The sequence below is a fragment of the Lissotriton helveticus genome, chromosome 8 (assembly GCF_964261635.1).
Source record: "Lissotriton helveticus chromosome 8, aLisHel1.1, whole genome shotgun sequence".
In the NCBI taxonomy this organism is placed as follows: Eukaryota; Metazoa; Chordata; class Amphibia; order Caudata; family Salamandridae; genus Lissotriton; species Lissotriton helveticus.
Genome location: NC_136069.1, coordinates 405,681,820 through 406,835,252, shown reverse-complemented (window position 1 = coordinate 406,835,252; position 1,153,433 = coordinate 405,681,820). Strand labels below are relative to the sequence as shown.

At 44.4% G+C, this 1,153,433-nt stretch overlaps 1 protein-coding gene across 1 annotated transcript; it reads right to left on the bottom strand.

Moving 5' to 3' along the window:
- Positions 1-320,178: 320,178 nt before the first annotated feature.
- FREM2 (FRAS1 related extracellular matrix 2) lies at positions 320,179-955,648 on the bottom strand. Its single transcript, XM_078657234.1, has 24 exons — positions 950,474-955,648; positions 929,061-929,150; positions 691,433-691,579; positions 664,126-664,356; positions 655,497-655,622; positions 652,087-652,338; positions 508,814-508,963; positions 507,563-507,772; positions 501,803-502,000; positions 500,964-501,128; positions 500,693-500,875; positions 488,157-488,287; positions 485,995-486,153; positions 451,026-451,329; positions 436,294-436,425; positions 433,838-434,169; positions 390,677-390,869; positions 379,623-379,727; positions 361,537-361,664; positions 339,923-340,057; positions 337,457-337,583; positions 334,087-334,274; positions 328,906-329,052; positions 320,179-323,857 (listed from the first exon to the last, which is right to left on the bottom strand). The coding sequence occupies exons 1-24, from the start codon at positions 955,503-955,505 to the stop codon at positions 323,348-323,350; spliced, it is 9,375 nt and encodes a 3,124-aa protein (XP_078513360.1). The 5' UTR covers positions 955,506-955,648; the 3' UTR covers positions 320,179-323,347.
- Positions 955,649-1,153,433: the final 197,785 nt, after the last annotated feature.

Here is a 1,153,433-nt window from a genome sequence, read left to right as displayed (position 1 = left end):
CTAGAAATACATCACGGTGTAAATTCTCAGGAGACTGCTCATTTTACTAAGGCGAGACGTCTCCTTTTATATCCAATATTCACATTATAAATGTACACCCACTGCACAAAATTCTAACCAATAAGATACATTTTCAAACAAAGTATCACATAGCAAAAACTCAATTTACAGTATCCCAACCCAAAAATTAATTATTAGGAATGTCCCAAATTCAATCTCTACAAGCCGGACAAACCTATAATTGAAAGCATAACCCATGTAATGAAGAAACATAAAAAAAGAAACAGTAACAGATGCTGAACAAGATAAAGCATGTGCAAGGAAACTAAAAAGTTAACAATGTCCTGAACATTGATTGGCAATCTCAGATAAAGATCGATCAGGGAAATTGGCTTTGCGAGGTCAGTTTCAGGTGAAGAGGTCAGTTTCTTACAGTTCATTTCAGAGTCAAAAAGAAACCTAGTTAATGTATACATGAACTAAGAAGGCCCGGCCACTTCGTTCGCCAGGTTACCTTTACAGGCCTACGTGAGGGCAACACATAATGGTGGCACAGAACAAAATGGAGTCAGACTCGAGAATTACAGAACCTCAGGCGGGTGGTTCTTTGGCGTTCTCACGGCAGTGCCTATGAAACCGGCACTGCAATGGGAACGTCAAGGCAGTACCTGCACAGCATGGACTGGTGCAGCCCATCCCATGCAGGCACTTTGGGGCATGCACACCGGAGGGGGGGGGCAGCATGTGCCCCCATGGATGCACTCCGTAGCCCAGAGACAACAGGGGACGCAATAGGGCCCCATTTGTTTCCTCTCTGCCCAGTTTTCATGAAGTAGGAACCACTATCAAATCCGTGGTAGAGAGGAAACTTGTAATGTGCTTGGTGGGCTGCAGCGGTCTCACCAAGCATATTGTGGCCTCAAGACTGCCGCAGCACCACCAGGGATCTCTGATCCCTGGTGGTTGCGTTGGTACAATGGCGGTCCGACCACCCTAGTTGTAATAGGGTAGTAGAAAGACTGCCACCTCCTTGCCCCCAAGAGTCTGGCGGTCCGTGGACTGCTAGACTCGTAATCAGGCCCAAAGTAGTTAGTGTCAGGCACTACTGTGAGGTCTTTGTAAAAACAAAATAATTTTTCCTTTTAGGCCATTTGTTTGTATTAGTTTGGGCCTGGCAGCTCCCTCAGCAATAATGTTTTAGAAAAGTCATGGCAAAGCAAACTAAGCATTGAAAAAGCTAAAAGACTGGCAGCCAACTCCAGATCTGTAGACTTGACCAAAGTTTATTTATTTGTGTTTTGTTTGTTTTGTTCACACCACACATGCAGATCATTTGATTAAAAAAAGTTAATGACATTTATACACACTTTTTAAGCAACAACCCCAGTTCCAGTTCTGGATTCCCGACATTAAAGACTTGTCACAGTGGGGGCCAAGATGGTGGAATTTGAACAGCTGCATGACACTTACATCAAAGCCCTGATGTGTAAAGTAAAGTAGGACTCCCCCGATGATCCGACTAAACCAGATCTGATACATAAAGCTGAGGAGATTCCTATCCCCATCTTTGGGAGCCTAACTAACCTTTCTTTGTCCACTGCGGCGGTGCCTGCTGGGTGGAAACTTGCTCAAGTCATCCAGCTTTAATAAAAATCTATTCTCGACCCTCCCTGCCTGATAGTGATCGACCCATTTCTCTCCTCCCCTTGCTGTGGAAAGTGGCAGAGAAACATGTGAACAGTCTCCTGGTGGACTTCTTAGAAAAGCATCAGCTACTGGACCCTTTGCAGAAGGCTTTAGACCCGCCCACAGCACCGAATCTGCCCTCTTAAAGTGACATAGGCCCTTCGATAAAATATCGATGAAGGAGTGTCAGCAGCTCTTATTCTGGTAGATTTAGGCGCTGCCTTTTATAGGGTGTCCCATGAGGCAGTGACTTAGGGAGGGTTGCCCGGGGTGCAAAGTTCTATGCGGCATTCTTAGTGGCATTTTTGGAGGATATGCAATGTGTTACCTCTGATTCCCCTTTGTGATAGTTTTACGTGATCTCAATCAGTTTTGTCTTCCTTGAACAGCTTGAAATTCCGCACCCGCTTCACAATCGGCTTCCAAGGTTCGGACCAATCCTGGCATGTGCCATCCTCTCGGAAACAGGAGAAGTGCCTCTTGGGTTTCAGCACTGGCATCAGCAGGGGCACAAGACCCACCCGCCCACCTCTTCAGTGTGTTGCTTGCACTACCCAGAGCCTCATCTCTGTTTCCTAAATAGCACTTCATGGGCCTGAATAGGATCATCAATAGAGCTCCAAAGAAAGGTGGTAATCTTGTAGCCAACCCATCCCAACCCCGATGGATTGTTTTCATATGTATTTCTATTTTTATTTTTTGCCCCGAAAGCACAACAGCATTCTGAAAAAATGAATTTATTTATTTTACATTATTAATATTAATGTAGTCTGTGGAAATGTGAAATACACAAAATTCAGTACATGTGTTAAGTACCGTATTAGCAATGAAGAAGGGAAGGAGAGGGCAAGGCTGCCCAAGATAGCTTCTGCCCAATTACATAAACAAAAAAACCCCAGGTTTAATTGTCACATCTGCTCGACAGTTTGTTAGGGGGGTGGATGGGCTTCCTGTGTTTACAGGAAGTGCGTTGATGGTGGTAATATACCACCCTATTGAGGTGAGGAATCCTAGAATATTAGAAATCTCTCTCGCTATGGACCCTTTATTGGAATTTATTGTGGTGGGCTCCTTGGAGGGATATTAAAAACAAAGCGATGGGATAAGTGGGATAGTTCTTGCTCCGCTCTTTCTTAGGTCGACATGTTTCAGCCTCTCTGGGGCTCCTCAGAGGTCCAAGACTTTCTGCAGGACCATGATCCCTATTGGTTTAGACAACTCTCATTCTTCTGTGTATACACAAACACAAGAAGGCCAACTGCACGTAAATGTCATTGCAGATGTTTTGTTTCTGGAATAAAGTTCCTCTAAAATATAAGCAGGACAATAAATACTGACATGAATAACAGGCTATGCGTGTAGAGTAGATGTCTGAACTCTATTGCATCTGAAGACCTCTGTATTAGGAGTACTATAGCAATTAACAAACTATAACATACAATAAAATGAGTGATGTTTCCCACTGCAAACCGTGGACCCTAACTCTGTACAGCTTCTCATGAACCCCCCTAGACATGGGGTATATTCGGGTAGATTTTCTTAGCCCCAAAGAGTGATTGCTTATCGCTGCCCCCTTCAAGGAGAAAAGGAATACAGACAGGTGTCTCATTCTTCTCTATGACGAGTTAGACTCATCCAGACTTAATGTTGAGGGTCAGACAAGTCTGTCATCGGTACTCTTATCTACAGGGGATATTTGTAGTTTTGTGGACCATTGATCTGACCTCTGAAAGCAGAAGACACACACAGTGAGGGGTACTTATAATAATTAGGCATTTATTATGTACAAACTGCAAACAATCTCTGTGTGTAAAAATGATGAGAATCGTATATCAACATTCATACTAGTAATTGTTCTAAACCCTCCCTAACTTTATACCTATATTATCCTCAGTCTGCCAATTATGGAATAGTTTTAATGATTAGCTCCTTTTCTCGCTTTGTTATGCCAATCCATATATTATCCCTGAATACCTCAATGAATGCCCTATCTCAGCACTCTGGTATTCTCACCAAATCAATCAATCAATCAATCAGTGTATTTGTAAAGTGCACTACTTACCCGTGAGGGTCTCAAGGCGCTGAGGGGAGTGGGTGCTGCTACTGCACGAAAAGCCAGGTTTTGAGGAGCTTCTTGAAAGTGAGCAGGTCCTGGGTCTGCCGCAGGTGGGTGGGGAGGGTGTTCCAGGTCTTAGCGGCAAGGAAGGAGAAGGATCTGCCGCCGGAGGTAGTTCGTTGGATGCGAGGGAAAGTGGCAAGGGCGAGGCTGGCGAAGCCGAGCTGGCGGGCGGGGGTATAGAAGTTGAGTCTGTTGTTCAGGTAGGCTGGTCCGGTGTTGTGGAGTGCTTTGTGTGCGTGGGTGAAGAGCTTGAAGGTGATCCTCTTGTTGACAGGGAGCCAGTGCAGGTCTCTTAAGTGGGAGGTAATGTGGCTGCATCGAGGGATGTTGAGGATCAGGCGGGCGGAGGCGTTCTGGATGCTTTGCAGCCGTTGTAGGTGTTTGGCCGGGATTCCTGCGTAGAGTGCGTTGCCGTAGTCCAGTCTGCTGCTGACGAGAGCTTGGGTCACCGTTCTTCTTGTTTCGGTCGGGATCCAATTAATAGATCCTGCGAAGCATGCGGAGGGTGTTGTAGCATGAGGAGGAGACGGCCTTGACCTGCTTTGACATGGAGAGGGAGGAGTCGAGGATGAATCCTAAATTGCGTGCATGGTCGGTGGGTGTTGGTGCTGTTCCCAGTGTGGTCGGCCACCAGGAGTCGTCCCAGGCAGAGGGAGTGGGGCCGAGAATGAGGACTCCCATCTTGTCCGAGTTCAGTTTCAGGTGGTTGCTCCTCATCCACTCGGCGACGGCCTTCAATCCCTCGTGGAGGTTGGTTTTGGTGGGGTGCGGGTCCTTGGTGAGGGAGAGGATAAACTAGGTGTCGTCGGCGTAGGAGATGATGTTCAGGTCCTGCTGGCGTGCCACTTGTGTGTGGGGGGCCATGTAGATGTTAAACAGTGTCGGGATGAGCCCTGTGGAACGCCGCAGATGAGGTCAGTGGCTTTGGATCGGAAGGGTGGGAGGCAGACTCTCTGGGTTCTGCCGGAGAGGAAGGACGTGGTCCAGTCCAGGGCCTTCTCCTGGATTCCGGCTACTTGGAGGCGTGTTCTCAGTGTGCGGTGGCAGACCGTGTCGAAGGCGACTGACAGGTCCAGGAGGATGAGGGCTGACGTTTCGCCGTTGTGTAGTTGGCGCCGGATGTCGTATATGGCGGAGTTGAGGGCTGTCTCGGTGCTGTGGTTTCGTCTGAATCCGTTCTGGGATGGGTCTAGGACGTTGTTGTCCTCGAGGTGTCGGGTCAGCTGTGTGTTGGCGATTTTCTCAATGACCTTCGCCGGGAAAGGGATCAGGGAGATGGGCCGGAAGTTCTTGAGGTCCTTGGGGTCCGCCTTGGGCTTCTTGAGGAGGGTGTTGATTTTGGCGTGCTTCCAGTCTTCCAGGAAGTATGCTGTGTCAAAGGAGATGTTGATGACCTTCCGTAGTTTGGGTGCGATGGTTGTGTCTGCTTTGTTGAAAACATGGTGCGGGCACGGGTCTGACAGGGATCCTGAGTAGATGGAGTTCATGACCTTGCGTGTCTCGTCGTCGTTGACGTGGGACCAGGAGGTCAGCTGGTTGGTGCAGGTGGCGTTCGGGGTGGAAAAGGATATTGGTCTTTCCTACATTAAACTTGAGCCATCTGGACCTCATCTTGTTTTAAGGCTTTTTAATTTTTGAATAGTTTGGCAGTCTGCATGGGTCCCTAGATCCTTCTTTTAACTTAAGGGAGATGTTGATATCATCTGAGCACGTGTGCTGGCGTATGTGGTGGGCTTCCAGAAAGCAGCCTAACAGTAAAACCAGTATGAGGGCTACTTTTTATTTTGACTATGTAACTGATGTTAACAAAAAATCAGAGTGCAAAGGTGTTTCCTAACTGTATTCTCATCAGCACTGAAAGATGAATGGTTGTTATGACAAATGAATAGTGTGCTTTAGCAAGTAGTGTTTTGTATTTCAAAAGGCTCAGCATCACACATATCGATAAAGGCATGGATGATGTGACAACCAGTTTTAAAGAGAGCAGCAGGAATTGTAAATTCCCCTCCCTCGCACATCCAATAGAATGGCACACCACTCTGAAATGCTTACAAAATCATGGGGATTCTTGAAACATTAATAGAGATTAGATGTAGTGTGTTAGACCCAATAGCCTTTGGGTGCTCTTCTCCCCAACCTTCTGCCCTCTTCCTCCACTTCTCTGGCCTTGTTTTTGCAGGTATTAGGACTCTGCTCACTTTCCCACAGCTCACCAGTACCAAAGTGCTTGCATTCTCTCCCCTAATCTCAGTAATATTGGTTCATCCCAAATTGGCATATTTAATTTACCTTTAGGTGGAAAAGTGGAATGACATTCCACAAAGCAAGTCTCGGCTACTACTGTTATATTTTTTTGCTGGATGTAGAACTACAACTAGCTATTACTGTCCTATTTTGTTACGGGATGAATGTTTACAACCATTGGATGAGTTTCTTAAGAACAAAAAGGGACGATAAGGTGGATCAGTCCATGTGAGTCCCTAAAAACGAGCCCTTAGGCATTGACATACAAGAAAATCCACATAGTAAATTCATACAAGACAGCCCTGCCCTGCCTTAGTTGCCGTTTATAATGGAATTGGAATTGTCCACTAAGTAGTCATTCCATATTCCGGCTACATGTATATTTATTTATTAATTAAGGAGTTTTATATATCGCTAGCCTGACCCGAGGGTATCGGAGCACTTCACAACAGTTTTTGAGCAAGATTCATGCAATAAGCAGTATTCTACATATAAGTTTGGCCATCCTCGTGTGCTGAGCAGCATTGAGGTAGTACGTGTGTCCTGAGATAACCTCATAGAGTGCACGTTGTCTTGGGGTTGATTCAATAAAGCAGGATTCTACATAATAGGTTTCGAAATCCAAGTGTGCTGAGCAGCACTGAGGTAGTCTGTGAGTCCTGAGATAACCTCATAGAGTGCACTTTGTCTTGGGGTTGAACCAATTAAGGGGGGAGGAGCAATTGGGGGTCAAAAACAGGGAGGAGGAAAGTCTTAGAGCTACATTGTCAGTAAGAGATGAATAACATTTTGATGGCGGCTCTCTATTTGGGAGGGAGTGGTTGAGGATAAGGACTTTAAGTTGTTTTTTTAATTTTTTGAATGACGGGTTAGTCCTGGTACCGACTGGAATGGCGTTCCAGATTATGGGTTCATTTCCAGCGAAGGACCGTGCAGCAGTTTTTTGTTTGCGTGTTTTCATGGGGATGAGTAGTAGGGTACTGGAGCTCCTGAGGTTCCTTGCCTGACCAGCCCTCATGAGTTTGGCAGCCAAATACTCAGGTTTTCCTGTGTGCAGGGCTTTATGTGTGAGGCAGGCAGTTCTGTATCTGGCACGCAGTTTGATTGGGAGCCATTTTAGTTCTCTGTGTGCTGGTGAGATGTGATCGTATTTCCTGATTCCAGTGACAATTCTAGCTGCTGCGTTGAGAGTAGTTTTGAGAGGAGCTAGGTGTGATTTTGTTGTACCAGTGAGGGTGGCATTCCCAAAGTCGAGTCTGGATAGCACCAGTGATTGGGTGGCTTGTTTTAGGTCATTGGTTGGCATGAATGGTTTTATTTTGTTAATTAACTTCAGGTTGATGAAGACACTCTTTGCGGAGTTCTTGATGTGATTGGCCATGTCGAGTTTTGAGTCTAGGGTAATTCCTAATGATTTAACAGAGTGGGTCAGAGTGTGATTGCCATTAAGAGCATCCAAAGCTTTTAGCCATTCTGGAATTTGAAGGTTCTCCTCTTTGTTGGAGATGAGGAGTATTTTGGTTTTGTCTTGGTTGAGTTTTAAGTAGTTAAGTGACAGCCAATGATGGATTTCTTTTAGAGTGACATTTAGTCTGTGATTGTCATCAATGGAGGAGGTTTCAAGATAGATTTGGGTGTCATCTGTATAGAGGTGGAAAGGGATGTTAGCCTTTTTGAGTAGGGGGGTAAGGGATTCCATGTATATGTTGAACAGTTGAGGTGAGATCACTGAACCTTGGGGGACGCCTCTGTTGACAGGGTGTAGGTCGGAGGTAATGTTTTATTATTTTTATCCTTTGTGAGCGGCTGCGTTAGAAGGAGGAGAACCAGCGTGGGACCAAACTCCTGGAGCAGAAGGTTTCACCTGGTGTTAAATTTAGAGCTGGTTTAGCCTAAAGAGTGGAGGTGGTGCTCTCAATGAGATCAACAGGGGGAGAAAAGTGTGAAGTTTTTTTCCCTGGAAGGTAAAGACACTCTCGAATAAGAACTTTATTGATAATCAATCAAGTATGGTATCCAATTAGCGGAACAAAAATAGGGTCTGGTTCAGAAATCATTCAAACATATAATTTTCAACAGATGTGCAAGGAAAACATTTCAAAGCAAAATGAGATAGAAATGTGACTCTTTCCTCTAGACTTACCTAAAACCAATAGGAGGAAGCTGATAATATGATAGAGCTGCTCTAACACTTGAAGTAGAGGCTTACATCCAAATGGCAAAGGGCAAGGCCACTGAACCTGACATATACACAACAAACTTCATCACATATCATCCCCCATCATTATTTATCTTATTTTAAAGTATTTTCTTATAATTTTGGATGAAAGCTCCATTCCAGAAAGTTAGACACCGGCAGCTATTTCACTTATCCTCAGAAACCTAGCAAAATGTTCTCATTTCCAGTCAACAAGTACCCTTAATATAGATTGTAGGGAGCAGATTTAAACAAGGAAGTGCAGCAGCATGGCAACGCAGGCCCTTTGGCTGCGCCATGCTGTGGCACCTTCAAAGCACAGGTATGCGACATATTTACAATAATATGTTGCATTCCTGTGCTCTCCCCTGTGCTGGCACACAAACTGCTGTCATGCCCTGGCACAGGCACCCTTGCACCATGGTGCACGGATGCCTGCGTTATAGGGAGTTTGTTTTCGTGCAGGAAGGGGCACCTTCCTGCACAAAAACAATCACTACCGGTATTTTCCTCTTTCAATGCGTACTGTAGAATGCAGCATGCATTGAAAGAGGAAAAAACCAGGAGAAATGAAAACATTTCTTCTCACTACGCCACCCCTAGGGTGGCGTAGCATTCAGATGCATTTCCAGATTTACGATTCCTCGTAAATCTGGAAATGTGTCTTGTTCCATGGGTGTTGTGTGGGAACACCCACAGCAACACCCATGGAACGCCCCTTTCCCGCAAAGTGCTGTGTGTAAAGGTGCCATATTTACAAGGAGAGGAAAAGCCAAGGCAGCGTTTCCTGTCCTTGTAAATATGGAGGGGTAACATGCGCAAAAAGTGACGTAGTGGTGGCGTAGGGGGCTTGTAAATGTGCCCGCAGTGTTTGCAAAAATTTTGGTGGATAGTTTGAAAAGTGTTCTTTCTGACCTAGTAAAAGGAACTGTCGCAGGGATTCTGCTCCTACACAGAACTGTGCATAGAGACCTAGAACCTCAGTGAATTAGGGTGTACCAAAAGTCACCTCAGTATCCAAAATCCCCTACCAGACTAGCAATCAGTGTCTCATTGGTTCTTCCATACCCCCAATGATTAGACAACCCAGAACATGGCCTTAGAACACCTCAGGTAACGTGGAACACACAAACACTCTTTCGTTATACTAACATACCAATCCAAAACGAGGAGTAAATGAAGACACGTGCAAGTTTGAAATTTTATTTCTAATGCCGTGTTCTCAGGCGCAGTATCTTAGCTAATACAAGCAAACATATTATAAGCAACAAGGTTATCAGCATAGTTACTTGTCCATAAAATACAAAGGGAGAAAGCATGTTAAAATGCTAAAGGGAAGAAGGCTAAATGGCACCTCAGTCTTACCCTCCCCTGCTAGTATATTATATTATATCTAAAGAAGGTCTCTTTGGGTTTTAGAAGGGCAGCCCCATACCTCTGATCTTAGTGGAAAGGGATCACATCATCTTCCACCAGCTCTCTACATGCAAATATTCATCAAGTGTGTGTGCATGCTCTGCGCAGTGCATTATTAAACGCGCCAAAAGCCAGAGTTGGCCGCAGCTGCATATGTGTTATGTCTAGAACGTGCACTGATCAGACCTCACAACAACCACTGTGTTGAAATAACCTTTGAAGGCCTCGGCACTCACTGTTCAGACATAGCTTACCATGCAAAGCTGATACAATAGGAAAACATATTATTCTCGTGTGAAGCAAAATATTCTACTAGGCTCAAAGTATTAATAACAATATGTGCCGTGTGCAGAAGCAGCAAAAAGGAAAAATGGCGTTTCAACTTCTAATAAGCTCATGCTAACTTAACACAGTGTGAAGGCAAAGCCTATCTACATGACACCCTCCCTTGATCCCAGCACGGATAAAATAAGATAAGATAAGGGGCACATTTTTGGAATGCAGAGTTCGAGAACGACAATCAGCTCAAATTTGCACAAGGTAAAAAAAAAATTAAAAAAATTGTCTTTAAAAATCCACATAGACAAAGGTGAATGCGGATCCAATAAATGGAGTCATTGGCCTTAGCAAAGTCAATAGGCCTGGGGCAGAGAATTCTTTTTATAGAGGCTAGAAAAAAATAAAAAACGTTCGATGTCCAATAAATGACCTCGCTTATGGGAGAGAGAGAGACGATGACATATCTCATCCTAACAATGAATATGCAAAATATGCAGCAACAGCCTCCAACAGGAAGTCACTGTTCTCATCCGAAAATAATTCAGCCATCCAATTTAACAATGGGAAAGAACATACATGCTCTTCAATTACCGGAGCCTCTAGCACCATCAGAGGACAACTCGGTGGGTTCTCAATGAAGCTGTGTGCCAAGAAATCTTGCGCCGCTGCGAACACATTCCAACGACCCAGTTTTCCATGCATCGCTGCAAAGGCCATAATCCCTCCGTCAGAACAAAGCAATTCATGAGCAACTAAAGGGCTCATAAGCTGCTTATTATCCACATCGGGAGACACTGTATTGCAGAGACACAAATCCAGGGCCCAGTCAAAATCGCAACTCAGGCAATGAAAGATAGGCTGGACACATGTAAAATAGGAAAATCGTAACAATAATCCAAAAACTGTGTTGGAACCGGGACTGCCGGCCCACTCAGGGTAACAGGGCACTAGCTGGAAGGCTAAATCTAGAAGGCATACGTGACGTGCTTGCATTTCGCACTCTACAACACCCCAGCGCAAACCCACCAAAAATGACACCACACCATCTTTTGAATAGAATATAGAGTAAACTTTATCTCTTTATATTGTGAATTTCAAATGAGAGTTTCATTACACAGTTAATTAGGTCCAGGACTAAAAGGTTAAGTACAACCAATGTTCAATACATAATGTCCTCTATGGCAGTCAAAGTATCAATATTTAAAACACATTCAGTTTGCTCTGCAACAGGTATTATTCTTTAAATGTTTCAGGGTGAGTTGGAATTTTTTGTCCGAATATTACTCTTGTGTTCAATTATACGTGTCTTGATTTTACGCTCTGTCATTAACTTGGCGACATATAACTTTGGCCAGTACAGCTCTTTCCCAGTAGGGAAGGCAGTCAGTCAGGGCCAGTCCTAAGACCCCAATTTACTTCAGGGGCATGGACCAAAGCTCCTGATTCCACGTTTTCAACCCCACCAGCACGCCACCCTCAAGGCTCCTAGGGTTGGGGCCAAGTCACTCTCACCACTTTTTTGGGAAGTCCAGTCCTTCTGGTCAAATGATCACACCAGAACTTGGCTCTAGCAACTCTCACCAACTCTCACCAACTGGGCCAGATCAGCAGGAAGGGAGGCAGCAACCACCACCAACTAGCAGCCCCTGAGTGCAATCAAAGCAGCTTAAGTCACAATCCCCCTCCTCTGTAGTCTGCACTCCAGCCAGCTCCTGTCAAGACAAAATGGCCTCCCATTGTCCTACCTTATATAGCCTGGGCCCTGGTCACTAGAGGCTACTGGAAGGTTCTAGAATCCCCTATTGCTATCCTATGAACCAGAGCTCTGAGGTAATTCCTTCCAGGCGTCCATCTTAGGAACCCTATCTACCCACCATTTTAGAAAGGCGCACCTGTACCTCAGCACTGATTAGCAGTGGTGGGGCAACTGGAGACCTAAGGCCACACAAAAAGGACTGGTGGACAAAAATAATTAGAGGCAGAAAGGGACCAAAAACAAAAATAAGGCGAGACCACCCAAAAAGCTGACAGGTTTAACACGCGTCCCCCCTAGCTGAAAGTGGGGAGAGCTACCCAATCCCTTGGGAGTTCTCGTCACTAAGGCGAAAAAACCACGAGAGACCTTCAGCGTTGGCATGGTCCACTTCAGGTTGGTGTTCCACCCTAAAGTCCATTCCCTGTAAGGAGATGGACCACCTTAGCAACTTGGGATTCTCACCCCTCATTTGCATGAGCCACCGGAGTGGTCTGTCTGAACAAGGAAGTGCGAACCAAACAGGTATGGCCGCAACTTCTTCAGGGCCCAGACCACCGCAAAAGCTTCCTGCTCTATTTCACTCCACCACTGTTGCCGGGGAAGTAGTCTCCTGGAAAGGAAAACCACAGGTTGGTCTAGACCTTCTTCATTGAGCTGCGATAACACTGCCCCAATACCATGCTCAGATGCGTCTGTTTGGACGATGAATTCATTGGAAAAGTCCGGGGCCCTGAGCACTGGAGCTGTGCACATAGCTTTCTTCAAGGAGTCAAAGGCTTGTTGGCACGCATCGGTCCAAATAACTTTTCGAGGGTCTTTCTTAGATGTAAGCTCAGTCAAGGGAGCCACAATGGCCCATATCCCTTGACAAAGCGGCAGTAGTAGCCGGTGAGGCCCAGAAAAGCTCAGACCTCAGTCTGTGTCTTGGGGGGTTCCCAGGCCATGATGGTTTCAATCTTGACCTGGAGGGGCTGCACCTTCCCCCGAACCACCGACCCCTGCCCGATCTGGCATTTTCTGGCCTTGATCGTCAGGCCGGCCTGCTGCAGGGCCTGAAGTACTTTCCGGAGGTGACACAGGTGGTCCTCCCAGCTGCTGCTGAAGACAGCAATGTCATCAAGATAGGCAACAGCAAAGGCCTCCATACTGGGAGGACCTGATTCACCAACCGCTGAAAAGTAGCAGGGGCGTTCTTGAGGCCAAAGGGCATCATTCGGAACTGGTAGTGTCCCTCAGGGGTAGAGAAGGCAGACCTCTCCTTCGCTCCATCTGTCAGGGAAATCTGCCAGTACCCTCATGTGAGGTCGAAGGTATTCAAATATCGGGCAGCTCCCAGCCGGTCAATGAGCTCATCTGCCCTTGGGATGGGATGAGCGTCAGTGTTAGTCAGCCCTCTGTAATCCACACAGAACCTGAATACCGGTGTTGTGCCCGGTGGGGCAGCTTTTGGTACCAGTACTGGTGTCAAAATGGAAATCAGGTGCTCACATGTCCCCTTTTTGTGTATGTTGTCCCACTAGGATAGAGTCCATTACGCATATCCTATTTGAATGTCCCGACTATGCGAAGCCCAGGAGTTTTTGGCTTAAACCCATCTGCCGCAATATGGGCACACGTAGTTATTTAGTAGCCCTGCGTATTTTAATGACGGACACTTCCCCCCCTATTGTTTGTGGTATTGCCAAATTTTTAAAACAGTTTTGGTTGATTCGATGCAAGAGATTGTCAATAGCAGTTTAATCCCTTTTTAGCTAATTTATGCTGGCATTATATGTCCTTTTATCTTTTTAAATGTGCATTTAATATTGCTTTTTAAATAATGTCTTTTTTAGTTTTGCAAATGGCTGTATTCTGTGTACGCTTACAAGATATCTTGCATATCGAATAAAAGCTCAATCAATCATGGTACCAGTACCACCGGACTGGACCAGGGGCTGTCAGAAGGTTCAATCACTCCCAGCTCCAGCATCTTGGTGATCTCACTGTGGATGCTGGCCATCACCTTATCGGACAGCCGGTAGGACTTGGACTTCTGTCAGGGCTCGGGTGGCTTGCGGTCTAAGGCCCGCCCCACTCAGCAATCGGGGGTACTTGTGTGGCAAAATGCATCAGTCATCCTTGGGAGGGCGTTGGTGGCTGATTTGCTTTAAACCTGCTTGTGCATCTGTCTTACACCTGTGTTAGACTATCTGTGTAGTTTGCCTTTCCTTAAAACGCTGCCTAATGTTGTTCCGCCTAATGCGTGAGGTTTGGCACTTGGAAAGCGTCCGCCTAATGCGTGAGCTTTCGTTGACTGGTCGCATGCGTGAGCGGCGTAGTCACGTTAACCTACGCGACCGCGCCCTGTCTCCTGTGCTCACTATTCCAGACGTTTCCAGGGAGAAGCTGTGGGTTCCTCTTGCTCCGCATCTTGTTTTTTGCAGATCCTGCTTTTTGGATGACGAATTCACCGGAGGCTTTCAGTGAACGACCCAGGGGGCGTGGCAGTTTCCAGCTTCCTCCGTTTTCAGGATTCCTGACGAGAAGAGTCATTTTGAGTGTCTAGAGGGGACGTTTTGACCTTCAGTGAAGTAGAGTAGGTCGTACTCTACAGGTAGGGGATAAGAAATCTGTGTTCATGGCGCAAATTATCTAAAGGTTTAATTTCCTGATTTAGAAAGTGTCAATTAAGCTGCTAATTAATATTAGATTATTTAAATGCACAGAAAGTCTGAATCTCTTCATGTTTTATTTTGAACTGTGAAATTCATCTCATTGCTGGCAATGGTTGTTTAATGTTTTATGAGGAGCGCAATGCTAATAAAAGGCGCGTAAATACTATATCAATCACAGAATATTTTGGCGCAATTCATTATTGGGATTTTGGCGAAAAGGCCAAAAGATGATTTTTTCTGGAGCTTATGTAAAGACAACATTGTGATATTTTTTGAGGTTGCTCTTCAAACTTTGGTAAAGGAGTCAATTTACTAAAGTGTGGTGCTATTTCTTTGAAGGAAGAATCAGTCGCTATTCACAACAAATGAGAATAAACAACATAGTGAATAGGAATGTGGTTAATGAATGAAAATTACAAGAAGTCTATTGGAATCTTAGAGAGTTATGTTTAGAGGCTTGTGTTCCAGAAAATTCCCAGTTTGGGTTTAAAGGTCATTAGACAAACTTTGGTTCTGAAGTATTTGTTACTAACTTTTCCTTTTCAGATCTCCTTCCCTGCTGTTCCCTTCCTAATTCCCTTTCCCCCCCGCTTGATCACTCCAAGATTCTGTGTAATAATTACATTCGGAATTGGAGGTATCGAGAGGTGGGTCCCTATTACTTCACGACAGACCCTGAGGAAGACTTCGCCTGACAGAATAGTGAGCCCACAAATTATTTTTCCTCCCGGTCTGTACGTGAAGTCATAATGACTACCATCAATGACTTAATGTCAGCAATCATGCGTATGCAAGCAGACTTAAAAGAAACCATGAATGCAACTGCTTTGTTAGCAGCTAAGGTAGACAATATCCAATTACAGGGTACTCCTCTTCCTGATGACGTTCAGGAAACTGGTGCTAGTAGGGCAACTACGAACATAGCTGTTACTGTGCCCCCCCAGATTCCTTTAGCAGCTCCTGAACGTTTTTCTGGGGACTCCTCCAAGGTGCAAATCTTTTTGACCCAGATTGAATTACATTTTGCTTGTAGACCAGCTGCGTTTCCAACCCCTCAGTCTAAAATTGCGTTTTTAATTTCTTATTTGACCGGAGATGCCGCAAACTGGGCAGTTCCTTTGGTCAGACAAGATGACACCTTGTTATATAACTGGAAACGCTTTGTGGAAGAATTTGAAAAGGTTTTCGATCGACGTACTGTAACTTTACCAGCAGATCGAGAACTGCTTCAGTTAAAACAAGGAAACAGGGACCTTGTTTCTTATTTGTCACACTTCAACAGATTGAACGCCGAAACTTCTTGGCCAGAGGAAAAAAGAGCAGCTCTTTTTTATCAAGGTTTAAAAGATGATCTAAAAGATGTTTTGGCGCAAATAGACCCTCAACCAACGGTTTGTTCTGAATTGATTAATCTAACTCTGCGTTTAGATCACAGACTCTCTGAACGAAGATCAGATAAAAAAAGAATAGACAAACCTAATTGGAGATCTGAAACTAAATCTAGACCTCAATTCGCAAACTCTGAAGCTAGTTCTGAGCCAATGGAAATTGGGACTTTAAGACAACCTTTGTCAAAAGAAGAAAAAGACAATCGACGCAAAAATGGACAATGCCTTTATTGTGGTCGAAAAGGTCATTTCGTGAAGGACTGTTTGACTAAGCCTAAAGGAAGATTTCCTAACCCTAGTAAGTCAGCAGCTTTGGAAAAAACTGATCAAAAGTCGGAAAACTAGCTTGCCCAAGATGTTTGAAGGGAGATCTCTTGGGATCCATTGCCTTCCCTTCTGTGAACTCATGTGTCTCTAACTACAAAGCACATTTTAGATTAGCAGTGCAAATCAGGTTAATTCGTGAAACTTGTCAAATGGAAGTTTTAGTTGATTCTGGAGCTACAGGTAATTTTGTAGATATAGAAACTGCCCAACGCCTAGGAATCATCTGTGAACAAAAAGAGACTCCAGAAATTGTTCAAGCAGTGGATGGAAAAATATTAGCTGGAGGTCCAGTAACCATGCAAACTTCCAAAGTCGTTATGTTCTGTGAAGATGCTAAGCAACAATTACATAAGGAAGAGCTTCAGTTTGACGTTATCCAAGCACCTCAATATGGTTTTATTCTTGGAATGCCTTGGCTTTGTTTACATAATCCATTTATTGATTGGCGGAAGAGAGAACTGGTTTTCCTATCTGATTTTTGCCATTCTTCTTGTCTAAACACCTCAAAACCAACTCTAAGTCAATTGGCCACAGCAGAAGAAAAAGAGACACTTTTACCTAAAATGTACAAGGAATACGCAGAGGTTTTCAGTGAAGTAAAGGCAGCCCTCCTTCCTCCTCATCGTTGTTATGACTGTCAAATTGATCTCGTACCAGGTTCCAGTGTCCCAAATTGTCGCATCTATGCCTTGTCAGAAAAAGAGAATCAGCATTTAAGACAGTATCTTGATCAATACTTAGAGAATGGCTTCATCCGCCCTTCCAAGTCCCCGGCAGCATCTCCGTTGTTCTTCATTCCAAAGGCAAATGGGGAATTAAGAACCTGCATCGACTATAGGGCATTGAATAAAATCACTGTCAAAAATAAATATCCATTACCACTCATCCCTGTTCTGTTGGACCAAGTTAAAAAGGCCGAAATTTACACTAAATTGGACCTTAGAGGGGCCTACCATTTGGTTCGTATTAGACAAGGAGATGAATGGAAGACTGCTTTCAAGACTCGATACGGATTATTTGAATACTTGGTAATGCCATTTGGTCTGTGCAATGCCCCAGCAGCTTTCCAGTTTTTCTTGAATGATGCCTTAAAAGAATTTTTGGATCTTTTTGTTATCGTCTATATAGACGATATTTTGATCTATTCCGATTCTGAAGCTGAACATGAAGGACATGTCAAAAAGGTTTTGAGCACTCTTCAGTCTCACAACTTGTATTGTAAACTGTCTAAATGTGATTTTCATGTTAGAGAAGTTGAATTTTTGGGAGTTCTCCTTACACCAACTGGAATGAAAATGACTGATAGAAAGATTAAAGCAGTTGCTGAATGGCCTACTCCAACATCAGTTCGAGACATACAATGCTTCTTGGGCTTTGCGAATTTTTATCGTCGCTTCATTGATCACTTCTCTGCTGTGGTAGCCCCCATCACACGTTTGTTGAGGAAGAAGGTGAAATTTGAATGGACCTCAGAAGCTGAAAATGCGTTCCAGAAGTTAAAAAAAGCCTTTACTGAAGCACCCGTTCTCATGCATCCCAATGTAGAAGAACCTTTCATCGTTGAGGCTGATGCTTCTGATGTAGCCATTGCAGCCATTCTCTCTCAAAGGCATCACACTACTGGTCAAATGCATCCAGTTGCTTACATGTCTCGAAAATTAAATCCAGCAGAGCAAAATTACGTTATAGCTGAAAAAGAACTACTTGCCATACTTGAAGCCTTTAAAGAATGGAGACATTACATAATGGGAGCAAAATTTACTGTGACAGTTTATACTGATCATAGAAATTTACAGTTCATGAGTTCAGCTAGGATGTTAACCCCGCGACAACTCAGATGGATGATGTTCTTTGCCGAGTATGATTTCATAGTAACTTTTCGTCCAGGTCAAGACAATAAGAAAGCTGATGCCTTGTCCAGAAAAGACTCTTCTTTGCATCGCTTTGAAGGAACACCACAATCTATAATAGATCCTGGCAAGGTAATCAGTGTACTCTCAGCAGATCAATTCCTGGAGAATATTCATGAAAGTTTTCCTCCTTCTCAGTGGAAACTATGGTTGAACCCCAAAGGTGATCAAACTATCAAAGAAGGAATACCTTTCCATGGAAAACAAGTATATCTGCCCTCTTTGAAATTACAAGAAACTGTGTTCAACTGGTTACATTCACATCCTATGGCTGGACATCCAGGCCCCAGAAAGACTGTGGAGAAGATACAAAAGATGTTTTGGTGGCCAACGCTGCAAAAAGATGTAATTAAAATGGCTAATGATTGTGAAGTCTGCGCAAGATTTAAATCTGATCACACGAAACCAAAAGGTTTTTTGCAGGTTCTACCAACACCAACTGAACCATGGAAACATATTTCATTGGATTTCATTACTGATTTGCCACCAATCAATCAGCATACAGTGATTCTAGTAGTTGTGGACAGTTTAACTAAATACGCACATTTCATTGCTTGTAAACAATTACCTTCTGCTGGACAATTAGCACAGCTATTTTTGCAACATGTGGTGCGCTTGCATGGCTTGCCTTCAGTCTTACTTTCAGACCGTGGTTCTCAGTTCTCTTCCAAGTTCTGGCAACAATGGTGTAAAAATCTACAGATTGCTTCCAATATGTCCACCAGTTATCATCCTCAAACTGATGGGCAGACTGAAAGATTGAACCAAACTTTGAAGCAATACTTGAGATGTTATGTTACGGACTTTAAGAGATCTTGGTTAGATTTACTTTGGATTGCTGAATTTGCATACAATACTTCGCCTCATTCGTCGACTGGATCCTCTCCGTTTGAGGCTCTTTACGGTTATGTACCTAACACCATTCCGTTGACTCTACCCAATGATGTGAGTGGTGTGCCGGCAGTTAGAGACTCTGTACAGCTTATGCAGACGATTCATCGCCAGGTTCAAGATCGCTTATTACAAAGCAAAAGAAAGTATAAGGAACAGTATGATAAAAGACATCGTTCAAGTCCTCAGTATGCCCCTGGAGACAAGGTTTGGCTGTCCACAAAGAACTTGAACTTTAAACACAAAAGTATGTTCCAACCTAAGTTCATTGGTCCTTATCCAGTCCTACGTCAGGTGAATCCTGTGACATTCAAATTGTTGTTGCCCAGGTCCCTGCGTATCCATCCGGTGTTTCATACTTCCCTTCTAAAGCTTGCTAATCAAAACCTGGCTCCCCGACCAGCACCGATTTTAGTTCATGGCAATTGGGAATATGAGGTGCAGAGCATTTTGGATTCTAAACGTCGGGGCTCCAAGTTGTGGTATCTTGTCTCCTGGAAGGGGTACGGTGCTGAGAATGATTCCTTGAAGCCGGCTGACAACATTCATGCCCCTCGCTTGTTGCGCCATTTCCACCTCCTTCACCCTCTGAAGCCGTGCCCTAGACCGCTCTTGGGAGGGGGGAATACTGTCAGGGCTCGGGTGGCTTGCGGTCTAGGGCCCGCCCCACTCAGCAATCGGGGGTACTTGTGTGGCAAAATGCATCAGTCATCCTTGGGAGGGCGTTGGTGGCTGATTTGCTTTAAACCTGCTTGTGCATCTGTCTTACACCTGTGTTAGACTATCTGTGTAGTTTGCCTTTCCTTAAAACGCTGCCTAATGTTGTTCCGCCTAATGCGTGAGGTTTGGCACTTGGAAAGCGTCCGCCTAATGCGTGAGCTTTCGTTGACTGGTCGCATGCATGAGCGGCGTAGTCACGTTAACCTACGCGACCGCGCCCTGTCTCCTGTGCTCACTATTCCAGACGTTTCCAGGGAGAAGCTGTGGGTTCCTCTTGCTCCGCATCTTGTTTTTTGCAGATCCTGCTTTTTGGATGACGAATTCACCGGAGGCTTTCAGTGAACGACCCAGGGGGCGTGGCAGTTTCCAGCTTCCTCCGTTTTCAGGATTCCTGACGAGAAGAGTCATTTTGAGTGTCTAGAGGGGACGTTTTGACCTTCAGTGAAGTAGAGTAGGTCGTACTCTACAGGTAGGGGATAAGAAATCTGTGTTCATGGCGCAAATTATCTAAAGGTTTAATTTCCTGATTTAGAAAGTGTCAATTAAGCTGCTAATTAATATTAGATTATTTAAATGCACAGAAAGTCTGAATCTCTTCATGTTTTATTTTGAACTGTGAAATTCATCTCATTGCTGGCAATGGTTGTTTAATGTTTTATGAGGAGCGCAATGCTAATAAAAGGCGCGTAAATACTATATCAATCACAGAATATTTTGGCGCAATTCATTATTGGGATTTTGGCGAAAAGGCCAAAAGATGATTTTTTCTGGAGCTTATGTAAAGACAACATTGTGATATTTTTTGAGGTTGCTCTTCAAACTTTGGTAAAGGAGTCAATTTACTAAAGTGTGGTGCTATTTCTTTGAAGGAAGAATCAGTCGCTATTCACAACAAATGAGAATAAACAACATAGTGAATAGGAATGTGGTTAATGAATGAAAATTACAAGAAGTCTATTGGAATCTTAGAGAGTTATGTTTAGAGGCTTGTGTTCCAGAAAATTCCCAGTTTGGGTTTAAAGGTCATTAGACAAACTTTGGTTCTGAAGTATTTGTTACTAACTTTTCCTTTTCAGATCTCCTTCCCTGCTGTTCCCTTCCTAATTCCCTTTTCCCCCCCGCTTGATCACTCCAAGATTCTGTGTAATAATTACATTCGGAATTGGAGGTATCGAGAGGTGGGTCCTTATTACTTCACGACAGACCCTGAGGAAGCCTTCGCCTGACAACTTCACAGGTGGGCTGTCCCCTGTGTCCACATCGTGGGTACACAGGTGGGTCCTTCCCGGAACAAGGGAGAACAGTGAGGAGTACTGCTCCAAAATTTGGCGGCAGTCGCTTTGCTGCTCGGGAGTCAGAGATGGTGAGAGGACCACTCCTTCCACTGAACCGTCCTTCTCCCGAGACGTGAATAGGTCAGGGAGGGGCTCGCTTTCCTCCTCCTCTGCCCCATCAGTCACCATCATCAAGGTGACCTCGGACCTCTCATGGTGGGGCTTGAGGTGGTTGACATGGAGCACCCGATGGGGCTGCTGGGGGGTCTTAAGGTCCACCAAATAAGTGACCTTGCCCTTCTTTTCAACCACTTCAAAGGGGCCTGTCCAGCGATCCTGGAGGGCGCTAAGCTCTCCAGGCTCCATGACCCACACCTTCTGGCCAGGCTCCAACTCCACAGGGTGAGCATTGTGGTCGTACCACTCTTTCATGACTGCCTGGCTGGCTTCAAGGTTGTCGGAAGCTTGCTTCCACAACTTGCCATTTGGCTACGGAAAGCCAGCATATAACTCACCACATACTGGGGAAGCCTCCTGGGAGTCTTTTCCCATCCATCCTTCACCAGGCTGAGAGTTCCTCTAACAGGGTGCCCATACAGAAGCTCAAAGGGGCTGAAGCCCACTCCCTTCTGTGGCACTACCCTGTATGAGAACAACAAACAGGGCAGGAGGATGTCCCATTTCCTCCGCAGGCTCTCAGGCAGACTCCTGATAATGCCCTTCAAGGTTTTATTAAACCTTTCCACTAGACCATTGGTCTGGGGGTGGTAAGAAGTGGAGAACCTGTAAGTAACTCCACATTCCTTCCACATAGCCTGCATGTAGGCTGACATGAAGTTGGCCCCTCGTCGGACACAACTTCCTTGGGGAAACCCACTCGGGTAAAATCCCCATCAGGGCCTGGGCCACCGCAGGTGCAGTAATGGTCCTCAGAGGAATAGCCTCTGGGTACCGGGTGGCATGATCTACCGGTACTAGGAAAAACCTGTGACCGGATGAGGTGGGTGGATCTAATGGCCCCACAATTTCGATGCCCACCCTTTCAAAGGGGGTGCTAACGACAGGCAGTGGTTCCAGGGGAGCCTTCAGCTTAACCCCTGTTTTTCCACTGGCTTGACAGGACACACACGTCCTACAAAAAGTGCCGGACGCAACCCTCATCTGAGGCCAATAGAAATGTGGAACAAGCCAGGCAAAGGTCTTGTCTTGGCCCACGTGTCCTGCCAAAGGAATCTCATGAGCCAACTCTAAAAGGAAGGCTCGGTAGCGCTGGGGAACTACCAAGGCTCGGGATGACCCATGCACCGGAGCCTTGGGCTCACTGTAGAGGAAACCATCCTCCCAGTAGATGTGAAAGTTCCCTGAAATATTACCTGCTGCCTGGGCTTCGGCCTGTCGCCTTAGACCCTCAAGGGTAGGGCACTCCTTCTGCCCTTGACAAAACTCCTCTCTCATAGGTCCTCCCTCTACTTGCCACTCCGCAGGGATAGGTAAGTCCTCCAGGGAGTCAACATCCCCCTCCGTGGACTCTGGAACTACCACCTCAGGTGCCCCATCCATCTCACGGGGTGTGGACGCCGAGGCAGGTTTTCCCCGACCCCGGATGTTACCCCTGTTGGCAGCTGGCTGTGCCTTGGTTCCAGGCTCCAGCCCTTGCGAACTCCCCCTCCGGACAGTCGCGGACCGCATGCTTGCACAGGTCCAATCAGGTGATCCCAGCATCTTCGTATGTGTCTGGAACTCTACCTCTTTCCAAGCATTGTGCTCAAGGTCATTTCCCAACAGACAGTCGACCGGCACAGCAGGGCTCACTGCAACTCGTAGAAGGCCTGTGACCCTCCCCACTCAAAGGGAACCTCAGCCACGGGATGGTGGCTCACCCTGCCGTCAGCCATCACAGCGGGGTGGAGTACATTGGGAATCACCTGCTCTGGAGACACCAGCTGTTTTCTCACCATGGTCATGCTGGCACCTGTGTCCCTCAGAGCCTCCCCCTTTTGGCCATTGATGGTGACCCATTGCCTATACTTGATGGTATTTGGAGGCACATGGACCTTAGGAACCATCTCGCTGTCTTCCAGGGACACTAAGGTCAACCCTGCCCACTCACCCCCCTTGTCTAGAGGCAGCTCCTCCCCGATCCCTACACTCGCTACCCCAGGGGTTTTTCCTCCAGTGGAAGAGTGCGCTCTCTTTGGACACTTAGATATGTATGCAGTGGTCAGAGTCTATTGATTATAACACAGAATATATCACCGAAACCTATGCATTAACGAGATATTTCAGATTGCTTCTGTGCAGTACAAAAAACATTTATTCAAACATTTTAGTGATCAGTGTACTTAGTATCTTTCGAAAAAAATAAGAATAAAAGTATAAAATATGTAAAAGACCAATTACTTCATTAGGTCAGGTACATGCTCAAGGACATGAAATCTCAGTGAAATCGATATCAAAACTTTCTTGTAGATTCATATACATTGTCTACATAGTAACATTTCAACGCGCTCAGAGTGACAAGAAAAAGAGACAGTTAAGTGGGATGGGTGTGATTGGGTAAAGGTGAGGACTGGGTAAAGGATGTTGTGACCATACTACAATCACAGTGGTATCCAATGCAACCTTCACTGACTAATTTCGTTCATTAGTTCCAAATAGCTCTTTAACATAGGCTCGTTGTTAATCCATAGGTTGCTTCCTATATTAAGAGAGTAAGTGCAATCCGGTCTACGTTTCGACCCCTGGATTAAGGGTTGATTGAAGCCTCATGCTGGGGTCTTCTTCAGGACTTGAGAAGTGCAGGAGCGCTTATTGTTGGGCCGTCCAGTGGCCTTTAAGGTTGGACCATCATAGGTTCCTCTATGTTTGAAAGTAACTGGGCCATCTAGGCCTTTCCAATCAGTCGATATATTGTTTTCATGCCCGCTTTGTGGCTTCTCCAGATGCGTTAATTAATCTTGCAGTCCATGTGTTTACATCAGAAACGCCTCAGAGCGGGTACATTCCGCGGCCGCTGAGGAATGTACCCGCTCTGAGGCGTTTCTGATGTAAACACATGGACTGCAAGATTAATTAACGCATCTGGAGAAGCCACAAAGCGGGCATGAAAACAATATATCGACTGATTGGAAAGCCCTGGATGGCCCAGTTACTTTCAAACTTAGAGGAACCTATGATGGTCCAACCTTAAAGGCCACTGGACGGCCCAACAATAAGCGCTCCTGCACTTCTCAAGTCCTGAAGAAGACCCCAGCATGAGGCTTCAATCAACCCTTAATCCAGGGGTCGAAACGTAGACCGGATTGCACTTACTCTCTTAATATAGGAAGCAACCTATGGATTAAGAACGAGCCTATGTTAAAGAGCTATTTGGAACTAATGAACGAAATTAGTCAGTGAAGGTTGCATTGGATACCACTGTGATTGTAGTATGGTCACAACATCCTTTACCCAGTCCTCACCTTTACCCAATCACACCCATCCCACTTAACTGTCTCTTTTTCTTGTCACTCTGAGCGCGTTGAAATGTTACTATGTAGACAATGTATATGAATCTACAAGAAAGTTTTGATATCGATTTCACTGAGATTTCATGTCCTTGAGCATGTACCTGACCTAATGAAGTAATTGGTCTTTTACATATTTTATACTTTTATTCTTATTTTTTTCGAAAGATACTAAATACACTGATCACTAAAATGTTTGAATAAATGTTTTTTGTACTGCACAGAAGCAATCTGAAATATCTCATTAATGCGTAGGTTTCGATGATATATTCTGTGTTATAATCAATAGACTCTGACCACTGCATACATATCTATCTTAACTGACCCAGGTCAGAGAGTTCTTAGGGTATACCCCGTTGTAAACTCACTACTCTTTGGACACTTGGCATCTCCCTTATAGTGTCCAACCTCGCCGCACTCATAGCATCGGACAATCCTGGGCTACTTATTACGGTCAGGATAGGTGGGTTTCTGGTGGCCAGATTCGACTGGGGAACCTGACTCTTTCCCTTGAGAACTATTTTGGGGGCCTTTGGAGAACTCCTTTTTTTTATCTCCCCCCCTTTCTTCTGGGAAGACCCCTGTCCAGCTCTTTGGAAGTCCCCCCCGATCCCTTAGTAGACACTCTAGTACTAGCCCAGGTGTCGGCCTCCTCCGCAAGATTCCTAGGGTTAGTCAGCTTGCTGTCCACCAGGTGTTGGCGCAGCTTCGGAAAACATTTCTCGAGGAGGTGCTCCTTTAGAAACAGATCATACAACCCTTCATAATCAGTAACCTCATTGCCCTGCACCCAGCCCTCTAATGCCTTTCTAGCGTAGTCCAAAAAATCAACCCAGTTTTGTGTGGGAAGCTTGTGGCTATTCCGGAACTTCTGCCTGTATTTTTCTGGGGTCAGCCCAAACTTCCTGACCAAGGCAACCTTCATAGTGGGGTAATTGGTCTGCTCCTCCTTTTCTAAAGCTAGAAGGGCATCCCTCCCCACGGGAGGCATGTGCTTATACAGGCCACCCCCCCCAGTGACTTTCAGGAACTCCATGGGCTCGCAATGAAACCTCGTAGGCAGCCAACCATTTTCCAATGTCGTCACCTACACCAAAACTAGCGACTACGTCTTTGGGCAAGTAAAGTCTAGGCTCCCTGGTAACTTCTTTAGGTACGCTGCCACCAATGGGATTACTGGAGGTCCCTATCTGAAGGGCTTTTAGTTCCAGTTCCCTTAAAGTTAGCTCGTGGAGAAACCTCCTTTCCTCCCGCTCCTTTTCCAATCGGGCTAGCTCCAATTTTAGTTGTCTCTTCTCCCTCCTGTCTGCTAATTCTGCTGAGAACAGGCTCCTTCCAGACACACTAATGCCCGCCCTCGAAGGTGTCCCAGGACCTGGTAACAGATTCCCCTCTTCGGTTTGGTACAGCATGTCTAATTCTGTGATGGTGTCAGGCTCCACTCCTTCCTCATCCCTTCCCCATCTGGGTGAGCTGCTACCCATGCTCTCAAGCTGGTTTGAAGTTCCGCTTTCTTCGTACCACGCCTAAAGAACACCCCTTTCTCCAGACAAAATTCCTTAAGCTGTGTCACTGAGTAAGTCTCTAACTCAGCCAGCTCGAACTCCATTTTGCGGGCCCTCAGACATTTGTTTGGGTTACTCGACAGAGAGGCTGTGTTGGACTTGGCCCTTTTCCCTGAAATTTTTTGCTCCCCTATTTCAAGATGTCCCCCCATCGTAACGAAGTTGTATAGGCCCTGTGAGGTTGAGATGCCATGTGTAATGTTAAAATCAATGCTAAGGTGCAGGTGCTCTCTACTTCCATAATGGCTGCCACTGGCCCCTGCTACTGCAGCGTGGTCTTTTTAGTCGCACTCTAGTTGCCAGGAGCTGGCTGGAACCCCTAAACATTGTAGCCATACCAGCCTGCCTTGGCTGCCCATAGTTAGAGTAGGGAAGCTCCTGGAACATTCTAGAATAGGGGCGAAGCCTGTTTTTGCCACCTTAGAGGGTTGTCACCTGACCTGGGCATATATCAAGAAAGGAGGGAAAGTTTTTAGTCAGTTGGGGCATCACTGACCTGGGGGACCCTACGCAGGAGACTTAGGCGGTAGGGCCTAGTCAGAAACCTATACCACTGGGGGTGACAGGGTTTAGGCGCTGCCCACCAAGCTGTGTAAGGAACACTGAACTAGCCCACTAACCTGGCCCGGCGGGAGGGGAACCCAGGGACCACCTGCAGTGACCTGCTGAGGAATCTTGTCAGCAGCCTTCAACTCAACCCCCCCCTCAATAAACCAAGAATCTGTTATCTGCCAAGGGCGCAGGAATCATCAAGCGCCAAGAAGAAACCTAACTGCCACAGGACTACTGGGGATCAACCAGGTACCGGGCTGTATCCACACTGCGCTCCCCTGATCAACCTGTGCCCCCCCTGTATGGCCTTGACCTGTTTCTGACTGAACTCTGCTGCTCCTCAGCGCTCCCCTGCTGTGCCCTGAGAAGCGCTGTGAGCCTAAAGACTGTTGCCGCCTGAAGCGCTGTAGCTTCCCCCCAAGCGCTACCCCTACCAAGCACTGTGGCCCCACGAACTGCGGTGCCCTTATAAGCGCTATCTTTCACCCCCAGGCGCTGGACTGCTCACCGCGCCTGAAGCGCTGTGTGGTCGAGGCTGTTGGCGCCGTAGCGCCGCTTGTCCCCACGTGGCTGCCCCCTGTGAAGCGCTGTGAAGGAGAGGAGCGCTGGCCAAATAACTCAGCGCCGCAGCCCTCGCAGTGCTGACGCGGCCCCGCCGCGCACCTGAGGCCGTCTGATACCGCCGCGGGCCCGGCGCGGACCAGGAGGGCCGTTCTGCTGTTGCCGACATCCTTGCGGCGGCCCCAAGCGCGAGGAGAGGGCCGCCGCAGTGCTGCAGTGGGCCGCGCTAGGCCCCGTGAAGCAGACATCAGCCCCACGTGACGGGGGGCACCGGCCGCATCACCGGCCCCGCCCCCGTCCAGCGCTGCACAGCCATTGGCTGCCGTTGCCGTGCACTCAGGAGCTGCTCTGCCATTGGGCGCCGAGGCCAAGTCCATCCGGTGCCGCATCCTGATTGGTTCCCGGGCCGTGGAGGCTGCAGAAGGCCCGGGCACAGCCTTTCGTCATCGGGGAGGGCTCCGAGAGAGTCCGAGGCGCCCCCTCCTGCCAGTGCAGGCCCCGGCAGGGCCTGGAATCGACCGGAGGGGCCAAAAGTGAACCCCAGAGTCAGCGCAAGCCCCCACCTGTCGGCGCCATCCAAGAGAGGGCCCTGACCGGCCGCCACACACTCCGGAGGGCTCGGGGGAAAGTAAGAGCCCTCCCCCCTTGCCAGAGAATTGCCGCAAGGGGCCGAGCAGACCCGAAGCAAGAGGTAAACCTCCGGGGAGGCGGGCGGAAGACCGTAGGAGGCCCAAGTTCGCACCTCACCTGGGGACGGCTGTAGTTGGGCCCCGTTGGCCCCAATTGGCCCATTCAAGTACTGAAACTGGGCCAGAGCCCCGAAAGACACCTCCGGGGCCTGAGTTTAATAGAGTTGAATATCAGGTAACGCTAAGCCCTGATGAATGATACTCATTGTTAATGGAGGCAATGTATCTTTGCTCAATGAAAGGCTTATTGCTGAGAAATGAACTGTTTCTTCCTGTCTAATGACCAGTTTATTCCTGCTAAGGAGCTTAATGAAATGTTCACCCTTGCTCGATGAGAAGTCGATTGATTTGCCTACCGAGCAGGTTACCTACCTGATGAAATGTTTGCCTTGTTGAATGAAATATTGCCTTTACCCTAAAAGAATAGGACTGCTCCTGGTTCTTTGATGAAATATTTTACCTATGCCTAACGGGATTAATGAAATGTTTACTCTGGCCTGATGAAATGTGTACTCTTGCTTCATGACATGCTCATCCTTGCCTGATGAGCTGGTTGTTAATGCCTAATGAAATATTTAGTGCTGAGTAATGGAATGGTTTTGAATTCCTGCTAAATTAGTTATTTCCCAATGAAATGTCCTTCTTGATTTAGGAGACGTTTACCCTGGCATGAGGAAATGTTTATTTCTGCACAGAGTGATTACTGAAGGGTTTACTTCAGATTACAGAGTTGTTTTACCCCAGCCTCATGAAATGTTTTGCTCCTGTTTAATAACATGCTGATTCCTGACACGATGAAATGTTTATTGCTAAGTAATTAAATGCTAATCCCTTAATGAAATATTTATTGCGACATGCTCTGTTGATTATTAAGTTGCTCCTTTTGCGCCCTCTGATGAAATTAATTAATGCGTGATTGATACTGTGATTATTGATCTGCTCTAAATAATTTACCAGCTGTGATTTTGATACTTAGATAAAATCTATTGATTTGAATCAAAGCTTACTGGTGTGGTCTCAGTCTTTGCGTGCATTTATTGTCTCAGTGGATGTGTGTACTGTGTGGTCACTTAACACCTAAGCTTTCGGGTGCCTACCTGCTCGAGCAAAGCTACCCCCGGGGAACTGGTGACCCCAGTTCCTACAGGCGTCAAATAGGAGCTACTTACAACCACCACAGGAAAGGATTTTGGAAAAAACAAAAATGCCAATTAAAGAGACTAATTTTTGGAGACAATATTGCCAGACAGAAAAACAATTAGGTGTAAGGTGTGTGGTGCACACTGAGCTGCTGTAGGGTGTACGCAAGCACAAATCCTAATCCCACCACTGAGCTTCAATATGTTGGAACCGGGACTGCCGGCCCAATCAGGGTAGCAGGGCACTAGCTGGAAGGCTAAATCTAGATGGCATACGTGATGTGCTTGCATTTCACACTCTACAACACCCTAGCGCAAACCCACCAAAAATTACACCACACCATCTTTTGAATAGAATATAGAGTAAACCTTATCTCTTTATATTGTGAATTTCAAATGAGAGTTTCATTACACAGTTAATTAGGTCCAGGACTAAAAGGTTAAGTGCAACCAATGGTCAATACATAATGTCCTCTATGGCAGTCAAAGTATCAATATTTAAAACACATTCAGTTTGCTCTGCAACAGGTATTATTCTTTAAATGGTTCACTTGTAACTGGTTGTCATCCAGCCGATCAAATAAGTGCATTGACTATTATGAAAACAGATATGAGCAATTCTCTAGAAGAAGCATAAAAATAGAACACATTCTGTTTCAGCAGGGCTCTTTCCCTTATTCTGAATGAAACTGGGAAAGATATTTGGATTTAAGGTACCAATTGCTGAATTAAAGTACACAGACACGTTATAGTTCCTGTGCACGAGATCTGCTTCAGAAGGATCTATTTCCAGGGGAGGTTAAGGTCCGGACTCTATTCCGCCTTCTCAGATTAGTCACAGTTGGCAGATTATACTTTTCCGGGGCCTAATTCCTGTCTCTCCCCTGTTCCTTTGAGGATCCTCCCTGAACAAGTTCTCCCTCTTCTTCCCCACCCTCCGCCGTGGGGTTCCCGATGACCTTGGCGCCCGACCGGCTCCTTCCTTGGTTCCACTGAAGAATGAAGCAGTAGCCTGGTCCTCCTCCCTACTCCCTGCTCGGGACTTGACTCTTTGCCCGAGACATGGTTGGGACGGTTTCCGGATCAGGCGGTAAACTCCTCGGAGGTCTCGCGTCTGGCAGGCCTCCCTCCTCACTCTCTCCTGCTCTTCCAGGAAGCCAGTCGCAGGGTAGCCGGCTCCTGACTAACGCGCCTGCTTCCGCCTTCCTGAAAGACTCTGACTCGTTGAGGAGAGGCTGCGCGCAGGGCGGGAGTCCGATTGCCAAGCGACCCCGCCCAGCATCTCTCCCCAAGCTGGCGCTGCTCCTCTTTCCCTCACGCTTCTTGCGCTCGGCCGCGCTACCTCAGCGGCACAGGGTTACAGAAGGGCAAAGAGATTGGGCTCCCCCTAATACAGCCAGACATCAACTTGGCGACATATAACTTTGGCCAGTACAGCTCTTTCCCAGTAGGGCAGGCAGTCAGTCAGGGCCAGTCCTAAGACCCCAATTTACTTCAGGGGTATGGACCAAAGCTCCTGATTCCACGTTTTCAACCCCACCAGCAGCGCCACCCTCAAGGCTGCTAGGGCTGGGGCCAAGTCACTCTCAACACTTGTTTGGGAAGTCCAGTCCTTCTGGTCAAATGATCACACCAGAACTTGGCTCTAGCAACTGTCACCAACTGTCACCAACTGGGCCAGATCAGCAGGAAGGGAGGCAGCAACCACCACCAACTAGCAGCCCCTGAGAGCAATCAACGCAGCTTAAGTCACAATCCCCCTCTTCTGTAGTCTGCACTCCAGCCAGCTCCTGTCAAGACAAAATGGCCACCCATTGTCCTCCCTTATATAGCCTGGGCCCTGGTCACTAGAGGCTACTGGAAGGTTCTAGAACCCCCTAATGCTATCCTATGGACCAGAGCCCTGAGGTAATTCCTGCCAGGCGTCCATCTTAGGAACCCTATCTATCCACCATTTTAGAAAGGCGCACCTGTACCTCAGCACTGATTAGCAGTTGTGGGGCACCCGAAGACCTAAGGCCACACAAAAAGGACTGGTGGACAAAAATAATGAGAGGCAGAAAGGGACCAAAAACAAAAATAAGGGGAGACCACCCAAAAAGCTGACATGTCTAACAAGCTGCACTTAGGGTTGAAAGAGGCAGCGCTCCATAGTACTCAAGCATTCGGTTGTGAAACAGCGCCAGTTGTGATCGCTCGTCTCGAAACACAGGACGTGCATCCATTTTTAAATAAACAAAACAGTAAAATAACGCCTGCAGCTAGAGCCAGCAGTAAGGGAAATCCACCAAATAGGCTGGAAAAAATCAAATGAAAGAAAGCAGGAAAGACACCGAATATAGTTTGAAAGGAAGTCACAAGGCCACTGCTTATAACTTTAAAAAAGTGGGCCAGCCCCGTTGTGGAGGATGCATTAGAATTAATTCACCGAAATGCAAAGGCAAGTCAGTATTTAATAAAGCATGCACCTCTGTGCGGGTGTTAGCCACGTGAAGGACGAATGTCTCACGAGCAGATGTGAGGGCAACTTCTTTCTGTGACAATAGAGCTCTTATGCGACTCATCTTGTTGAACTCTGCTTTCAAGGTTGGAATCGTGGGCCAGATGGAAGCATCAAGCTTCCCATGCGGGGGTGGATACATTACTTTCTTACAGCAAACCACACGTTCACTGACGGTAACTACATAAACAATTCCCTTTAGTAGCCCACAGCAATCTTCATTGTTTGGAATGTGAATATGGGTACGATTACAGGCACAGGTGTACCTTTCAAAATACAGGCTAAATTCGTCTCATTCTGGTTACAAGAGCCTTGCAATTGGATATGTCTGCACATCAATGAGTGATCTGGTGTTTCAGTGCAATCTTCATCATTCAAATAAACTTCCTTACCCTCCCTAAGGCATCTATAGGTAAATGGAAGCGACCAAGCTTCATGGTGATAAGCACTTCCAAGAGGTTCATATCTACCAATTGCAAAGTACTTCATACACCCTTCGAACTTGAACAGAGTGAACGGGAGAGTTATTAACCCGTGGATAAGCCATGTTGCTGAATTGGCCTCCGCCACAGAAAACGGTAATGGTTCTAACCTTTCAATGTGTAACATAGAAAAGGATGCATCTTTCATTGACAGTAAACGCTGCTTATCATTAAAATTAAATGGGGCAAACAATGATGACGTGTTCATGCAATGCCATTGCACTTTGCCAGCTTTTAAGGTTTGTAAAGTCCATGCAAACTTCATAATGGAACGCAGTTGATTTTGACCATGGTACAAAACAGACACTTCATCCTGTACAATATCAACAACAGATGATACAATATTGTCTAACGTGTCTAACGTGTAAATGCGAGAAGAAAGCGTGTTAATGCTGTTATCCACAACTGCTAGCACTTTCTCTAAATTAGCCTGATCTATAGCTCTAATGCGGGTAGCCGCCTCAATCTGGGACGTTTTCCAGACTTAGTTGTAAATAGCACATATCCATCTTTTAGATCTGTCGTTAGCCGGGCCCTTTATAAAATCATAATCATTCAGATCAACATCGTCAGTCTGTTTAGATAAATGTAGTTTAACCGACGTCAAAGTGGAATGTTTGAATAGGTAGTAAGAGAATGGCCACTTTCAAAACGGGATCCACCCGTACCTGTGTAAAGCCTTGAGCCAAACCCAGAAAACGATGCTGGCAAGAATCAGCACTTCTGTGAAAGAGCAACCAACCCTTAGGATCCAAACTGGATATGTTAAAGGAAGAATTTAGCAACAGAGTTTGTAACTCTCTGATCGAAAATTTAGTGGCATTATTCCAACCAGAATATTCTTCTAAGTCATAAAAAGAAGGAGCATTTCATTTTTTAGCAGTAGGCAATCCAAAGCAATTCTTATGTGAAATTGTAGAATTCAAGAACAACATATGGTTCGGGATGAGGCATACATGGTGCAAAGCCTCAGTGCCTTGCACTTGCCAGCTTTTAGAACCCCAAACTGAGTTAAGGTCAATTATATCATTCCACAACTCGTAGCCACCTACAGCTTACTGGTCTAGAAAGGACTTCAAATACAATAATTTAGTATTGGTAAGTCTAACTTTGGATGTGGACTTTTCGGTCATTTTAAAATAAAATGCATTGGGATTTGACTGGTTGAAATCAGTAAAATAAGAAACCTTTTAAAAAAGGAAGCAGAACTGCCTTGTATAGGAGCTGGACAATGCTCCCATTGTGTATAATTTACAGTGTTCCTCCTGGTATTAGTTTTATGCAGGTAATGATTGCCAAAATGTTGGTAACAATATAAATCACCGTAATTAGCAGATTCTAAATACAAATCTTCAGCATCAAAGGCAGTATAATATTTCAAATCAGAAAACAACGCTTCTACGGCCTGAATATCCCAATCATCAGAACGTATATTTTGTTTAATTACATCCCCCATAGAAACTCTAAGCACATTAGGGGCATTTATAACCTCAGTGGACCCATGAATTTGAAAACGAACAGCATCCCATACAATCCCATCTAAAACAGGCTAAGCAGTGATGTTAACAAAAGCCAAGTCTCTCTTCAATCTGTGTGATGAGGAATGGGGAGCCAATGTTCCATTGATATGTCGAATGCATGTTCTCTCTTCGACATAGTGTCCATTGACAAGCCGAAAAAATTTCACCACAAAGCCAAATGACATGTAAAGGTAAACTGAAAAAAGCACCAACCAAATGTAGGTCCAAGGGGGAATCAAGCATTTTTTTAAAACAATTTAGCCAAAACAGAGACCTTTGAAGGTTTCTTCGATGTTTGTGAATCAGTGTCAAATGAAAATCAGGATTCTGTAGCCAAGCGAGTTTGCAAGTCAGGCATCGATAAGTCAGTTGGGTAAGTGTAGTCAGTTTCATCAAGTTGAGTACCAGGCAGTGTACTCAATAAAGGACTAGAAATTGCAGGCATCTCGAGGGCAACATCAGGCACTGGATCAGAAGCCGGGGCCAAAACAGAATTTCTCAAAATCGAAGGACATGATACTGCCAGTGTCATACTAAGAAGAATCGGCTACTCTGTGTATCTTGACATTGTTAATGAAGATATACCTGTTTTCCTTACGACCTGGAAGGGGGTGGTAAAATGACTGTTCTTGTGCCCTTCACTCCAAGCACTGGAACTGGAGCTCGATAAGAGGGACCAAATTCTTTCTTGTTTTCGATCTTCTCCCGAACCAGTTCTCCAACTTGGGGTAGCCAGCCAACTACCGGGATCTGCAACGCATCATCCGAGGTGGAGGGCAAGTGTTCCTTTGCAAAACTGTCTCTCGTCTCTTGTAGATTCTGTAAAACATTGCAATGTTCATCTACGCCAAAGGAGGCAGCAACAGCCGCCTGGTCTAGACCGTCAAGGTCCGGTACAAACATCTTGATACCAAAGAGCATTTCGTATGGTGTCCGCCCCACAGAGACCTTCTAGGGAGATTATTTAGAGCACGCTGCACGCTATTGAGGTGGGCCAGCCAGTTCCTGCCAGTGCCTATAACTCTAGCTGTCAAAGACTGCTTTAAATCTCGGTTCATTCGTTCCACAACACTATTACCCTCAGGTCTGTATGGAGACAAAAACTTGACTTGGACCCCCAACGAAGTCATGGCATCCTTATACGCCTTAGAGGCGAAAGCTGGATCCTCATCCGAATGGAAGGTACCACAGGCAAAAATCCCTACAAAGACACGCAAGTCTCTTATGACAGTTCGTGAATCATCGCTGCGGTGTGGCCACACCCACACAAAGCGTGTGCATGAATCAACTGCTACTAAGATACTTATACGCAGTATCAGAAGAAAAAGGACCGCAGTGATCTAACTAAACACAACCAAGTGGTTTATAAGAAATGTACAACTGTGTCTGGGGTGGACGCGCAGCAGTTGAAGGCTTAATCTGCTGGCAAATGTCACATTGAAGGACATATTCACACGTCTGTTTGTACAGTCCCCGCCAGCAGAAACGTTGTTGTAACTGAGATACAGTAGCCGAAACGCCCGCATGCGCAGATGCAACACCTTCATGGGCTGCAGTAATCAGCGCTGGCCTGCGGTCCGCGTTGGGAATCAATCTTTCACCAACGTCAGGCATTTTTACATAAGGAACTTTATCAAGACTTAAGTGGTATGAATATTTCGAAGGGAATCCCTTAGGATATTTACTTCCCTTCTCAGTCGCAGCAATAGCTGCCAAGATATCATCATCAATCTTACTTTTGGAACGTGTAACTGCTGCAACCAAATATGTCGCTACTGCTGATTTTGCGGCCTCATCGGCCAAAGAATTGCCAACAGCGTGGACTCCTACGCGCTGATGATCGAGATTATGAATTACAAACACGAGTGGCAACTGCTCTTTAAGCTCAGCCACTCTGACCCAGATCATTTTATATTTTATTGTGCTACCTTTGGAATCACGAAAATCATTCTGAATACAAAAGAACAGGTTTTCATTGTACGACAGGACACAGTAGTAAGAATCACTCACAATAAGAGTCGTCACACTAGGATCAGCGAACTCCAATGCAAGCATCAGAGCACGAAGCTCTGCCAATTGTGCGGTGCAGTCCCCTAAAGTCTGCTTGTGCACGACCCTGGACTTGAACTCATCGTTCACCATGACACCTACCACAATGGAGCAAGCTGAAACGTATGCGTGCTTAGACCCATGCGCAACTTGCGCTGAACCATCAGTGTATTTGATGCAATGGAAATCCTCCAAAGGCCGCATAGTCCAAGGCGCAGGATGAACAAATTCATACTGCAAAAATTCTTGCGACTGTAGGGAGGCATCAAAAATAAATGTGACATCCGGAGATGTCAATGATGCTGCCCATTGTATCCACCGTGGGTGCAAAGCTTTAGAATTTGGTACACTGGCTTTTGTCACTGCTTCTAATGCAGGATACGGGATAACAACCAACATGCATTTTCCTTGCGACAGTGCACGTTCCTTAAGAATTGCCAACTGCACTGCTGTCAAAACCTTTTCCACAGTGGAAAACTGCGTTTCTGCCGAAGTGTGCAACTGTGACTTGTAAGCAATAGGTACTGTGTCTCCTTCGTTAAAAGTAAGGTAAGTGAAACCCACCACCCCAGGGATGATTCTTATCACCAGGTTGGTGTGGTTATCACGAGTCAGTAAGAATTTAGATTCTAGAAGATCATCCTGCAAAGATTGCAAAATAGCAGAATGTTCCGGCAGCCAGCAAGATTTGGTAACAGTAGGTTGTATCAAAGCATACAAATGCTTGATAAGCTGGGCATATTCAGGAATATATGTACGCCCGAAATTGAAAAATCCCAGCAAGGACTGTAATTTTTTCAGAGTTGTTGGAGCGCGCAGTTGTGCGCATTTCTCCAAGAAGTGAGGAGCCAATCCTCGACCTTCATTGTTGAGCTCATAGCCCAGGAACAACACTGTGTACTCTGCAATGTGAGATTTTGCAAAGTTGAATTTGTAACCAAAGTTACAAATTATGCGGTCAACGCCACACAGATGCGCCCAAAGCTCGTCGTCTGTGAGATATATGTCATCCACATACGAACATGCATCCGTGTCCACTCTCCCTAAGAGAGAGACAATGCGGGCAGCAAACACGCCCGGACTATTCTTATAGCCCATAGGTAAACGTTTGTATTGGCGTTGTTTGCCACCACTTGTAAAACTGGTCCATTGGGAACTAAGACCATCGAAATTGTGGGCAAAAAAACCATTGGAAATGTCAAGCGTGGTTTTAAAACGTTTACGCACAAGACCAACCAATAAAGCAGAGCCGTGGGTATTCTGTACTGCACAGGTACGACAATGCGAGTTCAAATGCCGGTAATCCAATACCAAATGGAACGAGCCGTCTGGCTTGGTCACAGTAAAAAGAGGGTTATTCATCAGTGACACACAAGTTTCAATTACACCTTGATATTCCAATTGTTCAAGGATTTCCGCAACGGAAGCCTTAGCTTCACGTCGGATGGGATATTGAGGCTGAGGCATAGACTGTAAGGGAATCTCGTGGTGTGGGGAAAATGTATCCCAACCACAGTGAGAACGGTTCAAAGCCGGCGCAAGGGCTTTAGCCCACTCTTCTGCAAAATTCAGCGCATGCTCCTTTGAGACAGTGTGCGTGAAACTAGGGAGGATCACCTCCCCCCCTCTCAGGGCTGCGAGGACAAAAGGTGGGGGCCAATCAGCCTCCGCTAACTAAATGTCATAGGTAGTCGTAAGATTTTCCCAAAATACCCCTTTTATGGTACGTTGTATGTCACCTTCAATTAAAAGGACAATGTTATAAAGTCTATCAGGGGGAGCTACTCTGGTATCAGCTTTCTCCACAACAAAATACTGGTCAGTCGCTGTCACCTTCCGTAGTGGACGCAGGGCCTCTCGCACTATGGTAATCTCCGCCACGCTGTCCAGCAAGGTCTGAGCCCATGTCAGATTCCGAAGCTGCGTTCTCACTATCTGTGGCATATCTCGCTGTTAAAGCGGCAACTTTCTTTTTCTGAAACTGGGGTCTTTTCGGTGTTGAATCGTCCTGCTTGCCTTTAACGTCTTTCGGGCGGGGCTGGCGCGTCCCTGCTGGCCACCCCGACCTCTGCCGCCTCCTCCACCACTGGTCGATTAGGCCGATGAGTCCTGAAAAGAACGAGGAGAGCATTGTTCAGAAACCTGAAAATGATCAGGAGATTTTATCGTCGCGCGATCGCGCAAGTCATAAACATGTTCTGTAGGTGCATGCACTGGAGATGCAGGATGTGACCCCTGTTTCTGTTGCTGTTGTTTACCCTGTTTTTGTTTTTTCTGCCAATTTTGCTTCTTAGCCTTGGGCTGGTCGTCTGTTTCCGACTTCTGTCCTTGGGGTTGCTTTTTCTCTTTTGTTGAGAAAGGCTTGACACCCAAACTGTTACGGTCCACGGTTTTATAAGCCGCCGTAATAATGCTTGGTAACTGGCGGGATTTATCGCATCGGGCACCGCTTGCAAAGCATTAGACACCTGAAAGCTTACCACATCTCCCTTGACATTCACAAGTACGAGATCGGAAACTACGTCAAAACTGCCGCAGAGCCGCATACCCAATTCAACCGCTGTCTCAGATCCATGCTCATCTGAACAAGCTTAATGACCGAAGGAAGAACGGTTATTGACGGAGTGCAGAAGCACCTCGTGAACACCGCCGCTAAAAACTTACCCCAAGATTCACAGTCCCCTGCCTCTGGTATCAAGTCTTTAGGCAAACTAATTGTCAGAATCCCGTGTTTCTCAACAGGAGTCGTGTTAGGAAATACTGCTCCCAGCTGGTCAAATTTCTCGGCAAGCCAGAAAGGCATATCATCCTTATCCTGGAGGTGCTTCCCCATCACTGCATTAACCCTAACAGGACTAAGCTTCATACAGCTCGGTCCGGCTGGAAGCGCCGCAGCACCTGGGGCCCCACCCGGGAGATTGCGGGTAATGTATTGCACTAACAACCGAATTACACTAATTGCGACTGTATGTAACAGCCGTAAATCTGCAAGGGGAACCGCTCCATGTCTTGGATGCAATATAAATCCAGCCAAAACAGGCCAGGTAGCGCCTTGAATGGACAAATTACCTAACTTTGAGCCTAACAAAGTGTGGCGTAGGGCGCCATTAAACCAAACTCGATGCTGCCAAGCATTAATCTGAACCTCCTGTGTCCTATATGGAACATATTCCTGAGGCACGGCAGCAGCAGTATAAGTGTCGAACACATTAGTATTTGCGTTCACAGCTGGGAAGGTCACCCACTAATAGAACATTTCGTATTGGTAAGCTACTTCCACACTCACAACCATAATAACTGCCATGCCCTCCAACCCGACGTTATAAGCCTGCAAATGATTGCGAACCGCAATTCGACTATGCTGCGGTATGTCAACGTCAGCCATGGTGACACAGTAAGAAAGAGGTACAAAAGAACTACGTAGCACAACTGGGTAGTAATTCAAAAGGAAACCGTTTGAAAAGATTCAAGCTTGAAAAGACCTATGTAACTATAGGTAGGTTTGTCCGACACCACTGTCGTCCGGAAACAATAGGAAGGGGGTTAAGGACTGATATAAGCACTACTCAAGTGTCATGTAATAAGACCACCAACGGTTGGGCGCCATGTCGCAGGGATTCTGCTCCTACACAGAACTGTGCATAGAGACCTAGAACCTCAGTGAATTAGGGTGTACCAAAACTCACCTCAGTATCAAAAAATCCCATACCAGACTAGCAATCAGTGTCTCATTGGTTCTTCCATACCCCCAATGATAAGACAACCCAGAACATGGACTTAAAGCACCTCAGGTAACGTGGAACACATGAACACTCTTTCGTTATACTAACATACCAATCCAAAACGAGGAGCAAATGAAGACACGTGCAAGTTTGAAATGTTTATTTCTAATGCCGTGTTCTCAGGCGCAGTATCTTAGCTAATACAAGCAAACATATTATAAGCAACAAGGTTATCAGCATAGTTACTAGTCCATAAAATACAAAGGGAGAAAGCATGTTAAAATGCTAAAGGGAAGAAGGCTAAATGACACCTCAGTCTTACCCTCCCTTGCTAGTATATTATATTATATCTAAAGAAGGTCTCTTTGGGTTTTAGAAGGGCGGCCCCATACCTCTGATCTTAGTGGAAAGGGATCACATCTTCTTCCACCAGCTCTCTGCATGCGAATATTCATAAAGTGTGTGTGCATGCTCTGCGCAGTGCATTATTAAACGCGCCAAAAGTCAGAGTTGGCCGCCGCTGCATATGTGTTATGTCTAGAACGTGCGCTGATCAGACCTCACAACAACCACTGTGTTGAAATAACCTTGAAGGTCTCGGCACTCACTGTTCAGACATCGCTTACCAAGCAAAGCTGATACAATAGGAAAACCTATTATTCTTGTGTGAAGCAAAATATTCTACTAGGCTCAAAGCATTAAAAACAATATGTGCCATGTGCAGAAGCAGCAAAAAGGAAAAATGCCATTTAAACTTCTAATAAGCTCATGCTAACTTAACACAGTGTGAAGGCAAAGCCTATCTACATGACAGAACCCCAATGATTTTGCATCTGGGAAAGATTTAGCCACCTTAACTCATAACATTATTGGAGCTTTTTATGTCAGCTATACAGACAAATAGCCTTTGTCATTGATGGTCATCAATGCTTCCAAAGAATTTGATCATATACTATGGTATTATTTACAGCACGGGCTAAAATACTTTGGGTTATGAGCAAATGTAATTCATACATGCAACAATTATATACCCTTCCTCACCTAGAATAATTATTAATGGGGCTCCCACAGGAAATCTATGTATACAATCATGTACAGCCAGAGCTGTTTCATTTCCCCTGCACTTTTTTTCTGTGCTTTGAATCTTTCTCTCATAGGTAGTCAGGAGGTAAAGATCACCTGTCCAGTTTCAGTGACTAGGGCCGGTAAATCATTTATGAAATGAAATGAAATTCATTGAAATGGCGACTTATAGAGTGCGAACAATCACCCAAGGGTGTCAAGGCGCTTGCTCAATGAGATAGGATTTCAGGTAAGGAGTTCGGAGGGACCTTAAAGACTAAATAACCAAGGGGCATATTATCAAGTAAGGGCGTTACATTATCGCCGCTTTTATCGGCAGGAAACTGCAGATAAAGCGGCGATAATAGGCTTGATAATATGCTCTATGAATTTCAATCGAAGCCCATGTTAGATGTCTTCACATCTAACATGGGCTTCGATTGGAATTCATAGAGCATATTATCAAGCCCATTATCGCCGCTTTATCGGCAGTTTCCTGCCGATAAAAGCGGCGATAATGTAACGCCCTTACTTGATAATATGCCCCTAAGTCTTTAACGCATTCCTGAAAGCGAACAGATTTTTGTCCCGTTTCAGTTGTATTGGGAGAGAGTTCCACAACCTAGTTGCGCCCAATAAAAAACTTCTTCCCCCCCAGGAGCCTTTTTTCACCCTGGGAACAACAAGATCATTTGTAGAGGATGAGCGAAGATTGCGTACTGGAACGTAGGGTATCAAATTCCGTTTTTAAAATCCTGGTCCTATGTCCTGTGTGGTCTTGAAGACAATACATAGAGCCTTGAACTATATACATCTTTTTATTGGCAGCCAGTGTAAGTCCTTGAGTGCCATTGACACAGATTTGTGTCTTGGGATGTTCAACAGGAGCCTGGCTGCTGCATTCTGCACAACCTGTAATTTAGCCAGGCATTTTTTTTTGGAGATGGATAAAGAACCCATTGCAGTAGTCGGCCCTTGAGAGGATAAGTGCTGAAACCACTAATTTACAGTGCTCAACTGGGATGAATGGGAGGATTTTTCGTAGAATTTTTAACGTATAGAAAGAGAGGGAGGTAACCTGATTGACGTGGTATTCAAATGAAAGTTTGGAATCAAAAGTGACTCCTAGGTTCTTAACCATGGACACTGGCGTTGGTAGTGGCCCCCATTCCAGGAGCCAGAGATGAGGTGACCAAAAGTTAATGAGAGCACCAAAAAGTAAGACCTCTGTCTTGCTGAAGTTAAGTTTTAAAGCAGTTAGTAGCCATCCATTCCCCAACCTGACGAAGGCAGGAATGGAACTGTTTCACAGTGTCAGTGGGGGATCCTGACACTGAGACGATAATCTGCGTATCGTCTGCATAGGAAACAACAGAAAAACGTAAGGACCTGATCAGTTTTGCCAATGGTGTAACATGAATATTAAAAAGAGTGAGGCTCAGGGAAGATCCCTGTGGTACCCCGCATGGTAATGTAAAATTGGGTGATCTAAGGTTATCGAAAGCCACAAATTGTTCCCTATCCAACTAGAATGATTCGAGTAAGGCAAGTGCATTCCCTTTGACGCCGATTCCCTTTAGGACTTCCAGGAGTTTCTGATGGGTCACCGTGTCAAACGCCGCCAAGACGTCAAGCAGCACAAGTGCTACACTGCCCCCTGAGTCGACGGTTTGCCTAATCATTTCTGAAGTTGTGATCAAGGCCAATTTGGTACTATGATGTTTTCCAAATTCAAATTGAGTGTCATCAATGAAATCATTCCTTTCAATGTATTTTGATAGAATATTATTCATGGCTTTCTCTGCTATTTTTCCTGGTAGCGGAAGTCTGGAGACCGGGCGATAGTTCTTAGGATCAGTATCATCAAGATTTGTTTTTTTAAAAGAGGGAACACGGAAGCCAGCTTCCAGCTGGTAGGGAATGTGCCAGATGAAAATATTTGATTAAAAATGGGCATCAAGTAAGACGGAAAAATCTCCGGTAAAAGATGAAAAATGTTTGGAGGGCATAGGTCCAGTGGAGAACTTGATTTGGTGGACTTTAGCAGGTTTATTGTTGCTTCTATTGTCAGTGGCAGAAAAGTAGATAATTCAGGAGTATCGCTACATAATTAAAATTATTAGATCATCACTTTAAATTCAGGGTCAAGTTAACGAGCTCTCTTGACCCATGCATTTATTCATAATTATTATTAAGATGATCTGAGAACTCAATGGAGTAGGAAACCCATGGAGGGCCACCACAAATGTGGAAATTGCATAGCCTGTGCACAAACAATAGAGAGCAAGATTTTCCAAAGACCAAATCAAATGGAAACCCACCAGCTTCTTGAATTGTCGAACCAAAAACGTTGCCTATGCAACCATTTACCCATGTAAAAAAATATATATTGGTAAAACTAATCAATAAATAAGACAAACTAGTACATCACAATTTCGGTATCGGAACACAAACTGTCAAAGCCCCCCTAGTCAATCATTTCATCACTAAAGTACATACAGAAAAAGATTTTCAATGGACGGTATTAATTATGATTCTACCAAATTCAAGAGGTGGAGACCTAGAAGTTAATCTCATGAGCAAAGAAGCTTATCTTATTATGAGATTTAATACAGTAACTACTGGTCTCAATGAAACGTCTGATCTAGGTAGATTGTAAACAGACTGAGGTATAATGGACCATGTAGTATTAGCATTGTTAAACCTAAAAGGATATACCACATAATGTGTAAAACTAGAGTTGAGTAGTCAGCAATAAGAGAAATTGAGCGATTATACATCTATTGTGTACCAATTTAAGAACAACGTTTAAAGTATAAACAGTTCATTATAAAAACAGGACTATAAAATTAATATTTCTATGAGCAGAAAGTGTTAATTCGTCGGTGGATGAAAACCCAAAAAATAGTTTTAAGTACAACAATACAAACAAAGCGCTACATTAAGCAGCATGCAAAGTAGTGCTCAACTATTTAGGTCTGAACACTAACATCCTTATTATTAGTGATCGAACAAGCCAAAAGCCGAGGAAGCAGCAGCCGGTGAGACACATGACTTGAACAAATCAAGTGAATGGAGTACATTTGAAAATGCTCAAACTGTGTATAATGCTGCCGGAACAATTAGGAGATAGCATTACCCGTGGCTTTAAGTGGGCCGGGTCCCGCTGGTGCTCAGCACCGAAGTTCTAAAAAGCAGGTTCTGAGTTGGGTCCCTATCGAGCTATCCATTTTTGCCGTCACTCTCAGGGTGAACAAAATAATCGTACTACTCTTCACTGCTTTTGAGGTAACTTCAAAGAGAATCTTTATAGTTCTTTCACAGGCTCATCATTTCCGAACTGAAGCATTTTCAATATTCTATATAAGGAAGCCATAATTGTTGCTTAATTATCTTATGCAGCTAACAGCCACTGACAAAGCCAATAGTCCTGACTTGTAGGTATAATGCTACTTGCTGTATTAGATATCTGGGTACAGTGACTGAAACAGCAAAGTACCAGTCTGGTGGCGCACAGTGCCAAGCACAGGTTTTTAGCTTAGGTGTTTTAAGCCACACCCTTAATTGTATCAGCCACGCCGCTTTGATAGACCCTATACTTTTTTTCATCCCACTTAAAGCCCTGGCATTATCATTTACTAAAAGAACTAGAATTTGAGCATTGGCATAAGCCTAGAAGTCTTGGACGCTGTACTCAAAGACCAAAAGAGACAAAGCTGTTGGAGTCAGCGTCTAACACGGCTTTACTAACACAACAGGCTGAAAGATAAAATGTTACACCAATAAGGCGGACATACTGGTCCACTCTGAGACGAATAACAGCACAAGTGTAGGAGGTCATTAGTTGATAACATCTAAACTCCCTTTTACAGAAGATGTATTACTACAGAAGCTAGAGGCAATCTGGAAAATTTGGAAGAAGGAGCTCTTAGAAGCTCAATACAAACATTGAACCCAAAGAAGAATGAGGTAACTAGAAAAATCAAAGTGCTAGTAGGGATAATAATCAGAACAGAATCAAACTAATGTCCTAAAAGGAATTTCACAGAACCCAACCAGCCAGGGTCCTGAGGAGAACCCAAAGGCAAGAAGGAGTTTCAAACGATTGGGGGAGTGTTAAAGTTCAATCAAGACCTTTATAGCAGACCATCCTAACAAATTTGAAGTCCTACTTTTATAGAGTACTTTTTCAACCCCCTAAGAGACATTTTAAGCAAGAGGTTCATCTTTGGAGTACTAATAATGATTATACTCTCTGCTTAACGTACATTATCAGACTGGTTTTCAAGTGAAAAGCCTTTTGAGAGCAATTTCGAGTTTTTTTTATGTACAACAGTATACTGTCCTCTGATGTTGTGTTTATTTATGTTTTTTTCATGTAATAATGCACCTGAAAATTGAAATGTGTTCTGGAAGATTTGTGTATGTGTATATGAAATATTTGCATAACATGCAAATATTTACTTGACCCTGATATCAAAGTGATGATCTAATAATTTCAGCTTGGGTAATCTGTTTATAAACATTTGAAGGTGTCTTAACCTGTCTGTTTAAAAAGGGCCCAACCCCTTACTACGTGAACTTTCTAAAAGTGGCACTTTCAAAATAGTAATTTAAAATCCGACTTTACTATTAATTTGGTTTTAAATTCCTTTTAGAACGACTCCTAGGATAATTTTTCTAGCTAGTAAGAAACTGCAGTTGTGCATTTTAAGGAGGTATATTGTAACTAGGTCCTTTTCTATGGGAGAGAGCCAGCCTACTGCAGTAAAACATGACTTTGTAGGTTTTTCACTTCCAGGACATGTAAAACCTTAAACATACATTCCCTGCTGTTAAATATCACGCACCCTGACACATGGGCCTTTAAGAGCTACCTTAGAAGTAATTTACAAATACTAAAAAAAGAAGGTTAAGGCCTGTCAAAAGGTTAATGTTGCCAGGTTGAAACGGCAAGCCGGCAGAGATGTTGTACAATGTTTTTTAACCTGCTGGCACAATGGGTGGAGCAGCCCACTTGTAGCCTTTAATTTACACACCCTGAATACCTGTGATGCCATATACTATGGACTTAAGAATTAAAGGTGGAAAACATGTGAATACACATTTTGTCTTGTTTGAAAGGGAGAGCACAAGTACTTTACCACTGGTTAACAGGAATAACTTCACAGTCCTATGGTCAACTAAAAAACAGGTTCAGCTAAAGAAGGCAAAAAGCTGGGTTGAATCCTGCAGAAAGGGCAAATTTCCAACACTGGTGCACAGCAGCGTTCCACTAATATGATTACTGATTGACCATTTCTTGAGTGGTACAGAAACAGTTTTCACACTGGTTCGTGGCTGCAATTTTTGTTTCAAATATGCATTTTACTCGTCAAAATATAAATTATACCGTTACTAGTATTCTGGGGAAAGAGAAGGAAATATTACTATTATTAATTTAAAACATCCAAATACTTTATGACACATTCTTTCCAAAGGGCACTCAAAATAAATAAAGATGTACACACCTCGTCAAACAATCAGATTTGTATCTTCTTAGTGCCACGATCCCTTTGTGTGAAAGCCATGCTCTGCATAGCATCGCATTTAACACCCTCAAATCTGAGGATAAGTAAATTAAAAAGAATGTCAACAGCCATGTGCCGTGGTGGGAAAGCCATACCACTGTAACATACTATGGGGCATATTTACAGTGAAAGTGTCAGAGCTGCTCCGTATTCACAAGAATGTGGTACAGCCCTGCGTTTCCCCCTGCAGAGCATGTCATTAAACCTAGAAGGCTCGTGACACACTCCGCCACTTCCAAAATGCAGGTGACATCAGAAGTTGCACAGGCAAGGGGCACGCAGCAGTGAACCACAAGGCCAGTGGCCAGTCCAAGGTGCAGAGTATGTCCACGAGAAGGTGCACAGGCAAGGGGGCAGGACAAAGTGCAGAGTATGTCCATGAGAAGCTGCACATGCAAGGGGCACACAGCAGTGAACGACAAGGCCAGTGGGCAGGACAAAGTGCAGAATGAGACCATGAGAAGCTGCACAGGCAAGGGGCACACAGCAGTGAATGACAAGGCCAGTGGGCAGAACAAAGTGCAGAGGATGTCCATGAGAAGCTGCACAGGCAATGGGCACACAGCAGTGAACAACAAGGCCAGTGAGCAGGACAAAGTGCAGAGTGAGACCATGAGAAGCTGCACAGGCAAGGGGCACACAGCAGTGAACGACAAGGCCAGTGGCCAGTCCAAGGTGCAGAGTATGTCCATGAGAAGCTGCACAGGCAAAGGTAAAACAGCAAGGCCAGTGGGCAGGACAAAGTGCAGAGTATGTTCATGAGAAGCTGCACAGGCAAGGGGCACACAGTGGTGAACGACAAGGCCAGTGGCCAGTCCAAGGTGCACAGTATGTCCATGAGAAGCTGCACAAGCCATGGGAAAACAGCAAGGCCAGTGGGCAGGACAAAGTGCAGAGTGAGACCATGAGAAGCTGCACAGAGAATGTGTGCGACTGTACCCTGCCACGGTCAGCAACATAGTCAGGGGGGTAACAATGGGCAGTACAGGCATTGCTGTGGGAGAGACAGGTATGTGAGGGTGACTACCACTCAGACTTGGCTGTCAGTAGGACTGGGAGATGGCTGGGTTTCAGGGACAGTTGGATCTCTTGACCAGGGAGAGAGAGGCCCAGCTGAGGTAGAGGCATCAGTGGCTTTGGAAACCAGAGGGCTGCTTGGACCAGGTTGTGTAGTGGCACGTGGAGATGGAGTCATGCTAACGTGAGACACAGTGGGAGTGGGAGATTGTGGAGGGGTGCCTTTCCACTTCTTGGGGATTTTAAATGGCTTCCCTGTCTTGGGTTTAGTGGGAGGTGTTGTGGACACAACAGTCACACTCACCACCAAAGCTGCATCAGGTGCATACACTGGCCCTCCCTCTGGGGACGTGCTGGATCCAGCGGAACACTGCCCTTGCCTTTGCCCCTCCATCCCCTGTTTCCCAGGTGTACCCCCTACAGTGCCCTCCTTTCCCTGCTTCACTGGGCTTAGAATGGGAGTTGAGGTAGTGAGTGAATCTGCCTTTGAGCCCTTCTTATGTGTACCATTGTCAGGCACCACCTTCTCGGTGGGCATGGAAACACTCTGCTTGTCTTTCTGAGATGCTTTTGGGACAGGAAAGTCCTTGGCTGGGGATGCCTCTGAGTCATGTGAGCCTGCAGCCTGCTTCTTGGCTTTATGTCCCCTGGTGTCGCCTGATGGGCTTTTGCCTTTGCGCTCTGGGGTGGCTTTAGTTTTCTGTGGGGATGGTGTCTGTGCCCTGGACCGATTGGGCTGCTGCCGCTGCTGTGTGCTACATGTGCTGTATCGTGACCTTGAGGTCTGAAGAACGTGGTCACTATCATTACACGTGGCCACTGGCATGGGGGTGGACAAAGGGACTGGAGCTGGGCTACAAGATTGTGCCAGCTGAAGGGCTGCCGTCACAGTGGAGGACAAAGACTGGACAGTCCAGTGCAGCCCACCCATGTCTGAATGTATGTCCTCCATGAAAGCAACCACCTGTGCCAATTCTTTCTCGTTGTCTATGAATGCATTGAGGAGAGCTGTCTGGCATACACACAGCTGGTGTAAAAGGTCCACAGTCTCAGCACTGTTGACAGCAGGGGGGACAGGGGCAGGGGCAGCGGTGCCTGGTGTGAAGGACATACTTTCCCTCTTACTGGGGCGAACACGGGCAGCACCAGAGTAAGTGACTGGGAGGGTGGGCACTGTTCGCTGTGTGGTGGAAGTCCTCGTTCCCTGTGCCCGCCAACATGGATGCATCACGGGTGGCATCAGATGATGTTGTACTTTGCCTCTCTGGCTGCGATTCCTCCAGCAGACTCCTGTCCCCCTCAGCGGCGCTTGCCACATCTGTGTCCCAGGGCTCCTGTGCAGCTGTTGTGCTTCTTTCCCCACCACTGGTGTTCGTCCCATGTCCCTCTGTGACCTTGGGAGATGCTGCATGAGAGAGAGATGTAGGGTCAGTGCAGTGGCAGCAACATTATAAACAGATGCAAGCAAAGCATCACATAAGATGACTAAATCTACATGTTGCACACCACCCTGTACAATGACATTGTGCTAACTCACTTTATTGACTCAAACAGTGCATGTAAACAAGAAAATCAGGCATAAGTGAGCCCAGTGATGACCACACAGCACAACACCCTGCTGGTGGCTCCATTCAACCAGACACACAAATAGCTCAGAGCACGCTTAGGGCCATGATGAGGGCAAGGATGAAGCCTACAACATGTTGCCACTGTCAGATCTCGATGGAGCAGGAGGGTACACACTGATACAGATTACAACATGACAATCCACAATCGACATGAGCCAATGCCATCCACCATGTTGTCCTTTGGGGCACAACCACTGTTGCCCATTGGCGTCAGATGTCTACGCCTCACAAATCTGAGGTCAGGCAATGCACCCAATGATGAATGCACACTCAGAACAGGCACACTGCCGTTCACTTCCATGGGATTTCCTATAGACTACCCAAATGCAGACAATACCTGAAACCCACAACTCAGAATGCAAGGGAAATGCCCAGTACTCAAATTAAATTAGGAAGTACAGGTGTGGCAAATGCATGACACTTACACTCAGCACAGAGGCCACTCATAAGGCACTGCATTACACTACCGACATCACATAGGCCAGCGCTGGCACAGGCTGTGTACACATACAGCATCTCACAGCCAAAGTCCCCCTTCCCAGAATACACACCACTAGCTTGCTGCTGAGGCTCCTTCAAACATGCATCCAGCTCAGGCTGTGTCACGGCCGAAATGGGGTCCATCAGTGGTGTCATGCTGCGCCGTGCCAACTTGCCAGTGCGAGGGAGGAGCCCAGTGTCATCTCCACCACATTCTTTGCCAGCCGGGAGATGTCATCCCACCTCTTGTGGCAGTGGGTGTGCCATTGGTTTGAGACACCCAGCGCCCACACCTTGGTCACAATGGCCCTCCACACGGCCTTACGCTGGTGCACTTTGAGCTGCAGCATGTTAGACAAGAGTGGGAAAACATGAGCGACACAGTGTTATGTAACAAAATCACTCAGGACATTAGCATGATAATGACTCATTCCAAATCCACAGATCTGTTTATCTGAGACAAAAATGCATCTCACATTCTACATCTGCATGGGACAATCACACGTAAATGCATGCGGGTGTGAGGGGGGACACAGTTCCTGCACATCTCATACAAATGCAGGATGCCAAACTCTGTAAGTTCAGTGATGTGTCCTTGTCATTTTGGGCGGTGACTGTGCAGGCCATGTGGCTCACACTGAGATGTACAACAGGGACCCACACAGCCATTCACACAAGCAATCACTGGCCAGACTCCTGCATTACCAACTTGCAGCATCACTGTATGGCTGACAAGGCAACACATGTCCCTCAAATCTTGACATGCAGGCAGGGAAACGTGTGAAATAGGGTACACCCCCTTCCCCCTAGAGAAAGCATGTTAGGCAGTGCATGACACAACCCCACACCCTCAGGCACATACTGATCAGACCAACTAAATGTGTGCTCCCCCTACACTCTCACCCCGCCCTGTTGAAGAATTACCACAACATTACCGTGACATTAGGGGCACCATAAAGCCTTGGGTACTGTGTGAGCACCTCGTCCCCCAGGACCTCCAGCTCCTCGTTGGTGAAGGGGTGGCACGGATCTTCTCAGTCCTTGACATCACTGTGGACATGAGACAGCAGCGGCGGCAGCAGCAGGTGAGGGGTCTCAGGCAGCAGTCCCCGGAGGCAGCAGCAGGTGAGGGGTCTCAAGCAGCAGTCCCTAGAGGCAGCACATTAAGCAGCATGCAAATTAGTGCTCAACTATTTAGGTCTGAACACTAACATCCTTATTATCAGTGATCGGACACGTCGAAAGCCGAGGAAGCAGCAGCCGTTGAGACACAAGACTTGAACAAATCAAATGAAAAGAGTACGTTTGAAAATGTTCAAACTGTTTATAATGCTGCTGGAACAATTAGGAGATAGCATTACCCTGGGCTTTAAGTGGGCCGGGTCCTGCCGGTGCTCAGCACCGCAGTTCTGAAAAGCAGGTTCTGAGATGGGTCCCTATCAAGCTGTTCATTTTTGCCCTCACCCTCAGGGTGAAAAAAGATAATCGTACTACTCTACACTGCTTTTGAGGTAACTTCAAAGAGGATCTTTATAGTTCTTTCACAGGTTCATCATTTCCGAACTGAAGCATTTTCAATATTCTATACAAGGAAGCCATAATTGTTGCTTAATTATCTTATGCAGCTAACAACCACTGACAAAGCCAATAGTCCTGACTTGTAGGTATAATGCAAATTGCTGTATTAGATATCTGGATACAATGACTTAAACAGCAGAGTACCAGTCCGGTGGCGCACAATGCCAAGCACAGGTTTTTAGCTTAGGTGTTTTAAGTCACACTCTTAATTGTATAGGCCACACCCCTTTGATAGACCCCCCTACTTTTTTCATCCCACTTAAAGCCCTGGCATTACCATTTACTAAAAGAACTAGAATTCGAGTTGGCATAAGCCTAGCAGTCTGGGAACGCTGTACTAAAGATCAAAAGAGCCAAAACTGTTTAAGTCAGCGTCTACACTCACGGTAGTGATAGGCATATACATAGCATCAAATGGCATGGCATGGCATGCTCCGCCACCAAAATTCCGGCCACTATATTTGATGTATGGCACCCATATCGCAGAAGCAACTGTTGTGTCTCCAAGCAGCTGGATGATTATCTCCATGGCATCTGTTGTAGTTCATATGTGTCTTTGGGCAGCGCTACTTTCATACTGCCTGCCATTGTTCAACTCAACAGCTGAATAAAGGTTGTCTACAGTCCCTGCTGATCACACACCTTATCCACTTTTTGTGTGCCACATTGACAATCTGTCTGCTTCTTGAGAGAATTGGGTAGTGGTGTAATGGTGGCTTGTTACATGGCTATACTGTGGAAAAACAGCCAATTTCGTTTTTTTTTGTGTTTGAAAGCTTTATTAAGAATAAAGGGTGCATAACAATAATGTGACATCAGTATCAAAAACAGATGCAAGTGCAGGAGAGAAATATATGGAAAGATCTACAGACTACTGATGACAACACAAGGACTTAAAGCATTTTCTAATTTTTAGCGGAATGCAGGGGGGAGGAAAAACAGGGGGGGGGAATAGTAACCATGCTGGTATAAAGCATGCTTATATAAACTATAACAGCATATTAAAAACAGGTGCATATCAACATGAAAGAATACACAATAACTCAGAGTCTTTTTGACCTCAAGATAGCTCTCGCATTCCAACACATTGCCTCTAATTGGAAATCCATCACCAACGTCTCCATTCGTTGTTGGTGGAATTTACTATGTAATTCCCATAGACTTGATGTTGCCTTTGCATCCTCTTGTAAAACAGCCAATTTCTAACGAATACCCGGGCTGCTTGGCGCAAGACGCCTCTAATTCACTTCAATAATAGTTACCAAAATAAAGAGGCAGGCGTTGGTAAACTGGAAGGCAAGAACAAGTTTATTTCTCCAGCTGTATTAGATATCTGGATACTATGACTGAAACAACAAAGTACCTGTCAGGTGGCGCACAATGCCAAGCACAGGTTTTTAGCTAATTTGTTTTAAGCCACATGTTTAATTGTATAGGCCACGCCCCTTTGATAGACCCCCTACTTTTTTCATCCCACTTAAAGCCCTGGCATTACCCTTTACTAAAAAAACTAGAATTCGAGCATTGGCATAAGCCTAGAAGTCTTGGACGCTGTACTCAAAGACCAAAAGAGACAAAGCTGTTGAAGTCAGCGTCTAACACGGCTTTATTAACACAGCAGGCTGAAAGATAAAATGTTACACCAATAAGGCGGACATACTGGTCCACACTGAGACGAATAACAGCACAACTGTAGGAGGTCATTAGTTGATAATATCTAAACTCCCTTTTACAGAAGATGAAGTACTACAGAAGCTAGAGGCAATTTAGGAAATTTGAAAGAAGGCTCTCTTAGAAGCTCAATACAAACATTGAATCCAAAGAAGAATGAGGTACCTAGAAAAATCAAAGTGCTAGTAGGGATAATAATAAGAACAGAATCACACTAATGTCCTAAAAGGAGTTTCACAGAACCCAACCAGCCAGGGTCCTGAGGAGAACACAAAGGCAAGAAGGACTTTCAAACGATTAGGGGAGTGTTAAAGTTCAATCAAGACCTTTATAGCAGGCGATCCTAACAAATTGGAAGTCCTACTTTTATAGAGTATTTTTTCAACCCCCTTGAGACATTTTAAGCAAGAGGTTAATCTTTGGAATAATAATAATGATTATACTCTCTGCTTAACGTACATTATCAGACTGGTTTTCAAGTGAAAAGCCTTTTGAGAGCACTTTCGAGTTTTTTTTATGTACAATAGTATACTGTCCTGTGTTGTTGTGTTTATTTATGTTATTTTCACGTAATAATGCACCTGAAAATTGAAATGTGTTCTGGGAGATTTGTGTATGTGTATATGAAATATTTGCATAACATGGAAATATTTACTTGACTCTGATTTCAAAGTGATAATCTAATAATTTCAGCTTGGGTAATCTGTTTATAAACATTTAAAGGTGTCTTAACCTGTCTGTTTAAAAAGGGCCCAACCCCTTACTACGTGAACTTTCTAAAAGTGGCACTTTCAAAATAGTAATTTAAAATCAGACTTTACAATTAATTTGGTTTTAAATTCCTTTTAGAACGACTCCTAGGATACTTTTTCTAGCTAGTAAGAAACTGCAGTTGTGCATTTTAAGGAGGTATAATGTAACTAGGTCCTTTTCTATGGGAGAGCCAGCCTACTGGAGTAAAACATGACTTTGTAGGTTTTTCACTTCCAGGACATGTAAAACCTTAAACATATATGCCCTGCTGTTAAATATCATGCACCCTGACACATGGGCCTTTAAGAGCTACCTTAGAAGTAATTGACAAATACTAAAAAAGAAGGTTTAGGCCTGTCAAAAGGTTAATGTTGCCAGGTTGAAATGGCATTTTAAAACTGCACACACAGGGTACAGGGGCAAGCCTGCAGAGATGTTGTACAATGTTTTTTATCCTGCTGGCACAATGGGTGGAGCAGCCCACTTGTAGCCTTTAATTTACACACCCTGAATACCTGTGATGCCATATACTATGGACTTAAGAATTAAAGGTGGAAAACATGTGAATACACATTTTATCCTGTTTGAAAGGGAGAGCACAAGTACTTTACCACTGGTTAACAGGAATAACTTCACAGTCCTATGGTCAACAAAAAAACAGGTTCAGCTAAAGAAGGCAAAAATCTGGGTTGAACCTGCAGAAAGGGCAAATTTCCAACACTGGTGCACAGCAGCGTTCCACTAACAAGATTACTGATTGACCATTTCTTGAGTGGTACAGAAACAGTTTTCACACTGGTTCGTAGCTGCAATTTTTGTTTCAAATATGCATTTTACTCGTCAAAATATAAATAATACCGTTACTAGTATTCTTGGGATAGCGTAAGAAATATTACTATTATTAATTTAAAACATATCCAAATACTTTGACACATTCTTTCCAAAGGGCACTCAAAATAAAGAAAGATGTACACTCTTCGTCAAACAATCAGAGTTGTGTCTTCTTAGTGCCAAGACCCCTTTGTGTGAAAGCCATGCTCTGCATAGCATCGCATTTAACACCCTCAAATCTGAGGATAAGTCAATTAAAAAGAATGTCAACAGCCATGTGCCGTGGTGGGAAAGCCATACCTCTGTAACATACTATAGGGCATATTTACAATGAAAGTGTCAGAGCTGCTCCGTATTCACAAGAATGTGGTACAGCCCTGCGTTTCCCCCTGCAGAACATGTAATTAAACCTAGAAGGCTCATGACACACTCCGCCACTTCCAAAATGCAGGTGACATCAGAAGCTGCACAGGCAAGGGGCACGTAGCAGTGAACCACAAGGCCAGTGAGCGGGCCAAAGCGCAGAGTGAGACCATGAGAAGCTGCACAGGCAAGGGGCACACAGAAGTGAATGACAAGGCCAGTGGCCAGTCCAAGGTGCAGTGTATGTCCATGAGAAGCTGCACAGGCAAGGGGAGAACAGCAAGGCCCGTGGGCAGGACACAGTGCAGAGTATGTCCATGAGAAGCTGCACAGGCAAGGGGCACACATCAGTGAACGACAAGGCCAGTGGGCAGGACAAAGTACAGAATGAGACCATGAGAAGCTGCACAGGCAAGGGGCACACAGCAGTGAACGACAAGGCCAGTGGGCAGGACAAAGTGCAGAGTATGTCCATGAGAAGCTGCACAGGCAATGGGCACACAGCAGTGAACAACAAGGCCGGTGAGCAGGACAAAGTGCAGAGTGAGACCATGAGAAGCTGCACAGGCAAGGGGCACACAGCAGTGAATGACAAGGCCACTGGCCAGTCCAAGGTGCAGAGTATGTCCATGAGAAACTGCACAGGCAAGGGGAAAACAGCAAGGCCAGAGGGAAGGACAAGGTGAAGAGTATGTCCATGAGAAGCTGCACAGGCAATGGGCACGCAGCAGTGAATAACAAGGCCAGTGAGCAGGACAAAGTGCAGAGGGAGACCATGAGAAGCTGCACAGGCAAGGGGCACACAGCAGTAAATGACAAGGCCACTGGCCAGTCCAAGGTGCAGAGTATGTCCATGAGAAGCTCCACAGGCAAGGGGCACACAGTAGTGAACAACAAGGCCAGTGGCCAGTCCAAGGTGCACAGTATGTCCATGGAAAGCTGCACAGGCCACTGGAAAACAGCAAGGCCAGTGGGCAGGACAAAGTGCAGAGTGAGACCATGAGAACCTGCACAGGGAATATGTGCGACTGTACCCTGCCATGGTCAGTGTTGGACTTGGCCCTTCTGGCAGGTTCACCCCTAAACTTTTTGCTTATGAATGTGAATTGGTGGTAGTGATTTTTGGTTTCTGTGCACTTTACCACTGTGTCCCTGGGTAAAGTGCATGCGTGTAGTGAAGTTGGCCTGCCCTCCCATAGGAATGCTTGGGGAATGTATGTGTCCATGTTAGTTCCTGATGCGTGGGGAGTGCAAGCTCGAGTTTGGTATGTGCGGACTCGTGTGATTAAATGCTGCGCGATGATGTGTTCGGCGTGAATGTATCTAGTGTGGAAGTGCCACTTCTAGAAGTTGGTGTACCTGTGCAGTGAAGGTGCTGGCTTGTGATTGGCTGGAGCTGTCTGGTGTACCAGGCTCCAGGAGTCAGGATGGGTCTGCCCCAGTGGTGAATGGGAGATCTGCATGTGTGATGGCTGGGGAGGAGTGCACCTGGGACCTGAATAGGGCTGGGCTTTCCCCACAAAATGCTGGCTCCGCCCCCTGTGGTGCGACTGATGACCCTAGCCTGACTAGTGAATAGGAAGGGTGGCTGAGCACATCACAGTGCTCCAAAACCAGCTGCGACTGGTTCTTCCCCCACCCTGCACACAGACAAAGGATTTACCTGTATAAAAAGGGTCTGTGTCCCCAGAAAAGTTGTTCTCTGTTCCTGATCCTGACTCGAGGGGGGCCTGCTGCTACTGGGCGCCAGGAGGACCACCACTAGGACTGCCTTCCTGCCTGGAGGGCCCAGTGAGCTGGCCCCTGAGCCCAGCCTTGCCCCCCATGCTATTTCCTTCCTAAAGGACTTTTTGCTTTGCTATACTTCCCCTGGACTTGGGAGGGGGACCCTAGCACTTGGCAGGGCTTTAATTGTCCCTGCAGCCCCGAGTTGCCTTTCCCTGCCTCGAGGGATTCCCTGGCATGGGGATCCCCTTTGTGCTTATTTACGAAGCAGGTGCTCACCCTGCGTGTGGCCCCGCAAATTGGCCGTATCTCGGCACGGGTGCCACCCCGTTTCTTTGCCGCCCCTTTGTTTGCTGACTTCACAAGAACAGGTGCCCACCCTGTTTTATTTATTTAATTGATGGGAGCCCACCCTGTATTGAGGAGAACGAACTACCGCCGCCACAAAGGGAAAGTAAGGAGGGCCGCCGCTCTGCCTGCGATGACCCGGAAGAGCAGGCGCTACAAACAGGAAGCGAACGGGAGCCCACCCCACGCTCCTGTGACCCGGAAGTGCTGGGGAGCAACAGGAAGTGGACGTGAGCCCACCCCGCACTCCTGTGCTCCGAGGAAGATTGTGGCGTCATCTCCCGGGGCTCCCCTAGCAAGATTAGAGCCCCCGCAGCCCCAGAGAAGAGCCACCCCAGGAAGCAGCGCCGGACGAAGAGCGAAGACCGCAGCAGCAGGAGTCCTGGTGAGTGGGGCACCGTTTGATCCCCCAGCCCGACTGCGAGTGAAGAAGACTGGCAGCAGGAGCCCCGGTGAATGGGGCTCTGGTTTGATAGTACGGGGGGGCATTTGTTTACTGAGAGCCTGCGAGGTTCCCCTGAGGCCCCAGTTGCGTCTGTCGAGCCCACGAGATGCTCAGGTGGCATTTGCGAGTTCGAGTCCCCCAGAGAGGGACTCCAACATTTTGAGGGGCATTCCTGAGGGTAGGTAGAAAAGGGTGTGGTGAAAAGATCTGGGTTTGATCCATCACCGTTCTTTAGCCCACTCTGCCACCCCAGTTCAGACATGGCTATATGCAAATCAGTCTGACCCTGTGCCCCATGGGAACAGTCCAGCCCGAACTGCCAAGCCATGCCTTCCCTGGACCGGAAACAAGCTTCCGAGGACCGGTTTCTGGCATTACAGCCGTCTTCAGCCCGGCTTGCTTGAATCCAGTGGCAAAGTGAGCAAGGGACTCACGTCTGAGCATACCCTACCACACTTATGGCGGCCAAAAGCGGTACAAAAGGGGGTGGTAATGGACGGAGCATCTGAACCAATCAAACACTCACACCCAGTCAAAAGATCTGGGTTTAATCCATCACCGTTCTTTAGCCCACTCTGCCACCCCAGTTCAGACATGGCTATATGCAAATCAGTCTGACCCTGTGCCTCATGGGAACAGTCCAGCCCGAACTGCCAAGCCATGCCTTCCCTGGACCGCAAACAAGCTTCCGAGGACCGGTTTCTGGAATTACAGCCGTCTTCAGCCCGGCTTGCTTGAATCCAGTGGCAAAGTGAGCAAGGGACTCACGTCTGAGCATACCTTGCCACACTTATGGCGGCCAAAGCGGTACAAAAGGGGGTCCCATTTCTAACAGTCAGCAACATAGTCAGGGGGGTAACAATGGGCAGTACAGGCATCGCTGTGGGAGAGACAGGTATGTGAGGGTGACTACCACTCAGACTTGGCTGTCAGTTAGACTGGGAGCTGGCTGTGCTTCGGGTACAGTTGGATCACTTGACCGGGGAGAGAGAGGCCCAGCTGAGGTAGAGGCATCAGTGGCTTGGGAAACCGGAGGGCTGCTTGGACCAGGTTGTGTAGTGGCACCTGGAGGTGGAGTCATGCTGACGTGAGACACAGTGTGAGTGGGAGATTGTGGAGGGGTGCCTTTCCACTTCTTGGGGATTAAAAATGGCTTCCCTGTCTTGGGTTTAGTAGGAGGTGTTATGGACACAACAGTCACACTCACCACCGGCGCTGCATCAGGTGCATACGCTGGCCCTCCCTCTGGGGACGTGCTGGATCCAGCGGAACACTTCACCTGCCCTTGCCTTTGCCCCTCCATCCCCTGTTTCCCAGGTGTTCCCCCTACAGTGCCATCCTTTCCCTGCTTCACTGGGCTTAGAATGGGAGTTGAAGTAGTGAGTGAATCTGCCTTTGAGCCCTTCTTATGTGTACCATTGTCAGGCACCACCTTCTCAGTGGGCATGGAACCACTCTGCTTGTCTTTCTGAGATGCTTTTGGGACAGGAAAGTCCTTGGCTGGGGATGCCTCTGAGTCATGTGAGCCTGCAGCCTGCTTCTTGGCTTTATGTCCCCTGGTGTCGCCTGATGGGCTTTTGCCTTTGCGCTCTGGGGTGGCTTTAGTTTTCTGTGGAGATGGTGTCTGTGCCCTGGACCGATTGGGCTGCTGCCGCTGCTGTGTGCTACGTGTGCTGTATCGTGACCTTGAGGTCTGCGGAACATGGTCACTGTTGTTAAACGTGGCCACTGGCATGGGGGTGGACAAAGGGACTGGAGCTGGTCTACGAGAATGTGCCAGTTGAAGGGCTGCCGTCACAGTGGAGGACAAACACTTGACAGTCCAGTGCAGCCCACCCATGTCTGAATGTATGTCCTCCATGAAAGCAACCACCTGTGCCAATTTTTTCTCGTTGTCTATGAATGCATTGAGAAGAGCTGTCTGGTCTACACACAGCTGGTGTAAAAGGTCCCCAGTCTCAGCACTGATGGCAGCAGGGGGGACAGGGGCAGGGGCAGCGGTGCCTGGGGTGAAGGACACTCTTTCCCTCTTACTGGGGCAAACACGTGCAGCACCAGAGGAAGTGGCTGGGAGGGTGGGCACTGTTCGCTGTGTGGTGGAAGATGATGCAGAGTCCCCGTTCCCTGTGCCCGCCAACATGGATGCGTCACGGGTGGCATCAGATGATGTTGTACTTTGCCTCTCTGGCTGCGATTCCTCTAGCAGACTCTTGTCCCCCTCAGCGGTGCTTGCCACATCTGTGTCCCAGGGCTCCTGTGCAGCTGTTGTGCTTCTTTCCTCACCACTGGTGTTCGTCCCATGTCCCTCCGTGACCACAGGAGATGCTGCATGAGAGAGAGATGTAGGGTCAGTGCAGTGGCAGCAACATTACAAACATATGCAAGCAAAGCATCACATAAGATGACTAAATCTACATGTTGCACACCACCCTGTACAATGACATTGTGCTAACTCACTTTATTGACTCAAACAGTGCGTGTAAACAAGAAAATCAGGCATAAGTGAGCCCAGTGATGACCACACAGGACAACATTCTGTTGGTGGCTCCATTCAACCAGACACACAAATAGCTCAGAGCACGCTTAGGGCCATGATGAGGGCAAGGATGAAGCCTACAACATGTTGCCACTGTCAGATCTAGATGGAGCAGGAGGGTACAACACCGATACAGATTACAACATGACAATCCACAATGGACATGAGCCAATGCCATCCACCATGTTGTCCTTTGGGGCACAACCCCTGTTGCCCATTGGCGTCAGATGTCTACGCCTCACAAATCTGAGGTCAGGCAATGCATGCATTGATGAATGCACACTCAGAACAGGCACAGTGCCGCTCACTTCCATGGTATTTCCTATAGACTACGCGAATGCAGACGATACCTGAAACCCACAACTCAGAATGCAAGGGAAATGCCCAGTACTCATATTACATTAGGAAGTACAGGTGTGGCAAATGCATGACATCTACACCCAGCACAGAGGCCACTCATAAGGCACTGCATTACACTACTAACATTACATAGGCCAGCGCTGGCACAGGCTGTGTACACATGCAGCAACTCACAGCCAAAGTCCCCCTTCCCAGAATACACACCCCTAGCTTGCTGCTGATGCTCCTTCAAACGTGCATCCAGCTCAGGCTGTGTCACGGCCGAAATGCGGTCCATCAGTGGTGTCATGCTGTGCCGTGCCAACTTGCCAGTGCGAGGGAGCAGCCCCAGTGTCATCTCCGCCGCATTCTATGCCAGCCGGGAGATGTCATCCCACCTCTTGTGGCAGTGGGTGTGCCATCGGTTTGAGACACCCAGGGCCCACACCTTGGTCACAATGGCCCTCCACACGGCCTTACGCGGGTGCACTTTGAGCTGCAGCATGTTAGACAAGAGTGGGAAAACATCAGCGACACAGTGTTATTTAACAAAATCACTCAGGACATTAGCACGATAAAGACTCATCCCAAATCCACAGATCTGTTTATCTGAGACAAAAATGCATCTCACATTCTACATCTGCATGGGACAAGCACACGTAAATGCATGCGGGTGTGAGGGGGGACACAGTTCCTGCACATCTCATACAAATGCAGGATGCCAAACTCTGTAAGTTCAGTGATGTGTCCTTGTCATTTTGGGCGGTGACTGTGCAGGCCATGTGGGCTCACACTGAGATGGACAACAGGGACCCACACAGCTATTCACACAAGCAATCACTGTCCAGACTCCTGCATTACCAACTTGCAGCGTCACTGTATGACTGACATTGAGGGACACATGTCCCTCAAATCTTGACGTGCAGGCAGGGAAATGTGTGGAATAGGGTATACCCCCTTCCCCCTAGAGAAAGTATGTTAGGCAGTGCATTCTATTCTATTATATTCTATACGGAATTTGTTAAGCGCACGGTCACCCAGGGGTCTCATGGCACTGAAGAGAGCAGATAGTAGATGGTAAGTGAAGGGGCAGATGGTGTATTGCTCTAACCGTACGCTTGTTTAAATAGCCAGGTCTTCAGGGCTCGTCTGAACTCTGTCAGCTTGGTACAGCTCCGGATGGACAAGGGCAAGGAGTTCCAGGTCTTTGGGGCGAGATATGCAAAGCTGGATCCGCCGAGTCGTTTCTTTTTAAAAGTCGGCACAGTGAGAAGGGACAAATGGGTAGAGCGAAGCTCGCGGGCAGGTTCATATTTGTTAATGAGTTGGTTGATGAACCTGGGGCTCTTTCCGTGGAGAGCCTTGAAGGTTATGCAGCCAGTCTTAAAAGTGATCCGATGGGTGATGGGGAGCCAATGGAGGGAGGCCAACAAAGGTTTGGCTGACTTCCTGCGATTGCTCTTGAATATTAATCTGGCTGCTTGATTTTGAGCAATCTGCAGGCGTTTAGCGATGGTGAGGGGAAGGCCCAGGTAGGTGGAGTTGGAAAAATCTAACCGCGAGAGAACCAATGCGAGCACCACCTGGATGAGAGCAGAGTGGGTCAGCAGATGAGCGATTTTTTTAATCTTTCTTAACTGAAAGAAGCAGGAGGAGATCACAGTTCCGACCTGGGTCTTCAGTGATAGATCGGCGCTAAGAGTGACCCCAAGACTTTTGGCTGACTGGGAGGGGGATGGAGGTGTACCCAGCGGGGATGGCCAAAAGTGGGGCCCCCAACTGAGTGCACTGTTGCTGGGGAGTACTAACTCAGTCTTTCCTGGGTTCAATTTAAGGTGGTGCCGATCCATCCAGCTCTGGATGTGTAGCATGGTCTTTTGAAATTCCTCGACAGAGTCCGGGGAGTTGAGGGGGAATACCAGCTGCAAATCGTCTGCGTAGTTGAATATAATGACCTTTCTATCTTTCAGGGAGTGCAGTAGGGGTTTGAGATAAAGATTAAAAAGGAGGGGGGACAATGAGGAGCCCTGTGGGACACCGCAAGTGGTAGGGAGTGTGGGGGCTGTGAAATTCTCCAGCTTTACAGCCTGGGATCTGTCCGTCAGGAATGACTTAATCCAAGAGAGAGCCGCGCCGCTGAGGCCGGCTTGTTCGACACGGTGTAATAGTATGGTGTGGTCCACCGTGTCGAACGCGGCCGATAGATCAAGCAGCACGAGGGCCTGATGGATTCTGCTATCGGCATTGGTCCTTAGGGTGTTCTGCACGGCGAGGATCACCGCCTCGGTGGAGTGTGCCTGGCGGAATCCCGCTTGGTTGGGTTCCAAGTAATCAGATGTTTCGATAAAATTGGATAAGCAGCTGTTTACGTGAGTTTCCAGTAGCTTAGCACCATAAGGGAGAAGGGAGATGGGGCGGTAGTTAGAGAGGTTGGAGGGATCGGCATGGCATTTTTGAAGGAATTGGGTACTATTCCTCGTGATAGGGACGTGTTCAGAATAGGGAGTATACCCTGGGGGAGTGCAGCATAGACTTCTTTTAGAATGTGCGGGGGGCAGGGATCGTTAGGTGAACCCGATTTTACTCGGTTCATTAGCTCCAGTAATTTGGGTGGTTGGATGGGGGGGATATCCTGAAGAGTGTTAGGGTTTCTACAGATATCCGAGTCGTCTGTTGCAGCATGGTTGGTTTGGATGCTGTTTTTTATGGTGTCAATTTTCTCCTTGAAGAAGTCGTTAAGCAGGTTACACATTGCCTGTGAGGCAGGTTGAGAGGGAGAGGTTCTGGCGTCATTGCATAGGTCGTTGACGACTCTGAAGATTTCTCGAGATTTGTTTTTAGCGTTAGAAATATTATCAGAAAAGAAGGAGGCTTTGGCAGATAGGATAGAATCATTGTAATTTTTGCGGGCTGTCTTGTATAGTGCTCTGTCTGTGGCGTGGTAGCCGTGTCTCCACTTCCTCTCCAGTTGACGGAGTTCTAATTTCTGCTTTTTTAGGTCGGCAGAAAACCATTTGTGGGCGTCCATACGACGGGCGCGGGAGAACTTGGTAAGGGGAGCATGTTCATTGCATGCAGCGGAGAGCCATTCGGTATGTGCCTTGTCCATCAGATTGATGTCTGGGCCCTGGGTAGAGATGGAGTTGGTCAGGGTGGAGAGGAAATCTTGGAGATTTAGGGATCTCCATTTCCTGACTAACCCTCCCTGGGGTGCTTGGTTGTTAAGGAGACCCTGAATGGTGACAGAGAATTGCAGTAGGTGGTGGTCAGACCATATGCATGTTGAGGCCGTAGGACAAGAGGTAGAAATATTGCGAGACCAGATGTGGTCTAAGATATGTCCTTTTTCATGGGTGGGGATCAAGACATGTTGGTGGAGGTTTAAATTGGAGAGGAGTTCGAAAAGTTCTGTGGCGTGAGGCCCAGCTTCCGGGTTGTTGTACCAATAATTGAAATCTCCTATGACCATGACCTTGTCATAGTCAACGACTAGACCTGCTATTTGCTCAGACAGGGAAGCCGGGAAGGAGGGCATAGATGTAGGTGGCCGGTATATCAATGCTAGCACCATGGTGCCAGTCTCAGTATCGGATTTGATGACTAGGTTATCCGTATCTGGTAGGTCTAGGGGAGGTAAGATGGTAAACCTGAGGTCTTTATGAATGATAGCGGCAACACCTCCTCCGACTTTTCCTGATTTTCTATTTGCAGACAGGATGTAATAATCTGATGGTATGGCCGAGAGTATATCTGGCAGAGAGTCAGTAGTGAGCCATGTCTCAGTGACAAAAAGTATGTCAGGGCTGTCCGTTTTCAGGAGCAGGAATATATCTAGTTGGTGTTTGACCAGGGATCTGGTGTTAAGATAGAGACAGCGGAGGGTCCGGGAATTAGGTTTAGGGGGGGCTTACTGTTTTTAGGGTTTGAAGAAGAAATAGGGGCCGATTCCTGTAAGTGATAGTGAGAGAGGATGTTGCTTGCCTTGAGGCGGGCAAGAGTGGATGGGTCGAGGGATTGAAGAGCGGGGTTGTGGAGAGAGTGCAACTCTAGGGGGGAGTACCTAATAAATTCTTCATTATGCCTGGTCCCTGGGCCCGTCCAGGCGCGGACGGGCGCAGACGGGCTTGCCTTAGGCGCGCCTTCGGCGCGCAAACGGCGCTCCCGCTGCGCTCGTCCGCTGCGCTTCCTGCCAAGGCACATGATGAGGCAAATGGAGGGGGCGTGGCCTCAAGGGGACGTGGCTAGCGAGCACGCCTGCGATGGCGGCCGCTGGGTGAGAGCAAACAAACAATTACCGCAGCAGCGCTCAATCGGCTGCGAGGTAGGAGGGCGGTGAGAAGAAATAGGTAAGCATGACACAACCCACACCCATAGGCACATACTGCATCAGACCAACTAAATGTGTGCCCCCCCCTACACTCTCACCCCCCCTGTTGAAGGCTTACCACGACATTACCATGACATTAGGGGCACCATAAAGCCTTGGGTACTGTGTGAGCACCTCGTCCACCAGGAACTCCAGCTCCTCGTTGGTGAAGGGGTGGCATGGATCTTCTCAGTCCTTGACATCACTGTGGACATGAGACAGTAGCGGCGGAAGCAGCAGGTGAGGGGTCTCAGGCAGCAGTCCCCTCAGGCAGCAGCAGGTGAGGGGTCTCAGGCAGCAGTCCCTAGAGGCAGCACAATAAGCAGCATGCAAATTAGTGTTCAACTATTTAGGTCTGAACACTAACATCCTTATTATCAGTGATCGGACACGTCGAAAGCCGAGGAAGCAGCAGCCGGTGAGACACAAGACTTGAACAAATCAAATGAAAAGAGTACGTTTGAAAATGTTCATAATGCTGCTGGAACAATTAGGAGATAGCATTACCCAGGGCTTTAAGTGGGCTGAGTCATGCAGGTGCTCAGCACCGCAGTTCTAAAAAGCAGGTTCTGAGATGGGTCCCTATCAAGCTGTCCATTTTTGCCCTCATCCTCAGGGTGAAAAAGGATAATCGTACTACTCTACACTGCTTTTGAGGTAACTTCAAAGAGGATCTTTATAGTTCTTTCACAGGTTCATCATTTCCGAACTGAAGCATTTTCAATATTCTATACAAGGAAGCAATAATTGTTGCTTAATTATCTTATGCAGCTAACAACCACTGACAAAGCCAATAGTCCTGACTTGTAGGTATAATGCAAATTGCTGTATTAGATATCTGGATACAATGACTTAAACAGCAGAGTACCAGTCCGGTGGCGCACAATGCCAAGCACATGTTTTAGCTTAGGTGTTTTAAGCCACACTCTTAATTGTATAGGCCACGCCCCTTTGATAGACCCCCCTACTTTTTTCATCCCACTTAAAGCCCTGGCATTACCATTTACTAAAAGAACTAGAATTCGAGCGTTGGCATAAGCCTAGCAGTCCGGGACGCTGTACTAAAGATCAAAAGAGCCAAAATTGTTTAAGTCAGCGTCTACACTCACTGTAGTGATAGGCATATACATAGCATCAAATGGCATGGCATGGCATGCTCCACCACCAAAATCCCGGCCAGTATATTCGATGTATGGCACCCATATCGCAGAAGCAACTGTTGTGTCTCCAAGCAGCTGGATGATTATCTCCATGGCATCTGTTGTAGTTCATATTTGTCTTTGGGCAGTGCTACTTTCATACTGCCTGCCATTGTTCAACTCAACAGCTGAATAAAGGTTGTCTACAGTCCCTGCTGATCACGCACCTTATCCACTTTTTGTGTGCCACATTGACAATCTGTCTGTTTGTCAAGAGAATTGGAAAGTGGTGTAATGGTGGCTTGTTACATGGCTTTACATACTCTGCAAATGCTTTGCATTATCTGTTACTGTCAAACTTTGACTTGTAATTAGCAGCAGATATGGCCTGTCTACTGATGACAGTGGATATTAGCACATGCTTGTGAATATGTACATGAATGTCTCTGAACCTGTGTGGATTTGAAGTGGCACAGAATCCAAAAACAGTACTACTGAACTAGCCACATTGTGTTGTTAATGTGTCCCCTGTCATGATTGCACAAGAAGATGTGGCAGGTACAGCAGCCATGTGGAAGCCAGCAGTGTCTCTGCTTCCCACATGTCCTGTATCATACACTCTCAGGGCTGGGTACACAAGAGCTTGAAATGTAACTATTAGCATTCACAGAGACCGTTTCCGTATTGGTTCTACTCACTGTGCAAATAAAGAAGATGTGTATGCCTATTTTGTCTCAAGGTTGCACAACATCTTACTTGAGCTGTATGCTTTAAGTGATGCCAGTCAATGTTAGCGCTGTATCACAACAAACAGAGGATAGAGGGTCAAAGGGAAACAAAGTTTAAAGACCACTTCCTTCCTGGTTCACATCCCCAGCTAAACACTATGATCAACACAAAGAACACAGGGGGTCTGAGAGCCAATTAATCTGGCATGGCTGTCATTAACTCCAATAAATCAGTGGGTGCCCAAGTCACTGTTGAACAGCTTCGAGCAGGGAACACATAAGTATATGGCAACCCGTGAACGCCAAATGAACAAACTCAAATACCTCCAAAACTGGTCGACAAGATCCAGACCACCAAATAGTGGTTTGCCATCAAACGGACTTGGTGATCAGTCATATCATCTGGCCGCCCAACTTGTGAATTGGCAAGTCCCTTGATCATCGAGACCAAATGCCACACAGTCAATTAATGGTGCTGGATCTGGTCCACAGGTATCTATGAACCACCTTCTGATAGCTAATCTTTGATGGCTGTGATACGAACGAACACACAGTGCAACAAAAACAAATGTGGTGAGTAAAAATAGGATGATGTGTCCTAAAAAATACTACTTTAATAAATGTCAGGGCACATCCCCTAATTAAAAACCAGAACAGTGCAAACGACAGTATGACCAAATATCTGTCGGGAAATGGGCCAACATGTTTCTGCCTTAATATACTATATATTTGTTGGGTAAATTTTGACTGAAGGGTGAATAGGTGCTCTTATTATTCACCCTCACTTACTTTGGTTTCAATGGATACGTTCAATATGCGCATTATTATTAGGCAAGTATATGTTGCAATACCCTCACTTACTTTGTGTTTCAATAAATACGTTTAATATGCGCATTATTAATAAGGCAGGTATATGTTGTAATACTCGCATTTACCACTTGCCGTTGTGATTCTTATTATTTATATTTTTATTTTTATAAATTTTGGTTGTCGTTTCATTGCCACATACACTCTGTGACTGATTATCGCATGAGCGTTGTTATTTGACTGTGTTTTCAATTGTACATATCATGTTCCTTTCGCTCACCAAAGTAATGTTTTTGTGAGTTCATTTCCGAATATTGGTTGGAAATGCGATCCTCTTCCTATTAATATGAACAGCGGTTCATCTAACTGCTGATTTCCTTTCCTTTCCTCTCTCCTTTACTTTAGTTAACTTTTCTTCAATTGGTATGTTCGGCTTGGTGTCTGTGGACAGACCTTGTTCGTTGTAGGATTTAAGAATTGGGACCTTGAGTGTCCGTAGCAGGAACTTAGTCCGTTTTCTATTATTGTGAACCATTACGGAGGTTCACGTTCTAGCTTTTTTGCTTACCGCCAGGATTGTATAAGTTGGACTTCCGGGGCACGTTGGGGCTACTTCCGGGTCGGGGACGCCTGCTACAACGAGGGTGATTGTACCCAGGTAATCACGCCAGCCCTTCCAACTTTTCAAGCGTTATATGTAAACTAGCTGACTTAAAATTCCTTCGCGCAGTTGGATATTGATACCTAATTTTACTCCCATATTTCTTGTCTTATAGAAACTGGAAACCACACGTACCCATGTGGTATTCCGTCACGAATGTGATCTGAGAATATATATTTTGGACCCATATACTATTGTTCTTTGGATAGCACTAAGGTGCATTACCTGAGCGTCCCCTATATAAAGGGCATTTGGATACTTACGGGTAAGAGACTGTCGTCGTGAGTGAAGGTGTGACTGATTTTACTGTTTGGGTCATTTATAATTGATCTGAATAGTTGTACAGATTGGGCTGTGGGGGTTAGATTTATCGTTTGCATGGATACTTGGTTGCGTTAAATGTTTGGACTTCGAATATATTGTGGGACTAATTATTTGACTCTTTGAAAATTTGAAGTGGAAATGCTTATATTGCATTTTGAGTTTTGGTGAGATTCGGTGTTTGATGAAATCGTTTACCGTGCCATTAGGTTCTATCTGTGGCTACATCCTTAAATGTGGATTACGTAATTATATCTTGACAGCATCGTTTTGTCGTCATCGCGATAATATTGGTTACCCTGCCGGGTTGGAATTATCACCGGACTTGGGGTGAGCTACTTTTACTATATATGAACATCCGCTATGAGAGTTACGTATTGCTTTCCTGACAATTTTTACCAACCAAAATTTGCGCTTTCCTTTCTCTTTCTCCTTTACTTATCTTTACCTAAACAGCCCTTAAAAGATAAAGATTCAGCCATTGAGGTATCGTTGTTAATACTCTTGTATTATGCATCACACTGATGGGAGTGGCATGCGGTTGTCTGATATCACGCCTTCATGTACAATGAGAGAATTATATAGCCTTTGGTGTTCTTAATTCGTACATTTTCGGAACGCACTCTGACATGTTTTCTAATTATATGATGAATTCTGCTGACAGATTTGGACGTAAAACATTACGATTACTAGTATGCCTTTTTTATATTTTTTGTGTGAATTTTTTCACGGGTGTCTGTCCACTTTAAAAATATTTACAATAATTTATACTTGTTTTAAGTAATTGACATACAAGTTTATTCTTTTTTACATTAAGAGCTTCAATGTTTTTAACCGCGACCGTAGTAGCTGATTGCTACTCTTTCTGTTTGTATTAACCAGATACAACCACTTTCTTTTGGGTTCCTTATGACGGGTGTTATGCTTTGGAATGTGGAGAATGTACACATTCAATTTTGGTCTTTGTGACATTTTATTGTTGTTACATACTCACTATAGGCCATTCATTTTTTGTATTTTTCCAGCCCTGAAGAGTTATAGTGTCTATGATTGTATTGACCTATAACGAAACACGTGTCGGCTGGCTGTCAATTTCTATTGGTGTGAACATCTAATAAAAGAAGTGACACATCAAAATTTAAAGAATCGACGTTGGATCATTGTTTTTTCGTAAATTACATATATGAGTACTGTACTTGTTGAAACTTAAATCTGTGTGCGCGGGACTTTGTTGTATGTTTCTGCCTACCAGGCAATCAATCACTCGGCTTTCATCAGGCCTCTGCTCTCAAACTGTTACTACTGCTATTAATAATATAACCAAATTAAATAGTGCTCAAACAGAATATGAAAAATGTGAATAATATAGGTTGGAAACGATACAACCTGTACCAACCGTAACACACTAATCCTCCATGTCAATGGATATAAGTGGAAATCTGTGAAAAAATGTGTACATATTAATGACATTTTCACCAATTCACAAACACATGTGCTCCCATAATACCTTCAATTCGTAATTGTATAATTTTTCTCACCCAATATGACAGGGGACTGGACCTCACCTCACCTGGACCGTGCTCAGGTATACGAGGCCCCGCTCTATGGATCAAAAAATGCAGACAGACAAAGGGGACATTATATATCTACTACCTGAGCAGATTCCAATAATATCTTTACATCCTTTCTGTCGATTCATTCATCCTCATCCAATCCTAGATACAGTGACGGAACACCCTCTCAGTCTCTAGGTTCCCCAAATGGACCTGCATCCAAAAATGCCTGTCCTTCATCAAAATAACACACTCTTCATACTGTACTTAAAATGGTTTCTGTAACTATGAAAATTACTCTCTCGTTTTTTTTGCTCCTCAGATCATGTACTGGAGCCCAAATCAGCATTGCAGGCTCATAACCATTGCCAGACTTAAGCAGCCATTCGTCAATACTCTCAGTAGTTTGACCGCATGATCTGGGTGCTGCTCTTGTTGCCAATCCCTTGCTTAACTCTTCATTTAGGCTCAGAGAGGCAGTTACAACCTGCTCCCTACTATCATGAAGTGTCGAGAGACCCATATCTTACCTCTCCGTCGGTACCTCCAACACACACTCCTGAGGCTTGGGGGAGCCACCGAACCGAGAGGTTTAGGCGTATTTATCCCATGCCTCTGCTGGGAACTACTTTCCTTCGCATGCAAACTCTCTATGTGATTCCGTCCATAGCCAAAGTGATAGTTACCTCGTTATGCTCTTGTGAAAATGAAGTCCTAGATTTGTGGACTCCGTTGTAATCCGCATCTCAAAATGGGAAAATGTTAAGCGCTATACCCAGAACACACAAAACGCGGAACTACAATATGACGTCATGCCGCCTTCACTTGTGGTTCCGCAATAGAACGGTGTATGATTCTCGATAATCGTGTCATCAGGGGTGATAGCTGCTCTCCTAATTGTATCTCATCATTATTTCTAAATCGGAACTATTGAAAGTGCAGACTTTCCTGCAATTGATGTGTATATATAGAGGGTGTTATATGCCAAACTAAAACTACAAAGTGACGTCATCCTGTCTACTCTAGTAGTTTCATACTTGACCAGTGCATGTTTCTCGCTAAACGTGTCAAATGCGGGAGGCAGACCTTTACCAGGCCTTTGCTTGCTAAGTGTGTTCGAAATCCTGCATATCTAAGGGATATTTTAAGATTATTTAGTAGTCACAGAATTCATAGGGCTCAAGAACTACCAGATGACATCATGTAGATGGTCACTGTAGTTCTTAAGCCGACATTATGTGCCTCGACATTCTTCCGCTTCAAATGCCTATGATACTACCAGCAAAAGCTCAGAACTGATATATCAATTGTGTTATTAAGTGTCTAAAGTGGAGGTTGCACGTAAGTGGGTCAAATAACATATAGCGCTCCACTGTGGAATATAGTTGTGCAGTATGTATGCCGAACTTTAACCCCACCTGTATCATTACTGGGGATAACTGGTGTTGGCAAGTCCGTATGTACATCCATAGCTCCCTTACTATAGGCTAGTTTAAACCCAATCAAGACAATATGTCTCCTTCTGCCTGCAAAAGGACAATAAGTGGGTGCAATCAACCGCCAGCCAAGGGGGCGGTGAAGGTGTTGAACATGATGTCAAGCCTCCTCCTGACGTAGTGTCAAAACTGCTCAGCAATGAACCTTACAATGAGGTCCATGTTATTTATCTGTGAGTTTGTACCGCTATAGAATCGACTCCCGAAGGAGTATCTCTGCGCCTGACGCAACATGAGAGGTAAGAATGAAAGAGCTAAAATCTAGAGGGAGCACTGAGCCTGGAACAAAAAGGTTTTTAGCCGTTTCCTAAAGGTCAGATGGTCCGTACATTGCCTAAGAGAATCGGGGAGTTTATTCCAAAGGCCAGGGCCGAGAAAGGACAAGGCTTTTCCACCCTGTCTTGCCTTTTTAACAATTGAGACTTGAAGAAAAGACTGGTTGCTAGAGCGGAGGGTACGTGCTGGGTTATAGGGAATTAACTTTTCCGCCAGATACGATGGGCCCAGGCCATGTATACCCTTGTGGACCACACAGCAGGTCTTGAATTTGATCCGTTGGCGAATCGGCAACCAGTGTAGTTTTTCTAGCAAGGGGCGTGATGGAGATCTAGGTGGGGCATTCAGGACCAGCCTTGCAGCAGTATTTTGCACCACCTGAAGCCTACTAAGTAAACCATCGTTTGCTGATACCAACAGCCCGTTGCAATAGTCCAAACGACTGAGCACCAAGGCCTGGACCAACGTTTTCCTAGTTGTATCTGGAAGTAAAGGAAACACTTTGTGAAGTAGTCCAATTATATGAAAGCAGGACCCAACTGTCTGGTTGACATGGTCCTTTAAAGATAAATCTTGATCCAGCCGCACGCCCAGGTTCTTTACCACCTGTTTAGGGCTAGGGATGGGGCCTAGATCCGGGGGCCACCAGTCTGGAGTCCACAACATTGTGGCTTCCCCAAAAAGCATAACCTCCGTTTTCCCCACATTGCACTGTAGGAAATTCAGGGCCATCCACTGAGAGTCCCAATGTATCTGTGTGAAGCTTGTAAATCCATTTTTGTTCTTTCAAGAACAAATATCTACAGACGTTGCTCATCTGTGAAGGTATGAACGGCTTCTCTAAGACGGTCCACTGAAAGTCCGCTTCTCCGTGTTGCTTCTCTAAAAAGTGTCTAGTCAGGCTTGTCATAGATTTTTTACAGCGAAAGGAACTCTTATGTTCTAACATGCGTGTTCGAACCTTCCGAGTGGTCATGCCCACATATCTGATTGAGCATGGGCATGTTAGCAAATAGATCAAATTGTCGCTATTGCAATTCGTGAAATGAGTCTGTGACCAGGGCCTGTCTGTGCCTATGTCAATCTGGATGGAATGTTTTGTCTGGGGACAGACTGAGCAACTCCAACATGGGTGGTGACCAACAGCTGGTGGTAAATTCCACAGAGTTAGATGAGGGCGTAACCAAGTCCAACACAGAAGGGGCGGGAAAGGGGAATCCCCCTTTCGGAATTAAAACCCTCACACACCCAGCAAGCTAGGTGTCATGCTTCATCATTTGGGTTCTGCTCCTCGTCAGACTGGCGCTGCAATGTCTGACGGGCTCCCATAAAGCGGCTCTTTACTGGAGATCTTCTGTTCCTGCCAGTTGGTGCATGTGGGTATGAGGGTTTTAGGAAAAGTGTAGACGTATATGAAAGTGGGAATTTAAAAAAAGTTAGTAAATCCACGGCGGTTTTTAATGGTGTGGTTCACTACTTTACTAAAAACAGTGAGTAGATTAAACATGCTAGTGCTAGGATCCAGCAGTGTTTAATCTACCTGGCAGGAACAGAAGATCTCCAGTAAAGAGCCCCTTTAAGGGAGCCCGTCAGACATTGCAGCGCCAGTCTGATGAGGAGCAGAACCCAAATGATGTAGCATGACACCTAGCTTGCTGGGTGTGTGAGGGTTTTAGTTCCGAAAGGGGGATTCCCCTTTCCCGCCCTTTCTCTGTTGGGCTTGGTTACGCCCTCATCTAACTCCCCAGGGAACAGCGTAATTCTTTTGTTATTATAGTTCTAGGGCCTCTCTACGCTGGACCCCATTAAATATCGCCCATTCGAATCCCCTTGATTGTTGACAAATTCCACAGAGTACCTAATGCTCTTCTAGGTGTCTCTTTGGGACGAGTATGCACGAGGCGGTCACAAATACTGTTTGCTCTTCTGAAAGCAAACAGGGGCAAAGTGATCTTATCATTACTGTGGTTAAGAATCCGCCAATGCTTCCGGACTATTTTCTGGATGTTTTTACTTCTGGTGTTAAAAGTACTCTCGAAAGTCAGTCTGTCTGTAGGACTTTTTTGAACCTGGGGTTCTAAAAGCGCTCCCGGTTGTTGTTATTCGCTCGCTTCCGAGACTGCTTGATTAGTGACCGAGGGTAGTGTCTCTCGAGCAGTTGTGTGGTCAGATTGTTAGCAAGGGTCTTAAAATCCTCAGCGTTTGAGCAATTCCTCCGTACACGGAGGAACTGTCCGTAAGGTAAATTATCCCTTAGGGACTTGGGGTGGTGGCTTTCATATAAAAGCAAGGAGTTTCTAGCCATGGGTTTTCTATATAGTTCACTCTGCAAGCCTGCAGGTGTAACATATACATAAAGATCCAGAAATGCCAATCTTTCTTTATGGGCCTCAACCGTGAATTTCAAAAATTGATTCCTGCTGTTTAACCAGAGGTGAAATTCTCTCTTGGACTCTGGACTCCCTCTCCACACCTCCAACACATCATCGATATAGCGCTTCCACCATCTTATCGACGCGTGAAATGGGTTGGTGGATGTGAGCACATGCTGTTGTTCAAATTGATGCACATACAGGTTTGCTAGGTTCGGTGCAAAAACGCTGCCCATGCTCGTCCCAGAGGTCTGTAGATAGATGGTATCTTCGAAACGGAAGAAATTATCCTTCATGGTCAGCCTAGCCAGAGCCATGATAAAAGGTACCGGTGTTATGGTGTCCCGGATGTTGTCCCCCAGGATGGATGTAACCACTTCAAGAGTTTCATCCTGGGGGATTGAAGTATACAGGGATTCTATGTCGAAAGAGACCAATAGGTCTCTTTCTGGGTCAAATTCAATTTCAGGCAGAACTCTCAGCACATCCTTCGTGTCCTGGAGGTAAGTGGGCATCTTCTGCACGATGGGCCTTAGGAAGAAGTCTACACAAGTGGAAAGGGGTTCTAAGACCGATCATAGGCCAGAGATAATGGGTCTACAGGGAGGCGGTCTCTGTGGCTTGTGCACTTTTGGAAGGATGTAAAAGTATGGCATAACTGGATGCTCAATTGTCAAAAACAATGTCTCGTTATGAGTAATCCAACCTTCCGCTGATGCCTCCTCTACTAGATACCTGATCCGTTTAATTAAATCTTCAGTAGGATCTTGCTGTAGGGGCAAATACGCGTGTCTATCACTCAATTGACGAAGGCACTCCGATCTGTAATCAATGGTGTTTAAAATAACAATAGAATCACCTTTATCGGCAGGCTTTATTGTTATGGACTGATCTTCAGATAAAGCTTTCAGTGCCTTCTGCTCGACCCCAGATAGATTCTTGAAAGATCTCTGTTGTGTGTTCAATAGTTTAGAAACATCATCTCCTACAGCTTTCTCAAAAGCTAGGACCTGCGTGGGAACAGTATGTACCGGGGGTTGGAATTTAGATGTAACTTTTAAACCTGTGTTTTCTTCCAACATAATGTCTTGGTCAAAGTTTCTATCCTTGAAAAAGTAGTGAAGCCTCAGTTTCCTGAAAAATTGGCTTAATTCACATTGAAGCGTGAATGGGTCTCCATTGTTAGTTATGACAAACCCAAGCCCTTAGTTTAAAACTTGTTCTTCAATCTGGCCTAATACCTACGTGCAGCCTCCACTTTAGACACTTAATAACGCAATTGATATATCAGTTCTGAGCTTTTGTTGGTAGTATCATAGGCATTTGAAGCGGAAGAATGTCGAGGCACATAATGTCGGCTTAAGAACTACAGTGACCATCTACATGATGTCATCTGGTAGTTCTTGAGCCCTATGAAATCCGTGACTACTAAATAATCTTAAAATATCCCTTTGATACGCAGGATTTCTAACACACTTAGCAAGCAAAGGCCTGGCAAAGGTCTGCCTCCCGCATTTGATACGTTTAGCGAGAAACATGCACTGGTCAAGTATGAAACTACCAGAGTAGACAGGATGACGTCACTTTGTAGTTTTAGTTTGGCATATAACACCCGCTATATATACACATCAACTGCAGGAAAGTCTGCACTCTCAATAGTTCCGATTTAGAAATAATGATGAGATACAATGAGGAGAGCAGCTATCACCCCTGATGACACGATTAGCGAGAATCATACACCGTTCTATTGTGGAACTACAAGTGAAGACGGCATGACGTCATATTGTAGTTCCGCGTTTTGTGTATTCCGGGTATAGCGCTTAACATTTTCCCATTCTGAGATGCGGATTACAACGGAGTCCACAAATCTAGGACTTCGTTTTCACAAGAGCATAACAAGGTAACTATCACTTTGGCTATGGAAGGAATCGCATAGAGAGTTTGCATGCGAAGGAAAGTAGTTCCCTGCAGAGACACGGGATAAATACGCCTAAACCTCTCGGTTCGGTGCCTCCCCCAAGCCTCAGGAGTGTGTTTGGAGGTACCGACGGAGAGGTAAGATATGGGTCTCTCGACACTTAATGATAGTAGGGAGCAGGTTGTAACTATCTCTCTGAGCCTAAATGAAGAGTTAAGCAAGGGATTGGCAACAAGAGCAGCACTCAGATCATGCGGTCAAACTACTGAGAGTATTGACGAATGGCTGCATAAGTCTGACAATGGTTATGTGCCTGCAATACTGATTTGGGCTCCAGTACATGATATGAGGAGCAAAGATAAAGTAGAGAGTAATTGTCATAGTTACAGAAACCAAAGTACAGTATGAAGTGTGTAATTTTGATGAAGGACAAGCATTTTTGGATGCAGGTCCATTTGGGGCACCTAGAGACTGAGAGGGTGTTCCGTCACTGTATCTAGGATTGGATGAGGATGACTGAATCGACAGAAAGGATCTAAATATATTATTGGAATCTGCTCAGGTAGTAGATATATAATGCCCCCTTTGTCTGTCTGCATCTTTTTGATCCATAGAGCGGGGCCTCGTATACCTGAGCACGGTCCAGGTGAGGTGAGGTCCAGTCCCCTGTCATACTGGGTGAGAAAAATTATACAATTACGGATTGAAGGTATTATGGGAGCACCTGTGTTTTGAAATTGGTAAACATTTCATTAACCCCTTCGACGCTGATGACGAGCTGGGCTCGTCATGAGGTAGCCTCCTGCTACGCTGATGACGAGCCCAGCTCGTCACGTAAAGTGCGCTTTGAAAAATCTCAGCGTACGAGCGGAATTCCGCCCGCACGCATGCGGTTAATATATACACATTTTTTCGTAGATTTCCACTTATATCCATTGACATGGAGGATTAGTGTGTTACGGTTGGTACAGGTTGTATCGTTTCCAACCTATAATATTTACATTTTTCATATTCTGTTTGAGAAATATTTAATTTGGTTATATTATTAATTGCAGTAGCAACAGTTTGAGAGCAGAGGCCCTGATGAAAGCCGAGGGATTGATTGCCTGGTAGGCAGAAACATGTTGGCCCATTTCCCGACAGATATTTGGCCATACTGCCGTTTGCACTGTTCTGGTTTTTAATTAGGGGATGCGCCCTGACATTATTGCAGCGTCACTGTATGACTGACATTGAGGGACACATGTCCCTCAAATCTTGACGTGCAGGCAGGGAAATGTGTGGAATAGGGTATACTCCCTTCCCCCTAGAGAAAGTATGTTAGGCAGTGCATGACACAACCCACACCCTTAGGCACATACTGCATCAGACCAACTAAATGTGTGCCCCCCCTACACTCTCACCCCCCCTGTTGAAGGCTTACCACGACATTACCATGACATTAGGGGCACCATAAAGCCTTGGGTACTGTGTGAGCACCTCGTCCACCAGGAACTCCAGCTCCTCGTTGGTGAAGGGGTGGCATGGATCTTCTCAGTCCTTGACATCACTGTGGACATGAGACAGTAGCGGCGGAAGCAGCAGGTGAGGGGTCTCAGGCAGCAGTCCCCTCAGGCAGCAGCAGGTGAGGGGTCTCAGGCAGCAGTCCCTAGAGGCAGCACAATAAGCAGCATGCAAATTAGTGTTCAACTATTTAGGTCTGAACACTAACATCCTTATTATCAGTGATCGGACACGTCGAAAGCCGAGGAAGCAGCAGCCGGTGAGACACAAGACTTGAACAAATCAAATGAAAAGAGTACGTTTGAAAATGTTCAAACTGTGTATAATGCTGCTGGAACAATTAGGAGATAGCATTACCCAGGGCTTTAAGTGGGCTGAGTCATGCAGGTGCTCAGCACCGCAGTTCTAAAAAGCAGGTTCTGAGATGGGTCCCTATCAAGCTGTCCATTTTTGCCCTCACCCTCAGGGTGAAAAAGGATAATCGTACTACTCTACACTGCTTTTGAGGTAACTTCAAAGAGGATCTTTATAGTTCTTTCACAGGTTCATCATTTCCGAACTGAAGCATTTTCAATATTCTATACAAGGAAGCAATAATTGTTGCTTAATTATCTTATGCAGCTAACAACCACTGACAAAGCCAATAGTCCTGACTTGTAGGTATAATGCAAATTGCTGTATTAGATATCTGGATACAATGACTTAAACAGCAGAGTACCAGTCCGGTGGCGCACAATGCCAAGCACATGTTTTAGCTTAGGTGTTTTAAGCCACACTCTTAATTGTATAGGCCACGCCCCTTTGATAGACCCCCCTACTTTTTTCATCCCACTTAAAGCCCTGGCATTACCATTTACTAAAAGAACTAGAATTCGAGCGTTGGCATAAGCCTAGCAGTCCGGGACGCTGTACTAAAGATCAAAAGAGCCAAAATTGTTTAAGTCAGCGTCTACACTCACGGTAGTGATAGGCATATACATAGCATCAAATGGCATGGCATGGCATGCTCCACCACCAAAATCCCGGCCAGTATATTCGATGTATGGCACCCATATCGCAGAAGCAACTGTTGTGTCTCCAAGCAGCTGGATGATTATCTCCATGGCATCTGTTGTACTTCATATTTGTCTTTGGGCAGCGCTACTTTCATACTGCCTGCCATTGTTCAACTCAACAGCTGAATAAAGGTTGTCTACAGTCCCTGCTGATCACGCACCTTATCCACTTTTTGTGTGCCACATTGACAATCTGTCTGTTTGTCAAGAGAATTGGAAAGTGGTGTAATGGTGGCTTGTTACATGGCTTTACATACTCTGCAAATGCTTTGCATTATCTGTTACTGTCAAACTTTGACTTGTAATTAGCAGCAGATATGGCCTGTCTACTGATGACAGTGGATATTAGCACATGCTTGTGAATATGTACATGAATGTCTCTGAACCTGTGTGGATTTGAAGTGGCACAGAATCCAAAAACAGTACTACTGAACTAGCCACATTGTGTTGTTAATGTGTCCCCTGTCATGATTGCACAAGAAGATGTGGCAGGTACAGCAGCCACGTGGAAGCCAGCAGTGTCTCTGCTTCCCACATGTCCTGTATCATACACTCTCAGGGCTGGGTACACAAGAGCTTGAAATGTAACTATTAGCATTCACAGAGACCGTTTCCGTATTGGTTCTACTCACTGTGCAAATAAAGAAGATGTGTACGCCTATTTTGTCTCAAGGTTGCACAACATCTTACTTGAGCTGTATGCTTTAAGTGATGCCAGTCAATGTTAGCGCTGTATCACAACAAACAGAGGATAGAGGGTCAAAGGGAAACAAAGTTTAAAGACCACTTCCTTCCTGGTTCACATCCCCAGCTAAACACTATGATCAACACAAAGAACACAGGGGGTCTGAGAGCCAATTAATCTGGCATGGCTGTCATTAACTCCAATAAATCAGTGGGTGCCCAAGTCACTGTTGAACAGCTTCGAGCAGGGAACACATAAGTATATGGCAACCCGTGAACGCCAAATGAACAAACTCAAATACCTCCAAAACTGGTCGACAAGATCCAGACCACCAAATAGTGGTTTGCCATCAAACGGACTTGGTGATCAGTCATATCATCTGGCCGTCCAACTTGTGAATTGGCAAGTCCCTTGATCATCGAGACCAAATGCCACACAGTCAATTAATGGTGCTGGATCTGGTCCACAGGTATCTATGAACCACCTTCTGATAGCTAATCTTTGATGGCTGTGATACGAACGAACACACAGTGCAACAAAAACAAATGTGGTGAGTAAAAATAGGATGATGTGTCCTAAAAAATACTACTTTAATAAATGTCAGGGCACATCCCCTAATTAAAAACCAGAACAGTGCAAACGACAGTATGACCAAATATCTGTCGGGAAATGGGCCAACATGTTTCTGCCTACCAGGCAATCAATCACTCGGCTTTCATCAGGCCTCTGCTCTCAAACTGTTACTACTGCTATTAATAATATAACCAAATTAAATAGTGCTCAAACAGAATATGAAAAATGTGAATAATATAGGTTGGAAACGATACAACCTGTACCAACCGTAACACACTAATCCTCCATGTCAATGGATATAAGTGGAAATCTGTGAAAAAATGTGTACATATTAATGACATTTTCACCAATTCACAAACACATGTGCTCCCATAATACCTTCAATTCGTAATTGTATAATTTTTCTCACCCAATATGACAGGGGACTGGACCTCACCTCACCTGGACCGTGCTCAGGTATACGAGGCCCCGCTCTATGGATCAAAAAATGCAGACAGACAAAGGGGACATTATATATCTACTACCTGAGCAGATTCCAATAATATCTTTACATCCTTTCTGTCGAATCAGTCATCCTCATCCAATCCTATATACAGTGACGGAACACCCTCTCAGTCTCTAGGTGCCCCAAATGGACCTGCATCCAAAAATGCCTGTCCTTCATCAAAATAACACACACTTCATACTGTACTTAAAATGGTTTCTGTAACTATGAAAATTACTCTCTCGTTTTTTTTGCTCCTCAGATCATGTACTGGAGCCCAAATCAGCATTGCAGGCTCATAACCATTGCCAGACTTAAGCAGCCATTCGTCAATACTCTCAGTAGTTTGACCGCATGATCTGGGTGCTGCTCTTGTTGCCAATCCCTTGCTTAACTCTTCATTTAGGCTCAGAGAGGCAGTTACAACCTGCTCCCTACTATCAAGAAGTGTCGAGAGACCCATATCTTACCTCTCCGTCGGTACCTCCAAACACACTCCTGAGGCTTGGGGGAGCCACCGAACCGAGAGGTTTAGGCGTATTTATCCCGTGCCTCTGCTGGGAACTACTTTCCTTCGCATGCAAACTCTCTATGTGATTCCTTCCATAGCCAAAGTGATAGTTACCTCGTTATGCTCTTGTGAAAATGAAGTCCTAGATTTGTGGACTCCGTTGTAATCCGCATCTCAAAATGGGAAAATGTTAAGCGCTATACCCAGAACACACAAAACGCGAAACTACAATATGACGTCATGCCGCCTTCACTTGTGGTTCCGCAATAGAACGGTGTATGATTCTCGATAATCGTGTCATCAGGGGTGATAGCTGCTCTCCTAATTGTATCTCATCATTATTTCTAAATCGGAACTATTGAAAGTGCAGACTTTCCTGCAATTGATGTGTATATATAGAGGGTGTTATATGCCAAACTAAAACTACAAAGTGACGTCATCCTGTCTACTCTAGTAGTTTCATACTTGACCAGTGCATGTTTCTCGCTAAACGTGTCAAATGCGGGAGGCAGACCTTTACCAGGCCTTTGCTTGCTAAGTGTGTTCGAAATCCTGCGTATCTAAGGGATATTTTAAGATTATTTAGTAGTCACAGATTTCATAGGGCTCAAGAACTACCAGATGACATCATGTAGATGGTCACTGTAGTTCTTAAGCCGACATTATGTGCCTCGACATTCTTCCGCTTCAAATGCCTATGATACTACCAGCAAAAGCTCAGAACTGATATATCAATTGTGTTATTAAGTGTCTAAAGTGGAGGTTGCATGTAAGTGAGTCAAATAACATATAGCGCTCCACTGTGGAATATAGTTGTGCAGTATGTATGCCGAACTTTAACCCCACCTGTATCATTACTGGGGATAACTGGTGTTGGCAAGTCCGTATGTACATCCATAGCTCCCTTACTATAGGCTAGTTTAAACCCAATCAAGACAATATGTCTCCTTCTGCCTGCAAAAGGACAATAAGTGGGTGCAATCAACCGCCAGCCAAGGGGGCGGTGAAGGTGTTGAACATGATGTCAAGCCTCCTCCTGACGTAGTGTCAAAACTGCTCAGCAATGAACCTTACAATGAGGTCCATGTTATTTATCTGTGAGTTTGTACCGCTATAGAATCGACTCCCGAAGGAGTATCTCTGCGCCTGACGCAACATGAGAGGTAAGAATGAAAGAGCTAAAATCTAGAGGGAGCACTGAGCCTGGAACAAAAAGGTTTTTAGCCGTTTCCTAAAGGTCAGATGGTCCGTACATTGCCTAAGAGAATCGGGGAGTTTATTCCAAAGGCCAGGTCCGAGAAAGGACAAGGCTTTTCCACCCTGTCTTGCCTTTTTAACAATTGAGACTTGAAGAAAAGACTGGTTGCTAGAGCGGAGGGTACGTGCTGGGTTATAGGGAATTAACTTTTCCGCCAGATACGATGGGCCCAGGCCATGTATACCCTTGTGGACCACACAGCAGGTCTTGAATTTGATCCGTTGGCGAATCGGCAACCAGTGTAGTTTTTCTAGCAAGGGGCGTGATGGAGATCTAGGTGGGGCATTCAGGACCAGCCTTGCAGCAGTATTTTGCACCACCTGAAGCCTACTAAGTAAACCATCGTTTGCTGATACCAACAGCCCGTTGCAATAGTCCAAACGACTGAGCACCAAGGCCTGGACCAACGTTTTCCTAGTTGTATCTGGAAGTAAAGGAAACACTTTGTGAAGTAGTCCAATTATATGAAAGCAGGACCCAACTGTCTGGTTGACATGGTCCTTTAAAGATAAATCTTGATCCAGCCGCACGCCCAGGTTCTTTACCACCTGTTTAGGGCTAGGGACGGGGCCTAGATCCGGGGGCCACCAGTCTGGAGTCCACAACATTGTGGCTTCCCCAAAAAGCATAACCTCCGTTTTCCCCACATTGCACTGTAGGAAATTCAGTGCCATCCACTGAGAGTCCCAATGTATCTGTGTGAAGCTTGTAAATCCATTTTTGTTCTTTCAAGAACAAATATCTACAGACGTTGCTCATCTGTGAAGGTATGAACGGCTTCTCTAAGACGGTCCACTGAAAGTCCGCTTCTCCGTGTTGCTTCTCTAAAAAGTGTCTAGTCAGGCTTGTCATAGATTTTTTACAGCGAAAGGAACTCTTATGTTCTAACATGCGTGTTCGAACCTTCCGAGTGGTCATGCCCACATATCTGATTGAGCATGGGCATGTTAGCAAATAGATCAAATTGTCGCTATTGCAATTCGTGAAATGAGTCTGTGACCAGGGCCTGTCTGTGCCTATGTCAATCTGGATGGAATGTTTTGTCTGGGGACAGACTGAGCAACTCCAACATGGGTGGTGACCAACAGCTGGTGGTAAATTCCACAGAGTTAGATGAGGGCGTAACCAAGTCCAACACAGAAGGGGCGGGAAAGGGGAATCCCCCTTTCGGAATTAAAACCCTCACACACCCAGCAAGCTAGGTGTCATGCTTCATCATTTGGGTTCTGCTCCTCGTCAGACTGGCGCTGCAATGTCTGACGGGCTCCCATAAAGCGGCTCTTTACTGGAGATCTTCTGTTCCTGCCAGTTGGTGCATGTGGGTATGAGGGTTTTAGGAAAAGTGTAGACGTATATGAAAGTGGGAATTTAAAAAAAGTTAGTAAATCCACGGCGGTTTTTAATGGTGTGGTTCACTACTTTACTAAAAACAGTGAGTAGATTAAACATGCTAGTGCTAGGATCCAGCAGTGTTTAATCTACCTGGCAGGAACAGAAGATCTCCAGTAAAGAGCCCCTTTAAGGGAGCCCGTCAGACATTGCAGCGCCAGTCTGATGAGGAGCAGAACCCAAATGATGTAGCATGACACCTAGCTTGCTGGGTGTGTGAGGGTTTTAGTTCCGAAAGGGGGATTCCCCTTTCCCGCCCTTTCTCTGTTGGGCTTGGTTACGCCCTCATCTAACTCCCCAGGGAACAGCGTAATTCTTTTGTTATTATAGTTCTAGGGCCTCTACGCTGGACCCCATTAAATATCGCCCATTCGAATCCCCTTGATTGTTGACAAATTCCACAGAGTACCTAATGCTCTTCTAGGTGTCTCTTTGGGATGAGTATGCATGAGGCGGTCACAAATACTGTTTGCTCTTCTGAAAGCAAACAGGGGCAAAGTGATCTTATCATTACTGTGGTTAAGAATCCGCCAATGCTTCCGGACTATTTTCTGGATGTTTTTACTTCTGGTGCTAAAAGTACTCTCGAAAGTCAGTCTGTCTGTAGGACTTTTTTGAACCTGGGGTTCTAAAAGCGCTCCCGGTTGTTGTTATTCGCTCGCTTCCGAGACTGCTTGATTAGTGACCGAGGGTAGTGTCTCTCGAGCAGTTGTGTGGTCAGATTGTTAGCAAGGGTCTTAAAATCCTCAGCGTTTGAGCAATTCCTCCGTACACGGAGGAACTGTCCGTAAGGTAAATTATCCCTTAGGGACTTGGGGTGGTGGCTTTCATATAAAAGCAAGGAGTTTCTAGCCATGGGTTTTCTATATAGTTCACTCTGCAAGCCTGCAGGTGTAACATATACATAAAGATCCAGAAATGCCAATCTTTCTTTATGGGCCTCAACCGTGAATTTCAAAAATTGATTCCTGCTGTTTAACCAGAGGTGAAATTCTCTCTTGGACTCTGGACTCCCTCTCCACACCTCCAACACATCATCGATATAGCGCTTCCACCATCTTATCGACGCGTGAAATGGGTTGGTGGATGTGAGCACATGCTGTTGTTCAAATTGATGCACATACAGGTTTGCTAGGCTCGGCGCAAAAACGCTGCCCATGCTCGTCCCAGAGGTCTGTAGATAGATGGTATCTTCGAAACTGAAGAAATTATCCTTCATGGTCAGCCTAGCCAGAGCCATGATAAAAGGTACCGGTGTTATGGTGTCCCGAATGTTGTCCCCCAGGATGGATGTAACCACTTCAAGAGTTTCATCCTGGGGGATTGAAGTATACAGGGATTCTATGTCGAAAGAGACCAATAGGTGTCTTTCTGGGTCAAATTCAATTTCAGGCAGAACTCTCAGCACATCCTTCGTGTCCTGGAGGTAAGTGGGCATCTTCTGCATGATGGGCCTTAGGAAGAAGTCTACACAAGTGGAAAGGGGTTCTAAGACCGATCATAGGCCAGAGATAATGGGTCTACAGGGAGGCGGTCTCTGTGGCTTGTGCACTTTTGGAAGGATGTAAAAGTATGGCATAACTGGATGCTCAATTGTCAAAAACAATGTCTCGTTATGAGTAATCCAACCTTCCGCTGATGCCTCCTCTACTAGATACCTGATCCGTTTAATTAAATCTTCAGTAGGATCTTGCTGTAGGGGCAAATACGCGTGTCTATCACTCAATTGACGAAGGCACTCCGATCTGTAATCAATGGTGTTTAAAATAACAATAGAATCACCTTTATCGGCAGGCTTTATTGTTATGGACTGATCTTCAGATAAAGCTTTCAGTGCCTTCTGCTCGACCCCAGATAGATTCTTGAAAGATCTCTGTTGTGTGTTCAATAGTTTAGAAACATCATCTCCTACAGCTTTCTCAAAAGCTAGGACCTGCGTGGGAACAGTATGTACCGGGGGTTGGAATTTAGATGTAACTTTTAAACCTGTGTTTTCTTCCAACATAATGTCTTGGTCAAAGTTTCTATCCTTGAAAAAGTAGTGAAGCCTCAGTTTCCTGAAAAATTGGCTTAATTCACATTGAAGCGTGAATGGGTCTCCATTGTTAGTTATGACAAACCCAAGCCCTTAGTTTAAAACTTGTTCTTCAATCTGGCCTAATACCTACGTGCAGCCTCCACTTTAGACACTTAATAACGCAATTGATATATCAGTTCTGAGCTTTTGTTGGTAGTATCATAGGCATTTGAAGCGGAAGAATGTCGAGGCACATAATGTCGGCTTAAGAACTACAGTGACCATCTACATGATGTCATCTGGTAGTTCTTGAGCCCTATGAAATCCGTGACTACTAAATAATCTTAAAATATCCCTTTGATACGCAGGATTTCTAACACACTTAGCAAGCAAAGGCCTGGCAAAGGTCTGCCTCCCGCATTTGATACGTTTAGCGAGAAACATGCACTGGTCAAGTATGAAACTACCAGAGTAGACAGGATGACGTCACTTTGTAGTTTTAGTTTGGCATATAACACCCGCTATATATACACATCAACTGCAGGAAAGTCTGCACTCTCAATAGTTCCGATTTAGAAATAATGATGAGATACAATGAGGAGAGCAGCTATCACCCCTGATGATACGATTAGCGAGAATCATACACCGTTCCATTGTGGAACTACAAGTGAAGACGGCATGATGTCATATTGTAGTTCCGCGTTTTGTGTATTCCGGGTATAGCGCTTAACATTTTCCCATTTTGAGATGCGGATTACAACGGAGTCCACAAATCTAGGACTTCGATTTCACAAGAGCATAACAAGGTAATTATCACTTTGGCTATGGAAGGAATCACATAGAGAGTTTGCATGCGAAGGAAAGTAGTTCCCTGCAGAGACACGGGATAAATACGCCTAAACCTCTCGGTTCGGTGCCTCCCCCAAGCCTCAGGAGTGTGTTTGGAGGTACCGACGGAGAGGTAAGATATGGGTCTCTCGACACTTAATGATAGTAGGGAGCAGGTTGTAACTATCTCTCTGAGCCTAAATGAAGAGTTAAGCAAGGGATTGGCAACAAGAGCAGCACCCAGATCATGCGGTCAAACTACTGAGAGTATTGACGAATGGCTGCATAAGTCTGACAATGGTTATGTGCCTGCAATACTGATTTGGGCTCCAGTACATGATATGAGGAGCAAAGATAAAGTAGAGAGTAATTGTCATAGTTACAGAAACCATTTTAAGTACAGTATGAAGTGTGTAATTTTGATGAAGGACAAGCATTTTTGGATGCAGGTCCATTTGGGGCACCTAGAGACTGAGAGGGTGTTCCGTCACTGTATCTAGGATTGGATGAGGATGACTGAATCGACAGAAAGGATCTAAATATATTCTTGGAATCTGCTCAGGTAGTAGATATATAATGCCCCCTTTGTCTGTCTGCATCTTTTTGATCCATAGAGCGGGGCCTCGTATACCTGAGCACGGTCCAGGTGAGGTGAGGTCCAGTCCCCTGTCATACTGGGTGAGAAAAATTATACAATTACGGATTGAAGGTATTATGGGAGCACATGTGTTTGGAAATTGGTAAACATTTCATTAACCCCTTCGACGCTGATGACGAGCTGGGCTCGTCATGAGGTAGCCTCCTGCTACGCTGATGACGAGCCCAGCTCGTCACGTAAAGTGCGCTTTGTAAAATCTCAGCGTACGAGCGGAATTCCGCCCGCACGCATGCGGTTAATATATACACATTTTTTCGTAGATTTCCACTTATATCCATTGACATGGAGGATTAGTGTGTTACGGTTGGTACAGGTTGTATCGTTTCCAACCTATAATATTTACATTTTTCATATTCTGTTTGAGAAATATTTAATTTGGTTATATTATTAATTGCAGTAGCAACAGTTTGAGAGCAGAGGCCCTGATGAAAGCCGAGGGATTGATTGCCTGGTAGGCAGAAACATGTTGGCCCATTTCCCAACAGATATTTGGCCATACTGCCGTTTGCACTGTTCTGGTTTTTAATTAGGGGATGCGCCCTGACATTTATTAAAGTAGTAGTTTTTAGGACACATCATCCTATTTTTGTTGCACTGTATGTTCATTGTTATCACTGCCATCAAAGATTATCTATCAGAAGGTGGTTCATAGATACCTGTGGACCAGATCCAGCACCATTAATTGACTGTGTGGCATTTGGTCTCGATGATCAAGGGACTTGCCAATTCACAAGTTGGTCGGCCAGATGATATGACTGATCACCTAGTCCGTTTGATGGCAATCCACTATTTGGTGGTCTGGATCTTGTCGACCAGTTTTGGATGTATTTGAGTTTGTTCATTTGGCGTTCACGGGTTGCCATACACTTATGTGTTCCCTGTTCGAGGCTGTTCAACGGTGATATGGGCACCCACTGACTAACTGGAGTTAATGACAGCCATGCCAGATCAATGTTAGCGCAGTGACAGGAAAAATATAGGATTTTGGGCACATCTAATTGTGTGTTGCAATGACGTGTCCCCTTTCATCTCACCTAGGAGGAGACCTAATGCGTATCGTCCTTTCACCCTGCTGGCTGACATGGAGGATAATGACCTAATACACTGATTCTGTCTGGACAGAACAAACCTACAAGACCTATGTGCAATGTTGGAGCCACACCTGCGCCCTCGCCGGACATATCCAACAGCACTCACAGCAACGTCGAAGGTGATGGTGTTCCTGCATTTCTTGGCTACTGGGTCATTCCAGAACATGGTGGGCAATGCAGGGGGTATGTCTCAACCAACCTTTAGCAGGGTGCTATGGGATGTCCTGTAGGCTATGATGCAATACAAGGACCAATACATTTCCCCAGGAGGCAGAAATTGGCGAATGTAAAGAGGGATTTTTATGCACTTGGACACATCCCTAATGTTGTTGGTGCAATAGACTGCACACATGTTGGCCTGGTTTAACCACTAGCACGGGAGCACATATACAGGAATCTGAAACATTTCCATTCCATCAGTGTGCAGGTGGTGTGCCAGGCCGATATGATCAGCTCACTCGTCTGTGCCGAGTTTCCAGGATCAGCCCATGATTCCTACATCATGTGCAACAGCATTGTGCCCCAGCTGATGGCCAATCTCCTTCCGGAGCGTGCATGGATTGTGGGTGAGTACACAGAGTCAAGTTGTGAGCTGTATGTGTGCTATACTGTCCTCGGCCACAGTTAAGACACTCAATCTGTATGTGTATTTCACACTTAGGTGACTCTGAATATCCCAACTGCCCTTGGTTGCAGAGCCCACTACACAATCCCAGGACACCAGCTGAAGTCTGCTACAACAATGCCCATGAGAGGACACGTCGGGCGGTGGAGTGAACATTTGGACTCCTGAAAACGCGTTTTCGCTGCCTGGACAAGACCGGAGAGTACTCACCCAAAAAGGTGTGTCAGATAGTAGTAGCATGCTGCATGCTACACAACCTGGCCTTGCGTTAAGAAATCCCCTTGATCCTGGATGATGATGACCAGCCGCAGCCCCCGCCTGCAAACCCACAAATGTCGAGTGACGATGATAGTGGAAAGGAGGAAGGTGTCGACCTGCGTCAGAAGCTCATCAACAACTACTTCACTTCAAGGTGAGTGAAAATGTACAACGGGTCAAATGTGTTGGGAACAGGGTAGTTTGGCACAGCTACTTGATGTCTATGTCGGTACTGTTGCTCATTGTAATGTGTGCAGATTGGAGTAACTTGATGACAAGTGTTGTGCGATGGTTGATAGGCCACCACCTGAGTAATGACTAATGTTCTGTTGTGTTTTCCTAGGTCCCTTCAGCCTCTACTTGCCTGCAGTGAATCCCTGCTCCTGGGACATTGTAATCATGGGTAACATTGCACATACTGTGATAAACATGGAGCAGACACAACTATATTGGTGCGTGACTAGTGTTTATTTGTTGAACTGCCATCCTGCCGTCACTAGCTGGCCCAGGAGGTCCACGATTTGGCCCATGCGGTCCATAAGTTGGCCCATGCAGTTGTCTTTGGACCTCAGCATCTGTTGTTGTTCACGGGCACCTTGCTGAGCCTGGCCCATTTGTCCCTGGGCCCGTTCATAGGCCCCAAATACTCTGGTGATGTTTGTCAGGGCTTGGGTCCGAGTGTCCTGTTGGCTTTGAGTCCCACTTGGCCTCCCACCTGGCCTACTGTCATGGACCTGTTGCCTCACCACTGTAAGCATCCGCCTACTCTCCCTGACCTCCGCAGTTGTTGGGGTGGGCTGGTTATCTTCTTGGGCAGGGCGAGTGTTGCAGGCAGCAGTGGTAGTGGAGGTGGTGGTGATGATGGTGGTGGCAGTGGCACAGGTCGTTCCAGCAGGGGTCAGCATTGATGTTGTTGCTGAGGAGGGGGCAGCGGGGGCCTGGGACAGATTGTGCCCTGGCACACCAGATGAGCCGGCTTGGGCCTCCTCATCCTCAGTATCCTGGTAGTCTGCATCGGAGTGTCCATGTTCCGTGGGAGGAGACTTTCTCTGCAGGTTGAGGTTGTCGTCCTCTTCAGTCAGTTGTTGGTCACTTGTGGGACAGAGGGTAGATGGTCATTGACTTACACCCCTCTATCTTGCTGTGTTTGATGTCTCTTATTTGCATGTTATGCTACACACAGTTAAGTATTTCACACATTGTATGTCTGCACAGTGATGTGCGTCATGACATGATGTTACATTCATTATTTTCCATGGAGTGACATGTAATTGGATACCATGCCCCACATGACAATGTGGGGCATGGTATACCAACTGCGATACCAAGGGCGATACCAACTGCGCCTTCTTTGGGGGATTCGTCGCTTCTTCCCGGAGCATGACCTTAAAACCCTGGTCCAATCGCTGGTCCTCTCCAGATTGGACTACTGCAATTCTCTTCTGACTGGCCTCCCCAAATCCCACCTGTCCCCCCTTAAGTCTGTTCTCCATTCAGCAGCTCGTTTCATTTATGGGGCCAAAAGAAGCGACCACATCACTCCCATGTTATCCACCCTCCGCTGGCTTCCCATCGAGGCTAGAGCTATCTACAAGACTGCCTGCATCACCCACAAACCCTTGCACTCCTTCTCTCCGCGCTACCTGGCGAATAAACTGAAACTCTCTGGAGGCTCTAGACCATCAATAAATGCGGAAAATCTACTGCTTGAACCTCCCACTTTCAAGAAGGAAAGATCGATGGCCCAATCCTTTTCAGGCAGCGCAGTGAGAATCTGGAACTTCCGCCTCAGCTCCGGACCACCACCTCCTCCCAGGCCTTCAAAACTGACCTCAAAGTTCCCCTCCTTCAAAGACACTTCCAAATGTAATCCATGCCCTCTCTATTATCTGAAGGAAGCCCTTCCATTATAGAAAAATCTACTTTACATGACTATGGAAGTGTCTTCCCAGTGTGTTCTTGTGGTTTGAGAGTCTGCCATTTATTGCAGTATTATCCTTCTTCCTGTGTTTGGTACTCGTGTGTAACATGCACCCGTCACTTTCTCTTGTAACACACTGTTTTCTACCTCTTACATTTGTTTGTTTTCGATACCTGCACAAGTGCCACCAGTGCCTATGTTACAGAAAAGGGGGTGGTGATGAACAGAGTGTCTGAATTAAGCAGACCACTCTTACCCAGTCCAAAGATCAGGGCTTGATCCATCACCGTTATTTATCTCACTGCCCCATCCCAGCTCAGAACCTGGCTATATGCAAATTAGTCTGTCCCTGGCCCAGTGCATCATGGGAACAGGGCAGACCAAACTACCAAGCCAATTCTTCACCAGAAAGGAGACAAGCTACCGGGGACCGGTTTCTGGCATTTCAGCCTCTTCGGCCCGGCTTGCTTGAATCCTGATGGAGCAGTGAGAAAGGGACTCATGTCTGAGTATACCCTGCCACACCTATAGTGGCCAAAAACGATACAGAAAAGGGGGTGGTGATGAACAGAGTGTCTGAATTAAGCAGACCACTCTTACCCAGTCCAAAGATCAGGGCTTGATCCATCACCGTTATTTATCTCACTGCCCCATCCCAGCTCAGAACCTGGCTATATGCAAATTAGTCTGTCCCTGGCCCAGTGCATCATGGGAACAGGGCAGACCAAACTACCAAGCCAATTCTTCACCAGAAAGGAGACAAGCTACCGGGGACCGGTTTCTGGCATTTCAGCCTCTTCGGCCCGGCTTGCTTGAATCCTGATGGAGCAGTGAGAAAGGGACTCATGTCTGAGTATACCCTGCCACACCTATAGTGGCCAAAAACGATACAGAAAAGGGGGTGGTGATGAACAGAGTGTCTGAATTAAGCAGACCACTCTTACCCAGTCCAAAGATCAGGGCTTGATCCATCACCGTTATTTATCTCACTGCCCCATCCCAGCTCAGAACCTGGCTATATGCAAATTAGTCTGTCCCTGGCCCAGTGCATCATGGGAACAGGGCAGACCAAACTACCAAGCCAATTCTTCACCAGAAAGGAGACAAGCTACCGGGGACCGGTTTCTGGCATTTCAGCCTCTTCGGCCCGGCTTGCTTGAATCCTGATGGAGCAGTGAGAAAGGGACTCATGTCTGAGTATACCCTGCCACACCTATAGTGGCCAAAAACGATACAGAAAAGGGGGTGGTGATGAACAGAGTGTCTGAATTAAGCAGACCACTCTTACCCAGTCCAAAGATCAGGGCTTGATCCATCACCGTTATTTATCTCACTGCCCCATCCCAGCTCAGAACCTGGCTATATGCAAATTAGTCTGTCCCTGGCCCAGTGCATCATGGGAACAGGGCAGACCAAACTACCAAGCCAATTCTTCACCAGAAAGGAGACAAGCTACCGGGGACCGGTTTCTGGCATTTCAGCCTCTTCGGCCCGGCTTGCTTGAATCCTGATGGAGCAGTGAGAAAGGGACTCATGTCTGAGTATACCCTGCCACACCTATAGTGGCCAAAAACGATACAGAAAAGGGGGTGGTGATGAACAGAGTGTCTGAATTAAGCAGACCACTCTTACCCAGTCCAAAGATCAGGGCTTGATCCATCACCGTTATTTATCTCACTGCCCCATCCCAGCTCAGAACCTGGCTATATGCAAATTAGTCTGTCCCTGGCCCAGTGCATCATGGGAACAGGGCAGACCAAACTACCAAGCCAATTCTTCACCAGAAAGGAGACAAGCTACCGGGGACCGGTTTCTGGCATTTCAGCCTCTTCGGCCCGGCTTGCTTGAATCCTGATGGAGCAGTGAGAAAGGGACTCATGTCTGAGTATACCCTGCCACACCTATAGTGGCCAAAAACGATACAGAAAAGGGGGTGGTGATGAACAGAGTGTCTGAATTAAGCAGACCACTCTTACCCAGTCCAAAGATCAGGGCTTGATCCATCACCGTTATTTATCTCACTGCCCCATCCCAGCTCAGAACCTGGCTATATGCAAATTAGTCTGTCCCTGGCCCAGTGCATCATGGGAACAGGGCAGACCAAACTACCAAGCCAATTCTTCACCAGAAAGGAGACAAGCTACCGGGGACCGGTTTCTGGCATTTCAGCCTCTTCGGCCCGGCTTGCTTGAATCCTGATGGAGCAGTGAGAAAGGGACTCATGTCTGAGTATACCCTGCCACACCTATAGTGGCCAAAAACGATACAGAAAAGGGGGTGGTGATGAACAGAGTGTCTGAATTAAGCAGACCACTCTTACCCAGTCCAAAGATCAGGGCGTGAGTCCCTTGCTCATTGCACCATCAGGATTCAAGCAAGCCGGGCCGAAGACGCCTGAAATGGCAGAAACCGGTCCCCGGAAGCTTGTTTCCTTCCCAGTGTAAGAATTGGCTTTTGTAGTCTGGTCTGCCCTGTTCCCATGATGCACTGGGCCAGGGACAGACTAATTTGCATACAGCCAGGTTCTGAAACTGGGATGGTGCAATGAGCTAAAAAACGGTGTTGGATCTAGCCCTGATCTCTTGACTGGGTGAGAGTACTCTGCTTAATTCAGAGACTCTGTCCATCACCACCCCTTGTTGTAAATAATTTTGTCCACCCTAAGCGTGGAAGGGTATACTCAGATGTGAGTCCCTTGCTCATTGCACCATCAGGATTCAAGCAAGCCGGGCCGAAGACGCCTGAAATGGCAGAAACCGGTCCCCGGAAGCTTGTTTCCTTCCCAGTGTAAGAATTGGCTTTTGTAGTCTGGTCTGCCCTGTTCCCATGATGCACTGGGCCAGGGACAGACTAATTTGCATACAGCCAGGTTCTGAAACTGGGATGGTGCAATGAGCTAAAAAACGGTGTTGGATCTAGCCCTGATCTCTTGACTGGGTGAGAGTACTCTGCTTAATTCAGAGACTCTGTCCATCACCACCCCTTGTTGTAAATAATTTTGTCCACCCTAAGCGTGGAAGGGTATACTCAGATGTGAGTCCCTTGCTCATTGCACCATCAGGATTCAAGCAAGCCGGGCCGAAGACGCCTGAAATGGCAGAAACCGGTCCCCGGAAGCTTGTTTCCTTCCCAGTGTAAGAATTGGCTTTTGTAGTCTGGTCTGCCCTGTTCCCATGATGCACTGGGCCAGGGACAGACTAATTTGCATACAGCCAGGTTCTGAAACTGGGATGGTGCAATGAGCTAAAAAACGGTGTTGGATCTAGCCCTGATCTCTTGACTGGGTGAGAGTACTCTGCTTAATTCAGAGACTCTGTCCATCACCACCCCTTGTTGTAAATAATTTTGTCCACCCTAAGCGTGGAAGGGTATACTCAGATGTGAGTCCCTTGCTCATTGCACCATCAGGATTCAAGCAAGCCGGGCCGAAGACGCCTGAAATGGCAGAAACCGGTCCCCGGAAGCTTGTTTCCTTCCCAGTGTAAGAATTGGCTTTTGTAGTCTGGTCTGCCCTGTTCCCATGATGCACTGGGCCAGGGACAGACTAATTTGCATACAGCCAGGTTCTGAAACTGGGATGGTGCAATGAGCTAAAAAACGGTGTTGGATCTAGCCCTGATCTCTTGACTGGGTGAGAGTACTCTGCTTAATTCAGAGACTCTGTCCATCACCACCCCTTGTTGTAAATAATTTTGTCCACCCTAAGCGTGGAAGGGTATACTCAGATGTGAGTCCCTTGCTCATTGCACCATCAGGATTCAAGCAAGCCGGGCCGAAGACGCCTGAAATGGCAGAAACCGGTCCCCGGAAGCTTGTTTCCTTCCCAGTGTAAGAATTGGCTTTTGTAGTCTGGTCTGCCCTGTTCCCATGATGCACTGGGCCAGGGACAGACTAATTTGCATACAGCCAGGTTCTGAAACTGGGATGGTGCAATGAGCTAAAAAACGGTGTTGGATCTAGCCCTGATCTCTTGACTGGGTGAGAGTACTCTGCTTAATTCAGAGACTCTGTCCATCACCACCCCTTGTTGTAAATAATTTTGTCCACCCTAAGCGTGGAAGGGTATACTCAGATGTGAGTCCCTTGCTCATTGCACCATCAGGATTCAAGCAAGCCGGGCCGAAGACGCCTGAAATGGCAGAAACCGGTCCCCGGAAGCTTGTTTCCTTCCCAGTGTAAGAATTGGCTTTTGTAGTCTGGTCTGCCCTGTTCCCATGATGCACTGGGCCAGGGACAGACTAATTTGCATACAGCCAGGTTCTGAAACTGGGATGGTGCAATGAGCTAAAAAACGGTGTTGGATCTAGCCCTGATCTCTTGACTGGGTGAGAGTACTCTGCTTAATTCAGAGACTCTGTCCATCACCACCCCTTGTTGTAAATAATTTTGTCCACCCTAAGCGTGGAAGGGTATACTCAGATGTGAGTCCCTTGCTCATTGCACCATCAGGATTCAAGCAAGCCGGGCCGAAGACGCCTGAAATGGCAGAAACCGGTCCCCGGAAGCTTGTTTCCTTCCCAGTGTAAGAATTGGCTTTTGTAGTCTGGTCTGCCCTGTTCCCATGATGCACTGGGCCAGGGACAGACTAATTTGCATACAGCCAGGTTCTGAAACTGGGATGGTGCAATGAGCTAAAAAACGGTGTTGGATCTAGCCCTGATCTCTTGACTGGGTGAGAGTACTCTGCTTAATTCAGAGACTCTGTCCATCACCACCCCTTGTTGTAAATAATTTTGTCCACCCTAAGCGTGGAAGGGTATACTCAGATGTGAGTCCCTTGCTCATTGCACCATCAGGATTCAAGCAAGCCGGGCCGAAGACGCCTGAAATGGCAGAAACCGGTCCCCGGAAGCTTGTTTCCTTCCCAGTGTAAGAATTGGCTTTTGTAGTCTGGTCTGCCCTGTTCCCATGATGCACTGGGCCAGGGACAGACTAATTTGCATACAGCCAGGTTCTGAAACTGGGATGGTGCAATGAGCTAAAAAACGGTGTTGGATCTAGCCCTGATCTCTTGACTGGGTGAGAGTACTCTGCTTAATTCAGAGACTCTGTCCATCACCACCCCTTGTTGTAAATAATTTTGTCCACCCTAAGCGTGGAAGGGTATACTCAGATGTGAGTCCCTTGCTCATTGCACCATCAGGATTCAAGCAAGCCGGGCCGAAGACGCCTGAAATGGCAGAAACCGGTCCCCGGAAGCTTGTTTCCTTCCCAGTGTAAGAATTGGCTTTTGTAGTCTGGTCTGCCCTGTTCCCATGATGCACTGGGCCAGGGACAGACTAATTTGCATACAGCCAGGTTCTGAAACTGGGATGGTGCAATGAGCTAAAAAACGGTGTTGGATCTAGCCCTGATCTCTTGACTGGGTGAGAGTACTCTGCTTAATTCAGAGACTCTGTCCATCACCACCCCTTGTTGTAAATAACCAGTGCCTATGTAACATTTGTTTTTGTGCTTGAGTGTCCTGCATATATTGCAGTATTATACCTCGATGTTTACTTTGTACGCTTTTGTAACCTGCACACGTCACTTTTTCCTCCTGTAATGCACCGTTTGCTACCTCTTGTATTTTGTTGGCTCACGATTGTCACTTTTGTAATGCACCGTTTGCTACCTCTTGTATTTTGTTGGCTCATGATTGTCATTTTTGCTTCATTTAATGTAACGTTTGCTTTTGTATTTTGCTCACTTGTAATGTTCTCATGTATCAGTTCTGTTCCTATTGTGAAGCGCTCTGACACCTTCGGGTAAAGTCCGCGCTATATAAAAACACATAAATAAATAAATAAATAAATAAACATGTAGGATTTCTTATTACGATGCACGGTTGTCATCTGAAAACTGGCGTAAATACCACTTGATGTGAAGCATCTTTGCAGATTACTCTGGCTGGCAGCCATTACATGTGTACATGAACTAGCCATTGTCATATCATGCATACCTTTGTCATGTCCTGCGCTTGGATTTCTTTGTACAACAGACCATGCTTGTTTAGTTTTCTTATGGTCCTTCATGCTCAGCACCCATGGAAGTTACAGATGACATTTGGGGCAGTGCATGTATGGTCCCTGATTTGCTTACCCATGAGTTTTGTGGGGGGTCCCAGTTCTGTTTCTGTCACAGTTACGTACGCTTTGCTGTCTGCATACTGTCAATAGATACTTATTATGGTTCTATTTTGGTGTGAAGTGAGGCCTTGTGTTGTCATATGGCTCAATGCTTTGTTGAGGGATGGTTGGATGCATGCACTAGCTGCTTACCTGTCCACTTGTCATTTTTGGGAGACTTTCTGACACATGCTAAGGGGGGGATGGAGTGCTCCATTCTGGTGAGGGGGGGCAGGGCAGGGGTGGCAGGTGGGAGTTGTGGGGCAGGCCTCCCTACCCCAAATAGCCCTCCCTGTGAATATGGCTACCCACCTGTTAGGTGAGGGTGAAGCAGATAATGGCTAACACATGCTTCTGGGTGGGGTGTAGTGCTCAATCCTGCTGGGTGGGGTACAGGGGGCCTGGTGGGAGTTGTGAAGCAGGCCTCCCTACCCCAAACATCCCTCCATGTGAAGATGGCTACCTACCTGTTAGGTGAGGGTGAAGCAGACAATGGCTAACACTTGCTTCTGGGTGGGGTGGAGTGCCCCATCCTGCTCAGGGTTGAGACGTGGCCTTCCTACCCCAAACAGCCCTCCCTGTGAAGATGGCTACCTACCTGTTAGGTGAGGGTGCAGCAGACAATGGCTAACACATGCTTCTGGGTGGGGTGGAGTGCTCCATCCTGCTCAGGGTTGGGACAGTGGGTAGCTGGTGAGAGCTGTAGTGCTGGGTCCCAAGACACATTCCCCCCTCTCTGTGAAGATGGCTACCTACCTGTTGGGTGAGGGTGCAGGAGACAATGGCTTACAAATGCTTCTGGGTGGGGTGTGGTGTTCCATCCTGCTGAGTTGTGGGATTGGGGACCTGGTGTGAGTTGTGGAGCAGGCCTTCCCACCCCAAATAGCACTCCCTGTCAGGATGGCTAGCTACCTGTTAGGTGAGGGTACAGCAGACAATGGCTTACACATGCTTCTGGGTGGGGTGTGGTGTTCCATCCTGCTGGGGGGGGGCAGGGGCCAGGTGGGAATGGTGGAGCAGGCCTTCCTACCCAAACTGCCCTCCCTGTGAAGATGGCTACCTACCTGTTAGGTGAGGGTGAAGCAGACAATGGCTAACACATGCTTCTGGGTGGGGTGGATTGCTCCATCTTGGTCAGGGGTGGGACAGGGGTGGCTGGTGGGAGTTGCAGTGCTGTGCCCCAAGACACATTCCCCTTCCCTGTGAAGATGGCTACCTACCTGTTAGGTGAGGGTGAAGCAGACAATGGCTAACACATGCTTCTGGTGGGGTGGATTGCTCCATCCTGCTCAAGGGTGGGACAGGGGTGGCTGGTGGGAGTTGTAATGCTTGTTGGCTGGACACATACAACACAGTTGATGCTGGGTACCTTTGTGGTGAATCAGGTTGAGTGGAGGTTACATCTGTGAGACCTGTGTTGGGTGTTGGGTATTGTGGTGCTGAATAATTGACTTGGGTTAGGAGGTGTAGGTTTGTAGTTGTGCAAGACAGTACATAGCAGTGTGATGGTATACATTTGATAGTAATTACCAGCCTCCACTCCCCTGGCTATTCCTTCAAGTCTCTCGGGATGCAGTATGGCAAGCACCTTCTCCTCCCACGCAGAGTATGTTTTTTGTGGAATGGGAGGGCTTCCGCCAATCCCCTCAGCCAGCTCACGGTTCTTGGCCCTCTTCTTCTTGACAACACTCTTCAGGTCATGCCACCGCTTCTCTATTTCCTGCTTGTTTGCGGGGGTGATACCTACTGCATTGACCTTGTTCAGTATTCTCACCCACATTTGGGTTCTGGCGGCTAATGGTGTCTGTTGGACCATGTTACCAAAGAGTTGTGGTTCAACTCTGATTATCTCATCTACCATGACTGTCAACTCTGTTTCTGTGAATTTTGTCACTTTCTGTGGTGCCATGGTGTGTGCTGTGCTGATGATTTAGGGTGCAGTTGTGAGGGTTTTGTGGGTGGTGTAGGTGGTGTGATGTGTGCAGGTTTGCATCTCCTTTGTGCTCTGGTGTTGGGCCATTCAGTTGTGTAGTTTTGCAAAGGATTGTTGTTAGAGAAGGAGCTGGTTTTATGCTCAGCTATATGGGTGTGGCAAGCTAGTGTATTGCTGTCAGGTGTGTTGTGTGGGTTGTCCAGTGATTTGTTGGTTTTAATTCACCATGGGGGTGTGTCATTGTGCTATTTTAGGTTTATTTGGGGGCAGGGCTAGTTTCCTGGGTGCATTTAGTGGCCTTATTGTGTGTTTTGGTAATTGGGTGCCATTTTTTTCACAGAACCTCCGCAGCGATGGCTATGCTGCGGCCCTTCCGCCGGATATCTCATTCATTATTATTCGCGACAGCAGAGGTTGGATGCAGCGGAACGTACCGCTGTGGAATCGGGGATATCATAATGTCACAGGCGATTACTCCGCGTGCCTGGCGGCGGTTTGTTGATTTTTCACTGCGGATCTGACCGTCGCGGTCGGATTTTTACCAGCTCCACTAGGTAAGGGGCAGATTTTCGATGCCTCCAACCACCGCAGTCGGAATATTTTGGAAGTTCATCATAATTTCACCGGTGTTTTTCCCGCTGGTCCGGCGGGCGGTCTTTTCCTGCTACTATGGCGGTCGGGATGGTTTTCTGACCGCCACATTAATCGGCTCCAAAGTTTGTCCTGGTCAAGCATTTTATCTTCTGACTTTAGTCCTTTAATTCCCAATCCACCAAACAACTACAATTCTAAAGCCCATCAGGACCTCAGGGGAGGAGCATTTCCCAAACTGTGGATCAGGAACTACCGATGTTTGGTTGGTTGGGAAAGTCTGAGCAATAAATAAAGATGCCTTTAAATTCTGTGTTTGTCATGTCACATTTGCTGATGCTTCAGACGCAGAGATCAAATGTCAGGCTATATCTTCTGACAAATTGCTGCTTATTCTTTCAACATGGAATTGGTGTTTACTTTCCTTTCTCTGACTGCAAAGTGAGAGGAACTTTTAAAGTGAATTATGTGACAATCTTTCGGGAACAAAGGAAAGTGTGTTTTTTTTTCACCACTCAAAAAAATGTAAAATCATGTAAATTGACAGTATACATTCAGCTGTTAGGAAGAGGAAAAATTAAGCAATTTTTATTTTTAATTCTGCAGTGTGCTGGAAACAGAGATTTTAATAGGATCAAAACAAATAAAGGCACAGTACTTGGTGATGCACACCTGATAAATATTCACAGAAACCCGATTTCCACACATTGTCATTTGTGCGCTATATAATTTTATCAGTAAACAATATGTCTATGCAAACTTAGAGGCCATTGCAATGGAAAAATATGCTATCTGTAAATGACAATGCGGTACCACACAATGCTCTAGGTATATTTAAAAATCGCCCGTCTCATGTCCATTAAAGGTAGGTGGGTCTCGAAAGTTTGTTCTAAAAAGTGGGTCATGGTTATAAATAGTTTTGGAACCACTGACTTAGAGGCTCACAACAAGGCAGGTGGAGTCAAGCCCAGGTCGAGTTGCTACTGATCAGCTGGGCAGTTGCAGGCAAGGCCTCTTGGAGCTGTTGTATCCCTGTAGATTAAACAGGAGTTCCGCCTTATGACTCTAGGAGTCCACTTCCTTATCGTGGGTACAAGAGGAAGGGCAGGTTCCAGTCTTCTAGGCTCTTCTCAGGTCCCAGGCAGCAGATTTAGTCCACTGGTCCAGGAGTGTCTTGAAGTGGGTGCCAGGTGCTGCTGCCACATGTATTACTAAAAGACACACAATTGATGGACGGAATACTGAACAAATCAAAACATTCACCCCCCGTCAAGAGATCTGGGTTACAGCCATCATTCTTTTGCTCACCATGCCACCCCAGTTTAGACCTGGCCATATGCAAATCAGTCTTGACCCTGTGCCTCATGGGAACAGTCCAGCCCGAAATGCCAAGCCAGGTCCTCCCTGGACCGGAAACAAGCATCCTAAGACCGGTTTCGGGGTTTCACCCCTCTTCAGCCTGGATAGCTTGATTCCAGTGGCACAGTGAGCCCAGGATCCATGTCTGGGCATACCTCGCACACTTAGGTCGAGAAAGCAAAAGACACACAAGTGATGGACGGAATGCAGAACAAATCAAAACATTCACCCAAAGTCAAGAGATCTGGGTTAAATCCATCATTCTTTTCCTCGAGAAAGCAAAAGACACGCAATTGATGGACGGAATGCAAAACAAATCAAAACATTCACCCCAGTCAAGAGATCTGGGTTAAATCCATCATTCTTTCGAGAAAGCAAAAGACACACAATTGATGGACGGAATGTAGAACAAAGGAGAAAGCAAAAGACATACAATTGATGGACGGAATGCAGAACAACTGGAATGGCATGGTGAGCAAAAAAACGATAGATTTAGACCCAGATCTCTTTACTGGGGTGAATGTATGACATTGTTCTGCATTGTGTCCATCAACTGTTGTTTTTGCATTTGTCACTCGAGTGGGACGGGTATGCTCAGACTTGAGTCCCCTGCTCTCCATGTCACTGGAATCAAGCTATCCTGGCTGATGAGGGCAGAAAGCCCGAAACCGGTCCTAGGATGCTTGTTTCCAGTCCAGGGAAGACCTGGCTTGGCAGTTCGGGTCTGACAGTTCCCATGGGGCACAGGGTCAAGACTGATTTGCATATGACTGGGTTCCGAATGATGGATTTAGGCCCACATCTCTGTACTGGGGTGAATAAGTAAGTAAGTAAGTTTATTGTGTGTGGTTAATTAAAACTTTTACAATTTTGATACAGAAAAATATTCGAACTGGCATGAATAAAAGTACATCGACATTCTATGAGGTCCATTTTCTTTAAAAAGCAATTTTACATTGTCTGAGTTCTGAGCCATTTGTTGCACTTCAGGCCTTTGGTTTTGTGCCGTTGGTCACCGTTTTTTCAGTTTTCAGTATTAGGAGGCTCGCTTTCTGAAGGAATCTGGTGGCCCTGCAAGCTGTCTGCAGCTGTTGACTGTTCAATGCTAACATGACTGCAGGCCGACATGTTCTGATTTGAAATGAACGAAATATATGAAATAGATAGTAACGTCTTATGTTAGTCAGGGATGGGCAAATGCACAATATGTGAGTCAAAGTTTCTTCTGTTCGGCCACAGAGTCTGCAGAGTGATGTCGGCCATGTTTGCTTCCATGCAGGGATCTGGTCTTTTGAAATGTAAGTTCCCAGCCGTATTCGTAGAAGCATTTGTTGGATGGATGCTGTTATGTGGTTGACTAAGTATGGTTGCGGGGCACATCTCTCGTACGTGGCCAGTACCATCCAGCCATGTTTTTTCTTAGCTAGTGCGGCTTTATCTACAATCCAGGATTTTTGTTTTGCCGCAACGTTGGCTGCTTTTTTAAAGGCCGCAAAGGTATAATTGGAGTTCCATGCCTTGCATGTTGAGATTTGTCAATGCTTCTTCAAGTACTGTTTTCCATGCATTTTTTGCTTTTGTTTGATTATTTATTTCGGTCCAACAGAGACCTATCAACGTGTCCTCTTGTGCTGCTCTTAATTTCCAGCACATTTTTAGTGTGGCAGCTTGTCTGACTAGGTGCTGATTTAATAACCCAAATTCAAGGCGTACTTGCGCTTGTGGTGCAAACTTCGGAATCTGAAAGATGTATTTAAACAGCTTTGACTCTTGTAGGTTCAGGAAGTTTGCGTCTTTGCCTCTGAATAAATCAGAACCATACGTAAGGGATGGTAGAAACTTTGCCGCGATCACCTTCAACAGGTATAAATTGGATGGACATTTCAATGTTGTTTTTAATAAGTTTAGAGCAAACCGTAGTTTGTTGGACTGAGCTTTTCTATGCTGTAGGTGGTCTTTTAATGTCCACCTTGAGTCGACCACTACTCCCAGGTACTTATAAGAGAGGCTTTGCTCTATGATGTTACCTGCAATGTGCCATTTGAATGTTTGCCACCCTGGCCGTGATGCAAAACAGACAACCTTCATTTTTTTGTAATTAAATAGCAACCCATGCACACTGATGTATTCGTGCAACCTTGTGATGGAACGTTGTAGACCCAAAGGGGTCTGGCTGCAAAGTACGATATCGTCTGCGTACTGCATACTCCTTATTTTGTGATGATCTAACTTTGGGGGGTCACTTTGTATCTCTGAAATACTCTTGTCGAGGTCCGTGGTGTAGATGTTGAAGAGGGTAGGGGCCAATACGCATCCCTGCTTGAGGCCGATGTGGGTGGGGATTTTTGCTGTTGTTCTGTCACCATTGCCTAATTTTATCTTGACCCAGGTGGATGTGTATAGATTTATGATGGCCCGTAACAACTTCGATGGTATACCCCAATTATCCATCTTTTGCCATAGGATCTCCCATGGTACTGTGTCGAACGCTGCTTTTAGATCTACGAAACAGGTGTACAGTTTTGTTGACTTATTCTTTGCTCTGTCGACAAGAAGGTTTAACGCAAGCAGATTCCATGACGTGTTAGTTCCAGGCCTGAACCCCATCTGGATGATTGGAAGAATCTTATTCGAGCTGACCCAGTCTTCCAGTGCTCAGGAGGTTTGATGCGTATGTTTTGGCCTCTACATCAATGAGAGCGACCAGCCTATAGTTCGCTGGGTCTGTTCGAGCACCTGCTTTGTAAATTCGGTTCAAAATACTCCCTCTCCATGATGGAGGTATGCTTCCTGTTTGAAAGGCGTTGTTATACAATGGGGTAAGATATTCAGCCCAGTACAATTGATCATGTTTGAAGAGCCCGTTTGGCAAGCCGTTTGGGCCTGCCGCACCATTTGTCCTCAATTTTTTTAAGACCATTTGTACTTGGAGTGGCGTGATCCCGTTTTCACCACAGTTTTGATCCGCTTCTTGCTTTTCGATTTGCTAGTAGGTAGGATGATCTAATTTCCTTGCTTGAGAGTTGTTCATTTGGGTTTGCTCTAAATACTGGATCCAATCTTCCTGTAATATGTTTGCATTGAGGACATGGGCTGCTCCGTTTGCTACTTTATTGATTCCTGCCCAAAATGTCCTGTTGTTGTTGGACTTGCAGGATTCTAATTGTTATTGCCAAATTTCTGTATGGTATTTTGTCTTTTCTGACCAAACGTCTTTTTTGTATTTTTGCCTTAGGTTATGGATTTGTCGCTTGGTGTCTTCGCCCTTTATCATGTCTTTACCTTGCAGCTTACTGATTTCCTAGTTAAAAATCCTTTTTTTGCACACTATTGAGCCCAGGTGCACCTGGTGTACTTTGCTTGATTTTCTTTTGTGGATATAAGTTTGATGACCAAATCTGTCAGTTAGGCTTGTAATCATCGTTTCCCAATTGCCCTGGTATGTTGATGGACTTTTCCCATTGACTTCTGCCTGCTCTTTTTTCACATGTGTCATGATTTCTTCGACCTTCTTTCCATTCCATACTAGTCGCTTGAGATTGTAGGGACTCGGGGTGTCAATCAAGTCTTTGCTTGCTGGTGCCCTTGTGTGTTGAAAGCTGAGCTCAATTGATTGCAGACTATGATCGCTCTCCAATTTGTGGATTATTCTGTAGGTAACGATTGTTTGGAAAATCTCTAGGTCCATTATGGTGTAATCTAGAACTGCTTGAGCCTGTTTGACGATTCTGGTCGTGGATGCTGGCTGATCTTGCGTGAAGCGGCCATTCAGAGTGATCATTCCGATTTCGGCAAACATTAGGACACACTGCTGACCGTGCTTATCCTTTTTCCAGTGGTTTGCTATCGTTGGAGGAATGGTTTTCCCATTCAGTTTATTTAGTTGGATGTTTTGTGCATGGTCCCTTTGTAGTAGGAACATGTTCAGGTCACCGGACACAACCAGTCCTGTTGTGGGTAAGTGGATTGCATAGATTTGACGAGTGCTTTCAGGGTCAAGATTTTCTCTAATTTCTTCTTGGATTCCGGGTGTATGTAGACGTTGCTGATAACCAATAACCAAGACTCTTGGGCACCCTGCGGTCCTGCACTGGGGTCAGGCGGTAGATTGATTTTGATGCACTGGATCCATGTTTGTTCCGTGTCAATTTAACATAAGACCATGGAATGCTGGTGTTCAAATAGATCGATAGGCTTCCAGCTGCCCTGCCTGATAAGCCTCTTTTGATGGCTTGTTGTTGGATTTCTTTGAAGCCATTTATATGATCGGATGTTGTTGACCAGGTCTCTTGGAGTAATATAATGTCAAATTGTTTTAGAAATGCTAATAATTCTGCATCATTTGTTTTGCCCCCCAGTCTGTTATGTTCCATGAGCATACTTTCAAGTTCGGTTTCCATGCTTCATCCGTCATATAGTCCGCGGGGCTTGGTGTTGAGGGTAGGACTTACCGGGTCTGGCTGGATCCTCCTGACGAACCTTGGTGAATAATACGTAGGTTGGTCCATCCTCCCTTGATACTATCCGAGCGGCCAACTGCCCCCCGCAGTATTCCACTGTCGGGCTGTGATCTTGCCTCTGCCAACATTGATAACGGGCCCGGGTATCTTTCAATTTCTACTGGTCTTATTTCAATTCCCCATTTCGTGAACTCTTCTCTTTGTTGCCAAAATTCTATGGCTTTCATGGGATCCTTCCATGTTGCCACTGTCATCTCTCTCCCATTTGCGTTTGGGATTGGTTTAAATTCAATGCTCATACAAAGCTCCCTCAGTTGAGAGAGCACCTCTGTGCACAACTAAAGAGACCAATGGGTCTGGTTCAATTAAACATTGAAGGTATAATGAAGGTGATCCAATAAGGAGTTTTCATCAGCTATCACACTTTATTCATGTTCCAAGCGATAAAAATCAGGTAAAGTATCCAAAAGTAAATTTCCATCAAAAGATCAGTCTGTTCCAAACAGAAAATTACACATCCCGATGCATTTCGGGCAACGCCCTTCTTCAGGGGATTACTCTACAAAAAAACAATCCAAAGGAAGCACTTCAATCTAGTGTACAGTTAAAACATACTCAATAGTCTGCAACATTATCAACGTGTCATGCAAAAACGAAAAAAGTAAAGTTCACGTGAAAAGGAAAGGTTCAAATCAGCGTGTGCTCCCCGTGTATCAAAAAAGTACAAAAATACCGTAGCAAGCAGTTATGACTAAAGTATGAAAAGGTGCAATGAGGCAGATAGTAAAAAACCTTCGAGAAACCCGCTAAGACGAAAACCGGAAAGGTGAAAATAGCGTGTTCAAACAAACATCTATGACATAGTGAAAGTTCGTGCACCAAACCCAGAATAGTTAAAATGACCGTGCTACAAGCAAAATCTCAACGGAGGTACTTACAGCGTGCTGGCAAGAAGCGAGCTACGCGGAGAACCACAAGGTTAGTGTTCGATCAGAGGGGCCGACGTGACAAGACGCTAAGAGCTCAAACAAACCGCAACATAAACAAAGGACTATGCGAAGAGTGCGACTCTATGAAAAGAAGTGCAAAGGTGGTGGCCATATTAGAAGAGCCAAATAAACAAAAAACACATAGAAATTTATAGAAATTTATAAGCTCAGACCTAGTGAATAAGCGAGAGGGATAAGGGGAAAAAAAAGGGAATGCCATTGAGAGGACTGACAAACGTGCTAGATCTGAACTTCTCAAACCTAAACCCAAAAAAACTACAGACCGCATGGTCGTGGTCTCTAAACACTCGAAGTTGTCTAACCAGTTTCAACATATCATCCTGAAACATTGGCCTATACTCACTATGGAACCTGATTTTAATGGCCTATTTAATCAACCTCCAATGTTTGCTTTCACCAGAGGCCGTAATGTCAAAGAGTTACTGAGCAAACCTACTCTGATCACCACTCCACTTGTGCACAATGGTCTAAGACCTTGCTATAACTGCAGCAACTGTGGGAACTGTATCCCTGGTAACAAAACCACTCACCCTATGAAAGGACACGTTATCAAATTAAGAGTGAATGCGACATGCAACAGCAGCAACGTCATTTACATGCTGAAGTGCCCTTGCGGCAAATGTTATATTGGGCATACAGAGAGAAAGATTCGTGCCCGCATCCTTGAACATAAAAGCAATATTCGCACGTGCAATCAGAAGTCAAGTGTGGCCACCCATTTCATGGAACACAGACACAGTATGGCGCAACTGAAATTTCAAATACTTGAACAAGTCAAAGTGACTGGGAACAATAAGAACACCCTCTTGAAAAGAGAGAACTTTTGGATCCGACTTATGTCCACCATGGTACTGCATGGTCTCAACGATCGTATGGAATTTTTGTGTTATCTGTAACTTATATGAATGGTTTGCATTTCATTTTTGATTCTGGCACACATTCCCTTTTTTTTCCCCTTATCCCTCTCGCTTATTCACTAGGTCTGAGCTTATAAATTTCTATAAATTTCTATGTGTTTTTGTTTATTTGGCTCTTCTAATATGGCCACCACCTTTGCACTTCTTTTCATAGAGTCGCACTCTTGGCATAGTCCTTTGTTTATGTTGCGGTTTGTTTGAGCTCTTAGCGTCTTGTCACGTCGGCCCCTCTGATCGAACACTAACCTTGTGGTTCTCCGCGTAGCTCGCTTCTTGCCAGCACGCTGTAAGTACCTCCGTTGAGATTTTGCTTGTAGCACGGTCATTTTAACTATTCTGGGTTTGGTGCACGAACTTTCACTATGTCATAGATGTTTGTTTGAACACGCTATTTTCACCTTTCCGGTTTTCGTCTAAGCGGGTTTCTCGAAGATTTTTTACTATCTGCCTCATTGCACCTTTTCATACTTTAGTCATAACTGCTTGCTATGGTATTTTTGTACTTTTTTGATACACGGGGAGCACACGCTGATTTGAACCTTTCCTTTTCACGTGAACTTTCCTTTTTTCGTTTTTGCATGACACGTTGATAATGTTGCAGACTATTGAGTATGTTTTAACTGTACAACAGATTGAAGTGCTTCCTTTGGATTGTTTTTTTGTAGAGTAATCCCCTGAAGAAGGGCGTTGCCCGAAATGCATCGGGATGTGTAATTTTCTGTTTGGAACAGACTGATCTTTTGATGGAAATTTACTTTTGGATACTTTACCTGATTTTTATCGCTTGGAACATTAATAAAATGTGATAGCTGATGAAAACTCCTTATTGGATCACCTTCATTATACCTTCAATGTTTAATTGAACCAGACCCATTGGTCTCTTTAGTTGTGCACAGAGGTGCTCTCTCAACTGAGGGAGCTTTGTATGAGTACTTTGGCTTCCACACTGTTAGCGCAGACAGTGTTTCCTCTCGCTGCACACTCACCTTTCTACAGTCACTACTAGGATTACCCTCAGCTGTGTGAGCTCCCCTCTAACTCTTAAATTCAATGCTTTCAATATGATTTGTGTTCAAATGTCTCAGAGTTTCAATCGAATTAGTAAGTTTTAAAATGGCGCTCCGATTGAGAATATCGTGCTTCCCCCTGGAACTGCAGTGCGGAATTATTTTGTGTGTTAATGCGCCTGCTGGGTAAGTTGAATCTATCTCTTCTTTTGAATCCACATGCCTAATTTGAATATTGTTTGGGGAATTATTGACTAGGTTGCCCTGATTTGAGGTATTGGGCTGTGCTGCTGGCTCAATGCCGAAATCGGGCTAGTGGAGTCTTGGACACTCTGGGCCTTGTGTGGAGACTCTTTGCTGCTGCTCATTGGCCAAGGGAATTTCTTTTTGTGCCTTTACCATTTTTGAAAAGTAGTGCAAAATGCTTTTTTGTTCTGCTTGAGTCTTCTGCGCAGGTAAACAAACCGCAGGTTGCATTTTTATGTTATCTTGTATTGGTTTGTGGTCTCTTTGGCTACTAGGATGTTCTATTGATGTGACTGTCTGGGGCGGAGTTGGTAGTAGGGGGTCCTGCCAAATTTCTCCTTGCTCTTCCTGGTCCTTTTTGCTTGACTCTTTACCCCTCAGTCCTTTCAATGTTGTTACTAAGGTCGAGTTTGTTTTTTGGTTGCTGGCCATTGAAGGCTCTTGGTCCTGGTTCCTATTAGGCAGTGCTGTTACTTTTTTGCCTTGATGCTTGTTTTGTCTGGCTTTCCTCAATCTCTTGCGTTCTCGTTTTGTTAAAGGGTTAGTTTGTTTTTGTTGCCCGTTGGTTAGTGGCCCAGGATCTTCTCTCCATTGATTGACTGGATCGTCAGTACCTTTGTGTTCGGATGGTGTGTTTTCAGAGATTGCTATCTGGGCGTTTAGTATAAAGTTTGTTGGGCTGCCTTCCGTTAGGTCCACGATTGTGTCCTCACTGGTCGATATATCACAGCTAGTTGTGCATGTCAAATGTTCAAGTACATTTTCTATACTGGGGTTTTCAATGATTTTATGATGCTCATTTGTTTTGTTTTTTACTTCTGACAAAACGTCTGTTAAAATGGTCGGTAGAACTTTGAGTTGGTTCATTGTTTCAGAGCACTGGCATTCGTGGTACATTGTGTGCGGGTCTTTCTGTACCCGTTCGATGAGGGAATTTAGCTCTAGTATCTTTCTGTCTATGCCCACCACATAGGATGCCAGAATTTGCAGAAGATCAATCTGTAACTCTAGTTTTTCAGAGTGTTGTAGTAGTGCTGAAGAAATAGTTTCCATGATGCTGATAAATGGCGGCCACAATGGAGCCTGTGCTGGTAGAAAATGGTCTGTTTGATTGCTGCCGGCTTTGTGACTAGACCAGACTTTGTCCCCTAGTTTATTCTGAACGGAATCTTGTGGGTCTCCACCCTGACCTATGCCTGGAGTGGATGTTTGTTTATCCCTTTTTTCCTGGGACTCTGGGCCTTTTGGTGGTGTTACTTTAATTGGTGAGAAAGTAGTATGATGGAGGAGAAATTGCCCTGACGGGCCGTTTGGTGGTTTTCCATTTGCCTCATGGCAAATTGTTGAACTGCTTACGCTTAAGCGATCGGGTGCTTCCTGTGTTTCCAAACCTGAAGGAGATTTTGGTGTTTTATCATCCTTTGGTGGATCCTCTGTGCTTGATGGGCACTCCTGTGCCCTCGAACTTTCCAGGTTTCTGTGAACATTGGCTTTCGTCTGTTCACCTTGTTGCTGTTCTGCGAACTCTTTGTCTGTTATACCCTTGTCCAACATGTCCGTGATGTCCATTCTTAGGGCTAATGGGCGGTCGGCCCCAGAGTCGGGCACCACGGTACCAAAGTATGAGCCCAGACTTGATGAGCGACGCTTCTCTGGCGCATTTGATGTTTTTGCCTCTGGTGCCTCCGAGGTTTCTGAGCACAACTCTTTTTGGGCATTAAAGTTGTTTGCTGCTTCCCTTGTATTTATTTGCGCTTTCACTATTAAATTGTTGGTCGTTGTTTTGGGAGTTTTCCAGGGACTTTGACTGATCTCTAGCGAAGTGTTGCTCTGAGGCTGCAAAGCTTTCGATAGCGAGCCCACTGACTGGGACATTCTTTTGTTGCTAATGGCAGTCTTGGATTTCTGTACTTGCAGCGCCGAGGGCGCCGATGATGTGGATAAAATTAGAAAGTCTGTGATCTTAGAGTTTTTAAGTCCTGGAAATGTCTGTCTTAACGGTGGGGGCGCTGACATTTATGTGTTGCACCTCTGCTAGGTCTTCGTCGGAGGGATCGTTTACTCCTTCACTCACATTTCTGCAGTGTTGTTTTTTTCTTTTTTTTGGTTTGTTTGTGGGGTCTGTTCTGTCTTTCCCTGATCTCATAGTGGGGGAGGGAGTGCGGATGTTTGGTGGGCCTGCACCCCTTCCCTTTTCTCCTTTCCGCCTCGCAGCCCCCCGCACACCACCCTTGCGTTGGCTGTGGCGTGAGGGTCTCAGTTGAAAGTTGTAGGTTTTGTGGAGCCCAATGGGCTTGAAGGGTGTGCTTGCCCCTGATGTCGAAGTGTGGCTTTGATCCCCCATGCTCCGTGCTGCTTCACACACAATGCGCCTGGGGGAAAAGAGAGGGGAAGGCGAGCGGGCTGCGGGCGCAAGAAGCGGGGGAGCAGATGCGGATACAGGAGGGGGGAGCAGGAGAACCACACCAACCTGCTCAGCCTCGACCCGATCTGAACACCTCCGCTCAACCCCAGCTCCTCCAAGCGCCTGCGCTCAGCTCGCCGCTCCGCTCCGGCTCCTGCTGCACGGATCGCTGACTGCTGACTGCTGACAGGGCTCCTCCTCCTCCACTATCTACTGGGGTGAATGTATGACATTTTTCTGCATTCTGTCTATCAACTGTTGTTTTTGCATTTGCCACATGTATTACTGGCATGAGCTAGTGGGTGAGAATGACCCCTGAGGATGCCCCAAGCAATGGGAGAAAGGTTCCCAAGGGTGACCCTACCCACTTTGGACCTTTTTGAGATGGCCAAAGTCTTCAGCCACACTAAACGTGGACTATGAGGGCTGGAGGTATGTGTGGAGTATACGATGATAATTCAAGAGCTCTCCCACATCTATCACTAAAATCCAGTTCTAGATAGTCCCTACACCTCCAACAAACTCAGAGGAAGAATTCTGGTAAAATCAAAGCTTAGCTTTTGACAACCAGACTGTGGATACACATAAAGGGGCCAATTACAATGTCGGTCGGAATGCCTCCAACCGCTAGTCGGAAGCTTTCCGACTGCGGTCAGACGCTTTCCAACGGACACGGTCGGTTTGCCGTCCTACCGACTGATTAGGATGTCGGCAGTTGGAACGTAAATCGGCCGGTCATTCTGACTCGGTTACGACCGGCTCTCAGAGTCTTCTGGCTGGATGGAACCACACTGTAATCCCCTATGGGCTGCGTTTCCAAAGTTGGGACTATGATGTTGGTTTCCAACAACCTTTCCATGCTGGGCTTTTCAACACGGAAAGTCTGTTGGAAAGTGACTTTGGGGGTCCCTAGCAGGGCCCCCTTGCCTCCGCTGTCTATGGTTAGTGGTAGAAGGGGTACCTAGGTTACCCCCTTATAAAACCCTGCATTCTGTAGCAGGCACCATGGGGTGCCTACCACAGGGTGCCGGGTTTTATTTACACATAAACCCATTTCTCTGTAGGAGCCTGTATTATGGCTGGCTTATGTCTGTGACACAAGCTCCCATACAGAACATGGGAATCCGACTGAACAGTGTTCGGTTGCATTGTAATCAGGTGGTCAGAACTGCCGACACCAGGTCGGTCAGTCCAGAGTCCAAGACAGTGTGCTACACAAGCTGCCATACAGAACATGGGAATCCGACTGAACAGTGTTTGGTTGAATCTTAATCAGGGGGTCAGAACTGCCGACCCCAGGTTGGTCGGCCCCGAGTCCGTGACGATGTCGGTGGGAGGCATTTTCTGTTCCTCCTTTGAAGTGAAGCCCGAATGTTATATGTAACGTTCCGGCAGACCTGTCAAGCAGGGTGTGGTATTGAAGCATAATTTGACATTCTAATGTCAAAGGGGATGCCCACAGTCTCTAAACCAGTTCTGGAGCAGCTCTGCCTCCCACTGGGGTTGGTGCCTGGCTGACTAGTAGGAAAAAAGAGTGACAGGCCCAGGTGCGAGATACATCTGCTTGTGACAGGGGAGGCCACTTTGGAGTGCACCAAGGATCTGGGCACATCCCCGAAGCCATACCGGCAAGGGGAGGACAACACCTCCATACACACATGGCCCTTTGTCCATGTCCAGGGAGCAGTTCACAACTAACCACAGGGGGCCATCAAGTTGCCTGGTAAAAACCGAATGCTTACAGAAAGGCCTCCAGAAGCCTTGGGCAGGTAAAAAGTAACTTTTCCAAATTGCCTTTCCTGTAATAGTGGGACAAAATTCAACATTACCATTACATTGGATTTTGTTTAACTATTAAAAAGAGTCATTGAAATATTTTGCTAGCTGTTACCAATTTGAAATTAGAATTATAAGGTGTTATAATGTAATCCAGCATTTCTCTATGGAAGCAGCCAGCCTCACTACAGTAAAAACAGATTTTATACTTTTTCACTGCAAGAACGTGCAGAATATTAAACTTCTATACATCCTGCTTTGAAATAGCTGGCATCCTGCCCAATGGAGAAAAGGGCCCAAATTAAGGGTGGATTATTAACATTTACAAGGAAGGTGTGGGCCTGTCAAAGGGGTTTATTATGAAAGTAAGTTGAATTGTCAGGCTAAAACTGCACAGCCAGGCTACAGTAGTAGCCATGGAGACATGCTTTACTCCATCACTATAGTGGTTGACACAATTAGTGCCACAACCCACAGCCAGCAACAATAGGGTTCAGCACAAAAGGCTAATAAATCAGGGTGACCCTGAAGAGAGGGCGAATTGCCAACAACCACTCCTGACCTCCTTCCTGCACATTTGCCTCACCCCGGTAACATGCAACTTGGATGCTTGCTCATTGGTTTCATCAATGCTCAGCGCCAGTCGAGGCTGGCTAGAAGGCTACGTAGGTAGGAGTGAGTTGCCAATCTCCCACCTGGCATACAACAATGCTGCTGAACATCTGGCGGTTCTAGGCTACATGCAAAAACTAAAGACACACTTTAACCCCTTAGAGCAGAGGTCTTCAATCTATGGGGCGCGACCCCCAGGGGGCTCTGGAGTCCTGGAAAGGGGGTTGTGCATTCCCCAGCTTCAGCTGTCACTGCAATCCAAAAGGTTTGCTTTCCATTTGGAAAAAGACAGCTGTCCTGGGACAGCTAATTTAGATTGTTATCAGCTGCTTGTCTGAATAAAATGTAAATCAGTTAATCTGCAAGTGTAAAGGATGAGCAGTTATGTATTTAATTGATCAAATAACTCTAAGGTTTGTGATGACACAAAAAAAACAAATCTTTGAGTGGAAGTGCAAAGGGTGAACAATTGGGCTGGAAAGTGCTTTCTTTTAATTTTAAAAGCATTTGCACAGCCCTTTGTACCTCTAAAGAAGTGTTGAATGGACCGTTATGTAAAAGGAAATATGCATTACATATGCACTGGTATTAATAAAATCTACATTTTGGAAGCATCATTATATCACAAAACTATTTGCAATTTTTGCAGCATTCTATCTTACACTGTGTGTAATGTACGTATAAAATAATGACTTGTATATTTACAGTGCTTTCTGTCACAGGCTGGGTCCTCGTTGCACTAAAAATACACATCACTATTATCCACTGCACCAATCCAACTGGACAAGGCTGGGCTGGGTCAGGTCTCTTGGTCACACTCCACAAGGTTAGGGATACCGGAATCCGTAAAGTTGTTCCACCTAAAGGTAAGGAAATAGGGAAGCGCAAAATCGCCATGCCCTCCGTAAAGGGGCGTCCATTAACAAACTTATTATTATTATTTATCGATTTATTAAGCGCAGTTGCTGCCCAGGGGCGTCCAAGCGCTGAGTTTAGACAAAGACGTGACGGAGCACAGGAGGAACTAAAGGGACTTCACGAATAGTATTGTTTTAAGTTTCCTGCGGAATGAGAGCAGGTCGGGTGTGGATCGAAGAGCAAGGGGGAGGGCATTCCAAAGCTTGCCGGCGTTCAGCGAGAACATCCTGCCCCCGGACCTGGCTCTCTTTACTCTGGGTACCACTGCCAGAAAAGCACCAGTAGACCGGAGGTTCCTATTAGGGTGGTAAGGGGTGACAAGGCTGCTGTTGATTGCTGATCCGGTCTTCCAGAAGGCCCGATGTGTGATGCACAGAGCCTTAAATGCCACTCTCTGTCTCACAGGCAGCCAATGTAGGCTTTTCAGTCCCTGTCTAACGGACTGAGACCGTGGAATTTGGAGTATGGTACGTGCTGCGCAGTTTTGTACCACCTGCAGCTTTCGGAGAGTCATCTCAGGCGCCCCCAGGTATAGGGCGTTATTTGAGTCCAAGCGGGACTGGATGAGGCCTTGTACCGCCACCTTCTTGGCATCCAGAGGTAAAAGTGGGAGGACCTTCCTCAGCGTTCTTAGTATGCCAAAACAGGTGGCAGACAGCTTGGTGGCTTGAGTGGAGAAGGAGAGTTTGTGGTCTAACCAAACTCCCAAGCTCTTAACACTGTCCTTGGGGGTGGGAGGTGCCCCTAGACCAGCGGGCCACAAGGAGGAAAAGGATAGTGGTGAGGCTGGACCTAGGAGCATAAGTTCAGTTTTTCCTCCGTTCAGTTTGAGGGAGGAGTTGGTCATCCACTCCCTCACGCTCTCCAAGCAGTTCAGCAGGCCGGCCGAGGCTTGGCCACCGTTCTCTTGGGCCAATGAAACCACTAGCTGGGTATCGTCGGCGTACGACACAATTTTAATGCCGTACGGTTCTACTACCCCAGCCAGCGGTTTCATGTATGCGTTGAACAGTACAGGGCTCAACGATGAGCCCTGCGGAACTCCAGAGCTAAGAGGCTTGATGGTAGATGTTGTGTTGCCATCAAAGATCTGAAAAGATCTATCAGCCAGGAAGGAACTGAACCACCTTAGTGCATTTCCCGAGACTCCGATGTTCTGGAGACGGTTCAGCAGAGTGGCATGGCTGACCGTATCGAAGGCAGCACTTAGATCAAGGAGGATCACTGCCACTGATCCTCCCTGATCCAGTATCCTTCGAGACTCTTCGGTAACTGCTAGTAAGGCGGTTTCAGTACCATGGCCCGGTCTGAAGCCTGTCTGGGAAGTGTGCAGTAGGGAGTGATTCTCCAAAAACTGGACCAAGAGGGCATTTATATGTTTCTCCAACACCTTGCCAGTCCACGGGAGCAATGAAATGGGGTGATAGTTGGAGTAATCGTCAGGATCCAAATTAGGTTTTTTTAAGAGTGCCCGTACAGAAGCTTGCTTCCAGGCAGTGGGGACTGTGCAAGTGGACAAAGATGAATTTAGCAGTTCTAGGACTACAGGGAGGATGGCTTCCCCTGCCTGCATCAGGATTTCTGGGGGGGCTGGGTCGCGAGGGGAGCCCGACTTAACCTGGCGAGCCACTTTATTTAAAGTGACAAGGTCCAGGAGAGGGAAGTGATCAAGAGTCGGCTCGGTGGTAGACTGGCTTGAGCAGGGGGGACTTTCCGAGTTGGGTGAGTCGGGCACCTCATGATTCGGAGCCATGGCTGGAAAGGTGGAATATATGTTTAACACCTTGTCGTGAAAAAAATCCGGCAATTCATTGCATTGCTCTTTGGTCTTAATTAAAGGGGGAGCAGTGCCGACATTAGTGCATTGCTTTATTATGTTAAAGATTTCTTTAGGCTTTGATCTGGCTTCCAAAATTTTGTCGGAATAGTAGGTTGCCTGGGCTGCCTTGACCCCTTCTTTATAGCTTCTGATCGCCTCTCTATAGGAGGCCTTTTTTTCCGGAAGGAAGTCTAAGCGCCAGGCTCTCTCTCGTTGCCTACATCGGCGCTTTAACTCTCTTAGCGAGTCAGAGAACCAGGGGGCTGATATCTGCGCTCGCTTAGAGGAGGATCTACGAAGAGGCAAGAGTGAGTCTAAAGAATTTGTAATCCAGCTGACATAATTTCCATATGCCAGATTGGGATCTGAGCAGGATGGCGGGCAGGTAGCGTCTAGCTCACGCCTCCAGAGGTCAACGGGGAGTTTTTTCCAGTTTCTTCTCATTAAGGTTTGGGGGGATAGTTGGGGGATTTTATGGGTGGACCAAGTAAACGGGACCAGATAATGGTCTGACCATGGAAGGGGGATGGGTTGGGCCGTCATTAGATCCACACTATTGCTAAAAATAGGATCGAGGAGATTCCCTTTTTTGTGGGTTGGGGCTGTGACCAGCTGGGCCAGTTGAAGGGCTCCAAGGTCGTCTATTAACTCCTTGGCAGAGTGGTCGGACGGGGAATTAAAATGCAGGTTGAGATCTCCCAATACTGTATAATTAGCCGTCGATAGGGATCTTTTTGCTACGATCTCTGGTAGTGCTCTAAGGAATAGTTTTGCAGAGTCAGGGGGGCGATAGATCAGGGTACCTGAGAAGGAGTGATTGGCGTTGAACTCAATACAGAATTCCAGACTCTCACAGCCAGGAATAGTGTCTGCTGTGGTGCGGCAGTGGTACTGGTCCTTTATAATGATAGCCAGCCCCCCCCCTCTCCCTTCTGGTCTATCGAGTCTAAGAATGTGATAGCCAGCCGGTAAGGCTATAACAATATCTGGCTCAGATTGGGCCGTAAGCCATGTCTCTGTTAAGAAGAGCGCATCTGGTTTGCGCTCCTCAAGCAGTATGGCAATTTGTGTGCAGTGCTTGGGCAGTGATCGGCAATTAAGTGCATACATATAATATTTCGGAACCGCGGCCAAAGGGTTATTCCGAAAGGGATGTTTGCAGTCTGGGCAGCTGAGAGGAAGTTCTGTAGGGACATATATGTGCGTGCACTGGGCAGCGACGTTTCTTCCTATGCTGTGTAGGGCTGCCGAGCTATATGGCCTGCCCTGGGGGGTCGATGAACCAAGGTTTATGGCCCCTGGTCCCGTCCGGTCGCGGACGGGCGCAGACGGGCTTGCCTTTGGCGTGCCTTCGGCGCACCGCCGGCGCGCCCGCTGCGCCTCCGGAAACAGCACATTCTCAAATATCCGAAAAGGGGGGTGTGGCCTAACTCGGTGGGCGGAGCCCGGGAGGTCGCGGCGGTTGCCTGCTGCCTGCTTCAGCGCCTCACTCGGCTGAGCAGCGAGACAGAGCAACCAGGTGAGCAAAGTGCAATTAGTTTTAAAAACACAGGTACAAATCACGCAATACAGTTTTTAAAATCAACTTTTCAAGGAGGTTCCTCGCTCTCGGCTTTCCGCCTCAAGAGCTCTATCTAAGCAGCGCTGACACCGGGGCGCGCCTAGATATACTAAAGGGGGCGTGGCCTAACTCGGTGGGCGGAGCCCGGGAGGTCGCGGCGGTTGCCTGCTGCCTGCTTCAGCGCCTCACTCGGCTGAGCAGCGAGACAGAGCAACCAGGTGAGCAAAGTGCAATTAGTTTAAAAACACAGGTACAAATCACGCAATACAGTTTTTAAAATCAACTTTTCAAGGAGGTTCCTCGCTCTCGGCTTTCCGCCTCAAGAGCTCTATCTAAGCAGCGCTGACACCGGGGCGCGCCTAGATATACTAAAGGGGGCGTGGCCTAACTCGGTGGGCGGAGCCCGGGAGGTCGCGGCGGTTGCCTGCTGCCTGCTTCAGCGCCTCACTCGGCTGAGCAGCGAGACAGAGCAACCAGGTGAGCAAAGTGCAATTAGTTTTAAAAACACAGGTACAAATCACGCAATACAGTTTTTAAAATCAACTTTTCAAGGAGGTTCCTCCCTCTCGGCTTTCCGCCTCAAGAGCTCTATCTAAGCAGCGCTGACACCGGGACGCGCCTAGATATACTAAAGGGGGCGTGGCCTAACTCGGTGGGCGGAGCCCGGGAGGTCGCGGCAGTTGCCTGCTGCCTGCTTCAGCGCCTCACTCGGCTGAGCAGCGAGACAGAGCAACCAGGTGAGCAAAGTGCAATTAGTTTTAAAAACACAGGTACAAATCACGCAATACAGTTTTTAAAATCAACTTTTCAAGGAGGTTCCTCGCTCTCGGCTTTCCGCCTCAAGAGCTCTATCTCAATCACAAATTTCATGACCGCTGCAATGGGGGGGCGTTAACAAGCAAAATAGAGTCTGTGGAGGAGAGGCTGGGGGCTACACAAAGAGCACACAAGGTGGCCCACTTCCTGAGTTACATGTCTAGCTGGAGTGTGTGCCAGAGCGCAATGTTATTGGTGATGGCCTAGTGGATATTGATCAAGCCGTGGGGGCTTCAATATCCAATGACTCCGATACGGGCAGGACTGTAGTGAATGCCAGCACCACACAACAGGGGGGTTTTTTAGACACATGATGCCCCTTTCCATCAATAAAACTCAAGGCATGTGGTAAGGGTAAAAAAGAAGCATTGCCACCGGCAAAGCGAAAGAAAGTCTTGGCGTCCCTTACTAGGAAAGTAACAAAGGCTTCAGTCTTAGATACCGCCCTGGGCACCAAAAACACCGTGCCTACAGGGGATTTTGTGCCACTCACACAGCTCACCAGCACATTGGAGGTCACCATCAAGTCACTCCTTGAACCTCTTCTGGGAGTGCTGAACAGCACTGATATGTCTTTAAAAATTATTGTTATCGTTTTCCCCTCATGAAGCCTTTTTTGCTATTATGCAGAACTGACTCAATACTATTTCAGAATTTGGATTTGCGTGAGATAAATATATGTTGACGTCTGATTGGCCGGTTTACATCATGTGCCAATTGAGCTTGGAATAGCGGTCCATACACCTTTAAATTCAGCAGGCGGTCTATCACATGACTCGCCTACAGCATGTATTTATAACCCTGTCAAACCTCGGCTTGTTGATACATCTCTTTCAACGGACGAGAGACGCCAGCAGCCATCTTCTGCATGAGCTCCTCCAGTTTTACAAGCCGTCAATATCTCGGTGAGTTATTATCTACCCAAATGGATGTCTACGGACATCACGCTCGCGTTTATTATTTTTAATTAATGACAGGAATATCCGAGTAGATTGATACTTTTATCTGTCCTTTATGATTTTCAGACTCACATCCTCTGAGTCTCCGCAACCCGAATCTGTATTGGCAGCACGGAACTACTTTTTCCGATAGCGGCATTTGACGGGGTTTACACCTTATTTTTAATTTTGAATATTTGAATACATTTGTCGGGGACTCAAACGAGTTTGTAGGTGAGCATTCATTTTTGCTTCGCTTGTCGATGCATGTAACCACACGAGAATTCTATTAAATATAGTGAAAGTAGGTTAGAATGTATCACTCTGCGTTGCCTTTCCATAGATACAATTTGTGCGGCACATTTATCCGCTTGTTTCCAGAAAACTTCCAGGACATTATTTGCCATTTCTACACCTGGAGCAATTACAAAATAGAAGAGGACGACCCGCTTTTAGCGAGGTGAGCAGAGTATATAATTTGTGATTATATCATGATTCTTGACCTTCAGTCATTACCAGTATGTGTCATGATACATCTTCGTTCCTTATGTAGGCCGCCCTATGGTTGATTTTAAGACTAATTATATCTATCACGAAGAAGTCTTCAAATTGTATCCTTCTTCATCGTGAGACTGTCTACGAGATTTTTTGGAAAACCTTCTTTTAAGTAAGCTTTTTATCACTAGTCCTTCTGTATGGTTGTATTGCATTATTAAGCAGATCCTTACATTGAGTACATCATAACCTCTCCTTTGTTTATCTTAGATAGTTCGTGAACATTATTGGTTCTAAGTTGGACTAGGTTTCCCCTTTACCTTCATGGGAATCACTTCACCATGAACTCATTAGCATACTAATGCTCAGATATATATATTTTTTGAATTTCTGTTGGTGTTTTATATATTCATTATGTAATAAGTATCCAAGTCAGTTAGGGACAATGTTATGCTGATGGGGCTATGTAACTGAGATTATGAAATGTAAGATAGTATGAATTTTTTATTGTGTTATTGAGTGTGTACTTTTTAGATTGTAGTTTGATTATTCCTTTTTTGTCCATTCTGTATTTCAGAAAATTGTGTGGCTCCTGAAGAAGGCGTACTTTATACGCCGAAACGCGCGTCGAGATTATATTAATTGCCACTTTTTGTCATAATATTGTTTTTCAATTCCATTTCTTTTACTGTTCTTCATTAAGAGCAACAGTTGTTTTTATTTGTGTATTTAATCTTGTATGTACTGTGTTTCAATTTGATGTATGATCTTTATAAGATTTTTTATTACACTGTCTCATTAAAAAGATATTGATTTTTTATTAGTGAGTGACCTTAGTGGTTTGCCCTGCATACTTGTTCCATTTACTGCTGTTTTGATTGCCTAGGATTTGATACTCATAAATTGTTTTCCCCTGTCCAAGGAATTGTAATATTTTCCATCCAGGGGGTCCTTGTTTTTTCACATACAGGGGATTTTGTGCCACTCACACAGCTCACCAGCACATTGGAGGTCACCATCAAGTCACTCCTTGAACCTCTTCTGGGAGTGCTGAACAGCACTGATATGTCTTTAAAAATATTAATTGGTGCCAGTGTTTCTAAGCTAACACCGGGCTCTGGTACTGTTTTCAATCCTACCACCAATTTAATTCAGGACATATCCAAAGCAATGCCTTCCACCTTGGCACCCGCCGTCAAAGACTGTTCTATTAATACCCCCCAGATTGTATTGCAACGAGCGCTGCCGCAATCAGTTGAAGCTCAAACACTGGGAGACAGTTGGACAGGCACAAATTCCAGGCGTAGGGAAATTGGAGGGCTTAATCCCGTAGATAGACAATATAATGCATGTTCAGGAGGCAACCAAAAGGATTTATAAACGAATACTCCATCTCCCACCTGATGCTACCCCATATGTCATCATTCTTAAAAATGTTCCACCCCTGCCAACTAACAAGGAAGAGGACTGGAAGCAGCTTAAGAACAAAACTGTTCACTGGTTAGCAAAATCTGCAGACTGGACATGCAGCGGCTCATGGATAGGCTCCTCTGGAGTAACATCGCGAGGGGCACCATTGAGGCAGTACCACTGGGGTACTTCTACAAGCCGTTAACAAATAGAGGCCCCGGGTTGAACCCATAGTTATTAACACGCCATCTGCTATCATCATTCCAACTTTTAATCGCTTCTCTCCCCTAGATCATGTGGATTGACTGCATTCTTCGGTTTTAAGTTTTCATGGAGCTAAGCCAAATTCAACCTTATAAATTGTTTAATACCCAGGGGCTCGGGATGGATAATTTGCCATCCCCTCAAATGATCGTGATAGATAGCGTTAATTTCCCTGATCCTGCAGGGATTTCTTCAGCATCTTTCAATGATAACCTGCAAGGAGAGTTGATTCACACTCATGCATGTGGTTTGGACAATCTTATTTTTCCAGCTATGTCTATCCCAGCTAGCTTTTTTTCTCATGCACCACCAAATAGTATTTCATCATCTTCCAATGTTATGTCGCATGGAGAACTGGAATTCCCGGTGGCTCCATTTGATATGGTGCCCAAAGACAGCAATGTTCCTCTCTTGTCATCTATAGTGGAGGGGTCCATTTGTCACAACAACACGACCTCTTATGGAAGGCTTTTTTGGAATATTGCAGGCTTGTCGGGTGAATTAGAAAGTAAAGAGTGGGTCGCCTTCTTTGAAAATTATAGCATAATATGCTTACAGGAAACATGGCTGTGAGCCGTTGTACACATAAATGCCTTTCTTTCTATTCGTACCCCAGCCAATGTCTCTCTAGGTGGTCATGCTAAGGGAGGTTTATTGACTCTGGTTTCAACTACTCTTAATGGTAGATTAGGAAAGATTAGGACTGACTAATCGCATTTTCAGATCACTAATATCTCCCTCAGGAAAAATTTGACATTGGTTGTTGTCAATATTTATAAAAATAATTTTAATGTTACAAATATAAGTATCGCCCAGGAATTGAATAATGCATTGTCAAGCCATATTGAAGAGATAAATATAGATTTTGTAGTGCTTTGGGGAGGTGATTTCAATTGTAAATTGTGTCTCTTTTTTAGGAAACAGGCTGCATGCCATCTAGTCGCTGGGGTCTCAGACGGTAGCTGTCTCTTTAATCGTAACCCCATGTGGGAATATTTTTATTTCACTTTTGTCAAAATGTTCTCTTTTCCTTACTGTGGATCTCGAAAATACTGTAGGTATTGATTTAGTAACATTTACTTGGAGATGTCAAGACACTTTAATTGATTTTATTGCCCTCTCAGAGTATTTTAAACCTCACTCCTTAACTTTTAGTATTAACCTTTTCCATGCTCATGACGAGCTGAGCTCGTCATGAGGCACGGTGCTCATAACGAGCTCAGCTCGTCATGAGCCGTGGAACGCTCAGGTGCGGGGAGAATTCCCCTGCTGTGCTGAGCGTTCCACGGGAGCCGGTGCACCTGTGACGAGCTCAGCTCGTCATGAGCACAGGAGCGCCGTGCCTCATGACGAGCTGAGCTCGTCATTAGCATGCGGGCGCTGTGCGCGACCCCCTCCCCCTCAGCACAGCTGGGGTATTACCCCCGCAGTGAAGGGGTTAATAAAACTTGTCACAGTGATCACTACCCTTTATCCTCACAGTTTACGACCCAATCTTATGATCAAGAGGCACCTGTCAGATAAGGCCCTTTAACCCATTAATGTCAAGAATAAGGGGATACTACGGAAGTGGTCTACTATAAACCCAGATCTGGTTTTACGTCAAATTATAACAACTAATTTGCCCCAAGTCCTAGACTTCCTGAAAGATAACACAAACCCTTTAGTCATGGTAACTTCCTTTGAGGCAATAATAAAGACTATAAATACCCCGAAATACATCCGAGGTGCAGCAGTCACGTCTTGAATATGAGCAGGCATTAGAGAAACTCAAGCTAGAAATTACACATGAGGCTTGGGAACAACTACATGTAGCCTGCCAGAGTACAGACACCAAACTTTTCTGGCAAACTGTAAACCAAGATTATTTCAATGGCACCAATTGTGGGAAAATTGATGTGGCAATTATGCCTGATACCTGTGTCGAACATTTCTCAGCTCTTTATAAAATTGGTAGTGATCCTGATTTTAGTATTAATATTAAATATGAGGCTTCAACCCTGGCACGCCCAACATTAGATGAGGTGGACAGGGCTTTAACACAGACTGTGAGGGACTAGGCCTCCGGCCCTGACGGTATCCCTGCGGATCTGTTTGTGGCTAATACTCCATTGTGGCTCCCGCTGCTAACAAACATCTTTAGCTGCTATGTGGCTCAGGGACCCCCTGATTCCTGGAGATCCGTGATAATAGTAACTATTTTAAAAAAAAGGGGCTAAGGTGGTTCCCAAATGTTACTGGTCAGTATCCCTAATTTACTGCACCTGTAAGATCATGGGCAAAGTAATTTTAGAAAAGTTGGAGGCTTGGGTAACGGAAAACGGAAAGTTTTCGGATATCAAATACGGCTTCAGGAGAGGCCTGTGCACGGTAGAACAGTGCCTCAATCTGCACCTAGTCATTGGCAAATACACCTTAGCCAAGCCTGGTTCCCTTCACTTTTTTTTATTTTTATTTTATTTTTTCATTCTGACCAGCAGATACAAAGCATACATGTTCATATCACATTGTCACATTGTCCCGTTGACACTCTAGAACAGCATTGTAATATGCATATAAACCGACATTGCGAACATTGTACAGGGATATACAGACACTTATCGAAGAGCATTCGCCCTTTCCTCCCACCGACTCGTGTAGCCAAATGTTAATAACTGCCGCAGGAATAAATAATCAGGTATTTTCATTGGAGGTCCCGCAGCAGCTGGATGGCCGGATAGCAGCCAGCCACTACGTGGTAGCTTGTGTGCTTTGTAAGTATAGCGTCAATGGCTCCAAGAAGTCTCTGGGTCTGAAAGCCAGCAGTATCTCCTCCGCGTAGGCCTCCAATGTTTTTCTGCAGTATGTCATATCTATGCTCCAGTCTTTGAATCTGGGCGGCCTCTTGCTGCCCCATCTAATCGCTATTCTACATTTCGCCAGTAGCAGCGCCACTGCCAGGAACTTTCTTCGTCTAGCGTGTTTAAGCTTTTTAAGTCCCAGGTGGCACGTCTGAGGCGTGTTTGGGATATGTTCAGCTAGCATGGTTTGAAACCCATCCGTTACAGCGCGCCAGTGGGCTTGTAGGTCCCGTTAAGACCAAGCCATGTGCAAAAAGTCCGTGCCAGCTGAGCCACAGCGAAGGCAGGAATCAGTGTCTCTAAGTCCCAAACGGTGTAGTTTTGCGGGCGTGTAGTAGGCCTGGTGGAGGAACTTAAAGTGCATTAAGCGTAAATTACAGTTTGACGTTAGGAGCGTGAGCTGCGTACAGCTATATTGCCATTCTTGTTCATCAATTGGTGTGCCTAGCAGCCTTTCCCATCTATCTTTCGGTGCCGTGATCTCCCCTGTCCGTGTTGTGTGGGAACGCCTGGCCCCGAGTTCGGAAGCCCATTTCCTCTAATAATGCCTGCATTTTGGGTTCTTGCGTCACTGTGAGCTTAGGGTGTTGTGCTGTTGGTAGGGCTCGTGCGTATATCGGCAATTTATCCGCTCTTCGCGCCAGTGCATGCCACGCTCTCGCGGTGTTCCTTGCCGTGTGTATTGTGTCTTTTGGGGCATAAAGTATGGGCTCGGCCAGTAACGCCATCAGCGATCCTGGGGAGACACTGTCCCTTTCTACTGCGATGTGTGGTATGTAAGCATGGGGCTGTGTCCAATAGTGTGCGTGTTGAGATTGTGCGCAAATATAATATAGTTGCAGGTCAGGGGCCTCAAATCCGCCCAGGTGATATGGTTGTGTAACGACCCTCCAACTCACTATGGCGTGCCGTCCGGCCAATGTCAACCTCTGGAGCACTGAACGCAATTTATCAAAGAATGCGTTCGACAGCCAAATGGGAACGTTCCAGAACAGACATAGGAATCTAGGTAGGATAATCATCTTCTGAAGGGCTATTCTATCTGCCATGGAAAGGGGCATTTTAATCCACCTGTCCACTTGCTCCTCTAATCTAGTCAGTGCCATTCCATATTTTTCCCTAATGACTATTTCTGGGTCTCTGTGAATCCATATCCCCAGGTACTTGACTGGGTCAGTGCACTATTTTAAGGGATAGTCTAACTCCGATTTCGTAGTGGTGACGGTAAGCGGAATCACCACGGACTTGTCCCAGTTTATACTGAGGCCGGCGTATTGTTCATACTGGACATACTCTCTAATGAGCGGGTTCAGCTTCCTGTTCGGGTGTGTGGTGTAAAGGACCATGTCATCAGCATACAATGAGATACTAATCGGTCGCAGAGTGAATTGCAACGCAGTGTCAGAGTGCTTCTTACGAATCTTGAAGGCCAGCGGCTCAAGTATTAAAGCAAAGAGCATGGGTGACAGTGGGCACCCCTGCCGCGTGCCTCTAGTGATTGGTATAGGAGCTGAAGTCAGACCATTAATACGTATTCGTGCCTTCGGTGTCGTGTACAAAAGGGAAATACACTCCTGAAACGGTTCAGAGAACCCCATTTTGCGCAGTGTCACGAACATGAAGCTCCATTCCACGGAGTCAAATGCCTTAGCGGCGTCCAAGAGGGCCGCTGCCGCTGGCAGCTCCGGGTCCAGTTGGTGATAAAGGGAAAAAATCGTATGGAGATTTTGAGCCGTGGATCGCATTGGCATGAAGCCTGCCTGATCCGGCAATATCAGGTTGCAAAGGAGTGGGTGTATTCTATTCGTTACTATTTTTGCCAGGATCTTCGCGTCTATATTAATTAAGGACAGGGGTCTATAGGATTCACATTTCAAGTGGTCTTTGCACGGTTTCGGAAGCGATACAAGTAGCGCTTCCATAAGAGTGTCTGGTAACGTGCCCTCACCGTACGCATCTTCGAGCATTTCTGCAAAGTGGGGGACCAGTATGTCCCGGTATTCTTTATAAAACTCACCCGAAGTCCGTCCCGGCTAGGGGCCTTGTTATTGGGCAGTGATTTGAAAGCCTCAATTATTTCATCTTTGGAGATTGAGAGACAGAAATATTTTCTATATGTATCGAACAGCCAGGCTAGCCCGATATCATCTAGGTATTGTCAAATATACGAGGTGGGGGGTGTTGCTTGCGCCGTGTATAACTGAGCATAAAAGTCAGTGAAGCAGGTCAATATAGACGGCGTGTCATATACATGTGTATTCTGCACAGTTTTTAATTCTGCGATGTGTGTCATGGTGTGTGAAGGCTTAATTTTGAATGATAGAGTCCTTCCAGGCCTACCTCCCTCACCATAATTTCACGCCACGTACTTGCATGAGAGGTATTTTACTTCGTCCGCAGCAAATTCATTGTATCTATCAACATGTTGTCGTATCTCGGCTAGGATAGAGTCTGCTGGTCCCTCCTTGAACCTTCGCTCCAATACCTCTGTCACTTTCGATTTTCCCCAATTGGTTCTGGATGTCCCTCAAAATCCCCACATGGGTGCTAATGCAGTAGCCTCGTATGGTCACCTTGAATGCTTCCCACAGAGTTTTCGCGCTCTGAACAGAGCCCGTGTTGTGCTTGAAGAAGCTCACTATGGCCTGTCTTAGCCCCTCTCTGAACACCTGATCCTGTAGTGCGGTGTGTTTCAGTCTCCAGGTGAACTGTTTTGGTGTATGCGTTGGTAAATCTAGTTTGAGCACGACTGGTGCGTGATGTGACATTGTCTTAGGCATGTACGCCACCTCTGTAGTCCAAGTGCAAGCGTCTTGAGTTACTAACCAGTAGTCAAGTCTAGACCATGTGAGGTGTGTGGACGAGAAACATGTTCCCTCCAGTTTATCCGGATTCCTCTGCCTCCACACATCCAGCATATTCCATTCAAACATCCCTTCCCGCAGCACCCTTGCCGAGCGTTTGCCGTATCTGTCCAGGCCTGTCGCCCGATCTAATGCTGGGTCTAGACAAGTGTTAAAGTCCCCTCCCCAGATTATGGTGCCTGGTTGCATCTCCCTCAAAGTCGACCAGAGTTTAGTGTAAAAATCAGGGTCATCTATGTTCGGGCCATATACATTCACTATGGTCAATACAGAGCCCCTGTAGTCACCCTGTAGTATAACAAAGCACCCCTGGTCGTCTCGAAGTAACTTGAGGTGAGTGAAGGGGACAGTGTGTTTTATCCATATGAGAACCCCCCTGGCATAGGACGAATAGGAGGATGCCAGCCTAAACGAGGCCCACCGTTTTCCGATATATTGTTCCCGAGTGTCGGTGAGGTGCGTTTTCTGCAGGCAGGCTACGTCTATTTTGTGTCTGTCTAATTATGCTATCAACCTGCGTATTTTCTGTGGGTTATGCAGGCCCCGTATGTTCCACGTGAGGAGGTTCAGATGCCTGCAATCTTTATAGGGGCCACCCATCGTACGCAGTCCAGTATAGTGTCAACCCCCCATGCATTCGTCGTCAGAGTATATCAATCAGAGATGTGTCAGCCTGTAATCTGCCAGTGAGAGTTTTTGATATTCCCCCCCACCCCCGCCCACTCCACTGCCCCAAAACCAGTGAAGACATCCCTCAAAACGTTCCTCATCTTGTCCCACATTCAACTTAACAGGAAAGAACAAGAAAATACAGAAATAAAAAAACTGTGCGATTCACGTGCGGGGGTCAGAGCTGCCTACCCATTTCCTGTAACCAACGTTACATGAGTCTAAGCCCTCTACATCACAATATTAACTCCCCCTCCCCCATTGTTCCCGAACATTTTAGCAAAAGCCACAGGGCAACAGCATAGAACAACAGAGCAGTGCCAACATCAGTCCCACTATTTTTGTATGCAGCAGTCCAAGCACAGGAAAGATATATTAAATAGTCACTTATCTGGATACATTGGCCGCTGCAGTCCTATAGCGCCGGTGCTAGTGTCCAGTTTCTGCGGGCCCTTGTGGCGCGCCGTCAGCCCTCCACTTTCCCCCAGCCCCCATGCAACACAAATACAAACTATTCCACATCGGACAGTGTGGGGGGATCCCCATGTATGCTTCTTGGTGATCTTCTCCTCACGCTTTGCTTCTCCTTTTGCTTCACGAATGTCTGCACCTCCTCTGCATCGTTAAATATTCTCCATTTACCCTCAGTTGTGATTTTGAGCCGTGCAGGGTAAAACATTGCGTAGGGTATTTGGAGCTCCCGCAGTTTTTTCTTTGCGTCCAGGAACTTCTTCCGTGCCTCTTGCACCACTGAGGTGAAGTCCGGATATATGGAAATGCTCATCCCCTCATGAGTGAGCGTACCTAGTTCTCTGGCTTTCCGTAGCGCCGCATCCCGGTCTCTATAATTGAGTATTTTAGCTATAATGGGCCGCGGCCTAGAACCAGTTGGCCGTTTTGGCGCCAATGTCCTATGCGCCCTTTATACGATGAAAACTTCTGAGAAGGTGTCCCGGCCTAGCATGGTGACGAGTAGGTTCTCTACATAGCGTTCCATTGGGCCTGTGTTGGTTGTCTCGGAAACACCCATCAGGTGTATGTTACTCCTCCTGGACCTGGCCTCCAAATCCTCTGTCTTAGATGCCATCATCAGCAGTTATTTCTCCATCCTTGTTTGCTTCGTTTCCACTTGTGTCTGGGAGTCTTTGGCCTCGGAGATCCGTCGCTCAGCCATGTCTAGGCGCTCCGCATGTTTATCTAGGCGTTCGGTCATTCAATCCACTCTACATGTTAAGGAGTCTATCTTCCCATCAATGTTCGTGAGTGAAGTCTGTATGGTATGAAATATGGTCTGTATGGCCTCATTCGTGACCACTCCTGTGTCCGATGTCTGTAGCGTGGGCGGGGCTGCGCTTCGTTGCCGGCATCTTCCTGTTTTTTGGCCTGGTCAAAGGTTATTTTTGGCTGGTTGCGGTCCGGTTTCCCCATGGCACCGTTTTCGCGGTCTACGATGAAGCAGCGCGGGCGTTCACTTTGGTGTAGAGATCCCGAAGAGGAAAGGCGTGCCCGCCGGGGCCAAGTCAGGGGTCAGACCAGGGCGTCAACTCCAGCATGAGGGTAGTACAATGATATAGCGATAGAGCAGTGCCGCTCAGTCCCTGTCTCCACGCCGGTATACACTTGTGCGTGCCACTCCCTCCCAGTGTGTGTTAACAGCGCTCTGCGCACCGCGCCAGGAACCCCGCCAAACCCTCTGCAGCCGCGTGTGAAGTCAGCTCGGTTCCGTTGCGGTGCCTGAGAATAACAAGTGTTGCATTGCAAGCGTGGTTCCCCTCTCGGTGGTCCTGTAGCGCCACGGGATGGCAGCGCCGCAGCCGCCACAACCTCCCTGTTCTCTTCAGCAGTGGCAGCTAGGCAGATGGCGTCAGTGTAGGCGGCCGCCGGTGCCCTCCGGCCTTCCACCCCTCAATTGTGTGGCCTCCCTGTCATGCGCTTCCTGGTTAATGTGTCTGGCGCGCACGGGGGCCGCAATCGCCGCGCTGGTTCCGGGGGAGCAAGTCCAGCCCCGATGTGGCTCTCTCCGGGGTACGCTGCAGAGACGGGGGAGGAAGGAGGACGGGAGGGAGTGCCGCGTCCTGCCGCCCCAGCTCCCAGAGCCGTCCCTCCAACTGCGGGCCTACCTCACCGTCGTCGGATCGAGTCTCTTGTGGCCCCGGTTCGGTCTCGCTCACCGGGGCCACCCTCCGGGCAGGACATCAACCCCCCGAAACTCGCGATCTCCTCCACGACCTCCGGTCACTCCGCTCAGGTTTCCGGGCCCAGCAGGCGAGGCACACCACTCAGCGCGGCCGCCGTGCACAGCCCGCACCCCGGGTCTCTGCTCTCGCGAGGACGGTGCTCCAGTCACGCGGCAGCACCAGTAGGCCTCCCAACCCAGGGGCCCAGATCCAGGGTTCTGCGGCTCCGATCTGCAGGATTTGGCCAGTCTGCAGTGTTTCTGGGTCACCCGCGGCTCACAGCTCGTAATTCTGCGGGGTCGGGTAGGAGGAAAGGATAGTTTTTGAAAGGATAACCGGGGCTCGGGCGAGGAGCTTGCTCAAGCGGCGGCCATCTCGCTTCGCGGCTAGCTCCGCCCCCCTGGTTCCCTTCACTTAGGGTTCATGGACTTGACATCTGATTTTGACTGGGTGCAGAGAGGGAGGCTCTGGGAGACCCAGGACACTGTGACCAGAGAAGGCCCCTAAGGGTTGCAGCACTTACTGTGCCACCCTTAGAGGCCCTGTACCCTGACACACACACACGCTGCAGGCTGAGTGTCTTGGTGCAGAACAAAACAGAGAGTCGACATGGCACACATCCCTGTGTGCCATGCCCACAACCTCACTACCATGGCATATCTCAGTCACCCCTCTAGCTGGGTGCACTATGCCAGTGGTGTGGGTACAGGTGCATGAGCCATATAGCCCCACAGTACCCAGGTCCATTCCTGGGCACTGTAAGTGCAGTGCTGCCATTAAGAGTATTTGGTGCTGGGAGGTTGTCATTATGAACTCCACAGCACCATAATGGCTACACTGAAGACTGAGAAGTTTGGTATCAAACTTCTCAGCACATTAAACCCACACTGATGCCAGTGTGGGATTTAATGTAAAATGCACGACAGAGGGCAAATTAGAGTTGCCCCCTGAAACTAACCCCCAACCCGTGTCCTGACAGAGAGACTGCCTAGGCTGCCACCCAGCAAACAGGTTGCTGGCCCCCAGGGTAGAAAGCCATCCGCTCTCGTGGGCCTGCAACAATGTACATTCTGGGGAGAGGTGCTAAGCCTCCTCCCCCAGGATGGACAGGGGAAGCTTCAAAGGCATGCTGCCTTTGTGAGCTTCTCCAGGCTACTTGCTGTACTCAGCAACTAGTCCCCACTGGTTCTGACCCCCACTCTGGCGGGAAGACAGGCGGGAAGACCAAAGTGAGGAAAGGGGGTGTGCCAGCCTCTAACAACCCCACCCCTCAGGTGGGGGAGGCGAGGTGAAGCACAACTCCGGGCTCTCGCCATCTTGAGGATGGGGAGCCCTACCCAATCAGAGAAAGGCTCCTGCCCCCCTCCCACTGGAGAGTGGCAGGATAGGGGGTGTACTCACTCCAGGGAAGGGTCTAACAAGAGGACCACACCAACGGACTTGGCCCCAGCCCTATAGGCCTGTCGACCCTCGAACCTGCTCCTGCTAAATCCTGGCGTCTCTTGTGATCAGCAACCTCGAAAACCCCGGAGGACCTGACTGCTTTGTTCATCCAAAGACTGGGACTCCCACGAGCAGTGGTTCTGCTCAAACAGCAACAACCCCTGGTGCCAGCCAGGAAACGCGAATCCAGCACACTCTGCACCTGCCAAGCCTGGCCTGTGCCTGAGTGAACAAAAACAACGAGTATGTCCCCCAGCTGTGACCAAGAATCCAGCACCCAAGGACCCTCCTCGACGCTCCTGACGCCGCCTGCAGCCTCACAACCAGGGACCACTCTAACCGCGACCAGCAGAGGGTAAGATTTCCCGACACCAAAAGACACCCCTGCACCTGGCGCCTTGCGGCCCCCTGTGCCCAACTCTTGGGTGCCTACCTAACCTACAGCTTCCCAATTTACCTCTCGAAGTGGTGGTCGCACTTGAAGAATCTCGGTCCCCGAGCCTGCTTTGTTCATCTTGCAGCTTTCCCATTGAAATACATTGGGAGCCCAAGGGTCCAAAAGCACCCTACACCCAGCCGCCCGAGTGCCACTGGAAGTGCTGCATCTATTCTATTCTACTACCCCACTTGCCCTCTGTAAGTGACCAGGAGCTCCGCTCCCACAGCTGTGTGGCCTGCCTGCTAGCAGCCACCAACCAAAGGCCACCTGCCCGCAAGAGGCTAACATCGGGTCTACTCTCTCTGCACCCAGCTGCCCCTGTGCCGCTGAGGGTGTAACAAATGTACCTTCCTGACCCTGGAAGACCCCTGAGTCTAACCCCAGAACCTTAACTCTGCCAGTTGAGTACTTACCCGAAAACCGATAATTAGCATTTTCTCCATAGGGTAACATTGGCTGGTTTCACTTGGAAATTCTTGTGTCGAGTTTTGAAACTTTGAAAGATTCCTTAAAAATCCTCCGATCAACGAAAACGAAATTACTAACCTGTTACCAGGAGATATCCCAGTGCTGGATCTTTGTGCCCAGCACTGACCCTAAAAAGTAATTACAACTGTGATTTTCCGATAACCTGATTTTTCTCCATAGGATAACATTGCCTGGTTTTTGCCAGAAATTCTTCAAAGTGTCGATTTTTGAAACATACAAATATTCCTTAAAAATCGCCTGTGTAACAAAAACGATTTCTTTCAACTGTTTACAGGAGATGCACCAGGGCTGAATCTAGGATCCAGCCCTGAGTAAGAAAAACATACACAAAGTAATTGAAATTGCATTTACTTAAAATTCCCATTGAGCTCAATGTTATTATTGTGTTAAGATTGTGTTGCATATTGCAACAACTGTATCTATTGCATTGAAAAGTCTATTGCTAATTGAAAGTATTCAACTGTAGCACCTCATTCTGAGAAAGTATTTTTATAGCTACTTGTGGTTCTAAAATAAAACATAAATATATATCTTTATAAAAGCAATTGGCCTAGAGTTCATGTTCTTGAGTGTGTGAGACCATTTGCTGACTGAGTGTATACAACAAATGCTTTACACTGTCCTCTGATACTGCCTTAATGCACGACCAAGCTACCACTTTAGAGAGTAAGGTTATATCTAACTTTAACCTCTGCCAAACCTCTGGGGACTGTGGACTCTGTGCACACTGTACCTTACTTTGGTGCAGTATATACAGAGCCACTTTCTCACAGCAAGGATCAGGGGTTTTAATCAATGTCTGGAGGCCATTTTTAGATGTACTAAAAGACTGGGCCCCCGTCCCATCAAAGCAACCATTGAAATTTATAAAGCAAGTGCGTGTGCGATAACTCTGTATGGTGCTGTAGTCTGGGGTTCATGTAATGTTGTAGGCCTACAGAGGGCCGAGAACACGTTTTTAAACAAGTACTGCAGCCACTATTTGCCACGGGGAACTCAGCGTGATCCCTCTGTCCTTTCGTATACAAGTAGCCCCTTTGTTATTGTGGCACACTATTTATGTAAAAGAAGAAGCAGTCCTGAACCGTCATTCCAGACTGTTTAAAATTGCAGTGGGTGAACAAAATCCCATGGATCTCTTACGTTAAAGCTCAGCTGGAAAAATTGGGATTGTCGGATTGTTTCGACAACCCCGGAAATATGCCAAAATATTAAGAGCAAAGCTGAAAAGAGAATTTTTAGCTTACTCCTATTTGACAAGAGACACCCGGGAATTGGACAAAAAAAGAGTTGTTGAGTACTCACTTCGAGTTTGTTCCCCTGGCACCGAGCTTTATCTTTCCTTTTATTTTAGTCATGCTAAATTGTATTATCTTATCGGGTTCAGGTTTGGCATCTCCCGTTTTTTGGTTTCATATCCTCGAAATGTATATACTGAAGCCAAACTGGATTTATGCACTTGTGATTCAGAATCGGCCCAGAGTACACTGTGTTTTATGTTTTTTTGTAAACTTTATATTAACCAAAGATGTGCTTTTTTAAAACCACTTTTAAAATTCCTAAATATAAGAAAATGTTGGGCTGCTTTGCACTATTTCCAGCTTTTAAAAGATGAATACATTTGCCTAATAGTTTATAAATATATTTCTTCTGCAGATCGGCGTCGGAATATCGTTGGATAATGGTTTCCATGTATTATATTCTAATTTGTGTAAAAGACTCAAGATTCCTTAGTATGGTTGGATTCCCACAGTGATTATTGACGATATCTGAAACTGCTCCCGACATGTAACATGTTTATAGATCTTCCTCTATTTGTGGAATTTCCATTTGATGTTTGTATTTTTTTTAAATTTTGATCGTGTTTTTAAGTAGAAATGTGTTTTCTTTGTATGATGCACTCTTTTATGGCAGGTATACAGCCGAATAAAGATTTCATGACTGACTGACTAATTCTGTGGCTCTCTTGTTACACACAGACCTCTGCAGTACATTAACTAATATAAGTTTCATAATGTACTGCAGTGCATTTCCCACTGAGTAACAACTTTTTTATTTATTTTTCATTTACGCTGCCCATTGATTTATATGTAAATAGCTGATGGTGAAAGACCTAAAAAAAAACTGCAGAATATTTTGGTGCTTATTTATGAGAGGCTTACATTCCCCGAGCATCAACTTTTTGACGGTCCGGGGGAGAAGCGTCTCAACCATACTTATGAGGCGGTGCAAAGTCACCCTGCATGTTTTTGCATGGCCTCATAGATATGGAGTAAGACATAGCAGCGCCTATGTTGCCTGTTCCATGGGTTTGCGTGGGGTTCCCACGCAACACCCATGGATTTTGATGCTACCCCATATTTAGAAGATCACGTAAATCTGGGGGCAGCTCCTTCCCCGCACCCGGAGAAACCCGATACCTACGATACCCTGTTCCTCGTCGTACCAAGTGCTAAAAACACTGCTGCCACCAGATACGGCTTTACCCGCCGCGCACGCAGCATTGGATTACTTCGGACACCTTGGTTTATACACCCAACACGCACCTTGGAGTGCGTTTTTTTTTGCTGTAACAAAACTCGACCAGGACTGGGTTGGAATTATCACCGGTCCCCCGAACCCTCCCTTCATGACCCATCAACAGCCCTGAAGAGTCACGGGTTATCACCCTTCTTGACGAAACACGTGTCGGCTGGTCTCATGTTCCAACCATATGTATTCCAATAAAACGACACAATAAGAACACATTTGTACGACTCCATCCTTGCTACGAGTTTGTGATCAATCATATCACACATACTCTGTTGTGTGCATTGGACTTTGCTTACAAAGCTCCAAAAACTGACGCCTCCTCAGTGGAGGCATAACGAGGAGAAATGTGTTCTTTTCTCCTTGTTTTTCCTCTTTCCATGTGCACTGCATTCTGCAGCTCACATAGAAAGAGGAAAACGTCTCTCTGGATTTTTTTGTGAAGAAAGGTGTCCTTCCTGTACAGAAATAACCCTGCGTACGTTGGTGCTAGGCAGCGATTTGTGCGCCAATGCAAGGGAAAAGGATAAGAATGCACTGTATTTCATAAATATGGTGCATTGCTGCCATTTCACATTGGCATGGGCAGCACCACAAGAAGACTTGCGGCATTGCCCTACGCCAATTCCTTATAAATGAGGCCCTTGGTTTTTAGCCACACCTTTAACTACATCCCCACGCACACTTACTTTTGGTTTGCTAAACACTGCTTAATATTATTTGCACAACATAAAAAATATTTGCTGTGAGAATTGGGGGCTTTTATGGTTGTCGATGAGGAGTACCAGGTTTTAGACATTTTTGCCAGAAGGGAGTCCTTACGTCTAAAAAAGTTTGACAAGGGGGTCTCAGCATCAAAAAATTTGAAGACCTCTGCCTAGAGTATATTGCAAGGATTAGTTTGGCACTTGTTACTTGTTACCTGTTTTTTCGGAGGATTAAGATGCCAGGCCCTTCACAGCCTCTCTCACAATGATTCAGAAAAGAGGGTGGTGATGAATTAAGCAGACCACTCTTACCCAGTCCAAAGATCAGGGCTTGATCCATCACCGTTATTTATCTCACTGCCCCATCCCAGCTCAGAACCTGGCTATATGCAAATTAGTCTGTCCCTGGCCCAGTGCATCATGGGAACAGGGCAGACCAAACTACCAAGCCAATTCTTCACCAGAAAGGAGACAAGCTACCGGGGACCGGTTTCTGGCATTTCAGCCTCTTCGGCCCGGCTTGCTTGAATCCTGATGGAGCAGTGAGAAAGGGACTCATGTCTGAGTATACCCTGCCACACCTATAGTGGCCAAAAACGATTCAGAAAAGAGGGTGGTGATGAACAGAGTGTCTGAATTAAGCAGACCACTCTTACCCAGTCCAAAGATCAGGGCTTGATCCATCACCGTTATTTATCTCACTGCCCCATCCCAGCTCAGAACCTGGCTATATGCAAATTAGTCTGTCCCTGGCCCAGTGCATCATGGGAACAGGGCAGACGAAACTACCAAGCCAATTCTTCACCAGAAAGGAGACAAGCTACCGGGGACCGGTTTCTGGCATTTCAGCCTCTTCGGCCCGGCTTGCTTGAATCCTGATGGAGCAGTGAGAAAGGGACTCATGTCTGAGTATACCCTGCCACACCTATAGTGGCCAAAAACGATTCAGAAAAGAGGGTGGTGATGAACAGAGTGTCTGAATTAAGCAGACCACTCTTACCCAGTCCAAAGATCAGGGCTTGATCCATCACCGTTATTTATCTCACTGCCCCATCCCAGCTCAGAACCTGGCTATATGCAAATTAGTCTGTCCCTGGCCCAGTGCATCATGGGAACAGGGCAGACCAAACTACCAAGCCAATTCTTCACCAGAAAGGAGACAAGCTACCGGGGACCGGTTTCTGGCATTTCAGCCTCTTCGGCCCGGCTTGCTTGAATCCTGATGGAGCAGTGAGAAAGGGACTCATGTCTGAGTATACCCTGCCACACCTATAGTGGCCAAAAACGATTCAGAAAAGAGGGTGGTGATGAACAGAGTGTCTGAATTAAGCAGACCACTCTTACCCAGTCCAAAGATCAGGGCTTGATCCATCACCGTTATTTATCTCACTGTCCCATCCCAGCTCAGAACCTGGCTATATGCAAATTAGTCTGTCCCTGGCCCAGTGCATCATGGGAACAGGGCAGACCAAACTACCAAGCCAATTCTTCACCAGAAAGGAGACAAGCTACCGGGGACCGGTTTCTGGCATTTCAGCCTCTTCGGCCCGGCTTGCTTGAATCCTGATGGAGCAGTGAGAAAGGGACTCATGTCTGAGTATACCCTGCCACACCTATAGTGGCCAAAAACGATTCAGAAAAGAGGGTGGTGATGAACAGAGTGTCTGAATTAAGCAGACCACTCTTACCCAGTCCAAAGATCAGGGCTTGATCCATCACCGTTATTTATCTCACTGCCCCATCCCAGCTCAGAACCTGGCTATATGCAAATGAGTCTGTCCCTGGCCCAGTGCATCATGGGAACAGGGCAGACCAAACTACCAAGCCAATTCTTCACCAGAAAGGAGACAAGCTACCGGGGACCGGTTTCTGGCATTTCAGCCTCTTCGGCCCGGCTTGCTTGAATCCTGATGGAGCAGTGAGAAAGGGACTCATGTCTGAGTATACCCTGCCACACCTATAGTGGCCAAAAACGATTCAGAAAAGAGGGTGGTGATGAACAGAGTGTCTGAATTAAGCAGACCACTCTTACCCAGTCCAAAGATCAGGGCTTGATCCATCACCGTTATTTATCTCACTGCCCCATCCCAGCTCAGAACCTGGCTATATGCAAATTAGTCTGTCCCTGGCCCAGTGCATCATGGGAACAGGGCAGACCAAACTACCAAGCCAATTCTTCACCAGAAAGGAGACAAGCTACCGGGGACCGGTTTCTGGCATTTCAGCCTCTTCGGCCCGGCTTGCTTGAATCCTGATGGAGCAGTGAGAAAGGGACTCATGTCTGAGTATACCCTGCCACACCTATAGTGGCCAAAAACGATTCAGAAAAGAGGGTGGTGATGAACAGAGTGTCTGAATTAAGCAGACCACTCTTACCCAGTCCAAAGATCAGGGCTTGATCCATCACCGTTATTTATCTCACTGCCCCATCCCAGCTCAGAACCTGGCTATATGCAAATTAGTCTGTCCCTGGCCCAGTGCATCATGGGAACAGGGCAGACCAAACTACCAAGCCAATTCTTCACCAGAAAGGAGACAAGCTACCGGGGACCGGTTTCTGGCATTTCAGCCTCTTCGGCCCGGCTTGCTTGAATCCTGATGGAGCAGTGAGAAAGGGACTCATGTCTGAGTATACCCTGCCACACCTATAGTGGCCAAAAACGATTCAGAAAAGAGGGTGGTGATGAACAGAGTGTCTGAATTAAGCAGACCACTCTTACCCAGTCCAAAGTTCAGGGCTTGATCCATCACCGTTATTTATCTCACTGCCCCATCCCAGCTCAGAACCTGGCTATATGCAAATTAGTCTGTCCCTGGCCCAGTGCATCATGGGAACAGGGCAGACCAAAATACCAAGCCAATTCTTCACCAGAAAGGAGACAAGCTACCGGGGACCGGTTTCTGGCATTTCAGCCTCTTCGGCCCGGCTTGCTTGAATCCTGATGGAGCAGTGAGAAAGGGACTCATGTCTGAGTATACCCTGCCACACCTATAGTGGCCAAAAACGATTCAGAAAAGAGCGTGGTGATGAACAGAGTGTCTGAATTAAGCAGACCACTCTTACCCAGTCCAAAGATCAGGGCTTGATCCATCACCGTTATTTATCTCACTGCCCCATCCCAGCTCAGAACCTGGCTATATGCAAATTAGTCTGTCCCTGGCCCAGTGCATCATGGGAACAGGGCAGACCAAACTACCAAGCCAATTCTTCACCAGAAAGGAGACAAGCTACCAGGGACCGGTTTCTGGCATTTCAGCCTCTTCGGCCCGGCTTGCTTGAATCCTGATGGAGCAGTGAGAAAGGGACTCATGTCTGAGTATACCCTGCCACACCTATAGTGGCCAAAAACGATTCAGAAAAGAGGGTGGTGATGAACAGAGTGTCTGAATTAAGCAGACCACTCTTACCCAGTCCAAAGATCAGGGCTTGATCCATCACCGTTATTTATCTCACTGCCCCATCCCAGCTCAGAACCTGGCTATATGCAAATTAGTCTGTCCCTGGCCCAGTGCATCATGGGAACAGGGCAGACCAAACTACCAAGCCAATTCTTCACCAGAAAGGAGACAAGCTACCTGGGACCGGTTTCTGGCATTTCAGCCTTTTCAGCCCGGCTTGCTTGAATCCTGATGGAGCAGTGAGAAAGGGACTCATGTCTGAGTATACCCTGCCACACCTATAGTGGCCAAAAACGATTCAGAAAAGAGGGTGGTGATGAACAGAGTGTCTGAATTAAGCAGACCACTCTTACCCAGTCCAAAGATCAGGGCTTGATCCATCACCGTTATTTATCTCACTGCCCCATCCCAGCTCAGAACCTGGCTATATGCAAATGAGTCTGTCCCTGGCCCAGTGCATCATGGGAACAGGGCAGACCAAACTACCAAGCCAATTCTTCACCAGAAAGGAGACAAGCTACCGGGGACCGGTTTCTGGCATTTCAGCCTCTTCGGCCCGGCTTGCTTGAATCCTGATGGAGCAGTGAGAAAGGGACTCATGTCTGAGTATACCCTGCCACACCTATAGTGGCCAAAAACGATTCAGAAAAGAGGGTGGTGATGAACAGAGTGTCTGAATTAAGCAGACCACTCTTACCCAGTCCAAAGATCAGGGCTTGATCCATCACCGTTATTTATCTCACTGCCCCATCCCAGCTCAGAACCTGGCTATATGCAAATTAGTCTGTCCCTGGCCCAGTGCATCATGGGAACAGGGCAGACCAAACTACCAAGCCAATTCTTCACCAGAAAGGAGACAAGCTACCGGGGACCGGTTTCTGGCATTTCAGCCTCTTCGGCCCGGCTTGCTTGAATCCTGATGGAGCAGTGAGAAAGGGACTCATGTCTGAGTATACCCTGCCACACCTATAGTGGCCAAAAACGATTCAGAAAAGAGGGTGGTGATGAACAGAGTGTCTGAATTAAGCAGACCACTCTTACCCAGTCCAAAGATCAGGGCTTGATCCATCACCGTTATTTATCTCACTGCCCCATCCCAGCTCAGAACCTGGCTATATGCAAATTAGTCTGTCCCTGGCCCAGTGCATCATGGGAACAGGGCAGACCAAACTACCAAGCCAATTCTTCACCAGAAAGGAGACAAGCTACCGGGGACCGGTTTCTGGCATTTCAGCCTCTTCGGCCCGGCTTGCTTGAATCCTGATGGAGCAGTGAGAAAGGGACTCATGTCTGAGTATACCCTGCCACACCTATAGTGGCCAAAAACGATTCAGAAAAGAGGGTGGTGATGAACAGAGTGTCTGAATTAAGCAGACCACTCTTACCCAGTCCAAAGATCAGGGCTTGATCCATCACCGTTATTTATCTCACTGCCCCATCCCAGCTCAGAACCTGGCTATATGCAAATTAGTCTGTCCCTGGCCCAGTGCATCATGGGAACAGGGCAGACCAAAATACCAAGCCAATTCTTCACCAGAAAGGAGACAAGCTACCGGGGACCGGTTTCTGGCATTTCAGCCTCTTCGGCCCGGCTTGCTTGAATCCTGATGGAGCAGTGAGAAAGGGACTCATGTCTGAGTATACCCTGCCACACCTATAGTGGCCAAAAACGATTCAGAAAAGAGGGTGGTGATGAACAGAGTGTCTGAATTAAGCAGACCACTCTTACCCAGTCCAAAGATCAGGGCTTGATCCATCACCGTTATTTATCTCACTGCCCCATCCCAGCTCAGAACCTGGCTATATGCAAATTAGTCTGTCCCTGGCCCAGTGCATCATGGGAACAGGGCAGACCAAACTACCAAGCCAATTCTTCACCAGAAAGGAGACAAGCTACCGGGGACCGGTTTCTGGCATTTCAGCCTCTTCGGCCCGGCTTGCTTGAATCCTGATGGAGCAGTGAGAAAGGGACTCATGTCTGAGTATACCCTGCCACACCTATAGTGGCCAAAAACGATTCAGAAAAGAGGGTGGTGATGAACAGAGTGTCTGAATTAAGCAGACCACTCTTACCCAGTCCAAAGATCAGGGCTTGATCCATCACCGTTATTTATCTCACTGCCCCATCCCAGCTCAGAACCTGGCTATATGCAAATTAGTCTGTCCCTGGCCCAGTGCATCATGGGAACAGGGCAGACCAAACTACCAAGCCAATTCTTCACCAGAAAGGAGACAAGCTACCGGGGACCGGTTTCTGGCATTTCAGCCTCTTCGGCCCGGCTTGCTTGAATCCTGATGGAGCAGTGAGAAAGGGACTCATGTCTGAGTATACCCTGCCACACCTATAGTGGCCAAAAATGATTCAGAAAAGAGGGTGGTGATGAACAGAGTGTCTGAATTAAGCAGACCACTCTTACCCAGTCCAAAGATCAGGGCTTGATCCATCACCGTTATTTATCTCACTGCCCCATCCCAGCTCAGAACCTGGCTATATGCAAATTAGTCTGTCCCTGGCCCAGTGCATCATGGGAACAGGGCAGACCAAACTACCAAGCCAATTCTTCACCAGAAAGGAGACAAGCTACCGGGGACCGGTTTCTGGCATTTCAGCCTCTTCGGCCCGGCTTGCTTGAATCCTGATGGAGCAGTGAGAAAGGGAAAAGGATAAGAATGCACTGTATTTCATAAATATGGTGCATTGCTGCCATTTCACATTGGCATGGGCAGCACCACAAGAAGACTTGCGGCATTGCCCTACGCCAATTCCTTATAAATGAGGCCCTTGGTTTTTAGCCACACCTTTAACTACACCCCCACGCACACTTACCTTTGGTTTGCTAAACACTGTTTAATATTATTTGCACAACATAAAAAATATTTGCTGTGAGAATTGGGGGCTTTTATGGTTGTCGATGAGGAGTACCAGGTTTTAGACATTTTTGCCAGAAGGGAGTCCTTACGTCTAAAAAAGTTTGACAAGGGGGTCTCAGCATCAAAAAATTTGAAGACCTCTGCCTAGAGTATATTGCAAGGATTAGTTTGGCACTTGTTACTTGTTACCTGTTTTTTCGGAGGATTAAGATGCCAGGCCCTTCACAGCCTCTCTCACAATGGCAGCCGTGACAAACTAGAGCCAGAACGAGGTGTGTCTCCTTCCCAATTCCGGCTGCTTTTATGGACACAGCAAAGCAGGGGCTGGGAAGAAAAAGTGTGACTCTGAGTGACCAGAAATAACTTCTCCAGTCCTGGGCTTTTCTGGGATCTCTTGTTTTATTTCTGTGTGTTCGTCCAGTTCAACGGGAATAAATCCCAGAATGCACTGCTTTGTTAAACGACAGTGCATGATTTGAAACAGACGGTCACGGGCATGGAATCATTTAACAAGTTCTGGCACAGTCCTACCACCAGAGCCCTGTAAACCATTTAAGGAATGATTGCTAAAGGATTTTCCCATTCTCCACCAAAGTATCGGTCGATGCACTCCTTCCTTCATTTAACCGTTCACTCCCTCGCTCCTTTACCAGCCATCCATCCTACACATATCGGGCCCTTTATTGAGGCATGGAGTCACTCGGTGCACGTGTGTCCATGATCCATCTATACAAGCATGCATTCATTCATCCATCAGTGCACTCAATCATTCATCCAAACATTTACTTTTTCACGCATTTACCACTCACTTGCTAATCATGTTGTCAGGGAAGGAGAAAGACTTGTTTCCCAAAGACATTCTCATAACATCAGTGCTCGTTTTTCTCTCACTTTCACTGAAATCATAAATAGTGAAATTACTGGAATATCACCAATCGCCTCAAGTGCAATGAGGCTTTCCGCACAGACCTTACCGCTGCTGCTAGCTAGGTACCAGGGGTCTGAGGCTGCATTCCTAGGAGGTGAGGGAGTTTGTATTCATGAGTGAAGCTCGAGGACTTCCGGGTCTGATGATAATGTCACGCCTCGGGTTGGGGACCGGGAGATGTCACAGCGAAGGGGGGTGAGAGGCTAGAAGGGAAGTCCTGCCTGGAGGCTGTGGACTGAGGGGGGTTTCGGGAGGCCCATCCTCGGGGAGGGGCAGGAATCAATGTATTAATCTGCGGGGACGGGCAGTGGGACGGAAAGTGCTTCTACTTGTCAATGAGTGGAATGGCTTTTTTAATTCCGTTACATTTCTGTACAACGGATTTAAAACAGTAGAAAGTGTAAAATTTAAGTATTCTTCGAGCAATTCATAAAATTGAACTAGGTAATTTCTCCGCAGTGTATAACAGCTGTTGACTTGTAACACAAGAAGGAGTGGATTAATGGACAGTACTCGAGGGGAGGAGCAGGGCAGACAGGAAGATGTTATTGTTGTTGCAGTTTTATATAACGCAAAATCGACCCGAAGGTATCAGAGCGCTTTACTTGTGCACCAGTTACATTACAGAGGAATACATTCGTTATTAGGCACAGGGAGATTTGTCCAAAATCACAGGACGTTTGAGCCTCCTGCCAGACCCGAGCTTCAAAGTCGGCCGCTCTAGCCGTTAAACCACACCCTCTCCCATATTGGAGACGGTGATGTGGCCCTGTAAAATAATTTAATTTGTACAATGAAGGAGCGCTGTTTGAGCAAGTGATGAGAATGCGGCCTATGATAAAAAGTTTCATTTATTTTAAATGAAGACTTAGAAAAACCTGCATTTTATATTGATTTGAAAGGCGTGTGCCTTCCCAGCGGCACGAGAAGCAGAATCCTGTGAATTGAACGCTGATGATGTAACATCACTGTGATGTCACCAGGCCCAGGGCAAATGCAGGGGGGAGGCCGTCCTCGCAGTAGAGAGGAAAGGAGAGGCCACTGTTGAGGAAGGGTGTCGGATAGGAGAGGTTCTTCTTTCAGGTTCATCACAGGAGCTTTTAGTCATGAAATAGTTGGATTTTCTTAACAAATTCCGCAATACCCGTGCCTTGCCTGCTCCCCCGTTAATCTTAAAAGACATGGTATCACCCACACAGCAGTGATGTATGATGACACGTCGAAAAGCCTCCACTGTGACGTGTCCTTGGTATGAGAGGCTGGTAACCAGGCAGCTGCAGCATTGCACTCAGGGACACCGGAGGGAGAGGACCGCTGCTGGCGGCTGGAGCTCGGGGCAGGGAGAGGCCGAAGCTGCAGGGGCTGAGCAGGCTCCGAAAAGGAAAGGGGCAGAGAGAGGGATGGGGCGGAATAAGGAGACAAGGTAAGTGAATAAACCAAACTGAAAGCTGAACTTGAAATCAAACTGAAAACTAACTTGAAACTGACTTGAAATTCTAATACCCTTTCCCCTGAAAACCAAACTGAACTTGAAACTGACTTGAAACTGACTTGAAATTCTAATACCCTTTCCCCTGAAAACCAAACTGAACTTGAAACTAACTTGAAACTGACTTGAAATGTACTTGAAATTCTAATACCCTTTCCCCTGAAAAACAAACTGAACTTGAAACTGACTTGAAATTCCAATTCCCTTTCCCCTTTTCATCTTCTCTTTTTCCGTCCATTTCATTTCTTTTAATTTTATTTTCTTCTTTACTCTTTTCCTTTCTTTCATTTCTATTACCATGCTTCCCCCACACCACCTCCCCTCTCTCTTTCTCTCCTCTCCTCTCCTCTCCCCTTCTCTTCCTTTCTGCTCTTCCTTTCCCTCCCGGCCTTCCTTTCCCTCCTGTCCTTCCTTGCCCTCTTTCCCTTCCTTTCCCTCCTGCTCTGCCTTTCCCTCCAGCTCTGCCCTCCTGTCCTACCCTGTCCTCCTGACCACTCGCCTGCCCCCTACCCTGACCTCCTGCCCTGTCTCCCTGACCTGTCCTCCTGCCTTGCCCTTCTGCCCTGCCACCTCTCCTGCTCTCCTGTCCTGCCTTGCCCACTGCCCTCCTGCCTTGCCCTCTGCCCTCTTGTCCTCCCACCCTGTCTTTCTTCCCTACCTTACTACACTGCCCTCCTGCCCAGCTCTCTTGCCCTCCTGCCCTGCCCACCTGCCCTCCTGCCCTGATCTGCCTTGCCATCCTGCCATACTCTGCCCCTATGTTCTGCCCTCTTGCCCAGACCATTCTTTCCCTGCCTCTTCCACTGCCTTCCCTGTCTCCTCCTATACACCTTCTCTTCCCTGTCTCCTCCTATACCATTTCCCTTTCCTCCTCTTACCTATCTCCTACGAAGCCCATTCATTTCCCTGTCTCCCCCTATAACCCTTTCCTTGCCTTCCCTTCCCCGTCTCCTCCTATACATCTTCCCTTCCCTTCCCTTTCTCCTCCTATACCTCTTCCCTGTCTCCTTGTATACCCCTTCTCTTCCCTGTCTTTTTATACTCCCCTTCCCTTCCATTCCTTTCCCTTTCTCCTTCTATGCCCCTTCCTTTCTCTGACTCTTCCTATACCCCTTTCCTGCCTTCTCCTATACCCCTTCCCTGCCTCCTCCTATACCCCTTCCATTCCTTGTCTCCTCCTATACCCCTTCCCTGTCTCCTTCTATACCCCTTCCCTACCCTTTCGTCTCCTCCTATACCAATGCCCTTTCTCCTACTATACCCCTTCTCTTCCCGGTCTCGTCTTGTACCCCTTCCCTTTCCTGTCACCTCCTATACCCCTTCCCTTCCCCCTTTCCCTTCCCCCTTCTCTTCCCCTTTCCTTTACCTTTCCTTCCCTTCCCCTCCTCTTCCCTTTCTCCTCCCCTTCTCTTCTCCCCTTCCTTTCCCAATCTCCCTTTCCTTTGCCCTTTCCCATTTCCTTTGCCCTTTTCCTCATTTTCCCTTTTCATTTTCCCCTTCCGTGCCCCTCCTTTCTCTTCTCTGTCTCTGGCTATACCCTTCCATCCACCACTTCCCCTCCCTTTCCTTCTTCCTTTCTTTTCCCTTCCCTTACCTGTCTTCTCCTATATCCCTTCCCTGTCTCCACCTATGCACTTTCCCTTCACTTCCCTGTCTCCTCCTATACCCCTCTCTTCCCTTCTCTTTTCCCTATTCCCATTCCCTTCTTCCTCCTATACACGCCCCTTCCTGTCTTCTATACCCATTCCCCGCCTCCTCCTTTACCCCTCCTCATTCCCTTCCCTGTCTCCTCCTTTCCCCCTTCCTTTCTCAGTCTCCTCCTATACCCCTTCCCTGTCTCCTCCTATACCGCTTCCCTTTTACCTCCTATACCCTGTCCCTTACTGTCTCCTATACCCCGTCCCTGCCTCCTATACCCCACTCCACCCCCTTCCCTCCCATTCCATTCCCTGCCCCACCTCTATCCTCTCCCTTCCCTGTTGCCTCCTATGACCCTTCCCTGTCTGCTCCTATACCCCTTTCCTTCCCTACCCTGTCTCCTTCTATACCCCTTCCCTGTCTCCTCCTATACCAATTCCTTTTCCTCCTCTTTCCTATCTCCTACGAAACCCATTCATTTCCCTGTCTCCTCCTATAACCCTTTCCTTGCCTTCCATTCCCTGTCTCCTCCTATACCTTTTCCCTTCCCTTTCCTGTCTCCTCCTATACCTCTTCCCTGTCTACTTGTATACCCCTTCTCTTCCCTGTCTTTTCCTACGCCCCTTCCCTTCCATTCCTTTCCCTGTCTCTTTCTATGCCCCTTCCCTTCTCTGACTCTTCCTATACCCCTTTCCTGCCTCCTCCTATACCCCTTCCATTCCTTGTCTCCTCCTATACCCCTTCCCTGTCTCCTACTATACCCCTTCTCTTCCCGGTCTCGTCTTGTACCCCTTCCCTTTCCTGTCACCTCCTATACCCCTTTCCTTCCCCCTTTCCCTTCCCCCTTCTCTTCTCTTTCCCCTTTCCTTTACCTTTCCTTCCCTTCCCCTCCTCTTCCCTTTCTCCTCCCCTGCTCTTCTCCCCTTCATTTCCCAATCTCCCTTTCCTTTGCCCTTTCCCCGTTCATTTCCCCTTTTTATTTTACCCTTCTCAGCCCTTCCTTTCTCTTCTCTGTCTCTGGCTATACCCTTCCATCCACCACTTTCCCTCACTTTCCTTCTTCCTTTCTTTCCCTACCTGTCTTCTCCTTTATCCCTTCCCTGTTTCCACCTATGCACTTTCCCTTCACTTCCCTGTCTCCTCCTATACCCCTCTCTTCCCTTCTCTTTTCCCTATTCCCATTCCCTTTTCCTCCTATACACACCCCTTCCTGTCTTCTATACCCATTCCCTGCCGCCTCCTTTACCCCTCTCCATTCCCTTCCCTGTCTCCTCCTTTTCCCCTTCCTTTCCCAGTCTCCTCCTATACCCCTTCCCTGTCTTCTCCAATACCGCTTCCCTTTTTCCTCCTATACCCTGTCCCTTACTGTCTCCTATACCCCTTTCCTGCCTCCTCCTATACCCCACCCTTTCCCTCCCATTCCCTTCCCCACCTCTATCCTCTCCCTTCCCTGTTGCCTCCTATGCCCCATCCCTGTCTGCTCCTATACCCCTTCCCTTCCCTTCCCTACCCTGTCTCCTTCTATACCCCTTCCCTGTCTCCTCCTATACCCTTTGCCGTCCCTGTCTCCTTTTATACCCTTCCCTGTCTCCTCCTATATCTCTTCCCCTTCTGTCTCCTCCAATACCCCTTCCCTGTCTCTTACATTACCCCTCCCCTGACCCCTCCTAAACCCCTTCACTGTATTCCGTCCCCCTTCCCTTCCATCCCCTTCTGTTCCCTTTCCCTCCCCTTTCCTTCCCCTTTTCTGCTTTCTCCTATACCCATTCCCTGTCTCCTTGTATACACCTTCCCTTCCTTTCCCTGTCTCCTCCTGTACCCATTTCACGTCCTGCCCCGTCTATAACCCTTCCCTTCCCTGTCTTCTCCTATACCTCTTCCCTGTCTCCTCCTGTACCCTTTATCTTCCCTACACTTTCCTGTCTCCGCCTATACATCTCCTCTTCCCTTCCCTGTCTTCTCCTATACCCATGCCCTCTCATTTCCTGTGTCATATCCCTCTTCCCTTTCCCTCACTGCCTACTACTATACCCTTTCCTGTCTTTACCTGACTCCTCCTAAACCCATTCTCTTTCCCGTTTCCTCCTATACCCATTACCGTCCCTGTGTCCTCCTATACCCCTTCCCTGTGTTCTCTAATACCCCTTCCCTTCCATGTATCCTCCTATACCTCTGCCTTCCCTGCCTCGTCCTCTACCCCTCCCCTTCATTGCCTCCTCCTATATCACTCCCCTGTCTCCTCTTATACCCTTCCCTGTCTCATACATCTTCCCTCCCCTGTCTCCTCCTATACCCTTTCTCTCCCCTGTTCTTCCTCCTTTCCATTACCTTTCCTTCATCCCTTCCCCGCCACTCCCCCTACCCTTTGCCCTCCCCTTCCCTTCCCCTTCCTGCCCCTTCTCCCTTCTTCCTTCCTTCTTCTTTCCTCTTTCCTTGCCCTTTCCCCTTTTCATATTCCCGTTCTCTTCATTTGCCTCCCCTGCCCTTCCTTTCCATTTCCTTGTCTCAGCCTATACTCTACAACCCCCACTTACCCTCCTTTCCTTCTTCCCTTCTCTTCTCTTCCCTGTCTCCTCCTATTACCCTTCCATCCCATGTCTCCTCCTATACTCCTTCCCTGTCTATCTAAACCTGTTCCATTCCCTGTCTCTTCCTATACTCCTCTTCTGTTCCCTTTTCCCATACCCCTTCTCATTTTCTCCTGTACCCTGTCCCTTCCCTCTCTCCCATACCTTCACTGCCTCCCCCTATACCCCATCCACCCCTCACCTTCCCTTCCATCCTGTATCCCTTCCCTTCCCTGTCTCCTCCTATACCCATTCCCTTTCTCCTATACCCATTCCCTTCTCTGTCTTCTATACCCCTTCCCTTCCATTACTCTCCCTGTCTCCTCCTACACCCTTCCCTACCTCTTACTATACACCATATCTTCCCTTTCTCCTCCTATATCCCTTCCATGCCTCCTCCTATACCCTTCCATGCCTCCCCTATACCCCTTCTCTCCTCCTATAACCCTTCCCTTCCCTGTCTCTTCCTCCTATACCCCTTCCCTTCTCAGTCCCCTTTTATACCCCTTGCCTTCCGTCTCCTCCTTTATCCCTTCTCTCCCTTTCTGTCTGCTCCTATTCCCCTTCCCAGTCTCTTACTTTACCCCTCCCATTCCCTTCTTCCCTCCCTTCCCTCCTTCCCATCCATTCCCTTTCCCCTCCTCATTCCTTCCCCCGTTTCTTTCCTTTCCCCTTCTTTCGCCCTTACCCCTTTCCTTTGCCCTTTTATTTTTCCCCTTCCTCTTCCATTGCCTTCCCTGTCTCCTCCTATACCGCTTCTCTTCCCAGTCTACTCTAAAACACCTTCCCTTCCATGTCTCCTCCTATACCCCTGCCGTCCCTGTCTACTCCTCTGCCCCTTCCCTTCCTGGTCTCCTCCTATATTCCTTCCCTTCCCCGTCTCCTCCTATACCCCTTCCTTTCCCCGTTCCCTTTTCCCTTTTCCCTTCTCTTCTTCCTTTCCCCTTCCTTTCCCTTTCCTTTCCCCTTCTGCCTCTATTTTGCTCCTTCCCTGTTCCTTTTCCTTTTCCCTTTTCCTCTTTCTTTTCCCCTTTTAATTTTCACCTTCCCTGCCCTTCCTTTCTCTTCCCTGTGTCCGCCTATACCCTTCCAACCCACACTTTCCCTCCATTTCCTTCTTCCTTTATTTTCCCTTCCATGTCTCCTCCCATTACCCTTCCCTATCTCCTCCTATACCCCTTCCCTGTCTCCTCCTTTACACTTTTCCATCACTTTCCCTTCACTGCTCTGTCTCCTCCTATACCCCCTCTTCTCTTCCCTTCCCCCACACCATTTCCCTGACCCTGTCTCCTATACCCCTTCCCTGCCTCCTGCTATACCCTCCCCATTCCCTTCCTGGTCTCCTTCCTTTGCCCTTCCCAGTCTTCTCCTATACCCCTTCCCTGTCTTCTCCTATACCCTTCCCTTTCTCCTCATATACCGTGTCCCTTCTGTTTCCTATACACCTTCCCTGCCTCCTCCTATACCCCTCTCCTCCCATTCGCTTTCCTGTCTCCTCCTTTATCCCGTCCAGTCTCCTTGTATACCCCCTCTTTGCTGTGTTTTCCTATGCCCCTTCCCTTCCATTCCTTTCCCTGTCTCCTTCTATACCCCTTGTCTTCTCTGACTCCTCCTATACCCCTTTCCTGCCTCCTCCCATACCCCTTTCCTGCCTCCTCCTATACCCCTTTCCTGCCTCCTCCTATACCCCTTCCATTCCTTGTCTCTTCCTATACCCATTCCCTACCCTTCCGTCTACTCCTATACCGCTCCCCTTTCTCCTCCTATACCTTTTCTCTTCCCGGTCTCGTCTTGTACCCCTTCCCTTTCCTGACACCGCCTATACCCCTTTCCTTCCCTTTCCCTCCTCTGCCCTTTCTCCTCCCATTCTCTTCTCCACTTCCTTTCCCCATCTCCCTTTCCTTTGCCCTTTCCCCGTTTCTTTGCCCTTTTCCTCTTTTCATTTTCCTCTTCCCTACCCTTCCTTTATCTTCTCCCTTCCATCTACCACTTTCCCTCCCTTTCCTTCTTCCTTTCTTTTCCCTTCCCTTCCTTGTCTCCTCCTATAACCCTTCCCTCTCTCCACCTATGCACTTTCCCTTCACTTCCCTGTCTCCTCCTATACCCCTCTCTTCCCTTTCCCTTTTCCCCATACCCGTTCCCTTTTTCCTCCTATACACATCCCTTCCTGTCTTCTATACCCTTCCCTGCCTCCTCCTATACCCCTCCCCATTCCATTCCCGGTCTCCTCCCTTTCCTTCTTCCTTTCTTTTCCCTTCATTGTCTCCTCCTATTACCCATCCCTTCCTCCTCCTATACCCCTTCCATGTCTCCTCCTATACATGTTTTCTTCACTTCTCTGTCTCCTCTTATACCCCTTTCTTCCCTTCCCTTTTCTCCCATACTTGTTCCCCATTTTCCTCCTATACCCATCGCTTCCTGTCTCCTACACCCCTTCCATGTCTCCTCCTATACATGTTTTCTTCACTTCTCTGTCTCCTCTTATACCCCTTTCTTCCCTTCCCTTTTCTCCCATACTTGTTCCCCATTTTCCTCCTATACCCATCGCTTCCTGTCTCCTACACCCCTTCCCTGCCTCCTACTATACACCTCCCCATTTACTTCCCTGTCTCCTCCTTTCCCTACTCTTCCCAGTCTCCTCCTATATCCCTTCCCTGCCTCCTCCTATACCCCTCCCTGTCTCCTTTATCCCTCTCCTTCCCAGTCTCCTATACCATTTCTCTTCTGTCTTTTCCTATACCCCTACCCTTCCATACCTTTCTGTCTCCTATACCCCTTCCCTTCTCTGACTCTTCCTATACCTTCCGCTGTCTCCTCCTATACCCCTTCCCCGCCTCCTCCTCCTATTATACCCCTTCCCTTCCCTGTCTACTCCTATAGCCCTTCCCTCCCCTACTGTCAGCTCCTACACCCTTTCTGTCTCCTACTTTTCCCCTCCCCTCCCCTTCTTGCCTCCCCTTCTCTTCTCCCTTCCCTTCCCTTCCCTCTGCCCTTCCATTCCACTTCCATTCCCATTCTCCTCCCATTTCCTTCCCCTTTTCTTTCCCACCCCCTCTCCTTTCATTTTCCCCTTCCAATTTCATTTCCCCTTCATTTTTCCTTTGCCCTATCCCCTTCCCTTTGCCCTTTTTCTTTTCCCTTCCCCTTCCCCTTCATCTTCCATTCCCTTTCCTGCCCTTCCTGGCCCTTCCCTGTCTCCGCATTTACCCTTCCACCACCCACTTTCTGTCACTTTTCTCCTTCCCTTCACCTCCTTTCCTTTCCTTTCCTTTCCTTTCCTTTCCTTTCCTTTCCTTTCCCTGTCCTATCCCCTTCCAATCCTCCCATCCTCCGTGTCTTTCATGCCTTTCCCTTACCCATGCCTTCTTCCCTTTCTGAACCCTTTCCCAACCCTTTACTCTCCTTTTCTTCCCCTTTCCTATGCTTCCATTTCTCTTTCTTTCCCCTTCTCCTTTCACTGCCCCTTCCCTTTTTATCCTTTTCCCCCTTCCCTCCCCTCCCCTCCTATTTTCTTTCCATTCCTTCCCTTCACTTCTCTTTCCATTCCTTTCCATTCTTTCCCTATGTCTCCTCGTATACCTTTCCCTTCCATCTTCTTACCTATCTTCTGTAGGATACCCTTCTAACTCCACCCATTCCCTTCAACTGTCCTGTGCCCTTCCCTGTCTCTCCTCGCCCCTTTTCTCCATCCCCTCTCCCTTCCTCTTCTTCCTTTTCGCCTTCCCTCCCTCCCTACCTCCCTTCCTTCCTCTCATCTCCCCTCACCTCACCTCACCTCACACACCCTGAACTCTAAAATTACCCTTTGCGTCACAAAACCCATACCACACTGAACCTTAAAATTACCCTTGGCATGCCACAACCCATACCCACCATGAACCCTAAAATTACCCTGGGACCCCAAAACCAATACATACCCTAGAGCCTAAAATTACCCATGGCACCCCCAAAACCCATACTAATGCTGAACCTTCAAATTACCTTTAGCATCCTAAAACCCATACCCAACCTGAACCCTAAAATTAACATTGGCACCCCAAACCCCATAACCGCACTGAACCCTAAAATTACCCTTGCCACCCCAAAATCCATACCCACCCTGAACCCTAAAATTACCCTTGGCACCTCAAAACCCATAACTAAATTTACCCTTACACCCCAAAATCCATACCCACCCTGAACACTAAATTTACCCTTGTCTCTCCAAAACCCATACCCACTCTGAACCCTAAAATTACCCTTGGCACCCCAAAACCCAAAACCACTCTGAACCCTAAAATTACAATTTGCACCCCAAATCACATACATTTTTGTGGTGGACCTAATCTAAAAAATGACCACTGGCACCCCAAAACCTATACCCACCCGCAACCCTAAAATTACCTGTGGCACCCCAAAAGCCCTACCCAACCTGAACCCCAAAATGACTCGGCACCCCAAAACACAAACCACCATATACCCCAAAATTTCCGTTGGCACCCAAAACCCATACCCAGGATGAGCCCTAAAATTATCCTTAGCACTCCAAAACTCATAACCCCAAGAACCCTAAAATATTTCCTTTAGCACCCCAAAACCCACACCCACCTGACCCTTAAAATTACCCTTGGCACCCCAAAACCCATACCCACTCTGAACCATAAAACTCCCAGGTGCCCCAAATACCACACACACCCTGAACCCTAAAATTACCCTTGGCACCCCAAAACCCATACCCACCCTGGACCCTATAATTACCCTAGGCACCCCAAATCCCATACCCACCCGGAACTCTAAAATTACCCTTGGCACCCCAAAACCCATACTGAACCCTAAAATTACCCGTGGCACCCCAAAACCTATACTCAGTCAGAACCCTAAAATTTCCCATGTCACGGCAAAACCCGTACCCAACCTGAACCCCAAAATTATCCTTGGCACCCCAAAACCTAAATCACCATATACCCCCGAATTACCTTTGGCACCCTAAAACCCATACCCACCCTGAACCCTAAAATTACCTTTGGCACCCCAAAACCCATACCCACTCTGAGCCCTAAATTACCATTGGCACCCTAAAACCAATAATCACTCTGAACCCTAAAATTACACTTTGCACCCCAAAACACATACATTTTTGGGGTGGACCTGAACCCAAAAAATGACCACTGGCACCCCAAAACCCATATCCACCCTGAACCCTAAAATTACCTGTGGCGCCCCCAAACCCCTAACCACCCTGAACCCCCAAAATTACCCTGGGCACTCCAATACACAATCCACAATATACCCCAAAATTACCGTTGGCACCCCAAAACCCATAACCAGGATGAGCCCTAAAATTACCCTTAGCACTCCAAAACTCACACCCTCAGAACCCTGCATTTTTTCCTTTAGCACCCCAAAACCCACACCCACTGACCCCTAAAATTACCCTTGCCACTCCAAAACCTATACCCACCCTGAACCTTACAACTACCCTAGGTGCCCCAAATACCACACCCACCCTGAACCCTAAAATTACCCGTGGCACCCCAAAACCCATACCCACCCTGAACCCTAAAATTACCATAGGCACCCCAAATCCCATACCTACCCTGAAACCTGAAATTACCCTTGGCACCCCAAAAGCCATACCCACACTGAACCCTAAAATTACCCTAGGCACCCCAAATCCCATACCCACCCTAAATCCAAAAATTACCCTAGGTGCCCCAAAACCCATACCCACCCTGAACCCTAAAATTACCCATGGCACCCCAAACCTCATTCCTAGTCTGAACCCTAAAATGACCCGTGGCACGGCAAAACCCCTACCCAACGTGAACCCCAAAATTATCCTTGGTGCCCCAAAACCCAAACCAGCACATACCCCAAAATTACCGTTGGCACCATAAAACCCATACCTACCCTGAACCCTAAAATTACCCTTGGCACCTCAAAGCCGATACCCACTCTGAGCCCTAAAATTGCCATTGGCACCCCAAAACCCATAACCACTCCGAACTCTAAAATTACACTGTGCACCCCAAAACGCATACATTTTTGGGGTGGACCAGAACCCCAAAAAGGACCACTGGCACCCCAAAACCCATATCCACCCTGAACCCTAAAATTACCTGTGGCACCCTAAAACCCCTACCCACCCTAAACCCTAAAATTACCTGTGGCACCCCAAAACCCATGCCCAGCCTGAACCCTAAAATTACCCGTGGCACCCCAAAACCCCTACCCAACCTGAACCTCAAAATTAACCTTGGCACCCCAAAACCCAAACCACCATATACCCCAAAATTACCCTTGGCACCTCAAAACCCAAACCACCATATACCCCAAAATTACCCTTGGCACCTTAAAACACATGAACCAGGATGTACCCTAAAATTACCCTTAGCACCCCAAAACCCACACCCACCCAGAACCCAAAAAAAGACCTCTGGCACCCCAAAACCCATACCCACCTGATCGCTAAATTTACCCTTGACACCCAAAAACCCCTACCCCCTGAACCCCAAAATGACCCTTGGCACCCCAAAACATAAACCACCATGTACCCCAAAATTACCGTTGGCACTCCAAAACCATACCCCGGGTGAGCCCTTAAATTTCCCTTAGCACCCCAAAACTCATACCCCCAGAACCCTAAAATTTGCCTTTAGCACCCTAAAACCCACACCCGCCCTGACCCCTAAAATTACCCTTGGCACCCCAAAACCGATACCCATCCTGAACCCAAAAATTAACCTTGGTGCCCCAAAACTCATACCCACCCTGAACCCTAAAATTACCCTAGGCACCCCAAAATCCATACCCAGCCTGAACCCTACATTTACCTGTGGCACCCCAAAACCCCTACCCACCCTGAACTCCAAAATTAACCTTTGCACCCCCCAAAACCCATACCCTCCTTGTACCCTAAAATTACCCGTGGCACCCTAAAACCCATACCCACCTTGAACCCTAAAATTACCCTAGGCACCCCAAATCCCACACCCACACTGAACCCAAAAATTACCCTTGGCACTCTAAAACCCATACCCATCCTGAACCATAAAATTTCCCTTGGCACCCCGAAACCCAACCTACCCTGAACCCTAAAATTACCTGTGGCACCCCAAAACCCCTACACACCTTGAACCCAAAAATTACCCCAGGAACCCCAAAACACAAATCAACATATAGCCCAAAATTACCATTGGCGCCCCAAAACCCATGCCCAGGAGGAACCCTAAAATTACCCTTAGCACCCCAAAACCCAGGAACCCTAAAATTAGCCTTGGTACCCCAAACCCACCCCCACCCTGAACCCTAAAATTACCCTTGGCACCTCACACCCCATACCTATCCTGGTCCCTAAAATTACCTGTGGCACCCCAAAACCCCTACCCACCCTGAACCCCAAAATTACCATTGGCACCCCAAAACCCATACCCAGGATGAACGCTAAAATTACCCTTAGCACCCCAAAACCCATACCCAAGAACCCCAAAGTCAGACTTGGCACCCCAAACCCACCCTGAACCCTAAAATTACCCATGGCACCCCTAAACCCATATCCTCCCTGAACCCTAAAATTACCTGTGGCACCCTAACACCCATACCCACCCTGAACCCTAAAATTACCCTTAGCACCACAAAACCCATACCCACTCTGAGCCCTAAAATTACCTTTGGTACCCCAAACACCCATAACCACTCTGAACCCTAAAGTTACACTTTGCACCCCAAAACTCATAAATAAAATCAACCTTAGCACCCTAAAACCCATGCCCTCCCTGAACCCTAAAAGTACCCTAGGCACCCCAATCCCATACCCACACTGAACCCAAAAATTACCCTTGGCACCCCAAAACCAATACGCACCCTGAACCCCAAAATTACCCTTGGCACCCCAAAACCCAAACCACCATATACCCCAAAATTACCCTTGGCACCTCAAAACCATACCCATCTTGAACCCTAAAATTGCCTGTGGCACCCCAAAACCCCTACCCACCCTGAACCCTAAAACTACCCGTGGCACCCCAAAACCCTACCCACCCTGACCCCCAAAATTACCCTTGGCACCCAAAAATCCAAACCACCATATACCCCAAAATTACCGTTGGCACCCCAAAACCCATGATGAACCCTAAAATTAACCTTAGCACCCCAAAACCACCCAGAACCCTAATATTGGCCTTGGCGCCCCAATCTCACACCCACCCTGAACCCTAAAATTACCCTTGGCACCCCAAACCCCATACCTATCATGGTCCCTAAAATTACCCATGGCACCCCAAAACCCATACCCTGCCTGAACCCTAAAATTACCTGTGGCACCCTAAAACCCATACCCTCCCCGAACCCTAAAATTACCCTTAGCACCCCAAAACCAATACCCATCGGGGTGCCAAGGGTAATTTTAGGGTTCAGGATGGGTATGGGTTTTGGGATGACAGGGGCAATGTTAGGGTTCAGGTTATTTGGGTTTTGGGGTGCCTGGGGTAATTGTAGGGTTCAGGGTGGGTATGGGTTCTTTTGTTGCCAGGGGTAATTTTAGGGTTCAGGTTGGGTATGGGCTTTGGTGTGCTAGGTTTAAATTTAGGGTTCAGGGTGGGTTTGGGTATTGGGGTGCCAAGAGTAGTTTTAGGATTCAGGGTGGGTATGGGTTTTGGGGTGCCAGGGGTATTTTTAGGGTTCAGGGTGGGTGTGGGTTTTGTGGTGCCAGCTGTAATTTTAGGGTTCAGGCTGTGTTTGGCTTTTGCAGTGTTAGGATTAATTTTGGGGTTCATGGTGGGTATGAGTTTTGGGGTGTCATGGGTCATTTTAGGGTTCAGGGAGGGTTTGGGTTTTGGGGTGTAAGGGGTCATTTTAGGGGTCGGGTTGGGATTGAGTTTTAGGGCGTCAGAGTTAATTTTAGTGTTTAGTGTGGGTTTGGGTTTTCAGGTGCCAAGAATACTTTTAGCGTTTAGGGGGGTATGGGTCCGGGTGTAGTTAGGGTAATTTGAGAAATTTAGGGGCTATGGGTATTGTGGTTTTAAGGGTAATTTAAGGGTTTTTGGGGTTATATATATATATACATATATATATATATATATATATATATATATATATATAGGGACTGGTATCCCGTGTTTCCCTCATCTTCACTCCACCATTTAGCCAGGGGACACACAAAGGCAGCACTCCACAAAGTGAGACCACGCCAGGTTGTAGCTCCTCGGAAATCTTTATTTACCTTTTTTATATTGTTTTCTCCAGTATCAAGTGCAATCAGTGCATCAGAGAAAAGACGGTTAAGGTAAGTAAATGTATTAGAGAGGTGGAGCATCACTAAAAAGAAATGCATATAATTAGTCAGCTGACCAGGTGTATGGTGTGTGAACAAGAGCACTCGTTGCTCGAAACGCGTCGCCTGAGAGGTCAATAAATCTACCTTGCTGACCGCCTTGGGTCCGTGTCTTCATTTCGCCGTGGTTCAGAAGTGGTGAAGGTTCGTGGTATATATATATACTGTGATCAAGCCTCCCTGGAGGCGAAACGCATCATGGCGGCAGCGCTGGCTTTTATGGAATAAAGACACCGTTCACCAGCACCTTTTGGGTCGGCTCTTTGTTGCTGAGTATTTGAACTGTTTGCTGTTTGCTGTTCTATGCGACAAGATTCATCATATATATATATATATATACAAAATATATAATAGCTCACAAACACCAGCGTGGTGCATTCGCAGGCGGGTGCTTCAAATGCGGGGGTGCTCCCGCATACCAACTGCTGCTCAACTCTCTTCTCACAATGACTTCCGTCAGGAAAGAAAAGCACTCGCGGGGGCCGTTTCTGTCGGTTTATGTTTGTAATGTGTGAGTTTTGCTGTCAATAAACCGACAGAAACGGCTTGGCGAGTGCTTTTCTTTTCTGGCGGAAGTCATTGTGAGAGGAGAGTTGAGCGGCAATATGTATATATATATATATGTATATATATATACGTATATATATATATATATATAGAGAGAGAGAGAGATATACATATACACACATTTACATACCTTAACCCCTTTTACCAAGAATATGCCATTACCACACATGCATTTGGGTTGTAATGGCATGCGTGGAGAACAGGCATATGCGTGGTAAAAGTTTGTGTTGTAATACTTGCGTTGTAACGCCATGCGTTGAAATGGCGTGAGATGCATCTTCATATATTCGGGAGGAGAGGCAAAGACGGAAAGTGGAGAGAAGGGAAAGGAAGATAATGGAATGGAGGGAAGGGAAGGAAAGGGTATGGAGAGGGAAAGGAAATTAAAAAAGGAAAGAAAATGAGGTATAAAGAGATAGGGAAGAGGAGGAAAGGGTAGAGAAAAAACGGCTAGGGAAGAGGTAGGGAAAGGGGAGGGTAATTGAGGGAAGGCTAGAGGACAGGAGAGACAGATGAGGAAAGGAATGGAAGCTAGGGGAAGGGAACGGAAGGGGATAGAAGAGACAGAAAAGGAAAGAAGTCAGGGAACAACAATGAAGCAACAGGAAGAAGGGAAAGGAAGGGGATAGGGAAGCCAAGGAGGGAAGCAAGGGGAGGAAAATACAGGGAAGGGATAGAGTAGAAAGAGAATGGAAGGGCAGGGAAGAAAAATGAGGGATGGTGAGGAGAGACGAGAGAAGAGGAGGGATGAAAGGGAAAGTAAACAGGAGAAGACAGGAGACATAGGTAAGGAAAGTGGGAAGGCAAGAAAGTGAGGGGAAGGAAAGAAGGGGAGGGGATGGCAGAGGAAAGAGGGATAGGGAAGGAAGAGATAGGAAAGGGAATGATATGGAAGGGGAGATGGAAATGGATGGATGTAAGAGGGAAGGCAATGAAAGGGAGGGACAAGAGGAAGGGGAGGGGGTGGAGAAGAGAGAGAAAAAAAGGGAAGGAAAAGGAAGGGCATTGAATGAAAATGGAAAGGGAAGCAAATGGAAGAGGTGCCAAGCGGAAGGGGATGGAAGTGGAGGAGAGAGGAATGAAGGGGAAGAAAGTTAGTGGAGATACAAAGTAGAGAAGTATGGGGAAGGAAATTTGAAGGGAAAAGAAGGAAATTTGAAGGGAAATGGGGAAGGAAAAGGGAACGGAAGGGGAAAGAAGAAATTAGGAAAGGAATGAAGAGAAAGAAAGGGAGGAAGTGAATGGGAGATGAAAGGAGAGCTAGGGAAGTGAAGAGGAGATAGGCAAGGGAAGTGATGGGAAATAGGAAAGGGATATAGAAGAAAAGGAATGAAAGAGAAGGAAGGTGCCTGGAGGGAAGAGGAAAGGAGAGAAGGGGTGGGGACAGGACAGGGAATGAGAGAAAAATGAAAAGTAGAGAAGAAGAGATATAGAGAAGGAGGTGAAAAGAAATGAGAATGGAAGGGGAGAGGAGAGACTATAAGAGATAGGGAATTAATGGGAAAAGCGAGTTAAAGAAGTGAATGAAGAAAAGGGGAAAGGAAAGGAAAGGATGGGAAGAATTGAGATAGGGAAGGAACTTAATGGGATGGGAGAGAAGAAATTGGGTATGGATAGGAAGAGGGGGAGAAAGAGAAGGAAGGGGGGTTGGGAAGGGAGGAAGGAGTACAGGGCTAAAGGGAGTTAGAGATAGGAAGTAAGGGATGGGTACAGAATGGAATGGAAGAGAAATGGAAATGGAAAGGGAAGCAAAGGGAAGAGAATCATAGGGGAGGACAAAAGAGATAGGATAGGAAGGAATTTGCGTGCAGAGGAGAGATAGAGAACGAAGGGTGAGGGAATTGGAAGGGAAACAAAGGGAATGGAAAAGGGAATGGGATAGAAGACACAGGAAAGGAAGGAAGGGGAGATGAGAGATAGGGAAGTTATGGCTAGGGATGGGGATGATAGATAGGCATGGTAAGGAAGGAGAGGGGAAATATAGAAGGGATACGAGGGAGATGGAAGGGAAGGACAGAAGAGATGGGATAGGAAGGAAACAAAGGATACTGGAGAGCAGGAGAGGCAAAGGGAGAGGATGGGGAGGGGATGATGGGAGGGAAGAAAAGGGGAGGGAAGGGTAGAGGAGATAGACGTGAGGAAAATGAAATGGGAAGGGAGTATTAGGGAAGGGATCAGAGAGGATATAAGACATAAGGAAGGGAAGAGTAGGATGGGGTGAGTTAGGGAGTTAGGGAAGGCAATAAGGGAAGAGGAGAGAGACAAGGAAAATGGTATGGGAAGGAGGAAGGGTAAGAGAAGAAAGGGAGGTGGAGAAGAGAGATAGTGAAGGAAGGGAAGTGAAAGGAAAAGAAGAGGATATGCGAGTGGAGATGGGGAAGGGAAGAGGAAGAACAGAGAAGAAGAGATAGGCAAGGGAAGGGCGAGAAGAGATAGGGAAGGGATATGAGGATAGGAGAGAGAAGGGAAAGCAAAGACAGGGAAGATAGGGAAGGGACACGGAGGAAATAAAAGGGAAGGGAGGGGAATGAAAGGAAGGGGAAATGATAAAAGAGATGGGATCAGAAGTAAGGGAGGGAAGAGCACTGGTTTGATGGGGAGGTGAGGTCGGGTAAGGGAAGTTTAAGGGAAATACACTGAAGAGAGGGAATGGGTGGGGAAAGAAAGGAAGGGGAAGAGGATAGAAGAGAAAGATAAAGGGAAGCACAACATAATGGAGGGAAGTTGAGTAATAGGGAAGGAAGGACCTAAAGAGGAGGAGATGGAGTGTGAGTGGAGAGATACAAGGTAAAGGGTAGTGGGGAGGGAAATGAAAAGATTGGAGGGGAGAGGAGAGGAGAATGGAAGCAAGATAGGCAAGAGAAGTAAAGGGGAGAGGAGCAATATTGAAAGAAGAGAGTGAGGGGGGGAAGAAGGGGGCATGGTAGAGGAAGGAAGGAAGAGTTAGGAAAAGGAATGAAATGGAAGGGGAGATGGAAATGGCTGGAACTAAAAGGGAAGGGAAAGAGAGGGAATAGAAGAAATATGAATGGAATGGAGGGGAGGAGAGGAAAGTGGGGAGGAAAGGAAAGGCTATGGAAAGGTAGAAGGGATGGTAATTTAAGGTGAGGAGGAGGGATTGGAGAGGGAAGGGGAAGAGAGGGGGACTGGAAAGAATAGAGAGATATGTTAATAAGGAAGAGGAGATTGGAGGGGAGGCGATGACAGGAGAGGGAAGTGGTGTGGTGTGAAGGGTAGAGAAGAGAAGAGATATACAAGGATAGGAAAAGGAAGTGAATGGAAGGAAAGGAGGGTAGATTATGGAACAGAGGAGGAGAGGCAAGGGAGAGGAGGTAAGAAGAGAGGACATGGAACAGAATTTGAATTTCTAAGCCCCTGAAGCTCCTCTGCCCCGAGCTCAGCCGCCAGCAGCGGTCCTCTCCGTCCGGCGTCCCGGAGTGCAATGCTGCAGCTGCCTGGTTACCAGCCTCTTATACCGAGGACACGTCACAATGGAGGCTTTTCAGCGCGTCATCGTACATCACTGCTGCGTGGGTGATGCCATGTGTTTCAGTTTAACAGGGGGAGCAGGCAAGGCACGGGACTTATGCAATTTAGAGAGAAAATTAAACTAATTAGTCACAAAATGACCCTGTGATGAACTTTAAAGAAGATCCCATCCTACCCGACACCCTTCCTCAACAGGGGTCTCTCCTTTTCTCTCCGCTGCGGTGGAGGCCTCCCCTCTGCATTTACCCTGCGCCTCGTGACATCACATAGGAGGGCCTGTTTCATCACAAGCGTTCCATTCACAGGATTCTGCTTCTGGTGCCGCTGGGAAGGCGCGGGCCTTTCAAGTGTATATCAAATGTTGTCTTTTTAGTCTTCATTTAAAACAAACTAAATGTTCATATACATCTTATTCTCACAGCTTGCTTGCACGGTGCCCCCTACATTGTACAAGATAAATGCGTTTTACTGGGACACATCCGCATCTCTGACTGTCCAGTTTCTCCCTTCGAGTATTGTCCAGTGAACCGCGTCACCCCTCTTAAGACATTTTTGTCTTGGTAAATGCAAACGTAATTGTTCTCATACGGTGAATATTGTAGTGCACAGAAGGGGCCTTTCTTTCAGTCTCGCGGGCGCCCCATATCCATCTCTAAATAATACTTATGTTTCACATGTTTGGCGGGCATGTCCTGGGTAAAACCTAAGTACAATGAATACCTTCCTAAGCCCTGCACAATCAGGGTCCTTTGATTTGGCGTTACGTGTTTGAATAAACCATTTGCTGTAAATACAGGATATCAGAAATACTTCCAAGCTGTCTGGCCATGCGACCCCAAGAGTGTAACTACACGTGACAATGCAATGTGAATTGTAGCAGAAAAACAGGGGTAAGCTACCACGACTAAAAAAGAAAAAGCAAAGCGAACCAAACAAGAGGAGTGGGTTGTCCTAATATATAATTTGATTCCGCAGGAGGAGTGGGTTGTCCTAATATGTAATATGATTCCCCATCGAAGACTCAGTGAACCAACTTCCAAGAAAAGGGAAACATGAGAAAAATGCACTATATTGATCAACACTAAAATTGAACATTTGCAGAAAAGGCTGCTTATGCAAAGACTCATCCGCTGTGCCACGGCACCACCTAGAGGAGGAACAACAATGCTACATTGTCAGAATAACACAAATGATGGTGCGCAGCTTCACCGCTGCGTTGCCCAGCAGCAGCGGCCAGGTGCAGGCACGTGCACAGCAGCGAGGTCGTCGGGGGGCAGTCAGGCGAGTTAAAATCAGGTAACTGTGTGGGGATGCCTTTATCCTCACCTGGCTGATCCCGCGACTGCCCAGGCGCCCCCCTGCCCACCCCCACCAGTCAATCACCTATCACGGGAATCCCGCCCGCGAAAATTCAAAACTGCGGCACTGTTGTATCCTGCGAGACACGTTCTAGGGTCTCGACAGACACAGTTAGTAGCCACTCCCCTATGGGAGTGGGCACTCTTGCACCCCCACATGCATTCCTCACAGGCGTCACGAGTGACGTGAGCCTGTCAACAAAAGGGCCCAGGTGGGCAGTTTTCTAACCACAGCCATTGTGTCTGCGTCAGTGCTTTAAATGGGAAAAAATAAGTGCAGGTACTCATTAAATTGAGCTAGGGGCGTGGCTAGTGGGCGGGGTTAGAGGCGGAGTTAGACATGAGTATTCATGTTGTCCTTGCATTTCCCTACATAGTGGTCTCAAACTTTCAATTGTGCAGATTAACAACTAAAACCCTGAATGAGCCAAGCCATCAACAGTACTTTTAGCACTTTCAGGCTAATAATGTGCTCTAGGACGTGAGAGCCTGGCACTTACACCTGTTGCAGGACAGAACAAATCATGTGAGAAATGTTTCAATGCAAACAAAATGTGTTAACTTGTTATACAAAATGAAGGTGAACTACCAAATGTTCATCTTTTCTTGTTTTGTAATATTTGCAGCTTCTTAATATCATAATGTTTTTAATGTTCCTACTTGCTTGCATCTGGTGCAATCCTTATATATACAAGAGTGCACACACACAAACAAGCATTCCACACATTTCTTTTCAAATACCTCCTGATTCTGGGGCATATTACCAACAACTAGCGATAATTTTTGTCTCTAACTTGTTTAGAGACAAAAATTATCGCCGCACATCGGCGATTTTTATCGCAGATAAACCTTGCTATTAGCAAGGTTTATCGCAAATGCGATAAAAAACGGCCGCAATGCATGAATATCGCTGAAAAGTCAGCGATATTCATGCATTATCGAGCAAATGCTCTTAGCCATGTTATCCACCTCCCATTGGATAACATGGTGAAGAACTGCTCAGGGCAGGTGTTAGCTTTTGGAGATATTCGCGCTTAGCGCGAATATCTCCAAAAGTTGGTACTAGGAGATAGTGATGTTAGCGACTGTTTCCAGTCGCTAACATCTTGGCACGCCCACTTTGCATGTCATTAGTGATAAATATCACTGACATGCAAAGCGGGGCCCAAGATGGTCGTTATCTCCTATTAGCTGTCACTAACTGGTGTTAGCGACAGCTTGGTAATAGGGAGATAATTTTATCTCCGCTTTCTTGGCTTTTAAAGCCAAAAAAGCGGAGATAAACCCCCTTGATAATATGCCCCCAGATCCCTCCCGCACTCACCTCTCTCCAGTTTGTAGCTAATTCTGTCCCATTCTCAGTACCCCAATTGTATCCTATCACTCTCTCTCTCATCACTCTTTCTATGTCTAATCTGCCCTCTTCGCGCCTCTCAAACTCTTTCCATAACCTTCTGGATGTCTTCCATATCTCTGTCTGCGCTTACTCCTTCTGCCTCTCTCTCTTTGCCTACTTTAAACTCTCTGCTCCTCCCCCCTCACTCTTTACCTTCATTCACCCCCATTTCCCCTCCTCTCCCCTAGGCAGAAGGCCCCACGCCCGCAGATCCTGCAGTGGCAGACAATGAGCACTGCAGCGTCCCGAGCATGTGCAGAGTCCAGCAGGGTAGAGGGCATTGGAAGAACAATACTGGCCTCTGATGGGAAGGTCAGTTGACCTCCCCCACCTCACCTGGGCCCCAGGAGCCTGCTTAAGCTATCTTCACCACCTCATCCCCACCCATCATGGACTTAATGTCCCAGCGGGGGCTGCGAATGACAGTCAGACTTCGGTGGGAGGCCAAGGTGTGAAAATGGCCCTTTGTGCCTGTGTGTCTCCACGAAGCCAGCATCGATGCCTGGCAGGGGGGTGATGAGGACAAGGAGAGGCTCCATCTGGGTAGGAAGGGAGCAGAGACCCTCTTGCCTCTGCGTAGGCCTCCAATAGGCCGTTCAGGCCCCATCAGGCAGCTAGCCACAGCCGAATAACACATACGGCAACATCCAACATGCTGCCAAACAAACAGACACAGCTGGCCCTCGGGCACCAGTCAAGTGCCCACCTCATTAATCCGACCATGAGTACCGGTACTCTCCTTGACAGTGGAGAAGTGCCGGTACTCGGATCGGTAAATTTAGGAAGTGCTGGTACTCAGTGCCCGTGAGTACCGGCCCATTTCAAGCACTGGTCTGCGTCCATCACTTAGCAACATTTGGGCTTAGAGCCCACAATACAACAGGCATCACAGTTGGCGTCGCCTGGCACCGGTCTGAACCGGCCCGAACCTGTCTTGGGGGCTCACCATCAGTTGGTGTCGCCCCCTGGGCCAGTCCCTCCTCAGGAGACCTGCAGTTCAAACCCTGTGCAATGCTGGCCACTGCGTCCAATCGTCCTTGTGTGTCTGTAGATGTGGTTTCTGTCAACAATTGAAAACTGTTCTGGTCTCCTCCGTTTATAATATTTCCATCACCACTGGAACGCAGGAAACGTAGGGGTCATGTGTGTTGTGGCTCCCTTGCACCTCTAGCAGCCTGGCACTGTATTGCGATGTATGACTGGGCCATGAAAAGTACATTTTCTTTTTTTAAATTATTGTTAAGTCTGATTATCCAAGGCCTTTTGATTTTATGAAATGTATATTTTAATTATAGGGTCTTTTAGTCAGCCCTTCTCGCCCATTGGTCTCTTCTTGTTATGTCTTTCATATAGTCTTCTGTCCACTAGAGCATACAACTTGAGGCACACTTTATCATTGGCTAAGTTATCTGAGACTGACAGTATTCTGCTCTTTCACAGGGACCACATGCACAGACAAAGCGTCTGATTTTGAGTTTGGCAGCACAGGAGCGGGACCGCCCGCCGCTACACTGCCAACCCTGTGTGCACCGCCCACCTTATTGTGACTTTTTAGTCACTGGCGGACGGTTCTTTGGCGTTCTCACGACAGTGCCTACGAAACAAGCACTGCAATGGGAACGTCAAGGCAGTACCTGCACAGCATGGACTGGTGCAGCCCATGCCATGCAGGCACTTTGGGGCATGCACACTGGAGGGGGGGGCAGCATGTGCCCCCATGGATGCACTCCGTAGCCCAGAGACTACAGGGGACACAATAGGGCCCCATTTGTTTCCTCTCTGCCCAGTTTTCATGAAGTAGGAACCACTATCAAACCGTGGAAGAGAGGAAACCTGTAATGTGCTTGGTGGGCTGCAGCGGTCTCACCAAGCATATTGTGGCCTTAAGACTGCCGCAGCACCCCCAAGGATCTCTGATCCCTGGTGGTTGCGGTGGTACAATGGCGGTCCGACCACCCTAGTTGTAATAGGGTAGTAGAAAGACTGCCACCTCCTTGCCCCCAAGAGTCTGGCGGTCCGTGGACTGCTAGACTCGTAATCAGGCCCAAAGTAGTTAGTGTCAGGCACTACTGTGAGGTCTTTGTAAAAACAAAATAATTTTTCCTTTTAGGCCATTTGTTTGTATTAGTTTGGGCCTGGCAGCTCCCTCAGCAATAATGTTTTAGAAAAGTCATGGCAAAGGAAACTAAGCATTGAAAAAGCTAAAAGACTGGCAGCCAACCCCAGATCTGTAGACTTGACCAAAGTTTATTTATTTGTGTGTTGTTTGTTTTGTTCACACCACACATGCAGATCATTTGATTAAAAAAAGTTAATGACATTTATACACACTTTTTAAGCAACAACCCCAGTTCCAGTTCTGGATTCCCGACATCAAAGACTTGTCACAGTGGGGGGCAAGATGGTGGCATTTGAACAGTGCATGGCACTTACTTTAAAGCCCTGATGTGTAAAGTAAAGTAGGGCTCCCCCGATGAACCGATTAAACCAGATCTGATACATGAAGCTGAGGAGATTCCTATCCCCATCTTTGCAAGCCTAACTAACCTTTCTTTGTCCACTACGGCGGTGCCTGATGGGTGGAAACCCTCCCTGCCTGATAGTGATCGACCCATTTCTCTCCTTCCCTTGCTGTGGAAAGCGGCAGAGAAACGTGAGCAGTCTCCTGGTGGATTTCTTATAAAAGCATCAGCTGCTGGACCCATAGCAGAAGGCTTTAGACCTGTCCATAGCACCAAATCTGCCCTCTTAAAGTGACAGAGGCCCTTCGATAAAATATCGACGATAGAGGGTCCGCAGCTCTTATTCTGGTAGATTTAGGCGCTGCCTTTTATAGGGTGTCCCATGAGGCAGTGACTTAGCGAGGGCTGCCTGGGGTGCAAAATTCTATGCGGCATTCTTAGTGGCATTTTTGGAGGATATGCATTGCAAAGGTGTTACCTCTGGTTCCCCTTTGTGATAGTTTTACATGATCTCAATCAGTTTTGTCTTCCTTGTACAGCTTGAAATTCCGCACCCGCTTCACAATCGGCTTCCAATGTTCGGACCAGTCCTGGCATGTGCCATCCTCTCGAAAACAGGAGAAGTGCCTCTTGGGTTTCAGCACTGGCATCAGCAGGGGCACAAGACCCACCGGCCCACCTCTTCAGTGTGTTGCTTGTGCCACTCAGAGCCTCATCTCTGTTTCCTAAATAGCCCTTCATGGGCCTGAATAGGATCATCGATAGGCAGTGCTTTAAATGGAAAAAAATAAGTGCAGGTACTCACCAAAAGGAGCAGTGGGTGGAGTTAAGGGCGGGGCTAAGGTGGGACAAGTGGCGGAGCTAGCTTATTGACTTTGCCAAGGTTGTATGCACAAAATCTGCATGCATTGTTAGAATGTCGGATCCATCTGTCCATTAGTTATCTTACTAATAATTATATATATGGCACTTACTTATAAGTGTTTATTACTACCCAAAGTAGGCTTTTTTAGCATCCTTAAAATAAGAAAAGATTGAGGAAATAACAGCGAGGTTCTAAATATATGCCTTCTTGTTTGCAGGCAGGTCCTTGCTGCAGGGTCATAACTCACTAAGCTATTTTACCAGGATTTTTACTTTTGACCTGCAGGTAACACAAGGCTCTCTGCAACAAAAACTGTAATGTTTTGATTTGTTCTGCAATTTCGTCCATCAATTTTGTGCGTATTTTGCTCAGTTTGTACAGCACACACTATTGGTGGTAGTTATTTGTCAAGATAACCATAAAGGAAATGGGACGTATGCTGTGAAGAAAGGCGCAGCAAGATACTGTAAGGTGACCAGTAGAAGCCCCATAGTTTCTTTTGTGAGTTCGGATGCGTTTGGTATGTGTTTAATTGTATGTGTGCATGTTGTATGTGTGTGTCTACCGATGGAATGTGTGTGCTGTGCGTCCGTGCTTGTGGTTTTCGCAAGTGTTTGCATGTGCGTGCTTGGGCATGAATCTTTGGTGCATGTACATCTGTGCAGTATGTACTCATCCGTGTCTGTGCATTATGGTGTGGAGTGTGTGTTTTATTTGGGCAACAGTGAAATCAAGCATTTCATGAACATTTGTTTAAAAAAAAAATGTTAGTAAAATTTGAGGGTATCGAACAGCCAGAGTTCGGTGCCTTCCTCCAGCTTGTTTTCTCAACCACGTACACAACCACTTGGCACTTATCCATTAAAAAGAAACACGTTTCAAAACAAGATAGAGCTTTACGAAATATAGACCAAGTTGTATTGGCAGCCAAAGTGCTTAATAAGTGCTGAAGAACGGTGCCCCCCCCACCATACACCCAGGGCAGGCCAGTAAGTGAGGCCTGTAGTCGTAAGGGGTCCGAGGCCGACAGGGGCAGGCCAGCTGGTGCCTGTCCCCAGGTGCGCTTAATGGGGCACCGTTAGTTAACACTCAGTGGACATCACTCTCACAGCCATAAACCCACTTTTAAATCTGTTCTGTTCAGTGCGTCCCGCCGCCACCCATTAGATTTTGCAGCCCCCTCTCGGCACCACTGTGAAAGAACAATGGATCCGATAAGCACTCTGCAGACCCCCTCCCTCCCCGCTTTGAAGACTTCCAAACTTTCAAAGGTGACAAGCACTCCCGTTATTAATTCCCTGCAGTGCTTGTTAAAGGAGCTGCAGAGGTAGTGGAGCTGATAAAGGAAGCGCTGACTGGGCTGAAATCAGGTCCCATGAGTACCGGTACTCTCTTACTTCTAGGAAAAGTGCCGGTACTCATGGGGAGAAAAGGAAAAAGTGCCGGTACTCCGTACCGGTGAGTACCGGCCCATTTAAAGCACTGTCGATAGAGCTCCAAAGAAAGGTGGTAATCTTGTAGCCAACCCCGATGGATTGTTTTCATATGTATTTCTATTTTTATTTTTTGCCCCGAAAGCACAACAGCATTCTGAAAAAATGAATTTATTTCACATTATTAATATTAATGCAGTCTGTGGAAATGTGAAATACACAAAATTCAGTACGTGTTAAGTACCGTATTAGCAACGAAGAAGGGAAAGAGAGGGCAAGGCTGCCCAAGATAGCTTCAGCCCAATTACATAAACAAAAAAAACCTAGGTTTAATTGTCAAATCTGCTCAACAGTTTGTTAGGGGGATGGATGGGCTTCCTGTGTTTACAGGAAGTGCGTTGATGGTGGTAATATACCACCCTATCGAGGTGAGGGAGCCTAGAATTTTAGAAATCTCTCTCGCTATGGACTCTTTATTGGAATGTATTGTGGTGGGCTCCTTGGAGGGATATTAAAAACAAAGCGATGGGATAAGTGGGATAGTTCTTGCTCCGCTCTTTCTTAGGTCGACATGTTTTAGCCTCTCTGGGGCTTGTAGTGTTGTAGGCCAGTAAGGACAGACACTATGCTGGTTACTTATGAGCTTTATCTGCTTCTTCTCTGGTCCCTGTCCCTACACTATCTGCCCTCATCCTGTCCCTGCTCCTCCTCTTCCTCCCTCGGCCCCCCTAGCTCCACCCACCCAACTACTAGACCATCACCATATAACATCTCCCCCTTTCTTAACAAAATACAAACGATGTGTGAACTCATATTTCTTCAATGAGTCTCTTTGGTCGCTGGATGTTTCGGCGCGGCCTTGCGTCCATTTCTCCAGTGTTCACCTCAGTCTGGGGTACACCCAGTTGACCCAGACCCTCCGAAGCACCCTGTTCCGGAGCTTCAAGACTGAGTGACGCAGTTGGGTCCAGTAAAGATCCTGTTGTGTCTCTGGGGCACTTCTTAAAGTGGGACACATTTCTCGTAATTCGCCGTTGGTCCGACTCCGCAGTCAGCATGGTGCCCTTTTGTTGGGTGACGAGCAAGGGTTCATCACGGAAACGACAGTCGGTTTTCTTCTGTTGGTCTTGTTTGACCAATACGTAATCCCCTTCATGCAAGGAGGGTGATCTCGCTCTTCTCTTGGCATCGGCGTATGACTTCATCTTGTCTTTATTGTGCTTGTCCGTTTCTATCATTTCTAGGTGGTTGTGAGCGGGTGACACAGCTCGCAGGGCTCCATCCCAGGTCGGGATGCGGTTTCTCATGGGGCGACCCAACATCAGCGTGGCGGGACACTTCCCGGTGGTTGAATGGGGAGTCATCCTGTAGGCTCTGAGAACCTCTGTAAGAGCCATCTGTAGGTCCTTCCTTTCGGCAGTGCCCTGCTGGAATGTCTTTTTGATCGTGGCCATGAAACGTTCGACGGTGCCATTTGCCTGTGGCCAGAGAGGTGTAACTTTCCTGTGATGGAAGTCCAGGTGCTTTGCGAACGCGCCAAACTCATGCCCATTGAAGGGAGGTCCATTGTCTGTTTTCACCTCTCTGGGGACACCCCAGGTTGCGAATAGTTCATCCAGCACCTTGAGGGTACTGGAGGCACCTGTGGAAGGCACGAACTGTGCGAAGGGAAAGCGAGAATACTCGTCGATTATGGCTATCACGTACTTGCCGGAAGGTAGTGGTCCGTAGAAATCCACAGCAATTTCTTGCCACACTCCATCTGGTAAGGTGGTCATCTGTAGTGGGGCCGGGGGGTCGCCTTTGCTTGTCAGCTGACACGGGTGGCAGTCTTTCAGGGTGGACTCTACCATTTGGTCGAGGAGGGGAAACCACACGCGTTCCCTGAGTGCTCGCTTTGTCGACACAACTCCCCTGTGGCCTTCATGAGCAAGGTCGATAACGCCCTGCCGTAGTCGACCAGGGATCACAATCCGCTGTCCTCGCAGTATTATTCCATCTGTGGTATCCGACAGCTCCTCGTGAACGTGCCGGAACGCTTGCAGCTCTTGCTTGGTGGCCAGATCATTGTCTTCGTCATGAGGATCATGCCTCCACCTGTTGGTTTGGATCTTGCGGAGTACCTTCTGCAAGACGGCGTCCTGCGCAGTGATGTCTCTGATGGCAGACACGATTGAGTGCAATGTCGTGCTCACGGGTGTCGGAGCCATACACAAGGATGTCATCGCTGTAATTGAGCGTGTTGGGGATGTGTTGGATGATTTGCCGAATGGCTTCTTGAAAAATCTCGGCGGCCGATGATACACCGAAGCTCAACCTCTTATACCGGAAGAGTCCCAGATGGGTGGCGAAGGTTGTGATGGAGCTAGAGTGGACATCCAGCTCCAGCTGGTGATAGCCCTTGTTTAAGTCCAGCTTTAAAAACACCTTTGCTCCGTTTAAAGCAGAGACCATGTCACATAGAAGGGGCCCTGGATGGCGCTCACGTTCTATCGCAGTGTTGGGTACTCGCATGTCAACGCATAGTCTTACTTTGCTGGTGGTGCCCTTCTTTGGTACGATGACCACTGGCGACACCCACGGGGTCGGGCCATCCGTGCGTTCAATGATGTCAGCCGACAGAAGGTCATTGATTTCGTCCTCGACGGCTTTTTGAAGGTGGAAGGGTACACGCCGAGGGTGCTGAGCGACGGGCCTGATCCGGTCGTTGATATGCAGATGTATCTGGCATCCCTTCAACTTCCCCAGCCCCAGGAAAAGGCGAGGAAACCGGTTGACGATGTCCTGGTCATCACAGACTTTGAAGAGGATTTCAACGAGACGGAGACGTTCTGATGTCGGCAGGCTGAGCAGGCAGTCAGCTTCGGGGCCCTTGATGACATGAATGACTGCCTCTATGGTGACATTGTCATGTTCGAGCGTTATCGGGAATTTGCCCAGACAATGAAGCGGCTTCTTGGACATCCAAGTGAAAACTCGGACGGGCGCATACGTAAGCGGGGGCTTGGGCCGCATCCTCTCATATTCAGTGACGGGGATGTAGTTCAGCGAGGCTCCGCTGTCCATCACAAATCTAGTGTCATGATTCCCTACTTTTATGTGCAAACGAGGATACTTCTTGAGTTGGTCCGGGTCTGCGATCATGTTCGCATAGTGGATTGTGCGTTCAGAGTCTTTAGATGATGACCTGGAGTCCCGGGACGGGGATCGGCGCTCCCATCGAGATCTGCGCGACTCTCTGCTGGAGTGTGACGAGCTGGAGGACCCTGTGTTCCTTTCATGGACGGCTCTTATATGGTGTTTTCTGGTGTCCGAACGAGATGATCTCCCGGTTCCACTTCGCCTCTCCTTGTGGTAGTCTCCGCACATTGCTTCGAAGTGGTTTGTCCGACCACATTTTCTACATCTCTGGCCCATGGCTGGGCAGGCGTCCACATGAGGATAATCATATCCACACCTGTAGCATCTCTTCGCTCTCTCTGGTCTTCTTTCACTCCGACCGGGTTCTCGCCTTCTGTGCTCTGAGTGTCTCGAACGAGACGACGGTCGTGTGTTCCATTGCTTGTCTCTCGAGTTTCTTCGACCGCCGCCGTGGTCTTGAACGCGCTGTGCCTGCTCGTGACTCACCTTGCGCCCAGACTCAATGGTGGTGGCATGCTCTTCGGCCTGATCATAGACACGAGTCATTTCTTCAATGTCATCTAGCTCGTGAGGCTTTCTTAATAACCGCCTCCTGAGCGATTCTGAGTGGCATCCATCTATGATCTGTGATTTGATGGCGGCGTCTGTTGAAAAGTTGTCAAACTCACAGTGTCTCGATAGTCGCCGCAGGCGGGTGATGAACACACTCATTGTCTCGTCTTTCCCTTGACGTGCCTGATGAAACGCGTGACGCTCATAGTCCACGTTTCTTTTATGGAGAAATTTCTTGTTCAGCGCTTCACGTACTTTGTCATATGTCCCTGTATCTGCAGGTGGGAGATCTTTGATTATTTTGCTTATTTCTCGCCCCGCCAGATTGCGGAGTGCGATTAATTTTTCCTTATCAACAGTCACTTTGGACCCCTCAATGTAATCTTAAAAGTCATCGAGCCACTCTTGCCACTTGGGGCCCATGCTCCCCCCTGTCGTTAGGGTGACTGGCTCCGGAGCCCTCAAATGCGACCCTCCTGCGATGATAGGCTTGACTTCGTCTCGTTGCGGCGATGTCGCCATCTTGGCACCGCAGAATCCTGCCTATTTGGCCTCTGGGTAACTCGGTACTGCTTGTTTTCAGGCGCCTGCGCAGTTTGGTTCTGAACGTCCCTTGTCACCGTTCGTTTGGCTTGGCTTGTGCTTGTTTGTTTGCGTCTCGCACTCCCTGCGCTTTCCTGTGGCTTATTATTGCTTGTTAATCTGCTGTTTGTCACTCTGCCTGACCTTAAGATGGCCACCCCACAATGACTATGGGGTCTGTCCCCGCAGCTGCCTGACTCCAAGATGGCCGCCGTCACTGGCTGCACACGAGGTTTTCTTCTCGGCCCATTCAGCTCCAGTCAGCTCATTGGGGACTCACCGGCCGCCGACTTCATGGGGATCAGCCCTCTTCTTTCTGTGCACACTCAGGGCCTCGGCTGCTGGGCTCAGGTGAGGTCGGGCGGGCTCCCGCCTCGCTTCCCGCAATTTCGCGCGCTCGGTCGGCGCTGCTGGGCCAACTCTCACGCATCCGGCGTGAGGCGCGATTTCGGCGCGAACAGATTCCTTGCTCCACAAGCGTGTCGGCGCTTGCTTCTTCGGCCCCTCTCGACTCCCGCTCAGTGGCCAGACTGTGGGTAGGGTCACCTGCTGCTGGCCTCTCACTTTAGGCGGCAGCTCTAACTTCGGCGGCAGCGTTTCTCTTCCTGGTCGCTACTCGGGACAGGGCACCTCGTCAGGGTTCCGCTGACGGTGGGGAATGTCGCATCCCACCCTCGTCGCCAGTTGTAGTGTCGTAGGCCAGTAAGGACAGACACTATGTTGGTTACTTATGAGCTTTATTATCTGCTTCTTCTCTGGTCCCTGTCCCTACACTATCTGCCCTCATCCTGTCCCTGCTCCTCCTCTTCCTCCCTCGGCCCCCCTAGCTCCACCCACCCAACTACTAGACCGTCACCATATAACAGGGCTCCTCAGAGGTCCAAGACTTTCTGCAGGACCGTGATCCCTATTTGTTTAGACAACTCTCATTCTTCCGTGTATACACAAACACAATAAGGCCAACTGCACGTAAATGTCATTGTAAATGTTTTGTTTCTGGTATAAAGTTTCTCTAAAATATAAGCAGGACAAGAAATTCTGACATGAATAACAAGCTATGCGTGTAGAGGAGTTGTATGAACTCTATTGCATATGAAGACCTCTGAATTAGGAGTACAATAGCAATTAATGAACTATAACATACAATAAAATGAGAGATGTTGCCCACTGCAAACCGTGGAACCTAACTCTGTACAGCTTCTCATGAACCCCCCTAGACGTGGGGTATATTCGGGTAGATTTTCTTAGCCCCAAACAGTTTTTGCTTATCGCTGCCCCCTTCAGGGAGAAAGGGAATACAGGCAGGTGTCTCATTCTTCTCTATTACGAGTTAGACTCACCCAGAGTTAGTGTTGAGGGTCAGACAAATCTGTCATCGGTACTCTTATCTACAGGGGATATTTGTAGTTTTGTGGACCGTTCATCTGACCTCTGAAAGCAGTAGACACACACAGTGAGTGGTACTTATAATAATTAGGCATTTATTATGTACAAACTGCACACAAACTCTGTGTGTAAAAATGATGAGAATCATATATCAACATCCATACTAGTAATTGTTCTAAACCCTCCCTAACTTTATACCTATATTATCTTCAGTCTCCAAATTATGGAATAGTTTTAATGATTAACTCCTTTTCTCGCTTTGTTATGCCAATCCATGTATTATCCCTGAATACCTCAATGAATGCCCTATCTCAGCACTCTGGTATTCTCACCAAATCAATCAATCAATCAATCAATCAATCAGTGGATTTGTAAAGTGCACTACTTACCCGTGAGGGTCTCAAGGCGCTGAGGGGAGGGGGTGCTGCTACTGCTCGAAAAGCCAGGTTTTGAGGAGCTTCCTGAAAGTGAGCAGGTCCTGGGTCTGCCGCAGGTGGGTGGGGAGGGTGTTCCAGGTCTTAGTGGCGAGGAAGGAGAAGGATCTGCCACCGGAGGTAGTTTGTTGGATGCGCGGGACGGCGACGAGGGCGAGGCTGGCGAAGCGGAGCTGGGGGGCGGGGTTGTAGAAGTTGAGTCTGTGGTTCAGGTAGGCTGGTCCGGTGTTGTGGAGTGCTTTGTGTGCGTGGGTGAGGAGCTTGAAGGTGATCCTCTTGTTGATGGGAAGCCAGTGAAGGTCTCTTAGGTGGGAGGTGATGCGGCTGCGTCGAGGGGTGTTGAGGATCAGGCGGGCAGAGGCGTTCTGGAGGCGTTGCAGCCGTTGTAGGTGTTTGGCCAGGATTCCTGCGTAGAGTGCGTTGCCGTAGTCCAGTCTGCTGCTGACGAGAGCTTGGGTCACCGTTCTTCTTGTTTCGGTCGGGATCCATTTGTAGATCCTGCGAAGCATGCGGAGGGTGTTGTAGCAGGAGGAGGAGACGGCGTTGACCTGCTTTGACATGGAGAGGGAGGAGTCGAGGATGAATCCTAGATTGCGTGCACGGTCGGTGGGTGTTGGTGCTGTTCCCAGTGTGGTTGGCCACCAGGAGTCGTCCCAGGCAGAGGGGGTGGGGCCGAGATTGAGGACTTCCATCTTGTCCGAGTTCAGTTTCAGGCGGCTGCTCCTCATCCACTCGGCGACGGCCTTCAATTCCTCGTGGAGTTTGGTTTTGGCGGTGTGCGGGTCCTTGGTGAGTGAGAGGATGAGCTGGGTGTCGTCGGCGTAGGAGATGATGTTCTGGTCGTGCTGGCGTGCCACTTGTGCGAGGGGGCCATGTAGACGTTGAACAGTGTCGGGCTGAGGGCTGAGCCCTGTGGAACGCCGCAGATGAGGTCAGTGGCTTCGGATCGGAAAGGTGGGAGGTGGACTCTCTGGGTTCTACCGGAGAGGAAGGACGTGGTCCAGTCCAGGGCCCTCTCCTGGATTCTGGCTTCCTTGAAAGCGTGTTCTCAGTGTGCGGTGGCAGACCGTGTTGAAGGCGGCTGTCAGGTCCAGGAGGATGAGGGCTGAGGTATCGCCATTGTCTAGTTGGCGCCGGATGTCGTCTCTGGCAGAGATGAGGGCTATCTCGGTGCTGTGGTTTCATCTGAATCCGGACTGGGATGGGTCTAGGATGTTGTTGTCCTCGAGGTGGCGGGCCAGCTGTGTGTTGGCGATTTTCTCGATGACCTTCACCGGGAAAGGGAGCAGGGAGATGGGCCGGAAGTTCTTGAGGTCCTTGGGGTCCACCTTGGGCTTCTTGAGGAGGGCGTTGATTTCGGCGTGCTTCCAGTCTTCTGGGAATGTTGCTGTGTCGAAGAAGATGTTGATGACCTTCCGTAGTTGGGGTGCGATGGTTGTGTCTGCTTTGTTGAAAACATGGTGCGGGCACGGGTCTGACGGGGATCATGAGTGATTGGAGTTCAAGACCTTGCGTGTCTCGTCGTCGTTGACGTGGGATCAGGAGGTCAGCTGGTTGCTGCAGGTGGCGTTCGGGGTGGAAAACGATATTGGTCTTTCCTACATTAAACTTGAGCCATCTGGACTTCATCTTGTTTTAAGGATTTTTCATTTTTGAATAGTTTAGCAGTCTGCATGGGTCCCTAGATCCTTCTTTTAACTTAAGGGAGATGTTGATATCATCTGAGCACGTGTGCTGGCACATGTGGTGGGTTTCCAGAAAGCAGCCTAACAGTAAAACCAGGATGAGGGCTACTTTTGATTTTGACTATGTAACTGATGTTAACAAAAAATCAGAGTGCAAAGGGTGTTTCCTAACTGTATTCTCATCTGAAAGATGAATGGTTGTGACAAATGAATAGTGTGCTTTAGCAAGTAGTGTTTTGTATTTCAAAAGGCTCAGCATCACACATATCGATAAAGGCATGGATGATGGGACAACCAGTTTTAAAGAGAGCAGCAGGAATTGTAAATTCCCCTACCTCGCACATCCAATAGAATGGCACAGCACTCTGAAATGCTCACAAAATCATGGGGATTCTTGAAAAATTAATAGACATTAGATGTAGTGTGTTAGACCCGATAACCTTTGGATGCCCTTCTCACCAACCTTCTGCCCTCTTCCTCCACTTCTCTGGCCTTGTTTTTGCAGGTATTAGGACTCTGCTCACTTTCTCACAGCTCACCAGTGCTTAAGTGCTTGCATTCTCTCCCCTAATCTCAGTAATATTGGTTCATCCCTGTTGGAGCTGGGGTCACCAGTTCCCCGAGGGTAGCATGGCACGAGCGGGTAGGCATCCGAAAGCTTATGTGTAAAGCACAGCTTTTCAAACTTTTCATGTTGGTGACACACCTTTTTGTGAATTTTTTTCTGGGACACGGTAACGCGAGCGAGCACAGCGAGCTAGCCCGAACCACCCACAGCCCACACACACACACAACCCACACACCCCCACCCCCCACACACACAACACCCCCCACACACACACACACCCACACACACATGCAACCCCACACACAACCCCAGACAACCCCACACCAAACCCCACACCCCCACACACCCCACACCCCCACAACCCCACACACACACAACCCCACATACACACAACCCCACCCCCCCCACACACCCCACCCCCACACCCACAGACACACACACACCCACACACACATGCAACCCCACACACATGCAAAACCACACACACAACCCCACACACAACCCCACACACACAACCCCACACCCCCACACCCCCCCACACCCCCACAACCCCACACACACCCCCACACCCATCCCCAGATAATGTACATATGCCCAGGACTCACATGCCCACCCTTGGTTTCTAAGGTGAGCACCTCTACCCTGTCTGTAGCCCTAGAGTTCACGGGACTACCCTCGGCCCCAGGGCAACTGTCCTTCTGTACCCTGTCTGCCTCTGTCCATAGGTTACCAACTCTGACCACATGTTCTGTCACCATGGCAGTCTTTCCTTCCCTGCCTCACAACCCTTTCCTGCCTGGGTCCCAAGGATTGCCCTCCTTACCTGTCTAGTTCCCAGACTTGATGTGCTACGAAGATAGAGGCAGGGCACAATGTGTCGCTACCCTGTTCCTATCCTCGTGGTCGTTACCCCTGGATTTGATCCCCATGTCAATCCATCCTACCCTGCCTCAGCCCCAAAGGCATGTTTGCTTAGTCTTCTTCGGGCCCCAGCACCACCTTATCCTAAGCTGCCTTGACCATTGGGGAGAGTGAGCGACTAGGTGCATGAGCCCCCACCCTCCATCCGTAGGGCACGTACTCTTAGCATGTGTCCCAATGTGCTTGCCTCCTGCCTCGGTCTCCGGGGCACCTACTCACCCCCTCTTACTGAACCTTATTCTAAAGGGCAACCATTTCCACACAGTCATGGCATCGGCGCATCTACGGATATATATTGCACATATAAAACATTACTACATTGGAAAATGTGTTTATCTCATAAACTGTACAGAGAGAACTGAGAATTCCCTAGAAATCACACCAGGCCCAAATATTTTAGCATGGTAACCTTAACTAACAAATGAGCCAGCAGGAATGTTGTAGCTCACCATTAATGTACTGGGGGAAACAATGCCATTTGGTAATGAAGGCAAAATTGTGCTTTTTAGAGACCCTTTGCAAGGTAAATGTGCCTCCACAATACAGTGTCGGGAAGGATGCTTCCGAATGGGACATATAGGCCATTACTGGGAAAAGCCTGGACAAATGCTTAATCCGAAAGCACTACACTTGTAGAAGCAAGGCCATTCTATCGTGGGCTTCAATTATGCGCATATACACAAGAGAAGTATTGTCCACCTTTACGCACAAGGAGGAGAAATGACAACCCTCTTGGGAGCGAGAGAGCAGTAACTCTGTCCCTTGTGACCCGGAAATATGAGTTATAACGCCCTTCGTGACACACAAACAAGAAAACCCTTTAATTCTGACTCTTGCTCCCAAGTTTGCTACATCTGTTGCCAGGGCTTGCTCCATTATTGTGCCTTGTATCATCAATAACTGTATCTATCGGTTGGAAATGTGGGCAAGCTGGTCTACAAAAAAGTAGATTGCAAGTAAAAAAAAAGAAGACACATTTAAAAAAATATACACTACAAAGTAAGTGTGTGGCAAGAAAAAAACCTCCATAACCCATATGTGTAACTTGCCCTCTACCCCAAACACTGCCCTTAAGCTAATTTGAGCCGCAGTTAGAACAGTTGTGTATCCTCTCATAAAACAGATAAAAAGTGATAGGCTGGACTCTGTGAATTTTTCAAATGTCGATCTTTGTATGGATGAACGGTAGGTATTCCCGTAATCCTCATTACATTGCAGTCTCGATGGTGAGCCTTTATTAGTGCTTGTTTGTGCGCAGTAGGGCTGTCCTGCCGGACCGGCCTTCAGAAACAAGCACCAACACTAGTAGTTTGGCCTGCAAGCGCTTACTGGCCAAAGCCTCGACTGGCTGAAGCCTGGTGAACAATGCCCGGTGGTTAATGCCCCTGCAGGTGAGAATCCATCAATGGCTGAAGTTCGGCAGTTAATATCAATGCAGGGGAGAACTTCCCCCATTTAGGGGATGATTTGGATGTGCATTGCGCTCGAGTGATAACGTTACAGGATTATTACATTTACGTCACGGCTGGGGGCCCTTGTCTGGGACAATTTTTGCTAAGAAGTCTTTGTTTGCTGAGTTGTAAAGCAGCGAAGTGTGTGGGTGGGTGGTAGGATAGGTGGCCTCGGTTAGGCTGACTGGAGCTCCTGACCACGAGGCTCCACTCCTACTCCGCCTGCACGATGTAAACACTGAGCGAGGCTGGAGTCACATTCCCCGATATCGGCCGCTCCTGACGTCATCGCATCGCATCGCACGACACACCTACGCATGGGGCGCGACACAGTAACGTGTCGCGCCACACAGTTTGGAAAGCTGTGGTGTAAAGTGACCATACAGCACACACAACCAATGAGACAGTAAAATGGGCACACAATGACTGACGCCACTCCAGTGAACTTGTATAAAAAGCAAGTAACTTTTATAAAGAGCAGGATCAGGGTAATCAAGAATTCACAGTATTATTAGCTTATTAGTTTTTCTTCAAAATTCATATGTTTCAACACTTGGCAATGAAGACTAGATAAATAAATATGCAATATACGATACATATTAAATATTAGATAATATTAAGTAATAGATAACCACAGGCCTGACCTCAGCCTTGCTTCTTATCAGCACCTGTAAGGAATACGTCACAAAGGCAACCAAATGACATTGCATCTTATTAGTTCTGTAAGCATATTACCCATTTCTCACCAAACAAGGGTGAGCGTTCCACAGCAATAAACATGTAAATAAATAACTGTAGGCTTCCAGTAAATACGGCACTAAATGGGAGAAAATATTTCATTAAGAATAAACATCCCCTTATGCAGGATTAGCCATCTTAAGAATCACTCCCAGCAAGAGTGAGCATTTCCTAGATTGAGGCTACCCATTTCATTAGGCATCCAATAACAAGGCACCCAGCAAGGGTGAGCATAACATTAGGCAAGTAACCTCTTTAGAGATCAGGCAACATTTCATTATACTAGAATAAACAGTTCCTTTAGCCAGAATGAGCAGGCATTACTCTCATGAAGAGGGATTCAACATTTCAGTAACCAGAGTAAGCCTATATATAACCTTGTGCCTCAGGACCAGCAAAGCGATGGCCCGTTTCAGCATTCCTTGGAGCCCTGCCAAGGGCAGATTTATAATCACAGTAGCCATGACTCATTAAACCTTTCATCCAGGGAGCATAAACATTTAATTAGGTACGGGTAAACCTTTCCTTACTCAGGAATAAACATTTCAGGAATCAACCATAGGCAGGCCTGTCCTTTTAGAATTCAGGCTGCATTTCAGTAGGGCAGCAGTAAAACCATTTGGGGTAAAGGAACAGGCTACATTTCATTACCTAGCTGTAGGCGTTTCATTAGGTCAGGATCTTAGGCTGGGGTAACCTCTTCTGTGAAGCAGGAGTAAAACATTTCATTAAATATGCGTCAACATTTCATCCGGTAACACTGGCTCAGTTCACTAGACAAGAACTACCACCTTTTCAGGTAATCTAACATTCCTTCCGGGCAGAATAACCATTTGAGGAATCACTGCCAGTAAGAGAAAGCATTTCATTACATAAAAAATAACAGTACATTACAAATCTGGCAGGAGTCAACATCCCCTTATGTAAATAGAAACATTACTTTCAGTCATAATGACCCATTCCCCAGGCAAGAGTAATCTGGATATTGATCAGGGCATAGGAGTAGCCTGTGAGGAGCTAATCTCTAATCAGGGGCTACTTTTATGATCAAATTGACTCTAAAGGCTCGGTCCTTGTTCTCGCCCAGTTCAGGGGCCTTCTTTAACTAGATTAGGGCCAACGGGGCCCACAACAGTCTTGTCCCCAGGGGAGGGGCCTTCTCCGGCCTTCCACCCTCCTCCCCGGGGTTACCTCAATCTTTGGCCCATCTCGGGCCCTTGCGGATGCTCGTGCTCCTTCTCGAGCTCTCTGGTGTAAGGGAGCCGGTGAGGGCCATCTCTGGGCTGGCGCCGGCAGGAGGGGGGGCTCGGACTCTCTCGGATCCCTCCCCGATGAAGAAAGGCAGTTCCAGAGGGCGCGGCAAAAGCAGCCAAAGCTGCACGACTATGGACGGGGGCGCGGCCGATGACGCGATACGGCGTCCCCGTCACGTGATGCGGGTAGTGGTGGCTTCAATGCCTACGCGGCCCTCCGATGCGATGCGGCGGCCCTCTCCTGGCTCTAAGGGCCGCCGGGGCAATGCAGGCAGTGGTGGGGCCCAGACCGACCCGCGCCGGGCAGCGGCCGGGTTGGTGGGCCTCAGCGGGGTTTCCGGTCGGCAGAATTGCAGGCCACAGCATTAGCGGTGCCACAGGAGACCCGGCTGCTGAGGTGGAACAGGTATGCAGCTCTTCCTTTGAACTCACGCTTCCAGGGCAGAGGAGCGCATGAGGTAATGACAGCGCCTAGGGGCTCACAGGGGAATACAAGCGGCACAGCAGTCTCGGCAATAGCGCTCTGCAGGCACAGCGCTTCTCAAGGCAGCAACCTACTCCAGCACCTCAGCGCTCCTCACAGGGACAGCAGGAGAGCGCGGGATAAGCAGGGCAGACAGCACAATCAGCGCAGGGATCCAGCGTTTAGTAGAGATAGCGCCTGGGCATTCAACAGGTTACAGGCTACAGCGCTTGGGCAGCTTCTTTAATAGCGCTTCAGGTCCTCCACGCCAGGGTACAATGCAGAGCAGCACTCGGCCATTCCAGCGCTTGGGTAGTTTCAGCAATAGCGCTTCACATGTAGTTTATTTCAGTGGGAGGCAGTTCACAGTTCAAACAGGACAGGCCACATGACAGTGGCAGATCAGCAAAGGGGACCCAGGTAGCGTCAGGGAGCGCAGGGGGGGGGTGTCTCAGCGCAAATACCTGGTTGATCCCTTGATAGTCCTGTGAGAAGAAACGTTTCTTCTTGGCACTTCAGGTTTCTTGCGCCCTTGTAAATACCAGTTTCTTGGTTCCTTAAAAGGGGGGTTAAATGGATGGCTGGTATCAAATCTCCTCAGCCGGTCACCTCAGATGGACTCTGGGTTCCCCTCCCGCCGGGCTAGATCAGGGGGTAAGTTCAGGATTCCTCAACACTTGGAAGGCAACACCTAAGCCCTGTCACTCCCAGTATCATAGGTCCCTGCCTAGGCCCCACTGCCTAAAACTCCTGCGTAGGTTCTCCCCCAGGTCAGTGTTCCCTCAGTCTGACAGGAAAGTTTCCCTCCCTTTCCTTATATAGTGGCAGTTGACAGTTGGCAGTGGCAGTTGGTGTCACCTCACCTGTTCCAGAAGGTTCCAGGAGGTTCTAGGAGGTTCCACCATTCTGGCTATGGGCAGGCTGGCAGGCTAGTGTTGATACATTGTTTGGAGGGTGCCAGCCAGCTCCTGGCTACTAGAATGCACCTGAAAGGACCACACTGCAGTAGCAGGGGTCAGGGGCAGCCATGTTAGGGGAAGAGGGCACCTGCACCTTAACATTAGTTTAACATTGCGCAGGGCATCTCCACTACACAAGGCCTATACACTTTTGTTACAATAGGGGGCACCCTAAATTAAAGGAATAAAAAGCGAAACATTTCTGGGAAAAGGGCCAAGTCCCACAATCCCAAATTGGCATATTTAATTTACCTTTAGGTCCCTAGTAAAGTGGAAAAGTGACATCACATTCCACAAAGCAAGTCTCGGCTACTACTTTTATATTTTTCTGCTGGATGAAGAACTACAAATAGCTATTACTGTCCTATTTTGTTAAGGGATGAATGTTTACAACCATTGGATGAGTCTCTTAAGAACGAAAAGGGACGATAAGGTGGATCAGTCCATGTGAGTCCCTAAAAACAAGCCTTTAGGCATTGACATACAAGAAAATCCACATAGTAAATTCATACAAGACAGCCCTGCCCTGCCTTAGTTGCCGTTTATAATGGAATTGGAATTGTCCACTAAGTAGTCATTCCATATTCCGGCTAAATATTTATTTATTTATTAATTAAGGAGTTTTATATATCGCTAGCCTGACCCGAGGGTATCGGAGCACTTCACACCAGTTTTTGAGCAAGATTCATGCAATAAGCAGTATTCTACATATAAGTTTGGCCATCCTTGTGTGCTGAGCAGCATTGAGGTAGTACGTGTGTCCTGCGATAACCTCATAGAGTGCATGTTGTCTTGGGGTTGATTCAATAAAGCAGGATTCTACATAATAGGTTTGGAAATCCAAGTGTGCTGAGCAGCATTGAGGTAGTCCGTGAGTCCTGAGATAACCTCATAGAGTGCACGTTGACTTGGGGTTGAACCAATAAAGGGGGGGAGGAGCAATTAGGGGGTCAAATAACAGGGAGGAGGAAAGTCTTAGAGTTGCATTGTCAGTAAGAGATGAATAGCTTTTTGATGGTGGCTATCCATTCGGATGGGAGCGGTTGAGGATAAGGACTTTAAGTTGTTTTGTGAATTTTTTGAAGGACGGTTTAGTCCTAATACCGACTGGAATGGCGTTCCAGATTATGGGTGCATTTACGGCGAAGGACCGTGCAGCAGTTTTTTGTTTGCGTGTTTTCATGGGGATGAGTAGTAGGGTACTGGAGCTCCCGAGGTTCCTTGCCTGACCGGCCCTCATGAGTTTGGCAGACACATACTCAGGTTTTCCTGTGTGCAGGGCTTTATGTGTGAGGCAGGCAGTTCTGTATCTGGCACGCAGTTCGATTGGGAGCCATTTTAGTTCTCTGAGTGCTGGTGAGATGTGATCGTATTTCCTGATTCCAGTGACAATTCTAGCTGCTGCGTTGAGAGTAGTTTTGAGGGGGGCTAGGTGTGATTTTGTTGTACCAGTGAGGGATGCATTCCCAAAGTCGAGTCTGGATAGCACGAGTGATTGGGTGGCTTGTTTGAGGTCATTGGTTGGGATGAATGGTTTTATTTTGTTAAGTATCTTCTGGTTGATGAAGACACTCTTTGCGGAGTTCTTGATGTGATTGGCCATGTCAAGTTTTGAGTCTAGGGTAATTCCTAATGATTTAACAGAGTGGGTCAGAGTGTGATTGCCGTTAAGAGCATCCAAAGCTTTTAGCCATTCTGAAATTTGAGGGTTCTCCTCTTTGTTGGAGATGAGGAGTATTTCGGTTTTGTCTTGGTTGAGTTTTAAGTGGTTAAGCGACAGCCAATGTTGGATTTCTTTTAGAGTGACATTTAGTCTGTGAATGTCATCAGTGGAGGAGGTTTCAAGATAGATTTGGATGTCATCTATATAGAGGTGGAAAGGGATGTTAGCCTTTTTGAGTAGGGGGTAAGGGATTCCATGTATATGTTGAACAGTTGAGGTGAGAGCACTGAACCTTGGGGGACGCCCCTGTTGACAGGCTGTAGGTCGGAGGTAACATTTTTTTATTTTTATCCTTTGTGAGCGGCTGCGTAAGAAGGAAGAGAACCAGCGTAGGACCAAACTCCTGGAGCATAAGGTTGCACCTGGTGTTAAATTTAGAGCTGGTTTAGCCTAAAGAGTGGAGGTGGTGCTCTCAATGAGATGAACAGGGGGAGAAAAGTGGGAAGATTTTTCCCTGGAAGGTAAAGGCACTCTAGAATAAGAACTTTATTGATAATCAATCAAGTATGGTATCCAATTAGTGGAACATAAATAGAGTCCGGTTCAGAAATCATTCAAACATATTATTTTCAACAGATGTACAAGGAAAACATTTCAAAGCAAGATCAGATAGAAATGTGACGCTTTTCTCTAGACTTACCTAAAACCAATAGGAGGAAGCTGATATTATGATAGAGCTACTCTAGCACTTGAAGTAGAGGCTTGCATCCAAATGGCAAAGGGCAAGGCCACTGAACCTGACATATACCCAACGAACTTCATCACATATCATCCCCCCTCATCATTTATCTTATTTTAAAATATTTTCATATAATTTCCGATGAAAGTTCCATTCCAGAAAGTTGGACAGAGGCAGCTATTTCACTTATCCTCAGAAACCTCGCAAAATGTTCTCATTTTCAGTCAACAACTACCCTTAATATAGATTTTAGAGAGCAGATTTAAACAAGGAAGTGCAGCAGCACGGCAACGCAAGCCCTTTGGCTGCGCCATGCTGCGGCACCTCCAAAGCACCGGTATGCGACATATTTACAATAATATGTTGCATTCCTGTGCTCTCCCCTGCGCTGGCACACAAACTGCTGCCATGCCCTGGCACAGGCCCCCTTGCACCATGGTGCAAGGATGCCTGCGTTATAGGGAGTTTGTTTTCGTGCAGGAAGGGGCACCTTTCTGCACAAAAACAATCACTACAGGCATTTTCCTCTTTCAATGCGTACTGTAGAATGCAGCATGCATTGAAAGAGGAAAAAACATTTCTCCTCACTACGCCACCCCTAGGGTGGCGTAGCATTCGGACGCATTTCCAGATTTACGATTCCTCGTAAATCTGGAAATGTGTCTTGTTCCATGGGTGTTGCGTGGGAACCCTTACAGCAACACCCATGGAACGCCTCTTCCCCGCAAAGTGCTGTGTGTAAAGGCGCCATATTTACAAGGACAGGAAAAGCCAGGGCGGCTTTTCCTGTCCTTGTAAATATGGAGTGGTAACATGCGAAAAAGTGACGTACTGGTGGTGCAGGGGGCTTGTAAATCTGCCCCGCGGTGTTTGCAAAAATGTTGGTGGATAATTTGAAAAGTGTTCTTTCTGACCTAGTTAAAGGAACCCCAATGGTTTTGCATCTGGGAAAGATTTAGCCACCTTAACTCATAACATGATTGGCGCTTTTCATGTCAGCTATACAGACAAATTGCCTTTGTCATTGATGGTCATCAATGCTTCCAAAGAATTTGATCATATACTATGGTGTTATTTACAGCAAGGGCTAAAATACTTTGGGTTATGAGCAAATGTAATTCATACATGCAACAATTATATACCCTTCCTCAGCTAGAATAATTATTAATGGGGCTCCAACAGGAAATCTATGTATACAAGGATGTACAGCCAGAGCTGGTTCATTTCCCCTGCACTTTTTCTCTGTGCATTGAATATTTCTCTCATAGGTAGTCAGGAGGTAAAGATTACCTGTCCAGTTTCAGTGACTAGGGCCGGTAAATCATTTTTTAACTGAAATGATATTAATTGAAATGGCGACATATAGAGCGCGAACAATCAAGAGCGTGAACAATCACCCGAGGGTGTCAAGGCGCTTGCTCAATGAGACAGGATTTCAGCTAAGGAGTTCGGAGGGACCTTAAAGACTAAATAACCAAGGGGCATATTATGAAGAAAGGGCGTTACATTATCGCCGCTTTTATCGGCAGGAAACTGCCGATAAAGCGGCGATAATGGGCTTGATAATATGCTCTATGAATTCCAACCGAAGCCCATGTTAGATGTCTTCACATCTAACATGGGCTTCGATTGGAATTCATAAAGCATATTATCAAGCCCATTATCGCCGCTTTATCGGCAGTTTCCTGCCGATAAAAGCGGCGATAATGGAACGCCCTTTCTTGATAATATGCCCCCAAGTCTTTAACGCCTTCCTGAAAGCTAACAGATTTTTGTCCCGTTTCAGTTGTATTTGGAGAGAGTTCCACAACCTAGTTGCGCCCAATAAAAAACTTCTTCCCCCCGGGAGCATTTTTTCACCCTGGGAACAACAAGATCATTTGCAGAGGATGAGCGAAGATTGCGTACTGGAACGTAGGGTATCAAATTCTGTTTTAAAAATCCTGGTCCTATGTCCTGTGTGGTCTTGAAGACAATACATAGAGCCTTGAACTATATACGTCTTTTTATTGGCAGCCAGTGTAAATCCTTGAGTGCCATTGACACAGATTTGTGTCTTGGGATGTTCAACAGGAGCCTGGCTGCTGCATTCTGCACAACCTGTAATTTAGCTAGGCATTTTTTTGGGAGGTTTATAAAGAACCCATTGCAGTAGTCGGCCCTTGAGAGGACAAGTGCTGAAACCACTAATTTACAGAGCTCAACTGGGATGAATGGGAGGATTTTTTGTAGAATTTTTAACGTACAGAAAGAGAGGGAGGTAACCTGATTGGCGTGGTATTCAAATGAAAGTTTGGAATCAACAGTAACTCCCAGGTTCTTAACCTTGGTCACTGGCGTTGGTAGTGGCCCCCATTCCAGGAGCCAGAGATCAGGTGACCAAAAGTTAGTGTGAGCACCAAAAAGTAAGACCTCTGTCTTGCTGAAGTTAAGTTTTAACAATTAGTAGCCATCCATTCCCCAACCTGACGGAGGCAGGAATGGAACTGTTTCACAGTGTCAGTGGGGGATCCTTGGTTTGGAAAGGTCTATAGCCAGTGACTTTACTACATAAACCTTACTAGATAAATACAACTCTAATTAATAGCCCACTGTACAAAGACTTTTCACCAATTATGTAGATAGATTTTTCAGTTTTATTATTAGATACAGTTTGATATATTTCTTGAGTATTCAATATTTTTGTAACATTATTATCAAAATTTCATAAAAACATATAACAAACACACGATGAGCATAAGACAAGAAAGACGATGGAGGCAAAGCGGTAGAATAACACACTACGCGCGTTTCGGCTTGGCAGCCTTCATCAGGTGTCCCGTCTTTTGCAATATGTAGCCCAAGATGTGAGGAGAACTGGCATAAAAACATATAATTCGTCAGAGACTTTTATCCCAAAAATCGATGTTTATGATATATATGGTGAGTCACAAGATAAGGATATAGGAAGACAACGCCCTTAAATGAAAGATGCAGGTGGATAGGAAAAGCTCGTAGGATATTTATGATGCCTCATGATGGAAAAGGCACAACGTATATAGAAAGAAGGCCTAGTGTATGGGCAGCAGATCTGAATCGAGAATTTCTTTGTCGGCCCGGGGCCGGAGGGTTGCTCACATTTGCGGTTTATCTGATGCTTATTTAGATCCGGTGGGATATGGCCCTCGTGGCGTTGGGTGCTCTGTAAGAACCGGCGTGTAGCGTCTGTCAGTGGGGGATCCTGACACTGAGATGATAATCTGCGTATCGTCTGCATAGGAAATAGCAGAAAAACCTAAGGACCTGATCAGCTTTGCCAATGGTGTAACATAAATATTAAAAAGAGTGAGGCTCAGGGAAGATACCTGTGGTACCCCGCATGATAATGTAAAATTGGGTGATCTAAGGTTATCGAAAGCCACAAATTGTTCCCTATCCAACTAGAATGATTCGAGTAAGACAAGTGCATTCCCTTTGACGCCGATTCCCTTTAGGACTTCCAGGAGTTTCTGATGGGTCACCGTGTCAAACGCCGCCAAGAGGTCAAGCAGCACAAGTGCTGCACTGCCCCTCGAGTCAACGGTTTGCCTAATCATTTCTTAAGCTGTGATCAAGGCCAATTCGATACTATGATGTTTTCGAAACCCAAATTGAGTGTCATCAATGAAATCTTTCCTTTCAATGTATTCTGATAGAATATTATTCATGGCTTTCTCTGCCATTTTAGCTGGTAGCGGAAGTCTGGAGACCGGGCGATAGTTCTTAGGATCAGTATCATCAAGATTTGTTTTTTTGAATAGGGGGAGCACGGAAGCCAGCTTCCAGCTGGTGGGGAATGTGCCAGATGAAAACATTTGATTAAAAATGGGCATCAAGTAAGACGGAAAAATCTCAGGTAAAAGATGAAAAATGTTTGGAGGGCATAGGTCCAGTGGAGAACCTGATTTGGTGGACTTTAGCACGTTTATTGTTGCTTCGATTGTCAGTGGCGGAAAAGTAGATAATTCAGGAGTATCGCTACAGTCAGTGCAGGTGCCTTGCGGAATACGGGCAGTCCCACGTCTGGCTGAAGCCACTGAAAAGGTAGCTATTTCTTGAACCGTAAGTTGAGCGAAACTGTCGTAAACCTCCTTAACTTTATCTTGGAAAAACGTAGCCACCCTGTCGCAGAATGCCTGGGTTTTGGGTGAATCAGCAGTCTCAGTGCACTTGGCTAATCGTTTTACTGTCAAGAAAAGTTCCTTTGACAAATTTTTTGCTGTCAGTATTGCCGTAGTGAAATGATTTGTTTTTTCTTTACTGATGAGTTTTTTATACTCAAGTAAGGCTGTTTTATAGTTAGATTTATTCTCAGGATTGGGTGATAGTCTCCACCTCCTTTCCAGACGACGACATTTTTGTTTTTGTGTCCTAAGCTGTTCAGTATACCAAGGTTCAGTAAGTTTGGGCCTGTGGTTAGAGATGCATTTATCTGGTAGACTATGGTCTATTCATTTTCTCAGCAAGTCCTTAAATGCAGCCACGGCTTCATTTGGATCTTCTAAGGGTAGTGGGGCATTTTAGGCTAAGGTAGATTGAAACGCACCCACATCCAATTTATTCCAAGGTCGAACCATTTTCCGCAGCCTGTTTATTAAATTCTTTGTCAGGGGATTTTGTACCAGAAATGAAAACATAACAACTTTATGGTCCGACCAGACAATTGGCATTGGTGGAAGGCATTCTACATGGTTATTATTAGAAAATATTCAGACACCAGTTGAGTAAGGCCCATACTGTTTGCGATGTCTATAAAATGTACAGCATCGCTATCCAATGGATCCTCCAAGTGGACGTTAAAATCACCCAAGAGCGTGAAGTCTGGTGACTGGGATATGGTATCCAGAGAAGTACCAATATCCTTCAAAAAGTTGGCCCGAGGGCCTAGTGGCTGGTAGCATAGCACGCCATTGAAAGTGTAATGATTGCCTATCATTACATATGCAGATGATCTTCTTATCTACACCTAAGACCAAGACCAATTATTCCCTGTACTTCAACAATAAATTGAGATATTCAGCCAGAATTCAGACTATAAAGTAAATAGAACAAAAAAGGACTTTACACTTGTCACTAATTACCTGTCAAGTGGAATAGAATCCCTTTAACTATCAGAGGAAGGGTCAATTACATAAAAATGTCATATTTTCCTAAGATTCCTTAATAATTGCTTTTAAGGTCTGACCCTAGCCAAGACCTTTTAATTTTACTACAATTATATGGATAATGTACTTATTTAAATGAGCTTTTAGCAAACTCTCTGCACCCATTGGTCTTTTGCTGGGTAAGTCACATTTTGCTTCCACCCACTACAGCATACAGCATGGGGCAAGGTATCAGACTACTTCAGCCACTGGCTACCTTCAGTTTGAGTGAGTGCATTTTGCTCTTTGACAAGAAGCACATCCCCCCAGTGCCAATGTTTTTATTTTTACTTTAATATTACTTTAGGCTTGCCTTTGTCTGTAGAGCACGATGTGATAGTAGGGCGCTTTCTCCTAGATGTGAGCAAAGGCCACATTCCACCTTGATCTGTCCCTGTCTCATGCTAATGCTGTTCTAAATTCCTTTTGTAATGGCCTTTATTTATCTAACTAATGATATTTCAGTGCATACCAGATTGTGTCCATTTGAAACTCTTCTTTATAAATGTATCACGTTTTTAGTGTACATGCAATTAAGATCATTTATAACTGCACTCTTAATTATCTATCTATCTATCTATCTATCTATCTATCTATCTATCTATCTATCTATCTATCTATCTATCTATCTATCTATCTATCTATCTATCTATTTATCTATCTCTGCAAGCCTATCTCTCTATCTGTCTTTGCAAACTTCTCTATCGATGTTCGGCCGCACCTTTCAGCTTTGCCCCACTGGAGTAATTCGAGCTTCAAAAAAGTAACTACGTCTAATAGTAGAAATCTTCACTGGGTGAAGGCACCAAAAGTATCTGGCCAGAAAGGCACCTTCCATAGGAAAACATTTTTTATTTCTCCCACTCCAAACTTTCTCGCCAAAAGTCAGAGGCTTCACCAGGACCTGGTCCGATGCCCATTAGGCCTTGTGGAGCCCTTCTTTGCCACAGAGTACTGCCTTTCCTTGCTGAAGATTTTTGACTTCCATTTCAGAGAATAGTCAGAAGGTAAAACTTCCACTTGGGATGAACCTGGTTTCTGTATCTGACTCATGCTGCCTCACTGTCTGCCTTAAATTGTACCAAGGTTTTAGTCAAGTGCCAACAGATGGCCGCGGATGGCACATGATATTTGTTGCTGCTATTTTCTTTAAAGATTTAAAACATTTGTATCTACAATTCCTCCTATTAGATTTTTGCCATTTTGATGTCATTCTGTTTAGTATATTGTTCTCTATCGTCATAAATTCAAGTGGGATTTTAATGTGTTATGTTGAAGACTTTTTAACTGTTTGGTACTTCACAATGCTTCCCATAATTTCTTAAGCCATAGCTACCAGAGGTTGAGCTCAGGTTTAAATTACTGGAACCTTTAGTGGAACTATTATTACCTGTGGTGGACTACCATCCACCCTACCTAATAATTCGCTTTCTCATTAGTACATAAAGAATTTTAAATGCTGGATTGTAATGGTCAGGATGAGGTGCATTTGTTTCATTTTGTTTTGAAGTTAGATGATTGTAGATCCCTTGAGGCATAGGAAGGACAGAGGGTTTTGAAATTGATACTGTCTTTAACTGATAGTTAATGGAGGCTTCTTCATCTAGGGCGAGGTGTATTTTTGAGTCCATCGATGAGGCATATACTGGCATTCTGGGCTTTATGAAGCCAGTTCGTTTGGTAGGAAGGCAGGGCCAACATAGAGGGAATTGCAGTGTTCTAGTCAACAAAGAAGCCTATTTCAACAGCAAGGTGAGGTTTGGGTATGAGAAGTTTGAGCTGGTTAAGGCTGACTTGACCACAATTACAATTTGGGAATTGAGGCTGCCATGAGCATCCCAGTGGGTGCCCATGTTTCTGGCACTGGTTTTTAATGGGAACAGTCTCCACGAAGAATGCTAGCCATGGCGCAGGGATTCTAATTTCTTCAAAAGGTGGTGAGTCTGTAGACCAGAATTTCAATCTTGGAACCATTAAGCTTAAGGCTGTATTGTCTCATCCATTTTGAAATGCCTTTGAGGCCATGGGAGACACTGTTGAGCTGTTTTACATCTCCTGTCACCCTCAGACAGAGTTGAGTGTCATCAGCAAAGGAGTTGAACTAGAGACTGAAAAAGTAGATAATGTCCTTAAGGGGCTTAACATAGATTTTGAAGTGGAGGGGTGACAATGGAGAGACCGGCGAGAATCAGCAAGGTAAAGGACCAAATGGGAAAGTGAACTCTTGGAGGATTGTATGACTTAACAACTACTGCCTAAACCACGACTTCTGGAACAACGAAGGCTAAACCACGACTATTACTTAACCACTACATTTTAAACCACTACTCCCTAAACCACGAAAAAATAAGATTTAATTACACTTTTTCAATTTATGCCATTTTTTTCCTAAAATACTAGTTAATATCTGTTTACAAAAATGAGCACACTGATCACATTCTGTTTGTGATTCGAAAGCATTTACAATTGTTAAAATCAAAGCAACACTGCCATCTCCTGACATAAACTGGTAAATTAAATATAAACAAATTTCTTCAACAACCTTAGCTGTATTTGAAACTTAACTATTACGAATGTATTCATCACGTTATATTTCTAACTATATATATTTTTTTAATCGTTTTTGTGGGGGGAGTCCCCTCTCACCCCCCATCTACCCATTTATACATTTTCCTAGCATGCGTATTTGTGGGGGGGAAACCCTCCACCCTCCTGATCTACCCTCAATCACCTTGTAAAAGTATGCGTCTTATTTCTTGTCAAGTTATATCCTGTGTGCGTTAGAATATGGCACTGGCAATACATTTACTCTGCTTTATGTATCTCTGATCTGATAGGCAAGATGCAAATCTTTGGTTCAAAGAAGCACAAAAAGGCCTGATGGTTAAGTAGCATGTTATAATTCCATGAATCAAAAAAGAAGAAAAAGGTACTCCGTGAGTGGTAACACAACTGGTTAGGTAGGCGGAGAGTCTAAGATGGCGAGAAGTGATGGCGAGAAGTGATGTGCAACTCCGGTGTTCGAAAAGTCGTGGTTCCATCCTTCGTTGTTCCGTCGTTCGTGGATGTTACCTTCGTGGTTCAGCCTTCTTCGTTGTTCACTCTTCGTTGTCCCGGTAAGTCGTTGTTCATACACAGTGGTTAAGGATGTTTTCCCTCTTGGAGTCTCACTGCTTGAGAATGATCCTTGAGGAATTATTTAAACCTGAATAGAAAGTGGTACAAAAGGGGGTGGTGATGGACGGAGCATCTGAACCAATCAAACACTCACACCCAGTCAATAGATCTCGGTTTAATCCATCACCGTTCTTTAGCCCACTCTGTCACCCCAGTTCAGACATGGCCATATGCAAATCAGTCTGACCCTGTGCCTCATGGGAACAGTCCAGCCCGAACTGCCAAGCCATGCCTTCCCTGGACCGGAAACAAGCCTCCTAGGACCGGCTTCATGAGGCACAGGGTCAGACTGATTTGCATATGGCCATGTCTGAACTGGGGTGGCAGAGTGGGCTAAAGAACGGTGATGGATTAAACCCAGATATTTTGACTGGGTGTGAGTGTTTGATTGGTTCAGATGCTCCGTCCATCACCACCCCCTTTTGTACCGCTGAATAGAAAGTGGTCAGCTACCTTGCCTTCTTCTTGGAGATGATTCAGAAAGATGTTGTGATCCATCATATTAAAGGAAGCAGAATATTCAAGATGGACCAGTATTTATAGATAGATCCCTCACCAGCCAAAAATACACTATCATCCCAAACATTCAGGAGGCTAGTTTCAGTGCCATGTTTGAGGTGGAAGCCTGCTTGAAAGGGGTCTACTATGGAGTTAGATTCAAGGTGGGTTAGGAGCTGAGAAGTGACTACTTTTTCAAATATGTTGGATGTCCAGAGTAGACCAAAAACACAACAGTATTTGTTAGAGTCCTCAGGGGAAAAGGAGGGCTTTTTCAGGAGGGGCCTCATCAAGGATTCGTTGAGTTTGGGGGAAAGGGACTTGCTCTAGGTTGGGGACTTTTACTAATGAAAACTGAAGACTTTCAATGTGGGAGCAAGTGAGGTAGCGTGGTAGCAACAGCCTCAGCTGGATAAGGGTCATCTGAGTTGTTACTCCATCTTAGAGTTTTGAGGTAGGAGATACTGTAGTCACCGTTAGAGTCCCAAAAGTGGAAGGGCTGGTGATTCCAGGCTTTTGCTGCCAGTGAAGGTGGATCGAGGGGGGGGTGGGAAGGCTTCCCTTCCTGCACAAAAACATTCATCACTGCAACACAGGCACCTGTGTAACATGACGCAAGGGTGTCTATGTGGGTGCATGACTGCTGTTTGTGCACCTGTGCAGGGGAAAAGGACAGGGATGTGCCTTAACTTGTAGATATGGTGCATTCCTGCCCTTCTAGTTTGATGCACAGCAGCACAGCAGGAAGGCTTGCTGTGGGGCATGCCTCACAATATAGTAAATGAGGCCCTCAGTACATTATTGTTGAAAGAGGAACTTAAGGTGCTACTAAGCTCCTGGGTGGTGGGTGCTTTGGCTGTTGTGTATTTTGGTTTTAACTACTTTGAACAGTGCTCGGGGACAACTGATGGCGTCCTGAACATGCTTAAAACAGTGGCCCTATTTAGATTGCCAAATAGCTATATGGTCAATTGTCCTGGAGTTATTTCAGGGCAGTGCAGTAGTGCTGGAATAGAGATATGCGCCACGAAGATTCTAATGTGTACCATCTTTTTTTAGAAGTTCTCAGAGAGTCCAGAAGTTGGGCCTAGGTTATGTGCAGCCTTTTAGAAGGGGGCGCAAAGATTTAAACTGTAAATGATGTAGCTCAGTACAGAAAGTGAGATTTTCTTATAGTGTTGCTTGGAATTGATCAGATTTTAATTTTTCCTTTGAGCGGAAGCAGGAAAGAGATGTTTGCGAGTTATTGTGTGGGGCTGGAGAAGTTGTCATGTGAATGCAATGGTGAAGGGCTCGGACCAGATAATGGGTGTGCTGAGAATCGAGGTCTATCGAACACGGAGAGTAAGGGTGTCTATTCAATGACCTTAGGTGTGAGGGCACGATGGTTGCAATTTTATGTATCAATGAGTTCTTTAGAGGAGGCATTAGATTTTAATCCCCAGACATCAAGACGAGGTTGGATGTGAGGAAGTGGTTAATCAGACGTGAAACTAAGTCTTCGAAGAAATTGAGCGCTCGGACAGGAGGTTGTTTCATTTGTGAATTAATTGAAGAATATTCTTAAGGATTCAAAGGAGTTAGGAGTTAATGAATGGGAAAGTTAGTGTAGTGACATCATGTTCTCTCGTGTATTCTAGTTAAGTCTTCTTTTTCGTGGGGACTGTTGAAGTGCAGAGCGATGTAGTTGTGATCCAGGTGCTTGAAAATAGGCTGAGAGGGTTTGGTGAGCAAGTTTAAGTGAAGACGAGGAAGTCAGGAGCATTATCTAACAAGCATTGGCATAGCCAATAGGTCTCGCCTTGGGGACCTTATAGGTGTTTAGTTATCCAGCACAATATCCTTGGTGCAACAACATCAACTGTTGCATAGCTAAACACTTATAAGGTCCCAAAGGCTTGACCTATTGGCTATGACAATGCTTGTTACTTAGTCCAGCCTGTCCTTCAGTTTGTAAGTGGAGAGTGCGTGAGCTCTCTGTTTCCAGGGGAAATGCATATGTGTGCCTTCTTCCCACAGGCCTTATCAGCAAATGAATGCTGAGTGCAAGCCCTCCTCCGCAGAGGATTTATCAGGCGACACTGGGCTTGGGTCAACAGTGCTCGCTCAGCTTTGCAAATCCGCGGTGAAGTGTCGTCTTCAAGGGACGAGCAGCTGGGGGGAAACGGGCAGATGTCGGATTTTATTGTAGCCAATGAAAGGGCGAGATTTTGATCGATACCTTATATCTATTGATCCAAACCTCGATCTGGTCGACTGAACCTTTATTGCCTGTCTTGGAAGGAAACAGTACACCTATCTGCAAGTTAGTTCACCCAATAAAGGACTCTACTCTTAAAGATCACGGACAACTTCTAGGTTTCAAAAGTTTATTGTAAAGATATAATGAGCTGCAAATACAAGCATCTCAGAATGAGATTCACGAGATACACAGGTCCAATTACATACATGTGCTCTCGAAAAGCCCTCAGACGAGCAACAGAAATCACTAACACAAGTTCTAAAAATAGCAAAGCTATCAGCATAGACGCATATCTCTCCTTCATTTAGGTTGGAGGAAAACAAACACAGGTTAGGCGTCCCTACCCTGTTCTAGATGGTATCCCTACTTAACCAAATCCCAACCTAACAAAGGTGTCAGCAATGAATGACCCCCAAGGGAAGTCACCCACTCTAAGTCTCTTGGTGAAAACCTAAAGTTCTCCAGTCATGACCCCTCACTGCCTACCCATCCGCTCTCTAAAGGGTCCTCAGGTCTCTGCTCTAACTCCACCCAGGGGTGCTGTCCCTAATACAAAATAGTCAACAACATTTGAGACGCCCCTTGCGAAACGCCTCTCACGTGGTGCAACTTCAGGCTTTTTCCATGATGCTTTGTATTGGGCCTCAGACGTTAGAGTTGACCTTGCTTCTCAGTCTCTTCTCCGGCCCGCTGATACCCCTTAAACATTCCAGAACCCTCCTCCATGTCTGGGCCGTCTACTGAACAGACCTCTATTCATTCACTTATAATTGGATCCCCCCTTTCCTGTTGCAGACAGATATCTGCCGCCAAGAACCCAACTCTCATAGACTTCTAAAAAGGCTTGCAACATTTCTCAGCCCAGACATGTACGTGTAAATCAATGCTAAAACATTTCAGGCCTACAATATTTCACATTATGATTATAGCATTCAATTTCTTCATTTAATTAAAGCATGTTAAAACTCTTATTCTATTATTTAGAAAACATTACTCTAAATCATGGCCCATTAATGCAATGACCAAAAACGTTAAACAATCTGTGTCGTGAAAAGAAACACCTTCCCTTTTAGCTCCAGCTCTGGCCCTGAGGCCTACCACGTTCTGCGTTTTACCACAGACCATCTTATATGTTAACAGCTACACGACATAGATTCAAAATAATCACGTCTAATAAAATCATATAATGTCACACATTTCTGTATTAATTCCACTTCTACTTAAATCTCTATATTAGCTATACATTTAGAATATAATTTCAAATACTATTAGCACTCATGGCATTTCTCTTCATGAATTCTGCTCTCTATAGGTAAATGTGATGTACTCATATATTTATATCAGTTTGCGCTCTCTCAGTTCCCCCCTTTGATGACCTCTCGGGGTCATCACTAACATTTAAACTGCAGTTATTGCTGGCATTCTCTGCGCTTCCAGAGCTCTCAGGCTCCTGTACTGATTATCTTGTATGGCAGCCAATCTTTGCAACTGTTCTCTTTGGGCCCTTTCTGACCTTCTTGCTCTGTACCATTTGAATACCCTCACCAATCCCCACAATATTATCCCACAGATCAATATTATGATGATAGGCTTTAGGATATACCAAATAAAGCTTTTGCCTAAGGTGGAAAACCACCCTCCAACTGTACTCATTCCATGGCCCACCTTTTCCCAGACATTTTCTCTACTCAAGTCTTCGATCTCTTTGTGTATATTAGTTATGTTCTTAACAACTTTCTCAAGGGGTTTTGAAAGGTCTGGAATGTAAGTGCAACATTCCTGAACCTTCAAAGCCTTACAGACTCCGCCCTCTTTTGCTAATAAGACATCTAATGCAAGCCGATTTTGAAGAACCATAGCCCTTATCGATTGCATCTCTCCTTCTACCAGCATTAAGGACTGAGCAGTGCTGGCAGACAACCTGTCGACAACTGTTGCCAGTCGTCTAATTTTAACATCATTAAGGATTATTCCCAAAAGAGGGAACATAGCTCCAAAGACATCTCCAACCATTTCGGCATCACCTACATCTCTCCTTCCCCTCGATGATGTCTGGCCCTCAATGATCAATAAGTCTTGTGCATGATATATTTTGGGGAAGACAATTGCCAAGTAACATGATCCATACCAGTTGTCAGGTAGTCTCACGTAAGCATTTCTTCCACATACAAAATACACATTTGGAATCACTTGCATTCCCTTCAGGAAATCCTTAGTGTAGTACTCTAAATTAAAAGCATGTTCACAGTCAACTTCACCCACGTATACATTTTCATAATACGTTTTGGCTCGGTGAAGACATAACTTTCCTTTCTGCGCTTTATCTAAAGCTATTGGACCACTACTACCCTTTCTCTTATGTGACTTCTCTTCCTCGGTCCAATCTAATTTCCCTTGTCCTGATTTTTTCAAAATCTTTTGTCTCCTGTAACGATCATCCACCTGCCCTATGAACTTTTTCTCGACTTCTGACACCTTGCATGTCAGATTATTTCTACGGGCATGTGAAGTATCTAAGGTAATCCAAGGAATGAAGAATTTGGCCAATCTGTCTTCACTCTTCCAGTAATCCCATTTATTCATCTGCTTATAATTCGGGACTTCTGGCAACACAGAATCATAATTGGAGAAATAGTATTCAAAACTATCTCTCTCATAAAATATACTAAGCAATAAGCTACATGTAATGCCATATGTCAGAGGGAGGTGATGATATCGAATTCCTTCATCTACAGACGCAGGCAACTGCATGCAGACGTAGCAATCCTTAACCTCCATGGCATCCACGTATTCATACAAAAGTTTAGCATAAGCATTTGACCTAAAGTCTCCTTGGGACTCGTCTACATGTAACCTGCGGGCTTCTGCAGCCAATAACGCTTTCTCTTGAGTGTTTTCCCTTTTCTCACCTGCAACAGTGGGTGTAAGTGTTACTACAGAATTCGCATCAGTTACCTTTACCTCTTCCTCATGTCCCTTTACATAAGAAATTGTTACCACTAAAGCTATTAATATTATCACTCCTACTATTAGTGTACCTATTATACATTTAGCTCTGCGGTTCGGGGTGCCGGCCTCCATTTCGTCAGACAATCTAGCTTTTCCCTTTCTCTTTGCAAAAAAAAGTTCTTTTCCTCTCGTTCCTTTACAGTCTCTTTCAATCCTTTTTTATCTTTAGAATCCACACAGCTGGAGGCTGACAGCCTTTTTCGCAAAAAGTCCTTTCACAGTTCAAAAAGACAACCCTAGTCCTTCTCCATCCACTCAAGGGGTTCCCTAAAATTCTCTGCTTCCTGGGCGCTAGGTAATCTTCTTTTCTTCTGCTTGCTTTATTTACAAAGTCCTTTAACAATCGACTATTAGATTTGTGGTTGCAGCTTCAATAGCATAGTTCAATATTTCCATGCGAAGAGTATGCTCTTCATGTGCTGTTATCGTGGTACCAAAGTCGGGGAATTTCAATTCTGTAAGAAACATGTGTTTTAACTTGCTGAGGCGGGGAGGTCTGGGGAGCACGAATGTTAGTGACCCTTCTTGTTCGACACCGGGTACCAACAGTTGTATTTCCACGGTGATAATGGGCTCAGAACTGGACACCACCACCGCTCGGATCCTCCCTGTCTCCGGTTTCACAGACATTTGTCGCCAGATATGTCCACTCAGGTGTGGAGTATCTTCTGTTAGGCACACGCACTCTTCTTGACCTTCTTCGGTCTGGTGCTTCAGCGCCCTGAGCACCTTCTTCTGGGTCTGAGTCTTCTGATATCGGAGGAAGGGTTGCTTCTGGAGTTGACCTCAGGCTAGAACTTCTTCTTTGCGGCCAATTTGCTTCTCCACGTGCCCTTCTACTCCTTCTCCTTCTGGTCTGTTCTCGCTCTCTTTCAGACCTGTCAGGGTCAGACTCGTACTCCCAGCTGTCTTCTCCTTCTGTAGCGTCTTCTGTTTCGCTGTTGTACTGACCGTCCTCAGCTTGGTCAGACTCGTTCCCTGCTTCCACTGGCACCTCTACAGCTTGGCTAGCCCCCTCTATGGCTTCTTGGTCCTCAGCTGGACGTCCATCCGAGAGAGGAGCTGTTTCCAGAGGTGCTGGAACCCTTTTCGTATGCGACGCGTGTATCCAGTTGGGCAGGCCTCCCACCTTTACAGCTGTACTTGTGATCAGGATGACCTGGTAGGGCCCACGCCAACGAATATCCAAGCAGCTTCTTCTCACATGTTTCTTCACCAGGACCCAGTCCCCAGGATACAGGTCATGGCAAGGGCCCTGGCACGCTGGAACCTCTGCAGCCTGCACCTGAAGGGACACAGAACGCATGGCGTCAGACAGCCCCTTACAATAGTCCAGGATCATATCATCTGTGATATTTAACAGTGCAGTAGCTGGAATAGATGGCAGTCTCATTGCTCTCCCCATTAACACCTCATGTGGTGACAACCCTGTTCTTCTGTCTGGGGTACTACGAAGGCTCATGAGTACCAATGGCAGGGCATCAGGCCAACTCAGGGTCGTTGAGGAGCAAACTTTCGCTATTCTGGACTTGATCGTGCCATTAATTTGTTCCACAATTCCTGAGGCTTCTGGTCGGTAACTGCAATGGAGCTTTTGGTCTATATTCAGTGCAACACAAATCATCTTCACAAGCTCGCTGTTAAAATGTGTTCCCCTATCTGATTCCAAAAAGGCCGGCACCCCGAACCGAGGGATAAGTTCTCTAAGCAGTAACTTAGCCACTGTGAGGGTGTCGCACCTACGTGTAGGGTATGCCTCAACCCATCTGGAGAACACACAAACAACCACCAGGACATAGCGGAGGCGGTTGCATCTTGGCATTTCAATGAAATCTATCTGCATTCTGTTGAATGGACCTCCAGACCTTCCTATGTGACTTAGTGCAACTGGTGTTCTTTTCCCTACATTCAGCTGCTGGCAGGTCACACAACGCTGGCACACTGCTTCTGCTGCTATTCTAAACTTAGGATTGTACCAAGTCTGTCTAAACACTCTCAGCATAGCATCTCTCCCTAAGTGTACTGGACCATGTATGAGTCTAGCCATTGGACTCACCATCTCATTGGGCAACACTGCTCTGCCGTCTGCTGAGACCCAAAAATGAGTCTCACCCATTACACATCCTGCCTTTTCCCATGTTTCTTTCTCAGAATCAGGAGCATTTTCTTGCATGGTTGACAATTCATCCCAAGTATCAACAGTTTCCAGTATCATGGCTAATTCAGTTCTTACATTTATTCCACCCACATCCACCTCTGTGAAAGAGTAACCTTGTTCTGCGCAATACCGCGCAACTTCATCAGCATATCTATTGCCTTTTGAAACAAAGTCCTCATTTTTGGTATGTGCGATGCACTTTACAACTGCGATACTTGCTGGACATTGCAATGCTTCTAACAACAGGCGCACAAACTCTCCATTGCGAATGGGAGAGCCTGAAGAAGTCATGAACCCTCTTTGAGACCATAACTGCCCGTAATCATGAACTACCCCAAACCCGTATTGGCTGTCGGTGTAGATGGTGACTCGAATTTGATTGCCTGCTAAGCAAGCACGTGTTAGGGCAATAATCTCGGCTACCTGAGCGGAGTGTACTCCTTCCAGGCACCCAGCTTCCACAACTCCTTCAATTGTACAAACAGCATAAGCTGCTCTCAACTGCCCAACTTCGTCTCTTACACATGAGCCATCGACAAAGAAAACTTCATCTGGGTCCGTCAGTGGCTCATCTACGATGTCGGGTCTGGGTTTGGTGCATAGTTCAGTCACATCGAGACAGTCATGGTCTGTATATTCATCATCATCATCAATATCATTTGGAAGTGGCATTAAGGTAGCAGGGTTCAAAACAGAGCATCTCTTGAGGGTCACGTTCTCTGCAGCAAGAATAACTTGCTCATAGCGCGTGAGCCTGCTATTGGTCAGATGCTGTGTTTTGGTCCTGGTCATCAACAGTTCAACAGAATGTGGCACGCACACCTCTAACGGGTGCCCCATAACAATATTTTCACATCTCTCAATGCTGACACCCGTTGCAGCAACGGATTTGAGACATCCGGGCAACGCTGCGGCTACTGGGTCTAAAGTAGCCGAGAAATAAGCAACTGGTCTACGGGCATTCCCATGGATTTGGACCAACACAGACAACGCACAACCTTCTCTCTCACAACAGTAAAGAAAGAATTGTTTATTGTAATCAGGCATTCCCAATGCCGGAGCACGACACAGGTCCTCTCTCAGCTGTAAGAATGCCATCAAACAGTCTTTGTCCCATGGTACCGGATCACTCACCTCCTTGTGCGTCAGTTTTTGCAAAGGTTTTGCTTTCAGTGAAAAGTTCACGATCCACTGTCGGCAATAACCCACCATCCCTAGGAACATCCTGACCTCTCTCTGGGTCTGAGGCGCATTCATTTTCATGATCGCCTCTATCCTATCTGGTGACACTTTTCGTTTGCCTTTCTCAATTCTGTGTCCCAAGTACTGCACTTCTGTCAGGCAGTACTGCAATTTTCCCGGGGACACCTTGTGCCCATTGGCAGCTAGGTGATTTAACAAAGCAATGGAATCCTCCCTGCAAGCTTCTTCTGTTTCTGACGCCACAAGGAGGTCGTCTATGTACTGGACCAGAACTGACTTCTGGGGCAGCACTAGACTTTCAAGATTTTTCTTCAGAAGCTGGTTAAAGATCGATGGACTCTCTGTATACCCCTGAGGGATACGACACCATGTTAGGACGCGATTTTCCAGCTTAAATGCGAAAAGAAAATGGCTATCTTCGTCCAAAGGGATCGAAAAGAAAGCCTGACAAAGATCTATCACAGTGAACCACTCAGCTTGGAATGGAATCTGAAACAGTATCACTGATGGATTCGGTACCACTGGACAACATGAAACGACTATGTTATTAATCTTTCGAAGGTCCTGCACTATCCGGAATTTCCCATTTGGTTTCTGCAGACCCATAATCGGGGAGTTACATGGACTACCCACGATTTCTTTCAGTATTCCCTGTTTAATCATGGACTCGATCACGGGTTTTATGCCTGCAATCGTTTCTGGAGTCAATTTATACTGGGGTGTTCTTGGGAACTCAGCATGCGGTTTCACTACAATTTTCACTGGGTCCACCCCTTTGACCAATCCAATCTCTTCCCCAGTGAAATCCCATACCTCTGATGCCACTGTCTCTCTCAAATCCCAGGGAAGCTCGTCTACTGTCAAAGTAGGGTACAGCTCCACACATATTCTTGAGTTTGCAACTTTGAAATCTGCATCATCATCATTAGTCAATACCTCCACTCCCTGGGGTGTACAATATATAGTACAATTCAATTTGCACAACAGGTCTCTTCCTAGCAGACACACAGGGCTTGAATCGCAAACCACAAATTGGTGCTCATCGCTGTACTTCCCTATTTTCACCTGTACCGGTTCTGTCAATTGGCTGGTTATTCTCCTGTTTGCGACCCCTACCACCTGTATGGTCTCTCCAGACATGGGCAGGTCTGGAACTGCAGCTGATCTGATCGTGGATCTAGTGGCTCCTGTGTCCACCAGAAATGTCGTAGGGCACCCTGCTACTTCTGCTTCCACATAGGGTCCCCTCTGATCTACCTCTAAGGCTGCCCCAAGGGTGCAGTCTTCTCTTTCCACTCTCTGTCCGGTTAATGGGTCCACATAATAGCATTCTTCACCTTCCACAAACAGGGGCATTTGTCTATAGGTCTTACCCATACTCCCTACTCGAGGAGGTTGCGGGAACTGGGCTCGGGGAGGAGCCCCCCCCCCTTTGAGCACCTTTCCTTGGTATGGCGTCGCCCCTCTCATAGGTGCGCTCTGGACCTCTTCCTCCTCTATCTCTTGCTCTCCGATCTCTACATTGTAAGGGCACTCGCGTTTCCAATGCCCCAACTCGTTGCACTGGTGGCACCTAGTCGTTTTCTTCAAGGTAGCTATGTCTACTCTGGGTCTAAAGGTAGTACTCTCCTCATTACCCTTGTTCTGACTGTACTGCTTCTTACCTCCTGTACCTGTCCCTTGCTGCTGTTGTTGCGGTCCCCCCTTTCCTGCTGTCTGCAATTGTACCACCATCAGCTTCTCTTTTAGTTTCTTAGCCTTGGAGTCTACCTCATCACAGCAGTACCTGGCATATCTCAGTATTTCATCTAGGGGTCTACTTTGCCAACAAATCGAGTGTTGCTGAATCATTAAACTAATATCCGGTCTCAGTCCCAGGACGAACTTGGACACGAATTGCCCTATGTCCTTTGGATCCATTACATCCAAGCCGCTATACTGTTTAAACGCCTTCAGCAATCTCTCGTAATATTCGTGAACTGTCTCTTTGGGTTCCTGTCTCGTTCTGTCTATTCTGACCCAATCTATGTCTTGCATTGGCACTTTTTCTTTCAGCCAAGTCATCACTCTCTCGAATTTTGCCATCACGATCTCGGACGGCCCATTAGTCCTAGCATCTCTCTCTGGCTCCGTTGTGGGCCACTCAGCGCTAACCTTGCATGCTGTCCACAGATCTCCTGGTACTACAATGTCAAACAGCGTGTTCAGATCTATCCATAGGACTTTTGAGATCTTTACAAACCTCTCGACTTGCTTGTACCACTCCACGGGGCTCTCTCGTAACTTGGGGAAAGATGTGGTAAAAGCAGCTAAATCTCCCCTACTCCAAGGGACATGTACATAGCTCCCATTGGCAACTTCACGCAAAGGGTAAGCTTCTATTCCCTGCTGTCCTGGTGTTATACCAATCATGCTTCTTCTGCCGGTCCCTTTCTTGGACCACCTCTCTTCCCATTTATCTAGTGCCCTCCATGTCCTTATTCCAGTAATCAGTTCCCTTATGTGTGTTTTCAGCCCAATCGTTCTCCTCTCATCTAGATCTCGATCTGAGTAATGTAGCCTGTGGTTACCCTGTAATGCTTTGGTTCTTGACAAGTCCACCATATATTTGCCTGCTAGTTCGACTAACTTCTCATGGACTGCTCTCGCCTTTCGTGTGATGTCCTTTGCCATATACAGTATTTCATCCTGTTCATACATTTCCATTCTTTCCAAAGGCAGGGTACCATCTACCATGTCATCCAGATCTGACCTTAAGCTGGAGACATCAAGTCTCTTGGCTTTTATCTCAGCTCGCAATATGTCTTTTGAAGGGGGCTCACTGGTCTCCCTCCCATCCCAACTTCGAGCTCTGCGTTTGGGCTCGGGAGAGTTAATGGGTGGTCTCCCTCGCTCCCATCTCTCCAGGTCCCATGCTCGGCCATCCAATCTTGGAAGGTGATGGAACACGGGCCTTTTATCCCTACTCTCTCTCTGCCCACTCTCTTCTTCTTCTCTCCTCTCACCGCACATCTCTCTGTTATTTTCCCTCTGGTCGGTACACTCCCTTTGCCTCGTATCGCTCAGTATCCGATACGATCCTTCCTGGTTCCCCATATTCCCTGGGCTGCGCTCATTTCTGTCATCACAGGGACTATGGAGCGACCTCTCACAACTCCCATTCTGTTCTCTGGTGCCAGGCACACAGTGTGGACACTTAAAGCTGTTCCTGTACTCTTGCGCTCTCCTCTCCCCTTCACTGAGTATTGGGCACGCCACCCCTCCATTCCCGGGGCCCCCGTTTTCCAGGTCTGTTCTACCTCCATTCCGGGCCCAATGGGTGACTCCCCTACTCCCTCTACAGTCCCACTCCGGGCTACTCTCCCCAGCCCCGCAGTGAGTCCGTGCTCTGCTGTCCTGACTTTCCCTCTCTGCTTCTGCAGCATTGATGCACTTTTGAGCCTTCACTGCCTCATCCCACTGCTTCATGTACTCATTTAGCTCTTGAAAGGATTTTCGTCCAGATCCCCTCAGATCCATTGGCCATCTAGGGCCCCCAGGATCTCCTCCTGGGTCCCCTGCCGTGTGCATCGGGGTGCTCCACTCTCTGGGTATCGGCATCTGACTTGGGGAATTAGTGGTATCGTTCCTCCTTGCCTGCTCTGCTCTTTCTCTGTCTTTCCGTTTCCGTTCTTCCCCTTTTGCTCTCTCTTGGTCATATATCGATATTATAGGACCTATGGTAACAGGTACCTGTAGTGCATCTGGTAATGGGTAGGATGTGGCGCTTTCCGTTTCCGGCGCTCTTTGTACCACAAACCTACCGACTACCTGTTGCACCTGACTAGGCTGGAGCAACTCTTTCTTTGGCTCAGGATCCCACTCTGAACTGGGAAGCGGTCTATGCTCTCCTGCATTGCCCCCCTTTTCTCCTTCAGTATTCTCGACCTCTCCCCCTGCTCTATTATATGGGGGTGGCCTGTCTGTCAGTAATCTGTTTATCAGGCTGTCCTCTGTTTCGCTCTCATCATCTTCTTCTAGGGGGCTTTTATTTACTGGCGCCTCTAACACTGGGTACAGTTTATTTATTTCCAAATTATGCACTCTCCATCTTTTAGCATCCGCATCCCACCTGGCATCCTGTACTGCCCTTACCGAGCGTTTCACCCTTTCTTGTCGTCTGTTCATATTCCTTTCATGCGCTGCCCTAAGCCATGCTTCAAGGGCTTCAAACTGGGTTGGTCTAGGCAAGGGTCTCTTTGAGGTCATGACTGATTTCAATCGATGTAACACCTCTAATCTGAACGTCCCGTACTTCGGGAACGTCAGTTCCTCGTTTCCTTCAGTAATCTTACTCCACTCTGATATCCAAAGGATCGTATGCAACCCAACATTTACTGCCATATAACGAGCTGGCGTACCCTCCGGCGGGGCTTCTTCCCCTTCATACGATCCTCGCCTCTCTTTCTTAAACAGCGCTTTCAACCATTTAAAACACTTCATAATTATGCGCACAAAATCCAGCCTCGCTACTCTGTTTACTTCCTGATGACAATCCACCAATCCTGTCGCGGCTTTGCTAGCTTGGCCTATCACAGCGCGGTCTTTCTCCTGTTGGCCAATCACGTCGCGACCCTGTATGACGTGTTCGCTAGCTGGCCTATCACAGCGCGGTCTTTCTCCGGTCAGCCAATCACTGCGCGACACCACCTGACGTCTCTTTTCTCCGCTTCGCAGCAGCACCCCTCCTTTCTCAACTCGTCTCCCGGTTATGCATGCGTCCCATTCATACACTGAAAAATGACTACTTCCGACCAAGCGGTCACTTCTCTCGACTGTACGTCCACAGTCTATCTGTAATTGTCAACACAACTGACGAGATGTCTATCGTCTCTCTGATAGGTTACTTACACACACAGTAACTTCCGACCAGCGTCCGTTACTCACGCACTCACTCTTACGTTCCCCCTATCTCGGTCTCTCGGGTGATCAATGGTACCTCATGACCCCCTTCACTCTAGTTGACAATTACTCTGGGTGTCCGATACACCCGAACCACTTAAGCTCTCTTTGAACTTAAGATTTCCACCGGTTGCGCGCGCTCACAACCTGTTCCACAGTCACTCTACAAACATTCAACTCCGCCAGACATTACAACATAGATACAATACAGAAACACCGCAATCTAACACGCATAACCCTTTATACTCACTCTCCTCCGATACTGCTGCTTTTTCTGTCTCACGTCATCCGGATCTTCATCTGCGGGCTGTTCTTCCGATCATCGATTTCTAGGGGCCTTGGGGTAAGCTAACCTGGCCTAGGTCACCGTCCTCAAGAAGGCAACCATCCTCTATAGCTACCAACTGAAAGGGCGAGATTTTGATCGATACCTTATATCTATTGATCCAAACCTCGATCTGGTCGACTGAACCTTTATTGCCTGTCTTGGAAGGAAACAGTACACCTATCTGCAAGTTAGTTCACCCAATAAAGGACTCTACTCTTAAAGATCACGGACAACTTCTAGGTTTCAAAAGTTTATTGTAAAGATATAATGAGCTGCAAATACAAGCATCTCAGAATGAGATTCACGAGATACACAGGTCCAATTACATACATGTGCTCTCGAAAAGCCCTCAGACGAGCAACAGAAATCACTAACACAAGTTCTAAAAATAGCAAAGCTATCAGCATAGACGCATATCTCTCCTTCATTTAGGTTGGAGGAAAACAAACACAGGTTAGGCGTCCCTACCCTGTTCTAGATGGTATCCCTACTTAACCAAATCCCAACCTAACAAAGGTGTCAGCAATGAATGACCCCCAAGGGAAGTCACCCACTCTAAGTCTCTTGGTGAAAACCTAAAGTTCTCCAGTCATGACCCCTCACTGCCTACCCATCCGCTCTCTAAAGGGTCCTCAGGTCTCTGCTCTAACTCCACCCAGGGGTGCTGTCCCTAATACAAAATAGTCAACAACATTTGAGACGCCCCTTGCGAAACGCCTCTCACGTGGTGCAACTTCAGGCTTTTTCCATGATGCTTTGTATTGGGCCTCAGACGTTAGAGTTGACCTTGCTTCTCAGTCTCTTCTCCGGCCCGCTGATACCCCTTAAACATTCCAGAACCCTCCTCCATGTCTGGGCCGTCTACTGAACAGACCTCTATTCATTCACTTATAATTGGATCCCCCCTTTCCTGTTGCAGACAGATATCTGCCGCCAAGAACCCAACTCTCATAGACTTCTAAAAAGGCTTGCAACATTTCTCAGCCCAGACATGTACGTGTAAATCAATGCTAAAACATTTCAGGCCTACAATATTTCACATTATGATTATAGCATTCAATTTCTTCATTTAATTAAAGCATGTTAAAACTCTTATTCTATTATTTAGAAAACATTACTCTAAATCATGGCCCATTAATGCAATGACCAAAAACGTTAAACAATCTGTGTCGTGAAAAGAAACACCTTCCCTTTTAGCTCCAGCTCTGGCCCTGAGGCCTACCACGTTCTGCGTTTTACCACAGACCATCTTATATGTTAACAGCTACACGACATAGATTCAAAATAATCACGTCTAATAAAATCATATAATGTCACACATTTCTGTATTAATTCCACTTCTACTTAAATCTCTATATTAGCTATACATTTAGAATATAATTTCAAATACTATTAGCACTCATGGCATTTCTCTTCATGAATTCTGCTCTCTATAGGTAAATGTGATGTACTCATATATTTATATCAGTTTGCGCTCTCTCACCAACATTCCCAGCTTTTAGTGTGTTTTAAGCGCTCACGATTTTGTAAATAGAAATAAGTGAGGCACGTGCACTGTCATTTGCCAATGATCACACCATTCATTTATTCATTGGGAGTAGCTTTGGTTAGAACTCTGGTCATCAACTACGTTGCAAGACATCACAGTCGGTTAACCACCTGCTGCTGAGATCTGTATGTGACCTCGAATGGAAGAGATGCAGTTTAGTGCCTAAATTGTTGAAGCCACTAAACTTGGGTTTTAATGATGGCCATGCGCAAGACAATTTTTTTTATTTTTTCTCACATCATCCTGTCTTTTACTATAATCTTTATCATGTTTGGCAGAACTGAGAAAGTAAGCCAACAGGCTTGCTTGATTAAGCACCGAGGAAAAAACAGAACCTCACTGTTGAGTCAGGAAGCACCAAATAACGATTGTTTAGAACTTTGCGTTAAAATAATTTATTCTGTCAGTCACTTATCTGCAAATGACGTATGCGACCCTTGCAGGGCTAACTTCGCCTTTTATCCCCCAAGCTAGACAAGATGAGTACAGTTGTTAAGGTAACTCTTGTTAATTACAGTGTTTGGAAGAGACAAGTCTTTGGCAGTGTTATTAACATTTTTGTTATGCTTGCCAGTAAGTCTGCACTGCGAGAGCACTGCTATAACCCGTGGTAACTGAGGGAGGGGGGCAGGACCGGATGTAATATAAGGATCCTTTGTAAAGATGCACAGAAAGCGGCTATCGACTTGGCTCATTGAGAAATTAATCCTGACAAATGTCTCTATTTGTTGTGTATGGAGTACTTGTTTCGGGGGACGCTACCGAACCTCTTTTGGTTTTACCCTGCTCATGAGGTTCTGTTTGGCCCTGTGGCACTGCAGACACTCCCCAACTTTCTGAGGGGTTTGGTTGACGATTATAGACAGGGGCAGGGGCTGGAGCTTGACAAGGAAGGGCGATGGTGAGACAGGCAGGGGAGCAAGAGTGGAAATGGAAATGGAAATGGAAACAGATAGCCTCTGTGCGCTGCTGCTCGCTTCTACAAGGTGGATGCCACGACAAGCACGAGTGTTTGAAAAGTGCAGACAGAATCCAAAAGGTCATCTCCTAGAGCAGCGCTGCGTGCTGCGCTAGGCTCGACCTAAAAAGGGGTAATTATGCACATGCTTAGCTGTGGGCCTAACGTTGATAAGGCAAACGTTGATGTTCGAGGTGTTACATTGTGGAGAGAACCTTACAAGGTGTGGGGTGCATTAATGTAGCCAGAATAGGAATTAGAATTGACTGTGGCCAGTCGTTGCAGGGGATTTGAAGATTGTGCCAATTGTTCTGGTAAGTATTTGTTAAAACAAAGAATCTTACACACAAATGTGCACAGGGTACACATACCAAGAAGCATACAAGAAAACACACACATGAGGTATCCATTGCTGCACAGAGGTATGCGCACGAGTACCACAAATGTACATAAAACACAGATGAAGAAAACACATGCATGTGCTTACAGAGAGACAGGTATATATTTGCACACATACAAAAATAAACTTATGTAGACAGGCACACAGTTCAAACATGCATACATGCACAGTTACCTCTACGCATATTAGAAAACAAATACACTGAAACCCACGTGTATACACACGGATGCCTATTAAGGGCACACATAAGGTACACAGATACAGTGATGCGCACAGAGGAACACAAGAATACCCACATACAGATATACATAGGTGTACACATACTTAACTGTATGTTGATATGTATATACAATCAACAAAAAACAGGTCCTTGTGTATCGAAAGAAAGGGCTAACTGCTATTACCTGGATCAAGTGTCATTATCTTAAACCAGTATTTGCTCAAAAGACCACTGATCGTCTAATATCTCAAATCATGCGCTTAAAACAGAAATATATTTATCATAAACTTTAACAGACCTAATGTATTATACACAACATCTATTCAAGAAAGCAGATTAAAAACATATTTATTTGATTTACAAAATAAAAATTGTATATAAACAATCATTGTTTTCAGTTGAAATCATATTAACATATTGACATTCCTCCCATAATGGGTTACAATCTTATCAAAACTATTAAAAAATCTAAAAAGTTGCGCAGCGTTTCGGTGTTCTCTTTAATGGTTCCACCTTCTTCGGGACTAAAATAGTTTTGCCAAGTCTAGATTTAAAAAAAATCATATAAGTTTTTCTAACGAATAAGGTGCATATGACCTTTTTTTAAATCTAGACTTGGCGAAACTATTTTAGTCCTGAAGAAGGTGGAACCATTAAAGAGATATATGTTAATATGATTTTGACTGATAACAATGATTGTTTATATACAAGTTCTATTTTGTAAATCAAATAAATATGTTTTTAATCTACTTTCTGGCGCAACATGGTGCATTTTTTACGCCACTGGTGCGTCACAAAAAGTGACGCACCGGTGGCGCATAAATGAGCCCCAATGTGCTTGTCCCCTGCTCTACAGCAAGGATCGAAAGTGATGTTTAGGCTGCACTGGCCAATGAAGAGGGCCGATAAGAAAAGTGACATAGAAGCACACAAATGTTAAGACACAGGTGGGCTCCAAGCCCTTTGTGTATACAACAGTGTCTCGCAAGCGAGACACATGAGCTAGCGCATGCTCTAGCAAGCTGGACCCTAAAACAGCTGTGGTTGAAATAAGCTCCCCACCCTAAAAGTGAGGCATCTGTGGTAAGGCCTGCCTAGCAACATGTTGTTGTTGTTCCACCACAGAAGAGCTTGCGGTGTTCTGGCCTTCACCAACACTAGAAAATCCCAGTGACCCTCCACTTGTGATCATTGCCTCAAGGGGCACCCTGGCTGCGTGCACTTGGGTAGTCTAGCAGGTGGCTCTTCTGTGATACATGAAGCCGTCATCCCCAATAATCTCAATACTGTTCTGAAAGTAAGAGGACATCATGTTTGAAATAGAGATAGCAACTTTTGGAATGCCATCACCCTCTCTTAGTTGGGCTACGCCTTCCCTGTGATAACATTTAAGAAGAGTTGGATCTGCTGGTATATTTCCTGGAATTGATGGTGAACCCTAGACTGTGGAGCACGGACAACGCTGTTTGAATGTGTGCTAGGCATTGCTCGCTGCTGCTGCTTTTGATCAATCAGTTGTCTAGGTATGGAAAGACGTGTACGTTGTTCTGGTGCAGGTGCACCACCACCACCACTAAACAATTTGTGAAAATCCGTGGAGTCCTTGTGACTCACAAGGGCAGACCTTTGAACTGATAGGGCTGTCCACATGCCAAGACCTGTTATAACTGGTGGTGCAATGTATGTATGGGGTTGTGGAAGAAGGTATCTTTTAAATCAATCATCACCATGAAGTTCCCCTGTCAGAGCAATGGGAGATGTCCTGCAGGGCTTTCATATGGAAATGCTCTGAAAGGATGTAGTGATTTAGTATCCAGGAGATGAAACTCAGGTGTAGGAACCCGTTGTTTGGATTATGAAGTAGAGGGAGTACCCTCCTTGGCCAAGATGGCATCAGCTTAAAGGCACCTTTGGCTAGGAGTGCCAGCACTCAGAGATGGATGCAGCTTAGAACGTGGCACCAAAGAGGAATGTTTTGTGGTATTGAACTTTAAGCAGTACCCCTGCTGTACAAAGAGCACTTAATTGTTCGAGGTACCTCTATTTCACTGGGGGAGGAAAAACCTCAGCCTGGCAGGTGTTGTGTTGTTGGGGGAAATTGAGTCAGAGTCACTGTTTTGCAACAGAGGCACCCTGGTTGGAGCCACCTTCCCCTTTACCTTGTCCATTTTCTATATAACCACCTCAGCCAAATCGTTTGGAGGGTACAGTGTCCTGAAAGGATTTCTGTTGGTGTTAGAAGACTTGCATCTGGGCAGATAAATATGTTTTGGCATGCCCTTTTGCTGGTGCCTATGAAAAGTAGAGCTGGGTGTGGAGGTCACATCTTTTTCTGGTCTTTTTTTTCTTAACAACTGGTTGACCTGTGGGCTGAAAAGAGGTTCTCCATCAAAGGACACAATTAGTAGGTGTTGCTGCATTTCTGGCCGGAAGTTCGAAATACAGAGCCAAGCTGCAAGAATGTGCATCTCCTGTTCACGTTTGATATCACTTTGCCCTTGAGCACTGGTTCTGGTCCCTATTTAGGTAGGCATCAGGGAAGGGTTTATGGAGCTCTTCCATTTACTCTCAGTGGTGACGATTGTACCGGGCGAGCAAGTCACATGTTTTACAGCTGTATCAATTCTTCTGCTCTCCTTGTCTGGTGTTGAGGCATCTCCATTTGCTTGTGCTATGTCACAGTTCCTTGCTGTGTGGACTAGAGGATGTCAGGTGGTAGTGAAGTAAAGGAAATTACCCGATTAGGATCAGCCGGGTCACCTACTGCCACCTCATAGCCATCTAAATACCTGAAGAGTCGGTCAGACAGTAGTGTATACAAACTTTAATTTATTAGTAAAGTATTCTCCAGTCGCATCCAATATGACTAGCACCCTGGGATTGCTGTCGAGGGGACTGGCTCCCCAACACTAGTAACACGTAATAATCCTTCCAACATCCCCCCAACCGCGCTCCCATTGGAAAGTTACTAGTTTGAGCCGTGCATGAACAAAGAAGGCACAGAAGGATGGGCTGCCACCGTCTAGATGGGTACACACTATCACTATCTCAAGGTTGCCTTGCGGGGGCGAGGCTCCTCCTAACGTGGGAGCAGGGCTACGAACAAAGGGGCATATTACCAACCAATAGAGATAATTTTTGTCTCTAAGGGGCATATTACCAACCAATAGAGATAATTTTTGTCTCTAACTTGTTTAGAGACAAATATTATCGCCGCAAATCGGCGATTTTTATCGCAGATAAACCTTGCTATTAGCAAGGTTTATCGCAAATGCGATAAAAAACGGCCGCAATGCATGAATATCGCTGAAAAGTCAGCGATATTCATGCATTATCGAGCAAATGCTCTTAGCCATGTTATCCACCTCCCATTGGATAACATGGCTAAGAACTGCTCTGGGCAGGTGTTAGCTTTTGGAGATATTCGCGCTTAGCGCGAATATCTCCAAAAGTTGGTAATAGGAGATAGCGATGTTAGCGACTGTTTCCAGTCGCTAACATCTTGGCACGCCCACTTTGCATGTCATTAGTGATAAATATCACTGACATGCAAAGCGGGGCCCAAGATGGTCGCTATCTCCTATTAGCTGTCGCTAACTTGTAGTGTAGTTCCTATTATCCCAATAGGCTCTGCGCATTGGAATAATACCTTCAATAGTAAAGGCCTAGACCAGACGTTAACTAGGTCTACTACTGACGATATTAGACTTAAAGTTTTGGGTTTGCCAGCTAGCTCAGAGTTCACTAGAAACTTTCTCGAATGTTCAGGAAGGAATTAACTTCCCTGATTAGACAAGAAGGGATTTAGTTTCTGACAACCATAGAACATGACAACTTTGCTCTCCCCTAATCAAGAGTGTATCTCGAGAGTCGTGTGAACAAAAGGCAATTTATTTTACTCAGTCAGTACGTGCATTCTTAGTCTCATCAGAATGTAGAGAAAAGGAAGAGACGGGCGTGTTCAATAAAAAGGTGTTATTTATTGATCAGTCTCTTTTCTCATACAAGAGAAATGGATCGATATTATTGCAATACTTATAGTTAAGTAAAGTGCATACATTAAAAGCAGAAGTATAAAATAATACTGTAAAAACATTGATATGGTTTCTAAGCCATAAGATGTTTTAAAATGAATAAAATATATTATATACACATATACATTTGACTAAACGTACTCAACTGGTGTTTCTAAATACGCCTACCCCGTGTACCTGACCTAAGCCTAATACGTGGGCGGGAATAGAAAGTTACAGTTTAAGTTAAGTTTGTTTTTGCCAAGTGAATAACTAAAGAATTCTCTGCAAGGGGTTATTCAGTTCTGTACCTGGAATTAAGGATGAATGAGGGATGGTATCTCTCTCTCTGGTCTCGATATTCCAGGCTGCCTGCGAGGGCTACCCGGAAGCGCCGGTGCTGGATCTCTCGGCAGGAGAAAGCAGCGCGTCTCGTTCTCAGCGCGTCAGGAAGGCGGGGCTGTGCCAGCGGGGTCTGCTCTGCTCTGGGCTTCGGCAAGTATGGCTGCTCCGTCTCGTCACCACCGCGTGTGTTTGCATAGGGCAATATCGGTAATATTTATACCTTTAAGGTGCCGAGATTGACGTAAGGATGGACATAGATACGTCAATAAGGATGTCATACGACTTAATCGTTAGCACATTCTTTTGCTGAAGTTCTCGGTGAAATCAAAACAATGGCCGCAGGGTTTTGCCCAGGTTGTCATAGGTTTGATTTGTTATGAGAACTCCGTATGCCTTATCAGGGGCTGGAGGAATATCGCTTGTCTAATTAGATCGCAAGCGTTATGACCTAATCAGATAACACGTTCCTGTGCCGTAGTGTGACTGCGTCAGATAACGGTATCTGCATCATGGGGGTTTTCTGCCTCATGGGCTGACTGCTAGTTAACTTGTTGGTTTGTTTAACCAGAATAGGGTCAGGAATAGGGGGATCGATTCAGAACCTATAGGAATACATCACACCCACTCCACGCTAACTATGGACATATTTACTAATCTATGCATAGTAAAACATACTATAGAGTATAGTGTATACCTTACCACCCCAAAATACATAATACATAAATGCATTTTGAAATTTTTCAAATATACGGAAGAAATTGCAATCATTTGTATTGTATGCACTCAAGCTGTAGAATAATGCCAAAGTAATCACGCATTTGTATACATTATTGCTATTTGGTATATGAGAATCTACACATGAAATGGCTCTTAATACAGAAAAAAAAGATCGAGACCATTCCATCACACAATAAAATATTTATGAACATACCAGCGGGCAGCTAATGTCTATAAGCTATCTAAAATTTAGAAACCTTAGTTCTCTAAGAATAGTTCTTACTTTAAGCAGAAGATAGTGTCCCGAAAAATATGCAAAAATATTTTGGGGCTGCTGAAAAATTGCTGTCCGTGAACTGGAGGTAAAATTGTTCATGTGACTTTATTTTTAAAGTTGAAGGCCGAATTCAGGGAACGCCGTGTGCGAGCTTGCTCAAAAGTCTCTATTTCTGCTCTGGTGAGAACATCATATCATTTAGGCTTTCGAAAAAGCTGTCAACAGCTTCCTGGGAAAGTTCCACTAACTCGGAAAAAGGTGTAACCATGCATTCGTGCGCATGATTGTCTCCATTGACATTCTGATTCGCATTGCTGACAGAAGGTCGTACCTGTTCGATGCTGCTTTCATCTTGAACTTCACTACCCCTTAATCGTAGTGGTGAAGCTTCCACGAATGCCGTCATCAGGATTGGTAGCCTTTGAGGGCAGCACAAAGCGTGAACCTTGATCGGGCTCAACAATGTTTCTGCATCCATTGGCGCATCCGATTGTAGCGTCAGACAGGTGTCTAACACGCATTCTTCTCCGCATAGCAGACACCTTAATACAGGTAAAACACATCTTTGCCACATTGGTCGAAATGATAGAAACCAAGTCATGTTCAGGTCTCTAAGCCGGGAGAGTCCCAGGATTTTTGATATCCGGTCCCGGTATCCAATGGCTAGGATTGTTTCTTCCCTTGTCGCAAGAGTTTGGTCTGTGACATGGGTTGCCATAACGAAAAATAAGGACCAAGAATAGGATTCCTGCAATTAGTCCCAAGATCAGGGGAAGTCCGCCAAAAATCGAATGGACGAAATCTGGAAAAATACCCAGTATGGCTTTGAATGGTGTTAATGCCATCGAAAATACTGTCTTAAATACCTTTGAGACCCCATTGGTATCAGAAATATTTAAGATTTCATTCAGGATTTCTGCGAAATGTAAGGGGGAATTAGTCGATAACAATGAATGTATCTCTGCAGTCGTCCTTGCGACTTGTAGATCATACGTTTCTTTTGATGACGTGAGCCTTGTAGGCATCTGAAGAAGCACTGTTTTCATTCTGCTTAAAGTATCTATTCGAATAGAAGTAATTTTCAAGTTGGGCCATGCCCTTGCCTCCCTGTCTGGAAAGGAGCTGGGGGACAATAAGCGTCCACAGCACTTGACCTTCGCAGTCGTAGTTACGAGATAAGGAGTCCCGGGCATAAGACTACAACATCTGCGATCTACAATTAGAATGTAACTCCCATTATAGAGTCTTTGAAAGAATGGTTCAATCTCTGTTGCAGGTGCGCCTTGCTGGTGACATGAAAGGTTGTATGAATTCCCTTCACAGGCTCCATGCAAACTAATTCCGTTACACAGAAGCGTGCCGCTTAGTGACATTGCACAATTATTGCCACTAAGAAACACTTTCTGTCCTTTATTACTGACACATGCATGTGAATAGGGCAGGTTCCATGTTGTTTTAATGTACCCCTTTCCCAATTTCTCGTACATGCCAGCCTGTATATATTTTTGGCAGTATTGAAACCTGAAGGTTGAGATTGGAATATTTATTATCCCATGTATTATCCATTCACTGACAGGTCGTTCTGACATTGTCACTGGTAATTTTTTGAGTTTTTCAATGCTCAAGATTGTATAATCAGCACCCTTTTGTGCCATACTGATTTGTCTATCAGTAAGGTTAAAGATTTGGAATAGTGACGTTGTGTTGATTAAACGCCAAGGCACATAGCCTGAACGTAGATTTTGTAACGTCCAGCCAAGCTGTACAATAGAACGCAATTGAGACTGACCGTGTTGTAATAACAGTAAGTCTTGCGATAATATGTCGATTGCTGAAGACACAATGCTGTCCAAAGAAAAAATTCTGGAGGACAGTCATTAACCCATTGTCCACTACAGAAAGTGATTTTTCCAAATTAATACGGTCAATTTCCCGTATTCTCTCTGCTGTTTCAATTTGAGTAACCTTCCAGGCCTCATTGTATAATGCATATACAGAGGCTGCTATGAAACGTTTCTGACGCTGTTTGCGTGGTCCCAAAATGAAATCACGCAAGTCAGCACCATTAGTAAGTAAAGTTAGGTGTTGCTTAATTTCTGTCAGTGTGGAAGTTTGTAGCCACTGAAGGCATAATTTGCCCACACTGTAGGTGGTTATTATCCCTGGGTGATGTCTTTGGGGATATCTAGGGTCTGGCCTGGTCATTTTGAACCCCTGTGTTTTGTTCAGGAATCTGTCTTGACAGTTATTAGTATCTGTGGGCCAGATCAACCACTGTTTCCAATCAGGATGTGTTCTGTTTAGGTTTAATACATAATTTACGTCTATCTCTTCATCTATAGAGCTATTGCTGTACATTGTTGGTTTTGGAATAGACGGTTTATTTAAGTCTTTGATTTTGGCTAGGCCAAGACAGGTAGTTTGTTGAACAGTGTCATTTAAAAATATCATTTGTTCTGGGATCATGCAGGCTCTAAACAAAGATTCTATACCCTGTACTTGCCATTCTTTTGTACCCCAAACACTTTTCAATTCCACATTTTTGTCCCAATAATCAAAACCAAAAGTATTCATTTGTTCAAAAAATGAGTCCGAATATATCAATTTTGTGTTTGTTATCATGGTCTTAGTTCCTGTCTTGTTTGACAATTTGAAATAAAATGCTTCAGCATTACTTATGTTAAAACCTGAAAAGTATGAATATTTGTCATAGAAGGTTCTTGAGCTTCCTTTTGGAGGGGTTGCACAATGTTCCCATTGATTATAATTTAAAACATTTCTAGGTTGTGCAGATCTATGTAGAAAATGGTTACCATAGTGGTTATAACAGTACATACTATCATAATTTGTAGAACCCTGCAAATAATCATGTTTGGTAAATTTAGCAGACATTACTAAGTCAGACATCATATTATTAATGCTTTCGAAGTCCCAATCATCAGCAAATGAGCTTGGTTTTGCAAAGTCACTCAATGAGATCTTAATTTGGTGTGGATATTTCAGGATTTCGACCGGACCATAAATTTCATAGTCAGTGTTGTCCCAGGCTACCCCACCCGGTATCGGATTGGCTGTGAAGTTGACCGAAGAAAGTTCTCTTTTCTCGACGTGTGACGATGTGTGTGGTTTGAGGATCAAGTTGATTTTCTGACTTGCTGTGTCCATTTTAGCATATTTTCCCTCAATGAAGCGTCCCAAAGTAAGTACCATGATGAGCCAAAGTATGAGGATAAATGCACCAAAACCCACCCAAAATTCGATCCATGGAGAAATCAGATATGTTTCTTTCAGTTGTTTCAAAAGTTCTTTAGCTTTATCTTTAAAGGTTTTTGATGATGTCTGTGTCTTTGATTCACTGAAGCCTTCAGAGGAATCATCGAAGTTTATGAAGTAGCCGGATGCAGTTCTGTCAATATTTTTATTAATTGTTTTAGCTGTGTTAACAGGTTAGCTGCAGACATCCCGTCGATGTCTGGATGTGGTGTGTATCCGGCTAGGACCGGCCACTTTGCTCCTGGTCTACCTAAAGGACCGAGCCTGGTGATGTGATTATTATGTTTTAGGGCGCCATCAAATAAGAGCAAATGCTCTTGAAATTTGAGTGGTACTTCCACCTCCTCGAAAGGAGTGTACGTTTCAGGAGGTTCCTCTATTTTGTAATAGTGGAAGTACTTTGTTACAGGATTTGCTGCTGGAAAATTTATCCATGAATAGTATACCTCTGTCTGCCGATATTCGTGTGCCTCAATTACGAATATGACTGTACCACCTCTAGGTGTCAGTCCATTTTCTATAAGTTTTATGGTTATAGATTTCCTTTTAATGACCGGGATGAGTATTATATCCGGGTCAGCTTCCTGTATGGTAGCATCAGCTGCTGCGAGTTCAGTTGCTAATCTAACTGCCTCTCTTTCTTCATCACTGTCTATCATTTTACCGACAGGATGGTTATTTTGTTTGTTTGCAGATCAGGTTTCTTATGGAAACAAAGATTAGATGCACAATATTTTGGAACAGTGTATCCTTCAACGTTGACTATACCAAGAACCATACATAGGAGTTCCCTCCTGCGAGGTCTGGCGGATATGACCTTTTACCCACTCCAGACGTCTTTGGAGTATTATGGGAGAAAGGGGTCTGAGTGAGAAAGCACGACTGAGTTACTTTAAATGTCTTACGTTAGTTTTATCGCCCTTTCCAAACACGTTGGGCGCCATGTAGTGTAGTTCCTATTATCCCAATAGGCTCTGCGCATTGGAATACTACCTTCAATAGTAAAGGCCTAGACCAGACGTTAACTAGGTCTACTACTGACGATATTAGACTTAAAGTTTTGGGTTTGCCAGCTAGCTCAGAGTTCACTAGAAACTTTCTCGAATGTTCAGGAAGGAATTAACTTCCCTGATTAGACAAGAAGGGATTTAGTTTCTGACAACCATAGAACATGACAACTTTGCTCTCCCCTAATCAAGAGTGTATCTCGAGAGTCGTGTGAACAAAAGGCAATTTATTTTACTCAGTCAGTACGTGCATTCTTAGTCTCATCAGAATGTAGAGAAAAGGAAGAGACGGGCGTGTTCAATAAAAAGGTGTTATTTATTGATCAGTCTCTTTTCTCATACAAGAGAAATGGATCGATATTATTGCAATACTTATAGTTAAGTAAAGTGCATACATTAAAAGCAGAAGTATAAAATAATACTGTAAAAACATTGATATGGTTTCTAAGCCATAAGATGTTTTAAAATGAATAAAATATATTATATACACATATACATTTGACTAAACGTACTCAACTGGTGTTTCTAAATACGCCTACCCCGTGTACCTGACCTAAGCCTAATACGTGGGCGGGAATAGAAAGTTACAGTTTAAGTTAAGTTTGTTTTTGCCAAGTGAATAACTAAAGAATTCTCTGCGAGGGGTTATTCAGTTCTGTACCTGGAATTAAGGATGAATGAGGGATGGTATCTCTCTCTCTGGTCTCGATATTCCAGGCTGCCTGCGAGGGCTACCCGGAAGCGCCGGTGCTGGATCTCTCGGCAGGAGAAAGCAGCGCGTCTCGTTCTCAGCGCGTCAGGAAGGCGGGGCTGTGCCAGCGGGGTCTGCTCTGCTCTGGGCTTCGGCAAGTATGGCTGCTCCGTCTCGTCACCACCGCGTGTGTTTGCATAGGGCAATATCGGTAATATTTATACCTTTAAGGTGCCGAGATTGACGTAAGGATGGACATAGATACGTCAATAAGGATGTCATACGACTTGCTCGTTAGCACATTCTTTTGCTGAAGTTCTCGGTGAAATCAAAACAATGGCCGCAGGGTTTTGCCCAGGTTGTCATAGGTTTGATTTGTTATGAGAACTCCGTATGCCTTATCAGGGGCTGGAGGAATATCGCTTGTCTAATTAGATCGCAAGCGTTATGACCTAATCAGATAACACGTTCCTGTGCCGTAGTGTGACTGCGTCAGATAACGGTATCTGCATCATGGGGGTTTTCTGCCTCATGGGCTGACTGCTAGTTAACTTGTTGGTTTGTTTAACCAGAATAGGGTCAGGAATAGGGGGATCGATTCAGAACCTATAGGAATACATCACAAACTGGTGTTAGCGACAGCTTGGTCATAGGGAGATCATTTTATCTCCGCTTTCTTGGCTTTTAAAGCCAAAAAAGCGGAGATAAACCCCCTTGATAATATGCCCCTAACTTGTTTAGAGACAAACATTATCGCCGCAAATCGGCGATTTTTATCGCATATAAACCTTGCTATTAGCAAGGTTTATCGCAAATGCGATAAAAAACGGCCGCAATGCATGAATATCGCTGAAAAGTCAGCGATATTCATGCATTATCGAGCAAATGCTCTTAGCTATGTTATCCACCTCCCATTGGATAACATGGCTAAGAACTGCTCCTGGGCAAGTGTTAGCTTTTGGAGATATTCGCGCTTAGCGCGAATATCTCCAAAAGTTGGTAATAGGAGATAGCAATGTTAGCGACTGTTTTCAGTCGCTAACATCTTGGCACGCCCACTTTGCATGTCATTAGTGATAAATATCACTGACATGCAAAGCGGGGCCCAAGATGGTCACTATCTCCTATTAGCTGTCGCTAACTGGTGTTAGCGACAGCTTGGTAATAGGGAGATAATTTTATCTCCGCTTTCTTGACTTTTAAAGCCAAAAAAGCGGAGATAAAGCCCCTTGATAATATGCCCCAAAGATAGGCATGCAAGGGCAGAATGGCCTATTTATTAGTAAGTTGGAATCCAACCTTGAACATGATAGAAAAAATAGCTGTATACAGTCTTCTGCTGAAGCAAGCAATACAGATAATTGGAGCTTAATCCAGTCACAGTATAACATGGCCTACGAACTACAAAATGGAGCCTCAAACGCTAACTTAAGCCTGCATTATAAAAAAAACTCAGTGGAGTACATTATGTGTGATGGATGCTACTAACATAGCCTTATAAATGCTAACCTAACATAGCGTACAACAGGCCTATGAGAGTAAATTAATTTTTAAATTCCAACAGACCCTCCTTTTAGCATATATTTATTTATTTAAACTGTTTTATATAGCGCTGGCTAGACCCGAAGGTATCAGAGCGCTTTACATAAGGTCAACAATGTTACAGCACTGAAAACAATTGCATGGTACATCAAATATATGTGACACCATAAAGGGAGAGAAGGACAGACAAGAGGGGAGGGAAAGGGGACAGGACTGGGGAAGGAGGAATGAGAGTCGGGGGAAGTCCGCCCAGAAATTGAGTGGGTAGGTGATGGCAAGAGGATGTAATCGACAGCCAGTCTACCCTATAGCACGCAAAGTAGCTCCAGTTGTCATCTGCCAGAGGATTAGACAAAGAGGATATAAGAAGAAAGCAAAATTGCAGAAATACAAAGAGGAGGGGGTGAGTGTGAGACAGGGAGATGGAGAGAAACTGTGCCCAAAGTCCGGCTGGGTAGGTGATGGACCGGGATGAATCAAGTCTAATCTCCTCTTTAGCTGAACAGAGCAGCTCCACCGGGCGTCGTACATGGTGCTCGGACTCTGCAGTCGAGATAGAGCTAATGTGCACTCAGGGGCTCAGGGATAGTCAGCTTAGGGCGTGGGGAGTGCCATGGTCCCAGAGAATTACAGACGTCGTCATGAGCTCAGGCGTAGTCCTGGAAGGGGTTATGCAAGGAAGAAGATCAGGAGGGGAAAAAAAAGAATGTCACCACTGGTGGCCATGTTTGGGTCAGGCATCCTGGGACCCTTTTCCAAACCATGAGAGTGTGATAGAACTTTGCGAGGAAGGAAGTGCCAGTCACTCTTAGGTCTTAAAAAATATACAAGACTTCCCAGGCGCTCAGGAGTAGAGCCGTCTCTGTAAGCACTCTGGCACGCATCTCCAAGACGGGAAGCAGCGCGGTAGGAGCCGCCATATAGCTTTGCGCTGGGGAAGCGGGCGGGGGGGACCAATAACCTCAATCCTAGGCAACAAGTATCTCCAGGGTCCAGGATATCTCTCCGGCATGTCCGCTGTGGCCGCCGAATACCTTCCGCACGCAGCTATTGGACCACACAAGCGGAAGGAGGCTTACCACATGCCAGGATCGAACTGGGTGCCGGTCCGATGTACAGGACTGCGCATACGGTGCAATGGAAAAAATTCCATTGCGGGCGCCCATCAGAGAAGTGGGTAGGCAGGATCCCAGGATTCAGCTCACCGATGTCACCGCACCAGTTCGAAAACATTAAAAGCCAGTTTGTTCTATCCCAGGCGCCATCTTCAGGCGAGATCATAAGGCAAGACTTTAGACAAAATACCGGCGATGCAGGCTCTAGATGGGACGGCGGTCACAACGATAGACGCTCCCCAACTTCCGATGACAGGGGATGGTTCCATCAGCTGGTTTGGTGGAGTTTAAGCGCCGCGCAAGGTTGTAGAGCACGAGGCTTCTACGGAGCAAAAGCTCAGAGCAGCCATGTTGGATTTGGCTCCATTCTGGTCTCCATATAAGGCTACGTTTATTAGTGCTATCGGGTAAGGATCATTACAATTCTAATCAGGAAAGAATAATCACAGTTTGCAATTTATCATTTAATAACACAACTAAATAATCACATATTTTGCAAGACATGCTCAATATTCAAAAATGCCCTCATCTATATTCATCATATCGTGTACATCTTGCATCATCATAGCAGTGTCTTTAGCATCAGGTCCTGCTATCTTAGGTGTAGGTGTTAGCTTACTAACACAGTAGGTGCAACAGACTGGAAGACAGTTAATACACAGACCGCACATAAAAAGGACCCCTGCGATGGCCACTAGGAAAATAAGTATTTTCCAACCCCAAGTTGTCATCAGATTCCAGAACCACCCTGATAAGGACCAGGTCCCATTCTCTTGGTGAATATCAGAAGCAAGTCTGTGCAACCTCTGTATGGCTTCATAAACATTCAGGCGTGATTCGGTATGTACACACAACTACTACTGGTGATGATGCGACAAGCTCCTTCCCTATCAGCAAGGATGACGTCTAACACCATCCGGGTTTGAAGAGTAACAAGTCTGGTAGCCTGATGCTCAGCTGGGATGTTGGTCAGTATTCCTGCTGTGGTATTAATAACCCCTTCCACTACCCTGGTGAGGCAGCGAATAATAAGACTAATGTACATGGGGCCCCAGAAGGGCAAAATACCCTTCGTGGCATCAGTAAATTGTTGCAGGGTAGTGTCTGTTAGATCTATATCCTTAGCATTAAAGACCCGTTTCACTCGAGGCAAGTATGTACTCCTATGTTGCAGCCTATGATCTTTGTGATAGCCAGATGGTGGAATATATACGGGTGGTAAAAGGAAGTAGACGTAACATATACCAGACCATCCCCTAGGGAGCCATATGTAAATCTGAGATCAACAAACAAAATACACATTATGAGGTGGGAGTAAAGGCAGACTACTAGTTGTAGTCAAGCGATATGTGTAGTTGCAGTCACTTTTTCCTACTTGAACATTTTCAAAACCTTGAACACAAAAACTGGCAGTCGTGTTAACCACTGGCACAGGCATTGCTTTGTCTTGAGTAATATTACGTGAATGGAAAGATTTGAAGTACTCAGTGATGTTAAATCCCTGAAAAGCCATCATCTCATTCTGGAGCCATGTGGCATTTTTCTTACTTTCATAAACATTCATGCAAGTATCTGGATGTAAAGCATCCGGTTTCCCTCCTTCTCCCGGAGTAAACCCTTGATGTTCTACTATATATTCTAACACAGTTTCGTAGTCAGACTGAGTTACATTCATGGCATCAGCATGGTAATGAATATACACCATTAAAAGTAGCTGGAACCATGACTCGCAGCTACCCAGATATGACATGGGTAATGACACCAACAGATAATTTTTATGCATAACAGAAGGGACTAACCCGCACACCCAGTAGTCAGCAATATTGGACGTCTGATGTACTTGATGGAGCATTTGAAGGAAGTCATTATCCACATACATCTGTCTGTGTCTCTCCTTATGTGGGGCGAAGGTAGCAAATATATGCTCAGGAAGAACAGGAGTGGTTCCCATCAAAGTGTGTACAGGATACTTTTCTTCTAAGAACCACCCCACCCCAAATACTGTCATCAGTGTTACAAAGGCAAACATCACTGCCACTATCCTACTTTTAGTGGACCAGCTAGACCAACTGTGGATGTAATGGAGGGGCCGCTAAGGGCTGCTCTTCTTCCATTAAAGGACGACCAAATGGATACATTTTTCTAGATTATGAGTAATTTGAAACCGCCAGAGGAAAACTGTATATTGAAGCCAACAAAGGTATAACAAGCCAAAGAGGGGCACAAGTCACCCAGTGTCCTTCAGAGCCTCGCTGGCAGACACCTATTGTTCATCGTCGGCAGGGGTGGAGAGCACTCTTCGGTGGAGCTGCGCGATCACAGCCCTTGCTGGAAAAAAATCCTCTTTGTTCAGGATGGGGCGTGGAGAAGCATGGCTCAATTATTAGAGCGGCAGACCCTGATGCAGAGGTCTGGCCCGGGACCAGGGTTCAATTCCCGCCTCGGCGTCTCTTGGACACAATTTCCCCGGACCTGATAATTCTCGCCTTGGTGCCTAGTCTAATCATGGGTCCCACTCTGTGACTCTGGGCAATAGCTTGCTTAATCTCCACAACGGCCCCAGCAGTGCTTGGATGCCTGGCTTCACCTTAGGGGTGCCCAGGAGTGGACATTTCACGGGAAAGCCAGGAAGGGTTCCACAGCGGTATGAATACAGCGCTACAAGACCTCAGGGTAGAAGGCGCTATATAAATACAAAATAAATACAAACACATTTTACACATGGGGCACTTTCCATCCTGGGAAAAGACCCTCAACTGATCCTGTCCAGTGTCCAGGGCAGTGCACCACTCTTCCTTACCCTGCTCTGTCGCTGGCACCTTAGACAGGGTACCTGCACCCCTTTCTTTATCCATGAAGTCCATCCCTATTCTTTCGACTTTCCCTATGTTGCACTGTCCTTCCGTTGGGGATGCAAATTGTATCTAGCAATTGCGGGCACAGTGTCATCACAAAAAAAAGATCTGAAAACAGGAGCAGAAGGGGACTGAGACTCAATTGTTGGCGAGTTAGATGGGTATCGCTCTTGGGAAGCCCTGATTTCTGGAGGTATTGCTTCCTGCAAAACAGCGTTGCTCTCCTCCGTCTGCGCCCAACTCACCCTGGCATCAGAGAAGGGAATGAAGTGAAGGACTGTGATGGTGGGCGGTCGGCTGGCTGGAAAAGCAGGCAAGGAGGCCGGATATAACGTGCAATTGTGAGGTTTATTGATCTCCCAAACTCAGCGATATTCATGCATTATCGAGCAAATGCTCTTAGCCATGTTATCCACCTCCCATTGGATAACATGGCTAAGAACTGCTCCTGGGCAAGTGTTAGCTGTTGGAGATATTCGCGCTTAGCGCGAATATCTCCAAAAGTTGGTAATAGGAGATAGCAATGTTAGCGACTGTTTTCAGTCGCTAACATCTTGGCACGCCCACTTTGCATGTCATTAGTGATAAATATCACTGACATGCAAAGCGGGGCCCAAGATGGTCACTATCTCCTATTAGCTGTCGCTAACTGGTGTTAGCGACAGCTTGGTAATAGGGAGATAATTTTATCTCCGCTTTCTTGACTTTTAAAGCCAAAAAAGCGGAGATAAAGCCCCTTGATAATATGCCCCAAAGATAGGCATGCAAGGGCAGAATGGCCTATTTATTAGTAAGTTGGAATCCAACCTTGAACATGATAGAAAAAATAGCTGTATACAGTCTTCTGCTGAAGCAAGCAATACAGATAATTGGAGCTTAATCCAGTCACAGTATAACATGGCCTACGAACTACAAAATGGAGCCTCAAACGCTAACTTAAGCCTGCATTATAAAAAAAACTCAGTGGAGTACATTATGTGTGATGGATGCTACTAACATAGCCTTATAAATGCTAACCTAACATAGCGTACAACAGGCCTATGAGAGTAAATTAATTTTTAAATTCCAACAGACCCTCCTTTTAGCATATATTTATTTATTTAAACTGTTTTATATAGCGCTGGCTAGACCCGAAGGTATCAGAGCGCTTTACATAAGGTCAACAATGTTACAGCACTGAAAACAATTGCATGGTACATCAAATATATGTGACACCATAAAGGGAGAGAAGGACAGACAAGAGGGGAGGGAAAGGGGACAGGACTGGGGAAGGAGGAATGAGAGTCGGGGGAAGTCCGCCCAGAAATTGAGTGGGTAGGTGATGGCAAGAGGATGTAATCGACAGCCAGTCTACCCTATAGCACGCAAAGTAGCTCCAGTTGTCATCTGCCAGAGGATTAGACAAAGAGGATATAAGAAGAAAGCAAAATTGCAGAAATACAAAGAGGAGGGGGTGAGTGTGAGACAGGGAGATGGAGAGAAACTGTGCCCAAAGTCCGGCTGGGTAGGTGATGGACCGGGATGAATCAAGTCTAATCTCCTCTTTAGCTGAACAGAGCAGCTCCACCGGGCGTCGTACATGGTGCTCGGACTCTGCAGTCGAGATAGAGCTAATGTGCACTCAGGGGCTCAGGGATAGTCAGCTTAGGGCGTGGGGAGTGCCATGGTCCCAGAGAATTACAGACGTCGTCATGAGCTCAGGCGTAGTCCTGGAAGGGGTTATGCAAGGAAGAAGATCAGGAGGGGAAAAAAAAGAATGTCACCACTGGTGGCCATGTTTGGGTCAGGCATCCTGGGACCCTTTTCCAAACCATGAGAGTGTGATAGAACTTTGCGAGGAAGGAAGTGCCAGTCACTCTTAGGTCTTAAAAAAGATACAAGACTTCCCAGGCGCTCAGGAGTAGAGCCGTCTCTGTAAGCACTCTGGCACGCATCTCCAAGACGGGAAGCAGCGCGGTAGGAGCCGCCATATAGCTTTGCGCTGGGGAAGCGGGCGGGGGGGACCAATAACCTCAATCCTAGGCAACAAGTATCTCCAGGGTCCAGGATATCTCTCCGGCATGTCCGCTGTGGCCGCCGAATACCTTCCGCACGCAGCTATTGGACCACACAAGCGGAAGGAGGCTTACCACATGCCAGGATCGAACTGGGTGCCGGTCCGATGTACAGGACTGCGCATACGGTGCAATGGAAAAAATTCCATTGCGGGCGCCCATCAGAGAAGTGGGTAGGCAGGATCCCAGGATTCAGCTCACCGATGTCACCGCACCAGTTCGAAAACATTAAAAGCCAGTTTGTTCTATCCCAGGCGCCATCTTCAGGCGAGATCATAAGGCAAGACTTTAGACAAAATACCGGCGATGCAGGCTCTAGATGGGACGGCGGTCACAACGATAGACGCTCCCCAACTTCCGATGACAGGGGATGGTTCCATCAGCTGGTTTGGTGGAGTTTAAGCGCCGCGCAAGGTTGTAGAGCACGAGGCTTCTACGGAGCAAAAGCTCAGAGCAGCCATGTTGGATTTGGCTCCATTCTGGTCTCCATATAAGGCTACGTTTATTAGTGCTATCGGGTAAGGATCATTACAATTCTAATCAGGAAAGAATAATCACAGTTTGCAATTTATCATTTAATAACACAACTAAATAATCACATATTTTGCAAGACATGCTCAATATTCAAAAATGCCCTCATCTATATTCATCATATCGTGTACATCTTGCATCATCATAGCAGTGTCTTTAGCATCAGGTCCTGCTATCTTAGGTGTAGGTGTTAGCTTACTAACACAGTAGGTGCAACAGACTGGAAGACAGTTAATACACAGACCGCACATAAAAAGGACCCCTGCGATGGCCACTAGGAAAATAAGTATTTTCCAACCCCAAGTTGTCATCAGATTCCAGAACCACCCTGATAAGGACCAGGTCCCATTCTCTTGGTGAATATCCGAAGCAAGTCTGTGCAACCTCTGTATGGCTTCATAAACATTCAGGCGTGATTCGGTATGTACACACAACTACTACTGGTGATGATGCGACAAGCTCCTTCCCTATCAGCAAGGATGACGTCTAACACCATCCGGGTTTGAAGAGTAACAAGTCTGGTAGCCTGATGCTCAGCTGGGATGTTGGTCAGTATTCCTGCTGTGGTATTAATAACCCCTTCCACTACCCTGGTGAGGCAGCGAATAATAAGACTAATGTACATGGGGCCCCAGAAGGGCAAAATACCCTTCGTGGCATCAGTAAATTGTTGCAGGGTAGTGTCTGTTAGATCTATATCCTTAGAATTAAAGACCCGTTTCACTCGAGGCAAGTATGTACTCCTATGTTGCAGCCTAAGATCTTTGTGATAGCCAGATGGTGGAATATATACGGGTGGTAAAAGGAAGTAGACGTAACATATACCAGACCATCCCCTAGGGAGCCATATGTAAATCTGAGATCAACAAACAAAATACACATTATGAGGTGGGAGTAAAGGCAGACTACTAGTTGTAGTCAAGCGATATGTGTAGTTGCAGTCACTTTTTCCTACTTGAACATTTTCAAAACCTTGAACACAAAAACTGGCAGTCGTGTTAACCACTGGCACAGGCATTGCTTTGTCTTGAGTAATATTACGTGAATGGAAAGATTTGAAGTACTCAGTGATGTTAAATCCCTGAAAAGCCATCATCTCATTCTGGAGCCATGTGGCATTTTTCTTACTTTCATAAACATTCATGCAAGTATCTGGATGTAAAGCATCCGGTTTCCCTCCTTCTCCCGGAGTAAACCCTTGATGTTCTACTATATATTCTAACACAGTTTCGTAGTCAGACTGAGTTACATTCATGGCATCAGCATGGTAATGAATATACACCATTAAAAGTAGCTGGAACCATGACTCGCAGCTACCCAGATATGACATGGGTAATGACACCAACAGATAATTTTTATGCATAACAGAAGGGACTAACCCGCACACCCAGTAGTCAGCAATATTGGACGTCTGATGTACTTGATGGAGCATTTGAAGGAAGTCATTATCCACATACATCTGTCTGTGTCTCTCCTTATGTGGGGCGAAGGTAGCAAATATATGCTCAGGAAGAACAGGAGTGGTTCCCATCAAAGTGTGTACAGGATACTTTTCTTCTAAGAACCACCCCACCCCAAATACTGTCATCAGTGTTACAAAGGCAAACATCACTGCCACTATCCTACTTTTAGTGGACCAGCTAGACCAACTGTGGATGTAATGGAGGGGCCGCTAAGGGCTGCTCTTCTTCCATTAAAGGACGACCAAATGGATACATTTTTCTAGATTATGAGTAATTTGAAACCGCCAGAGGAAAACTGTATATTGAAGCCAACAAAGGTATAACAAGCCAAAGAGGGGCACAAGTCACCCAGCGTCCTTCAGAGCCTCGCTGGCAGACACCTATTGTTCATCGTCGGCAGTGCTGGAGAGCATCTTCGGTGGAGCTGCGCGATCACAGCCCTTGCTGGAAAAAAATCCTCTTTGTTCAGGATGGGGCGTGGAGAAGCATGGCTCAATTATTAGAGCGGCAGACCCTGATGCAGAGGTCTGGCCCGGGACCAGGGTTCAATTCCCGCCTCGGCGTCTCTTGGACACAATTTCCCCGGACCTGATAATTCTCGCCTTGGTGCCTAGTCTAATCATGGGTCCCACTCTGTGACTCTGGGCAATAGCTTGCTTAATCTCCACAACGGCCCCAGCAGTGCTTGGATGCCTGGCTTCACCTTAGGGGTGCCCAGGAGTGGACATTTCACGGGAAAGCCAGGAAGGGTTCCACAGCGGTATGAATACAGCGCTACAAGACCTCAGGGTAGAAGGCGCTATATAAATACAAAATAAATACAAACACATTTTACACATGGGGCACTTTCCCTCCTGGGAAAAGACCCTCAACTGATCCTGTCCAGTGTCCAGGGCAGTGCACCACTCTTCCTTACCCTGCTCTGTCGCTGGCACCTTAGACAGGGTACCTGCACCCCTTTCTTTATCCATGAAGTCCATCCCTATTCTTTCGACTTTCCCTATGTTGCACTGTCCTTCCGTTGGGGATGCAAATTGTATCTAGCAATTGCGGGCACAGTGTCATCACAAAAAAAAGATCTGAAAACAGGAGCAGAAGGGGACTGAGACTCAATTGTTGGCGAGTTAGATGGGTATCGCTCTTGGGAAGCCCTGATTTCTGGAGGTATTGCTTCCTGCAAAACAGCGTTGCTCTCCTCCGTCTGCGCCCAACTCACCCTGGCATCAGAGAAGGGAATGAAGTGAAGGACTGTGATGGTGGGCGGTCGGCTGGCTGGAAAAGCAGGCAAGGAGGCCGGATATAACGTGCAATTGTGAGGTTTATTGATATGCTGAGAGTCCTATGCAACAGAGTCCAAAGGGGTGTGAGGGGAGGTTCCGAAGGGGAATTCGAGTTCTGAGAAGAAGGGGTGGTTCTTGGGATGTAGGTCCGGGTCTTCGTGTAGAGCCGGGTCTTCGGATGTAGAGCCGGGTCTTCGGGTGTAGATCCGGGTCTGACTGAAGGAGTCCACCGGAGGGCAATGAGAGAAAAAACAGGAAAGGAGCCGTTAGTCCCACTGGATCGGACTCTAGGTGCCTCCACCAACACCGGGTCGTGAGGAGTGGTAATAGATATTGTGAGGAAGGAAGGGTATGGGGTTTCAGGAACCGGATACAAAGGGTAAGGGCTGTGTATGAGACGTTTTGGAGGGGGGGGGGTTGGTTAGTTCTATCTATATACAAGGTGCTTTACAGGTATATACAGTGACCTGACAGGGTTAGCGTGCCTAAGTCGTGCTACAATTAGAGGAAAACAGTACTCTATGCTATTTACAGGCACCTAATGTGCAACAGAGAAGCGAGGGGTTACTCACGGGCTCCGCCGCAACTCTCCGGGTGAGTTGCGGCCGCTCTTCAGCTTCCTCCCGGGGGACTCCACCAGTCCTCGCACCACTCGTCTTCTTCTCCACCGTATTCTCCACTCGATTCCTCCTCTCCGGTCACAAGCTCCAGCCACGATCTTCCGACCTCTTCAGTCTCTCTGCTTCCGCCTTTTCTTTCTCCGGCCGGCGTCGGGGAGGCTGGACTTCCGGGGTCAGATGGATGCACTTCCGGTTCCTGGTTGTTCCGGATTGGTTCCTGCAATACAGAGAGGGGAGGGGTTCTGGGAGTCAGGGACGCCGTTGCTGTCGGATCCGCTGCACAAGGTGAGAGCGTTAACGGGGGCAGCTCTGATTGTGTACGGGACAGGGTCCCGGGGGTCGTCTCCCGAGGGGCCATTTCACATCCCCTTTCCCTAGCTGTCTTTCTTGTACCGGTAAAGGTTCTGGGGTACCGGGAGAGAAAGTCTGCGTTGCCCTGACGTGTCCCTTTTCGATGCAAGGTCTTAAAATGGTATGGCTGTAAGGACAGGAACCAGCGAAGGACACGATCGTTTCGTCCTTTGTTTCGAGCCATCCACTGTAAGGGGGCATGGTCCGTATATAAGATGAATTCACGGCCTTCCAAATAATAGCGTAGACTTTCAATGGCCCACTTAATGGCAAGAGCCTCCTTCTCCACCACGGCATAATTCCTCTCTCGTGGGAATAGTTTCCGGCTGAGGTAGAGTATTGGCTTTTCCTCTCCCTGTCTGTCCTTTTGGGATAATACTGCTCCCAGGCCCTGGTCGGAAGCGTCCGTTTGGAGGAGAAACGGTTGGGTATAGTCCGGGCTCACCAATAACGGCCCGGACGTCAGGGCGTTCTTTAAGTCCGTGAAGGCCTGTTGCAGTGGGGGAGTGGGATCTCTGAGGGCGGCCTCCGTTTTGGTGGTCTTCTTGAGGAGATCAGTGAGGGGGGCTGCTCTTTGGGAAAAGTTGGGTACGAACCGTCTATAGAAACCCAAGAATCCCAAAAAGGCTCTGAGATCTTTCCGGGTCCGGGGAAAGGGAATAGACTGAATTGCGTCGATCTTGTTCCTCTGGGGTCTTATCAGGCCTTCGCCTAAGAGATAGCCTAGATATTTCACCGTTTGTGCGGCCAGGGTGGTCTTGGCGGGATTAATGGTGAATCCGAGAGACCCTAGAGAGGTGACAACTTTCTGTAGGTGTTCCAGGTGTTGGGGCCAGCTGTTACTGTAGATGATAATGTCGTCCAAGTAGGCGCCCGCGTATTGGGAATGTGGCGTCAGGACGTGATTCATGGCTCGCTGAAATGTGGCGGGTGCCCCGTGCAATCCAAAGGGCAAACCGAGCAACTGGAACAACCCATCAGGGGTGGCGAAGGCGTTTTTTTTTTTTCGATCTGCTGGTCGGAGGGGTATTTGCCAATACCCTTTACAGAGGTCTAATGTGGAGATGTATTTCGCCTTCCCGATTCTCTCCACCATTTCGTCGACGCGGGGTAGCGGGTAGGTATCAAAGGAGGAGATTTTGTTGACCTCACGGAAATCGATACAAAATCTGACCGACCCGTCAGGCTTCGGTACCAAGACGATAGGTGAGTTCCAGTCGCTCACTGACAGTTCAATGATTCCCATTTTCAGCATCTGTTCCGTTTCCTTCCGTATCACCTCCCTACGGGCTTCGGGTACTCGGTAGGGTCGCTGTCGAACGGTCTTCCCTGGTTCGGTCTGAATGACGTGTTCAGTGACAGTGGTCCTTCCCGGTGAAGAGGAGAACACCTGTCGTAGAGGGTATAGAACGTTCTGGATTTCTTGTCTTTGGGTACTGGTCAGATCTGTATCGAGGCAGGGTTCAAAGGAGAGAGAGAGAGAAGAGGCAGAACCGGACATGACAGGACGGGGCCCTTCCCACTTTTTGAGCAGGTTTATGTGATAAATCTGTGTCGTACCCCGAGTGGGATCCAACTCTAGTTCGTACGTGACTGGGGTCACCTGCCGCAGGATGGTGTACGGCCCCTGCCATTGACCCAATAGCTTCTGGTCCGAAGATGGCATCATCAGGAGAACTGGATCGCCTACAACGAACTCCCGGTGTTTCGTGCCCTTGTCGTATTGTCCTTTCTGGACGAGTTGTGCGCTCTCCAGGTTTTGTCGCACAATATCACGTATTACCGACAAGTGGGTTTTCATGTTCTCGACGTATTCGGGAAGGGGACGGGTTCGGTCTGGTTCCGCTTCCCAGGCCTCTTGAGCCATGTCCAACAAGGTGCGTGGTGGGCGTCCGTACAAGAGCTCAAAAGGGGAATATCCTGTGCTACTTTGAGGTTTGCATCGGATGGCGAACAAGGCAAGCGGTAACATCTCCTCCCACCTTCGAGCTTCAAGTCCCAACAACTTTTTCAATGTCTGCTTAAGGGTGGCGTTGTACCTCTCGACTAGGCCGTCAGTTTGGGGTAGGTAAGCCGAGGTTCGGATTTGTTTAACGCCCAGCTGGGCGCAGACCTGTTTCATTAGTGCAGAGACGAATGGGGTGCCCTGGTCTGTCAGGATTTCTCGGGAAAACCCTACTCTGGAAAATACAGAGAGGAGTGCTTTAGCGATGTTCTGTGTAGTGGGTTGACGCAGGGGCAGGGCTTCGGGGAAGCGCGTGGCGTAGTCCACAATCACTAGTGCATAACGGCAGCCGCTTTTAGACGGTAGCAGGGGTCCGATTATGTCCATCCCTACGCGGCTGAATGGGACGTCTATCACAGGGAGAGGGCGTAGTGGTACTCTGGGGGGTCGGTATCTACTGTTTTTCTGACAGACGGGACACTCTCGACAGTACCTCTTGATGCGCTGGTAGACACCAGGCCAGGTTAACTTCTCCAGAACTGATTGGCTGGTCTTCTCATCACCGAAATGGCCCCCCAGGAGGTGACTATAGGCCAGGTAGAGAACCTTATCCTGGAAGGGTCCGGGGACCAGGAGTTGGGGAAGTTGTTGGGCCCCTCCCTTACGGTACAATACCCTTTGCGCTTAAAAAAATATGGACCTACTTTAAGGGGGTCCTCGTTCTCCAGGGCTCTGCCCCACGCCTCCTGCAGCTGGGGGTCCTCCTGTTGGGCCGCCCTGAATTCCCTGTCCGTCTGCCAGGGGTGTTCTTCGGTTGTGGTGAGGTGGACCTCGGTGTAGTCCCTCTTTTCCTTCCTTTTCTGGGACCGGGATTTGTGCACCTTGGTTTCCGGAACGGGGGGGACTGTCCGTGTGGATACGGTGCTTCTCCCCACCACCTGGAAAGGGAATCGGTGGGGTCTTGGAGGAGCCGGGGTAAACCTGAATAATCTCTTCCGAGTATAGCTAGTTCGGGAAGAGCGGGAATAAGACCCACTTGGAGAGTGGAACCGGGATCCTTAGGGTGTTGTACATGTACCCGGGTGGTGGGATAACTCTTGGTGTCCCCGTGCACGCACTGTATGGCAACCATGCCTGAAGGGGGTTCCATTGCAGAGGTCATGTCTTGTGGCCTGAGTACGCTCTGACGGCACCCAGTGTCAGCTAGGGCGAGGACCTTCTGCCCATTGATGGTCACTGGACATCGGAACGGGGGTGGTGCTGGGTCTGGTGGAGCACATATGTAGTTATGCACTAAGCCAACTTCCATGGGTTCGTCCTTCTGAGGACAATGACGAGCAATATGGCCAAATCCCCCGCAACTGTAACACTGGGGCCCCGGATTGGTTGGCCTAACCAGGAGCGGGGTGGGTACAAAGGGGGGCATGTCATGGCGTCGTGGTAACAAGGGCCGCTGTGGGCGAGTGCCTGTAGGGACGTGGGGTTTACACGGATGTTCATCTTTGTGTCGCTGTGGTTCCTGGGCTCGGCTGTAGGCACTCGCGATTTCGACGGCGGTCTCTAGGGTGAGTCGGGCGTGCTGTCTTACCCACCGCTGGGTCCCAGGGTGTAGGGAGGCCAGGAATTGCTCGAGGTAAAGCTTCTCGAGGATATCCTCCTTAGTCGAGGTCTCAGGTCTAAGCCATCGGTTGGTTAGGTCCTTAACACGGAAAGACAGGGCTCTAGGCGTTTCCTGGGGTCCTTCCCTGATCTGCCGTAGGTTGACCCTATATCGTTCGTCATCGATGCCGAGACGTTCCAGGATACACTTCTTGATATCCGGGTAGGGTGTGTTGCCCTGTATGTTTGCCTGTTGGTACGCCACCTGGAGATCGCCCGTCAACAAGGGTCCCAGATAGTGACCCCAGCGATCGTTCGGCCAGGCTGCGGCCTGGGCCAACCTCTCGAAATTCGTAAAAAAGTAATCCGGGTCTTCCCCCGGTACATACTTCTGCAGAACGACTGAGGGGAGGGAGGTCATCGGTCTTTGTTGACCCAGGACGTCGGTGAGTTTACCCATTGCTTGCTCATGAGAATCCCCTTGCCCTTTTAGGACGTCATGTAGTTGGCCACGGTCATCCTCAGCGGTCTTCAGGAATCGCTCCATAAGTTTCCCCAGTTGTTCTTGGGACTCGGCCATCTTCTTCACAGCAGCCTCCATGCTTCCAGGCGATCCCACTTCTGACACCAAATGTGATGGTGGGCGGTCGGCTGGCTGGAAAAGCAGGCAAGGAGGCCGGATATAACGTGCAATTGTGAGGTTTATTGATATGCTGAGAGTCCTGTGCAACAGAGTCCAAAGGGGTGTGAGGGGAGGTTCCGAAGGGGAATTCGAGTTCTGAGAAGAAGGGGTGGTTCTTGGGATGTAGGTCCGGGTCTTCGTGTAGAGCCGGGTCTTCGGATGTAGAGCCGGGTCTTCGGGTGTAGATCCGGGTCTGGCTGAAGGAGTCAAAGGCTAGAAGGGTTTCCAGAAATTTCAGAAAATGGCGCTCTGCCTGGAGTATACGCTGGACAGTATGTGGAAATGAGTTCTTGAGTGTGGCGCGTAAAGAGCGAACGGATTAACCCAAAAACCGTTCTAAGACAATCAGAGATTACCCAAACTGTAACACAGCAATGCTCTCGCAGCCACAAAAACAGTGTAAAATTATTTGAAAAACGACAATTAGTAGCAATACAAATGAAAGAAAGCAGCAGATCTTTCTGTTCAGGTTCTTTTTCAATGATGTTTTAATTGGATCCAAGCTCAGCCGACACGTGTTTCATCGTGTTAAAGTGGAGTCAACACGACTCTTCAGGGCTGATGAAAGTAAATAAAACATATGTATAGTACATTTCAGTAGGTCACAATTTGTACATGGATTCATGACATGTATGTGCATGAAAGTGATAGTGACGGATTGTTACGTGCCTTCGTGGTCGTTTTCGTGATAAATAAACCATGCACAACCACAAGCTCATCCTGGTAACGGTGGTGAATTGTGAATAGTGTCAAAATTATATTTAGCCAGATGGCGTTTCCGTATGTTATTGGATAGAGTACATAAACTCTTATAAGGTCGCATCAATTGATATCTCATGCTCAGTAGAAATCCGCGTTTGTGGGGTTTCAGGGTGTATAAGTGTTCAAACGCTCTAAGCAATAGGCATGCCAGTGAATATCTCATGCTGTGAATAGGTGATATGTATCTAAAGAAAATGGCAGTTAATGCATACCTAGTGGATAGCTTCCGGCATCCACGGTTAGATGCGTGATATTCAGCGCGGTAGATGGCGTGTCTACGTTTAGATTGAAGAAAAATGTACACATGAATATGTATACATATTACACGGGAGAAAAAATAATAAGTGCGGGCAATTCGTGCTTTTCGCAGGGTGCACAAATGTGGAGATTGCAAAGGCTCACCCTGATAAGATATTGGCGAGTCTGCCAATATAACTAATCGATCAAAAACCTGGTTCCGGGTTCAGGAGTATGTATGACACAGGTAATTATGAAGTAAGCACACAAATTGTTGCACGTCTGCATTCGACGATGACTGCATGAAAAAGAAAGAAAAAGAAAGAAAAACGGGCTGTTTTTCAACTAGGGCACAAACACCTTACCAGATCATGGGAGAGTAAGCAAAATATACAAAGTGTAAGAGAAGAACCGCATGGTACATACCTATGCACGAGTGCGTGAATAGCTGTACCGGGAGGGGACCCGACTGTTGGAGTTGCGAGTTCTAATTGTAGGTATAGGATTCTTCACGGGTAGCTTTAGGCTGAGTATTAGAAAAATAACATAAAAGGACTTTAGCTTAGGGTCGTCTTCGTATACAGAAACCTTAAGAATCAAAGGGAAACGCAGGTATGCAGAGTGTTGCATCTTTATCTGACAGTCGGTGTCCCTCCTCCGTTGGTTCCCGGTCGCCGTGTTCCAAGAACGGACACGTGACCGGAAGTCGGAGGGCTTGAAATAGTCTTCGCAAATCATTGCCTAGACTGCAATGATCATATCTCGTGTTCCAACGAGACCGCCATCTTGGGTGTGTTAATGACGGTAGTCTAGAGCCTCAAAGCCAGCAAAAAGGGCGCACAGATTAATGTAATAACCGAAAAAAGTTTGTAGAAGTGGGGGTATACTGGATTTATCATTCCGGGCAAAAGATGTAAAATAATAGTAGAAGCGCAAACCAGAAACTATAGTGGTTTACCTTTAATTACGCAACAATGCTAGCGTGAAGATCATACCGATGATCCCGTGTGTCATAGAAGACTAAGTGAGAGTAAGTGGCAAAAGGCACTAGTAACCAAGTATATTTAATTGAGTTGTGTCACCGTTCTCAGATACTCATCACTCATAAATCGGTCAAATTTAAGAAAGGAAATTGAACTCAGTGTTTAAGTCCATACAAGGATCTCAAACACGAGAGCTTGCCCTTTATAATCCATAAGCGCTTAACGTGAATGAGTCATTACATGAAGTGATAAAAAATAACTGTAAAAAGATAGAAAAAAAGGGGAACAATATTTATAACCCAAAAGGTGGTCGTGACAAAATGGTGACCTATGGCTTGAGCACCCTTGAATGACAGACACACAATCCATGCTGTGACTCGTGACATTAAAATTCATGGGTAAAATCACGTCATTATGTCTGTCAGGTAGTCAGGTATAAATATAAGGGTTGATGAGGCTTCAGTTAGGAATTACTTCATAGATGCCAAAATTACAAACATTCACAACGTAATTATAGAACACAAGAAAAGAGAAAACAGCAGTTAAAACCAAAGTAAGTTCATGTGGACATATTTACAATGAAATCGTTCATGCAGTGCCCATTGAGTCAGACGATTCCATCTCCTTACTACTGTTAAGTTTTCATATAACAAAGGTTGTCAATCACAGGCAACAATCTGTACATACAGTGGGACGGTTAGTTCCCTAGGAAGAACTGAAGCTCCGGGTCATAGTTAAGCCCGTGTTCCACGCATTGCAAACGCATGATCCACGTGGCCTCCCTACGCCTCAAAGTCAGTTCTCTGTTCCCACCCCTAATATTTGGGGGGATGACGTCAATCCCAAAGAAACGCACCTTTACTTCATCCTCCAATGGTTGGCAAGCTGCCACATGCAGCGCAACCGGGTATTTGGGATCCCTTTTCTGGATAGCCCGTATGTGTTCCGCTAGCCTCTCCTTAAGGGGTCTGATAGTGCTGCCCACGTATATCAAGCCACACTGGCATTCAATAATATATACAACGTACCTGGTTATGCATGTTATATTGTGTCTGATTGAATATGTAAAACCATCATGGCCTTTGAATGTCTTGGTACCATGTTTACACCACACACATAACGAGCAGAAACCACATTTGTAAAAACCCAGACTACGTGTAGTGAGCCAGTTTGTGGCCAGAGTGTTGTGTGGAACGGTAGGGCTGAGTTTGTTCTTCAGTGTACACCCTTTCTTGTACGTAATGGCTGGTCTGTCTGGTAGCCATTCTCTTAATGTCGTGTCTTCCATTAACATTTTCCAATGTCTATTCAAACTCCTGGAGATTGTTTGATGTAATGCATTAAACTCAGTAATGAGTCTAATTTTTTGGGGAGAGGAATCATTATTGGTACGTTTCTTTAAACAATCTGGTCTCGAGGCACGGCGAACCCTTGTCTCTGCAGAATTCAGAGTCCGGAGGGGATAGCCTCTATTTAAAAATCTGTTTTTCATGTTGGTTAGACAATCGTCAAATTCTCTAGGCTCGCTACAATTGCGTTTGGCTCTTAAGTACTCACCATAAGGTATGGCCTGTATCTGGTGTGTAGGATGGGAGCTGCAGGCATGGAGAATTGAGTTACAGGAAGTGGGTTTCCTATAGAGTCTGCTGTGGAGTTTACTGTCTTTAATGTAAAATTCCAAATCTAAGAATTCCATCTTTTCTTTGCTGAATTGCATAGTGAACTGTATACCCCAAGTGTTTCCATTGAGATAACTAAAGAAAGAGTTCAAAGAGTCTATTGTACCAGACCAAAGAAGAAAGCAATCATCAATGTAGCGTCCCCAAAATAAAATGGAGTCGATATGTTCAGCACCTTTAGGGCCCCAAATGAGATCAGATTCAAGGGCCCCCATGAATAAATTTGCAAAGGAGGGAGAAAATTTCGAACCCATAGCTACCCCCTTTGTCTGTCTAAACCATTTGCGGTCAAAGATAAAGTCGTTATTGTCAAGAATGATTTCCATCATCCGTAGTAACATCTTCGTGTGAGCCCACAGCGAAGCTGGACGGTTGGAGAGAATTCTCTCAATTGCCTGCATCCCTAGTTCAGGATTGATGCTGGTGTACAAAGACACCACATCCATTGTAACTATTATAGTTTCAGGTTGCCAGTCTATATCCGACATCATTTCTAAGATATGTTTCGAGTCCTGGATATAGGATGGTAAGTTTTTCACTAACGGACCTATAAAAAGGTCCACGTATTCCGCTAGTCTCTCTGTGGGACCCCCAATGCCTGAGACAATAGGTCTACCAGGCGGGAACGCTAAGTTTTTGTGTATTTTCGGAAGGGTATATAGCCAAGGATAGGTTGGTCTAAAGACTTTCAGATACAAGTATTCGTCATCGTCCAAGAGGCCAGATTGTTTCCATTCAAGCAACAGTTGATTGATTAGAATAGTCAGAGGACCCATAGGGTTCTGAGAAAGTGGTTCATAGCAAGAGGTGTCACTCAGTTGCGTATAAATCTCCTTATTGTAATCCGCCAGATTCATCACAACAACATTGCCCCCCTTATCCGCCTCCCTAATAATAATGTCCGAATTGTCACTAAGGATAGAGAGTGCAAGACGTTCGCCTTTTGTTAAGTTATCCTTATATTTGAATTTGTCGTTTAAGCTCTTCATATTCAGTTTATCAATGTCTTCCAAAACACGTTTATGAAAATTGTCTATGACATTACCCCCAGATAGAGTAGGGGTCCACCTGGATTTATTTTTTAGACCACTGGTCTGACCGTAGTCTGTTTCGATATCTAGTTCTTCTAAAAGCCTCTCCATGTCATATGGACTATCTTCTCTGTCTGTTAATGAAAGAAGCAGATGGGTTGCTTGAATATCTTTAATAGTCAACATTTCTTTGTCACATACAGTAGGAGAAGGTCTAGAATCACCAGTAGCCTTAGATTTACAAGAAAAATACTTTTTCAATTTCAATTTTCGTATGAACTTGAAAATGTCAATTTTGCTCTGACAGACATCCCCAGTACTATATGGGTTAAAGTTTAAACCTTTACCAAGTAAAGAGATCATGTCAGGTGTCAAAGGAAAGGATGAAAGGTTGATTACTTGAACAGTGTCATCAGGGTCAACTAGTTCCTCTGTGTGCCTGATCTGAGTTTTTTTCGATATTCCTCGTTTGAGGCTGCGCCTACCCCTGTGGGTTTTGGGTCTGCGGCGCCCCTGGTGAGTGTTGACCTGTTGCCCTTCCTGATGCGTTCCATCTCTAAAAAAAAGGGCATATTAATGAGATCGGGGTTCTCTGTTCTTTCATTCTCTGATTCTACCAATCCTACAGAATTAAGTGAAGACGTGCTCGAAGTTACTGAGCTGGCTGCAGTGGATCTACCCATTTGGGAGCCTTGTCTGGGTTTAGGAATCAGTGAATCATATTTTTGATCATAAGTATACACCCTCCCATTCTTGTAGTCAGACTCGTCCCTTTTAATTTGTCGAGCCTTCCTGGTTTTGATGTCTGCCTGATGTCTCAGAAGAATTTCATCCAAAGTGGTGTAATTCTTCACAGTAGATTCTGGTTTGTTAAGATCTTGAATTTCTTGTTCCAAGGTGGATATCTCTAATAATAGTTTAGCAGACTTTCGTTCTGCACTCTCTATTAATATGTCCATAAGGTTCATGGAATTTTGGTTGAGAGACTCTTCCCACTTGACCATGAGGTCAATGTCTAGATTGTCATAGGTGGGAAAGGTCTGAGAACGTAAACCTCTGGGAATTTGTTTGATACGTTTGTAGTACTTCAGGGTGGTTCCATCCCACCACCGTGAGTTCTCCTGCTTTTTTAGCCTCTCAAGTTTGAGAAACTTGTCCCTGAGACCTTCCACAGGTGCAGGACCTGTAGTGGCAGATGCCTGGTGTGTGGGCATTCCTTTAGCAAGGTTATCGAAAAGGTCCGCTGCTACCTTGTCCCTATCCATAATGGGGAAAGAGAGAGTTGAACTAATATATAAAGGAAACGTGGAGGCAACCAATCTGAAAACAATATAGACAAAGGCTAGAAGGGTTTCCAGAAATTTCAGAAAATGGCGCTCTGCCTGGAGTATACGCTGGACAGTATGTGGAAATGAGTTCTTGAGTGTGGCGCGTAAAGAGCGAACGGATTAACCCAAAAACCGTTCTAAGACAATCAGAGATTACCCAAACTGTAACACAGCAATGCTCTCGCAGCCACAAAAACAGTGTAAAATTATTTGAAAAACGACAATTAGTAGCAATACAAATGAAAGAAAGCAGCAGATCTTTCTGTTCAGGTTCTTTTTCAATGATGTCTTAATTGGATCCAAGCTCAGCCGACACGTGTTTCATCGTGTTAAAGTGGAGTCAACACGACTCTTCAGGGCTGATGAAAGTAAATAAAACATATGTATAGTACAGGACTCATTCACGTTAAGCGCTTATGGATTATAAAGGGCAAGCTCTCGTGTTTGAGATCCTTGTATGGACTTAAACACTGAGTTCAATTTCCTTTCTTAAATTTGACCGATTTATGAGTGATGAGTATCTGAGAACGGTGACACGACTCAATTAAATATACTTGGTTACTAGTGCCTTTTGCCACTTACTCTCACTTAGTCTTCTATGACACACGGGATCATCGGTATGATCTTCACGCTAGCATTGTTGCGTAATTAAAGGTAAACCACTATAGTTTCTGGTTTGCGCTTCTACTATTATTTTACATCTTTTGCCCGGAATGATAAATCCAGTATACCCCCACTTCTACAAACTTTTTTCGGTTATTACATTAATCTGTGCGCCCTTTTTGCTGGCTTTGAGGCTCTAGACTACCGTCATTAACACACCCAAGATGGCGGTCTCGTTGGAACACGAGATATGATCATTGCAGTCTAGGCAATGATTTGCGAAGACTATTTCAAGCCCTCCGACTTCCGGTCACGTGTCCGTTCTTGGAACACGGCGACCGGGAACCAACGGAGGAGGGACACCGACTGTCAGGTAAAGATGCAACACTCTGCATACCTGCGTTTCCCTTTGATTCTTAAGGTTTCTGTATACGAAGACGACCCTAAGCTAAAGTCCTTTTATGTTATTTTTCTAATACTCAGCCTAAAGCTACCCGTGAAGAATCCTATACCTACAATTAGAACTCGCAACTCCAACAGTCGGGTCCCCTCCCGGTACAGCTATTCACGCACTCGTGCATAGGTATGTACCATGCGGTTCTTCTCTTACACTTTGTATATTTTGCTTACTCTCCCATGATCTGGTAAGGTGTTTGTGCCCTAGTTGAAAAACAGCCCGTTTTTCTTTCTTTTTCTTTCTTTTTCATGCAGTCATCGTCGAATGCAGACGTGCAACAATTTGTGTGCTTACTTCATAATTACCTGTGTCATACATACTCCTGAACCCGGAACCAGGTTTTTGATCGATTAGTTATATTGGCAGACTCGCCAATATCTTATCAGGGTGAGCCTTTGCAATCTCCACATTTGTGCACCCTGCGAAAAGCACGAATTGCCCGCACTTATTATTTTTTCTCCCGTGTAATATGTATACATATTCATGTGTACATTTTTCTTCAATCTAAACGTAGACACGCCATCTACCGCGCTGAATATCACGCATCTAACCGTGGATGCCGGAAGCTATCCACTAGGTATGCATTAACTGCCATTTTCTTTAGATACATATCACCTATTCACAGCATGAGATATTCACTGGCATGCCTATTGCTTAGAGCGTTTGAACACTTATACACCCTGAAACCCCACAAACGCGGATTTCTACTGAGCATGAGATATCAATTGATGCGACCTTATAAGAGTTTATGTACTCTATCCAATAACATACGGAAACGCCATCTGGCTAAATATAATTTTGACACTATTCACAATTCACCACCGTTACCAGGATGAGCTTGTGGTTGTGCATGGTTTATTTATCACGAAAACGACCACGAAGGCACGTAACAATCCGTCACTATCACTTTCATGCACATACATGTCATGAATCCATGTACAAATTGTGACCTACTGAAATGTACTATACATATGTTTTATTTACTTTCATCAGCCCTGAAGAGTCGTGTTGACTCCACTTTAACACGATGAAACACGTATCGGCTGAGCTTGGATCCAATTAAAACATCATTGAAAAAGAACCTGAACAGAAAGATCTGCTGCTTTCTTTCATTTGTATTGCTACTAATTGTCGTTTTTCAAATAATTTTACACTGTTTTTGTGGCTGCGAGAGCATTGCTGTGTTACTGGCTGAAGGAGTCCACCGGAGGGCAATGAGAGAAAAAACAGGAAAGGAGCCGTTAGTCCCACTGGATCGGACTCTAGGTGCCTCCACCAACACCGGGTCATGAGGAGTGGTAATAGATATTGTGAGGAAGGAAGGGTATGGGGTTTCAGGATACGGATACAAAGGGTAAGGGGCTGTGTATGAGACGTTTTGGAGGGGGGGGTTTGGTTAGTTCTATCTATATACAAGGTGCTTTACAGGTATATACAGTGACCTGACAGGGTTAGCGTGCCTAAGTCGTGCTACAATTAGAGGAAAACAGTACTCTATGCTATTTACAGGCACCTAATGTGCAACAGAGAAGCGAGGGGTTACTCACGGGCTCCGCCGCAACTCTCCGGGTGAGATGCGGCCGCTCTTCAGCTTCCTCCTGGGGGACTCCACCAGTCCTCGCACCACTCGTCTTCTTCTCCACCGTATTCTCCGCTCGATTCCTCCTCTCCGGTCACAAGCTCCTGCCACGATCTTCCGACCTCTTCAGTCTCTCTGCTTCCGCCTTTTCTTTCTCCGGCCGGCGTCGGGGAGGCTGGACTTCCGGGGTCAGATGGATGCACTTCCGGTTCCTGGTCGTTCCGGATTGGTTCCTGCAATACAGAGAGGGGAGGGGTTCTGGGAGTCAGGGACGCCGTTGCTGTCGGATCCGCTGCACAGGTGAGAGCGTTAACGGGGGCAGCTCTGATGGTGTACGGGACAGGGTCCCGGGGGTCGTCTCCCGAGGGGCCATTTCACAAGGACCCTTTTGGTCTCGTGGTCTCCAATGCCCTCAAGTACCCACTTGTCATAGGGAAGCGGGAGAGGGATCCTGCAGCAGTGAGTGGCGTGTACCCAGTGCTTCCGGCCTTCCACCTTGACTGCGGTCCGGGTAGCGAGGAGGACCTGGAGGAGTCCTTTCCAGCGTGACTCCAAACAACTCTTCCTCTGGAAGTTTCGTTTTAGCACATAATCACCAGGCTGTAGCTGATGCCCGGGCCCCTCGGGTACTGGTTGTAGTGTCTCCTGAATCTGTTGGTGAATAGAACGCAAATCTTTAGTCAATTCATAGAGGTAATCCAGAAGCAAGGGGTATTCTATTTCAGAAAAACATTGGGGGCGGGGAATGCCCCATACATTTGCAAGGCGGCCAAAAAACATCTCGAATGGGGACAGCCCTGTTCTAGAATGCGCTGTCACCCTGGTGGATAACAAAGCCAAGGGTAGTGCATCTGCAATCCTGTGCTTTTCCTTTATATATAATAACCTCAGTTTGAGAGTACTGTTGTACTTCTCAACCAAACCTGCTCACTGAGGGAGGCATTTCTGCGTGGAACTTCTGTTTAATGTGTAGACCATCGCACACCAGTTGGATAACCTTTGAATTGAAGTGACTTCCGTTGTCACTCCAGATCAAATGTGGCAAACCAAACAGCGGGAACAACTCTTTCAAGAGTGCTTTCGCCGTTGCCATGGCTGTATTCTCTTGAGTGGGGTAGGCTTTGATCCATTTACTAACGCACAAATCACCACCAATACATATTTCAAATTGTTCACTCGTTCCATTTCCATGAAGACTATTTGGAGAACCTCGATAGGGAAGGAAGGCGGTGCAAATTTGCCAGTGGGTGGGGGGAGTGCCCTTTCCAGGATTGTGTTTCATACAGATCATACAGTATTTTACAAGATGAGCGGCTACCTTACTTTTTAAATTGATTTTATTTTAAAGGTTTTATATAGCGCTGGCTAAGCCCGGAGGTATCAGAGCGCTTTACATGAGTATCAGATCATAGTTACAAAGGGTACACAGTTATTAGTTACTTGTAAGGCAGAGATAAACAATAAGCACAAATACATAAGGGGAAAAGCAGGCAGGGGGAAAGATACAGGAGAGGGGGAAGGAGCTGGGGAAGTAGACAGGTAATGAAGGTGGGAAAGAGGAGGGGAGGGTGAAGGACACCGCATGGAAAGAGGAGGGGAAGGGTGACGGGGACACAAACCGGTAGATGAGTCAAAGCAACGTCCAAAGTCCAGTAAGCTGTGATCCCAGGGGAAATGGTATCACTTCCCTATCTCAGTTGCCGGAGGCTGCCTTTACGCAGGGGACTCTCTCAGAGGGGTCTCTGAGACTCCAAGGCCTACATACTGGATCCTTCCCCAAAAAGGGAAGATGGAGTGCTTTGGCAAGGGGTGCCATACCATACCTACATATCCCCTATGCGCTAATGTGGGCCTGGCCATATGCCATAGTGACCAAAGAAAGTATATATGCATTAGGCAACATCCATCTTTGTTTCCCAGATGGATCAGTCCAACACCCATCCTCATCTAGACGCCCTGTACTCTTCTGCCATTTTGCCAATTCTTCCATTGTCTCCTCACTCTGTATCTCCTTGACATTTTCTGGTGTGTTCTCAAACATCCCGTTCTCAAGCACCCACCTAGCTGGGCCTGCCACAAACATCTCTTTCATCTTGGATCTGGCTGTCTCCTTAGCTGTCTGATCTGCAACTGAATTTCCCCTCCCAACATCATCAGTAATCGTCTTGTGGGCACTGCATTTCACTATTCCTAACTTTTTTGGAAGTGTCAGAGCTGACAAAAGTCTATATATCAGTTGGCAATTCTGTATTCGTAAACTATGTGAGGCCAGAAACCCTCTCTCCGCCCAGAGGCACCCAAAGTTATGGGAGACCCCAAAGGCGTGCTGGCTGTCAGTATAATTATTGACAGCCAGTCCTTCACTTAACTCACAAGCCTGAAGAAGGGCAATAAGTTCTGCAGCCTGGTCCAACTGATACGGAACACCTGATGTTTCAACAACAGTACGCAGCGTTGTTATTGCATATGCTGTAGTAGTGGTGTCATCCGGTAACTTAAAACAAGACATATAGGGCCAGATGTAGGTAATTCTATTTTACCGACTCATAAATACCGAATTTTACCGATTCGGTATTTATGAATCAGTAAAATAGAAGGAGGGAGATTTAGGTAAATTCGGTAATTGAATTACCGAATCTGTAAAAATTGGTATTTACCGAAATGGTAAATACCGATTCGGTAATGCCCATTGATTCCTATGGGCCTTGAAGCCCATAGGAATCAATGGGCAATACCGAATCGGTATTTACCGATTCGGTAAATACCGAATCCTGCAATGGTGCAGGGGGTGTCACTTTGACACCCTCTAGCACCCCCAAATACAGGCATGTGTGCCATGTGGCACACAGACATGCCCTAAGGGCATGTCTGTCTGTCACATGGCATAGGTGTGCATCCACACATGTGCATGCACACCTGGATTCGGTATTTTACCACCCAATTGGATTGGGTGGTAAAATACCGAATCTGTAAGGCCCTTGGGACTCAGAAGAGTCCCACCTACATCTTGAAGTTACCGAATCGGTAAAAATACCGAATCGGTATTTTACCGATTCGGTAAATTTACCGAATCGGTAAAATAGGGCCCCTACGTGCCAATTCCTAAATACCGGTCATCTGGCCCATAGTTCCCCTAGTGGATCAGATAGGGGAATATCAGTCATGTGCGTCTGTATCTTCATTCACCAAAGGGAGGGGTAGTAACGTGGCCGGATTCAGAGTGGCACATCTCGTGATGGTAATGTGCAGTGCAAACAACGTTAATTCATAGCCAGTCAGACAAACACTAGTAAGGTGCTGTGTCTTTGTTTTGCCTTTGTTTTGTTTAAAAGTGTATCCACAGTATGAGTTACCATAACTGTGAGGTCAATTTCAATAACGAGACCTGCCGATTGTCCGATAGAGACGGACATGGCCACAGCAGCTCTTAGACAGCTTGGGAGGGCTCTGGCAACGTTATCCAGGATAGCAGAAAAATAAGCACAAGGCCTTTGCTTCCAAGCAAAGGCCTGTGTTAAAACAGAGAGCATGCAACCAGCCGTCTCGTGTACATGGGGTATGAATGGCTTCTGTTAATCAGTGTACCAAGCACAGGAGCAGAGCAAAGCGCAACCTTTAATTGCTCAAAAGCTTGCTGGCATGCAGGTGTCCAAGGCAGGGGTTCATGGACATCTTTAGTGGTTAGCTGGAGCAGTGGCTTTGTTAGTAGGGAATAATTAGGGATCCAGTGACGGCAATATGAAGTAATGATGATAACGTTTATAACTAGGATAAGAAAAAGAACCCCTTTTCTAAGAAGTATAGATTCTGGGAGATATGGGAATATCATCATATGGGTTAACAAGATCGAACAACAAGATCTCTATTTTTTTATTACATGTACTCCTTATTTTTGTTACCAAGTCCAATGATTAAGTGCGAGCAACTTAAAATAGATGAAGGCTAAAAAGTGTAGCCATAATGGCTAGCTCAACTTCCTCCGTAAAATAACCTTCCCTTAAAGTAAATGGAAGTAAGGGGTTCCTTTCTTTTTGATTCTCCTCAGGTGTCTCTACCAGGATCCACCTGTGATGGCAGTGAAGGTTAAAGGAAAAGGGACCCTGAGATCTCCTAAAAAAAAAAACAAAAGCAAAAAAAAAAAATGGTGATAAATGCACGCACATTACGTTGGGTTTTAGGGACGGGCATATTATTTATAGCAGCAATGCACTCAGGCGTTAGACTGCGACCCTTCTTCGACAGTAGGTGAACTAAATAAGGGGATACGGTAGGATGGTCAATTTGACCACACCAGTAGTTTGACAGTCTTTGAGGATTCTAGGTCTGTCTTCTTCACTTTATAGGAAAACATTAGCGTGTTTCCATGCAGTAGCAACAGCTTATCTATATGGCCCTGAAGAATGCCGGTGTAGTTACACCAGTTGGCAGAAACATGTTGGCCGCTTTTACAACATAGCTAAGCAAACAGTGATTTTTTTCACACTGTTCTACACCTGTTTTTAACCTGACGTCCTGGTGAATATCAATAAAGAATTTTTTTTGCCTGGAACGCCATTTTAAACATCACTTATTCACCTTTTTGTTTGCACTGCACACGACCAGTACCATGTAGTGGCATGGACACTTTCATCGTTTGAACCGGAATTGTGGGTTGTATGGCCAATTCATCTGGGCCTTGACGCACTACCCTGGTTCTAGTTGTCCTATATGACGAGGCTCCGCCAAGTGGGTGGTCGGATAGGATATCGACTACACAGCTAGTGTCATGTGACCACTTGGATTGGTCTTGTGCAATCCAACAGTGTGGCATTTCAATAGGGACTTTACAGACTCAGCCTCTTGTCTCAGAGACCCTCCAATTTTTCGTGTTAGTTCTTGAACTAAATAAGGGACCTCAAGTCGACAATATTGAAAGTTGGACAGGGACACTTTATGTCTGTGCCGTGTCAAATGTAATAATAATTTAACTGTTGCATCTTTGCAGCCGTCCTTAGTGTCAGAGGCCACTAAGAGGTTGTCGATGTACTGCAATAACACATTGCCAGAAGGGAGTGCCAAAAAGTCCAATTGCCCTTTCAGGGCTTGACTATAGATACTAGGACTTTCAGTATAGCCCTGAGGAGCGCGACAGAATCGAAAGCTCCTGCCAGTTATGGCGAATCCAAACAGATATCTACTATCTGGATGGATTGGAATGCTAAAGAAAGCATTCTTCAAATCAATCATGGAGAAGAATTTCGCTGAGGGAGGGATCATTGTTAACAATGTGGTGATGTCAGGAACCACAGGGTATTGAGGAACTACAACCTTGTTTATGGCGCGCAAATCAGTCACAAAATGATAAACATCAGGGTGAGCGTCAGAGGTGTCCAAGGGTGCCTTCTTAAGAATGGGAAGAATAGGGCTATTACACACATTCGCCACCATTTCCACAACCACACCTGTCCTGATCAGGTCTTTTATTATTTGCAATAGGGTATTCTCCCCAGCTTGCGGTATCTTATACTGAGGAATACGCAGAAGTACAGCATTTTCTTTTACCTTAATAGAGATCGGTAGGATCTATAACAACTCCACATCCATATCTCCTGTAGCCCACAAAGTATGCGGCACATCCTTGAACTCAGCAGGGAGGGGGGCATCTTTTGTAAAACATTGTTTTGTACAAATCACCTTCGGGCCAATGGTCATGTAAACGCCCTCCGGTGAACAGGATATGGTGGCATGTAGCCTTTTCAACAAATCCAATTCCATCAAATTCTCCCCACAATTCTTTGTCAATAAAAATGGCGATTCAACCGTGAAAGGGACAATAGTCAAGGCAAGAGGCTTAGAAATGGGCCTCACAACAGACACACCTGAGAAACCTACCAAAACATTGTTTAGGCCAGACAGAGCTGCCATTGGGACCAGCGAATGAGAAACAGAGCTATTCATAGCACTCGTGTCAATCAGAAATGTCTCTAGCCGTGCAATGTAAGTCCGTGGTGACATGAGGTCCACGCTGATCTTCAAGCACCGAAACTGGTCCCTCGCCCTGTCCCTTGCTATCCTACCTGTGAGACATTCCCATCACCTCGTCCATATCATATTCATCTTGATAATACTATCCTCTCTGAATATCGTCGAAATAATTCTGACTCTGACGACCATACAATGATATGATGAATCCTCTGTCTGCACCTGTTCACGGCTGCCTCCATCACGACCACGTCCCCTAAAACCCCAACCTCCTGGGGCCGCAACTCTGTGTAACAGCTCCGGGCACTCACTTTGCCAATGCCCCTCCTTTTTACAATACGCACATTGATTCGGTCGAGGTGCACCTGCGGTGCTGTTTCTATTAGTCCAGGGCAACTGCTGGGCCGAACCAGAGCCCCTTCCTATACCATTCCCCCTTGTCACCTGCTGCATTACCACCTTCGTCTTTAAATCCTTATTCTTTTTCTCCATTTTCTCCTTCTCCTCATTTTCTCTATGCTCATAATACTGTGCCATACTCAATATCACTGATGGGGAGCAGATAGTCCAAATACTTACTGAATCCTACAACCGAGTCGCAATCTCGGGAAGCAGGTTCGTAACAAATCTGTTGACAAACAAACGGACACCACCCTCCACCGACAGATCTTGGCCGCTAATGTCCAAGAACACACCTTCAAACCTGGTGAAGAAATCAGACACACTTTCGTCCTTCTTCTTACGACATGCTGCTAACTTGTCCCAATCTACTCGTCTAGGTGGGATAAGGGAATGCATATAAGTGCTAATACGACTCGGTAAAGCTAATATTTCTGCCCTCAGCTTCTCACCAGGCTTTCGTTCCTTATCCCACGCATTTATCTCGTTCCATGTCACTCTTAACTCCACTCCATGGTTCTGCTTATGCACCTACCTCCATATATCCACTGGTACCAACAATCTGAAAAACATCTTAATATCAGATAATGTAATTACCATGGAGGAAGCCGCCTCCGTCAACTCCTTACAGAACGCAGTTGGATTTTTTCTAGGGGCTGGCAACTGACTTTTAAGGGATAGTTCCTCACTCCTCTTCCAAGGAGTGTAGACCCACTGTTCCTGGAAAAGGGCCTCGACTCGTTGCTGAATAACAAACTTTGATGCATTACTCTGCTCCAGGAATTTCTGGATGAAAAATGGGATGTACCTCCCTCATGGGGAACTGCGCAATCATCGTTGGAGTCTTCTGATGCAATCTACTTTGGTAGCCAACCAGTGTTGCAATATTACTAAAACTGTAATTGGGGGCCAAGTCAGTAGCATACACACGATCCCGGATATCATATATGACCTGTGGTGCAACACCATTGAAACACTGTTTCCACAATCCCATGAGTGTAGACGACATATGCTTAAGAGCGTGCTGCTGCACATACAGCTTGTAATCTTTCATCACACTCCACACGTCTTCCACGCTGTAAATCGGATTCCGGGCCCACTGCACAGCCTAATCAGCCATCACTCTTTTCTCCTCATTTCCCACATGAGATCTCATAAACACCCTCCCCATTTGTTCTCTCGCTGCAGCCCAATTCCCTTCATCCAATCCACGCCCAGGCTTCTCGGCACTCAGCAGTAACGGAGAGGAAACATTTGAGGGGGACAGAGCAGATGAATAAACAGGTACCAACGTTAGCAACGGCTGCGAAGAAGGGGTGAGAGAAGAGGAGACAACATGTATAGATCCATCAGACATAACAGGGAAACTGGCGGCCCCCTCACCTGCAGCATGCAGAGACAGAGAGGAAGCAGGCTGGGCCAAGGCCGGAGTGGCCGAGCCAGAGACAGAAGGACCAGCAATACCAGGAGGAGAGGCTGGAGACTGAGAAGTCGGAACAACTGGATATACCCTTTGCAGGGCATAGGGAGTTGGCGTCAGGTATCTAATGGCTCTTCCACAAAAACGTCAATTTCCTCCTGATCAACATAGCATTTATCACTCTGTAATCAAAACTTCCTATCTGCACACTCTATACCCTTCTCTATTTTCTCTCTGTCATAAGCTACTACTTTTGGAGTCACTATCTGCATCTTTCCCTTCCGAGCCTCCTTCTCCGCTCTTATAAGTTGCTGCTTCGCTCCCTTCTGCCATACCTGGTGAGAGTCAAACATCAACTGCCTACTTCTTTTGGCAAGCAATTCATACTGCAGGAAACCCTATTTTTGTTCATCAAATGTGCATGTAAGTGGCCACTGCAAGTCAGCATTGTCCCTTGTATACTTATGCCAGAGCGTGCTAAACATAATAGGGCCAATACCGTGCTTGACATATATATTAAAATTCGGGGTACCTTATGGAGGCGCAGGCTGCCTCTTTTCCAATCAGGCCTCAGTAGAACCACACCTGCATCAAAAACACCCTAATTTCCTCAAACAAGGCATCTTAATATAAGACACATTCACTGTCCGCACCGGACAAATAAAGTACCAGACAACAAGAACCAAGACAGTCCAAAAACCGTACCAGGCAGTCCGCAGACTGCACCAGACAGTCTGGACACTACACCAAGAAGTCAGTCCGGAGACTGTACCAGACAAGAAGTTAGGCTCTAGCTCCAGGCCTTTTCAAGAGTAAACCAAATTCAGCAGGTGGCCTGGCAGAGCGTTCGCAAGCACCCTGTATCTTAAGGGACCTCAGACCCACCAAGTTCAAACAAGCTAGGACTCAAGATGGCGCCATATTTATCAAAAGACAAAACAAACTCACTTGGTGCAGACAGGTCAAGCAAAATTGGTCTCCACTGCCGACTCTTCAGACCAACTCAAATCCAAAGGTTTTGCCTTTTCAGGACCCCAGCCGGGCGACCACTAGACGAGGCACCACCTGGTCAGACAGACGGAGCAGCTGTGAGAATTAGTCTCAATTGTGTGGGAATCCCCGGTCTGCCCGTCAGACTAAGTATCACCCCATCCACTCACCTGATGCAGGGCGAGATGGGTACGCCCGATGGAGACACTGTTTGGGCGCCAACTTAAGGAAATGACCCGATTAGGGTCACCCGGATCACCTTTGACCACATCATAGCCTTCCAAACAAGTGAAGAGTTGGTCAGACAGTAGAGAATACAAACAATCATTTATTAGTAAAGTACACTGCAGTGGAGTCCAATATGACCAGCACCCAGGGATAGTTGTCGAGGGGACTTACTCACCAACACTCTGTAACACGCACTAATCCTTCCAACATCCCCCCAACCACTCCCCCAGTGGAAAGTTACTGGCTTGAGCAGTGCATGAACAAAGAAGGCACATAAGTGTGGGCTACCACCTGATAGATGGGTACGCACTATCACTATCTCAAGGTTGCCTTGCCGGGGCTCGGCTACTCCTAACTTGGGAGCAGGGCTACGAACAAAGATAGGCATGCAGGGGCAGAATGGCCTATTCATTAGTAAGTTGGAATCCAACCTTGAACACAATAGAAAAAATAGCTCAATGCAGTCTTCTGCTGAAGCAAGCAAAGACATAATTCGAGCTTAATCCAGTCACAGTATAACATGGCCTACGAACTATAAAAAAGGATCCGCAAACACTAGCTTAAGCCTGTATTATAAGGAAATCTCAGTGGGGTACATTCTGTATGGCGGCGGCTACTAACATAGCCTTATAAATGCTAACCTAACATAATGCAAAACAGGCCTATGAGAGTAAATGAATTTATAAATTTCAACAGTAGTTTGCCTCTTATGCACACTGGATCATCAGGGAATGGCTTGAACTTTTTCTCCATTTGTAGAGTAGCTACTCTCGCTTTTACTGGTTCTTTAAATCTTTCAGTGGCGAATTTTAGCATACTTTAAACATAGGAAAAAACTTGCACTGATTACCTCTTAATGCTGGTCTCAATGCCCTACTCCCTCTGGAGCGATGACCTGCATTGGCTTGCTGATGCTTTCAGTGTTGGCCTAGCTGGGATTAACCCTTTTGCTTCTAACAAGGGGTGGCCCTAGATGTGGTTCTGGTTTTCATGCCTGAGGGCTTAGGAACCAGAGGCTCTGCTTCCTTGTACTGTGACTTCCAGGCTTCAGAGAACAACACCTCTGTGTTCCGTTTTCCTTATGTGGCTTGAATGCCCCATAGGCCTGCTTCCTCCCCCCCCAGTGCTGTAGGTGCCTCCTGTCAAAGGATGTTGGAGGTTTAGAGTGACGGCTGGTTCAGCATTTTCAGATGTGTCCAGCATCTCTCCCTTTGGTACTGAAGAGCTGCCTTGCAGAAGAAAGCCTTGCACATGTTGCAGGTAGCCTCATCATGCTTGGGACATAAGCAGAGGGTTCATATCTGAACACAGGTACTTGGTGTTGCACCTAGGGCTTTACTGGAAAGGTATCCGTTCCATAACACCTCGACAGCCATAACACCTCGACAGCCATTCTCTTTAATATGACCTAAAGTATTTTCAATGTCCTGTCAATGTAGGTCGATGGTGAGTGTCTCTAGTCGTGGTCAGGTCAAAGTAAGGTAGTTCAGTGCTTGCTTGTCAATTAAAGGTCCTAGCAGCTGGGGCCGGAAAAGAGGCTGGCCTTGAAGTATCCAGTGAAAGATTCAACAGACTTTGAAAAAGACATGGAATGTCCAAACCTGATGGCTGAGGTGGAGTCTTTCAGCTGGTGCATCGTGAAGTCGCAATAGGTTTTGGGACTCAATAACTGTTTTGAAGAAAACAATAGATGACTGGAGTATCCAGCACTCGCTTGACTGCTAAGATCAGTCATGCTCTACTCTCCCGCCACCACTGTATCAGTGGATGAACATCTGTAGATGGTTGTTAAACGATTGCAAATGTGCACCTGCCAGGATTCCGTCTTTGAAAAGCTTTTCTCAAGCTTTAAGAAAATGAATTGCTGCCACCATGCATGTGTAGGCATGCATGGTGGCTATCTTGGAATAATTATTCTTAAAGCAAAAACAAACACTGCAAAAAAGGCTACCAATATTCAAATGATTTATCTTTTGTTTTAGAAGAAGAATAACAAGAGTACTGTTTTGAAAGCTAATAGAGCTACATTGCAGTGTCACAAGCAAGGTCTATTGGCTTTGCTAATGGGTTCTCTATTTGAATATCCCTTCATGTGCCCCCTCCTTGCCCTTTCTTTTCTCTCCCATAGTTTATAGTAGATAATAATCATTTTCTATCTACTCCCACGTGAAGGGCCCGATTACGATGTCGTCCGGAAAACAGTCAAATGAATCAGTTTGGGAATGCTTTCCAAATGACTCAAGTTTAGGGAGTCAGGGAGTCCAACGACCGATTACGGTGTGTCCGAAGACCATTCGGTCGGACTCCCATTGACTTCAATGGGAGCCAGTGTTCCAAACGAGAACACAGGCTTCAATTGAGAAAAGGGGTGGTTGGGGCAAACATTGCACCCTGTGGCAGGCACCCCATGGTGCCTGGCACACTGTGCATGCAGGAAAGGGGGGCCATGGGTACCCCCCCACCCCCAGGCCCGATTCAGAGGGCCCCAGGTGAAGGGGGGGCATGCTACGGCCCTAAAAGACAGATTCTGGCAGCCCATCCATGTTGGAACAACCGACTCAGAAAGGCTGTCCAAATCCAACATCCTAATCGCTCATCTGGAAACATGGCCCTTAGACCTGTACGAGTCAGTTACGAATGAAACCGTTAATCCGAATGCTGTTCTGAACCGAGTCGGACAGTTTGGACGCCTTGGCGACATCATGCTCGGTCGTCCGGAAATGTCTTCAAGTCGTGGGAAACAAGGCTTTCAAAATCAGATTTGACCGAATCGGATGCCGTTCAGAGCCATTCCGGATGACATCGTAATCGACCCCTAAGTCTGGAGTCATTTTAGGCACTCTGAGCAGAGAACTACGCACAAGAGATAATCTACAGGTGTTCCTTTCTGAATTGTATTTTTGTGCAACTTAGTAATACTGCAGGACTCTTGCACCAATTTGTAAATGTCTCTGAGAACTGTTTCCTCTATATCTAGATGCCAACACCATTCCGGCATAGCCCAGCAATGGAGAGGGTTATGCATTATGTATGACACCACCAACAACTCTTCCAAACCCATTCATGAAATTACCCATAAACAAAATCTGAGAGGCTGGCTTGGTATATGAGTGTAAAGGGGGCAACCCATATATACTACCTGACGTGGGCCAATAAGTACAGAACAATAAGGTATGGTCACGGTAGCAAGCTTCTATTTGTGAACAGTAAATAGTAGTAGCAAAATACAAAACTACTTTGTTGTGGCATAAATCCAATTTTCTCACTTAGAGGAGGAATAAAGCACCTAATGCGATTGTATTCAAAGCATTAACAAATAAATGCAACACCGTTGCTCATTATGGTTTTTGTGCAGTATATTACAGTGCTCTTGGTGAAAATGGGAAAGGGATTGGTGTTTAGTGGTAACGTGTGGGTGGGGGACAGGGAAATGGTATTCGTGACATATATACATCAACATTGCATGGTATCAGCTATTCCAGCCTTACATAGGTCAAGTGTTCCCAACAATACACATAACTTTAATGGACAAGTAATTATTTATAGACAATGTCGCCGGAGCTTGTGTTGTATTAGTGTTGTCGACGTTTCGACCCCTATGGGCATGGCTGAATGTTATCCTTGCGGTGGGGTCTTCATCAGGACTGGGCTGAGAAGAGCACTTAGATAAAAACAACGGGGCAACCTCCGCCGTTCGAATGGAAAGTGTGGGCTTGAAGAAGCTCTCATCCAGTCTAGCGTGAAAAAATGCAGCAGTGTCAGCTTGCAAATGTAGGGAACAATCCCGTTGTTTCTGGCTTTCCTGGCGATCGCTCTGGCGATGCCAGGACACTGCTGCATTTTTCCACACTAAGCTGGATGAGAGCTTCTTCTGAAAAGCTGATACCATGCAATGTTGATGTATATATGTCACGAATACTTTTTCCCTGTCCCCCACCCAAACGTTACCATTAAACACCCATCCCTTTCCCTTTTTTCCCATTTGCACCAGGAGCACTGTAATATACTGCACAAAAAACATAATGAGCAATGGTGTTGCCTTTAGTTGTTAATGCTTTGAATACAATCGTATTAGGTGCTTTATTTCTCCTTTAAGTAAATAAATTGGATTTATGCCACAACAAAGTTATTTTGTGTTTTGCTACTACTATTTACTGTTCACAAAAAGAAGCTTGCTACCGCGACCATACCTTTTTGCACTGGGCTTGGTATATGATGCACACTTATGTACGTGGGCACCCTGCACCGATCCAGACAACCCTTATGGTGATTTTAGTGGTCTTCGACAACCTTAGAATGCTCTCTAAGTAGTAGCTGTGGACAGCAGCCTTCAGACTCAGTCCAGAAGGAGTGTAACACAGCTTGTTTTACCAGAACCTAATCTTATTGGTATAGATTAAGAGAAAAAGAACCACACAGTGTATTTATAAAATATGTATTTATTATAAGACACTCATTAACAGATACAGATATCTCCTAGCTGGAGATATACACAATGCACACATTACTTTTCAATAGAAACAGGTAAGTAGTACGAAATACACAGTGGTCATCAGGGGCAGACCAAAGCATATACTAAAATAGTGGTATGCAAACCATGATTCAAGTCAAGACAATACCCAGAGCATGTAGAAGTGCTGGGGATCTAGGAGCCCCATGGAGGTTGTGTTTAGTGTGGAAACACAACAGCGTTCTCCGTACAAATAAATAGGTAAGTCACGGTTGCAGTTTTAAAGAAGGACCCTTCCCAGTGGACCCTGAAGAAACCCTGTGGAAGACAAGAGGTAGGAGAGCCAACCCAACCCCAGATATCCTACGAACCAGGATACCTACATCAGGGAAGCCGGGTGCATAGGTGTGAAGTGGCGTCTGAAACTCTCATCAAACTCAACGCGAGACTTTAGGAAGATGCTGCTGCTGGACAAGGTGAAAGTGTCCGGTGGAATCCAAAGGTGGATTCAAGATGCAGAGTGCCAGCAAGCAGAGAGGACAAAGTCTAGGCCTCTCAGGAGTGACCTGGGGGCACGGAAGACGAGTGCCCACCAATGTCGGGTGCTGCAGGAGAGTTGATGGTGACCTTCAAGCTGCAGTTGTGAGGACCAGGCGATGCTGTGGAAGACCAGGAGCTGTTCATGAGCTGTCCCACATCGTATGTCAATAGTTGTAGGGGTTGGTGTCCGTCTGGAGCACCAACAAGCCTTGGCAACTGCAAGCAACACGGAAAGCAAAGAAGGTGTAGTGTCAGGACCAACAAGGCCTGGAGACTCACCACAAGTAGGGGAGTCATGGCAGGCCCGAGCAATCAGGGGAACCTACAGAAATCAACAGGACCCACAGGCCGGAAGCACTGGAGTCACAAGAGGACCTTGAGGAGCTCACCAAAGATGCAGGCCCACGGTGCAAGTGATGTAGTGAAGACAAAGATCTTGGTCACAAGAGATGCTTGAGGTGGGGGCTACTTGGAGCCCGAAGATCTTGATGGAAATAAGCCAACAAGCCTTTGCAACGGCAAGTGGAAGTGGTGCACAGGGTTTCGGTTCCTGTGGCTCCAACAAGGGATTCTGGCCTCAAACTTGGTGAGAGGACAGGGCAGTCCTTACGGGATGTGAAGAACCACCACCTGTGTTCCTGACCTTTTCCGAGTCTGTGGAAGACCAGGATCAGCAGACCAGTCAGCTTAATTGCGGTGCCGGCTAATGCAGGGAAATGACTCCTTCACTTCAATGGAGAATCCTTCAGGTGTCTTGGATGCCCACAGGCCTTGGAAAAGTTCCTCTAGGGAGCACAGGCATCAGACGAGCAGGCCGACGAGATCAGGAGCAGCAGGAGTCTTCCCGGTTGCAGCCTTGATGCCCAGAGCGAAGTCCAGAGTGCCCAGACGTTCGAAGTGGAAGTGGTGTCTCAAAATAAATCTTGTCCCACAACAAATCCAGGGACCCACCCTCCGGTAAGCCTTTAAGTACACTATATAAAGGTTTAGGGCGACTAATGGTTCCCTCCCAGGGGAGGGGTTGGACAGTGGGGAGGATACTCACATGACCTTTATCCAGTTTCACGCCAGAGCTGGAACCAACGGCTACCTGAGCTGGTTTGAACTGGGCTATGCAAGGAGGGTACAAAATGTGCAATTTAAGCTGACTGAATGGCGTAGCCAGGCGGCACTACGCGCGCTCCGCAGACGGTGCGTAGCCGGCCGCCACCCGCCTCCCTCCCGCCCTCCCTAAATATTTAAATAAAAGCATTAAAAGGTTTTAAAAACACTTACCTGTCCGCCGCGTCCCCGGGGCTCCCTCTCCCATCCCTGGATTCGCGCCGCCGCAATTTCGGATACTAAAGCGCATGCGCGGGCACATGCGCATGCGCATTTCTCATGAGAAATGTGCATGCGCGGGCACACGCGCATGCGTATTAGTATCCGAAATGGCGGCGGCGCAAATCCAGGGACGGGAGAGGGAGCCCCGGGGACGCGGCGGACAGTTAAGTGTTTTTAAAACCTTTTAATGCTTTTATTTAAATATTTAGTGGGCGGGAGGGAGGCGGGCGGTGCGTAGTGGGGCTACGCGGAGTGCGCGGGTGGGCGTAGTTTTGCACCCACTTCGCGTAGCTCCGCGGAGCCCCACTCCGCACACTACGCCCAGGGTTAGTCTCAATTACAGTCTGGGAGAATGGACTCCGAAGGCTGTAGGGGTGTCCTGCTCATGCTGAGGCACCCTCACACTCAGAACCAAGCACCCTGTCTTCAGGATTGAAAGGCCTGCTTTAGGGGTGACTTATAGGTTTTAAGGGCAGTGACCTTAGATATAGGGAACCTATGTCTTTCGTAAGTGTTGTTAGCACCAGCTTACACAGGCAGCAATGACTGGCCTGTAGTTACAGCTTGAGTGGTCCCAAGTGGGTGACATGATGCATGCTTTAGCCCATGGGGGACTCCTGGTGTACCTATGCCCTGGGTACATTAATGCCCTATACTAGGGACTAATGAGGGTACACTAGTGTCTAATCTGGGATGTACCCAAGTACTTACCATATCAATTTAGGGTAGAAAGCAGAGAGACTGGGGTCCTGATTAGTGGGATCCCAGTCAGACTAGTCAAAAACAGCATAGCAGCAGGAAAAAGTGGGGGTAACACTAAAAGCAGGTCCTACTTTCCTACACAAAATGCTTACAAAATCTCTTGATTTATTAGATCATCACCTGATAGTCAGTCTATTAATTCATCACAGATATGCAAAAACACACTTAACATTATGTATCAAACAGAAAAGTTCATGATTACAAAGCCAAAACCAAAAACTATAAACCCCCAAACTATATCAACTTAATCAGAACACCAGTAAAGTCCCTTGTTAAAAACAAGATCCTGTTGAGTACCCACAATCAAAGCATCAGGGAGTAAATGTTTTAACTCCTTGCATGGCCAACAATGGATGTATGCTCTTGTTTGGTAGTCTTATCTTTACATTTCTACTGTGTGAAATGCATAGTTGGTTTTGGTTTATATAGCACACTCAGCAGTTATTATTTATTTTTCCTTTTTTTAGAATATAATCTTGAGTCCCCTCGTTTACAAGTTATCCTTTCCTGACTCCCTTGGGTTCCCGCCAGGTGCAGTACATCCTTTGAAGATGGAGCAGATTTGCAATCTGGCTAAGTGAGTGGTTGGCATTGATTAATTGGCTGTCGAACCATGATAATTATACTCTTTTTACTAGCTTGTTCATGGGTAAGCCATTCAATGGGCACTTACTTGAACTTTACAAGCTGGATGTAAGATGCCATGTAATATTTTGTTATCTATTTAGTCTGGATTAGTGGTTTATTTTCATTTTATCTTTGACATAGGTCACTGCCGTTTCACGTTGTTATGATTCGTAATGTACCCCAATATAGATTTGGGTAGTCTCCTAACCTTTCACTTACATTTACCGTGCCATTGTACTACATAACAGGTTTGTGCTGACCTTTTACCTAGTTAGGTACTGCATAAATGCTGTGTGGTTTTCCCCGAAACCTAGCCACATTTATTATGCATGAGGATTCTCAGTATCACAGCTGGACTACTATCCCCTGCAACTTCCACATAACAACTATGTATAAGGGTCATCCCTTTCATCCTCCTCGTCCAAGATGGCACAGCAGGGTAGAACGCCTGAGGGTACCTTTTGGGTAAATAAGAACCATATCTTTGATGGGGCAGGCAGAGGAGAAAGACTTCCATGCTGACACACTGACGTGAGACGCTGAGGTTCCTTCACACAGACATTCTAACACGCAGTGGTCTGACATCCCTACCAAGGCGGCCATCTCGATACCAAGACAGGGTCCTTCATTCTCTCACACCAGATAATGGAGTTGGTTATATCCTAGGGGTGCTCTTGGCTATACACCTACTGCTGTGCCTGTGCTCAGGCCTGGTCGCCCCCACGCTCCTCTGCTACTTGCCCTGCTGACGCTTCCTGTTCCTGAATCCTGAGCCGCCCGTCCGCACCAGTTTCTTCCCGCCGCTGCCTCCCTGCGGCCCAGCCCCCACCAGCCCATTCGCTGCCCCGCTCCCGCCAACCAGCTGATCCACCCACCCGGCTCCCTACTTAAGGGGACCGCATCCACGTGTTGGGAGCGACTGCTGTGCCTGTGCTCAGGCCTGGTCTCCCCCACGCTTTTCTGCTGCTTGCCCTGCTGACGCTTCCTGTTCCTGAGTCCTGATCGGGCGACCCAGCCGCCGCTGAGCTGCTCGCCCGCACCAGCTTCTTCCCGCCGCTGCTTCCCTGCGGCCCCGCCCCCCGCCAGCCCATTCACCGCCCCGCTCCCGCCAACCAGCTGATCCACCCACCCGGCTACCTACTTAAGGGGACCGCATCCACGTGTTGGGGGCGACTGCTGTGCCTGTGCTCAGGCCTGGTTGCCCCCACGCTCCTCTGCTGCTTGCCCTGCTGACGCTTCCTGTTCCTGAATCCTGATTGGGTGACCCAGCCGCCACTGAGCCGCCCGCCCACACCAGCTTCTTCCCGCCGCTGCCTCCCTGCGACCCGCCCCCCGCTAGCCCATTTGCCGCCCCGCTCCCGCCAACCAGCTGATCCACCCACCCGGCTCCCTACTTATGATGCCCTCGCGTACGCGCAGCGTTGACGCGCAGAGGGCGCGCCAATTGTGCGCCGAAGGCACGCCAAAGGCAAGCCCGTCTGCGCCCGTCCGTGCCTGGACCGCGCCCAGTTCCAGGACCCCTGGACCCCGACGATGCCAGCCCACACGACGGACCTACGACGCCGCCACCCTCATCGCACTCAAACCCGACCGAACAAGAGCCTGCCACCGAGCCACCCTGAGACGCACCCACGGACCCTTCACCTGTCAAGCCTGCAAGTTCACCTGCCTCCGGACCTGCACCACAGCCACCAAGCCGAGCACCAGCAACAACCACCTCAAGTGCATCCTACTCAACACCCGCTCCATCCACCGACACGCCATCGAACTTTGGAACCTGCTCGACACAACCTCACCAGACGTCGCCTTCCTCACAGAAACCTGGACGAACGCCTCCTCAGCTCAGCGCCCGACATCACCATGGCCATCTCAGACGGATACAAGATCATCCGGAGAGACCGCGTCAACCAGACTGGGGGAGGCATCGCCATCGTACACAAGAACACCATCCGCATCACGACCGACTCCAACGACACCCTCGCCACTGCCGAGTATCTCCACTTCCAGATACACACCGACCCAAAGACGAACCTCAGAGGCACCCTCGTCTACAGACCCCCCGGACCACGCACACAATTCAGCGAAGACATCACAGACTTCATCAGCCCGCACGCCCTCCGCTCCACCGACTACATCCTCCTAGGGGACCTCAACTTCCACCTGGAGAACAACAAGGACCGCAACACCGCCGCCCTGCTGGACAACCTCGCCATCCTCGGACTCAAGCAACTGGTCAACACTCCCACCCACTACGCCGGCCACACGCTTGATCCCGTCTTCTCATCCAGCAAGCACATCATCTTCAGCCACTCCACCGGACTTCACTGGACCGACCACAGCTGCGTCCACTTCAGCTTCAGAAGAACCACGACCCACCGCCACCCGCAACAGATTCCTCACAGGAGCTGGAGCAAGATCACCGCCGAGCAGCTCACCACCTCCCTCAGCCAGAACCCACCCGCCAGCACAACGAACCCCAACGAAGCAGCCCGCAACCTCACACAGTGGCTAACCGCCTGCGCCGACGACCTCGCTCCACTAAAGAACCCTCCCAGCAGACCAAGAAGCAAGAAAGCCTCCTGGTTCACCGACGAACTCAAGGACTCCAAGAAGAACTGCCGCACCCTCGAGAAAGACTGGCTCCTCGACCAGACACACAGACAACATGACCGCCCTCAAACAAGCCACCCGCAAGCACCACCAGCTTATCCTCACCACCAAGAAGAAATCACTGAAGGAACGACTGGACAACAATGCCCACGACAGCAAGGAACTCTTCAGCATCGTCAAGGAGTTCTCCAACCCTAGTACCGGCAACAACGACATCACTCCTTCACAAGATCTCTGCGACTCTCTCGCCTCGTTCTTCCACCGTAAGATCGCCGACATCCACAACGGCTTTGACGCACCATCCACGCACCCAACCGTCGAACCAGCGCCCCCCACCACCACCCTCCGCACCTGGACCACGGTGACCACCGAAGACACAGCCCGCACGATGAACACCATCCACTCCGGATCTCCAACCGACCCCTGCCCCCACCACGTCTTCAACAAGGCCGACTCCATCCTCGCACCCCAACTCCGGGACGTCATCAACACCTGCTTCGACACCGCAACCTTCCCGGAGAGCTGGAAGCATGCCGAGCTCAACGCCCTACTGAAGAAACCAACAGCGGACCCCACGACCTCAAGAACTTCCGCCCCATCTCGCTCCTCCCCTTTCCTGCCAAGGTCATCGAGAAGACCGTCAACAGACAGCTTGCAGCCTTCCTCGAGACGTACGGATCCCTCGACCCCTCGCAGTCCGGTTTCCGAGCCAACCACAGCACCGAGACCGCACTCATCGCAGCCACCGACGACATCAGAACCCTGCTCGACAACGGGGAAACAGCGGCCCTCATCCTCCTGGAGCTCTCCGCAGCGTTCGACACGGTCTGCCACCGCACTCTAGTCCAACGCCTCAACAACATCGGGATCCAAAAGAAGGCACTGGAGTGGATCATCTCGTTCCTGGCCGGAAGAACACAGAGAGTCCACCTCCCACCGTTCCGATCCGAGGCCACAGAAGTCATCTGCGGCGTACCGCAGGGATCATCACTCAGCCCCACCCTCTTCAACGTCTACATGAGACCTCTTGCAACCATCGCACGCCAGCACAACCTCAACATCATCTCCTACGCAGATGACACCCAGCTAATCCTCTCCCTCACCAGAGACCCCGCCACCGCCAGAACAAGCCTGCCCGAAGGGATGAAAGACGTCACCGAGTGGATGAAGAACAGCCGCCTGAAACTGAACTTAGACAAGACGGAAGTCCTCATCCTGGTACCATCGCCCACCGCCTGGGACGACTCCTGGTGGCCCCCTGCCCTGGGCACCGCACCCAAGCCAACCGACCACGCACGCAACCTGGGCTTCATCCTGGACTCTTCCCTCTCGATGACCAGACAAGTCAACGCCGTCTCCTCATCGTGCTTCAACACCCTGCGTATGCTCCGAAAGATCTTCCGATGGATCCCGACCAAAACCAGGAAGACGGTCACCCAGGCACTCGTCACCAGCCGACTGGACTACGGGAATACCCTCTACGTGGGAACCACAGCCAAACTACAGAAAAGACTCCAGCGCATACAGGACCTCTTCACGCTACTGGAGTCGCGTAAACCTGATCTTTTATTTATCACCGAGACTTGGCTCACTGACAGCTCCCTTCCCTCTCTTCTGGCAATCCTCCCTCCATCTTATTACGCTCTCCGAGTCGATCGCTCCCCCGGCAAGCCAGGCGGAGGAGTCGCATTGATTGCCCGTAAAGAAATCATTTTTCAACCCTTAACCGTTTCTCCCTTGGGATCCTCAGATTGCTTGGTGGCTCGCTCACTCTCCCTCACTCCCCCTCTTACATGTGTCCTCATTTATCGACCCCCATCCTCCCCGCACTCATTTCTTCCCAACTTTCTAGATCTGGTGGCTACCTTGACGGTCAATCACTCGTCAATTATGGTCCTTGGTGACTTTAATTTTTGGCCCTCCGATCCCGCGGAATGCACAGCATCCAAGGAGTTTTCTGAGTCACTCCTTTCTCTTAATTTTATTTCTGCCGTTCATGCCCCTACCCACAACTTGGGTCACACTCTCGACCAAATTTGGCATCGAGACTGCCCGGTCACCTCACTTTCCATTTCCCCCTGCCTCTGGTCTGACCACTTTCTCATCTGTTTCTCTTTATCCCTTCGTTCAGTCCCTAAGCCCCCTCCTGTTAAAAACATCTGGGCACGATCATGGAACCGAGTTGAGGTGGCCGCTTTGTCGACCATACTTTCCGCATCTAGCCCGGATCTCTCAGGACTGTCATCTCTTGGACAAGCGGAATCCATTGAGGGCTGGCTGCAGGCCGGCTGCGACGCAGTCGCTCCTCTAAAGCGCATTGCGACTAAGCGTCCTAAAGATGCCAACCGATGGTTTTCAGAGGAGCTGAAGACTCAAAAACTTAATCTTCGCCGAGCGGAGCGCCTCTGGCGACGGGACTACTGTCCTATTTCTAGAAATCTTTACACCAATCTCTTGGCCCTTTATAAAAAATCTATTCTGGAGACTAAGAAGGCTTATTTCTCCACTAAAATCCAGCTCGCTGAGAACCGTCCAAAAGAAATTTTCGATATCGTCCAAGATTTAGCCTATTCTGATAGGGCGTCACTTAAACCCTCTCCTTCCCAATCCCTTTGTGATTCCCTTAATTTTTTTTTCCTCGATAAAATCAGTAAGATCAAAGCAAATATTCCACTTCCATCCTGCTCCTTCACCAACCCCCCTCTTCCTCCGGCTGCAGCACGTTTAGACTCCTTTCCTCTTCTCACGGTTGACTCCTTTTTGTCTCTTCTTCCTTTGGTCAAGTCTGGTTCCCCATTGGACCCTTGCCCCACCTATATCCTGAAACAGATTTATTGTTCCTGTCCCTCACCACCTCTTATGTTTTTGAACAGTTCACTTTCCCAGGGTATCGTCACCCCTTCTCTCAAAGCGGCGGTAATTGTAACTCTTTTAAAAAAAACAGGTGCTGACCCCTCCGTTTTAGTCAACTACCGCCCCATCTCACTCTTGCCCTTCCTAGCTAAGGTACTGGAACGCCACGTAGTTAGTACATTGAGTACCTTTGTGGAAGGGAACAGTGTCTTGGCCTCCAGGCAGGCCGGCCTTCGCCCTGCGCACTCGACAGAATCGGTTGCCATATCCGTCCTGGACAATCTCCGAGAGGGCATGGACACTAATCAGCCCCAGGCCCTGGTCCTTCTCGATCTTTCCGCCGCTTTCGACACGGTGGACCATGCCATCTTACTTTCACGTGTCGAGGCGGCGGGGATCGGGGGGTCTGCCCTGGTCTGGTTGTCCTCTTTCCTGAGCGGCCGCACCCAAGCAGTTCGCTTGGGCGATTATTCAGATGACTCCCGGCCGGTGCAGTGTGGGGTCCCCCAAGGTTCTTCACTGTCACCTCTGCTATTTAATTTATACATTGCCCCTCTAATTTTTGCTTTACAACAACTGGAAGTCTCTGTCTACAATTATGCAGACGATCTCCAGCTTATGTTCTCACTTTCTCCCTCTTCGGTGTCTATATCTAACTTTCACTCTGTTATGACCTTCATTCAGGACTGGATGAACCACAACCACCTGAAACTCAATCCCGATAAAACGGAATTGGTGTTGACGGGTGGTTGCTCAAGTCCTTGGTCCTCACTTTTCTGGCCCCCTTCTTTAGGTCCCCCACCCATTCCTGTTTCCTCGGTTAAAACTCTTGGCTTTAAATTTAATGACCAACTTTCCCTTCACTCTCAAGTCAGTGCGGTTGTTTCCTCAGCTTTTTTTTCCCTACGGACTATTCGTAAAGTCTCCCGGTTTTTCACCCCATCCGCCCATAACCTTATACTTCTGGCTATGGTGACGTCCCGCTTGGACTACAGCAATGCCCTTTATTACGGCATGCCGGCGTACCTCGTGCGGCGTCTCCAGTTGGTCCAGAACCAGGCAGCTCGTCTCGTGTTTAACCTACCCAAGTCACACCACGTCACCCCCCTCCTCATATCCCTACACTGGCTCCCTGTCCAGCAACGTGCCCTCTTTAAGCTAGGCTGCATCATTTTTAATGTTCGGTCTGGTTCTGCCCCTGCCTTTATCAGCTCTGCTATCCATGATTATACCCCGACCAGAGAACTGCGCTCGTCCACCCAACTGCTTCTCACCGTTCCCCGTTTTAAACGGAAAAAATGGGGAGGATCCAAGTTTTCAACTGTAGCTCCTGCCTTCTGGAATTCCCTCCCACTTTCCTTGAGATCTTGTCCCCATTATTCCCTTTTCCGTAAAGCTCTTAAAACTTTTCTTTTCTCCCAGGCATTTCCCTCTTAAACCCTTCGCACCTGGCTTCCAGTTCTTTTTCGTTTACTTGGGTTTGTAGTACTACAAAAAGCGCCATGAAACCGCTTGGTGTACGCGCGCTCTAGAAATACCTGTAAACTCAAACTCAAACTCCGCCCGACTCATCCTGGACTTCCCCCGACGCAGCCACATCTCCGGCCACCTGAGGGACCTGCACTGGCTCCCCGTCAGCAAAAGGAGCACGTTCAGGCTCCTTACCCACGCACACAAGTCCCTCCACGACCTGGGCCCCAGGTACCTCAATGACCGCCTGACCTTCTACACGCCCACCCGCCAGCTACGTTCTACAAGCCTCGCCCTCGCCGCCGTACCACGCATCCGAAGAGCCACCGCCGGAGGAAGATCCTTCTCCTACCTGGCGGCCAAGACATGGAACTCCCTCCCCATCCACCTCCGGCTGACACAGGACCATCTCGCCTTCAGGAAGCAACTCAAGACCTTGCTGTTCGAGCAGTAGCGAACCCCTCCCCAAAGCGCCTTGAGACCCTTCCGGGTGAGTAGCGCGCTACACAAATGGATTGATTGATTGATTGATTGATTACATGATAGGTACATTTAAGTACATCTAGTTAGGGTTAGCATCATAGGAGTATGCATTATTACTGTCATGCATTTACATGCCTGCATTTACTCATTGTTTTAGCACCATGGTAGAAATCTACCATCCTTTTACTCTGTTGGTGCTGATAATCATTTAAATCTGTTTCTGTTTTATGGCTGTTGCAGCACACATATGTTTTACTAGAATGACTGGTTCAATAACATGCTATTGAAAACGTCCCCACCGTTTATTCTGTGTATCTCTCTGAGACAAATTGAGCATGAGCGGCTGAGCGAAAAGTACTGTACTGTTTCCACAATCGCTGAGTGGTCAGGGTTGTCATGTTTGATAGTTGCCAGAAACTATTCTCTCCTTGGTTTGAGGGGTTCATAGTCGCACTGTGAGCTAGCTGCTATACAGGCGAACATATCTGGTGGGGGTGTCTGGAATCAGTCAGCACACTGATCCCACAGTTTATATTGTATAAACGTGCAGATCCTATATAGATTGATATGAACTACACAACAACGTTAGGCACGTTCTTTGGGTACATTTTATGCTGGAACAGGTTATTAATCTTTTTCCAGGGAACCAGTATGTCTTACATGTGTTTAAGCAGTAGGAGCGAACAAGTAGTTGTCAATACAATGATGTTCCATCATGGATAATTCTAGGAATATGTATGTAGGAAGGTTTAAAATACACAGGACCTCATCTATGAGGTTTTACCATAGGGCAGCACCGCAGGCCTTCCTTCTGCGCACTCCTACGGCAAAAGAAAAGGGCAGGAATACACTGTATCTATCAGAAACGGTGCATTCCTGTCCTTTTGACTTGCCCCGGCACACAGAAGTCCTGGTCCTCGAACCCTCCCCCACTGCCTGGGACAACACCTGGTGGCCCTCTGCCCTCGGAAACCCACCCACCCCTACGGACCACACCCAAAACCTCAGCATCATTCTCAAGACTCCTCTCTCACATGACTCGCCAGATCAACAACGTCGCCTCCACCTACTTCAACTCCCTTTGCATTCTCCGCAAGACCTTCAAGTGGATCCCCCCTCAAGCCAGGACGAGCAACACCCACACGCTCATAACTAGCAGACTAGACTACGGAAACGCCCTCTACGCTGGAATCAACAAATCCCTTCTATGCAAACTCCAGACCATCCACAGCACCATGGCCAGACTCGTCCTTGGCACCCCACAACGTAAGCACATCACCCAACACCTGTGAGACCTCCACTGGCTCCCCGTCGAGAAGAGAGTAACCTTCAAGCTACTCACCCACACCTATAAATCCCTCCAGAACATCGGACCCAAATACATCAACAAAAAAGTCTCTTTCCACGTACCTAGAAAAAAACCTCTGCTCCGCTGACCTCGTTCTAGCAGGAACCCCGCACATCCACAGAACCAGAGCAGATGGAAGAGCCTTCTTCAACGTCGCAGCCAAGGCCTGGAACAAGCTCCCAGTCAACATCAGATGCTCCCCCACTCTGCAAACCTTCAGGAAGAACCTCTAGACATGTCTTTTCAGCTGACCCGGAGCTCTACCCCCCCCCCCCAGCGTCTTGAGTCCCTTACGGGAGAGTAGCGGGCTTTAAAATTTGCTGATTGATTGACGATGGCCTGTCGTGCGCCAATGCAGGCACCTTTGCACCATGGTGCAAGGGTGCCTACATTGCAGTGATGATTATATTTGTGCAGGAAGGAAAACCTTCCTGCACAAAAACAATCACAAGGGGCTTTTTCCTTTGTCTATGTATGCTGCAGAAATTCAGCAGTTATAGTTAGCTGAACTAAATATAACTCGTGCCCCCGCAATGCACTGCTTATGACCTCACATATTACATCACTCATGACTTTTAACAATTGCTTTATTATACATGTATTTTTGCTTTTTCATGCTATTTTTGATTAAATTCATGGATTAAAGACTCATTTCTAGATTGTTTGTTGAATGCTTGGTCCTGAGAAAGGTGGAAGAAACATATCTCAGCTATTTTCTCTGCCTCCTGTTGTTGGACACACAAGGAGTTAAGACAATTTCCTCCTTGCTGCTTGGGTGTGGGTACTCAAGAGGGGCATTGCTTTTTTACCAACAGACTTTACTGGTGCTCAGTTTAAGCTAATGGATTTGTGGGGGTTTGTTGTTTATGCTTTTGACTTTGTAACCATGTGGTTTCTCGAGAAATGTTCTGTTTGATACATTATTGATTTGTGTCTTGTTTTTGATTCTTTCATTGTCCATGCCTTGATACATTAATATATTGTCTACGTGATTATGACCAAATGAATCAACACATTTTGTAAGCATTATGTTTATAGGTCATTTTATGAATGGGCTTGGAAGAGTTGTTGGTAGTGACAAACATTTTGAGTGGGTATTCTTATGCCATACAATTCCCACACCCTTTCGGTTTGTGATTTAGAGGGTTATGCATTAAACAGCAGTCATGATAAATTACTCAGTAAAAATTAATTTTAGAAACTGGTGTAGGAATCTGGGTTTCCGTTGCACCCTGATATCAATACAGCAGAAAACAACCTCTCTCTCTGGCTGCAAGCAGCCAGCGATGTGCATGCCCCATATAAGACAATTAAACTTGCTCGTCGGGCTGATGCCCAAAATGGTTCTCCCTAGACCTGAAGGGAAAAAAACTAGCCCTTCGTCAGCTTGAGCGACTTTGGCGCCGTAACTACGCCTCTGACGCTAAAAACCGATATATTAGTGCCAGGAAGGAATACATGAAATCTATCCTAGCGGCAAAAACCGCCTACTTCTCTGCTCGTATCCCCAACTCAACCAATAAATCCAAAGACATCTTTTCCATTCTCAACGAATTGACCAACCTGGACAATGCCCGTCCCAGTCTCCCTCCGACCCAGGCTCTCTGCGACTCACTGAACATCTTTTTTACAGAGAAAATTGCCACCATCAAATCCAGTACTCCTCAAAGCTCAAGTCCCTCTCTTCCAGATTTAGGTCCCAAAGCCACCGGCTCACTAAGTAAATTCACTTCTATCACCCCAGAACTTTTTCAGGAACTATTGATAAGAGTGAAATCAGGTGCCCCTTCTGACAGATGCCCTCCTTACATTTTAAAAGATTGCTTATCAGTAATCCTGGCACCCGCTTGTACTCTTTTGAATAGCTCACTGGCCAGTGGACAAGTCCCACTCGCAATCAAAGAAGCAACAGTAATACCCCTCCTGAAGAAACCGGGCGCAGACCCCACCTGTAATGCAAATTACCGACCAATTTCCCTCCTCCCCTTCTTAGCGAAGGTGCTGGAGGCGCATGTTGCCAACTGCCTGTCTAATTTTATAGAGACATCAAACTGCCTAGACACCTATCAAGCGGGCTTCCGCCCAGCCCATTCAACGGAAGCAGTGGTAGTGGCTGCCATGGATACCCTCAGGGACTGTGCAGACAATCGCATTCCGCAGGCTTTAGTGCTCCTGGATCTGTCAGCCGCATTTGACACGGTCGATCACACCATCTTGATCGACCGTGTCGCCCAGGCTGGCATCCGGGGCACGGCAGCCTGTTGGTTGAAGTCCTTCTTAGCGAACCGCTCTCAGGCAGTTCGCCTGGGTAACTTAGTGGGCACTAAGCAAGCCATCACTTGCGGCGTACCTCAGGGCTCGTCCCTATCACCACACCTGTTCAACCTTTACATCTCCCCCCTAATCGAGGCTCTTAGAAAGAAACAGGTTATGGTGCTGAATTATGCGGACGATCTACAGCTCCTATTTACAATCGATAACTCAGAAACGTCCATCACATTTTTCCAGTCAACAATGAGGTTCATCCAAGCCTGGATGAACCAGAATCATCTGAAACTGAACCCAGGGAAAACTGAGCTGGTCCTGACTGGGGACAGTGTTAAGTACTGGGGCCCACACTACTGGCCAACAGATATGGGCCAAGCCCCGACCCCCTCACCATCGGCAAGGACACTTGGCATCACCTTAAACAGCGACCTCTCACTCAAAACGCAAGTAGGTCAGGTGGTCTCCAAGTGCCTTTTCCAATTGAGGAAAATCCGGAAGGTTTGTCGCCTTCTGACTCGCGAAGCCCTGACACAGGTGGTGATCGCTACTGTGATCTCCCACTTAGATTACGCCAATTCGATTTACCTAGGTCTCCCTCAGTTCCTCCTGAAACGACTTCAGATGGTGCAGAATCATGCAGCAAGACTAATTCTAAGCCAGCCTAGATGGCACCCAGCAGCCCCTCTTCTAAAAACACTTCACTGGCTCCCGGTGGCCCAGCGATGCACCTTCAAAGTCAGCTGCATGATGTTTAAAGCAATCTATGGCAAAAGTCCCAAATTCATTTCAAATCTGATTGTAAAATATGCCCCGTCCCGAAGCCTACGTTCAGCACATCACTGTCTCCTACAAACACCCTCATTCAAACGCAAGCGCACCGTCGGTTGCAGATTTGGCACCATGGCACCTCGCTTATGGAATGCCCTTCCTCTTGAGATCAGGCTATGTCCTGACCTCATGTCATTCAGGAAACTCTTAAAGACCTGGCTTTACCAACAAGCATACCACTAATTCCATAAACTTTCAACTCTGACCCCACTCTCTCTCTACAGCGCCAGGAAACCAACCGGTGTTAGTGCGCTATACAAATCATTGTTAACATAACATAACATAACAGTAGGTATACAACAAAAAAGGGAAGTCGAGGGGCTGATATTTACCGGGGTCCAGTTTATAAGCCCCTGAACTAGTCAGAACAAAAAGGATACACTGTTCCCCCTAGTTTGGAGAGACGGAAGAACCAAGAACTGTAGAGAGAGGGGGGGAAGCCCCCTTTCGGAACTAAAACCCTCACATACCCAGCAAGCTAGGTGTCATGCTTCATCATCTTGGTTCTGCTCCTCGTCAGACTGGCGCTGCAAAGTCTGACGGGCACCCGCGAAGGGGCTCTTTGTCGGAGATCTTTTATTCCTGCCAGTTGGTGCATGTGGGTGTGAGGGTTTTAGGTGATGTGTAGGCGTGAGAAGATAGTGCAGTAGTGCGGATTAAAAAAGGTTAGGAGGTCCACAGGGATTTTTATTAGTGTGGCTAGCTACCTTATTAAAAACAGAGCAGGGAGGCACACACACAGGTACTAGGATGCGGTGACGTGTGCTCTACCTAGCGGTCAACATGTTTCATGCTAAAACTAGCAATTCATCAGGACTTATATAGAGACTGTCCTACATGTATCGGGGAAGGACAAGTATTACCTTCCACAAGTGACTGGTAGCAGGCCAATTGGTCCTACCACGGTTAGTGGAACCCTGCTGATGTAGCAGAATGGCGTCACCGGACTTCTCCCGAGCGTGGGCACCACTGTGGTTGGTACCTGTCCGCTGGACGGACTTCTCGGGTAGACCTACCCGCACGCTGGCAAAGTGGAGAGGAAGCCGCTAGGTAGAGCACACGTCACCGGATCCTAGGACCTGTGTGTGTGCCTCCCTGCTCTGTTTTTAATAAGGTAGCTAGCCACACTAATAACAATCCCTCACGCCTACACATCACCTAAACCCTCACACCCACATGCACCAACGCATTGTCGCATTTGTAACGTGACCCCCAGCCTCTCCTTTTATCAGGAGCAGGCCACCTACCTGCCTCCCCTCCTTTTCGGTGGGAAGACAGGTGGGAAAAATTAGAACAGCCCAGAAGGTGTGCCCACCTCTGCCAACCCCACCCCTCAGGTGGGGGAGGCGAGGTGAAGCCCACTCTTCAGTGCCCGCCATCTTGCAGATGGCAGGCACACTCCAATCAGGATTAGGAATTGTGCTCACTCCCCCATGTGGGGTGAGCACACCAAAGGTGTAGTCACCCTAAGGTCAGTAGCCATTGGCTACTGACCTCAAGACCCCTAAAACACCCCCTAAATACAGTATTTAGGGGACAGCCGTGAACCAAGAAGACGGATTACCGCAACCTATGAAGAAGAAGGATGAAAGAAGACGCCCCGAATAGTAGACTGCAGAGAAGAACTGACTTGGCTCCAGTCCTACCAGCCCGCATACTGCTTCCAGAGATCCTGCACCAAACGTCGCCTTGCCCTGCAGCCAATAAACTCCAGAACCCCTGACTGCCTTCAACAAAGACTGTATCTCCTGTGAACCGCAGCTCTGTTTAAAAGAAATAGCCAAGAAAGACTCCGAGCCTGCTGAGGACAAAGAAACCCAACACCTGGAACCACCACTGCATCCGATGCCTACTGCCCGAGTCTGAGTGGCCCACCGGTACCAGCAAAGTCCCCCAGTGCTCCAGAGTCTTAGCCTACCGTGGGCAGACCCCTCCAGGACTCCCCGACGTCACTGGCAGCTGCTGCACGGAGACCCCCCAACCGGTAGTGGCCCAGTAAGGTGAAATCCGACGTCAAAAGACACCCCTGCATCCAGCTGCCCTGCGCCCTGGAGAAGAGAACCCGAGGTGCACCTATGTCCCTGGGCCCTCCAACTTACCTGCCCCACTGTTGGTTCCTCCCGGAAGTGTTCCTAGACCAGGCCTGAATCCAAAATCCAAAACCGGCAACTCCCATTGAAAACAACAGGGCACCCAATGCCAATTCAGCACTCTGCACACAGCCGCCCCTGTGCCGCTGTGGCTGCACCTTGTGTGCTGACTTGGATCCCCCTTTGCCTTGAGCTAAACCCCAGAAGCTTTGCTCCCACAAACTTATGGCCTGCTCGTGAGAAGCCACCATACAGAGGACCCCTATCCCTCATTGGATAATATTGGGCCTCAGCACTCTGCACCCATCCACCCTAGAGCAGCTGAGGGTATTTTGAGAGTGCATAGAAAATCATTGACTGCTTTTCTGTGAAAAATCTTTTACATGTGGAGTTGGTTTGTATGAAAACCCTAAGAAACTGCAAATGTGTAAAAATGGAATTACTTACCTTTTGTCTAGGAAATGTTCCAGTGTGATATCTAGGCATATCACACTGATTAGCAAAAGCAACTTAAAAAGTAATCCATGAAGTAACGAACACTGTAATCTACAAAGTAACTGAAAAGTAGTTTTGACTATTGACTTACCTGTAAATCAACCAATTGCATTGAACCTGCATTCAACTGTAATTTACTGCATAAATATTGCAAAGTATTATTATACTTATTTATACCAGGCCTGGCTTGGTTCTTTAAAATACAATATAGCTAAAATAATGTTTTTATACAAACAAAATTGGTCTGAATTCAGTCTTTGACTGCATGGCATTATTCCTTGCCTGAGTGTGTACAATAAATGCTCAACACTGCCCTCTGATAAAACCTTACGGCTCGCCCACACTACCGCAAATAGAGAGTAAGGTATTATCTACTTTTACCTCTGCCTACGTTTGGGGTTCCACTGGACTCTGTTTACAATATACCTTACTTTGGTATAGTATACACAGAGTAAGCTTCCTATAACTGGTCCTAACCAAACAAAAAACTATTCTTATGTAATGAAATAAAAAAGCTCTCTTACTTACAAAACCTTTTTCTTTTGTAAAGCACTGTGTCACCCAATGGGCCTTGTTCATGATATAAAATTAACACATGCATAATAATGAATACATTAATTAAAATATGGATAGTTTATATCTTATCTTTTTTATAAACCATAAACTTTAATTAAGAAAAACAGGCAATCAATACCGTGCTTGAACTTAAGAAAATAAAATTATAACTACTAAGATTATACATCTCGCTGCTTTACTGCTGATCTTTATCATAACACAGCTAAATCTAAAAAGAATTGGAACACTGAATTTTGAGACTGCTAGGTACATGACTTAAAAATGTTTCCAGAAGCAAAACTGAATATTCCTTCAGAATCAGTGAAGGTCCTAACCTACAAAGCAAACTCTTCAGGATTGCAAATTATTTTCATAACCATATTGTCTTTAATGACCTTATTAATCAATCACAAGTTTCATAGAAGAAATCTATAAGGCGATTGTAGAAGTAGCTTCTCACCTAAAAACTGATCCAAAGCCCACACCTCCTCCGCTTGTTATTATGTCACAGATGGCATCTCTTATCTGACCAGGCCACAAAACCACAGAATGTTCAACATGCTCCTCAAGGGAAGAGGATGCTTTTTAAAAAGCTAATATTTCTTTATTTTAAAGTGTATTGTTGTGCCTTGCTACATTGCACCTTTTTAGAAGTCAGCCACTGGATGCTAACTCTCACACTGATATACCTGAGGTAGCACTGTTCCAATTAGAACATTAGAAGCCGCTAACTGCATTTATAATAACACCCCCTATGGACAAAAGCCAATTGCTTTCGATCTAAAACCACTATTACAGAATAGACAGCAGTGGAAAAGATGCAAGCAGACAAGTACCTCCCTTTTGATGTGGTCAGTACAAGAAAGGCAATATTACACAGTGCTACCTATGCTGCAATAAGGTGTAAATAAGTAATCTGAAAAAGCAATGACTTCTACAACACGTCACTAATACCTGGAGCACACAAACATTTTAAATGAAAAGCAGTAATTTGTAATTTAAGGAAAGAACGAAAACATATGTATTCTTAAAATTGGTAAGATGCAGGGGGTGTGGCCGAGCTGTGCAGCAAGATGGCCGCTTGCTGAAGTGGCTCTGCCGATCTGGTGCATAATCTGTCAATTATCCGAATGATCATCACCCATCCACACATTTCATCGGCAGGAATGGACTGTGTTGGACCCGGCCTCGTGGCGTGGTCCTACCCCTCCCGCGTGGCGGGCCCCGGATGACATCGGCCCTCCACAGAGCCCCGGGCGGCCCCTTCCGCCGGATCCTGCACGCACCAACCCTACCGGTCCGGTTACCACCACGGGCCACCACACCGGCCTGGCTCCACCATGGGCCCATCACGTCCTGAGCACGGGGCCTCGCCCGACTCCATCTTGGGACCACCACGTCACGAACACGTGGCCTCGTCCCCAGCCCAGGCCCCAGCGAAGCCCCGACATCAAGGCGCCAAGACCTACCCAGGTGGTCGAGTGGCCACTCGACAGATCCCGGAGGAAGGGGAGTTTCGATGGGCCTCCAACCGTCCCCAGACGCCTGGTATCGATCACCCCCGGCATCCCTGGATGCTGGCTCCACCCCCCTGCTGGGTGCCTGGACACCATCTTCCCGGCCCCTCTGGCCCCCCCAGGCGCGAGGGTCCGGACATCAAAGGACTCCAGTCCTATATCTGGGCCAGCCCCGGAGTAGGACGTTAGTTGTATCCTGGACTGGAAGCCCTGCTGACGCTGTCACGGCCGACACCAGAAGAACTCCGTGCCTGTAACCTGAAGAGACCCTGAGAGCCTGCTGGCGCTGCCGCGGCTGAACCATCTTGAGAGCCTGCTGGCGCTGCCGCGACTGAACCATCTTGAGAGCCTGCTGGCGCTGCCGCGGCTAAACCATCTTGAGAGCCTGCTGGCGCTGCCGCGGCTGAACCATCTTGAGAGCCTGCTGGCGCTGCCGCGGCTAAACCATCTTGAGAGCCTGCTGGCGCTGCCGCGGCTGAACCATCTTGAGAGCCTGCTGGCGCTGCCGCGGCTGACCCATCTGGAGGGCCTGCTGGCGCTGCCGCGGCCTCCTCGCTGTTAAGACCACCTGTCGAGTCCTGCTGGCGCTGTTGCGGCTCGACCTCTCGGAACCGCCGGCTCGAGGATTGAGAGCTGGGCGCAGGGTATCCCTTCCTGCATCCATACCGAGACTGTCCCGCTACCCTGTCCCTTTTACGAGACACTACAGATCCCTCGATCTGCCTGTATATACCGCTGAGACCCAGCAACCTTTATTCTTGATAAAGCTGATAGAGGGGCCTTTTTATCGACCTTGGTAGGATGAAGGTCCGATGTGAGCCCTACTTGACAAAATCTGAAAATATGCTAAAATGACCAATTTTCACCATATAAAATCAGCAAATGAAATCCCATGGATCCCCTGAATCCCGGGGTTGTAGGCCCAAGCCAAAGGCCCAAAGCCACCGGCTTATGTTAACAGAATCCACTGAGCCTAAATAGTTTTAAACGTGCATTTCTGATGTGCTGAACACAGCGAGGCAATTGAGCAAACCTGAAGGTTACAGTAGCCTTTCACAAGCCCCATTGCAAGACACCCCACACACACACGTACACAGACTCAGCCATTACAAGTTGGCACATCTTGGAATTTTGCAGAAATGTTGTTCTGAAAGATAGCTTGCATGAAATGAATGTCACAGCACCTGTTGTAAGTTCCGCTCTAACACATATATTTTTAGAAATGTACAAGATGTTCGCTTTTTGAGAACACTGTGTCCTCTTTTAGAGAGCAGAGTGTTCTTTGGGGGTGAGCTTCCGGTGTCCTAGAACAAATGGGGCCAAATGACCTGCATCAGAAAGTGCGTCAGAAAAGGCGTCAGCACAGTGTTGGTTCTGCATTTTTCAGGTATATGAGATTCAGCCCGTCAAAATGAAGGCGGGGTTCTGCTAATGCAACTTCTTGCATGCAGGCTCTCCGGCTAGCCGATTGTCTGACTTGGGGTGTCAATTCCTCTCTCTCTCAGGTGGTAGGCACCCTAAGCCAGATAATACTTTTGTCTTTTAAGTGTCTGTCCTTGCTCTGTACTTTCCATTCACACCCAATCCCTTGCATTTTAGGTTCACTTAGGCTATTAGGTCCTGCTGGGATAGTCTCCATAGGCTAAGGGGCTTCTGGGCACTAGACTTTATAGAGTGTCCTGCTTACCCCAACTAATTTCAATTGTGCCCTTTTTGAAAGATCCCAGTCCTTTTGAACCTTGAATCTCTTTGGAATGTCAAACATGCATGGGTAATTCTCCTCAGTAAGGCACATTTCTAGGCGTTATGTTTTCATAGAATGTATCATAGAATGTATCCTGTGCCTTTTTAATAATGCTGGCCCCTCACATTAAACTATTCAATCTGCAGGAATCATTCTCTTCATGAAGGCTGGTTTCAAGTTCTCTATATGTTCATAGAATGTATTCTGTGTCCTTCTTAAATTCTAGCTCTAACTGATTTAAATGTGATTTCAATGGATCATTCCAGCTTGCCTCACAGCACTTTAAAGGCAAGGTCTATTTAGCATATACTCCTGGCAGAGTGAAGCCAGATTGTCTTAAAGAATATTCACTAGAAATGTGTTTTATCGAAATACATGTGTTTTGTGCAATAAAATGTCACCCAACTGTAATCTTTGTTGCTTGTTCCTTATTCCTCAGTGAAGTAATGCGTCGGTGACATGTGCCCACGGCTCAAAACCACAGGGCAGGGTGGTTTATGGTTTGTAACTCGTGACCACACCCCTGAGGGCTTCAATTCACCCTTCATCAGCTGGCGCCCAAACGTCCATCATACCACGTACGTCTGCAGTGGGTTTGGCGCACACCACAGACATGTTCCTGAGAGCACCGCCGCCGCTCCTTGGGGCAGAGGCCACGGGTAAGACCTGGGGTTTTGTACTTCCTTGGATTTCCTGGGTCTCTGCTGCCTGGGGGTGCGACTGACTCTTTTGTGGACTGTCTCTGGCTGTCACCTGTCCCTGCGGCGCTATCTCTGGTCATGATTTGAACCCAAAATGTCTGTCCCTTTGTGTGGTCACGATTTGTCACTTTCTTGTCAGAGGCCAGTATCAACTTTTATGCTGCTTATTGGTTCATAACAGTTGTGCCTTCGAGGTTTGGGGTTTTCCTTTTTTGCTCTCTTGTTTACCCTGCCGGTTCCGGTCCGGAGGGGATGGTTATAGCGTCAGTGGTTCTAGGTTTTTGATCCCTCTCCAGTTACAGTCTGTGTGCAGGGTGTCCGCCGGAGCCTCTGTGTCCGGGGTCGGAGTTAGAGTCTCCCCTAGTTCTCCATTTTCGCATTATGGTTTGACGTACGATTGCATTTTGTTCTTTGCCATATTCTAGGTTGATAACACATTACTACTTTGCACATTGTATTGTATTGTATCTTTCTATTTTCTTGTGTGGTCACAGTTTTTTGCCTTCCTGTCAGATACAGCGGCTGTGTGCGGTCCCCTTGTGGCTAGCTCTGGGTAGGACTCAGAACTCCCCCCCACCCCCGCGGCATTGCCTATGGTCACGATTCACGAACCCTCTATGTATCTCAGTGGTCCCGTTTTGAACGCTTCCTTGTCAGGTGTCCTGCTCGAGTGCTATTTAAAGCTCAACGTGTGTGGCTTGTGGCTTATCGCCTCCCTGCTGGTTCGAGCACGGAGGGAGCGAGTTGCGGTGTAATTTCCTGTGGTATCAACTAACCCCCCTAGCTTCATGATCCCTCTCGGCAGTTTGAGTCTGCGAGATTGGGTGTATTCCGGCAGGTCCGGAATCGGGTTCGAGTCCCAGCCTCCTCTTTTGTGGGGAGGTTCGCGCTTCCCTACCCCAGTTCGAGTCTAGGGGTACTGGGTGTTTCCTGGGTGTGTCCAGGTGTTCGGCTTTGGGGTGTGGTTGACACGTGATTGTGTCGTGTTCGGCTTTGGGGTGTGGTTGACTCGTGATTGTGTTGTCTTGGACACATGCTTTTCCTTTGATGCTGCTTGCCACCACCTACTGTGGTTTTCTTGCGAAGTGCCCTCACTTCATCTATGCTCCTGCTCTACATCTGCTTAAGCACATTATTGCTCCTAAGTGCTGGCTCTCCACTGTACTGTTCCTAAGTGAGGTGGGTCCTGAGAGGTACTTTTTGACCCCACGTTCGAGTCTTGGGAAGTATATATTTATTCACCTGTACAAAATATTTGTATTAGTATTGTATTTTACTCTTGCTACACTGGTTTCCCACTCGCTTCGTGAGCTCTGTGCGTTATTTATTATTATTATTATTTTGTTCCCATTAAGGTTTTCACCTTGTGGTCTCCGTCTCTGGCCTGTGTTTTCTTTCACGGGCATTCTTCTTGTCTGTATTTCCTCTCTGCGAGGATTGGGTGTCATTATTTTAGCTTTTGTTAGACTGCTCATTCTCTCTCACTGTTTGCACCATCTCCGCAGTGTTGTTTGTCTGTCATTCGCCGAGCGACTGATAGCCAAGAAGGGGTGGGCACGTATTTAATTAGTCCACCGAACCCCTTGACATCCTCGTCACATCCTCTATATTCGTGATGGCCAACACCACCACACATATTATAAATTGCTCTATGCATCTGGTGCATGACGTTCCTGTGGCAATACATAATACCGCTTTTAACACAATAAAAACACTTGATAGCAAGCGGCGAATGCGCCTAGCTAAGGCTTGGAACATTCTAGGGTTCCTGTTCACTCCCAATACCCAGGTGACCGTCTCCACTATTTCCATGATTGACGTATTTGCCTGCACACATGCATTTTTCTGCAACGGGCCTAGCCCATCTCAGTCCACTCATTCTATAACTCATTCAAATTATCAGGGTCCATCACACGGCTCAAATTCCATTGTCATCTCTGATGAAGAAGACGCAGAATAATAAGATTCTACGCAGTCTGTTGTAGGTCCACTCATTCGGCACTACCAAAACAAAGAGCCCCATGCAAAAGATTCAGGCAGTGTTTGAGAAAGGAACACTAGATCGATTCCCCAACTTTCCCAACATCTAGGGTAAAGATACATAAGCAGGGCACACCCGAGCAATAAAATAGCATCTCTCTTCACAGGCTCACAGTGATCAACATAGACACTAGTGTCCCTATGAATAGGATACTGAGTTCTACTATATATAAGAATACATACTGCCTTTCACATATACTTTATCTTAAAAATTGAAAGTTGGGAAAGACTGCTAATTCTGTCAAGCTTTTGAACAGGATACTCACTTCAGTCTAAAATTTGCCAGTTTTAGCGGGCAATGCCACCCTGGTTGCTGCACAGGATCAGGAATTACAAGACAGTGTATACCCCTGTGTCATTAAGGGTATAGGAGAGGGACATATACCAGATCTCAATTGCAGCCACTAATTACAAAACAGTGTATACCCCTGTGTCATTAAGGGTATAGGAGAGGGACATATACCAGATCTCAATTGCTGCCACTAAGAAAGAATAGCCCAGGCAGAATGTGGTTCACACCGGAAAGATACATTTGAAAGAATATCTTGCATTTATACATTTAACAGGGGGGGGGTTTAACATGGAATGCTAGGTAGGTAATAAACAGCAGCTAAAGCTTCAATGCCCCCAACGCCAAAGAAATAATATGAGGAATAAGCCTCCCAATGCTGCATGATTTATTTACTCAAAAATAAGCTTTACATATATTGGCAAATTCGAAAATTGTTTCTTCAAAAATAACATTACGTGTTCAGAAAATATCTATATTTTCTATCAAATATATGTTTTTCAATTTTGATATACATACATTAAGTCAACAGAGAACAAATTAGGTTTTCATTTTGTAAAGTGTGCTACATAATAGTGAGCTACCAGTAGCTCAAGAGCTACTGGTTGGAGAAGCTTGTTGCAATTGCTGAGCAGTGGTGGTTGACATGAGCATGTAGTGAGCATTTAAATGGATTACTACACTCGACACCCCTATCTCTATCTTTTGTGTTGTCACACTTTGTAGTTTTTTCTCTCGCAAATACCAGTTATAATTTACAGTACCCGTTTCAGTGGTTCCTGTGGTTTCAAGAGTGTGCCTTTCAACTCCGTTACTTTGTGGCGTTACACTTCTGTGGTGTACTCCTGTATATTTAGACTCCCTCAGCAGCTCAAGGATTGTATGGGGTCCAGGGGTTTAATTCCTGGTCAAATGATTTGATGTGCCTATACTCAGTGTGATTTCCTTAGTGTAATTTCCTTGTATAATAACTGCCTTACACTCCGGTTTCGTTTTCATTTTTTTTCATTTCATAACAATGTCATTTCATCTTCATTGTGCTGTCCTATATATGGACATCATTTAGGGTTTTTTTATTCCTCATGCTTTCAAAATTAATCGATGTCCTTTAGGCACCTGGCCTCTCCCAAATTCATTTCTCACCCCTCCTTCCATTGTCGGAAGGACGGCAAGGCAAGACTTACTGCCTTTGTCAGCTTGCAATTTGCGCGCACAATAAGAGGAAGTGCTCTGTGCTCTGTGTCAACAATTTCCTGCCACAGTGGTTCACTTCGCCGCATGGCACTTCACCCAACACGATATTAAACACCGGTCTTCCACAGTCTCTCTCTCCTTCACATCTGCTGAACAACACACCCCTCTTTCTCTCTCCTTCACTACTAACAGTTCTCTCTCTCTCCAGCTCGTCCCCCAGATGCCCCCTCTACTCTGTGCTGTGCAGCAGCACACGTCATACTTCCCTTTTTCTCCCGGGGAAGGGTATTACTTTTTTTTTGCCTCCATCTAAAAATACGTTTTCCATTGTTTTTGCTTTCTGTCTGTTTATGTGTGTGCTTCATGGTTATCTACAAACTGACTACATGTGCCTTGCCCTTCGCCCACTTCCAGTAAATTCTTTTGCCTCTCATTTTGCGCCTGCAAACTGATTGCCAAAAGAGGAGGGGTGAGCACTGTATTCCATCCTGGCACTTGACTCCCTTTTGCTACCCCCCCCCACACCGGTCATGCTCCACCTCTCCTTATCTCCGTAATGTCCAGCACCCCCCCCCACATATCCTTCATTGCACTATTCAGTTCTCTCACGGTTACCTGAATTAATTCACAATACCGCTACCAATGTATTGGTACAGCGGCCCAGCATGAGCGTCTACTTAATGACCAAGATGCTGAATATGTCTGCTGAATATGTCAAAATACTCCGTAGGTCAGACGAGGAAAGAGCGAAGAAAAATGAGCAGGCCCAAGGTACATTTAAATGTTATGTTAATAACATGCCCTGGATACCCCCACTGGCTGTAGGGGGAGGAAGTATTTTGCAGGCATTAATTGACCACATCACACAGCAACGTTTTTTATGTTTTCTGGTTGCTATTACACCCTATTACACCCTATTACACCCTAATAGTACTTACTAGTATAGTCTAGGTTCTTCAAAGTTGCAGGAAATATTGTGTACCTATAATGGAAGGTGAGTGTACTAAAATGCTTTCAAGCAGTACATAAGCCAGGGACTACAATAATGGGTGTGCATTGACAAAGCCAAGAGGGTAACAAATAATTTTGAGACCTACTGAATTTGCCAATGCTTGTTTATTTTTATGTTGCAAAGAATGGTACCTACCTTATGTTGGGTTGGGTGAAATATTTTTTGCATTCTGTTTTGTGAACATTTTATTTTGAAAGAAAAGAATTATCGGTCTTGCGTTGAAGCTTCTGCAAATATTTGCATCTAATTGGGGAACATCCTGTGAGCAATATGCATAGCGTCACATTGCTAAATATTGAAAATAAGTGTACACATTTTTATACCCTAACAAGTATCAAAATTGCAGTCTGGGCTTCAAAGATTTACCTAGAGCGCTCACCCTAATAATAAAGTCTTTGCATTAGTGAACAAAAAGAATACAATGTAACACAGGGATGCCAATATAATGTTTAGGCTGTTTTCTTCATTTGAAGCGCCCTTCTTACGTCAGCTGGCAAACATACAGCATGCATCAGTAATAGCACATTTAGTGAAAGGTCTGTTGCTATTAAAAAGAGTTTCAATTGTAGAATGTGCTGCACACACCTCCTCCAAGGAATATATATCACGAGGTAAAGAATGTATTGATGGAGATGTAAAAAAAAAAAAAAAAAAAAGGGAATACCTTCAGTAACTGGTTGTATGTACACAATGGTTCAAATTGCTTCTTCTCCACATGATATCACGATATGAAGATAGGAGATAATGAGATGTACTATTTCCCTAAAGTCTTTTTCATTGTCTATGGCTTATAGGATGCGATCAGATTGTTACTGTGTTTTTCTAAAATGCTGGTACTTAGGTTAAATGCACATGAAATGGACTGCTTCATCTCACCTTGGTGCCAGGACTCATCATAGCCCCCTATTTGAGACTGCAAGTACGTGTTGGTACAACTATCCAAACACTGCAATGTATAAACTTTTTTCCAAAATGCCTCCTGAAGGAGTTCATTCCACACTTTTAAGTGCCTATGCTTTTGTGTTCTGACAATTGACCACCGTTCATCTCACATGTCATTGAAGGGGTGTGCAAGGGGCAAGGAGCTACACAGACTGGATTGATGCACTTCCACTTGCTCTGTTGTCCATGAGTGGCACTACAACGACTAACATTGTTAAGTTCTGAAAGGCCTTCCTGAAGAAGGGACACCAGAAGCCTGGCCAGACAAAGGGGGGCAAGCTCAACTTGCATCAAGAGTGTCATCTAAGGTACGCCACAGGTACAATGTGCACTCCAGCAGACCAGCAACAACAAGATGGATTAGAGGAGAGGCAGATCCCTGCTTGCTGCAGGCCAGGCTTCCTCCAGGAAAGCACAACTCAACGGAGGCAGCTCCCTGCTAAACGAGAGCAGGCCAGGCCTCTTGATACTATCATCCAAGGACTCCTACGTTCTTTTCCAGTGCTAGTGACTGACTTTCTTGATCCATGGTTCTCCTACAAAGAAAGCAGTGACTCCGCCCCATGAGAAGTACCAAGTGGGGATGGTATGCCAAGATCATCCTGATGGGTTGCATGTGCTACACAGCAGAGAAAGGAAGAGTGTAAGCAGACCCCAACGATACATCACCTAAAGACGTCTGGAACTCCGAATGCCCCAACGCCTCCATCTGCAAGTTGTAACGAGATATCTTTCCCTTCTTCATCACCCTACTTTTTTCATATTTGAAAGTGCCTAGGTAATAGAAGTGCTTGCAAACCTCTCAAATTACCTGAAGACAGGCACCAACGGTTACTTTTTCTGTTTACAGAAATGATCACTGAAGATCTGTTTAATTTTTCAGCCTAAGTTTTGAAAAGACTTAAAGTACAGCAGAAAATAAGACATTCTTCCAACTAATCACACCAACCACACGTACCAACGATTGGAACAATGCCTCAAGACTTTCAGAACAAAGAATAAAAATGATAATGAGTGCTACTAGCAGTATTGAACACTATTTACTGCCATTATAATGACTATAAATGTATTGTGATCACAGTGCTGATTAAATGAGACAGAGATATTGTACTAAAATTGAATAGATAGCCATTGATAAAGATGGGACAAGGGGACAGCTGACAGGACAGGATGTTATGTTTGCACACACTGGCCTACCGTCACAGACAAGAGCATGTGTCATACTGGTCTCTAAACATGTGAGCTGTGTCCTAATGAGCATTATGCCTTGTGAACGCCTGCTTAAATGAACACGATGCAGAGTATGCAAAAATACCACTATAAGTGTTATGTTAGTGACATGCCCAGGATGCGGCCACTGGCTGAAGGGTCACAGAGATACTCAGTTGAAAATAAATGATCATTGAATGAATGATTGAATGATCAAGAGGAGGGAGATGATAGAGGGGCCTTTTTATCGACCTTGGTAGGATGAAGGTCCGATGTGAGCCCTACTTGACAAAATCTGAAAATATGCTAAAATGACCAATTTTCACCATATAAAATCAGCAAATGAAATCCCATGGATCCCCTGAATCCCGGGGTTGTAGGCCCAAGCCAAAGGCCCAAAGCCACCGGCTTATGTTAACAGAATCCACTGAGCCTAAATAGTTTTAAACGTGCATTTCTGATGTGCTGAACACAGCGAGGCAATTGAGCAAACCTGAAGGTTACAGTAGCCTTTCACAAGCCCCATTGCAAGACACCCCACACACACACGTACACAGACTCAGCCATTACAAGTTGGCACATCTTGGAATTTTGCAGAAATGTTGTTCTGAAAGATAGCTTGCATGAAATGAATGTCACAGCACCTGTTGTAAGTTCCGCTCTAACACATATATTTTTAGAAATGTACAAGATGTTCGCTTTTTGAGAACACTGTGTCCTCTTTTAGAGAGCAGAGTGTTCTTTGGGGGTGAGCTTCCGGTGTCCTAGAACAAATGGGGCCAAATGACCTGCATCAGAAAGTGCGTCAGAAAAGGCGTCAGCACAGTGTTGGTTCTGCATTTTTCAGGTATATGAGATTCAGCCCGTCAAAATGAAGGCGGGGTTCTGCTAATGCAACTTCTTGCATGCAGGCTCTCCGGCTAGCCAATTGTCTGACTTGGGGTGTCAATTCCTCTCTCTCTCAGGTGGTGGGCACCCTAAGCCAGATAATACTTTTGTCTTTTAAGTGTCTGTCCTTGCTCTGTACTTTCCATTCACACCCAATCCCTTGCATTTTAGGTTCACTTAGGCTATTAGGTCCTGCTGGGATAGTCTCCATAGGCTAAGGGGCTTCTGGGCACTAGACTTTATAGAGTGTCCTGCTTACCCCAACTAATTTCAATTGTGCCCTTTTTGAAAGATCCCAGTCCTTTTGAACCTTGAATCTCTTTGGAATGTCAAACATGCATGGGTAATTCTCTTCAGAAAGGCACATTTCTAGGCGCTATGTTTTCATAGAATGTATCATAGAATGTATCCTGTGCCTTTTTAATAATGCTGGCCCCTCACATTAAACTATTCAATCTGCAGGAATTATTCTCTTCATGAAGGCTGGTTTCAAGTTCTCTATATGTTCATAGAATGTATTCTGGGTCCTTCTTAAATTCTAGCTCTAACTGATTTAAATGTGATTTCAATGGATCATTCCAGCTTGCTTCGCAGCACTTTAGAGGCAAGTTCTATTTAGCATATACTCCTGGCAGAGTGAAGCCAGATTGTCTTAAAGAATATTCACTAGAAATGCGTTTTATCGAAATACATGTGTTTTGTGCAATAAAATGTCACCCAACTGTAATCTTTGTTGCTTGTTCCTTATTCCTCAGTGAAGTATTGCGTCGGTGACATGTGCCCACGGCTCGAAACCACAGGGCAGGGTGGTTTATGGTTTGTAACTCGTGACCACACCCCTGAGGGCTTCAATTCACCCTTCATCAAAGCCTAAGAACTTAACCTCTTGTGTGGTGTCCGTTTGTAGTGTTGTGGTTACCCTGCTGTACGATCCTAGGAGAGGACCCTCACCCAGGAGGCCTCTCGATAACGCTCGGCTACTTCTCGACGGAGGGGTGGACCTAGGGGTGGTCAGTCAGACATCTTCTGCCCCCCCGGGGTCGCCTTTCTAACATTGGTGGCAGGCGACGGGATCCGAGCCGACGCAGATCATACAGAGAGTAATCCACTCACTACCGAGAAAAACACACCGCGACCATGACTACTCAGGAAACCAGACTGACGGCGGAATTCCAGAAAGAAAAGATGGAAGATTACAGCCACAAGGAATTAAAACAAGTCTGCAAGGACCTAGGCATCGCTACCACGGGCCTCAACACCAAAGAGGACTTTAAATCAGCTCTGCAAGCCTGGGCGGACGCCGATAACGCGCCACCCCAGAATGAAGACAACCCGGGCCCGAACGGACGCCCGAAGACCGACGCGACCCCAGCGGGGGAAAGACCCGCAAACCGAGACACGGGCCCCCCCCACGGAGACGCCCGAGAACGAGAGAGGAACCGGCTCCACGAGTTGGAGCTCGCCAGACTCCGACAAGAAGGAGAGATACAGCTGGCAGAAAGGAAATTAGCCCTCGAGCAACTACGGCTGGAAGGAGACCTAGAGGAAAGGCGAAGACAACGAGACCTCGAAGAAAAGAAACTCGTGCTCGAGCATGAGCGCAGCCTCAAAGAACTGGAAATCAAGGCCAAAACAAATGAAACCGGTACCGCCGGGGGCAAGCCCTCACCCCCGCCGGTGGACACGAAGGTGCACATACCCAAGGAGGTTGTCAAAGAATACTATAAGAACGACGACATCCAACAGTGGTTCAAAGCCTACGAGGTCGCCATGACCGCCCATCGAGTGCCCCTCAAAGATTGGGGCGCCGGATTATGGGGAAAGTTCATCAACGAGGGGAGAGACGCCCTGCTAGAGCTCCCCGACGCCGAGATGACCTCGTACGAGCACATGAAAACCGCTCTCCTCACTCGCTACGGACTCACCCCCGAAATGTACCGGCAGCGATTCCGAGACTGTAAGAAAATCCCCGGTACCACTTGTACGTGAACTTTTATAGCAGAGCCTTCGAAGGGTGGATCAGAGGCTGCCAGGTCACCACCTACCAGCAGTTGGTCGACCGCATCCTATGGGAGCATCTTTCCAATAACTGCTTCATCGAACTCCGGCAGCACCTCCTCGACAGCAAATTGACAGAGCCACGAAAACTCGCTGTCGAGGCGGATAGATGGGTGAGCACCCGAGTTCCCCGGAGTCCGATGGGAGACTACGGCCGGGGATCCCCGGGGAACCACCGACCACGAGGCGGCAGAGGAAGCCAGAGCAGGGGCCGAGACACCCCCACGGGGTCATCCCCTACCTCCCCGTCGCCATCCCTGGGTTGGAGGGGGGCCCCCCAGCAAGACCCGGGCCCCACCCGAATGTTACGTGCCACAGATGCCAGCGACAGGGCCATTATGCGAACGACCCTCTCTGCCCGATGAACCAGCGACCCGGCACCACCGGTCCCCCGAGCCGCTAGATCGCGGCCGCCGCCCTGAGTACAGAGGGGGGCGAAGAAGAAGGCGACGACACCGAGCAGGCCGAGTGGGAGCCCGCCGCCATGATCTTAGCATGCCTGGGTGATCGAGACATGATCCCCCGACACCCGATCCCCGGTTTCACCCAGAAATACCGTCAATGGGTCACCATCAATGGACGCCGGGCCGAAGCCCTCTGGGACACTGGAGCCAGCGTGACGGCGGTCCGCTGCCACTTGGTGACCTCCGAACAAATTCTTCCCAACGTCTTGTGCCAGTACGGTCGGCGGACAACTCTGAGAGCTTGTGCCAGATGGCCCGCATCCCCTTCGAGTGGGGAGGGGTGTCGGGCATGCTGAAAGTGACTGTCCGAGACGATTCCCCCGTGGACTGCCTCCTCGGGAACGACCTGGAAAGTTCCCTCTGGGCCGGCGTAGAACGGAGGGAGCATCTGGGGATGCCAAGCCTTCCCGAGTGGGTCTGTGCGACCACCCGCTCCATGTCCGCCCGAGCATCCACCCCAACGGAGGAAGACCCGATCGAGGAGCCGGAGTGGCCCGCACCTCCACCGCCCGCCGTCCCCGAGGACGCCGACCCTGAACCTGGCCCCCAGGGGCCCAGCCATGAAGAAATCACCGAGCTCGGCCACCTTCCAGAACTAGCTCAGTGGCGCCAAGAAGGTGGCCCCACCCGCGAACAATTCCGACAAGAACAGAGCACCTGTCCCTCCCTCGAGGGAATTCGACGACAAGCCGCCACTCAAGCCGCCGGAGACCCGGCGGGGTCCCACTGGGTCTATTGGGACAACGACCTTCTCTACAGCGAGCAGATCGCCGAACTAGGGGCCAGCCGGGTGCTGGTCGTTCCCCTCCGATTTAGAGACTTCCTCTTGAACTTAGCATATGATGTGCCCCTCGCCGGGCACCTGGGGCAGGACAAAACTTACAGCCGCCTGGTGACTCATTTCTACTGGCCGAAAATGCGCAACGATGCGCATAATCACTGCAGAACCTGCCCGACCTGTCAAGCCAGCGGAAAGAGCGGGGGGAAAGTCAAAGCCCCGCTCCAGCCTTTTCCCGTGGTCACCACCCCCTTCGAGCGAGTGGGGATAGACATCGTGGGGCCCCTGGACCCCCGCACCTCTCAAGGGCACCGCTTCATCCTAGTTCTGGTAGACCATGCCACCCGCTACCCGGAAGCCATCCCCCTCCGAACCATCACCGCCCCAGTAGTAGGTCGAGCCCTAATGGGGATCTTCTCCAGAGTCGGCTTCCCCCGAGAAGTCGTGAGTGATCGGGGCACAAACTTTATCTCCAAGTATATGCGATCCCTGTGGCAACAGTGCGGGGTCACATATAAGTTCACCACCCCGTATCACCCCCAAGGGAATGGACTTGTGGAGCGGTTTAACCGAACACTGAAGGGAATGATCAAGGGCCTAGAGGAGCCACTACGACGCAAATGGGATGTTCTGCTGCCTTGCCTCCTGTTTGCATATCGCTAAGTACCCCAGAAGTCCCTGGGGTTCAGCCCCTTCGAACTATTGTATGGGCACCCGGTCCGAGGCCCCCTCAGCCTGGTCAAAGAAGGCTGGGAGACGGCTGTCCGAGGTGCTCCACCAGATGTCTACCAGTACCTCCTGACCCTCCGCAACCAAACTCGGAAGTTCCGGGAACTGGCCGAAGCCAACCTGGAGGCTAGTCAGGAGGAGATGAAACGCTGGTATGACCGGAACGCCTCGTCCATCGAATTCGAGCCGGGCCAGCAGGTCTGGGTCATGTCCCCGGTTGAGCCTTGCGCCCTCCAGGACCAATGGACGGGGCCCTTCAAGGTGGTGGAGCGCAAGAGCCCCGTCACTTACTTGGTGGACATGGAGTCCCCCAGGAACCCCCTCCGGGTTCTACACGCTAACCGACTCAAGCCGCACTTTGCCCGCACTGAACTAAGTCTGCTGTTAGCGACCGATGACGGAGCTGAAGACGACTCCGAACCTTTGCCAGATCTCATGAGCACCACTGAGAAGGACGGCTCCATCGAAGGGTTCATGCTCTCCTCCACCCTGACCCCCGAACAGCACCATGACTGCCGGCAGCTGCTGGGGCAGTTTGCAGATCTGTTTTCCCTCACCCCTGGAGTCACCCGGTGGTGTGTCCACGATGTAGACACCGGAGACAGCCCGCCTGTAAGACACCGAGCTTTCCGAGTGCCCGACCGAGTGCGGGCCTGCATCCAGTCCGAGGTGGCCAAGATGCTAGCGCTGGGGGTAGTCGAACCCTCCGACAGTCCGTGGGCCAGCCCAGTTGTCCTGGTCCCTAAAGCCACCGTACCCGGCACACCCCCGGAGCTCCGGTTCTGTGTTGACTACCGGGGGCTGAATGCCGTCACCAGGACCGACGCCCATCCCATCCCCCGGGCGGATGAACTGATCGATCGCCTGGGGGCTGCGAAGTATCTCAGCACCTTCGATCTCACGGCCGGGTATTGGCAGATCGGCCTCACACCTGGAGCGCAAGAACGATCAGCCTTCTCGACCCCTGATGGCCACTACCATTTCAAGGTGATGCCCTTCGGCATGAAAAACGCCCCGGCCACCTTCCAGAGACTCGTGAATAGAGTGCTGGCCGGGCTGGAAGAGTTCAGCGCCGCCTACCTAGACGACATTGCGGTATACAGCCTCCACTGGGAGGCGCACCTGACCCACCTCCGGGAGGTCCTGACAGCCCTCCGTCGGTCCGGACTGACAATAAAGGCCAGCAAGTGCCAGATAGGGCAAGGGTCCGTGACGTATCTGGGACACCAAGTAGGGAGTGGCCAGGTGGCTCCCCTCCAACCGAAGATTGACGCTATCCAGGCCTGGGAGCCCCCGGCCACCCAGACCGCCGTCCGAGCCTTCCTGGGGCTCACTGTATACTATCGGCGCTTCATCAAAAACTATGGGAGCATTGTGGGGCCCCTCACAGAGCTGACCTCAAAGAGACTACCCCAAAGGGTCCACTGGACCCCCGAGTGCCAGGTAGCATTCGACACCCTAAAGACCGCTATGTGCACCGCCCCTGTGCTCCAAGCCCCCGACTACAGCCGGGAGTTTGTGGTCCAAACCGACGCCTCGGAGCACGGCATTGGGGCTGTCCTCTCCCAAGTGAACCCTGAAGGGGATGACCTCCCCGTTGCCTTCATCAGCCGGCGGCTACTGGCCAGAGAACAGCGATGGAGCACTATCGAGAGGGAAGCCTTCGCCGTCGTGTGGGCCCTAAAGAAGCTCCGGCCCTACCTCTTCGGCACACACTTCCGGGTCCAGACCGACCACCGGCCCCTACGGTGGTTGATGCAGATGCGGGGAGAAAACCCGAAACTGTTGCGATGGTCGATCTCCCTCCAAGGGATGGACTTCACTGTGGAGCATCGCCCCGGCAACGACCACGCCAACGCTGACGGCCTCTCCAGATTCTTCCGCCTCGGCGAGGAGAATCCCCAAGAAGATGGGTGACTCTCCCCTGCCTTCAGCTGGGGGGGACGCGTGTTGGACCCGGCCTCGTGGCGTGGTCCTACCCCTCCCACGTGGCGGGCCCCGGACGACATCGGCCCTCCACAGAGCCCCGGGTGGCCCCTTCCGCCCGATCCTGCACGCACCAACCCTACCGGTCCGGTTACCACCACGAGCCACCACACCGGCCTGGCTCCACCATGGGCCCATTACGTCCTGAGCACGAGGCCTCGCCCGACTCCATCTTGGGACCACCACGTCACAAACACGTGGCCTCGGCCCCAGCCCAGGCCCCAGCGAAGCCCCGACATCAAGGCGCCAAGACCTACCCAGGTGGTCGAGTGGCCACTCGACAGATCCCGGAGGAAGGGGAGTTTCGATGGGCCTCCAACCGTCCCCAGACGCCTGGTATCGATCACCCCCGGCATCCCTGGATGCTGGCTCCACCCCCCTGCTGGGTGCCTGAACACCATCTTCCCGGCCCCTCTGGCCCCCCCAGGCGCGAGGGTCCGGACATCAAAGGACTCCAGTCCTATATCTGGGCCAGCCCCGGAGTAGGACGTTAGTTGTATCCTGGACTGGAAGCCCTGCTGACGCTGTCACGGCCGACACCAGAAGAACTCCGTGCCTGTAACCTGAAGAGACCCTGAGAGCCTGCTGGCGCTGCCGCGGCTGAACCATCTTGAGAGCCTGCTGGCGCTGCCGCGGCTGAACCATCTTGAGAGCCTGCTGGCGCTGCCGCGGCTAAACCATCTTGAGAACCTGCTGGCGCTGCCGCGGCTGAACCATCTTGAGAGCCTGCTGGCGCTGCTGCGGCTAAACCATCTTGAGAGCCTGCTGGCGCTGCCGCGGCTGAACCATCTTGAGAGCCTGCTGGCGCTGCCGCGGCTGACCCATCTGGAGGGCCTGCTGGCGCTGCCGCAGCCTCCTCGCTGTTAAGACCACCTGTCGAGTCCTGCTGGCGCTGCCGCGGCTCGACCTCTCGGAACCCCCGGCTCGAGGATTGAGAGCTGGGCGCAGGGTATCCCTTCCTGCATCCATACCGAGACTGTCCCGCTACCCTGCCCCTTTTACGAGACACTACAGATCCCTCGATCTGCCTGTATATACCGCTGAGACCCAGCAACCTTTATTCTTGATAAAGCCTAAGAACTTAACCTCTTGTGTGGTGTCCGTTTGTAGTGTTGTGGTTACCCTGCTGTACGATCCTAGGAGAGGACCCTCACCCAGGAGGCCTCTCAATAACGCTCGGCTACTTCTCGACGGAGGGGTGGACCTAGGGGTGGTCAGTCAGACATCTTTTGCCCCCCCCCGGGGTCGCCTTTCTAACAGACTGCCAGACTGAAGCGGAGCTGTTTGATACCCGAGGCACCTCTGAGGTAAGCAGTACGACGCGTGAAGCAGCCTCGTGGTCCTGAGGTCTAGAATGTGGAGAGAATGCGTGGACAACAGATGCGGCTGGGCGAGTTCAGGGGGCTGCTGCCGGGGGATCGCTGCGGCTGATGTGCACCGAGCCTATCGCGGTGTAACAAACCGGCTGCGGCCTCCAAACAACAACATGCCTGCTGGAGCGGGGCTGTGCGGGAATCGCGGGAGAAGCGATCAACTGTACCTCGGACAGAGTCGGATGGGAACGCAGGCGGGTGGAATCCCCGTAAACACCGGTGAGGGGTAGTTGAGCTGGCCGGGAACACAGGGGGCAACAGCGCGCCATCCGAAGACCCCGCTGCTGTCCCCCCCTGGAGCGGAGGTGCGTTGCTGACGTGTACGGCCTGGGGCTATACCACGCACCGCGTAAGCACTTTGGGAATTTTGGCGGATGCCGGCGGAGACCCCCCTGAGGCCGAAGGATCTCAACGCATGGGGGCACGGACCTTACTCACAGCAGGACCTAACACTGTGGACTCGCACACAGGTCCAAAGTCCCACTGACCTGGGTGGGGGAAAAGTGCTTCTCAGCGCCTAGCTGGCTGCAGCGCCCGACTGACTGAGCATTAAGGTGGCCGTGTGGGGAACACTCCTTGCCTTGCATACAGCACCGTGGCAGATACGCTGACTGCATTGCAGTTGCGTCGGGCCCATCGCACGAAAGCAGCGCCCCGAGCGGTACACCGAGGCGACGCCATTGCTCGGTTGGAAGACCCGGCAAGACCCGGCACGCCACACGCTGAAACTGAGTGGAGAGAACCTGTAGTAACACCGCAGCAGTCAATCTGGACTCTCCTCGCTAATAGTAGGGCCACACATGTTGATTTCAGCGAGGCGACACAGGTGATAATAGAGGTCAGACTGCGCGACCCAAATACAAAAGAGTACCCCGCTGTTACAATCTAAGTGCCTAACGCAACATTACAGACAAGGCTCCCGGACGGCAGTCCTCCATCCCGCCCCATACAGCTCACATTTCAAATACGGACCAGGAGTTTGCACTGCCGGTGCTAATAGCAGATCCTTAAGAATTTAATAGCGGTGGTGCCTTGGGCTGCAGTATGGGATACGGAGGTTCAAACAGATCATGCGGTGACATCAGAAAAGGTGACCTGCGGTTACCAAGCCATCCTGACGTGGGCTTTCTGCCTTGCCCCATACCACCTGCAAACCAGACACAGGACCCTATACCACCACACAACTTCCAAGAAATCACAATGGGCAAACCCGACAACAAACAGGCCAAGCTCACAAATCGAGAAGCCTGCTACATGGTTACACCGATCACGGTGGTGCCGGAGACGCAACTCGAACCAGACCAGGAGGAAGACATAAAAACGTTGCTGAGGGAGGTCAAGGCCAGCCTACGCAATATAGACTCAAAACTGGACTCCATAGCACTACGTATGGAACACCTCTCCCAAAGGGTAGACAAGCGCGAATCACACATTGACACACTGGAAACACCGTCAGGTGGAGATGCACGAAAGGTGCTGGAAGTAATCAAAGCGCGCAATGAGGACCTTGAAGCATGATCAAGAAGGAACAATGTACGCATCACAGGCATTCCGGAATCGACAAATATAGCCAATATGGAACAATACATAGAACAATTACTAAGAGAACTGTTTGGTTCAGGACTGTCCGAAATGTTCCTTATGGAAAGAGCACATCGCAATCTGCGACCCAGGCCCCCTCAGCTGAGACCTATACTGGCCTGCCTCTTAGACTACAGAGACAGAGACACTGTGCTCTGGCTTGCCCGTGAAAAAGGGGAAATCCAACATCAAGGAAACAATATCGCCTTCTATCCTGATTTTACACAGGCTGTCCAGGCTGCCCGCCGCAAATTCATCCCCACCAAAAAGCTATTCCAATAAGCACCCAGCCACTCTGTCGTCACCCAGACAGGGCAATAAGCCGGTGACTCCTTGCCCCCCTGGGATGATTCCCGCCAGCCCTGCATGTTTAGGGCTTCAGTTCACTATGGGACGCAAAGGGTATACACAACCTGATTGGGGGGGGGGAGGTGTTGTTTTAATTGTTGTATGTTTGCTGCAGTGCATATCAGGTCCAAAACTATCACACTGTTTCAGCTGCCATTTTTTGAACTGCCTTCAATGTAGGCGCACACTCCGCCACTTGGCGTCTATTATCTCATGAACATAGGGATTCACAGTGATTAAACAGGCAATCCTACCTCAAATCCTAGCGTTCACTGCTGTGATACTCCCCTCAGAGTCAGACTGTAATGTCTAAATTGACTTGTATTACCTGGAACATCAGAGGCCTAAACGACCACTGAAAAACACGACTGGTACAGTCCTACTTAGCGAGACACATGGAGGACATCTGCCTACTGCAGGAGACCCACTTGAAACACACGAATGCACTAGACTAAAAACTACCAGATGGGGTGAAGTACACGCATCCTGCTACTCTAACTATTCCAGGGGGGGTGGCTATATTGATCCGCAAGGGCACTCCCTGGCAGACGATCAAAGTAATTAGTGATCCAGATGGTAGGTATCTTCTGCTCATGGGGACACTATTCCACAGAACAGTGTTAATCGCAAACACATATGGCCCAAATATCAATGACCCCACCTTCTACCAACAAATATGGTACCAAATACAATCACTTGGAGATGCAGCGATTATGTGTGGGGGGGACTTCAACACAGTATTACTGCTCAAACAGGGAATGCTCATCACGCTCACACCACCCACAGGCCGCATCGATCTTAAAGGGGTTGATGGCCAATTACGGCCTAATAGACACCTGGCAAGTGTTTCATCCTGAAATCAGGGAAGGTAAGTGCATTACACAACACCATAAAGCCTGGTCAAGACTAGACTTTTGGCTCACCACACATGACCTCCACTCATGGGTAATGGACACGGACATCATGCTCGCACCCTTTCGGATCATTCGCCAGTAGCACTGACAGTGCCCAAACCCTACGTACAGCCCTTCATGTTGCGATTCCCACCAAGTGCGCTGCTAGATGCAGCATTCAGGGAGGAGCTACGCACGAAGATCAAGGACTATTTCGATCACAACAAAGGCACCGTCGACTCCGTCGGGTGCTGTGGGAGGCATTCAAAGTGGTCATCCATGGACATGGCATAGCAGGTCAATCAGGCATACTTAGAGATGTAAAAAAACACTGTGCCTCTGCACTCCAAAAGTACTTGTTTTAGTCCTGGCAAGTAGGATAAAGCAATACTCAAAATAATTTCTCAAATCTGCTCACGACCATAAATCAATCTTGATGAATCATACAATAAATTTCTTGGATCTATGCTGATCTTTGCTGTATCACGATACAGTTTTTTAACAGACTTAGATCACTTATGATCGAGCTGGTGTGGGCGGGCAAACAACTCAGAATCTCCTGGGAAGTACTCACACTCCTGCAATCGCAGGGGGCATGGCGGCACCGGACTTTGCTCTATATGTGCTAAGTGCACAGGCACAATACCGGCACTTCTGGGCACACCCCACCCCATTCCAGCCACATGTTGCTGTAGAAATCAATAGGGTTGCACCCCTCCCGTTGTCTACAGCACTGTTCCACACATAGAAAAGTCCCTGTGATGAAATTGATACCATACAAGCTCTAAGATGGGCGTGGGAGGGCCTCCGCAGAATGGCTCAGTTGCCAATTTTATATGCACCGTCCATGCCACCCCCCAACAACCCACTTCTCCCCCCACTCCTGGAAACTACCACACACCAATGCCTGTCCACGCATAACATATCGCCGGGGAGCCGACCTCTTTCCAGCAGACAACTTCCTCACAATGCAACAAATGTGCGATCCTGCCCCTCCCTCGGCACTGGACATGTTAACCTACTACAAGATAAGAGCCTCATGTAAAAAACACCTCACAGCATTTCCTTCACCCCCACCAACACTGCAAGCGCTTGAAAATGTATTACCAGTAGTTTTGGTCCGGAAATAAGTCTCTCGCATATACAGAGGCATTCAGAACACACATCCAATCATAGTCCCGAATTCTCGCCAAGTGTGGAAGGAAGACTTAGGAATGGGTCTCACGGACAAGCAGTGGGAACTCCGTTGTAGACAAATGGAAAGCAGGGGCGTAACACAGGCCCCTGCAGCCCCCGCGGTGTGGGGGGGCCCTCACCCTCCAGAGGGTACTGTCAGCACCGCACTTCTGCTGGGGATCTCTAGATTGAGTCCGGAGGGGGCCCCTTCACGTACCCTGCAGGGGGGCCCCCTCAAGATTTGTTACGCCACTGATGGAAAGACTGACGCCAAGTTACCGCATTCCGTTAATTCATTTAAAATACATTCATCGCCTCTATCGCACACCTATACAGCTACACTGGATGGGCCTCCGTGGGGATGATAGATGTTGGAGATGCGGGGCCTCTAAGGCCACCTTCCTCCAATTTGCATGGCATTGCAGATTAATAGCGAATTACTGGATGCAGATATTCACTCAAATAAATTCAATTACAGGTCTGAATCTCCCACAAGAGCCCGGGATAGCGCTATTGGGTATTATTGATATGATGCAGCCGAAACTCTGCCAGTAATACTCTTCTTAATGGCAAAAAGACGGGTGGCCATACACTGGGGGCGGCTGCACCTCCCACGACAAAGGCATGGGCAGCGAGTGTGACATACTGTCAGACACAACTTGCAATATATTGGGAAATGTTACCATCATGATTGCACTCTAGAGACACCCTAGAGACATATGCGAAAAAATCAGCACGCATCATCTCCTCCATTGAGGATAAGGACTCATTAGCAAAAAGAGGGCACGGTTGGATCACGCTTGATGACTATGGAAGAATGCAACCGCAAGCATATTTCAACATTGGAATGAATCTAAAAACGAAAGAAAAGTTTTTAAAATTACTCCTTGGCGTAATTCTGGCAATCCAACATTGCCACCGTGGGTAAGACAAAACTTCTCGCAGCAGTGCCGTCTGTGTAAAGCTGACAAGGAAAACATCGTCCATGTGATGTACAGATGTATGGACAGTTACAGTTTCTTCTGCGCATGTGCAGAGTAGCAAAGCCTAAATATAGTCTGTCTATAAGCAGAGTGCAAGAGTAAACAACAGCAAGGTAGGACAGAGCACATGGCGAGCACATGGCAGACAAGATGGCTGCCGAATACAAGATGGCTTCAGCTAAATGCTAACCCCGATCGCTGCCAATTTACAACAGACAAACCTTTTAGCATTAGCTGAAGACATTCATTCATTTGGGGTAATCTAGGTTCACATCTTGTACATCTATTTACATCATTTCAGTGACTTCTTTATTTAGCATACTTTGGGCTCTAATTTCTGCAACATTTCGTTTGGCAGGAGTACAAGCAGTAATGCAGACGGAGCAAAGCATTGGACCACATTGTATACATACACAACATGTAAATAGTATCACTAGTATTACACATAGGATGGTCAATAGCTTCCAGCCCCAAGTGGCAAAGAGTGTCCAGAACCAACTTGCAAAAGTCCAGGTGCTAGTCTCTGGGTGAATTTCAGCAGTAATCATATGCAGTTTAGAAATTTCATCAAACAATGAAGGTGAGTGGTCAGGAATGTAGACGCAGCAACTACTACCAATGATGCGACATGCACCACCTTGATGAGACAGAATTACATCTAAAACCATACGATTTTGGAGTGCTACAATCCTCGCAACTTGCAGCTCTTCTGTAATGTCCCAAGTGCCATAGCTGTCTAATTGGTAACAGCTTCTACAACACGAGTCAATCGTCTTATCTTTCTGCTGTTTAATTCAGCACCCACAAAGAAAGACAAGCCCAAAGTGAAATCAACGTATTTTTTGCAAAGTGGTGTCAGTCTGGTCCACTTCATCAGTACTTATTGTCCTCCTATATCTGTCCTTAGAGATATCATTGAATAGTTTATAGTCCCTGTGATATGATACAGGTACCAGAAACACAGGAGGCAATAGAAAGGACACATAGCATACTCCAGACCATCCAACAGGTAGTTGGTAATATCTCTTGTTACCACAGACAAAGAAGGTATTATGTGAGAATATGAAACTGCTGTTATTGACACCTTCAATAGTCAAAACCACACTCACTTCTCCCCACTGGAATTCTCCCAACACTACTTATACACAAGTCTGCTTTAGCTCTGGTAACAGAAATCACACATGGTCCATTGTTCTTAATAGTTCTCATATTTGGAAAAACATATGGCGTAGACATACTCTCAGGTCGATACTCCTCCCATTCCCATTTAGTCCCTTCAGCTCGCGGATTACCATCTTCATCTGGATAACACACTTTATTGAGATGATAATTAATCCGTCCTACTGCCGCCTTTCCAGAAGCAATTAAAAGCGCAAACCAAGCTTGGCAAGAACCATTATGTGAGAAAGGAAGAGGAATAAAAGGCATTACTCCTTTCTTCTGATGAGCAGGTATTATCCCACATACCCAACAGTTGGTAGTATTTGTGGCATTGTGAGTGTGATGTAACATCTGAATAAACGTATTTTTCAGGTAGGATTGTCGATGATTTTGGTCATGATATGGAAGCGTAAAGTAATGATGCTCAACTGGTACTGGAGTAGTGGCGATCAGAAGCTGTTGAGCAGGAGCCACTTCCTCAAAAAACCAGGTTTTCACTGCTACAGCCACCATAGCAACAACAAATCCTACAGCACAAATGGTCTTTTTATTACAGATCTTAGAAACAGTTGATCTCCCTACAGACATGATCATTTTGAATCAATCGTTGGAGCTATAATGTCCCGGACAGCCGTTGGTTTCCTCACCGAGGGTCAAGACGGGTGTCACTATGTAGGACTGCCCCCCCCCCTCTTGCCACATCAGCACTCCGTTTCACAAACCCAGGACGGTAGCTCAACCAGTCTTTTTCAAAAATGCAGGTTCTTTCCTTGGTCTCAGCTGGTACCGTGATACTCCAGCGATCGTGTGGTCCGGGAAGACCTCCTCAGATTTGTCAGGTGAGATAGCTTGGCCTTTCTCGGTTTCCAGATTCTCTTGATGGTCAGTCAGCACAGCAGATTCCACCACGGTAGGCAACACTCGCTTGCAGTGAGTGCTATGGATCCAGTTCTTTCTGTTTGTCACTCGAACCGCTGTCCTCACGGCTAAGAGCACCTGTTCCGGTCCTCGTCACCTGGGCTCCAAGCTGTTCGACCTCTCAAAGACCTTGACTATTACGTGGTCACCGGGTCGGAGTTCATGGGCCTCACCTGTGGACCTGTCAGGAAGAGCTTCTCGAACCTGTTGATAAATAGAAATTAAACTGTCAGTCAACTGTGATAAGTAGTCACTCATCAGAACACATGGTACATCATGTATGGGGCGTGGCTTAGGAACTCCCCAAATGTTCATCGGTCTCCCAAATACCTCCTCATTTGGTGTAAGGCCAGATCGTGCATGTGGCACTGATCTAATGGACAATAATGCCAAGGGCAACTCAGCAGGCCCTGCTGATTGTGGGTGGAAGACTGCATGGAACTTCTATTTGATCCCTAATCCTTTCAGGACATACTCAACAACTTGACCAATAAAATGAGGTCCGTTGTCACTCCACAAAAGTTTGCAAACACCAAATCTGGGGGAAAATTCCTTTAAAAGCACCTTTGCTGTGGTGAGAGCCGTATTATCCTTAGTAGGGTATGCCTCTATCCATTTACTGAAGGCACATACCACCACTAGAACATACTTCAAGTTATTGCAACGTTCAAGTTGGATATAATCCATTGGCAAAACTTCAAAAGGTGCGGTTGGTGTAGCAAACCCTCCTGTAGGAGTCTGTGTCCCTTTTCCAGGATTGTCCTGCCAACAGATCAAACAGGACTGTCTTTTTAGCTGTGCTGGCAATTTCTGGATGCTCCCAAACTTGTGTAAGCAATTTCTTCACTGCTGAAGCTCCAACATGTGCCAGCCCATGTGCCATCTGAACCATAGGCTGTAAATAGGCTATAGGCAGTTTCCACTTACTCTTTTCTTTATTACACCAACAGCCCTCATCATCCAACATTCCCTCTTTAGACCATTGCTCAAGTTCTTCCACAGAAGCAGACCTCTGTATGTCTAGTACTTCTTGTACATGCCAACGTTCAGCTTGAGACTTCACTACATACATGGATGTAGTGGTTCGTTGCATCACAGTCTCACGAGCTATGCGATCTGCAAAGCCATTGCATTGTCCTGTCTTGTCAGTTACTTTCTTGTGTCCACTACACTTAACAATAGCTATTTTCTTCGGATATGTCAGTGCAGTCAGAAGATTATGCACTAGTTCTCCATGCATTATCTGCATCCCAGGGATGTAAGAAAGCCTCTTTCCTTCCAAAGTAGGCCAAAATCATGGGCCACTCAAAAAGCATGGTGGCTATCTGTATAGATGTTCACATGCAAGTCAGTGCTAAGTTCACACGCTCGTGTCAAAGCTATTAGGTCAGCTGCTTGAGCTGACTTTTGTGGTATGCAAGCTGTCTCCACTACTGTCTGAAGTGTCGTAATTGCATATGCAGCCGAAATCGTGCCATCTGGTGACTTCAAACAGGACCCATCAACCCACAGTTCCCCATCTACATCTGAAAAGGGCGTATCTTGCAAATCGACGCAACCCTTTGTCTGTTCCTCAGTAAGGATTATACAATCATGAGACTCCTGTGACTGAGGCTTAATCGCTGGATATGGCAACAAAGTAGCTGGGTTCAGAGTTGCACATCTCTTTAGGGTAATGTGAGAGGCCAACAGTGTCAATTCATAACCTGTCAAACGAGCGCTAGTCCAGTGTTTCATCTTAGTCTGGTTCAAAAGGGGGTACAAGCACCAACAATTTATGTGACAAAACTATCCCTTCACTCTGACGTATGGACACAGCTGCTGCAGCAACTTAACGGAAACACCCAGGCAATGCACGAGCAACAGGATCAAGAACAGCTGAAAAATATGCACAGGAAATCTGCTTGTCACCATGTGTCTGTACTAAAACTGACAATGCACACCTATCTTTCTCGTGTACATAGAGTGTAAAAGCCTTAGTGTAATCCGGAGTGCCTAATACTGGTGTAGAACAAAGGGCTTGTTGCAATCATTGGAAAGCATTCTGGCATTCAGTCGTCCATGGAAGGGGCATTGGAGTATCTTTACTCAGAAGAGCCGACAGGGGTTTAACAATATGTGAAAAGCCCAATATCCATTACCTACAGAAGGAAGTAAGACCAATGAACGTGCATACATATTTCTGAGTACGGGGTACTGGTGTGTCTAAAATAGCTTGAATGCGATCTGGTGTGAGGGCACGTCCCTTCTTAGACAGAAGGTGACCTAAATAAGTCACCTTCGGTCTACAACACTGCAATTTCTTCCGTGAAACTTTGTGATGGTGTGATGCAAGAAATGAAAGCAAAGACAGTGTACCCTCTTCACTGTTCAGGCGTATCAGCTGCTAACAAGACGTCATCGACATATTGTATGAGAGCCACTCCTGTGGGCAGAGGGAAAGAATTAAGTTGTCTTTTCAATGCTTGGTTGTAAATACTAGGACTCTCCGTATACTCCTGGGGAACTCTACAGAATCTGTATGATCGATTATTCAAAGTGAAACCGAACAAATATCGGCTGTAAGGATGAATAGGAATTTGAAAAGAAAGCGTTCTTTAAATCAACTACAGAAAAGGTGGTTTCTGTTGGAGGGAGCATAGTAAGGAGTGTCGTAATATCAGAAACCACCGGGTATTGTGGTACTACAATCTTGTTAACCTCTCGTAAATCAATAATGAACCTGTAAATCTTAGTATCAGTATCTTTCTTCAAGATAGGCAGAACAGGACTATTGCAAATGTTGTAAGAGACTTCTTCCACAACTCCCACTTCAATCAGATCATGCACAATGCGTACAAGTGCTTCTTCACCTTCTCGAGAAATGTTATATTGAGGCAATCGTGGCAATAAAGCACCCTCCTTGACACTAATATGCACTGGTGGAATAACCATTTGCCCTAAATCAGTGTTTGAAATGGCCCACAAAGTACAAGGTAGTGAAGCCAGTGCAATATCCTCTCTAATAAAACAGGTTTTCACAATACCTGGATAGTTATAATTTAAAATAACGCGCACACCTTCTGGGGAACAACGTATTGTAGCCCTAAAATACTTAAGCATATCAAGATCCACAATATTGTCTGGTGTGTTTGGAGAAAGCAAAAATGGACATGGATCAGTACATTTATCAACATGGAATACAAGTGGATGTGACAGTGGGCTAAGGGAAGGTGTCCCATCGAAACCTATCGATGTAATAGTTAAGCCAGACAGGAGAGCCCTTGGAACCAATTGTTTAGACAAGGCTCTATGAGTAGCTCCAGTATGAACCAGAAACCGATCAGTAGAACCCAAAACATGTGCGTGAACATAGGGATTCTTCTGATCTACTGGTACTTCAACTGATTCCTTACCCCATCCTAGGCAGTCCTATGCATAAGCGGAGCCCTGCAAATCTGTATTCAAATAGTCAGATATGGGATATTGATTATGCCTATCAAACGTATTTGAAGGAGTCTGAGGACGTCCACCTGCCTCAAATCTAACACGATCATCCATACCTCCCCTACGTCCTGGGATCCCTGGGCAGTCTCTCATTTGTCCCCGACCACACTGATACTATAAAGGACGCCGATGAGGACACTCATAAGCCCAATGCCCAGTCTCCCTGCAATAAGCGCACAGATCAGCAGACAAAGTAACTCAGGAAAAAGGGGGTACACCAGGGCGGTACACTGCACGGCCGCCTCGACCACTATTATCATAAGAGGGACCATAAACCTGGGCCATCATAACCTTTATTTTCAGCTCCTTATTTTTCTTATCCTCATAACCCATAGCTTCTAATTCCTGCCATTCATAATAATGAGGCATAGTTAAAAGTGAGACAGGGGAAGACGTAGTCCATGAACTTTCGCTGACCTTTAGGCGACAAGCTATTCCTGGCAACATATTCGCGACAAATTTGTTGACAAATAGATGCCTGGCCGTGTCATCTGTCAACGACTGGCCACTAAAGTTGTGGAATGCCTCCTCAAAACGTGTAAAGAAATCGGAGACCGATTGATCTGCCTTTTGCTTACAGGATGCTAAAACAGTCCAATCTATCTTTTTAGGAGGAATGAGGGTTTTCAATTTAACTACGATGGCCATTGGAAGATCTAAAATCTCTTGGTGTGGCTTCTGCGCAGGTTCCCTTTCTGCATCAATCCTTTCTAGCTCCTTCCAAACATCCCGAAAAGTTGAACAGTCATTGACTCTACGAATAGTTCTCCACATATCAGGGGTAAAATAAGCCCAAAAAACATGTCAATATCAGCTAAGGTCATAATACAAGAACAAATAGCTCCTTCAACTTCCTCATAAAAAGCAGCTGGGTTTTTGCGTGGATCGGGCAGAGCAGCTTCAAGAACCACAACATCTGCTCGACTCCATGGGGTGTAAACCCAGTTATAAATAAAATAACCCTTCGCATCAGTAGAATCTTTCTCATCACTTTGTCCCCGCACCCTTAGGAGCAACATACAAAGGAGCGGCTTCCTGCATGGGCTTCATATGAGTCACATCACTCTTATCTGTCGATGAGACGTTAGACTGTAGGACAGTTTGTGCAGCTGCCGCAGCTGCCGCCACTGCCTTCTTCTGCTCACACAAACGGGAGTGTATCGGCTCGCAACTTAACCAGACATCTGATCAAGTTCGCCACCTGAGAAACAGTAAAAAGACCATCAAGTAATTGTTAAAATCATTTGAAATATCATCAGGCTCTAAGTCTGCGTAATGTTTTCTAAATCGCTCAATTACTTCCATAGTAAAAGTTTCTACAAAATATAGCTGTTCCCTGTCCTGCAATTGTTGTACCTTAGCTACAAGACCTGGAGCAGAAGTATCATCACGGGCGGCTTTTTACGAGCAAAGGATTTAAGAGCAGCTGAACGCTCAGTAGTCAGCATAGAGCGAGTATTTCGCATAGGATCTGAATCCGACTTATCTGTTTCTGTAAAAGGAGCATCATCATCCGAATCTACTTCAGGGATAGAAGGAAAGGAATACGGAGGCGGGGAGCAATGTACGAAAATTGAATCAGCCTGTGCCTTTTTTAGGAGAGGATAAAGGGGGCGCCTAACAGAGTATTGGCCATTTACCTGTAAATGACGCTCCCTATCCTCTCTGTTTTTAATTTCCTGCATTTGTTTATTTTTAAGTTCCAATGCTTTTGCATGAATACTTTTACGTCATCCTTTTTCTACCCAAGCTTGTGCCCTTCTCACTCTTTCACGCGCTTCTTTCTCTCACATTCGTACACAATCAAACATGTCTTGTCTACTTTTACGTTTAAACATACATTGTGCCACATTCTGTATCTTTTTAAGATCAAATGACCCATGTAAAGCCATCGTAACTTAGGATCCTTACTAGTATATTTATTCCATAATGTGCTGTACATTATGGAAGAAATGCCTTTTTTAATGTACATGTCTCTATTAGGCGTTCCCTCGGAGGGAGCCAACTGATTCTTTTCAATATTAACTCCAGCATTAGCACAGCAGCAACACATCCTTCGAAGTATGCTTAAAACAGGCATGTCCAAGAGTATTTTAAAATATACAATACTATATAGCAGTGGCACCTAACACAAAATGTACCGTTACAGATAGTTCACATATGAGAAAAAAAATCTCCACATTACCTGCCTATATAAATTGCAATTTATATATACATATATATATCCCTAAAATCACGTTTTTGGCCAAGTTTTATCTATCACGTTGTAGCCCTGGTAATTAGTATTATATCACGTTATATTATTTTATCTCACAATTTAGCACTTTGTATCTCACGTTTTTAGCACTGTATAAAATGTTATCTCACGTTTTAGCACTGCATAGAACTGTATCTCACAATTTATCTCACTATCTCACGATTTAGCACCTTTTTATCTCACGATTTACCTCTTTATATAGCACGTTTTCATCTCATTTTATTTCACGTTTTCGCAGCCGGCACGTTTCCCTTACTTATCTCACGAATGACCTTACCAGGCGTAGAGCTCCAGATTCAAACTGCCAAGTTCTGAATCGACCAAATGATCTCTGCACAGCGAACACCAGAAGAGATCTCAGTTGAGGACCGGCACCACCGGAGGTTCAGATCAGGAAGAGAGGAAAAAACGCCGTGGTTGCCAAGACGCGGGTCTCCTCGGGCAGTGATCGTCCGAAGCGTGATTCCAACCCTCTGTTTCGACCACTCCTTCGGGCATCCGAGTCGGCGATCAACCCCGCTTAGTTGGGTGCCAATTTGTAGAAGTATGCCTCAGCCAGGCTACCAGTGCTAGGGGTTTGCCCTTCTCTGCACACAAGTCCTCAGACCAATAGATAGAAGTTGGCACAGAAGCTGAAATATCAAGAAAATAGTTTATTAAACCTCATGAGGTGGAACTACAATAAACACAACACCCTTCGGTAGTGTATGAAGTTGCACACTGAGTAGAAGGACCATGGGTCTTTTATACCCACACAGGGGCTCAAAAGAAGGCGGTAAAAGCTCACAGAGGATAGTTCACATACATAAATGGTCATACAGAAATGCACAGTCAACAGTAATGAGGAGCTAGCAGTTGCTGATTCTGGCAGAAACAACCTGACAGTTACAGACTAAGGACAGATGTATGGACAGTTACAGTTTCTTCTGCGCATGTGCAGAGTAGCAAAGCCTAAATATAGTCTGTCTATAAGCAGAGTGCAAGAGTAAACGACAGCAAGGTAGGATAGAGCACATGGTGAGCACATGGCAGACAAGATGGCTGACGAATACAAGATGGCTTCAGCTAAATGCTAACCTTCATCGCTGCCAATTTACAACATAGCTATTACAGGCAAAATATACACAGGCATACCATTGATAATGTCCTGATGATGATCTTATATCTTTAATAAGGATCGAAACGCCGTCGACTTGTTGTGCGCCATATACACTTCTTTATTTAATACTCGTTTTGTGTAATGGTGTCTCCACTATAGTTTGTTTGTCATATCATACATATATTTTGTTTACAGAGCATTGCCTCACGCCCTGAGTTGTTACCAGGAGCGTTGGGTAGTCTTCTCAATTGCATATGGGTAAGGGTTTTGATACATTGACTCTCCACATAATATGTGTTCAATATTTCATTGATTGACGATGTTCTTATAAAGAAAGACAGTGCACGTGCATGAATTTCCGAGTCTATCTTGCTCTTTTTTTTCTCTCTTTGAACAGGTGTTTGCCAAATATCCCTGTAGTGCCCACCAAAAGTATTACACAGGTATAAGTTGGTTGTTTCGTTCCAATTGTATTGGCAATTTTTTGTGTGTCAGTTTTTACTCACTTAGGGCCATATGTATCATACTTCCGTTTTGCGAATTTCAAATAGCGAATTTTAAGGAATCGCTATTTGGAATTCGCAAATCGGTATGTTTGTACAAAATCGCTATTTAATAGCGATTCCTTACCATTCCTAATTTGCGATTAGCTAATTGCTAATCGCAAATTACCCATTCATTTCTATGGGCCAGGAGGCCCATAGGAATGATGATGCAATTTGCGATTAGCAATTTGCTAATCGCAAATTAGGAATTTTTCCAAGGGTGCAGGGGTGTCTCAAGAAGACCCTGCTGCACCCCTGAAAAAGACATTTGGGGGCATATGGCGCACATACATGCCCTAAGGGCATGTATGGGTGTCATATGGCACCTTTTGTTTTTTGGAAAAAAGCTTTTTGAAAAGAATTCGCAAATTACCAGCAACTAGAAGTTGGTGGTAATTTGCGAATCCTTAATGGCATTTTTTGAATATTTTCTGTTTGATACATTGCATTTAAGGAATCGCAAAATTTGCGATTCCTTAAGTGCAATCGCAAAATAAGGAATAGCAAATTTTGCTATTCCTTATTTTGCATCAAACATGTTTGATACATACCATTTGTCTAATTAGCATTCGCAAAGGCAGAAATTCGCAGAATTTCGGCCTTTGCGAATGCTAATTAGCTTGATACATATGGCCCTTATATTTTGCAGTAGTAGTAACAACCAGGTCATGAGGAAGGCCATGATCAATTTATGATCAAGATTGGCTGAAACATGTAGGCCCTCATATTTCTTTGACCAGAGCGCTTGCACATTTTTTCAGACTGCGCTTACACTGCTTTTAATCCTTGACACCACGGGAAACCGAATAAATGTATTTTCTCCTGGTAGTCAATTTTAATCACTCACTTTACACACTGCATTACACACTTTCACCACACTGTTCCATGCTCCATCGATCTCAGGAGATCTAGCCACTGGAGCATACTAAAACATCGGCAAGCTTCTTCTAAACACGTGCTAGGAGTCATAGCTCCTTGGCGGCACTGGGTTGCAGCCAAGAGGAGATCCCAAATGAAGAAGCATGCCTCCTCGGTGGGTGATGGGATTTCGTCCTCTTAAATAAATAGGACTCCCCTAATTTGCATTTTTCTGTTGGATTGCCTGTGTTACTGTCTGTACTCTTCTAAGAGACCCACGGATTCTGTGTTGTTGGTATATACGGAATGGGAATTGATCCGCGTAGATCTTTAAACTTCCCTTAGACCGTTATCCTATCTGGTTTTGTATTGTTCTTGAGCAGCTTTGTTTGTGGGTCTTTTTAGACAGCACACAGCACCGATGTTATGTGTTAAAACGCTCTAGTTTCTCTCTTCTTTCTTCATTTTGGGTTTATTTTGAGATTCCACTATAGCAGAATTCATAGGTCTGGCATTTGATGAGGACATAGCTCGAACTATTTTAACTACAACCCGAGCATTATCGACTTAACTCCCACAGTGGGGGCTAGTGTCGGAGAAGATTGGTCAAAACTCTTGGTCCTTAAAAAATCATATACCTGCACAAGTATTCATGGCGCGATAATGACGGAGAACATCTGCGGCAATTGCGCGCCTACGGGTCTAATTGTCACGAACACCCCTAGACTCTTCTTGCAAGACAACTGTTTCTCAAAAATTGGTCATTGATAGCATGACGCTGTATGTCCGATAGGCTGATTTTAATCATTAGTTCAGCAAAGCACATCACTGATGCCATACTCATTGAGACTCAAGTGCTATAGGGGCAAATAAAATCTACACTATCCAATGTGGCTTTCAAGAAGAATCTTGAAGAAACAAACAAGTCAAATAAGGAATTTAAAGACAGTATCCTTCTAACCAAGATTGAAAAGTTTAAGAAGGACCTTGCCCGAATCTCTTTAGAAAAGGTGTATCCATATACCCATGAGAGCTATGTACCACCAGAGTTTAACAAAAGAGGCAAAAGATACGGATCTAACTATTCATCCTCAGGGTCAAAGAGCTGGTCCAGTGACTCAGACTCTACAGAACAACCTGCACAACGTAGCAGAGGCAGGGGAGGTAACAACAGGAGACAGTGGAGAGGTCACCATCAGGCCCAATGGTGGCCACCAGCACCTTGGCAGTATCCAAATGTACCTTTTCATCCACAGATGTTGCACTTCCACCCACCACCACAGTTTTTTCAAAATCAGCCTTTTTTAGGGCAGGGTCGGGGACGCTCCCAAGGGAGAAGAAGGGGACAACAAGCACAAGTACATTGGGGCCCACCAACATCACAGCGGAGCCTATGCAGCACGAAGAAAGGTCCACTGGTGGCAGGACCGAGCAGCGACCAGTGGTCAATTCGAGTAAACACACTCTGATGGAAATTGAAGAAACAGTCCTTAATAGAGGACTAGGGTTCATACCGACAAACTACGGTGATCCATTTTTGATTCAGTGCGAATTGGCCCGGTTCATCAGGAAAATAAGACTACATTTTTTCATCAAGGACAAACCGGGAGATGACACCATGATTGGTGACGAAGATTTGGACAGCGGTCTAAGATCTAAATCAACCTTTAACCCTCCTAGCCATGAAGTACCAGACCAAGTACTGACTTTTGAGAAAGCTGTGACTCATGAAGTTTCTAAATTGAGTACAACGTCAACGAACCATTACCACAATCTATCCACCATAGAAAAACGAGCACTTGACTCCCTCGCTAAGGATTCCTCCCTTACTATCAAGTAGGGGTGGACGGAATTTGCATAATCGCGTTACGCAAATCTCCGCAAAACGGTAAAAAATCTCTGCGAACACACAGAAATTCCGCGAACACGTGGAATTGCTTTTACGCGATGCTTTTTTCTGTTTGCGATCGCTGTTTGCGTGCTCGGGGGGAAATATCTCGCGAACACGCATTTTGAGAACGCGAACAAGCAAAAAATTTCACGAAGTAGCGGAACGCAGAATTTTGGGCAATTTCGCATTCTCCGCAGAACGCAAAATTATGCAAATTCCACAAATTCCACGAGCGGAACGGAATTTGCCACCCAGGCCTACTATCAAGCCCGCCGACAAGGGCGGTGATATTGTCATCATGGACACCTCTGACTATCGGGCTGAATGCCTGAGGCAACTCATGGACGAGCTGTCCTATCGACTTATAAATACAGACCCGACAGCGAGGCTCATGAAAGAGATCGGTGATCTGGTGGAGGACGCTAGAACAGAGGGCTGGGTCACAGTCCAGGAGGGCAGCTTTCTCGTAACGACTCATCCGGTAATGCCATACTTTTATGTGTTACCCAAGGTACACAAGCTCCAGCGTCCCCCACCGGGGAAACCCATCATTTCGGTACTGGGCTCGCTCCTGGAACCCTTAACCACGTTTGTGGACCATTTTTTAAGACCTCTGGTGAAAGTGATGCCCACTTATCTTAAAGACATGAAGGATGTTTTATAACTGCTCCCTGGGATTGATTTTAATATTGAGACGAATTTCCTCGTCAGCTTTGATGTGGAATCCCTCTACACGTGTATCCCCCAGGGAGAGACACTGAATGCTGTCAGGTCACTCTTGGACCAAAGTTCCCGTGCAATGAGCACACCTGTTCCCTTCATTATGGAATGTGAAGGCTGGCGATGACTGAAAAAAATGTCAGATTCAAAGACCAAATCTACCTTCAAAGATCGGGTACTTTGATGGGCAGCGTTTTCGCCCCCAGCCTGGCAAATTTGTTTGTACACTTATTCGAGCAACATTGTTATACACACTGAGAACAATCCATTCCGGGACACATTATTGATTGGAGAAGCTCTATAGACGATATTCTTGTCATACGGAGAGGACATGCGGACACGCTAACAGAATTCCACATGTGACTGAACACACAGAACAACTTTCTAAACTTCACTATGGATTCCAGTAAAACTAGTCTGCCTTTCCTTGACTTACGCATTTTTCAATCTGCAAGGGATCTTGAAAGCAAGTTAAATAAAAACAGGTGTGCCTCGCCTCCACAGATGCAAACCGGCATTAGTAAAATGACTATGAAATAACGTTTTCCGTTGCTCTGAGCATGTGTATTTAATTTAGAAGTAATATTCCTTCTTGTTTTTAAAATTGATTGATTGATTGCCGGTTTGCATCTGTGGAGGCGAGGCACACCTGCTTTATAATTACGTGAATTAAAAGTCTATAACGACTATCCTGTTTGTAACCAATATCCATTGAGGCTGTACAACACACTCGCACCACTCTAATACATTATTAAGTTCTCTCCTCATACAAGAAGTTGTGCCTAAAGAATATAAGGTGTATCCATTCATTAGCTTTCAAAAATTGAAAAATTGGGTTGTCTTGAAGAAGGCGCTGGTCGCCGAAACGCGCGTCTACAACATATTTTACACTTAATTTCAGAAATGACATTATGCTTTTATGAAACTATGATGGTTGTGTTTTATTTATAATCTTTTGTATTTTATTCCATTATCTTTTTGTATTTTTAATTTTATATATGTTATGTGTAATTCTGTATATGCTTTGTTAATTTAATAAATTTAATGAATGTAATTGTTGATTCTCAATCATTTCAAATTACAATAAACTGTTATCTGTACGGAAGTAGGTTGTTGCGTCCCATTACCATATTGTGGTTTATTCTTGTTTGTTACCGCCTGGGTTGATACCTTCATATTGCTATTTCCCTGACCTAGGGGTTTCTCCATTTATAAATACAGGGAACCCTTGTTTTTTACAAGTGCGTATCATGTATGTATCACAGTTCCTCTTCGTGTGCGACAATAGAATAGGGTTTTATGTGCACTGCACTACATTACCCATGTGTCTTAGCGGGGGTGTGGCGTCTTTTGACTACATGACGAACACGCGGTAGGCGCGTACAGGCATTGACGCGGCTCATTCTATATAAGAAGAAGGAAGATTAATGTTTTGTGCATTATTTATGTTTGAATTTGTGGAAACGCATTACATACCTATGTTACCTTAAAAGTGATAGGTGTGCTAATGAGTGTTATTCATTCTATATACTGCTCGGCCTTTTTGGCACGCAGAACTACATTACCCATATTCCCTAGCGGTTGTTGGTAGTTTTTGAAGATATGTCGAGAACGCCTGTGCGAGCACCGTACTGGTGCAGCTTTATTTACATGCCGCATGACGCATTCTCGAGCACGACTTTAACAGCCAGCCACAGGTGTTCAGCTTTAATGATTATCAGAATACCCTATATAACCCCGCGCACACCACCGTCGACTACTGCTCATGACAACCAGATTCAGGTCGGAGGTAGCGACGGAGAGGTAAGTGTAGCGGGTTTGGTGGGAGCTGTTTTCTCCTGCTTTCGGATTCTGGGCTATGCAATACTAATCGGAGCCTGATTGCTACTCTTAACAGGGTATTGGTTCTAAGTACTCTATGGTGATTCTGGGCCATGTAATACCAATCAGAGCCCGGTTGCAACTCTTAACATAGTATTGGTATCAAGTACTCTATGGGTTTAAGACTCTATGGCGTTTACATGTTATGAGAGACACATATACCAGTAGAGAACAACGGTTACCTGTTCTCTTTAGAAACAACTTGCGCTTCTCTAAAACCCACTTCATTGGTTTAATAATTTTTCCTTGGTATGAGCTTGGCACTACACTATCCTGGCGAGTATACCCATAGCTTTTCAGGTGCTGAGTAGGTTTGCCATTTATCATACTCCACGCCTGGGTGGTGATCTTGATAAACCCTCTTGATGCTATTTAGCACTACTGGTGGTTCCATGGGGGTTCACCATTTTTAATCCTTAGTATTATTTCCATTTTCTATTTTGTTTACAGAGCGTTGCCTCATGCCCTGAGTCGTTACCAGGAGCGGTGGGTAGTCCTACCGATTGCATACGGGTAAGGGCTTTGATACATTGACTCCCCACATAATATGTGTTGAATATTTGATTGATTGAAGATGTTCTTATAAATACAGATTAATTTCTGAGTCTATTTTTCTCTTTTATTTTCTCTCTTTCAACAGGTGTTCACCAAATATCCCTGTAGTGCCTACCAAAAGTATTACACAGATATAAGTTGGTTGTATCGTTCCAATTGTATTGGCAATTTTTTGTGTGTCAGTTTTTACTCACTTATATTTGCAGTAGTAGTAACAACCAGGTCCTGAGGAAGGCCAGGATCAATTTATGATCAAGATTGGCTGAAACATGTAGACCCTCTTATTGCTTTGACCAGCGCGCTCACACATTTTTTCAGACCGCGCTTACACTGCTTTTAATCTTGACACCACGGGATATCTAATAAATGTATTTTCTCCTGGTAGTCAATTTTAGTCACTCACTATACACACTGCATAACGCACTTTCACCACACTGTTCCATGCTCCTTCGATCTTAGGAGATCTAGCCACCGGATCATGCTAAAACATCCGCGAGCTCCTCCTAAACACGTTCTGGGATTCGTAGCTCCTTGGCGGCACTAAGTTGCATCCAAGAGGAGATCCCAAATGATGAAGCATGCCACCTCGGTGGGTGATGGGATTCCGTCCTCTTAAATAGGACTCCCCTAATTTACATTTTTCTGTTGGATTGCCTGTGTTACTGTCTGTACTCTTCTAAGAGACCCGCGGATTCTGTGTTGTTGGTATATCAAAATGTGCCCCATACAAATAATTTACTCTGCCTGAGCCTATCTGTTTTCATGTTGTACGTCCTTCCCACTCAGTTGGATACAGGCTTGTGTCCCACTTTAATTGCTTATTTCTTTATTTAGTATATATTTAAGCAACTGCATATTAAAAACCCCTGTCCTGCTGGACAGCTGTAAAATATAGTACTGATTGGGTCTATATTTATTGTTTACTCACATTAACCCTTGTCTAGGGACCAGGTCTTTACAAGTAATTTATTACCCAAGGTCCCTGACCAATTCTATTTGGGTTTCCCTTGTCTTTTATAATATGTCCCCAGACCCAGAGCAGGTCAGGTGGCAGTATAGTTTTCCATCCACTGCACTCAGCTCTGGGTGGACGGAGTTATGGCAAAAATGCACTGAGCCATGAGAGAGCTTTTTGCTTGCCTAGGTGAGCGTGTCTGACGCCATCAGCAGTGAGCACCACAGGAAACTCCTCAGACCAGACAGGAGGTAGTACAATTAACATTCAAGAAAAGCGTGTAAACAAAAACATCTGAAGGCACCTATAATATTTAAAAAAACAAAACATGCAGTACTTTAAAAAATAGAAGGCCACATTCCCAGTTTCATTCAATCTTCATGAGCCTCTCTCTAATGCTTGTGATATTTCTACAACTTCCATTCACTGACACACACAGAGGGCATCAGAGTTCCAGTCAAAGCACCAAACGTACCAGTGTCAGTAGTAGGGCACTGTTTACCTGATGCTCCACGAGCCTGCGCACTGCACTTATTCTCTTAAAGCTAAATACTATTTAGTTAGCCTTAGGCACATTAGTCTAGTTTAGACAGTAGAAATGTGTGATATAAAATGCGTTGGGGTTTTTCCAATAGTTGTAATAGTTCTTATAAGTTTTATACACAAGGTTTGTGTGCTGATAATACATAATATATAACTAATCATTATAAACACCAATTGCTGTGTGTCTTACTACTTATAGAGATCAGGGTAAAGGTGTCTGCAAGTACAAATACCCCCTGTAAAAAAGAGTATTTCTGACAGATGAGCCTTACCTATTAGAATGTAAGGAATTGATGAGCAAATACCCCTTAGGTTTATGGAAATCTATCTGGGTGTCCCAGCTATTTAAGGGTACTCACAACACTATCCAAAAGTAAGCTTTCCTGTATCCTTTATTCAGTCTCACTATAGGCTGTCAAGAAACAAAATTAGATGCAATACTCCAGAGTGGCAATCTTTGCTCAAGATTGGATGTGTTTTGTATCAGTTGCACATGCCTTGCATCTATTTCTTGCTTTCCCCTCTTACTGTGTTTCACCTGCCCACTGGAGCTTTCTGGTTAGTCCGTAGATTTGCTATTTGGTTTGGTCTGAACACAGGACTGCAAACAGAGCCGCATAAACAAAAAAAAAACAGTTTTCTGCTTTTAAGTGCAACATACTGTCCCCTAGTAAAACTGCAACAGAAATGTGGAAGATACTAGTGTTGTTCGGTGGTTTCACCTCTTTTCTTATACAATCTGTTGCTCTTTTCTCATATCGTATCATTTTACTCTAGCTTAGAATACTGTTATGTTAACGTTAAGCAATTTAGTTTGTCTGCAACCAGGATCAGACTGGGACAGAAAATAGGCCTGGGCATCAAAATAGAAGTGGCTTGAACAGGGACCCATGTCTGGGCATACTTGTGCCGCCACTTAGGGAGGTCCTGGCCTGGCAGTTTGGGCTGGACTGTTCCAATCAGAGCATGGTCAAGTCGGATGTGCACATTGCTGGGTCTAAACTGAGTTGGTATGGTGTGCAAAATAACAATGGATTGGGATTCTCTCCTATTGATCACGAGTGGCTGGGATTGATTCAAGCATTCCAACCATCACTTTTTTGTATACTATATTGGATTCCAACTACTAGGGACTAAGAACATGAGCTAGGATGCCACATCAGTTGAAAGATCTGACTCAAGACTATTCTTATTATCAGGTTATGCTTTACCTTGCACTATGGGCCTGCACTGCCTGATTAAAGAGGCCCGTTGCAATGGTTAGTGCTGGTCAGAAGTTCAGACACATTTTCATACTTAATATATGAATTTGCCTCTTGCAATGTGAAGTGTTGTTTTCTATTTCTGGTTCATGAAGGGGACAAAGCCACAACTTATGTGGCACATAATTATGATAAAAGGTATCAAGTTAAAGGTATATAAATAATTTTTCTTCGCTAGACAGAACACAAGCATATGTGCATACCAAAGCACTGATTAAGTGTCATTTTTAGTTTTACTTGGAAAAATATAGTGAGATAGATGCTTATCTAAAAAAAAAATCTATTTTGTGGATAACAGTTGGTGGGAATAGCAGGATGGAAATATAGAAATCAAATGGAGACTTATTGAAAAGCTTTTCAAACAAATGATAAAATACATTAATTTGCTTACAATGTATTTAGTAATGGTACACCATAAAACAAGATCTGTGCATTTTGTGATTGGAGAATATAAAACTTTAAAAAAAGAACGCTCTGACACCAGAGTGAAAAAGTGACATTTATTGCAGACCAGATTGCACTTTGAGGTCCATGTTGCAAATTACAGTACTGGCTTTCCTTAAATTGGACAGTTTTAAAGAAAAGGTGATACTTTAATGGCATGTCATAATATTAGCAATAAGAAGAAAGTTGTTCAACATTCTAAATGAAGAGTATTCATGATGGTGTAGGACAGGATCTCAGTGAAGAACTCCTTGCAATAATATGTTGTGATATTCACACAGAATGTGTAGATGGATCAGCAAGAGATGACTACATTAACTGATGTTGAAGGTGCAGATATGTGAAACTTTCTGACCTACACATGCTTATTTCGAAATTATGTAGAGCTTTGTTAAATGAATTACTATCGATTTGTTGTATGTTATCATTTTTAAGGAACTGCTTCATTTCCGCAGTCATGCGTATATTTTATTTTGTCATTCCCACTTCAAAGGCTCTCCTTCCACAATAGTCTGTGTTTTACATCATATCCAGAAGGATACAATTATAAAATAATATCAAAGAGTTTTAATAAGTAAACAGTTTCAAAATAATCTACATGTTTTCATGGCATATATAAATATTACTGTTTTCTGCATCTGAATTGTAAATGAAATGTTGTTGCATGTCAAACAGACAAGTCTCCGCTAGTACTACAATGCAGTAAAAAAATAAATCAACACAAAACAGATTCACCGCAGTATGTGCGTGTGAGAGACAGAGAGAGTATCTCAGCACCAGGTTAATTTAAGCAGCTACATCGTACACCTGATCTCAACACAGCCATATAACAATTGATGTACATTTGCTTATACAGTTCTAGTAGCTTTGTATACAGCAACCCACCTATGTTGTTGGTTTGTGGCATCAATGTATCACAATACCGACTATGAACTAAGTTGTCCATATTTTGAAAGAAAATATTAATGGTGTATGAATTCCCACAAAAAGTGTACTTCCTGAGTAAAAATAAAAAACTAAAATGATAAAGATTTCGTACCACAAACATGTAATAATGTTCAAAACGAACTGATGCTCTTTTGCGCCTGAAGCTGCAGAAAAGAGTGTCATGTAACAAGGTGGATTGCTGTGTAGCATCAGGTACTCTTCACCTGTCGTCAGCAGCCACAAACACTGAATGTGTTTTAAGAAAGAGAGATAAATGACCCATATTATATTTAAGGCAGAGCTTGCACAATACAGAAATATAGTAATTGTACATGCATACTTTAATGTTTTGATGCTAAACCCATTCTTATTAGGTTAATGGGCAATTAAGAAGACTATAACCTATGTCATATAAATATCGCTGCCAGGTTGGTCAAAAAGCAATATTGAAAGTGGTATATGTGTAAACATGTATTTCCTTAGAGGGGGCTGATCTGTACCATGTACCACCATTGAATATTGACATTCAAGGGAGTGGTTGCAGGGCATTTGTGCCCTTTCATAATATGTTATATTATGTTATATGTACTTCAAATTGTACTTGAAGAGGAAACTGAAAAATACAACTATTTTTCAACCTTAATTCAAGATCAAGAAAATGAATATATCTTTCAAAAAACCTTTTTTGTTTTCAATTTACAAATGGTATCCCTATGCAATATGAAGTAAATACATTCTCCTTGACAGATAATGCACAAGAATGTTTTTCTTATGTTACAATATGAAACGATTTCAGAGAATGAAATCACATTTACACTTTGCCATTATGAGCGTCCCTCATATCGTAAATATTTAAGGGTCAGGAGTATGTACAAAACATAGTAACAATTAACTGGCCTCCTACCCTTTGCATATTTATAAATATGTGTTATGACTTGCTAAAACTGAGTTTTGTCTAAGATTTGGATATAAAGATCATGTTTTACTTTTTGGTTTCATTACATTATTATATGGTTTTGGCCAGGTGGTAAAAAAAATCCTTATGGGATTCTTAGCGGGATGGAAAGTTCATTTTGCACAAGTGCTAGTGGTTGATCATTACCACAAATGCTTGCATGCATATTTTTTAGAGTGCTGCACCACAGAAGAACAGACAGCTATGAACACCTGAATAAAGCGTACAGTAAAAACTGAATATGAACAAAAAACACCTTCTTTCAGGAAAATAGTTATGCGTATTTGAGTTATACTGTGCAACAGAAATTTACCTCAGCTAAACAATGCTAATATTCTAGTTCTCCTACTCTTAAGTAAAGAATATACAGTAGCAGAAGAGTGTGTTTCTCAAGAGGCACAATGATTATACATTAAATAAATGCTTGTTCCCATCAATTTGATATTTTCAGTATATTGTTAACACATGTAATTCAATTGCAAGTTAAGAAAGAAAATACTCAATATTGAAAACTCTAACACAGCTATTGCTTAGTTCTTATAGAACCTTGTCAATGTTGAAATCTTATTACCTTTTATAGAGATTATATGTTGTAACATCTCTGGTATTTTTATCCATACTGTGCACACTAAAAAAATAACTTACTGCACAGTCTTACAAAAGATACTTTTAAACCAATGACAAGCATTCAAGGAAAGTGCCTTATCACTCCATTGAGCATTCTTTGAGTTCACAAACAATCTTTGGTTTAATAAGAACTTATATTAGCAGAGCAAAGAGAATTGAGGAAGTAACAGTGTGAAAGACAGGAAACACAAACTTGCTGTTTGATAGTAACATTGCATTGTCTAGTCAAATTTATTTTCGTTGGCAAGTTTTCTTCCAAATCAATGCAAACGTTCTCACAGACTAATGCCTTCAGATGAAAATGTAAAAAAATGTAATTCATCAATGGAATCATGGCATCTCCAAAGTTGGCACTTCAGTATATGTAATATATATTATCTTTCCTTTAGGAAAAAAAGGTCTTCAGCACCATTAGATATCTTTTTTTTTTTAAACAGTGGAAAATATTTCCCATTGATGGTGTTCTCTCATTAGCTCCTAATGTGTAGTGCATTGCATAAGTCCGACACAATTGTTTTCTGTGCAAATTAGAATAGTTGGTTTGGATTCTATCTATTCCGTACAACTTCAAATCGAAGAGTTCAAGTACAACTGGAGCCACACACCCTGTACTTTTGTCAAAACAGCACACCATTGCTAAATACAGTATTTGAAAAGGTTTGAGGCACTAACAGAGGTGGGTCCATGCCACTGAATGTTGGCTCACACTTCAGAGCTGTCATTGTTATAACCAGGTGGTGGCATCATGGGCTCGCTGCTGCCTGAACCAGTCTGTACTTCTGTCTTCTTCGACTGCTGTTTACGCCTTACCAACAAAATAATAATTGCTACTAAACAGATTGCCAGTAGCATTGCAGAAACTCCTCCAACAACTGAGACAATATTGACCTCTGTATCCCTGTTATTCACTTCCCTAGGTGTGATCCCATCAAGAATAACCTCTCTTTGAGGAATCTGTTTTTTGTTTGTTCGGTCAAGGGCAATGTGTTGGATATTAGTTCCCCTGCTGTTTTCAACACCAATCTCTGCTGCAAGAGGTGGAGCTTCTCTAACAGATCTCTTCTGGTGATTCTTCAGTAACGTTTTATGGTGAACTCCTTGAAAGATCGAATGATGTTCTTCTATGCTTCTTTTACCAATACCTCTGTTTGCATTTTCCTTTGATCTAACAGTATAGATTGTGTGGATGTACCATTCTCGACCTAAGGAAACCTAGGAACAAAAGATATTAGTTATTATAAACGTGCAGCTTGGAATACATTTAAATACCCATTTAAAATTGAAACAAATGTAAAAAAACAAGAACGTTTTACCCGTGACATAACCACATAGGGGCTTTACATATCTTTTGAATCTCAAACCAAGTTCTCATCCTCAGGATATCAGTAAAGAGGGGATAGGTGTTGTTTACTGTCACACACGCTGAATCAGAGTCTTTCCAACTGTCAAAATGCTTAGTACATCTGTCTCTAAATTGGCAATTTTACAGACTTTCCAATCCCAATCAGTATAATCCTTCATATTACAGTTGGTTGTAAAATAACAATGCTGTGAAATAATAATTTTCTACAAAGATTTAAAAGGCTGACATGCCGATTTTAAACAAAACAGTAAGCGTGCACAATATACCAAGTCAACTTGCACCACACATTCCTACCTTTACATATTGCCACAGTGAATAATCCTTGCAGTCAAAGATGTAAGTCAGCATTGGCTGTATTAGAAACTAACTGAATAGTAAAGTTGGTCTTTGCATCCTAGGCATAAACCCTCTGTTCTTCTGAATACATTTCTTCAGAATTATTTACTTTATGTTCTTTATTTCTAAAGCACATAGTCACTGATTGTCCTACTGGCAATGGCTAAGTTTTTGTATTCTTTTGCAACTGTCTGTAGTGTATTTTCCTAGTAAAAGAGCAAAGTGAGGCAATTCTAGATATGGGCAACTTGCACTGCAAATGACATGCCACATTTGCAAACATTAGAAGTCTACTAGAATGTTGTAAATTAAATGGAATTCACAGCTTGGCAATGCGAGTGATCACAGATTATCCAACTTCTAAAAGGGCTCTAGGGAGTACATTGCATACTTTAAAAGGGTATGGATATCGATCAGTAAAGAGCTAGGTAAGAAGCAAAGGTAAAGGAGAAATTAGGGCCTCACTATGTGCTTTGGCCAACTATTTGATGGTGAGCCTCTTTCAGAGTGATTATGATTTTTTTGATACACTCTCAGCGCAGTCTCTTGAGAGCATACATTAGGTTGTTACTATACAAATATTGCTGTAGATACCCAAAAACAACTCCCTCCTTAAGTTAAGTTAAATCAGATAAATTAGATCCCAAGCTGTAATTGTTTCAATGCTTTCAATAATGTGATAAGTCATCTTTTGATGGGTTCTGGTACCGTCTCTGCATTCAATGATACATTAATCAAGGAGGTTACAAGAGGGTCTGTACTAGGTTTTATTTTTAAGGTTTTATGTGAGCTGCTGTTTTCTGGTAACCGAGCGCGCTGCCTAGTTTTGATTAAAACAGTGGCTTGTGTAACAGAAACGGGGTTGAAGTCCAATAATCCAACATTCCTGGATTTCCGCACCCACTCCTGAACTATTGTTGCCACCAGTATAGATTGGAAGTGGATATCACTGTGAAAGAAACTAAACATATGTACAAGAATATCAGAGGTAAAATCAGCTGGTCCACACCAGAGAGACTTACAGCTGAATGTTTATGAACTATTTAAATAGGTCTTTTATTTCTTTACTCTTTCTCATTTTCTACAGAGTAGAGTAAAGTAAAAAGATGAACCTTTATAACTATAAATTCTCCCCTCGCTTAATCTGAAAAGGATAATGTAATAATCCAAAACTACAAACCAATTTCACAAAAATATTTTGGAAAATGGCAGATATTCGACCCTTCTATTACACTGTATCCTTCACACAAATAAATGTTCTTTTAACATAATCTGACGAAAAAATACAAAACAGTTTGGAGTGCGAACCATGTTCTAAACACTTTACTCAATCACAGCACTATAACACTGGTAGGTTTGGTTGTCAGTACACATTTCATAAGCTCAAATGAATTTGAAGTTGTCCCTTGTGAACCCATATATTTATAATTTTTTCCTGACAATGTTCTTAAAGGGTTATTATACTCTTCAGTTAAATGCACTTCAGGAAAATATTGGTTCTGGCTTCGGTATTACTCATATTCTACCAGAAGAGGAGTTTCATTACAAGGCACCTCTATAAACGGTGATCAGTTACCCCAGTTTGGCTATGTGGGTGACGTTCTAAATCAAGTGAACACAACTGCCTCTTCACCTGTTGAATAAGAAACAAATCTGGCACATACAGGCACATTTGAGGAAACCAGCTGTAATAGGTCCATGTAGATAAGGTGTAGAATAAAGAAGAATGCTTTATTGATACAGTTCTTAGTTGTAGGTAAGTATCCAACATAGAGCAGTACAGAACCAAATGTGGAATAGGTCTTCAGTACAGAGTCACAGAGCCCCACCAGGAGCAGCCTCCTTGCTGCTCAGTGCATCCTCTCAACTGACACTCCACACACAGGCATTCCAGCATTCTATTACCTCACCAACATTCCACAGTACATCCACACTGGCTGAGCAGCAAGGCAGAGAAGCAGGAAAGGTGCATTACACTAACGACCAGAATACTACACAGGCCTTCGAGTGAGGTCTAAAGATTGGATTGAAGGTAAACCCTACTGAGATCTGAAATTCATCATCCGGTTGATGACAATAAACAAACATATGCTGCATTTCTGTAAACCTCCTCTTGAAGTCAGACTTCTGAGTATTCATTCTGATGAGGTTTGTGTAGACTCTGTGACCCGTTAGTCCTAAAAAAGGTTGAGAATCTATAATCTGCACTCACGTGCTACAACCCTGCATGGGTACATATTAACAAACTTTAGGAACACACTAAGGGCCTCATTTATAATATTTTGACGCATAGAAGAGCAGAAAGCCTTCTACCTGTGCTGCCGTGCATCAATATTAAGGGCAGGAATGCGCTGTATCTACAAGATATAGTGCATTCCTGTCCTTTTCCCCTGCACAGGTGCACAAACAGCAGCCGGGGGCGCCAGCGCAGACACCCTTGCATCATTTTTTAAGCGTGCCTGCGCTGAAGGGATGGTTGTTTATGAGCAGGAAGGTGTTCCTTCCTGCACAAAACTATCATTAAAGTCACTTTCCTCTTTCTAAAAAGAGGAAAAATGAGGAGAAATTATAAAGTATTTTTCCTCATTGCGCCTCCTTACACCTCCCTTGGGGAGGCGTAGGATTCAAACGCAATCCCAGGTTTAAAAAATGTTGTAAATCTGCGAATGTGTCAAGTTCCTTGGATGTTGCGGGGGAACACCCGCAGCAACTTCCATGGAACACTCCTTTCAGGCAGAGTTATTCGTAAAAGAGAAACATATTTACAAGACCATGAAAAGTCACACAGGGTGACTTTACATCACCTTGTAAGACACGTCAATAAAAGTGACGCAGCGGCAGCGCAATGGGCTTGTAAATAAGCCCCAGAATTTTGCATAAGTGCACATGGAAACCTGTGACAATCGAATGTTTACTCACACAAAAAATCTTCATTTATGTGTAATTATATTACAAGTGCAAATCATACTCTTTCGAATTCAAAACGTGGCCTAGCTAAAATGTTATTTATGTGCACAAACATTATTGTGAATTGGATCCAGTAAAAATAATCCTTGTGCCATACATGTACATTTGGTGTATGCATAAAGCTTTCTATTATTGTTTTTTATGGAATTTCGAGTAAACTATCCAAGCTCGAAGATGGGAGAGACTAAAGTCAGCCAGTGGTGGCGAGGGTACTGGTCACCTTACGATTACCCAAGGGCACAATCAGCCACCTATTCATCAGGTGGGTACTTTGTCAGAGAGATCTAGTGGAAATGAAAGAACATGGCAGAGGCAGGGTAGGTGGAGTTACTGCTGCCATGTGCTAGTGACCTCCCCTGTCCCATCTCTGAATGAGTGGGGCATCATTTACTTGCTGGGAGGAGGCAGATTACTCTTTACTTTCAAGTAAAAAATCAGGTGTCATGTCTCATACCAATCCCATTGTCCATTCACATACTGGCCTGCCTCATTTAATTTCCATGCTTACACTGTATAGCAGCAGCAACATGGGAATAACGCTCTACGACTTGGTATCATAATACGTTGGCATGAGATGAGGGCGGCAGATATCTAGTCTCCCAGGGTAAGCCCTTGGTTTTACCTTGCTGGCACACAGGCCCGTTCACAAATCATGACATCTGGACACAAATGGGTTATAACTTCAAGTTCGAAAATGGCTATTTTGACCATTCCACTGCTAATTGCTTACCCATACTAATTTTAGCAATACTTTAGTGTCTGAATTCTGCATTTTAACACTTTCGATACTGGGGGGCTTATTTACAAGCCCCTTGCGTCGCCTTGCCCCATCATTGCGTCACTTTTTTTTACACAGTGGCAACACACAAGTACACTCTACCCACTCTCTCCACTTGTATGCGTGACATACAGGACCAATGTAATAGAGCGCAAGGTGAGTTTTCCACCTTTTCACGCTCAATAATGGTCCCCATACAGTAGACGGTGCGTCACTCAAAACTAACGCATCGCCTCTTTATTTTGGCGCATTGCTAGAGTTGCGTCATTTTTCACGCCAACTACAGCAATGCAACAAAAACCCTACACCATTGTGTAATACGGCGCATCCATGGTGGCGCAAGGGTTTCTTCCACAGGTGCAAAAAAACTGATGCATCTCTGCTTTAATACAGCAATGCGTCAGTTTCTTGTAAATGAGGCATGTCCAAAGACCTGAACACGTTTTTTCAGTGATTCATCTCCAAAAAATGAAGTTGACATTCACAACCTCATTCCCTGCAGGAAATGTAATTTAATAACAAGTAAGGCACAGGAATCAAATATGCTTTAACATCTGCATTCTTGTTGTGGTGTTGTAAGTGTGGACCCTGTATCCTGCAGCCAGTATAAATGCATCTACAGATGTTTTCCCATATCAACTTATCATACTGTGATGCTTCTTCATATGTTTCAAAGCTCTGATAAATTTATAGTTGGATGCAAGCATCCATCTGCTTCAGTTTTCAATAGGTCTAATATTTTCTATCACCTCTGTATGCATCAGGTTGGGAAGCCAGTCCTTCTGCTCTTAGGATTGTCTCGGTGCTTCTGCTCACCTGAAACAGAGGAGTGGAGTCCACTTTAAAACCATCAGATCCAGGCTGTCTAACTAGAGGCAATCCGTCAGGTTCATCCACTGCCAGTTTTGCATTGAACGGAACAGCTCCAAAGGTGGTGGCCTGTGTCTCCGGTTGTGCTTTGTCCTAGATAACAAAGGTGATTGAGACAAGTTGATTTGTAAACTCTTGTCTGTAATAAATGATTACATTGCCTGTTGATAGAAAGACACAAGTGAATGGGCTCTTTGAGGTTCAGGGTGAGGTACAAAGAAGAAAATGGAAAAAAACATTTGAAATGAACAATACACATAGAAACACCAGAACTGTAATTGTGCATATGGAATTTCAAGACAGCTTCAAGAACAATAAAGCGTTACGAAACAAGCACTGGCAAAACCTAGCTCTTGCCTTTTGGCTGTGCTAATGCAGACCTACTTACTTTAGCAATGGATTTTTCTGATTCTATTCAGCATCAGAAAAAACCCAAATAATAATAACAAAAACAAGCATTGGTAAATTCAATAGGTTTGGCTAGTTGAGAAGTTCTATTTCTAACTTGTTTTTGAACTCTGTTTGTGATTATTGTGATTCAGTTAATGAATAATTGATCATGAAAATGAGTAAGTGGGCAGAGAGGGGAGGGAGAAGCAGCAGAACAGGTAGAGGGTGAGATAGCAAGAAAACATGTGCACTCCTCTTGGTTACCGTAATAAACAATTTCTTTCCTGAATGTAGCATTGGAAGTATATAAGTCATCCGTAGGTATGGTAAAGAAGCTAGGCTCCCGGTAGTAAAGTAGTTTATTCAACTGAGGAACATGAGTAATTATTTGGTGGTAATATGGGCCACCCTACCTTTGTGAGGCAGTGTGTTCATTCACCTGCAAGCCAATAACAGTCAGCCACTGATAGGGTTAGTTAATTTCACATCCTCATAACCCTATTTTGCATTACACAATCGGTGCAAGTTGCCAGTACCTCACAGGAGGATTATCAGAGTTGTTGGTGAGTGATCTGTTGTATGCATTTAGCTCATATACACATGAATTCCTCCCACAAAACTCATTCCAGAGGAATAAATTACCAGCTATAAGCGACTCCATCTGTTTCTCGTGAAGTGCCATTTTATTTTTAGAACGGAGGCCTAAATTCTTCTGCCATAGTCTGTGTACACATCTAGGGGCCACATTACAGAACACAGCATACTCTTATTGTTTGCGCAGGGCGCTTCATTCAAAAGGTGCGCCTTGCGCAGACAAGGAGAGTCCTCTGTATTATATTTAGGGCTCCCGGTTTTATGGATATTATTTTTTGGACATTTCCATCAGTATTTATCCATATTTATTTTTTGCTACTTTTGTCTGTATTTATCCATTTTTATTTTGGGTTTTTTGAAAAAATAAAGCTGAAATTAGTATATTTCCACATTTATTTAATCGATAAGTATGTACTCATGTTTGAATGCCTGCCAGGTTTCAATGCTGCAAACAACCGCTGAAGATATATCAATGCACTTATATGTAAATATGCAAACTTCAGTATCAACCTTGTGTATATTTATCTACCGCTGTTAAAGCCTCTTTACTTAAATCACTTTCTCTTTTTAACCATGTTACCTATCAATCCACACAGCTATGGGCCTGGCAGTCATGGCAGACAGTATTTAGAATTACTCAAAAAGCTAATTTCCATTTTTATCTGCATTTAAAAATAAATACAGACACGAAAATAAATGTTTTCTGTCTGTATTAATCTGTAAAAATCAGTAAAAATGGAAAACAGGGAGCCTTAATTATATTGAATGCGCTGCCCCCAGGGCTGCCGCAAAGTTGTGCTGCCCTGTCGCAGAGCATTCACGTGAAATATGGAGTGGCTTTGAAGCGGCCACTCCATGTTTCACGGTGCAGGCAGCAACACGTCTGCACTTTTAAGGGAAATTAGAGATCCTCTTGCAAGCGGGTGCAATGAGTGACTGCACTAGCCTGCAAGGGGATGTTTGGGGGTCCATAGGACCCCCTTTCCTCCCTTCACAGAGTTGCTATCATGGGACGCACTGACAGTGCACCACCTGTCACTGAGAACTTATGTGCCTCTGTGCCCGCATCTATAATACGGAGCGGACACAGAGGCAAAGGGTTTCCCTCATTTGTATGGGGCCACACCCCCATGCAAATAAGGGAATAACATCTGGTGATAGTGCTGGCCATCGCCAGCACGATCTGTATTATAGAAAGGGCCGTACAAGCATCTGCGGCCTTTTCTGTAATACTAAAATACCCCGGGGGTTCGCAAAGCGGGCGTACGTGCCCTTTGTACCCCCGGGGCACTTTCCATATTAAAGCCCCATGTCAATGAATTACGCATTCACCCCTCTTACATCCATACTAGCAGTAGCGTAGGAAGGGGGTGCGGTGGGTGTGGGCCGCCCCGTGTGTCATCACTGAAGGGATGACAAAAAGGCAAAAATATGTGTTTTTTAAGCACATATTTTTGCCATTTTGTCAAGCCGGGGGTTACAAGTGTCATCACTGAGGGGGGTTAAAAAATGGCAAAAATATGTGTTTTAAACACATATTTTTGCCATTTTGTCAAGCCGGGGTGAGAAGAAATTTTCCGCACCAGGGACACACCTGACCTTGCTATGCCACTACATACTAGTATAATGGGTTAGGACTCGTCTCTCCAGAACTACCCCCCAACTGTATGCCGATTTTACTAAACATGCACAAGAGATTGACTACTGGTGATCTGTGGTAGTTAACTCTGTCACTAGTAACAAAGCCCTAAATAAAAATGTACCACCTCGCCAAGCGCCTCTACCCATTTCTGTGCTATGGATACGGCACAGGAATCAAAATAGGATAACGACTACACCTCTGCAGCCATTGTCCATACACATTCTTTGCCCAAACAGATTACAGGTGATCCATCCATTGGGAAACTCCATTCCCGGAGACCATGGGAAGATAGTTCAAGTGGTCAATTAAACCATAATATGCAGGTTCTATTGTTTTAGGACACGCAGAAAACCGCTGGGAGGAGCACTATGGTTGGATCTGCCCATTTTACAAGACTCTTAGTTACACTTGACATCTGAACTAGCCAACCATAAGAGAGGGTCATTTATAGGAAGATAGGACACATCTTGAACTGTAAGTAAGTGCAACATGAGTACTGGGTCTTCCCTACACCAAATGACCCATGAGATAGGATGCCATATTGCTGAAAAAAAGACAATAGGTCTATTTAGGGAAAGGCTATTATCTGTGCCTGAAGAGGTTGAATCGTGCACCAATCATCTTTGGAATTTTCTGGTTAAAATACAAGATGTGTTCAAAGACATTGTACTAGATTCTGGAGAACACAAGACGTCCTGTCTTTCCTGAATCTGGTCTGTCCCTCACTAGACCTTTGTTGCAGCACTGGAACTGTAGGAGACCAAAGAACACCAGGGGGTTCCCGTCGGAGATGCAGAACTTGCCTGCTCCAACTAGGATGCAAGTTCACTTGTGGTCAAGCAGCTGGACATCCAGGGTATAGGTTCCTACTTGTGGATCCTTCTCAGCAGAAATGGTTTTAGGATGTCACTTTACATTCCTCAATGCCAGGTGACTCTGTCACTACTTAGCCGGCTAGTGTCCAAGACCTCAGCGGTCGGGTCAACTCTTGTCTCATGTGGTCTAGCTACAGTCTGGAAGTAGCCTCTGCTTCTCCCCAACAATAGAGACCAGACTTGACCCCACCGCTGGGATCATACAGACACCATGTTACACAACTCCTACACAGACAGCTATAAGTACAGCCTCTCAGCAATCCTGTAACTTCAGACCAATAGATGACGAACCCTCTTTGGACTCAACAAGAGCAGCTATATTTATTGTACAAAGCCCTTGAAAAGACCCAGGCTTGCATGACATGACGGGGCAAAACATGTGTTGGCGTTTTCTCTTTCTGGTGAATGCCTCTCCTATGATGCAAAGAATGAAGAAATAAAGACATATCAGCTCTAGCATCTATTTTGAACTTATTTGATGAAAGTAACTAACGTGCCTGAATTTACTTTTGTGCTTATGGAATGGAATTACATAAAAATGATTTCCTTAATACTGCTGTAAATATCTTCACTCTTTAATACAATACTCTACTGGAAGAATTGCCTCAGTGTGTGGTTCTACTTTGCCTACTGTTTCAGCGCTGACTACTAACCCACATATGGGGTCATATTATATAAAGTGCTCGGGGGCACAACAGGCATTTGCGCCTGCTTTGTGCCCCTCTGGGACACTTTGGTATTACAGAAGGGGCCGCAGACACTTGTCTCTTCTGTAATACCAATAGCACTGGCGCACATAAAGCACCAGCACGGTCTTCAAGGGGGCATTCTCTCATTTGCATGGGGTTGTGCCCCATGCAATGAGGGAATCCCTTTGCCTCTGCACCCGCAACGTATTACCGACATGGGCGCAGAGGCAAAGAAGCCCTCAGGAGGTGCACTGTCAATGAGCCTCCTGAAAGCAATGAGCCTCCTGAGAGCAGCTCTCTGCAGGGGTTAAATGAGGTCCTATGGACCCCCCAGACATCCCCTCACTGACTGCACCTGCCTTCAAGTGAATCTCTATTGCCCTTTAAAAGTGCAGGCCGGTTGCCGCCTGCACAGTGAAACATAGAGCAGCTTTAAAGCAGCCACTCTGTATTCCGCGTGAATACACTGCCCCCCGGACAGCACGAGTTTGTGGCTGCCCTAGGGGCAGCGAGTTCCCCATAACGTGGCGCATTTTCCATCATTGCACCAGAGCACCTTTTTAAAGGTGCACCCGGAGCATTCAAGGAAAATGCATGCCATGTGCAATGCGGCCCATGAAATCAGACGGCTATATGCGTGCACCCCTTTGCTAGGTTAGTGCTATACAAGTAACACTGTTCATATATTATCTACAAACTGTAATCCTTGGTGGATCAGATTTCACAAACCTCCATATGACATATGGAGCAAATTTACATAAATATGGGTGACTGCGTAGTCAGAGTGGAGATTCAAGCTCGGTGTGAGCACCGTGTTGTGACACGTCTTGTAGAGGGCAGAGGGATCCTGCTTGGGGATACCAATCCTGCATTAGGAGTGTCTAAGATTTAGTGTGATCATGTGATGTACTCACTCATTCCAGTGTTTAAAACCTACCAGAATCTTAAACTGGTACAAAAGAGACGGGGAATCAGCCAGGCAGCCATATTCAGCATCGACGGGGTTGTATTTGGGTACATAGCCATCAGATCCCGTGCACAGAAAAACTTTCTCAATAGTGCAATGAAACGAGTCACCCAGGTTCTGCACTGGATCCACCATCACACGTCCAAATATTGGTTCACCTGAAACACAGACATATTTCATGAGAGGCTTCTACATATTACATTTGTAAATATGACTGACATAAAAACAAGGAGCCTCTTCAGTATTGAAGTAGACCAATACATTCTGGTGTGGACCCCTTTTCTATTAAATCTAGCAGTGATCTTTGATGTGACTGGGATTAGTATACACAAATAGAATGACAAAGTTTCTGCGTGTGTGAACCTACATACGAAAAAACTGATGAGAGCCCAAAAATTCCCATATAGCTATAAGATCAAGGACCTCATTTACAATGTTTTAACGCATGATAGTGCAGCAAGTCTTCCTGATGCTCTGCCGTGCGTTAAAAGAAAAGAGCTGGAATACGCCATACTTACAAGATACAACGCATTCCTCTCCTTCCCTACACTGGAGCACAATGGGCTGCCAAGCACCAACGCAGGCCCCCTTGCGCCAATGTGCGTTGTAGGAGTGATTGTGCACCTTCCTGCACAAAAACAATCACAAGAGGTATTTTCCTCTTGCTATGTGTGCTGGAAATTCAGCACACATAGAAAAGGGAAAAACGAGGAGAAATAAAGGTATTTTTCCTTGTTGCGCCTCCATTACGACTCCCATGGGGAGGAGTAGGAATCTGACGCATTCCCAGGTCTACAAATCCTTGTAAATCTGGGAATGGGTCAGGTTCCATGGATGTTGCGCGGGAGGACCCATAGCAACACCCATGGAAAACCCCTTTCACGCAGAGTTATGCATGTAAGGAGGCTATCATTACAAGGCCATGAAAAGCCACATAGGGTTGCTTTACAAGGCCTTGTAAATATGGGCAGGCATACTGCGCCGCCGGTGCTTCAAAAAAAGTGACACACCGGCAGCACAATACACCCCCAAGTGGAATTTCTTTCCGCTGACTGTTAAAATGGGATTTGTGGTTGGCTAAGGTTTGCGCCAAAGCCAGGAAGAAACCACACCTCTAATGATGCCCAAAACGTTGGAGGGCCCGCTGCTTGACGGGGTCGCTCTGACTGTGGGCCCCGCACTGGCACTGACCCCAAGAGCCCCAGACGCCAGAATGGCCCGCAACCAAGGCACTATCAAAAGGGAAGCCCTTACTCACCAGGCTTCTTCTCTTCTCCAGGCGGCTCCTGACGGCGCTACCTCACACGGGAGCCGAGAGATCCGCACAGTACTTCACCCGGTCCACCTCAGACGGCAACAGTGCTTCTCTCTGCGCGGCTGTAGGGGGCGGGGCTCTCTCGCTCCTGGGAGCCTCGCGGGGACCCGCTAAACCGCTCTTCCTCCGGGAACAACTCCTCACTGCCGCAGGGCTCTCTCCACTCATGGGAGCCCTGCCGAGCCGCCATAGTCCTCCTCTCCCCACACGGGAGAGCAACGCGGCACGGCTTCCTCGGGACTTCCCTCAGGTCTCCCGAGGCCACGCGCATGTCTCAACGAGAGTGCCTGACTTCCGGGTTCGCATTTGCAGCGGCCTGGCAATGTTTGGAAAGCGGCTCGGGCTGCAGTGGTGAGACGTGGGGTGGGCACCTGCTGTGATTTAAATAACAAATATGGGCAAAAATCGCGGGGTGGGCACCCGCGCAATAAAGTATAAAAATTAGCGGGGTAGACTCCCGCGAGACAACGCTCAATGCGGGGTGGGCACCCGCAGCCTCAACATCGGTAGGGAGGGGGATCCCCACGTCGGGATTCCCTCCCACAAGCTGCAGCCCAGCGCTGCCATGGTGAGTAGATGCGCTCCTTCCTCCTGGGGGAGAGATGAAAATAAAGCGCTTCCAGAGTGTAAAAAAAAAAGGCTTCGGAAGTCTTGGAGCAAAGAAATGGAGCCACCAGCTCCTAAGTCAATGGAAAGTCGTCCAGGCATCCAGGGGCTGAGCAGGGCCCAGGGAGGCAAGCCTTCCCTTGGGCCCCAGCAGCAGCACGCCCCTAGTTGTTTCAAGTCAAGAACAAGAAAATTTTACATGGGGTCACAGCCCCTTTTTATACACACATTTCCTTTGTTTAAAAGGGTGCAGGCAATGGGAGAAGCAGCTACAGCTGGTTCAGGGGAACTCCTGAGCACTTTGCTTTGCTCAGCCCCTCTCTCCCTTTCACTGGCCAGGCTAGGGACCTCAGATGCACCACAGGGGGTGGAGCCAGCATTTTGGAGGGAATGCACAGCCCTATGCAGGTCCCAGGTGCAACTCCTCCCTCCCATCTACATGCAGATCTCTCCATTCACCACTGGGCAGACCCATCCTGGCTCCTGGAGCCAAGCACACCAGCCAGCTTCTGTCAATCACAAGCCAGACAGTCAATTCACATTCACTGCACACAGAAATGCCAACTTCTAAAAGTGGCACTTCTCCACTAGACACAATAAATCTGCGCACACCGGCGCGCAGAATTTAATCTCACGAGTTTGCACATACCAAACTCGCCCCTGCACACCCCACCCATCAGAAACTACCATGGACACACATATCCCCATGCATTCCTATGGGAGGGCAGGCCACTCTCACCACACATACAGAGAGCGCACGCACTTTACACTGGACCACAGTGAAAAAGTGCGCAGAGGCCTAAAATCACCAACACCAGGTTACAGAAACAGGCAAGGAAAATGCAAAAAGTTTCGGGGTGAACCTGCCGAAAGGGCCAAGTCCAACACTGACTGTATCTGCTCCAGAAAAACCTGTTTGATGTAGTGACTCTACAACTAAGATCAGGAAAGGGTCTTTCTGCTTTTCAGAAGAGTCACAAATCATTTGCAATTCCAGGATGGGGACCTACGAAGAAATCGCTTCTGAATGCCTACACACCTAAGAGTACACTGCCGTACGCTGCAGTGTGCAGGAAACCCCTAGTTATTCCCCTAGAATGCAGTTGAATCAATTACAACTAGAGGAAATATTCTGAATATTTTGGAATTGTAAAGATGCATTTTTATTCAGTTCAAGGTTGGGATTATTCAAGGTACAAAGATGCAAAATTATTTATTAATGGAGTTCTGGACAACAGGCAATGTTAGGCATTCTGGAAATAGCTCCCACTCCACAGCTGTCTCCATCCAAATTGAGTGTGTCCCATTCTACTGCATGCTTCCATATAACAAGTGTCTATCGAAATTCCACCACAAACGCAAATGTATGTTGTATTAATGCAGCACGGCCGACTTGAATATGTGTAAAAATAATCTCACCTTCTGAAAATGATATGTCACTTTCTTGTCCAAACCCCATGGATCCATCCGACAACCACAGCGCCTTCTTCGACAGCAGGAACAGTTGAGTATTCAAGCTGAACTCTGCAGCCACTGGGTCACTCACCTGCAAGAAGCATTTTAGATGTACTCATGGAGTGATAAAAACAGTAAGAGCAAGACTGCAATATGATGCAAAGCAGTAACAGTACCTTCTTATAGCAAACCTCCCCTATTGGCTCAATCACACAGCAGCAGCTCCTCCGCTAAGGTGGAGGAGTGTTGCCCCACTGCTATGTGAGCAGTTCAGAAAAAAAAGAAAATGTTAATAACGCAATGTTGTTATCACTTTATTTTTCTGTACAGTCTCAGTTCTAGGGGTGGGACTGGGCTGTCTAGAGCAGGGGAGGAGTGGTGGGCACTCTCTTAAGTGCACATGACAGTTAGTTTGACCGACAGTCTTGGGCCGGCCAAACAGTCATGCGCACTTAGCGTGTTCTCCACCCGGCTGTGTTGCACAGCCTGGGTGGAGAACATGCACAGGCTCCCAGTCCCTGTCTGAGGGCCAAACCACAACGCTCAGACCAATCATGATGCTGCTGACATGCTGGTGACAGTAGTGTCGTGATTGGCTTGTGGAGTCTGGGAGCCTGTGTGCTTTCTGCTTCTGGAGTCAGTCAACCGAAGAGGACCGAGAGGCAACTGTCGGCCTGCAGTTAAGTGATTTTTAAAAAGTTGTTTTTTATCCCCGCCATGCCACCCCTGTTAAGTAGCAGGTACCACTGCAATCACAGTGTGAAGCATTCCTCTGAGTACACCCTCCTTCACTGCGCTGCTCTGCAGGGTGTACAAGGATGACAAATATGTACTTACACATCTGGACACAGCATGTGCCACCTTGCACTCCACTGCCCTTGTAAGTGCTCTCCAAACCCTCTACCGATATGAGTCTGGTATATCGCTGCACACCCCAAGGACCATGCAGGAAGGCATTGTCTCACTCAGAAGCACCTGAGGCTTGTATACAATGCAGGACCATTCCAGACTCCTGTTCCCTCAGCTTTGCCTTCTGATGCCCACAGAATGGCGCCAACATAGGTGTCCCCTTACCTGGGGCTAATTGGTTAAGGCATGCAATGACCTACAGAGAATTCTTACAAAGATACTGACACTCCAGCATCGATACATGGTCATAACATCAACATGTGTTTTTACTTTTCAAAGCCTTTAGGACTACCACCTTGAATTGTGGTTTGTCTAAGAACTGTTTCACCAAATGGGAGGTTTGTTTTGTTTTGCAAACACGTTGTTTAGCAAACTAAACACAAAGTACACTTAATAGAGAAAGGTTGTATGTTACAAAGGTAGAAATAAATAAAATGATAGAATACATGTTAAATACATATTATAACTACCTGAGTTGTCTAATGCTCTGTTAGTAAAAGGTCAAAGAGGACATAAACCTTTCTCTAAGAATATTCCTACCACTTTCCGATTTTAGATGTTTTGGTGGCCACTCACGAAAGCATTTAAGAGTAAAGGAGGTTGAACTACAGCAGAACTACTTCACGTAGATATACATGTGTTTTGCGAATTGGCCCTAGTTTCGGATTACCAAATAGGCCCCACTCCTTTTAGGGGCCACACGACAGCGGGTCAAAATATTGATTTGATCTTGAAAGAAATTACAATCAAGCTTTCTTAAATTGTTTCCAAAAGATAGAAAAAAATGAAGCAACTCAAAGAAATAAAAACTTTACATTAAAGACTCTAGAGAGAACATACTGTATTAATGTAATGTACCAATTGAATTAAAGTTTTGATGGTTTATTACAATTTTTAAAAATATAGTTTTGTTTAATAACATTAATAATTGTTAATGTTTAGTTTTAAATTTGGTTTATTAAAATTGTGGCATGGTAAAATTAAAAACATATTAGGAGATAATTTGCGAGAGGGGTCCCACAATTTTGACTGCCTAGGGGACTCCACGGGGTTTAATCCGGCACTGTTTGGCCCCAGGGAGTCCAAAAGGAATAAATGTTTCACAACTCACCAATAAGAGAAACAAGAGCCACTTTCGAGATTTTGTGGAATAAAGGGGCATTATATCAAGGCAGGAGATAAAATTATCACCGCTTTATCGGCAGAAAACTGCTGATAAAGCGGCGATAATGGGCTTGATAATATGCTCTATGGAATTCCAATCAAAGCCCATATTAGATGTGAAGACAACTAACATGGGCTTCGATTGGAATACCATAGAGCATATTATCAAGCCCATTATCGCCGCTTTATCTGCAGTTTTTTGCCGATAAAGCGGCGATAATTTTATCTCCTGTCTTGATAATATGCCCCAAAGTCCGATATCCCCGAATAACGCTGTATTTTTGTGAGCACGGCATCACTTGGTCAGTCCTGAAAGGTAAACAGACAATGACAATTCTTTAGTTGCGACTGATGTACCTGCTGAAAGCGAATATCAAGGTCGAAAGTGATTGGTTCTCTGGGATTGCAGACCACGGGCAGGCTGTACTCTTGATAAGGTGCGGTGGAGCAGGGTATCAACTTCACGGTGTATGTCCCAGAATAATCCCTCACCTGGAAAAAAAAGAGAAAACATATTTACCTCACTGAAACGCTAACATTTAGCAGTCAGACTGGTAGGAAGAAGTCCAATGGCATGGCGAAAAACAATTGTAATTTAAAAATCTTTTGCCACCCATAACGAACTTGTCACTCACAGGGAAAATAACTCTTTTTTTATTACATTTCCTCAATGTGTACTGTATACTAAAAAACATAAATGCTTGAGGGAATAGCCGCAGACACAAGAGACGCAGACATTTACATCACGTGTAAGTCAAATGAAATTCTGCTCATAGCCCTTACATTCAAGCACTACTACCTATTTCCTGGAATGTGTCATCCCTGGGAAAAAGTAGGAAACCTGCGAATGCCATTTGATAATTACATCTACCTCAACTTCTAAATCATTATTGATCCTATATCAGCCTTTTATCACACATGCCTTCTTTGAGGTGTTCACCATCCCTCAAAGTATCTCGGAAAATCGCCCATCAGTGCTGTGCTCATGTCCGGCCTGAACTACTGCAACAGAAAATCACCCGCCCTAGTTATGCACCTGCCCTGCCGGGACTCAGCAACAGCAAATCACCCATCAGTGCTGTAGTCATTCACGTCCTGCATGGTCTACTGCAACAGAAAATCACCCATCATGTCCTGCCTAAATTACTACAACAGAAAATCACCCACCCTAGTTGTGCGCATGTCCTGCCTGGACTCAGCAACAGCAAATCACCCATCAGTGCTGTGCTCTTGTCCTGCCTAAATTACTGCAACAGAAAATAGAGGTAGAGGCGGACAGCGTTCCCCAGTAACACCGAGACAGTTGCCTTCTATGGAACCATGACGATGCCCCATGGGTGGAAACCAAAACTCTTTGTACTTACTGTGAAGCCTGAGTACCCTTGGCCATGGCCCGGTAGAGCTGTAGTATGCAGCTATAGAGGAGTCTGGCTCTCGTTCACCCCCTCAGCCGTCACCTACCCAGCCGGACATCGGACATTGTTTATCACGGTTCTTCACGGTTTGATAAGTCTTTCTCTTTGACTGCTTTGTTCCCCCTGAAGTACTTACCCCCATCCTGTCTACCTGACTCTATCTGCATTCCTCTCCCCTGTTTACCTTTCCCACTACCCTCCATTCACCATAAGACGGGTGTCTTGGCTATGCTACGGGCTAATAACTTAAATTATTGTGTAATCTCATGTTTTTCTCCTAAGCCTATACTTGTAATTGCAACTGTAACTGCTGTCATTTTGATATCCTGTCACCCGCTGATCCTCATGTAAAGAGCTCTGATGCCTCCAGGTCTAGCCAGCGCTATCTAAAACTCTGCAAATAAATAAATAAATATTAAATATGAAAATCACCCATCCTTCTGGCGCTCATGTCCTGCCTAAACTACTGCAACAGAAAATCACCCATCTTTGTTGTGCTCATGTCCAGCCTGGACTAGTGGAACAGAAAGTCACACATCCTAGGTGTGCTCATATCCTACCTGAACTACTGCAACAGAAAATCACCTGCTGTACTCAATGCCTGCCTAGACTACTGTAACAGAAAATCATCCATGAACTATGGCAACAGAAAATCATCCATCCTTGCTGTGCTCATGTCATGCCCAGACTACTGCAACAGAAAATCACTCTTTTTTCTGTGCTCATGTCCCGCCTAGACTACTGCAACAATATATATATATATAGTCAAAGGGGAAGGCATGCAAAAATGATTGAATATACACAAATACAGTTCACTGTAAGTGAATACAAAAGGTGTGCGAATGTGTCCGTCTTGATTTCTTTTAAAACCTTTTTTATGTCTAGATCACACCATCTACAATTTGATCACTTCCTGACTGTTTTACACAACCCACCATAATATGCAGACTAGAACTGAACCAGATATAAGCACAGACGTTATCCATCCCGGTTCACCAACCCCACCAACCCCTCCTCCCTCTGTTAATATAGAGAAGGAGGCTACAGTTGAACCGCAGTTTGCAGACCTCTCATTCTGGCATTAGATGGAGAATCTTGTGGGAGTAAGAGTGGAATTAAATATCTGCAGCAAAAGGGCACAGAAAACCCAGATGTGTATAAGTATGTGTGGATGTGTAAAACATAATAGTTTATGACACAGGGGCATTTAACTGCATCGTACATTACCTTTTCCAACTGCAAAAGTCCAGAACAGCTACAAGAGAAAAGCCTTACTCCAATGTCGGAATTCTCATTTTTTCCCAACACTCTTTAAATGGCATGTGCTCTACAGCTTGTCCCACAGATATTGACCCTTCTAAATGATTTTCCCAGGAACCCTTCTACCGTTCTCTTTAATATATGCCTCTACATTTCCTCTCCTCTCTGCATCATTAGTCTCTTTAAGTTTCCTGACTTTAACTGTCTTTCATCTTTGCCTGTCTCATCTAATTTTCACTTTTTCATTGTCTCTTTTCACGCTCTCTCCCCTACTAGTAAGAAGACTGCCTGCTTTTGCTTAGGTTGAGAACATCTAAGACAGAGGTCTTCAAACATTTTGAGACCCCCTTGTCAACTTTTTTGGGCATAAGGACCTTCTTATGACAAAAATTTCTAGAACCTGGTACTCCTCATCATCGACAACCATAAAGTCCCCAATTCCGACAACAAATAATTTTTACGGTTGGGAAATAATATATATATATTTTTTTATTTGCATATATATTAAACAGTGTTTAGCAAACCAAAGGTCAGTGAGCATGGTGGTGTAGTCAAAGGTGTAGCTAAAGCCAAAGGGCCTTGTTTATGAGGAATTGGCATAGGGCAGTACCGCAAGTCTGCTGGCGGCACTGCCAATGTGAAAGTGCAGGAATGCACCATATTTATGAAATACGGTGCATTATTCTCCATTTCCCTTGCGTTGGCGCACAAATCGCTGCCTCGCACCAACACAGGCAGGGTTGTTTTTTTAAAAGTCAAAAAGCTTTTATTTGTTTCGGTACTCAACTGAGGGCCACAAATATTATATAAAACAATTTACAAAAGAAAATTCATTACAAATTAATATAATGTTTAAAAGGATTTTAAAAATGTATAGAAGTTATAACATACAAGTTCATTTGGTGGCTGTTTACACACCAATAATAGTTCCTTTACTGTTGAAATTCTACATTTGCGGTATATGGGCTCTAGATATCTTGACCGTGCTGTTACTACATTAGAGCTAGGGCATGCAAATAGGAGGTGCTCGATGTTCTGGTCACCCCCTTGACAAAGGGTACATAATGGGGATCCACCGGGTGACCATCTTGATGTAAAGGTTAACACTGGTAGGATTCCTAATCGCAGCATTGTAATTGCCCTCCTTGCACCATGTGTGAGGGAAAACCCTATGTATGGCTGTGCATGCTTGTACTCCAATGATTCAACGAAGAGTTTATAAGTAGATAATTTGTTACAATGTGCGAAGTCAAGTTCAAAACTCAGTTTAGGGGTAAAACATTTAAAAAAATGTTTCAATTGCGAGGCTGACCAGGTGAGCAAAATATCCGTACTGATTTTGGCAATTTGGAATACCACAGTCATATTCCTGAAGAATGTTTGCTTTGAAGCATCTAATTCAAAAGTCTCGATTTTAAGCAGGGAACGTAGTGTTTCTTCTTTTGCGTGAAGGAGATTATAGGCCCACCTGATAACATTAGCAACAGCTATAGCATAGGAACTTGTAAGTGAGAATTCTAGTCTTAGAGCTTGGACCGGTGTGGATTCTGAGACCTTCAAGATTTTTTTCAGGATTTTCCCTTCTTTTTGGTCCATATAAGCCCACTGTTTTATAGGGATGTGCTCCATAGCGTAAGATAAAACAGGGGGGATTTTTACTCTGTATATTTTTAGCAGTGAAGAGAAATGCCTGTTCCCTGTAGCAGAGTAGAGTCTGGAGAGGGCCCCGGCATGTAGTTCCGATTTCCTTTTTAAGTTATTTATCTGCTTTGTATTTTTTAGATTCTTTGAGAAGATCCTACCGAGATAGGTGTATTCATCAACCTCTTCTACTTTTTCTCCGCCTAGCCTCCAACAATACTTAGCACTTTGTTTCCTGCCAGAGAAGGAAACAACTTTTGTTTTCGTTAAATTTGGAATTAGGAAATTGTCCTTTGAATATTTATGTAAAATATCTAGGAGCTTTTGTAAACCAAAGGGCGTAAGGTCCAACATCACAATGTCGTCAGCGTAAAGCAGGGCGTGTATACTTTGTGCAGCGATCTTTGGAGGCAGACTTGAACCTTGTTGTAGATGATATGGCAGGTCACTGAGGTATAATGAGAATAGTATCGGAGCTAAAAGGCACCCTTGTTTGAGTCCATTAGCCGTTTTAATTGTTTCAGTCAAACCTTTTTCACACCCCATTTGCACTTGACACCATGTGTTGGTATGGAGATTAATTATAATCTGCAGCAGTTATTCCGGTATTCCTAGTCTCCTTAGTTTGTTCCATAAAGTTGGTCTGTCGACACGATCAAAAGCGGTAGAATAGTCTATGAATGCTGCGTATACAGACTGAGATTTCCGTACTATATATTTGTCAAGAATGGTCTGGAGAATTGAAATATTGTCAATGACAGAATGATTAGGTCTAAAACCTGCTTGAAACTTGGGTATTAAACCCAGCGAGAAAGCCCAGTCTTTTAGTCGATCCAATACCTCTGCTGCAAAGATTTTCCCTGTAGCATCCATCAGTGCTATTTGGCGATAGTTGCCGGCTATGTTTTTGTTCCCCTTTTTATAAATAGGGATAATGATGCTCCCTTGCCATGACTTTGGTATTTTCCTAGTTTTAAAGATGTAATTAAAGAGGGGTGATAGCATCTGACTCCACTCCTTGAGGTCTGCTTGCAGGACCTTGATGGGTATTTGGTCAGGGCCTGAGGCACCAGTGCTTTTTGCTTTTCGAATATGCATTGCTATAGAGAATGCTGAGGTGTTTATAATCGGGGAATTATTCTTTTCCATGGTCTTTTCCGCGTCCTTTTCATCAGGATTGGTTGGGTTTGCCTTATATAGATCACTTAAGTAAATTACCCAGTCATAAGGAGGGACCGGAATTGCTTGAAGTTTCTTTTTTGTTCCAGTTATTTTAGCAATTAGGGACCAATATTCTCTCTGATTATATTTTTTAGCGGCTATTTGGATATCAACCCAATTACCGTCTTGCAACGTTCTTTTGTAGCTGTGCTTCTCTCTTCTTAATTGGTTTTTTAATTTATTAATTTCTGCCTGAGTTGATGGAGAAAAATTCAAGTATTGAGCTTGTATGAATTTATTGAGTATTTTAGCAGTAGGTGTATTCCAGTTTTTATTTTTGTTGTTCTTCTTATTATTTACTGATGAGACCTGTTGTAACTTATCTAGAAGAGCACATTTAAGTTTGTTAACTATGTATTCAAAATTTGTTATTGGATCATCTGAATATGTTTTTGTTAGAAGTTGAGTATGTGTAATCAGAGCGGATATATTGTCCAAGGTTGATGAATTCCAAAAAATCCGCCTCTGATCAGCTTTTACCAGGATTGTGCTATTATAGAATATGATCTGGCTTGTAGAGGAATGGTTGGCCATCCAATGAGTGGATAGATGTAAAAGTGCGTGATCACTCTCATCGATGAAGTTGGAATGCAAATACGTAACTGTCTCCAATAATTCCATACCACAGATTATGTAGTCGATAATTGAGAAGGTTCCATTTCCTCGTCTAGTATACGATGCCGGTGTATCTCCTTCTACATTGCCATTCAAGATTGTCCCATTTAGATTTGGAAGTAATGATAATAGCAATTTACCTCTTTTATCTGAGTTTATTCCTTTGGGAAATTTTGGAATGGATATTTCCAGTGATTCTTCTTTATATAGGTTTACCCACTTTCTAATTTCACAGTTAGAGATTTTTCCATTAAGATCGCCCATGATTATATATGACAGATATAATCGGTCTTCTATTATCTGAGAGATTGTTTCCATAATATCCGCAAATAGGGCGTCTTGGTTAGTGCCAGGTGGGGCATATACATTAAAGAGCAGGATTGCCTTTGGTGGGGCTGTGATGTGTGTTTTAATGATACCTTAATGCATTGAAGATTATCGGAATTAGTCTCGACGATCTTTTGAGCCCATAAGTATTCCTCCCTGAGTAGGATTGCCAGTCCACCCTTTGCATGGCCCCGATTAGTTGCTTTTGCAGGAATATCATAAACATAGTAGCCTTTATGGAAGAAAGATTTTGTTGCCCAGGTTTCCTGTAGAATCAAGATGTCAGGTTGATTTATGGTAGCTTCAATCATTTTATTCTTTGTTTTTCCAGCCATATTCCACGAGGTAATCTTCAAGCCATTGTTAAACAGTAAGTTGTTGGCATTTAATAATTTTGTTACTGTTTAGTGTCTCCGAGACCCAAGCCCAAGACTTTATAGTTTTTTTGACCTCCTTTACTTCTAAGTCTTTGCACCAGACTACCCTTTCACCATTGTTCACATGGATTTTCAGGGTATCCTTCCCTGAATGAATCGATCTTAAATCTTCTGATACAAGAGTATTTTTGTAATGATTTTTGGATTGCATACTAAAGTTTGGCCCAAAAGGACCATTGGACTTTTTATTAGATTTATTTGCCTCCGGTTCAGATATTTCTATTACGTCATAGCCGCATTTATGAAGTATCTCCTTTTCACTAAGAATAATCCCAGGAAGAACTGATGACCAAAAGGATACCATCGCTATTTTGCTATTTTCTTTTTTGGGGAAGATCACCAGGTCTATTTCTTTGCTGGTCAAAGATTGTAGAGGCAGTATTTGTTGGAGAAGATTGATTATCCTTCCTCGATTGAGTGGCACGTTATCGATGGGAAAAAGTTCTTCAAATTGTAAAAATTTGGACGGTTTCGCTTCCCCATGTAAGGATATCTTATCATCATCTTCTCCTATTCCTTTATTTCTATGCCCTATTTCTGAAAATAATATGGACGGAAGATATTCATCAGCTCTTGGATTCAATGATTGTGCTTTCTGTGTGATTTTTCTGTCACTGGTTGCCTCTTTTTTGATGATATTAAGGATTGTAATTTCATCTTGTCTCTCACAAATTTTTCGAGGTGTGATAGGTTTTTGAAATTTGAGCTTACGAGTTTTCTTTTTATTAATTCTTCTTATCGGCTTTCTTCTCCTTTTTTTCCTTCCTTCTTCCTGGATTTCTGTTATTTTAGAGATTATTTCTCCTTGATCAGGTATGTGTTTAGTGCCGTTTTCCTGATCACCCTTGTCACAATCAGTTTTGTGCGAATCCGTTTTTTTGGTAGGTTTCGAAAAAATAGAGTACTGTTTGGCAACTTTTGGGGGTTCTTCTCTGAAGAGTTTCTTTAGGGAGTATATGGTGGAATCCTTATGGATTTCCAGATTTTCCTTTATTTGTTTTCCTATTTTTTCTATTTCTGATGTTTGAGTACTAAAGTCACGTTTTGTTTGTATCTGTATACTTTTGTTGATTTTAATTGAGTTATTCTTTTGCAATTGCGTCGTATCAGATGTTTGTTGTTTTTTCATTGCTTCGGCGGATTCTTTTTTCTTTTTCTCCTCTACTAAAAACGTTAGTATACCAATTTGTACATCTAAAGTTTGATCCGAATTTTCCAGAATATGTCCTAGAAAAGAAAGGACCGATTCCAAGATTTCCTGTAGAGAAAAAAGAGCCTTTGACATTGGTGTTACGGAATTTGTGGTATTTATATTTTTAGGAAAGAAAGGGTCCAGAGAGGAATCAAGTACTAGATCTTGTTCTAATGTTTCTTTCGAAGAACTGTTGGGTAACTTGTCTGGGTTTGACTGTGCTTCTGAATTATTTTCCACTAACTTCAAGTTGATTCCATGAGGATCATCAATACGAACTGGGCTCCCTGACCGTTTTATTGGAGTTGAGGATGTTAAGTGAATCGCATCATGGTCCAGGGATTGTAACTCCTGTGATGAGCAGATTATCTTTTGATTAAGTTCAAGATCAAGCTCACTTAGATTTTGGGTAGGTTGTTGGTTCAAAGAATAAAGCATTTTTTCCTCCATATTTTCAAAAGGATCCAGATTTTTTCCTATTTCCGGAATATGGGTAGATAATTCCCTTTTTGATGATAAGGCAGAAAAGTAATTACTAATTGCCGGGGTCCTAGTTATCCGGCCATGTTTTACTGCTTTGTCAGAGGATTTCCTGACTGCTTCCTCAGTGCCCATTCGCTTCATAAATATTGTACGAGATCTTAATTTTTTGAATCCCATTAGACTTTCCTGGAATAGGCCTGATAGTTGTAAATAATAGTGCTTTCTCCAGTGAATTATATGTGATTGTTATTAAAACTTCAGCACAAATCACTGTCTCCCTTTGTCTCAGTATCTTTGTTGTTACACTTACCACACTGGCAATCGGATGTATTACTTATCACAAAATTGCCCAGTACATGAAAAATGTGGATATGGATGTTAATAGGGTGGCCCGTCCCGTCCTTGTACGTCCCCGGACGGCCACAGACGGCCCGCCCTTTGCCCGGGCTTCGCCCGGCGTCCCGCTCGCGTCCCGCGAGACGGTCCTTAAACTGTATTTATACTTGTGAGGGCGGCCGGGGGCGGGGCAGGCAGGGGGCGCTGACCGGATGTCGTCAGGTCTCGCAGGGACTCCTGGAACAGTGAGTCCCTGCAGCGCTACACCCCTGCAGCTTCTCAGCGCCGCGGCAGCAGGGCAGATGATCTTTTCCAGACAGGTGGGGGCAAAACAGCACGCAGCGGCTCCCGCGCAGCGGCTCCCGCACAGCGGGAGCGGCAAGTTGTGGTGTAGTCGCCGACAAAGGCTCCAGCAGAGCGAGCAGGTAGGAAGAAAGTTTGTATTCAGGCTCCAAGCGTTTCTGTACAGGAAGGGGCAACTTTCTTAACAAAAACAATCCAGAGAGACGTTTTCCTCTTTCTATGTGAGCTGCAGAATGCAGCGCACGTGGAAAGAGGAAAAACAAGCAGAAAAGAAAACAGTTCTCCTTGTCAAGCCTCCACTGGGAAGGAGTCCGTTTTTGGAGCATCCCCACGTTTGTGTGATTTTGTAAACTTGGGCAGCATCAAAATCAATGGGTGTTGCGTGGGAACCCCACTCAAAGCCCATGGAACACCTCCTTGACGCAAGAAGGCAACACAGTGGATTGTGCTGCTATGTCTTACTCCATATCTATGAGGCCATACAAAGCCATGCAGGGTGACTTTGTACCACATCATAGGTTTGGTTGAGACGCTTGCGCCACATGAGCGTCAAAAGAAGTGATGCTCTGGCGATGCAAGCATCTCATAAATAATCACCAAAATATTCTTTAGGTTTTTTAGGTTTTTCATCATCAGCTATCTACATATAAAACAATGGGCAGCGTAAATGAAAAATAAATAAATAAGTTGTTACTCAGTGGGAAATGCACTGCAGTACATTATGAAACTTCTATTAGTTAATGCACTGCAGAGGTCTGTGTGTAACCAGAGAGAGAGAGACAGAATTAAATCTTGATTGGTGCAGTGGATAATAGTGATGTGTATTTTTAGTGCAACGAGGTCCCAGCCTGTGACAGAAAGCTCTGTAAATATGCAAGTCATTATTTTACATTTGTATTGCACACAGTGTAAGATAGAATGCTGCAAAATGTGCAAATAGATTTACTATAAAATGGTGCTTCCAAAATGTTGATTTTAGTAATACTAGAGTGTATGTAATGCAATTTTTTTTTTTACATAACGGTCCCTTCAACACCTTTTTAGGGGTCCTAAGGGCTATGAAAATGCAATTAAGATGATAAGCAAGCACTGCCCAGCTCAATTGTTACCTCTTTGTACTTCCACTCAAAGATTTGTTTTTTTGTCATCCCAAACCTTGGAGTTATTTGAACAATTAACGCCAGAACTGCTGGTCCTTTGCACTTTCAGATTAACTGATTTATATTTCATTCATGCAAGCAGCTGATAACCATCTAAATTAGCTCTCCCGGGATGGCTGTCTTTTTCCAAAAGGAAAGCAAACCTTTAAAATTGCAGTGACAAGTGAAGCTGGGGAATGCGCGACCCCCTTTCCAGGAATCCAGGGCTCCCCTGGGGATTGTGTCCCACAGATTGAAGACTTCGGATCTAAAACGATACATTCAATGAAAGTATTCCGAAAATAACAGCTTTTTAGGAGTTGCTCCATTATTATTTGTTTCCTTCTGCGAAGAAAGAACACTTTTCATGTATTTCTTTCTTATGGCTGTAGGTGGCACTGTTTGACAGGAAATTGTTGTGCTCTCGAAAAAGCTTCACAAGGCAAATTACGTGCAGTAAGAATATTATTAATTCTAGTTAGGTAAATAATTAGAGCCTCTATGATCCACAAATGTAACTTCGTATCTTTAGATCTACTCAAGTGTAGACCTACTCCTATGCCAAGGCGTAATGCTCCACTTGTTTGCTATTCACCATTTCCGAATGGAGATTTCCACTTAGATGTAGACTAAGGGTAACACATTCCTCAAGTGAGAGGATTTAGTCTCCTACAGCTGTATTTATGGGTGTAAAGTTACCTTAGTAATTTCTATCTTTTATGGAGCTCTCCGCCACCGGAGAGGAGATCACTATATAGAGAAATGTATTAAAGTTTATTATTAAAACAAAAAAAATCATAAACTAATTTAAACCCAAAATGCTAAATAATTTTTACCTAGGTCTACTTTAAGAAATATGTACACCACACCATATCATAAAACTAACTTTGTATGAAGTTGTCAATCAATGTAAATATACAAATTATTTTGAAATATTTTTTAAATACATTACATTAAAAAATCACCACTATCACTAATGTTTTTATTTGTATTTTCTTAGTACATTGTTTCAAGTTATGTTTTAAATGATTTCTAGGGATTTTTATACTTTTTTAAACTAAGTTAAAAATGTAATGTAATTAATATTAAATTTAAATGCATTATTAAAGTAATATTAAAATTAGCTGTATGTACTATTACAATTTTAATAAGAAAATGTATCATTATTATAATTAACTTTAAAATTCTACATATATGTGTGTGTATATGTAAATATAATATATAAATATAATTAAATGAAATATATAATTAATTAAGAATGTTAATATATGTACATTCATAATTCATTGAATATGTATTTGTGTTAGTGTTTTTGCCTCCCTCCACTGTTTTCTATGAGAAGCCTGTTTTTTCACTATTAGGGCTTAGTTGAATTAGAAGTGTATTTTGAGAACATCAATTGTCTTGCTCTAATTTGGGTGTGAGCTTTGTATTAGCATGTTGGTCCCAAGGCCCCTACTTACATTTATTTAACCACCCTGCCACTGAGACATAATGATTTCCCTGTTTCATAACCACCCTCGCTTGTTCCCTCCCACATTTACTACTAAGATGTATACCTAAGTGTGTGGAGGTCTCTGCCACCCGGGCACAGCTCTCTGCACAAAAAAGACTGGAGAAGCAGAGGTGGAGTTCCCTGGCTGTGGGTTTGTGAGTTGCATTTTGTAGTGCCTTAAGCGGCACTATTGTACTACCTCACATACTCTAAAATGCCATTTGTGATTCGGGCCCTTTAATTAAAAGTGCTGAATAGAACTCTTGGGCTAAAGAAAAAAGTGTATTAACTTTCTAATGCATCAGGGTAACGAAACTCGAGGAGGTCACCCTGCAAAGTACATGGAGCCCCCCCCTCTTGGTCCACCACCCACTACTTTGGTCCCAGACTCAGTCAGTGTTCTCTGCTGAGGGCCCCCTGGAGCTCGCCCCCTCTCCCCCCCCCCTTGCACCGCTGCGGGGCTAATGTTACGCCACTGTGTCCTAATGCCTTGCAATGCAAATAAACCAGGGTGCATGACTTGAATACCCCTGTACCTTCATGGATCATTTCTTTTCAAAACATACTTGATGTTCACTGTTTATCAGAGGATAATTTGAAAACGCGGGGTCAGATTTCAACAACTACATCTTTTCTATGTTTAGGTGGAGCAGTTCTGATCAGCGATATTCAGTTGTGATTTTAATTGAACTGAAATGTGAACTGGTGCTACAGCTTAAAACCGCAAAAAAGAAGATAATTCTAGGATGACAAATAACTTGACGGGTCAGACCGGCAGAGAAACTTCTCTGTTTTCAATACTTTTTTACAATGGAGTCAATCTTTTGACAGCCAAGTTAATAGAGGAGTCACATACCTTGCAACAAAGAAAGAAAGGGAGGACCCTCTTTTTAGGTCTGGCTCATAAGAGTCGAGGCACTGCCAAGATGCCACGAGATCAAGAGTGCAAAAGTGCATACTACAATATTTTTGCAGTTTCTGCTAAAGAAACTGCGGTTCAGACTGACTGGAAGCCTAAAATATGATTCAAATTGTGGCGGCTCCTGTGGCATTTAAGTGGTGAGGCAACACAGGGGAGGGAATCGTTATATGACACTTCAGGGTTGGAAAATAAACAGAGGACACAAGTCAGCAATATGTAAGGTTGGGGGTATTACCAACCCCTGGGGGACAGTACGGCAGTACGGCCACTCTAACCATTGAGGAGTGTGGCTCAATGGTTAGAGCGGCAGACCCTGAAGCAGAGTTCTGGCCAGGGACCAGGGTTCAATTCCCGCCTCGGCGGGTCTTGGGCTCAATTTCCTCGGACCTGACAATTCTCGCCTCGGTGCCTATTCTAATCACAGGCCCCACGCTGCAACTCTGGGCAATAGCTTGCTTAACCTCCACACCGGCCCCAACAGCGCTAGGATGCCTAGCTTCACCCTGGGGGTGCCCAGGAGTGGACACTTCACAGGGAAAGCCAGGAAGGGTTCCACAGCGGTATGAGTAATAGCGCCAGGAAACCGCTTGGTGGCAGTGCGCTCTACAAATACCTTGACATTTACATTTACATTTACATACTGTTCATGGTGTCCCTGAGGTATGCCTAAGTGGTTAGACATAACAGACATCAGAGAAAAGTGAGGCGCCTAGACAACAAATATCGTGCAGTCCAACAAAAAATAAAAGTCCACGTGGTGAGACCCATCTAACAATTCTGACAAAAACACTGGTCCAATTCCTCGTGAGTGTCATTTTTTGCTGCAAAAATGACTTTCTCTTTCCTGTGAGGGGGGGAAACATCCTCAATTTGTGTCTGAGACCAACAGGTTGACCACGTGTTCCTGTGGCTGTTAAACAGCAGGCAACGCGCAGCTTTGTGGAAGATTGTGCTACTGGCTTCAGATGTACAGTCAGCTACCATTCTGGAGTTTTGCTCAGCTCATTTTGCCTTACTTGCTTTCTTGCCCAATTTTTCTGTTTGCCAAGTTAATTTGCTGCGTTACTTGCCCACTTACTGTTATTTGTTTTTCTGCCATCGTATTGCGCTGGTTTCAGGAGCTTCTTGGTTCTTTCCTGCCTACTTGCTCTCCCGCCCCCCCTCCCAGGACCTACTTGAAGAGGCTGCAGAACGGCCATGCCCAGCAGCAGTGCCACATGCGCACAGCAGGCACTCCAAAGGCGCACCCATCCGTGTCTGGAACGCACCCAGTAGCAGGAACCCCCGCCATCTGGCCACCCACGAATACTCCTTCACTGAACTCTGAACCCTGGACCCCAGATGCCGCAACAACAGCTGCTGCCTCGCATCTTCTCATTCAACGGTGGGACCCTTCACCTGCTTCCACTGTCGCTCCATTTACAACTCAGGACCTCCAGCCCTCATGGAAACCATCAGCACACCCACACCATCAACCACGACTAGCCCCGAACTACTCCACTGCCTCCTGCTCATCACCCGATCACTCTGCAAACACACTACAAAAATCTGGGACACCATCACCACCCTCACCCTGATGTTCTCTTAATCACAGAGACCTGGCTCAACTGTGCTTCCACCCTTTACATTGCCACCGCGACTCCCAGTGGCTACAAGATGAGACACCGGGACCACACCAACTAACACGGAGGTAGCATCACCATCATCCACAAAGAAACTTACTGTTGCAACAGCACCGAAGACGACACTAAACTGAACATGGAACACATCATCTTCTAACACCAAACTTGGGGCAGAATGACCATCAGAGGCACCCTCGCCTATAGACTGCCAGGAACATGCCCCGGCTTCTGCAATGCCATTCCCAAATTAATCAACCCACTTGCCATCGACTCCAAGCACTACATCTAGCTTGGGGACTTAAGCTTCCACCTTGATGACCTTGAAGACACAAACATTGCCAATGTCCTGGAAAGTATGAGCAACATCGACCTCACCCAACTGGTCACCAATTCCATATACTGCGCGAGACACACACTTGAACAGATCTTCACTGCCAGTGACAGAGTCAAGCACAGTCACGTCACCAAACATACCTGGGCCTACCACACCATCATCCACTTCACCATCACTGGATCCCCATGCAAAAGCACCACACCTCCCAGTTCCTCCCACAGCAGCTGGAAGAAAGTGACCGAGATCCAATGGATGAACAACCCCAACACCACCCAACCCGACTCCGCAACCAACCTGGAATAGGCTGCCAAGACCTTCTCTGCTGGGATGACCAACTGCACCAACAAAGTCGCTCTCATCAAAGTTAAGACCAGTAGACCCACCAAAAAAGCAAGCTGGTATACGCCAAAACTCAGGACTATGAAGCGCAACTGCAAACATCTAGAAAGACAATGGCGTACAAGCAAAGACTCCACAGACCGCGCCACCTTCAAGTCAACCCTCAACATAAACCTTCAACTCCTGAAAGATATAAAAAGAGATGCCCTGGTGGACCGCATCAAAGCCAGCTCTTACCACAGCAAGGAACTCTTTTTAACACTGTCAGAGAGTTCTCCTGCCCGTCAGCTACTGAGAACACGATCACCCCTTCCCAGGAACTCTGCAACAGCCAGGTGGGTTACTTCCACAACAAGATACTCACCATCTTCAGAAACTTCAAACCTCAACACACCATCCTCAACAGCCTCCTCACTCCAACGGACACCACACACAACCACCCACTCACCGCATGGAAACAGCTCCACAGCCATCATGAACTCCATCCACTCTGGATCACCCATGGACCGCGGCCCCCAATACCTCTTCAACCTCGGGTGCAAGGAAATCAGCGGGAACTCATCTCTATTCTCAATGCGCCTATCACCACAGCTACCGTTCCCGATCAACGGAAACGCGCAGAAGTATGACTCCTCCTCAAGAAACCCTCTGTAAACCCCAGCAAACTCAAGGACTACCGCCCCATCTCTTTGCTCCCATTACCCAACAAAGTCCTCAAGAAGGCCATCAACCACCACCTCACCGAACACCTGGAGAGCAACAACATGCTGAACACCTCCCAAACCGGCTTCCATACCAACCACAGCACCGAGACCACCAAGATTGGTGTCATCTGTGACATCAGAACCCTCCTCAACTGGGGAGAGACAGTGGCTCTGATCCTAATAGATCTCTCAGCAATATTCAACACTGTATCCCAGCACACCCTTATCAAGAGACTCTGCCACACCAGGATACAGGAAGATGCCTCAAACGGATCATATTCATCCGTACACAATAAGATGAATCCAGAGAATCCGATTACCTCCCTTCACTTTGGAATCCATGAGCATCATCTGAGGCGTCCCTCAAGTCTCATCCCTCAGCCCCACCCTTTCAACACATACATGATGCCCCTGCCCAACATCGTCAGAACCCACAGACTCAACATCATATCCTATGGCAACGACACCCAGCTCAGCCTCTCGCTCTCAGAAGACCCCTCCAACTCTAGGACCAACTTTCACAACAGCATGGGTGATTGTGTTTGAGTGATTGATTGATTAGAATTAGTAATGTAAGTAGTGCATCACTTTAAAAGGGTTCTGTTCCAATTCCCTCTCTTGGTGGGGTGGATTCTTATCTGACGTACTTGCATCGGCAATGAGAGAGGATCATGAGCCTTTGTTTACTTTATTGTACTTTTGTGGCTTCCTAATAAAAATGAGTTAAAATGAAAAGATTATACATTGTTTGAATTACATTTATTTTTGGCCGATTTCCCTTACAGAGGCCTCAAATTTAAATTTTTCAGTAGATCATATTTTTTAATTGTTTTATATAAAAATCTAGCACAACAAAGCAATTAATATGAAGGTGGATTCTGTTAGCTGGGCCACCATTAACCCAAACATTAGGATTTAATGGAAGCTGTTTTTCTGTGTAAAGTGCAGAGCCCTCAATTAAGGACCCTGTTCAACTATGTACGTTTCTAAAGCCAATACCTTATATGAAATCTAGAGTAACAGCTGATATAAAGCGGAGTAATTCTACCACTTACCGTGTGTTTGGTCCTTTCTGCCAATACAGACCTGCCATTAACAGTGAATAGTTTTTTTTTTTTATTTTGCCTATAAATAGCGACTGGAAATATTATCCTGGTGTCAACCCAGGTCTGTGAACCAGTCAAATGATTCAGCTTACAGGGTGATCCACTTTTATGCTAAGTTCTAGAGCTTTACATGTGACATGGTGAGTCCAAAATGACTTTAATAAGACTTCCACCAAGAACACATCCCACTACCAAAGAACCCCAATCCTCAGCTATAAAACATCGAGCTAGTACAGCACCTACGTTGGGCGCTGCTCTGCCAATGAGCCTTAGTCCTGCTTCCAGGCTGCAGTGCATCCAATCACTGTATTAGTAAATTAATTTCAGTGATATATCAGCTGCATTATCTATTCATGTCTCAGTGAGACTGCCTAATGCATTGCTCCATATGCATTAGGAATTCAACTAAATGTTTCACAGCAAAGTGTATGCTTAAGCCTTCATTTAGAGAATGTTGGGAAGTGCAAAATTGTTTTCTGCACTTTTAATACCAACTTTGGTTTTAGAGAAAAGTGGTGTTATTGGATCCTTGTTCGGAAAATGTACTCCATCAGCAAAAAGCTGGTACGAATTCAGGGCTTTTAAATATGGGGAAAACGGGGAAACACTGTGTCTGCATGCCATTCCGCTATTTAATTCACCGTCATCATAATATAAGAATTATAACAATTATTAGTTGTAGTAACCAAGAATCATGGTATTACTACACATTGTCTGTCCTCTAAATCAGAGGCAGTGTAAGTATTCAGAAGTGTTACTTAAATGCTCACTATTGACAGAAACTCGTTTATCATCACCCAACAGCTTTTCAGGGGGCTGTTCTGACCATTACTAAAAGTCCTAGAACAGTGGCGGCTCTTCCGCTATGGCGGAGGAGCATCCCCTACTGCTTCACAGCAGTGCCAACTATGGAAACATAAAATGAGAATAACTTAGTTATTATCATTTTATGGTTTGTGTCTGTCTGCATTGCGGATGGGCGTGTGGGTGGTGCTGCTCTACTCTGGGAGCAGGGGAGGAGTGGTTTGCCATCTTGTAAGTGCGCAGTGACTGGTTGGTCGGCCCTCTCAGGCCTCCCAAAACAGTCATGCGCACTTCCCTGTTCTCAATGCAGGCTGCAATACAGCCTGCATGGAGAACGTGCCCATCCCTCCAGCCCATGGCTAAGCGCTGTGTCACAACACTCAGACCATTCACAACGCATCCGGCCTCAAGGTAAGTTAAAAAAAAAAAATTTCAACCCCCGTGCGATCCCCCCCTCACGCCTTACCCCCCCCTCACCCCTCCCCCGTTGCCCCATCTTACACCTGCACCTCCTCCAGCGAGCCATGCCGGGCACCCCTGGGTTAGCATAGAAATAATTCTGCTTAGTAAAATCTTCAGACTTGGCCTGTGAGTTTTTGGCAGTGCTTGATTTTTTTAAACAATAAGTGCCAGGGCCCTGACCAGGAAGCCACTGCTGCTTGCACAACCCATTTCCCCATCATTGACGCCAATGACAGTACCAAACCAACTACTAACCGTCTCTCTTGCCTGCAAGAGCGACAGTTAAGATTATTCCAGGTCCCCAAAGCTAAATGAATGGCTTAGGATGCAGGTATTAGTAATTTTGTATATATGCTGTAGTCATAAACAACCAATGTGCTGATCCTCTCTAAATGAGATGACTGCCATAAGTGCGGTGTTGACAGTTCAGTGCCGGTACCGAGCACCAGAAACCACTGGCTCAAATTAAGCATTGTTTTTTGTGGTTGAATGACGAAAGGTGGAAGATTCAGGGAAGAAAACCAGTGTGAGCTGGCGATTAATTACCCAGAATATAAGGTTCAAGATTGGTTTCCGCCATAGGTAAGAATGTGAGGTGACAGCCACTCAGAGCTGTCACACAAGATGCACTGTTAGGGGCTTGGCTCCACACTAGGGAAGACCCTGCACTTCAGTTAGCAAAATATGAGAAGATAATTAACGGCTCATTGCATAAACAGGATACCAAGGTCTAATCATGACATTTGATGCCACAAATTAAAACAAGCACTGGCAAAGCTATAAGGGGTGGCCTTGAAAAGCCTGTGATACTTCTTTCTTTTTCTTTATTGCAAACATGTGCATTAGACAATGAGGGGCTAATTTACAAGCCCCTTGCGCTGCAGGTATGGCACATTTTTTCATGTTAAAGGTGGTGCTTTGGCAGCGTAAGGTGCTTGTAAATAAGCCCCTAAAAGTGTAAAAGTAATACAGCAATTAAAATTACAAATGGGTAACAGTGACAAGCAAACTTTTGCAAAAAGAGTAGGAAAAAAATTACCCATGACAAAATTGATTCGAGCAGAAATTGACCTAAAAGCCCTGGTACTTCAGTGGACAACTTTCTAGACAGTTCTGCACATAAGCAATAGCAAACTCCTGTCACTAAGAGAGAAGAAAGCCAATAGCTTAAATGGGCTGGCCGACTGCCTCACAGAATTGGCTGTGGTAGGCTGTAGCAAAATGGGAATGTAACTAGAACCGACCAATGGCTGAAGAGGGCTGATCAAAAGTCTATCTAATTATCTATTTTTGGTATGATTTTTTGGGAGGCTGGGGACTTCATACTGGTGTTGAACGGGTTTCTTTGGACACAAAATATTTGTGTGTGCAATTAATAAAGGTTTAAGACTTAGTGTGTCTGGTATTGATGCTTATTTCCCACGTGTAAAGCACAGATTTAAATCCTGGGGGATCCACTCAGCTTTCCATCCTTGCAAGGTTGATAAACATTTCTGAGTTAGGGAGGCATTCAAATATGTTTTGCCATGGGCTCAGTCAAAGCTTGTCACAGAACTGCAGCCACTTACGACCCCCCGCAACATCAGCTCGTGAACAAAAATTGGGTCTGTGGCTCAGTGGACTAACACATCCACTCCAGGGATACGTTGGACCCCATGGTCACAGGTTAAAATTCTAGCGGGTCCACTCAGCCTTTCACCCTTCTGAAGTCAATAGAATAAGTATCACTGATTGGGTAACAATAAACATATGTTATTTCAGAGCCAAGAAATCCGAGACATGGGTGAACCTGCGCTTGACAAATGCATGTTACGGTAAAAGGGATGACAGCTAGATTTAAAATGCATTTCTAAGATATCAAAGACACCCAGGAACTCCATAGAGCATGTTTGAAAGATGTATAAAGCTTTAATATGAACAATATTGCATGTTTTCTCTATTGGACCCAGTGCTTAACTTGAGCCAGTGGTTGCACTCGTTTTTGGGGAATGACACTTATTTCACCTCATCAGAACTATTTGAGAACAAGAGAGTGAAAACGACACAAAGGGAAAAGGAGGAGGACGAGGAAGGAGGAAAAACCATTACAAATGGAGAAAGCGGGAAACTGCAGGAGTCAGTAAAGGGTAGGGAGTGTCTAGTAATGGATTTAAGATCCCGATGTGCACTGAAGACAGCACCTGTCGCAGGCTTTTGAGGTGAGTTTAGGGTTCGGCACTCAGTGTACAAACTAGGCACTGTGTGCCTGCTACAGTATGGCTGACATTGCAGAGCACAGTTAACATAAGGTGTTGCTCAGCAAAATACTAGGCATTGTGTCACCTATGGAATGATGAAGGCCCGAGTTTACTAGGAGATCTCAAACCTGGTTACACACACCATTGCATCACGCACACGAACCCACTGAACCACCTAAATAGCTTGTAACACAAATGCTTTCTTATATAGTTCTGCACTTTTGTGACATTCGAATGCCAGAGGCAATGGTTATTACAAAGAAACAGCTTTTGCCTTTATTACCTGAGCGCCAAGAGACCTAATGGTGTATGTGCGCTTTATAAACTCCTTATAACATGTTTGTTCACATATCACGTCATGCTACCGTTTTTAAAATATATATTTGATGAAAACCTGATCTTTTAACAATAACAAGAATAAAAAACCTGCAAACGTTGCAGCTTTGTAAAAAAAAACAATAGTCAGGAAGCATCGGTTTCACGGACCATTTCCCGGTATGTGTAAACATAGGATGTGAACAAGTAGCCGAGGTTGACACTCAGGAGGCCGCTTAGAGGCCCTCTTCAGAGCGCCATTTTAACACCTTTCATAGGCTGAATACTCGAGACCACGGACACCTGTCCGCCTCCATTACAGTCCACATGCTCCCGACTATCACATAACTTCAACATCTGGTTTTTCGGACTGTACAGGGAAACAGCCTTGCTGCGGGCGCTCGGAGTTGAAAGGTCAACTCGTCACGCACGCGACAGCTGAGCCTGTTAACACAACACTGGCGCGCGCGGAAGCGGAGCAGCCACGGAGAGGATCAAAGCGGATAATACGAGTGAGACATATTTTTCGGGCAAGGGCACTCCGTGTTGGAAAATATCAGTATGCCACTGCCTGCAGGCCACCTTAGAACCCGATTTGAACAAAATATAAATCTAGCACCGTTGTTTCACATCTACATTTGAAGAAACTGTACCATTATTAAAATGATCATAAAATTTCAAGAGTGCCTCCGGAAAACCGAGATAGTCACATGTTAATGGTGAACAAAGGCATGAGTGACAATGTTTAGTAAAATTGTACACCTTTCCATGCACTCCAACTCATTCTGAGGATGGCTGTGGCCTATTTCCACTCTGGACAGGGATTTACACCTGCCCTTGACAGGTTTACACCTCTGAAAATATCCAACATGTGATCGATGTTCTAGAAAGGTCTGTAAATGAACAAAAACGTATGCGTTTGTGGGTGTTTACCAAATTTTCATGGCATTCATTCCCTTTAACATGCAGGATCCACCAATGGGACCAGATTTTCCCGCCACTTAATATTACACAATATGTGAGTAAATCAATTCATGAATATACATTCAGATTCTGTGAATTTCAAAAGTGGGTCTTCATTGTAAATGATGCTTATTCTGCCCTTACGCCCTTGGTGTTTGGCTGTATGTATGGTAATTGACAAGTGGCAGACCCTCCTTTTTTCCCACTGATACATTGAACTTGCATACATACACGAATTCACTTTTTGAGAATTCAGGACCACCGCTCATATAAGAAAACACTGAGGTCTCTTAGTTTACCGCAAAGTCGGAAACAAAGCTCCACTGCTGTATGGGCTGGTTGTAGGTCGGTTCACTGCGCACCAGGCTGAGGGTAAAGGTGAGCCCAGGATGGTCAACACACATGATCATCGAACTCAGGGAGGTGGCTGAAAAACAGAACATACACTCATTCATTTCATTTACTTCGGTCTTCCTAGGCTGGGAATATCAATCCTAAACACATGTCCAACAAGGAACCTGAATAGTTTGGCAAGAGACTTTCTGAATATTGCTTTTAATGCAAAAAGTTGATCAGGTATATGGGTATTCTTTTAAGTATTAGACAGAAAAAATAAACAACAAATCTCATAATGCATAAACATATTTATGACATACTGGTGAACATGCGTGTGGCCTTAAACCAACACAACTGATTTGGAACAGTGTACTAATATACACAGATTGACACATTTATTACTGCGGTGCAAAAATGTTACTAACAAAGCAGAACATAACTGAGGTGAGAAAATAATGATGTACACCTTTAGTTGAGGGAGGAGGAAAGGAGCATCATGACCCACCCAAGGCTTCTCATCTCATGAATCATGGCCAACCCCCACACAGAAATGAAAATAAATAGCATATTACACCTTGCTCACCTGCACATATGCTATGTATTTTCAGTTGCAGAGATAATGTAACTGTAGGAAGGTGGCTACCTGACTATGGTTACCCCAGATTTTTTGCCTGTGTTTAGCTGGTTTTTTGACTTAGTTGACCTGGTTCCCTGGTAATCAGGGCCCCAGGCCATCTGCTCTCTCTGTAAAATGGATTCCATGTACCCTAGGTACATACCACAATTGGAAATGGACTCCTTGTCAGCCCCTGTATAATGCACTATAGGTGCCCAGGGCATAGGGGCCACCAAGGCCTACCAGGGGCTGCAGCATATCTTTTGCCACCCCTGGCTGGTTCTTAAATTGACACAACTGGCTGATCACTCAGCTGGGGTAAGGTGGTGTAATCACCCCTTGCTTAGATATGGTATACCTATATCTAAACCTATATCTGGACACATGTAAACCTGTGAGCCACTCCTATGGAAGGCCTCATCAATCCTGGAGGCAGGGTGCGTGGTTTTATGTGAGATGGAGCTCTAGCATGAGCTGAGCCTGTCTGCAGCTGGCGGGAACAACTCCCTAAGCTGTTTCAGGATAATGCCATACCATATACTCTTAAGTGCCTTATAATCCTCGCGGTTAAATAGCAACTTTGGTTTGGCTTTATCAAAACATGTCGTGTAAGGTGTCATACGATTTGGAATACCATCCCCTCGCCAGTTCTGGCGACGGGGATGCCATTCCACCCCTCTAGAGGGGTAAGACATGTTCCTTTACTAAATGCGGTTAATTTCTCCAAAGACCTTAAGATCCACAAAATGGATGCCTCTGCCACAGACAAATGTCTGGACCCCTGCAGTTGACCGAAACTCAGCAGATGGGGCCTGGACAAAGGGTTTCCTGTCACAGGAGGGTGTCACCACCCTCCAGACAGGAGATAGTGGATTGTAGCAGGGAGGTTTGAAAGAAACCAGACACTGCCTGGGGCGCACAAGGCTGCCCCTTGCATAATCCGGCCAAACCGGTTCTGGGGCACTCCAGCCCTCGTGCCAGGGCGGCCTGGATCAAAGGAAGGGGGTGTATCCACCCACTTCCTGGGTCCCACCCATAGGAGGGGACCTAGCAGGTAATCACGCCCCCCAGATTGGAATAAGAGTGGGAGCAGTGCCAATGCACATCAGATTTCCTGGAAGAAACATTAGAAACGAAACTCTGGACCCTTGGACCTCCATCTCAACGTGGAAGCCCGAAGAATCTCCCTTGTGGTCAAGGAGTGACCACCCTGCAGCAGCAGGCACCATCCAGCCCTCGACGTCTACTTAGTTGCAGTTCCCGCCGGAACTCGAGCGACTGAGATCGACGAGATCAAGCTTGCCTGCCTTCCAACAGCCCGATCCACAGTCCCTGCAGAGCTGAGACCCGTGGAGGCGACCGGAAGCGTGGGGCACGCCATCTTGAATTGACCACGAGACGCTGACCGTGCAGCCCACGAGTGACCCTCGAAGCTGTGCACCGGGGTTTGAGAAGCCCCCACCCTGAGCTGCTCCTGAGCCGAAGTTCAACCCTCCACACTCGACGAGTGCTGCGTGGGGCCCTTTGGCTCTATTTGGCTCAACGCGTTGGCCCGGTCACTTGCCAGCTGGCTAGTGGTCCCTGTGCCGACGAACTACCTAAGAAGACTCGTGAATCTGGTTGCTCCAGATCCACACCAGCTCCCCTGAAAAGGAGCCCCGACTCTGACCTTCCTGGTCCGAGTGAGAAGCAATCTTCCGATCCCGCGTGGATTGCTCTTGCCAAGGCTTGTTTGCTCCAAACTTGAAGCCGACTGCACCGACGGTGAGAGCCTGCGTGGGACAGATCGTGACCTGCTCCTGGACGTCGCAGATGCCCCAGAGCCCACGTGACAGCGGAGAGAAGCTCCTCGACGACCACCTGATTGCGCCCGACATTGCCTGGTTCCGTCCTGGTTCCACCCTGGTCACTGCTGAGTGACCCAGACTCTGTCCCCTCTGCTTTCAGGTACTCTACAACTTGAGTCCACCCTTGGACTCCACCGGACACTTCATCTTCAACCTGCCTGCAGCCCTTTCAGCTCCAAGCACCAAGAGCCGGCGTGTCAAAACCCGACGCCACTTCGACCCTGTGCACCCACTTCCTGTGGGTGAGGTAACTTTGCTCCGCCGGTGTTCCCACACTGGTGCACACCTCTAGGGTCTGTGTGTTAAGTTTTGTTCCTCTAGGTTCAGCGGAAGTGTCCTTAAACTTTAACTCTATGACTTTTACGCACCATTGGTTAACATTGGTGCATGCGTGCGCTTTCCGCACATCTCCCGAATCCCGAGGGCCATTCCCGACTTCAGCATTGCTTGTCCTGACTGCTCCCAGCGAGTCCCTAGGCCCTAGGCTTAAACACTGTTCGAGTGGCCTCTCTTATACCACTTGTTTAGTATATGGTTTGAGTGGCCACCCGCCCTCATCCATAATTGTGCAACTTGTATGTTTAAACAGTGCTTTTGATTTAACGCTTGTGCCCCTTTATTCATAAAGAATACTGGGGATTGTTTTTAGTAATAAACACATATATTTTTATAATATATACTTGTGTGGTGTCCTTTCATTTGGTATTACAGGATTGTATGTGGTAAAACAGCTCGCTTAACACGACCTCTTAAGTTAAGCCTTTAGGCTGCTTAGTCCATGCTACCCCTAGGATAGCTTGTCTAATAAGGTTGACTTACAACCAGACACCATAAGGGATTGTTTGGTCAGGTAGTAGGTGGTTCCAGAATTGGAAACATCCCCTACCAGGCCAACTTCTCACAGTAACAAATAAGACGCTATTTTGGAAAAGTTTAACCACCAGTTTTTACACAATACAATCCAATCTTTACACAATACAATCAAACAGCCGCGGGCCGTGGAGGGAGTTACGGTGGGGCAGGGAGGCGGGGAGGGGGAGGGGCGGGGTGGAGGGTGCGAAAAACAGGCATATGGATCATTGCAGGTAAGTACACAATTTAATTAATAAAACGAAATTCGTAGCGAGCACCGCATTGCTTTTTGCCATGCAGTGCGCGCTACGAATTTCGTTTTATTAATTAAATTGTGTACTTACCTGCAATGATCCATATGCCTGTTTTTCGCACCCTACACCCCGCCCCTCCCCCTCCCCGCCTCCCTGCCCCACCGTAACTCCCTCCACGGCCCGCGGCTGCAATCAAATATTTACTTGAAAGAATGATCAAAATACCATAACAGATTATAGCCATATAAGATATCTTCCATATGAACAAATAGGCCACGTGTAAGATTTTTTTTTTTTTTACTACACCATTGTTGTTCTGAATTGGGGTGAATAGCTTGACCTTCAAGGAAACACTGAGCATTAGAAGGAAGGCCATGGTGAGCTACATTTCCACATTTAACTGGAGTTGCCCACCTCTATAATTGCACCCGCAGAATGGGAGGATAATAGCCTGTTTTATCCTGTGAGTTGAAATTACATATCACCACCTTTCAAATACCTTCACTCAGCGTCTACCAATAAGAATTCAGAAAATGTGCGGCCTCCTAGTGCAAAGTAAATTCCGTGATAGACGAGAGACTCAACAATGATGTTTAAAATGTTGCCTTCGAATTGGAAATGTAAAATATGCCATTTGCAGGAAATAAGTATGAAAGATGTAAGCAAAAAAAGTTATGTGATTAATGGCTTCTAACAATGGCAAAAGAGATTTTCCAGATCATCTCCACCTGTGTTTAAACACCCCCACCCCCCCAAAAAAAACCTTCACCTGCCTTCCCATTGTAGAGGTAGATTCTACCCTTGGACAATACCATTTTTGAGGAGCATATCAACAGAGCAACGTGCTGAGTGACTACGCTGCCACAATACATTCAGGTACTTACTTATAATAAGCCCCTTGCGCAGCTGGTGTGTAACTTTTTGTTACACTCCGGTGATGCGGGAGCCTGCTCAATATTTACCAAGCAGCACTAAGCAACTTTTTTTGGTTTAATGCTGCCTTGTAGATATCATTCCCTTTAACGCAGTTTTCTGTGTTAAATCGGCATGCACTGGGTGTTGCTGGGGTCATTCCCAGCAACATCCATTTTTTTTGGCAGTGCCCCATATTTACAAGAAATCGTAACTCTGAGGCAGCGCCAAACAATTACGCTGATCCAACGAGGAAAAATATCTTTATTTCTCCTCGTTTTTCCTTCTTATATGTGTGCTTCATTCTGCAGCACACATAGAGGAAAATGCCTTTTGTGATTGTTTTTGTACAGGAAGGTTTCTCTTCCCGCACAAAAACAATCATCCCCGCAAAGCAGGCACCCTTGCAAAGGGGTCTGCATTGGCGCACAGCAGCCCATTGAACACTAGCGTAGAGGAAAAGGACAGGAATACGCCGCATCTGATAGATACAGAGCTTTCCTGCCATTTTCTTTTGCCGTAGGGCAGTGCAGCAGGAAGGCCTGTGGTGCTCTCCTACAACAAAAACTCATAAATGAGGCCCTCAAGGTTTTGAATTACACTGAAGTAAACAAGCCTTAGACCGCTAAATTAACCAAGAGGCAATACAGTCATATTGTAACTCCACCTGCACCTTGATACTGTGGTAAGTAATACAGAGGATTCAGGGAAATATAACTGTGCTTTTAGGTTTTTTTTTATATTTCTTTTTATTGATAAATAAACATGAACAAACAAGGCAATAAAATCAGTACTAATAGAGAAGCGTTCAGTGAGGAAGGAAATGCATTTCAGTTTGGCACAAATCATCAATGCAGGAGGGGGGGAGTAGGGGGAAAATTGAAAGTCTTAAAACATTAAAGCTGAAACATCGTTAGGAATGTCGGGTCAGGGGGAAGACGGAACATCCGGAGCATCTGTGAAGGGAGGTGTACATATATCACCCAGGTAGGAGTTCCATTGGCCCCAGATTTTACCCCACTTTTTGGGTCTGCCGCGTGCCACATATACCGTCTTCTCTCTAAACATACACCAGTCCATATTCTCCTTCCATGCCAGGATGGTGGGCGGTCTCTGAGAGCCCCACAACTATGCGATATCTCTCTTGGCGACCATATTCCCAAGGGTCCCCCACTGGGTCTGCGCCACATCATAATCAGTCGGCTCCCAAACATTCAACAAACAACGCCTTGCTTCAGGCAACAGCGCAGCACCCGTGACCTCCTCCATCACAGCATGCACTCGATTCCAGAACCGTACCACCTCCGGACACTCCCAAAGTATGTGGAGGAAAGTACCGGTTAAACCGCATCCACGCTTACACAACCCATCCACAGAATATCCCATACGAATCAGGCGAGGGCCAGTCACATAAATCCGGTGCAGGATCTTAAGCTGTACGAGTCGGAGACGAGCCGGAATCGCGACCTCCTTCGGCGAGGATATCGCCGACTGCCAGTCCTCGTCGTCCAACTCCAAACCATCATTAGTCCAAACCTCTCTAAGTCAGACCAACAAATCAACCCGATCATTAATCAATTTCTTATAGATCAATGAGATAGTGCTGTCGGGAACGTATCCGCCAAGTACCCGATCTTCAAGTGGGGATGCTTCCGGGATAACGGTACCTTGAGGAAAAACCGAATTCAGCGAGTGGCGAATCTGCGCATAACGGAAGAGTTCCTTATCACTTAACTCATATTCTACTTTCAACTCCTCAAAGGTCTTAACCGTGTCTTTGGCCCAAACATCACTCACCCTGCAGATACCAATCACGTCCCACCTCTCGAAACCTTTCGTCTTCCACAGGCTGCCCAGTCTCTCAGATGCATAGAGCGGAGTCGCTCGAGTCAGTCGACCCCTCCATCCCATTGCAGCATTAGCACATTGCCACACTCGCACCGCTATCTTAGTGGGTCCCGAAAGCTTCTTTCCAGCAGATTTGGTATAAAGCGCCCTGTTATAATCACCGCCCGGCAACACCCACTTATCCATTTCAAATGCAGGATTCGACGCAGGACCGTACATTCCATGATTGATTGCCCCCAGCTGGGAAGCCCAATAGTATCGCCTTATATCCGGAAGTGCAATACCACCATCGTACCAGGGAAGCATCAGCTTAGCGAGGGCGATGTGTGAACGCCCGCCCCATATCAATTGTCTCTGCAAACTTTCCACCTCTCGAAAGTAGCTCGCCGTAATAACATCAAGTGTATTCTGCAGCGTGTATAAAAACCGCGGCAATGACATCATTTTAAAAAGAGCTGCACGCCCGAGGGGGGACAGTGGCAGTTGCGCCAGGCCACAACATCGGATTTTAAGCATTGGAGCGGGGGAAGCAGGTTACGATCATAACGGACTACGGGGTCCAAGGCGATAAAGACCCCCAGATATTTAAATCCCGTCTGCACCACTTGTATGGGACAACCGCGCGGCAAAGAAGGAGAGTCACCCGAGAGTACATAAACACAAGACTTGGACCAGTTAATCACAAGGCCGGAGTTTCTCCCGAATGAGTTCAACACATTAATTAATACGATCAGCGACTTTCGAGGTGACATAAGATACAACAAGATATCGTCTGCATAGAGTGATACTCGGTCCTCAAAATCCGGGGTCCACCGAATACCCCTCATCGATGGCTCCCACCGCAGCCAAGCAGCCAGGGGCTCTAATGCGAGGGCAAAAAGAAGCGGGGACAGTGGACACCCTTGCCGCATGCCCCTTCCAAGGGTAAACGACTTAGAAACCCGACCATTCACCACAATCTAAGCCAATGGTTCCCCGTACAAAAGTTTCACCCAGCCGATGAAACCAGGACCAAAACCGAACTTTGCAAGAGCGGCCCAGAGATACGGCCACTCCAACGTATCAAAGGCCATCGTAGCATCCAAGGAAGCCAAGATGGCCGGTTCACGTAATGACGCCGCTCTCGCAAGAATGCCATATAAGCGCCGCAAGTTCAATGCTGTATTACGGTGTGGAATGAAACCGGATTGATCTGGATGGATCAGGTCGCTGATTACCTTTATCAAACGATTTGCTAGCAATTTCGCAAGGATCTTGGGCTCCGCATTTAGAAGTGAAATAGGCCTATACGAAGCGCAGTGATCCCGCGGCTTCCCCTCCTTATGAATCACCACAATGGTCGCAAGTCGCTGATCACGAGGGAGGGAGCTGACGTCTCGCGACTCCAGAAACATAGAATGAAGATTCGGCGTCATTTTGTCAGGGCGTAGCTTGTAAAGCTCGATGGGGAGACCATTAGGGCCCATAGCCTTTCCCGAACGTACGGAGCGGATAGCAGTTGCCACCTCTTCGACGGAAAGTGCCGTGTCCATCAGTTCCCTGTCTAGATCCGACAGGCAGGGCAATGTAATGTCTCGTAACAGCAGATGTGAGTCTTCCTCTGGTCTGTCGGATACAGGGGAATACACTTTTTGAAAATATTCCACAAAACACTCCACAATCTCGGCAGGATCAGTCACTCTCACTCCATCCACTCTCTCAACCACAGGGACCACACGACTCGCCCTCTCCTTTCTATCCAGCCAAGCAATCAATTTCCCCGCCTTATCTCCCACATCATATAGACGTCCTTGCTGCTCTCTACTCATAACTTTAGCGGCATTCGTCACCAACGCCCTATAGTCAAGTTGTTTGAGACTGAGGAGATGAATCTTGTCATGAGTGATACCCAGTTCCAAATCCCCTTCCAACTCAACTATTTCGGTCTCAAGGCAGACTCCAGCCTCGTTTTTACTTTTCTTGGCGCCAGCAATTAACGACAGCGCCTGGCCACGGATAACCGTCTTGAAAGTCTCCCACAGCAAAACAGAAGAAGACACAGACCCCACATTCTCGGCAAAATAATGATCCAGTGATCTAATCAACTCCGCCCAAGTTTTGGGGTTATGGAGATACCAAGGTTTAATCAGGGCCACTCGGCCCTCGGCTCCCAGCCTCGTATCTATCATAAGCTACAGTGGGGAGTGATCCAAAATACCACAAGCAAGATGTCTGACCTTCCTGACCGAAGAGGCCCGCGCCGCCGGCATCAGGACATAATCAAGTCTAGAGAAACTGCCGTGAGCACCAGAGTGGAAGGTGTATTGCGACTGTCCCAGATGCAGGAGTCTCCAACAATCTACCAGTCCCAGCATGTCCAAGAAGCCACCCAACCAGGACTGTGATCTCATGAGATCTCTGGGGGGGTAACGGTCATCCCTACCGGAGACAACAGAATTGAAATCACCACCCACTACCAGGATGCCTTCCGGAAGCCCCAGAATTACTCTCCCTAAATCAGCGAAGGCCGTAGTCTGCAGGCCAGGAGGAACGTAAACAGAAAGCAAAGAGACAGTCTTCCCCTCCCATCTACCAGTGATAGCAGCGTAGCGCCCCCTGTCATCAAGGATGACATCGTCGACCTCCAGGGGGAGGGAACCCCTGACTAGGATACCCACCCCCCTAGAACCAGTGGTGAATCCAGAGTGTGCCAGAAGACGATAACCACACCAATTCATAGCGTGGCATGTATTTCCGATCAGATGTGTCTCTTGCAGTAACACTACATCAGGGGGGAGGCGTCTCAGTAGCTGCAGCACTATACCACGTTTTATCCTATCCCCCAAACCGTTAACATTCCAGCACAGTAACTTCAACCCCCTACCCCCCATCCCAGGAAATAACTGCAGAATCCACCCCACAGTGAGTGCAACACCCAGGTCCAGAAGTTAAACAATGCGTTGCCTTGAAACAAAATGAAACACACACAAATTCCCCCCCCACTCCCCAACAAATACCCAAAACACTCCCCACCACCCTACACCCCTGCGTTAGACTCGAAAGCCACCCCAACTTGCAGTGTGCCTGTCGCCCTAACATTAAACTAATCTACAAAAAGAACCCAGGAGGAGGAAAGAGTCTCACCCCCCCCCCGCCACCTCTGGGTATCCCACCACTAATAGTGCCAGTATAAACGTCATCGAACCACAGCTGCCAGTTGTACACAATGTCCAGGAATCCGAAACCGCTGCTCGCTCCTGTTCCAACGGGCCGCCTTCAGCTCCTTCGGAATGTTCAGGGCGACCACGCTGCATGGGCAACGTATCGAGCCAGTCACTCACAGTCTCAGGGCGGTCAAAGAAAAACGTCCGATCTTCGTATTCTACACGCAGCCGGGATGGAAAAAGCGACTGTCCCAGATGCAGGAGTCACCAACAATCTACCAGTCCCAGCATGTCCAAGAAGCCACCCAACCAGGACTGTGATCTCATGAGATCTCTGGGGGGGTAACGGTCATCCCTACCGGAGACAACAGAATTGAAATCACCACCCACTACCAGGATGCCTTCCGGAAGCCCCAGAATTACTCTCCCTAAATCAGCGAAGGTCGTAGTCTGCAGGCCAGGAGGAACGTAAGCAGAAAGCAAAGAGACAGTCTTCCCCTCCCATCTACCAGTGATAGCAGCGTAGCGCCCCCTGTCGTCAAGGATGACATCGTCGACCTCCAGGGGGGGGGAACCCCTGACTAGGATACCCACCCCCCTAGAACCAGTGGTGAATCCAGAGTGTGCCAGAAGACGATAACCCCACCGATTCATAGCGTGGCATGTATTTCCGATCAGATGTGTCTCTTGCAGTAACACTACATCAGGGGGGAGGCGTCTCAGTAGCTGCAGCACTATACCACGTTTTATCCTATCCCCCAAACCGTTAACATTCCAGCACAGTAACTTCAACCCCCTACCCCCCATCCCAGGAAATAACTGCAGAATCCACCCCACAGCGAGTACAACACCCAGGTCCAGAAGTTAAACAATGCGTTGTCTTGAAACAAAATGAAACACACACAAATTCCCCCCCCCCCACTCCCCAACAAATACCCAAAACACTCCCCACCACCCTACACCCCTGCGTTAGACTCGAAAGCCACCCCAACCCTGCAGTGTGCCTGTCGCCCTAATATTAAAGTAATCTACAAAAAGAACCCCGGAGAAGGAAAGAGTCTCACCCCCCCGCCACCTCTGTGTATCCCACAACTAATAGTGCCAGTATAAACGTCATCGAACCACAGCTGCCAGTTGTACACAATGTCCAGGAATCCGAAACCGCTGCTCGCTCCTGTTCCAACCGGCCGCCTTCAGCTCCTTCGGAATGTTCAGGGCGACCACGCTGCAAGGGCAACGTATCGAGCCAGTCACTCACAGTCTCAGGGCGGTCAAAGAAAAACGTCCGATCTTCGAATTCTACACGCAGCAGGGATGGAAAAAGCATCGCATATTTCATGCCCATGTCTCTCAATCGTCGCTTCACCCCCTGAAACCCCATCCTTTGCTTCTGAACGAACTGGGTGAAATCTGGGTAGAAGCTCACTGTGGTGTTTTCGAACTTCGTAGGGCCACCCACCCGCGATGCCTGCAGGATAGCGCCTCTATCTCTAATCTTGAAAATTCTGGCGATGATGGGACGCGGGGTGGCGTCCAGCTAAGGCTTCCCGCCCGGCACTCTGTGTGCGCGTTCCACTGCAAAAAAGCTGCTCAGGCCTTTGGGGGCAAGATGATTTAGGATGAGGTCCTCAACAAGGAGATCCACGGCTGGGTTTTCCGGTTTTTCAGGGACCCCAATAATACGGACGTTGTTGCGTCTGGCCCGACTTTCAAAATCCTCCAGCCGGCGAGTGAAGAGATCATTGGAGGACCGTAGATTGTGAACCTCCGTCTGTAAATCGGACACATCGGTCGTAAGGCTGGAGGTCTTCAAATCCAAGGATTTGACTTTTTCATTAGTCTTTGATAAATCTGCCCTGATCAGGTTGACATCGATTGCCACAGTGTCAAGCTTTAGGGCCAGAGCCTCATATTGTTGGTCGATAGAGGTCTTCATACTAGCAATGGTGCCCATGACATCATGCAGGGTCAAGTCATCCACTGCTGATGAGTCGTCTCCCGCATCTCCCAGGGACCTACTCGTACCACCGGGGGACCCCTTAGGATGAGTATATTGATCCATGACATTCGATTGAATAGCACCCCCTCGGTGAATGGTCTTGGTCTTCCGTTTCTCGCTTTCGGGTTTGCCAGCCATATTTGGTGTTGCGCCCCTGAGGGGCCTTCGAGACCTGGTGAAAATGACTCCTCTCGATTCACCCACCGGGATCAACAAAAAACATGTGTCAGCCTGATGTCACACGACCAGAAACACTCGATGGCAATCAAACAGTGGAGTTGCGGGGCAGATTACATCCCGGGTTGCCAGAGTGGTCTCGAGATAGAAGAAGGCCGAGAGCCGAAAACGAAACCGAAAGTTAACTCCGGGGTAGTGAGCAGGGCCCGGTAGGCCGCTGTTGTTCAATTACTACCTGGGCATCACATTGACTCGAGCCCCGGGCAGTGCCATGGAGCAGGCCACAAAAGTTCGAAGTGCCATAGTTACGGTTCCTGGAGTCCAAATCGATTTCTGAAAGCAGCTATTATATCAGCTGGGTTGTGTCTTCAATAACCCATCGTCATAATCAGGATAATGTTCAGGATAGATGCTTGTAGGTGGCGAAGGTCCCGGGAGCCCTGTGCTCACGCGGCCATCTCGGTTGCGCAAGAAGCTCCTCCCCGTGCTTTTAGTTTTTTGATAAGGCTTGAAATTACTTAAACGCACTATAGGGACCAAGGCCCATACCATGAAGGTGATCATAAAAATTGTGTTTGTCTGGGTTTGCTAATACTGAGAGGAGACACACAGACACACACACTCTCTATCTTTCTCTCTCTCTCTCTCTCTCTCTCTCTCTCTCTCTCTCTCTCTCGGATGGTGTTCTACATGCTGCACAGAAGCACTGCAACATGTTGTCAGGTGGGCGGAGCCTAATGAGGGTCTATCAAGCTACATTATACTAGACGTTCCCAAGCCTCAAGAGATATGGAATCCACATCACCCACTTCCTGCCATGCTTATACTTTTGATTATAGCGTTAAAGCGAAATTTTGCTGTTGGTACCATGTACAATTTGTTTTCCACTCAAATATATTACACTGTGTTGGACAGTTCAAAACTGTAATGTTATGGGGTTAACACAGCAACACGAAAAATGCTTCTAGCTCTGTGATAAAACTGGGAGTGTGGCCCAGCACCCTGCAAAATGTGTGCAAGAGAGAAAAGATCTGCACATTTGCATGAAATGTTATATTGCCATGAGTATTTCAACATTAGCCATATCAGTTGGAGAACCCTACCAAGTGTAGCATCTTTCCCAGTCCTGGAATATGCAAACAGATTATGCCACACATGGGGGATGTAGTTGAGTATATCTTTATTCTCCAGTGCTCATTTACACACTGCACATCACGTCATACTTCCCAGAACCACAACCTAACACCTCCGGGCACATATCAAGTATTTCCTGTTCAGAGTCCACCCAGAACCACCAGGGTCCTAGTACGCAAAGCATCAATAAGATAAACTTAGAAAAAGTCTCTGAGGCAGTCCAAGATTGCCAAGCAGCGGATGAAGCAGCATATACCCTAGATAGAACTCTTGGGGTGGCTACAAGGTTTGGCAAACAATGGGACCTGGGATAGCAAAAGAGAGGAGTACAGAGTGAGGTGAAACAGGGTGCCTTGCTTAAAAATCAGTAACTGAGCTCCCATTGAGCCCAAATAACATATGTGTACGTTTCTCTCTTTTTTCTGCACACTGCTAATTGGGGGTTGAAGTCTACTTTATTCCTGAGGCCCTCAAGAGGCAAGGGGACCTCATCACCCCACCAGCAGTGCGCCAAGAGGCGCATTTGCAGTGTGGTGGAAAAAGAGGCGAGGCCTCCAACCACCTCGTTCTCAGCAATCCAGCTTTGTGGGGCTTACTGGAGGTAACAGGTGGGTAGTTTGCCCAAAGGACCCTCACCAACAAAAGGCACTTCCTCCTCCATCCAAGAACGCGGCAGAAGGCGCATTTGCAGAGGAGTGAAGAAAGGGTGTGGGCCTCGTCGAATTGTCACTTTTACATTTTTTTTTCATTATAGGAAGGGGGGCTGTGTGCCCCCCCTTTCGTTTACCTTTTTAGGACCCGGGGATCCCAGCCCCCATTTTTTGGGGAGTAATAAAATGGGACGGAGGCCACACGGCCCCTCTCCTGAGGCTGATTTCTTACCCATGGACCGCATCCCCCAGGGCTGGCCCTTTGGTATTTTTTGTTTTTGAAATAGGAGGGGAGCTGTGTGGCCCCCCTCCCCAAGCCGAATTTCAGCCCCGGGGACCCCATCCCCCGGGGCCCAACCTTTAAAGAAAAAATATATATTTTTAAGGGGTGGGGGTCATGTGGCCCCCCTTTCCTGGGCCAGGTTTTTTATGGAGGGGGACATGCGGACCCCTCCTGAGGCTGATATAGCTCTGGGACCCCATCCCTCCGTGCATGGCCATATCCTGCAATTAATGAATGTAGCCCCGGGGAGGTAGCAGTCCCCAGGGCTGCTGGGGGCCCCGTGGCCCCCCACATTTAACAAAATTATCCCCAGGGAGGTGGCAGCGCCCGGGGCTGCGTGGGGTGCAGGTGCCCCCTTTGCCTTTCTTTAAAAAATAAAGCCCCAGGGAGGTGGTGGTCCTCGGGGTTGTGGGGGGCCTGCATGGCCCCTGCAATTAATGAACATAGCCCCAGGGAGGTAGCGGTCCCCGGGGTGCTGGGGGCCACATGGCCCCCACATATAACAAAATTAGCCCCAGGGAGGTGGCGGTCCCCGGTGCTGCGTAGGGGACAGGAGCCCCCCTCACACCTTTCTTTAAAAAATAAAGCACCAGGGAGGTGGTGGTCCCCGGGGCCATGGGCCCCCACATGTATTTTGATCATTGCCCTAGGGACCTAGCCCACACAGGGGCCTAATTAAACGAATCGCTAGAGCCTGCTCTCCATTTTGTTTTCTTTTTCGGACGGATTCGCTGACCCAATGAGTATCCCGCTGAAATAAAAGCATTTTTTGGCCCTAGGGGTCACTGTGGGACTTCCTGAGCAGGCCTAGGGCGTCAGAGGGTTTCTACCCTGGCGCCTTTTATTGATTTTTTACGTTTTTACCCATTTTTCTTGTGCCTTGGTTCAACCGAGTCACAAGATGGCTGCCAACACTGCCTGGTTTGAAGTGTTGGCAGCCACTCAGATCTCAGGCATGAGATCGGAAGGGTTTGCGGATCCTCCGTGGCCATATTTGTATATCTGAAAATGTTTACATTTTTCAGGAACTACTGAACGGATTTAAACCATTTAACAAAAAGAGTGCACTCTGGAACAAGAGCTACCTTTCTGCCAACTTTGGTGCAATTCCTTTCAGCAGTTCGGGCTGTACTGCGTCAACAGTTTCCTATAGAAATGAACATGGAGAAAAAACATTTTGGGACTCACCCTTTCTCTCAGCCCCAGCTTGACGGACCACCCCGAAGTTTTCAAGACAGCAGCTAAAATGAGTGGGTCATTAGTTTTGAAAAATTTGCGAAGATTCATGAAACGGTGCCAAAGATATTTGCAAAAGAAAAAACGCTTTTTGAAAAAAGGTCCTAACTATAACTACCTACTGGTGACTGCCAGTTGAAAAAAATATATTTATACATACGTACATATAGGCAGACCCCCCAGGATATAGCGGCATGGATGGCAAATTTAGCGGCACAAAAAAGGAAATTTAGCGGCACAAATATGGAAATATAGCGGCAATTTTGCGGCATTTTATTTGGCCATTTTTCCTACAACAAACACAGATATCTTCGTTTTTTTAGTTATTTAACAACATGAAGCTATGTATGTATACTAATGTAAGCATTCCTCCATAGAAACACTTGATTATAGTTAGGGACAGCGAAAATGACATCACATGCTCCTTGACCTTGATACCATCTCAGAAAGGGGCACTGAATGACCTTAGTGATAGGCCACAATTGATTTTTTGAAACCTCGAGGCTGCAGCGTCTTAATAAACAGGTGTCTATAACAAATACAGATAACCAGCTACCGAATCGAACAAAAGCCAAAGGTATACGGACTTTTAAATCACCAACAGCCAGGCTGATAAAATCACAGTAGTTGCAAGCAGCAACATAGGTGCATGGTAGTGTATTGTAATTGGATAAATATAGCGCTTACTACCTCAACGAGGCGTCGAAGCGTCTAGGCAGCAATTATCACCTCTTGTAATGTCTAATTGATGGCCTAGTCTTGCATGATAAGAATCCAGCACATTTGCATGGCAGGAAATGCACAGAGGTGCTTGCCACACTTCGGGCGGTGACCTCATGTCTACGGTGCAGCCAGAGGTATGTTTCTTATGATAGGCCAGCACCCTGGCTTCGTGCAGAGTGGTACATATGTGTTAATGTGAGCAGTTTAGGGAAAGTGTTAGCCTCCCGGTGTTATATGCAGTCATGCGAAAGGCTGATTTACAGCCGCTTCTTGGGGCAGTCCGCGGTCCTCGGCTCCCGGTGGGCTCTCTGGTGAGCCATGCTGATTTAATGCCATGCTTCACAGTACCACCTGCTGGGTCCCATTTCAGCTGTCATTAAGAAGTCCAGGGCTTCATTAAAGTACGGGCAATTACCAGGGGGGAGGCTTGCATCTCCGACGGAAAAGAAGCGTTTTTCAATTTAAGTCACTTCTTATAGATGCTCAGTTAAGGCCACGACGTATGCGCCGTGACAGAAAATTTCAGCATCAAGGATTAGGCGCGGAATGGAAAGAAGAAGGTTAATGCGGAAGGTCAACATATGCCCGAGTCAGCCGCAGCTTTTGTAAAAAGCCGCGATTTCTACAAAAGTGCCGATTTCGCGGGCACTTTTGTAAAAATCGCGGCATTTTTACAAAAGTGCCGATTTCGTGGCAAATCGCGATATCCTGGAGGGTCTGTATAGGGGCGTCTTTCCTACAGAGGCTTTCGTGGTTTGTCAGCAAGTATTTATCTACAGAAAATAGGAGCAAGGACATACAATATGGCTCAGTAGGGGAATTTCAAAATGACCTCATCCTTTGTCTAACCATTTTACATAGCCAAATTCTTCCCTCTACTAGAGAAACTGGGATGACCAGTGTTGACCTGTGGGGCAAATACAGTTGTTTTCTACTATACCCTGCCCCTAGTGCGGGTGACAAACTAAGCAATGGGCTGCCAAGACTACCTGTCTGGGATCACCTAGGCATTACGCCAGCCTCCTACTGCTCTTTAAGTGACCACACACCTACCCTCAGAGGTAGCCGCCCGAAGTAGTAAACATTACATTCCTTTGTACTTCTGGCATCGTGAATGCCATGCTGTCATCCGTGTCCAGGAAACTCCATTCCAGTTGAGTAGTACGAAACAAAGTTAGCCCAACTAAACATGTTCCAGACTCTGGATAGACCCAATGGTCACCGGTACAACTCTTGAGTTACTCTTAAGTAAATGCCAGCAATGAGGGGAACCATATAAAAGCAGCGACCTTTGGTGTGATTATGCCTAAGGGTGCTAGAACCGCACCAGTCATTTTGAAGATTTTTTAGCAAAGAACAAGTCTACAGAACAGAACATTTTCCAACCCAATATACACTGGGCCAACATTTTGACCTAGCCAATCAGATGCTCACAACCTGCATACGGACAGCAAAGTCCAGCACAGGCCGGTTGACAAGCCTCCCTGAAGTTACGAAGGGATATAAACTGTTACTCCAATTACCACGATAGTGGTTAAAACAAATAACACAGACTCTTGTTCAATTGTTGGTTTAAATATTTTGTGAACGCCAAGAGCATTGAAAGTCAGAACAAGTTCTGTAACCCCCAGATACGCACAATGACCATGGTCGAATAACATACCTATAGGTCAAATACCATTCCTATTGCAAATGTATTGTAATTGGCACATTTAAATTCACTTGCCCCGTTATTACGCACTTTCCCCATTACCTGCATAAAATATGGTAGTGGGTCAACTATCATACAAAAAAAGCTACTGCGCTTGTGACGGGAGATGGACAAATATTACAACCGGAACGGCAGAGAGATGCTGAGATGATAAAATGTAAAAAATGTATGTAAGTGTTTCTTCTTAGACTCATGTAGTTCTGTCTTGGCTCGCAATCAAATATTGTTTATAGTGGGTGTGCTATTAGAAATATTACATGGTTCTAAATGAATCTACACAGTGATCAATAAATATTTTGTATGTCAATAAAGCCATTTTGTGACCTTCTACTTTTTTCCAATCTATGAATAACTTGCTCCGCTTTGATATGGAAATAACCTGCTCATTTTCTGTGTAAAACCTTTTGAATTTTTCTGTACGGACCACGGTTGTACAATTAATTTGAATCTGTCCCAGCAAAAAGGTACAGTCCTAAAGAAATGTCTGGGGACTTCTACAGTCTTGATTATTTTTTTTCTCTTTAAGATTGCATTCATGCAAATGTTAATAGTAATCCTGCATATAAAAGATCTCTCAATTATATCACTCAGTCAATTTTACAAGGAGAAAACGAAATACAATATTGAGACAATAGAGCTATTACTAAATTAGATTCTACTTTACCTGGATGGGACATCACAAATAGACCATGGAACCGAGACTCTGTCTTAAAATTGACAACTAGGCGACCTTCATCACTTATACGCATGCTTGTCGGATAGAGGGAGCCTATGAGCAGAAGGCAAGACACTCAATTAATCAATATAATACATTGAAATATTAGCATCAAGTGGAAGGAACAATTATCAAGTACAATTACACAAAATAAAATGTTACTGTACGTTAAATGCATCCAATTTAGTGCCACAAAATGATTGGCGTTGTAAAATAATACAACAATTAAATACTGCCATCAACCTGCAACTGTGAACAATTAAAAGAGGAGACAACTATAAGCACAACAATATAAACAAACAAATAAAAGCTAAGAGACAGCAGTGATAACACATCAATGGGCAAACACAAGGTCAGCACCCTTGAAAATGAGGTACATTGTGGTTGAGAGAAAGACCACTACTATACAAAGGACACAAATGTCATGGATGGAATGCATGAATTGATCAACACCACTTTCATCTGCTCACTGTGCCTTGATGGAAAACGACCATCTATATGCAAATCAGTCTTTGCCAGCACCCTAAAGGGGGCAATCCAGCCAGAGGGATCTTCTTTGAATGAGAAGACAAACAAACCGTAGACCAGAGTCATCCTTCTGGGGGTTCATCAGTTTGGTGCATTTTAGTCCTCATGACCCAGAGAGCAGTTAGACTATGCATGGGGGGAGGACATGAGGACACGTAATTGTTTTTATTATCCAAGTAAATACATATAGGGAAGAACAAACTGAATAAGTATCCTTGTCAGAGTCTAGCGGTGAATTAGTGTGTAAAATACAAAATCACGGGGCATATTATCAAGCAGGGCGATAGGCAATTATCGCTGCTTTAGTGGCTGTTTTCGGCCGCTAAGCGGCGATAATTCTATCGCCCTATTAGCAAGCTGTCGCTAACTGATGTTAGCGACAGCTTTTAGGCGATACCGAGCGGTTTGGGGCCCGCTTTGCATGTCAGCGATGTTTATCGCTAATGACATGCAAAGTGGGCGTACCCAACCAGTTAGCGACTGAAAGCAGTCGCTAACGTCGCTATCGCCTATTAGCAAGGCAGGCGTAGCGATGGAAATATTTGCGCTAAGCGCAAATATCTCCAAATACTAACACCTGCCCAGACCAGTTCTTAACCATGTTATCCAATGGGAGGTGGATAACATGGCTAAGAGCATTTCGTCGCTAATGCGTGAATAACGCTGTATTCTCAGCGATATTCACGCATTTCGCCGTTATCGCAGAATATTTTAGCACAATGGAGAAAAACATTGCTAATAGCATGTTTTTTCCGCTAACATATCCAGCGATAGGCAGCGATAAAAAAAATGCGCTAAGCTAATTTTGCGATAAATATCGCTATTCCTTGGTAATATGCCCCCACATTCTTTTTATGCTCACATACATACACACAACTACAAACCGGCACCTGGAAACCAGCAGACTGATATCATGAGCATTGCATTTTCAGATGCTTTCAATCACTTCGTAAAATGCATAAAAATTGCCAAATCCTAAAACTGACACAGATAATCCCAATCACGTGGACATATAATTGAAAAACAAGACGTGAAGTCTCTTGTATTCGGAAAAAAATGGTCATTGTACATATATCGCTCCCATTTCCTGAAGATGTTGCTATAAAAACAGGGCACACTTTATTTTTGTCCTGGTTTACGGTCTACCACGCCATACAAAAATGTACTCGGATCTGTTATCTTTAAAAAGCTATTTCCTTTCCTGAAAAGTAGATGTCTTTGCTATTCTTTGATCAGACACAGTGGAGAGGCCTCTTCAAACTATCAACTGGAGCCGGTGTCAGGAAGGAATGCAGGTGGAATCTGCACATCCTGCGGCCACCTCCTCTCTTAGCTTTCAATCCATCACTTCGGAGCGACCACCGCCATGATGGATCCACTGGGCGGAGTCAGGGAAAACATGGACGAGCATGGGCTTGTAAGTGACACAAGGCTTACTTAAAAGTTTGGCGGGTGGGACACATCTCAAAATGGGGGCGTATCTCCCGTCTGCCACATTACCAAGTGCCACAGGCTGTGATGCAATTGGAAAGCAGTGGATGGAACCTTCACCATGTTTGTGATGGAGTAATCTGTAAACCAAAGTTTAAATAAGGCCCACAGTTTCTGAAAAGCGAATTGTAAATTTGGCACCTGAAAATCAGCAACACACATGCCGAAACCAAAATGTGAAATTCATATCCAAAGGATAAATGTTGGCCCTTGTTTAGAAGACGCAATGCAGGGAGTTACTACAATGCAGAAAAAGACGGAAAAGGGTGTTTTGTTAAAGCTGGCTTCCAAAGAGTAGTGTGTGGGATTTCATTCCCACATAGTGTTTCCAGAAAAAAATAAACGAGGCAATGAACGTGACATGAGTATTCCTGCAAACACAACAATGATGGACAGAATGTGGATCAATGTCACACATTCACCCCAGTCAAAAGATCTGGGCCCAAATCCATCGTTTTTCCACTCCACACCACCCTGGGTTAGACAATGGCGATATGCAAATCAGCGCTGACCCTGTTGCCCCATGGGAACAGTCCAGTCCGAACTACAAAAGCCATGTCCTTCCCAGAACGGAAACAAGCATCCGAGGACCGGCCCGGTTTCGAGGTAACACCTCTCATAAGCCCGGCTAGCTTGATTCCAGTGGTGTGGAGTGTCTGGGACTCACGTCTGAGCATCCCCAGTACACTTATAGCGGTAACTGCAAACACAACAATGATGGACAGAATGTGGATCAATGTCACACATTTACCCCAGTCAAAAGATCTGGGCCCAAATCCATCGTTTTTCCACTCCACACCACCCTGGGTTAGACAATGGCGATATGCAAATCAGCGCTGACCCTGTTGCCCCATGGGAACAGTCCAGTCCGAACTACAAAAGCCATGTCCTTCCCAGAACGGAAACAAGCATCCGAGGACCGGCCCGGTTTCGAGGTAACACCTCTCATCAGCCCGGCTAGCTTGATTCCAGTGGTGTGGAGTGTCTGGGACTCACGTCTGAGCATCCCCAGTACACTTATAGCGGTAACTGCAAACACAACAATGATGGACAGAATGTGGATCAATGTCACACATTTACCCCAGTCAAAAGATCTGGGCCCAAATTCATCGTTTTTCCACTCCACACCACCTTGGGTTAGACAATGGCGATATGCAAATCAGCGCTGACCCTGTTGCCCCATGGGAACAGTCCAGTCCGAACTACAAAAGCCATGTCCTTCCTAGAACGGAAACAAGCATCCGAGGACCGGCCCGGTTTCGAGGTAACACCTCTCATCAGCCCGGCTAGCTTGATTCCAGTGGTGTGGAGTGTCTGGGACTCACGTCTGAGCATCCCCAGTACACTTAGAGCGGTAACTGCAAACACAACCATGATGGACAGAATGTGGATCAATGTCACACATTCACCCCAGTCAAAAGATCTGGGCCCAAATCCATCGTTTTTCCACTCCACACCACCCTGGGTTAGACAATGGCGATATGCAAATCAGCGCTGACCCTGTTGCCCCATGGGAACAGTCCAGTCCGAACTACAAAAGCCAAGTCCTTCCCAGAACGGAAAAAAGCATCCGAGGACCGGCCCGGTTTCGAGGTAACACCTCTCATCAGCCCGGCTAGCTTGATTCCAGTGGTGTGGAGTGTCTGGGACTCACGTCTGAGCATCCCCAGTACACTTAGAGCGGTAACTGCAAACACAACAATGATGGACAGAATGTGGATCAATGTCACACATTCACCCCAGTCAAAAGATCTGGGCCCAAATCCATCGTTTTTCCACTCCACACCACCCTGGGTAAGACAATGGCGATATGCAAATCAGCGCTGACCCTGTTGCCCCATGGGAACAGTCCAGTCCGAACTACAAAAGCCATGTCCTTCCCAGAACGGAAACAAGCATCCGAGGACCGGCCCGGTTTCGAGGTAACACCTCTCATCAGCCCGGCTAGCTTGATTCCAGTGGTGTGGAGTGTCTGGGACTCACGTCTGAGCATCCCCAGTACACTTAGAGCGGTAACTGCAAACACAACAATGATGGACAGAATGTGGATCAATGTCACACATTCACCCCAGTCAAAAGATCTGGGCCCAAATCCATCGTTTTTCCACTCCACACCACCCTGGGTTAGACAATGGCGATATGCAAATCAGCGCTGACCCTGTTGCCCCATGGGAACAGTCCAGTCCGAACTACAAAAGCCATGTCCTTCCCAGAACGTTCTGGGAAGGACATGGCTTTTGTAGTTCGGACTGGACTGTTCCCATGGGGCACAGGGTCAGCGCTGATTTGCATATCGCCATTGTCTAACCCAGGGTGGTGTGGAGTGGAAAAACGATGGATTTGGGCCCACATCTTTGGACTGGGGTGAATGTGTGACATTGATCCACATTCTGTCCATCACTGTTGTGTTTGCAATTACCGCTCTATGAGTATTCCTGAACACTATATTAATGCTTCGTATGCTATGGCCCCATCGTTCATTTGGAGGGCTATGTAAAGTGCGTATTCAGGCTAGAAAAAAAGACGCACATTTCCGCATCAGGGCAGAGTTAAGCTTTGCTTTAAGAGCTGCAGAACACTGTACAAGACTTCAGATGATGGGTGTGTCCACATCAGCCGATATTTCAGGTTAATTTCATGTCACCACAACTTTAAAAATGGATCGTGGATTGTCTGACTAAGGTCACAGAGGCATTCCTATTGTCTATAGTTTTGCCCCATATTTTTTGCTGAATGGGCTTCTGGAGTTTAGGCCTCTGCTGTGGCCAGCGGTCCAGGCCGTTGCATATTTGTGCTCAGTTACAACTGTATTAGACTCTGCCTTCAGTGCAGCCCATGTTAACATGAAGCTGGCTTCCCACTTTGACAGGTTAATTGGATATTACAGAAAGTGCCAAATGTTAATAAGGATCCCATTGTAATCTAGATTTAGTAGTGGAGTTTACCTTCTCCCCTCACTTATGTGGTTTGCATTGTACTTCTGGGGTAGTGGGAGTTGGGACAGTGGTTAATTTGTAAACATATAAGTGCCGGGGCTCTCGCCAGGAGGAAGCTTGCACCAGCCCATTTCTCATGGGGGGAGTATGTGGCGTAATGGCCAGAGCTGCCGACTTTGCAGCATGGGTTTGAGTCTCTGTTCGGCTCAACATCCTTTTTCTGGGCAAATTACTTAATCTCCTCATGCATAAATGTCCTTAATGGGTGCTCATGAAAAAAACCGGCGCTGATCACCGAAAACCTCCAGCTCAAATTAAGCAATTACCAAAGGCAAGAAAGTTGCTTTCACTCAGAATGCACATTGTCAATCAATCAATCAGAGCATTTGTAGAGCGCACTACTCACCCGTGAGGGTCACAAGGCGCTGTGGGGGGAGGGGTGCTGTTACTGCTCGAATAGCCAGGTCTTGAGTAGCCTCCTGAAGGTTAGTAAGTCCTGGGTCTGCCAGTCAGTGTGCACCTTGATGCTGTCCTGCTCACCGATGTAAAAATCAGAACACCCCCTTTTGTTCCCTCTGCCGAACTGCCATTGAGGAGCAACGCACAAAGAGAATAACTCCATTCTCATTATTTCCCGTATTGTAGGGTCGCCAGCTTCACTCTACCGTTTCAGATCATAAATTCAGAATATTTAGTGCTAGAAACGCTGCGTTTTCTTCAATTCATTTTATTGTCTGCACACTTTAGGCTTGTTGCTCGTTTAAAAAGCTATTTCCTTTACAAAGAATATGCCTTTGGCTGAACAATCGTTGTTACTGACTTTTTTTTATAACTGTGGCTTATTGACTGTTGACAACTGGGGCATACTAGTGCTTAGGGCTGTTGAATGTATCTTACTGTGACTGTAAATAAGTGAACCACGTCGAAACTCAATTTCTTTTCTACCCTCAGACCTACACAGCCGCCTGCCTCTCTGTAACAATAATAAGAGGCACCACATAATCGCACTTATAACAATAATAACATGAGATAGAGCTAGTAAGGATGTTAATAATAAACACAAGTACACTGATAATGACAGTCTAGTTTAACAAGCACTGCGTCACATTTTGAGTCTCTTCTTAGCACTTCTGAGACACCCTCTTGTTTTCTGGCGCTACATGGCTACTCACTGTGGTGAAGTTCACAACGCCGCATTTGTCATTACGGTACTGGCAGTGGAGCAGCATGTCCTCCATGTTGTGGCCGGTGCTCTGGAAGAAGTCTCACGAGCTGAAGGACTTGTTGCGGAATGATTTGGGGGAGTTGTCGGCAATGCCTAGGGCCTTCAAGTAGTCACCGTAGCTCTCCTCATCCTCTAAGCCCAGGAGCTGGTCAGCCCACAGCACGTCTATTATGGTGATGGCTGACTTGCGGAACCAGTTGTAGTTGCAGATGGTGATGGCGGGAAAGGTCGTCATGGTGCTCTCTTTCTCGTTCAAGGTGGTGACGTGGTGGAACTCAGAGTAGCATTACGGCTTTTGTTACTTTTAAGGAGCAAGTAAATCCAATATATATCAATTCTACCTGCATTAATTTATATATATTCACTTCTGCTGGACGTTATATGATCTTGTAACACGTTTATAGGCAATCCTGCACACTTCCAGCATGCCGTGCCCCAGCTTAGCCAAAAGGCCGCCCTCGGCCATTCTTCAACGGAAATTAAACAATGTTCCATGAAAGGCATACGCAATCTGCTGACTTGACATCACTAATGTGATGATGACGCTCTTTCCGTATTTGTGGACCAGAGTGGGACTTCCTTTGAGGACATACCAGGCAGCAGACATAAGACGAGAGCAGAAATTAATTTTAATAAATACCGGCCGGAGGAGAAAAATCATATAGACCCGGTCCGGTGAAATAAGTGCCAGTGCCGGTACATATAAGCACTGAGTGGGCACAATTTACGTACAATTTTATGGCAAGGCACAGAGGCCAATATTATGCATACCTCTTTATTGCCATCAACACAGCATGGTTAACAATGACAAAGTTGGTGGCATCACCTAATAACTCATGCAGAAGGAAACAAGACTTGAAGAGAACAGAAATACTTTTTTTTCTGATGGTAGGAACTAAAACATATTTACCTACTGGAGGAAATACAGAATAGCTACAATTTCAGCCCGAAACCTAGCTGTAAGGGCTTGCTCTAAAAATGGAGGGAAATAGCTTCCTGAACAAACAATGAGGAATATTTGGTTGCCTTTTGATGTGCACAAACTGTACTTACTACCTGCTGGCGCACAAGGCTCCTGGAAACACACATGCATGAAAGATAAAAGAGCCTGAAATTAGGGGGAACCCTGTCGGACACTTCATGATTAATTGGTGGATTGCTGAAAATGCACCTTTACTAGTTGTGGTAAGTCGGGTTTCAATAAGATGAAGTGACTTGAACCATTTGAGGAAAAAGCACCATAAGTGCACACTGACGAGGACTTAGTGGACCAAGGTGCTCCTGATTGGTCTCAGATAGCACCTGTTTTGCTCTGAGACTTTTTTACTCCATTATTTCTGGTGATAAAGACATTAAGTCAGAGGTATTCAATTCAGAGCTCACATCATATACATATGCCATGAAGTCTTGTTTCTAACTCCAGTAACTCAAGAAAAATGATGAGATCAAGAGAAGGCGGCTCTCACATCCGGCATCAATGCGCTGAGCACCAGCCATTGGAGGGGCCTCAAACCAACACTGAGCTTTTTGCACCATATGCTCAGAGATCACATACTGCTCTAGTACAGATATATCCAGAGTCTTGTAGGCCACCTCAAATATACCTTCCACATTGGTGGTCCTGTTGGAAGAATTATTGTCTCCCCAAAAAGATTTTAAGCTCAAACGTAAAAACTGTGAACAGGCAAAACATAATCTTGAGTCCCACTATGTCCATTATCGGGATGACATAGCGTGGTCCCTTGGTAGCAGCAGAACTTCATTAAAACACAAAGGAGAGGTGTAGAGGCCACAGGGCTGCCTGCGAAATTGGTGGAGGCTACTGCCTCAAGGCAGATGTCCATCCATCACATTTAGAGATCAGGCCTGCCTGGTGGATACTCTGATAAAAAGTTGCTCCGTAGCACTGGTGCGATCACTCTTTGTCACCGATCTATGGTAAGTGGGCGTGTGTTTCTTAGCACACTCAGCCCTTTATTTTGCATCTCAGAAACAGACCTGGTGCGCATTGGGCCACTGTTTGTTTGTTTTCCTTGTCTGGATCAGCCATGCTTGCACCTTCGTCTGATTGAATGGGGAAACAAACTTGCATGACAGTCTGCAGCCCCAAAGGTATTTGTTTTACATATATCTTACTCCAAGGTTCACTTGGAGCAAAGAAGGCTCCTATTACTGTCGGACTAATTGGAAGACGTTGAAAAATGACTTGAGTAGAACACGCTGAAGCACAATTCAGGTGCACCGGAAGAAATGATTGTGATGCAGAAAATTCACTGAGGTTCCAAACTTATGAAATATTTCCAATTTGTGTTGGAATGTTATGAAAATCACTGATTTTTAAATTACCCAAAACTATTAATTATTTGTGATTCATGGGAGTAGAACAAGAGACAGCTTATCTACTTTACTACTTTGTACTAGGCTGTGCACATTTCTGTAAGTCGAGATGCCATTCTGTTTAGAACACACATTGCTTCATATGAAAACTTTCTACTTTGATTGGTAAAGAAAGTTCATCTATTGCAAAGCATTCATTATTTAATTCTTGGAGTTTATGCACTTACATCAGTGAGGTTCTTTCATGCAATTCACACTAAGATGGTCAGGATGCATTTCAAAATTGCTTGCATGACACATGAAGCCCTACACCATAGTACCCCTTCCTGCCAGTCCCAGAAACTGACTCGTTCAAGTGGAAATAGTATCTCCAAAAGTACAAGCAACTTACTTCTTAAGCAACGAAAATATAAGAAAAAGAAAACCTACAACCGATCCTTTTCTGAAATGGCCCCAAACATTTGGAACTCTCTCCCTACTGAGATCGGATGCAACCCATCCACATCCCTCTTCAGGAAAGAAGCAAACACCTTTCGCTCCAACAAATTCCTCTCTCACCGAGGACCTGACCATGGCCCGCTCTCTGTTTAGACCCCGCCCTCCATCTGTCCGCTGCCTCCTGCCACTCCGTAATTTGCCTGAGTCCTGGACTTACGTTACACTGCACTCCTCGTGTAATCTATACAAAACTACCTCTAGAAAACTGTGCCGTGACTCTCCCCATCCTTACATCTCCCTTCCTCAACTACCTCAGAACTTTTATGTTCTTTATCATTCGTATTTTTCTTTGACTTACTGTCGATATCTACTTTCACTCACATTTTGTGTAACTCTGGTTCTGGCTACTTCTTGCTTACATAACTCACTCCTTTCTTACAGTTGCATTTATTTATTTTTTGCTCTCTATGTACCTAAAGTTTCTGCCACTGTGCCTACTCTGTAAAGTGCTAGTTTTATGATCTTAAGTGCTATGTTGCCATGCGTGTTCACTACCTTGGTGAAAAACTGTGTACCTACTCTCCATACCCTTGCTACTCCCTATTATATCTACCTCAGAACTTTACATCCTCCCATTTCTCTGTCTATCGGATTCTTCTTATATATAATGTTGATATATATATATATTTGTAATACTTTATATATAACCCGGGCACTTGCTGCTACTTAGCCTACATATCCCATTGTATGCCAATTTCCCTTTCTACCACTACTATGTATTTTTTATCTATTCTCGATGCTCATGTTATTGTTGTTGTGCTTACTCGGTAAAGCGCTCTGATACCTTCAGGTCTAGATCGCCCAATATAAAACTCACAAATAAATAAATAAAGCACTTGTACTTTGTCCAACTCCATTACAGATCTATTTGCCTCGACATGCAACAAGCAAAGACTTCAAGGCCTCAAAGACTAGGGAAGGGCAAGTGGTGCCAACTGCAGACATTAAACGTGGCTCATCCTGAGGCCTTCTGTTCGGACACTCGTGTTGCCTCTTTGATCTTTTAACCAAAGACCGCATTTGCAGTCAGTGCTTTTAGTACCAAAGGGTGAATCAGGTTTAGTATTTGTGACCTTGGGCAACGCCTAAGTAAAATGGGAGGTGGAAAAAGTCTTGCTGTTAAATGAGAGAAGTAAAGGACCTACTCCTCAAAGCAAACCACCACACCACTCTTCTGGGGAGTCCTCTAACCTTAACCCATGCATGTTACCTCTAGCCCATCTGATCAAGGAAATGGGGTACCCTGGCAGATGTTTGCTGATGGGCTCCAGTTCCTGATTCACCTAAGCAAAAAGAGCCTTTCTTTCTGACTTTTGGCAATCAAACACTGCATGTAAACAATGCGTAAACTGTGATACAACCGAGATCTTAGCTGCAGAAAAAAAGCCCCTAATATCTCACTGGGTGCTTAATTGCCTACCAAATAAAGTCAACCACGCACCCTTGTCAAAGTGGCACAAAAAGCCGGGTGTCCCTTTAATTCTCAGCTGTCTTTTATCCTACAAATACACTCCATAGTGAAATCTGCTATTTTCAGTGTATATGCGTGATCAAAAATCTAACAGTCAAACATCACACGCTACTCATACAGGCCCCGTGGTGTTTAAACTACAATACTGTTTGGCAGCATTTCGAAAACTTTCCAAAAAATGATTGAAAATAGCCCCATCCACATTATCTGTAGTCTAAGGAAAAATGAAACAGCAATCGACTAAAGATCCCACCTGGTCTGGCAGACCAGAAAGTACCTGGCTCAACAAAGAACCATTTGATCTGGAGAGCAATCAATGGGCAATGACAACCTCAACCAGCCAGTTAATAATTTATATATAACTTTGTTTTTGACAATGAAAGAGGACTTTCGCTGCTTAAGGGACGTGTTCTTAAAGGTGTTTAAAATATAAAAATAAGCAATGATAAAATAACATACTAAATAAAAATGACATATAAAAGCATACAAAACAAACTCTTAATTCCAATAGACTAACCATGCATCTCTGCCTCTGGAGGGCTGCCGATCCCATCCTTCCACAAGATGGCAGTGTCGTACACAAAAGTCAACCGAAGCTCCGACTGCAGGTCAAAGTGCTGCCAGCCTCCCACACCGACCGGGGAGTGGAAAACGTACGATACGTACAAGGGCACCCGCAGGGTCACGTAGGATTGCACAAGGTTTAGGACCTACAAACAGTAAAGGAATGTCTTGAATCGGTGGAACAGAAGCATAAACAGTGCCCGTGTCAGAAATGCTGCCTCAGCAACTGCCCAGAAAGAACAGCGCTTCTCGAAGATTATCTGCAGGAGTGAGCATGCCCCTTGCAGCAAGTATGCGAGAGATAAAACACTGACTGCAGTAGCATGCAAAGGAATGACTCACAGGTGAATTCAAGTTTAATATAGATATAATTTCACGAGACAAGTGTCTGTATTTATCATCCTTTTATCACAGAACATGTTTACTATGGACGTGTTTGCTATGCCTGTTGTGCCACCCAGTCAAATATTCTTTATTCTGTTTATGCAAACATAAAAGTTGTATACAAAAGCATTTATTAAAATCAAACAGGAATAAGAAAGACATTACATATTTAAAACCAGTAGGTACTGGCCATATAAAACAATCTAAAAAAATCATTATTGACCTTCAAGACGGACAAAGATAATCATAGCAGTGCAGGATTACAGATCCCAATCAATTGTACAGGATGTAAATTCATGTAAATTGTGTTAAAACTACATAGTATAGCAAATGAGGGCTCAACAAAGCAGTCCATATATGCAGAGCAAATCACATTAAAAATGATTAAAAATTACAAAGAAAGTGACAATGTGCGGCCTGAGATTGCAATCTCAGTAACATCCTCACAAAAGGTTGTGTTGCCCAAACTGTGCATCTTACATAGGACCTTTGTTACGCAAGCTTTATATAGCTATTATCATGATATACTTTAAAAATAATTTCCCTTCTAGATTCCTTCATCGCACTGCAGTGGAGATGAATTTACATATCATCAGACTTATATATTCTGTTTTGAGAAGCTGGAGATCATACAAAGCCGGCCTGCATTTTATGATATTCAAAACCCTTTATAAGGAAATAATGAATTCTTTCCGTGGTTCAGAGTATTACTGACAGAAAAAAAGAAAATGCAGCATATTCTGAGGTGAGTTAGAGTGACATGGACGTGGGTCAAGGAGGGAGTGGCAATATACTTTGCTGGGATAGCAGACCAAAGATGAGCAATGCTGAACCTAAATCTAGTTAGCTAATACCTTTTAGAATGTTGTGTATTGTGCCTGCTAAGCTGATGCTACCGTGACTTTAACATTTTGCTACCAAAGCATATTTCCCTTGTGCATGCATATATTCACTTAATGACTTAGTCAAAACAGAGCTATAGTTATGCCCCTTTATGTGCCCTGGGACCATTTCTCTGACCAAAATAGGCTCCAGCATCTGTATCACTTTCCCCAGAGTACAGCAAAAGAATGTACACAGAGATGTCAGCGATTATGGCAGTGATGAGGTGATGCATGCTGTAACCTGCAACAACACTGGCCATCAGCTGTGTGTTGTGGGAGCTGGCCGCCCACGCTCAGTTGGGCGCAGCTGGTGTTGGCCACCCACAAGTGGGTTGGCCGCAGAAAACTCTTGAATGTGGTATTTGGTCAAAAAATCACTCAAAAACCAAAGGTTTAACGGAAGTTATGGTTATATTTGGCTATAACACATCAATTATGGTTTATAAAACCCTTAGAAATTGACTTTAAAGTGCAGTTACAGTGCAGTCATGTTTACAAATTAAAACAGAAAATCACAGAAATGTGCAAGTTACACTTGAGAGGACAATCTAACTCACACAACAGTCAGGCAAACCATAACTCACACACCAAATGCAATGCTTAAGACATCTCAAAATGTATATCATCAACTAATAACATCAAACAGCAAAATCTTCAAACCGATACTCAAAAAAGTAAAATCAATAACTAATACCACATTCATAGTAGTCTGTTTCACAGGATAAGGGTAATTTAAAATGTAATCTCATCAGTAAGATTATTTACAATATTTGGAATTGTATCTGTCGTAATAAAGGTGAGGTCATGAGCATTGCATTTGGTGTGTGAGTTTTGGTGTGCATTGCTGCTATGCAAGTTTGGAGTGTGGTACAAACCATAAAGTGCGAATTTCAGTGGGCTTTCCATTTTGATTTGTAGTCATAACTGCACTTCAACAGTGGTTTTTAAGTGCCTATATACATATATGCACATATTACCTACTGGCAGGCACCAGTGGTTATTTATAGTTAGGACCTAGCTCCCATAGGAAAAGCATTTTTTGACTTGCCTATATTTTTGGTGCCGTTTGACGATTCTTCAAAAAACTTTCCCAAAAAGGTATCAAGTTGGGTCTTGATGTGCATGAAAAGTTTAGGGGTGACCCTCCAAGCGGGGACCAAGAAAAAGGGGGGGGGGTCAGATACAGTGTGTTCCCCATGGTAATTCCCATAGAGATTTTAGACACAACTACAGCTTAAACCACTTAATGGAATTATACGAAATTTGGCAGAAAGGTAGCTGTTGGTTCAGAAAGCGACCTTTTTCTGAATTGGTGTAAATCCGTTCAGTAGTTTTTAAGGGAAAATTTTTTTTGAATATATAGGGACGTGGAGGCTCTGTGACTCCTTCGATCCGCGCACCAACAGCAATGTTATGATTGGCTGGTCACAAACGGAGTAGAAAGTTGTGGCCGCCATGTTAGACATCGGGTTACGGTCCCCTACAGTAAAAAAAAAAAAGAACAAATGTGGTAGAAGGGGGCAGGGTAGAGGTACCCTGACCCCCTGGGGTCATTTTAGGGATCTGTGAGCCGTATGGGCTAGTAAATACCCTTGAACATTTTTTCTACAATGTGCATGGAGTGGTGACGCTCAGCACTGCCCCTTGTGTAACTTTCCGACAGGGTCGTGAATACTGAAAAAAAATATTTACAACAAAAAACATTAACAACACTCAATTAGATCCTCATGGTCTCACTGACAGACCCAGTCAGAAACATATACACCCACTGACAGACCCACGCCGACAATCACACACCCACTCACAGACCCACTCAAACACTCACTCACAGACCCACGCTGACACTTAAGCACCAACTCACAGGCCCACTCATAGACTCTCATACCCACTCACAGACCCACAGACACGTATGCACCCAAATCATAGATCCAGTTACACAGTGAAGCACCAATTATCAGACCCACTGAGAGACTAATGCTCCCACTCACTGACCCACACAGACACTCATGAACCAACTCACAGACCCACTCAGACATTCATGCACCCATTTATAGCTCCACTCAGACACTCATGCACTTTCTCACACAGTCACTCAGGCACTCATGCACACACTCCCAGACCCACTCAAACACTCATACACCCACTAACAGACCCACTCAGTCTCTCATGCAATCATGTAAGACCTGCTCAGACATTTACACTCCCACTGAGAGGCACACAGAGAGACTGACACATCCACTCACAGATGCACTGAGAGACTCACACATCCACTCACAGTCCCATGCAGGCATTCACACACCCATTCACAGACCTACTCAGACTCATGCATCCACTCTCAGACCCACTCAGACTCATTCACCTGCTCACAGACCCACTCAGACACTCATATGCTCACTCACAGACCGACAGAGAAACTCACACACCCACTGAGAGACCCACTCATGCACCCACTCATGCATCCACTCACAGACCCTCTCAGACACCGACACACCCACTCACAGACCCACCGAGAGAGACACACACTCACTCACAGTTCCACTCAGACTATCACACAACTACTCACAGACAAAACTAACAGACTCATGTATCCACTCACAGACCCACACAAACAGTCATGCACTCACTCAATAGATACAGTTACACACTGACCCACCCACTCTCAGACCCACACAGAGACTCATGCACCCACTCACAGCCCCACTCAGTCTTACACACACACTCACGCACTCATGCAGGTACTCGCACGGCCACTCATGTACCCACTCACAGACCCACTTAGACACTCACAGACCCCCTCAGATACTCACACACCCACTCACAAATCCACTCAGAGACTCATGCACCCACTAGCATACTCACTCAGAAACTGACACACCCATTCACAGACCCACTCAAACACTAATGCACCCAGAGAGCCAAATGTTAAATGTGCTGTTTTGCATTAGGTTACAGGGACATTAAAGTTAGAAAATAAATTTTTTTAATTCACTGAAACAACACAGGTTAGGCAATAGAATTTAAAAAAAACGAAGAAATTCACTGAAAAAAATCAAAGGTTACAAGGCGTAAGTTATAGTTAGCTGAGGTAACTAACTGCTGAATTTCACTGCTTTTGTACAAGTGAAATCAGATTAAACTCCGATTTCACTTGTACAAAACCAGTGAAGTTCAGCACTTACAGTTACCTCAGCTAACTATAACTTACACCGCCGCAATGCACCGCTTATGACCTCACATATGTCATCACTCATAACATGGTCAGTGACATCCCTGATGACATCTCAAATGATATCACTGATTACATCATCCAGTGATTGTGCGTGTTTTCCAAAAGTGTATGAGTGTTAAACATGTGTACTAAGGTACAACAAAAGTTTAGTATACTTTGTGTACTACTGAGTGATACTATTTCTAACATATATTATGTAAGTGGCTCTGTGACTATGTGTATCTGTGTGTGAGTGGGTGTGTGAGTGACTGTTTGGATGTGTGAGTGGTTTATGGGTGAATAAGTGGGTGTGTGAGTAGCTGTATGGGTTAATAAGTGGGCGTGTGAGTAACAAACACTAAATTGCTCTTCCCCCGCAATCACACTCATCAATTTATGATGTTTGTAAAAACACTCCTAGTGCAGCAGTCAACAATAATTACAGGGCATTGTAGGTCTTAACTTTACCAAAAGGCTGTTATATCCCGTATTTTTTTTTTGCCTGAATAGAGCTAGGTCATCCATGAACAGTGAAACATTAACAAGGAGTCAACTCATGTCATCTGGGGATTTTATAGTAAATGGAAGTATCTTTCAATAATTTAGGACATTTTGAATTCCAGTCTCTTAACCTTGAAGGGTCATGTTGCCAACTAATCCTTGCTTTGATCATACTGGATGTTGAGACTTGGAAAAGCTCGCTGGAAAAGTGACATTTAAATACATTATTCTCATTTAAATTTACGTATTATGCAGCAGTTGTTGGATTATGGGGCAAATCCAGTAAATCTTAAATTCGGTGGATATCAAAGTGCCCACAACATTTCTGCACCTGGTTAAGGGTGATGTTACAATGGTTTAAAATGAGCTTCAGATATGAAGTAATTTCTTTTTAAAGCATTCTTTAACTGATATCTCTCTAATCCAGGGCTGTAAATGAAATATACAATATGTGATTATTGCCATTAGAAATCTACTGAATTCTGGCATGGTTTCTGGATTTACAAGAGAAGGTGTACATTTAGAAATGAATCACAAAAAGTATTGGGCAACTGTAATCTGAATAATTGTTACTTTTTATTTTTTTCAACTGGATTTGATATTTGGTATCAAATACTCCCTTACATTTCCGAAAACAACGAACTGTACCAAAGTAGCCATTAACGTCCCTGGACACCAGTCAGTCAAAAAAGGGAACACCTTCCCATGGACCCTCTGCTATTTAGGCGTGTATCTAGATTCTTGATATTGCATGCAAACATAGGTACCAGTTTTAACATCTGATTAAGTACAGGCTTGCAAAAAACGACACACTACTAAGCAACTTCACAAAACACAGTCGGCACTGTATGGATGTGGAAAGAGTTTTTATTCAAACACATCTGACTTTTTGTTCTAACTGGATTACAATGGATTATAATAATAAGGATTATCTCTGCCGAATAAAGCATTAATATTGAAAATCTAACTAGTGTTTGAGTTTTATTTTACAGTCAAAATCTGTTTCTTCATTGAATACAGTAGAAAATGGGCTCTACATTTTATGAGATGTATAGTTTATGTATAAGTAAGGGATAGTGCAATTTGGAGTGGCTATGACGGATCACTGAAATAATATTGAGGGACAGAATATCGACCATCAAAAATATCGTTGACAAAATATCGACAGTCAAAATATCGAGTTTCTATCTACAAACAGGTAAGTACAAAAATATCGAGTTAAAAATATCGTTTACAAAAATATAGTTGTAAAAAATATCGTATTTACTAAAAACAGTGTTAAATTAAATTAATATTAATAATTAATTACTAAAATATACTTAAAATTACTTAAATTAACTTATAATAATTAAATAATTAATGAAAGGTAAATAAATATTTTTTTATTTCATATTTATTAAAACATATATATATAGTAACAAAATATAATAAAATAATACCCAAAAACTGAAAACTGACCCTGAACCCTAAAAATACCCCTTTACCCAAAAACCCAAAACTGACCCTGAACCCTAAAAATACCCCTTTACCCAAAAACTGAAAACTGACCCTAAACCCTAAAAATACCCCTTTACCCAAAAACTGAAAACTGACCCTGAACCCTAAAAATACCCCTTTACCCAAAAACTGAAAACTGACCCTGAACCCTAAAAATACCCCTTTACCCAAAAACCCAAAACTGACCCTGAACCCTAAAAATACCCCTTTACCCAAAAACCCAAAACTGACCCTGAACCCTAAAAATAAAAACACATTTTTTTACTATCTATATTATATACTTACATATTTTCACTTTCTATATTATTTACAGTCGATATTACTTCACTTACCTTAAAAACGATATTTTGGCTGTCTATATTCTGTCCTGTCGATATTTTGTCCAAACGATATTTTTGACTCGATATTCTGTCCAAACGATATTTTGGAGTCGATATTATGTCTGTGCACCGGCTATGACCTATGCAACACGTTTTAACGAAAATGTATTCCAAACCCTTCTGCTGTGTCAGCAACTAAGCTTTGACCTTTAAGGATGTCTCAGTTTTGTAGTTCTGGCTGGGAAGGAAAGCCAAGTGTGCCTCAAAAAACCTTTCTGTGGTAGTTTTATTTGGCATGCACAGTGAATCTCTCACAGTGCATTCTTTTGGTCTTCAAGAAGACAGGTCTCTTCACTTTTCAACTTTCAACATGTTTGATATGAGGTTAGCGAACACTACATCTCCTGATATATATAATAATTAAATACTTCTAACGCCTTTGACATTAAGACTGCTGTAGTACCAAATCAAAGCCAAAGCTCATTAAAGATGTGAAGCGAGCCAAGCCTTTCAAGACATATTCAAATGTTGTCCTTCGAAATTTGCCTGCACTGATCCCCTGGAGAATTGATTCGTCATATGTGGTGGGCTGATACTGATCAGAGAGGACGTTGGAGACAATGTCTGACTTTCTTGTTTTAATTTGATTTGCAAGTGTAATGTCTTGTGGAACTGTATGATCTGTACTCTTTAGAATCATTCTTATAGAATATAATGAAGTCTTCTTTAATTCACATTACAGCGCGCTTCCTTCTTGTCCAAGGCGGCACCTTTGGAACGAGTTTAGTTAATGGTTGTGTTTTGTGAAGATGCTGCTGGCATTGCTCACTCAGCCTGTGCTGGCTGCCTTCTGCCTTTGAAAAGTGCAAATAATGCCCGTGGACTCATGTTTTATCTTGTTTTGACAAAGGCTGCATTTTAGTTTTACTTCCAAGCACTCATAGTTATACATGCAGTATCCTAGTTTTCTTTTGCAGGATCTGTAGATTTTGAGCAGAGAATTCCTCATTTATAACCTACTGGCACCTCATAATGTAGAGTCGGAGTTCGTTACCTGTGTTTTGTAATAAGTCGAATTTTCCTGTAGTCCCCTGTGCTTTGTATTCGCTCCCTCATTCAGTTTTAACTTGGGCTCCCTGTAGTGTTTGACTTTTCTTTCTTATGATAGTTGTGTTCTCTCCTGTCCATTTAGGTTGCTTACTTGCTTCGGACCATCTTTGTATTTACATATTATGTCTCATTGTAGCACCTGAGTCAGTTACCTCTGCAGGTAATCGTCCCATCTCCTGTGTGAAGCTTTATTTTCAGCAGATCTAGTCCTAATGTGTCTATGTAGAAAAGTAGATTTTTAAAGTAATCTGGACACGCACTGTGGCACAGCTGCCACAAAGTCAGAGCAATTCAGATAGCATTACGTAGCCAAAATCTCAAGCTTCCGCTTGGTAGCTAAGCATAAGCAGAAAAGCCTTCTTCAGTGAACCTTGCATGTGTTACAAGAACAGCAACACTAAAGTAAAGTAAAGTCCACATTTGTAAAGCGCACAATCACCCGTAAGGGTCTCTAGGCGCTGGGGGCCGTCGGGAAGATTAAGCGAGCTATTGCCCAGAGTCACATGGTGCTGGGCTAACCTCCCGCTGGAGCCGGCTGCAGTTATGACATAATTAATTGAAACTTTCTCAACAAATTTTGTTAAAATTATACACATTATTGATGGCATTTTACATAGTAAAATGTAAGCACAAATGAGTCTATGGTTAGAAAAAACAATGAATGTTCTACAGTAATGGAGGCTTGTGGGTAACAGTGCATTCATTTTTGGCAGGGAAAAAATCAATGGCCCTCATGCTTTAAAAGAGAATAGTATTGGGAGGAATTGGTGTTTAAAAACACAGTTTCACTCACTCACAGCAAAAGCCTTTGTTTAAGCAGCTGATGAATAAATGCCCAGATCTTCTGACTGGTTCTTCAGATACCAGTCATTGTTTCAGGTTGCAGGGTTCTCTTTTGGGTCGACACCAGAATGCCTTGATGCAACTGATCGCTTGGTTTCCTCTACTAGAGCACCAACTCTCTAAGCTGCATGTTATATTCCACTACCAGGGTAAAGAGGGTTGGTTTTAAATGGGCTATCTTGAACTGATTGGTTATGTTATGTTATGTTATGTTATTTTTATAAAGCGCAAATCACCACTGGTCTCTAAGCGCTTTCCAGAAAAGGCACAGATCACTAGCGTCACCGGGCCTAAGGCAGCGGGGCGGCACTACGCCGATACTAATGTTTCTCTGAACAGGTGGGTCTTTAAAAACTTTCTGAAGGAGAGCAGAGCCGATTCCTTTCGCAGATGCTCCGGCAGATCATTCCAGATCTGTGGAAAGAGGACTGAGAAAGCTCTGCCCCCTTTGGTTTTAAGATTATACCTTGGAGAGGCCAGTCTAACGGCCTCGGAAGAGCGTAAGGCTCTACCGGGCACATACTTTTGCACTCGATCTTTTATATATTTAGGTGCAGTCCCATAGATAGCCTTATGGGCTATACAAAGACTTTTAAATTGTACACGCTGTTCAACAGGCAGACAGTGCAGTTTGTGTAGTAATGGAGTGGCTCTCATTCTCTGGGGGAGCCTAAAAATGAGCCTAGCCGCATCATTTTGCACAACTTGCAGTCTCCTAAGGAGCCCCTGGGAGGTGCCCAAATAGAGGGCATTACCGTAATCCAGTCGAGAGATGACAGTGGCAGAGACAATGGCTTGTAATGCAGAAGAAGAGAGGAGAAGCACAAGTTTCCGCAGCTGCCTGAGTAAGCTCGTGTAGATGCCCACAACCGAAGAAACCTGGCCAGCCATAGATAGATCCGAGTCGTTTTTCATTCCCAGGCTTTTGACAACTGGCCCCGGAGTTGGGACCACTCCCAACTCTGGGGGGCCAAAAGAGATCACACCAAGGGCTATTTTGAGTTGGAATAATAAGCACCTCGGTTTTATCCGGGCTGACTTTCAAGGAATTGGCTGCCTTCCAGTTAACAGTAAACCTAAGAAGGTTTTTTACTGATCCTTACCCCTGGCCAGAGTTGTCAAGCCGGACCAGGAGTTGGGTGTCGTCGGCGTAGTTAAAAACCTGGCAATCTCTGCGGGTTAAGGCCTCCATCAAGGGCTGCAAATAGATATTGAAGAGGAGTGGTGACAATGCGGAACCCTGGGGAACTCCACAAATCATTGAGCCCAGGGTCGACACCTGGTCACCCACTTGCACTCTCTAAGTACGATCGGTCAGGAAAGATCTTAGCCATTGAAGTGCTTGCCTTTTGATGTCCAGATTCGACAGACGGTTCAGCAGAATTTTATGGCTGACCGTGTCGAATGCTGCTGACAGATCTAATAGAATCAGGGCCCTTGGCTGTTTGTTATCAGCCCTAACTCTAAGCTCATCCAAAACGGACACCATCACCAACTCGGTGCTATGGTGTGCTCTGAGCCTGCCTGTCTAGTATGGAGCAGTTGGTAATCGTCCAGGTGTTTTACAAGTGTTTTCAGGACGTGTTCTTCCAAAATTTTTGCCAGGAAGGGGAGCTGTGAGATGGGCCTATAGTTTTTTAGATCTGTCACATCCACCCCAGGTTTTTTCAGTAGGGGAGTAACCCTTGCTTACTTGAGAATAGTTGGTAGGTATCCCAGGTCTAAGGACTCAGTAAGTAGCCCCAGAACCTGCCTTTCCAATCCCGGCAGAGCCATTTGGAAAATCCATGGGGGCAGGGATCCATTCGAGAGCCTGATTTAATCTGGTTTGCTACAGCAGCCAGAGTAGCAGATTCAAGATGTGGAAAGCTAAACGGTATACAGTTAAAATATCGAGTACAAAATATAGAATTACCTTAATATCGAGTTAAAAATATAGAATGGACAGAATATCGAATGGACAGAATATAGACAACAAAAATATCGAATGAAATGGACAAAATATCGAATGGACAGAATATAGACAACAAAAATATCGAATTTGAGGTAAGTAAGTTAATATCGATTTACATAAATATAGAAAGTCAAAATATCGAAGTATTTAATATAGATGTAAAATATATCGATTTTTTTATAATATCGAATTTTTTTAAAGTGTTTATCATGTTAGTATATGTGTGAAAAGTGTATATTTATTTTATAATTTATTTTAAGTCATGAATTTTATGGTATTTAATTTTTGCGTAATTTAATTCTGTAGCGGGTTGTGGGTTTATAGGGGAATAGGGTGGGAAGTAATTTAATTATAATTGATTAAATGTTTTAATTTATTTATTGGCATTTATCTTGAATTAATTGTTAATTAATGTTTAATTGGTAATTAATTAATGTATAATTGGTAATTAATTTTTATTAATTGATTAATTGATAATTATGTTAATTTTATTAATTTATTTTCTGTAACGGGTTGTGGGTTTATAGGGGAATAGGGTGGGAAGTAATTTGATTATAATTGATTAAATATTTTAATTTATTTATTGGTATTTATCTTGAATTAATTGTTAATTAGTTTTTAATTAGTTTTTAATTGGGGATTAATTAAATTATAATTGGTAATTAATTTTTATTAATTGATTAATTGATAATTATGTTAATTTTATTAATTTATTTACTGTAGCGGGTGGTGGTTTTATAGGGGAATAGGGTGGGAAGTAATTTAATTGTTATTAATTAAATTTATAAATATATTTATTGGTATTTATTTTTAATTAATTGTTAATTATTTTTCATTTGCTAATTAATTAATTGTAAATTGGTAATTAATTTGTATTAATAGGTAATGATTATTAGTAAATAACTTTTATTTGTATTTTTATTTGATTAAATATTACATTATATTAATATTGTACTTATTTTTAATTAATTTTTAATTGGTATTAATATTTAATTTTTTAAAATTAATATATGAAGTATTTACTTTCCCTACTGTTGCACTCACTGGAGTGGGAATAGTAATTTTTACCCCTGCGCTATCCTACGCTTTCTCTACTGTTGCACTCTCTGGATTGGGAATAGTAATTTTTTCCCCTAAGCTATCCAACGCTTTCCCTACTGTTGCACTCTCTGGAGTGGGGATAGTAATTTTTACCCCTACGCTATCCAACGCTTTCACTACTGTTGCACTCACTGGAGTGGGAATAGTAATTTTTACCCCTACGCTATCCAACGCTTTCCCTACTGTTGCACTTTCTGGAGTGGGAATAGTAATTTTTACCCCCACGCTATCCAACGCTTTCCCTACTGTTGCACTCACTGGAGTGGGAATAGTAACTTTTTACCCTCCCACTATCCAATGCTTTCCCTACTGTTGCACTCTCTGGAGTGGGAATAGTAATTTTTACCCCTAAGCTATCCAACGCTTTCCCTACTGTTGCACTCTCTGGAGTGGAAATAGTAATTTTTACCCTTACGCTATCTAACGCTTTCCCTACTGTTGCCCTCTCTGGAGTGGGAATAGTAATTTGTACCCCTACGCTATCCAACGCTTTCTCTACTGTTGCACTCACTGGAGTGATAATAGTCAATTTTACTCTTTCCGCTATCCTACGGTTAAAATATTTTATATTTTTTATTAATATTACATTCATATATATATATATATATATATATATATATATGTATTAATATATCAATTTGTATGTTTTTTAACTTACATTAATTATTTATTAATTTTAATGTTATTTAAGTATTTTAAGTATGTTTAAGTTAATTATATTTATTATTTCATTAATTTTTAATTACTTTAAAGCACTAAAAAAATCGATATTTTGACAATCTATATTTTTTACAACAATATTTTTGATTCAATATATTTGTACTTACCTGTTTGGAGATAGGAAGTCGATAATTTTGTATTCTATTTTTTTTACACGATATTTAGGTAGTTCTATATTTGTGTCATCGATATTGTTTCAGTGATCCAAGCTAAACAGCTGGCCGCTAAGGCAAGAGGGACTAATCTGAGCCAGAGGGCTGAGGTCAGTAGGGGTACTGGTGATTTCCGAAACGATGTACAAGACTTTCTGAAGAAAGAAGTCCTGGAATCTATCGTAGTTCGGCAGAGCGATTTTCGGCATATTTTCCTTTTTTTTACTTAGTTCCTTCAAAATGGCAAAGATCTCTTTTTGTTTATTTCCTGCCAAAGCAATCCTTTCTTCGTAAAATACTGCTATCCTAGCTAGGATAGCTGATTTATACGTAACAAAAAGGGCTTTATAGGTTTTTAATTCTGCAGTCTCATAGTTAAGTCTCCACCGCCTCTCAGCTTGGCGGAGGTGTTGCTTTTTCACCCTTAGTGTATCATCAAACCATGGAGCCCCTTTCCCTTTATCTCTAACCCTTTCTTTCCGTTCAGGTGCCAATAAATCAATGGCCTGCTGTAACTGGGTGAAAAGTTCTGCACTTTTGTGGTCCACATTGACATCATTCCCCACAGGAGAAAGGATTGAATGAAGTGCCGTTACCGAGTCTGCGTCCACATTTTTCCACATTCTGACCTTCCTCCACAGAGGTGGAGGCCGCAGGAGTGGACTGTCGCTAGGGGCCCTACAGCTTACCAAGGAGTGGTCTGACCATGTACAGGGGCTGATGTCAGTTATCTGTGCCCGCGGTTGTGAGGACCAGATAAGGTCTAACGTGTGACCTTTAATATTGGTCGGGTTATTTATCAGTTGCTGCAGATCCATGGAGGTCATATTCATTTCAAATAGGGCCTCTGCAGGTTCTCTATGCGTCTTATCCAGTGATAGTTAAAATCCCCCACTACTAAGAGGTGTTTATATCTGGAACACAGATCAGTTATAAGCTCCAGAAAGCCTTCATTAAAATTAAGGGTGGATCTAGGTGGTCGATACACTACCATCAATAAAAGGCAGTAGGATTTCAAGGCAATTTTTATCCCCAAAACATCCGCACTATCACAGTTTTCCGCCAAGATTTTGGTGTCAAGAAGGCTCTTTTAAAACAGGACCGCTACTCCCCCGCCCCTGGAGTCCCCTGGCCTGTTGTTCCATTCCGCGTCAAACTCCATTGGCAAGGCTGCCACAATATCTGGGGTAGATGTCTCGCCCAGCCAGGTTACTGTAAGTGCCAGAATATCGAAGTTTCCCTCTTGTAGTAGGGTGAACACTTCGAGATGGTGTTTCTGCAAGGAGCGAGTATTGAGCACCCCCACCTTCAGCCCACTGACTGTAGACACTCGGGTCTGACCCTGCGTCCACCGCGCCCTCTCCGTCTCCGTGTTATTAGCCCTCAGTATGGAGTCAGCATGCAACCTTGCTTACCTGTGATCTATTGATTTGCTTGCTGGTGGACACAGTTTCCATGGAATCTCAAGACTTATCTCAAAAAGGAGGTTACACTTTCCCTTGTAGGTCAGAAAGAGTCCTTGCCTAGCCGACAGAGAAGCCTTACATATAGAGAGACACATGGCAAAGCAGGAGTCTCAGGTATTCAATCTTTCACTAGGCAAAGGACATTTTTCAATCAGGTAGCCTTGTTGTCTCTTTTCCTGACTCAATCACATCACTGAACTGAGTGTGTTTGCAGCAGTTTTTAGAAGAAGAATCCAACTCTGATTACAACAAATCAAATTAGATTTTCCACACACGCTTCTCCTTTCTGGGTTGATAAGTGGGACAGCAGTCATGCTATTACCAATGTGCTGTTGTGTTTGTCTTTTTTGTCTCAGTCGTAAGATGTATCTGTCCACATTGTCTGGTATATATCTGATTACTGCTTAGTAGTTTAGGATTGAATCTGGGAGCGACTTTGTTTGTTGATAATGTGTTGTCATTCATAGCATATGGTATAACGTTTATTGTGGACTGATGTAAGGAATGGACATCCAGGATTTTTTAATAATGCAGTAATATATTGTGAAATTAACTGATCAGCAAATAAAATAGATTCCTCAGGAAAGTAATTGCTATTGGCTTAGTATAGTTCTATCTTCCACAGGGGTACCTGGGCATCTCTCTTGTACATAAAGTTCAATTGCAGTATTTCAAAATAGGAGAACTCAGTTCTCTGTCTCTCTCTCTCAGTCATAGCTACTCCCAAACCCAACCCATAGAAAAATCCAGCATGATCAAAGCATAATCCTACGCCTTCTATTCATATCTGCTTTGCCCACAGGGAGATGGGGGCCTTATTGACATGTAGCTATTGTACAACTGGGGTTTCTGGTTGGCTAGGGTACGCACCTAAGCCAGGCAGAACCCACCACTCTAGACAGGGTAAGTAAATTACACACCACAGATCATCTTTGCTCACCCCCTCTTAACTTGGCTCAGAGCAGTCAGGCTTATCATCAGAGGCAATGTCTAAAGCGTTTGCGCAACACACTCATACCAGTAACACAATGAATGCACCTCAAAAGAGACTCCACACAGGATTATGTAAAAATAGATCATACATTGTACATAAAAGATAGAACAAAGTGACATGACTCATAAATACTATGAATACTATGCAAATCCTGAATCAGTTAGCCGTATCCTGACAATTAAAGATTCATGCATTAGAACATTAGGGCATGAAATGCAACAGATTGTAGCAAAACACACAAGAGTCACCAGAAAACCATAAATACTTGGCAGGTAATGCAGAGTTTAGGGTAAACCTCTCAACATTCGGTTGTCCCATAGACCCAGCGCATCTGCGCTCCTATAACACGTTTACGGTCATTAAGCCCCCAATGCATATTACAGGCACACCTGCAAACCTACCACATTGATTAGGGTCATCTCTGCTGAGATATGGTGAAATGCTCCTCAGGTTCAATATCGTGTTGTGCGGGTATTCAAAAGGGAGTTGAGTGTGGCGCAAAGAGGAGGCCTCTTCCTGACCCACCTGGCAACTGGGTGTCCCTCAAAAATGCCTGTGGGGATGTGGTGCAGTTTCAAGGCTTCCCTCAGCCCCACTCATCCTTAGTGTCTTCTTGGGGGTAGGGAATGCTCCGTAAGCCGCAGGACACTACTGTGAGCCGTGTGGCAAATGTTGTCTGGCTTCGGGAAAGTTGCCCGTGACATCGGAAGACCAAGTTTCCCCACGCCGGTCCAGTCTGCCCCAATACCTCCTGAAGCAACCAGAGAACGATGTACATCAGCCACCCAAACCCAGGAAGGCAGCGATCTCGCTGTAAGTTAGTATCACCTTCCAGAGCGCAGCTTCGACTGGTGACAGCTCAAGCAGGGGATTCCTAGTTACCATGGCGACACTGGGATCTCCACCTGACAGCTTTCCTCGGTGCTGTGGCATAGGCCCCCACATGGGGTAGTGATCATGATCTGTGTAGGGCTTTACTTGGAAGTCACATGGCCATTGCTAGAACGTCACCAAGCTCTATCTGGAGGTTAGCAAAGGGCAACTTCACTCTTCCCTTAATGCAAGAGGCAGCAGGCCCACCCAGCTGAGCACGGGGTTACTAGCAGTCACTGCTGAGGACACAAATTCCCTTCCTTGCAGAATGTCCTCAGAATAAGGGGAAACCAGCCATGTGCCGGAGAAGTGAAGAACAAAGTGCTCACCACACGCTAGCTTTGAGCAAGACTGCCACAAGTAAACCGCTCAACACACGCTAGGCATAAAGTGCTCGCCATTCGCTAGTTTGTGGGATAAGAAAACAAAAGAATAAAGCGCTCAACATGTGCTATAATTGCAGAGATCAGAGGCAGCAACCAACGCTTACCTTATGCTGGGCCCCTGGGACAACACTTAGTGGGAGACAGGCAGACAGCAAGGGGCAAGTAGACCAGCACAGCAAAGTCAGCAATTCCACTGCCGATCGCACCTGGTAGCACTGGAGTGTCCTTGCAGAATAGTGTTAGGGAGGAGCAGCTGGAAGCAGGGCAACAACAGAAAAGCAATCCAGGGAGTCCTTTTGGCCACCCAACCAATAGCAGGTAGAAGGGCAACAGCAGCAGTTCAGATGAGTCCTGTGTGCAGAAGTCCTTCTGACAGGGTTCTGACAGAGGTTCAGACCCTGTTCCAAAGGTGTTCTAACAACATGGGGTCAGAGCCCCTGTACTTGACTTCAAAATGTCTTTGATCTAGGGGGCACTTCAAAAGAAGCCTTAGAAGTGCACAACACCCCCTTTCAACCCCAGCCCTGGCTCCAGACATTAGTAGGGAATAAATCACTCCTTTGTGTGAAAGCAGGATACAGCCTATACAAATGTAAGTGCGCCCGCCTCCCTCTCTCCCAGCCTGGGAAGACTATCAGTGTGTAGTTGTAACCCTGTTACACCCAGCCCTTCCTGTGTGAAGGCTGTCTGGAAGGTATGCATAAAGTGTAGCTGTCAACCAGGCCCAGTTGTGAACTGGAGTCAGGCTGCAAAGCACACAGAGGTAAAAGCAAAGACAACAAAGGGGCATTTCTAAAATAGTAATGTAAAATTCAACGACACCAGTAAACCGGGTGCATCCCTACTATTCCTAACTTACCAAACATGGTAATGCTACTCCTTTCAGATCAGGAATTACCACTTAAAAACATAGTTGAGAATTCCCAATGCTAGACTGTGAGAGGAGTAAGCCTCACAATAGTGAGAAACAAAATAGGGTGATTGTCACTACCAGGACATGTCACACAATAAAGGCACATGTCCTACCTTTTAGTTGTACAGCACCTTGCCCATAGGGCTACCTAGTGGTGACCTATATAGTGAATGGGGAGTTTAAGGCTTGGCAAGTCATTTTAAATGCCAAGTCTATGTGGCAGTAAACTGAGCATGCAGGCCCGGCAGTGACAGGCCTGAGACAGGTTTCAAAGGCTCCTTCTGTGGGTGGCATAATCAGTGCTGCAGGCTCACTAGTAGCATTTAATTTACGCCCCCTGGGTATATGGTTTGCCACTTTACAAGGGACTTACCGGTAAATTAAATATGCCAGACAGGTGTAAGCCAACCATACAAAGTTTAAAGGAGAGAGCACATGCACTTTAGCACTGATTAGCAGTGCCCGGAGTCCTAAAGCCAACAAAAAGGTCAGAAAAACAGGAGGACGAAGGCAAAAGTTTTGGGGATAGCCCTGCAAAAAGGGCCAGGTCCAACAGCTATCTTAAATGAAAGGAACTGAAGGGCATGAAGTCCTTTGTCGGGAGAACTGTGATCAGTGGCAGAAGGTCTCCTCTAATAGTAGGGGAGTAGGCATGGATAACTATAAGAGAGCAGCCAGTGACTTAGTTGTACGAGACGGGTTAAAGCCACTGGCAAGGACTGGTTAATTAAAAGGAAGTAAAATTACAGCCTTTTAAAAGTCAGACTTGCAGCATGTAAAATAAAATTTAAGTTGACTAATGATTTTTACTTTTGAAATGAGCTATACCCCAATAGAATGTTTTTATATCTATTGTCCAACTGGCATATGTGAACAATTAGTTTTAGCAAAATTACATAGGGTTAAAAGCTTACAGTTTGGTAGCATCATCTTACTTGTAACACAGCACTTAAATATGTCTCTAAAACAAAGACTGTAGCTAAAATCAAATGCTGCTTCTTCCAAATGAAAACCATAACAATAATGTTTCTTTTTCTCTCTTTCTCATGTAAGGTAGTGTTAGACTTGCCCCCTTAGGGTGGTCTTCTCCCAACTTTTTGCCTGCACTTTTTGCTGTGTCGTCTTGTTGGCCTTAGGACTCTGAGACCTTTACCACTGCTAACCAGTGCTAAAGTGCACGTGCTTCTCCCCTAAAACATGGTGACATTGGTGTATACCTGATTGTCATATTTAGCTTACCTCTCAGTCACTTGTAAAGTGTTGTACCATCTACGCAGGGCATTCAATCTAAATGCTACTAGTGGGCCTGAAGCATAGGTTGTGCCACCCACGAAAGTAGCCTTTCAAACCTGCCTCAGGCCTGCCATTGCAGATCCTGTGTGTGCAGTTTACTGCCACTTCTACTTGGCATTTAAAACCACTTGCCAAATCTTAAACTCCCCTTTTAATATATATATATAGGTCACCCCTAAGGTAGGCCCTAGGTAGCCCTATGGGCAGAGTGCTGTGTAACTAAAAGGTAGGAAGTACTTTTAAGATTCACATGCCCTGGTAGTGACATGCAGATAATTTGTTTTTCACTACTGTGAGGCAAACTCCTCTTATAGGCTAGCATTGGAAGTTCCTTAAAACATGTTTAAGCTGTAATTTCTGATTAGAAAGGAGTAGCTACATCATCAAATAGGACTGATTACCACCACAGATAGCTTGGCAGACAGGGCTGGGATGAAAGGGGGCCTGTGAACTTCAAGGAGCTGCTTTGAAGTCACCCCCACTTCAAAGTCACTCTTGGCTAATATTACTGGGGTTTTGACCATACCAAATCAGTACACAAATTGATCTGTGAAGTAGTCTGCCAAGAGTAAGGACTGTTGTGCTACACGGATTACCACTCTGCTTGACTGACTGTTCTGAGGACCTGTTTCACAGCTGTGCTGAGCTGCTCCTGCTGCCTGCTGATCTCTGTCCTGCTGAGAACAAGGACTGAACCCATCTCACTTGAACCCAGAGTGATTTGAAGGGCTTGCCTCCTGTTTTCTGAAATCTCAGGATCATCAAATACGTCCTACAATTCTGCTGGTAGTGCTAAACTCTGCCATCTGTGAGTCATACCCTTGCCTGAGGTACCTCTACAGTCCTGGGCTTTAGAAGTGGGTTCTTGTAGCTTTTCCTACATCAGCTGTGACTTTGTGCCAATTGGAACTGACACATTGCCTACAACGCTGAAGTAGCCCCACTTGACAACAGTGATTCTACAGTCGGCCAGCTCGACAACTTCAGACCGCACGGCTTGATGATGACGCAGTGCCTGCATCGTACAGGGGTTCCTTGGCGAAGCTTCCATCAACTGTGTAAATCTATGCCAATGCTCGCCTCCATCAATGGGATGGATGCGTCACCTCCTCAATTCCTCACCTCGAATCCTCGACATTGACACTTTGCTCCATCCAAAGTACTTTGATACTGGGACCTGTCTGAGGCCTAAAGCCGGCCTGCTCTCCATTGAGGTTGACCTGAACTTTGGATTCACCCAGGTCTAGCATAACCGCTCACAACCTTTTTCAAGATAGATTTGAGCTGTTTCGTCACTGTATTTGATATATCTAATGCTAGATCTTGAATATAATTAAAATCACCCAAGAATCAAACGGCCATCGGCCCCCATTGCAATCTTATGCATCTGAGATGGTGCATCAACCTCATCGCTAACGGGCTCATAATAATTAACCAAATTCGAAGGAAGCCCATTAGCTGAGACTTTTAACCATAGCCACCTACCTCAGGGATCTCAAATCACTTCCTGAACAACCCAGTCTATGCCCCATCCTATGTAAATTGCTCCACCCTTTACCGCTGCTTGAGCGGAGGCAAAAATGCCTGATAATATTTTTTGGGAACAAAAATCTTCAGAGTATCACTCTTGAGGTGAGTCTCTTGTAAAAAGATCACCTCAGGTGAAAAAGACGTGAGCCATCTCATTAAACTACCATATTTGCATTTATTTATAATGCCATTGGCAGTACAAGATAGAATCCTAACCTTCTGTATCATTGAAAAAATGGATAATCATGCCCTCTCTACTGAGCCTATTGGGATCGATCATTGCCTCACATCCTGCTTTAATCCTACTCTCTTTCACTGTAAGTAAGACCTCAACACCTTGCATCCCACCATTAAAGAATTTTACCATGCTACCCATAGTCTTCATATTCCTCAAGAAGGCTCCTTCCTGCCTGCGGCAGCTCCTCCGCAATGGCAGAGGAGTGTCGCCCCATGGCTCAGAGCCGGCAACAGAAAAAGAAAATTATATTTTATTATCATTTTGTTTTTCAGGCACTTGCTCAGCCATGCGTATGTAGGGAGAGGGGGAGGCTGGGCCAAGGGCGGGAGGAGGGATGAAGTGCTATGTACACTAAGAGTGCATGTCGGTTTGGCTGGCCGTCTTAAACCGGCCAAACAGACATGCACATTTAGGTTTCCCCACCTGACTGTATTCTACAGCAGGGTGGAGAAACATTACAAGCTCCCTGTGCCTGAGTGTAGAATCAAACCCGCCTCCTCAGGCCAATCCCGGAGCTGCTCTCATAGTATGTAAGCAGCATCTGGATTGGATGGGGAGTCTGTCCCAGGGACTGTCAGGAGCAGCAGGAGGACTGAGGAGCACTGAAGCGCGCGGACATTGGTAGGATCAGGTACATTAAAACCATTTTTTTATGAATTCAACCCTAACTCCGACTCCACTGCTGTTGCCCTGCCACCCCCCTCTCCACTGCATATTTTCAGCAACAGTGACTGCTTCCCGCCCATTTTATTTCTGCAGTTTTTTTCCAGAATATGCTCCCTCCCCTTCTTGACGCCAACCCTTACATAGCCCTGTGTGCTTCCCTACCCAGTGGGGGGGATTTGCCCATCCTACCCCCACCCACACATATTAAAGAGTGCCTTGGTATGTCAATTAGAGTCTACCTTCCGACAGTGACCACTGCCACCCACTGACCTTGCAGTGAATTCCCTTGAAAATTCACAAACTTTTAGATGGATTAACAGCCTTCAATAGGCTTGAATCACCCCCACCCACATACATATGGGAAGCGAAATACACAGAATGGATCTATTAGTACCTCCACCTGAATCAAAATCACACAAAAGTATATACACACACACATATGTTTGGATTACTAACACTATGTGATTAACACCAAAGTGATAACTAGGAGCCTGGTGGATACCCCATCCCAGCAGCAAGTTCATTAAGGATTTCACAAAATTTCCAGTAAGCTCAGACCACTTATCGCTGTGCAACTGGTGAAAAAGTTAATTTTTCCTGCTTCACCATCTTCAATATCTGAAACTGTCCTTTGACTAGCTGCACCAGGGCAGCTTGTACACCTTGGGCCTGATTATGATGTCGGTGGGTCCGACATCGACACTATGTCGGTGTAGGGCACATCGACATCTCACACAGCGGTCCGTCTGCTGTATTATGATGTGTTGGACGGAGGTACCCCCGCGGTGCTTTCGACTGGCTCAAGGAGCTCGTTGGTGCTTCAGAAGCCGTCCATAATCCACAATGACGGCCTTCGGGATAATAATGGCACTTTCAGACAGCAGTTCCATGACGGACTTTCTGACATGGAACTGCTGTTGGAAAGTGTCTTTGGGGGCCCCTTGTAGGGCCCCCATCCCTCCGCGATCTCCGTTCTGGGGCCTGGGGGCACTGAACATCCCTGCACATTGTGGCAGGCACCACATGGTGCCTGCCACACGGTGGAGGGATGTTTCAAGCATCCATTTGCAAATGGAGGCTTGTGCTGTGTGCCTCAAGGAGCTCGTCGGTGCTTCAGAAGCCGTCCATAATCCACAATGACGGCTGTCGGGATTATGATGGCACTTTTAGACAGCAGTTCGATGTCGGCCTTTCTGACATGGAACTGCTGTTGGAAAGTGTCTTTGGGTGCCCCTTGTAGGGCCCCCATCCCTCCGCGGCCTCCGTTCTGGGGCCTGGGGGCACTCAACATCCCTACACCTTGTGGCAGGCACCACATGGTGCCTGCCACATGGTGAAGGGATGTTTCCAATCCTCTATTTGCAAATGGAAGCTTGTGCTGCGTGCCTTTTCCACTCGCCACATAAGCTTCCATTGAAAAATGGAGGCTTGTGAGAGCCGACCTAAGGTTGGGCAGTTCCTTTTCCGCATCGGTGTATGAAACAAGGCCCATTGTTTCTTAAAAAGTTCCAACATGGATTTAAACTCTCAGCGATGCTGTGCTGAAGCCACAGACATATCAGTGAAGATATTAAATAGGAACTTATCTGGGATCTAGAGTACCTTTTTAGAACTGACTCTTTCATATGAAAATCTCCGAAATTAACCAAAAATGTATGGGGATATCAATCAATCAATCAATCATTATGTTTGTAAAGCGCGCTATATACCCGTGAAGGTCTCAAGGCGCTGGGTGGGGGGGGGGAAGGAGGGGCTGCTACTGATCGAAGAGCCAGGTCTTGAGAAGTTTTCTGAAGGCCAGTAGGTCCTTGGTCTGTCGTAGGTCGGTGGGGAGAGTGTTCCAGGTCTTGGCGGCGAGGTAGGAGAAGGATCTGCTGCCGCCGGTGGTTTTCCGGATGCGTGGAACTGTGTCGAGGGCGAGGTTGGCAGAGCCGAGGCTGCGGGTGGAAAGATGGCACCGGATGAACTCACATAACTGAGACCAATTCCGACTTAGGCGAGCTTTCAGGATTGATGTAGCTTTGAATCAAATCAGAGATTCATTTTATAGGATTTTGGCCAGACTACGGTCTTTCTGGAATACCTCTAAAATGGAGATTCAAGCATCTGGACCCATTTTCAAACTCTTTGAGCTTCAGCTGCATTTCTGAAATGTCCTGCTGAAGTTTAACTTGCTGTGATTCAGAGCTTTTCTGAGAGTCTTCAAGCTCTAAGATGTATGTTGCTCAGCTTGTGACAGTCTTGTGATCAATTGAAGCAGATTCTCATTAATTTTTCCCACCTGTGAATGGACTTCCCTGTGAGCCTTTTCTTGTGCCCTCTTCCTCTTCCTGATTTCTATGAGAACTACTTGGAACATTTCCCCAAGTTGAATCATGCCCCAAGTTGAATCATGCTAATGATTTTTCTGGGACTCTTTACCACCGGCAAAGATTACCTCTTCAACCTGTTCTGGGGCTCAAAAACCTGGGCCGACTGTAGTTCTTGAGTAGTGATAAGGGCAGGGAGAATCAAATTCTGCATTCTCTCCTCAGCTACCATAATCTTGCACTGCTCTGCCGAAGATTTTGCACCTTTTAGGCCAATTAAAGGATATAGAGGTTTGTCACTGCAACTTGAAACATGCAGGAGCCAGATTACACCCAGATGACTCATCCTGGTGTGACCAAAAATTGATTTCTACATGAGACTCCATCCCCTAAACTGGTGCAGCACTAAGTGGAAAAGAGGGCTGATTGACAATAAACGGGGTGGCAGGACATCCAGGTTGAGTCTTGGTTGGATCTCCGTTAATACTAATGCTTTTTATGGTGGAAATCATGGTATGTGATGAATCCAGAGAATGCCCCTCTGAAGCACTTAAATTGATCACCCCATTGCAATTCCCTTTTTCTTGCTGAGCATCATCCTTTTGCCTGCTCCCTGGTTTCATATTTTTAGAGCCATTTAAACCAGGTTGGTAATGGCGAAGCTTAGCAAGTTTTGCTGTTTTTGATGCCTTGACAGGGGTACGAGTTATTCTCGCTATCTCCCAGACTGTGTGCCCCTTCATCACGAATGGAGCAGGGGGGGGTGATAGTCTATCCAATTGCTCACTCCTTACCAGCCAAAAGAGGATTTTAGTTTTTTTATTTCTCTCCTTTGCGACACGGGGGTATCAGTGTTCTGCACAGTTGAACTGTTTGAGGACCTGCTTGTGCTCCTGCTGCCCCCTTAGACAGGTTTTTAACTGTAATCACACTATACAGCACCAGTTGAATCCCCCAGGGGTTTCTTGCAGTGTACTGCTAGTAGCCAATACATAGAGACCAGGAAGTAACAAAGCGCACCTGCACATATGAGGGCCGCTTCCGCCAACACCCAGCCCCTACCGCTCCTGGGGAGCACCTAATGTGTTCCTCCAAGATTACTGGACCCTGCACTCAACTTTGCATTGGCGGCTTGTATTGCAGCACCTCTCTCACCTCAGCGCTGCACCGCGCCTCTCTTATCACATCTTTTTCAAATACGCGAGGTCTTGGATGCAGCAGAAGCGATGACAGAAGCCTCTTCCAGGCAGCATAGCAGGTTAGGGGATGATTCAGTCCACTGCCGCTATAGATATCTACGTTGAGGGCCCGCAACTTCAATTGAGCAGCACAGAGCTCAGAAAAGCACGAAATGCCACTGCATCCAGAAGCGAGGTGGATGTCTCCAGAAGTGGCTCTCTAGGCATGGAGCATGATGGGATCTCACACGCCCTTCTCCAGAACCTTCTCCCTAGTGCACCTCTCAGTAGTAGTGATGATGGAGAGTGACAGGCTTCTAAGGAAGGTAGTGTGGAGGTGTGTAAGCTCAGCACTCAACAACTACCCAGCAGCGCAATGACTGATTGGCCAACCCAGTGCTTTACTTTGGTAACAAAAAGTAATTTAATACATATGTAACCCTTAATACTTCACAGAACAGGCCACAGGTACAATTACTTTGCTGGTGCTTTGGCTACTGTGCCTTGGGTACTGGTTAACCCCCCCCCCCCCCCCTCCTGTGCATCACTCCTTTGTGTAATTAGACAGGTTTCTCACTCTCTAGGTCAGGTATTATTACTCAAGTGAATATTACACTCTTGAATAGTTTACGCACCCGTTTCTCAAACAGTCCCTGCGTTACAATTCTCATCACATGAGTTTTTTAAGACCTTCACAGTTGGCTCACAGGGACCTTCAGCAAGCATCTTTCTCACTTCCACTTCCGGAAGGAGATGTGCTGGTTGGAGGTTATTCCCACATTCAGGCAGCCAGCAGCAGGTAGTAGCTGAGGCAGCTACATGAATCTTTGCATGAGTCTGAACCTCTGGTGATGACACAGGCCTCCAGTTGTTGATAAACATATGGCATCTGAAGTCATACTTGCACAGTCCTCCTTGGGACACACCCTTCGTGTAGCCTTATTCTCGTCACAAAAGGATAATCTCCAGCCTAAAGTACACACATTAGAACAATAAAAAGATGTGAACTCTCTATGAACAGCCACACTGAGCAGTGAACAGGGCCAAAACACTGGTCCCACCTGAGGGGATACCTTTCACCTTAACGACAGAGACTGCAGTCCCACCCTTCACCCCGCCATCTACCAAATGGCAGGGCTATAGTAAGACTAATCAACAACTCCTCTGAACAAAAGGCCTAAATATTTTTTCTAAAGCAAACATGTCTCCTCTGTCCCCACTTTAGTGTCTATGTCTCCTCACCCCAGCTTCAGGAATGTCAGTAAAACACTTACGGGCCGATTACGATCTTGTTAGAAAAGCCCTTCAGATGCCTCGGATCTGGAGAGCTTTCCAAACAAATCGCACTCTTGGAATCCGAGTGACCTATTCCGATGCATCTGTAAACTGACGAACTTGGTTCGCTCGGAGTCCCATGGAACTCTATAGGAGCCTGTGCACCGAATGCGTTCACAGGCTCCCATTGCAAAAAGGGATGGGTGGGGAAAAGCATGCATTCTGTGGCAGGCACGACATGGTGCTCACCACACTGTGCATGCATGGAAAGGGGGGCCCATGGGTACCCCAACGGGACCGATTCACAGCGTCCCGGGTGAAGGAGGGCCTGCTACAGCCCCCCTTAGTCCGATTTTCTCAGCAAAACCTAATCAGTAAGGCTGTCAGAATCGGGCGTCGTACTCACTCGTTCGGAAGCTGGCCCCATTGCGTGCCACGATTTGGCCCTGAACGACTTGGATTGACAGGATTGGGTTCTGAACCGATTCTGTCGACGCAGACGACATATTCGCATCGTACTTGGTCGTTCGGGACGGGGACGATTCGGTCAGGAAGATAGGCCCCGAATCGGATTTGCTTCTTCCGAATCCTGTTTGGCGCCCTTCCTAACGAGATCATAATCAGGCCCTTAGTGTATCTCGGAAAACCACCTTACCTCCATCTTTTGTACTGGAGCAGGACAGGGGCTTCCAAAACTGAACCCACAGGCCTCCATTTCTCTAGCTGACTTGTGCACATAAATCATGTGCAACACATGCCACACCACACACAAACATACACACAGACACGCACAACATACACTTGGGATGTTAGCGCTAGAATTGGGTATACCGCACAGATGAAGGACTTTTCACTATTGGGCCAGTAATCTTACACTCCAGTGACACAGGTATAAAAGGTCTTATCTCAACTGTAAGTTCAGAAAACACTGTATGCTGCCACCACTGCTCTACAAGCTAAACCTATGTCAGGGACATCACAGTCAACTTTTTTGTACATGAGGGCATGCTTAGTATGCAACTCCAGGTCACAGGACAGGCCCAAGCCTCTGTACAAATACTAGATTAGAGTGAGGCCAGGCCAAAAACTGACAAAACTCAGGTTGCCAGATACTTACAGTTGGATGCTTAGGGTATGGGAACATGACTCTATACCAAGCGGGGGACATTCCCATTCCGATAGATACCTATCTCAGATCAGACTACTCAGAACCTTACTTCACCATTAGAAAATTCCAGCCGTCAGATCGGAAAAACCAACGTGAAAGTCCAAATGCATTCTAGTTGTTCATTCTGGCTTTGTGCTCCACTGTGAATCTAGATCTTGCAATGCGATAGACCATCCTAGCAACCTGGGATTTTCACCCTTCACTCCCATCAAGTGAATGGTTTGTGATCAGTCTGGACCACCATGAGAATGACATCTTTCACTGTAGTCTCAAATTTGTAAATTGGCATTACACAAGCAGCTTGCACTATCTGTACAAACATTACTGCTGGCTTACGGAAAAGTCAAACATAAAAATGTACATGTACGATGATTCCCATGTTGTAATCCGTGAACATGCAGTACAGCCTGCTAGGCAGGCCAGTATTGCTCAAAAGTCAAAACTACTAGTTGTCCAAAGTCCAAAAATCTAAATGTTTCAGTGGAATTTTGATAAAAAGATTGATTTAATTAAAGTCTTTAAGTATTTACTATAATTTGTGTTGGGCTACACAATGTGCTAGACAGGGACATCTTAAGGATTTTGGGGGCTCTGGGCCAAACGCATTCTGGGGGCCCTGTGGGGAACAGCTTTAAATTTATGATCCAATTTAAGCTCTCTTGTGCCCTCCTTGGCCAGGTCACTGACAGTGCACTGGCACACTCCTCCAAATTCTAAATGTGTTTACAGACAGTGATGGGTGTTTTCAATATTGTAACACAGCAGTAGCTCACTAATAATACTTACTGCAAATAATCTCTGTGACACCCTCCTGTTTCTCATATGTGAGGTCTTGTTTTGATCTAAAAGAACATTTTTATGAGTGTTGTATGAAACATAAACACAACATTTCTCTTCAAAATATCTGTAATAAACTCTTACACTTCACCCACATTAAAATAGATGGAAGGGAAATGGTATTTTAAAGAATCTGTTTAAGAATTATTCAAGGTCACCAGGGCAAGACTCTGTGCAGAACAGAGCTGGCTCTATCAGCCCCCACACCCCCAAAGGCTAGGGCCCTGGGCCAGAGCTCACTTTGCCCATGCCTTAAAATGTCTCTGGTGCTGGAGACATAACTGTGCTTGCTGTACTCTCCCTCCCTCAAGGCCTTCATTCCAAGGGGCCTTTTTCTTCCAACAGAGATGGTAACTGGTAAGAAGCACTACCAGACACATTGAAAGAGACAATCATTTTCATGCAAAGGCAACTTTATGCTAAACTCTCAGTTATAGTACAAAAAAACTGAAAAAATACCTTTTCTGGTACACTTTACGGGAAACAACCATTACAACGCAGTCATACAACGCACTACCTTTTCAATGCAGCTGTTACAACACAGCTGCATTTACATCGTATGTCATTACAACACATGCCATTACAACGTGTGTCACTACAACGCATGCCATTACAACGCATACCATTACAAAGCATGCCATTACAATGCATTATAAGGTAAGTAATGGAGATTTTTTAGTTTTAGGGAGGGTATGGGTTTTGAGGTGCATGGGAATAGTACTTTTAACCCCTACACTATCCAACACTTTACCTACTGTTGCACTCACCGGAGTAGGATAGTAATTTGTACCCTTAAACTATCCAACACTTATCCTACTGCTGCACTCACCGGAGTAGGATAGTAATTTTTACCCTTACACTATCCAACACTTATCCTACTGTTGCACTCACTGGAGTGGGAATAGTAATTTTTACCCCTACACTATCCAACACTTACCCCACTGTTACCCTAAAGGTATTATGCGTTTTAATGGTATGCGTTGTAATGGTATGCGTTGTAATGGTATGCTTTGTAATGGTAGTTTTCAAAAATGTGTTGTAATGGCATGCGTTATAAAATCATGCAATGTAATGGAAGCTGCGATGTAAAAACCGCATTGTAAAGGCATGCGTTGTAATTGTTTGTGTTGTAACGTCATATATTCTCACTTTACCCTAGCTACTCATTACCATCGAACACAGTGGGATGGATTCAGAGTTTGAGTGGAGGAACTACCAGCCTGCATTTAGCAGAAGATGGCCCTCCACCAAGCTGATGTTACAGTATTCACTCTATTTACACATTTGTGCCTCTGTTGTGTAGCTGCAGAATTTAGGACGATATTCTTTCTGCCAAAGGCTTAAAATTTACTGGTGCATTTTCAGCTGAAAATGCTGCAAAATGTCTAATTTTCTAAAGTTAAGAGGAGGAGTTCCAGAGAAAGCAAATGGATGCACTGGTAGCAATTTTTGACAACAAATTCACAAGCTTTGGCCAAGGTGAAAGTCATTTTAAGAAGAAACCAATATGCTTTCAATGAAACTGTACAGTGCAGTGAATATGACATCACTTAACCTTTTCAGCGAAATTCATTTAAAAATGATATATTTTCTTCGGGTGCCGCTATACTCAGAGCTATGATGCAGCAGGCTAGACAGGGGCGCATTCAACGTATCATTCCATAAGCCCGTGAGTACATTTTGGAATAAAAGGGCATCTTTATGAGTGGCACAGTTTGTTGATGAGGATTCGGTCTCATGTGGAGTGGGATTACGGGCCAAGGGGTGTCCTACCTTATTATATGGCAGGGAACTGCCTAGTTCAGACAGAGGAGATGTTCTGATCATGTGCAAAGTCTATTATGATATGTTACATTTATTTATAGAGCACCCGAACACCATCTTTCCTGGTGCTGGATAGTGTGAGCTGTCAGCGCATAGAAAGAGAGAGCAGCCTAGCCAAACATTAGGGCATGCAGCTTACAAAGAGGTGACCTGACCATAAGTCTTTTTATTTTTTGTTTAAAGTGCTTTATTAAAATATAAACACGAGAAATTGCAACCACATAAGTAAGTAAACTCAACATACAAACATGTCATAAGAGAGCAATTTCCATATTTTGGAAGAAAGAGAAAAAGGAGGCGAGAAAAAAACAAAAGGAAAAGAAATGCAGAAAATGCAATTATAACTATTATACAAAATAGGACAGATCTCAGAAGAAATCATAAAGGCAATGTTGCAATGAGGCAGAAATCACATTTTATGAGTTTTCGTACTTTTTATAAGGGGAGGAATGGAGAGAAAGAAGAAAAAAGAGGGTGGGGGGTGGGGGGGCTGGAGATTAACCTTAAATCTTAAAGCAACGCTTAAAGAAAATGCGTATTTTCGTGTCACAGGAGTTCAGGTAGAGTGCCCGAGTTTGGCTCAGAAGATCGTGACTCTGCAACCACCAATGAGTCTAAGCACACACTTTAGCAATCTCTGGGTACGGCCCGGGCCCTGAGCATAAAGCACGTTTTCAAATGGAGTTAAGGGGTACTGCTGTCGGGATGAGGGGGCAGTGTTAGTTAGGCCTTTGCATTTCAGCGCTATTTGCAGAGAGTTAAGAGAGAGGCCAGCTGCCCGTGTGTGTAATGAAACATGAAGTGCAACCCGTGAAAACAGCAGACAGCCTGGCCAATGTCCAACCTGAGCTGGCTTTGTTGCTATGGAAATTCAAGGCAGGTGCAGGGCGCTCAATACATTCTGCGCCCAGAAAAAGTCAACTTAAAGTTATTAGATTCTGTTTAACATTCGTTCAGGTCACTTATTTCAGGATTAGGGCATGTTACTTGAAATAAAATATACAACTCGTTAGATCAGCGAAAGGGCAAGAGACATAGTGGAGGCGCAGAGCTGAGGCCCACGCTCACACATGGCTCATAAGTAATGCATTTGTATATCTATAAATAAAATCTGTTTCGTTTATTGCATTGTAATTTCATTTCTATAGCGTATACTACCCCTGACGAAGCGTTGAAGCGATTTTTCGGCGAGTAGCAGGCTACTCGGACCCATAACGGATTAGTGGTGAATTAGTATAGTGAAATATTGAATTAATTTAAGTGGTGAATATGTTAGTCTGGTATTTGGATTGAGAAGAATAGTGGAGGGCTACAATAAAGAAAAGGTATGAATTTATATACCGTTTGCTACGCCTTAGCACTTTTATCCAAAGCAATGATGTCGTAAGCCTTACGCTGAATGAACTGACATCAATGCGGGAGTTGTTGGCTCTTGGAAGTATTTATTCATTACTTGTTTGTTTTGGGGTGGTATTGTATTGACAGAGTGCCACAACCCAGCAAGAGTCTGGATATTGACTTGATGGTCGGAGTTAGACTACAATCCGTGCTGGGGGTCAGTCAGATATTCTTCAGCTGTTTCTCTCATTAAGTAAGATTTCGAATGGAGTCTGTCTGGTACAGGTCTATCTTCAGACCTTTTCTCAAACATACCTACTTTGGCCCCGCCCTGCCTCTCACATGCAGAGCGTGCATAGCCTTGGGTGCCGGGTTTCCACTGATCTAATTCCAAGTTTTATCCTTGCCAATGATCCTGAGGTGATTAAGTTGGCTGTTGATGAGTTGATGAAGTGTAATCTGGTTGCTGCAAGCTTTTCAAGGTATCCTGGTCCTTGTGTTCTTTTGACTTACATGAGTTTAAACTGGGTCTCGTGTCAGATGGCGACAAAATAGCGCATCAAAGGCTGGTTTGATTTTTTTCACATTTGAAAATTTAGGTACAATCTGGGTACTTTATTTTAATTTGATTTTAAATTTGTAAAGCGCAGCAATTACTAAAAGGCGTCAAGGCACTATAGTTCGCCATCCGGAAACACCAGCTCATAGTCCAAAAGGAGATATTAAAAAGGAGAATACCATGTCGTATGAGCCTTCCCGAAGGGCAGGAGATGGGGAATGGCTCTTATGTTTAGTGGAAGGGTGTTCCAGAGTCTGCTAGCGGGCGTAGAAAATGCTCTGCCGCCCCATTTTTTCTTTTAGTTCTTGGTACCGTGAGCTGTTGTTGAAGCGAAGAACGAAAGGGTCTAGCTGGGAGATACCGGCGAAGCATAGTTTTTAATCTTGCAGGTTATGGGAGGTGAAGGGCCTTAAGGACCATGCAGAGAGATTTAAATCTAATCTGTTTATTAATTGTGAGCCAATGTAGGGACTCCAGTCCCTTTGCAGCAGACGCCCCTTGGGTATGCCCAGGACCAGTCTTGCCAATGCATTCTGCATAACCTGGAGTCTGTACTGCGTGTTCCTATTTAAGTCCAGATACAGTGAGTTACAATAGTAGGGTCTGGACATTACAAGGGCAAGGGCAATTTGTTGAATGAATGGAAGATTTTCTTGAGCATCCTAATAATCCATGTGCAGGTTGTTGTGGTACTATTTATTTGGGCATTGAAATTATTTTCTGTGTCCATCAATATTCCAAGACTCTTGGACTTTTCCCCCTGGATAGGGCATGTTCCCAAGGAGTGTGGCCAGCAATTGCTGTTCCAGCTTAATGTCCCTATTTAGCAATAGGGAGAGGGAGATGGTATCTAATGCTGATGATAGGTCCAGGATTATCAGCGCTACCCATTGTCCCTCATCAACTCGACGCCTAATACAGTCCGTGGCTGAAATTAGAGCAGAGTCTGTCCCATAGTGTTTCCTGAAACCAAACTGGGAGTCATCAAACCAGTGTTGCATTTCCGCTATATGCATCAAGTGGGTATTAAGGTGTATTTCCAAGATCTTTGCTGGGATAGGAAGCAGAGAGATTGGGCGGTAGTTCTTACAATCCGTACTATCTAGATTCTTTTTAGGTCGAGCCTAGAGCAGCGCATGCGCTTCTCTAGGAAAACGACCTCTTGGAATGGCTCTGGCCTTTTCACACGCACGTGGCCTTTTCACACGCTCGTGCGTGTGAATAGGCCTACGGCTTGCGGTTACGAGCAGCGGCGCGTAGAGTGCCATCTGTTTTTTGCCAGATTCCACACGAGCGCGCGCGCACCACTCGCGGGATGCTTTAGGATTTCTTCTGTAGTTGATGCATTTCTTCTATGTTTTCGACTCACTGTCACCTGAGGTTTGAGCATAAAAGCCATTCCTTCAGACCTCCTTTCCTTTGTGGGGCAAGGAGGATGGCCCATTTCAATCACAGGTCTTACATTAAAGAATCTCAACACTGAAACCTCTTGTGCCAAGTCGGGCAATACAGAAAGCCAGGCAGATGCTGCTCTCCTGTGGAGAAGGAGGAGCACGGCAAACAGAAAGCCAGGCCATCACCACCCAGAGAAGGGGGCAGAGAACCTCTTCGGTCCTGCGGTTTTAAAGCCGACTTCTTCATTTTGGTATTTGTAGGTGCCATTCTCCTATAGCAATAAGCAGACACACGCATGAGTACGAGTAAAGAGAGCATGCACCCAGAGGGCACACTGCGTTTCCGATAACCTGTTCCAAGTTTTCGGAATGCTTATTAAAGGTTAAACTATAGATAGTAAACCCCAGTGCCCACTACCGAGACCTCTACAATGCCATACCAGTGGAAGTTGCACGCTATACAAATGGCAGATATCGCAACAGTAACCTGCATCTCACAGTTTGTAATCAAAGCAAGAAAGCTCAAACGGCTATGGTACATACTGCAGACTTTAGTGAGTAGCTGCAGAACTCAAGTTTAAATCATAGAGAGATTGTTCATCCTGGCAGGGAGTGGCGACAGTGTATCAGCGGAGTCCTATAGTAAAACAGATAACTTATTGCACTTAAAATTTAAATTTTAAAGACAGATGTACGAAGCACCATTGTACTCACAATGTACACCAGCCACAAAAACCCCCCAAAAATTTTAGTCGTAGTTGTGTCATGCGTCTCTTTGACTGTAATCAATCGACCCAGTGCCAATGTCAACCTCAGTCTTCACTCCCCTCACTCAAAATTCACCATGTAAATCCAATTTCCAAATGATCTCAATTCCCCATCGAAAAATGGACGATGACGTTTATGTGTTGTACCAAGGGTGTCGCTGCCACCAGATTGAGAATTAGGTACACAAGGGACCCATTTGAGTTACACGCTATCAACCCCAGAAAGAGCACCTCATTACAGGGCGTGCTTTTCCACTGGGAGCACGCGTCCCTGCCATCAGTAGCAGCAGAAAGTTACATAATTAAAAAGCTGGTTACGCAATAACTTCTGCTCTCTAACCAACGAGTGATTAAGGAGGTCGGCACAGCTGTGCTCGGGCAGGTGTTTGCTATGGGCAAGCTTTGCAATACTGAGGAAATTGAAGTACAGTTTTGTACTAAACACCCCTCATGACTAGCAGCGGATAGATACCCACGCTAGGCAGGTATGATTTGGTCACAAATAGTAATTAGAAATTAACCCACTTTTATGAAATATACAGCGTCACCTAAACGCGCCAGTAACATAGGTCAGAACACAGTAATCTGTGCAATTATACAACATAGGCACTTTTTAAAAACTTTTGCACATCGAGACCCAAGGATAGAATCTATCCTTATAATATAAGGCACTCCTTAAGGATACATAAGATAAACAGTACGAATAAGATGCTCTTTTCAAACAACCATCTATCACGTAACATTTTTTTTTTAAATCAGTACCCTACCTGTATAATAGATTTAGGCGGAATGTATTAACTAACTACATCTACCCAGAGTCCTACACTCAAGGCACAAGTCCTATAAAACAAGCATTGGCATAGCCAATAGGTCTCACTTTTGGGACCTTATAAGTATTTAGTTATAGCAGCACAATATCCTTGGTGCTCCAACATCAACTGTAGCATGGCTGAACACTTATAACGTCCCAAAGGTGAGACCTATTGGCTATGCCAATGCTTGTTTTAAAAAGAGGCCGGATGATAGCTTGTTTCCAGGTATGTGGATAGGACCCAGATAGGATCGCATTGTTCATTACTTTACAGAGTGGATTTGCTATAGTATTTGCTACCATGTGAAGGACTGCTGGAGGGCAGGCCTCTAGGTGTTTTCAGAAGGTATTGCTAAGCCAGCTCGAGCGAGAGTAAGAGGAACACCGAGAGACCTTTAGTCTCTTAGTTTAAATCTGACAGCGGGCCTTTAGATGTGAGCAAGGGCCGACTGGTAGCGATTGGCTGTGCAGGTGTAGTAGTAGTTAGACCAAACTCTAAATGTCCATGATCTTGGAATGGAAGAAAGTTGCTAGTTGGTCACAAAAGACATGGGAGATCTCTGGCTCCGTATTGTGACGTGAGGCCGAGAGCAATTGCACTAGCCTGTAGAGTTCTTTGGAGGAGGGGGCATTTTCGAATTTGTGAGTGCAATACTTGAATTGTTATTCCATTAGTGCAAGCTTATATTCTTTAATATCCCTTTTATATGCCATTCTTTCCTGTTATTCTAGGGATTTTCTCCATGCTTGTTCTTGATGACAACATGCTTATTTAACCGCATGCGCGCTGCGGCGATTTTCGCGCTACGCGGCTTTTTTCAAAAAGCCGCGTTACATGACGAGCTCAGCTCGTCATCAGCGCCGAAGGGGTTAAGCATCCTGAGTCCATCATTATACCAAGGTACTGAAGGGAAGCGTCTTTTATGAACGATTGTCTTCAGAGGAGCAAGTTTATTGGCTGCAGTCTCCAGCCAATAAGCGAAGGCCTCCGCCCCGCTATCAGTATCATCTTGGATTACACAGGGTATGCTGATTAACGTTCTGGCTAGAGTCTCGGATGAAACTCCTTTCCAGTTTCTGGATTTAGCCACATGGTGAGGAATTCTGTTATTTGTTGTTGTTGGGAGAGGGCAAACTCAAAGGCAACTGCGCTGTGATGTGACCAACAAATAGGGATGATTTTTTGATAAACTACTCTGGTATCATTAGTAAAAATTCCATCCAAAGTGTGACCTGCTTATGTGTGGGGCTAATATTAATTGTGACATTCCAAAATTAGCAAGGGTTTCTAGAAGGGTGCTTGTGTCTTGGTTGTTCGCCTCTTCTAAGTGAAAATTAAAATCAACCAGGATGGTCAGCCATCTCACTGCTAAAAAAGGGTCTAGCAGGTGTTTAAGTTCCATTAGGAGCGGAGTTCTGGGGCCTCCAGCCAACCAAACAAACAAGTGGCTGAGGTAATGAGTTTGAAATGTAGGACTTCACAGGTGTGTAGGTTGAAATCTGACTCTATCAGACATTTGAAATGATATTTAAAAATAACAGCCAGGCCTCCGCCCATACGTCCCACCCTGTCTACCCTCTGGATAGAGTAATTAGCCGGGATTGCATCTGCTAAGTCCGGCCCAGATGCATTGTTAGCCCAGGTTTCAGTAATGAGGACCCAATCAGGTTCCAGGTTTGCTAAAAGAATAGCAAACTCTAACTTGTGTTTGATGAGGAATCTTGGCATCCTGTCATTGAGATGGCATCACTAGAGATTATGCTAACTTTACTCAGTGGTCGGTACTGAGAAACGTGAAGGCTGATATGATACCCATGTCCCTTGTGCACAGCATTTAATTGTAGAATAAAAGACTACTCTGAATTGGATATAACTCCCAAGTTTGAACTTCCTGTATGGTTCTTTGTGGAAAAACCAGGACTGGAGGTCCATTCAAAAAGGACAGTGCTGGATTCCACGGCGCCCACCCCTCAGTTTTTACTCCATTCAGGCAAAGCACATTAACTTTCTTTCAACAAGTGATACATTAAATTTAAGAGTGGAGAGAAACAAGTGACTGATCTGACAACAACAGTGGTGAAAGTCAGTGGTGGCCCAAACATAAAACAAAGCTAGAGGTACACAGGCCTATGGGGAACTCAGGAGAACTCCTGAAATACTTGTGTCCCTGAGAATTGCCTCATCCCAGAACTTCGCTCCTCCTAATTACAGTACCTTTAACGTTTTCACAAACTCCACCTTCATCCAAACCAGCATTTTTTTGTGTACTCCTTGCTGAGTTAGTCAAAGGCCATACTGCCTATATTAATTAATGCATGATGGTTTAAATACCTACTTCTTTATTTTGTTTGCTTTTACTGATGAACATTCAAACTTCCTACTTTCCCTGGTAATTAAAGAATGATGGTACAAAAAGGAACTTCCTTATTTTCATTTTATTGGTGACCATTCTGAGTTGTTACTGCCGCCATCCTGGAGTGAGGGTGATTCTCCTGCCGCCCACTGTTTCTGGTAATGTCAAGCAAACACTGGTGTTCACAAAATAAAAACTGAAGCAGCCCTGACATTCTGGAAAATGCCCAGCATGTCAAGAAAATTTAAAATGTGTCCACTAGGGGCGAGATGAATATTAACTGGTAGCAACAAACTGGTTGCAATTTGCAACAAGTATTGTTGCAACAGATAAATAATTTTCTGAAGCAACATATGAACTAATAGGTTGAGTCGTAAAATTCCAATTCGGGATGAGTGAACATGAGACCTCCCTCATGAATATTACTGAGATAGGTCACAAACTGCAACTCACTCAGACTGGAGGCCCTCTCAGGGACGGTGGCATCCTTGGATCAGCAGGCCATGTCTCTGATCTCCTTTCAATAAAAGATTTTCTTTTTTAATGACACTAATTTTTATTAAAGGAACCAGTCACTGTGTTTCAAGAAAAAGCGTCCTGTTTTACAAAAGCTTGCTTGAGAGTTGGAAGTGGTCTTCTGCGCCACTGCCTACTCCCCAACATATGTTTTCTTAACGTTCACAAAGGGGAACGGTTCCAAAGGACCTCTTCAATTCGCATCTCCCACACATCGGCCCCCCTCCTCCAAGGGCTCCCTCTAGTGTGCACCATGAGGACCACGTGTATTTATTCTCCATTCTTACTGGGGTCCACGGTCACATATCTGAGCACCTCTTTGGAGTCCCAATACTATGAGTTACTGTCTTCAGATCTTGTTTGTCTCTTGCCCGTGTATTAAACGAGTGCAACAACATTTTTGCTGAGTCCACAAAATCATAAGACACCTTCTCATCAGTTCTAATGTCTCTCATTCTTATCTCTTCCACCAGGGCCAATTCCTTCATGTCCATTTCCCGGGACTTCTTAGTGGCTTTCTACTAGATCTCAAACAGATTGCTATGCACACTTAGCCAACAGTAGTCTTAGTGTTGCAAATGTTAGTTGCATTTTCCTGTTTTAGGTTTTGGTAGGATGCTCAGTACACATCCCAACCAGTACCTCTAATTTTATATCAGTTACAGTGTGCAAGGGCTGCACAACCTCTCCAATAATCTGTTATTGCTTGATATGCCCACATTATATTTATAAAAATGGGGTCTGGGTCTAGGCCTTTAGGGCAGTTTGGTGATCTGGTTATGTACCTTTTGTGTATGCTTAGCAGTGTCAAATATTTGGTGTGTAGTAAATTAAAATTTGCTAGTTGAAATATGGCATTAATCATCCCCCCATTGGAAAGGTTTGTGCACTGGGCTCAGTGCTGATTTACTGTCAAAGTCGTAAAAAGTCTAGATACACCACAATATATAACACATTAGAACGCAAATTAAAAAAAAATATTTTTGATTTTATGATTCTTTTTGTTGGTTTTTGTGGGTAGAAAAAGATACATATGTATTCAAAAAAAATTCTCTCTTATTTATACACAATTAGTTTCAAAGCTTAAATAAGTATTCATTTCAACAATTTAAATACATTGGTCAAAACCACATCTATGTATTGGTTCAAGACTATCCTAAAGGGAATATATGTTCATATTTGGTACAACTATACTAACTCATATACAATCGATTATTCAAACAATACATTGCGTTCATCATAATCCGGATAGTTGTTACACAATTCACCATAAAAAATGTAAAGCTATATATGCCATCACTGGTAATGATTTGTAGAATACCACCTAGGTGGTTTTCTACAAATCATTACCAGTTAGTATAGTTGTACCAAATATGCACATCTATTCCCTTTAGGATAGTCTTGAACCAATACATCGATGTGGTTTTGACCAATGTATTTAAACATGTGAAACATGAGAGCCCTACATTGCCGCTAGGAGTTTCGCAGCTATGGGCCCCTAAATTGGTGCATCTGTGGGTTGGGCGCCAGGCGAGTGCGTCCATCAATTGCATTGGCTGGAGTTGGTTTCACCGCCTTGTCTTTTCATATTGTCAATGACACGGTTTTTCCAGTTCCTATCTGCGTAGATTTGTCTCATCCGTTCACATGTGGACCTCCATCAGTCAACGCTGTCTCATCTCATTGTGCGGTGATGCTTCCTATTCACCACAATTTTCAAGGGCACACAAGAGAATCGGACAGTTGAGATCTGCCGCCCTCAGCCAGAAACTGCAGTCACTATCTCCAGGGCCTCGTACAAGCCCTCCACTCCCACTCCTGTATTCTAATTGTCCAGGCAACAGGCACCCTCCTGGCTCTGAGGGTCCCGACAGGCCAGGTTTGTGGTCTATGCATAGTCCGCACAGCAGACATAGGTACAGCAGAGTATACTCAGAAATCAACAGTGCAGGCTGTACAGTAGGAGTGACCCCGAGACATCCACTGTCTCCTTGCTGCAGGTACTGTCAGGTCCCCCATGTCACCCTAATCATAATGATGCTGCATACCCATTAAGTCGGTTTAGCCCAGTCCACCAGGCCAGCACCGTCGTAGTAGTACAGCATATGCCTCCTATGCGGGCTCAGGGAGAGCAAGGGCATTGTTTCTTGGCGTTATGCCTCACGCTCACTTTCAGCGCAGCCTTTCATAAATCACAGGCGCAGGATATGCCCCAGTCTCTAACGCCCACTGCTAGGCGATGACTGTGCTCCCAGGCGTAGACTGCTCAGTCTCCTCAACAGCATCGGCCATCACAGTGCCTCAGGCCACCCAGAGGCAATGTTCTGCCCCGCGGTCCAAGTCACAGGCAACTCACCAGCGCAGGCCCAGTTGGAGTCCAAGCTCCACTCACCAAATGCCGATGGCTCCCGTGATTGGGCCCTCAGGGGAGTCGGCCTATGTGGTGCACTGTTGCCATGTGCGGCAAACCGGCTGAACTCTCTGCTGTGAACCCCTGCCGTTCCAAGCGATCAGGGCTTCTTGCTGCTGGCATCCTCCCAAGGCAGGACCGTGCCGAGGCCTCCGCACCTATGCTAGTGAACAGGGTTTCCCTGGGCAGTCAGCCCGCAGCCACACGTAGTCTCCGAGGAGCACCCCCAGGGCCCTCAGCAATTCACCAGCAACCGGGTGCGGCCAGTAATGGGTAAGTGTCATTGATGTGTAAATCACTGGAGGGTCACTCTTCCTAATAAAGAATGCCAGCCCAATCAGCAGCTTGAGGTATAGGTAAAGAGGTGCCTATCTACGTGAGAGGGTAAAGGTTGGATACAGAAGGGAAATTCCTCCTATTTGGAGAGTTGCCCTCACACACTGTTGCGTGTGTCATGCTTCGTCTTTGGGTGTTTGCTCCTCGTGGGGTGGCGCTGCAGTCCCCCACGGGCCCCACGAGAGGGCTCTTTGGTGGAGATCTTTTCGGAGGAACGCCACAGTGGTGAGTGTGGTTGTGTGGGGATTGGTGCAAGTGGGTTAAAAATACTGTGCCGGTACCTGCCAATGTATTTATTCTTGGGTCCGTACGGTATAGTTAATAACAGGTGAAAAGGAACAGTAAACCCTGCTGTCATTGAGGAGGGTGTGTCCCTTTTTTGTAATTTCCGTGTGAAATAGAGGTGATAAGTGGTGAATTAGGCTGAGGCCAGATAGCAATGCGTAATCACAGGAGGTCAATGTAACCTCTTGAGCCACTGCCACCGCCGCGGAGACCACCCTGAACAATACTTGGGGTTGGATTCACATACTGAGGTAGTCGATACCGATAGAGTGCAGAGCCTCCCTGACCACATACCTGAATCAGGGTAATATTACAGGATGTACTGTGTGCTTCTTTCCCAAACCCCTGTACCATCACTATTTTTTCAAGACAAAAAAAAACACCCACAGTCCTGACGAAATGCCTAAGAATCCACTAGGGACCACACAGGCGTGAAACAGGTCGACCTGATTAGACCTAAGGAACATTTTGTTTATAAGTGAGTCTTAGCCATTTATCATTGGGTTACCTTTTTTTTTGATACCTCATATTCTACCTCAGCATCAAGCACTGAAACTTTAAGATGTGTACAATTTGCAAAGATAGACATTGAGTAAGAATCAGGAGCATGAGGTGACTGCACATCGGGTACCAGATGCGGAAAGGCACCTTTTCCTGCCTAAACATTTGTTTTCAAATTTTCACTCTTGAGTGAGAGCTCTCCTGATTCTGTTCTGTCTACCTGAAGATATCAAAGCGTTTTCAGGCTCAAACACAGCCTTGACAGGCCTAACTAACTTCTAATCCATACTGAAGGTTAACATTTGGTCCTTTGGTAGCCATTTTATTGGGTGGCCACAATGGCAATTATTGGAAATGCTTGAACCTAATTATTACCTTCTAACTCTTACTTTTAATTTTTATGATTTCCAGGTAAAACCTATGCTTATACTTTATCTTCTCTTAACTGCATTGTTGTTTGAAATATTGTTGCCCTGCACTCACAACTTTTCAAATCTCTGAAGGAGTTGTGCTTGGCATATCCATCAAACCATGGGCCAGGACACATTAAGGGAAGAACTTGGTTGCCTCTGTGGAATTAACCTGATCGGTGTATCGTGGGAGATTAAAAATAACATATATAAACGACACCCTTCTGCTCAAACGACCCTGTGGATGTCTTGTAGAAGCTATTGTATAAACCCTGCAAAATGGACTGCCAGCGATCTCCATCAGTAGATTCACAGCGTTAAAATTATCGCCGTTTTATCGGCAGGAAACTGCCGCTAAATCGACGATAATGGGCATGATAATATGCCCTTGTGAATTCCCATTGAAGCCCATGTTCTGGTGTGAAAATCGGCTTCTATGGGAATTCACAAGGGCATATTATTAAGCCCATTATCACCGCTTTAGCGGCAGTTTCCTGCACCTAAAGCGGCGATAATTTTTATGCGGTTCTTGATAATATGCCCCAGGTTATCATGTGCACAAGCTGAGCGACTACTGAAACTGTCACTCTTTCTGCCTAGCCGTCCAAGGTACAACAGCACAATGAAGGAAGTGTGTGAGGTAAGGTACAATAGCACACGTGTGTGTGTGTTCCAGGCCAGCATTTACCACACACAGTGCAATTTGCCCTGTAGAAAATACATCATCTCGTGCTGCTGCAGACATGCCACACAACAATTCACAAAAAGTAATGGTTTCCCTTTTTAGCAGGTATGCCTTTAAACACCAAGGATAGTGGAAAAACAACTTATTTTTACTGCACTGAAACCAATCCAAACCAAATGTAAGTCTGTGGGTATAGTGTCAATGCTTTACAAAAACGCCTCAACAAAATGAGGGTGAAGCAAAAACTTATTTTACTGCACTGAAACCAATCTAAACCAAGCTGTAAGTCTGTGGGTATAGTGTCAATGCTTTAAAAAAACCCGCCTCAACAACATGAATGGTGAAGCAAAAACGTCTTTCCTCAATCAAAAATGTGAATGTTAATGCCATACTCTCCAGACTGATGTTCTATAGATTGATTACCTTTCTAGAAAAGACATGGTCGAGTTTGTACGCGTGAATGATTAAAGGGAAGGCTTTATTCCGGCTGCACTTTGAATCGGAGGTGGGTTTCCTACTTGCACACGTGCCAAGATGTACTCGTGTTTGGAATATGCTTTGAACCTATTTAACATTCCCCCAGACATTTTACATAGATAAGTTGCCAAAGAGAGTAAATTATCTGATAATGCTGCTCCAGTCTTTTAGCTAATTCTTCCTCCAGCTTCAAGGTATTAACTTCAAAGCGTAGGTTATCAGAGTGGAGTTTCAAAGGTTTTCGTTGGTATTTGTCAATGAAAATTTGTTTACATGACCAAATTCAGTTTTTCAATTTCCCAACTCCAATGCCTGAGAGCCCATCACAAAATAAAAGCATGATCGTACTCTATGTATGAAGTCAATTAAACTTTCAACCAATATTGTGTAATGCTGGGAAGTGGCTATTACGCAATGCATGGTGCTATAAAAAAATTCTAAAGAAAGATCAAAAGAAAGAATAAAGAAGTATTAACATACATTGACCTATATACTACTATAATGTATATAATGGGCCTAAAGGGAGGACTGCAATAACAACAATACCGTACATCCAGCTATAAAAAAGTCCTCGGTGGAAATTTGCAATTATAAACTTAAGGAGTGAATGAAAACATAGTAAAAACAAAATTTCTTGTACATGTTACCTGTCCATCTGTGCCAATGGTGCCTCCACAGTCCGTGAGCAGCTCTGACATGTCATAGTAGCTGGTGAACTCCCAGAGGCAGGCTTCTAGGTTCAGATTGCGATAGAAACGCAGAGTACTTGCTCCCCGAAGCGCCGTGCTGTACTGGTAGGGGGAGGTCTCCCCAATCACATCGGGGTTCTTGGTTGCATCGGACAAGAAACCATGACGGGTTTTCACTTCATTGTAATCCAACAAGTTGGAACACTTGTGGTTTCCAACCCTTGTCCCATCAGAGCTCAGGGTGAGCTCAAAGTTGGACAGTTCCCTCGTGGACACAACTGGCATCATGCCTGTACGAAAAACATACAGCACATTATTCTTGCTGATCTGGAAACCCCAGAATAGCCACTTATTTAACAACTGACATTTTAATTAATATGGTTTACATACAATGAGGGCAATTCACACAAATAGTTGTACACCTGCCCTCCATAATTATTCCTACAAATGGTGCAGATCTACTAATTTTGGGAATTCACCAACATTTCCAGTAATATTCCTGGGGCCATATTATAGAAGTGCCCCAAGGTCGCAACGGGCATTTGAGCTCGCTTTGTGTACCCCCATGGCACTTTGGTATTACAGAGGGGGGTGCAGACGCTTGTGCATCCTCTTCTGTAATACTGAAAGCACTGGCACACATACAGTGTCAGCGCTTTCTCAAGGGGACATTACCCCATTTGAATGGGGCGTGGCCCCATGCAAATTAGGGAATACCTTTGCCTCTGCACCCGCACCGTATTATAGACGGGAAACATCCTTTACCACACAACCATTACAACGCGGTATGGTTACACCGTGGTTTTGACAACCCAAGTCGTTACATCGACTTGCTCTGGAGGGCGCTCTAGACTAAGGAATAGTGTGAATTACTATTCCAACACCTTCCCTACTGTACGTAGACTGGAGTTTGACTAGAAATTCACACTATTCCTAAGTCCAGCGCCCTCCAACGCAAGTCGATGTAACGACTTGCGTTGTTAAGACCGCGATGTAACATACCGCGTTGTGATGGTACGCGTTGTATCATCATACATTCATTATAGACATGGGCGCAGAGGCAAAGAATCTCTCAGGAGGTCCACTGACAGCGCACCACCTAAAATGTGATGCACTGTCAGTGTGCCCCCTGATTGCGGTCCTCTGGAAGGGGGAAAGGGGGTTCCATGGACCCCCCAGACATCCCCCTGCAGACAGATGCAGTCACTCGCTGCCCCCACCTTCAAGGGGATCTCTAATCCCATTTAAAAATGCAGGTAGGTGGCCAACTGCACTGTGGAAAAACGGAGCAGCTTCAAAGAAGCTGCTCCGTCTTCACACATGAATGTCCTCCCCCCAGGGCAGTGTAAGTTTTTGGCTGCCCTGGGGGCAGCGCATTCATTGTAATAGGGTGCACTTTCCCTGTTTGCACCCTTTACGTAATAGGGTCCCTGGGCCCATATTATGCAATTGGTGCAATTTTATTGTTTGTGCTGGGCAAGCCTTTTAAAAGGTGCACCCAAGGCAAACAATGCAAATGTGCTGCATTATGGTGAATGCGCTGCCCCCCTGGCCAGTCGGGAACTCGTATTCCTGTGAAAAACCGAGCGGCTGCTTTGAAGCCGCTCCACGTTTTCACAGTGCAGGTGGCAACCCGCCTGCACTTTGAAGGGGAAATAAAGATCTCCTTGCAGGTGATGAAGTGAGTGACTGCACCCGCCTTCAAGGGGACGGGTGAGTGGTCCATGGGACCCACTTACCCCCCTCCATAGAACTGCCATCAGGGGGCGCACTGACAGTGTGCCACCTTTTAGTTGGCGCCTTGTTAGTGGGCCTCCTGAGAGCTTCTTTGCCTCTGAGCCTGTGTCTGTAATATGGCACGAGCGCAAAGGCAAAACGATACCCTCATTTGTATGGGGCCACGCGCCCATGCAAATGATGGAACACCCTCTGAAGACAGCGCTGGCGATTTAAGTGCACCAGCGTTATCGGTTTTACAGGAAGGGACGCACAAGCATCTGCATCCCCTTCTGTAATACCAATGTGCCCCAGGGGCACACAACGCGGGTGCAAACAAGCAAAACATGGTTTCTAGTGGAGAAAAGCCTTCCTCTACACCTCCTCCAAAATTGGAGGTTTCCATCGCATTCCGAAGTATGACCACATTCACATTATTTGATCAAATATCAATTAATTTGTTTTCACCACCCTTGTGAACCACCTGCCTGTCAAAAATCCAGAACTTCGTGTATACTTCAGAAGTCCAAAAGCACCATTGCAGAGGGCCACTTGGACCACAAGATCCCTGCGTACTGTACCTGTTGCGCTACTGAAAGCTACGACGCTGCCCGTACCAGTTTGTCTTGCTTTTGCAAAACTCACATAGTGCGTTTGTCAAGCTCTACTTCTAAGCCCTCGGGGAGATCTGGACTCACCATCAATGTGTGGCAGGGTGACGGTCAGCTTGATGAGGTTAGGGTAGTCGGGATCTTCTGGACCAGTGTAGCGCAACTTGGCAGAGAAGGGTTCAGCGCCAACAACACCTGGTACCCTTGGTTGGCAAAGACCTAATGAAAAATAACAATAGCTCATTGTTAAGTTCTGGAAAAGAAGTGTAGTATTTTCAAAACAATTCTGGTGATCCAAATTGGTGTGCTTTGGAAAAAAGTTATTACAAAAAGAAAGTATTATCAAAAGCATTAGGTAACTTAAACTGGCGTCTAATCAGGTTCATCATAAATCTAAAGTTATAATGTAAAATGCGTTACCCGTTTTGCCCAGGAATGTTCATTTGGACTTCAGTTCTCATTTTTAATTAGATTACTTGACAGTAGACTAGAAATGTGAATTTCAAGTATCTGAAGAATGTAATACCGGGTTGCCCATCATGTATACACTATCTCTGGCATGCACATACTTGATTCTGACGTTTTCCAACTTAGAAACACATGGTCTGCGCCAAAAAATCAAGGGTCCAGATCATGTTGTGGGAAATCGCTTGCCTTACTCATGTTGTGGGAAATCGCTTGACTTACTTTTCACTAACTCAGAAACCCTGACCTGTCAACCACCTCTTCCTCTGGTCTGGACTGATCATTCTTTTGTTAATTTCCCGATTACCAAGACTGAGGAGTCCAGAAAATAAACTATAGTAAATGAAAAGTTGGTCTAGACAATGGGAGAGAGTCCCCCCCTGACTCCTATGCTAAAGAGTTTGTGTTCTCAATGACCACTATGGACTTGGGAGCCGACTCAGCACTAGCGGAGTATCATGCAGCCTTAAATACCATCCTTGATAGCATTACCCCTCTCAAACTTGGTGTACAACCGTCCTATGTGAAGAGAAGGTTTTCGTAAAAAACTACAGAGATATTTGCGCACAACGCATAATTCAACTGATAAACAGGCTCACAGATCTGCTCTTGCTAGTTATCATCAAATATTAAAGTTGCCCGGAAAACATATATTACCAACCAAATTGACCAGGTCGACAACTCGTCAAAGCACGTAATAATTTTATTAATCCTCGCACATGCTCCCACGACATTAAGGCTTTGAAAGAACTTAGCTACTCTTGCAAATTCTTTCGAAGACAAAATCAGTACAGTATTTCGCAACTTGCCTGATCCTTCCAGTAAGACAAATGTAGAGCCAATCACTAACCCCCCCATTCCCCTCTCCCCCAAGACTGCACATAGGTTGGGAGAGTTAATGGCTTTCTCGTCTGAAAGCATTCAAAGGGCGATGGAATTAGCCTAATCAGACTCCCCAATCGACATCTGTCTCCCTAGGATTGCAGCCATCACTTTCCAAACAGATTACTCTTGCAATATTTTCTGTTTTAACCTATCAGTTAACAGAGAAGAAAATCCCCTTGTCTTGTAAAGGTGCTCAAGTAATGCCCATTCAAAAGAAGGCCAATAAGGCGCCCAAGAATCTTACAAACTATCAGCCCAGCTCTCTGCTACCACTACTTGGCAAAGTGTTGGAGGGATAGATAAACACACAACTCACGGAGTACCTCGAACAACAAAATCCTGGCCCCATCTCAATCGGGGTTCAGGTCATCAGACAGTAAAGAGACAGCCTTGGTGGCGGTCACGGACCGCATAAGACTCTCTGGATGCCGATACTCCATCTATGCTAGTGCTGCCGGATTTACCCGCAGCTTTCGATAAGGTGTCCCACAACAGGCTGCTCCAAAGGCTATCAGAGATCGGTATCCATGGTAAAGCCTCGAAATGGCTCACTGATTTCTTAACTAATAGAACTCAAACCATCTCTCTGGACATCAATAGATCATGTACCATGTTAAGTGACAAGGAGGTTCCACAGGGCTCATGTTTGAACCCCACTCTGTTCAACATTTACGTGGTCTCCCTGGTTAAAGTTAGTCATCCCCTTTGACGAAGATCTGGCCAACGTAAAATAATGGTTCTTACCTGGGATGACTGCGATCGCTACCTGGATGAGCAATAACTGCCTTCAGTTGTATGCAGAAAAAACTGAAATCATGCTGTTCAGGTAAGCCCAACAACTCTTGTCTTCGGACTGGTGGCCTTCAGAACTAGGTTCTGCCCCTAGACCCAAATGGGTTGTGAAGAACTTGGGCATTTGTTTGGACCAAGCCTTGCCCATGAAAGAGCAGGTGCTGCCACTACAGCTTTCCCACCATAAGATCTTTACACTGGCTGCCTGTCAAGAAAATAACTATTTTTAAAATATGTTGTCTTACCCACAAGGCATTCTTGGGCAAAGGGCCCAGCTACCTAATTTCGAAGCTAAAGCTTTACTGTCCGGCTAGGCACCTTAGATCAGGTGTCAAAGCTTAGCTCACTGTCCTGCTTATCAGAAAGTCCCGAACGGAAGGTTGGTCTTTTTCCTATTTAGCCCCACTGTATTGGAACTCGTTACCTTACCACATGCGCACATGCTCTGACCACCTGAAATTCAGGAAACTGCTCAAGACAGAATTGTTTGATTGGTGCTTCCTTTGCCTGCAATCTTTCTGTGCGCCAAGATACCCCTCCTAGGGAGATTCCATGCTATGTATGTTAAATTAACATGAGCTAACATCCCTCTTTGCTATAAAATGATAGGTCATGTAGCAGCAGAATAATCATAATCTAACATATCTGGATGATACAAAGGTGGAAGATTTTTTAGACTGAATGCCAGAAAAGTATTATGTTTCAATACAATAAACTAAGTATTCTAGGTTTTCCTGTTCAGTTTTAAAACCTGTCCTGGGGGGGTTAAGGACGAGCCCTCTTTTATACCAATAATATATCGTAAGGCATAGTATTGCAATCTAATTATTTAGACAATAATATATCATAAGGCATAGTATTGTAATCTAATTATTTTTAATTGCCCATCATAATTCTACTGATGTGTTTTAATAGCAATTGCAGCACGTCTGAAAAATGTCCCCCAAAGGTAAGTTTGGGTTATCTTTAAGCCAGAATACAGCATTGAGGTGGAATTCCATCTTTTTTATTTTTACCTTGCTTTCACTAAGTGGGTGAGATAAAATACTTGGGGCCCGATGTAGGTAATCCCAGATTATCGATTCTTAAATACCGAATCATAACGATTCGGTATTTAAGAACAGGCAAATGGGATGTAGGTAATTTTACTGAAAAAATTACCGAATCGGTAAGTTTCGGTAATTACCGAATCGGTAAATACCGATTCGGTAATTGCCATTCATTCCTATGGGCCTAGAGGCCCATAGGAATGAATGCCAATTACCGAATCGGTATTTACCGATTCGGTAAAAGGGGGAAACATTGAAGGGTGGCAGGGTGTCACTTTGACACCCTGTTGCACCCCTCGATTATGTATGGGTGCACATGTTGCAGACATACATGCCCTAAGGGCATGTATTTCTACAACATGGCACTGTTCGAAAAGCAAAAAAAAATATTTTTCCAAGGTTTTCATTATTTACCACCAACTGGTGGTAAATAACGAATCCTAAATGGGGAAAAGCACTCATTTGAGTGCTCCCTACATAGCAAAATCGGTAATTTACCGATTCAGTATTTTAAGGAATCGGTAATTTACCGATTCCTTAAAATACCGAATCAGTAAAATGCCCACCTACATCTCATTTTCCAAATACCGGTCGGTAACGGCCGAAATGACCGAATTTCGGCCGTTACCGACCGCTATTTGCCTACCTACATCTGGCCCTTAGTGACTAGAAAGCCAACTGACATTTAACATTTTCTACTCAGATCAGTAATTCAAATCATAACTGGGATAAATGCATGCACAGGATTGAGACAAAAAGGTTTCATATACACACCCTTCTGTCACACGTGGATGCGTTACCGCCTGCTCAACTGTGCATAGTGTATAATTGTGGAGAGGGTAATGCCTTCTTGGAAGAATTATTTGCTTTTCTTTTTTTTTTTACAACCACATGGAAAACATTTTTCCAGGCAAACAAACCACTTCAGTTACAACACCACTGATTTTGGTAGTGTTTCCTTCCACTTCCAATGCTGGGAAATACAGTACTGATGCCCTTGACAGAGTACATTTCTATTTTTATGGGAAAATGGAGCTTCAGAGACATTTTGAAATATTCACAATTGTTACATTTGAGGGTGTTTAGACACTCCCAGGGCTCTGTAAGGACCACACCCCACCACTTATCATAGTTACTCACAGACCCACTTATGAATAAGAAACTAAATTATTTTCCCAATCATGCACTAATTGGCAGATGAAAGAATGATATTGTTAGTTTGAACATCAGTGTGTACCAGGTGGTACAGTCACTAAACAAGAAAGGAGCAAGTACAAATGTCTGACATCCCTAGACTAAGATCAAAATGATATTCTATGCAATTATAGGTATCAACTTCAGGATGGCTCTAGATCGGGCCCTAGACAGGTCTTCGATAACATGGCAAAAGCCAGATATTTCACAGTTGTTATGGACTGGAACATACAACCTTAATCTTATAGAGTTGCAGTGGCTACACACCCGGGAAAAAGAGACTATACATTTTACTCAAATGCTCATAGATCCCATTTCATGGATCTGTAATTTCCTGATCCTACTGTCCTTGGTGGCTCTGAGAGATGTTGGTTACAGGCACACCTATCCTCTGATGATCACACCGTGGCAAAGCTGCAATTAGGATTAACCAGACAAGGGACTGTGGAAAATTCATGAAATTTCATTTCTTGACCTCCTTCTTAATGGTAATTTACACAAGGCCCTTGAGAACTATATAGCTGAAAAAATAACAGCAGGGATGCCTTAGGCTATAATCTGGACACAACTGAGGGAGTCTTGAGTGGGGAACATATTGACCATATGATACGACCAATTTCATGAAATTGGAGAATCACCTAAAGACAGACCTAAAGACAGAGGTATCCAAATTGTAATTGAAACATAAAAACATTTCCACTAGAAGGGCGTATAGCAACTTAGATAAGGCCAGGGGTGGCCTTGAGGCTCTCCACCATAATGAAGCAGCATGTAGGCTAGTAAATATGGGAAACATCCATAACAACGCGGGCATTACCCCGTACTGCTATTACAAAGCTGCTATTACAACACAAGTCATTACAACGACTTGCGCTGGAGGGCGCTGTAGGATAGGGAATAGTTTAATTTTCTATCCAACACCTTCCCTACTGTCAACGTGGGCTGGAGTTGGAATAGAAAATTAAACTATTCCACCATCCAGCGCCCCCCAACGCAAGTCGTTGTAACGACTTGCGTTGTAAAAACTGCGTTGTAATGGCATGCGGGGTAAAAGCCCGCGCTGTAATGCCGTACAACCGTAAATATAAATACTGAACAAAATAGTATGAAAAAGGGGAAGAAGCAGATTATTGGCCTATAAAATCGAAATGGACAGAACTCGTAATTATACGCGAACCATAAGAGAGGCTGATGAGGTAAAAACATACCTCCGATAAGACAGTTCTGCGTGCCTTGAATCAATACTATTCTAATCTCTATTCTAAACAAACCTTGTGATTAATCTCTCTAAAAACCATACCATGAGGCTTTATCTTCCAGAGATTCTGCCGGATCTTTAAGAAGGGCTTGAAGACCCTAATAGTAAGGACGAGGTTTGAGAAGCTATAAAGAACCTTCTGAAAACTGAGGCTCTAGAACCAGAGGGTTTCATTCTGTGACATCTTGGGTCAACACCTGGCAAAAGTCTTTAACTCCTTCTTGGTGACACCCAGTATAATGGAATCCACACTGACTCTGATCCCAAAGCCAGGGAAAGATCCCCATCTGTATAGCTTAGACTGATAGCTTTATTAAATTGTGATGTCAAGATCTTCAACAAGATCCACTTGAACAGGCTTATAGATTTATGGTTTCGCCTTACAAAGCAGAAATCATTAAAAGAAGCAAACAGGGGACAACAATATGTTACCTTATAATGACACTCAACAGCTTTTTCTCTCACATGATGCAGAAAAGGCATTTGATACAGTAGTTTGGGAATTTACTTTTACTGTTCTAGAGAAATGGGGCTTGGGAGTGAGAATGGCCTGTCTCATACAGGTCAATTTCAAAAGTCCCATAACCAAGATAAAAGTCAGATCACAAAGGGCAAAGCCAATAATCCTATCCAGTGGAATGAGACTGGACTGCCACGATGAGACGGGACTGCCACGTGTCCTCTTTGGTTTTTATTCTACCTACGGAACACTTTTTAGGTAAATTCACCCAGGTATCAAGGCTCTGAACATGTGAATTGGGTAGGCAGACAAAATATCGATATTTTAATATCGCCCTACAATAATATCGATGTTTTAATATCGAAGGGACAGAATTTCGAAGGTAGGTAATATCGAATTTTTTAATATCGAACGGACAGAATTTCGAAGGTAAGTAATATCGATTTTTTTAATATCGATATAAGTAATATTGATGTTACTAATATCGATGTTAGTAATATCGATGTTACTAATATCGATTGTTATATGATTTTATGTATATTATTATGTATTTAATATGCATTTTTTAATGTAATTTAAGTAAATTTTGTATTTTAGTATCGTTGTGGGTTTATAGGGGAATAGGGTGGGAAGTAATTTAATTATACTAAATTAATTATTCATTTTTAGTAATTATAAATTAATTTGAATTAATTGGTAATTAATTTTAATTAATTGATAATTATGTCCTGTAGTGGGTAATGGGTTTATAGGGGAATAGGGTGGGAAGTAATTTAAATGTAATTAAGTAATAATTTATTTTCATTAATTGTTTTTGCTAATTGTATTATTGTTAATTATTAATTGGTAATTAATTTTTATTAATTGGTAATTCATTTTAATTAATTGATTAATTGATAATTATGTTAAGTGTATCATTTCATTTTTTATTTATTTTTGCTGAGTTTTATATAGCGCGAACTAGACCCGAACCGAATCAGTTATCAGAGCGCTTTACATAGCACCAGTTACATTACATGAGGACACACATTCTTTTTTTTTTTTTTTAGGCACGGGGAGATTAAGTAATTTGCCCAGAATCACAGGAGGTTTTTTTGGCGTCGTTACCGAGACTCGAACCCAGATCCCCAGCTCCGAGGTCGAGCGCCCTAGCTGTTAGGCCAAATCTTTGTTGTGCGTTTATAGGGGAATAGTGTGTACAGTAATTGATATGTAATTAAGTAGTTATTACATTTATAGTTGGGTATTGATAACTAATTTATTGGATATTAATTATTAATTGGTAATTAATAAAACGTATAATTTTTGGGTTATGAAAATTAATTTATTGTTGTCTAATCATTAATTGATAATTAAATATTACTAAATAATATTTATTGATATTTTTAATTTATATATTAATAAGTAATTATTAGTTGGCAATTAACGTTTGATAATTAATATTTTTGGTTTAACAAATGATTTAATTGTTCGATATTAGTTAATTGATCATTACTTTTTAATAATTAATATGCTTTTGTTATAAGAAATATTTTATTGTTCAATGTTTATTTTATTTTTTAAACAGTTTTTATTGAACAGTTTGCAGAGCATTTCAATGACAACAGACTTTGCTTATCTTGTAAACACAGTATTACCAGAATCACACCTAGTCTCAGATAGTGTCTAGAAAACAACACTCAATCAGTGTGTTTCTGGTGTTCCCTTTTCTTGCCTGTAATGAGGGAGATTGCACTACCGCCAAGTACTGTCTTATAGGCCTCCCATACAGTTGTCTGTGAGGGAACTGAGTACTGATTGTCTGCGAAATAATTCTTTGTGACCTGAATTAGTGATATGCGCAGTCTACGGTCCTGGAGGTATCCCGGCCTGGTGCATATGTAATAAGGACCGGTGAGTGGTCCGATATGCCTCTAGGCAGATGTCGAATGTCTGTTATGCCCTGTATTCCTGTGGCTAACATGAATATGTAGTCAATTCTGGATAGGCTATTGTGGACCCCAGAGTGAAATGTAAATTGCCTATCTAGGGGGTGGCTAGTCCTCCATGCATCTATTAGTCCTAGTGCCTCCATAAAGTCTTGTAGCCTATAGGACGTCCCACTAGCGTCTCTTGGGGGTTGTCTATCTATTGTTGCGTCCATAACAGCATTGAAGTCACCTCCAATGATTAGTTCTCCATGAAGGAGTGCAAGCAGGAAGTGCCCCAAGTCTACAAAAGCAGTTTGGTGCAGTGTTGGCGGGATATATACCAACACTATATTGTAGAATCTACCGTCCCATTGACCTGTGATTGCCGCGAATCGTCCCTGGTCATCGTGATAGGTGTTGGTAACTATGAGGGGAAAGCGTTTATTTACGAGGACCCCAACTCCCCTAGACCCTGACGTAAATTCCGAATGTACCACAATCTGAAATCCCCACCTGTTTAGGTGTGCCTCCTGAAACGATGCCACCGCCAGATTCTTTCGCCTCAGGTACTGTAGCATCAGTCCCCGCTTAATTTTGTCTCCCAACCCATGTACATTCCAGGAAACTACTGAGAGCTGAGACGTCTGTCCCCGGGCGGTGTGAGCATGTGTATCTGTGTCTCTGTCACCCTGGCTCTTGTCTTGCCTTCTGGTCGAAAGTGGACCAACTGAACTGGACTCTTCTGTTGCTGCTTGTCATGCGTAGCTCTGCCGTCAACTGTGCTGTAACATCACAAAAGGGGATACTATCCCAACTAGAAGCCCCCCTGCAAACTGATCCCATCCCTCCACCCCCTTCCCTGCTTCCCTGCCCAGTGGATTCAAAACTACCCGCCACCTCAACTCAGCAGAGTGCTTCAGTCCCATAACAGTGTACTTGCGTGAAGGGGGGAGGGGGGAGAGTCGGTCCCCGCCTTATCACTGCCCCTGACAGCTGTCCTTTTGTTGTTGTAGTCTGTAGAGGTGCTGTGCGCATTTCATTGTGGATCCTCCTCTAGGGTCGCGTCCTTCCATCTTTGGACATGTCATCCACCACACTCAACCCAAAGAGCTTGGTAGAGCAGAGCCCTCCCAATGTTACATCATCATATTTGAGGGTCCTCCCCGTCCCCACCGTAGTGCAAGGAGTGGGGTTAGTGTCTCTATATGGTAACGTTGCTTCAGTCACTCCTCGCAGTTCAGGATAGTTCTGTCCCCACACTCACTCTACGTCGCTTCTGTTCCACGGCTCTTCGTGTAGAGCTGTCGCTGTTTCCTCCGTTTCGTCTGCTGCCCCCTGCGTGGAACGCCTCCACCGGCGCGCTTTCTGTCTTTGGCTCCCCTTCGCCTGTCTCCAGCCTTCCAGCCAGTCCTGCGCCTCTCCGGGTGTTGCAAAGAACCAGGTCTTTCCCTCTGCCTCGACTCTGAGCTTGGCGGGATAAAGCATTGCGCATTTAAGTTCTCTGTTCCGGAGCTCTCTCTTAACCTCCGTGAAAGTTTGCCGTTGGGCAGAGACGGCCACTATGTAATCCGTGTATAGGGTCACCTCACTATTGTCCACATGGAGAGGTGGGGTCAGTCCTGGCTGCTTGTAGGATCGCATCCCTGTCTCCGAAGTTAAATATTCTTGCAAGGATTGGCCGAGGGGGGCTCCCGGCTTGCGCCACCCACCCGGAACTCTATGTGCCCTTTCCACCATGAAGAATTTAGAGAGTCCACGAAGGCATAGCTGTGTCTGTACTAGCTCTTCTAAAAACAGATCTAAGGCTGGACCCCTGACACTTTCCGGAATGCCAACAAGGCGCATGTTATTGCGCCGAGAGTGCCCTTCTTGATCATCAAAATTCTCTGTTAGCTGTTTGTGCACGAGTTCCACCTGGTGTACTTGTCTCTGCAGCGTTGCAGTGTCTGCCGATAGGGCCTTAGTTGTGGTCTCGACTTCCGTCACTCTTGATCCCATCTTAGAAAAACCCACCCTGAGTAGCTTTACTTCAGTGGAAATTGAGCCAATGGATGACTGCATTTGCAGCAGGGTAGTCATTACATCCTTGAGGGTAACCTCCTTAGGTGTGTCCTGCTGCTGGTTTTTTGCGGCTCCGTCCGTCATGATGGGTCCCCCTTGCTGATCCTTCATGACAGTATATTTCTCAAAGCGGTGACTTTGGACTGCCTTTGATCCTCTGGTACTCATGACTCTGTTGGGCGCTGTGCGTGCCTATTGCGGGCCAGGCGGCTGGTACCCAGTGTCCGCCTCAACCAATCTGTGGCAGTTCAATAGTCAGGCGCCCAGGCTGACCAGTGCTCTTCTCGTTAGTTTTGTGCCCAAAGCTCAATATAACATGTCACTGGCTGTGGCCCTCGTCCTTCACACAGGGTCTGGGGTCTCTGTTTAGCAATCCCGCCGTATGACCGGAGCCACCGCACCGGTGCTCACACCACCCTGCGTATCACTGTTTATTGTCTCTACTGATTGTGGACCACCAGGGCCTCGCTGTATGGGAGCCTGCGCCTCTCTCGCCGGTGCCCCTGAGGTCTCCGTTCTGCCTCTAGTTTGCGTGGGACACCGGGGAGCCCCAGTCCAGAGCGCTTCACCAACCTCTCTCATGTACCAGGAGACCGTGCTGTTTTGGCATCAGAAGGGGCCCGCAGTGTTTCCCGATCTGCCTCCGTTGCTCCAGCCGGTTTCCTTTTGGGTTCCACCCTATGTCTGCATTACTGCGTCGTCCGAGTCGGGCCGATTCCCCAACCCGGCAGCCGATTCCCCAACCCGGCAGCGCTTACGATGGCGTGCCACCTGCGTCACCACTACGTGCGGCTGCGGCGTTTACTGTGGCTCCCAGCTTCTTCTTCGGGGCTGGGCCTGATCCCCGTCCCCCGAGCTAGCGCGATTTCGACGGGGTGTCTCACCGTAGCAGTTCTTTTATCGGATGTCGGAGGTTTTGCGGTTCAGCTCTCAGACTTCAGGATTTGTGCCAGGATATTGGAACTGTGCTGGCGGGCTCCTGAGCTCCTCTAAGCCGCGGCCATTTCCTTCAGTCGTTGTTCAATGTTTATTAATTGGAAATTAATAATTATTAATTATTATTAATTGGTATTTATTATTAATTTAATGTTACTTAATTATTCATTGGTAATTATGTTTTTAATAATTATTTATTGGTATTTGGAAATAGTTTAGATTTATTTTAATTTTTTAATATTTTAAAATATTAATTTATTTATAAGTATGTTATTTTTAACTGCTACGCTATCCAACATGTTCCCTACTGTTGCACTCTTTGGAGTTGGAATAGTAATTTTTACCCCTACGATATCCAACACATTTCCTACTGCTGCACTCTCTGGAGTTGGAATAGTAATTTTTACCCCTACGCTATCCAACGCTTTCCCTACTGTTGCACTCTCTGGAGTGGGAATCGTAATTTTTACCCCTACGCTATCCAACACTTTCCCTACTGGTGCACTCTTTGGAGTGGGAATAGTAAGATTTACCCCTACGCTATCCAACTCTTTCCCTACTGTTGCACTCGCTGGAGTTGGAATAGTAATGTTTACCCCTACGCTATCCAATACTTTCCCAACTGTTGCAATCTTTGGAGTGGGAATAGTAATTCTTACCCCTACGTTATCCAACACTTTCCCTACTGTTGCACTTGTTGGAGTGGGAATAGTAATTTTTACCCCTTCGCTATCCAACCCTTTCCCTACTGTTGCACTCTCTGGAGTTGGAATAGTAATGTTTACCCCTACGCTATCCAACACTTTCCCTACTGTTGCACTCTTTGGAGTGGGAATAGTAATTTTTACCCCTACGCTATCCAACACTTTCCCTACTGTTTCACTCTCTGGAGTTGGAATAGTAATTTTTACCCTTACGCTACCCAACACTTTCCGTACTTTTGCACTCTTTGGAGTGGGAATAGTAATTTTTACCCCTACGCTATCCAACATTTTACTTACTGTTGTTTTTTTGGGAGTTGTAATAGTATTTTATTCCCTCTGTTATTTAATATTTTTTGTATTGTTGTAGGTAATGTAGTATATAATTAATTAAAAAAATATTAAAAGTAAATTACATTTTTCTAGTTTGTTTTACATAATTATTTAATTTTTATTTATGTTAATATTTTATGTGTATAGCTGAATTTGTAATTTATAATATTTTTAATTATTTATAACCTATTAAAATAATTATTAAAACCGAAGATTAAATAAGTATATATATAATATGTTATGGGTCAGATTCCGATCTTGGTTAGAAATCCCTCTGACAGGGCTGGATCCGGGATGTTTTCCGACCGATCCGGACTCATGCACTCCGACCAAGCGAGTACGATGCGGCCGTATGCTGTCGGACTCGTTTTGGTCGGACTCCCATAGAAGTCAATGGGAGCCGATCGTACGATGCACACATGAGCTACCATTGACTGAATGGGTACGTTGCGGACAAGTGCGCCCCCTACAGTGGGTACTCGGTGCCATCCACACCGTACCTGCCTATGTTGGGGAGACCCATGGGTCTCCCCCTGTGTCTGAGTCGTAAGGCTGCGGGTAACAGGGGGTCCAATGCGAATCCCAAAAGCCCATCTCCGGGAGCAATTGCGAGCCGGAAGCTCCAACTCGATCCGGCTGTCCGAATCGAGCATCGTACTGGCTCGGTCGGAATTCGCCTCCATTGCACGCCACGGTTAGCTTACGGCCGAGACGTACAGAACGGTTCAGACTCGGAAACGATTCAGACGGAGATTTTGCGCATGTTCGCATCGTACTCAGACGTCTGGACCCATGTACATACCAGACGGAAATTCAGCCTCCGAACCCGATTCGGTGCCCTTCCGACCGAGATCGGAATCGGCCCCTATATGTATATGTTTATTATTTTTTTTATTATGTATATTAATTTTAAATATTATAAAATAGTTTTAAATATGTTTGTTACATTTTTAAGTATTATTTAATTTATTTAACATATTTTTTTTATAAAAAAAGATATTTTTTTAAATGATATTTTTGATATCAATATTTTTTCCCGATATTTTTGTACTTACCTTGTTGTAGATAGGATGTCGATATTGTTGACATCGATATTATTGCTCCGATATTTTTGTACCTCAATTTTTTGTCTCTCGATATTTTGTCACACATTCGTGAATTGACTACATAAAAATGACTCTATTTGTGGATGATAGTTTGTGTTTTTTGTACAACATCATTGGTTCTGGCTCTAGTAGCAAAACTCCAGACATTCAAAGAGGTGTAGGGATTTAAGGTTAGCCATCAGAGATCCAGTGGAATGGGAGTGACCATCAAAAACGAAAACAGCCAAGAGATCTTGCAACAACATGGGTTTGACTTGTCCCAATCAGGCATAGAGTATTTAGCAGAGATTCTCCATGTGTTTCCAAGACACAGTATATCAACATACCATCATTGTTGGATATCCTGTTCCAAGATCCCTCTAAATGAGGCATATTAGAGAGCTTGCGGATCGCAAGGATTAATTTCATCAATAAGAATTTTATGCTTACATTGCTCCATGTGACTTCAGTTCTCCCTCTCAAATTCCTAACCCCAATGTTAAAGAGTATACAGAAAAAGCAATTGCCTTTTATCTGGAATACAGAAACACAAGAGTGGCCAGATAAATGACCTTTCAGTCTCCCCATGAGAGACATTTAGATGTCACTGAAATCGGAAGATATATTTTATTCACAAAATTGGCTCCAGACAGGTCTTGGGTAACACCAGCCTGATTCAGGTCCTGGTGAAAACTGGAGCAAGAACTGTGTAAGGCACACCTGCTTGACCTCCTATGAAAGCCACCTAAAATACATAAACTGGGAACCCTTATAACAGTCCACTCAGATCACTATTCACCAATGGAATAAAGCAGTGAGGACTTGCCAAGTTGTCAGTTTCCCATCCCTTCTAATACCGATAGTAAACAATGCAGACTTCCTCCATCTGATGACAAATTCAAATTATGCCTGAGAGACTTGTACAGACTAACACAAATTTTTCACTGGGCTCGCCAAGACACTGAACAACACTTGGCAAACAGAGACACAGCATTCATAGAAGATTTATTTAATTAAGTTACCAAATTGCAAACTGTATACCACTTGTACCATTGTGAGAGCTAGATCAACCTAAACAAACTTTGACTTACAGTAAACAATGGCCACTATATCTTCAAGTTGACATGCCAGAAAGTTCTTGTATCCTTATCTTGGTGAGGGCAACTGTCTATCTGTACAAACTTTACAGACAATGTGTGCAAGCTGATATTAAGCTGGTACCTGACACTGGAGCAATACATTTTTCGCTATGGTCAATTTAACTGCCAGCAATAAGTGTCAACTAGTTAGTTGAGGAGAACCATGTGTACAAACCTCATTTGTCTACATACATCAGTAGAATTATAAGCGGATCAGGGGGTAAATGCATGCCAGTGATATCATTAATAAGGGGCATAACCTCTTTCCAGAAGCCTTTAATGTATTCACATGTCCACAACATATAGAGATAAGAGCGGTTCCCACAACATTACCTGTGTCAGACATCAGTACCACCAAACATTGCTTTCAACCAGGCTGAATTGGGACTGTGCTCTGTTTCTTGTGTGCTGTAACTTTCTATTACTATTCATGTATTGATGATGCCTAATTTCAACATCTAATTTTAACAAACATTATAGCACCATGTGTATCACAACTGCCTTCATTTTCTTGTTTCATGAAAAAAAAAATAATAAAGGACCTTCTTTACCTTGATCAGTGCTCACAATTACGATAGGGCTCATCAACTCCAGGCCTTGATTTCCATTGGAATTCACAGCCCGTGCTGCACACTGCACTCGAGAGCCAGCGTGGAAGTAGATGGAATCCAGCGTGATCATCTTGGATGACGTGAAGAATGTGTTGAAGTCCACCTCTCTCATGGGAGTGGTCACCCCATCGGGGCCTGTGGGAGCACTGACCAGCCAGCGATATCTTGTAAGTGTATCGTTAATATTTTCACTAGCACATATGGAGCCAGTCTTGTCATAATCCAGATATTTTGGGTTGCAAGCCTGCAGAAAATTAACCATCAATATATTAGAAAGCCTTAAGCATATGTGATGTGCTACAACATGGACACCGAAAAGCAAATAAGAAAACACCAATGACTTTATTTCTTAGGCATAATATAAAGGAATAAGTGGTCACAAAATGTAACATTTTATTACTTACATTTTTTACAAGGTTTTTCTTCTGCAATAAAAGATGTGGCACTCAACCACTCACAAATCAACTATTTTACATTGGTTTGGATACAAGGTCTGTAAGCTCAGTGTTATGTTATGTTATGTTAATTGCCATTTATATAGCGCCAAATCACCAATGGTCTCTAAGCGCTTGTGAAAGGAACATAACCTAGAAACCAGGGATACGCATCCCGATGCTCGGTGGGTCTGAGCGTAGCTTGTCCAAACGCCTGTGTAAACAAAGTGGTCTTTAGTTTCCTCCTTTTTTATACAGAGAAATCTCTTCTGCATATTTAGTGATGCATGCTAAGATTGATGTTTTCATGGAAGATGTTCAATAGAAGGAGGAAATAGTACCTTAAATCAAACTAAAAGTGACAGCTGTCCCACTCCCCAAAATGATGTCACCTCCGTGGCTGGGACTACAGACCACTGGGGACCTCCTCCAGATGTGAAGCCGCATCCGAGTCACATGACTGTGTGGGTCATCAGACCTGTGGGGTGGTCTCATGGGGTGTGACATCATCTTAGACACGTGACCTATGGGGTGGTCATGTGGGGGCGATATCTTCTTAGTCACGTGAGCTGTGGGGTGGTCAAGTGACTAAGGTGATGTCAAACCCCACGTGACCTGTGTGGTGGTCGCATGGGGTGTGACAATACCTTAGGCTGCCTGGTCACGTGGCCCCAAGGGGTTTTAGCAACCACATGCTGAAATGCAACCCTTACAATGTACAACGCCATAAGAGTGCACCCCATGTGGTTTTATATCAGCCCTATATGAGCAAGTGTGGCATAATGCACCTGTAGGAAGAAAATCCCCCCTTGAGGCATACTGCAACATACAACACTATTAGTGCCCTTTCATGGTACACCTCAGCAGTCTTCCTTACAATTCTCATGAGCAGGGGGTGCAACAAGCTGGCCATGTTCTGCTTGCAGTACACCCTGTTAGTATGCATGGTTTTGGTAGGTGAGATTTGTTTACAAATGACAACAAACTGTGCCTGATACTTGTGATATAAATACACACTTGGGTGCTTCAACTTGTTTGGTTTTGAGATACAGAAAGAGTGAGGGAGAGACAGTGAGAGAGAGAAAGAGAGACAGAGAGACAGAGATGCCTAGAGAAAGACAGAGAGAGAGAGAGAGAGAGAGGCAGAGGGAGAGAGACAGGGAGGGAGTGAGTGATAAAGAGAGAGGCAGAGGTCTAGGGAGAGGGAAAGAGAAAGAGAGGAAGAGAGAGAGATAGAAGGAGAGAGAAAGAGAGGAGGAGAGAGAGAGGGAGAGAAGCAGAGGCAGAGTGAGAGTGAGAGAAAACGAGGGAACGAGAAAAAGAATGAGGGAGAAGCAGAAAAGGAAGAGGGAGAGAGATATAGAGGGAGGGAGAGCGAGAGAGAGACAGTGAAAGACAGTTTAACTGAGCAAAGCTACCGTCACAATCTGCAGAGACAAGCTGGGGACTCAGAACTCAGCTCTCCTCCCGTCTTTCCCCAAGCCCACAGGGCCTCGTTATGTATGCAGCAAGTTTCAGTGTATTGGAATCCCCTACTGTTAAAAAAGCAAGAATAAATTAGGAGGCATGGTCCCCCTGTCCTTTTGTTGAAAAAAGAGCTCATAATTAAGACCTTGTAGTTATAACACCCCCCTGGGAGATCCCTGTCTATCCTGTTTGCAGCTGTAAAACACATTTTTGTAGAAATTGACCCGTGGATTCTCCTGACATGATGGCAAAGTTTGGCCCTGGCTATCACAGCTATGCAGACTGTGAAGGGCCTCAATGACACAGACACCCAATATCTTTTTCTGGAGATACAAAACTTTGATATAGTATATCTTTATGACATCTTCAAAGGTAATCTGTATTGACCTGATAAGTTTGTATGTAAGCAGAACAAGCTAGTTTGCAAAGCTACTATACCCTTGAACTAACTGGTTAAGTTGAAGGTCTCTGTTTGTTATAGTCAAAAATGTATGTTAATAAATTTGTATTTGTTTTACATTTGTATGTGACTGAAAGCAAAAAGCAAAAACGTTATCGACTGATCATGAACATTGTAGAATAGACAGCTGTTTTTAAAATGGTGGTTTGCTGTATTTTTAACAATGAGCTGGGTATCGTGGAGCAGCAGTAAACGTACTCTAAGCATGGGTGTTGTTTGTTTAAATTGATTCTAGGGCCTTTGGCCATGAGGGCTGAGAAAGATCGGATGTGACTGTTGTCTGACTATTTCGATGTTACAAGGTCTTCTGTTCGAAGATTAGCTTGTTGTTACCAGTGTCAGTGTGCTTTAAACATGGTTTAGAGGCCAGGGATTCTGTACAGTGTACAATGTGAAAAAGGTGGTGCATAAAAGTCCCTGGAATGCTGTTTTTGCATGCTGGAAATGTCTTGTGTAATACATTGCTTATCACTTTGAAATGCTGGTTTCAAAACAATGGTTCTGCCGTGCTCCATTTTCAAACAATAGGTCCTTACAGATACAGAGTATCAGACAGAAAGCTTGGTTAGTAGGATTAGCGCACATGGCGAGGCGTAAGGATGCTTCTTAAGAGAGGGGACTATGCAGGGTTCTATTATGTCAGAGGCTGATGAGGCCTGTTATGTTTACTAGTGTAAATTGAATATGTTGTTGAATCCTAACATTGTTTTGTATGCTGTGATTTTAAACATACATGGCAAATTGAATATGCGGTGAAGTTCATGTTGGTCATGCTCTCACGATTTTGCCGACCTGAAACATATGTTATTTGTCTGCCCGAATGTCTTTCACTTTTGGCAACAGGTTTGGTCTCAAATTATTACCATCTTCAAAACCAAAATTCCTTTATCCTTTATTAATATTTTCTTAGGTAGCTTGTCTCCTGACTGGCAGAGTACTCATTCACAATTCCAAATCATTGATTTATTATTAGCTGTGGCTTTTCAGCAGATAACAGAGAATTGGAAAGACACCTCCAAACGATCATATCTTGCCTGGTGGTATGCTATCTGCCACAATCATAGATTAGTCACAACTCTTGTCTATCCAATTTCACTTGCCACAAAACGATTACACCTATGGGCTTCTGTCACACATTTCTTAGATAATAGTGCGAAAAAATCCTTCACTCCCCAGATTTCATTCCAAGAAGTTGCTAAGCCTCCTTGACTTCCTTTATTTTGTACTAGAACTGTTTCATATTCCATTTTAATACTATGTACATGATATCATTTTGAGACACCATTACGCTTTCCTTTTGTTTGATTATATATATATATATTTTTTTTGTATCATTGCTGTTTAATCTGAACCAGACTCTTTCCGCCTTTCGACTTATTTATTCTCCAATATGTTTTTCTTTTTTATTCTAATGTAACTATATGTTGCTGTTACCTTCCACTTGTCTATTCATTTAATTACCACTCCTTTAATTGATTATATGTACGAAGTGATGTTCATTAACTGATTTATTTCAATAAACTTACTTTTTTAACTTAAAAAGAATATGCTGTGTAATCCTGATATTATTTTCAATGGTGTGCTGTTAAACAAGGCATACTGATTATGTTGTGGAATCCTGATATTATGTTGTGGAATCCTGATATTGTTTTGTGTGCTGTTATGAGGTTAGGGGACTGAGGATTCTAGGGGTCTAACCAGGCAGGAGCCTGGGAGCTTGACCGTACAGTTCTAGGTTAAAATTCCAGCAGGGCCTAGAACACCTTCATTCTTTCAAGCACTATAACAGTAAGCTTCTGATATGTTGCTTTTTTGAAAGGTGTTTAAGAAATGAAAGGTGGCACTGCATGTGTATTATTATGTATGAATGAATTAAGAGCAACCATTAAAGAGGGGTGATTGTTTTCTCTTTGTTTTGAATTTATGTCTGATAACATGCTTTGTTTATGTGATAACGTTATAGTGAACAAAACGGTTCTTAGCTCATTTCGAAATCAACACAAAAATGTTGTATAGAAACACAATGGAAAACTATACACGTTTATAAAATTTCCAAACCCAGCCGGGAAAGGATTTTATTTTATAAAGAAACAATGTTCAAATTCAGTAATCAATTCGTAATCACAAGTCACAAGCCTGTGTCGTACATGAAAAGAGGGAAACAGAAAGATAGCATAAGGGTGAAAGGGGTGTCTATCAGGCAAAGAGCGAGAGCAAAGACAGGGTACTGTATTCAAGTAAAGAATCAATCACAGTATCTCCTGGAGTGGAACATAAACAATCTTATTGGTCAATGTTCATAACCATAAACCCACTCATGGGTGTCGACGTTTCGATCCCTATTGCTCGAAAAGATACATGGGATCATCATCAGGACTTTTATAATGAACAAAACATGCCTGATTGTAAAAGAAGCCTGTTCAGGAGAAATGAAAAAGAAAGGATATTTTTTTAAAAAAAGAAAAGATATTTTTTTAAAAAAACAGAGTAGTTTGCAGACACATGCCACAGATGTTTCGAAATCGCAGTGTAAGGCCAAGTGCATGGTGAATGTGACTTCTTGAAACAATAATGAAACTTACAACATTCACAAGTTCCTCGGAATCGCAGTGATGTGCGTAAAATGGCGTGATCGTGTACTCTTGGAGTAGGGATTGTGACTAAGAATTGTCATTGATAGAACAGTGGTGCGGAGTGAAGTCAAGGATGGCCTAAGTTGCGAGTGTGGTGAGCCGTGTGATCACCTCAGAAACAGCCTGCTTATTGACAACAATCAAAATGGGAGGGTCCACGTATGTTTATGTGATAGTCACAAAGAAGGACCATAGAATATGTACTGAAGCACACAATTTTTTTCCGGATAGTAAAAAGACAGAAGCAGCCAACACGTTTTTCATCCGTTGGACTTTTTCAAGGCTAAATAACTCGTCAAAAAGCACGAAGAGCAGTCTTGGGTGAATAGTCCGTATTACATGAAGCTGTAACCCCTAGGGCATCCGCGTCATATATAGAGGGACTTTAAAGACATCAACCAGTACTTTGGGGTGATTAAATGCCAAGTCTATCCTCCCAGGAGTCTTTATTTCCCTTTTCTGCTTCACAGAGTTAAGGGTAAAAAACGTATATACAGACAAGCATGTGCAAACACTTTGATGAAGAAAGGGCCATAATGGATACCTGGTGTAGGTGTACAACCTTTACAACGCAACTTTTACAACGCACTACCATTACAAGGAAACTTTTACAACGCAACATCCATTACAACGCATGCATTTACAACGCAGTCATTACAACGCATGACACTACAACGCACACCACTACAACGCATGCCATTACAACGCAGTCATTACAACGCATACCATTACAACGCTTAGCATTACAACACATAGTACCCTTACACTATCCAACACTTACCCTACTGTTGCACCCCCTGGAGTTAGAATAGTAATTTTTACCCCTACACTATCCAACACTTACCCTACTGTTGCACCCCCTGGAGTTAGAATAGTAATTTTAACCCCTACACTATCCAACACTTACCTTACATGCAATGCAATGTAATGCGTTGTAATGGTATGCGTTGTAAATGTAGTATGCGTTGTAGTGGAATGCGTTGTAAAGGTAGTTTCAAAGAATTCGTTGTAAAGGCATGCGTTGTAATGGTGTGCGATGTAATGGATGTTGCGGTGTAAAAAATGCGTTGTAAAGGTAGGCGTTGTAAAAGTATGCGTTGTAACGTCATACATCCCCTGGTGTAGCATTGAGATGCAAGCTGCTCTGGAGAAATGCTACAGACTTGGTAAAATACATGAAATATGGAACTTTGAACATACTACAACCAAGTTATTTTCTGAGTATCTTCATTTATTTCTCATAGATAAGCAAGATGCATCTGGCTGTCCAGACCAGTGTATTAACGAGGCCACAGAGCAGTAATACATCAACGATTACTATTCTCACAAGGGTATACAATTAAGACCAGAACTCTTTAAAGTCAATACAAACGGCAGTTAGTTAAACTTTGACTCAATTCTCTATGGAGAAAATTCACCCAATGAACAAACTCACCAAATGCTACGATCATCACAGATCTTCGTGAACTCTATAAATATCTTTTTGGCACGTGTTATGAGATGTCCAGTTGCTAGTTTATTGACGAAGACACTGAATATTTGTGCTTGAAGTACACAAAAGAGTACCCCCTCTCCCTGCATATTTTCGCTTCCTTTTAGCACTGGTGGTATGCCTGTATAGAAGCCCAACTCCTTCTTGGGGTTGTTTGTTAAATTGCTCTGCCACCGCTGACGTCAAAGGCTCTACCAGATCCTGGGCAATGTTTGCAGCAGCTGCTTTAACATGGGGGTTTGCAATTTCATAACCTCTTTTCAACAGAGGTACAGCTCTTCTAAACAAACTATAAAAAAACTTTCCAGCCCTGCGCTGTACATACCGGGCGGGGAACCTTGAAAGAATTGGGGTAAGCCATATCCGTCCTGACGTTGGTAATAGCCAGCCTACAGAGAGGGGTCGCCGTATGTTTTCATGACACCATGATGACTTCTTTAATATTCGCTGTCAAGTTGCAGCCTTAAATGAAGCTTGACAAACACTTTCCCGTATTTAAAGGCAATCGATTCAGACTGGTCGTCGAATATCATAATGGAGATAGTGTCAACGTGTTTTTTAGAAAACACCATGTAGTCAGGCTTGATATATTCAATATATAACAGCATATTGTTTTCACCTGTCACCTGTACTCACCTTAGCAAGGGAGAATAACTATCTCCAACCCTCAGCAGTGCTATAATATCGGCATACATGAAAAGGGTATAGAACCCACTGTTAATATCAGGACATGTAGCGTCTGGCTCCACCGTGCTTTCTATGTGTTGTACAGTCTCTAAAACCCTGCTTAACTTACCAGGGCAAATAAACTCTGTATCAGGTCTGGGCACTCTAATAAACACTTGCCTTCTGACATTATCTCTATATAACTGAATATCTGAATAAGCATCAATGCTGGCTAGAGATTTGTTCATGGCCTTGACCACTGCGGCGCTGGTGGAGTAGTATCCAGGAGCAAACCTTGCCTGGAGATACACAACATTCTGGTCACACTTTATAGAAAACTTGGTCTCTGCCCTTTTAAAGATATTTCATTTTTGAGGGAATTGGATTTCAGTTAGGGCAGCCTCTCAATCCCCTTTTAAGTCCACTGGTTTGGACAGTTTCACTGTAAAATTAAACATTTGATAGTCAGGGAACATGTCCTTCCATGCGTTGGAAGGTAAGGTGATATAAAGTCGGTCTCCATATTTTTGATGGGAAACAACCTTTACAACGCAACTTTTACAACGCACTACCATTACAACAAATTTTTTACAACGCAAAAACCATTACAACGCATGTATTTACAACGCATGTTTTTACAACGCAGGTACCTTTACAACGCATACCATTACAACGTAAGTATTGGTAAGTATATAATTATAATTAAAATGTTATATATTTGGGTTTTTTTTAGGAGTATTTTTATAATTATATTTAAAATGTTATATTTGGGTAAAGGGGTATTTTAAGGGTTCAGAGTCAGTTTTCAGTTTTTGGGTAAAGGGGTATTTTTAGGGTTCAGGGTCAGTTTTCAGTTTTTGGGTAAAGGGGTATTTTTAGGGCTCAGGGTCAGTTTTCAGTTTTTGGGTAAAGGGGTATTTTTAGGGTTCAGGGTCAGTTTTCAGTTTTTGGGTAAAGGGGTATTTTTAGGGTTCAGGATCAGTTTTCAGTTTTTGGGTAAAGGGGTATTTTTAGGGTTCAGGGTCAGTTTTCAGTTTTTGGGTAAAGGGTTATTTTTAGGGTTCAGGGTCAGTTTTCAGTTTTTGGGTAAAGGGTTATTTTTAGGGTTCAGGGTCAGTTTTCAGTTTTTGGGTAAAGGGGTATTTTTAGGGTTCAGGGTCAGTTTTCAGTTTTTGGTTAAAGGGGTATTTTTAGGGGTACAGGGGTATTTTTAGGGTTCAGGGTCAGTTTTGGGTTTTTGGGGTACAGGGGTATTTTTAGGGTTAAGGGTCAGTTTTGGGTTTTTGGGGTACAGGGGTATTTTTATAGTTCAGGGTCAATTTTGGGTTTTTGGGGTACAGGGATACAGGGTAAAAATAAAATAAAATTAAAATAAATTTAAAATAAATAATTAAATAAAATAAATTTAAATTAAATCAATTAAATGAAATAAAATTAAATTAAATGAAATTAAATTAAAATAAATGAAATAATATTAAATTTAATTAATTTAAATTAAAAAAATTAATATATATTAAATTAAATAATATATTTAATTATTATAATTTAATATAATTAATTTAAATTAAATTAAATTAAATTAAATTACATTAAATTAAATAAATAATATTAATATTAAATAATTAAAAAAATAATAATATATACTAAATTAAATTAAATAATATATTTAATTAATATAATTTAATATAATTAATTTAAATTAAATTAATTAAAAAAAAAATTAAATGACATTAAATTAAAATAAATAATATTAATTTTAATTAAATTAAAATAAAAAAATTAATATATACTTAGCAATACTTACGATGTAATGGTATGCGTTGTAAAGGTACCTGCGTTGTAAAAACATGCGTTGTAAAAACATACGTTGTAATGGTTTTTGCGTTGTAAAAAATCCGTTGTAATGGTATGCGTTGTAAAAGTATGAGTTGTAACGTCATACATCCATTTTTGATTTGCCTTCTTGGGCAGAGACCTCTATAATCACAGGGCATTTGGAGAGCTAACCTGCACCAAACAGTTACATTCCTTGGGCCACCCCCTCCAATTGACTAACGCTTGCTTCTTAGCCCCTCTACCTTTCCATCTCAAAACTTTTTAAACCCTGTATACCCTCACGGACCAGTCGGCACCTTTTGTAACTCTTCGTTGTAAAAGCTGCCCGTAACCTCTTTGTCGTCGTAATCATTTAAGCAGTAAATATATATACATTCTTTAAGCTCTGCTCGCGCCACTATAAACATTTTATTGCTAAAAGTCAGTTGGTAGCCTTTTGTAAAGACCACTTTCAACCCTAACATGAGCACCTTCTTTTAGAAGAGGTTTCTTTACTTTGACTGCGAGCCAACTGCCATTCACAGTTCTCCACACAGCTAAATAATTTTGTGGCATTACTGCTATTGGCGCTGTTCTGATGGTACTGTGGTAGCTGGCATTATAAACATCTACAAATGTCTGTAATATGTCCACATAACCGTATGTGTAGTGAGCTGTAAAATATCTCCACATCTTAGATTTTAGAATTCTGTTCAAACGTTCTATCATCATGGCTATGACCTCCGTGTGCATTATAAAATGATGAATCAAGTGTTGTTTTCATAAGTTCTGAAATGGTTTGTTAAAAAATTATTTTCCCGCATCTGTCTGCATTTTTTTGAGGGGTTCAGCCTTTGCTGAATATGGCTTTAAAGGCTGCTGTGACGCTAGTTTCCGTCTTTTCTCATATCGCTTCTGAAAAGGCGTACTTGGACAATACATCTATGACCGTAAATACAGAATGCGCTCAGTTATTGTTTCTGGATAGAACTTGAAGACGGAAGATGTCTGCCTGTCATTGATCATCTATTCGTGCATTAACAATGGTCAGCTTCCTCTTGACACACTTCCTAGTGGGCTTATGGAGCGAATATGCCTCTTCCCCAGACAGACACTCCTTCACTTGCTCTCTATTTACCAGCTCTTTTTCAACTCATGCCTTTCTAAACAAAGGTTCTGCACTTCCAAAATTTCCGACTCCGCTAATATCGTAATAAATTTTCCTTAACACATCATAAGCCATGTTATTAGCCCCTGTAGCCCGTGAAATGAAAGACACTCATTTTGCGACAGGTCATTTTATTAAAAAAGAAAGAACATGCTGAGCACCAATACACATGCATAATTTATAGCGTATTGATACAAGTGTTGAAGCTGTTGTTGCAGAGAATGAGTTTATTCACTGTCTATATATATATATATATATATATATATATATATATATATATATATACGGTATATATATATATATATTCACTGAAAAAACATAGGTTATAGACCATATATAGTTAGGAATTAGCATTTACAAAACCTTATTTTACTCACACAAAACCATTGAAATTCCATATATAGTTAGTTGCACTAACTATATATCGCGCACCCGCAATCCACTGCTGATGATGTCACATATTACATCATTCATGACATGGTCAGTGACATCACTGATGACATCACTGATGACAACATCCAGTGATTATGTGTTTCTGTAAAGTTTAAATATGTTTTACATATTGAAGAATGAGTGGATGTATAAGTGTCTGAATGAAGGTTTTAGTAGGTGCGTGATTGACTGTATGAGTGAGTGATTAAATGCGTCTTACTGAATGCATGGGTTAGTGACTAAACTGTCTGAAAGTGTGCATCAGTATGTCTGTTGTTGTGCAAGCTGCTGCATGTGTTGATCAGTAGCTATATAAGTAGCTATATGGGTTATTGATTGGTTGCACAAGTATTTGTATGGGAGACTGAGTGTGTGTATGGCTGGCTGGGAGGTGTGTGACTCTGTGCAGATCAATGTATACTTGTATCAGTGATTCTATAAGAGAGTAAGTATGTGTTAGTATATGTTTCAAAAATGTAAGGTGTTCTGTGTTTAACTGTATAGATGAGAAAATGGAAGTGTGATTGATTCTTTTCAGGACTGACTAGGTGTGTGAGTAACTCCATGGATGAGTGGCAGAGTGTGAGTGTCTGTATAGGTGTATGAGTGCATATGATAGTGTTGTAAAGATGAGTCATTGTATGTATGAATGATTGTATGAGTGAATGTGTGTGTAGACATAGGAATCAGTGAGTGCGTATGTAGTAACTAGTATTGGTGTGTCAATGGTTTCAAAAATTATACTCTCTATTTAACACTGGGTGTAACGGAGGTTATATTAGAGTGTGAGGAGATGCATTGTATTATCACATGAATGATATCATCAGTGATGTGATCATTGATGTCAAGTGAGATGTCATCAGTGATGTCATCAGTGATGTCATTTGAGATGTCATCAGTGATGTCACTGACCATGTCATGAATGATGTAATATGTGACATCATCAGCAGTGGATTGCGGGTGCGCGATATATAGTTAGTGCAACTGACTATATATGGAATTTCAATGGTTTTGTGTGAGTAAAATAAGGTTTTGTAAATGCTAATTCCTAACTATATATGGTCTATAACCTATGGTTTTTTCAGTGAATTTTCAAGGTTTTGTAAATGCTAATTCCTAACTATATATGGTCTATAACCTATGGTTTTTTCAGTGAATTTCATTGGTTTTTTAACAGCTAATATCTGTAGCTGTAAAATGTATTCTTCTTTAAATCCAAAAATATATTTTATATGTTTATGAATAAATTTTTTTTAAAATATTTTTTTTTCTTCGTTCCCGCTTCGCGAACCGGGAAGCTTCCCGTTAGCTGACCTTGATGCCGCGAAATAGACCGCGAGCCGGTAAACGTTTCTTTACCGCAACTGCCGCGTTAGAAAACAACATCGTGACGCCTCCCGTCCGCATGACGTTTCACGTTGTCGCGTGATACGTCATATGACGTGCTACGTTAGCGAACTGGTACGCGAAGCGAGTCGCAAAGCGCAGGTTTCTGGAAGCAAACCGGGAGGCCCTGCAAAGCGCTTAAAGTAAACACAGCAGGTCATGTGACTTGGTAATAACACTTTTCATTGGTTCATTTCACTTTTGGTTTCCTAATGATGTAAGACTAGGTCATATAATCTAAAATGAACACTTTTCATTGGTTGAGAACTCTTGTTTTTCCCAAATGATGAAAATCCCTCCTTCTTTCCTCACTCTGACTTTCATCATTGTGAGAGAAAGACCCTTTGTGATCACTGAGCAATGGCTTCTTTAGTAGCTTCAGCTGGTGCTTCCCCACCACCTCCACCACATCCAAGGAAGAGTGGACCACCTGCTCAAGTTATAATTCAACAAGAAGAGGAAGAAGAGGAACAGGACGACGAGCACGAAGAGAGGCAGTTTTTGCCTGAGGAGCCCAGGACGTCTCACCGGAAAGAAAACTTCATTTGGCAATTTTTTAAAATTCCCAAAGGTGAGAAAAAAGTAAATGCAAGATACGTAACTTGCCTTATATGTCAAGATAGACTGTCCAGAGGAACCGAGAAAAAATACAGTTTCGGAAACTACACAATGCATCGCCATATGACTAGGTGGCATCCTAACAACTACAGTGCTGCACAGTTTCGGAACGACCTAGATAATCTCCCTATTATGGCCAGAAGATCTGTTGTACCGGAAGTAACGGGACCAGAGGGCAGGGAGATGGTGCCAAATATACAAATGAGATTTGGTGAAGTAAAACACACCTGCGTATTTTGCGATGGATTCATTTGCTACGGAGAAAGAAGCATCACTCTGATCAACAGAGCTATTGACTATCATATGCAAGTTTGTACGAAACGCCCAAAATAATAAATACTTTTTTTTTGTTTTGTTGCTCCTGTTGAGCCCTTTACAATGAATCGTTTTCATTGCCCCCTCCAAGAAAAACCCAAAAAAATATAAAACTGTTCAGAAAAATTCAAAAAAAGTAAAAAAATGTTCCGAAAAATAATAAAAAAAATATAAAACAACAAAAACAATTAAAAAAAAAGTTCTTTTCAGAACTACCTCCCTGTTATTAAAAAATTGGTACAATATTTGGAACTGTGCCAACCTCTATTTCTCTTAGTTCGCTTCCCAGTTCGCTCGCCGGTACGCGAACCGGAAGCGAACCAAAAACAGTAAGTATAAGGGAAGGAAACAGACACTTATGTTAAAAGAAAGACAGCTATAGGGGAGTAAACTAGAGATACTATTACCCGTAATCCACTGCTGATGATGTCACATATTACATCATTCATGACATGCTCAGTGACATCATCAGCAGAGGATTGCGGGTTTTTTGGCAACGTGCCTTATCCACGGTTTAATAACGCTGCCTTTTGCTTTATATAAGTTTTCAAATTGTATGAAATATATACCAATAGGTCGTTATGAACCTTTAGGTAGTGCTTTTCTTCATGAGGTCTGGTCGCTTCCATACACATACAGATGTTTCAAAGATGATCAAGAAGTTTATCTGAATGGAGAGGAATGCACTGAGACGCCAGATCATTCACTAATGTGTAGGCACATACAGTTACACGGTTCATGCAACAAACACCGACCAAATATGGCTTGCGTGTTGCAAGGCACGCCAGTTCCTGCTATCATCCCCACGTTCAAGTTGTTGGAAAATGGTAGTTATTTGATGCTCAATAATGAAAATTGTTCTGGGTTAATTAAAAGTATTCCTTTTATCGTAACAGTAAGTGAACGGGTTATTTGCTGCAGAAATGTTCTATTTCCTCCCACACATGAACATAGGGAGTTTTCAATCTCGCCACAAATACCAACCTTGGGAGCAGATTTCAACGGCATGGCAAGAATAAGAGCTCTTTTGTCTCAGAGAGAGGTGGCCTTGAGTTCGGCCCGTGAAACTTTCGTGCTTCACATAGCGAACACCCGTACAGAGGTGCAGACCCTTTTCAATTCAGATTTGCCTTTCCATTTCAGCAAGATGGTTCGGACTATCTTTAACGCATCCTCCACAAAGGCCCTGGCGCACTTTTTTAAAGTTGTTACCAGTGGTCTCGTGACTTCATTTGAGAAAATCTTTGGAGTCATCCCTGCTTTCTTTCATTCTATTTTCTCCACTCTGCTTCGTGGATTGCCATTTTTACTTGCATTACCAGCGGACGCTCTTGTGCTTTTTTACATTTTTAAATATGGATGTCCCTCCTATGCAACCTCCCGCCCTGCAGCTGCTGACACTGTTCCGCAATCGCATGCTAGAATATTATGGCACAATGCCGTTGGCGATATTAAGCACGGCATATGGATTATCTTTTCGATTCTCCTACTTCACCTGTGTCCAGCCTGTATTTCACTGCCTGACCTGTGATTTCGATTGGGCCATTGATTTGTGTCTCTGCGGACCGGTTTCTCCTGACGTCGACTTTAATCAGCTGATGACTCCTATCATTACTCACGAGTTGGTTTGTCCTGGCGAAAGGATTATGGCTGTGGCATTGATGCATGGACTAATTGGTACCTGGAATTTACTGGCGGCAACACAGTCTTTCTTGGAACAGAGCTTTCTTGAAAACCCACCGAGCTGTCCTCTGATGGTGATAGAGGATCCGGTGCTGGGAGAGCACGTATGTTCTTTTCCACTTTTAAATTGGATGGCTGAACTGTTTTCGGATGAAGACGGTGACTTCCTATTGGAGGCTGTTGCAGCTTATTTTGCATACACAGTTATGTCATAGACCTTTTTCATGTTTGATATGCTGAGTACTAGCATTTCATTGACAATTCATTGACTTATTTGTCAAGTTTTTATTATTTACCTTGCCTATTGGCTTAAGACTCGATAAAGTACTTGGCTGTTTTATTTTTCTTTAGCATTAAATTTTCCTAGTTTTTAATGCTTTACCTTGCGGACCGTCCACATATAAACTTGCAATCTGCTCTCATGAGATGGCACTTCTATTATCTTATTCAGTTCGTTTCCGGATCATGGGGAGGTGTCATCTAGGTCCTGGATATCTTTACACCGTGTTAAGTTAGCATGGGCTCATTACCGGTTTAAACGCCATTTTTCCTTTTTTGCAACTTCTGCACACGACACTTAGTTGTTGCTTTAGCTTTCAACCTAGTAGTTCAACGTGGTTTACATGAGAATAATATGTTATTGCTCTACTATCTGCTTTGCTTGTTAAACTATATCTGTACAGCGAGTGCTAAAGTTTCAAGAACAACACGATACAGAATTGTTATGAGGTCTGATCTCCACGACTTCATACTCATAACATAAGTGCAACTTCTGCCAATTCTGGGCATGAGGCGGGTTTTATATAGCTTTGCCGAACACACATACACAACACTTGATGCGGTTCACATGAAGAGAGAGCTGGTGTATGCTGATGTGATTCCTTCAAATCTAAGACACTAAAGTATGGGCACGCCCTAAATCAACACAAAGAGACCTTCTTAGCAAATAATATAATATGTGTATTAGGGACGGTGAGATATAAGCAGCCGCGGGCCGTGGAGGGAGTTACGGTGAGGCAGGGAGGCGGGGAGGGGGAGAAGCAGGGTGGAGTCCTCTCCACCCTGCCCCTCCCCCTCCCCGCCTCCCTGCCCCACCGTAACTCCCTCCACGGCCCGCGGCTGCTTATAAGTGTTGCTAACTCTTATTCATTTACAGCATGTTAACATACTGTCACCATTCGCTTTTTATGTACTAGTAACTATGCTGGTAATTTTGCTACTGATAATATGTGTACTTGTATTATCTAAGATACTACGCCTGAGAAGACGGCATTAGTAAATAAACATTTCAAATACACATGTGTTCTTCTTAACTCCATGTTCTGGTTTCTAAGAAATATATAACGACCGACTGTTCATGAGTTCCACGTATCCTGAGGTACTATAAGTTCATATTCTGGATTGTCTAAACATTGAGAGTTTGTTATATCCAATGTGACACTGTACCTAGCTTGCTAAGGGGTTTTTGATTACTAAGGTGAGTTTTGGGACACCCTAATTCGCCGAGGTTCCAATCCTCTGTCCACAGTTCTGTGTGAGAACAGAAACCCTGCGACAGGGGCACCCCCGACCCTTGCTGGAGCTTCATCACACTTGCGATACAACTCCAGCAATGCGCCACCTTTACGGCACAGATACATCACGCATCTGTGCTGTTTTTGCCCCATGATGCGCCGCATTGTAAATGCAGCACACCATAGGTGACGGAACAGCGGCACAGAATGACTAACACATCCCTGGTGATGCGCCAGTCATCATAAATCTATCCCTATGCTTCTTATCTTGTTAGAGATGAACCGCCATATGTATCATCAAAGTTTTTTGCATTTCCTAAATAGCGAACTTTAAGGAATAAATAGCGATTCTTTACCATTCCTAGTTTGCGATGAGCTATTTGCTAATTACAAATTACCCATTCATTTCCTTCATTTCCATAGGGCGGTTGGACTCACTTTTAGCTCGAACGGCTGAATGGATTTGCACGAAACTTGGTAAAATATTAGGGACTGGTAGCCCGATGTGCCTTTGCTATGTCTCAAGATATATGCTCCAGTGGTTTTTACAACAAAATTAACTTTGAAAAATATATATTGGGCTACATTGGCCTATATATATGTTGGAGCCCAAATGTAGCCCAATGTAGCCCAATGAAGCCCAATGAAGCCCAATGTAGCCCAATGTAGCCCAAAGATGGCCGCCAGAGACGAAAAAAAACAAATGTAGCCCAAATATCAGCCAGATGTAGCCCAACTATAGCCCAGTGACAGAATGACCAATCAGCTTCGCAAACCTCCGTTACGCGAAGCGGAGCGCTGTTACAGATATATATCTTTTTTTTAACGTTAATTTCTCAAAATCCACTGAAGCACATATATTGAGACCTAGCAAAGGCACATCGGGCTACCAGTCCCTACAATTTTGCCAAGTTTCGTGCAAATCCATTCAGCCGTTCGATTATTATTATTATTATTTTTTTTGCCCCGCGGGGCCCTTTTAAAACCTCCACATCAAACCTAGGGGGTCAGCGAGGATCTACTATTCCCCCTTATGGTCATTTGCCCCTTCGCTTTGGCCTCCTCTTGTCTCTCGATCCTACCGAGAGACAAGATGGCGGCCGCTACGGACTGTTTGGAATGTTGACAGACGCCGGAGAACCAATCAGCTTCGCTTCACAAAGCTCCGTTGCGCGAAAAGTACGCGTCCTGGAGCGCTGCCCGGTCCGCTGTTACAGATATATATCTTTTTTAAACGTTAATTTCTCAAAATCCACTGTAGCACATATATTGAGACCTACAAAAGGCACATCGGGCTACCAGTCCCTACAATTTTGCCAAGTTTCGTGCAAATCCATTCAGCCGTTCGGGCTAAAAGTGAGGCCAACCGCCCTATGGAAAACTCAATGTTAAAAACACGTTTTGGGACCCCCCTTTTTTCTCAGCCCCCCCTTGACGAACCCCCCCCAAATTTTCAAGGGCTGCTCAGAAACAAAATGTGCCATTTTCCTGAAAATTTCAGCCAATTCCGTCCACAAACGCCAAAATTATTAGACATAGAATTTTCAAAAAACCCATAGAGAAAAAATCCTAACTATATATACCTACTGGCGACCGCCAGTAGGTAATATATATATATATATATATATATATATATATACATGTATATATATATATATATATATAAATCTACGGTGTATATATATATATATATATATATATATATATATATTCCACGCACAAAGTGATCCAGCAGAAACTGAGAGCGCTCAACAGCGTGTGCTACGCTCAGGGGTCGGATCCAGACCCAAATCTCATTATTTTCGGACAAAAGGAGCGGCACATCCAGGATATTTTCCAAGCTTTTTTATTAGAGCTTCACCCCACCAACGCGTTTCAGCCTCAACAGGCTTTGCTCACGGTCAGTTAGTCCTTCAACTCTTTTTCTATTTATACTAGCCCATTTTAGCCATTAGGAGGCATTATGGGATACGTAGTTTTTACTCAGTTTCAGAAAGTTATTTACAAAAAGAAAGACTGGTGTATTACACAATTTTAGTTTTTGGTTGTCAAGTGCTTCATATTCAGTTCATATGGGCAATTATAGTTCTCAAAGTTCATAAGGGATTAGTTCCCGAATCAGTTTTCAAAGTTCATCGGGTATAGTACCCTGTTGTTTTTGAAAAGACTAAGCTGGTCTTTAGTAACAGTCACTCCAAATGTATGTGAAGGTCTTCCCCAAAGTTCATACCTCTTGGCATTTTAGTACGAAAGCGGATGATTAGGCGGGACTCCATTTGTCTCAGTTTACGAACTGTGTCACCACCTCTTTCCGTTTTCGTCAGCATTTTGAGTCCGTAAAATCTCATGGTTTTCCAATCACCGTTTTGGCAAGTATTGACATGTTTTGCTGTAGCATAGAGCATATTTTTGTTTTTAACCGCTCTAATATGTTCCAAGATTCTTTTTTTCAACATGCAGGTCGTGCTGCCTATATATTTGCTCCCACATTTGCATTCGATCACATATACAACATTTTTGGAAGTGCATGTGATCTGTTGGTCAATCTGCATCATCTTGCCGTTGGGTTCTTCAATAGATTTCTTACTCATGCCAATTTTACAAGCCTTGCAGCTGGAGCAAGGTTTGAATCCTTTTCGTTGATTTGTCAACCAGTCAGTTTGTGTCTTGACTTGAAAGTAGCTGTTTACCAAGCAATCTTGAAGAGATTTGTTTTTTTTGTAGGTTATTTGCGGTTGTTTTCCTACTAGCTGTCCTATGTCCGGGTCCCCGGATATGAGATGCCAGTACTTCTTCATTTTGTTGGCGATCATTCCACTTTCCTTATTGTATGTGGTTATGAATCTCGGCGGGTCTTTTTCCACTGCTTTTTTTGGTTTTTCCACCAGTAGTTCTGTTCTTGTTTTTTGGTCAACCTTCTTTTTACAGTTCTTTAGGACTCGATCATGATATCCTCGTGATTTGAATCTCATCTTGCTTTCATTTATTTTTGTTTCTGCATCATCAGGTTTGGAGCAATTTCTTTTGAGTCTAATATATTCTCCATATGGGATGCTTTTCATCAATGCTTGTGGGTGAAAGCTTGTGCCATGTAGCAGGCTGTTGGTGGCTGTCTTCTTGCGGAACAAAGTGGACTCTAGTTTACCATCTGAGATATAAATTTCAGTATCAAAAAACGCAATTCTTTTGGTGCTTGTGGTGCACGTGAATTGTAGGCCTACTGTGTTTTGATTTAATCTGGAAAAATAGTTACGGAAATCAGAGTCCGATCCGTGCCAGATTATGAACAGGTCGTCTATGTACCGGACCCACAATATGATCCGATTCAGTTCCAGTTGATTATTTGTGTTCCAAGCAATTGTTTTCTCCCACCATCCCATGGTGATATTGGCATAGTTGGGAGAAAATGAAATGCCCATGGCAGTTCCACACTCTTGTTTGTATAGCTCTTGATTAAATAAGAAAACATTATTTGATAAGCAGATGTTAATCATTTTTAAGAGCATATTTGTGTGTTCCAAGGTTGAAATGCTTCGCTGTTTCAAGAAATACTGGCATGCTTCAATGCCTACATCATGTCTAATTGAGGTATAAAGAGAAACAACATCTATTGTCGCTGATAGATATTGTTTGTTCCATGTTATGTCCTGAATTATTCGGAGGAACTGTCCAGTATCCTTGATGTAGGAAGGCATGCTTTGGGCAATTGGAGCCAGAAAAGTATCCACATATCTCGATAGATTTTCATAGATGGAGCTGCAAGAAGAAACAATTGGTCTGCCTGGAGGGTCTATTAATGTCTTATGTATTTTCGGCAGAAAATATATGCAGGGCATTGTTGGAAAGTCTATGTTTAAAAAATTCTTCTCTTCATCATTTAATAATCCTTTTTGATGCCATTCATTCAAATGCTCCTTTAGTTCTTTTAACATTCTAGCACTAGGGTTATTAGAGAGTTTAGAATAATTTTGCTGTTGATTTAATTGTCTCATGGCTTCTCTCTTGTAGTCGTTGGTATCCATTATTACAATGTTGCCCCCTTTGTCAGCGGGTTTGATTGTAATTTTATCATTGTCCATGAGTGACTTGAGTGCTTTCCTTTCCTCAGTTGTTAGGTTTTCCCTGCTGTTGTTTCTTGTTTTCTGTAATTTATCCAGCTCCTCGTTGACAGCGTCCGAAAATAGATCAATTTTGTTTCCAGGTGACAGAATGGGATAGAATCGGGACTTCCTTCTTAATCCCGTATCAGGTCTTTCGTTTGTTCTTATATCCATTTGCTCCAACATTTGAGTATCCGAGAGGTCTTGATTTTCTTGATCAAACATCCTTACAAAGGTTTCTCTAATATCAGGTAATTGTTCTATTGTGGTTGGTGTTGATATTTCCTCATTGATATCGCCTGGGTTTATCATTCTGCCCTGAATCTCACTTTGACTACACGCAGACCAAAATCGACCTCTATAAATTTGTCCGAAATTTAAAACTGGCTAAAATACATGTCAATAAATCTCCCACTCAAATTGGTGAAAACCCAGGCGATATCAATGAGGAAATATCAACACCAATCACAATAGAACAATTACCTGATATTAGAGAAACCTTTGTAAGGATGTTTGATCAAGAAAATCAAGACCTCTCGGATACTCAAATGTTGGAGCAAATGGATATAAGAACAAACGAAAGACCTGATACGGGATTAAGAAGGAAGTCCCGATTCTATCCCATTCTGTCACCTGGAAACAAAATTGATCTATTTTCGGATGCTGTCAACGAGGAGCTGGATAAATTACAGAAAACAAGAAACAACAGCAGGGAAAACCTAACAACTGAGGAAAGGAAAGCACTCAAGTCACTCATGGACAATGATAAAATTACAATCAAACCCGCTGACAAAGGGGGCAACATTGTAATAATAGACCCCAACGACTACAAGAGAGAAGCCATGAGACAATTAAATCAACAGCAAAATTATTCTAAACTCTCTAATAACCCTAGTGCTAGAATGTTAAAAGAACTAAAGGAGCATTTGAATGAATGGCATCAAAAAGGATTATTAAATGATGAAGAGAAGAATTTTTTAAACATAGACTTTCCAACAATGCCCTGCATATATTTTCTGCCGAAAATACATAAGACATTAATAGACCCTCCAGGCAGACCAATTGTTTCTTCTTGCAGCTCCATCTATGAAAATCTATCGAGATATGTGGATACTTTTCTGGCTCCAATTGCCCAAAGCATGCCTTCCTACATCAAGGATACTGGACAGTTCCTCCGAATAATTCAGGACATAACATGGAACGAACAATATCTATTAGCGACAATAGATGTTGTTTCTCTTTATACCTCAATTAGACATGATGTAGGCATTGAAGCATGCCAGTATTTCTTGAAACAGCGAAGCATTTCAACCTTGGAACACACAAATATGCTCTTAAAAATTATTAACATCTGCTTATCAAATAATGTTTTCTTATTTAATCAAGAGCTATACAAACAAGAGTGTGGAACTGCCATGGGCATTTCATTTTCTCCCAACTATGCCAATATCACCATGGGATGGTGGGAGAAAACAATTGCTTGGAACACAAATAATCAACTGGAACTGAATCGGATCATATTGTGGGTCCGGTACATAGACGACCTGTTCATAATCTGGCACGGATCGGACTCTGATTTCCGTAACTATTTTTCCAGATTAAATCAAAACACAGTAGGCCTACAATTCACGTGCACCACAAGCACCAAAAGAATTGCGTTTTTTGATACTGAAATTTATATCTCAGATGGTAAACTAGAGTCCACTTTGTTCCGCAAGAAGACAGCCACCAACAGCCTGCTACATGGCACAAGCTTTCACCCACAAGCATTGATGAAAAGCATCCCATATGGAGAATATATTAGACTCAAAAGAAATTGCTCCAAACCTGATGATGCAGAAACAAAAATAAATGAAAGCAAGATGAGATTCAAATCACTAGGATATCATGATCGAGTCCTAAAGAACTGTAAAAAGAAGGTTGACCAAAAAACAAGAACAGAACTACTGGTGGAAAAACCAAAAAAAGCAGTGGAAAAAGACCCGCCGAGATTCATAACCACATACAATAAGGAAAGTGGAATGATCGCCAACAAAATGAAGAAGTACTGGCATCTCATATCCGGGGACCCGGACATAGGACAGCTAGTAGGAAAACAACCGCAAATAACCTACAAAAAAAACAAATCTCTTCAAGATTGCTTGGTAAACAGCTACTTTCAAGTCAAGACACAAACTGACTGGTTGACAAATCAACGAAAAGGATTCAAACCTTGCTCCAGCTGCAAGGCTTGTAAAATTGGCATGAGTAAGAAATCTATTGAAGAACCCAACGGCAAGAAGATGCAGATTGACCAACAGATCACATGCACTTCCAAAAATGTTGTATATGTGATCGAATGCAAATGTGGGAGCAAATATATAGGCAGCACGACCTGCATGTTGAAAAAAAGAATCTTGGAACATATTAGAGCGGTTAAAAACAAAAATATGCTCTATGCTACAGCAAAACATGTCAATACTTGCCAAAACGGTGATTGGAAAACCATGAGATTTTACGGACTCAAAATGCTGACGAAAACGGAAAGAGGTGGTGACACAGTTCGTAAACTGAGACAAATGGAGTCCCGCCTAATCATCCGCTTTCGTACTAAAATGCCAAGAGGTATGAACTTTGGGGAAGACCTTCACATACATTTGGAGTGACTGTTACTAAAGACCAGCTTAGTCTTTTCAAAAACAACAGGGTACTATACCCGATGAACTTTGAAAACTGATCTGGGAACTAATCCCTTATGAACTTTGAGAACTATAATTGCCCATATGAACTGAATATGAAGCACTTGACAACCAAAAACTAAAATTGTGTAATACACCAGTCTTTCTTTTTGTAAATAACTTTCTGAAACTGAGTAAAAACTATGTATCCCATAATGCCTCCTAATGGCTAAAATGGGCTAGTATAAATAGAAAAAGAGTTGAAGGACTAACTGACCGTGAGCAAAGCCTGTTGAGGCTGAAACGCGTTGGTGGGGTGAAGCTCTAATAAAAAAGCTTGGAAAATATCCTGGATGTGCCGCTCCTTTTGTCCGAAAATATATATATATATATATATATTCCAAACCAAAAAGTCAATCACGTACGCTCTCAGGAAGAATGCAGGCAACCAACAATCTTGATATCCAGTTTTAATCCACATGTAAAACTGGATATCAAGATTGTTAGTTGCCTGCATTCTTCCTGAGAGCGTACGTGATTGACTTTTTGGATTGGAATATTAAGTACGGAACGAGTGTTCCAGTAGGAGTTACTTGCAAGTATATATATATATATATATATATATATATATATATATATATATATATATATATATATATATATATATTACAGACGTCACTCAGCTGAAAAGCGAAACATCGCAGTCACAAGTTATCATATTTTTACAGTTACAAAGTCAACTGCTCTAAATTGGACTTCTCTGTCGCCCCTCATATAACTTTCTATACATACAACGCTAGCGGTATTGAAAAGATCATTCAATTACTCGTCATACAGTACACAATGAGGTTCCGTGTTTTTCGGGACCGGACTCCATTTTGTTTGAGTTGTTCATAACGCCATTTTGTGTTGCCCTCTCACGTAGGCCATGGAGGTAACCGAACGAACAAAGTTGCATGGGCCTCATTGTTCATGTATGCATTAAGCAGGCCCTTTTCTGACTTGTGAGTGAACTGCAGGACGCTGACCTCTTCACCTGAAACTGACCCTTCACGAAGCCAATTTCTCTGGCTGATCGTTGTCTGAGATTGCCAATCAATGTTCAGGACCTCGTTAACCTTTAGTTTCCTTGCACACATCTTATCCTAATCAACATCTGAATTGTTTCTTTCCTTACGACTTTTCATTACATGAGTAGTGCTTTCAATTATGGGTTTGTCCGGCTTGTGGAAATTGAATTTGGGACAGTCCTAATAATTAACTTTTGGGTTGGGTTACTGTAAATTGGGTTTTTGTTAATGTGATACTCAGTTAGAAAATGTGTCCTATTGGTCAGAATTTTGCGCAGTGGGTGTACATTTATAATGGGAATATTGTGTATAAAAGGTGATGTCTTGCTCTATGAAAATTGAACAGTTTCTTGAGTTGTACACCGCGTTGTATTGCTGGGATTACTGTTACTAGCTGCAGCTAATAAATTTGATCTCTGACGCCACCTAGAAATATTCCGTGTCTCTGTTTGCCAAGACAGGAGAACCCGAAGATTTTGAGCGTGTCCCTGGCGCCGCTGGGTTCTAAAACCCGGTTCTTCAGTTGGCGCCCAACGTGGGGCGACTTCAGCGGTACCGGTCCAAGCCTGAGGATCGTGAGGAGCCACGTGAGGAAATTCTGGAGGAAGGCCGCCACTTCATTGACCCCTGCATGTCGACGTGGACCGAAGGTCTTTTCTGCGAGGCTTCCCGCTTTCCAGCGGCTACGAAGGACTGCTGCCCTGACTGTCGCCCTGTCTTGGACCCTTGATTGATACTTTGTAAAGCGAGACAATAGACTGTCTTCTGGTGGCGTGACAGATATTTCGTTAAGTATAAGTGGGTCGCTCCCACGACTTTGTTTTGGTTCTTGGTTTTGATTCGGTTCTTGCAAAAATCGAAGCCGAGGGGCTCGTATATTTACGAGTGTATCGATAGTTGATAACCCCTTGAAGTTTGAAGCTAGATTAGTGAGCTATAAGGTGCCTGGTCTAAGCAAAATTAGGAAATGGTTTAGTTGTGGTTGCAACAGGGATTCCCGATTGGAGGATTTGTGTCCGATACCTCCGGTTGGAACTCCGACTTATGAGCTCTATTCAAAACACGGAGTGGGTCCTATTACTTATAATGAGGTGTGGGTCCGCTATACTAAAAAAGATGGTGTCTTACGATGGCCCCAACATGGTAGTTTTGAAGTAAATATTTTAGATAATCTGGAAATTGCGCTATTTAAGAAGAAAGCCCGGCCGGCAATGTTTGACTCTTTCTGCCTCTGGCGAAAGGAAGCCAAACAGCGAGAAATTAAGCAAGCAAAAAGAGATAGGAAAGATAAGAATATGTCAATACTACAAGCTGCTAGGCAGTTTAAAGCAGAAGAGGAAGATCGACTGAGTGAAGTTTCAGATAGACAGCGTTGCATGGCCATAGATAAATGTTATCCGGCCTTGCCGTCTTCTCCTCCGAAAGTGATGGAAGACCTTGAATAAGATCCTTTGATGTCTCATTTACTGAGATTGCCACCTCCTTATGCGCAGGGTGCCACTGCGCCTCCATTACCCTCGGTTGTTCCACCCTTTGTTGTTCAACCTCCTGCTGTTGTTCAGTCACCCGGTGCTCCACAGATGGTTTTGCCTCCTACTGCGCAACCCACTCTAGGGTCGCAAGCTTTGCTACCAGCTTTGCCTCAAACTCCTTTGCCTTCTGCTTCTGCATCTCAGACTCCTACTGCTCTTGTTCCTACTTTGTCTCAAGATTTTAACTTTCCTGTTTTTACGCCTACTTCTTCTCCTTCTGCTCGAAAACGAATGACTGAAACTGTTGTCAATTTGTTGTCTCCATTGTTTGGGCCACTGAGTATGACCCCTGTTTTGGAACGTAAGCAGAGTCGTAGTCAGCTTCCTAGTTCCGAAGAGCGAGCAGTGTTGGGTTTATTGGCTCGTAGATGGATTTTAAATGCTTCCAGGTATAATTTGCCAGCAGTTATGGATGTTTTCTTTCAGTGGGAGCCGCCTAAGCAAAGGTATGTTTTTAATGTAATGTGTGCTTTTCTGCGGCAGGAATGGGAAGATAATGAGTTGGGTCCGATTCCGCAGGAAGTGCTTGATGTTCAGTCAGAGTTTGCTAAAGGGACGATAGTGGAATCTAATGTTACTGATGCTGTAGAGACGATACTTGCCTTCAGAACAAGACTATCGTCTCAGACATTGTACGAACCTGATCCTTCTGTTAGGAGGAAAGTGAAGCAGTATCCTATGAGAGAAGTTCCCCCTGTATGGAGAGAGGCAGTTGCTGCTAATGTTAATCAGGGTATTCAGGCTGTAGAAGCCCATTTTCAGCGAGTATGGGTACATGTTCCATGGAAGAGAGCAGAGGTCTTGGCTCTTAAGCAGACCTTACCTGACCCTCGTAAGAATCCTGCTGGTTATTAAAAGGAGTTGTCCCAGACAGTTGAAGCGTGTATTATGAATTTAGCTGACATAGACATGTTGATGGGTAATGTAGTTCCTCAACCTTTGTGGGCGAAGATTCGTCATGAGAATCATGCGGCAGAATTAGGTGATACATGGGCTAATATTGTTGCCGCAGATGGTAGACAGGTTGGAGGTGCTAAACCTGAGCCTTTAGTTTCAGAATTACCTGGTAGAATTATTAATCTAATGAAAACTATGATGCCTGCTTTGCGAGTGAATTGGGATAAGTTAGCAGCATGCAAGCAAAAGAAAGATGAGAGCATGTCTGATTTCTTCACTAGGTTTGAAGAAACGTTTATCGATCATAGTGGTCAAGACATGAGTACGGAAGGTGGTCAAAGGTTGTTTGTGGACAAATTTGTCTTTAATTTGCTCCCCGAGCTTTCTAATAAGTTAAAAGACTCTGAGAGTTCATGGGCTGTTTCTTCGTCGGCCCAGATATTGGCTACTGCCCAATATTATGAGAATAGGGATAAAGATGAGAAGGATAAGGTAGAGAAGAAGACTAAAGAATTAAAGACGAAAGTTCTTTTGCAGCAAGCTTAACCACCTCGTCAGAATCAGTCTCAATTCCAGCAACCTCCACAGTTTCAGAGATTGCTACAGAAGCCTGAGCCTTATGCTCAGCGATTCTTTCCTGGTCCTAATGAGTGTGCTTATTGCAGAGAGGAAGGTCATTTCAAGAATAATTGCCCAGCTTTGTTACAGCGTGCGAATGGTGTATCTGGTCAGAGAGGTCGTGGTGGTTTCCAGCAAGCTCCTAGAGGTAGGGGACGTGGTGTGTTACCCCAGAATGAGCGTTCCTCTTCACCTTCAGAATTCTGCAAATTATTTTGACAGACAGAATGTTCAGAGTGGTCAGTCTGCACAGTGCTATGTTGATGATTATTATGTCGGGAGTGAGAGTGCTAGTTATAATGATAGCTAGGACAGCCATGGGCAAAGAGAGGGAGTAGTGTCAGTTCCAGTGGATCAGAGTGGACCTTATGTTGAAGTGACTACATCAGGTGTGACAGAACCTTTTCTTTTGGATACTGGTGCGACAAAGAGTTCTATTATGCACTCTAAACTTCCTGGCGCACCTTTGTCTGGCTTGACCAATGTTTCTGTAGGATTTTCAGGCACTCCAGTTTGTAACCCGGTTTCTAATCCTTTGCCCCTTTCTATTGGCCCTTGTGAATTGGAAGCTCCTCTTATTTTGACGACTGGTTGTAATGAGAATCTGTTGGGATTGGACTTGCTGAAAAGATTGTATGCGACATTACATTGTTCTCCTTCGGGAGTACACCTTACCTTAGGTAAGAGAGTGATCTCTCCAATGTATTTGTCTAAAGATTGTCTTCCACTGGAATTGCGTTCTCTTCCTGATACACTTTGGGCTACAGGTCCGAATGATGTTGGTCTTTTGCAGATTCCGCCCTATGTTGTCACTCTCAAATCGAATGCTAGGCTACCTCGTATCCCACAGTATAAGATATCTAGCGATACCATGATTTGGTTGAGTAGAGTGTAGTTGAAGAAATGAGAGGTAATGTGTGCAACAGTCCTGTTTTGCCTGTCCTTAAGTGTACTGATGCTTCTAAGCCACCTGTGTATCGGTTTGTGATTGATCTTCAAGAGGTAAACAAGATTGTGGAGCCACAGTTTCCTGTTGTCCCGGATATCACTGCTTTGTTGACTCTGATTCCTGCTTCGGCAGCTTGGTTTTCTGTGATCGACCTAAAGAATGCTTTCTTTAGTATTCCAATTGCTGAAGAGAGTAGAGATATTTTTGGCTTCTCTTTAGGAGGACGAAGCTTCCGGTTTAAGAGAGCTCCCCAAGGTTATTGTGAAAGTCCCTCAATCTATAGTCAGGCATTGAAAACTCAGCTTGATAGTTTTGTGTTGCCTACTGGTGCTACTCTTATCCAGTACGTTGATGATTTGTTGGTTGCTGCTGATGACGAAGAGATTTGTAAAAAGGCTACTCTTTCTTTGTTACGACATTTGTCTGACCTTCATCATAAAGTGTCACCTTCAAAGTTGCAGTATTGCCGACAAGAAGTAACCTACTTAGGTCATCTCTTGTCGAAGGAGGGATGAAGGTTGACCCCAGAACGAATTCAAGTGATTGCGCAAATGACTGTACCATCCACACAGAGAGAGGTGAGTGCTTTCTTAGGTGTCACCTCGTATTGTAGACAATGGATCCCTAATTTCTCCCTGCTAGCGAAGCCTCTGTTGGCGCTGACTCTTAAAGATACTCCGTATCCTCTTCCTTGGTCTGATGAGTGTCAGAAAAGTTTTTCTGAATTACGCAATGCATTGTGTTCGGCTCCGGTATTGGGTACTCCGGACTATAGCAAGCCTTTTACGTTGTATGTGCACGAGAAAGAAGGATGTGCATTGTCAGTTTTGACACAGAGATTTGGAGACAAGCAACGTCCATGTGCGTATTTTTCAGCGACGTTAGATCCAGTAGCTAAAGCGTTGCCGAGTTGTTTGAGAGCTACAGCGGCAGCGGCTGTTTCTATCCGACAGTCTGCTGGTTTGGTATTGGATAATACGTTGATTGTGATGGTCCCACATGCAGTGGATACTTTATTGAACAGAACTAAGACACAGCACCTTACTAGTGCACGTCTGTCAGGTTACGAGTTGACTCTTTTAGCTAGCCATGTTCACATCAAAAGATGTAATGTGTTGAATCCAGCTACATTGTTGCCGATTTCTGTAGAGTCGGATGCTCAAGAACAGCATGATTGCTTCCTTCGGACAGAGGAAGAAACGAAGGCTAGGATCGATCTTAAAGATACTCCTCTTGAGAATGTTGATGGTACTTTATGGGTAGATGGTTCGTGTTTCAAGCTTCTGAATGGTGAAACGACTGCAGCATAAGCCGTCACAACTTTACATACAGTTGTTGAGACAGCACGCATAGCACAGAATTCAGCTCAAGCAGGCGAGCTAATTGCATTGACACGACCGTGTGTATTGTCAGAAGGGAAGCGAGTGAATGTATATACTGATAGTCAGTATGCGTTTGGTGTTGCCCATAGTTTTGGACGTTTGTGGAGAGAGAGAGGATTCCTTACTTCCCATGGCACAAAGATTCAGCATGGGCAGTTAGTGAATGAACTGTTGGAATCTCTTACTCTCCCAAAGCAGATTGCAATTGTGAAGTGTAGTGCGCATAAGAAAGTTGTGGACGATGAAGGGCGAGGGAATGCGTTTGCGGATGAAGTTGCGAAGGAAACGGCGAGAGACATGATGAGCCGTATGTATGTGGCAGGTCCTGCAAGATGGGTTGTGGAAAGAGGAATGTGTGAAGACACAATAGAAAGTGTGAAGATGATTCAGGCTGAAGCTACGGAAAAAGAAGTGAGTACGTGGAGAGAAACTACGGGTATGTTGGATTCGACAGGTTGTTGGGTTGAGTTGTCAGAACACCAGCGATGGTTGTTGCCTGATGCGTATGTGCTCCCAGTGGTTACTATGGCTCATGGAATGGCTCATATCAGTGCAAAAGGGATATGTAAGTTGTTGGCTCCAGTATGGCAGAATGCTGGAATTCCAAAATGTGCTGAGAACGTGGTGAAGCATTGCATGATTTGTTTGAAGTATAATCCTGGCAAGGGAACTCCAACTCCAGCTGGTCATTTTGCTCCTCCGACGTATCCGTTTGAAGTGATACAGTTAGATTACATACACATGGAGAGATGCAACAATTTGAAGTATGTCCTTGTGGTTGTTTGCGCCTTTTCCAGATGGATAGAGGCCTACCCCCTAAAGGATAATACTGCCTTGTCTACAGCCAAGGTTTTGATCAAAGAGTATTTCCCTAGGTATGGTTTGCCGAGAATTGTATGGTCGGACAATGGGAGTGAATTTGTGGGTCAAGTCATGAAGAAAGTGTGTGCTGGAATAGGGATAAGTCAAAAGTTCCATGCTGCGAATCACCCCCAGTCAGCTGGACTTGTTGAATGTTATAACGGCACACTAAAGCTGAAACTAGCTAAGATTCAAGCGAGCACTGGTCTTACATGGCCAGATGCCTTGTCGTTGGCTCTTTTGTCAACAAGGACGACTGTGCATTTTCGTGTGGGACTTAGCCCATACGAAATAGTGTTTGGTCGTCCAGCGAATGTTTGGAGTGTGCCTCGCCCCAAGAAATATAGTGACCTTGAGTACCCTATGTTGGTGGATTACTTACATGACTTGACTGCCAAATTACGTGTTCTCCACCAACAGGTCTATGACAGTTTACCGACAGCTACTACAGATCCAGGCCACGTGATCCAGCATGGCGACTCAGTACTCATCAAGAACTTTCAGCGAGCAAAAAATTTGGAGCCGAGATGGACTGGTCCCTATTTGGTTTTGTTAGTAACTCGGACTGCTGTTAGAGTAGCTGGGAAAAAGAATTGGGTGCATGCCACCCTTACTAAGAACGTTCCTTTGCCCTTACCGTATGACAAGTGGGTGAGGGATGGAATATCTGACTCGGAATGCGAAAGGGTTCCCAGATTCGTGCCTTTTAGTGATGCACATTTGACATGGACTCAGTCAGAACGCGAGGATGAAGATGTTCTGCAAGCTGCTGTGCCTCCGTCCTTGAGAATAGACACGACGAATCCGGAACTCCTCTTTAAGGATCAGACTGTGCTTGGCAAAGAACGCTACAATTTGAGATCGAAAAAGGCTTTTGAAACGGACTAATAAAGTTGAATTTTTTTTATGTAGTGAAATACACCTTGTCAGATCAAGAGACTTTTTTTTACTTTTTCCCTTTTTCGAGTCACCATCCGGACTCAGCTGCAGGGTCGCGGTACAGCCTTAAGGGGTGAGCCGCGTATTGACACAAGGTCTGCAGTGCAGGGTCGTTAGTGCGATCTTGGCGCACACTTAAGTGAAAAAGGTAACAGCCGTGAGCAGCACGCTAGAGGATGGAGTCTTTTGAGTCCGACAAAGGTGTTAAAAGAGTTGATTTCAGAGTGCAAATGTGTACATTGATCCGTAACAAATGTTTTTTGATAATGTGTTTTCTAATGCTTCTGAATATTACGATAGCTTGTGTTGGTTGGGTTTTCTATGTCACACAACAGACGTTTGCATCTACCTCCCAACCTACTCTTTCTTTTCCTACTGTTTCCCCACATGAGTTTCATACGTTGCCTGAACATGAACAGACACGAAGATTAGAATTTGTGAACAATTCGTTTATACAGATGTTACATCAGCATCAGCTAGTTGTAAATACCACGAATTGTTGGATTTGTGGTCTTATGCCACACACGACTGATAAGGGAATGCCATATTTGGTTTTGCCTTTTTCGCCTAATGGGTCAGTATGGGCACTCCAATCAATGTTTATCTATGCGAATGAAGCATCTCCTGTACGTTCTGTCAAAGATAGTGCGAACAATAATGCCTTGATACAGGGAATAGTAGATATGGTCAGAGATATTGATGCATATAATGCTATCCCTAAAGATGAGGTACGAGCATATATTGGTTGGAACAAGACTGAATATAGTATTAGTCTGACAGAGAAGGAGAGACGAAAAAGGTCTCCTCCTATTTGGATTGTACCCCACCGAGGTCATTTTTGTCTGCAAGGTAATGGTCAGAATCCGAGAGCTCAGCTTGGTAAGAGTGTGTGTGTTCACACCTATGTCTATACGTCCCATAAATCTCCACCGTTCGTGCCAGCTAAAGGCACGTATTTTCTTTGTCACGACAGAGCATACACATGGTTGCCTTCTGACTATTCAGGCACATGTTATGTGGCATTTTTGCTTCCCCCTACATACACAGCTGCTTTCAACTACCATAAGACAAGATATGGTAGAGGTGTTATCGGTGTGAAAGACACTGCTGCACAAGAAGTTGGAGACTTCTTTAAGGGTTTCTTGCCCTTTTGGGGTTCTATGGCTAATAGTAGGACTATTCGTCAGCTTGCGAGAGTGGTCGAGGCCACTATCAATGAGACTGCAGGTGCTCTTAGCAATATTACAGCTGAGCTTCAAGCGGATGGCCTTATGACATTACAGAACCGCTTTGCTTTAGATATTGTACTCGCAGATAGAGGTGAAGTATGTAAATTGATCGGGTCTAGTTGCTGCGTTTTCATACCAGATAATGTCCCGAAAGTGTACCAAGCCATCTTGAGGTTACATACGTCCGCTGAGCCTATACATGTAGACGAAGGGAACTGGTCGTTGATAGGATGGTTTTGGGAACTGCTGTCCAAATGGGGATGAAAGATTCTAACGTTCCTTGGTATGGCTTTAGCGATCCTTTTCTCGTGTTGCTTATGCATCCAGTGTGGTCCTGCCATTTGTGGCCTTTGTGCTACGATCTGTGTGAGAAGACCTGTCCTGAAAGAAGTGTAGGATAATAAGATGATGTTACAGCAACACCTTGATGACCTGATGAGAATAGATATAGACCTGGATTCAGATTGACGTGAGTTTAGGTCATTGCCTACGTAATGGCAAAAGGAGGGTCTGAGGATCCGTGGTTTTCGGGACCGGACTCCATTTTGTTTGCGTTGTTCATAACGCCATTTTGTGTTGCCCTCACGTAGGCCGTGGAGGTAACCGAACGAACAAAGTTGCATGGGCCTCATTGTTCATGTATGCATTAAACAGGCCCTTTTCTGACTTGTGAGTGAACTGCAGGACGCTGACCTCTTCACCTGAAACTGACCCTTCACAAAGCCAATTTCTCTGGCTGATTGTTGTCTGAGATTGCCAATCAATGTTCAGGACCTCGTTAACCTTTAGTTTCCTTGCACATATCTTAGCCTAATCAACATCTGAATTGTTTCTTACCTTACGACTTTTCATTACATGAGTAGTGCTTTCAATTATGGGTTTGTCCGGCTTGTGGAAATTGAATTTGGGACAGTCCTAATAATTAACTTTTGGGTTGGGTTACTGTAAATTGGGTTTTTGTTAATGTGATACTCAGTTTGAAAATGTGTCCTATTGGTCAGAATTTTGCGCAGTGGGTGTGCATTTATAATGAGAATATTGTGTATAAAAGGTGATGTCTTGCTCTATGAAAATTGAACAGTTTCTTGAGTTGTACACAGTGTTGTATTGCTGGGATTACTGTTACTAGCTGCAGCTAATAAATTTGATCTCTGACGCCACCTAGAAGTATTCCGTGTCTCTGTTTGCCAAGACAGGAGAACCCGAAGACTTTGGGCGTGTCCCTGGCGCCGCTGGGTTCTAAAACCCGGTTCTTCAACAGCCTTTATTACAGAATTAATCTTTGGTCAGAAAATCAAAGGCACTTTTCAAGCTGAACGTCTGCAGTAGTATTCATATGGTACATTCCAATATTCATACGCCACAGGTAACCATGCTCTGACACACCAGCCGGGTACACACCTAGGACGATCGCATTTCGGTGCCTATGGTGGATTACAGACCTTCAAAGAGCACAGAATTCCTGGATGTATTTTAGCTGTTCTTTCTTTATGCAACATGCATATCAATTCCGCAATGCTTATTTATCCAGGCCTTATACAAGTGTCTTTGAATAAAGTATTTAATACAAAATAATGCATAATATTGGTTTATATACAAATGCATTCTGTGATACAAGCACAATATGGTCAGGAAACGCTTAAAGAGAGTTCAGAAGATTAGCGAGGTCAGCAGAAAGAGATGACAAATTACCCATATGGTGAGGCATACAGCACAGAACAAGAATATATAGAGAGCCAGACCTGGGCGCAGGTGGAGAATATGGAAGAAGAGCCGATGGAGTCCTGAGCTGAGAAGTAGGGACAGCATACCTTTTCACATTACAAACTTCCTTTACTTTGACTGGTAGAATAAAAGACTTAAGCCTTGAAAAAGTTGCTTGGATGAAACACATGTTTGTGTATCTTTTTTAAGAAATCTTTTCTTTGCACGAATACGTTTCTCAATGTTTTGCCAGCTATTTATCTTCTGCAGGTACTCTTCAATCAGTACAAAACCTTCTTATTGCATTGTCAAATACGACTTGCAAAGCTATTAACAGCATACGGCTGCAACATTACAATATTGGTCCTGTTCATTTACTTCTTCAAGTGCAATCACAGTTGGATTTTCCGAGGACACTGTGAGATTTTTTGCATTGTCTTTTTCATATTGGGACTGGAATTAGATACCCAAACCACAAATACAGTGTGAATGGTCAATCAACTTTTACGGTGGGCTTTGGATCATCTTGATATTACATTGGGTGAGGTGTCTGACCACTCTGTTGTGTATCCATTGGGTGGTAAGGGTGCGGTCTAATGTAGCACCTATTTTTGTACATTTTTACTTTGCATAATAATGTGCTTTGTGAGTACTGCCATACTATTAATCGGATGTGCGGTTAGCGCAATCCACTGCTACCAAGTGTGAAACTGAGTCCTTTTGAATTTCATTGATACTATAGACGTGAAACAAGAACACAAGCTCTGATCTAGAGTACATTTAAAAACATAGTTTTCTAGTAGTATTTTTTTAACAAATCAGCATTACAAGAAAATAAAAACAGATAGATTTTTGAGTTTATATTGTACATAAAATTCCTATACTCACTGTGATACAAGCAACCGGATAACCAGCAACGGGCCCTGGGTTTTCTTTTAGTTTTGATGTATCATCATATATCAAGAGGGAGGCCACCTGTGGGACTGAAGGGAAGGTGACGTCTGCCATGCTGTTCATCTCCTCTATATACACAATGGCTTTGCTCATCTGAAAGGCAGATAAAGAAAAATCACATTATTACAAAATTAAATCAAAGACTTTATAAATCAAACGTTTACAGTGAAAAAACAGTGTGCATTAATCTTAACGATAAAACAAACAAACACTAATAAAGTCAATAGGTCTCTTTTTTTTAAAGCATTTCCGAGGGCATTATATCTGGCTTGTAACTGAAAATACAATTCAGCTCATTCAGCTTTGGCAATCCTTTTTCAGAGTGCATAGTAATCCCCACTAATTACATTTTTTCATACTGCGCTTCTACCAAAGGCACAATGTGGCCAATTCACAGAACTAATCTGAGATAAAATCCTAAACTTACTAATTTTAGTATTCACAGAAGGCATTTAGTAGTAGTAAAGTTACTAATTGCCTTTTGTGAATACCGAAAGTCGTAAAGTTAGGATTTTGTTTCAGTTTAGTAGTAGTAAAGTCAGGAGTCCTAACTTTACTACTACTAAATGCCTTCTGTGAATACCAAAAGCAGTAAGTTTAGGATTTTATCTCAGATTCGTTCTGTGAATCTGCCCCAATATTAGTAACGAGAAAAAACACAAAAACCATCAGTCAAATGTGGCAATTGCAAAAACCCAGAAGCCAAAAAAAGTTGCACTTGGCACTTTCCAGAAGCAAGACTCAGTAGCATAGGCCCTTACTAGAGGTACCTCAAGTCAGACACAGGTCCCTGCTGTAAGCAGGAGCTGCAGAACCTAACATCGTTATTAGACATCCCACAAGCATTCGCCACTGCCCCCTTATTTTAAGGATACCAGAGAATTATGTACAATGCAGATCTCCTTTATGGCTCCTTTGTTTAAAGTGAAAAGAAAAAATGGCCCACAAAAACTGAACTGGACTTTTGTTTTCAGCCAGATCACTGAAAGGATATGGCTTAAACAGATACATGTGCATGTTTATTAGGCAAGCTTAAAACGTTTTGCTTGTTCTCAATGTCCTAAATAAATATGCATATACTGGGTTATGACAGTGATAGTCATAATCAAGACTCTGATTACATATTTCGAAAGAGGTCTGTCAAATAGCGCTAGGCATTATCAGACACTTCTAGCTAGAATAACTTTGTTTGTGCCAAGACCAAATATTGGGGCACAGAGAAAGTAATGCAGAAATGGAAAGAGGGGGCAATGTAGGTGAGTGAAAGAGACAGAAAAGTCAGGAAAGAGAAAGTGAAAACAACGACTGCAAATGAAGGGAAGGTGACAGGGTGATATGGAAAGGAAAAATCAAAGCATAGAAAACAGGGAGGGAGAAGAAGTGAGGATAGGGAAAAAAAAGAAGCACACAGAGAATGAAAGAGGCAGGGATGACGGGACATTGAGCAGCCACAGCCCGTGCAGATAAAGGTGGTAGGGCCGGGTGGGGGGGGCCAATTCGACAAAAGACGAATGATGGAATGAGGGAAAATTATAATTTGATTTTCCCTCGTGGTTGTTTGTCGACGTCCCCCCACCCGGGCTCCCCGCTCTTACCTGCATGGGCCGCGGCTGACATTGAGGGAGTAAGACAAAGTGTGTAAGACTTCATGAAGACCCCACATCACCAAACTCTAGACCATTCAAGCATTGGCAAACCATGAAAAACCCGTCAAGCAATAGCTGAAGGAGACTGAGCAAAAGCCCACTGTTTCCACAATACGTCTCAATATACTTTTTGAAGTGTCCATGACTTGAGGTCTCTGTAGCTTGAAAGAAATAACGTGCCAATAAGGCGAGGCAAGTGTAGAAGTCCTTTCATGGAGCACAATGGCATCCATTTTTTTTAACCACCATCATATATATATATATATATATATATATATATATATATATATATATATATATATATATATATATATATATATATATATATATATATATATATATATATATATATATATATATATATATATATATATTTTATTTTATTTTTCTTAAAAAATTAAGTGACCCAAGTGTTTTATTACAAAAGCCCATGTTTTAGCTCAAGGTTACCTGAATCTCAGCTACCATGTTCTCATCGGGCTTTAAATGAACAGTGAACGCTTCTCTCATTTCTATCGCTCCATCGTAGAGAACTTCGATTTCGATGATGTGTTGAGTCTCACCCTCCTTAAACTCTATTTCTGTAAATGGAACACGACTTTATTTAAGAGCATTAGCATGGTCCATGCATTGGATTAGAGATTCGAACCAACCATTCAGTAATATACAGCAAAAGCTACTAAACAATTCAGGATTCCATAAATACGTGGCTATTTATCTACAATACAGAAGCATTGAGGGCTAGAGCAGGGGATTTATTCTGTCATTACATACCATATCCAGCACCACATGCTTACATGATTCCACAGAAATTACATTGTGTGTATTTACCATCCTTCCCATGGGGGAGTACCATATTCTATACACATATACATGTAGACTATAAGTGCTCAGAATCTGCCTCTGAATGGCCTGCCTGTGCAGCTTTATGATTTTCTTATTTCTGTATTCATTGACACAGCCATTTGGCCGGCTTGTATTTTGGGTCCTCACTAACAATTAAAAAAGCTTTCAGCAGTAAAAAGAAAAGAAACAAATGACTACTTTCTGTTTTTAGTGCATTCATGAGGTAAGGGATTTAATATGTAATGATTAAGTGATCTATTGGAAAGTAAAATAGTGTCTCATGCATTGAACTACAAGCACTCCATAGGAGGCAGAATAATACAATAATAAGTCAACTGTGTGAGGTGAGGGAGAAATACTACTCTGGCTGGATCCAAAATCCACTCTGTGTTTATTTTAAAGAAACTGCACTGTTAAATCAGATTAAAAAAACAGTCATGGTAAAGCTGAAAGGGTGCATTTACTTAAAATCTTTATAGATCTCACGTAAGGGGTTGAAAATATCAAATATTACTTCCAAACTGTATGTGGTTAACAAACGTTTTACATTATGGGAATTTGGACTTATTCATGTGATTTGTGAGAAGAAAAAACATGGCTACTATTTTCTTAATAAATTAATACAGTTTGATGTTTTTCAGCAACAACTTCCCTATCAGCTCACCTCATGCCACGGGTATCAAATGTTGGCCGATAATGGCCTAATCCAAATCTGATTTTCCGATGCACCACCAGTTATGTAGATATTTCCCATACAGGTGCTTTGCATATAAATGTATGCCGCATGGGGACCGTACAATTTGCAATGGATCAACCCCTTCAGGATAAGTGATGGACAGCCCTGCCATTTTGCTAACTGGTCCCTAAGAAACAACATCATTGGCACACCTGACATTGTAAAACAGTTCCATCTAAGCCTGAAACTTGAGTTAAACTCCATGGAAGGTGAATAGGATATAGGCTGCCTGATCTGATTTGGTTCAAGAATACACTGCGTTCAGGGTTTTTGTCACCCATTTGTGCAAAATAATAATATATCTTAATTTTGTAACCATAATGCAGTTTACTGGAAAATGTGATCTATTTTATTTTCACTTTGCAAAGGCACATATGTTATAAATACCAATGTGTATGCTGTTTCTAAGGTTGGTTTCTCAAGATTCGAACCATTTCGTTTACTTATGATTTTAGGATTAAACGCAACCAAGACAACTAAAAAAACTGATTTCATCAAATATGAAGGAACCTGCAAATTTCATAAGAATAACTAGAATAGGTTATAATTTATTTATGTATTTAATGAAAGCACTGAATAAAATTAAAGAATAACAATCTGTAAAAACAATAAAAGCAATAGATAAGGTCATAAGCAGAGTTGAGAGAAGATGTCTCAAAATGAGTCTAGCCTATATTCGCCAAAAGCGTAAGTTATCAAAACTTGGAATATAAAATATGTTAACCAGTAAAAACAAGGGAAGAAGCTACGCATCAATTAGAAAAATGTATACTATAGCTCCGATTGTTCAAAACAGTGATTGATCCCAATTCCAGCATTCCCTAAGTCTGGATAGTAAATTTCATCCAGAACTGAGCTCGGGCATTATTTATTCATACATTTTCTTCTTATGAACCAGGTTTCTAGCAGGAAACTAGGCACCGGGAGCACTATCATTGGGAGGGTGTCGTTTTGCAGATTCGCAAAGTTTCCAGAAAGTGTCTGGTCCCCATTTTTAAGCAGAGTGGTTTGATCCATTTAACTCACAGGGGTTTAAATGCTGGATAGAACATGCTCTGCGTTTTCACAGGGTATGCACCTGTTACAACGCATTCGTTACTCCGCACTACCATTACAACGCGACTTTTATAACGCATACCATTACAACGCATTGCGCTGGGGGGCGCTATAGGATAGGGAATGGTATAATTTACTATCCAACACCTTCCCTAGGGTCCACGGGGACTGGAGTTAGAATAGTAAATTATACTTACCACTATCCAGCACCCCAAAGCGCTATGCGTTGTAATGGTATGCGTTGTAATGGTCGCGTTGTAATGGTAGGTAGTTGTAACGGTATGCGGAGTAACGTCATACATCCTTTTCACAGCCTACATTGCACACAGGACATATACCATTACTTGCCGTAGGGTTAGGACAGATGCTCGTCATAGAGGTTAACGGAAGGATGCCAATCCTTAGCTGAATGTAAAGCTTCTTTTTAGGTAGAGTTTTCAAAAAATCAAGAAATTCCTCAAAATGGTACTCCGTTGTACAGTTCAGAAAGGATTTAGTTAAGCTCCTAAGAGAAGAATCACCTACACTTGTCTTCTGGACAGTTTGCCAGAAGGTATTTTCCACTGGCAGAAATGCACTTGAGGTGATTGCACTAGAGTCAGACTAGAACACATCCAGACCTAGTTTACTTAACAAACTCTATATATATTTTAAACAAGAGATATTCAATGCCTGGGGTCTGCTGATTATGTGGCTTAAGGCTGCTCTGTAATGGGCCAGTTATTCAGCTGACCAGAGCCTGAGCCAGTAAAAGATGGATTTCAGTCTAGCACTATTGTTTATCTTGCACAGATTTAGGTCGAAGCGCAAGGCGATTAAGGGGGAGCTCTGCAGTAGCCTTAGCAAGGATTATACAAAGGAGTTCTCACGGGGGAGTAGATCTTCAGCTTCACTATGGTACCACAGTTCAGCGCCATACAGCGCCGCGCTAACTGCCTGTGCTCTGTAGACCTGCAAGGCGGGAGAGACTGGGACACTTTTAAAGCCACCAACAAACTTAATATTAGCACTGGATTTATGTTAAAAAAGCAGATCTTGCTTTTAGCGACTTGTTCTCACAATCTATCGTTCATGACAATTTAATGCCTAGATAGACAAACTCTTCAACTCTTTCTAAAGGTTTAGAGTCCACAGTGATCACACACCTGTTCGCCCTCTTGACATTAAAAGTCATACATTTGGTCTTTCAAGCACTAATTTCGTGCTCATTTAATTTGCAGAACTGGTTGAATTTATCAACCAGGGTCTGTAGGCCTCTTGGTGTATTAGAGATCAGAAAAGTATCGTCGGCGAAAAGTGGACTGGAATTTTCTTCCCTGCCAAGGTGGGTGAGTCACTTTCTGACTCGAGTAGAAATTCTATGCACCCATTAATAAAAACAAAACAATGTGGGAGCTAGTACACACCCCTGTTGCATTTCTCTGCTTATTTCTATCTTCCCGTAAGTTCACCTCCATAATTATCTGTATGTAGGCATATAATGATGGATAGATAACAGATTAGGAAGGATATCCATAGCAGATTACACTTGCCACAAGTTATTCCTTGACACCAGGTCAAGCATGGTACGTAATGCTATAAATGCAACGTAAACGCTACCCTTACCCTTACCCAGCAGCATTGTTTTTACAAGGTCAGCTGAAACAGAAAGACCTGGTTAACAGTGCTTACGTTTTGTTGGAAACCGGCCTTGCGTTCAGTTAAAATTGAATTTTCAGTCATTCAGGCCTCAAGTTTGACCACAATTTGTTTATGAAAGATCTACTGCAAGTTGTCTATTAGGCTGATCGGGCAGTAGTTGGGTAGGTCAAACTGGGGACCTACCCAACTACTGAGGACTATCTCAGAACCCTTCCACGCCTCTGGGATCGGACCTCTCTGGAGGATTGCATTACTTAAGATGTTAATGTATGGTAACCACAAATCAGGGTTAGAATAACAAAGCTCAGCTGGTATTTTTCAAGGCCGGGAACCTTTCTTACGTTCTGGGAATTCTGAGCTGCTTAAGTGTTGGCTAATGAAAAAGACAGCGGCTGTTCAGTGCAATTTAGAGGATTATAATGAGAATTTATTTGTGAATTTTATATAGTGCTGCGCATCGCCTCAGTTACTTCAGAGCGCTCTACAGTTTGGACAACAAGCTCAGGAATCTTATGCAGCAGTATACCAATGGAATGGGGCACAATCCTCTCTTGAAACAAATCTGAGGTCTAGTGAAACAACAATCTAAGCAAAAGCAGATCTAGACACTGTCGTTCTGTACAGCAGGTAACGAAAAAACTAAGAGGTTATTCGAGGTCATTTAGCAGCTTTATTAAGTAATTACAAAGTGCAACTTCAACTTGTACCAGAGTAATTGTTTTTTTTAATCACTATTGTACTAAACCATAAAATCATCACAGCATAAAACATTTGGGGCCAGATGTACAAAGTCTTTTTATGGTAGCAAACACTGCGATTCAGAGTTTGTGATCGCAAAATTGCTGTTTCTAATGTACCAGTCCCATTTTAGATGCCTTTAAAGTTTTACCAACTTCTACAATGGAATTGTGCCCGCATATCTATTTGGTATTTGGGAAGAGCGGGTTGTAGGCGTCCCTGCCCAATCTCAAATTGGTATGAGCTAGACCAATGTTTTACAACTGAAATCCAGTTGCAAGCTATTGAAAAAATTAATACTGGGTTGGTAAACTATTTGCAAAAGGGAAGCTTCCCTGAGAGTTCTGATTATAGTATATCTGTCAAGAGGGCCCACAAATAAATTACCTGTGTTTGAAGCCCCAGTCTCTTCGTGAACTCATGAGACGAGGCTAGGAGGCCCACAAGACACCTTAAGAATCTTTTTAATTGTTTGTAGTGAAATTACATTCCCATTGCCCCACACACCTACATCATTGGATGATCTGGCCTTTAATTCCACATTATTTATTTTGATCATATGGTGCAGGGAGGGCTTGAGTGCCAAATCTAGCAGCAAAAGTCAAGACTAAAACCCTGTGTCTGGGTGAAACAAACATTTCTGAACCAAGCTCTGCAATCATTCCACTGGGTATCGTAGATCACTCATGAATATGTAAATGAGGTGGCACTCTTTAGTGGAGGATCTTATTCACTTCACCTACTAATACTATATTGGATGTCAGCCAGAATTTTTTTGCCATTGGCTCAATATTGCAATCTACACCTTAGCATTCTGCTTTTAGGTTCGACAGAAAGAGGACAGAAGAAATAATGAAGTAGGAAACTTTGCTACTTTTTATTCATATATTCAACTGGAAGAGAGCATGCCTCCAATTGTACTAGGTACCAAAATCAGGCTGGTTCACGTTGCCAAGTTGAACAAGATTTAAAAAGGAAATCAGAATCAATCGCTTATTCAGAGTTTGGTTGATGGGATACTCTTTCAAAACCTGGCTGATACCCTGTCTGCCTTAATATAGGCTATAATGCATAGGCTTTAGCTCTTGTTATGTGGCAAACAGACATCGAGCTTGTTTCCAGCAGAGCATCCCGTCTAACAGAATCTAAAAAAGTCCTCTGCCGTTTGATATTTGTTCCATCTTGTATCTTGTTGGTAGAGTTATTATGGTTTTAGTATGAAACATTTTGTCACTGACCCTTTAGATATATAGTGCTAAAGCTGTATTCCCTCTGAAAGGACTGTTTTCATAAGTGGGCATTTTACTCAGAATATATTATCGAGAGATCAGTATTTGTCACCACGTTCCATTCAATATTTTAAAAAAAATTGTGGAGTGGCTTTTCAGAAAGAATAGAAATAATTCACAAATATATTATTTCAGAAAGACCCACTCTGCGTTTATGGGCCATCCTTCCTTGCTTATCTGTCCTCATTGTGATGATAACTACTGAAACATCCTTTTATGATGTCGTTCACAAGGCCATGCAGTTAGGCCGATGTTTCAAGATATGGAGGGAGCAACCAACTGTAGGAATACTGAAAGGGGCGGTGAGGAAGCAGCGTACTGGACCTCACCCGGCATTTCTTTATGAGACAGAACGGCAGCTATGAGCATGCACTTCGCTGGAGCGAGCCACTTGATGATCTGCACGCCACAATGGTCTGATTCTGAGGCAGAATCTCACACTGCTGATGATTCCATGAGTTGCCGTTTGGCAACCCGCCCATGGGGTAAAATTGGGACTCTGCACTGGGCGCATTTAATTTAGGTCTCAATCACAGGAAGTATGGGAAGTTGAAAGCCTATAGCATCAGTAGTCCAAGCCTTGAAGTCTAGTAGTCAATCTACACACACATAGATATAAAGTATGGAAGCCCCTGGGAAACTCCTTTTGCCAACGCGAACCCCATACCACTTGATCCAAATGTTTATCTGTGGGAAATCATATAGAATGCATACCAGATGCATCAGGGTATGCAAATAAAGTGGGGAATTGAGGGTGTCACCTGAGTTGCACTGGACCATCACTGCAGTGGCAGCTACCAATATTAAAATACAAATATGGTGGGAGAGATGTCCCCAAACTCACAAGTACTGCTTCCGCCAATGCAGCACTTCTATCCCTGATTGTGTCCGCGAGCATGAAAGGGAAGGACTTCCTTCCTGCTTGTGGAATGCAAATCCAACCAATCCTGGAGCTGCTCTTTTGCTGAGAGCAGCTCCAGGATTGGTGAGAGCAGGGTACCCAGCGCTCATTTTGAGACTGGAGGCCTGTGCCAGCAATCTCCTGGCTTGCGTCTATAGTGCGCATGTCGGTCTAGCCGCAGCAAGAGAGCAGGCCAACCCGACAAGTGCACTGCAGAGGCAGCTGTAATCCTTCAATGCAGGATTTAGCCCCACCTCCTGCGCTCACATTTGCACAAGCCTTTTTAAAATAAAATGGCATGGTAATAAAATGGCACTGCCATGCCATTTTATTGATTTCTGTGTGCCTACTGTTCTATAGCAGGCGGGGCGATGCTCCTCGGCTCTTCAGGAGGAGCCACCCTGCATCACCGGCTCCCTATTATTCGATTGCATTCCATGTTACTTTTTGATCCTCCAAAGCCTACTCCTTTTCTTTTGAAGAAGGCCACAATGCCTAAAGATCAAAATGTCCCTTTTTTCAACGGGCCATGAATCATTCTTCGTGCAGTGTGACAATACCCACTGCAGAGTTGTAGTGCTGCATAATGCTGCATGCAGTGCTGGAAGGTGCTTCTGTAGCATCTGCCCAATCTTAGAGGGGTTTCCCACTACCTACTTCCACCCTCCTAGCTCACGCTGTTCCATGCCAGAATCTGTAGCCGTGAAGCCATCTGGTGACACGAATCCCCAAGCACATTTACTAACAAATTCTAAAGAGAGGGAAGGAAAATAGTAGTATACTCCTGTTAATTATCAGAGGTGAGCTTGGTTGAGTCCTGGCAAGAAACACTGCAAGCAATCTTGCATCTTGCCTTTTCTGACTCAAACAAGGTACCTTCTTCCAGTACCAATCGTCTTGCTAGAATTCATGTTGGGGGCCCCAGAGAATTGGGGGCCAGATGTGCTACTACACTGGTCCAAAAAACATATTCACAATTTACAACCAGTGTGAAATTTTGCAAACAAACCAATGTAGCAATAGGCCCTTTTTTCTCAAACAACAGAAGAGTCATTGCTGAAATGAGCTTGTTCTCCATCATGAGAGGAATTGTCGACATGACTTAGCACTCTCCAGCATTGCCCCCTATTTTATATAGCACTGTCTAGCATTACCGTCTCATTCCTTTTAGCAAATTGTAACTTTTGTTTATAGTGGCTGGGGCACAGCTCCTCAGATTGATCAACTCTTTGCTGTCTACTGCTGGTTTCCTTTGGCCGATATTATCCAAATGCAATATATACACCAAATGATTTTACCAGTTTTTGCCTAATTAAAGCCCAACATGCTTTGATGGTTGCTTTTCCTGTTTTGTGCGCATGCAGCCATTGCTACTCTGCATTCTGACAGGTAGAGATATGTTCCACGATCACATAGGAGCCTGGCTTTTCTGATTTGTTGAGTATATGCACTATTCTAAATTTTATGTTTTTTTTGTCATGTGAAAACTGTCTCTGATTGTTGGACAAGGAGGAAGAAATAGGCCAGTTTGGCTAGTACAGAAAGATTCCGCTTTCAGTTAACGTTGGCACGAGTGCTTCCCTGTATCCCTCAATTCCTTCAAGAGATGTGTTACTTAAGCCACAACTTAAACATATCGTCTTTCTAGGAGAAGTTGTAAGGCAAACAACAGTTTTTTTAACGTCCCATACTTTTAGTTCAAAATTAAGAAGTCCTCTGAGCTAATGTCTGTGTCAATTTAAGGTTGCTTTGGAGATGTTTTTACTTCTTTGAACCGTGAATGTCTGGGTTAAAGAAGATCAAGAAAATGGCAAATGGAGAAAACTTACCACAAACAATGGCATCGGTTGGGAAGGGATCACACTCTAGATCTTGGGATGCACAATGTTAGAGTTCTTGAGAGGTTTTTTTTCTAACAACAATATAAGTATATTTATCTCACAGCTGGATGTGAATTTTCTATCTTTAACAACAATTGACAATATTTTTGTTAATCATATTTAGAACACAATTTTTCTGTCAACCAATATTTTGGTTACATTATTTTGTTGCAATACCACATATATCAATATGATCTGACTACTTGGACAATATGTATCTGCTCTGTAACTATTTCATAGATCATCAAGTAAGACTTCACAGGGGAGATTTGCATATTTGGAGAACACCTCTGGTTCCCCCAGATACCTTAAAATAATTTGCACGGGAAAAATAATATTACTGTATGATAATGACTCTGCTTCATGAAGCCATACCTTCAGCACATGGGGCTTAGTAATGGAAGTAATGCTGTTCGTAGGGTGGGAAGCACTTTTTACCTGCCGGCCAGTAAGTTCCTGAAAAGAGTAATTGTATAAAGTAATCCTTTTTCACAAGTGATAAAGACGCTGTTTATATTGTTCAATACCCGACTGTTGCATTTCAGTTGAATTACCTGGTTTAAATGGACCATTGGCCAGAGGTGGTGTTCGGTATAGTGCAGGGCTACAATGTGAGGATAGAATGGGTTAAGCATTTAAGGGCTACTTTTTTTCTACTTTACTTTCATGCCCGCTTGGAGACTGCTCCTATTTACCAGTGCAATTTTAGGGTATTTTTAACAAATGAATGTTCTCTCAATGTATACATAAGATGCTATGACTTAGGCAACAGCAGAAAAGAAACACAAGGACAAAGTAATAGTGTCTGAAAAGTAATGTATGGAAAAAAAAGTGTGCAGAAACTGCAACCAGTGCACACTTCAAGCCAACTCCACACTAAACAATCCTTCTCCAAACTGAGTTTCTCAGCAAATCTTAGATGCCAAATCATAATGATAACTGATAAAACTAGAGGTCAAAGATAGCACCATACTTTCCAAAGAAGAGATATGAGGCGCAAGATGTAAGAGAGGGAGGTGAGATGGCTGGAAAGTCCTTTGATCCGATATACTAAAGAAGTTACACACATTCCAGAAGGCATCCTGCCAGTTCCAGTCAGGGAGGGCATTTTCTGGCCAGGCAACAAAGTGAGGGTGCCATGCCAAGTGAGCCTCAATTCTATCACTTGTTAACGATGAAAGCACCAAAAATATTCCAGAATATCCCAGCAAATGATTTGGCACTTTCTGTACAATCTGGCATTCTTTGAGGTGTGACAAGTAGAAAATACAGAGTTGTTCCAGTGGAAGAACAGAGCCCTAATACAGAAACTTAGCACTATCGAAAAATAGCAGGTCATAAGTTTGTGTAATGTGGGATTGTACAAACAGATGTTTGAGGGTCAAAATGAAATCATGCACAAGCACTGCATGTGTTGCATGTGCTTTCAAGCCTGTTTAGTCCACCGTAGCCTAGTATAAAAAAACTCGTTTTTTTTACTAGGGCAAACAAGAATTTAAACTCACACCTAAGAAGTGCATCAGAAAAATCTGTTGCACCATTTTCTGAAACTTAAGTGGCAAAACTAGTAAACATTTCATTGCTCAGCAAGTTGTGTTATTTTAAATGCGTAAAAGCCTTTTCAACGAAAAAAAATCGAATCTGTTAATATTTCTTTAACTAGAAGAAAGCCTTTCTTTGATCATTGTGTAACAAAAACTGAATAAACTGACTTTGCCCCGGAGTTGTCATCTTTTTCATTTAAAAACAGAAAGCATTGTCCATGACTTATCATGTAAACCCAGAAAATATAGCGTGAAAGCAGTTTGTGCCAGGCAAACATTATCCTTTATTTTGAAAACACAGGTGCCAAGTTTCTGTAACATGGCCCGAGAGATTAGTCTGGCTCGAAGGACATCTCTGGCTCTTTGGGAAATAAAAAGAAACTTCTTTTAGAAGAGCCATAAGATTCCACTAACGGCTGTTCGCACCAGTGCTGCTCGGTCCTGGAAATGACCAGCTCAGGATTGCACAACTCAAGAGAGTATCCCAGATTTACTGTCGAGAGGTTATTCAGTGCTGGCGTCACAGTACGATGTCTCACGGTGCGCTTGGTCCTCTACACATGCATATGTCAAGCTCGTGTTTACTCATGCAGGGATGGGTATGTTCCGCCAGGCACCACACGACTAGAAATATCCGTGATACCACGAGGACCTTCTTAACTAATCCATACTCACCACTCTCCATATACTGTAAAAGTGTAGCCTTGTTTAGAAAGTGGACCGCAAGTTAATGGTGAATCTCAAAGGACAAATCCATACCAAGTGTGTTCACTATAGCATATTTCACTTCACTCTGTTATTGATAGCTGACTTTGCATGCATGTGTCTGTTGGTATTTGAAGAACACAAACCTAGTTACATAAGAAGATGAGTTCTCATGAACACAATGACATTCCCTCTTCCTGAGTCATCCATGTTGGAATGGAGTGGTCATTCACAGTACAGCATCTCCTAGAACTGACAGCAGTGCCCTGATGAAGGGCTGCCCCAGAAATAGACTGAAAGACATTCATGAAAATCATGATTTAAAGGAATAAAATTATTGGAAAATTATGAAATAAAGAATTTCATGTATGAGAAGAGTTGAAAACCTGAATTTGTTTACAGCTTTCAAAGAGCAGTGTACAAATAAGTATATTACGCCCTTTGGTGTACGAAAAGTTGTGCAAAAGGAGATACACCCTCCAGTAAAGGTGTACATGCTGACTGCCTAGCCTACAAGGCCATACATTAAAACAACCGCTAATATTTGGTGGACTTGCTCTCCACTTCTAGCCGCCCGAGATCCCTAAGGATCAGGGGTGTCTTTCTTTTGAAGAGTATCCAAATTCAGAACCTCCCCTTCACGGAAGCAACCTTTCTCTGAGGGATCCCCACAGCCAGAAACAGACAAGCCTCAGAAGTAAGGAAACTAACTAAAAAAAGCACATGCATGAAATATCACCATACTCCTCTCTCTACACAATATCTACATCTCTGAATCTAAATGAACCAGGTGCTCAAGGGTATCTCTACTACAAAGTTACAGCCACTGCTCACAGACTTGTTTTTTAATTTACAGACTTGTCAAACTTTTTAATCCGGTTCCCCACCTCTTATTTAATCGCCTCTTCTGTTTTTGTCTATTTTTCTTCTAAAGTTCCCTAACATTCCCACTCCAGATGACTATACATTATCAAACAAAAATAAGAAAACCTTTAATGGGTGAATTTTCTACCTTGGAATATACCTGTGACCCATGTTAAGACTACCAGCCTTACCCCTGGAAATGTACGACTATGTATACATTTCTAGGGTTTATTCTTAAAAAACAAAGGTTTCGAGAATAAGAAGAAAAATGTAAAACAGAGACTGAAGGAGACTTGTTCTAGCTCTCTTAATTTTATAGGTTTTTTGCAACATTTTTTAAACACGAATTCAAGCTGTTGCTGTAAAGCTTATGGCATCAACTTGCACCAGCAAAAAACCTTGTATTAAATGGCTTAGTTAACAAACAGGAAAGAGAGGAAGACTAAATACTAGTGTGTGTGAACCATCAGAGTGTGTTCACTTACACACAAAGTAATTGTCAACATCATAAAGAACAGTCACTCATTCTTAAGGAAAATTTAAGACATGTCCTGAGCATATTCTCCTTGTACGGTACAGTATTTTCTTACAACACAGGAAAGAGCTAAAGGAGAAGTAGCCACATACATTATACGATTCAAGTAGTATGGTTAGTAGAAGAGAATGATAATTTGACTGCTGTTATCGGTACAGATTTAGGCTGTGTGTGTCCTTGCCCACAACAAGAACACTGGAAAAGAAGGGAATGCAACATCAGAAAGTAAGCATCAACTGCTTTGCTCATACCTTCTGACACAGGGTTATAGTCTTCTCCGGAGGTGGCTGAGCCGTCCTTTGTGTGCACCCTCACGATAGAAACCTTCGAAGTGTCACCAAGGCGAAGAACAGGAATTTTTACAATCACAATTTGTCCAGGTTCCTTGGGTTCACTGACACTAAACTTGGTGTCTCCAAACTTGATGATGGCTCCTGTTAATTCGGAGAAAATGGTTTGAGATATGTGCTGCAGTGTCACTCTGAAGACAGTCATATAGTAAAACATTGATTAGGGTCTTACTGTCGGAGTCATCTTTGATTTTGATCAGAGTTTCGTTTTGTTCACCAATAGAAGCTCCAAAAGGTGAGTCACTTTTTGGAGTACCAAGAACCAGGCGCAGCTCTTCTTCTTCCTCGTGAATAGTATCATCGACCAAAACAAGGATGCAGGGCTTCTCCCTCTCACCTAAAACAATCACACAAAAGTATGAGTACTAGATATTAGATCTAATGTATTGATTTATTGACGTATTTACAGAGTGGGGACACTGGAATCTAAGCATTGTAAAGAATTACAGAGAACAACATGTACGGCCACAGCAGAGAAGTTGAGTGAAGAAGTACACAGAAGGATGTGGAGGAAATTAATTTATCCAGCAATCAGATGTGAAGGTGATGATGTATTTTAGGATAGGTCCTGAAAAGCTTACATCAAGATACCAAATGTGTTGGACATTAATATGTTTCATCATCTCCACAGAGACTAAATGATCGTTCCACAATTAATTGTGCTGTTTGCAAGAGTAATTTTGGTTGCATTTCCACATTAGACTACTACCTGCAAGAGGTAACTGAGTACTCACAACATATGTTGTGGTACGTGTTTACATAGTTCTGCAGATTAGCCTACCCAGACTTGTCTGCTAACCTGGTCCTATCCGGAAATTCGATTTTGCAGGTATTCTACCAAATGTGAATTTGCTAATGTCACTGAATGGATTTAGCAGTTTACCCAAATTATTATTTCTAGGCCCCCAACTTGAACTTGAATGCAAAAAAACCTTTTTGAAGGCTCCATTATAAGTAGACTCTTAGGCTCTGTCAAGGAATATCACTCACAGAAAAGACATCACTAATTACCTGGAAGAAACGTGATGATGGCACTGTCGGTGTTCGGACGTTCTTCAAAGTCCATCATTACCTGTGCAGAGCCTTGCCTCGAGTAGCACCGCACTGTAGATTTGTAGTTGATATCCCCAGTCCGGTACACTACCGCTGTAATCTGTCCATCTTTTTCATTACCTATGTAAACTGGTTCTTTGAACTGTACCTTAGGCACTGCAATGGGAAACACAAGTGTTACAGACACGTCTACTATATTGAGTCCAAACACCATAAATAATCCCAAACTGACCCCTTTAAAACTTGAATAATACTTGGATAATGCATAAAAATAGGTTTTTCCATCCAGAATTAAATGAAGATTCAATCTGTACTACACAAGCTCTAGGAACATTCTCTTTTAATCTGTACAAACTTCAGCTGCTCCAGTACTGTTAACTTGCTGACAAAAAAATATACTTCTAATGCATTATCACTTTTTTATCCATACGTGAACTTCCGCTTCCTCACCTGTCGACCTGTTAACTGACAGAGCCAGTGTCACAAGACATGCCCTGTGGTAGAGGAGGACAACGTCCTCACGGAGGCCGCTCCCCGCAGCTCAACCACAGGGCACCAGACACTGGAAGGAGGGTAGAATCTGACTGCCATTTCAACTGAGTGCCACAAAATGGCAGCCGAAAGGAAGTGAGCTAATATTACAGCTAATGCTGATAACACCCCACTTTAGTTAAAACCCCAGACGATGGCAGTAATCTAGAAATACAATTTATTAAAAATGTGGTTCCCAGATACTGCAAGCAAGTAAGGATGTCATGTTTTGGTTCTTAACACTGTGCAAGAAAGGACATCTTTTCAAACATCGTTTTCAATTACACTACTTCCCAGAGCTGGGCTACTTTGAAATACCTGCCAATATGACAGTAAGAAGCCAAATCACATGGAGTGGACTTTGGGAAGGGCAAAGCTGACAGGATCCCTACCTTCACTGCTATCAATTGTAGCTCAGTGAAAAGCAAGGGCTGCCACGGCCTTTCCATATAGTGAGACACTCCTCAAAGTTTTAGCAGCTACAGGGTCTTTATAATAGCAACAGATTCCTCGCCTTAAGGGTACTTAGGAGGTTGGCATTGGCTCCTTAGGAAATGAATGTGTATTCGTCTGTAGCACATACTTCACACATTCAACTGAATTGCCTCTGAGTACTTCTTAAATGTCTGCAGTGTAGAGAGCTAAGGCCCAGAGAGATAATCAGAATCACTCAGTGAATTGATCTTCTGGTTCGGAAATATGCAACTTTGCTTTCAGCACTTTTATAACAAAAATACTCTCCATGGATTATTAATGGCAAAGAACATCAACATACAAGTCCCTATTTCATATAGGGCATACTTGTCCTGTTTGCAACATGGTGCACCTTTAAGCACGTGTGCCAGGTGCAAACAGGGAAATTGCGCCCTATAATGTAGAATGCACTGCCCTGAGGGCAGCCGCAAACTTGCACTGCCCCAGGTGAGGGGGAGGGAGGAACACACATTGAAGAGAACTACGGAGCAGCTGTTGAAAAGCTCTGCTCTGTGACTCTATGTGCAGGCAGCAACCCGCCTTCACTTTTGAGAGTGCATACAGAAGTTGTTGCAATTATGGATTTTTACAATTACTAAGAGAGTTATTATCTTTTAAATGTGTTTAATCTTTTAACTTAAGATGTGACTTTTAATTTGTATTATATTTGAGATTTCTAATAGTTTTTATTAATCAAATACAACAAACATTTTCCAAGTTGAGATCCTAGCTGGAAGGTGGGATGAAAAAGACCTGAAGTGGAGGCACCTTAGCTACATATTGGGTTGTGCAAATACATGTTATACTTTCAGTTAGTGAATTGCTTTTCCAGTGGCACACTTTTAAAGTTAGGCGGACAAGAAGCCTATGAATAAAAACTAAATTCAAGTAATCATATACATTCACAATCAATCATATGTGCGATTAAAGGTTTGTCAAACACATGTAAAATACTTCAATTACATGTGGCTAATCATGCAGACAGTATAATAAGAACATTTATGATGCAGCTACAAAGCTCTATGCCACTTCTGAGATGTACAACATATCAATAAGGAATATTTATTGTACACAACTGCAACATCAGATTTTCCACAATATTTTCATACAACTGAAATCAACCAATCAATCAAGGATTTATAAAGTGCGGCATATCACTGGTGAGTATGTCAAAGCACTGTTTGCTAGCTGATTTGTGGTGATCTGTTCATTGGAACAGCTAGGTGTTAAGTTCGTTCCTGAATTGCCGGAGCAATGGGGCGGTCCTGAGGTGCAAGGGAAGGTCATTCCAGGCTTTGGCTGCCAGGTGTGAGAAGGATCGTCCACACTGTTGCCCTGGCGGATCTGGGGTGTTTGCGAGGATGAGGGAGGCAGATCTTAGGGGCCTAGTTAGTTGGTGAAATTCATGCATATGTTGATGTGTGCTGGTCCTTCGTTGTGCTGGCCTTTGTATGTGTGGGTCAGCATCTTGAAATCTCTTCTAGATCGGGAGCCAGTGTAGCTTCTTGAGCGCGGAGAGGTGTAACGCAGCTGCCAGATCGCCTGACTCCAGAGCGCAGGGCTCATGGTTTGATCCCTGTCACTGACAGCAGCTCAGCATCATGTGACTCTGGGCAATAGCTCACTTATCTCTCTAAAAGCCCCCAGCACCTTAAGACCCTTTGCAAAAACCAGATTATTATAGGCGAGGTGTAATGTGGTCCTATCTGGGGAAGTCGATGATGAGTCTTGCCGCTGAGATTTGTATTGTCTGCAGTCTCTTCAGAAGGTGTGTGGTGACTCCTATGAAGAATGTGTTCCCATAGGCCAGCCTGCTGGTCCTTCTGGTGTTAATTGGGAGCCACCGGAAGATCTTGAGGAGCATGCGTAGGGTGTGGAAGCAGGCGGATGAGACTCTGTTTACCTGTTTCTTCATAGATTGTTTGCTGTCCAAGATGATGCCAAGCCTGAGGGCGTGATTAGTCAGGGCGGGGATGGCCAAGCTCACCAGGCGTCCATAAAGCATACCATGGCGAGATGTTGTTACCAAAGATGAGGACTTCTGACTTGTCCGTATTGAGCTTGAGACAGTGTCCTGCCTCCAGCCGGCAAAATTCGCTATATATCTGTGGAAGCTGGTTCTGGTGGTGGAGTGGTCTTCTGACAGCAAGAGGATGAGCTGGGTGTCGTCGGCGTAGGAGATGATGTTGGGTCCGTGTGATCTGATGGTGTGGGCCAGGGGGTCATGTTTGTGTTGAAGAGGGTGGGGCTGAGTGATTATTCTTAGGGGATGCCGCAGATGATCTTCTTGGGTTCTGAGGTGAACTGTGGGAGACAGATTCTCTGGGTTCTTCCGGTGAGGTTTGAGTTGGTCCATTTAAGGGCGTTTCCCTGGATTCCGAAGTTGTGGAGTCTGTTGACGAAGATGTGATGGAAGACAGTGTCAAAGGGAGCTGACAGGTCCTGGAGGATGAGGGCTGCTGTTTCACCGCAGTCCAGGAGGGCCCGGATATCGTTGGTGGTTGTGATCAGGGCTGTCTCGGTGCTAAGGTTGGCTCTGAATCTGGATTGAGATGGGTCCAGGAGGTTGTTGTGCTACAGGTGTTTATTGAGTTGCTGGTTGATTGCCTTCTTGAGAATCTTCTGTGGAAATGGGAGCAGTGAGATGGGCCGGTAGTTCTTCAGTTCTGTGTTTTTGGCAATGGTTTCTTCAGGAGTGGCCGTACTTCAGCATGTTTCTAGTCTTCCAGGAAGGAGTCCGAGGTAATGGAGATGTTCAGGACTTTCTCGAACTCGTTGCCAATCGTTTTTCTCTTGAGTTTGAAGATTTAGATGGATCAAGGGTCATTGGGTGCCCCATGAGTGCACTGAACTCATGTTGGAGATTGTGGCTTGAGTTGTGAGAGGATCCCAGTGGGTGAGCAGGTGTTTGGGATTTGTGTTTGTGGGTGTGAGCATGGTGATGCTGTTGGTGGCAAGGGACTGGGGTTTGAGGTTTTCGTAGATGGCTGATATCTTGTCATGAAAGTGGTCCACCAAGGTGTCACAGTCCTTGGGAGGGGGGCAATTTTGATCTCAATGGTTGCAGAGCTGGAGAATGCCTACACTATGAACCATAACTCCTTACTGCGGTTTGTGCTGGCTTCTATGTTGTCTGCTAGGATGTTCTTCTTTGTTTCTTTCAGGAGGCTGTGGCACTGGTTGAGTTCTTTCTTGAAGGTGGCATGGTCACTTCTCTCTTTGCTGGTGCGCCACTTCCTTTCTAGTTGCCATCAGTTGCATTTGGCGGATTTCAGTTCAGAACCAGCTGGATCTTGTAGCAGTTCCTTTGGATTTGGCTGGCTTGACAGAGGAGATTGTGTTAGCGCATTCTGTGATCCACTTAGAGAAGTTCTTTGCAGCCTGTTCTGGGTTGGATGTTGAGTCTGGGAGGTGGGAGTTGAGAGTGTTGTTCCACTTGTCTTCTGATATATTTTTCCGATTTCTGAGTGCTGAGCTGAGGGGCAAGGCGCCAGTGTTGGTAGGTCCTGAGATGGTGAAGTGGGCGCTGTAGTGGTCAGTTCAGGTGAGCTGTGGGATGTGGTTGTACTTGACTGTGTCACTGGATGCGAAAATCTGAATGAGTGTGTCCTGCGATGTGTGTAGGGTCGGTGACAAATTGCTTGAGGCCGATGTTGCTAATACTTTCCAGGAGGTCAGTTGTGTTGGTGTCGCTGGGCTTGTCGAGGTAGATTTTGAGAACCCCTACGAAGATGTAGTGTTCGGAATAGATGGCAATTGGGGCAATGAGGTCAGGGATAGCATTGCAGAAGCTAGGGCGTGGTCCTGGTGGTCTGTATGCGAGGGTGCCTCTGATGAGGCTTTTTCCATAGAACCTTCGTGTTTGTTAGTTCCCTCCCAGTGTGTTGTCTTGTAGTCTTCGGGGGTGGCGGTGGCGATGGCGATGGGGGTAGGTTTAGCCAGGTCTCTGTGAGGAAAATGATGTCCGTGGTGAGGGATGAGATTGTGTCCCAGATCTGTTTGCAAAGCGATCATGCATGAGTAAAATGCACAGGAGCTGTGCTGTGGCGGTCTCGGGTTGTGGTGGTGGACATAGATGCGTTTGCGGTGCATCTGGCATTGTTGGTTGCTTCGGTGTTGCAGGTGAAGAGGCAGTGCTAACGAGAACAGGAGAATGGTCCTCCGATGGTGTGTGGTGTGGGTCAGCGGCAGTTGTCATTGCGCCCAAAATGCAGGGCTCGGAGGTGTAGCTGTGCAGGGTGGAGAACCAGTATTCCTGGCGCTGGGTGCGGTCCAGGCACTGACAGATGCAGATAAGCTTTCCTTTGACGCACCAATGATGCAACCGTGCTGCGGCCTCCATTAAGAAGGTCCTGGGTGGTGGCGGGGCTTAATGGAGTGGGGAAGCAGGAAGACAGAACGTGTAAAACAGCAGCAAAAACGAGCGGTTAGGGGAGCAGTGGCAGGAAAAACAGCAGGCAATAATAATAATACAATGACAGGCTATGAGCTACATTAATGAGGAATAAGCAAAACAATAAGCAGTACAGAGATAAAGGATAAAGATAAAGGTTACAATAATAACTAACAACAGCTGTATAGAGATAAAGGTGGATAAAGAGTGTTAACAACAGTCGCACTGAGGCAGCTGTGAGAGTAAGTAGTTAAGGTGAAACTGACACAGTGGAAAAAAGAAAAGAAACATTACTGCTGATCGGCAGAACAATTACTTACAGTCAGACACAGAGTCGTTGATGTAAACAGTGGCTTTGCTTGGCTCTCCGAGTACAGCATTCATGGGCATGCGCAAAATCAATTCAAATTTCTCAACTCCCTCCAAGACTGGCTGTCCCAGGTCATCCAGGATGATTACTCGGAAGGTCTGCATGTTCACACCAGGGGCGAAATCCAGATTACGACTAATGCCAACATAATCCACACCAGCTAGAAGGAAAAGGAAACAGTACATAAGTGGACTCAGTTATTTCAAGCCACTCCTGCAGACAAGTCCACATAAAGTATACAGCCAGTAAAGTTTCAAGTGAAATTCATTTTCCATGCAGATTCACACACTACAGTAGAGGTTGGAACAGTTTTGGGGTGTATTCTTCCTCATTAGGTAACATTTCTTCCGATTACCAACTATTACAGGAAGATACATCATTGTGTTCAACTGGCTGTTGTTTAGTTTATCACCTCACACTGCTTATCCATGTCCAATCAATGTACGGCAACATTAAGATACAGGAGAGACAGCCCTCCCAGTCGCTTCTAATGGGTTCCTGGAGGAATTAGTTTGTTCAAGGAACGTTTATCTACGGAAGCTGTAAAGAGGCTAGTGGACTATGGTTTTTCATTCACTATCCAATGGCTTTCTCTCAGCCTCCAGCTATGTAAAGCTATTAGCCATGACATTCTAGTAAGCTTTGCCAAGACAGCATACTTTTATATTAACAAACTACAGCATTTAAACTTTTTCTTCTGAATTTAAAGGAGAGGATGGATATACCTGTGATTTATTAGTAACACATTTTATCACTTTTTTTTAAATTAAAAAAAAAAGTTAAATGTGCATGCAGACATTTTGCATTAGCTATGTGCAGGAAGAAACTAGGCAAGTGATTATTCAAATGAACACTAATACATCAATTGATTTGCATTACGAGACAGAATTACATGTAAAGACAAAGTTACCTTTGGTGATGCTATTTCTAGGCAATACTGCTGCCTGTCATTTGTTTTTATATCATATTAGAAGTGCATCGTCCATTGGATCTATTGACAATCAACAAATGATGTCATAAAATACATTTTGAATTTAACTCATGAGAAATTGTTCGAAAATGCAATGCAAGGCAGTAAAATACTAATAGTTAAAAGTAGCCTTCTTTAAATAGCTGTCCGTTTCTTGCTACATTTAAAGGTGAGTCTGCTTCATTTGTAAGTGATCGATCGCTGGTGACGTGATAGGAAGGGGACGCTCACCCTCTGCAGACACCGGCTCTGTTTTTCGTGACCGAACGGTCACAGTTGCAGTCTTTGAAAGGTCGGTTCCTGTTCGCCAGACACGCACTTCCACAAAGCCAGCGTTCTCCTCTACGTAGTACTCGAGGTCTCCAAAATAGAAGGCGGGTTCTGGAAAAGGCACAGTGAACACATTTTAAATAATTTCCTCCCAAGAAATTCGACGCTTAACCCCTTCTCTTAACGGCCCCAAATGTGTTGTGATATCACAAAGCAAAACATACATCAGCCAAAAGGGGACGGTCCACCCAATTTGTTTTTGAGGGTACCAAATGGGTCACTTTACAAAATCACAGCATTATCCTGTCATTTTATTATTTAAACGGAATCCTCTCTGCCACTTTTTCTACCTTTAGGTAGTTAGCACAGCGCAACCACCACCTTTCTCTCCTGTGCAGTTCTCCCACACGTTTCAAGTGGAAGAGAGTCGTGCTATTTTATTTTGTTACTTTATGTGTGTGTTTTGCTACTGCAGGACGAGTGCTCCGAATATAGTAACAAAGTAACATGCGCCTCTCACATTCGAATGTGTCAGAAGATAGAAACAAGAGAAGGTATTCCGTCTGCCAAGTGACAACTTTCAGCAGTAACAGTTGGAAACAAGATTTGCCAATCACAATAGGTCGCGCTTATGAGTGAAACTTCTTCAGTATCGACTGAGTTAAGGCACTTACTAAACCATCATCATACGCGCGACCTGTCAATCAATCTGGCATCATCCATCCATCCTTCCACCAACTGACTCATTCTTTCATTCCCCCACTTACCCATCTACAGTAAAACACAAATTTAAAAAGCATAAACAATAGAAATAAAAAGAATAACATCGGAAAAAGGAAACCATGCCACCACATAAACAATGCGGGCACATCCTTGCAATGAAAAATTAAATTAAATTCAGCAGCGAGCAGACATCTTGCAATGGTACTGTGCATAGCGTATTGTTGTTTTCAAGTTTCAACATGGCTGCCACGTTTAGAAGCAATGTATAAGCAACTGTGGAGTAGTAATACCTTGATACAGTATGTATAATACCAATCCAACATGATCACTCTGTGACCACTACCCATCACACTAGCCAGCCACTGTGTAAAAGTAATGTGCATAGGGTGTCATTATTGTACAGATTGCAGATGGCTGACAATGCTTTTAAATATGGAGGCCACTTTCTAAGTGTAAAGCAATGAGGCACTATGGGCAATGCATCTCAAGATGGCTGCCCGGTTTAAAATCAGTGTCCAAAGCTAAAGTGGCAAACAAGCAACCCAACAGTACCGTCTCGTGAGCTCCAGGATAGTACTTCAAAAATAAAAGTGATGGAGAGGGAAAGAAATTAAATGTGACTTATATAAGGAAAAAAGAAAAACTGAAGGACTAGCGCACCATCCCTGCCACAGAAGAGTACCAAGACCCTTGCCTACAAAGGTAAATCTGTTAGATTCCACGTAACAAAATTCCTGCCTACATGCTTTATAAAAGTGTAATAATAATCCAACCTTACAGGACTATTTGTTTTAACATATATATTTTTTTATACTAAGCAGATGAGGCCTACTGCCTTTGTCAGAACTTTCATAATAAACACAACATCAGACATAGCATTTCACAATGAACCATTCAGCCCTACAGTCTTCAAAATTGGCTTGCGTCCATGCCTGCCTGCAATCCATGCCTGCTTTGCAGAGCATAAATTTACCTACAAGCCAATCATCAAATTATAAATATGTACAAAATAGCAGTTAGGAAACAAAAAAACAACCCCTCTAATGGAGAAATAATAATGATTCTATCAGTGCACATCTTCTAACTCCTGGTTTTCTCAGAGGGGGTAGAAAACACCAAAATAATTGCCTACTAAGGTAAACTGCGAGATTCCAAGTAACAACATAACTATCTATACCAGGCTTCTCCAATGAGTAGTATGTCAGCTACCGGTAGATCTCCAACTACCTGTAAGTAGCTCTTCAGTGTATAGCCCAGCCTCCTAAATTAGAAGCTTTTGCTTAGTTCATTAATGTATTTGCAACAAAATTGAAAAGCGTGTTTTCGAGATAAAAAATGTGTGTATTATCAGCACCCATAGGCTATTTGGAGAAAAATATTGAATTTCAACAATGTAAGTTTAAAGCTGTGTGATAAATCACACTGTGTTGGAGAGACGTATATCTAATAATATTATTTTGATTCCATGCGCATTGCAGCTATTTATTTTATGTATACCCTTTTGGAGGATTTCTTTTCTACATTGACAAAGCCTTTTTTACACAACTGCTTGCAACCATGCCTGATTAACATGAGTGATCACTGCTCGTATCCAATAAGGTAATCTTGTCGGTATTTGACCAGGATATCAACTAAAAAATATCGTAAAATATCAAGGACCAGAATATTGTCAAAGCGGGTGTATATAAAGACAGATGTACTAGTCTTAACTACCCATATACATACATTGAAAAAAAAAAATATATATATATATATATATATATATATTAGAGGTACATATAATTGGAGCTAAGAATAGCAAATCCAGGCCTCGAAAAATCACAAAAATATTACTAGACCTACAGGTCTAGTGTCTTGAATAGTCTACTCGACTTAACTGTACTGTAGTTGACCCGTAATCTGGTCTCAAATTATGTGATACTAGCAAATAATTTATTTTACATAGCTGCCTTTTTCTTCATTATCACATATGTGAGCACCTTCAAATATTAAAGTCCAGCATTTCTGCTGTGCTAATATTCTATTTTGTTTGATTTAATAGACTAAACTTTAGCTCCATGTATAATGAGAATCTAGCCCACATATAAGGTACACCTAACACCTCACCTGCCTCTTAGTTCACTAATAGCTTCAGTGCAGGAGCAGGAATGCTGCCCAGTTCATGTTTAAATACTCACTTTTAATAAATGTATGACTAAAGCATGATTTAGAAATGCATTGTCATTTACAAACAGCATATTTTCCAGTGAAATGGCCTCAAACATTCCCACTAACAAGCAGTTTTACTAATAGAACTACATAAAATATAAACAATAGTCTGTGGAAATTGGTTTTCAGCAACAAAAATTATTATTTGCATATCACCGAGTAGAGTTCTGCTCTCTTTCTTCCTATTAGAAACTTTTGACATCACACAGAATTACTAAAAACAAGTGCTTTCATAACTAAGAAAATATATTTTAAACTGTTTGTACAGTTTAATTTCAAGCTATTTAAATTTTGTGTTAGAAAAAAACCTGACACCCTACAACCTTTCATTTCACACTCTTTGTACAGCACAATTGTCAAACAGTTCACTTTACAAAATCCTCTAACTTTGCTGCTTATTTTGTCTTGGAGGTTTTGTTTACTTTTCTTTCTCTGAATGCAAATTGTATGACATGAGCTGGCGCTTGACCATTGCCTCTGAACACAGAGCAACTGTGACAAGATTAAGACAGCTTATTTATTGGTCACTCATGTTTGGCGAGAGCATAACACCTGTTCTTTATTAGCTCATCAGAACGGCCAGTAGGCCCTGAAAATAGCTCGTCCTTATAAAATCTGACTCTAGGTGAGTACATTTTTCGAGGCCTGAAATCTATCCTTCCCTATATGAACATACCTTCTCGAAATTTTGGTCCTTGATGTTTTCTACTATACTATCTAGGACACACAATACTTTTGAACTCGAAATTCTGTTATTCAACCAATCGCGTTTGACATGGTCACTATGAAAACACTGGTAATATTAGTAGCTAAGGATAATTTTCAATGTCTTTAAGGAGCTGTTATTACAGAAATGGTTGGAATACCTTGTTATATAGGGTTTATCATAATGTAATAACAATCCACCCTTCAATGTCTATTACATTTGTCATATGCTTTTTACAAAAAATATGTCAGGTTTAGCCTTTGCTACAACAAAGACAGATCAGGTCAGCGGCATCTGAATGCCAACGAAGCAAGAAGGCTTATTGCCGTTTCCTCTGGCAAAACACTATATTAATCCTTTTCAGAGAGACCAGCAAATTGACTGGGGATCCTGCCTGTATCAATAAACTATCTGCCTTGGAGAAGAAAGGAAACTTTGGAGGTCTTGCGGACAAGCACCAGAGGACATCATTCATTTTCTGTGTCTTTGCATAGCCACTTTGAATGATCGTCAGCAAATCCTACGCAAAGACTTCATGAAGAGAGGGATAATATCATGCAGGGAGGAAGTTGTTGCGTGTTTTAACCACATGGACTTAAGACTGAACTGTGCTCTGGTAAAATTTCTCAGGATAGTGGAGAAAGGGTACTGGCTGCAGAGCCCAACGAGACAGATGAGGACCAGCGAGTAGGGTGTGGCTCAGCTATTGGGGCGCTACTGGATAATTAAAGGGGAGACACGCAAAGGCAATACAAAGCTGAGACACATTTACACTTTCATATTGCAATCTTGTTAGCTAGGAGATAGACAGAGCATATTATACGGAAACAAAAACTCCTCTTGCGGATTGTCACTAATACACCTTACATCAACCTCCTCCGCACATTATGCCCCCTCCACAGGTAGAGAGAGCTAGTAATTTTTTCCTAGTACTTTGAAGATCTAATTTGTGTAGTCCTGGTAGCCACCTCTGCCACTTGACCCCCTCTCTGTACTCAAGCTTTAGGCAATTGGCAAGGATGTCATGTTATAATAACTGGTGGTTTACTCAGCTCTTGTGTAGAGGTTTCGGTTACTTTGCTTTACAATAATTGAACTTTTATCTTTAGACATACCCACTTTTCATCAATGAATGTTTTAACTTAATAATGAGTAAATAATAGATTATAGACGTTTTACCGCTGTATTTGATGAATTTTATTGTGCTAAGGGTCACTTATATTGCAAGGGCTTTAATTAACTATGCAAATAAATTACGTTTTGAATTTGAGAGAGCCTAACAAGGATTACCATACAAAAAATCCTCTACTCTGAGGGATTGTCAGATGAAGGAACCAAACCTGTTGCCTACTGCAGTAATCTGTGTATTTTCATGTTACAAAATAGTGGTCTACTGTCTTTCCCTATCCACCCTCAAATGGCTTTTTGTCTTATATTTTTCACAATAAACAAGAACCTTGCATAGTACAATAACCTGTGCATCTCGCACAATAACTTTCCTGGCTTTAATGCACTGTAATACAAATCTATCTTTGAATGCGTACTGGTTTTAACATATGATTTTGACAATAAATAATTCAGACCTATTGTCATGATAACTTTTCATAATAAACCAAGCAGATCTATGTTATCTGACATAACCTTTCTCTATTAACCAATGTGGTCTACAGACTTCATAATTGGCTTGTCACCATAACCAACTCAGACCTACTGGATCGAGAAAAGCTTTTCCACAATGCAACCATCATGTATGCAGCCAACAAAATGCACAAATGAATAAAATCACGGTTGCCAAACAGATATGACCTCATCTGAGAGGGGTTAATATGCAATGTCAAATTGCAAATTGTCTACCCCCTTGATTTGTTAGAGGGAGTAATCAACACCAAAATACTTCTCTACTATACCGATTGCATGTAGCAAAATACCTGTCTAGTCTTTATTGGCGTTAGTATATGCTCTTCACAATTCATAATTCAGGTCTGCTGCCTGTCTACAGATCAAACCTATAGTATCTTTTGCAAATGAACCATTAAAGCTTATGGTATTACATACTATTCTAATCTATAAGACTCCATGTAACAAAATAAATCTCTACAGACTTTAACACAGTACAATAAGGTAGAAAATTGGGTTACTTGTTGAGGGGGTGAAATCCTACTCAAGCAGCAACCACAATTCTTGTCAGGGTGAAGCCCACACAAACCTCAAATAAGCCTGTGCTCAACCCTCTGGTAGATTGGGACAAAAGCAGTCAGGTATAACTTAGAGGCAATGTGTAAAGTATATATTCAGCACGCCAAACAGTAATAAAGTTAAGACATAACACAAGATAAATCCAACAACAATTTAGAAAAATAGAGTACAATTTAAATAAAGTATTTGACATAAAAAATACAAAAATACAACTAGTATAAATAAATTTATGCAATTTTAAAGGTTTAGTTAAAATCAAGCGCTAAGAAGCAAAATGCCTCAATCTGGTCGCAGTAGACGGGGTCCAAATCAAAAATTCAGGGAGTCTGCAATGGAGCATTATCCGGACAAAGGGCTAGGTTCAGCCTGCTTACAAAGTACCTTGTGGCCAGGGCGTCAAGATGCAAAGTCTTTGCTTGGAGATGCACGGGCAGCATTGAGAAGCCCACGATGCAAGGTCTGTCATTGAGATGCACCATGCAGCGACAGAGTCAATGTCCATCAAAGGGAACTGCGATGTGAGCTCCTGCGTCGTCATCGAGGAAGCTGGTGAGGTTTGAGGAGACATGTGATGTGATGCATCAGCTCAGGGACGAGATGCATCGCACTGGACCGATGTCAGAGTTGAAGAAGCCACTGGTGCTTCCGAGGACTTGCGCTGGGATGTATCAGTGTCAAGGATGAACTTGGTCACGCGGGGCCAAAGTCAACAGAGGGTTGCATCAAGATGCATGGATATGCATCACCAAAGAAGCCTGTTATGTCCCTGAGGATTGAACAAGGGGCCAGCCAACTGACTCCTGGAGTTCTGGGTCCACACAGGCAGGATGGATTCAGCAGGGCAGCTCACTGCAGAAGAGTTCCGGTGCACAACAGCAGGCCTTCGGTAGCAAATCAGCCTTGTTCAGCATTAGTATTTACAACAAGGGGTGGTGATGGACAGAGTCTCTGAATTAAGCAGAGTACTCTCACCCAGTCAAGAGATCAGGGCTAGATCCAACACCGTTTTTTAGCTCATTGCACCATCCCAGTTTCAGAACCTGGCTGTATGCAAATTAGTCTGTCCCTGGCCCAGTGCATCATGGGAACAGGGCAGACCAGACTACAAAAGCCAATTCTTACACTGGGAAGGAAACAAGCTTCCGGGGACCGGTTTCTGCCATTTCAGGCGTCTTCGGCCCGGCTTGCTTGAATCCTGATGGTGCAATGAGCAAGGGACTCACATCTGAGTATACCCTTCCACGCTTAGGGTGGACAAAATTATTTACAACAAGGGGTGGTGATGGACAGAGTCTCTGAATTAAGCAGAGTACTCTCACCCAGTCAAGAGATCAGGGCTAGATCCAACACCGTTTTTTAGCTCATTGCACCATCCCAGTTTCAGAACCTGGCTGTATGCAAATTAGTCTGTCCCTGGCCCAGTGCATCATGGGAACAGGGCAGACCAGACTACAAAAGCCAATTCTTACACTGGGAAGGAAACAAGCTTCCGGGGACCGGTTTCTGCCATTTCAGGCGTCTTCGGCCCGGCTTGCTTGAATCCTGATGGTGCAATGAGCAAGGGACTCACATCTGAGTATACCCTTCCACGCTTAGGGTGGACAAAATTATTTACAACAAGGGGTGGTGATGGACAGAGTCTCTGAATTAAGCAGAGTACTCTCACCCAGTCAAGAGATCAGGGCTAGATCCAACACCGTTTTTTAGCTCATTGCACCATCCCAGTTTCAGAACCTGGCTGTATGCAAATTAGTCTGTCCCTGCCCCAGTGCATCATGGGAACAGGGCAGACCAGACTACAAAAGCCAATTCTTACACTGGGAAGGAAACAAGCTTCCGGGGACCGGTTTCTGCCATTTCAGGCGTCTTCGGCCCGGCTTGCTTGAATCCTGATGGTGCAATGAGCAAGGGACTCACATCTGAGTATACCCTTCCACGCTTAGGGTGGACAAAATTATTTACAACAAGGGGTGGTGATGGACAGAGTCTCTGAATTAAGCAGAGTACTCTCACCCAGTCAAGAGATCAGGGCTAGATCCAACACCGTTTTTTAGCTCATTGCACCATCCCAGTTTCAGAACCTGGCTGTATGCAAATTAGTCTGTCCCTGCCCCAGTGCATCATGGGAACAGGGCAGACCAGACTACAAAAGCCAATTCTTACACTGGGAAGGAAACAAGCTTCCGGGGACCGGTTTCTGCCATTTCAGGCGTCTTCGGCCCGGCTTGCTTGAATCCTGATGGTGCAATGAGCAAGGGACTCACATCTGAGTATACCCTTCCACGCTTAGGGTGGACAAAATTATTTACAACAAGGGGTGGTGATGGACAGAGTCTCTGAATTAAGCAGAGTACTCTCACCCAGTCAAGAGATCAGGGCTAGATCCAACACCGTTTTTTAGCTCATTGCACCATCCCAGTTTCAGAACCTGGAAGCTTGTTTCCTTCCCAGTGTAAGAATTGGCTTTTGTAGTTTGGTTTGCCCTGTTCCCATCATGCACTGGGACAGGAGCAGACTAATTTGCATACAGCCAGGTTCTGAAACTGGGATGGTGCAATGAGCTAAAAAACGGTGTTGGATCTAGCCCTGATCTTTTGACTGGGTGAGAGTATTCTGCTTAATTCAGAGACTCTGTCCCTCACCACCCCTTGTTGTAAATATTTTTGTCCACCCTAAGCGTGGAAGGGTATACTCAGACATGAGTCCCTTGCTCATTGCACCATCAGGATTCAAGCAAGCCGGGCCGAAGACGGCTGTAATGCCAGAAACCGGTCCCCGGAAGCTTGTTTCCTTCCCAGTGTAAGAATTGGCTTTTGTAGTTTGGTTTGCCCTGTTCCCATAATGCACTGGGACAGGAACAGACTAATTTGCATACAGCCAGGTTCTGAAACTGGGATGGTGCAATGAGCTAAAAAACGGTGTTGGATCTAGCCCTGATCTTTTGACTGGGTGAGAGTATTCTGCTTAATTCAGAGACTCTGTCCCTCACCACCCCTTGTTGTAAATATTTTTGTCCACCCTAAGCGTGGAAGGGTATACTCAGACATGAGTCCCTTGCTCATTGCACCATCAGGATTCAAGCAAGCCGGGCCGAAGACGGCTGTAATGCCAGAAACCGGTCCCCGGAAGCTTGTTTCCTTCCCAGTGTAAGAATTGGCTTTTGTAGTTTGGTTTGCCCTGTTCCCATCATGCACTGGGACAGGAACAAACTAATTTGCATACAGCCAGGTTCTGAAACTGGGATGGTGCAATGAGCTAAAAAACGGTGTTGGATCTAGCCCTGATCCTTTGACTGGGTGAGAGTATTCTGCTTAATTCAGAGACTCTGTCCCTCACCACCCCTTGTTGTAAATATTTTTGTCCACCCTAAGCGTGGAAGGGTATACTCAGACATGAGTCCCTTGCTCATTGCACCATCAGGATTCAAGCAAGCCGGGCCGAAGACGGCTGTAATGCCAGAAACCGGTCCCCGGAAGCTTGTTTCCTTCCCAGTGTAAGAATTGGCTTTTGTAGTTTGGTTTGCCCTGTTCCCATCATGCACTGGGACAGGAACAGACTAATTTGCATACAGCCAGGTTCTGAAACTGGGATGGTGCAATGAGCTAAAAAACGGTGTTGGATCTAGCCCTGATCTTTTGACTGGGTGAGAGTATTCTGCTTAATTCAGAGACTCTGTCCCTCACCACCCCTTGTTGTAAATATTTTTGTCCACCCTAAGCGTGGAAGGGTATACTCAGACATGAGTCCCTTGCTCATTGCACCATCAGGATTCAAGCAAGCCGGGCCGAAGACGGCTGTAATGCCAGAAACCGGTCCCCGGAAGCTTGTTTCCTTCCCAGTGTAAGAATTGGCTTTTGTAGTTTGGTTTGCCCTGTTCCCATCATGCACTGGGACAGGAACAGACTAATTTGCATACAGCCAGGTTCTGAAACTGGGATGGTGCAATGAGCTAAAAAACGGTGTTGGATCTAGCCCTGATCTTTTGACTGGGTGAGAGTATTCTGCTTAATTCAGAGACTCTGTCCCTCACCATCCCTTGTTGTAAATATTTTTGTCCACCCTAAGCGTGGAAGGGTATACTCAGACATGAGTCCCTTGCTCATTGCACCATCAGGATTCAAGCAAGCCGGGCCGAAGACGGCTGTAATGCCAGAAACCGGTCCCCGGAAGCTTGTTTCCTTCCCAGTGTAAGAATTGGCTTTTGTAGTTTGGTTTGCCCTGTTCCCATCATGCACTGGGACAGGAACAGACTAATTTGCATACAGCCAGGTTCTGAAACTGGGATGGTGCAATGAGCTAAAAAACGGTGTTGGATCTAGCCCTGATCTTTTGACTGGGTGAGAGTATTCTGCTTAATTCAGAGACTCTGTCCCTCACCACCCCTTGTTGTAAATATTTTTGTCGACCCTAAGCGTGGAAGGGTATACTCAGACATGAGTCCCTTGCTCATTGCACCATCAGGATTCAAGCAAGCCGGGCCGAAGACGGCTGTAATGCCAGAAACCGGTCCCCGGAAGCTTGTTTCCTTCCCAGTGTAAGAATTGGCTTTTGTAGTTTGGTTTGCCCTGTTCCCATCATGCACTGGGACAGGAACAGACTAATTTGCATACAGCCAGGTTCTGAAACTGGGATGGTGCAATGAGCTAAAAAACGGTGTTGGATCTAGCCCTGATCTTTTGACTGGGTGAGAGTATTCTGCTTAATTCAGAGACTCTGTCCCTCACCACCCCTTGTTGTAAATATTTTTGTCCACCCTAAGCGTGGAAGGGTATACTCAGACATGAGTCCCTTGCTCATTGCACCATCAGGATTCAAGCAAGCCGGGCCGAAGACGGCTGTAATGCCAGAAACCGGTCCCCGGAAGCTTGTTTCCTTCCCAGTGTAAGAATTGGCTTTTGTAGTTTGGTTTGCCCTGTTCCCATCATGCACTGGGACAGGAACAGACTAATTTGCATACAGCCAGGTTCTGAAACTGGGATGGTGCAATGAGCTAAAAAACGGTGTTGGATCTAGCCCTGATCTTTTGACTGGGTGAGAGTATTCTGCTTAATTCAGAGACTCTGTCCCTCACCACCCCTTGTTGTAAATATTTTTGTCCACCCTAAGCGTGGAAGGGTATACTCAGACATGAGTCCCTTGCTCATTGCACCATCAGGATTCAAGCAAGCCGGGCCGAAGACGGCTGTAATGCCAGAAACCGGTCCCCGGAAGCTTGTTTCCTTCCCAGTGTAAGAATTGGCTTTTGTAGTTTGGTTTGCCCTGTTCCCATCATGCACTGGGACAGGAACAGACTAATTTGCATACAGCCAGGTTCTGAAACTGGGATGGTGCAATGAGCTAAAAAACGGTGTTGGATCTAGCCCTGATCTTTTGACTGGGTGAGAGTATTCTGCTTAATTCAGAGACTCTGTCCCTCACCACCCCTTGTTGTAAATATTTTTGTCCACCCTAAGCGTGGAAGGGTATACTCAGACATGAGTCCCTTGCTCATTGCACCATCAGGATTCAAGCAAGCCGGGCCGAAGACGGCTGTAATGCCAGAAACCGGTCCCCGGAAGCTTGTTTCCTTCCCAGTGTAAGAATTGGCTTTTGTAGTTTGGTTTGCCCTGTTCCCATCATGCACTGGGACAGGAACAGACTAATTTGCATACAGCCAGGTTCTGAAACTGGGATGGTGCAATGAGCTAAAAAACGGTGTTGGATCTAGCCCTGATCTTTTGACTGGGTGAGAGTATTCTGCTTAATTCAGAGACTCTGTCCCTCACCACCCCTTGTTGTAAATATTTTTGTCCACCCTAAGCGTGGAAGGGTATACTCAGACATGAGTCCCTTGCTCATTGCACCATCAGGATTCAAGCAAGCCGGGCCGAAGACGGCTGTAATGCCAGAAACCGGTCCCCGGAAGCTTGTTTCCTTCCCAGTGTAAGAATTGGCTTTTGTAGTTTGGTTTGCCCTGTTCCCATCATGCACTGGGACAGGAACAGACTAATTTGCATACAGCCAGGTTCTGAAACTGGGATGGTGCAATGAGCTAAAAAACGGTGTTGGATCTAGCCCTGATCTTTTGACTGGGTGAGAGTATTCTGCTTAATTCAGAGACTCTGTCCCTCACCACCCCTTGTTGTAAATATTTTTGTCCACCCTAAGCGTGGAAGGGTATACTCAGACATGAGTCCCTTGCTCATTGCACCATCAGGATTCAAGCAAGCCGGGCCGAAGACGGCTGTAATGCCAGAAACCGGTCCCCGGAAGCTTGTTTCCTTCCCAGTGTAAGAATTGGCTTTTGTAGTTTGGTTTGCCCTGTTCCCATCATGCACTGGGACAGGAACAGACTAATTTGCATACAGCCAGGTTCTGAAACTGGGATGGTGCAATGAGCTAAAAAACGGTGTTGGATCTAGCCCTGATCTTTTGACTGGGTGAGAGTATTCTGCTTAATTCAGAGACTCTGTCCCTCACCACCCCTTGTTGTAAATATTTTTGTCCACCCTAAGCGTGGAAGGGTATACTCAGACATGAGTCCCTTGCTCATTGCACCATCAGGATTCAAGCAAGCCGGGCCGAAGACGGCTGTAATGCCAGAAACCGGTCCCCGGAAGCTTGTTTCCTTCCCAGTGTAAGAATTGGCTTTTGTAGTTTGGTTTGCCCTGTTCCCATCATGCACTGGGACAGGAACAGACTAATTTGCATACAGCCAGGTTCTGAAACTGGGATGGTGCAATGAGCTAAAAAACGGTGTTGGATCTAGCCCTGATCTTTTGACTGGGTGAGAGTATTCTGCTTAATTCAGAGACTCTGTCCCTCACCAGCCCTTGTTGTAAATATTTTTGTCCACCCTAAGCGTGGAAGGGTATACTCAGACATGAGTCCCTTGCTCATTGCACCATCAGGATTCAAGCAAGCCGGGCCGAAGACGGCTGTAATGCCAGAAACCGGTCCCCGGAAGCTTGTTTCCTTCCCAGTGTAAGAATTGGCTTTTGTAGTTTGGTTTGCCCTGTTCCCATCATGCACTGGGACAGGAACAGACTAATTTGCATACAGCCAGGTTCTGAAACTGGGATGGTGCAATGAGCTAAAAAACGGTGTTGGATCTAGCCCTGATCTTTTGACTGGGTGAGAGTATTCTGCTTAATTCAGAGACTCTGTCCCTCACCACCCCTTGTTGTAAATATTTTTGTCCACCCTAAGCGTGGAAGGGTATACTCAGACATGAGTCCCTTGCTCATTGCACCATCAGGATTCAAGCAAGCCGGGCCGAAGACGGCTGTAATGCCAGAAACCGGTCCCCGGAAGCTTGTTTCCTTCCCAGTGTAAGAATTGGCTTTTGTAGTTTGGTTTGCCCTGTTCCCATCATGCACTGGGACAGGAACAGACTAATTTGCATACAGCCAGGTTCTGAAACTGGGATGGTGCAATGAGCTAAAAAACGGTGTTGGATCTAGCCCTGATCTTTTGACTGGGTGAGAGTATTCTGCTTAATTCAGAGACTCTGTCCCTCACCACCCCTTGTTGTAAATATTTTTGTCCACCCTAAGCGTGGAAGGGTATACTCAGACATGAGTCCCTTGCTCATTGCACCATCAGGATTCAAGCAAGCCGGGCCGAAGACGGCTGTAATGCCAGAAACCGGTCCCCGGAAGCTTGTTTCCTTCCCAGTGTAAGAATTGGCTTTTGTAGTTTGGTTTGCCCTGTTCCCATCATGCACTGGGACAGGAACAGACTAATTTGCATACAGCCAGGTTCTGAAACTGGGATGGTGCAATGAGCTAAAAAACGGTGTTGGATCTAGCCCTGATCTTTTGACTGGGTGAGAGTATTCTGCTTAATTCAGAGACTCTGTCCCTCACCACCCCTTGTTGTAAATATTTTTGTCCACCCTAAGCGTGGAAGGGTATACTCAGACATGAGTCCCTTGCTCATTGCACCATCAGGATTCAAGCAAGCCGGGCCGAAGACGGCTGTAATGCCAGAAACCGGTCCCCGGAAGCTTGTTTCCTTCCCAGTGTAAGAATTGGCTTTTGTAGTTTGGTTTGCCCTGTTCCCATCATGCACTGGGACAGGAACAGACTAATTTGCATACAGCCAGGTTCTGAAACTGGGATGGTGCAATGAGCTAAAAAACGGTGTTGGATCTAGCCCTGATCTTTTGACTGGGTGAGAGTATTCTGCTTAATTCAGAGACTCTGTCCCTCACCACCCCTTGTTGTAAATATTTTTGTCCACCCTAAGCGTGGAAGGGTATACTCAGACATGAGTCCCTTGCTCATTGCACCATCAGGATTCAAGCAAGCCGGGCCGAAGACGGCTGTAATGCCAGAAACCGGTCCCCGGAAGCTTGTTTCCTTCCCAGTGTAAGAATTGGCCTTTGTAGTTTGGTTTGCCCTGTTCCCATCATGCACTGGGACAGGAACAGACTAATTTGCATACAGCCAGGTTCTGAAACTGGGATGGTGCAATGAGCTAAAAAACGGTGTTGGATCTAGCCCTGATCTTTTAACTGGGTGAGAGTATTCTGCTTAATTCAGAGACTCTGTCCCTCACCACCCCTTGTTGTAAATATTTTTGTTCAGCATTAGGGCTGCCAGATAAACTTTACAGCTGGGCAGTCCTTCTTCCTAGCAATTTACACAGGTTCAAACGTGATCTGAAGTGTTGGGTTTGAGAGTCCACTACTTATAGCTCGTGCCCACTTTGAAGTGGGAGAAGCTTCTAGAGTCCTCCTGCTAAAGAAGTTCCTGGAATTACCTTTATCCCTGCTCTGGCCCCAGGTTGTCTGGGGGCACAAAAGACTAGTGTGAAACCCTTTGCGAGTGTGCTCAGTGGCAAAGTCAGCAAGGGACCCACGTCTGGGCATACCCTGCCAATTTAGGGTGAACAAAGAAAATACAAGAATATGATGGACGGAGCACTGAAACTTTTCAGACACTCACCCCCAGTCACAGATCTGGAATGACTCTATCATCGTTTTTTAGCTCACTTCGTCACCCAGTTCAGACACAGCTATATGCAAATCAGTCTTGACCCTGTGCCTCATGGGAACAGTCCAGCCTGAACTGCCAAGCTATGTCTTCCCTGGACCAGAAACAAGCATACTGGGACCGGTTTCGGGCTAACAGCCCTCATCAGCCAGACTAGCTTGAATCCAGTGGCAAAGTGATCAAGGGGCCCACGTCTGGGCATACCCTGCCAACTTAGGGTGAACAAAGCAAACACAAGGAGATGATGGATGGAGCGCTGAAACTTTTCAGACACTCACCCCAGTCACAGATCTGGGTTGAATCCATCATCGGTCTTTAGCTCACTAATACACAAAGACCAACTGCCAGCTATACGGAGTAATGTGACCCAGGATACAGGCTACAGGCACCAAATGATTGGGCCAAGAAAATGAAAACTTTCTAAAAGTGGCAGTTTCAGAATTGTGACTTAAAATATGACTTCACTATTAAAGAGGGTTTTAATTTACAATTGTTCCAGAGGCCAACCTTGACATTCCTACCAGCCAATTTAAAGATATCCCTTAATAAATGTAATAAGGTAACCCAATTTTATCCTATGGGAGAGGCAGGCCTTGTATTAGTGAAAATGAATTTAAGATTTGTTTACTGGAAGGACATTTCCAACTTTTTTAATGCACTGCACCCTGCCTTTTGAAATCTTTAAGGCCTACCGTGGAGTGACTTACATGTATAAAAAAAAGTAGATTTAGACCTGGCAAAAGGTTTATTTTACCAAGTTGAAATGGCAGTTTACAACTGCGCACACAGGCTGCAATGACAGACCAGAGGCATGTTTAAAAGGGCTACTTAAGCAGGTGGCATAATCAGTGCTGCAGGCCCACTTGTAGGATTTAATTTCCAGGCTCTGGGTATAGGTAGTACCACTTTACAAAAGACTTACAAATAATTTAAATGGGCCATTAGAGGAAAGCCATTTGCCATTTGCAGAGGAGATTGCACAAGCACTTTAGCATTGGTTAGTAGTGGAAAAGTGCGCAGAGACCTAAGCCAACAGAACAGGTTCAGAAAACAGGAGGGGGAAGGCAAACGATTTGGGGGATAACCCTGGAGAGAAGGCCAAGTCCAGCAAATAACAATCCACACATAAATGCCTATTGTCTTTAACATATGCTTTACACAATAAATATGTCAGGCCTGATATTTTTGTGTTAGCTTATCACAATAAACAGAGCAGGATTATGTTGTCTGTCATAACTTTTTCCAGTGAACCAATCACACCTATAGGCTTTTGCAGTAGCGTTACTCAGGCCTACTGTATTGTACTTCCAACTTCCCACATGATAGTTATTGAGAATACTATCATAAACTTGCATATATGTATAAAAATAGAATTGACAAAACAAAATAAAACTTCACATAAGAAGGTCTAACAAGAACTGCCAAAGTGCATATCTACAGTAATATGTGAGTTTCCATCTAGCACAGTACCTGTCTTTAATTCAAAGTAATATCAATTCATCCTTAAATGCCTCATAGCTTTAACATATGATTTTAAAATGAATGTCACGCCTATTCCCTTTGTCATAACTCTTTATAATAAAAAGATCATTCATTTGTCATCATAACCAAGGTGTTTTTCTATTTTTTAATAGCACTTTATTAGTGACCATGACAAATTCCATTGCATACATTGAGTACATCAGAGACAGTCTTTTCTCTTTTCTTTCCATACATTATTATACCGGTGATATATACAAAGTGTATTTTGTGGGTTCTATATTATAAATTAGTTCTGGGACCTTAACTCTATTCTCATTAATATCAACATAGCAGCGTATTATCAACGTGAGTCACCTCAAATTTTTAACAGTGCCTGAATATAAGTGTCAGAACTGAACATAACCTTTCTCGTTCCCTCCCTCCCTCCACCCCTCCCCCCTGACCCCCGGTCAAAGGCTTCCTAGGAGGACATAAGAATTAAAATAATTCACTACAGACAGATTGCCCCAAGGACGGATGTGGTCCAGGGCATCATAACCAAGTTAGTTCTACTGAAATGAACATGAGTTTTCTTTGTGACAAAAGTACGATAAAAGCACTGGTCGGCCCAATCAAATGCTGTAGTGAAAGCTATCAACATGTGGGTGGAGACAAAGCCCCTCCCTTTCTGCTTCTAAGAGGTCCTATTAGTTGACAACAAAGGCTGGCAAATTAGGCGCTTCCAAGCTAGACCTTGACAGCGACAGAAGTCTACAGAAGTAAACAAATATTTAATGGCTGGATGAATGAAAAGGGGGGGCCCTCGGCCCCCCCGCACGCATGGCGGCGCGGCGGTGCCCAGGGGGGGCGCGACCCACCGCCGATTGGCTGGCGGCCTCCCTGACCCGGATCCTGGGAAGTGGGTCCGGGTCAGGGGGGGCGGGCTAGAGGAGGGGCCACCTGGCCCCTCGGGAATAAAGAGATAGGGAGCGCCCAGGAGACCCCCTTGTCCCTGGACGCTCCCTCGCCGAAACGGTGTGCCCCGCGCTCGGGGCTTCTTTGTTTTTTAATCTACTGTACCCTTTTTCTTCCAGTTTCGACCCGCGGGAGCCACCAGGAGTGTTGTGGAGTGCGTTTTCCCGCTGTTAATTCCGGACTGCAACAAGGGTACGGAAGATTTTTTTTTTGCGAGCACAGGGAGGACGTCGCGAAGGAATTCCGTGCGACGGGGGGGAGCCGGTCACAGGTCACGGGAGACAGTGTGCGGAGCTGTGCGAGGTATTGGGGCGGGGGGCGGGCGGCACGTCGGGAGACCTGGTCGACGAGGGACCTGCTTCCCGTGTTGGCTGCTCGGGAGCCGATCCCCAGAAATAAATCAGTAGCATCAGGCCATCTCTTTCTTTCCCGCTGCCCGGCCCGCATTGAATTAATTGCTTGTGTGCTCCGTACGTAACCGGCAGGCCGAGCTCCCGCCTTCCGCGCACCTCACATTTTCTTTGCCCGCTCTGGTTAACTGCTGGTTCTGCCCCATACGGAGCCCCCGTCTTCCCCGCTCCTCAGATTTCAGCAGATTGGAACGTCGCTGGCTAGTATTTTGGCGGGATCACAGCTAGGCACGTTAATTTTATTAAACGAAACGAGGCAGGGCCAGCTAGGGCTGCGAGCGGAGGGGAGACCAAAGGGACGATTATATAAATATTGTTTTGGTCGGGTTAAGTGCAGAATCGACCGCTGAAGCTGTGGGTTGGGACCCTGGATAAGCTGTGTGTTTTCTACATAAACAATGTGTTTCTAAGGGATATGTACTGATGATGTAACACGAGCTGAAGTTGGGCTGAAAGGGGATTGCTATTTATGACTGCTAACAAAGGGCGCAGTTGTGGTTAAGAAGTGAGTTCACTGTTGTGTCAGAATTATTCTGACTTGGAGGGGGTGATAATTTACTGTTGCGGATCAAACGAATTTGAGTGGTGCACATCACCGGAAAGGGGAACAGGGGGGGTTCAAGCCTTCATTGTATCCATATTGCGTTTCTTAAATCTCCACCTGTTTTTAGCACACGGTGTTAATACATTTCTCTGTTTCAGGCATATAACGGCACTACAGGTCCAATTCTCTCACAGGGAGGCCGTAAGGTGTTGTGGCTGATCCTGGTGTGGAATTTTCAGCGCGAGGGCTTGGTGTGGGACGTGATCGCAGACGGATATCGCCGGCGAGTTCCCAGGATTGGTCGGTAAGAGGGGTACGGGGGGTGGCATTCATCGCTCCTGGTGGCCGCCGGGTGGGTCTACATTAGGTTTACTCACCCCCTTACATAAGCGGACAAGCCGCTAGTGTTGCGGTCACCGTTGCATGGTGTTGAAAGCCCCCTGGTGACCCTCCATCAAAAAGGTACACAGAGTTGGCCTGTGGTGATATTAAGAGAGTAGGCTGCGGTTGTTTGGAGTAGCATCATGCCAGGTCCACGGGGTGGAAAAAAGGGGTCCAACATGGAGGCTATGATGCGGGCCATGATGCGTGACATGAAAGAAATGAAACAGCAGCTAGGGAAAGTAGATGAGCTGGAAGCACGGTTGAATGAGAGGCATGGTGACGCCCCGGGCCCATCGGGTAGGCCTATCCGCAAGAGGGTGGCACCAGTGCCAAGGGGGGATTTTGTCACCCCACACGGGAACGGTAGGTCCAAGAGACCCAGGGACGCTGCCCCCATCCCGGGGCCAGTAGAACCGGTACCTGCCGCGCCGCCGCCGGCGGTCCCACTCCCGCATACACCTATGCTGACACCCCTCGCCCCCGTGGTGCCGGTGCCGACAGGTCAACCAGTAGACGCTGGGCCTGTTCCCCCACCGGTGCCCACAATCCCGGGCACAGGCTTGCCACACCCGGCACCCGCCTTGCCAGCCGCGCCAGTACCACAGGGCATAACCCCAGTGGTACCGGTGGTCCCGGGAGGTAACTTAGATCCAACGCCACCCGAACTGTTAGCCCAGATAACGGCCTTGATGCCATGGCTCCAAAAAGGGGGAGCTTTCCCGAATTCTGCAGACCATGCGGCAGAGGCGGCGAGGTTTGTGGAAAAAATCAGATCGGCAGCGGTCGCCGACAGTGTTGCATTGCCAATATCTTCTCCCCTTGCAGGTCCAAGTGTTCCCCAGCCGGACGGAGTTAAAGGGCAGCCGCCCCCGGTGCCCGCACCTGGTAAGGAAGTGGCATTGCCGCTCTTGGGGGACGGAGTTTTACCTTCCAGGAGCGAGAATTTGGCTCAGCATGTGTCATTAGCTGTGAAAGAGATGATTTGGGCGGATAAATACGTGTACATTTATTCTTTGTTGTTAGATAATAGGGAAATGGAGCAGGCAAAATCACTAAAAGAGTGGATGCTCCCAAGTGAATGGAGGGCGCAGTGTACTAGATTTAGGGTTGAAGAAACTCTTAACAACTGGATGAAGGCATGGGCTGTATTCACTGCTATTAAAGCTGAGCGTCCTCCAGACTTACAGGCAGCATTGGCCTGCTACTCGAGCAGGATTGTGGGGTGGAGTGAACAGTATTCTGGGGAGGCATGGAAGGGGTATGATGTCAATTTCAGGAAGGCATTGGAATTCAATAGAACATTGCCTTGGGACACGGTAGATTCCATGGCTTGGCACAAACAGTTCTCTGATACTGCACCTCCCCCTCAGTTCGGTCCGGTCAAGGTGTTCTCTAGACCTCAGCAGCCCTTTCGGCCCCCCCAAACGAGTGAGGTACCTGGGAAGTTTAGGGCAAGTGGGCCGGAGAAAAAAGGGGTGTGCTGGGATTTTAATAGGCGCACCTGCACAAGGGCCGCGTGTAAGTTTAGACATGCGTGTTCCTCCTGTGGGCACCCCTCTCATCCAGAAACTGCCTGTAGGTCCAAGCAGGGGAACTCGGGTCAGAGGGGTAGGGGAAAACCACTATAAGTTAGACAAGGTACGCCCCCCACCCCAGTAGATGTGGTGGCAATGATTCCATGGTTGAATAGATATCCGGACCACACTTCGGCCACCCTACTCCAGGAAGGTTTTTCTGAAGGCTTTAGGATCCCGGCCGCGGGATACACTGGCAGCGCACATTGTAGAAATCAACTGTCAGTCAAGCACAATCCGGCTGTGGTGGCCGCTAAAATTGACAAGGAGCTATCGTTAGGCAGGAGAGCGGGCCCTTTTACTGAAGTGCCAATACCCAATTTCGTGTGTTCCCCATTAGGAGTTGTCCCCAAAAAAGAGAAAGGGCAATTCAGATTGATCCATAACTTGTCAGCACCAAAGGGGACGTCACTGAATGATGCCATCGACGAGGGTATCTGTAGTGTTAAGTACGCCTCTTTTGATCAGGCTGTCCACTTATTACAGACCACGGGACCCGGGGCGCTGATGGCGAAATCAGACATAGAATCAGCCTTTCGCCTCCTCCCGGTCCACCCAGCCGATCAGCATCTATTAGGCTTCACCTTTGGGGATATGTTCTACATGGACAAATGCATGCCCATGGGTTGTTCGATATCTTGCGCTTACTTCGAAATGTTTAGCTCTTTTCTTGAATGGGCCATGAGACAAGTGACGGGCCATCAGCGGGTCATGCATTATTTAGATGACTTCCTCTTCCTCGGTACAGCGGGATCTCAGGAGTGTGCACTGGCATTGCAGGAATTTTGCGTGCTCATGCGGGCTTTTGGGGTCCCGCTTGCGCCCGGGAAGACGGTTGGCCCGACCACCTGCTTAGAATTCCTGGGCATTGAGATTGACTCACTAGAAGGATGTTTTAGATTACCTAGGGACAAAGTGGACAAATTCAAGACAGCGCTGCATTTATGCCTCCGCAAGGAGAAGGTCACTCTGCAGCAACTACAGGAGGTGGTAGGGCAATTGAATTTTGCACTGAGAATCATCCCCATGGCTCGCCCTTTCTCTCGCTCCATCGCTCACGCGATGAAGGGGCTGAGGGAAAAGCACCACCGCACTCGCTTATCGTCTGAAATTCGCCAGGATATGCTTATTTGGATGGCATTCCTGGAGGATTTTAACGGTAGGGTGGTCTGGCCCGGCCCGCTCACAACATCAGCGGAGTTGGGCCTATGGACTGATGCGGCTGGTAGTGTGGGCTTTGGCGCCATCCTAGGGAACAGGTGGGTCGCTCAACAGTGGCCAGAAGAATGGAAGACATGGGGTCTGACCAGCAACATTGGCTTCCTTGAACTCTTCCCAATATTGGTGGCACTGATGGTCTGGCCCGAACACCTATGTAACCAATCAGTGGTGTTTTGGTCAGATAACATGACGGTGGTAGAATGTATCAACCAGCAGGGGGCGCGGTGTCCTTTCATACTTCGTCTGATCAAAGAAATTGTTCTGCGGTGCCTTAAACTGAATGCTAATTTTAGGGCCAAACATGTCCCTGGTGTTCTAAACAATGCAGCTGACTCCCTCTCTCGCTTCAAAATGCAGGTTTTCAGGGAGCATCTTCCCACAGCAGACCCCTCGCCAGCACACTTCCCAGCAGTACTTTGGCAGATTGGTGCCCCAGATTACAGGACCTCGTGGTCGCTAGCCTAGCCCCCAGGACCAAGACGGCTTACGAAGGGGCGTTTCTGTCTTATTGTTCTTTTTTGGGGCAACAATGGGAAGCGCTCTGGGCGGAGGAGGATGGCTTTGCAGCCTATTTAGAATGGATGCATAAGGAGGGGCGCTCGGTGGCAGCTGCGAACAGACATAGGGCAGCGGTGTCATTCTTCGCTCAAGCTAGGGGCTTCCGGGATCCCACTAATACCTTTATGATACTTAAGGCTTTAAGGGGATGGCGCCGTATTCAGGGACATCAGAAGGATAAGAGAAAGCCCATTGGATTGGCCCGGCTGACAGCCTTACTGGGCACGCTGGAGACTGTTTGTAGCTCGGAGTGGGAGGTGCTTCTTTTTAGGGCGGCATTCTCTTTGGCATTCTATGGGGCGCTGAGAATTAGCGAACTTGTGGCAGGTTCTAAGTCAGACCTACTGGGCGGCTTGCAAAAGGCTAGTGTGACGATAAGGGAGGACACCATGTGGGTGATTATCCAGAAGTCAAAGACCGACCAGGAGGCTAGGGGTCACACCATAGTTCTGCAACGGGCCCCCGCCAACCCTTGCTGCCCGGTGAGGCACGTGGAATTATTCCACGGACTGTTGGTAGGCTCAGCGGGCAGGGCATTGCTCTGTCACGCCGACGGGAGCCCCTTGACCAGGTATCAATTCAGGAAAGTATTAGAGATGGGGGTTAGGAAAGCAGGTCTTGACCCTAAAGAGTTTGGCTCTCATTCCTTCAGGATTGGGGCAGCAACTGAGGCGGTGGCGGGGGGCCTCCCAGTGGAAAGAGTGAAGACAATTGGGAGATGGTCTTCAGAATGCTATAAACGTTATGTTTGGATTGACATGCTATGATTACATGTCACTCACGCTTGGTTTCTTTCCGCTCTCTTACAGTTTCTCAGACCTGTTACGCAGGGGAGGAATTTGTCGTCGGGCACCGGCAACATACATCGGCACGGAGCGGCGACCAGGAAACAATGAAGAACAGTGTTTGGATTGTGGGTCATTCATATGTGAAGCGAGCAGAATGTGTCTTTATGTCAGGTGACAAGAGGAAAAGGGCGGCACAACTAGGGTTGGACATCACGTTCTTTGGCAGAGGGGGGTTGTGTCTGCACGAGTTTAGGGGATTCTTCCGAGGGCTTTTAGCACGCCAGCAATCTCCACCGTCAGTGGTGATACTTCACCTCGGGGAGAATGATTTGGCAACACTGGGTAGGCGCATTCTGATTGAGGAGATTATCTCAACGGCGGGTTGGTTGGCCAGGACCTGCCCCGGTTGCACACTAGTATGGTCACAACTCATACCCCGACTACAGTGGCGGGGGGGACATTCGGTCAGGGCGTTGAATCATTCGGTAAAGAGGATCAACACACGGTTGGATAGGTTATTTCGAGCCCCCCTGTTGCAGTCTATACCTCATGGGTGCATCTGGGGCGACAAGTATTACTTAAAGGACGGAGTTCATTTAACAGAGGAGGGTAATGTCTTGTGGTCTGACAATATCTGGGCCTGGCTAGAGGGTTTTGAAAGTAGGAGGGTTTCCATAGGTAGGGGCTAGAGGGGGGAGGCCAGATCGTCGGTTAACAATGCTGGCCTGTGGCGGTAAGGTCATTATCGGTGAGCACATATTTGAGGTCTGAGGGGGCGGGCATCATCCTATGGAGGTTCCCGCCCAGGGGGAGGGGCCTGCGGGCCACTCCCAGAACTCCAGGGGCAAGGTAATAGGCAAAGGAGCGCGGGTAGGAGTAGTTCACGCTTTCCTTAGGCTGGTAGCCACCCCGCGCGCGTGGACTCATGACGCCACCGGCGCAGAGTAAGGGCCCTCCTTTAGTGGGTAAATGGAGTTCAGGGCGTAGACCGGGCAATTCCCGGGGTAACACTGCGCATGCGCACATCCAGAGGGGAGGCGCAGCTTGTAGGACCTGACACCGGTAGTGACCCTGCCATATGGCCAGAAATGTACAAAAATTCTAGATGAGGATGTTTAGTCTAAGTTAGGAAACAACATGTATTAGAGTTTTGTTAAAGTCAGGCTCTCAAACTTGTTGCTAAGAATTATGTACCTAAATGTCCTGCTGAATTTTTGTATAAATTGTTGATTATGCAATTAAAAACCTTTTTTAATTTCATACTTTAATAAATACGGCCGGGCGACTAGCGCCCGCCTTCCAAAAAGTAAAGACGTCTCGTGTCCACGTTCCTGGGTATTGGGTGCCGGATTGGGGGGGGAGGCGGCAGCTAGTCGCTGACCATGTGAAAAGGGGGGGCCCTCGGCCCCCCCGCACGCATGGCGGCGCGGCGACCGTCGCCCCCACTCTCTCCGTTGTCGCCATTCGGCGGTGGGGGCGTGCCCTGGGGGGGCGCGACCCACCGCCGATTGGCTGGCGGCCTCCCTGACCCGGATCCTGGGAAGTGGGTCCGGGTCAGGGGGGGCGGGCTAGAGGAGGGGCCACCTGGCCCCTCGGGAATAAAGAGATAGGGAGCGCCCAGGAGACCCCCTTGTCCCTGGACGCTCCCTCGCCGAAACGGTGTGCCCCGCGCTCGGGGCTTCTTTGTTTTCCCACCCACCATCCCTTGGAACAAAAAGTTGTGTAGCAGTTCTTATGTCTGGTTGAATAGTAAGTTTTGAAGGTACGGTCCACGGGTCTCACAGGGTACTAGAGATGGAACTGTTGGTATATTTTGTTGATGCTTTTGTCTAGGAATTTTTTCCCCTTTTAGCAAGTCATGTGTGAAGTGAATTGTATTTGATGCTAAGTGTCTTTAGGCCTTTTTTCCCTTTTGTAGCTATACGTTGATACTGTTATTTATTAGCCAGTGTAGCTGTCCTTTAGAATTTTTCCCATAGGTCGTCGTATTTATTAGGTATGGGGCATGCGGTAAGGTCATTATCGGTGAGCACATATTTGAGGTCTGAGGGGGCGGGCATCATCCTATGGAGGTTCCCGCCCAGGGGGAGGGGCCTGCGGGCCACTCCCAGAACTCCAGGGGCAAGGTAATAGGCAAAGGAGCGCGGGTAGGAGTAGTTCACGCTTTCCTTAGGCTGGTAGCCACCCTGCGCGCGTGGACTCATGACGCCACCGGCGCAGAGTAAGGGCCCTCCTTTAGTGGGTAAATGGAGTTTAGGGCGTAGACCGGGCAATTCCCGGGGTAACACTGCGCATGCGCACATCCAGAGGGGAGGCGCAGCTTGTAGGACCTGACACCGGTAGTGACCCTGCCATATGGCCAGAAATGTACAAAAATTCTAGATGAGGATGTTTAGTCTAAGTTAGGAAACAACATGTATTAGAGTTTTGTTAAAGTCAGGCTCTCAAACTTGTTGCTAAGAATTATGTACCTAAATGTCCTGCTGAATTTTTGTATAAATTGTTGATTATGCAATTAAAAACCTTTTTTAATTTCATACTTTAATAAATACGGCCGGGCGACTAGCGCCCGCCTTCCAAAAAGTAAAGACGTCTCGTGTCCACGTTCCTGGGTATTGGGTGCCGGATTGGGGGGGGAGGCGGCAGCTAGTCGCTGACCATGTCGGATTTTGCATTGTGGACCATTCAATGCCAAAAACGCATTGGGTGGAACATCCACTTTAATATGTATCTGAAGAGTAAACAACAGCTGAACATGTAGGTAAACATATTTCATCATGAAGTAGAGGGAATGTGCCAAGGTCAGAAAATGATTTTGTCGATTGCACTTGCACAGTGCAAAATACGGAAGAGTACAGAGGAGCCCGAAACTATTTCATCTCGAATAAACATTCCTGCCATTTTTGACTTGCTGGCTGTGCTATAATGGTTAAACGTTAAGCTTTTTCTGAAACCAAATGCTCTACTTGAGGAACCAATGGTTCACTTTCAAACACCGAGCAACCAGTTTCAACGGGTGTCCCTGGATCACGTTTCCCACAGAAAGCCTTTCTCCCAAAAGCACTAGTAACTGATCATGAACGCAACATACTGGCTATAAAGAAGGTAATACTAGCTGTTTGATTTCCTGCTAGAGCAGCAGCTAGATGCATGTTAGTGCTACATTTCTGGGTTTGTAAACTTCCAAACTGGTATAATGTCAGTATTTTTCGTTGCTACTTGCACACAGTTTCCTTTAAATCATAGTATAACATTGGGCCGATTTTCTGGTATCTCAGCAATTGATTTGCAAAACAGAAGGCTTGTGACTTCAAGGACCCAGTTCGAAATGTACAAAAGGTACACTGCAAGTCACAAGTGTGATTGCGACTTGAAATGTAAACATTGTGATTCCTTATGCACCAGCAGGAAAAGAGCATGAAATGAGTGCCCTCGCGTCTCCTGGGCATTTGCAATGAGATGTATCAATGGTTTGTGATCGCAACTATGGTCGCAAACAATTGATTGAAGACCAGCATACTGACATTTTGGTGCTCTCCTTTTGCAAAGTGGAAGCTGTCCATGAAGGTCATCTTTTGCTTTGTGAATGTGAGCTGTGGGCATTAAGTGTAGCGCGCAGTGGTCCAGAGGTTAGAAGCATGCACCCTTCATTACCCTTCTCATTATGCTAGTTTTTTTTAAGAAGGATTATTACATCCATCGCAGTGCAAAAACAATCTCATGTGACAAACCAGTCCCTGTGCAAACAAACACTGTGACTGCTTTGCATGTGGAGAATAGAACATGGTGGCCATTTTCTGCTAAATTAAAGTTCAGCATGTACATGCACTATAGAATGTTATAAAACTACCTGGGGATAGAAGTAAAGCAGGCATCCGTGCTTTTCTTTCTCTTTAGCAGATATATAGAAAGGAGGCGGTATGGATTGGGAGTCCCAGATTTCAAAATGTATCATTGGGCGGCAGTTTTTCAATATATGGTGGAGTTAATTGGTGGAGTATCAGCGCAAGTGGGTGGGGGCAACTCGGTATATGCAGTACTGTTAGGGGTGGATGATATAAAAGACTTGTTTTTAAAGTACACTGAGTTTAGCTATTATAAAAGAACGAAACTTAAAACCCTAATCGCGGCATACAAGATATGGGCTGCATTTAAAAAGAAATATGGATTAGGAAGATGCAGCGCATACACGCGATTATCAGATAATAAAACGCTACCTCTGGAGATATTTGCGGACTCAGTATTCAGAGAATGGATACAGAAGGGCATTGTAAGAATCAAGGATTTGATGGGGGAACATGGTATATACCAATTTGCGGAATTACAACAGAAATACGGGGTGGAGACAAGAAATTTCTATAAATATTTGCAAGTGAGGAGCTTCCTTGCTACAAAAAAGGGTGGCCCAGCTGGATTTAGTGAGAATGTGGTAATGGAGTATGTGGAGAAGCAGGGGGGCTGTACGATTAAAAGAATCTACTTTGAATTGATAGAAAGTAGAGAGGATGACTTAATGAAACAAGGAGACAAATGGCTAGAGAGAATGGGGTTAGGGCAGGAGCTCTTTCAGACATCACTGGAATTAGGTAGAAACACCCTATGCTGTGCAGCCTTGCAGGCGCAGCACTATAAAACCATCTTCTCACTCTACTACACACCAGCAAAAATTGCGCAATGGGGAGGCACGTCTGGAATTACATGCCCGCACTGTAATAGTTTGGAAGCTGGGATGGTGCACATGTTCGCAGCCTGCCCACCCCGCTACCACTACACAAAGAAATAGAAAAGTTTTTGGAGAACGCTATGGGTATCATTACAGAATTGACACCAGCAATGCGGCTGATCCTGGGAGTGGATGGGCACTGTGTAGCTGATAAATTTTTGTTCGTAGCTATGGCGGTGTTGAGACTTTGTGTGACATCAGCCTGGAAATATCCGGCACCACCCACCTTTCATCAATGGCTGGCAAGGCTACTTTATATATATAATTTGGAGAGGGAGATATATGCAAGGAAAGGTAAAAGAGGGAGAAAGCTAGGTTTATAAATATGGGAATCTATGGAAATCTGGAAGAAGGTATGAAGGAGGGCAATAGGGTATGGGTCTATTAGCAGCCTTCTCGTTCCCTTACCGTTATCTAATAGGAAAATCTCATGTATTTAATTTTTCTTTTTTGTATTTTATTCTTTTTTTTTCTTGAAATCTCCCACTTTTGTGAACCTGGCAACTTTGCTGCTATTATTATTATTATTATTATTTTCTTTTTTTAAGTTTGTTTCTTCTTTTTCCTGTCTTCACTAAGCTTTTTCAATAGAAATACTGAAGTTTGTATATGTAAAACAATAATTGTGATATGTTACTTGTAAAATGTCATGCAGTCAGGGGGGAGGTGGGGAAATGTGGGGTAAATATCTAATAAAAATATTTTTTTTAAAAAGAAAAAAGAAAGGAGGCGGTATGATAATATGTGAAATGAAGAGCCGCTTCATCGCACGTGTCCGTAGACCTAGTTTACACCGTACATTTTATAATCGTGTCCCAATTACTTACAGTTCACTTTAAATGTTTGATGTTCTTAACCCAGCAAGAAGCCAGTCTACATGAAAATAAACTGAAAATATCATCTCTTAATAATACGCCGGGGTCCTCAATCCCTGTGTTAAAAGCCTGTCTCTAATTTCGTTATTACAGGTGAAAAAAATAAGTAAAGCACTCAACTGTATACCTTATTGCAGTTCAGTTCTGATGTCATTATGCCAATTTCCAGAGCCAGCAGCCAGGGTGAAAGGTAGGTCATGCAACATAATACAACTGCAGTGTACAAAAACAAAAACATTACCTTCTGCCCTGTTTTCCTAGATGAACAATGATAAACAGTAAGTCGATATGTCTCTTTTGCATTCTTTCTGTAATTATAGTCAGGACATCTCTGTGCATGTTTCTACACATACTCAGCTGCAGCGTTTTTTAAAAATTTGATGTATTAAATTGAATATAATACCTTTATGCAACAAGTATCTACATGCAGTTTTGTGTGTTTAATTTTTCACTAGAGATTATTCTTTTATTCTTCATGTTTCCAAACAACCTGTCTCTTTAATTTGAAAGGGAACCCTACCAAGGATTTAAGAGGTTTGTGGGAAGTGTGATGGTTTGACCATCTATTATAAATAATAAAGTACCCCCATTGCCGTACAAGATGAGGATTTTTTAGGTCATCTTGAGAGTTCCACGACCTAATAAAAGAACTAAGGGCCTGATTACTAGACCGCCACTGACATGCTGTTGGTGGTGGTCTCAATGCCATCGAAACCAAAAGTTACCACCTGCCATGTTAGGATGGCGGGCGGATGTGTGGCAGTCGTAAACACACTCAAGCTCCTTGAGCCCACCTTTGCGCGGAGGTGCTCGTAGTCCCTACAATGGTGGCGTGCCTACCAGGCACGGACGTAGGGATTACGATGTCCCTTTCCACCTGCCTGTTCATGACGGTTAACCTGCCATGAACAGGCAGCAGGAAAGGGACTTTGGGGGCCTATAGCAGGCCCCCCTTATCCCCTGACCCCCAGACACGGGACGAGGGGGCACCTATGGTGCCCCCCTATATATATTAACAACAGAAAAACACGGGTCTCTAACTAAATGAGTATACGCAGACAAGTAAATAGTGCAAACCAACAGGCTAGAACAAGAGAAGAAAGTCCTCATTAAGAGGACGGATTCCCATCACCCACCGAGGTGGCATGCTTCATCATTTGGGATCTCTGCTTGGCTGCAACCTGGTGCAGCCAAGGAGCTACAACTCCTTGCTATGGTAAAGGAGGTGCTCACTGATGGTTTAATGTAGTCCTATGGTGAGATCTCATAAATTTGATGGAATATGAAGCAATGAAGTTGAAATATGTGATGCAGTGTATATGATGTGAGAAATCTAAAATTGGCTTCCAGGAGACAAACAAATTTATTAAGTATCTTGTGGTGTCAATGGTTAAAAAGTAGTATAAACGCGATCTGAACAGATGTGTGATTGCGTGGATGAAGTATTGCTAAGGGTATGGTTCAGCCACTGGTGATCATAAATTGATCATGTCTTTCTTCAGGACCATAAAGTTTACTACTGCAAATTCACGTGAGTGCTAATGTCACACAATAACAAGAAAAAGCAATTATTAAGTACGATACAACCTACGTATACCTGTGTAGTGCATATAGTAAGAACTGCAGGGATCCGTGGAGGACACCCGTATTAAATTGGGTGACCGCCAACCGCTCCTGGTAACAACACAGGGCGTGGGACAATGCTCTCGCCGCCGCTACCTCGGGCTCGTACCTGGATGTTACGAGCGGCCCCCTATATATCCTTGCACCATGGGGCAGGCACTGCATGGAGCCTGCCACATGGTGCAGGGATATGTAAATTGCCCCTTTTTTGCATTGTGTCGGGTGCTGCAGCAAGCAGCACCCACCACAATGCAAAACATAGGCAATGCGACTGCCTCGGTGGTGGTCACATTGTAATTCGTACTGTGGGACTGCCGCCTTGTAGGTGTGTAGTCCCAAAAACAAAACGATGGCGGACGGACTGAAGTCCGTCCACCATCGTAATCAGCCCCTTAGATTTTGGCCTCGTTCCTCTATATGGCCTGGGAACTACTTGGTGACTAGCAAGAGCCTTATACATTACAGTAGATGTACTTTATCCCGAGTATACTTCTCTGTTAAGCCTGGCCCAAATCACAAGTGGTTCCCTGGATCCAGGATCCCACGGCGGTGTCGCAGTAGTCAGGAGCAGTAATATGCTGGCAGTGTTGTTGCGACACAGCCAAGAGTATTATGAGTTGCCTATCCACCACTCATTTCATGGAAGGGAGCCCGCCACAAAAACAGTGGTAGAGAGGCAAATAAGGGTGCCCCAACAAAGCCCCCTGATGCTACTGGGCCTGGGGGTTCATACAGGGGGAATTTCCCCCTTGTTACTGATCGGTATGGCATGCATAATACTGTGCATGCCCCACAGAGCAGGAACGTGCAGTTGGCAGGGCCGGACTGGGATCACAAACCAGCCCTGGCAATTATGTATGACCGACCCCGGGGTGGGGGGGGTTGGCCAGGGGGGTGCTGGTGGGAACACTGCTGCTATGCTTTAGTTACAAGGGGCCGATGATTTCAAGAAATGCATTTTCCATTAACAGAAATAAAGATATTTTTAAAACGTCTACTTTCTCAATACTATGCATACAGGTGCAGGCACAAGAAAGGTTAGATAATCCAATTGTTAAAGAGTGGTGACGGAAGGAAAGGTTTTTCAAAAAGATAAAAGAACACAAAATATATTTAGAGGCACCTGTACACATTTGTATAAATGCACTAAACGTAAGAGAGTGCAAGACTGGCCGGTCAGATGTAAACATATGTTTGCTAATTCATCTTAGATATTTGGGAAACATTGATACTGGGCATACAGGAAAAATTCAGAAGTCTCTACTTAGAACAGTCTTTGACTCATAAATCCAAGCATTAAGGGTGAAATCAGAAAGTGTGCTGTACTTTCTTGGAGTATAATTAAAACAAGCATTGGCAAAGCACACACGTTTCGCCTATGTGAGATCTACTACCTTTGTCAATGTTTTTTTTAGACATGTTTCGCAGAAATGCAGGCTGCTGTGCAACATGGCTTAAAGTAATGCTGTCAGATTTGACCCCGCCATATCGCTTTTTTTCTTTACAGCCCATGCTGAAGTGCAACTTGTCAAAAACAGTGCAGGAGGAAGAAACACAATGAAGATGTGGGGGAGGAGGGCGGGAACAGAAACAATGTACTGTGGGAGCAGGGTGTGGGTGAGAAGCAGCACAGGAAGCTGATGGGGAGGACTAGACATGCAGCTAGCATCTTGAGGCTGTGCTGGTAGGTAGAAAGAAGAGCGGTGCTGCTTTCGCATCTCTCCAGTTTGTAATTTGGACAGGATTGGTAAAACCCTCTTAAAAGTTGGAAGTACTTTTCCAAAAGTGAGCTTTTGTACATTGTAATACTATGGGGGGGATGCAACATGAGATAGGTGCAGAAAAAACAATGCCCACCCTTCGCTTACAGTGCGGTAACAGAGATACCATAATCCTCCACTTACCAAATATGGTCTGCACCGACCATTCAATCTCGGGCTGGACTGTTCCCATGAGGCACAGGGTCAGACTGATTTGCATATAGCCATGTCTGACCTGGGGTGGCAGAGTGGGCTAAAGAACGGTGATGGATTAAACCCAGATCTTTTGACTGGGTGTGAGTGTTTGATTGATTCAGATGCTCCGTCCATCACCACCCCCTTTTGTACCGCTTTTGGCCGCCATAATTGTGGCAGGGTCTGCTCAGACGTGAGTCACTTGCTCACTTTGGCACTGGATTCAAGCAAGTCGGGCTGAAGACGGCTGGAATGCCAGAAACCGGTCCTCGGAAGCTTGTTTCCGGTCCAGGGAAGACATGGCTTGGCAGTTCGGGCTGGACTGTTCCCATGAGGCACAGGGTCAGACTGATTTGCATATAGCCATATCTGAACTGGGGTGGCAGAGTGGGCTAAAGAACAGTGATGGATTAAACCCAGATCTTTTGACTGGGTGTGAGTGTTTGATTGATTCAGATGCTCCGTCCATCACCACCCCCTTTTGTACCGCTTTTGGCCGCGACATAAGTGTGGCAGGGTGTGCTCAGACGTGAGTCCCTTGCTCACTTTGCCACTGGATTCAAGCAAGCCGGGCTGAAGACGGCTGGAATGCCAGAAACCAGTCCTTGGAAGCTTGTTTCCGGTCCCGGAAAGACATAGCTTGGCAGTTCGGGCTGGACTGTTCCCATGAGGCACAGGGTCAGACTGATTTGCATATAGCCATGTCTGAACTGGGGTGGCAGAGTGGGCTAAAGAACGGTGATGGATTAAACCCAGATCTTTTGACTGGGTGTGAGTGTTTGATTGATTCAGATGCTCCGTCCATCAACACCCCCTTTTGTACCGCTTTAGGCCGCCATAAGTGTGGCAGGGTATGCTCAGACGTGAGTCCCTTGCTCACTTTGCCATTGGATTCAAGCAAGCCGGGCTGAAGACGGCTGGAATGCCAGAAACTGGTCCTCGGAAGCTTGTTTCCGGTCCAGGGAAGAAATGGCTTGGCAGTTCGGGCTGTACTGTTCCCATGAGGCACAGGGTCAGACTGATTTGCATATAGCCATGTCTGAACTGGGGTGGCAGAGTGGGCTAAAGAACGGTGATGGATTAAACCCAGATCTTTTGACTGGGTGTGAGTGTTTGATTGATTCAGATGCTCCGTCCATCACCACCCCCTTTTGTACCGCTTTTGGCCACCATAATTGTGGCAGGGTATGCTCAGACATGAGTCCCTTGCTCACTTTGCCACTGGATTCAAGCAAGCCGGGCTGAAGACGGCTGGAATGCCAGAAACCGGTCCTCGGAAGCTTGTTTCCGGTCCAGGGAAGACATGGCTTGGCAGTTCGGGCTGGACTGTTCCCATGAGGCACAGGGTCAGACTGATTTGCATATAGCCATATCTGAACTGGGGTGGCAGAGTGGGCTAAAGAACAGTGATGGATTAAACCCAGATCTTTTGACTGGGTGTGAGTGTTTGATTGATTCAGATGCTCCGTCCATCACCACCCCCTTTTGTACCGCTTTTGGCCGCGACATAAGTGTGGCAGGGTGTGCTCAGACGTGAGTCCCTTGCTCACTTTGCCACTGGATTCAAGCAAGCCGGGCTGAAGACGGCTGGAATGCCAGAAACCGGTCCTCGGAAGCTTGTTTCCGGTCCAGGGAAGACATGGCTTGGCAGTTCGGGCTGGACTGTTTCCATGAGGCACAGTGTCAGACTGATTTGCATATAGCCATGTCTGAACTGGGGTGGCAGAGTGGGCTAAAGAACGGTGATGGATTAAACCCAGATCTTTTGACTGGGTGTGAGTGTTTGATTGATTCAGATGGTCCGTCCATCACCACCCCCTTTTGTACCGCTTTTGGCCGCCATAAGTGTGGCAGGGTATGCTCAGACGTGAGTCCCTTGCTCACTATGCCACTGGATTCAAGCAAGCCGGGCTGAAGACGGCTGGAATGCCAGAAACCAGTCCTTGGAAGCTTGTTTCCGGTCCCGGAAAGACATAGCTTGGCAGTTCGGGCTGGACTGTTCCCATGAGGCACAGGGTCAGACTGATTTGCATATAGCCATGTCTGAACTGGGGTGGCAGAGTGGGCTAAAGAACGGTGATGGATTAAACCCAGATCTTTTGACTGGGTGTGAGTGTTTGATTGATTCAGATGCTCCGTCCATCAACACCCCCTTTTGTACCGCTTTAGGCCGCCATAAGTGTGGCAGGGTATGCTCAGACGTGAGTCCCTTGCTCACTTTGCCATTGGATTCAAGCAAGCCGGGCTGAAGATGGCTGGAATGCCAGAAACTGGTCCTCGGAAGCTTGTTTCCGGTCCAGGGAAGAAATGGCTTGGCAGTTCGGGCTGTACTGTTCCCATGAGGCACAGGGTCAGACTGATTTGCATATAGCCATGTCTGAACTGGGGTGGCAGAGTGGGCTAAAGAACGGTGATGGATTAAACCCAGATCTTTTGACTGGGTGTGAGTGTTTGATTGATTCAGATGCTCCGTCCATCACCACCCCCTTTTGTACCGCTTTTGGCCACCATAATTGTGGCAGGGTATGCTCAGACATGAGTCCCTTGCTCACTTTGCCACTGGATTCAAGCAAGCCGGGCTGAAGACGGCTGGAATGCCAGAAACCGGTCCTCGGAAGCTTGTTTCCGGTCCAGGGAAGACATGGCTTGGCAGTTCGGGCTGGACTGTTCCCTTGAGGCACAGGGTCAGACTGATTTGCATATAGTCATGTCTGAACTGGGGTGGCAGAGTGGGCTAAAGAACGGTGATGGATTAAACCCAGATCTTTTGACTGGGTGTGAGTGTTTGATTGATTCAGATCCTCCGTCCATCACCACTCCCTTTTGTACCGCCGACCATTGAAGCAGCATGCTTCACAACATACGCAACTCCTCCGCTCATCAAATGTTATCCACAACCCAATATATCAAGAAGACACAACACACTGAAAAGTACGCATGTCATGTACAACAAACCCCAAACCGATAAGCATCATATCCCATGCAAGCACACAATCACACGCCAAAAGATAATACACAACCCTGACTGTATGTAAGGCAGACCTCAACCATCTAACTTTGAAAGCATTGCAGAAATACCCTTCATGCACACAACTTCAGCCCATAACCATCACACTCCTCACACTTCAACCTATAAACCATTTCCCTACTTTCCTATCTTGTCACAAACTATAAAGTAGACTATACTTAGGACTGCGTGGCCCCCACTCGCACACAGCAGACCATATTTCACAATAGGCTCAGTCTCTGTCCAATGGATAAGTTCGGTTCTGTGTTACCCTCCCATAACCAAAACGACCCACAGGTATACATGGTTATACCTAGGACATAAAATGTGAAAGGCAAATAGTGTGGTCAATGGCAAATTTAACACTACATTCATGCTTCAAGAATATGATACCAAACTAATCCGAAGTTTAACTGTCCTCCTGATAAAATTGAATCTAATGTGCCACAGCTAACTTGCTCATACTACTTTCAGTAAATAGACATGGACATATGTGCCACGTGTGTTACCTACTGTTAAACATGTAGCCTTCTCTCTATGTTTTATTGCCTCATTGAAGAGGCTATTTATGGGACGCTATTCCAACACTACAAGCCACGTTTTTTTATAAACTTTACAAAACATTTAAATGTTTTAGGATTCTGTATTTGTTTGAATGTTGATTCCCTCTGTTCAGTATTCCTTAAGACAAAGAGCTAATATATATGACACACTAAAGGAAAACCCAAGGGCGAATTCCATGCCTTGATAGCACACTCAAGGTGCTAATGTGAGGTTAAGTAGATCCTAAGGAAGCCTTGTAGAACGAGAGTTATATCCAGTAAAACACAAACGCAGAAAACATTTCTGTGACCCAAACATAAGGCATGCTGCTCCAATACAACGCGGAGACATTGTAATATCAGGGCCAACCTCCAACTTCACCCAACCTAAGCTCTTCTTTAGTTAATGGTTTGATATTTTTCTTCTTCTGTTTCATTTTGTTTCGCACAAAGATTTATTTGTGTTGGTTGTAGCAACAGTTACTTTTCCTTGGTCTGTCTTTTGACCTCTTTTTGCCCACCTACCGAGTAAAAGAGGAAACTACTCGTTATGGGATTTAGTAAGAGGAAAGGTTCTGAATGTCATGATTTGCCAGATTAGGGTCTTTTGTTCAGTAATGGCTCTGATCTCTGTGCTCACCTGTGAGAAACAGAGGTGATAAACTCTGCCAGGAAGGGTACAGATAGGGAAGGTAACCTGCTTATCCTATAATTAGGAGTCTGAAATGGGAGCAACCTAGAGATGCACAGCATTGGGGGAGGGGTGTAAAGTCCTGCAAAAAGTATACGATGAGCACATTCACAATATTAACACAGCAGGGCGGTGCTATTGGATAGTTCAACCAGGATGCAGATTTTCTAATGTATACATGCATATATAAAGCAATCTTATATAATATTTCACCATAACTGAGGAAGCAAAAACATGTCTTTCCAAGCTCAAAGCCAGAGAACACAATTTTCACCCAGTGAGTCACTTTACCAGCTGGTTCGTTATTGAATTGACAGTTTAAAATAAATAATTATCATTCTCAGCCACTACATTATCCCAAAACGGGCTTATCAATTCGTAATGTATATAAAAACTACATGTAAATATGATTCAAATACTAATGAACATCATCAGTAGAAAGCCAGAAATCACATGCAACAAGTCTATGTTCACCCTTCCCGAAATCCACCATGTTTCAAACAATATAATCCAAAGCCAAACTGTATTTTTGGAAATATTCCAGAAGCTTGTGCCATAATCTAACTGCAGCACTGCATGGGGTTTATCACCTAAAGTGAGCATTACAAGCGCAACTTCAAAAAAGCATTTTTGGCACAGTTTTGGCCTGACTGATGCCTTAAATAGTGGAAGACCTGGAGCAGCGCTATTTTAGCAACTTATACAGTGCTAAGTGGTTGCTTGTCAGGGGAACTTCAAAAACATGTGCTGCTTTTGGCTTGAATTGTAACAGCATTTGCTGAAATGTCTAAATTAAACACCAGAATAGACAGTGGCACCTACAAAGCAACATAACAACACAATTATAACAAAACATAGAACAACACAACAAATCAATCACAATGAATGGAACACAACCACAGTACAACACAACATCACATTGAAATAACGAAGCACACAGAAGCATAAAAAAATCAGAATACATTGATCAGGACAACCAAAATGCCACACAAGAAGTGTTTGTCACATGTTACCATCACTAGGATACTGTTTTCGTTATATGGTGGTAAAAGGTGTTTGCACCATCTACTGCGGTAACCTACCACCAAAGACATGAAATAGCGTCAGTCAAAAACCTTTCGTGATCTGGCAACTGTCTCTATTAATTCACATTGCAGCCTTGATACAAAGAGACGCTGTCCAAATCAGTGCACCTCCCTCGTGATACTACTATCGACAGGCTGAGCGGCTATGATCAGAGTGATAGGGGTTCATCACGTAATATTTCAGTAGACAGAACAAACAACACATAGAACAACAAACCGCTACTAGCCCGAATGTGCCTATTAGCCATCCAACACACTGGATGCTTTTAATGCATAGTAGCTATTGGTCCAGTCCCTTTGGGCACTAGTTTCAATAGACACATCAAGTGAAGTCATTTTGCGTCACAGGGCATGACTCCGGCTTCACCTGCAGTTTTGGTGCTTGAATATCATTGTAATTAAACACAGAAACTGGACAAAGGTTCTTCAAGGTACCCTTGTAGACCGCGTTCTATTGCACTGTAGCGTATTTCGTACTATATAAGACTCATTCTCAAGTTCAAAGACATACCCCTTCAAGAAGTGCAGGACACCTCATGAATCAACAAACACAAAAAAACACAATCAAGAGGTACAATCTCAAAATTGAAGAAAAAAAGCCAATTATAAAATGAGTGAAGCATGAACCACTTTTGAGGGTATAGCTGTTTATTATGTGGCACCGCTGGTGTCTATGGGAATTCAACACACCAGTCAGAAATTCTTCCAATAATTTTTATACTTGTGTGTCTTATGAAAGGGTCAGGAGCGACATTGTTCTACACAGGAAAATCACATTTCTTTTCCGTCATTAGTGTTCAAGGAAAGCTAACTCCAATTAGCCATACAAATCCTCATCATTGTGTGTGGCTCCCAAATTTGCACTTCAAGGCGAAAACTACTGTTGTGACTGTCAAGAATAATTGGCTTTTTGACACTAAGATGAGCTTTCTAGGCACATATGCAGACACAGAGATGGCAAAAATAATATGGTAAATAATTAGCCGTGCCACCTGGATTTATTTTATTCATTCCAGGTCAGGAATGAAGTACTTAAAGAAGCATTCTTAGTGTCTACTCATCCCAAGAGTTCACTCAGAGCTAAATCCTTGCTTATGTTGTTCAGCTAATTTCCTGTAAACTCATTTAATGGTTCTGCCAGGAAATAAAAAGCTGTGCTAAGGACAGAAAGGCATTGTGTTTCCTGGGTCAAGCCAAGCGCTCAGTACAATGACTGTGACCTCAGAGGATCTTTTAATCCATCAGTAATCTGTGTGGATACAGGCAACCATAAAATAATGATTTCTTTACAAGGAACGGAGAAAGAGAAACCTTTTCAGTCAGTTCAAACAGATTAATAAGAAAGATGCAGAGGCTGGATTCACATACAGTAAGTCTAATTAGTGGACTAGACAGCTAATTTTACCGAACCGACCGTGAAAAAGGAGGAACATTTGTCTTTTGTTTCCATATGCCCTTCTAATTTTTGGGAGGTAAAACTGAGGCTTAAAACCCTAACATTTTATTTAGGACAAAGGGCCTTATTTAGAGTCTGGTGGCTGGGATACTCCGAGAAAGCGTGAAGGATATCCTGTCTGCCTTATGACAAGTGCCATAGTTTATAATGCACTTGTAAAACAGTGGACAGGACATCTACCACATTTCTGAAGAAGCATCTTGTCCCCCATACTTTAAATGAGATCCTATGTTCCACATAAGCATACTTTCATAGTCTACATAGAATTGATTAGTACAATGTGGTCTAAAAAATAACATTTCTCATTATAAATTGATATGCTTTCAAATATTGTGAACATTGAATACAGTAATCACTGTGGGGTTTATTTGCAAAAAAACCCATAGAAGTCTGGTTGGAGATTTAAATCTTCACCTAAATGTACTTTTATGGTAAACCTGGTCAGCGTATTAAGCGCCATACACCTCCCCAGTTACAGGCATACCAAGGAGAATTATTGTTATTTCTCCTTGTTTGTTCCTTTTTTCATGTGTGTTGCAGCACACACAGAAAGAAGAAAACACCTCTTGAGATTGTTTTTGTGCAGGAAAGTGCCCCTTTTTGTGGAGGAAAGTGCCCAAAATCAATCCTGTCGGCAACCGAGGCACCCTTGCACCCTGGTGCAAGGGTGCCTACGTTGGCGCTAGGCAGCAAATTGTGCACCAATGCACGGGGAAAGGGCTGGAATGCACTGGGTTTCAAAAATACAGTGCATTCCTGCAATGTCACATTAGTGTAGATCAGCACAGCAAGAAGTCCTGCGGTGATGCCCTACGCCAAATCCTCATAAAGGAAAGCTCTAGTGTTTTGAAAGCTGTTTTATCACCTTTATCTATTTAAGGTGGTGCAGATATACTTTCAGTGGTCTCTTGTTATGACAAAATAATGCTTCACTTATGAAGAGGCAACGGATGTCTCTTCAGGGTTGGCATTACCTCCGACGGTTTGCACTGAAATGCATCCACCAGGCTCATTTGTGATGGTTAATAACTGGATACTGAAAGATTGGTAATTACTTTCTAATAAACAATATAAGCAATATTTGCTATTTGAGGCCTAACAATCAATGGATTAACTGCAGTCACATCTAAACACAATGGAGCCTGCTCCCTTGAGAGTTAATCACTGCAGCGCTCGTGATATCTGATATTTGCGCTAAAAGTCCTTTACAAACTGACAAAAGGCTTGGACTGGAGTTAGCGCGTCATTTTCATCGCAATCTGTGTTGCTCTTCGTCTCCTACAATCAACCAATTAAGATTTGTTCAATTGCAAAAATTCCAGAGCAAATTTCATAATCATATAAACTGCTGACAGAGAAGACATACTATCCGCCTGCTGCCCAGTTTATTGTTGAATCATGAGTGTTGTCAATTGTTCGGACTGTACGCCATGGGAATACAAAAAGGCAACAGGCCAGGAGCTATGCCCTATCCAATTCCAATTATTATTCAGATAACATAATCCGATACAACTGTAGAGTTCCTGGCACACACATTTCCACTATTTAGTATTTAAATAAAACTATGCTCTGTCAATTATTAAATGGGGATCTGCACATTTGGCATAGGATATTAAGGAAAGAAGACAAGGCATTCTACTGGGAAATTTTTTTAGTCTCTTGTGAGATGGATACTTCCTGAAATAGTTCTAATTTAACAGGTTTGCGTTTGGATGATTTCCACTCTCCCACTCATATCTCCAGCCTCCTTCGATGGCCCTTTAAAAATCTGAACTTTCAGCACACTAACATCAGACCATGTGTCAGGACCTCCCTCAGGCCGCTCAGCTCTTCCCTGAAGTCTTATTACAATGAGACATCTCTCCAACCAACCCCTAGGGTCGAACTGCAAGGGCTCAAGAATGTGAAGAGTGCTTCAATGCTACACTAGCGGGTGGGTGTGGCCTATTGGCTAGAACGGTTGACCTCGAAGCAGGGGAACTGGGTTTGAGTCACTGAAGGGAAGTTCAACTTCCTGTGATTCTGGGCAAATCACTTAATCTCTAACAACAAAGAGGGACTCAAGGGCTTGATAACGGGGTCCAGTATACGTGCCCACATAATGCTCAACAAAAAAGGATATGCTGTGCCACCAATCGGACAACGTGATAAAGGGTAAGAAGGAGGGAAGTCCTCCTTCTCGGAACTACAGTCCTCACACACCCAGCAAGCTAGGTGTATGCTTCATCATATGGACTTGCTCCTCGTCAGGTCTGCGCTAGAATACCCGACGGGCACCCATAAAGGGGCACTTTGGCGGAGATCTTTTGTACCTGCCATTTGGTGCGTGTGTGTGAGGGCCCTAAAGAATAGTGTAGATGTGGTGCAGGTGAGTGAAGTTAAAAAAGGTTGGATAGTCTACATAAACTCTTTATTCGGCTGATAATCCACCTTCTTAAAAACAAACTGAGTGACTGCTCTCTGGCTCTATGGTCCAGGGGAGCTTAGTTATGTTATGTTATGTTATGTTAACCGGATTTATTACGCGCACAGATGCCCCAGCAAAGGGGCGTCCTGGCGCGAGAACACAACCAAAAACCGGACAGAGACCAAGAACACAACACAGCAAACATAACTAGGGGACCAGGGGAAAGAGGAAGGTTTTTACTGCCTTCCTAAAAGCAGAAAGCCCCTCGATGGCACGGATATGCACAGGCAAAGAGTTCCACAACTTGGCGGCAAGAACTTGGAAGGAACGTCCGCCTGTCCTGGATCTCTTAAAACGAGGAACGATAGCAAGATGAAGAGCAGAGGACCTCAGAGTACGAGCTGGCACATAGGGAGAGATTAGATACTGAAGGATCGGAGGGGAAGAAAGTTTAAGAATTTTGAAAGTTAGGATCAAAGATTTAAACTTTATTCTCTGTGCCACCGGGAGCCAATGAAGATTGTAGATGGTTTTCCTGGCTGAACAGAATTTGGGCAGGCCAACCAGAGCCCTGGCGGCGGCGTTCTGAATGCGTTGGAGGCGAGAAAGCTCAGCCTGGTTGACTCCAAGAAAAAGAGAGCTAACATAATCCAGTTTGGACAGGATCATGGCTTGCACGATAAGCTGACGAGTGGGAGCGTCAAAAAATTTGAAGGTGGACCGAAGCTGACGCAAAATCCCAAAGCAGGAAGCAGCGGTCTTTTTTGTATGAGTGGTGAAACTCAAATGGGAGTCAAACCACACCCCAAGATTCTTTACTTCAGTAACAGGGATAGGAATGGGTCCGAGCTCTTGAGGCCACCAGTTATCATCCCACAGATGAATTTGCTTTCCCACAATGAGCACCTCGGTTTTTTTTGCGTTCAATTGTAGGAAATTGTCATTCATCCAGTGTGCCACAGAGATAAGTCCCTCACGGAACTTGGCTGCCTCGAGATCGGAGGCCCCACTAATCGCAACCGCCAGCTGAGTGTCGTCTGCGTAGGACACGATGGAAAGGTTCCCACGCATGGCGACATCAGCTAGCGGCTGGACATAAAGATTGAATAGGGTGGGGCTTAGAGCCGATCCCTGTTGTACTCCCTGGGCAATCGCATGTGGTTTAGATTCGAAGGGGGGAATGCTGACCCTGAAGGAGCGATCAGATAAAAAAGATCTGAACCAATCAAGGGCCACCTTATCTACCCCAGCCTCAACCAGACGTTGGAGTAAAATGTCATGGGAGACAGTGTCAAAGGCGGCACTTAGATCGAGAAGCACAAGTGCCGCCGTATGACCCGAATCAACCAACATGTGAAGGTGTTCAGCCATGTATAGGAGCGCAGTCTCAGTACTGTGACCGGGCCTGAAGCCATTCTGCGTAGGATCTAAAATATTCGCAGAATGAAGATGGTTTGCAAGAGTGGCATTTACGTGAGCCTCAGTCAGTTTGGCAGCCCACGGGAGGAGAGAAATGGGACGATAGCTTTCAGCTTTACCAGGATCTAAGGTAGATTTCTTCAAAATAGGAATTACCTGCGCCTGCTTCCAGGCGCTAGGTACGGAACCCGAGGATAGAGACAAATTGATAAGCTCACAAAGCGGGGGAAGACAGAGAGAGGAGGATTCCCTAAATTGTGAGGGCCGCAAAGGGTCTTTGGGCGAGCCTGATTTCACTCTAATAGCAAGCTTATCAACTTCTTCCATAGAAAGCTCTGGGAAATAGGATAGTGCCATGGAGGTTTTAACCGTAGCCGTACTATACTGCCGAGAGCCAGTAGAACTGGGAAAAGTGCGATAAATCCCTTCCACTTTATTGATGAAAAAGGTGGCCAGATCCTCGCAATGAGAGGGGGAACTGATCGCCGTATTGGAAGTTCTACAGGTGGCAAGGTCTTTCAGTGCTTTAAAAATAAGTTTGCTAGGATTGCTACTCGCACTGAACTCACGAGAAAAATACGAAGCCCGGGCCCTACAAATGGCTCTATGGTAATTTTTGGTGGTAGTGCGGTACACAGCTTTACTGACCGGGTCATAGGACTTACGCCACAGTCTTTCGGCTTGTTTGCAGGATTTTTTTAGTAGCCGAAGAGCGTCATCATACCATGGACTGGAGTGATTGCGCTGTTGTTTGGTCAGAGTAAAGGGAATAAGTTTATCCAGCGCATTGGTAAGCCAGCTACAATAAGAATTGTAGCCGGACTCCACATCTGTAAAAGGGGCCAAAGGGACCTCGCCTAACAACTGGTGAAAATCTTGGAGTTTTAACTTTTTCCATGAGTTACCACTTAGTTCATTCCTAGCATGTGGTCAACATATTTAATGCATCGTGGTCAATACTGATCCATTGCATTTCATCAGGACCTTGTGATACAATACTATCTACACGTGGTGGTGGTGGGGAATAAGGCTCCTACCTACCACATTCCTTGGAAGCGAGCGTGAAGCCCCGCCAATCCTAGTGGTTATCTAAGAGATTCTTAAATGGCATGGAGGTCATTTAAACGTTTTTATTCTGCCTTCTTCACCTGGTTTTCCACAGCAGTAAGGGATAATAAAAACTACCCATTCGACCACCAACTCTAAATTGGACGGGCAGTCTATAGGCCAAACCTCTGATGGCTTATACTCCATCTGGCTGTCAGAATGTAGCGAGAGAGAGACAGTAGGCTCCGTCTTTAACATATTTAAAGGGCCTGAGTGAAAATCCGAATGGTGGACCTTCAGTTTGGCAGAGAGCAAAGGAGTACCCTTTCTGTCAAACTTTAAGAAGATACGTGGTGAAAATGTCATCGTACTACTTCAGTATAAAAACTAGTAAGCAGGGCATACCACAGTGTTCTTCTCTGAACCTTACATTATTCAGTATCTATACGGTTCCTCTGGCACACATGAATCAATCCGCTGGCTTTACAAAAATGATCCATGTGGAAGATATACCATTGATCATCTTGTTATTCTGGCTTTCCGCAGCTGCCTTATAGATAAGAGAAAAGGCCCTTCAGAGATCCTTATCCTGTGAGGCTTTGAGGATGACTGATCCAAAACCTGGAGGCCTGAAATTTTTTTTCCTCATCCTGCTTCTGTCTCTTCTGTTAAAGATACATGAGTTATGAAGGACATCACTTTTTTCTCACACCTCAAGTGGTTACAATCACATCTTACTCTAACAAAGTTTTTTTCACTTCTCTGTTGTCAAAATTGCTTTCCATACAACCGTTCTGTTATGCAATATTACTGCAATAGCTCTGCAAAAAGACCTACTACTTTACTTACATGTGGTACAGACTTTGGCAGAACACACAACACTAGCTCTTCAGTGACACGCTCACATTATGCTTTTTTGTCTGAGCTACCCTGGCTGCCTAATGGTAAAAGAATATTTTTTAAAAAGTTTGACCCATCAGGCATTTCATCAGCTTGAGCCGCTGTATATCCAAGCTAAATTCCAAACCAATATATCACAGATCTCTTTGGTCATCTAGAACAGCTAGGCTTTTGATCACTCCTTATAAGAGGGAAAGATCCAGTGGGCGTTCACTTTTGGGTCAGGCTGCCAAAGAATGGAATGCACTTTCTTATCAGATAAAACTCGACACAAATCTTCTGGCTTTTAGGAAATCTCGCAAGACTGCTCTTCTCAGTACCAGTGATTTAATTCTAATGTTGGCATGCTATCCTTGAATGCAGTCTTTTAGCATCATGATGATCTTTGGCCAACAGTTGTACTGGCTAAAATATAAAAACACAACAACGTAACACAACAGTCAGCTCCATCACCTGTGGTATTCTGCAGGGTTCAACACTATAAACAATGATGTTCAGCACCAGGATTACAAACATCTCTGATACAGAATAACACATGAATGCTAGTGAAACTCAGCTATGTCTTAAAGCTTGATGATAATTCTGGGAACTCACTCAAAGTTTCACATTATTTTACTGAATAGGGACAGAACCAAAATCATGCTACTGGGAATGGCCTCATCAACCTTTCTTCCTTTCTCTGCCCGGAATCTCAGTCCTCTCCCCTTCGACCAGTGATAAAAGTCCACAGTTTATGCATAAAGTTCATCAGAGATTTTTTTCTTTACATGCCAAATAAATTCTGTCTCGAAATCAGCTTTTCAATACTTCATCTGCTCAGGGATGTGCTATGATTCCTATACCTTACACAGGGCTTTAAGTGGGATGAAAAAACTGGAGGGCCTCTTAATGGGGGTGTGGCCAATGTAATTAAGGGCGTGGCTTAAAACACTTAAATTAACAAATCTGTGCCTAGCATAGTGTGCCGCCTGACTTGTATTTTGCTGTTTCTGTCATTGCATATGATACAACAAGTAACATCATACCTACAACAAGCCAGGGCTATTGGCTTTGTCAATGGTTGTTAGTTGCATTAGATAAATAAACAGCAACTATGACTTGTTGTTTATAATATTGAAAAAGCTTCCATTTAGAGCCCTGGTGACCCAGGACAATGTTGCTGCTCCCTAGTTTCAAAAAGAGAAGGGATCATCAGAGAGAAAATGACTCTCTTTAAAGGATTTCCCTTCTCCTAGAATGCTCACCTGGCATGACGTCAAGTCATAAGGTCTCCGCTAGTGAGAAGTGAGCAGTGCACATCGATGTGCCTGCTGTCACTGTAGTCCGGAAAAAAATGGACCGCCTGTGCCAAGGCATAAAACAGAGCCCAAAAGAGACCAGTTTCGAGGCCCCCTTAAAAAAACAGCCGGTGCTCAGACCCGGTGAGACCCGGCCCACTTAAAGCCCTGACCTTACACATGAAAATGCCATCCACTTCAGCGTGGTGAAAACCCCTATTATCTATTGCAACAGCATATACATAGACTTCCATAACAAATGAATCTCCAAAGTCTAAAGGGTTCGAAATCACTCTGGCTGTCTTTAGTTCGATCTGAATTGCTTCAACCATATCTCACATGTTCTCTCCTCCCAGCATTGGCTCCCTCAGAAGGAAAGCCCCAAATTCAATTCATATACCTTGTCCACAAAGCTCTCTATGGACACCAGCCAGTCTAGTTGTTCATATCTTACTTTCCATCTAGAAAACTAACGTCTGCTACTAACAACTTATTTCCATTCGGTCACACCGCTCTAAAACTTTTTAGTTGGGACCCTTCAAGTGTAACTCCCCTTGACTTCATTCAGCTTCTTCAGATTCAAGAAATAGATAAAAACTAACGTATTCAAATAGTGATGTGGTTATGCTTCCCTGTGTCTGCCTCCTCAATTCTCCGCCTTGACCTGCAGGTTAAATCCCTTAAAAACAAATGTATGCCAACTTCCTGAATCAACTCCATGACTACTGTATTTCTAAGGCTGTATCATAATTTACCAATGTACATGTTTATTGGATCTTCTTGATATCTGTATATGATCTTCGAGGTTACCTTGTTGTTGCTTAGTAAAAGTTACTTAACTTAGGTGACGATGTATCTGTGAGAGATATAGGTTAGTTATAGTTTCTTTAGATTAGAATTACCCCCCCTGCATCTGACTGGATCCGGAGAACTGTTTCTTAGCAGTACCCCCGCGCCCATCGTTGGCATTGCGGTCACCAGGATGACGTTGTGGTGCCTACTTAGGCATTGCCCCTGAGCGCTGACGTCAGTTCTGACACAACTTTCCATGCCAGAAGCGTAGAGCCATGAAAGACACTGACCACTGGTCTGCCACAACTAGAGCCCTGTAAGGGAGTCCCTATACCTAGAAATCAGTTCACAGGGCAGGGAGGATGGGCGGGGCGGTAAGGAATCTAAAACTAACCTATGTCTCTCACAGATACATCATTACCAAAGGTAAGTAACTTTTACATCTAAAAGAGACAGTTAGTTATAGATTCCTTACCTTAGAATAGATATCCCAGCAATACCAAGTTCATACCAGAAAGAGGACATAAAGGGCAAAATAGTCACCTTGGATGACTTGACTGTTCAGGCAGTAATGTCTGGTGAACGTGTGCATAGATACTCATGTTGCCACCTGGCAGATGCCAATGAGTGGGACTCAGTGTGAAAATGCAGGAGCTGCTGCAGTAGCCCTAGTGGAATGAGCACACAGCCCCACTGGAGGCTCCTTTTTCGCTAAAGCGCAACAATTTTTATAGAAAGGACAACCTATTGGGAGATGGTATGCTTTTGGACAGCCCGGCCTTTCTTGGCACCCACATAGCCACCGAAGAGTTGATTGTCCACCAGGAAATCTTTAGTGCAGTTGAGATAGAAGGACAGCACACGCTTTGGGTCCAGGCGGTGAAGTCTCTCCTCCTCCTTGGAAGGCTGTGGAAGTGGGAAAAAGGTGGTCAGAGTAATAGTTTGTCCTATGTGAAAAGGTGTAACTATTTTAGGAAGGAACGAGGGTCTCATCCTAAGCACCACTTTGTCCGGATGCACAGAGAAGAAAGGGGGCTTAGAAGAAAGAGCATGAAGCTCACTCACTCTGCGAGCAGAGGTGATGGCAACAAGGAAGGCAGTTTACAGAGTGAGGAGCCTGAGAGGACAGTCATGAAAAGGCTAGAAAGGAGCGCACATAAGGTAAGTCAAGAAAAGATTCAAGTCCCGCTGGGGCATTATGAACAAAGATGGGAGAAAAAGATGAATAATGCCCTTAAAGAATTATTTACAATAGGGGACTTGAATTACGAGGGCTGATCTGGTAGCTGAAGGAAAGCAGAAATGGCAGCTAGATAGCCTTTGAGAGTGCCTAGGGCAGAGCGCTGCTGAGCCAAAGAATGAATGAACAAGAGAACCTCAGAAATAGGAGCAGAGAGGGGATAGACAGCCTTTGCTGTGCACCATGCCACAAACGTGTTCCATTGACAGGCGTATACCGTCTTAGAGGAGGGAATCCTGGCTGCCAAGATGACATTACAGACTATGGGCGGAAGGTCAAAAGTTTTCAACTGTTGCCGCTCAATCTCCACACAAGGAGATTGAGGCTGAACAGGTTTGGGTGAAGAACCGTCCCTTGCTGCTACGACAGAAGATCCTCCCGAAGGGGCAGTCTGATCGGGGAATTGATGGCCATGCTCAGGAGCTCGGGGTACCAGACTCTTCGTGCCCAGTCAGGAGCCACAAGAATGACTTGGGCCCGGTTGTGCTTGATCTTCAGCACTCAGGGCAGAAGTGGTACAGACTGAAAGGCGTACAAGAGGCCGCAGTTCCACTCGAGATGAAAAGCTTCGCTGAGCGAAAGCCGCCTTGGAAATTCCAATGCGCAAAACTGCTGACATTGAGTGTTCTCTTCGGTGGTGACCAGATCTAACCAAGGCTCTCCCCACCGCTAAAAGAGACCTTGCACCACCTCAGAGTGAAGACGTCTTTGGTGATCCACCAGGTACCGACAGCTGAGTTTGTCCACCGTGGTTTTCAGAGAACCTGCCAGGTGCTGAACCACCAGGGTCATGCCCTGATGTTCCAGCTGTGTCTAGAGGCGAAGAGCCTCTTGACATAGGGTCCACGACTCCACCCTGCCCTGTCTGTTGCAGTACCACATGGCGGTGGGGTTGTCTGTGAACACCTGCACTACTTGAGGGAGGGTAGGAATGCCTTCAGTGCCAGGCGGATAGCCCAAAGCTCCAACAGGTTGATATGGAGCCCGGACTGATGGCTGCCCCATCCCAGAAGTGATGCATCAGTTACCACCGTTAGCTCTGGTTGGGCAAGGGAGAGGGATCTGCCGCTGACCCAATCCTGGTTCGTAAACCACCACTGCAGTTTTTGTGCAGTTCCTTCCGAGATCTGGACGTAGTAAGAAAGATTCCCCTGATGCTGCGCCCACTGGAACTTCAGGTCCCACTGCCAAGCCAGCATATGCCACCTGGCATGATCCACCAGCAGGATGGAGGCAGCCATGAGGCCAAAAACCGGGATAGAGGCTGAAACATCGGTATCATAGCCCGAATATCCCGGATTCGCTGTTCTAGAGGATAGGTCCGAAACTGCACTGTGTCCAGAACAGCTACGAAGAAAGGGAGCATCTGAGAGGTAGTCAAGTGTGACTTAGGCACGTTTATAGAGAACCCAAGAGAGTGCAGGAGGTCCGCCGTGGAGGTGGGAGATGACAGCCTGGGGCGAGCCCACCTTCAACAGCCAGTCGTCGAGATAGAGGAAGACTGGAATCCCTGATCTGTGCAGATGAGCTGCGACCACCGTCATCACCTTTGTGAACACCCGAGGGGCACTGGTAAGGACAAAGGGGAGAACGGTAAACTGAAAAGGCTTGTGTCCTACCATGAACCGTAGGTAACGCCTGTGGGCTGGCAGAACGGGAATATGAAAACAGGCGTACTGCAAATCCAGAGCCACCATCCAGTCTCCAGGGTTGAGGGCAGACAGGACCTGAGCCAACATGAGCATTTTGAACTTCTCCTTCCGGAAGAAGCAGGTGAGAGCCCGGAGGTCTAAGATAGGACGCAGGCCTCTGTCCTTCTTGCGCACCAGAAAGCATCGTGAGTAGAAACCACGACCTTCTTCTGGCATTGGTATCCTTTCTATTGCTTCTTTGGCAAAAGAGACTTCCTGGAGGAGAAGTGCCAAATAATCCTCCGAGATGCGGTTGAGCGACGGTGGCAGGGAGGGAGGGGTAGTCTCGAAGGGGAGGGAGTAGCCCCTTTAGACTATTAACAAAACCCACCTGTCTGATGTAATGGACTGCCATCCACTGGCCATTGATGGGCCTGAAACACCAGACTAGAAAGGTTTGGAGGCTGCTGCAGGGGGGGAAAGGGTGGACTGACCTGTCCGCTGGCTCCCAGAAATGCAAGAGCGCTGGGTCACACATCCGCAGCCACGCAGAGGCAGGGGAGCTTGCATGAGCCAGTGGCTAGACTGGGCCAGACGTGGTGGGGTGCCCTTTCCATAGCCCCAAAAGGGCCAAAAGGCAGACTGCGGTGTACGGGAAGACTCAGCGAGGCCCAAGGATCTTGCCGTAGCACGAGAATGCTTGAAGCACTCCAGTGCTGAGTCTGCCTTGTCATCAAAAAGGCGAAGGCCATTGAAGAGCATGCCCAGTAAGGTTGCTTGGACATCCCCCAAAAAGCCAGATGTTCTCAACCAGGCATAGCGCCGAAGAGCAACTGACGTGGCAATCGTTCTGCCCAGTGAGTTGGTGGTATCCAGTCCATATCGAATTGTGAATTTTGTTGCATCTCTCCCATCTGCCACCGTATGGGAGAGAATGGCCCAGGGCCTCCTCTGGGCACTGAGGCAGCACTTGCGCAACCATATCCCAGACTGTATGGAGTATCGACCCAAGAGGCACGCGGTATTCACGGACCGCAGTGCCAAGCTGGAGGAAGAGAACTTACATTTCCCAAGATGATCCGGCTTCTTGGATTCCTTGTCTGGGGGAGCAGAAGGGAGTGCACCCTTAGAGGAAGAGGCTTGGACCACCAAGCTCTTGTGGGGAAGGGTATTGGGTGAGGAAAACTGGGTTGCCCGATGCCGGGCAGTGGCGGCGGGCAATCGTTTCTTCCACAGAAGCCCCTATGCTGGGCTTGGACCAGGTGCCCAGAAAGACATAAGTGAGGGCTTTGTTGAATGGCAAGGGGGGCTCAGAGGAGGTTGCCACAGGCTGAAGCACTTCTGTCAGGAGGTTAGTCCAGACCTCCACTGAAGGAAGCTCAAGGCCCAAGACTGCCCTCCGCACCACTACAGTGTAGGATGCTCCATCCTCTGTAACCACGTTAAGGGGAAAAACCATGCCACAGTCTGGGGAAGCGTCCAAACCACTGGCGTCACCCAGCTCCTCTCTCCAGTCTGGCTCTTCAAGCTGGTCTGCTGGTCAAATGACCCCTCCCAGTCCTCATCACCACCTTCTGGGAGATAGGGAACCCCAGGGTTGAACATAGGGACAAAAGTACCCTCTGGCGTCGGATCCGACGTCAGCCGACGTTTGGTCCCACTCCGTGTTCATCTTGAGGATGACATCAGCTGACCGATGGGGAGAAGGTGAAGAGCGATGGTGCTTTTTTGCCTTCTTCATGTGCTTCGACTTATCCGAAGACTTTGAGGACTTAGAGTGCGCAGGGGTGTGGGGGCTCCGCGACCGGTCTCTAGACCTTCCCCTCGAACGAGACAGGGAGCGATGCCGAGCCAACCGCCGGGCCTTCAATAGCTTTTGGGACCGCTCCCGCAAAGACTTAGGATTCATGGCCCGGCAGTCGGAGCACGATTTAGGGTCGTGGTCGAGCGCCAGACACCATAGGCACACGAGGTGTGTGTCTGTCACCGACATCAGCCTGTGACAGGCCAAGCAAGGCTTGAAGCTGATTCGACGATGGGACATCCCGCGCACACCAAGAGTCGAAGACTCGAAAAAGAGGTCGACAAAATGTCGAAAAAATTTAGTAAAAAAGTGACAAAGGGGTAGCTCTCTCTGGATATGCGCTAGGCTGGCACGGAAAAAGAAAGAACTCATGTCAGTGCACAGGGGCAGTGTCTAAGTAGGCATTGCGGCATCATCCTGGCGACCACGATGACGGACGCATAGTCAACCGATGCCACCTACCGACGTGCAGGGTCTGACACCTGGGGGTAATTCTAAGGTAAGGAATCTATAGCTAACTGTCTCTTTCAGATCTTACTTTCACATGAACTACCACAACTATTGGTAAATAAGAAATGTAATATGTTTCAACTAAAGACAAAACCAAACAACCCTATACAACTGTTTGATGAAAATCCCAGAACACTAAAACAATCCTACTTAGATTAGGAAAACACTATGATGCCACGTATTGGTAACTGGTACTATACAAATACAAAATCACAACAAAGACAACAAGCATTGGCATAGCCAATAGGTCTCACCTTTGGGACCTTATAAGAGTTTAACCATGCAGCACTTGATGGTGTTGCACCAAGGATATTGTGCAGGATAACTAAACACTTATAAGGTCCCAAAGGCGAGACCTATTGGCTATGCCAATGCTTGTTTTATCTGAAAAGAGCAGCACAGTATTCCTAATTACAGCAAAAACACCACAGACCTAACTTGCTGCATAAGTACAAAAATGTGTATGTGTCTGTGGAGTAGTGAGCCTCCACTTACCCAGCTTAAGTGGCGAAGTCTGGACCTGTGTGCCAGGGGCAGGAAAATGGGGTACCACTAAAACATTAACTAGTTGTTGATAGGTGTCTTCTGTCTGCAGCTCTGCAGACAAAAAGCTCACACATAACACTGTTAGGAAATACCATGACAGAGGTGTGGAAGGTGGCTTAAATGTACAGGGAAGGAAACAAATATTAAAATTAAAGAAAATGATGACATACAGACAACAGGGGAAAATACAGAGGGGTGAACACATTTTAAAAAAAAAAGTGAGAAAGAAAGATAAGCAAAAAGAAAGGGTAAAGCAAAATAAGGGTAGATAAGAGCAAAAATGAAGATTTGGAGGGTACAAGAGAATGATAAAATAAGGAAGAAAAAGTAAAATGTAGCATAAAAGGGTGAATGGATAGGGTGAAAAGCTGGATAGATGGGTAAGTGAATATATATGGATGGGTGGATACTTGGAAGGATGAATATAGATATTTGAATGCATGGAATGTTGGATGGGTGGATGGAAAGGTGATGGGATGGCCTGATGAATGGATGACTAGATATAAAGGTGAAAGGGCGGATGGATAGATAGATGTATTGACACAGTGAAAGGCTGAAGGGAAGTCTTTCAATAAGGGTAGGTTTGCTTGCTTCACGTGCTCAGTGCACTTAGAGGTTTCGCTCAAGTGGGGTGTATTTTAATTTTCTAGCTACTTCCCTATGTGTGTGCGATGTGATTAAAACCAGGATAGCCACAGGTGAACAGCTGAGGGCTGCATAAAAATGAACGGTTCTTTAAGTTTGGGTGGAGAAGCGTGGCTCAGTGGTTAGAGGCGGCAGACCCGGAAGCTGAGATTGGCTGTGGACCAGGGTTCGATTCCCCGCCTTGGCGGGTCTCGGGCTCAAAAATTCCACGGACTTGATAATTCTCGCTCCGGTGCCTACTCAACTCACGGGGTCACACTCTGCGACTCTGGGCAAAAGCTTGCTTAATCTCCACTACGGCCCCTCGCGGCGGGATGCCTGGCTTTCACCTTGTGGATACCCTGCCGGGGTATCTCACAGGGGAATACCAGGACGGGTTCCCTAAGCAAGCGCCTTGATACCTTCGGGTGATACGTGCGCTATATAAGTCGCAATACATACATACATACATACATTATGGCATATATTGACGACAGCCACCAAATGTTTAAATTAAAAAAACCTCAGTCTCATAGAAAGATGGAGCATAAAGCGCTGGTGCTTACAAGGAACATGATTAAAGTCTATACAGGCCAGATTTGTGTGTACTGCTTATGATTAGGTAAATACGTAACAATTTTGAAAAAAACAATGCATACATTTTATATGAGACAAAGTAGCAATGCTTTCATAGTGATCAAGCAGAAGCCAGATTGTGTGATTCCAGAAAAAGGGTAACATTTCCGGAGCAGGCTGTAAACATATTACCGCAGCAACTGCTGAATGTGAACAAGCTGTGACATCAGCACACTGTGCAACAACATTGTTGTTAGTCAGCTGCCATGTGCAATGTTCATAAACATGACAGCCCGTCCTCCTGTAGAATGTGCGCCATGACAGCTTTTTCAGAACTTAGTAAAACTGTACTGCGTGGTTCCCAGACAAGGTGTTGTGATACAATCTGTTAGCCAATTTCAAGCATTCTATGAAAAATGCTGATAGTAGAACAGTGTGAGTCTCCTCCAGAAGGGGTTGGAGTCAATAAGTGGATGCCTGCAGTTTCATGAGTCACTGGATGTGCACACCAGGGTCAGTAGTTACACGTTGATGCACAAATTATCAAATGTGGCCTCCATTACTACTCACACGGATATGTGAAGGGCATAACCCCATGCTTTATTAATGCTTTGTGATGTTTGGTAACAACCTTTCATCCACTGCGTATGCCAGATAAAGTCTGCATCGAGAGGTTGAACTGTTACTAGCCTGTGCTATGAAACGGGGGAAAAACATTTTTTAAAAGAGGCGTATTCTGTGCCTTTCACCCCACTAATTTAGACATCCATTAAGTTAGGCCGATTTTATAATTGTTCTATTAGGTCTGCTTTGGAAAGTGAAAGCACGCATGAATGAACCTACGCGATGTGGTCAAAGGAAGACAGATAAATATAAAGCAAGCCTGGGAGTGGTGCGTGAGTGCCTGCGCGCACAGTCTGCTCATTTGTAAGCACTGCACTCATGCTTGTGGCGTGCCGCTGCTCGCTCCCGCAAGGTGGATGCCGCCACAAGCACAAGTGTGTGCTTGAAAATGAGCAGAGCAGCGGCTAAAGGCCATCCTATGCAGCGCATGCGCGCTGCGTAGGCGTGACCTAAAAATGGCCACACAAGGAAGGGCTAGGAGCCAAAGTGTTTCCCATGTTGTGGCAGTTGTGTGAATTGTGGTGGCACTAAGCTGTGGTGTCTGAGGACTCATTTGACAGAGGAGGCCATACAGGTTGGACCAGGAATGTTTGGCCCTCAAATTATCACTGATTTCTAAATATTCAGCTTCCCAGAAAGAAGGACTAATATGGAAATATACAATTGACTATTCATGCTTTTCTCTCACTGCCAGTACTGTATTCGCAGGAGACCTTTTCATGTTCTTGAGAAGGTGCCAAGTCTGAAAATATCAATACTCAGTTACGTGACCAAACGTTTGCTTTACCTCCATACCCACTGATAAGCCCATACAGCTCCTCTTTCAAGTACTATCTCTAGACATGGCAGGTTCTACATAATTATTCTGAGATAAAAATTCTGTCCATTCATGTTTTCTCTTTGGCGATGCAATCTCCTTGAAACTGTACACTGCCCAACACATGGCTGAAAAGCAAGCTCACCTTCTGTGTGGGAAAGTCAGGCTCAGTCACAACTGCAACATGTTTACATTGTACCTACGTGGAACGGTGCCATATCACTCAATGTACACCAGTGCGGGTTTTTGAAAACAGCTACAATACCACCAACCTTGTTAGTGCTTTGAACATTTTATCATGTATCCGTACTTCACAGCGTACTCTGCTCAACAATGAGGGCTAACCTCTGAGAAGACATGCTAACTTTATTTTGAATACCACCTCCTGTATCCAGCCTGAAACCTGGAGAGCTACTGTGTCAGTGGGGTATGAAGATTACAGATATAATCACATACCATTAATGAAAGAAATGGCTTGGTATATCTCACGTCTCCAATAACAAAACAGGCAGCACCTCACAATCGCATTTCATGCATGTACGATAAACTTGTGCTAAACAACGTCCACAACGTGGATGTATATGGGATTATGAAATGACTACTGTTTGCACGGTGGCCCCAGTCATAACCATTGGACGTAACGGAAACAATTGATGTTTTACTATCTGTTGCTCATTGTACAACACAGAGCGTATGGTATACATAATTGGAGCAGTATTGCAAGATCTTTGCACAGATGCAAAGGCTGGGAAGACAACTACATAAAAACATTATATGATTTTAAACACAGGGGTCCACACCTAAACTAAACTAAACAACCACTGGCAAAGCCAAAAGGTCTCTGCTCTGAAATCAATTGGGTTTGCCAATTCTTCTTTTCTCAAAGTCCAAGTCACTGGGCTTGGCTTTGGCTATGCTAGGCTATAACGTGTGTATATTTGAATGTGTATAAAGTGTTTAAATAGTTATAAGTAAAATAAATTGCTACTATATATGAGAGGGTGTCTCAGATACAAGTTCCTATAGTAAAATTATACACAGTTACAGCCAAATTTGGCAGAAAGCTAGATGTTTACCCAGAAAGTATGTTTTTTGTCATTTGGTGTAGATTTGATTGGTAGTTTGTGAGGCTTCATGCTAATCCACTTGTACAGGTGAGATGGGGGCAGGACAGGGCTTTGCCCGACCCCATCCATAATGATTGGGGGGTCAGGCAGGGGAGTGTGCTGGAGCCTACTCTCTTTACATTATATATAAATGGTGTAATTCACGTTTTGGATAGAGATGGGTGTGATTCACCGAAGACAGGAAGGCGGAGGGTTCCCACACTTCTTTTTGCAGACAACACTTTGTTAATCTCTAAGTCGCTGCAAAGCTGGCAACAACTACTGAATTCTTTTCAACTGTTTAGTGTGGAGCGGGTTTGTAGCTTAACAGCTCCAAGACCAAATGTATGATTTTCACCAGACAGACGTCAACTTTTTCTAAGAGGAGGATGCTAGTAGGTGATACAACTCTAGATGTAGTGTCCAGCTTTGAGTATTTCAGTATTAAATTGACCAAGAATCTATGCTGGTCACAGCAGGTGGAAAAAGCTCATTTATCTTAGATCCAAACACACTGCGTATATATGGTGAATCTACTGAAAAACATAATCGAGAAGGGTTGCTCCGGCACTGGAAATATATAATGTGAAGGCCCTAGAGGCGCTACTATATGGTGCTGAACTGTGGGGCTTTTGAAACACAGAGTGCCCTTCCATAGGGGAGCAAAGGTTTTGAAGAACCCTACTAAATTTCCCTGCAAATACACAGTTGATCCCCCTATATCTAGACATGGCCCGAAAGAAAACTGGCCACAAGATTGAATGCAGAATGTTGACCTACTGGTATAGGCTAAGGATATTGTTATAGGCTATGGACAACACCTACCTTCAATTCCTATCAGGAGGGAATTAAAGATCTTTTGATCCCACATCGCAGCCATAAAATACAATGGCTTTGTGCCATTAAGGTCCTACTCCACAGATTGAAATTGGACAATTATTGGATTTCACCAGAGAACGTGTTCAATTGGAAAGGTCAGCATAAAGGGACTATTTTGGGAAAGTGTGGCATTTGATCAAGTTAAACAGTGCAAGGGCTACTTATCTGTGTCTTTCACTGATCAGAAGCCAATAGCCTTTTACGAAAGTACTACTGTTGAAATTGTCCCACCATTAGCAAGGAAACTCTATCTTCAATTTAGGTATGGCACTGTACCTATGAAATGATTTACTTGTAGATTGCAACAGGAAAATGAGTCACACAATGATTTGTGTGCAGGCTGTGAAGAATGTTCTGAATCACATATCCATGCTCTGTCTTTTTGCCCCTTTTATAAGCACATACGTGCAAAATAGATTGTTCCCCTGTGAAAAAATCTGGGTTGGAGGGAGCTTCGGGAAATGTTCGGTATATTGCAGTATGATACTCGACAGATTGTAGTTTTTGCCTGGCTATGTTTTCATAGACATTTTGGATTAAGCGTGCTAAATTCCTACAGTCTGCTACTGACCTTGAAAAATAATTGTTTGAAGTTTGTGAGGTTTAGTGGTAGGACATTTGTATGCTGTAGATTGGATCTGTGATTTTCATTATTTTATACTTTTAGATAGTGGTTCGTGCCATGAATTTCTGTGTTTTTATACTGTGTTTTTTATTGATATATTTTCTTTATTGATATTTATATTTGCACTTCTATGCATTAGTGTATTGTGATTGTCTTGTTTGTCTATACTTTTATGATCCACAGAGATCAAAATAAAGTTATTTGGTATGGATTGGTAGTTTTGAGAAATTAAGATTACAAATGTATGTATATTTACATGCCTCAGAGGATCTGTGGTCCCAGCAGATCAAAAAAGTAGATCTAATTGGCATCTACAACATCAACAATGTTGCAGCAGCCATTTGAAAACTTGAAGACTCAGTCCTAGTGCCCTGAAAGAAGTATTATAAAAACATATAGGGGGCAGGGTAGGTATGCCCTGAACCATTAAGGTTGATGGAGTGCCCCAGAGAGACCCCCAGGGACCAAAAGTGCATTTTAAACCAGATCCTCAGTAACACTTTTAAAAGAACAGGTCTGACCCATTTTAAATAAAAGGCATCCGCAGTGGGCTAGGGCCCCTTTGTGGAGAGAGGACGTTGTTTTGTTGATATTTTGCGAGGGGGTTGTTTGATCCTCTTTCTTGGGTTTTTTGAAGGCCCCAGGACCCCATCCCCTGAGGCTGATATCTTTTTAATGGGGCAGGAGGGCATGAGGCCTCCCCTCCCTGAGCCTTTGGAAGGCCTCGGACCCCCATCCCTGATGGTGATATCTTTTTAATGGGGAAGGAAGGCATGAAATTAAAATTAACCAGTTATAGTTATCTTAAGTAACTAGAATTCGTGCCCTAAAATAACCTTAACTTGAACTCTTGCCATGCACTTCTTGTACCCTCATATATTACATCACATGACATGTTCAGTGACTGCATTGATAACAACCCTAATGACATCTGAAAGACTTCAATTATAACAGCATTGTGCATGGACAAAGCACAAAATATAATTACTTTAGGGTAAGAGTTCTAGTTACTTGAGTTAACTATAAATGGTGAATTTAGGTGATTTTGTTGGTGTAACATAGGTAGTTTTATCATATTTATTTTTAGCTGACATTTTCACCTAACTAAAACGTCCCTTACACACACTGCAGTGTGAAGCGTACCAAAGAAAGTATATTTTCTTTAACAAATGTGCACATCTTCATATATTAAGTAAGCCCTGTTGCTACATGCGTTTGAGCTACTTTATACAGTCACTGCAGAATCGTTTGCCTTTACTATGGTTGACTGGGACACTGCAGTCCTTAGTAAGACTTGCTCTTACTGAAAGCATGGCCTTAATAACTAAATTTACAACCTCTTGTAATGTCTTATTAAAGAGCTATGTTGTACAAGGTGGGGAAAAATCAATTAGAAGTCATTACTTCCAGAAGAGGAAAAAAAGGTACAAACCATACCGCAAACCTCAATGCAGTCACAAAACTGGAGGAGTGAGACTTAAGCCAGGATCTTAATCATAAATATTCTAAAAGTAAACGCAAAGCAAAATGTAGCAGTGAGGTAGGTATAAAAGACAGCAAGTATGAATGGAGAAGTTATAAGTGATAGCACTTTAATTTGAGAGAATCATAAACCAATATGTATTGTTCTGACAAAAAGTTACCCCTCTCCACAGACACACTAACAATTAGGCTTTAAACCCTGTTCGTTATTGGATATATTGACACACTATTTTAAGGGTTACATATGGTCATTTCCCTCACAATTTTAATTTCAAAGATAGAAGCAAGCCCACCCTTAAAAGAGATTCTCAACCTCTTCAAAACTTGGATTTTGCAGCCCCTGAGTCTTTATGTCATTTTCTGATATATGGAACGTTGTTTATGTGCATGTTTACTCAGTCCTATATGAACTTCAGGCTGCGCCGCTTAACGCCAGGATGCTCCATTTGGAATTACACTCTGTGCTTTATAAAATCAATATTCATTCATTTATTCATTCAATCAAACCGTATTCAATTCTTACTCACATATAAAACCAGCTAAAGTAACCAAAAGTGCATGCACAATCTGCGGGTAAACTATCTGCTGTAGCAGTGGATTGTGTGCATCAGCAGAAGCCATATTTAAATGCATTTTGCTTTTTTTTAACAAAACCTGTTCAGAGCCATCTTTGAATGGGATTTGATAATAACACAAAAGCTACTTGAAGATGACAGCTGCACATCAATGCACATGTGCATATTTGCGTGGTCACTCTGGAATAGATGAAAAACATATTTTTTAAGTTGGCCATCCTCTGCCCCCACACAAGTACGCAGGGGTGTGGGGGCTGAGGAGACTGTGTAGGGTGTGGGAAGGGGAGAGAAAAGAAGGGGATGAGGAGGAGATGGACAGGGTGGGATTAAATGGGAAAGTAAATACTCTCACAAGCACTGCAACACTCGGTCTGATGTCAGCATTGAAAACACCATTAGCCAATCAAAAAACAGTGAGACCAAATGCCCCTGGGTAAGCCAAATACAAGAACAGGGAAATAAAATCCATCAAATCAGAAGCAGGTAAGTCTGAGAGACAACAGAGCCGTGTAATGATGAGCAAGGAACTCACCCAAAGTCTACACTAAGTACATGCCATGTGTTTGAAGCAATGGATTACAGTGAACACTGCCTGTAGCGGATACAGAAACGCCTATAGTTCACGGGTATGTGTTCTATAGAGAAAGAAACTGCAACAAAGTGGGTATAAGTCAATGTGTCTGTTGGCACGCGTTTTACGTGCTATGCTATCAAAGGTTTTGCTTCGGCTGAGAGTTATCAAACGTCATGATTGCACCCAAACGGTATTCTTGAAGTGGCTACCCTTTTGTATAAATGCCAATTTTTTTTTCGTTTGATGTGGGTTAAAATGGCCTTAATTACAGGAGTATGCCCTGTAATTATAGCACCTTTCATTTGCAAGCCATTACTGAACTCACTTCTGTGATCAAAAACAAATTCACAAATTCACCATGCAATCAACACACAAGTGAAGCCAACTAAACTACAACAGGTGTGTGGATGTAAACAAATAACATCACACTCACTTTAGGCTTGTAATTTCATTAATGGCCATAGTGCAACATGCAGCGTTCTTAGATGCAACCCATGAAAGAAATTGCAGCACTGGTGTAGTATTACTTTCTAATGAACACTTGCGATTAGGGTGTAATTTCATATTTCAAATGTATGTGTCCAACTTTGGTGCCATATTCAAATCGAATAAGTAGTGGAGACAAGGCTTGGCCATCATCGATATTTTTGTGCCTCCTGATTTACAACTGTGCATCACGTTTCATGGACGGATTGAGAGACGTAGCGCTTTTGTTTTGTTTTTTGATTTCAGCCAGGTGTCCCATTAAGCGGTTCTCAGAAAAGCAAAAATAGAATTAATTTCCAGTTGGGGAGTTCAGAGTCTGCCAAGGACTGAGCCTCCTTTATCACGGCATGAACCGGGGCACAGTAAGTCCAAGCACTTTGGTTTCTCTCTCAAGCAGGGTTCTCCAAAGTCGCTCCTGGAGGGCTGGATCCATGACAGATTTTAAGATAACTACATTTATCTAAATGGGGATATGCAATATTTAAAAAAAAAAAATCTGGTTAAAATGTTTTTTGAGCAACAGGTCATTCCAGGTGTTTGATGGACAGACAGTGTCTTCTAGCATTCCCCTGAAGCGTGGAGTCCCGCAGGGCTCCTCATTAAGCCCCGCGCTCTTCAACGTCTATATGAGGCCACTGGCTGAGGTAGTTCGTCCGTATGGAGTCAAGATCATATCCTATGCGGACGATACCCAGCTGGTGGTCTCACTAGCGCAGGAGGCTCTCCAACCACGATCAGGGGGACTTACCGAATGTCTGGAGGAGGTGAAGACCTGGATGACTCGGTCATCATTAAAACTAAATGGTGACAAAACAGAGCTCATGCTCTTGGGCCCTGCCGACCCCACATTCATCAACTCACTGTGGCCCCCCTGTCTAGGTCCCCCTCCGGCCCCAAAGGATAACATCAAAAGCCTAGGGGTATGGCTGGACAGGAGTCTCTCACTCAACACCCAGGCCACAATGCTTTCAGCCACCTGTTTTGGAATACTCAGGACACTGAAGAAAGTCCTTCCTTTGCTCCCAATGGAGGCAAAGAAGATAGCCATACAGGGCCTGATACAATCACGGCTGGACTCCAACAACGTCCTATATCTGGGTGCACCAGAGTACACCTTAAAGAGATTACAACTGGTACAAAACTGTGCTGCGCGTACTCTGCTGCAGATTCCTCGTAGATTGTCAGTAAAGGCGGCTCTGACCAATCTTCACTGGCTCCCAGTGCGCAAGAGAGTCACTTTCAAAGCAATGTGTATTGCTCACCAGGCTTTCTGGGATTCGGGGCCCCTAATCACCCGTGATCTAGTAAGCCAGTATCACCCAGGGAGAAATCTACGTTCTAGTCAGGCCTTTATGGCAGCAGTCCCCAGAGTTAAAAGGTCTAGATCTGGCGGAAGGACGTTTGCCTTCAACGCCGCCAAGATCTGGAACTCCCTCCCGTCTCACTTGAGATCCAATCCTGATCTCGTTTCCTTCCGTAAACAATTAAAAACACACCTATTCAATTCCGTTTAATTTAACTCAGTTCTCCCTCCTTTTCTGGTTCTCAACCTCTTTATCCTTCACTGGTTCCTTTTTTAGCGCTTGGACGCCTCAGGGCAGCAATCGCGCTGTTATAAATTCACTTTCATTTCATTTCATTTCATTTAAAGGTTTGTTTGGAAGGATGGCAATGGAATTCTCTAGAGAAAACAATCACCTGTCCTGCAGTCCTGCCAGACGTTTTGTTTACACTACGGGGTAAATTTTGCCCTATTAGAGTTGTAGTATTTACACTCATCCCGAGTGGTGCATTAGCAGACTTGAACTAGGCAAAAGTTCTCCTGGTGAAGCAGCAGAGGCCACTTTCACAGTATTTCTGGGAAGGCCGCATTCCTGTCAGCGTTGGGCATGTGTCCCTACACTTTAAAAAAAACATTTTGTAGTTTTATATGTCATGAACTCGACCCAAAGGTATCAGAGTGTTTTACATGAGCACCAGTAAGGACACATTAATCTTTTAGTGATTTTGGTGATTTGCTCAGGATCACAGGGTGTTGAGCTGACGCGAAGGCTCAACATCTAACTTCCAAGTCAGCAGATCTGGCTATAACGCTACAACCTCAGCACACTTCCAGCTAGACAACCATCTCGCTCATGCTACTGCAGTATGCTGTAGTTCACCCAGTGTAGTCTAGAAAGACAAGCATTTGCAATGCAATAGGTATCGCATTAGGAAAGTTTGAGCAATTGGTATTGCAAATGACACATTTTTTATTTATGTGTTGGTTTTGAAAATAGCAAAATTAATAGCTTTGTCATTTACAATGCTAATAGTTATAACTTTCACAAATGTGACACTTATAGAATTTGTAATACAATACGTGTTGTATTTACGTGACTTACATGTCTTGCTATTACAAATAACAATGGCTTTTATTTTTTTTAAATAATTAATACTTAAATAAAAGTTATATTAATTTATAATGGGAATAGCTTAAACTTTTGTAAATAACTTTTGTGAAGATTATGTTCAGTGTTTTTTATTGTGACGAGAATACAAGAACAGAAGTGAAATATTAACATCTTTTTGTGACATCTATATCTATTCTAATATTATAAAGAGAGAGCCCACACCTTTGAGGCGGGTAATCTCAGGAACCACAGCACCAATCACAACACCCAATCAATACAGCATTGGAAAGGGCAGTTGCAGCAGAAGGACATAGGCTATACAGATGCCCACCAAATACATTTGAAAGGTAAAAGAACCTTACCAGCAAAGTAGTCCCTTGTGGGCGTGGGCGTGGGCGGGGCGCGGCATGACAACAAAAAAAGCGCTCCTTAAACGTGTGCGTTGTGCTGGGGGCGTGTGCTGGGGGCGTGAACAAGGCCAATGGGTGCGGCAATTGCGGGGCAGCAAGGGGTGTGGCCAATGGGCGCGACAACCGGCAACAATCGCGTGGCACATCCCCAAAAAAAAGCGTGCCTTGAGGGCGTGTGGAAAACAAATGTGTGCGTTGGGCCGGGGGCGTGGCCAAGGCACATGGGTGTGGCAATTGCGCGGGAGCAAGGGGCGTGGCCAATGGGTGCGGCAATTGCGTGGGCTTAGGCGGGGCAGACGCGACTGATCGTGCCTGCGGGGACAATAACTGCACAATATCCTGCGCGCTGTCAGCCAGTCAACTCTCTGCATAAAGGACCGTGCCTGCGGGGACACTAACTGCAGCGTCTCCTGCGCGCTGTCACACACTCAACTCTCTGCATAAATGAATTGACACCAGGTGCTCAACATCAACCAGGGCTGGAGCCGGACTCAGGCGGCGGATGACGTGACTAAGCGCCTGCTGGGACACTAACCTTTGAACTAACTGTACTTTCCCACACGCGCAGCGTCTCCAGCGCACACTGTCAGCCACTCAACTCTCTGCATCAACGACTTTACACCACAAGCACAACATCAAACAAAAGTGGAGCCGGGCCCTCAAGCGGGGGATGACGAGATTCAGCGTGCCTGCGGGGACACGAAATTTACAACTGAATGCACTTTCACACATGCTTACCTACGGAAGTGGAGTACATACACACTAGAGACATCTGCTAATACTTCCTACTCCGAGGTACACGGATCACTGACATATTATCGAAAGACACATTATCGAGATACTAAAATATTGACACAAATATATCGGAAGCATTAATATCGACATCCTATACTTAACTATACATATACCAAAATATCGGAAACATATTATCGATATACATAAACACCGATGTCAAAATTATCGACTACATACATATCGAAGACATAAATATCGATCACATTAAAATGTATACACAAGTACTAAAATATCGATTTCACTAATATCGCCAACAATAATATCGTAATTTAAAATATATCGATAATATTAAATATGTATATAAACATAATTGCTATCGCCAAAAATTATTATTTTCTATAAAATAAACACCTCTCATTTATTTATACATTTTAAATAATTTTTTTATTTCAACAACATATAATAATTATTATTTATATTTCCAAAATATTTAAAAATATTTATTTTATTTACTTGTAATCATAAATAAATTACATTAACCTTATCTAACAACATGAAAATCCTAACCGAAATTCAAATCTACTAACTAACCAATAAACACACAGAAATACTAAATTAACCAATAGCAAACTAATTGCTAATTACAATACTCTATATAAACAATTATCCATTAAACACAAACCACATGCTAAAAAAAACGAAAGGAGACACATCTATGGATGAATTGCACTACAACGACAAGAACATCAAAATTAGAAGAATTGATTCATGACTTTCAAGTAAGTAAATCAAATAATATAAATATATTTTACTACTAAAATGTAAATTAATTACTAAATATGCACTTTTCCATTTCTCAATTAACTACAGATTAGTATACTAAGATATACCACACAACTGATTTATAATTAAATAAAACACTAAAGTTTGTAAATATATTGTCTATATTTAAAACACATTTAAATCTTTTTAATAAAATACAAACCATATTATTAAAATCCTATACTTTTTTATTTCTCTTCTAACGCTGCAGATAACTATCCTAACAAATACAAGAATACAGAACTCAAACATAAAGCTACAACTAAGAAAGTAAGTATAATGACTCACTAAATTAAAAGCTAAAATCCAAATAAATGAGGACATTTTGTAACTAATTATACATATCTCCTTTCTATGTTTTACTACCACTACAGACAATTCGACAGACAACAAACAGAGAAAAATACTCAGAGAACGAAAGATACACAAAGCTAAGTAAGTATATTCAACATCTTCATTAACTAGTAACATGTTTAAAATGAAACACTGGTTTACATTTCTAAAACATAGGAAAATTTGTATTTCAGAAACGACTACATAAGACTATACTACAAAAGAACAAACAACAACATTATACAATCAAAAAGAACACTTACAAAGTAAGTACCTCCAAATACAAAGCTAAGAGTTAAAACGCCAAAAACAGCATATGTTCTAATTAATAACAAATGTCTACTTTTTTTCCCTCCTAAAACTACAGAAAACTCTACTGTCAAAAACAAGAAAATAAATTACCAATTCACAAAGATATAACAAAATAAGTGTGTATATATAATAACGAAAGTAACAGATAAAATGTTAAAAACCTAAAGACATGCTAACATTTCTAATACATCTTTTTTTTCCAGATACTACTACAGAATACTCTACTAAGAAATAACAGACAACTCTACTCCAACGTCCTATCTAAAAGTAACAAAGTAAGTATAATCACAAATTTTTTTAATATCCTAAAGTTATTAGCAGCCAATTTTATTGAAAAATTGGCCCTGAAACTCTAAAAATCTACAAAAGCAAATCATTAAAATTACTCTTATTTTTACCTTACAGATCAGAGACAAACAGAAAACACAGTCAACAACCGAAGAATAAAGCATATCAAAATATTTCACAGATTTGAACAAATTGTAAGTATATACTAAAGTATTGTTTAATTAATTATTTTTATACACAAACATTACCATTTACATAACTAATAAATATATCTCTTGTAGATTTACAAACAACAAAATGGCTGAGGGAGCAGAATTTGTGATCAGCCAGAAAGGAAAGCTATTACTCTGCTACATGGGTTACACTTATACCCAGGAGAAACAATATGGGTTGAAAGTAAATTGGAAATGTTGCAAATATTATTCTAACAAGTGTTATGGAAGGGCAACAACTAGAGAAGCAACTGTACTTTATACAAGGGAACACAACCACCCACCAAACATAACAGAAATAGAAGTTAGAACAGCATTAGAAAACATAAAAGAAGCAAGCACAGGTTCCCAAAAACCAACCAGTGTCATATTAAAAGAAGAAATTCCCAAAATTCCTAAAACAGCAACAACACAGATGCCAAATGTTCATGCACTAAAAAGAACTATAGCACGAACAAAGAAAAGTACTACTACTACCACAACACCTCCAAGAACATATAGTGATATAAGTTTAAATGCCAACCAAACCATAACTCTAAACAAACAACCATTTATCATTTACGACAATGAAAGCAACGATAAAAGACTTATAATTTTTGGAACAAATCTTAACTTAATAAAACTTCAGCAAACTCAATATTGGATGATGGACGGGACTTTTAACATTTGTCCCAAACCATTTTTCCAATTATACACCATACATGGCCTATATAATAACTGCAACATACCTCTTCTTTATGCACTACTACCAAATAAAACTAATTCCACATATATGGAATTATTAAATATAATCAAACAAAAAACTAATGACTATTCCCCAGAAAAAATAATCCTAGATTTTGAACAAGCAATGCTTTCAAGCATATTGAAATTACACCCCCATACCTGCATTCAAGGCTGCTACTACCATTTAAACCAGTGTATATGGAGGCATCTACAAAAGACAACCTTAAGTATAGAATATGCAACAAACTCATCTTTTGCATATCAAATAAAAAAACTCATTGCACTAGCTTATTTCCCAGAAACAGACGTAGCAGAACACTACAACATTCTAATAGATAGCCCCTTTTATAAACAAAATGAAGCAAAACTGAGTCCATTTTTGGACTACTTTGAAGACACCTGGGTAGGCAGACTCCATAGATCTGGCCACAGAAGAAATCCTAAATTCCTAATACCCTGGTGGAACGTTTACAAAAGCACCTTAACCACTTGGATGCTAAGGTACATCCACCTCTTCCCATTGACTTTCCATTGAAATCAATGGAAACTCCATGACGAGTTACCCTTGTCATTAGCACTGAAGGGGTTAAACGGAGAATCTAAAACAAATAACGCAGTGGAAGGTTGGCACAATGCCTTTATAAAATCAACTGGCAGAACTAAACCAAGTTTAGAAACATTCATTAAATGCCTTCAAAAAGAACAAAGCTACCAGGAGTTTAGAATGGAACAATCCATTACTGAACTAGTCCCTAAAACATCTAAACAAACCAAACAAATGCACAAATACCTAGAACAACAAGTAAAGTTATACCCTAGTACTAAAGGAATTGAATAGCTAAACTTAATTGCCAAAACACTACTCTAAATAAATAATACCACCAAACAAGTACATAAAAATGGAACCTAAGCAATTAAAACAACATCAAAATCTTTATTTTCAAAACTCTTAAATGTATGCAATATATTTAATATTTTTTGACATAAATATGCACACATTACTTACAATGCATTACTATAACACAGAACCAAATGTATAAATACATTACCCACCCACAAAATATTTTAAAAAAAAAATAACTCACCATGCATGTCGACAATCCAGGAAATCCTTCTCCCCCAAAATAATCCAGGTAGTGTAAAATGTTCCCAAAAAAAAATGCAAAATTACAAATGTACAAAAAAATCGATAATCCATCCAATGAAGATCCTTTGGAAAACCATAAAAATCCCGAAAATTGTTCAAAAATAAAATAAACGCTCCAGGAAAACCGAAAAGTTTGAAGAACTGTTAGAAATGCAGTAGTTAATAAAACTAAGAAACACTTCCTTAAAAAAAAACGCTCCTTCCGAAATGGCAAACACCTAGAACAGAAACATATAAAACATACATTCCCACCCACATAAAACTACACATAAACAACTACTAACATTAGTATTAACATTATGGGCTCCATTAGGATATCGGGCGGATTGCCTCCGCCAGGGTGGCGGTGGCCACCGCCACCCTGGCGGAGGCAATCCGCCCGACAACCACTCTTGTTTTCCCCTCCGCCTGATTAGGATGGCGGAGGGGACAATGGCGGACGGAAAGACCGTCCGCCGCTTTACCGCCGCGGTCGCCCTGCGACCGCGGCGGTAATAGATTAATATGGTGGCGGTGTCCAATGGACACCGCCAGCCATATTATGATGGCTTACATTAGGGGCCTTTCCGCGGCGGCAATGCCGCCACGGAAAGGCATGCGGCAATTGCTGCGGGGGCCCCCTGCAGGGCCCCCAGGTTGGCTCCACTGTCAGGGGGGCACATCCCCACATTTGCATTTGCAAAGCGGCAGGCACCGCGCGGTGCCTGCCGCTTTGCATATGCAAATGCGAAAATGCATTTTTTGCATTGTGGCGGGCGGTGCAGAGTGCACCGCCCGCCACAATGCTAAAACTACAGGATGTGCCCGCCACTGTGGCGGGCACATCCTAATTCCCCCCACGGGACCCCCGCCCTTATGGCGGGCGGTCCCGTTCTCCGATAGGGTGGCGGGCGGACAATGTCCGCCCGTCATCCTAATGGGGCCCTATATTCCTAATACTTATACTTTAAACATCTATATAGTAACTCTCCAAACAAGCCTAAAAAACGGTAAAACTACGTGTACCTACCACACGTAAATAAACAATAATAAATCCTGTAATACCACTCACTTAAATCTAACAACAATAAATATCACCACACTAGTCTCAAAAATAACATTAAATACACATAAAACATATAAAACAAACCTTACCTTAAGCGACGTTAAGTTTCTCCCAACCGCGAGCTGCTCTCCATCCAAATGACACAAAACGACCTAACCCGGTTACAAAATAAAAGACCCAAAAGCAACAAAATAGTCCATAATGACAAATATATTAATTAATCTGTGTAAAATGACCTTCAATGTTTGCAAAATTAGTACAATATTTAACACAATGTTTTTTTCTCCTTATATTAAATAATTGTGAAATATGTAGTAAACTGTAAAAAGAAATATAATAACAAAATGTTTAATATTAATTTAAAATATTTGAAAAATTTAATGTAATGTTACAAAATTTTGTTATGACAATTTTCAAAATGTATATAAAGAAACCTATGTTAAAAATAAAATGTATCGAAATACATTGTTTAAATAATTAATATTAATATATTAAATATGAATATTAATACAATAATTGCATTTACTAAGAACATATGTAACACTATAAAAATGTGATATGACAAACAATACTATGTTTTATTTTTCATATGTAAAATTTTATTTTACATTTATATAATGTTTTTGTTTCAAAAATATAAATTTTTCACAAATGTCAATAATATATGTTGAAAATAATTTACTCAGCAAATTATACAATACCTAATAAATTTATGTTGTTTGAAAAAATGTATTAAGTGTGTGTTTTACTATTAATATCATAAAAATGTTTTTTTTCCCATACACAAAAATAATATATATTATTTTATTATACATAAATCAGCAACTCTTCCCAAATTAATCCACATATATATCAATTAGTTACTGGACACTACATAAATATAATTTACTATCCCCACTCCAGTCTACATTAAATTGAAGTAGGTGCTGGACACTAATTAAATATAATTTACTATTCCCACTCCAGTCTATATTAATTTGAAGTAGGTGCTGGACACTAATTAAATATAATTTACTATTCCCACTCCAGTCTACATTAAATTGAAGTATGTGCTGGACACTAATTAAATATAATTTACTATTCCCACTCAAAACTGACCCAGAACCCTAAAAATACCCCTTTACCCAAAAACTGACCCTGAACCCTAAAAAGACCCCTATACCCAAAAACTGAAAACTGACCCTGAACTCTAAAAATAGCCCTTTACCCAAAAACTGAAAACTGACCCTGAACCCTAAAAATAGCCCTTTACCCAAAAACTGAAAACTGACCCTGAACCCTAAAAATACCCCTTTAGCCAAAAACTGAAAACTGACCCTGAACCCTAAAAATACCCCTTTACCCAAAAACTGAAAACTGACCCTGAACACTAAAAATACCCCTTTATCCAAAAACTGAAAACTGACCCTGAACCCAAAAAATACCCCTTTACCCAAAAACTGAAAACTGACCCTGAACCCTAAAAATAGCCCTTTACCCAAAAACTGAAAACTGACCCTGAACACTAAAAATACCCTTTTACCCAAAAACAGAAAACTGACCCTGAACCCTAAAAATACCCCTTTACCCAAAAACTGAAAACTGACCCTGAACCCTAAAAATACCCCTTTACCCAAAAACTGAAAACTGACCCTGAACCCTAAAAATACCCCTTAAAAAAACAAAACCATATAATTTACTATTCCCACTCCAGTCTACATTAAATTGAAGTAGGTGCTGGACACTAATTACATATAATTTACTATTCCCACTCCAGTGTACATAAAATTGAAATAGGTGCTGGACACAAATTAAATATAATTTACTATTCCCACTCCAGTCTACATAAAATTGAAGTAGGTGCTGGACATAAATATAGGAAATGTTTAATTGTTATATATGAAAAAACTTCTAATATTATAACAGTTTTAAATTAAAACTAAAAGACTATAAAACAAAAAGATTTTTTAAAAATATTATATAAAATATATATATATATTTTATCATTTTTATACAAATCTAAATATTTAATGTAGAAATTTAAAATTTACAAAACAAATATCAAAATGCAAAATTTAAAAATTTAAAAATAAAATTTAACAATATTTATAATTATTAATACATATATTTGTAAAATGTTTATATTTATTTAATAAAAATATATGTATACATTTTTTTAGATTTTTTAATTTGTTATATATTGTATTATATTTCTAATGATTATATATTTATTAATAAATATATAATCTATATTTAGGAAATTTTATGAATACATATATTTTTCAAAATCTTTACATATTTTATTTAAATTTCTAAATTCTAATTTGGATTTTTTATTTGTATTTTGCAAAATTTATAAATTTTTTATATTAATTATATATATATTTAAATTATATAATAAACATTTTGCAATTTTTTTTAATACATATAATTTTTCAAAATTGTTAAATATTTTATTTACATTTCGAATTTCTAAAATCGAAAAATGTAAAAAAAATTTAATATGGTTTTTTAAAATTTTATAATCATTATATAAATATATAAATATTTTAATTATATAATCAATATTTCGAAAATTTTTATTATACATATATTTTTCCAAATTAGTTAAATATTTTATTTAAATTTCGAATTTCTAAATTCGAAATTTTTTTCAAAATTTTAAATTGTTTTTTTACATTTTATAATCATTATATTAATATTTATAAAAATATATCATATTTTAGAAATATAATTTTTGTAAACATATATTTTTAAAACACTCCCCACCCTTATCCCCTATAAACCCAATAACCCGCTCCTAAAAATATATATGTATTTATAATTATTATAATATAATCAATATTTCGAATTTTTTTTTAATACATATATTTTTTCAAATTTGTTAAATTTTTTATTTAAATTTCAATTTTCTAAATTCGAAAAAATTTCCACATTTGTTACATTTTTTATTTAAATTTCGAATTTCTAAATTCGAAAATTTTTAAAAATTTTAAAATTGTTTTTTTAAATTTTATAATCATTATATTAATATTTAAAAAAATATATCATATTTTAGAAATATAATTTTATTTAAACATATATTTTTAAAACACTCCCCACCCTTATCCCCTATAAACCCAATAACCCGCTCCTAAAAATATATATGTATTTATAATTATTATAAGATAAAAAAAATTTAAAATATTTTTTGTTCAATAACATTAACTGATTTCAATAAAATATTAACTTAATATGCATATTTTTTACTATTATTTACTATTATACAATATTTTTTTTATTCGATATTTTGTCTTCCGATATAATTACTTTCGATATTATGATAAACATACTATTTACGATATTTTTGTATACGATATTTTTTAGTTCGATATTTTTGACCTACAATATTTAATGTTCGATATTATGTCAGTTCGATATAATAATTTCGATATTATGTCTGATTACCGAGGTACACACAGCATCTGCACACACATGCCTAACTATTGTGACACTTCATGCTAAAATAATTTTCCCTTGCCGATTACACACATTCTATTTCATACCCGGACAACTTCGGGATGGGCTGCTAGTTTGTAATAAAGCTTGAAACATTGAGAGAACATATTTGTACCAGTGATGCTGTGGTGGTGCTGAGTGATGCTGTTGTTGCGCTGAGTGATGCTGTGGTTGCGCTGAGTGATGCTGTGGTTGCGCTGAGTGATCCTGTGGTTGCGCTGGGTGATGCTGTGGTGCCGCTGAGTGACCCTGTGGAGGTGCTGAGGGATGCATTCTTGGCCCTGAGTGATGATGTGGTGTTGCTGAGTGATACTGTGGTGGTGCTGAGTGATGCTGTGGTGCTGCTGAGTGATGCTGTGGTGGTGCTGAGTGATGCTGTGGGTGTGCTGAGTGATGCTGTGGTGGTGCTGAGTGATGCATTCTTGGCCCTTAGTGATGATGTGGTGTTGCTGAGTGATACTGTGGTGGTGCTAAGTGATACTGTGGTTTTGCTGAGTGATGCTGTGGTAGTGCTGAGTGATGCTGTGGTGGTGTTGAGTCATGCTGTGGTGGTGCTGAGTGATGCTGTGGTGGCCCTGAGCGATGCTGTGGTGGCCCTGAGCGATATTGTTGTGTGCCGAGTGATGCTGTGGTGGTGCTGATTGATGCTGTGGTGGTGCTGAGTGATGCTGTGGTGGTGCTGAGTGATGCTGTGGTGGCGCTGAGTGATGCTGTGGTGGCCCTGAGCAATATTGTTGTGTGCTGAGTGATGCTGTGGTGGTGCTGAGTGATGCTGTGGTGGTGCTGAGTGATGCTGTGGTGGCGCTGAGTGATGCTGTGGTGGTGCTGAGTGATGCTGTGGTGGTGCTGAGTGATGCTGTGGTGATGCTGAGTGATGCTGTGGTGGCCCTGAGTGATGCTGTGGTGGCCCTGAGTGATGCTGTGGTGGCCCTGAGCGATATTGTTGTGTGCTGAGTGATGTTGTGGTGGAGCTGAGTGATGCTGTGGTGCTGCTGAGTGATGCTGTGGGGGGCGCTGAGTGATGCTGTGGTGGCGCTGAGTGATGCTGTGGGGGCGCAGAGTGATGCTGTGGTGGCGCTGAGTGATGCTGTGGTAGTGCTGAGTGATGCTGTGGTGGTGCTGTGGTGGTGCTGAGTGATCCTGTGGTGGTGCTGAGTGATCCTGTGGTGGTGCTGAGTTATCCTGTGGTCGTGTTGAGTGATGCATTCTTGGCCCTCAGTGATGCTGTGGTGGTGCTGAGTGTTTCATATCCTATGCCGCACCTGTGTGTCTAATTCACAGTAAAGGCACATTGCACGTTCCTAACATCCGGGTCCCAGATTCATATACAATCCTTCATTTTCCGAGCACTGCGTCGCGTGATACCTGCTGCGAACAGCTAGCGTTTTATGGGGCTCGCAATGGACTAATTGAGCACACGAACAAGCGGGCGTTAGAAAAGTAAGAAAGGTCTGCATTCATCGGCCGAGTTCCCATTCCCCAAACATCTGCAGATTTCACAAGGCAGTGCAGTATAACGCAAAAGATGCTTGTGTGAGCAAACTGTATTTCAAATGCAGATCTGTGACTTCACCCGCACTCCCTCAAAGGCCCTTTATAAATGACGGTCTATGCTGCAATGTGTAAATGTAAATGTAAATGTAAATGTGAACACACCAGAGATGCCGAGGGTATGTGCGAGAAATAATGCACTATATGCCGAAGGAAGCAAGAGTGTTTTCATTCAAGGTGTTAATATTATAACACAAATAGCAATAAAAGCTGAAAGCAAAACAATTCAAACCATCCAAAGAGCGAGCACAAGGTAATAAAACGCGATGTTAAAACTGTCGCAGTAAATCCTAAAAACAAATGAAATCATATCCGTGTCTATGTTACAAAATAAATCCCTTTACATTTTTTGTTAAATTTTGAATGATTGTTACATTTTGAATGGCCCAATTTTTGTGTCGTTCATTTAACAGGCGTTTACCCATACGCTAGACAAAATAACTGCACTTTTAACAACACAGTGGTAAAGATCTAACCGTAGAAAGGACAGGCTTATGGGGGATGGAAGTGTTGAGAAGTAACCATAAACAAATGCTCCGCGGAGGGAAAACTGGAACCAAGGAGGATGGCTCTGTCGGTCTTGTGCCACAGTGGCGCCTCTTGTCTGTTTCCTTCTAACACTTCATCATATTACCATTTGAATGTAATTGCTACCAAGCCGCGCTGTCTGCATTTTTTGCACATCAAACACTAAATAATGGGTTGTCGACCTTGCTGCAGGAACACCGGGACCATGCAGTGAACCATCCATTTAACAAACATTGTGCGAATAAGGAGGGAACTGCAACTCTTAGTTAAAGTGAAAGTACAATATGCGAGGCACATACTGGGGGGGAGCGGGAGGCTGGGGGGCGGGGGAGTAAGCGAGTGGGAGGGAAGGAGCATGGTGGTGTGCGAGGCAGATGGGGGTGGAGGGGCGGGGGAGCAGGAACTGCAACTCTTAGTTAAAGTGAAAGTACAATATGCGAGGCACAGACTGGGGGAGCGGGGGGCGGGGTGCGGTGGAGCAAGCGAGTGGGAGTGAAGGAGCATGGTGGTGTGCGAGGCGGATGGGGGTGGGGGGGCGGGGGAGCAGGGACTGCAACTCTTAGTTAAAGTGAAAGTACAATATGCGAGGCACAGACTGGGGGAGCGGGAGGCGGGGGTGCGGGGGAGCAAGCGAGTGGGAGGGAAGGAGCTCTGCTGGTGTGCGAGGCGGATGGGGGTGAGGGGGCGGGGGAGCAGGGGAGCGAGCAAGTGGGAGGGAACCAGCATATGGGGTGTGAGTGAGGGCAAGCGCGCGCTGGCGCAGCGTCACGCTTCAAGAGATCACATGCATTGGGAGGAATCCGCTTGGAATCCACTTGGTCAAAGAGTTTGTTTCAACCACTATACTCTCGTCTATTTATCCCTGCGGGATAGAATAGTTGAGACCTAAAAAACTATGTTTAAAATACACAGAAAGGGCATATTGAAGTTGAGCTCAATATATGGCTGGTCGTTTTACAGCAGAGCTTCGCACCCGAGTTGAAGAGCTGAGTCTCACTGCTGATAAAAGCAGATGCTGATGCCGGAGCAAGGGTGTCATGGGCCCTAATGCAAGATAGGAATGCTGACTGCACTCCACCTCCCCGTTATTGCTTTAAAAAAATAGCCATTAACTGGGATGAACTGGGCTAACGGGGATGAACTGGGCCCCAGTATCACTGCAACTAATGCAATGAACCCGATATATATCTGAGTCTCATGATACTGCTCTTTTACAATTAAATAAGGAAAAGGAATTATGACTACTGCTTCAGATACTGCAGGAAGCAGTGGCTGTGACAGTGCCCTCCCCGTTGTATCGCCGCTCCCAACATGCCCTCTATCCCGCCATCTCAGAAATAAAATAAGTTCCATAATGCAGGCAGTTCTGGCTCTGTATAATGCTATTTCTTATTTCAATTTCTACCACATTACACAGCAGGTGCATTGCTGAATAATAGGATTGAAAAACACTGACAAAGCCAATAGTGCACACGTAGGATAGACATATTGGCTTTGCCAATGCTTCTTTAATGAGGCATCAAAAGAAGAAAGCAAAAAAAAAAACACCTGTGAGAAAAATGAGACTGGTGCTGATAAATGTAAAAAGGCAACATGAATAGCTCTGGAAACTATGGATATATTGATAACTAATGGATGGTGTCACTGTCACTTCAGAAGCGGCTTTAGAGTGCCCTGCTACAAAATAAACCACAAAGTCACCACAACAAAACCGAAAGCAATTTAGAGACCGACAGGCAATATGTGTTCATTAATGAATGGGGTTTTAAACAAGCCTCCGTTACAAGCTGAACACCGCCCAGGGCACAATCAGCCCTAGTTGTTGCAGGCTTGTCAATCGCTCTGGCTGGTCCAGAGCCTCTGTGGAATTTATTCAACAGATTTAGCATGTGATGACTTCTGATGGGTGAACAGTCAAAATATCGACTACAAAATATCGACTGGACATAATATCGAGTTTTAAATATCGAATGGACAAAATATCGACTGGACAGAATATAGACATCAAAAATATCGTTTTTAAGGTAAGTAATGTAATATCGAATGTTAAAAATATAGACAGTTAAAATATCGAAGTATATAATATAGGTTATAAAAATTATCGAATTTTTAATAATATTGAATTATTTATAGTGTATTTTATGTTATTATATGTGTTAAAAGTGTGTATTTATGTTATAAATAATTTTAATTAATGAAATATTTATTTTTTAACTTTTGCGTAATTTAATTCTGTAGCGGGTTGTGGGTTTATAGGGGAATAGGGTGGGAAGTAATTTAATTATAGTTAATTAAATATGTAAATGTATTTATTGTTATTTATTTTTAATTATTTGTTAATTAATTTATATTAGGTAATTAATTAACTTTTAATTGGCAATTAATTAAAATTAATTGATTAATTGCTAATTATGTTAATTTTACTAATTTATTTTCTGTAGCGGGTTGTGGGTTTATAGGGGAATTGGGTGGGAAGTAATTTTTTTATAATTAATTAAATATGCTAACATATTTATTGGTATTGTTTTAGAATTAATTGTTAATTAATTTTGTATGGGTAATTAATTAAATTAGAATTGCTAATTAATTTTATTTAATTGATTAATTGCTAATTATGTTAATTTAATAATTTATTTTCTGTAGTGGGTTGTGGGTTTATAGGGGAATAGGATGGGAAGTTATTTATTTATAATGAATTAAATACATCAATTTATTTAATTGTATTTAATTTGAAATTATTGTAAATTAATTTTAAAATGTTAAATTATTAATTGTTAATTTGTAATTAATTTGTATTAATAGTTAAATAATTGTAATAATTAAATTTAATTTGTAATTTTAATTGATTAATTATTATAATATATTAAATTAGTAATTACTTTTAATTAATTTTTGATAGGTATTAATTTATATTTATTGAAATAATATATGCAGTATTTAATTTCCCTACTGTTGCACTCTCTGGAGTGGGAATAGTAATTTTTACCTCTACGCTATCCAACGTTTTCCCTACTGTTGCACTCACTGGAGTTGGAATAGTAATTTTTACCCCTACGCTATCCAACGCTTTCCCTACTGTTGCACTCACTGGAGTGGGAATAGTAATTTTCACCTCTACGCTATCCAACGCTTTCCCTACTGTTGCACTCTTTGGAGTTTGAATAGTAATTTTTACCCCTACGCTATCCAACGCTTTCCTCACTGTTGCACCCACTGGAGTGGGAATAGTAATTATTACTGCTACGCTATCCAATGCTTTCCCTACTGTTGCACTCTTTGGAGTTTGAATAGTAATTTTTACCCCTACGCTATCCAACGCTTTCCCTACTGTTGCACCCACTGGAGTGGGAATAGTAATTTGTACCCCTACGCTATCCAACACTTCCCTACTGTTGCACTCACTGGAGTGGGAATAGTAATTGTTACCCCCACGCTATCCAACACTTTCCCTACTGTTGCACTCTTTGGAGTGGGAATAGTAATTTTAACCCCTACGCTATCCAACGCTTTCCCTACAGTTGCACCCACTGGAGTGGGAATAGTAATTTTTACCTCTACGCTATCCAACGCTTTCCCTACTGTTGCACTCTTTGGAGTGGGAATAGTAATTTAAACCCCTACGCTATCCAACGCTTTCCCTACTGTTGCACTCTTTGGAGTGGGAATAGTAATTTTTACCCCTACGCTATCCAACGATTTCCCTACTGTTGCACTCTTTGGAGTTTGAATAGTAATTTTTACCCCTACGCTATCCAACGCTTTCCCTACTGTTGCACTCACTGGAGTGGGAATAGTAATTTTTATCCCTACGCTATCCAACACTTTCCCTACTGTTGCACTCTTTGGAGTGGGAATAGTAATTTTAACCCCAACGCTATCCAACGCTTTCCCTACTATTGCACCCACTGGAGTGGGAATAGTAAATTTTACCTCTACGCTATCCAACGCTTTCCCTGCTGTTGCACTCTTTGGAGCGGGAATAGTAATTTAAACCCCTACGCTATCCAACGCTTTCCTTACTGGTGCACCCACTGGAGTGGGAATAGTAATTTTGACCCCTACGCTATCCAACGCTTTCCTCACTGTTGCACCCACTGGAGTGGAAATAGTAATTTTTACCCCTACGCTATCCAACGCTTTCACTACAGTTGCACTCTGTGGAGTGGGAATAGTATTTTGTACACTTCTGCTATCGTACGGTTATAATATTGGATATTATTTAATTATATTATGTTTATATATATATATATATATATGTTTTAACAAATATGATTGTACATTTTTTTATAACTTTCATTAATTATTTAATTATTATAAGTTAATTTAAGTATTTTTAAGTATATTTTAGTAATTAATTTTTAATTTTAATTTAATTTAACACTGTTTTTAATAAAGTCGATATTTTTTAAAACTATATTTTTGTAAACGATATTTTGTACTCGATATTTTTGTACTTACATGTTTTTAGATACAAACTCGATATTTTGTCTGTCGATATTTTTTCCTCGATATTTGTGCTAGTCGATATTCTGTCACTCGATATTATGTCAGTGATCCCTTCTGCTGGTGCCCTAATGGGCTTAATTGTCACAGTCAGTCAGTCAAATATCTTTATTTTGGCAAAACAGCCATAAAATAGGAGATAGATAACATAAAACATGCAAATACGATAAAAACACTGCACAAGGGCATATGATCTATTAGAATACTCAGTTAAGACACAGTAAAAGAATTTAAAGTAGATGAAGTAGAAAACAAGTTAGATTAAAAAGCAACGCATAAGTGCCACCAACGACAGTGAACACTGACCAGACTTGGGCAAAGTGCTAAATTGTCCCCACCTTCAATAAGAGCAGTTTTTATCCCAATTTTCATAAAGTGCAATATTTATCCTCACAATCTTGATGTACAAAATTCGTAGGGTGGGAGGAGAAATAAAGGGTGGGCAGTGTTGTCAATGCGGTGCTTAGTAATGGTCGTTAGAAGTTTGCTGCCTCCCTCTATGTTGGTTGGCCGAGAACTATGTTTGTGCCTGATTCGCCACATGCAATATAGGAACCTAGAAACTGCAAATACTATATGTTAGCTTGTATCAGATTGCAAAGTCCTATAATCTTTTTGCCGCCTAACTCCTATATTGCAGCATACTTGAATCAACCATTTAAGCCTGGCTTTCTTGTATGCAGGACAGAAGAAAAGAGTGTACACCACAGACTCTGCGGATACTCCGCTGGACAGACAAGCCTTCTTAGTGGTTTGTGTGGCGCTAGCACAACTAACAGTGAAAGAATGCAAAGGCCAGGGCCTGAGCCTAAACAAGTTAAACAGCTCATCGAGGAACTGCTCTGCTTCATAATCATCCTTCAACTGGACAGAGACGGTCAAGGAGCCCAAAGTGTTCATCGATAGTGAGGTACTTAATCTACCCAGCACATAATTTCTCTTTAGGACTGGTTTGGGGGATAGGGCAGATGACCTCGTTAGGCCCTCCCCCAATCTTTCGTTCCCCATTTTCTTTGATCCAGGAAAGGTTTCTAGACCCTGACCTACTGAGTATTTTTTCCAACCCTTGTCGGTAGGAATGCAATTCAGGAGTAGCCCAGATCCTTCTCCAGTACACGATTGGCCTAATGCCAGCCCCATCGGAGTTTGGTCTGAGCCCCACACCCAACCTAACCGGGAGAAGGGCGTGTTGACCACAAGGCCCAACATCTGTCTTAAGAATCGATTCTTTGCAATCACAAGGGCATGTTCATCCTTCTGCCCCCACAACAAAGCTCCGTAAAGAGTAGCCCCCCCCAGCTTGATATTTAGAGACTTGAATCACCGGGGAGATGGGCCTTGAGTAAGAACCCCATTCCACTTATAGCAGCCTCCCAATATAATGCTCCAGTTTAAGTCTACGCCTTTAGATATGAGTGGCCCAATCCAACTGCTCAGTTAAGGGAGATCCCAAGGTATTCAATTATTCACACCCATTCAAGAGGAACCCACTTCAAACAAGGGTTGGATCTAGTGGTTGAGCAAGGATTGAATACCATGAATTTAGTCTTTTCTACATTGATGTCCAGGCCCCTCTGCTTGCAAAAGCTACTAAATCTATCTAGAATGTACTGTAGTCCCATCGGTGATTTAGATAACTTAAGTGTATCATCTGCAAATATTAGAGCAGGAACTTTCATTTTAGCTAGTCTGGGAGAGTCACTATCATATGCGTTTTAGTGGGCTAATAGACCATTTACATCAAGGTGAGGAAGGTTGGAGCAATGACACAGCCCTGTCTCACCGCCCTTATGATAGTGAATGGTTCTGCAGCTTCGCCCAACCTACCACATCTGACCTAGGTAAAGTTGTAGTTGTGTAGCCTGATAATCATCATGTGGATGTAGTAGGGTATCCTCATGTTGGCTAGCACCCGCCACATTAGGTTCCTGGGCACCAGGTCAAAGACGGATCAAAAATCCACAAACACCACATATAATCATTCACACTTAAGGGCCGCTCTTCCAGAATAATGGTTGCAGCCAAAACACCTGGTCAATAGTGGAATTACTGTTGCGTAAGCCTGCTTGTAATGGGAGACAAATGTCATTGGCCTTCATCCACTCTTGTAGGCTAACTGGAATAATTCTACAAAACAGCTTTTGTGCACTGTCAATGAGGCTGATCGGCCTAGAGTTGACAGGCGAGAGAGGATAAATAGGTATAATTTTAGCTCCCGCCCAGGTTGTGGGAATTGGTGCCTCACGCATGATGGCTTTTGTCACAGGGGAATATTTATAAAAGTGACACACAGGTATTTGCTGCTAAAGAATCCCGTTTCCCACGGACATATATATAAAGTAGATAATTAATATGAAAGAAAGCCACTCCTCTGGTCTAGATTAGTGAAACGCTCCAGGGGTTCCTACCTTTTGAGTCACTTGCACTTTTCAGTATCATGTCAGAAATGTCAGCGCAGGGCACTTCTGTGATACGCTTTGCGCAGGTGACTTTTTTGTTCACGTGAAATAGCAACTGGCCATTCCCTTATTAGCATGGTGACTTGGAACTATGAAATTATGGGCATATTTTTATGAAAAAAGTGTCTTCTGTACATACACTAGTAGGGTAGGGAAGTGTCTTAGTAATGAACTGAACTGAAATAATATAAACAGGTTAATAATGCTGACAAAAAGAAACATGTTCCGACTCCAGTTTAAAAAAAATGTATGATGATTGAATGTAAAAAGAAGAACTTTTTAGGGGGCAATGGAATAATTATTATTTTCAGAAGGGCTCTTGCTAGTCCTCTTGTAAACTGCGGTGGCCATTTTATAAATAAGTTCTTCAGGACATAGAGAAATTTTAAGTTACATTCACTGATATCCTGGAAACGAATATAGGTCTTTAATGTTGACTTCTGGCTCCTGTTGATATTTTTTAATCAGTACCATCTCCCTAGTCATTTTTTGTAATACTCGATGGAGTCCAATGTTTGAAAACAACTCTGCCCTGACTGAGTTGGGTAGAAACCATTTCAAACTGGTCACTGAAAGTTCCACCAGGAAAGGGCTTTTGTTCATATTGATGCATTGTGTGACAAGCAAATTCTGCAGTAGCTTCAATTCCCTTGTTGCCATGACCAGGCGCAGGGGCGGCCTTAGGCATGTGCAAGCTGTGCACCTGCACAGGGCTGCCAATCCCCAGGGGCTGCCACGCCAATATATATCCTTAATATAATAATTCTCTGAGGATGGATACATATTTGCGTGGCGGCCCCTGGCAGGGATTTGGCGGCCTCCGGCTCTGTTCCACTTTCAAACACCCTGACCCCGCCTCTTCCGGGGCCCTGCCCGGACCCCCTCTTCCAGGGCCCCCTACCTACGCTCTCTGCCCAGGGCCGCCATGAACCTAGAGCCACCCCTGCCAGACGCAATCATCTCCCTGCATATTTCATAACCCACCCACTATCACAAGCCAGACATGATTGTCTGGTCCGGTAGGGACTGGGTGCTTTTTACAGGCACAGTATCTTTTAAGTGTTACTCACTTCCTTCTTTGCATACCTACAGATAAGTAGCTTACACCGGGGCTAAGTCACAAAAGGATTTAAGAATATGGATAGTGATATCACTGGAGCACTCTTATGTACTCTTACATGCTTGTGTGGATCAGTCCTAAATGTCCAGCTCTATATCAGTATGGGTGCAAAGAGGGCACAGTCCGTTCTTTATTTCTATTAGCCTTATATGAAATAATCTTTCAATACACCCGTTTTATTAATCTTTTAGATGTTTTGGGACCAATTCAAAAAGACATGTAAGCGTTCATAAAAGAGAAGTACAGGAGTACTACTTTTTGTACTCTTAAATATTGTTGTGAATAGGCACACTGTGTTTGGGATTCTATGGAGATCCTTCTCTTCCTTGGAGAGTTAACAATGCATCTGCCTGTTCTGGACTTTAAAATGTAGTTTTCTGGTAACAAGAGAACTCAGAGTCTGCTTGAGTCTTAGGAAACAACATACAACTTGTTTTATCAACAGTTTGACCTGACCATACCTGACAAGCCAGACTCAGTAAAACTATGATGAACTCATTTATTTTCATACCTTATAGATAGTGCACAAAATGAGAATATATTATTATCGGATATGTTTGCGCTCTTATTAATGGTAAGTGTAATGTTCTCTCTTTCCCCTTCAAGTACAAGCTGAGGCAGTAGAAGGTGTATAACTCGCGTTTTATTTAATTGTATAAATCCTACAGAGCTTAGGGCGCCGAGCGTCTAACAGTGACCGCTCCGGTCGCCAACTGCCGCTTTTGCCGTTCGCGCCTTTCACCCGCGATGCACTGCGCATGCGTGCGCCTCCTGCTCTAGTCTATGGCGTGACGCGTCATCGCGCACACGCTCATAGACTAGAGCGCATACCACATATCTCCCCCTTTTATATAAACAACAAACAAATCTCCCCCTTTAGGTAAAGAGTCCCCAAGCAGGCATATCAGTCTATGTGGGGCACCTCGGGAGGTGGCACCAAAAGCTAGTGTCCATCCATCACAAAGTCTCTATAGCGAGAAGGCACAGTGACTGCCCTTCCGCTGCGGGTGTGTCTTACCGGCATGTTCTCTCTCTCTTCTGTCTCTCCTTGGGACCTCTCATCTTCTCTCCCATCAGCACTCTGCTCTGCATTCACCGGTGCGCCACCTCCATCAGTAGGCCTTGCTCCCAGGCCATCCATCTCAGTGTCCTCACCTACACCTTCCCCACAGTCTCCTGTGCTGTGCCCCACTTGGGTTCTTGCTTCCTGTAAGTCCATCCGTCTCTCGTCCTCTTCAGACTTGGGCCAAACTATTATTTTATTGACTCTGGCCATGCGGTCTTGCGACCAGACCTTGCCGTCACTGAGAAGAGCCGCCCTGCCTCGTACCTCCTGAACTTGTAGGGGCCGGCTGAACTTGCTTTCGCCTTTCTTTTGTAGGGTAGGGAGTTTAACCCTGACCCATTCCCCTTCTTCCAGCACGGTTTCCTTTGTGTTGCGTCGCTTGTCATAGTGTGCTGCGTAGATCTTCTGGGCCTTCTCCAAATTGTGCTGCACCACCGCTGGGGACCACTTGCTGGTGATGGTCTTTTCCCTCCATGCAACGTTGTCCCGGGTGAAGGGATGCCGTCCCCTTAGCACTTGGAACGGACTGTACCCCACCACTGAGGGCGTGATCCTGTAGGCCCATAGCATGCTCATTACTTCCACTTCCCAGTCCTTTCCTTGTGATATGGCTGCCTGAATGGAGCCCATGAGCACCCGATTGAACCTTTCGACCTGGCCGTTGCATGCCGGGTGATAAACGGCCGTGTGTTTCACCTCAATCCCATTCCTTTTCATATATCGACCCCACTTGTCTGATACAAGTTGTGGTCCGTTGTCACTGAGAATGGACTTGGGTATGCCCTCGCGTAGGAACACCGATGTCAGGAATCGCAAAATAGTGTCGGTGTCCATTGACTCTTGCATGTCCACTTCGGGCCATTTGGAATACTTGTCCATTATCACACATATGTATTTATTCACCCCTCTGTTGTCTAGGACAGGTCCCAGAATGTCTATAGCCACATCCTCCCAGGGGCCTTGCGGGGTGTCAAACTTCCCCAATGCAGGTCTGAGTGGGCGGAGCACTTTGTCCGCTCCTTGACACTGCCCGCACTCCCGCACTTGTCTCTCTATGTGGGCATCCATTCCTGGCCACCAATACATCTGCTTGACCAACGCCTTGGTTTTCACTATGCCCAAATGTCCCTCGTGCAGTAACTTCAAGAGCCTGGGTATCAGTGTCACTGGGGGCACAACACGTTCTCCTCTGTACAAGAATATTCCCGAATCGCTCAATGACAATTCCTCTCTCATCTCATAGAATCGTCTCACACCCTCCGTGAGCTTCTTTTTGTCCGGCCAGCCCGACGTGAGGTGTCTCCTTACTTCCACCTTCTCCTCATCAAGCTCGTAGGCCGCCTTCCATTCCTGTGCACTGATCGACATCTCGTGATCCTCCATGCTGGCCACCATCTCCTCTTTGTCCGGGGCCTCCTCCGGCGCCTCCTCCATCGCAGCAGCCCGGCTGAGAAAATCAGCCACCTTGTTTTGCGTGCCTGGAAGATATTCTACGTCGTAGGTGTAATCCAGCAGCTTCAACGTCATTTTGGCGATTCTTGGGGTCGCTGTGTCATGGCCCGAGGACGTCAACACCTTGATAAGCGGTTTGTGATCCGTTTGAAGCTTGAATCTCGTGCCCCATATGAACTGCCGAAACCTGTTCAGGGCCCACGTGACCGCCAGCATCTCCTTTTCGATTACGCTGTACCTTTGTTCCGTCGGAGAGAGCGCACGGGACGCAAAACTGATCGTTTCCTTGGATCCATCTTCTCTTTCCTGCGCCAACACCGCCCCTAATCCCTTGTCGCTTGCATCTGTCGTCACTATGGTCTTGCCGGTGGGGACGTACCCTTGCAGTGGGATGGCTTGGCTGATGCAGTCCTTTACTGTCTCAAATTCGGATTGAGCCTCTGCGTCCCATTCGAATTTTGCATTGTTTCTGATCAGTTGTCTCATCCTGTAGGTCCGAGTGGCAAAATGTCTGACAAACTTGCTATAATACTCGGCCATTCCAAGGAATGACCGCACTTCCTCTTTGGTTGCTGGGGCTTTGGCATCCTTTATCGCCTTCACATTTTGTTCTTTCGGCGAGATGCCGTGTGTTCCTATTTCATGTCCTAAGTAGGTCACTGAGTGGGTCCCGATTCTACATTTGCTCCATTCCGCTGTTAAGCCCTTCCCTTGCAACACTCCTAGGACTCGATGCAGTTTCTTGTCGTGCTCTCCTTTGTCGGAGCCCATCACTAAAATGTCATCTTGAAAGTACTGCACCCCCGAGATGTCCTTAAACAGCCTGTGCATGAGCTTCTGGAAAACGGCCGCGGCGGATGCCAAGCCAAAGGGCATTCTCCTGAATTGGTATCAGCCAAAGGGTGTTATGAAGGAAGTGTACTTCCTACTTGAAGGATGCAGTTCTATTTGGTAATATGCTGACGTGAGGTCTATTGTGGAAAAGTGGGTTATGCCTTTCGTTCTCGCCAGCATCTCCTCGATCCTGGGGAGCGGGAATCTCTCCACAATGAGGTTTTTGTTGAGCTCTCTGAGGTCCACACAGAGCCGGACCTTACCATTCGGTTTCTTGACCACCACCAAAGGCGATAGCCATTCTGCACTGTCCACTGGCTCGATGATGCCTTTTTCTTCCAACTTCAGCAATTCCTGTTGCACCGCTTCACTCGTGGATATGGGTATGTTCCGGACCTTATGGACAACTGGTACTGCCCCCTCCTTAAGGACTATTTTATGTACAAATTTGTCCAGTTTGCCGACCGTGCCCTCAAAGACCTTGGGGTATGCCGCTTTCCAGTCCTCATCCTTCGAGAGGGGCCATTCATCTGTTAACAGTATTTGCTCTTTCCCTCCTGGATTGAGTATGATGCCAAGATCTCCTGCGTCTCTCCATCCCAACACCGATGGGCCCTTCTCCGCCACGTATAGGGTGCACGTGGCCGACCGTCCTCTGAATTCAAACACGAAGTCCCGGCACCCCACCAGGGGGATGGAATTCTCTGTATACGAGATGGGTCTGATGTCCGGCGGCATTAGATCGGGCCCCACAACCGGTGCGAAGTCCTCTTCCCATATCGATCTTTGCACGATGGTCCAGGGGGACCCTGAATCGACGGCCACATGTACCTTCACACCCCCAATGAGCATGTCCGTGCGGGGCTTATCTCTTCGCTTCCCTGCTACATCCAGTACCTGATCCTCTATGCACAGAACCAAATCATCGTCTTCTGGGTCTTCTTCCTCACTCAAGTTCGCTGTGGCAGAGTCGATGCACTTGACGGTGGACTTCGACCCTTTCTTCCGACACACCTTTTCGAAATGGCCAGTCAGCCCACAGAACGAGCACCGAGCGCGGAACGCGGGACAACGTCTGTCCTGCGCCGTGTGCGCTGCACTGCCGCATCTGTAACACGCAAATTTGTTACCAGGACTGGAGCGGGCCGTCTGTTTTCCAGTTCCTCTTGTGTCCTTCCTTTGGTCTCCATAATTGCTTTTGGGCTTGCTGGACTGTGGCGCCTCGTCAATCTTGTTGATCATCTGCCTCGGCCCACTTTCCCTTTTTGCCGCGTCGGCACCTCGCTTAGACATTTCTGCCTTCTTGACCATCGCCACCACTTCTTTAAGGGACGTCTCGTTCATCGCCCATAACTTGTCCTGGACCGCTCTGCTGGTGGTGTGCATCACGATTTGGTCTTTAATGTATTCATCCTGCAGGGCCCCATACCGACATGTGATAGCTAGGCGTCGGAGTGCCGCCACGTAGTCATCAATGGATTCTCCCGCCTCTTGTTTTCTTTGTTGAAAATTATAGCGGTCTATCGAGACACAGACTGCCGGGCGGTAGTGGCTGTCCAGGTCGTCCAGTGCATTCATAAAGACATCTGTCTCCGCTGCACCTCTCTCCTTGGGTACCAGATTCTTGAACACCCTTACCCCTTCTGGGCCTAAGTTGTGGAGCAACAGTCTCTTTTTCCTTTCCGGCGTGTATTCCCCTTCACTCTCATCTCCGAGGGCCTCTATGTAGTTGAGGAAGTATTCTTTCCAGTCCTCCCATTTTAGTTGGGGTTCTCCCGGCCTGGGTAGGAAGGGGACGGGTGCCATCAGGGCTGAAGCTTGATTCGCCATTCTGACGTCGCCTCTAGGGTCTCCCTCCTGGGCCCTTCGTTGGGTAGGCTCACCGGATGCTCCTGCGCTCTCTGCCGTGTCGCCTCGGCCCCTTGGGCTACCTGGGGTATTGTCCCTCGCACTTTGCGCGGTTTGCTCGGTCTTCCCCCCGTCCTCTAGCTTGGGGGTGTCTCCCTTGGTTGCCAGGGTGCTGGCTGAGGGCCCCTGGTGTCTTGGGCAGCACTGACCTGACTATGGAGTCGGTGTTAGGGTCTGTATCCTGCTGCTACGCTGCTGCCACGCCCTTAGCTCTTCCTGTAGGTATCCTGCCTTGCTGGCTCGTGCGAGAGGTTTGCAGGGGGTTATGGTTGTCGTCCTCTGCTCCTGGTGGTGTTCAGATGCCAGCCTCGTCGCCACTGTAATGTTCTCTCTTTCCCCTTCAAGTACAAGCTGAGGCAGTAGAAGGTGTATAACTCGCGTTTTATTTAATTGTATAAATCCTACAGAGCTTAGGGCGCCGAGCGTCTAACAGTGACCGCTCCGGTCGCCAACTGCCGCTTTTGCCGTTCGCGCCTTTCACCCGCGATGCACTGCGCATGCGTGCGCCTCCTGCTCTAGTCTATGGCGTGACGCGTCATCGCGCACACGCTCATAGACTAGAGCGCATACCACAGTAAGTCAGACTGCTGAGACGTTGTAAGGTACAGAACACTTGTGAGGCAGGCATAGGCTGCACAACATGTCAGCTTCACCTCTGCACAGAGGTGTTTATTTTTGTCCTTATCAAATATAACAGCTGCTTTGGTTAGCTAGCACAGCTGTCACCTCAAGGTCTGTCCTATCATGTTTCTCTCCCACCACAGGATTTGTTTTGAAGGTGCTGCCAGGATGGAGGGTGAGAGGGACTTTCCAAATCTGCCACAAGCGGATCCGCCTGTTCTTCTCATCAGCCTGCGAAATTTGACAATGATGGCATTTTGAACAGTCAAAAAGCCATGATGAATGTAATGTGGAACATACCTGTGTAGTGCCCACCTAGTGGGGAATGGGATCATGTTACAGCCGTCGTGACAGGTCAGGGTATCAAGTCTACACCTTCACTGTAGTGGGGATGCGTGTTCTCAGAGCAGCGCCAAATTAGCTCTGCTATGAACTATGGGCCCGTCCCACAAGGATTTTCTGGGACTTATTTTCAGAGTAAGCTGTCTTACTCTTAGGAATAAGTCAACAGTATTCCTGCCAATGCAAACGTACGCCACACCTACCTACAGCGAAATATACTTGAATCTTGTCCTACAGATTTCATGCAGAGCAACAATAAGAATAGCAAGAGAGCCTTTGCTCAAAGGCCTGTAGGCTATAAATTCAAGAAATGGCTATGATGATGAGCTGCTTGTTAAAGGTTGTCATAACTTATGCATGACAATTCAGAGGAAAATGTAAAAAATAAGTTTAAGATTTAGGGGAAACATCATGATGTGGTCGTTATTGGTCGTTATTGTGAGACGTAAAGATAATAGTCACAGAAAACGGTGGTAGGAGATGGCGTCAACAACAGAAGCAAGTATCTATTAAACAAATGCACAAATTATTAAAAATCTTATTTTATTCCAAAAACAAAAATATAGAAAAATCTGAATTTTACTTTTACAAGAAAGGCTGAAGCTTTTCTAAAGACCAACTGATACACTAAACTGCAGCAAATCACGTTGTCTTTTTTTTATTCTAATGGATGCCATCTTTTTGTTGGCGCATACAAGTGCTTCAGTTGAGGTCAGCAATCTTTGAACCAAAGTCCTGTTTTCTGTACGTGCTCTACTCCCACAGATCAAGCTAAGGATACAAACTTAATTTTTGGCCTACAATTTCAAATTCCTTCGCATTTAATAAAGTATTTGAAAATTTTCAATTTTAACTTTTACTTTTTTTTGTAATACATATACACTATTAATTTGCTAATATTTCTTTTGTGAACAGTTGTGGACTCCCAAGGGTCCTGCAAAAGCCGAGGTTAAGAACTGCTGCTCCAACATTTTAGTCTACTATGTTTTCTAGACATGCTGTAATACATATTTTTTTCGCAATTGCATGCATTGAAATATTTAATCCAAAGTAACATAAAATAAGCAGATGATTAATTTTCGTCATTAATTTATAACTGAGGCTCAAAGAAGTGTATAGAATTGATCATGCTGCTTTATAGAAATTAAAAGAGTTTATACAACTCTACGTTCAAACAAGCACTAGACCAGGCTTTTTTAATAAAAAGGCTTCTTCATGATTTGCGAATTCATGTACGTTTGGTTTTATGGATGGGCGAATTGCTAATACAAGAATGAAGCCAATGATTTGACCAAAAAGCAGATAAGTGAGTTCAGGAATGGATGAGTGAGTGATTGAGTATATGGATTCATGTATGTCGATGGATGAGTACATAGATGGATCACCTGGAGTGTGAACACATGGATGATCTGATGGATGAATAGATCGGGCAATGGTAGAGTTCATGGATTAATAAATGGTACTCGTTAAAATGTTCACAGAGCCTGGGACAGTGTCTTGTCATCAACACGCTTTACTTTCATATGCCTGGTAGTGAAAGACAATATGGCCAGAATATGCCAAAAACTACTAGCATGATGCCACAAGTTTGTACTAAGATGGTGTGGATGCCAGAGCCAGGATCACTGTATGGGTGGCACCACTGTGTCAAGGCTCTCACAATCATACATTGGAATTCCACTGAGAGGTAATTTTGGTCTTTTGTAAAGCTCTCCTTGGCCAAGACACATTAAATCTGAAAAAGTGTGTCTGATCCACTCTGCTAAAAACAGACTGACCACCATGCTGCTCTGTGGATATTGCATTAAGCAAGAAGATGGGAGTCATATGGAGGGTTGTATATGTGTGTATGTGTGTGTGTGTGTGTGTGCACACACACTCTAGATCTGTCTGAGAAAAAATAAAAATACTGTAGTTATGTACATCTACTGGTTGTTTACCCTGTGACTATACTGGTGTGTAGTAGGTCAAGGTAACACCATTGATGAAGACAGGCCTGCCAAGTGTCACGCTTCAGGCGTGACTCTAACGCATTTCAGTTGGGTGTTCCCGCATCACCGCACTGAAAAGCATTGTCACGCATTTTGCCACTAACCGGGCTGCCAAAGCCATCCTGCCTGATGCTAGCACGCGCGCTGGCTCCTCTGCACATGTGTGCCGTCCGTGCGCCGGCCCGGGCTACAGCAGACTTCACTTGCGGCTGCCAGCAGGCTCAGTAACAGTTATAAAGATCGTGCTCATTGAATCAATCTGCCCTGCTGCCGGGATTGAAATTCCTGCCCGTTGCTTAGTGCCACGGCTGTCACACCCACTAAGTCACATTGACTGCCCTATACGAGAGACCCGGCGAGGCCTGCCCTCGTTTCGTTACCGGCTGTTGTGGCGCCAAGAGGGGGGGGGGGGGGGGCGAGAGAGATGTGACCTCACGTCCTTACCAGAAAGGAAGTGAGGTCCCGGTTAGAAGAGTCGGGCCAGGCTCTCGAGGAGTTGTGCTCGTCAGTCGGCGCAGAATAGGTCCCTTTCAGTGAGTTTGAGAGTCCGAGTGTGCTGCTGCCTGCGCAGGAAGCGCATTTCACTGAGGTCAAGTCACTGCATGGCAATGGTTCATACCGAGCCATTTAGGCAGTGAGGTTAAGAGTGTGAGTTTCCATCAGATAGGCGAGTGTGACGATTCCTTAGGCTGCCGCCCTCCCGTTGCGCGAGGGCCTAGCAGTTTAATTTAAGATTAGTGGCTATGCTGCCCGCAATGATCGGGCTGTGTTAATGGGCGACCGAAACCATGGCGAACCCGCCCCAGCCGGGCCCACCGGTGCTACCTGATTACTCCCTGCGGCGGCCGAAGAGGTCTTATGTTGGCAGCTCAGCTGGGCTGCACAGAGCAGTAGGTCCCCAGGCACAAGGAGAGAGGCGAGCCAGACAGCCGTGTACCTTCTGTCACTGGCTGCCGCTGCAAAAGTGAGTGTTTCTAGAGTGAGGGACAATAAATTATTCGCCAGCACACCACATGATAATGCTTTGAATTCCAAATGTGCTTCAACACACACACTACCCGTACTTAAAGCCACACACACTTGACGTGCACATTTAGCTTAACGCGGAAAGACTGCAGTGCTGCAACAGTTACGACTGTGAACACCGTCGACCTCTCCGGATGGTGCAGGAAGTCCCTGATTTGTGAAATATATTTGGTGCCTGATGACAGACAGGAGCGGTAGTCAGTAGGCGCTTAATTAGAAAGGTCGAACAAAACTTTACCTTCATTTAAAGCAAACCACCTGGGTCTGAAGCTAGCAGCAGCCACGTGTCTGCAGACAGAGTGTGGCTTTTATCACATAAAATAACAGGCAGACTTCGACAAAAGTGTCAGTGAAACAGTGACATCTGAGTATGTGCTTTTTAGTTCATAGCGTGTGACAGAATCCCTGACATTGGATATGACATTGAGGAAGGAGGATGTCTATTGTAATTTCTTGCATACTGTGTGATGACCCCGACCTCCCATGCTAAGGCACTGGCAATCGCCCGAACCTGCCGGATGGAAGCAAATTTCACATGCCCAGCTCTCCACATGTTGGAGTGAGTGCACTTCACAGTCCCCCCCATCGGATCAAGAAAACATCATCTGCCCATTTGTGAGGGTGCCAGGGGGCCAAGACACATGTGTCTGGTCCTGCCAGGATCACTGAGCACACAGTGACTGGACTTAGCTTTGCCAGCAGTCTTACTTCTCTACCTCAGCCCACCAGAGACCCACTGCCTGAAGCTGCTCATCAGCAACATTGACTGAGGCCAGTAAGCTTTTAACTGGACTGATGCATGATTTGCGGGGATTCAGAACTGTCCTGAGCTCCAAGACAGTGAGAGACAGCCTCCAATACTGCCCCTGCCTACCGTACGACTGATGCCTAAGCAGGATAGTAAATGACTGGTAAGTAGGGTTGCCACCTTTTATAAAGAAATACCCGCCATTTGTTCCCCTTAGTTTAAGATTTGGAATGTGTCAAACAAGATATACAGCACTATATAAATTGTCCTTATAAAATGTATTTATTTTTATAGATCGCCTTTCTGTCTGTTTTATTTAATTAGCAGCACGTGATAATTAAGTCGGCAACTCTAGAACACTACAAAAGCTTTCTTGTTCTTGTTTTTGCTGTCTTAAGTATGTACTACTGAGGGGAAAATGCAGGCTTTAGAGGCTTTTCACAACTTTTGCAAAAGCAATAGAACATTCCTCATGCCAATGAAAAGACAACCAGGTGTAACTCTACTGGTAAGTGGCCAGTTCAGGAATAGATACCTGTGAACTGCTGCAGTTAATAAGGGCAATAATCCACAGAGGCCACTACAGCCCTGGTCAGACACAGGTGTTTATTACAGCGAGGAGTGTCAATGTTCAGACTGAGGAGAATTTGCGGCCTGGTTGTCACTTTTTTTTAAGGCCTTAACCTGCTTATAAGGTGACATTTGTGTCAGTAGGTAGCTTTGAGGGTCTCATGGTACAGGAGTTTGTGCTTGTTCCTACTGGGGTTTCTCAGCACAGTTTGATCAGTCCATGCAGAGGGAGCATGAGGCATGTGGTTCTATCCTGTTTTTATGGGCAGTGTACTAGATGGGGCGTTATGGAACATGAGCCTCGTTTGCAGGCAGTATGACCTCTAACATCCTGTTTGGTACAGTCGGGTCCAACAGCTCCCTTCTTTTCTGGTGCGTTGAAGCAGTTTTAAGATCTTCTTAGAGTTTCTCGTAGTTCAAATGGGTGTAATTTCTGATATTTATGTATTTCCCTTGTCTTTAATGATTGATTTTGCGTGCAAGAAAATGTCACTCATAGTCGTTGAAATGTCACTCGTAATTACACTGAAATTATGAAAATGTCACATATGGCTTTCTGACACCTTGGCAGCTATGTGAAGACATTCATTTATTTATCTTAGCACTGGAATAAATAATTAAGTCCAAAGAAAGCATTTGACCACAATTCAAGATGTGGAGGGGGATTGATCTGCATACAATACACGACAAAGCCACACTTCTTCATAGTGTATTTCAGCTGGCTGCTAATTGTCAAATGTGTGATATGCCAGTACCCCTAAATGAACGTATATCATGTCCTGAATGCTACGGCGAATCAGAATTTTATTCACAATATGTCACACCTACTTAAAATTTTTCAACATGTTTCCATAAAAAAGGCTTCTCCTTTGTGAGAGATAAAGAATGACTTGCAGTAGTTTTAAACCACTTCATCAATACATCCTTGGTCCCCAGTTTCTTTTTTTCCCAGACATAGAAATTTGTCTTTATAGTAAATGCAAAAGGAGGGAGCTCGCGCCTTTTAAGATCCGGGCTGTCTTCTCGTTAAGTGATTCAGAAAGAGAAAATATTATTAAAAAAGAAAGAAGTCATGGCTCTTTTCTTCTCCAACTCACTGTACGAAAGACGATGATCCGTGGGAGTTAGTTCTGCATCACGGTCCTAATCTCCAGGCAATAACAGTCGGGGTGTTTCATCTTCCCGTGAATGATGTATGTGCACTTAACCGGAGTGACGACCACTACTTTCAAAGACTCTTAGCATGCACTCAAGCAGGCCCCCACCCTTCGCCACTCAGATATGAGTCATAAATAATGAGCATTCTCTATACGTCCTGACTTACGATATGTAAAATATCAAACATGCAAACACGTTTTCAGAAACAATGCGCAGTGAAAACTGCAGGATTGCTAAAGGGTCCGAAGGAATCACGTGTTCTTAAAGCCCAAGCATTCTATACACTTTTAAGCTATCCATTCGACCAATTTTAATTTGTAAAATGTTTGCTCGTCCGGGGAGATATGATTTATTTGTTAATTCCAGTCACTCATGCTTGTATTTCAGATTATTTTCGATCATGTATTGCTGTATCTGTGTATCTTACAGTGAACTCTGATATATTGTATATAAAAGGGAAGAACATGTTTTTGTATTCAGCATGGGCGTTATGAAATGGTAGCTTGTAAACAGAAGGTAAGTACCTCTTCCCCATCCTCTTCCTCATAGCCCTTAGTTACTTGAGGTGCACACGGACTGGGGTGAGGATGATGGAACCACAGTAATGAGATTACTGGTAATTAATCAAGGCATTGCTGAAAAACCTCAATTTCAAGGGACAAGAAAAGAAAACTGGGTAAAAGTATAGTGAGAGATTAATTTAGGAACACAGAATATAACTGTAGGGAGAACAACGCAGGCGTAAAACATAGTTTTATTATTTATATTATTTGGATGGGCGCATGATTACATTGAGGCATATTTAGAGAGCTACCATAGTAAAATAACAAATTTACTAAAGACGTGATCCATATTCTTGCTACCTTCCTTTTTTCCCCTTTGGGGAATGTATTTTCCCACGAGGAAAAATAACTTCATTTACACTCCATCAATTTAGGGAGCTAGAGTGGCTTTGGTCCACTCCCACCGTAGAAAGGGTTTTCTCTATGTGTTACAGTAAATATGAAAATCAGATTTGGTCAGGAAAAAGTATGGAAAGGGATTTATTCCTGCTCTTGTGAGGACTTGAACTTCTACCTCGAGAACAACAACAACTCCACCGCCCTGATCGACAACCTCGCCAACCTCGGACTCAAACAACTCATGACGACACCCACCCACGCCACTGGACACACACTGGACCCCATCTTCTCCGCAAGTCCCACGTCTCCTTCAACCACACCACCGAACCCCACTGGACAGACCACAGATGCGTCCACTTCACCTTCAGGAAACCCACCACACACTTCTGCACCCAACAGATGCCATGCCACTGCTGGGGCAAGGTCACCGAGGACAAACTGACCACCACCCTTGCCCTGGGACCACCCATCGACCCCACCGACCCCGACACCGCCGCCATCAACCTCAAAGAGTGGATAAGTGACAGCGCCAACACCCTCGCCCCACTCAAGACCTCCGCTACCAATCACACCAACATGAAAGCCGCATGGTTAACCGAAGACTTCCGGACCTCCAAGCACACCTGTCGGAAGCTAGAGAAGAGCTGGCTCCGCAACCGAACACCAGACAGCTACACAGCCCACAAGAACGCCACCCGCAGACACCACCAACTCATCAGGACTGCCAAGAGGACCGCCTTCAAGAAAAGCCTAGACAGCAACGCACACAACAGCAAAGAGCTCTTCAACATCGTGAAAGAACTCTCCAACCCCAGCTCCAACACCAAAGACATTCCAACATCACAAGACCTGTGCAACTCACTGGCACCCTTCTTTCACTGCAAGATCACCGACATCCACGACAGCTTCGACACCGCCACCCCCACATCCACAGCCGAGACCATCACCCCTGCGACCACCACCCGCACCGGTCACCTGACCGCCTGGTCCAACATCAGCAACAAAGACACCATAAAGACCATGAACTCCATCCACTCCGGATCCCCATCTGACCCATGCCCTCACCACGTTTTCAACAAAGCCAGCACAGCATCGCACCCCATCTCCGGAAAACAATCAACATCTCCTTCGAGACAGCAACTCCCAGAGAGCTGGAAGCACGCCGAGATCAACGCCCTACTGAAGAAACCCAAGGCGGACCCCAACGACCTCAAGAACTTCCGGCCCATCTCCCTGCTCCCTTTCCCGGCGAAAGTCACAGAGAAGATCATCAACAGACAGCTGACCCGCTACCTCGAAGACAACAACATCCTGGACCCATCCCGGTCCGGCTTCCGCAGCAACCACAGCACCGAGACCGCCCTCATCGCCGCCATCGATGACATCAGTATCCTTATTGTTAGACCTGACACCTTTTGGCGTGGTTCTTCCCCCATCTTTTTGCCTCTGACTCATGTGTTTTGATGCTGTGCTGGATTTCGTTTTTGCTGATTAAGATGCTTTGGACACTCTGCCACTGCTGATCAGTGTCAGAGTGTAAGTGCTACCTCTGTAAATTGTGATATTGATTGGCATATTTGTATCACCACGAAGTCCCTAGTAAAGTGCACCTTGTGTGCCAGGGCTGGTGATGACAAATGCTACTAGTGGGCCTGCAGCGCAGATTGCGCCACCCACATAAGTAGCTTTTAAAATGGTGACTCAGGCCTGCCAGCGCAGGGCCTGTGTGCAGTCAGTGGACTGCCCTGTCCCCCTGGCCAGTGTCTCCACTGGCTGGGCCTAACCCTTCCCTGTCTGTGCACATCAGCCACCCCTATGGAAGGCTCAAGGTACCCCCCTGGGCAGGGTGCAGTGTATAGCTAAGGTAGAGCATGTACTAGTGCAGGTCACATGCTCTGGTAGTGGGCAGCAGCCATTTTATGTGCTCACTGCTGTAAGGCTCTCTTGCTCCATAGAGTAACATGGAGGAGACTGGCCCCATGTGATGCCAGCCTATCTTCCTATAGGAACAAGATGGGACATAAATGAAAGATATCCCTGAACTCAGAATTTAATGACACATCTTTTAGTGAAGGGTGTTTTTGAATCCTGTGTTGGAGAATAGCACTTTTAGAAAGTGGCTGTTCTCTTGTCTAAACCTTTCTGTGTGCCTGGGTTTGTGGAATGCCTGCCTGGTCTGGATGTGACAGGGGGGCTGCAGGGCCCCCGGAGGAGAGGGTCGGAGCCAGCCCGGGGATGAAAGGGCACATCTGCTGCCTGGGAGGTGGGAGGAAGGAACGCCTGATAAGTACTGGGCTGTGCCGGCCTACCTCCCCCATGCTAGCTCCCTCCTGGTGGTCAACTGACACCTCTGGCCCTGAAGCTGACAGGAAGAAGAAAACCAGAGACATCTCAGTGCTCCGCAACCCCCAGAACTGGTTTAGACTGGACCCAGGGCCTCCATGCACAAAGACTTCAAAGGACTTCAAAGACATTGAGGGGTATAAGGAAAGGACCCCTGACTACAGAAGTTTAGATTCTGAAATTATACAACCAAGAAGGAACCTCGGCTGGAAGGAGGACGGCTAGAGAACTAAAGGAAGACTGCCTTGCTGTGTGCTCTAAGGGCTGACCTGTTCTGCTGCCTATCTGGAAGCTGAGGAGGAGAAAGGGACTTTGCTGTGTGCTGTGACCCTGCCTGCTTGAAACTGCCAAGACTTTGCTGTGTGCTGTGTCTACAATCTTGAATCTCCAAGGCCCTTCGAAGAGCTGGCCCCCTGTCTGCAACCCAGGGACATAAAGGTTGCCCCAAGGACTACAAGACCCTGCTGTGCCCCCCCCCTGAAGCTGCTGGGTGGCGAGGAGATCGTGAAACCCTGTAATCTGCCTGCCCAGCGCGTGGGCTGCTCTCTCTCATCTGCTTGAGAGCGCCGCGCTGACCCAGCCTGCTGAGGGGCCACGATCGGCGTGTTCATCGACACGCGTGTGTGTGGGGCAGCCCGGAGACTTGTGGGCCTTCCCAGTGCAAGGCGCACTGAAAACCCTGTGCCGCCAAATCACCACCACGGCCCGGGGCCAGGAAACCCCCCCGTAACTTGCTCCGAGGTCCAGGAGCTGCCGCGGCGAAGAACGAAGCCGCCGCGCTCCCATTGGTGGAGGGAGCCGAGCCCCCTCACTAACGCCGCGACGGGATTGGCCCGTGCGGCGCAGCGTCATCGGCGAGGCCGCGCTGCCATTGGTTGGTGGCCTCGCGCTCAGAGGGGCTCGTCTGAAGAGCCAACGGGATTGGCTGCCTGGGTCGAGGCGGCTGGAAGAGCCGAAGAACCTCCGTGATCACCGCCGGGCCGCGAGGAAGTGACCTGACCCCGCCGAGGGACTTTGAGGCGTCCCGCACCCCTGGCCAGCCGTCCCCCCACAAGGTGAGCCTCACCGCCTCCCCCGCCGCTCGTTGGATTGTCGAGAGCGGGCGGGAGAGGAAAGGGGACCGGCCGGGGCGGGGACGCGTGCACTCTGCACGGCCTGGGGCACCGGAGGTTAGAGAAGGCACGAGGCTGCACCTGGGACGAGAAAGAGTCCCCGAGCCTCGCGCAGAAGCGCATTGACAGCGCTGGAAGCCCCTAGGAAGGAGCACAAGGGGGCATTGTGTTTATCGCTCGTTTTTAGAGCTGAATGAATAGGCATCAGGTGCAGTATTTTTGAGTTCCTGATTTGAGAGACTTGAGACTATACATGTTTTTTTTTTGTGCATAAGAACTTCCTATTTACAAGCAACATTATTAAGATTAAGTGCAACCCGTAAAGATAAAACGCAACAGCTTTCTAAAGAAGTGTTTATCATGCAACTGCTTTAATTACTTGCTGAAACTAGATAAAGTTATATATTTTTATAAAATATACTTACCTGTGTGGTCTCAGTTTGTGGTGGATTGGGGATTATTGTTGTGTTAAGTGCAAATGTTATCCACATTGCCTCTGTTTAGCCTAGACTGCTCGCGCCATGCTACCTAGAGGGTGAGCAGGGGTTATCTCAGAGGGTTATTCCGTCCCCCTGACTAGAAGCAAGGGTCCCTACTTGGTCTAAGGTACTTACCTCTGCCAACAAGAGACCCCGGGTTCTAACATTGGTGGCTTGCGGTGCGGATTTTTGAACTAATAATTGCACTTGACCGGCAGTGATCTCTTGTACATCACTAGTCTAGTTTAGCGGCACAGGTTGCACAAGATTTTTTTTCTTTTTGGTGAAACCTTTTTAGTTGAAAAGGTTAGGAAGCATCATGTCTCGGAAAGCGCCAAGCGTGAATGGAGAAGCAGAAGTGGAATTTGAAATCCAGGAGTTGTTAAACTATAACAAGGAGCAACTGAGAAAAGTCTGCAGACAGCTTGAATGCCCAGTAAGGGGCGGCGCAAATAAGGAAGAGCTACGGACAGCTCTGAGGGCCTGGTGGGAGGCCAAACATGGTGACCCGGAAGCTGCTACTGGAGAGGGAGACACACAGGAGAATGGGTTTTTGCCCAGTGAATTGCCAGTGAGGAAGCCAGGGTCTAGGACCGGCAGCGACCACTCCAGTAGGGTTATGTCTCCAGAGGAAATAGAGGAGAATCAGCGAGTTAGGGCCCATGAGATTGAGCTTTTGAAGCTCAGAGCGGAAGCCGATGAGAAGAGACTGCGCCTGGAAGTTGAGAAAGAGGCGCAGGAGAGAGCGGCGCAGGAGAGAAGACATACTCTCGCTTTGGAGGAAAAGAAGCTCCAATTGGCTCATGAGAGGAGCATGAAGGAGTTGGACTTCAAATATAAAGAGAGGGTGTCCAGTTCTAATGGTGGCAGCGCACAACCAGTACAGGCGGGTAAGGTATACATACCAAAGGATCTGGTACAGAATTATCAGAGGGGTGAGGATATTTATGCGTGGTTCAGAGCGTATGAACTTGCCTTAAAGATGAATGAGGTGCCTGAGAAGAATTGGGGAGCAGGATTGTGGAAGCATTTTGAGGCCTCTGGGAGGGATGTTTTGGCACCCTTAGAAGCAAAGGATGCTTTGTCCTACTCCGCCATGAAGGAGGCTTTGTGCCTCAGGTATGGGCTCACTGCTGAACAGTACCGCCAGAAGTTTAGGAACTTCAAGAAGCTTGATTCAAGTACTTGGGTGGAGTGTGTGAGTATGTACACTCGTGCACTGGAAGGTTGGATGAAGGGCAGCAAAGTTACTGATTATGTGGGGTTGTGTCACTTGATTAGTAGGGAGCACTTAAGTAGTTTATGTGTCCCAGAGCTGCGCCAGCATCTGTTGGATAGCAATTTAAATGATCCCAGTGAGCTTGCTAAAGAGGCGGACCGGTGGACGAGCACCAGGGTCCACAAGGGGGTGGTAAGTACCCCAGCCAAAGGTGGACAGGGTCCCCAGCAGAAGAGTGGGGGGGACACGGGTAATCAAAAGGAGTCTTCTAAAGGGCCCCAAAGTAGTTCCCAGGAGAAGGTGTCTCAACCCCCCAAGCCTAAGAAGTCCTGGCCCCATAAGGGCCCGCAGGACAAAAAGACCCTTTCTTGCTATTCATGCAGGGAGGTGGGGCACATTGCTCCAAACTGTCCAAAGAAGAAATCAGCACCCACTGGTGCTCCAGCTCCAGCTCCAGCGTTAGCCAGTGGAGCTTTGGGAGGGGATTTGATTTCTAGTGGGGAGGAGGGGTTAGCCTTGATGACCCTTGTCTCTCTAGGAGACCAAGAGATGGCCCAGGAAACCTTGCTGCCCCAAAACACTAAGAAGTACGGGCAGAAGGTGACCATCAATGGACGGGAGGTGGAGGCTCTGAGAGACACAGGGGCCAGCGTGACATCTGTCCGGTGTCGGTGGGTGTCTGAAGAGCAAATTATTCCCCAGGTACTCCGGCCTGTGGTGGCAGCTGACAGTTCAGTGCGCTACTGCAAGTTGGCGAAAGTTCCATTTGAATGGGGAGGAGTCTCCGGTATTCTGGAGATTGTTGTAAGTGATGCCTTGCCTGTAGATTGTCTATTAGGTAATGACCTGGAGAGCTCCCCATGGAAAGAGGTGGAGCACAGGACTCACTTGGAGATGTTGGGTTTGCCTGCGTGGATCTGTGTGTCCACCCGGCAATGACAGCCAAAGAGGGCGGTCTAGCCGAACTGGAGCCTGGAACCATGGCCCAGGGACCTGCCAAGAGAGGAAGGGGTAGAGGGCGCGGGAAACCGGCCCCCACCGTTCCCACGGTCCAGGAGGAGGCAGACCCCAAAGGGGATGCCCTGGAACCTACAGGGGAGCAGGTGGCCGAACTAGGGGAGTTGCCTGAGCTGTCCCAGTGGCAGCAAGAGGGTGGTCCCTCCAGGGAGGAATTCTGCCAGGCTCAGAAGGAGTGCCCTTCTCTCATTGGTGTGCGGCAGCAGGCTGCAGACCAGGCCGCAGGCCTGGGGTCCAAGGAGCATTTGATCTACTGGGAGGATGACTTACTTTATAGTGAGCCTACGTTCGCTGAGCCCGGTGCAGCCCGTGTGCTGGTGGTACCGGAGCGCTTCAGGAACTTCCTACTGGGTCTGGCTCATGACGTGCCTCTCGCAGGACATCTGGGGCAAGACAAGACCTATCACAGGCTTGTCACCCATTTCTACTGGCCCCAGATGAAGACACACGTCTCTGCCTTTTGTAAATCGTGGCAAACTTGTCAGGCCAGTGGCAAGAGTGGAGGGAAGCGCGTGGCTCTCCTCCAACCCTTTCCCGTGGTGAGCACCCCTTTTGAGCGGGTGGGCATTGACATCGTGGGGCCCCTGGATCCCAAGACAGCCCTAGGCAACAGGTTTATCCTGGTCTTGGTGGACCATGCCACTCGGTACCCGGAAGCCCTCCCGCTCAGGACAGTCACCGCCCCGGTGGTGGGCCGTGCCCTGATGGGGATCTTTTCCCGGGTGGGATTTCCCAGGGAGGTCGTTTCAGACCGCGGGACAAACTTCATTTCTAAGTATATGAAGTCCCTGTGGAGTGAGTGTGGGGTGACATACAAATTCACCACTCCTTACCACCCTCAAGGAAATGGTTTGGTTGAGAGATTCAACCGCACATTGAAGGGCATGATTATGGGCCTGGAAGAGCCCATGAGGCGGAAATGGGATGTCTTCTTGCCATGCCTGTTGTTTGCCTACAGGGAGGTGCTTCAGAAATCCTTAGGGTTCAGTCCCTTTGAGTTGCTGTATGGCCACCCTGTCAGAGGGCCTCTGACTCTGGTGAAAGAGGGGTGGGAGAAATCCCGTGGGAAAACCCCTCAGGATGTGTTCAGCTATGGGCTGGCCATTCGCAACCAGACCAAGCGCTTCAGGAAGCTCGCTCAAGAGAACCTGGAGGCTAGCCAGGAGGAAATGAAGAGGTGGTATGACCAGAACACTTCTCTAGTTGAGTTCCAACCTGGTCAGAAAGTGTGGGTGATGGCGCCAGTGGAGCCTTGTGCGCTCCGTGACAAGTGCTCTGGGCCATATGAGGTGTTGGAGCGCAAGAGCGAGGTTACCTATTTGGTTAACCTGAAGACTCCCAGGCAGCCCCTGAGAGTGCTACATGTGAACCGCCTCAAACCCCACTTTGAGAGGACTGAAGTAACTATGCTCATGGCTACAGATGTTGGAGGGGAGGAGGATAGTGATCCTCTCCCTGACCTCCTGGCAGTCAAGGAGCAAGATGGGTCAGTGGATGGTGTGGTCCTCTCCCCCACCCTGACTCCAGAGCAGCAGGAGGACTGTCGCATGTCTTGGGTCAGTTCGCCCCCCTGTTCTCCCTGACCCCAGGTGTCACCAAGTGGTGCGTCCACGACGTGGACACTGGAGACAGTCTGCCTGTGAAACAGAAATTTTACAGAGTGGCTGACAAGGTCAGAGCCAGCATTAAGGAGGAAGTTTCCAAGATGTTGACGCTAGGGGTTATTGAACCCTCCAGCAGCCCCTGGGCTAGCCCAGTGGTCTTAGTGCCTAAGAAAGCTGCTACCCCCGGTGGCACCCCAGAACTTCGGTTCTGCGTGGACTACCGTGGGCTCAATGCGGTCACGAAGACTGACGCGCACCCCATCCCCAGAGCTGATGAGCTGGTGGATCGGTTAGGAGCTGCCCAGTACCTGAGTACTTTTGATTTGACTTCAGGGTACTGGCAGATTGCCTTAACTGACGGGGCAAAGGAGAGGTCAGCATTTTCAACACCAGAGGGGCACTTCCAGTTCCGTGTCATGCCCTTTGGGTTGAAAAATGCTCCCGCCACATTTCAGAGATTGGTCAACCAGGTACTGGCGGGGCTGGAGCAATTCAGCGCAGCCTACCTGGATGACATTGCTGTGTTCAGCTCCACTTGGGAGGAACACCTGCAACACCTCACTGAAGTGTTGAAGGCTCTGCAGAAGGCAGGCCTCACTATCAAGGCCAGTAAATGCCAGATAGGGCAGGGATCGGTGGTGTACTTGGGACACCATGTGGGGAGCGGCAAGGTGGCGCCCCTACAGGCAAAAATTGATACCATTCTGGCTTGGGAACCCCCCAAGACCCAGACTGAGGTGAGAGCCTTTTTAGGTCTCACCTGGTATTACAGACGGTTTGTCAAAGGCTATGGCACCATCGTGGCCCCTTTGACAGAGCTGACATCTAGAAATCAGCCCAGGAAAGTGAATTGGACGGAGGCCTGTCAAACTGCTTTTGACACCCTCAAAACTGCCATGTGCACAACACCGGTGCTTAAGGCACCTGACTTTTCCAGTGAGTTCATTGTGCAAACTGACGCTTCAGAGCAAGGCGTGGGAGCAGTGCTCTCACAGATTAATGATGAGGGCGGAGACCAACCAGTGGCTTTCATTAGCCGAAGGCTAATCCCCAGGGAACAGAAATGGAGTGCCATTGAAAGAGAAGCTTTCGCTGTGGTCTGGGCTCTGAAGAAGCTGAGGACCTACCTGTTTGGGACTCACTTCCGTGTTCAGACCGACCACAGGCCCCTCAGATGGTTAATGCAGATGAGGGGTGAGAATCCAAAATTGTTGAGGTGGTCCATTTCCCTACAGGGGATGGACTTTACGGTGGAGCACCGCCCTGGTACAGAACACGCCAATGCTGACGGTCTGTCCAGATTCTTCCGCCTTAGTGATGAGGACTCCCAAGAGGTTGGGTAGTTCTCCCCACTTTCAGCTGGAGGGGACACATGTTAGACCTGACACCTTTTGGCGTAGTTCTTCCCCCATCTTTTTGCCTCTGACTCATGTGTTTTGATGCTGTGCTGGATTTCGTTTTTGCTGATTAAGATGCTTTGGACACTCTGCCACTGCTGATCAGTGTCAGAGTGTAAGTGCTACCTCTGTAAATTGTGATATTGATTGGCATATTTGTATCACCACGAAGTCCCTAGTAAAGTGCACTGTGTGTGCCAGGGCTGGTGATGACAAATGCTACTAGTGGGCCTGCAGCGCAGATTGCGCCACCCACATAAGTAGCTTTTAAAATGGTGACTCAGGCCTGCCAGCGCAGGGCCTGTGTGCAGTCAGTGGACTGCCCTGTCCCCCTGGCCAGTGTCTCCACTGGCTGGGCCTAACCCTTCCCTGTCTGTGCACATCAGCCACCCCTATGGAAGGCTCAAGGTACCCCCCTGGGCAGGGTGCAGTGTATAGCTAAGGTAGAGCATGTACTAGTGCAGGTCACATGCTCTGGTAGTGGGCAGCAGCCATTTTATGTGCTCACTGCTGTAAGGCTCTCTTGCTCCATAGAGTAACATGGAGGAGACTGGCCCCATGTGATGCCAGCCTATCTTCCTATAGGAACAAGATGGGACATAAATGAAAGATATCCCTGAACTCAGAATTTAATGACACATCTTTTAGTGAAGGGTGTTTTTGAATCCTGTGTTGGAGAATAGCACTTTTAGAAAGTGGCTGTTCTCTTGTCTAAACCTTTCTGTGTGCCTGGGTTTGTGGAATGCCTGCCTGGTCTGGATGTGACAGGGGGGCTGCAGGGCCCCCGGAGGAGAGGGTCGGAGCCAGCCCGGGGATGAAAGGGCACATCTGCTGCCTGGGAGGTGGGAGGAAGGAACGCCTGATAAGTACTGGGCTGTGCCGGCCTACCTCCCCCATGCTAGCTCCCTCCTGGTGGTCAACTGACACCTCTGGCCCTGAAGCTGACAGGAAGAAGAAAACCAGAGACATCTCAGTGCTCCGCAACCCCCAGAACTGGTTTAGACTGGACCCAGGGCCTCCATGCACAAAGACTTCAAAGGACTTCAAAGACATTGAGGGGTATAAGGAAAGGACCCCTGACTACAGAAGTTTAGATTCTGAAATTCTACAACCAAGAAGGAACCTCGGCTGGAAGGAGGACGGCTAGAGAACTAAAGGAAGACTGCCTTGCTGTGCGCTCTAAGGGCTGTCCTGTTCTGCTGCCTATCTGGAAGCTGAGGAGGAGAAAGGGACTTTGCTGTGTGCTGTGACCCTGCCTGCTTGAAACTGCCAAGACTTTGCTGTGTGCTGTGTCTACAATCTTGAATCTCCAAGGGCCTGAGAAGAGCTGGCCCCCTGTCTGCAACCCAGGGACATAAAGGTTGCCCCAAGGACTACAAGACCCTGCTGTGCCCCCCCCCCCTGAAGCTGCTGGGTGGCGAGGAGATCGTGAAACCCTGTAATCTGCCTGCCCAGCGCGTGGGCTGCTCTCTCTCATCTGCTTGAGAGCGCCGCGCTGACCCAGCCTGCTGAGGGGCCACGATCGGCGTGTTCATCGACACGCGTGTGTGTGGGGCAGCCCGGAGACTTGTGGGCCTTCCCAGTGCAAGGCGCACTGAAAACCCTGTGCCGCCAAATCACCACCGCGGCCGGGGCCAGGAAACCCCCCCGTAACTTGCTCCGAGGTCCAGGAGCTGCCGCGGCGAAGAACGAAGCCGCCGCGCTCCCATTGGTGGAGGGAGCCGAGCCCCTTCTCTAACGCCGCGACGGGATTGGCCCGTGCGGCGCAGCGTCATCGGCGAGGCCGCGCTGCCATTGGTTGGCGGCCTCGCGCTCAGAGGGGCTCGTCTGAAGAGCCAACGGGATTGGCTGCCTGGGTCGAGGCGGCTGGAAGAGCCGAAGAACCTCCGTGATCACCGCCGGGCCGCGAGGAAGTGACCTGACCCCGCCGAGGGACTTTGAGGCGTCCCGCACCCCTGGCCAGCCGTCCCCCCACAAGGTGAGCCTCACCGCCTCCCCCGCCGCTCGTTGGATTGTCGAGAGCGGGCGGGAGAGGAAAGGGGACCGGCCGGGGCGGGGACGCGTGCACTCTGCACGGCCTGGTGCGCCGGAGGTTAGAGAAGGCGCGAGGCTGCACCTGGGACGAGAATGAGTCCCCGAGCCTCGCGCAGAAGCGCATTGACAGCGCTGGAAGCCCCTAGGAAGGAGCACAAGGGGGCATTGTGTTTATCGCTCGTTTTTAGAGCTGAGTGAATAGGCATCAGGGGCAGTATTTTTGAGTTCCTTATTTGAGAGACTTGAGACTATACATGTTTTTTTTTTGTGCATAAGAACTTCCTATTTACAAGCAACATTATTAAGATTAAGTGCAACCCGTAAAGATAAAACGCAACAGCTTTCTAAAGAAGTGTTTATCATGCAACTGCTTTAATTACTTGCTGAAACTAGATAAAGTTATATATTTTTATAAAATATACTTACCTGTGTGGTCTCAGTTTGTGGTGGATTGGGGATTATTGTTGTGTTAAGTGCAAATGTTATCCACATTGCCTCTGTTTAGCCTAGACTGCTCGCGCCATGCTACCTAGAGGGTGAGCAGGGGTTATCTCAGAGGGTTATTCCGTCGCCCTGACTAGAAGCAAGGGTCCCTACTTGGTCTAAGGTACTTACCTCTGCCAACAAGAGACCCCGGGTTCTAACACTTATGGACAAAGGAGAAACAGCCGCCCTCATCCTTCTGGACCTATCAGCAGCCTTCGACACGGTCTGCCACCGCACCCTAACAGCACGCCTCCATGACGCCGGAATCCAAGAGAAGGCCCTGGCCTGGACCACATCCTTCCTCTCCAGCAGAACACAGAGCGTCCGCCTCCCACGCTTCCGCTCCAAGACCACCAAGTTCATCTGCGGCGTTCCACAGGGATCATCCCTCAGCCCGACGCTGTTCAATATCTACATGGCACCACTCGCCCACGTCGCACGACAACATAGCCCCAACATCATCTCCTACGCCGACGACACACAGCTGATCATATCCCTCACCGAAGTCCCCCACACCGCTAAAGCCAACCTCCACAGAGGAATGAAGGCCGTCGCCGAATGGCTGAAAGACAGCAGGCTGAAGCTGAATTCTGACAAGACGAAGGTCCTCATTCTCGGCCCCACCCCCTCAGCCTGGGACGAATCCTGGTGGCCAACATCGCTAGGAACAGCCCCAGAACCCACCGACCATGCACGCAACCTAGGGGTCATCCTCAACTCCGCCCTCTCCATGATCAAGCAGATCAACGCCGTCTCCGCTTCCTGCTTCAACACCCTCCGAATGCTCCGCAGGATCTTCAAATGAATCCCCTCCAACACGAGAAAAACCGTCACCCAGGCCCTCGTCACCAGCAGACTGGACTACGGGAACGCCCTCTACGCAGTAACAACAACCAAGCTCCTGAGCGGCTGCAACGCATCCAGAACGCCTTGGCACGACTGATCCTCAACGTCCCCCGATGCGGCCACATCACACCACACCTGAGAGGCCTGCATTGGCTCCCCGTCAACAACAGGATCACCTTCAAACTCCTCATCCACACACACAAAGCCCTACACAACGCCGGACCAGCATACCTCAACGACCGACTCAGCTTCAACACCCCCACCCGCAGCCTCCACTCCACCAACCTCGCCCTCGCCACAGTTCCATGCATCCGGAAAACCACCGCCGGCGGCAGATCCTTCTCCTACCTCGCCGCCAAGACCTGGAACACTCTCCCTACCAGCCTACGACAGACCCAATCCTCATGAAACTATTGTATTCTAGGAGGACGCCTCATTTATTGATCGACAAAAGGACAAAGCCTAACAGAATCTTCCTTTTCGCCAGGGTAAGCAATTGATCCCATTGGTTTGACTTGACTTATCAATTTAATTTGGCAACAGCTATTTTAGACAAAATTCTTTGTCTTATAGGGTCATCCACTGATGTTTGGTTGCCCGATACAGTCCTGATGAAGACTCGCAAGGCCCAGGTTTAAATCACCGGGAGGCCAGAAGTCGAGTCGAAACGTCGACGCCCATTTTATATCTGCCTGGACCCATATATTGTTCCTTTGTGCACTATAATTTACCAATAGAGGTTTCTGATTGACTTACAATTGATGGTTTGACTTTTGGAAGGCCAGGCTCTAGTGTAGGGATAATTAATGGATCCTAGTGTATAGTATAACTATTGTATTTTTATGTCACTTATCTTTGCAATTCTTTTCTTTTCTTATCACTGAACTTTATCACTCTTTCTATTTTTGCACGCTCCACTTGGGGCAACCAATATGACCCAGATGTATCTTTTAGAATTATGTGCATAACTAAGAGTGCATTACTAAGAGTGGAAAAATAAATAAACCACTACTGAATGTTTAATTTTGCTGTTGCATCTTTAAGAGTATCTAATTTATTTAATTTATTTGAATAGAGTAGATTATTATACCCAGATCACGAATTTGTAAATTGTTGACTAACTGTGACAACATAAATAATAGTCTTTGGACCATTGTTTTATAATTACGACAGACCCAGGACCTGCTGTCCCCCCCCCGCCCCCAGCACCTTGAGACCCTCACGGGTATGTAGCGTGCTTTACAAATGAAATGATTGACTGATTGATTGATTCACAAAATAATCGACTTTTAAGTGTTGGGAAATGGTTTGTGAATACCCATAAACAAATACGTTAGTGACTGTGCATACATTTTCAGGGCATTCCATTACTGGATTACTCTCAAGAAATTGTTTGCATGATCCAATATTTTACAAATGTAACACCACCTTTTGTAAACATAACAGGGTTTATACCCAAGTAAAATACGATATTTGCTTAAAATAAGCAATTTGCGTGTGAAATTACATAAGCTTGAGTAGGAGACTTTTGAGTGGCTGGTAGGCCAGTTGAAGCTCAGTGCAGGGGTGAGTGCACTGGTGGGCATCCATCTTGGTTATATTAAAGAGCACTTCATCCTTGACTTTCACCTAGGCAGTCAAGGTCCTGTGTTTCGAGAGGAAACCTGACTAGCAAAGATCAAAGAAGTTTGTTTAGCTTGAGGTTGGTTTTTAAGCGAACATGGACAGCTTCGTTCGCAAATGTTTTCCCGCTTAAACATTCCTGTAATGGGCCACAAGTTGCTTAGAATGATGCACTAAAGGACGGTGTTTTTGTTGTTTTTAATAATGTGGGGGGGGGATTGTTGCCCTCTTAAAGGAATCTGGAACAACACAGGTGGTAAATGATAGGTTGAGTACTTTGTCCAAAGTATGTGTCCAGCACAGACGCCCGGTTCACCAAACTATTGGTGGTGCTCAGATCATATATGCAGCTTCTTCGAGGTGAGATGCTGACCAAGGCCCCCCCGGATGTCTCCCCACCATGTGTTTTAGCCTATGGAAAAGACCAAGGAATGAACAAATACTCAGGAGACTTCAAAACCATGAGTAAGCGACATATTGTCATTTTGTATAGTGCTAACCAACCAACAGAACACAGGCTTCGCTTCCTTGAACCCCAAAAGCAAGAAACAAATCCTAAAAACAGATGAAGGAACAAGAAGCACAGACAATGTGCTACAAAGTCACTCCATCATAGGAAGGGTAGTCACAACCTCTTGTTTTACAGTCATAGCTCAGATACAACCTTTGCAATGTATATTACTGGATTACTGCATTTAATATATTGTTTCCAATGTTTATTTTGATATACAAGGTACATGCAGGAATCGCTGAGGTTTGTGGTCTTAACTGGTACCCTGAGGAGACCTTCCTATCATCTGAATAATTTGCAATAGAAAAAGACTAGTTATTTGCTCAAAAGTAAAATGTTTTTTTTTATTTATGAAATAAGAGGGTCCTGCAAGTGAGAAATGGGTTGCCTTTGCAGCCTCGAGTCTCCGACGCCTCCTTGCCCCTTTAGACAGGGTGATAACTCGATTTGAGACCTTCTAATAACCAGTGTGAGAAGTCCCTGCCTGACCCTGCTCTTAAATTATTGTTGGACCTCAAGCCGCCCACACCCTCATAACCTGGCGCCGATGATGCTAAGTCCTCTGCATGAGGGTTATCTACCAGAGATGGGAGTGAATCTTCCTGCTTGCCAGGTAGGTCTTAGAGTTGACAAATACAAGTGTTTCTAAACGGTGAAATGCTCAAGAGTCGTAATGGTATTTAGTTTATGGACTTCAGTATAGGGATGGTTGAGATGTCTTTTTTTACATTGTCTTATCTTACATTTCCGATGAATTTATACTCATATTACAGGAAAGAAGTTAATATTAACCACGGAAAAATAAGCGGTCAACAGTGCCGCAAATGTAATTCATTCTTAAATAAACTTTAGACTAAATTACACATCAGAGGCAATTTACCTCAGCACGCAAAACCTCCAGTCACAGCAATTCTACAGTCTGGGTTGTTGATGCTCACTGTATATGTAATGTTTAAAAGAAAGGCACTTCCAGCAAGCAGCATCCAACACAGCAGGTTTTCCACCCCTTAAATGCCACAGCATCAGCATGAGTGAATTGAAATGAATGAAATGAACAAAATATCACACTAATTCCTCATTTGCAGGAATATCAGTGCAGTATTCCCACTTCTGATACACCGGGCACCTGCAGGGTTTCCAGGAGATGGAATTCCTTTGTTATGTGCATGGAACTTTCACTAGCTCTTAGTAAGTGCGATGACAGGGGTGGGCAGCAAGATTGCAGTATAACGGCATGTCTTGTAATCTCCACTTCGGGCAGAAATTCTGCTTCCATTCTACATGTGAAGTAAACATCACCCGAGTGTCCACTTAACTTGACCTGATCATATTTATAACATTCTAACCCTTGAGGCGATGACAAGATTGTGTGTGCCATCCATTCTACGCATTTTGGGACCCAAATACTATTCTGGGTAGCTCTGAGACCATTTGTTATTATGTTATGTTGATTTGTTTAGCACACTAATCACCCAAGAGGGTGTCCATGCTCATGGGCAAGGTATGTAGGTGTGTGGTCCCAAGGTGCTTATAGAAAGAGCCCGGTCTTTAGCTTTTTGCGGAACTCAATAAATGAGGGAGGTCGTTCCATGTCTTGGGTGCGATACAGGAGGATGAGCGACCTCCAGTTTTGCTTTTGCGAGGGGTGTGTGCGAGTGAGAGAGAGGCAGAGCATAGGTTGTGAAAGTGTATGCGGCTGTTCGGGTATTCTGGTCCTGTCGTGTGTAGGGCTTTGTATGTGTGAGTGAGAACTTTAAAATGGCTGCGCTTGTGAATGGGGAGCCAGTGAAGCTTCCTGAAGTGCGGTGTGATGTGGCGTGGCGTGGGAAATCAAGTATGAGTCTTTAAAATTAATGAGGATGCACGTCCTGTACTGTGGTATTGAAACACTTTGCAAGATGACATACACTCATTTCAACTACTGGACAGTCTGTGAAAGAGAGGGTGGGGAAACAAAGTTTGAAAACTATCCTCTATTTTAGCATCGGGATGGAAACTCTAGCAACACCCTAACCCATGTTCCACTTGTATGTTAAAGCGGAGTCCTTTTTGTTGAGGTCTGTGAAGAACTATAAATCTGTACAAATGAAATATTTAAAAAATCCATAACCTATGCTTTGCCGTAACACCAGTTAACTGTCTTTCAATGTCCCAACCCCTTATTCCTCAATCTGCATTCAAATATACTGGACGCAAAGATTATTCTGTTCCCGCTTTAGAAACGCCATGTTGATTGTCCACCACAATTAAGGCCTTAGATGCTAAACAGCTCCGTGCCCTCTTCATAAAACATTGAAGTGTTACAGACTTAAGGCCCTGAATAGTTTCTAATCTACTTGCACTGGCCACCAGAGGAGATGTGCTCGAGCGCCGGCTAAGCTGCCCACATAGCCACACTGAAAACACTGCCATGTTATTAAACTCTGACCTTTCTGTTTGCGAGCCCTGACCTGAAGTTTACAGCAGAAGAAACCCCTTTCACAATGCTTTAGCAAACGAACACAAAATGCGGGGGATTCACAATTTGCAAAAATAACACGGCTGATCCTGCCTCAAATCTTTTAGGCAAACACACAATGTACACCTTGTAGCTGTCAATATTGTGAAAGGAATGTGAATCAGGGAGACTTGGGTTAAGACGTGATAACACTGAACTTATCAACTTCACAAGGGTTATACGGTTTCTGAAGAATATTTATTGCTCGGAGCTTGTGGGATATTTGTGACACTGAAATAGGTCACCAGAATTTTGGGCAATGAATTTTGGTCAATTTGGGTCCAAAAGGAGGAGTTTAATACAAGAAACCAGGGTCATTTTATAGAGACATCATGTCATACGGGATTGTTCTTAATCACACCAAAGGGTAGAAATGCTCACCTTACCCGTGACCACACCAAATCAGCCCTAACGCCTTCTAAAAGTATTTCAAACATCTGGACACAGGTTAGCAACGTAATCTACACCTGGCCTCCAGAAAACAACTCGACAGACACAGAGTGCAGAATCGAGCTGCCAGACTGCCTCCTAACTTAAAAAGCAAAATACACACAAATGTACTACTGGATGCAAGCTATCCTGGCTGATGAGGGGTGAAAGCCTGAAACCGGTCCTAGGTTGCTTGTTTCCAGTCCAGGGAGGACCTGGCTTGTCAGTTCGGGCTGGACAATTCCCATGAGGCTCAGGGTCAAGACTGATTTGCATATGGCCAGGTCTAAACTGGGGTGGCATGTTGAGCAAAAGAACGATGGATTTAACCCAGCTCTCTTGACTGAGGGTGAATGTTTTGATTTGTTCTGCATTCCATCCATCAATTTTGTGCCTTTCCCTAACTTAAAAAGGCACAGCTGCCTTCAACCCCAATGACCTACAGCAGAAAGTAGACATTTAAATTAATATGCAAAAAAAAGGGACAGTGGAAGAAGGCTCCCTGAAATCTGCAGATATTTAATCCTCCTCAGCATAATCATCACAGTGCCAACAGAAGCAGTGGAAAATAAAGAAGAGGTGTGACTCAATCGAACATTGTAGATACTGGGACAAGCTCACACCATCCATGGCAGCACTCCTTCAATCACGCTTCTCTATAATACTATTGGCTGAAAATTAGGATTGAATGATGCCACTACCAAGTAGTATATTCTGCATTCCCTCTTCAGTGTCACCCGCCCTCTACTCAACCACCTGAAAGAACTTTGCACTCACTGTGATTCAGGTACCAGTTGCCCACCTCTCACCTCTCGCTCAATCCACTCCTGATTACCAGGACCTTAATAGAACCTGCCAAGTCTTCTACTTCCACCGGTAAACCCACTGAATCACACCACACAACACCCCTTCAGGACGCATAAACTGGTGATAACGCAACCAAATATTACAAAACAATCAACCTCATTAATTGTGTCATTGGTAATGTAGTATATGAATACATCGACAAATTTGAAATGTAATCTGTGATGTTATGTAAGGCCAGGAGGAGGAAATGGTAGATGAAGTCATGGCTGGACAGCTAAATTAACTGATAAATTTCACGATTTAAAAAAAATATATTTTCTGTCTTCAATGTCAACTAAGCTTAAGTACTCTTTCAGTGAACTACAAAAGATTGTATTGATATTGCAAAATGCTACGGAGCCCAAAATGTGGCCTGCTAAATATTATCGAGTCCAACATTTGCCCTGCAAAGTACTAGAGTACGTTTGCTTAAAGGAATAAATGATGTTACAATGCATGCAATTACAACGCATGCTTTTACCACACAGTCTTTACATCACAACTACCATTACATCTCATGATTTTACAACGCATGCCATTACAATGCATTTTTTTAAACTACCATTAAAATGCATTCCATTACAATTCATACCATTACAATGCATACCATTACAACGCATAATACATTTAGGGCAAAAGTAGGGTAAGTGTTGGATAATGTAGGTGTAAAAATTTCTATTCCCACTCCAGTGAATGCAACAGTAGGGAACGTGTTGGATAGTGTAGGGGTAAAAATTACTATTCTTATGTACCCCAAAACCCATACCCACCCTAATACTAAATAAATCTCCATTACTTACCTTATAATGCATTGTAATGGCATGCATTGTAATGGTATGCGTTGTAATGGCATTTGTTGTAGTGACTTGCGTTGTAGTGACATGCGCTGTAATGGCATGCAATGTGAAGGCAGTTGCGTTCTAACAATTGCGTTGTAAAGGTAGGTCATTGTAATGACTGCGTTGTGATGGATGTTTCCCACTTAAAGTCACTGCTAGGTAAGTACTTTACTGGAATTCCCACCGCTATGTAAAAAAGTGTGGAAGTGGTGGACAGAGTGCATGTGCTGCTGCAGTACCACACACAAAATATCAACATGCTCTACAACCTTTGCAATGTCTGCTGCATCTGAGATTTACATCAAGAGTGATGTTGCAGGTCATTCACTTCTGTAGCACACAGGTGTTGTAATCTCTATCTCCAACCTACAACTACTGTCCATTTCTTCTGCATCAGAGTTGTGTGCACAATGCATGGCTTGTCACTGTGTGCAGTGTCTACCACTCTATTGGCCAACACACATAAATACTAGTCATTGACCAGACCTTAGCAACATGCACAGAGGACAACGCTTTTAATCATCACCTCCGACTGTAGTGTGCACAGAACGTGGGCTTAGCCGGTGTCATGTTATGCCTGAATGGAATGCATACAAGACATGGTGTGTAGTTGTGCTCTATATTTCCTACAGCTTGGGACACTGCCCATGGATAACCCTCTGGGCGGTTTGCACAGTGCAGACCTGCAGTCATACCTAGTTTGCAGGATATGTAGTTCATGGGTAGCGTACGTGCCTTATAAATATACAACATGACACATGGTTATGACCTTAAACTACAACATGCAATAGTTACAGGGTTCGGCTGCGTCCAGTGCATAAAACACCCAGGAGATGGCCATAGAACCTGCTTCTCAAACACTCCTTGTATCACGAAAAGGATGTATCAAACTTTATAACAACGTTTTTTGTTTCCTGAAAATAATTGTAATTGCCCCTAATGATGCCATCTTCCAACCTTAAAGTTGCATCATGCGGCCATTAGGTGTTTACATCTGCACCCAGACTCTCGTCACGTCGCCAAATGTCCCATCATACGCTCTCAATGCCAACTGATATGCCCCAAAGGGTCATCTTATTCCAGATTTCTTATGCCACTTTTTAGTTTGTCCAAACCAGCAGAGGTCATGAAGGAGCAGGGTAAAACATGGCAATGGAAATGGACTTCATCCTTTTGCCCTCTGGGCAGGGGCGGCCTTAGGCATGTGCAAGCAGTGCACCTGCACAGGGCCACCAAACCCCAGGGGCCACCACTCCATTATATATCCTTAATATAATAATCCTCTGAGGATGGATACATATTTGTGTGGTGGCCCCTTGCAGGGATTTGGCGGCCTCCGGCTCTGTTCCACTTCCAAACACCCTGACCCCCCCCCCCCCCCCCCACCCCCTCTTCACTGGCTCAGTGCTCCGCCCCGCCCGGACCCCCTCTTCCGCGGGCCCCTACCTACGCTTTCTGCCCAGGGCCACCATGAACCTAGAGCCGCCCCTGCTCTGGGGTGCGCCAAGTCTCCAGTAGGCGATCCAAAATCGAATTTAAAAATGCAGCATTTTTAATCCATTCCTGAAGGATTGCAATGGCTCCATGTGCAATGCACTTTACTTCCACAGATTTACCATCTTGCTTTCAGGAAAGCTTTCAAACATCTGCTTTTTAACTAATTGCGGCTCCTGCGTTTGATCTTCTCCTTTACTGCTAGTGCCAGGAGGAGACCTCGGGTGACAGTGCGCTTTAATTACTAAACTCAATTATGCAAAGTAGGCCAGTGGCCTGCAGTGCAGCGCCATTCGACTTGCATTGTGCAGACCTGTACTGTCATTGTTTTCATGAATAGTTTTGTCTTGCATGCGAGTGTAAGATCATAGAGGGAACTGCATTCTTTTTTTATGCTAACAAACCATGGGCCTGTGTGCAATAAACACAGAGGAATGGCTAAGTATTGAGCATGCTTGCCAAAAACAGTCTTTCTAAATGATCTGTCTATGAGTGCAAAACCTGAACTCACTTTGGTTGATAGGACACTGCTGCGACTCCTCCGCTATCTTACGTTATATACATTTCTAAAGTGCAAAGGTTACCCGGGCGTGTCCTGGGGCTGATGGCTAGCTAACTCTCTGAGTTCGAGCACTTATGAGGAGATTATCAGTGGGGGAAACTATACGTTGAAAAGCCAAGTTTTCAGTTCATTTCTGAACACGAGGATGTCAGTGCAGTTCTTAAGATTCCAAGGGAGGTCATTCCAGGCCTTAGCCGCACACGTGATGAAACTTCTCCCCCCCCATGTAACTTTCTTACTGGGGGGTACGATCACTAGTTTGTTTGGCTCCTAGTGAGCGCAACATTCTTTTGGGAGTGTACCATTGAAACCGTTGTTTCAAATATTCTGGACTCAGGCCATGTAAGGCCTTGAAAACTGTGCATAAAGATTTGAAACGCATGCACACTATCGGAGAGGAGCATCGCCCCCGCCTCAAAACAGCAGGAAAGAAAAATATGTTTTATTATCATTGTATTTTTCCATTCCTGCTGAATCTTTGGGGTGGGGCCAGGGGGATGACAGGCACAGGGGGCGTGGTAGTGCACTTTGGTCAGTGTACATGATGGTTTGGCCGCCGTCTCAGGCCGGCCAAATAGTCATGCGCACTGAAGCTCTCTCCAACCCCAGCTGCATTGCTGGGTTGGAGAGAGCAAGCACAGGCTCACAAATTCAGAGCCATAAGGCCAATCGTGATGCTTCTCTCATGACATGAGAGCAGTGTCAGGATTGGCTGCAGGGGAGGCTGGGAGCTTGTGCCTGAGAGGAGAGAAGCAGAAGAGCGCAACAAAGCCGGCTGCAGGTACATTTTAAAAACAATTATTCATTTTTAAACTTTGTCCCGTAACTCCCTCCCACCCCGATGCCACTCCTACACAACACTGGCCAAAACTGGGACACACATGCAAACACACACACACTCTCTCTCCGTCCATACCCTTTCAAAAACTCCTTTAGGAGTACAAGTAGTAGTACAACAGGAGTAATCATTTAAGTTATCTTATATGCCTTTATGAATCTGCCCCAACAAGTCCAACTCCCTTTTAGTAAAAGTGCAAAGAAAGCACTGTCCTTTGTTTTTATACCAATCCGACACAACCATTCCCTGAATATTGCAATGTTAGTTGTTTTGAAGCCAATTCCAAAGGCATCTAAGGGTTTGTAAAAAAGTACTACAGTAATACTCTGTCACATACTCTTGCACGTCTTAAGTGAGCGGAAGTGAGACATTGAGTGTCTGTGTGTATTTTGGATTTGAATAAGTACGAGATATGCAAGTGTCACTCTCATGGCTCATCCCTTTAAACCACAAGCAACTTCTACCATAAGACAAGTAATGGAGATAATAGTGATACATTGTTATACAATTTAAGATCGTATAATCAGAACAAACCTCATACAACAAATTTCAGAAGAACTGAATGGCCTTCTTGGGGGATTGAATGGAGTTGGTAACCCATCCACAGATTATGTTATATTTACTTCTCCAGATTTCCCGACGAAAGGAATGCGTGGCAAAATATTGTATTCCATCCAGTTTCTGCAAACGCCGAACCACAATTATGTGAATCTTCATCACAACATCATTTTCACAGCCTTGCAGTTGTTGTAAATTTATGATCACTCCACCATACCAAGTTAGTTTTAATTCCTGGAATTCATCTGCTAAACCATACAAGGTGATATAAAATGGACCTCCTTAAGATGTTCCTTCTCTCTCACAGTACATTAGGTTGACTCACTTGAAGTGAACTTCCTCACATAATTGTGTATGTTACATACCAGACACTATGCCTTGCATGGTATCCCAGCTCTTTCTACGGAGAACAGTTTGTAAAGTCATCCACAGAGAGTAAATTGTCCTGAGAATCCATTGTTTATTGTACAATATGTAAATGACAATTAACAATAAAAACAATAAGACTGATGTGTTTTTTGATACAGTTTATGACGCACAGCCTAGAAATCTAAGGGTGTGTCATCGTCAGCAGGACAATATCATTTTCAAGGCCACCCAGTTCAGCCAGAGGTCATGTTGTTACAATTAGGACAATATAACTAAGAACCATGGCCGACACAATATTCTACTTTATCTGAGTTGTGTATTTCTCCTTTGGATATTTAGATAGTGTTTGTTCATAATCCTTAATTTCCTCTAAAAATCACTAAGCACACGTACGTGAATCGTTCCTGAATGTCCATGCTTGTGTGAACAAAATCTTTTTCATTGTTAAGAAAGGGTTAGGGAAATTAATAAGCATGTCATAGCTAAGGCTAGAGTAGGAGGCAACTAATCATAGAAAATGTTTTCATAATGAGGGCTGGATATTTTGGAGTAATTCACACCTACAAAAAGAATAAGATGAACTACGCTCAGAAAAAGCTCTGGTAATATGGCGTGTAATGTAAAATGATGCTGCATTTTTTTTAAAATATATATATATATCAAAACAGCTTCTTCTGCAGTTCCCGACTGCATCCATCTATAGGGGCTGGTGCTCGGCGGTGAAAGCAGGACCCGCCTTGAATATATATATGTTCTTTTCCGAAAATTGTGGAGTGCTGAGACGAAGACCGATCTGTTTCGGTCAAAGCGCGTCATGCTGAGGCACTGGCCAGGACTGACTAGTCGCTGTGTAGATGCCATCTAAATAAAGCACTGCATTGAAAATTATCAGAGAAAGTGTTATGTACCTGTTTTCCTTCACGGGTGGATGGTGGGGATTAAATCAGAATTTGCTTGTATTTATTTATTTATTTATTTATTTATTTATTTTTAACTTCAATTTGTTTATTGTGGGAATATCTTGCGCTGGACATTAGTAAACATTGCACACAAGTATGGGTTAACCATTCAAACTGTACAATCTTTACAAAATAAAATATTTTGATATGCTTATAGAGGACTACTTAAAACATGTGTTTGCTATTGAGCTAGTCAAAAAATTACATTTGAAAATAAAAATAAATACATTGTATTTATATATATATAATTTATCGGCTCACATAATGCAAAAATTGTATACCGTTAGTCTCAATGTTTTACTGAAAATCGTGTTACATAAAATGTCAGAGGTGTGTTTTGCCCCTCCCCTGTTATAATAACATACTCAATACTATCAATAAACATTGTGAGGGGTAGACAAAGATACTGTTTTTTGCACCACTGAACTAAATAGAGAGTAGTAGCTGAGGCCACAGACCATATGGCATCTTCCCTAATAAAAGGGATTAAAATCTGTTCATTGTGGTTTCTCAACGCTGAGCAGAATATGAGTAAATGTGTGATTGTTTCATCTGCTTGTCAATACAATGAATACATCTTATGGACATAAACAAATTGAAACTTAACTCCAGTTACTTCTAAAATAAGCATGCAGAAATATGCTTGAGTGGGTTATCCTGATTTACTGTTCACTTTACCCTAAGAATCTCTGTAACGAGAATTATGAACACTTATCCAAGAGATACACTGCAACCCAAAGTCTTACCTTTAGCTTAATTTACATCACAGGCCCTGCTAGGAATCTCTTTCTTATTCTCTCGTAGCTCTAATAAAAAAATCCAGCACCATTTCTATCCCCTCGCAAAACATTAAATACAGTCCCATCTTCCGGCAAAGTAATCCATAGAAAGTCTTGAGTAAAACACCTTATTTAAAAATAAACAGAGAAGTTTCCCTGAATCTCTGATCTTTACAGTGAGGTTTGTGGGCTGATTGGCCCCTGAGTTTTGAGGAGTGCAGAGGAGACATCTGGAACATCAGGAATACTCCAAACAGCAACTGAGGAAGGCTAAATGTATCCTGCATGTTTTTGAGGTTTACTCAGGTCTATTTATCAAGAAACCTGCCTCTCGGTAAAAAACTAGTAGTCTTTGTGACGTGCATGAAGGAGAAACTTCAGAACTAGGTGGCCAGAATGTGCTTAAACCCCAGGAAGTGTGGCCACATAAAATGCACACTCAAAGCACAGCAAAGACTGACAGTAGTTTCTAGGATCACATTTATGGTTCTCTGCAGTGTTCATGTAGGCAAAGGTCCATAATACCTGGGAAAACTGGCTATGCTTTAGTACCCTCCAGAAACCTCTGCAAAGTGTCTGCCCCAAATCAACCAGCTATCACTAAATAGTCGTAAGAGGCCTTGGTTTTCAAATACTTAGACTTGAGGCAGCCATCAATTCTCTCTTAAGAATCTGTACCATATCACAAACAGTTGAGGACGCTGCTGAAAATGGATGTCTTTAGATTAGCTTTAAAAGGAACCCTACAAGGAATGAGATTGTGACTTATTGTTGCCGTTGCCATTGCCATCATGGAGAGAGAGTTAGCATTATAGTCTGCTAAATACACATATATTTCTGTGAGCTTTAGCAACAACTGCGGATTTTGAGCCAGGACTTGTGAGTAACCTTAAGAAATTACATGAGAAAGGATTCAGACCTGTAATAGAAGCCAATCCAGAGCTTTTAGGCCTAGAGTGACATGTCAAAGAGATGAGCAGATGATGTCAAGTCTTGCTTCATATACAGAAAATGGTCACTGACAAACTGTAATCAAAGTGTTAACCCCTTGCCTGCTGGGCTAATTCCCCCGCTGGGCTGGGGGGGCGGGGGACGCGCACAGCGCCCCGGTGCTCATGACGAGCTCAGCTCGTCATGAGCCACAGTGGGCGTGTGCTCATGACGAGCTGAGCTCGTCATGGCCACACCCGTTTCTTCAGAACGTTCAGCACAGCGGGGGAATTTGACCCGCGTGCAAGAGTTGCGGCCGTTATGACGAGCTCAGCTCGTCATGAGCACACGGCCACCGTGGCTCATGACGAGCTGAGCTCGTCATGAGCATGGGAGGGGTTAATATACGTTTTGAGGCTTTTTCGGCCTACCAGCACTAGCATTCTCCAAGTTTTCGAAACTGCATATTTTTAATTTGTCTTCTTCCAGTCAACTCTTGTTGCAACTCAATTACAGTATTCTCTTCCCTATCCGAGGTAAAATACATTTGTCTTAAGTGTTTCTGGGTAACAATATCACTCACTGAATAAGGACAACCTGTAATATTGTAGTTATCGGACAAAAGGAGCTTAAAATAACTTGTAGAACATGGCTGGCACTGGGCTATCCAGTTAATCTGCAGTCTAAAAGCCTGTCTGAAAAGATGCATCCAAAGATCATTGGTGCACACATGCCAACATTTTACAGCTGGAAAGTGGGAGCGTTCAAAACAAACAAAACCGGGGGATTGCATTCTCCCCATTGACGAATCTGACAAACTGTTCATAATAAAATAGCTACTTATTTTTATAGTGCTACATTCCGCACATCTGCAGTTTCTAAGGGACACATATATCAAATAAGCATTTTACAATTACCGAATAAAATGTTTTATCGAATCGCTATTTGGCAATCGCAAAATGCTATGAATGTAAGAAATTGCTAAAGATTTGGCGATTACTCAATATTGCCTCATAGCAATTCAGTAAACAGCTAATCATTATTAGGTAATATTAAGTCATTTGTTCCTATGGGCTGAAAGGCCCATAGGTGCGAATGGTTTTGCATTAGCTAACTTGCGATTATCTAATTGCTAATCGCAAATTAGGTAATGCAAAGCCAAGGGTACCCGGGGGCCTAAGGCCTACTGACTCTCCTCCCAAAAAATAAATGTGCACGTGTAAAGCGCACACACATGCCCTAGGGCCATGTGTGCGCTACGTGGTACTTTGAAAAATGAAGTTTTGTGCATTTTTCAAAGTTTGCCCATGGTTACCATCGACTTGAATTAAATGTTAATCGCATTTTGCACAGTTTGCATTTAGAAATTGCTTAACACATGTGTTAAGGGAAACGCAATTTTGCGATTCCCTATTTGTATTCACAGTTTTTGCAATTACCTAAAGTTGCGACTACAAAGCATTTTATACATTAGGAAAAGCTATTTTGCATTTGCAAATGGCCGATTTTACCGAATCGCACTGTTTGCGAATGCAAAAAACATTCATACATGTGACCTTAACCCCCTGGCTGCGGCCCGATTTCTGCGCCTGTGCAGAACATTCCGATCGCGGGCGTGGTCATGATGGCTCCCGGCCGTCATCAGCACACACCCACCGTAACTCATGACGGCCGGGAGCCGTCATCAGCACCGAACAGGTTAAAAGTGCTGTAAATAACAAGAATTGCTATTACCGATTTTTCCCAAACAATTAAAGATGGGAGGCTGAGTTTCTTTTGCGAGTATTAGAAATCATAATTCAGGTCACTACAGTTGGCCACCGAGTGTTAATTCACTGATTCAGCTCACCATGTTCTTACACCATAAGTCCACAATATGTTAGCACCAGCTTTTCAATGCTCTTTATCACAGTGCAGTTAAGCATGCAAACACTCATGCATTTCTTCTAAACTGTTGCAGAAATTCTTCACAGAGTTTAACCATGTTTGAACAGTAAAACAGCTTGATTCAAAGAACACACTGCCTCACGTAGCAAATATCAGCCCAAAATGGATGGAAAAAACGAAGGGAACTTCCACTTAAAATTCAGACTCTGATAAACTTAGGTCAAATTTTAAATTGTTTAAAGGTATGGATTGCCTATCACTTGCTCTAGGAAAAACATATATCTATATACATCTTAGATGAGGTCCCTTTCATGTCATAAACCTTTAATCACTTGTATGGTATTCCAGTTTCTTCTCCTTATCCAATGTAATACATGCATCTAGCAGCCATCTGATATGTGAGTCAGCCATATGATATGCAAGTCTCTTCTGTATAAAGACTTCAAATGCACTGATTCATTCGCCTGGAGACTGTAAGATGAACCAGTATTATCACTTCAAGTAAACTTTCAAGACAGAGCTCCACTGCCTCCTACATCAACTGTTATGACAGATTCTTTGGTTTAGTTAATATGCTCATCTACATTGTCCTCTTGATCCTAAATCTAGCACCATGACACACCCTTACTTCTCTAGATATGTGCCCCATGCCCAACAGCCCATCAAGCTTCGAGATCCTATACTCTTCTTCAACTAAGTTCAAACAGGGCAAAAAGAAATTCAAGTCCACAATTTCATCCATGTACCTGAGACTTTAATTGCTGACTACTATCTCCACCAAGTAAAATGTGATATGACTACAGATCTAATGCTTTACACCTCTGCATAGGAGTGGACATTCATCCATTACTGACCGTCCTCCATCAGATTAGTGACACTTGGAAGATGGAAATTTGCTCTCTCTGTTTCATCCATCACCTTAACTACAACATTAAATATTTACAGCAGTGGAAAGATAATGATCGAGGCTAATCAGTTCAATTTATGCATCTTGGGGGCACATGCATCATTGGTTTTTGCATTCGCAAACGGTGCGAATCGGAAAAATCGGCCGTTTGCGAATGCAAAAACCAATTTTGGGATGCATCAAACTTTGTTGCACAACTCGCATTTTTTTGCATTTCCAAAAAAAGCGAATGCATTTAAGGAATCGCATTTGTGCGATTCCTTAAATGCAATGCATCATTTTTTTTTAAATTGCGAATTTGGAATTTGGAAGTGCAAATTAACACGAGGTTGACCCTCGTGTTAATTTGCGAAAATTTTTAAAAAAGCTAAAAAATGCATTTTTGACAGTGTCATGTTACAGACACACATGTCCTTAGGACATGTGTGTGTGAAACATGCACTTTCAAATACATTTCAGGGGTGCAGGGGGGGGTCCTTTGGACCCCCCCCTGCACCCGTGGAATGCATCAACAAATTGCGAATTCTTAACTGCCTTCCCATTGACTCCTATGGGCCTTTCGGCCCATAGGAATCAATGGGAATTGCGAAAATGCACTTTGGAATTCGCTATTTATTTGAGAATCGTTAAAAATTGCGATTTTTACCGAATCGCAAATAAATAGTGAAAACAATGATGCATAGCATTTTGCAATTCTTAATTTGCGATTCGGTAATTTTCGCAAATTAAGAATCGCAAAAGCTATCAATGATGCATGTGCCCCTTGGATCCGATATTTAGGAAGTTTAAAGCTGTCTCTATTGACTGCCCCTGCCAGCTGTGACAAGACTTTCTGAACCTCAGCTACCCTAGACAGCTGCTCTCCACTCAGTCTCCACAAGCCACCATGGACCACGTTGACTCTGTATCACCACCTCCACCTCACAAGCCATATCGGGAGTCTTCAGCAAGTCACCCATCCAAAAATGCCTTCAGCGAATATGACCTCATTTTAGACCACAGATTTCACTTCCTTGCTATCACACAGATGTGGCCCAATGATTCCTCTGAAGCTTATATATCCAATATCCCTTCTCCAAATCACAATATCTTACCGAAAAACTGAGGCCAGAAGTGGGGTGGTGTTAAAGTCTTAATCCATCATGATTCTCTTACCCTAAGGATGCTGGATCATACACCTCATTTTACTACATTTTAACTAAGTCCATCACCACCCCTACCTCCTTCCTGGTCTGTTCTGTTGTCTACCATCCATCCAAGATATGCCTTTCCACTTTAAATCTGCTCTCTTAGATTTTGGCCAATGTGCGCTAATGCTTCTGACTGTGTCTTCATCATCGGTGACAAGAACATCTGGGTGGATGTCCTTTAAACGCTTATTAGTAGATGATCAAAGATATGCATGCCTTTGACTTCTCATACCTGGTCAAAGAACCAATACAAGTTGCAGGTTGCAACCGTGACATCTTATTTTTAACAACACCAGAACTTCAGATTGTCAAAAACCATCATCTAACACAGTCAGGCAACTTCCTAAACAATGTATCTATAGACAATATGCCAATCAGTGGGCGGCATGGACTTATGACAAAGAAGATGGCCAACTGTTAGTGCGGCTTTGCGAAGGTTGGAGGCGTGCATCAGTATCCTAGTGCACTCCAACTTTTACAAACACTGTTATGCATCTTTTCGTCAGGTGAGCAGCAGCAGACCACATATTTTATTAAATACTGCAGGCACGCTGAGTGCCCACCGTTTTGTTTAACCTAATGCTGGATTGTCTGAGGAGAGTTTAAAGTGGCAGAGGATTTTTGTCCGTAATATGATTCTACTGAGCATAATGGTCTGTACATGATTACTTCTTGACTGCTTTCTTCTCAAAGAAAACCTCCTTCAATTTATGAATATTTTCTTAATATACATATAAATAATTGACTTCTTTCTCCCAAAACCTGGCACTGCTTATGACCTACTTTTTGAAACCACTACAGATCTTGTTTTTAGTTACTCTTTTATGGGGCAAACACAAACTTTAAAGTTTGATTTTCCTCGTTCAATTTCACAGTCCAAAACTCCTTCTTTTCTGGATCCTAATCCCTTCTCTGTTGCAATGGATACCAGGAAGGACTCACAGCCTAAAAACCAAGCCTTCCAATCCTCAGTAACTGTGTGCATCAAGCATACTGGTTTCTGTTAACAAATCTACATCAAAGCCCAGTGGTACCTTTGTTCTCTCATGAAATAATAGTGCTAAAAAAGCCCCCCCTCCGCCAGTTAAGTCTCCTCCTCCTATATCTATGGATGCAGTGCGTTGGTTTCGAGATGCGGCGAGAATGCGGGGCAAGGGCCTGCGCCATGGTCGAGGATTCCTTCGACAGGGCTTGCAATGCGAATTCCGGCATCGAGCAAGCTGTTTGCAGTTGGGGCAATGCATCCGTTCTGAAGAGCTGCAATGCGGAGTCTGGCATCATCATTGAGGCTGCAGTGGACAATGGATGCGCGGGCCTGTGCCGAGGATGCGTCGAGTAGCAGCTGTTCCGAAGGTGAGGCAGGCTGCGGTGGCGATGCAAGTCTTTGCAACGGATCCAATCCACGTAGTAGCAGGGCTGTGTCAGTTCAGCTGGGTGGCTGCGCCGCATAGCGGAGATGTTTCAGTTCAGCTGCATCTACAGAGTCTGGTAAGCACCTCAAGCCAACTTCCAAGTATCCAGAACTGAGGTAGCACCTCTTGGCAGGGTAGACTCATAGATCAGGCAAAATTCTATAATATGTATAGATGTCCTAGTACATTAAATCACAACAAAGAACACACTATATCAATAAATAGCTTCCCAGATGATCTAGGTAAACAGTCGCAAGACTTGATAGTAGATAATGTATTCTTTTTATTCAGACACACTTTACTCCTTTAAAACATCCCAGAATTGCTTGCCGCCAACGCGTTTCATCCCTCATGGGACTTCTTCAGGGCTTAGTCAGAGTTTTTTTGATGGAGGTTCGTACCACATGTAAAAAGCAACAGCAACGATGAAACCATGTATTGGTAGCACACTTGTCGTAATCCGTATCCTGCACAATGTATCGACTCGGCATTAAAACAAGAGGTTTTCCAAACGTCCGTAAAATACGATTCGCCAGTGACAAAACAATCAAATGGCAGTGTATATAGCCCTCCGAGTTCAAACACCCATCCGGTTTCTTCACGATGTACGAGAGATCGTCCAGTGCTTCTCATTCAGGCAAGAGGGCAGCAGTCAGCAGGTCAGCACAGCTAAGCAGTTGTCCAGGGATCACTGACATAATATCGACGACACAAATATCGAGATACACAAATATCGAGTCAAAAATATCGATTGACAAAATATCGACTCCCTATCTTCAAACAGGTAAGTACCAAAATATCGACTCCAAAATATCGACTTACAAAAATATAGACTGTCAAAATATCGATTTTTTAAAATGTCTTAAAATTAAGTTAAAACTAATATAGTAATACATATATTTAATATAAACTTAGAAATAATTATTAAAAAAATATAATTTTAATAAATAATTTATATAATTAAAAAAATTATATCACCAAAAATTACACACACACACATATATATATATATATATATATATATATATATATATATATATATATATATATATATATATATATATATATATATATATATATATATATATATATTTAAACATATTATTAAATAAACATATATAACATTTTAGAAAATGTTTAAAATTTATTGTTACAACTATAGTGAGTTCAACATTAGCAAAAGTGTTGGATAGCGTAGAGGTAAAATTTACTACTCCCACTCCAGTGGGTGCAACAGTAGGGAAAGCGCTGGATAGCGTAGAGGTTAAAATTACTATTCCCACTCCAGGGATGTATGACGTTACAACGCATACTTTTACAACGCCTACCATTACAACAAAACTTTTACAACGCAAAAACTTTTACAACGCATACATTTACAACGCAAGATTTTACAACGCATATACCTTTACAACGCATACCATTACAACATAAGTATTGGTAAGTATATAATAATTTTTTGAATATAAATTAATAAAAAATATTATAATATAATTTAATATAATTTAATTTTATTAAATAAATGTAATTTAAATGTAATTTTACTTTATTTTTACAAAGTACCCCTGTACCCCAAAAACCCAAAACTGACCCTGAACCCTAAAAATACCCCTTTACCCATAAACTGAAAACTGACCCTGAACCCTAAAAATACCCCTTTACCCGAAAACTGAAAACTGACCCTGAACCCTAAAAATACCCCTTTACCCAAAAACTGAAAACTGACCCTGAACCCTAAAAATACCCCTTTACCTACAAACTGAAAACTGACCCTGAACCCTAAAAATACCCCTTTACCCCAAAAACTGAAAACTGACCCTGAACCCTAAAAATACCCCTTTACCCAAAAACTGAAAACTGACCCTGAACCCTAAAAATACCCCTTTACCTACAAACTGAAAACTGACCCTGAACCCTAAAAATACCCCTTTACCCCAAAAACTGAAAACTGACCCTGAACCCTAAAAATACCCCTTTACCCAAAAACTGAAAACTGACCCTGAACCCTAAAAATACCCCTTTACCCAAAAACTGAAAACTGACCCTGAACCCTAAAAATACCCCTTTACCCAAAAACTGAAAACTGACCCTGAACCCTAAAATTAAAATATTTATCAATTAATCAATTATAATTAATTACCAATTATATTTTAATTAATTACCAATTAATAATTAATTAACAATTAATTCTAAATTATTATCAATAAATAAATTAACATATTTAATTAATTATAATTAAATTACTTCCCACCCTATTCCCCTATAAACCCACAACCCGCTACAGAAAATAAATTACTAAAATTAAAATATTTATCAATTAATCAATTATAATTAATTACCAATTATATTTTAATTAATTACCAATTAATAATTAATTAACAATTAATTCTAAATATATATCAATAAATAAATTAACATATTTAATTAATTAGAATTAAATTACTTCCCACCCTATTCCCCTATAAACCCACAACCCGCTACAGACTTATATTACACAAAAAATAAAAATTATTATTAACTTACCTTAAATTCGATATTTTTGTTGTCTATATTATGTCTAGTCGATATTATGTCCATTCTATATTTTTGATTCGATATTATGTCCATTCTATTCGATATTAATTTTCTCTAGTCGATATTTTTGTTGTCTATATTATGTCTAGTCGATATTATGTCCATTCTATATTTTTTACTCGATATTCTGTCCAGTCGAAATAATTGACTCGATATTATGACTGTACACCGTTGTCCAGCAGAGTGCAGTCCAGTAGAGTGACTGTCCTTCAGTAGCACAGTAGTCTTTCTTTCTGTCAAAGTATCCACAGGCCCAGAAATGTACTGAAGATTTGGTGTCTGAGGTCCAATATTTATACCCAGTTGTGCCTTTAGGTAAGTTGGGGACAAACTTCTAGAGGTTTTATGTTGAAGTCCCCAGGCATCCTGCTACCCCTGCATTGGGTCCAGACTAATTACAGGGGGTATGCAGTTCTTTGTGTGGAGGCAGGACACAGCATAAGCAAGTGCAAGTGGGGCTGTGCCCAGCTCCTCTCTCCCCATCCTGGCAGTGATGACCATCTCTATTGTGTGTGGCTGTCTAGGAGAAATACATAAAGCTCAACTGTCACCCACACCTAGTAATGCAACCAGAGACAGACTACAGGCACTAAACGGTTAAGGCAAGAACATTTCAACTTTCTAAAAGAGGCATTTTCAGAATTGAAATTTAAAAAATCCAACTTCACCATACGTTAGACATTTAAATTGTTATTCTAAAGATACCAAACATGAACTGGTCATCGCATCCCATTTGAAAATTACACTTATGATATTTAATATGGCAATTCAATTGTTATCCGAAGGGAGAGATAAGCGTTGCAGTAGTGAAAAACTAATTTAAGATCCAAGACATGTAAAACTTAAAACTACATGCCCTACTTCTTAAATACACTGCACCCTGCCATCTAGGACCTACCCTAGGGGTGACTTATATGTATTGGTTTATATTGCCAGGTCGAAATGGCAGTTTAAAACTGCACCCAGAGGCTCTGCAATGGCAGGCATGTGGCATGTTTAAAGTGCTACTTAAGTGGGTGGCAGAATCAGTGCTGCAGGCTCACAAGTAGCATTTAATATACAGGCCCTGGGTACATGCACCACTTAACTAGGAACTTACAAGTACATTAAATATGCCCATTGTGTATAAGTCAATGTTACCAAGTTTTAAGAAGAGAGCACAAACACTTTACCACAGGTTAGCAGTGGTGAGGTACATAGAGTCCAAAGGTCAGCAAACAAAAATTAAGCAAAAATTAGGAGGAGAAGGAAGACAAAAGGTTTGGAGATGACCCTACAGAAGGGGCCAGGTCCAACAAAATTCATGAAATCTTTTTGTCTGAGGAGCAGCGTATCTCAGCTTTAACATGGACCTGCCACTTAAACGCCTAAGATCAGCCCTGGCACTGGACTTCTGAAAGTACAAGGCTTTGATATCATTGTTAACTTTTAGTGGAATGTTATACTCTATCATTGCAAAGGGCCTGGTGAACACTATCTCTGCTGCCTTCACACTGACACATTTAGCTTCCACTCCTGTGTGCTCTTAAGCCATTGCTTTGGTTCTTAGCAGTGTGTAACAGAAATCCTAATTATTCCTGATTGATATTTTCTCAAATTATTAATGTTTAGAAATGTTAATAGTTTCTGTGAACTAAATTAGGTCGAGTTGAACTGGCAGGAATTTCTAAATAGGACCCCTAATGAACTTACCCCTGTACACTGCTTACACCATTTTAGCAAGCTTTGTGTCGCCTGGGGCAAAGTATTGAATTTGACTTTTAAGAAGAGATGTTTCTGAGTACAGAAGTAACCCAATTTGTCTTTAACTCAGACTAGAGAAGGAATCTATAATTAGTGGATGCCCAGTTTATTTCATGCGAGATGGCTAACTTAACACCGGCAAAGACAATTTAGTATTTCCAAAACTTTAAACTTTAACCTCTCAATGCTTGCAGAACGATCGAATCAAGAGCGCTTTTCCCCCTAGGTTCTAACATCATCATTTGCCTTATGGCCAAGCAGAAAATTCCTACTTCGGTATAGACACTTCAAGAAAATCCCTTGCAAGAGAAACTTCCTAAGTGCCTTAAAATTAATGCATTGCCTGGTGCACTGAAAACCAGGCACATGCATAAATAAACTAAAAGTAAAAGCCACTCAAAAATAGCCACCTGCGCACTCTCATAAATCATGCTTCACATAGTCTGACTGAATATGATTTGAATTTGAAGGAAAATGTCTTATGTGCCATCTTATTACATCAGTTTTGCTTTCAGCAGCCAAAGTTGACACCTCTATCATCGCAACAAGATACCCAATGCACACAACAAGATAAGTAGAGCAAAAGTGTGTGTCACTGTAGACACGTGTAAACTTCAATACAAAGCTGACAGAAATAACAACAACGTCTTTTTGTTTAATGAAAAAGTTTAGGTCTTCAATTAATTCCTTTAACAAGCCAGCCGACATGTGTTTCGTTGCATGTGGAAAATTATTTCCGCGACTCCTCAGTGCTATATAACAGGAAAAGCGAATGTATAAGTCGCTCCGCCGGCGATAATTCCGACCCGGCAGGGCCCGAGACTTGAATGGTGTTGTGTCTGGTGTATGAAGACAGGGATCAGAATCAGGGAAACCTCTGGTGTGGGGTCCTGTACGTATTTCAACAAGCGTCAGACTCAAGGTTGCGGTGGAGCCCCAGTTGGCTCAATACTAATCAGACGCAGAGCAAGTGATTCATTTTCATGTAGCCCCGCAGGCAGGTTAAGAACAATCATAACCTCGTTGAAGGAATTAAATCAAGACCTAAACGTTTTCATCAAACAAAAAGATGTTGTTATTTTTGTCAGCTTTGTATTGAAGTTTACACATGTCTACAGTGACACCGTTTTGCTCTACTTATCTTGTTGTGAGCATTGGGTATCTCGTTGCAATTTTACAGTGTGTTGGTTTCCCACCACACATTCTGGGGGGTTATAGAGCTCATCCCCTCACTCAGTTGCACCACACCGTAACCTTTTATTCTCTCACACCCTTTGCATCCACAGCTAGCAGAGTGCCCAGCAATTCCCCTTAATCTAAAAACCCTTTCACAAACATGACACCTCTATCATCATTCACAGTCACTTCCCTTGCAATGGCTACTCCTAGTGCAAGAGGTGGAACGTCCTTTTCGCTGAAACTGTACATGAAAACAGCATCATGTGTAACTGATTAAAGAACAAATAATATGTGTTGGTTGGCCCTGTTCAGCATGCAGGTGACTCTTGCTCTTAAGTATTTGATGTTTAGTGTGTCTTGCCTTGCCATTAATATGTGGTCAAATGTTCTATCTTTTATTCAAGAAAACCTCTATAACTGATTGCCAATATCACTTTAAAGTTCCTTTTAGGCTAATCTTAAAAATCCTGTGCCTCAAAGAAATAATGTACCCCTAAATACTGGGAAACTCAGATGTCTTGAGTAAGAAAGGACATATTTTTTGTTGTTGTGGTCATCCCTTTAGCTACCTTGTTTTACTGGACTATGGGATCTGTTCCCTATCACACAGCTAAACAGTGTCACAGTGCATGTGCTTTTCCTCTAACACGTTTTGTGTATTGGGGATTCTGCAAGAAATTTGCCAGAAATGGGTGTGGAAAATTCTCCAAACACCGGCTAATATACAGGATAAGACTGGCACCTCTCCACAACCTCCTCGGAAATTTCCTGAACCTGGAAGTAAACATCTTGAAGAAAACAGACTCTGCCTGGTTGCTGGAAAAAAAAAGAAAAGCAAAGGACTAGATTACTGCGGGCATCCATAAACTGAACTGTTTTCCATGGGTTAATGAATTGGCTTTCTGTAAAATGCTACAGGGATATAAAAAGCAGAAGGAATTCGGACTTCAAAAAGGCCCAGCTGACCACTGTGTAATAGACCATGTGGGAATCCTGGCTGGAGAGAGAACTCATGCCTAGAAGCCAGACATCAGGGCCTGAGTGCAGGAGTGTTTTCCAGCACAAAAAATTGATTGGGGCTTAGTCATTTTTCCACTTCTGGAGGACTGGCAAAAGAATATTATTGGCTATGGAATCATGGCTTTTCCGTCTCAGAGATGCTGAAATCAAAACTGAAGGCTTCAGCAGGAGTCCAACCACAACATATTGTGCTTCAAAGTATCATCCCCAGCTTCAGCTTCTTGCATTCACCTCCTGTTGGACTTGCTTCTCTAAGTCATTAGATAAAATCTCGGATCGGTTTGACCTGCTTGGCCTATGTGACCTCAGTTCCATCACAGTGAGCCTAATATCATGCATAAATTCCTGTCAACAGAGAACTGCAATTTCAATTTGCAAGTTATAGTTTTTGGGAGCTTTTTACCTCAAAACCTCAAAATTGCAATGGTTCTCATTCCTGGTTTGATTATTTTGGTATCTGTTCACTTATTTTTTTTTTTTTGTGGATTTGCCTAAATTGTCTTAGGAATTTAGGGTCACATGTACAAACATTAGGCATATTGATTTCCTAATTGCAACTCCCCCCAGGCTTATAAAGATTTAATCTCTCAGGAAAAAGCCCGTTATTTTAATCACAAAATTGAGTCATCACAAAACTCTTCAAAAGAACTGTTCGCTACTACTATAAAAAAATTAACCAAGTTCTTATATAATGAAACAACATGGCCAACCAAACCTTCTGCAATTTACTAGCTTCTGCCTCTCAAGCTAAGGTTAAAGATATATATAACATCTTTTCTGCCAATAACAAGCCACCTTTTTGCCTGTTAAGTGAAAATCACTTAGCAGAGGCTTGGACTTTACCGATCCACCCTCAGAGTCTTCTAGCACCCCTAATTCGACCCCTGACTCCATGACTTTTTTCTCCTTCTCCCCACTGACCTCCCCACTGACTATGGTTCAGGTCCAGGATCTACTCAGTAATATTCATTCAGGTCCCCACCTGAAATCTTGTCCTCTAAAAATCATGCTTATGATTCCACAAACTGTATTGATTCATCTTACTGAAATCTTTAACTCAATGTTTAGCACTGGTTACTTTCATAAAGCCTGGAAAAAAGCCTCGAGCCACCCCCTCCTCAAGAAACCCACCCTTAATGCTTCAGATCTTAACAACTACAGGCCAATCTCACGTCTGCCACTCCTGAGTAAGGTGGTGGAGAAGGCTATCAATCAGGAACGTACAACCTTTATAAACAACAATCACCTTCTGGACCGGCTTCATAGAGGAACATAGTACCGAACTGGCCTGGACTGCTGCCTCGAAAGATATCAGACAGACGCATGACAATGGAGTTAATGCTGCCTTGATTCTATTGATTCTATTAGATCTCTCATCAGCATATGCTATGATCATCCATAACCTGTTTATTGATCTCCTCTACTCCATTGGATTTAGAAGATCGGTCCTTGCTCTTTAAAAAGCTTTTCTCTCCACACGTGAGCAATTTGTCGCCTTGGATGAAATGACATCTACCCGGTTTTCTCTACCAAGTGGTGTGCTGCAGGGCTCATTTTTAAGTCCAACCCCTATCAACCTTTACTTTACCCCTCTGGCACATCTCATTAAATCATTTGGTATTTCAGTGGTATCCTATGCTAACGACACGCAGATTGGGGTTCTTGTGGCCAGTAATCCTGAGAATATCACCATCAGGTTCCATAACTGTATGCAACAGATTATCAGGTGGATGAACAAAAAATTGCTTGAACTTGAATTCAGTGACATAAGTTAAAAACCTGGGGATCTTGTCCAACAGCGAACTTTCATCTGAAAGTCAGATTAATTACGTCACATCCTCCACCTTCTTCAGGTTGAAACTTCTAAGGAAAGTTTTTCCTTTCATCCTGCAGGAATAGCAGAAACTGTGGTCTCTGCCCTCCTGCTGTCGAAACTGGACTACAGCAATGTTTTTTTTAATGAATTTCCAGAAAAGACTCCTAAACAAGCTGCAGATCTTACAGAACGTAGCAGCTCGCTTATTGGTCTAGCTCCACAAGTATCAATCTGCCTCTCCAGCCCTGACCAAACTTCATTGGCTCCTTATGAAGAAAGGCATTGATTTTAAAGCACTGTGTATTGCCTTTAAGGCCATGCATGAGTCTGGCCCTGACTACTTGAAACAAAGCTTCCAATGGTGCACTCCCTTCAGGTCCTTACGCACCTCTTCAGAGTTTAATGTAATTGTCCCCAAATACAGAAGATCAAACTGGGGAGGCAGAAGCTTCATTATCTGTTCTTCCAGGCTTTCAAATACTCTACCCTCAAAAGAAAATGGTGGGACTGATGCCCTTCAGGAGAGGTCTGAACCCATAGCTTTTCAATCAATAGTCACCTCTTATTCATATTTTTAGTATAACTTTTTAGGTTTCCACTTTATTGGCTAGCGCCTAAACGTCTCCAGGTAGCAGTGCGCTTTAGAAATCTTTATTTCATTTAATTTCTAATGTATGAAACTCATTGAGTTTCATTTAGAGACTCCAAGTGCGTCACAAATCGACCTACCTCATGAATATTAGTGAGGTAGGTTGCAGTTTGCGACCCTTTAGGAATCACAGCCATCACAGGGACGGTGGTCTGCTGAGGTCAGCCAACCACCATGTCAATGATTGCTTTTTAATAAAGCAACCTTTTTCTTTAAATGAAGCCCATTTTCCTTAAAATAAAACAGGATGTGTTTTAAAAAAAATGAAACCTTGAAGTTTCATTTTTTTAGGAGTAGGCAGTGGTCCCTGGGACCACTGCCTGCTCTTAAAATTATTTATATTTACATTTTCAAAGGGGAAGGGGTCCCTCTGCGAATAGATTACTGCCAGTTTTAACCTAGTGGTAAAGTATTACTGTTTTGCGACCGTAATTTGGTCACAAAACAGTAATAAATACCATACCGATTCGGTATTTGGAAGGGACGCCCTAAACACACCCCTTCCAAATACTGACTCACAAATGCGAATCACATTTTAAATTTTGTATATTTGAAAAAGCATTTCTCGGGTGTCAAGTGGCCCGATTTTGCAAATAGGGCCGCTTGCGACCGGAAAAATGCTTTGAATATATGGCTCTTAATTGTGTTGTGTTCAAACTTTAAAAGTGTTTGGTATTGCTGGTGTGTCAAATTACTACGAGGCTTTGAGCAGAGATTCTCTGTGCTGTGACCTAACCAGGTTGTGCTTTTATAACTTGGTAGAAGTCCTTTCTCAAAAATTTATAATCCGCCTTTCGGCCTCAGGAAACAAATAACCTTCTTCCAATTGGTTAGCCACATAATATGGGATCCTCACATCTCTTTTCATAGAAGAATGAGATCTCGAGTGTTACTTCCAACACAGGCTGAGCACCATAGTAAAAAGCACATTCTAGACACTGTATTTAAACTGCAGAGTCCTCCCTCTGCTACTCTAAATACACTGGAAAATGCTCTTCCTCACAGCAGTAACACCTAGCACAGGCTACTGGCTCTGTAATAATGACGAAACCACAGACTGCTGAGAACTATAAAAACCACTTCTTTTTGTTACAACTTTGTCGTAAAGGCTCTGTAGGGCCTTCTTTACTGAGTGCACGTGACTGTGCATGGCTTTGCCCATGGATATTTCTTCAGGGTGTTCCACTTCACTCAGCCATTTTGACATCTATGATCACCTTACCACCACAAACTGTGGATGAATGCCCAAAGAAGTGACATTTTGGGGAAAACTTGCCTCTTTAACCAAACATGAATTTTTGGAAGTCCCTGCTGCAGGAACTTCACATTCAATCAGAGTAGCAGTAATGCTGAGAGGGGCCCAAAAGTTTTACTCTGCTTAACCCCTTCGCCGCGGGGCTAATTCCCCCACGACGCAGGGGGGAGGAGGGCTGCGCGTGGTGCCGCGGTCATCACGCAGCACGGTGGCGCTGTGCTGATGACGAGCTGAGCTCGTCATGACCACGCCCGTTTGAATGGAACGCCCAGCACAGCAGGGGAATTATCCCCGCGTGGGCGTTATGCGGAGGTCATGACGAGCTAAGCTCGTCATCAGCACAGCACAACCGTGCCTCATGACGAGCTGAGCTCGTCATGAGTACGCAAGAGGTTAAGGCACATAGCCACACGCATGTATGCTAAACATTACAAGAAAAATTCATAATGACATCTAACTTATTTGGATATAGCTCTGCCTTCCACTGGTATTCCAATGTATGCAAGCTAGCAAAGATTTTCTGTTAAGCGCTTAACCACACCCTTTCCTCTCATAAAATATACTGAATCACACCACAAAAAGCCTTTTTGCTCCATCTATTAGAGACCCACTAATTAATCTTTCCTTCCCAAGAACAGAGTCAATACACTTCCTCTTTAAACTATGAATTACGCCACAATCCAAATAAATGCAAGTCCACGTATTCCTTTGAGAATTTCTCGTATACCTGTTCAGAAATGTCTAATTTTGTTTATTGCATGCATTCTGTTACTTCCCCATTTGACTGTATCCCAGCATCCCTTATTCCTTCCTTGAACCCATATATGTTCTCAAGTGATCTCTTCTCCTTCTACGTATGGTTTTCCGCCTTCATTAAAGCAAGCACTCTCCAACTAGCAGAGAGGAGAAGATACCCTGGGTCTCAAAATAAAAAAAGCAGCTACAATTGGCTTCCAAAGTGCAAGCACATTGCCTTCAAATGACTGCGGATGATTTTTCAAGCTATTCATGAGAGAGGTCCAAAATACGTTGGAGAAAGTATTATTCCTTGTCAACCGACTAGATCTCTTGGATCCTCTAACCAACGTCTACTGCAAATGCCCAGAAGGAGATGCATTCGAACTGGGGGAGACTCCTTCTCTGCTCTGGCACCAAAGTGATGGAACAGACTTCCATTGGCCACTCGAAGCTGTGAATCAGAAACTTTCAAAATGCAGCTACAGACCAGGCTTTTCCAGGTCAACTACCTTCTTGATGTGGTCTTCTTGCTTGATAGCGCCAGGATGCCCTTCGGGGCCGGTGAGCGGTCTCGAATTTAATTCATTCATTCATTCATTCATTCATTCATTCAAATCACTTGTAAAACGCACTGTATTTTTCTCCTGGCTGGTGTCTCCAAATCATTACATGTAATGTAAAGTCATCTTTGAATCTTTTCCATGTCTCAATCTCTGGGACTTTCATGCTGCTGTTCACCTTGCCCATTTCACAATCTCTTTTCTCATAGAGTTTTGACCGTGTCCTTAAACTGGTTTCTCGCCCATTTTATTTGAGTGCTAAAGTCTGTTCAGTTATAGCGCATCCACTGCCTTTTATGTCACATTCTCCTACATTTGGCCTGAACAGCTGGCTTTTTATGCTTGGAGGATTTCTTTGTCCACTATCATATGCACATTTCAATTTCTCTTTGAAATGTATGAAGATGGCTCACTGATCGACATCCCTGACCTTTCGTTAATCCCTTTAATTTTAATTCAAGATAATCTCAATTCGTATTTGTCAGCTTTCTGGGTCTGGATGAATCTCCACATTTTTGCCTTCAATCACTCACAAAACTGCTATTTTTATGCTCTTCTGCTTTGCGTTTGTTAAACCTTCCCCTCACCCACTAATCTCTTTCAGTTTAGTGCCAACTATGAAATATGCACTTATTTCACTCGATTTGATACACCCGAAAAGTATATAAATTTACATTTAAGACAACAAGTTTGCACATCATCATCCTGCAGAAAATGTATACATGTATTCATATATAATCTTTGAAGTGTAAAATAAGCAGACATGGTCTCATGTCTCACAATGTCAAAAACTAAAAGATCTATTATGGTTTACATAATAAAATCATTATTGTTAATAGTAAGTATGTATTCATGTATTGTCTGAATAATGAAAACCATTACAATTAAAACAAAATTAATAAAATCGGCATTTTAGCACATTTACATATATTGCAAAATTGACTCATACCAATCATAACTGAAATCTGTGCAAGGTAATACTAAAGTGCTTAGCTTTAAACTAATTCATTCCGCACAATGCTAAAAATTCCTATCTGATCACGCAATCATTACAATTATGTCAAGTAGTAAAAATATTCGCCTAAATAAACTTATTCCAATCATATTAAAAAATCTGTGTAAGGTAATACTAAAGTGCTTAACTTTAAACCAATTAATTCCCCACTATGCCTACATTTCTATCTGGTCATTGAAGTAGGAAAGGTAAATAAAATAATAATTTAGGACACAATATGTATCAAGTTAACTTGTAACCAATTATTTCTACATAATGCTAACATATTGTTGTTCATTACAATAACTGCAGTAAAGACAGATAAACATGATCAATTAAACACCTACATATGCGGTAGTTCAAGATTCATTATGTGCAAGATAGTGCTGAAGTGCTTAACTTCCAACCACAACATTTAGGTAAGGGACAAAACTTAGCATTTGATTCCACTCTATTAGGCATGTGCAAATCATTCTCTGCTATAAATACAAGAAGCCTTAGGTGTTTACCATTAGGTTATCACAGGACATGAATACATTTTTATATGAGTTAATTTTAATAGACTATGAGTACAAATTAATGACACTATGCAAATTTAAAACTGTACATTGTAACTTACTATACCAAGTGTCCATTTGGAAATCTTTTACCCATGATGGTAGCATCAGTAGATACACATCGCTCATTTAAACATGCTACATATGCCATAACTATGGAATTAGCTGAAACATTTCTGTTTTTGAACATGAAATACTTAAGTTAGCATCTATGGTATGGTTATTTTTTCTGGTTCAGAAACAAGTGGTTGAGAAATTCATTCACCTTCGAAAAGTCCAAATAACTCAATGATATTTGAAGCAACTTAACTACCAAGAGCACTTACAGGCATAACCAACAACTAAAAGATGCTCATGACCTGGCTTGGTTGCTGTTACCCTATTCTTACTTAACTGTAAGCAATTTAGGCGTGTATATATAGCCCACAATAAGCTACACAGAACACTGTTACAGAGAAAAATTATATTCTAATAGCGCAGTTCAAAAACACTGTACTGGGACAATTGACACAGTTCAATGTAATGTGGGAGGTAAAAAAATGATTTACAATGTGAAGGTGTTGGGACCGGAATGTTCCCTGCATGGTGAACGAGCATGTACGCCTTCCCTGAGTGCCCTACTGTACATGGAACTGGTATCTTTATTTTAATTTGACCCTGGCATCACGCTAATCTAGCAAGTCTGCAGAGCCCTAGGCCTGCACCAGAGAAAACAAGCTTCAGGACCTCTCCTGAGGACTGGACGGGCGCACCAAGGGTGCCCTCAAAGTGGCCAGAGGACTTATTACCCCAGTTCTGAGTGTAGCACATGAAGCAGTGGTAGCAGCATACCGTGTTTTGTGATCTTATACTTGACAATAAAACCTTTGTGTTGGAACCGGCCCTTCTTGCAGGGTCATCCTCAAACTTTTTGCTTCTTCCTCCCTTATTTTTCCTGACCCGTGGCTGTTGGCAATAGGACTCCGCGCACTTTACCACAGCATGTAAAGTGTTATTCTGATTGGATATACATGTTTGGCATATTTGTATCACCATGAAGTCACTAGTAAAGTGCACTGAGTGTGCCAGGGCTGGTGATGACAAATGCTACTAGTGGGCTTGCAGCACTGATTGTGCCACCCACAGGAGTAGCTCTAAAATGGTGTCTCAGGCCTGCCACTGCAATGCCTATGGGCAGTTTAGAACTGCCATGTCCTCCTGGTCAGTGTCCCCACTGACCAGGCCTAACCCTTCCCTTTTTGTACACATCAGTCACCCCTATGGAAGGCCCAAGGTACCCCCCTGGGCAGGGTGCAGTGTATGTGAAAGGTAGAGCATGTACTGGTGCAGGTAACATGTTCTGGTAGTGAATTATAGCCATTTTCGATTTTCACTATTGTAAGGCTATCTTGTTCCATAGATTAACATGGGGGATGCTGGCTACAGTGGTTAACAGCATTTCTTCCCATAGGAACATGATAGGACATAAGTATCTAGTATCCCTGAACTCAGAATTTAATAACACATCTTTTAGGAAAGGTTGTTTTTAAATCCTGTGTTTAAGAACAGCACTTTTAGAAAGTTGCTGTTCTCTTGTCTGACCCTTCTGTGTGCCTGGGCCTGTTTGTGTATTGACTGTCTGGTTTGAGAGTGACAGGGGCTGGGGAATTCCCCAGGAGGCTGGATGAGTCAGCACTAGGCTGAATGACTGCATTTGCAACTGGAGTGGTGGGAGGAGTTAGCACCTGGGCTGAATAGGGCTGTGCCTGCCTTCCACAATGCTGGCTCCACCCCCCTGCTGGGCGGCTGAGGACCCTGCCCCTCACTCTGAAAGGAAAGAAGCAGCCAGCAAAACAAAGTACTCAGGAACCACCCAGAACTGGTTCAGACCGGGCTCAGGGCCCACATGCACCAAGAGAACAAAGACTTTAGGGGTATAAGTACAGGACCCCTGACAACAGAAAATTAGATCATCCTGGAAATCAAGAAGGAACCTCTGCCAAGGAGAAAGCTGACTCTGAAGAAGGAAGATTTTCCTGCTGTTGCTCTGCTGGACTGACCTGCTGTTGCTTTGCTGCCAAGGAGAGGGGAAGGACTTTGATGTGTGCTGTGTCCCCTGTCTTGAAGGAATCTCCAAGGGCCTGAGAAGAGCTGGCTCCCTGTTTTGAAGTCCCAGGAACAAAAGGACTTCACCCCCAGCTTCCCTGAACTCTGCTGAGAGAGTTCTGTCCCTCCTAGAGTGCTTGATCCAGTTGTGGGGCCTCTGGAGGTTGGACCTGTGCTGGGAAGCTTGAAACTAAGCTTGAGTGACTTTTTGAAACTGAAAAGTGTCGCATCGCTCGCTTGCGGAGCGCATCCCCGACAGTGCGAGAAGTTCCCCGCCGCTACGGAGGTCGAGATCGTCGCAGCGCCTGACGCCGCAGCCAGAGACGTCGCATCCTTCGTTTGCGGGACGCACCAGACCGGTGCGGGAGAATCGAACATCGCTGCGAGTATCGTCGCAGAGCCTGTCGTCGCTGGGTGAGAACGCCGTACCGCTTGCTTGCGGACCGCATCACGTCGCTGCGAGCATCGTCGCAGAACCATCACATCGAGGAGCTGCGAGAGAGAGGATCACCGCTGAACCGCGCATCGTCGCCCCGGAGATCGTCGCAGCCCCTTCGAGATCGTCGCATCGTGCCTTTGCGAGAACAGACTTCCTACGGAACCTACGCACCGGAATCCATACAAGTGGCCTTCCTCCCCCTACAGACCAGATTCGTCGCAACACGCCCGCTGCTGCAGCGGGGCTGTCGCAAACGCCTCCCCAGGGTCTCAGGAGCAACGCATCGCTTGTTTTCCACCGCATCAGCTTCTGCTTTTGGAACTTTGTTGCAACTAAAAGGTACTGTGAGTAAACGTGACGCAACTGTGAACTTTTCACGCATCTGTAGAGAATTCTATCGCAACGTAGAGAATTCTATCGCAACCTAAAGAATTTTAACGCAACCTTAAGAACTCTTTTGAAACCATATTCTTGAACTGTGTATGTTGGATTTTTGTCGTTTTGGTCTTGTGTAGTTTAGATTAAATACCTTTATTTTTCTAAACTGTTGTGGAGTCAGTTTGTGGTGTTTTCACTGTGTTACTGTGAGTGTTGGTACAAATACTTTACGCATTGCCTCTGGTTAGCCTAGACTGCTCGTGCCAAGCTACCTAGAGGGTGAGCAGGGGTTATCTCAGAGGGTTCTCTCCTTGCCCTGACTAGAAGCAAGGGTCCCTATTTTGACAGTGGTACCTACCTCTGCCAACTAGAGACCCCCAGTTCTAACACTTTGCATCTGTGTCAATGTGAGGGCAGGGTCTACTGACCCTCTTGTGTTAAACCCCGCTGTTATAGGACATTCAAACCTTACACTCATCCCTTTAACTGAGAGTACTAGAGTTCTACATCTGCAGTTGGAACATGAATACTGCAATGAGCCTACTCCAGCACCAGGACTTGAGGCTGGCTCTTTCCACATAAACACTGGGGGTAAGAAGAAAGGAGATGGCTCATACGAACCTGTGTCCGATTCAATCCTCTTCCAAGGACTACTGCGGATTGCAAATCGTAGAGCACACGGGCAGGAGGGAGCACTGGAGAAAGGGGTGGGTGTAGCGCACATGGGGGTTAAAGGCATAAGAAGGAATGCTAAAACATAAATCATTGCTTTCTTACCATCATGAGTGTCGGGGAGAATGGTTATCTGAGCAGATGGGAATTCTGAGCCAATCCTTCCACCCATTGGCATGCTCAAGGTGACGTTGAATGATTCAGCTTCCTCATACAGAGAGTCGTCGATGATGACCACGCGACACATTTTCTCCTGTTCACCCCTGTCAAAGCGCAGAACACTATTGTGGTCCTCAGGCCTGGATATGTAGTCAGAGTAAGACAGCACCGATGTTGGGACTGTACCTACAGCAGTTCCTGTTAAAGACAAAAAATGCAGCTTTATACCTGAGATACCTCTTTTGTTTACTGGGAAATTACATCTAGAACAAGGTGGACATCTTTAGGCAAACACTTGATAAAAGGCACAATACACTGCTTGCAACTTTGCTGTCTGTATTGGTCTGCCTAGGCCCCTGTGTGATTCTGTGCAATGGATGACACATTCAGCACCAGTGCAGTCACCATGATTTAACGAGTGCATCGTGGCTTTTTCACAAGACCAGCTGTACCATAGCTGAGTAGTACATTTTTATTAAAAGTGAACGCCAAGCTCATGCATAGTCATTTTGTTGCAGTGAAACGCTGCTTGTCACTAAACATCATTTCGAAGAGCACAAGGAAAATATTTAAGATTTTCACAAACTATCACGACTGCGACACCCAGCACAAATAGAACAAAAGAACATTTGGGTTTCTACCTTTAAGCTTCATAAAATAATAGAATATATAGGTAATCTATTTTTGGTGATACACAGACTCATCCATTTACATGAACACACACTCAGAACACACACATCAATTTACATGCACACTCACACTACATGCATTCACAAGGGTACACACATACATGCACCGTTCACAAGCACATGCACACAAACCCATTTACCTGAAATACACATACATTCTTATATACACACATGCACACCCACATCAAACTTACAGGCTGCATCAGTGACCTCAGCCTCCAAGTAACCTGGAGGATTAGCCCTGCCATCAGCCATTGACAGGAGGCAACTGACAGCTGATTGACACACAGCCCTGGGCACTTCAGGACTTATAACTGAAGTGTCCAGGCCCAAGGCTTATCAGTGTTGCTCCCCCTCATCATATGGGGAGTCCTGTCAGCACTTTGCCAGGCTTAGGTGGTCACGACCACTGGGATATAACATCTTCAGCCCAGCAAAGTGCAGCTCAGTCTGCCAGGTGCCTGCCCATTCAGAGAAAGTACAGCGCCTGGCTGCCTGACCTGACCATAAAGAGTGCCTGTCAGGCTGACCCTTGCACAGTCTAACAGACACTCTTCATGTTGACCAGAAGGTGGGGGGCCGGGCCCCTTTACCCTTAACCCCTTTGGTGCATCGGACGGCCCACGGCCGTCTGACGCACCAGTGCTCATGTGCTAATGGCAATTGAAATTAATATATATTGTTATAACACATGCGATATATTGCATGCCATTACAACGTGGTTGTTACAATGACTGTGTTGTTACATCGCAAGTCGTTACAAAGACTTGCTGTAGGGGGCGAGCTGGACTTAGGAATAGTATAATTTACTATCCCAGCCCCCTGAGCAAGTCAAAAGTCAGGAGAGGTATCGTTGGAAAGGTGAGATTCTCCCCTTTCCAATGGCACTCCTCCCTAGTGGATCCCTGCTTGGGGATCGAAGTAGGGATCCACCCACTAGGCACCAGGGAGGGGGGGCCAGTAGGAAATCTGTGCCGTGCGGCGATCCCACAATTTTCCCCCACAGATATTAGTGGAAAATGTGACTTTTTAGCTAAATTTGAGGTTTGCAACACATTTTTGGAAGGAAAATATTGGGGGAATCAACGCAACCCACACCTCCCTGGACTCACATGGGTGCCTAGTTTTCAGAAATGTCTGGGTTTGTTAGGTCCACCTAGATGTCTGCAAACCCAGGACAAAAAACATAGGTGCTCACCTATCTATCACAAAATTACCTGGTTTTTCAAGGGGGTCACCTGCGTTTTTGGTCCCGGGTTCAGCAGCCATCTAAGGAAACCTACCAAACCCACACATTTCTGAAAACTAGAAACCCTGGGCAGTCCAGGGAGGTATGGCTTGTGTGGACCCACCAAGGTTTTCCTACCCAGAATCCCCTGCAAACCTCAAATTTAGCTGAAAAAAATTAAAATGTTCTCAAAGTTCTGTGTGGGAAAGATGTGGGATCACAGGGCTGATACAAATTTTCTACCACCCAGGGTTCCCCCAGGTCTCCCGATAAAAATGATACCTCACTCGTGTGGGTGGCTCAAGTACCCGTGACAGGCAATGGCCCAAAACGTATTGAGGAGACATCAATATTACCTATCACAAAACGACCTGGTTTTGCAAGGGGGGGTCACCTGGGTTTTTGACTCCAGGCTCGGCGGCCATCTAGGGAAACCTACCAAACCCACACATTTCTGAAAACTAGACACCCGGGGGAGTCCAACGCAGTATGGCTTGCATGGATCCCCCAAGGTTTTCATACCCAGAATCCCCTGCAAACCTCAAATTTAGCCGAAAGAAACACATTTTCCACATATTTTTGTGTCGGATCACCATTCCGGCACAAATGTCCTACAATACAGCATTCCCCTTAGTCTCCCAAGTAAAATTATACCTCACTTGTGTGGGTGCAGCAAGGGCCTGTGACTGGGAAGAACCCAAAACATAGGCATCAAGGGTATAGCCCAGCAAATTCTAAGCACTACATTTTAAAAATAAATAAATTTTTAGCCAATTTGGCACTGCGACCATCTCATGCAGTGGTCACATTGTTGGCAGGCTTTGGTGGTAACTCGGAGGACTGGTAATGTTTCACATTTGGGTCAGCTAATTTTGTTTCTCCGAAAATATGGTCTCTATTAGCGACATCAAAGCAGCCAATGAGATGTTAATATTAGTGAGGGTCATATGGACATTGTCCACGTGGAATTTTTTTTAATTTTTTGTTTACAAAAACAAACTCTTGCTTTGGAAGTTCGAGTTTGTACAACAGACAACCTTGCTCTGCTTGCGTTTCGAACATGGCGCCCACAGAGCAATGCTACAGCGGCTTCAGGATGGCTTCCATGGTGATAGCTCCTCTGAAGGCACAGAGGTCTTCACCAGGCAAGTGGAGATGTCTAAATATGGCATGCTGTAGTCACCAGGGCAGTAGAGTGCATCTCTCAGTGCTTTAATGGTACAGAGAACAGCCTCACAGGGTCAAAATAAGGCCTTTAGTGCCAATTTTGAAAAAGTTATGAATTGAAATAAAAAGACAACTAAACAGATATATTTCAAAACTTTAAAAATGCCAAATTGAGAGTCGCATATGTGTTGCCTCCTGTTACATGCAAACTATTGTAGCGCAAATGGACATCAAGTCCATGTAATAGTATTTAGTACTCTTGGTTTCCTTACCTTGTTGAGTGAAGCAGATGACCATCAGCTCCTGGTTCACATCTCCGCTGCGTCTCACTGGGATGAACAGCTCGCCGGTGTCTTCTTCAATGTTGTAAGTCGATTGAGGAATAAAGACTGTCGACTCTATTGAGAAAACAAACAGAACAATGTGGCTGTAACTCTGCTTGCATTAAATAACACACTTACAAGAGGAAGATATCCTTGGCATAGGACTTTCTGCATTACTGCAGTATGCACAGAGGACAAACAATGTTTCTATAAGCATGACAGTTACACAATTGTGCATGTCTTACAATTAAACTCGTCAGAGAGTTAGTAAAAAAACAAACCTTCCAATAATTTCAAACATCAAATGATTTCTATGCTGCTAAGACAGCTAAGTGGGTTACTGTACCTGTTGCAAAAATGGCATCTTATTGATGCACGACACAGGTTCGAATTACAGCAGGTCACTTGTAAAAACGTGAAACAGAGTGGCCAGGAGGGTAATACTGTCTTTTTTTTTTACAGCACTATGGAAATGTAGATGGTGTTACTGAGATCTACTTGAAAAATTGGTGATTGTGTTGTTTATATAACTGTTTACATTACAAGTAGCATATCCAGGTCATCCACTTTCCATCGACTTTTCTAAAGTCTATTACTTGTTAGCCATCTCCTGCTTGGAACTGCTTTTTTTCGCATTTTTTTAAAAGAAGAGCACCGTCTTGTTTAACGCAGCTGGGCACTCCCACTCCTCACAAGCCGGTGTTCAAAGCCCTTGGCACAAAGTCAGCTCGCTATCTCTCCAGGCTCACAAAGAATAGACTTCTCTTTCAAGTTCTGCCGAATCCCTTTTCTTATCATAATATTTAATTCCGGCCCATCTTTTGTGAGGAGCATTCCCCTCACTTGGCTGTGATTTGCTCTTTTAATTGAGGCTCGTGGTCGTCCGGTGCCATCCAGAGATGAATTAAATGGCACAGGAAACTTTTCAAACAGGTTTGAACATTTTTTCTTGAGTCGGACTGGCCTGTAGGGCAATCAGGCTATACACGTGGGGCTGGTCAGTGTGTGGGCCGGTTTTTGGCTGTTTGTGTTCCTGATTTATGGTCTGGTGGGACGGTTTTTACTGTTCATTTCAAGATATTTAAACAAACAGTGACTATTTTAAGCTGAAAATCAGGGCCGGTTCTAGGATTTTCGTGGCCCTGGGCAAAAGAGAATGTGTGAGGCCCCTGAAATTTACATAAGTGACACCTTCTGGGCTCGGAGAAGCTGCTTCATGTAGATTCCTCCTGGGCCTCTGCTCCCCCTCTCAGCCACCTACAAGCACATCTTTTACAGCCCCTTTTGGACTGAAGGTGTGAGAATTGCTTGGGGGCTGAGAGTTTAACCTGTGGGCCTAAAGTGCCGACAATGGGCGTCCTGCAGAGTCTTTAAATGGGCAGCCCAAGAAGTGTCCCCCTCCCCTAGGCCTTCCCACACCACTCTGAAGGCCCAGGGAGAGGGCCGCCTCCCAAGGCTCCAATTGTAAAGAGGCAGCTTTCTTTTAATTTGATTGGCAGGGGTACATGAGGAGTGGTGGGGTATTGCAGTTGTGCGGGCCCCATGCTGGAAGGCTGAGTGCGAGGCCCTGGGCAGCTGCCCACACTGCCCATGCCTAGCGCCGGCCCTGATGAAAATCATGCAGCCTTTTGTAGCTCGTAAAACACTTATACAGCGTGTCTTCGCAAGTTCAAAATTGCCCAACATTATCTGAAAACTTGGGCCACTCTTGTCGCTAACTAATTCTCCAATGGGGGCACTTTTTATTTTGGTGCCCGGGGCGTATTTTCTGTCCCAGTCCGACCCTTTGTATTGACCTCATCTTTCGTAAGATGCCGCCCAGCAGCCACAGGGCAACTGTCCTCACACCGATGGTAACTAACCACAGCAATGAGGCAGGCATCACCCGAAAGAAAATCACAACATTGCTGACCTGGGAACCTTGTACCTGGCTCTTACCATCAAATTCTAATTCTCAGTTTCTTTGTGAACTTGATTCGCATATCCTATAGAGTTTTTATCACTATATCATCACATTTTAAAACATTTGTGTTTACTATTGGTATTATAGCACGTCTTAACCTCAATGGATGTCAGAATGATTTTGGAGGTACATGAGAATAACGGCTAGGGCGCTCGACCTCGGACCTGGGGATCTGGGTTCGAGTCACGGTAACAACGCCAAAAAACCTCCTGTGATTCTGGGCAAATCACTTAATCTCCCCGTGCCTAAAATGAATGCGTGTCCTCATGTAACGTAACTGGTGCTATGTAAAGCGCTCTGATACCTGATTCAGTTCGGGTCTAGTTCGTGCTATATAAAACTCTGCAAAAAAATGGTAGAACATGACTGCAAAAGATCTCCGTGGGACATTCAATATAGTTTACAATGTTCCTATACTTTCCCATAGAGAGACCTCTACCACAGTGGAGTGTGAATCCGCTTAAATATGAAACGCTACAAGTAGTAACTTAACACTTGTAAATCCAGGGGAAAGAGATTCCAGCAAAGGTGGAGACAGATATATGCATAATTAGGAGTAACTGTACAATCAGAAATGGGGAACAACAGAAAAGGGTGACATTACTACTAGGAGTAGTAGTAAGTATACACGTGAGCAAATCTATACACATGCTTAACCTTAGGAGGTAAAAAAAAAAACAACTTTACAACAACAGAATCAATCCACCGTCCAACTCCTTGTATGCTAATCTGTAGATAGGGGGAGTTGGAGATTTCCATCAGCATTAATAATTTCTGATAGAGTAGTTAGCAAAGCTTGTTGTCTTGCATTCTCATACACGCTGATAGATGCCTCCAAGTACGTTCAATGTTACTATTCCCAAGGATCTATTTACCTAAGCAGTGCTTTGTGGGAGGAGTAGTCTTAAATGTCTGCACGTGACACAAATTGACAAGTACAGTTGATGACACTGATGTGTAGGATAAAAGGCCATGACTGGACACAAGTATATTAAATTAGATGGAGCAATACAGAGAATATAAATACGACAAATGTTAGTCCGAGATTCATGCAAGTACTGAATTGCAGAGCTCTGTATGTTTATACCTCAGACACTAAGGAAGGCCTAGGCTTGAATAGTGTAGTCTTCTAATGTTTCATACAGCTGATCATATTTCCTGCTTATTTCACAATTCATTCTCATTTGGGAATGAGAACATGTTAGAATGAGGACATTTTTCATGAGGGAATAAATGCCACAAATAGTTGGTAGGAAGAGAACCAGTCTCAGGTGAAGCTGGAAATTCCAAACTGCTAGCGTAAAAATAGAACAAGAAAAGTGCAGGAAAGCCCATTCAGTCTGCCAAAATAAAGACATTCACTCAAATGGCAAAGCCAACGTCAATACAGAGGCTTGTGAGAATGTGAGACTTAGTGAAGGTAATCCTCGGAGACAAACTTGACTTCACATTTCTGGAATTATCAGACAAACAGGATTACATGGCGCATCCTCTCTTGCTTGCCACAGAGTCATCCAAGCTTACCAGAGTCATCCAAGCTTACAACTTAGTAAGCCAGTGCAAGGATGTCCTTTAATTTGTGACAGGGTCTGCACACGTTTTAAAGCCCAAATACTAAAGCTTAAAAAAAAGCAGTGGCATGTGATGTTTTGAATTTTAATAATATTTGATAATATCCCTTTGACACAATTTTGTGGTTAGCTTTCTCTAGGTGTCAGTTTTAGATTACAGCTTTTTTCTACCATTCATGTTATTTTTCTTTTATGTTTTCTTTTAAATCAGCCCTATTTGGCAAATAGACTTTACTTCAAACTCCTGGCGAGAGCCCAAATACAAAGAGCAGATGTTAGGGGGATCCGCAGCTCTGGCACATGCCTTCTTTATCTCCTCTCCTCTTAGCTACACTCCGCTGTCATTTTCTCGATGTGTTGCACGCCGGCCTTCAAACACAACACAGGGCGCGCACAGCTATTGAAAGAGGACTTGCCAGGATTCCAAACACTACATTCCATTTCCTTCTTCCCTGCCAATGCTCTCAGAGACAGTATTTCTGATATTAACACCCGCTGAAATCTTTTATCCAAAGTGCAGGTGTAAATTCCATGAGAGTGGCTGATTACGGAGTTCCGTGAGAAAGCGTCAGTTGGGCCTTCTGCTCATGAGAAGTAGTTTCATAATCTCAGAAAGGTTCATGATCCAGCTAGCATATGAACTACGTTGAATACAGTGGGCCAGCTACTCCTAATGCGTGGTTGTGGAAGTTGCAAAAATGCATTTTGGTATGTATGAATTCCAATTTGAGATCAAATTGCAATTTGGAAATTACGAATACATACCGATTCGGTATTAGGAAGTGGCATGTTCAGGGCGTCCTTTCCTATTCCTATTACCGATTCGCAGCGGTATGTAGGAATCTTTTGTGACCGAAAACCTTTGCATTTTACCATCTACTTCAAGCAGCTGGTAACCCATTCCCCAAGGACCCTGTTCCCCTTTGTAAATGGTAGCAAGAATGTTTTTTCAGGGGACCACTGCCTACTAAAAAATGAATAGAATACTTTTAATTTTTCTTTTTTGAAACACATCCAGAATTCCTTTAAGGAAAATGGGCTGCATTTTTTTTTTTAATAGACGGATTTATTTAAAAGCAATTACAGACATGGTGGTCGGTTACCCCAGCATGCCACCACCCTGTGATTATTTTTTTTCCTATTTATTTTATTTATTTATTTAGTTAAATTTATGTGTCAGCGCAACAGCTACCCAAAAAGGGTTTCGCGGCGCCGTGAGGGGACAGCAAAAAGAAGGGAGAGAACTACTGGCTAAAAAGCCAAGTCTTAAGAGACTTGCGGAACAGAAGGAGATTGGATTGCGTGCAGAGAGAAAAATGCAAAGTATTCCATAAAACAGGACCCAAGTATGCAAAGGAGTGCCCTCCCATACGGGACAGTCTGACCTTAGGGACTTGGAATTTAGCTTGTGTGGAAGACCGAAGAGTACGCGAGGGGACATAGAGGCAGGCTAGGCGTTGTAGGTAGAGGGGAGATATTGCATGCTTTATGCGAAATATGTAGGTAAGGGCCTTGAAGACAACCCGTTTATCCACCGAAAGCCAGTGGAGGTTCCGCAGCAGCTTGGGGGCCGATGTGGGTCTGGAACCCCGGCAAAGTAATCTGGCAGCAGAGTTTTGCACTCGCTGCAGCTTACGCGGTTAATCTTTATTGACTCCCAGATAGAGGATGTTCCTGTAATGGGTCGAAAATAGCGACCTACCTCATGAATATTAATGAGGTAAATAGATTTGCGACCCATTAGGAAACACTAAATAGCGATTACCTAACTGCGACTCGCAGAGAATCACAATTATGTAATCACTATGTCTAATAATATGCATGGGGCCAGAGGCACAAAAATTCAGTTAGCTTTTTCCTAATTGCAAATTTTTGCAATTTGCAATAAGAAGTTTCAAACACCCATGTACAAATGTGTCTTAGACACATTTTGCTATTCCCAATGGGAGGCAAATAGACCTACCTCATTAATATGCATAATGTATGTCTCGCTTTGCGGCCCATTGGGAATGGCCTGCACTCACAGGGATGGTGGGCTTCTGGGGTCAACAGACCACCATGTCTGTGGATGCTTTTTAAATAAAGCAATTATTTTTGTAATGCAGCCCGTTTTCTGTAAAGTAAAACAAGATGTATTTCAAAAATAAAAATGAAATGCTAGCTTTTCATTTTTTAAGAGTAGGCAGTGGTTCGTGGGACAGCTGCCTGCTCTTAAAAAATGTTGGTGCCCATATTCACAAAGGAAAAGGGGTCAATTGGGGACACCTTCCCATTTATGAATGGGTTACCACCCCTTGAAGTTGGTGATAGCGGAAAATGTTTTGCAACCACATTCTCGGTTGCAAAGCATTCGTACATACCAGTGCAACTCGCTATTAGGAAGGGACACCCTTAACACACCCCTTCCTAATAGCGACTCGCAAATGCTATTTTAAGAGTCGGTAATAGGTTACAAATAGACAAAAAACATTTTATCGGTCGCAAGTGGCCCGATGGGCAGTTTGCGAATGCTAAAATGCTTCGAACATCTGGCCCAAGGCCCCTGGTCCTGTAACACACTAATACCAGATTACTGATTGACTTTATTTTAGTTTGTAACACATTGATGATCCTGATCACATTCAAACCTCAATTTCTGTTCCAGGAAAAGGAACATATTTAAATTATATAAGTTTCTTGCCATTGGGTTTCGTCTCAACATGCTTAGTGCCAAGGTCAAGTGAAGTCATAGTTTTAAGGCTCCAGAACACTAAAGGCATAAGGTCGCTGGCAAGGACAAAATAGAGGCAGCCATAAACTTCTCTAAGTTCAGCTCAATTGGAATCAACTTCTGCGATTTACATCCGGTGACCTGCAAAATCTTACATGTGAGGATCTTAGTCCAAAAGATGGAAACCCCATACCCAAAGATCGCAAGATACGTCCCGGCAGTAGGGATTTATTGGATGTATTCTTGTCATTCTCTATTCTATGCCACCTTGGTAGGTGATCTGGGGTATCAATACTAATACTAAGACATGGATGGCAACCGGGAGCCAGTGAAGCTTATGGAAGGTATATGTAACGCGCTCCTGGTGAATCAGGATAGCAAAAAGTATTCCCAATATTTGATTTTACTACGTATAAAAAAGGGTGTGCAATAGACCATTCTGGACTTTACTAGACTAACAAAACAGTCTGGCAGACACAGACACACCAAAGGTACAGCAATACTTAGGACATTCACATTGAAGACTTAATGGAGGGCCAGGACAGTTTGGGGGTAATTGATGGACTTTACACGAAAAGGCGTTTTACAGACCTACAGAAAACATTTTTATTGTTGGCCGTTGAGGGTAAAGGTGACAGGGACACTGCAGATAATAAGCGGGACATTATAACATGTACCACAATGACGCTGATGCTACAACTTGTACTGAATATACTATCAATCAATAAATCAGGGGTTTATAAAGCACAGCTACTCACCCGAAGAGTCTCAAGGTGCTGAGGCGGGTGCGCAGCTCCTGGATGTTCATGGCGACTCGTCGAAAAGCCAGGTCTTGAGGTCATTCAGGAACTTGGGTAGAGTTGGTTTCTGGTGGAGAGGGAGGGAGTTACATCCTTAGCTGTGAGGGGGGAGAAGGAGCATCCTCCTGTTCCGGTCTTCTTGATGCGCGGTACCTTTGCAAGGGAGAGCTGGGCTGAGCGGAGGGATCTTAGGGGTGCGTGGAAATATAGGGGGTGGTTCATGTAGGTGGGTCAGGTGTTGTGAAGGTCCTGGTGGACGTGGGTGAGGAGCTTGAAGGTGACTCTCTTCTCAACGGGGAGCCAGTGTAGTGTCCGTAAGTGTTGGCTGATGTGGCAGTGGCGGGGTAGGTTGAGGACTAGTCTGGCAGAGGCGCTCTGGCCTTTCTGGAGTTTGCAGGTGAGGTTTTTGTTGATTCCAGCTTAGAGTGCGTTGCCGTGTCCAGTCTGCTGCTTATGAGGGCGTGGGTGATGGTTTTCCTGTGTTCAGGGGGAATCCAGTTGAAGGTCTTTCGGAGTAGGCTGAGGGTGTGGTAGCAGGAGGCGGTGACAACGTTGATCTGGCGGTCCATATTGAGTTCGGAGTCCAAGATGATTCCGAGGTTGGGTGCGTGGAGGCGGGACGGTCCCCGAGGGCGGGGAGCCACCAGGTGTCGTTCCAGGCGTCAGGGTTTGGGCCCATGATGAGTACTTCGGTTTTGTCCGTGTTGAATTGTAGGCAGATGGTCTTCATCCACCTGGCGACTGCTTCCATTCCTTCTTGAAAGTTTTGTTTGGAGATGTTGCGTTCGTTGGATAGAGAGAGGATGAGTTGGGTGTCATCTGCGTACGATACGATGTTGAGTCCGTGTGATATCTGACGATGGATGCGAGTGGGGTCATGTAGATGCTGAACAGGGTGGAGCTGATGGAGGATCCTTGGGGAACTTCGCAGGTGTACGGTCCGAGAGGAAGGGAGGGAGTCTGACCCGTTGACTTCAGTCGAAGACTATACATTATGAATGGATACAAAACAGTTGTTTCGGTATAAAGTTATATGTAGCAAGACCACATTCTTGATAGTACGGAGTCATTGACAACATCATCAATTCTATGAAAACAATAATGGGATTTGATCAGATAAGTTTTAGGTGACAGAAAATTTTTAATATTAGAAATGAAAAGTCATTACAAATGAATAATGAATAAAAATAAAGGTAAGAAATATGGGTGCCCAGATAATTTGTGGCAAATAATTCAAAGCAGGCATTCACCACACTTTTTTCTATTTGAGAATAGAAAATTCTCAAATGGAAAATGAAGAAAATTTTATAAAACATTTTAGTTGGCATGCAGAGAAAGAAACGAAATAAGAAAAAACTGTTCATGAAGATAATTAATACTGAAACATAGAGGCACTGGCATAAAGGTAGCCACATTTAGGGAATTTATATTTTCACAAAATAATTCTTCAGTGCACATTTTTATGGTTATATGTTAGTTACTGTGACTGTTCAAATGCACATGATTAATCACAGAAAACAAGCAGTGTCCTTACCATCGCCTGGATCAATGATCTCCACAGTGGCCACCTCTGGGAACTCTAGGACTGCCATTACCGGGTCGGAAAGAGCAATCTGAAATGTTTCAGACTGCTCATATTCCCCATCTGTCAGAATCCGTACTTTCCAACTGGCTATGGTTTGGCCTGGGTTGAACTGCACCTGCTTCTGCGCTTTCCCTCTGAAATCTTTGTCCTTCTCAGCAGTACCATCAATGGTACCAATACCTTACAAGAGAAATAAAACCCGGGTCAATTAGTAGTCAATTAAAAAGCATATGGTTTAATCAGATGTTTGAAAATTATTTATTTAAATACTGTATGTTCAACTTAAGCAATTTAGAACAGAACGCGAGAGGTGATCTTTTATTTTGAAGTAGTGTAACTACATTAAATTTCACCACTGACAACATTTCCGGACATTCCTAGATATTATTAAAAGGACCTTCACCCCCCCACCCCCACTTAGATTACTTTGACTACAATCATTGCATGTACCTGATGCTGTGATTTCTGAGTGACCAGTGCAGAATTAAGCAAACCGACCTATGGTGGTTCATGAAATTCTTTTTTTTAAACAATGGGGGGCAGTAACTTTTCAATGGTTACAGCTGCTTTTTCAGTCATATGCCAATTAAACATATGGATAGAAATCTGTATTTGGAAGGGACGGCTACAACATGACTCTTCCAAACAGCGGGCCCGATTCACAAAGGTAAACTGAGATGAAAGTCTAACTTTACGAATTTCAGTATTCACAAAGGGGTTTAGGAGTAGTAAATTTAGAGTTTTGTCTCAGTTAAACTTAAGTCCAAAACTTAAGTTTAACTGAAACAAAAGTCTAACTTTACTACTCGTAAATGCCCTTAGTGAATACCGAAAGTCGGAAAGTTAGACTTTTATCTCAGTTTACCTTTGTGAATCGTACCCAGCAATTCCTACCTTATTCTTAAACCTATTTTAGGAGTTAGAAAAAAGTTACAGGCCCCTAAAATTAGTTTAGCACATTGCAAAAAGCACTTTTGTCAACGTAAACCGAGAATCGAAACATTTGCAACCACAAAAAATCTTTGTACATCTGGCTGTGAATCCTGAAAAAAACAGTTTTTTTCAATTAATGAGATCTCGATATACAGGTTTCTACAACTGCCCATCTCACTACTCCAAAACTAAAGGGGATGATGGACGAAGTGTTGAACATTGCAAGCATTCACCCCCAGTCAACGGATCTGGGTCTAATCCATCATCATTCTTTAGCTCACTTCACCACCCCAGTTCAGACATGGCCAAATGCAAATTAGTCTGACCCTGTGCCTCATGGGAACAGTCCTGCCCAAACTGCCAAGCCATGTCTTCCCTGGACCGGAAACAAGCATCCTGTGACCGGTTTCTGGCTAATCAGCAGTCATAAGCCAGGCTAGCTTGAATCCAGTGGCAAAGTGAGCAAGGGACCCACGTCTGGGCATACCTTGCCAACTTAGGGCGAACAAAGCAAAACCAAAGGGGATGATGGACGGAGTGTTGAACATTGCAAGCACTCACCCCCAGTCAATTGACCAGGGTTTAATCTATCATCATTCTTTAGCTCACTCTGCCACGCCAGTTCAGACATGGCCATATGCAAATCAGTCATGGAAACAGTCCAGCCCGAACTGCCAAGCCATGTCTTCCCTGGACCGGAAACATTGTCGACTGGTTTAGAGGAAGTGGCCATGTGGGATGCAGTTCACTGCATATGAAATGAATGAGAAGCAATTGATCCATTAGCACTGCCTGTGGAGCAAGAGTGGCCTAAGAAAACATAAAATAAAAAGAAGACAAGCAAAAAAATGAAAGGACAACTATAAAAGGAGACAGCTGAAAACTTACGAATTCAAGTTTTTTTAAAATTACAAGATACAGGCAGACAGCTACACCTTCCAAAGAGATTTTGGCACGAATACTTACAGTGCAAATCTTTGACACCTAGGGTTTGTTAGAGTGGGTAACCAGCACCAAATTCCTTTTCTACAAATGTAATCTGTGTAATTTTATGTAACAAAAATAAACATGGCACAATCCACACTTAGAGGCTATTGGTTGAAGCATATTTGTTTCTGGTTATTTGTCTTTTGCCCATATTGCTTTTGTGCCGTCTGTTCTTGTGTCTACCTTGCTTGATTTATTTGTTTTATTTGCTGTTTCTGTTTTCCCCCCAATGCCCACTCACTTCCTGCTGTTTTTCTCCCACCTGCAGGCCTCACCCAATGCCTCTGTGTGACCTCCCACCTCCCAGGACCCACTTAATGGACGTTGCAGTGGGACTGCAGGCATGCCAAAGGCAAGCCTAACTGTGGCCGTCCGCACCTGCACCCTGCCCAGTGCCAGCAACCCGGCCCTCGTGCCACTCATAGATACTCCTTCCAGAGCTGTGAGCTCCAAGCCCTAGTACACAGATGCTGCAACAACAACTGCTGCATCTCCTCGATAAATGAAAGGATCTTTTACCTCCAGCCATTGCCTCTTTGCCTGCAACTCAGGACCTCCTACCCTCACGGAAACCCTCGCCTCACCAAGCTCACTGACCACCCCAGAACTATTCCACTGCCTCCTGCTTTGTGACCATTCACTCTGCAAACACACCACTGAAATCCGGGACACCATCACCACCTGTACCCTTGATGTTATCTTCATCGCAGAGATCTGGTTCAACCCCTCTTCTGCACAGGACTTCGCCAGCACGATGCCCTACGGTTACAAAATGATACACTGGGACTGCACCAACAAACATAGAGGAGGCATCACCATCATCCACAAAGAAACCATCCGCTGCCCAACCACTGAAGACGATACCACACCGATCATGGAACACCTCAACTTCCAACTCCAAACTGAATGCAAAACTACCATCAGAAGCACCCAGGCCTACAGACCCCCAGGACCACACCCCAGGTTCTGCAATGCCATTCCCAAATGTATTGCCCCACTCGTCAGTCCACACACTACATCTTCCTTGGTGACCCTAACTTCTACTTTGACGATTCCAAAGTCGTAAACTCTGCCAACCTCCTGGAAAGCATGAGTAACATTGGCCCCACCTAACTCGCCACCGAATCCACACATTGCAAGACACACACTTTACTAGGTCTTTACTGCCAGCGACAAGTCAAGTATAGTCATGTCACCAAACTCATTTGGAGGGACCACACCATCGTCCACTTCACCATCGCAGGATCCTCATGCACCACCACCAAACAACCCAGCTCCTCCCACTGCAGCTGGAACAAAGTGACAGAGACCCAGTAAACAGACGCCCTCAACACCACCCAGCCTGACTCCGAAACCGTACTTGTACAGGACGTCCAAAAGTTCTCTGCTTGGATCACTAACTGCGCTGAAAGAGTCACCCCCATCAAGCCAGCCAAGACCAGCAGATCCATCAAACAGGCCAGCTGGTATACACCAGAACTCAGGACACTGAAACGCAACTGCAAATGGCTGGAAAGCAGATGGCACACCAGAAGAGATCTCACAGGCCGAGCCCCCTTCAAGTAAGCCCTCAACAAATACCACCAATACCTAAAAGACCCGAAAAGTGGCACCCTGCAGACTGCATCGAAGGAAGCTCCAACCACAGCAAGGAAATCTTCAGCATCGTCGGAGTTCTCCTGCCCATAAGCTACCAAAAACACGATCTTCCCTTCCCCGGAACTCTGCGACACCTTTGTGGACTACACCCACAACTAGATATGCACTATCTACAGTAACTTCCAACCCATCCCACTGTCCTCCACAACCTCCTCACACCAAATGAAGACACCCACAACCACCTGCTCACTGCATGGGTGCAGCTCACCACTCAGACCACCACAGCTGTCATGAACTCCATCCACTCGGTAGCACCCACGGACCCCTGCCCCCACCACTTCAACCTTGGGAGCAAGGACATCAGTGGGGAATTCTCCTCCATTGTCAATGCATCCATCACCAAGCTGCCTTCCCAGATGAATGGAAATATGCAGAATTCAGACTACTTTTCAAGAAACCCTCCACTGACCCCAGGGAACTCAAGAATTACTGCCCCATCTCTCTGCTCCCCTTCCCCATCAAAGACTTCAATATGGCCATCAACCGCTAACTCAATGAACACCTGGAGAGAAACAACCTCCAGCCTTTACAACAAAGACTGAACAATGTGATGACTTTACAGCGCCTGCCTTTACAACAAAGTGTTTTTACTGCAAGTATGTTTTACCATGGATGCCTTTACAATGAATTTCGTTGTTAAAGTAGTGCGCTATATAAATGCTATGATTGATTGATTGATTGATTGATAGTAGTAGTAAAAAATAAAGTAAGGATAGTATTAAATGGACGTACCACATATATATAATTTTTAGGGTTTCGGGTGGGTATGTTAGCTTTTCGTAAAGCTTTAAAAACCTTTTTGTTTTAATAAACCAGCTCTTTGTCTTTTTATCTGTTGTGTTTCCTTGTAGGTGTTGCATATTGCCTGCCATGCGCCAGGACGCCCCTTAGCTGGGGCAGCTGTGCGCAATACAAATGTATGTAACATAACATAACATAACATATGCATTTTTGGGTGGTAAGTATTATTTTAGGATTGTTTTAGGGTTTAGGGTGGGTATGGTTTTTTTGAGTGGCAAGGGAAATTTTAGTGTTTAGAGTGGGTACTGATTTTTGGGTGGCAAGGGTAATGTTAAGGTTTAGGGTGTGGGGTGTATTTGGGGTTTTGGGTGGCAAGTGTAATTTTGGAGTTCAGGGCGGGTCTGGGTTTTTGGCAGCAAAGGAATTTTTAAGATTTAGGGTGGGCATGGGTTTTTGAGTGGCAAGGGTAATTTTACGGTTTAGGGTGGGGATGGTTTTTTAGGTGGCAAGGGAGCTTTTAGGGTTTAGGGTGGGTAGGGGCTTTTGGGTGGCAGGGGAATTTTTAGAGTTTAGGGTGGGTATGGGTTTTGGGTGGTAAAGGACATTTTGGGATTTAGGGTGGGTATTTGGGTGGCAAGGGAATATTTAGGGTGGCAAAGAATTGCTAACGGTGCTTAGAATTTTATATATATGCTATATATTTTCTATATGTTTAAAAAATAAATATTTAAGATGTATATATATCTTGACCAAGGTGCTGTGAGCACTGAAACGCGTTAATGCATTCTTCAGACTGAGTAATGAATCATAATTGACATTCTACCAGAGTGGTATGGAGTTCTTTCATTAAAAAAGAATGTGGAATCTGGGATTATGGTGTAGTGTGCAGCTGATTACGAGCACCTCCGGTGGTCTGGCTGCTGATTATATATATATGTCCAACAAAGTGCCGTAGCTTTCGAAAGAGCACTCAACCATGCCCCCACCATCTGGCATTATGACCTCATGCAGCTTGCCTCTCAGATGCCATTAATAATTCTCATGGCCGACGCGTTTCGAGGACAACGCCTCTTCTTCATGGGCTCTGGAACATGCAATAGAGGCTCAGATCACCACATTTCCGGTATGCTTTTATTTCCTTTTGCTTTCATTGGCTTTTGCTTCGCGCATTTATTTAAGGCATTATGGATGTTATAGTCCCGTGAGGTGAGTCAATATTAAATACCTATAGTAGGTTCTATGCATGTCATATATTAAAAGCTTCGTTTTTCACCTGTAGTAGGATTGGCAGTCTCGAGGCAGGCCCGTTCACAGCTAGAACACGGCGCTACGCAGAGCCAATTGTTTCTGCTCCACAGCCTTTCAACTTCAATATATATATAAATATATTTGCTATATATATATATATATGCAATATATATACATATATGCAGTTATAAATTACATATATGAGCACCGCCGGTGGTCTGGCTGCTTGGAGACAACACACTGAAAAGAAGTATGCATGTGTGTGTGTGTGTGTATATATATATATAATCACAGTTGGCAGAACAATATACAACTCATTAGGGCCTGACAAGAATTATCACAGTTTCAATCTTCTACTTTGGGGGTTTGTCAGATTAAAGGACCATAGGACCATAACCGAAGCCTTCAATGCTAATCTGTGAGATTCCAAGTAACAAAATTACAATCTGTAAACTTTAATATAAAGTAATACCAATCCAGTCATATAAGTCTATTAACTTTAACATATTCTTTTCAAAATAAATATATTTGACCTACTGCCTTTTTTGTAACATCTAATTATAAACTGATCGGGCCTCTAGCCAGAATCTCTGACTTGCCATCCTAACCAACTCGGTCCTGCTACATCTGGTTAGCCATAATCCGAAATGGGCAATGTAAGCTCGCTTTTTAGTGAAAGTATCCAACTTCAACCCAATCAAATTCTCTACGTAGGGAAACCAAAATGTAAGAAGAGCCTAAGCCACTTTCTCAGTAGTACACTGGAAGGAAGAAAGCGACCTCACCCTGGACAGATCTATCTAACCTCCGACCTATCTCTCTCTTGCCATACATCGGCAAGATGACAGAGAAGCACGTGAACACCCACCTTTCAAACTATATCGAGACAGCGGATGGCCTAGATCCTTCACAATCTGGATTTAGGCCCAATCATAGCACCGAATCAGCCCTACTGGCTGTCACCAATAACATCAGGATGGCGCTGGACAGCGGAGGGTCGATGATTCTGGTGCTATTGGATTTATCCGCTGCCTTCGATACGGTGTCTCACGAAGTGCTTCTCGGCCGTCTGAGAGAGATAGGATTGGGAGGCGTTGCTCTGTCCTGGATGGAGAGTTTTCTCTCGGGCCGCTCTCAAGAAGTCAGGTTGGGCTCCCATAAATCCATCGCCAGGGAGCTCACCAGGGGTGTGCCACAGGGCTCATGCCTAAGCCCCACATTGTTTAATGTGTACGTGGCCCCCCTGGCTGACTTAGTGAGGTCCTTTGGGTTTATTCCGGTGTCTTACGCCGATGACACCCAACTTCTGTTCCCTTTTAAAACCTTCTCTCCAGCCTTACAAAAAACTTTTGCAGAAGGCATGAGGGCAGTTTCAAAATGGATGGCTGAGAACTGCCTACAGTGCAATGTTGCCAAAACTGAGGTTGTACTCTATGGGGATGCGGTAACACTATGGTCCAAAGATTGGTGGCCTCTTGAACTGGGACCTGTCCCTATCCCTAAGTAGACCATAAAAAATCTGGGAGTGTTATTTGATCAATCGCTGACATTCAAAGATCATGTCAACCAGGTTGCTGGTACATGCTTTGGGGTTATTGCACTGCTGAGAAGGGTGTTTCCCTATCTGCCGGATCATCACAGAAAGACCTTGGTCCAGGCTCTGGTCATTAGTAGATTGGACTACTGTAATGGCCTTCTTTTATCATCTAATGAAGGCCAATTTAACAAACTACAAGTAGTCCAGAATACGGCTGCGAGGTTAGTCCTGAATGTTCCATCTAGGACTCCCTCCCGGCCTCTACTGGTGGAACTTCACTGGCTGCCAGTGCGACAACGTACCAAATTTAAAATCTTGTGTACTATTCACAAATGCCTGATAGGGAAGGGCCCAAAATTTCTCACCACAGCCTTTCTACCCTATGTTCCAGGTCGTTCACTACGCTCCAGTAATCTCCAGCTCCTACAGGTTCCTAAAATTAAAAAAACCCGCCAAGGAGGCAGGGCTCTGGCGTACGCAGGACCTGTTCTCTGGAACTCCCTCCCCCTCCCATTAAAACACATTACTGATCATTTTTCTTTTCGAAAAACCCTTAAAACCCACCTTTTCTCCAGCATTTAACCACTTCCCGCTATCCATAACCCTCTGGTACTGCCCGGGCATAATATTTGTTTTTCTTGTATGGCAAAGCGCAGAGATACCCCTGCGGGGGTTTATTCAGGCGCTATAGAAGCACATAAATAAATAAAATAAATAAATAAGGACTTTTTTGCTGATGACATAAGGTCCAGCAACAGTTGATCTGTCAAGGCATACTTAAAATATTTATGGAGATTAGCTTAGGACTGGGCACCCTATACTTCTCTCAAACACAGAACTGCACTCTGAATCTAAAGTTACCGGTGGAAATGGAAGGGAACTTGTGCTTCCATCAGAAAAAGAAAAACATTGAAAATGATCTAGTTATTTGAGACAGTTTAAGAGTATTATAATGCTATGTATTTGCCCCCAAACTTTATGCGTTGGCAAGCCTTCTTTACTGCAGCTGAATAAACAAACAAAATAGTCATGGCTGCGTGGAGGGAAGCACCCTTTATTTGGAAGCACTAATCGAATGATCAATCGAAACAGGTAATCCTGTCCACCAGCATGTGGGCAAAACCAAACCCCTCTCTGTGGTACTCACGGATGTTCTATTTAGGATTATCACTAGTGATGTCACGCAAAATGTCAGGCCTGTTAGACCTGACATCCTTAGAGTGGTCTTCCTCTCAACCTTTCCCTATCTCTTCCACTTCTATGGCCTCGTTTTTGCTGGCTTTAGGACTCTGTGCACTTTACCACTGTCATCCAGTGCTAAAGAGTTTGTGCTCTCTCCCCTAAACATGGCAATATTGGCTCATGCACAATTGGCATATTTAATTTACCCATAAGTAAATTATAAGTCCCTAAACAAGTGCAATACGTGTGCCCATGGCCTTTAAACGAAATGCTATTAGTGGGCCTGCAGCCCTTATTGTGCCACCCACTTAAGTTACCCTCTAACCATGGTTAGGGCCTGCCATTGCAAAGCCTGTGTGCGCAGATCACACTGCCATTTGGACCTGGCAAGATTAACCTATTGCCAGGCTCAAACCTTCCCTTTTATACATATAAGTCATCCCTAAGGTAGGACCTGTACAACTCAGAGGGAATGGTGCGATGTATTTAAAAGGCAGGGCGTGTACTTTTAAATTTTACATGTCCTGGTAGGGAAAAACGCTCATATGTAGAATAAGTGAAAAGTGAACAAAAGAAATATTTGCACCCTGATTTTGAGTTAACTAAAGAGCATTCTAATTTTGAAGCCAGGGAATGGAAGAGAAGAATTGTGACAAGGACTTTAAATGACACTATTCACTTGGCTGGTAACCAATAAAGCATCCTTAGGATAGGAGCAATATGATCTTTAGAATGGCACCATCAGTAGCCGGTTGGTGATATTTTGTATAAAATGAAGTCTTCCAAAATGTTTTGTCTGGTAGTTCTAGGCATTTCTATATTGCAACTGTGGCTGTAACTACAGGGGTATTCTACCACGGTGCATCATAAAGGAGAATTTTTTACTGGAACTGATTTCCTTGTATCTCTGCATTTCCAAAGAAAGGGTATAATATGAGTAAATACCCAGATTCCAGATGACTCTAGTTGGAGGAGCAATGGGTTGATGGGCATCCCTACCGGCCAGCAAGCCAGCTTCCATTTGTGAATGGAATTATTTTATCAGCAGTTCAATTTTTATTGGATTCAGTTTGATAAGACAAGAGGCCATCCATTGGTGTACTCCAAATATTTCATCAATTAACCACTCCAGCAGGCAACCAGATATTAAACATTTTGCCTGTACAGGTGTTGGTTGGGATGTCATCGGCATAGATATATAACTATGCTCCTTTAACAAATACCATGGAGGCTGATAGTAACATGTACATGTTAAAAAGTCGAAGGGAAATTACAGACCCTGGGTCACTCCACCGTTAAACTGACTTGGCAATAACTTGAAAGCACAAAACTGTCAGGGCGTAATCTGTCAAAAATGGGTAGAATCATTTTTTGACAAGATTATTAAGGCTAACAGTATTCTATCTGGGAAGCAGTAGTGATTGGTCAGTAGTATCAAGGGCTTCAGAAATGTTAAAAGACACAACAGTCCCTTCTAAACCATGGTCTGCCAGCCACTGGAGATCATTCAGGGGCGAAGATTGTACCAGGTTTGTGATATGACAAGATCTGAAGCCTGCTTGAAGATGTTGCAAAACATAGATAATTGTGTGTGTTAGACCTGGTATCCTTGGCGTGCCTTCCCCTTAACTTTTTGCCTTCAGACATCATGTTTTTGATGACTTCATTTTTGCTGGCCATAGGACTCTGCACACTTTGCTACTGCTAAACAGTGCTAACATGCTTGTGCTCTTTCCTTAAAACATGGTAACTTTGGCTTATACCCGACTGGCACATTTAATTTACTTGTAAGTCTCTAGTAAAGTGACACAACCTGTGCCAGGGCCTGTAAATTAAATGTTGCCTGTCGGCCTGCAGTACTGGTTTTGCCACCCACTTAAGAAGCTGTTTTAAACATACCTCTGTCTCAGGTTTGCCACCACAGACCCTGTGTTTGTAGTTTTAAACTACCATTTCCACCAGGCAAAACCAACCCTTTGCCAAACCCAAACTTTCACTCCTGCTACATATAAGTCAGCCCTAGGGTAGACCCTGGACAGCCCATACGTCAGGGTGAAATATATGTAAAAAAGTTCAACATGTACTTTTAAGTTTTACATGTACTGGTAGTGAAAAACTCTTCAAAACGTTTTTCACTACTGCAAAGCCTATCTCTTTCATTGGATAACATTGGAGATGCCTTATTACATTTTATAGGTGTCATTTCCAAATGTGAAGAGATAATCCGTTCAAGTTTATTGTCTCTGGAACCATAATTTAAAATCATAACTGATGGTGAAGTTGGGTTTTAAATTGCAATTCTGAAAAGGCCACTTTTCGAAGTTGGTATTTTCTTGCCTTAGCCATTTGGTGCCTGCAGCCTGTCTTTGGGTCACATGACTGGGTGTAGTTGATAGTTGGGCTTTCTGTATTCCTCCTAGACAGCCACACACAATCAGGAGCTTAGGTGTGACTGGATCGGCCATCACTCCCTGTAGTTAGTCTGGAGCCAGGGCCAAGAAGGCTGGGCATATGTGCACTTTAAAGGCATTCCTATAAGAGCTTCTCCCCACTTCAAAGGTACACCTGTGTATAAAAGAAGGACATTAGACACCAACACTTCAGTAGACTTCTGGGCCTGTAGATATTCTACCAGGAAGAAGGACTGTTGTGCTACTACAAGGATAGCTACTCTGATGGACTGCTGCTCTGCAGTAACTGCTGCCCTGCTCTCTGCTATCGTCTTGCCTGGGGAAGAAGCCCTGGACCTACAACTTCATCTTGAACCCAGGACCCCAGAGTGACTCAAACGGCTAGCCTGCTGCCCGCCTGATCTGAGTCTCAGGGGCATAAAGGACTCCCTAATGAGCTCATGGACTCAGCTGCAGCGAGTTCCTGGACTCAGCTGCAGCGAGTTCCTGGACTCAGCTGCAGCGAGTTCCTGGACTCAGCTGCAGCGAGTTCCTGACCCCCAAGTGGTACTTCTCATGTCCTGGATGCTTGTTGTGGCTCACGGGCTGTGGAAATCAAGCTTTGGGCTCTTCGCAATGGCAAATGGGCACGTTCGCGCAGGAAAGGCGCCACTCACACCTAAATTCAGTGGGAGCCACTGTCAGCCCATCTCCTCGCACAGCAAGCATAGATCACCCATAGAGGACCGCCAATGCGAAGCACTAGCCTACCTGTCCACGACGCCCAGCCTGCTCTTCGAGCTAAGCTGACCACCGCCAGCCATACTCTCCTTGTTTCAAGTGGGACTAATCTGGGACTGTATCCAACCCACGCTCCATTGCGGTCAAACTGAACTTTTGACTTTGACCTGGTTCAGCATGACCCGATATCCCGAGTTAGCACTTTCTGCTTTTAGGCGCTATTTTTCACTTTATAATTTAAAGATTCATGTTAATAGCCCTATCTGGTTACACAAATCACAGCCAAAAAGCAAAGAAAAAGTCCACCTTCCAGCACTCCACTTAAGCCTTCGACCTAGAAACAAAAGCAAAAACTCAGCTTGAAGTTTTTGATTTAGGACATGCTTCTGGTAAAATTTTATCGAACATAGCAAGGAGCGGGAAAGTCATGTGAGTGATGACTTGAATATTACACATGTACTATTTCATAAGTTTAAGCTCGACAATTACTTATATACTTGTTTTTTTTTAACAAATGTGAAATATTCCTCATAGATAACTGTCTTGTAATACCTAATGGGTCCAGAGTTGTTTCATGAGGGGCCAAGTACAGTGGGTGTGTTGCTAGCACAAAATATAGAGTACATTTTAACAACTCTATTCGGCATCAGTTTATATGTATTAAACGGATCCTTTGAATCCAATTATGCCAATTATATCTTTGTGTCAGGCTGTGAAATAATGAAAACATCCAACTCCGAAGACACAGCTACTGCATGGCCGCATTGCAGTTTACGGCCAATTTTGCCTCTTGGCTTTTCGCACTCAGTGGGAAGCTTTCATCGTCTCTTGCATCACCTCTAGCTGACTGCCAATGTGCAATGAATTCCATGAGCCGGCTCCCTAGGACTCCTGCAAACAGCAAATGCTGGCCTCCGCTTGATCACATCAGTTCACACTGGCATAATGGAAAGCACTCCTTTTATAGTGGCTTGACAGCTGGTGCCCAGATAGCAAGACCACAAGTGTGCTACTTGATTTTTAGGAAGAGCCATTACAGATCACATGTTGTGTAAGTAGGGACCATGCTAAGGTTATTTCTTAGGGCCTGGTTATGAGTAGGTCGTAATATTCCGACCCATATGTCAACCCCTGTTTAAGCATTGGTCAAATTACAAGTTTGAAGGTATTTAATGATCCAATATTTATTGAATGCATTGAATAACTCAACCTCCGTTACATTTTGGAGGCCAAACCTGACGAAAATGAACAGGGAAAAAACATACAGTATTTACTTGATCATGCAGATTTTAAACACGAAAATCCACATCTTTTTCCCCAAAAGCTCATAATAAGTAACACCTCTCATCAGCCCGGTATGATGGATTTGGGCCCAGATCTTTGGATTGGGGTGAATGTGTGACATTGATCCGCATTCTGTCCATCATTGTTGTTTTTGCAGTTACCGCTCTAAGTGTACTGGGGATGCTCAGACGTGAGTCCCTGGCACTCCACACCACTGGAATCAAGCTAGCCGGGCTGAAGAGAGGTGTTACCTCGAAACCGGGCCGGTCCTCGGATGCTTGTTTCCGTTCTGGGAAGGACATGGCTTTTGTAGTTCGGACTGGACTGTTCCCATGGGGCACAGGGTCAGCGCTGATTTGCATATCGCCATTGTCTAACCCAGGGTGGTGTGGAGTGGAAAAACGATGGATTTGGGCCCAGATCTTTGGACTGGGGTGAATGTGTGACATTGATCCACATTCTGTCCATCATTGTTGTTTTTGCAGTTACCGCTCTAAGTGTACTGGGGATGCTCAGACGTGAGTCCCAGGCACTCCACACCACTGGAATCAAGCTAGCCGGGCTGGAGAGAGGTGTTACCTCGAAACCGGGCCGGTCCTCGGATGCTTGTTTCCGTTCTGGGAAGGACATGGCTTTTGTAGTTCGGACTGGACTGTTCCCATGGGGCACAGGGTCAGCGCTGATTTGCATATCGCCATTGTCTAACCCAGGGTGGTGTGGAGTGGAAAAACGATGGATTTGGGCCCAGATCTTTGGACTGGGGTGAATGTGTGACATTGATCCACATTCTGTCCATCATTGTTGTTTTTGCAGTTACCGCTCTAAGTGTACTGGGGATGCTCAGACCTGAGTCCCAGGCACTCCACACCACTGGAATCAAGCTAGCCGGGCTGAAGAGAGGTGTTACCTCGAAACCGGGCCGGTCCTCGGATGCTTGTTTCCGTTCTGGGAAGGACATGGCTTTTGTAGTTCGGACTGGACTGTTCCCATGGGGCACAGGGTCAGCGCTGATTTGCATATCGCCATTGTCTAACCCAGGGTGGTGTGGAGTGGAAAAACGATGGATTTGGGCCCAGATCTTTGGACTGGGGTGAATGTGTGACATTGATCCACATTCTGTCCATCATTGTTGTTTTTGCAGTTACCGCTCTAAGTGTACTGGGGATGCTCAGACGTGAGTCCCAGGCACTCCACACCACTGGAATCAAGCTAGCCGGGCTGAAGAGAGGTGTTACCTCGAAACCGGGCCGGTCCTCGGATGCTTGTTTCCGTTCTGGGAAGGACATGGCTTTTGTAGTTCGGACTGGACTGTTCCCATGGGGCACAGGGTCAGCGCTGATTTGCATATCGCCATTGTCTAACCCAGGGTGGTGTGGAGTGGAAAAACGATGGATTTGGGCCCAGATCTTTGGACTGGGGTGAATGTGTGACATTGATCCACATTCTGTCCATCATTGTTGTTTTTGCAGTTACCGCTCTAAGTGTACTGGGGATGCTCAGACGTGAGTCCCAGGCACTCCACACCACTGGAATCAAGCTAGCCGGGCTGAAGAGAGGTGTTACCTCGAAACCGGGCCGGTCCTCGGATGCTTGTTTCCGTTCTGGGAAGGACATGGCTTTTGTAGTTCGGACTGGACTGTTCCCATGGGGCACAGGGTCAGCGCTGATTTGCATATCGCCATTGTCTAACCCAGGGTGGTGTGGAGTGGAAAAACGATGGATTTGGGCCCAGATCTTTGGACTGGGGTGAATGTGTGACATTGATCCACATTCTGTCCATCATTGTTGTTTTTGCAGATACAAACTGCTAACATCACTTTGGTGCTAATGGAGGTGAAACCCCACTACTGTAATGGTAAAAAGCCATGCAACATACCTGTCGAACTGTGCATTTAAGCGCTCACATGCCACAAAGGGTGGTACCAGAGTGATAGGCAACATCAGATAAACAGTTTAGACAAATACGTGTTCAGGATGGAAATGAGTGTACCTCTGACTAGGGCAGAAGCTAACTCTACAACAGTTCTCAACACATAACTGAAGCATGAACATTAAAGCAAACGTACTGTCAACAGATGCTAGGAAATTATCTTATGGAGTGGGAGTTACAGAATAGGGTTTGCAGCGGGTGGCTGGCGGTGTGAAGCAGATGCAATCACTTTTGGAGAAACTCACAAGAGGCTCAAAACCTCCTTCAAATAGCTAGAGACACAGAGGGGTACTAAAGCACCAACAATATTGATTTCATTTACATTTCAAAGGCACCAAAGAAATGGGATATAAATATATATAACCTACTGGTGGTTGCAAGTAGGCATTTATAGTTAGGACCTAGTTTCCATTGGAAAAGTGGTTTTTGTTTTGACAATAACTTGGGTGCCGTTTGAAGAATCCTCGTCACTTTTTCAAAACTAGTTTGCCACTCACTGCAGTTGCTGTGCTGAAAGTTTCCAGATGATCTGTCAAGCGGGGGCCAAGAAAAAGAGGGATCCCAAAACATGTTTTCCTTATGCAATTTCCCATGTGGATTTTGACTACAGCCTGAAGCGCTGAACAGAATTACACCAAATTTGGCAGAAAGCTAGCTCTTGGTCCAGAAAGCGCCCTTTTTGGTGTAAATCCGTGTAGTAGTTTTAGAAAAATGACTGAAAACAAACTTTGTATATCTAGGGACAGGGACCCTCCGCAGATCCACCAGCGGTGACTCTGCGACTCCAATCACCAAAGCAGGGTTCTGATTGGCTGTGCGCACCTTCACAGAAAAGTTGCAGCTACCATTTTATATTTCAGAAAACGGTCCCTAGAGCTGAAAGGTTGCTTGTATACTAGATGAAGGGGTCAGGTGAGAGCTTCTCTGAACCCATGTGTTTGTTATAAATTAGGTAAAAGTATGCTTAATAGGCAGTAAAATGCTAGAAAAGTTTTTTGGGTCACTCCGGTGCGCAACACAGCCCCAATATAAATCTGCGAATCTGGCTGCGTAGTTAACATGGGGGGGGGGGGGGCACGCTGAATGTCGCGATGGAGCAGCTGATTCTTGGAAAAAAACACCAAATTGCGCTTCTTCACCTGAAACATGGAAAGGGTTTAAGAAATATTGACAATTTAGAAGTGGTATGACAAAAAAGAAAGATGAAAGGAAGCCTATTATTTTCCAACTAGAGCAGCATTACTAAGAGTTCATGGTAAGGGGTTGCCACTGTAGCTGCTTTTCTACAGAGAGAGGAGGTGATATCAGGAGTTGTGATTTGGAATGAAAATAGATGTTGCCAGGCATAGAAATAAAACTAAGAGAACAGCAAACAGCCTTTACAGATATGTTAATTAGGTTGTAATATATAAAAGTATATTAAGGAAAAAATAATGAGTGCATATAAGGTGAAAGAAAATGTGCAGCTTCTAGACAGTATAATAGAAGGGAAAATAATAAAAGGGTGCTTAGATGAGAATATTAAGTAAAAATACAGTGAGCAGGAAAGAAGAAAGAAGAATTGCTATTCTGAATGTATAATAATTTTATCATGCTAGTGTGAATGAATGTGTTTGAAATTAGAGGTGGGTGTTTGCTTATAGCATGTAATTTAATAGTGTGTAAATCACACATGCTCATGCAGTCAGGGAGGTACTGACAGACCCAGTTACACTCTCACATAAGCAGTTATGTACCCATCACTCATATAGCCAGACAGTGACTGCCACACTCACGCCCCAATAAGACCATTCACACATCCATTTACTCATGAGTACTAGTTTGCCCTTAGAGCCTGGGGGCACATCCATAGATTGCAATCTGCACCACAAGAAGAGTTTGAAGAGGACTACTACAGCACTCTTGAAAAGGGAGAACCTTGATTATAGTTTACCTCATAACCAGGACTCCAAAGGGTAGTGTGTTTCAGAAAGAGAGAGAGAGGAGTGGAGAAATAAGTGGATAAAGTCTCCAGAGGAGAGAGTGGATCCCTCAGAGAGAACATTCTCTATTAGACACAGTGCAGGAAGTACTGTCTCCTCCCAAACCAAGTCCCCTGAGGACTTCAAGGACAGACAGGCTGAGTGGGACCTGAGGCTGCAGCTGGCCCAGCTGCATGCAGAGAAGACGAAAGCTGAGGCTAAGAGAGCCTTGGAAGAGAAAAGGTTCCTGCTAGCTGGAGTGTCCAGGAGGTCCTCTCAAAGGTCAAATAGCTGTTCGAGGTTAACAAACATGGTGGGAGCACCACTACTGTGCCCAGTGCAGAAGAGTTCATATATTCAGAGGGTTGGTGCCTGACTTTAAGGAGGGGGTTGATATAGACAGGTTATTCTGGCATAAGAAGTAGGTATAGAGGTACAGAGGATCTCTGAGGAGGATTTGAGAGGTGACTTTGAAGTCATATTGGTGGTGATGGGAGGGACAATGTACTGGCACTAGAGAAAGGGGAAGAGGTTGAGGAATCCCACTATAAAGGATGCCCTTGTGGAGAAGTGTGGCTCAATGGTTAGAGCGGCAGACCCTGGTGCAGAGGTCTAGCCCGGGACCAGGGTTCAATTCCCCGACTTGGCGGGCGGCGGGCCTTGGGCTCAAAAAATTCCACGGACCTGATAATTCTCGCCTCGGTGCCTATTCCAATCATGGAGTCCCACTCTGCAACTCTGGGCAATAGCTTGCTTAATCTCCACAACGGCCCCCACAACGCTAAGGATGCCTGGCTTCACCTTGGGGGTGCCCAGGAGTGGACACCTCACAGGGAAAGCCAGGATGGGTTCCACAGCGGTATTCGTACAAGCGCCTTGAGACCCCTGTGGGTGAGTAGTGCGCTATACAAGTATCAATTTACATTTCAATTTACATTTACTTGTCAGGAAGTATGAATTAGCCTAAGAAATGTGCAGGTTGAAATTCAGGCTTAGTCAGAAACTGTGTCAGTACAGCTAGGAGGATTTTGTGGAGTACTTTTGAAATGTTTGTTAAAAGTACTGCTGTTTTTAAGGTGTTTCTAACAGTTTTAAACTTTTTCTTTTTCAAAGAGAACTAAGAAGCAACTTTCTTCAAGCAACAGGTGGAATACATAAGGAATATGAAATCTAGGGTCCTCAGAATATAATCTTGTTGCCCTGTACTCTGCTGCAGTTATTTGCACAGGGGGGGGGGCATCATACAGTCCGCCTACTCCAGTTCAAAGTAGTTGGGGAAAACATTGAGCCTCTAAACTTTTCTCCAGATACTCATTGGCATTCTTTTAGCTTGCTTTATCTGATATAGTTCTATAGCATCCCCAATAACCTCTTTGAACATAGTGGATGGATACAGAAATGCTCATATATTTCTAAAGATCGTCTTCTATCCACTTTTTCAAACTGTCCACTTGAATGCAACGTTACTTCCTCAATGCAACTTCCATGTTAGCCAACATCTACATCTTTAGAGAACACATTAATGTCTTTAAGATATAATGTAGCTCTGTTCACCTTATTTACATCAACTGGTTCCTGCCAGATTCTTTTTCCGTGGGAACACCTTTCACCAGAATAACAGGTGGTTCTTCCAAATTCCAGTCTCTACACCCACAGTTTCAATATTGCGTTTAACATCTAAAGGTAAATACACAACTCTACCTTTAAGTTCTTTCTGAAGCTCAGTGGATGATACTTTTAATGTTAGAGTTTGCTTCTCTCAGAAAGTAATGTAAGTGATCCCACAGATATTCTGCACAACTAAGGGTTAGAAACAAGGTTGGTGTTCATAAATTTCGCAACATGCACTTAAACATGACGACTGTTCCAGTACTCATTCGTCCCAAGTTTGCAGAGGTAAAGAAAATAACAGCACTGCAAGTAAACAGGTGGGGTCCTACTGTATCAACTGATTCCTGGCAAATACTACAAATACTAACACACTCCCATTTATACACAGGAGCATGTTATGTTATATGGTATTTGTAAAGCGCAGCTTTCATTCTGAGGAGCATCACGGCACTGAGTAAGTCGCTAACAGGCAGGGTGGCTGAGACTAGGAAAGAGAAATTAGATAAGTGTTTACATAGCTCATCATGGGCCATAAAAATCCTCGTTTTCAGAGCTTTCCTGGAGAGATTTTTTGATTCGATGAAACGTAGGTGGTTGGGCAGTTGGTTTCAGGCTTTAGCCTTAGAACTGCAATTGATTTCCCCCCTTTTGAGACTAATCTGAAAACAGGGGGGTTTAGTAGATTAGCGTTCTAGGATTTGAGAGTGTGGCATGGCAGGTAGCGTATAAACCTAGGTCGTAAATTGTGTGGGCCTGAGGAATGAAAGATTTGGAAGGTAATTATGAAGATCTTGAACAAGATCCTTCTATGGATAGGTAGCCAATGTAAAGCCTTCAGTGTGGCAGGTGCTTATGAGTTTACTGGGCCATTTAAGGACTAGTCGGGCTGCAGTGTGCTGTACCATCTGTAGCTTGTGTGAGACAGACTTATTGACTCCTGCATAGAGGCTGTTGCAGTAGTCCAATCTGGAAGTGATTAAGGCAACTGCAACTGCCTGTCTTGTCATACAAGGAAGTAAGTCAAAGAACTTATTAAGTGACTTTATTAGATGGAAACAGGTTCCAGCTACCGCTAGGGATTGATGGTGAAAGGCTAGTGCTGAGTCGAATTGGACCCCCAGATTTCTGGCTACTGTTACTATATTGGGGGAGGGGGTTGGAATGTCAGAGGGCAACCATAGGTTAGGGGAAAAGATGTTCTCTTTCCCTAGTGGCATAATTTCTGCTTTTTCGGAATTGCATTTTAAGTGGTTTGTTTTGATCCAGCGAAGGACATCTGTAAGAGATTGTCGGACATTTTCTTCCGCCAGTGTGGTGTTTTTATCTAAGACTAAGATTAGCTGCTTATCGTCCGTGTAGGAGATAATCACGATGTTAAAGGATGATATCAGACTAATCAGGGGGGACATATGGACATTAAAGAGTGCAGGACTGAGGACAGACCCTTGTGGTACCCCAGAAAGCAGAGCTTTTTCTGCTGATGGATAGTTTCCAAGAGTAATGACTTGTCTTCTGTTTTATAGAAATGATTTAAGCCAGGCCAGGGCAAGATGAGAAATACCACATGACACGAGACGACCCAGGAAGATGACATGTGAAACTGTGTCAAAAGCATCTGATAGGTCTAATAAGACCAGCACAGCATTTTTCCCCTTGTATAAGGCAGCTTTCAGGGATTCAGCGATGTATAGGAGGGCTGATTCTGTAGAGTGTTGAGCCTGAAGCCTGATTGGTTGGGTGAAGGATGTTGGCTCCTTCCAGATAGGTCATTAGTTGAGAGTTAACTAATTTTTCGGAAATCTTATTAAAACATGGAAGTAGAGAGATAGGTCTAAGATTGGGAAGGGTGGTGGGATCCACAAGTTGTTTCTTTTGGAGAAGCTTGACTGCGGCAAGTTTCCATTCGTTGGGGACTTCAGCTAGTAGTAGAGAGGCGTTTATTATATTATTAATAACTGGGTTGACAGTATCTATAATGGCGTGTAACATTAAAGGGGTACAGGGGTCAAAGGGAGAGCCTGATTTCACTGCAAGAATAGCCTGACAGGATTGTTCTTGGCCAATAACTTGGAAAGCTCTAAGTGATGGTCTATTAATATCTATATCTAGATCGGCAGATGGAGTAACATGCGAAACAGAGAGAGCAAGAAAATCTTGTTGTAGTGACTGAACTTTGTGTTAGAAGTAGTCAACTATGCAATCGCAAAGAGACTGTGATGGGGGAATATCTTGTTTCAGAGGTGTGGGATTGGTAAAAGAGTTAATTATCTTAAAGATAGTTTTTTCATTCGCCTTGGCCAGTTTAAGCATCTCAGTAAAATAAGATTTCTTAGTGACCCTAATTTGTTGATGATAGTGTTTAAGGGCAATTTTAAACCTGATTAGATCTTCCTGTTTATATTTTTGTCGTCATCTACATTCCAGGGTCCTGAAGTGGCTGTGTAATTCTTTCAGGTTATGGGTGTCCCATGGGGCGGAGGGTTTTTAAAACAGTTGGTTGTTCTTTGGGATAGGAGGGGTAAAATAGTCCCTCAAGGTGGTCATCCATTGTGTGAAACATTGGTTGTCTACAGCTGGGTCTCCCGACAGCATGGGCCTACAAATTGTAGCTTCAAGTTTGAGGTTGGAAAGAGCTGTCATATCATTCCATCTAGGCCTGATATTTTGGGAGATAAAGATGTGGCTCTTCAATTTATTTCGCCTGCTGATATCTGATTTCTAGAGTAATAAACATGTGATCGGACCAGGTTAAACCGACTGGAGTCTTGACTGTAAGGGTTGTGAGATTAGAGCAGATACCATCCAAGGTGTGGCCTGCATTATGAGTGGGGGTGGATATCCGCTGGTCAAGGCCAAGCGTATCAAGAATTTCTAGGAAATTTACTGCAGCTGGGTCACTTTGTACATCTAGGTGGATGTTAAAGTCTCCTAATAAGGTAAAATTAGCAAGACTAAGAATAAGTGAGCTTGCGGTGTGCCTAATGCTATCCAGAAAGTTTTTGAAAGGGCCAGGAGGGCGGTAGAGCAGAGCCCCTGAGAAGGCGAAGGAGTTTTCTAATTGAAAGCAGAAGCCAATGCTTCTGCACCTTTGATGTTGGATGTTTCAAACACTCTAATCAAATCAAATCAGGTGTTTGTAAAGTGCGACTACTCACCCATAAGGGTCTCAAGGCGCTGGGAGGGTGAGGGGGGTATTCTCAGGTTCCAGTCCATCAAGGAGGGGGTCTGTTGAAGAGCCAGGTGTTGAGGTTTCTTGCGAAGATGGGGAGCAATGTTATCTGTCTGAGGTGGAGCGGAAGGTCTGTCCAGGCACTGGCCGCACGGAAGGAGAAGGAGCAGCCTCCCGATCTGGTCTTTCTGGTGCAGGGACCATGGCTTAGGCGAGCTGGGTTGATCGTAGGATCCTTTGGGGTGCGTGGAATTTGAGTCGGCTGTTCAGGTATGCTGGTCCGGTGTCGTGGAGGGCCTTGTGAGCGTGGATTAGCATCTTGAAGGTGATTTTAGCTTTGATGGGGAGCCAGTGGAGTGCGCGCAGGTGCTGGGAGATGTGGCAATGTCTTGGCAGGTTGAGGACCAGTCTTGTGGTGGCGTTTTGAATGTTCTGTAGCTTGCGGGTGAGGTTTTTGTTTATTACGGCATGGAGTGCATTGCCGAAGTCAAGCCTGCTGGTGACCAGGGCATGAGTGACGTTCTTTCTGTGTTCAAGGTGGATCCATTTGTAGGTCTTACGTAGGAGGCGGAGGGTGTGGAAGCACTAAACATTTAAGAGTGTTTCGGTAAATAATCGCTAGCCCTCCTCCTCTTTGTTCCGGTCTATCCTGTCTATGAAGGAGATAGCCAGGGCGTAATGCACAGAGGATATCGGGGTTGCACCAGGCTTTAAGCCCTTTCTGTTATAAAGAGGCAATATAGGTTATAATCTAAAATGAGATTGTGGTTGCTTAGGGCATTTTTACTTAATGAGAAGGGCATTTATGAGGCCTCCACGTAAGTTGGTGGCATTAGGGTTATTTCCCATCGGTGTATTTTGTGGGGTACTGAAAACTGTTTTACAGTTTTTGCAGCAGAAGGAGCCCCTCCATTTGATAACATCAAGGGTGTTTTACAAATGTGAGGATTGCTGTTAAAAGCCAGAAGAGAGTCTGTAGAGAAACACCTGCCTGACGGAAACTGGGCCGCGTTTCTGGCATTGGTCCTATTCCGGACGCGGACGGGCGCAGATGGGCTTGCCTTTGGCGTTCTTTCGGCGCGCCAGTGGTGTGCCCGCTGCGTGCGTCTGATGCGCATTGGCACCATCCTTCCCTTAAGTAAGTGGAGGCAGAGGGACTCGGGGAAGACTAGAACGTCTCCCTTCTAAAAATGGCCACCCTGAAAAGGCAAACCCTGAAGTGGGAAAGTCTGAAGACAGTCCTCCCTCCACTCAATCAGCCAGGTATCTGCGGTGGACTGGGGAGAAATGGCAGGAGGAAGACAGAGAAAGCCGGGACGGGGTGAGTGATAAAAGAAGGCATCAAATGGTAGGTGCATAAAATTCTAAAGATAAAAACAATTATTAAAATGAAACGGTAATAAAATAGCAAAAAAACTAGAATTAACGCTAAATGTGGTCGGAAGATTCTCTCCAAAACAGTCTTGCACCAAGTACCTGTATGCATCAATTTAACCAGCATGTCTACGCTTTCCTTGCACCTCTTCAAATATCTCTTCCTCTGTATTTTACTTCATAACATCAGCCAGATTTTCAACTGCATACACTAATTAATTCTCTTGTAAGTAGCTTTCTTCATTTAAGAAAGGCTCAGTACTTGATGTACGATTCCATTTTGCTTTAAAAAAATTGTAAAAGTTATTTTTATTAACATGCCTTTTTTGGCCTTGTTTTAATTCATAGGCAACACTGTTTTATCCAGTGATTTCATTCTGTTTGGTATCAAAATAAATAGTTTGCGCCTCAGAGCAAACACGTTATCAACCACACTCTCAATACATTGTTTTTTGCTTGAGAGCTGCTCTTCGTAGTTTTAGTGTCCCTCATTTTTCATGCCAAATTCTGTATTACACTACATCTAAACATTCTGCTTTCACATTTCTTTAAACTGTTTCTGCCATTGTCAATTTATGTTTTTTTATGAACATTTTTACTTTTAATCTGACTTACTCTTTCTCTGTTACAAATTTGGAGAGGTAATTAAATAGACTTGCAGGACTGTAAGGACATGGGTGGGGGTCCTACAGTAGTTAATCAAAAGTGCATGTTTCAGTGTGTTTCTGTATTTGTAGATAGCTAAATAAGTTGTGTTATGTTGTTTGTTATTAGTTTGGTTCTAATATGCTAATAAAATGTACTAGTAAAGTGATACATATATTTATTATTAATTTAACTTAAGGGTCACTCACACAGCCATATATGTACTCATACATGTACTCACACACCAGTAAAGTCATTCACACAGGTACTGACACACCCAAACACTCTCTCACACCTACTCAAAAACCCATACAGTCAGTGACAGACCTATGTGCGCATGCAAACATTGACTTACATACACATAGTGTGCTGTTTTTTTTTACTACTGTCTTTATGGTTGTTTGTTCCCAGCTCTTCGATGATTATTATTTCAACAGTACTTCATTTGTGCTGTATGCTTCCAAAAGGCGGCATGGAACATGAGCAGGATACTGATGACAGTCATGAAATTGGCAGAAACATGTACTTTTCATGTACAAACAAGCCATCAAGGGAAAGCGACTGGGGAAAGGGAAGAAGACCAGCTGGCAGATTTCTCCTCCACAATAGCGCATTGATGCAAATGAAGCATTAGCTGTTTTCGAAATTGTCAGGAGCAAAGTGCCATGCTCAAATAATCCTATAACTTCTGTGGGAAGTGATGCTTTTGGTAATGCACTACAGTAGTCACTGGGACTTGGACAAAAAGAGAATGTATTTCTACTAATCCCCGCCACTGATATTATTTCAGTAGTGGTGGTAGAATATCTGTTGTGGTAGTTAAGGTTCTCTCACCACTGAAAAAAATGCTAACATTCAGCTGGCATTTAAAGTGTTGAGGTCCATCCACAGCCCATAGACAAATGCCCATATAATACCAGACCAAAGACCAGAGGAATTAAAGTATTAGATTAAGGTTATGAAAGGAATGGTAAGGAAAAAAAGTAGAGGTTGAACGATATATTTGATTCTGGCCTTTCTTCTTACCTAGCCCTTAAATCTTTTCTAAGCTAATCTGTATTGTACATTTCCTACTTTAAAAAGATGATTTTTTTGCTAGGAAACGCAAATTTACAAAATAGGGTAACTTTAAATGTAAAATGCAGTTCAATTTACTGCACGCCAGTGAAAAACAGACATCGGCCAATGCTACACATGGAAGTGAAACTGCTAGTCTCATACATTATATTTTTGTCATTGATAACAACTACCTGTAACTTATTAACATCTGGAATTCAGGAGCATGAAGTCAACACTATTAAGAGTGCCAAGCAATACTTATTCTCTGACTGGATATGTTTATCTTGAACGCCAATAGTCATGCGCTGCGGGTACATTTGAAAAAGAAAGTGCATCCATGGCTTAGTTCTGTTGTCAGTGCAATTTAAATACATAAAGGTAAAATAATGTTCTACTGGTCCTTTATGACAGGCACGTTTGAATGGCAAAGTTTCTTAAAAGACAGTAATAGCATGAAACATCTGCAAGTCTCCAGAGTCAGTGTGAGTACATTTGCATACAGGTATTGTGCAGCTTTCCTTTCACCAATGCTAAACCATAACTACAAGTAACAGTAGACCAGGCCAGAAGATGAGCTCCTTACACTCTGACAGCATTGGATCTCTGCTTCAGTAAGTAGTAAAGGAATGCATATTTGAAGACAAATCTGAGGATGTAGAGCCTTCCCAAACACAATTGCATGGTTTGTGCTCTATTGAAATTTCTACAGAGCACTAATGTTTGACCTACATCAATTGATTTGTGAACAATGTCATATCATTGCCCAACACCATGAATTTCAGGCATGTACAGCAACCACATTAAACTGGGATATTGAAGAAACACTGAGTAGGACAAACGAAAGTCAATGACTTCCAAGGTGGAAAGTAAGATCTGGCCAGCATAACCAAACAGTTCTGAGTGACAGTAAGTGGCAGGCTTTTGAGCTGCAGTTATGGTATAAGTCTTTGCTCTTCTTGCCTACAGTGAAGTGTCTTAAATAAAATGTCTGATTTTGCAGGAATTGTGGTCATTGAACCTCTGTTCCGTCTAGCACATGCAGAGTCTGGATAATGTTTAGATAAATTAGAGGGCCAGTTGCTTCTTTCTGGATGAATCAACATAGGCGAGGCTGAAAATACTTCTTGTGAGTTTTAACCCAAAAAGTGAACACCAACGGTGGGCCGGCCTTCTTTATTGCCATAAGTTAAATGTGCATGCTCTTGATGATTGTATTTATCTGCAGGATTAATTATTGCATTAAGATTCTATACCTTGTCTGGGTCACCTTCCACAACCTATGGCAAGCCAAAGGTTATAATGTTCGGTAACAAGGCAAAATATCGAATTCAAAATATAGAATTACCAAAATATCGAAGTCAAAATATAGAATGGACAAAATATTGAATAGACAGAATATAGTGGTGAAAAATATCGAATTGAAGGTAAGTAATTTAATATTGAATCATAATTTTTTCCCCTACACTATCCAATGCTTTCCCTACTGTTGCACTCTCTGGAGTGGGAATAGTAATTTGTATCCCTTCGCTATCCAACGCTTTCCCTACTGTTGCACTCTCTGGAGTGAGAATAGTAATGTTTACCCCTACACTATCCAACGCTTTCCCTACTGTTGCACTCACTGGAGTGGTAATAGTAAATGTTATATTTATTATTTCATTAATTTTAAATTACTTTTAAGACATTTAAAAAAATTCGATAATTTGACTAACTATATCTTTTAAAACTATATTTTTGATTCGATATTTTTGTACTTACCTGTTTGTAGATAGGAATTCGATATTTTTGCATTCTATATTTTTTCTTCGATATTTTGGTAATTCTATATTTGTGAATTCGATATTATGTCAGTGATCCATAATGTTCCTTTGTGTGGCTCTCAGCATGAGGATACTGGTTTTGGCTCCAATCAGGTAAAGGTACTTCTCTTTTGTCCAAAATAGAGTCTCCTTCTGCCAAGGTTCTTAGATCCATTAAAAAAAATGATGGTGCAAGATGTGATCATTGTACATTTGGAAATGTGTGTGTTACACACTTAGCTAAAATCATGTAGAGATAATGCCAGGGGATATGAGCCCCGTGTTCAGGAAGTACCAGAAGGCTGATATCTCCTGGCAGGCTGACAAGGGTTGTACCCCTAGGGTCCACCCAAATAATCATATTTTTTTTTATAGAACCTATGATTGATTGTAGGCGATGTAAAATAACCACAAATGGCAAGTGTGATACAGCTGAGGACCAGTCTCACATGGGTAACTAAGCTTTATATCGAAGTCATCAACCTAGGTTTTCAAACACTTTGTATCCATTCAAGGGCACGGTGTATACAGAGTCAGCTTTTTCCATTTGCAAAGCACTGGGAAATCTAGCCTACTGTTTTTTGCCTGTTTTGTTCCTATTCCCCAGATTAAAAGTGATATGCTTCTAGTGATGGCTTATGAAGTCAAGAGAAATGTACTACTATTATTGGAAACCCTGCCAAATAATTAACTTCTGGTTGTTTTAGGGAAACCTTGGACTACCAAATGCCAAGATCACTGGTACAACCGTATACTTGTTTTAGTGTGGCATCCAATTTGAATGTCTTACAAAAACTTGTCTGGTAGCACAATTCAAGAACACAAATGTTAAAGCACATAAGATTAGAACCTCAGACTAGCTGAACGTTCATGTCATCTTGACTCTGAAACTACTATTCTATACCTGGGCAAAAACTTCTCTCTTCTCTCTGATTACTAAGAAACTGTGACAAAAATAGTTGTCCCTTAATAATTAACCAGATTTGTACATTTGGAATCCGCTTACTTATGAAAGAGGTTTCACCCAAGTATCCGCGGCGCTTCAGGAAGACCTCCAGGTATTTGGCGTCTTCATTTACCAGGTAGTGCTCCCTCTCTAGGGATATCCATGCCCAATTCAGTCGAAAATTTTGATTCTTCAGCTTATTGCCTCCTGAAAAGGAAGTGAAAGTAACTATGAGTTTGCTTCGAGATTACAGGTTTAATTACAACGAGAAGGCGAGGTCTTTACTGAAAAAAATGGATCTGAAATATTTACACCAGAACATTTTGACGTAAATCCTTAGAATCAAATGATACAGAGAAACACAAAGTCCAAAAAAACAAAAGTAATTTGGAGAGAAATGCGCGTTTCGGAAATACACAATGCAGCTGTTGGAGCGAATAACTTTTTCACGTTTTTAATGTAAAACTTCGTAAATGCCAATAAACGCAATTAAGGAAAGTGTTTTCTACCCAAGAGATGACCTTTCCTGGTCATAACCAGAAGCCTGCATTAACTGTTGCTCATTAAAACTTCAAAGCTATGGAAACATGTAGCTCTTTCTAAATAAGACTAACTGCACATTAATAGTTTAATGTAACTAACGAGGCTCAAGGCACAGGTGTGCACCAAGAGATCTCTAGAATTTATAGAAGATGCCAAAAATCCAGATTTGAATAATTTCACATTCATGCCTTCGGCACAGGAAAATTACATATTCCAAAGGCTCATATGTTTCTGCTCTCTTGGTCCAAGAAATAGCAAGCAAATATCATTACGTACATACCTATAGGCATATTGTTCAGCACCAGTTTAAAGAGTCTTGCTCTGCGTGCAAGTTCGGAGTTTAAATACTTGCAGCTTTAATTCTAATACCTTCCGCCATGCTTAACTCATAAACATTGAGGGATCAAATTAATTTTGTGGTTCAGCTGCCCATTATAAAATGTACTATCCGAATTTAACAACAAAACACAGCCTTTCAATTAGTTGCAACATCCTGCACAATTCCAAATTAGATAGATCACTAGTTTCCGGTAATAAAAACGGATTATTCACATTTCAACCTGAATCTCCCGCCATTTTTCTACTCCATAGCAAACATCAAAAGACTGTACTTTCTTCTTGACATAAGCTTTCTACATTAAGTCAAGGTAGGCTGAGGACCGATTGGAATCAATTCACAGAAATACGCCCTCCATGGTATCACAACGTGCCATATCTGTTTGCGAACACTTCAAAGTGGGAGGGGACAGCGGAACCAATTACTCCCAAGTTACAAACTATTACTGTGCAAGGTACACTGCAAGCCTGACAAATATTCTTAATTTCTTAGCCAGTGGCTTGAAGCAGGGTTCTCCAATGTTGGTCCTGGAGGGCCAGATCCATGCCAGATTTTTAGCATATATCTACATTTAGATAAATGTAGTTATCATGAAAATCTGGCATGGATTTGGTCCTCTGGCATGGATCCGGCCCTCTGGTATAGATCCGGCACTCCAGGACCAACATTGGAGAACCCTGGCTTGGATCACTCAAATAGCACTGGGTATGAATCATACCCCTTCCCTCAGATAGAGTTTCATGACTCTACCCAGAAGGCTCCACCAACCAGAGACTTCCAAGCTTCGTGTCGGAAATCTGCATCATGATTTTGACATTTAGTAACAGGATGTGGATACTTGTGGGTAAAATCTCTTAGTTTGCCAAAGCACAAAATAATATTGATGATTATATTTAAAACGCATTACTTCATGTCTGTATTCAGGGACTTTCGTTCGGTCTACAGGTATACATTTAAATCGTTTTCCCATTTGCATTCAACTGATTCATTCATTGCCTTAGTATATTCTATCTACTCTAAGTAACTAACACTTCAAGAGGGTGGAGAAAATTAAGTGAAATGAAGGAGGCTTTGGTGTGAATGGAATGAGAGTACAGGTGGTGGCCACATACCGAATGCACTAATGTTTGTTTTTTCTTAAAGTGCTAACACAACTGCTCTAATAAACAAGCATTGGTAAATGTATTAGGTTTCGCCTATGTGGTTAATAATAAGCTGTTTTATGTTGTAAGTTGTAACTTGCTGAGTAGTTGTACAATATAAGTTACAGAAAGTCTCTTAAAGTGTTATGACGTGTTTATGTACAAAAAGCCAATATATTATGATGTTACTAGTGGTATAGTGCGGGTAAGTAATAGCAAAGTTTTGAAAAATGAAAGAGGGAAACAATAGAATTAATTGATATTATAGCAATATTATGTGTTTAAAAGAGTGCTGACAACTTTTGGGGGTAAGTAATAGCAAAGTTTTGAAAAGTGAAAGAGGGAAACAATAGAATTAATTCATTAATTCAGCGAGGACATCGCAGACTTCGTCAGCCCGCACGCCCTCCCCTCCGCTGACTACATCCTCCTGGGGGACCTCAACTTCCACCTGGAGAACAACAACGACCGCAACACCAGCACCCTGCTCGACAACCTCGCCAATCTTGGACTCAAGCAGCTGGTATCCACCCCCACCCACCTCGCCGGACACACACTCGACGCAGTCTTCTCATCCAGCACAGACATCGACTTCAGCCACGCCACAGAGCTTCAATGGACGGACCACAGCTGCGTCCACTTCACCTTCAAAAGAATGACGACCCACCACCACCAGCAACAGGCTGCCCGCAGAAGCTGGAACAAGATCACAGCCGACCAGCTCGCCACCTCTCTGAGCCAGCACCCTCCTGCCAGCTCAGCGAACCCCAGCCAGGCCGCCGACAACCTTGCGAAGTGGATCAGCAACTGCGCAGACGAGCTCGCCCCGCTGAGGACCCCGCCCAGCAGACCCGGCAGCAAGAAAGCCCCATGGTTCACCGACGAACTCAAGAGCTCCAAGAAGAACTGCCGAGCCCTCGAGAAAGTCTGGAGAAGGGAACCAACACCGGACAACATGACCACCCTCAAGCTTGCCACCCGGAAGCACCACCAGCTGATCCGCGCCGCCAAGAAAACTGCATTCAAGGACCGGCTGGGCAACAACGCACACAACTGCAAGGAACTCTTCAACATCGTGAAAGAGCTATCCAACCCCAGCGCAGGAAACAACGACATCACCCCATCGCAAGACCTCTGCAACTCCCTCGCCTCATACTTCCACAACAAGATCGCGGACATACACAACAGCTTCAACAACCAACCAACGCACACCACGACCGAACAACCACCCCCCACCACCACCCTCCACGCCTGGACTCCGATCAGCACCGAAGACACCATCCGCACGATGAACTCCATCCACTCCGGATCGCCGACCGACCCCTGCCCTCATCACGTCTTCAACAAGGCCGACGCTGTCATCGCACCCCACCTGCGAGACATCATCAACACATCCTTCGACACCGCCACCTTCCCTGAGAGCTGGAAGCACGCCGAACTCAGCGCTCTACTCAAGAAACCCACAGCGGACCCCACCGAACTCAAGAATTACCGCCCCATCTCGCTCCTCCCGTTTCCAGCCAAAGTCATTGAGAAGACCGTCAACAAGCAGCTGGCCACCTTCCTTGAGACGAATGGATCCCTCGACCCCTCTCAGTCTGGCTTCCGAGCCAACCACAGCACCGAGACCGCCCTCATCGCCGCCACCGATGACATCCGAGCCCTGATGGACAACGGAGAAACAGCGGCCCTCATCCTCCTAGACCTCTCCGCGGCATTCGACACTGTCTGCCACCGCACCCTAGTACAGCGCCTCAGCAACGTCGGAATCCAGGAGAAGGCTCTGGAATGGATCATCTCCTTCCTCAACGGAAGAACACAGAGAGTCCGCCTACCACCGTACAAGTCAGAGGCAACCGAAGTCATCTGCGGCGTCCCTCAAGGATCCTCGCTGAGCCCCACCCTCTTCAACGTCTACATGAGCCCCCTCGCGGCCATCGCTCGCCAACACAACCTCAGCATAATCTCCTACGCCGACGACACCCAGCTGATCCTCTCCCTGACCAACGACCCCGCCACCGCCAGAGCCAACCTGCACGAAGGGATGAAAGAGGTAGCCGAGTGGATGACAACCAGCCGCCTGAAACTGAACTCAGACAAGACGGAGGTCCTCATCCTGGGCTCTTCACCCTCCGCCTGGGACGACTCCTGGTGGCCTCCCGCCCTGGGCACCGCACCCAAACCGACAGACCACGCACGCAACCTGGGCTTCATCCTGGACTCCTCCCTCTCCATGACCAGGCAAGTCAACAACGTCTCCTCGGCGTGCTTCAACATCCTACGCATGCTACGAAAGATCTTCTGGTGGATCCCCACCGAGACCAGGAAGACCGTCACCCAGGCCCTCGTCACTAGTCGACTGGACTACGGCAACGCCCTCTACGCCGGTACCACCGCCAAGCTCCAGAAGAGACTCCAGCGGATCCAGAACGCCTCAGCCAGACTCATCCTCGACATCCCACGAACCAGCCACATCTCCGGACATCTGAGAGACCTACATTGGCTCCCCGTCAACAAAAGAATCACCTTCCGCCTCCTCACCCACGCACACAAAGCCCTACACGACCAAGGCCCGACCTACCTCAACAACCGTATCAACTTCTACGCTCCCAAACGCCACCTCCGATCAGCCAACCACGCCCTCGCCGCCGTCCCCCGCATCCGAAGAGCGACTACAGGAGGAAGGTCCTTCTCCTACCTGGCCGCCAAGACCTGGAACTCCCTCCCGACCGACCTGCGCCTGACCCAAGACCACCTCTCCTTCAGGAAGAAGCTGAAGACCTGGCTGTTCGAGCAGTAGCGGCACCCCCCTCCCCCCAGCGCCTTGAGACCCTACGGGTGAGTAGTGCGCTCTATAAATGTCTGTGATTGATTGATTGATTATCATAGCAATATTATGTGTTTAAAAGAGTGCCGACAACTTTTGGGCCTGGTGCCACTGCATCTGAGGCACCATTCAAATCAAGCCCCTAGCACCTGTAAGATAACTGCATTTGTGACTGCCTGTTTATTAGTCAAATATAGCAATATTTGGTGTTTAGAGGAGTTATTATGACAACTGTTGGCCCCGGTGCCACTGCACCAGCTGCACTATTCAAATAATGACCCTATTGACGGTAAGGTAACTGCAATTGTGACTGCCTGTTTAGTAGTAAAGTATTGCAATATTGGGTGTTTATAGGGGTTCCTATAGCTCTGGGCCCTGGTGTCACTGCACCTGCTGCACCACTGAAATCATGACCCTAGTGCCTGCAAGGCAACTGCTCTAGTGATTGCTTATTTAGTAGTTAAATATAGCAATATTTGGTGTTAGTGGAGTTCTGACAACTTTTGGCCCTGGTGCCACTAAACCTCCAGCACCATTGAAATCATGGCCTGATTGCCTGCTAGATAACTACTTGTTTAGTAGTAAAATTTAGCAAAAATTTGTGTTTAGTGGGGTGCCTACAGCTTTTGGCCCCAATACCACTGCACCTGCTGTCCCATTCAAATCAAGCCCCTTTTATCTGCAAGATAACTGCAATTCTGTCTCCCTGTAAGGTAGTAAAATATAGCAATATTAGGTGTTTAGAGGAGGTCTGAAAACTTTTGGGCGCTGTGCCACTGCACCTGCTGCTCCATTCAAATCATGACCCTGTTGCCTGCAAAGTAACTGCACTAGTTACTGCCTGTTTAGTAGAGAAAGATAGCAATATTGGGTGCTTAGTGGGGTGCCTAGAGCTTTTGGTCCTGCTGCTACTGCGCCATTCATGTCATGTCCCTATTGCCTGGTAGATAAATGCACTTTTGACTGTCTTACTTAGTAGTACAATTGTGCAATAATCTTGGTTTAGTGGGGTCCCTGGAGTTTTTGGCCCCAGGGCCAATCAAGTCCCTATTAATTGCAAGGTAACTGTAATTGGGACTGCCTGTTTAGTAGTCAAATATAGCAATATTTTTTGTTCAGAAGAGTTCTTCCAACCTTTGGGCTCGGTGCTACTGCACCTGCTGTGCCATTCAATTCATAACCCTATTGTTTGCAAAGTAACAGCACTTTTGGTTGCCTGTTTATGAATACAATATCAATATTAGATGTTTAGTGGGGTGCCGGGAGCTTTTGGACACAGTGCCACTGCACCTGCTGTACTATTGAAATCCTGACCCTAGTGCTTGCTAGAAAAGTGCACTTATGACTGCCTGTTTAGTTGAAAACTATAGAAATATTAGGTGTTTGGAGGAGTTCTTACAACTTTTGGATACAGTGTCAATGCACCTGCTGCACCAGTCAAATAATAGCTCTATTGCCTGCAAATAGTTGCACTTGTGACTACCTGTTTGATAGTAAAATATAGCAATATTTGGTGCTTAGTGGAGTTATGACAACTTTTGGCCTGGGTGCCACTGCACCTGCTGCACTATTTAAATCAAGCCCCTTTCAAGTGCAAGGTAAGTGCAATTGTGACTGCCTGTTTAGTAATACAGGTGTCTAGAGGAGTTCTGACAACTTTTTGGCCCACGGCCACTGCATCTGCTTCACCGTTCAAATCATGGCCCTACTGCCTGAAAGATAACAGCACTTGTGACTGCCTAGTTAGTTGTAAAACATAGCAATAATCCGTGTTTAGTGGGGTGCCTGGAGCTTTTGGTCCCAGTGCCACTGCATCGACTGCACTATTGAAATCATGACCCTAGCGCCTGCTAGATAACTGCACTTGCGACTGCCTGTTTAGTTGTAAAATATAGCAATATTTGGTGTTTAGAGGGGTTATGACAACTTTTTGCCCCTGTGCCACTGCACTTGCTGCACCATTTAAATCAAGCCAGTTTTAACTGTACGGTAACTGCAATTGGGACTGCCTGTTTAATGTAAAATTTTAGCAATGATCTGGATTTAGTGGGGTCCCTGAGGCTTTTGGCCCCGTTGCCACTGCACCTGCTGCACCATTCATATTAAGTCCCTTTTAACTGTAAGGTAACTGAAACTGTGACTGCCTGTTTAGTAGTCAAATATAGCAATATTATGACTTTAGAGGAGTTTTGACAACTTTTGGGCTTTGTGCTACTGTACCTGCTGCACCATTCAAATCATGACCTTGTTGTCAGCGAGGTAACTGCAAATGTGGCTGCCTGTTTAGTAGTAAAATATAGCATAGCTCTTGCATTTTAACTTTATTTTTAACGTGCAATATTTACTTCAACATTTAGAATTTAATCAATAGTGATCAAATACATTAAGTTGAAAAAATCAATCCGATAATGCCTACAAAGAGCAAAGAAAGGGACTGAGGCATGAATAGGAAACGCAACACAACTAAGTAATAAAAAGCAAGCATTCCAGCAAACCGTTAGAAGCTGTCTACCTTTTCTGTGGGAAGAGATATTAGCTTAACAGTGAATGGGGCTTAAACAGTGTGAACAGCTTTAGTAGAAGTATCCTTAATGTGTGCAGCCAGGGGAAGTTCACAAAAAAAAAGTTTCACACAAAAGCGAATTAACACAGTAATTTGGTTATGGGAACTAATAAGAGCTCCCTTTTAGAATATATTAAATACAAGAGATTTCCAACAGATGAAAACAAATAAAAGTATATGTACCTGCATTGCCGCCGCCTCCGCCGCAAGCCTTGCCTCCGTCTTGTTTTCTTCCCGGCTGCTGCCTGTAGCCTGCACCGGAAGCACCCAGACTTCCAGACTCTGCTAGCCAATCATGACGCTGCAGGAGCACGATCATGACTGGTCTGAGCGTCCTGTTTGGCAGCTCCGGCAGTCCCCGGGAGGCTGGGCATGTTCTCCACTCGGCTGTGCAACACAGCCCAATGGAGAACATGCCAACTACGCATGACTGTTTGACCAGCCCTAGAGGGCTGGTCAAAGCATCATGCACATGTTGGGAGGGAGTGCAAACCACTCCTGCTCCATCTGCAGCGAGCCAGCCCCGACGCGCCCTGAGTCTCAAAGAAAAACAAAATGATAATAACTTCTTGTTATTATCATTTTCTTTATACCACTGCCTTCGCAGAGGAGCCACCACTGTAAAAATGACTAATCTGATAACAGAGCAACAGTAGTGGCTGCTACGAGGCAGTATTGGTGAGGCAGGGAGGTGGTGTTTAATTATTTAAAAAAAAGAAAAATCCACTTACCGCCCGGCCACCACCTCTCCTCCGTCCGATGCAGGAAACGGGAAGCACAAAGGCTCCCAGACTTCCCTAAGCCAATCACAACGCTGCTGTCAACATCATGACAGCAGTGATTGATCGGAGCGGCCTGGTCCGGCACTCAGACAGGGGTGGGAGGCTGTGCATGACTGTCTGGCGGCCTATGATGGCTGGCCAAACCGTTATGCACACTTCAAAAGTTCCCAACACTCCTCCCCTGCTCTGTAGGCAAGCCAGCCCTGCTCGCACCTAAACTAAGCTCGTACAGAAAAATAAAATGATAATAACATGGTGCTATTATTATTGTAGTTTTTCCGTGGGGCGACACTCCTCCGTCTTAGCGGAGGAGCCTCCCCTGAGTGCAAGGTGGCTCTAATTTGCTTTATACCTAAGCAAACTAATACCACCACTCAAGTACTACAAAGGTGTGCCTTGCATATGAAAAATCATGATCTCCTTATTAACTAATGGTAGGAGGAACAATACAAGCCCCACTTTTGCATTGGTCCCACCAATGCAGTGTGGCTTGCTCATAAACGCTTGGCGAGTTAATACACATTCTGATTAAAATTCTTGTTCCTCATGCGTCATATTGTGCTTTTTTAAAAGATTAACAAATGTTACCTTTTTGGTCAGATGGCCGAAGCAAAAAGAGCATAGACTTGAAAGATAGAGATAGATCTCCAAGTCATCGCAAATGGCCTCTTGTGGCCAGTCTGTCTCTCTAACTCCTTGAGGAAAAAGTACTGATAGGACTGGCTTGTTTCGGTCTCTTTAAGAGATCATCTTAAACCAAAATGTGCTCCATTTAAACATGTCAGCATTCTTCCTTATTTTAGAGATTATATGTAATAGCAAACACTCTACTAGCGCCTTCAAGCTCAAGGGGCCTGATTCACAAAGGTAAATGAGATTAAAGTCTAACTTTACGTCTTTCGGTATTCACAAAGGGCATTTACGAGTAGTAAAGTTAGACTTTTGTCTCAGTTTTAATCTCAGTTAAACTTAATACAAAAACTTTAAGTTTAACTGAGACTAAAGTCTAACTTTACTACTTGTAAATGCCCTTTATGAATACCGAAATTCATAAAATTAGACTTTGTCTCAGTTTACCTTTGTGAATCAGGCCTAAAGTCTCTGACAGTTGCATGAATGGGCAACTAATGATAGTCTAATTTCAAGCAGGGAGGTAAAATAAGGTACAAAGTCATCTTTCTACAGGGTATCCAGTCACTTTTTCATATCCAATACTGCATTTGCCCTCTGGTAACATACAGAAACGTCTTTACAGCTACTTTCAACACAAGATGTTCTGCACAGTTTTGCCCATGCAGGTTCCTAGTGGTATTGCCTGGAGGAAACTGAGCGAGCAAATACCCATTTCAAGCCAAGAGATTTTATTTTTGCAGTTGTATATAGAGTGATCTCACCCCATGGGCATTGGAGAGATTCACATAAACACCAGATTACCTTACACAAGGTCAGAGCCATTTTTTTTTTAAATTATGGCACAGGAGAGCAAGTGTTTTCCCAGAATCAGAAGATCAGGGCGTAGGTTTGAGGGGTGTTACACCCCCCTAATAAATGTATTTTCAGATTAATAGTTGGGTACAGGTCCTTTCAGTCGGACATGGCAAGGTGTCTGTTGGATTTCACCTCGGAGTTTTGCATAAACACACAGACAAAAACACACACACTCTCTCTCCTCTCTGTATTGAAAGCTCTAAAAAAAATATTTTACAAAATATAGTGTTTCTCTCGTTTAGTACTTCTATTGATTAGTATTCTGGTCCCTTTCCACTGCATTTTAAGCTCTTCTCATGCGCCGTGGTTGTCATATAATGTATTTTAACATTATATGCCAGTGTGATGATCGGGAATTCAGATGCTCACCCCTCCCCCCCTTCCCCACCCCTCAATTTCACTGACCAAGCTACGCCCATGCAGAAGATGTTGAGTCAACGCCGAGAATTGGGACTGGTTCCCCAGATGCAAGGTCTGCAGCTCTGACCGTTAGGCCTCATCCCCCAATCGGGAACATACCTTTGAAACTAATTTTAAATCACAGCAGAAGTCAGAATCAGACCGCTAGGCTTTTTCCGCCCTATCCCACCAGAGAGATACAGATTTGTGCAAGTGCAGAAAAACAAAAATACCACCAAAATCCTATAACAATAGAAATCAGTTCAATGTAACAGCGGCCATTTGGACAACTGTAAATATGTTACTTTCACTCAATAGTAAGAAAGTTATACACAAAAAGAACAAATCAGTTTTGCTCTGAACATTTCTAAATTCACAGAGCTTAACAACATGTTGCCCCTAAACCTATTTACAGACCACCCTGTATTAAGGGAAAGGCTTGCAAATATGTTTTCACTGGTTTCCTCGGGGCAAATCGAATTTTAATTGCTTCCCCTCTGCTCACAAGATAATGCTAGGCAGGCGTGTCTATTTTGGCTGGGTCTGGCTTGGGGCCTATCGGGCCCAAACATAACGCGTGTGATCTCTCAAAGGTGGAAACCACCTGAGCGTGTAACTGGGGGAGGCTGATTATCAGATTATTGCCTCCGCAGGCCCAAGTATTGCTGTTTACTTTGATCTTTCACAGCTGCCGGGGTCAGGTGACGTGCACAGAATCTCTATCAGCAACCTCATAACTGGCTTCACCTGCTGGACCACTAGCTACCCATGGACTTACGGCATATTTGGTTTCATGTTTACCTGTGTGAAGGACATTGAAATGCTGCTGGAGTTTTGCAAAGAGAGACACATAATGGGCAGATTTTTAAAAAACGGAGGAAAACCACAGAGTTATAGACTTAAACTTGCGAAATGTGCAGATGTCTTTATTTCTGGAATCATAAAAGGCCCTGTACTTACACCTGGAAGTTTGTATACTCCATAGATTAATAGCCTATGCCTGTTTCACCTAGATCTACATGTAAGCAGGATGAGTTATGTGCGGGAGTATGGTTAGAGTGCAATGTGTAGTTGCACATATCATCCCCTCTTTCTACCACGTAAAGAAATCCCTTTACCTATGCCCTTTAAAAATATGCGGGTGTTTGGGGTACATTACCACACCAAAAAGCCTATTCACAAAGACATTTTGGAGTACGTAAACAGCACCTCTGTAGTATTATTTAACACACCCTTAAATGCCATGGTGAATTGCCCCCTATATATATAAAATGGAAATGTTTGTGGAATATTTATATACAGTGAGCACAGATAGAAAGGATGGTGCCCTCATTGCACGTTTACTAATAGGGAGTTGGACATTTCAAAGCCAACTCACAAAGGCATGTAAGAGTACGAAAAATAATACTTCTGTGGTGCTACTCTCCAAACGCCTAGATTATGTTGCAAATTGACCCCTGTATGCAGTGCTCATACATAATCAAAATCTATTACACATGTGTTTAAAAGTGCTGTTAGGGAGGCAAATGCATTGCCAATATTTGAGAATACACATAAGGGTTTGACTTTCTGGGTGTTTCCAACATTGGCAATCGCCACTCTTCCTTTGAAATACCCCTCTTTCCTCCTCAGGAAGTAGTTTACAATACCGGATATGCATGATTTCTGCTTCCATAAATGCAATAGAAGAACAGAAAACACAGAGAATATGGATTCTGTGTCTCCAGAACTTGAAAGTCCACGTGAATTTAACCCCTTGTGCGCTGCCGCGATTCTGCGCCTGTGCGGCACATTCCGATCACAGGTGCGGTCATGACAGCCGGGAGCCGTCATCAGCACACGAGCACTGTGTGCCATGACGGCTCCTGGCCGTCATCAGCATAGAAGGGGTTAAACATTTCCCACCTATAAGGAAAAGCTTATGCAGGTTTACATGAGAAGAACTAAATTGTCCTTTTCTGAGATTGTAGTGCCTGTTTATTCTTTAGGGGAGACTTGAGAAAGTCAACAGTTTCCATCAACCAAGTTCCCCAGAGTTTGAAAAAACATAATAAAACTAAGACACGATGTCAGCAAGTGAAAAGATATGTTATTTATCTTGAAAGAAATCGTATCCTAAGTCAGCAGTACAGTTCCATTACCTTACACTAACATTCCAACTAGGAAGGAAGACAGCAAGGACGCTTAAAGGGAAGGAGATGGGGATGAGACCTAAAGAATATGCATTATACGGGAAATAGGGATATTATAAAACAAGAAATTATAACATAAAAAATGAGGTGGCTTGAGGTAGCTGACCCTTAAATCCCTCCACTGCATATACCAACGTTTTTTTTATATTACAAGCAGAAATTGAGAGGGGCAACAGTACATCAGCTTACAATCTGGGTAATTCTAGTCCATTTAATGTAGGTTAGCCAATTTTGGTTGACCAAAGAATTCTGTTCAGTGCTCCTCAAGAAAAATATTTAAGTGTGGGGCAACCTTGTCATGGTTTAGGCCAATGCCTATTTAGTTGCGTAGCTTTGCGTAGCTTTTTACGGTGATGTTGAAGCTGTGTATAACACAGTGGCGGCTCCTCCGCTAAGGCAGAAGAGCATCGCTCTACTCCTTTTTAGAAGTGTAAATAAAGGAAACAGAACATTAAATTAACTGTTTGTTATTATCAGTTTATGCTTCCCTGCTGCTGCTGCTCTGCTCTTAGAGCATGCACTGAACAGGAGCGGCATATCACCCCGTGCCGGGTGCAGAGCCTTAATTTGCATTGCATTGCAATCATGCCAACAACTTTATCTTTTTCCCAAGTTCTTTTATTTTGTTCATTGTAATCCAAGGTTTATCATTTCTTCATGTTTTTTCTTAGAGCAGGCAGGGGAGAAGTGGTTTGTCCACTCTACTTGGCCGCCCAAACATTCATGCGCACTTTTTATGTTCTCCAAGCAGTCTGCAGAACAGCCTGGGTGGAGAACATGCCCAGGCCCTCAGTCCCTGGCTGAGCGTCAAACCACGGTGCTCAGACCAATCACAACGCTGCATTGCATCGTTATGATTGCTTATTGGGAGCCTGGGAGCCAGGTGCTTCCTGTTTCCCTATTCCTGGCCTATTCCTAGTCCTGAAGAGAAGACAGATGAGAGATGAGGAGGGACGCGGCAATCAGTTAAGTTTTTTCTTTTTTTAAACCCCCTCATTCCATCCCCCCAAATCTATACCTCAGATCCGTGCCGGCCGCCACTGGTAAAACAGACTTGTTTACACAATAACATTAATTCATTTCAGTGCTGAGTGTGTTCTTGTATGAAGAATTACGAAAGTGCTGCTTGGTGGGAGGCATTTTAAAAAGCAATGTAATTAAAAGAAAACAAAGTGTTGGAATGATGGCTGGAATGCCAAACACCCCCAAGCTCTACTCAGGTACTTTGACTCAGACTGAATTAAAAGGACCATCTGTATTTACTTTAATTTATCGATGAGCTACCAATATCATAGCTTGTAGGGAAGTTGTGAAAGCAATGTTTACAAGCGATACAAATCAAAGGAAGATGCCACGATTAAAATGAATCATGAGCTGCTGGAAAGAAAACTGCATAGTCTTTCCAAGAGATGTACCATGCCTGCCAGAGGGTTGGCAGCATCAGTAAATGTCAAAATGGTTCCCCTCCTTTAATACTGTTGCATGAAATCATGCTTAATAGCAGATTAATTGCAATGTGTTCTAACTGCAGGGAGGCCACTGCTTAAAACTAAAGAAACCTACTCATCCAATTTTGCACTAAAAGGTCAATTGTGATTGCAACAAATATGTATATTGTCTCATGTAGTAAAGCACTGCAGTTTCAGTTGGGAAAGCTAAGAAACTATCTTCGCCACATGAACCAAGAATACATGCCTTAAGTATGTGTGCCAAGTGAAACACCTGCAGTTACTCAGTGCAAGTCTTGATGGTAAGATCATTAGATTTGCACCTCTCGATTTCTACACTGGTCAAATGCATGGTCAGAAACACGGTCAAAGTATGGTCATCCTTTGCAGACTACAACTGATAGATAAAACAGGGATAACTACTATCTGACAAAAAAAATGTATCACCATTTATGGGGCATGAGTAAAAAGCACCAAAGCATGTACCATGCTGTGGTCAACCGAGGCAATACACTTTGGGAATAGCTGACTTGTGACACCATCAACCAAGGTGGTGTTGCAGCGCTAGCTACGGGCTGCTCTAATTAGATGGCAACAGTGGTTTAAACTGTGTTGCAGAGCTGACTGAACTATGCGACAAGGTAAGCCAAATTATGCAAAATCTAAACGTAAAGTTTATGACAAGGAAAGGAAGTTATACTGCACAATAGCGAATGAAATTAAAATTACTTGGTGAAGCTACTAGTAGCATTACAATGAGCTATTTTTGACATTGGAACACATTTTGATACAATGGGATCCTAATACTATAGAAAATAGAAATGCTCTTAAAAAGGACAACTATACACCTTTAGAAGACTCTATTCAATATGCTTTTCACAGTGCTGAATTTGAGTCGGGAGTTTCCGCCCTGGAACTTATTTTGTTTTTACTAATTAAGCACTTGTTTTTCACTAACAATTAGTTACTTTGTCCGACAGGAAAGAATCACACTGCCACAGCATTAACATTGTCCTTTCTACCTCTCAGAGTAAAATGGCGTGTCTACAAAATATTCAATGCTGCAATTGAACGGTGAAAGTAAGTCTAAATGTATGCAAATGTATGCACTTTGTTTAATTAAAGGTGTGCTTCTTTCAGACTGCACTTCTCAGCTGTGTTTAGAAACCTCTAAAACATCTTGGGCTTCATTTATGAAAAGTGATGCATCACTTTTCATTGCGCACTCCTTGCGACACCAATGATGCGTCATATTTATAGTATGACGCATCTTGTGTCCAGGAGTTACAGATATGTCAGTATTTCTGACGTATCTGTAGGTGCAAAAATGACACATTGCTGGAGTGTGTCACAAAAGTGATGCAACTCCAGCAATAGGTCATTACACATGGGCAAGTCCCATGTGAAATATACCTGCGTCAGTCTTACGCCTGCCATGAGGCAGGCGTAAGATATTGACGCATTTGCGTCCTAGAAGTGACGCAATGCAACCTGATAGATTTCACTGCGTCACTTCTACGAGTTTACTTGCGTCAGAACGCCCGCCCTGCATACATTATACCTGGCTCAGGTATAAAGTGGGACAGGGGTTTACAAAGTGACGCATCTACCTAGATGTGTCATTTTGTATATATAACGCAACATGGCACCATTTTTACCTTGCTGGTGCGTCACAAAAAGTGACGCACCGGTGGAGCAAAAGTGACGCAAGGGCTCATAAATAAGCCCCCTTTTGCTTTGTTTCAGACTGCGCACACTTGACAGGGTCTTCCGAAGCATTGATTTGTAACAAGGAACAGTCATAATAGCAGTATTATAGCTCACATATCTGTTATGCAATTGTTTCAGAAGTATAAACTTTAAGTCTCAGACATCACAGTGCCCTACTGAAGTAGCTGCTGCTAATACATCAATTTAATTGACCAATACAAGATAATATTTGTATAGCAACAACAAAAACATTTCCAACAAGACCTAACTAACTACAATTACATCGATAGGAGGTGTGCTTCCTACTGCAAAGGAAAGCCTGATTCCTACCGTAATCAAAAGCCTTTGGCCAATACCATCGATTGGACAAATTCTCACCTCATTAGTGCCTGAATAGGGCAATTAATAGATGAAATTATACAGCACTGAACAACAATCCATGTTCAGATTAATAGTAGCTTTTAATCCTTGTCAGAAGCATTTCTGCTATTGAAAGAATACAGTAAATGATAGACTAGATGACAAGTGTGACAAATCAATAATTAGACAGAAAATAACTCAGATGCACATATTTGTGGTGGCCGTGCCTGCATTATTTCTAGGTGTCTACCACTAGTACATTCCAGCAGTGAAATAAAGACAGTGAACAACATGCATGGACATCATCTTTTCAAAGAGGTGGTATGGGCATATGCTTGTGTTTTGGGCACAAGAAAAGATTTTTAAAAAACACAAATTAAGTCTTTTAGTGTCCTTTGCCATAGAAAAGAGAGTGTATCCCTTTATTCCCAGTAGATATCTTAGGCACTTACTATCAATTGTGGAAACAGATACAAAATCCACATCATATGAAATGCTACATTGTTTTTCTGTACCCACCCGTACTGTCCAATTATGTGTTGAAATACACCACAGGAACATTTAACACAAGCAGGTCTGGAATTTCATAAAACTGTAATAGTGGACTACTTTTTGTGTGTAAATGCACATCGTGAAAGAGCTGAATGCCTCACTCACAGAGAGGTAAGCCAATAAATGAAGTTGCCCGATCCTGTACACCATGCTGTATGCTGTGGTGGGCGGGGCAAAAAAGTTACTGACAGACCAATGAATGAAAAGAGGTGGTTAAAATCCCGACCACGTGAGAATAATATATAGACACAATTTTATTAAAATCATAGCAAATCAAAAGGCCTTGGCTAATTCCAAACTTAAAAGGTTGTGAACTTTAAGGTATTCATGCAAGTTCTGGGAATGCATGGGTGGTCGTGGTTTAAATTAGGCAAAATACACCAGTATCATAGCAATAACTCAGCAATTCTCCACAAGATGGTTCGATCAACTGGAATATTTATGTAAAATCTATGTAGGTGCTAGAAATTGGGTTTCTGGTTGACAGAAGTTAGCGCCCTGCCCAAGCAGGAATCACAATCCAAGTCAGGGTAAATGTAGTACACACTAAAAGTTTACCTGTTCTAACCCTCTGCTAGCTTGGCACAGAGCATTCATGTTAAACTAAAGAGGCAAAGTGTAAAGTAATTTGTATACTCACACACAGTTACACAATGAAAACACCACGAAAGAACTCCACACCTGTTTAGAAAAATAGCCAATATTTATCTGAGTAAAACAAGACCAAAACAACAAAAATCCAACCACCAAACACAAGTCAAGATATGTATTTTGCAGGATCAAATCAAAATGCAGTGCTTAGAAGTCAGTAGCTACAGCTAGGGCTATCTGGTCGAGCTTGATCAGGGCAAATGTAAAAATTCAGTCCAAACATGATGGAGCATGGGTCAGATACAGGAGTAATGCAGACCTGCTGACAGTGCCTTGGATGAGTTGATGCTTTTGGATAATGTGTTAAAATTTGGATGGGATGCGTTGCTGTAGTAGGTGATGCGTCGGTTCCAAAGTCGGACAAAGTTGTTGATGCATTGGTGTAAAAAGGCCCATGTGTCAGTTTCGCGGCATCGATGTTGAACCACTGAACTGAAAGTGATGCATCGGGAAGGAGCCAGGCCAGGGATGTGAATGCATCTGAGGCGCAGGTGGAACATCACATACGTTGGCGATGCATTGTCTGAGACTCACGCAGCAGCGGTGATTGTGAGGTGCTGTGTCTGCAAAGCCGGGGCTGTGTTCTAAGTCAAGGTCGTTGCGTTACATACTGAGCGAGTGGTGCCCACGGCTTCGGTGCCAGCAGCAGCAATGCATCTGTTTCGCAGGGAATGCGCTGATTTCGAGTAAGGCTTTGGAGTGGATTCATCAGTTTCATGGGTTGCAGCACCAAACACTCACTTCCAAGGGCCCAGAACTGGATTTGGCACAGCTTGGCAGAGCAGGACTCACAGCAGAGGAACCCAGGTGCTGGTAGCAAGATGCAGGTGAAGTCGTTGATATATCTGAGACTTCAGTTACAGGAGGCAAGCTTAAACAAGCCCTCGGAGAACCGTTGGATGCAGCATGCAGAGAGTAAAGTCCAGTTCTCTCACTCTCAGGCAAGAAGCAGCAGGCAGCAGGCCAAAAAAGCAAAGCAAGCAGCAAAGTGGTAGTCATTACTGGCAGCACAACAACTCTTCTTTGTGACAGAATGTCCTCAGTCCAGAAGTGTCCTGAGTATATGCGGTCAGAGGTCGACTACGTATTCCAATTTTAGTCTTTTAAGTAAGGAGACTTCAGAGAAAGGTCTTTGTAGTGCACAAGACCGTGCCCTTCCTGGTTTAGCTCCAGACACACTACAGGGGGGTATGGAGCTATTTTTGTGGAGACAGGCACAGCCCTATTCAGTGCAGGTGTCTGATCCTCCCTCTCACTATAGCTCAGGAAGACACTTCAGCCTGGTGATGGGCCATCAGGATATGCAGGGCTCACCTTAGCTCCTTTGTGTGTGAATGTCAAGAGGTAATGCCAGCTGTCATCCAACTTAGACATGTATTCTAGGCACAGAATGGTTAAGGTAAGAATATGTGTAAGCTTTCAGAAAGTGGCATTTTCAGACTTGTAATTTAAAAATAAACTTTGCTAAAAGATGTGTTTTTAGATTGTGAGTCCAGAGACACCAAACTTACTCTTCGCATCTTTTCCCTAATTTGAAGTTACACTTCTAAAGTGTTACAAGGCAGCTCCAATATTAACCTATGGGAGAGTTAGGCCTTGCTGTAGTGAAAAACTAATTTAGCAGTTTTTCACCACTAGGACATGTACAACTGAACAGCACATGCCCTCCCTTTTAAGTACACTGCACACTGCCCATGGGGCTACCCGGGGCCTACTTTAGGGGTGCCTTGCATGCAATTAAAAGGAAGGTTTGGGCCTGGCAAGGGGGTGATAATGCCAGGCCGACATGGCAGTTTAAAACTGCACACACATGCTCTGCAGCCACATGCCTAAGACAGGTTTGAAGGGCTACTCATGTGGGTGGCACAAGCAGTGCTGCAGTCCCACTAGTGTAAAGAACAAAACAGTTGCAAATGCCACTAATTTTTCAAAATAAACATTTGTTGAATAAACATACGATAGAAACAATATGTTTAATGAAATCAATTCTGTTTGTTTTAATCTTTTTGCATTTTCATTTAAACACTTCTATTTGAAAATAATTTTTCTTATATTCTACAAATATTAAAAACCTGGAGTGCACAACAAATATCATATACAGTGATAACAGACTTGTTGAATATTTACAGTGTAATGCAACTTGCTCACCATTCAATCTTCACTCATACAACACTCAATCCACTACAGACCAAACAGACTGACAACAAAAACATAAATGATTCGAAAAATTACTGGATTCAATCTCCAGTAACAAAAGCCAAATGTTATTTTACAATCTGTACAAATGTTTCCTCATTAATGAATCAATTGTGGATTTTTTGGGCTATTAAAGGGGTCTGCGCGTTTCGAACTACCATTCTTGCGTAGTTCTCTTCAGGACCAATCTGTAATGAGAAAAACAAAATCTATTGTAGGGGGGAATAGATTGACACTACACTGCCCTACCCCAAAACTCAAGTGTCCTCACCTACCTTGCGCTCGACAACACAAGCTGGAAGGGTTGCCATCTGTAATGAGAAAAACAAAATCTATTGTAGGGGGGAATAGATTGACACTACACTGCCCTACCCCAAAACTCAAGTGTCCTCACCTACCTTGCGCTCGACAACACAAGCTGGAAGGGTTGCCCTTCCAGCTTGTGTTGTCGAGCGCAAGGTAGGTGAGGACACTTGAGTTTTGGGGTAGGGCAGTGTAGTGTCAATCTATTCCCCCCTACAATAGATTTTGTTTTTCTCATTACAGATTGGTCCTGAAGAGAACTACGCAAGAATGGTAGTTCGAAACGCGCAGACCCCTTTAATAGCCCAAAAAATCCACAATTGATTCATTAATGAGGAAACATTTGTACAGATTGTAAAATAACATTTGGCTTTTGTTACTGGAGATTGAATCCAGTAATTTTTCGAATCATTTATGTTTTTGTTGTCAGTCTGTTTGGTCTGTAGTGGATTGAGTGTTGTATGAGTGAAGATTGAATGGTGAGCAAGTTGCATTACACTGTAAATATTCAACAAGTCTGTTATCACTGTATATGATATTTGTTGTGCACTCCAGGTTTTTAATATTTGTAGAATATAAGAAAAATTATTTTCAAATAGAAGTGTTTAAATGAAAATGCAAAAAGATTAAAACAAACAGAATTGATTTCATTAAACATATTGTTTCTATCGTATGTTTATTCAACAAATGTTTATTTTGAAAAATTAGTGGCATTTGCAACTGTTTTGTTCTTTACACAAGTGTGGCAAGCAATGCCTGTGGGAGCCCATACCCAGTGGTTTTGTGTTCATCGCAGTCCCACTAGTAGCATTTGATTTACAAGCCCCTGGCACATGTAGCGCACTGTACTAGGGACTTATTAGTAAACTAAATATACATAACATGGAGAAACCAAATGCTGGTAGATTTTAGATGCAAAGCATGTGCACTTTAGCAATGGTCAGCAGTGAAAAAGTGCCCAGAGTCATAAAACCAGCAAAATGAAGTTCAGCACACAGTCAAAACAGGAGGTCAGAATGCAAAAAGTTTGGGTAATCCCACAAAAAGAGCCATTTCCAACAGTACCTATTTCTTATGACGGCAGACACGTTCCTTTCCCTGGCCTCGGCCCTAATGCTTATAAAACCAGTGTGACTTATCGTGAGTTCAATTAAATGCTACGGCAACTGTGGAGATCCATTTGCTTTTCTCGAGTCTAAAATGTTTCTTGAACAAACTTCCAGTGAGCTCCACACCCTTACTCTCTAGATGAACAGCACGTGGTTTAAGCACACTACATAGCCTTCAGCATGTGGCACATGCATTACCACTTTGACAATATATTCTTCAAATAAATCTCGCAGTCTCCTGGTATGTGAAGCTTCACGCCTGGTGTGCTGACAGCCTACTACTCACTGAAAAGGCAGCTGTGCCGCGAGTGCAGTCAAAGAAACATTTGCCTGTGTAATATTGTGGAGAAACTAGTTTTATGCAGAGAAGAGGGAATAGCAATCGTATATTGACAACTCCAACATTTTAACTTCACTAAAAAAACCTTACAAACTTTCGAGGTGCTGCTGAAAGGCAACAATTTACATGCATGCACATTTTAGCTCTCATCCAACAGGAGGCAGCACAATTAGAAAGAAAACATTTCATCCAGAGACGGTCTAACCAGAACTGTCTATACCACCTCAGTAGACCTGCTTCTGTTTCAATGGAAAGGGGAAAATGCATTACAGAATCCTAAAGTGGATCTATCTAAACTCAGGAAGGCACAAACCTTTTTGAAATACTATTTTAGAGTGTTTCACTTGGTACACTTTCCACATATATGGCAGGACAATTGCGAGAGGGACACCGGCAATGCTAGGCAGCTGAGATGATGCGAAACATGACCTTCATGGAGCCCCTCTCACAAGTTTAGATCCTGCTAAGAAGGTGCTTATGTTTGCTACCACCAAACCAATGCCATCTCGTCCTCCTACTTCCACACGCACCCCCTCCTTCGTAAGCTCTTCAAGTGGATCCCCACAGAGTCCAGGAAAATGGTCATGCATGCACTAGTCAGCAGCAGACCCGACTACAGCACTGCACTCTACGCCGGCACCATCCAGAAACTCCCAAAGAAACTGCAGACCATCCAGAATGCCTCCGCAAGACTCATCCTGAACATTCTTCTCACAGGTGCCTACAAAGCTCTCCACAACACCCGACCTGCATACCTCAACCACCGCCTCTCTTTCTACAGTCCCGCCAGACATCTCCGCTCCACCCAACTGGTAAGACCACTGCTGGAGGCAAGATCCTTCTCTTACCTTGCTGCAAAGACCAGGAATTCCCTGCCTCTGCACCTCAGGCAATCACCATCGCTGCCGTAATTGAGGAAGGACCTCAAGACGTGGCTCTTCGACTGAATAGCAGACCCCCCCACCCAGCACCTTGAGACTCTCGTGGGTGAGTAGCCACACATTTAAAAGACTCTGATTGATTGATTGCTGTAGATCACATCTTGATAAAAAAGCTGCCCAGGAACAGTGCATTCCTTCTAATGTACACAAAGTGCAAACAACAAAGCTTACTCACCATTTACATTGAATCAGGGCATTTGTTCCAAAGTGCAACTCTGCATTATCTTGCTTTGACTAGGTTCTACGTGTGAAAAAAGTGTCCCTGTTACTTTTTTTGATAAAGGCCAATTGGGCACCCACTTCCATTAGCAAATAATGTATCATTTTAAAATCTTTGGAAGTGGTGGAGCATGGGTGTGAAACAGGCCTGTCAGAAGTTATTGCAGGGCCAGGGTCACGCAACTCACATCATATGGTGCCATCTACTGGTACTAGCCATCGGTTGCCATGTACATGATAAAAAGGGTAGGCATGCTTTAAAATCTATAAATAATGTTGCTGGACAGATTGAGGGCCTGGGGAATAATGGCCAGTCTGCCACCCCCACTCTAATCTCTTAAGCCTAGTATGGTGGGCCGTAATGCAAGAAAGGGAAATGGGCACCTTTACCCATGTTTTGTGTAGTAGTGTTAATATTGATGTTGATGTACGCAATGATACGTGTATGTACAAAAACGATATCGAATCAATGTTGTCTAAATCAGTCGAAAAGCCCTCTCCATCAACCCTGAGTCAGAAATACGTGGTCAGATAGGCCCTGCACCCTAGGCCTGATACTACTGATTGACCGTTCACAGGTAGGGTGGCAAATAACCAGCAGGACAATCGCGCGAAGAGGAAAAACCCAGAAAGTCCCACAGATAGGTAGCGACACCTCAATGGTCCTGGAAGACTGACTTCAATAAAACCCACATGGCCGGATGGGGCGAGCGTTTCCAAAACAGCATAAAGTTAGATGACACACGAAGTTAGGAACACTCAGCCAATCATCACAGAGCACACACTACACATGCAGTGATCAGGCGCTCCCCATACTGGACATCTGGACACGTTACCCATTGCCATCATTGTGTCCATGCAAGGTCAAGACCCACTTGCATTTGTCATCAGGTGGGAGTAATTTCTGGCCCACATTCCACTCCAAAAACAGGACCTATGAATTGTTTTATGACACTTCAAGAAATGTATAAAACGACGTTCAAAACGATTATACTTGGGTCGTCCTCAGACCCATTTCTGTACGCTGCACATAATGTTTGATTAAACAACTATACCTGTTTAGCCAAACGCCTCCTTTCTTCATTTTTTTCAAGGTAAATTCATACTCGAGCAACAATAGCTAAGCTCCTGACTTTTAGTCTTGCACAATCACAATGCCCCTGCCTGCAGTCTCACAGTCTCAACTCTCAAATAGCACCTAAATAGCTGTGTTACGCCATATTCACCATGACCTCTAAAGTCGACCAATGTTCCCTTCCATCCAACAGCACATAGCACTGATGCACGTGACCACACCTCCCCTGTTCTTCAAAAGTTAAATTCAAGAGGAAGAACTGCATTTCTGGGAAAGGGGTAGGTGTGACGCGAGATCCACTACCCACAATGGGCACTAATCAAAACTAATTGCAATAATTTACTTTACTAAAACTAGGGAAGGGAGAGACAGATCACTGTATTGTAATGATTCAAAGTAAACAGAATCAGATGATGGATGGAGCGCTGAAACTTTTCAGACACGCAACCCCAGTCACAGATCTGGGTTGAATTTATCATCGTTCTTTAGCTCACTTCGCTACGCCTGTTCAGACACAGATATATGCAAATCAGTCTTGACCCTGAGCCTTGTGGGAACAGTCCAGCCCGAACTGAAAAGCCATATCTTCCCTAGACCAGAAACAAGCATCCTGGGACCGGTTTCGGGCTAACAGCCCTCATCAGCCAGGCTAGCTTTAATCCAGTGGCAAAGTGAGCAAGGGACACACGTTTGGGCATACCCTGCCAACTTAGGGTGAACAAAGTAAACACAAGGAGATGGTGGACGGAGCGTTGAAACTGTTCAGACACTCACCCCCAGTCACAGATCTGGGTTGCATCCATCATCGTTCTTTAGCTCACTTCCCCACCCCAGTTCAGACACAGCTATATGCAAATCAGTCTTGACCCTGAGCCTTGTGGGAACAGTCCAGCCCGAACTGCCAAGCCATGTCTTCCCTAGACCGGAAACAAGCATCCTGAGCCCGGTTTCGGGCCAACAGCCCTCCTCAGCCAGGCGAGCCTGAATCCAGTGGCAAAGTGAGCAAGGGACACACGTTTAAGCATACGCTGCCAACTTAGGGTGAACAAAGTAAACACAAGGAGATGGTGGACGGAGCGTTGAAACTGTTCAGACACTCATCCCTAGTCACAGATCTGGGTTGAATCCATCATCGTTCTTTAGCTCACTTCGCCACCCCAGTTCAGACACAGCTATATGCAAATCAGTCTTGACCCTGTGCCACATGGGAACAGTCAAGCCCGAACTGTCAAGCCATGTCTTCCCTGGACTGGAAAAAAGCACCCTGGGACCAGTTTCGGGCTAACAGCCCTCATAAACCAGGCTAGCTTGAACCCAGAAACTGCGCTCAGGATGCTTGTTTCCAATTCAAAGAAGACCTGGCTTGGCAGTTCAGGCTGGACTGTGCCCATAAGGCACAGGGTCAAGACTGTTTTGCATATAGCTGTGTCTGAACTGAGGTGGCGAAGTGAGCTAAAGAATAATGATTCATTAAACCCAGATCTGAGACTGGGGGTGAGTGTCTGAAAAGTTTCAGCACTCCGTCCATTATCTCCTTGTGTTTGCTTTGTTCACCCTAAATTGGCAGGGTGTGCCCAGACATGGGTCCCTTGCTCACTTTTCTACTGGATTCAAGCTTGCCTGGCTGATGAAGGGTGTTATCCCAAAGCCATTCCCAGGATGCTGGTTTCTGGTTCAGGGAAGACCTGGCTTGGCAGTTCAGACTGGACTGTTCTCATAAGGCACAGGGCCAAAACTGATTTCTATATAGCTGTGTCTGAACTGAGGTGGCAAAGTGAGCTAAAGATTGATGATGGATTCAACCCAGTACTGTGACTGGGGGTGAGTGTCTGAAAAGTTTCAGTGCTCCGTCCATCATCTCCTTGTGTTTGCTTTGTTTGCCCTACATTGGCTGGGTATGCCAGGCGTGGGTCCCTTACTCACTTTGCCACTGGATTCAAGCTAACCTGGCTGATGAAGGGTGTTACCCAGAAACCGGTCACAGGATGCTTATTTCCAGTTCAGGGAAGACCTGGCTTGGCAGTTCAGGTGGGACTGTTCCCGTAAGGCACAGGGTCAAGACTGATTCGCATATTGCTGTGTCTGAACTGTGGTGGCGAAGTGAGCTAAAGAATGATGATGGATTCAACCCAGATCTGTGCCTGGGGGTGAGTGTCTGAAAAGTTTCAGAGCTCTGTCCATCATCTCCTTGTGTCTGCTTTGTTTGCCCTAGGTTAGCAGGGTATACCCAGCCGGGGGTTCCTTGCTCACTTTGCCACTGGATTCAGGCTAGCCTGGCTGATGAAAGGTGATACCTAAAAACCGGTCTCAGGATGCTTATTTCCGGTTCAAGGAAGACCTGGCTTGGCAGTTTGGGCTGGACTGTTCTCATAAGGCACAGGGTCAAGGCTGATTTCCATATAGCTGGGTCTGAACTGAGGTAGAGAATTGAGCTAAAGAATGATGATTGATTCAACCTAGATCTGTGACTAGGGCAGGTGTCAGAAAAGTTTCAGCACCCCGTCCATCATCTCCTTGTGTTTGCTTTGTAAAGACTCAAACCACACTTTCAGAAGGGCATAATCGTCATCTACATTTGGGAAGCTGTTTCTGAATTGAATATGCTACTTTGACAAATAGACTCAACAGTGCCATGACCAATTTAATCACTTGCAGATGCCAACAACGCAGTCAACAATAAAATGTCTCTATTTGCAAGTTCCATGAACCTAAAATTGACTGTGGATAGTTGCAATCTGCAGGCATTAAACCTTAGCTTGCAGTCTCATGTAGTTCTGCTGTTAGAATTGTAGGCAACACTTGCTGAAAGAACAAGCACTTGTGGTGACAGAGCCTGAACAATGCACTCAGTAAATTGCCATTTTATTAGATTTTAATTTTGCGTTTCTCACAGTTCTGGCAGGACAACACAAAAATGTCGGTATATAATTAAAGAAAATGCTGCGAACGTTTATTCTACATGAACTTTAATTTATTTCAGATTAATTGCGCTTTACAAACTTTAGGGCTTAACTTTTAATATTATTTATTCAGGCAAAGCCCTTTGTGACTGATTAGTATCCCTTTAAAGCTGTGCCAGACCAATTCATACTTCAATTGAGGTCATCTAACTGTAGCAACACAAAGCACAGTTTGATGAAGGACAAAGGCTCCTGGAGTCACAGGTATTTGTAAGATCTCTAGTGCAGTATACAGAACCCTTTCAAGAAAAATGCCGCTCATTTAAGCACCTGCTCTTGGAAGGAATGTTGATAACCAGTTGTAGGCCAGTGGTAACTGATGGAGAGCTGGACCCACTGGTTTCTGAATGTATCAAAGGACATTCATTCACACGTAGATTTCTATGTTCAGAGGGAACATGCTGTGTTCGGTTAAGGTATTATGATGAGTGAGTGTAAATATAATGTATGTGGCTCAAATGATCAAAATTCACAAATAAGCAATTCCATACACTGGAAATTCAGATTTATTTTTAAATTCCTGACTAAATTGTTCCAATTTGCTGGAAGATTTGCCTTCTTTTTTAGCCATGCTTGCAGTTGCTTACTTCCTTCCCACCACTGTTTAACTTATCTTACAGGAATGAAAATATGCAAAACAGTATATTTACAGGGCCTGACTCTTAAAGTTAACTTTCACTTTTAAACAAGTTTAACCTTTTCAGTAAGTTTACTACTCTTCAGTATCAACAAATTGCACTTTTGCAGTAACTTACACATTTTTTGTAACTTACAGTTTTGTAGTAAGGCCAGTTCAGTATTGCTTACAACCAAGCACTGGTACTGCAAATTGCAAACCTTGGCACCATCAGATGGATTCACACGAAAGTAGAGATACTAGAATTGGTTTCAATTGCAAGCTTCATGTTCAGCTTGAAAGTGGTCACATGGGGTTGGCTGTCCATAGCAAACTACTGCTGCACATGTCTACATGCTACGTGAAGCAATAATTAGCTGCAAGTTGGGTTTGTGTGGCACCTGGCCAGTGGTCTGGCCCAGCAGTCAGCCCTTCAACATGATACAGAGGCATTATAACTGACCACCACACAACCACCTCATGTCCTCGCAACCATCAGTAAAACACTTTTATATTTGAAGTAATGCCTGGTGTGATTAAAACTCCTTCGATTTATTTTAAAATACTGTAAAATATACTTTAAAAAAATCAAAGTTAAAGATCGGTTATGGTTATTAAATAAAACTGAAAAACTCTTGAAATTTCCCAGTTATGAATAGTTCAGTAAACTATAGTTTGGAGACCTTGTATGGAAATCCTAACCCACACACTAAATGTAATGGTTATGAACACACAATATTCATAACAATAAATAAAAGGACTTTACTCCGGATAGTTAAACTTAAATATATACACATAGAGATCATACTGTATCCATAGTCATGTCATTCATAATGTTAATAGTTAGCAAATATGTAGCGTCACTAGTGAGATCATTTATGTCATTTCTGGAGTCATATTTTGCATCAAGGCTGAGGTTAGGAGCATTGCAATTGGAGCCCGAGTTATGGTTTGTATGGCATGAGTGCGCACTTTGAGAAGAGCTTTTTAAACCTAACTACCTGAAAACTGACATGCAACATGAAAATACATAACAAATCATTGTTAATGAGGTGCTATATTGTCACCTTTGAGTTCTGGTGTCATTTACCCACACTCAGAGAACTAGAATGTCTCCCAGTCGAATTGCGTGCCAGCTTCAGATCTGCCTGCCTCACACACAAAGCCCTGCACACAGGAAAACTGGACTACCTGGCCGCCAAACTCAAGAGGGCTGGTCAGACATGGAACATCAGGAGCTCCAATACCCTACTACTCATCCCTATGAAAACACGCGAACATAAAACCGGTGCAAGGTCCATCCCAGCCGATTTCAGGACTACCCCGTCCTTCGAAAAATTTAAAAAAAGACCTCTTCCTCAACCGCTCCCTCCCGAACAGATAGCCGCCACCAAAGCGCGCAAACCTGCTCGCAGTAGCTTCCCGACACTCTAACATTAAGACCTACATCCTCCTTTGCTCCTTGACCCTTACCCTGTTCCCTCCTACCTGAAAGAGGTTCAACCCAAGACAACGTGCACTCAATGAGGTTATCTCAGGACTCGCGTACTACCTTAATGTTGCACGGCACACTAGGATTTTCGAACCAATATGTATAATACTGCTCTAATGTGTGACTCTTGCATTAAAACTGTTGTAAAGTACTCTGATACCCCCAGGTCCGGCTAGCGCTATATGAAACTCCTTAATAAATAAATAAATTTACAAGACAAAAGCATGTAATTTGGAGAGAGTGAAGTAATTACCACAGATTCAGCCATGTATTACGACACTGAAAAGATAAAATCTCATATTATTACCACAGTACAGTTGGGGCTTGTGAGCCATCGTCCTCCGGAACTTCAATACTCACACTGTGGGCCTGTGCAACCAGACTGTGCTCTTGTTCTGCTAAACGCCTATGTTTCTAACTAATACACATGAAAGCACATTTGGCAAATCCATAAATGCAGCATGGTAAAATGTTATAAACTATCAGTGCCATATCATGGTACCATACCGAGCCACTTTATGAAAGCTAAGGAAAACCTAACTGCAATCAGGGCCCATTGTTAGCTGAGCCTCCTGGCAGAAGCTTAAAAAGTATTTCCATTAACAGACAGAATTTGACTTTAACAAAGCAAAGCCGTTTTTGCCTAGAAATCATCATTCTTAACTACCTAATTAGAAATGGTTCTTAGAACATATTTCAAATTGAATATCTATGCCTGGAAGATTGCTTGGTAGCTTAAGTAAATGTGTAGACATTTAAGTGAAATCAATGAGTCAGTGAATGTGTGCAACCAAGATATCTGGACAACCTGCAATTCATAATGTCGAATCCTGATGGCATGGCTTACCTTTCCTGGGGTTGACAAAAAATAAACATTGCACTGGATAACAGTAAAATCTATTGTTAACTGCACTATGAAAATCTGCAAGAATATGGTAGAAAATACTATGTTACAGCAAGTACTGGCAAAGTTTCTGGTTAGGGTGTTTTCTAACAGTTAGGCAACTGTGCCTGTGGGGGTGGTGTCCACAGTTGTCCTAGAAAGAATATACTGTAATGAGGCAAGATCTTGGGCTACAATAGTAACAAAGATGGCAGTAGTGCATCTATGCTTAACACAATGAATTAGCATAGTAAAGAAGTACCCTCACGGAATCATGGTATGGAAAGGAGTCAGAGGTAGAGGTTTATGTTGCAAGTGAAGATCATAAAGGCATACAATGCAAAAAATAGAATACAAGACACTCCATCCAATGTGACTCCTATCTAAGAAAACTTACCAGTCATAAAATAAATGTAGTATTATTAATGAAACAATGACTGTTGAAAATGTAGATCTCAAAAACAGTGAATAACTTAGGGCTACATGCATCAGAGTTAGGAATTGAGATTTTTAAGAAATCGCAATGTAGGAATCGCAATTCCTTATGCACATAGGAATAGCAAAGAAAGTGTGATTCCTACACATTCCTTATTTGCGACTCGCAAATTGCAAAACGCAAATAAGGAACTGCTGCCCATTCATTCCTATGGGCCACTGCTGCCCATTCATTCCTATGGGCCAAAAGGCCCATAGGAATCAATGGGAATTGCATGCGCAATTTGCGAGTACCAAATAAGTACTCAAAATTTGAGCATGTAATTTCAAGGGTGCAAGGGTGCCAAAAGGACACCCTTATGCACCCCTGAAATTGCAATTTAAAAACATGTTACACACACACATGCCCTATCTGCAACATAGAACTTTGTGCATTTTTCAAAGTTCTCATAAATTACCATCAACTTTGAGTTGACGGTAATTTGCATTTCTTAAATGCGAATTCCCCAATTTTCTTTTTGTTGCATTGCATTAAGGGAGTCGCAGTTTGCAATTCCCTAAATGCAATCGCAATTTAAGCAATCGCAAATTTAGCGATTACTTAAATAGCGAGTTTTGCATTTGGGATGATGCATCCCAAATGCAAAAATTGCGGTGGCAAAGGGGCAGATTCTGCAAATCCGCCCTTTGCGACCGCAATTTCAAATGATGCATGTGCCCCATAGTGTGTTAATAGCACTGTGCAGGGTGCTGGAGAGTGGACCATGGCTGGTTCCCCCTAGTCTCTCGGTATCTGGCACTAACACTAGTGCAAGTAAGTTCACTTCATACACACGCTGTGCATCCCAAGTACTTTCTTGTATTTTGGAAAGACTGAATAGAAAGTGAACTTCCAGCAGAATGTGACTGGACAGAGAATGTTTGTGCTGGTTTTAGGTGGCAAAATGGAGAAACATGTAAACAATCAACTTTAAGTGGAATCGAGTAAACTAAGGTTAGATTAGGTGCAAGGCCAAGGCCCCTTCATATTCCTCTATAGCTAAAGGGAAAGGAAAATCTGGTGTGATTGCACATTGGCATAAAATGCTGGTGTAGAAGACCACATCCCTAAGATATTTATTATTACACAATTTGGTTGTATGACATTATATCAAGGATCTTACTACCTACCTAAATATTGCTGCATCCAATACACAAACCTATCATTATATTCTAAGGTAAATGTATATTTACTTGTCCTAACCCCGCCCAAGCTTATCTTGTGAAGTAAGTAGAAATGGAATTTAGAATAGCAAAGATATACTATTTAAAATAGTGGATGTAATAATATTGATACGCAATATATCACATGTAAAATGATTGACCACCACCAGAAATTCTAGAAGGTTACACTAAACAATAATTGTGAATCACATTTGGATGAATAGAGGTGCTGTATTTTTGTAGACAGCAAGTACAGTGGCGACGACAGCAAAGAAGTCTCTGAAGCATCACAAAGAAATCAAATCAAAATTAAAAAGCTAATTAGTTTGACTAATCATTTATTTTCCTTTAGCACTTGATAACATTTTGTTATATAGGAAGCAAGCTTTATGTTTTATTATTTTGACACTGTTCTAACTTGTATACAAATTAGTGTACATTGCTTCATGAGTAGAAAGAAAATCCAAAAGGAAGGGTGATTTTTGAAAGGTAATAGAATGGTGTTATGAAAGAAAGGGCAGTTAGATATACTACCAAAACCAGAAAATATGTACACAAATATATTTATATATGTATACAGGAGCTTTTTTACATCTTAAAAGTCGTATGTATTTAGTATGTATGAAGTAGTGTAGGAAATACGTTTGGTGTAATAGCCTGGTAAAGCAAAGTTGTTTAGTGTGTTTTAAAGTTAGTGTTAGTGGAGATAGAATGTTATGTACGTGCAAATTATTGTGCATAGACATATGAGATGTTTAGTAATAATGCTGTAATAGCCATGGGAACATAGGCAAAATGCAAGTATTTTGTTGCATTTTGAAGAAAGCCTGTGTGTGAACAAAAAATTTAGCCCCAACAAGGTTTCCTGACTGCAAAGTCAAACAAATGAACACTCAAAGGAAATTAGTGAGTAACACTGTGTCCTTGTGATAGGCTACAGATTTCAAATGACACACATCCCCTGAACAAAATGTCTATAAATCAGCAATTAAAATGAAGGTGTGCCAGCAAAGTAATTACATCAAATAAGAAAAGTGGATATTAATTACAAGCTACACATTATGTGACAGCTGTCATGTACCAAAAAGACTACTTGGTACCCAGACACAGAACCCTAATAGGGGCATTGTAATTGTACGCACAATCACATAGCATTGATATACAGCCATCCAATCAAAGGCATAACATAACAAAAAAACATAAAAGCGGTACAAAATATGAAGAGGCTTACAGGGGCTAACCCAAAGCCCACTCCCTGGATTTACTTTTTGCACTTTTTAAGGCTCGGGGCAGAGCTCCGAGATCCTATTGTTAAAGAAAAAAAAAAGTTTCTTTAGGGCTCAGGAAAGACACATTCCTTAGTGCGCGAGTTTTTTTTTATTATCTGAATGGTGATTGGTCCTCGCGGTGATGTATTTTTAGTAGTCTTGATGCAATTGGGCAGATGTAATTGTCGGGCGCCATTTTGGGCATTTTCTGTGCGGTTACGTGCTCGGCAGTGCATTAATTTTAATTAGGAGCTGTCAGGGTGGCCGTGTAATGCATTCCAGATGGTGTGCGCGCGTTCACCATAGAGCAGTGCGTTTGTCGGGCGCGCGTCCTCCTCACGTGCACACAGGCATAGCGACTCAGTGTCTCAAACACTCTTGATTTAACCAGGGGACTCATGATCTCTTTATAGTCAAAATTATTTTATTTTGTCTTTCTCCTTGTTAAATCTCTCCACTCAATACATGTTAAGGGAGAAATTAAATTGCCTCGATGTTATTTACCACATTTCAAAGGTTATCATTTAGGAATTTCTTTTCATCTGGTGTTTTCGTAAAGCACTACACATACCTCCCAACAGTGTCCTCAGGCGATGTCTGCATTTCTGCTGCTGATGGTGTTTTTTGGAAGGGGAAATAACGAAATATAGACATTTTGGGATCGCTTGCTGAAAGAGTTGTAATCTGAGTGTGATGGTTTCCTTTTCTTATTGACTTGTTATGGCGGGAGCCAAAAAAGGTATCATTAAATACAGAAAAACAATATATCAAGGCGCGCAAAATGTGCACCTCTGGAGACCCCAGCTTGTTCTCAAACACCCAATATTTATTCAGTATATTGTGCACAGCCCCAGCTCTGTGTGGCACACGTCTCCCAGTCTCCGCAGGCGCTGGGACTTCCTTTTGTTATGTACTCGCTTTCCAATACATCCGGCTGCTAGCCCGAGGCGCTCCTGCGCGAGAGTCACCTGTCAGACAAAATGGCGGCTCAGCTTGTATTTCCAAATGAAAATTATTGGGAACACCTTTATATTAAGGTTTCGGGAAGGAAAGCAAGAACCGGTTTAACATTAATTGCAAACCTTCCCACCCCACTGACCCCGGCCCCCGGCAATGCCCGCACAAACACGATGACATTGGGGCGCGCACACACATGAAATATAGGCACACAGGTACATGCACACATTTTTATTCGTTTCATATCCCAAATAAATGTAGCTCACCGTTTTCACCCCAACACAGTGGGTCCCTCAAAACATCCCATTTTAAAAATAGATTTTCTCAGATTGACAGGGAACAAAGAGGTCCCTGGGATTTTGCCTCGCATGGTCAAGTCAAGACATTGTGTTGGAAAGCGCTGTTACTCGGTACCACACAACAATGTTAGTGCAGAGTGAGTGTGCAGAGTAGTGAGTAGTGAGTGCAGAGTGAGTGTGCAGAGTAGTGAGTAGTGAGTGCAGAGTAGTTAGTGCAGAGTAGTGAGTAGTGAGTGCAGAGTAGTGAGTGCAGAGTAGTGAGTAGTGAGTGCAGAGTAGTGAGTAGAGTAGTGAGTAGTGAGTAGTGAGTAGAGTAGTGAGTAGTGAGTAGAGTAGTGAGTAGAAAGTAGTGAGTAGAGTAGTGAGTAGTGAGTGGAGAGTAGTGAGTGGAGAGTAGTGAGTAGTGAGTAGAGTAGTGAGTAGTGAGCAGAGTAGTGAGTAGTGAGTGCAGAGTAGTGAGTAGTGAGTAGAGTAGTGAGTAGTGAGTAGAGTAGTGAGTAGAGTAGTGAGTAGAGTAGTGAGTAGTGAATAGAGTAGTGAGTAGAGTAGTGAGGTGAGTAGAGTAGAGTAGTGAGTAAAGTAGTGAGTGCAGAGTAGTGAGTAGAGAAGTGAGTAGTGAGTAGAGTAGTGAGTAGTGAGTAGAGTAGTGAGTAGTGAGTAGAGTAGTGAGTAGAAAGTAGTGAGTAGAGTAGTGAGTAGTGAGTAGAGTAGTGAGTGGAGAGTAGTGAGTAGTGAGTAGAGTAGTGAGTAGTGAGTGGAGAGTAGTGAGTGGAGAGTAGTGAGTAGTGAGTAGAGTAGTGAGTAGTGAGCAGAGTAGTGAGTAGTGAGTGCAGAGTAGTGAGTAGTGAGTAGAGTAGTGAGTAGTGAGTAGAGTAGTGAGTAGAGTAGTGAGTAGAGTAGTGAGTAGTGAGTAGAGTAGTGAGTAGAGTAGTGAGGTGAGTAGAGTAGAGTAGTGAGTAAAGTAGTGAGTGCAGAGTAGTGAGTAGAGAAGTGAGTAGTGAGTAGAGTAGTGAGTAGTGAGTAGAGTAGTGAGTAGTGAGTAGAGTAGTGAGTAGAAAGTAGTGAGTAGAGTAGTGAGTAGTGAGTAGAGTAGTGAGTGGAGAGTAGTGAGTAGTGAGTAGAGTAGTGAGTAGTGAGCAGAGTAGTGAGTAGTGAGTGCAGAGTAGTGAGTAGTGAGTAGAGTAGTGAGTAGAGTAGTGAGTAGAGTAGTGAGTAGAGTAGTAAGTAGTGAGTAGAGTAGTGAGTAGTGAGTAGAGTAGTGAGTAGAGTAGTGAGTAGTGAGTAGAGTAGTGAGTAGTGAGTAGAGTAGTGAGTAGTGAGTGCAGAGTAGTGAGTAGTGAGTAGAGTAGTGAGTAGAGTAGTGAGTAGTGAGTGCAGAGTAGTGAGTAGAGTAGTGAGTAGAGTAGTGAGTAGAGTAGTGAGTAGTGAGTGCAGAGTAGTGAGTAGAGTAGTGAGTAGAGTAGAGTAGAGTAGTGAGTAGGACATCACAGGCAGCAGCTGTGCAAGCTTCTTACACTCACAAGGAGACCACAGGCAGCCGAGGTGCAATCTTCTCCCACTCACAAGAACGACATCACAGGCAGCAGCAGTGCAACCTTCTTACACTCACAAGGAGACCACAGGCAGCAGAGGTGCAAGCTTCTCACACTCACAAGAAGGACATCACAGGCAGTAACGGTGCAATATTCTCACACTCACAAGGAGCTCACTGGCAGTACACACCACATGAACACACTCCATAACACATAGCAACAATACATTGGCATTTACAATGCCATTAGCTCAAACTCAAATAAATCCGAGCCCGATTGCATTTCTAATGCTTGTTTGAAAAGCTTATGCTATATGATCGTCTAGAAAGCTAAAGCGGTCTGTAGCTTGTTCTAAATTGAAAAAGTTTTAATGGAGGGACGTCAAAAGAACAATTATACCCTTACATTTTAGGACTCTCCTGTGCAGCGCGCATGCGCTGCCCAGGAGGAGACCTTCAGGAATCTATTCAGTTTTTCGGCCAAAAACGTGCACGCATTGCATTGCTTTCACTGGCAACGCGTGCATGTTTGGCGATTCCCTTGCGGGAGCGAGCTTTGACGACATCTGTTTGCAATTATCTTGAAAACAGATGGTGACAAAGCTCGCTCCCGCAAGGGAAACGCTGTGTGTGTCTGGTTTTCACTGTATCTTTAAACAGATTTACTTGTTGCCCCTACATGGAACAACTTCGTTGTCACACGCCTTTTTTTCCCCTTCTATTTCTTTATTTTTGTTTCAATAACTGCACCAGTGCTTTGGTTTTAAGCATCCAAAGTTAAAACATTGCTTCCAAAATAAAGAAATAACAAAAAAATGTTTACAGTGGAATAGGGATTTGGGTCGGAGACTTGACTTTATTTTAAATGAGAAATTAAAATGGTGTTTGTGTACAGCTTGAAAACCCATTCTTTCATAGGCCTGACTGTGGATTGCGCGCTCATTTTAGCTATCCCTGACCCGGTAGCTCCTGCTGGGCTCCTTGCAGGGTCTCTGTACAGCTTCACACGCACTGCTGCAGAGCACAGAAATAATGGCTCCACTTTTAGGAGCATTACAGCCTGTTGTTCGTCAGTGCAGCCAAATCTCCTTTCACAACAGAGGCTCAGAGAGAATATTGTGCACTATCACCACACACCTGAGAGTGGCCGAAAACATGAACGTTAAGTCGATTCGGAAGGAGGCTTGTGGAACTAGAGTACTACAGTAAGGAACTGAGTTTTACCCCATGCCCCCGCCCACACACAATAATAAACGTAGCAGCTGACCCCATAATTATAAAGCAGGGTCAACCTGTTAAACTGCAAATTCGTCCTCTTGAAGGCACTACAAATAAGTGATCACAATGCGAAGTCCCCTAATCATCGCCCCCAAATCAGTATTCAAAATATCTAAGAAGCGAATGAAAAATTGTGCTGAAGTCATTGGCAAAGTGGTGTGTGGGCTGAGTTTGATTTTGTAGGTAGATTTACTCCCGGATCAGGCTCCATGATACCCCTGCCAGGGTTCTGGGGTGCGACAAATATGATCCCTACGTCACCTCCCCAGCGACTACATCCTAAATAAGTATTTAAAAGCACTGCAGTGAGTATACCAAGGAAGGAGACTAAGTAACGCAAAACCCCCCCAACACTCCCTTCTCTGTAACCCTAGCTGCTGTTTGGAAATTGCCAGCTCCGCCCCCTGAAATCAAGCTGTCCTCGTACTGATATCACAGTGGCTTACACTCTAAAATGTGTGTTGTTGTTGTATACATAATTGACTAGAAAGTAATCCCTCCGTTGGTGCGAGGAGTGCCCGCAACATGTTATTTCTTCTGCAAATACATTTGATCAGAGATTTCCGCTCTCACGACACTTGAGATGACACCCATGCCTTCAAAACGCTCCCCAGTGCGTGTGTCCACTTTCGGGGGGAGGGCGAAGAGAGAAGCTGACCAAGCGCTTCTGGGGTTGGAACTTGTGGTGTATACACAAGACTGTAGCAGGCACCGGAACCACTGAGCTATCCATCCGCCATTTCAATCCTGAAGTGTCTCCGCGTGGGAAGGGTGCGAAGGAGACCGAGTGGAGCTGTGAGGGGTGGTGTCCGGTGTGGTAGGAAATCCAGTTCTACTTTTCATTCTGGTATTTGCTTTCCACGTTATAAATCATGGCCTACAAGTTCTCCAATACAAGTAAAAATAAACATTGTCCAAGCCAGTTGGTCTTGCCAGAGCTATTGGCTTTATGTCATAATCTTTTAGACCCGTTGTACAGTGCCGCTGTGCAGTATGGCTAAAAGTAAAGTTAGAATAACAAACATTTGCAATGCAATAGATCTAGCATTTACGCAAGTTTAAGCTATTGGTATTGTAAATGACAATGCCTTTTATTTACATTTTAAAAACCAAAACATAAAAGTCATTCTCATTTACAATGCCAATAGCTAAAACTCACGTAAATGCGAGACCTATTGCATTGCAAATGCTTGTTTTTAGTTGGACTTTGTTTACAATAGTGGTAATTTTGTGTGCCCTCTTCCCATAAGTTGAAAAACTGCATATAATGAGAATGTAAAGATGACACAGAACCCTGTGGTCTGTCTATGAGAAAGCAATTGTTTTTTTCAAGGAGAATTAATTTAAAACGTTTTAACTTGCAAATCGGAAAGCATTTTTTACAAGCTAATTTCTCAGATCTCACGCACTATTGTCAGCCAGTCAGTGCCAGGACACCTCCGGGTAACAGCGCGCTCTAAAAATGTGAAAAATAAATAAATAAATAAATCGAAGGAAACTGCTTCGATGTATTCCTTTATTCAGGCAAGCAGGCCTCTCAATCAATCAGTAGGACATGCATAAAGCCTGAAAAACACTCCGCCCTCTAAAAAGGAGTGAGTTTGCATATTTCTGGAGATGAGTTTCTTACAAATACATCCTCCTCACGCATTTGTGATTTATATAAAACTACGAAGAGGTTGCTTCTTTCTAAAGATGATCAAATGAATCGCACACGTTGTCCTAAATAGACCTGGAAGTGCCTGTGCACATTGGTATAACTGTAGGTAAAGGAATGCAAAACATTTTTAGAGCACCCACTAACCTGCTGTAAATATGTAACCACTATTCTGGCATTATACAGATATTTTGTGCCAGTAAAGTTTACTTTTTGGGTATAGTTTAAAATGTGTTATGCAGGTATAATGTAAACTCAACATAAGCAGAGGGATGTGTCTGTTTTGTAGAGACAATGCTTGTGAAAAAAAAGCCTGTGCTGTCCATGAATCCTACATGATGTTTCAAAGTAACAAAGTGACCAGAGTAGAAGATAGGGGAAAAGAGGCAAAGAGGTGAGAGAGAACACCAGACTGATTTTGCCCTCTAGATTGATCCATTTCACCTTTGAGGGAATAACTGGGTTTATCTCTGATGTGAGGAGACACCAAGTTACCCGGAAATACCTGACCAGCTACAGAGCAAGTAGTAAGATAAACCTAAACATAAAGTACTATCTGGAATAAAACAGTAGTGTAAAAAGTGGAATCAGGCTTATCAGTCCTTAGAAATGGAAATTGTGTGACAAGCATCCTGCAGACCAGCATTCCAGCCAAGAACTCCAGGACACCACAAAGATTTATAAGACCAGAGCTGATGATGTAAGTGGTAGATAGGATACTCGAAGGTTACAAACACAAACAACAATGCAAACAAATGAAGGGATGCAAAGGAGAATGCTAACCATGAGAGAACGAGAAAGGTATAAACAACAAATGCTTTGGAATGAATATGCTACTTACCAGTATGCATCTGTTCTTGGCATGTAGGGCTGCTAACATTCATATCTTTTGCATTAGATCGCCGCCTAGTGTTGGGTCCGGATGATCGCACATTGTTGTCCTGGAAGAGTCTTCGAAGTATCCTGAGATAGGTGGCTCCTCCCCTGGACTACAGTGCGCATGGGCATCGGCTCCATCCCCAGATTGTTTTTAGCCATTGTGGCAGAGATGGAGTGTAAAGTGTAAAGGATGTCCATGCTAATGATTGTATACAAGAGTATGTCTGCAGCTGCGACAGGCACCGGGGAGGAGGGCGGGCGATATGAATGTTAGCAGCCCTACATGCCAAGAACAGATGCATACTGGTAAGTAGCATATTCAGTTCGAGGCATGTGGGCTGCTAAATTCATATCTTTTGCATAGAATGTATAGCAGTCCCTCCATTAGCGGCGGTTGCCTGTGCCAGCTGCAGAAGCCTGAAAAAGTGTTTTGAGAACAGCCTGTCCTACAGCTGCTTGCTGCTTGGAATGTACATCAACACAGTAGTGTTTTGTAAAGGTATGTGGTGTAACCCACGTGGCTGCTCTGCAAATGTCCTCTAAAGGAATGTTCCCCAGGAAAGCCATAGATGCCCCCAATTTGCGAGTGGAGTGCGCTCTTGGGGGTATTGTCAAGGTACGTTTTGACTTTTGATAACATATTTGGATGCACTTAACAATCCACCTGGCTATTCCTGCTTTGGAAATTGGGTTGCCCTTGTGCTGTGGTGCGAAGGCAACAAAAAGCTGTTTTGTTTTCCTAAAGTGTTGTGTCCTGTCAATGTAGTACATCAACGCCCTCCTAACATCCAAAGTATGAAGCATTCGTTCCGCCACCGTTTGTGGGTTTTGGAAGAATGCCGGCAAGTCAATAGTTTGGTTGAGATGAAATTGTGACACCACCTTCGGAAGGAATTTGGGGTTAGTACGTAGTACTACCCTATTTGGATGAATCTGAATGAATGGCTCTTGGATTGTGAGCGCTTGTAGCTCACTAACACGCCTTAGTGACGTAATAGCAATTAGGAAAGCTACTTTCCACATTAGGAACTGGAGTTCACACGAGTGCAGTGGCTCAAAAGGTGGTCCCATCAGTCTGGTGAGGACCACATTGAGGTTCCACACCGGAGCTGGCGGTGTTCTTGGGGGAATGACTCGTTTCAGACCTTCAAGGAAAGCTTTAATGGCAGGCACCCTGAAGACAGAGAGATGCTGCCTATTCTGAAGATAAGCTGCTATGGCGGATAGATGTATCCGAATAGAAGTGTACGCTAGATTGCACTTGTAAAGATGTAGCAGATAGCAAATGATGTTAGGGATAGATGCATCTAGCGGGTTGATGTCATTGGCTGTACAGTAAATGACAAAACGCTTCCATTTTGCAGCATAGCATGCTCTGGTAGGTGGCTTCCTTGCCACCTTGATGATGTCCATGCATTCTGGAGGTAGGTGAAGGTATCCAAACTCTAGGATTTCAGGAGCCAGATCGCCAGGTTGAGCTGCTGCGGATCTGGATGCTGAATGTCTCCATGGTTCTGCGTCAAAGGTCTGGGCGTGAGGCGCAGTCTTTGATGCGGCACCACCGAGAGTTCGAGGAACGTGGTGTACCATGCTTGGCGCGCCCACGTTGGAGCAACCAGGATGAGAGTCATCGAGTGCTGCCTTAGCTTTCTTGCCACCAGCGGTATCAGAGGGGCTGGCGGAAAAGCGTACGCAAATTTGCCTGACCAGTTCATCCATATCGCATTCCCCTGCGACTGTGGGTGAGGGAACCTGGCGGCAAAGTATTGGCATTTTGCGTTTTCTTTTGTTGCAAACAGGTCTATCTGCGGATGACCCCACTGCTGGAAGTACGGGTGGAGTACAGATGGGTGTAACTCCCACTCGTGCATTTGATGGCTGTATCTGCTGAGCAGATCCGCCATCTGATTGTCCTTGCCCGGGAGGTGTTCTGCCATGAGGAAGATGTTCCTCTGAATGGCCCACTTCCACATGCTCTGAGCCAGATGAGACAGCTGTGGCGAGTGGGTGCCCCCCTGCTTTTGAATGTAGTACATCGCGGTCATGTTGTCCGTCCGGACTAACACTACCTTGTTGCACAGATGTACAATGAAGGACTTGAGCGCCATGAAGATTGCCATCAGTTCCAGATAGTTGATGTGCATCTTCTGTTGCTGTGTCGTCCATAGTCCCTGCACTGTGTAAGTGAGCAGATGAGCTCCCCATCCCTGGAGAGATGCGTCCGTTGTCAGGATAATCTGTGGCACTGGCTCCTGGAACAGTCGGCCCTTGCAAAGGTTGTGTGGAGTCCACCAATGCAGAGAGTCGTATGCCCGACTGGTAACCAACACTAGGTCTGTTAATTGTCCCTGAGCCTGTGTCCACTGATTTGCTAAGCACTCCTGGAGCGGGCGCATATGTAACCGTGCGTGAGGGACTATGAAGATGCAGGAGGCCATCATGCCTATTAACTGCATGAACACTCTCGCTGGAAGAGAGTGTTGTGGTCTGAACTTCTGGATTAGAGACTGCATGCTGTCTATCCTGACTTGGTTTGGCTGAGCCATGGCCGTCAGGGTATTGATCGTCGCACCTAGAAACTGCCGGACATGTGCCGGCTGAAGATGCGACTTTGGGTAGTTCAACGAGAAGCCTAGATCGTGAAGGAGGTGAATGGTAGTCGACATGTCCGCGGCGCACTGTTGTTCCGACTTGGCTTGAACGAGCCAGTCGTCCAGGTAGGGGTAGACATGGATGTTCTGCCTCCTGAGGTGCGCTGCTACTGTCGCCAGACACTTGGTAAACACTCTTGGGGCTGTGGTCACTCCGAAGGGTAGGACCTTGAACTGATAATGCCTGCCTTGGATAGTGAACCTGAGGTATTTCCTGTGGGATGGGTGTAGTGATATGTGGAAATAAGCATCCTTGAGATCTAAGGTTGCTAAGAAGTCCCCTTGGTTTAACAAGGGAAGAATCTGTTGCAGTGTAAGCATATGGAAAAGTTCTGACAGTATGTACAGGTTGAGGGGACGCAGATCCAGAATGGGTCTGAGAGATCCGTCCTTCTTTGGAATAAGGAAGTACAGGGAATATACCCCTGTGCCTTCCTCCCCCACTGGCACGAGCTCGATTGCGCCTTTTTGCAGCATCACCACCACTTCCTGCTGCAATAAGTGCAAGTGCTCTGCGGACATAGGCCGTTGCCTTGGTGGAATGTTGGGTGGAGTGGATTTTAACTCTAGACAATAACCGTACTGGACAAGTTGTCGCACCCACCTGTCTGTGGTGATGTTTCTCCAGACGGGCAGGAACTGCTGTAGTCTCCCCCCGACAGGTGTCAAGTGGTCGGGGGCAGTGACAGAGAGTCACTGTTTGCTCGGGGCAGAGGAGCGGGAGTTGTTGTTCCCTCTGCCACGTCCTCTGGTGCTGTTTCCTCGGTAACCCCCCTTGTTTTGTTTGGGGTACGAGGATTGTGCTCCACCTCTAGAGAATTGTGATTGTTGACCCATCTGTCCTCTGGTGACTCCACGTGCACCTGAGCGACGAAAATTGTTGCCACGAAACTGTTGTGATTGGAGGGCCCCCATAGACTTAGCAGTTTCGGTGTCTTTCTTAATTTTTTCTAGGGTGGTGTCAACATCTGGACCAAACAGTCTATCAGGATTGACTGGCTGATTAAGTATGGTTGTTTGAATGTCAGGTTTAAATCCCGATATGCGGAGCCACGCCTGTCGTCTCAGCATGACGCTAGTGTTAATGGCCCTAGCTGCTGTGTCTGCGGCATCAAGTGCACACTTTATGGCTGCGTTGGAGATCAGTTTTCCCTCTTCTATAAGCAGTTTGGTGCCCTCTTGAAACTGCGAAGGCAGGTGTTCTAAAACCCGCTCTAGGGTGTCGTAATGCGCCCTATCATAACGCGCCAAGAGTGCCTGTGTATTTGCAATACGCCAAAAATTGGCAGCCTGTGCAGCTACTCTTTTGCCTCCTGCCTCTAGCACTTTGGACTCCTTATCCGGGGGAGGAGCTTCACCCGTTGTTTGGGAGTTGGCCCTTTTGCGGGCATTTGCGACCACCAGGGAGTCAAGCGGCAACTGTCCCCGAATGTATGCAGGGTCTGCAGGTGCTGGTCTGTACTTCTTTTCGATACGTGGATTGACCACTCTCGCCCTGGTAGGTTCTTTAAAGATGTCCGCAGCATGCTTGAGGACCCCTTTGAGCATAGGCAGTGTCTTTACTGTCCTTTCAGAGACTGAAAAAGTGTCAAATAGAAAGTCTTCTTCTACTGGGTCAGCATGCATGTCCACATCATGATTAGCAGCTGCCCTCTCAATGAGTGCATGAAAACCTGCAGAATCTTCTGTTGGGGATGCACGTGCACTGAAAGGCTGTGGGTCTTGCCCCACAATTTGGGTGCCTTGGTCACCAATGTCATCATATGGATCTGGTTGTGCATCGGGTTCATTGATGGGGAAAGTGTATTGGTCATCTTCATTATATCCCTCACCCTCAGAGTGTTCTGGGGAAGGAGTTGGGCTCCTTCTTGGAGGAGGCTGGACAGGTTCCATGAGGCCTGAAGCGTCCTGAGGAAGCCTTTTCTTCTTCAGGGGGATGACATAGGAGTCCACTGGCTGTGAAGTGATCCTCATCTTGTAAAGGGTCAATTTGCCCGTGTCTGCGTCGATAAAACGCTCAGAATCCTCTTCTGAGTCGAGTACTCGACTTGAAAGTGCTCCTGCCGTTGAAGAATCCGACTTCTTTGGCGTCGATTTTGTTGAAAAGGCCTTCGGCGCCTCTTTTGGCGGCAGAAGTAAGAGAAGTTTACTTGCAGGCTTCACCGGAATGTCCATCGACTTCTGTGGCGATGGCATCGGAGCCGACGTAGCAGAGGCCCTCTCCCTGATTCTCTGTAGTGAAGAGGCGATGGGGGACGCGTCACTTACAGTGGCCTTTGGCGCCGACGAGGAGGTCTTGACCTTGCCCTCGGATCCGACGTCCTGTTGGCCCTTCTGAGTTTTGGACGAAGATGCCACAGTCGCCGACACCGAGTCCTTGGACCTATGCGTAGATGTGCTAGCCTTCGATCCGTGTGATATTGCCGGCTCCGTCTCCACCACGCGTCCGACTAACGAAGTCCCAGTCGGAACTGGAGCCGTGTCGCTGGCTTTTGCGGGCTTTGACGGCGTCGCAGCGGTTGACCCATGCCGACCACCCTTCTTAGAGGAACCCTCCTATGGCGCCGATTTTGATACTGTTGAATCGACAGATTTCTTCGACTTCTGTGGACCGGGGGCCGACGGAGTCGATGAAGCAGCGGGTGTAGGTGTTTTTGGTGGGACGGCCGCCATTTTAGGGACGTTCGAATCCATAAGTTTCGGTTTCGTTTTCGGGTCGGCCATTTTAGGTGTAGTCGATACCGTAGGTTTCAGTTTCGGTTTCGATACGGGCTGCGCAGCAAGTATGTCCGTGGCCGGGCCTGAGGGCGGGGCCGTGGCTTGCGGTATGGGGTCTTGGGTAAGGCCGACAGGCGATCCCGTGACCCGATCCTGATCTTCGTAACCTTCGGGGCATAGCTCGTCCCCTGAGCTATCTTCCGCGGCCCCATAAATCTCTTCGACGTCCCCTACCTTGTCGACGTATTCAAGGCCTTGACCCACGACTCCGTCGTCGTCTTCCGGATCCGCCTCGACCTCCGTCTCGGGCGGGGATATTTGAAGATGATGGCTCTGGTCCTCTTCTTCTTGGTCGCCGAAGATGTTTTCTGGATCTGGGGCCGCTTGTCTGGCCTCAAGGCGCACCGCGCGCCGAAGCTTGAGTGTCTTCTTTGACCTGAATCTTGCGCAGGCCCTGCAGTTGTCTTCGTTATGGTCTGGTGAAAGGCATTTGTTACAGACCGGGTGCACGTCGATATGTGGGTATTTGGACCCACAGAGCGGACAGTACTTAAACGGACTCCGCTCCATGCTGAAAAGTTGCGGTCGTGTCGCGATGAGAAGGCCTCGATGTCCGAAGAGTGAAAGTACTCCGCTGATTCCGACTCCAAGAGATGGAAGAACTCGAGACCGTGCGCAAACAATACCGACGCAAAGAATACAAGGCCTTTTGGCCGTAAAAAAGCTAGTTTTTCTCGGTTCCGACAGAGAGACGTCGAGACCGCATCCGAACCCAATGGCGGAAAAAAACAATCTGGGGATGGAGCCGATGCCCATGCGCACTGTAGTCCAGGGGAGGAGCCACCTATCTCAGGATACTTCGAAGACTCTTCCAGGACAACAATGTGCGATCATCCGGACCCAACACTAGGCGGCGATCTAATGCAAAAGATATGAATTTAGCAGCCCACATGCCTCGAACTATAAATCTTATAGGGAAACTGATATGAGGAAGACAGCCAAACAACCAACAAGCTGCCAGTCATGTGCCCCATTTTGAATTGGCTCTAAATATCAGTTGTAGCCACTAGGTTACAGAAGTGCAGCCGCAAACCAGAAGTGAGCAAACAACTGTCAAACTCTGTTGTGCGGTTAAGTGTTTATGAGCTTGCAATCTACACTGCCCATTATCCAAAGTTGTCAAGATCTTCCACACTCACACATAATCCTAAATCTGTGTCACAAACTTATCCTGACAGTACTATAGAAGTGAGACACAAAAGTTTTTGGACGTAAGAGTGATACAATGAAAAGCAAGATGTGTCCACTGCACGCATCGAACTTCGGGTTGGAGTCAGAAAAGTAGGCATCTATAGGTACATGTCAGAGATGTGGGCAGGAAAATTGAGATCAAATTTACTACCCTCAAAGTAGTATCCTTATGGTTATTCACAACCATACTGGAATACACTTAACACACAGTCTGATAATCTACTTACAAGTAAATCCATGTTTTGCCATGTTCTTCCATATTTAAGGTCTTGACCATGGATTTTGCTGTCTGTGGTCGGAGATCTTTTGTCTACAACATATTAAAACATACAGTAGCTTTGGTTCACCACTTGCTCATTTCTGGATAGTTTTACTGTCTATCTCAGTTCGATGTTCCTGAACTGACTGCCTTGATCTCTATTCGTGTTTTTGTTCCACCCCTGGAATATAGCGCTTTACCATTATGTTCACTGAATGCGTTGTAGCCTTCCACTGATGACATCAGGGATTTTTGTTTTTTTGCATAGGAATGTTCCTATCATGTGTTAACGGCCACGTTTTAAAGGAAAATAATGCCCACTAAGAAACTGTGCAACTTTTCAACTGTTGAATATTTAAACACAAGGCTATACCAGGTTATAGAAAGGAAAAATGCTGTAGAAACCACAGATTCCATGTTAGTTTGGGTGGGCACAGCACTGCCAAAGTACATTTAGAATTACCAAGACAAAAAGACAATGAAAGCTAAAGATGCATTTGTGTATACACACATTGAAAACAGCTCAGCTAGGACGAAAACAAACGAATCCAGAGTGGGAAGAGTTCCAGTTCTCTGTTGTTGAGAACTTCCTTGACTATTTAATTAAACAAACATAAGTTTCTTAAAGTCTACATTTTGTAAGTGGTTTCTGTCTCCAGCACTAGCCAAATTCCAATTAGGGAACTAAGCTGAACAAAACAGCCAGTGTGCCCATAGATGCGTTTTCTAAAGCCCTAATTAAGAAGCAGGTCCATTTTCCCCTTTCTAGTGCCTGGAGCAGTGGGTTACTAAGGCGCGCGGTGCTACTGGCCAACACCACACTTAATGCCACGACACGAAAAGCGATTCTTCCGTGAGGCCAGAAGTTGCTGTGGAAACCATTGGGGGAGCTGCGCCGCGGGTCACCGAGGTTCCGACCGCACAATACTTCCCAGGAACTACAAGAAATCAAATACATTCTCAAAGTCTTAATCGGGGCCTTTGGCTGGCAAGGAGAGAACTGGGATTGAAGGTCACGGCTTTCCATAATTTTGTATTGTGCTCCACTCATTCACTTAGAGGCGCCGGCTGGCTTCTAGCTGCTCCAGGTCACCAATCTTGCACGGATATAAACTGCTGTACTGTACGCCACAATGGCTGCATTGTGTAAAAGCAAAGGCCACACGCACGTGTTATTAAACACGCGCCTTGACACGCTGTACAAAAGAGAGGGGCCAGGGCTGTCGGCCCGTTAGAAAGGCCCGACGTAAACACGCTCAAGTGACAGGCCATGGCCACGTTTCAAGTCTCTGTTTGCAAAAGATCAAGGTAAAGTTTACATCTTGATAAAGACGGAACCATTCGAGCCGCTTTCCAGAGGGGCGCACTGGTGCCAGTCTGAGTGAAACTGTGCCGAGTCTAAGGTAGCTGGCAAAAGCTTCTCGGTGCTTATGGCTGAAATAAATTACCACAGGGCACTCACTTGATGATGATAAACTGAGTGTTGTGGAGAAAAAGTAAAATTCAATTATTACAGAACTTGAAGGCCCCCTAAATACTTCCTGCGAGCATGTATCGCAACTGTTTGCGCTTCACATATCGAAAATGGCTGTGCAACTTTGTCCACTTAATTCATGTTTTTATTTATTTATTTATCAAGGTGTATACATCGCGAACTTGACCCATATGCATCAGATTAATGGCACACAAGCACACAGGAACGACAGGCACAAAGCAGAGGGGTGCGGGGAGAAGTGATGTTGGCAAACCAACTCTCACCGATGGACGTTCTTTTATTTTTAAGACTTGTTTGTTCAGCGTTTTAAATGACGATTTGTGTAAGAGTGAGCATACAAAGGAAACACTGTCGACAGCGAGCTTTTAGTATCGAAAGGCACGCGATCACAGCATGACGTATTTATAACGTCACTAAACTCTGAGGGCGAATCAAGGTGCACGGGGTTGGGGTGAGTGGAGTCTGGCGCTGCTGAGTTCACTCTGTCTCGTCAATCGTCAGCGTAATGACTATGGTCTTGACTGTTTTCAGAGCAGCATCTTATTTTCTGGTGCGTCCATGCAGGGCAGGCCTTTAGCATGGGCGAGCTGGACCCAGGGCCAGGTCGCCAATTTCTGAGGGGCGCATGGAGCTGCATGCATTAAGGTTATGCGAACAGAAGCACCTCATTTTGCTCCAACCATGTCCAACCCCTGCCTGTTCGTTTCTGTATGATTTGGCAGTTTAAAGTGGTTTTAGTCCTCCATTATCATACAGCGAGCAATATTTTTAACACCCCTTTATCCCTTTCCATGTCTTCCCTTCATCCTCTGACCCCTGCTAGCACACTTCAACAAAACCATCATCTGTGTAAGGCAGCTAAGCTATGTGTGATTTAGGTGAGCTGGGGGAGGTATGCTGGTGTGTGTGTTCAGGGGCAGGTCCCTGCTCACCCTGGTAATCCCGGCACTGACCCCTGAACCCAAAAGGGATCACTGCTACCTCATTTAATGTACTACCATCAGCAAGGGCGGTAAATTTCTCTCCGCCCAGGGCGCTATCGTAGCAAAGGCCGGCTCTTCGCCCATGGATACTGCACAGGTACAGTGGCTGGCTAGGGGAAAAAAAGCAAGCACTGGCAAATAGGTTTCTGTGGGAGACCTATTGGCTTTCCCAAAGCTTCTCTGATTTGAGTTATTACATGTTGTTACACAGCCTTTGATGGCGCAATGTCTTATGGATGCAGCGGAGCACTTTAGAATTAACCCTCTTGAAGAGCTAGAGATACATGATCCTGAAGTCTCAAGCACATTATAGCTCGCTCTGCTTCGTTTCTCAGCCTCTGTAGGCTTTGCATGATGTATTTTGTGGTGACCAAACAGCCAGTATTAACATGATGCAGTCATGATAGCACCAAGACCATTTATGCTGCCTTGACCTGGTAAGGAGAGCTCGGTATCTGAAGGTTTTCTTGATGTTTCCCAAGTGAATGAATCTATTTCTAACTTGTGAGATTTGAGGATCCAGTGTGGATTGTTTATATTCCAGGCCTTCTTACCTTAATCGCTGAGTTACACAAAGGCTCCAGTTCTAAGGTTGAGATGGCCGTCAGCCACAGAGTGACAGATTTCCATTTTGCTTGGGTCCATTGTTAGTAGTTAATACTCATATAGTGCACAGTGGCAAAGAAAGATGACATTTTTTGTTTTCCCTCAGGGAAGATGGACGATTCAGCATATCCTACACTATATTTGTATACTTAAACATATGAACTTCGATTTAGTGTACTAAAGTAATGACTGCAATCATGTAGATATAAAAAATGCCGATGTGAGTTAAGTCCTGGGGTAATTAAGAGTCAATGAATGGAGAGAAGACTGAACACACACTGGTAGAGTCAATAGGCCTCACCTTTTGCATCTATTAGCTTTACAAATGCAGTTTGGCGGTGATGTTCTGTATCAACAAAAAATCATCTTGTTTTTTGCCAATCCTGCACAGCAATGTGCAAATGAAAAAGATGAAAAAAAGGCATGATCATGCTTTTCATTTTCGATCCTCGATGGCAGACGACACTTGGAATAGTAAAAAATTGAACTTTTCTTAGCGTGAAAGCGCAACACAAATATATAAACAGAGGCCGTGGGTGGAGCAACGGAGCAGTGGATGGGAGAGTTGCGGGGGGTGGGGGACAGGGAAAAGCAGTACACGAGGGAGAGAGCAACACAGTGGGTGGGGATAGAAGCACACAATGGAGAGAACAAGACATAGTACAGGGAGCTTGGCAGAGGGAGATGCATTCAACAGAGAAAGCAAGCAGAACATGAGGAAGCAAGCAACATGAGGAAGCAAGCAACATGAGTAGACAAGGGAAGAAACACAAAGGGAAAGAGAAACACACAAGACCAAGCAGCCACAAGAGGGAGAGAGAACACCAACCACATAACAGGTATTTGGGGAGAAGGGCAAGAGGGAGCGAGCTGGAATACATTTGGACTTTCTTAAAATGCAAAATTAAAAAAAGAAATGAGTTCCCTAAAAGTGAGCAGTGAAAAATACATGTCAGCCAATCAAAAGTATGGTAAAGAGGCTGTGCTTCCAGGAAGGGAGAAGAAGAGAGGGCAGTCCATCAAATAGGAAGCAAGCAAAGGAGAATGCCAGTAAAGCCAATCAATGGTAAGGAATCGGTGGACTTTAAGCCTAATGTATGTTCACAACAGGTCATTTGCAACCAGACAGAGGCAAGATCTAAAAGATCTCCCAAAGAAGACAGCTCTGACTCATTCTAAGAGTGAGCTTTAAAGAGACTACTACAAACTCCTAATAAAAAGGGTAGCATGGTTGGAAGCCTTCAAGGCTTTGGACAAATTAGATACAATGAGCATCCTACCACCACCTACTTCCATTCTCAAGTCATCTCAGAATGCAGTGATAATGAATTCTGTAACATGTACCAGCCAAAAGGTCAACCAAGCTGTGTGATGATTTCTTTCCTTCAATTGTTCACTCAGTATCCACTCCATCACCTTAGCTGAATAGGGTAGATTTCAAATTGGCCAACAGTTTGTCATATCTTTAAGATTAACCAGCAGTATTTAAGCATGGATGATGCTACAGAATTCTTAAATGTGGTATGAAGTGCAGCATGCACTGTAAGAAACTGACTATGCACCACGGCTAAGCCGCAATCCTGGATATGTTTATGCTTTTGGCAGCCCTGTAGATTTGGTGTCAACGGCTCGTCCTGTTGGGGCATGGGTGGGTAAGGGTGCCAGACTTGCCGACTCAAACTCAAAAGTTGGACCACACTGACATACTTACTGGGAAATTCTCAACACTTCCCGAAGCCACAGAAATAGTGAAACCGGGAGAAGTTTCTGGGGCAAACAGCTGATCTCGAGTCTCCAAAAACTCAGTACAGGAAATGGAGGAGTGAACACTTGTAGGGGACAGAACCACTCACCAGAGGATCAGCACAGAATTGTCCCTCTTCTCACCAGGTGGGCCAATGAGGACGAGTGATGGCCATCCAGGGGTGCTACCTTCCCCATTCCTGCAATATGTAAACCAGGGCTGCCTGACTGGCATCAAAAAGACACCATGAACACTGATCGGCTCTCTCGTCTGTCCTCCAGGCAGGTGGGACTATGAAGGACTGCGGGGTCCCTGTGATTACAGTGGGTGGTTTTGGGTAAGGGAAGGGAGGGAAATGATGCCATGAAAACTACAGATACACAAATGGGTTCTCCCTTGTCTTCTCCATGACTCATATGTATCTAGCCATCGAGACTAACTATCATATTCCTGAACCTTTAAGACCTAACCTGTCACTTAAACACTTCTTCCTTCAGACTCTAAACAGGAAAAGGTTGAGTGCAACCATTTGGGACAATGTATCTCTAAAATGGATCCACCATACAATAAACACTGTGCATCCCATATTGTGATTCCACCCTCATTTCTACCATAATCTGGGACAGTAAAACTCTCCTGTCACCCAGTCACAGAATTCATCAAAACAAGTCTGCCGATCTAGAGGTAAAAATTCGGCTAACTGAAGCTCTTGTGGGGGATGTTCCTGGCACATAACACCCATTTACTGCCTTACTAAGAGTTTAATTAGAAGCAAATGTCAGCAAAGGACAGTACAATGATCAAAGTACACCTGTGACAAAAAGGATAGCTTGTGATTTGTTTCTCTGCATAAATATACAATATCTATGGCAAGTTCTGTTGTGCAAATTGGTCTAATCAAAAGGTAAAGGTAATGACTTTCTGGATTGTTGGTGAGGCCGTTTAGGGGTGCCAGGAAGTGCACGATCCATCCACAGATAAAAGTTCCCTGATATGGTCTGATTGCTATGTTCTAAAATTATTGAGGCTAAGTCTGATAACATTTTGGTTAAAGACAAACAGTGGAATGTGGGCTCTGGGCTGACAGAAAGTGTTCACTGAAACAGTTCTTTGAACTAGTATAGCTTCTGCATCAGATTGTGTGTCATGGTTGGTTTCTTTGTATAAGTGGTAGACACTCTGCACACCTATTTTTTAAAAAAATATTCGTTGCACGTAATTATTCAAATTATCTGTTTTATCTTATGGTGCTGCCGCCTCATCTGACAGGCTCACGTCAGTAGCAAAATATGAACACAATGTGTATTTGTATTGACAACATATCAGCATGCTTTACAGTTGTTATTGTCATTGGACATATGTAAGCAACTTTGTCAAAATTAGTATTCACTTAGTTTAGTTTTTTGTGAACATCACACGTTTTTTACAATACCACACGTTTTTATAATATCACACGTTTTATAACATCACACGTTTTTTATAATATCACATGTTTATTTTGGATTTTGGTCCGTGGTTTATAGGTTTGTTAAGAGTGACATTATTCGATTGAGTGTCTTTAGGTCAGACAGCAATGGCGCCCACAGTAAGAGTTACTGCATGAGTCCGTTTTTAATGTTTACACGGAAACGCTGGTTTTCCTTTAAAGAAGGCGGAGGGGCGACTGCACGAGGACGCGACACGAAGAGTAGGAGAGAGGAGTTTCTTTGGAGCAGGTACGCGGATGAGAAGGGGGCAGCAGTTAGGCGGTGAGACACTAAGTCACATAACGTAGAGGGCGCATAGTGATGGCTATATATTTTTTACAGATAGAGAGACAGCGACATAGCGGACTTGGGTCGATTATTGGTACACGGGAGAACGAATACAGTAAGGTAGGCGGAGGACGCTGTTTGGTTATCTTGGCTTTTTGATAGAAGTTTGGTGATAATGATTACTCAAGAAGTTATTTTCGATTCATTTAGGAACACCATTCTTTTGAAGCTTCGAGTTTACCAGTGCGCAGAGTCAGGTACTCATTACATAGAGTGTACTGTGAATGGACATTGGATAGCGCACGTTTTTTATTCATTCATCTATTCTTTTTTGCACGTGGTGGTGAGGGTTTATTAGTATCATTTCAAGCCCACGGAGGTGAGGGTTGAGCTAAGTCGGTACTCGTTATGACAAATTTGCACAATGGTTCACATGTACATGAGGTGGTGACTGGGGCTCCCTCATTTCTAATTCTGATTTTGATTATTGTTATTGCATTGATTTTTATTGTAGTATTCCCCTGATGAAGGTATAACCATACCGAAATGCATTGGGACTGACTGAACAGAAAGAAGGGATGTACATGATGTAATGTATCATCTGTTTGAAGAACCAAGCATAAGAAAAAAGGAAAAGAGCAATTAAAAATACAACGCTTTTCATTTAGTTTGTGTTTATCTTTGAACATCACGGATATGTGTATATGATTTTGGTTGAAAGCATTTACACTATGGGTTGTTCACAATTTGTTTTCTAAAGTTTGGTGAAATTATGTATTACTTTTGGATATAGAGCACCCCCAGGGGGCATGTGAATAGTGCGTCGCTTCCAAACAGTGCATGTTTGTGTTCATGGTTGGTTTCTTTACCATCAGATGTTCCCTAGTGATAGCAGACAGTCTGCATCCTATCATCAAAACCACAAAACCCTGTCTCGTGGACGAATGATCAGTCAGTATTCTTTGCAACAGAGAAGTCAAATATCAATTTCTACTGTTGCACTACCCCTTCCACTAATATTTTCTCTCTGGGGGTGTATTACCGTAACTCGTCCAATTTCCTTAAAAAACCTACGATCTTCAATTGACAGTCACACAGAACAAACAGGATGTCTGGACCAATAATTTGCACAGTACATCCACACACAAAATGAAGTGAAAAATGCAAAAAATGTGTGAAGAATAAAATGACCCCTCACGGGCGCACCACCATCAGGGTAACTGGTAGGTACTCACCAGATTGGGCCCCTTTTCTCATCATCGGTAGTCATTTAGTTCATAGAAAATAAAAGAAAAGTGTCCCAAACAAAGCAACTAAAATTGTGAATAGTGCAGTAGAGCAGAAACTTTCACTCTGCTCGTGACAAATAGTGATTAAAATCAACAGGCACACCTTTCTTTCAACTTTATTCCTAATTATCAGGCGTGATCTGTTGAATTAAAAAGGCAGGTAGCTACATTCGCATACCATTACCTATTGCCAACATGTTTCCCTGCCTCAAAAGTTTCGTCAAATTCGTCAGGGCTACACACCTTGTCACCGCACCAATGTTGGACACCTCGTTCTGTTATGACCTCTGCCAGCTCACATCACTCGTACCAGCTGTAGAGGGAAATGACTGTGTCACAAAACTCCTCTAGTGAGTCTTCCTTTTTCAATGTTTGCCCTTACGATTGTATTCATCAATCGTTTGAAGCCTCACGGAGCACGTCGTCTCCTGCTGTTCCCAGGGCGTTCTCCGCCCTGCAAGTTAAATTTCAAGTGGCGCGTCCATGCAGGGCTTTCTTGATTTCATCACAATCTTGTTCTCCAAAAATTAAGAGAGACATTCACAAGTATGAAGACTACTGTGCTATAGTCCTTACATGAGCGGTCTTCAATCATTAAATACAAAATCCTTTAATTGCTTATTTTAGAGATTGCAGTACTTCTGATATTAACTCATTGAAGGTTATCAATCATCTACACTCCCCAAAACAAGGGAAGGAAATTCACAAATCTGAGGGCATGGGAGGTGCAGAGAGGACAAACGAGAAGCGCACTAATATCTCACCATTCAAATCTCACTAATAGCTTCACATTGTCATCATCAGTCCTCTTGTTCTCCACATGCGTCAACAGAATCTCACTGTCTTTGCACGCTATGGCTCATGAAATTGTGGACCTCACTGATGTTACTAAGCTCCCCGTCATCTCTCCAACCCAACCACTGCCACTGGAGCAGCAACCACTTAGAAATCACCCCCAGGTTTCTCTTCCTCACATTTAAATTTCTCTCTCAGCTTATGAAATCATCCAAGATTGCCAAGATCGAGTACCTCCTTGCAAGTCACCATCTCTCTGGCACATACCCACTCCGAGGCATGAGCCTAGAAGTCCTCACCGTTCAAACTGCTGACTGTGCAGAAGCTTTTCCAGCAGGAGGCGCTCGCCTGTTTTGGAGCCCTTTGACTGGCAGAGCCGTCTTTAGATGCTGCATTTTCTTACCCCCTTCAGAAATGATTTTCCTGAAAGATGCACGTTAGTCTCTCAGTTTCTGATGTCAACGCCATTTCCTCTGACAGTGGCATGGAGTTAAGTTGCACCAATTCCCACTGTCTTGTGTTTCCTCACGTCCACCCCTTTCCCCTGCATGGATGATCTGTAACTCATTACATACTCAAGAACCAGCTACCAGATTAATTTACAATGAATCAATCAATTTAATCATTGCTATCCCACTACTATTTCAAAGAAATTCATTTTATTTTACTTCTAAATTAATTGGATAGCAGGTTCTTGAGTGCATATTGATTTGTTATCCCCTGTCCCTGAGCTGCTAATAATTGTTTGGGGGTACCCTCCATAGAACCGTTCTTGAATGATCTGCAACAGCAGGGTTCCCAGGCACCTGGTCACTGTCTTCGCTTTGTGCAGAGTCTCTCTTTGGTGCTGACCAGCAACACCACCATAGCAGAAGGGATGGAGAAGTCTAGTTTTACACTCTTTGCCTAACAGAGATGTCCTGTACTTTTGAACTCTCTGGATATACCCTGCAGGCTTGTACAAGGCTCAGAAGCCCTTCGCTGCAGAAGCAAAGCAGCAAATTCTATCACACCAACACAGCGGGCGTGTAGGCAAGAACTTCCACTTCCAATTTGACAAATACCATTAGCTTTTGGCCGATGGGAAGGAAATTCCTTGTCACGTCCACCAGTACCCTAAAGAGATATCCAATTAGTGGGATGTCCTTGGTGTCTTACTGGCACATGCATCAATATTGCATTTTGCGATTCCTTAATTGCGAAAAATAAGGAATCGCAATTAAGGAATTGCAAACTGCAATGCATCAAGAAATTGCTAAAAAAATAGCGATTTCTTAAAATTCCTTAATTGCGATTCTCTACTTGAGAATCGCAATTAAGGAATACCTCCCCATCCATTCCTATGGGACTAGAGGCCCATAGGAATGAATGGAAAGAAATTCTTAATTTCCAATTCACCATTAGAAATTCGCAAATTAAGAATGCAATTTCAAGGGTGCAGGGGTGTCCAAAGGACACCCTGTTGCACCCCTGAAATCTGCTTAGAAGTTCATTTTGCACACTCACATGCCCCAAGGGCATGTGTGTGTGTAAAATGGAACTTTAAAAAATGCCCTTTAGGGCATTTTTCAAAGTTTTCGCAAATTACCATGAAGGTCAACTTCATGGTAATTTGCTACCCTTATTTGCGAATTCACAAATTTTTAGAGTTTGATGCATTGCATTTAAGGAATCTCAATTTGAGATTCCTTAAATGCAATCGCAATTTAAGAAATCACAATTTTGCGATTTCTTAAATTGTGAAAATTCCAAAAATGTTAATGCATCCCAAAAATGGAAATTGCTTTCGCAAACGGCCGAATTTTGCGATTCGCACCGTTTGCGAATGCAATTTCCTTTGATGCATGTGCCCCTTAGTCTGCTCCAGCAGCCAAATTGGTGAAGCCAACCCAGGAGCTAAGAGGGAACACATCTTTCCTGGTGCCTGGGTGATTCTGCCCAATCATTTTATTTTCATTCAATCCCTTTTACAACCAATTTGAATGTGTCAGTAAAGGATCTCCCTGTGTTATTACACTAACTTATATCTCAAAGGATCTACGTTTATGGTCTCGATATGGATATTTAGACGGTTTGAAAAGAATAAAAACTATAAAATGACTATGAGGTACTGTTAATACTATATTCGAGAAGATGCTTTGAGATCCCAGGGATGGAGAAGGTTGATACCTGCAAAATGCTACACATATATTTACAAAATTAGATTCGGAATTTCAGGAAATAAATGCACATCTGAGGAACCAAGCCCATCATTTTTAAATAAGTTGTTAAAATGAATATACATCATTTATTGGAAAATGAATGCATTCACTTTGTGCCATTAACTCTTGTTCTTGCAGTTTACGTTTTATTGATTTCATCAAAAAAATAAAAGCAGCATTTTTGCATTAAACGTCTACATACACCTAATAATCTGTTTCTAAAAATGAAAAGTTCTTCTGTTCTTGCTCTTGTCAGCCAATCGTACGCCTTTTCAAGAGAACCCTCTCTGTCACACACACACTGTCTATGATGGGGACCGCAATGTGAATACAACTTTTTAGAGCCGCTCTTCCTTTACACCAGACAGCTATAAATGCCTCACAACTGCCCTGTGACACAGACCCCGTCACCTTGGGGCATTCTTGGCGAGCTGGCGCCCGGGTGGCCCTGTAAATATATCTTGTCACACAAGCGGATCCTATGCTGTGGGCATAAATCTTGAGAGCGATCAAAAGAGTTTTCCCATGACATCAAACGTGATACATTGTATGGCTCCTGTCAATAAATCAACCTTCTGAAACAAAATTATGGAATGAAATTCCACAGAACATGTGGTTCTGATTCTTGCTTTCAGCGTTACACACATTAATCTGCACTATTAATACATTTAAGCTGCCCACAAATTTTCATATGATTGAAGAGTATTTCTTATATTTAGTGAAAAAATGAGGGTGGGCAATTAATTAGAAAAAAGGTTAAAATAGATGTATGTTGTATAGGCTGCATGTGTTCTGCTGTTGAGATGGAGAACATAAGAGCAAGCACATCATTTTATTAAATTTTAAATTAAATGTAAAAAAAAATTCAACATTAGAAAATCACAGAGTGAACACGTGAGCAAAGGTGGAAATAGGGGAGTACAAATGTATCAAAGCCAATAGGTCTTGTCTATGCAAGAGCTATTGGCTTTGCCAATGTGTTTTAGCCATGTTATGCACCAGCGTGGCTGCTGTTCAGCATGGCTAAAAGTTAGTGGCATGGAGTGGAATGTCATGGAGTGGAGTGGCGTGGAGTGTTGTGTAGTGGCATGGAGTTCATAAAGAGTCGTGGAGTAGAATGGAGTTTTGTGGAGTGACATGGAGTAGAGTGTCGTGGGGGGAGTAGAGTGGAAGGGCATAGAGTGGAGTAGAGTGTCGTACAGTGGAGTGGCACAGAGTGGAGTAGAGTGGCATAGAGTGTCAAAGTGGAGTGGGGTACAGTTGAGTTGTGTGTTGTAGAGTAGAGCAGAGTGACGCAGAGTGGAGTAGAGTGGTGTGGAGTGGCATAGAGAGTGTGGCATACAGTGGAATACACTCTTGTGGCATAGAGTGGAGTAAATTGTCGTAGAGCAATGTGGCATAGAGTGGAGTAGAGTGTCAAAGAATGGAGTGGCACAGATTGTCGTGGAGTGGCATAGGATGGAATGGAGTGACATGGAGTGGTGTAGAGTGGACTGGAGAGGTGTATAGTGGAGTGGTGTAGAGTGGCATGAAGAGGTATGGATTGGCATGGAGTGGTGTAGAGTGGCATGAAGTGGTATGGCATGGAATGAGCAGAGTGTTGTACAGTGGAGGGGTGTGTTGTGGAGTGGTGTAGAGTGGAGTACAGTGCAAAGGAGTAGTGTAGAGGGAGTTGCATAAAGTGGAGTAGCTTGTTGTAAAGTGGAGTAGCGTGTTGTAGAGTAGATTGGCATAGAGTGGAATAGAGCATCATGGAGTCTCATAGAGCAGAGTGTCATACAGTCAAGTGGAGTAAAGTGTTGGAGAGTGGAATGGCATAGAGTGGTGTGGCACAGAGTGGGGTAGAGTGGAGTGTAACAGAGTGATGTAGAGTGGAGTGGCATAGAGTGGTGTAATACAGTGAAGTAGTGTCAGAGTAAAGCGGCGTGGAGTGGTATGGACGGAGTTATCTAGAGCGTAGTAGAGTGTTTAGAGTGACATAAAGTGGAATAGAGTGTTGTAGAGTGGAGTGGCATAGAATATCGTAGAATGGAGGAGGGCAGAGTGTTGCAGAGCAGAGTGGAGTGGTGTGGAGTAGAATGAAGGGGTGTAGAGTGGAGTAAAGTGTTGCAGAGTGGAGTTAAGTGTCATAGGGATGAGTAGAGTGCTGTGACATAGCATAGAGTGGAGTAAAGTGCGGTAGAATGGAATGTTGTGTTGTGGCGTGGCATTGAGTGGAGTGGCGTAGAGTAGAATAGCATAGCGAGTTCTAGAGTGTCACAGAGTGGAGGGGTGTAGAGTACAGGGGAATAGAGTGGAGTAGAGTGTCATGGAGTGGAGCAAAGTTAAATAGTGTAGAGTGAAGTAAATTTACATGAAGTGGTGTAGCAGGAGTTGCGTGGAATAGAGTAGCAAAGAATGGAATAGTGTGTTCCAGAGTAGAATGGCATAGAGCGAAGTAGAGTGTAATAGAGTGGAGTGTGGTAGAGTGGAGTTTCATTAAATGGAGTGTCAACTGAGTGGAGTTTTGTAAAGTGGAGTGTCATAGAGTGAACTGTAGTGGAGTGGAGTGGAGTGGAGTGGAGTGGAGTGTAGTAGAGTGGAGTGGCGTGGCATAGAGTAGAGTGGTATAGAGTGTCATAGAGTGGCGTGACAGAGTATTGTAGAGTGGAGTGGGATAGAGAGTGTTATAGAGTGAAGTGGCTGTTGCCCTGGCCCTTTTTGCAGGGTTATCCCCAAACTTTTTACCTTCTCCCTCCTATTTCTTCTGACCTGTTTTTGTTGGCTTCGGGACTCTGGGAACTCTACCACTGCGAACCAGTGCTGAAGTGCATATGCTCTCTGTCTAAATTGTATTGGTGATTGGTTTATCCATGAGTGGCATATTGGATTTACTAGTGTGCCAACTGTGCCCAGGGCCTGTAAATCAAATGCTACTAGTGGTCTTGCATCACTAATTGTGCCACCCACATGAGTAGCCCTGCAAACATGTCTCAGACATGCCATTGCAGTGTCTATGTGTGCGGGTTTTAAACTGCCCTTTCGAACTGGCAAGTGCACCCACTGCTCAAACCTTCCCTTTTACTACATTTACGTCAGTTCTAAGGTAGGCCCAGGGCAGACCTATGGGCAGGGTGCAGTGTATTTAAAAGGTAGGACATGTACTGGTGAATTTAAAATGTACTAATATTTAAATACTGCTAATTTTGTTTTTCACTATTGCAAGGACTATCTCTCCGATAAGGTAACATGGAGATTGCCTTGAAATATCTTCTAAAGTGTAATTTCCCATTGGGAGCAGACAGGGATTTGGAGTTTGGGGTCTCTGAACTCACAATTTAAAAATACACTTTTTGTTGAAGTTGGTTTTTAAATTACATGTTTGAAAATGGCATGTTGATAAAGTGGGCATTTTCTTGCGTACCCTTATTTGCCTCTGCCCGTATGTAGAATCCATGTCTGGGTTACCTGACAGTTAGGCTCTTTTGCATTCACTCTAGACAATCACACAAAGGGAGCTGAGGTATGCCTTGCATATCCTGATGGGCCATCACCAGGCTGATGGGCGATCCTGAGTTAGAGTGGTTGGAGGAGTTGTCACTGACACCTGAATAGGGCTGTACCTGTCCAAACACAAAGCTGTCTCCAGCCCCCTGTATCGTGTCTGGAGCCAGGTCAGGAAAAGGCAGGGTCTTGTGCACTACAAGGACTTTCCTTTCAGGTTTGCCTACTACAAAAGTAGAAAGGGGTATAAGTATTGGACCTTTGAAATCACAGAATCCGTACACTTCTGGATTAAAGGACATTCTTCAAGGAAGAAGAGCTGGATGCTGTAGGAGGGACTGCCACTCTACCTTTTGTTTTGTTGTGCTGGCCTATTGCTTGCTTCTTCTGTTCTGGGAGAAAAGGAACTGGACTTTGCTTTCTGTGTCCTGCTTCCAAGATTCTCCAAGCACTTGTGCATGCTTGACTCCTGTTAAGAAGTCTCAGAGCCATCAAATACTTCACCTACCAGTGCCTGGGCTCATCTGCTGAGAGCCCTGACTTGCCAGGTACTGCCAAATCCAGTTCCTGGGCCCTTGGAAGTAGACTTTGGTGATATGAAGAGAAAATATACGCATCGACTCAGCACACATTTTCTCGACTCAATACCGCCATGCAGCTAAAGAATTGCTGCGTTGCCTCCCTTGTGGTTGAACAAAATCGCATCAGCTCAAGTCCTGGGCACCGTGTCACCGACGTCCATGGCACCTGCCCCGACTCCGACACAGCCCCTGCTTCACGGCTGAAGAATCAACATATTGCCTGCTTGCAGCTGTGAAACCGATGAAGCGCGTCTGGATTTTTGACACATCGTCCCTCAGCGCCATCTCTTCATCGACGTTGCCCAGCAGTAAGGAGCCAGGACCGCGTGTCCGGAGATCGACGCATCACCTACCCTTCCAGTAAGGAAATGACGCATCACCTCCCCTGACAGTAAGGAACTGATGCATCTCCTCCCCTGCATAGCAGTAAGGAACCGGAACATCACCTCCCCTGGCAGTAAGAACCAACGCATCACCTTCCCTGGTAGTAAGGAACTGATGCAGTGCTTTGCTTTTCCGGTGCCTCATCTCTCATGTGCCTATTTTGTCTTTGAGTTTTCAAGCATCCAAGCTACTTGGTGCTAAAAGAAAAGCATCCATAGATTTCTATGGATTCAACTTATTTAGCCTGTGAAACGTGATATCTTTACTTGTTTGTGTTGAATTTATGTCGTTTTGGTCTTGTTTTATTCAGATAAATATTGGCTATTTTTCTTAACTGGTGTGGACTGAGTTTGTAGTGTTTTCACCATGTTACTGTGTGTTTATGTACAAATGCTTTACTAATTGCCTCTGAGATAAGCCTGACTGCTTGTGCCAATCTACAAAGCGGCTAAGCAGGGATTATTTTAGCTGTGTGTCTCCCTTACCCTGACTAGAGTGAGGGTCCCTACTTGGACCGGGTGCGAACCACCACCAACTAGAGACCCCATATCTAACAGTGGCATAGTACAGTAAAGAAGAGTAGTGTGTCATAGAGTAGCGTGGAGTAATGTTATGTGGAGTGGAATAGTAGGAGATGCGTGTCATTGAATGGAGTAGAGTGTTGTAAAGTTGTATGGAGTGAAGTAGAGTGTTGTAGAGTGGAGGGGCATAGACTATCGTACAGTGGAGTGTTGTAGAGTAGAATAGAGAGGAGTGGTGTAGAGTGGAGTAAAGTGTTGTACAGTGTAGTAAAGTGTCACAGGGTGGAGTGGAGTGACGTAGCATAGAGTGTAGTAAAGTTTCAGAGTTCAGCGGCGAACAGTGGAGCAGAGTGTCAGAGTGGAGTGTAGTAGAGTGGAGTATTGCAGAATAGAGGGGCGTACAGTGGAGGGGCATAGTGGAGGTGAAGAGTGGAGGGGCAGAGTTCTTCATTTGTGATTGAAATATCTGCACAGTTCACTTACAGACATTTAAATGTTGTGTGCTACAAAAAAGCCTTTCCTTTCCAAGCAAGATTGTCACACACATCCACTCACTTTTAAGTGAGAGAAAGAAATGTAAACATCAAGCTCCTTGGAAGACAGAGCCTGACATTTGAATTCAGTCTTTGAATGCTCAGCAAATGTGACAAGTTAAGAACAATGTTTAAAGTCCTGTTTACAGAAAGTGAGCACTCGTGGCAGAATACAGCAAGGAATAGTGAACTCAAGTTGGGCTGCCCAAAACAAATAAAGACAGCAAATAGAAAGCAAACAAATGTTGGTTACAAAACACTTCTGAGGGAAATTTCAGAATGTCCCCAAGAATTTGTTAGCAAACCAGACAGCTATGTGGTCTGGTAGGCTTTGACCTAAAAATGCAATATTTGAAAATTCAGTGAAATGACTTAACCAGACCAATATTTTTCACTCAATATTAGAACACAAACCTGTTTTACCTTTTGTTTGGTGCTTGAGCTAGTCTACCACAGTCCCTCCATGGAGTTGAAATTCAGTTGAAGAAAATTCAGGCAAAAGTTATTTTTCTTCTTTATCTTCCCATACTGATGCATTGTAGCCTCCTTTCTTTCCTTTTTATACACACAACACATCATACTTTCTAGCAAGATCTTTAACAAGGGCACATACCAAACACTTTAACTATGAACAATCTACATATACAGCAACTGTGTAGTAATGCTTCAGATACAAAGGTAAAGTAATTCCTATGGCAAGGTTTATAGAAAGGGCTCGCCTATAATAATAATAATAGTAATAATACTCAGATTTGCAGCCGTGACAGACTCTAGGCACTGTTCTTAGGCACTGAGAGATTAAGTGATTTGCCCAGAATCACAGGGGGTTGAGTTGACGCTGAGACTCGAACCTCAATCCCCAGTTCCAACATCGGCAGCTCTGGCCGTTACACCACATCTGCTCATCCTACCATCAGTACAGCACTTTACGAAAACCTTTTAGATCCTACACAAAATGAAATGAAATGAAAAGAAGATTTATTAAGCGCTACAGCTAAGACTAAAAGAGTGCTTTTACAAGAGTACAGGGAGATTCTGCTTACTAAAACAAAAAAGTTTTTAACTGCTTATGAAAGCTAAGCAGATTGGGGTTCGATCTCAGATGCAGGGGGAGAGTGTTCCACAGCTTTGACACATTATAAGAGAAGGAACGGCCTCCTGCTCTAGCTCTCTGGATTCTAGGAATCTTGGCCAAAAATGCAGATGATGACCGGAGCATTTTATTGGGTGTATAAAGGGAGATCAGAGAATGATTAAGTTTTGGACTCAGTTTCTAAAAAGCTTGGTGAGCAACACATAAAGACTTGTTTTTCACCCTTTCCCTGATGGGAAGCCAGTGCAGAGTTTTTAACCCTGGCTTTATAGATGTTCTTCGTGGGATACCAAGTAGAGCTCGAGCTGCACAGTTTTGGATTTGTTGCAGTTTTTGCAAGCTGTACTCTGGCGCCCCGAGATGCAGGGCATTATTGAAATCCAGGCAGGATTGAACAAGGCCCTGTATAACTATTTGCTTGGCCTCAAATGGAAGGAGGGGAAGGATCTTCTTTATCACCCTAAGGAGGCCAAAGCAGGTGGCCGCCACCTTGGTAGCCTGTGTATTGAAGGTCAATGACTTATCTAACCATACCCCCAGACTTTTGATGTTATCTCTGGGGGCAGGAACTGCGCCCGTGCTCAAAGGCCACAACTGCTCCAGAGTGGAAGGGGCTGCCGAGCCCAAGAGCATGAACTCAGTCTTATCGTCATTGAGCTTCAGACAGGACTTCATCATCCAGCTCTCAACCTCTTCCAAGCACGCTGCTAGATTGGGCAGTGGTTGGAGACCACTCTTCTGCACAAGGGAGGCCACAAGCTGGGTGTCATCCGCATAGGAAATGATGTCAATACCATGCGGACGGACAATGCCAGCCAGCGGTCTCATGTATGCATTGAAGAGGGTAGGGCTCAATGAAGAGCCCTGAGGTGCCCCACACCCCAGAGGCCTGCTTGACGAGACAGAAGTGCCATCAAAGACCTGGAAGGTTCTGTTGGTTAAAAAAGACTTAAACCAAACCAGGGCTTCTCCGAACACACCCAGGTCGGCGAGGCGGGTCACAAGAATTTTATGATTTACCGTGTCAAAGGCGGCACTCAGATCGAGGAGGATCACTGCCACCGATCCTCCCCGATCCAGGATCCGCCTCGCCTCCTCTGTCACAGCCAGCAGGGCAGTCTCCGTCCCATGTTTGGGGCGGAGACCCGCCTGGGAGACATCAAGCAAATGATTATCCTCGAGAAACTGGGTTAAAAGGATGTTGATGTATTTCTCGAGGATCTTGCATGCCCATGGGAGCAAGGAGATCGGACGGTAGTTGCTGGAATTGGCCGGATCAAGAGTAGGTTTTTTCAACAAAGCCCGTACCATGGCATGCTTCCAGGCCAAAGGTACCGACTCACTCAAGATGGAGGAGTTCAACAACTCCATGAGTGTTGAGAGGATAACTTTACTGGCTGAAACCAACATGCCTGGAGGAGCAGGATCGCACGGAGATCCAGATTTTATTTGGTGTACTAGCGTCTCTAGTGCTTCTAAATCCAGCAAGGGGAAGTGGTCTAATTTGTTTTGAGGAAGAATTCCTATGTCTGAAGCCACCTCGGGGCTTTGAGTAGATGGTTCAATGGCTGGGTCCGGAAAGGAAAGATAGATAGAGGTGACTTTATGAAAGAAAAAGTCGACCAGCTCATTGCATCTGGAGAGTGAGTTGCAATTGTCTGCCAAATGTGAAGGGGGTTTTATTAATGTTTTGCTTGACTGTGAAAATGTGCTGTGAAAATGTGTGCAGCCTCCTTCAGCATTAGGGACACACAATTGCATAATTTCAGGTTGTGTTGATATTAGTTTCTTTAAGCCTAAACAGTGTTTGTTTATACGTATTGCCATAGAAATATGTCAGGTCCAGTGTGGAAGTACTTCGTTGGTCCATATACCAGCATTGTGCAGAGTAGAGACTCGTGTTTACACTTTGCTGTCAGATTAAAAGTGGTATGGGCAATTGTACTTTCACCACTTTGCAATTAAATATTCAAAAGGTACACATACAGGTAGGAGGAAGAAATATTTGCTAACAACCAGTGGTAATGACCCAGAAACCTATTTACCCCACGTGAGTTATTACTGCCTCACACACATCTCTTTCACACATTGTTCACTGTGGTCAACCATGTGCTTCTAAATGCATCAGTCAGGATTAGTTGGCATGTTAATTTCAATAGTTATTTTACAATGTTCTTATTTATATATAAGTTGAGGTAATACATTTATTGATCTATTGATCAATGATCATTTGAACATTCAAAATATATTCGAATACGAAACAAAAGGAGGCACTGTTTATAAACAATGACTGTTTATTAATTCCAAATAACATCAGTGCACAAACGATAGTTTTTTGTTTCATTACTGCTTAGCATTGAGACACATTGAACAATGCCTTTTACATCTTTGAACTACTGAAGGCAGCATTAATTAGAACCCTTAAAAAGACTTAATAATGTAAAGCCTAATTTATGGCAATTATTTTCTGAAATTATTCCTAGAAATTCACAGATACATGGATGAATGTGTGCGATTATCTCTGTCGATTAAGCATATATGTGCCGGAATGTAAATATCACAGACTTAGCTGGGAGCCAAAGAACAGTGTACATCAACAGAGGCTTGAAGAAGATTAGAGACGGTGTACTCAAGTGGAATTTTTATATATCAGGATTACACACAAGAGCACATTTCACATACTTTTACATTTGATTAAGCACCAGAGGATGAAGTGTTTACATAGGATCACGTGATTTTCAGTCAAGTGCCTAGTCGGCAGTAGAATACAGTCTCCAAATTCTAAAATCTGCATTTTAGCCACTGGAACACAGTTTTCCCTTTATAAGAAATATTCAGATTGCTACAACTCATTACCCTTCTCTTATAGAAGGTCAACTACTCCCATCAATCCCACGTGCACTTTACGTCCTGTTTACCGAACCCATTTGTAAACGCCTCTCTGTGCAACAGTGGGCAACATATCTTGACACATATATCCTTGACCTTTGTGGAACTGAACATAAGTTGTGGATTTTGTTGCTGCCTGATAAAAGACATAAAGAGGCATGGAGAACAAGCATTAGAAATGCAATCAGTCTCGGATTTATTTGAGTTAGAGCTAATGGCATTGTAAATGGCAATGTCTTTTAGCCATGTGTTATGGAGTGTATGCATGTGGTGTGTAGTGGAATTATCTGGGCTGGATTGGAATTGTAGCAATGGTGGCATGCTGCGCTTTAGATGAATATGTTTAAAAGTAAAGTGCACCATACTGCGATTGCTACAATAGTTAATTGTAGATGCATTAACAATTGATGTGTGCACTGCCGGCTGGAGGTGTGTGTGCCTGGTGGAAGCGTGCACTGATGGCTGGTGGTGTGTGTGCCTGCCTGGTAAAAGCGTGCACAGATGGCTGGAGGTGTGTGTGCCTGGTGGAAGCCTGCACTGACGGCTGGTGGTGTGTGAGTGTGGTTGTGTGTGTGGTTGGCTGTGTGGTGGTGAGTGTGTGGTGGTAAGTGGTTGGTGGTGTGTGTGGTGTGAGAGTGGTGTGTGTGGTCTTATGTGTGTGGTCTTATGTGTGTGGTCTTATGTGTGTTTTTTTTGTGTGGTGGACTTAGTTCGAGTGTTCGTACCCTGCGCACTCACTCTCACTCTGCAGTCATTTTGCACTCGCTCTCACTCTGCAGTCATTCTGCAGTCACTCTGCACTCATTCTGCACTCACTCACACTCTGCACTCAGTCTGCACACACTCTGCACTCACTCTGCACTCACTCTCACTCTGCACTCTCTCTCACTCTGCACTCGTACTCATTCTGCACTCACTCTGCACTCACTCACACTCTACACTCACTCTCACTCTACACGCACTCTCACTCTGCACTCACTCACACTCTGCAGCACTCACTCACACTCTGCAGCACTCACTCTCACTCTGCACTCATTCTGCACTCACTCTTAGTCTGCACTCACTCTCACTCTGCACTCACTCTGCACTCACTCTCACTCTCCACTCACTCTCACTCTGCACTCACACTGCACTCACTCTCACTCTGCACTCGCTCTCACTCTGCACTCACTCTCACTCTGCACTCATTCTGCACTCTGCACTCACTCTCACTCTGCACTCACTCTCACTCTGCACTCACTCTGCATTCACTCTGCACTCTCTCTCACTCTGCACTCGTACTCATTCTGCACTCACTCTGCACTCACTCACACTCTAAACTCACTCTCACTCTGCACTCACTCTCACTCTGCACTCACTCTGCACTCACTCACACTCTGTAGCACTCACTCACACTCTGCAGCACCCACTCACACTCTGCAGCACTCACTCACACTCTGCAGCACTCACTCTCACTCTGGACTCACTCTCCACTCACTCTCACTCTGCACTCACACTGCACTCACTCTACACTCACTCTAACTCTGCACTCACTCTCACTCTGTACTCACTCTCACTCTCACTCTGCACTCATTGTGCACTCACTCTCACTCTGCACTCACTATCACTCTGCACTCACTCTCACTCTGCACTCACTCTCAGTCTGCTCTCACTCTGCACTCACTCTCAGTCTGCTCTCAGTCTGCTCTCACTCTGCACTCACTCTGCACTCATTCTGCACTCACTCTGCACTCACTCCGCACTCACTCTGCACTCATTCTGCACTCACTCTCACTCTGCACTCACTCTGCACTCATTCTGCACTCACTCTGCACTCACTCTCACTCTGTGATAGAGCGATAGATAGATAGATTTGATGTTTGTTTGTTTTCTACTAAAACCCAAAACAAATACAGTATATATATATACATATATTACCTACTGGCGGTCGCCAGTAGGTATATATAGTTAGGATTTTTTCTCTATGGGTTTTTTGAAAATTCTATGTCTAATAACTTTGGCGTTTGTGGACGGAATTGGCTGAAATTTTCAGGAAAATGGCACATTTTGTTTCTGAGCAGCCCTTGAAAATTTGGGGGGGGTTCGTCAAGGGGGGGCTGAGAAAAAAGGGGGGTCCCAAAACGTGTTTTTAACATTGAGTTTTCCATAGGGCGGTTGGCCTCACTTTTAGCCCGAACGGCTGAATGGATTTGCACGAAACTTGGCAAAATTGTAGGGACTGGTAGCCCGATGTGCCTTTTGTAGGTCTCAATATATGTGCTCCAGTGGATTTTGAGAAATTAACGTTTAAAAAAAGATATATATCTGTAACAGCGGACCGGGCAGCGCTCCAGGACGCGTACTTTTCGCGCAACGGAGCTTTGTGAAGCGAAGCTGATTGGTTCTCCGGCGTCTGTCAACATTCCAAACAGTCCGTAGCGGCCGCCATCTTGTCTCTCGGTAGGATCGAGAGACAAGAGGAGGCCAAAGCGAAGGGGCAAATGACCATAAGGGGGAATAGTAGATCCTCGCTGACCCCCTACGTTTGATGTGGAGGTTTTAAAAGGGCCCCGCGGGGCAAAAAAAATAATAATAATAATAAGCGAACGGCTGAATGGATTTGCACGAAACTTGGCAAAATATTAGGGACTGGTAGCCCGATGTGCCTTTGCTAGGTCTCAATATATGTGCTCCAGTGGATTTTGAGAAATTAACGTTCAAAAAAAGATATATATCTGTAACAGCGCTCCGCTTCGCGTACTTTTTGCGTTACGGAGCTTTGCGAAGCTGATTGGTTCCCCGGCGTCTGTCAACATTCCAAACAGTCCGTAGCGGCCGCCATCTTGTCTCTCGGTAGGATTGAGAGACAAGAGGAGGCCAAAGCGAAGGGGGAAATGACCATAAGGGGGCATAGTAGATCCTTCCTGACCTCTTAGGTTTGATGTACCATTTTGCCAAGTTTGGTGTAATTCCGTTCAGCCATTCAGGCTGTAGACGTATGTAAATGTCCTATGGAAAATTGCATGGGGAAAACACATTTGAAAGTGTTGAAATTTAGAACCAATTAAAATGTTACTTTGGTTTTGTATTTGTGTGTGATGAAAGTTAATTGGTTATGTATATATTTCAAATGAGAGGAAACCACAGCCATTTTGTGATACTACTGTCTGAGGTACATTTGTGAGGAATTTTTGGTGGTGAATTTCTGGTGTTTGATTTACACAGTACTAACACTTCTCCTACTTTTAAAAAGGTGAGTTGTTAATTTGTAAGGGGAACTATGTTGTACACTTGAAGATAATTTGAAAAATGTTTTCTGTTATTTATTTGCAGTCCTTCTGTTATACTAAATACTTGATAAAGTTAGTTTTATATTATCTATTACTAAAAACGATAAATGAAAGTGATTATTTTTTTCTGCAATTTACAGCAAGCAATTTCAAAATAAAATGGCTCACAATGAAGAGACCGTGGCAATTTCTTTTGAATTGTCCACTACATTGATTGAAATTGAGAGCACCAATAATGAAATATTGTCACAAGGAGGACATGACTTGTATGATTCCATTAGATTGATTGAAATGGACAGCACCAAGAATGAAATATTGTCACAAGGAGATGACTTGAATGATTCCACAACATTGATTGAAATTGAGAGCACCAATAATGAAATATTGTCACAAGGAGGAGATGACTTGTATGATTCCATTAGATTGATTGAAATGGACAGCACCAATAATGAAATATTGTCACAAGGAGGAGATGACTTGAATGATTCCAGTACATTGATTGAAATTGAGAGCACCAATAATGAAATATTGTCACGAGGAGATGACTTGAATGATTCCACTACATTGATTGAAATTGACAGCACCAATAATGAAATATTGTCACAAGGAGGAGATGACTTGAATGATTTTTTTGATCAATCTCTTGATGGCGAATTTATCGAGTGTTTGGAGACCATAGAGTTACAAGAATCATCATTGGAGACTTTTCATGAGGACATTGCTGATGAGGACATGTTACTAGTTCTTTCAAATTTAGAAAATTCTGAAGAATAAATTTATATTTAGAAATCAAAAATTGTTTGAGACATTATTCATTTTTATTTTTAATTTATGAGGTTGTAGCGAAGTGATTGTAGTATAAAATGAGACTTATAGTATAGAGTGCAACATTTTTATGTTACATGGTAAGTTTACTCATATTTACTTCCCTTCTGCCACTATATTATCTCCAATGTGTATTTGACATCTCTTCTTCATCTCCGGCCTCCTTTCTCTCACTGTGTGTCTCCGATGCATCTTATTGCTGCTATTTTGTGTAATTACAGAAGAGAGTAAAATAAAATAGTTCGGAACGTGAAAAGGGGGCAAAGTAGAGTACTCCTCACCCCCTAGGCCTTTTTAGGCGGTCCCAAAAGGATCAGTTTCTGCTTTCCTGAGAGATTATGGTATGAGTTCCATATACCACAATAACTTGCATTACAACATGCAAGATATCTATCTCCTATTACCAACTTTTGGAGATATTCGCGCTAAGCGCGAATATCTCCAAAAAGTAACACCTGCCCTGAGCAGTTCTTAGCCATGTTATCCAATGGGAGGTGGATAACATGGCTAAGAGCATTAGCTCGGTAATGCATGAATATCGCTGAGTTTTTAGCGATATTCATGCATTGCGGCCGTTTATTATCGCATTTGCGATAAACCTTGATAATAGCAAGGTTTATGTTCGATAATTTCTGACGATGCTTAGTGGTAAAAAATTTGTTGGTAAGCATCGTTAGCGATAAATATCGCTTAACTTTGGTAATATGCCCCAACGTCTGTTAACGTTCGATTCGAAGGAAATGAGGAAGTGTTGAAAAACATTGTCTGCGCCATCTTGCCTTTTTTGAAATGCCACACTTTTGTCGTGCACGGCAGCCATTTTAGATGTCTTGACCAGACCCACTCTCTGCACGCTGTCGATTCGTAGCATGGCTCCTCACCCACGCAAGCATCTTCCCCAGGCACTGGTCACCACCGCTCTCTGTCTTATGCATGGGCAATAAACCTCCCCCCATCTGCGCTGCTCTTCCCTGAGAATCACACTCTGTGCCCGCCCGACACCTCCCTTTCGCCCTATTCACTACCGCACCCTCTGACACTCCTCTTCCTCTGTGTCCGATTGTCCAGGCTATCAGCTAGCCCTGCAGATGTAGTTTATGGCCCCAGCTGTAAAGAATCACCCCTCTTCAAAGGAGTTATAGTAGATCAAGGCCCACACCCGATGAGATCCGTCACACCACACGTGTTCCTACTATCTGAAAACCATCCTGTATTGTGATTGGGGAGGGGACCGAGCCTGAAGCGGAAGATTCCAGGAATGACTCTTTGTACATCAAAGTTTTTACAATTATGTGTCACATTAAAAATATATAGCACTCCAACAAAGTAGTAGGAATATAAAACTTTAATAACATATAAATATATACAACAAAACAAAAACAGTAAAAACATTTAAACAACAAAGAGACCGTGGCAATTTCTTTTGAATTATCCAATAGATTTATTGAAATTGACAGCACCAATAATGAAATATTCTTGTCAGTAGCGGTCTGTTGTGCGAATAGTTCCAAGGCAGCAGAACGCGCTGAAATCTAGATGGCACGAAGGTGATGTCTAGTAAGTTGCCGCCCAGCAAATAACGGCGTGGGGCGCCGCGGGGGTGAGTGAGTCCAGTAGGCACCACAGCTATTCTTACCGGCATTGCAGAATTACTGCTGGGGACAATGCCTGTGCTGTAGCAGGGTCACAGCAGAAACAAAAAGGATTCTGTTGAAGATGTTGTTGGTTTTCAATTTGAAAACAGTTCTGGTGTCAACTGCTATGCTAATGTAGTGGTTAATGTTTTGTTTTCTCTAGAAAATGTAAAAGAGGGGGAGGCAGTCCAAAGTTCCGTTAAAAGGGCAAAGGAAAGGATCGGTGGTTTGAACTATCAGTCAAAAAGGGGAGGGGGTGCAATAATTTTTCCTACCGGGTCACACTGTGCTTTCACCGGAAGTGAGGTCTGCAGGATTCTAGTAATTCAAAGTGAGGCTGGCGCCAGCATGGGAGCGCCGACGTCCCGCGGATACAGTTTCGTCACTCCACGGGCGATCATGGCAGTCATTCCCCATCGGGGGTCGGAGACTCCTGCGGCTCCTCTAGAATCTTCAAGGTCATGGAGGACTACGGTGGTGGAGTCAACCAGTGACCGGGCCATTTCTTTATGCTGGGCCCGCTCTTGCCAGGTCGACCGCCATTTTGAGAGTTCGGCAGCTACCGGCGATCGCGGGGTCACATGAGCGGACGGGCTCCACCCTGCCGGGCGAGACGTTGCAGCATGGCCACAGTGGAAGAACCCTTTTCCGGGCGCCTGGAGCGCTGAGGGTGCAGCTGGGAAGCCTCCACCTGGGGAGGCGGGAGAGGCCTGTTCGCACCGTCTCTCCCTCCCAGTGCACCCCACGGCGTCTCGCTTGAGATTTGTTATGGCCGGACCAGGCGATGAGGACGAGGGGGGGGGGGGGGGGTCGGAGGCATGTGCAAGACATCCCCCCCCAGTGTTGTCGCAGCCATTATTCAAGAAAGAAGAAGTGTCCCGTCCGTCTTCGGGCCGGGCTTCCGGTAGATGTCGGCCGGACGCCCCTGGCTCTGGCCCCATGAACGGGTTTCTTGGTTTATCGGCTGCAGCCGGATCCCGTCGGCCTCGGCCCCCCGACCGTTGGTGGCCGGACCGGAAGAGCATGTGGCGGGACTACCTGCAACTCTCAAGGGCCACCGCGGCCGGACTGGGAGAGAGAGGGGAGGGTCGAGGAGACATTCCCCCCCCCTGCAACTGTTCAGCGTTGTAAAGGCAATCCCCTGGCCGGGTCCCGCTGGCCTCGGCCTCTCCTCCGGCTACACCCTACGTTAGGATCTCCTGGCCGAGGCGTGGCAGCAGGACCTGCCTTATATGGGCTGCTCCCGGCTGGGCGTAGTCGGAACCCTGCCCCACCTTGGAAGTTTCCAGAGTGGGGGCGGATGTTCTACTGACTTGCATTTTCCCTAGTCTATCGATTTTTTTGGCGTGGCAGGCGGTGGGACAGCGAGGGGTGATTTGGTTTCTCTTACTGTTTTTCTGGTCTCTCACCACTGGCATATTTTAACGTTTTCTTGTTTCTAGGACATTAATAGGTTTTATCATTACGTTATGTTATCGTTTCTTTGTTCGTTGTTTAATAAAAGTTCATGTTCATCAGTGGCCTACTGATTTTCGTTTTCCTATTCTTTTCTTTCCAGGTTGTTTCATGCTAAAGTTTCTGTTGACAGGATACAGTGATCACTTCGTTATTATTGCATATGTCCTTTTCACTAGGGGTGCTCTCTGGTCGGGCCAGATGACGTATCTCTAGTGAATGGTCCGGGTGAAACAGGTGCATCAATCAGTGGGGAGTAGATAGGCATGACAGATTACAACGGGGGAGAAAGGTCCGCATTACGTACCCTTTCACTACTTGCAAAGATTTTCCTACGTTTATTTGCAAACAGGGAATACCTCCAAAAAGAACTAATTCCCAAACAGTCAATGTTAGGACAATCAATCAATCAATGAGGAATGAAATAGGTACGACGTGTTAAAGGCTTGCGTTACCTACCCTTCACTATCTGCAAAGGGAGAGAGAATATTCCTATTCTTCCTCGTTTGCAGGCAGAGAAGATCCTTAAGAGAATTAACTTCGAACAATTCAATGCTCGATTCAAACAATCAACAAGGGGTACTGTGAACACAAATGAACGCCGCTTATGTACATACGCATTGCTATTTTCAACAGGTTGTTCCTAATGTTTCTATTTTAGCGAGGTCAAAAAGAGATCCCATTAGTGGCCTACTGATTTTGCTCGATTCCTTTTGTTTTTTTACATGATTTTTCGCTATCTGCAAAGACTAAACAGAGTATTGCGACTCTGTGCTTGTTTGTAAATAGAGAATGAACCAAAGAGAACAATCAATCAAATGGAGAGAGAAGCAGGCACGACGGATTACAAAGGGGGCAAAGGGCTGCGTTAACTACCCTTCACTATCTGCAAAGAGAGAGTACTCCTAATAGAAATGAGGGGTGGGGGGCAGCATTCAAAGCAGATCAGTGTGCATAAACACGAAAATGTTTTTACTTACCACGTACTTGACATTCGACAGCTTATGATATTTGCTATTAAAAAACCATTGAAATTCACTGAAAAAACCATAGATTATAGACCATATATAGTTAGGAATTAGCATTTACAAAACCTTGAAAATTCACTGAAAAAACCATAGGTTATACACCATATATAGTTAGGAATTAGCATTTAAAAAACCTTATTTTACTCACACAAAACCATTGAAATTCCATATATAGTTAGTTGCACTAACTATATATCGCGCACCCGCAATCCACTGCTGATCATGTCACATATTACATCATTCATGACATGGTCAGTGACATCACTGATGACATCTCAAATGACATCACTGATGAGATCACTGATGACATCTCATTTGACATCAATGACCACATCACTGATGATATCATTCATGTGACAATACAATGCATCTCCTCACGTTTTAATATAACCTCTGTTTCACCCAGTGTTAAATACAGAGTATAATTTTTGAAACCATTGACACACCAATACTAGTTACTACATACGTACTCACTGATTCCTACGTCTACACACACATTCACTCATTCACCCATACAATCATTCATACATACAATCACTCATCTTTACAACACTATCATATGCACTCATACACCTATACAGACACTTACACTCTGCCACTCATCCATGGAGTTACTCACACACCTAGTCAGTCCTGTAAAGAATCAATCACACTTCCATTTTCTTGTCTATACAGTTAAACATAGAGCACCTTACATTTTCAAACATATACTAACACATACTTACTTTCTTATACAATCATTGATACAAGTACACATTGATCTGCACAGAGTCACACACCTCCCAGCCAGCCACACACACACTCAGTCTCCTATACAAATACTTGGACAATCAATCAATAACCCATATAGTTAATCATATAGCTACTGATCAACACATGCAGCAGTTTACAGAACAACAGACATAATGATGCACAAATTAAGACAGTTTAGTCACTAACCCATGCACTCAGTGAGACACATTTAATCACTCACTCATACATTCAGTCATGCACCTACTAAATCCTTCGTCCAGACACTTATACATCTACTCATTCTTCAATATGTAAAACATATTTAAACTTTACAGAAACACACAGTCACTGGATGATGTCATCAGTGATCTCATCAGTGATGTCATTTGAGATGTCATCAGTGATGTCACTGACCATGTCATGAATGATGTAATATGTGACATGATCAGCAGTGGATTGCGGGTGCGCGATATATAGTTAGTGCAACTAACTATATATGGAATTTCAATGGTTTTGTGTGAGTAAAATAAGGTTTTTTAAATGCTAATTCCTAACTATATATGGTGTATAACCTATGGTTTTTTCAGTGAATATATATATATATATATGTATATGTATGTATATATATATATATATATATATATATATATATATATATATATATATATATATATATATATATATATATATATATATATATATATATATATATATTCACTGAAAAAACCATAGGTTTCAGGCCTTATATAGTTAGGAATTAGCATTTAAAAAAAAACTTTGAAATTCACTGAAAAAACCATAGGTTTCAGGAGTTATATAGTTAGGAATTAGTTTTTAAAAAACCTTTGAAATTCACTCAAAAAACTATACGTTTTAGTGGTGTTATAGTTAGCTGGACATTTTACTCATACAAAACCAATGAAATTGCTCCTATATAGTTAGTTGTACTAACTATATTTCGCGCACCCACAATCCACTGCTGATGATGTCACATATTAGATCATTCATGACATGGTCAGTGACATCACTGATGACATCTCAAATGACATCATTGATGACGTCACTGATGACATCATCCAGTGAATGTGGTTTGCTTCGTTATTTAAATATGCATTATATATATAGCAATTTACATTGAAGAATGAGTGGATATATATAAAGAAATATTTGGATGGAGGATTTAGTAGCAGTGTAATTGACTGTTTACTTGACCAATTTATAATGTCTCACTAAATATAGTGGATAGTGATTAAACTGTGTGAATATCTGTATCACTTTGTCAGTTGTTGTGTAAACTGATTCTACAGTTGGTTACTAGCTATGTGAAAGTCTATATTAGTTATTGATTAGTTAACTGAGTATTTGCATGGGAGTGTGAAAGTGCGTGGAGTAGTGTGGCTCACTGGTTAGAGGCAGCAGACCCGAGAGCAGAAGTCGGCCCGGGACCAGGGTTCGATTCCCGACGCGGCAGGGTCGTGGACCTTGGTCAGCGGACTCGATAATTCTCGCTTCGGTGCTTACTCTAATCAGGGGTCCCACTCGCCAACTCTGGGCATTAGCTTGCCTAATCTCCACAACGGCCCCACCAATTCCGGGGATGCCTGGCTCCACCTTGGGGACTCCCAGCAGGGACCATCCCACAGGGAAAGCAAGGACGGGTTCCCCAGAGTTATACAGCGCCGGGACGCCCCGTTGCTGGGGCAGCTGTGCGCTTTACAAGTATACTACATTTACATTTACATGTGTGGTTCGGTGGGGGGGGTGTGACTGACCAAAGATGTGTGAATAGTTGATTCAGTAGATATATGAAGTTAAAACTACATGTTCTAACAGTTTGGGTGAGGGAATCTCTTTATGGGTGTGGTGATGAGCAAATATATTTCTCAAAGGTACAGGTCCAACAAACTAGAAAAATAAAAGGCAGTGTATGTGTCAGTTGTTGTATATAAATAAGTATACATAAGACACAATGATTGTGTGAGTGACTGTATGGATAACTGTATACTTGTAATAATGATTTTATAATTCACTAAGTATGACTTACTATCTAAATGAAAGGAAGAAGTGGTGTTTGTATAAGTGTTTTGCTAAGTAAATATGTAAGTATGATCCATTGTTTGCATAAGTGAGTAGGATGACTTCATATGTGAATAGGATGCGTGCTGTTGTTTAATGTCGATATAGATGTATAAGTATTTTTGATAGTGTTCTATTGTTCATTGACAAAAAACATAGTTGATGGACAGAATGTAGAACAATGTCATACATTCACCCCAGTACAAGGATCTAGGCCTAAATCCATCGTTTTTTTGCACTCCACACCACCCTGGGTTAGACACTGGCTATATGCAAATCAGCTCTGACCCTGTGCCTCATGGGAACAGTCCAGTCCGAACTACCAAGCCATGTCTTTCCCAGACCGGAATCAAGCATCCACGGACCGGTTTCTGGCTATCAGCCTTCATCAGCCTGGATAGCTTGACTCCAGTGGTGTGGAGAGCCTGGGACTCACGTCTGAGCATCCCCAGCACACTCGGGGTGAAAAGTGCAAGTTCGGGCTGGACTTTTCCCATGAGGCAAAGGGTCAGACTGATTTGCATATAGCCATGTCTGAAATGGGGTGGCTGAGTGGGTTAAAGAATGGTGATGGATTAAACCCAGATCAGTTGACTGGGGGTGAGTGTTTGATTTGCTCAAACGCTCCGTCCATCATCCCCTTTTGTATCGCTTTGTTCGCCCTAAGTGTGGCAGGGTATGCTCAGACGTGAGTCCCTTGCTCACTTGGCCACTGGATTCAAGATAGCCTGGCTGATGAGGATTATGAATCCGAAACCGGTCCCAGGATGCTTGTTTCCGGTCCATGGAAGACATGGCTTGGCAGTTCGGGCTGGACTTTTCCCATGAGGCAAAGGGTCAGACTGATTTGCATATAGCCATGTCTGAAATGGGGTGGCTGAGTGGGCTAAAGAATGGTGATGGATTAAACCCAGATCAGTTGACTGGGTGTGAGTGTTTGATTTGCTCAAACGCTCCGTCCATCATCCCCTTTTGTATCATCCTATTGTTCATTGACAGCATGTATGAGTGAATCCATAGGTAAGTGATTAGATGTGTGTATACATCTTGTATTGCTGTGACAATGAATTTAAATATGATACTCTTTATTTTACAAACAGTGATGAAAAATTGTAATAGTGTATGAAAAGGTGTATGTGATTGTCACGTGGATGATGTCATCAGTGATGTCATCAGTGATGTCATTTGAGATGTCATCAGGGATATCACTGACCATGTCATGAATGATCTAATTTGTGACATCATCAGCAGTGGATTGCGGGTGCGCGAAATATAGTTAGTACAACTAACTATATAGGAGCAATTTCATTGGTTTTGAATGAGTAAAATGTCCAGCTAACTATAACACCACTAAAACTTATAGTTTTTTGAGTGAATTTCAAAGGTTTTTAAAAAACTAATTCCTAACTATATAACTCCTGAAACCTATGGTTTTTTCAGTGAATTTCAAAGGTTTTTTTAAATGCTAATTCCTAACTATATAAGGCCTGAAACCTATGGTTTTTTCAGTGAATTTCAAAGGTTTTTTAAATGCTGATTCCTAACTATATAAGGCCTAAAACCTATGGTTCTTTCAGTGAATTTCAAAGGTTTTTTAAATGCTAATTCCTAACTATATAAGGCCTGAAACCTATGGTTTTTTCAGTGAATTTCAAAGGTTTTTTAAATGCTAATTCCTAACTATATAAGGCCTAAAACCAATGGTTTTTTCAGTGTTTTTAAAAAAAAATTGATTGGTTTACTGGCTTATTAAGTGTATCTTAGTGAATACATATATTAGCGAGTAATTTTTAATTTTTAAATATATGCATGAGTGATGTAATATGTGACGTCATCAGCAGTGCATTGCAGATGTGCAAGTTATAGTGAGTCCAACTAACTATAACATGGGAATTTCAATGGTTTTCTGTGAGTAAAATTTCCAGCTAACCATAACTGGTGTGAAACCTATGGTTTTTTCAGTGAATGTCAAAGGTTTTTTAAATGCTAATTCCTAACTATAACTGGTGTGTAACCTATGGTTTTTTCAGTGAATATATATATATATAAAATTTCTATGGCAAAATGAAACCCCTCATTTTGTTCCTTTTCAAATTAAATGAATTAAGTGTTACCACTGTTTTCCAATCAAGATGACTTCAGGTGTGCCACACTTTTGTCATAAGTAAGACTGTTAGCGTTCTAGTTGTTCTTTAGAACACTCTGGGACATTCTGTCATTGGGCTATAGTTAGGCTACATCTGGCTGATATTTGGGCTACATTTGGGCTCTTTTGTCTCTGGTGGCCATCTTGGGAGACTGCATGTCAGAATTTTTTAATGAAATATAAGAGGATTTGAGAAGTCACTCAAAATGTGCCCTACTTTTTCTTTCTTCAGCACTAATCATAATTTCTATGGCAAAATGAACCCCCTCATTTTGTTCCTTTGCAAATTAAATGTTTTAAGTGTTAACACTTTATTCCAATCAAGATGACTTCAGGTGTGCCATACTTTTATCATAAGTAAGACTGTTAGCGCTCTAGTTGTTCTTTAGAACACTCTGGGACATTCTGTCATTGGGCTATAGTTGGGCTACATCTGGCTGACATTTGGGCTACATTTGTTTTTTTTGTCTCTGGTGGCCATCTTTGGGCTACATTGGGCTACATTGGGCTACATTTGGGCTCTAACATATATATAGCCCAATGTAGCCCAATATATATTTTTTCAAAGTTAATTTTTGTAAAAACCACTGGAGCACATATCTTGAGACATAGCAAAGGCACATCGGGCTACCAGTCCCTACAATTTTGCCAAGTTTGGTGGAAAACCATTCAGCCGTTCGGGCTAAAAGTGAGTCCAACCGCCCTATGGAAATTAACATGGGGAAAACATGTTTTGGGACCCCCCTTTTATCTCGGCCCCCGCTTGACGAATCCCCCCAAACTTTCAGGGAAGGAGTGGAACGCCGCGAGGCAAAGTTAAGGAAAATTTCAGGAAGATTCCTCAACCGGCGCCAAAGTTATTCCCAATAGAATGTTGCGATTTCCCTATGGAAAACAATCCTAACTATATATACCTACTGGCTATCGCCAGTAGGTAATATATATATATATATATTACCTACTGGCGGTCGCCAGTAGGTATATATAGTTAGGATTTTTTCTCTATGGGATTTTTGAAAATTCTATGTCTAATAACTTTGGCGTTTGTGGACGGAATTGGCTGAAATTTTCAGGAAAATGGAACATTTTGTTTCTGAGCAGCCCCTGAAAATTTGGGGGGGTTTCATCAAGGGGGGGCCGAGAAAAAAGGGGGGTCTCAAAACGTGTTTTTAACATTGAGTTTTCCATAGGGCGGTTGGCCTCACTTTTAGCCCGAACGGCTGAATGGATTTGCACGAAACTTGGCAAAATTGTAGGGACTGGTAGCCCGATGTGCCTTTGCTAGGTCTCAATATATGTGCTCCAGTGGATTTTGAGAAATTAACGTTCAAAAAAAGATATATATCTGTAACAGCGGACCAGGCAGCGCTCCAGTTCGCGTACTTTTCGCGTTACGGAGCTTTGTGAAGCGAAGCTGATTGGTTCTCCAGCGTCTGTAAACATTCCAAACAGTCCGTAGCGGCCGCCATCTTGTCTCTCGGTAGGATCGAGAGACAAGAGGAGGCCAAAGCGAAGGGGCAAATGACCATAAGGGGGCATAGTAGATCCTCCCTGACCCCCTAGGTTTGATGTGGAGGTTTTAAAAGGGACCCGCGGGGCAAAAAAGAAAAAAAATAATAATCGATCGGCTGAATGGATTTGCACGAAACTTGGCAAAATTGTAGGGACTGGTAGCCCGATGTGCCTTTGCTAGGTCTCAATATATGTGCTCCAGTGGATTTTGAGAAATTAACGTTCAAAAAAAGATATATATCTGTAACAGCGCTCCGCTTCGCGTACTTTTCGCGTTACGTACCTTTGCGAAGCTGATTGGTTCTCCGGCGTCTGTAAACATTCCAAACAGTCCGTAACGGCCGCCATCTTGTCTCTCGGTAGGATCGAGAGACAAGAGGAGGCCAAAGCGAAGGGGCAAATGACCATAAGGGGGCATAGTAGATCCTCACTGACCTCTTAGGTTTGATGTACCATTTTGCCAAGTTTGGTGTCATTCCGTTCAGCCATTCAGGCTGTAGACGTATCTAAATGTCCTATGGAAAATTGCATGGGGAAAACACATTTGAAAGTGTTGAAATTTAGAACCAATTAAAATGTTACTTTGGTTTTGTATTTGTGTGTGATGAAAGTTAATTGGTTATGTATATATCAAAAATGAGAGGAAACCACAGCCATTTTGTGATACTACTGTCTGAGGTACATTTGTGAGGAATTTTTGGTGCTCAATTTCTGGTGTTTGATTTACACAGTACTAACACTTCTCCTACTTTCAAAAAGGTGAGTTGTTAATTTGTAAGGGGAACTATGTTGTACACTTTAAGATAATTTGAAAAATGTTTTCTGTTATTCATTTTCAGTCCTTCTGTTATACTAAATACTTGATAAAGTTAGTTTTATATTATGTATTACTAAAAACGATAAATGAAAGTGATTATTTTTTTCTGCAATTTACAGCAAGAAATTTCAAAATAAAATGGATCACAATGAAGAGACCGTGGCAATTTCTTTTGAATTATCCACTACATTTATTGAAATTGACAGCACCAATAATGAAATATTCTCACAAGGAGGAGATGACTTGAATGATTTTTTTGATCAATCTCTTGACGGCGAATTTATCGAATGTTTGGAGACCATAGAGTTACAAGAATCATCATTGCAGACTTTTCATGAGGAGATTTCTGATGAGATGATTGAAGAGGAAATTCCTGATGAGGACATGTTACTAGTTCTTTCAAATTATGAAAATTCAGAAGAATAAATTTATATTTAGAAATCAAAAATTGTTTGAGACATTATTCATTTTTATTTTTAATTTATGAGGTTGTAGCGAAGTGATTGTAGTATAAAAAAAGACTTATAGTATAGAGTGCAAAAATTGGTTCTTTTTGGAGGGGCAAAAAAAAATCGTTTTTTTGGTGGGGTGCGCCCGGTTAGCGTAACGGGAAGTGGACTGGGGAGCGTACTACAAGGAAAGAAGAATGATTGACTTTTAACTTATTGTATGTTTATAGACTTGTTTTTCTGCTGAGTGACGTGTCGGCCTATCTCCACGGGATGCAGTCCCTACCATCTCGGCGTTTAAGCCCAGGGGGACCGGTAGTGTGGGAGAGATAACGGGGCATATTATCAAGGGGGTTTATCTCCGCTTTTTAGGCTTTAAAAGCCAAGAAAGCGGAGATAAAATTATCTCCGTATTACGTAGCTGTCGCTAACACCAGTTAGCGACCGCTAGTAGGAGATAGCGACCATCTTGGGCTCCACTTTGCATGTCAGTGATATTTATCACTAATGACATGCAAAGTGGGCATGCCAAGATGTTAGCGACTGGAAACAGTCGCTAACATCGCTATCTCCTATTACCAACTTTTGGAGATATTCGCGCTAAGCGCGAATATCTCCAAAAAGTAACACCTGTCCTGAGCAGTTCTTAGCCATGTCATCCAATGGGAGGTGGATAATATGGCTAAGAGCATTAGCTCGGTAATGCATGAATATCGCTGACTTTTCAGCGATATTAATGCATTGCGGCCGTTTTTTATGGCATTTGCGATAAACCTTGATAATAGCAAGGTTTATCTGCGATAATTTCTGACGATGCTTAGCGGTAAAAAATTCGTTGCTAAGCATCGTTAGGGATAAATATCGCTTAACTTTGGTAATATGCCCCAACGTCTGTTAACGTTCGATTAGAAGGAAATGAGGAAGTGTTGAAAAACATTGTCTGCGCCATCTTGCCTTTTTTCAAATGCCACACTTTTGTCGTGCACGGCAGCCATTTTAGATGCCTTGACCAGACCCACTCTCTGCACGCTGTCGATCCGTAGCATGGCTCCCCACCCTCGCAAGCATCTTCCCCAGGCACTGGTCACCCCCGCTCTCTGTCCTATGCATGGGCAATAAACCTCCCCCCATCTGCGCTGCTCTTCCCTGAGAATCACACCCTGTGCCCGCCCGACACCTCCCTTTCGCCCTATTCACTACCGCACCCTCTGACACTCCTCTTCCTCTGTGTCCGATTGTCCAGGCCGGTCCCAGGCTATCAGCTAGCCCTGCAGATGTAGTTTATGGCCCCAGCTGTAAAGAATCACCCCTCTTCAAAGGAGTTATAGTAGATCAAGGCCCACACCCGATGAGATCCGTCACACCACACGCGTTCCTACTATCTGAAAAACATCCTGTATTGTGATTGGGGAGGGGACCGAGCCTGAAGCGGAAGATTCCAGGGATGACTCTTTGTACATCAAAGTTTTTACAATTATGTGTCACATTAAAAATATATAGCACTCCAACAAAGTAGTAGGAATATAAAACTTTAATAACTTATAAATATATACAACAAAACAAAAACAGTAAAAACATTTAAACAATGAAGAGACCGTGGTAATTTCTTTTGAATTATCCACTACATTTATTGAAATTGACAGCACCAATAATGAAATATTCTCACAAGGAGGAGATGACTTGAATGATTTTTTTGATCAATCTCTTGATGGCGAATTTATCGAATGTTTGGAGACCATAGAGTTACAAGAATCATCATTGCAGACTTTTCATGAGGAGATTCCTGATGAGATGATTGAAGAGGAAATTCCTGATGAGGACATGTTACTAGTTCTTTCAAATTATGAAAATTCAGAAGATGTTGCCTGGGTGCCGCACTGATTTGGGTATCCGGCGTGGGGTGTCCTGGGGGGTGGGTCGTCAGTAGCGGTCTGTTGTGCGAATAGTTCCAAGGCAGCAGAACGCGCTGAAATCTGGATGGCACCAAGGTGATGTCCAGTAAGTTGCCGCCCACCAAATAACGGCGTGGGGCGCCGCGGGGGGGGAGGGGGAGGCAGTCCAAAGTTCCGTTAAAAGGGCAAAGGAAAGGATCGGTGGTTTGAACCATCAGTCAAAAAGGGGAGGGGGTGCAACAATTTTTCCTACCGGGTCACACTGTGCTTTCACCGGAACTGAGGTCTGCAGGATTCTAGTCATTCAAACTGAGGCTGGCGCCAGCATGGGAGCGCCGACGTCCCGCGGCTACAGTTTAGTCACTCCATGGGCGATCATGGCAGTCATTCCCCATCGGGGGTGTCTGCGGGGGTCGGGGACTCCCGCGGCTCCTCTAGAATCTTCAAGGTCGTGGAGGACTACGGTGGTGGAGTCAACCAGTGACCGGGCCATTTCTTTATGCTGGACCCGCTCTTGCCAGGTCGACCGCCATTTTGAGAATTCGGTAGCTACCGGCGATCGCGGGGTCAAATGAGCGGACGGGCTCCACCCTGCCGGGCGAGACGTTGCAGCATCGCCACAGTGGAAGAACACTTTTCCGGGCGCCTGGAGCGCTGAGGGTGCAGCTGGGAAGCCTCCACCTGGGGAGGCGGGAGAGGCCTGTTCGCACCGTCTCTCCCACCCAGTGCACCCCACGGCGTCTCGCTTGACATTTGTTATGGCCGGATCAGGCGATGAGGACGAGGGGGGGGGTCGGAGGCATGTGCAAGACACCCCCCCAGTGTTGTCGCAGCCATTATAAAAGAAAGAAGAAATGTCCCGTCCGTCTTTGGGCCGGACCTCCGGTGGATGGCGGCCGGACGCCCTTTGCTCTGGCCCCATGAACGGGTTCCTTGGCTCATCCGGTGGGGCAGGCCTTGGCGTGTGGTGCCTCTCCTGGGCCTTTCGTGCAGTGGCCTCTCCACTCCCAGGCCCTCCATGGATGCTGGCCCAGACTGGGAGAGAGAGGGTCTAACCTGCAATTCTCCAGGGTTACCGCCACCGCGGCCGGATCCCGTCGGCCTCGGCCTCTGGTTGATGGTGGCCGGACTGGGAGAGAGAGGGGAGGGTCGAGGACACAGACATTCCCCCCCTTGCAACTCTCCAGGGTTGTCGTAGCAATCCCCCTGGACGGCTGCCAATGGCCTCGGCCTTTCCTCCGGCTACACCCTACGTGATGATCTTCTGCCGACGGTTGGCAGCAGGACCCGCCTTATATGTGTTGCTTCCGGCTGGGCGTAGCCGGAAGCCTGTTGCACTTTGGAAGTTTCCAGAATGGGGCGGATGTCTGCTGACTTGTATCTTTCCCAGTTTGCCGTTATTTGGCCGTGGCAGGCGGTGGGACAGACACGTTTTGGGGCAGTGAGGGGCGATGAAGCCTCGTTGCCTTGTGGCCGTTGCAATGTCACACTTGGTTTCTCTTACTGTTTTCAGGTTTCTTATTACGGGCTTACTTCTAACGTTTCTTGTTTGTAGGACAATAATAGGTTTTATCATTACGTATTGTTATCGTGTCTTTGTTTGTTATTTAATAAAAAGTTCATCAGTGGCCTACTGATTTTCGTTTTCCTATTCCTTTCTTTCCAGGTTGTTTCATGCTAAAGCTTCTGTTAACAGGATACAGTGATCACTTCGTTATTATTGCATATGTCCTTTTCACTAGGGGTGCTCTCTGGTCGGGCCAGATGACCTATCTCTAGTAAATGGTCCGGGTGAAACAGGTGCATCAATCAGTGGGGAGTAGATAGGCATGACAGATTACAACGGGGGACAAAGGTCCACATTACCTACCCTTTCACTACTTGCAAAGATTTTCCTACGTTTATTTGCAAACAGGGAATACCTCCAAAAAGAACCAATTCCCAAACAATCAATGTTCGGGCAAACAATCAATCAATGAGGAACGAAATAGGCACGATGTGTTAAAGGTTTGCGTTACCTACCCTTCACTATCTGCAAAGGGAGAGAGAATATTCCTATTCTTCCCCGTTTGCAGGCAGAGAAGATCCTTAAGAGAACCAACTTCGAACAATTCAATGCTCGATTCAATCAATCAATCAATGGGGAGAAAAATAGGTATGACGGATTACAATGGGGACAAAAGTCTGCATTTACCTATCCTTCACTATCTGCAAAGACTAAACAGAGTATGGCGATTCTGTGCTTGTTTGCAAATGCTTGGATAACAATCAATCAAATGGAGAGAGAAGCAGGCACGACGGATTACAACGGGGGCAAAGGCCTGCGTTAACTAACCTTCACTATCTGGAAAGAGAGAGTACTCCTAATAGAAATGAGGGGGGGGGGCAGCATTGAAAGCAGATCAGTGTGCATAAACACGAAAATGTTTTTTCTTACCACGTACTTGACAATCGACAGCTTATGATATTTGCTATTAAAAAACCATTGAAATTCACTGAAAAAACCATAGGTTATAGACCATATATAGTTAGGAATTAGCATTTACAAAACCTTGAAAATTCACTGAAAAAACCATAGGTTATAGACCATATATAGTTAGGAATTAGCATTTAAAAAACCTTATTTTACTCACACAAAACCATTGAAATTCCATATATAGTTAGTAGTACTAACTATATATCGCGCACCCGCAATCCACTGCTGATGATGTCACATATTACATCATTCATGACATGGTCAGTGACATCACTGATGACATCACTGATGACATCTCAAATGACATCACTGATGACATCACTGATGACATCTCAAATGACATCACTGATGACATCACTGATGACATCTCAAATGACATCACTGATGACAACATCCAGTGACTGTGTATTTCTGTAAAGTTAAAATATGTCTTACATATTGAAGAATGAGTGGATGTAGAAGTGTCTGGATGAAGGATTTAGTAGGTGCATGCCTGACTGTATGAGTGAGTGGTTAAATGTGTCTCACTGAGTGCATGGGTTAGTGACGAACTGTCTTAATTTGTGCATCATTATGTTTGTTGTTCTGTAAACTGCTGCATGTGTTGATCAGTAGCTATATGAGTAAGTATATGGGTTATTGATTGGTTGCTCAAGTATTTGTATGGGAGACTGAGTGTGTGTGTGGGTGGCTGGGAGGTGTATGACTCTGTGCATTGATGTGTGAGCAGTTGATTCACTAGATGTATGGGTTCAAAAGTGCATGTGGAAACAGCTGTATGGGTGGTTGACTGTGTGCATGAGTGCATTGGTGAGTGAATGGATATCTCAGTGCTACATGTCAAAGTAAGTACATATGTAAAACACAGTACATGTGAGAATTGGCATATATAAATAACTGTGCATAAGAGTCAGTGAATGTGTGAGTGGCTGTATGGATCATTGTGAACTTGTATCAGGGATTGTAAAAGAGAGTAAATATGTGTTAGTATATGTTTGAATAAGTAAGGTGTGTATAACTGTATAGTTGAGGAAATTGAGGTGTGATTGATTCTTTGCATGACTGACTAGGTGTGTAAGTAACTCCATGGATGAGTGACAGTCTGTGAGTGTCTGTTTACACTGAGTGTATCTAAGGTTATATTAGAGTCTGAAGAGGTTCATCGTATTATCACATGAATGATGTCATCAGTGATGTGATCAGTAATGTCAAATGAGATGTCATCAGTGATGTCATTTGAGATGTCATCAGTGATGTCATCAGTGATGTCATTTGAGATGTCATCAGTGATGTCATCAGTGATGTCACTGACCATGTCATGAATGATGTAATATGTGACATCATCAGCAGTGGATTGCGGGTGCGCGATATATAGTTAGTACTACTAACTATATATGGAATTTCAATGGTTTTGTGTGAGTAAAATAAGGTTTTTTAAATGCTAATTCCTAACTATATATGGTCTATAACCTATGGTTTTTTCAGTGAATATATATATATATATACACACACACATATATATTCAGCTTGGGGTGTAGTTATAGATGTGTGTGAATAGAAATAGATATGTAAATAGAAACAGACATACATAAAAAGACAAAACTAAATAAAAACAAAGTAGGCTAGGTCGAAATGTATGACAATATGTTTTTTTCCAACAAATACACTATATAGAGAAAAGTCGTAATTGTGAAATATTGTTTGGGGAAAACAATGATATATAACATGGAGTCCATTCCCCCACTCCACGTCACTGAATCATTCTCACTCCTAGACGCCTGCCCGTTTCCCGCTACACGTCACCTGACTATGCTTTCCCTCTATGTCACCTGCCTTTCCAGCGTCCACATCACCTGCCCTTTGCCAGCTCACGCAGTGCTTGTGAAAGAAACACCAATAGCTAAAATCAACCATTTTCTCTCTCGGTTGTTTCTGATCACGAGGTGCGATAAGGTGGCACGCGCGCCCTTCCTTCACTTTACGTGCCCAGCTGTGCTGCACGTCTCTTCTGGGGGGTAGCGTTGCCAGTGGGCATATACATCAGTCCATATAGGCAGCAGTATCTCAAATGTGTCTGGAGGTCACTTGTGCGCATTTTTGTTCCAGCACTCCTTGAATTCAGGCTGCACAGAACAGACGGGGCCATAGGGTGGAGTGAAGATAAACTCCCACCGCCAGCCACACATTCCGCCTGTCTTGTTTTCCCGTCATCCGGGGTTCCCAGTCCTCGCCAGGCACTGCTTCACACCAGCACCGGCCCCAGGCCTCGAAAACCTCAGGCGAACCCAGTATGCAAATATGCATTTCACTCCGAAACAAGCACGCGCATGTTTATGCATAATAACTCCTGTTTTAAGAGTTCTTGTTAGTGCTGATGACACAAACAAAGTACCACTTAAACATGAGACCTAAACTGCACGCTAGAGAAAACTTTATGAAAACATGGTTTGTTGTGGCCTACACCGACACTCTACTCCCCCTCCTCGAACTCTCCCCCACACCACCCCTTTGATCGCAGCTCGATGCCCTCATTGTTAGCGCTCCCTCCTCTCCGTGTGACATCTGAAAACGGACATGGCTCGTGAGGTAATCCTGGACTGAGTCCACCCGCCAGCGCTGCGCAAAATGAACACACTCGCATCCGCAGCCTCGAGCACCTGCTGGGCTTCCATGCGCACAGAAATAAGCCTTGGAAGCAGCAAGGACGCGGGCCGGCTTCCTCTCAAGAGCGAATCATGGCTACCAGCTAACTCAGAGGCACAGTGACACAGGGCACACACCCTTACAATCAGATCACTACAGGACGGCCGGGGAAAGCTCTCTCACACACAGACACACGCGGAGGCACATGGGTACAAGGCGCACTTATTTCCTGACAACCAGAACACTACGGCACGGCAGAGTCAAGCTCTCTCCGTAGCAGTGAGCAGCCGGTGGACCATGTTACGGGAGGAACGCCATCTAGTGGTTACCATCCGTAATAGCAGTCGAAGTGTTTCAATAGCCTCAAGGAAGAACGAGAGTGGTGCACGCGCGCCCAGCATCTGTCTTCAATTACCGCAGGCCCTGACAGCCGCGATAATTGAAGAAATATGCCCTTCTGCTGCGCGTGTCCGCACGGAATATGCAATAGGAGGAGCTACTCTACCGCCTATGGCCTATTGCGTGCTCTCTTCCGAAAACACACGCACGAGAAGGCCAATCGAAATGCAGCTGGCAAAAAAAAAGGACGAAAAATCACGAGCAGCCAGGAATTTCTTAGGTAGCTTTTCGGAGACGCTAACTACAGGACTCTTGGGCTCCGCCCACACTGCTCGCAGTGTGACGTAGGCCCGAGCCCTAAAAATGGAATGTGCAGTTTAAGGTATGCAGGGAGAGGGTCAGATAGCATGGGCCACAGAGTTAGCTGTTGGGAGGCACTAGGAACAGGAACCAAACTTCCAATCAAATGTATGAAAATGGGGCATGGGGGAATCTTGAGCAGGAAACAGTACAGATGAGACATGAAAATAACGACAAATAGGAAGAGATTTTAACGGTGAACCACGTGTACATGACAACAAATATCTTAAGGTAGGGAGGGGCACTGGTGGAGCATTACATAGTCTACTATATTCTTATTTAAAGGCGAAAACACAAACGCACGGCAAGAGAGGCATTGTTCAACTAGAAACAGAGGATGGGTCAACTCTATATATTTAGAGCAATTTCGTTTCTGGCTGTTTGTTGTTCCTTGTTTCTGTGTTGTATGTTGCCTTTTATGTGCAAGTAATGCAAAGATACATCTTCTCAACAGCCTGGACACTACCCCTGATTTGTCAAAATGTGCCTGTGCCACAGGAGGTGTCGCGAGTAAGATGAAAAATGAAGGGCATTCATTAACAGACCAGGCTCAAATGATCAGAAGTCAATATCATGTGAAGTAACTGTCAACGCAGGTGGCCAAGGTAGCTCTCACCATCTGACCACAATTTGTGTATACGTGAACAAAGGCATGGAGTCCTCTGGAATATCTCTACAGATGAAAATATGTCCAAAACAAGCTAACAAGGCAGTCTGTCTCTGGAATAACCTGGCTGCATTGAAATAAGCAAAGTGACAACATACAAAATATAGATATATATATTGATGATCATGCATTTTCTCATAATGTGGCCCACATTTCTTATTTAGCTCGAAAGCTTTTTGAATTCAGAAGAAAAACAAGGGCCACAATCAAATAATCACAACTTTTTTCTAGAGCTGTAACATCATTCAAAGAGTTACATAACCCATGCAGGGTCAAGTAGTCAAGTCCTTTGTTTCAAGTGCCCAATTTTTTGATGTGCCATTTCTCCCAATTTTACAGTACCACAGCACCACTTTCTTTGCTTTGAATTTTTGCTTTTACTGTTTCTTTCCTACTTAGCAATGTGTCTAATTTACTCGCTGATAATACCACAAGGTAACTTTAGTTTTGACATTATTAGTTCCTCATATTCCCATGACATCCACAATGGCTGGGGATCGGCTTATTTTCGCCCCCTCTCCTTATATTAGAACTCAGTAGACATCCTACCCTCGTTCTTTTGGGCTCAAACATTTCAATTTTAAAATGTTTCAGTTCACAATAGTCAAGGGGACTAGTTCACTTGAAGCAAGAAATATTTTACCATCTCTCTGGGGTGCTTTTACCGTTAACCCAAACCGGTGATGTACTTCTGATCAACAAATATTCCTTTTGCACATCATTTTATAAGCCACTCCTTTGGAGAAACCTTGTGTTTATTTTATGCTTTCACAATTATCTGATTGACTCATCACTACAGGCTTTCATATATCTCCTCACCCATCCGCAATTGCAAGAAAGATATATTGAGGCATTGTGCAGTCACCTCACTACTCATACCAAGTAGCCAGTAAATTAATTTGCCAATAATCCGGAAGCCTGGTACTTTTCAGAGATAGTTGTCAGTGACTGGGGTATGACATTCCCAGCACGTGCTTGTTTTTACATGTGTTGAACAGGAGTCAAACCACTCTGTGGATCTAAGCACGGAAATGCAAAGCTGCCATTTATGCATAATTTTAAGAAGCCTTCAATTTACTTAGGTAATCCGCATCTTTCTTGTCTTGCAATAACATTTGTATTTTACTGCACGCCAGGGCTTTAAGTAGGATGAAATAACTGGAGTGTCTCAAAGGGGCGTGGCCTATGTAATTAAGGGCGTAGCTTAAAAACACAGTAAGCTAAAAATCTGTGCTTAGCATAGTGTGCCGCCCGACTGGTATTTTGATGCAAGAGATATTAATCTTATGGATGAAACAACAAATGATTGTGAATAAACAACATTGAAGACGAACTTTTTCTGAAAAAAACTTTATTGAGATTGTTAAACGTATAAAACCTTCATAGGTCCCCCCAGAGCTGTGCACGGAGGCAGCTTCCTCTATCTCAGAGGCTGCTCAGCATTAGCATTTTGCTGCTTCTGTCATTGCATCCAGATATATAAAACAACAAGTAACATTACACCTACAATAAACCAGGGCTATTGGCTTTGTCAATGGCTGTTAGTTGTGTCAAATAAATAAGCAACAACTACAGCTTTGTTGTATATAACCTTGAAAATGCTTCAGTTCTGAAATGATGAGACTGTGAAAGACTACAACGAGTCTCTTTGAAATTAAATCAAAGGCAGTTAGGGGTGGCACTGCTGCCGATTTAAGATTTTTATTACCCTGAGGGTGAGGGCAAAAATGGAGACTCCGATAGGGACCCGTCTAAGCACCTGCTTTTAAGAACTGCTGTTAATGAGCACCGGCAGGACCCGGCCCACTTAAAGCCCTGCTGCATGCACAACTAACTGTCCTTAACCAGCCTCTCTCTGGAAGATTGGTATGATGGGAGAGCAGTTGGTCAGCTATCTGCTTAGTGTCCCCAGGCCAAGAAATAAACACATAGCCACTTGTGACGTGTTAGAAAATAGCACTTCATATCCTGAGACAGAGAATCCCACACTTAAAAATATCAAGAAAAAAAAGAGCATACGTCCCAAAAAGCAGTGTGCTGCTGGCTAAAAACCCCTCTTCAGGCTTGATGTGTCACACATGACTAAGGCATATTAGAAGCGCTGCAGCGACCATAAACTCATCTCTGAAAGGCAAGGGAGCTCCTAGTCTCAGACATGGTACTATCGCCATATGACAGGACTGAGGACTCCTATGTTTGCAAAGCTGTCTTGGCTGCCATTAAAAGAGAGCAATTTGTTACAATCGCTCTGCTTGGTGCATTAGGTGGTACATCAACCGAGTCTTACACCTCTGGATCTTGTTTTGAGTTGTATTGCCCCTTCCATACTTTAATATCAGCCTTCAATTAGAATCTTGTAGTTGGAAAAGTTAAACGCAAGACAATGGGCGGCAGAGCTTTGAACGCGCTCTTTGATATATACTAAAGATATACAGACCCCTTGAGATTGAAAAGAAACCTGAATATTTGGCTTTTGTTGGGCATAATCAGGAGAATTGATGTAAAGAAGAACAACTTGGTTTATGACCCTGTGTTATCTCCAAGATGCCCTAGTAGGAGTGATAGATGAGCTTTACAAAACAGATAAACATACACTGTCATAAACATGCCAGGATCACATGAAAAATGCTAGTAGGAGAGTGTATGGGTCACCCACATGGCATTTGCTACTGAAAGGCTTGTAAGCTCTGATTTAGTCACATGGACCCGAAAGATTAGTGCAGCTCCACAGTGACACTTCTAAAAGGCTGACTAGGCTACTATTTTTTAAGCAGTGCCAAGGAGAAACATAAAATGATAACTTAAAGGTATTATCATTTTATGCTTGTGTCCTGCTGCTTTGCGGGTGGGTGGGGCTGCTCTGCTTTCGGATCAGGGGAGGTTTGGTTTGCCCACTCCTAAGGGCGCAATGACTGTTTGGTCGACCCTCTCGGCCTCCCAAACCAGTCATACACATTTTTCCTGTTCGCCATGGAGGCTGCATAACGGCTTGCATGGAGAAAATGCCCACCTCACCAGCCACTGGCTGAGCCTAGTGTCACAGCACTCGATCAACCACAACGCTGCATTGCAGCGCTGTGATTTTCTTTAGAGAGGGAGCCTGGCTGCCTGCTTTCTGTTCTTCGAGTCGGAGACAGGACAGCAGGAGTGGAGACACGGGACCCGGACTCAAGGTAAGTTTATTTATTTATTTATTCCCAGCGCGACTCCCCTGTGACCCCCCCCCCCACCCTGCTCCACCACACACCTGCAAGCCATGTCGGCCACCACTGTCAACTTTAAATGTATTTGAGATGCTATCCCAGCACTATTGCTTTACACAGTTCAATTAGATAAACAGCAAACTGCGCATCAGGTATATTTGTGGAGATGCACAATACAAAGAGTCCTCGGGTCTAACATGCTTGAAAAGCAACAAATGCACAGATACCCAGTCACTAGTGAAAGAGTCCTTTATTTAGGACAAAATCCCATCACCCACCGAAGTGGCATGCTTCATCATCTGGGATTCTCCTCTTGGAGAAGATACCTAGTCCCCCAAGGGCTACGACCCCCTCACTGTGAGGGAGGAGCTCAGGGATGTTTTACTCCTACTCTACAAAGGATGTTCTGAGATCCTCAGGATGTGAAACATTAAACTGATTGAGTAAAGTGTGCAGTGCAAGAAAAAAAATAAACAAGTGGAGTGTGTGAAGCTAAAACTGACTACTGAGAGTGAAAGAAACTCGCTCATAGTGACAAGATTAAAAGCAGTACACCTGCAGTATGAAAAAATATTTACTGCATGTGACATATGAAACAGATATACATGTTTCAGCCTACTCGACCCTAGAAAGTGTCATTGCCTTCTTCAGGACCTAGAATTGTTGTGCTACTGCGTATGACCAAGTGGAAAGAAGTGAAAAAACAATATTTGTGTAAGATAAGCAAAAGTAGATACAAATACAACACCAGAAATCCCACTGTGGTGAACACGAATTACTGTTTTTACTGTTTTTACCCATTGATGATGAGTAAGAGACCTCACCTCAGCCTGGCAACAGCTCAGGATGGGAGGCACTGCTTTGTCCGTCAGTACCCCGGACGGTTGAAGAGCTGCAACCTGATGCCTGCTTATTCTTTTCATGTAGAGATTCCACACACTCAAGGGAAGTAAATTACATATAAATAAAGTACAGCATGTTTGTTGCTACCTAACACAATGGCTCCAATTTGATCAGTCTCAGAACAAGATAAGGCTGAATGAACCTTCTGGATTTCAGCCTATGGTCATCAGGGCAATCACAGATCCCAGAAAAGATTCAATAGTCTATTGAGCCACCAGGTCTGGCTTGATGCAATAATTCTGGCAAACAAAAAGTCCTGCAGTGCAAATACATATTTTACTCCTAAATAAAGTAAGGTCAAGTGGAGACTGTTGGTTTGGTACATTTATTTAGTTACTTCACCTATAGATGTAGTGGAATTTGTTGGCATTTCTGAAACCTGAAATAAAGGCAGAAGAAGAAAGGACCATGAATCAGAAATTGGCCCCTGCTTCTCACTTATATACCCATCTGGGACATTTACATAATTACTACTATATAACCCTTTGTCCCATATACTTAATAGGGCGCAATATATGCAAGATCTAAACCTTAAGCGTACAGCAATCCTTATGCAATGATTTGTATGGATCTAAACTATGTCGAAAATAAAACAGATTTATTATGAATGCCTTTACTACTATCACTAAACTTTTTCGAAATGTCCAGCATGAATTCATTTGGCATGACCTGAAAAGAAAGACGGTGAGGAAAAAGAAGGTACTGTAAGGAGATTCTTGCTAGATGTGTATCTGGAGCTTGGAGGGCCACTAAATGTTGGCAATGCAAGTCGAGGTTCACATATGCCAGCCTGGTAAATACTAAATGACAATGTTTGGGGGAAAGGCTTTAATTTGACAGCAGGTCTGTATATCAGGCACAAGGAAACACATATTTGCCTGCTTACTCTTTTCATGTGCCCCACTGTAGAACATTCTAAATTTGCTTTCATTCATTTACTCCTGCGTTTTGAGTAGATTTGTCACTTTTTTTACCACTCCAATGCATAACATTTTTGCACGCAGATGTTCCATTAGGTGTAACAAACTGCTTGCAAAAATATGATGTTAATGTGAATTAGCACAATACTTTTAACATTTCCCTGTGGACGAAACCTTTTCCTTACACCCCCCTTAAATGTGGTGCTGCCTCGTCCGCATTCTCATGCTGGAAAGGCAATGTCTCCTCCCTCTGTCAGGTAAACATTAATTTCAGGAAGAATAAGGTGAATACCCTCAAGCGGACGACCCTGTGAGTATTCACCTACATTTGTATTTTGGCCCACCTAGTGATGGCAAAGCCAACCTTAAACGAATTCACCAAACAATTGGAATGTAGGAATTCCCAGTGTAAACTGGCACCAATCTAAGTTCGATAAATCAGGAAGGGGATTTTGCAATTCGAAACTATTTTTGTACTTTTAATTTCACTTTCTGTGTGTTAACATTTTTAAGAAATCTGGCCATTATTAGTAAAACTTTTTCTGCTAAACTAATTTAGTACTCGACGTACACAGAGAAAAAATACATATTTGGCATGCTTTCCCCCAGCCCCTTGAATTTAGAAGGCCTTTGGGTAAATGCAGCACATTAAACCACAGACACCACTGAATTATCACTCTAATAACATATACCTACCTTTTACCTATGCTTCCATTAAGATAGATCCAATTATCCTTCAGAGATCTAAGCCCTTATTATTGCAGCAGTTTGAAGAAAGCAGGAAATAACTAGTCTGCACATCCTGCCTTCCAGCATCAGTGATGAATGGATAACTTGCAAGTTAACAATTACCTTTCATAGTCTGTGCATGTACTGCGCGTTAAGCCAGAGGCTGGAAACTGACCGGCAATAATATATTTTCTTACCTAAAATCAATTTACTTTACTGGCCTGTTGAACAAAGCCCAAACATATAAAGTGTCAAACGCTGAAAGGCGCAGACCGCATCTGCCTGATTTACTTGGCAAACATAAGAAGGCATGGCTTTGCTAAAAGCTTCAAGCACAATACAATTAAGAAAGAGAGCTGTACTTCACTCGAGTCCCTAAAAAAGAAACAAACATTGGCAAATCCGATAGGTCTGCTCTTAGTAAGCGTACCTTGATTTTTGCTTACATTATTTTTGTGTAAACATATCGAAAAGGCAAAAAATATTTTAAAAAGTAGAGGTCCTTTTCAGGTGGCTGTGTACATGCGATCAGGTATAGATGTTGTCACAATTTAGAACAGCAAATGTCTTGCTATTTGTCATGCTATGCTGGGGGGGGAGCAAAATGTGAATGACACCTGAAGACCAACAGATGAATTTTTGAAGAGGCTAGCAAAACAAATAAAGCTATCTCTAGGCCAGACCTGAAATGTGAACAACACAAGTAATCAGATTTGCAAAATAGAAGGCTTGGCATTGAAAATAGGTTCAGCAAAACATCTGTTGTCAGCTTAACTATTACTGATCACAACAATCTTGAAAAAGCTCCTACTCTGAAAAGTGCCCCATGTGCATTAAAACAGTAAAATAATCAAAAGTAGATTTCTCCAACGAGTAGCTTTTGAACTATTGGTAGCTCTCCATCTACTTGTAAGTAACTCTTCTTTGTACAGTCCAGCTTACTAAGTTAGAAGCCTTTGCTTGGTTAAATTAATACTAGTATACCAAAAATAAAAAGAGTGTATTTGAGACGACTGTGTGTATATTTTCAGAACTCGTAAGCGGATGTTTAGAAAAAATGTGACTAAAGTGCCAAATTATATTTAAAGTTAGTATTTGAGTGCTAAATCATGTAGCCTTAGGAAGGTGTATTACTGATATTATTACCTTGGTGCCAAGGACATTGCAGCCATGGTTGTTATATATTACCCACTTAAATGTATTCTATATTGACAAGCCTTTTTACGATACTGCTGGCAACTGTGCCATATGCACTAAGGTGATCACTGGTGGTAATGTTGCATATGGCGGTCACTAATGTAATCTTATCTGATGTGATCACTATTTCAACACTAATAATACTAGTAGTTCGAGATGATTTTCATTGAACATAAGTAGCTCTTAGTACAACAAAGTTTAGAGTATTCTGATAAAGCAACAGCTAAACTGATTTAATGTGAAACAAAAGCCCAGCTGAAGTAGTTATTGAACTTACGCACAAGTAGCACACCAGAAATTCAACAGCAATCCCTAAGCTCTACAACCATAAAATGTTGCCAGGGAATCCCAATTGTAGGAAATTGAATATTCAGAAGAAGAAGATGTACAATGAACATCATGGCAAAGGAAATGAGTGAGCTTGGAGAAGCAGTTCAGATGGAAAGTACTGTTCAGGCAGTCCTACAATGTATATTATGGTGGTGGTTGATCTAAAATGGAGACAGCCGTGGCCAGCGCCAACGGGAATGGCCGCACACTAGCGCTGCTCCGGAGCCCTCGCCCAATATCCGGCAAATATCCTGCTAAGCATTGATGCAACGAGCCTACGCTCCATGGGATCACAGCCCCCGAAAACACGGGCACTCGCTCATCGGGTGAGACGTGATCGCACAAGCCGCGTTGGGGGGTAGAGGACTGAATGTACTGCGCCGGTGAGGAGGTCCAAAATGACTGCACCGGAAATGGTGTAAGTCAGAGAGAAGATCAAGCCACAAAACCAGGCAACTGCCGCAAGTTCAACTGGCCAGGGCGGAAAGGAATAATGAGCGGCCTGTGATCCTGTGGGGGCGTAGAGGTGTGGCTCCTGGTGCCTCTGAGCCCATCAGGGGTGGACGCGCAGGAAGAACTACCAGGCGGAGGACTGGGGAGGCCAGCATCAGGTAGAGGAGCCTCCGAAGACGTGCTTCAAGTAAAGGTCCTTCTCGGCTCCTGGGCAGCTGATGTGTTGTCGGAGCCACCGTGAAACCTGCAGTGGACGGACACTCTAAAGAGAATATATCAGGGCCAGTGAAATACGTGAAGTTGCAGAAGTCGGATACCGGCTTGGCCCTGGCTGCACTCCTGCCCGACTAAGGGGTAAAGAGACAGTCAATGGCAGGCACGGGCCGGCGGTCAGGATGGGGGCTTCTGTAGGGGTCCGAGTGGCCCATAGTGTTTACATCAATATCACTCGGGCCTGGCCATAACAGATGCAGCCACGTGAGTTACGTTCATGGGTGGGGCTCTGATTCTGCATCACAGAGGGAGACGGGAAACCAACAACAGAGGAAACCCAACTCACAAAAGGTATTGAGGAGTGGGAGCTGCGCAAGAACCATAATCCGGGTGGAAGTGGACGGGTCAGTGCACAGCCCTTGCAAGTCCTCCACACATGGTTATAGCGGAACACGTCTGGCTACTGTGTGAGGGATGGTTCCATAACAGTGCTGCTCCCCTGAGAAGACGTGGTGAAGGGGACTAAAAGTATCCAAAACCAACTAGAGAATCACTCCATAGGGGGTGGCGGAGATCGTACAGGACATTGCGCCAGCCACCTACAAATACCAGGGGTAGACGGTTAGCTGCCTCCATCTTGGGAACCCGACAGGCCGCAGGAGGCACATTGCCCCCAGGCAGGTGGCGGGGATTGCCGAATTACATCCTGGGCCAAGACCCCCCCTCGTTAGTGCCATGATGGCAGGTGAGAATGGTACAAAATCGTAGCTGCAGACCAAAATCGACAAATTTGCATGGAATAAAAATGTCAGCGAACCAGTGACCACCAAAAACATCGACCAGAATAAGACACAGTCTCCTCATGAACAGCATGACCTAACCCTTCAAGACATTATGGCGGCCATTAATGGGGTATGATCATCCCTGTAGTCCAGGCTGGACTCTGTAAACGTTGAGCTCTCCCTCATGTGGACTGACCTCCGAAATATGAACGCAAGAGTCAAAGAGGTGAAGGATGCCACCAAAACTATCACCACAGACACCTCCCAACTCAAACGGCAGGTGCAACAACTAATGGAAAACCAGGTCAAAATGGAAGCACAACTGGCCGACTACGAAGGCAGAGCACGTCGCAACAATGTGTGTATTCTGGGGGTCCCGGAACGTGCTGAGGGGCCAGCCCAGACCTCTTTGTTGAGGAGTTAATCACGAAACACCTGCGACCAACACGCCTTTCACACTATTTCTCATATGAACAAGCACACCGAGTCCCTGGGGAGCGTCGAAACCCTGGGGCTACCCCCAACCAATAATTGCTAGAGTCTTTAACTTCCGGGACCGGAATGTAATACTCCAAACGGCACGTAACAGTACACCGGTTTTGCTGTAGAATAGTGAGATATCCTTCTACCCGGATTTCACAACGAAAGTCCAGATTCAACGGCGCAGCTTTCTGGAGGTTCAGAGGGTGCTCAGAAACAAAAATATTAAATATTCCATGATCTTCCCAGCCAAGCTGCGCATCGAAGCTGACAGCAAGACTTGGTTCTTTCCCACCCCAGAGGAAGCCTGGGACTGGCTGGAGGGATGAAAACAAGTGGGTAGCTCTAGGAAAGAAAGACCAGTTGCAAAGCGTGGGTCCAAATCCGACCCTTCCCGAGGGGTGAGCAGTGGGTCACCGGACAGAGGAGCAGGCTCGATCCCCAGCAGCTGAAAAGACTCTGATATGAACTTACTGGAGAAAGACCTGATGTACAGATAAGTGGGGGGGGGGATACCCACATGTGAACTGGGGAGAGTGTCAATAGAATCGGGGGGTCTCCTCTTGGATTCCCGGCGGTATTAATGATTTGACGCCCGTGGCGGGTTGGGGATATCCAAAAACCTTAAAGGGTGCCAAATAGGCATATCTTGAGCTGTGGTCCACACCTATGTGTTAATTCTCTTATCCTGTGGAAGTATTCGGAGTTGGGCGAGGGGGGAGAGAGGATGCTCTCCAGGCACCTTTTCACATGGGGGAGGGGACAGGCACTCTGCCTTGTTGGGGAGTGGGTGGTTTGAAATCCACTGGCAGGGGGGAACAGTTGGGAGGGAGGGGGAGGTTTAGTTTAGCCTTCATGCACAGATCAATCCATGTCATCCACAAGCACCATAAATGTCTCACATCTCCACACACAGTCTATATATTCATACAATTGTCAGGACGGACAGAGCAACTATTCCTCACTCGTTGGCCCGCTTGACGAGCTCCGGGTTAGAGCTGAAAATAATGATCATATCGATGGGGGCCCATTGTCCAGAAAGTTCTCAGAGACCAACACGATGGCCATACATCTAGTTAAAACATCTTTGACAATCCTAACATGGGCACAGGCATTTTAATCAAGAAAAATCTTGCACTAACATGAGCGGACCCCTAGGGCAGGTTTGCGGTTGTGGAGGAAAGTTGGGAAGGGAGGCCCATCAACATCGTCACTGTCTATGCCCCACCAGCTTTAGGTAAAGAAACACTTGTAGATCTGGGTAGGGTCTTGCTTGATCTCCCACTTGGAACACTGGTCTTTGGGGGAGATTTTAATATGACGATGAACGATCAGATAGACAGACAACCGGCACGTCCCCCGTCGAGGTCCGGCACAAATATGTCTGAGTTTCTCATGGCAATAGGTATCACTGATATATGGCGCCACTTCTATCCTGACTCGACACGATTCACATATTATTCCAATACCCATAGCAGCTTTTCCTGTATAGACTACCTCTTAACCCACTTGGCCAGTATCGTGGTAGCCACGCTGTCTTCCACTGGGCATCTCGGATCACTCACCAATCTGGGCAGAATTTACAACTGATGTCAGAAGAACACTTTATCAATTAGCCCCTGGTTAATCAAGATTCGAGATATAAAATAAAGCATACGTGTGCAATCAGAACACTATTTCAAGGAGAATGTTGGCTCTGTCACATCGGCACAGACACTATGGGAGGCATACACAGTGTTGTCGCAGGGTGAGGCTCTGTCACTTAAGGTAGGGTACAATAAAAAACAAAGCGCACAGATGGAGCAACTGGAGACTGAGCTCCAGACTCTTGAAGAGGAACATATGTGTTCCCCTGATGACGCCATGAGACATACGCTACAGGTTAAACAGCTTGAATATAAAGCACTGGTTTGGGAGAAGGCCGGGGCTGCGTTGTTGGCTGAGCGTCATAGGTTGTAGGAGCTGGGAGACAGGGATGGAAAGATGCTTGCATGGTTGGAAAGGAGGGAGGTGGCGGGGCGATGGGTCTCTCAGTTGATTACTAATAACACACAGACCCTTTCAGACCCACAAGAGATTGCAGAAGACTTTGCAGACAATTTCGAACAGATATATACTCCATCAGTTACTACCACCCCAGAAGACTCTCGTCGGCTCTTGGAGGAAATGGTATTGACTACCCTGCCCTCCAGCTAAAGAGATGCGCTGGAAGAAGATATCACAGATGAGGAGATCCAAAAGGCAATAGGTAATATACAATCCAGGAAGGTAAGGGGCCCCAATGGGATCCCTATTGAGCTCCTTAAATCTACTGGCTCTATAACAACGCCATATCTGGGGGAAATTGTATAATGAGAGCTATGAGAAGGGTTTTTTTGCCGGAAGACCAAAGGCTTGCATCCATCGTAGTGATCCGTAAACCAGGGAAACCAAAAGACAGCTGCGGGTCGTATCGACCGATATCTCTGATTAACGCAGAGGCTAAAATCCTGGTGAAATTGCTGGCGTCCCGGTAGGCCCCTCTACTCGCCTCACTTGTACATGCAGATCAGTCCGGCTTTATGCTGGGCCGAAGTACAGTCCTTAATTTACGCAGGCTGCACAAGGTAATAGGTCGCAAACACGTTATAGAAGAGGATGCTATTATGGTATCTCTTGATGCTAGAATGGCGTTTGGTTACAATTGAGTGGCCGTACCAAATGCGATGCAGCGCACGGAACAAAATTCGTTTTATTTATTTATATGTTTACTTACCTCTAATCGCCCATAATCCGTAGTTTACTACCCCCCACCCAGCCCCTCCCCTGCACCACGTCACTGCCCGGCAGCACTCCCACAATGGGCCGCTACTGCCACCCAGTGCTTCATTTGCAAAAAAATAAGTGCCAAGGCCCTCGTCAGGAGATCATTGCAGCTTGCCCCGCTCGTTGCTCCTGCCAGCGATGTCAATGACAACCACTAACCATCGCACTGTTACAATTGTGACAATTCAGACTATTCTAGGCCTCCAAGGCTATAAGAATGGCTTGAGTGACCGGAGTAAGTCGTTTTTAATGTATATAGAATTAATAAACTGTTGTCGTGCTCATCTCTAAATTAGACAGAGAGTGCCTACATCTGGCAGACTATCATGAGTGCCGGTGTTGACAATTGAGCGCTGTGTACTGGAAACCACTAGCTCAAATTAAGCACCGGTACCAATATATTAAAAAAAACTATGAAATAAATTGATACACTACATACATCCTTAATCGCACATACCTGTGGACACGGATGAAACAGGTATACTTTTGACTACTTACGCCCCTACATCTGGATCTAAATTCGGTTCACAGGTGTTTGCTGATGCATTCCTACAGCTTGGAGGAAGCCCAAAAAGTAATGTTGCGATTAATAAACTAAAGTGAATGAAACTTCCCTGACATTACAATACGCTCCCCAGGACACACCCACTTTCTACTCTTATTCTTACTTTACGTATATGTAATCAGTGGTGTAGTAAAATTGCTATGATTCCTAATACAAGCTAGAAAAATGGGGTTGCTTCCTAGATTGTGGAAGTAAAAAAAACAGCTACAACGGGGATGCAATGGGCTCAAACTTTCATGGGCTCTGGTGCCACTGCACCTGCTGCACTAATGATACCTACACCATTGCAATATACACACATCTTACAAACAGTGTGTATGATCTAGTCCCACTCACACTTTTGTGAATCACGCATCATGTTTGCATATCAAGAATGTTGCCAGGCGCTAGTTGCCTTTATGAACCAGCCTTTAATATGTTGACAGAGGAGTAGAGTGTCTGAGTAGCATGCAGGAGGGGCCCTGAACAGGGCAGCACACCACCCACCAACGCCACTGCAGATAGAGGCAGGCAGCTGAGACTGGGTGGCACGACTGGGTGGCATGCGTTTTCATGGTGTGAGGTCAGATTCGGAAAGAGCGCTCTCGCTGAAATGTGCTTTCTTAAAAAGAAAGAGACAGACGTGTTTGGACACCGAGCAAAGACGCAACAAAACCAACACACGAGTGGTTTACCTGGAGAACCCAATGACAAGCGGAACTCGCTGCTGCGCTTGTAAAAATGCCACGAGAGAATGCTTCGGAGGGAGCCTCATAAAAAGCTCACCTGTAAATCGCTGCCTGGTTCTGTCGTTGACTGGGTGGGATTAGCGCAGCTCCCGCATTCTTGTCCGTCTCCATGACAACACTTAAAGTAGTGCAGGAAGCTGCATTGTGGCGGCTGGGAAAACTTACGTGAGGCGCCCTCAGTGGACGTGCGGATTTGGCCTAGTTGAACCTTTACAGCCAATTAAATTTGATTCTGAAAACAAAACAGCTTCTAAGGGAGTTGTGCCCAGAGGAAAAATGGTTAACGCTTTTAATTTTAATCTTTAAATGCTGTGGAAAGAAAATGACCTTTGACAGAGTAATCTAAATACCTGCAAAGGCATTTCATAGCTCTGTTCGTGTGCTCGCCTGGCCTAGATACGCCCACCCACTTTGAATGTCAGGCAACTGTTTCCAACCCGTCCCAAAAAGCCCAAACCGTCCTCATGTTCAGTTTAGCAAATAGTCAGAGGCGCCAGTGAGCTGTCATTTCTGATATGTTTGGCAACCAGCCCCCGCCTTGCCTTATACGCAGCTATTCTTCCAAGCGCCCAGAGGCGGCTGCCAGAAGCGCGCACTAGCAAAGCCAATAGGTGTGATGTTTGCACTGCGAGCTATTCACTTTGCCAGCGCATGTCTGTGGACCGGGGGTGAGCGCTGACAAGTGTCAGATGCTTTTTTTCAGCCCTCCCTCCCCTGTGCTAGTGGGAGGCTCGCAGAAAACAGCCTCTCGCACATTCCAATCTAGGCGCAAGAACACATCTCACCAGTCAGAGAAAAATTGTGAAAACCAAAATAGCGCAGGAGGATGTAACCAGCTGAAAGTTCCAAGGCAAAAGAAGAATCCCCTATCAGAAAGTGCCGAAATCAAACTGTCCAACATGAATAGCACACGATCTATAGATGGCAAACGTAAAAACAAGCACTGGCAAAGCCAATAAGTCTTGCTATGCGAGAGCTATTGGCTTTGTCAATGTCGTTAAGCAATGTCGTACGGCAGTGTAGCTGCTGTGCAGCATGGCTAAATGTTAGGCAAAAAAGGGCAATGAGCTTGCCAGTGCTGGCGAGAGGCAGGGCAAGCAAAACAATGTAGAGGGGGACAGGGCAAGCAAAACAATGTAGAGGGGGACAGTGCAAGCAATACAATGCAGGAGGGGGTCGGAGGACAAGACAAGCAACATAACGCAGGGGGTGGGGGAAGGAGCAAGCCAGGAGCGGCCCGTATAGGGCGTGCTGCCGGGCGGTGACGGGGGTGTGGGCGAGGGGCAGGGTGGGGGGTAGTAAACACCGGAATAAGGATGAATGGAGGAAAGTAGACCTTTAAATCAATAAAACGAATTGTGTTGCATGCCCTGCATCGCCAAATGCGATGCAGCGCGCACAACTAAATTTGTTTTATTGATTTAAATGTCTACTTACCTGCATTCATCCGTATTCTGGTGTTTACTACCCCCCACCCTGCCCATCCCCCACCCCACGTCACTGCCCGGCAGCACGCCCTATACTGGCCTCTATTGGAGCAAGCAACACAACATGGGAGGGGGCAGGGGACGGGGCAAGCAACATAAAATGGGTGGGAAGGGGCAAGCAACACATTGTCGGAGTGGAGCAGGAATGACAGGGCAAGTTGCAGCAACAGGGCAAGCAACAAAGACAGGGCAAGCGACAGGGCAAGCAATTAAGGTGGGCAGGAAGCGGGGGGAGAGATATGTCCTGAAAACACATGCACACTTACGGAGTGCTGTAAAATGCAATTGACAACAAAGTACCTCAGTAGTATAGCACGAGCAGTGGAAGCACACAAACTGGGCAAGAAAGTGGTACTTGGGTCATTCTTCAGGGAAAGGACAAACACATGATACCAGCATGCATTGGCCAAAGAGAAGCAAGGAATTCAAGTGACGATGAAGCCAATCAATAATAAGCAACAGGCAGGCACTAAGCCCTCTGTAAGTAAACAAAATGTCTTGGAAGGCCTAAAAAGCAAATCTTTTTCAAGCACATCCAGATGTGTTAGTCGGTGCACAGACATAATATCGACTCCAAAATATCGTTTGGACAGAATATCGAGTTTTAAATATCGTTTGGAGAAACTATCGACAGGACAGAATATCGACAGCCAAAATATCCTTTTTAAGGTAAGTGAAGTAATATCGACTGTAAATAATATAGAAAGTGAAAATATCCAAGTATATAATCTAGATAGTAAAAAATATCGTTTTTAAAATAATATGTAATTATTTATAGTGTTTTTATGTTATAATATGTGTGAAAAGTGTCATTTTATGTTATAATTATTTTTAATTAATGATTTTTTTTAAATTATTGTGTAATTTTATTCTGTAGCGGGTTGTGGGTTTATAGGGGAATAGGGTGGGAAGTAATTTAATTATAATTAATTAAATATGTAAATTTATTAATTGGTAGTAATAATTAATTAATTGGTAATTAAATAATATATGTTAATTATTTAAAATTTAATTGGTAATTAATTTAATTTAATTTATTAATTGCTAATTATGTAAATTAAAATAATGTATTTCCTGTAGCGGGTTGTGGGTTTATAGGGGAATAGGGTGGGAAGTAATTTAATTATAATTAATTAAATATGTAAATTTATTAATTGGTAGTAATAATTAATTAATTGGTCATTAAATAATATATGTTAATTATTTAAAATTTAATTGGTAATTAATTTAATTTAATTTATTAATTGCTAATTATGTAAATTAAAATAATGTATTTCCTGTAGCGGGTTGTGGGTTTATAGGGGAATAGGGTGGGAAGTAATTTAATTATTATTTATTAAATATGTAAATGTATTAATTGGTAGCAATATTTAATTAATTGGTAATTAAATAATATTTGTTAATTATTTAAAATTTAATTGGTAATTAATTTAATTTAATTGATTAATTGCTAATTATGTTAAATTAAAGGGGTATTTTTAGGGTTCAGGGTCAGTTTTTAGTTTTTGGGTAAAGGGGTATTTTTAGGGTTCAGGGTCAGTTTTTAGTTTTTGGGTAAAGGGGTATTTTTAGGGTTCAGGTTCAGTTTTTAGTTTTTGGGTAAAGGGGTATTTTTAGGGTTCAGGGTCAGTTTTTAGTTTTTGGGTAAAGGGGTATTTTTAGGGTTCAGGGTCAGTTTTTAGTTTTTGGGTAAAGGGGTATTTTTAGGGTTCAGGGTCAGTTTTGGGTTTTTGGGTAAAGGGGTATTTTTAGGGTTCAGGGTCAGTTTTTAGTTTTTGGGTAAAGGGGTATTTTTAGGGTTCAGGGTCAGTTTTTAGTTTTTGGGTAAAGGGGTATTTTTAGGGTTCAGGGTCAGTTTTGGGTTTTTGGGTAAAGGGTTTTTTTAGGGTTCAGGGTCAGTTTTGGGTTTTTGGGGTACAGGGGTACAGTGTAAAAATAAAGTAAAATTAAATTTACATTAATTTAATTTAATTTAATGAAATTAAATTAAATTATATTTAAATAATTTTAAATAATTTAAATAAAAAAAATTATTATATACTTACCAATACTTACGTTGTAATGGTAGTGCGTTGTAAAAGTTGCATTGTAACGTCATATATCCACTGTTGCACTCTTTGCAGTGGGAATAGTAATTTTTACTCTTTTGTATTTGTACGTTAATAATATTGGCTATTATTTAATTAAATGTTGTTACTATATATATATATGTTTTAAGAAATATGATTAAATAAATATTTTTTTTTTACTTTCATTAATTATTTAATTATTAAAAGTTATTTTAAGTATTGTTAATTATATTTTAGTAATTAATTTTTTATATTAATGTAATTAAACATTGTTTTTATTAAAGTCGATATTTTTTACAACTATATTTTTGTAAACGATATTTTGTACTCGATATTTTTGTACTTACCTGTTTGTACATACAAACTCGATATTTTGGTTGTAGATATTTTTTCCTCGATATTTTGGGTAGTCGATATTTTGGTAGTCGATATTATTTCAGTGATCCGTGTTAGTCTATAACAAAAGTACATGTGGAGTAAAATAGAATTACTATTTTATAACATAAAAAAAATAAAGGTTACAGAAGTGGTTTAATGGAATGTGTTTGTTTATACAAGATGGTATATTAACCAAAAAATACCCACTAGGGCTTAAATGATCTGAGAAAACCCCATTGACATACCCACCCCTGATTGGCACAGCTGAGATTCTTGAGTCATGTCTTAGAAAGTGTGCACTCCTGTTTTCATCCTCACTGTAGTCACTGCAGGCTTTAATCCCACCAAGCTTTGAGGTTAAAAACGTAAGTTTATAGGATATGCTTAGAAAATGAGGCTACTTGGCACTTTTGTGATTTAGTTCCACTTTGAGTGATAATGAAAAGATAGTGGGTGACTGAACAGCGATGGAGATGGAATCTAGGTCCAGGAGGATGATTCATCAAATCTTCAGGGTTGAACAGAAAATGCTGCTTTGGAGAGATGGATTGATGATGTCCAGGTAGACAGCGATGGCACCGAAAGAGAGGCATCTGACTAGAGGTAAGATTAGAGTGTGCATGTCCAAAGATTTGTCTTTATGTGTTTGGAGAATAATGGAAAGGTCATCTTAGAGGTCAATGTCTTCCTGAAGTTGCTTACTATGTTCATGCAAAATTTTTAATCATGACCAATGTTTAAATGGACAGGGTGGCAAATACAGGGTACGAGAAGTCTTCATGTAGGATACTGGTGCAAATGTATTATAGAATTGAGTATACCTTTGGTGGAATCTTCACCCTCCAGGCTTTCTCTTTCGCCACCTATCATAGTAAATCTAGAAACTCACAAGGAGAGGAATTAACAATAGAGAATTTAGTTTCCTTTATTATGCCTATTGAATAATAAAAATATGAGGCAACTTCAGACCATTTTTGAGGAGCCTATGATCTTATGAAAGACCCATCATAAGGGTTTAGTGAGAAGAAAGCATATTTCAAGTCACATGGTCGAATCTACTAAAATCCAAATGATTGGAATCCAGATACAAAAATCCAAGGCACTTTCTGCTAAAGTTTTGAAAAACAGTGAAAACTATGACAAGGAATTTGTTTTTTGCCTTTTCCCCCAATCAGGAACTAAAGTTGAGTCCGAGCTGATAAAAACGGAGTGCTTTCTAGTTCAGCAGGCTAATTCAGTGGGTGCACTCCCAATTTGTTTCATGTTCATCTACGATTCCTTACGCTGGTCCAAGAGGGTATGAGCTATGTAAAATTTTAGGACATCCACATGAGACAAATACATCTACATGAGAATCATTTACATAGACAGTGATTTTAATGGAAATCGTGGGAGGGTTTGGGCAAAATGGGTCAATGCTGGACACCCCAGATAGTTGAAAGGTCTCTGAGATGATAAACATAATTTACATTACTTTGGGTTGACAACTTCCACGAATCCTTAGGGCATTCACGAAATATGTCTGGTTTAAGAGCCATGGGTTGTAAGAAATGCATCTTTATAGACTTCTTTGGCTGAGATACACTAGCTGGCATATGGATTCAATAACATTCTCTTGGATCTGTCCATGGGTGGTCCTTTTAGGCAGATGCTCATAAGAGACAAGTTCAAGTTTAAATCTAAGACTGATGCCTCTCTTATAAAAGTTACATGGATGGGCACAATCATTTCTAGTGTCTGCATGTCTTATGGTACATTTAGGAATTACTGAAATGAAGCAGAATATCTTAGTAAAAGTAAATAACAAATCAAAGCACTGCTTCTGCCTTCATTGAGTTGTTTGTAAACACCTATAGAGGACAGCAGCAGGCTTTGTCTCAATGAAATGCTTTAAATTTGACACTCAAAGATCAATATTTTCCTTGAATAAGTCACCCCTCTTAACATTATAAGAAAATATAGTTAATTTCCAATATCCATCTTTGTTTCTATGAAGACCTTCGGCAGATTTGCCAAAGCATCTGCAGTAAGGCACATATGATATGATCCTCTTTAAAATTAACCGTGTTTCTTTCACCCAAAATAGTGGATAGATTTTGGCTGCTTCAGGCAAGCAGGCGCTGTTTCTCTTAATGTGGGAATATTTTGTACAAACCAATTTCTATTTTTTCTTTCTCTTTTATTTGATATGGTACTTTGTAAAGTCTACAAATACCAAGGAAATGGCGTCAGGTACAGAGTAAAAAAAAATGTCTATTAGAATTAATTAACTTGTAAACAGATGGATTTTTTAGTTGTCAACAAAATGTCTATATTCATGTTCTTATCCTAAAGATTCTTTAATATTACTTTTATTTTTTGGGGAGATGGGCGTCAATATCTGTACAATCTACCACCGCTACCTTCAGGGTAAAGGATGCATTTTACGGGGGAACTGACCAGGCCCGAAAACTGCATAGGCCTTAATTTTCATGGTTCACTCACACCTTGCCTATAAGGTTGCCAAAATGTTTTTGTATGCTTAATCTACTGTACATGAAGGCTGAAAACATCAACCCCGCAGGCTAAGAGCAGAAGCTGCCTTTACAGTCAATAGTAAACAGCTCTTGCAAGAATAAGTCAAATAAACAGGGTATAAAACACCTAATTTGTGCTAATTCAGGTGTGCGGATTGCAAAGAGGCCCATTGTTGTTCTTTGCGAAGACTTACAATATGCAGCGAAGGCAGATTTTTGACTCAATCAATCAATCGGGGCTTAATAAAGCGTGAGTACTCACTCGGGCGTGAGGGTCTCAAGGCGCTGACTCAGTACTTGGATGCCATGGCAACGACAGTTCATTAACCAAATAAAAGAAACTTGTGAAGACTAGTCCTTGAGGGTAGATGCTGAAATTTTCTGCAGTATGTACTGGAGTGTACTTTAGGAAGCCTGTTGTCTCAATAACCTCCATGAGTGTCTTACTCCTTGTTATTGAGTCCCTGGATAAGAACACTTAGAGCACTAGGAGATTTGCAGCACCACCAGCCTTCAAGGCACAGGCCTTAGATGTGCACCTCCCTGGGCTCTGAGCAGTCTTGCTTTACACATTCCATGCATTGCTCATGGATGCATCTCCTTTGTTAACCTGTACTTGAGCTGTAATGGAACATTTTCACACATAGTTTCTGCTGAGCGAAAGCATGTCAACAGGTAAAGGAAGCCGCCCTTTACAATAACAAATGTTAACAACTGTAGCACTGACATGAAATAAAAACATCATGATGCCACTCTGCAAAGGGATCTTCAAATGCTGCATTTAAAAAAAAGATTTCTGTAGCTGAACAGCTGCTTTTCCAGAAGTCCTTCCTTTAATCTCCAGTAACCTCTTTAGGACTCGTGTAATTGACAACACAAGGGTGCACTTAAATTCTCCTCCACAATCTAATTTACACTCTCAACAAGCTGGACGAAATTCCCATACTTTGTAAAAAATAAAGAGTTTGAAACTCCCAACCCAGCATTTCCGCCTCAATCAATTCTTGATGGAACTGCCCCATTTGCAGACATACCTGTTGACTCTGTTCTGGAGCCATCAAAGCATAGTCCGCAAAAAAACAACGCTGTTTGGCCACCAGAAAAGTCGCCATCAGACCCTTATGAATGAATAAATGAATGTGTACCTGTAAAGTGCACTTATACCCCAACTGGGGTTTCATGGCACTGTACGCATACCGCTGTGGAACCCTTCCTGGCTTTTCCCTGTGAAATGTCCACTCCTGGGCACCCCCAAAGTGAAGCCAAGCATCCCAGCACTGTTGGGACCATTGTGGACATTAAGCAAGCTATTGTCCAGAGTTGCAGAGTGGGACCCATGATTAGAATAGGCACCGAGGCGAGAATTATCAGGCCCGAGGAAATTGAGCCCAAGACCCGCTGAGGCAGGAATTGAACCCTGGTCCCGGGCCAGACCTCCACATCAAGGTCTGCCACTCTAACCATTGAGCCACACTTCTTATCATATATTTGGAGCAGCAGAAAAAGATGGAAGCCAAAACTGCCTGCTACCTTGGACTTTGCAAATAAAGGGAACAATGCTAGATTTACATACACCTTAGTGGCATTGCCGTTCTATGCTGCTAGGATGCTAGTGCCAGGAAAGTGCCCCTTAAAAACACACATCGAAGATCCTGCGAGGTCTGCCCTCTGTCGTCACCTCTCATGATACTTACTTAACGACCCATCAAAAGGATACAATTTTCCTTGCCTTAAAAACAAATATCTTACTTTTAAAGGACTTGTTACTGCAAAGAGCAAGTCATTAAATAATGTTTTTCTACTTGCATCGTCTTTATTATTCTACCTTTATGAATTTCTAACATGTGTGGTCACTTGTGATAGTTTATTGTAGAGGGATACTAGGGGGAGGTTGAATGCCGTAAACGGATGTGGCGTTACAGCCAGAACTGGCGACTTTAGAATTGGGGATCCAGGTTCGAGTCTCGGCGTCTGCTCAACATCCTGTGATTGTGGGCAAAACACTCAATCTCCCTGTGGCTTTACAAAACCAAAATAAAATGAACGTGTCCATGTGTAATGTAATTGTTGCAATACCTTTGGTGGAGTTCGTGCTATATAAAACTACAGGAAAAATAATAATCATAAAAATGCGGGGAGCCCCCAACTGAGCACTAATGCTGCTGCTGCTCCTGTTACAGATGTACTCTGACATATTACATGTGTATTTTCTAAATCAATTTAAGATCTTGAATGTCAATGAAAAATGCGAATTCAGCACAACTAACTAAAACACGTTTCTCTCCCTTTGAGTTCAAGTTTGAGCATGAATGCAATTACATTTTGAACACTTTTAGCAGGGTCTGGCTGCAAGAAACCTCAAATGACCCTTTGGGTGTAAAACGAAACAACGTTTACAATTAAAAAACACACGTTGGCCACATCAAACCAGCAAAGCTCAGATCCACTCTGTTTCAGTGATGTTTCAAGAAGGCCACACTCTGGCACAAAGGTGCACCCTATGCCTATTTATTAATTTCATTTTGAAGGATCGCTTTAAAAAGAATTTTGCAGACTAGTCCCCTTAATCCTTTTTTAGGGCTCGGGCCTAAGCCTCCACTTCGTGGAGGCGGAGCTTGCGAGCCCTAATGTGTTCAATGCAGAAAGGGGTCCAGGCTGGCACATTCCTTAGTTTTTTATGGAATCTGCCTAGTGATTCGTCTTCGCTGTGCTGTGTATTTAGTAGTGTTGACCTGATAGGCTGTAAGTAATTTACTCGTGCCCGATGTGGCATATTCTGTGCGAGAACTAGCACGGCAGAGTGATTAATCTTAATTAGGAGCTGTCAGAGTGGCCGTGTAATGCAATCCAGATGGTGCGAGCGCTGCATAAAGTGTTCGGCAGAAGAATACATAAATCCTCAATTACCAGCTGTCCGAGGTGCCGGTAATTGAAGGCAGATGGTGGTGGGAGCGTGTGCACTGCTGTGTTTTTTGTAGAGAATCACATGCATCAGATCTGGTGCGTAGTGCAGAGGCGTAGTGCAGAGGCGTAGTGCGTAGTGCAGAGGCGTAGTGCGTAGAGCAGAGGCGTAGTGCATAGGCGTAGTGCGTAGTGCAGAGTGCGTAGTGAAGAGGCGTAGTGCGTAGTGCAGAGGCGTAGTGCAGAGGCATAGTGCGTAGTGCAGAGGCGTAGTGCGTAGTGCAGAGGCGTAGTGCGTAGTGCTGAGGCGTAGTGCAGAGGCGTAGTGCGTAGTGCAGAGGCGTAGTGCAGAGGCGTAGTGCGTAGTGCAGAGGCGTAGTGCGTAGTGCATAGGCGTAGTGCGTAGTGCAGAGTGCGTAGTGCAGAGGCGTAGTGCGTAGTGCAGAGGCGTAGTGCAGAGGCGTAGTGCGTAGTGCAGAGGCGTAGTGCGTAGTGCAGAGGCGTAGTGCAGAGGCGTAGTGCGTAGTGCAGAGGCGTAGTGCAGAGGCGTAGTGCGTAGTGCAGAGGCGTAGTGCGTAGTGCAGAGGCGTAGTGCGTAGTGCAGAGGCGTAGTGCAGAGGCGTAGTGCGTAGTGCAGAGGCGTAGTGCGTAGTGCATAGGCGTAGTGCGTAGTGCAGAGTGCGTAGTGCAGAGGCGTAGTGCGTAGTGCAGAGGCGTAAGGCAGAGGCATAGTGCGTAGTGCAGAGGCATAGTGCGTAGTGCAGAGGCGTAGTGCGTAGTGCAGAGGCGTAGTGCGTAGTGCAGAGGCGTAGTGCAGAGGCGTAGTGCGTAGTGCAGAGGCGTAGTGCATAGTGCAGAGGCGTAGTGCAGAGTGCAGAGGTGTAGTGCGTAGTGCAGAGGCGTAGTCCGTAGTGCAGAGGCGTAGTGCGTAGTGCAGAGGTGTATTGCGTAGTGCAGAGGCGTAGTGCGTAGTGCAGAGGCGTAGTGCGTAGTGCAGAGGCGTAGTGCGTAGTGCAGAGGCGTAGTGCAGAGTGCAGAGGCGTAGTGCGTAGTGCAGAGGCGTAGTGCAGAGTGCAGAGGCATAGTGCGTAGTGCAGAGGGGTAGTGCGTAGTGCAGAGGCGTAGTGCAGAGGCGTAGTGCGTAGTGCATAGTGCGTAGTGCAGAGGTGTAGTGCGTAGTGCAGAGGCGTAGTGCGTAGTGCAGAGGCGTAGTGCGTAGTGCAGAGGCGTAGTGCGTAGTGCAGAGTGCAGAGGCGTAGTGCAGAGGCGTAGTGCAGAGTGCAGAGGCGTAGTGCAGAGTGCAGAGGCGTAGTGCGTAGTGCAGAGGCGTAGTGCGTAGTGCAGAGTGCAGAGGCATAGTGCAGAGGGGTAGTGCGTAGTGCAGAGGCGTAGTGCGTAGTGCAGAGGCGTAGTGCGTAGTGCGCAGTGCAGAGGCGTAGTGCGTAGTGCAGAGGCGTAGTGCGTAGTGCAGAGGCGTAGTGCGTAGTGCAGAGGCGTAGTGCGTAGTGCAGAGGCATAGTGCAGAGTGCAGAGGCGTGGTGCTTAGTGCAGAGGCGTAGTGCGTAGTGCAGAGGCGTAGTGCAGAGTGCAGAGGCGTAGTGCAGAGGCGTAGTGCAGAGGCATAGTGCAGAGGCGTAGTGCAGAGGCGTAGTGCAGAGTGCGTAGTGCAGAGGCGTAGTGCGTAGTGCAGAGGCGTTGTGCAGAGGCGTAGTGCGTAGTGCAGAGGCGTAGTGCAGAGTGCAGAGGCGTAGTGCTAAGTGCAGAGGCGTAGTGCGTAGTGCAGAGGCGTAGTGCAGAGTGCAGAGGCGTAGTGCAGAGGCGTAGTGCAGATGCGTAGTGCAGAGGCGTAGTGCAGAGTGCGTAGTGCAGAGGCGTAGTGCGTAGTGCAGCGGCGTTGTGCAGAGGCGTAGTGCGTAGTGCAGAGGCGTAGTGCAGAGGCGTAGTGCAGAGTGCAGAGGCATAGTGCATAGTGCAGAGGTGTAGTGCGTAGTGCAGAGGTGTAGTGCGTAGTGCAGAGGTGTAGTGCGTAGTGCAGAGGTGTAGTGCGTAGTGCAGAGGCGTAGTGCGTAGTGCAGAGGCGTAGTGTGTAGTGCGTAGTGCAGAGGCATAGTGCGTAGTGCAGAGGCGTAGTGCAGAGTGCAGAGGTGTAGTGCAGAGGCGTAGTGCGTAGTGCAGAGTGCAGAGGCGTAGTGCAGAGGCGTAGTGCAGAGTGCAGAGGCGTAGTGCAGAGGCGTAGTGCGTAGTGCAGAGGCGTAGTGCGTAGTGCAGAGGCGTAGTGCGTAGTGCAGAGGCATAGTGTGTAGTGCGTAGTGCAGAGGCGTAGTGCGTAGTGCAGAGGCGTAGTGTAGAGTGCAGAGGTGTAGTGCAGAGGCGTAGTGCGTAGTGCAGAGTGCAGAGGCGTAGTGCAGAGTGCAGAGGCGTAGTGCAGAGGCGTAGTGCGTAGTGCAGAGGCGTAGTGCAGAGTGCAGAGGCATAGTGCAGAGGCGTAGTGCAGAGGCGTAGTGCAGAGGCGTAGTGCAGAGGCGTAGTGCAGAGTGCGTAGTGCAGAGGCGTAGTGCGTAGTGCAGAGGCGTAGTGCGTAGTGCAGAGGCGTAGTGCAGAGGCGTAGTGCAGAGTGCAGAGGCGTAGTGCAGAGTGCAGAGGCGTAGTGCGTAGTGCAGAGGCATAGTGCGTAGTGCAGAGGCGTAGTGCGTAGTGCAGAGTGCAGAGGCGTAGTGCGTAGTGCAGAGGCGTAGTGCGTAGTGCAGAGGCGTAGTGCGTAGTGCAGAGTGCGTAGTGCAGAGTGCGTAGTGCAGAGGCGTAGTGCGTAGTGCAGAGGCGTTGTGCAGAGGCGTAGTGCGTAGTGCAGAGGCGTAGTGCAGAGGCGTAGTGCAGAGTGCAGAGGCGTAGTGCATAGTGCAGAGGTGTAGTGCGTAGTGCAGAGGTGTAGTGCGTAGTGCAGAGGCGTAGTGCGTAGTGCAGAGGCGTAGTGCAGAGTGGTAGTGTGTAGTGCGTAGTGCAGAGGCATAGTGCGTAGTGCAGAGGCGTAGTGCAGAGTGCAGAGGTGTAGTGCAGAGGCGTAGTGCAGAGTGCAGAGTGCAGAGGCGTAGTGCAGAGTGCAGAGGTGTAGTGCAGAGGCGTAGTGCAGAGTGCAGAGGTGTAGTGCAGAGGCGTAGTGCAGAATGCAGAGGCGTAGTGCAGAGGCGTAGTGCGTAGTGCAGAGGCGTAGTGCGTAGTGCAGAGGTGTAGTGCATAGTGCAGAGGCGTAGTGCGTAGTGCAGAGGCGTAGTGCGTAGTGCAGAGGCGTAGTGCAGAGTGCAGAGGTGTAGTGCAGAGGCGTAGTGCAGAGTGCAGAGGCGTAGTGCAGAGTGCAGAGGCGTAGTGCAGAGGCGTAGTGCGTAGTGCAGAGGCGTAGTGCGTAGTGCAGAGGCATAGTGCGTAGTGCAGAGGCGTAGTGCATAGTGCAGAGGCGTAGTGCGTAGTGCAGAGGCGTAGTGCAGAGGCGTAGTGCAGAGGCGTAGTGCAGAGTGCAGAGGCGTAGTGCGTAGTGCAGAGGCGTAGTGCGTAGTGCAGAGTGCAGAGGCGTAGTGCGTAGTGCAGAGGCGTAGTGTGTAGTGCAGAGTGCAGAGGCGTAGTGCGTAGTGCAGAGGCATAGTGCAGAGTGCAGAGGCATAGTGCAGAGGCGTAGTGGAGAGGTGTAGTGCAGAGGCGTAGTGCAGAGTGCGTAGTGCAGAGGCGTAGTGCAGAGTGCGTAGTGCAGAGGCATAGTGCAGAGGCGTAGTGCGTAGTGCAGAGGCGTAGTGCAGAGGCGTAGTGCAGAGGCGTAGTGCAGAGTGCAGAGGCGTTGTGCATAGTGCAGAGGCGTAGTGCGTAGTGCAGAGGCGTAGTGCGTAGTGCAGAGGCGTAGTGCGTAGTGCAGAGGCGTAGTGCGTAGTGCAGAGGCGTAGTGCGTAGTGCAGAGGCGTAGTGCGTAGTGCAGAGGCGTAGTGCAGAGTGCAGAGGCGTAGTGCAGAGGCGTAGTGCGTAGTGCGTAGTGCAGAGGCGTAGTGCGTAGTGCAGAGGCGTAGTGCAGAGGCGTAGTGCAGAGGCGTAGTGCGTAGTGCAGAGGCGTAGTGTGTAGTGCAGAGTGCAGAGGCGTAGTGCGTAGTGCAGAGGCGTAGTGCGTAGTGCAGAGGCGTAGTGCAGAGTGCAGAGGTGTAGTGCGTAGTGCAGAGTGCAGAGGCGTAGTGCAGAGTGCAGAGGCGTAGTGCGTAGTGCAGAGGCGTAGTGCAGAGTGCAGAGGCGTAGTGCGTAGTGCAGAGGCGTAGTGCGTAGTGCAGAGGCGTAGTGCGTAGTGCAGAGGCGTAGTGCGTAGTGCAGAGTGCAGAGGCGTAGTGCAGAGGCATAGTGCAGAGGCGTAGTGCAGAGTGCAGAGGCGTAGTGCAGAGTGCAGAGGCGTAGTGCGTAGTGCAGAGGCGTAGTGCAGAGGCATAGTGCAGAGTGCAGAGTGCAGAGGCGTAGTGCGTAGTGCAGAGGCGTAGTGCAGAGGCATAGTGCGTAGTGCAGAGGCGTAGTGCAGAGGCGTAGTGTGTAGTGCAGAGGCGTAGTGCAGAGGCGTAGTGCGTAGTGCAGAGGCGTAGTGCGTAGTGCAGAGGCGTAGTGCGTAGTGCAGAGGCGTGGTGCGTAGTGCAGAGGCGTAGTGCAGAGGCGTAGTGCGTAGTGCAGAGGCGTAGTGCGTAGTGCAGAGGCGTAGTGCATAGTGCAGAGGCGTAGTGCGTAGTGCAGAGGCGTAGTGCGTAGTGCAGAGGCGTAGTGCGTAGTGCAGAGGCGTAGTGCGTAGTGCAGAGTGTGTAGTGCAGAGGCGTAGTGCGTAGTGCAGAGGTGTAGTGCGTAGTGCAGAGGCGTACTGCGTAGTGCAGAGTGCAGAGGCGTAGTGCGTAGTGCAGAGGCGTAGTGTGTAGTGCAGAGGCGTAGTGCAGAGGCATAGTGCGTAGTGCAGAGGCGTAGCGCGTAGTGCAGAGGCATAGTGCGTAGTGCAGAGGCGTAGTGCAGAGGCGTAGTGCAGAGACGTAGTGCGTAGTGCAGAGGCGTAGTGCGTAGTGCAGAGGCGTAGTGCGTAGTGCAGAGGCGTAGTGCGTAGTGCAGAGGCGTAGTGCGTAGTGCAGAGGCGTAGTGCAGAGGCGTAGTGCGTAGTGCAGAGGCGTAGTGCGTAGTGCAGAGGCGTAGTGCGTAGTGCAGAGGCGTAGTGCGTAGTGCAGAGGCATAGTGCGTAGTGCAGAGGCGTAGTGTGTAGTGCAGAGGCGTAGTGCAGAGGCGTAGTGCAGAGACGTAGTGCGTAGTGCAGAGGCGTAGTGCGTAGTGCGTAGTGCAGAGGCGTAGTGCGTAGTGCAGAGGCGTAGTGCGTAGTGCAGAGGCGTAGTGCGTAGTGCAGAGGCGTAGTGCGTAGTGCAGAGGCGTAGTGCGTAGTGCAGAGGCGTAGTGCGTAGTGCAGAGGTGTGGTGCGTAGTGCAGAGTGAAGCCAATGCATATCTACAGGCTAGCGATGACAGTGCATATCTACAGGCTAGTGAAGCTAATGCATATCTACAGGCTAGCAATGACAGAGCATATCTACAGGCTAGTGAAGCCAATGCATATCTACAGGCTAGCAATGACAGTGCATATCTACAGGCTTTTGAAGCCAATGCATATCTACAGGCTAGCGATGACAGTGCATATCTACTGGCTCGCGATGACAGTGCATATCTACAGGCTAGCGATGACAGAGCATATCTACAGGCTAGCGATGACAGTGCATAACTACAGGCTAGTGAAGCCAATGCATATCTACAGGCTAGCGATGACAGAGCATATCTACAGGCTAGCGATGACAGTGCATATCTACAGGCTAGCGAAGCCAATGCATATCTACAGGCTAGCGATAACAGTGCATTTCTACAGGCTAGCGATGACAGTGCATATCTACAGGCTAGCGATGAGAGTGCATATCTACAGGCTAGTGAAGCCAATGCATATCTACAGGCTAGCGATGACAGTGCATATCTACAGGCTAGCAATGACAGAGCATATCTACAGGCTAGCGATGACAGTGCATATCTACAGGCTAGCGAAGTCAGTGCATATCTACAGGCTAGCGATGACAGTGCATATCTACAGGCTAGCGATGACAGAGCATATCTACAGGCTAGCGATGACAGTGCATAGCTACAGGCTAGCGATGACAGTGCATAGCTACAGGCTAGCGATGACAGTGCATAGCTACAGGCTAGCGATGACAGTGCATATCTACAGGCTAGCGATGACAGTGCATATCTACAGGCTAGCGATGACAATGCATATGTACAGGCTAGCAATGACAGAGCATATCTACAGGCTAGCGATGACAGTGCATATCTACAGGCTTTTGAAGCCAATGCATATCTACAGGCTAGCGATGACAGTGCATATCTACAGGCTAGCGATGACAGTGCATATTTACAGGCTAGCGATGACAGTGCATATCTACAGGCTAGCGATGACAGAGCATATCTACAGGCTAGCGATGACAGTGCATATCTACAGGCTAGCGATGACAGTGCATATCTACAGGCTAGCGATGACAGTGCATATCTACAGGCTAGCGATGACAATGCATATGTACAGGCTAGCAATGACAGAGCATATCTACAGGCTAGCGATGACAGTGCATATCTACAGGCTTTTGAAGCCAATGCATATCTACAGGCTAGCGATGACAGTGCATATCTACAGGCTAGCGATGACAGAGCATATCTACAGGCTAGCGATGACAGAGCATATCTACAGGCTAGCGATGACAGCGCATATCTACAGGCTAGCGATGACAGTGCATAACTGCAGGCTAGTGAAGCCAATGCATATCTACAGGTTAGCGATGACATGGCATATCTACTGACTAGCGATGACGGTGCATATCTACAGGCTAGTGAAGCCAATGCATATCTACAGGCTAGCGATGACAGTGCATATCTACATGCTAGCGATGACCGAGCATATCTACAGGCTAGCGATGACAGTGCATATCTACAGGCTAGCGATGATAATGCATATCTACAGGCTAGCGACGACAGCGCATAGTTACAGGATAGCAATGACAGCGCATATATACAGGCTAGCGATGACAGTGCATATCTACAGGCTAGCGATGACGGTGCATACCTACAGGCTAGTGAAGCCAATGCATATCTAGCTAGGCTAGCGATGACAGTGCATATCTACAGGCTAGCGATGACAGAGCATATCTACAGGCTAGCGATGACAGCGCATATCTACAGGCTAGCGATGACAGTGCATAACTACAGGCTAGTGAAGCAAATGCATATTTACAGGTTAGCAATGACAGTGCATATCTACAGGCTAGCGATGACGGTGCATATCTACAGGCTAGTGAAGCCAATGCATATCTACAGGCTAGCAATGACAGTGCATATCTACAGGCTAGCGATGACAGTGCATATCTACAGGCTAGCTATGATAATGCATATCTACAGGCTAGCGACGACAGCGCATATCTACAGGATAGCAATGACAGCGCATATCTACAGGCTAGCGATGACAGTGCATATCTACAGGCTAGCAATGACGGTGCATACCCACAGGCTAGTGACGCCAATGCATATCTACAGGCTAGCGATGACAGTGCATATCTACAGGCTAGCGATGACAGTGCATAGACTCACAAGGAGACCACAGGCAGCTGAGGTGCAATCTTCTCCCACTCACAAGAACGACATCACAGGCAGCAGCAGTGCAAGCTTCTTACACTCACAAGGAGACCACAGGCAGCAGAGGTGCAAGCTTCTCACACTCACAAGAAGGACATCACAGGCAAGTGGTGCAATATTCGCACACTCACAAGGAGATTACTGGCAGTACACACCACATGAACACACTCCATAACTCATAGCAACAATACATTGGCATTTACAATGCCATTAGCTCAAACTCAAATAAATCCGAGCCCGATTGCATTTCTAATGCTTGTTTAATCTATACTGTTTTGTTTTTAAAACGCTGCTCTTTGGAAATGGTACATTGCAAATGCAGAAGTCAATATAAAAAAAAACAAAAAGTTATGGTCCAAAATATTTCTTAGGAGGCTGGTGTCCACCGCCACCGATTAGGCCACCTACATCCAACAAAGGTGTTGCCTGCTACGAGCATGGGAACTACGTTGAAGCTGGTGAGCATAATTTTAATTTAGGGGGGTTTTATTTCTGTCCTGTGAATTTTTTTTTTAAAGTAGGGCCTAAGTGACTAATTTTGCAGCTCAATTGTCTCATAAAAGACTCTAAAGAGATAGTAATGGCATATTCCAAAGTTGTGTGATATTCCAGGCAAGCCCTATCTTCCTATGGGGCTATTAGGGCCTACAAATCCTCCTTTGCATCTTCCTCATTTTGAACCATCAAGTTTCACTCTGCTGCGAGTGAGAAAAAAGCAAAAAGAACAGATGATGGATGCAATGCTGAACAAATCAAACATTCACCCCCAATCACAGGTCTGCGTTAAATCCATTGTTTTGTTGCTCGCCATGCCATGCCAGTTTGGACCCAGGCATATGCAAATCCGTCTTGGACCTCCTCCCCTTGGGAACAGTCCGGCCCGAACTGCCAGGCCAGGTCCTCCCTAAACCGGAAACAAGCATCCTGGGACAGGTTTTGGGGTATCACCACTCATCAGCCTGGTTATCATGAATCCAGTGGATTAGCGAGCACGGGACCCATGTCAGGGCATACCCTTTCCATTTAGGGCTGAACAAACCGAACATTCATCCCCAGTCACAGTTCTTGGTTAAATCCATTGGTCCAAACTGGGGTGGCGTGGTGAGCAAAAAAAAAAATGGATTAAACCCTGATTTGTGACTGGGGGTGAATGTCTGATTTACAATTAATAAATTCCTCAGGCATGCACAGCGATTGTGTATGAGAAACACGCTTGTTAGGGTCTGCAGTGAGGGTGAGTGGTCCCTGCACCTAATGTCTTTCTCATTCACCGTTTTTTAAACTAGGGCAACATCCCCTATACCGGTGGATTGCGGCTCACTCCAAAATGTTCCCAGGCCAATGTCGATCCGTCCCTTCTTGAGCACCCATAACCACTGGCGTAACGAAAAGTGAGGGGGCCTCCCTGCACGGTACTTAGGGGGGCCCCCTCCGGGCTCAATCAGGAGCTCTCAGGCCAGTGTGCAGGGCCGATGGGGCCCCTTGGAGCTAGGGGACCCCCACACCGCGTGGGCTGCGGGGGCCTGTGTTATGCCACTGCCCATAACCATCTAATTTTCCCTGCTCCATTAGGCACATTAACATCCTGTAAGCCCACCCGGAGATGGCACAATTCATTGGTGCTCATATTCGGATCCAGTACAGTAAGGGTCTCCGGGCCAGCCGTGATGATATTTCATGGATCCCAAGGTCCAGCCGGAGCGGCACCAATAAGGTTTCTTCCCTTGTCCCAGGCTTCTAATGAAATTGTTTTCTGCTATGCACAGGGCACTGATGTTGCAATAGCCCCATTGTTCCACCCCATACAAAGCAGCCCCACCTTCCAGCCTGAGCTTTACAGATGTCTACTGCTGGGCGTACAGGTGACCAGACTGCTTTAAGTGGGTCTAATTTGCCAGAGTCCCAGTAAGTACTGGTGTTGGCAACTGGTAACCACTGGTTCAACCTATGTTAAATGTGAATGGTTGCTATGCACTAGTTTCCTCTTCATGTTAGAATAACTCCAAACCTTTGCCCATAAGGTAATTTGACAAACCAAGGTCATATGTTCAACAACACATATTTACCTTCTACAAATCCAAATGGATATTTCAGATTTACCATAGCTACATTTTTAAGGTTTACATGCTTACTGAACAATAGCAGGTATTTTTTAGGCGTGTCCTTTAGCTTGCTTTGCAGATTGTAGGGTATCTATATAAAAATAATGAAACTCACTAATAACGAATCCAAAGCAAAGAATCGTTTATGTTTTTTTTAGTTAACATCAATGTGACTACAATGATGATATCATGATGATGAATTCATGGCATAGCAATCTCCTTAATCCTAACACTGACTACTTTAAATTTAACATTAACAAGAACACAGCATTTAACGAAATGATAATAATGCATTATTATAATTTGTCACATTGTCGTTTTTCAAAATAACAAAAGCCAAATGTGGTTCAATGTAATTCTAGTTGATCTAATCTGTACTTGTTGTGCACCCTTACTTACACCCATGAGTTTTATGGCACTAGGACCTCAAAGAGAAGAAACTGCGCTAAAAGCAACTACATTAGCAGAATAAAGAAGTATTCTAAGGTTTCTTAAAAGTAAGATGGTTAGAAATAAGGCATGGCTAAAGAGATTAGAGCATAGTATGGACATGACTCAACCTCCCCAAGGAGCACTCTCTACTTGGCTAAGTTGACAGAGGATTTCTCATGAAAGAAAAATAGACTATTGCCCTAGATGGCACGGTGAGTGACGCAGAGCACTTAAAATAGGATGCGAAGAGGCATAAGGAGCCAGTGAAGAGTTATAGTCTCCTCGAAGATGTGATCAAATTTGCAGAGTCCACAAACCATCCTGACCACTTCGAACCTGCAAGGTCATCCCATTTGTGAGTTAGAAGAGTCACACAACAAAAAAACATCTGGATATCAGGAACACAGATGTAATCCTCAGCTGGTTCTTAGGCGTTTGAGTATGAGATGTTCCTTCAGATTGTTTTCGAACCAGACTAATTTGTATTTTATTTATTTATTTAATGTGATTTTATATAGCGCAAACTTTACCCGAAGGTGTCAGAGCGCTTTACATAAGAACCAGTTGCAAAACATAAGGACTAAGGATTACATGCGTTACATAAAAGATACAAACAGAAAAAATTGCAAATGTACAAGATGTAAAGTCACACAAAGAAGAGACTGGTGATTAGAGTTATCTCTATATACATAGGGAAGGGCTACGGATGGATATACTCTAAGAGTCACATAGGAATGGTAGAGAGTACAAAGGTCTACTGCATATAATAGTGATTAGAGTTATCTCTATATACATAGGGAAGGGCTATGGATAGATATACTCTAAGAGTCACATAGTAATGGTAGAGAGTACAAAGGTCTACTGCATATACTAGTTATTAGAGTTATCTCTATATACATAGGGAAGGGATACGAATGGATATACTCTAAGAGTCACATAGGAATGGTAGAGAGCACAAAGGTCTACTGCATATACTAGTGATTAGAGTTATCTCTATATACATAGCTTGTATAGAATGAATAGGTATACTATTTCAGATCTTGACAGAAAATGCAGAGAACGAACTGTATAAAAAGGATATCTCGATATAGGGTAAAGATTCAAGGGGGAAACTGTTGAGACTTAAATATACATTTTAGAAGCCAAATTTAACTCATTCATGTGATGACGCTAAACAAGCCAAGTGGGAAGCATGAAATGTTTGGCAATAGGAGGCATCTCAACACAAGTTCATATCATTATCTGTAAGAACCTATATTATACAGTGTACAGCTTCAGTTCATGTTCCTCACCACTGGACACACGTGGAGCAACTAAACTTGTTGAAACTGAGCGGAATCTTTACAATTAATCAATCTGGGTCGATCACAACAGTAAAGCTCCTGATAAAGCATTGCATTTTAAATCTGAAATTGCTGTTAAGTAAATCTTTAATAGTTTTAGGATATATTCTAGGAGCAAGTTAAACATAGAATAGTACAATAAATTATCTAGTAGACCATTTTCTCACATCTCCTTCTCAGAGACGAGATCTAAGTATTCTTCAAGTAGTAAACCTCACTTAAATCAATAGTGTCAAGTGCTTTAAAGTTTACAGGTGTGTAAGGACATGGGTGGTTAAGACATTAAAAGGGCACTCAAAACAGGGAACTCATTGGAAAAGGTTTGTGGGTTACAAATAGGTGGCAATGTAAATCGAAGCCCATTTGTCAAGGGGTAGTAAATGGCCTGGAGAGCAACATTTGCTGAAGTGCACATCACTGCAGTTCGGCATTAACATTGGAGGAGATTGCACAAAAAGAGCCTTACGCATATAGCCTTGGTGCTCACTCTGCTCCACCAGATGAAATGACTGGCAGAGAAGTTGACATTTTGAAAAAAATAAGGCTGGCCATTTGCTTGTCTTGATTTTGGTGGTGTGGCTTGGTGGCACTTCTCAGGTCCTAGATAATATAGACTATTAATGTTAATCTCCACTGGGACAAACCCACACAGAACCCCAATCAGCCAGTGGCATAACGCACATTCATGGGGCCTCGTTGCAGAATGTGAAGACGGTCCCCTTAGTCTTCAAAAATTCACAGATAGCCATTGGTCTTGGGCTAAATGCTCTAACCCTGAAGGGCTGAGAGACACCTGAAGGGCAAGAGCTACTCTACCCTGCAGGGGCCTGTATTACACCCGTCATCAGCTAGCACCACATATGTTGGTGGCACTCCCAATGATGTTGGCAATATTTATATACCGCCTGCCCTGGAAGAGAGATTCCCTTCTGTAATCGCTCTAAAGTACAGCTATATCTTACATGGCTGCAATTTTCAAAGTCACTCGATTTTATATATTGGCTGTGGGTACAGTCTCAGCTGGCCACTAACATTTTTTTTAATGTTCCTATTTCTATTCCCTGTTAAAATATGACTGGTAGACACATTCTCCCTTTAAAGAAAGCTAAAAGGCATCTTGTGTTTAGACGATGAAGCATGTTTCTACAGATAAATATAAAAACATTCAAATGCATGAAGCGGGCACTGACCCACAACCGCTATGTGTTCAGAGAGCACCGTGCTCCACAGCATCGAATGAATGTAGAACAGTATTAATGAGAATTTTTCCTAGGCCACAACAAAACCTGTCCAAAATCAGGTTACACTGAAACTTGGATGGACAACGACCTCAATATACTGACAAACAATACAATTGTGATATAAATAATATATATTTGTTTTATTAATAAAAAAATAATACATAAAAAAGAGACATATGATTACATATAAAAAAGGCAGTGTAAGGATTACACCTTTAACCAGCCATGGTATGATTAAAAATGTTTTTTTAAAACAACATATATGTACATAAACAAAAGTATAACAAAGATTTTCAAGAATTAAAGTAGAAACGATGACAGATATGTTCAGAGAGCACTGTGCTCCACAGTATGGAATGAATGTAGAACAGTTCACAATGTGCAGCCCCCAACTGCAGAATTACAGCCCACGTAAGAAAGCGCGTTGTCAGATCATCCTGAGGGTAACTGGGACATGTGCTGCTCTTATCTCAGGCCCTGTCTTCGGAAGGGATGCTGCTCTGCAGAGGACTGCCAGGGGCCAGAATCTGTTCATTACGAAAAGCAACAACCCTAATTAAATCTGAAAGGAGATCGGTCTGGATAGCACTGAGAGCGTGTCTGGACAAAACACTTTGTTTCCTAAACCCATTCTGCCAGCTCTTTGTGGCAGGCTTTATTCAAAGAAATACAAGAACATATGAGATCTATATCTGCAACGAATGTATAGGTGGAACGTGCCTTTACATGGAGAGTAAGAGTGAAATAGACATAGTTTAATGTACTTCGAGTTCAGCCATGATGTTTTCCTTTCCAAAAGTCTCTTCCTTGTCATTATAACTCAAAAGAAAGCAAATGCGTCATGGCGTTTACAAAATACTGAGAAGCTTTTGGGATCGTTTCCCCGTGGGAGGTTGAACTAAAATCATAAAGCAACCAAAGAAATCAACGGTGTTTTACAAATCTATATATATGCGTCTAGTAGCTTTTACGCGTGTGATGGTTAAATACAGAACCCGCAGTATTGTATTATAAAATGTCACACTTTTGTTTCGATCATTTTTTCAAACCTTTTATTCAATAATTTTGAATTAGAATCTCCTTCTAAAACTAGTCTAATCTAATAATAAAACGTTGGTTCTCTCTTTAGGCAGTGCAATTTATAATGTACTGTCATGAATTGCTGTTTGAACTGCAATCATATGCAACCATCCGATCTGATAAATCAAGCATCTCTTGAAGAATAAAATAAAACACTCTTTTGGATTCTAAATGTAAAACCTCTCTTTACCTAACCCTCTTTTTTTTTCTTTTACCAAACCTTAAATCTATGTTCAATGACTGAGTTTCTTGTGTGTGTGTGTTATTCTTAAGAACAAAAATGTTATTTCTATGGCATCTTTCCTGATTGCAACTGTTAGGACAACTGAAATGGCCAAGGGCTGGGGCCAGAACCCATGTCTTCCTGCCCTCTCATATCTTTCAATCAAAGTTTCCTCACACAACCTTAGGTGCACACCATACACTACTCCTCCGTGGCGTAACTGCGACCCCAATGGGTTGCACACCTGTTGTTCCCATGTCACTCCTAGGAAGACCCAATGCAGACACTCTAGTATTTTGACAGTGCCTCCAAGGGGTTGTTCATCTGTTGCTCCACTGCAGCTCCTAGGAATACAACATCTCTACATCCTGGTATTTGAAAAGTACCTCCAATGTGTTGCTATTCTATTGCTCCCGGGTAGATTTCATATGGTATTGCTTGGCAGTCTACAGGTGCTTCCAATGGACTGATACTTTATTGTTCCAGTACGAACACCATACATCACTCCACTGATAACTCAACAGTGTCCCTGAGGGGTTTCTCAACTGCTGCTTCTCCATCACTCATAGGAAGGCCTCATGTGATTGTGATAGTAATAGTAATTGTACATTGCATTTATATAGCGCTGAATGCCCCTCACGATGTGTGGAAGGGCTTTGCTATCAGTAGCACACTACTCTGGAGTCAAAGATTAGAGTTAAATAGTTAGCAGATTAGTAATATGCCTTTTTCCCATGGTGGATTAGCTGTGGTAAATGCTCTTGGGTTCTTGTGTGTTTAGCAGTTTTTTAGTAGGGATAGAATAATGGGAATTAATTAGAAAAGGGTGTGTTGTAAGTTTCTATTGTTGGGAGCAGTGGACATGTGTATCTGTAAGTTGGATGATTAGGCTGAAAAGGAGGGGAGTTTTGAAATACAACCTGGTGCTTTCACAGTCCCTTGAATGGTTTTGCTCTTTTGTTGTTACTGGGTAATTTCCAATACAACAGTAGACTCCACAGTCAATGGTGGTTTCCACATATGATACTCAACACTGAAAATTATTTTAAGTACTTGAATGAGCAGTTGTGTCTATAAAAACATTATCTTAAGTTTCTGGGCATTGACACTAAATGTGCTGTGTGCCCAGCACATCTTTAAACATCATGCACTTCACCTAACATGACTCATATAGGCCAAAAAAATAAACTTTCAACCATGCATGTGGCAGAGTGCTCAGGTAGGATTCATGACCACACTATTGGTGTGAACTGCTTTATAAATGTCACTGAGCCACCCAGAAAAGCTCATAAGGGTAGAAAAAGCCCTGTGTAAATTCTACTACCACACAACACAGGATGTATTATTAACTCATCTACACCCTACTGTTACCCAACTTCAAACATTTTGGAGGGCTGTTCCCTACAGTGGTAACAGGGAGACACCATGGCAACATGGCCCAGGCATTACAACATGAAACTCTATGTAAGTGTTTCCTAGGTGACATTTCTGTTTAAGACAGCTATATAAATAAAAACTTGTGGAATACAATCTTTTCCCACTTGCTGACCCTTAAAAGGCTGACAGCTGATTTTCAAGCCCTTGTTCTTAGTAAATGAGCCCGAGGAAATGGAATGTGAGCTCACACCTTCCTGTCCTGTCATCATTCACACTCTCAGAAATGCCTAACAAGATGACAGCTGCTAATGCAGTGTGGAAAAACCACTGAAGAATGTGAGCAAATATACTAAGAGGGCAGCAAAAGTTATACCCCCGGGCCAATTTACAGTTTGAATTGTACTCGCATATTCATACAAAGTCTACCCGTCCATCAACATAGAAACAAACATTTAATTTACTAAGTAATGCTCTCATGCAGACACTGCTGGAGGGGAAGAAGACCTTTGTGCAGCTGGAGGCATCTTTATCCAACAAGAATACAAATCAGACAGTGCCACAGTCTCCTCTTATGAGGGTGGCATAAGTGAAACTTAAATCACCTATAATACAGTGCCGTACTGTGTACTTACATACACTGATGTTTACATCTGTGCTTGAGATGTGAAAATAAGTGCAGGTACCCTATTACAGGCTACATGTTTGCTAAGCCTAGGCGCTGGAAATAGGGTTGCTGGGGGTGCTGTACAGGGCCGGCTCCTCCGTTGGAGAGGAGGAGCGTTGGCCCACTTTAAATTCTCCCCCAAAGCCGCAGAGACGAAAAATAGAATGATAATTTATTACCATTTTATTTTTCATCCTCTGTCCCAAGTGTCAGGACGGGGGCAGGGCCGCAGGGAGGAGGGAGGACAGGCTAATAAACTGCTTAAAGTGCGCATGTCTTTTTGACCGGCCGTCTGGCGATGGCCAGCCACACATACACACTTTAAACCTCTCAATCCAGCTGTCTAAGGACAGCTGGGTTGAGAGTAAGTGCAAGCCTCTAGAGCGCTGTGGAGCTCTGAGTGAGGCCGCTCCCACCAATCCTGCCGCTGCTCACATGCTGCATGTGAGCAGTGCCATGACTGGGTAAGGCTGTTCTAGCATACGGTACCAGTAAAGAAGAGGTCCGGAGTGAGGGCGTCGCGTGAGGTACGTTTTATTTTTCTTTAATTGTTTATATTTTCCGCATGCACACTCCCACCCTTCCTCCCTGTAGATGCCAGCTGACACTGTTGCTGCAGAACCCCCAAAATAACTATGCTGGAGTTTCAAAGGTGAAAGTGCAATAAAGATGTCTTTACATTTTGTTTTTATCTTGTCACATTGCTGTTCATTCGAAGAGAGATGTCAATTAACAAGCTACATCTTCTGTGAAACTTCTGCTTATTTTATTTACCTGGGGATTGGTGTTTAGTTTTCTTTCTCTGAATGCAATGTGGAGATCTAGCTGTTGTGAATTGAAAGGCAGTAGGATGTTGTTTAACTACCTATTATTGAACCCTACAAATATTTCAAAATATATCAGCAGCTACGAAATCACAAATCATGACAAATATCCGCTGAAAGCCCATTTCCACACATTATTGTTTATGCTATATATTTTTCTTAGTAAAACTATTTTTGTGCAAAGTTAGTGGTCATTTCAATAGAAAACCTGCTATTGGTAAATGACAATGAGCTACTATACTATGCTTTAGTAATATATTTGGGACTGGGTGCTTCAAAATTCACCACCAGCAACATACGACACCCTTCCTGCTCTATTATTAAATGGGCGTGGCTCATTTGCTACAATTGTTCTTTGGGTGATGCTAGGAGTTTTCACAGTCCCTATCGGTTCAGTGATATAATATTGATGGCAGCATCTTTACTCTGAAAATTGTTCCAGCACCACTGTTGGGAAGTGCCAGTGCTCTTCAATTAAAAGGAGTGTATCTCTGCTGAGAAGTCCTGGCACTTTTCAACTAAAAAAAATGTGCAAGTACACAGAACCTAACAGGCTCCCGTCTCAGCACTTCAGATGTTCTTCTTGCCAACCACTCTTCAAGTTTTCACTCTATGTTTCTGCAACCACAAATGTAACCGCATTTCCCAAAAGTAAGATGGTGTTTTCTCTCTGAGGTGTGCAACAATCAACAAACAGACTGATTACATTTAACTCCAATCAACCCTAAATAAGTGTGCAGTACTCCAGTACTCATGGTTGCCTTGGACAGAAAATAGGCCTGGGCCACAAAATAAAAGTGGCCCTATTAGCGAATTCGTTCGTGGAAATATCAGTTAAATCAACAGTACAAACTAGCCCACCAGACCATAAATCAGACCCACAAACAACCAAACCACCAGCCCACACACTGACCTGTTAAACCAGCCCTTTTGACACTGTCAGATTACAATCAGACCCATACAGTGCCCAGGACCAGCAGCTTGAAGCACCTGGGGCGCATCTAGAGTTTCTCCTGCAACTTGGGGAATACAGGAGAGAATGCACAGCCCATAAATGATGATTTGGGAGTTTAGGATTTTTTCCATGTGTTGTTTTTGTTTGTTGTTTGGCGACCCAGCTGCCACTGACTAGCCTTTGAACTATGTTACTCCAGAATCTGGGGTGGCTTCTCGTTTTGTGCAGAGTAGACATGGCCCAAAATTTTAAGCTTGTTGCTGCAGTCAAGCAAACATTGACTGTATAATGGGCACACACTCAAATCATTTGTACATCCTGATATTCATCTCCAGTCAATTAGTTAACTTGTTTCATTTGTTCTTTAAATCTTCAAAACGCAGTAGTTCAATATCATTGCTATTGGATACTAATTTCGCATATTAATCAATCTCCCAGTGAATTGATTCCTCAGTGCACACACACACACACCACACACATGACCGCACACTCTCTCTCTCTCTCTCTCTCTCTCTCTCTCTCTCTCTCTCTCTCTCTCTCTCTCTCTCTTTCTCTCTCTCTCTCTCTCTCTCTCTCTCTCTCTCTCTCACGGGATAACGCACTCTGGTGTACATTACAAGTCACCAAGGAAGTCCATGACTATATAGTGGAATAAGGCCAAAGGCTGTGTTCATTATAAGGTTATATAACTCTGAGGGGACATGCAATATCATTATCATGTATGACAGGGGGTTAACGACACTGGACTCCCAGCGGGGCAGTTTTTACAACATGCCTCCATAATCATGGCATACACGCAACGATGGGGGAACATCACAGAGGAACCACCCACACACCAACTGATACAGCACTTACACGTTATGGGGAATGGTACACATGCGGTGCACTGGCTAACACAAGCTCTGTTGTCACACACACAGCATACCTTACAGCCACTGCGAGATAAATGGGCGGCTGACAGGGGGAAAGACTGGACAGAAGGAGAATGGACGATGATATTATTAGGCCCCAAGAACATCCCACGAAATGCGCGCTTTAAGCTGATCCAGTTCTACATACTGCACCGTGCATACCTCTCGCCTGACAAAATTAACCTGTAATTCCCGGGCACCACGGCTGGCTGCCCGAGATGTGCACTGGAGGATGCGGACCTACTACACATGCTATGGCACTGCCCGCAACTACAGATGTACTGGCAGACGGTGCTGCCGACGTTAGAGCGCTGCACCGATATGCAGGTACCACGCACATGGGAAGCATGTATACTGGGCATATACAGGCGGACCAAGCTTAATAGAGTTCCCTCTCGTTTCTGGGACCTTGGCCTCCTCACGGCCAAACGGCTGATCACGAAACACTGGAAACGACCCACCCCACCCCTAGCTAACCACTGGCACACTTCCCTGGGCAACTGGGCGAAAGCAGAAAGCATCACCCTACACAATGAGGAAACCGCAGGATTGCGGAAGTTCCCGATCGCAGCATTGTGGGACGAGATGCTGAGCTCCTTGCATAAGGAATGCCAGGGGGTGCTGACCGAGACAGACAACATGGACAGTGACCCTGAAGCCCCCGACAGGGACACTTGTAACCACCCACTGGACGCCACTGATGCACCCACAGACGATGCCCCACTGTATTCGCCACGGTGACGCCCCACCTGACTCCACGGGCGCGCAATGCACCTCCTGCCACCGACCCTCGGCCCTCCCCAACACCAAGAAATAACCCGCACTCACCACCAGAAGGCAGCCATGAACCCACAATACACCGACAGATCCCTGATCCGAACTACACACCACGTCCCCACATTCGATGACATCCCCCCCTCTTACGTCTCCTTTTAGGTTTTGTTTATATCAACAGTTGTTCACTTCCTGATGTTATCTTGATTCCAGCACTGTCACGGCAGGAACAATAGTATTGCATCATTGTTATGTTGTACACCGCACTGTCCTACTGCACACTAGGATAAGTCCCGCAATTTTGACAGAAGTCCAAGAGACATGGACAAATACATGATGTACCAACTGAGTTTTTTTTTTTTATCCTGTGACTTCAATGGCAGATCTATATTTAACATCAAACAAAGGGGGGAAACATGAGAAAATGTCGACTCCTGAGCTGTCACCGGTACAGGTCGTCATCGCACATATCGGACTATGAAACACAGTGCACCCCAACTTAAAAATGTACTTGCCAGACTGTCGATATGCATGAGTAGTTTACTTTCACGATGTTATTGAATAATATATTGCTATGATATCGTGCAATTTGCAGGAGATGTATGTTCCTCCTCCTCCTTTCCCATTATCCACTGATGACTATCATTGCCCGTATTGAACATACTTGCCGTGTTTAAGAAATGTTAATAAAATATATACAAACAAAAAAATTTTATGACAGGGGGTACTTTATTCCTGATAAATACATGGTGACACTATCACCTTTCCCTCAAACCACTGAAATCCTTGGTGCGTTGCTCTTTCGTATAAAAGAGGGAGCACATATGCAAACATGAAGATTAAAAAAATAATCTCTAGTGCAAAATTAAACACATCAAAAAAGCTGCTAGGTATTTGTTGCAAAAATATATTAGAAACTTCGTTTTTTACAAAAAACACAGTAGAAACATGCAGAAAAGCTTTTCTATAATTACCCAAGCTGTGCAAAACTAACATGTTGCCATAAATATCTCCTTCAAAAACAGAGCAGGAGAAAAGCAACATCTCTCTTTTTCATTGTTTAAAAAGTTGCTTTAATTATGCTCTGGGACCTTACCTGCATTTGCCCTGCTGCCTGTAATCTGCCAGCAGGCATAGTGACTTCAGAACTCAACTGTAATGGTGACTGAATGCGAATACACGGATAAGAAAACAGACTAAGCACAGGTTGATGGGCTGGTAGTAATTCTAATAAACTAAATGTGTGGGCATCAAAGCATGACTGCAGTAGAATACATCAAAATCTGGAATCCCTATATAAAAACCTGTCTCTAACTTCTTTAAAATTGGCAGCTTGTGGTGCGCCTAGTCACCGATGATAACGAAATTACAACAGAACTCAATTGTAATGACGTATTACTCTTGCTTTTTTCCCATAATGCTGAGACTTTACAAAATCCCAAGACTGCTTGTAAGTCTTCTTATATCTCATTTATAGTTCCATGTTGCATGTTGTTGTGAATAACAACTTAAATCCCACTTATTTATGCATTTTGTCAAGACGATTATCCAAACATTTTCATGCTCTGCCATCGTCTCATTCTTGTTCCCTCCACTTTCACTTGTTTGTACAATTTATAGTGCTTAGAACAGCGGATTAATATTATGCTACTTTTCATGAAATGTCTAGCCACAGCTGCTGTTGATTATCTATTGCATTTGCTGTTATGTGTCCGAATGTAGCTTTTGTATTCCAGTCTACTTATCGACTTCAATTCCTTTATGTCATTAAAGAAATGCACAGAGGGAGTGAAGGGGAGGATGGTGATATGTTTTCCTTTATTATACTGTCCTACAATTTAATTACATGAGTTCTCTAACATTCTTTGATCTGACAAGACGGGGAAGAGTTGGGAGTGGAAAAGGAATTACCCAACCATCTGCTGTGCTGCACACATTGAAGATTTTATGTTATTGTTCACCTGAAAATATGCTCTTTCCGGGGTGTATTTCACCTCTGTCAATGCCACCACAAAACCAAGGGAAAGTCTACAGCTGATTAGTGCAGCCTCCCACTGAGGCCTAGTCGTAATTGTGTTCAACATGTGACTTAAGGAACTGCCTAAAATCCTGTGATTCTGAAAAAATTTATTTATTAATATAAGCCGTCCATGTGGGACAAGTACGACCCTACCGTGTAGTGTGCTGTATAGTACTACTACTACCCCACTTACGCGACACCTTCCCTTAGATCCTGGGCTTCCGTATTCGGACTGTAATGGAGCTCACACACATGCTATTCTATATGACACACTTTCTGGTTCAGCTGTGCCCTTACTAAAATAAAAGCATGGTGTTATTGAAATATGTATCTATACTCTGGCCTAAATATGTGGACTGCCGGAATGTCATATGCAGGTAAACAAAACACTAACCCCTGCTGTCCTAAACTAGCATGCAGCAGCACAGTAAAGAGGCTTCACTGATAGATGAAGGAAACACATTTCAGGCAATCTTCTACAGTTTTACATGAAAGAAATAAATGATGTGCTATATGGTTTGACAACTTTTTACCAGGACAAGGTCAAAAGGTGGACTAATGAAAGACTGTCTGTCATTCGTAAAGCTTCAGGTCAATAGAACATGGTAAAACTGAATATGTTTGATAACCAGGGGCAGTATTACACAAGGTGCCCCGGTTGCGCAAGAGGTATTTGTGCCCGCTTTGCGCGCCCCTGGGGCACTTTGGTATTACAGAAGGGGCAGCAAACGCTTGTGCAGCCCCTTGTGTAATATCGATAGTGCTTGGGCAGTTAAAGGGCGTGCCCCATGCAAATGAGGGAATCCGTTTGCCTCTGCACCCACGCTGTATTACAGACGCGGGCGCATAGGCACAGTAGCTCCCAGGAGGCGCACTGACAGTGCGCCACCTAAATGGTGGCGCACTGTCAGTACCACCCCTGATTGCATCCCTCTTAAGGGGAGGAGGGGGTCCCACAGACCTCTCAGACATTCCCTATCAGTCGGGTGTGGTCACTGACTGCAACCTTCTGCAAGGGGATATCTAATCCCCTAAAAGTGGAGGGGGGTTGCCGCCTGCACTGTGATAATCCGGAGCTGCTTAAAAGCAGCCACTCCATTTTTCACATGAAGTGCGAGTTCAGGGCTGCTCTGGGGGCAACACATTCACCCTTTTGAAAGGTGCGCCCAGAGCAATTCAGGAAAATGCATCGCATCCATAATATGGTCCAAGGACAGTACAATTTCATCAGTTTTCCAGGTAGCTCGCCTTGTGATAGTCATCTTAACAAAGACTTGTTCATTATGAATAGCGATGGTGTATTAATATATGCAAGCAAAAGGGACCTGTGTTAGTCACTGAGCTGCCTATGTCCAGTTTGTAGTGAGAATATGGCTGAGCCACCAAGACACAGGAGGCTGGTGATGGTGGTCTTAGGAAACCGTCTTCTGGAGGAGGGGTACATTGGCTGTCACAAGGACCAGTGGCTTCTTTTCTTAAACATGATATGCCTATCAGATCTAGGGCACAGGGGTGGTCTCGATATATGGAACCAGGCTCTAGTCAAGCAGAGCATAAGAAAGCACATGCTTCAGATTCACCTTGGGGAAGGGGAACATATACTCATTTTAATGGGGTAGTAATGAGCATGTATGAATCTGGGCAGGGCCGGACTGGCCGTAGTGGGCACCAGGTAATCCCCCGGTGCACCGCACGGGTGGGAGCCGGTGTTGGGCCCCTGGGGACCGATTTTGTTACAGGGCCTTTTTTGCAGCATAGCTGCAAAATCGACCATGTAACAAATTGGGAAAACCGGCCCTGGTAAAGAGCTCGGCGGCACCCCCTCCCGGGGGGGGGGGGTGGGGGCGGTGAGCGGGGGTGGCCACTCACTTTGCCAGGGCCGGTTTTGGTCCCAGTCCGGACCTGAATCTGGGTACAAATATTTAGAAGCCGGCTGTGATGATCAACTAGAGAATGAGTACAGACCACAGCTCATTCTAAATTACTGGACAAATGCACTTTGCTAATTCTTCAGATAAGGTTCCATATGATGATGATGTCCAACTTTGAAAGGAGCAATATGTTTATTCAAGCATTTAGTCTTCCACAACGATAGCTAGCAGACATCTGCTGGGCAGCAAATTGAACTTGCCTCACTGTGCAGTGCAGTTTAGTTTCCCCAGTCCTTGTTTGGAAAATGGCCATCCTACACTTGAACTATGAGATGACAAAGCAACTCGCACAGGTCTGGGTTCCACCCATAATTTGGTGCACCGTAAATTTATAATTTTTTTTACCTAAACTGTATCCCTAAAACTATTTCTTAACCCCTTCGGTGCTCATGGCATATACCTCTCAGGTGCTCATGACGAGCTGAGCTTGTCATGACCACACCCGTTTTTATTGCTGTCCAGCACAGGCGAAGAATATCATCAGCAGCGATGTGGTTAACTGAAAATATGGAACTGTTGTAATTAAATCATTTATATTATTATTTTATTGGGTTTAATGTATTGATTTTTCTTTTTTGTTGTTGCTAATGTTTTCTTCCAAAATATTTACGGAACTTACACTGAGGGAGAGAGGGCCCTAGCTCCCTTTTTTCAATTTTGAACTAATTTAGTTTTTGGCACTATGGATTTTATTATATTTTGAGAGAGTCTGTCATTGTTATTTCAAGTGATTCCTAGGAGGCTCCTTCCTGTTGTCCCCGTTTTTAATTGATTAACACTCACCAAACTATAACATAATAACAGCTGAATGATTTTAATACGAGTACTTTTAACCATACTTACTTTTATTTTACTATATATTTTTGCGGTACTGTGATAACATAATACCATATGAAATGATAAACGAGCATATAGTTCACAGTTTTATGGTAGGCAACCGCGCGCCTCCATTTATTGGCTACAGTAGACAGCTGCTGCAGTACGGAGAATTGCAATCCTCTTGCCTACTCTGGGCCTCAGAACTTACAGCTCTTTCCTGCATGGATATCTGATTCTGAAGCTAGGTGTGGTCAACACTGCACCCTTTTATAGCGAGCCATCAAGGTGACCACAATGCCCCCGCAAGAATATATCTCAGTAAACCCGATTAAAGCTGCAAATCTTAAAGAAACAGGTGGCGTATAGAAAGAGCTAAGGTTTACCTCTTGCAAACTATTCCTCTCCTGTTCCTTTCCTAACTACACTCATGCAGGGAGTTTACAGCGCAAAAGAGTGTACAGTAACACCTGAGTTGATTTCAAATACCAAAACACAAAAACAATAGAGGAGTATCCCCTCGTAGGCAGAGAAATGTTTCTCTGGATCTAGTCTTGAGTGCTCTAATCAGCACAATATGCCCCAGCCTGTTATCGGATAATGCATATCCTTATAGAAGACCCCTCACTCACCAACCTAGTTGGTGACATGCTTCATCATCGGGGTCCCACCCCATAGGCCGAGTGCCTACAGGGTGTGCTGCGACACCTGACTACAGTGGTGGATTTCAAATACCCCAATGAATTCCCTAGCCTTGCTTCAACTGGCACAGTCTTCAAGGTTTGACTTCCACCACTGCCTAACTACAAATATTAATAAAGTCAAAAAGGCATCCGTCTGTACCAAGCTTGCTCTTGACATGGTGGACACCGTTCCAAAAGAGTAGGTTATCCAAGAAGGAAAAGATCAACAAAGGTTTAATGACATATTGTGGAGAGATATTTTAAGTCCTTCAAGTTTTTATAGGATGGAAAATCATCTGTGAGCAAAATAAGAAATTAATGCTTTTGAAAGATGAAGTGGTAGACTATTGAGGAGTTCTGGAGGGTGCTCTAACAGTCCAACTGGCTGACAGCATTTGTAAAGAGCTACCCAAATGGGTCTTTTGGCATGATTACTTGTCCTTGTTATTAAACTATTAAAGCCCCAGAACCAAAAGCCCCAAACTGTCTAATTGGATGATAAAATGAGGAGTGTCACATATATTAATATGCTGGGTCCATGCAGACGTAAAAGGAGGATTCTGTCAGAAACAACAGACTGCGTATGAGGCAGAATTTTCTGACTTAATTTTTGTGGTCGAACCCGACAAGGAACTAAGAAGGATCCATCCATCTTTAACACACCAAGAATATTTTATATCTTTTCCGTTATGGCCTTTCATGCTACCAAGAGCGTACACATCTGGTGGCATATAGAAATAGTCTCTGAAATTCAGGAGTAATGTATATACCCGTCTCAAGTTATTGTTTTTTACTCAAATGTGGCACTACCATTTTCAAGCCAATAGGAACGCATACCAATGAGAATTACTCTGCTCACTGCTTTCCCTACTTCTCGAAACACTTGAATTGTGGATGGGCACAAGGCTCTCATATATGGCCAGAGAAGTTGCAAAGCAATGCAAAATAAGTTGTGCTTGTAGATCAAGGTGTCTTTTTGCATTGCTGTTTCTGGAGCTACCTTCAGGACTGGAGTGAAAGGCCCACATTCTCACCACTTTACCCTCCTCTCCACCACTCTACAACTAATTCGAAATTGCCAATCCCCAGATGAACACCGTTCTGATCCCACAACACTGCTTCAGCTTAGTGGGACATCATAAACAGAAGTTTCCTGAAAAATCCTGCTGGGAACAAGCAGTCATGATCTGAAAGGATATGATCAGAAAAGAAAAGATTTGGGTGCTAATCCGAGGGCTCTCTCACAGACCACAGAGGAATATTTGAAGAGACCAGTGACCTAGTTTGAGATAGTTTTATCTACCCAGACCTTCATCACTTTCAATTGCCATTCCTAATCATCCTTTGACTTATCTTCCTGAATCTTCATGTTAACAAAGAAGAAGAATGTTATCTTTAACATGGGCATTTAATGCCCGAGAATAAGAAGCTGTGAAAATAAGGGCAGTTAGCAATCATGATTGACTGCACTTAGTCCATACTGTTCACCCGATTTAAGTTTATCAGGGCCACCAGCTTGGCAAATACATTACTCGTGCTAAACAGAACTAAAACATACAGGGCGGACTAAAACCTGCCCAGAGACTAGGACCACAACACTACTTCCAGATAACTGCTTTGGACCAATGCTGGTAAAAGCTAGTGGGTTGAGCGCCAGATGGAAAATAAACTTCCAATCTATGCAAATAGGATGCCCATCACAGCACAGTCTGAAACTTGAATAAGTTGAAAGCACATCACAATAGAAAGAAATAGCAGTATAATCACCATTGCCTCATGGTGGGTTTCCTGCCACCCACAAGCATGACAACTGAACATGGCAAGAAGTGTCTTAAACAGCAGCTTTCGACTACACAAATGAAGATCTAGGTTGCCTCTGGCGGTAAACATGATTCTGTTTCATAAGATTGGTAGTCGGCTCTTCAGTCTAAAAGTGAAGTTCACGGTTATAAAAAAAATGCAGGTACAAAGGTGTTTGGTGTTCAATGTAGCAGAGAGATATATAGTTATGAATAGTCCATGCTCAAGTAGGAAATACCTTGAGCCAACAGCCTTTCCTGCCCTCCTGGCAAGCACCTTCCGGCAGATCCCCTACAGAAAAGGCCACAAAAACTGTATGTTGGGAAATGGTAGAAATGACGACACCTATTACGGTTGTATGTCCAGCCCAGTCTAATGTGCTTCAAGTTGTCTCATATGTCTTTTGTTGTGTGGTTAGGCTGGTAACACAGCACCTACTGAGCAGCAAGCACATTTAACACCTTATTTGAGCATCGTAATTAAAATCCACATTTCTTTTTTCTGAATAAAATCACTGATCTCTCAGATGTTTCTAGGTTAGAGATGACTAATTTTCCGAATTCTCATTCTGGCTGTCCTGCATATCCTCACACTCCCTCTGGTCGCAGCTCCATTTCTCATAGCTCCTTTCTCTGTGACCCTCTGAGGCTGAAGGCAATGCCTTTCTTCAGAATAGCTTGCAGACTGACCAAACAGAACCAGACTTGCTCGCCCTGTGTCGGCCTGCTTTTGACATTGTAGCCTGTTTTATTTCCATGCTCAGGAGTAATTACAGGTGGAGCCCCACCTCGAAACAGAGAGACTGTGTCTGGCTGTGATTACCCAAGTTGGGACAGGTTACAGATACACAGGCTTTGTGTACCTGTGATGGAGGGTCACAGAGTTCATGAGAGCAGGATTAGGAGGATTTTTAGGACTCTTAAATGTATATGCAATTAATTAGCTTACAAATGTTACATTTTGTAGCATCTTCTAAACTTCTGTGTTTCACTCCTGTGTACGAGTTCTGATTGGCTCATATCTTGCCATCTTATTCTCTTACTGCCTTTGTCCTCCTTGTAGGGTATGGTGGAACAACACGAGGCAAATCCACATGCATCCCTGGCGGAATGTGCCAGACAAATACTGAAAATCTGGAGACTACAAAGCGACGATGTACGAATATTACAATTCATACTGCAAGGTAATGCACGTGTCCACTTTATCCATCTGCATTCCCAGTGCTCCACGTGCCAAATATGAATGTAACTTTTGCCAACCTTTAGAATACTGAATATAACAAAGTAAACATCAGACACATTACTCAAGTCGTGTCAACTAGAACTGTAGATAAACTAAATCAATATTTCACTAAGGACAAAGCTAATCATGATTTCATTAGCCGCTGTGGTATTTGACAAACATAGCCACTGCAAGAAACATGTAATATCTTTTGTCACAATTTTGGCTGTTACAGAGCATTACAGGAATAGCCATCTTAGAATGCAAATAACCTGAGATACAACAACTATTCCACAAATGAGTGAGCTGTGCCTATAATTGCCTGCAAAACAAAACGTGGTGCTCAGTGACTTGAAGGGGCAGTGCAATGAGGTCACCCGTAAACAGGCAAAGCTTGGCTTCCCTAACATGTTTTGTGACCATTTGATGTGTGAAACAGATGTTGGTTCACTGCCCACAGCTGGCATGAGGTAGTAGCACTGGTGAATCTTAAGAAATGTAAACAACGTATAATATATCCTCATTGTAATATTAAGTTATTTGGTCAAGGGACGCAACGCCAGGCCGGCGACCAATATGGCCGCACGGTGCTGAAGCTCTGACTGCAAGTTCTCCTTATGCCTGGATAAATACATATTTGAGGCCATTTCCATTGGCCCAGGAGGTGTCCAGTTCACCCGCAACACGGATCAGGCCCTCCCTGGTTGCAATATCGATTCCGGAGCTGTGGTGCGGAAGATCCTGCCAAGGCAACGCAGTGGGCCTGTGGTATACACCATCATGTTTATTTGTTTGTATTGGGTATTTTTTCGTTTTTGTTCCCATACGGGTAATTGCTGGTTACTGTTTTGCCGGGGTGGGTGGGGGAAGGCAGTTGGCCGTGGGTCGTTTTTTGTGTTTATGATTACACACCATGTTGTGAGGATGTATCTTGTAAGGGTATCTACAAGGGATTTTATTTCCAACATCTCTTAGTAATATTCTTGGTATTAATTCAGTAGAGCGTCAGTCATTCGATCAAACTCATATGTATCCTTAGGACAACAGCAATCAATGATCAGGTTCATACAAAAAAACAGTGAAAGAGCACACAAAAGCGCTTGATAGTATTGCGTAGATATGTATTGCAAAATTTCATATCTTTAAAATATGATGGGGATATATATACATAGAAAATCAATCAATTGCAAAAGATCATGAACAGATGTATGATTAATAGACAACTAAAGCAATTCATGACATTCATCAGCTCCATGCATGGTGACACCGACATGCTTAGCTTCAGGGCCATACTTTTTATTCTGCAACGCATGGCACTTGGTCGCGACTTGATTACTGGTTCCTCTCTCTTTCACTCCTCTCCTGGCTTGGCGAGCTGAGATGCCCCTCCCACACGCTGTCGGACCATGCCCCAATGTGTATGGTTTTAAACGTTCCGCCTCCTGACAGCAGGGCCAAAAAATAGCTTTTTCCTTACCATGCTTTACAAAGAACTTTGTACTGTCCTCACCAACTATTTTGAACTCAACGAAGGCTCGGTGGCCACACAGGCAACCCTCTGGGAAGCCTTCAAGGCCTACAACCGTGGAGTAGTTATATCCAAGCAGTGCAGTGTACTATGCGATATACACCATTCCATAGAACAGGGGGAAACCACTCCAGCGTATAGCTGCTGATGCCCCTGGGAGTTTTGACGACGAATAACACCAACTCCGTGCTAATGCGATGGAGGAGTTCTGCAAATTGGCTGACCGTGAAGTGCATTTCCTAGGTAAATATGCAAGGTCCCATCGCTACGGTGAGGGCTAGTTTCCAGGCCGTATGTTGACAAGAATATTCTGCCCGCATAGGGGGTCCAAATACATACCCGAGCTCACACCTACGGGCCTCAGATAATGTTAGGGTACTGGCAGAATTGCACAGTTTTTACAACCAGCTATACACCTCTAAGTATGCGGAGGATGGCAGAGCCTTGGCAGACTACCTCTCTGAGGTGGCTATGGTCTGGCTGTCTCCTCCACAGCAACAATTCTTGAGTGAACCAATAGTGGTTGAGGAAATCTTCTCTGCAATAGACTCCACGGATGGGTCCAAGGTCCCCGGTTCAGATGGTCTCACTGGGTTATTTTTCAAAACGTATACACATCTTCTTGCTCCCTGCCTTTTAGAGCTTTACGCTGAATCCCTTGAGACGGGTATACTACTCCCCACGCTTCGCAGAGCGATCATATTTCTACTATTATAACCTGGGATTGAACCTTCCAATGCCAATCCTTTAGACTGCTGTCTTAAATTAATTTTGACAAAAAGAATCTTGCTAAGGTTCTTGCCACTAGACAGTCTCTCCTTGTTGAAACCACCATCTCCCATCTCCAAACAGGCTTCAATCTGCATCAATCCACATCAATAAATTTGCAAACGTTGTTCTCCATTTTGAACAGAATATCTCCAGAGGTCCCTGCAGCAGTGGCTTTACTCAATGCGGAGAAAGCCTATGATTCTCTAAAGTGGCCTTTTCTTTTTGCAACATTGCAGATATCTGGTCAGCCACGCGGGTTCTTGAAACTGATCAAGCTCCTATAAGTTCAGCCTGCAGCTCGTATTCGTGTCAACGGTTCTTTGATGTCCGCGTTTACACCAGATAAGGGTGCCCATTCTCCCCACTCCTATTCATTATTGCCATGGACCTGTTAGTGCGACATCTACAGGAGAAACATCTTTGGTGTGGGCTATAGTTCAACACACTCTGCTTCTACCATTTTACGTGGGTGACATATTTATTATACTTAGACACCCGTTCGCAAATTTAGATCCCATTATTCAGGAGATCCAGAGAGACGGTCGTTTTTTAGGTCTCCTAATCAACTGGAGAAAATCTGAGCTCTTTCCGCTGACAGCAACCACATAGCAGTTTCAAACCTATCTCCTATTGTTGTGGGGGGACAACACCATCAAATATCTCAGTATCCATATCCATCACAATAAGAAACATGTCCTTCACCTGAACTATGGTCCAGCTGTGAGTAAATTAAAAACACTAATCGAAAGATGGATAAAGTTGTCGTTGGCGGCCGCGGCCTTCATTAAAATGGACGTCCTTCCCTGATTTCTTCATTTATTTCACAATATTCCCATTCCTCTCCCTAATGTTTTTTTTTACCACATTGCGAGGTCTTCTGCTGCAATTAATATTGGCGGGCTGCAAACTGCTGGTTGGTGTGCGTGCGCTAGTCCTTTCCTATGCAAAAAGTGGCTTCAGTATGGCACACTTTCCCCTTTATTACTTGGTCTTTCAGTGTCAATACGGGTACTATTGGTACCATAGAGACGCTTGCCTTTTTTATGACCGTATTGACCAGGATTTGGTGGGAGATACACCACTGAATGCCAACCTTCCCACGGGACGGGGCTATCATACGACCCCACAGACATGCAGCCACTCTCCACCACTCGTTGGGCATGGTGCCGTCTAGCGTTCAGCACTGAATCTGCTCTTTTCCTGGCACTTACTGCAGATGAAGGCAAGACAACAGCCTTGATTATGCTGGACCTAAATACAGCCTTTGACACCATTTCCCATGGTCTACTACTTGAACTACTCTGGAAACGCGGCAAGGGGGGTTGCACACTTGACTGGATTATGGATTTTCTCCAGGATCACACCTTGCAGGTTTTCCAGCAGTCACACACCTCGTAGATTTCCCCCTACAGCAAGGGGTGCCTCATGGCTCTGAGTCTGACCCTGTTTAATGTATCACTGTGTAAAGATAGTGTATTACAGAAGAGGCTGCAGATGCCTGTGTGGCCCAATCTGTGGCACTGGCGCACATGTACCACTAGCGGTATCTCAAGAGGGCATTCCCCAATTTGCATAGGGGCGTGGGCCCACGCAAATGAGGGAATCTCTTTACCACTGAGCCCACGCTGTATTATGGATAGGGCACAAAGGCAAAGAAGCTGTCAGGATAGTGTCATATGCTGATGACACTCAGCTGAATATTACCTTGGCACAGGATGAAGGTGAAGCTGCTTCCAAATTCAAAGCATGCCTGGTTGACCTGATAAAATGGATGGATTCCAGCTGCCTTAGACTTAACGCAAGTAAGACCAAGGTCCTTGTGGTATGCAAGCAACCGGCTATATGAACCACTACATGGAGGCCATATGAATTAGGTCTGGTGCAGGCTGCCAAATCTAAGATTAAAAAAACCTTGGGGTTTGGTTTGACTCCTTGCTGACCCTTGATCATCAGATTTCTACTCTAGCCACACCTGCCGGACTCGGCAAGGAAAACGGTCATCCAGGCACTTGTTTGTCGCGCTTGGATTATTGTAATGTACTCTACCTGGTGTCTTCAACGGCAGGACAAGAATGTTGCAGAGGGTTCAGAACACCACTACGAAGATACTTCTGATTGTCCCAAGACACTCCTCTATTGGTTCTGCCCTTGCCAAACTTCACTTGCTTCTTATTTAGGACAGAGTAGCTTTTAAAGTGCTATGCTTCTGCCACAGAATATTAAATCGGAAAGTTCCCGATAACTTTTTCCCTTGGTTAAACCTTACCTTTCAAATCGATGCCTCAGATCCTCAGGGACGGCAAGACCAATGATACCCAAAACTCAGAGTTCATCTGGGTGGTGGCTCTTTCAGCTTCCTTAATTTTAAAGTTTTATATAGCGCGAACTTGACCCGAAATCAGGTATCAGAGCGCTTTATATGAGCATCAGTTGCGGAACATGAGGACACCTTCATTTTTGTTAGATGTAAAGAGGCAGATAAACTCATAAATAAACTAGTGGTGTAGCATATATTTTGAGGGCTATCTAGCAGTGGAAGCATATGGGTCAATACTTCAGAATGAAACGAAAACAAGTCTGGGCCATGTTGTGAATCTGGACTGTGTGAAAACGTTTTGTGGGTAAAAAAATCCTATTAAGTTTCTCTCTATAAGGAGGTGGAATTTTTCCCATCAACAGGGGATTAGATTTGTTGCTCCAGTGACCTGTCATATAATCATTGTTCCTATACTCTGTTTGGTTGTGCTAGCCAATTAATGCACATGAGCAGTGGCGGCTCCTCCTCTAAGGAGGAGGAGCTTTGCCCCACTTTGAAGCAGTGAAAGAAAGGGGAAAAAATGATAATAACGTAATGTTATTATCATTTTAGTTTGTCCTGCTGCTGCAGCTTTGCGTGACGGGGCGGGTAAATCACAGAGCAGGGAAGGGGAGGAGTGGTAGCACCCTCCTAAGTGCGCAATGACTGTTTGGTTGGCCCTCTCCGGCAGGCCAAACATTCATGCACACTTTGCATCTTCTCCATGCAGGCTGAAAAACAGCCTGCGTGGAGAACATGCCAAGGCCCCCTGTCCATGGCTGAGCGCCGAACCATAGTGCTCAGACCAATCACAACACTGCATTGCAGCATTGTGATTGGTCAAGGCAGCCTGGGTGCTTACCAATCACAATGCTGCATTGCAGTGCTGTGATTCGTCAGGAGAGCCTGGCTGCTTCCTGTTCCATTCCCGAAGCGAGGCGAGACAATGGAGAGGTGCAGCGGTAAGGTATGTTGGTTGCCTACATGTATAGGTTCAGAATAGCAGGCCACAAACTCACACACACCCCCACACTTCATATCTAGGAGGATACCAATATTCTCTAGGGTCCGTATTATAAAAAGTGCCTGGTATGCGCATACCAGGGGCACTTTGGTATTACAGAAGGGGCTGCAGATGCTTGTGCGGCCCATTCTGTAGCACTGGTGCACGTGTACCGCTTGCGCTATCTCAAGCAGGCATTCCCCGATTTGCATAGCGGTGTGGGCCCACGCAAATGAGGGAATCTCTTTATCGTTGCGCTCATGCTGTATTATGAATAGGGCACAACGGCAAAGAAGCTGTTCCGGAAGCGCACTGGCAGTGCGCCAAAAGAAGGTGGCACGCTGTCAGTCCGCCCTCTGATGGCAGCCCACAGGAGGGGGGAAAGGAGGCATCCCCTTTCAGGAGGGTGCAGTCACTCACTGCACCTGTCTACAAGGAGATCTCTCTCCCCTCTTAAAGGTGCAGGTGGATTGCAGCCTGCACAGTGAAACACGGAGCCAGTGCTTCAAAGCTGCTCTGTATTTCACTTGAATGCGCTGCCCCCAGGGCAGCATGAGTTTGTGGCTGCCCCGAGGGCAGCACATCAAACATAGCAGGGCTCAATTTCCCTGTCTGCTCAGGGCACACCTGTTTGAAGGTGCACCGAGGCGCAAACAAGGAAAGTGTGCCCTATATGTAATAGGGCCCCGGGAGTGTGTACAGTTCATTCCACAATCAAATCATTTGGGCTAAAGGTTGCAGGTACACAGAACCAATAAAATGGGCAGCATGACCCCTGTGCAACCTTGTAAATTCCAACCTTGAAGAACGGGGTGGAAGGATGAGTAGCAAAATGACTCTCTAATTTTAAACGAGGACACTGTTGACTACGCTTGTGTTTCTCCAAATTACTAGTAGCTGTGCTGCAAAGACATTTGCGTCAAAATAAAGAAAGCGCACCCTTGGTTTAGTTACTCTGCACTGTATGTAACGTTGAAAACGGGCCTTCTTTTTGTCTCTAGGAAAATCCAGCCCGTAGTTCCTGACTGTGACTTCCTTGGGATGGTAATCCATTGTTGACAGTCCTGCTTCTGGAATATTAAGGTTAAAGGGCAGTGAAGAAAGTGCCCTCGTGCACGCTCGTGAATGCAAACAAATGCTCCCAGGGCACTCCTGAATGAAACGAGCGCGGGTGCTAATCTCAGTGTTTTGGCAAACTTCCATTAAGGATCGCATAATCTGGGCAGGCTGCATTCCTGCGGCATCCTTCTTGGGGGTACGGAAATGCCCCGCACCCCAGCTGCCCCGGTGAAAGGGTGCACATTTGTGGTCCTCCTGGTACCCCCTGCTGTGAGTGGGTTTAGAGGGCGGCGTGCACTTGTAGCTTAGCTGATCCCCGACTCTCTGACGCCAAACAGCTGGTACTCGAGCCGCCATGGCCACTTACCACTCCTTACTGTAAGGCTGAAAAGATCCCCTCGAGGAAGGGAGGGGCAAAGGTCACTGACAACCGCAGTATTACACTGCAGAACATCAACTCTGGGCGCCCTGCAGGGCTTTTTTGGTGGCAATGCAACGTCTGCGTTCAAGGCCTGGGTTTGACTGATATTGCATAATGACCGTATTTGGACATGAGGGATGAAAGTGCCTGTCAGTCATGGCCAGCTGGGTGTCATCATTCTTTCGAGTCTGGTCAGGACACTTGGTACACAGCAGCAGGCCCAGTAGTTCTTGGGAGGTCCACTGGCAGCCTAGATTAAAATCTATTTACAAACTGGAAACAGTCCATAGTCGTATGATTCTTTGAAACACCTACTAATGTATTTATAGTGCAGACCTAATGGCTGGCAATCGAGTGCTGAACAGCAGGCATGAACCCTGTGATGCAGATATTGAAATTTAACAATAAGATGGGTTATGTGTAGGTTCCCCGCCGGACTGGGAACCCAAAGCAGCCCTGGCAATTTTCTTAGACCAGCCCCTGACGAAGCACTGCCTGGCCCCGGGAGGCTGGAAACACTTGCTTGCTGCTTTTATTATTGGGGGCCGATATTGCAGCACTGCTGCAAAACACGCCCCCAGAAACAAAACCGTCCCCCACCGCTGCAGAACCAGCCCCCACCCTTCCAGCCTCCCAGGGAAATGCTCGATGCCCGGGTAGGCCAGTCCAGCCCTGGTAGGTTCATATAGTTTAGGCAGCCTATTCCTAGGTTCATACTATCTAAGCAGGTTACATGTACCTTCCTACAGTCTAGACAGGTTACGTGTACGTTCATATCGTCTAGGCATGTTGGACATTGGTTTATGTTGTCTTGGCGGGTTATGCGGAGCTTCTAATCCTCTAAACCTGTAATGTGTACGTTCATATTGTCTAGGGATGCTGGCCTAGGTTCATACCGGCCAGGAGTGTTATGCATAGGTTCTTATCATCTAGGCAGTTATGCCTATGTACATAATGCCTCAAACGGTTATGCATAGCTTCCTATCATTTAGGGGAAGTTATATGGAAGTTCATATTGTCTAGTCAGATTATGCATAGCTTCCAATCATCTAGCATCTTGTGTGTAAGGTTATATTGTCTAGGCAGTTTATCCACAAAATTGTCTAAACAGGTTATGTGTCTAGTTTCCTATCGTCTAGGCAGGTTATGCATAGTTAACTATCACATGTTCAGTGAGAAGGTTCCTAACATCAAGGTATGTTTTGCATTGCTTCATAATGTATAGGAAGGGTTATGTAGCTTCCTATCATCTAGGCAGGTTATGCATACATTCTTATTGTCTAGTCAGGTTATGAGAAGGTGCAAATACACTTTGCATATGGACACAGAATTCTGTTCTTGCATCTGACAGGTCAGGTTCCAGAGTTTTTATTGTGAGTACATCTCCTGTGGTTTGCAAGGGGGTGTCTGTGGGCTAGGCTGCCTGGAAAGTTTGTGCACATTCTGAGCCATACATGCTTGTGGGTATTAAATCAGAACCCATGTGAGGTCATGAACCCACTGTACACTGTGTGGTGCAACGAAAGGTGCAGCATGCACACTCACACTTCTTTGCTTTTTGCTTGGCCTCCCCGCATATACGGTCAGTATATTTCTAACTTTAGGCAGTAGAGCAAAAGCAGAACTGAATTCAAATATTAGTGCTCACCAGCACCTTGTACCACCTCACATATCTCAGTATAAGAATTTCCCTTTTGAATCCTGAGCTCACCACTAGAAAGCATAGCTGGTTCAGCAGGAGAGACTGCCTGGGCACATTTGGCAGTTATCTTCAATTCTTCCACACTTCTCCAACAGCGGTGTATTAAGCTGCCAGCTCTTTGAAGGGACGCGACAGATGCGTTTGCTGCGGCTGCGCATTGCCAGGGAGATTATACTGATGCTAATTAAAGAAGAGAATACAAAAACAGGCAAGGCCAAGCTATCAGCAGCAAGGGAGGTGGCAAACAAAGTGGATGAATGGAATGCGTTGCAGCGTCGACATCTGAAGTTCTCCAGCCATTGAAGGTGTGGCGAGCCCACCAACACCATTCCACCCAACCCAAGGGCTTTCCAACTCACTCCATCTTCACACGCCTCCTCCCTCTCACACTCCTTCTTGCCTCTTTGTTGCCTGATCGCTGACTGCAAAGCGCCTAAATGACTTTGCATTATGGACTAATGGCTTTTCTGAAATCCATACAAATAAAAAGAACAGAAGTAGCAAGCAGTGTTGTCTTAAAAAGTTTTGGGGCATGGGCAAGACAAAGACATATTTTGGGGGCAAAATTTGTAACAATTCTAAAACGCATTGCCTACATTTTGTGCTAATAGTAGACCGCATAATGACAAATAAATTTCCAGAAATGAGTACACACAAAACCAGTTGAAATATGTGGGGGGGATACTGGCCAGAAAGGGTAAGACAGGCAACACTGTATCCCCATACATAAATATTCATTACTTGTAAACGGGGCCTAAGAAGTTTCAGCAGGTACCTGAACTGAATAAACTCATATTTGTGATCAGGGTTGCAGTGCTGTGCTTGTTAGTCATAAACTGCCGATTTGACTGAAGTTCGCAAGATTTGATGACCCTAGTAAAGGTATTTTGTGGAATCATGTGACAACAGCATATTTCAGGAGTCACAACCTCAAGCTAGTGAAACATTAAGAACCATTCTCAGTTGGTGGCTAAAAATATTGGACAGATCTTCGTCCAACACATGGTCAGGGGTCAATTCACAAACCAGAGCATTGACTTGATTACAGACCACATTTAAACGGGATTACTGTGAGACAGTAAAAGGTATGCAGATTGAGGGACAAATGGCTAATGTGCCAATCAGAGGTCTCACATTAAGTGGTCAGAGAATCCAGGAGGCAGGCTAAACAATTGTTTTCTATTTGACAATCTAGAACAGTGATACTAAAAAAAAGGCGGCCCTCCTGACCTTAACATGTGGCCCCCTGATTGACCGCAGCACTGGGCTGCTGTTCACTCGACTCAGCACTAACATTAAAACGATGTTAAATACACAGGCAAGCCTTTCCTTAAAGGTTAATTCAAGTTAAAGAAAGGAAGAAACTAGGTTGTCCTGTACCACTTAAGTTCCGGAACACCTTCATTTTCAAAGCGATCTTGCAGCAAAAGTGTAAAACTATAAAAAGGTCTCTTCAAAAGTTCAAAAAGTATATTTCATTGAGATGCAGAACCATTTCCATTAGTATATCAGCTTATATCAGTACATTGAGAACTATGTTTTTAAGTGGTAGCTTTCAAATATGAATTTAGAAACATACATTCTTCCCCCACACTGACAACAATGCCAACAGTGAACTAAGAGGTAAGTCAGTTATGTGCACAAAACAATTGACTTACCTCTTAGTACACTATTGGCATTGTTGTCAGTGTGGGGGACGAATGAAGGTTTCTAAATTCATATTTGAAAGGTATCACTTAAAAATTAGTTCTCAATGGACTTATATAAGCTGATATACTAAGGTGAAATGGTTCTGCATGTCAATGAAATACACTTTTTGAACTTTTGAAGAGAGCTTATTGCTTAGGGTGGCCTCCTATTATATATGAACATTATAGTTTATTAAATCAAACACAGGAGAAAGTTTTGTACAGCGCACATCTTGAAGTCATGTATTTCGAGGTCCTCTTATATGTGATAATAAAAGAAAAAGGAGAAAGGGTGAAATGAAACATTTCCCTAGAATCATACAATTTGTCAAAATGGGGAAGCTGCGATTAATCCCAGGTTTTCTGGTTTCACATTGTGCGATTCTGCCACTAGATGTATATACTTCCCTTCCCCTATACCCACCTTACTGTGTGCCTCACCCATACACCCCCCTTCCCTGATCGCCACCCTGCGGTGCGGGGAGGTGCCGAGCTCTAGGGGGCCACTCAGCCCAGTACCCTGGACTTAGACCTCTTGACTGAGTCCGGAGGGGCTGCCCTTCCTGCACTTTGCAGGGGCGGTGGCTCAAATTTCATTGCGCCACTGGCCCACAGTTGCAGTTTCTGAATTTGCACACTTCTGAGAATAACCCATCTGCCTCAGTCAACTTAAAGAGCAAATCAGCAGAGCAGACATCTAACAGCAATTTAGTTCCCAGCTTCAAAAAGTTACTGAGGAAACGTCCTAAGTGCAAATTAAAGCGGGCATCAGACCTACAATTAGTTTAGTAAAGTTCAGACATTCATAGACTCATGAAATACCTTTTATCAATTTTCATTAAAAGTAAAGGTAATATACACGAAAGTTATTCTGTTCCACTATTCAACGTGAAATGTATTGAATTTGAGAAATGAAACTGTTCACAGCTTTTCTGCAAGACTGAAAATAAAAGCTGCTCGAACACGACAAAATATCTTGTGAAATCTATTTCATTATTTATTAACTGGGTTACCTTCACCTGAACAGCACAAGAAGAAATAAAACGAGCTGTCGATTGTGATGCTGTTTCGGCAAACGATGTGTGTAAACAAAGGTCACGGCACGGGGGATAATTATGCAAACCTGGGAACTGAAGGGACGAGATTGGCATTTGAACAGGTAGAATACCCGCACTGGCAAGTCAGGAATTCAAAGGTCGAGAGATCAAAGCATAGCCTGCTTTCAACTTAAACAGCCACAACTTACAGGGGCAGCGGCATCATCTGCTCCAAAACCTATGCACCAAAATGAAATGTCTAGTACTTCACACCAACATCATTAGCAAATGTGTAATGCTAAGAGGTTTGCTGAAAGCATTTCAAACCTTACTAAACAATGTCTTTCAAAATTAGAAGACTATGGTTTGCCCTGCATTTCAATTCTGTAAACCATTCTAATCATTACAAAAAAGTAATACCCTAAACTTTATAAAAAGGCGTAATTGATATATGTATCAGAAACCATAAAGTAGTATAGTACCTACAATTCTGAGCTAGAAACATGCCGCCAAGTAGCTGCATTTTATGTGTGACACCTCCATCCACTCCTGACTTTGTATTCAACAGCACTGTACATTCTGGGACTTGTAGTTAATGTATATGTTTATTTATCACTTATTTATAGCGCAGACAAAACCCAAAAAGCTTTTAACATTGTAGGTATGGGTTCAAAAGTCCCAGTATGCACAGAGATGTTGGCTAAAAGGCAAGGACTCCAAAACGGTGATGGATGGAATGCTTGGTTTAATCTCAGCCACAGGAAATCACTAGGGCCACATTCCCATCCATCGTTCTATTGCACACTATACCACCTCAGTTTGGACCCAGCTATATGCAAATTAGTCTTGGCACTGCTCCAATAGGAACACTTCAGCCCGAACTGCCAAGCATGGTACTCCCTGAAACAGAATACAAGCAACCCAGGACCAGTTTTGCTCCAGTTATGGTCTCATCAGCCAGGTACAGCGTGGTTCCAGTGACACTGTGTGCACAGGACTCACGCCTGTGCATACCCGTCCCACTTAGGGTTACACAATAAGGATACAAATCAGTGATGGATGGAATGCTTGAATTAATCTCAGCCGCTGCTTATCACTGGGGGCAGCATCCTAATCCATTGTTATTTAGCACACCATGACATCTCAGTTTGGACCGAGCTATATGCAAGTCAGTCTTGACCCTGCTCCAATAGGAACAGTCCAGCCTGAACTGCCAAGCCAGGTCCTCCCTGAACCAGAACACAAGCAACTCAGGGCCAGTTTCTCCCTAGTTATGGGCTCATCAGCAGGGTACAGCTTGGTTCCAGTGAGACAGTGTGCAGGGGACCCACATCTGAAGATACCTATCCCACTTAGAGTGACACATTAAGTATACAAACCAGTCATGGATGAAATGTTTGAATTCATCTCAGCCACTTGTATCACTCAGGCCGCATCCTAATCCATTGTTATTTTGCACACCATGTTACCTCAGTTCCAACCCAGCTATGTGCAACCCAGTCTTGACCCTGCTCCAAGAGGAACAGTCCAGATGAACTGCTAAGCCAGGTCCTCCCTGAACCGGAACACAAGCAACCCTGGACCGGTTTCACCCTAGTAATGGGCTCATCAGCGGATTACAGCTTGTTCCATTGCACGGGGCCACGTCTGGGCATTCAAGTCCCACTTAGGGTGACACGATAAGTATACAAAAAGGCATGGGGGTAATGAAGGCCATTTGGTGGCTATGTAGAAATCTGGCAAAAACCTTCAGGTCCGATAGCATAAAAAAACACTAAAAGTCTTGGAACAGAAGCGTTGCTGTATCAAGAAAAAAGAGGAAAATCAAGAGTAAAGTTTAATTGTTCTTAATTATTTTCTAGATGATGTGTATCGATTACTTTGCACAACTTGAATGACTGCAGATGGATCACCTGTTTGACCTGAAGGAGTTAGGACTAGTTGTGTAAGAAGTCTGTCATATTAATCTACCAACAAAGGTAACTTTTGAACGTCCCAAGACTTACAAAAAGGGACAGTTTCATCATTTCAGGAAAGAGGTTGTTGCAACCACTGTCTAGGTTCGAGGAGAAAACCTCTTTGAAAAGGTCTTGTTTTCATGGCACTTATGAAGGGCAGCAGTAAGAAAGGCCCTACATCTATACCTCTATCTACTTCCTCATGGCAAATACCTGAGACCCATTTTGATTCGGGTGGCTTCTTATGTAAGGCAGCCCATTTTGGTTAGTAGTTTTATACGCTGGTACCTTTTATAGCCAACAGCTTTGTATTTTAGACAACGTCTGAGTGTACTTTGATATATAGATGGGATGTAGTCTACCCAGGGTTGCGGCAGTATCAAGAGTCTTGGGTGAAAAGCTTATCTGGTCAGGGACAACGAACTTGTTACCATTACGTTTTTCTTATTGCTCTGAAAACTGCAAAAACAGAGGACCCTCCACTTGTGAGCTTAACACTCTGTGCCCTCTCCTCCTGACTGTATATACTGGTGTTGCACAGATGTGTCGCTTCGATAGAGAAAGTAAGTCGCAAGTTCAGCTAAGAAGTATGTTCCTTTGTCTGACCCAGAAAAAGCACTAGTGGACCAAACTGGCCTTCAGCATACAACTTGGCCAACCAAATGGCTCCCGCAGAGCTAGAAAACAGAGGGGCATTGGGAAATTTATGAAGTAATCCTCAGTGCAGAAAAATGGTGGTACAAACATATTCATGATAAAATTGTAGAGGGTGAAATGGTAAATATTTTTCATCTACTGCTTTTTGATAGAATTACATGCCAGATGAGAGTTATGCTTGATTGTGTAATTTCTTTGAACCTGACCTAAATAAGAAGTAATTAAACTCTCTCTGCTCTGTATATGTAGAGCAGACAACAATAAGATGTTTAGCTTTTTAGCAATATTCTATCTTGTTGAGTCTTAGGCACTAAAATGCCTGATCCATGAGCCTAGTTGTATTGCAAGTTGAATACCCACTCCAAAGTTCAGTACTTTCATCAAATATGAAAAGGTTGGTGAGGGAATGGTAAATTAATTATTGTTTTGTAAAGTGTTAATTTTTAAGATTTACTATTTTATTATCTTTGTTATTCATTTTTTGTGTCATTTCATAATAGTTTGTTGGATTTTTGGGACCATAGTTGATTAGGGAGGGAAGTGGTTACTGTAAATTAGTTTAGTATTTTCAATTGGTAATTATTGTCTAAAATTGGTATTTTTTTAATGAGCAAATTTTTTAAATGATTTGTTAAGTACATATTAAGAGGTGTGCGTTGATTATCACTTTTTATGAAGACGTTTGGCATGATTTAGATCTTACTGGACAGGTTACTCAGTCACTGTCCTATGGGATTTATATTTCAGTAGACATGATGTTTGTCACCATTGTGATGGAATAACCCCTCTGCTAAGATCTAACTCAGGCCCTTTATTTTCATTTTTTTATATTCAATTTTAATGTTGAGATTTTTTGTAAATAATTTAGAATAACCATTAAACTTTTTATTACAACATTTTCCCTACTTATTGTTTGTAGTAGGAGGATGAAACATAATCCCTCCAAAGTCCAATGTTTCCCCTACTGTTGTTTAGGTTGAAGTGGCAATAGTAAATGTCACCCTTCCAAAGTCCAGTGCTTTATTTTTTTGTTTTACAATTTTTTATTTTTTTATTTAGTGACTTCTTGAGTAATATTAATTTTAATAATTTGTGTTTGAAATGCATATTGATTCTTCAGTAACTATATTGTATATATTGTTTTCATTGTATTTATGTTGTGCTTTAACATTTTTTACCTATTAGCATTTGTGTTAATTTCTTTAAAAAGTATATTTCTTTAAAAAGTATTTTATTTAATCATATATTGATTATATACCTGTCTTTAAATTCATTTTTAATTATTAAGTTTAAAAAAAAAATCCTTTATTTTTACATTTCTTTATATTCTATCTATCTATCTATCTATCTATCTATCTATCTATCTATCTATCTATCTATCTATCTATCTATCTATCTATCTATCTATCTATCTATCTATCTATCTATCTATCTATCTATCTTTTGATTACCCACTGGTAGCCACCACCGGGTAGTTATAGTCACAACCATGTTTTAATTGGAAATGGATATTTTAGTTTTCTAATAACTTTCGCACCATTTGACAAATCCTCACAAAACTTTCCTTCCCGGGGTGATCAATCAAGTGAGGGCTGGGAAAAGGAGGGTGGTCCCAAATCACGTTTTTCATATGCAATTTTCAGTAGGAAAATTGAACAGCGATACAACAAAAATGACTGAATGGCATTACACCAAATTTGGCAGAAAACTAGATCTTGGTCCAGAAAGCTTGCTAATTTTCGATTTGATGTAAATCCTTTCCGTAGTTTCTGAGAAATTAAGGTTCCAAATATAAGTGTATATATAGAGACGCAGAGGGTCAGGGGATCCAAAAGATCTAAAGATAACCGGATTGGCTGTCACCACATCAACAAAGATGCAGCAGCAGTCATTTTAGCACTAGGGAACTCACACCCCTATCCTGTGAAAAGTATACAAAAAATATATAGGTAGGGATATCCTGATCCTCTATGTCTGGAGAGGAGTCCCTTAAGTACTCCCCCACATGTATATATTTTTTTAAGCGGAGGAGCCACAGAGTTGTTAGAAAAAAAGAAAAGGTGGGCTTCTGCCTTTTGAAAAACAAGTCTCCCAGGTTGAGCCAGGGCCCTTTCCCTGAGCCTCTGTGAGATCCCAGGGACCTCATCCCCTGGGGCATTTTTATTTTTTAGAGGGAGAATAGTGTGTGACTCCTCTCCTCAAGCCTCAGAGAGGCCCAGGGGACCCCATCCCCGGGGGCCAAACAAAGCAGTGTCCTGGGAACATATCACCTAGAACACTACAGTTTCCTGTCTGCAAAGGCACCCACACTAAAATAAGGGCTGGCTCCTGCCAACACCCAGTATGGGTGTTAGCTTGGGACCCAACAGGGTCGGCAGGGGACTTGTTGTTCCCTCCGTGGCACCAAAGTTATCATAACATGTGGGTGTTTTAGGTGGGAGAGGACAGCCATAAAACACACACACATATATAAATAAAAAGAATAATAGTGAGTGTTAAACTTGGCATCTTTTGTGTGGTTGTCCCTGGCTTTTTGCCTTCTGACCTCCTGTTTTGCTGACTTCATTTTTGCTGGCTTTAGGATTCTGGGCACTAGACCATTGCTAACCAGTGCTAAAGTGCATATGTTGTGTACTCTAAACAAGCTAACATCAGCTTATCTACATTGGCATAATTAATTTACTTGTAAGTTCCAAGAAACATGCACTATATGTGCCCAGGTCCTGTGAATTAAATACTAATAGTGGGCTTGCAGCACTGATTCTGCCTCCCACTTCAGTAGCCCTTAAACATGGCTCAGGCTTGCCATTTCGAACTGGCAAGTCAACCTAATTGCCAGGCCCAAACCCTACCTTTCATTACATATAAGTCACGCCTAAGGTAGGTCACAGGCATCCCCGTGGACAGGTTACAGTGTAGTTAAAAGGTAAGGCATGCAATTTTGAGTTTCACATGTTCTGGTAGTGAAAAACTGCTAACTTCTTTTTTCGCTACTGCAAGGCCTATCTCACGCATAGGTTAACATTGGAATTGCCTTAAAACATCTTTTAAGTGTAATTTACAATTGAGAAAAGACAGAGGTTTGGAGTTTGGTGTATCTGGACTTACAACTTAAATTACAACTCATGGTGAAGTCAGATTTTAAATTGTATGTCTGAAAATGCCACTTTTGGAAAGTTGGCATTTTCTTACTTTAACCATTCCGTATCTCTGCTTGTCTCTGGAAACATATCTGGTTGGGTGACAGCTGGTATTTGTTCATTCCCTCTAGATAGTCAGACAAAGGGAGCAGGGGTGTGACATTTACATCATGATTGCCCATAACCAGGCTGATGGGCCTTCCTGGGTAGATTGGTAGGGAGGAGCAGACACTTGCACATGAGAGCTGCATGCTCCCTGTTGTGAGTCTGAAGCCAGGGCAGGCCTGGCAGGGAACTAGTGATCTTCAAAGGCATCTTTGAAGTCTACCCCCTTCAAAGGCACATTTAGGTATAAGTACTGAACCCTGACACCACCAAATAAGAACTTTGCTGGAAACAAGGACATTCTGCCTGAATGAAGAGCTGCTGTGCTGTAGGAGGGACTGCCACTTTGGTACATGCTATGCTGTGTTTGCCTGCTGCCTGCTGCTTCATGCCTAAGAGTGAGAAGGACTGAACCTGTTCTCTACATCCTGGAACTCAAGTTTCTCCAAGGGCTTGCTGGCTTGCCTCCTGTTCTCTGAAGCCTCAGGGTCACAAAAGATTTCTTGCAACTTTGAAGGTGCTGCTGTATTCTGTCATCTGTGAGTCCGACCCCTGCCTGAGGTGCACCCCTCCAGTACTGGGCCTCAGAAGTCGGTTCTGCCGCTGTTTCTGCAAATATCGATGTAACATCCTCACTGCGCCGATCAGAACTGACAAGGTGCCCTCCGACGCAGTGCCGATCCGAGGACCTCCCTGCACGGCTCGATAACGATTCATCGACCTGACTGCAAGTTTCAATGATGGCGCAGTGCCGATCTGAGGCCCCGACTGCGAGACTCGATGATGACGCAGCATCGTTCCGAAGATACCGCTGTGAGGCTCAACTTCGACGCATTGATCCGATCGTGTGAATCGTGACCGATGCTTCAAGACTTTGACATTGACGCTCAAAGTACTTCTTTAGCGGGCCCTGCATGGGTCCTGTATCCAGCCTGCCTTCCATCGCGGTCGGCCTGAACTTTGGATTTACCCTTCTAGTGCGGCCTCAAGTAACCTTTTAGCCCTATTGACTTCTAAACATTGTTTTGGGATTTAATCTCAAGTTCTACTTATTGGATGTTTGTAATTTGGTCTTGTTTTACTCAGATACATATTCTCTATTTTTCTAAAGGGCTGCGGAGTCTTTTGGTGGTGTTTATACTGTGTTACTGTAATTAAAGTGTTGCACAAATACTTTACACATTGCCTCTTAAGTTAAGCTTGACTGCTCTGTGTCAAGCTACCAGAGAGTGAGTATAGGTAAATTTACGTTGTGTATCTGACTTACCCTGACTAGGATTGTGGTCCCTTTTTGGACAGGGTGCTAACCTCTGCAAACTAGAGATCCAATTTCTAACAACAGGTGTCAGGAGTCACTCATTTACTGTTCACTGGTCCAAGCAAAGATCACCTCATAATGCCCTGCAAGGGCTTTTTAGTTACATATTTGGATCATGGTGGAGCCCCAAGAAAGGGCAGGGCCACCACCAAGCATGTTGTGGAGGGCTCCATGGAGTGCTACAGCCCCTCAGCAACATTAAAAAAAACACTGTAAGTCTCCTGGGTCACTGAATCCATGATACCAGGAGAGCTTTCCAAGTTTTTAAGCACACCGAGCTGGGATTGTATGCTCTTCATCTGGAGTGCAGGGATCCCTTGTGGCTGGTTATATGGCTGCACTTTGTGACCTGAAAAATGCTAGGAACAGACTAGGAACAGACTAAAACACTTTTAATATTTATGTTTTCTAAATGGCAATCAGTATTACTAAACATTGCATTGTGTGCATATGTTAAATATACATTTGATTATAATTATTGGTCGCTTTTTGACAAAGCCAATAGGTCTGCCTTATATATGTCCATGTGCTGACCCTTTGATGAAGCCAAAAGGCCAACCACGTTTTATATCTTGGTGTTCTGACTCTTTGACAAAGCCAGTAGGTCTGCCCTACTTATAAAGACACCCTTTATGTTGTTAAATGACATAGTTGTGCGTGGCGGTGGGGGTTTGGGTTTCTGCGGGGGTGGGACCTGGCTTGTGGCCAAACCCACAATGCGCAAGGGGTTGGTCGTAGGACCTGGCCTCTCCCTAACTGGATGAACTCTAACTGTCTCCAGTTGAACACTAAGAAGACAGAGGTCATGGTGGTCGGCAAGCAAGTGGGGCTGTGGGGTGACAACTGGTGGCCTTCTGAACTGGGTGTGATCCCTTCTCCGGTATCGGAGATAAAAAATCTTGGGGTATGGCTTGATCCAACACTCAGCTTTATCTGCCACACCAAGAGGGTGGCGGCCTCTTGTTATGGCATTATTAGAGGACTTAGGCCTATATTGAAATTTTTTGATGCCCCCACCAGACAGCTGGTGGTTCAGGCATCAGTACTGTCCCGGCTGGACTATGCCAGCTCGCTCTTGGCCGGGATAAACCAGTCTGAACTCACTCGGCTGCAGCGAGTACAAAATGCTGCAGCCAGAGTAGTGGTAGGTCTGCCTAGGCGGTGCTCTGTTTCAAAAACGCTGCACTCTCTTCATTGGCTCCCCGTAAATCAGAGGATTAAATTCAAGGTTCTTTGTCTGGCATTTAAAATCCTTAAGGGTACGCCTCCCCAAATCCTGGCGAATCTTTTAACACCTTATGTTCCTCTGCGAACGCTGAGATCTTTGGGTCAGAACCTGGCAGTGGTCCCGCGCTTCAGGTTGAGTAGAACGGGCGGCCGCTCCTTTCGAGTGTTAGCAGCGAAGTGGTGGAACCTGCTTCCCTCTGAGATCCGGGCAATTGATGACCTTCTTCAATTTAGGCGTGCCATCAAAACCTTTCTGTTTGCTTAATCATAGGTTGTTTTCTGTGCCCTCTCTCTTTCGATGTTGTGTTGTGTTTACCTTCTCATAGCGCCAGGACGCCCCTTCGCTGGGGCAGCTGTGCGCTATATAAATAAAAATAACATAACATAACATAACATAACCCCATGGCGCGCAGAGATTTGGCCATGCACAGTGGGAATTTTGGCACAGGACCAGCACTGAACCCCACGTTGTGCATCATGATGGACATCGTACCTTATGTTAAAAAAACATGGAAATTCTTTGACAAAATTAAAGGTTAAAGTGATGTTATAGTTAGGAATGTGATAATATCTTTACATAAAAAAACGTAAAAATTAATTGGAAAAAAAACAACCTTAAAGGGACGTTATAGCAAGGTGAAAATGTAAGTAAAAACATACCATTTTAAATGATCAAAACCACTAAAACTGACCAGTTATCGTTATCTCAAGTAACTATAATTCATACCATAAAGTAACAATAACTCGCGCCCTCGCCATGCACTACTAGAAATCCTGTATTGATAACTTGTTTCAGCGTATAATGCCTTTGTCAAACCATATGGTGCTCTAAGGTGTTCCGAACATAAATAATGGACAAATATATAAAAGAAAAATATACTTACTTGTGTTGCCAATGCTGCCTGACTTTTTTGTTGTAACTCAATATGCGCAGAGGATGACCCATTGACATCCTCTGCACTACCATCATAGTGCAAAAACACCAGAAGCATTTTCTTTTCAGAAATCAAACTCAGAATGAGAGAGAAGATGTTTGCAGAGATAGACAAATGGCCCCTTGCTGAAGTCAGAATTTTGATTCCTTTTCAGAAATGTATAGCTTTCCAGGACCACCCATGGATTTCACTGGTGTTTCAACCACAAACTGCAAGCAGGTGGAAACCACAAAAACTTGAAAACATAGGCTACCTCTTAACAAAATGCAAAAACTGGGGAGAAAATATGTTTTTGAAACAACTCTGCTTGCTCCTGAAAGCTTGTGTTCATTGCCGTCATTTCGTGGGGGAAAAAAAACACATTCTTGTACAGCACTTTTCCCATTTTCCCAAAAAGAACTACATTTTGGTATATTATGGCTATTTTCTCTGTGCCCTCCAGGGGAATCCACAAACCCTGCGTTCCTTTAGAATCCCCAGGATGTTGATAAAAAAGACAGACATTTGGCATTGATACCTTATGTGGAAAAAGTTTCCCCAAATTTTGAAGATCTCAGTAGTTGGGGTGAAAAAGCCTCAGCAGCTATGAGGTGAGAACAGTTTACATCACCTTTTATGTTGACACTGTCGACATCCTAAATTTGTGAAATTATATATTGTAATATAAAATGTAATGATTAGCTATCCACAAGAATATACACATATAGACATAATGGGCACAGAAGAAATGCTATTCTTCACTGTGACATAGTCAGTTATTCAGATGCAATTGATGGTACTGATTCAATCTCTCAGTACTCGATAAATATGTACCATAAAGGTCCTGAATTGCATCATAAACAACTTTATACAGATTTAAATTTTTCCCATGTTAGCTACTAAATTGGTGCTGAGAGTAACCACATGAGTACTTGGACACTAAAGGTAGAATGTGATGGTGCACTGCTTGCGTATTCTAACACATGGGGAGTCTCATTGGTAGTATACATGTAATTAACAATTGCATAGCTAATAAAGCTACCATTCATAAGGGAGTGTGTGTGTGTGTGTACTGCTCGTCAACAATTTCTATTTTTGCAAAAGATAATTGTATGTATTGTAAGTCTGGTGGTAACACAAGGACCATATTTGTTGTGCAATGACACTTGGCTCAGTTGGCATGTGGTGTCATTTATTAACACTTAACAATGGTAGTACAAAGGAATAAATTAATAAAGCTGGCCCCCACCTGAGTGAGTATAAAGTCCTTGCCATATCTGTTATTGAATATTCACAGTGTAAGCCTAACGATGATGTTAGGATCATGACCACAAGTACTTAGACAGAACGGGCACAGGTGGGCTTGCTTAGGCATGCCTTTTGTGTTCCAGCAATAAGGATAATGGGGCGACCATGTGTCCCTCAGAACCTGGTCATTGGTGATATAGAAAACAATTGGTTTTGTTGGGTGATACAATTGCTGTGATAAATATATTCAATACAACAGAAACGTTTTTTTGATACTTTCTTTTACACAATAAATGAAAAAGTGATTTCAATACGTTTTACATTCAATAGAGAACACACCAAGAAAACACAGGGAGAGTTGATTTACTCTTATATATTTCAAGAAGTATTGAATATTAAATGGCTGTCACAAATACAAGTAAATTGTGAAAATACAAAAGTGACTATTGTGCGAAAGTGACATGTGGTGACTGGTGAAGTGAACAGTACTGTATATAGAAAACATGCATATGTGACATAAATGAAAAGAATTGGTGAATTTTCGCCCTGTCTCGTTATTTCACACATGTAATGCAAGACCCAATACTGATTGACTATTGGTCAAGAGAACTGTGTAGACATGTGTGATGGGAAAGTATTAACGTTTTGACCCTGGACACAGTGCATCACTGCGGGTCTTCCACAGGACTATGAAGGGAGAGGTGGACAGCCAAAAAATCAGTTCCAATATTGGTCTCCAAAATGCAAATAAAAATAGTTTGGTTCAGTCACAATGCATCACTAGTGCGAATTATTCCTAACTGGAAAAGCTGAATTTCTCCACCAATAGGTTGGAGTCTTAAACGTGGGCCATTCCACAGCAACACAACATCCACAAGCCGGTTGGAGTCCTGTGCTACAGCTTTCACTTTTTAAAAGCAGCCAAGAATTATAATGGAGTGCTTCAGAACAACCTGTGTCTGTTCTTTCTCCAATTCCATCACACTTAAAACAGACCCAGCCAACATGTTTCAACCCTTACAGGGACTTCATCAGGGCAATTTAATTTATCCTCCTTCTCAAAATTCTTCTTTTCCATTCATTCCCTGCTTATTTGCCGGGGCTCCTTTCGAGCAGCCTTTTGGCGTGTGTGCCCAAGTATCAGAAAGATCGGATAGGCTGGGTCTGTTTTAAGTGTGATGGAATTGGATACTTAATAAAAAGAACTTTATGGAAAAAGCCACCAACATCTTGAAATTAATTGAAAAACAAGATATGGTAGTAATTTAAAACAAAAGAGTGATTAAAGATACTTGCAATTCAAATTGGAAAGTTCAATGTGAACAAGGAAATTAGGATGCTATCCTAATATTGTGAAAGCCTTTACCAAGGATTGAGATTTGTGGGTAGTCAGAACTCCAGAAGTGGGCAAAAGAGAAGTATAGGATTGTGATATTTAACTGGTGCCGTCCAGAAACACAACTGCTGGATGTCTTTTTGAAATTACTGCTTTATTACATTTAAGTCACCCCTAAGGTCTGCTCTAAGTGCCCCGAGGGTAGGGCATCGTGTTATAAAAGCAGTAACATTATAAAATATGTTTTATAGGCCCTGGTGAGGGCAAAACAGATAGCATTGTTTTTCCCCATTGTAGTGCTGCTAGCTCTATTGTGGAAAATTAGTACGGTCTGGTAAACATTATCTGCGCCATCTTGCCTTTTTCCCCTGATGCCACACTTTTTGTCGTGCGCACCCGCCATTTTAGGTGCCTCGATCAACCCTTTTGCATGCCACTGGCCCCCAGCATAGCCCTCCTCCCTCACAAAGCCCGCACTCTGACAACCCCCGCTCGCACATGCCTTGGGTCATAAACCCCTCTTCAGCGCAGCTCTGCCTCAGAACCCCATCCTGTCCCCAGCGCGACACCTCTCTTCCTTCCTTTCATGGTCCCAGGCCCTTTTTGATACAAATCCCCTTTTCCTGTGTGCCCGTTTGTCTTCCTCGTTCCCAGGCCGACACCTAGCTCTGCCGATACTGTTCCTTGCCCCTCCCCGTACAGTAGAAAGCTTCCCTCATCAAAGGACCCCCGAGTTGATCAAAGCCCTCACCCTATGAGATCCGACCAAACCCCCACATTCCATGAATCGGCGGAATGTCCAGCTGCGCGGTAGTCATCACCTGTTGTGACCGGGGTGAGGACTTCAACTGTAAATGTGTGTGGGAACGGGCCTGAAGGGGAGATTCGGAGGATATCCCTCCGTACATCAAAGCATTGCCAAGAATGTGTTGTATGTAATAAAGCAATAAACCTGTGTATAAGAGGCCAGGCCTCAGAGATGCGGTTAGAGCACCTCATGACGATACCTGCTGTCTGAACTGATGTGTTCTCCTCCGGAGAGAATAAACCTTGTTTCCTGCCTTCCCGTCTCCAGCGCCTGCCTCTTCATTGATTAATATTTCGTGGGTTAAAGAGGCGATACCGCCGGGCAAATATCGATTGTCCCTGACGTAGTTTTAACACTATAGGCTAACATTGGAAGGTTTTATTAAACTTTAATGAAGTCTAACTTTTGACAGGAGTGAGCTAGCAACATAATTCAAAGTATAAAAATATAAGTTACAATACATCTAACAACTTGCCACGGTCAGATAAATTATAACTGTTGCAGGAAAGGAGTTTTATAACATACTTTCCTGAAGTTACCTAATGAAGCCCTGTAGCAGCCTCTTCTGATTGGCCAACCTTTGAGCCTGAGCCAAGTTGCTCCTTGATTAGGTGTGAAGAGGCCTGGGACTGAAAACAATACAGCCATTTGGTGAGAAGAGATTTGGCTCCTGGATAGGCCAGGGACAAGAAGGGGACTGGGGAGATAAACTATTCTTCAAAGGGAGAAGCTCAGATGTCACAGGACCCAGGTCAACCCCTACTTCCTTTTTCCCCCGTCAGACAGGAGCCCCTCTAATTAGATTAGAAGAGGGGCTGGAAAGGGAGTGTAGGAAAAGTTAGCCACAACTGTGGGCTAGGTTAGTCAGACCTGAACTCTAAGGAGAGAGTTTCTCCATTTTTATTTCTGATGAGATGTGCATTCTTGGAAAAAAATATGCCACTCTTCCCAGGAAGTTGTCATGGCCGAGGGTAGCTACTTGAACCCCACTGGTTGGGGTGCCCCCACCTCTTGCCAGTCCAGAATTGGGAAATAAATTTGGGAGAGCTGCAACAGCACTGGAGATACCTGCCTGAAAACATCTAGAGAAGAAAGGCTTCCCTGCTGGACCCTTAAACGGCACAAGAGAGGACTGTACTCAGAAGGACTGTGCCTGTTGCACTTTAAAGGCTCTACAACAGAAGTATTTTGCCTGTCTTGAAGGATAAGGAGTGGACTCCCTGAGCAGCAATAGGTAGAAAAGTGTTGGAAGAAGCCACCTGCAACATCTAATAAGAGGAAAACTCCAGAACACCAGCTTCACCTAGATTTTCCTGGACTGACGAGGTGCATTGTAAGTACTGGAGTGCCAGACCCCCAAGAGGCAAAGCAGGGCTTCTGAACCCTGGGATGGTGCTGAAGACCCTTTCTGATCTTCAAGGAGCCTTTCAGAAGCACGTCTGAAAGTTTGGGAGCTTTTTGCCAACTTTTGTAAAAAAGCTCTAGAAGAATACCGGCATTGATGACGAGAGTCAAGCCGGCAATGTTGAACCACGACTCAGCCTGACCGCGCAGGTTTGCCCTGCTGAAAGATCCAGACCTCATTGCCATCAAAGACATGAAGACAAAGACCTACAGGACTCACCGAGGCATCACTCTGCAACAGACCGACATCAACTAAGCAAAATCTGGATCTGGGAACCTGATCATTCAAAGGAAAGACTTTGACAGGGTCCAACTGCTTGTTAGCATCATATGGATTTATAAACAGGTCAGGCTTTTAGGTGTTCAGCACACCACAGAGCAACGATTACCTGCTTAACCCAAATTAACTATAATACACTCATTACAGTATCAGAGTGACTCTTTATCAGATAAACATAACCCAGCTTCCCTCTGTCCACCTGAGCACTTCCCGTGATGGGAACACCTGATATGGAACAAGCCTGGAAGATTGCAGTAATAAATCTTAAAAGTCCCCAGAATGTAATACATAAAGGAATGAGTCAGATGCACACACTCATAAACGTCAGGACCCCCAAGGATGCCAGCGCCCAAGGAAGCAATACTAGTACAGCTGGTCAGTTGCATTCATCAGATAAGGCCCAAACAATGCTCTATAGTAAGCATCCATCAGATAAGGCCCAAACAATGCCCAATAGTATGTGTCACTCTAGATAACCCACACAACACACCCGGCCACCTGGACCACCTCAGAATTCGACCACCAGTTGGTATTTATGGCCCCTTCTATCAGAGTGGGATAATGCATCTAAAACTCACAATTTTTGGCCCACTGTACCAGCATTTCCTGCCAAAAGAGAGGCAAGCTTCTCTTTAAGGCACCCGCTGTACAATATAAAGCATGCCATGCCTAATGCTAGTTGAATTCCAGCACGCAACTGTAAGAGGTGTGGCTGCTATTCCCAGACGTTATTCTTTAATTAAACTTAAACTGTTCCTGACTGCCAAGTCTCGCTGTAATCTTTTTTGATAGTCAGAACCTGCTTCAACACGCTCATCACATCCGAGCCCTGCGCCATCCTGGACGGCCTGAAACTTTGACTTTGTCGCGGTCCAATGCAACCAGATAGCTGCGGTTGACACTTTACACTTTTGGGAACTAGAAAGCACAGTTTTCTAAAATGTAAACTTTAAACATTCATATCTCCAGTTCCCTACATTGGAGTTGGATTTTTATTGTGTTGTGTCTTTTACTTATGTACTGTTTTGGAGATATTAGATGCTTCACACACACTTGCCTCCTAAATTAAACCTGACTGTCTATCTGCCAAGCTACTAAGGGTTGAGCAAGGATTACCTTATTGAGACTTGACTGGACCATATTTGTGATTATGCAGCTACTAATAAACCACCCTCTAACGTGCACACCTTGATATCTCAAGAGGCTGGTAATTCCTTTTTCTGGCCCCATTGAGATTACCGGGACAGTAATAATGAGGCCTTAAGAACGTATTCTACCTTTAGTGCCTACTACAATCTGTATGTCTCCCACAAGATAGTAATAGTGACTGTGATGCTCTTATCCTTATTGGGTTACTGTAATGTACTATATGCATGCCTGTAAGAGCATGCAACATATTGAAGTATCTAAAAAGTAAGCCAACAGGTTAATTGTCAGACTTCCGTAATTCAATCATATTTCTATGATACTACTATGGAGATATTACTCATGTTTCTAATTAAAGAGAGAGCTCAATTCATGACCTCATGGCTCTTTCAAAAGTCATTACAATGTATGAACCCCAGTTCACAAGACAGAGGCTTCCAACCCTGGTACATTTTATCAATCATCTTAAGCGTCCTAGCTACTCACCCATCTACATACATGGTACAAATTGGAGATGTTTCTAAGACAGTGCTTCCCAAATTGTGGGTCGTGACCCACTGGTGGGTCATGAGCCGAATTTTATTGGATCATTTAAGTACAAGCCATAAATAAAGATGCCTGTAAATTCGGAATGTATCTTGTCGCATTTGCTGTGCTTCAAAGACAGAGGTCAAATGTCAGGCTATGTCTTCTGACACATTGCTGCCTATGTTTTTTAACCTTTGAACTGGTGTTTACAAAGTCATTTTACTATGCAGTCAGAGAAAGAAAAGTCAATTTTGTTGACAATCATGCTGGGGCACAGAAGTGAAAAAGGAAAAGCAAAAGGATGGCATTTTTTCATAACATACAACAATTATAAGTAACTGTAAATTAACTGTACACATTCAGCATTTAAAAAAGCAAACCAATAAGCACTTTTTTGGCATTTTGAAGGAAGTGTGATGGATCAGAACAAATCAAAACACTTTACTTGGTGATACACAAATAAATATTCAATGAAACCCATTATCATTTGTGGGCAGTATAGTTTTATCAGTAAAGCTGTATGCCTGCGCACATTTTGTGGGAATCTAATGGAATTTAATGGAAAATGTGTTGTCTATAAATGACAATGGGTTACCACACAATACTTTTGCTATATTACAAAAAATCATCATGCGGTGGATGCATACCACAGACTGTTCTACTGACGGAATAATCTGGCGACATTCTGCCTTTGCTCTTCCAGGGCATGGAGGCAAGCACAGCCATAGATGGGGGGTGCTCGCGCGACCGAGGGGGGATGCAAGGGAGAGGGAGTTAAACTGTGCATATGGTTTCTGCTGCTATCGTTATTGTTTCTTGTTTCATATATATATACAATCTGTTTGCATGCCCAAGATGCAGGGTCAATATTGGACCATACAGTCTGTTGAGAAGTTGACACATCGGTCCTCACTAGTAGCCTCAAAGACTGCATCAGGACTGGTGAAAAGTAGTACAGTTAGCTCCTGGGTGAGCATCCTTTGTTCTATTCACAGTAAAGTTTATACGCTTGTAAAACACCATGGCCATGCGCTAACACATTGATGAATAACCTGCACATGACTGTGAGCTACTACATGTGATGTTTGTGCTGCCAAGTGTAATCTTAAAAAAATAAAAACAGATTTGACAAAAAAAACAATAGATCTCGAAAGCTGCATGCGCTGTGTCGCTAGGCGAGACCTAAAAATGAAGGAGTTCCTAAAGATGAGGGGTGCAGTACACCCTAGTTACTTCCTTTCTTTAACTGAATTTAACTGTTAAATAAATGCTTGTTGCTTATTTAAAATTTTCGAACGTTTGTGCTGAGTGAATGAACAGCAGCCCAGTGCTGCTGTTGACTAGGGGACCGCATTTAAAGGTGTGGAGGGCCGCATGGGGCCCATGAGCCGTACTTTGAGTATCACTCCTCTAGTGTTTAGAACTGAGAACACAATAACACCTTTCAGCAAACATCCAAATACATAACTGCATGTGCGAACTCTATAAAATCTGAAAAGCATGAACCACTAAAATACTATTGAATCTGCAGACCACTTGGAGATTTATTCAAAAACAATAAAACGTTTTGGCAAACACAGTAGCTGGCCTGTAGTGCTGTGGTAAATGTCACTTTCTTCTGTAAGGCAGTCCTGCTCGCATTCTTTCCATCTTTAGCAGATGGTTTTTACTATGACAGGACAATGTATATGCAAGCCAAGCCATCAAGCTAAAGTAAACGACCTACTGACAGGGTAATGAAAACGCACACCCAATAAACCACACCAAATTATGTGTTGAAATTACACATTACACATGCTGAACAACTAAAACATCTACGGGTGAGATAGAACGTGGGTGGAAGCGACCAATCAGCACTTTGCTAGATGTCACGGTGTCAGGTGCACTCACCAATGGCTTAGCAAAGTTGAGTCCACAGAAGAGTTTATCACTGACATGAATGCTTAATATGTGCCTAAGGCAGTAGTAAATGAAATATGGGTAGAAGTAGTAGTATTTCATTTTCTTTGTGAAATGAATTAATCCTAAGAATTAATCATAAAGATATTACTACAAAATGTACAAAAACAACATAATAAATATAAGATTAAAGAAAAGAGTCTATTTAAAGTTACCACATATAGCCCATTCTGATACTGATAATATATTGGCCCAACATATCCTGAAAACAGTTTTATCTCTGTGGCAATTAATTTTATTGGCATCACCTCCAGAGGTTGCCAGTTTGGGGACGACAGTACTGAAGTAATGTTGTCAATTGTCCTTGTTCTGGAGAGGAAGTCAACAGTAGAGTGGTGGACTATTTTTAGTTATTGTGCAAAATAATATTTTTGGGGCAAACTCTGGCAATAACGAAAAACACATCGAATAATGCAATATATTGCTAACATCAAGCCCTCTGCAATTTGCTGCTGGCACATTAAAATACTAATAACATACACAAATACTGTTGATGCAAATCTGTTTACTGGGTTTGACCAGTACCGCCACCACTTCCTATACTGCCCAGACAAAACTGTTTGGGTATTATTGCCCATATAAAGGATTCATCCCACTCTGGGAGGAAACCCAACATTAGGTGTGATAAAATAATCCGTAGTGTCTTGCCAGATAGCACGATTATGTAGAAAATCATAATGATTCAGATCACAACAATCATATTACAATAACTACTAGAGTCAATGACTAGATTGATAGGCTACAGAGAGGGATCGGGAACAGTGGATTTCAGGCTCACAGAGTGGTGGATCAGATCGGGCTCTCAGACCTGTTTCTCTCATCACCCTGATAGGGATATGTATTTCTTTAAAGTCATTAAAAATAAGGCCAATTAGGAAAGTACTTCATTCCGCTTCAGACAGGGGTGTGGCCAAGTGTCCAATATGGCTGATGGGATTCCAAGTCGCTCCAGCTGCTGAGTGAAAATCTGCAAAGGAGAGCACGAGAAACAGGCTATCTATCACCTACTGAGAGATAATATTTCAACAAGGGAGACCCAAGGATGGAAATCTGGAGTAATAACTAAAACAAAAAACACACTGGTCCATAGTAACAATACTTCAGATACAAAGAAGCAAATGGTGAATAAAATGCTTTCAAAGGAGTCTATGGAAAACAATTTCAAGACACATAGCGGCGCAGTGAAAATTGGTGCAAAATAGACGTGCTTGGCGCTCTCTTTAGAGGTGATACACTCAAGTGATAAATTGTGACAAAAAAATCAACAAGTGTATCAACAAACATAAGAACAGCACAGCCCTTTAGAGCAGATTCTCAACAATCATATACGGTCTGTGTTTTTAAAGTCAGCCGTGTTTCAATCCCAATCAAATTGGTGGTATCATCATCAGGACTCAGAGGGATACAAGAGCCAGGGAGAGATATTATGAAAGGTGATACAGTTGCTAAAGGAGGGGGTCCATGGTGACAAGCCTCAGGAACAGGCTGTCCGGGAATGCCCTTCGCTGGAAATTTGTTGGATACCAATATGGGGCTTCGATCAGCTCGCAGTGGGAAGCACACGTATGGTCTGGATCTCAAGGTTGAGTTCCAGACTCCTTCACTGGGCTGACTCAGCCCAAAAGTAAAGATTTGCCTGTAGCACTGACTGGCAGCATGGAGTCCTTTCAGGAAAATGAGTTCTCCAAGGGTATTATAGTTACCCTTGTGTAAACTACAAAGAGCTACATTTCAGCAGGCGTTGATGCTTGGAAAAATGGAAAATGAAAGGCAAATCCTGAAGTTCCTGATGGTGTAGTGAGAGATATGTTAGCAAGCAGCCATAGATGAGAATATTGTCTGATCACTGGGCTGTCAAAGAAATAAAAGACCACCAAAGAACCAGTGACTTCACCAACCCTGCTTCTCGAGAAGTATTACTGAGATCTCACGTGAACACCTTTTCTGAATCTGTCTCCTTGTAGACCAGTCTATGCATCAAGCCACTTTCTCTACACCGTTTTTTATTTGATAATACACTTTCAAAGTCTGTGGTTTCTTTAAGTTGCAGCCAACAAGTACCCTAAAAGGGAGTGGCCTGTAGGACTGAATTTCCTGCAGCCTAATATCATCAGGAACTTGATGGATGACACTATAGGACTACAAATCAGCACAGTTTCCGTTACATTTACTTCTATTCTTCTGGATGAAGAAAAGACAATAACATTTCTGATTGCGCGCACTGTTGTACGAATGTTATACTTAATAAAATGCTAAAAATGCTGTGGTTAAAAAAAATGGCTTCAAACAACATGATGAGCAGAATCACAACATTAAGTGTAAATTGCTTCCAATGGATAGCTATATTGATTGCTGCAAGGCACGATTGTTAAATGAGATGTGGTTAGGGAAGAGGAGCAATGTCACACTCTCTAATCAAGCCTCATGCTGCCTGTTTTATTGACACACAACAGTACAGTGCCATTGAAAAAATCCAACACAATCTTTGATCTATGGATAGTCAGCTTTCTTTTCTTTACTGGCACATGAACTAGAATGGTGGTGGCAGAACAGTAAATCAGTAGGCTTCAGCTACTGCTAAGGACTAGCTCAGGAAGCAATCCGTGGCTTCTAGCTCCCTGTTCCTCCAGGCTGCCATGACGTACCTTTTTTATGGCAAAACTATTTTATTGCACCTTCCACTCCTAAGTCTGGTCTTTGTTGACTATCAGCTAGAGGGTTGACTCCAGCTCACCATGGGAGTCTTAATAAGGAAGAGGGCTCCCAAGCATGTGATAAGGAGTTAGGTGGGGGGTGATTAATAGCCTTACCTGTGGGTCGATACCAGCTGTTATTTACCCACCCCACCCACACGCCCCATTAGTCATTATTAGCCCACTCCTATAGTTCAGGCCCACATTTGCAGGGGCAGGTAAATAAAAGCCACAGGTCAGGGCAATACACCTAATTAAAATATTGGGAGATCCACTGGAGTCAGTGAGGGACCTAATCCAATAATGGCTGCTACACACTTTTGCACCGACATCACAATGACAGGCCTATTCTTTCTTTATCCCTGTTTCTCCCTGTTCAACATTCTATGCTCAGTGGGAGAAATGTGAAACACGTTTACAGGCATCCTGCTTTGCGCTATATAGGACATTAACACCTTCTATGCTCATGACGAGCTCAGCTCGTCATGCGGGTATAATTCCCCTGCTTTTGCTGCTACACTTTACAGGCAAATCCTCGTTCCAATACAATCTATGACAATCCGCTAGTCCTAAACCAATACATATTTGTGTATCACGTCCGAAATGTTACAACAATCCTTGTGTGGAAAGTGCTGTGGTAAAACGAAATTATGAGTTTCCCCTTCTGAAAATGGATGTAAAAATCTTCGGATTTTGCCATTGTCAAATAGAATACACCTCAAGGGCAGCAGGTTAGTTCAACAGAAATATCTATAGTGCGAACTGGCACAAGGTGTCAAGATAGTCAGTTAACAGTAGGTGGATGCTGGTCATCAACCCAGAAGGCCTTCAATGTAATTGCTATTATGATTAATCTCCAAATTAATTAATCAGTTTTTTACATAAAACGTTAATCTCTGCACTGGCAAGAATATCTATCCATTCACGAAATTTATGGCATCTTTAAAAAAAAATAAGGTCAGGAAAAGTGTAATTATTTTCTGTCGTAAACTTGTGGTCTTTACCCCTTACATGTCTACATTTTCCTTTGCTGTGAAAACAACCAGTTTTCACAGGGTGGGACATTGGAGGAACATCCCAGTTTTTTGGTTTCTGTACTTTCTTTGCAAATATTACCTTGCTAAGAGGTCCTTAAACCTCCCACAAGCTAGGAAAGTGGGAGGATCTAAGCATATTACCAAATCAGAAGTTTCTGCATACCTTGAAGAACGCCCACACTGTTATGTGACAGCTCTGCATGTATTTGAGAAATAATGCAGTGTTTTTTTTGCATGCAGAGTTTGAAACGTCTCTTTGCATTCCTGACTTACACATGGAAAAACACACATTGTGAATTTGGGTGGTGGGTGTTTAATCACACAACAGATCTATGATTTTTTTTAATTTGTGGTGATAGAGAGTGGCAAATGAGGAAGCAGTAACATTGCAAGACGTTGGTTCTTGGTTAAAATTAATGTACTCATGTAACTATGTGACACTGGGCAGCCTTTTAAGTCATGAGTACTAGCCTTTGGAATTACAATGAAAAAGCCCTTTCCACTTAGAATGAATAATATTAAGTTCAGAACCTACATGGAGGCAGGGACATCTTACGGATTGTGGGGGCCCACGACCAAACGTGTTTTGGGGGGCCTTGTTCGTACCAGCTTTGCATTTATAATCCAGTTTCAGCTTTCATGCTTCCTTTGGCCAGGTCACTGACAGTGCACAGGCACACTGGTCCAAATTCTAAATGTATTTCCATCTAATATTCATGGGTGTTGACATATGTTTTCAATATTATAATAAGGCAGCAGCTCACTAATATTACTGCAAATTATCTCGGTAACACCCTCCCGTTTCTCATATGTGAGGTCCTGTTTTTATGGATGTTGCATGAAACATAAACTTATTCCTTTGCAAAATGTCTGTTATAGACTCTTACAAATCAACCACATTAAAAATAAATTAAAAGAAAATGCATTAAGAAAATCTGTGTAAGAATTATTTAACGTCAACAGGGCAAGACTCTACAGAACAGATCTGGGTATGTCATGGGGTCCCCTGAAATGCAGGGGCCCTGGGCCAGAGCCCACTTTGCCCATGCCTTAAAACCTCCCTGCAAGGAGGGGACATGGAACCACCCACACAAGGCATGTGGAAAAATACAAGAAATGCTCTAAAACAGTGCATTCCACTCGAATAGTTAAAGTTCACTTAAACAAACTGAGTTGAAATGACATGTAAAACTCCAGCCATGAAGCGCAAAGAGGTCCGTGTTCCCTGTTTCTGATGGGAAACTGCAAAAATAGTATAGAGTGTTTTTTTTTTCTTCCACTGAAACCTAACTCTACTATGCTGGCTAGCTCGAAAATAGGATTAGTAGAAAACATTTAGCAGCTGATGTGTGGGCTGCTTTGAAGACCTGAAGTGAGCGTGGGGGAGGTCGGGAACATTTCTCCAAGAAGGAAAGCAGATCTTTGAATTTATTTCCTTTTATCCATTCTAGATTAGTCACACATTTCATCAATTATTCCTGTTATTACTCAGAATGTGGGCGCAGCTTAACTACACACTGAACTCCTCTTTAGATGCTGGATACTACAGATGGTTGCCTTATTATGGTGCTTATCCAAGTTTTAAAAAAAGCAGGACACCGTAAGAAGCACTTTTTTTTAATATACTAAGTGACTGCGAACACTAATGTAAACAATAAAAAACAAATTCGCTAGCACGTCCTCGCATTAGATTATGTTTGCATACAGTAATGAACATGCATAGGAAACAGATTAAGGCTAATTCATCTAAGTGCAGTGCTAACTTCAGGGATATGTAAAGGCTTCTTGCCAAGTCATTCAGCAGTCTAATGGCAGCATAAAAGTGTGCCTTGGAAGCATCCAAAAAGATCTTAGAAGCTGTCGTTTAGGAAACAAAAGTGGCCTTATAATTTCAAAAGGCGCCAGAGAAAGGCTTTCTGCTACGGGAAAAGAAAGCTGAAACTTGGGGGGGGGCAGGATCCGTGGGAAAGTATCTTGCAAGTAAATTTGAGTTAACTTAGGGCCTAATTAGGATGGCGCACCCTATCGGACAACGGTGCCGCCTGACATGCTGTCGGCAGTCCCGTCAACCTCATTATGATGTGATGCCTCCAAGGCAGTCGCACTGCCTATCTCCTGTATTGCGGCAGGGGCTGCATGCAAACGCCGCAGTAAAAGAAATAGACAGGGAATATATCCCTGCACTACGTGGCAGGCACCATGCGGCAACTGCCACATGGTGCAGGGATATGTAAGGGGACACCATTGGTACCCCCCTAAACCCAAAATCAAGGGCCAGGGGGAAGTAGGGCCCACTAGGGGCCCCCAGTGTCCCTGCTGCCAGCCATTCCATGGTGGGTAAACTGCCATGAAACATCTGCTGAGGAGGGACATCGTAAAACCTGCAGTGGGGCCTGGTAGGCACCGCCACCATTGAAGGGTTTGTGAGGCCGTCCGCCGCATAGCCGGGCTCAAGGAGCCTGTTGAATGCGTGGCGGTCGGGTTTTCCGACTGCCATCACACCACCCACCATCCTAATGTAGAGGTTGGTGAATATGGTTCTAATGGCGGTGAGACCTCCACCGACAGCCTGTCGGTGGCAGTCTTGCCACCATCTTAATAAGGCCCTTAGTCACAGGTTATCATAAAATCCTAGAATGAATCTAACCCAAAGGGTCTACTAATAAACAATACTGTCCTAGATTATTCTTCATAGGGTGGTTTGAACAGCAAGGCACATTGGTCCACCAGTAATCGTCACTGACACATCTTGTGTGGTGCATGGAAGCACAATCACAACTCCACCAAGAAAGAGCTCCAGGTAGTCTGCACCCCAAAGAAACATCGTTTTGCTGGCCTGTAGGAGTGGGAGCTTTTAAAAAATATATATTTTTATTGCATTTTTTTAAGTTCCAGAATCACAGTAAAATCATGCCAGCAGTTATACATCACAAGAGCATATAACAGTAATACCAATACATTGTGTTCTATGATATAGCATATTTACAATGTCACCCATACATTAATGAGACACATCACTGGATCCTGGTAAATACTATGTTACCATAAAAATAAACATCATAACAAGAAACAGATTACCCCTCCCCCCACCTTCCGGGCCAGCCACACTAGGTGTCCTGTATCAGACTACTTCTCATAAATGCTATGTGTCTGCTTCATCTTAGGGCTCCGGGTGGCTCCTGTGTGTTATTACGTCTTCTGCATCCACCTGGCTCCTCACTGCCCCCGCCCTTTGTGATGTGGGAATCCTTCCTGCAGGGATATCTTATATCTTGGCATTCCAAACCCCTGCATCGTCTTCTAGCTTTTCATCTCTCCTATTTTTTTTATTCGGAGTAACTCTGTCAATGCCCATTCGTGCAAATCTTTTGCCCAGCTCTCCAGCGTGGGGGGCGTGGGGCTCTACCACCTGATTGCTATTGTTCGTTTGGCTAGTACTAACACTAATTGCTGGAATCTCCAAGTATGTTTTTCCCTTTAGATCTAGGGATGAGTCTCAATAGTATCTCCTTGACTGAGAGAGGGATCGCCCATCGTGTAACCATTTGTAAACTAACTATCACCGACTCCCAATATACTACCAATTTCGGACAATCCCATGTCATATATAGAAAATGAGCATCTGTGTTACCACATTTGGGGCAGTGGGCTGAGCGGTACGGGTATATTCTGTGTAGTACTTGCGGGGTCAGGTATGTTTGATGTACAATATTATATTGTGTAAGTTTAAATTTGGCATTAGAACAGATTTTTTGGACTCCTTCATGCACTTTCTTCCACTCAGTGTGCGTTAAGAGTTTGTCTACCATCGCGTCCCATTTTGCCTGTATCTGGTAAAGGACCAGCCGGAGTGTCCCGGCGAAGTGCCCCGTAAATAAGGGAAACTAGTCTGCTTTCTCCTGCCAAGTAGGAGTGGGAGCTTATTGTGTGAGAGGGGGCCTGATTAGAAACCAAAATCAGTCCTAGCAAAAACGTTCATAAAAGCACCATCCTTGTCGGCGCTTTCAGCATTGAATGAGAAATGGATCAGGCTACGTGTGAGTCTTTACAGATGAGAGCCCTAGTATTTCTTGTAAACCCAAAGAATTCACAAAACGAAATCCACACGAAATAAAGTTCAAGGTATAAACAACGAGGATTACCTACATTTTAAGAATCATCCCTTAATGGTTAGTCAACCAACAAAAATATGCAAATAAATATAAATTGGCATTTGAAGTGGAAGCTTAGCCCTAATCTCGTCAACAGTCAGAGCCACATACAATTTAGCCCAAATAAAGAGACAAAGAGCATTCTGTCATAGACTGCTCAGTTTGGTAGGTCAGAAGGAACATGAAAAATAATCCAAGTACTGATCAGTAAACAGACTAACGTGGAGTCTGCTCGAGTCTGCTCTGTAAGGGGACTGAGACGGAATCTGACTCATCTGCCAAAGGAATTCTTTTTATAAATGTTTAGACAGAGAAACTGCGTAGGCCCTGTGGCATGGTATAACAGTTACATTGAGCTACCCTGTGATGAAATCAGAACACCCATCAAGTGGTTAAATGAGTTTTGCTTTACCTCTATTGAATAATCCTGTGTTATGCCCTCCAATGAAAAGAAAAGCCCATTCAAAAATATGAACAACACTTCTGTTCGGCCAAAGGAAACACCCTTCAATTGAAATATTTTTTCCTTCATATTAAAAATATTAGAATGCAAGCAGGACCGTAGAGATAACTGAAATTTGTATTTTAAATGAAAAACCGAAGGCCACATTTGAGGCTCCTAGGCACACAGGAAGAGAAAGAGTGAGCTCTGCACCTCACACATATTTTGAATGGGAAAATGAAAAGTGGCTAGGCCAACTCACGTCCACTTGAGCACTTCATAATATTTAATACAATATTACCATTGCATTTCATCTCTCTAGTGTGGATTAAAAATGCACCGAATTACGAGTTGTGAAATCGAGCGATCAGGCGACCCGGATAAGATGGTATCCAATTATTTCTTGTGGCTGACTGCAGCTGTCAGTTTGCTGGCTCCTCCAGTCAAACAAATTTCATCAAGGAGAAGCAAACCTATATCCCCGTGGTTTGGTGAATCGCTTCAGGCTGCTAAGAAAGCCTGATGTAAACAAGAACATATTTGGAGGAAAAATTATGATGATATTGAAAAAGAAAAATTCGAATCGTTGCGGGAAGAATATAAAAAGCTTATAATCAAGGGAAAATCTGAGCACTTCATTAATTCCCATTAAAGCAGCCAGCTGCTCCTCTAAGGACCTCTTTGAAGCTGTCTCTAAACTCTCCTCCCCCGAGGTTATGAGTTTGGAACGAGGTAACTCGTTAGAGTAATTTTTCTTGAATAAAGTAGAGTTTATATTTAGCAAATTTACTTCCAATACATCAATATCATCCATTAGGTAGGACATCTGTATGAGGGATAGCAGGAAGGCTTCCTTCTCTGAGTTTAATCTTCTCTCAGTAGACCAACTTGGACAGCTTGTTCTCTCCACTACTTCTGGCTGCTCAATTGATGGCCGTTTTTAATGAGGTATTTAGAGGCCGGTGCTTTTCCAAAAGATTGGAAATTTGCATCAATCTTTCTGCTGCTTAAGAAAGCGAATATGAATACTCTTGATGCCAAATAGCTAAAGACCGATCTCCAGGCTGCACTTTCCAGCTGATGGATGACTCCCAATATGGGTTTCGCAAGAGCCATTCCACTAAATCTGTACTTATTGTAGCTACAGAGATGGTCAGAGCCACAGTTGATGGCGGGAGCAATCCTTCTCGACCTAACTGAGGCCTTTGACACGGTCAATCATGACCTCCGGATTGACTGGTTGGAAGACTTAGTTATAGAATGTGCAGTTTTGGCCTTTTTTAGATCCTTTCTAACAGAACGAATTCAAACAGTATCCATGGGCGATTTTACATTCAAATTAGTTCCTTTACCGAGCGGATTGCCCCAGGGCTCCTTGGTGAATCCAACTCTTTCAGCATTTGTGTAACACCGTCGGGGGCCCTGGTGAAGTCTTTAGGTCTGTCAATTCTCTTCCAGTGCCTGTGAAAAAGGTGAACATTTTTGGAATCCTAATAATGACAAGCTTACCTCTAAAGAGCAAGTAAACAACGTAGTTTCCACATCCATTTTTATGCTACAAACGATTAGGAAAAGTGCACAGTTATTTATGCCAAACTTACTGAAAACAGTGGTCCTGTGCCTTGTAAAGCCCAGGTTAGTCTATTGCAATAGACTATATGTTAATCTGCCTAAAGCTCTCCTGAAAAAACGTAATATTTTACAGAATACAGCTGCTAAGATGCTCATGAAAAATTCCAAGGATCTAGCCAGCCTTGCAGCCTTTGGTGAGGCTGCACAGGCTCCCTGTGCATCAAAGCATTCCTTTTAAAGCTCTCTGTATCACCTAAAAAGCACTTCAGGGTTTAGGTCCAGTTTTCTAAGACAAAAACGTAGAAGTTATGTTCACAACAGAACTGTTAGGTCCAGTACAGACAGGAACCTGGTGGTGCCAACCTACAAACTCTCCTCCTGGGGAAGTAGAGTTTTGTGGACTGCACTACTCCGAACTGGAATCTGCTTCCCATGGAAATAAAATCAGCTCCCACTCTTTTGAGTTTCGGCAAGCTCTTAAAAACTTGGCTTTTCACTAAATCGTAATTGTGTTCTTTATGTTTCTTTGTTTCTCAGCACCGAGACGCCTCAGGGTATTTGTTCACGCTTTACAAATCTCAAAATGAAATCAAATCAAATCTGCTTCCACATGCTCAGTGGGTTCATGGGGGCTTCCAGGGGATGTATGATGTTACAACGCGATCAAAATGATCGCGGTACATCACAACGCATCTTTTACAATGCAAGTCGTTACCACGACTTGCGCTGTAGGGTGCTGGACTTAGGAATAGTAAGATTTACTATTTCAACTCCAGCCTACGTACAGTAGGGAAAGTGTTGGAATGGTAAATCTACTATTCCTTAGTCTAGAGCGCCCTCCAGCGCAAGTCGTGGTAATGACTTGCGTTGTAAAAGACGCGTCGTAATGGCACCGTGGTGTTTTGACCGCGTTGTGAAGGTTGTATACCCTTCCGGGGCTAGTTCATGGCAGCCCATTCATCATTCTAAACTGTCCCTTAGTCTTCACCCCACCAGCAAAATGCCAGTGGGGCAGAATGGCCAGTTTGGTCCTGATGCCATGTTGAAGAGTGACTTACTTTTTCTGGCTAACATTCATGGAAGCCATGATGAAACTCCATGTCGGTTCGAAAAAAACACAAATAAAATGTTATTTCCTAAGGAAAGTTATGCAAGACTTTCCACCAGATAATTAAGGACACATCAAGGCCACCCATAGACCCAAAAGGACAAGGGTATCAAACATTAATGTGCAACAGTGTCCTAACAGGTATCATTACAAGTCACAATTCAACATTTATGCAATACCACAAAATGTACTCTATGGCGTACTAACGTCTACAAAGAAGACTGAATCAAATAATCTAATATATACATCAAGATTTCTCTTGACCATGTGCATTTGGGTACACATTCATGAAAGTTAAACCAGTGCAATGAGTGCTCAGTGCAATGTAAACATAGCGCCTAATAATTGTGGAGGTGGTGCAAAAAAGAGGGGAATCACAATAAACACACAAGACGCAGCAAGAACTCAATTAGAATGTATGACATTACAACGCATGCTTTTACCACGTATGCTGTTACGACGCAGTTTTTACAACGCATGCTGTTACAACGCATAGTGCTTAGGGGTGCTGGATAGTGAATAGTTTAATTTACTATTCCAACTCCAGTCCCCGTGGATAGTAGGGAAGGTGTTGGATAGTAAATTTAATCTATTCCCTATCCTAGAGCGCCCCCCAGTGCAATGCGTTGTAATGACATGCGTTGTAATGGTTGCGTCGTAAAGGCACTGCGTGGTAAAAGTTGCATTGTAAAGGATGTTTCCCACTCAATTGCATCTGCGGAGTCAGTAATATTGAAGGAATTAAAGTCTAAGAGTAAACAAGGGTTTTCTGCACTGAGCGGTCATTCAATTAAACCCACTCACAATCAGGTTGCTGTCAAAGGCATTTCAAATCGCATCTCAATGGAGGGTCATCATCAGGACAAAGAGAATTTAGACCAAGCTCATTAAAGCAGAGATGCTTCATCACAGGGGCAGAATAAAATCAGACTAATCCATTAAACAATCATATATAATTAATTATTCGGTCATATCCAGGCTACCTGAATGAATGAATAAATACTACACAGATACCTAAAAAACAAGCACAGAAAACAATTCATAAAACAGTGAGTCGAGGTTTGTTACATGGTGAAATGAACGCAAACTGTTAATATGGGTTTTGTTCCATCATTAACTGCGCAATAGGTTTAGATAAAGCTTCGACTGTCTGCAGTGTTTGTGACTTCTTACAAATGCAATCATTTTGATACATTTATCATAAAAACTACAGCAAAAAGCATTTAAAAAAGAGAACAGAAGAAATCACAATTTACAAGGTTTGCAGAGATTTTCACTCCTATCCTTGATAAGAGTAAACATTCAACCATATTCACAGTGGGACAGTCGCAAGACTGGATACCCACAAACTAACATGACTGAAGATAATCAGGTGGTTTGACCGGCTAAAATGGCAGACGCTCATCAGTAGAGCTCTGAGCCTCTGGCCTGCAATCTGCCATAATCAGACCCCCGGGCCCGCCTCCAAAGACGCTCCCTGTTGCCAAAACCAGATGTTTTCCGGGCCCCAAGGAATCGCTGCCTCGGACTCACGGAGACTGTCTCGTGAATCGCCTGTACCGCGGCCCACTGAGATGGGACAAACTGTGGTCCCCCCATCACACCGGGGCCGCTGCTTCCTCTGATACCACTGCTGCCCATATTGGCACTCAGGTGGGAGCGCGGCGACGGAGACTCGGCGGGTACCCTCAGTGATAGCGAGAACCGCTAACCTCAGAGTCGCACACTCCAGTGCCAGTGATGCAGGGAGGCCTATGAGGTGAGGCGGCCTACTCTACTTCATGATACGGACTGCTTGGACCTGGGCTACTTGGGGGGTGACTTGTGTGCCTTACTTCACTCTCCCCTGCATTGATCTCAGTTCTCCTTGCCCAGGAGCCTGCCAGTGACTGGTGGCTGCTAGCGGGGCAAGTGGGGCCCCACATTGCAAAATGGGGCCCCCAAACGACTAAAATCGAACACAGAGTGGACCAATGTGGGCGCAGTAGCTCTTTAGGGGGCCCCACAGGCCTCTGGGAATGAACACTACACACTGCTGGCATACCTGACAGCGAACTCCTGCTTTTACTAGCCCCTCCAGCAACGACTGATCTTGGTTTCCATCACATACTCTGAAGGGGGCCCGCAGAGGACCCACTGACCATAACTCTGCATAGACTGTGCCATCTTAAGTAGAGACAAGGTTTCCCACCCTTTGGGGGCTCGCCTGTTGGATGACACCGGGAGAACCACTGCTGCTACCTACCCAGCCCACTGGATGCTCATGAGGGCAAACGCTATACTGATTGGGGGAACAATCCCAGCATCACATTCCCGACTACCTTTGTCACGCCAAGGCCCCAGGCCCCGGCACAACTCTACATAGGAAGGTCACGGTCGGCAGTACCCAACCAAGTGCACCACAACCGTTGACCTTTCATCCACTATCCCGTATACCCCTATGTCTGGAGACACACCACATCCCCTGGCACCTGACAAGCTTGACAAGGTGCTCTATGCAATAGAGAGTTCCCAAATATGTATGTAAACCAAACTTGACTTACTGGTGACAGAGTTAAGCTTTCTACGCAACAACCATTGAAAACTTGCTGATAAGAGTCATCGACAGGGAAAATATATTGGCCTCGTTGACCACAGATAGTCACTGTGCAACTCAAGACGTCTAAGATCGGGTGCGCCTACTCAACGGAAGGGAGGAAGATGCTGAGGCAAACTCACGTAGGAGCAATCTATGAAACCTGGGGCTGCAGGAGGGAATTGGAGGACGTGATCCATTGACATATCTAGAGACCTGGTTTAGGTCCCTTGTCCCCACATTGAACTTGACCCCCTTTTTCTCCTTGGAGAGGGCTCATCGAGTTCCAGCCCATCATGCTCCTTCCCCAGTGGCACCCCCGTGCCCCATGCTGGCTAACCATCTTCATTCCAAGACACGTCATGCCATCTTGAGAGCTGTCAGGTTGGCTGGCCCCTTAATGCTTGAAGACAAGGTGATCATGCTATTCCTAGACTACACCCAGGCAGTACAACAGCAGTGCTCCTCTTTTCTAGAGGCCAAACGTCAGCTCCAACAGCTAGGGGTTCAATAATCCTTGTTGTTGCTAGCCCACCACCAGATTATTGTAGATGGCAATTCCTTCTTCTTTACCAATCCAAAAGAGACCTGGGACTGGACAGACATGCGTCGCCGTAGGCCCTCCACTGTGGAACCCACGGGGTGACACTCTGGCCACCCCAATGACTGCAGCAGAAGCAGAGTAACAGATTGTGCTGAGGGACCATCCTGCACCATTGAAATCCCCCGCCCTAGAACAAATCATAGTGGATTACAGTTGAGCCCTCTGGATGGCTGTGTCTCTGGGGACCAGTGCTGGGATCTCAGACGACGAGAGGGGCCCATGCATCTTCACTTCAGATGAAGAATCTGACCCATCCGGCGACTCTTGCAGGGGTTCATAGACCCCGCAACGGGTGACTCCTCAAACAGCAGACACTATAATATAGTCTTGCTCCTTCATGTCTGGACATGGTCAGTAAGGTTGCTTGTCCCTATCTCGGCCCTGTGCTCATCCTGTTCTGCCAATCAGTCCACCACACTCACGCCCAGCAGAGCCCAAGCTCTCTTACATCTCCCGCAACTATCACCAGGCCTGGCGCATCCCAGATACGGTCAAATAGGGCACTCTTTCCTCCAGACATTGCTACTTATTGTTAAGCCACCAATCCCCACAGCACTAAAAGGTTACAAATAGTCAATTGTTTGGGCATACTGCTGTTTGTGGTAGGCTCAGTATGCTGTCTTTTTATCTGCTGACATCATTCCCTGCCCCTCCCACACACTCTCCACCTGGGCGGGCAGGCGCTCCACATATCACTCGGCTATGGTGCCACAGCTTCAGAATGCAGAGTTAGTCCCGGGAAGATCTCCCACACGTGAGCCACGTTCCCAAACTCACACTCGATATGGCTACACCCAATAACACCAGATTCCTGACCCTAAATGTACAAGACATGCATACAGCAAGGAAGAGGTACTAGTCTACTCATATATCAACTGCCAACAAGCAGACATAATATTCTTCCACGAAACACACACTCACCACAGGGGAACTAGAGCGGCTGCGTAAACGACTGAGGGCTATGATACACGCTACTGCCTATTCAGCATATCTCTTGCTTCCTTGCAGCATATCTCTTTCTTCCTTCAGTACGTCACACGACTATCTCAGTTGTATCATCTCCAACCACAATGCACATATTATAGACTTGCAGTGGAATGCCCACCACCTCCAACACCTACATGGTGGCTCCCTCAAGACTGTCTGGAAGATCTAGTCTTCCACGAAACACAGGAAACCAACATTCTGCAATATTTTGCTGAAAATCACAACACTGCATCCACTAGGATAATCGAATGGGATGTCTTTAAAGTGGTCATGAGGGGGGCTAGCCTGCAGGAGATAGTGGAAGTCAGCAGGACCCTCAACAGGGAAATGACAGAGATGGAGCAGCTCCTGCCACAATTGAAAAAAGAAGCCGACCACGATGCCACAAACGGCTCCCTGCTTTAGAAAGCCAAGATACAATATGTTGCACTCTTGGAGCGGTTATTATGCTTCAACTTTGCCAGGCATGCTGCCAAAACGCATAGCGAGGTTGACAAACTGGGTTGCCTTCTTGCCTGGCTGATACAACAAGACACCCAGGTACTATCTTGGAGATTGTCACACCCTCAGGCACCAACCTCCATTCACAAGGTGACATCCTTCAGGCATATTTAAAATATTACTCAACCGTGTATGAGGTATTCAATACGTTTACCGGTGAGGTGGATGCCTTTCTATCTTTCTTTCGGGCATCATTCTCCCTCAAATCACCGACACTAGCAGAGACTCCTTAGATGCCATGATCTCGGCGGTCGACATAAAATAGGCTATCTGGGATCTTGCTATTCATAAAACACCAGGCCTTTATGGACTGCCAATAGAATACTATAATATATTTTCTGACAGCTTAGCACCTCGCTTGTCAGAGATGTTCAATGATGCACTGAGTACTGAGTACTGGAGAACTACCTCAGTCACTCTGGGAATCCCTCTTTATCTCCATTCTCAAACTCAACAGGGACCCCACCACTCTGACATCATACAGACCAACCACTATCCTGGGAGCGGATTACATTAGAGAATACTTTCTCTGGTAGGTATGTCTAGGTTCTTTCTGAGATCATTCATTCAGATCAAAATGGCTTCATTCTGGGATGCAGCACCTCCCAAAACAACAGGTGCCTATTTCATATGCTAGATCAGGCGCGTTTCCCACAAACATCTTGTATCAAACTAGATCTTGAGAAGGTGGTTGATTTGTTTGAACGTGGGATTACATCTTCCAGGTCCTTACACTAATGGGATTAGGCAAGCGTTTGCTAGCATACACAAACCTGCTATGGACCAATCCAACCTCCCGAATTCACTTAGGCCCTTTTATTTCACATCCCCCCACCTTCCCGTGGATGGCAGAACCAGACAGGGTTGCTCATCGTCCCCTCTGCTTTTTGCAATGGCCATGGAGCCCCTCAACACAGACTGCGGAGGGAGGATCAGACCTGGGGTGTCTCCCTCACTGATGGGAAGCGTGAGGTGTCCCTCTACGTCAATGTTTTACTCTTGGATTTACGGCAGTTTGATGTTGATCTCTCACTTCTACACGATTTTACCCTAGCAGCAGGGCTCTGGGTTAACTGGGCCTAATCATTATCTATCCACTCTGCCCTGGCTTGACACCATGGGAGATACATCTCGGAGATAAACCCCTTAGATGGCATGAGGCTTCAGTCCCCCAAGAGGGATCACCTGAGGTAGCCCACACCCGAAACAACTCACTGATATGAGACACTGAAAAGTCTCTGGTACCAGTTGCCCCCCCCCTTTTTTCCTTCTACGATATGGCCCATGCCAAACCTCCCATAACTGTAGAGCGATTGCGCCCCGTGCACGTGTATCATACCACACTTGTAGCCCCTTACGCTCAGAACCACTAGTGCTTCACTGCTCACCTAACTCAATCGTGATGTTTCACAACCCTTCCATCTCCCAGGTGACGGAACCCCGTCCCGCTCCTTGTGTGTGGCTGGCACGACTGTATTGTATTGTATTTATTATTTGTAACGCGCAACTGTCACCCTACGGGTATCCTGGCGCCCAAACAGGAAGTAGTCAGATGGTACGACAATACACTAGCTGTTATAGCTTATATAAAACAGCCGCCGGAACTATTAGATAGAATCACGGGGGTTAGACTTTGGCGAACAGCCATGTTTTCAGGCTCTTTCTGAATCCCAGTAGGGTGTCAATTTGCCTGATGTTCTGAGGAAGCTCGTTCCACAGCCTAGATGCAGAGGTGCAAAAGGCTCTGCCTCCCATCCTCGATCTCTTGATCTTGGTAGTTACTGCCAGACCCTGACTAGAGGAACGCAGGGACCTGATGGGCTTATACCATGAAAGCCTTTCCTGTAAAGGAATGGGTCCCGTATTGTGCAGGGCTCTATATACAATACATAGGGACTTAAAAGCGACTCTACTCCCAATTGGCAGCCAATGTAGGTCTCTGAGCGCCAGCGTAGTGGAGGAACTACGTGGTCTTTTTAGTGCCAGCTTGGCCGCTATAGACTGGACCCTCTGGAGCCCCTGCAAGATGTATAAGGGGGCCCCAAGATAAAGAGAGTTACAGTAGTCCAGTCTGGCCAGGATCACGCTCCTCACCACTAACGATCTAGACTCATCAGGCAGAAGGGGCAGGTTCTGTCTAAGTGCTTTCAGCAGTCCAAAGCAAACACTGATGGTTTTATTCGTCTGAGAGGTCATTTGGAGATCTGCGTCAAACAGTACCCCTAGATTGCGCACGGTCTTAACTGGGATGCCTGATCTCATAGGGAGGTTGTTGACTCAGTTTGGCTGACGAGCAGTAAACCACCTCCGTCTTCCCCCCGTTAAATTGAAGGGAGTTTATCTTCAGCCACCTGGAGACCCTATTCATGCAGTTCTGAAAGGTCTCCATGGTCACTGCCTGTCTTCCTTCTAGGGAGAACACCAGTTGGGTGTCATCGGCGTAATTTATCACATCTATTCCATAGGATTTAATCATGGGAATCAGGGGCTGCAGATAAAGATTAAAAAGAATAGGGGTAATCGAGGAGCCCTGAGGAACTCCATGACTAACCAGGGAATTGGGAGATGAAAAGGGAGCTAGGGTCACCACCTGTTGTCTATGTGTCAGGTAGGATTGTATCCACATCAGGGCCTTGCCCTTAACGCCCAGTTTTTTCAGCCTACTTAGCAGAACTGCATGGCTGACCGTGTCGAATGCGGCCGCATGTCCAGCAGCACTAAGACTGAGGAATTGCCATTGTCGGCTCGCATTCGTAGGGTGTCCAGCATGGTTGCCAATGCAGTTTCTGTTCCGTGGCCTGGGCGGAAGCCAAATTGGTCCTTGTCCAATAGGCCGTTGTCTTCCAGATAACCTGACAGAGACCTACTGACCACCTTTTCCACGATTTTTATCGGGTAGGGCAGGAGGGAAATAGGCCTGAAGTGCGCCGGGATAGTAGGGTCCAGCGATGGCTTTTTAAGCAGGGGGGTAACCACTGCCTGCTTCCATGCTTCCGGCACTATGCCTTCTTCAAGAGATTGACGACAGATCTGATGCATCCAAGGAAACAGCTCTGCCCCATATTCCTTCCAGATCCTGTGTGGAAGGGGATCTAAGGGTGACCCCGATGATATATTGTGGGCCAGACTGAAAAAGAGCTCCTCTGTAAGAGGGGTAAAGTTCTCCAGTGATGACAGTATTGGTAGAGGTTTCTCTTCTTCTATCTGTGCCACTGCATCTTTGCAGGTAGCCCTTTCCTCCTTCAGCCCTCCCACAATTTTAGCAATCTTTTCCTCAAAATAGATCGCAATCTCATCACATAACCCTTGAGTAGCAATCACCTTGTTACTCGTACAGGTGGGGTGTGAGAGATCCCTTATGATATTAAAAAGGGTTTTAGTACTGTTAGGGGACTGAAGAATAGTAGTGGCATAGAAGAGTGCCTTAGCTTTGGCAATGGCCCCTTTATATTTTGTCTGTTCCATTTTCAGCAGTTTTTTATCCGAATCTAAATGTCGGCGTGCATTGCGTAGGGATTTCAGCTCCTCATCAAACCAGGGGGCAGATGGTTTCCTCTTATTCTTTATGTTTTTCACAGGGGCAAATCTGTCCAGGGTGTTTATGATGTTATTACAATACTTTTGATAGTTCAAATCTACCGATTCCTCTGGGTCATAGGAGACATTGCTTATGAAGATAGGTTTTGTTTTATCCTTTGGTAGTTTAGACCAATTCCGTCCCTTCCTGTAAGTCACCGGACACTCACTTCCGTTCCCCTCAATGAGTATAGAGATCTGGAAGTGGATTAGGGAGTGGTCAGTCCAGCACTGAGGTAAGATATCAATCATCTTAGTCTCAGTCTGGTTGGCAAAGACCATATCTAAGATATGTCCCCCCGAGTGGGTTGGTTTCTGTACCAGCTGATCAAGACCCCAATTTCCACAGCTGTCCTTCAGATCCCTCAGGTGGCTCCCCAGGGACCCATTGTCCCATAGATTAAAATCCCCCAGGATCAGCATTCTGGAGTGGGACAGGGCAAGGGCGGCAATGGTGTCAAACAACGCCTGGTATTGTGTATCCGCACCAGGTGGTCTATAACATATCAATCCAGTCAGGATCCTGCCTTTTGGTTCTTGCAAGGCGAACCCCAGTAACTCCATCCCCGCCACCCCATCTATCTGTAGAGGGGCAAAGTCCCATTTATCTTTATAAATCACTCCGAGCCCCCCTCCTCTTCCCAGTAACCTAGGTTTATGGAATAGCTTGAACCCTTCCGGGCACGACAAACCCAACTCAACAGAGGTATCCACATTAGTCCATGTCTCCGTAATGAATAGGACATCCAGGTCCATGTCATGTAACAAATCTGACACTTTCTGGTGATGTTTTACCAGGGATCTACTATTGATCAACCCACAGTCCAACATTACAGAGGACTGAGGTAGAGTATTTTGAGATGTTCCCTCTACACTCTTACCAATAGACAATAGCTCGTACCTGGAATACCTATACATGGCAGCGGTCCTGGCCCTAAGCCCGTCCGGAGCACGGACGGGCACAGACGGGCTTTCCTCTGGCGCTCCTCCGGCGCGACGCTGCACGCGTGCGCTGCGCGCTTGCATAATGATCTTTAAATGAGGTATGGCAAAGGCTGTTTGCAAACACTAGAGCGCTAGCCCTCGAGCGTCTCCTAGCCCACACCCAAAATGGCGGTCGGGAGTGAGGCAGCGCTGAATTCACCTGATTAGTGAGTCCTGTAGGGTCTTACTTGATTTGTGGGCAGTGCGAGCATAAGGGGAGCATGGGATGCAATTATAAGTTACCCCAGAGTCAATATTGTTAAAATATCGTCACAACACAACAATTTTAATTTTTCTTTTAAAAACGAGCAAAAACGAGCAAATACTCCTAGAATTATTTTTCCACCAACAGAAGTTCTACAGAGCCAACAACAGCGTAACAATCCTATTCGTTACGCTGTTGTCCCACCCCAGAGACGCTGCATAAACGCCCTTGTTGTGGCCCCACTTCGCGCCCCCGCTGCTCTCTCGCCTCGCCCTGACCTCATATTATCAGATCCTACTTATTGCTGCAACTCCCCCCCCTGTTCCCACACAGACAGACGCCTTATCCCTTAATAGCCCTTCTCCTCCCACCTCCCCCTGTCACGGTTCACGTTCCAGTTTATACGTTAGTTCTATTTTACAAAACAGGACCTTTTTCATAGCTGGTTAGACATTGTGTATTATACACATGTGATGTTGATACCTACATCTCCACTGACACTTACTAATTCCTCCTCACTCACATGACGAGAGGCACGTTACAAACAACCTGAGAGGTGTGACTGAGGAACACGTTCTCCGATCACACACCGATGGTCCTACGCTACGACTTCTATCTCTGACCACCATAGAAACATTACCACTGTTGGAGAATGGCACACACGTTGAGGCACCAGACGCGCCGGATACGGCTATGACGGTCACTTCCTCTTAACGCCACTAAATCCGACTACCCCTTTGCCCTGATACAGCACACCATTGCTCTAACTGCTTGTTATACCACAGTATCACATGCGACTGACCTGTGCTTTTTATTTTTCTGATCCCACTGTTTAATGTTGCCATGGATACTAACCATAGATGTTCACGGACTGCTGATGGCATGTCCACGACACCGGAGATTCATTACCACATACAAAAAACGTAAAAATCATAGGCCTGACTATTCCTTGAGCTACCCAAAGTATGAAGTGTACATGTTTTATCCTACCACGCTGCCGGACTCCAGGGTTGTCGGCTACAACGGCTGTGTTATCCTACCAACTATACGTGCAACTTGCGCTTCTTGCAGGCGGCCCAAAGAGGTTGTAGGCTATGTGCTGTGTTATATGCAACATGTGCAATAAAGGTTTTAAAAAAAAAAAAAAAAAAAATGAGGCTTCAGTCCCCCAATGATCTGTATTATGACAAACTCTAGACTGATCTCACAGCCATAAAATCACACGTGTTATTCTGGAAAGCTTTATCCCTGGCGCCTGTCGGTAAGATAGAACTGGCTAAGATGGTAACCCTTCCCCGACTTCTTTATTATTTTGCGAACCTCCCCATACCCAGCCCTCAAATGTCTCTCAGAAAACTTGACACGTTGTTATGCGACCTTATCTGGGGAAACAAACGCTGTCAAATCACCCTGGAAAAACTGCAGCTACTAGTTGGTCCTAGAGCCTTAAGTAAACCCTAATTCGAAGCTTACTTCCCGGTAGTGCAGTTAAAGTAGGTGGTGTGCTGAACTGCTGGGCGCAAATTGGGACAAACATGTCAAGGACAAGGCCTTCTATCCTCGGCCTTGATCCTGGGATACTTACTCCCCAAAGTCTCACCCATCCCCTGGTCTCTGCAGGTGTCAATGGCTTACAGATGCCTGACCCGTGGCCACCGCCTCAAGCGTTTAACCCTGCGTATGCTTCAGCACTCCCTCTGGTAGGCCTCCAAAGCTTTTCTTGCTTCTACTTGACCCAGGAGCTACAGAGCTGACAGGAACGGGAGACATGCGCTTTAAGCATAGGAAACTTCATAAAGTACAGACATGCTTTGTAGGCATGGCGCTTCTACAGGCCAAAAGAGTACTTTCCTTCCAGTGGAAGGCTATGTCAGTGCCTTCAGTAAAGGCACAGAGCCAGCCACGGCCCGTAGAGGGAGTTACGGTGGGGCGGGGAGGGGCAGGGTGGAGGGTGCTAAATACCGGCATATGGATAATTGCAGGTAAGTAAACAATGTAATTAATAAAACGAATTTCGTAGCGCGCCTTGCATCGCAAAATGCGATGCAGTGCGCGCTACGAAATTCCTTTTACGGTACGAGGTAGTCTGTAGTCCGTAGGTTTCCTATCTTTCCCGAATTTGATACTCTTCTAACCCAATTCCCACAGCTTACAGGGAATGACAGCCTTCCCCCAAGTTTTAGACTCCACCCCTGTTGGGTGGATCGCATATATGTACTTTGAGTGCCTATTCATACTATTCCACAAGAATAAGCAGAACATTTGGCTACTATTTTATATTTACATTTCTTGGTTTTGCTCCTCATCCTGTGGAGTAGCAATACAGTTCCTCACCTTGCCTGCTACATTTATGTGTCATTACTCGCTGTTTGCATTTGCTTTGATCCAATAGAAACGTTCTTTTTTTTTAATGATTGCAAATGTTCACCTGCACATGAATTGAATGTGTTGCTACTGGAAAGAAGGAGAGAGTACAGCAAGAATAAAGCTGGTGAAGATATTTATTTATTTATATGCAACAAATTGGACAGCCATATTCTTGATGCCTAGAAAGACTTTTGTAAGTCTCAATTTAACAGCATTTCCATATTCCTTTTAGATAGCAACATAAACACCTATTTTTCAATCAAGAATTGGCAGTTTGATCCTGGCGTTCTAAACTACATATGTGCCTAGATTTGATTTTCTCAACCTCTAGTACTATATTCAAAATGTCCCTCACTACTTCCAAGACAAGTTCTGTCACTGAGTTAGAATTTGATATTTATTTTTGTGTAGATTAATACACTATTGGGAGCAGAAACACCTTTTTCCATAATTAAAATATACTAAAAGATGTAAAAAAAAATTCTACATTCAATTAAATGACTACCCCATATTTGAAAAGCAAATTAACAGGATTTGTGAAAGCTACGCAAAAGTGATTCACAGGCAGCAGTAAGTGTAGGATTACACTGAGCAGAAGAACAAACACTATGAGAAAAAAAAATTCTTGCACATCAGCTAGTTCCCAGAATTCCAACCCAAAGCGAAGAATGAAAGACTTTTCTTCAAAACGTTCCTTACTGTTCAATGGATTTACACCGACGACTAGACAGATGAATCAAGCAGTCTCGGGGAAGGTGTTGTGCTTGGTTTACAAGTGATTTAGTAAATATGATATTTCAATAGACAGGGGTTTGCATGGCTTTAACCAACATTAAGGGCACAATGGTTCAAAGAATGGCGCGCACCTGTGTCGTCACTGGGGGGTTTATCCATTGTGACTCATCACGCAGGAGCACGTGTGGGCTCAGAGTGGATGCTCTACTTTAGGACGGAGCATCTATAGGGGTTTTCATCCTCTGGTTTACACAAGCATCCATCGTGCCCGGATCCATGAATAAGACATGTGAAGTAGAGAGTAAACGTATGTGCTCACTGGCAGGGCAGTTGTGCTTTAGGAGAATAAGTGCATTTTTTTCACTTTTAATTATTCTAGTGAATTTACACTCGGCTTTAACAATTAAATTGAATAACTGATCAGTTTTCATTTTGTCTTTTAGGGTATTTGTGCTCATCTGTAAGAGAGAAATAGTAGTATCAATTGGAAATATTAAATTATGCAACATATGGTTATGAGGATTGTATTTTGGCATCAACAGGTCTCTTTTGCAGATTATATTTGTTTCAGTCACTCAACATGTGTGGAGGATCGTTGTTGTCTATACTATATGAACAAAGAAGTTGGAAGCTTTAAACCTAGACACAATTTACATAATTACCTATAATTATATGTTTAAAGCCATCTTGCCTTAACAACAGGAAACTATGAGCGATTGCTTTTGCTCTGGTTCAAAGAGAGAATGAGAGATAAACAAATGGAAAGTGCAGTTTAGTATGTGAATGGCCACAAGAAGTCTTTATTTTCTAATATAAGTATATTTAGGTAGATGGGTTTTCCATTTTTATACTCAGCATTTCACTCAAAGGGCTACATTCACAAAGCCATGTGTATACCCGAGTTGGACTTGCGAGATAAAAGACTTGTGTTAAGAGTTTAAATTCATGTTTTGTGTTCATAGAACATCAAAAAAGATTTACTCGTTTGACATTCAATTGTAGTGAAATACTATAGCTCGTTTTAAAAGTTTATACTTTTGTGCAACAAATAATGTTGAATATTAATGATTTTATGTTGGATCCAATACACAAATAATGAATTAAGATGGATGCAGTTGAAAGAAGTTTAATATAAGATTAAGAAGTGCATTTATTAACATGATTTAGCTACGCCTTGTTTTGATGAACGCTCCATGTTGGATAAAATGGATGCTGCGGTCTCTGTTCACACTGCTGTATTCACTTCCTTCCATCAGGTCTCCCTGTACATCTTCTCGCCTCATACATTCTGCTAAGGTGAAGACAGCTGATGTAATGTTTTCCTAACATTTATGAATCCGAAGGCATATTAATGAAACTTTTAGTGTACTAGATAGTTTGCAATGTTCAAGGTCCCTCTCGCTGTGTTTCCATAGCTAAGCTCAGTCTTGCTTATCTGTGAACCGTCTTTGTTAAGTGTTCCATATTTTGTTCAAAACATCTCCGAATGACAGTGACATGGAAAGGTAGGATGCTATCTTAGAAATGTGATAGTGCTAACTTTTGATGTTGTGACGCAAATTATTCTGATTTGCCAAATAGTTCTTACAATGGATCACACCATGCTGACGATGTGGATTTAGCTAATTTTCTAAGGAAGAATTGTCTTGTGATTTTGAGCTTTTCGAGATGCTAATAGGGATGCTACCAGATTCTTTATTGATTTTGCCGCTCATTTAAAATTTTGAATAATTTCAGATTTTTTTTGGCTTTTCTATATTAGCGTTGCATTTAGCCTACATGGAATTTATCCTGTACCATTTAAATTTGAGATTTCTATAATAAAACCTTTACCTTTTCCTTGATCTTGAACTCCATCATTGAGTGTTCCTAGTTACTTATTTCTGATACACTGTTACCCTGATGTTGGGTAGGGTGCCTTTTTATGCAATTATCTTCCATTGGAGACTCGTATGAGGTAAAATATTGGGGTATGATTTTGTTCCCATACTATCAACATATCTGCTTGCAGTGCTGGGAAGTTTGTGTTCCAGGGCTAGGATGCTGTGGAAAATTGGCGAATACCCATAAAAGTGTGTGTCTCTGGGTATTCACAAACTTTTGAAATGCACATTGCCACCGTAGATACATGGCCCCGGTCAAGGGCAGGAGTAAAAAATATGTATTCTGCGAGAAAAGGAAACACCCCCAAAATTAGTTGGGGATAGAGTTGCTCCAAGGGGAGAAAGTTTGTTTGAACTTGAAACTGCACCTTTACAATGCCCTTACGCTTTGGCATTACACTTACACATTTGTAAATGTAATCGATGTGCATGTATAGAAGTGAATTGTAACTCATTTGAGTTACATTAAACTTACAAAATAGCTCCTCAGCTACTTCTAGAACCTGCAATTCCCAAAGTGGGTGCGTTTCTGAATTTCATGGTAGACAAAAAATTGCAATCCTTACCTAGCAGGAGTCCTACAGGAGTATATCTCAAACTACTTTTAAGAATCAGCTCAAAATGTATGGCATTAACATAAATATGCTAAGCAATGACAATGCCTGCAATTGTTTGGCGCTCTCCATACTCTGGTGAAAGTGCCATGCTTACTTGTGAACGGTTTACTGTCAACGCCAAATCTGTAATCTATGCACGTTTTAATTATAAAAATTGAATTTTGTTCTTTGGCAATGTTATAAACCACATCTTAGCTGTTAAAACAGAAGGAAACACAGGCCCATTTGCCGCAGCCACCAGCAGACAATCACTCTGCAATTACAACAGTAGCCTAAGGCAGAAGACATGCTGACATACAAGTGCCTTTTTGTTCAAAGGCTTGCCTTTCAGCCGTGACTTTGTTGTGGCACTTTCCCAAGTATTGAGTTTAAAGGTCCCTGGGAATGGGCTTTACAGAACTCTGTCGTATTTCTTTCTTCCCAGAGACCCAGGTCTCGACACCGGTGCTAACTGACGTGTTTACTTTCATTCCCAGTGGACCACGGCCAAGTCACATAGCTGAAATGCTAACACTTCGCCTCGTCAGAATTTGTGATTTACAGCATCTTGGGTGGCATTAGTTTTACATTGTAAAGTACTATTACATGACACAAACTGTAAAGAGTATCACAACATAGGTGTGTTACTCCTGGAGATGTTTTATTTATCCAAATAGATTTGAATCCCATTTGCACCACTAAATCCGCATCCCCTACTAAGACCTAGATTCAGATAAATGGTGTGCCATCATTTAGAGCCTCCTATTCTATCAACAATGCAGCAGGTGCAGTGGCACCAGGGCACTTGTGACATGGGGGCCCATTGAACCACAATTATCATTGTATTTGACTAGGCATGAAGTGGACATGGTCCATTTCCTTGCATGCATCTACGACCCTGGCACCTTCGGTATGCTACCGCTGCAGACCCCTCATACATGGAAGCACCTCATGCATGAGCTATGAATCCATTTTATGCTTAGCAATTGCACAACCACTTCTGGCAGGTCTCTTCCTCCTGCTTCAACACCCTCCGCATGCTCCGCAACATCTACAAGTGGTTCCCCACTGAAACGAGAAGAACGGTCACCCAGGCCCTCGTCAGCAGCAGGTTGGACTACAGAAACACACTCTATGCAGGAGCCTCAGCAAAACTCCTGAAAAGGCTTCAACACATCCAGAACACCTCTGCACGCCTGATCCTCGACATCCCTCACCGTAGCCACATCACACACCACCTGAGAGACCTGCACTGGCTCCCCGTCAGCAAGAGGATAACCTTCAAGCTCCTCACCCATGCACACAAGGCACTCCTCAACACCAGATCAGCATACCTCAACGGACGATTCAGCTTCCACACCCCAACCCTCCAGCTACGCTACGCCGACCTTGCCCTTGCCACAGTCCCCCGCATCCAAAGAGCAACCTCCGGCAGCAGATCATTCTCCCACCTCGCCACAAAGTCCTGGAACACCCTTCTCATCCACCTACGGCAGACCCAAGACCGGCTGACCTTCAGAAGTCTCCTCAAGACCTGGCTTTTCAAGCAGTAGCAGCTTCTGCCCCACCCCCCTCCACCCCCCAGCGCCTTGAGACCCTCACGGGTAAGTAGTGCGCTTTACAAATGCTACGAGTGATTGAATGATTCTGTACATTAATGCTTTAATATAGAGGTGAATTGTGGGTGCTAAGTGCTGCTAGAAGCTATGCATACACATGTCGACTTTTGGACAATTTCTCAGGTTGCACGTAGACACCGAAAGCGATAGAGGAAAAGCCACAAAGATGGCTGATTGCATAAAGGGCCTTACAAACGGAAAGGACTATAGATACTTGAATAATAGGTATTTTACCCCACATGCAGCAGTTGTGCCACAGACAATTCCACACAAGTGAATACCCTGCTTTTGGTGCACCATGGGCCCTTTAGTTATGGCAGCAGGGCGATGCAGGGAACCACAGGAGAAGTTGCCTCATCTATCACAAACCGAACATGTGCATGCAGAAAGGGAGACAAGCAGGTGACGTAATGCAGCCAGAGGTGATGCAACTTGAACTCAAGGGTAGCAAGAAGCAGCTACTGTGGCATGCTGACCGGGTGCACCACAAAATAATAATATTAATAATAAAGAATGAGGTAGAACTTTGTGAAAGCCCAAAGAGTTGTGGTGGGTCACATGGGAAACCTCTCCTCTGCAAAGAAAGAAACAAAAAAGGAATCCGGTGGAAAATTCAGAGTGGGGAGGATTCAGATGAATTGATCTCTTAAGATCTGTATAAGCACTCTGATGACAAGGTAGAACTAAAGGATGTTGGTCTAGAAACCTAAATCTTCCAGACAGTATATCTGTACATGTTTAAAACTGCCCCGAATTGAAAATATGGATCACTTTTTACCTGCTTAACTCACTAATGAGGGCCACTTTTATTCTGGTGCCCAGGCCTATTTTCTGTCCCAGTCCAGCCCTGAAGGCAACAAACATACAGGGAGAAAAGACCACTGTCACTGTCTATGTTGTGGGATATTAGGAAAAATGGGATGCTGATTTCTAAAGAAAAGAGAAAACGACTTGGTCACTGGTAGAAATATACAGGACTACATATATTGTCCTCCTGAGGCAGCAAAAGCAAAATCCGAGAAGAAACACTCAGAGTAATGAACCATGTCAGGACTTACAAATGGGGAAAATCTGTTAATATCCTCATGGTGACATTAGATAAGAGAGTCGAGAGAGTAGATCACAGAGTAGACAAGGTGGAAATGAAAATAAAGGACAAGACAATAAACGGAAGATACCCCAAGGCCATTTGGATGAAAAGGTGACTTGTTAGCAGAAAGATCGGATATTAACATCCAACATTCTGCTTCCTCCGCCATCATGATGACTGCAAGGTTGAATACCTTGAAAATACTGGTTTCATCAGAGTCCCAGAGGTTTCATCACTGTGGCAAAATGAGGGCTTGAAAGTTGTAATTAATGACTTCTTGAGACAAGTAAAGAGTTGTGCAGAGAAGACAACATATGAATTGTAGAAGAGACTTCCATCTGCTAGAAAGAGAGCGAAAGCACGGCAAGGATGGGAATAAAGGTGGCAGGACTACCATCAGGAAATTTGATAAATGGAACCAGGATATGAGTTTCAAGGCTGTGTCCCCAAAGCAGGAGGCATCTCTCATAGGGCAACCAGTTGCTAAGAGAAGGAAAACGCAGAGTATCAGGGAGCCACTCCGTAACATTGAGATACAAACTATTATTTGGCAAGTAGCTAACAACACGTCACACTATGAGAAAAATACATACATGCTACTGGATGTGAACAATCAAGTGGTTGCTGTTAATTCTTTGGTTAGAAAAAACCCAGATGAATCGTTCAGTACAGGTAAGTAGATAGCTTTTAATTTTCTCTGGTGCATAGTTGTCATTTATATTTTATTTTTGAATGTAGTAGGGCACAATATTTCACTTACTTAAATTTAAATTGCTGTATAGCCACACTTCATGCAGGGCTTCATTTTAAGGTGGTTGTGGTAAGTGTAGTCCTTGAGACATAATAGACCAATATGTAAGCAAAATATTAGAGTTGTTCTATTCTCTTTCCCACTGGGACACTGTGCCAGTTTTGATTTTTTATTGTGAAGCAGTTATCTTTTTGAGGACGACCATTACCAAAATTATGTACGTGGAGTTAAATTTCAGAACTTTAAATGCCCATCAATAGGCTGGATTCAATGTATTTGTGCAGACAACAAAGTGAAATGTCTAGGAAGTTCACAGACCCAAGAACTTACACTCACGATTCATACAATCAAGAATGGGTAGGATTTTGCAAATGTAAAAGGTAATTTTGCATACAGATATTTTTGTTATTATTTTGGAAACTCCATGTGAACAGATCTGTAACTTGGGTTGGATTCTGGGTATTCCATGATGTGAATACGAAATGTTTGCAGATAGCTTCTCACACAGAAGGCATTTGCTGATCAGTTCTGTAAAGGATGGCAGGTTTAACGGTGGGTGTTCACAGAGAACACCACAAAAAAGCATAGGGTTACAGGGAAAGGTTTCTAAATTGAGAAAATATCTCCTACTTGTAGAAATAAAACGTTCAAATTTACTTTTACACCAATTTACAGAAGCTGAAATGTGCGCCTGTACAGTTTCATTTTCATAAAAGGTTCTGCAGGCGAGCAATCCTGGGAGTTTTTGACAATCACAAAGTTCCAGTCATATGTCTGGATTTAACTAAGAATTCAACAAAAGTCAAGAGTAAGAGTAGTTTATTGTGTCAATTAATAAAAATTGTCAACACTCTTCTGTCAAAAGTCAGAAGTGTACTCAAAAGCACGGCTGTTCGCCTCCGTGATTAAATGTATGATTACTTTTGTGAATCGTGAACTTTGGGACTGCAATTCTTTGAGCAGCTCCTTTTAATCAGGAAGCAAATTATTCCTTACAAAGTCTGTAAACGCCTTGAAAGGTACATGTTCTCTTGGTAGCCCTACTGATTGAAAATACTTGTGGGGAGAAGTGCAGTAAACTTGTTTGTTGTGTAAACACTTGTATACAACGAAATCGGGATTATGAGATGCGCGGGAACACTGGATATCCTTCCCCTGACCACATTCCGCCGGGAAACCTGTGGGGAAATGGGTCTTAAACGGAAGAAAAAATGCGAATTTTTTGCATATTCAAATTCCCATTGTAATTCCCAAGTTCTAAGTAAAATCCATAGAATTGCCTAGTAGCCCCCCATCTTGCTATTACTGTACCCCATTGTATTGACAATTACCGATGAAGGGTTTCCACAGCACTCATAATTATGGCCACAAGGTCCAAATTCTTTAAGTTAATTAGGGATAAATACGCGTGTAGTCTTAAAATATACACGTACAAATGTTTCATGCTAAGAATTGAAAGAAGTTAACGGTATTTGTGTCATGGGAACAGGGAACAAAAGCTGACACATGTGGATGAAGGAAAATAATAAGAATGTAGGAAGGGAGGTCGATTATTCCATTGTAAAAATAAAATGAATCAGTGAAGGGAGTGAGTCACGCACCAGTCGGTATACTCCTCTGAGTAAGTGTTTCATTTTGTTTTCCTAGCTGTGTCTGAGTGTTCTAAGGACGCTTCAGTGCCTGCCGGGCTGAGACATCCATGCCTCGTTCGTGACCCCATCACAGGAGTGAACATATTTTGGTTTCGCTCCATCTATTTTGAGACAAATATGCCAAGTTTGCAGAGAGGCAAACTTAGCTCAGGGAGAGCTAAACACAGCATGTCACATGTGTTCAGGGAAAATGATTCATTGGGGGCCCACCACAGATACTTGCATGTCAACACAAACAGGATAGCATGGAATGCTTGTCGGATTCCGACAGAGAAAATATCCGTTTCCTAAAATGAGACAGATCGTGCAATGAGGTGGGGTCTTTCACAATTGCAGTGAGAATAAATATCACCCTTATTTAGTTTATTTATACCGTGCAAAGCCGAACCGTTGTGTGGCTGTTAATTTGCACGGTCATCACGTGATCAGCAGGTGTGACACCACATTCTATTCCAGAGACACTGCCAACTAACGTCGAGTTGGGAAGCATCAGAGTGAGGCAGCAAAAATAGTCAGACCACAACTTAAAACGAGACCCTCCACTGAAAGGTAGAGATTTTAGGTAAAAGAATACAATTATAAAACCCTCAACCTAAAAATTGATAAAAACCATTGGAAGACCATGCTGCTCAGTATTTCCCGGGGCACCATTTTTCGAATTCTTGGGTGCTTATCAATGAACAAATTAATACTTTACAGGACCTGTATTTTTCGCAGCGTGGCTCCTCTGCTAAGGCGGAGAAGCGTCGCCCCACAGGAAAGATAAAATAATAGTAACACCATGTTATTATAATTTTATTTTTCAGTACTTGCTCTGTAGGTGCGGGCAGGCCTGCCCACAGAACAGGAGGAGGAGTGGTGGGCACTCTCTAAGTGTGCATGACGGTTTGGCCAGCCGTCTTGGGCCAGCAAAACAGACATACGTACTTAGCATGTTCTCCACCCGGCTGTATTGCACAGCTGGGTGGAGAACATGCACAGGCTCCCACTACCTGTATGACTAATCAGAACACTGCTGTCATGTTGATGACAGCAGTGTCATGTTGATGACAGCAGCGTCTTGATTGGCTTAGGGAAGTCTGGGAGCCTGTGTGCTTCCTGCATCGACCAAAGAGGACAGAGGAGAGGTGGTGGGTAGCAGGTAAGTGAATTTGTTTTGTGCTTTTTTTTTTAAACACCCCTTACCCCTTCCAGCCACTACCGCCCGGTAGCAAGCGCTACTGATTCTTAGGTATATTCAATTCAGACAACAGAGTACTATTGTGCCAGAGGAATTTATGTACCCTTGTAGCTGTATAGATGATATAAACTGATAACGTAATAAAAACATAAAAGGTGTTAGTTTCTACAAAGATGACATCAGATCGACACTTTTATTATTTACCCTCTACAACTTCTAGGACAACTTTGTTCATGCTAAAGAGTGTAATGGCATCTACCTCTTTTACACGACATTGGTGGAATTATTTACATTTGAAAAGCTAAGGAGTGCTAGAAGGTTCTTAAACATGACTTGAAGAAAAATGAAATGAAAAAAGTTATTCATGCAGTACTTCTTTTCAGCTCCCCTAAAAGAGTGGCCGACATGCACTGTTGGCGAGGGCTGCTGATGTGGCAGGTGCTGTGATGAGGATCTAGTTTTACATCTGAATGTGTCTGCTGTCATGTGTATGGAGTGTGCTTTTGCCGTAGATACAGTCTCATGGCACTATGAGATAGGGTGCAGAAGCGTGCAGCATAAACCTATGCATAACCTATGCATAAACCTATGCCAACAACCAAAGCGTTGTAGGCTGTCTGATACAACTATAGGTATAAGCCTGAGTTTAAACAGCGTGTGAGTTTCTACATATTTTACAGAGAACAGGAAGACAGTTTTGCTGCACAAAAAACCTTAAAAAGGATTATCTCCCCATCAGGCACACCTAGATTTCATAATGAGCAGCGCACTTTGATTAGCGGCTCTAAGCTGACATGGAGCGGAGGTTGGTACTTTTTGAAACCATCATGAAGGAGAGACAAACCTCCCAACTCTAGTACATTGTGCCCCGGAAAGAACATTTGTAACTAAATTTAATTCTTGACTAGGATGTTAGATCAAAATATCAAGGTCACTCACTGATATCAACCTGCCCTTTTAATATCGGGTACCCACAAATTGTCAAGACAGGCATATGAAGGAATAATATTTTTACTGTTCCTAAATCCACATCTTCTTACCGTGACAATATATTGGTGGTCAATGTTAGGTTGATGTAACAAAATGACATAATAAAAACTCAATATTTTGGTAGAATACCTTTACGACAATGAAATGCAATGATCTGCACGCAACGGAGACCTGGTCCTGTGCTCAGTGCGGCTTACACAGCCAGGGGTAGTTTGGCCAGGGTAATTTACTTACTCCCAAGTATGCTCTGCTAGTACAATCTATGTGTGAAAAAGAGCCCGGATTGCTGAACCATTTAAGGAATGCCAAAGTACATGAATAAATTCCTTATGCCTACATTTGTAACTGATGTTTGATGTTTCTTGAATAGCTCATTATCTATCAGAATTCCATGGTTCCTCACTTTAGGAGTTGGTGTTGGACTAGTGCCTATTGCTGCAGGCCAGATTGTGGGGGACCGCCCACTAACATTATCTCCTTTTTGCTTAGAGTACATTTTAATAATTTTTTGTACATCTGGTTATCAACAACAAGACCATGAGCTCTAAAAATTCAACTTTTCTTTGATGTGCACAGCATCATTTTAATAATACACTGAAAGTCATTGGCATAATTATAATTAAAAGATGGTCTACTTTTTAAGACACAACAACAGCAAGCAGTGGCAAAGCCAATAGGTTGTGCCTTTTAAATGTAGATGCAAATTGACAGGTTGTGCCAAGTCTTGTTTATTTTGGCATTGTTTAAGGCAAAAACCGATTCAAATGAGCAGACAGTGAGCGAGCATGACTGCTCATGTACCAGCGGACATCTTGGAATTATTTTTGTAATACTTGAAAAATTCATTCCAAGTTGGCCACCACGTGGCACTATGTGTCACCATGCATAAATAAGCATGCACTGAGCAACAGATGTGCCTCGAACCAAAGGGTCCGTTAAAAGTCTATAACTGCTCTTCTGAAAGAAATTTACAAATAATAATATTAAAAAAAGCTCAATGTAGCAAGGGGCAAAAAGCTCAGGGATGGAGAAGCTGCAAACGACAAATTTCAATAAAGCCAATCAATAATTGGCAAGGGCTGACCAAAAGCCCAAAACTGTCTCTAGGCAAAATGTCAAAAGGAGCACTGACAATAACTATTTGTGGGATGCTACAGACTAGTAAGCTCCAGGTAGTGCCTCAAAACTTCAAAAATAATACTTACGAAAAACACTTCACAATTATTAGTTATACAAATAAATATTTCAAAAAGGAAGTATTTGCCCTCGAAATATATTCAAGTAAGGGCAGTGTGAACGTGATAAAGGAGTTTACGGTAAATGATACAGGGATAATGGGTATGAGGTTAGGTTTTGGGGCTAGCAATATAGGTTAAATGTATATGGTTAAGATCTGTGACGGTGTCGTTATTTAGGTAGAGTGGTAAGGTTTAGGGGAATAGGGATTTAGGAAATGGTATTAGAGTTTAATGGGCATAGGGTTATAGGCATTCGGTTAATAGGTATGAGTGCCGCTGCTATTGATGCTTTGTAATAATGTATTGCATCAACTGAATGTCAATGCCTTGAGAGCGCACTATGTATTTTTCTCTGATAATGGGTTAAGGGTTGGGCTTAAGACTAAAAAGATATAGGATTTTTGGTGCAGAGCAAAGGGTAATAGAACAAGAGCATGGGTTAGGATATGGAAGTTTGAAGTTTGAAGTTTATTTATTTTTGCATAGTTAATTAAAACCATTGCAATACATGTTACAAATATTCATAAAACGTCGTTATTTAAAACCATTTAAAAAAAAAGTCAAGAAGTAAGAAATTAATTACAATTTAAGAGATAATCAATAAAACTGGTTAAGACACGCTTTCTTTACACTAACTACTGGGAAGAACTGATCCCCGTTTTAGCTTGCGTTCGACCATATACTGTGTTTACCGCATGGACGCTCTTACACAAAGTTGTCCCCCTAGTGCTAGATGGACGTATTTAATAAGATGTTATTAGGTCCTATTGTCCATCTGCAAGTCAGCTTGGCTCTGTAGCATTTCCCGCCATTTTAGGCATTCTCTGTTCGACGACCGTTAGAGGTTAGGATATGGGGATACGAGTTAGGGCTTCGGGCACAGGTGCTATTGGTAAGGGATGGGATATATGTTTATGATATATGGTTATGGGCACAGGGATTTAGATATAGGTTTAAGGTTTAGAGTAAATGGTTAAGGATAGCAGATTAAGGGTTTTGAGAATAGGGTTATGGGGTTGGGGTAAAGTGTTAACCACTCTCATCACATTTGCTTAGGGTCACTACTGGATATGTACTTAAGATGTTTTGATGACTGTTAAATATTTTTAGTATATGTGTCCAAAACATAGAAAATGAAATGTTACTTTTTGCAGTAGCAATGCAATTAATCCATTTTAACAGAGCACACTACAGTTTCGAAGCGATGCTTTCATAAGTATTAAAAATGGACGGATGGTATTTGTCGGTAAACAGAACTCACGGTCAGCTAGCACACAGAGAATAATTATAACGGGTGCATTTTATATAATTTTGTCACACACAACGCCCACCGCTCAAAAAAAACAGATCGACAATCAACATAGAGGGACTGTGACAGCGTCTCACCACCTTTTTTAGGGCAGTTTAAAACGAATAACGGGAACATGCTTTGATTAACAGACGCATACTGTTATTTTTTCAAAAAAGCCCAGAATATTTCGTAACATACTGCTTGAATCAGGCGCTCATATCGAACTACGGAATTTACACATTGTTGATGATTTTGTTGACGCACACAAACGGCTGGCACTCTATTTATGACAACCACTAACCAGAAAAAAGATCGCCCTGCATTTTTAGAAATACACTGCTTGAATCAGATGCTCAAATATAGCAAAGGGGATATGCACATTATTGACGCACACAACGTCCGCCACTCTATAGAATAAGATCAAGAACCAGTATAGCGGGACTATGACTCGGTTCCACCACTTTCTTCAGGGTCGCAAATAGCTGGAACACTCTGTGATCAATAGACACTCACCACTCCTCTTATGCTGGAAATTTGGGGATTTCGTAATTAGAGCAGAGCAGAATTGAGCACAATAGGTCAGACGTCCAACGTATGATGATACATATAGAGTAAGACCTTTCTTCTGATCAGTGCCATAAAACTTGTAAATTGTTTTTTTACCATAACACTGTCCAGAACGTGGCATCATTGTAATGCTCTATGGGGCAGATTGAAGAAAACGACAAGATAATAAAACAAGTATTAATCTCTCTGCAAATAATTATATTTCTTTCTCAAAACCTGTTTTACCTACAGCATAAACACTCCTTTATGGCCAAGGGGCATTTATACACTCACAAGGTTGATTATAAAATCTGAAGGCTTTTACTGTCTTCTTCACCGGTTTTCTCCCTCCTCCTCCTCCCCTACTTCGACTCACCAGTCCTACGTGGATTGTTTTTTAAAGACGTTCCCCCTTCTATTGGATTACAAGCACCACGCAGAATTTTGTATGATCGTAAAATGTAACGAGAATTTATGGGCATTATTATTCACTTCACATTGGGTGACCAGATACAGCAAAACAAAGAGTAATGTTGCATGACGCACCAGTTGGGTGCTGATTTCTCTAATCATACATCTTTTTTTCAATGATCACAAGCTCAATGAAAGCCGACATAACTTCCGATAAAGTTATTGGAATGAAGACACATCAGTAAAGACTTACAAGTCAAACAATTGATAATAAGGGATCTGTCGATCTCAGAATTCGGTCCTGACTAAGGCCTGGACCCTCATGGGCAGTAAAGGCTGAAACATGTGGACCGCTCAGGAGTGATGCTAAGGAAAACTAGCACGTCCGAACAATATCACAAGAAAGCATCTAGACCACTTAAAAAACTTTCACCATGGTTCACCTCAAACCTAGAAAAAATAAAACTCTCTGTCAGGTCAGCCGAACGGAAATGGCGACAAACTAAGTATGTAGCAGACAGACAACAATAAAAAGCAGACACTACATGAACGAGATCGCCACGGCAAAAAAAGTCTATCTATGGAATATAATAACTCAGGCAGCCAACTCTCACAGAGAGTTATACAAAATAGTTAAAGAATTCAGGACTCCCCGCCTGTCAGCATCCACTCTCCGAGTCCCAAGATTGGGTCAACTCTCTTTCATCCTATTTTCATGAGAAAATAAACGACATCCACAAACTTTTCCCCCAACAAACATACCATATTCAGACCAGTCCACCACCAAAAAAGACTAACATGGAATCCTCTCCCCTAGCCATAGCCCTTAAAGAATTTCAACCTCTCTCAGAAACAGAAGTAGCATCCACTCTGAGCAAAATAGCACCTGTCCTGATTCCCCGATTTAACAAAAACCCTTAACCTTTCTCTAGCACCCTCTTCTGTTCCCACGCACTGGAAGGAGGCCACGATTAGGCCAATTTTGAAGAAACCCTCCGCCGACCCGAAACAACTTTCTAATTATAGGCCCATCTCCCTTTTGCCACTGTTTGGAAAGATCATGGTATCCTTGATAAACAAGCAACTAGGCAAATTTCTAGAGACAAACAAACTCCTAGATCCTTCTCAATCAGGATTCAGAGCGTTTCATAGTACTGAAACTGCCATACTTGAGATAGTTGATAATGTCAGGATGACCCTCGACGCCGGACAATCCGCCATATTGATCCTGCTCGACTTGTTGGCCACCTTCTACACCATCTATCACCGCATTCTTTTAGAATGTCTTGGAGAGAGTGGTGTCAAAGGCTCCCCCTTACTCTGGATCAAAAGTTACCTGACTAAAAGGCGCTTAAAGGTCGAAATAGGATCACATACCTCTCTCAACCAGGAAAATTATAGAGGTGTCCCCCAGGGATCTATACTGAGCCCTACGCTCTTTAACCTATATGTATCCCCCCTGGCACAAGTAATCAGAGCACATGGTTTTGGAACCATGTCCTATGCTGACAATACTCAGCTACTGATCACCATTGGCCAGACCCCAATGATACCAAACTGAGATTCCAAAAGTGCATGGTCTCAATACAAGATTGGATGACCAACAACTTTCTGATGCTGAATGCTAGCAAAACGGAGATCATGCTCTTTGGAAATGCTGACAAACACTGGACAGACGAATGGTGGCCATCGACACAGGGACCTTACCCCTCTCCCAAGACCTGTCAGGAATCTAGGGGTGACAATTGATAACAGGCTGTCCATGACTGAACATGTCAACAAAATAGTACACACAAGCTTTGGACTGATGCGCAGTCTGAAGAAATTATTTTAATGGATCCCCCTTCCGTCCCGAATGCCCTTAGTCCAAGGCCTAATCATAAGCCGTATGGCTTATGGAAATGCTCTGCTGGCCTCTATAAATGAGAATCTCCTGGCAAAACTTCAGGTTCTACAAAACACCGCCGCCAGAATGGTGCTTGATCTTCCTCCCCGCACCCCCTCGGCACCCAGCCTCAGGACCCTGCACTGGCTCCCTATAAAGAAACCTAGTTCATAAAACCATCAATGGACAAGGACCAAAATACCTAGAAAAAAATCTTAAGAACCACTGTCCGGTCAGAACGCGGAGATCCTCCAGCAAGCTGTTGCTAACTATTCCCAAAGTCCGCACAGCAAGAATGGCGACAGGGCCTTCTCCAAAATAGCCCCGTAAACCTGGAACAACCTGCCCCAATATATTAGGGCTCAACCCAACCGTATGAGATTCCGAAGAAACCTAAAAACTTGGCATTTTTAATCATTTGACCACTGTCTCTAATTCAGGCTCTTCAAGTGCTCTGAGACCTGGGTGATTTATGCGCTCTATAAATACAATTACAAATTACAATTACAAATCACCATTTCACATTTTAATCTTATCTCTATATATTTCAACTATATTAAACATACATTTTTCGATATAGGAGGTAATTATACATACAACTAAATGGATCCCACCAGTACTTTCCCTTTGCCTCCAAAAGAGGCAGTACTCTCCTAGGGAAGCAAGTGCCTAGGTGCAAAACCCAATGATGATGCTGCCGGATATAACACCATAGTGGAGATTGCTTACACCACCAGTGGTAACTATTGGTTGAGGATTTTGAGTAAACAATTGGTACACCTAGACACCAGAAAACTACATAGTTCACTCTCCTTTTATTAATTTATGTTGCATCTGTGGGACCTGAGTGAACTTTTGTCATGCTTCTACCTCCCCCCATTTGATTTTTTACAATACTACCCAGACCAGCCAAGCAATGGTGCGCTTCCACGTTGATGGATACCTACTGGCATTGCGGTATATTTGTCTACATTGGTCTTGTCCCTGGATGGCGGGGATTGTGCTCTCTAGTCACCATACACACCCCCACCCTAGTCATTCCTGGAGAAGATCCGGCAGAGTTGTACCACCATCCACTACAGAAGAAAACAACTCTGTTGCATCAGGCTCGACAAAACAGAACTGCTGAATATTTTGACTGGACTCAGTTCAAGGACATTCTGAAAGAATTCAGACATTTTTCTAACACACAAGTAAATGCGGGGGGGGTCCACACCCCTCTTCACCATGTAGATGTAAGCGAATGCCCGCTGGTTGCAAATAACCAGATGGGAAATGTTGTGACTGATGAACAGTACTGATCTGCGCCTTAATCCAATTAAGGAAGAACTTAGAGCCATCCGCCTCATTGGTGATGCAGCCTCAGTATGTGTTGGACTTAATGACTGCAGTAGAGGGAGGAGTGTGTGCCAAGATTGGTGTGTCCTGTTGAACGTTTACCCCAGACAATGACATGGACAACGGGACATAAACTCTTGACATCCAAGCACTGCACTGTTTACATAGAGACATGCGTGAGACGGGAGCTGCCCTTGAGCAGGAATGCTTTAACAATTGGCTTTCCTGCATCCCCCGGTGGTTGACTGGGTTGTGTTCGTCATTGCTGCCCGTTCTCATCTTCATATTGTTCTTGTGTGGTTTCCTACAATTGGGGGTTTCCTGCTGTAAAAACGCATTCCTCAAATTGGGTAGAAAGCAAGTAACTAGGATAGTAGTAATACTTAAAACTGAAACACAAAAAGCCCCTAATAATGTGACTGTCATAAAGTATAGGATGAATGATAAAGTTGAAAATTCAACTTGGGGGGAATGTTAATATCGATGTAGATGTATGCAGTGATACATGTGTGCATAAAAACAGAATCTAATCGCTGTTGTTGAAATCACACGATATAACCTCAACCCCAAGTCAGAAATACGTGGTGAGGCAGGCCCTGCAGCCTAGGCTTGAGGCAACTGATTGACAGATCACAGGTGAGGTGGCAGGTAACCAGCAGAACAAATGGGCGAACAGGAAAAACCCAGCTTAATCACACAGATAGGCAGCAACACAACAATGATCCTTAGAGATTGGCCCCAATAAAAAAAGAACAAGGGGTGTGTGTTCTCAAAACACCATAAAGTTAGATGCCACATGAAGTAAGGAACACTCAGCCAATCAGGCACAGCATACACAGCACACGCAGTGATCACGTGCTCCCCATGCCGGACATCTGAGATGCATAAGAGTGTAACATTCAAATATTCTAAAAGGTGGTTCTTTTCTAGTTGGTTCTAGCTAGGTTTTGTGTTACTTTTGGTGGATGACAGCTTTAAAGATGCTATTTATAATAAACTGTGACTGATGGATGGTTAGCAGGAATCATTTGTTCATAACTCAACTGGCACTTGAACCCTTTATTGAAAACACTCAATATATTGTTATCATGCATGCAGTCAATTTCTGCTTCATTTTAGAGTTTAACCCTCTCTTGAAATCACTCAATATATTGTTTTCATGCATGCAGTCAATGTGTGCTTCATTCTAGAGCTATTAGGTTTGACGTCAGCCAAGGCCTTTTGATTTTACTACACTTATATGTATATAAAAGACTTATTCATAGGGCCTTTCAGCAAGCCCTATTTATCATCTGGTCTATTGTTGTGTCATGCACATTTTTCTTCTGCCCACTGCAGCATAGAGCATAGGGCAGCGGGCCAGCTCACTTTAGTCACTGGATTACGTTGCTCTAAGTAGCAGCACACTGCTCTTACAAACGGAAAACATCCACACTAAAACAGTTCCTTTCAGTGCCAGGGACTACTATGGCAATGTGTGATTTTTGAGACTGAAAACAATATTTATGCTTTAGCCAGTATTTTTCGTACAACAGAGGGCCTAGCTACTCTCTTAATAATGAAGATCCACAAAACCATCACAAAACAAGCACTGACAAAGTTAAAAGTATGACAGACAATGCCAAACCTATTGGCTTTACCAATGCAAATTTTCTGTGTGAAACAAACCAACTGCCTGCAAAAACTACATTGTTCACAACCTTCTCACTAGAACAGAGTTAATGTTAAGACTTATCACTAGAACAGAGTTAATGTTAAGACTTATCATCGGTGGATGGTTAGCCATCTTCTTCTTTGGCCTCAGACGCACAAACTCTATGTAGGCTTTACTTTGTTTGAGCCCTCCTCAATTTACATAATTTTTATTTCTTTATTTATTTTATTCAAGTGATACAGTGCAGAATGATAAAATACAAACAAGTGCAATATAAAGTTACGATGGGAAGAATTTGCAGCCTTTCCAGATAAATAAATGAAATAAATAAGAATACATATACTTTCTTGCTTATATGTCCCCATTAAATGTGTTTAAAATATCTAAAGTGGGTTCAGCATCAATGTATAGAACAATAACCTCATTTTGACTGGCTTGTAGCAACTCTCAGAACCACTTATTGACTCTGAGGTCAATGTCCAGGGTCCAAGCCAAGCCACGCAAAAATAACTAGTACTATGGTTGAACTGACAAATAACCTCATCCTCTGTCTAGCCCTTTCTTCGATCCCAATCAGCACAAGTCTATGGGAAGAATAGACTGTCACTATACATATCTCAGTAATTGATTTAATATCATCATCGGAAAACACGTAGCATGGCTGGTATCAAGTATATGAAATAATCCAGCACTCTGGAATTTACACTTCGAGTAGCCATTGTTAACTTTCAAAGAGTGATCCGGAGAACAATGTCACCAAAAGATTTCAAACCCTCTGTAGCCACCATCAAACGAATAAACATTCTCTAATTCCTTTTATTGTTAGAGATGAGATGCAAAACTGAGCAAAGAGAAATGTTTTTCTTTACAGTGGATGGCCTCCTTAACCTCTTCCATGTTAGTGACGGCCGGGAGCCTTCACGCGTCACTGTGGGCGTGTGCGCAGGACGGCCACGGCCGTCCGAATCCCCGCCCACTAATGGAAACGCCGGCACAGCGTGGAAATTCCATGCGCACGGAAGGGGTTAAGTTCCTGACTATCATCTTGCTACCTACTAAAATACAGTTAAAAGTTGATACAATATTATTACACTCTAAGAATAGCAGATATTAAGAACATTAACAAATACTCTAATCTGAAATACTCATTGCCCAATCCAGTAGTTACTTTAATGATTTGACTCTCAACATTGTCAGTAGCCTTAAAGATGTAATGAAGCTCTAATATGCTTTGTAATGCACTAACTAAATAAACGGAGTTGAAGTGCCTTCTGGTTGAATAATATGCGACTGTGAGTGGTTCACCATTATTATTGCAATTAATATGGATAATGCATCTCCATACCAAGATTGTGAGTGAATATTACAATAGAATGCCCTTTATTGTGTTCAATACGGTTTACTTTAAGGTTTTTTATTTTTATCTTTGTTGAACAACATGCCAAAATTGGTCAAAAGTAGATCATGTTGAGTGTTCTGTTAATTTATGGATTTGTAATTAATGTGGATATTTATCGCAGTCAGTGGTTTACCAATGCAGTGATGCACATAGATTCAGTTGCCAGCTGGATTGGACCGATGGAAGTTCTACCACTTGGTGAGTTATGTATATGTGAATGTTTCTTGAAATAAATGCGCACCAGACGAACAGAGATAGCAGCTTGGTACCTTCACTTGGATCACAGCTTGCTAGATTACTAGATATGCAAAGGATCTGCTGGAGAGTTCATGTAAGAGAGAATCATTCACAATGATATAGTAAGTACTTATACTTGTTTCCCTTTTCTCGGTCAAAGAAGTGCTTTACTGTGAGCTAGTGAACTTTGCCTATGCTTACATTATTACGAAAACTTAGTTTTACATTTGCCAATGTGTTAACTTCTTAATCAAGCGTGTGTTGGAGTATGTACTTTTCAATAGTTCTAAGTGTTATCATCCACAGTAATTAACTTGGGGTGGGTGGGTGCTCATTAACAAAGGGACTGGTTTTAGGTCACCCTGGCTAGCATGGAACCTTCAGAGCAGAGCAGGTGTAACTATTAGCAGGCCATTTTATGATCCTAAGTGTGACCCGACTGAGATCAAAGTCTTTACTGGTCAGAGTTCCCGATACAGTTGTAAGAACAAGCACCACTTCTGTTAAAAGACCTTTATATCAAACAAAGTCCGGAGACATAAATTCCAATTCAGGCTTGACCCAAAAAGAGGCATTTTCCTACTAAACTGAACCAGCTCAAACCAATGGTCACAATACTCTTTAAATGACAATATCTAATTTTTTTGTATGTCTCAATTGTTTTGCTTTTTATGCTGCTTCTTTGTTTCACTCATTCTTTTTTCCCGTCATCTTACCTTAGTTATTGCCTCAATGCATTTTGTATAATTCAATTCCTCAAAGCATTTTGTAAGGTATCATTCAAATGAGAGCTTGTGTTGTGCTTTACAAGTTCTAAATGACAACAGTGACAATAGGTTTACTGCTATGGAGGGACCATAGACGAGAATAAGGAAAAAACAGTGTATAAGTCGTGCCATAAACGGGCTAATAACTATTGCTACTCTTACTATCAAACAAACAACCAAAAAGGGATTTTGCTATCAAAGAAACTAGTAAATGAAATAAAGTACAACATAAAGGTATGAGACAAGAAGATACAGTTCCAGCAGCAACACCTTCACGCATCAAAATTTCACACTGATTACTACTCACAATTCCTTTAATTAAACTGCAAATCACCACTTTCTACAATTGGGCGTGACTTTTTCCTGATGCAAGCAGGTTTTTATGAACAACACAGAAGAGCAAGCAGCAAGAGGCCAAGCTCTACCCACATTGGTTTTACACTCCGAATCTTTCATTCCATCAGTGCAGTGTTTTTTTTGTACCAGAAAAAAAATTGGCCTCGAACCAGGAACATAGAAACAAATGTCTCCCTGCGCCGTTGACATTCTGCCAGAATGCACCTGAGCCACAGAGCACAGCGCTTTGATATCCGCTGGGGGAAGGGAATCATTAGAGAAAGGTGGGCTTTTTTTTTTCCTCACATGAAATTATAGATCACAAAGTGCCTGCCTATATAATTTAGTTATTACTTCAAACAAAGAATCCCATTCCACAAACACATTTCCATCAAATGAAAACAAAGATATTTTGCTTTGTGCCAGGAATTTTCATCAAAATATTTTGAAATACAATCCTATGCAATGTCTTCCAGAGTCTGAATAAACACTAAAACATTCGCACAGGCAGTTCCTTAACACCCAGCAAAGGAATGTGCAAATAATAGAGCGTCTGACTGAGAGGGCCTGCTTCAAAACACCTCTTGAGGTAAATCATTCCTTCATCTGGAGCATCAATTAGAAACAATATTTAATCTCATTTAAAGCAGGTTCGGGCGAAACTGCACATATCAAGTTACCAGTATTTGTGAGTGGTTTTAAGAATGTAGGCCCTCATGTAGTAAATTTCCAAAAAAACAAACTGTAAATTGCGACCAATTAAAATTGCAAGTTGTGATTTTTTTATGTGGAATGTATTAACATGGATTCTATAGAAGTGGTTGCAGTTTGCACACACACTTCTACCGAATGCATTATTATGTTGCAAACCAAGCTTTGTGTTAACAGGTTGGTTCACAACATACCAAATCGTAGTGTATGGATTACAGAGTTTAACAGGTAAGTAAACATATTAATAAATAAAACGAATTTCGTTGCGCGCACTGCATCGCATTTGGTGATGCAGTGCACGCAACGAAATTCGTTTGATTTATTTATATGTTTACTTACCTGTTAAACTCCGTAATCCATACATTACTACCCCCCACCCTGCCCCTCCCCCTCCCCATGTCACCGCCCTGTAGGAACTCCTACTGCCGACCGCGGCTGATAATAGGTCAGTTGTCTGGGTATTTATTATATCCCGAGGTCCACGTTTTGAGCAATGGCTAGTTCATGTGACACAGTAAGACACTGGTGAGGAGGCATTGCACTTAAGAGAACCATCAGATGTGCAAGCAAATGTTTCACTCTGAATCTTTATTGTTGGGATGGCCCATAAGAATGTCCACCCTAATGATGAAAATCTCTATTATCTTAATCTCTCATTTTCTCATTCCCTCACTTACATTCCCCACCTTCTGCACCCTTAAGATAAAAGCACTTGTTATGTACTGACAGGGCACAAGATCAAGTCACGTTTACCTAGCTCAATATTAGTTCACCATTAATTCAAGCATCTCTTGCTACCAACATAACTATTGTATTTGTAAAGCATACATTCCCCCAAGGGTATCTTGGTGCTGAATAACAGATGTTTATTGTAACCCAACTCAATGGTGCTCATTTGATAGACCTCAGAAGGATGAACGGCTGAATGGATCCGCAGGGATTTTAACCTGTGACCATGAGGTCGAACACAGGATGCACTAGTCCACTAAGCCACCAGACCCAGCAAAGATTAAGTTATTATTGAAGGGAAACCAACTGGTTTAAAAGAAAACTCAACGAGTATTGTCACCATCCCAAATGTATTTTCTCTGTCAAAGACATGGACTAGTCGGGGGAATGTTTGCAGAAAAAAACGGATGGTAAACATTTTTGTGCTCCTATGTAATGAATGGTCATTTTAAATCTTTTTTTGTCACTAACAAATGGAATTCCAATTGATTTGGCTATCATGAATCTATTTTCTGCAGGTGTCAGACCCTATTGTTCTCCGCAAAAAGAGGGAAGTATTCTGGATCTTCTTTCTGAATTCAGTTAACTGCGGACTAAATGAGGAGTGCCCATGGCACAATGCCATTACATAGAATCGTAGCCATCGGGACCTCACTGTCTAAAAGCATCCTTTGTTCCAAACCTGTAACCAACCCGGACCCATTGCCATTCAATGAGCCCGTCATAATAGAAGACTACCTAAGTTATCTCTCTGAGATCACAAATATTTCAAACTCCAATGTTTCCAACTAAAGAATAAGTGTCCCCAGGATAACAGATTGAGTTCCCTTTGGAACCCTCATATGACAGCATTTAACTAACTCTCAAAACCTTTTCCAATATGGCCGCCGCTTTGTAGGTGCAAATGTAGCCTGTCTTCTATGTTTAGTTATGTCTGAGGATGACGGCGGAAATGGACGTTAGGCTATCTCCCACCCCGTATTTAAACCCGCGTTCACAGTATGGCCCCTCTGAACGATAGACGATCGGATGGCCATTCAAACACCGCGGGGCACCAGGATCTAAAGACAGAGAGAAACAAGTAAGTACGCTGCAATATCTGGCACGCTGCAAATACAGGAATACTTAGTTTAAAGCTGCGAGTCCGTGCAACTCTCTCAATGCGTCTGCACTCTATATCTTCACTCCCCCAGATAACTCTGGTAGACCCGTGCCATCAACCTGAATGTTATGTTATGTTATGTTAATAACACTTTTATAGCGCACAGCTGCCCCAGCCAAAGGGCGTCCCGGCGCTTGAATAAGCCGCCTACCCGGCGATATAGGCGAGGAAGCCTTCCCCATAGTTTGAGATGATATATCCCTAACTGAGAATCGACCGGGAGACCCTCCAATCCAAATGAACTCGTAAGTCTAATCATGCTTATTTAGAAATGTGCTATTATATAATCGAGATGATATTCATAACGATATTCCTGTTTTTTCTAAACCTCCCTGGCTCCGCTTTATCAGTCGCGATAACGAAAATCCCTTTTCAAGTCTGTTTGATAAAACTCGGGAAAAAAAGCTCCCTCGCCCTGCGCAAACTGCACAGAAACACGTTTCTGCTCTTTTAAAAGAAATGGAGTTTTGACCCTACGTGTTTTTTTTGCTAATCTAGTTGCCGAGGGACTACGAGGAAACAAGGTGTGCACCATTAAACACTAACACAGAACTATCACCGGAAAGCGAGCTGGCCGAAACTGTGTATCACGCGAAGGTAACATAATTATTGGGCATTACCCTGTGTACGATAGGGATAGCCGGAACTGGTGAGGAACCTGCAAACGATTGAATAAATCCCTGGTCTATTAGCCTGTATGAGACCTGCCTGACACCAAGACGAAATAGTTACGTGCGCTAGAGAAATAAATAAATTAAGAAAAAGTCGCCGTAAACGCTCATTTGAGGGACTTTGATAACTTTCTATCCCATATGTATGATCGAGCTAACTGTACTCATGGTCGTTTTTATTTATCCACTAGTGTGTAAAAAAACTCCCACATTGGAGAATCTACTTCGTGACGCACTGTTGTTCCCGATCCCCGAGTGCAGGAATTTATACTTACTCGCCATAAACTGAGACAAGGTAAATAACGGGTAACATAGGGGAAAGTTGAATCAACATAGAGAGACTGCGAGATCTGTCATAGTCTGATGTTTCTATATACACTGACCACTGGACCCCCTGTCTAGATCGTTAGGGTCCTTCAAAAACTGCTCCTTGCGAATACATGAAGACATAAATGCATGCTTGAGTAAAAGAGATTTTTTTTAAAAAGAGAAGAATGAGTGTTGAGTGTGTGTTATCCATTGGGGTTATCTGAGCTAGCAGGAGCGCCAAGTTTGCGTTGTAGATCCCTTAAGGACTACCAAGAAGAGACCGTTTAGATTTTTTTAACGAAAGCCTGGAGCTGGAGCAAGGCCATACAACTGTTTTGTTTCTTAAAAAATATATAGCTACTCTATGAGAGAGAAATGCAATATGTATAGTGCAAAATCAGATGTACTATTTATAAAAAATAACAATGTAAGGCACATTGGAGGATTCATGTATAAACATATGAATGTATATGTATTACCTACTGGCGGTCGCCAGTAGGTATATATAGTTAGGATTTTTTCTCTATGGGTTTTTTGAAAATTCTATGTCTAATAACTTTGCCGTTTGTGGACGGAATTGGCTGAAATTTTCAGGAAAATGGCACATTTTGTTTCTGAGCAGCCTTTGAAAATTTGGGGGGGGTTCGTCAAGGGGGGGCCGAGAAAAAAGGGGGGTCCCAAAACGCGTTTTTCCCATGTTAATTTCCATAGGGCGGTTGGCCTCACTTTTAGCCCGAACGGCTGAATGGATTTGCACGAAACTTGGCAAAATTGTAGGGACTGGTAGCCCGATGTGCCTTTTGTAGGTCTCAATATATGTGCTCCAGTGGATTTTGAGAAATTAACGTTTAAAAAAAGATATATATCTGTAAGCGCGGACCAGGCAGCGCACTGGTTCGCGGACTTTTCGCGCAACGGAGCTTTGTGAAGCGAAGCTGATTGGTTCTCCGGCGTCTGTCAACATTCCAAACAGTCCGTAGCGGCCGCCATCTTGTCTCTCGGTAGGATCGAGAGACAAGAGGAGGTCAAAACAAAGGGGGAAATAACTATAAGGGGGCATAGTAGATCCTCGCTGACCCCCTAGGTTTGATGTGGAGGTTTTAAAAGGGCCCCGCGGGGCAAAAAAAAATAATAATAATAATAATCGAACGGCTGAATGGATTTGCACGAAACTTGGCAAAATTGTAGGGACTGGTAGCCCGATGTGCCTTTGCTAGGTCTCAATATATGTGCTCCAGTGGATTTTGAGAAATTAACGTTAAAAAAAAGTATATATCTGTAACAGCGCACCGCTTCGCGTACTTTTCGCGTTACGGAGCTTTGCGAAGCGAAGCTGATTGGCTCTCCGGTGTCTGTAAACATTCCAAACAGTCCGTAGCGGCCGCCATCTTGTCTCTCGGTAGGATCGAACAGCTGAATGGATTTGCACGAAACTTGGAAAAATTGTAGGGACTGGTAGCCCGATGTGCCTTTGCTAGGTCTCAATATATGTGCTTCAGTGCATTTTGAGAAATTAACGTTCAGAAACAAGATATATATCTGTAACAGCGCTCCGCTTCGCGGAGATAAAATTATATGTGTATTACCTAGCTGTTGCTTTTGTTGATTATTTTTTTTTTTTTTTAAGGATTGTTTATTGTGTTTCATAATTTATTAAACTTTCTAACGCGGCGCGTCATATGACGCATTACGCGACAACGCAGGTCCAGAATATAGTCAAAATGTCTCCACCAACCAGCGGACGGCACACAACCCCTTTCAGCAGGCTAAATAGTTCTGTTAAATGACAACAGAAGGGACAGGCAACAAGAACCATCAGTCAAAGAGGGGAGGGCAAGTTCTTCTCTACCGGGTGACGTTGGAGCGGTACCGGAACTGATCGAATTGGTAGTCTACAGTGTTTCTGGATGTTTCAGACTGAAGCTGGGGTTAGCATGAGAGCACCACCATTTCGTAGCTCCGTCGTGGCCATTCCACGAGCAATCATGCTAGGCGCTCCCCACCAGAAGCCTGCGGGAGTCGGGGGCCCCCAAGACTTTTGTAGAATCTTCAAGGATGAGGGGACGCTTTCGAGAATGGAGCCCAAGCTCTAGCAGACAAGCGTCCGAGTTCCAAGGTGTCGCAGGCCCATTTAGTGGACCACGCCCAAATCTGAAGAGATGGCCGCCATTTTGAGAGTCCTGTGGCAGCCGCCTATCGCTGCACCGCAAGAGCGGGAGCAACTCAAGTACATGGTGAGCGAGACGCTGTAGTCGAAAGAGCGGGCGGTAAACAGCTGAATAGCGGAAGAGGCACAGTGTAGCAAAAGCGGGCTGAATGGCAAATGAAACGGAAAAGGGGTGCCCCACTACAGCGTGTCTTTAGGTGAAACGGATTGTGGGACAAGGTGAAGAATGGAAGAGTCACCAAAAGGAAAAAAGTTCCGCTTGACCCCGGGAGCCGGCCACCTATGTCGGGGGCGATCTCAGGCCACACCAGGGCAACACGACTTGGGGAGGGGGCCGGAGCCAAGCGCCCCCTCCGAGTCCGCGACATGACACCGTCCCTCGGGGGCCTCCGTCAAGCGGTTCAGGGTGGCACCGCATCACAACAGCCCCCACTTACTTTAAGAATAGTGAAGATGAAGCAATTGCAAATAGGCTTCAGACAATGTTACAAGCACTCCTCAAAACTTTGAACTTTCAGAGTGCATGAGTTGGGACAGCGAGGGGTGATTTGGTTTCTCGGACTGTTTTTCTGGTCTCTCACCACTGGCATACTTTAACGTTTTCTTGTTTCTAGGACATTAATAGGTTTTATCATTACGTTATGTTATCGTTTCTTTGTTTGTTGTTTAATAAAAGTTCATGTTCATCAGTGGCCTACTGATTTTCGTTTTCCTATTTTTTTCTTTCCAGGTTGTTTCATGGTAAAGTTTCTGTTAACAGGATACAGTGATCACTTCGTTATTATTGCATATGTCCTTTTCACTAGGGGTGCTCTCTGGTCGGGCCAGATGACGTATCTCTAGTAAATGGTCCGGGTGAAAAAGGTGCATCAATCAGTGGGGAGTAGATAGGCATGACAGATTACAACGGGGGAGAACGGTCCGCATTACGTACCCTTTCACTACTTGCAAAGATTTTCCTACGTTTATTTGCAAACAGGGAATACCTCCAAAAAGAACTAATTCCCAAACAGTCAATGTTCGGACAATCAATCAATCAATGAGGAATGAAATAGGTACGACGTGTTAAAGGCTTGCGTTACCTACCCTTCACTATCTGCAAAGGGAGATAGAATATTCCTATTCTTCCTCGTTTGCAGGTAGAGAAGATCGTTAAGAGAATTAACTTCGAACAATTCAATGCTCGATTGAAACAATCAACAAGGGGTACTGTGAACACAAATGAACGCCGCTTATATACATACGCATTGCTATTTTCAACAGGTTGTTCCTAATGTTTCTATTTTAGCGAGGTCAAAAGAGATCCCATTAGTGGCCTACTGATTTTGCTCGATTCCTTTTGTTTTTTTACACGATTTTTCGCTATCTGCAAAGACTAAACAGAGTATTGCGACTCTGTGCTTGTTTGTAAATAGAGAATGAACCAAAGAGAACAATCAATCAAATGGAGAGAGAAGCAGGCACGACGGATTACAAAGGGGGAAAGGGCTGCGTTAACTACCCTTCACTATCTGCAAAGAGAGAGTACTCCTAATAGAAATGAGGGGTGGGGGGCAGCAATCAAAGCAGATCAGTGTGCATAAACACGAAAAAAAAAATTCTTACCACGTACTTGACATTCGACAGCTTATGATATTTGCTATTAAAAAACCATTGAAATTCACTGAAAAAACCATAGGTTATAGACCATATATAGTTAGGAATTAGCATTTACAAAACCTTGAAAATTCACTGAAAAAACCATAGGTTATAGACCATATATAGTTAGGAATTAGCATTTAAAAAACCTTATTTTACTCACACAAAACCATTGAAATTCCATATATAGTTAGTTGCACTAACTATATATTGCGCACCCGCAATCCACTGCTGATGATGTCACATATTACATCATTCATGACATGGTCAGTGACATCACTGATGACATCACTGATGACATCTCAAATGACATCACTGATGACATCACTGATGACATCTCATTTGACATCAATGACCACATCACTGATGATATCATTCATGTGACAATACAATGCATCTCCTCACATTTTAATATAACCTCTGTTTCACCCAGTGTTAAAAACAGAGTATAATTTTTGAAACCATTGACACACCAATACTAGTTACTACATACGTACTCACTGATTCCTACGTCTACACACACATTCACTCATTCACCCATACAATCATTCATACATACAATCACTCATGTTTACAACACAATCATATGCACTCATACACCTATACAGACACTCACACTCTGCCACTCATCCATGGAGTTACTCACACACCTAGTCAGTCCTGTAAAGAATCAATCACACTTCCATTTTCTACTCTATACAGTTAAACATAGAGCACCTTACGTTTTCAACCATATACTAACACATACTTACTCTCTTATACAATCATTGATACAAGTACACATTGATCTGTACAGAGTCACACACCTCCCAGCCAGCCACACACACACTCAGTCTCCCATGCAAATACTTGGGCAATCAATCAATAACCCATATAGTTACTCATATAGCTACTGATCAACACATGCAGCAGTTTACAGAACAACAGACATAATGATGCACAAATTAAGACAGTTTAGTCACTAACCCATGCACTCAGTGAGACACATTTAATCACTCACTCATACATTCAGTCATGCACGTACTAAATCCTTCGTCCAGACACTTATACATCCACTCATTCTTCAATATGTAAGACATATTTTAACTTTACAGAAACATAGTCACTGGATGTTGTCATCAGTGATGTCATCAGTGATGTCATTTGAGATGTCATCAGTGATGTCATCAGTGATGTCACTGACCATGTCATGAATGATGTAATATGTGACATCATCAGCAGTGGATTGCGGGTGCGCAATATATAGTTAGTGCAACTAACTATATATGGAATTTCAATGGTTTTGTGTGAGTAAAATAAGGTTTTTTAAATGCTAATTCCTAACTATATATGGTCTATAACCTATGGTTTTTTCAGTGAATTTTCAAGGTTTTGTAAATGCTAATTCCTAACTATATATGGTCTATAACCTATGGTTTTTTCAGTGAATATATATATATATATGTCTGTTTTTTTGTATCCACAGCGGTGTGTCCCCTACGTATTGGTACCTCTCTGCCCTGATGAAGGTGTGGTCCTCTCGGACCATACACCAAAACGCGCGTCGGCGTGATTCTACGGAGGGATGAAATTCCACCTGACTGTGACATCTGGACCAGTTTGAACTTGTGTCCCCTCGGTCAAAAACCACCCCCCCTGTTTACCAACTGGCATTGATGTACTGCATTGAGGAGAGTATGAATGTTTGCTGCATGTAATGAATGGGTTTTGAGTGTTGATAGGTGTGATATGTGTGGGACACTTAATGTGATCTATTTAATCTTTTTTCTAATGTATAAATATATGTTATGTGTTTTTATCCCTTTCAAAATATCAAAAAAATAACTAATTGTTTAACAAAATAAAATGAAATCTTGAAATCATAAAAACTAGTGATGTGTATGTGTAGCTCCAACTCCTAGGCGATGGTCGCCTTGTATTAATAGGATCCTTGTGTTGGACCCATACTTATTTCAGGGGCAGGGTTTCTCTTTCTTTTTTGCCAGTTTACCCCATATAGCCTGCCCTTTTATCATTAAAACCCTTCGGGAAACCCCCTTCTATTAAATTATCTTGGCACTGAATAACAGATGTTTATTGTAACCCAACTCAATGGTGCTCATTTGATAGACCTCAGAAGGATGAACGGCTGAGTGGATCCGCAGGGATTTTAACCTGTGACCATGAGGTCGAACACAGAATGCACTAGTCCACTAAGCCACCAGACCCAGCAAAGATTAAGTCATTATTGAAGGGAAACCAACTGGTTTAAAAGAAAAAACGAGTATTATCACCATCCCAAATGTATTTTCTCTGCCAAAGACATGGACTAGTCGGGGGAATGTTTGCAGAAAAAACGGATGGTAAACATTTTTGTGCTCCTATGTAATGAATGGTCATTTTAAATCTTTTTTTGTCACTAACAAATGGGATTCCAATTGATTTGGCTATCAGGAATCTATTTTCTGCAGGTGTCAGGTGTAACACATATATTTTTCCGTTGGGTTGCTAAACGCAGGAAAATAGGAAGTAGGTTTGAAAACCTGACCATGTTTGGCTAAATAAAAGGGTATTACATCTCAAGCTTCCGTGGTTTAAACCATGCTACTACTAAATCAAACTCGAAATTAAACACAATAATGAATAAACACATTCCACACTACTGTGTCTGGGTTGACTTTGCTTGGGTTCTATGGGTTATAACTTTAAATATTGCATATAAAGTTGATCTTTGAGCAAAGGAAAATACTTTTTTCAGGTTGTCGAATCCTAAATAAAACTTTTTAAACACAATTCTACATCTCCTTTACGATGTTAGCTCTAGTAGTCCAATTCACTGAAAAATTAAGAATTTTAATTCCGAAGTAGATAAAAGAGATGGACAACATTACTCAAAGAGTTATCCGAAAACGGCTGTTGAAGAAGAAGACAAAGAATTAAACAATGATGGCAGTTTATGAAGCAGGAAGAGCTGCTGTGAGAAAATTTAAATCATAATGGAGTAAAGGGTGTCGCAGGAAAACATAATGGGTTGTATGTCACATACTCCTATAACGTACCGAAAATGCAATACAACAAGTACTCGTGTCTAATACCTACAGACCACACGTTATGAATGATTTTAAGGAGTAATTACCAATTCAAGACTGAGACAATCTTGCTAGGATTAGCACCTGTACGTCCAGTTATTCTACAGCAGGTATTTTAACCGGCAGGCAGGTCAATTTTATTTAATAAATATAATATTAGGAAAAAGAGAGAGGTATGGACTTACAACAAATAAATACTTCCTGGAAAAGACAACTCATTTCGAAAGTGTGTTATGAGAAGCATATGATTTAAAAACCAAGAACATCCATAATATATTTTAGCAGCATGTATACGTATACGTTATATACAAGAATGAGCACTTTGTGTTCCTTAAAATCAACAAATAGTTGCTTAGCTTGCATCACTATGTGTAATGACAAGATAAGTTAATATCAAAATCGCTGAGTATAAAGAAAATGTTAAACAGAGAATGTCAGAATCTGACAATCTCTAATTAAGTAAACCAGGAATCATTCTCGTTAGCGATCTAAATACCATTGCCATTAATAAAAACAAACTTGAAAATTAAAAAATAGCGTGATCTGAACTTCGTTGATATACGACTTCTGACAAAGGGGAGAATTTTTATTGGTTTATCCATGTGTTCAATTTTTTGCCAACAAAGTCAGCGCCAGATGATTGGTGTACGTCAACCACTTGGAAGTCATCCAAGAGGCAAGCTTGTTCAGGCAAAAACAAAGGGTGGGGACTAGAATGCCTGGAATAACCATAAAGATAGACATCTGTATCTCTGTACTGATGAGGCATGCCATAACCTCAAATGACATCCTTCACTGAAGAAAAGCACAGAATACGTGTAAAAACCATTCTCCCATTTGCGGGAAGTGGGCTAACCTTTGTGAACTTTTTATCTAAAGAGTAGAAACGTCCTCAAATTCATTTTGCAGCCGATCATCATAATTTCAGAAAGGGCCGGAATCATCAGAAGGGGCCAATGTTAAGAGGAATAGTCAGAGGACAAAGGTCACAGGGCAAGCTGACAGCTTATAGTTGGATGACACTGCAGATCATTGCCAGTCTCTAAATGGGGTAAATAAGAGCTTCAATGGAAGTTGTGCCCAAAGGAGCCCGATAAATGGAAGAGATTTTTAATTCCCTGTGGACTAGAGATAACTGGGCTCAAGTAAAGAAGGAGGAATTAATGCATGAAGGTGTAGGCAGTGACAGAATTTTCAAAGGAAACTCGCTGGCCATCGCTTGTGATAAATATAGGTGTCTGACCAAGGCCGGGAATAGTAACTGTTCATGGCAGGCCAAAGGTGTCTCTGCAGTGGGTAGGTTTTAGGGAAGTCAATCCCAACATAACATGGAAAACCTTAAATCAGCAAAGCAGAGAAAACGTTGAAGGGCACTTCAAAAAGTCATAGTATATGGGCTCATAAGAGACTGCAGTTATTGAAAGGAGAGGAGCAAACTCCAAAGATGGCAGATCATGCAGCCAGTCAATTGATATCAAGCACCAGAGGACCAGCAGAGTCAAATGAGAGAGTCATGGCCACATTGAGCAGAGCTATGCTTGAGGTGCATAACAGGAGAGGCACAGGAGAGGCTCAGAAGTACTGGTCTTTTGTGAGGCAGGATGTACGTGTGAGTGAGAAGTACAAGGTAGGAAAATAGTCATGGGTGGGGGAACAGAGGGTTTTGTAGAAGACTGAGGAGATTACATGTAAGCGTATCTATGGAGACCATGAAGGCTTTGTGGTCTGCATTTTTGCAGACAGATGAAAAGAAGCAGTTCAAAACATACAATTGTGGAGGTAAAATTGACCACCATGGGAAAGTGCTATACAAGTTAGGATGTAAAAAACGTAAAGAACCTGGTGAAAACACCAAATGACTGATTACACCTGATAAATGTTCATCCATAATGTAAAAATTACCTGGAAAAAGGCTTGAACAAATTATATATATCTTCCTGAAAGCACAAGTGTTTTGAGTCTTGGACATATTACTAAGGCAAGGTGGAAAGATAATACAAGCACAGCGTGGGAAAATAATCTTGTTCTTGCAGTTACAGTACACAGCCCTGAAAAACCCAACGAAACTGTTAGTAAAGGAATTAGCTTGAATGCTGGATGGTATAAAACTGATTTCCGGGGAGTGGCAATTGGGTTACATGACAAGGAACAAACAATTTGTGTTAGTCCTATAATGGGGCACTGCACAAGACGTAGGTGGAAGTAGAACAACCACTGACAGATATAGAGAGAGGGATCTGATCTAAGAAACCACAGCTGGGTTAGAGAAGGGGATAGAGGTTGGCGGACATGGCTGAACAAGATGGCAGACAAGACACTGTAAGTCAGTGCTTTCAGAACTCCATCAGTATTCTGCAACATCCTTGCTCCAATAAAGGGTGAAAATGGCTGCCTTGCCAGTGCCTGACCTGCAGTAAATCGTAGAAGTGCCTAAAACTGTTCTGGTGGTGATGGACATAGAGGGAGACTCTTAGCGAGAAGCAAGATGAGGCCCAGCCTTGTGTAAAAATGGCAGTTGTGGCCCTGCTGCACACATTGTGTAGAGGAGGATGGGGCAGCTTGGCCTAAGTGGCACTGGTGATCGGACCCACCAAGGGGCCTACCCGAGGCAGGGAGAATGGTTGTCTGTGTTCGGTGGCTGTGCGGAGCTCATGTGGGAGAGTGAAGGCATGACACTGTGATGAGGAAGACTCCTATCTATGGCCAGAGGAAATGGTCAAGTGTGAGATGCCTTTACCGGGCCTCACTGGCATTCACCCTGTGAGACATTTGGAACTGATGCAGTACTTCTGGACCCAGAGGAAAGAGAGTGCGGCCACCGGTCCAGCACTGAGTGGGGCCTCTTGGAGAGCACCTGAGCCTGCAACTGCAGCGGCAGCAGGAGGAGACCTTCAGGGTGGAGCAGATTTGGTGCTTGGCAGTGCGGCCTGGCCTCCCGGGTGCTCAGCCTAGACTGCATGAGTGAAATTTGGATTGGCGTTCCCTGCGCCGACTGTAACAGTGAAATTGACTGTGACATTTAAATGTGTGAAGGTGAGGAGTAGACTTCCAAAATTTTAATAAGCAGGCCTAACAGTTTGTTCACTGCCCAACAGCCTTATATTATTATGTTTGTACGTCACTCCTGGAGTGGACTTGTGAGGGATAAGTAACAGCCTCCTGCCTTTACTATCATGGTGGTTATAGCCAGAGGAGTAAAGTGTGAGAGTTCAGTTCAGTGAAAGGCCTCACTCATGTGGAGGCTGAGGAAGTGCTGTGCAATAAGATTTAATTTAACTGATTTGATGAGTCTGGCTCTACATGGCGGAATCCCCTGAACAAAAAACAACAGCAATGGACTACAGCATAATCAACCTACTCTCAATTTCCAGCATATCACAACCCATTAACCCCTTCCGTGCTCGCGTCGGCTGTTGCGCGACGCGAACACTACCTCCCTGGTGTTGCGCACGACCAACGGCCGACGCAGCCCCGCCCACTCCGTCGAACGCCCGCACCATGGCGAAATTTTCACCACGGTAAACTGGTTCATAAATGACATAGGGTGGGATAGATCTCTTAGGTCCTTGCAGCAACAAAAACAAAGTGGACCAATACCAAAGGAACCACCCATGGAAGTGAAGGGGAGAGGACATGGGATTGCAGAGGCACTGGGCCTCATCGGACCCAACCCATGGGAGCTCAGACACTGGATGCTATTGAAGAGTCGTAGCATGCACTTTAAAATAATATCAATGCTCTCACAACTGACGTTACTCACCTGAAGGCAGAGTTACAGAAGATGAATGAAAGAAGTTTGACTAATAAGAAGAAGGTGAAAAGAGTAGAAATCAACATAATGGATGTAAAGAAAGTAACCTGCGCGCTGTTGGAGTGGACTCCCTCTCTGGAAAATAGACTCAAGGATGCAGAGGAAAGATCTTACCCCAACAACCTCAGATGCGTATGCTTCCTGGAGCAAGTTGAGAGAAATTACCCAGAACAATTCAATGAAAAGTGCCTAATGTGCCTAATTCACTGAAAAATGGATTAAGGACACCTAAAACCCAGCTGGCTTCTCAACAGTATTTGTGGTTGAAAGAGTCCGTAGAGCCGTAGCACTGATTCAACCCTTTGGAGAGCAGCAGAGAGCATGGATTGTGAGAATTCTACCCTATAAGAAAAGAGATGTCATTTCGCAACACATTAGGCACTGGGTGAATGGGACGTTTGATGACTGAACAACCCATATTTTCCCAGAATACACCCAAAAGGTACAAAGAATGAGTATATCCTTACTTGAAGTTAAGCAACAATTTAGAGCTATGAATGTGAAATATCGGTTATTCTTCCTGGCCAAACGAAGAGGGATTTGCAATGGGAAGTCACCCTTTTTTACACAGCTCCAAGATATCACTGAATGGCCGGACATATGAAGGGGGCCAGGGAATATGATAATCTCTGCATTATTGACGGCATCTGAAACACTGAGCATTTAACAAGAAGTGGGCACCAGTGGGAAATCTGGACCTCAGCACAGTGACAAAAGTGTTGTGGTTCAGGATGATGGAACACTTAAGTTATAAATTAGAAAGCTACAATTTTTTGCAACCAAAAGTGGAGTTGGATACAGTGTTTCTACAACATATTGATGATTGTAGAATGGACTACACTGAGGAACCAACTAAGGGCCAGATGTAGGTAAAACTTATTTACCGATTCTTAATTACCGAATTTTACCGATTTGGTAATTAAGAATCGGTAAATAAGAAGGGGGGGTATGTAGGAACATCCAGATGTTCCATTTACCGAATCGGTAAATATCTGTATTTACCGAATCGGTAAATACCGACCGGTAATGCCCCATTCATTCCTATGGGCTTTGAAGCCCATAGGAATGAATGGGGCATTACCGGTCGGTATTTACCGAATCGGTAAATACCGATTTTGGCAAGGGTGCAGGGGGTGTCACTTTGACACCCTCTAGCACCCCCAAAAAAGGTTCGGGGGCCATATGGCAGGCAGACCTGCCCTAAGGGCAGGTCTGCCTGTCATATGGCACAGGTGTGCATGCGCACATGTGCATGCACACCTGAATCGGTATTTCACCATCAAATTGAATTTGATGGTAAAATACCGATTTCTTAGGCCTTGTGGGACTCAGAAGAGTCCCACCTACATATCAATTTTACCGATTCTGTAAAAATACCGGTCGGTAAATTTACCGACCGGTATATTTACAGAATCGGTAAAATTACCGATTTGCCCAGTTTACCTGCCCCTACATCTCGGTAGCCAAATACCGGTCGGTAACGGCCGAATTCGGCCGTTACCGACCGGTATTTGGCTACCTACATCTGGCCCTAAGACTGAGTTGTGGATATTGTACCCACTGAGGCAACTTGTACTTGAGAAATATGAAGGAGAGTTCTTACTTATTACTAAGTTGAATGATGGAGTATTTGAGAATAAGACAGTAGATGGCATAGGGATAGTGCTCCCTAAGAAGGATCTGTGAATGCTACAGTTAACTGACAGTATTTGAAAATAAGGAGAGATTCAATGCAGAGGTGTTTCCTCAATTGGGGTGTAGGATGTTAGTAGGGACACTTAGTGCTCCTGAATTGGGAGAATATTTGCTTTCTTTTGTTATTTTGATTAGTTTAGGGTAGAGCAGATAGACCTCTGTCACTGTGGGATGAATGCTGCCTTGTTAGGTGTGCGGTGCCTTTGGAGCTGCGGCTCTTGCAGATAACTTAATGGAATAGATCAGATTTAATAATGGTATAGTTTATAATAGATTCAAGGGAATGTGCTGTAAACAGGGACCTTTTTTGGAAATGCCTTCTAATTTTTTGGGGAAACACAAGCAATATGGTTTATATAGTGTTTACCCAGGAAGAGGGACTCGAATGTTGGGGGATAGTTGGTATGCTGTTGAAAGCATTTAGATACTTGGAGATAATAACTGCATTCTGCCTCATGGTATATTGTGTTGTAATAACTGATGAGGATCCGATGGAAAAGGATACTGCACCTGAAGCTCAGGAGAAGGATGAGAGATAGGTACAGAGATTAAGATACTTGTTTGGAATGTCCAGGGCATAAATAATAATGGGAAACAGTACAGAGATCCAAAAATATCTTAGACAACAGGCTATCAAAATCGGTTTTCTTCAAGAGACTCACTTGGCTGATGAGGTAAAGGGGAGGGTCCAAAAGAAATGGCAAGGACTACTGTACTTTTCCACATGCTCGTCGTATGCAAGAGTGGTGTCGATTTGAATGACCCTGGGTGCCCCATTTCTGTATCGGGGTATTAGTGCAAATGTGAAGGGTATATTTATGGTGGTCTTTGGACTACTGGATGGTAAGGAATTATGTCTCATTAATACTTATGAACCAAATATTGATGATAAAACCATTTTATGGACTTTGTTTAAATTGCGCATACCATACTTGGACATCACAATCATATGAACTGGGGACTTCAATTGCACAAATGATGTGAGAATGGATAAATACCCGCATAAGACACACAAAACCTGCAATGATATGAGAACTTCAGGATGTCAGGTGCAGATTAGACAGCATAGATGTTTGGAGAGAAAATCACCCGATTGCCCAGGATTTCCTCTGCTATTCTGCTACTTACAACACATAACAGGCTTGAGAGGGTTCTGGTCACAGGAGATGCAGTTGTCAGAATAAAGTTGGCTCGGTATTTGGGTAGGTTTGTTATGACCACAAAAGAATGCTGATTTACCTGCATGAAATTGCACGTGGTATACAAATAAGTTAGAGGGGTGGGCATGCTTCTACAAACCATGAAAGTGGCCATTGTGGTGATGGTACCAAAACCTGATACAGGCTGCTCTCCATGATAAATACTGACACAAAAATACTAGCAAATCCCCTGGCAAACAGATTACCATGCATCATGACTGCCTTGGTGCATGAGGACCTGTGCTGATTTATTCTAGGTAACCGCACATTACTTAACCTAAGACAACTGAGTTGTTTCTTAATGGAGTCTGGGGCGGTTGGGGCACTCGACATGCTCGATAGTGAGAAAGAAAGAAATATGCCCAATTAGGGAGTACAATTCTTTGACACACACAAGGAAATTGGGCCAGTCTTTAGGAGATGGATTAGGTTATTATACACTGACCCAGTGCACAAGGTGAGGTCTAGTAGCACTGTGTCTGTACAATGAAATATAGAGAGGTGAGCCAGGCAGAGCTGTCCCCTCTCTCCGATATTGTTTGTCCTATCGATTGATCCTTTAGTGATCAGACTGTGAAAGGTTCTACCTGGGTGGGGTCTTATGATAGGTAAGGTCATGCATACGGTGTCATTATACACAGACAACATTTTGGTGTACCTCCAATGGCCAGCTAGGCTCCTGTCTATACTGACAAGAGAGCTGGACAGCTCTGCAGAGTGATCAAGACTAATGTACTAAAGGTAATAAGGATAAAACAGTGTTGATTTATTTCTTCTGGGATCTCTATAAAGAGCGCCATGGGAGGAGCTCCCAAAACTGGGAATACACTGGGAGACAGAAAGATTCAGATACCTGGGGTTCCGATAGCACACACTTCAAAAAAGGCAGTGTATGAGCAGAGTTATGTGAGGACTTCATCAACTGGCTCAATTGTGGAACACTCTTTCATTATCCATAGTGGACAGAATAGCAGTAGTTTTATTCCCTAGATGCCTTTACACCTAACAGAATCCTGAGATGCTCTCCATTTGCTAGGGACATAGATAGTTGATGGCTGCAGCCGTTTGGTGAAAGCTCTAGAGATATGCCTGTGGTGAGTTGAAAGGAAGGGAAAAGCCACACCCTTGGGGATTTGTACCCCAATGAGGAATCCATAATGTTTGATGAGGCTCTGGAGGCTTTCGGGGTTAGGCAGGAGCAGACTCTGCAAAATGCTAAATCGGCTAGAAGTGATAGGGAAATTTGGTTGGGGTTCCTGAGAATGCCGGATGTATCTACGACCTTGACAGGATTGTTGGAATAATAAATGTTAATTACTTGTATCATACCTACTTAACACCAGTGAAATTGAACAAACAAGATATATCTGCATATTACTTGCACCTGTCCAAGGTGCAGGTCAAGATACGTTGTGTTACTTCATGTGACCCGATCATGCACAAAGTTACAAACTTATTGAGGTGGGATGATAACCAAGCTGACCAATGTTACAAGAGTCACCTCAGATTGCTCTGTGAGGCAGTGGGGTCTAATGGGGATTGTTCCAAACCCTACTAATAGGAAAATTGAACACAAACCGGAGGGCCCCTGAAATAATCCATTGGTAAAAAGGATCTTGTTGAATGGGCTCTGGTGGAGGATTATAGAATGCAGAAGGTCAGGACTGATGATAAAGTCCTGCAAGGCTTGACTATATGGGCCGAATTGATAAGAGAGTTATGCGACAAGAGGAAACCCAAGACACAAAGTTTAGATGCGGAGTCTAGAGTATCTGGATATGGATGGGGGTTTGGTCCAATACATGAGGAGTGTATGAAACTTTAGCACCATTATTATAAGATGTGGTGGGACCACTGCAATTGTTGATGTCTATACTACCTTTGCCATAATACTGAAGAATATGTAAGGAGTGAGAACTATGTGGTAGAACGGTCTGAATGCCAAGAGGACGCAAAGAGTGTGCGTTGAATCTAATATGACATTGCTCAATTGATTGTTATTGGTGTACAATGTTATTGGAAAAAATAAATAAATTAAGGGGCTGGGGTCACCCCAACTGGATACAGTTTGCTGCCCAAGATAATGAAAACGTATCCTGAGATACTTGCCATGCTGCATAAAGGGTTCTCTTTCGAGTTTCTCTGTCTTTTTAAGGCTATGATGCTAACAATAGGCAATGGGTAAGCAAATATATAAGGATTTAAGTGGTAGTGTCATAGCTTAGTGCGAGGGTTTGATATCCTGCCATGTGAAGATGTTATAGTTACTTTTGGAGGTGAGTTTTACACATTTTAAATAAACATTGTAGTATATTCATGAAGTTAAATGTATTAATATTCATAATAACTGGCATGCTGAGGAGGGAACTTCGAATATTAAATGTCAATCCAACTGACACAATTTATAAAAAAAGAAAAATCGATTCACACAAAAAATTCAAACTTTTTTTCTTTTAAGCTGCATAGATATGACTAGATAGAACTTGAAACAAGTGTTGTTTACTTCATTGTAAAACTCTTCGGTGCTGTTGATATTACTATCAACCACTGCTATTTCTCTCCAGTGCGCAGACAGCAAAACAAAATGTTTTCACCCGCGGACAATGCAGGGGACATTTCCGTCCAAACATTGATGATAGCCAAACAACTCTCACTGCAGCTTCTCACAAACTGTGAAAATTCCACACACTCTGATAATACATTAGACAACAGATTGGCCATACTAGACATGCATGTTTGCCTACTCCACTGCCCAAACTTCCTCGGCATGCCAAGAAGACTGTGACTGTCAATTTTCTCCTTTCTCTTCTATGATTTGCTCTCCAACAAAATGACAGTTCTAGGTATGCATGAGACTTCAAAAGTGATAAGGAGGCTGCCATTGTGTTACTAATAAGAAATAGTCGAATGTTAAAAGTAATACATTGACTAAAATATATGTATTTTTTATTAGCTCAAAGTAAAAATGCACATCTAACGGTAGCCTTAAGAAGTTGAATTATTAAGATAAAAGTAAATACTTTTGTATAGCCATTGTCATTTACCTATTAATAAAAACAAGTCTTTAATCATGTTGTTAATAAAAAGAAATAGCACCTGTGAATAAAAGGGACTCCTGGCACAAAGACTTGGATGCCTAAAAAGAACAACTGCTCTTCTGCTGTATTTGTATAATGCCACGCATAATAAAGAGGAGGCTGTGTTCTTAAAAGACAAATGTGAATGCATGATGAAAATATACTCAATGCAAAAAACTGCGTCAATTTTACCACAAAAAATGAAGGTGACATTGTGAAGGAATTGTACCTGAAATCACAAATTCTGAGGCGAGTTATGTTTTTTGGGGGAGCATGGTAAGATCATCCAAATGGAACAACTTTGATGTAATTAATGAAGGTATTCACCTTTTGACACGTAGATACACTCCAAGGGGGTAATAATTGGCAATGGGAGACAGAACCATTACTACCATTGAAACACCTGGTAAAACTAATGTATGTCTTCGCCATTATAGGGGAATCCGGAAGCTGGAGACAACGTATATCTACATTAGAAAGTTAATGATTTGTTTTGCACATATACAGAGTCCTGATGGACAAAGTGCTCTTCCACAGCTGGTAAGGACAATTTGTACAGGTGATCATTTAGACCTGCTACTAATTTTCCAATTGCCATGTTTCTAATTGTTCAAATTTTGGATTTTTATTTTATTTCTACTTCATGGCTATCTGCTGCAGTGAGCTGGTCCAAACGGAGAACTCATTGTTTTTGCTAATAAAAGCACATTACTATTTCACTGATATGTATTGAATGAATTCTAGCGCCCACCTGACACTCCATTTTAAGACCGAGCATCACAACAACTTAAAATGTCTAAAATACTTTGTTGTTGATGCTATCCCTAACCTTTGGGGAGGAGGCAACTGGGAAAGGTTGTTGTGACAATTAGTCAAAAATGATCCTTGAAAACTTGACAGTAAAGCACCTAATGGGCTGAACAACACCGAGGACCTCCATTATTTTCTGTAGCAAGTAGTGGTATGATTTAACTGCACTGATTCCCCAGTTTTGGGTTTAGCAAGGTCGCAAAAATTGCAGTTATCATAGTATACGGCACTTTGTTATATGCTGCCTGTAATATTACAAGGTACACAGTCATAAACTGAACAGTAAGCAATTGAATGTACTGACGACAATAGATTGCAATAATATATATGAGTAGATGATCTTTTAGATGCAATACATATATTACAAAGATATGTTAATAATAGACATTTTGGCAGCCACTAGGCAACGAACCTGATTTAAGCATTTATGCAGTTATATCAGGGCAATGGCAATTTGTTTACATGGTTTTTATGAGCGATTTTTTACACAAATTGTACTTATGGCAACAGAAGTATGCATTAATTGTAGAATATAATGAAAGTCATGTATTTATTTATTCATATATTTATATTTATATATTCGTCTATATGAATTTGTATTTATGTACGTTGCTTGCTTCCATCGTCATACTATGAAAAGATCAGATATTAATAATATTATTGCACAAACTGATAAACTAACTGAGGACAGACTAAGATAATGTCAAGTCGAAACCAGTAGTATGTTATCAATGTGTATGACCATGTGACACTGGGAGGGTGAAGCAAGAATATAAAAAATATGGCGGACTGCGTTTCCGTATGTGATTAGCGTCATACTCCCTCTTTGACCACTGACACAAATTAAATCTTAAATCTGAAAACTTTTGGTAACCATTACTTTTCAAGTCTTATGTGATGCTCATGCATACTGTTTCCTCCATTACCAGCACCGTAAACTACCTTTGACACATAAAGTATCTGACAAAAGTGAAGCAAGTGGAATTTGCACGTTTTTCTATTTGTCTTGTGTCACTGCAGATCAAAAGAACTGCTGTGGCTCTTGGCTTCAGGAGAGAAATCATGGATCAATACTTAAGGAAAGAAGTGTACATCTTTTAAAGAGTAACACAAGCACACCATACATATAGCGCACAAATTGACCGCATTCCATAGAAAGCACTCAAGTAGAGCTACCCAACCAATGAGCCTGTCTTTCAGAATAGTTAGCCTCTGCCTCTCAATCTCTCTTCCCGAATGGATCAAAGCACAACATAAAGCCTGTAATTCCGTCAACCACCTGGAAGACATCTTTCCTTCTCAGCCTCCTACCAAAGGCTACTACCTACAGCCACCAGACCTAGTACACTACTGTAAAGAAGTAGAATAGCTCCATACATCATGAACCCATACAGTTCTCTTCTAAATCACGCAAATTCATGTATCCTTAGATGTTCCAATCTTTGTAACACTGTCAGCAGGGAAACAACATCAATTTGGTTTCAGAAATATATACAAAACAAAGATACAAATAAATAGAGAGAAAAAAAGACTACCCCGTTTTGATAAGTATTCCATTAATTATTATAATGGCTGTGTTTCCTTGTTAGAGTTCCAACTAAACAAATGCTAACAGATCAGAACTGACATTCATGAATCTAATGTTTGTGTTAAATCAGAGTAATCACTGTACACAAATAGGGTTTTGGAGCATCCTGTAATTATCTGAGAACAGCTGCAGGAAATGTGTTGCCTGCAGCCAACTTCTTCAACGAGGGAGGTTCTTACCGTTATCTTCAATTGTGAAGTGAAAGATATCATTCGTTGCATTAACTCCGTCTCTTAACACGTAGCAGATCTTCATGTCATCGATATCAGCTGAAAATGGGAAATAAAGATCTTTTTAATTAAATGCAAGCACGGGGAGTAAATAACAGCTGCAAGCACAATGTAACAACACTCTACAAGCCAAAAAGGAACAGGTGCACGTGCACCTTCCAGTATTCGTCTACAAACAACACAAACACGAAAATAAAGGGGAAACTGCAAAAAGATCACGGACGACCCACTGAAACAGCTAAACTTGACTCATACGGAGTACTGATATGCATTCATCAAAATACTAGCCATATAATATACTGGTCAAAAGTACACTGTGAAAGGTAAATATGCTATGCCATACTGCCTTTCAGCGACGGCCCGTGTAGGGCTTTCCAACGGGCGGTGACGTGGGGCGGAGGAGGGGCAGGGTGGGGGGGTGGGGGGGGGGTGAAATACGGGAAACGGACGATTACAGGTAAGTAACGTAAAAAATAAATAAAACAAATTTTGTTGCAGGCGCTGCATCACATTTGGAGATGCAGCGCGCGCAACGAAATTTGTTTCATTTATTTTTTACGTTACTTACCTGTAATCGTCCGTTTCCCGTATTTTACACCCTGCCCATCCCCCACCCCATGTCACCGCCCGGTGGAACGCCCTACACGGGTCGTCGCTGCTGCCTTTGTTTGCAGGTGCTATACCTGCAAATTTCACAAATATGTTTTTGATTCCCAAACAAGTTACGAGTTTGATGGTGTGGGAATGGGCTGCCACGCCACTGTTCCGCTCCCACACCACCAAAAAGGGCCGCGGCCTGCCTGTCAGATTACGAGTTTCCTCGTAGTCTGGCGAGCGGTCCTTTAGTGTTCCCACGGTGGTACCTTTCAAAAAGGCACAGCAATGGGAATGTCAAAGCACGTTCCTGCACGGCTTTAACTGTTACGGTCATGCCATGCATTAAAGGGGGTTCATGCACACAGGGGGGCACACCATGTGCACTCCTGCATGTATCCCAGGAGCTTGAAGAAAGAGGGGGCACTTCCTACCCACCAACCTTTCCAATGCAGTCTCACTGCTGTGGTTAGAGTTGCAGTGAGGAAATTCGAAATATATGCATGGCCATGCCGCAAGACTGCTGTGCCAGAGCCAGGGATCGTGGATCTTTGGCAGCTGTGGTGGTCCTCTCCCGGTCTAACCACAGTACTCTTATTACGGCGGTCGGACCACTGGTGCAGCAGTTCCCGACCGCCACAGCACCTCCACCAAAGTTTGGCGGTCCTATGGACTGCTAAACTCGGAATTAGGCCCTTAAAGTGACAGTACACATGCCTCTGAAGTTATTGTTCGAATATAAGCTTCCCAGGAAAGACTCTTTTTGCTCAGCATATAACCCCACCACCATACAGCCACAGCCATACCAATCTGCACCAAACTATCAAAAACAAAAATGCAGTACATATACTTTGTTTTTTTGCCTACTTTGATGCAGAATGGTAAGGGGTGAAAAGGTACAGTAAGGATTCAGATAGTAACCAGTAAGGTGTGCTGAACTTCAGAGAACCACATTTAGCGGAATGTACCACTCGGCTGCATTTGATGCCTTTTATTACACTTTAACTGGTTTAATTCTTGTGATGTTCGCAAACACAAAAATATAAATAATAATAATAGCTCCCTGTTGTGAAGGTCGCATGGAGGGAGGGACATCTGGGTGCATCCACGCCTGCAGACCTTCCGCCCTTGATTAGCTTGAAGTCTATGCTTACACCACTTCACAGGCAAGCAGCCTAACTTGAACAGGTACTTCTGTATTGAATCGATACAGGTTTGATGGACTAGCAACTGTTACTATATATTACAGTGTGGTTTTTTCTTCCACAAATAGCACAGGGTCGTACAAGGACAGGAAATAGGTGCGGGGACCAAAATAAACAAGCATTAGAAATGCAATCGGGCTCGGATTTATTTGAGTTTGAGCTAATGGCATTGTAAATGGTAATGTATTTTTGCTAAGTGTTATGGAGTGTGTTAATGTGGTGGTGGTGGTAGTGGTAGTACTGGTGGTGGTGGTACTGGTAGTACTGGCGGTGGTGTTAGTACTGTTGGTGGTGGTAGTGGTAGTACTGGTGGCTGTAGTAGTGGTAGTACTGGTGGCTGTAGTAGTGGTAGTACTGGTGCTGGTAGTACTGGTAGTACTGATAGTGGTAGTACTGGTGATGGTGGTGGTACTGGTAGTGGTAGTACTGGTGGTGGTGGTACTGGTAGTGGTAGTACTGGTGGTGGTGGTACTGGTAGTACTGGTGGTGGTACTGGTAGTGGTAGTAGTGGTAGTACTGGAGGTGGTGGTACTGGTAATGGTAGTATGGTTGGTGGTAGTACTGGTGGTGGTAGTACTGGTAGTGGTGGTACTGGTGGTGGTGGTACTAGTAGCGGGAGTACTGGTGGTGGTGGTACTGGTAGCAGTAGCATTGGTGGTGGTGGTACTGCTGTCCGTAATACTGGTAGTGGTAGTACTGGTGGTGGTGGTACTGGTGGTGGTAGTACTGTTGGTGGTAGTGGTACTGGTTGCGGTAGTACTGCTACTGGTAGTACTGGTGGTGGTGGTAGTACTGTTGGTGGTGGTAGTGGTAGTACTGGTGGCTGTAGTAGTGGTAGTACTGGTGGCTGTAGTAGTGGTAGTACTGGTGGTGGTAGTACTGGTAGTACTGATGGTGGTAGTACTGGTAGTACTGGTGGTGGTGGTGGTACTGGTAGTGGTAGTACTGGTGGTGGTGGTACTGGTAGTACTGGTAGTGGTGGTACTGGTAGTACTGGTGGTGGTGGTACTGGTAGTGGTAGTAGTGGTAGTACTGGAGGTGGTGATACTGGTAGTGGTAGTACTGTTGGTGGTAGTACTGCTGGTGGTAGTACTGGTAGTGGTGGTACTGGTGGTGGTGGTACTGGTAGCGGGAGTACTGGTGGTGGTGGTACTGGTAGCAGTAGCATTGGTGGTAGTGGTACTGCTGCCCGTAATACTTCTACCAATCTGCACTCTGCACTACCAATCTGCACTCTGCACTCTGCACTACCACCCTGCACTCTGCACTACCACTCTGCACTCTGCACTACCACTCTGCACTCTGCACTACCACTCTGCACTCTGCACTACCAATCTGCACTATGCACTACCAATCTGCACTCTGCACTACCAATCTGCACTCTGCACTACCACTCTGCACTCTGCACTACCACTCTGCACTCTGCACTACCACTCTGCACTCTGCACTACCACTCTGCACTCTGCACTACCACTCTGCACTACCACTCTGCACTACCACTCTGCACTACCACTCTGCACTACCACTCTGCACTACCACTCTGCACTCTGCACTACCACTCTGCACTACCACTCTGCACTCTGCATTACCACTCTGCACTCTGCACTACCACTCTGCACTACCACTCTGCAATACCACTCTGCACTCTGCACTACCACTCTGCACTACCACTCTGCACTACCACTCTGCACTACCACTCTGCTCTACCAAACTGCACTCTGCACTACCAATCTGCACTCTGCACTACCACTCTGCACTACCACTCACACTCTGCACTCTGCACTCTGCACTACCACTCTGCACTCTGCACTACCACTCTGCACTCTGCACTACCACTCTGCACTACCACTCTGCACTACCACTCTGCACTACCACTCTGCACTACCACTCTGCACTCTGCACTACCACTCTGCACTACCACTCTGCACTCTGCATTACCACTCTGCACTCTGCACTACCACTCTGCACTACCACTCTGCAATACCACTCTGCACTACCACTCTGCACTCTGCACTACCACTCTGCACTACCACTCTGCACTCTGCACTACCAATCTGCACTCTGCACTACCAATCTGCACTCTGCACTACCACTCGCACTCTCAATCTGCATTCTCACTCTGCATTCTGCACTACCACTCTGCACTACCACTCTGCACTCTGCACTACCACTCTGCACTCTGCACTACCACTCTGCACTACCACTCTGCACTCTGCACTACCACTCTGCACTCTGCACTACCACTCTGCACTCTGCACTACCACTCTGCACTCTGCACTACCACTCTGCACTCTGCACTACTAATCTGCACTACCACTTTGCACTACCACTCTGCACTACCACTCTGCACTCTGCACTCTGCACTACCACTCTGCACTCTGCACTACCACTCTGCACTACCACTCTGCACTCTGCACTACCACTCTGCACTCTGCACTACCACTCTGCACTACCACTCTGCACTACCACTCTGCACGCTGCACTACCACTCTGCACTACCACTCTGCACTCTGCACTACCACTCTGCACTCTGCACTACCACTCTGCACTCTGCAATACCACTCTGCACTCTGCACCACCACTCTGCACTACCACTCTGCACTCTGCACTACCACTCTGCACTCTGCACTACCACTCTGCACTCTGCACTACCACTCTGCACTCTGCACTACCAATCTGCACTCTGCACTACCACTCGCACTCTCAATCTGCACTCTCACTCTGCACTCTGCACTACCACTCTGCACTACCACTCTGCACTCTGCACTCTGCACTACCACTCTGAACTACCACTCTGCACTCTGCACTACCACTCTGCACTCTGCACTACCACTCTGCACTACCACTCTGCACTACCAAACTGCACTCTGCACTCTCACTCTGCACTCTGCACTACCACTCTGTACTCTGCACTACCACTCGCACTCTGCACTCTGCACTACCACTCTGCACTCTGCACTACCACTCGCACTCTCACTCTGCACTACCACTCTGCACTCTGCACTACCACTCTGCACTACCACTACCACTCTCACTCTGCACTACCACTATGCACTCTGCACTGCCACTCTGCACTCTGCACTACCCTATCCTTCACCAGAGCCCAGAGCAGAACGGCGCCTTCCCTCATAGACTGACATACAGCATGGTGCCCAGTAGGACTGCGCCAGATTTATATTTAGCTGGTGTCGCAGCCGCCCAAACTCACACTGTGAACCCGAAGTAGGGCATGAAAAGCGCACTCTTTGCCTCTTACTGAACTCGCCACCCGTCAGGTGCTCCTGGGAACTCCTGCATAGTCAGACGCATATTAACTGACACATCGTTGAGCAAATAACAAACCTTTCTTTTTTTTAAATAAGTAGCTGAACTGTGTCGACAGAGTCCTTCACGCACGGCAGCTTTAGGCGTGAAGAAATATCATGTAGGAAATCGGGTGACCCAGAGAGGCTCAGATTATATTATACAGAATAAAATACCACTACAAAATCTTTTTAAATGCATAATTGTTGAAATGAGTGAATGTTCAATATCATCCGAAATTGCACTTTCCCACTTATTTTTATCGCAGCAAAGAGTGACAGTCAAATATACAGCTGGTACCGTGTTCTTCCCTCGTTATTCCACTTACCATGTCAGCCGCTTAAATAAACAAACTGGCAAGCCAGCCCGAAGCACCCACCACGTCGACCCTGAAGTATCACCTCACAGGGCTATCAGTGCTCTAAAACAAACTCGCTTTACATTCCGTGTTCAAACAAGGAGGTGCAAGCTAGCTGAAAACTGTAAACCTTTTATTCCAAACAAACATTTTAAATTTCGGTAAAAGCATTTCAGCTATTCAAACATTGAAATTAGCCGAGTAAACCTGAGATGAAAGGAGCAACAAAATAATGCATGGCGCGCGCCCACCAAAACGCACTGCAGAATGGTGAACGCGCTCACAGCATCTGGATTCCATTACAGCACCTCCCTGACAGCTCCTAATTGATATTTATGGACGGCCATGCGCGACACCGCAGAGAAAATGCCAAACATGGCGGACGTAAATTACATATAGCCTATCGTGTCAAGGCTACTAAAAATACAGCACAGCGAAGACGAATCACTATGCAGATGCCATAAAAAAAGCCCGCGCACTAAGGAATGTTGCAGCCCGGACCCCTAAAGAAACTTTTTTTTTTTTTATAACATAAGAGCTCGGAGCTCCGCCTCCCCTGCTGACGCAGGGTTGACGTAGGCCGAGCCCTAAAAAGTATCCATCAGCGAATCACATTGCTAAAAAAGAGGTCAACATTTGCAAATCGTGGTCGTTTTTAACTAGTAAAGACGTGCTGTATAGATGTTTTGCAGGGTATGGGAGACTATATGCATTTGTGCTTCCTGAAGTAAATCTTTAGGGCAGTATGAAGGAAACTACCATTAAAAACCATCTCACCAGACCATAAAACAGCCTACAAACAGCCAAAAAACGCCCCCCCCCAAACTGACCATGTCAAACCAGCGCTTTGGGCACTGCCTAATTGTCCTACAAGCTAGTCTGACCCTGACATTGCTCATTATTATTTTTTTCTGGGCTCCCACAGCCAACCAAATGAAGGCCAGGCCCATATTCCTGGAGAGTTGTTTTGTCCTGCCCCTACCTTCCCACCAAGCTCTCGGACACTGTATCTCAGGTGCATCACTTGTTGAGGACCTTCAATATGACTTCTTAACTTCTCCTTTGCACTTCAGCTTTGCTTGCACAGAGCAGTCAAACCAGTGTGAGCGCTGAGACTGGTGAAGCCTACGTAAAGCCAATTGCATTGTCATATTCATCTACAACAAGTCTCCAATAGATCCAATGGGATGCATTGTTTGTCATATTGATAGGTCATCTGATTTGAACATTTAACCATGTGTCCCATCATCAGGGAGGATATCCCTAGGCAATGCAAACACTCGCAAAGTGATAGCAATAGGTTGATTTTGCCAAAAAGTCTCAAAGGGCCGCTAAGACCACAGTTCTTTTATGAGTAATAATCAAGGGTGTATACATAGTGCCATTTCCTGAAGTCTGGAATACCAATATCGTGTAACAGTGCCTCTCTCTCACCCTTGGTGGAACACGCAGGCTAGATACCATGGTTGTTTACTGGTTTTTCCTGGGGCTGCATCTCTGCTGCTTTGGGAAATTCTCCATATAAGAGACATCCTTGTCTGCTTCACCTATTTCTACAGTATTCTGCTTATGTTCTCTCCAGTGCTGGATAGTGACTATCCCTAAATAGGTAGGTAATTACAGCTGCATCAACTCACAATCTCCGCAACACAACGGCTGCAGCATATATGAAGCATATCATTAAACATCATGCACTTCACCCAACACCTTCCATGAAGGCCACACTACATGCAACTTCCGATCAAACGGGCTCTCTGAAATGGCGCGAGGAACCTGATGCAAACTGGAATACTTTGTGGCCTCGTCAGGGGTACGAAGCACTGTAGAAGTCTACCAAACCATGCAATGTCAAAGTTAATGGCAATCAAGCAATGTTGCAACTTAATTTGCAAGCCTCATCTATCTAGCACGCCTATGCACGCTGCTTGTGTCCTTTACGCTCTGTGATGTTGAATTAAATGAAAGGGGGCATACATGAAGTAGTCAAATGAAACCCCCAATGTCTACCCTCTGTGTGTGAATGGCTTCAGCTCTTATTCAGCAGCCACATTCAACAAAGGGTTGAGAGGGTTCATTCTGATTAAGAATCATTTCCGAGAACAGATTCCAGTCTGGGCTTGACGGGGTAAGTGAGGTGCAGTTCTGCTAAAGCACGTTTTCACTTAAAATTTGTTTGAACAAGGAGGTCCAAATTACAAGTAATTTATACTTTGAATGACACACCTGCAATTTAGACAGGCGATGTATTAAATCACTTCCAATTACACATTTCCTTCAATTTTCAGGCACGAATCCTCAAGCTTGTCTTAGTTAAGGTTAGGAAGGTCTTGCAGGATGATACGCCTGTGAGGTTTTCTTGTTTATACTTTATCAGAGATCAACAGTATTTACCAGGAGTTTTGAGGGTTTTTTAAGTGCATCGAACATATTACTTTCTTACACTTGTGCGTGAATGTTAGATTAGTGGGTGTCGAAGTGCACAGCGGGAAATGGTAAGAAATGGCACAAGCCGTGCATGACACTATGGCTTCACAGCACTGACGAGCAAACAAGTTCCCTGTATGTGTCTGCTGTATCGAAAATTTCTGTTTGAATTGTGAATCAGGATGAAGGAGAGGGTGCCCTTAATGAAGTGAAGGTCTTCGTTTGTAAGAGTTAAGGGCTATAAGGGTTGAGACAGAAAACAATGTAGGCTCTTGGTCAAACATAAGTCTGTTGTTATGTTCCGCTACGTCAATCATCTCATCTGTCAAAGGCTTGCTACAACAATCACACTTCATGGAAGTCCTGAAGAGCAGGAGATTGCTGTTTTCTGTGGGATGGATTGAAAGTATTGGACAGCCTGGGTTTCTGTAGTCCAAGGGATATGCCCAATGTTATTACTGAATCAACAGCGTTCAAGCAGACCTGCCTGCGTGACGTCATGTGGAGCTTGTTCTTGCAGGAACTCTGGGGAATTTGATCTACTAGACCTCATGCTTGTCACATAAGACTGCAAATTTACTCCTGGACTCCACTCTTAGCCATAGCCGACCTTTTAAGGCAAGTGTAGTGTAGTTGTGTTTTATGATGGTCTGATTTTGTACTTGTCCAAGCTTGTTGATTAAATATTTTGGGAAGAAGAACTACAATTTGTTGGTAACCTTGGTATGGTTAGTTTGTAAGAATGGTAGTTTGCCATGAAACATGATAGCTGGGAGTTATTAGACATCATTAGTGTGACTATTTGGGCAGATGAGGAAAGGCCCATGTCAGGACTGTGCTCAGATTATTCCAGCATCTGACCAGGGGTTCTGAAATAGTTTAGGGCTATAACAAAGAATGGCCTACCACAAAAGCACAGAATGCCAGAATATCCATTTTGAAGCCAGAATATCCATTTTGAAGCTATCAAGATGGTGGCATTTGTCATTCATCCTGTAGTAAACATAGCCTAGGCAATGTTTGAAGTAGACATGACAACTTGTTTTATTTTCTAGACAGAGTTGGATTTGATGTTTCATCACGTACATCATGAAGTGCAAATGGTACTGTTTGATCACCTGCGTTGGTCGGCACATATTAATATTAAGAGCAAGGTAACAGGGTAATCCTCAGATACGCCTCCAGAAACCAGGTGGCGCAGAGGATTTCAATGAACTATCCATGGTTTGTTTTCTGTGGTCCTGGAGGTATGATTAAATCAATTCTGTGCTGAGACTTCAATCTACATTATACTCCCTTAGTTATTAGTACTATGACACGATCAACTGCATCCTAGGTTGCAAGAAGGTCGTGAAATGTCAATGCCCGGTGTTGGCCTTCATCCAGAGACAGCGAGAAGGATATCCTTTCAGATGTTCCTGTGTGTGCATTCTGTTATGGAGCTGAGTCCTGGGTGGTAACTGCAAAGTAGGATGTTGTGCTCCTCATGCTCCTGGAGATGTCTCATTGCTTAGTTTTCTGAGTATCTTGCTAATATCTGAGAGGGTAGAGGTAGCCCTGTTGACAGGCTCATCACAATACAGTAGGTGGACCACAGGAGGAAATCAAGTACCCCAGAGGGATGAAAGAATGGTCAAGTAAAGCAGGAGAGTACTGTTTATAATATATTTTTGTCAGTTCTTAGATTGCCGTCTCCAAAGTATAACAGTGCAAACTGTGCTTTAAGGTTCCACATTGGTCATGGCCTTGGGAAATTAAGTTTGTAAGTTGCTCTTTACATGCTGTGTCCCTCATGATCATTTCTTCTGCTCTAGTAATTACTCATTCTATGGCTTCTAAGAGAAGTAAAATCTAGCATCCCCAGTTGGTGAGCAAGTGTCACTAATGGGCAATGAACTTTAAATAGATTGGCACATTAAAGGTAGAGACCAGAAACTGTTCAAAGAAGGCCAGCACATGGCATTGAAGGGCTAATCTATCTGTTCTCTACTGTGTGGGTATGTTGGGGGTTTGTTATACAACACAGCAAATCACTAACTAATGACTTCAGGGCGCTTGGAACGAGGAAAGGGGTCATCATCGAGGCCTCAAAAACACTTTGCAGACAGAAAAACCTTTTTTACAATATATATCGCTTTATACTGCACACTTCCATTGTTTCTAACTCATGTGTAAATAACAAGTGCAAATAACCATATTTGTTGGTACTTAATGAAAGGCTGAGCTACCCCCTTACCAAGTGTCAACTTTGTGCCCTGAGGATTATATATATATATATATATATATATATATATATATATATATATATATATATATATATATATATATATATATATATATATATATATATATATATATATATATCTCTGCTCAGATTTTCCCCATTACAGGGAGAAAAACGACAGCACTCGCGGGATGCTTTCAGCAAGCAGTGTTCTTTATTCCACTGACAAAAACAAAACCAGACGCGTTTCGGTGATTCCCTTCTTCTGTGTCTACCCGTGCAAAGCAACGGAGTGCCATTTGTAACTCAGAGCAAGATTAAGATCAGCAAGTTTATCACTTGCTCGACTACATTTGTAGTCTACTGTCTGACATGCCCCTGTGGACTTAAATACGTGGGGAGCACGACGAAGGCAGTTAAGTTACGTGTTTTGGAACATCAACGGGCCATCGCTAACAGAGATGAAAGCTACCCGATGGCCCGACATTTTGCCTTGTGTCACAACAGTGATAGGAACCTCCTCAGTTTTTTCAGCCTAGACTGTGTCCCACATAATATAAGGGGTGGGGATCTGAAAATGAAATTAAGGCGACTCGAGTCCAGATACATTGTGGACTTGCAGACAAAATCACCTGGGGGCCTTAATGCAGGAGAGGAACTCCTATCACACCTTTGAGTTGCAGCAATTGTTATGATGAATTGGAAATGTACTGTGTCTTCCCTAAGAATTATTTGTTTGTTTTGGAAATTAACCTGGAATTTCTGTTTGCGGAGGGGCATCTAACTATAATAGTATAGTAATGACACTAGGTGTTTAGTAAGAATAGGTACGAGGATGCATGTCATCATTGGTACACAGCATTTCTGTTAATTAAAATATTGGCTCTAGTCTATAGTGTTTTATTCAGCCTAGACATGTCCCTCCATAATTTGGGAACTTGTGATGATCGATTGCAATGAGGGTCAGGTCGGCATATACCGATTGGATTGTTGACATACAAGATGAATCAGCCCATCCAGGGCTCAATTTTGTATAATATTGTAATATATGCATAGATAATTGCTCTTTCTTATGAAATAGAGCTGTTTTGATTATTAGTACTGTGTTGACCAGTCTAAACATTGCATGATTCGTTTGCATTAGAATTGTTGGGCAATTCACCACTGTAAGATGGCGCCCATATATCTGAGTTAGTAGTCCATTGTTTGTTTCAGTGGACGCTGCTTTATTTTGCTTCCGCCTTGCCGCCGCCAGCTGACACTGACGAAGGCAATAGCTGAAACGCGTTTGTTTTACTTTGCGCAATAAACTTTCTAACGGAGTTAACCTGCTGCGAGTGCTTTTTCTGGAGGGTTTTGCAAACCACGGAGCTCGAGATATATATATATATATATATATATATATCTCTGCTCAGATTTTCCCCATTACAGGGAGAAAAACGACAGCACTCGCGGGATGCTTTCAGCAAGCAGTGTTCTTTATTCCACTGACAAAAACAAAAACAGACGCGTTTCGGTGATTCCCTTCTTCTGTGTCTACCCGTGCAAAGCAACGGAGTGCCATTTGTAACTCATAGTTATGGAAACAGAAACAGGACTATTCGCAACCCTCAAAATTGTGGGCGCCATCTTAGAACGTTACTTGGTTCATTATATACAGTTTAAACATAATTTCAATGTCATATTTCATAAATATCATTGTACTTTAAGAAATTATTTAAACAGCCCCATGGGCACATCAGATCTCGCCGTGGATCGGCAATGGCAACCTATCCGGTTGCCGTGCAGTCCTATTCTAGTGACCTCATCTTTGGTATTTGAGTTACATGATTTGCAAATTATACCACACATTAAAGCTACCTAAGTTAGTCTCTTAATATTGAATTTCATTCATAGTCCCTTCTATGCAGCTGGGATGGAGCTAAACATCACTGGAAAATCAACACATCAACCAATAAGTCTTAAAAAAGTTTCAAGAATACAGATTCCACAGTACAGTTCTCCTCTTATCATTGTTGTCCTTATCCGTGTTACGTGCCCAAGTGTACTGACAGTTCTTCTCCCCCATTCAGGCCTTCCGGGCTCTTAGTCTGGAGATCTACTATATATCTGGACTCTAACCTGCGCAGCTTTTGAAGTCTATCTCCCCCTCTAGCATTTTCGGGTATGTAGTCCAGACAGAAGTATTGTAGCAAACTCCTATCGCTCTTATGCTTTATGTAAAAGTGGCGAGCCACCGGGTAAGTGAAATCCCTGTTTGCGATAGCACGCATGTGCTCTAAGACCCTCAACTTAACACAATTAATGGTGCTACCCACATATCTCATCCCGCAGGGACACTTTAAGCAATAAACTGCGAAATTAGTTTGGCAAGACATGAACTTATTAATTTTTTTGCCATTTTTAAGGCCCTTCACTTCATAGGACAAAGTGCGTTTGCTTGCCGAGCAAGCTTTGCACCTTCCACATGGAAAGAATCATTTTGCTTCACGGAGTGTACCTTGCTTCTTTTTCACCACTGGATCTAAATGACTATGAACTAGGTCATCCCTCAAGGACCGATCTTTTCTGAAGGTAACTAGAGGATTGGGTGGCACATCCTTTCCTATGATGTGATCTGTTCTTAAAATGTTCCAATGTTTTTTTACCATACCTCTAAACCAGTCTGCATCTTGTGAAAAGGTGGTTATTATGCGAAATCTGCCATCATCGATCTTTTTGTCTTTCTTCTTAAAAAGATCTACTCTCGGAATGTTAGATACTTTCCGCAGAGTGGTGGTAAGTAATTTTGCATTATAACCCCTTGCTAGAAATCTATTGAAGCTCTCTTTTGCCGCTTCATCAAAGTCAGATTTCATCGAGCAGTTTCGTTTCAATCGGAGAAATTCTCCATAAGAAATGCTGTTTATTAGTCTAGGGGAGTGGCTGCTAGATGCATGCAGGGTACTGTTGCCAGCTGTTGGTTTTCTGTATAGGCAACACGTTATCCTGTCATCCTGAATCTTCACTTGGAGATCTAAATAATTGGCTGTCACCTTGCTGACCTGACCCGTGAATCTCAGATTGTTCTCATTGAGATTTAGATGGCGAATATATTCTTCTCCCTCCTGCACTGTACCATTCCACACTAAGAACAAATCGTCGATATACCTATACCACGAAATTATTTTCTCAGTCCATGTTTGGTTCTCTGTCGCCCAGGCTACCTGCTCCTCCCACCAGCCCACGAATAAATTCGCGTAGCTGGGGGCGAAGCAGGAACCCATGGCGGTACCAGAGATTTGTCTGTACAGTTCTCCCTGAAAAGTAAAAATGTTGTTATACAGACAGTATTGCGTTAGCTCCAACAGCATTAAGTTGTGGGCAGGAAATTTCAATTGTCTTTTCTTTAGGAAGTATTCTACTGCAGACAAGCCTTGTGTGTGGTCAATGCAGGTATATAGACTGGTTATGTCTAGGGTGATCAGACAGTAAGTAGGTTGCCATTCCAATTTCTCCATGTGTTCAATGAAGTCTGTGGAGTCTCTTATATAAGATTTCAAGTTCAAAACTGCCTCAAATAGAAAGTGATCCAAATAGCGAGAAAGGTTTTCAGTAAGACTGCCTATCGATGAGACAATTGGTCTCCCGGGAGGCTGTTTTAAATCCTTATGTACCTTGGGTAGGTAATAAAACGTTGGTAAGACGGGACTGGTTGTTCTCAGAAACAAAAATTCATCCAAATCAATCATCGATTTGTCGTGCCATTTATTTAACAATGCATGTAGTTTGGTAATGCTATCATTGTATTGTGGCTTTGTTGTTACCTCATAGCAGTTCCGATCAGTTAATTGTCTCATCGCTTCTCCTATGTATTGTTCTCTTGTGAGGACTACGATATTTCCTCCCTTGTCAGAGGGTTTACAGATAATTGTTGTATCGTCCTCTAGATTTTTCAAGGCTTCTCTTTGTGATCTTGTCAAATTGTCCTGGCCTCTCCTCGTTGGTTTATTTTCTCTAAATTTCATCAGATCCCTTATAATTAGGTCCGAAAAAGTATCTATGGAGTCCATGGGCATTTGTGGTACAAATTTGGAAGGTAATTTGAGGCCACTGGGTGGAGCTTCTTGTACCACCTCAACATTCCTTATTCTTTGAGTTGGTGTTACCGCTGGCGGGGTGGTCTCAGAGGTATTCCCTTTTCGTAAGTCCTCAAGTATTTCCAAGGATGTCAAGTCATTGACATTTAACAAGTCCGTATCTTTCCAATTTAATTTTATGGTTTTAGCTTCTTTGGATGTGGGTTTGGTCTTATGGAATTTGTGCAGTTTTAGCTTACGAATGAACTTATATAAGTCAATTCTAGTTTGTGTGTATTCTAGACGTCGGTTGGGGCAAAAGGTCAGACCTAACTTCAAGACAGTCTCCTCAGTTGTTGTTAAGATCTTGTTCGAGAGGTTTATGATGGTGAGGTGTTGATCATCTGTCGTTACCATCGCGCTCCCCTTTTGCTTCTTGTCACTCTCGGTGTGTAATTTGTTTTTCCCCTTCCTTTTCCACCCGCCACGCCGGGTTTGTCTTCTTGCTCTGGGGGCTTGTTCTTCCCCCCTCGCAGCCAGCTTTGGCGGATGACATTGAACTCCTGATGAAAAGGAGTTTTGGGGAGTCGTCTCGCAGGACCTGCCACATCCTCTCAACTCAATTCCTCCTCAGTGACTTCAGATTCAGAGGTTTCTATTCTTGTCTGGGTGTCATTTCGTTTGGCTTTGTTGTTGAGTATATATATATATATATTTATATATATATATATATATTCACTTAAAAAACCATAGGTTTCAGGCCTTATATAGTTAGGAATTAGCATTTTAAAAACCTTGCAAATTCACTTAAAAAACCATAGGTTTCAGGCCTTATATAGTTAGGAATTAGCATTTAAAAACCCATTGAAATTGCTCCTATATAGTTAGTTGTACTAACTATATTTCGCACACCCGCAATCCACTGCTGATGATGTCACATATTACATCATTCATGACATGGTTAGTGACATCACTGATGACATCATTGATGACATTTCAAATGAGATCACTGATGACATCCGCACGGTACGCGTACCCTACGCGTACGGTGCGCGTACCCCGTGATTTATTTATTTTTGCCCTTGGGGGTCCTTTTGGGACCCCCTGAGAAGGGCTAGAGGGTTGAGGGGTCTCTACCCTGCCCCCTTTTCGTGTTTTCCACTCTTGTTTTGGGCTCTCGTGTGCCTCAGTTCTCCTGAAAAACAAGATGGTGGCCAAAGCTTCCTGGTTTGGACAGTTTGGAATGTTGACAGTCGACTGCCAGCCAATCAGAAACTCGCTCTTGCACCTATGGGTACGCGCAAGTACGCGTACCGTACACGTACGGTGCGCGTACAGTGAGCGCATATAGATATATAATTTGATCAAATTCAATTTTCTCAACAACTACTGGAGGGATTTTCACCAAATATAGAAAAGGCACTACTGCATACCTGTCCCTACCATTTTGCCAAGTTTGGTGTAATTCCATTCATTCGTTCGGGCTGTAGACGTGTCTAAAGGTCCCTATGGAAATTAACATGGGAAAACACGTTTTGGGACCCCCCTTTCGGCCCCCGCTTGACAAATCCCCCCGAAACTTTCAGGGAAGGAGCGGAGCGGAGCTGGCCAAAATTCTGGAAAATTACACACAGATTCCTCAATCGGCGCCAAAGTTATTCCCAATAGAATGTTGAGCGCATATAGATATATAATTTGCTCAAATTCATTTTCTCAACAACTACTGGAGGGATTTTTATCAAATATTGAAAAGGCACTACTGCATACCTGTCCCTACCATTTTGCCAAGTTTGGTGTAATTCCGTTCAGCCGTTCGGGCTGTAGCCGTGTCTAAAAGTCCCATAGAAAATGCCATTTGAGTAATTTCAAATTCAATTTTCTCAAGAACTACTGGAGGGATTTACACCAAACATACAAAAGGCACTGCTGCATACCAGTCCCTACCATTTTGCCAAATCTGGTATAATTCCGTTCAGCCGTTCGAGCTGTAGCCTTGTCAGAATGTCCCTATGGAAATTAACATGGGGAAAACACGTTTTGGGACCCCCCTTTTTCTCGGCCCTCGCTTGACGAATCCCCACGAAACTTTCAGGGAAGGAGCGGAGCGCAGCAAGGCAAATTTAAGGAGAATTACAGGCAGATCCCTCAATCGGCGCCAAAGTTATTCCCAATAGAATGTTCGGAATTTCCTATGGTAACTAGGTCCTAACTATATATACCTACTGGCGCCCGCCAGTAGGTAATATATATATATATATACATATATCGAGAGAGAGAGAGAGAGAGAGTTAGAAAGAGAGAGAGAGAGAGAGAGAGAGAGGTTCTTGTAGTATTGAAAATGATAAAATTACTGAGGGCCAATACAGCGTTAAAACTAAAAAGGTCAATGTTTTCCACGACAACTCCAAAGCACACATACATGACGTTGTGTTTCGTGTCTACAGTAGACTTTTCACATGTATTTTCCATAGTAAACTGTAATTAATACGTCGTGCAGAGAATTATAACGATGGTGCTCTGTTGCACCTAGGAACACCATAAGGATAAGTAAACTGAAAACCCGTGAACATTCTGATGACTGGGAAGGATTATCAACAGTTATCAGGTTACTGAGAATGAATGCGAACATGTCTGAATTTACAACAGTCACGAATTTCTGCTTTATGTCCACCTTAAAAACAAATGAGCTTTAAACTTTAAATGAAAAAACAAAAATCAAAAGTATCAAGAGTGTGCATCCCGCTGTGTTTATCTCAGTGCCCTAACAAAGGTACAGTCGCCCGAATTAAGATTGTCCTCTCCATACTACACCGGGCATGCGAGCATGTATAGTGTAAGCTTGTGAGGCCCAAAATGCAAGAAATGTGGCCAGTCCGGTTCATTTCGGCAATTTCACAATAACATCCCTGAATGGAGTGTATGCACGGTGGCGCCCGGAGGCCATGGAATTCAGCGACGCTGCTAAATCCTGCAGAAACGCTCACCTGCCACGGAATCTGTTGATTTCAGCCCCAAGAAAAGCTTCCCGCTCAAACAGATTAAAATCACTGGTTACACCGAAGAACTCGGGGGTCTTGTGTTTAACAACTCTATGTTGTTAGGCCAAAACAGGGGCTTGGGGGAGCAGAGTTCACAAGGTAACCGAAAGAAGGAAGACAACCTGAAACAAGAGGGGCGTCGCTTGTTTTCGAATGGTGTGTGCAGCATTAGTTTTGGCACAACGTTATGAAAGGACTCAGGCTTGTAAAGTGCCAGGATACCCATATACCAGCAGTGCTCTGGCACGTGTAAACAGTAGCATGTGTAGCAGATGCACACTGCACTTTCAGTTCACACAAGTTACTTGGAGAGGTGGAGGGACGTGGGCTCTTGCATCAAAGTATTTTCCCTCAGACACATGAGGCCTGATTCACAAAGGTAACTTGCACTTTTGAGTAAGTTTACACTTAAGATTAAGTTTACCACTGTTTGTTACTCACAAACTGCACTTTTGTAGTAACTTGCACTTTTGTAGTAATTTACACTTTTGTAGTAAATCCAGCACAACACATGGCAAACCACTGGTTATGCAACACCCTCAATTAGAAAATAGATGGAGGTAGGGATTTACTGCAAAGGTGTACGTTACCACAAAAGTGCAGTTTGTGAATACTGCAAAGTAGTAAACTTACTAAAAGTGTAGGGTTCTACAAATGTGCAGCTTGTGAATAGCACTTTGTAGTACATTTTGTGGTACTACTGCAGTACTATAAAAGGTACTACAAAGTGAAATTTATTAATCAAGTCCATGGGAAAAGTGATACATCAGGGTCTTACTTGACACAGACACACTAAAGTGATTGCCTTTGTTGAAATACAATGCAATATACTGTCTATTGGCTCTTAAAAAAGCATTGGCAAAGCATATCAGACTTGCCTGTGCAACAGCTATTGGCTTTGCCAATATTTTTTAGCCATGTTGTACACCAGCGTTGCTGCTGTTCAGCATGGTCAAAAGTTATTGAGTTAAAGTAGAGTGGCATGGAGTGGGGTTTCGTAAAGCAGAGTAGAGATGAGTGTTATGAAGTGACATAGAGAGTCATGGACTAGACTAGAGTTGAGTGGTGTGGAGTTAAGTGGTGTGTCATGGAGTGGCGTAGAGTGGAGTGATGTAAAATGTTGAGTGTCATGGAGGGAGTAGAATGGCATAGTGTGGAAGGGTGTCGAGTAGAGTTGAGTGGCGTCGAGTGGAGTAGGGCGTTGCAGAGTGGGGTAGCACTGTACATGGAATGGTGTAGAATAAAGCAGAGTGGCATAGGAGGTGTTGTGCAGAGTGGAGTAGAGTGGAGTAGAGTAAAGTGGAGTAGAGCGAAGTAGATTGTTGTTGAGTGGAGTAGCACAGAGTGGAGTAGTGTAGGATAGTTGAATGGCATAGAGTGGAGTAGAGTGTTGTAGAGATGAGCGGTGTAGAGTGGAGTGTCATAGAATGTCATAGATGGGAGTGGCAGAGGGTGGAGTAGTGGAGTGCAGCAGAGCGGAGTAGTGTGTTGTAGAATATAGTGGAGTATAGTGGCATGGAGTGGCATAGAGGGAATTGATTAGAGCATCATAGAGTGGAGTAGTGTCGTAGTGTGGAATAGAGTGGGATGCCATAGGGTGAGTAAACTTTAATTAAGTAGAGCATCAGAGAGGAGCGTCCTAAAGTGGAGTATTGTAGAGTGCAGTAGAGTGGCTCAGAGTGAAGTGACTTAAAGTACAGTGGTGCAGAGCAGATTGGTGCAGAGTGAAGTGTCGAAGAGTGGATTGGTTTTGAATAAAGTGGTGTAGACTACATTGATGTAGAGTGTAGTGACGTCGAGAAGCATAGAGTAGAGTGGTGCAAAGTAGATTGCAGTAACATGGAGTTCAATAGCATAGAGTGGAGTCGCGTACAGTGGAGAAAACTGGCATAGTGTGCAGTGGTTTTCCAGTGCAGTGGCATAGAGTAGATGGTTTCAGAGTAGAGTGAAGTGGCTTGGGGTGCGGTAGAGTGCAGAGTTGTACAGTAGCATAGGGTGCAGTGGCGTAGAGTGAAGTGCTATAGAGTGCTGTGCCGTGGGGTGCAGTGGTGCAGAATAGATTAAAGTGGCGTAGAGTGATGTAGAATGTAGTGGCACAGACTGCAGTAGAGTGCAGTAGAGTTGAGTGGTGTAGTGTAGAGTGCAGTGGCACAGAGCAGAGTGGTGCTGTGTTCAGTGGTGGAGAGTGCAGTCTTGCAGAGTAGAGCGTTGTACAGTGCAGTTGTGTAGCGCAGAGTGCTGTGGTGCAGAGCAGAGTGGTGCATAGTAGAGTGGTACAGAGTAGAGTGGGGTAGAGAGCAGTGGTGCAGAGTAGAGTGGTGTAGAGCACAATGGTGTACAGTGGCACAGTGTGCAGTGGCTTAGAGAGCAGTGGTGAAGAGTGTTGTAGAGTATAATGGCATACAGTGCAGTTGTGAAGAGGAGTTGGCATAGAATGCAGTGGCGTAAACTGCGCTAGTTTTGAGTAAAGTGGTGTAGAGTGCACTGGCACAGAGCGCAGTACAGTAGAGCGGTGCAGGTTGGCGCAGCGAAGAGTGCAATGCCGGAGAGTGGAGAGGCTTAGACTACTGTGGTGTAGAGTGCAGTGTCGTAGAGTGGATTGTTTCAGAGTAACGGGAAGTGACGTAGAGTGGAGCTGTGCAGGGTAGAGTGCAGTGGCTCAGGATAAAGGCATAGAGTACATTGGCATAGACTGCAGTGGCTTAGACCGCAGTGGTGCAGAGAGCAATGATGCAGAGTAGAGTTGTGCAAACTAGAGTGGCGTAGAGTACAACGGTGTAGAGTGGCGTAGTGTGCAGTGGTGCAGAGTAGTTGGTGTAGAGTGCAGTGGCGTGGAGTGCACAAGTTTTGGGTAAAAGTGGCTTAGAGTGCATTGGCATAGAGCATAGTAGCATACTGTAGATTGGCGCAGAGTAGAGAGGAGCGGAGTGGCGCAGCATAGAGTGCAAAGGCACAGAGTGGAGAGAGACAGAGGGGAATAGAGTGGCATGGAGTGCAGTGGTGTAGAGTAGGTTGTTTCAGAGTAGAGTAATGGCATAGAGTGCATTGGCGTAGAGTGCAGTGTCGCAGAGTAGAGTGGCATAGAGCAGAGAAGAGTGGCCTAGACCGGAGTGGTGTAGAGTGCAGTTGTGCATAGTAGAGTGGAGTATAGTGCACTGGCAAAGAGTAGAGTGGTGCAGAGTAAAAAAGCGTAGAGTGCTGTTTGTCACAGTAGATTAGCGTGGCCTAAAGTGGATTGGCATAGAGTGTAGTGGCATATAGTGCAGTCGAGGGGCATAGAATGGAGTGGTGCAGAGTAGAGTGCAGTGGCATAGAGTGCAGTGGTTCAGAGTAGAGTGGTGGAGAGTTCAGTGGAGGAGAGTGCAGTGTCACAGAATAGAGTATCGCAAAGTTAAGTGGCACAGAGTGGAGTGGTGCAGAATAGAGTGGCGCTGAATTCAGTCGTGGATAGTGCAGTCTTGCAGAGTAGAGGGTCATAGAGTGCAGTGACATAGTGCAGACTGCAGTTGCGCAGTGCAGAGTAGAGTGGTGGAGAGTTCAGTAGCAGCGAGTGCAGTGTTGCAGAGTAGAGTGGCGTAAAGTGGAGTGTTGCAGAGTTGAGTGGAAGCTTTCCGAATGTCTCCAAGATGTCGTTAATGAACCAGGCAGCTGGGCTGTCTGTTCGGCTTCGACCTAAAAGCACTATTGATTACAATGTGTTTGGATACAGTTGAAAACAGTGCTGAATTACTCTGGCCTTCGTTATGCCTAAAGTATATTTTCCGCGTATACGAGTTTTCTCAGCAGGTCGTTTCTCTGAAGCACACAACACCTCTTTATAACTACACCAACATGTCAGCATTTTCCACACAAGCAAACATTTGAAAATGGTGAACTCTGAACTATATCTAATGACGTATATATGACTACAAAAGCCTATTAATTATTGATGCTGTGAAATGGCACAGGCGTTTCCGATCTTTTGTACACTATACATTTGACAGTGCTATTCTTGTGTTTTTAACATTGACGTGCTATTTATGTCATTTCAGTGAAAACAGTGTTGAACAACATGTTAACATTCATTTTGATTGAGCTTGTCACATGTAATATGTTTGTAAACAGTGGTGAAGGCAAGGGGAGAGACAGAGACAGAACAGGAAGATCCATACACTTTACCTTGTGTGAACTGAATGATGCTGTGGTTGCCTTTATCCAGGTTGATCAGGAAGCCATGGTGGGGCCCCTCAATGACCCGAAAGCGCACAAGGAGGGTTACACTGTCCCTGTCCTCTGCTCTCAGGGCTTTGTTGGTGATGAGATATCCCATGTGACCAGTAGGCAAGATACGTAGGGTGGGGGCTCCTTTGTTGACCACAATTTGGGGGATCCCATTGTCGACTGCTATGATTTGGATTTTCATCATTTGTGGCCTCCTTGTTTCGAATACAGTGTCGGGGAATACGTAGAAGTCAGTATGGGTGCCATCAGTTACTGTGAACGAGAAGCTGTCTTCAGCGGACTCGGTTCCATCATGCTTGTAACTGATGAGATTGTCATTAAGGTCTTGCTTGGTGAAGGTTGTCACGGATTTTGTGTTGTTGAACAGGAGCTGCCCATGAACAGGTACTTGGGTCACAATGAACTTCAGAAGATGGTCAGGGGTGTCTCTGTCTTCCACTGTTAGCTCAAAAGGGGTTATTAGTTTGTGTTCACTCTCACTGACTGCCATGCCATGAATTGTCACCACAGGTTTTTTGTTGTCGACATCACTTATAGATATCCGGAAGGTGCGAAACACTGGGTTGTATCCATCAGTGACTTCAAATTCAAAGCTATCCATTTTCACTTCATCATCTGAAGTGTGAATATAGTAGACTTTGTTCCCTGCTAATTGGAGTTGGGTGAAGGAAGTCACTGGCACTCCTGGGGTATCTGTGCACTCCAAGTGGCCCCGTATAGGTGCCCGGGTGATGCTGAAAACCAAATGCTCATCTGGGCTGTTCAGGTCACTGGTGCTCAGGAGGTCTGTTGTGAGTGTTACTCTCCCACCTTCTTTCAATGACACTCCTTTATTGATGACATCTGGGAAAACCATGTCAATACTTCCAATAGTCACATAAAAGTAGCGGTCAATAAGGGGATTCAAGCCATCTGTCACATCAAACTTTATAAGGTCGCGAATCCCTTCTTGTCCAAAGTGCACATACAGGATGAGATCCCGGTCTATCTCATCCTGAGTAAAGTTCATTCCCACAGTGATGTTCTCAAATCCACCGGACGGCTTCCTTCTCTGTAAAAGGCCCTGTCCTGGGCCATATCGCACAATAAAGGTCAGCGTGCTATCATCCGAATCTAAATCAGTAGCCTTCAGGATTCTGTTTGTGATTATTTTGGTTTCTCCAATCTCAATTTCGAGTCCATCATTGATAGTCATTCTGGGGGTCTCATCATCCACCGGTATCACCATGATGAGCACTGTTTGTTCAACATCGAACTTGCCATCAGTGAGTTTCACCTCAAAGCTGTCCTCCGTTGTCTCAGAGTCATCATGCTCATAGATTATGCTAGAGCTCTCCTTAATTTGCTCTAAATTGAAGCTTTCCACCAAAACAGTGCCATTCACCAGCTGGTTTACAATATGCCCATGCTTGGGTGGTTTAGTAATGATAAAAGTCAGCTCATCAGCTGGGATATCTGCATCCGCTGCATTGAGGATGGGCGTATCAATCACCAAACGCATACCTTCCATGACAACAAATTCTCTCATAAAAATTTCAGGCTTTTCATCATTGGCTGGGATGATGACAATGGGAAAGAAGTGCCTCTGGGAAAAGTTGGTTCCATCAGAACAACGGAAATTGAACCTATCTTCCACAGGCTCTACATGCTTATGGATACTTTGAACATAGTAAATATGTCCCAGTCTAAGGTCTTTCAAGGTAAATGCACTTATAGCTGTTCCGGCTCTTGACTTTTCAGACCCTGGGGCTGGAGATATGTTTTCCAAATATCCAGCAGTGGGCTGTACAACAATAGTACAAAGAATATCGTCATTTGAGGTGTCTATGTCTTTGGCACTTACATGTAAAGGTGTGATTACTCCTTTGTCCCCTTCGACAACAGTAAACTGTTCTCCTACTGTAACCTCTGGTGGTTGGCTGTCAACAGGTAGGATAGTCACCTGGATTCTAACTCCCTGGACAGTGTTCCCCCCAACTGTCCACTCTTCAGACATGTCAGACAGGGTTAAATTAAATGAGTCCTCTTTTTTCAGTGGCCCGATCTCACCACTGGCGTGAGAATACACCACAGCCCCATCAATGATATCTCGCTGTGAAAACCGTTCGGCTGGAATCCCATTCACCAAAATGTCCCCTAACAATGGTGGATCCTCAACAATGAAAGTCAACATTAGGTCATCGGTATCTTCATCTGTGCCTTGGATGACATTAGCGGTGATCACAGCAGCGCTGTTTTCAAGAACATCTAAAAAAGAACCAATAGTTCCAGGAGGTAGTTTTAGTGTAGGGACTTCATCATCCACCAGTCGCACTGTGATTTTAAGCACAATAGTTACAACATGCACACCATCGCTGACATCCAAAGTACATAAATCACTGCTTGACTCGTCTCCATTGTGAATATAGGATATTCTGCCTTTAGCTATGTCTTCTAAGCTAAAAGACTCTCCCACCATCATGACATTGAGTGACAACAGCACATGCCCATGCCTGGGAGACTGGGTTAGTGTAAACAGAATCCGGTGCCCATGTGTGTCCGTGTCAGTAGCATCCAGTTCTGACTTTGTGATAACATGTGTTCCGCTCTCAAGCACAGTGAATCCTGTGTTGATGATGTTTGGAGGTTTATTGTCCACAGGCTGTAGGTAGATTGTAAAAACGCCCCTCACTGTATTCCCAGCCGTGTCCTCCACTGTGTACTCACACTGCACCACATGGGGGGTGATTCCCAGCTCCAGATCCGGGGGCTTGTATGCGATCTTGTGGTGGTTGATCTGAGCCTGATTGAACTCAGTCACAACAACATCTGGAGTTTCCGTGAGCACTATGGAGCCCATCTGCACAGGGTTATTCTCATCAGTGTCAGTGGGTGGTTTGACAATGGTGTATTTTAGATCCCTGTCATCAGAGTCTAGGTCAGTGTAACGGAGAAACTTTCTCCGGAAGTAGGTCAGCTGGTACTCCTGTACCACCATTTGCAGCGAGGTGCCGGGGTATAATTCAGGGGGGATGTCATCGATGGGATGGATCTTGATGATAAGCGTATTCGCTCCAGACTGGTTTGGTGGATCGTTGTCATCGTGGACCCGAAACACAAGGTAGTCCATGACGGTGGATGTGCTGTGGGGCCCAGTGTGCCTGTAGAAGAGTTTCCCATCAAGGATGTCCTGTTGCAGCCAGGTTTTCACCTCCTTCTCGTAAAGGCCTTCACTCTGCAGGTGACTCCATGAGTCAAGGTCATCGTCAGGTGCCTCCTGCTGCCGCAGTACCACTTCTCCAAGGCTGGGAAATGGCAGTTCCAGGGTGAACACCAGGGTCAGGTCCTCTGAGTCAATGTCAGTGGCACTGAGCACAAAGGGCGTGATTTGCACCACCTGCTTCTCAAAGAGCACCAGCCCGGTGTTGGCATTCACAATTGGAGGCTCGTCATCAGTGGGCACAACAGTTATAGGGAACAGGAACTCCACCTCATGTTGCCCATCGGTCATTCGGAAGATGATGTTGTCGCTGTAAGTGTCGCTTCCATCATGCTGATAGATCACAAGCCCAGAATCTAAGTCGTGAGGGGTGAAGAACTTTCTGTTTGGCGGGGCACCCAACACAGTGAGCTGGCCATGTCGGAGCCCGTCTATCACCTGCACCCGCACCTCCTCCAGGTTGTCTTCATCACTGATCTCAAGGTTATGGGCGCTGGAAAGGGGGCGAGACTGACCCTCGTACAACAACTGGCCCGTGTTGTGTGTCACCACGGGTGCCATGGTGTTCATAGGCCTCACCAGGATCATAAAGGAGAACGGTTCTGAGGAGGCACCCTCGGTGTCCACCACCTCCAGCTCAATCTCGAAGATACGCTCATAGCCAGAGTCAGAAGCTGGCGGCCGGTACGCAATCTTCAGCTCCTGCAGGTCTCGCTGGTGGAAAGAGGTGATAGGCATGCTGCGGTCGTCCGTGCTTACAATGCTTCCCTGACCAGGCCCAAAGGGTGATGTGATGTTGAAGATGAGCTCCCCAGGGTCAGACTCTGCATCCTCAGCTGCCAGCATGTCTGGGGTGATGGCAGTCATGACGAACTGGTCCACCTCCATCATCATCATGGCCACAAAGCTGGGCCTGGGTGCTGTGTTATCCAGACCTTCCCGCACCCGCACAAGGATCTGGAAGCGCTCCTGCTTCAGCACCTGGCCCTGGCGGTCCAGCAACTCTACCAACATGGGCACAAAGTCCCGGTTGGGGGATCGGGTGGAAGCCGTGTGCTGGTAGCGCACATCCAACTTCAGAAACTCCTCACAGTCTACCATCTGGCCAGGGGTCTTGGGCTCGAAATTAACTAGTCTCCCATACCTGGGCAGCCCTCCCTGGCCAACCACAGGGCTGATCCTACACACCTCCGATGCCCGGTCGTAGGTGAACTCCAGAGTCTTCCTGTCGATGGCCCCACTGGTGCCCAGTAGCTTCTCCACAGTCAGAGGCATGTTCCTGGTCACCACCTCCAGCTGGGTGAACAGCACCTCCACCTCCAGCATGAAGGGCACCACCACCGTGCGGGTCTGCGTGTCATAGCGCAGCATCAGCTTCACCCTGTCCGTGGACGGGCTGCGGGAGCCCAGGTGCGTGTACTTCACCTCTCCGGGGCCGAAGTCGCAGGGAAACCTGGCCGGGGACAGGCGGCCGGGCCTCTGGGACAGGGGGTCATTGTCCAGCACCGACAGGTGGCACCGGTCGCCCGGGTGCACGGTAATGGACAAGTCCTGCACAGGATCCAGGTAGACGGACTTGCCGAACGGCACTCGGACGCCGTTGTTGGTGAGCAGGGGAGCCCCCTCCGCTTCATCCGGGGCTCCGTAAGATAAGGGGGCGCTGTCCCGGTGCGCCACGGCTTGTCCTCGGGCAATGCCAACTGCAGCCAACAAAAGCAGCAATGACAGCAGCGCCTCAGCCCGGGCGCCCTGAGCGGTCCCCCTTCCCATGCTCGCCGCGTCCCTTCAAGAACTTCAGGAACTTGCCAAAGTCCTGCAAGGCGCGCAGACTCCACCTGTGTGCACGGGTGCAGCGCGCCCCGCCTCTCCGAGGTGTTCCCCTCCTAATCCTGGCTGCGGGTGACCATGCTCGTTTCAAGCCCCCTAGCACTGCGCCCAGCGCCTGTCCGGCAGGTTATAAGTGCCGGAGTCCCAGGGGCAGTCAGGAGCCGGGCGGAGCCCGCCCCGGTGCCTCGGGATTGGTGCACAGTTCGGTGGGGAGGGGAGCGCTGCTGGAAGGACAAGCGCTGCTTGATCACTCAGAAGGGGAGCTTGGTGGGGGCTTAAGGTTACTGACTGACCACAGCGGAGTGGAGGGGCCGCTGCCGCGGGTGGGTCCTGCGTGCCGCGGTCAGGGTTTCACAAGGTGAGAGGAAACACTCACAACTTGGTGGGAGGGGCGCAGGTGGACGCGTGCGGGCCTGTGACTATGGGACCCAAGTGGAACCTGTTGTTGATCTCAGGTAACTCCCCACCGTGCACACACATACCCGCCTCTCGTGCAGTGACAGCAAGCAAGAGCGTTTCGCAAACATGGTGTGTCAAGCTGCTTGCATTTTTCAGCCTGCGCAATCTGAGCGCCATGCAATTGTGCGCTCAAATACCTGCAAGCCTTACTTCGATATCTCATCGTTTCAGTTCTTTTTCGGTGACTTGGGGAAATGTGTACAATTTTAATTGTGAACGTGATTGCCCAGAACAACTCTTTGATTCTGAATCTGGTTACAGGATTTCATTTCTGAGCCTGACTCTGCGGACACGGTGATTCTTCTCTCTCGTGCAGCCAGGCTCCTGAAAGTGGGACTAGGCTGCCAGAGAGAGGGTTCACTGAAGTGCGTGTTTTCCTCGTGCATGGCAGCGAAAAGAAACCTGAGAAGAGATGGAAAGGTAGCCGGCGGCGTTGGAAATTTATACATTTAAAAAGTGATACCTGCGGCGCCAGTCTTACATTTGTCGAGTACTTAGGCGGGTGTCTATGTACACTGGTGTACAAGACATAAACAAAGGTGTGTTTTGCACACACAACAGATGGGCCAATTTGCGGCAAACATTTCACTTTGATGGATTTTCCCTGCCCTTTGTGCAAGAGAAAGCAGCAGTTACAAGAAAGAACGCGCTACTTCATTCACTCTTCAAGAGTAGAACGCTTGTGTGTTCGCTATCACAGTGGAAGCGTGGGGTACAGGGTTTGCTTGAAACCTCTAAGACTGATTTTGTTTGTCAAATAATTAAAAGTGGCATCGCAAGAAGTGTTTTTTAGGGGGGCACACAACGGACCATAGATAAAACTGGTTGGGCCACTTACAGTGGGTATCCATGACAATTGTGTGCCCATGTGTCAAATATAAATATATCTATATATTATCTGCTGGCGGTCGCCAGTAGATTGTTATAGTTAGGACCTATTATCCATAGGAAAATCGCAACATTTTATTCCCAATAACTTTGGCATCGAATGACGAATCTTCGCAAAATTTTCAAAACTCGTGGCCCGCTCCGGTCCGCTTCTATCTTGAAAGTTTCGGGTGATTTCTCAAGCGGGGGCTGAGAAAAAAGGGGGTCCCAAAACGTGTTTTCCCCATGCAATTTTCCATAGGAAACTTTAGCCGCGGCTACAGCCCGAATTGCTGAATGGAATTTCACCAAATTTGGCAAAAAGGAAGCCCTTGGTACAGAAAGAACTCCTTTTGTTAAATGGTGTAAATCCGTTCAGTAGTTGCTGGGAAAATCAAATGTAAAAAAAATAGTGATATCTAGGGTGCACAGACCCTCCCAAGCACGAGCTTTACTCTAATTGGCTGTCAACACTCCAAACCAGACAGTGTTGGCAGCCATCTTGTGCCTCAGTAGAACCGAGGCACAATAAAACAGTAAAACAAATGCACAAAACACAAAAAGGGGGCAGGGTAGAAACACCCTGACCCCCTAGGCCTGCTTAGGGGGTCCCACAAGGACCCCAGCCCCCCCCCCAAATTTATTTATTTTTAAAAATCAGCAAAATCCGCGTAGGATCCACAGATCTGTCCGTAAAAGAAAACAAACAAAGCGCGGGCTCTTCGTTAATATTTAGACCCCGGGTGGGCCAAATCCCAGGGGCAATATTGGTATTGGGATGGGGCCCAAAGGGGTCCCCCAGCCCTGAGGACTGCCACCCCCTGGGGCTTTTCAAATATAATTGCGGGGGCGGGGGCTCAAGCCCTCTCCAGCGCCGGGATCGCCACCCCCGGGGCTTTTGAAAGAAATGTGTGGGGGGCTCAAAGGCCCCCCCAAGCCCTGGGGACCGCCACTCCCTGGGCTTATCTAAAATATTTGCTGGGGCTCACCGCCCCCTGCAGCTCCTGGGACCGCCACCCCCGGGGCTTTTTTTGTTTAAAAAAAAAACCTGTGTGGGGGCTTGAACCCCCACACGCCCCGGGGACCGCCACCTCCCCGGGGCACTAATTATTAAAATGAGGGAGTCCATGACGGACCCCCAAGCCCCGGGGACCACCACCCCCTGGGGCTTTGTAAATGGTGGGAGGGGCGCCGCGCGGCCCCCTCCTGGAGTCTTGTCATGGCCCTGGGGACCGCCACCCTCAGGGCCGGCTCCTGCAGTGTCCCGGGTTGCCTACCCCCGGGACACTGTAGTTTGCTATGGCGGAGCGGAAGCCTTGCGGCTCCCGCCCTGCCATAGCAAACTCTGCTTTGGTATTTGGAAGAGAGAGCAGGAAACCTGCTCTCTCTTCCTAATACCAAAGCAGATTGCTTTTCCACATGGAGAACTGCATTTTAGCAGCTCCCTTTGTGGAAAAGCATTGCCGGCTCCTGCAGGACTCTAACACCACCACTGGGACTGGGCACCCAACAGCACAGCTTGCCACAAGCTACTAATAAACAAAACAGAGTGCACGTGCTGCTATCTAGTTGTTTGCCTTGATTTTTGGCAAAAACATCTGACATTAAACCAATGTTTTATGTGCAAAGAGTCAAATTTTATTTTAGTTTTTTTGTCAATTATTCACTTTTGACCTTTTTTTGGAAAATTAATTATACCAAATTTATCATGTACGACCTTCTGTACAACACAAACCTATTTACAACAATACATTTCAACTTATTCTCATTCAAACATCAAGCATACCACTTCCATACAATACAAAAACAATTTTTTTTAAAAACAGACCATGAGAAAATATACTAATTATTTTCAGTTGGAAAAACAAATAATCACAACAAAGCCATACACATTTTTTGTAGAGATTTTTAAAAAAAAAGATTGGCTCTATTTTGTTTGACTTCGAAACGTTCCGGACTGAAAAAGCCGGAACGTTTCGAAGTCAAACAAAATAGCAGCACGTGCACTCTGTTTTGTTTATTAGTAGTTCCTGCAGGAGGCGGGGAGCGTACCGGAAGCATCTGGTGGGCTAGTTGGCCCCCAGGGACCCTCAGGATTGAAGAGGGATTAATTCCCCAACTTAAAACACGCCACAGGGCGTGTTTGCAGACATGTCATCTCAGGCCCCGCCCCCTTCCTTCACCATTGTGCAAACGCGCCCCCTGGCTAGTTGTAAGTTGGGGAATTAATTCCCCTTCAATACTGAGGGTCCCTGAGGGCCAAAAAGCCCACCAGGTACCTCCAGTATGCGCCAGGGAGCTGCGTTGCAGAGGGGTGTTCAGAGGCCACGCCCCTTTCTACACTTCTCTGCAACGCAGCTCTGTGGCGCTTACTGGAGATACATAGTGGGCTAGTTTGACTTCATTAAAGTGATATGCGAAGGACCCCTTACCCAGTCCTAAGAGCATACCCACTTATCAATTTTACTATAGTTGCCCAACTACGTGAATAAAGTTCAGTTTGTAGATTGAAGACTATTTTACCTTTTTGAATACTTACCAGTTGGGTAAAACCTTTTCTCTGGATACTGCCACGATACACCAGAGATCGCCTCGGGTGAGGCTGGCACAGTATAACTTGTCAAACCCTATGACTATTGCCACAACGCCAGTGTGGGGCGGAGAATAAGATAAACCGCTATTCGGAATACACGGCGTTTATGAGGGTTTTTCAATGTATATCTCCTGGCAAAGTGGTTACAAGTGTCCTATCCACATTTGATTTAAACTGGCTAGTTTGACCCTCGGGATCCTCAGGATTCAAGGGGACTTAATTTCACAACTTAAAACGGTCACTGGGCGCGTTTACACAGTGGTGAAAGGAGGGGACGGGCCTGAGGTGATGTGTGCAAACACGCGGTGTGGTATGTTTTAAGTTGGGGAAATAATTACCCTTCAATCCTGAGGGCCCCTGGGGGCCAACTAGCCCACCAGGTGCTTCCAGTAAGCGCCACTGCGCTGCGTTGCAGAGAGGTGGTCCAGCCCTGCTACTTTTTACAACTCTCTGCAACGGCGCTTACTGGAGGTACCTAGAGGGCTAGTTTGACCCTAGGGACTCTCAGGATTCAAGAGGACTTAATCTCCCAACTTAAAATGGCCAAAGGGCGTGTTTACACAGTGGGGAAGGGAGGGGATGTGGCCTATGGTGACGTGTGCAAACACGCCCTGTGGGGCATTTTAAGTTGGGGAAATAATTCCCCTTCAATCCTGAAGGCCCTGGGGGCCAACTAGCCCACCAGATGCTTCCAGTAAGCGCCACTGTGCTCCGTTGCAGAGAGGTGGACTAGGACGTACCCCTTTTTACACCTCTCTGCAACACAGCTCTGTGGCGCTAACTGGAGATACCTGGTGGGCTACTTGGACTTAAGGGACACTCAGGATTCAAGGGGACTTTATCCCCCAAATTAAAACGGCTACAGGGCATGTTTGCACACGTCACCTCAGGCCCCCCCTCCCTTCACCAGTGTGCAAGCGCGCCCTGTGGTGCGTTTTAAGAGGTAGTTTTAATCCTCCTACCCTATTATGTACTAGGGTATTACAGAGGAGGCCATGGTAATCACAGGGGTACCGCAACGCATAGTGTTCCCTAGTGTATGTAGGTGTTTTCACTGTATTCTAAGTGTCTTTTAACATAGCACTGGCTCTAGGACTGGTTAGTCAGACTCAGTTACCACCAGTACCCGTCTGAAAAAGTTGAGGGTACAGGATGATTTTGAAACAAGGCTTCTTTCTGCTCCCCAGTTTGTTCTTTCTGCACGTTTTCCTTCTTCCTGCACTTTTCTTTGTCTTTGAGGACTTCTGTTGCTTCTTTCTGCATTTCTTTTTTTTCTTTCTGTGCGTTTTTTCTTCTTTCTTCACATGTCCTACCTCTGTAGGCATAGTTAGAAACTTGCATTTAAAAAACCTTTGAAATTCACTGAAAAAAACATAGGTTTCAGGCACGTTATAGTTAGGAATTAACATTTAAAAAAACCTTAGAAATTCACTGAAAAAACATAGGTTTCAGGGGCGTTATAGTTAGCTGGACATTTCACTCGTACAAAACCATTGAAATTCCCCGTTATAGTTAGTTCAGCTAACTATAACTCGCGTGCCCGCAAAGCACTGCTGATGATGTCACATATGACATCACTGATGACATCTCAAATGACATCACTGATGACAACACTGATGACATCATCCTTGTGATAGAGTGGCAGACCTACTCTCACCCTTATATAACCTTTGATACACACACAAACATACAAACTAACATTTTCAAAACAATGGACATACCAATACCAGTTACAACACACCTATTCGGTAATTCCAAGATCTACACACACATCCACTCATTCACCAACAGTCCCTAAACAGTCACTCATACATGTACTCACTCATCATATGTACTCATACACCTATACATCCTGTTACATACCACTACTCATCCATAGAGTTACTCGTACACAGTTACACATGGAAACAAAGTATCTAACATCAATTTACTTGCATATGCAGTTATACACACACTACCACACTTACTTCTACAGAAACTTACACATATTTACTCTATTAAACAATCACTTATAGAAACACCAAATTATTTTTACAGGAACTCTTCCAATCTCTCACTGTCACATATACTCACTTATGTACACAAATACTCACATATACTAGTTTAAAACATAGGTAGTTACTCATAAAGACACTATTGAGACAGTCATGCACTCACTCACACACCCATACACACACTCATCCACCTATACAGTCCTGAACACATGCTGTCTGCAACACATACAAACAGTGAGTCACTCATTCATGCATCTATGCACTAAGTAATACCCCCACCGAACCATACAGACACTCAGACACTCATGCTGATACTAAAAAAAACAACTAATAACCCATATAGACACTCATGTAGGTACTCACCAACCCATGCAGCCACTTATACACAAAGTGAGTGTCATGTTCCGCGGTGTTCACGGTTCCCGGGCTGTCGCAGGGAGCAAGGAAACTACAGTTCCCGGCATGCCTCGCGTATGTCACGTATGACGCCGAGTGCGCGCGCATGCCAGGAAATAAAGGAGCGGAACCAACGGCTGTGAAACGCCGATAATTCCGTGGATACAGGGATGTGTTTTGGAGCTCCGGACCATTGGTAGTATCCGACTTGTTTTCCCAAGTCCAACCGAACCGTGAGTAAAGGGCTTACAGGTGGCGGTGTGAGGCGTTGGTTCTATCAATCCCAACAGCACACCGGCCGGCTGTCTCAGAAAAAGGAAGCTTCACTCGGCTGAGTGTAACTAAGTTTCCAATCCTTGTTTGTTGGTCCAGAACCGTGTTTGGCATTTCAAGGGCAGTCGGAGCTACAGAGACCTTGCGCAGCTTCATTGCCAAACACAACTCTAAGTGTATATATGTGTGTATATATCTCGTTCAAAATAAAAGCGATGGGACTCACTTGCACATGAACACTGAGCCTCGCTATTTATTTACCCTGAAGGAGTAAAACATTGACTCCTTTATGAAGTAAGGCACATTAAGTAATTCTGCAAAGTAGTGTGACGACAACACTGCATTCCGTTCTAAAGGAGCCTTTCTCTTGGTGAATTCCGGGGAGGTTCCGCATGAAGCAGAATTTATTGTTCTCTTGTTTTCGTTTCTGCAGGAGACAGGAGGGGTCTTGAGAGAGGGACTTGTGGTTTACCCATACAAGTAGATATGAAGCAATATTCAGGGTATGTGTAGGGTACTTGCTGTTATACAACCGTTATTCATGTTCCCCTTCACCCGTATACGTTATACAGTGTATGTTTTGTCTTGCAGCTGGGTACAAGTCCTCTTACCTCCTCCACATCAGTGTCTCCGCTAGGATTAAAGCCTTGTTTATTTTCCTTTACAGGTATTACTCACACATAGTGGGATGTTCTTTGGTTAGTGAAGGTCACTGTAGAATACCCTTTATAGAGTGAGGGAGATAGGGTGTTCTAATCTTTTGTTATTTGTCATTACAGATCTCCCTCCCCGCTGTCCCCTTCCTTTCCCGCGCCCCGTTGAATTATCTCGATTGTTCGTGTCAATGCATATTGAACATTGAGGTAGTTTGGTAGGGCCGGGTATTGGACTCTCAACACAGCCCCGAGGAAGCCTAAAGCCGAATCTGACAGAATTATCGGCCCAAGGATTTTACCTCTTCTTGGCTGTGTTGAGTGTCGCCATGACTACCTTAGAGGATGTTCTGGCTGCTTTGGCCTTAGTGCAGGTGGAGTTGGCCGCGTCCAATAGAGAGGTAGCCGCCTCGAGAGCGGAGAACGCTCAATTGCGGGCCAGGGTGGATAGATTGCCACTAGCCTCCACAACCACGGGAGCTACCGGTGGCTCTTCCCCGACCACTTCTGTGGTGGTAGAAATGCCGGCCCAAATACCTCTAGCTCCACCAGAACGATACCATGGGGACATTAAAAAGGTGCAGGTGTTTATGACGCAGGTCCAAATGCACTTTATGTGCAAACCAAAAATGTTTTCCACACATCAGGCGAGGGTTGCTTTCCTTATATCATATTTAGGAGGGGAAGCTGCTCAGTGGGCTGTTCCGATAGTCAGAAGGGATGACCCCCTCCTATATAACTGGGACGATTTTAGAGAAGAATTCGAAAAGACGTTCGATAGGAGGGCTGAAACCTTCACGGCGGACAGAGAACTGTTAAAGCTGAAACAGGGGGATGCCGATCTTGTCACTTATCTCAACAACTTCAGACGACTCGTGGCCGAAACGGATTGGCCGGAAGCCAAGAGAACCGCTTTGTTCTATCAAGGCCTTAGCGAGGAAATGAAGGACGTGTTGGCTCAGATCGATCCGCAGCCCCGTACCTGCTCTGCGTTGATAGAGCTCGCCTTACGCTTGGACCATCGTATGAAAGAAAGGAAAGGAGAACATAAGAAAAAGGACAAAACAGTGATGCCCTATGAACAAGCCGGTAGCGGAGAAAAACCGGCTACTCCTTCCGAAGCAATGGATGTAGGGGCCGTGCGAGCCTCATTAACCACTAGCGAGAGAGACCATAGGCGCAAACAAGGATTATGTCTCTATTGTGGAAAGAAAGGCAATTTTCTGCGTGAATGCCCTGTGAAACCAAAAAGCAACAGATTCAAGGGAGGACAAAGCCTCGCCGGAGTGGCAGAAAAAGAGCCGGGAAACTACACTGCTTGATGGCGAATGAAGGGAAGCCCTCAAGCACACATATTATCCCTTCGCTCTCTCCAAGGATAGAAGCAGAGAAGAATCATCTGTTTCTGCAAATGACCATGATGATAGATGGCGTACAACAAGACGTACATGTGATGGTCGACTCTGGTGCTACGGGCTGTTTTATGGATTACACCGAAGCACGGAGACTAGGAGTAACACTAGTACACAAAAACACACCAGAAACGGTCTACGCCGTAGACGGGAACGAATTACAAGCAGGTCCCATACGTTACCACACGATGGAATATGAACTGGTTTATGGTAATCATCATCATGAAATGCTGGTTTACAACATCATAGAAGCCCCACAGTATGGAATCATGCTAGGTCTCCCATGGTTACAGAAACATGACCCTGATATACGTTGGACCACTAAAACGATCCAGTTTCTTTCTCCATATTGCAGCGAACGCTGTATGATGAAGCCTTGGAACCCTGCTTCCACCTTAGCATCCATGCAGACGATAGCCACAGCAGCAGAAAAAAACGTGACCTTGCCTCCCTGTTATGCAGAGTTTGGGGCGGTCTTTAGTGATAAAGAAGCAGAAGAGCTCCCACCTCACAGAACCTATGATTGTCGCATCGACCTCCTCCCAGGCTCTGAAATCCCCAACGGGAGAATCTACGCTCTTACGTTGCCCGAAACAGAAACCCTGAGAGACTATCTTGATAAATATTTGGCTCTAGGATTCATTAGACCTTCCAGATCCCATGCAGCGTCTCCTTTATTCTTCATACCTAAAGCAAATGGTGAAAAAAGGTGCTGCATTGACTACCGCGCTTTAAACGCCATCACAGTAAAAAATCAATACCCCTTGCCCTTGATCCCAGTACTCCTGGAACAAGTCCGTGCAGCGCGTATCTATACGAAGTTGGATCTGCGTGGGGCATATCACCTTGTACGCATTAGGCAGGGTGATGAGTGGAAGACGGCCTTTAAGACGCGGTATGGACTCTACGAGTATTTGGTGATGCCCTTTGGGCTTGGCAATGCCCCGGCCGCTTTTCAATTCTTTCTCAACGAAGTACTTCGCGACTTTTTGGATCGTCACGTAGTCGTTTACATAGACGATATTCTAGTCTATTCGAATTCAACAGAGGAGCACATAACACATGTCAAATCCGTGTTACAGGCGCTAAGGGAACACCATCTTTTCTGTAAAATCACCAAATGCGAATTCCACGTAACAACAGTGGAGTTTCTGGGTGTGATGCTGACGCCATCGGGACAAGTGATGGCAGAAAGAAAAGTGCAAGCCATAGTGGAATGGCCAGTTCCCAAGAACGTCAAGGACATACAGAGCCTGTTGGGGTTTGCCAACTTTTACAGGAGATTCATAGCAGGATTCTCAGGAATGGTAGCACCCCTCACGAGACTTACAAAAAAGAACACACAGTTCGTGTGGGATCAGGAAGCACAGCTTGCGTTTAATGCATTAAAGACTGCCTTCTCCTCAGCCCCAGTGTTAACGCATGCCAATCCTGATATCCCGTTCATCGTCGAGGCAGATGCCTCTGAGATTGCTCTGGGGGCAGTATTGTCCCAAAAAGAGGGTTCCACGGGTATTCTACATCCAATTGCCTACATGTCACGGAAACTCAGTCCTGCGGAAGTAAATTATACTATCGCGGAAAAGGAACTGCTTGCCATAAGAGACGCTTTCCTGACATGGCGACACTGGCTGATGGGAGCCAAACACTTGATCACGGTGTATACCGATCATCGAAATCTGCAGTTTTTAAGAGCAGCAAGACATCTGTCCCCCAGACAGCTTCGGTGGATGTTGTTCTTCAAGGAATTCCGCTTCGTGGTTACGTTCAGGCCTGGTACTAATAACAGAAAAGCTGATGCACTGACAAGAAGAGAAAATCACCTAATCCCTTTGGAGAAACCCATTCGATCAATCATCGAGCCAGAACAGGTGATAGGAGTAACACACACCAACGATTTCCTATCGGGAGTTCGGAGAGGAGCCCAAACCTGTGTGTGGCGCACATGGCTCCGGCATCACCCTGAGTGGAAGATGAAACAAGGCATCCCAATGAGAGGAACACAAGTCCTAGTACCCACGACTGCATTGCGGAAGACCGTATTCTCCTGGTGCCACAAAGTTCCTTGTGCCGGACATATGGGATTCATCAAAACGTTGGAGAAAACCCAAAGACAATTCTGGTGGCCTTCCATCAGACCAGATTTGAGCCAATGGGTGGCGGAGTGTGTCACCTGTAACCAGATAAAATCGAACCGACAACAACCGCAGGGGTTGTTACAACCGCTACTCACCCCTACCCTTCCGTGGGAAAGATTCTCAGTGGACTTCATAGTAGGGCTCCCGAAAGACCAAGGCAAGACGGCTATTGTGGTTGTGGTGGACTTCCTAACGAAAATGGGCCACTTCATCGCTTGTGCTCAGGTGCCCACTGCGGGCCAATTAGCTCACCTTCTACTGGAGAACGTAGTAAGGCTACATGGCCTTCCCCGTGATATAGTATCTGATCGCGGGGCCCAGTTTACAGCCCGATTCTGGAAAACATGGTGCTCCGCCTTACGCATCACCTCTTCCGTGTCCACTAGCTTCCATCCGCAAACGGATGGACAGACGGAGAGAGTAAATCAATCCTTAAAACAGTATCTCCGTTGTTATGTACAGGAAAGCAGCGATTCTTGGGTAACTTGGTTGTGGGTGGCAGAGGTGGCCTACAATAGCACCCAACACGCATCCACACTACACTCTCCTTTCTATTGTTCCTATGGGCATCACCCCCAGTTCACCCCCATGCTGTTACCTTCCGATAATGTGAAAATACCTGAGGTGAAAGAAAGATTGCTGCGTGTGCGCCAAGTTCTTTTGGATACACGCAGGAATCTTACAAAGGCCAAAGCTAAGTACAAACACCAGGCCGACAAGCACAGGAGACCCAATCCGGTCTATCGGAAGGGGGATCTGGTGTGGTTGTCCACAAGAACCATCAAGTTTAAACGGCCCAGCGTGTTTAACCCCCGGTTCATCGGTCCCTACCGAGTGGTGAAGCATGTGAACCCTGTGGCTGTGCGTCTGCGTCTACCGGCACAGATGCATATCCATCCGGTTTTTCATGTGTCGCTCTTGAAACCCTCAAGGTGTCCTGTGCGTAGAGCCCCTGTGCCTGTCTGGGTGCAACAGGATAAGGAGTATGAGGTACGGAAGGTCTTGGACTCTAGATGGGTGAGGGGTCGCTTGCAATACTTGCTGTCCTGGAAGGGGTTTGGGCCTGAGGAGGATTCCTGGGAACCGGCTAGGGCCGTTCGGGCTCCCCGGTTGGTGGCTCATTTCCATCGTTTGTTTCCTGCGAAGCCACGGGTGGGTCAGTCCCCTTTGTGAAGGGGGATGTACTGTCATGTTCCGCGGTGTTCACGGTTCCCGGGCTGTCGCAGGGAGCAAGGAAACTACAGTTCCCGGCATGCCTCGCGTATGTCACGTATGACGCCGAGTGCGCGCGCATGCCAGGAAATAAAGGAGCGGAACCAACGGCTGTGAAACGCCGATAATTCCGTGGATACAGGGATGTGTTTTGGAGCTCCGGACCATTGGTAGTATCCGACTTGTTTTCCCAAGTCCAACCGAACCGTGAGTAAAGGGCTTACAGGTGGCGGTGTGAGGCGTTGGTTCTATCGATCCCAACAGCACACCGGCCGGCTGTCTCAGAAAAAGGAAGCTTCACTCGGCTGAGTGTAACTAAGTTTCCAATCCTTGTTTGTTGGTCCAGAACCGTGTTTGGCATTTCAAGGGCAGTCGGAGCTACAGAAACCTTGCGCAGCTTCATTTCCAAACACAACTCTAAGTGTATATATGTGTGTATATATCTCGTTCAAAATAAAAGCGATGGGACTCACTTGCACATGAACACTGAGCCTCGCTATTTATTTACCCTGAAGGAGTAAAACATTGACTCCTTTATGAAGTAAGGCACATTAAGTAATTCTGCAAAGTAGTGTGACGACAACACTGCATTCCGTTCTAAAGGAGCCTTTCTCTTGGTGAATTCCGGGGAGGTTCCGCATGAAGCAGAATTTATTGTTCTCTTGTTTTCGTTTCTGCAGGAGACAGGAGGGGTCTTGAGAGAGGGACTTGTGGTTTACCCATACAAGTAGATATGAAGCAATATTCAGGGTATGTGTAGGGTACTTGCTGTTATACAACCGTTATTCATGTTCCCCTTCACCCGTATACGTTATACAGTGTATGTTTTGTCTTGCAGCTGGGTACAAGTCCTCTTACCTCCTCCACATCAGTGTCTTCGCTAGGATTAAAGCCTTGTGTATTTTCCTTTACAGGTATTACTCACACATAGTGGGATGTTCTTTGGTTAGTGAAGGTCACTGTAGAATACCCTTTATAGAGTGAGGGAGATAGGGTGTTCTAATCTTTTGTTATTTGTCATTACAGATCTCCCTCCCCGCTGTCCCCTTCCTTTCCCGCGCCCCGTTGAATTATCTCGATTGTTCGTGTCAATGCATATTGAACATTAAGGTAGTTTGGTAGGGCCGGGTATTGGACTCTCAACACAGCCCCGAGGAAGCCTAAAGCCGAATCTGACAGTGAGAGACTGATACAGATGTTTATATATTTAAACATTACTCACTAACCCATGTATTCACTAAGATACACTTAATCAGTCAGTTATACAATCAATTTTACAAAAAAAATCATCCATTTAGACACTTATATACCCATTTATTCTTCCATCGACCTTGAGATATACATATATAAAACATATTTAATTTTCAGAAAAACACACATTCACTGAATGATGTCATCAGTGATGTCATCAGTGATGTCATGAGTGATGTCACTGACCATGTCATGAGTGATGTAATATGTGACGTCATCAGCAGTGCATTGCGGGAGCGCCAGTTATAGTTAGCTGAAGTAACTATTACGGGGGAATTTCAATGGTTTTGTTAGGGGACACGTCAGCGCGGATCGCACAGGCCGACGCTGAAGACGGGGGAAGAACTACACTTCCCAAGGGCCCGGTTCGCAATGCACGCAGGACGATGCGCAGGACTCCGCGATCACGTGATGCGGAAGTCCTGAAATGGCGAGGCTGTGGAGAAGACGCTGCCGATTATTCTCCCGTGATTGACCCTCCGGTGGCCGTTTCTGAGAGCGTAGTGGTGTGGTAATGGTGCCGTCTGCACCGCTCTTCATTGTTTCATTCGTAGAGGATTTGCAGTTTCTTGCCCCGACATTCTTGTAGATTGTGGATGCCGAAGGAACTACTTGAAAGTTATCGTGTTGGGAGTTATCGTGGCTATTTCTGAAGTCCTTAGTAACTTTGAACGCACATTTTGATTCTTAGATTTCTTGGGCTTCTTCACGAGTGCTACTCATAAGACAAATCCTTCCTTTCCCTACGTTGGCGAACTGTTCCCCTGAGTTTGCTTCAGCGTTCATTAGAGGGAGAGGTGATTGAGTTTATGTTTCAAGCAATGAAGTGGTGTATCATATTGTATGAGTGACGTAACTCTGCAAATGTGGTGTGAAAATCCAATTGGATCACTATAATACTGTTAGGATGAAAACGTCATTGAGCTTGTGACTTTATATTGACACTACTTACATTTGGATTGCTGTTTTCTTATCCTCCACAGGGGTGTCACAAGATACATATCTTATTGGGCATTGGTGTGTTCCTCTCTTTTCACAGGTATACACATAGTGAAAGAGATACTGTTTTGTGATGACTCTATTAGAACAGGATTGTACTTAATGTACCATTATGTGATTTCAGCATTGTGAATGTATAGAGAACTAACGCTCAACACCCCTGTCAGCAGGACATCCTTATTTTCCTTTACAGGTTAGTGAAAGTATTGGTTTCCAAGGGACAGTAGAATCAAGGTAGAATAGGCAGAAGAGATTCTAATATTCTTCTTCTTTGTGTCTTACCACAGGTCTCCCTCCCTGCTGTCCCCATCCTTTCCTTCCCCCGCTTAACCACCCTTTAGTCTGTGTTTGGTATTTAATCCAGACTCGGGGAGGTTGAGAGGTGGACCCAATAGAGCATCGATTCGATCCTGAGGATACGTTCAGGCCTGGGACAGAATAATCGGCCCACGAATAGATTTATCCTCCCGGTCGAGTTGATTCTATAATGGCCACGTTAGATGATGTAATATCAGCTCTTGTCTTAGCAGTACATGTAAATGGGGGAGAAGGAGGTATACAATGATAGATCGCCCTCCGAAGACGTATGATGAAATACAGAGCCCAAGGTATTGGGTTCTGAGACTTAGTTTGTGTCAAGGCTACCGGCCATTGTGGTCAGGTAAAGCCCAAAAGAAAGAAAAATGTCTTTCTTGAGTCCCCTTACTCACCGGGGTTGCCCCACGCTGACATGCTTCATCATTGGGGCCAACCCAGTTCTCTACGAACTGGGGCGTGCTACGACTTGCGAAATATGTAGGAGCACTATATAGTGAAGGACTATGTGTGGTGCAATGTGAGGTGGAGTGGGTGTAGGTGATTTAAAAATACCGTGCTAGTGGGCCTAAACAATGTTATTCTTGCTCCTAGGTTGGTATGGTTAAAAATGGGGTAGAACACTGTGTGCCAGCCTGTAATGGAGATGGAATCAGTGTTTGGTCGACATGTTTTTAAGCTTCCCCTAGCTTTTCTTCAGGACCACACAGGGACCAGCCCTGTATATGCCACTCCTGTTTTAATCCTAAATAGGAAAACAAATATTAAAGGATAGGTGGACGCTGCTACTAATAAAAGCATACGTAAAAATACATACGATTCCTATTCTTCTCAGTATATCTGTAATATAATAAGGAAAAACATTAGAGATACAAATCCCCCTCTCTAATCAGAGTCGGGGTACACAACTTCCTTCATGCTGCACGCAAAATATGGGTGATTGTTTGCTCCATATTGGTGTATGCAAACTCGCAAGGTCCAGTGATTGTGCTGAAAAAGTAATGCTCATGGTGATCTGTGGCGTGAATTCACACAAGAAAACAACACAGGACTTTATATGACAGTGTAAACACACACACAATAATTAACACACATAACATAGAAGAATAGAAAGTTCCTGAATAATTACTTGTCAATATGCCTAATAGCACTTCATGGTCTCTTGGGGGGGCGGTGTCTCCCTTTGAAAAAATCCTATCGTCTAAAGATGAAATGAAAACACAATGGCAGTTTTTGTTATTTGTCGTCAAACAGAAAGGCTCGGTTAGTGATAAATAAGAGCTTTTCCATACTCGTTTAGACTCTGTGCGTCATGGCACCTGTAAGGAGAGAGAGTTCACTTACTTATGACTGGGGGACGCCGCGCTGGAACACCTACTCTGCTTCCCCGCTGGACCGCATCTTGGCGTGTCTCAGGCGAGTGAAGCTTTAAAGCACATCCGCGTTTCGTTTTGCCGCGTGTAGCTCTCGGCAAGGCTAGACCGCCGAGGTGTTTTCAAAATGGCCACCGCCTGTGGGTAAGTTTGGCAGCCATGTTGTGTTGGGTCGCTGCCTTTAACGAAAGGACAATTCCATGTTAGTCAAGGAGGGTTACGTATAGGGTGTTTAAACTAATAGCGGATTGGGGATCCAAATGTCAGGAGTTATAATTATTATTAGATGATCTCTGTGAATAGTGAAAGTTATGTATCACAGTAAACGGGTTAATAAACCAGTTTTGTTCACTCCAGATAAGCTCATAAAGTGAGAGATGGCAAGCAGTAAAAGGAAGGAGGCGGTGGGCAGAAGGGGGCAAGCATCAACATTGTGTGGGCAAGGTGGGAGGGGCGGTTATAAACATACTGCATTACGGTGAATTTAACAAAAGGAGGGGCACCGAACAAAGCACAGTTAGTCCATTCTATTTTTTGTTACTTTCTTCCTTTATTGTGACATCGATACATGCTCATAAAAACAGCCAATGGGTTTCGTTCCTCAGCAACACAAGCTTTTGGAACTTCATCAGGGCTTTAAAAGGCAGAATGCAAATATGCTGTGTGGTCCCGAATCGGAAATGAAGGAGTCCTTTATAGCGGAGTGGTACTCCAGATACTCCAAATTTCCCACCTCATGTGAAAGTTGGCAAATAAACCGTTGATATCTAATTAAAGGATGATGTACTCCTTGTGGTGCAGCGGTCTTCCAAGTGAAAAGGTATACCACCTTGATAAGTGGTCCGAGACCATCCTACACAATGCCTGGATGAGATCTCTGCATTATGGTGCACTTTAATGTAGTGCTACACTTTAAAATAAAATGATGGGCAGGGATAGGCAAGAAAAGTAGCTAAGAGATAGAGGTGGTGGAAGGGCCGGGCCAAGTAACAACAGAATATGGGCGGGATTGGAGGAGCAGGTAGAGATGGCCTGCAAAATGTTGTACTCTTTTGGAGTGCTATACTATAAAATAAAAATATTACTTCTGAAAGCATGCGATCATTGGAAGGATACAGGCCACAGACTAGAATCTGTACTTGGTCCATGCTCCACAGAACCCTGCATAGACAGGAAGAACGCAGGAGGCGCTGACCAATGAGAAACAAGGAATGGGAGTGATGTTTTAGCCAAATAATGGTATGTAACATGCAGGCTTTAAGCTCTTCGTAAGTTTTCTTTTATTTGCAAGAGACTCGTAAGTGACAGCGCACATGCTATCTCAGGTAAGCCCTAAAAATGGCTAACATCCCAAATAGAGACAGCAGGAGTCCCGACCAGAACTTAATTTGATATCATAGGTTAAGCTATCCAAAATATGCTGAATGTCCTGGGCCCATGACTCCCGGGGGTCCTGAGTGTTATAGACTGCCAATTATTTGAAACCACTATCAGGCACGTGCATGTCCCGAGCCCAGTCAAGCACAGTGGTTTATCTACTACCAGGATGCTTTAGGTTTATGTTAGTGTAGCCTACCCATTTCTCTGAATATGCACAGAGGGGCAACAAGACTCTAGAGCCCAACCACTCAGGTTTCAAAAGTCAGAGGACATCCTCAGCGTAAAAATCAGCCACCCCATTGACCTCTTAAAGCCTGGTATCTGAGCATCTATTTTGATTCACTCAGCCAATGGATTGATGGCCAGCTCAAAGAGCATGGAGGATAATGGGCATACCTGATGAGTTCTGCGTCGTATTGGAAACAAGTTTGACATGTCTCACTTCAACCTAACTCTTGCAGGGAAGGCTTTATATAAGAGACAGACATATTGTAAGAAAGAATCACCCAGCTTGACCTATGCACCAAGGCAAACAAGTAATCCAACCTCAATGAATTGAAAGCTTTCTCAAAGTCAGCTAAAAGAATCAGAGTGGGTCTGTCTAGCCATTCGGCCAATGCACTGTACAGCCACCTAATATTATGTTGCATGGCACACCTAGCCATAAATATGGATTGGTCTCTCTGGATTAGGAAGTGGGTCATAGTGAATAACCCGTTTGCCAGTGCTTCAGCAAGAATTTTGACCCCCATGTTAAAGAGTGTCAATGGGTGTTATGAGGAGCACTGGTCAGGTGGTCTGTCTACTTGTGTATCAGTATTATGTCGGCTATACAAAGATTCTTTGGTAAAATTCCCGTCTCAAGGAACTCCATTAGTTCCACCATCCAAAGAGTTGAAACTCTTAGCAGCAAATGCTTTAAAGAATTATTCTGATAGTCCATCGGGTTCCGAAATTTTACCTGACTTCTGATGGCAAAAAGCTGCAGATAACTTCTCAGTGGTAATTACTCCCTTTAATAAATTGCTTTTGGTGTTCAACAGGTGTCTCGTGGGTAAGTAGGCCACAAAATCAGCCCAAGTGTTAGAATTGGGTATGAATCCTCTTGCATATAGCCTGGAGTAGTAAGTTTCAAATGTGTGGGCTGGATCAGAGGTGTCCGTAACCATGCATCCCTCTTCAGTAAATATATATGTGATGGGGTCATGTTTGGTGACGTTTTGACACAGGCTATGCAAAGTTTTACTAACTTCGTCGCCCCATTGATCAATACGGCTTTGTGCCATTAGCAAAACTAGATGGGCCTCATCCGTTAATGTTTGTTGAAATTATGTTATGGTATGTGTCTGTTTGCACATGATGGAGTACCTGTTTTTAACCTCTCCAGCTCAAGGACATGTATCTCCAAATCGGCAACCTCTTGTTGGCATTGGTGCTTTTTGTTTGTGAATGAAAGCCTATAATGCAGCCCCTAAGATTGGCTTGTAGAGTACCCAGTGAGAACACAGACTATATAAGCATGACTCCATGGCTGTACTTATATGATCTCTGCATCGGTCGTCTTGCAACTTCCTTGCACTAAATCGCCAATTCCTTGCTTTCCATCTCAGTCCCCACCGTGGAGTAAGCGCAACAGTCGAATGGTCATAATGTGGGCTCCAGTTGCCAGACCCATCGTGTTAACAGACCGCAGAGAGTAACCAAGGCGAAGAAACGACCCATGTGCACAAGAGTAAAAAAATATTTTCTTATGTTAACTGTAGTAACTTGTCCCAGACTCAGGCAATGAGGAATGGGATATTTCCTCCCTCCTCTCTCTTTTCTCAGGGGAGTGCTATACTTTGCAGCTCAGCCTAATCAACTACTATAGAGCGCCTCTTAGTGGAGATTCTGAGTGTCCCTATGGTAAAGTGTATAGAAAATTAAAAAAATATATATGTAACACCGAAAATGAATTTAAAAAATATTATATGATTCAATATTAATGTAAATTCATTTTATATATTCAGTTTAAATATTAATCAAAATAAAAAGAGGCTACAGTTTCATCAACTTCAATTTGAAATACATATTTAGTGGAAATAGAGTAACTTACAATTATTTTTCTAAAGTTTAAAATAACAAATACATTCCCACTTTTATCAATTAATAATTATAATACGTGCTACATAAAATTACTTACAATGAAGTCAGGTATTATAATAAAAATATTTGTTTTTTTAATTTAAATTATGGGATTAAAGTATGAGCTAAGTATATAATAAATATGTACTATAGGTAAGTACTTTTGACATCACATTATGTTTATTTATATTTTTAATTAATTGAAATAATGTAATCAATTTTAGCATTATTTACTATGGTATTTTATTGCATTTCTCTTTCTCCATTGGTGATGCAGTACCAGTGTTGGCCATGTTTGGTGTTGGACTTACTACTATTTTTCATTATTAATTTTTTTGGGTGGTAACTTCTACTCGGATTTTGATCATGCAGCCATTGCTTCCCTGTTATAATATTAAATCTGAAAAACCTAAAAAAATGTATTTTATTCTTTATTTTAAAAAAAAACTTCCATTAGGATTTTGTGAATAGCCAAAATTATTAACTTTACCAGAAAATTGTGAGTTGCCTTCATGAATCAAGCCCACTGCATACACACAGAAAATGGAGCAAGAAATATTCAGTATGAAAGCTGCCTTTACGTTAGTGCGCTCGCTGGCAGTGAACACTAGGCCACATTTCAGCTGATGTATGTGTGATTCGTTTACCACTGTTTGCATAATGTACATGGTGTAGGATCCCCATAAAAATGCTTGTAATTTTGAGGTGTTATTTCAATGGCACATTAACCCTCCGAAGACAGAAATGTAGAGCATACAGCTCTGTCACGTTTTCATATTGAGGCAAACAATCTCATTATGGGTGTGACTTATTACTTTGGCTTTTTTATTCAAATTATTTGCAATTATGTGTTTGTGTCCATATTTTAGTTTCACCTGTGCAGTATAAATTGTTCTAGACCAATGCCACGCTTTTCTGCTTGTGTGAAGCATGTACATTGTCACAGTTCAGTTTTTGGAAATGTCTTGTTTGCAGTAGAACTCTCTTCTCCTTTGGAAGAAGTAACTCCCATAACTCCTAAAACCGTATATCAAAGGATATGTAAACCCGTTTCCTTGCACTTTGCTTACATTTTTCAGTCTGATGGCATCAGCCCCTGCTTGACATGAAAAATGAGACCTAATCTTCACAGCTCGGTTGCCATAACAAACGCCGCATACAGGTTACTCATTGTGTGTTAATTTAAACAACCTGGATAATACATTTTCTTATCCATTTAGGCAGGTAAGCCGAGCGCAGTAAGCGTTCATTTTCACAGAATTTAGGAAGATGATCACTTCAAGGTTATGGAAATAAAATTACCCGCAAACTACTCTTCCCCATGTTTACTGAGTTCTCTCAGTTACATCACTCACCACTTTTCTGCAAATTCACTCACTGTTTACTTTTCTCTTAATGAATGTGTGTAATGAGTCATATGGTTTGATGGGACATGGCGAAGTAACGCGCCCTGGGTTTCCCTCGGCAGAGCCACCCACCAGAACCAGGAGAAACTGGTTGTCCCTCATTTAGAGATTCTGTTTATTTCACATATTATCCCATATTTTTGCATATTAAAGGCACGGCAAATGTATACGGTTAGAACGTAACGGCTATTTTTAACATTCATGTGATATTATAGTATTTAATGATGAGTGACACAAAACAGCTCAATTATTAATGGTAATTGTTTACGGTAGGAGGCGTACTTTGATAATACTATACTGAAACTGCTTTGCCGTACCGCCATGTTGAATACGTTTTCCAAATATTTTGTCAGCTGTTAGTCCTCATCTCAGGGTCCATTACGATGACGGACTGAAGCCCATCCGTGCTGGCGGCGGAAAACGTTCAATTTCCCGCTCCAGGCGCGGTCATTGCTACCACCAAATTACAATTGTCCTACAGAGGCCATTTTCTGTCTGTAGCAGTCTGTCAGGCTCCACACTTTTTTTGCTTATACAAGGGTGGAGGACGGGTGGAGAACGGAGCCAATAGAGCAGGACCGGCGTGCGGAAACACCTTCTCTCCGCCAACCCAATTACGACGTTGCAAACAGCCATTCCCACTGCGGAGTAAAAACCACCACTTTGCGGATGGCGGAAACACAATAACGGAGAGGAAGAGCTGATAGAGATCCCATCTAAACCACCTGAGCCGCCTTGGATCCACAGGCCTTTCTGCTGCACTACCTGCAGCACCTCAGACAGGCAGAACGCCGGTGCGCTTAACAGCACAGGTACATACCAAATATCTCCACGCATGCAACCCCTGAACGACTACAACTCCCAGCAAGCAACCAGGAGCAAGTTGTGGTGTATCATTGTGGCATGTGTGTTGTGATTGAGGGCGGCAGGAAGTACAGGCACACTTCGGGTATTGTTGTGAAGTTGGTTCCGTCCACCATTTATTTGGCCTATATGCGCGTGCGGCGGTCGGATGCAGGGCTCGGTCCGCCAGCTCCGCATTCTCATCATAATTGGCCGTGCAGTCATGAGGAGCAGGAGCAGCCTTTTAAAGCCGTTGTACAGCTTTCCCAGTCCACCGCGGTCGGATTTGCAGCTTTTCCGACCGTGGTGGACAGTGTTTTGTGACATCTGTCCGCTGCTGTCTGATTTTGCGTACATTGCATCGTAATTGGACCGACGGAAATGCCACGGGTCATGTGGGGGGATTTTTCCGGAAACCATGGTGGTCTGAAGGCATTTCCGTATGCCATCGTAATTGGGCCCTTAGTCTGAAGAGTAACCTCCAAGTGAAGGTAATTCTAGTGACTGCAGCAGTCCACACCTATTACTTGATGCCACCGGGTGTCAATATGATAAGGCCTAGTACTCCTAGTTTCGTGAATGTATAGTCCCAGATACTCTTATGCACTTCTTAAAGTGGGAGGTGGATTTACTACGCATCTGTGCTACCGGCAAGACTAGGCTGTAGAGATGAGGGATGGAGCGCTGAAACTTTTCAGACATTCACCCCCAGTCCCAGATCTGGGTTGAATCCATTATCGTTCTTTAGCTCACTTCTGCCACCCTAGTTCAGATCCAGCCATATGCAAATCAGTCTTGATCATGTTCTTCATGGGAACAGTCCAGCTCGAAGTGTCAAGCCAGGTCATCCCTGGACTGGAAACAAGCATCCTGAGACTGGTTTCAGGGTAACACCCCTCATCAGCCAGACTAGCTTGAATTCAGTGGCAAAGTGAGCAAGGGACCCGTGTCTGGCCATAACCTGCCAACTTAGGGCGAACAAAGCAAGCACAAGGAGATGATGGACGAAGCACTGAAACTTTTCAGACACTCACCCCCAGTCACAAATCTGTGTTCAATCCATCATCGTTCTTTAGATCACTTCGCCACCCCAGTTCAGACCCAGTCATATGCAAATCTGTCTTGATCCTGTTCCTCATGGGAACAGTCCAGCCGAACTGCCAAGCTGGGCCTTCCCATGGACCGGAAACAAGCATTCTGTGACCGGTTTCGGGGTAGGTTGACAGTGTACCCACATAGATATACTGTGTTAAGATGGCTTCCTGGGACACTGATGTATGACTCATGACATTCGCAATGCCAGCACATTGATCCCTCATAGTGGTACACTGATGTCAACCACTATGTTAGAGTTGGCAGCTAGGTGGTGAAGGATGACCCAATTGGCGCATATCTTCCATGCACCTACAAACGACCCCCTGGGCTATTGGTCATGCTTGGGAGCATTGTAAGGGGATGGGGTGGAGTTGCGTGCTACAGGCCTGCCTCTGCAGAGCTGCCAACCACAACCTGAAGTGATAGCGGCTACGTTTTAACAGAATTGTTTACTTTTTGCTGATGAATTATACCAAAGCAGCTCCATTATTTAAAAGATAGACAGGAAGGTCCATGGTTGTGTGACAGTAGTACCTGGATAATAAATGCTAAGAGGATGTTGCTCTTCTTGATCCAGGTCAGTGAGAGAATTTGTTAGCTTCAATTTGATTCTTTTTGACTCCGCACTTTCTATGCTGTACAGGCTGCCTGAACTTGTCAGCTACCAGTTCTGTTCTTATTCTGAGGATGAAGCTTCACTTGAGAATGATGCTGGAAATGGTTGGTACTTTTAGGGGGAGAGATGCCCGTACCAATATTGACCATATCTTGGTGTCCAGTGGCTCTCTTTTTACTAATGTTTGGGTAATAGAGCAGCCTGTGAGTGATCACAACAGTATCTCTGTGGAGTTAATGGGATGGGGTCAAAAAAGCGTTGTGAAGAGTAAAGCAGTTCACGGGATTTCCGCTGAAAGACCAAATGGTACAAGAATTAAATGGATTAAAATTGATCCTAACAAACTAACAAAGGATATTATTTGTAAATGTACCAGAGAGGTTGAATACTGCCTTGAACCTAATGTGATAACGCCTGATGTTCTCTCCAATTTTATGAAAATTACATGTACAGTTGAAAATTCCCTGTTAAAAAGAAACAGAAGGGTTAAGAGAAACAAAACTGTGTGGTTTGTTAAACATTGTGCTGAGACTCTGAAAAGATTAAAAAATGTACTTAATGCTAAACCTAGAAATAAAGAAAGAGTCAAAGAAGAACGTATTAATTATAAACTGGCCCTGTCAATCAGGAAAAGGGAGCTACAGGACGAGGCCTGGAATAAACTTGATATGGCCGCTGTAACTAAAAACCATAAACTCTTTTGGGAAACGATAAATGGCCCATTCTTAAAAAATGAAAATACTCCTGAGGTCAGTTTTCATGTTAGCTGTCTTGCATGGATTGCACATTTTTCTGAGATTTTTACTTCGGATCTTAAATCTGATGGGTCTATCTTATGTTTTAATTGGAAGAAAATGCAGTTGTTTTTAACCTTAAATGAAGTGACAGATGCAATTAAAAATAGTAAGGGTGGTAAAGCACCCGGGCCCGATGGGGTACCCATGGATTTTTACAAACACGAATTAACATTATGGGCCCCAATCCTAACTCGTTACTTTAATGCTGCGGTGGAAGATAATTTACCACTGACATGGGGCCAATCAATTATTATACCCCTTTATAAAAAAGGATCCAGGTCAGAGGCAAAGAATTATCGTCCAATCTCTCTTTTGGACTCGACAGTTAAAATCCTCAGTCGAGTCCTATTAGTGAGATTGGAAGCCTGGGCCGAGGAGAATAACATCTTGTCCCCAGTGCAGTATGGGTTTCGTAGGGGACTAGGAACAATGGAGCAGTGCGTGAACCTGGAACTCATAGTTGGCAAGTATACCAAAGCCAAATCTGGTAATCTTTATCTATGCTTTGCCGACTTGAGTTCCGCGTTCGATCTGGTGGAACACGCACTGCTCTGGCCCATACTACTATCAATGGGCGCCCCTATTGAAATTATCCATCTGCTAGCTCGCTTGTATAGTAATCTATCAAGCAAAGTAAGGTTTGGAATAGATGGAGAGTGTACCCCTTTCTTTGAAGTAAAGAGAGGCATCCGTCAAGGATGCGTACTTGCCGCTTTACTATTTTCACTTTTCATTAATCATGTGGATACATTTTTGAAATTGATTAATGCAGATGCTCCAACTATAAATGGTAACCCCGTCCCTGTCCTTTTATACGCGGACGACGCGGTCCTCCTTTCTAGGACACAAAATGGACTATAACAATTAATTGACCAATTCCATATTTTTATTAAGAATAGGAATTTGAAAATCAACAAAGGAAAGACGGTTACCATGGTTTGTGGTAAGAACATCAGAAAACACAAACCTTTTTTTTTAGAAGGAGAGAAACTAGAATCTCTTAATAGTTTTTGCTATTTAGGCATCACCTTTTCGGGAAATGGGAAATGGATTAATGAACAAAATAGTGTCCTTTTTAAAATGGCCCGGAATACAAACTGTATCTTTAGATTTGCTGCTAAACTAGGGGATCGCAGAATTCGTGAAATGCTAACCCTTTTTAATGCTAGATGCATCTCCTCAGCTATATATGGAGCTGGAATATGGGGGTATGATGTACAGTGTACCAAATCTATTCAGGTGAGGGAGAATGTGTTTTTAAAAAGATTAATTAGTGCTCCAGTTATGGCTTCAACGGAGCTAATACATAAGGAATTAGATATGTACTATATCAATGATCTAATTGTTCTTCGTCCTCTATCCTTGTGGCGCTCAATATGGGCAAAGGAGGAAACTAAGTTTACGCAGGACGTAATAACAGATTGTATCAAACTTGATCGCCGATCGAACATTCCTTGGCTGAAGCATATACATCATTGGTATAAAACTTTATATGGACTGGACATTTATAATGAATTAATGATGGATCCTATTTTATCAAAGCGGGAGCTAAAGGTCTCGTTTATGAAATTTACAGAAGAGACCAGGATGGAAAAATATACTAAACAGAGTACATTAAATTTTTACCAACAATATAATATTAATGTAGGCTTCCAATCTTATTTTGTAACAGTTAGTATCCCCTCCCATCGATATGTTTTAACCCGCCTCCGCCTAGGAATTGTGCATCATCTTGTGGCTTTTCCAGTGCCTAAAAAACCTGGAACTTGTGTATGCCCATGTGATGGCAAATCAAAACAGAGCACATGTCACTTTTTGTTGTCATGTACTTTTTATACCTTTTCAAGGAAATATTATTTGAAACCCATCTTTTTAAAATGTAACACGCATCATCTACAAACAGCAATGACACTAGTGTTTAACCTAGAGTCCCCAGATGTATGCTTTTATGTGGCTACTTATATTTTAAAATGTATCTCTGCAAGAAAATCAATTATTATATGAATTGCCTCAGCTGTTAAATGTATTATACACTTTAAATTTGATGCTGCTGAATTACGTACTTGTATTTTGCACACATATGTTTGTTGGACTAATTGCTGCTACTATATTACATTTTTTTGTAGGATTGGCTTATCACTTGCACTTTATCATCGTTTTTAGTTAATAGTTAGCTTAGGTGCTGCTAATTGCATATGCACTTTAGAATTGCCAATTTGCACATATACTAACTTAGAGACAATACTTGGCACTTTAAAATTGCATATTTGTACATAATTAAAGGTCATAGGATTGTTAAAATCTTAGTTAAAATCTGAATGACCAAATTGCACTATTGGTTCTGCTAAAATGTTTTATTATGAGCGCTATTATGTAAGATTATTTTTGTGATAGCCTAATTTAGTATTGTGTTAAATTTCTTAAGTGTATGTTGCTATATGGTTGTATTTCTTTACAAACCGAATAAAGCATCTTTGAAATTGAAAAGAAAAAAAAAAAAAAAAAAATTGGTTGGTACCCAAATTCATCTAGTGCACCGTTACAAGAGCCAGCTTTATGACGGTGTGACTGGTGCAACCGCTCCTGGTGCTGACCTCAGTGGGCACTGGGTTTAACAAGCATTTGCAATGCAATTTGTTTCGCTTTTGGGACCTTCTGTGTATTTAGCTATGCAGCACATTAGCCTGGGTGCTGAAACCGCAGGTATGGGTACACATGGAGAGAAATATTGCATTTCAGCGGGAAATGATATAGTCCAAAGCTCTGTTTTTATTATAAAATCAGGGCCTTCAGTGGTCATATCAAAGAAAATAAAAGATTTGAATTTTTTTTTATTGTCTACTGGTGCTCGTGGAAGACAATTTCTATGGACTGACTCTGGAGAATGCTAAAGTGATTCTGGTATTTTACTGAGCTCTGCTTGTCGTTTTTTAGTCTAAGAAAGTTAAGTAGAGACAGTTGTCAGACAAATAAAAAATTGAAAGTCCCTCAATAGAAAGCAATTCTGGTATTTTACTGACCTCTACTGGTCCTTTTCTATCAAGACAGTTAAATAGTGGCAGTTGAACAGAAAAAACGGAATCAGACAAGTCGTAGGGCTGATCTCCAGAGCCCACAAAGTACATACACATATAAGTATATACTAAAGTATATACACGAGGCCTCGAATGCTTGACCTAAAAATCATTTATTGGTTTAAAAGCCAGTGCTGCAGAGTTCATTGTGCATCCAACAGTTTTCAAGCAACAATAAAATGTCAAGATAACTATGGTGATTAATGTTCCTGCTGGAAAAAGATCAGGATTTTGTCTAGTGACAATTGTGACTCATATTAAAGTAGCACAGAGTGTTAATGTGCTTGTTGCAACAAATGTGTACCATGAAGATCACAGAACAGAATGTTAGTGAAGTATGGATAGCACGATAAAAAAATGAAATGTATGTCAAAGATGGGCTATGGAGACTTGAGAGGCACTGTAGGGTGGTAGTAGGGGAATTCATGGACGAGGAGGTCATTGGGAAGGGACCAAAAAGATTGTTGCACTCGGTTCCACCATTGCTAAGGCAGGCCCTGACAAATAGACGAACTGAGACCTACCACAGTGGACCTGCTAACAGCCCCAAGTTAACTGGGCGACCAGCACCATCAATAATTACACCATGCTTCTCCATGGACTTCCATTTAGAGCAAAGCAACCACCATGCCCACGCTACTTTATTAAATACTGGAGTCTATTTCTATCTGTTCTGCCTACTAGGGTGACCAACCATCCGTAAAGTTCACGGACGGTCCATTATTTTGGTGTCTGGCCCTTTGTCCGTTATAATTCTTTTTATGGATGCCTTTTGTCGATAATTCTGGGGTTTGCAGGGATGACCCCTTTGAGACGCGAGGCTGCGATGACCCCTTTGAGAAGCGTGTCTGCCATGGCCCCTTTGAGAAGCCTCAGGGGTTTTCACAGAAGCCCCTTTTGGGGGCCAGCTTTCACTTCTTTCAAGTTACTAGGCTTCCACAGCTCCTCCCAGGCTTGTCAATTATCCCCATTGTCATTCTGTCTGTGCTGATTCTCTCATACAGAATGACAATGGGCCATGCTGCAGTTGCAGCATGTGATGTGTCTGTGCCTGCACTGCAGAGCCCGGTGCCATATTTCAAATAATAAAAAAATGTATGTACACTTTTAACCCACTTTGTAGTTTAAGAGAAAGGCACTACTTTAGGCAAATATGAACAGTGGCTGTGACTTTGTGCCATCGCTCACACTGAAGGAAACACAATGATATAGTTGATTGACCTATTGCTCCTTGCTGTATGCTGTGGTGGGCTGAAGCAAAATGTAAATTTATCAATTTAACAGGGCAATGAATGATGCTGGCTCATCAAAGGCCCCTTTATTAGGTCTCGCCTACGACGAACGCGCTGAAAGTGCGTTCTCGCAGCGAGAACTATAGTCGGCGTCTCAGCAGTCTGAGAACGACGAAGGGAGACAAGACCTGGCCGTGCGCAGCGTTTCCCCATAGGACAACATTGTGCGCGCGGCCAGGTCTTGTCTCCACAGCATGGCATGGCAGACCGGATCGCGTCGCGCGCCTCTCTGGAATGCAGGGGGAGTCTGCATACCAGCGCGCGGCGCTGATAAACAGGCAAGAGGCGCATGTCGGAATCCGACTCTGCCAGGCTGCACGCGCTTTGCGGCACGGCATTTACTTTCGCTTTTCTTGTTTAGTACGGTCAACAATGCGAAACATTTGGCACACTATTGATCTGTGCTCCACCTATTAGGCCTGCGGACTGCTCGTCTCTTCTTGGTAGTTGAACTAGGCCATGAAAACTGGTTTGCTAAACCAAGTCGTTGCCACTTCTGCCGACGGCGGATTTCAGCACTGTTTACAGAGACACACCCACTATCCCCAGTGCAAGATCCTGTAGACGGAATCTACCCGTATCCAAAGCCCACATGAACATTTGCAGTTCCAGGCATGTGTTGTTCACCTGGTTCTCCAAATAGCTTTCTTAGAGCTGATGAGAAATTACTGAGCTGTGGGGCTGTAATCCTCGAGCACGTAGATGAAAAGAAATGTTCATGTTTTTTTACTGAGTAAAGAGTGCTAATCTCAAGTATAACAAATCACTGACCTACAAAATAGAATGTTAGCCCAGCGCAGCACTGTGCATGTAACCACAAGAATGTTGGTATTAGAAAGCCCGTCGTTTTGTTTGAACTGCTCCAAAACCAAACCTTCTTTCAGCTTCTGCTTATACACAATCTATAGGTTGATGCACGTCAAGTAAACCTATTACATACAATCAAAATAACAAACAAAGAAAAAAATGTGGTAAGGCCTGAAAATTCACTGCATGTGCACTTGGCCAGTCTCACGAGGAAACATCTTACACAGCATTTTCATTAATTAACTGAGTTTCTTGCATTTTGAAATGAATTTAAGTTAATTTAATCTCTATGGCATTGTAGCACTGAATTCCGTGGTATTTCAAGACCTGGGATAGACTTTAGTGCTCACTGTAATTTCCGTTCCTATTTTAGCAGTTCGGAAATTTATAGTTTATAGTTACAAATTTTAAGAGGTTTTGAAGAGTGCTTTGCATTGCATATTTGTTACTTCGCAAATATAACAAAGTCGGTACAAAGAAGAAATTGAGGTTAATTATAATCTAATTACAATACAAGCCAATAGATGATGGTTGCCCCAGTCGCAAGCCCAGGGCCGCTTTAGGGCAGTGCAACCCGTGCTGCCGCACCTAGCACTCAGCTCAGGGGAGCACTGTGTTTAGAAATAACTTATTGGTTTATTGCTGCAGGGTTCCTTCTGTGACAAGAACTTTTCAGGCAACAAAAACAAGCATTTGCAATTCAAAAGGTCTCGCATTTACGCAAGTTTGAGCTCTTGGCATTGTAGATTAGATATGCCTTTTATATATGTGTTGGTTTTTTAAACAAATAAACAAAAGGCATTGTCATTTACAATGCCAATAGCATAAACTCTCGCCAATGCGAGACTTATGCATTTGCGAGAGTTTATGCTATTGGCATTGTAAATGACAATGGCTTTTATTAATTTTTTTAAAAACCAACACATTAATAAAAGGCATTGTAATCTACAATGCCAATAGCTCAAACTCGCGTAAATGCGAGACCTATTGCATTGCAAATGCTTGTGTATTTATACTACTGTGCAACTTCCTCTGTGTCTGTAAAACGTAAATTCTTTCCCCAAAGTTTTGTCTTGAATTTTGAACTTGTGTCCTGAATTTATGTCCTGAATTATGGCCCTTTGCGCTGAATTATTTACTCACTGTCCTGAATTTGCACCCATGCCAGTTGGTCACTCTACTGCCTACACCTATGGATGATGAACAAGCACAGTTCATCTGTAACCTTATAATCCTATCATACCCTGAGAAAAACAAAAAAGTGATGGGTTGAGTGCTTACATTAATTTCAGCCATGCGATATTGCTCTGGGCCATATTCGAGCCTATCGTCTTTTGACTACTATGCCATTTAGGATAAAACGTAGTCATGCTCCGATAGGAATGGACCAACCTAAATTCTCAGTACCTGTCCACACTGGAATGGAACAAAAGCAACACAGACTAGCTTTTGCTTTGTTGGGCCTCATTAGTGAGTTGGAATTTAAATCTTATAGCCTGAGATTCATTTGTAGGCATACTTGTTGCACTGACGGTATCTCACTTAGAAAAACAAAAACGTGATTGATTGAATTCCTTAATTAATCTCAGCACTGAATCACTACTCAGGCCACATTTCAGTTAATTGTTTTTACCCAATATGCTACTCCAGACATGGACCAGACATACACAATTGTAACTTGATCTGGCTTCATAGGAACAGTCCAGTCAAAATCCTACACCAAGTCCCCTCTTAACAGTAACACAAGCAACCCAGGATTGGTTTTGGTCTTGTTGAGCTTCATCAGGCAGGCACATATTGAGTCCTATGTTGCAGAAATAGCAGACCGACATCTGGCCATACAACATCCCCTTTTCACACTACTTTTCATCTCAATGGGATAAATGCAAAAGTCCACCAATGCTCATTCACCCATTCTGTTGCTCCAATCCCCATTTAGCAAATGCTCAGCTAAATATCATTGAGGCTCTTAGACCGCAGTTCGACTGATTGGTATCTTTTATTCAAAGTTTATTAATTTAATTTCCACATTGTGGTTAAACCATCCATGTTTAACCAAATACCAATGCATTTCGGGATGCATGCTCTTCATCAGGGGATAATGTTTCTACAAAGAAAAATGTGATAAACCAAATCAAATACAGGATCAGTAAATGATTATATAGCAATACTGAAGCATACATCATCATCATAAACATTATAAAATGAAGAAACTGAGTTACATGATTCTCTTACGTCTTATCTTTTTCTTTTTTGAAAGCATTAAGTGCCATTATCGTGAGACTAATATTTGATGTGGTAAGGAATTAATAGTTTGCAACTAAGTCTAAGACACTTTAAATACTACCAAATATATACTGTTGCATTTGCAAATCTAAAGACAAATGTTGATTTAGGTTTTAAACTGCAATCTATAGTTAAATATGTGACAGCATTTGTTGTTTGCAAAACTTGAAATAGGTTCTGTCTGAGTTACCTTTTTATGTGACAAACAGATAATTAAAGCTCCCCAGTCATATTTAAAAGAAGTGAGATTTGATGGTTGAGAAAATGTCTAAGTTATAGGTGTTTGCACAAACTGAAACATAACATTTTATTTTGAGTATTATTACATTTTTTTGCAGGAAGATAATGTAAAAAAGTGTATTTAGTAATTTGTTCTTATGCTAAGTGATGGCTTTCTTTGATATGTTTACAATCAGGTTAATGGTGGTGACTTTGTTCACTGTCAGTAGAGCAATTTCTAGCTGCTTCCTGGAGAGCGTCTGGTCACTTATCCTGTGTTGGGTGTCGTTTAAATCCTATACTATGCCCATTCTCGGTGTTCTGGTATTTCAGTGGTAATTGTGTTGTAAGCATCCTGATTTTGTACTTTTTAGCATTGCCTTAAAAATATGTACAAAAAGAAGAATGGGAAACCCAATAACCACTTGTGAGCTTAGGTATCTAAAACAATAAAGTAAATGGCCAACAAGGGGATCATTTCCAAACAAGTGAATGATTAAATATATTTTTATGCCCTAAAAAGGTGACATTTATATTAAATGATGTGATGCACTTCATCAGAAATGGAGAATGAGAACAGATTGGAACTTATCCAGAAAAAGCATGCATATGTGACATAATTTACTTGAAGTAAATTACTTCATGATATACGTCATGATTAAGAACAGCATATGGGGTACAAAATATGCAAAACATTACACATCAATCATGTTATGTTATGTTATAGCACATTTATAACGCGCACTGATACTCTCAAGTGTCCTGGCGCGGAAGTTAGCTGGGGTCAGAAGCAAGAGAACACGTTAGATGGCCTGACTAAACAGATGCGTTTTCAAATGCCTTTTAAAGAGCTGAAACTCTTGGGTAAGTTGAAGCTCAGGGGGAAGCAAGTTCCAGGCAGCAGCGGCTTTAACCGAAAGCGACTGGCCACCCAAGCGAACTCTGCGAAATCGGCGGGCTGAAGCAGATCGCAAAGGACGGTTCGACACATAAAAGGCGATCCTCTTCCTGAGATAGGAAGGACCTGAGCCATGAAGAGCCCGGTGTGCCAAGGTAATTGCTTTAAACTGCACCCGTTGGATGACCGGCAGCCAGTGCAGTTCACGCAGGTACGTAGGTACTGATGGGCGCTGGATCTCCTAGGAGCGTTAAAGAGGAGTCTTGCCATGGCATTCTGAATGATTTGTAGTTTCTGCAGAAGATAGCCGGGCAGACCTATAAAAAGAGCATTGGCATAGTCCAGCCTCAATAGAATCAAGGCGCGGGCAATCGTCTCCTTGGCCACCCGCGGAAGCAGAGGAAAGATTTTGCTGAGTGCCTTGAGGGTGCCGAAGCAAAATCCGGTCAGTTTTTTAACATGGTCCGCAAACCATAGATCCTCACTGAACCAAATCCCCAGATTTTTGGCAGGTCCTTCCACCGCGCGAGGGGCTGGGGAAGTCAGGAGGCCATAGACGATGTCTAAAATCTGGAGGAAACTGACCATACAGGAGTACTTCAGATTTGTCCTCATTGCATTTGAGAGAGGCTTGGGCAAGCCAGCGGAATACGGACGTTAGACACTTCTGGGCAGCATCAGTGGACAGGTCTGAGCCGCTCCAAGTGAATAGCAGCTGCGTATCATCAGCATACGCCATCACTTTTGCTCCCATCGACTCAGCCAAGTAGACCAGCGGAGTAAGATAAATGTTAAAAAACAGGGGACTTAAGTTGGAACCCTGTGGAACCCCTGTAGCCAGGTTCCTGACAGAGGAAGCACACGGGCCCATAGTGACCTGCTGCGAGCGAGAGTCCAGAAAGGATTTCACCCATTCCCAGGCCAGACCCGAAATCACAATCGCCGATAGCCTGGCCAAGAGCAGCTGGTGGGGCACCGTATCGGAGGCAGCAGAGAGGTCAAGCAAAATCAGGGCTGCCCTGCCGCCCCCGTCCTAGCACTCCCTGATAGCCTCCGACATTTCCACCAGGGCAGTTTCAGCGCTATAGGCAGACCGAAATCCGTCCTGAGCAGAATGCAAAGCACCGGAAGCTACCGAAAGGCAGCCTTCTCACAGATTTTGGCCAGGGCAGGTAACAACAAAATCATGTCTGGCATATATGACTTATAGAAAATATAAACCAAGAAGCAATATGTGACAAGTCCACTCTTTCCTAAGTAGTCATTCTAATGTATAGAGCAGGCAAATCTTGGACGAGCATCTGAAAGACAGTGTATGAGAAAGAAGTGGAAGCACTGCCAACTTTTCGGTCTCAGTTCTTAGTACTTGAGACCATCCTCAGAACTGTTTTCTCTAAAGGAGTTCTATATAGACCCCAAATGTCAAAAGGATAATGAAGAAAATAAAGGAGGATTTATAATGTACACCTTTATAACGATAACTACACACTCACAGTGTGGACATGACCATTGAGATAGCTTTAAAACACATGAAACCAATAAAGAAAGAGATTGAAGAGATAGAAAAAAACATTTCTGGTGACCAATCACCTTCCAATGCTAAGGGGCCAATTACGATGGCGGTCGGAAAGCCTCCGACCTCAGGTCGGAGGCTTTCCGACCACCATCGTCGGTTTCAATTCACACCATCTGATAATGATGCAGCTGGTCGGAATTGAAACCAGCTGGTCATTCCGGCTGGCTTCGGAAGGGCTGAATGAGCCCATCTGAATCGGGTTGTAATCCCAAAGAGCGGGCCTTTCTGCTCTTCGGATTACAATACAAGGTTTCTGGCCTGGTTTCCATGACGGCCTGTTCAACATGGAAACCATTTCGGAAAGCGTCTTTGGGGGCCTGCAGCAGGGCCCCTTGAGTGTGAGGCCTCCGGTTGGTGGCCGAGGTGGTCACCTATGGTGCCCCCCTGTTGATCTATGCACCCTGTGGCTGGCATCTTGAGGTGCCTGCCACAGGGTGCAGGGATGAACCACACCTCCCATTTCCCTATTGCAGCATATATTACGGCCGTAATGCATGCTTCCATAGGGAAATGTTGGATAGTGACTGAACAGTGTTCAGTTGCATCCTAATGAGATGGGCGTGATCGCCGGCCCGTGTCGGTCGGTCCTCTTTATGAGTCGGTGTCGGGTGTAAGCAATTCCGCCCAACTTCCAAATTGGCCCTTATGACTCTCCTTAAGACAGAAAAGAACACTGCAAAGGAATTTGAGAAAATTAACATTACCAAGAAAACAGACAAATTGCAGAATGATATAAAGAGATATAATAAAGAAAGTACTTACCCGTAGTTGATCAAAGATGTTTATCAAACCACAGGGACCTCCCCTTTTCCATCCCAAAAGAGTAACTTTTTCTGACACTGGGTGTCACTCTGACAGTGATCAAGCTGCACCAAATATCCAGGTATTTGGATATAGTGATCAACCATCTACATCTAGAAAACATTTGTAGCTCAGGGTCCGAGAGGTGGAGGACAAAGCCAGAGAAAAAGGAGTCAGAGGGGTAGAATTAAAAATCAGTACATACCGGGCCAGAAACAAATGAGCAACCAATACTACAAATGGTAGATGAAAAGAATCTTTCAATACCAATTTTCAATCTTTCCTCTCATCACCTGACAGAGATGGAAACATCAGTTCTAAGTGATGGTTTATCATTTGTTTTCTATCGTTAGAAAAATTTGTTCAAAACACAAATTGAAATAAATAGTTCACTTCAGTTAATCTGCCCGAAATTGCGGAAAATGATATTATACTGGTGTATGACACTACAGGGCTTCATGCTTTCTCAACGTTCTATTGTAACAATCAAATGGCCACTAAAGACAATTTGGCCTAGAAAATGCTGTTCTTACTGAGATTGATTTGCTTTTTAAACCGAAGTATTTTCAGAAATACAGATTTTCTAAATCTCAGCATATTGTCCTTTAAAATTTACAATCACAGTGAAAATATTATCAAACCTGCGGATAAAGGTGGTGATATTGTTTTATTAGACTGATCAGATAATAATACTGAAATACACAAACAGTTGAATATAAGTGATCATTACAAAAGACAGCCTGGTGACCCTACCCATGTTCTTAAGAATGCCATCACTGACATGAGTAAGATTGGTTTAGCTTGAGGGTGGTCAATGACAGCACTATTGTCATAGGTGTCTGACTCTCTCTTTCTATACCTTATATTGAATGTTTGAAGGCTCGGGTGTTTAGCAGTTGACCTGCTATCAATCTTGACATTTTAGAAAAGGGGGCTTATGTATCAAAGGGTTTTACCCATCTTTTGTCTGTGGGTAAATGTGATAGAATGTATTGGCCTAGATGCCTATGGGCCAGCCATTTACCAATCAGTGAAAGAATTAAACACTGCCAAAAAATCAAATATGATTTTAATATTGCCAGATTGTCTACAGAGTATACAATAAGTAGATCAGAAGTAAACATGCTTCTAAATCCTGCATCTTTAATCCAAGCACACAAAACTGGTGGAAACAAAATGAAGAAGAAAACTATTTTAGTGACATCCCTTGTCATATTGATAAGCATTGCCTCTATGCTGTGTTAAGTTAGCATGAGCTTATTAGAAGATTAAACACCATTTTTTCCTGTCTGCTGCTTTTGCACACGACACATAAACTGTTCTTATAGCTTTGAGCCTAGTAGAGCACTTTGGATTCACACGAGAATAATATGTTATTGCTCTGATATCAGCTTTGCTTAGTGAACTGTGTCTGTACACTGAGTGCTGAAGCCTTCAAGGATAACTCGACACAGTGGTTGTTGTGAGGTCTGATCTTCGCACCTTCCTAGACATAACATACATACAGCGGCAGCCAAATTCTGGCTTTAGGCACGTTTTATATTACTTCACGCAGCGCACCCACACACACTTGATGGTGCTTCGCATGCAGAGAGCTGGTGGAAGATGATGTGATCCCTTACCACTAGGATCTTGAGGTATGGGGCCGCCCTGCTAAAACCCAATGAGACCTTCTTAGATATAATATAATATGCTTGTTAGGGAGGGTGAGAATCAGGTGTTGTTAAACCCGATTCATTTCAGCATTTTATCATGTTGTCACCTTGTGTATTCTATGGACTAGTAACTATGCTGATTATTTTGCTTCTTATAATATGTTTGCTGGTATTATCGAAGATACTGCGTTTGAGAACCCTGCATTAGTGAATAAACATTTCAAATATGCTTGCGTCCTCATTTACTCCTTGTTTTGAATTGAAATGATTGTATAACGAAAGAGTGTTCGTGTGTTCCACGTTACCTGAGGTAATCTAAGTCCATGTTCTGGTTTGTCTAAGCATTGGGAGTTTGTAATGACCAATGAGACACTGTAGCTAGTCAGGTAAGGGGATTTTAGGTACTAAGGTGAGTTTTGGCACACCCTAACTTACTGAGGTTCCAGGCCTCTATGCACAGTTCTGTAGGAGAACAGGATCCCTGCTACATGGCGCCCAACGGTTCCGGTGGCCTTATTACATGACACTTGAGTAGTTCGTATTTCAATCCTTAACCCCTTCACTGTAGTTTCCGGAAAAAGGTGGTGTTGGAAAAACCTACCTATTTATGAAATAGGTCTTTTCAAGCTTGAATCTTTCTGAAACAGTTTCCTTGGATTACGACCCAGGTGTGCTACAAAGTTTACTTTGTCCTTTTTACTTTTTGTGTCGTTATGGCCGCGGTGGACATTCCGCAGCATAGTCGCATTGCGGTGCGCAACCATTTGCAGCAGTATAATGTCCCTGGGATGGCTTGGCCGTAATACTGGTGGTGAGTGCAGAGTTGGCTTACCCTTACGAGATATTTTACTCGTGGGTGACCTTCCCGGCTGTGGATGGAACTTCAGGTGTGTTCCACACATACACTCCCACTACTGTGCCGAATTAATATACGCCGTACAGGGCACAGGAAGTACCTATAGATACTTGGCAGCATCGCGTTTGGTTTGGTGGTGCCCTCCCCCATTCTTTGACAGCTCCGAGGTTAGGTCCTTTGTCCATTCTGGGCTCAAATTGGCCAGTTTTGGCTGGATTTACTCCTCATCCTCAACACGGCAATTGTACCGTTGTTGAGCTAAGACGACTACATGTAGTCACAATTAGCGTTATTCGGTCGTTAGTACAATACATTACCCGTAATCTCCCAGGCGGGGCCCCAGTTGGTGCGGTGCTTCCTGCCGGACAGGGTGGCATGAAGCTCAGTCCATTGATGGTCAATGCAGTGATGGGCAAGCGTCCCCTGGATAAGGATGATTTTCCTTTCTGGCTTGCCGAAAAATTTGACCAGCAGGAAGCAGTATTTCCTAACACGTCTCCTGGTGAGAAACACAGTATTCTGACAATAAGCTTACCTAAAGACTTGGCCCCTGAAATCGGTGACTGCGAAACCTGGGGTAGAACATTTGCGGCAGTCTATGCGAGGTGTTACGGCACTCCGTCTATGACTGTCCTGCCTACGGTCCTTAAACGTGTTCAGGATGAGCATGGACCTGAGGCTGCGGTTGAATTGGGTATGCGCCTATGTGGCACCTTTGATGTAGTTTGTGATCTGGTACTTGCTAATGTCAAGGGAGATGCAGTGAACTTTCAGGTAGCCAATGCTTTGCAGGCGCTCCCTGATGCCAAAAACCCCGTCAGTTAGCGAGGATTATTGTGGCGGCTTATAAGACCGTGGGCCGCAATAGTAGGGGTCTCAAGCCATTTTCTACTAAAGAAAAAACACAACCCCAAGGACAGAAGTCGAAGACTGATGTCCAGCCCAAGACCAAAAAACAAAATTGACCTAGGAAACAAAAACAGGGAAAGCAACAGAAACAGGAGTCTCGTCCTGCGTCTCCAGTGCCTGCCCCCACAGAACGTGTTTATGACTTGCGCGATCGCGTGAAGATTAAATCACCTGATCGATTTCAGGTTTCTGATCAACGCTCTCCTCGTTCTTTTTCAGGATTCATCGGCCTCGGCGACCGGTGGTGGAGGAGGCGGCAGGGGTCGGGGTGGCCAGCAGGGACGCGACCAGCCCCGCCCAAAAGACGGTGCAGGAAAGCAGGATGGCTCTACGACAAAGAGACCCCAGTTTCAGAAGAAGAAAGTCGCCGCTTTAACAGCGAGATATGCCACAGATAGTGAGAACGCGGCTTCGGAATCTGACATGGGCTCTGACCTTGCTTGACAGCGCGGCGGAGATTACCATAGTGCGAGAGGCCCTGCGTCCACTACTGAAGGTGACAGCGACTGACCGTTATGTTGTCGTGGAAACAGCTGATACTAGAGTTGCTCCCCCTGCGCACTCCTACAACTCTGAAAAAATTACAGTCTTTGCTGGGATTCTTGAACTTCGGGAGAACATACATTCCTGATTATGCCCAGCGTATCAAGCCTTTGTATGCTTTGATACAACCTACTTTTTCCAAATCATGCTGGCTGCCTGAGCACTCAACTATCCTGCAGTCTTTGCAGGCTGATCTGCTCGCTTCTAAATACTTACTGACTCGTGACAACCACACCAACCTGGTGATAAGAATCATCCCTGGGACGGTGGGTTTCACTTACCTAACTTTTAACGAAGGAGACACAGTACCTATTGCTTACAAGTCACACTTGTCCACATCGGCTGAAATGCGATTTCCCACTGTGGAGAAAGTTTTGAGGGCTGTGCAGATGGCGATTCTTAAGGAACGTGCTCTGTCACAGGTGAAACGCATGTTGGTTGTTACACCTTGTCCTGCGTTAGAGGCAGTTACGAAACCCAGTGTACCTAATTCAAAAGCTTTGAACCCTCGGTGGATACAATGGGCTGCTTCTTTGACGTCCCCGGATGTCACTTTTATTTTTGATGCCTCCTTACGGTCTCAGGAGTATTTACAGTATGAATTTGTTCGCCCAGCTCCATTAGCAATGAGGCCTTTGGAGGATTTCCATTGCATCATTTACGCTGATGGTTCGGCGCAGGTTGGGCATGGCTCTAAACATGCCTACGTTTCCGCATGCGCCATTGTGTTCGGTGCAATGGCGAACGATGAGTTCAAGTCCAGTGTCGTGCACACGTAGACACTAGGGGACTGCACCGCACAATTGGCAGAGCTTCGTGCTCTGATGCTTGCATTGGAGTACGCTGATCCTGGTGTGACGACTCTTATTGTGAGTGATTCTTACTACTGTGTCCAGTCTTACAATGATAACTTGTTCTTTTGGATTCAGAATGACTTTCGTGATTCCAAGGGTAGCACAATAAAACATAAAATGATCTGGGTCCAAGTGGCTGAGCTTAAAGAGCGATTACCACTCGTGTTTGTAATTCATACTCTGGGTCATCAGCGCGTTGGAGTACACGCTGTTGGCAACTCGCTTGCTGATGAGGCAGCGAAATCTGCGGTATCGACATATTTGGTTGCAGCAGTTACACGGTCCAAAAGTAAGATTGATGATGATATCTTGGCAGCTGTTGCTGTCACTAAGAAGGGAGGTAAATATCCTACGGGGTTCCCTTCTAAGTACACATACCACTTAAGTCCCGATAAGGTTCCTTATGTGAAAATTCCTGAGGTTGGTGATAGATTGATTCCCAACTCGGATCGCAGACATGCATTGATCACAGCGGCGCATGAAGGTGTTGCGTCTGCGCATGCGGGCGTTTCGGCAACTGTGACTCATTTACAACAACGTTTTTGGTGGCGGGGACTGTACAAACAGATGCGCGATTATGTCCTTCAATGTGACATTTGCCAGCAGATTAAGCCTTCGACTGCTGCGCGTCCACCCCAAACACAGTTGTACATCTCTAATAAATCACTGGGATGTGTTTATTTGGATCACTTTGGTCCTTTTTCTTCTGATACTGCGTATAAGTATATCTTAGTCGCAGTTGATTCATGCACACGCTTTGTCTGGCTCTGGCCCCACAGCAGCACTGATTCACGGACTGTCATCAGGGATTTGCGTGTCTTTTTTAGGAATTTTTGCCTGTGGTACCTTCCATTCGGATCAGGGTCCGGCTATCGCCTCCAAGGCATATAAGGATGCCATGATTTCGATGGGGGTCCAAGTCAAGTTTTCGTCTCCGTACAGACCTGAGGGTAATAGTGTAGTGGAACGAATGAACCGTGACTTAAAGCAATCTTTGACAGCCCGAGTTATAGGCACTGGCAGGAACTGGCTGGCCCATCTCAATGGCATGCAGCGTGCTCTTAATAATCTCCCTAGAAGGTCTCTGGGTGGGCGGACCCCATACGAAATGCTCTTTGGTATCAAGATGTTTGTACTGGACCATGACGGTCTAGACTCGGTGGCTAGCGCTACCTCCTTTGACGTAGATGAACATTGCAATGTTTTACAGACTCTACAAGAGACAAGAGACAAGAGACAGTCTTGCAAAGGAACATTTGCCCTCCACTTCGGATGATGCGTTGCAGATCCCGGTAGTTGGCTGGCTACCCCAAGAAGATCGAGAACAAGAAAGAATTTGGTCCCTCCTAACGAGCTCTGGTTCCTGTGCTTGGTGTGAAGGGCACAAGAACAGTCATTTTACCACCACTTCCAGGTCATAAGGAAAACAGGTTTATCTCAATTGACAATGTCAAGATACACAGAGTGGCCGATTCTTCTTAGTATGACACCGGCAGTGTCCTGTCCTTCGATTGTGAGAAATTCTGTTTGGCCACTGCTTCTAATTCTGAGCCAGGGGTGGCCATCGAGATGCCTACAGTTTCCAGTCCTTTATTAAGTACTTTACCTGGTACTAATGTTGATGCAATTGATTACACTTACCCTACTGACTTATCGATGCCTGATTTACAAACACGTTTCGCCACAGAATCCAGATTTTCATTTGACACTGTCTCGCACAAGTCAGAAAAGCCCTCTCGAATTGCAGTATATACAAGTTTCTTTAAAAAACATTGTTTAATTTCTCCTTGGACATATATTTGGCTGGTGCTTTTTTCAATTTCCCTTTTTATGTCAATTGGTTTTGTGTTTTATTTTTTCCGGTTGGTCAACGGACACTACATTGAAGAGAGGACATGCATTTAACATCTAAATGGAACATTGGCGCCCCTTTCCTCCTCACATTCTGCACACAGACTGAAGAGAGACTTGACATTTGTTAACATCACTGCTTGGCCTGTCCTAGATGGGATTGTATGGGATCCTGTTAAATTTCAAATCCATGACCCTACTGAAGTCATTAATGTCCCTAATGTGCTTAGAGTTAACATGGGGGATGTAGTAAAACAAAACATACGTTCTGATGATTGGGATGTTCAGGCCCTGGAGGCATGGTTTTCTGATTTGAACTATTATGCTGCCTTTGATTTTTTTTTTTTTTTTGGATAAAGACTTTTATTATCGTTCAAGAAAGCAGTACATATAGCTTAGCCTACAACCCTGCGGGCCGGCTGCAACATTGCGATGTATCTCGGGGATAAGGGGGTGCATAGAAAAATGCATCGTACCATCCGTTGCACCCTCAGTGGATGAGGCTTCGAACACAGTTTACATATCACATGCGTTTACTGCACAGTTATATCTGCAAATGACGTCTTTTTTTTTAAATTTTTTTTTTTAGTTTTTTCTTATAAGTAAGCTTTTTAACTCTGCAAACAAAACATATCAGTTCTCATTGGTATATCCCAATATGTAGCTGCGCCATCGCGTGTTTTGTCGGCACCCATGACACTTAAACCCACAGAAACTGCGCAGCAATCCCCGGGGGGGCGGCAATGAAGCGGGGGTCAGCAGTGCATGTGCTCCGTCTGCCGCCGTCGGAATTTGCAACAGCCGTTGAGGGCAGTGGGGCCCCTCGGGCCGTCGGCCGAGTGTGCATAGCGCCTAACGGATGATTAATATAGCCATGCTATGGCCTCGGGGGACGCCACCCGAGTCCGGTCTTGTGGCCGGGCAAGGGTCAAGGTGCATCCTCCAGGTGTGGTGCGCAAGGAGGTCGTGGCTACGCCTGGGAAACCAGAGTCCGAAACAATGAACATGGGGATATGTGTGGGATGGGGAGTGGTAAGGGAGAGTGTGCCTGCGGGAGCGATGCCCAGGGAGTGGCCTGGGGCGTGTATCAATCTGCTGTGTGTTAGTTTGTCTTCGAGTGGGTGTTCGCCCGCGCCCGGGGCTAGCATGGCAGACGTATGGCGCAGCCGCTATCCAGTGTGTCCGGCGGGGAGGCAAGCTGCCTATGAGTCGCTGGCGCCTCATTCCCAACGCTTCCTGCTGGCGGGCGTCGTGTTGTGGGGGAATGCGGCCTGTGTCCCTGTCTTCGCCACTACTACCCCAGCAGCGCTATCCTATTTGCGGCGAATTTTACGTGAGCCCTCTGGCCGCGCCCTCCCCCTGGAGGGTCCTCAGTGTTTCGTCCCATTGTTGGGCTATCGGGAACTGCCTTAAGCCCGCTATCTCCTCCCTGTGTAGTGCCGTGCTTTCTGCTCTAGCTCAGTTGGTGAAGGATGCATACCAGTGTTTGGGGATCGGCGGTTCCCTTCGTTTCCAGTGCTTAGTGAGCAATCTCTTGGCTGTAATGAGTCCTAGATCCCAGAACCGAGCCTGCGTCTTATTGTGTTTGGTTCTTTTGTATAACCCAAGGATACAAGCCTCCCACGTGTGGGGTAACCCCGGGCCCGTGCTATGTGTCAGGAGAGATGTTACTTACCCCCAGTATGCAGCTAGAGAGGGACAACGCCAGAGCATGTGTAAGATATCCGCGCCCAGTAAGTCGCATCGAGGACAGGCGGCAGTGTTGATCACGAAATATTTGTTGATCCTGTCTGGCGATAAATATGCCTGGTGTAGTATATACAACTGGATGATCCGGAAGCGGGAGTTGCGTGGGACATTCACGGGGCTGGCCAGAACCTGGGTCCATTCCTTATCCGTCCAATCCCTCCCGTGGTGGGTTGCCCATTTGTCTCTGATTGGTTGCGTGGGTCGTTGTGTGTGTATGTGGAGGGCTTGCGCCAGCCAGTGAATGACGTGGGAGCCGTTGCCCATAACGTGCAGGTACTGAATTAGGTGGTGAATCGGTGGCTCATTCTGAATATCCCCCCAGGACTCCGTATATGTTCGCAGTATGGACGCGTGGAGCAGGAATTGCCCCGCCGGCAGGCCCGTGCCCTCCGACAGTTCCGCGAATGAGAGCATGGCCCCATCCGCATAGAGATCGCCCATGGTCTCCACCTCAGCCGTAGTCCAGCTCTCTAGGATACGTGTTGTTACCGTTCCACTCCTCCGGGGGGTGCCCAACAGGGGGAGCGCAGGGGCATACGGCCTGACTTCCCGAGTCAGTTTCAGGCTACGGATAAAGCATTTGCGGGCCACATCCACGTGCAGGGGGAGGGGGCGGGGTCCCTTGGTCAGGGGGTGAAACAGAGCGCAAACCTGCGGGTGGGTCCATTGGTAGTCAGCGGTGGCCGTGTCGTCGAGGTGCGAGCCGCTGAGCCAGTGTGTCACCCATTGTAGCTGTGCGGCCAGGTAATACAGCTCCATGTTAGGGACTGCCAGTCCTCCCTCAGCAGCTGGGGAATACAGCTTCGCCAGTGCCACGCGGGGGCGCCCAGTGTTCCAGATCAGGCTGCGGAGCATTGATTCCAGGTCGCGGAATATCTTAGTGGGGACATACAGCGGAATGTTTGCAAAGTGGTATAGCAGCCTGGGCAGGGCTATCATTTTGGATAATGCTATTCTGCTGGGCACATTCAGTGGCAGTGTCTTCCAGAAGGCCATCTGGGCCCGCAACGACGAGACAGCGCGCACCAGGTTGCCCTCCAGGATGCTGTGTGCATCCCTGTAAATATACATTCCGAGGTATTTAAACGTGGTGGGGTACCACGTGAGTCGAGTGCCACCGAGGCGCACATCACACTCCCGCAGGTCCGGACTAAACGAATATACTCCAGACTTAGTCCAGTTGACCCTGAGACCCGATACTTCCTCAAAGGTCCGGAAAATGTCTGACAGCGTGTCCGGTACCGCGGTGAGATCCCGCACATATAGCAGTAGGTCGTCCGCGTAAAGCGAAACTGTGTGCACCCCGTCAGCCAGCGGGATCCCCCATTCTGCTCCCCTGTCCTGCAACAGTGCCGCCAGGGGTTCAATGGTCAGGGAGAAGAGAAGGGGTGACAGGGGGCAGCCCTGTCTGGTGCCTCTGCGTACCCGCACCGCCTCCGAGAGCAGCCTGCCCGTCCTCACGCGGACGCTGGGCCGCTGGTAAAGGAGTCCCACCATGTCCGTGAAAGCATCGCCCACGCCGAACCTGTCCAGCACCGCCCCCAGATAGGGCCACTCCACGGAGTCAAAAGCCTTCTCAAGGTCCAAAACTAGACACCCCGATCTCGGCCAATGTAACGTGGCGGCTTCCTGGACTCTGAACAGGCGGCGTATGTTACGGGAAGTGCTCCTCGCTGGCATGAAACCGTTCTGGTCGGCATGCACTAGGTTTGAGACCTCTAGGGCCAAGCGTCGGGCCAACAAGGAGGTGAAGATTTTATAGTCAGTGTTCAACATGGCCAGTGGCCTGTAGGACCCCATGTACGTCGCATCCCTGCCCGGCTTCAAAAGTGAGACTAGATTGGCTTCATTGAGCGTGTCCGGGAGTGCTGAATCCTCGATCGCCACGTTATAGATCTTGAGTAACTCCGGGATCAGTGTGTCCGAACATGCTTTAAAAAATTCAGCAGGCAAGCCATCTGGGCCAGGGGTTTTGCCATTGGATAAGGCGAAAATGGCCTCACGCATTTCCTCCTGGGTGAATGGTGCTCCTAGTTCTCCCTGCTGCGCGTTCGTAAGGGAAGGCAGCTGCATGTCTGTGAGGTAATCTGAAATAGACACAGGGGAGACCCTCAGCTGGGACTTGTACAGTGTCTGGTATTGACTTACAAAGGCTTGGTGTATCTTATTCTGTGTGTACACTATTTCTCCCTCAACTGTGCGAATGGCCGAAACCGGCTCCGTGCGGTTCTCTTGCCTGACAAGCCATGCCAGCAATCTCCCGGGCTTGTCGCTGTGTTGGTGCACGCGCGCCGAGTGGGCCGCATAATTGACGTGCCGCAGTCTTTCCAATAATGCCGCATGGTCCGCTCGGGCCTTGTTCAGGCGTTCTCCCATCCCAGCCACCGCTTCCTGCTCCCAGCGTAGCAGGTCCGCCTCCACCCTGCGTAAATCTGCTTCTAGCGTTTTCTGCATACTTCCCTGCGTTCCCAGGCAGTGCCCCCGTACCACCACTTTGAAGGCGTCCCATTCTACCTGTGGGGAGGACGCTGTGCCCGTGTTGTCTGTGAAATATTGGGCTACGCAGGCCTGCAGTGAGTCTCGAAATGGGGCGTCCAGCAGTAGGGCAGGTTGTAATCGCCATGTGGGAATGGGCGGATGTGGGCGTTCCCAGGCTATGTGTAGTGTGTGTGGATTATGATCTGAGTGTGTCCTGCCAAGGTATTGAGAATCCATAATGTGTGGTAGCATTTCTGTGGACACCATGTACCTGTCGAGGCGGACGTGTAGCGCGTGCGCCCCTGAGTAATAGGAGTATATCCTGGTGTTGGGATTGTGAGCGCGCCATGCATCTCTCAAGTCCCACTGTGCCGCCCATTGCGTGAGTGCTCTCGTGGCTCCCAGAGACGTTGCGTCCGGCCTGGGTGGGGCCGAGCGGTCCAACATGGGATCCAGTATTGTATTGTAATCTCCCCCCAGTATCCAGGGGACACCGTGCCAAGGCGCCAGCTTCTCCGATATGCGTGCCAGGAACCCCCCCTGGTCTGTGTTTGGAGAGTAAATGGACGCCAGTACTACCGGTTGCCCATCCATGCGGCCCTCAGCAGCACATACCTCCCCTCCGGGTCTATTAGTACATCCGACATTGTGAAGGGAGTGCCCGGCCTCACCCACAGTAGCGCCCCACGGGCAAATGAGGAGTACTCTGTGGCATACAGTTGTCCCCTCCATCTACGACGCAGCGCAGCCACCTCCGCCCCGCACAAGTGTGTTTCCTGCAGGAGTGCAATGTGCACCTGCTGCCTTTTTAAGTAGGAATATATTTGATAGCGGCGCGCTGGTGTGTGCATGCCTCTGATGTTCCAGGTGCAGATCTTTAACTCAGACATTTTAGCATTGCGAACTCCCCCCCTCCAAGTCTATAAACAGCAGCCCCACCAGGGTCCACCTCACTCCATTGTCCAACTCTCCTACACCCACCCCCCTCAGCACACTCAGCAATGTTCAGGAAGACATTAGGGAAGGGGAAAACAAAGAACAACAATAACCAGCCGTGGGCAAATCCCACTAAAATACCAAAAGGGCAGCGGCGAAACGGGTCACCGCCCATACTCTCGATCGAGAGGGACAACCTTTCCAGTCTAGGGGGAACGTGTGCTTAGCACAATCTCGGCAGTTCAGGTGGTCGGTCAAGGAAAGGGATCAAGATCCTTCCCCGAGCCATATGAGATAGGCAACAGGCAGCCACCATCAGCATTCCGGAACGTGGCGCCGGTCGGCCCACGGTGGGGACCCCGCCCACGCCGGTCCCGGCAGAAGAAGGGTGTAAAGAGTGTGGTGCATTTCCTGGGCCCCCGGCAGGGACGGCTCCCCAATGACCGCGGCCCGCTGTCAGAGGCGGAACAGAATGAGTATGGGCCAAAAGACAACCCCACCACCACCGCACCCCCTGTCCATCAGTGCCACGTGGGCAGTACTCACTGTTCCAGCTGATCACCGTCCAATCGGCAGGCAGGGGGGGAGAAGACTCCTCCGGCAGCGTCGAGTATCAGCCGTGCCTCAGCGTCCAGACTGTTCATGCCGCCATCCCCCCCGCCATGGCAGCTACCTCACAGGTGACTCTTTCGGAGTCAATGAAATAGGTCCGCAGTTTGCGGTGTGACGTCTGGCAGGTCCACTGAGATCCGGGATCCCATACGCGGTTTCATCGTCATCACTGGGGACTGCCCGTTGGTCACCATCTGGGCTCGCTCCCTGGGACGGCTCGGTGCTCAGCTGGGAGACTCTCCGGAGTGCATCTCGTTGTTCCTGGAGCATTTGGTCCTTCGGGGGCGAGTGTCGCGGCCCCTCCTCCGGGCGCCGAGACTGCTGCGTTCTGTTCCTGCGGCGGCGCCGTGGCCCGCACGTTCTAGGTCCCATCTCACCGCCCCGTGCCTGTCTGGGTGCCGTGTCCGTGCCCTCGTCCAGCCAGTCTCTGACCTACTCGGGGGTGTTGAAGAAGTGAGTCTTGTCCCCCGCCACCACTCTTAGTTTTGCTGGGAAGAGCAGGGAATATTTAAGGCCTGCGGTGCGGAGTCTCCGCTTCACTTCCATGAAGTCGTGCCTTTGGCGCTGTACTTGGACGGTGTAGTCGGGAAAGAACATTATCGCGGCATTGTCTATTCTGATTTCGCCGAGGCGTCTGGTTTCCCGCAGCACCGTGTCCCGGTCTCTATAGTTCAGCATCCTGAAGAGCAACGGCCTCGGGTTAGCGCCTGTGGTGTGGGGCCTTGTCGGCACCCTGTGTGCTCGCTCAACTACAAAGTGGGGTGATAGTGTGCCTTCGGGCAACAGGGCCTTAAGCCAGTCTTCAGCGTGCTGGGCAGGGTGGTTCCCCTCCCATTTTTCCGGAACCCCCACGAGCCTGATGTTGTTGCGTCTCGCCCTTCCTTCCGCATCTTCAGCCCTATCTTCCAGGAACTCCACTCTGTTCAGGAGGTCTTGCACTTGCCTGTCCGTCTGGGTGACCTTGGGTTCAATCTCCTTCACTGCACCTTCCAGGGTCTTGGTCCGATCGGACAATTTCCTGTGATCGTCCCTGAGGTGGGTCAGGTCCACTGCGACTCCATCTATTTTGGACTCGAGGGAGGTCCTGGTCTGGTGGAGCGACTGTTCCATGCGCTCCATGGCCGCCAGCACGCTGTCTAGCCTCGCGGTCAGTTGGTCGGTGGCCATTTTATTGTGCAGCTTGTCTGCTTTTCCCTTTTGCTGTGCGCCGCCAGTCCCTGTGCGGGTCCGCACCCCTCCGGACATGGGCAGGATCGCAGCTTCACCGCCCGGGCCGTTCCAGCAGCTCCCCCAGGATCACGCCAGTGCCAGGCGGGGGGGTCCGATGGTCAGCAGCCGCCCCGCTGGCCAGGGTCGCCGTCGTTGTGGCCCGGGTGGGGGTCCTTCAGAGGGGGGGGGGTCTCCGCCCTCACTCAATGCAGTTGCACCATGTCACCTCAAATGTAGTGGGAGACTGTCAGGTCCAGGCACAGGTCGCGATCCCCCACGTGTCTCCCCGTCCCCCGGGCGGCCGCTATCCCCGCGGGGGGTACTTCAGGCGGGTCTGGCATGGAGCGCGCTATTGCGGGCCACCGGCACAGGAGGTCGGCCAGTCCAATGGCAATTCAGGTGGGGAGACTAAGTGAGGGGGCCAAGCTGCCCATCCGCCAGCAGCGGGCCCGCAACGCAGGCCCCAGGCGGCCACTCCGCGCGGGCTCCGCAACGTCAGTTGGTGCGAGTGAGACTCACCGGGCGGCTCCGGTCACAGCCCAGCATCCCGGCGAAGGGCCCCCTCCATCCGGGTCCGCCCTCTCGTTGGCGCCTCTGAGGTGTCCTTCTGGGCCAGCCTGCCCCGGGCACTTCACCAGGAGAGCATCGGGCGCGCGGCGGCCACCAGGCGAAGGCCAGTCCTCCGTTCCTCTCTCAGCCCGGACCCCCCGCGGTATCCAGCAGCGAGGTGGGTCGGTAGTGGGACCACCGGGTGCCGCCACCAGCTCGGCGGCAGTCGGCCAGGGGGCCGCAGGCAGCGTGGCGAGGTCCGCCGGTCGGGGCCTATGTGCCGGGCCCGAACCGCGGCCTCACCTAATTGTCTCGCTGGCCGGGAGGTATCGCATCCCGCAGGAGGGCCTCAGGACAGGCCGGGGTCAGCGTCGGCGGAGCCTCAGTATGAAAGTCAGCCAAAGTGCCGAGAAGCGTTCTAGGGGTGTCCGCCTGCAGTTTCGGGCGGCTGCAGTGAAAATGAAGCGGAGAATCGGCTCAGGGAAGGGGAGCTCGTCACGGAGCTCTACCCAAGGGCGACCTCCGCCATTGCGTGCTTAGCCACGCCCCCCATTATGCTGCCTTTGATGCTGAGGATTTATATTTAGATTCTGCTAATTATGGTGATTTATATTGCTTCCAACATTTTGGAAACCACTTTTTACACAAAACTAGTTCCAGAAGAAATACTGTTAATTATACACAGTGGGAGCATTGCCCGGCTCCTGTACAAGGCAGTCCAATTAAATTTTTTAAAAAGTACACTTATTTTACCGACTTTAATCAGTCACATCCCGCTTTATTTTATTTTAAAATGACAGAAAAATCCATGTCCAAGGTTAGACTTATCGATACTAAGGTATTGTATTCAAAGTCCTTCCTCGACCAGTTAGCTGTTGGAGGTTACGAGTTGTGGAAGGAAACAATTGACCTTAAATCAATTTGGGGTTCTAAAAGTTGGCAGGTGCAAGGCACTGAGGCTTTGCACCGGGCATGCCTCATCCCAAATCATATGTTATTTTTTTATTCTACCATTTCTCAGACAAATGCTTTGGATTGGCTTCTTCTAAAAAATTGAATTCTCCTTCCATCCCTGATTTAGGAGAATATTCAGATTGGGGTAACTATACAACATTTTCCATTAGGGAATTGCAAACTCTGTTGCATAACTCGTCCTTTAACATATCCCTTTGGATCCCAAAGGTTGGCTGTTGTGGCACAGAAGTGCTGATTCGTGCCAACATCGTTTTCTGGGTTTAGCTGATGGCTTCAAACAAATAAGGGCCGATCCCCGTTTTGAGATTGACCATTCTGTCACCACTTATTCAATATGCAAATTATGTCAAAATTGGCTCCAACATTCTACCTTGGCATCAGTGAAACTGCATCTCTCTAAACAGACGGGTGATGTTGATTTAAATGATTTTATAAAAGGCCCGGCTAGTGGTAGATCAAAAAGATGGATATATGCTGTTTATAATGAAATTTGGAAAACATCACAGATTGAAGCGGCTACCCGCCTTAGGGCTATTGATCAAGCTAACTTAGAGAAAGTGCTTGCAGTTGTAGATAATAGCATTAACACGCTTTCTTCCCGCATTTACACATTGGATAATATTGTATCGTCTGTTGTTGATATTGTACAAGATTAAGTGTCTCTGTTATACCATGGTCAAAATCAATTGCGTTCCATTATGCAGTTTGCATGGACCCTACAGACGCTTAAAGCTGGAAAAGTGCCTTTGACTTACATGAATGTCTCCTCTCTTTTTGCCCCTTTTAATTTGACAGAAAAGCAACGTTTGCTTTCAATGAGAGATGCATCTTTTTCCATGTTACACATTGAAAATTTGGAGTCTTTACCATTCTCTGTGGCAGAGAACACGGCTGCGACGTGGCTTATCCACGGTTTAATCACGTTACCGTTTGCTTTATTTAAATTTACAAACTGTTTGAAATATATAGCCATTGGTAGATACGAGCCACTGGGTAATTCATACCTCCATGAAACCTGGTCGCTTCCTTTTACTTACAGATGCCTTAGAGAAGGGAGGGAGGTTTATTTCAAGGGTGAAGAGTGCACGGAAATGCCTGATCACTCATTAATGTGTAGACATATCCAATTGCACGGTTCTTGTAACCAAGAACAGCCTAATTTAGCCTGTGTTTTGAAAGGTACTCCCGTTCCCGCAATAGTCCCGACTTTCACTTTACTGGCAAACAGCAGCTGTTTACTTTTAAATAATGAAGATTGTTGTGGGCTATTAAAAGGCGTCGCTTATGTGGTTACAGTATCTGAACGTGTGGTGTGCTCTAAAAATGTTTTGTATCCTCCTCCGCATGGGAACTCAGATGTTTCCATCTGGCCGCGAATTCCAACCTTGAGAGCAGAGTTCAATGGAATGAGTAGAATAAGAGCCCTATTGTCACAAAAAGAGGTTGCTCTGACTTCGGCTCGTGAAACATTTGTCCTTCACATTGCCAACACCCGCACAGGGGTGCAAGCCTTATTAAATACTGACCTACCGTTACATTTCAGTGCACTGATTCATACAATCTTTAACGCGTCTACCACTTCAGGCCTTGCACATTTCTTTAAAATAGTTAGCAGCAGTCTTGTTACTTCATTTGGAAAGATATTTGGAGTCATTCCTGTTTTCCTACATTCAATCTTTTCAAGCCTGTTTGGTGGGTTTCCTGTGTTACTAGCGTTGGCTGCTGGCATTCTGGTGATATTTTGTTTTGTGAAAAATGGATGCCCGTCCTGCGTTTCATGACGCTCAGTCCTGCTTGGCACTGTTTCGCAACAGAATTCTTGAATACTATGGTACGCTGCCGCTCGCCACCTTAAGTGCAGCGTATGGATTATCGTTTCGATTTTCCTATTTTACGTGTGTCCAGCCTGTCTTTCATTGCCTGAGCTGCGATTTCGTTTGGGCCCTGGATTTGTGTCTCTGCAAGATGGTTTCTCCTGACGTGGATTTTAATCATCTCATAAGTCCCTTAGTTACTCACGAGTTGCTTTGTTCCGACGAAAGGATTATGGCCTTGGCAGCGATGCATGGAGTACTGGGTCGTTGGAATGTATTTGCAGCGGCGCAATATTTCTTGGCACATAGCTTCATTGAGAACCCACCGAGTTGTCCTCTGATGATGCTAGAGGCTCCGGTACTTGAAGAGCATGAATGTTCTTTCCCGCTATTGAATTGGATGGCTGATATGTTTTCTGATGATAACAGTGACTTCCTTTTGGAAGCTGTTGCTGCTTATTTTGCATATTCAGTCCTTGGCTGAAACGAATGGAAGATTTTAATAACATTGAACTTCTTTCAAATTTTATTTACAGAATTATGACTAAATTTACATGTCCCAGAACTGACATGTCCCAGAACTATTGACTTTGACTATGTTGAATTTTTTCAGTTTTTGAATTTTTTTTTTTGAGAATTATGTCCAATTTGTTCTTTTCCCAGAACTGTTGACTTTGCTCAAAGGATAAATTGTTTTTTTTAAATGATGAAAATATTTGTTCTCATTTACTCTTTTTTTTTTAAGAATCTTTATTCGGTGATTAAAAAACACCATAAAAGCACATATATATATATACATAGATAAAAGGTCATTAAACATTAATCAAGATCCTTATACAAAGTTAATACAAAATAGATATACCGAAATATAAGTCCATAAATTTAAAATAGAAAATCCAAAATCTTTCATTCCTAACCCCTAGTCATCCTTAATCGGACCGCAACCTTAATAAAATTCATAATACAACACAAGGTTAGGGGATCAGAGGCTTTTTGCAAAAAGACTAATGCATCCCTGGCATGTTCCTGTTGGGCTTTTTTAAAAATATTTACAAGAAATCTGCGCCTGGGCATGGAAAAATAGGGACAAAGCAAAACAAAATGGAGGGAATCCTGCGGAGACCTGTTGTCACAGCCGCAGGGTCCCTTCTGCTCAATTGATGTGGTGAAACCTGCTGGTGAAGCCAACAAAAAAGGAAGTAGATTCAGTCTAAAACGGCACATAAGAAATCTATCCTGTGCATTATGCACGAGGTACAGATAAGGCTCCATACCCTCCACGCTCTTCACCAGATTATGAGCCCTCACAGTCTTTTTAACTCCTTCAGCCTCAGCTCTGCGTTGGGTTTTCCGCTGTAGGAAAATTTCCCCTACTTGTTTCTTGTGCTGGGCTGAAATTGTTGTAGGGTTCGTGAAGAGGTTTCCAAAGCCTAAATCCTCAAGGGTGTTTTTCACGTATTTAAGCCAGGGGATGCGCATACAATTAGTCCTATCTAAGCAGTCCAATAAAATTTCTCTGCTTAGATGCGCATCCGGATTAACCCATATTTTTAGCCAGGCCACAATTGGCCTAAGTTTTAACAGGTCATCCAAGTATGGCCTCCCTAGCTCCCTGTGAGCTATGATTGCAGCGGTGCTGGGTGGTGCCCTCAGGATAGATTTCAGATATTTGTTTTCTTCCTGTTGGATTCTAGTGGTGTTCACAAAGCCCCATACTTCTGCCCCATAGATTACTTTGGAGCATGATGCGGAGCAATACAAGTTCATCACCTGTTCCAGGCTCCATCTACCTGGCCTCCTGCCATATCCAGCTATTGCCCCATTAGAGGCAATCATTTTGCTACAACGTTCCGCCACCAAGGAGTTAAACTTCAGAGCGCCGTCAAAGGTTACTCCAAGATAAGCGAACGTTTTGACCTCCTCTAAAATATGGGTGCCTATTGTATAAGTAAATTTAGAGGAAGCTTTTTTGCCGGCCAGGAGCACATAAGATTTACCCAGGTTGACAGATAGATCCAGGGTACTCATGAACTTAACAAACCCATCTACCAGGATTTGTAAGCTTCGGGGTGTACGTGCAAGCAAGACCGCGTCATCTGCGTAAAGCAGAACAGGAATATGCCGCGGCCCGACCCTAGGGGAATCTGCCTTTAAACCCAAAAGAAACTGCTCCAAGTTGTTAATATAAAGGGAAAACAAAAAAGGGGCAAGAATGCAACCTTGTCTGACTCCGCTCTTACATGGAAAAGAGTCAGACAATCCTCCCTCCCTATTAAATCGAACCTTGGCCGTGGTGTCTCTATGCAATTCCCTTAATATGGTAATTAAACCACTCTCAATCCCCATACTTGACATCATGTCCCACAGCTTCCCTCTATTGACGTGGTCAAATGCTGCTGCCAAATCCATGAATCCCATATAAATGGGTTCATCACTGGCCAGAGTATATTTGGCAGTCAGCATATAAAGGTTCAGGCATTGGTCACTAGTGGACCTCCCTGTCCTAAACCCGTATTGAGTGTCCGAGAAGGTGTTATTCTCTTCGGTCCACTCGGACAGTCTGTTAAGGATTGCCCTACCCAAAAGTTTGGCCGATACGTCAATCAGGGAAATAGGCCGATAGCACTTGGGGTCATCCCTATTGCCCTTTTTGAAAATTGGCACAATAATCGCTTTTGACCAAGATGGTGGCAGGCCACAAGAGATAGCAGTATTTATTACCCTGGTCATCAGGGGGGCCCATAGTTCTATATTGCTAAGAAACAGGTCAGGGGGAATCCCATCCGGACCCGGGGCTTTATTTTTAGTCAGACCCTCCATCCCTGCAGTAATCTCCTTAAGAGTAAATACTACCGGGGAAACCTGACTTGGGGTTACCGGTGACTCTACGGGGATACCGGGCTCATAGTTATATAAACCCCTAAAGTGTGTGACCCACTGCTCCGGGAGGATGTTAGCCCCTATGTCCGGGGAATCATTTTCTTGAAAGGTCGGTTTATTAATGATTCTCCAAAAACCCGCAAGATCCTTTCTTTCCCCTGCCTCTCTTAGATCTGCCCATACTTCTGCCTGCAGGGCAAGTTTCCTCCTTTTAGTCTCTTTTTTGTATTTTTCTCTGCACACCTTGATTTTTTTGAGGGTCCCTTGGTTTTAGCTTAAGGCAGCATTTCAACTCCCTCAATGCCTTAGAGCAGTCTTTATCGAACCACCGGGGATTAACCAGGTTACGTGTGGGCGCACTGGTCTTAAGTAGGCCATCGATCAGGTTAGCGATCTGGTCAAATGCTTCCAGTAACCTTGATCCCTGGACTTCTAAATCTAGACAGTCATTAATGGCCAGTAGGCCCTTGTCGCCCAAAGTTTTATAAAACTTTACCCCGTCTATTTTGGACCATTTCAGTCTCCTGCCTTGGTCTATGGCCCTCTCCTCAATTGTGTGATGGACTCTGGTTCCAGTACCCACCCTATACGAGAGCACCAAAACAAGAGGGTTGTGGTCGCTGAAGCTGCTCCATTCTATCCCTACACTGATTATTTTATTTATCAGGGATCTCGAGGCCAGAATATAATCTATAATAGATGAGCAACGCCTGCCCTTAAAAGTTGGTGGAAGTGTACCATCCAACTGTGGGTCTATCATATTAATGGTATGCTCTAAGTCATACTTAAGCCGAAGCAAACTGAGAGCCGACCCAGTAGGCGTATGAGAAAAATGCGGCCCCTTCTCCATTGGGCATTGTGACCAATCTGAGTTTACCTTGACCAGTGCCGGACAAAGATGGCAGTTAAAATCTCCCATTAAAAGCAGCCCATGAGACTGCCCCTTATTTTGGAATGTTGTTTCTTGTCCCAGCCTATGGTCTAGTTCAGCTAGTAGCGGGGTATGGTTGTTTGCTATCTCAGTGTTATATAAGTTAAAAACAGAAAATCTTAGCCCCTTTCCGAGGAACCGAACTGCCTGAATCCCATGTGAATTCCAATCTGGGGAAGACCAGGTGCCTGGGAGGTCTAAATCTACGTAAATGGACAACCCGCCCATTGCTCTCCCTGATCTGGATTTTCGGGCGGGAACAAAGAAACACTTGTACCCCTGTAGGTGATAATTGTTCACCGAGGCCCATGTCTCCTGTACACATATAACATGAAATTTTCTAATAAAATCAACCCATTCCTTATTGCTAAATTTGCCCGCTATGCCTGCTACGTTCCAGGAGATCAGTCTCACTCCCTCCCCCCTCCATTCTGAACCCCCCTGTGGCCTTGATGGTATCTCCTGTATTGACCCTTGCGTGGCCAGCCCATGTCCCCCTCCTATACATTCTATGGCTATAGCCTTAGGTTCAACATACACGGATTTCCCAACACCACTCCGTAGAATTTGCTGAACCTGAGAGCTTTGCTCCACCAACACCTCTGCCAAAACGCCCTTTTCCATATAACCCTGGGGGGCATTATCCGTTTGTCAGTCTACCCCCTCTAGATCGTTCAGGCAATTAAACCGATTATAGGTGTGAAAGGGTGGTTCTGGTCGGCCAAATAATGGCCTAGGATTAAAGTCCTGGTGTCTCCCCCTCCTGCCAACCCTCTCCCAGTTGTTATGATTTTGTGGCGGTTGCAATGGGACTGGAGTAATGGGAAAAAAGAAAGACACACGAAGGGTTTGAATGGTGGATTCCCTGGATCTGTTTTTCCCTTGGCATATATAGGACACCGTTTCCGTGTCCCTAAAACTCACCAGTATGCAGTCCCCTGTAATGGATTTATGTGTTCTCCCCACCCATGGCACCCTTCTTACCATTATGATTTCATTATTAAGGTGTATCGGGAGGGGTCTATTTATGTTTAACCAATTAATTACCCTACTTTTCAGGGCACAGAAATCCTCAGTTTCACCTACTTCGAGTGGGGGAACACCCGCCATGACTACAGTAAAATCATTAGTCTCAGGGGGTAGGTTAGGCCTACGTGGTCTCGGGGGAAGCTTCCTTAGAGGGATCAGTGTAGTACTATCTACCGGCTGTGCCGGATGAAGAGGGCCTGAGGGAGGAATGGGCGTGTTAGAGTTAAGAGACTTAGTTGGTGCGGGCTTGGACCTTAAGAGATGTTGCGAGTCCGCCGCATTTGCGGCTTGTGGAGGGACTATGTTTGCTGCACTATTTGGAGGCTGTTGAGGGGCTAATGTGATGGGAGTGGGTTCTAGATGCCTTCCCTGAAGACCAGCCGGAATTTTCAGACTACCTAGTGTGGTCTCCAAAATGGTTAGTCTGATCTCAATCTTTTTTATACTCTCGCTAATCGGTAGTAATAGAGACCTTAGCAAGAATTCCAGGTTTCCAAGCGGGACAACTGAGAGGGGAACATTAGCGATATTAATTCCTGTATCTTTTATCGGGGCGGGAGCTAGATCCTCCTGGACAATAGGTTTGGGATGTGATTCGGCCGGTAATTTCGCTGCTAGTACGGGGGGTTTTGAAGACTTCCCAAAATCCAAATGAGAGATTTTGGGTTTGCTCCTTCCCTGGGCTCCCTTCGATTTCCTCCTACGTTTGTTAGGAGGGGGCCCAAGTACTCCTTGCGCGGTGGCTGGCTTGGGTTGAGCTTTCCTAGCCTTAGGGACAGGGGGAAGTTGGGAGACTAAATCAATGGTCACCCTAGTAGGGCTTAGACTGGTGGCTGGAACTATACTCATGGCTGCAACTGGTGAAGTGTTCTTACAATCCCTCAGCAGGAGTGGGACATCATCTATTAGGGACAACTCCTCCCTGGGCATGGTGGATTGGTCTCCAAGGGTTTTTTTTTCAAGTTGTCTATTGAGCGTCTCCGTTCTGCCCTTAACCGGGACAGGTTACACTCTTTGTCCCCCCCCCCCCGCCCGGGAGAAATAATTCTCTAGGGTCCTACTTTTAACACCTCCCTGCTTCACTGGGGTACTCTCCTTTGCCGGGGACGGCATAGTGATAAGTGATGGGTTATATTCGGCAGGGGGCTATAACAGTGAATAGGACCAGAGGTCGAATACACGACCTAAGAGGGTAGGCCCAGCCCGGCCCACTCCGGCCTGTGACGGCCTTGGACGGTCCCACCCTTGTCCCGGGCTTCTCCCGGCTCGCTCCCGCACGCTCCCGCTTAGCGGGTAGTAAAGACAATTTTATACTTCTAGTGCGGCTAGCCAATAGGATGGAGGACAGGGGGGTGTGTCCAGCGGGGAGAGCAGCTCAGGTGTAATCAATGGGCGCGCAGGGGCTCCTGGACACTGGAGTCCCTGCCTGCTCGCAGCCCCGCCGACACTCTGCCCTGCCCGCTCCTCCTCGATGATGATGTCAGGCCCACACAGTCAAGCGCCTCCAGCCACACGGCGCTGCGGGACCCGCGAAGCGGGTCCGGCGAGGTAGTTTCCAAAAATCCGCGCCTACAGCACTTGCAGCTGCAGCGACCTCAGAAGCAGGGGATCCTCAGGAAGCAGTTCAAAGACGATTTGCCAGTGGGGTCCAAAGACCAGCGACCAACTCGCCGTCGGGGTAAGGGTTCCAATGTTAAGCTGTGGGTGCCGGCTTTTCAAACAAACAGACAGGCGGGGGGCGTGTCCAGCGGGGAGAGCAGCCCAGGTGTAATCAATGGGCGCGCAGGGGCTCCTGGACACTGGAGTCCCTGCCTGCTCGCAGCCCCGCCGACACTCTGCCCTGCCCGCTCCTCCTCGATGGTGATGTCAGGCCCACACAGTCAAGCGCCTCCAGCCACACGGCGCTGCGGGACCCGCGAAGCGGGTCCTGCGAGGTAGTTTCCAAAAATCCACCAAAAATCCGCGCCTACAGCACTTGCAGCTGCAGCGACCTCAGAAGCAGGGGATCCTCAGGAAGCAGTTCAAAGACGATTTGCCAGTGGGGTCCAAAGACCAGCGACCAACTCGCCGTCAGGGTAAGGGTTCTCATTTACTCAAGTTTGAACTGTCTATTGTTCTTGAACTCTGCACTTCAATGTTGAGCCCCTTATGGTATTTTGTCTTGTCAAGGTTCGGATCATGGGGGGATGTCATATTGATACGCAAGTAGTGTGGCTCACTGGTTAGAGGCGGCAGACCCGAGAGCAGAGGACGGCCCGGGACCAGGGTTCGATTCCTGGCGCGGCAGGTTTCTGGATCAGGGTCAGCGGACTCGATAATTCTCTCGCCTCGGTGCCCACTCTGATCAGCGTTCACACTCGGCAACTCTGGGCATTAGCTTGCCTCATCTTCACTAACGGCCCCACCAGACCGCCGGGGATGCCTGGTCTCACCCTGGAGATACCCATTAAGGGACCATCTCTCAGGGAAGCCAGGAAGGGTTTTGCAGCGGTCGAAGCGCCTTGGGACCCTACGGGCAAGTAGTGCGCTATATAAATGCCTATACATACATACATACATACATATGCTGTGTTAAGTTAGCGTGAGCTTATTAGAAGATTAAACGTCATTTTGTCCTGTCTGCTGCTTTTGCACCCGACACATAAACTGTTGTTATAGCTTTGAGCCTAGTAGAGCCCTTTGGATTCACACGAGAATAATATGTTATTGCTCTGATATCAGCTTTGCTTAGTGAACTGTGTCTGTACACTGAGTGCTGAAGCCTTCAAGGATAACTCGACACAGTGGTTGTTGTGAGGTCTGATCTTCGCACCTTCCTAGACATAACATACATACAGCGGCAGCCAAATTCTGGCTTTAGGCAAGTTTTATATTACTTCATGCAGTGCACCCACACACACTTGATGGTGCTTCGCATTCAGAGAGCTGGTGGAAGATGATGTGATCCCTTACCACTAGGATCTGGAGCATTGGGAGTTTGTAATGACCAATGAGACACTGTAGCTAGTCAGGTAAGGGGATTTTGGGTACTAAGGTGAGTTTTGGCACACCCTAACTTACTGAGGTTCCAGGTCTCTATGCACAGTTCTGTAGGAGAACAGGATCCCTGCTACACCCTTTTCAACAAACCTCAAGCAGAATAAGCTTAGACCAGTTCTTGCTGCTACCTTGTATAACAAAGCTACATTGTGTTGGCCCTTTCAGCAAGAAGTAAATCATTCTCTCTCACTTTCTTTTTTGTGAATGATTATGGCTGTTTAGGTATTTATAAGTGTTCATAGGTTTACACTGATGACAGCTGTTACCCTTTCAGTGGGGTTTTATCAGTTATTGTAGGTTTAAACCTAAAATACAATTGCTTACTTATATCATGTACACTGGCTTTTTCTGGCTAAATTCCAATCTCTTCTTACACTCCATTTGTGTCATGTTGCATTGCATGAATTATTCTAAATGTCACCTGTTTGGGACATAAACATATTATCATTCAGTCACTCACTTTTAAGTAAATGAACCGCTTGTTGGCCATGTACCTTATTGTGTTAAAAATATGTACAAATATATGCTGCCTGCTATTTAATGGAAACATTTCTGGGGTTTCCTCTGAAGGATCCCTTATATGTACACATACACAAACATTTTCAGACCATGAACTCAGACCCTTACTTCACACCTAATATTATGACACAGGTTTGCAACAACACTACAATGTACATTCGCTTCACACCACATGTGGGGCGGGTGAAAGGTGTAAAGAAGCAAGTGTGACATATTGGAATCTCAAACATGTTTGGTTGCCTCACTGACATAGGCCTGTGAATGTCATGGAGTCACTTCAAATTAAACATCTTGAACACCAAGATAATTACATTTGGACTACATTAATGGCCTATACTATGGCTAAACTGTATCAACCATGAGAGGATTACAGAAAATTCAGAACTCTGTAGCCTGACTACTCCTACAGGTAAAGGCATAAGTCCATATCACCCCTGCCTTGAAGGCCCTCCACTGCTTACTAGTTTCTAGAAGATCCACCATCAAGCTGCTCTGTATCACCCGCAAGCATTAGAATAGTAATGGGACTTTACTCCCAAGGATGAAAATCACTGAATAGATTAAACCCTGGCACCTACCTTTCTGAGGGGGGCCTAGAAGGACCCTAAAGGGCAAAAAAACTATATATGTATTTTTTTTAATTTTCGCGGGGTAAGCGCTGGGTGCGTTCCCATGTACGCTTCCCGGTACACGCACCCTGAGTGCACCACGGGGAAAAACAGTGTAAAAAATTAGAGTAAAAAAAAAATTTAGAGTGTGGGTGTTTTTTGTACCTACAAGTAGGTACCAATGCAGAGTCTCAAATTCAAGAGGAAGACTCTATTCCCCTCATCTGTAAAATGTACACCATCTCTCCTATAGATGCCTTGCATGTTGTAACGCAAGTTGTTGTGGTATATGGAACCCACACCATAGTCTCCGAGGAAAGCAGACACAGATTTATTCACATGTTTCCTTGCTTTCTCAATCTGTGGACAAAATTGGTTGGCCCAGTTCAATTTTTGCCTTTGGCATACATTAGAAAATACCAAGGCAGTTTTTGGAAAAAGTAACATCAATTGCCCAACGATGTCCTTTAAATGCATTTCCAGACCTACCCAAGTCAAAGTGCCCAGGTCATTGCCACCACAGTGCACAATTATGAGGTCAGGGTGTGGTAGATGCATAAAGGATTTTACCAATGGTATCAATTGGTGACTTCTCAATCCTCTCTGTCCAATCCACACAATGTCCACATTTGGTAAATCAAGGTTGTAAATACCTCTGTTACTTGCAAATGTTTCACTCCAGTAGACAAAGCTATGACCCACAAACCAGACTTTTGGCATCTTGAAGGTAGATGTGCTTGTATTCAGATGAGTTGTGGAAATAAAATGGCAGTTTGAAAGTAGGAGTTATGAAAAAAAGTGGTTGAGATTCAGTGCACTTGAAAAACAAGAAATGATTGGTGCTTTCTTAAAATTCACCGCTGAAAATTAGGGTACATGCTTTTTTTTAAAAGAAGTCATTTTAATGGTTGAGAAAAAGTCATTTAAAGAAAACATTGCACATGATTAGCTGGTACATTGAGAGGTCAAACACCCTTGCTGGATTCTTTTGAAACATAGTATGATGAACTTTTCAACTGTGTGCTGAGTTAGGTGGGAGTTACCATGGTAACAGGGTGAATGAGCACTGGGGGGATGGGTGAATATTATGTGAGTTTCAAAGTGTTGAAAGGTAGAACCAATTAAAATGTTAGTTTGGTTTTGAAATAGTGTGGGAAGAATTGTAATTGGTTAAGTCCAGGGATATGTGTGAAGAATTATAGGGAATCAGGGCCATTTCTGGTTGCAGTGTTTCAGGTGCATTTCAGAGATTCTGCTTAAGAAAATATGGTGTGTGTGACTGACACTGTTCTAAATCTTCCAAAGCATTTTTAAAGGTGAGTAATGATTCTTTTAATAAGGATAGACTGCTGTATGCACTAAATTTTGGTCAAGGATCACATTGAGTGTCTGTGTGAAATAAGGAATTACATTTTCAAATTTTTCAATAATGTCACCTGTGCCTGCTAACAGTTTGCCTCTCTTAGCTTAAAGGGTGCTCTGTGCTTGTGTCTCATCTTACTCTGTGCCTGTGTGTTATCTCATATATGATTCATTTAATGAAGATAGACTGCTGTATGCACTATGGGGAAGATTAAGAAGCATATTGTACTTCTTTATTCTTGCATTGTGTGTCATGTTTTTTTGGAATGCTGTTAAAAAATGTAATGGTGCATATTTGAAATGTATTTTGGAAATGAGTTAGGTTTCTGCCTTGTTTTATAGTGGTCATTTAAATGGGCTGTGCTCTGTGTTAAAAATGATTTACTATGGAAAATATTTTCTGGTAAAATGTCTGGCTTTAAAATTTTGGTCAAGGATTACACTGAGTGTCTGTGTGAAATAAGGAACTATGTTTTCACATTTTTCAATAATGTCACCTGTGTCTGCTGACAGTTTGCCTCTCTTAGCTTAAAAGGGATCTCGTGCCTGTGTCTCATGTCACTTTGCAGGTGCATAATCTCTCTTTTTCTGTGTGTCATTTCTCTCTTTGTGTGTGTCATGACATGTGTCTCATGTGCCTAAGATCACACTGTGAGTCAAGCTTGATTTTAAATGGATCTGGGTGAATAATTTGCTTAGTTGATGTGTTTAAAAATATGGAAATACATGTTTTCTTAAAGTCAGTTAGGCTTTAGCATATGTACTAGTAGGGAATCTTAGGCAGCATGTCTGTTAGGCCTCTTACTTCACAAATAGGCTCTAAGCTGTGCAATCAAGATCCAGGGTGTTTTGCAAGTAGAGACAGTGGAATAGTATGAGCAGAGACACTCATATTGCATGCAGAGACAGACATGGTAGATTACATGTAACATCCTGGTCATGTGCCTAAGATCACACTGTGAGTCAAGCTTGATTTTAAATGAATCTGGGTGAATAATTTAATGAGAGTTAGAGAGATAAACTGTGAGCAGACACAGGTGACATTATTGAAAAATGTGAAAATATAATTCCTTATTTCATACAGAGACTCAGTGTGATCCTTGTGAAAAATGTTACACCATGCTTTTTACCATAAAACATTTACCAGAATGATATGAGACAGATGCAAACAGACAAATGACACACACAAAGAGAGAGATATGGGGCAGGCACAGAGTTAGATGACACACAGGCACAGAGTGAGGTCAGACACAGGCACAAAGTACACTTTAACCTTAGAAAGGCAAACTGTGAGCAGACACAGTTGACATCATTGACAAATGTGAAAATATAATTCCTTATTTCATACAGACACTCAGTGTGATCCTTGTCAAAAATGTTAAAGCCATGCTTTTTTTCATAAAACATTTACCAGAATGAGATGAGAGAGACGCAAACAGACAAATGACACACACAAAGAGAGAGAGATGGGGCAGGCACAGAGAGAGATGATACACAGGCACAGAGTTAGGTGAGACACAGGCTCAGAGTGAGATGAGACATAGACACAGAGTGAGATGAGGCACAGGCATAGAGTGAGATGAGACACGCAAACAGACAAATGACACACACAAAGAGAGAGAGATGGGGCAGGCACAGAGAGAGATGATACACAGGCACAGAGTTAGGTGAGACACAGGCACAGAGTGAGATGAGACACAGGCACAGAGTTACATAAGACACAGGCACAGAGTGACATAAGACACAGGCACAGAGTGAGATGGTTCAGGCAGAGAGTAAGATTAATAATGAAACTGTACTGCACTGTTGCTGTGACACAGTTACTGTGGTATAAAGTAACTTATGTTGTAAACTAATGTTTATATCGTTTACTTATTGGAGTTGCTATGTAGTATGTTTGTAGTGGTCCATAATATGTTCTTTTTTCTTTACCACAGATTTTAATAATCTATAGAAAGATAAAAGAATATGCCGTGAAAGGAAAGACGTCAAAAGAAATATAAACAGGATTTATGGTCCAAGAAAACGAAAATACAAGACTCATCCAAAACACAATCTTCAGTGAAAAAAAAATAATGCTCCTGGTAAGCAAACTAAAGACTTTTTAAGGAAGTTAATGAAATGTAAAAAAAAAAGATGTTGTTTCCAAGAAGAATAATCCATCTGTAAATAGAAAAAAAAACTGTGCCCCTCAAAAAATGTTAGACCTGTAGAAGGAGATGATATTGTCTATAGCAATAGAAGGAGAAATCAATTTATTGAAATTCGTAGACGAATGTTTTATAACAGAATAGTTTCAAATGTATTAAAAAATGTAAAGATGTATCAAAAAAAGACTGCTTTTTACAAGAAAAAAAAGCATGGAGAAGATTGGGGGTTAAGCATTTAAAGTGAAAAATAAATTATATTGTTTAGTAATTAATAGAATTCGTACACTCGATAAGGTAATCAATGTGTTCAAATCAAAATGTAAGTGGAAAAGAGTAATTAATCGGACTCATTTTTGTGATGTTTTTCTGGGGAATGGAAGCATAGTTCAAGTTGTGAGCCATTTTTTAATGAAGAAAGTTACTTTCAGGATAATGATTTGGTGCATGCAGTTGACACCAGTGGTCGAGCATATGAGGTGAAGGACGGTTGTCCGGTTGAAAAAGAAAAAATTGTGCCTAGAAATACAGAAGAGGTGTTAGCTGATGAAGTTTTAGGAAGATGTCCTAAGGCTCCAGTGTATACTTGGAATTGTAGTAGTATTTGTAGTGTGCAACAGGATTCAATTGATTTGTTTCTCAGTTTCTTACGGACATATACTAAGAAAAGTCTCAAATAAAAAATGAAAATTTTGCAAGAGTTAGATCCTTGTAGAGTGAGAGAAAAACAGGTTTGCATGGGTATTCACTGGCTTGTCTTTCAAAAAAAGTATGTCAGAGTGTTTTTCACCATTTTTGGATGTTAGCAGTGCATCATAATAAAGTGAGGAAATTAGTGAGAAGGTTGTATTATGCAAAAAGTCCAGCACTTAAGCTAAAACAGTTAAACTGTGCTCTTTTGCATGGAACTGAATTAGATGTGAAGAACATTTGTGAAGAAATTGAGTTTTGTTACTTTGGTGAAAAAGAGGACAGTGCAGAAACTGATACAGCAATAGAAGGTAATGTGGAAGAGAATGTAGAGATTTCAAGTACAGAAAATTTGAGCATGAAATTACAAAGTTTAAGGTCAATTCAAGTGAAAGGCCTAATTTTACTTGTGTGTGTTGTCGATGAACTCATTATAAGAATCAGACTAGATTAGTTGATTTATATGTAAAAAGTGAAATGGAAAATAATAATGAGTGGAAGGATTTTGCAACTTATTTGTTGGTAGAAAATTGTTTTGATTTGGGTTCTGATCAACGTATTTGTAAATATTGTTATAATAAATTAAATGAAAACAGAATGCCTCCTGGAGCTGTTCATAATATTCTGGAGTTGGTAGACATTCCTTCTGAATTGATGGATTTAAATACCTATTCTGATTCAATGTGTGCATCCTTTTCAGGCTATTGTTCGCATGGAGCCTAAGACAGGGAAATTGCCTCCTTCAGATTTACAGAGAGGATTAAAGGGAAGAGTTGTTTATTTGCCTCTAGATTTTAAGAAAAATATTGATACAATTGGTGTAGAAAAAGTAGAAGAGGAACCTCTGGTTATTCTAGTTAATGGTGTTCCGACAAAGAGTAAGAAAATCTGGCAAGAATTAGTGGATGTTAGGAAAATCAAAAAGGCAACGTTGTATTTGGTAAAAAATAATCACTACTACAAAAATGTATATGTAGTAGAAGAGGAAACAACTGTAGAAGAGGACAGTGATTTCTCAGCTGGGCAAATTGAAAAAGTTGATGTCTCTAGAAGTGAAGAAATTTATGAACATTATAGTGTTCATCCATTGCATTCCAAAGAAGTAATGGGGAATGCTATTGACTTGTTTCAAATGAAAGAAGCAAAAGGAAGTCCCATTAGTGTATGGGAAGAAAGTTTGGAAGCTTGTTGTTTTCCACAGTTATTTCTAACAGGTCAAGGTGGACCTTATGACGACCGACCTGTTCAAATTCCTGCATCTGAATACAGGACTTCAAGATTACATGCAGAAGATCCAAGGTTTCGTCAATGCATTCCATATTTGTTCCATCTACTGTTTGAGAGTGACTTGTCTTGACTTTCTTATGCAGTGCCCCATATACTGAAAAGTGGAGTACATCTACAAAATGTTTCGGCAAGGGACTTTATGGATAAAGTGACACTGCAAGACAGTGTTTTAGAATCTCAGCTAATTAATCTCATGGCATGTCAGCGTGGTACTAACGAGTATTGGTACCGTCGTCATGGGGGATTGAAATGTATGCTAAGAAACTTAGGAACTCCTACATGGTTCCTCACTCTTAGCTGTGCTGAGTATGCTCTGGAAGACTTACTTCAATTTCTACGAGAGGCAAATAAAAACATTGAAAATATTGAATACAAGACACCTGGAGAACTGTGCTTTTGGATCCAGTTAATGTATACAGGTATTTCAATCATAGGTTTGAAGCTATGATGTATTTTATTACAAACAAAAAAAATCCTCCGCTTGGAGAGGTTTTGGATTTCTTTTGGAGAAAGGAGTATCAAGCAAGAGGTGCTTCTCACATACATATGCTGCTATGGATTAAAGATGCAGATTCAGATGAGAAAGTGATGAGTTTCATTGAACAGTATTCTACATGTGCTGTTCCGAAAAGTACAGAAGAAAACTATTTAAGACATCAAGTTTTACGCTTTCAAACCCATCGTTGTGGAAAATACTGTCGTCGAAAATACAAATCCAAGGACAAGTTCTACACAAAATGTCGTTTTGTATTTCCACGTCCAGTAACATCGAAAGGAAGAGTGAACAGTTTTATGTCTTCTCTGCGACATACTGTGACAAGAAAATCACCTAAAAATACATACAACCTAAGAAGAAATGAGGAGTACAAATACATAAATGACTACAACCCAGTCATTTTGTCCATGTGGAATGCTAACATGGATATTCAATATGTTGCTGACAACTCTATTGCTGTGGCTCGATATGTGACGTCTTACATCACAAAATCAGAAAAGACGGAACTGAAGGAAATGTGGGAGGAAATGTCACATGAAAAGAGTCTAAGCAAGAAATTATACAGTTACAGTCTGAAGTTGTTGTCGCATCGAGAAATTGGAGCATATGAATGTTCTGATCGGTTATCATCTGCAAGTCTATATGCCAAATCTAGAACAATCATTTGGGTGAGTCTAGGTCTTGCTGCAACACGAAACCGAGTTTTAAAATCTGTACAAGAAATAGAGTATTTGGCAGAGAAAGAACCAAACAGTACAGATATTTTGAAGACAAACATGTTAGATACATACTATCCAAATAGAAGTAGTCATCTTGAGAACGTTTGTCTCTATGAAGTTCTGCAAACCTATACTTTTAAGAGGAATGTCACAGAAGATATCAATAAAGGTGTATATGCTGTAATTGGATGTGAAGGCTGTCTGGTGATAAAAAGAAAAGGCCATTTGATTAATCATCGAAAATTGAGTTGTGAATCTCTCTCCAGACAAAAGGGAATTTTATTACTTAGCTCTTTTGCAACTCTTTAAGCCATGGCGTACAGAAGAGTAACTACTTGGACATTTTCTCAGTTATGAAGATTCGTTCAATGCAACCAAGGATACCATAGAATGTCCTGTTTTTTCAAATTATCTGTAAATGTTGAACGAGGAAATACAGCAAGAAGCTACATTTGCAGCAGAGATTGCTAGAGACAGTTCTCAAGGCAGTCAGTGTTCTGCTTCATTGAGTCAGGATCCACTACGAGGACCAATTATACAAAATGAAGCTGCCACTGCCATGGATGAAGTGGAAAGAGCCATGGAACAAGCTCAGGAGGATGTAGTTAACTTAGAAGATTTGGAAAAAGAACTAAACGTTGAGCAGAGACAAATATATGACGAAGTCACAGAACAGATTGAGCATGGTTTATGTCATGAGAAAAAAGAGTGCTCATGTACATCATTTATACCTGTCCGACTGTACGTGAGTAGAGAAGCAGGAACTCGAAAAAGTTTTCTGATTAAAGCAATTGCAACTTATCTGCAGAAAAGAACGGAGTCATCGCTGTCTTGTGTTGTTAGCGCTCCAACTGGGTTGGCAGCACATAACATTAAAGGGATTACTTTACATCGTTTATTGATGCTGCCAGTAGAGCATGATAATAAATTACAATACCACAAGCTATCTGGAGAAGCTTGTTGTGAAGTTTCAAGAGTCCTAAAGAAAATGAAACTTCTTATCATTGATGAGGTAAGCATGGTATCAAATGTAATGCTTGCTTTTGTGCATTTAAGAATGCAAGAAATTCTTAAAACAGAGTATGATGTGTTATTTGGAGGCAAACACATCATTGTTTTTGGAGATCTACTGCAGCTAACTCCAGTGAAAGGACAGCCAGTGTTTAAAATGCTTACACATGAAGATACAAGGAAGTGTCTAGGAAGCATTGGAAAGGTTAACATATGGTTACATTTCAAATATGCAGAACTGCTACAAAATATGCGACAGGCAAAGCATGAAGATTATAAAAATATTCTACAAGATGTAAGAATTGGAAAAGTAAGTGAGCATGGGAAAGCAGCTTTACATGCACGATTAATTTCAAATTTGTTTCCAAATGAAAACATTCTCCCAGACAATATGTTTAAGAAAATTCCTGAAAACAAATCTGTCATATGCTTGATGCTAACTGTACAAGAATGTTCAATCTTCAACAACAAAATATTAAAGTTAGAAAATCAAGAGATTGTGAAAATGGAAGCTATTGATAAAATAGAGCATGAAGGACCAACTATTATTTTGTCAGAAAAGTTAAAATCAAAATTGGATTCTTTAGAGAAGACAATATCGAAAACTGCTGGTTTGGAAAAGACTCTGTATGCATCTTTAAATTGTCGTACAATTTTACGACGTAATTTACATGTGGAAAGAGGTTTAGTAAATGGAGCAATGGGTCATGTTGTTGATTTTGTGAATTACCGACATAGAGAAGGAATTGAATTTATAAAAATTAAATTTGATGGTATTGAAGAGGTACAACAAATCAGTCATTGTTCTGACCGATTTTTGCTTGTGAAAGATTTATATGTCCGCCGAAAACAGTTTCCTGTTTCTTTGGCATATGCAGTGACTATTCATAAATCTCAAGGTTTAAGTGTAGATAGTGCTTTGGTGAATATTGGAAGTTCTGTGTTCAAGGAGGGTATGGCATATGTTGTTTTATCTCGAGTCAGAACTTTATCTGGATTGTACTTGATTGATTTTGATGAGACAAAGATTAGTGCAGATGTAAATTGTGTAAAAGAATATAATAGGTTAAGAAGAGAGTATACTCCAAATTTACCTCAATATCCTCTATTTGAAAAGCGTGTAGTAGGCCGAAAAAGAAGAAATGAGAAAAATTGTAGTGAAGTTGTAGCAAAAAGAAAAAAAGTAGATGAACCAGCAATTGTAAGCAGAAAGGAAAAGGATTCAGTTAAAGATGTTGTTGAATTTCAGTTTGAAAACAGATCTGGTGTCAACTGCTATGCTAATGTAGTGGTTAATGGTTTTTTTTTCTCCAAACTGTACAAGAACAGATTGTTGAAAATCGGGATCAAAGATTTTGTTCTTTGTTGAATTCTACGTTTGAGAAATGTAGCAGTGATAGAACAAAAATACAAAGTGTTTCTGAAATTCGAAATGTTTTAGACATATGTTCTGGTCTAAATCAATTTTCACAGAATATTCAGCAAGATTGTCAGGAATTTCTAATGTATATGCTTGTTGTATTGCAAGATGAAGGTGTAGATGTAGAAAATCTTTTTGGTCTTTCTTATAAATGGCAGCATGACTGCGACAATTGTTCCTTTTCAAGTATTACTACAATAGACACTGAAAGATTTATATATTTGACTTTACCAGACTGCAAATCAGTGTCTTTTAATAATCTAGTTAGAGAAGAAAATCAAAACACGGTCTGTACTCAATGTAAATCTGCAATGCTATCAACATTATTTATACAAAGATATGGACAGTATGTAATTTTAATGTTCCAACGATGTAGACCTGATGGAACTAAATTGACAACTTTAATTAAAATTTTTGTGGCTTCTCAATTATCAATTTCAGGAAGAACCTTTGCAACTGCAGCAATTATTTACCATGATGGTGATGAAGCAAAGCTTCGCATATTTTGCGACTTGCCGAAGTCATGAACCTCGTTTATGTGTAACAAGGTAATCACATGTACGTTTTACTAACGTTATTTTATGTTTGAACGAGGTTTCTTGATGCTTGCATATGTGTTTTACTAAAATAATTCACTCGAGTCATTTAACATGGCCGCCGCTTGTATTTACTTACTGCGCATGCGTCAGTCACACTCACGTGTCCTGACGTGTCTGCAGAGTTGGAGGGAAATTTATGCGCATGCGTAATACATAGCTTTGCCAGTAACGTGGTACTTCTCGTGCCACTGCTCTTGTGTCTGTTTATATGTAGCTAACATTTAGGTTGCATAAGTATATTTTATAGTGATAAGTTGAAAGTACAAACCCTGTGATGTGTTTTCATAATGTTATTTCTATGTATTAATTTGTTTTCGCTTACTTTTCATGTACCGCGGGGAATGGGGGTCTCACTGCACCAAAAGCCATCTTGGAGGTCCCTTCTACGCATGTGCGACTTTCTGGGGCACCGACAACCTTGGCTGATGGAACACCGCCAGTTGGCAGTGATGGGCAAGATGCTCCTGAGAACTGACCTGCAACCCTAGCAGGACGGAGTCACATGTTCTTATTCCGAAACAATGTTAAATCTCTATTGTATTTCTCTGCAGTTTCTCATGGGAACCCCAATCTCGCTAGGCGGTACCCAGATATGTAAATGAAGCATCCAAATAGAGTGTTATGATTGGTGTGTTACCCAAATCCTACCTTTGGACCAATTGAAATTGGGGATTCTGACACTTTGCAACATTTGGGGGGTGGTACCCTGTCCCAAAACAGTATATCTACCCTGGGTTCACCTAGGGAAATTGTCCGACTTGTCTGGTTTAGCTGACCTGTCACTGACCCATCGTACTCAATAGGTGACTGAAGATACAGAGCGCTGCGGAGCACTCTGTCCGAAATTGACCATAGACTAAGGTTCTACTGAACCTTAAAGTGCTGGCGAAGCACTTTGCTGGGAGTTCGCTGACCCAATCGGGGTCTTGATCGATAGCTGCAGAGAGGGTGGAGCGCAGGCGTTGCTTCCAAACTGCGGGTGCGGTCCTGTCCTGAGCGGTCCTGTCCTGAGGGTTTGCTGTCCTGTCCTGAGGTCCTGTCCTGATTCCTAATCTGAGGGTATCCTGTCCTGTCCTGGGTGTCCATTCTGAACCTGCTGTCCTTTGAGGGGTATCCTTCCTTGAGGGTTTCCTGTCCTTAAACTGACCCGTGGCCAGGGTTTGGTTTCCACACCAGTCTAGGTAAATACTGCTCTAAGTTCTTTAAAACTTGCACCTTTCTATTTTCCTGTCTTTGCTTTAATAAAGTGACATCTTGCACATGTTGATTTTTCCATGCTTTTGCCGTAAACTATTGAATCATAAAGTCAATTGCATATTTTCTTAACTTGTTCCTATGCTATCCTACCTTTTAGAAATCATATTTTGCATTGCAGTTTGTCATTTTCTGATATGGTCTAGAACGGCCTTACTTAATTTGTCTAAAGGATTTCTGCCTTAAACTCATAGCGTTTTTCTGTTTGCATCTCACTTTAGCATTTTAATGGTTACCCTGACTTTATTTCTCTATAGTTATGTACTTTTCATTATCTTGGTTATTGATTGCCTTATTCTTGTAAGTTTGATGCTTGATGAAAACGAACTTTAGATAAACATTTTAAAACTTCCAGTTGTCCGTGGTCATTTTACAACAGTATTGAATGTCATTTGAATTTGCATTTGCTGCCTTTCCTTTTTCAGCTAGGCCCCTGATCCGTTGAGGTCATAGGTACCCGTGTCGGTGGATGGTAAGTCGGGTACACTGAGTGATAACAGTAGGGAACACACACAATTGGTAGCAGCCCGTGAAGTCGCCCTGTCAATGAATAGTGTGAATTGAAAGTATATGGGCCCTGAAGCCGGAAACGGCGCAATCATTGGCTGGGTGACCTCGCACGCTCTATCAGTTTTCTGGTAGATCAGAGGATGGTTAGGGACTAGCTAAAGGTTAGGCAGGATTAGTTAGGCTAGTTAAGTCGGTAGCTGCTAGTACATTAATGCTGCTATAAGAGCGGCTGTTCCGAGGGACCCGATCACTCTCTTGTGAATACGCTGCTGAAATCCATGAACTGTTTTTTCATTATTTTTCTTGTTCTTATATTGTTATATGTATTAATCCATGCATTTGTAAACCGTCTCGTATTGTGTTGTCCGAACTCCCCGGGGAATTGAAAGGGCAAGTGGTGAATAGAATCCATTGTCCTGAGGTCACAGGCTTAAGGAAAGTTAGGTGCAGGTTAGGATAACCGGGAAGCACTAACTAGGGTTTTCTGAATACATGTGTGAATAAATGTCAGTAACGAGGTTCATTGGCAAAATTCCCATAGTGGCGTAACCTAGTAAGGGTCACATCGGAAGAGTAGCAGGTTCCTCGGAGCTAGGGTGAAAGCAGAGGGGTTCGCTGGGAAACCTTAGACTCGGATATATCCCGGAGAAGTGGATGAGTTTAGGGGAATAACAGGTTCACCGATGCTAGAGTGAAGGGTAGGCGGAAGAGATCTACCCGCAGCGCGTGAAAAGTAAATGGAAGTAGTTTACTTGCAGTGAAACAACACTATCCTGTCTAGACACTTGAGCACTGTGGCGAATGTGTATTCGTTGTTAAAAAAAAAAAACAAGCACTAGCACTTTAAAAGAAAGAAAGTTTCCGTTACCTTGTGAAGGGAGGGAGTCAGTCGCGAAGCGCCTCTGACGTCACTCCGTGCCGCGCTGGGATTGGTAGAAGCAGCGGGCGGGTAGCGGGGCTGGGATTGTAAAGGAGGGGTGAAGCGCCGGAGCGTGAGGACAGTCTCACGAAGGGGCCGCGCACCCATTGGCCGAAAATATTTGAACGCGTGCACCTCATTGGTCGCACGGAATTGCAAGACGCGTTCTGATTGGAGGTGACTTTGTAAACAGAGTTAAGCGTAGAAATCGTATGTGGCACTCGTATTGTCCAGAGACTAGACCCGATCCAAGAAACCAAGGGTTTGAAAGGGATCAGTGGAAAGCTAATAGATACGATATTATGTACGGAGCTAAGAGAAAGATGTCCCTTGTAAATAGGGTAAAGAATTATTTCAAAACGGACAAACCGATTAAGTCTAGAGAGGGCGTTACTATCCCACCACCGAATACTCCCGCCTCATTCATGATGTTTGACCGGGGGTACAATACCTGTGTGTGGTTGGAAAATTGGGTGAAGTACACAAAAGATGACGGAATATTGGCTTTTCCGTTAGACGGTACTTTCAATGGCAGGATTTTATTCAATTTGAGAACCCGCATGAATGAATTACATCCCAGACTGAGATTAACGCAGTATGAGGCATTAGAGGAATGGGAGATTGAGGCTTTTGAAAGAGAAAAACCCCGAATGGACAAAGGTCTGACTAAGTGGTACCCCAAGCTGAAACAAGAGACCAGGGATAAGAGGATGAAACAGTGGAGGCAGAGCATGATTGTTGAGGGTCTGTTTCCCATGATGCCAGCAGGTAACCCTTCTGGGGGAGAGAAAAGGACAGAAAAGAGTAAGCATTGGGGGGCCCTTGGGGAGTCAGACGATGAATTGTTAGATGACATCTTTACAAGAAGTCCGCCCCCTTATAATGAGGGAGCCCGACCTTCCAGTGCAGGAGACCATCCCCAGCGTCCATCTATTAAGGAGGAGGACAGATCCCTATGTAGGGGGGGAGGTGGCCAGGTACTGCCCTATTTTGAGAACCCCGGACCCGCAGAGGTACGCGATATATATCCTAGAATGCCCGTGAGCTCAGAGGAAAAATATTCCCGTGAAAGAACGTTTTTCCCCAGACCTCTGTATGAAAACGAAGAAAAGCCAGTAGGTTCAGGAGTACCCTTTTTGCAGCCTCCATATGGGGAAGAGCGCAGGTCATTTGGTGCAGGAACTTTGTTCCCAAAACCAAATTATGGTGGAGGACCAAGTGAAACGCATCCTACTGCCCCGAGTCTTACCCCTCACCTGACCCCACAGATGATACCTGACCGGACATTAGGAAGAGTACTAGATGAAAGGGAGCAAGAGGCCCTAGCTAGACAGAGGACAGAAATAATTCAGAAAATCTCCCAGTTAAATACAAGTCCTGAAGCTTTGACTATTCCGGTAACAATCGGACCCGTAGTTCCGTTGTACGGGAATAGTCAAGGAGGTCCGAACCCTCCAGTTATGAACCCGATAATGGCCCCGCCGAGGCAAGAGCCCCTACTGATAGACGATCAGTCCAGTGAGTGCGAGTCCGAAGTTGTGTTCTTGGACCTGCCAAACAAACAGACCGGGAAGGGAGTGCAGAAGAGGCATAATCCTTTTGATGCAAAAGAAATTAAATTAGAATCAGCAACAGGTACTAGGAGTGTTTCTTTGGTAACCTCGGAAGAAATTGAAAATTGGAGTCGTGAGTTAGAAAAACAGGCTCCGCAAACGAAACCTTTAGACCTCTACAAGCTGAGGGTAGAAATAGAGGAATTGATGGCAGGAAATGTGGGGTTAGACAGATTAAACACCTATTCTGAAGAAGAATTGCTGTTCATGTGTAAAAGCCTTACCAGAAGTACCAGGGTGCTCCACGAAAAGCTGACAGACACCGCAGCTAGTATGGGGGTAGATATTTCAAGATCCAAGCCCTTACAAAAGCCTTACAGAGCTGAATTCTCAGACAAGGATTTAGAGAACCTGAATGTGTCAGGGAAAAAGTTGCAGATTAAAGAGTTGCTTGCAGTTTTGCAAAAATGGGGAGACGTGGAAAAATGGAGAAGCAGGTGGGCACGTAAGAAAGATGAGGCTCGATCCAGACAAGCCACCCCTGAGTTCCCTTTGAGAGAAGTAGACAAGCCCGAAACATTATGCCCCATGCGTGAAGTGCCAGATGGGAGGTATGTGCACGTTCCATGGTCCAGACAGGATATTGTGTCCTTTACTAACGATTTCCCGAAGTTGCGCGAAAAGCCAGTTGACTGGTACCGGCAAGTGGAAAGGTTCGTAAAGGTGCAAAAATGCCTGTGGAAAGACCTGGATGGGTTTTTCGACATTGTGGTCCCAGTCGATCTATGGACCGAGTGTAAGATCGCCATAGCCTGGCCTAGTGAAGAGTACCCGAGGGACTCTACCACAGGGGAGCCGTCAATTGAAGTGATGAAAAAATATGAACAAGTGATTCAGCATTTGAAAAATAAGGTGCCAGCAAAGGAAACTGATTGGACCAGGATAGATAGAACAACGCAGGAAAGAGAGGAGACAGTGCACTCCTATTATGAAAGGTTGTTGCAGGTGTTTAAAACATACAGTGGTATAGACAACATCGAGATGAAGGATATGCCGCATTTCATTTACAGGTTTGTAAACGGGTTAAGGCCTGAAATTTGTCAGTGGATAAAAGATAATAAAATCTGTTGGCATACCAAAAAGGTAGACGAGGTCCTGCGGTACGCAAAGTACTGCGAGGACGAGATGGCAGAAAAGAAAAAGGCTCTCAAGGAGAAGGTGATGTGGGCTCAGGTGAAGCTCGCAGAACAGCAGGAAAAACAGTTGAGTAACATGGTCAAAAACAGTCAGAACCAAAGTCCTGGGGGTGGGGGAGGAGGTAAGCCCCGGCCCAAAATGAGCAGGAGGAGGCTATGAAGAAATTTCCCTGTCACCAGTGCGGAGAAATTGGACACTGGCGTAACGAGTGTCCTTACTTGCCGGATGATAACCCCAAAACACCTGATTTAACTCCACAGACGCAGAAAGAAAGGCCAAGAAAGACTCAACCACAGGTAAAGACGGTTCAGGTGCCCCGAGCTCCTAAGCCAGTACATAGGGGGAAAGCGACAGAGGGGGATGAGATAGAAGTCTGGGAAAGCAATGAGAACAGAAATGCAGCAACTTCGCAGTATCTATTGAATGATACCTTCCTTTGTGATGACCAGTACTGACGGGGCCTGAGAGGGGAGGATGAGGAGTTCGTACTTGGCGCCTCCTTGCCGGTAGACCAGTCCGGACCATACATTGAAGGAAAGGTTGACGGAAATGATGTCACCTTTCTGTTGGACACTGGCGCTACCCGTTCTACTGTGAGAACAGTGGACGTTCCAAACCTACCCCTCTCGGGAGAAGCCATCCAAGTAGTGGGTGTATCTAATCAATTGATTAGTACTCCTGTTACCAAGCCCATGGAGATCTCAATTGGAAACTTTAAGGAAATGCATAGATTTGTCGTTTGCGACAACAGTCCAGTGAATTTACTGGGACGTGATTTGCTGTGCAAAATGAACTGTACCATCTTTTGCACACCAAAGGGGGTTGAAATTCAGACCCCAGATGAAGACGGCATTTATAAATTAATGTTAATCAGACCTGACTCGGAAATTAAACGAATGACCATGCAGGATTTGCCCAAAGAACTCCAAGAAGCAGTGAAGCCAGAGGTGTGGGACTTTACTGGGAAAGATGTTGGGTTAATGAAAAATGTGGACCCTATACAGATAGCGATCAAGGACAATGCAGTATACCCCAATACTAAACCCTACAGAATGAATGCAGAAGTGAAAGCTGGTGTTACTCTGGAAATACAGAAATTGCTAGAAGGAAACATCATACAGGAAGTAATGAGTAGCCCATGTAACTCCCCGATTATGGGCATCAAGAAGCCTAGTGGCAAGTACAGAGTAGTGCAGGATCTACGAAAAGTCAACAAGATAGTAGTCCCCTGCTGCCCTATTGTCCCGAACCCAGCAGTGATTCTGTATCAGATTCCCTGGGATGCTGAGTGGTTCACTGTGATAGACCTGTGTCATGCATTCTTTTCCATTCCCTTGCATCCAGATAGCAAATTTCTTTTCTCATTTGCCTTCAATGGTCACGTGTATTGCTGGAACCGGGTCCCTCAAGGGTACACAGAGAGTCCCTCTATCTTTAATCAGATCTTGAAAAAATGTTTGGAAACTTTGGTCTTACCTGGGAACTCTGTCTTAGTACAATACATAGACGACCTCTTGGTGGCGTCTAAAAGTCATAGGGATTGTGTGATTGACACCATTGCCCTACTGAATCACCTGTGTGAAAAGGGACATAAAGTGGCCCCTGACAAGTTACAGTTCTGTGCAAAATCGGTGAAATATCTGGGGCACCAGATAGAGAAAGGGGTCAGGAAAGTGACATCGGAAAGAGTGAGAATAATTCAAAAGATGCAGTTACCCCGTACTCAGAAAGAGATCAGAATGTTCCTGGGTGTTATAGGATACTGCAGGCAGTGGATTCTGGGATTTGCAGTCCTAGCTAGGCCCTTGATAAAAATGACCAAGAGAGGAACACCAGATGTTGTAGAATGGGATGATGAAAGCTTAACAGCCTTCACCAAACTGCGAGATTGTCTGTGTACAGCCCCTGCATTGGGAATGCCAGACTATTCCAAAGAATTTGCCCTATTCTGTGACACTCGTGATAATTGTGCATTGTCAGTCCTGACACAAGATCATGGCACAACGAGAAGGCCTGTGGCATATTTCTCTGCCACCCTGGATCCAGTGGCTGCTGGATTACCAGGTTGTCTGAAAGCAGTAGCTGCTACCTGCGCAAGTTTAGAGCAGAGTGAGTCCATTGTCATGGGACATCCGGTAACTGTGTATGTCCCACATGGAGTGGTAATTTTACTGACCAGAACAAAGACTCAGTATCTCACCCCTAGTCGGCTGACTAAATATGAGAGGATTCTGGTGGGTGCTGCAAACGTAAACATTGTTAGGTGCAGTATTTTGAAACCTTCCACCTTACTCCCCGACCCAATGGATATGGAAGGTGGGGTGGATGATGAGCATGATTGCATTGATTTAACAGAATTCAATACCAAGCCACGTCCAGACATTAAAGAAACACCATTGCCTGTGCATGACAAGGAATTATTTGTGGATGGTTCATGTCTGAGACATGAACAAGGAGGCCTGAGTGCTGCCTATGCGGTAGTCTCCTTAACCAAAATTGAAGAAGCAGGTTATTTATATCACATAAAGTCTGCACAAGTAGCTGAATTGATTGCTATGATAAAAGCTTGCCAAATTGGGAAGAACCTACGCATAACAGTGTATACTGACAGTCAGTACTGTTATGGGGTTGTGCATGACTTTGGCCAGTTGTGGCTACAGAGGGAGTTCCTGACTTCATCAGGTACCCCAATTCGAAATGGAAAAGTTGTTCAAGACCTTTTAGAGGCAATCCAGTTACCAAAGGAACTGGCAGTGGTAAAGTGTGTCGCCCATAAGAAGGACATGGACACTGTATCACTGGGAAATGATTTTGCTGATCGAGTGGCCCAATGGTGCGCCAGAGATCGGTATATCGTAAATCCAAAACGAGGGGGGCCAGGAACCAGCTGCCAACTTCAGGTGTTTGAAGAAGTGCCTACATGGGATGAAGTGAAAGAGTGGCAGCAGTCGGCACCGTGGCAAGAAAGAGAGAAGTGGAAGGAAGATGGGTGTCGACCAAGACGTGTGGATGGTGTCATTTTAGGCCCAACTGGTATGCCTGTGTTACCTAGACACTTACTTAGCACAATGGCGAGATTGATACATGAAGGATCACACATTGGTAGGGACGCCATGATTCTAGTGTTCCAACAGACTTGGTACAGTAAAAAGTTCAGGAAAGTAGCAGAGTCCCTCTGCCAGAGGTGCCTGTCATGTCAAAAGATGAACCCAGGGAAGAAGACTGTGGTTGAACTGGGAAAAATTGGGAGGTCCGGGGGTCCCTTTGTGAGAATACAGGTTGATTTCATCACCATGCCCCGTTGTGAAGGGAAGCGGTATGTCCTTGTCATGGTCTGTTTATTTTCAAAGTGGGTGGAAGCTTTCCCTACTCCCCAAAATGACGCAAAAACAGTAGCTAAGTGTTTACTAAAAGAACTGATACCTAGGTTCGGGGTTCCAGTCACTATTGAATCAGATCAAGGCTCACATTTTCATAATGAAGTGATCGACGAACTCTGTAAGGCCTTTGGAATTTCACAAAAGCTTCACTGTGCCTACCGTCCAGAGGCTTCTGGAGTAGTGGAACAAATAAATGGAACTATCAAAAACAGACTAGCAAAACTGTGTGATGCATCTAAATTGACCTGGGTGAAGGCCCTGCCCTTGGTCCTGATGGGACTCAGAAGTGTTCCTGATCGCAAAACAGGCCTAAGTCCCCATGAAATCATTATGGGAAGAGTGATGAGACAAGCATGGGTGCCTGGAAGCAAACTGTTGAGTATTACTGATGATTTGGTGCTTGAATACTGCAAGAGATTGGGTGACCAAGTGCGTTCTATCTCTCGCCAGATCGGAGAAGACGCCATCCTCAATCCAACGACTCCTCTCCACAAACTGGTACCGGGGGACTGGGTGAAGATAAAGAAGCATACTCGGAAGAGCTGCCTGGAGCCAAGGTGGGGAGAAAAACGTCAGGTGATCCTGGTAACTACCACAGCAGTAAAGTGTGCAGGAGTTCCACGCTGGGTACACGCCAGCCACACCCAGAAGGTACCACCAGACGAGGTGCCTGAAGCAGAAGGACGTCCCGCAGAGGACTCTGCAGGAGCCAGACCAGAAGTAGCTGACGACGTACAGCCCAGTACCAGTCGAGCTACAGAATCAGCAGACGTTGGCCCAAGAATAGTTGACAACGAACTACCAGGAGCCCAGCCTGCTCAAGGGGTCAAAGAAGCTGAGCCAGAAGTAGCTGAAGACGAGCTGCCGAGCATATGGCCAGAGGAGTGGATTCCCTTGATTGATCTCACCGAAGACCCCATTCGAACAAGTGAACGACTTTGGGAAGGTAGAGAGTGGACTAGAGAGGAAAAGCAAGGCACAGGCGAAGAACCTCAGAATCTTGAGATTCACATCAAAACTGAGGAAGGAGAAGGTCAGACAGGGACAGAGCAAGTGATTGATACAGAACAGGTGAAGGATACAGAACAAGTGCTCGATACTGAACAAGTAAAGGATACAGAGCAAGTGTTTGATACTCCTCCACTGACACCTGATATCGGGAAGGGACAGACTAGACATAGTGTAATAGTTCGAGCAGAAGAAAGTCCAGAGATCGAAGTGCTTGAACAGGATCAGATAGAATTAGAAGAACGTGTTCAGGAAACAGAGTCAGAGACACTTGAAGAGCAAACACATAATTTACCTGAACAAGGCCAGATTAGTACCCAGGCAGAAGAAATAGGTGTGAGTCCTGGAATTAGTCAGATAGAAGAAGAGGAAATTGAAACAGAATTGCCAACAGTTAATGAGAACAAAAGGGCAAGAGAACGAAACGAAGTCCAAGTACCAACTAAAAGACTTAAGAAAAGAAAGCATCTTGAGCCTAGATACATAAAGAAATTGAGACTGAGAATAAAAACAGTAGAAGAAAAACGTGCAGAAGAAAGGAGAAGTGCTCGCATAGCAGAACAACCAGAAGACACTTCCAAAAGAAGGAGTGATCGAATAAAGAGACAAAACAAAAAGTACAAGTCACCTGAATGGACACTTGTGTTGGAAGAACTTGAAGATCTTGATATAACTGACGTAAGCGACGGAGAGCCCGTCCCTGAGTACTCTGACGAAGAAGAAGAAGAGCCACCGTGAATTTGCACAAAGTAAGATACTCGTGTAAAAGACACAAAGAGGGGTCGAAAAACTTCTTCTGAAGCCAAAATGTCTGATTCAAACGTGAATGGTAGACCTACTCGCAGCTGTTGCAAAACATGCTGCAAGGTATGTGTCTGTAGTGTAATTGTCCTGATATTAGTTTGGATAGGACTAACAATTTTCATTCCCTTTGCTGTAAGCAAAGATACTAATATTGTCCCTACTGAAATTGTAAATACTGACAGTGAGGAGCTGACAACACAGAGTGTAGCTAGACATGAGAGAGCACTGAGACAAACAAAACAAGACTTAGAAGCATCAGATGAGGGAGAACTACATTATCATGGAATTAAAAACAGGACACGCTTAAATGTTTTCGCAAACTTATTAATACACTATGTAGAGACTATGGAAATTGAAGATTGCTATGTCTGCATGAAGCTACCTACCTCTGTAGCTGAAGGCGTGACATACCATCACTTGCCGCTGACATACGGAATCTCCTGTAGCATTTTAGCTAGTTTATTTTACAAAAGAGGACCGTTACAGTACTATTACTCTAATAATGACGTGATCTTTTCTGAGCTTCCTATACGTGGGAACTTGAATCCTGTACATACCAAAAGCGACGTGATACGATATATGGGAGACTATTTCCTGACTATTGGTGATATTGACATAGGTGAAGCACACAGAGATAACTTGACTTGTTCTTTGCGTGAGCAGGAAAAGATGTTCCTGAACATGGCAGAGAAAAGGAGAATTAAAATACAAAAGAAGGCTAATGACGAAAGTCAGAAAAAGCCAAGATGGGCAGAGAACATGGAAGGCACCTCAACTGGTGGGGCGGGTCCTGCTCTGTTGCTGGATTTTGAAAAGAAAGGCAAGCTATGTCTTCATCGCGAGAAGACTAGCTATTATAATAACATTTTCATTGGTTCCAGTGAGTGCGAACATAATTACAAGGTAATTGGAGGTTGGGGTTTCAAAAATGGGTCAGAGCCTGTGTTTCCTGGAATTTATTATATTTGTGGGGACAGGGCTTATTTCAAATTGCCGGATCACTGGTATGGAAGCTGCTATTTTGGCATAGTCTTCCCGAAAATATACCATGTGAATGGAGTTGCTGGAAGCAGTAAAAATACTAATGGCTTAGTGCGTAGTAAAAGAGAAAGTATAGGTGAGATTATGGGTAGTATTTTCAGTGCACTGATACCTGGAGTGGGAGTGGTTCTGAACACTCACAGAATTTGCAAATTGTCCACTATAGTGGATGTGTTGTCGACTGAGACAGCTCATGGATTTCTGCTGGTCAATACCGAAATGGTTGCGATCAGATCAATGGTTTTGCAGAATCGACTTGCTCTTGATACCTTATTGGCGAAAGAGGGCGGAGTCTGCCGGATGTTGAAGGCGCAACATTGTTGCACTTATATTCCGGATAAAAGTGTACAGCTCAAAAGATATGTGAAAAACATTACTAATTTGGCAAAGGAAGGTTTGAGGTTGATAGTGCCTGGAAGAGACTGGTAGATGGTCTCTCAAATGTAGGTCATTGGTTTGCTAGCATAGGTAAAGGCTTATTGTTTAAAGTACTGATGCCAATTGGAATTATAGGTCTCATCCTATTTTTCATATTTGTCTGTTGCAAATGCCGTAAGCACACCAGAAATCATGAAGTGAATGCAAGAGGGGTGAAACGAAGTGTGGATGAGCTCGAATTGGAGGAAGTGAATAATCAGATCTATAAAAAGGTGAAGAATTCTCACCCTACCAAAACTGAAAGGGAAAAGCTGGAGAAATTGCTGGAAGAGATAGAGTTGTATAAAGTGTGAAAGAAAGTTGGCATCTGGTTCCATTAAAATTTTGTCATGATAGTAAATATCATCAAAGAGGGGATTGATGAAGCAAAGCTTCGCATATTTTGCGACTTGCCGAAGTCATGAACCTCGTTTATGTGTAACAAGGTAATCACATGTACGTTTTACTAACGTTATTTTATGTTTGAACGAGGTTTCTTGATGCTTGCATATGTGTTTTACTAAAATAATTCACTCCAGTCATTTAACATGGCCGCCGCTTGTATTTAGTTACTGCGCATGCGTCAGTCACACTCACGTGTCCTGACGTGTCTGCAGAGTTGGAGGGAAATTTATGCGCATGCGTAATACATAGCTTTGCCAGTAACGTGGTACTGCTCGTGCCACTGCTCTTGTGTCTGTTTATATGTAGCTAACATTTAGGTTGCATAAGTATATTTTATAGTGATAAGTTGAAAGTACAAACCCTGTGATGTGTTTTCATAATGTTATTTCTATGTATTAATTTGTTTTCGCTTACTTTTCATGTACCGCGGGGAATGGGGGTCTCACTGCACCAAAAGCCATCTTGGAGGTCCCTTCTACGCATGTGCGACTTTCTGGGGCACCGACAACCTTGGCTGATGGAACACCGCCAGTTGGCAGTGATGGGCAAGATGCTCCTGAGAACTGACCTGCAACCCTAGCAGGACGGAGTCACATGTTCTTATTCCGAAACAATGTTAAATCTCTATTGTATTTCTCTGCAGTTTCTCATGGGAACCCCAATCTCGCTAGGCGGTACCCAGATATGTAAATGAAGCATCCAAATAGAGTGTTATGAGTGGTGTGTTACCCAAATCCTACCTTTGGACCAATTGAAATTGGGGATTCTGACACTTTGCAACATTTGGGGGGTGGTACCCTGTCCCAAAACAGTATATCTACCCTGGGTTCACCTAGGGAAATTGTCCGACTTGTCTGGTTTAGCTGACCTGTCACTGACCCATCGTACTCAATAGGTGACTGAAGATACAGAGCGCTGCGGAGCACTCTGTCCGAAATTGACCATAGACTAAGGTTCTACTGAACCTTAAAGTGCTGGCGAAGCACTTTGCTGGGAGTTCGCTGACCCAATCGGGGTCTTGATCGATAGCTGCAGAGAGGGTGGAGCGCAGGCGTTGCTTCCAAACTGCGGGTGCGGTCCTGTCCTGAGCGGTCCTGTCCTGAGGGTTTGCTGTCCTGTCCTGAGGTCCTGTCCTGATTCCTAATCTGAGGGTATCCTGTCCTGTCCTGGGTGTCCATTCTGCACCTGCTGTCCTTTGAGGGGTATCCTTCCTTGAGGGTTTCCTGTCCTTAAACTGACCCGTGGCCAGGGTTTGGTTTCCACACCAGTCTAGGTAAATACTGCTCTAAGTTCTTTAAACTTGCACCTTTCTATTTTCCTGTCTTTGCTTTAATAAAGTGACATCTTGCACATGTTGATTTTTCCATGCTTTTGCCGCAAACTATTGAATCATAAAGTCAATTGCATATTTTCTTAACTTGTTCCTATGCTATCCTACCTTTTAGAAATCATATTTTGCATTGCAGTTTGTCATTTTCTGATATGGTCTAGAACGGCCTTACTTAATTTGTCTAAAGGATTTCTGCCTTAAACTCATAGCGTTTTTCTGTTTGCATCACACTTTAGCATTTTAATGGTTACCCTGACTTTATTTCTCTATAGTTATGTACTTTTCATTATCTTGGTTATTGATTGCCTTATTCTTGTAAGTTTGATGCTTGATGAAAACGAACTTTAGATAAACATTTTAAAACTTCCAGTTGTCCGTGGTCATTTTACAACAGTATTGAATGTCATTTGAATTTGCATTTGCTGCCTTTCCTTTTACAGCTAGGCCCCTGATCCGTTGAGGTCATAGGTACCCGTGTCGGTGGATGGTAAGTCGGGTACACTCAGTGATAACAGTAGGGAACACACACAATTGGTAGCAGCCCGTGAAGTCGCCCTGTCAATGAATAGTGTGAATTGAAAGTATATGGGCCCTGAAGCCGGAAACGGCGGAATCATTGGCTGGGTGACCTCGCACGCTCTATCAATGGTCCTTCAACAACATCAGGACATTACAAAGCTTATTTAAAATGTCAAAAAGGCTGGAGTAATTGTAATGATACTCAATTGACTTTCAAACAACGTTTGCCTTCTGACTTACAAAATTCTTACCTAGTGTTCTTACAACCGAAATGTTCACTCTCTCTTGCTTTCAATCCTTCTGTTCTCTCACATCCTTACTCCTCTTCCCTCACTCTCTCACTCTTAGCCTCACTCTTTCTGTCCTCTCACTCTCTCACTCCTCTTCTATCATGCTCACTCCCTATAACTCACCCACACTCCCTCACTTACCTTTCTTTGCTCCCTTACTCAGTCCTTTTCTTTCACTCATTCCTTCACTACCTCTGTGTCCTCACTCCCTCATTCCCCTTGTCTTACAATCACTCACCTTTATCCACCCTCTATCACTCCTCTTTCCTCAACCTCACTGCCCTTCTCTCAGTCTACTTCACCCCGTTCCATTACTCCACTTCCCTCTCTCTTGCTTTCACTCCTTCTGTTCTCTCACATCCTCACTCCTCTTCCCTCACTCTACTCTTAGCCTCACTCTTTCTGTCCTCTCACTCTCTCACTCCTCTTCTATCACGCTCACTCCCTATAACTCACCCACACTCCTTCACTTACCTTTCTTTGCTCCCTTACTCAGTCCTTTTCTCTCACTCTTTCCTTCACTACCTCTGTGTCCTCACTTCCTCAGTCCCCTTGTCTTACAATCACTCGCCTTTATCCACCTTCTATCACTCCTCTTTCCTCAACCTCACTGCCCTTCTCTCAGTCTACTTCACCCCCGTTCCATTACTCCACTTCCCTCAGTTATTTCCATTCCCCATGTTTACTGCCCTTTCCCTATCTCCCCTCCCACACTCAACTTCTTTCAGTCTCCCTTCTTCACTTCCCTTCCCCTCTCTTTCCTTCCTTCACTCCCTCACTCATTCTTCTTCCTTTACCCACCTTACTCAAATTCTCTCACTCCTTAAGTCACTCCCTCTGTCCTCTCACTTCCTCACTCCCCTTCCCTCAGTTCCTCTCTCTTAGCCTTACTTTCTCCGTCCCTTCAGTCTCTCACTCCTCTTCTGTCTCGCTCACTCCCTATAACTCACCCACACTCCCTCACTTAGCTTTCTTTGCTCTCTCACTCAGTCCCTTTCTGTCACTCTTTCTTTCACTACCTCTATGTCCTCACTCCTTCACTCCCCTTGTCTCATGCTCACTTGCCTTTATCCTCCCTCTATCTTCCCTCTTTCCTCAACCTCACTGCCCTTCACTCACCCTCCCTCACCCTTGTTTCCTTACTCCGGTTCCCTCAGTTATCATCATTTATCATCCTTAACTCCCCTTCCTCTTTCTCTCCTCACGCACTGACCTTTTCCCAGTCCCTTTGCTTCACTCCTCTTCCCCTTCTTTCCTTCCTTTGCTCCCTCAGTCATTCCCCTTCCCTCACTCACCTTACTCCCCTTTACTCACTCATTCTCTCACTCCCTCTGTTCTCTCATATTCTCACTTGTCTTTCCTCACTCCCTCTCTGTTACTCTCACTCCCATTGTCCACTCACTGTCTTACGTCCCTACATTCACCCTCACTCACCTTCCATCCCTCATTGTCATGAATCCACCCTCACTCACTCCTGCTTCCCTGTCACTTGCTCCCCTTTCTTTACTCCCCTTTCTTCCTTTAGTTTTCCTAATGCACATTCCTTTAGTATCCTACTCTCCTTCACTTCATTTCTCTCTCCTTCTCTTCTTCTCTGTCACTGAATGTATCCATCTCATTATCCTCTTAGTAATTTGCTCTCCCTCTATTTCTTTGTCACTCTCTCTGACCTTCACCATTTCGTTGTTTTCCTTTCTCTGTCCTTCACTCCTACTTTATCTCTTACTACCCTTTTATGACTTATAATCTCCTGCTTTCTCTTGTATTCTGAAATAAATATTATAAATATTATAACTTACTTTTTTTTCTCTTCCACAGAAATTAAATTTACTGAAAATTTGTAATTAAGTTTACAATACTTACAAGGTAAGTTTGACATACAAAATGTAGTTTCTCAACACTCTTTTCCTTAACCTCACTACTCTTCTCTCACCCACCCACACCCCCGTTCCCTTACTGCGCTTCCCTCACTTATTCTCAATCCCCATGTTTACTCCCCTTTTCCTCACTCCCCTCCCACACTCACCTTCTTTCAGACCTCCTGCTTTACTTTCCTTCCTCTCTCTTCCTTTCCTTCGCTCCTTCACTCTTTTCCCTTCCCTTACTCTCCTTACTCCACTTCACTAACTCCTTCTCTCACTCCCTCTGTCCTCTTAGTTCTACACTCCCCTTCCCTCATTCTCTCTCTGTTAGCCTCATTCTCTCTGTCCTCTTAGTCTATCACTCCTCTTCTGTCACGCTCACTCCCTATAACTCACCCACAGTCTTTCACTTATCTTTTTTGCTCCCTCACTCAGTTCCTTTCTGTCACTCTTGCCTTCACTAACTCTATCCTCTACCTCCTTTCTCACTCCCCTTGTCTTACCCTCACTCACTTTTATCCACCCTCTTTCATCCCTCTTTACTCATGCTCTCTGCCGTTCTTTCACCCTCCTTCACCCCGTTCCCTTAGTCTAGTTCCCTCAGTACCCCTCATTCCCTATCTTTCTCTCCCTTTCCCTTTACTTTCATCCCCCACTCACCTTCTCTCAGTACCTATGCTTCAGTCCTCTTCCCCTCTATTCTCTTCCTTCGCTCACTCACTCATTCCCCTTCCTTCACTCACCTTACTCCACTTTACTCACTCTTTCCCTCACTCCCCCTGTCCTGTCACATTCTCATTCTCCTTCCCTCACTCCCTCTCTCTTAGCTTTACTACCTCCGTCCCCTCACTCTCTCACTCCTCTTCCGTCACGCTCACTCCCTATAACTTTGGAACACTCCCTCACTTAGCTTTAGCTTTCTATGGTCCCTCACTCAGTCTCCTTCTCTTACTCTTTCCTTCAGTCCCTCTGTTTCCTCACTCCCTCACTCCCCTTGTCTCATGCTCACTTGCCTTCATCCACCCTCTATCACCCCTCTTTACTCGCCCTCACTAGCCTTCTCTCATTCTCCTTCTCCCCCGTTTCCTTAATCCACTTCCCTCACTACCTCTCGTTCCCCATTCCTTTATTCCCCTTCCACCACCTACCAGCTCTCAGTCACTCGACTTCAGTCCCCTTCCCCTTCTTTCTATCTTTTGCTCCCTCAGTAATCCCCCTTTCCTCAGTCACCTTACTCAACTTCATTCACTACTTCTCTCACTCCCTCTGTCCTCTCACATCCTCACTCCCCTTCCCTCACTCTCTCACTGTTACTCTCACTCCCTCCATCCCCTCACTTTGTCACTCTCCCTTCCTTCACACTCACTCCCTTTAACTCACAAACACTCCCTTATTGATCTTTCTATGCTCCCTTACTTAGTCTTCTTCTCTCACTCCTTCCTTTACTACCTCTATGTCCTCACTCCCTCACTCCCTTTGTCTTACGCTCACTCGCCTTTATCCACCCTCTATCACTCTTCTTTCTTCAACGTCACTGCTGTTCTCTCACCCTCCCTCACCCCGTTGCCTTACTGCACTTCCCTCACTTATCGTCATTCCCCATGTTCACTCCTCTACCCGTCCCTCCCCTCCCACACTCACTTTCTTTCAGTCCCCCTTCTTTACTTCCTTTCCCCTCTCTTCCCTTCCTTCGCTCATTCACTCATTCCCCTTCCCTTACTGACCTTACTCCACTTCACTCACTCCTTCTCACATTCCCTCTGTCCTATCACTTCTTCACTGCTCTCCTCTCACTCCGTCTGTCTTACCCTCACTCCCTCTGTCCCCTCATTCTCACTTCTCTTCAATCACCCTCACTCATCTTCAAACCCTCTCTGTCATCAACTCACTCTCACTCACTCCACCTTCCTTCTTCCTCACTCCACTAACCTTACTCGCACTCCTATTACTTTATCCTCCCTCACCCTCTTTCCCTCAATATCAATCCCCTTTTTTCACCTTGACTCATTTCTTTCCGTCACTCCCTGTCACTCTCCTTCGTTCACTCCACTTCAACTCACTCTTGTTTACAACTCACCTTCTCTCACTCCTCTTCTGACACTTGTTCGCTCTGTCACTTTCTCCCCTTCATTCACTCATTTCATTCATTCATATATTCAGTACACATTCTCAGAAAAAAAGAATTGCAAATTCTGTAAAGAATGTAGCTCTTTTTGGAGAATTGGAGCTAGTTCTTAAAAGAACTTTTTTTTTCTTCTTTTCTTTTTATTTTTTTTAAAAAACTTTTTCTTAACGATTTTATGTTTTTTTGTATTTTTTTCAGGGGAAAAACAAAACCAGGGATTCCAAAACTGCTCAACAGGAGCAAAAAAAAGGTGAAAAATTAGGGATGGGGAGGGCAGCGGTGTTCCTCTCTCTTCCGAGCAATCAGTTCAATACTCTGCTCCCCATAACAGAGCAGTTCATCGCAGTCCATGCATAGAATTTTGATGCGTGCAAACTGCGGCTGCACGTTCTGGATCATTCTTTCACCATCTCTTCCAGAAGCTGTTGCACCGCCAGTCGAGGTGCTGGCCCCATCTCTTGGTGCATTCCGTGCCAGCTCCCTGACACTCTCCCGGGCATAGTTCTGGGGGTGCCTTCTTTGCACATGTCTAATCATGGTGGAGTTCCCAAAACTGTATTTTTTTCTGGGGTCACCACGTGAAAGAATTGTGTGGCATATCTTGCATTCCACCTTAGGAGCATTTACTTTCTTCTCACCTTCTGGAATGCTGAAAAATTTCCAGATGAAGTGCTCCTTAATTTTTGGTTGAGGAGGGTCCTCATGGAGAAACTCATCAGAGTCACTGCTGCTTGGTGCTCTTGCAGCCATTCTTTCCAAAGAATTGAAGAGGAGAAAAGGGAACAGGTCTTGCTCTCTCCAAAGTGAAAGAGGTAGTGAAGGAAATGGGTGGGGTTTTCATTAGTTGTAAAAAAAATGTTAACAACCAATGAAAAGTGTTATTTTAAGGTCACATGACTTGACAAGCTTACGCTACGTGCTCCGGAGCACTTCCGGGGGCGCTTACGCGGCACGTACGTAGGCGCTTCCGGGGGCGCTTACGCGGCGCGCCTGCATGACATTTTGTTAGATTTTAGGAAATGCGTTTAAAGTTAAAATACGGTTATTTAAAATCAAAAATACTACTTTTATAAGTATGCCACTGAATGTCTTGCATTATTATTTACTTTAAATACATACTTATATTTTTTTTCGCACGACGGTATAGCGCTCTCGCTACGTGTACGGGTGCGTTTACGGGTGCGTATACCCTGAGCGCTCCGAGGTAAAATGATAAAAAAATTATTAAAAATATTATAATTAATAGTCATAAAAACAGCTATTATAAAAACTTAATAATTCACTTTAAAAATCGTAGGTTTTGAGATGTCATCAGTGATGTCATCAGTGATGTCATTTGAGATGTCATCAGTGATGTCATCATTGATGTCACTGACCATGTCATGAATGCTGTAATATGTGACATCATCAGCAGTGGATTGCGGGCGCGCGCGTTATAGTGAGTCCAACTAACTATAACGTGGGAATTTCGATGGTTTTGTATGAGTAAAATGTTCAGCTAACTATAACTGGTGTGAAACCTATGGTTTTTTCAGTGAATATATATATATATATGTGTGTGTGTGTGTGTGTGTATGAATATATATGTATGTATATATATTTTTATGGGTATAAGGCATATGTATATGTATGTAAATAATGTATAAAAATGATTTCTGCATTCTCAACATCACCCATCCTTATTGCCACTCACCCTTCTACATGCACTCCAAATCTGTATTTTTCTTCACTCACTTACTCATCATAATCCTTTCAGACTTCCATGGAATTATATAACCCCATTTCAAGCTTTCCTGAGTCTTCATCCAACTAACATTGGAACACTTTCTTCATTATTGGTTAATATCTCAGACCTAATGTCTAGTCATTTACTTCTATCACAACACTTGACTAAATGCTTTCGATTTTCGAGAGCACAAGAATAACTTCAATAGAGGAGTTGGCCTAACGGGTAGGGCAGTCGACCTCGAATCTGGGGAACAGGTTCGAGTCTCGGCAATGATGCTGAACATCCTGTGATTCTGGGAAACACACTTAATCTCCCCGTGCCTAGCAAACAAAAAATGAATGTGTCCTCATGTCATGCAACTGGTGCTATATAAAGCGCTCTGATACCCAATGCGCTATATGAATCTCTGTAAAAAAAGAAAACCTCACAAAAAAGAAGACAACAAAAACAAAACTGTGAACACACTACACTAACCTTGTGCTCCTGAATAGCATGCTAACCTGATGCAAAGCACTTCTGTTCCTCATCAGGGATAATACACGACAAACAAGTACATTTACAATTATACATACACCAGGCAGTTTAGAGAAAATGTGGAAGGTATTGGATATTTTCTTTGATATGCTGAGTGAAAAACTGATCTTAAAGGTGAGGTGGTCTTATTTTGTGGTAAGTGCAGTAACTAGATCCATAAAATGTTGTTGTCTTTTTCTTTTGCTATGTTGCTTTGTAAACTTTGTGATGGCCCATCAAGGGTTCCGCATAATGGTTTTGGCATTGCAGAGGGTGGCTAATTTTCATCAGCCTCCGCTTAAATGGGCAACGCCACATGGGACATCATAGAGAATTATAAAATACATGGTTCTGGGTAGACAATATTAAAGATGTTCAACAGAGATTGGTTTTTAGTTTGAAGTGAGTGGTAGGGACATTGCTTTTATAATAGTCGGGGAAGGGAAGTCTGGTGATGAGCAGGTCTCTGTAGCGACCCTCGGAGAGAGAACATTGAATGAGGAGTGCAAGAACAAATCGTGGAAATGGAGCTCCTCTGAGCATCTAGAAGCATTAAGGGTTTACGGTTGATCTACTCAGAGATTTAGGTTGACTTCCAACAGGGATTGGTAGTTGATTTGTTGAGGCCAAGGAGCATAGGATTTTTCTCAGTGGTGTGTGAAAGGCGAGGGTTGTGCATAAGGTGTGGGAGTTGTGATCCTGCCTTATTCCTTGTCCTGAGTGCAATCTTGCCTCTAGGTGAGGGGTATGCTGTTTGCATGGATGTCGTTGAATGGTACAAGCTGGGTGGGGATGGGCTTGCAGAATTATTTGAGAGAGGTTTACACCAGGAAGAGGCAGTTCAGAGGGAGGGCATGTGGAGCACTGTCAGCACTGCTTTGAAAAATGTGCATTGTGGTTGTGTTTTTTGGTGAGGGTGGTTTGCAAGAGGAGGGCATACGGAAGGAAGATGAACAGTTTTGGCGGGCTGTGCTGGTTGTGAGCTTTGGATTTTGCTGTTTGTCAGCTGGGACAAATTTCAGGGAGTGGGTTGATCCTTATTTGTTGTGTGAGGGGGAGGAGTTCATCTCAGTGTATTGGTGATTGTGGGGGTTGTCAGTGAGTGGTGTTGGCATAGGAAGCAGAATCCGTTGTCATGGATACAACAATAAAATAAATTGCAGTGTTTCAGGACTCATGGTAAAGTGTGGTTGATAAGTTTCTAGATGGGAGGTAGGAAAAAGGTAAGTAGAGGATACTGTGTTCATATTATCAATGGTGTATGCATGCTATTTCTTCTATCTTTCCATAGGATAATGATATGAGCGGGGGCACTTTGGAGTTTGCCCTTCCTAGAAAAGTCATTATGGGGCATTCACCTGCGACGATAATAGGACGAAACAAGAGTTGCTACACGATTCAAATGAGGTATTTTGGCAAATTATTGACATTTTGTGGAATGCTGTGTTTGCAGATTTGTACACACTTAAAGGTCCATAATAACCAATCTATACAATTAAAAATGTAAATGTTTGTTTGTTCAAAATCGTAAATGTCTGAAAGTCGTTCACCAATTGCTTTGGAATTTTGACACAACGTTGGATTCGAATACAGGCATGTTTTTATATACACAACGTTGGATTCGAATACGCGCGTGTCGAATACGTGCGTATTTTTGATCGAGCCACTGCAACGCTTGGCCGGGTAGCTAGTTGGTAATAAAAATGCATTTGGCGTTTATCTCTCGTAAGCATTGCACATATCATCAATCTTCATTATAGCAAAATAGAAAACAGCTCACCCTGCCAAAATAGATATCAAAGGTCCTAATAGGGATCCACAGGATTATATATGGGGTGACATCAACACACCATCTGAGCCATAGACTTTACTGGTATTTTAGAAACATAACGCTTTTATTACTTTTTTGTGATTTTTTCAAGTTCATTGTTTTTGCTTGAAATCTCTATCGGAAGGACCGCCAGATCGACTGTAGCGCCCACTCCTCCCCTGCTTTGAATCAACTATGATCCGACAGCCAGGTGAGCACAGGTAGCCATATCAGGCACAGTTAGTCCCCAGTTTATGATCGTTGCGAACCAGAGATGCAAATATACTGGATATTCATGTGTTGCATCCAGTGCCGGAATTCTCTTATTTAAGAACATCCTCCTTTAGTAGGCTGAGAATAATGATATCTCTCCAATGTTTAAACTACATAGAGATACAGATCTTGTTTCTGGTTTGCAGCTTGTAAAACAGTACTCACCCATTCTCGAGTGAGAATCTTGGATTAGCGTGCCATGCTCACCTAAATGTGATTCTCTTCTCCCGTCCATAGCCTGTTTATAAACATTGTCGGACCAAATTGGAAAAGAACTGCCAGCTCGTTTGAGTGGATACACCCTATAGCTCCACGGTTTTTTAGCAACCCGCATCGACCCCACAAAACTGTGAAGCAGGACAGACATGGCCCTGTAATCTCGGGTACGTGGTTTTTATCGTACACCCCTAGACCCTGTGTTCGAATCTTTAAGCTATCTGAGAGAGATATCCCCATTCTAAGAACCTTTTTGCGTGTTTTAGGTGGCGATATAGGAAGACAACCCATCCTCGCTGGAACCTTTCATTAATCTATCGAGAAAACTTCCTGAGTCACTACCCTTGTTGGACCAATATCAATGTGAATGCCATATTACCCATATATATCCAGTAAGTAGATCTACAGCCACTCTATGGTATTGCCTGAACTTTCGTTGTCCTATTAAATGTATTAGATCTTTATGTAAAACAGGGAGTTCCTCCACCCGGACAATGGTGTTTTAGGATTCCATTTCCTGTATTGGCCCACTCGACTGACTAGAAGAGAGGTTAGGGAGACTATGGTGTCCTATACTATCCTCTCCCGCCCCTCCTTTACCTGATGAATTCTCAGAAATGCGAGGTTTAGTTTTCCCGCATAGCTTATATTAAGTCCAATGGATGATAGATCCTAATACAATAAAGGTAGCCTCAGATGACGCCCGTACAAATGGTGAATGCACTATATGAGACGATGGATGAAAGCGTGAATGAGTGAATGTGGAGATATCCACCCTAACCCTGGTCTAACCCGGTAGATCATTGTGTTCCCCATTCCTGGGAAGTTCTACACTTTGGGAGTGACGCTGCTACATCAGAGCCTTGACTAAGTGATGAATAAATCACTTAAAGTGATGAATAAATCCTAATAAAACAATTTGTAATGTATAAATATACATATGTATGGTAACTCAATGAACTTCCGAACGCTATAATGAAAAAGTGTTTTTTATTCACAGCTTGTTTGTTCCCCTCTCTGGTTGTATACACCCCCGCCCTGAAGAAGGTGTGGCCTACTCTGGCACCTAACACCGAAACGCGCGTCGGCGTGAACTTTTTGGACAGCAGTAACCTAGTCCCTGTGGACTATACTGTTTCATCTGCCCTGCGTCCTTTATTCGCACCCCTGTCCAAGCAACCATTATCCTACTCTATGGCAGGCGTGGATGTTCCCTTGATTGTCACTGTATGAATGAATGAGAAAGTGAATGAATTAGCGAGTTCTGGATTGTGTGTGAGTTGCCCCTGTGTATACGGGAGTGTGAGGAACGTTTGTGTGTATTTTATCTATTTTTTCTATATATCCACTTATTGTTTTCTGTTTTATCAGATTTGAAAAATGTATATATATGGAATGTGTTTCATAAAAACAATAATAAAAGGATTATGTTTCTAAAATACCAGTAAAGTCTATGGCTCAGATGGTTTGTTGATGTCACCCCATATATAATCCTGTGGATCCCTATTGGGACTTTTGATATCTATTTTGGCAGGGTGTGCTGTTTTCTATTTTGCTGTATTTTATTCCCCTTACTTTCCTGCCAACATCCAAAAATCCCCCTGGGGAACCCCCTTCTATTATATATCAATCTTCATTATAGTCTGAACAACCAGGACATATGCATTGCAACGTTCCACCTTCAGTGGGGTTAAAGCATCATAACTATAGAATGTGTATATCATGTATAGACCTGAGCGTGAAAGAGGAAAAAAGTAACTCCAACTAGAACTTAACAATACTGTGTAGGATAGGAAACGTCATGAGTGAGGACCGCGAGAATGACAATGGGAGTAGCTCACATAGGTGTTGGGCGCACCCCAGTTACATGTCGGGGGTGTCCTAGGCATGTAGGACACGGAGGCCCAGCAACGCATGAGGAATACAAAGAACCGTGCAAGTACACTTCCTGTTACGCATCCTGGCACTGCAGGAGGTATGCTGCGGCGCTCAATCACCCATCCCAGCTTCATCAGCTATAAATAGCCTGCCAGATCCATCAACTGTAGGCAGGGTCTCAAGGATACTGGCCCAGGCTTGAGCTATAACCTGCTGTCTGGTGCCCCTCCTGAACTCTTTCTCTTATACACTTTCCTCACATACTGCCATTTTCTTAACTTCATTACACCATTTAAAGATGCTAGATCTGTTCATGCACTTCCACCTCATAGATATCTCTCATTTGGCAAGATGAGCACTAGGTCGACAAATCTACTGTTACTTTGCTAACATTGGTCTTCGGGTAGAGGCCCACAGATGTGAAATTGGGGTATTCGGGATAACTCTGTATGTAGCTTCCATAATGAAATGCAACACAACTCCAGAGTAAGTGGTTAGCACTGGACAACTCCACACTATATGAACGATATCGGCAGGGCTGGCTTTAGGGCAGTGCGACCAGTGCGGTCGCACTGGACGCTGACCTGTGCAGAGGGCGCTGACCTCAGGGGGCAGGGTGCTGTGTTTGACAATAACTTATGATTGGAGAGGTAAGGGGCACTTTTGCCCAGTGGTAGTAAGAGATTCCGAAGCAGCGGTTGTGGGGTGTCGGGGCGCCAGAATAGATTGTCGCACCGGGCGCCCCAGCACTAAAGCCGGTCCTGGATAGCGGCCCCATGTGTGTGGCATCTAAGACATTTTGCCTGTGCCCCAGGGTTCATACAATTAATTCTCTTGAGAGTTATATGCATGCTATGATAGTAATAATACTGTATGAGTTTGGACTGTGGGATTCAGGATATTTTGGGGGCTAATTGTAATGCCCTAAAGCAGCCATCGTCGTTTAGCAGGGAGCACATGTCATCCTCCCACCTGTTATGCAGTGAATCCAGGGCTGTTTTAGATTCTAATATGAGGGATTGGTACAATGATTTTTTCATCCTAGGTCTGCCTTCAATGGAGTATAATCCGCCTAGACCATCATGTTGATGGGTTTCAATGTTCCAGTGCACCACCATTTTCATGTAGGGGCAGTCACTGCTGTATGAAGAAAAAAGTGGTAATCCGAAATCCCACATGTATCCCTCAGCTCCGAACATTTTCTGATGCTGCCCCCCATATATAGACTTCCGACTAAGGTGAGCCTCCTCTGCTCCCACTCCTGCAGGCCAGCCCATTTTCCATGGTGCACGGTCATTCACAGTGCAGTGAGGGGCATTTTGCTTGCATGGGGAGTCTGGTCCGAGTTCTTTGTAGAGCCCTTTCCCACTCATAGTGTGCTGGGCCGATTAGTATAGCTTCAGAACATGTTAGCTGCTGCAGGACAGGATACAACAGCAAGCTAGTAAGCACCTCCCCCTGGGGCTGCTGCGGGCCTCCAGTACTGGCAGCGCCCATGAGTTCTACCCTCCTGGCCACCCACAGCAGTTCTGCAGCCAGGTAGTATAACTCCAAATCGGGCACAGCAAAGCCCCCTCCATATGTTGGGAGTCTCAATTTAGTTAGAGATATACTGCGCCTTTTGCCACCCATATCCGCCCTCTGAACACCCCATCCAATCCCAGCACATCATCTTGGATAATCGTATGGGAAGTAACGAAAATAATTACAGCTTTGAGGGGGCATAACCATTTTGGAAAGTGGTATGCACCCTATAACCAAGAGGGGGAGAGCCAACCAGAACCTAGTGATCCTATTTGAGGGAAGCCAGCGGGGTCCTTATTTTTCCCTGTGGGAGGCACTCCTCGGTATGATAATTTTGGATCACCAACTATTTATAGGTGATAGGTTTCTACAGTAGCCTATCTTCCAATTCCTGAGATCTATCATCCACAAGGGGTTCATGCACCAGATACCCACTCCATTTGTTCCAATTTGCTCAGTACCAACAAATTCCCAAAGTTGTCTTGGGCGGGCGATGCTCCCTGTACATCCCTCTCCACACCCTGTGTGTACAGGAGCATATCAGCGGCATATTGGGGGATATATAGCATGCCCTTCTTGGAACGGACGCACTGATAACACCTGCCTTTTCAAATAGTGGGAGTCAGGGGCTCCACTGCAATGGCAAATATGACAGAGGAATCGAGGCACCATTGCCTCGTGCCATTCACAATGGTCTGATTCTGGCTAGCGGAGTAGTGTTCAACAGTCTGGATCATCTGAGGAAACTGTGACCTAGACTCATTTCTATCATTACAGCATAGTGGTTTTCCCACTTGAGAGCATCAAATGCCTCTTCAATATCATCAGCAAGCACCAGTGTTTTAGGGCAGTCTGTAAACTCCTGATGTAATACTTGAATTAATCTCCTAATCCTGGGCATTGCACTTCACATGGGGATGAATCCAGTCCAGTCTGAATGAATCAGGCAACTTATCTTGGGAAAGAGCCTATTCACCAGCATTTTGGATAATATCATATAGTCAGCATTCAGCATCAGTAAAGTTAGCGCTCGGGTTTGTTTGCAAAGGTTCTACTATGATTGCACCTATGCCTGAACAGTTGTATGTTTCAGTAGTCTGGTTGTGGGACGCATGCTTTCACTGCTGCTGAGTGGGTCCGACTGTCAGATCAACATACTGTGGGTAGGCTGGTGGTTGCGGCTGGGGTTCCCAGTGTTTGATTTTTTTATATGTGATTCAGCACACACTATGCGTTGACGCGGCCCCCTGCGCCTTTATGTAGCGCCAGAGACTAGCAGGGTAACATCTGTCCCCTTGTGTGCTCCACACTGCTTTGATTGGGGTTATGTTGGTTAAATACAGGGTGGATCTGGGGTGGTATATGTATCACTGTGTTGTTTGCTGGGGAGCACAATGTGTCTGGGTTGTGTTCAATGAAACTATTTACTGCGCTCCGGGGCCGCTACCCCAAGGGCAGCACATTCATGTGAAAACAAGGAGCAGCAGCTCAGTGTTTTCACAGTGCAGGCGGCACCCGCCTGTACTTTCAAAGGGGATTAGAGATCCTCTTGCAGGCGGGTGCAGTCAGTGACTGCACCCACATGCAAGGGGATGTCTGGGTGATCCATGAGACCCTTTTTACCCCCTGCAGAGGGCTGATCTCAGGAAGCGCACTGACAGTGCACCACCTTTTAAATGGCACACTGTCAGTGCACCTCCGGCGGGCTTCTTTGCCTCTGTGCCTGCTTCTGTAATATGGTGTGGGCCAGAGTAAAAGGAATTACCTAATTTGCATAGGGCACACCCCTATTCAAATGAGGGAACACCCTCCGTTGATAGCGCTGGCACTTTAAGAGCTCCAGCGCTATCAGTATTATAGAAGGGGACACACAAGCATCTGGGGCCACATCTATAATACCAAGGTGCCCCGGGGGCGAGCAAAGCGGGAGCAAACGCTGAATGGAAATACGGCCCCTGGGGTGTACTGACACTCAGTTTGGTATAAGATGTTTGAGAGGCATGGCGAGGACGGATGGCTTGGCTGTAGATGACGTGAACACTGGGAGTCCACTGCTGTTAACATTCCTTACTTGGAATGTAAAGGGGCTGAATGACTGTAGAAAAATGTGCTAGGTGGTGAAACCCTGGTATGAGGATACAGAAACTTTGCGTAGACCAGGTTGTCTGATACATAGTGGTGTGCTGTCATGACGATGGTTTGGCTGCTCTTATGATGGGGGTATATGGTCCCAACTATGACGACCCGCAGTTCTATTGTGTGCTGCATGCAATGTAGTGATCTATCCCTGATATGGGGAGGTGCTTTCAATTGTGTCTTGTGCCCTTCTCACTCACCACCGCAGTGACCCTCAGCTGCATCTCTCAATGATGTAGCGTAACAGTGTGGTCTGCTAGATGCTTGGCGGTATAGGTTCTCTACGGGTGCAGGTTACACTTATTACTCCACAGTACAAGATATCCACATGTGCATTGACTATTGTTTAATGTCCCATAGCCTGGTGTCTTGTGTTTGGCGTTGTGAGAATTTAATACCCACGTATTACAATCACTCCCCAATGTACCTAGTGCTGGAGCTGGACAGTCCACGGCCTCCTGCATTTTTCTAGTGTTTTCCACAGTGCTCCCTTCTGGATACTGGGTTCACTGAAGAGACTGTGAAGGCTATTGATGAATATTTCACATCTCATATAGGAACTGTGAAATAGTTTGCTACTGTCTGGGAGACCTTTACGACATATGTCTGGGAGTCACTATATCTAAGCACACCGGCGTACTTCGGTTGTTTGCCATGGCTGGAAGTGGAACTAGCAGATCTAGTACGGGCTCATAAAGAGATTGCTGAGCAGAGTCTGTTAGGTGACATCAGGGCCTAATAGGAAGAGTATCATGAGATGGCACAGAGTGAGGTTACTCATCTAGCAAAGTATGCAACTGCAAGGGTAATGTAATGTAATGTAAAAGCGCACTGTATAGCGAAACTATCACTCCAAGGAGCATCCTGGCGCTGATACGGAAAAAAGAGAGATGGAAAAAAAGCTGGTTTGCTGCTCCTAACAGAAAGAAATAGGGCATTCAAATCAGAGTTTTACACAGTATGTCTGGTGCACTATAAATCCAGGTTTTAAGTGCCTTACTAAACACAGACTCAGATGCAATCTGGCAGAGCTGAGGTGGAAGTTGATTCCATGCCTTTGAGCCTATAACTGCATTGGGAGGGTGAACATTCTGATGTTAACTTGGCGGCACTTGTTCGTTCGCTGCTTGAGGATAGCACAGTTTTGGTGTTCCTGGATGAGCAGGGAACACGTTCTCGCTCTGCTGATCAGGTGATAGATTGTTTCCGTCGTTATTATGTGGATGTTTATGCCCCATGCCAACCACATGATGATCAGGTAATGGCAAACTATCTTGCCCACATTACAATGAAGTGGCTCATGGTGACACAAAAGGAGCGCTGAAAAACATACCGGGTAGAAAGGCACCGGGCATAAATTGGCTAACAGTGGTCTTTTTTAAGGCTTACCAGGATAAACTTCTACCGCACTTGGCCACCTTGTATGAGAACAATGGTACAGGAAGGGTGTGTACCCCCTACGATGCGCAATACACTTTTGGTCACTCTTTTAAAGCTGGGTAAGCCGGCTAATTGTTGCTCGTCCTATAGGCCTTTGAAACTGTTAAATACGGATACAAAAAGCTTTGCAAAAATCTTGGCTAACTGCCTGTTGCCTCTCCTTCCGGGCATTATGGGCCCAGAGAAGGTCAGGTTTGGGCTAGGGTAATACTTGATATATAAGCTCAGAACACTTTTTGGCTTAATCTCTCAAATTGATCAGAACTTTTGCGCAACTGCTGTATTCTTAGACTCTGAAAAAGCATTTCATTCGGTCAAATGGGAGTTCATGTTTGCTGTGGTATGCCATATAGGAGTGGAAGATGTCTTTATACAATTGATTAAAGTACTGTGTGCTGAGCCAGCCCCTCAAGTCCGAGACAACAGGATAGTTTCAAGTCCAATAGCCATCATGAGTGGTACAAGGCAAGGTTGCCCCTTGTCCCCCCTTTGGATGCCTTGGTGGCCAAATAGTATCTGCCTATGTGGATGATACACTTCTTTATGTGTGGAATCTGAAGCACAACTTGTCCCTGGTTATCTGGAAGGTCATATTGTTCAGTGGACATTCCGGTTTGTGTCTAAGCTGGGATGAATCCTTTATATTTTTCCTTACTACGGCCACTGTACCGGTGCAGATGCAGTATCGACTGCAATGGATGATGGTTTTTGTTAGATCTGGGGGTCTCTAGTTGGCAATGGTATTCACCTTTGTCCAAATAGAGACCCTTACTTCCAAGTCAGGATAAGGGGATCACACTCCTTAATAACCCCTGCTCTCCCCTGTGGTAGCTTGGCACGAGCAGACAGGCTTATCTCAGAGGCAGTGTGTTAAGCATTTGTGAATATACACAGTAATACAGTGATAACACTACAGATGGACACAACACAGGTGATATAAAAATATGTATTCTTTATATATACTTAAACACAAGACCACAAACCACATAAATCCACAATACTCCACTTAAGATTACTTAAAAGATTAATAAAATCTCTTAGTTCAAGTTGTTGATAAATGCGACAAAGTTCTCAACAAAGTACCTGGATGCGTAACGCAAAGTGAATCAAGGCTCGCAAAAGGGGAGACGCGTCGGTTCCGTGACCTGGGGGAATGGTTGCGTCCTTCCTCAATGCTTGCGCAGAGTACGGGACTCGTCGTGAGCCTTACCTGTACGGAGGTGATGCGTAGATTCTCGGCCTGTGGGCCTGTTGCGGTGTGCAAGATGGCGCCTTGATGCAATGCGATGATCTGGTTGCGATGCGAGAAGATGGCGCCCTTGAAGCGGCGATGCGACGATGATACGGTGATGTCCTGGCAGCCTTGCGACGACTCTGTACTTTGGAGCCGCGACAGGATTTGCGACACGCTTCTCCGGTGAGGCGATGGTGACTCTCACGATGGCGTCACGCTTCTACGGTGATTCGACAGCAGGCAGCTTCAATGAACACACGCTTCCAGGGAGATGCAGTGAAGACTCGTTTCTCCGGCAATGCGACGATTGCAGCTGCGGCAGAGAAACGCTTTTTCTCGATACGTCGCGCTTCCAGCTCCCAGCAAGTGTCTGGAGTCAGAATTCCCAGCAAGGAAATTCAGGAGGGAGCTGAAGGTGAAGTCTTTTGTCCCTGAGACTTCAGCAGGAGGCAAGCACAGTTCAAGCCCTTGGAGAATATTCTGTAGATGAAAGTCCTTACAAAGTTCCTTCTCCTTTCCCTTGGCAATGAAGCAACCACTGCAGGCCAACCCAGTAAACAGCACACTGGCAGAGGGGCAGTACAACTCCTGCAGCTTCCTTGGTTCTTCTCCTTGGCAGAAAGGTTTCTTGTTCCAGAAGTGATCTAATTTCTTGGGATCAGGGTCCCAATATTTATACCCCAAAATCCTTTGTTCTCTGAAGGCAGAGAGGCCTCTGCCTAGTCCAAACCAGTTACTGAGCACTTTGTTTACATGTCTCTCCTCTTCCTTTTACTGTGCAGGGCAGAGACATCAGCTGCCCCACAGGAGGTGGAGCCAGCACAAGGGAGGGAAGATACATCTCTGGAGCACTCTGTTGACATGATTCCTCCTCTCCTTTCACAGTGCAGGGCAGAGACATCAGACAAGCCACAGGAGGTGGAGCCAGAATTGTAGAGGGAAGGGCCAGCCTATTCAGGTCCCAGGTGCAACTCCTTCCTCCCATCTAGATGCAGATCTCTCTATTCACCACTGGGCTGCCCCAGCCTGTCTCATGGAATCCCCCAGCCCTATCACTCACAAACCCAGACAAGAAATACACAACCCAGCAGAGGCAGGCCTGGATGGTTAGACAATCATATACCTGCTTTCTAAAAGTGGTATTTGCAAACACAGAATATTAAAATAAACCTTACTAAAAGATGTACCTTATTATTCTGAGTTCAGGCATACTAAATTCGAATTTCTACCATGTTCCCTGAATCAGTTAGGATTATAAGAACGTAATAATCCATCTGCCCATTCTGGCCTATGGAGAACAGGTAGCCTTCAATAGTGAAAAACTAAAATGTCTGTAATTCAGTATTAGAACATGCTGCACACATCAGAGCATGTTCTACCTTATACTTACAATGCACCCTGCCCTTGGGCCTACCATAGGGGTGTCTAATATGAAGCAAAAGGAATGTTTAGGGACTGGCAAGTGGGTGCACTTGGCAAAGTCGACATGGCAGTGCTAGACTGCACACAGGCCTTGCAATGGCAGGCCTGAGACACACTTTAAAAGCTGCTTCTGTGGGTGGCACAACCAGTGCTGCAAGCCCACCAGCAGTATTTGATTTACAAGCCCTGGGCACACATGGTGCACTGTACTAGGGGCTGACAGATAAATCAAATAACCCAATCATGGAATAACCAATTAGTACACTAATTTAACATAGGGAGCACTTGCATTGTGGCACTGATCAGCAGTGGCACAGTGACCAAAGCATAAAACCAGCAAAAACATATCAAAACAGAGGAGGCAATCCGTCAAAAATGGAAGGGAGACTTACGCCAATGATGCCAGGTCTAATAGATTTGATACAGTATTTGTGTATACAGGTCCATATCGACCCTGCAGTAATACTGTTAGGTAACTACGGCAGGAGGGTGCAGTGGCTTACAGAAGCAATTGAGCGATGAATCCACCCGCCCCTTTTGTTGTGTGGCCCAATTGCCATCATGAAGATGGTAGTGTTACCTTGCTTTTTGTTCCTGTTTTCGAATGCTACCCAGAGCAATATTCAATAACCTGCACTCCTTGATGGTGCGCTTGGCCTGGGTGGGTTAGCAGTCGCACTTGAGCTGGGTTACACTTACTCTTTCCTATGCAATGGGTGGGTTGAATCCTTCAGAGCTGCAGGCCTACTATAGAGACACACAATGTATGTTTGCCCAATATTGGTTACATGAAACTATGGCACAGAGCAGAACGGATGTAGGTTAAATGGCCGGGCTTTCCTTTTGATGAATGTGTGACTAAAAAAGATCTCACCCTCTCTGTGACCTTGATGTTGGTAACACCCATACTTTAGAATCCACCGTACTATTACCTAATCGATTCTAAATTGGAATCGTATCTAGGTACTTCACACAGGGATCCTTATGCCCTGAAGAATGCCCCAGACCGTTTAGGCTTGTGTAAGTGTTCAGAAACATGCTGACAAAATTTTGGGTGTGAGGCATTGTACGCCAGTACTAGCGTTCCAATAATAATGGTAAAATTTCCCCAGGAATTCTAAGGTATTTTTACGGTTTTCATCTGGATCTCCTGTTATTGGTGTTGTCCAGAAAGTTTTATGAAAGAACTCCCTCCTAACTAATCAGTATCCGAGGAGGTCGAGTACGCCTGGGTGGCATTGTCCTAGCAGGGTGGGGAGAGGATTCCTATGATGAAGCATGACACTAAAAAGTGTGTGAGGTTTCCTCTTCCATTAAGGATGACTTCCGCATAAGCTAGGAATCTAAGGTTTCAGCTCTGTTGAGGGTGCATTTGCACCAGAGCCTCCAGTTTTATCACTCTGAGTACACTCCTTTGCATACCGATGTCACCGTACAACTTTTTGTGGTACATACATGGCCCTGGTATTTTGCCTCACCTGTGGCTAGAGCGCGGTGCAACTACTCCACTGCTGCAGCCAAAAGCACTGTTTAATAAACCAACACAACATTACAATACATTGGACTTACTGTGTACCACACAAAATGCATGGAAGAGAATGCTGCAGCTGCATACTAGCCCGCTGCTACACCCACCTGCTGGTTCCGCTGGAGTGGTGTATGTGTGTTACAGGGGGTGGGACCGCACTGTGTGGGTAATTTTTTGGTGTACGAGGGCTCCGTAGTTGGGAGCAGGTAAGTGTGGAGCATGACAATCATACTGCAAAGGCACAGTTTCACTATTACAGACTGCATCCTTGCTTATGTTCCAGTTCAGGAAGAACCTGGCTTAGCAGTTCAGCTAGATTGTTCTGCTTGAAGCAGGGTCAAGAATGATTTGCATATAGCTTGGTCCAAATTGAGGTGACATCGTGTGCAAAATAGCGATGGACTGGGATGCGGCCCGAGTTATTACCAGTAGCTGAGATTAATTCAAGCATACCTTCCATCACTTTTTTGTATACCTTAGTGTGTCGGCCTAAGAGACTCGAGTATGCAAAGACGTGGGGCCCGTGCACATTGTGTCACTGGAACCAAGCTGTACCTGGCTGCTGGGCCCATAACTAGGGCAAAACCAGTCTTTAGTTGCTTGTGTTCCTGTTCAAGGAGGACCTGGCATGGTAGTTTGGGTTGGACTGATACGATTGGAGCAGCATTAAGACTCATTTGGATATCGTTACGTGCAAACTAAGGTGACATGTGGAGTGGTGTGGCTCACTGGTTAGAGGCGGCAGACTCGGAGGCAGAGGTCAGCCCGGGACCAAGGTTCGATTCCCGACGCGGCAGGGTCTAGGGCCATGGTCAGCGGACTCGATAATTCTCGCGTCGGTGCCTACTCTAACCATGGGTCCCACTCAGCAACTCTGGGCAATAGCTTGCTTAATCTCTACTAACAGCCCCATCAGCTCCGGGAATGCTTGTCTTCACCTTGGAGATGCCCAGGAGGGATCATCTCACAGGGAAAGCCAGGATGGGTTCCCCAGCGGTATACAGCGCCGGGACGCCCCTTTGCTGGGGCAGCTGTGCGCTTTACAAGTATACAACATTTAACATTTAACATTTAACATGGTGTGCAAAATAATGATGGATTGGGATCCAGCCTCGAGTAATTACCAGTAGTTGAGATTAATTCAAGCATTCCATCCATCGATTTTTTTTTACTTCACTTGTAGAAAGTTGGCATTTTCCTACCTTAGCCATTTGGTGCCTGCAGTCTGTCTCGGGGTCTCATGAGTGGGTGTAGTTGACGGTTTGGCTTTGTGTATTCCTCCTAGACAGCCACACACAATTGGGAGCTTAAGTGTGCCTGGATAGGCCATCACTAACAGGATGGGAGGGAGGAGCTGGGCACAGCCCCACTTACACTTGAAAAGGATGTTCCCTGCCTCCACACAAAGGGGTGCATAAGCCTGTAGTTAGCCTGGGGTCAGGGCAAAGAAAGTCAGGGCATCTGTGCAGTTCACAGGCATGCCTCTAGAAACTTCTCCCCACAAAAAAGGCACAACTGGATATAAACATTGGACCTCACACACCTACTCTTAGTATACTTATGGACCTGTGGAAACTCTGCCAGGAAGAAGGACTGCTGTGCTGCTGAAAGGACTGCCACTCTGCTAAACCTTTGCTCGAAAGGAATGCTGCTCTGTTGTGCTGACCTACTGCCTGCTGCCCTCTTGGCTGGGTGAGAAGGACTGGACCTGCATCTGTTGAACTCAGGACCACGAGATTGATTCCAACGGCTGGTCTGCTGGCCTTATTACTTGAACTTCCGGTAGAGAAGGCTTCAACAACCTTGACCCCAGCACCTGGATTCTGCCATCTTTGAGTCTACCATGCCAAGAGATGCCACCCTCGGCCTGGAGTCTTGGAAGTGCTTCGTGACACATCTTCAGCACAGGCCCTCACGTCCCTCATTTTCGGTAGTCTCTTCAATGATGCCGGACTCCATAACGCAGCTCCTTGGAACTGACACATCGCCCGACTGCGCTACGCATCCTCAATGCTGGACTTTACATTGCAAGCCCTTGTCCACAGGATATTCGATGACTTTGCAGTACCTCGCAGTGCAAACTCACCACACCTCAGAGCTGATGCTTCACTTTGGCTGCGTAACACAAATTCAACACGAATCCACACTGCGCTCCGCAAACCAGGATTGAAGGTTCTTTGTTCAGCGGGCCTAAGTAGGTCTCTATAGCCTGGCCGCGCTCCATTGGGGTTGGTCTAAACTTGTAACATCCTCCCAGTCCAGCGGGACCCATATATCCACAGTTGGCGTTTGTTGAATATCTCCATTTCTGTTGATTGAATTTTTGTTGTTTTGGTTGTGTTTTATTTATTAAAATAACTTTATTTAATTCATTTGGATCTTTTTTGTGTGGTGTTTTTCACTTTATTACTGTTTGAAGTTTTACACAAATACTTTATCCTTGCCTCTTAGTTAAGCCTGACTGCTCTGTGCCAAACTACCAGAGTGTTGAGCACTGTTTAATTTAGGGTTGGCTTGTGCCTCAACCTGACAAGGACTGTGGTTGATCAGAGCTCACACCCCAGTCAACCAACAACCCAGTTTCTTACAGTAGGTATGGTAAATTAGCATATTCACACACTGATAGTGACACAGAAAGTCCCAACTGACATTTACTTTCCATAAAGGAGAACTTACCACTGAAGCCAGAAACAGTTAGCATTGTCTATCTCATTAATATTGGACTGGTTACTTATGCAATAAAAAAAAATGTTCCCGACTTCCTTCTGGGTCCTAATGTCCCAGGTTCATCCCAGTCCCATCAGGATTTCCTCATTGTGAGGGGTAAAGTCGTTTCCCAGGGGCACAATAATAGTACACGATGTCTGTTGCTCTCTGGCGGGAACCATATCACAAAAAATATGCTTAAATGTTTGAAATTTGTGTTTTTATTTACCTCAAAGTAAATTATTTGTGTCGTTTTATTTTAGGACTGCAAGCAGTAGTCCCCCCCTGCCTAGATACAAGTGATCCTAAAGCAGGATTACAAGTACCATTATTCATTCAATTATTCATTTGGTACACATGCCTGCCTTCTTCAATGTACAGAGGAACTTGTCGGCCCAAAGAATAATAAATTCTAGTACAAAGATTTCAACAATCAATATGCATGAGGACATTTTACACATAAGGTCATGGTGAAAACCTGATTGGATATTACTATTCGGTGGGTAAGTGAGCCCAGGCCATTCGCTCGCAGCAATTAACTGGCAAATATTTTAAATTTATATTTTTATAGTTCGATTTTTTTATTTTGCATCAGTGGTGCTATGAGTATTCAGCTAAAACGAATAAAGTTTGAATAAACTCCCCAATAAATGCACTACTGGTGAACTTGGCACACCTCAAAAATTTGGGAAGGAGGTAAAACCATCCTATGGGATCATCACACAGTCTGCCACTGGCTCCCAAGGGAGGGCGAGCGTTGCATCTGGATCGTGGGGCATAGGCAGCATTATTACATCATGAGTGTTCCTATGCTCCGTGGTATCACGGAAACCATCAGTGACTTTTACGGTTGTACTCATTAGAAATATGCTCTTGTATTCATGCTTGTGGAAAAATATACATCACTTACATTCTCATTTATAGTCCGTTGGGCAGATTGTGGTCATTTCCAGATCCCAAGATTTGTGATGAAACAACCCGCAATTGTGAAATTACCGTACATTTAGATATTAATGGAAAAATTGAGTTTGGTCATGATTTTCCGCTTGCATGGGGGTGAAGTTTTCACCTGTGTTCTTTTTAGGGCTCGGGCCTAGCGTACACTGCGCAGCAGTGTTGCGCAGCCCAGAGTCCTATTCCGGGCAATTTGAAAATGGACCTTGAAATTCCACACGCTCGTGCGTGTGGATTTCCAAGGTCCATTCCCATTGGCCTTGGCGTGCGTGCTGTTTTTAAACAGAACACGCAATAGGCCATAGGCAGTCGCGTAGCTCCGCCTATGGCCTATTGTTGTCTGTTACACGCACCATAGACCATATATCTTCAATTATCACAGCTGTCATGCCGCGGTAATTGAAGACATATGCTCGCAGTGGCGCGCGCGCACCACTAGCGGGCTTTTCGGGTTTTTTTTGCAATTTGATCGCTTTCGCAATCGGTTGAAGTGCCGCTTTTTTTTCTTTCTTGCATAGAAAACCTTACCCCTTCCTGTCATCCCCGCAGAGCCGGCCCTTTTTTCGCAGCCAGGCCCCCTCGCAGCGCAGACGTACCTCCACGAACCGTCCCGCTCCTCGCCGTGCATTTTTCAGATGCCTCTGGCTACTCTCTGTTCTTTGATCCACGGGCACGGGCGGGCACGGCCATTTCCTTCTCCAGGTTTTATAAGCTCTTTGCAGATGACAAAGTTTTCCACGGCCCGATCAGTACAAAACAACACGTGAACGGATCGACCAGTACAGAACACAGACTCGCTCTTAAAAGTCCACATTGCACAATTTGCATTGTATCGTTAACTTCCAAGATAAACTCTGATGTGTCATTTTATAATGTGTTAAATTGAGCTCTGGTTAGTGAATGAAGCGAGTGTATGGTGCAATACATGTTACGGGCTGTTATAGAGAAGGTTACTGCGTGACTGGATAGTGTTATTACACAAAAAGCAGCGGTATTTCAGGGCTGTAATTTTACACCTGCTGGTTATCTTCCTATAATCTGTCCCACGGCCACCCTGTCTGCACCATTCCGGTCTCCTGGTGCCCCCACCGCCCCTTCCATCGCCCCCTGTCTAACTGCCCAGCATGTTGTAGCATGGCTAGGTTTAAACCACACAATCCCCCCCCCCACACACACATTCATCCATCCCTGTGACTTATACATTTCACACAACGGAAGGCCTTATATTTATTTACTTGTTTCCTTCACCCACATAATCACCTTCTAAACATAACGATGCTTTTATATAATGGAAGCATCACAAACTCAGCTGCATCAGAGCCCTTTGTTAAGCAGCATCCTCTCCGAGAATGGTAAAGGAAACCTGAACATTGCACTGGCAATCGGGTCCTGCAATCAGGGCCTCTCAGCAGCCGGAGACAGCAGATGGAGCTTTGTCCGCTGAAAGCGCTTCTTAATTAATGCCTGAAATACTGGGGCTTATAACGCTGAGTAACACAACTAACAGGTGTCTATCCTTATACTGCACACAACCAAACTGTACAGCACTGTAGTTAACTTGCCGTCTCCTAGAAAACCTATTTATCCGAAAAACAGTCCCTTTGAAGCATACTGCCAGCCAATATACACATGATATATATAAAAAAATATATATTATACCTAACAAATAACAAGTGAATTATAGCCCAACAAAGTCACCCAATGTTTCTGGTGGCATTTACAAGATTCTCCCCCGAACACCTCGATAGAATTATTGAACCATAATATTTAATAGTGTGCTTTGTTTACTGTCCCAATGTTACCCTTTTCCGCTTCACTGCACCCTGGGACATAAAATGTACGAGAATAACAATGGTACGGGATTTTATAATCGATGGTATGGTATGTTTTTATAGGTTTGTGTAATTTAAAGGCCCCAACACCCACCCACAGTGAAGACTGAACGTTAAGAGGAGGACATGCTATCCACCAGCCTCGCATGCCGGGGTCTAACTCACAGAGATGAAGATACAGAAATCAAACAGAGCTTTGCGCAGGATATACCACGCGAAACCTCCCACGCATCAGCGCCGTGATTACAAAAGCTGCTTCACAGGGGCGGAGAGTGGCGGGAAAAGTGTCTCAAGTGGATGAGGGTGGACTGCACCCCTCTCTGTGGTAGCCCCGGGGCACAAACCGATCCATTACTGGCTCAGCGCCTGCATCAAAAGCCTTGGCGCTTTACTGGCATCAGAAGGATGAAAGGCGGAGTTAATCATGTTAGGGTTCTTCTTGCCGCTCACCTGTAAACAATGCCACATCTCCCCAACACAGCTCAACTCTCTTAATCTCACCCACACGCTGACCGCAGGGCAGAGAAGGCAAAAGAAACGGAAAATAAGATTCCCCATATCTTGCGTTTTCAGAACAAAACCCACTTATATTTGTTTCACCAAAATAAAGCATTTTTTGCTCAATGGATTACATGCAAAGCAGGAAAACTCACTTTTATAAGCAACGCCACGTCTCTTAATATTATAATTGACGACAGTAGGCGCAGAATTGTCTCCTGGCGTGTAAATATATAGTGTTATTATTGATCCGTACAAGTACATTAATTGTATAGTGCTATGAAAGAACCAACCGTGCCCGGTGTCAAGCTTGTAAGCCCCAGACCTGTGTGTGAGTGTGCGGGTGAGCAGTGTGTGAGTGTGCAGGGTGAGCAGTGTGTGAGCATGCAGGGTTAGCAGTGTGTGAGTGTGCAGGGTGAGCAGTGTGTGAGTGTGCAGGGTGAACATTGTGTGAATGTGTAGGGTGGGCAGTGTGTGAGTATGCAGGGTGAGCAGTGTGAGAGTGTGTAGGGTGAGCAGTGTGCCAGTGTGCAGGGTGAGCAGTGTGTGAGCAGGCAGGATGAAGTGTGTGAGTGTGCAGGATGAGCAGTGTGTGAGTGTGCATGGTGAGCCGTGTGCGATTTTACAGCGCGAGCAGTGTGTCAGTATGCAGGGTTAACAGTGTGCGAGCGTGCAGGGTGAGCAGTGTGTGAGCGTGCAGGATGAGCAGTGTTTGAGCATGCAGGATGAGCAGTGTGTGAGCATGCAGGGTGAGCAGTATGTTAGTGTGCTGGGTGAGCAGTGTGTGAGTATGCAGGGTGAGCAGTGTGTGAGTATGTAGGGTGAGCAGTGTGTTGCTGTCCAGGGCCAGCAGTGTGTGTGTGTGCAGGGTGAGCAGTGTGTGAGTGTGCAGGATGAACATTGTGTGAGTGTGCAGGGTGAGCAGTGTATGAGCATGCAGGGTGAGCAGTATGTGAGTATACAGGGTGAGCAGTGTGTGGGTGTCCAGGGTGAGCAGTGTGTGGGTGTCCAGGGCTAGCAGTGTGTAAGTGTGCAGGGTGAGCAGTGTGTGGGTGTCCAGGGCTAGCAGTGTGTGTGTGCAGGGTGAGCAGTGTGTGAGTTTGCAGGGTGAACATTGTGTGAGTGTGCAGGGTGAACATTGTGTGAGTGTGCAGGGTGGGCAGTGTGTGAGTATGCAGGGTGAGCAGTGTGTGAGCAGGCAGGATGAGCAGTGTGTGAGTATGTAGGGTGAGCAATGTGTGAGTATGTAGGGTGAGCAGTGTGTTGGTATCCAGGGCCAGCACTGTGTGTGTGTGCAGGGTGAGCAGTGTGTGAGTGTGCAGGGTGAACATTGTGTGAGTGTACAGGGTGAATAGTGTGTGAGTATGCAGGGTGAGCAGTGTGTGAGTGTGCAGGTGAGCAGTGTGTGAGTGTGCAGGGTGAGCAGTATGTTAGTGTGCTGGGTGAGCAGTGTGTGAGTATGCAGGGTGAGCAGTGTGTGGGTGTCCAGGGCCAGCAGTGTGTGTGTGTGCATAACAAAACACAACAAAGCTTAGCATAGCATAACAAAACATAGCATAGCATAACAAAACATAGCATAGCATAACCAAACACAACGAAACATAGCATAACAAAACATAGCAAAACAAAACATAGCATAGCATAACAAAGCACAGCATAACAAAACATAGCACTACATAATACATAGCATAGCATAAAACACAACAAAACATAGCATAGCAAAACAAAACTTAGCATAGTCTAACAAAACATAGCATAGCATAACAAAACACAACAAAACATAGCATAACAAAATATAGTACAGCATAGCATAGCAAAACACAACAAAACTTAGCATAGCATAACAAAACAAAAACACAGCATAGCATAACAAAACATAGCATAACAAAACACAACAAAGCATAGCATAAAACACAACAAAACAGAACAGCAAAACAAAGCATAGCACAGCATAACAAAACATAGCACAGCATAACAAAACATAGCATAGCATAACCAAACACAACGAAACATAACATAACAAAACATAGCTTAACAAAACAAAACATAGCATAACAAAACAAAACATAGCATAGCATAACAAAGTACAGCATAACAAAACATAGCACAACATAAAATATAGCATAGCATAAAACAAAACATAGCATAGCAAAACAAAACATAGCATAGCATAGCATAACACAACACAACAAAGCTTAGCATAGCATAACAAAACATAGCATAGCATAACAAAACATAGCATACACACACAACCACACACAGCCACACACCCAAACACAACCACACACACAACCACACACACACAACCACACACAGCCACACACACCCAAACACAACCACACACAACCACCAGCACACACACAACACACACACAGAACCACACACAACCACACATAACCACACACACACATCCACAACCACACATACAACTACCAGCACACACACAACACACACACAGAACCACACACAACCACACACAATCACACACACACAATCACGCACACACAAACTAACAATTCCAATCCAACCCACATAATTACACTACACACCACATGCATACACTCCATAACACATGGCCAAAAGAAATTGCCATTTACAATGCCATTAGCTCTAACTCAAATAAATCCGAGACCTATTGCATTTCCAATGCTTGTTTTTTTTGCTCTGGTATCGATTTCACATGCAGAGAAGTGGCATCAACTGCATTTGTTGATGCAGTAATCTACATACACTACCAGACCTAAGGAACACTATACCATAACTATGTGAACTCTAATTCTCCCCTGGTGTGCTGTGTGCATGCTGTAAATCACGTCATTGAGCAGTGGTCCAGTAAATGGTTCCAATATTTTCCATGCACAGAGTTTAATCGGTAGCAATGGAATGCTGCGCTGTATGCGTACTCGCACGCGCGCAGGTGACAAAACACCCGTGTCTGTTTATTAAAGTAAAAAATATGGCGCCCTTCCAAGTGTGACATGACCTCCAGGCTATTTGAGGTGGTTGTAGCTAGCTTGAATGTCAGATAGCACTTCATTTCTCACCCAGATCCTAGGCATTTTGAATTATCTTTCAGATCCAGTTTCAGAATGATTCCAGAACTATGAAATCTGAAGAATATGCGAGAAGATAAATACACCTTTTTTTTCATACCTGGTGTTAAGAATATAGATAAATTATACAAGATATTTGGAATGCTTCTATGAATATGCTGCGAAGAGACTTGACACAGAGAGTGCATGAGATAACCCTTGGCCCACATCCATCAGTCCTGAAAACAGGGACGTGAAGCAGACCTCTTTTCACAGGTTTTAAGGTGGTGTGTTAGGGGTGGGGGGAGGCATACTAAGAAGTGATCTAGAGGGCTGTGCTTCAGTTTTTTCAATTTGAAATATTGCGTGGGAAATTCAAAGACATTCATCTTTATCCATCAAGGAGCCTTATGTGAATGACAAAATTAGATTACAGCGATTGGTCTATGTACTCAGCCTTTTTTTGGTGGTCACAAAGGAAGCAACTTGCAAAATCACATTTTTTGCAACGACTAAAAATAATTGGCAGATTAAAAGGCCACATTTCTAAATAGAAATAGCTTCTAAACTTGGAAAATGTCATTTATGATTGATTGCAAACCGAAAGGGGAAGGGGGTCATGAAAAGAGCAGGTATCAATGGTTTGTGACTGCAGTTGTGATCTCAAATCATTACTGAGTGACCAGCCTTTCAAAGCAGAGTCAGAGTGGAAGCTGGCCGTGACAGATAGCTACCTCGTTGTCAATACAAGCTGATGGCATTGGCATAGGTGGTAGCAGTGTTCCAGACAATAATAGTATGCTCTCCTGATGTCATTCACTGAACGCCAGCTTTTATTTTTTAAAACACTTCTTAATCCTTTGAAGGACATGGCTTGATTTAAAGCAATGTTAGAACAACAAAAAAGGTGTACGATTTGTTAAGCTTAAGGAGCTGGGGTAATAACATGGCAAAAAATTGGCATTCAGTTTATGCAATCTTGTGAGATGCGCTGGGCTGGGAAACCAAACAATGATGATGACAGATTGTTGTAGACCTGACGGGACTGTCGCCATGCTTTGTACAATGATTGATTACTTAATTAACTAATTATTTTAGGGAAGAACAGCAGTGGAATCATTTCTCTCATAGTATCCTCTTAAGATTTTATTTCTTTTACATTATTCGTTACCCTTTTGCAGAAAACTCGTTTTGGCACTAGGACCTTTTATTGAAGTTTCTCCATATAAGAATATAAGGCCTAATGTAAGAAACTGTTATTGAGGGGTGAAAACTCTTCTCAAGCAACAATCACAATTCATGTCAGGATGAACCACAAAATAGTCACTGAATTAAGTACTTTACATTTGACAGCTTAGCACAAAAGCAGTCAGTCTTAACTTGGAGACACTGTGTTAATTATTTATGTAAAGCCTAAACAGTAATAAAGTAAAAACCAAACATACAAGATATTCCACGCCAACTTAGAAAAATAGAGTAAAATGTAATAAATAAAAGGAGACCAAAACAACAAAAATCCAATCAGTAGAACCCGAGATGTGCAATATTTTAGGTACAAGTAGAAATACTGTCAAGATGCAGAAAGTGGATAGACTGGGACAAAGTCACAAGTTCAGGCCAACCGCGAGATACAGGGACCAGGTTAGTCCTGCTGAAAAAGTTACCTTATCAGAGTCCAGTGTGCTGAGTTCTAAACGTCTGGATTTGGCAAGAGGAGCTCAACTGATGCCAGCCAAGGGTCCAGGACCTGGGGAGGTCCAGTTGCAGGTCCAGGCATGCCTAGTGGCAGGTCTAGGCAGGGCCAGTTGCCGGAGGTCATCTGGCCAGTTGAAGGGAGACCTCTGGATCTTGTTGTATCCCTGTAGCTCAGAACAGGAGGTCAGCCAATTGACCCTTGGAGTCCTTTACATTAGCCTGGGATGAAGGGAGAAGGTCCAATGTTCCTTTTCAGAGAGCATGGCAGGCCTCACGTATCAGGGCAGTCATCTCAAGAACAAGGCAGGCCTCAAGCAGCAGGGCAGTCCTCTGGGGAGCAAGGCAGGCCTCAAGCAGCAGGGCAGTCCTCCGGGGAGCCAGGCTGGCCTCAAGCAGCAGGGAAGTCCTCTGATAGCAGTAGGGCAGTCCTCCGAAGAACAAGGTAGATCTCAAGCAGCAGCACAGTCCACTGGGGAACAAGGCAGGCCTCAAGCAGCAGGGCAGTCCTCTGGGGAACAAAGTAGTACATCTTCCGTAATGTCCACAGGTCCAGGAGTGTACTGTCGAGTGGCTCAGGAGGTAGCGTAAATATGCCTACAGCCATCCTTTGAAGTGGGGAAACTTCTAGTTCGTTCCCACATCTAGTTTTGGAAAGTTTCTTCCTTCCCCCTTCTTCCCCTGCCCAGGCTCCAAGTAGTCTAAGGTGACAATAGGCTGGTGTTAAGGTCATTTGTGAGTTTTCTGGAGTCAACCCTTTGAAATATAAGTGGTACAGAGAATAGCGCCTCTTCTCCCATCCTGGCAGGATGGGCATCTCCCAGCTGCACCCAAGTCCTATTGTTCACTGTCTGGTCCCAGTATGCATTGCTCAAGTGGAAATAATTAACAGGCTCAGGCAATTGGGAACTCCAAGAAGGTCTCAGAGGTTTTAAGGCAGGAAAATACCAACTTTGTAAAAGTGGCATTTTCAGAATTGTAATTTGTAAAAGTTGCATTTTCAGAATTGTAATCTAAAAATTCAACATTATCATTAAAGAGCATTTTAAATTACAATGTATTTTAATCCATAGATGACAGCTGTACCAGGTCCCAATCAAAGATTAGTACTTAGTAAATGTAATAAGGCAACCTAACCTTATCCTGTGGTATAGGTAGACCTTATAACAGTGAAAAACGAATTAAGGAGCTTTACACTACCAGCACATATAAACCTTAAAAACTCATGTCCTACTTCTAAATGGCTTGGACTATTGAACTACTGACCCTACGTTTGTGCCACTAATCTTGCACTCTTTGCCAATACTCCTATTATGATTCAAGACCTTATACCTTGAATAAGTGTACGTTGAATGGTTGGTGGTTTTGTGGAAACTTATGAATTTAGTTGTTTTTTAACTTCATTTCTATTGGAATATGCTTGAGGAAGGCTGTGATAGGGCCAAATGCATTAGCTATGCATTTGCCTACACTGACGAAGATCAAGAATGAAAAGATATATAAAGACAAAGGAATTACTTTTTTGACTTAGTTATTTGACTGACCTGATTTTTATATACTCTTTACTCATGTTGACTTTCTAATATAAATAAATATCTATAATTTATGCAATTAGATTTTTGACTGATTCCAGGACTATATGGCATACGGTGTTGTACGATGGACAGTGCCAACAATGGGAGTAGGAAGAAAATTCCCATTATTTGGACTCAGTGCAACCACTTTAAGATATTTAAGATAGCTGCCAGAGTGACGTTAGAATTAGAAATGACTTTAGGGCTCATTCTTAGTGATGCCAGAGCTGTGATGGGTGTTTTACTGCAACATTAGGGAAAGTCAATTGCTCTATTTCTCACTGGCATTAATCCTTGTTCCGAGACCCTGTGCTGAACTTTATACAGGTTAGTATTACTGGTACTGTCAAGTAGATGTACCATGGTTGGATGGGTTTTGCCATTTTTAAGTTTATGTGATCAGTTTGAGTTAGGTGTTCTCAGCATGGTTAAAGTTTCTCCGAGGTCCTCCTCACTTGTTAGGTGAATAAAGAAGGTTGTACTTATGTCTGTGCCTTTTCTTTTGTATGAATAGTAAATTGCCAATATGCAATTGTGTATTTCACTGAGAACACCCGGATTGGGGGGTATAAATGCTTGTGTTATATGCCAAATTATGAAGAATAAATACTGGAGGTAATCAGTTTATGCCATAAGGTCCACCTCTATTGGGCTTGGATGGATTCAAGTTAAATTGGATCTTATTCCCTTGTACTGTAGATATCGAGAGAAGGATCGAAGATATATACATATCAGTCTGGAAGTAATGAGAGGTGCAGAAAGGTTTTATTTTAATAACAGATTTTATGAGGTTATTCCAATGAGGTCGGGCATGGGCCCTAGATGTACCTGCAACAAAGTGTGGCTACGTAGGAACACCAGCATTTCAAAGTTTTTCCTTTTCGCAATCCTGCCAACATGCAGGAAACACAATAAAACAAAATGCAGACATTTGAGACTCCAATTACCAGTCCCAAAATACAATCTTTGAAATACAGACTAGCCCGATGCGGAAAGTTGATATATCAAGGAGAAATACCCACGCAGTGACCACAACTAGGGGCCCATTGATGGTAACGGGGAAGCTCAATCCTACGGTACACTGCCCAGCGGGCCCATATCTTGCGGTGTTTTTGAGGACAGACCCATGCCATAAATACTGCAATTTCCACACCCATACACCTATCCAGCTCCAACTTCCATTTTCCCAGGGTCAGGGAGGAAGTCTCCTTCCAGAACTGTGCAATGTCGCGTTTAGCAATAGTGAGGGCCAAAAAGAGTAAATGTTTCTTATATCTGTTGCCCCCTATCTCATCAGTGCTGTGTAAGAGGCAGAGTTGTGGATCATATGGAAGTTCCCATGATAGGATATTACTAAGAGATGAGGAGACTCCCAGCCAGAAGGGCTGCAATGCGGAACACCCCCATACCGTATGAAAGAAAGTTTCATCCTTCCTATTGCATTTCAAGCATGTAGGGGATTGGACAACGCCCATTGCCCGGAGTCTGGTTTGGGTATAGTATGCGCGGTGTAAGTATTTAAATTGTATACGATGGAATGATGTAGATACCGCTGCCCCTCGAGGGCTGGCGATGGCCTCCGCCCAGTCATCGGTGCAGAAAGGTATTGATGAAGGGAGTCTGTTTTATGAATAGGTGAGGTATCGATGCACTCTTGGTGTTTGGTATTAAGGGTGTTTTATACATATCTGCACATAAACTCTGGTAATAGCGCATGTAATGGTGTACACTTAGTTCATGTTTGTATAATCAAGGTTGAGGTGATATGGTGAATGGGCTAAATATACAATTGGTGTAGGTAGGGTTTATTATTGCTCGTTTTGTGGAGGTATTTTGGAGTCTTATGCTTTTGTTTATTCTGAATTTATTATTATTGTAGGTAACTGGATCACCTCCCAGTTACCATCACTTGATTTTAGTGAGGTGGTTGTTAATGCCCTGTTGAAGGTGTATGGTGCCTGCTGTGCTACACTGAAACACGTGTCCGCATATGACTGGAACCACAACTGAAAAGATATTAATATTTGCTGTTACAGGTCTAACACTGTGTGAACAAAAGACAAATAAGAGAGGGGAAGAAGAATCATATGTATATTTGTGTATTAACAGGAAATGGACTTGGTGAGGTAATGTTCATCTGTAAATCTGACCGAAAACCTCTCAATTATAGTGTTAGTAAACTGTATAAAAAACGTTTTAGGTTGTAGTATATATGAGGTGTGTGGAGAGTGAATCTTGGTATGATATTTTTGAGGGAGTGAGTGTATATGATGTGGGAGGAGTTAATTAATTGTGTTGTTGGAGATTTAAATAACTGTGATAAATAAATTGTGCATGCTATGACTCAACCATGTATAAGTCAAATGTTTTATATGAAAAATAAAATTATTGTGTCTTAAGAAATATATTATGCCAATATCAGTTGACTCCAAATAAAATATGTCTATGGTAATAAGCAGCTTCGAGTATAAAGTGACTAGTTAGTATATCTTTCATTATTTCCAGGGGAGGCGGTTGCTTTTTTGTTTGTTGTCATTCCCCTGTTCTGATCCCTTCATTTGGTGCAAAAAACAGTTATACAAAACAGAACATAAGAAATCAGTAATATAGTTCATAAAACCTCAGTGTTTGGGGGAGAGATTGGTGACAGAGAGTCTGATGAGATGATTGCAGAATTACAGTGAGCATTATAGATCAGAGTAACATGATGTTTCACGGTCCACTTGGTCCAGCTCCATCACCCAAAGTAATACTGGAAATGGCGTGAGTCATTAAAAAAAAAATCTTTTATGACTTCTCATTTGAGGAATGGGAGATGTTAGGTGAAGGTTTAGCACCTAAAGTGGAAATTACCTGATTCATGAGACGGCACAAGTGGTGGTGAAGCAACATTGTTTCTGTGATTGAAAAGGAGAAATAGTAGATGGACTGTTCAACGTAAAGAGGGGTGGGGCCAAAAACAAATCTGTACTCTAGAGTAGGCAATTAAAACAGGGCCCATAGTCTGCTTGATGTAGTTAGGAAGAGGCTATAGTATGTGATGTTACGTTCTGGTATGTTATGTTAAAGAGTATCTATAGAGCACAACATAATCCAATGTGGTCTCTTGACACTAATACAGAATTACCCTGAAAAGAAATAGAGAAAGATCAAGGGATCAAGGGAACACCAGAAGACACCCGCTGCAGCATTTGCAGAATCTCCTTTTCAATTTCTCCGTCATTTGCCCAGGTATTTCTCATATTGCTACGATCTTGAGTTAACTGCTTCCTTTGAGTGTAGGCTTAAGCTTTGATATTTCAAGACAATTCCAGCCATTACATTTTGCTTCCAGCCCTTGGGCAGTTCAAGTGGCCTGCCTGTACTGGTGGCTAGCATTAGCCTAGTAGTGGACAGACTGTTTACCTGATTCTGTCCATAAAAATACCTCCTATAGAACAATTTGCAAATAATGTTTGTATTTTGTTTACCTTCTAAGCATTATCAAACTGCAAGTCATCTCAAAAATATTGTCCACATCACTAAATTACGGCATTTAAAACTGGCCTATTATTAACATTTTTGGTACCTCTTCTTTTTTCAAGATGGCCGTCTCCTTCCATTACATCTTCTGCATGCCTCTTCTCTCTGAGCACAACCATCACATGCATATTTGCCTTAATAGTTGCTATTGTTTTTCTGCAAATTACTAACAATTCATTTACAAGATTGCAGCCTCTCCTTCCTCCGAAATTCATACTCCTCCAACCTAACATTAACTAATTTCCTCTAGCTCATCTGTTAATCCTACTACCCATGTACATGAGTTTGTATATATTTTCCTCCACTAATGACCACAACTAACTCCAAATGATTTAATCCATCACTAAGAAACTGGAGTGAACGCATGGAATGGTTTGCTTGGGCAATCCCAGCAGCCAACAATAACCAATGATACTGGACCAGCCACAAACCTTTGCTGTGGAGCAGCGTGCTGCCTGCCAAAAAGCACTTCAACACCTCTTCAGGGGTAGTAAGTGCTATTTAGAAGCAATGGCAATGTGTAAGTTCAGGAAGTGCGCTGTACAAAAACCTCTAGTTTTTTTTATCTAACTTAGACTATAATGTTGGTTTACCTATAAGAGTCTAGTCCACATATAGGTCACACATAAGAGATTAGTTCACTAGTGGTATTTCTTTACCATAGGCGCGCAGGAATGTTTGTAAACTCATATTTAAAATACAGGCCCATCAATGCAGTGTAGCTAGGCATCTAGGGGCAGATGTATCAAGCCTTTTGCGACTCGCAAAGGCCGAAATTCGTAGAATTTCGGCCTTTGTGAATCGCAAACGGCCTTTTTCCATGTTTTAAAATGTATCAAAAAAATCGCAATTTAAGGAATCGCAATAAATTGCTATTCCTTATTTTGCCACAGCATTTAAGGAATTGCAATTTTTGCGATTCCTTAAATGCTATGTATGTAGCAATTTCAATTTGCGAATTTTGGTTAAGAAATCGCAACAACTTGTTGTTGATGGTAATTTGCGAATTCTTTTAAAAAAGCACAATTTGTCATTTTTTAAGGTGGCATGTGACGCACACACATGCCCATAGGGCATGTATGTGAGCCATATGCACACACATGTACATTTCAGGGGTGCAGCAGGGTGTCTTTGAGACACCCCTGCACCCTTGAAATAATTCTCAAATTGCGATTAGCAAATTGCGAATTCGCAATTTGAGAATTACATCACAATCCTTCCTATGGGCCTCCTGGCCCATAGGAATGAATGGGAAATTATTCCTTAATTGCAAATTCGCAAATTGCGAATTCGCAAATAAGGAAGATTAACAAATCGCTAAAAAATAGCGATTTTTTTGATACATGCCATTTTGCGATTTCTAAATAGCGATTCCTTAAAAATCGCTATTTAGAAATCGCAAATGGCTATCTTGATACATCTGCCCCTAAACTTCCTGTTATAGTGTTGCTGCAAAAATCGATCTTAGGAAAAGGGAGGCAGGTAATATAGGATACATGTAATAATTGAATATGCCTTTCAGCCAGTACTCCTCAGCCATTGGTCTGTTTTCCTTCACATTTTCCTTCCACCCACTACAGTATATAGCATGAGGCACTGCCCAGGAGTCCATGTTCAACAAAAGAGAGCTGTTTCTGGTACTAGCATTCCTGTTAAAGGAGTAGACGCCTGGGACAACAGCACGTTAAATCAGTGGTCTTATTTTGATTAGTGTGCATATTTGCTAGGTTCTTTTTCATCTTTAAATAAGTTCAGTTGCATATCATTGTGTGTTCAATAATGTTAATATACTATACAGAGTAAAAACAAACTACTTTGACTTGTACTGGTGTTAGGTGTCTGTAGTGTCTTGCGAGATAGCAGTAACAGAACCCTTTATGCTCCTGGTGGACTCCATAGAACTGTCACATGAGTGTTAGAGCGTAATTCATGGAATGCTGTTGTAGAATGTTGAGTTTGCAGTTACACACACATGAATAAAGACGTGTTATACTAAACTCCCTGTGTGGCGTAGTCACCAAGGCCGGACTGACCGTAGCGGGCACCGGGCATGTGGGGGCCAGTTTTGGGCCCCTGGGGCTGTTTTTGTTACAGGGCCGTTTTACAGCATTGCTGCAAAATCGGCCCTGTAACAAAATCGGCCGCAAACCAGCACTGGCAAAGAGCTCAGCTGCACCCCCAACCCCCTGGGGGGCCAGCCGAGCACTTTGCCAGGGCCGATTTTGGTTCCCAGTCCAGCTCTGGTAGTCACTGGCCAGTTACCAGGCCGGGAAGACACTGCAGTGTCTATTTATGTACTTAATTTAATATTGCGTGAACTCTCCTGATGGAGCGATAAAATTAACCCATTATCTGGAATTGTTACCGTTTTTCCTGAAGTTTTACCGTTGCTTTCCATAATGTGCCTTCATGGCAGGTGGGTATCCTATTCTTTATTGCTAAAACATATTTTACATGAAGTTCTAGTGAAGATCTGTAAACCCCACTACAAGCAAAAAAGTAGAGCCAAATGAGATCTTGCTTCCTGAATTCAGGACTGAAAACATTTTGCTCTGCAGATATCTATTAACATACATGTTAATAGTTAACATGCTTTTGAATATTATTGCACCGGTTTTGTGATATTACGCGCGAATATACACCCTTTATCGGAGAATGTGTGGTCTTCTACAGTATTGTTATACTCTAATACCTCATGAATACATACATTCAATAGAGTAACTTTAATAGCAATATACATGAATGTGTGACAGTATGATTGAGGATTTACATATTTTAACCCTTCAGAATGCACTCCATACTTTCCTTGCTTGGGAACTACAACCCTTGGCATCTCTGTACACCTTTCTAGCGCTCCATACCTTGATTGCTCTATAAATCGCCGTGGCACTCGCTCTACAAACTTTGCAGTCTCTATAAACTAATAGGCTCTACAAATCTTGCTGAACCTTACCGGCGCTGCAAATCTTACTGCGCTATAAATATGGCGCTGTGGGTCTTATCGGCTGTAAAACTTTGTATATGATTTGCCAATTTGCTGCAGGTTATGTCTTCCAAGACATTACGGTTTTGGTTTTCTAATGGGCATGGGCAAGCAGAATACATCTAGAAGTGCCTTTGTGGCTTCAGCGCTATATACCTTTCCGGCTCTTTGCACCCTTGACTGCTCTATGAATCTCGGTGGCTCAGTAAACTGCTGGCGCCATAAATCTTGTTAGCTCTAATACTATTTGCGAGGCTATAAACATTACTGTTTGTAAAATTTTCCATGTGACTTATTAGTTTACTGAATCTCATGTCTGCCAAGAAACCATGTTTTACTAATGTGTTTGGGCAAGCAGAGTTTTAAAATCCTTAGGTGATTTTTTAGTATCAATGCATATTAATAAACGCCCCCAAAACTCCTTTCATTTACTCATACCCACTGGTTATTTATGCGTCTGGTCACCAGCGATATAGGAAATGTTTTCCAGTTTCTGGAAAGCATAAAAGTGATTTGTAAGATCCAATCTGACTTTTATTGTCACATTTCCTATTTAATATTCCTGAAAATCCATTGTCGAGAAGCTACCTGGAGCCTTTAAACTAAGTATGGGCGAAATTTGCGAATTCGCGGTACGCGAATTCACGCAAAAGTGAATTCGCGGTCTGCAAAATCCACAAATTTGTGCGAATTTGCGGATTTTTTATTTTTGCGTGTTTGCGGGTTTTTTTTCAGCGCGGCGACCGCCAAGTTACCCATGGGGTCGTACATGGGCGCGGCCATCTTGTTTTCAGTGTTCGCGTTGCGTATTTCCGTTTCCGGGCGTCAGTTGCATGCTCACGTTATGCATTTCCTACGTGCGGGCCGCAATTACGTGTTTGCGTCCGTTTTTGCGTGCTCACGGGGGAAATATCGCGCACACTTACCCACGTGGTCGCAATGGGCGCGGCCATCTTGTTTTTTCATTCATTGCTATGGTTCTGGGCATGCTTTTTCAATCCTGCTTTCATCTTTGCAATCTTTTTTACTCATTATCTATCCATCTATTTTTCTACATCTATATTTTGTGTTTTTTTCAACTTTTTGTTACTTTAATAACTACTTTTTTTGTTTAGCTCTCTCTTTTCTTTAATTTACTTTTTTACCCTATTCTTTTCTTCTTTTTTCACCCAGGACCATGGCAAAGGGAGCCGGCAAGTCTAAGGGCAAGGGTCCCATACCCCGTAGCCGGCTCCCTTGCGGGCGCTTAAGGGGGCACTGGTTTTCTTCATCCAGCGCCACCTCCCCGCCGGTGGAGCAGGAACAACAACAGGAAGGCCAGGATAGGTCCGCTGAGGGCTTCTCTGCTGGCCCCAGTAAGTTTTCCTGTTAATATTATTAATTATACTTCCCTATCTTTTACAGCACCGATTTATTCCAAACGTTCCTCATAATTCTATTTTTTCCTAAATCGTCTTTGATCTTCTTGTAGACTGTTTCTAAATTCTTATCCTGCCTCTACTATGACTCTCTGTGCTACTACTAGATTATTATTAGTCTGTCTGTGTAGCTAGCTAAGCTTGCACAGTTGGCAAAAGGTGTACTGTTAAACAAAACTCCTATTCAGCAATAGCTCTAGGCACTGAGTGCAGTCGTCTGGGTTGTCCATAATGTCTTTTGAAGTCTTCTAAATGTTTATGCTTTGACAATTCCCACAATAAAATGTCAATGGCCACCAAGAATAAGATACTAGTTTACTTTTTGATTGGATATGAGGACATACTACTACTGTTGCAGGGACTATTCTGCACATACAGAACTATGGACAAGAAATAGGGCATTGGTTATAAATTATAATAGGCGCAGTTAGACTTTCCACATACCTCAGTCATAATAGAAGTTGAACCCCCAATCTCCTTACTGACTAGCTAGTGTGTCAGAGAGTCATTATTTAGCTCCCGAATGCAGCGATGATCCTCAATGATTATACAACCCAGAAGACTATGGAGTCAGAGGCCCGACCTCTCAGAGTCACGATCTCTCAGAGTCACGTACTCATGTTTGCAAATTGCAAACTCTTTCGCTCACTCACTCATGACCGAAAAACAAAGAGTCTTTGTAAGTTTTAAAGCTTTATTAAAAGTAAAACAACTAGCTCTGTGTGTACTCTGTAAAAATTAAAATTGTGCATTATATAAAAACATTTATTAAAATCAATGTCGTATAACAAACAGTGAACGACTGAAAAGTGGCTGATTTCACACTTTAATTGTGGGATAGCCCTCACCTGGTTGGACTTGGAACTTAAAGTCTTGGTGGGTATGAATCGTTGACGACTCCGTCTAAGATATGATGATGATCTTGCTCTTATTCATAGAAGGGAAGCTTCTGTCTGTTATGAGAAAAATGGGGAATGTTAAAAAGCAAGCATTCATCAGTTGTGCCAAAAAGTGTTGCATCACATGTTATGGCTAAGCATAAATAAAAAACACCCTTCCCTGAAGAAAGGGAAATTTTTTGTTTAGATTCGAGAGTCAAAAGTTATTAAATTTGTTTATGTAGTACTAGTACATTTTTTTTATTCCTTGACAAAATAGGGAGTGGTGTATATGGAATCTAAAAATATTAAATGTATTTTTCTAGGCGTAACACCATCGGCACAGCCATCCACCAGTTCCGGGGCCAGCGCGGACGTGGGCACTCCCTGGAGACCCTGGTCGGATGCTGTGCCACAGCCAGCAGGAACTGCAGTGGGGGATGCCACAGTAGTGGCGGGCAGTGTTAAGCTATTATATTCCTTACTTATTGAGATTGCAGAGTGGTCTTTCTGCAGGGGATTATATGTTGTACAGTTCAAGTACACTTTACAGTTAAGAGACTTACAAATTTAGAACTAAGTTTTTGTCAACCAGGTAGAAGACAGTCACCCTTGACTTCTCATTAGCAATAGCATTAGCGGCGGGAGTTAACCAGTAATGGCCTCCTCTAAATTTGATTTCAACTCAGTTGTGAAAGTTTTATCGAGAAGCCAAGTCAGATCAGAGATGAACTTGATGGATGGGATGAACGAAAAGGGAAAGAAGGGTGTAAGGAAGGACGAGCGAGTTAAAATTAATGACTGGCAAAGAATGATACGTGTTTTTGAATGCTGCCCGAGGTGGCTGGGAAATGGGAATCTGATGCATGGCTGGTTGAAGGCTGAAGCAAGGATGGGTGGAAGAAGAAAGAAAAGAGGACTTCCTGGGTGGGTGAAACAGAAACTGTATGTGTGCACAATATATCCGTTGGTTCAAATTCAAATGCAAGTCAAGCATGGATGCATGGCTGGCGGTTTACAAAATAAAATAAAAAGGTTCTTTTTCGGTGAGAAAAAGGAAGGTTTGCCCAGTTGAGACATTATGAAGAGTGATTGACATTTACTTTGAATGAATGGATGCCGGGATGGTATCTTCCTCATAGATAGCATAGGTGTATGTAGACAGAGTAGACGGCCACTAGATGAAGAGTGTTACTTTGAAGAGCATGTAACTCCGCACCTCCGTGCCAGAGTAGCAAAGCCGAGGAAAGAAGTTGTAATTTTTCAGAATACTACCATGACTAGTAACAGTAGTTTGCAAGCACAGCGTATATCCGGCAATTACGGGGAGTCGGGGACCACTCACTACCTCTGTTAATAATTTATTTACAACTCTGTCATTGACATTGATTCCTGAAACTCCCACTAATGTTAGAGCAGAGGCCGATTACGTGGGAGATTAGATAGATACATGCCACAAATGTTAGGTACTCTGCTTGCAAGTTGCTAGTTCTACTGTGACACAACTTTCTGCTGAATTATTTTGTGTTAATCTTAAAGAGCATTGGTTACAGTATGTTTTTCTTTCTTCATATAGATGCTCCTTCCAAACTAACAAGGAAGGAGTTGGCTGGACGGGCCCGGCAACGGAAGCTGGAGGCAAGTGTCGCCGAATATCGGCGGCTGGTGACCCAGGAGGAGGAGGACACGCAGTCGCAGTCGACAACATCCACGACAGCTGCATCCTCCTCCGCTAAACCTGGGTCATACGGTCAGCGCAAGCCTTCCGCGGTATGGAGCCATGGTCCGGCAGCCACCCGCCACCGCCAAGCAGCAAAAAAATCAGCTACCCACCACAGTACCTGCAGGTGCAAGGCTCGAGTGCACCGCTTGACCCTCAGAGTGTCTAACCTTGAGCAGGAGGTGGCGAGGCAGAAAGCCCTGCTCAAGGACCTCCGGAGAGAGCTGCATGACCACCTGGCCACAGGACACCGCCGGTGGAAGTAGAGGAGGGACTGTCCCTTGCCCCTTTTTTAAAGACTTTGGGGGGGGGGGAATTGGGCGTTGGGGTTTTGGAACTTTTCTTCGGGACGTTTCATGGACATTGGTTGGGGTTAGGGAGGGGGTAGGTCGAGTCTTGTGGGATAGTTTATTTTTGTTAGGGTATAAATAATTATTTATTTTCAACTTAAAGATAGCATACTTGTTTTTACTGTTTTGTAGGGGAGGCAGGGGGGGTTAACTCAATGTTACGTTTGTTTTCCTAAAATTTAACTGGCTGGTTGATTCAAATTGTCTAATTGCCCAAATTTGTACAAAAGTGCCACTGACAGAGTTAGTGAATTCAATTCACTACTACTTTACTAGTACTACCGTCAGTCTCTCCTCTCCTCCTACTCCAATATTCTTCCTCCCCCAAAATGCTTATCTTACCTGTGATTCGTGTTTGAGAATAGGGCTAGGCACAGGGCTAGCTGCATGGCAAATGGGGATTAAGGTTGGCTCTGGAATCCTTGATGGATAAAATGTCATCGTTGTGGTGGTAGTAGTAGTGGTACACACTGGCAGTAGCAGCATATGAAAAAAAAGGAAATGAAACATTGAGTGGCCTGAGCGCAACATTAGAACAGTACGATAGATAGTACAGTACACAAGAACAGTGCCATAAATTGTAGCCTAAACAATGCTAAAGTATTCAAAATATAAGTACTAGTTGCGTGGAGTATGGCTACTACAAGAAATAGTACTGAAGGTGAAGGACACAGCAGCATAAGCATTCGATTTGTCACGTGTAGGAGGAGGATGTTGTTGATGATCAATCCACTTGATTGTGCACATGAAATTCTGATTTGATTTGCAAATAGTTACTCATGGGTGTGTGTCAAGCAGAATAAGAATATATCCTCGGATTCCTTCACCAGCCTTGAAATTGATTTTCTGTTGCTTTGACCTTATCCTCCCCAGCAAGTACGTGGAATTATTGTTGTCATTTAGTCACACCTCAATGAAAACCATACAGCCCGGGGGAAGAGGGTTAGGGTTTGAAAATTGGATGGGAATGGGAGTGTTTGGGAAAGTTTTGTGGAGAGAGGAAAAAAAAACACAGCATGGACAAACAACAAATGAAGAAAAACAAATCTTTGGATACAAAGATATCCATAAATCTTTTAAGAGACATAAAGGAAGTGCACTACTGCATGCATGAAGTAGTTTGCTAAATGGATGGTTAGGTTACTGAAAAGTAGTACTTACTACAACTTACTAACTATGAAGAAACAATTTGACAGAACAGGTCTGCAGTAATTACGCAATTTCCCTTGCCTATCTGCCCGCAGAGAGAATAAACACTTATTAGTACATAAAAATAGTTTTAAAAATAGCAAAGAAACTTATCAAATAGCTGGAGGTATGAATTTGAAGCAGAGAGCAAACAAACGCACAGAGTCACACCCATAGAAGTTCACAACAATAACATGATTTAAAAGATAAGGAGAAGTGAAGAGGATACTTGTAACGAGGTGTCCGTACAGGAGGAGGCCGATTACTTTACAGGGACATTGCAGGACATTGTTTCCCCTTCAACTCCCCTCTTCTACCCTTCACAGAACACAGAGAAAACCAACTGCATACCGGAGAATGAGAAGAGTCACTGGCCCTTTAATGAAGACTCAGCAGAGGAATGGGCGGGGCTGTATGATGAGGCTGAAGCGTCATATACGGACGAGCGAGAATACCAGGTGTGCTTGTTCACCGAGAGGGAAGAAGACGCCGAGAGCGGAGTAGACGCGGAGACGGAGAAAAAGGAAGACGCGAACAGCGGAGAGACCACGACGACGAGAACAGAGGAGAAGCCAGGAGGCCAACGACTTCACGAGTCGCCGGGCCACACACCCAGGGGAGGTGTGTGGCTAACACCGGTACGAAATTCTATACGGAACTGGGTGGGACGTAAGGGCGTTTTGCCTAAATTGCCCTGATCACTTCTTGACCCGGTGTACCTTATCCTTGAGCACTGACCTGCACAGCCACTAGTTCAACGCTACGAGAGCTATACGGGTGAATGTGTCCTCACTCCCTTTTCCCTTTCAACATATATGTAAAACTCCCGTCTCACGTAAGACTGTTTCTGTCTGTTTAAATCCGAGAGCCAAAACGGATCCAGACGTAAAGCCCCGACGGACGAAGGAGGTGGTTCGACGTCTCGACCCAACGGAACGACATCACAGAAGACCGAGCAGAAGTAGATCTCCCCGCCGAAACACAAACTTGAGAAAGAAATGCACCGACTTGTTGTATAATACAATAAAACCCACTATAACTAAAACCCGACTATTACCGATTCCTCTTGACCCCGTCTTCTCATTCTCCGGTATGCAGTTGGTTTTCTCTGTGTTCTGTGAAGGGTAGAAGAGGGGAGTTGAAGGGGAAACAATGTCCTGCAATGTCTCTTTAAAGTAATCGGCCTCCTCCTGTACGGACACCCCGTTACAATACTGTAATTGTATGTTGTAGTTGTCCTGTTCAATTTGGAAAGTTGCATGCATCCAGCCATTCCTCTTATTCGCAGTACTCCTCCATTCCATCTGACGCTCCGTCGATCAATCTTGGTGACCAGACAGACACACTGTCCACTGCCTGCCTGGCGGATGTGGAATTGCGGATCGCTAATGGGAAGCCTGAGATAATCGTTTTTCCCATCGCACAGGGTAAAAGCCGGCCTGTAATTGTTGATGGAAAAACAGGAAGTGATATTATTAAAACACCACAGAGAAAAAAATATAAGGTACGGTGTGTAGTGCAAAAATAACACTTTCGGTTTCAGAGGCGATAGTATTACATACAAGCATCATTTCTAAAGTGCGTACTCTGAGTCTCCTTTTCAAGGATAGTAATTAGCACACAGCAGGCCAGTGCCATGCATATGGTTAAGGCAGGCACCAGTGAGTGAAGCAATTTGATGTAGCATACCTCTTTGACACAGACAGACAAAGCATATCTAATTGTATGCAGCAAGCCACATAGCCGCAATTTACATGAACTGCTGTCTGGACTCTGGCATAACAATACTACACTGGCTGGACCACTCCATACCACGACTAGACAGACATGTAGTTCTGTTGTAGTTGTTGTTGACTTGTTTACCTGTTTGCCACTCACAAAATGGCCATAGTTCTTCCGTAAACCGACGATGATGATCCTTCTATCCCAGTGAGTGACTGTAAAGAAAAAAGATATTATGTAACTTTGATCATCAAGACTCATCCTCATCATGGTATATTGGCAAACTCAATGTTGTTCATGCAGTCGCAGTCTACACACACTGTGAGTTCAAGGACATTTTGCATATTAAAAAATGCAACGTAGTGGCCCCTGCAGTAGAAGTACAATTTGAATTAAACAAGGTAAAAAAAACAGAGTGGACTTGAGTTACATTTAGTGTGTAAAAGAGTAAATAATAACAGAAAACATATGATTCATTTCATGCACAACAAACAAACAGCAATTGCTTTCATCAGAGCCAGACAGCCAGTGCTGTCCACTGCATGCCATCTCATTATTCATTACCTGTTCCACTTTTTGTCCGCATCTTGTTCTTAAAGTGAAGGCCCACAGGGCAGCCTCTCGTGTCAATTTCAGAAGTAACTGTCAGCAATCAGCATATAGTCAGTAATTCCAGTCCCACTTCTTTTGAGAGGACTCGTCTAAGAAGCGACAGTTTCTTCATTCTGCGTAATCCAGCAATCTGCCTTGAGGGATATGGATCGGGGGAGTCTGGAGGAGGAGGATAGAGGAGCATGACTGAGGATGGATAATCTACCGCTTTGCCTCCATCCTCATGAATTCTATTGCTATGCTGATTGTTTTTAATGTCTGAGAGAATTCAATTTGTATATAAAAAGAAAATAAGTTAACACTGACGTTAAACTCTAAAAAATATCAACAAATAAATTGTTTACAAAATATGTATTTTTGTTAATAATTGTGTGACATTTTTTAATGTATTTCACTATTAGGTATTTGGGTGTTCACCTAACTTAAAATCTATGTGAGTTTGTCAAGTTAGTGACTGACTTAGCTATAGACCTTTTCTTAAAAATAATGCTTAGCTGGCCAGTGCCTTTTTGTACCGTGGATCCAGAATAGTGGCCCTAATGTAATGTTGTTCTGAATGTATTTTTTTAAGCCTTTCATTGTCAACTAGGCGGGTAAATAAGCTCTCCGCCAACTGATATGCGTCTTGCTTGTCAGTATCACCATTGAACTGTCATGTTTTGTGCATCCGAGAGGCACAAACAACCTGAATATCGCGCTCCTCGCGCATCGGGATACCAAGAAACGACATGTCCCGGCAGGCAAAGGGGCAGTGACGTGATGGACGTACGGAGCGTACGCATCACGTAATCAAAAGGAGCCCTGGCTGCCAAGACTTTGCCGATAATTCTTGACCCTACGCGGAGAACGGTTTGTTCTGAAACCAAAGCGGTAAGATAGCGGATTTAGACCGCGAACTTCTGATTCTTTGCAGCACACTGTGGGGTAACAGTGTCTTTCGAGCTGGAGGCGAGGAGCCTTGTTTGTTTCTTGATATTTCTCTCGGCTGAGGGGGAATCAATGGCGCGGCTGCGCAACTGGTAAACCACTGAGTCACGATCTTCCGTGCCACGCTGGGAAAGTGGCTTCTTGTTGTTTATAGTGTTTTCTTCTCGGATGAGGGGGAAAGAAGCGACTCTTTATGTGCAAAAGTTCCTTGTTTCCAGTCCAGGATATTGAGGCCGATCCACGGTGAAATTTTGTGCTGTGAGATTCAAGTGCTCCTTTGTGTAGGGTGTGATAGTGAACACCCACTAAACATTGATACGCTTTTATGTGAACCAGTACAGTGGACCCAAAGTATTCCTGTTTCTATATTCTTTGATGTTACACCACAACATTTGTTTTTCCTTTCTTCTTACTCAGGAGACACATGAGGGGTACATATTCAGAGGGATACAACACACCCAATGAGGAAAGTTTATTACTCATTTTAGGTAGGTGTGTTAGTCCACTTGTTGCATAATAGAACCCATATAGGCCAAGGTTTTCATGAAGTGTCTCTTTGTTTGGTTCTTTTCACAGCTGGGTAGTGTGCCTGGTACCACCTCACGTCGTGTCTACTTGAGAAGCAACCATTTGTATTTTTCTTTACAGGTACGGAAAGCGGTATTATAAAACCCTTTCGTTGGTCCGGGGTTAGCAAGAGAAGTGGGTGGGTTAGATACACCATATAGGGAGGGTCTTCTAAACAAATTGTTCTTTGTTGTTACAGGTCTCCCTCCCTGCCGTTCCCTTCCTTTCCCTCCCCTGTTGAACTTCTTCTGTAGTCTGTGTTATTTAATTCAGACTCTGAGGTCGTTTATAGGGGAGGTAATAGGCATAGCAACACAGCCCCGAAGAGGCCAGAAAGCAGGGCCTGACATGAACGTTGAAGACAACGCCTTCAGTTGGTGCTCTAGCATGCGCAACAATGGGATAGCTTTGCCCAAAGTACAGTCCTCCCTGCTGACTTCACGTGTGAAGACCTCAAAAGGACGAAGCATGTCTGTCAGGCATTTAACTAGGTCCCATTACTCCAACTCTAGCCTCATGTCTTTCATAGTAGAACCCCGTGCAAAGACATGCTCATTGATTACCAAGCACTGCGCAGACAGACGCTCAAGCATGTAGAAGGTTGAGTTCCAACGTGTTACCACCTCCTGGATGAGTCCTCTGACTGGCACTCCACGGTCACGTTGAATGTTCCTCAGCTGCTTCCGGGCCTTAAAAGAATGGCTGAAATGTGTGCAGATTCTTTGGCAGGTGGTCAGTAACTTGCTGACTTTGTTTTCTTTTTTCAAGAAATCTTGAACAACAATGTTAATACTGTGTGCCAAACACGGAACTCTGAAATAGCCACCATCAATTATGGCCCTAAGTATATTACTGCCATTATCCGTTGAAACATAACCAATCATGCGCTTTCTTGCATGCAGCCGTTCAAAGACCTTACTGTTAAACTCCTCCAAAATGTTTACTGCAGTATGAGATTTCTCCATGGCAAACATGGCTATTGTTGAATGTTTCCAACTTGCTTTAAAAACGGTGTCACTGTCAACGCCTGCATATAACTTGTCTCTAACCCCTGCAAAAGAGACCTAGTGTGCAGTGATGCACATGTAATCAAGGGCTTGGCAACTGGTCCACATGTCTGTTGTCAGGTGGATAGTGTGAACAGCACTCTTCTGCAAAGCTGCCCCAATCACCTCCAGCACATCTTGATGTAGTGCTGGAACCGCAACTCTGGCAAAATAGGACTGGCTAGGAACCTTCCATTCAGGGCAGACTGTTGCCACAAATTCTAGAAAACCCACCCCTTCCACGAAAGAAAAAGGGAGAAAGTCCAGCGCTAACATTTTAGCCAGCATTGCATCATAAAGACGTGTCATTGGGTGGTTGCGTTCAAATGGCGCCTCTGACCAAAACATGTTTTTAATGGTGGTCTGGACCTTTTTCATATGTGATGAGGAGGATCCAGACCTCTTCAACCCAGTTAGGCTCATTGATGTACTTTTTCGCATTGGTATCTCTACCAGACTACTGTGCCTCCTTGATGTTGTTGGGGTAGAGGAGGGTGTGGGCGCTACCACTGCAGTGCTGCTGCCATGGGTACTGTGTGTACCAGACAAAATGCCTCTTGGTTGTTCACCTCCCCCCTGTACGATCAGCTCCTCTTCGTCATCAGATGCAATATAAATGTCTACATTTGGATTTGTACTTTTGGCTTTCCGGATGTTACTTAGGTGCGCCTCCCACTGGATAATGTGGTGTTTTTCGGATGACCTCTCTGGCCTCCGGTACCATAGTTGGTACCAAGCGTACCCCGACTAACTACTTGTTTACAAATCAAACAAATGACTAGGTTTTCAACCTTTTTGCTAATACTAAAGAAGTCCCAAACTGAGGACTGGAGATTTCTGGTGGTGGTGGAGGTGCTACTTTCAATGCCAGATGAAGTGGAGGATGAGCGTGGCTGAATTTGACTCTGTTATGCACTTACAGCACCACTACTTGAGGTAATGGAGGTCGAGCTGGATGGAGGTCCCTACCGGCCCTTCTGACGAGAAAATATGGAAGCTGTAGGTCGTGTGTTGGTATAGTTAGGCTTATCTACCTTTGTGGGCTCATGGCGTGCCTCCCTCTCAGACTGCATTGGTGGGTTCCAATCAACATCTAGATCATCAGAAGGAAGGGGGCTTGAAGAAGAACGTCTGCTAGCCCTCCTTGACCTTTTTCTTGCTGGGGATCTGGAAGACAATGGATCATCAGGCGGAGTGGCTTGCTCGGATGATACCTCCGCTTGAATCTTGATTTCCTGATGTGCCCCTACTTCTGGAGGAACAAGCATTGTGGGCAGTTGTGCCTCTCCATGCGCCTCTCCATGCGCCTCTTCTTGCGCCTCTACTTGCGCCTCTCCATGCGCCTCTCCATGCGCCACTCCTTGCGCTACTCCTTGCGCCACTCCTTGCGCCACTCCTTGCGCCACTCCTTGCGCCACTCCTTGCACCTCTCCTTGTGCCTCTCCTTGCACCTCTCCTTGTTGCACCTGTGGTTGTGGTTGCGGCAGTGGTTGAACACTCGTCAGATGAGTTACACCCTGCTTTGAATGGATGCTACTTTCTTTCGATGAGTCAACGCCAACATCACTGGTCGATGGTGATTGAGCAATTAAAGTGGCTGCCTCCGCGGCACTCATAGCCTTGGGCCTAACTTGGCGTGGTGGCACTGAGACCAATGAAGCTGAGGTGCTGCACCCAGCTTGGTCCCCAGCGGACACCGCTGCTGCAGGCGTACTTTTTTTTTCTCCCTAAAAAAGTGTCTGTCGGCACACCAGTCTCCTTGGTAAGTGCCAGTGCCACTTGCTTCTTCTGCTCCTTCTTACAGGCAATGGCACTGGCAACTTTCTTGGTAGAGGAGCTACGGCTACCTTTATTTGGGCCCATCTTCTTCAGATGTCAGAACAGCAGGACGCAGTTGCACGAGTTGTAGAGTTTTCTGTGGCCACACGTGACGTCACGTGACGTTTTGCTGCACACACCGCAGCAGGACTTCTTCCTGGCACTGATGATGAACAATGAGGATGATTCGTGGTTCTCTTCACCTAAAAGCAAAGGAAGCCAGAGGAACATCAGTTAAATAAATGTTGCATATGTCGTGCTTCAATTAATATTTGCCACTCCAGACTACACAACTCCATTGGCTGCCACTCCACTGTACACTACTACACTATAAACTAATACACTTTATGCCACTCCACTTTACAACATTCCACTCTACACCATTCCATTCTATGCCACCCACTCCACTCTAGACTATTCTACTTTATACCATCTTACTCTGCAGCACTCAGTATACACTATTCCACTCTATGCCTCTCAACTGTAGGCTATTCTGCTGTATGTCACCTCACTCTGCAACACTCAGTATACAATATTCCACTCTTTGCCACTCAACTGTTGGCTACTCCACTGTACTCTCATCCACTCCATATAACTCAGCTCTACAAAATACTACTACACTCTATTCCACCTGTACTATACTCTATTACACTCTATCCCTGTACACTCTTCTGTCTAAATTTGGACTTGACTTTATGCCTGTACACTCTTTTATGCAACACTCTACTGCACTCCATGACAGTCTCCAACACTGTAAGACACGGCAGTCCTCTGTATTGTATGAGACGCCACTCCACTCTACACCATTCCATTCTTTGCCACTCCACTCTATGCTGTTCTGCTGTATGCCACCTCACCACTCTGCAACACTCAGTATACACTTTTCCTCTCTGTGCCACTCAACTGTAGGCTACTCCACTCTACTCCACTCCACTGTACTCTCCTCCACTCTATATAACTCAGCTCTATAAAACTCTACTACACTCTATTTCACTGTTCTAGACTCTACTACACTCTATCCCTGTACATTCTACTGGCTAAATTTGGACTTGACTCTATGCCTGTACACTCTTTTGTGCAACACTCTACTCGACTCTATGACAGCTTCCAGCACTGTAAGACACAACAGTCCACTGTATTGTATGAGACGCCACTACAATCTATAACAGTTTCCTCGACTCTATACTACGCCACTTCAATTTACACCACTCCCCTTTATGCTAATCCACTATACCCTACTCGAATCCACGCCATTGCACTGTACATCATTCCACTCTATGTTATTCCACTCTTTGCAACTCCACTCTTTGACACTCCACTGTACAAAATTCCACTGTATGCTATTCCACTGTATTCTGCTCCACTGTCCGGTAATCCACTCTAGTCTATGCCACTACAGTGTGTGCACTACAGTGTGTGCCACTCCACTCTACACCGCTGCACTGTTTGACACTCTCCTCCTCTCTATATAATTCCACTCTATAAAAGTCTACTACACTTTATGGCACTCTACGATACTCTACTCCATTCTATCCCCTTACACTCCACTGTACAACGCTATACTCCTCTCAATGTCCGAAAACTCCATTATACAGCAGTTTATTCAACTATACAGCACTTTTCTATACTCTACTGCACAGAACTACATTTTACTGTACAAGACCCCACTCCAATTTATATCAGCTTACTACCTGCGCTACCCCACTCCTCTCCATGTCACTACAGTGTGTGCCACTCCACTCTATGCCACTGAACTGTACAACACTCTACTCCCCTCTATCCCCATACACTCCACTGTACAACTCTATACTACACTCAATGCCCGAAAACTCCATTGTACAGCAGCTTATTCCGCTATACACTTTTCCATACTCTACTATACAACGCTACACTCTACTGTTTGAGACCCCACTCCAATTTATAACAGCTTAGTACCTACGCTACGCCACTCCACTCCACTCCACGTCACTTAATTCTATAATACACCAATACACTCTATTTTACTTTACTCCACACTACATTATGCCATTCCACTTCACTCTACTACATTGTACAAGATTTTACCTCACTCTACACTTCTGTACCACAATCCATTCTATGCAGCTCCACTGTTTGACACACTCCTGTACTCTCTGCAACTCCACAGTACAATATTCTTCTACACTGTATACTACATTCTTGGATTCCCGAAAGTTTCACTACCTATTAACACTTTACTAAAGTGGGAAAAATAATAACCCTAATACTTACGTACATTGAATGGTGTAATGCCAAACACAGGGAAACTCGAACTGAAAACAATATGGCTGCCTTTAACTTTTGTAAAGGCTGTTATTAGCCAATCAGCTAATGACTTGTCATCGCTATGTACCTCGGGAATACCACAGTACTAGCGGGGCCACAGATATAGATACATTAAATGTCTCATTTCCAGAGAGCAGGAGATTTTTCGTTCAGTTGCATTTCCCATAAAAAATTTCTCACTCGCAGCAACTTTAGGGGGCCAATAAAGGTGGAGCAGTGGTAATTCTTCCTAAAGAAATCTACTGTGGTTAATGTCTCAAACGCCTAAGTGCCTAGAGAAATTGCAAGAAACTGGGGAGAGACCCGTTGAATGAGGTAAAATACATGGTCAATCAGGCAAAGGAGAATAACTGGATAACAGCACAAGAAGCCGACTTCCTGATCTACCAACATCTGAGAGTACCATACTTCTATATACCCGCCCCAGGAAGACCCATTGTCTCAGATATCAGTTTAGTATTGGAACCCTACCTACATTTACAGATCACTTCCTGAGACCTCTGGTGAGGAGGATGTCGTCCGACATGAAGGACACCACTGATGTTCTAAGGATAATACAAGATCAGCCATTTGACCAAGACACAGATCTCGTTATAACACTCGATGAAGAGGCCTTACATAAAGGCATACCTCAAAAACCCTCCCTGGAAGTCTTGGATGCCCTGCTAAGTGAAACAGAGTGGAATTCCACAACACACAAGGACTTTGTAATGGACTGTGCACTCATGGCGCTCATGCAGAACTTTTTCCAATTTGGGGAAAACCTTTATTTACAGACACACAGAACATCCATGGGCAGTAACTCCCCCCCCCCTCCCCCCAGTATTGCCTGCCTTCATGTCCATGATTTAGAGCAACAGAATATCTAAAACAACTCAGATTTTTTCTCCTCAAATGTTACATTTTGGAATGATTTATTGACAAAACATTTGTCGTCTGCCACTGGCGGAGAATGAAAGGCGATAGAACACACAGATTGGCTCAGTTCCAAAGATAATGTCAAAACAAGCACTGAATTCATCATTTTCCTGGACCTTAGAATCTGGCCAGAAAATAACCAGCTTAATCAAAGGTCCACTATAAACCCACTGATGTGAATAAGTGGCTGCAATACAATAGCTTTCACCCTAAAGCCCTAAGAGACAATCTACCGGTGGGACAGTTCTTAAGAGTACACAGAAATGGGACAAGAAAAAAACACTTGTACCATACGGAATGTCTCTCGAGTAAACTTCAGGCCAAACTCTATCCACCACCTGTAATAAGGAAAGCAAGGAAACTAGCGATAAATAACCAGAGAGAATCACTTCTACAAAACTTCAACAAACCCAAAAACGAGCGCTGGCTCTCTGTCACTACTTATGGCATCCATTCAAACTGTAATAAGAAATTGGTTCTGAAACATTGGAGAATTATAACGTCAGAGTATTTGGACTTCATGTTTGCTTTCAAAAGGGGAAGGTTCCTGAGAGACCTTCTGGTACGTACCAGACCGAAGAGAAAGGAAACTACAGCGTAGACAATATCAACCATGTGGAATCTTCTCAGTTTAGAGGGGTATTACCCCTGTGGACAGTGTAATATCTGCGCTCTCACCAAGGTTAAAAAGAAACTTCATCTAGGTTTAAGTACCCCAAAACGTCTAAAGAAACACACAAATTGCAATCATTCTAATGTGGTCTATATCATGATTTTCAGATCAAATCGGAAGTACTTGGGCATGACCACCAGAAAAGTAAGAACTCGCATCAATGAGCACTGCAGTACTTCAATTAGTATGTCATGGAAAAATTGCTCTTATTCGCCAATGAACAAACCCTACTGAGATACAGGCAGAGATGGGTCTATCGATTAGACATTGTACCCATAGGGCTGAATAAAGACATCCCATGGACACAATTATCATCCACATAAGACCTAAGAACTGAATAGCAATCCAGTTACTGTTGTGGCAATGCTATAACATGAACCTGAAAAAGAATTTCCATAGCATTATAGAACCATAACATATCCGTTTTTGTGGTGCTACTACCCATAATAAATGTCCTGCGGCAAGCAGAAGTGCCTGTTTTGGTCAAAGACATCCCTCTTGTCCTGTATCATGAAAAAAGGGGAGCCAATACAGTTATACAAATGACGGAAAACTAACAATGTATTACCACTTCTGTTCCATCAAACTTTTTCAACCTGGATTGAACTCTGCAATGGTTTTATGAGTATAGTTACATAAGTACATGAAATCACAACTTACTCCATTCTATCGGTGGCCCACCATGATAAATGTTTAGCCATCAAGGGTGCCCTTTTTCCCTATTACTATCCCAAGGGAACATATGCAGTTAGTTTATTTAAAAAGAAAGAATAATTTAAAAATTAACACCACAATAATATTCCCAAAGAATTTTCTTTCACTTCTATAACACTTAAATCAGCCCACTAAAAGTTCTGGTCTTTGAAGATTGATGTAGTAATGTACGGGGATGACTCAGGATTGTGGGTGCTAGAATTCTCAAGTGCTAGATGTGACTCAACAATGTATGTCACTCCAGTGCAACACAGCCACTGGAAAAAGAGTCAAAACCACTCACACACCAAGGCCTCAGGGGTTTGGCGGCAATCTGAGCAGCGGTGACCCATAGGCTTATGGGCAGTCCTATTACCTTGACATAGTGAGTAACAGTACGGTGGTACCGGCACAAAAATGTGTGAGTGACTCGTGAGATATAGAATAAGTGATTTGGGCATGAATCGGTTGTCTTAACACATTTGAGGGTTGATCAGAATACAAGCAGATCCACAAATGCCGCAATACGTGTGGATGTAAACTTACCCAGAAATAATCTTGATAACATTGATATGTTATGCAAGCTGAATATCTACCGATGGTCTGAATGCAGCATAGTTGGCCAACCTTTTTGGTAGCGGAGGGCATCTGCGATCATAAGGGTCTCCATCATCGGAGACACGGGTGGGCACTCACCTTAAAGCAAGGGAGTAGCCCTGAGGCAAGTGTGACTACAGGCGTCCCTTTCCTCTATGTGGTCTCACGTTGCAATTAAGAGGCAACCAATCATTTGATACCATTCTATCGAGATATTGACACCAATGAGTGGTGTATACATGTATTATAATATTTAACGAAAATAAGAGTGGCACAAGGGAATTCTCTAATCTTTGGTCCCGAAGAATAGCCTGGGGTTAGGGCTCGAAACATGTCAACCAGCGGAACCTAGGCGCATTGTCGCCTTCAAATTTTAAATTTCCCCTAATTTTAACTGTTCCGGATCAGGGTAATAGTAAAAATCATTTTCTACTAGCCAGGTATTTTTAATTCCTTTTTAACCCCCACTCAGACCTCAATACTTCATCCACACATAGTAACAACTATAAGTGCCCCCACATCTACATAGGTTGTAGCACGCCCCATTCCACAGCGGGACACGAAGAACCCGATGATGAAGCATTCTACCAAGGGGCAACCCTGTTGAGTGAGGGGTATGTAAGGAACACAAATCGTTTTCCATAGAAAAACATCTAAGTGGAAAGAAAAAAAACCTTTGTGTGACAGAGGGGCTCTCTATGATTATTACGTGTTTTTTTTAAGACGATCCCTCCTGTTTCCAAACTTTTCCTCTACCTCCCCTCTTTTTTGAAGTATGCATGAGTAACCAGTATCTAATACAAACAACACAGACACAGAGGGGCAGACAAATAACATCCTTGCAAACGGTTTATCTGGACATATGAATAGCCACAGGTACTACCAGTGGTGATTCCTAATAGATGTACAGCCCAGACTCCGAGAAGCAGTGCACGGTAGACCCTTGATATTTAGGGTAAACAATGTACGATCACAAAGGCTGTCAGTTCACCTCATTCAACAAGATAATTCGATAAAAAGAGACAGTATCAAATTTTAGAACACGAAACCACCCCATAAGTTTAACCCTTTTATGACTTGTCAATATATCCAAATAATCATGTGAAAAAAGCATGTTAGAAAACACATAAAAGAGAACCCTGTTTATATAATATAAGCATCGAAACGGTCCTTGGGTTATGTCTGGGTGTAAATAGTAAGAAAACATGTTTGACTCAGCACTCTGGAAAAGCAGGTCACCAAAGAGGAGGACCATCATTTGAATCTAGAGATTGGTTTGAATTGGCTTTTATCATTTCTCCCCTTTAACTAGAGTTTGACTGCAGGATGGCACCAGTTGCCAGATACGCATGATGCCAGAATAACCCAAAATTAGGGTAAGAAGTATGTTTGTGTTCCCTTATTATAAGTTAATGCATGAACAATATTTTCTTTCCCTACTTCCTTTTAAAGCAATATGCACCTTTTTCTTCACGTTATCTCTAGAAGGTGTGCGTCGAATAGTGGCTAAGGAAAATTTTACACATCACCAAACCTATTGATATAGGTAGTCTCTTTAATCACAAAGAATTGCACTTTCAGTAGTAGGATATAACAGACCCATGCGTTTCACAAGGTATCCAAAAATTCACCTCAACTCTAGGGACACTAGGTAGAGAATGTCTCTGACAATATGTTTTTTCAGTCCTCTGGTATGATCCACAGACGAATTATAATCTCAGGTGAGAGCTATATGCCTCTTACATACACAGAATCAATGTGTAGCTTTTTCACACAGGGATTCGACTTTAGCCCTGAAGAAGGCTCCTGATCCGTTTCGACTTGTGAGGGCGGAAACATGTTGGTATTCTTTTAAAACAAGGTTAATTGAGTAATACATATAAACTGTACCGTTTTTCTTTTCATGTTTTTAACCATACCCCCAAAATCTACTAATAAAAGATTTGTCTTGGAATATACTGTGAGGCATTTTTAATTCACCACCCACCATTATCTTCTGGATCTCTGCACTATACAGTATCATTTTATCTAAGAACTCCCAGAGACTTTCTTCTGGTTGAGTCCACAGCCCGAACTGCTGAACGGAATTACACAAATTTGGCAAAAAGGTAGCCCTTGGTTCAGAAAGAACTCTTTTTGTCAAATGGTGTAAATCCGTTAAGTAGTTACAGAGAAAATCAAAAATATAAAAATATCTATATATATATATAGAGGCACAGTGGATCTGTGCACCCTGCCGATCACGAGCTGCATTCTAATTGGCTGTCAACACTCCAAACCAGGAAGTGTTGGCAGCCATCTTGTGCCTCGGTAGAACAGAACGGTAAATACATTGGGAAACCCAATAAACCCTTGGAGGCTTGGGCAACACAATAATAAGAAATAGGTGCCAACAAGGGCGTTTATTTGCAATAGACTTAAATGAATATAGAATTACTTAAAGGATTAGTCCATCTGGAACAAACCCTCATGTGTCATTGGACAACTTCAGCCAATGTAACTGATCAGCGCAAAAAATATGGGCGATTCTAGAACTTTGAAGGTACAAATTTGTTTATGTAAAGCAATGATTAAAAAAAGGAGTACAGACACATAAATTGAATCAGCAAACGATCATGAAAATAAGTAAAATCAAATTATCCTAACAGTTCATGACCAACAACTATTCCACAGCAATGTATAACACAACAAATCTCATAATGAAAATATATGTTGCAAGAGATTTGACACAGTTTCTCCGGAATAGAAGGTGGAGTCGACGTTTCGGTCTTATGGCTTCAGTCCTTCAGACCATCTTCAGGACAATAGTGTTTGCTGAAACAAGACTCCTATATAAATATAATACAGTATGTTACACAAATGAAAACATAATAATTAACACCTACGATCCGCTTTTTGTGCATTAGTTTCATTTGTAAATTTAAAGGGGCATATTACCAAGCTATAGCGATAATTATCGCTAAGCTTGGTTAGCGGGCATTTAAATATCGCCGCGCTCCGACAATTTTTATCGCTTAGGAGCCTTGATATTACCAAGGTTTATCTCCTAAGCGATAAAAATCGGCCGAAATGCATGAATATCGCTGAAAAGTCAGCGATATTCTTGCATTAGCGAGCAAATGCTCTTAGCCATGTTATCCACCTACCATTGGATAACATGGCTAAGAACTGCTCTGGGCAGGCGTTAGCTTTTGGAGATAATCGCGCTTAGCGCGATTATTTCCAAAAGTTGGTAATAGGGGAAAGCGATGTTAGCGACTGTTTCCAGTCGCTAACATCTTGGCACGTCCACTCTGCATGTCATTAGCAATAATCATAGCTGACATGCAGAGTGGGCCCCTAAATGCCCGCTATCACCTATTAGCTGTCGTTAACTGGTGTTAGCGACAGCTAGGGAATAGGGCGATAAAATTATTGCCGCTTTAGCGGGAATTTTTCCCGCTAAAGCGGCGATATTGCCCTTGGTAATATGCCCCAAAGTTCTCAGATGACTAATGCAGTTCTCTCACTATTTCTACACCCCAAGGAGGGGTAGAGTAGGAGAGAGTCTAGAAAGGGTTATTTTGGCAATCATAGTAGTGGTCTGGGGTTTGGGATAAACGAGAAAGTGGATGTAGAGGATATATTGATAGATGTATAGGATGAGAGATAGGGTAGTGCATTGGAAGGAGTAGTAGAAGAAGTTTGAGATAATTCAAAAGGTTGGGCTAGAAGATATATTGAGCGAAGTATAGGCTGAGAAATAGGGTACTGCATTGGAAATGCTAAATTAGAAGAAAGTGATAAGTATATAGATCCATAATTACCTTGAAAGTATATAGATACATAAAGGAGGTAAGTATATGTAGATTAAAGATATTGATAGATGCATAGGATGAGAAATAGGGTAGTGCCTTGGATATGCTTTTTCAGGAGAAAAGTAACAGACACACAGATCCAAGTATATGGAAGTATGTACATGTAGACCAAAGATGATTTTTATTTATATTATTATTTTATCTCTCCACAACATAATTATTTTACATGTTTATACAAAGTAATACATAAAGATAAGTACATATCTATAGTGAAAAATAATGCTTGTACACAGAGGGATATGCTGTAAATTTCTGTTTGCGTATGGTGCTTATGTGGGGAAGAGCCAAATCTGGAGTAGTTTTCTGAAGATAAGGTGGTTGTCGGTGGACCTTATGTTGGGGGGTAAAGAGTTCCATAGTTTGGCTGCTTGAACAGAGAAAGATGTGCCACCCATGGTTTTTTGCTTGTATGGTGGGATTTTCCTTTAGAGCGGAGGTTCCTTTGTTGAATGTGTTTGGTGATTTTATTCCTGATGAAGAGCGGCCCAATTCCATGAATTGCTTTGTCGGTGATACAAAGCAGCTTGAGTGTGGATCTTCTGGCAAACGGTAACCAATGCAGGGCTTTCAAGGCAGGGGACATGTGGTCTCGCGGTTTGATATGCAAGAGTAGTCTGGAAGCCGAGTTCTGAATCCGTTGTAGTCTTTTCATGGTCGTTAAAGGTGATCCGTGGTAGAGGCTATTGGCGTAATCGAGTTTGGACAGAACAAGGGAGATGGTAGCTTGGACCTTGTGTGGAAATCCCAAAAGAGGGAAAATTCGCCGCAGCGTTTTTATAGTAGCAAAGCTTGATCTTGCTAGTTTATCCACTTGGGCATTCATTGACAGCTTGGAGTCCATGGTCATTCCGAGGTTTCTTACTTCCTTCGATACTTTAGGCAGTGAACCCAGTTCATCAGGCCATGCGGCAAGCGGCTTGTAATGTTTCCAATTGTCACACGTGAGTATTTCAGTTTTTGAAGCATTCAATTTGAGATGGCTACAGGTCATCCACTGATCCACGGCTCTGAGACAGCTGAAAATTGCTTATTTGCTAATGTCTTTGGGGCATTCCAGTTGAAGGAGTATTTGCGTGTCATCTGCATAGTTATAGCACGTGAGGTGAAATGTATTGATCAGTACTGGTAATGACTCCATGTAGATGTTGAAAAGCATGGGCGAGCTGATAGAACCTTGAGGGACCCCTGCTTTTGTGGAGTATGGTTTGGACGAGGAAGGTGGGGTATGGATGACATTAGTTCTGTTTGGAAGGTAGGACGCAATCCAGTCTAAAGCAGTTCCCTCTATGCCGGCTTCATAGAGTCTTTGTTTCAGAGTGTCATGGTCAACCGTGTCAAAGGCAGCTGAGATGTCCAAGAGGAGTAGCGTAGCAACCCCGTTGTGGTCAACTGTATTCTTTAGGTCATCCCAGATGGCAAGGAGGGCAGATTCAGTGCCTCTTCCCGGACGGAATCCTATTTGGAAGTCTGAAAGTATGTCATTCTCTTCAACGAATTGTGACATCTGGGCAAGCGCTGCTCTTTCTATCAGTTTGCTCGACTCTATGACAGCTTCCAGCACTGTAAGACACAACAGTCCACTGTATTGTATGAGACACCACTACAATCTATAACAGTTTCCTCGACTCTATACTACGCCACTTCAATTTACACCACTCCCCTTTATGCTAATCCACTATACCCTACTCGAATCCACGCCATTGCACTGTACGTCATTCCACTCTATGTTATTCCACTCTTTGCAACTCCACTCTTTGACACTCCACTGTACAAAATTCCACTGTATGCTATTCCACTGTATTCTGCTCCACTGTCCGGTAATCCACTCTAGTCTATGCCACTACAGTGTGTGCACTACAGTGTGTGTCACTCCACTCTACACCGCTGCACTGTTTGACACTCTCCTCCTCTCTATATAATTCCACTCTATAAAAGTCTACTACACTTTATGGCACTCTACGATACTCTACTCCATTCTATCCCCTTACACTCCACTGTACAACGCTATACTCCTCTCAATGTCCGAAAACTCCATTATACAGCAGTTTATTCAACTATACAGCACTTTTCTATACTCTACTGCACAGAACTACATTTTACTGTACAAGACCCCACTCCAATTTATACCAGCTTACTACCTACGCTACCCCACTCCTCTCCATGTCACTACAGTGTGTGCCACTCCACTCTATGCCACTGAACTGTACAACACTCTACTCCCCTCTATCCCCATACACTCCACTGTACAACTCTATACTACACTCAATGCCCGAAAACTCCATTGTACAGCAGCTTATTCCGCTATACACTTTTCCATACTCTACTATACAACGCTACACTCTACTGTTTGAGACCCCACTCCAATTTATAACAGCTTAGTACCTACGCTACGCCACTCCACTCCACTCCACGTCACTTAATTCTATAATACACCAATACACTCTATTTTACTTTACTCCACACTACATTATGCCATTCCACTTCACTCTACTACATTGTACAAGATTTTACCTCACTCTACACTTCTGTACCACAATCCATTCTATGCAGCTCCACTGTTTGACACACTCCTGTACTCTCTGCAACTCCACAGTACAATATTCTTCTACACTGTATACTACATTCTTGGATTCCCGAAAGTTTCACTACCTATTAACACTTTACTAAAGTGGGAAAAATAATAACCCTAATACTTACGTACATTGAATGGTGTAATGCCAAACACAGGGAAACTCGAACTGAAAACAATATGGCTGCCTTTAACTTTTGTAAAGGCTGTTATTAGCCAATCAGCTAATGACTTGTCATCGCTATGTACCTCGGGAATACCACAGTACTAGCGGGGCCACAGATATAGATACATTAAATGTCTCATTTCCAGAGAGCAGGAGATTTTTCGTTCAGTTGCATTTTCCCATAAAAAATTTCTCACTCGCAGCAACTTTAGGGGGCCAATAAAGGTGGAGCAGTGGTAATTCTTCCTAAAGAAATCTACTGTGGTTAATGTCTCAAACGCCTAAGTGCCTAGAGAAATTGCAAGAAACTGGGGAGAGACCCGTTGAATGAGGTACAATACATGGTCAATCAGGCAAAGGAGAATAACTGGATAACAGCACAAGAAGCCGACTTCCTGATCTACCAACATCTGAGAGTACCATACTTCTATATACTCTTGAAGATTCATAAGGGTAGAATTCCTCCTCCCCGCCCCAGGAAGACCCATTGTCTCAGATATCAGTTTAGTATTGGAACCCTACCTACATTTACAGATCACTTCCTGAGACCTCTGGTGAGGAGGATGTCGTCCGACATGAAGGACACCACTGATGTTCTAAGGATAATACAAGACCTGCCATTTGACCAAGACACAGATCTCGTTATAACACTCGATGAAGAGGCCTTACATAAAGGCATACCTCAAAAACCCTCCCTGGAAGTCTTGGATGCCCTGCTAAGTGAAACAGAGTGGAATTCCACAACACACAAGGACTTTGTAATGGACTGTGCACTCATGGCGCTCATGCAGAACTTTTTCCAATTTGGGGAAAACCTTTATTTACAGACACACAGAACATCCATGGGCAGTAACTCCCCCCCTCTCCCCCCAGTATTGCCTGCCTTCATGTCCATGATTTAGAGCAACAGAATATCTAAAACAACTCAGATTTTTTTCTCCTCAAATGTTACATTTTGGAATGATTTATTGACAAAACATTTGTCGTCTGCCACTGGGGGAGAATGAAAGGCGATAGAACACACAGATTGGCTCAGTTCCAAAGATAATGTCAAAACAAGCACTGAATTCATCATTTTCCTGGACCTTAGAATCTGGCCAGAAAATAACCAGCTTAATCAAAGGTCCACTATAAACCCACTGATGTGAATAAGTGGCTGCAATACAATAGCTTTCACCCTAAAGCCCTAAGAGACAATCTACCGGTGGGACAGTTCTTAAGAGTACACAGAAATGGGACAAGAAAAAAACACTTGTACCATACGGAATGTCTCTCGAGTAAACTTCAGGCCAAACTCTATCCACCACCTGTAATAAGGAAAGCAAGGAAACTAGCGATAAATAACCAGAGAGAATCACTTCTACAAAACTTCAACAAACCCAAAAACGAGCGCTGGCTCTCTGTCACTACTTATGGCATCCATTCAAACTGTAATAAGAAATTGGTTCTGAAACATTGGAGAATTATAACGTCAGAGTATTTGGACTTCATGTTTGCTTTCAAAAGGGGAAGGTTCCTGAGAGACCTTCTGGTACGAACCAGACGGAAGAGAAAGGAAACTACAGCGTAGACAATATCAACCATGTGGAATCTTCTCAGTTTAGACGGGTATTACCCCTGTGGACAGTGTAATATCTGCGCTCTCACCAAGGTTAAAAAGAAACTTCATCTAGGTATAAGTACCCCAAAACGTCTAAAGAAACACACAAATTGCAATCATTCTAATCTGGTCTATATCATGATTTTCAGATCAAATCGGAAGTACTTGGGCATGACCACCAGAAAAGTAAGAACTCGCATCAATGAGCACTGCAGTACTTCAATTAGTATGTCATGGAAAAATTGTTCTCATTCGCCAATGAACAAACCCTACTGAGATACAGGCAGAGATGGGTCTATCGATTAGACATTGTACCCACAGGGCTGAATAAAGACATCCCATGGACACAATTATCATCCACATAAGACCTAAGAACTGAATAGCAATCCAGTTACTGTTGTGGCAATGCTATAACATGAACCTGAAAAAGAATTTCCATAGCATTATAGAACCATAACATATCCGTTTTTGTGGTGCTACTACCCATAATAAATGTCCTGCGGCAAGCAGAAGTGCCTGTTTTGGTCAAAGACATCCCTCTTGTCCTGTATCATGAAAAAAGGGGAGCCAATACAGTTATACAAATGACGGAAAACTAACAATGTATTACCACTTCTGTTCCATCAAACTTTTTCAACCTGGATTGAACTCTGCAATGGTTTTATGAGTATAGTTACATAAGTACATGAAATCACAACTTACTCCATTCTATCGGTGGCCAACCATGATAAATGTTTAGCCATCAAGGGTGCCCTTTTTCACTATTACTATCCCAAGGGAAGATATGCAGTTAGTTTATTTAAAAAGAAAGAATAATTTAAAAATTAACACCACAATAATATTCCCAAAGAATTTTCTTTCACATCTATAACACTTAAATCAGCCCACTAAAAGTTCTGGTCTTTGACGATTGATGTAGTAATGTACGGGGATGACTCAGGATTGTGGGTGCTAGAATTCTCAAGCGCTAGATGTGACTCAACAATGTATGTCACTCCAGTGCAACACAGCCACTGGAAAAAGAGTCAAAACCACTCACACACCAAGGCCTCAGGGGTTTGGCGGCAATCTGAGCAGCGGTGACCCATAGGCTTATGGGCAGTCCTATTACCTTGACATAGTGAGTAACAGTACGGTGGTACCGGCACAAAAATGTGTGAGTGACTCGTGAGATATAGAATAAGTGATTTGGGCATGAATCGTTTGTCTTAACACATTTGAGGGTTGATCAGAATACAAGCAGATCCACAAATGCCGCAATACGTGTGGATGTAAACTTACCCAGAAATAATCTTGATAACATTGATGTGTTATGCAAGCTGAATATCAACCGATGGTCTGAATGCAGCATAGTTGGGCAACCTTTTTGGTAGCGGAGGGCATCTGCGATCATAAGGGTCTCCATCATCGGAGACACGGGTGGGCACTCACCTTAAAGCAAGGGAGTAGCCCTGAGGCAAGTGTGACTACAGGCGTCCCTTTCCTCTATGTGGTCTCACGTTGCAATTAAGAGGCAACCAATCATTTGATACCATTCTATCGAGATACTGACACCAATGAGTGGTGTATACATGTATTATAATATTTAACGAAAATAAGAGTGGCACATTGGAATTCTCTAATCTTTGGTCCCGAAGAATAGCCTTGGGTTAGGGCTCGAAACATGTCAACCAGCGGAACCTAGGCGCATTGTCGCCTTCAAATTTTAAATTTCCCCTCATTTTAACTGTTCCAGATCAGGGTAATAGTAAAAATCTTTTTCTACTAGCCAGGTATTTTTAATTCCTTTTTAACCCCCACTCAGACCTCAATACTTCATCCATACATAGTAACAACTATAAGTGCCCCCACATCTACATAGGTTGTAGCACGCCCCATTCCACAGCGGGACACGAAGAACCCGATGATGAAGCATTCTACCAAGGGGCAACCCTGTTGAGTGAGGGGTATGTAAGGAACACAAATCGTTTTCCATAGAAAAACATCTAAGTGGAAAGAAAAAAAACCTTTGTGTGACAGAGGGGCTCTCTATGATTATTACGTGTTTTTTTTAAGACGAGCCCTCCTGTTTGCAAACTTTTCCTCTACCTCCCCTCTTTTTTGAAGTATGCATGAGTAGCCAGTATCTAATACAAACAACACAGACACAGAGGGGCAGACAAATAACATCCTTGCAAACGGTTTATCTGGACATATGAATAGCCACAGGTACTACCAGTGGTGATTCCTAATAGATGTACAGCCCAGACTCCGAGAAGTAGTGCACGGTAGACCCTTGATATTTAGGGTAAACCATGTACGATCACAAAGCCTGTCAGTTCACCTCATTCAACAAGATAATTCGATAAAAAGAGACAGTATCAAATTTTAGAACACGAAACCACCCCATAAGTTTAACCCTTTTATGACTTGTCAATATATCCAAATAATCATGTGAAAAAAGCATGTTAGAAAACACATAAAAGAGAACCCTGTTTATATAATATAAGCATCGAAACGGTCCTTGGGTTATGTCTGGGTGTAAATAGTAAGAAAACATGTTTGACTCAGCACTCTGGAAAAGCAGGTCACCAAAGAGGAGGACCATCATTTGAATCTAGAGATTGGCTTGAATTGGCTTTTATCATTTCTCCCCTTTAACTAGAGTTTGACTGCAGGATGGCACCAGTTGCCAGATACGCATGATGCCAGAATAACCCAAAATTAGGGTAAGAAGTATGTTTGTGTTCCCTTATTATAAGTTAATGCATGAACAATATTTTCTTTCCCTACTTCCTTTTAAAGCAATATGCACCTTTTTCTTCACGTTATCTCTAGAAGGTGTGCGTCGAATAGTGGCTAAGGAAAATTTTACACATCACCAAACCTATTGATATAGGTAGTCTCTTTAATAACAAAGAATTGCACTTTCAGTAGTAGGATATAACAGACCCATGCGTTTCACAAGGTATCCAAAAATTCACCTCAACTCTAGGGACACTAGGTAGAGAATGTCTCTGACAATATGTTTTTTCGGTCCTCTGGTATGATCCACAGACGAATTATAATCTCAGGTGAGAGCTATATGCCTCTTACATACACAGAATCAATGTGTAGCTTTTTCACACAGGGATTCGACTTTAGCCCTGAAGAAGGCCCCTGATCCGTTTCGACTTGTGAGGGCGGAAACATGTTGGTATTCTTTTAAAACAAGGTTAATTGAGTAATACATATAAACTGTACCCTTTTTCTTTTCATGTTTTTAACCATACCCCCAAAATCTACTAATAAAAGATTTGTCTTGGAATATACTGTGAGGCATTTTTAATTCACCACCCACCATTATCTTCTGGATCTCTGCACTATACAGTATCATTTTATCTAAGAACTCCCAGAGACTTTCTTCTGGTTGAGTCCACAGCCCGAACTGCTGAACGGAATTACACAAATTTGGCAAAAAGGTAGCCCTTGGTTCAGAAAGAACTCTTTTTGTCAAATGGTGTAAATCCGTTAAGTAGTTACAGAGAAAATCAAAAATATAAAAATATCTATATATATAGAGGCACAGTGGATCTGTGCACCCTGCCGATCACGAGCTGCATTCTAATTGGCTGTCAACACTCCAAACCAGGAAGTGTTGGCAGCCATCTTGTGCCTCGGTAGAACAGAACGGTAAATAAATTGGGAAACCCAATAAACCCTTGGAGGCTTGGGCAACACAATAATAAGAAATAGGTGCCAACAATGGAGTTTATTTGCAATAGACTTAAATGAATATAGAATTACTTAAAGGATTATTCCATCTGGAACAAACCCTCATGTGTCATTGGACAACTTCAGCCAATGTAACTGATCAGCGCAAAAAATATGGGCGATTCTAGAACTTTGAAGGTACAAATTTGTTTATGTAAAGCAATGATTAAAAAAAGGAGTATAGACACATAAATTGAATCAGCAAACGATCATGAAAATAAGTAAAATCAAATTATCCTAACAGTTCATGACCAACAACTATTCCACAGCAATGTATAACACAACAAATCTCATAATGAAAATATATGTTTCAAGAGATTTGACACAGTTTCTCCGGAATAGAAGGTGGAGTCGACGTTTCGGTCTTATGGCTTCAGTCCTTCAGACCATCTTCAGGACAATAGTGTTTGCTGAAACAAGACTCCTATATAAATATAATACAGTATGTTACACAAATGAAAACATAATAATTAACACCTACGATCCGCTTTTTGTGCATTAGTTTCATTTGTAAATTTAAAGGGGCATATTACCAAGCTATAGCGATAATTATCGCTAAGCTTGGTTAGCGGGCATTTAAATATCGCCGCGCTCCGACAATTTTTATCGCTTAGGAGCCTTGATATTACCAAGGTTTATCTCCTAAGCGATAAAAATCGGCCGAAATGCATGAATATCGCTGAAAAGTCAGCGATATTCTTGCATTAGCGAGCAAATGCTCTTAGCCATGTTATCCACCTACCATTGGATAACATGGCTAAGAACCGCTCTGGGCAGGCGTTAGCTTTTGGAGATAATCGCGCTTAGCGCGATTATTTCCAAAAGTTGGTAATAGGGGAAAGCAATGTTAGCGACTGTTTCCAGTCGCTAACATCTTGGCACGTCCACTCTGCATGTCATTAGCAATAATCATAGCTGACATGCAGAGTGGGCCCCTAAATGCCCGCTATCGCCTATTAGATGTCGTTAACTGGTGTTAGCGACAGCTAGGGAATAGGGCGATAAAATTATTGCCGCTTTAGCGGGAATTTTTCCCGCTAAAGCGGCGATATTGCCCTTGGTAATATGCCCCAAAGTTCTCAGATGACTAATGCAGTTCTCTCACTATTTCTACACCCCAAGGAGGGGTAGAGTAGGAGAGAGTCTAGAAAGGGTTATTTTGGCAATCATAGTAGTGGTCTGGGGTTTGGGATAAACGAGAAAGTGGATGTAGAGGATATATTGATAGATGTATAGGATGAGAGATAGGGTAGTGCATCGGAAGGAGTAGTAGAAGAAGTTTGAGATAATTCAAAAGGTTGGGCTAGAAGATATATTGAGCGAAGTATAGGCTGAGAAATAGGGTACTGCATTGGAAATGCTAAATTAGAAGAAAGTGATAAGTATATAGATCCATAATTACCTTGAAAGTATATAGATACATAAAGGAGGTAAGTATATGTAGATTAAAGATATTGATAGATGCATAGGATGAGAAATAGGGTAGTGCCTTGGATATGCTTTTTCAGGAGAAAAGTAACAGACACACAGATCCAAGTATATGGAAGTATGTACATGTAGACCAAAGATGATTTTTATTTATATTATTATTTTATCTCTACACAACATAATTATTTTACATGTTTATACAAAGTAATACATAAAGATAAGTACATATCTATAGTGAAAAATAATGCTTGTACACAGAGGGATATGCTGTAAATTTCTGTTTGCGTATGGTGCTTATGTGGGGAAGAGCCAAATCTGGAGTAGTTTTCTGAAGATAAGGTGGTTGTCGGTGGACCTTATGTTGGGGGGTAAAGAGTTCCATAGTTTGGCTGCTTGAACAGAGAAAGATGTGCCACCCATGGTTTTTTGCTTGTATGGTGGGATTTTCCTTTAGAGCGGAGGTTCCTTTGTTGAATGTGTTTGGTGATTTTATTCCTGATGAAGAGCGGCCCAATTCCATGAATTGCTTTGTCGGTGATACAAAGCAGCTTGAGTGTGGATCTTCTGGCAAACGGTAACCAATGCAGGGCTTTCAAGGCAGGGGACATGTGGTCTCGTGGTTTGATATGCAAGAGTAGTCTGGCAGCCGAGTTCTGAATCCGTTGTAGTCTTTTCATGGTCGTTAAAGGTGATCCGTGGTAGAGGCTATTGGCGTAATCGAGTTTGGAGAGAACAAGGGAGATGGTAGCTTGGACCTTGTGTGGAAATCCCAAAAGAGGGAAAATTCGCCGCAGCGTTTTTATAGTAGCAAAGCTTGATCTTGCTAGTTTATCCACTTGGGCATTCATTGACAGCTTGGAGTCCATGGTCATTCCGAGGTTTCTTACTTCCTTCGATACTTTAGGCAGTGAACCCAGTTCATCAGGCCATGCGGTAAGCGGCTTGTAATGTTTCCAATTGTCACACGTGAGTATTTCAGTTTTTGAAGCATTCAATTTGAGATGGCTACAGGTCATCCACTGATCCACGGCTCTGAGACAGCTGAAAATTGGTGATTTGCTAATGTCTTTGGGGCATTCCAGTTGAAGGAGTATTTGCGTGTCATCTGCATAGTTATAGCACGTGAGGTGAAATGTATTGATCAGTACTGGTAATGACTTCATGTAGATGTTGAAAAGCATGGGCGAGCTGATAGAACCTTGAGGGACCCCTGCTTTTGTGGAGTATGGTTTGGACGAGGAAGGTGGGGTATGGATGACATTAGTTCTGTTTCGAAGGTAGGACGCAATCCAGTCTAAAGCAGTTCCCTCTATGCCGGCTTCATAGAGTCTTTGTTTCAGAGTGTCATGGTCAACCGTGTCAAAGGCAGCTGAGATGTCCAAGAGGAGTAGCGTAGCAACCTCGTTGTGGTCAACTATATTCTTTAGGTCATCCCAGATGGCAAGGAGGGCAGATTCAGTGCCTCTTCCCGGACGGAATCCTATTTGGAAGTCTGAAAGTAGGTCATTCTCTTCAACGAATTGTGACATCTGGGCAAGCGCTGCTCTTTCTATCAGTTTGCCCAGGAACGGTCCATTTGTAATGGGTCTGTAGTTGTCAGGGTTCAGCGGGTCCAAGTTTGTTTTCTTCAGTAAAGGGCGTATGTATGACTTTTTGAGTTCTTCTGGAAATATTCCAGTACTTAAGGAATCGTTGATGATTCTTCTTACTGGAGTGGCAGCAGAGGTTGTTACAAGAATTGTCTTCAAAGTTTGTGGCGGACAGGGGTCAGAAGGGCTGCCGGCAGGCCTGCTGGCTTTGACCAGGTTAATAAATTAATTGTGTGAGATGTGTTGGAAGGAACGAAGAGGCTTGATTAGAGCATTCTTGGATTGTTGTTTTGTACAAGGGTTAGTGCTGGTGCTTTGTTTCTGTTATAAGTATGATTCCAATGTGTCTTCTTTGTCCTTGTAATGATTTGCCCGTTTGTCTGTGAAATCTTGAGTAACAGGATGAGTTCCTTCTAAGCAATTTGGTTTACGAGTATTTTATAGAATTCTTTATTTTCACATATGTGTTTTGAATTCTGTCTGAATAGTACCTTTTCTTAGCTTTTTTGATAGCCGACTTGTATAATCTGTTAATTTTCTGTAGGTGAAGTCTGTCTTGTTTGGTGTTTGTTTTGAGCCAGGTACGTTGCAGCTTTCTAATTTATTGTTTTATGTCTTTTATTTCTATGTTTCTCCAAGGCGCTTTTTTTCTTTTGTTCTGTTGTGTGGTTTTGAGTGGTATCAGGATGTCAAAAGCTTCCTGTAGCCACTCATATAGATTTTGAACAGAATTTATGCTTTCTAGATTTGTACTGCCCCAAGCCGGTGCCTAAAGTTAGAAATCTGGGGATGATTTTTGATAGTCAGCTCAAGTTCTCGGCGCAGGTAAATAGCATTAAATCTTCCTGCTACTTTATTATAAAAAAGCTGAGAAAAATCTTCCCTTTTATTGGCCAGGCTTTACAAAAGATAGTGGTAGTGGGTCTACTGGTGTCTAAATTAGATTATTGTAATGTGCTGCTTCTAGGAATGGATAAAGCCCAGAATAATAAATTGCAGTCCTTGCAAAATGTGGCGGCCCGTGTGCTGTTAAATATTCCCAGAGGCTGTTCCACGTCTAAGGGTATCAGAACCCTCAATTAGCTCCCCATACAGCAAAGGGTGGAGTTTAAGGCCTTATGCATGGTTCATAAAGTGATCTGTGGAGGAGGGGCCAAGGATATGCTGAGACTAATCAGGCCCTATATCCCAGTGAGGACATTAAGAAAGAGCAATGCCTGCCTTATGCAAGTAGATAAGATCAGGAGAGCCAGATGGGGTGGAAAAGCATTCTCCCATTGTGCAGCGAAGTTATAGTATAAGTTGCCATCTATCGCTCGACTGCAGCCCAATCATCGAATACTTCGGAAGAACTTAAAAACTTTGCTGTTCTCACAAGTATAGTCTGACATCTGTGTGACTTCCTCTTACTTACATTAGCGCCAAGACGCTGTTGCATTTGTGCACTTTATAAATGTACATCCTATCCTATGTTAGTTGTGTTTCCAAGTGTTCCGAATTGAGTTTGTTCCACGGCCGATAGGTGGATGGATGTAAGATAGTTTTAGGTGAGTCGCTTAGGGTTATTTTATGTTGGAAGGCAAGCAAGTGGTTGTCTGACCATGTGACTAGAGTTATAGTTTAAAAGGTAACTAGTTCAGTATTAGCAAAAATGACATCTAGGATATGTCCAGCGGTGTGTGTCGGATTGTCGACAATCTGATGCAGATTCAATGCGTCTAGGTCGATGATTATAGTTTTTGGATGGATCATATTGGGTTTATCAAACCAAATGTTAAGGTCACCCAGAAAGCATAGGTTGGAGTGTATTGTTATCAGGGTTGACACTGTGTCTAGAAGAGCGTCTGGAAATGTTGCCTTGCTAGGTGGAGGTCTGTTAAGGAGCAGGAAGTTACAGGAGGAAGAGGGTGTAGGATTGCATCTTGTTAGAAGAGCCTCACAATTCTTTATGGAGATGTTGTCAGATTTAGTGATATGTATTGTTTGCCTGAATACAACAGCTAGACCACCTACTTTTTTGGCTACACGATTTTGGGTGATTATTTGATAGCCTAGAGGAATGGCTTCATGCAGGAATGGAGCCATGTCTTCTCCCAACCATGATTCGGTTATGAATAGTATGTCTGGTTTTGCGGTGAGAAGGTCGTAGATGTGATGCTTGTTTTTAGAGTGAGATCGAGCATTTATTAGTAGCCAGTTTAGTGAGTGGCCTTTGGTGAAAGTGGGACTTAGTTTGGTAGAAGAGTGATCAGTATTGTGTGGGTTTGTAGCAGGTATGTTTTTAGTGCTGGTATTAGCTGTATTAGGATAGCAATCGTGTAGCTGTTCTGTATCGTTTTCCTCATCCATCATGCTAAGAAGGCATTTTGATGGGTCTGCATGTGTATGTGTTGGAGATGGTGTTTGAGAGTGAGTTGGAGTGCTGTGTTGCTTTTGTGGTGTAACATTGTTGTGAAGTAGACATGGGGAAGCAAAGTTGTGACGTGTGGCATGTTGCTTATATTTTTTGTGTGTGTTTAAGGCGGAAGGTGTATGAGTCAGGGGAGGTGGTGCAGCATGTGGGTCATGTAGTAATGTTCTAAATTGTCCAATGGATGAGAGGCGGTTAGAAGAGAGGTGCTGTATTGCTGTATCTGTGTTAGGTGCGGTGGAAGAGTTAAAGCTTTGCATTGAAGTTTGTTCCTTTGTGTGGTTTGAAAGGTGGGTATATGTTTGTATTTTGTGATGGTAAGTATTATGAGGTGTTGCGCTTTTAAGATCTTGTTGTGCTGGTGTGTGTGATATGTTTTGCTTTTGAGGAGTAGTGAAAAAGGGTGCTGATGTATATGTTTCATGCAATGGATTTGGTTGTGTAGTATTATTTGTGAGAGAAGGATGTGACATAGAAGGGGTGGTGATGTGTTTATGAGTGTATGTTGTGTGTAGGAGGGAGTGAAGTAGAGGTGAGAGTGTTTATCTTAGACTGATTTGTTGTACGAGTTACAAAGTGTGGGGGTGTGCAGTGTATGTGTTGTGCATTAGTGTTATTATGGTAGAAGGGAGAGGAGGGTGTTTGTTGGACAACTGATGGAAGGATGATTATACGTTTGTTAGTGATAAAAGGTGGTCTGTTAGGTGTAATTACAGCAGGGAGAGTGTGTCTGACTAGGATGTAGTTATGCATGGTGTTGATTGGCGTTGTGTTAGTGATGAGTGTATTGGTTAGTGGTATAGGATAGAGTTGTGTGCTGTTTGTAGGTGATGGTGGATATGTGTGATAGTTGGGATAGTAGAGTGTGTAGATGTGGTTTGGTTGGGTTTGTAGTGCAGGCTGGTACATTAATCTGTGCATAGTGTTGTGCGTGGTGTACATTTGGTGTGAGTGTGTTGCTCTGTTAGTGGATGTGGATGATGTGGGCTGGGTATTGCTAAATGAGAAAAAGGGCAGCATTTCTGGCCCTAGTCCTGACCAGTCTCGAACAGGCTCAAACAGGAAACTGCCCTTGTCCTCTCTGCCCTTAGCCTCGATGCCCGGGCTGAGAAGCCCTAAACCTGACCTTTTTTATAGCCCTAGTAATCAGGTGACCCCTTTAGCCAATGGGAACCCTAGCCCTGACACTATCCAATCACAATACTAGCCCTAAAATATAGAACCAATAGCCTCCAAGTCCCCCCAAGCCCCGGGGACCACCACCCCCACGGCTTTCATTAATAAATTTGCGGGAGGGCACACGCCCACCCCGCTGCCCCGGGGACCGCCACCCCTCGGGGCTCTTATTTTTTAAATAATACCTGTGAGAAGCCTCAGGAGGGGGGCCACGCATTCCCCCTACTTTGTAAATATAATGAAATAGATAAATAAAGTGGCCATGCCCCGGGCGATGGGGTCCACGGGGCCAAACATGGCCTCGGGAGGGTGGCCCACACGGCCCCCTTCCCGATTTAAAATAAAAAAAATAGGGGACAGGCCCTGGGGATGGGGTCCCCAGGGCCCAAAAAACTGGAAAAGAAGGGGGGCCACACAGCCCCCCTTCTATAAAAGAAAACGGAAAAAAAGCCTGCATTTCAGAGAGGTGTTCCAGGCCATGCCCCTTTTTACACCTCTCTGCAACGCAGCTCTGTCGCACTTACTGGAGGTACCTGGTTGGCTGGTCGAGGTAGTTTTAATCCCCTGCCCTATTATGTACTAAGGCCTTACAGAGGAGGTCATGCTAATCACAGGGGTACCCCAATTCATAGTGTTCCCTAGTGTATGTAAGTGTTTTCACTGTATTCTAAGTGTCTTTTAGCATACCACTGACTGTACGCCTGGTTAGTCAGATTCAGTTACCACCAGTACCCGTCTGAACAAGTTGTGGGTACAGGATTATTTTGTAACAACGCCTCTTTCTGCTCCTCTGTTGGTTCTTGCTTTTTCCTGCACTTTACTTCGTCTTTGTGGGCTTCTGTTGCTTCTTTCTGCATTTCTTTTGCTTCTTTCTGTGTGTTTTTTCTTCTTTCTTCACATGTCCTACCTCTGTAGGCATAGTTAGAAACTAGCATTTGAAAAACCTTTGAAATTCATTGAAAAAACAGGTTTGAGGCACATTTATAGTTAGAAATTAGTATTTAAAAAACCTTTGAAATTCACTGAAAAAAAACCCATAGGTTTCAGGCACGTTATAGTTAGAAATTAGTATTCAAAAACCTTAGAAAAGTGATGTCATCAGTGATGTCACTGACCATGTTATGAATGGTGTACTATGCGACATCATCAGCAGTGCATTGCGGATGCGTGAGTTATAGTTAGCGTAACTAACTATAACAGAGGAATTTCTACGGTTTTGTACGAGTGAAATGTCCAGGTAACTATAACGTCCCTGAAACCTATGTTTTTTTTCAGTGAATTTCTTAGGTTTTTTAAATCCTAATTTCCAACTATAACGTGTAGGTAGTTATAGTTAGGATTGGCTACCATAGGAAATCCGCAACATTCTATTGGGAATAACTCTGGCGCCGCTTGAGGAATTTGTGTGTAATTTTCCAAAATTTTGGCCAGCGCGCTCCTTCCCTGAAAGTTTCGGGGGGATTCGTGAAGTGGGGGCTGAGAAAAAAGGGGGGTCCCAAAACGTGTTTTCCCCATGTTAATTTCCATAGGACGGTCTGACAAGTCTACAGTCCGAACCGCTGAACGGAATTACGCCAAACTTGGCAAAATTGTAGGGACTGGTACGCAGATGTGCCTTTGCTATATTTGCTGAAAATTGCTCCAGTGTTTTTTTTTAAATTAACTTCAAAAACACATATATATCTATAAGCGCTCTCCGAGCGCTCACAGGTGCGCTTACCGGGGAGCGCACCCGGCGCGCTACGGGAGTGCGCAAGCGGAAAGCTGATTGGCTGTCGGGTGTCTGTCAACATTCTAAACAGTCCGGAGAGTCCGCCATCTTGTGTCTCGGTAGAATCGAGACACAAGAGGTAAAAAAGAAAGGGGGAAATACTTAAAAGGGGGCAGAGTAGACACCCACTAACCCCCTAGGTTTTCAGAGGGGGGCCTAGAAGGATTCTTAAGGGCAAAAAAACTTTTTTTTTTTTGTAAAATTTTCGCGGGGTATGCGCTGGGTGCGCTCCCAGGTGCGCTCTCCGGTACGCGCACCCTGAGCGCACCACGGGGAAAAACAGTGTAAAAAAATAATGTAGAGTGTTTAGAGGTAAGTTAGCTCTGAAAAGAGCTGTTGTGTTAAGTGGGTGTTTTTTGTACCTACCAATGCAGAGTCTTATATTCAAGAGGAAAACTCTATTCCCCTCATCTGTAAAATGCACACCATCTCTCCTATAGATGTCTTGCATGTTGTAACGCAAGTCGTTGTGGTAAATGGAACTCATACCATAGTCTCTGAGGAAAGCAGAAACAGTTTTATTTACATGTTTCCTTGCTTTCTCAATCTGTGGACAAAATTGGTTGGACCAGTTCCATTTTTGCCTTTGGCATATATTAGAAAATACCAAGGCAGTTTTGGGAAAAAGTGACATTAATTGCCCAAAGATGTCCTTTAAAAGCATTTCCAGACCTACCCCAGTCAAAGTGGCTAAGTCATTTCCACCACAGTGCACAATTATAAGGTCAGGGTGTGGTAAATGCATAAAGGATTTTACCAATGGTATCAATTGGTGACTCCTCAATCCTCTCTGTCCAATTCATACAATGTCCACATTTGGTAAATCAAGATTGTAAATACCTCTGTTAGCTGCGTATTTCTGACTCCAGTGGACATAGGTATGACCTACAAACCAGACTTTTGTCATTTTGAAGGTAGATGTGCTTCTAGTCAGATGAGTTGTGGAAATGAAATGGCAGTTTGATTATGAAAAAAGTAGTTGAGAATCAGTGCAGATGAATAACCAGAAATGATTGGAGCTTTGTTAAAAAATCTCCACTGAAAATAGGGTGCATGCTTTTTTTTGGTAAGAAGTCATTTCAATGGTTGAGAAAAAGTATTTTAAAGAAACATTGCATTTCATTAGCTAGTAGATTGAGAGGTCAAACAGCCTTGATGGATTGTTTTGCAACATAGTATGATGAACTTGTGAACTGTGTGCTGGTTTAAGAGGGAGTTACCATGGTGACTTGGTGAATGAGCACTGGGGGGATGGGTGAATGTTATGTGAGTTTCAAAGTCTTTAAATGTACAACCAATTAAAATGTGCAGTTTGGTTTTGAATTTGTGCGGGAACAATTTTTATTGGCTATGTACAAGAATATGGGTCTGAAATGAGTAAGAATCTGTGCCATTACTGAAAGGCTCCAGTGAAGGAAGCATTATTCAGAGATTCTGCTTAAGAATATCTGTTGACTGTGACTGACACTGTTTTACATCTTCCAAAGCATTTTTAAAGGTGAGTAATGATTATTTTAAAAAAGATAGAGAGCTTAAAGATTTTTGACAAGTATCACAGTGAGTGTCTGTGTGAATTAAGGAATTATATTTGTACCTTTTTCCATAATGTTAGCTGTGTGTTTATAAGGTAGACTTCATTATAAATTGTTTTTTATGCTTGGATTCAATGCTGGTTTAGAAATTGTGTAATGGTTTCATTGGACTTGTAAATATGCTCCCTTTTTTTTTAAGCGCCTTGTGCAACCTTTAGCATGGGTGGAAGCAGTGAATGTATGGAGAGGGATAGGAATAGCAGATAGAAAACCATATGAAATGGTGTGGGAGATGCATAAACTATTTCAGTAATGGTATCAATTGAGATGGAATATAAGATAACGAGGGGCATATTTACAAGACTCTTGCGCAATGTTTGATATGGGTGCAAGCAGAAAATGCATGTAGAATAATAAAATTGGCACCCAGACAAGAATATGAAATGCCGTGAGAGATGTTTAAAGGTTTTTTTTAATGGCATAAATTGAGATAGAATATACAAAAAAAAAGGCATATTTACAAGCTGCGTGCGCAATCTTTGACATAGCTGTGTGTTTATAAGGTAGACTTCTTTATAAATAGTTTTTATGCTTGGATTCAATGCTGGTTTAGAAATTGTGTAATGGTTTCATTGGACTTGTAAATATGCTCCTTTTTTTGAAGCGCCTTGTGCAACCTTTAGCATGGGTGGAAGCAGTGAATGTATGGAGAGGGATAGGTCACAGATGTGTCACACATATTTCTAAAATCCTATTAATCTGCCTAAGATCACACTGTGAGTGAAGCTTGATATAATGAGCAACTAGAATGCTAACATACAGAATTGATGGCAAATGTGTGACACATCTGAATGCCTTATTGATGGAACTAAAATAAACAAGCATTGAAAATGCAATAGCTCTCGCCCTCGGTGTCACACATACTGTTGGCAGAGACAGACATGGCACATTATATCTAAAATCCTATTAATCTGCCTAAAATCACACTGTAAGTGAAGCTTGATTCACCCATCATTGTAATCTTAGGCAGAGTGACACATACTGTTGGCAGAGACACACATAGTACATTATATCTAACATTCTGATCATGTGCCTAAGATCACACTGTGACTGAAGCTTGATTCACCCATCACTGTGATCTTAGGCAGAGTCACATATACTGTCGGCAGGGACAGACATGGTACATTATATCTAAAATCCTATTAATCTGCCTATGATCACACTGTGAGTGCAGCTTGATATAATGAGCAACTAGAGTGCTAACATTCAGAATGTATGGCAAATGTGTGACACATCTGAATGCCTTCTTGATGGAACCAAAGTAAACAAGCATTGAAAATGCAATAGATCTCACCCTCGGTGTCACACATACTGTTGGCAGAGACAGACATGGTACATTATATCTAAAATCCTACTAATCTGCCTAATATCACACTGTAAGTGAAGCTTGATTCACCCATCATTGTAATCTTAGGCAGAGTCACACATACTGTTGGCAGAGACAGACATGGTACATTATATCTAACATTCTGATCATGTGCCTAATATCACACTGTGCCTGAAGCTTGTTTCACCCATTACTGTGATCTTAGGCAGAGTCACATATACTGTCGGCAGGGACAGACATGGTACATTATATCTAAAATCCTATTAATCTGCCTAAGATCACACTGTGAGCGAAGCTTGATATAATGAGCTACTAGAGTGCTAACATTCAGAATTTATGGCAAATGTGTGACACATCTGAATGCCTTCTTGATGGAACAAAAGTAAACAAGCATTGAAAATGCAATAGATTTGGTGTGATCTTAGGCACATGTCCACCATATTACATGTAATCTACCATCTCTTTCTCTGCAAGCAGTATGTGTGTCTCTGCTCATATTATTTCAAAGTATCTACAGGCCAAAAACAGACCACCTATATATAAACAAGACATAACATTAATTAGTTAATCGTTTTTGACAGAAAGCAAAGCACATGTAATGTAAATGAGCCTTTTGTTGTATACTAGTGTTTATATTGTTTACTTATTGTAATTGATGTGTAATATGTTTGTAGTGGTCTATAATATGTTATTTTTTCTTTACTACAGATTATAATCATCTATACAAACAAACTAAAAGTTGCCTTCTAAGGCAAGAAGAGAAAAAATGTATAAAAGAAAATTAAGGACTAAGGAAAAAGAAAATCAACAACCAACCAAAATAAAATCTTCAAAGAAAAAGAAAAATGCTCCTGGTAAGCAAACTAAAAATTTTCTCAGGAACTTATTGAAATGTCAAGAAAAAAAAAGTTTTTTTTAGAAAGAACAATGAAACACCTGTAATTTCAAAGAAAACAGGATGTCCTTCTAAAAATGTTAGATCTGTACAAGGAGATGATATTTTGCATACCAAAAGAAGAAGCAAGCAATTTTCTGAAATACGTAGACGAATGTTTTACAAAGGAATAGTATCAAATTTATTAAAAAATGTAAAGAGGTATAAAAAAAGACCGCTTTTTACAAGAAAAAAAAACATAGTTAAGATTGTGGATGAAGCATTTAAAGTGAAAAATAAATTGTTTAGTTTAGTAATGAATAGAATTCGTACACTTGATAAGGTAATCAATTTGTTCAAATCAAAATGTAAGTGGAGGAGAGTAATTAATCGAACTAATTTCTGTGATGTTTTTTCTGGAGAATGGAAGCATAGTTCAAGTTCTGAGCCATTTTTTAATGAAGAAAGTTACTTTCAGGGTAATGTTTGGTGCATGCAGTTGACACCAGTGGTCGAGCATATGAGGTGCAGGACGGTTGTCCGGTTGAAAAAGAAGAGATTGCGCCTAGAAATACAGAAGAGGTGTTACCAGATGAAGTTTTAGGGAGATGTCCTAAGGCTCCAGTGTATACATGGAATTGTAATAGTATTTGTAGTGTCCGACAGGAATCAATTGATTTGTTTCGCACTTTCTTACGGACATATACTACGAAAAGTGTGAAACAAAAAATGAACATTTTACAAGAGTTAGATCCTTGTAGAGTGAGAGAAAAAACAGGTTTGCAAGGGCATTCACTGGCTTGTCTTTCAAGAAAAGTATGTCAGAGTGTTTTTCACCATTTTAGGATGTTAGCAGTGCATCATAATAAAGTGAGGAAATTAGTGAGAAGGTTGTACTATGCAAAAAGTCCAGCACTTAAACGTAAACAGTTAAACAGTGCTCTTTTGCATGGAACTGAATTAGATGTCAAAAACATTTGTGATGAAATTGAGTTTTGTTACTTTGGTGAAAAAGAGGTCAGTGCAGAAATGGATACAGTAATAGAAGGTAATGTAGAAGAGAATGTAGAGATTTTAAGTACAGAAAAATTTGAAAATTAAATTATGAAGTTTAAAGTCAATTCAAGTGAAAGGCCCAATTTTTCTTGAGTTTGTTGTCGACAAACTCATTATAAGCATCAAACTAGATTAGTTGATTTATATGTAAAAAGCGAAAAGATAAATAATAATGAGTGGAATGATTTTGCAACTTATTTGTTGGTTGCAAATTGTTTTGATTTGGTATCAGATCAACGTATTTGTACATATTTCTATAATAAAGTAAATGAAAACAAAATGCCTGCTAGAGCTGTTCATAATAATATGGAGTTGGTAGACATTCCTTCTGAATTGATGGATTTAAATACCTATGAGTCTATTCTGATTCAATGTGTGCATCCTTTTCAGGCTATTGTTCACATGGAGCCTAAGACAGGGAAATTGCCTCCTTCAGATTTACAGAGAGGATTAAAGGGAAGAGTTCTTTATTTGCCGCTAGATTTTAAGAAAAATATTGATACAATTGGTGTTGAAAAAGTAGAAGCGGAACCTCAGGTTATTCTAGTTAATGGTGTTCCGACAAAAAGTAAGAAAATCTGGCAAGAATTAGTGGATGTTAGGAAAGTCAAAAAGGCAACCTTGTATTTGGTAAAAAATGATCAGTACTATAAAAATGTGTATGTGGGAGAAGAGGAAACAACTGTACAAAACGACACTGATGTCTCTGCTGGGCAAAAAGAAAAAGTTGATGTCTCTAGAAGTAAAGAAATTTACGAACATTATAGTGTTCATCCATTGCATTCCAAAGAAGTAATGGGGAATGCTATTGACTTGTTTCAGATGAAAAAAGCCGAAGGAAGTCCCATTAGTGTATGGGAAGAAAGTTTGGAAGTTCGTTGTTTTCCACAGTTATTTCCAACAGGTGAAGGTGGACGATATGACGACCGACCTGTTCAAATTCCCGCATCTGAATACCGGACTTCAAGATTATATGCAGAAGATCCACGGTTTCGTCAATGCATTCCATATTTGTTCCATCTACTGTTTGAGAGTGACATGTCTGGACTTTCCTATGCAGTAAACCCTATACTGAAAAGTGGAGCACATCTACAAAATGTTTCGGCAAGGGATTTTATGGATAAAGTCAAACTGCAAGACAGTGTTTTGGAATCTCAGCTAATTAATCTCATGGCATGTCAGCGTGGTACTAACGAGTATTGGTACCGTCGTCATGGGGAATTGAAATGTATTCTAAGAAACTTAGGAACTCCTACATGGTTCCTCACTCTTAGCTGTGCTGAGTATGCTTGGGAAGACTTACTTGAATTTCTACGAGAGGCAAATAAAAACATTGAAAATATTGAATACGGGGGAGGAGCTTTGCGCGCATACGAGATGACCGCGTGAGCACAGGGCTCCCAAAACCCTCGCTGCCTCCCGCATCTATCCTGAATAATATCCTGATTCCGAAGATGGGTTATTGAAGGCGCAGCCCAGCTGATGTACTAGCTGCTTTCAGGAATTGATTTGGACTTCGGGTTCCTGAGCTACGCCATCCTGCACTTTTGAAGCCTACCCCCGTGGAGCTACCTGGGCCTTGAGTCGCGGCTGTACCCGGGCAGTAATTCAACAACACCGGCTAAAGGGGTCCAGATCACGGCCCAAATTAACTTTCGGTTTCGTTTTTGCTGCCTGGCGTTCCTCCTCACCGAGACAGACACTGGGCGCAGCTGGCTCCTGTGCTCATTACCTGGGACTGGGGCCGGCGAGTGCTTGGATGTGGAATTACATTGGCTTTTATCTGCCACTGGTTATCCCGTGGGTGAACTCTGAGGAGCCATTTGGACCAGATCTCAAGCGCCCCTCCGGGGCACCCAGCCCACCTTGACAGGCAGGCCCGAGGATGACAAACGGAAAGTCAAGACCACCTTCCGAGGAGGTGCAACCCAAACGAATGTTATGGCCCGTTACACTCATCCTAAAAGATACCCCGGTGGCACACCGAAGTCCGGGAAGAGGCGACTCATGACCCTACTGTGTCGGCGGATCTAACGTTACAAGACGTCATGAGCGCCATTGCTGGCATCACGACATCTATTGGCCAGCAATACGAGGCCCTGGCCCTGAAGCTAGACACGGTGGCCATCGACGTAAATCTTATCAGAACGGATTTGGCAAAGACAAATTAAAAGGTCAAATCTCTAGATTTGAAGACCTCCAGCCTCACGACGGACATGTCTGACATGCTCAACTTGAGATCTGCCAATGATTTCTTTGCTCGTCGACTGGAGGATTTTGAGGGCCGTGCAAGGCGCAATAACGTGCGTATTATTGGGGTCCCGGAGAACTCTGGATCACTGTCCACTGATCTTCGTGTCGAAGACCTCATCCTCAATCACCTCACCCCCAAGGGACTGAGTAAATTCTTTGCGGTGGAGCACGCACACAGAGTGCTGGGAGGACAAGCGAAGCCAGGTTTCCCCCCGCGGCCGATCATCGCCAGAATTTTTAACTTCAGAGACTGGGACGCCATTTTGCAGGCTGCGCGAACGGGTGGTCCTGCGCGGTTCGAAAACACCACAGTGAACTTTTATCCGGATTTTTCCCAGTCCGTCCAGAAGCAAAGAATGGGATTTCAGGGGTTGAAGAGGCGTCTCAGGGATATGGACTTGAAGTATGCGATGCTGTACCCGGCCCGGAATATGAGGATCGGACACTCTTTTTTGATCGCCCGGAGGGAGTGAGTGACTGGCTAGATACGTTGCCTACCCATCGCGATCGCAGGGAACAAACAGGTAGTGCTGAAGGGGGACTATTGGAACAAGAATGAACAATGGTGCCCGAGTCCCGGACAATGAACACAATGGACAGCTGTGGCTTGCTGGCTTCTATGATCGTCTGCCTTTAAGTGCATTCCCGGAGGCAGCGGGGAATGAGGGCCCCTTTCCTCCTCTGGGTTTCTTTGTGTAGATTCATTTTTTGCTAGGGCGACAGGCACACTGCAAGTTGGGGTGGCTTTTGAGGCTATGCAGGGGTGCAGGGTGGGGGGAGTTGTGCTGGGGTATTGTTGGGGGTAGGGGGTTAAGTATGTTGGGAGTGTTTCATTTTCTTTATTCTTCAAGGCAACAAACTGTTACGACTTTGGACTTTGGTGTGATGCTCGTTATGAGGTGGGAGATCATCGTCGGTTCGGATGGGGGTAGGGGGTTGAAACTGCTGTGCTGGAATGTGAATGGGTTGGGAGACCGGATAAAGAGGGGGGTGGTCTTGCAGATGTTGCGATGCCTTTCCCCTGATGTTGTGCTACTACAAGAGACTCATTTGATTGGAAATGCTTGCTACGCTCTGAACAGGCGGGGATATTGTCTCGTTGCTCACTCTGGGTTCATCTCTAGTTCTAGAGGGGTGGGTATCTTGGTCAGGACTTCTCTTCCCCTGGAAATCGATGACATAGTCCTGGACGCTAGGGGCGATATGTTGCACTCACAGGCTGGTGGGAAGGGACATTTATCTCACTGATATCGGTGTACGTCCCACCTGGCTTACAAACCACTACATTTGCAGACTTGGGACGCGTTGTTTTGGGCCTCCCAGATGGTGTCCTGATACTGGGTGGTGATTTTAATTCAGTTATCTCCGGGAGGGAGGATCGCTATCTCCCCAGAGACCTCACGAGTGCACAATCTTGGTTGGGTGAATTTTTAAAAGCGTTGGGTCTCGTGGATTGTTGGAGGTTGATGCATCCAGAACAGGCGCAGTACACTTTCCACTCAGGCGCACATGGTAGTCTTTCTAGATTGGATTATATCCTGATACCGGCTGCCCAGTCTTCATCAATTGGGGAGATTAGACATCTAGCTCGAGGTATATCGGACCACTCCCCTCTATGGTTTCAGATAAATATGAATATAGGCGCTGAAGGGAGAGTTGCCCCGATTAATCCATGGTATCTTCACAACCCCAAAACCCGTGCTGAACTGATTAAGTCAATGGATCTGTACTTCGCAGAAAATGTGGGGTCTGTGTCTTCGCCTGTCTCGCTGTGGGAAGCGTTTAAGATGGTCATCCGGGGACAAGCATTGTCGTTAATTGGGTGTGCTAAGAAAAGTAGAAATGAGGCAGTTGTCCGTCTTGAGACTGAAATTACTGAGTTGGAGAGTGCCTTGGAGCGGAATGTTACCCGAGACACGCTTCACATCCTCAGTCTCAAGCAACTCGAATATAAGAATTTGGTTACCGTTGCAGCTAAGATGATGAGTAGGGAACAGCAGGAACGATTGTATGATGTGGGCGATAAGGCAGGGAAATTGATTGCTTGGTTGGATAGAAAGGAGAGAGCAAGCCGTGTGATTCCAGTGATTGAGAGATCTGATGGTATGCGAGTGACCGACCCGGTTGACATTGTTGAATGCTTTGCTGCTTATTTCCGAAAAGTTTATTCTCCGGTATCTGATAGGCCCGAGGAGGATTCTCATTTGTTGCTAAGGGATATCGCGTTGCCTTGTTTATCTGAGTCTGATAGGGACTGGTTGATGCTGCACCCTCAATTGACGAGGTAGCTCTCGCAGTGCGCTCTATTCGCTCCGGAAAGGCTCTGGGCCCTAATGGTCTTCCCATCGAACTGTATAAGCTGCGCCCTGAAACGCTAGCGCCATATCTCGAAGATATGTTTTTGGCAGCGCGGGAAACTGGCTCCCTTCCTCGTGATCAGCGCCTTGCGACCATTGTGGTGATCCATAAGGAAGGGAAGCCACGGGACCGCTGTGCGTCCTACAGGCCTTTCTCACTTCTAAATGCTGAGCCTAAGATTCTTGCCAAGCTGCTTGCAAACCGCCTGATAAAAGTAGTCAGTGAACTGATCCATCCGGATCAGTCGAGCTTCATCCCAAGTCGCAACACAGCCTTGAATTTGCGGCGCTTGCATGGTGTTCTCGCGAGGGCGACGTCACTGCGTGAACCGGCCATCTTGGCGTCCCTGGATGCCACAATGGCCTTTGATACAATCGAATGGCCGTATCTTTGGGCTAAACTTGCAAAGTTTGTTTTTGGCGCTGGGTTTATTAGTTGGGTAAAACTTCTCTATGAGACACCACTGGCACAGGTTGTGGTAAATGGCCGGGTCTCCGGGCCCTTTGTTCTTGGGAGAGGCACGCGGCAGGGTTGCCCTCTGTCTCCGCTTCTCTTTGCCCTCGCTTTGGAACCTCTCGTTGCCTGGCTGCGGTGGGAGCCTTCGATGAGAGGTATACACTGGACTCCAAACTTTGAGGACCGCATATCGCTATATGCGGACGATATTTTGCTGTACCTCACGTCGCCTCAAAAATCGCTAAATGTATTGTTCGACGTGCTTAACTCGTTCTGGAAAAATTCTGGCCTCGTCATTAACTGGACCAAGTCTCATATATACGTGCTCGCTGGTGGCGTCCCCCTCCTGCCGCGTGGAAGTCCTATCCAGGTGTCGCAGTCTGGTTTTAAATTTTCTGGGAGTTTTTATATCATTGGACCCCGCGGTCTGCTACGAGCGTAATCTACTTCCCCCTCTTCAACGTTTACGATTGGACATGGTGAGTTGGCGTAAATTACCGTTGTCTCCACTAGGGCGAGCGGCTCTTTTTAAAATGATGTCCTTACCGAGGTTTTTATATGCACTCCAGAATACATTTGATGTGATTCCGTCGAGGTACTTTCGAGAGATAGAATCCTTACAGAGGCAATTGATATGGGGCGGGCATTCGCGTATCGCTCTTACAAAGTTAACGCTTCCCTGGTATGACGGCGGTATAGCACTTCCGGATATCAGGCGGTATTATTGGGCTTCCCAGTTTGCTGCAATTAACCACGGGATGTATGGCCCGGCGTTGAATCCAGCGTTTGAAATGGATAGATGTCTGTTACCGGGGGAGACTATAACAGGGCGCTCTATTCTGGATCCTCTCGCTTACAGCTTTCGGGTCCCATGGGGATAGCTGTACGAGTGTGGCATAGTGCGTCTGCGGCTATGGGCTGGAGGGATCGATTGACCCGCGCGACTCCGCTTTACGCTTCTGCAAGACTGGGTTGCCTGTGGCGAACGAAAGGATTCGAGAAATGGGATATGATTGGCATCAGTAAAGTGCGTGATCTCTGGGTTAAGGGCAGGATAAAGACTTTCGCAGAACTACAGGCGGAATATGAGCTAGGCGACAGGGAGTTCTTTCGCTATGCTCAAGTTCGACACGCGTTAAATTCGGTTTTCCCCGTGGGTAGCGACGTTCCGGAATCCTCCCCCCTCGAAGATCGTATATTAGATGGTCATGTGCCGGATAGCACTATCTCTTTGATCTACAAAAAGATGATCAATGATCGCTCGAGCTTGCTCGAGCACCTTAGGGCAGCCTGGATTGCGGATGGTATTGAATTAGACGACGAGGACTGGCAATCTGCGATCTCCTCTCCCAAGGAGGTCGCAATCCCGGCTCGTCTCCATCTGGTCCAGCTTAAAATCCTTCATCGGATTTATGTTACCGGCCCCCACCTGATCCGTATGGGCTATTTGACGGATGGCTTGTGTAGGCATGGTTGTGGTCTGCTTGGTACCTTTCTCCACATAATTTGGGAATGTCCTGAGATGGTGCTTTTCTGGAACCGCGTACATGAGGTGATGAATGAAGTAACAGGTGTTGTGGTGTTGCCAGAGGCCTGACGATGTTTGCTGAATGTATGGGGGCCAAATGACTATGATGTGTCGCAGCTACAATGGACTACCCTTGGTAATATGATAGCTAAGAGAGACATTGCACAGTTTGGGGGTCCCAAAGGCCCCCCACAGTGACGGCCTGGAAAGAGAACATGGACTGGTGCATGCTTAGAGAGAAGACTGTATATGTGCCGAGAGGCAGACCCAGAAAATGGGGGAAAATTTGGAATCAATGGAACTCGTACCGGGGAGATATATGTACGCCCCCTCTCACAGAGATCTCTAGCCCCCCCCTGTCTCCCTGACCCAACATTCCTGATGTAGTAATGCATATTTTGTTCTTGATTTTGTGTTTCCTGCTTCCAGCCCCCTCATCTGTGTCCAACAACTCCTGTATCATACTACTGTGTATCTCCCGTCCTCCTTGAGCACTCGCCCGATTGATGTACTACTGTTATATTGCCTTGTCTGTTTTTTCTATGTTTCTTTGTTATAATAAAAAAAGTTACAAAAAAAAAAGAAAATATTGAATACAAGACACCTGGAGAACTGTGCTCTTTGGATCCAGTTAGTGTATGTAGGTATTTCAATCATAGGTTTGAAGCTATGATCTCTTTTATTACAAACAAAAAAAATCCTCCGCTTGGAGAGGTGTTGGATTTCTTTTAGAGAAAGGAGTATCAAGCAAGAGGTGCTCCTCATATACATATGCTGCTATGGCTTAAAGATGCACCTAAATTTGGAACAGATTCAGATGAGAAAGTGATGAGTTTCATTGACCAGTATTCTTCATGTGCTGTTCCGAAAAGTACAGAAGAAAACAATTTAAGACACCAAGTTTTACGCTTTCAAAGTCATCGTTGTGGGAAATACTGTAGTCGAAAATACAAATCCAAGGACAAATTCTACAAGAAATGTCGTTTTGCATTTCCACGTCCAGTAACATTGAAAGGAAGAGTCAACAATTTTATGTCTTCTCTGCGACATACTGTGACAAGGAAATCACCCAAAAATACATACAACCTAAGAAGAAATGAGGAATCCAAATTTATAAATGACTACAACCCAGTCATTTTGTCCATGTGGAATGCTAACATGGATATTCAATATGTGGCTGACAACTCTATTGCTGTGGCTCGATATGTGACGTCTTACATCACAAAATCAGAAAAAAAGGAACTGAAGGAAATGTGGGAGGAAATTTCACATGTAAAGAGTCTAAGCAAGAAATTATACAGTTACAGTCTGAAGATGTTGTCGCATCAAGAAATTGGAGCATATGAATGTTCTGATCGGTTGTCATCAGCAAGTCTATATGCCAAATCTAGAACCATCATTTGGGTGAGTCTAGGTCTTGCTGCAACACGAAACCGAGTTTTGAAATCTGTAAAAGAAATAGAGTATTTGGTGGAGAAAGAACCAGACAGTACAGATATTTTGAAGACAAACATGTTGGATACATACTATCCAAATAGAAGTACTCACCTTGAGAACGCTTGTCTCTATGAAGTTCTGCAAACCTACATTTTTAAAAAGAACGTCACAGAAGACATCAATAAAGATGTATATGCTGTAATTGGATGTGAAGGCTGTCTAGTAAAACAAAGAAAAGGCCATTTGATTAATCATCAAAAATTGAGTTGTGATTCTCCAGACAAAGGGGAATTTTATTACTTAGCTCTTTTACAACTCTTTAAGCCTTGGCGTAGAGAAGAGGAACTACTTGGAGATTTTCTTACTTATGAAGATTCGTTCAATGCAACCAAGGATATGATAGAATGTCCTGTTTTTTCAAATTATCTGCAAATGTTGAACGAGGAAATACAGCAAGAAGCTACAATTTCAGCAGAGATTGCTAGAGACAGTTCTCAAGATAGTCAGAGTTCTGCTTTATTGAGTCAGGATCCACTAGGAGGACCAATTATACAAAATGAAGCTGCCACTGCCATGAATGAAGTTGAAAGAGCCATGGAACAAGTTCAGGAGGATGGAGTTGACTTAGAAGATTTGGAAAAAGAACTAAACGTTGAGCAGAGACAAATATATGACCAAGTCACAGAACAAATTGAGCATGGTTTATCTCATGAGAAAAAAGAGTGCTCATGTACATCATTTGTACCTATCCGACTGTATGTGAGTGGAGAAGCAGGAACTGGGAAAAGTTTCCTGATTAAAGCGATTGAAACATATTTGCAGAAAACAACGGAGTCATCGCTCTCTTGTGTTGTTACTGCTCCAACGGGGTTGGCAGCACACAACATTAAAGGGATTACTTTACATCGCTTATTGATGCTGCCAGTGGAACATGATAACAAATTGCAAAACCACAAGCTATCTGTAGAAGCATGTTGGGAAGTTTCAAGAGTCCTAAAGAAAATGAAACTTCTTATCATTGATGAAGTAAGCATGGTATCAAATGTAATGCTTGCTTTTGTGCATTTAAGAATGCAAGAAATTCTTAAAACAGACTATGATGTATTATTTGGAGGCAAACACATCATTGTTTTTGGAGATCTACTGCAACTAACTCCAGTGAAAGGACAGCCAGTGTTTAAAATGCTTACGCATGAAGATACCAGGAAGTGCTTAGGGAGCATTGGAAATGTTAACATATGGTTACATTTCAAATATGCAGAACTACTTCAAAATATGCGTCAGGCAAAGGATGAAGATTATAAAAATATTCTACAAGATGTAAGAATTGGGAAACTAATTGAGCATGCCAAAGAAGCTTTACATGGACGATTAATTTCAAATTTGTTTCCAAAGGAAAATATTCTCCCAGAGAATATTTTTAAGAAAATTCCTGAAAACAAATCTGTCATATGCTTGATGCCAACTCTGCAAGAATGTTCAATCTTCAACACCAAAATCTAAAAGTTGGAAAATAAAGAGATTGTGAAACTGGAAGCTATTGATAAAATAGAACATGAAGGAGCAACTATTATTTTGTCAGAAAAGTTGAAATCAAAATTATATTCTTTAGAGAAGACAATATCTAAAACTGCTGTGATGGAAAAGACTCTGTATGCATCTTTAAATTGTCGTATAATTTTACGACATAATTTACATGTGGAAAGAGGTCTAGTAAATGGAGCAATGGGTCATGTTGTGGATTTTGTGAATTACCGAAATCGAGATGGAATTGAAATCATAAAAATTTAATTTGATGCTATTGAAGAAGTACAACAAATCAGTTGTTGTTCTGCTCGTTTTTTGCTAGTGAAAGATTTATATGTCAGCAGAAAACAGTTTCCTGTTTCTTTGGCATATGCAGCAACTATTCAAAAATCTCAAGGTTTAAGTGTTGATAGTGCTTTGGTGAATATTGGAAATTCTGTGTTCAAGGAGGGTATGGCATATGTTGCTTTATCTCGAGTCAGAACTTTATCTGGATTGTACTTGATTGATTTTGATGAGACAAATAATTAATGCAGATCTAAATTGTGTAAAAGAATACAATAGGTTAAGAAGAGAGTATACTCCATATTTACCTCAATATCCTCTGTTTGAAAAGCATGTGGTAGGCCGAAAAAGAAGAAATGAGAACAATTGTAGTGAAGTTGTAGCAAAAAGAAAAAAAATAGATGAAACAGTAATTGTAAGCAGAAACTAAATGGATTCAGTTAAAGATGTTGTTGGATTTCAGTTTGAAAATAGTTCTGGTGTCAACTGCTATGCTAATGTAGTGGTCAATGTTGTTTTTTTCTCTCCAAACTGTAAAAGAACAGATTGCTGAAAATCGTGATCAAACACGTTGTTGTTTATTAAATTCTGTATTAGAGAAATGTAGCAGTGATAGAACAAAAATACAAAGTGTTTCTGAAATTCAAAAGGTTTTAGACATATGTTCTGGTCTAAATCAATTTACACAGAATATTCAGCAAGATTGTGAGGAATTTCTAATGTATATGCTTGTTGTTTTGCAAGATGAAGGTGTAGATGTAGAAAATCTTTTTGGCCTTTCTTATCAATGGCAACATGACTGTGACAATTGCTCCTTTTCAAGTAGTACTACAGTAGACACTTAAAGATTTATATATTTGACTTTACCAGACTGCAAATCAGTGTCTTTTAATAATGTAGTTAGAGCAGCAAATCAAAACATGGTCTGTAGTCAATGTAAATCTGCAATGCTATCAACTTTATTTTTAAGAAGATATGGACAGTATGTTATTTTAATGTTCCAACGATGTAGACCTGATGGAACTAAATTGACAACATTAATTAAAAATGTTGTGGCTTCTCAATTATCAATTTCAGGAAGAACCTTTACAACTGCAGCAATTATTTACCATGATGGTCATTCAACAACATCAGGACATTACATATGTTATTTAAAATGTCAAAAAGGGTGGAAGCTCAATAATGATACTCAATTGATTTTCAAACAGCGTTTGCCTTCTGACTTACTAAATTCTTACCTAGTGTTCTTACAACCGAAATTTTAGGGAAGGTAATTGGCCTATGAAGATTGTAGCAGTTAATATAACTTAGTTTGCTCTTCTAAATTACTTTCTGAGTGAGAGTGATGAAGATAATAAAAAACATGTAGTTCTCATAGAGATAGTATATGTTTATCATATAGTGTGTGCTCTGAGTATTATACAAATTATTTATAAAAAATAAGCTAGAGGTGGAAGTAAAACTCTTGTTTCATAATGTAAAAGATGTTGGAGCTTTTCTTTCAGAAAGTCGGGTAAATGAGACATTAGAATACTCTGGACTAATTTCCATAGAAAAGGATTTTCCATATACTATTTGGCCTCGTGGAAAAGTGGATGGATCAAAAGTGAGTTTTGATATGGTTTTTAAAATGTTACATTATTTAAGAAATTATTTAATGTTTTTTTTAAACACAATCATTTTGACTGTGTTTTTTTTTGCCCGCTGTTATATGATGAGTACTATTGAAGTCACTGTTTTAAGTGAAATTCAATATATTCTGAGAACAGCAAAAATAAACCATTTAACATGATGTTGAAATTATTTTGTATTTTCAATTATTATTAAATATATATTATTGTCCCATTCTCTTATGCTCACTCACCTATTTCCACCCTCTATAACCCCTCTTAACTCCCCCTCACTGGGCTTTTTTTTACTCTCCCTCACCTCCCTTCCCATATTCCACTTTCCTCACTTATTTTCATTAACCACTCCTTCACTGCCCTTTCCCTCTCTCTCACTCACTACTTTCCAGCTGTCAGTCACTCTACTTCACTCCCCTTCCCCTTGTTTTCTTTCTTTGTTTCCTCAATAATTCCCCTTCTCTCACTCACCTTATTACACTTCACTCACTCCTTCTCTCACTTCCTCTGTCCTCTCACATCCTCACTCCCTTTCCCTCACTCCCTGTCTCTTAGCTTCAGTCTTTCGATCCTGTTACTCTCTCACTCCTCTTCCGTCATCCTTACTCCCTATAACTCACCCACACTCCCTTACTTATCTTTCTTTGGTCTCTTACTCAGTTTCTTTCTGCCAGTGTTTCCTTCACTACCTCAATGTTCTCACTCTTTCACTTCCTTTGTCTCAAGCTCATTTGCTTTTATCCTCTTTTTATTTTCCTTTTTTATCTACCTCACTCTCCTGAACTCACCCTCCCTCATCCTTGTTCCCTTACTTCAGTTTGTTCAGTTATCCTCAATCATAATTCTTTAACTACCCTTCTTCTTTCTTTCATCACGTACTCACCTTTTCCTAGTCCCTTTGCTTCACTTTTCTTCCCTTTCTTCCCTTCCTTTGCTCACTTAGTCATTCTCCTTCCCTTACTCACCTTACTGCCCTTTACTCACTGTTTGTCTTACTCTCTCTATTCTCTCATATTCTTACTTGTCTTCCCTCACTCCCTCTCTGTTACCTTCACTCCCATTGTGTCCTCACTGTCTTACAAACCTACATTCACCCTCACTGAAATTCCATGCCTCATTGGCATTAATCCACTGTTATTCACTCCTGCTTCTCTGTCACTCACTCCCCTTTTTTTCTCCCCTTTCTGCTTTTAGTTTTCGTAATGCATATTTCTTTAGGATCTTACTCACCTTCAGTTTATTTCTCTCTCTTGCTCTTGTTCACTGTCACTGAATGTATCTATGTCTTTATCCTGTTAGTAATTTGCTCTCTCTCTATTTCTTTTTAACTCTCTCTGACCTTCACCATTCCTTTGTTTTTCGTTCTGACTACTTCACTTCTATTTTATCTCTTACTGACCTTTTATGACTTTTAATGTCGTACTTTGTCTCTTGTATTGTAAAATATATATTATAAATATTCTAATTTTTTTTGTCTTTCACAGATATAAATTTTAATGGAAATATGATATTAAATGTACATTACTTATAAGGTAAGTTTGATGTACAATATTTATTTTCTCTATACTGTTTTCCATAACCTCACTACTCTTCTTTGATACTCCCACACCTCTGTTCCCTTATTGCGCTTGCCTCACTTATTCTGAATCCCCACGTTTACTCTCTTTTTTCACACTCTTCTCTTACACTCACCTTCTTTCAGGCCTTCTCCTTTACTTTCTTTCCTCTCTCTTCTCTTACTTCATTGTTTTAGTTTTTTCCTTTCCTTTACTCTCCTTACTCCACTTCACTTACTCCTTCTCTTTCTTTCTCTGTCCTCTTACTTCTACACTCCCCTTCCCTCAATCTCTTTCTGTTAGCCTCATTCTCTCCATCCCCTTAGTCTCTCACTTCTCTTCTGTCACGCTCACTGCCTATAACTCAGCCATACTCCCACACTCACCTTCTTTCAGACCTTCTTCTTTAGTTTGCATCCTCTCTCTTTCCTTCCTTTGCTCCTTCACTCTTTTCTCTTCCCTTACTTTCTTATTCCACTGTACTAACTTCTTCTCTTACTCCTTCTGTCCTCTTACTTGTACACTTCCCGTCCCTCATTCTCTCTCTGTTAGCCTCATTCTCTCTGTCCTCTTAGTCTCTCACTCCTTTTCTATCACGCTCACTCCCTATAACTCAGCCATACTCTTACACTCACCTTCTTTCAGACCTTCTCCTTTACTTTCCTTCCTCTCTTTTCCCATCCTTCACTCCTTCACTCTTTTCCCTTCCCTTACTCCCCTTACTGCACTTCAGTAACTGCTTCTGTCAATCCCTCTGTCCTCTAACTTACTCACTCCCATTTTCTCACTCTCTCTGTGTTACCCCCATTCTCTCCGTCCTCTTAGTCTCTCGCTCCTCTTCTATCACGCTCACTCCCTATTACTGAGTCATACTCTCACACTCATCTTCTTTCAGACCTTCTCCTTTACTTTCCTTCCTCTCTCTTCCCATCCTTCGCTCTTTCACTGTTTTCCCTTCCCTGACTCCACTACTCCACTTCACTAATTCCTTGTCTTACTCCCTCTGTCCTCTTACTTCTACACTCCCCTTACCTCATTCTCTCTCTCTGTTAGCCTCATTCTCTCCGTCTCTTTAGTCTCTCACTCCTCTTCTGTCACGCTCACTCCCTATAACTCAGTTATACTCCCACACTCACCTTCTTTGAAACCTTCTCCTTTACTTCCCTTCCTCTCTCTTCCCATCCATTGCTCCTTCACTCTTTTCTCTTCCCTTATTCCCCTTACTCCACTTCATTAACTCCTTCTCTCAATCCCTCTGTCCTCTAACTTACTCACTCCCCTTTTCTCACTCTCTCTTTGTTAGTCTCACTCTCTCTGTCATCTTAGTCTCTCACTCCTCCTCTATCACGCTCACTCCCTATAACTGAGCTATACTCCCACACTCACCTTCTTTCAGACCTTCTCCTTTACTTTCTTTCCTCTCTCTTCTCTTCCTTCACTCTTTCACTGTTTTCCCTTCCCTTACTCTCCTTACTCCACTTCATTAACTCCTTCTCTTACTCCGTCTGTCCTCTTAGTTCTACACTCCCCTTCCCTCTTTCTCTCTCTGTTAGCCTCATTCTCTCTGACCCCTTAGTCTGTCACTCCTCTTCTATCACACTCACTCCCTATAACACAGCCACACTCCCTCACTTATGTTTCTTTCCTCTCTCACTCAGGGCCTCATTTATGAGAAATGACGCATCGATGCGTGAAAGCAGCGATGCATCACTTCTCAGTGTGCTCTCCTTGCGACATTCCTGATGCGTCATATTTATTGTAAGACGCATCATGTCGCAAGGAGTTACAGATACGTCAGTATTTCTGACGTATCTGTAAGCGCAAAAGTGACGCATTGCTGGAGTGTGTCACAAAAGTGACGCACCGGCGGTTTAAAAGTGACGCATGGTCTCATAAATAACGCCCACAGTCTTCTACGCTCCCTTTTTCTTTCACTTTCTCTGTCTCTTCACTCCCTTACTCACCTTGTCTCACACTCACTTGTCTTTATCCAGTCTGTATCTCCACTCTTTCCTAAACATTAGTGCTCTTTTCTCACCCTTCCACACCCCCGTTCCTTTACTACATTTTCTTCACTTATCCTCATTCCCCATGTTCACTCTCCTTCTCCTCACTCTCCTTACCCACACTCACTTTCTTTCAGTCCCCCTACTTCACTTCCTTTCCCCTCTCATCCCTTTCTTTGCTTTCTCACTCATTTTCCTCTTCTCTCTCACTGCACTCCACTTCAGTTACTCTTTTTCATTTTTTTAAGAATACAGCTCTTTTTTGAGAATTGGAGGTAGTTCTAAACTTTTTTTTCTTCTTTTTTCGTTTTTTTTCTCAACAAAAACAAAAACAGGGAATGGCAAACTGCTCAACAGGAGCAAAAAAAAAAATTAGGGCTGGGGACGGCAGCAATGGTTCTCTATTGCTCGAGCAATGATCAAAATACTTTGTTCCCCGTAACAAAGTAGTGCATCACATGTTTGCATTTGATTGAGGCCTCATTAAAAACAGGCTGAATATTTGGGATCAGCTGTTCTGGTCGCCCCCTCACCGATGCAGTTGCTCCTCCAGTTGAACCATCCCTGGGAGCCTCTCGTGCCAGAGCCCTGACACTCTCCCTGGCATAGTTCTGGGGGTGCCTCCTCTGGATGTGCCGAATCATAGTAGAATTACCAAAACTGTACTTCCTTCTGGGGTCTCCTCAGGAAGGTGCAGTATGGCAGATCTTACACTCCACCTTTGGAGCATTTACTTTTTTAAGTCCCTCAGGTATATCAAAAAATTTCCATATGAAATGTTCTTTCATCTTCGGCTGAGGAGACTCTTCATCTATGAAACCATCTGACTCCTCACTGCTGCTGGATGCTCTGGCAGCCATTCTATCCACAGATTGTTATCACAGAAAAAAAGAGGTCTTGCTTTCACCAAAGTGAAAGAAGAAGTGAAGGAAAAGGGTGCGGTTTTCATTCTTTGGAAAAAAAAACTGTTAGCAACCAATGAAAATTGTTATTTTAAGGTCACATGACTTGACGCGCTTACGCTACGCGCACCGGAGCGCTTCCGGGGGCGCTTACGCGGCGCGAACGTAGGCGCTTCTGGGGCGCTTATGCGGCGCGCCTGAGTGACGTTTTGGTAGCTTTACGGAAATGCAAAACCATTTTCATTCGGAAAATCAAAAATACTGCTTTATAAGTATGGTACAGAATGTCTTGCAAAATTATTTAGTTTTCATACATATTTTTTTTTTACGAACGCAGAAATAGCGCTCTTGCTGCGCTCTCGGGAGAGCTTACCGGTGCGCGCACACTGAGCGCTCCAAGTCAAAATGATACGGGTAAGCTTACCTGTGCGCGCACCCTGAGCGCACCAGGAAAAAATGATTAAAAAAAATATATACATTGAACAAATAATGAAAAATATATATATATATAATTAATAGTTGTAAAAAACAGCTAATAAAAAAAAAATCGTAGGTTACAAAGTTGATATACAAAGGAATTAGCTTTTAAAAAAACTATGAAATTCACTGAAAAAACCATCGTTTTCACAAACGTTATAGTTAGGAATTAGCATTTAAAAAACCATTGAAATTCACTGAAAAAACCATAGGTTTCACACTCGTTATAGTTAGGAATTAGCATTTAAAAAACCTTTGAAATTCACTGAAAAAACCATAGGTTTCACACCAGTTATAGTTAACTGAACATTTTACTCATACAAAACCATTGAAATTCCCACGTTATAGTTAGTTGGACTCACTATAAGTCGCGCGCCCGCAATCCACTGCTGATGATGTCACATATTACATAATTCATGACATGGTCAGTGACATCACTGATGACATCACTGATGATATCTCAAATGACACCACTGATGACATCACTGATGACATCTTCTATGTGATAATACGATGCACCTCCTCACACTCTAATCTAACCTTTCATACACCCAGTGTTAAATACAAACTACCATTCCTGAAATTATTGACACACCAATACCAGTAACTACATACGCACTCACTGATTTCTAGGTCTACACACACATCCACTCATTCACCCATACAATCACTTATATATACAGTTACTCATCAATAGAACACTATCATATCCACTCATACACCTATACAGACACTCACACACTGCCACTCATCTATGGAGTTACTCACACACCTAGTCAGTCATGCAAAGAATCAATCACACTCCCATTTCCTCATCTATACAGTTATACAGACAACACCTCAATTATACAAACATATACTAACACATACTTACTCTCTTTTACAATCACCGATACAAGTACACATTGATCCATACAGTCACTTACGCAATCACAGGCTCTCATGTATAGTCATTTATATATGCCAACTCTCACATGCACTGTGTTGTACATATGTACTTACTTGGATATGGAGCACTGAGATAGCCATTCACTAACCAACACACCCATGCACACAGTCAACCACCCATACAGCTCTTTCCACATGCACTCTTGAACCCATATACCAAGTGAATCAACTGCTCACACATATATGCACAGAGTCACACACCTCCCAGCCACCCCCACACACACTCACCCTCACATACAAATATTTGGGCAACCAATCAATAACCCATATAACCACTCATATAGCTACTGATCAACACATGCAGCAGCTTACACAACAACAGACATACTGATGCACACATTCAGACAGTTTAGTTACTAACCAATGCATTCAATAAGACACATTTAATCACTCACTCATACAGTCAGTCACGCACCTACTAAATCCTTCATCCAGACACTCATACATACACTCATTCTTCAATATATAAAACATATTTTTACTTTTCAGAAACACACATTCACTGGATGATATCATCAGTGATGTCATCAGTGATGTCATTTGAGATGTCATCAGTGATGTCATCAGTGATGTCACTGACCATGTCATGAATGGTGTAATATGTGACATCATCAGCAGTGGATTGCGGGCGCGCAAGTTATAGTGAGCCCAACTAACTATAACGTGGGAATTTCAATGGTTTTGTATGAGTAAAATGTTCAGCTAACTATAACTGGTGTGAAACCTATGGTTGTTTCAGTGAATTTCAAAGGTTTTTTAAATGCTAATTCCTAACTATAACGAGTGTTAAACCTATGATTTTTTCAGTGAATATATATATATATATATATATATATATATATATATATATATATATATATATATATATATATATATATATTGACTGGAAAAAACATAGGTTACAGGGATGTTATAGTTAGGCTCAGATTTCAGTTGTACAAAACCAGTGAAATTCTGCAGTCATAGTTACCTGAGCAAACTATAATTAGAACATATCGATTCTGAGTTTTTGTGTGACTATATGCATTAGTATGTGAGAGGATGTCTAAGTGGCTGAATAGGTGTGTGAGTGGGTGTCTCAGTTGCTGTATGGATGTGCTAGTGGTTATGAGTAGCTGTATGGGCGAGTGAGTAGCTGTGTGAGTGGCTGCATAGGTGTCTGAGTGAATGGCTGTGTGAGCGGCTGTATGGGTGAGGGAGGGCTTGTATGTGTTGCTGTATGGGTGATTGAGTAGCTGTTTTATTGTTTGTAAGTGAGTATGTGTCAGTGGCTACATAGGAGTCTGTGTGAGTGGTTGTAAGGGCATGTGAGTATGTGAGTGGTTGTATGGATGTGTGAATGGGTATTAATCTGGTTCTGCATATTTGCATGCACGGAAACAGATGAAAACTCCACTTTCTAGAAGCCAGAGCTGTTTGACAGCTCTGGCTTGCAGAAAGTGTAATTATTATTTTTTTTACCTGGCGGGAGCTGTCAGCAGCCACCACAATGTTAACTAATTTCCCTGGGTTGGTTGCGGTCCATAGGACTGTGGAGTTGCCCTGTAGCTCATTTTAATTTGATGTTTAACCCCGGGAAGGTGGCGGCACCGGGCCGTGGACAGGACCAGCAGGCCCACCAGCATACACATTGTAAAGTGACCCAGCGAGCCGGCGGTCCCTCGGGCTGCGTGGGGACCGCGAGGCTCCCCGCATTAGTTTAGAAACTTTTGTCCCTGGCAAGTATCAATCCCTGGGACACAGTGGTGCTGCATGGGCACCCCCCACATATGTAAAAAAACAATGCGCCGGGAAGGTGGCAATTCCCGGGGACTTTTATAAGCCCTAGGAGTGGGGCATGGAGGGGCAATCAGAGCTCTGCATTTCCCTGCATGAGGTAATAATTTTTCACAATAAATCTCGGAGGAACTGCAGTCATAGATATCACTAACTATATTTTCTTAAACTTCTCAACAGCTACTGAATGGATTTATACCAAATACCAAAAAGCACAATCGGTGAACTAAAAGCCAGATTTTGTCAAATTTGGTGTAATTCCATCCAGTATTTTAAGCTGTAATCACGTTCAAAGGTCCTATGGGAATTAACTTGGAAATATGCACTTTTATTGACACCCGTTTTGTTGGCCCCCACTTGACAGATCACCCCGAAACGTCCCATGCATAACAAGACTCACTATGCCACTTTGTTTGGAAAGTTTTGGGAAGATTTATCAAGCGGCGCCAAAGTTATAGATGAGCCAAAAAATGTTTTTCCTATGGAAACACGGCCCTAACTATAACTACCTACTGGGAATTATATATATATATATATATATATATATATATATTCACTGAAAAAACAAAGGTTACAAGGACTTACTGGAGGGGTAGTTGGCCCCTAAGGACATTCTTGCTGCCAAACTATGCCTCTTTTCTCTTCCACCCTGCAAACACACACTACTAGTTGGGGATGAAGATCACTTAACTCCTGAGGGACCTTGGACACCAAGAAGCCCTCCTGGTGCCTCCTGTAAGTCCTACACAGTGGGATTCCTGAGAGCTGGTTGGAGGCCCGCCCCTTTTTGTCATGACTTTCCCGCCCCTGTCTCTGGCTTCTGCTGACTCCTTCGTCTCAGGCTTCTGCTGACTCCTTTAGTACCACTTAAGGCTTGAACCTGATGACTTGAGATTGAAACTGCAGATCGTAGATCCCAATCTCAACTGTGAACCTTACACTGCAGATCATAGACTGCACTCTAAACTGTAGCCTACTGACCATAGTGAATCACCAGGACCTATGTGGTAACTAAAGCGCAGAGCACATAGACTATAGACATTTGTATGGCATGTGATATATTTTCATTGGGTTAATGCAGGCACTGTAAGAGATGACAAAAGACTCTCTACAAAAAGGTCAGGTGAGTGCTGCATAGTTGCGTATGGCTATATAACAATTTATTGATTGTGCTGACTCTTCCTCTTTATTTTGGCAGGGATCCAGTTGCGCCTTGCAGCTGTCAATGTCCGCGTGACTTTCGGAACGTCCCGATCCTGGCTGCCATGTTGGTTGGATTTACATCCACACATGGAAGCGTAGAACTCCGGTCCATTGCACGCCAGACTCAGGCTGGCTACCCAGAAAGGTTACATTTCCGGATCCACGACCGGCATTGGTATCCTAGACGGACAGTGCCTTATGGACATCAGTCGCCTTTCACCACTGCTTACCCAATAATTGGCAACCCAGAGGCTCACATATTCGTCCACTCTTGGCTCCTTCATCTGGGGTCTCTCCCCGTGAACGAAAAATTAACCTCGCCATTTAAATGAACCCATTACTACATTCAACCTATGACGTTGTTACCCTGCCTTTGATTAAGACACCAAGATCGCAACCCACGCCAACCTCAGCACTCATCTAAAGGAATTGTAACCTAGTCCTGATGACGACCTAAAGTTGTTAAGGGTCGAAACGCCGTCCACCAATCAGTGCATTGTGTGGTCCCTTGATGGTTGATTAAAAGGATTGTGTTAATTTTTCAGCATGTGGTACAAATATTGTTCTGTAACCATCTTTCTTTGATATGCTGCATTTATTTTGCTGTTTCTTCACCCATTTTCATGTGTCACTAGCGCCGATCACTCTTTTCACAAGCACCTATGTGCACGCCCTTTGTATGGGTTAAACCTACATGTATTGTTAATAGTGCTGGCATAACTAATGATGTATATGAACTTTACGAATATAGGGGCATATTAGCAAGGGCAACATCGCCGCTTTAGCGGGACTTTTTCCCGCTAAAGCGGCGGTATTTTTAATTCCCCTATTAGCAAGCTGTCGCTAACAGCAGTTAGCGACAGCTTTTAGGTGATAGCTACTGGTTTGGGGCCCGCTTTGAATGTCAGCGATATTTATTGCTAATGACATGCAAAGTGGGCGTACCCAAACTGTTAGCGACTGAAAACAGTCGCTAATACAGCTGTCGCCTATTAGCAAGGCAGGCGAAGCGATAAAAAAATTGCGCTAAGCGCGATTATCGCTATAAACTAACGCCTGCTAAAAAGTTGACTTACCTGTGTAGTCAATGGGGGGGTGGATTATCAGATTAAGCCCCCGTTGGCATTAATGCGAGAATATAGCTGGATTTCCAGCGATAATCTCTCATTTCGCAGCTATTGGGACGGGCGCAGCGGGCGCGCCGTTTGCGCGCCGAAGGCGCGCCTAAGGCAAGCCCGTCTGCGCCCGTCCGCGACCGGCCGGGACCAGGGGCCATAGACCCTGCCCGTCCTCTGATGTATTCTTCTGCCCAACTCACTTCGTTTCCTGCCTCTACCCCTCCCTCTCCATCCACAGTTAAACTTTTATCCTCGCATGGTATTTACGTCCCCCCTCCCACTGGCCCAGTCTTGCCCTTTTCCCCGCCTCTTACATCCTCCCTGCCTCCCCCCACTTTTATTTCCCCCGGTTTCCCCCTTGCTTCTGCCTTTCTCCTCAATACTCGCTCTGCTGTGAAAAATCAATCCGCTCTTTTCAATCTTCTGGACACTGATGCCCCGGACTTTCTGTTCCTTACAGAAACTTGGTTTTCCTCGGACTCTCTTCCCGATCTGCTGGCCATTCTCCCTGATACCCATTACGCTCTTCGTGCCGACCGCCCTGATGGTAAAACTGGAGGTGGAGTGGCCATGATAGTCCGCCGCTCCTTCCAATTCCAGCTCTTGCCGCACCCTGGCATTTCTGGTGTGGATTTCTTGGTGGCCCGCTCGCTTAACCTCCCGGCTCCCCTCACGGTGATTCTTCTCTACCGTCCCCCTCAAAGTATGCCGTCTTTTGTGTCCACCCTGCAGGATCTCCTGGCCACGCTGGCTGTTAACAATTCCTCGTTACTTCTGCTCGGGGATTTTAACTTTTGGCCGGGTGACCCGAGGGAGGATTCTTCCTCTAAAGACTTTTCTGCCACCCTTCGTTGCCTCAATTTTCTCCCTCTTGTTTTGGCCCCCACCCACACCCACGGTCACGTATTGGACCAGATCTGGTCTTTACGCTGTAACTCTTCGGTTACCTCGATCTCCCCCTGTATCTGGTCCGATCATTTTTTGATTTCTTTTTCTATCAGCCTAGGTCAACCCGAGAAAGCCTCCCGTCCCAAAAACATCTGGGCTCGGAGCTGGAACAAGACGGACCTAACTGATCTCTCTTCTTCTCTACTTTCATCGGCTCCCACCCTGACTAACCTCCCTGTGGAGAACCAGGTGGTTGCCATCAACAACTGGCTCTTCTCGGCTTGTGACCGGGCCGCCCCCCTCAGAAAGATCAGGTCAGCCCGCCCCCATGATGCGCATAAGTGGTTCTCCAGCGACCTCAGATCGCTGAAATTAGAACTTAGGCGCTCTGAGCGTCGCTGGCGCCGCAACTACTGTCCTGATCTTCGCCTCACCTACAAAGCTCTTCTGAACAGCTACAAATTGGCCATCTTAGCGGCTAAATCCAAGTATTTCTCGGAGCGCGTAGCTCTTTCGGCCAATAAATCGCGTGAGATCTTCTCACTGGTGCGTAGTCTTGCCACCTCCGATCGTGCTAGTTTGTCCCCCGCCCCCTCTCTATCTCTCTGTCACTCCCTTAATGATTATTTTATTAATAAAATAATCACCATCAAGTCCAACATTCCGACTGTACCTGAACCCAACCTCCCGGACCACTCTTTCTGTTGTTCTTCTGTTTTTGATCACTTTCAACCTATTTCACTTGAGCTCTTCCGTGACCTCCTTGTTAAGGTCAAGTCCGGTTCTCCGGCGGATTGTGCTCCTGCTCGGATCCTTAGATCCCTCTACACTTCCTGCCCCACTCCTCCCTTAACTCTTCTTAATTCTTGCCTGGCTTTGGGTTCTGTTCCTTCTCTCTTCAAAACTGCCATCGTGCTTCCTATCCTGAAGAAAGCTGGCCTGGACCCTTCCCTTCCATCGAACTTTAGGCCGATCTCCCTCCTCCCCTACCTCGGGAAGATTCTCGAGAGCTATGTAACTTCTTGTCTCTCGAGTTTCATCGAGGAGAATAACATCTTGGCCGCTCGCCAGGCTGGTTTTCGACCTGGCCACTCCACTGAGAGTGTGGTCCTTGCGGTCCTGGATGAACTGAAGGGGAAGGCTGACAGCAATCTCCCCCAGGCCTTAGTTCTCTTGGACTTGTCCGCTGCGTTTGACACGGTCGATCATACCATTCTTCTCGACCGTGTCGGCGCAGCGGGCATCCAGGGAACCGCCCTCTCCTGGATCGCGTCCTTTCTTCAGGGCAGATCACAGGCAGTTCACCTCTCTGACTTTTCTGCCCCCTCTCTCCCGGTCACCTGTGGGGTTCCCCAAGGTTCTTCTCTGTCCCCTCTTCTATTCAACCTCTATATCCGCCCTCTTATCTCCTCCCTTCTCGAGCTGGGGGTCTCTGTGTACAATTACGCAGATGACCTCCAGCTCGTTTTTGATCTCTCCTCTCCTACTCACTCTCTTTCTAAGTTCAGTTCTACTCTACTCTTCATTTCCCAATGGATGAGCTTTAATCACTTAAAGCTCAATCCTGACAAGACTGAGCTTGTCCTCACTGGTGGCCCTTCTAACCCTTGGTCTGCTGTTCACTGGCCCCTTTCCTTTGGCCCCCCTCCCTCCCCAGTCTCTTCCGTCCGGACCTTGGGCATTAAGATCAGCAATGATCTTACTATGCATGCGCATATCAGCGCCGTCGTCTCTGCTTGTTTCCTTTCCCTCCGCCTCATTCGCAAGATTTCCCGTTTTTTTTCTGTTGATGCCCTTAAAACTATTATTTCTGCCCTTATCACCTCCCGCCTGGATTATGGCAATGGCCTGTTCGTAGGTATTCCGGCCTACGAAACTCGCCGCCTTCAGGCCATCCAGAACCAGGCAGCCCGTCTTGTTTTGCGTCTTCCTAAGTTTTCCCACATCACCCCTGCCCTTAAATCCCTCCACTGGCTCCCTGTTCACCTCAGATCTCACTTTAAACTCGCCTGCTTGGCTTTCCGGGCTCATGCCCGATCTGCTCCCCTCTTTATCAATTCTTTAGTTTCCTCTCATGCCCCTTGTCGCTCTCTTCGCTCGTCCTCCCTCTCTCTTCTTCACGTTCCCCGCTTCCGTAAATCCCGCACCGGAGGCACCCGCTTCTCGGTGCGGGCCCCCCAGATCTGGAATTCTCTTCCCCTCTCGATTCGCTCTATTCCCATTTTTTCCCATTTCCGTAAAGCTCTTAAAACTTTTCTCTTCCTTCAGGCTTTTCCTGTCTAACTTCCCCCCGGTTCTCTTCCAAATTATGGCTGTGTTCCTCAGCGCCAGGAAGCCGCTTGGCCGCAGTGCGCTCTTATAAATATTTGTTTCATTTCATTTCATTTCATATTTTAGCACAGTGGAAAACAACGTTGCTAATAGCATGTTTTCTCTGATAAAATATCCAGAGATAGTCAGCGATTAAAAAAGTCACTAACCACGTTTAGCGATAAATATCGCTATTTCTTGCTAATAGGCCCCATAGACTGTTAACATTATTCTAAATAGCAGTGGTTGTCTTCCTTCTTCACTGCTTTTCCAATTTACCTTTTTTTTAAACTGCCTATTTAAATGTAACCTGTTGAGACATTGCTGATTGTTCTAATGTTGGTTGCGGCAGCATATAAATATGGACCGCACTCGTCAGAGAATGCTCAAGATCAACACTTCTCCAGACAGCAGCATCGGCCACAGAATCAGAGTAGGATGAGCGTTCTTTCAGGCGCTTCCCACATGGGCTTAGCCTTCACTCTTGATTATTGTGAGTGAACTCCTGTCAAACAGTCATGACTGTTATTCTTGAATGCTGAGCAGTGTGTACGTGAAGAGTGCTGGTATACTCAGCATATTCCTGGACACTATCACAACCACGGACTTTTTAGCGTCTATTAGTGACATTACTATAACAAGTGCTGCATCAAACTGTGAATGCTGAATTATTCTTCCTGTGTCACGTATCTGAGTGATTGAACAGTGTAGGAATGCATAGCATATTTGAATGAGTGAGAAATATTGTCTGTGAGAGTACACCACATCTTTGTTTCCATCACAGATAAGGGTGCTCTTAATATCTATATAATACATAGTACACCACATCCTAGACCTCGCCGTAACACTAATCATCTTTTCTTGTGATTCCAGGTCTCTCTCCCCACAGTACCCTCCCCAAAACCCTTCCCCCTTCCGGACACTCCGATTCTCTGGTGAATATCATATTCAAAGAGTCGGTGCTGCCAGAAGGTGGGCATTGGAGGGTACTGCGCATGAGTAACTGGTACGTGACACCTTTCTCCACCACACTCCAACCGTGACTACTACTTAAAAAAAGATAGAAATTCACTGAAAAAAACCAAGGTTACAGGGACATTATAATTAGGAATTAGCTTTTAAAAGATCACTTAAAAACACAACGGTTAAAAGGACGTCATGGTTAGGAATTAGCATTTAAAAAAACCTTAGAAATTCACAAAAAAAACAAAGGTTACAGGGATGCTTCACACGTACAAACCAGTGAAATATAGCGGTTTAAAGTTAGTGAGCTAACTATAACTTATGCCCCCACAATGCACTACTTATGACCTCACATATTACATGCCCCAGAGCCAGGCCTTTTTTCAATGAGTGAATGGGAACACGCAGCCATGATTTGAAAAATACGTAATTGAAAAGTCGTAAACCAATATATATGTATACTCAAGTCTTAAGAACTGCCCAGTATGTAATGCCCCTTGACTGTTCTTGGTGGGGAATGTGAAATAGTAAATTTTGACTACAAATGATTGCTTAGTCACTTTACTGAATTTATAATTTGTATTTTGGATATATTTATTTCTAAATATTTAAATGATTTCAAAAACAGGTTGCTTGTTCCAAAAGATGTTTTTTCAATTACGTCTTTTTCAAATCATAGATTTTAGCCTTTAAGAAATGCAATTGTGCAAACTGGTTTAACCCAGTATTTTCACCATGTTTATGAATTGTAAAGAAACTTACCTTGTTTTTAAAGGAAGTAGGCACATTCCACTGTGTGAGGCTTTGATAAAGACCACAAGTTTGAAACGGGTCAGCCGTCGATAGACTATCGGTCTTTGAATCCCTGGAGTGCTGGCTCGTTTCTTCGAAGTTGATTAACAACGAGGATTATTTTTGACAGATGTAAGCAGGTCCTGCTCCCGTTGGCGAGCACCAGCCCTGTCAGGTGTATGAAGTCAGAGACCAGCAGGAGCTTTTCCTTTTGGATTCCGTGATCCGACTCACGCCGCCTTTTCTAAATACAAGCAAAAGGATTTGCAGCGGATGCAATGAAGGTGAGAGGTGATTGAGCGTGTTCTTTCAGAATGCAGAGACGGCTGTCTCTTGCTAGGAGCCTCTCCGTCCTGAAATACTTTAAACTGTTTGTAGGGCAAGGGCACTGTAAAACTAGTGGTTTTCCTGCTAAAATACAGCTTTTTGGATTACAATGTCTTAGAAGAAAACATTGCACTTTGAAAGGCTTTTACTCTCGTCTCCGTGTTGCAACATGGGAGAGGCAATAAGGAAGAGTCTTGATGAGGCACGTAGTCTGTTCAACGAGGACGACGTGGGAGCATTGGCATGCAAGACAGGATTACAGTAGAAATTGGCAAATTATGAGCTTCCCAGCAGGAAATAAATAAATCGCAGTTGGGAGGGAATTTCACTGGATAACTATATAGAGGTTGGAAGAGTGTCACGTGGATTTCAAATTTTGATCACTCCAATTTATCAGAATCCCCACCCCAAACTATTGGAGGAATGGTCCAATTTGATGGCAGGCACCTGCACGAATATGTTGGGGCTTTTGTTGAAATATTCAGCAATGGAGCTAGAACAGGTGGGAGAGGACCTAAAAAAACTTAAGGATGTACTAGACAAACATGCTTCCCAGGATGAAATTAAAACCTTTGTCAAGGGTAGGAAGTTAAGGTTAACTAAGTATGAGGAAGAGATCAAAGCCAAGAAAAACTGGAAATTCCTCAGGGCAAGATTGATTATGCCATGGGCAGGGTCCTTACATTTGGGAGAAAATGCAATGTTGCAAGAAAAGAGCTTAGACACATGAATGCCTTGAAGCTACAAGACCTGGCAACTTTGGAATCCAATTGGGTGAATATTTGGGACTTAGAAGAGATCTCATCTAATCAAAACACCTTACCCTTGTCCGCACTGGAGGAATACCGGTTTTTACAACAAAACCAGGGACTAAGGAAATAAAAACACCACATGGAAGAGGAGGAGACAACGTAAAAGGAAAACCAGAGGAGGATAAGTCAACAAGAAAAAATAACGTGTTGCATGGGAGAAATACACAACAGACAAAGAAGAACAAAGGATGGGTGAGAAACATTTAATTGTCATTAATGTATCTACCCATGAATTATCAGATGATGAACGTTCCCTATAAGAGTTAGGTCTGTCTTTCTGCCCCATTGCAAATTTCAATTATGCAGATACACAAATCGATCTCTTTCTCTTTGTTAGGAAACTTAAGTTACTTAAGGTCTTCACACATTGGGAAAATAAACAGCCAATAAAATCAATACTTTTGGGAGGTGGCCCAAGGATCCCACATCAGATATTCTGTGTATTTGAGATATTCCAGGTCTGGCCACTCTACGTAAATTTGAGCAGGGCAGCAGGGACTGGGACATTGAGAGAGACCTACTGTGTAATTATCGTCTAGAAATGGAAGGACTAGTCGGAATGATTTCAGAACAATATCCAGGCATAATCCAATTACACCCCTGACAATATTGATTCTTTCTATTAAACTATAACACAAAATCTTTTAACTATCTGGTAAAAGAGCAATGATGACTATGCCAAAAACCTTATATCTGGCCAAAAGTCAGCCCTCATATCATTAAAGAAACTGTAACCATGTGAGGTTCCGTGAGAATCATTACGACGTTTTGGGCATGCTCGGATATGGACGAGTTTGGTATCTATGAACCGTAAATGACGAGATTAGTGGGTGTATGCGTTTACGCTACACTACTTAGAAGGGTTCGTCTCCTTTACGGGTTTTTCCATCTGAACCCTCGGGTTCCATTTTAGATACGGCATCCATTTTGTTTCTTGCCCTCACGTAGCCAGCGAAGGGACAATGTCCGCTTCGTGACCCTGGGATTCCCAAGCTCTGGCGGAAGATGAATATTCTTTGGGGTCGTCTTTACGACCGGGGGAATGACACGGCAAAGGCAAATGGCTCAGCTTGAGGCTTATTCTGCCGTGTTGGTCTATTGTTTCAGCTTTGCATACGTTAGGTTCGAGTCCTTTGATCCTGTGATCACGCTTCCGATATTGCCCCCACACTCTTCTGTTACGGTTGTCTGTCTTTCTTGCACCTGTTCCTGTCTCTTTCTTTCGCCTGTTTACAACTAGAGTGGAATGTGCCTTATGGCGAAATGATGTGCTTTTACAGTTGGGAACCGGCAATGTCACTGTAATTATGTTCCGGGCTTCTGAAAACATGAATGCAATCCTTTTGAAGTTTTACTGTGGGAACTGAGTTGTAACCTTTTGTTCGTTATGTTGTGCAATGACGAAAATGTGTATAAAAGGAGCGATTCCCTTTTGCAATTTGAAGCAGACTCTCAGAACCTACACTATGTTGTACTTCTTGCGATTTCTGTATCCCTGCAGTAATAAACGCTGATCTTTGACGCCGAAGGAAGTGTCCCGTGTCTCTGTCACTTGTACGCCAGAGCAGGTAACCCACGAAGGTTTCAGGTGTTGTTCCCTGGCACCGCTGGGCCTTAAAGAACCCAGTCCTTCAGTTGGCGCCCAATGTGGGGCGACATCAGCGGTACCGGTCCAAAACCTGACGATCGTGAGGAACTTCGTGTGAAATCTCCGAGGAAAGGTGCACCCCGCTTCATCGATCCTGTTGTCGAAATAAGTGGTCCGAAGACTTTTCCTGCGAAGATCCCCGCCTCCTGACGGTTGCGACGGACCGATGCTCTGACTGTCAACCTGTTTTGGCGCCTGGCGTAGTCCTTTTTAAGGCGAGACGATAGACGGGCCTTCCTGGTGACGCCATTGAGCTCTCAGTTAAGTATTTGTGGGTCGCTCCCAGTATCCTTGGTTGTTGTTGGTGCTTAGTCGTTTTGCATGGTTCCATTGCATTTGTGGTTCTTAGTTGTTGGTTCTTAGTTGTTATTTGACAGTTGCAATTGCCAAAAACCGAGGGTTTTGTATTTCACGAAGCTTTTGTACTTCGATAACCCTTGAAGTTTGATACTAGGTTAGCGTGCAAGATGCCTGGCCATAGTGGTTTCCTTGGTTTCTTTAAATGTCACAGTATGGATTCCCGGTTGGAGGACTCGTGTCCGATACCTCCAGTTGGAACTCCGATATATGAGCTCTATAGTCGACATGGTGTGGGCCCTATTATATATAATGAATATTGGATTCGTTATACGAAAAATGACGGTGACCTTAGTTGGCCATCACATGGAAGTTTCGACACTAAAATTTTAGATAATCTCGAAGCGAAACTGTTTAAAAGAAAATCTAGGCCGGCTATGTTCGATTCCTTTCGGTTATGGCGCAAAGAGGCCAGGCAGAAAGAAATCAAACAGCTTAAGAAAAATAAGAAAGAAAGTAGTATCATTACGATAATGCAAGATGCAGAACGTCACCATCAAGATAAAGCAGATAAAGAAACGGAAGTTTCAGTTAGACTGCATCACATGTGGGCGGATAAATGTTATCCGGTGTTATCGTCAAATCTCGATAAAAAGGAAGAAGACTCGAAAGAGGATCCTTTGTTAGCGTATTTAATGAAATCACCACCTCCTTGTGCACAGGGTGCTACGGCTCCTGTAGTTCCTCCTGTTCCCCCTCCTGTTGTTTTGGCGGCTGCTGGTCAGCCTGTTGTTGGTCCTGTTCTTGCTCCTCTACCTGTTCCTCTTCCTACTGCTTCTTTGCCTGTACCTTCTCAGTCTATTGTTCCTGCTACCCCCACTGATCTTACAACCACTTCTAATGCTGTTGCTCCTGTTCTTTTTTCCTCTTCTCCTTCCGTTCGTAATTGTATCCCTAACTCTGTTGCTACCCTCTACTCCCCACTTTCCGGATCGTTACTTCAATCCGATGTCTCTGAAACTCCCCAGAGACGAAGTCAAATCCCTGGTGGAAGAGAGAGAGCGACGTTAGAAACTATGGCGCGTAGATGGATTAGACACCCTGCTAAATACACCTCACGCATAGTTTTCGATACATTTTCTCAGTTCAATGAGCCAACACGGAGATTTGTGTTTGAAGAAATGTGCAACTCCTTGAGGGAAGAGTGGGATAATGATGACTTAGATGATGTACCGCCCGAGATGACCGAACTTCAGAGTCGTTTTTTGAATGGTATGATCGTAGGTGCAGATGTACGACGTGCATTAGAGCGATTATTAGCCTTTAGGTCTACAGTGCCTTCTCGAGTGTCGTTTGATGACGATTCCGATGCTCCAAAAGCGAACTCCGGTCAGTATCCTATGAGAGAGGTTCCGCCAGTTTGGATGCCAGGGGATCCGAACGCTAATCCTGTGGTTCTGCCGTATTTCCAAAGGGTTTGGATACACCTCCCATGGAAGCGATCAGAAGTCTTACAGGTGAAGCAATCCTTGCCTGATCCACGCAAAAATCCGGCAGGTTATTATAAGGAGTTATCCCAACTGGTGGATGCTTCTATTATGAACCTTGCTGACATCGACATGTTGTTTGGTAATATTGTACTGCAACCGATTTGGGCAAAAATCCGCCAAGAGAATCATTTAGCTGAGTTGGGTGGTGATTGGGCTACGCTATTAGCGGCTGATGGACGACAAATTGGTGGGGCTAAGCCCGAGCAGTTAATTACGGATTTGCCCCAAAGAATCATTACGCTCATGAAAACGCTTATGCCAGCGA

What these genes read in the sequence shown, in the direction of transcription:
- FREM2 (XM_078657234.1), bottom strand. Translation starts at nt 955,505, where the DNA reads ATGGGAAGGGGGACCGCTCAGGGCGCCCGGGCTGAGGCGCTGCTGTCA. An exon ending in CCATTGGCACAGATGGACAG is followed by an intron (nt 390,870 to 433,837) that starts GTAACATGTACA and finishes TACTGTTTGTAG; the next exon opens with GTCCTAAACCTTGTGCAATC. An exon ending in TGTACCAGTTTAAGATTCTG is followed by an intron (nt 329,053 to 334,086) that starts GTAGGTTTTAAA and finishes TTTGTTATCTAG; the next exon opens with GACAAAGCACAACCGGAGAC.